The 1,026,799-nt window shown below is 42.5% G+C and overlaps 9 protein-coding genes, 3 long non-coding RNA genes, 2 other non-coding genes and 4 pseudogenes across 31 annotated transcripts; 9 read left to right on the top strand and 9 right to left on the bottom strand.

Annotated features, from left to right (window-relative positions):
• The first annotated feature begins 94,820 nt into the window (after positions 1–94,820).
• Positions 94,821–118,093, top strand: PNOC (prepronociceptin). Its single transcript, XM_028521838.2, has 4 exons — positions 94,821–94,926; positions 105,044–105,193; positions 114,451–114,899; positions 117,669–118,093. Exons 2-3 carry the CDS (start codon positions 105,068–105,070, stop codon positions 114,850–114,852), a joined length of 528 nt encoding a protein of 175 aa, XP_028377639.1. The 5' UTR covers positions 94,821–94,926; positions 105,044–105,067; the 3' UTR covers positions 114,853–114,899; positions 117,669–118,093.
• A 1,779-nt stretch (positions 118,094–119,872) lies between these two features.
• ZNF395 (zinc finger protein 395) lies at positions 119,873–160,755 on the bottom strand. Of its 3 annotated transcripts, XM_028520457.1 has the most exons (11): positions 160,670–160,755; positions 146,518–146,662; positions 134,814–135,060; positions 133,221–133,456; positions 131,135–131,244; positions 127,585–127,820; positions 126,966–127,066; positions 125,932–126,223; positions 124,502–124,594; positions 123,526–123,629; positions 120,075–123,240 (listed from the first exon to the last, which is right to left on the bottom strand). In XM_028520457.1, exons 3-11 carry the CDS (start codon positions 135,045–135,047, stop codon positions 123,129–123,131), a joined length of 1,518 nt encoding a protein of 505 aa, XP_028376258.1. In that variant the 5' UTR covers positions 135,048–135,060; positions 146,518–146,662; positions 160,670–160,755; the 3' UTR covers positions 120,075–123,128. The 3 variants fall into 3 exon arrangements, with proteins under 3 accessions (XP_035887932.1, XP_028376258.1, XP_028376260.1); XM_036032039.1 differs by lacking the exons at positions 146,518–146,662; positions 160,670–160,755 and adding an exon at positions 160,507–160,656 and having other exon boundaries at positions 119,873–123,240; XM_028520459.2 differs by lacking the exon at positions 146,518–146,662 and having other exon boundaries at positions 160,670–160,737.
• A 31,594-nt stretch (positions 160,756–192,349) lies between these two features.
• Positions 192,350–239,075, bottom strand: FBXO16 (F-box protein 16). Of its 5 annotated transcripts, XM_036032036.1 has the most exons (9): positions 238,902–239,065; positions 234,760–234,894; positions 226,719–226,754; positions 216,795–217,001; positions 212,354–212,518; positions 206,927–207,159; positions 202,300–202,402; positions 193,026–193,051; positions 192,399–192,530 (listed from the first exon to the last, which is right to left on the bottom strand). In XM_036032036.1, the coding sequence occupies exons 2-9, from the start codon at positions 234,856–234,858 to the stop codon at positions 192,521–192,523; spliced, it is 879 nt and encodes a 292-aa protein (XP_035887929.1). In that variant the 5' UTR covers positions 234,859–234,894; positions 238,902–239,065; the 3' UTR covers positions 192,399–192,520. The 5 variants fall into 5 exon arrangements, with proteins under 5 accessions (XP_035887927.1, XP_035887928.1, XP_035887929.1 ...); XM_036032034.1 differs by lacking the exon at positions 193,026–193,051 and having other exon boundaries at positions 192,350–192,530; positions 238,902–239,067; XM_036032038.1 differs by lacking the exon at positions 226,719–226,754 and having other exon boundaries at positions 238,902–239,071.
• LOC114504362 lies at positions 209,093–209,199 on the bottom strand. The gene has a single exon (XR_003685142.1). It is a non-coding gene; the product is annotated as a U6 spliceosomal RNA (small nuclear RNA).
• A 3,234-nt stretch (positions 239,076–242,309) lies between the features above and the next one.
• On the top strand, positions 242,310–309,028 carry FZD3 (frizzled class receptor 3). 4 transcript variants are annotated; one of them, XM_036032032.1, is made up of 8 exons: positions 242,315–242,453; positions 246,015–246,075; positions 249,558–250,092; positions 269,432–269,628; positions 275,789–276,806; positions 296,769–296,917; positions 299,273–299,506; positions 305,498–309,028. In XM_036032032.1, the coding sequence occupies exons 3-8, from the start codon at positions 249,904–249,906 to the stop codon at positions 305,709–305,711; spliced, it is 2,001 nt and encodes a 666-aa protein (XP_035887925.1). In that variant the 5' UTR covers positions 242,315–242,453; positions 246,015–246,075; positions 249,558–249,903; the 3' UTR covers positions 305,712–309,028. The 4 variants fall into 4 exon arrangements, with proteins under 4 accessions (XP_035887924.1, XP_035887926.1, XP_035887925.1 ...); XM_028520450.2 differs by having other exon boundaries at positions 245,939–246,075; XM_036032031.1 differs by lacking the exon at positions 246,015–246,075 and having other exon boundaries at positions 242,310–242,453.
• A 13,523-nt stretch (positions 309,029–322,551) lies between these two features.
• On the top strand, positions 322,552–326,396 carry LOC118502327. Its single transcript, XM_036034463.1, has 3 exons — positions 322,552–322,698; positions 322,953–323,088; positions 325,779–326,396. Exons 1-3 carry the CDS (start codon positions 322,552–322,554, stop codon positions 326,354–326,356), a joined length of 861 nt encoding a protein of 286 aa, XP_035890356.1. The 3' UTR covers positions 326,357–326,396.
• Positions 326,397–346,619: 20,223 nt separating this feature from the next.
• EXTL3 (exostosin like glycosyltransferase 3) lies at positions 346,620–453,581 on the top strand. 6 transcript variants are annotated; one of them, XM_028519123.2, is made up of 7 exons: positions 346,620–346,747; positions 413,487–413,579; positions 415,412–418,040; positions 431,117–431,244; positions 437,877–438,021; positions 443,442–443,570; positions 450,512–453,581. In XM_028519123.2, the coding sequence occupies exons 3-7, from the start codon at positions 415,893–415,895 to the stop codon at positions 450,719–450,721; spliced, it is 2,760 nt and encodes a 919-aa protein (XP_028374924.1). In that variant the 5' UTR covers positions 346,620–346,747; positions 413,487–413,579; positions 415,412–415,892; the 3' UTR covers positions 450,722–453,581. The 6 variants fall into 6 exon arrangements, with proteins under 6 accessions (XP_028374924.1, XP_028374921.1, XP_028374922.1 ...); XM_028519120.2 differs by lacking the exon at positions 346,620–346,747 and adding an exon at positions 391,300–391,648 and having other exon boundaries at positions 450,512–453,570; XM_028519121.2 differs by lacking the exon at positions 346,620–346,747 and adding an exon at positions 391,430–391,574 and having other exon boundaries at positions 450,512–453,570.
• A 7,570-nt stretch (positions 453,582–461,151) lies between these two features.
• INTS9 (integrator complex subunit 9) lies at positions 461,152–546,010 on the bottom strand. The gene is made up of 17 exons (XM_028520878.2): positions 545,631–546,010; positions 519,470–519,597; positions 511,714–511,774; positions 508,490–508,552; positions 504,208–504,347; positions 502,261–502,347; positions 488,107–488,227; positions 487,190–487,324; positions 480,003–480,114; positions 477,227–477,407; positions 475,213–475,273; positions 472,363–472,534; positions 469,619–469,743; positions 467,563–467,730; positions 463,318–463,416; positions 462,859–462,996; positions 461,152–461,805 (listed from the first exon to the last, which is right to left on the bottom strand). The coding sequence occupies exons 1-17, from the start codon at positions 545,637–545,639 to the stop codon at positions 461,629–461,631; spliced, it is 1,977 nt and encodes a 658-aa protein (XP_028376679.1). The 5' UTR covers positions 545,640–546,010; the 3' UTR covers positions 461,152–461,628.
• A 128-nt stretch (positions 546,011–546,138) lies between these two features.
• Positions 546,139–713,058, top strand: HMBOX1 (homeobox containing 1). The gene is given in 13 exon segments (XM_028519845.2): positions 546,139–546,439; positions 595,593–595,652; positions 609,028–609,107; positions 617,914–618,390; positions 627,133–627,218; positions 653,192–653,265; positions 653,267–653,301; positions 664,952–665,107; positions 706,858–706,940; positions 708,468–708,563; positions 709,462–709,556; positions 709,799–709,870; positions 711,594–713,058. Coding segments are annotated over 11 exon segments (1,335 nt in total). The 5' UTR covers positions 546,139–546,439; positions 595,593–595,652; positions 609,028–609,084; the 3' UTR covers positions 711,732–713,058.
• LOC118501974 lies at positions 568,214–571,107 on the bottom strand. Its single transcript, XR_004904636.1, has 2 exons — positions 569,832–571,107; positions 568,214–569,680 (listed from the first exon to the last, which is right to left on the bottom strand). It is a non-coding gene; the product is annotated as an uncharacterized LOC118501974 (long non-coding RNA).
• On the bottom strand, positions 665,353–667,791 carry LOC114502493 (annotated as a pseudogene).
• On the top strand, positions 689,110–690,874 carry LOC118501973 (annotated as a pseudogene).
• A 7,286-nt stretch (positions 713,059–720,344) lies between the features above and the next one.
• Positions 720,345–724,808, top strand: LOC118501972. The gene is made up of 2 exons (XR_004904635.1): positions 720,345–720,985; positions 721,064–724,808. It is a non-coding gene; the product is annotated as an uncharacterized LOC118501972 (long non-coding RNA).
• Positions 724,809–727,130: 2,322 nt separating this feature from the next.
• KIF13B (kinesin family member 13B) lies at positions 727,131–900,672 on the bottom strand. Of its 3 annotated transcripts, none has more exons than XM_036032025.1 (40): positions 900,514–900,672; positions 883,440–883,533; positions 846,634–846,646; positions 842,349–842,409; positions 839,697–839,789; positions 838,436–838,616; positions 835,553–835,640; positions 832,594–832,728; positions 830,263–830,375; positions 828,997–829,108; positions 822,138–822,350; positions 820,714–820,824; positions 818,977–819,111; positions 811,632–811,762; positions 808,130–808,216; positions 806,479–806,669; positions 805,500–805,710; positions 804,454–804,616; positions 801,699–801,845; positions 800,421–800,570; positions 800,000–800,128; positions 792,126–792,296; positions 790,410–790,567; positions 789,259–789,391; positions 784,779–784,925; positions 784,154–784,183; positions 782,586–782,685; positions 781,922–782,048; positions 781,119–781,174; positions 779,226–779,350; positions 777,737–777,913; positions 774,979–775,071; positions 771,218–771,370; positions 770,377–770,454; positions 769,063–769,116; positions 760,940–761,051; positions 757,880–758,013; positions 740,785–740,847; positions 736,091–737,105; positions 727,131–732,833 (listed from the first exon to the last, which is right to left on the bottom strand). In XM_036032025.1, the coding sequence occupies exons 1-40, from the start codon at positions 900,566–900,568 to the stop codon at positions 732,544–732,546; spliced, it is 5,829 nt and encodes a 1,942-aa protein (XP_035887918.1). In that variant the 5' UTR covers positions 900,569–900,672; the 3' UTR covers positions 727,131–732,543. The 3 variants fall into 3 exon arrangements, with proteins under 3 accessions (XP_035887918.1, XP_035887919.1, XP_035887920.1); XM_036032026.1 differs by having other exon boundaries at positions 846,634–846,643; XM_036032027.1 differs by lacking the exon at positions 740,785–740,847.
• Positions 789,592–789,676, top strand: LOC114504479 (annotated as a pseudogene).
• On the bottom strand, positions 873,792–873,919 carry LOC114504416. Its single transcript, XR_003685188.1, has one exon.
• Positions 900,673–957,670: 56,998 nt separating the features above from the next.
• LOC118501971 lies at positions 957,671–963,201 on the bottom strand. 2 transcript variants are annotated; one of them, XR_004904634.1, is made up of 3 exons: positions 962,037–963,201; positions 961,555–961,671; positions 957,671–961,247 (listed from the first exon to the last, which is right to left on the bottom strand). It is a non-coding gene; the product is annotated as an uncharacterized LOC118501971 (long non-coding RNA). The 2 variants fall into 2 exon arrangements; XR_004904633.1 differs by having other exon boundaries at positions 961,555–963,201.
• A 24,481-nt stretch (positions 963,202–987,682) lies between these two features.
• On the top strand, positions 987,683–988,251 carry LOC114504112 (annotated as a pseudogene).
• Positions 988,252–1,026,799: the final 38,548 nt, after the last annotated feature.

Below are 1,026,799 nucleotides of genomic sequence, written 5' to 3'. Positions count from 1 at the left end.
TCTGTGGAGCCACAGAGACTTTCCACGCGTGTCATTTAGGGGATTGAGCTATTTCTCACGTGTGTGTGTTTTCTGTTTAAAAATGAAACCATTACACTAAAAGCATGCACTGTGATGGCCGGGACCATGTGTGACTAGAGCTGGCGTGGGGAGCAGGCTGGCCCAGGCCGGCCCCTCAAGTGACGTGACTGGGACGCCCTGCACGGGTCTCTGGGCCCCAGTCCCTTGTCTGTCCTGTTCACCCAAATGCGTCCAAATGTGTGCGGTGCCGGCGAGTCCTTGGGAAAACTAAAGACTCATGTGTAAGGCTTATTTTAAGATAACAATTTAAAGCAAGATTTTAAGTTGTCTAGGAACATGCCCATTGCTCATGGCTACTACTGTCACTGTTTCATCTGGATTTTCATCTCAGGGCCCAGGAGAGCACCTACCTCTTTCCAGTCTTCCTGAGAGTGAGTCTCTGGGCCTTGTTCAAAGACTCAGCATCTCACAGCCTCACGGGAGGTGGAGCTCCCACAGCCTTTGTCACTAGAAGCTCCAGCTTCTGTCCTGACTGCCGAGGACTTTCCCTGGCATTCCAGGGACGTGGCACTTCATGACCTGGCCGGCCTGGCCTCCCAGGGGCGTGTGCTCCTGGTACAATAGGCCACCTCCTAAGAAAGGCCAGTTAGCTGCGACCCTGCCGGCCTCTGCATGGAGCCTTTGAGGCTGCAGCTGTGGTTCTGAGTCATGTTGGACGAAGTGTTAGCAACCACCTCAAATCCAAATAGCTCTGCTTAGTTCAAGTTCTTGGAAGTCACCTGAAGAGTATTAAAAAAAAAAATCAAGCTATATCAAAAGCAGATGGACACCTATTTGAATAAAAAAAGGAGATTTTAAAATACATTATCACCCAGTGAAAGGATAAAGCTGTTTCTCAAGTGGAATGAACGAACCCCTTTTATTAAAGGGAAAAATTTTCACGGACTCAGTACTGAAATGTACTATTTTTCCAACCAAAGCCTGTTCTCTGAAAACATCTTTCAAATCATAAATTTTCATTCCCAAAGTTTTTACAGATTATCATTTAACTGAAAACAAACAGCTGTCCGTAAAGAACTCACAGAGACCTGAGCTGATGAAACACCTCACGATCCAGGCTCCGCACACCCGGGCCCTCTATTAGCTCCGAGGACAGGTCCCCCGCCTTGCGCTACAGCTCCCCCGAGCCGTAGCTGCACGTGCTGCACTGTCTCTCAGGGTAGAGTGCAAGGCTCGGACGGGTCACATTTCAGAGACACCACATCATCAACCACGACGCTTTCTATACACACGGTTGTTACTCTGCTGAAGTGGCTTCCGAGAGGTGTGCGCCCTCAGACAAGCGAATTCCCTGCCTCTGGGTCTCGGCAGGTTCGCTGTCTGTAGGCCGGAAACCTCCCTCCTGCCACTGTTGTGAGGACTGAATGAGCACCCGTGCGCAATGTTCTGAGAACAGGACCCGTGGCACGGAAAATGCACTAGAAGTACTAGCTGTTACTGATATCTGACGAGGGCAGTAGTTGGTAACCAAGTTTCTTATCAATTGGCAATGGAATCTTGACTTTCTTTTGCTGGGATCCAAATTTTGCTGGAAGCCAATGTCAGAAGAATGGTATCTGGTGCTCTGAGCCCTTTTCTTCCATCCTACTCTAGCTGGTCCTTCTATTTCACTCATATAAGTCTAGGCTTCCAAATGGTCAAACTTATGCTTTGAAGGGCAAGAGACTCGCTGAGAATGTGCAGCAGCAAAAAGCATCTTTAAATACCCCCTGTGATTCTGGGGGCTTCCCAGAAAGCTGTCCGGTGTAGGTGTGGGCTGCAGCTGTCTAGGGGGCCCCGGGGGCCGGGGTGGAGCGGGCAGCGCCACATTTCTGTACGTTAGAGCTATGGATGCCAGCAATACCCTTGTGAAGGAGGCCCGAAAACCTAAGTTTACGGGCTTTTTAAAGACACTGATTTTAATGGACAAGTAATCAAGTACATGCCTGTGAAAAGTAGCTGCTTTTCCACATCCAAACGTGCAGTGTCGACTCCTACCTTTGTGTCGTCACCTGCCTGGAAGGGCCGCCTCGTCCACCCGGGAAACCCCTCCTCCTCCAGGGAAGAAGCTACCGTCCATCGTCCGCTGTACTAAGTCCCACTGCGTGCTGCCCTCAGCGTCGGAGCCCTCCCCTTCTTGACCTATGTCATCCTCACTGCAGTTCTAAAGCTAGGTGCTGGTCTCCCAATAAGCAAGGACCCAGCCTGAAGTCACACAAGGCCACCACGCTGGCCAGCTCAAAGATGTCTGTGTGTCGCACACACTGGGACAGGAACAGTGACCCTGGAGCGGCCCAGCCCGGCAGCGCTGCTCTCAGCCACTGAACGGACTGCGGAGTCACGCCTGACGCGGGGGCACGGGCTTTCTCACCCCACACACTGGCCTCACAGTGCCTTCTTTTAAGGAGGGAAATGGTTCCAGTCAGCGTGTGTTTAAAGAGGGCCCTAACAGGTATTGAGTGACAAGTCTGTGCTTTCGTATTGTTTCTTCCTCACAGCAGCCAACCTGTGGGGAAAGTCCTATTATCTCGGTTTTCACAACTGCAGGTGGTGGACATGAATGGGTTCGTCAAGAGAGGATGCAAAGCAAAGAGTCTGCTCTTTCTGTGTAAATGAAAATAGCTTTTCTGAAAACTTGCTGTGCTCACTATTGAAATAAAACAGAAAAGCACAATGTAACCTGAAATCCCACCCTCAGAGACAACTGTGTGACAAACGCCCCTCCATCCGCCTCTCCCCAAAAGCTCACACGTGCGCAAGCGAGCACACACACACACACACACACACACACGGTCGGTTTTATTAGATCGGTTACACTGTGTGTTGCTTTGTCACCTTGACAAAATGTAATGAGAACACCTCATGTCAATGCATGTGGCTCTACTTCCTCCTTTTTAACGACTAACATTCCATTGTCTGCAGATACCACAGTTCATTTCAGGTCTTCCATATCTTATGTTCCTTTATAGTCTTATTGTCACGATAGCGAGAATCACGTGCTAAGCATCAGGGCTGCACACACTATTGACTCAATACTCAGATTTGCTCTAAATTTGTGTCTGCACAGGCCTTCATTCATCCGCAGCAGGCTTCCTGGCGTCCCTCCCTTTAGTTCTTCTGCCCCCACATCTTTCAGTCTTTCATTCACAACCCACCTTGCAGGAGGCAGGGGAGGGTGGACCTGTCTGGTGGCTCGGCCTTTCTCTGGAAGAACGCAGCAGCAAACTTGATGGTAAACAAGTCCCAACAAACACAGTGTCAAGCTGCTGGTTCACTGAAAGGCACTGGAGCGTGAACATGCTTTTATTGAGGTTAGAGGTGGCTGTGTCTTATGTTTTCTCCCCTGATAGAAGTTACCACTTCGAGGCAGAGTCCCCTGCCAGCAAAAGCTTGTGGAGGAGGTTACAGCCGCAGGGCTGAGCTAGTCTGGCAGGTTAGTGAACGTGAGCGCCAGAAAGGTGACGTGTCGCCTGTCTCCACCAGTGCCCTGGGGAAGGGCTCAGCACATGCACCCCTCCGGCCAGAGCAGGCCTGGTGGTCCGCTGCCTGGGTCTGAGGCTTGCTTCTGCCCCTGCCTCGCTTTGCAGGAGCTTGGGTCCTGGACCCCTGTGTGACGGGGGTTTGGGGCAGCAGGCACAGGATCGTTTACACCTTCCTGAAGAAAGGGAAAGGAAGGAAACACTGGGGAAAGCCAGAAAGGAAGGGAAACTGTAACTGTTGAGCAGATGGGCCCAGTACTGCCCTCACAACCGTCTTTGGAGGCAGGGATTACATACAATCTCCACTTCACAAACAAGAAACCAGGGCTCCAAGCAGGTAAGTAAATTAAGTCCACAGCTAGGGAGTGAAGGACTGAGCATAAAGGCAACAAGCTGACATTCACAAACTCACAAAGCTGCAAGGCTGTGGGCAACGGTGGCTCTAGAATTTCTAAAACAAAGGGTCTTGGGCTAGTAATGGAATTGGAAAAGGTTTTTTCCTGAGGCTACATCTGCCTGCCTAACAGGTGCTGTTCGCACTCCACCCGACCGTCCTTAAGCCACCTCCTGGCACAACCGCCAATGAGCTCTTCCTTGAAAAACGACCTAATGAAAACATACAGCCAGAAGATACATCCGACTAAAGGACTCGAGAATAAGGACAACAAGGAAAGAAAGAGCCAGCAGCAAGTAGTCCATCTCTTCAGCGAACTACAACGACTGCATTTTGCCGTGTACAGTGTGCACCTGTGTTTTGTGCTCATTATACACGGGATGATTATGTCCATGGAATGTAATCATTATACTCATGTATAATGTGCGTCCTCATTTCCCTCAAAAATATGGGGGGGAAAAGTGTACATTACACATGGCAAAATCCAGTGAGTTGCTGCTATGGAAAAGAATGAGAGAGGGTTCAAATAACAGGATTGAATACTCACCCAGTTTTGCCCCCCACCCGAAGTTCTCACAAGACAAACAGGGATTTAAAAAAACCATAAACCTACAAGAACAAAAGAAGAGACCAAAAGACAAAGGCGGTAATATTTCAGAAGCTACACAGCGGATGGCCAGTGGCAGCTGGGCGCTGACTGGGCGGGGGGACAGGCGCACCCGACACCACTCACCGCACAGAAACTTCAAAGCCCCTGCAACCGACACTGTTGCACACGGGAGGGCCAGGGACGCCGCCCGAGCGAGGGGACTGGTGGGAGTTGTGTGGTGGCAGCTGGGCCCCCACACCCCTCCCTCCACAAAGCAGATGGACGCTCCCTTCCCACCCGAGCTGTGGTCCAGAGGTCTGTCCTCTGAAGACAGTCACACAGGACCTCTGTCTGAGAGAACGCTAGACGAAGTTGACGGTCAGGCAACACCACTAGGACGGGACGATGAAGTGAGTGCTGACACATAATCATCCCCCCCACCCCCGAATCCGTTCTCAGGATGCTGGCAGCTAGCTAGACCCCTCCCTGCAGGCCTGCAGGCAGAATCTAACTGGCGCTGGAGAAGGGACCCCAGGATACTGTCATATACGAGATTCTGAAGAAACAACCCCGACAGCCACCACACAACAAAAATCAGTAAGCTCCCTTGCTAGGGGCTGAACATGTCCCCCCGCCTCCCAGTTCAAATACTGAAGCCCCCACACACCAGCGTGACTGTATGTGGCTCAGCACTCAGTCCACTGAGCTCCACCGGCCAGGGCCCAACGTGACTGCATTTGGAGACAGGGCCTTCTTGAAGGCAGTTAAGTGAGGTCACAGGGTGCAGCCTCCATCCAATAATATTAGCGTCCTTACAGGAAGAGACGACAGAGGGGAGTGGGGTCACCAAGACGGTGACATAAGTCTCTCCTGGCTTTGCTCCCCCTGAGAAGAACGAACAGCTCTTCTTGTCAAACGTGGACAAGGCGCCTCTGAGAGAATTCCAGGGCACAGGGGTGAGGCTGAGGCACCCCCTGCACCGCAGAGACCAGAACGTCACACGCACAGGACCAGAGGAGCGGCATCGCACTGGCCACGCTGCCCCGCCCCCGGGCGGTGCGGTGCCACGCTGGGAGGTCCCCCCCCCCCCCCCCCCGAACCTGCGGCTCTTCCAGTGAGGAAAGAGAGTCTGGGCAGATATCTTGGTCTCCCAGCATTGTGGGTCACTTCATGGGATCCCCACCCCGGTCTTGTCCCACAGGGACTGCAGGGGAACCGTGGGGCTTGAGCACTGGAAATCTGATTGTGACAGAAAGGGGGCGGGGCTCGCAACAACCCCGCTGGGATCTTGGCAGACCAGGTTCCTACCTGCAGCGCCCAAGTAGTAGTCCCAGCCATTGCAGCGGCTTTGCTCATCGGGGGAGCCAAGGCAGTGACACAGTGACCAAGGAACACAGTGGGGTGCATGTCTGCCTGATCCGGGTCTTCAAACAAAGAGCTGTGCCAGCTGTAGGCGCTGGTCTGCCCTGACCCAGGTCGGGGAGCTGAGTCACAGCCTTGCTCACTGCTGGATGGAGCTGCCGGCCCCTCTCAACCAGAAAGCCTGACTGGGAACCCCTGGAAGCTGCATGGCCCAGCAAGGCCTGAGCAGAGAGCAGAGCCAGCAGAGCAGACCATCCGCAGCACGAAGCCAGGGGCACCGTTCAGCCCTTGGGGAATGGGTCAGCTTTTGGACTGTACCCTCTTTATAACCCGAGGTCAGAATGCCTGCGTGAGCCTGTCCCATATTCTCATCTGTACCCAGCCTGTCTTTGCCACATGCAGATGAAGTTTGTGCTCCTCCTCCTCACCCCGCTGCCCAAATCCTCTGAGGTCAGTCATGACGAGACTAGAAGCAGAAAGCACAAAGCAGCCTCCTGCTCCCAGCCGTGATCCTGCCAATCATCCAGTACCTGTCCCAGATTAGTCTTGCAAGACGCCTCGCTGTGGGAGTCCTGTGTTTCCAAAGACCTGGTCGGAAGCCTACCCAGTGGCTTCTCGAGAAGAGGCGGTTGTGAAGTCTCAGGGTAGCTGAAGCCAGACTATGGCCAGTCTCTGTGCAGCGCATCTTCTCCTGGGAGCCTTCCTCTCATAGTAGCAAATCGCCCCGTGCTTACACAGCTGGATAAAGCTACCAAAACTCATACACACAGATGGACGGAGACATGAGATGTGATCAGCCCACAGCCAGGCAGGTGGGGAGGCAGGAAGCTGTGAGCAGGGAGGCACGCACAGGACTCCTCTACAGTTGTGATGAGAACCTGAGTTTCTTTTCCTTCTCACTGTACTTCATATTTATTTCAGACACTCAAAGTTCTAGCATGCCTTTGTTATTTAAAGAGTTAAAAAACAATACAAGAGGATTATCATATAACATAATGGACTGGGACAGAAAGTCAACTATAAATAAAGATTAGGAAGTAGAAGAAACACAGGGAAGACGTAAGTATGAGTACACTCATTCCCTCATACTTCATAGCAAGAATCAATAGATTCAACTTCATTTTGAACTTGATAAATAAAAAAACAGAAGTTAAAGTTCTAGTTGACTATTAACAGAAGAACTAAAAACAGTCTATATACATCTAATTTGCAAGAAGACCAGAAGGGGAGATGGTACAGAACAGACCACAGAGTCTGAAGAATGAGGACAGGAGGCTTGTGAAGCATATAAACTTTTCTGCACTATGTTATTTTACTTTGGAAAACAGACTTATTTTTAAAAAGAAAGTAATAAAGGAAATAAAAAATTACAAGGAAATATTAAAGATAAAACAAAAAACAGCATTAAGACCAAATATATACTTGTAATTTTAACGAATATAAGTGGAGCAAACCCATATTAGATCAAATGATAACACTGAACAGATATTGAATATGAGATATTTAAGATCATTTTAAATGAAAGTGAACAGGTATCTAACCCATAATTTATTAAATATCAACCAAAAGCAAAAGCTGGAATTATTATGCTACTTACAGACAAAGCTGAATTTGAGGTATTAATACTGTAAATAAAACCTTGAAAACATTTTACAAATACTAAAGCCGTAAAAGAAAACTTGATCGTGAGAGAGCTGCTGGTCTACAAGGAGGTCATAACTTCATCAACCATTATGTGCCAAGTAACAGTATCAAAATTTATAAATGGTTAAAGTGTAATTTTCAAAAAGGCAAAAAATCTGACCTTCAGGCAAATATAAAAAGAACACCTGGCAAAGATTTCATTTAACAAGGAGGGAACCAGAAAGATGTTAAAACCGGTCAAAAAACCACTCGAGCAGCTAGACAGGCACAGGTAGTGAACAGATTGTGGGTTAGAGACAAAGCTAGTTAATGTCCAGCAGGGCCATAAACCATAACCTTTGGGGTTATCTGTTCCTCTGGACACAGATGGTTTCCATCTCTTTCCGGCAAACATCTACAAATTAACCTCTGCCCCTACAGCCTTGCGAAACACCTAATACATGGGGGCAGGCCAGCGTTACACTGAGAGAACACCTAGCCATCTCTCCTGCCTCTTTCCAAGGTCCAGATAACTTCTCTTGCAGGTGTGTAGTACACACACACACACACACACACACACACATAAAATGCCTAGACATGCAGCAAAATTAACAAAACACAATAGCAATGGGAGACTAATTCACCTCTGTCAGAGTCAAATAAACAACTTTTTTCAAATAAGTAAAAATATAGAACAGGAGTTATCATCTCAAATGCCCACAGGGGCCAAGAGGTTAACAAAAATGAGTGAAGGATCTTTAAGAAGAAGATCAGCAACAGCCAAAAGTACAATAAACTGCAGTGTAACTGCATGCTTCAAGCACAATGTATTGATACTCTGCCTGTTGCCTCAGAATTTTGGCTGAAGTCCCCAAGCCGAGGGTGGTGGTGACCATGACCTCCACTTCTACAGAGAGCTGAAATGTAATCAACCAAAGCAAAACCAATAACCCAGTGAACTAGAGCAGAACCAGTCTAGCTGGACACCGCCAGCCTAAAAAAAGAAGGCTGAAACAAGAAAGAAGGCTTCTCTGAAGGAAATTTGTGGGAGGAGGGAAAGGAGGGAGGAGCCTCTTCCAAGACAACTGAGGGGTCTCCAAGAGGACCACTAAGCAAGATGGGGCGTGCCTGGGGAAGGGGAGCCAGGTGGCTCCCCCAGTTGTAGAAACTCAGGGGCAGATCTCAGTGGGACCACCAGGGTTCACATGGTGAGAGAGGGTTTGCGGAGAAACTGAGTCACAGGACACGTGCAAACATGGAGCCTGGCACCTGTCCCTTAAGGAGCACCCTCAAGTGGGAGGCCAACCGAAACAGCCGGGACAGCCGGGAGAGCAGAGGAGATGGCAATGCACACCAGTGCAAGGATGGATGTGTCCCCGTGAAGCCAGTGGGCCCAGGGAACACAGCCTGCTTGAGACGTCTTGAAGCTGCTCCTCCCAGGAGGCGGGTGTCTGCAGCATTGAAGGGGCTCAGCAGAACAAGACCGTCTCGGTCCATGCCACTACCACCACAGACGGGGGGCTTCTCAACCACAGAAATTTGTATCCCACTGTTTCGGAGACTGGAAGTCCAAGATCACGATAGTGACAGATTCAGTGTCTGGTGAGAGCCACTTCCCTGTGTAGAGAAAGTCATCTTCTTGCTGTGTCCTCACAGGGCAGAAGGGCCGAGGAGTCCCTCTGGGCCTCTTTTAGAAGGACACCAATCCTATTCATGATCTAATTACCTCCCAAAGGCCCCATCTCCTGACACCATCACTTTGGGGGATAGGATTTCAACACATGAATTTCTGGGATACAAACACTCAGACCACAGCAGACACTATGCAGAAGGGGGTGGGGCCAGGGTAGGGAGAGCATCCACAGGACAGCAAGAAGCAGTGCGGCACAGAAACCCTCGCAAAGGCCTTTCTGGAACCCAGAAACGCACCTCCCACATTTAAAGAGGCCCCACAGCAGCACCGCCTGTTGCATGAGGCTTTCCCCCTTCTCCCCTTTGCCCCTCCCCCACACACACCTGAGGAGCCTGCAGCACGGGGAGGAACGAGCGAAGCCCAACATGAGCAGAAGGGAGGAAATAGTAAAGATCCAAGTGGAAATAAATGAGACAAGTCTTTAAAAAAAAGTGAAAAGATCAATGAAACCAAGAGCTGATTCTTTGAAAAGATAAATTTGATAAACCTTTAGCCAGACTCATCAAAGAGAGAGACAGACAGAGCTCAAACAAAGGAAATCAGAAACGGAGGAGAAGTGACAGCCAACAGCACAGAAACACAGAAGATCATCGGGAAACACTACGGACAACTGTATGCCAACGAACTGAAAACCCGAAAGACATGGATAAATTCCTAGAAACACACTCTTCCAAGGCTGAGTCAGTAAGAAATAGACAATCTGAACCGACTGGTAAGTACCAACCAAGCTGAATCAGTCATCAAAACACTCAGAACCAAAGCCCCAGGCCAGATGGCTTCACAGGTGAATTTTACCGAACAATCAAAGAAGAATTCGGACCTATCCTCCTCAAACTATTCCAAAAATATCAAAGAGAAAGGAAGGTTTCCAATCTCATTTTACGAGGCCAGCATTACCCTGACACCAAAACCAGATAACAACACTACAAAAAAATTAATAGTAGGTCACTATCAATATCTCTGATGAACATAGATGAAAAAACCTTCAATGAAATATTAACTGAATTTGGCAATACCTTAAAAAGATCACACACCGTGATCAAGTAGGATTTATACCCAGCTTGCAAGATTGGGTCAATATGTGCAAATTAATTACGACGACTCATCATGTAAATAAAATGAAGGATAAAAATCATAATACCCTCTTATGGATGTCAAATGCAGAAAAAGCATTTGACAAAAGCCAATGTCTAATTTATGATAAAATTTCTCAACCAAGTGGAGATAGAGGGCACATACCTCAACAAAATAAAGGCCACATATGGAAACACACAGTCAACATCATACTCAATGGTGAAGAGCTAAAAGCTTTTTATTTAAGATCGGGGAAAAGACATGTACATCTGCTTCACCATTGTAATCAACATAGTATTGGAAGCTTTTGCCACAGCAAGCAGACAAGAAATAAAGCATCCAAATTGGAAAGGAGGAAATAAAACTGTCATTATTTGCAGCTGACATGAAACTGTATACAGAGAACCCTAAAGAGTACACCATAAAACTATTAGAACTAATAAAGAAATTCTGTAAAGTAGCAGGATACAAATTAACATTCAGAAACTGGTTGCATGTATACACCAATAACAAACTATCAGAAGGAAATTAAGAAAATAATCTTTTTACAACTACATCAAAAGGAACAAAATACTCAGAAATAAATTTAACAAAGGAGGTAATAAACCTGTACTTGGAAAACTACCAGACATTAAAGAAAGAAATTGAAGACACAAATAAATGGCAGGACATACTGTGCTCATGGATGGGAATAATTAATATCATTAAAATGTCCATACTACTCCAAACAATCTACAGATTTAGTGCAATCCTATCAAAATACCAAAGGCATTTTTCATAGAACTAGAGAAAAGAATCCCAAAATTTATATGGAACTATAGAAGACCCCAAATAGCCATAGCAATCTTGAGAAAGAAGAACCAAGTTGGACGGAACCCACTACTTGGTATCAAACTACACTTACGAGTCGAGAGCAATCAGAACAAGCCTGGTGCTGGCACAACAACTCAGAGATCAGTGGAACGGAACCCCAAAATAAACCCATACAGATGTGGTCAGTTAAATGGGATGGCAAGACTGTACAATGGGGTAAAGACAGTCTCTTCAATAAATGCTGTTGGGAAAACTAGACAGATACATGCACAAGAATGAAACTGGATCCCTTTCTTATACCACATACAAGAATAAACTCAAAAGGAATTAAAGGCAAATGTTAAGACCTGAAAACTCCTAGAAGAAAACTTGCAGTAATAATTTTCTGGATATGTCTCCTCTGGCAAGGGAAACAAAAGAAAAAATAAACAGATGGGACGACGTCAAATTAAAAAGGTTTTGCAAAGTGAAGGAAACTAATGAAATGAGAAGACAGCCTACTGAATGGAAGAACATATCTGCCAATGATGCACGTGATAAGGGCTTAATATCCAAAATACATAAGGAATACATGCAAATAACATCCCCCTCCCAAAATCAAATAATCTAACTAAAAAATGGTCAGAGGACCTGAATAGACATTTCTCCCAAGATGACATACAGGTGGCCAATAGACATATGAAAAGATGTTTGACATCACTAATCATCATGGAAATGCAAATTAAAACCACAATGAGACACCCCCTCACACCTGCCAGAATGGCCACCGTCAGTAAATCAACAAGCAACGAGTGCTGGGTGCACAGAAAAGGGAGCCCTCATGCACTGCTGGTGGGACGGTGAACTGGAGCATCTGCTGTGGAAAACAGTATGAAGGTTCCCCCCAAAATTAAAAATAGAACTACCATATGGCTCGGCAATTGCACTTATGGGCGTTTATCCAAAGAAATCCAAAGCACTAATTCAAAAAGATATGTTACCCAGTGTCACCCCAATAAATTCAATAAAAAGGAAAAAGATAAAAGAAATGTGTTTATTGCAGCAGCATTTACAGTAACCAAGACATGGAAGCAACCCAAGTGTCCAACGACAGACAACTGGGTACAGGAGAGGTGGTACACATATGCAATGGAATCTCACTCAGCAATGAAAAGAATAAAGCCTTGCCATTTGTGACAACATGGATGGACCTAGAGGGTATTGTGCTAAGTAAAATAAGTCGGATGGAGAAAGAAAAACTCACAGATACAGAGAACTAATGGATGGCTGTCTGATTCAGAGGGGCGGGTCAGTGAAATGAGGAAAGGAATTAAGAGGTACAACATCCATTAAACATTTACTTTGTATCAGGTTCTGTTCTAGGTCTTTACATACATCTACTCATTCAATACTCACAGCAACCCCACTTTGTTAGTCTGAATTTACAGATGAGAAAATTTGAGGCACAGAGAGGGTAAGTAGCTGCCCCAAGAACACACAGCTAGGAGCACCTAGCAGCAGGATGGCACACAGACTGCCCACTGTCTGTACAATGTTTGCTGAACTACATCTCTCCAAAGGGGTCTCCACCCCCTTCTCTCAGCTGTAGTCATGGCAGTGAGACTCCTGCCTTCCCCTTGTCTGACTACCCGGGGGTTTCCCCTCACTTGTCTTCCCAGACTCTCCCCACCCCCTCTGCCCCCCTGTCCTGTCCCATCCTCCCAGGCACAACGCCACCAGCCCTCCTTCCACACCCTGTTGGGCCGTCTTAGACCGCCGTGGTCTCTGCTGCCTCTGCACACTGCCGCTGCTGTCAGTGTGTGTCCCTCCTTAGCTTGGCAGCGCCACAAACGGTGTCTTATCTTTGGGGGCCTGGTGCCCAAGGAGGACCTTCTGGCATGGCCAATTTGGACGGGGGTGCATTTTTGGCATGGAAGAGATTTTGAGGACTCAGGATCCAAATACTCCTATCTAAATATAAAGGCACTATTGTTTTTGCTTTTTGTTTTGTATTTTATTATATTTCCTTTTTAATTGCCAAGTAATACTCACAGTAGACATCCTGAACCCTCACCCTTTCCCTGTCCCTCAGCTTCTCCCTGAGCCTGGCTGGTGCTCAGGGGTGGGGTGTGTGTGTGTCCGAAGGGAGGGTGGGCGTGTCTGTGACACACACGACTTGATCTTTTTTTCCTCTTAGACACTTTAATACTTTTAAGTTAGGATGCTCGAGCACACGTGACAAAGTTGCAAAGTTGTACAAGGATATGTCATGAAGACTAACTCTCCTTTGCTGCCCTGTCCCCAGAGCCCCCGCCAACCTCTCGGAAGATCGATCACCCGTCTTGATAGAGATTCTCTGAGCATGCACAAGCACATCGCTACAGGGCGAGCCCAAGGTAAGTTCGTGGTTGTTCGCGTGGAAAATAATGCCATAATTAATAAATAATAATGCGAGAACAAGCTGTGTTTCACGTACTCACAAGTGTAACCTATTTTTGCCCCACCCAGCATATGTGCTCGAGATTTTTTAAAGATGAAAGTGCAATCATTTGTTTTCTGATGTTGTGACGATCAAGACATAAAACTTGGTTGCGTGTTTAATGGGCATACAGGGTTTCAGCGTAGCCAGAAGAAAATGTCCTAGAGATGCATCGCACAATATTGTGAATGTACTTACCACCCAGCTGTACACACCTAAAAAACGGTTGAAGGTAGATTTAATGCTATGTACTTTTGCCACGACTTTAAAAAGTGACCCTGATGTCAAAATGGTGATACTGATAGATAGGACAATGGTCTCAAGGTCTAGGCCATTCTTACTAAATGCTATTCTTGCTAATGTTAAACTCGAACACAGTATTTTGCACACCCGCTATAAACAGAATAAGCTTGATGGGAACTCAACCTGATAAGTGTAGCCAAATGCAAGGAAGGAATCAACATGTAATTGGCCAAATAGCAATATGGCTAAGCCTCCCTTAGGGGAGACAGAGCTTTGGATATGAATCCCCTGTCTCCTCTACCTGCTGCAAGTAAATAAAACCACCTACCAACACGCTTGTCTCATTTTTTAATAGAGCACCCCAAGTGGTGAACCCCTGGAGCTCGGGAGCAATATGTCAGACATCTCCCCTCCCAGCTCTCTGTTAGAGCAACTGTGTTTCACACGTCTCTGTGCCTCTGCTCCCCGGTTCCCCATGGCCAGGGCTGGCCCGGTGTCTGGGCTCAGAGCAGACACTCAATAATCTGGTTTAAGGAGGTAGGGGCACTCCTGAAAACCCGTTTACAGCAAATGAGGGAGCTGAGTGAGGAGGGGAGTGGGTGGAGAGGAGGGTGAGGGGGAGATAAAGGAACACACCCAGGAGAGAAACTGAGGCATGGAGGTGTTCACCACTGGACCCTCCACTGCACTGACGGGCCTGGCAGCTCACCGTTGGAGAGGCCCCAGCGTTACCTTCTGCGCATAGACCCTCACTCATCCGAGCCTGCTCAGCCCGGGAAGTGGACCCCAGCTTGGCCCACCTTCACCGTGGTTTGTTCACTTTGCAAAACTGGGCTCTGCTTGGCCTCCCAGGCGACATTCCCCCACACAGCCCTCAGCCTCCCTGGGAGAAAATTGCTGCTGTGCTGACTCACAGAGAAGGGGTCATAAAGCGCTGAGTCACCAGTGCCCCCTCCCGCCCTGCTGCGCAGCTTCTGCCTCGTGTTTTCCCTTTCAGAAACGATTGGATCTGTCTCTCTGCCTCTGGCCCCGCAGGACGACTGCGGAGGGCCTCTGCCAGCTACACGGAAATCAGCAGTAACCTTTTCTCCAACTCATTGTGTGCCTGAAAATGGCTGTCACTGATAAATGCCCTGCCCTGCCCTGCCTGGCGGAGAACCCGGCTGAAAAAGGAAAGAAAATCGGATCAATGAGAGAAAAGATCTGTGTGGGCTGAGGCCCACGCTGCTTCGAATGATAAGCAAGGAGTTCACGCCCCTGACTGAGACTCGGAAAAAACCTTTCTCTAATTGTGTTTGAAAACTGTCTAAGAATTATTTTGCATCATGTAACTTTGAAAAGGCTCCCACAGGAAATAAAAGTCCTTTGAAACATATAAATTTTTCTTCTAAAAACTGCCCAGCAATTCACATCTTTAAAAAGAGAAATCTAGACACAGAAATTACACACTTCCCACAAATTGACTTAAAAGGGTCAAAGACCTAAATGTAAAATGCAAAACTACAAAACTCCCAGAAGACCTAAATGATCTCGGGTCTCTGCTGACTTTTTAGATAGGACACCAAAGGCACAATCCGTGAAAGAAGGAATTGGTGAGCTGGACTTGATTAAAGTTAAACTTCTGCTCTGGGAAAGACACTGAGAAGAGAATAAGAAGACAAACCACAGACCGGGAGAAAATAGTTGCAAAATACACGTCTGATAAAAGACTTTTTAAAGAATTTTTACAAAGAATTTTTAAAACTCAACAATAAGGGGAAAAAAGCAATTAGGCAAAAGATCTGGACAAACATGTCGCCAAAGATATGCAGATGGCAAATAAGCATATAAAGAGATACTCAATATCATATGTCATTTGGGAGTTGCACATTCAAACAACGGGCCACCACCACACACCGTGTACAAGGGCCAGATCCAGAGCTCTGACGACACCGAAAGCTGCTGAGGACGTGGAGCAGCAGGAATGCTCAGCCACTGATGGGATGGGGCGGAGTGCAAAACGGTGCAGCCACTTCGGAAAACAGCTTGGTATCTTCCTACAAAACTAAACACGCTCTCACCATATGACCCAGCAACCATGCTCCTTGGTACTTACCCAAAGGAGCTGAAAACTTATATCCACACAAAACCTTCACACAAACGTTTATAGCAGTTTTATTGCCAAAACATGGAAGCAAACGACATGTCCCTCGAGTAGGTGAATGGGTAAACAAACCGTGGTTCATCCGGACAGGGGAATATTACTCAGGACCACAAAGAAATGAAAAGACGTGGAGGAACCTTAACTGCATATGACTAAGTGAAAGAAGGCAATTGGAAGGCAACACCCTGTATGATTCCAGCCCCATGACGTCTGGAAAGGGCACGTCGTCGCCAGGGTTTGGGAGGGGGCAGGATGAATGGGCATTGCGCAGAGGACTGGGCACTGAAACTGCTCTGTACGACCCCGTGATGGTGGACACACGTCCTTGCATAGCCCTGTCTCCAAACCCAGGGACTAGGCAATGTCAAGAGTAACACCTAATACAAACTACCAGCTCTCGAGGATCGTGGTGTGTCCGTCTGGGCTCACCAGCTGTAACAAACACACCACTCTGGTGGGGGGTTGGCCGTGGGGGGAGCTGAGTCGGGGAGGGGCTGTGTGGGGACTTTGCACTTTCTGCTCAACTTCTTTGTGAACCGAAGACACCCCTAAAAAATAAAGTCTGTTTTTTTAAATCATAAGGGGGAAGATTTTTAAGAATAAATTAATACCCAGGTCAGGTGGGAAAATGCACAGTCCCACGATAAAGGGCTACAGGAAATGCCACAGGCCAGGGGCCACAGCGTGCCCTGCACGGATCGGGCCCTTCCTGGGACCTGTTGGCATGTGTGTGGTCCAGCCCCGGCCTTTTAAACAAAATCGTCACTTAGTGTGGCACATTAATTTCTTTTTAAAAAATTATTTTCTCCTTACATTTTTCCCTTGCTCTTTTCCCACTCTAACAGGCTCCATTCTAAGTCTCAGGATGTACATGTTTATCACCAGGGCCTTGGTCGAGCGAACAAGTGGATGGGCCACACTGTGAAAGACGCCAAGAACCAGAACCCAGAAGAAATCAGGTAACTGTGCATACGAAGTCTCCCTGCAAGGCCACTGGTTGCTCGTGTCTCCACTGACACCCCAGGTCCAGTGGTCAGAGCGCTCGACAGGGTCAGAGGAGGATTATTCACGTGGTCACGGGCATCATTCGTTCAGGGCAAGTGAAGTGAACAAGCACAAGTCACACTTGTTTGCCTGTGTTTGTACGCATCTGGGTCACACTAAGTTGTGCACGAAATGCATGTAGATGTGCACTCCTGGGCACAGACATACACTGGGAAGATCAGAAACAGTTCTCCTGACTATAAACCTTCACAAAAATGCAAAAGAAAGTATCTCCAGTTTTCATCATCGTTATCATCACGTTAATATTGACGAGCAAACGTATTACAATGTAATGCCAGTCGGTATGTTTCTCCGATAACAAGCTGCGCACTAACACACCGCTTTCTGTTGTTTTGTTTTCCTAAGTGTTCTCTTGTTACTTCTTTGACAGTGATAAGCAGAGTTCCATATTAATTATTACCCCGCGTTTTAAAAAATCCCTGTGAATGTGGAATGCAAGCTACAAATGTATTTATACTAACTTTTTACTTCCTTTCATAAAACAGCTTTATTGAAACAATTTACAGACCATACAATTCACCCAATTAGAGCACACAATTCAATGGTTTTCAGTATAATTCACAAAGTCATGCAACCCTCATCACCACAACCAATTTCAGAACGTTCTCATCTCCACAAACAGGAACCCCACAGGCTTCAGCTACCGCCCCCCTTCCGTTCCACCCCCACCGGCCCTCAGCAAACGCCGCGCCTATTAACTGTCCCCATGGGTCTGCCTCTTCTGGACATTCCCGTGAGCAGACTTGTAGTACGTGTGGCCTTTCGTCACTGGCTTCTCTCAGTGAGCTCGATATCTCTGACGATCATCTACATTGTAGCACGGACCTCACTCCTTTTTACGGCTGAATGACATTCAGTTGGAGGCAGGCGCCCTGTGCTGTTTGACTGTTGTCTCGTTGATGGACACCTGCTTGTTTCTATCTTTCTGCCATTGTAAATTACCCTGCCAGGGACACTGATGAACAAGAGTCTGTTTGAGTCTGTTTTCCGTCCTTGTGGGTACTTATTTAGGAGTGGAATTGCTGGCTTATAGGGTAACCCCAAGCTGAGCTTGCTGAGGAACTGCCAGGCCACCTTCTGCAGTGCCTGTACCATGTCACATTCCCACCAGCAATCAGTTCCAGTGTGTCCACATTGGCGCCAATACTTTTAATTTTCTTGATGATGATGATGATGATGATGATGATAATGATGATGACTACAGCCATTTCTCTAATGAGTGATGATGCTAAGCATCTTTTCATGGGTTTCATTTTTTCCACTTGTATATGTTCTTTGGGAAAATGTCTAAGTCCATTGCCCATTAGGGTATCTTTTTGTTATTTACTCCATTTTAAAAATAGTCATTGTTTTGCCCTGGCTGGTGTGGCTCAGTGGATTGAGTGCTGGCCTGTGAGCCAAAAGGTCACCGGTTCAGATTCCCAGTCAGGACACATGCCTGGCTTGCAGGCCAGGTCCCCAGTAGGGAGCATGCAAGAGGCAACCACACACCGATGTTTCTTTCCCTTTCTCCCTCCTTTCCCCTCTGTCTATAAAAATAAATGAAATTCTAAAAAACAGTCATTGTTTCTGGCCCAGTTGGCCACATCTGCTAGTAAGGGCCAGATGCACCGGTCACATTTCATGTCCCCAGTGCTGTGACGTCAGCAGGATGGACAAGTCTATTTTGGACGATGCTGCTGCTGTGTTGTGTTGCTCTGTTGTCTTTAACTACGAGTTCTGCTGTTCCCATGTCATTTGGGCACTCAGCGTGAAGACCGATATTCATCTGTGTGCACCACGCACTATAAGACAGATCTAGTCAAAGCATAATTGTTGCTTGAAGAGAGTTCGAGCTTAGGAAAATTATAGCTGATTTTATGAAATAAAGGGTCTAATACTTCCCTTTCAATAAACTAAAATGTAGAGGAAAACACTTTAGAAATGTATGCCTACTGCACAGAAGGTCATCAGTAATCTTTGGTAGCATTTGCAGCTTGTTCTTGATATAAAATGTGAGCTGTTCCAAAGGATTAGTATATTTATATAGGGGAAAAAACCCTCATTGATTCATTATGAACCAGTGAGACGTCAGAGAAATGTTCCACAATGAATGGAATTGAACTGCAGCGCCCACACCCACCCACCCGGCGGAAGTTACTCCTTTGACAAACATCCCCGTGGTCCTTGCAGGGGGTTAAGGTGTGACCTGCATCAGAAGCACCTGGGTGCTGGTTAAGAATGCATATTCACAGGTACCGCCCCCGCCCCTGCCCTGAATGGGACTTTCTGCAGGTGGGCCCAGGAATTCCTATGCAGAGGACAGTTGACCAAACAAGGCTGTAAGATTTTACCAGGTTGAGAAAGAACACTTAATGTACAGAAAGAGTGATTGTTTTTAAAACCATCAAATTAAATAGGCACATTAAGAGCCCCTCCTGCAGACAGGTGCTGGAGACTTTTAAAAGAGTGTTATTAGGTTTCAATTATTTCTAGTTATTATCTGTCTATTAAGCTGAAGTGCAGCCTAAGGCTACCAATACACATTAACCTTGAAATACGACTTCCAGTATTTCCAACACATACATCCCTTAGGGGACCATTTTTGTGTTCCTGTCTGTACCTCAATTAGTGAAAGCGTAGAAACAACCACCTGTTCAGTGATGGAGAGACTCTAAACTGGCACATCCACGTGACAGGATATAATGCAGTCATTAAGATCATGTTTATGGAGGTTACACAGTAGCACAATGTTTCTAATATGGTGCCGAGGAAAGCAGTCTGCACCAACCGCAGTTACTGCCGCTTTGTATTACAGAAGATACAAACACAGACACGCCGGACGTAGGTTCCTGCCCCGCCCCTCGCCCACCCCCAGACTCAAACGGAGGCCGTCTATAGACCACATGGCTACAGATGGCTTATTTTTTCCTCCTACTGTTCAAAATTCCCAGCCTTAAAGACCACAGGTTATTTTTATAATGTAAAATCCTTAGTAAAAGGTACATTTTATTGCCATGAATAATTATTACTACTCAGTTCAATTTCTCTAAACGTTGATTTAGCAGCAACCATCTCTCTTGCCTGCAGGATAGTTTACCTAATCCAAAAGCAAATAAATTGAGGGCTCAAGCCTTTCCCTTTGATCCTTCACGGGGCTGGCTTCCCGGGGGCGAATGCGGAGGGCATTTTCTCTGCATGCTGACTTTCGCGGAGGTGAAGGCTATCACCTCGGCGAGGTGTGCCTTCCTGAGATAAACCCAGCATTGGACAGGGTGGGCTTACGAAACAGCTCCAGGGCCCCGAGCTGCTCTCAGCTGCCTGTATAATGTGGGAATGTCACTTCCCCTCTCTCAGCCTCCACGGACACGAAAACAATGAGGTCTGACCACACCTGTGACATCTTTCCAGCGCTGACCATCAGGCACCCCACCGAAGGGGTCAGCAGCCCAAGGAGATCACGGTTTCGTAGGAAACACCCTCTCGTGTGCATGGATGTGGGGGAGCCTGAGGGGGGGGCCAGGAGAATTTATTCTGTGGTAAGAAACCACAGACGAGGGGCCCAAGGATCTGGGAGCTGCACGCTCGGGTCTGCAGGAAGAAAACAAGCTCTCCACCGTCGCTGCCTGCAGAAGGCCGTCGTTAATACTTGTGGGGACGTGGCGTCCAGCGGTTTCATATTTTCCACGACACAAAGCTACGATGGCTAGGGTCTACATGCAGGGGCTGGCACGAATAATGGCCCTTTTTCATTACAACATGTTTTACTGCAAAATCATACACGTGTAATTCTGTAACGTGACAGTACCACACTCAAGCACACCATATGACATTTTAGGTGAGATGGTCACATTGCCGTCCATCTCGTGCGAGGCATTCACGTGCCCCGACAACTGCACTGGAACAGGCGTCCCTCCCTCCGGACCCTCAGATTGTTTCCTCAATGCCCCATTATGAGCACTGTCTCTGCTGTTGTGTGGTCTTCATAAACATAGTTTTAATCACCATACAGCATCCCGTCATGCTAACGTGCCACTTCAGCATCTCTCTTTGCGGTGCTGTTTGGAACAGTGAGAATACAGAGAAAGCAATTTTCCCGCAGTGGGGGAAGGATCGGATCAATGATGGTATAGCCCAAAATACAATGTTTGGCAGTCATTTAAAATTATGTGGCTCTCCACTGATGGAGAAAGTGATCTGCAACATGTTAAATTAAAAAGAAACTTATAAAAATAAATAATACATACCTGTTTGAAACCTGTATACCTACATAGATTTTAAAAGGTTAGCAGTGATGACAGTATTTTGCCATGGCAGTGAAACTGCTGGTAACATTTTTCTTTTGATTTAGTTCTAATTTCTAATTTTCTATACTAAACATGCCCGATTTGTATAATGAAAATAAAACACACAGGGTATATCAGTCAGCGTCCTCCTGAGAAGCAGAACCTCAGAAACAAAGGCAGGTAAATTAGGTAGGTAGGTAGGTAGACAGTACATGTGTGTGCGTTGTAGGCCTGAAGCAGAGTTTTTCTGAAAAGCCTCAGCGTTTGCTCTCAAGGCCTCCAGCTGACTAGCTGAGGTGCACGCACATGGACAGCCGTCTTTTTTACTTGAAGTCAGCTGACTATAGGCGTTAACCGCATCTCCACATTACCGTCACAGCAACACCTAGATTAGTGTTTGATGCCATAACCGGGTGCTACAGCCCAGCCAAGCAGGCATACAAGGCTAACCATCATATAGGAGAATGCTTTTCTAGTAACATGGTAAAGCAAAAGATGGCAACATTTTAACTCACTGGGATCTCGGTGGGCTTGGGACAGAGAGCCTGGGGGGGATGACAGGCTGTTCCTCACAAGAGAGCCTGAGGAGCCTGGGGGGCCCGCCTTTCCAAGGCCCCAGTATGGGTGGTCTGTAGGTACCCACTAGGGAGGCATGGGGGAGGGGGTGGGGTGGAGACAAGAGACCTGGCCAAGGGCAGTGGAAGTGATCCCTCCCTGTGAGCCTCCAGTTACCAAACTGTGAGATGCCTGTGAATGAGGGGTGCAGACGTGGAAGCCGGAACACAGAAGAAAGCTATGAGACAAGCAAGGACATGTGGGTGCACGTCGCTTGTGGGGTCCATCTCGCCATAGCAGAACCATGTGGCGGCACTAAAATTGCATTGTGGTAGCATTTGTCACATATCTAGGAATTAAAGCACATTTATTACATATTCACTTGCATATAATGAATGTATTTGCTACAAAAAGAAGAGAAAACAGAAGCAAGGACAGAAAGGGTAAGGAAGCTTAATATCCCTGGCTGTGGGAATGAATTGGGGTCAGGTTAGTTCCACAAACTTTCAAGGGGTGCAAAGACCCCTCCCCCCTCCCCCAACACCTGGTTTTATTACAAATGAAGCCCGGATCTGAATGGCTTTGCTGGTGGCCGTCAGGAGGCACAGCCTGATGCAACACACGTTCCAATAGACTCATCGTCATTGGCAGTTCTGAACTCACCAGCTGAATGATCTCACTGCTTGAAGGACTGGGCACAGTCAGTGGCGGGGAGTGGGGGGGAGGTTCCAGGGTATTGACTGACTACTCAGCAGTACAAGAAAGGCCAGAGAAAGATATTAGAGAAAGTGAAATTCTACAAGCACCCATGACAATACCAAAAAATACCAAAATGAAACATTGCCCCTTTCATTTGGGAAAATTACAAGGCAAAATGAGTGATTTTTGTCTCCATGTATTTGTGAGCGAGAGGGAGAAAGAGGTGGTTTCTTTTCCATTCCCAGTCCCGGCAGATTAAACTCCAAACAGCCCCTGCCTCCTCCTCCTCCTCCCCAGCACCTGCTCCGGCCACTGTGCTCATCTCTCCAAGCCTTTCCAGCTCAGAACCACTGACTGGGTGTTTTCTCTTTGCCTCATACTGTTCCTTCAATGAGCATCATTACTTTTATCATCAGGATGAAAAAAATCTCCAATTTAAATATCTGACAGGGGACACTTGCTTTCAAGATGGTAATTGTCCTTGACCAGTGTGGCTTAGTTGGTTGGACATTGTCCCTGGTGAGTGAAATGTCACTGGTTTGATTCCTGGTCAGGGCATGCGCCTGGGTCGTGGGTTCAGTTCCCAGTTGGGGTGCCTATGGGAGGCAATTGATCGATGTTTTTCTCCCTCTCTTTCCCCCCTCTTTCTAAAAATAAGTAAACTGTTTTTAAAAAGGACAATAATTTTAGGACATACACTCTACCTCCGCTCTAATGCAAAAAAATCCTTTGAAGTGATCCAATAAATAATCACATAGGAGGACCTATCCACAGCAGGGCTGGAAAAGAGGGGAGGATACCATCAATGGCCCAAGCACTCTGAGGATTTCCTAGTAGAACTGAAGCAGATGGGAACAGGGAGAGATGCTGGGAGACATGGTGCTGGTGCACTTTTCTGGAGGGTGATCTAGTGGCATGGGAGTGGCAGATGTACACGCCCGTATATGCACATGTGGCCACCCAGACCCTGGGACTTTATGCCAAAGGCACCAGGGGACATACCCACAAAGGTGTATGCTGTGATGATGGCTGTCGTTTCACTTCCTCATACCTTCGGGGTTTTCTAAACGTCACTTCTTTCGCTAAGTGCTCCTCATCCATGTGCACACTCAGAAGGTTGAAACCAATAAAAGGAAGCATTTCATCACTGTGGCTATGCAAATACTGTCCTGTGCCCGGCTGCACAGTGTGTGAGAATCACACTGACTTCCCTGTGGATTCCGCCTACAACACCAGGGCACTTAGGAAACACTGAGACCCCGTTTTTCTACCAAATTCATTCCTCACAATCATGTCACGTTTGATGTTGGCTTATACGCTTCTGGTGTAGTTTTATCCCTTTTAATCTCTCATTTCCTTTCTCGCATTATTTGCCTTTATATCCCCAATTTTTCCCAACTTTTGTCATGCTCTCCATTCTGTGGGTCCCCCTCTCTTTCTTCCTGAAGTGGACCCCTGGTCCTCGTCACTCCTGTGGGCTGGGGCTTTCAAAATCCCCTTTCCACAGAGAAGCATAGAGAGCTCTAATGGAAAAGCCTACCAATCACTATTTAAAAGGACAAAGTTCAGTCTTACCCAAATGCTTACCCAAAAGAAAGAGAGTAAGAAATACTTCCCGGTGTATATCCTTTTATAATTAGTATAACTTAGTCTATCTGACATCACGTATCAAACACCAGACAAGGAAAGGATGGAAAAGGAAAGTTAAAAGCCAGCCTCACTCACATAAACACAGTATAGGAGGAGGGCCATTCAGCAAAGTCCACGGTCTCCTTTTCTTCTGGGCACCAAGACCGCTTTCTCCAGCCTCCCTGCAGTCGGTGTGGCTGGGGCACTGCTTGCACACCAATGGCTCGTGAGCAGAGTGAAGTGTGGAAGCTTAGGCCACGGCCTTCGAGAGCACTCACACTCCCCTGCACTCTCTTTCCCTGCCTGCTGGCCAAGCACGGAGGACCAGGAGGCCCTAGAGAATTGTGGCTCCTTCCACGAGACAGAACACCCTGATTCCCGCCAGCTGAATTATCACATGCACAAGAAATAAACTTCGGTTGGGTAAAACCATGAAAAACCTGGGGGGATTATCTGTTACAGCAGCTGGCATTTTCTTGAATCAGAGATTGATCATCTGAAGTGGGGTGCTACCATCACAAAACCGAAAATACGTCACCATAGCTTGGCAGTAGAGGGGCAAGTTGTGAGAACACAGATTTCTTAGGCCAAACCAACGTCCGGTAAAACTGCCACCTGCGACAACTGGAAGGTAGACCATGTGCCCACTCAACCTGTAGCAGCCGTAAGGAAAACGGCTGGACAAGCCTGTGCTCGGGCGTCAGTTTGCATTTGCTGCGTTCAGCAGATCTCACAAGAAAGAGCGGAGCCCAGACAGCAATGCCTGGTTTGAGAACAGAGACCAGAAAATAGCACAGAAGCTTGGGTTAAAAAAAGCTGAACCAGGAATCTAACCCTAGGAGCTTCACTAATTCATCCGGGTTTCCTAATCGCTCAGAGGGACTCAGCACCGCAGCAAAGGCCAGGCTAGGAAGGTCGCCATCCACTCAGCACAGTTGCTGCCACAGCCTCTAGGCAGCTCCCATTATGTCGAAAAAGGGAGAGGCTTGAGGGCAGAGAAACAAACAGATAAAGGGAGCCCCAGAATGATGTTGACAACAAGCTGCCTAACGCACATGGTGTGCACCTGAAATACAGCTGGTTGGAATTTAGGTGTGCAGAAAGGGCAGAACACACACCCGATTCCAGACACAGCAAGAGAGAAAGGTAAAACATCTCATTAACAACTTTTATGTCGGTTATACATTGAAATGATCTTAGAGTTGCACTGCCACCAGGGAAAAACAATCATGCCTGAACTCAGGATGCTGTGACTGTGAAACAAACTTCGGACCTCCAAACCTCCATCAGCAAGAAGCTCCCACACACGTGGTTTCGTTTCTGGGCTCTCACACAATTCTTAAGAAGGTAAAACTCCCAGATTGCGCACTACAACATCTATGATTAATCACCTCTGATTCCAACGGAAAGCAGCTAAAACATATGAAGAAGTTAAGAACATGATTTTAAAAATGGGGTACGCAAAACACAATTTATTCTTACTAATCAGATCCAAAATGACAGACTTAATAAGAATACTTCAAGAAGACAATTCCTTATAGTTTGGGATCTAGAGAAGCTCAAGTCTTTAAATAAAAGGTAAATAGGCTTCCAGGAGAATTTTACCAGCAGGCGAGGATAAAGGGCTTTTCTAGTGGCCCAAGTCATAACCCTTTGGTACCCAGTTACTTCTGAAAAACACGTCAGTTAAAATACTAGACTATATTCTGTGGCACACCAGCATCTGGGCTGGTGGTACAGCCACCTGTGAGAACTGAGAACCTGTTTTCTTTCAGCAGTACCTTCAGTCTGGAGCGGGGCTCCCTGAGAGCCGTCCTCGCGGAGTTCCGGTGACCAGGGCTGGAGGGAGCGGCATCCCAGCAGGCGCACAAGCAGCACGTGGTGCTGTGCAGGGCGGGGCCTGTCAGAGACCATGGCAGGGTGCTCTCGAGCGCGCTCCTGCTGCCACCGCACCCTGAGCCCCGCAGGAACCACACGCTCTCTAGTGGGGGGCGCCCAGTGGTCAGCCAGGGTATGTCCTGTATGAGCTGAAATCCTCCGTGGCCTCATGAGGAAAGCCTGTGAGCTGCTGTTTTTAAAGAGCCCCAGTTCCTTTTTCCAGCCACGTGGAGTTGTTGTATCAAAGCATGCTGCATGGAAATGGCTTTCATGTATTTTGGAATTTTCCATGAAATAATTTGCTTTTTTTTCCAGAAAAAAATGGTATGACGGTGCTCTTCTCAGTGATCGGCTGCTGTTTTCCCAGCTCCTGGGGCCTGGCCCTCCACGTGGCCAGCACCCATATTCTGGCTCTGTCCTCTGGCACAGGTGTGGGCCCTTTGGAGCGCCCTGCAGGCCTGATAGGCGGGTGGAAGCCCAGGTGTCTCCCAGAATACCTTGCTTTCTCTAAGTTCCTGGTGCTTGTTGCTGGGGTGCATCTTGCAATCATAGGCAGAACCACAAGAGCCCATCTGGCCGCAATATTGGTCCCAAAGGGAAAATACCTGTTGGGGCTCCCTGTGAAAGGATTAATTATGTTTTTTTAGCGTGACTTCAAAAGCAAGCACCTATTTGGTGTTGCAAATGTCCAGCATGGTAAACACAGAAAGAACCTAGTTGCTGAGTGGCGGCAGTATTATGACTTCTGCCCTGGAGTGTCGTACTGTTGGAACTTGAGTTCTAACCTTACAGCAGTAAAGATGTAACAGTATTCCTTTGTAGGCTCGGTCTCGGGGCTGCGGGGACCAGTGTGGACATTTAACCCTAAAGTCCTGGCACGCCCTCCTCCTGGAACACAGCCCGGTGACCGTGTCTGTGTTCCGGGGCCCTGGCTCTGGCGACGTCAGTGCTGCTTCGTGGTCAACGTTCAGATGTTGACCGCGTTACCCTAAAAATAAAAATGAAGGTGGGAGGCAACAAGCTTTTATGTGAGATACAAAAAGAATTGTAATTCAGAAACCTAAACAGCATTCCGATTAGGGGGTGCAGGCAAGAGGTGTTTGTAAGCAAGGAAGGGGCACAAGTGACCTGAATAGAAGGAAGGAATTTCGGCTGGTGTTAATAAGTCAAGGAAGGACTTTTTACAGGTGCAAATAAGCTGAGTTATTCTTCAGCTATGCTAATGTTAAAGAACGTCTTTAGCCCAGTCCAAAGGTCACCTTGCTCAGTGTGAACATTCCGAAGGTTTGAGGATGAAGACCTGCACATCTTAAACCATCAGCTCAGCTGTGTACAGGCGACTTGTACATCTGAAACACTATATTTGAAAACCAGGACTTCCGGCCAAGATGGAGGCATAGGTAGACACACTGTGCCTCCTCGCACAACCAAAATAAGGTCAGCAACAGTTTAGAGACAAGGTAACAACCAGATCTGACAGAAAATTGAACTGTATGGAAGTTGGACAAGCAAAGAGTTCAAATATACACATTCATCCAGACTGGTAGGAGGGACGGAGTCAGGCAGCCGGGCAGAGAGGGGTTGTGGCACAAAAGGCGGTGGCACCGGACACGTAAGGCATCCCAGGCACATAAGGCATCCTGCGTGCAAGACAGCAGTGAGCGGACCCTGGGTGCACAGGCAGCTGGCAGACGCAGAGAGGCGGTGACTGTGAAATGAGGCACTGCGGCGCAAGGCAGCTGGCTGTCCGGGCAGCCCCACATTAGCACGCAGAGAAACCAGGTGAAACTGGGGAGCAAGATAGACTGCACAACCCTGGGTCCCAGCACTGGGAAATAGAACCTCAGGACACTGACTGAAAACACCTGTGGGGGTTGAGGCACAGGAAGAGACTCCCAGCCTCACAGGAGAGCTCCTTGGAGAGACCCTCAGGGTCCTAGAATATACACAAGCCCACCCACACGGGAATCAGCACCAGAAAGGCCCCGTTAGCTCAGGGGAAGCAGAGGAAGGGACTAAAATCCAAGGGAGAGAGGAGCAAGTACCATTGTTCTCTCTCGGACCCCGCCCGCACATACTGTGTCATAACCCAGCGACTGGGTTGCCCCGCCCCTGGCAAACACCTAAGGCTCTGCCCCTCTATGTAACAGGCACAACAGGAAATGGCCTGAACAGAAGAACAGATCAAAGCTCCACAGCAAATACAACTAAGCGACGGAGAGATAGCCAACCTATCAGATGCACAATTCAAAACACTGATGATCAGGATGCTCACATAACTGGTTGAATTTGGTTGCAAATTAGATGAAAAAATGGAGGCTACAACAAGTGAAATGAAGGAAAACGTACAGGGCACCAATTGTGATGAGAAGGAAACTGGGACTCAAATCAATGGAGTGGACCAGAAGGAAGAAAGAAACAACCAAACAGAAAAGAATGGAGAAATAAGAATTCAGAACATGAGGAGAGGCTTAGGAACCTCCAGGACATCTTTAAACATTCCAACATCCGAATTATAGGGGTGCCAGAAGGGGAAGAGGAAGAGCAACATGTGGAAAAGTTATTTGAACAAATAATAAAGGAGAACTTCCCCAATCTGGCAAAGGAAATAGACTTCCAGGAAGTCCAGGAAGCTCAGAGAGTCCTAAAGAAGTTGGACCCAAGGAGGAACACACCAAAGCACATCATAATTACATTAGCCAAGGTAAAAACGAAGGAGAGAATCCTAGAAGCAACAAGAGATAAGGAAACAGCAACCTACAAAGGAGTTCCCATCCGACTGTCAGCTGATTTCTCAAAAGAGACCTTGCAGGCAAGAAGGGGCTGGAAAGAAGTATTCCAGGTCATGAAAGGCAAGGACCTATATCCAAGATTGCTCTATCCAGCAAAGCTTTCATTTAGAATGGAAGGACAGATAAAGTGCTTCTCAGATAAGGTCAAGTTAAAGGAGTTCATCATCACCAAGCCCTTATTTTATGAAATGTCAAAGGGACTTACCTAAGAAAAAGAAGATAAAAAACATGCATAGTAAAATGACAGTAAACTCACAATTAACAACCATACCTAAAACAAAAAAAACAAACTAAGCAATCAACTAGAACAGGAACAGAACCACAGAAATATAGATCACATGGAGGGTTAGCAACAGGGGAGTGGGAGGAAGAGAGAGGGGGAAGATGTACGGAAAATAAGTAGCATAGATGGTAGGTAGAAAATAGACAGGGGGAGGGTAAGAATAGTATGGGAAATGTAGAAGCTAAAGAACTTATGACACATGGACATGAACTAAAAGGGGGCAACGTGGCTGGGAGAGGGTGTGCAGGCTGGAAGGGAGTGAAGGGGAGGAAATGGGACAACTGTAATAGCATAATCAATAAAATATATTTTAAAATGTTTTTGAAAACCAGTGCTTGTGTTTAGCAGAACTCATAATGTATCTCACCAATGGATTATCAAAAAGCTAAATTGTGTTATGAATAATTTGAACGATGCAGGAAATAAAGACATGCTTAACCAAAATGCCAAAAATTGTTATATGGCTGCGTATGAAGCCATATATAACAAGTGTATGTTTTCCACTTTAAGCAACCGCAAAAAATTGAATTTTTAATAAAACATCAAATTCATTCTCATACCCTGCAAGTTCTTTCTATGAGAGTGATCATTGGCTCCAGCCTCAGTTTCAATTGAATGTTGCAATTTTGCCCCTGGCCCTTTGGAGAGCAACCATAATGAATATTCGGCTCACCTCAATGGAGTTCACTTAATCACAGCACCCATTCTGCTGGGGTTTTGATTTCTAGGTTAGTTCAACACAACAGAGCGGGTTATAAACAGCCAGAGGCTCTGAAAGGGGCCCAGATGCCCGGAGTTCCAGCCTGCGCTTTCTTTCCCTGTGGTGCCTGCTGGAGAGGGAGGCTCTCAGGGCCCCAGGAGCATCCAGGCTGGTTCCTCTCTCTCCCCTGCACCAGTGAGGCCCTTTGGCAAAGCAGCTGTGATGCTGCAGAGACTGACACTCAGCTTTCGAGACCCAGACACACAAACAAAACTCCGGCTCTCTCCGCCATGAAGCCGGCAGGAATGGATCCGCCACGCTGGGGCAAGCGAAGGCTGCTGGGCGCACTGGGTTCTCCGTGGGCTGCCTTTGAATTTCCTGAAACTGGGAGATTTTTTCCTTGGAGGAACTGTGCGTGTGGTTGGACAGTTTCTCCCACAAAAATAAAACCAAGGATAAATAGGGTTTAGATATCAACAGAATCTTCTGAGTCTCTTCCTCAGCTAAGACAATAAAACTTGATTAAGTGAAAGAAATTGCATGAGTCACCATTTGGGCGGAACGAGAGGCGATGTTGTTCAGCGGCATTGGTTTGTATTTGTTTTTTATTTCCCTGGTTACTGTAACCTATGACCCTTCACTTTGCAGGCCAGGGCGCTCCAGACTCCACCACCCCAAAGGGAACGGGGTCGTGGAGAAACCTGAGGAAGAATAAAATGTCTTGCCTTTAGGTTTAGAAAACCCCAGCTGAATTCTGCTTCCACTGAGAACCACCCTCCCTGCTGAAACCACCTCCGCGTGGGCAAAACACATAAAAAATGGTTTTCAAGACAGTGGACATCGGGCAGGGAAGGACTGTGATTGCCGAGACAGGAAATAAACAAGGCCAGCCCTTTGGCCGCCCCGGGTGGCAAGGCCTCTCGAGAGTGTCCAAGGCTCGGTGCAGAGAAGGCAGCCAGGCGGAACCCCGAAGACTTCCGAGACTGGGAAGACACATCTGGGAACCCGGAGGGACGAGGAGGCCGGAGTGGGCAGGACAGAGGGCTGCACAGGGAGAGGGAGCTCTGGGGGTCTACAGAGGGTCACCCCCAGGGAGTCCACAGAGCGCCAGTGGCGCACGAGAGAAAACTCCTCAGGACAGGAACAGCCCACCCGACCACCCTGGAGGGAACAGTGCCAGTAACCACCCCGGGTCGGGGACCGCTGGGAAGTCGGCCGCTGAAACGCAACAGCCAGCCTGTCAGGTGATGGGGCATCCCCGATCCAGTCCCCATTTCTAATCATGACTTTTAAAGCAGGCTGTGCCCCGGAAAGAAGAATTCGTAGCCTGGGCACGAAGGGGTGGTGTCACCTGATAGCACACTCAGTGACCTGCAGGGGGAACCTGGGCTCCCTGCCCTGACCACTCTGGGCTCTGCAAGCCATGGGTCCCGGAGGGAGAACACCTCTTCTAGTGGACATGGCGAGATTCTCGTTGAAGTTTAGGCTGTGGTTGCCACCCGTGCACTTCAGCTCCTTGAGCCCAGGGGCCCCGGCGGCACTGTCCTAGCAGGGCTAATTGACAGTGACTGTCAAAAGGGGGTGGGGCTGCTGTGACAAATCGGGGTTAAAAAGTGTCCACTCGAGTGACTATCGACACTTCATTGTCTAATCTGGACAGAAAATGGACACTGCAGGGAACCCCGCTGAGAAGGGCTTGGTGACAGGGCTCATCTGCCCTCCGCAGTAAGAGTCTGAGTTACGGCCACCAGATTAGGCAGCGGGACCAGCAAAGGTGCTAACAGGTTGGGGGGATCAGAGTACAGAGCAGAGGAGGGAGACATGGCTGAGCGTCAGTGTGGCCCAGAGGTGGGTATTGTAGTGCATCCCTCAGACCTTCCTCTTGCAAACGGCTCCCTGGAGGAAACATGCCCACACGTCCCGGAGTAGCTGCTGCCCAAAAACCGATGGGGAAGCAGATCCAGGCTGCATAATGGACCTCAGGGGACACTGTAGTGTGCCCAGATCTGCAGCTACGTAGGGGGCTGGCTACAGGCAGATGGCCTTCAGATGTGAGCCCCTTACGGGGTTGCCTCGGCTGCTGTGAGCTGCCTGGCCCGAGATCACGTCACTTTCCGGGGCAGCCAGCATCCACTGACTGGTCCCAACGAGGGAACATGCCCTACTTCGTTCCCAACTTCAGACAAGTCTGAACACGTGTCCTACTAGCTCCAGGGCTTTCTGTGAGGTTGGCCAAAGCGGTCATTGGGCCTGCATCATGACAGTTGGACATCTTCCTCTGTCCACTCCTGCTTCTATCCCCTCCCTTCGAGGGTATTGATCCCGAGGGCCCTCCTTAGCAAGCACCCTGCATCTCACAGTCTGCTCCCCAGGCACCAAGGCTGCGCGACTAAGAGCAGAGGTCCGGGTTTTCAGTGCAGACCCCGTGGGTTCAGAGGCTGGCCTGTGGCCACTGTCTCTGTGCCCCACCTACACTGGGAACAGAGAAGCGGCTCTCGGAGAAGGCAGTGGGGGAGGCCAGTAAATCTAAAAGGACTGAGAAATCATTGAAGGGGCTGAGGTTTTCAGAAGTGGCTTGACTAAATTTTGATGAGGTAAATGAAGCTTGAGATAGAAATTATGGAGAAACAATTAAGGGTTTCCTTTTGCATATCTGAGTCTTAGAAATCATACTTAACACCAGTGAGATTTCACTATCGGAATTAAAGAAATAATCAGAATGATAGTGCTTATACAGTAACATAATCATTCCTGTATTGTCCCAGGAGCTATCTAGCATGTCAGTCTGAAAAAACCTTCTATGTCCCGAAGAGCCAGGCATGGAGCCAGAGAGATAGTATCTACAGGTCATCCAGTTCGGGGTCATTCTTGGTCCTCTGCATTAGGGGGACTAAAACAGAGACCCCAGAAAGATATTCACATGGAGCCTGTGAGTGTCAACTTATTTGCAAAAAGGGTTTTTTACAGGTAATTAAGGTAAGGATCTTGGGAAGATCCTAAGAGGAGGAGGTAAGAGGGGGAGCCCTGCCCTGGCTGGTGTGGCTCAGTGGATTGAGCGCGTCCTGACAAACGAAAGATCGCCGGTTTGATTCCCAGTCAGGGCATGTGCCTGGGTTGCCAGCCAGGTCCCCAGTAGGGGGTGTGTGAGAGGTAACCAATTGATGTCTCTCTCACACATCAGTGTTTCTCTCCCTCTCTTTCTCGCTCCCTTGCCCTCTCTCAGAAATAAATAAATAAAATCTTTAGAGAGAGAGAGTGTGTGAGCAAGTACCCTGCCACATGGCTCAGTTGGCTGGAGCATCATTCCGTGAACTGACAAGGTTGGGCTGCCTGTTTGACATCCAGTCAGGTGCATGGGGGTGCATGGGGGTGGGAGGACAAATCCATGTCTCTCTCTCTCTCACCATCCCCCATTTCCTCTCTCTCTAAAAATTAATGGAAACATGTCCTCGGGTGAGGATTAAAGAAAAAAAAAGAGAGAGGGACAGGGAGATTTGAGAGAGACAGGAGAGGGAGAGAGAAGACACAGACACTCCTGTGGGGAGGCAGGCAGGTGAAGGCAGAGGCAGAGGCTGGGGACTCGGCCCCTGGGGTGTAGGAGGAGGTGGGGGGGGTGCAGGAGGAGGTGGGGGTGTGCTCTCCGCCAGGCCCAGGGAGCACTGCCCTGGCTGACTTCAGACTGCTGGCCCCCAGAGCTGTGGGAGGATAAATTTCAATTGTTTTAAGCCACCATGCTTTCAGTAGTTTGTTACAGCAGCTACGAGACAGCAGCACATCCTCCCTCCTGCATCAGAATACGCCCTCGGCTACTGGTGAAGCATACAGCTTTAAATTCCTCAACTGGCCAAAGACACCGCGGGAACAGCAGGATGTCCTTCGGGTACAAGCACCATGGATACAATCACTGTGCAAAAACTGCACACAGCTGAAGACACCGCGGTATTGATCTGCCTGTGGGTATGAATTACAACTCCTTTCCTGAGAGGGGACACAGGGGCCTGTGATGCATAGATTTTTGCATCCTGGGCCTGTTTCCGCCAGATCTATGCTCAAGGTCAAACAACCTAAAACCCACAGACACTGTCTGAGATCCAGAGAATTGATCTTTCTGGTGTTCTAATCATTCAATCAAAAGTACATCATTTATTATTCCATGTATGCAACCCATTAATGCCAAGCCGGGAATCGGACCTTCACTTTGATCCTCTTCTTAGTGCAGAAAGAATGCTGACGCGCTGGTAAGGGTGTCTGGAAACGGAAGAGGACACCCAGAAAGAAAGCCAAGGAAAGAGATTGTTCTCTGACTTAGAGCAACAAGGAGACTCATTTCACAATACGCTCACTTTGACAGCAACATTGTGCAGAAAGCCTATTGTTGTCTGTCCCTCCAGGAGCAGACAGGAAGACTCGGCCTTATCTGTCAGGGCCCAGGAACCTCTTGGGGGTTGCTTGCGCCCCAAAGTTCTGCATCTTTTCTCTGGTGAGTATGGGGGCAGGTGGAGGTAGGAGTGAAGTAATGAATAAGGAATGAGTTTTAAAAGGCCTTGGAGAAAACTCCCAAGTGATGGCAAATTATTTAGTCCGAAGGCTCGAAAGTGAGCAGGCAGGAGTAAGTAGGGGTGGCCGTCCCCCAAGTGGGAGGAATCCGGTCACGTGCGGAGGGGAGTTTCACTCTAGAGAAAGTGTACACAAAGCTAAGGACTCAAGGTGGGGTAGGAGGATGCTTTGAAAATGTGCAAAATGTAAAGACCTCTTTGGAGAGAGGCAATCATGGAAATAAATATTCTGCTTTTCTAATATCTGAGGACTGCCCCATATGTCCCGGATGTGCCTCAGCCCATCAGGCCAGTATGGGTCTGAAGCTGAAAAGGATTCTTTAGAGCCCCCAGCGATACTGTGACTAAGTTTCCATTCATAGTTTATGTAATGCATCATTAGTCGGGTGCATCGAAACCACTGCAGTGAAATAAGCAGAATGGTGGGCTACAAAATCCGAGTGCAGAAAATTCAGGCTATGAAGAAAGACTATGTCGAAACCTAATCGCCTGGGTGATATAATATGCTCTGGAGACTTCGGCTTCCAGGAGGATGGAGTAAACATTCTTTTCCCTGCCCCTCCGGCTAAGGACAAGAACACTCGGGACGTTTCAGCATGAAACCAGCAGAGGAAGACTGGAAGGTGGAGAAAACACGGCTGGCCGTAGGGCCTTTGGCTCCGGAGGCACCTGGTAGTGAGCACCCTGGGTTTTCTCTGGCCACACAGGTCACAGACCTGGGCTAAGAAGCTGCCAACTCAGAAACACAAATGAGTGCAGACAAAAAAAAAAAAGCACAACAAAAACAAAAGCTTGCTCTCTCTAGCAAAAAAGGGGAGAAAGCAGAAAAGGGTCAGCTTAGCCAAGTGGAAGGCATTTAGACACCACCAGCTCTACTCCAGACAAACGTGATGAGAAGAAATCGTGGCCCCAACCTGCCCGTGCCAGCAAAGGCCCTGAGGGGAGCCCGATCCCCACCTTTCCAGGCTGTAACCAGGCACTGCAGCATGCCCCCTCCAATCACGTCAAAGAGTACGGACCTGGGTGTTCACCCCCCTGCGGGGGTCAGTGGGGACCACCCTGGGGGTCTAGGCTTCCACGCCTCCCTGGCAGCGAGGAGGCGCCAGAGGTGGCCTGCTGGAGGGTGGGGACGTTCACCACCACAACCACACAGCAGAAACCAGAGCAGTCCCCGCCCCCCACCCGACGTGCCAGGGGAGACCACCTGGGAGCAGGCACTCGCACCCCTCCCAGACAAGCTGGCCCCAGGGGAAGCCTAGCGGGAGCGAGCAACTCTTCCCCCTCCCCAGCAGTCAGGAGGGAGCCGCCCCTGCGGTGTCAGCAGAGGCTGAGGGGGGATCCCCACCTCACCTCCCGGGGGCAACGCTGAGGCAGCCTGTCCCCTTCTCCCGGAGCCGGAGCTGTGGCGTCCGAGGAAGCCAGCACAGGCACGTTTAAAAAGACCCGGAGTTTTATAATGTAATACACAAAATGTCCAGGTTTCAGTCAAAATCATACATTGTACCAGATCCAAAGATCTCAAACGGAATAAAAACCGAAAATCAATAGACAACCACACTGCGACCACGGAGATTTGAGAATTACCCGACCAAGATTTGGGGGAAATCAGCATAAAAGTGTTTCAATAAGCATTAAAAAGATATTTTAACCACCAAAAACTTTGGAAGTCTCGGCAAAGAAATAGAAGAGATCGAGAAGAATCTAATGGAAATTTTAGACCGAAAAAATGAAGTAACTAAATAAATAAGAAATTGAGTTTAGGGGGAAGACACTACTACAGACAGAGCACCTGCGCCCTGGACCCCTGGACCCGGCAGCTGTCGGCACTCCACGTGCGCCCGCCCTCTAGGCCAACCCCCCCCATCCCCATGCACACCTGCCCTCCACACTCCACACCTGGCGCCACGGCCCCACCACGTGCCTCTTCCCCTAGCAATCCCACTTTGGAGAAGAGCCTCCAAGAACACCAAAGAGGAAAAAAGATAACTTTTACGAAGAGGTTCACAAAGGTTTCATGTAAAAATTAAAAGTTTGGAAAGAACTTACACCCCTATAGTGGGTACCACCACTTCCCCCCAAGTTAAGGAAATGGTAAAGGAAATGACAGTAAATCAACATTCTAGGTTATTCTGAAGCTACAACTAATGGCAACTAGATAAGTGATTTCAACTCACGGAAGTGTGTTTGAAAAAAAAAGCGATAAAAGCAAGACATACAATTGTACCTGCAGACACGGCATCCGTGCAGACACGAATCCGCCCGCCCTGGTGGACCCACAGGGAGACTGGGCCAACAGTGAGAAAACGCTTCTTTTGTCATCGCTTTACCCTGTAGAGTTGCTTAATTTCTTTTTTTTTTTTGGAAAGGCGAAGAAGTTGTCCCAACACATGCAGGGGGGCAGCCACTTTTTTGACTATTTCTTTGCCATAGCTGTAAGTGTCGAGTCCCTCACCACCTTGCAAATAGTAAATTTACCAGTTTTCACACAGGCAGAACACAGACAAGGTGCAGGGGTGTACCTCCTGTTCGTACGCCTTGGTGTTTTTCCTCTTGATGGTCTGGAATCCTGCCCCCCCTTTCTCTGTCTGTCTTCTAGGGGCAAGCTCCAGTGGGCACGGTCCCAAGAGCCCTGAGCAAACCCCAAATCCGCAAATGTTGGACTGAGACTCTTTCTTGCTATTTTCTGTAAAACCCTCTCCTCTCCCCCAAAAATATCCAAGAGAAAGAAATGAAATGAGATACCTTAATATAAGAGTAAGAGTTTTCCCAGATATTTTTTCCCTTGTGCAGAGATAAGGGGACCTTCGAGAATCTGAATTCCAAGTCTGAATTTTGACTTGGTTTGACCCAGGGTCCAGATTTCTGAATTGGCTCTGGACCAAGTTATTTAAGCCCTCGTTTCTTTGCAAAATGAGGGTACCACTCTCAACCTGATGGGGTAGGGTGGGCATAAACGTCTAAAAGACTTGGCACCAGGAAGAAGAACAGCCAATAAGTCCCGCCCCCACCCCAGCCCTTCCCCTCTGCTCCTCTCTGCAGTCCCTGGTCCCGTGTTCAGAACTTAGCTCCTCCACTGTGTTTCATTGGGTAGATATTTTTGATTTGTGTCGGGGACAAAGAACCTGGAGATGGTCTGCTTTCCAGAAACATCTCTATTTCTTTAAAAGCTCCATATGAAGGAAATCATACCCTAAAACAATGGCAATAATAGTAATAACAAGTCTTCTGCAGAATAAGGCAGGAAATAAATGAGCACACTTTCCACCTGTCATACACTTTGCCCAGAGGGGGCGCCTGCCAAGTACCGGTGGCTGGTCTCTACCAACCTTCTCACCCAGAAGAACCTGGACCAGGAATCCAGGGCGCTGAGTTTGAGTCCTGGACCTAGTGTGGGCAGATGGCCAGTGAGGCTCAACCTTCATCATCCCAATTGCTGGACTCTGGCGTCTCTCTGCTCCCCCAATTCACCTGGACTCATTCTCCCCAAACACACTCTTCATCCTCTCTCTCCTAAGAACCTTCTCTGATTCCTCTCCCCTGATTTCTGAAGAAATTCTACCATATGTCCTTCACACAGTTCCATGGCCAGCCTCATCCTCCTTGCCCCACCCTCTCCACGAGCCCCTCCAGTGTGTGGGGCCCATTCCTGGCCCTCCCTCTCCAGCCATACTCACTCCTACCCCAGCCTCGGCTCTTGCCTCTCTCTCCCTCTTTTCCAGGCAAACCAAGTGTGCCTTCAAAGCCTTCTCTGAAGGTTTTCCAAACTACTGCGACTCCCCTCTTTCCCAGCTCTGTGTACCTACCCGAAACCCCCTGGACCCCTGTTTCACTGAATGGTTATAGGTTTTGCTCAGGCGTCACCACTGACTGCCCCACCACCCCCAGGACCCAGAGTGCTCATGAACACAGGGTCCTCGGGGTGGAAAGCTCCCCCACAGAATAAACCAGAAAACGAGGCCTGGGGGCTTTTCCTGGAAGGAGAATTAGAGGATTTGTTCGAAGGTTTCTTTCATTTAAAAACATACAGAGATGTCAGTTTGAGGCTCCTTTCTGAAACCAAGAAATGTACAAATGTCTTTTTAGAAGGCAAACATTTCATCTTTATGGATTATGTCTGATCATCTAGAACAGATAGAAACTTAGTGTAGGATATTTGGACTAGTCTCTCTTGTATTAACCATCGGCAATGGTCTCCACCGACACTGGGGCACTGCCGAGCCTCAGGGAGGGTGAGGAAGGCAAGTCAGAGGTCAGAGACGAAAGGTCACTGAACACCCACCCACTGGTTAAAATAAATTCTGGGAATCTACTTCATAATGTCATCATAAAGCAGGTTATATTTTCCTTGTGGAAACCATATTATAATTGGATATTGATTGAGCACCATTGACATACCACAAAAGCAAAGATGTGGCATCTATAAAATAGTTCTCTGATTATTTACAGGAAAAATTTATGTAAGAATTGGCAAAAATATATCATAAATATACTATATCTGCTGATGAAAGAAGGGTTCCATTATACGCTCATAAACACATGAATGTACAATTCTACCGTGTCATAAATTTTTATCTACAACTAACACACTAGTCATAATACTTGCAAACATTGAATGAATACTATTTTCCCTTGCTTCTTGGTATTTGGACAAGTTCTGAGAGGATGCTTCGGCTATTCCAGGATTCCCAAAGAGTTCATTGGAAAAGTTTGAACAGAGGCAGCAAACAGAAGTATTTGAAATGATCCACAGAGCTTTGCAGGGGCGGAGCTGAGCAGTCAGGGTGGCAAACGAGGGGTGAAAGCCAGAGAGATTGCTCCAGGATTATTTTGGAAGGAGGAAAGAAAGTCAGGAGTCGTCCAAACTTCAGTGCAATTTTTGGTGGTAGGTGAGAATGAGGAGGGTCATACGGGTGGTAGCAACAGATGTTGAGATGACAGCGCTCCACCGACTCTTCACGGTGGTGAATTTTACTCACCTCCCGTTCGGCTCAGCTCTGGCACCCAGCTGTTTGGACAAACACAAGCCTGGATGTTTCTGTGAAGTTATTTCTTAGATGTGATTATGTTGAAGACAGTGGACTTTGAGGAAAGCAGATTGCCTGCGATAATATGAGTGGACCTCGTACAATCAGGTGAAGGCCCTAAGAGTAAAGTGTGAAGTTTTCTAAAGAAAAAGGACTTCTGTCCAAGACTGCAGCATAGCAACCCTGCCTGAGTTTCCAGCATGCTGCTGGGTAGATAGAATTTGGATTCAAGGCTGCAACACCAGCTCTTACCTGAATCTTCAGCATGCCGGCCTGCACTGCATATTTGAGACTTGTCAGCTCCCACAATATCACACAAGCCACTTCCTTAAAATAAATGTAGATACACAGATGGATGGATGGGAGGATGGATGGATGGATGGGTGGATATAGTATTCTGTTTGTTCTCTTTCTCTGAAGAACTTGGACTAATACCTTCTTCTAGCACTAGTGGTCCAAGATGGAAAGAAGTTATGCAAAAAAGGGCCTGGACAGCAGAGAAGCTGCCACAAATGAAAAAATGCATGGCCAAAACTCCAGTTCACTCCATCCATCGGTCACTTTTCCAAATGCAGAAAGAGACTTCTAAGGTTACTGGACAGCCCTGGAGAGTGAAGTTTTTAGAAATAAGACCCATCAGTTCAGAATCACGGCCCCATGAGACAATCAGCAAAATCACACGGGGCTTGCAAAATCCAGAATGAAACCACAGACGTTTTCTGTGAATCGATCAGATGAACTGAAAAATGAGGCCAACACACCTGGATATTGTCACTAGAAGACCCTCTCAGAGAGCTTTCCAAGGTCCTCCCTAGGGCTGTGCACCAGGGACCATCAGATAAATGCTACACTATCCACCATCTGGTTAAGGGTGGGAGCGAGGGCTCCAGAGCCAGAGAACCTGGTCCCACCCCTTCCTGGCCTTGGAAAGGGATGAGAAAAGCCCTGAGCTCTCATTTGTACAATGAAGGTAATTACCAGGCTTCCAGGGTGACAGAGACACTATATGAGTAGAATCTGAATCCAGGCACTCACATAATTCACCGCTATTAGCGAGACAACTCCTAGGAACCCTCGCACAGAAAGAACAATCCCCTTGGTCACACCTGCATGAGGCCCAGTGGAGAGATCACCAGAATAGTGAGGGGGTCCCCAGAATTGTGAGGAGGAGCCCATTTTCATATCCCCAAGAGCAGACACCTGAGGGGAAAAATTTGGCCAAGAGACAGTGATGGACAGTGAAGTTTTGAGGAAGAAATTGGGTTCTGGCAGGTGAAGCATCTCAGCAGGGCGTGTTGCCATGGTACCCCCCAAACTAGGGACCCTACATCCTTAAAAAGGAGGAGAGCAGGACTCAGCAGGCTCCATGATAATAAGTAGGCACTTTACAATTATTACCTCATTTGATTCTCACCATGATCCTCTGAAGTGTGATTGTGTGATTAGACTATCTTTCCTTTTTTTTCTCGATAAAGAAGTTAAGGCTTCAAGAGTCGAGACTTGGCCAAGAGGAGACAGGAAGACGGGCCCTGGGAGGCACACACCGGCACATGTGACTCCACACTGGCCCCCTGTCCACAACACCCACATCTCCTCATCCCCAACACCACGATGCCCTGTGCCGTGCTGGCAGTGTGGTGGGTGTTGAGATACAATGACAAAGGGGATGGACAAGGCTCTACAACAACACACAGACAACAGTGACCTGATGAGCAATTTTTTCATTAAAGGGTACTTTGGGAGAATGACAGAGAGTGAACAAAACATCCCACGCTCTCAGACCTCTTGCCTAACAAGAAAGACAGGCATTAAACAAGCACCACTGCGAGAAGTCTCACAAAGGAGAAGGGCACAATGTGACAGGAACACATAAAAGGCAGGAGTGGGATGGGGGAAGCGAAGGCTTCTGGGAGGGCGTGAGAGTAAGCTGAGAACTGAAGGATGAGCAGAGGTTATGTAGGCAGGTTATTCAGGGTGGGGGAGGGGTGGGTTTCTATTCCAGGCTAATGAAAGACGCAGAGGACAGCTCTTAGGTAAGAAAAGGCGTGGGACCTCCAAAGGGCAGGAAGAAGTGCACAAGCAGGCATGGGCACCTCACAGTATCCACGCGGCTGGCCAGGTCCACAAAGCCAAAGGCTAACAAGGCCCGTCTTACTCTAGAGACCCAGGTTAGATCACATTTACATGAAAAGAAAACAAGGATATGCTTTGACACAAAGTATGAAAATTGGACCACATTCTGAATTCCGTGTGAGCCCTCAGAGAAATCCCCCACCTGGAACTGGGCACTGCAGCGGCCTGTTCACCTCAGCTACACCACTGGGGTCACAAACCCTACAGACTTAATCCAAACCAAGCCCTCAAAGCAAATGTGTAGAATTCAAGCATACTGACTTCAACATACTTTATTTCAGAGAACTAAATCATTGGCCATTTCCCCCAAGATTTGCTTGACACAGCTCTCAAGTCGAATGGCATCTAGCATTCCTTGGGGTTAAAGGCCTGCATGCAGTTCAGCTCATCTGGCCTTCCCCTTTTTTCCTACCTAAAGGAACTGCTGCCCCACACTGGGATTCTTGAGCCTTGCTGGACCAACACGAAGACCCAGAATGAGCACATGCAGGTGCCCGAGCAGAGAGTAGGAGAGAGATGAGTACCATGATATGCTTGTGTTAGAAGCAGCAGGAAGTGTCCATGGTTAAGTTTAAGAGTCAGTTTTCATTCTGAGAATATGGATGTCAAAACCCATTCAATGTCAGAGTGAGCTAAGAGATTGAAAATTCAGTCAGAAACAGTAAGGACTGTCAATGATGGAAGACAGCTTTCTAACCTGTTCTGTGACAGCCGCCAAGTGAGCCTAGTAAACATGCAAATCAGATCTGCTCTCTCCTCTGTTTGAAACCCTCCCACGTGCACTTACAATAAAGTCCAAACTCCCACCATGGCTTCAGCCTCAGGCCTCTTTTTCCCCAGCGCACTGTCCTCTGGGTACCCGTTGGCACACTCTTACAGCCCATCAAACTCCTTCTTGCCTCTGAGCCCCCATGCAGACTGTTCCATCTGCCTGTGATGTGCTTCCCCCAGCTGGAATCCTTTACCACTCAGCCTAGATGTAACCTCCTGAGAGAGGCCTTACCTGACCATCCCATCTAAGTAGCCTCTCCCTGTGCGGGCCCCTACCTCCCAACACTGTTTACTGCCTCTAGAGCAATAATGAGAATCTGTGTAGTTTGTTTGCTTGTGTCCTGTCTCCCCCACTAAAATGCCAGCTCACTGAGCACAGAGGTCTTGCCTGTCTCGTTTGCTGGTAAATTCCTGCAGGGAGACATGTGTCCATGGGAGTCTCATGTGTCAGTATGTCTCAGGAGGGAGGCACTGCCAGTTCTTTGCTCCAGACTACCCTTGCAAGGATGTCTGCTGGGTGAACAGCGTCGGGAGGTGTCAGGGTGCCTCCCTCCAGAGCACAGCCAGGTTTGCTTCCTGTCCAGTGGAACCCAGCTGTGTGCTTCGGAGCCTGGAGCCGTCTGCAGGAGGGCAGGGCTGGGGCAGCACCGAGGCCCCTGAGAATGCCACCGGGAGGTTTGATAGGTTAGAAATCATGGCCGCAGCACTTTCAGCACCTTCCACCAGGAGCTGGGGTCTGGCTCCCTGAGCCTTGAATCTGGGGTGGCTCCTTTGGTCAAGGGAACGTGGTAAAAGTGAATTCCAGAACTTAAGAGGCCTTTGGCTTCTACTTTCTCTTTCTCTTTACCTAACCACCGTGTACCAAAGTCCAGAGAGGCCGCATGAAGTGAGAGACCGGGAGATGAAAGCCCATGGGGAGAGACAAAAACCCACAGGAAGACCTGAAAACCCATGGGAAAACCCCAGACGCCCCCGCATGGCCACCGCACAGCGGCTCCATGCGTGTGGGGTCCCCAGCTAACGCCACATGGAGCTGAGACAAGCTGAACCCACTAATTCCTCAGCCCCAAATTCGTAAGCAACAGAATAGTTGTTTGTACCCAGAGTTCTGGGGTGCGTTGCCACCTAATAATAAACTGCTGACCCAAGCTGACAAAACAGGAAAATGAAAATACACCTCAATTAATTGAAAGTTTTCAAGGCCAGTCTTAGAAAGTGCACAGGAAGTCAGGCTAGAACTGGGCCACCTGACTCCGCCAGCCAACTCACCTGGAAAAGCAAACTGACACCAAATGCTTAGAAGGATAATCTTAGAGGTGAGAAAAGGGGCTCCTGGATATTATCACACAGGAAGCTTCCTAGAATCCTCTACAGAGCATCTATCTCCTTATCAAATGTTTCTCACTAAGTGCTGTGTCTCACTAACCTGGGCACCCACCACAGGGCCCGACGCGGCCCCCTGTGCACGGCAGGCATTCAACAGATATTAGTGACGTTGCCTGTAATTTCAACAAGGGCCTCAATTCAGGTCCATTCAAAAGGAAAAAAACAGAGAGAGAGAGAGTCACATTTGCTAAGGCGCCCTGGGGAGTCTCACAGCGGGAAATAAGCGTGATGAGTCAGTCCAGCTGGAAGCAGCCTCAAATAAATATTTAGAATATGTTTAAAATATTTAAAATTATTTAAAATATAAAATGTATTTTAAGTGTGCTGAATCAGTCCAGCTGGAAGCAGCAGCAAATAAATATTTCAAATATGTTTAAAATATTTAAAATTATTTAAAATATAAAATGTATATTTTATATTTTCAAACCAGAAAGGTCATGGGTTTTGGCTAGGAAGTAAGAATAGGAGTAATTTTTATTCTAGTATTCAGTATTTTTTGTTCATTTTCTTAAATGTGTGCTTACTTACAATGAAAATGTTTAAATGAGACAGTCAGAAAACACAAATCACATAATTTATGTGTAGTCCACTGGACGCTATTTTTTAAAAAGATATTAAGGCATATATACTCGTTTCTTTGACCTAGAAGAATCATCTACCAATTTTCCGATTCTATCAGCTGAGCATTGCACCAAAGACAGAAAAATGATGTTTCGCCCTGCGCCCTGACAGACGGAAGCCACGCACCCAAATGCCCAGCTGCTCAGAATCATTGTCTCCATCTGACCCTGGGGATTTAATCTCAGCCCCAGACGTATGGGTGACATTCTCCCATCACATCCCATCCAGATGGATTATCAAATGCCTCTCATTTCACTCTTTCTAATCTTCTAAAGGTTAAACTTCGAGAAACACCTCAGTTCTCATTTTGGGAGGCTTGTCTTGATCTCTTCCTCTAAGAGACTCTAAAGTTGTCTTTCAATTAAAATAAGATCTTAACTGCACAATCTAGGAACTCTACCTTGCCAGACTCTTGAATGTAAACTTCCTGGTCTCCAGAACTGAGAGAAAACAAATTTCTGTTCTTTAAGCCAATCAGCAGTATTTCAAAAGGCAGAATGAATTATTTCCTTGACTGGTCCCCTGCACTTACCACTCCGTACTAGGATTAGCAGACCCCGACTAGTCTCTGCAGGACGAGAGATTCTTGAGGACAGGGCTGCCCCTGCACCCAGCACAGGGTCCGTTGGAGCTGAGGGCAGTGGAGAGGAGACAAGTTAGGGCCAGGCCAGGAGGGTGGCCAGGGGCAGTCTGAAGAGGGTGGCATGAACAAACACAATGTGCTGGCAAGTCCGAGAGCTTTCAAATTCGAAAGACTGCCGTTTAAATCCCCGCTCTAGCCTCTATTGGCTACATGACCCCAAGGAAGTCACTCGGGCCTCCCGGGGTCTCCATTTCCTCACCAGAGCAACAAGAACGGCGCGAGGTAGCATGGCCAGATAAAATGCAGGAATCTCCGCTAAACTGGAATTTCAGATAAACAACAATTTTTTCAGTGTATGTTTTATGTAATATTTTGTAGTAATATCATGTTGATTTAATGATTGGCATTTAGTATAAGTATTACTAAATATTATTATTAAATGTATTTAGTATTTAGTAGAAGTATGTTCTATGCAATACTTTCTAGTAAAAGAACATACTCGGATGAAAAAAAGTTATTACTTATCTAAACTTCAAAGGTAACTGGGCATCCTGTGTTCTATTTGCCTTGTCTGGGAACCTATCCAGAGGCACCGTGAGGATTAAACAGCATGGTCACAAGGGCCTGCCAGGGGCATGAGTACAGCAGGCACTCAGTGGTAGCTTATTACCACTTATTGTTTAACTTATTAAACAACAGGAAACCGTTAATACTACTTGAGCAACAGCATGACGGAACCATCCATCTTAGGGGTTCTAAATTTAGCTCAAGCAAAAAATAATTATTTGAGATTTCTCAAAATGCCTCGAAGTAGAAAGTTAAACTCATTTAAAACATATCAAAGAAGTAGCTTTCAATTATAACTTTATCTTTTGCAGGTTCTGCCCGAGCAACTTTGTAATCTAGCAGTTTCAGAGTGTCTAAACTCTCTGTGCATAATGAATGGGGATAATCATTCTCTCCCAGAATGCCTTGGCTTTGACGATATAGTGTATCAGACATATGGTCTAACTTGAATGACAATTGACTAAATCATTGTTTTCACTCAATTAACTTTCAGCCCCGGTAGCTGAGCCGGAGTTCTGAGCTCCGGTTTCTTGACAAGACCCCTCCCCATCAACAGCCCTGGGCCTCCACCCAAGGCTGCACTCCCAGAATGGAACACATCGTGCCTTCACAGATAATGCCCGCAGCAAACAAAGAATTTAATATAGATTAACAAAGCAATCATGTACAGTTTCACAGAGGTGCACTTTTCTGTAGCATCACTAAAGAAAGGATGTGGCACACTCCACCAGGTCAGCTGTCCCCTAGGCTTTTTCTTCCTTCCTTCCTGCACATCTTGTAGAAAAACTAGAGACAGGATCAACTTCCCTTACAGCCGCGTGTGCACACGGGGCTTGTTCTAGCCCAGGGGTTTTGGCTGAAAGTGATGTGTTCAACTTTCACGTCACTTGTTTTGAGAGTGGCACCTGCTAGTCTGGGCTCCTGGGTGAGGTCAGAGTGCAAGAGGCCACCTACCATCCCCAGACCAAAATGTGGGAGAGGAAGAACAGACTTCTGTATTCTTGAAGGCACTGAAAGTTCTTTGGCAACTTTGTTACGCTAGCTTAGCCTTTACTCTAACTAGGACACAATTAATTCCTGGAACTCCTCTTCCTCAGCTCATTCACTGGAATGAAATCCAAACACCTTGACCAAGACGTACGGGGCTTTGCAAGACCCAGCTGCTCCTCTCCTCTGCAAAAACAGTGCCCCTGCTTTTTATGTGAACACCTTTCTGACCCCACCTTCAGGAGGGTCTCACCTGCTGCCATGGACTAAATGTTTGTGTCCTCCCAAGATTCCTACATGGAGGCCTGACTCCCCAGTGGGGTGGTGTTTGGAAGTGGGACCTTTGGGAAGTCACTGAATTTGGATGAGGTCATGGGGAACACACACCCTGGGGAGCCATGGGGCACCCCAGGGAGAGTGAGAAAGGGCAATATACAGGATTTGGGTCTGTGCTAGGTGCTGTGGGGAAGATTTAGGTAAGGAGGGCTCTGCTCTGGACTGAATGCTGTCAGGAAGCAGGAGCAATTCTTTAACGGGCTGCGGAAGCAGCGGGCACTCACAGCAGCTGGAGAATGAGGGCACTGCTCTTCTACTGCTTCGTAACAAATGACCACAGGCTCAGTGGTGTGGCACAGCACACCTTAGTGACCTCGCAGTCTCTGCAGGTCTAAACCAGGGTGCGACACAGCTCAGGACCTCCCCGGATGGGGGCTGTGGCTCTCTCCTAGGGCTCAGCCTCCTCCTCTGAGCACCCTGGATGTCGGCAGAATTCGATCCTTGCAGCTGTAGGACCAAGGTCCCCATTTTCCTTCCAGCGGTTTCCCTGAAGTTCTCAGAGGCAGTTCCCGACACGATGTTTGCTCTCTTCCCAGCCAGCCAGAGCATCCCCCTGGCTTCCGCTTCTCCAACTGGCCAAAGAAATTCTCCACATTTACAAGTCTCACATGATGAGGTCCGGACTGCCAGATAATCGCCCTGTCTTAGGTCCAACTGACTTGGGGCTTCAGGCATACCTGTAAAACCTCTTCACAGCAGCACCTAGATTCTTGTTGTTGAATAACAGCAGGGGGAGGAGGCAGGTGTGTGTCACCAGGGGCCGGGAACTTTGCTGGGGCGGGGGGCTACAGCTTAGAGTTCCGCCCATCTCAGGGCCATGTTTGGTGTTTTGTGGTTTGGACAATGTCCATGTTTTGTCTGTGTTCAGGCATGATGACGGGGTGTCTTGTTTTTATCTTGATCCATCATGGTCCCAGCGTGGTCTCGCCTGAAGTTCACATTGTAGGAAGTGCGTATGTTCCACACCCAGACCAGCTCCAGATGTCAGGGACTGCCACTCTCTTTCTCAAGGGAAAGATACTGTCTTCTAACAGGAAACATGGGCGGAGGGATGACGGGCAGATCCCAGGGGACAAAACCCAACAACAGATACATGAAAAGATACACGATGTCTCTAGCAATGAGGAAAATGCAAATGTAAATTTCTATTGATCTAAATATGAACAACAATGAGATGCACTCATACCCATCAGAGCAGCCCAATACATGAAACCTGAACACAGAAATGTTGGTGAGATGAAGAGAGACAGGAACCCCACACACCGCACGGAGGGGTATGAATAGTTACAACTTTGCAGAGCTGTTGGGCCACATCCAGCACAGCTGAAAATGTGCACACCCTTTGATCTGCAAGTTTAAAAGCTATAAATGCCCTAAAGAAACTCTTATACATGTGCATGAAAGGACATGTGTAAGAATGTTGATTGTATGTGACAGACACAAAACAAGTCCAAAAAATGGAAATACCCATGCTTATTTGGAGGAGAATGGATAAGTGAATGGTTTGTATTCAGACATTGCAGCACCATATGGCATTTAAAAACAAAAGCCCTGGAGCTACCTATCAACTTTGAGTAAATCTCTGGAACAATTTTGAGCAAAAGAACCAAGATGCAGTAAGATATTTACAATGAGATATTATTTATATAAACTTTCAAGACAGGCAAAACAATGCTTTATAATTTTTATGGATGCATAGCATGTGTGGTAAAAACATAAAAATGTGATGGAAATTATAAAAGCTGAATTCCTGAGTGGGATTCCTCAGTGGAGAGACAGCGGGAGGGGGAGGGAAAGATCTGAGAAGAGTACACGGGAGACCGGAGGCCTCCATTGTAGCTGAAATGTGGATTTTCTGTTAAAGAATTCTCTAGCAAGTATGGGTTAATATTAAGATTTGGTGAAGCTGGATAATACATACGTGGCATTTCATCATATTATTCTTTATTTACACATCTATGTTTGAAAGAATAAACGGTGCCGTTTCATCATATTATTCTTTATTTACACATCTATGTTTGAAAGAATAAACGGTGCCCTCTGACTTGAGTGGGAGGAGACAAACTCATTTTTCTAAGAGGGGACAATAGGAAATAGCCTTGGGGGGACCAGGTTTAGGTCAGAAGCTGTAGAACAGGGGCTGCAGGGAAGAGGGGCAGCAACCGGGCCGGGCACGTTTCCAGGACCTCCTCTAAGGAAGTCTCTCTGGATCCCACTCTCGGTTCAATTCTAGACTCCTGTAATAGCCTGCATATGCATCTGTCATCACACTTACCACAGTCAGTAGCAACTTTCTGTGTTCAGTGTTCAGAAAGTCATCTCATTGTTTTTCATTTGTAATAAATATTTTGTATTTATTTGGGTCCTCTCTTTTTTTCTTGATGAGTCTGGTTAAAGGCTTATCAATTTTGTTTATCTTTTCAAAGGACCAACTCCTGCATTTATTGATCCTTTGAATTGTTCTTTTAGTCTCTTTTATGTCATTTAATGGCTCTGATCTTGACTATTTCCTACCTTCTACTTGCTCTGGGCTTTGTTTCCTGTTGTTCCTCTACTTCTTGTAGGTGTGGTGTTAGGTTGTTTATTTGAAATGTTTCTATCCTCTTTGGTAGGCCTGTATTGCTATGAACTTCCCTCTCAGGATGGCCTTCGCTGTGTCCCATAAGTTTTGGACTATTGTGAATTCATTTTCTTTTGTTTCTAGAAACTTTTTGATTTCTTCCTTTATCTCATTATTAACCCATTATTGTTTAATAGCATGCTATTCAGTCTCCATGAATTTGAATGTTTCTGAGTTTTTTCCTTGAGGTTGGTTTCTAGTTTCAAGCCCTTGTGGTCTGAGAAAATACTTCATATGATTTCACTTTTCTTGAATTTATGGAGGCTTGATTTGTATCCTATTGCATGGTCTATCTTTGAAAATGTTCCATGTGCATTTGAAAAGAATGTGTATTTTTGTTCTTTGGGATGAAAGGTTCTGTATATATCAGTTAAGTCCATCTGATCTAGGGCACCATTCAATGCCACAATATCTTTGTTGATATTTTGTTTGGAAGACCTGTCCAATGTGGGAAGTGGGATATTTAAATCCCCCACTGTAATTGTGTTGCTGTCAATACCTTGAAGTCCTCTAAGATTTTCCTTGTATATTTGGGTGCTCCTATGTTGGGTATATATATGTTTACAATGCTTATGTCTTCTTGATGGATTCTTCCCTTATTTGTAATAAATATTTTTATATGTATAAAAAACTGATGCACAAAGGTTGTTATCTCAGAGTGAATGTTTAAGGTGACTTCTACTATTACGCACTTTTCACAACACATATATGTCTGCCTGCCTATCCCAGAGCGAAACTTGCTTAAAAACAGCAATCCCACCTCATCCAGATTGTTTCTTTCTCCGAGCCCAGCCCTGCTCTGACTTACTGAGGACAATTAGGATTTGCAGAATGAATGATGGGCCGTTCAGAAGAAAAGCTGTGGCAGTAAAGAAGGAGGTGATGACCAGATAGGAGGGAGGGACCAAGAACCAGTATCCTCAGTAGCCCTTGCTGCCATGATGTTCAAAGGCGCCCTAAGATGGGTAAAGAGAACTGCAGTGTATTTAAAGCATAAAACAAACCAACCAATGATGGCCCAGTGGGCCACGTGACATTGCACAGAATTACAGAGCCTTAGAATAGGATGTAGTCTTAAAGACACCTTGTTCTATTGTTTACCTCATGCCAGAGTCCTTCCAACAGCATCCTCAGTAAACCCCCAGCCATTGAGAACCTCAGCCTCTCTCAGGTGGAGCCGTCCTGTCTTTGGATGGCTGTGATGAAAAAATTTCCTTTTACTATGGTAAAATCTGAAGCCCTATCTCCACACTCTACTTCCTGGGGCCATTACATGAAAGATGAATTTCTGGGGAGGTTTCATTCGGATCTAAGATGGAACTTAACAGTCAATGTAAATCCCTGTGCTGGCACGTAGAGGGCGCTCCAGGACCAAGGGGCTCAGAGTGAGACAAGCAGGATCTGGAATGCGCGCAGACATGCAGAGCCTTCCACCAAGAGAGAGTGGAGGGACTCCACAGACCTCGACCCCCACTGAATCTGGCTCCGCCAGATTCCTGGGGCCAATGGAGAGAAGGTGAATAAAGGAGGAACAAAACAGAGTTGAGCTAACCTAGTTCTCTGACAATTCTAATTCTTTGAGTGCCCAGGCCTTGTTTTAAGTGCTTATATTTAATCCCCACTACAAGGTAGGTCCAATGACCCCTTTCAAAGAAATGAGGAGACAGAGAGGTTGTAGCACTTGCCCAAGGCCATGCAGCCCCGAAGTGCAGGCCGGGATTGGATGCCTGTGGTCTGGCCTCACAGGTGGTACACTCACCCACACCACGTGGCCTCTGTTTGCACACTGATGGACAGACGAGTCTTGCACAGCCCACACATCAGCCCAGCGCTAGAGCGGGGACAACCAAGACTCTGACAGACCTCTGCGGAATGGTAAGACGAGGAGTTCCAAAACAGGTGTGAACTGGATGTCTGGCAGCACTGGGCTTGTTGGCGAGAAGCAGCAAGTGCCAAATCACAGCCCACAGGGTGCGGCATGAGGGCGAGGTCACTTCAAAGGGAGGGGAAATCCGTCTGCACTCTGGATAGTGTATGTGTGTAAGGCTGCATCTAGGCTCACATCTACATGACACACACATAGCACGCGCGCACGTGTGTGTGTGTGTGTGTGAGAGAGAGAGAGAGAGATCGATCTTACACGATCTGATCAGAGTAAAGGTTAGAGCTGCCTTAGGCAGCACTCTAATGCTAAAACCTAACTAGAGAAACATCCCGTTGTGATTGGCAGCTGAAGCTTCTGCATCTTGAGCTGACAGTGTTTGACATCACTGACAAAAAGAATTTGAAACCCCAATGAATGGAAGTTCTTCCCCGCTCCCTTGAATTCTACACTCTGCACACTGAAGCTGCCTTAAGACACCTCCGTCTCATTCCTCAATGCCTTGGCCCATGCCTTTGTCAGTTTGGGAGGTTGACTGGTTCCATCAGCCCAAGTAAATGTAATCCTCATGTCACAATCCCAATGTGCTGAGCATGAGCTAGAGAAGTGACCGCATAGAAAATATTAAACCATGGGGAGGCCTGGGGGGTTGGGGGGGGGGGGCTGGGATGGGAGTAAAAGACAGAAAACTGTACTTGAACAACAATTAAAATTTTAAAAAAGAGTTCATTCCAAAAAAAAGAAAAGAAAAATAAAATATTAAACCATTGCTTCCTGTTGCTGTTTCTTTTTCTTCCTGATACCATCTACAGGGATGTGCTACAGTAGAAAGTTACGACTGCCTGAAATGAGGTTTCTGCTCTCTACTGGCCTGCTCTCTGAATCACATCACATATACACAGCAAGATCCTATTGCTTCCCCTGCAACTCCTTCTTGGGATCTACTTCCCTGAAAGTAACCTTCAACCATGGCCCAGCACCATCTCAAGGGCAGAAAGATTCAGCAAAGCAACAGCCTTCTTTCCCTCTGGGTGGCTCAGAGAAGCTAGAAGAGTCGTGCTGCCTACAGAAGAAAGTGACTCACGTTTGCTTTCTCCTGGCACACTCTCCTCGAAACAACATCCATGCCTGCAGAACAATAGGGAGAGGAAGTGTTCATCTGTCTGAGTGTGAGTAACCATTTTAACAGAGAGAGATTCCTAAGCTATTGACTCTGCAGAGTTGACTGGGATCCCCAACCAATGGGCAGCAGGTAGCATGCAGAGAGACACACAATAAGGAGAGACAGGGAGAGTCACAAATGAAGGAAAAAGAGACAAAGAAGTGAGAGCAGATGTCCAAGAAAGTGAGAGACAGCGTGGGCAGCAGCAGCACAGGGCATGCAGGATGAATAAGGGGAGAATAAACGATAAGTCTGGGAGATGAATAAATGGCCCAGGGAGGGAGAGCAAAAGACGGCGAGTAGAGGCCGATGTGCAGGAACCAGTAGACAAAGCGTCCGCTGGCAGAGGTCCTTTGTCTTTGCCTTAAAACAACCCCAAACTATTAGTCAAAACCCTTGGTAACAAGTATGTCATTGAAGGGACCACCCTTAAGGAAAGATTGCGGGTGAAAGTCCCCATCCTATGTCCCCAGTAAACGATCCCCAGTGGCTCAAGTATCCAAGTGAATCTGGCACAAATATTCGTGTCCTAGAGAAAGAGTGGGCATCTTGCTACAGGTAACATCACACTGGTTCACTTGAAGGTGATATCAGTCTTTCCCCACCCACCCTCTTCCTTATGCCCCAGTGAGCCTGCACACCACACCCTCCGGAAGGTTCCAATGAGCACAATCAGGGGCAGAGACGTGACCACCATGGGGGTGGGGGTGCAGAACATGGGCAAAGCTTTCGGGATATTTTTTCTCAATATTTGTCACATATTTCCCCATATTTTTTGAAATGTTTTATTTTTTACACCTAAGCTTTGAATTGCAGATAAATACAGAGGTTCCTTGCTGTAAGCTGGTTGCTAACCTCAACCTTTTTCTGCCTTAACCATCCATAGAGTAGCCCCCTTTATCCACAGTTTGCTTTCTATGGTTTCAGTTAGCCACAGTCAATCATGGCCCGAGAATATTAAGTGGAAAATTCCAGAAATAAACAATACACAATTTTTAAAGCACACACCTTTCTGAGGAGCATCCTGAAGTCTCGTCCTGCCTGAGACTCGAACCATCACTGTGTCCAGCGTCCCTGTGCTGTGCGTACTCCCTGCCCATCGGCCACTTAAGAGCCATCATGGCTGTCGGATTGGTTGTCAAGGACAGAGACCACATTCACACCCCTTTTACCACAGTAGTTTGTTATAAGGTCTCATCCTCTTAGTAGGCATTGTTGTTGATCTCGTCCTGCACCTAATTTATAAATTAAACTTTATCATATGTGTATCTACCTATAGGAAAAAATATTATATATAAGTAAGGTTTGGTACTCTACATTTTCAGGCATCTACTGGGAGTCCTACAATGTATCCCACATGGATGAGCGGGGACAGCTTTTTATCTAAACCTCTTACTGATTGCTAACAATCCCTCATTTGGAAAATAGTCAATAGTCTTCAGGTATTCTATATTGAGTAAAGAATTTGCATAGAAAGCCCTGGCTGGCGTAGCTCAGTGGATTGAGTGTGGGCTGCAAACCAAAGTGTCGCAGGTTCGATTCCCAGTCAGGGTACATGCCTGGGTTGCAGGCCATGACCCCAACAACTGCACATTGATGTTTCTCTCTCTCTCTTTCTCCCTCCCTTCCATCTCTAAAAAATAAATAAATAAAATCTTTAAAAAATTTTTTAAAAAGAATTTGCATAGAAATATTTAAGGACAGTAGAGTCGAATATGATTTTTTTCTCCATTCTACAAAGGCAGCTGAGGAGAAACTCATGGGAGAAACTTCCCCAGGCCTCCCAACCCAGCCACAGCAGAGACAAGACTTGGGTTTGGGGCCCTTTGTCCAGTTCCATCACGTCCCCGTGTGACCGGGCTGTGTCCATAGGACACAGAGCTTCTGTGCTCACATATTTTCCCCTCCTTTTGCTTCAGATCTCTGTTGTTTTTCATTAGAGCTTTACAACTCTTGAGTCCCCACTTCGGTCCTATCATCCTTGCTCCCTCCCCAGAGATAACCACTCTCTTGTGCTCAGAATTTGTCATTGCCATATATATCTGGTAGTTTTATTAGTTGAGTATATCATACACCTATCATAAGGCATTGTTTTGTAGATTTTAAAATCTCATAGTATTCCATGACTTGCTTTTTTCTTTCCATAATGGTTTTGAGCTTTGTTCATACATTAGCTTTAATTCATTCATTTACAATTATTAGTATTCCATGGCCTCGCCTCCTTTCAACAGCTGAAAGACTCACTGAGAGCCCCATGTTTTTCCTTTTCCTGCCCCTCCTCCTCAGGACCCAGTGTCAGAACTGGGAGCCAGATGGGCTCCGAGATCCCTCCTGCGCCTCCGGTGGGCCGGTCTCCCGCTACGTTACAGCCTTTACTAATTTCCACTGGGGTTTATCCTGAGTGATTGGATTAATGAGACTGTTGATACAGTAATTTCACTGCCATCTTTGTAATTAGTTCTCAGTGGAAATTGTTATAATTGTAATTCTTCTCAGTAGGAAGAAGTCGAGATAAAATTCTGGGAACAGAGCTTTCAAAACTACATGAAGTAGGAAAGTCAAAATGGCATCTGACTGTTTCCTACTCAAGAAGGCCACTGAGACTGGTAAATTAAAGTAAAGTAAAAGCTGCGGTTTGGGCATGTGGGGGAAGCACATGTAGGAATGTCATTTTCTAAAAACATTCTCATAAAATAATTAAACTAAACAATCATTATCTGAACACTCATCTTCTGGAAAAACCCCAGGCATGATGTGGCGTTACAGTGGAATAACGCGGCATATATTGAACTCCTGGGATAGACGGCGGTGAGAGCTGCCCATTGTCTGCGCCACCTCCCGCGGTGCCCACCCTCACAGGGTAATTCCTTACAAGCCCATCTCTTCTCTTGCAGCTGAGGCCCCATGATGGTGAGATGAGTGTCCTCGGAGCCTGGCACACATACCTGGTGTTCTCTCAAGTGAGCTGTTGCGTGAATGAAGACAAGCAGCACCAGTGTAGTCCTCCTGGCATGTAAAGATCTCCTAGAGGCTGTCCACAAAAAGAAGGATTCCATCAAGCTACCAAGATTGCTACAAATAGTTCAAATATGGCACTACAAGCAGGAAGGGGTGGAGGCACGTGCAGAGGCGTGACAAAGCCAAGCTCCTTCGTTCAGCAAACACTGGCCAATGCTTTCGAAGCCTGGTATGGGACTCGAGGGGGAACAGAAAGAGCCTAATCACAAAGGAAGGAAGGAAATACCGAATGTCTACCCTCTAGTCTTATTTATGTTAGATTTAATATTTACCACACTAAAAAGTTGGTATAGTTTCCACGTTATTCAAAAAGATACCATGTCTCAGAGAAGCTGCCTTATATAACCACTATCAGTAAGCTTAGTGGTAGTAGACCCAGGAGTCAAGTTCAGTTCTATTTGTCCTGAATGTCCATGGACATTCCACAGCAGATACGGCATGTCTCCAAGGTGAGAAATGGTCCTTAACTTTGGGGAGCTTATGGTCTAATAGGGAGGATCATTTTGGTTTATAAGAATATATATTGACTAATTAGAAAATAAATACAGACAGAGGAATTGAGATTTCAGTATGCCTTATAAACAGGTAAGGTTTAGCCTATTAAATTTAGCCTCCTACTTTTTTTTCCCTACATTCTAAAAAAAATCACTTCAGTGTTTGCATTTCTTCTATTTTCTCTACCTAGGACACTAAGTCAACCTGATCACATGTATTAAAGGCCTGTCAAGGACATTCTCACTTTTGGGTCACCAGAATCTAAACCTCCGTCTAACATCTGGGACATTCTCACCCTCATGAGTTCTAATGGGTGCTGCCCACTAGAATCATTTCCATGATTTAGAAGGCCGCAGCTATGGGCAACTGGTGGTTGGCCACTTCATCATGACAACATGCCTGCCACACATCACATCTCATGCAGAGATTTTTGTGAAACATCAAATCACTTGGTGCCCTGCGACTTCCGGCTTTTCCCAAAACTCAAATCACCTTTGAAAGGGAAGAGATTTCAGACTGTCGATGAGAAACAGGAAAATACAATAGGGCAGCTGATGGCAATTGGGAAACCTATGTGAGGTCCCCAGGTGCCTACTTTGAAGAAAACTGAGGCATCAATGTCCTATGTACAGTGCTTCTTGTATCTTCTTCAATAAATGTCTCTATTTTCATATTACATGGCACATACCTTCTGGACAGACCTTGTATACAATGCGGAAGGACAATCTCTTCAATAAATAGTGTTGGGGAAACTAGAGAACCACATGCAAAGGAATGAAACTGGGCCACCAACTTACACCACACACAAAATTAACTTGGGGCTGATTAAAGACTTAAATACAAAACCTGCAACCATAAAACTCCTACAAGAAAATGTGAGTGCTAATCTCCTTGATATAGGTCTTGGCAATGATTTTTTTAATCTGATACCAACACCAAAAGCAACAAGAGCAGAAAGAAACAAGTAGAACTACATCAAATTGAAGTTTCTACATAGCACAGGAAACCATAAACAAAATGAAAAGGCAACCTACTAGAGAAAATATTTGTAAGTCGAAAATCCAATAAGGGGCTAGTGTTCAAAACATAGAAGGAACTCATACAATTCAGTAGTTAAAAAAGGAAAACAAACAATCCAATTTAAAAATGGACATTTTCCCAAAGAAGCCCTAAAGATGACCAACAGATACATGAAGAGATGCTTATATCACTAATGATCAGGGAAACACAAATAAAAGCCATGATGACAGATCACGTCATGCCCAACAGAACAGCTATTATCAAAAAGACTAAAAATAACAAGCGCTGCTGAGGAGATACAAAAAAGGGGACCCATGTGCACTATTGGTGGGAATGCAAATTGGGGCAACCACTATGAAAAACAGTGTGGAGGTTCCTCAAACAATTAAAAACAGAACTCCCATATGATCTAGCAATTTCAGTTCTGGGTATTTGAAGAAATCAAAAACGCTAATTCGAAAAGATGTGTCTACCCCATACTTTTTGTGGCATTATTTACAATAGCCAAGATGCGGAAACAACCCCAGTGTCCACTGATGGGTAATGGCTAAAGAAGATGTGCTGTATAGATACACTGGGGTGCTACTCGGTCATAGGCAAGAACGAAATCTTGCCATTTGCTGCAACGTGGATGAACTACAAGGGCATTATACTAAATAAAATAAGCCACACAGAGAAAGCAAATACATTATGATCTCTCTTATATGTGGAATGAAAAAATATATATATAAAACTAAGGTCACAGATACAGAGAACTTATTAGTGATTACCAGAGGTGGTGGTAGGAGAAATAGGTGAAGTGTTCTTGGCTTTTTAGATTAAGTAAATAAAACAAATAAGTAATAAAATTTTTTAAAAGACAAGTGGGTAATACTTTATCAAGGATCCGACAATATCTGCCACAGTACACCCATGAGACCAGCCATCAGTTCAAGTTTGGCATCTTAGACCCAACTGTGTCTTCACTAGTTCTAGTGACATAAACTAGAACACACATTACTTAGTTCACCCAGCTAAACTCACTCAATAAATGGCCATAAGGACAGAGGACGATCCGTGGGTCAGCACCTCTCAGCAAAGAGGAGACTGGAAACACAGAGCCGAGGCCAGCCCACCACACGTGACGAACCCCACTGAAGACGGACGGAGCACACACTCTACCTCCCAGAGGAGTGCGTTCCTTGGTTGGCTGACCCAGTAATCCCTGCTTCTGCTCTTACAATGGTCCTCTAGGTTTGCTGGTCTCTCTGACCACTTCCCCTGGCCGCTAGGAGAGACTTTCTTGTCCATAGTTCTTCCCAGCACCCCCTGATGGGGGCACTGAGGAAGATGGCCTTCCTGAAGGTGCATGGCTTTCACGACCTTTTTTAGTGATGGGAGTGTTTTTACCAGTATAAGTAATACTGCCATATACCTTCTTGTACAAGTTTTTCTGTGGATATCAGAAAACACTTTCCACCCAGCAGGTTGGAAAAGATTAAAGAAAACTTTGATGACATCCTGCGTCGGCAAAGCTGTGCAGGCAGACACTCTCATATACATGCTGATAGGGGCATAAATCGGACTGCTTCCACGGAGGGTGACTTGACTAAATACGTTACTCACGTGCACTTATGAGTAATTTGGAGATAGATATAGATGCCTATCTATATATATCTGGCTATTCACATAGACATTACTCATGTAATATCTTTTGACTGGCTCCACTTCCAGGAATTTGTCATACAAATGCATTCACAAACACAGAATGACATTTCTACAAGATTATTCATTGCAGCTGTGTTTCTGAAGCACAAAATTGGAAGCTACCTAAATGACAATAAAGGATGGTTAAATAAAGTATGGCACACCCATACAATGACATTCTATACAGCTATAAAAAAAGAATGAGAAAAGTCTAATTTTAGGTATGCAAAAGACATAGTTACATTTTCAAAACAGGTGCAGTGAATGGAAGATAATGTCACTGGTGTCAGAAAGAAAGGAAAGTCACATCTCCAGAAGGACACACAAGACACGGATAACGAGGGCTGCCAGTGGGGAGGGGACTGGGTGGCTGTGAGCATGGGTGGGAGTAAGACTCTTCACTGTGTATCCATTCTCTTGTACTTGATCATACGACCTATTTAAAAGTTGTAATTAGAGGCTTGGTAGAACACTGTTTATATAGCATAATTCACAATTAACAAAAGATGGAAATTACCCAAATGTCCAAATAAATGAATAAACAAAATGTGGTATACACATACAATAGAATATTACTCAGCCTTAAAAAGGGAAGGAAATTTTGACACAGGCCAACATGGATGAACCTCAAAGACACTGTATTAAGTGAAATAAGTAGCCATAAAAGGCCAAATGCAGGAGGATTCCACTTATGGAGGTACCCAGAGAAGTCAAATTCACAGAGACAGCAAATAGAATAGGGTTACCAGGGGCGGGGACGGGGAGGGATGGGGAATTGTTATTTACTGAGTAAGGAGTTTCAGCCCGGGAAGATGAAAAAGTTCTAAAAAACAATTGGTGGTAATGGTTACAAAACAGTGTGAGTGTCCCTGATACAATGGAACTACACACTTAAAAATGGCTAAAACTACCAATTTTATGCATACTTTACCACATTAAAATTTTTTAACCTGGTAGGTCATACTAACAGCCATTGAATCTTTACAATCCAATGAGTGAATTGTATGGTCTGTGAATTGTATCTCAATAAAATCATTTTTTAAACCCGGAGACTTCCCATGTATTTGCTTCTGAGAGACGCCCCAGGCTCCCCAGCTCTGTCTGCAGAGAGCCCTGCAGCTGTGCCTCCCCAGGGGCAGCGAGAACCCCCAGCGCCCGGACCTTGTGTCCTGGGTGTCACTCTCCAATAACGGGGACCAGGGCTCCTCAGAGAAATGGATCACTCCAGGACTGAGGCAAGGGAACCACAAAATGAGCCTAATATGTCTTGTAGTGCCAGAAAGTAAAAAAGGATTCAAACATTAAGAGAAAAAGGGCCTGTCAAAGGGACACAAGAGACAAGCAGAAAGAATTCCCAATGGCCAAAGCTGGAACAGTTTGAGCAATGAAGTAAACAACACACTTTTGGATTACAATCCAAATTAAATCATTTCATAAGTAAATAAATGGGAGAAAGGCAAATCTTCCTTATAGAAGAATTCCAAATAATTTATGTAGATGATCCCGTCTAGAAGGTGAAGTTTAATCACCTGGACTGGACTGGATTTATGACAGGGTTCCAAAGGTCAGAGTGAGGAAAGGGGGAGAGGAAATTAACGTGAGACCAGAGAAACGTGGCAAATGCTGCCTTGATCAGGGTTAACACCACCTGTGAGAGGTCACACTGATGTCGTGTGCCCTCTGATATGATGCTATGAGAAGAATGCTTCGTCTCTTTGGTATTCTCCCCCAAACCCTACAACCCAGCCTGGTCCTAGGGAAAGCATCAGACGAATCGAACTGAGAGGCATTTAATTCTGCAAAGTCCCTAGCCAGTACCCCTCAAAACCATCATGGTGATGAAAAACGAAGAGAGACTTTACAGACCTGCTATAGGCTGAATGTTTACATGGCCCCAAATTCATACGTTGAAATCTGAACCCCCAAGGTGATGGCATTAGAAAGTAGGACCTTTGGGGAGGGGGGTGATTAGGTCATAAGACTGGAACCATTAAGATTTGTGCCCCTTATGAAAGAGGTCTCCCAGAGGTCACCCTGATCCCTTCCATCATGTGGGAGCACAGCCAGAAGACAGCTATCTGTGAATCAGGAAGCAGGCTCTTAACCAGACACAGAATCTGCTGGCACCTTGATCTTGGACTTCCAGCCTCCAGAACTGTGAGAAACAAATGCCTGTTGTTTATAAGCACCCCACCCCGGTCTATGATATTCTGTTGTAGCAACGCAAACAGACTAAGACAAGATCAGAGGAAACTAAGGAGACATAACAACTAAAAGCAATGTGATATTAGTTGCATTTTATCTTGGAACTGAAAAGGGATATTAATCTTAAAACTAATGAGATCTGGATAATGTCTTGAGTTTATTTAGTAATAACGAGCCAACGCCAGCTTCCTGGTTTTGGCAAACGAACCGCTGTTCTGGAAGGTGTTAACAATGAGGGGACTGGGTGAAGGCTAAGCGGAGACTCTGTACCAGCTTGGCAATTTTTCTGTGAGCCTAAAAGGGCTCCAAAATAAAAAGATTATTTAAAACAACTATTCCACCCTTTTTAGTTATTTTCAGAAACAAAGCGTGTCAGAATAACCTATTTTGAAAATGGAAGTCCCCAGATACCCACACGACTCCTTCCTTCATCTCCTTCAGGTCTCCGCTCAAACGTCACCCGATCAAGCAGCCTTTCCTTGACTGCCCTATTCAAAATAGCAAGCCCCACCTCACATGGTTACCCCGACCTGCTTCGGTTTTCTCCCTGACACTTATTCTCACCTAATACCCTGTATACACTTATTGGTTTATTATCTTCCTTTCCCCATCCTCCAGCCAGGTGTTTTCATGAGGGCAGGAAATTTTGTTCACTGCTGAGTCCTCAGCACCTAGATGGGTACCTAGGTGGGTACCTTGATGTGCATTTAGCACTCAATAAACATTTTTCAAATGAGTGAATGAATGAACATCATCTTCTTTAAAGTCATTTCATTGGGTTTTCTATTACTTGCAGCCCCTAATGTACACGTGCAGTGTGGTTCAAGCTAACGGAGAAGCTGAGCCACCCCACGCAGCCAGGGCCAGCAAACCTGCTCAAGAACAAAGCACCTGCTGAGGTGCTGGCTGATGACAACGAGAACAAGGAACGGGTGGTGCCACAGAAGAAAAGTCCTAGTTATCAACCACACCTTTGTGAGAAGTTGAGAAACAAGAATTATAACATCTCATCATATCTTCTTTCCTGATGTGTCAAATAACCATTTATGTATTTTAACTACCTTTACCCCTTTTATCAGTATGTGGTCAAAGAATGGCTCTTACCCCAAGATCCTATAATGGAACTAGATGTGGTGATTGATGAGACTTTGGGTCATCACTGTCTTTCAGGGAAGGATGGGTGCATTTCTAGTGTGCTTGTCCTGTGTGAGCCTGGACCACTTACACTGACATTTGGAAATGTAGATTTAGGAAGAAGGGTGTATGTGTGTGACATTAGACAATCAAATGGTGGATTTTCATGGACATTTTTCTATCTCATTAGTCACACAGTATTTGAACTCCCTACCTTTACAGCTAACATATATTGTATGCTTACTATGTGTCAGGCACTATTTCAAATGCTTCCCCTATATTGACTGATAGACTTCTCACAGAATCTGATGGCATAGGTATTATTACTCTCCTCCTTTTACATATGAGGAAACAGAGCCTAGGGATGTTGCATAATTTAACCAAAGTCATACAGTTAGTAAGTGACAGACCTTGAATTTGTACCCTAAGAGTTTGGCTCCGGAGTCTACACTCTTAACTACTCCTCTCTATTGTCTTCACTGTGTTGACTACATTTAGGAAATTCCCCATCTATGGTTTCTGGTGGGAGGTAAAACCCAACCACCATTTTAGAAGCATTTAGAAATTCCAACAACTCACTTTCCCAAGCGCCCCTGCATGTCACTCACAGGCACAAAATCCAGACTCCAAACAATGTGAAGCACACGGCCCAGGTTAGTAAGCATTTATGCAAAGAAGACAAAACCAAGGAGAATTCTGCCCAGAGTCAGTGATGTGGCACCAAGATTGGGCTCCTGAATCACACGTCTGCAAGGCTACTGCTCTGTTCAAAGCCAAAAGTGTCAGCAGTGTTCCCTAGGTATGCAGTGTTTGATGGTGGCGTCAGCAGCAGTAGTCACCAATGGCCAGAACCAGGTCTGCAGTAGGAATTTTGATCATCACTCCTGGTTATGTAACTCCCAAACCTACTTTTCCAAGGCCCCACCCCAGCAGTATCCCATCTCCTCTTTTTATAAATTTTAGAATGATCATGATCTTATTATTGAGTGTACATTTCCTTTCCTTTTCATTCAGCTACAATTGTATATAGCATTGTATTAGTTTTAGGTATACCACATAACAATTTAATATATATACTGCAAAATGATCAACACAATAAATTTAGTTAATATTTATCACCTCACATAGTTCCTTTTTTTCTGTAATGGGAACTTTTAATACCTACTTCCTTAGAAACTTTCAAATACACAATAGTTTTGTTAACTCTAGTCACCATTCAGTGCATTACATCCCCATGACTTATTTATCTTATTACTAGGAGTTTGTACCTTTTAACCATCTTTACCCACCCAGACCCCTGCCTCTGGAAACCATCAATCCATTCTCTATAAGTTGGGCTTTTTTTTTCCAGAATCCACATACAAGTGAAATCATACAATATTTGTCTTGCTCTTTCTGACCTACTTCACTTAGCATAATGCCCTCAAGGTATAGTCACACTGTTGCAAATGGCAGGACTTTCTTATTTTCTTATGACTGAATAATATTACATTTTATATATATGAGGTCTGTCCGGAAAAAGCCCAGCCATTGTTAATATAACTAGAATGGTTCGCATGGCATCGATGTAACCTGGCAGCCAAGGTGAGTGGACTGGAATGTGTGTGTGTGAACAATGCCAACTTCACTGTACCAGTCAATGGGGGCAGTAGATGCCATTGAGTGAGCATGTGTATGGTGTGGCCATTGCATTCAAAATGACTGAGCGGATGGACCAACAAATTTTGTGTTAAGCTTGAACGTTCCTTTGTGAAAACTATTTTGATGACTCAGAAGGCCACAGCTTTGGGCAACTGGTGATTGGCAGCTTCATCATGACAATGCACCCACTCATGCATCATGTCTTGTGCACAGCTTTTTTGGTGAAACATCAAACCACCCGGGTGACTCAGCCTCCATACTGCCCAGATTTGGCAACCTGCAACTTCTGGCTTTTTCCAAAACTCAAATCACCTTTGAAAGGGAAGAGGTTTCAGACTGTTGATGAGATTGAGGAAAATACAACAGGGCAGCTGATAGTGACTCAGAAAACTGTGTTTGGTCCCAAGGTGCCTACTCTGAAAGGGATTGAAGTGTCATTGTCCTATGTACAATGTTTCCTGTATCTTGTATCTTGTCCAATAAATACCTCCATTATTCTTACTACATGGCTGGATACCTTCTGGACAGACCATGTGTGTGTGGTATGTGTATGTATACATGTATATATTTGCATGTGAACAATGCCAACTTCACTGTCTATATATACATATATATAGACACACACACAAACTACATCTTTATTAATTCATCTGTCGATAGACACTTAGGCTGTTTCCATGCCTTGGCTATCGTAAACAATGCTGCAATGAACATGGGAGTGCAGGTATGTTTTCCAGACAGGTCTTTGTTTTCTTAGGATAAACAAGAACTGGGATTACTGGATCATAGTAGACCTAGTTTTAAGTTTTTGACGAACACCACACTGTTTTTGGCATAATGGTTGTGCCAATTTACATTTCTACCAACAGGGCACAGGGCTCTCTTCCCAAAATCCTTTTAATAAATGACTTTGCTTCTAATCAATCAACCAGAATCAATTTCTATTGCTTGCAATTATCCTTAATCCTTGAGACATGAGTCCTTTCCTGAGGATGAGAGATCTAGAAATGTCCAGGCTCTAGGCACACCTAGGAATTCGGTGGCACAGTCATGCCAGAAGCCTGTCAGTGCAGAAACCAGTGTGCTGTGGTACCTCTGGGAGGGAACTTGAGCTTGTTTCCTACTGGACTTCATCCATGTCTCGTATGGCATACTGACAGAATGGTCACACCTGATCCTATGTTCAGTAGGGCTGCGGACCCTGTGATGGATGGGTCATGGGGTGCCCAGGCACTTGATGTTAAACATTATTCTGAGTGTATCTGAGGGTGCTTCTGGACGAAGTCGGCATCCGAAGCAGTAGACTGAGGAAAGAAGATGGCCCTCCCCAATGGGGGTGGCCCCTCCAATCCATTGACAGTCTGAAGAGAACAAAAGGCTGAGCAAGACAGACTGCTCTCTTTCTACCTGATGGTCTTCAAGCTAGGACATGGTCTTCTTCTTACTTTGAACTTGGACTGGAACTTATGCCATCGACTCTCCTGGTTTTCAGGCCTTCAGACGAGATGTCTTGAAACTTCTCAGTCTCCATAATCATGTAAGCCAATATATATTAGATATAATAAATATATATGTATGTGTGTGCATGTATATATGTATATACATGTATATACACATGCACACATATATCATGACATATATATGAAATATGGGGGGGGGCCAAAAATGGAATTTATTTTTTTTTGTAAAGATTTTATTTATTTTTAGAGAGGGAAGGGAAAGAGAGAGAGAGAGAGAGAGAGACACACACACACACACATCAATGTGCGTTTGCTGGGGGTTATGGCCTGCAACCCAGGAATGTACCCTGGCTGGGAATCGAACCTAGGACACTTTGGTTCCCAGCCCGCGCTCAATCCACTGAGCTACACCAGCCAGGCAAAAATGGAATTTATTTATTAAAAAATCATGTATTTATCCTTACATGTTTAAACTTCATTCATCTTCAAAGTGCTCACCATTTGATATAATATACCTAAAGGGACTTTTTTCCCACTGCTCAAAACAGTTTTTAAACTTGTCACTTTTGACGCCTTTTAGTGCTTCTGCCATTTTTTTTACCTCTTAGACATCGGCAAAACATTTTCCTTTGAGGACTTTTTTCATCAGGGGAAACAAAAATGGCCACTCAGGGAGAGATCAGGGTAAATAGAGAAGATGGGGCATGGGGGTCAGGCCATTTTTAGTCAAAAACTGCTGAACACTCAGCATGGTGTGGGCAGGTACACTCGTAAATCGCCCATCATGAAATGGGCAAACATTGACTTTTAAAAAAAATTCACTGAAGCTGAACGCAGCCTCTCACAACAACGCCAGCTGGTACACTGATACAGATGGGTTCCTAGAACACTCACCTAGTGGGGGAGGCCTGTACTATAAGGGGCCCGCCCTCCAGAAGATAATTCTGGTTTTGGGGGATCCCCCGTATATATCCCCTATTTGTTCTGTTTCTTTGGAGAACCCTAACTAATACAGACCCTGTTGAGAGAGAAATGATCCTAGAGGAATAAGGAAATGTACTTGATCCAATAACGAAATTAAAGGCAATTCTTTAAGAACTGCCTTTCTTATTACATTAAACCAGGGTTTCTCTGACTCTAGGCACCTACCAACCACATAATGGGCCAAATTTTAGGACATTTCTAGAGAGAGTCATCATAATTTTAATATTTTAAAAACAGTCAAAATCAACACTGTTTATTTCAGATCAATTGAAATCTTTGAATCTTTGGTTTAAAATCTTTCACTCTTTGGCTTGATGTCACAGTTCATGTCACCAGATCCCACATCTAATTGGTTTCTTCTCATTCCGCCTCATTATGAAAAGCTCAGTCTCAATGGTAAGTTAATGGAGTGTGACAGCAAGGCTTTGGCTCTGCCAGACAGTGCTGGACGCCTGGGTTGTACAGGGACATGGAAATCACGACAAGATGACTCACTAAAGACTTCTTCCAGTGCCCCATCAGATGCTAAGTCAATAAGCGAATCACACTCCGAAGCTGGCGGGATGACTCTGAGGCAGGCACTGGTGCTGAATGGACTTCTAATCTGCTCTTTGGAAAGTAGCTTTTCATGCTCCACTGCAGCCCTTGGAGGTAATCTTAAAACATGCCCAATAATACATCACTGATGTCTTTCTCCCTGAGAAGAAAATCAACGAGTGCTAGAGGAAAGACAAAGTTTCTGCAACTGAGCTATCTGCAACCTCGGAGAAATCCTGGTATCTTATCCTCCGTGTATTAAAATTCATGATCACTCAGCTCCAAGGCAACAGGCCCAGGCTCTGAGGACAATGAGCACACCGCTGAGGTGCACTCTAGGACAGAGCGCTGGCAGTCTTGGGCACGGAGTTTATGACATTCTCCGTGTCGTGAAGAAATGTTTTTCTTTGATTCCTCATTTGAAAAGCTCTTGAGAGCTGCTTTGTCTCTGACAGCAAGGGCCCTGCAGGGTGGAAAATGTCTTGTACTAGGTGCCTGTTTCCTGACAGAACGCATTAGAAACATAAACCGCCGGTGGGCATAATTTGGATGAAGTCACAATTTTCACAATTTCTATTAACCTTGAATCGGGATCGGGATGTGTTTGAAAATGTTGACTTTATTATTATTCAGGTACAGTCAGGCAATCACACCAGATGGTAGGGCCAGGGCTGGTCGCAAAGCCAGCGTTGGGGGAGGGGGCAGAGAAACATGGACAAGAGCCTTTATTGTAGTTTCCTTTGAAGGGAACAGGTGAGGCAGGGTAAACAGTTTGTGTCGGCAAATTTGAATAACTGCAGCAGGCTCTGGGGCATAGGAGTGCCCCTGGTTGTCTGCTGTCTGGTTCTGGGGTGACTGGGACACCCAGGTAGTCCCTGAAGTGTGAGAGCCTGACAAAGGATGGGGTTGGGGTAAGGGCTCCAGCTGGGTCCGTTTACATTGAAAAGGCAATTCAAGTGATTTGAGACTAATGTCCCTAGAAATTAGCCAACCCTGGCAGGGGCAGTCCCTCCAGTGTCAGCCAGGCCCAGACACCAAAGCCCCAGCACACGGAAAATAAAAGACTCGGCTAGTACAGGGTGCCTACCGTTGGCCACCAGCCGTGCTCGGTGAGTAGAGCAGCATGTGGGTCTGCATTATGGAGCAACCTCTTTTCTCTGCGGAGTGATAAACAACCCTCCTTGCTTTACACACAGCTAGATATGTTCAGAGAAGAGCCCAGCATTAATCTCCAGCCTGTATTTTCACTCATGAACAAGTTAGCAACTAAATCAAAAAATACCTTCTGCAGCATGTGCTTTTTTTTTAGGGACAAACAAGATGAAGTCTCTAATCCATTCTCTCATGTGTGTACCCCATGTGTACTAAGAGCTATCTCATGCTGTATACATCAGTCATTCTGGCCAACTACGTGATGGTGATTGCTTTTTCATATTGTCTGTGAGGTCCAACAGCATAATTTTTAAAAGATTTTATTTATTCGCCCTGGCTGGCATAGCTCAGTGGATTGAGTGCAAGATGTGAACCAAAGCATCATAGGTTCGATTCCCAGTTAGGGCACATGCCTGGGTTGCTAGGCCAGGTCCCCAGTGGGGGCCACGTGAGAGGCAACCACACACTGATGTTCCTCTCTCTCTTTTTCTCCCTCCTTTCCCCTCTCTAACAATAAATAAATAAAATCTTAAAAATTTTTTTATTTATTCATTGTTAGAGAGAGAGAAGGGAGGGAGAGAATCATCACTGTGAGAGAGAAACAGCGATCCATTGCCTTTCGCCCCCACCCTGACAAGGGACTGAAACACACCCCAGGCATGTGCCCTGACTGGAAATCAGACCGGCGACCTTTTGCTTTGCAGGACGAAGCCCAACCAATGGAGCCACGTCGGTCAGGGCCCAACAGCATTATTTTTTAACAGCATCATTTTTACATGAACTTTTCAATAATTAATTATGCTTCTACCCCAAGCAGATATATAATCAGCCTTTGGCTGGTTTTACAAGCTTTGCATTGGTAATATAACTAATACCTCGTATTTCTTTGCTATGTAGATTGCAATGCTGAATGATGCCTACGGTTTTAGTCTCTCTTCTACCTTCAGCAACAAAAGTAATCAGTCAGAGTTTTATTTTTACTAAAGAGGTTTGTGTACTTCATTTGCAACCATTTTAATGGCTTTGTGTCACTACTTGACAAAGTTTCATACCAGACAACATATTAGGGACTAGAGGGAAAATGAATTACTTGTCCAACAAAATCCAATATCTAATTATGCTCATACTTCTTATTTGCACTCCTCTTTTGACAAATTGCACTATTTTACTTGTTCCAGCCCATAGAGTTACATCTACATTTTTGTACATTCTACATTTGAGTTGTAGGGTTTTCATTATTGTTTTCACCTCTCATTTTATGCTTCATGGAACCACTTCCAAGCCACATTCCTTCTTTATAAACTAAGGAAACACAAGAAGTCCTCACTTAACAGTGCCCATAGTTCTTGGAAACTGCAACTATAACAGAACGCCTAACAAAATGAATTTTACCATAGCCAAATGATATAAAACAAGACTCCTGGTTGCAAAAACATCACCCAACTTTTAAATAAAAACCCCAAGCTTCCAATATTAAACATGGAAATAAATGTCAGCTATACACGTATTTCAGAAAAGTGACTCAAAACAAGTGAAATCATTATTTTACAACCCGTTTTTTCAGCTCAGGGTTGCAGGGTGGCTGGATCCCCCACCCCCGGAAGCTCAGGGTGCAAGGTGGGACCCACCTTGGACAGGATGCCCTTCCGTCCCATGGCCACACACACACACACACACACACACACACATACACACACACACACACACTCAAACTGGGACAGCACAGACACACCAATCACGTAACTGCACCTCTTTGGGATGTGGGAGGAAACCAGAGTCCTCAGAGAAAAACCATGCAGACATGGGGTAATGTCCAAACTTCATAACAGTGTTGAACAAAATGAAGTTATTAAGAGCCTGCTATATTGCAAGAGATTTTAAACTATAATAAGTATTCCCTTAAATGTTGCTTTCACTGTTTCCAATAGGTTTTGATATAAAATGTTCTCCTGCTCTCCATTTCACTGGTTTTCTAGATATTACAATACAAAAGTAACTACAATGAAAGCAAAATTGAGCAAATGTAAACAATAACATGCAAATGGCATGTAAATACATCAACCTAGAAGAGCTGAATTCTATTCATTGAAATGTTCCAGGAGATGTTATTGCCAAAATGTAATACATAAACAACCTTCGTGAAGAAAAACAATAATGTAGCAAGATTTAGTTAAAATCACAATTGCACTTACATATTTGTAAAATGCATATGAATAATATGGCCTCTTTGTATTTTTTAATCCCCGTGAATCACTGAACAGGGACCATAAAATCTATACAGCTGGTCCCCTTTTTGATATTCTAGATTACTAAAGTAATCATATTTGTTCCATTTTTTTTCAGCTATTCTGTTCACTTGTTTAAATTTAGAGATAACTTTATATTTCCATAAACACGTTTTTCCTCTTTGACCATTTCTTTGCACTAGAGTCTAATATCTCTACAGGGTTTGTATAATTTTTTTTTAATTTCTTCCTTCTTCCTAAGTTTGAATCAGAATTCCCTTGTCTGGTTTTCGGTAAGTTTGCCTTCAAACTACTGAGCCCCTTCAGCACCTATTCGCATCACTCAGAGCGGGTCAGGATGCTGGGCTTTTGCAAGCAGCAGGAAGCTCTCTGCCCAGGAAGGAGCTGCTTCTTTTCTAGGTCAGAGCTAAATGGCCTGGCAAGCTGATGCCTCTCACCTGAAGCACCTGAGGAGGCACTCATTCTCAGAAACTACGGGAGAAACAGACCTCTCCCAGCCACATGGAAAGAGAGCGGTCCTGCCCAGCAAGGAAGTTCCCCGTGACTGAGACCAAGATCGCTGGAGCCAGCAGCCCATGCACGCTGGATCAGTGGGCTGTGGCCTAGGCTTTGCCAGAAACTCTGGCCTCGTCCCTGGTTCTCGGGCTTTCCCTCAGCATCACCAGTAATGGTGCACAAATCCAAACCTCTACTGGCCCGTAACCACATTTGCCTCACACTCAAAGCCCCAGCTGTGTTTGGGATCTCCCTCCAGGCTCCAGCAGTGAACCATGCCTTTCTTACCAGTTGATGAGCCCAGCAGAGAGAAGGAGACAGGGGTTCATAAAGGTGTGCTCCAGCCAACATCTTTCCAGGAACCCCGGCAGCTGCTCTGTCTTCCATGGATTCATCATTCAGATGGGCTCTAGAGATTTATCTAAAACACAAACACGTCGTACCCTGATGAGAACCCTTCCTGAGTTTCCATTAGCTGAAGACAAAGTGCAGGCTGCAAAGCACGGTTTACTGGCTTTATTCTAACACTCAGGGATCCACGTGTCACACCTGGGTAGGACAGAACGGTGTGTAGTCCCAACACTGCTGTTGCAAACCCGTGTCCTCTCAGCAATGCTGCTACACCTCACTTCCCAGCTTGCTTTTATCTCAGCATCAGCTCAGGTACCGCCTCCTGTGAGGAGCTGTCCCTAAACCCCCAGGTGGGGTTGAATAGCCCCTTGTAGGTACTCCCGTGGCACTTTGTGAATGCCTCTCTCTGCCTAAGCTATTAGCTCCTCAAGGTGATAATAAATGTTTCATTCGTGCATGTATATCCCTGGAGTCTAGTAGGGTGCCAGCCACATGGCACATCTATAAAATATTATTTGTTCAGTTACATCAAATATATGTCACAGTTTCCAACCTGACTGAAATTTATACACTTTTTTTTTTAAAGATTTTATTTTTAGGGAGGGAAGGGAGGGGGAGAGGGAAGGAAGGGGGAGAGAGAGAGAGAGAGAGAGAAATATCAATGTGCGGTTGCTGGGGGTTATGGCCTGCAACCCAGGAATGTACCCTGGCTGGGAATCAAACCTGAGACACTTTGGTTCCCAGCCCATGCTCAATCCACTGAGCTATGCCAGCCAGGGCCGAAATTTATACACTTTTTACATCCACAATTATTCCATGACTACTGCTGTAGATTGAACCTTTGTGTCCCAGCCCAAATTCATACGTTTGAAATCTGATCCCCACTGTGCTGGCATCAGGTGGTAGGACATTTGGGAGGGGATTAGGTCATGAGGGTGGAGTCCTTGTGAGTAGGACTGGCACCCTTATGAAAGAGACCCCAGAGAGCTCCCTCTCCACTGCCACCAGCAGAGACACAGGGAGAAGGTAGTTGTCTGTGAACCAGGAAACTGGCTCTCACCAGATGCTGAGTCTGCTGGAGCCTTGATCTTGGACTTCCAGCCTCCAGAACTGTGAGAAATAAATGTTTAGTGTTTATAGCCCACTCAGGCTATGGTAATCTGTCATAACAGTCCCCAAGGACTAAAAAAATTAATGAATTATGTCAGAGTACTTAATGAGCAATTTACATGATAATATAGAATTTTTCATTATTTTACATGTGATACTTGATTTCAAGGGCCATTTAAGATTAGAATATTACTCAGGTTTCTGTATGTGGGAGACCTTTGCCAAAATGAAGCCACACCGCTGACCTGATACTTGAAACTCTTGTCACAGACCAGAAGAACACATTCCCATTGCCAAAGTCACGAAATTCTACGACACACCGTGTGAAGTAGGCCAGCATTTGCTCCGCAGTGAACGATCCTCACGCCAGCGGGAGACTTGGCTGCTTTGCCGGAAGGATTCCTTCCACCAGACCAGTGCTGGTTTCTCCCTGAGTGTCCCACATTTTCCAGTCCATCACAATGCATTCTTTTTGCCACCCCTTTCTACTCGGCCTGATTAACAACGGTCACATCACCACCATGGAATTTCTGTGATCCATTCCTTGTAGGGCGTTAGGCTTGGCAGCCATCCTCATGGTGCGCTCCTGCTCAGGTGAAAACAGTTTGAAAAATGTACTTTTGAAGAGAATACCCATCTCCTAAGTTTGACGGAGAGAAAGAGAGGGAAGGCAGGCGGGTAAGAGAGTGAGTGGGTAATGGAGGGGGAGAGAGAGAGAGAAGGAGGAGGAGAAGGAGGAGGAGAAGGAGGAGGAGAAGGAAAGGGAAGGAAAAATAGAAAAAAAGAGAGGGAAGGAAGGAAAAAGCTAGATAAATTTTAAAACTTAACCAAGAGGATACATTTTATGTCAGCATGACAAAAGTCTAGATTATTCATCTAGTTTCCCAAAAGATAAGGGTTTGTCCTTAATCAGGAAAAAAAAAAAAAAAAAAAAAAAAAACACCACAGCAGGCCATTATCAGAGCATATAACCTTGAAGCCCTTACTCCGGCCCTTTTGGAAAGCCTTGCTGAGAGGTGCCATGTTTCAGGGGGGCCTAGAGTCACCCACTTGTAACTGCAGTCCGGCCTGTTACTCAGGTGAAACCACCCAAAGTCGTCCTACGTGGCTGCCGTCAGCCTGAGCTGCAGGACCATCTCCACTCAAGTGCTCCCGCATGCTTTACCATCAACTGTTCCTGAGCGTCACGACGAGAGATGGTGTATGAGACGTGGTTCCACTCTTGTCAAAAATCTTTTCAGTAGGACACTACTCAGCATTACTGATGACAAAGACAACAGCCGCAGCAACCCTGTGTGGAAGGAAGCCCGGGAACCTCACCAAGCAGAGGAGGCTGAGGATCCGAGACAACCAAATTCAATGCTGTGTCCGGGTTTGAATCCTGGAGCAGCAAAAAAGGATATTAGTGGGAAAATTGATGAAATCCAAATAAAGTCTGTACTTTACTGAGTAGTTCTACCCCAACATTACTTCCTTAGTTTTTGCAAATGTTCCAGGGTTATGCAAGATACTAACACTGGGGTAAACTGAGTGAGGAGTCCACAGGAACATTGTATTATCATTGAAATTTTTCTGTAAATTGAAACTATTCCAAAATAAAAAGTTTATCTAAGAAATAAAAAAGGCTTTCATGAGAAGCTTAGAGTTAAGACAGAAACACATCTCCCAAGTCTTTATTCATTCCCCCCTTTCAACAGTAAGAACCCATAACTTACTGCCCATTTTTTTTTTTACTGCTACTGTTCAGATGCTCAAAGCCAAGCCCTTGGAACTCTCACATTTGTTTCCTCATCTTTCCTGATCCTAATTTCCCTTTCCTATTAGGAATAGAGTCCAACCTTGCTGCGCTCTGCTGTTGTCGTCAGAAACCACTCTAATCCTTTTCGGATGGAGGTTCTACGTAATTATAAACCTAAAAATTGTCCAAAGGCAGAGAGGCGAGACTGCGGAGGCTCTCGAAGTCATGGGTCAAAGTGAATGGCAGGAGCAATCAGACTCCTTTACGCAGAAGGATGACTCAGGGGAGAGATGCCTTCCAGCAGCTGAAAGGCTGCCCTTGAGAAAGCAAGAACGACTTTCTCAGCGTTACACCGAAAGCCCAGCCCCAGCTGAGGGATGCACACCACTAGAGGAGGACTAGGACTTGGCACAAGGAAGAGCTGACAAAGCCACCCCCTCCCCCTGGGAGGAGTCAGTGCCCCTGCCTGAGAGATACTTATGGGGGATCTCGATTATTTTAACAATGTGTCTCATGGGGAAGCCAGGAAAAGCCCCAATAAACAAGGCAAAGTGGGTTACGTGCAGTAATAGTGCTATAGCATCAGAGAAAAGGCAAAGATGGATTCTGCTCAGGAAGTCTTGGTAAGCTTTTTGAACAACGTGGCATCAGAGCAAGCCCTCAGGGACGGTAACGGTTCTATAGACGAGTTGAGTGGATGTGGAAGAAAAAGGAGGAGGTTCTAACCAGGAGGATAAGTTATAAAGACACAGAAGCCTCAAAGTTTAAATTGTGACTTTCAGTAAGATCAGGGGAGAGGGGGTTTAAGACACAGAATAAGAAAGCAAGCTGGAGGGCTCAGCGCTTGCTAAGGAGATCAGCACCCTGGGGAGGGCTCAGGGGGGTTGCAGAGTTTTTCAGCCAGAGGAGAAGATCGTAGCTGTTTTAGTGAGACTGCTCCAGAGGCAGTGTAGAAGTTGGAATCAGAAGGAGAGACTGAGGCAGGAACCCAGATAGGAAACTTAAAACTGTCCAAGTTCACATTAGTAAGGGGCTCGGTGAGGGGCAGGGCAGGGAAACTGGAAATAGTGCACTGTGGGTGCACCGGGGTCAGAGTCTGGGTTTCTGGCAGGTGCTGATGACATTCAGCAAGAGGGAACACAGTTAGACAGCACTTGAGAGCCTCCCCACCATCTCCCTCCCCGCCTCTCAGACCTGGGCTACACGGGACTCCCATTCCCACATGGAGATCCATTTCAAGAGGCTACTAGAACCCCGTTCCCAATGCATGCTCCCACTGGCTCAAGAACTGACGTGGTGCCCAGTGCAACCCCACAGATGCCTGGCAGAGAATGAGAGGAAGGAGGACTTCTGATTACTAACAGTTGTCCTAGTTTGTCCACATTTTTTCCCCACGCAGGGCCCGGTGCCAGAGTCTGGTTTCCGGCACACAGGAGAGGCTGAGTCCTGCGCTGGAGTTTTCTTATGTCACTTGCCCTAATCCCTCCATCTGCCTCTATCCCTCACCTTCTTCCAACTCCAGCCTGCAAGGCACCTTAAGGAAACTTGGGGTTAGCACACAGATGACCATTATCATCTGGACATGCCCCCCAGTTTTGGTGCCCTCTTCCCCTCACACTACTGGCAGCATTAGAGGTGGCCCATCTTTCGCCCAAAGGGGCCCCGCCTACCCTCCCTCACCTGGCAAAAATCACAGCTCCCAGAACCTCTCCCCGACATAACTCTCTGCTGCAGAGACTTGCACCTCCCGAACTCCCTGGTTTCCTTTCTATCTTCCACCTGTTCTCAGAGGGGTCCTGGATGGAATGTTCTAAGAGGCTTCATAGGGCTCCCATCTCAGCCTCACTTTAACCTACTGCCTGGAGGACTCACACGTCCCAGGATGGCCTGCCATCCTTCCTACGAGCAATCTGCCCGAAACAGTGAGGTGACAAGATTTCTTTAGCTAAAGTAAAAAGATAAATGCTGCAGATAACTACACGAAATCACAGCCATCTTTAATTACCTTCGGAACAGGAGATAAGGATGATGGAAAGCTACAGATAATCCATTGGCTTCAGACAACCTTCCACGTCAAGTGTACAATGTTAAGTTGATGCTCACAAAACACTAAGGAGGCCAGTGAAGGGTTTTTGGGCAGGAAGTAAAATCCAAAGAACAGGAAAGACCCAAAAACATTCTCCACGAAGGCTATGCACGGCACGCTGCAGTCACTAACCACTACGCTCCTCGCTCCTTCCCATTAATGGAAAAGCTAAACCTTTTCCAAGCATGTGATCACTCCCTAGGGATTCTCTGTCCTTTAGCCACTTAATAGTCACAATAAATTCTTCTGTCGTTGCATTTAAAGCATTACCCTCCAGGGGGTATTCTAGTTTACTTTGAACAGCCTGTGACAAATATCCCCAACTAAGAGCAAAAAAAATAAATAAATAAACGCTTACTTCAATCCACTCTGCGAGACAGAAAAGCCTGCCTGGCCAGGTAGTTTTGTGAGCCAGAAAGTGCATTGGAGGCTGGCTCCAACTCTTCAGTTCCGCTCTCTTACTTTTACAGGGGAGCATGGTAGGTCCCAGGCCGGGGGAAAGGCATGCCAGGGATCACACAACCAATGAGTAGCAGAATCTGCACCAGGTGTGGGCCCCTTAAATCTAGACACCACCTAATTTAAAACAGAAATATCATAGCCTGGGGTGGATGTGGGGATGTCCCACCCAGATCCCCTTTCCGGAAGGACTGGGATCCAGCTCTGGAAAGCGTGGTCAGCAAGAGCCACCCGCTCTCCGCTCCCTCAGGATCTGCCTCAGCTGTAGACCTCTGTGCCACCAACTTCACATCTTTTCCAGGGCAGCCTGCGCCCACTAAGTGAAGCGGGGTGTGAAGACGTAGCCATTTCTGCCCCAGAGGGGCGATGCTAACGGGTTGTGTCCACTCCGGAGCTCCCCCCTGGCTAGCCAGAGTTTCATCAGGCCCGCGCCACACTGCCACTTCTTCCTCTGCTCAAGTCTGTGTCCTGTGCCTTCCTTCCACCGACACTAACCCGTAACAAGTACCTCACACCCCAGACTCCTCTTTAGCATCTGCTTCTAGAAAACCCAACCTGCTACACAGCCGCACACCCAGCTATGCCACACTTACACTCAACTGGCAAACACCTTGAACTGCCCAACACCCTGATTCTAGGTTTGGCAAAGGGCGCCAGTGAAGGGCAGCTTTTCTTTCCTCGCCCTGGGCCCCAAGCCTCCCCCTTTCACCCTCAACTGCAGCTCTCTAGAGTGCGGCCTTCCTGCCTCCCCAACCAACGGTGAAGCACAGCAAAGGAGAAGCCTAGGATGGCTGAACCGTCTCCACAGGTCCTCTGCCCATCAACCCAAACCCATACTGGGGCCTTGGCTCACGTGAGATGAGCCAAGTTGCAGCAGCTGGTCCAACAGTTGCATGTAAGCATATAGACGCCTCTGTGACTTATCCTGGGAAGTGGTGGATTATTCACATACTAATGGCTCCCTTAGTGCTTGCTGGTGTTCCTTTCAGAGATAGGAAGTTTAAACATTAAAAGAGTACTCTGATGGAAAAACACAGGACACTGGGGTTCCAGTGAAGTTTGACTCCATGGGTAAGGGGACCTGAGATGGTTGTGGCTTATGCCTATCGCTACTGTATAATTATTAGTAGTAGAGCCTTTTATTTTCACATGTCCTGGTTTAGTGATAACGTGGCCATCTGGTATACAGACCACGTGACTTCAGAGACAGTCTGGTGGGCTGTCTACCCCTTCCCAGCCTTGGTTGTGCTGAGAGAGAGGGTGGGGCGCTGGGCAGGGAGTGGAAAGAACACGGTCGCAGGACGGACTGGGGTTTGACCACCTGTGGACCTGGCCCCACCTCTAGGACTTTGGGTGAGCCCCTTAGGCTCTGTTGCTTTATCTGAAAAAAAAAAGTAAGTAAATTAAATATACTCAGCCTTTTACACATGATTGTTGAGAATATCAAGTAAAATGATAGCTATGAAGGTGCTTTGGAACTATAAGCCCTATTCAGATGTCAAGTATGAAACAATTGTAAACAATTGCTGTTTGACTGATTGGTTGAGTGACAAGGGAATGTTAGGTGTAATTCGTATCAATATGTGGTGACGATAATCATCATTTTTTTAAAGTTAGTGTACCACCATGAGGAGGTGGAGTCTAGCTCCCCGACCCTTGAATTGGGCTGGACTGAGGTGCCCAGCTCTAATGAAAAGAATGCAGCCAAAGTGAAAGCGTGGGACCTCCAAGGCTGGGTGCTCCATCCTGGCTCTCCCCTTCTCGGGCGGCTTGCTCTTCAGTCCCAGCCGTCATGAGGTGAGGCAGCCAGGAAACAACCGAGAGGCCAAGTGGAGGGTCCCCAGTTCTCAGCCCCAATCAGGGCCCTAATGAGCAGAGACGGCATCAACAAACAGCCCTTGAGACGCTCCAGCTCCGGCCCCTACCTGATGGCGACCTCATGGAAGGCCCCATGCGAGGCCCACCTCCTATGTCCAGTCAACAATAAATGACGGCCTCAAATCAAAATATCAACATTGTGGTCATTTCACAGCAGTGCATACAAATATCAAATCCTTACCTTGTACACCTGAAACTAATATGCTATTATATATCAATATACCTCCATTTTTTAGAAAAAGTCAGTGGGCATGTGTTCTGAAAACAAGATGCTCTTCTTGGTGCAGACGGCCCCCTGAGGGCGTGTGCAGGGCCACGACAGGTGCACGGCCCTCACAGTGGCCCCTGGGGGAGGCCCCTGCAGCACGGCTTTCTCTAACAGACAATTATGACTGTCGTCTCCACATCCCTCTTAATCTTGGAAATTACTTTTTCAGGCACTACCACCTCTTGGGATAATAGCTCCGTAAGCTCCTTCCCTGTGAAAGTCTTCCAGAATTTGATAAACAAACGTATGTTCAATTTATCTGCAGCACTTCCCATTTGAGGACTTACACTCGCATTCACTTCCAAACGTCACCTTTCCAGGCTGAGAAGCCCAGCATTTTCCATCGTGTTCCCCGGCCAGCGAACCACCGTGGCGCCTGAAGCGTTCCAGGCCCGTGGATTCGGTGCAAACTCCCAGTGAAATGGGGTTTGACTAAGTAGTTTTCTTGTTAATACGTACACGGTTTTAATTGACTTTGAAGACAGCATGTGGGTTTTTAATTTGTGTAAGAGAATGTAATACATATTGAAGTACTTAAAAATAAATGCATAATGTTCTGAACTGAATGTGAAGATTCTTATGCAGGATTTTTATGACATGTTAAAAGCTGAATTTTTTTCCCCTTGGAAATAAAGTTTCGCAATCACAGCAGAACATGGCCAAACAATGTTGGCACGCACCCTACTCCTGACCTTTCAGAGTGGCTGTGCCTGGCCTTGCAGAACACCGTGTACCTCAGTCACACGAGTGTGGCCATGACCAGCGTCCCCACCTGATGGCCCCGCTTCCCGACACACGTCAGCAGTGACCGGCCTGACCGGCTCCTGACGTCCACACACAGCGCTGTGCCGCCTCTCGGTGCCGAGCGTTCGCCATCCTGCTCCACACAACTGGAGCTCCTGTCCAGCGTGCCCACTCCCCAAGCCCCTTCTGCGTTTCCTCTTTGACCTCTAACTATTCTTAAGGACGGCTATTTTATGGCTCTCTTCTTTCTTAGAGGTCCACAAAGAACAAGAAGAGAATGTGCATAATTTTAGTTACATAAAACATGTTTTACCCTGCAGTTACCCTGTGGACCCTTTTATCCTGTGTCTAAGATACCGGGTGGGATCTTGATGATTCTTATTTTTCCTGTATCTTAAAACATGTTACCATTCCATTATCTGGAGATTAGTGTTAATCATCACACCTTATCATTACTCATCAATTGTTCCCAATGATGCTAAGAAAGACAAAAAAAATAGTGGGAAAAGGATGGAGTTGTCTAGAGAGAGGATGCAACAGTGAAGAAATCATTGTCCTTTAGTGTTTTTATTACCAAAGAAATGTATCATCTTTCAAGGAAGTAGACAAAGAGGCAGTAAACACAAATCTTTCTAGGCTGCTTTTAGCATTCATTAGTATAAACGACAATTCATATTTTTTTCATGTTCTGCCCTTAAAGGCAAAGAAAAGAAAATGGGCCAAGGAAGATCTTTCAAATTATTAAACACACCAGCAGATGAAATGAAACGAGACAAGACAGCAGCACTCTGGATGCTCATGATGATGGTGAAATGCACCCCACAAGTGACACCCCAGACCGCACGTCCTCAGGTGGTTCCACCCTAACAATTGTTCTCAAATCTAAGAATCATTTTGTGAACAGTGCACGTTTAAAGTCAAAAAGGGAATACAGTATTTTCACTCAGTTGTTCAGGCAAAGGAAATACTTCCTTACACAATATTTTGTGACAAGAACGTGAACCATCCCATTTTTCTAAGAGGATGTGTGATAGCATTGTTCATTTTTTATGGAGTTTGTGCCTCAAAATTTATTTGCTAAAAAGAGATTTGCTATGTTTGGATTCTTATTAAAATTTCTAACAAAGCCATTTTCCACTATCCCTCTCTTCACACGTCTGTATTCCCAGAATGCCTTCAAATATAAAAAGACAAGTAGATAAGCCATTCAGCACTAATGCTGACTATTCTTCCTGGTGCCAGACAGTTCAGGTCCAGCTGGAGTGCTGTCTACCTTCTGGAACCTTCCCTCCTGTTCCAGCCCACCCTGAACTTTCCCTTCCAAGAATCGCTGTTCCAGAAACCTCTACCCTAACAATCATTTAATGTGGTTTATATACTTGCTTAATTTCATATATAAACCAAATTACAAAGCTCCTTGGAACAATGAAATATTTAGTCAACAAACATTTGCGTGCTCTGACAGGTACAGTAGCAGGCCAGACAGCCACAACAGGGGGCAATTGGACTCGTCCTCACCTTTGTGCCACTGTCTCAACTGCGGCAGTGCCGGAACTCAGTCCAAGGGGAGGGCAGAGAAAAAAGCCACAGCCTCCTGTGAGACCGACTTGTCTTGAACTCTGGTATCCCCACTTCTATCTGCAGGAACTTGGGAAGGCTCTCTGCATCTCTCGGAACCTGCTCTCTTGATCTGAGAAGCAGAGGTCTTAGTTCCTTCTGGAACAGCTGTGTAGTAGTGTGCTAGAGCTGCCATAACAAAATCCCGCAGACTGGGTGGCTTAAACCGCTGACATTCATCTTCTCACAGCTCTGGAGGCTGGGAGTCCAAGATCAAGGTGGGGGCGGGGTGGTTTTCCCTGAGGCCTCTCGCTTTGCCTGCAGGTGACCACCTGTGCCCTCACGCAGCCTTCCCTCCACAGGCACGCGCCCCTGGTGGCTCTTCCTCTTCTCTTAAGGACACCAGCCATTTTGGATTAGGACCCCACCCTTCTGGCTTCATTTGATCTCAGTTGTCTCTTTAAAGGCCCCTTCTCCAAACACAGTCACATTGGAGGTTAAGGCTTCAACACACGGATGTTGGGAGGATACCACCCAGTCTCTCACAGGGTGCTGTGAGGTCAGACCATTTATACCACATATAATACACCTGGTATATGGTAGGTGCTTAATCTAAAAGTATCTAATTATTGGGAATGGCTTTTCCCTCCTGGGTCAATACTTTTTTCAAAAAGTTCTTCAGCCAAGTTGAAATATGGTTGTTACAGGATCTATTTATTAGACATTTTTAAAATAGTTTTAAGGATTTTATTTATTTTTAGAGAGGGAAGGGAGGGAGAAAGAGAGAGAGAGAAACATCAATGTGCAGTTGCTGGGGGCCGTGGCCTGCAACCCAGGCATGTGCCCTGACTGGGAATCGAACCTGCAACACTTTGGTTTGCAGCCTGCACGCAATCCACTGAGCTACGCCAGCCAGGGCGTATTAGACATTTTTGTAACACTTTTTTTTTCACGTTCTTCAAGCTAGCCTGCACCTATTTCTTTGCATGTGTGAGTTTGTGTGTGTGTGTGTGTATGTTTGTGTATGTGTTTTCCTCACTCCCATGTGAGTCCTGAACAAGGGGGGTCATGTCTTCCACTCATTTGTTACCGTAATGCATTTAATCCTCTGCACGCAGTCAGAAAGTTAATAAATGATATCTCCCTGAGGGTGCCTGCTGTGACGGTGGTCACACCGTCGGAACTCAGGACGTACTTGGTTGACTGTATCAGGGTGCCAGGTGGTTTTCACATCAAGGGTTAGAAGGAACAGAAGAGAAAGTGCCACATTTGGGGTCTGAAGAGCTGGCTCAAGTCTGGACTCTGCCACTTACTAGCTTGTGACCTTGGGCTTGTTACTGAACCTGACACTCCTGTCCCCATTTGTAAAATGAGAATAACAGTACCTACTAGGCACGGTTGTTTTTGAAGTCTAAATGAGATACCATCTATAAAATCAACTATCCTGGCACACCATAGGAAATCAGAAAATATTAGCCAAATTTATGAGGGTGTGTCTGAATATTGAATCTCTAGGGAGGTGAGGGGCCCAAATAAAAAACTGTTGGGTGCCCCCCAGAACTTTCATGCAGGTAAAACTCGGCTCAAATGCACATCAGAGCAGGTCTGGAGTGGAAAGATGGGATGGAGGCATCCCAGAAAGGCATCGTGGGGAAAGCTTGGACGGGGCACTGGGTCCCAGACCCGGTGTCCTAGAGCACCAAACCTTTCCCTCGTGAAACCCTCCCCTGGCTACAAACACTCGCACACGTGTGCACATGCACACACACACACACACACACACAAGCAGGAAGGTTTGTTCTGTAGGACCCTCATCCTATATCCCACCCCCTGCATAGCCACTGGGGTTGTGGGGGAGGGGTAAGAGATTCATGTTAAGCCATTCAGATTCCATCTTTTGATTGATTCCAACGTCTCCCTTTCTGGGGCAAGGAAGTGCAAAAATATTCTAGAACGTGTCGTCCAGCAAACACAAAGTATTCAAAGACTAATGGGGTCAGCTCGGGGTACGGGAACCAACTTGAAGCCTTCCCACAGACAAAATGTGGGGCACTTTGAGCATCAAAAGAGAATAATGACAGTGTTTATGGTGCATTAAGGTTTCTTTTAAAGATACACATTCACTGGCGCTCCTGAAGAGAGAGGGGAGAAAAGAGAAGGAAAATGGGGGAACACTCTTCTCTATAAGAATGTCATTTAAAAATAAGGAAAGAATGATAGAAAATGATCACTTTGCAACCTCCAACAGAATTGATTCAGGCAAAGATCCTCAAAAATATTGGATAATTTGAGACAACACGGATGAACTTAAAGGCATTATGCTATAATAAAGTAAGTCAGATAGAGAAAGAAAAATAGTGTATCGTCTCACCTATACATGGAATGAATATTGTTTTTTAAAACCCAAATTCATAGAAAAAGGGAGAAGACTTGTGGTTACTGGAGATGGAGGGTTGGGAGAGGAGAGGTGGGGAGAAGACGGTAAACCCGTATGAACTTGCAGTTTTACGATAAATAAGTTCTAGGATGTGATGTACAACTCGGGGACGGCAGCGTTATGAGGGAAAGTTGCTAAGAGAGGACATCCTAGACTTCTTATCACAAGGAAAATATTTTTTCTTTTCTTTATTTTCTTTTTATTGTATCTGTATGAGAAGACAGATGAGAGTTGAACTTCATGCACTTACCATTTTGTGATGTATGTAGATCAAACCGTCACGCTGTCCACCTTAAACTTAGGCAGGGATGCAGATCAGCTCTTTCCCAATAAAACTGGAAAAATGTTGAATAAAAGGTGTAGGGAAACGGAGTATTCACAGTCTCAAAGTTGTCACCCCACAGATTTCTTATTGATTACAAAGGCAAAATGTATTATTGCATGGAAAGATCTTGTGGTTACCACGTTAATAAGTAATCAGACTTAGGATCAGCAGAAGTTGCTTCCTGATGTGATGAAATGAGAAATACCTGACATCACGAAAGTCATTGTTTTACCAAAAAATACGTTGAACCTGAATCTAACCATGAAGCAACACCAGACAAACCCAGAAGGAAGGAAATTCTATAAGCAACTGGCCAGGATGCTTCGAAACAGTCAATGTCAAGAAACAGGGAAGAAGGCAGGTGACTGGTGTAGATGTTAAAATGACCAAAACTATGCAGTATAAAAACCTGGACTGAATCCTTGATCATTAAAAAAATTATGTAGGAAAATTTGGGACATGCGAACTTTTGAATGTATACTGGAAATTAGACAATGTTGTTGAATTGCTATTAATTTTCTCAAGTGTGATAAGGGTGTAATGATTCAGAAGAAGAACATTGTTATGTTAGGAGATCAGGCTGAAGAATTTACGGGAAAAGCATCATGATATTTACAACCTGTATTAAAATAGTTCAGCCAGAAACCAGTGTGTATGCCGCTGGGAGAGAAGGAAAAACTCATAAATGTATCTATCAAAGGGCTGACAATCCATGAATCTGATGTAAGGATTATTGTTCTATTCGTTTAACCTTTCTGTAGACTTGAAATTCTTTGAGATAAACTTTGGAGGAAATCATCTCTTTCCTGGGCATTTAAAGTTGGGATTTAGAAGTGTTAAACCATTCTAGGTTGGACACTTAAACCTAAACATTAAGTGTTTGCTTTGTTTTTGTTTTTTAAGAAAAACAAAACTATAAAAAGGACATGTAGACCTAGAAGCTGAGGGAAGCCACCTTCGACCACATTCTTGGAAAAGCAGAGAAAACCAGCAGGATGGAGAGATGGACAGAACAGATACGCAAAAGGATGGAGAGAGGAGAGATCATGTGACCCCATGGACAGGACGGAGACTGGGAGGCTCCTTGGTTCTCCAGCTTTGATTCTTGGTCCCGGTCCCCTAAAAAGCTAGCGGCTCCCCTGCGATTGGTTTCCAGGAGGTGTTTCTGTATCTAACATCCTCCTTTTTGCTGAAACAAATGAGTTTTTCTCATACTTTTAACCAAGGGTGTGTGTGTGTGGTGTGTGCGTGCACACATGTGTGCGTGTTTCTATGGTGGCAATACACGTAACATACATTTGACCATTTTAACTAGTTTTAAGTGTACGGTCCAGTGGCGTTAAGACATTCACCTTGCTGTACAACCACCCCCACCATCCGTCTCTAGAACTTTCTCATCTTTCCCAACTGAAACTCTGTCCCCATTAAACAACTCCACAGCCCGCCTCCCCCAGCCCCTGGCCACCCCCATCTACTTTTTGTCTCTACGAATGTCATCCTCTAGGCACCCCACATAAATGGAATCCTACCCTACTTGTCCTTCTGTGACTGACTTATTCTGCATAGTATAAGCAAAATAAGTTCAAGCATAGTTCAAGCCTCGTCCATGTTGTTACATGTCTCAGAATTTCCTATCTATTCATTGTTGATGGATGCCTGCCTTTTGGCTGTTGTGAATCATGCTGCTATGAACGAGGTGGTAGAGGATGAAAGATATATGCATGAAGAAATGTTTGGTGGCTTATACAACCAAATACGAATAGGATTTATCTCTGAGATACAATTAGAAATAACTTTTTGTAAGGATTTTATTTTCTAGAGCAGTTTTTGGTCCACAGCAAAATTGAGAGGAAGGCACAGAGCTTTCCTGTACGTCCCCACCCCCACCCCCATTCATAGCCTCCATCCTCACCAGCATCCCCCACCAGAGTGGGACAGTTACTACACCTGATGAACCCGCATTCGCACATCGTAATCATCCAGAGTCCACAGCTTACATGAAGGTTCACTCTTGGTGTTGCACACCCTGGGGGTTTGGACACAGGTATAATGAAGTGTATCCATCATCCCAGTATCATACAGAGCACTTTCACTGTCCTAATGTCTCTGTGCTCTGCCTTTTCATCCCTCCTCCTCTCCAACCCCTGACAACCACTGATCTTTCTCCTGTTTCCATAGTTTTGCCTTTTCCAGAATGTCATATAGTTGGATTCATACAGTAAATAGCCTTTATAGATTGGCTTCTCTCACTTAGTAATGGGCATTTAAGCTTTCTGCATGTGTTTTCATGGCTTGGAGAGCTCATTTCTTTTTAGTGCTGCGTACTATCCCATTGTCTGGATGTACCCCCTGCTCGTTTTTCCTTCATCTGCTGAAGGACATCCTGATTGCTTCACATTTGGGCACGTGTGACGGAAAGCTGCTATAAATGTCTATGTGCAGATTTTTGTGTAGACATAAGTTTGCAGTTTCTTGGGATAAATACTAAGAAGACTAATTGCTGAATCATATGGTAAGAGTATGTTTAGTTTTGTAAGAAACCAACAAACTGTCTTGCAAAGGAGCTGCATTGCTTTGCATTCACAACAGCGATGAATGGGAGTTCCTAACACCTCACATTCTTGTCGGCGTTTGCTCTCCTTGGGGTTCCAGAATTTGGACATTCTAATAAGAGTGTCGTCATATCTCTGCTGTTTTAATTTGCATTTCCTTGATGACATATGAAGTAAAAAATCTTTTAACATACTTCTTTGCTATCTGTATATCTTCTTTGGTGAGGCGTCTGTTAAAGTCTTTGGCCCATTGTTCTGTCATGTTGGTTTTCTTATTGTTGAGTTTGAAGAGTTCTTTGTATGTTACAGATAATAGTCTTTTATCCAGTGTGTCTTTTGCACATATTTTCTTCCAGTCTGTGTCTTGTCTTCTCATTCTCTTTACACTGTCTTTTGCAGAAAAGATGTTTCTAATTTTAATGAAACCCAGCTTGTCGATTCTTTCCTTCATGACTCATTTCTTCAGTGTCATGTCTAAAACATCATCTCCATATTCGAGGACATCTAAGTTTTTCTTCCTGTGTTATCTTCTTGAGTTTTATAGTCTTGTGTTTTACATCTGGCTCTGTGATGGATTCTGAGTTAATTTTTGTGAAGGGCATAAGGTCTGTGTCTAGATTCTTTTTTTTTTTTTTTGCACATAGGTGTTCAGTTGTTCCAGCTCCATTGGTTGAAAAGACTATCTTTGCTCCATTGTGTTGCCTTTGCTCCTTTGTCAAAGGTCAGTGGCTGGCTCTGTTTCTATGTGAGTCTCCAAATGAATTTTTACTTTCTTTTCTATACTTTTTGGTATAGTCTCAATAATTTTTAGTTACAATGAGCATTGACTCTTTGGATAATCAAAAGAAACCTATTTCATTTTGGGGGGAAGTACTATTTTCTGTTCCGTAAGTGGTCTTTCCATCCCTGGAAATTATTGGGATGATTGCTTGCATAATGAAACATTTATTCATTTAGCAAATGTTTCCATATGAGAGAATGTTATATTACTTGCAAAGACTCTAGATCTATCTTGAAGACCCTCTTATTTAAACCTTAATATTTTCCTCCCTATTTTACTATATAAATATTATTATAACAACAAAAATAAACTTTTGGAAAGAAAGAAAAATCACCATGTCCATGATTTCTTTTCTTCCTGTCTCCCACCAGTCGGTGCCCATATCATTTCACCCAGTTGTGATCATCTGGCCCTTTACTTCTCTCCTCTGAACCTCCTGTGTATCCATTGTAAACCCTCTGGAATCCATTCATATTTGGAGCATGTACTGCTTTGTGTTCATTTTAAATGCATTGGCAAGCTTCGAGGATCACGGTGTGCCGCAGACAGGATCCTTCTCGACTCTCATTGGCGCGCACAGCCCCCAGCACTATACTCAGGTTGCCTTCGGTCCCCGTTTGTTGAGTGAATGAACAAGAATACCTACAGTTATGTTGGCAGGGAGGGGATGGTCCCTGTGTGTTCGGACCTCATGCATGCAAGAAGCTATGAAATGCAATAAAGAATGTTTCTGCCCCAACCCTGAGCCCTGACTCAGAGCCCTCTGGTGCCTTTTGTCTCCAAGCAGCAGGCAACCCAAGCAGAAAATTCACTATTAATGGTTCAATAAAACATTCGGGTCCTAGATGTAGCCCCACGGAGGCTGTGTGGCAGCCCAGAATACAGATGTGCTGCCTCAGGAGGGAGTCCCAATTCCCATTTAGTCTTATCAGTCATTAGGGTCGGAGCCGGAACTCCTGCGGCCAGGCCTGGGGAACTCTTCCCCCCTGATGGGCAAAGCGACAGAAAAAGGCGAAGCCAGGTTTTGGCAAGTACCAGTTGTCTCAGGAAAGGTTCCTCTCTCGGAGGCCTGCTCTCAGTTTTGTTATACATGACCCAAGAGGGTCATCGCCTGCCTTTCCCTCAAAGAAACAATTCCATTATCTAAACCAACCATGTGGCCTGGGATTTTTTAGGCACTGTGCTCCTGTAATTCAACGGGACATATTTTGCAAGTAATTCCAATGGCGGCGCCAGCTTGCGCGGGTGCTTGGTAAAGGCATGTTGATTGTAATGATGGCAGACGGGGCTGGAAGCACCAGCTGCGTATGTGTGCGGCCAGCAGAGGCCCAGGGTGAAGTGGGGTGGGCAGAGCCATGAAACAGCCTTGGGGAGGTAGCCATGTTGCATGAAGAGCACCACAATCACACGAAACGGCATTCTGTGAGCTTTAAGCCAGCAACTGTTTGGGGAGAGGGAGGAGAAAGACTCCCTCCTCCACTGGGCAGGCTCAGCCTATGTCAGGCTCTCTGGCCACTGATGGTGGTGGTGAAGGAGAGCTGTGAGTTGACGTAGAAACAAGGAATGTCAAGAGATTAGGAGACTTTCATGTGACACTATTTGCTAAAACAGAAAGCTTTCAGTGTGGTTGCTTGACTGTTTATGTGTCTATTTCTGGCAGGATTTTGAAGCTGCAGTCATCCATACAGAGCCAGCCATGCAGAGACCGATGCACACCTACACTCTCCTGCTTTCTCTAATCAATAAGTGTTTAGTGTCAATTCTAGTTGAACACTCCCTAAAGACTGCCTTGAGCATATTGCCCCCTCTGCAAAAACTTGCAGTGTCTTCCAATTGCCAAGGCACAGTACAAATTATTAAGGCCACCATTCGAGGCTTTCTCCAGTCTCACCCAGCTTGCATATCCAGCCCCTCCTCCTACTGCTCACTCCCTTCTGTGAAGCCTCCTCTGGGCCAGCTCACCCCGTCTGTTCAGGGTCCCTCCCCTTCCCGGTCTCCACCTACTCACCTCTCACCCATTTTTCATGACCGGGCTCAAGTCTTCCCTGTCCGCCAATCCTTCCCCACGGTCCCATCCTGGAGGGGACCCATCATCACCTTCAAATGCCCATGTATCTTTTGCTAACACAGGAACTGCCTCATACATCTTCATTCTTGCAAGAAAGGAAAAGACCAATTTTAAATGTTGTAAGAGGTAGTTGTATTTGAAATGATCTAGAGAGATAATCATTATATTTTGTATCTGTGTGTACCTTCGAGTTTTCAAAGTGCCTTCATTGACATTAACTAAATAAATTTCATACCACCATGGTTCAGTATTGCTATGCCCATCTAAAAGAAAAAGGGTACAGCTTTGGAAGCAGGAGTGATTTGGCCAAAGTCATATGGCAGGGCAGGGACTCAAACCCAGGCCTTTAGAGCTCAAGTTCAATGGACTATTCAGTGTGCCCCTGGTACCTTCCAACCCTATCATTCTTTGCCTTTAAATTAGAATTTTGGAGTGATACACTGAAGCACAATGGAAAGGCCATCAAAAGACACCAGGCAAGTTGCTGTACACAGGATAGACTGAAGCAAAAGAGAGGGGAGATCTGGAAATGGCAAATGGCATATAGGATGAAATGATTAACCTTGATAGCATCCCGAATACAAAGCACAGGGAAGGGAGTGAAGGAAGATGGCTCAGTTATAAAACCTAGTGGCTGTGAGCATGCTATTGCTGAGCCTGGGCATTTGGACAGAGGTTAGTTAAAGGGATAGGACAACATCCCTGTGGGCATCAAGGTGACTCCAGCATGAGAACTTCCTGAAGGCACGGGGACTGTGGCTCCAGAAGTCCAAGGGTAGACTGGGGCTAGAGAAAGACCTAGAAACATCCCCTCACCGAGTGTGGGGTTGTGAAAGGCAATGAGCGTGTGCGTAATCTATCAGAGGGACAAGCTACATCGGACTGGCACCTGCAGGTGGAACACTCATCGATCTGTGATCGGCTGTGGGACATGAGGATATCAGCGCCAACCCCGGGCATCCAGACACTGGCCCCACAGAGAAAGTCGGCGCCACCCTGCACACCGTCTCACAGCACCAGCCTCTGAAGTGTCTGCGGTGGCTGGATGCCCTCTCACTCTGAGCAAGGCATTTCTTAAGTGTCTGAGGGCCTCACACTCCAAGTTCCAGGATGTACCTCCCAGGGATGATGGGACTCTACGCCACAGGTGTGAGAACTGCATGGGTGTCACTAGGATACTGCGATGTGGCCACACAGGACATCCATGGTCAGCTGGGTGTCTGCAGAAACGGATGCCTGGGTCTGCAGCCAGAGGGCGAAGGGACCCACCGTGCACATTGATAGCCCAGTGTCCCATAGTTACCTTTAGTTCCCTCCCTGGGAACTAGTTTTATCTGCATTATCTGAAGGGCACAGTGTCATATGTTTAAATTTTAAAGTCCTGAACCCAGGACCTCAGAATGTGACTGCATTTGGAGACAGGGTCTTTACAGAGGTGGCTTAGGTTAGATAAGGTCACTGGGGTGGGCCTTAACCCAGTATAACTGGTGCCCTCATATGCAGAGAAGATTGGGACGCAGACGCTGGCAAGGGGAAGACCACGTGAGGACACGGGGAGAAGAAGACGGCCGTCTGCAAGCCAAGGAGAGAGGCCTCAGGAGTCCCCAGTCCTGCCGACACCTTGCTCTCGGACATCCCGACTCCGGACTGGTGAGACGATCAACGTCCACTGTGGACACCCGCAGTCTGCGGCTCTCTGCTCGGCCGTCCCCAGCCCAGCAGTGCACCCCCAATCCTCCCACCTGCCCCTTTGGGACTGTCCCATCTCTGCCCACCCAAAACCTGCAACTGACCCTCAGCACCTTGATGTTTTGTTCCAAACGTAAGGTAAACATCATCTCTTCCTCTGATTCAAACTCCTCTTTCACTGCCAGCCCGATCTTCAATTAGCACCTTATTGTGCGTTTTCTACTTCCCCGTCTGGGCCGCTGGAGCCCGTGCTGTCTTCCCCCGCATTCCTTAGCGTGTGTCTTCTCCCCGGGCTCCTTCTTGAGGGCAAGGGCACTTGAATCTACCTCCCTTTTTTTTTCTCCCCCTTCAAGATTTTATTTATTTATTTTTTAGAGAGGGGAGAAACAGTAATCAGTTACCTCTTACATGCCCTGGGGACCTGGCCCACAACCCAGGCATGTGCCCTGACTGGGAATTGAACCTACGACCTTTCACTTTGCAGGCCAGCACTCGATCCACTGAGCCACACCAGGCCCAGCTCCCTCACATCACCTAGCACAACACTCGGCTGGAAACTCCAGGTGGTAACACCTATACCCACAAGGCTCTTTGCCTTGAAATTGGATTTGCCCAAATTTTCATTGAAAACCTAGCTCTTACTGATTAATAAATTCAACTTTTCCTCAGTAGCCCAAAAGCCCATTCAGATTTTAGAAGCAAAGTCATGGAGAACCTTGGGTGTCTCTCTGCTTGAAAAATCCATCTGTGTTATAATTTAAGGTGGTTTAAAATGTGAAGAGGGTTTGACCTCTTTGAAAATAAGAAGCAGCTTTTCCAGCTGGGACCCTGCTAGTGTGGTTACTAAGGAGACCAACCGGCTGTAGGTGCTGCAATTAATCAGTGAATTCCAAACAGCCAAACACCTGGTGGTGAGAGGCTCTCTCCTTTGAGAGGGGGAGGTTGTGAGGTGGATGGAGGCTCCAGGAGCCCTGCGTGGGAGCCCAGCTATGGCTGCCTTCTTCCTGCTGCGCTCTCGCTGCTGACGTGTTCCGGTGGTCCTTTAAAGAGCTCCTGAAATGCACCTGTCAGAACTGAACGGAATCTAATTCTTGCAGCCACTCTGGCTTGGGCCTCTCTGTGCTAGAGGGTGGCAAGCTGGCATGGACAGAAGTGAATGTCCACTCCTTGTACTCCCCAGAAATGAGGCTGTGTGACTTTTTCTCTGCAACAACTTTAACAACTGCACACTGTCAGTCAGAACGGGGGGTGGCTTGCTGCTTGGTGACCAGTTCCCACACCCGAGGGAGGGCCGTGGGCCTCAAGATCCATGAGTGAGCCCAAAGCGCCCAGGGAAAAGCCTTTACGTGGCTCTGAGCACCACACATTTGGTACCTTTCCTGGCCCTCCCTTGTTTTTCCAAGAGGCGAGGTTCTCATGCCCTCACACGACAGGGTTGCGCGCTCCCTTTCTCGGTTCCCTCCCCCCTCCCATTCGGCATGATAGGAGACAGCCTACCACAGTACAGTACACAGCCTATCCCACCCAAAGGGAACGTCCAGGTCATTGGGGTCAACTCTTTGATTCGCTAAGTGAGGAAGAAAAGTTCAGAGAAGGTATGCGGTATTCATTCTTGCTTTTTCTGTCCCTCAGCTGCAAGGAAAGAAAAGCGCTTGGGTACCTGGAAATGAATGACACGGGTCTCAATGGAAGGCGTGTCATGTCAAATGATTTTGTACCACATGTAAGAGAGCACAGTAGATGGAAGTCATCACTCCACGGCTCCAGTGAGCAGCCTCTGTCTAGCCACCACCTCTGTCCTGTGACTTTGTAGTGTCCACCCAACCTGGCTCTAGGCTGGCCTTAGGTTGCCTTTAGCTAATAAATGCAGAAAAAGCAATGGAGCCCCAACTCTAAGCTTAAGTCCAAAGGATTCTACACGCTTCTGCTTGTTTCTTTGCTGGACAGTACTTGCTTGTGCTTACGCCTCAGCCTTCCTATGATATCAAGACAGGCAGCCTGCAGAAAGGGTATGAGAGAAACTTGGAGGATAAGACACACTAAGGTGCCTCTAACAGCCCATCATCCTCTTGAAGCCAACCTGAAGCTGGCTGCCGAAGCACCACCTGGCAGACCCCAGCCTAAACTGCCAATTTGCAGTCTCACCAACCAAAAAAAAATGGTTTGTTGTTTAAACCTCACTTTGGTGTGGCTTGTTATGCAGCAACAGCTAACTAAACCCTGACTTATGTTTGAAATAAATATTTGTGTTTTCTCTTTTTAAAAAAGTTGGAGGTTGGAAATCCATGACTGATACAGCAGCTTCATAGTCATTGAGACCCAGAATCCTATCTTTATGCTCCATCATCTCCATGGCTTTCACCCTCAAAGTTGTCTCATAATCCAAGATAGCTGCTACAGCTCCAGCCATCACCTCTATGTTCCAGGAAGGAAGGAAAGAGGACAAGAAGAGGTCCCTTCTAGCTGAATTGTTCCCCTTTAACCAACATTCCTGGAAGCTCCACCCAATGATTAGCAGCTTGATTTTCATTGGCTATACTTAGCTGCAAGGAAGTCTAGAAAATGTAGCCTTTTAGCAGAACAGATTGCCACCTAGCATAAAATCAAGGGTACTATTTAGTAAGGAAGAACAGGGGTATGGGTATTGAGTAGGCAACCAGCGATATCTGCCATGGCATGTGTTCAGTCAAGCTCCAGGAGTGGACCCCCAATATAAATATATCAAGATGCAAAACCGACCACATGTCATGCTGATTTCCCAGTGGTGACTTTGACCTGTAGTAACGAAGTGTAAGAATCTTGGCAATAGAGTTCTAAGTGGAAAATCGTGAGTATGCCGGTCTCCCAGGCCCTTTTGCTATGAATATTAATGAAAGGGAAGTTTGATTGTTAGAGTTTGCTGCTCTTTACCTAGGGCAGGCAGGTACTTGCTTGCTTCCTCCCTTCTCTTCTACTTTTCAGTGAGACACAACTCACATAACATGAAACTCACCACTTTTAAGCAGACAACTCAGTGGCTTTCAGTACATTCACTATGTTGTGCAACAATCAGCCCTATCTAATTCCAGAGCATTTCCGCCATGCCCCCAAAGAAACCCCATGCCCGTCAGCAGTCAGAACACATGCTTCCTTCCACCCCTCTCCACCCAGGCTCCAGGTGATGGGAGAGCCTGGCTCGCCCCAGGAGACTGTGCCTGAGCTCCTCGGACAACACAGGCTCAAACACTGGGATTCTGGAATATTTGGGGATCTTCCTGGGAAAACTAAGGAGGATGTCAGGATGCGATTCGCCTATGGCAAGAAAAGGTGGGCTCCATAAGGACGCTGAAGGATCTAAACACCCCCTGCCTGGGCTGCCTGGGAGCTACCTTCCTGCAGGGGAGGGACGCAGGCACGGCGCTGAGTGATGGCGGTGTCCTCAGCATCTTGCGAGACCCTAAGGCACCTGGGGGGGACACCCCAAAGCACAGCCACAGCTTTAAAAGTGCAACTACATGCTGAGAGGGGCTTTTTAGACCCAGCTGGCACTATTCGATGTGAAGAGGATGGAGGGGATGCAGAACTCATATTTATCAAAGGTCCCATGTGTTCCAAATCCAAACAGAATCTCATTTTTCTACTCACAAGCATCCCAGAAGGCATCACGCCCATTTTACAGGAAGAGGGCCTGAAGTTCACAGAGAGAAGTAACTTGCCAGAATTTCAGACACTTTGGTCTAAGTCTAAAAGTCCCAGCGTTCACACTGCGCCGTGCTGTGGGCACCTGTGAAGCGCCTCCCGCCCTGGCCCACGGCAGGTAGAGCCACTCCCTGTCGGGGCATTGCTGCTGGTGCCTGCAGGGCGCTGACAGGAGGAGGGGGCTCGGCTCTGGGCTTCTCCCAGCTGGTGGGAGCTTTCAGCATGAGCTTCTCCTCCTTCTGCCCGATCCCTCGTCTTCACTCCTCAGGCAGAAAGGCTGCTCAAGGAGACCCGAGGACTGGGGTCTGACTCGTCACTGTCACCGGGAGCCTTTTTTTTTTTTTTTTCTGACTGACTTACCAGAAAAGGCTGTCAGTCCTCGCAGTGCCTCTGGAAGCAAGGGGAAGGCAGCTGTGGGATCCTGGCTGAGCCAAGTCCAGGTACAGCAGGCTCGAGAATGCACAAACCGATGGGGAGGTTGGGGTGTCACAGGTCTGAGCACAGAGCCAGGGGGGCGGGGAACAGCCGGGAAGGATTGTAGGTCCTGCTGTTCACTTGCTCAAGGGGGTCAGCGTGTGTATGTGTCATCGAGGTGGGCAGGGAAGGGGAGGGCTGTGCGTGCGGGGGGAGGATATATATGCTGGTGCGGTTGAGACGGCGGAACCCAGCCTCACATCCGAGGGAGCCGGGCTGCTGACAGCTCTCAGGTAGGCGATGCCTGCGAACCCCAGCCCGAGACAAAGTGACGGGAGCCCGAGGGGGAGCAGGGCAGCAGGGGCTCCCTCCTCAGCCTCTCTCCTTTGTCCGGTGCGGATGCTGCTGCCCGGAGAGATAATTTCTTCGATTGTTTTATTTTCAATGCTCGGACGGAGGGTGGAGGGGAGCTTGAGGCATTTGTCCTGAAGACAGATACAGGAGAAAGAGCGAGCCCAACTTGGAGACGAGGAAAAGTTTTGATTTCCCAGAGGTGGCCCCTACTTGTCTGTCATTCCTGTCTGATGAGAAGAGGTGGCTGTGGGCGCCAGGCTGCAGGAGGGCAGGCTTGAGACACGCCGTGGCCCTGCAGGGCGGCCCCAGGAAGCCCCCCCGGGCACCCTTGTGAGTGATTTCTCTGTGCAGCTGACTGGCTCTCTTTCTTTCCTTCCCTCCCGGTGTATTCAGGCTGGTTGATTTGGATTTGGGTTTTCGGTCCTAAAGGAACCCTTCTCCCACATGCTCTGAATAGCAATTGTCAGTGATGAGGTGGGGAAAGTCGGACCTGGGGCGTTGCGCTGGGCCAGTCATACTTGGCTGATTGCGGTTGCGGTGTGTGAATTCCACATGGATTTCTGCAGGGACGACCTTGGTCCCCCAGACCCTGAGTCATTTTGCGTGCCTCGTCATTCTCCTCCCGCCCAGCTCTCCCACCCAGAGGTCTCCGCCGGGGTCCTGTGGGACACAGCGTGCAGAAGTCACCCAAACTCTCTCGCTCTCTCTCTGCCTCCTTTTCTTTCTCCTCTCTTTGTGTGTCTCTCTGCCTGCGCATCTGGCTTCCCCTCCCTCCATTACCCACCCTCTCCTCCTCCACCTCACTCCAAACGTAGACAAGTTCTGGGGGAATTTCAAGTAAGGCAGGACGATTCGGGAAATGGACTATTTAAAGCAAGCTGCTTTGGACTTGAATACCCTGATCCTGGGCTTAAACATCTGTGTTTCGCTTCCTCAAGCAGTCCATAATTGCCCCAATTATAACCAGGAACATTGTTCATGAGACTAACAAAAGATGAGCGTTGCGTGGCATTCGCCAGCAAGCCTAAGCCAGAGTTTGCAACATAGAGGGGAAAAGTAACCGCCTGGCTTCTTATCAACCACCCCCCCCCCCCCAAGAAATCGCTGCTGTTTCTCACTGCCTGTGGGCGGCTGCCACACGCACACTCCTTTCACATTTACAAAGTGTGGCAGGGAGATATTCTATGTGCTTCCACGGATGCTGTGGTACCTTTAACAGAAAGGGATTAGTGATCCGGTTTGCTCTGTTCGCGGAGTCTTCTGCAGGGTAGGGTCCCTGGAATACCTGTCCCCAGCCGCCTCCGTAGTAAAAGCAGCTTCCACCGTCCCACGTGCTGCCCGTTGAGGGCACTATGTGTAGCCTGGGGTCATTTGGGGGATGCGGTTCTGTTCTCCCCAAGGCAGCCGCCCCAGCATATCAGCCCAGGCGGAGGGCACTCCAGTCTCTGGGGAACGCAGGGGATTTTGCATCGGCAATGAAGGGAGTAATTGCAAGATTAGGCTCAAACCCGTGCTCTCTGGAGCCTGTAACAGGAGCTGTCACAAAGCCATTCTGTAGTCAATCAATCAGGCATTTATCTTCTCCCCTCCAGCAGGCAGGGGAGGTGCGCCCGGCACGGCTGGATTCAGCAGAGGTGATAATAACAGCCCTTTACGTTTGTACAGTAATTTACATCTTAGACAATGCTTCCACACCCATTATCCCTGGCAACAGCCCTGTGAGGTGGTGTCATTATCTCCGTGTTGCAGTTGAAAACTGAAGCTGAGAGGTTAAATAATTTGTTCGGGATGTGGCAGACAGAAGACTGAGTCCAGCCTCCCTGAGTTCAGCACACTGCCTGCTTTGGGCCAGAGGTGCTTGCAAACTCACGGGGTGAGGGGTGGGCAACACCAGCTCAGTGAGACAATCAGAGGACAATGCCAGGCTGTCTGTAATGAAGTCCTAAATTGTATGGTCCAGCCAGCAAGTGCTGGAGGCATTCCAAGGGGAGAGCGTTTGCCCCGGCGACTGCAGGGATTCAAGCGAGGCAAGCAAGGATGTGAACAGGTCAAGGGATGCGGAGAGAAAGGCGGCAGCCGGGACAAAGGCACGAAATAAGGGCAAAGGAACTACATCTATGGAAACTGTTATGTGCCAGGCAGGGATTTAAACTTGTCTACATGTTTATTTCATGCTAAGACACACACGGACACAAACACACAGCAGGGATGTGAGATTTAGGGGGAGTGCTTTGCACTTCCATCAACGTGGCTCAGTGGACATCAGCCCCAGCCGGCCCCACAGCCACCAAAGCCAGAGACACGAGCTTTGGAATCCAGCAGTTCTGAGTCGGGGTGGAGCCACTCACTCATCAGTTGTCCCAGGGAGGGGATGGGCCCCTCTCCCAAACCAGAATCGTCATGACAGATGTCGCAGTGGCTTGAATTGCTGGGCAAGCTGGATTTTCTAAACACTTCCATCTAAATGCCTAGAGGTGCTCCATGATTTAACATGAAGGTTTCCTTCTAAACAAAAACTAACTGTGAGATTTGGGGTGTACCAGTTTCGAGGCCAAGCCAGTTTTCCGGGCATCTCCCTAGACAGGCTATGATCACAACATACATCTCGACTCTCGGTGAGCCTGTGGTGTCTCAGATATGGGCAGCTGCCTCGGCATTGCAGCAGCACAGTGAGCCCAGCTCCGGAGGGCTGGCTGAGCCACTCCCCCGTCCCGGGAGGAGTCCTGGGTCTCAGGGAGCCACTGCCCGGCCGGCCGGGTCGTCGCTGCCTCTCCACCATGGCTCAGCGCCAGCCTGCCCTCTTCTCACATGGTCCGGTGCCCTCCCCTCCCCCCACCATCCCCCTCCATCCGGCCAGGAAACGTGTGCAGCGTTCCTGCGGGCAGCCTCCGGGTGCCCGGTGCCCGGAAAAGAGACCTGTGTCACACTGTCCTCGGCTTTCTCAGAACTCACGGCCAGTGTCTGCAGTCCACTGGGCTTCCAGACGTGGAGACTGTGTCTTTTACGTTACCTTTTTTCAATTTGCACCTGAGTGGGTTTTATAATGTACGCAAATAAGTAAATTGGGAATGCGTGTTCAAAAACAGATTGCTAGTGGGATGAATTTAAAGAAGTTTAAAGATTATTGGTCTAGATCCATTGCTCTTTTGCTTATGTGCATTTTCTAATCTATTGGAAAAGAACATTGAATGATTTCAGTATAAAAGTAAATAAAGGCTTTTAAATTTTTACCTTCGTTATTTAGACAGTACGTTGTGGAGCTGTGGGCCAGAGTCAGGAAAATTAAAGAGTGATACCTTTCCTTCATTTTGTTTGTAATACTTCCCCTGTCATTAAGTTCTAAAAGTCTTTTTTTAAATCTTCACCTGGGGATATGTTTATTGAATTTTAGAGAGAGAGAAAGAGAAACACTGATCTGTTGCTTCCTGTAGGCGCCCCGACCGACTGGGGTATCAAACTTGCAACCTAGGAATGTGCCCGGACCGGGGATCAAACCCACATCCTCTGGTGTGCGGGATGCTGCTCCAGCCAACTGAGCCACCCAGCCAGGACAAGAGTGACACCTTGTCAATGCAGAAAACGTGTCTGTGGGCCCCTGCAGACCCTCTGCTGAGCCCCAGGTGGGGCCGTCACCACGGCCTCAGCTCTGTGCTGCCCAGCAGCTGCTGGTTCTCCAGGCCCTTCGCTTCTCTCCCTCGCCCCTCCTTCCTGCCTGCTTCCCTTACAGGGAGAGCACCAATATCTGGCCACTTAGAAAATAAAACATATTAACTATCTAATCCAACTGCCTCTTTTTGGAGAAGGGGAAACTGAGGCCCAGAAAGAGGGCCTTGCTCAGGACCCCACGGATATCCACAGAGCCGGAGCTCGAACCCAGGACTCTGGTTTCCACACACAGGGCTCCTGCTCACTCACTGCTCGCCAGCCCCAGCCCACTTGGTCCGCACAGGGCATGGGACTTGCTTTGCCTTCCACCTCCTCTCGGCTCACCCCCTCTTCCCAAGTGGGATTTTAGAGCGGAAAGGGGACCTTTGAGTGTGTGCGTATTAGAGGAGGGAAGAAACTAAAGGGGCCTCCCTTGGCTAGAGCTGGTGCACAAGCAAAGTGCAGGCATCTGTCTGCAATGGGTCGAGGAAGTGGGGCATGCAGGAGACAAACCCCTGTGCAGGGCGGCAATGAAAAATTCCGCTGTGACCCGGGCAGAGCCCACAGTAAAGGGGGGAACCCTGAGTTTGGGACAGAAGGAGGTTCTCAGAATGAATTCAGCTACTCGAAGCAGACAGACAGCTACGGAGGTCACTGGGAGGTCTGGGGACAGCACAAGCTCGGAAACCAGGCGGTCTGAGCCTCAGCTCCGCCCACCACTCCATGTCCAGCCCCTCATCACATCTTCTCACGTGCACAGTGGGGACAATCGCCCTCACCCCGAAGGAGGGATGCTTCTAAAGCGATTGGCAGAGTGTCTGGCACATAGCATTCTGAATATAGTAGTAATGTGATTACTATTAAGCACAAACAGAGACCATCCCAACAAGATTCCGCCAGAATCTGCCAACCCTCCAAAGCAGAACCAGTGTGTGGAGCCTGTGGTTTCCCGGAACACACCATTTGGTGTCAGCACACCTGAGTTCAAGTCCTGGCTCTGCTATTGGTGAGCTGGATGCTCTTGGGCAAGTCGCTTGACCTCTGTGAACTCATGCTCACCTCAGAAAGGGGGCTAATGTTCACCCTAGAACATTATAGGGTTGTGTATGAATGTAAAAATCTTCTGTAACCTGTAAAAAACAGTATCTACACATTGGGTGGGGAGGAGCATGGGTGCATACGTGCCTCCAGCAGGAGACGGCCCTCCTTCCCTCTTCCTCTAAAAGCACCAAAGTTACAGCATTTCTCATGGGTTGTAAGACAAAACATAATTAACTTTTATCTTTGGCTAAAGCTTCGCACGTAATTTTCCAAACAGATATGCAACTGATTATATTGTTCTTGGAAGCAAGATTACATGTGAATAGATTAAATCTAAAACAGTGGTGTTTTATCTTTGCAAACAGTGAAGCACAATTAAATTGTGAGATGTCATTACCGAACTAGAAGGTAATTAGACATCTCTTTATTCAATATGAGACGTCCAGATCTCTAAATGTAATAGCATCACCACGCAGAGCTGGTGGCTGAGCTTTGTTCACCAAGTGAAATACGAGCCATGTAAATTCAAGCGCACTTGGGTAAATTTTCCTACTGGCTACGACTGCACGATTAAAAACAACACAAATAAGACCTGTGTCACCCCCCACTTTGTCGCTGAGCAGACGGAAGCTCTCGGTGGGGAAATAACTCACCCAAAGTCACAGCTACCAATGTAAAGATTAACCATAAATATAACTCATGAATTAACTAATTACTTCCCTTCATTTAATTGGCATTAACTGATAGAGCCACAAAAGAGCACATACCTACTGTCCAGCCTTCCGAAGGATCAAACACGTCTACTGAACTTTTAATAAAGTTCGAAATCTAACTTAACCTAGAACACCTCATGCTAGGTGTTGAGAAGTACCAGAAACACAAAACATGCCCCTTTTCTTAGGAGAGTTGCCTATATTTTGAGCTTTCACTTATATCAGTCACGAAAGTCACAAATGACCCGTGAAATAGGACTGGTCATTCCCATTGTAAGGATTCTTTGGATTTCAGAAGAGAATGAATAGCACTGCAAAGGGATGATTTTTTAGTAATAGGTGGAGCCACTTGTTAAAAGTGAGGGGTGGGACACAGAGGGGGGGCAGGGAGGTCAGAGACCGGGAGAGAGGTAGGCCTGCAGGGAGGGCCAGGCTGATGCTGAGCAGATTTAATAAAGTCACCCAAGCGCCCAGCCACAGAGAGCCCGCCTTTCACGTGCAGGCAGGCTCCCAGATGGAACACACGCTTCACGTCCCAGGAGCTCATCTTCTTTCTGCACCTCACCCTAAAAACCCATTTACCCAGAATTTGAGATAACAGGTATCAGCCAGTCCATCACACATTTCCTGGATGTGCGAGTTGCTGCAGTTAATGCAGTTCATGAAATAACTCAGCTGGAGAGCATTTCATTAGCATTTGTCCCAACCTGTCAGCTCAGCCTATGCAGACATCACGTCTTGCAATTTTGTATTAAGGAAGGAAGCAGTCTCTTTTCCCCTGCCTCCCTTTCTTCTGGGACATACAGGTGCTGCCATCTCGTGGCCACAGCAAGCACAGCAATGACATTCTGGACAAATTCCACAAAAATATCTCCCGACTAAAATTATTGAAATTTAGTAGAATAAGAAATGTAAAGGCAATTCTCGAATTAAACAAAGATATATTCAAGCAGTCCTCAGTTTAATACATTTGCTTACATAGTGGCTGCTTAGAACTCAAAAACATTTTCTCTTCCAAAGAACCTGTAAGTGGTGATGGGCTCCCACAGCTTGCCCACCTACGCCTATATACTCTGTACAAACTCAGCACATGACATTGTCCCAGCCACGCCTGGCTGCCATTTGTAACCAGTCTTCTACCAAACCGTGCATGGGCTTCCCCCTCAGGGTGGCATGTGGCCTTGCTCTGGAGCAAAACTAGTTGCCACCCCTCAAACTGAACAATTAGCTAATAAGACATTGTCCATGACACAGGTGCTGAAGTGGCCCCTGGGTGCTGAGCACCCTGGCCCCCAATGAGGCAGATTCCCAGACACCCCTCAACTCTGCCTTTGTGAAGAGGGACCCTGAGATACTGCCATTTATCAGTTTTTTTTGAGCACCTCCTAAGCCCCTGGCCGTATCTGAGATCTGGAAATGGAAAACTACAGAACACAATCCTTGCCCATCGGGAAGTCCCAGGACAGTGGGGGAAAAGCACCCGTGTCCGGCCGTCCAGTGCAGTGTGGGAAGTGCCCCTCGAGAGACAGTGAGAGCGTTTCCGGGGAAGGCTGTGTGCGGGGCTCTCTGTGTCTGAGTTTCTATGCAGCCCTTGTTCCACGCCAGGTGCCGTTTCAACTGCCTACAAACATTAACCTGGTAGTTGTTGTGTGAGGCAGATCTTGCTGTTGTCCCGTTTCTACAGACAACAGGCTGAACCGCAGACCTGGGATCTGAACCCAGCAGTCTGGAGGGATGAGCTGACCGGGAAACTCCACTCACAGCCCTGCCACCCAGGTCAGAGGTGCTTGTATGACAGGCCCCCAAGGCTCATGTCCCTCCCGCTCTGATGCCCCTGCTCCACAATGCCACAGCAGCAGGGGAGGTGCACGGAACTCCGACAGGGGGAGGGAGATGGCTTCCCTGAGAGGGTGGTTCTCGAGGTGTGTGTGAAGTATGAGTTGGAGACATGTGCTCTGGGTAGAAGGAAGAGAAAGCACCAAGACACAAAGCCGTTAGGTGCCTCACAGAGCCGGGAACTCTGCGTGACCCACGAGAACTGTAGAGGACGTGCGAGGGTGAGCAACCAGAGATGAAGCTCAAGAAGCGGCAGGAGTGGGGCCAAGTCCCAACAGGAGTAGGAGAGCCACCTTCACCATTCAGTAACACCGTGGGATCTGAAGATGGTTTGGTAGGAGGGCAGATCATTAGGCAAATTAGGAGGCTGTCACAATAACCCAGGCGATAAATCTCAAGTTGCGCATTCGCCCTCAGGCTAGAAAAGAAAACTGCATTTGAGATGTATTCATTTGTGTAGATGTTCGTGCTCGTTAATCATGGACCCGGGACGTCCCACCATCTACGGGAAAGCGAAAACCCTTCGGGATGACAAACACGCCCCTGCTCCACAGGACAGAGCTTCTCTCCCAGCAGGTGTTCCCCAGGAAGCGTGAGCAGGTGGCCCCGCACACCAGCCTTCCCCGGGGGCCCCTCGCAGGCTGTGTCCCTGACCCCTGCGCATCTGTGGAAGGAGGGTTTCTGTGTCTCTCAAAGGCCCTCTTCTTTGTCCTCTTGGCCAACTTACTCATCATTAAAAACCCATCTTGCATGTCACCTCTTTTGACTTAAACAGTGACTGAGCATCTTTGAATCCGCATCCTCTTGGGATGAACTGCATGGATGATGCACAGGACGACCTGGGGGGTCCCCCAGCATGGCCATTGGGTGACTTCAACTGCGGGGTCCCTCCCATTGACTTGCTCCACTTCACATCCAGATTCTACCAGTGCTTCCTGAACTTCAGTGTGCGGGTGAATCACCTAGGAACCCCACTAAAACTGCAGGTCCACACTCAGTGGTTCTGGGGAGGGGCCTGAGATCCTGCATGTCCAACAAGCTCCCCTGTGATGCTAAAGTTGCCAGCGTGCAGACTCATTTGAGCTCATTTGAGCAGCAAGTCTAATAGGTTTTCCCAGTATAGTCTGACGGAAGGACCAAAGGTTATTATTTTTGCTTTTCTACATTGAACCCTTTATTAAGGTAAAATTTCTGTACAGTGAAATGCACAGAATTAAATTTATATTCAGTGAGTATTGGCAAACATATACACCCTTGTGACCTACACCTCCATCTAGAACATTTGCAACAGTTCCAGTTCCAACAAGTCCCCTTGTTCCCCTTCCCATTTCATCCTCCGAGCAGAGGTGGTTCTGTAGGGCAGATGTGATTCAGTCCAAGGAAACAGCTGATTGACTCGGAAGGACTCATCACGGGATAAATTCAATGAGGAAAAGAGAACATCTTGCGGGCAGTCCCACATGAAGAATGCCGGCTTCCGATCTAACTAACAATCATTGGGGCTGTTACCTTAGAAAAGTTTCTTTGTTCATTTTTTAACTCCACTTGTCTGGCCCTGTGCTCCGCATGGAATGGCAAAGTGAACAGAAGGGTCGGCCCTGTGGTCAGAGGGTCAGCTCGAGTCCAACAGGAGAGACAGACAAGGCACCTGCCGGAAGCCCCCTGCAGCAGCAGATTCTGGGATCTGGGGCATTCCTGGCCGAGGCAGAGAAGGCAGGGAAGGCTGGGAGGATGAGCAAGGCTGAGATGAAGCACGTGGGTCCCTCAGAAATCTCCTATTTCACACGCCTTACTCTCGCACAGCACTTCACAAACCCCCCCTTACGGATCTGAATCTTTGCAACGGCCCTGTGACGAGGCAGGTGCCACCAGTCACGCACCACTTCATGGCAGACGCGCCGTGGGAAATGCGTCGCTTAGTGATTTCACGGTTGTGTGAACACCCTGGAGCACACTCACATGAACCTAGATGGGGTGGGTGGCCTACTTCACACCTAGGCCGTGTGGGACAGCTGGGTGCCCCTCAACCACAAGCCCGCACAGCACATTACCATGCAAAACGGCATGAGATTAAATAAAGCACAAGAGGAAATGATGCCGTTGAGAGACGTGGTAAACGCCAGGTGTATGAGGCTGCTGCAGGGTTTTACAGCAAACTCTGTTCATAAGTAGGAAGAGTACACGCTGCAATAATAATAAAAAGCATAATATAGTAAATACATAAACCAGGAACATAGTCATTTATTATCAAGTATTATATGCTTCACGTTACTGTATGTGCTACACTTTTATACGACTGGCAGTGCAATAGGTTTGCTTGCACCAGCATTGCCACAAACAGGACGTGTTGACCTGTGACGCCACCACATCACTAGGCAGCAGGAATTTTTCAGCTCCACCATAATCATATAGGGCTACCGTCATATATGCAGCCCATTGTTGATCGAAACGCCATTGTGTGGCACGTGACTATATTCCCCGGTCTGTAGCCATGAAAACTGAGGCTTGGAGAGGTCGTCCTAAGGTCGTGCACAGCTAAGCTGCAAAGGGAAGCTGTTGGCTCCCTGAAAGTTCAGGTGCAGGTCGGGCTACCTGGGCGGCAGGAACCCCAGGGGTGCTCAAACCCCAGGGGTGCCCCGCCACACCAGCCCTGGCACCAGCCCTGGTGTGAACCTAAGGCCTGGTGGCAAGAGAGGACCACCGGTGCCCTTGACGACCCACTTCCTGCGGGAGGTGACTCTCAGGCCCTGGCACTGTCCCCTCTGAAGAGTGTTTTTCCCGCTTCCATTCTAGTCGCCTCCCGCCCTCCTCTGTGTTCCAGTATCTGGCCTGCGGCTCCTGCACCATGAAAATCCTGCTGTGTGACCTCCTGCTGCTCAGCCTCTTCTCCAGCGTGTCCGGCAGCTGTCAGAAGGACTGTCTGACCTGCAGAGAGAAGCTCCGCCCCGCTCTGGACAGCTTCAACCTGGAGGTAGGTCCGGGAGTGCCACTGCCTCCCCCTGTCCCTGCTTTCCCCTACCTGCCTCCTCCAGGGCAGACCCAAGAGGAGCACCAAGGCCTGGCCCAAGGCAAAACCTGTGGTCTCTCCACTGTGCCCCGCTCAGAAAGAGGCCTGCCCATGCTGCCATCTTGTTCGATTATTAAAACAGCGCATTCGCAGTTTTAGAGAATTTGGTAAATTAGAGGAGTTTAAAAAAAGAAAACTAAAATCACGCTGAATCCCACCACCAGAGGAAGAGTCCTAGTGTTGGCACTCGCTGTATTCCACCAGGATGATTTTCCGTGTTGCTGGACATGAAGTTAATTCCCTGTGAACACAGCGTGATTTGTAACCACCCCCTCCAGCTGAACGTGCGTGCTGCGCTTCATTTTTAACGTCTCAGATAATTCCACAGCAAACACCTCAAATGCTCCCTTATATTTTAAATTCTAAATTTGAAATGCAAATCCAACATTAAATTTCTTTATATTAAATAAGCTGCTTTCTCCATGGCTTCTATTTCAATTTAAATAGTTATTCCTCTCCTATTAAACCCAAAGTAACTCAACTACTTTTTTTCTTTTGTAACATAAACTCCATTGAAAAGACGCCTTGTTTCAAACTCCTCCACCTTTAAAATCAACCGAAAGCAACCACTGTCCTTAAGGCGAGGGTCCGAACATAGAAATCAAGTGCCCCAGGCAGGCAAAGGCACGAGTACCCAGCAGACACAGCCCCAGCGGCCCAGGAACCAGGCTCTCCCCGCGCCCCCACCGCCCCCCGGCTCAGTGGTGTTTGGCCTGTTTTCTGAGCTGTCATAGCTACTGCGTCACGAAAGCATTCCCAATAGCCCTTTCAAAGCTCCTCCTGCCCTTCACTCACCCTCTATCACTTTACTGACTAAGACAAGGGACCACGCGGTGGGCAGATGGGTAGAGTTTGCATCCACTGGGAGAGAAGAGGCCACAATTCCTCGATGAGAGAGTAATTCCTGGGTGCTGGGGACACACAGAGCAGTGGGCCCCAACCTAGTGTGGAGGGGCAGAGGGGGCTTAGGAGGAACTGAAGTCTCTAAGGCAGGGGTGTCCAAACTTCTGGCGTCTCTGGGCCACACTGGAAGAAGAAGAGTTGTCTTGTGCCACACATTAAGCACGTTGAGACACATAATCACAAAAATATCTTATAATGTTTTAAGTAAATTTACACTTTTGTGTTGGGCTGCATTCATAGCCATCCTGGGCCACATGCAGCCCGTGGGCCATGGGTGGACACGCTACTAAGGAGACCTAAGGATGAGTGGGAGTGAAGAGTCACAAAAGGCAAGGACCTGAATCCAAGGTCACTCCCCAGCAAAGCGTTCATTTAGAATGGAAGGGCAGATAAAGTGCTTCCCAGACAGGGTCAAGTTAAAGGAGTTCATCATCACCAAGCCCTTATTATATGAAATGTTAAAGGGACTTATCTAAGAAAAAGAATATGATCAAAACTATGAACAGTAAAATGGCAACAAACTCACAACTGTCAGCAACTGAACCTAAAAAAAAAAAAACAACTAAGTAAATAACTAGAACAGGAACAGAATCACAGAAATGGAGATCACATGGAGGGTTAGCAATGGGGAAGGGGAGCGGGGAATGGAGAAAAAGGTATGGAGAATAAGTAGCATAGATGGTAGGTACAAAATAGACAGGGGGAGGTTAAGAACAGTGTAGGAATGTAGAAGCCAAAGAACTTGTATGTACGACCCATGGACATGAACTAAGGTGGGGTAGTGTGGGTGGGAGGGGGCGTGCAGGGTGGAGGGGAATAAAGGGGGGGAAATGAGACAACTGTAATAGCATAACCAATAAAATAATTTTTTAAAAAGAAAAAAGCCCACTTTCCTTGGTCTTAGTAAACAGAGTAGACAACTAGTTTGTGTGTAAACCAGTGAAGGAGCTGATGAAACAATCATCTCCTAATCGCCACACCGGAGGTTCTCAGGGTGCAGCATAGGCCAGCCTGAAGGTTACACACAGTTCCTGAAGCACCAGCTTTAACTAGAGCCCTTCATCTTCCACTCAGAAGAGCACTAGAACTCAGAAGATGTGTGTACACACCCATGTCCACACCCATGGCCATGGTAGCACTATTCACGACCTCCGCCAAGTGTCCATGAATAATGAGTGGGTAAACAAATGCGCATGTACGGACAGCGGACTATCACTCAGCCTTACAAAGGACACAGCAATGACAAGAATGAATGTTGAAGACATTGTGCTAAGTGAAGAGTCAGACACAAAAGGACACATACTGACAGTTCTACGTAGAGTGGTCAAGTTCATAGACGAAAAGTAGAGAGGTGGTTGCCGGGCCTGGAGGGAATGCGGAGCAGGGCTTTGATGGGTGGGGACGTTCAGGCTGGGAAGAGAGAAAAGTGCTGGGATGGAGGGAGGTGACGACGGCACAACGTTGTGAGTGCACTTAAGGTCACTGAGCCGACACCGAAAATGGGTAAGATGGTGCATTAGTGTTACGTGTATTTCACAGTGGAAGAAAGCATCAGGAACATGACTATAAGGATACCCCTGACTCTCTCTAGTGTATTTTTTACAAGATGAATTATTCATAGAGGATGTGATCTCCTTCTAACAAACATCACACCTGATTGTGAAACACTAGTGTGACTTCCCCCCCCCCTTAGACACCATGACCTTGGATTGCCCGGTAGCAGAAGACGGCGGCCAGCAAGTACAGATTCTCTCTGGTCTCCTTACTGCCACCCAGGACCTGCTTCACTCCTCACACCTGCCTAGAGTCTGCACTCCTGCCCCTGCCCTTCCTCCTTCCGCACCACTGAGGTTCCTCGCAGGCGTTCTCCTTTTTCCCCTCTCCTGCCTGCTCTTGCCCTCCCTTCGTTGTCATTTTTCTGAAAGTTGACCACTTTGACCCCCTTGCCACTGCATCACTCTCAGCTGCCCTCTCAGGGCCAGCAGCAGCTCCTAAGCACCGAACCCACAGGCCGATTGGCGGGCTCCCCATGCCTTGTCCTCTTTGGTGAACTTGCCTGGCACTCTCCCCTGCTCCTACTCTTGGTTTTCTGCCCCCTCTGGGGTACCTGCTCCTCTCCCCACCGCAAACCCCTGGCTGCCTAGATTCCCTGCTTCTGACCTCCACGTGCTCTCTCCCTCTGAGAGGCCATCCCTGTATCCAGGCCTGCAGCTCTTCCCAGGCCACAGTAACTGCCAAAGGTACACCCCACACTTGGTCTCCGCTGGGCTCCAATCACTTTCCACACTTCCCGGGAACCCCGCCTTCCTTTCCCAGCCTTCCCAGGGCTCCAGGAAATTGCCCTCCTGTCTTAAATGTGCCTCTCCCTCCTCTTGTACTTCAAAACTGATTCAGCCCTGGCCAGGTGGGTCAGTTGGTTGGAGCATCGACCCATGACCAGGGTTTGCAGGTTCAATTCCAGGTCAGGACACGCACCTAAGTTGTGGGCTCAATCCCCGACTGGCACTCGTGAAGGAGGCAACTGATAGATATTTCTATATATATATATATATATATATATATATATATATATATATATTATTTTAATCATTGTTCAAGTACAGTTTTCTTCTTTTACTCCCAAACCAGCCCACCCAACCACCCTTCCCCACTTCCCTCCCATTACCCCCCCCACCCCTTAATTTTTGTCCCTGTGTCCTTTAAATTTGTTCCTGTAAACCCTTCCCATTCTCCCCTGAAATTCCCTCTTCTCTCCCCTCTGGTCACTGTCAGCCTGTCCTCTATTTAAGTGTCTTTGGTTATATTTTGCTTGTTTCTTTGTTTTGTTGTTTAGGTTCCTGTTAAAGGTGAGATCATATGGTATTTGTCTTTCACTGCCTGGCTTGTTTCGCTTAGCATAATGCTTTCCAGCTCCATCCAAGCTGTTGCAAAGGATAGGAGCTCCTTCTTTCTTTCTGCTGCATAGAATTCCATTGTGTAAATGTACCATGGTTTTTTGATCCATTCATTTACTGATGGGCATCTAGGTTGCTTCCAGCACCTAGCTACTGTAAATTGTGCTGCTATGAACATCGGGGTGCAAAGGTTCTTTTGTATTGGTGTTTTAGTGTTCTTAGGATAGAGTCCCAGCAGTGGGATTGCTGGGTCGAAAGGCAGATGCATTTTTAGTTTTCTGAGGAAGTTCCATACTGCTTTCCATAGTGGTTGTACCAATCTGCAGTCCAACAGTGCACTAGGGTCCCCTTTTCTCCACCACCTCTCCAACACTTGTTGTTTGTTGCTTTGTTTATGATGGCCATTCTGACTGGTGTGAAGTGGTATCTCATTGTGGTTTTAATTTGCATCTCTCTGATAGCTAGTGATATTGAACATCATTTCATGTGTCTTTGGATCTTCTGTATGTCCTCCTTGGAGAAGTGTCTGTTCAAGTCCTTTGCCCATTTTTTAATTGGGTTGTTTGTCTTCTTAGAGTGTAGTCGTGTAAATTCTTTATATATTTTGGAGATTAAACCCTTGTCTGAGGTATCATTGGCAAATATGTTTTCCCATACAGTTGGTTCTCTTTTAATTTTGATACTGTTTTCTTTAGCTGTGCAGAAGCTTTTTATTTTGATGAGGTCCCATTTGTTTATTCTTTCCTTTATGTCCCTTGCTCTAGGGGACATGTCAGTAAAAAAGTTTCTGCGTGAAATATCTGAGATATTCCTACCTACGTTCTCTTCTAGGACTTTAATGGTGTCACGGTTTATATTTAAGTTTTTTATCCACCTTGAATTTATTTTTGTATAGGTGTAAGTTGGTGCTTGAGTTTCATTTTTTTGCACGTAGCTGTCTAGTTCTCCCAACACCATTTGTTGAAGAAGCTATTTTTACTCCATTTTATGTTGCTGCCTCCTTTGTCAAATATTAATTGACCGTAGAGACTTGAGTTTATTTCTGGGCTCTCTGTTCTGTTCCATTGGTCCACGTGCCTGTTTTTATGCCAGTACCAGGCTGTTTTGATTATCAATAGATATTTCTTACATCCATGTTTCTCTCTCTCACTCTCCCTTCCTCTCTGTCTAAAGTCAATGGACATATCCTCTGGTGAGGATTTAAAAAAAAACTTTAAGTTTCACCTCTTATGAGAACACTTTGCTGATTCTCCACCGGCCCCAGTAGAGCCAGCCCTTCCCTCCTTTGTGCTGACGTTTGTTTGTCTGTCTGTCACCGTGAGGCTGAGCTTTCTTTACTGATGGTTCTGGGGACCCCACCCGCAGCCCAGTGTTTGGCACAGCGCGTGGGGAATCATAAAACTGTAAGACCTTCGGTCTCCTCACAGGTGCATCCCGTGCGGATGCTGCGGAGTTTTTACGCTGGTGCGTTTCGACACCAGTGGAGAATTTGGAGCATGTTTCCGTGTATCCACAGCATCTTAAATCTCTGGGGTCCAGACAATACTGTTAGTTTATGTCTTTGAAACGAATTGGGAAGTGGCAAGTCATGGCCTTCCAGTGGGGGACAAACCCTTTGCAGCGCCCACTGACCCCCGGAGGAACTGGCTGCCTGGCTGTCGGGTTTCTAGTTTGTATTTACTTTTAACCTGCTTGTTTTTTTAAGTTTCATGAAATGTCTAGAATGTAGGCAACCTCTCATTTCCAAGTCTGGCAACTCTTGAGTATGCCCGCTGTATGACAACAGAGGGGAGCAGCACTCAGACACCTCAGCCAGGGCCAACCCCCAACCCCTCCACCAAACCACGTGATCCCGAGCTACTCCCAGGACCTTTGGCACCTTTGGCTTCATCAAGAATTTCTTTACTTTTCACTCGAGGTCCATGGTCCAAGGACGGCTGGCTTTGTCTTAGGCTATAATTTTGGTCAGTAAATGACTCTCATGCAAAACCATCAAATATCCTCAGTGTTCATCTAACAGCGAATGGTGCTTCACCACACCAGCCCAAGTGGGGAAAACTGCATGTTTTAAAGACAAGGGAGAAGGAAACTCTCAAGAGAAGCCTGGGGAAATTCAGCGAAAACTTCCTAAAACTCTGGCTGCAAAAAGAAACCACCTTCTGTTAGTTGAGTTGTAGTGGGAGCCTCTTCTATGTTTTCCTTTCGCACAGTTCGTCTGCTGACCTGCTAGAGTCAGCCCTCGGGTGTTTTTGCAGAACCTCCTGAAGCGAGTAGCCCCCCAAATGCCTCTCAGCCAGAAGTGGTTTGATCCTTTACTGACAGACACCTGACAACTTAAATGAGCCTCTTCTCCTTCCCATGGGCCCGTGTGCCTGCTCCCTCGTCTGCCATCCCAGGCTTCCCTCTGGCCCTTTGCTCAGTTCCCCACAAGCCCAGCTTTATAGATCAATTTGGCATCAGCCTGAGACTTTCCAGATGCTCACCCACACGCTGGCTTAATGTAGCAATGTCATCAGTGAGGGCTGTGAAAACGTGTCCAGCTCACTTAATAGGCTATTAACCCACCCCTGGAAAGAGGCCGGTAGGCACCTCAGGCCAGACAGTTCAGCATTAAGCTCCCCGATGCCCATCTGGTGCTGCAAATACTGTTGTGAATTTGGGTTCCTCACATTTGCCGAAAACCTTCTCCTAAATCACGAGTCGAGAGGACTTTGTTAGTGCCCAGTGCATCTAGCAGTACGACGCATCTTGGTGAGGGCTATGCATCCACTTTGATCATAGAATTTCATTTTCTCTGATTGACACACAATCTAATTACCATCTGGGCTTAGAAACCTCAGGGGCTTGCAGAAGATCTAATAGCCCTTAGGTTTAACAACCTCTACCTGTGCCTGTAAACAGAAGTTATAAGAACAATTCCACAAGCATTTGGGGGCTACTGTTCTGTGAGGGTTGGACCAGGTTGCCCAAGGATCCGCTTCAATGCGGAAGTTCTGTACTCCTACTGGCTTTCCCAGTGCTGCCCACGCTTCCCTGCTTTCCCCTTGACTCTGCGGAGTATGGTTTCTCAGACTCACCACTGAGGACAGTTTAGGCTGGATGATTATTTGTTGGGTGCCAAGGGGACTGTCCTGTACATGACAGGATGTTTAGCTGAATCACTGGGCTGTACCCACGTGTGACAGCATCCCTCCTACCCATCCACCGTGTGGCGACTAAAGTATCTCCAGACATTTCCAAGTGTTCTTGGGGTGGGCAGGAGGCAAAACCTCTCCTAGCTGAGACCCACACTGGAAAGTAATAACCCAAGGGTACTGTGATCTGAAAGAACGTGTCACGAATTGGTTCCATTTGCTTTTCTTCAAAGTGCTTCAGGAGCAGGCTAAGGACAGATCCACATGAGCCTATCTCTGGTGGAATCTCTCCCCAACCCCCAGCCCCGTTCCCTGAGGGCTTCTACCCCCTCAGGTCCAGCCTCAGGATCACCAGGAGCACTTGCAAAAAAGGGATGTCCCTGAGCCCCACCCTTGGGCAATGAGCAGAAGCCTCCAGGGGGACGGGCGAGGCATTGCACCCTAATGACCCCCGGCAGCCACTCTTACACAACGCTCAAGTGTGCAGCCACCATTGTTCTCAAGCCCCCTCCCCGTCCACGGAAGCTGCCTATCCTTCTCGCACACGCAGTGACGTGGTGGGGTGAGAAGGAGGTCCCTTAGATCTCTCAGCTGGGTTGGCACTGACCACGCATTACTTCTGCCAGCTTCTCTGGAGAAAAGCTAATGGAAAAGACATGCTCAAAAACCACGGCTTGAGGATCAGTAGGTGCCAACATCACCACCTCTTGCTGGTGTGTGGGCGTGGCGAGGGTGCTCCCTGGATGCCGTACCAGTGAGGGAGAGCGATTCCCCCCGGATTCTGTCTCTTTCTCCTCACTCTCCCTTTCGTTTCCATCGGCTGGCAGTATCGCCAGCACATGTGGATTGTTGAGCAGGAGATGTCCTGGGATGGGACTCAAGACATGTGTCCTTGTTCAGTTAGACCAGCACCTAACAGTGTAGGTTTGGACACGTTACTGAATCTTATCGTAATGTGTGAACTTGGACCACATCTGTGGTTTCCAAAGCTTGGCAAACTTCAGAATTACCTGAGCTTAGTAAAAACAAATTCAAGCCCTGGTTCTATGCTTCAGGGATTTAACTGGGTTTTGAAATCAGCAGTTTTTAAAGTTCTGTAGATGGTTTGGATTCGCACCCTGGTGTGGGACCCACTGGACTTTGCCCACAGAGGCCTCTGTGCCACTGTGAGCCCCTGGGTGAGTATTTTTGCTCCCCAGATAGGGACTACAGGGTACAGCCAGCAGCATCCTGACATCCCACACCTGCCTGGACAGGTGCTCTGTAAGCCTGGCAAGAGATCAAGTTTGATGAGAGACTCTGCAGCTTCCTGCTGACCATGAGGGCAAGGTCACGAGGAAGTGGGATTTTCATCTGGCTAACCAGAAACAGAGGAGGACTTGGGCTGAAGCTGAAACGAAATAGGAAGCAAAGTTGGAGACACAGGCTTCCCAGAGACCCAAAGAGATAGGAACGTGGAAGAGTGCAAGCTAGGCCAGAACCAATCAGGAGTCAGAGCAACGTCATGATTAGGCTGCTGATCGAGGTGAGAAGTGGAGACACTAGGAGAGGCAGAGTAGCAATAGAAGATTCCAGGAACCTGGTGGGTCTACTGGATTATAGCGGATGGTCCCTCTTCCCCCTGAAACCCCAACACACCTACATCCCAAAGTGCTTTGACCTTCATTTTTATAAATAATGCACAGATGGTGAGGACGAGTGGGGGGGTGAATAATTAGTACCAGGATCGATCTTTCCCTGGTGATCTTAAAATAACCATGCAGATTGAACTACATCCTTTGGCAATCTCACTTTCTTAAGCCCAAGGTCTTCTGACCTCCCCTGAGCCTGATAAAAGAACAGAATTAAATTCTTCTTTATGGGTGACCCTTTATGGGGAGCTGTGTTGGGCTCCAAAAAGCTGAGTAAGTCTGTAACGGGGTGCAGTTTTAGTGCGTACATTCTGCATTAACTTGCTGCATCACTGGGATAAGGTAAACTCACATCTCTGAGCCCCCAGTTTCTTCACCTGTGTGAAATGATGGAGCTGGGCCAGAGAGTTCTCTCTTTCTTTCCAACTTTACAATTCCATGAACCTAAAGAACCACAGGTCAAACTGCTGCACAGTGCTCAGTAAGGAGATGCTTCTGAAGTACTTGCACTGGTACAGAGGGACTTTCTGTCCTCATTGCCTTGGATGAATACATGTCCACCTGGTCTTTCTCCCTTCCTCCCACCTCTGTCTTTGCAGGTGTGTATCCTCGAATGTGAAGGAAAGGTCTTGTCCAGCCCTCTCTGGACCCCGTGCAGCAAGGTCATGGCCAGGGGCTCCTGGCAGCTCAGCCCTGTGGACCCAGAACACTTGGCAGCTGCTCTTTACCAGCCAAGAGCCTCCGAGATGCATCTGAAGCGCATGCCCCGTGTCAGGAGCCTATTCCAAGAGCAGAAAGAGACTGAGCTAGGCATGGATGAGGCTGGAAAGAAGGAGCAGAAACAGCTGCAGAAGAGGTTTGGGGGCTTCACAGGGGCCCGGAAGTCAGCCCGGAAGTTGGCCAACCAGAAGCGGTTCAGTGAGTTTATGAGGCAGTACCTGGTCCTGAGCATGCAGTCCAGCCAGCGCCGGCGCACCCTGCACCAGAATGGTAATGTGTAGCCGGAAGGGGAGCCCCTCCCAGCTGCACCGTCCACTTCAACCCATGAGTGAGTTGGGCAGGAATGAGCTGGGGGCAAGAAGAAACCTCATGTATCTGTCTTAGCACATTAGCCCACAGACACACACCCCCCACACCCCAAGGTATTCAGCTTCTGGGAGGCCTAGGAGGGAGGTAAATTCATTCCCCTGCCTCCTGCCCATCCTTTTTCTAGGGAGCAAAGGATTTTTTAGGATTGCTCCTTAAGGCTTACTACTGCCATTTAGAGACTGGTTACCATGGGGATAACAGTAGTAGGTTAAGATAACTAATTCCTCTATAGCTCTCCTGGAGCTTAGTTACTATGGGGACAGTTAAGTGGACCAATCCTCCGTTCAGTTGTCATGGCAACTATTCAGCTCACCTTCCCTCTGAGACTTTATCTCTAAGACCCCATAGCTGGACCTACCCTTAGCCATTAGCAAACAGTCTGATTTCTGTGGCTGTGATATTGCTGTTTCACCTGCAAAAACAGCTTCGCTATCCCCCATGTCTCCCCCACTATATCTCAAGGTGACTGGATTCCATAGAAACCATGAAACTTCCCCACTCTCCCCCAGTCAAGGAGCTCTTGTTAGGGCTGGAGCTATGCTTCCTGTTCTTCCTTCTTCCACTTGTCATGTGCCCATCCCACCACCGGGCTCCATGGCCTGAGTCCTTGTGGTTGACGGCCCCACCACTGAGCTTTGAGAATTTGGCCCAACTGGCCCAGCAGCTCTCAGAATAGGGACGAAGGGATCATCATCTTTCTTCACTTTTTGCTTCTTTCCTGGGCCATTTCTGGTTTGTTTCTGTGTGTCTGTGTGATTGCCCTTATTCCTTTCTCCCTTCTGGTCCTCTTACCCCCACAGCCATGCTTATACATGTTCTTATAATATTTGTGTACCGGGTAAAAACATCAAAGACCCTAAGTATTGCCCAGTCATTACAAACTCAACTTTCCCCAGCCCGTACACAATGCTGAGCGGCACAGAAACTGGCACAGGGGAATTTTACAAAAACCTATGAAAATCCATCAAGCCTATGTGCCTTAATTCATACATGGGTGTAAGACTACCTGTATAGAGCCTCACACCTCTTCTTAAACCATCTGGACACTTTCCCTACCAGAAAGAACCAATCGGTTGGTAAAAACCATTTCCAAAACATCACCCAGTGGGGCTGTTCCCTGGCTCAGGGGCAGAAAAGAGGAGGCTGTGTGTGCTGCTTTATTCCGCACGAACATGTTAGAGGCAGCCAGATCGTTACTAATCTTTCTTCAAAGCATATTAGTGCTTGTGTTCAGCGCCGGCACTCGCACTTCTGCAGGGAGGCAGCCCACGCAGGCTTGTTTGCCAGAGGCCCACCGCCATATACGGACATGTGTCTCAGGCTGCGAGCAGGCTGCTGTGTTTATTTTAGCAGAATAGCTAATCTCCGAAGGCCCTGAATTAACCTGCACTGTTTCTGAAGTCATACTCTTGGGTCCTTAACAAGCATTCTATTTCTTCCCAAGCCGTATCTGCACAGTATGTAATGGTAAATCTTTCAGAAGTAGCATGGATTGAATTCTTTCAAATCTTAAAGACATTCTTCTGTAAAGTGGCTCTTAAGGGACACTAAAGCTTGTGTCTAATTCTGAAGTACAACCGTTTCTTTACCTACAGATAGTTTAAAATCAGTCACATTAGCAGAAATCATTTTTTTTTAAGAAAAACTATTTAAGCCCCTATTCGGGCGATTAGTTTTCTCATTTTCTATGAACCCTCCCAGGGAGAGGCGCTGAGACAGAACTGGTAACTAGCTTCTGTCCAGCGCTCAGCTCAGGAGGTAACTTGTTGATGACACACTGGAAACCTTAACCAGCTCATCTGGGTTTACCGATTGCTCTCCCCCCTTCTGCAACCACCTCTCTGTTCCTCTTCCCACGCGCTCATGGCTGCAGAGTTCCAAGATGGATGTGTATTTATGGCTGCCATAACAGGCACCTGAAACTTGTCTTTATTCACTTACACCCCAACCAGACCTACACACACTTGGGATTCTCCATCATGGGGACTCCAGTGGCCAGTGTCAATCTGTGCTGATGAGGCTGGAGCAAACTGGGCAGTCTACCTCTGGAACAGGCTCCAGGCCCCATGAGAGAGTGTGATGATGTGTGAGGAAGGAGGGAGGCTGCGGTGCAGGACCCGCCCCAGACAGAAGGGGGCGGAAGCACAACCGGTTTGGGTGTCAGCACTCTATCCCTGGCCCTACACTGTCTCCGCTCTGCTGCCCCAGGCCCTGACCCTCTCAGTCAGTGGGAAATGAGCATATTCATCATGGTGAGCAATTAGTGAAATCAGGCTTAAAGAGCACCACCCATGAGGATGTAGTTAAGAGAACCATAAACAACAATATAATTTAGCCTCAAGAAATAAATTACTACACATGGGTTCCAAATAGTCCCACAATAAGGCCTGCTTCTGGGCGGGGCGTCTACCCTGTGCCTTCTGAGCCCCCACCCACAGACCTCCCCTGTGGTCTGTTAGTCATGCCAGTGGGCTGTACCAGGGTATAACAGTCTGCTGCCTAATAGGTCTACATCTATGACACAGGTGTTTTACACACACACACACACACACACACACACGGTGTGTAGAGGGAGTTAGGGAACCCTGCTTGCTGCTCTAGGGCTTGGCTATTCCTGATAGGTAGCTGTTCTTTGCCTCCTTTCCATCGCCCAGTCATGAGGGCAAACAGGATTGAAGGGTCAGTGACACTATCTGGTTTGCCATTGTAATCATTTCTGTCTCCCCAGGTGTCCGGGTGATCCCCAAAACAGCATGTCTCCAGCCCCAGACCTGCCGGCTGGGCATCCGGATCCCTTCCTTCCCCCGGCACTGAGCCGGGCTTGGTCCCGGGTCTCCGCTCCCAGGCGCAGACCTCCCTGTCTGGTGGTCTTCCCTCCCCCCTCCGCCCCGCCCCCTCCCATGGCATGTTTCATGACAACCCAGTTGCTACATCAGAGTGTATTTTTGTAATTCCTCCAGTGAACATTGGCATGGCCCCATCTTTCCTTCTCACCCACCCCTTCCCCCTTCCGGGGGTGGGTCGAGGGAACAGGACGTCGAGCCTGGGGTTTTGACTTGTCACTGCCATAACTTGTTTGTAAAAGAGCTGTTCTTTTTGACTGATTGTTTTAAACAGATATTTCTCCATTAAACTTCTACTGAGCAAATGATTCATAACATTGTTTGGCTGTTTTTTAAGTGAAGTCACGGAGAAGCTCAGACTCCAAACACCCCATCAGAGCTGCCTCTCTCGGGAGGCAGAGGCAAAAAGCACACGGCTCTGCTTTATGTAAAGGATGACAGGCAAGATATGTGAGCATAAACACCCAGCCGGGCCGTGTCCCCAGATGCCAGTGGATGGATGGCCGGGCAGGACGAAGGGGCCACGGTTCTCAGAAACCCCCTGTGCACCTCACCACCAGCAGCAGGCGAGTTGTTGGGTCCCACACCCTGATTCTGACTCGGTAAATATGTGCATTTTTAACAAGTTCGGAGAGATGCAGATCCTGCTGCTCTGGGACCACTGGGCTGGATGCAAGGCCAGGGGCAGAGCCTTGACAAACCTGCTGGTGTCATTTTCTCCTCCGGTTCAACATGAAACATGTGAAGGTGTGTGACTGTCAGAGCCTGGACATCAGACACGCCCAGACGAGGAACGAAGACAAACGTCCACAGCCCGAGGGTGGGGGAGGTGCTCTGCTGAGCAGGCGCAGAGCCTGGAAGGGAGTTACTGGTGCCCACTGAGCTGGAGCTCTCAGCAGGGAAGCACAGCCATTCACACTGTGCGGGAGGGGCCAGGAGAGGCAACACCCCAACCCCTCTCTCCTTTGCCCCTCAGACTGCAGCTGGTGTCTCCTGTTGGTCAACCAACCAGAAGCAAGAAAGTTAGGGGGGTCCACAGATGCAGCCATCGAGGTGAGCTGAGGGGGGCCCAGGGCTGCAAACAGGAGTGTCCAGCTCCAAGGCAATGAACCAATTGCGGGGGCTTGGATAGACCATTAAAGCAGCAGATTCTATTTGGGGCTTTCTTCGAGAGCTGGGGCGGGCAGGGACAAAGGGAAGGTGGAGAAAGAAGCCTCTGTTCCAACCAAAGGTAAGGAAAAAGGTCAAAGGGCAACCTCCCACACCAGCATCACGGGTTTCTGGGCTTGACCAACCAGACTCAAGTTCCTGGGTCTTCTGGGAGCAGGATCCCCTTCGCCATCAGGCCCTGTTCAGGGTCCCTAGAGCCCGCTCCTCACGGTCCCAGTGCTGCAAGGGTGGGATGCTGCTCTCTGCTCCCAGCACCCTTCCCACCAAGGCCAGCTTTCACTGGCCATGGGGGTCGTCACTGCATAAGAATCGATGAATTCAGGGTGAGGCCCACATCATTCCCTGGGGTCAGACTTGTTCCAAAAGTAATCTGCCGGTGAGTAGTAAGTGACTTAGGAGAAAGAAGCCCACGCTACTTGTGGAACAAGTTCTTGACCCCGGGAATGAATTCAGGGTGAGGCCCACATCATTCCCTGGGGTCAGAACTTGTTCCACAAGTAGAGTGTGGCTTCTTTTCTCCTAAGTCACTTACTAACTCACCGGCAGACTCAGGAACATGGCCGAGAGCATGCTCCCCCTGGTCAACAGAAGCAGTAGAGGGAACAATTACCATCGCCTGGATCACAATCCTGGTGCCACTCCTTCCCAGTGAACAACCTTGGGAGTATTACTGAACCCCCGTGCCTCACTCTCTTCATCTGTAAAGTGGGGACAATAACAGCAACTCCTTCGTGGGGCTACCGAGGTCATCCACGCAACCACTTGGCCGGGTCCCCGATCGTGTTACCTACTGTTGTGATTAACAAACGAATGCGTGCACTGAACCTGCGGGATGACACGCCGTCCCGGGTGACACCAACAGTGATGACTATCTTAGCCTTCACAGGGGGAGGGCGCAGAGGGACAGGCACACGTCCAATCAGACAAGGTACCATTTTATTCCTTATAAAATATATTTCATATTGTTGTTGTAAAAACATTACATTTCACATTAAAAAAAAACTTTTAACAGTAAAAATAATACTTGGAAGACAGCTGGGGGAAAAGGCGCCAGTAAGACAAATTCACAGATGGGATTTGGGATTTATCTCCCTCCCTCCCTCTCTCTCCCTCTCTTTTCCCCCCTGGTAAAGTCAGAACCTGAGAGGACCAGAAAGTAACAGGACAGATTCTTCAAACAATGAGGGCTTCCACATCTAAATTAATCATGCCCTTCAAGGAGTCGAGCTACAGAGGCTTAGTATCACAACATGGACATCGCCCAGAGCGCTCTCTGAAACTGCGGCATTGCCTGTACGGCCGAGCCCTTTCACCCACTGATCAGTCCGGTGCTTTGCACCTGGGACCTCGCCGGACCACCGACACGCGGGGTCTCGCTCTGGGCTGACGGAGCCTGGTGCAGAGGCAGCATCAATGGGGCTGGACCCAGCAGGCACCACAGGCTCCCAAAATCACTCCAAGAAATGTGTTGACTAACGGCAACGCCACTGGCCTAAAGTTACCCAAGATAACTGCTTCTGACAATCGGCCCTGTTAGTTTCAAATGGGCATCTTACCTTCCATCAGGTTCTGCTGCCCAGATGGGCTGGGAAGTAGGGAGAGAGAAACAGATGAAAACAACAGGCGTGATCGCTGGATCAGTCCACAAACCACCCCCACCCTCCGAGAGGAAACGAATGGGGTGACCCCAAGGACAGACCACACGTCAAGAACCAACACAACAGCCACGAGACGGAGGGGAGGGACGAGGGGAGCCAGGGAAGCCACCGCCACCAAAAAGAAGAGCGGAACAGATGCACAAAGGGAAGCCGCACCAAAACAAAACATTAAAAAAAAAAAATCCATCTCAGTTTTTCCACTCTTTTGTCAATTTCTTCTTTCCCCCTTCCCTTTTCTGCCTTGTGTGCCAAGGACATGAACAGCCTACCTCCCTTAGAGAAATCTGTATATCCAGTTGTATCTACACAATCCAAACCGAGAGGGAAAATAAAAACAGCTTTTCTAAAGACGAGACTCAGCAAGAGCTCTGCTCCCGGGGAAGGGAAGGGACCGCCGGGCGGAGCCCCTGTGTCTCAAACGCCTCCTCCCCTCCTCCAGACCTGAAAATGGACAGCGTGGGAAGTGAGCAGGGTGGGGACAAGCAACGGACTGCTATCGGCTTTTAATTCTCAGGGAGGCTGAAGGGACAGGAGGAAGAACCCTGGGCGCCTTTTGCTGGCCTGGATTTGAGCTTTCCTGAGGGACAGCTTCCACATGTGTTTTTTCACTAAGTTGTAAAAATATAGCCCATCACCACCAAAGACACCTGTGCAGAACTGTCTTTCCCTTCCGTCGCCAAACCCGGGTCCCCATCACCCTTCACGAACCACACCCCTCTTCATCAGTGGGCAGGTTTTCTACACTCCACCTGTCTCAGACTGAAAGGCATAGGCTTCCAATCGCCAGGTATGTCCACCTGGACCTCAGTGAAAGCCAAAGGGTGGATGCTGCTGTTCAGTCCCCAGAGAGGTGGCATGGCGGGGCTCCCTGGGCCCCTGAGACCGAGCACATAGATTCAAGGCAGCTGGGCACCAGTGGTCCCAGTCACACAGGCCCCAAGGGGTCCCCGCAGTTACTGTGATGCTCCAAAACACACACGTGCCCTCAGGACCCGGCTCACCCCTCTCAATCCACCACTGGCCAGCACGGCACTACGCCCCACGCATCTCTCTCTTTCCCCACAAGACCAGCTGCGCTCCCGAGCAATGCTGTCCGGGCTCCCATCCACTCCCGAGGCCTCCAGAAACACCCGGGGCTGGAGCGCCAGGAGCTGTGAATCCAACCCCAGGCCCCTCACTCTATTTCCTCAGCACTCTCTTTAACCTTCTTCATCCTGCCTTCCGGCAACAGGGCGCTCAGCGGGTCCGGGAACATTCCACCACATCGCAGTGACCCTCCTCGTCACCCAGACTGGACTGACACTGGCCAAAGTCCAGAAGGCTCTTGCCTTGACTGAAGAGCCCTGTCCTACCTATCACCTAAGGGAGATCTTCTTGCTCCCAAAGGAGAAGGTGAGCCCGTCAAACAATGAGAGACTGTCAACTCCTTCCATCTCGGTGGGGGCAAGCTGCCACTTACCTACCTATCCGAGTTCTTCTCACTCCTTCCCCGCCAGCCCCACCTGCAGCCTTGGGAGGGAAATGGAGAAATCCCGGTGAAACCAGAGACAAAGCAGAACCTACCACCCAAATAAAAGGGAACTTTAATCAGCTAAAGGCTTCCAAATACACCATCCAAAAGAAAACAAAGTGTTGCAGAGGTGCTGTATTTCCATGCCACGGATAACAGGAGAGAGCTCCCACAGCCGCCAAAACCCTCTTGCTTTTTTTCCCTCGAGAAAAGAGGAAAGAAGATCAAGGTAGTGTTTTACTGCCACGTTTCAAAAAGTGAATTCATATTAGCCTTTTGGCTCAGTTATTGGGGCCAGTCTTTAAAACCCTGCTAGTCTGGGCTTTCAGAAGCCACACAATGTGTGTTGGGACACCACTCAGCGTCAGAGGGGAGCCAGATTCAAATGGTTGTCCCCAGGGCTTTTCCTTTCACTTCCACGGAGGCTGCCAGCTGAGAACACGCTTTCCATTCTCCAGAGTCAGGGGGAGAAGGGCCAACTGCACCTTCAAAAGTGCCCAGATACCCCGACTCTTCCCACCCCATCCAGGCAGGCCCTGCTCTGAGTCATTAGCCAGAAATGTTTTTTTGAAAGAAAAGTAAATTCATCTTGCTCACAGTCCCTTCTGGACCAGTTGAGAAAGCAAAGAATTCACCAGCTCAGCAGGAAACAGAATGAGCTGTTCCTTCTTCTGAGGCTTACAAACTAAATCCCATGGAGAGAGGGGATATGGGAAAGAGAGGCTAATTAATTCTTTGGTCTCCGTTCACTGAAGAATACCCTTGGTCAGTTTTGGCTCTCTCCTATTTGAGGGGAAAAAAAATATGTTCATTTCTTTTTTAAAAAAATAAAATGTTCCCACGAGGGAGGGAAAAAGGTTTGAAGTATTAAACCTTAACCAACTGAGCCCAAACTCCTAGGGTCCATTCGTTCTCTGCAGGTGTCTGCTGAGGGCTCACAGGTCTGCCTTTTGTCACCTGGCGGCCATAAGGGCCAGGAGCAAAGGGGAGGAGCCGGTGGGAGGGGCTCAGTCCAGGAAGCGCTGGCAGGCCTTCTTCCAGCGGCAGGCGGTGCACCACTGGTCCCGGTGCTCGATGCCGTACACTTTGCGGCACTTCTTAGCTTCCCCACGGGCCTTCCTGCCAAAAGAGAGTAAGGCAGGTAGTCACGCTCTGGCGGTCAGACCTGGAGAGTGGCCAGGTGTGAGGCTGGGCAAACAGGCAGTGGTGGGAAGGGGTGGGAGCCAACGGGGCCACAGGACGGAGAGTCTCCCCAGCATCCAGTGTGTCCTCCAGCGGGGCTCACCCCCGCCCGGTTCGCAGGACTAACCCCGGACCAGGGTCAGGTGGACGTGGAGTCCACACTCGCAGTGAAGACAATGGGGACAGAAGCCAGAGGGAAGCCATGGGAACAGCCCGTCTCACCTGCTGCTGCTCTGGGCCCGGGGTGGAGAAGTGACAATCAGGTGAGATTTCACGGCAGGTGCTGGCTGCTGGGGCTCGCTGAAGCTTAGTGACCGGCTCCGGACCTGGGTACGGGAGAGGGGCCAAAAGCACAGGTGAGAGAACCACCCTACAGGGCAGGCAGCCACACCTGCGCAGCCCCTCCTTGTGCCGAGAGGCCAGGGTGCCTTTTCCGGAAGGATACCCCAGGCAGGGGTGAACAGGGCCCAGGCAGAGAGGGGAGGCTGAAGGGTGAGGAGCAAGACTTCAAGTCACGCTCATCATCGAGCAGAGCCCACAGGCCGGCAGCAGTCGCTTCACCTGCCATGGCAGGGACCGCTCCCTGCAGACTCAGATGCAGGCACCACATGTGACACGAACCAGGGGACCGCACTGCCTCAGGGGCACCCTCGGGCACTTAGGCTCCACAATGCATGACCCCCTCCTACAGGAGACACTTAAGACCGGAATCCACTGTGTGGTTCAAATGACTTCCCATTTATTTCACAGTTTCGAGGCAATAACCTAAGCAGTGGCCGGCAGTGGCCTCAAGATTTCTGACTCACCCTGCACTCCCCCCACAAGCTCCTACCTGCTTTCTGGCCCACCCTCTTCCTCTCTAGGTTTCCAACATCTTGTCCCTCTTAACGAGCATCCGCAGATACTCAGCGCTAAAGAGGGCACGGACCCCGGCCCCGCCCCGTGATTTTCTTGGCAATAAGCATGATCTGGTCACTCCTCCACAAGCACCCTCCTTCCACCTTCTCTGACTGCGACCGGCCAGCATGGGAGGGTGCTGGGGCTGGGCGAGGGGGCGAGTACATGGAGATCTTCAAGAAGTCTGGGTGCTGGAGATGAGCATGGGGAGAAGGCCTCCAGCACTGGGCATGTGTGGAAGGACCTTTGGCATGTTCCAGGGCCCCGAAGTGCTGCCGGGGTCAGACGCGGGCACACTCACCGGAGAGAGGGAAGAGGTGGTGGAGGGGGCGGCAGCCCAGCTAATACTGGTGTAGATGTGTGGCGAGACGGGGATCTGAAAGGACGGCAGGGCCTGCCAAAGATGAGACAGCGTCAGCCTAGGTCCCGGCTTTCCGGGCCCACCCTCCCTCCCTGTAACTTCACAATGACAGCAGGTCTCTGGCTGGAAAACGCTGGGATACACCAGAATGCTCTTCCCAAGAGAAACATCGGAGGACCCAACTCTTTGAAGTTGTCTCCTTAGTCCCAGGCGCCCTCCTTCTCAGAAGCCCCTCTCAGGGCTGGTGTGCATGCCAGCCTCACGACAGAACCGTCACAGCACCGAGGATTAACTCCATGGCTGGATCACCTGCCGAGAACACGCCACAGGTGTCCCCAGACATCCAAACGCCTTCTGAGCACGGGTGGGGCCGCTGCACAAAGGATGCGGCAGGAGGCCAGCAACCCCTTGGAATTAGCAATGCTCTCCTGGACACCCGGGGTTAGGTTTGTTTATAAAAACACCAGCCACACCCTCCAGGGGGGCCGTCAGCTGCCCGAAGGGCCACCTGAAGTTGGCCAAACATGAAAAAGCTAAGTGACCACTCATTCTCACGAGGAGTTGGCCCATTTTGTGAAGGTTTTCTGATTGTGAAACACTGCTTTTTTTTTTTCATTATTAACTTGCAAGTCAGCCTAGAGTCTGATCAAACCAAGCTGTGGGCAAAGAAGCACTCTAAGAAAAACTGGCACATAGTAAGCTGTGCATTCACTGAATACCTACTATGTGCAGTGAAAAACCATCCTAAATGTCACCCCCTCCAGGACAACTTTCCCAACCCCACGGGCATAACAGCTTCGTCCCTCCTGTATCCACAACCACGTTTTGTGCCTCTAGTAAGGTACATCCACCAGAATTAATCATAGTTACATGTTCATTTCTCTCTCCAGCTAAACCGTGAATTTCACAAGGTCAGGGACAATATCTTAGTCTACCGGAAAAGTTTAGCCCACTGCTAACACATAGTAGGATTTCAAAAAATGGGTGCAAGATTGCTTTTTGATGTAACACACTTCTGGGAACTAGGAGCATGTTCTGGGGAAGCCCAGCTGCACGACTCCACCCCCTTTTACAGCCAGAGATGTAACAATTCCCTGGTCCGAACCCGTCCTCCTGGCTACGGGAGGGATTCAACCAGATTTCTAGTTATCAGGCATGACAGCCACTGAGGAAGAGATCGGTAATGTCCACATTTACTGAGTATGCCTTATTTTCCTTTCCTTCTTTGCAGAAGTTAAGAGATGAGCCATTTAGCCACGGGGCTCAGCCTTCGATCAGGGTGGTCAGTGGCCTGTGATCAGGCGACGGGTCAGATGCTGAATGTCCTCAGAGCCACAAGGCCAAGCTCCCAGCATGCCCCAGCCCCGTACCTGGTATGCATGGTCGGCCTGAATGTGCCAGAAGGAGCCGGGAGCTGACTTGCTGAGAGCACCAGAGGGCAGGTAAGATTCCAGGCCCGGGTGTTCTGGGCCCGAGGTCTGGGGTTTGGGAGGAGGCGGCGGAAGGATGGCGAGGGGTGGGCTGGTCACACTGGAGGTGGGGGCTGAGTCAGCGGTGGGGGTGCCAGCAGCAGCAGCGGCGGCGGCGGCTTCCTCCTTCATCTGCACTTCTGTGTAGTAGAAATCCTCCTCCCGCTTGAACTGGTCAGAGTCCACGGAGTCTCTGTGTGGGAGGGAGAGGCAGTGGTGATCAGGGGCCAGGGGCAAGTCGCCTCCGTCAGACACGTGGGAGACAGAGGTGCAAGAGGGAGTGTTTGCTCAGGGCCACCCAGCGAGTCAGGGAAGGAGCCCAAGGGAACGCCGGGAGTCTGAGGTGCTTGCACACCAATGGGCCTGTCCCTCCTGGCACGGGGGGCTTCTCCTGCGCCGAGTGTGTCCGAACCTCCCCTCCCGGGGAGTCGTCCGATCGGAGCTCTGCCACGGGTCCTATCTGGGCCCCACTCCTCGTGGTCAAATTTTCTCCCCCAGGGAAAGGGCTGTGAGCCAGGTCCTCTGCCAAGAGCAGCCCTGGCTCCCGGGCGGCTGTGTTCACAGTGTCCCAGGTCCCCGAAGGAAGCAGGTATGGGCCTCACTATGGGGTCGCACCAGATCACCCTACTCCCACCCAGAACTAAAACATCTCACGTCTTGCAGTGAGGCAGGACGGTGCATCTACAAGGCAGATGGAGCCCCCTTCCCATGAGGAGCAGCCACATTCCCCACGATAGGAGGGTCCTTCCATCTCAGCAAAGATATCCCCAACATGGCTATTTTGCTGGGGGCAAGGGCCAGGGACAAGGAGCAGGGGGCACCCTCAGCAAGTCATTTTCTTGGAAGCGTTCTGGGCTGTGGGTCACAGGGAACCAGCAGAGTAGAAGAGGCCTGAATGGTAACCCAGGCCGAGAGGCCCCAGGCTCCACACCTACCCCAGGTGGAGGGCTTTCACGTGCCGCTTGATGCCCACAATCGAGCGCAGAACTTTGCCACAGTTTGGCCACAGGCACTTGTACATCACCTTCACGGAGTTCTACGCAGAAGGAAGGCAGGGTCATTGGGGTATGTTTCTCTCCCTCGTCCCCCCTCATCCTCACCTCGTGCAGATTTCAGCCACCTTCAAACAAAACCCGACAGAGGGCTTTCTGGGGCCCAAAACCTGGCAAGCAGGGGCAGAGAGCCTGGCCCCAGGAGCGGGGCCCGGTGGCTGGCAGCAGCGCTCCATGCTGTGGGTCAGACCCCACCAAAGGTCCCCCACACACAAGCCTCAGGAGTGCCGTGCAGAAGGCAGGGATTGAGGCCGAGGTGAGAGGAAACTGGCACTAAAGAGATCTCCTGGGAATACCGTGAGGGACCAGAAGCAGCAAAGGAATGCTGAAATGGGAAGGAGCCCGAGCACTGCTGGGACCTGTGAGGCCCCGCACGGCCAGAGCCCCAGCTGGGGGTGTGCGAGAGGAAACCAATCAGTGTATTTCTCATGCATTGACGTTTCTCTCCCTCCCCTTCTCTCAGCACCAGCAGCCCGAGCTCACACTCACATCACCAACGCACCTTTCTTTTACGTGGAGCTGGTTCATCCAAAAGGAAAGCATCCGGGTCAGTTTCAAATCCATTATCAGTCTGGGGAGAACCAAAGGCGTCCCCCAGGTACTTGGGGCTGGCCTGGGGGTGGGGGGGCGAGGGGGTGGAAACGCCGCTGCTCGCGCTCCAGTGTCCACTGGTGGTGCTGCTGCCGCTGTCCGACACGTCGCCGCTCTCCTTCCACAGGTCACAGGCTGCGCGGGAAGCTGGCCGGAGAGAAGGCAGAGGACGCTCACGGGGCTGTCCCCAGACGGAGCTTCTGGCACGACCCTGCCTACGCCAGGTTCCTCACGGACAGCCCAGCTCCGAGGGTTCTCATTTGGAGTGTGAGTCCCTACATCCAATTCCTGGCTCTGGCTCTGCCTGGCTGTGCCACTTGAGGGGCACAAAACCCAAACCTGCCCTTCCTGAGCTTTGGTAGAAACTAGGAGTGGGAGGCTCATCACAGCGCTTTCTCTGCGTGGCCCTGGGTGGCCCTGCTCTGCCCCGGCGGGCATTTCCTGCCACAACTACTCCAATAATCTCTGACCACCGCTGAAACTTCAGTTTGCGTATCATCAACAGAAAGAGAGGCTAATTAAACCATGTTTCTCACTTTAAATGTTAAAAACAAAAAACAGGGAGCGTGGAGAGGGAGAAAGACTCTGGACCTAACAGGAGGGGTGGAAGGGTGGTTGCAGTGCCAGCACCTCGTGGGCGGTCTCCCCTGCGGCCAAGCAGGGTGCAAAAGCCACGTTAGGAGCTTGTTGACCTGGCTGTCTTGAAAAATGCCTTTTAATCATTTAAACCCGGGCAAGTCCACCAAAACCTGCGTGTGAGGAGAAACCATTCCGTCAGCTCTCACAGCTATTGGGATGGGTAACACTGACCAGAGGTAGCTTCAGCCCAGATGGCTCCTGCTTTTGCTCACAAGCAGCACACTTAGAGAAGAAACGGCGAGCCCTGGGAGCGATTCAGACCAATGACAGATGCCCGGAGCACTTACGCCCGGCATGCCCTGAACCTGCTGCCTGTTCCTGGCATGGGACTGAACAGGAAGAAGATCGAGGTGGTACGTGAAATGTTCGGTTTTTAAACTGGCCAGGCCAGGTAGGTCAGTTGGTTTGAGCATCGTCCCCATACACCAATGTTGTGGGTTTGGTCCCCGGTCAGACAATACACAAGAATCGACCAATGAATGCATGGATAAGTGGAACCGCAAGTCCATGTTCCTCTCTCTCTCAAATCAATCAAAATCAATCAATCAATCAATCAATAATCATCTATCTTCAGGCTGCTTTATGCTTGACCCAGACACTTCCATGCCTAGGCCATATATCCCAATTCATTTACTGTACAGAGAATCTGAAATTCTTGTTTACGAAAACAGCAAGAAAAGGGGGAAACAGTGTGCCATGTGCAGGTATGGTGGCCATGTGCCCAGCTCCCAGCACGGGTGGCCATCTGTGCAGCCTCCTTAGTAACCTGGATTCTGAGGTTGGCTAACACCTCCTTTGTGGCCAGGACACAAATCATACTGATTTTCTCTCAGCCTGCTCTGCATCCCAACTGCTTCTCGATTGAGCTAGACACCTAGGATGGACTCCCAGCATTCCATGTTGTATGTTGCCAATGCAGGTGCTCTTTGATTAGATTGCATGTGCCAGGAGAAGCCCACCCAAATAGAATGGGATAGAGGAAGTCTCCACTCCCTAAGAATCACTGTCAAGTCTCAAAGCTATGACTTCCTGGCAACCCAGAGTTCAGGGCTCTGGAGAAATGGGGCAGGTCGCACACAGGGCAACCTTACCCCTGGCACCCCCCCACAGGGAAGCAACCATTCAAATGGCTCAGCCACTGGCCCTGGCCGACTGGCACAGAAAGAAAAGTATTTTAAGAAGCAAAAAGTTAATATCATAAATTAATCTGTAAGTTATAAGATGAACACAAATTACTGTACCTTAGATCATACAATTTTCTAGGGCAGTAGACATTCTGTACCATGAAGACACAGTGTTCCTCTGCAAATGCACAGCCGCGACAGCTCCCAGCGAACCTCCAAGGAACGTTCTATCCCCTCTGCCCTCCACACACACGCACGTGCAGAGCCACCCTAGCACTGCAGACACCAAGGGGAATCGGGGCCTCTGTGCGAACAGTATCCACGAATGGAGCGCGGTTCTGGTTATTGTAGAGACCTCACATGGCAGAATGCTTCAACATCATTACCTGCCAGGAAGCCTTATTTTTCCCACCGATTTCAACCACAGAGATCAGAAATTACTGGAAAAACACCTTTAATAAACTACCAAAAAAAATTTGTCTGTGAGGATCACGGCATATCATGCCGTGCATATGTGTATGTGTGGGGGTGAACATGTACATGTGCATTCTACACACACACGCACACACACACACACCTGATGGGAACTGGAGTTAATGGTTTTCTTTCCCTTCCTGACACTTTTCTGGATATTCCCTGTTGACCAACCTCCCGGATCTCCTAAACATGGAGGATTTCCTGAGAACGTAAAATCACCTCCTTACCTGCCACTTGGCTTGTGTAGCTCCCAAGTGCTAACAGACAGGTGCGCGACCCACGCTTCCCCTCGAGGTGTGATCAGACACAATGACTAACTCTAGCAGACTTGTCACTGTGGACGGGCTTTGGGCAAGTAAATCTGCCTCATCACTCCTCTAAATTTACTTTCTAGCTAGAAAGATTACTTAGGAAGGATACTTGTAAAGGCCACTTTCCTTCTGACTCCGTTTTCTCCTGCAAGCCTGCAAGTCAGTTAGAGCTCACCAATGAAAAAGTTATTCCCTGGGAGTAAGTTAGGCCAGCCCTGTAATGAATTTCCATAATAAGCCCTTCAGGTGCACGGCCGGTCTTGTCAAGCTACTAACATCCAGCAACCCGTCTTCCTCCCATATTACTGGCAATGTATTTTGGAGGTCGCACTAGAAGATTTTTCCTTTAATTTGTAAATTTGCTGTGAAATCATACTATCAGCTTGTATTCGGCAATTAGACTTATTTTATTTTTTGTTATTTTGCAATAAGATTCATTTTAGATTTCAGCTTGCTTATCCCAGGTTCTTGACCTGGAGGCCCACGCTCATTTACGAGGCAGAATTAGGCACCTGGAACAGGCACACGAATCTTCTGAGGTCACTAGGGGACCATTTGGTAAGTTTCTACCTTTGTGAACTAAATATTCCTCTATTGGCCGTGTTCAGGCTCCCACCGCAGTGCCTGACTCACTTACTCCCACAGAAGAACTTACTCCAGTGGCCAGTGTGGCTCAGCCCGTGCTCAATCATCTTCACAACGCACCCGGAGACTTCTCCCCAGAGGAGGAAACTGAGGAGACAGAAGGGAAGCATCTACCTCAATGTCACTCAGCCAGGCTGGGATCAAGTGGGAAGGGACTCCGAAGTCCCACTGCCAGGCCCGTCCGTGGGCAATTTGCTGCTCCCAGCAGAGAAGTCCGTTGCAAGCCTCCGCCACACCCAGAACCCATGTGGAGCCCCTGGCTCACCAGAGAAGTTGGCCTCGGCCCCAGGAGGACTCTGCACGACTGGGCTGCAGGACAGGGACGTCAGCACCATGGCCGCCATCATTTCGTCCATCTCCACCGCATCGGACTTCCTGGATTCAAGCAGATGGATGCCAAGGTTATTTCCTGAGACCGCAGGTCATGTGATCGTGTCATACACTCTGGACTGTCCTTTCCACGTCCGCATTCCAATCAGCCAGTGTGTGTGTTAAATAAAGCATGAAGGTCTCTCTTCATTCTTCATGAAATACACTCACTCTGAATTATAAATATCGGCCAACCCCGGCACAAACAGGGTGGTCCCCATCCCACTGCTGACACCAGAGGCAACACCATTCTCTCCCCTGAGTCCAGTTCCTAACTAACTCTGCAGCTAAGACAGAGAGTTGTATTTGGAGGGAAAGAAAGAAGCGTCAAAGCAATGAGAAAATTGCATGGACAAAAGAGACGCCCACTGGAATTCAAAAGCCCTAAAATCACCTTCCTCTCCCTGTCTTACACTTAAATCTAAGAGGGAACGATGAACCCTGGCCACTAACTCAGCTGGCTAGAGCGCCGTCCCAATACTCCAAGCTTGCAGGACTGATCCCTCATCGGGACACACGCAAGAGGCGTGTGTACTTACACGCACAGTGAACCAGAAACACTGAAATAGCTCTCAGTGCTTTACAGAGCAGAGATCTGTAAAGGTAATTTACAGAGACTTTACAGGTAGTTTTTTTAAATCCATATAAAGTTACATTATGTGGAAGTAAACTTAGAGCTGTCTATAAGTTAATACTGAAGTATGAAAAGTTTGTCTGAAATAAATTTTTAGGTAGCTCATCTATTTCAAAGGACTGTATTAATCTATTCTCTACACTTCAGATCCACCAAAACACGTGACTGGGTTTGAAGTAGCTAAACTAAGACGAGTAATCTATGAAACATGTTAGCATCCCTCTTTTTCTACGATCTTTGTATTTTCATTTCCGTGAAACAGGAAAACAAGTTCTTTGCCAACATCCCACTGAGATCACAACCATGAATACCGTTGCTCTGGTCTGGTCTCAGCACACCGAGCGCCCCGTCGAGGACAGCGGCCCCACAGACAAACACAGAGCCGGGGTGCAACATGGAATGTGGCTTGACTGCTTGCTCATCCTGGATGTGAGATGCTCTCCATTGACAGATTTTTTAGTCTTGAAAGGTCAATGAACATAAAAAATACACAGTATGTAACATAGAAAATAGAAGATAAATGTGTGTGTGTGTGTGTGTGTGTATTTCCCCTCAAGGGAAAATTGTATCATAAAATTCTAAAACCATATATATTCTTCATTCAGCATTAATGGTTTTGAACTATGTGGTACACCTGAAACTAATACAAAATAATATTGCATGTAAACTAACTGAAAAATAAAATTTAAAAAAAACATGGTTTTGACCATCAAAGCCGGGGGCCAGCAACCCAGGGGCTGTGAAGCGAACATGGCCTGTCACCTGCTTTACTACAGCTCCCCAGCTGAGAATGCTTTCATAAGCTTTACGTGGCTTTAAAAGTCAAAAGAATATTATTTCTTGGCATGTGGCACATGCTAATTATGTCCGTAAATAGAGTTTTCCTGGAGTGCAACCATTCCCATTCGCTTCCTCCCTGCCCGCGGCTGCTCCCCGGCCCACCGCAGCGGAGCTGAGTTCCCGTGACGGAGACTGCTCGGCCCCAGAGCCTGCACTACCTATGTCCTGGGCCGTTCAGAACAAGCTTGCTCATTCCCTATCTAAGCCACTTTCTTTCTGACTCTCATCGTGAAAAACTAGGAACTAATTTTAATTCAAGTATGAGGAGAGGAGAAACAGCCCTTAGCCAAACTGAAAATGCAGCACCCATCACAGAGAGTTACGAGGAAAAGACGGCACTCCGGGCTGTGCGGAAGGGTGCCCTCCCCTCTCTGTGTCCCATCTGACCAGCACCTTGACAACCAGACCCCTCGGACCCCCGCACTCCTCCCTCATCACCAGACATGCCCACCAAGCCCAGACCTCACCACCCGAGTGATTTCCAGAGCCTGGGTTCCCCCACACAAACCTTTTTGGGACGTCAATGTTCCTGGAGACAGGCCTGTAGGCTTGCACCTGTTGGGCTCCCTGCTCCGGAAGGGGCACCTGGGGAAGGGTGCCCTGCAGCTCAGCCAGCCACACCTCCTCCGCTTTGCAGCAGATTTGTAACTTCTGGTCCAGCAGCCAGACAGTCACCTTATCCTCTGCCCAGCTATGCTGCTCCACCAGTCCTGTGCACTCCTGACCCCCGTACCACACATACACCTGGGTGGGGGAGGAAAACGAACCAGAGGTCAACGCTTCGCAGTTCTTGCCCCCTATACCCCAAGTCCCGGGAGCCAGGATCCACCTGACACAAACCGAGTTCTCTGACTCATATCTAATTCGAGCACATGCTCACAGACACCTGAGCACCCAGTGGATGGGCTCTTCCCAAAACAGAGCCTTAGAAACTCTCCAGATGGAGAAAGCAAACATGTCAGTTTCTGAGATTTTTTTTTCTGAACTTGGAATCTGTATGCAATTAAAGCTAAGTTGTTACCATCTTAAAATAGACTGTTACAACTATAAGATGTTTTCTGTAAGCCTCATAGTAACCACAAAGAAAAAACCTCAAGTTGATACACAAAAGAGAAAGAGAAAGAGAAAGGAATCAAAGCATATGACTACAAAAAAATCAACAAATCACAAAGGAAGAGAGCAAGAGAGGAACAAAGGACCTACAAAACAGTCAGCAAATAATCAACAAAATCTTGACAGTAAGTCCTTATCTATCAACAATTACTCTAAATGTAAAGGGATTAAATTCCCCAATAAAATAAATTTGGGATCTGTCCACCCTCCTGATTTCTTGCCCTGCCTCGCCTCTGAAGTCCCATGTATCCGCCGGTTCCACCTGCTGCCATGAATTTCTCACCCTGCACTTTGCCCTTCAGAGACTCCTGAGTCTGCCTAGGGACGGACATGTGGACAGGTAGGCTGCCCTCTCTCAAGGGCTGCTTAGCAGATGGGGATCAAGGTGTGGAAAACAGAAGCCTCAGCAGGGAGACAGAAGGTAGAATCTATTTGTGGAGAAGGCAATGGAAGAGAAGCCCATGCGCCTGGATCCAGCGATGACACCAGGTACAGGTCATAACTGGGCCCTGCCACAAGGGGAGAGAACAGCAGAAAAGAAAGTCCAAATGGTATTCTGTCTACACACACACCTTCCTCTCTTGAAAACTCCTAAAGGTAACTCAAAGACACAACCTTATGTGACTCACCACCCCGAGAGTCATCCCTTTGTTTTGTAAAGTTACACACAGGAGACGGATCAGGAGAAACTGAGCTCTGGCCACACCTGAAATTCAGGTTTTGCGTAGGTCTGCACTCAGAGGGTGGGGTGTCAGGTCTTGGGGCTCTTCCCCGAGACGGCACTGACACGGAGAAGCCCTGCGTCTGCTGCTGCCAGTGCACTCTCTCAGGAGGCCTGCCGCCCAAGGGCCCCCAGCACTGAAGTTGAAGTCTGTACACATCCAGGCTGACGCCCAGGGGGTTTCCAGCCCCTCACTGGGGGCACCACTCGTCAGCTGGCTCCAAGCCTGGGGAGATCGGGCACCTGCCCATTCAGGGATCAGCCTACCTTTTGCCCGGGCTGAAAGGCCACCTGCTGGAGGCCTGAGGCGGCGGGAGCCTTGAGGACCTCCTTGGGCTGCTCCTGACAGGAAGTGTCCTTGGAGGCGTAGAAGGGCTGGGGAGCCACAGCCTCCAGCAGCTCTGCCTGAGGCTCCGATGGCGGGGCAGCCCCCGGTGGTCCCAACACGCGGGCTCCCAGGAGGGACCGTTTGCCGAGGCGCCGGGACAGCACACTGGCCATGCTGCTAATGTTCCTGGGGAGGCAAGGGGACACGGAATCCTTTAGCCACTATCCGGAGGAATCAGGAAGCTTCTAGCCCAGTGGCCGACACGCAGCAGCGGCAGCTGTGAGTATCCATCAAAGTGGATGAAGCTGTTTACAGTGACTTTTACAATTTTTTTCTCTTTACAAAAGTACCACCCATTCCTTGTAGGACATTCAGAAAATACTGATTAGCACAAAGAAAAACAAGTCATTCAAGAAGCTGCCTCCTATAGATGCCCACTTTCTTATCTATCATCCCATGCTTTCCTCTATACATGTATTTACATACTTTTATTTCTACGAAAATGGGATCGTGGTTTGATAAACTGAATTTTCACTTTGTGTAAGTTTTACTAGATCATTAAATGTTATTCTGTAAAAACCCTTTAGAAGCCACTCAGTATTTTCTTAGGCAGATGCATCATCGCTGATTTAACAAATCCTTTATTATTGTATAATACCTACAAGCTGTACCCAGCATCATGCTGTTTGAACTGCTCTGCCTACGGGTAGCATTCTCTGAGCTAAACCTCCGCACACACACACACCAGTCAGGTTCTGATACTCGATACAGTCATGCACCACTTAACAACGAGGATGCGTTCTGAGAACTGTGTTGCTAGGTGGTTCTGTCGCTATGCGAGCATCAGAGTGCACTTGCACAAACCCGGACGGCACGGCTACTGCACACCTGGGCCCCGAGGTGCAGCTGATGCTCCTCCGCAACAAGCCTGCACAGCACGTCACTGGACACAGAACACATTAAGCCAAGCGGAAGAGAGAAAATAATGCAGTCAAGAGACGTGGTATTGTTGGCTGGTATGGCTCACTGGATTGAGTGCCAGCCTGCAAACCAGAAGGTCACTGGTTCAATCCTGGTCAGGGCACATGCCTGGCTGGGATGCAGACGAGGTCCCCAGGTGGGGGCATGTGAGAGGCAACTGATTATTGTTTCTTTCACACATCGATGTTTCTCTCCCTTGCTTCCTCCCTCCCTTCCCCTTTCTCTAGAAATAAATAAAATCCTAAAAGGAAAAAAGAGACGTGGTAAGCACAACATGTATGAGGCTGCTGCCAGCGTAACACAGCAGTGTTTTACAGCAAACAGGGCATAACTGCGCTGCTATCTACGCTTTTATGCAACTGACAGAGCGGGAGGCCTGTTCAAACCAGTGTCACAAGCACGCAAGTAGTGCACTGCACTGAGACGTGGTGACGGCGATGTCGCTAGGTGACAGGAGCGTTTCAGGTCCACCCAAGTCTTACCGGTGTGACTGTGGCGACTGTCGTACTTGCAGACTACCGCTGACCTAACCGCGGGATGAGCACATGGGTCCTGCCCAGTCAGAGGGGGAGGGCACCTGTCAGGCACTCACAGACTCTCACGCTGAGGTGGCTTTGAAGCTCCAGAGAGCCAGGGAACGAGCCATGCTAACTCTCCCCTCCTCGCTAACTCTCCCCTCCTCGTCGCACACTTTCTCGAGTTATCACAGCGAGTTTAGGTGACTCATTCACTGCAATCGAGTTGGCGCCAGAGCCTGAACAGGACCCAGTCTCCTGACTCTAGACCCAGGAACCTCACTGCCTTGGCTTTGCCCACTCTGCATGCTCTGAGGCGACCGTCCCATCCTCCCTACACCAGAAAGCAGGGAACTGGGTAAACACCCTCCTCATTGCACAGAGGGGAAGGGCTAGGGAGGGGATCAAACTAGAAACCCAGGTTTGAGGCCTCATGAGTCAAAGTCCTCCTGCCTAAGAGAAGGGGTTGCAGTAACACTCAATGAGCCCCAGGGCCGGGTGGGGCCCGCAGGGGCCCTCCAGGCTGCTCCTTGACCTTCAGGCTGCTGTGCCATTCCAGAAACAAAAACTTATCTTCCAGGTAGCCGGGTGATCTGAATCAGTCAACAAGCTTCTGCTTGAGAAATCCCTCCCCTGGCCACAGCCTCCCCACCCCCTTCCCCCCCCCCCCCACCCCCTTGCTAAGTGAGATTCAGGGAAAACACAGTTTGACCCTCAGGCCACTCTTTCGTGGGTCCCAACTCCAAGCCTCTGTCCTCACCTAGAAATCCCACAGCCAGGGACACTTTAGATTTTGCTCCCCAACAACTGTGGTCAGTTTGGCCCAATAAACTTTATAAATTCTTATAAAATTTTTACAAACTAAATAAAGCATAACCCTGATGCTCCCCTTCGCCAATATCCTGGGAGGGCACATGAGAATATTTCTTAAAAGCTCTTCACAACCTGTGAAGTGAGACAGAAAAAAGGGTTTTTACAAGTCTTTTACTCAGACCTTCAAGGCTGGCAGCGGAGAGCGTGGTGGCTCCACCGGGAATCCCCTAGAAAGCCAAAAAAAGGCAAGAGAAAGGTCGGAGTTGCAGCGCCCTACGGAGCTCCTGTTCAGGAGTCTGGTGACCTCATATCTATTTTGAAAAGCTTTATTATAACCAAAAAAAGGTAAGAAAAATGTAAAAAGTAAATTCTTAACAACTATTAAAAAATGTACATCCAAGCTAACTCTGTTTTTAAAACCCACTCACCTACCTTCATCCTTGAAGCCTCAAGCCAGAAACAAAAATCCCTGGCTCTCAATTTAATCCCACGGAGCAACCAAGAGCTAGAGGAGAAGACGCAGTGCCACTTGGAGGCGTCAGGGGGCAGCATCCATCCAGAGAAAGAAACAACCCTTTTCTCGACCAAAAAACAAAAACCAAAAAAATGGTGGCCACCCCCACTTTCCACAAGCAGGAAGTTTGAGGTTTCTACCTCTGAAAATGAAGAAAAAACAGTATTTCCAAGATTCCTGGGCTTCCCGTCTCCAGACAGGGCCTGAAATATTCGGCTAACAGACTCTGACGATGTTTTTATAAGCCTTTTTTTCCCTTTAATTTAAAAAAATACTCTTCATTTGGTCTGTGAACCTGCACCCTCCAAAGCCTGCTAGATTTGCAGAGTTGGTGAACCTGCCCACTTCCGGTTTGTTCCCACGTATGTTTGCTCTCTTCTCTGGCCTTTCTCCAAATTCCACCCTGAAACATGCTTTATTCGATCCATGTAGAGTACACCCAAAGCTTAATTTTTAAAAGCAGAAGAGAAAGGAGGAAGGGAAACTGTCTTTGTTAAATGCCTACTAGGCACTAGCTTTCACAAATTGTACCTAATTTAATCCTCGGAACAATCTGAGAAAACATATGGTCTCATTTCTGATGAGGAAACCGAGCCAGAGAGCTGAGGTTGCCGTGGCTACACCACAAGGACAGGCATCCCTGCAGGTTGACCTCCTGTCTACCTGGAGTCAGAGGTGGTAATCTTGCCATTAGCCAGGAGGTATGGGAGCTCTCAAAATAAAACACTCCATTAAGTTGCTTTTTATTTACAGGGCATTTTTTTTTCCTTTGTCAGTAAACCTTGATAGAAAAAAAAAAAAAAACCCAGCTCTGATCCTGCAAGTCTCTTACTTCTGTGTCCTTGTATAATTTTCCTTCCTTGAAGGTCTCTTCTCCACTAGCATCTTAGACTCTTACCTACAAATAGAGGTCAATGCTTTAGTCTGACCTTGCTCAACAGTTCAAATCACTGTTAATCATTCAGTGGTTTGGGAAGACTTTTATGCACACCTTGCCCTCTGGGAGGGACCAGAGAGATAATGCAATCAGTCTCAAAAGTTAAAAGATTTTAGCCAAGCTTATACTAGCGACTGAGAGAATGGAAGTGGAAAATACAAATCTAGACTAAATGTAGGCTGGGCAGCATCACCAGGTGGGTCCAGTGCCTCGCCCACACTTATCAGCACACTCATTACGATATCCTGGACAGGCTCTACAGATAACAGTGTCCTTCAGGGACTCAGAAGTGGATTAGAGCACCTACCGAGGTCAGCCCTGCAGTGGGGTGGAAGAGCCAGGTTAACTCTGGACTTTAGAGTGACTTTTCAGGCTCGCCTGTTGCTTTACACCTGGGAGTAAGGGTCCCACCCTCCCTCCTAGCGCGCTTCTATCAATCTAACTGGAGCCTCCTTCAAACCTCTCTTCCCTGATCTCTAACTTCTATTCACTCCCCTCTTGGTTTCTTTCTTGGGAGTGATCAAAGGTCCATATAAACCAGCAACCCCCGAATTTGCCATATGGTTCTGATACAGCAAAGAGAAAGCAAGAAACATCCATTTCAGGGTAACAAAAACAATGTTTCCACATGCAGCCAAATCGTGCTTTATGATGTTACATTTTTGACTTACGGAATTCCTTAATTGAAACAAACTCTTGCTACAAAGGACTTCCCCCTGATACATAGTTTTAAAGGTATCCTGAGCCCTCCTATGGCTCGCACCTTTTCCACTGTCACCAATAGAAGAGGTGGCTATCCCAGAATATGTATTTTGGTCAATGTCCAAAAGGGGTTAGCCCCTTTCCAGGCTCAGCAAACATATTCTGATGTGCTAATAGCCCTTAATGAGGACATCTGCCATCAGTTAAATAATTGGAACAGACAGAGGAGGAAAACAAACCCTCTCTGTGGTTCTGAGCTACAAATTGCTACTTGACATGTGACTGTTGCCGGACAACCGCATGTCCCGGCACACGTACGTGTGTGCACACGCACTCACGCACAATGGTTGTTTTCTCCTATCACCCAGGAACACTGCCACGAGCCATGACATCACCTAGTGGCACTTCTAGAACACAGGTCCTAAGTCAGAATGATTCATTACACAGCTAATAGCTTGGGTGGGTTTTGTTTGTTTTGTTTTTGTTTTTGTTAAGGAGAGTTAAGTTTGGACTAATTGACTACCATTTGCTTAATCTTGAGTGCCCGCTACAAACTCTCTGATGAACCATTTATGGATCAAGACGAGGGACAGCAATCCTCCGCTGACAGTTTCAGGTTTTCTACTCAGCCTCAGCTTTATGCTGCCTGATCTCCACCAGGAAACCACTGCACAGACTTCAGTTCTTGCTAATATTTTGCACATCATCCTTAATCTTTTATCAGAAAGTTGTTCATTATTATTTTTTTAATCTATGAAGTTTTAACTTAAAAATTTTTGGCGTGATCTTCTATGCTCACGCAAAGGTTAAAATGTAGCAAACCACGACTCTCCCTTACAACACAACTCAGCAGAGAATGGGATTCCCAATTACTTCCAGCAACACCTCAGCCAAGGACTGTCTCCGTGAGAGATGCCAAGTGCAGCATGCTTACAGTTATGTGCAGATACGCCGATGGTCCTCTCCCAGTGCAGGTCAGCAGCTGAACTTGGCAGAAGCAAGGTGTCATACCCTGACCTCACCACCCTAATGCTGCCTGCCTGGTGGCTCTCAAGTCTTCCCATCCCCACCCCCAACCCACCCCCTCACTCCCTGGGCTGCCTTATTTAGAAAATGTAGAAAAAAGAAAAAAAACTCACTTCACTGAGCATACACTGACCTTTTCTTCCAGAGGAGTCTCTGCCCAGCCTGGCTTTGGATAGAAATCCCTCCAAGAGTAGCTAAGGGCCTGAGCTAAAACTTTTATCTCTCTCAAGTTCTTTAACAGGCTCTATCATACCATTTTAAAAATGTGTGGTGTGCATTTTAGAGTTTCACAATGCAATCTGAAGCTACACAGGACTGAATGCATTAGTCATTCATTCAATACTAACATTTCTAAATCAGTTTCTCAGAGAATGACCATTTGGACTTTCAAAACATGTAAATCATTGTCTTTTTCTGAATGTTTGGAAAAACTGGATCATACCGCATCCATGTATAAGAGTATAACTGCTCATAAAATTAAAATTATAGACTCAGGATTGACAGGAGCCTGAAAGGTTGCCCATCCCCCACTCGGGGGCTGGCACCTTGGTCACAGCATCCCCTATAAGCCAGCATCCAGCCTTCCCATTACTGTAATCGCTGTAACAGAATAATGGAAGGAAAAAATACGGGCCCGAGATAGCAGTGCTATTTTCATACTCCAGCAGATGGGCCATAGAAATAGGTCATCTGATTTGGTTACACTGAATTTTCTCCGGCAGATAATAAATGACCTGATCAACACAGACTTCTGTTGGTCCAAGTGCACAACAGTCATTCAGTCAAGGGAGAGAGACCACCACTCTGTGTGCCCTGCGGGCAGGGGAGGAAAGCATTTTTTTTTTTTACCGTCCTACCCAGGAATAAGCACACTTCCCCTTCCTTCACACCTAGCTCCCCATCTGCTTCAGAACCACCACTTGCCACTGCCCTTTGCTCCTCGCTCCGTCATGCATGCATGCACCGCTCTGTATTACAGAAGGCAGCTCTGAGCACAGTGCCTGGTGCGTGGTTAGGGCTTGGTAAACTGCAACTATTTCTACGAGACCCAATGGGAGCACAGCTTCCTTAGACTGCAAGCCTTTTCAGGGTCCAGGCCATATCTTGCTAATCTCATCAGATTTATGATTTTAAGGAGACAATATTCCCATGAATGGGGTGAGCCCCAGATTAAAAAAAAAATAATGTGTTCTAAGAAATAGTACCTGCTGCTTGCCCTGAAATGAAGACAGGTGTCAAAAGAAAAGGTAGAGTTTTAGTGTTCAAACTCAGTTCTAAGATAGTAAGTATTGTCTTGAAAACGGGTTGAGAATACTACATAAGGAAGCAGGCGTAAGCAAACCCTGATTAGAAATGTGTGGTAGGAGGCAGAGGGGCTGCCCGGCACCGCTCGGCACATGCACGGGGGGAGGGAGGAGCACGCATGCACAGTGTGTACGTGTGGGTACGTGCATGCACTGCAGTTAAACCTCATTTGCACTGTGTTAAAACTATGTGAGAGTTCCAGAAGGAGGCGGGGAGATGTGTGACTGCTGACTCGGCATTTTACCCAGAGCCTGCGGGAAGGAGAGAACCAAGAGCTGAGTATCTCCGGGAGAACAAGCCTCAAAGAGTGAACAGTTTTCTCAAGCAGTTTTCAGAGTGAGCATTCAGGAGACCTGCGCATTAACTCAAACCACCCATGAATAAAGCCTGAGTGGCACTGGGGCTCACACCCACTTTAATACACACATTCGGGAGCTTCCTTTTTTTCTCCCCCAACCTCCCAGCAACTTAAGAAAATGTGGAGAGACAATATAATCTCAATTTTACAGCTCATAGAACTGATGTTCCTCAAGAAGGTCACTTATTTGCCAAAGCTAGCCAGCAGCGGTGACTGCTGCTTTCCTGGCTACTCGCTGGTCCAGTTCTCTCCTCCCCACAAGGGGAGGCCCAGCAGCAGGATGGGGGCGCAGGGCGGGGGTACAGGAGGGCTGGGCTCTGAGGTTCACAGCCCTGGCGCATTTACGCCACCTCACCTGACCTTCACAACGTGTGAGCTTCATTGGGAAGAAGAGATCTGGATGTAGTTACAGGAGAGAAAAGCAAAAGCCAGCAACAAAAGAAGTACCCCCAAAATATAAAGCATGAAGAGGAGACTTTTAAAAGCCTAACAATCCAGGACCCATTGGCATAAGGGAAGACTTTGTGGCAGAGGTGCCCAAGGTGCCTGCCAGGCCTGAGACACAAGGAAAAGGCTTCCTTATGTTCTCACTCCTTTAAGAAGGCAGAGAAATGTAGACTTGACTTTCTATACTTTTTTCATTTAAGTGGTTAAAATAGAACAACTATTTGGCACTCAGCAGTCATTCGAATGAATAATGGCATTCCCCCACGGCACTGAGTAAACAGGCAGCAGGGCTTGTGGGGGGTGAGAACCACCTGGGAACCTGCCTGGCTGCAATCCACAGGTAGTAAAAAGACAGGGACCCTTTCCTGTGGTGGGGAATCAGGGTGCATGGAGCTGCAGGCACTTGAGAAACAAGTCACCTGGCCTGAGAGGCAGGCCAGGAGGGTGAGATCCAAAATGAAACATGAGAGACCAAGCTCACGCACGCAAGATCAGTCACCTAGAGACAGCCAGCCAGGAAACATCAACAGGTGAGGGAAGGGACTGAGGTGCCCAGGTACCCCTCAGCAATCCAAGCCTCACCCGGGAGCCATCGTCCAAAACGTAAGCTGATCGTAAGGGAGCTGTAATCTTGGGAATTATGAGGCCCAAGATAAGAAACCTGTGCTGTTGGGATGACCGGGCACCCTAGTGGCTGATAACACTTAAAACCCTGACACGAGAGCTGGACACCAGTTTGTTCCAAGACCAGGATGGTGGACAAGCCAATGGGAATAGATCTGTCTGGCCAGAAGGGAGGTAACCAGGCTTCTACAGATCTACTTTTAAACCAACTTTCTCCTTTATTCTCACTCCCCAATTAACTGTACACGTCTTCTGTTTCAGGAGGGGCAGGGCCGGCTCCTCACTCTGTCACTCCATCACCTTCTCCCGGGAAACTCGGCTCTGCTCTCCTAGAATTGGAGTGAGAATTCTCCCACCACCAAAGGGAATGCTTCCCGGGCAGGCCTCCAGCCCTGTGGCTGACAGGAAAGACAGGTTCGATGCCACTGCAGTGCCGAAACCAGCCCCTCACAATGGGCACCCAGCCTGTGCAGGAGAAGCCAGGCCAAGGCCCCCTGACCGCAGAGGGCCCTTCTCCCGGAGAGAGAGGGCGGAGCCAGTTGCCTCAACCTGTGTCACTTGAGACAGTCTGCCACAATCTGGGAGCCTCAACTTCCCGCCCCACCTGTGAAAAACGAGAACAGTGCCTCCAGCATCTGGGAGGAAATCAAGTGTCCCCTTCCCCTGCCCCCCTGTTCTGCTTTATCTTTAAATCCTCACCCGAGGATGTGTTTATTGATTTTAGAGAGAGAGGAAAGGAGAGATGGAAAGAGAAACATCAATGGGAGAAACACCCACTGGTTGCCTCCTGTGCGTGCCCTGACTGGGGATTGAACACATAACCTGCCGAGTACAGGACGACATTCCAACCAATGGAGCAACCCAGCCAGGGCCCTGTCCCCCTATGTTAGATGGGGGCTGGAGAGCTAAGTAACACAACAGGCCGCTCTGGCTGCTCAGCAGCCACCATTGAGCAAGCATCTGGGAATTGAGGTTGTAAGAGAACCTTCGACCAGATCTAGTACTACAACTACTGCCTCTAGAGGAAATCAAGATGTTGACCATGGGTGAGCCACTAAATAACTGAAATCACAACAAAACCAACTGCAACAATACAGGGGAACTGAGAAACCAACGCATTCCACCTAGAGGCCTGCTTGGTTGGCCACAGCGAACCCACGCCTGGGTTCAGGGCTGAGCCTGCCCCACACCACGCCCCAGAGCCAGGACCCGCCACAGCCCGCCTCCCACACGACCCGGCCCCTCATCACACTCCCAGTGGACACACCGCCGCGATCCTGCTCTCTGCTGAGCCCAAATCTCAGTCTTGGAGCCCTGCCCGGGGTGGGCAAGGACGAGTGTTGCGAAAGCTCCCTGAGGTGGATGGACCCTGGCCAGCCTCTGTGCCCAACCTCCGGGGCTGCTACAGGTCCTTCAGGCCTGGTTCCAGGTGTCCCGGATCTGGCCCCGAGCCACGACAGTGCAGACCCACATGGGAAACAATTTTGTACCAACGCAGCAGACAGAAGGGAAGGGGCACCACAGAACACAGACACCAGTGTTCCTAAAAACCTGACGTTCCACACACGCCAGGCTCTTGCCAACGAACTGAACAGAATAAGCTTCACGCGCTGCCTGTAGAGAACCTCGGGCCTAACTGAGCTCCCGCCTGGATCCTACATCCGGCACTTGTTTATGAAAAAAGCACGTAATGTGCTCCAGAGCCACACTCAGGTTTCTGTGCTTTACGATTAAATGAATGAATCAGAATTTGCTTCTTTCAGGACAATGCGAAGAAACATCCAGCCGTCTGACACCGAAGCCTGATGGAGAGATGGTGCTCAGGACTAAGCCCATGAAGTTAGATCAGTTCGCCGTGTTAAAATTTTAAGTGTTTGACATACGTTAAATAAGTCAAAATAAAACGTGTTATGGGTTTTTTAAAAACCTGCTGAGTGACTGGAGTGTGAGGGAGATAGACAAGTTTCCCCCAGAAAACACAAACTCAGCCAAAGTAAAGAGACTACAGACTCATAAAGGAAGATCTTTTAAGCACACAGTGAAACCTGAGCCCGGCGGGGGAGGGGCCCTTGCCTGAGGCTCAACCCACTACCGGGAAGTACCTCTCCGTGCAGGAGGCCACTTAAGGAATGTCCTGCCTGATAACAGCGGGGCTGGGGATGAGCTCGGAGATGGGAGAGGGGTGGTGAAAATGAGCGGTCACCCCAGGCTGAGTACAGGATATTGGGGTGTCCACTCTTGGATGTCACTCCTCACATGGACAGTGTGGCTGTTGTAAGCCAAAGTGACAAAACAGGTGTGGCTCAGACACAGGCCAGATGTCCCACGCACCTGAGTTTTAAGAGAAGCGAAGGATGAGGAGGGTGCTCGGTAGGCCAGGACACACGGGCCGCGGCTGCACAGCTCTGGTGAGCCCCTGCCTGCCTCGAGGCCGGCGGGCACCACCGCGTGGAATCTCTCCCACCAGGCTGACAGGCAGACTGCACTTGCTTCGGGGCCAGCAGGAAACTAGAATCTTCCCGGGGGGAAAAGGCAGTGGGATGCTCACAAGCAACAAAATCACATCTAACTACCTCACTAGAACCGTTCTAGAGCAAATGGACAAGAGAAAAACAAGGCCCTGACCAGGTAGCTGAGTTGGTTAGAGTGTCAACCCAACACACCAAGTTTGTGGGTTCAATCCCTGGTCAGGGCACGTACAAGAATCAACCAGTAAATGCATATAATAAGTGGAAAAGCACAATCAATGTTTCCCTCTCTCTCAAATCAATAAGTAAAAATTTTTAAAAAGAGAAAAACAGAAAGCCAATGCAATCGGCAGCCTCCCGAAGACTAATGTTCCTTCAGGAAAGTTCTAACACCTACCATTTATCGAAGACTCACGTGCCAGGCACTGGCAAAGCACCTCACAGACATTTATCTCATTTCACCCTCACAATAATGTCATCAGCACCATCTCCTCCCTTTCACAGGGGAGGACACCGAGACCCTGAGAAACGTCCCCAAGGCCACAGAGCTCAAAAGGGACAGAACTAAGAGGTGAGCTCCAGTGGGTCTGGTTCCAACAGCTATGCTCTCTCCTCCGTCTTCTACAGGAAAAGCGTGCATCACTCAGGGGGAGGGGGAGAGGCTCGACCGGTGACCTCCTCACTGCTCCTTGCTAGTGAAAGCTGGAGTCACGAGAGGTGAGTGTGGTGGTGGTGGTTTGGGCACGGAAGGGAAATGAAACGGGCATTCCAACAGCAAAGCATCAAGTGAGGGGCTCCCCCAGGATCGGGGCTACAATTATTCTCATTAAACACTTTTACAAATGTCCCAAAGACTGCACGGCAAAACCCTCAGGGCTGCAAATGAACTCCAGCTTCCCAAGTATGTGACCTTGGGCAAATGACGTCACCTCTCTGTGCCTTAGCGTCTTTACCTCTGAAGTGAAGAAGACAACGGCTCCTACTCCACGGGATGACCTGAGGCTTTGACGAGGCAATGCAGTTCTTTCTAACAGCGCCTTGGTGTTTCAGAGTCACGGAGCTCCTCTTCCTAGAGATTGATTCCTCTGAGAAATGGCCCTAGGAAAGAATTTTAAAAATGCACCTCGAATACTGAGCACTGTGCCTGGCACAAAGCACTCAGTAAATATTAGCCTTAAAAAAAAAAAAAAAAGGAGCCAAACTCCAGGTAGTGACAAGCCAAACCTATGGAATGATTACAAGGGAGACTTCCTGTAAGTAGAGGGGAAAGAAGCCAGTCAATTTTAACACAGGCAAGGGCAGTGCGATACATTTAAGGATTCAAGACTGTGCAAGAGCTCTGTGGTAACAGCCAGAATCCAGGAAAGGGGCCTCGACGTCACTGCAGATCAGACTGTTATCCAACCATGCTCACCAAGGCCAAAGCAAACAAACAGAAGATCATTTTGTCCAGCACCACTGCAGAAGTGCTAAAAACAAAAAGAAACACACTGCTACCTACCCCCTAAAAACCTAGAGACCTGTCCACACTGGGAACACTGGTCACTGCCCAACGAGAATGATTACTTGTAAACATGGGAGACAGTCACCTAAATGGGCTGGGGGCGGGGGCAGGGCGGGGGTGGGGCAGGCAGCCTGCCAAAGCGGCCAGGGCAAGCAAGCCCAGGGGGCCCTGTGAGAATCTAGCACATGGGAGCGATAAGGTGGGACGCTAACTTCATCACCAACTCTTGAAAGGACAGCAAAGGGAGCACCTGCTAACACTCACGTGAGACCAGAAGAAGAGGTGCCTCTGTACCCCAAAAAGAACGCAACATAAATGCATGACTAGGTTTGGGCAATTGCTTGAATGCAGCAGTGGGGTCCCCCGGTTCAGATCCAGAACTATTTTCATCAACCCCTGTGTGAGGGGTCTGAAGGCGAATGCACGTGCAACAACTGAGGCTGCAGAAGTTGGCCACTCCTCCCCAGAGAGGTGACCAGTGGCAGTAGCATGTGCCCTTCAAGAGGGACGCAGCCAGACCCTCCCTTGCTATGCAGGCTTCTAAAGGCATGAGTTTGGCCTGATACGACAAATTTTCATGTTTTCCAGGAGTTCTCTGAGCTCTAGAGATGACATCAAGAAGTATAAATCCAGAGACACACAACATGAAACTATTAATAGAAGTATATGACAGGGTTCTAGGTTTCTTTCTAAGAACACGCAAATGCTTCCAAACGCCTCACCCTGGGCTTGAGTGTTTACAGGCATGGCACGCTGTATTCTAGAGATGGCTCGGAGAAGAATCAGATATGTTGGTCCCCAATTAGGGAATGAACTGGGTTTAGCATTTACCATCCAGTCCACAATGTGCTGCTCGTCTGTCCTGTAATTCTTCTGCACACAACCACAACCAGCACGCAGGCCAAAGTCCCTCAGTGGGGGGAGGGGGGGACCAGACAGATTTGAGTATGCAGCCCAACCCTTCTAGCCAACCCATGCTAACTCGTGGGGCACACACCTAGCACACCCTAAACCCTGCCCTGGCCTTAGAAAACAATTGCTTTGTGTCTGAGCACGCTTCAGGTATGCCATGGCCTGGCTTAATGCCATGGCATTAAGTATAAGCTAGGAACTGACCTGGTCACGTGTCTTCGTTAGGATTTAAAATTAAAAGTACCCTATGACTCAGCAACTGCCCTTTCTTTGGTATCTACCCTACAGCAGGGGTCCCCAACCCCTGGGCCACTGCCCAGTACCTGTCAGTGGCCTGTTAGGCACAGGGCTGCACAGCAGGAGGTGAGCAAAGCTTCATCCAGCTCCCTATTGCTTGCATTACCACCTGAGCTCCATCCCCCCCACCCTGCCCTCCGTGAAAAACCTGTCTTCCACGAAACCTGTCCCTGGTGCCAAGAAGGTTGAGGACCGCTGCCCTAGAGAGAAGCACTCGCCTGCATTACAAAGAGGCAAGTGTAGCCAAGTTTATTTTTAACAACATTTGTAACTGTAGAGGATTTAGAAATAACTTCAAATGTCCACCAGCTAGGGGAAGGCTAAACCATTGTTTAGCCTTCTGATTCTAAGAAAGGCCTTTCAGGAATTAAACAAAATCAAGAAGACCTCCATAAGGATAGGAAGCAATGACCAAGACATGCCCTTGTGGGGCAGGGCGGCGGGGGGACCACTCTTGCAGGGCAACGCGCTGCACTGCTTTCAAGTCCTACAGGTGGACGTGAGCACATGTAAGCACAACTGAAAAATACCAACAACCTTGTGACCGCAGTTGAGCTCTGGGGAAGGGCTGGATTAGGAGTGGTTGTCAAGGAAGATGTGGTTGCTCTGGACGGTTTGCATTTTTTCTCCTGGGTACGTGTTCATGTACTACCTGTGTGATAAAATTTCACTTAACCATTTACTGGAAGGAACTTGGAAGGAAGGAAGGAAGGAAGGAAGGAAAGAAGGGAGGAAGGGAGGGAGGGAGGGAGGGAGGGAGGAAGGAAGGAAGGAAGGAAGGAAGGAAGGAAGGAAGGAAGGAAGGAAGGAAGGAAGGGGGGAGGGAGAGGGAGGGAGTGAGGTAGAAAGAAAGAGAAAGAAACTGACCCTGTTCCTCTCAGTAATATGTCTGGGGGCACATGCTTCCCAGGAGGCAGAGAGCTCAGCAGTGCAAAGCACTGGGTTTTGCAACACGGATCTTGTTTCAATAATACAAGCCCAACTCTGCAACTCTGTGGATTGTTAAATTTATATGCTAGTTCAAGGAAGAGGCAGGAAAAAAAGAGAAAGTGTGTTGGGGGCTTCTGGGTAATCCAAAGGGATGTCCTAGGAATCATTCCAGTTCTTCCAGCTGAGGATTCCAGCTCTCCGACACAACGAGTATGCATGCACACACACACACACACACACACCCCCCAATAATGGCAGCCCTCGCCCAATCACACTTATTCCTAACATTAATCTGGATCCTGTGGACACTGAGAAAACCCTGAACACTCCATTAGACAGACTCCAAAACATGACTGACTCACCAGGACTACCTAAACCATTAGGGTACTGGTTTTTAAACACATACCCCCTCCCCCCTTCAAAGCACTATGTACAAAGTCCTCAGGAACACAAAATTCTAACATTCAGAACCTAGTTGGCAAAACCAACCTAGCGTGATAGAAATCGGAGCTGTAGGCCTTCTGACTGAGGGGAGGATAATCTGGAAACAGTCACGAGGAACATTTCTGGGGTGATGCAAATGCTCTGTCTTGAAATGCATTTGTCAAAACCAATTAGCCAGCACACTTCAGATCTGAGCATTCCACTGTATGCAAATTATACCTCAAATTAAAAAAAAATGAACTGCTCAAGCACAGTTTCGCTACCAGCTGCAGCAGAACTTTGAGATGTCCTATCAGACATCTGAAATCTCTGTTATGCTATGTAAAGAGCACAGAGCACCATAGCGACAGTCGCCATAAAAATAGATAACAAGATTAAAATGGATAGAGGACACACGAATTTAAGAACAGCACACCAAGAGCAACTCATTTTCGGCAGAGGAAAAATAGAAAGAGGAGAGGGAGTTTCTCATTCCCCCTGCGCACTGAAAAATGCTGAATGTGGTTGTTTTCACTAAAAGTGTTTTATGACTTCCCAATACTCAAAGGACAAAAAAGGCTGAAAACTGTTATTTCTTATTGTATTTTGCTTTAAAAAAAAAAGGAGAAGCAGCATATGGCGGTTTAAGTTTTTCCCACACCATCTCTGTGGCCCAGGGAACCCATTCGTAGCGACTCAGCACGCAAAGCTGAGGTGCCTGACTCTGAGTGGGACCCCAACAGCACTGAGGTCCAGAACCGCTGGGCCCTTCAGCACCAACGCACAAAGATTTCCAACTTTAGTTCTAAAATTACCAAGTTCTGGCCCTGGGCAGCCTGGCTCCATTGGCTGAAGCATCGTCCTGTAGACCAAAAAAAGTTCTGGGTTTGATTCCTGGTGAGGGAACATACAAGAAAGCAACCAATAGATGTTTTTCGTTCACATCTCTCTCTGTCTCTGTCTGTCTCTCTGTCTCTCTGTCTCTCTCTCTCTCTCTCTGTCTCTCTCTCAGAGCAATGGAAACATATGTCCTCAGGGGAGGATAATAATAACAATAATGATAATTTTTAAACAAGTTCTGCCTATATTTTTACATACTTCTAAAACTGTCATTTTCTAGGTCATGCACCCCAAAACTGCTTCACTCCACGTGACAAGAGAGCACTTTCTTGCCAGATACTGATTGCTTGAACGCCAAAGTGGGAGCCCGGACCTCGCAGGGAGGGAAGCCGCCCTGTGCCGTTCCCCGGCAGCGAGGGGGACCTGGCTCTCCTTGCAGAGCACCCTCAGGAACGTTCGCCACGTGATCCAGCCCTGGCAGTGCCCCTGGCCGCAAAAAAAAAAAAAAAAAAAATCCAAAAATATCAGGAAGAAAACCTAAAAATTTTAAATCATCAGGGTAGCTTCTAAATAAACCATAAGTTTAAGTAAGCTTCAGGCAAAATTGAACTAATCACATTTCTACATGTAAGCTATAAATAGTAAAAATGCAAAATGTCTAACTCAAACCACAAACTCATTCTCTGATATAAACTACATACATGCATTTTGAGAAAATCCCACTCAAAAGTTTCTTTAAATTTATCCACCTCTTAAGAGTCCTCTTTGCCGCTAAACCTACGGAGCAATCACAAGGCTCAGTGTCTTCCCAGGCGTCAGGACGGCACACAGGGTGCTATGCATGGGGACGTAAATCCCTAGTGTTGGAAAGAGGAAGGCGACGGTCAAGGGCACTGCCAGGCCCTCCACAGCCAAGCAGAGGGCCCATCATTCCAGTAAAGGGCCCCATCTTGGTTCATTCATTATACTGACTAGAACTGCCAATACACACATTAGTCTTCTCTGTGTCAATCCATTTTATTTACTACCATTTGCCATTTCCACCCAAGCCCCATCATTTTCACTTTCTTAAAGACCAAATTCAGCCCTGGGTGTTGTGGCTCAGTGGGTGAGGAGTCATCCTGCAGACTGAAAGGTCACTGGTTCGATTCCTAGTCAGGGCACATGCCTGGGTAGTGGGCCAGGTCCCCGGTTGGAGGCAACTGATCGATGTTTCTCTTCCTCTCTTTCTCCCTCCCCTCCAAGAATAAATAGATAGATAGATAGATAGATAGATAGATAGATCCTTTAAAAAAAAAGACCAAATTCAATTTTCAGCAGCCCTCTGGCCACAGACTGAATCCTGACCCACCTTGGAACGGTTCTCTTTACCCTTTCTAAAGGGACCCTAGACAGGTCTCTGGAAAATGTTGGAACCCGTCTATAAACATTTCTGAAAGCGCTTACACAATGATGTTGACTCAAAGACTACGCAACTGGAGGTGTAGCCTCTACTCCACATCATCCTTCAGCCGTGACAAGTTACCTAGCAGCCTGACCCTAAGAGCCAGAAAGGACTTCGGAGATCAGCCTAATTCCTGTCCTTCTCTTCTCCAGTGTTCCCACCCAACAGCATTCAACCCAACTTGAATACCTCCCACAACAGGAAGCTCACCCTTTCACGGGCAAACATTTCCACTGTTGGGCAGCTCTGCCAACTGGAAAATCCTTTTTCTTATTGAACTGAAATCTGCTGTTCTAGTCTTTCAGGTTAAAAGCAACCGTAAAGCTCATCAACTTCTGTGCACTCATTCTCCAGATGAGGAATCCGAAGCCGGGGAGGATGAAGCCATGGTTCCATCCATCGGTCACATTCCCACACCCAGGAGCAAAAATGAATAAGTCGACTCTCTCCTACACTTGAGAACCATGAAAACATCTGAAAGCTCTGTTGGGTACCCACCCCATGAGTACATGTAGTCTCTCCTGATTCTACTACACCCTAGTCACCTTTCCATGGATGGTCTTGCTTATTTATGTTTCTTGTAAATCATGCCCTTCCCCAGTGGTCCAAATGTCCATGACCAGCAGGAGTCATTAAAACTAGATCCTATGATTGGATGGATGAATCCCCGAACCAATTGTGAACTGGATTCAATTTCTAAAAGCCTCACCCCACTCAGGGCTCACATTAAACTCACCAACAATAGAACAATCTCAAAACTTTTTCCCCCAGGATCTGCCCCTCCTCAGTGCACCCAAAGTACCACCGGGGTTACACCATGCCTGTCTGTTCACCTGTGGGTCTGCCCCTTTCAAGTGGATCATCAGTTTCAGGTCAGGGACTATGTCATATTTTGTGATTCCAGTGAGTCATCCAGTACGTGACACAAAGCAGGTAGGGACCCAAGATTCACCACTGTACGAGTCATCTAGTTTACCCCATCCTGTCCCTGAACAATAACATGTTTTTTAAAATAGCAGTGTTTAAGGGGAGAAAAAAAGACAAGCCACAGACTGGGAGAAAACATGTGCAAAAGATCCAGCTGATGAAGGACTATCATCCATAATATACAAAGAACACTTAAAACAGTAACAAATCAGACAGACATCTCACTCAAGAAAACCTACAGATGGCAAAAAAAAAAAGAAAAGAGCCCTTGAAAAGATCAAGGTCATCACCTGTCATTAGGGAAATGCGGATGAAATCGAGGTATCACTACACACCTATGAGACTGACCGAGGCCCGGAACACTGCCGAGAGCAAACGCTGACCAGGGTGTGGAGCAACAGTGGCTCTCACTCCTTGCTGGTGGAAACGCAACACGGTGCAGCCACTCTGGAAGACAAAAAATTAAACATGCTCTCACCCTTCGATCCAGCAATAGCACTTCCTGGTATTTACCCAAAGGAGCTGAAAACTTGTGTCCATACAAAAACCTTCACGCAAATATCTACAGCAGCTTTATTCATAACTGCCAACACTTGGAAGTAACCAAGATGTTCTCCGGCAGGTAAATTTAGGATAAACTGTGGTACATCCAGACAAAGGAATACTATTCAGCACTAAAGAGAAATTAGTTATCAAGTCATGAAAAGCGATGATGGAAGCTTAAATGCATATTAGTGAGTGAGAGAAGCCAACTGAAAAGGCCCCACACTGGATGATTCCAACCATGTTAACACTGTGGAAAACTGCCGAGATCGTAAAGAGATCGCTGGCTGCCAGGGGCTGGGGTGAGGCAGGGATGAACAGGCAGAGCACAGAGGTTTGTGGATAGCGAAAGCACTCTGTATGATACCAATGGTCGATACATTTCATTACACATTTGTTCAAACTCAGAATGTACACCAGCAAGAGTGAGCCCTAATGTGAACTGCGGACTTTGAGTGGTGACAATGTGTCGCTGTTGGTTCATCAGTGGTAACAAAGGCACCACCCTGACAGGGATGCTGACAGTGGGGGAGGCTGTGCATGTGTGTGGGGTGGGGTGTTATGGGAAATCTGTACCTTCCTCTCAATTTTGCTATGAACCTAAAACTGCTCCAAAAGTAAAATATATTTAAATATACATATATACCTGTGTTTCCACACTGTGATACACGGACTTATAAAAAAATACAAATGATAAATTTAATGTGGAAAAAAAGAATGTCACTCAACTCGATCTATCTAGAAGCAACCAGTATTAAGTATTTCAGTATTAAAATTAGTAATTTCTTCCAGTCATTTTCTATATACTTTTGTTTCTTTAAGATTTGAAACCATATTATAGATACATGTTAACTTTTTCAAAAAGTGTTCAGTTTATTTGCATTTAGCACAATTATTTTTTTAATCCTCACCTGAGGACATTTTTTCTTCATTGCTTTTAGGCAGAGAGGAAGGGTGAGAGGAAGGGAGGGAAACATCGATGGCAGAAAGAAGAACCAGTTGGCTGCCTCCAGCACATGCCTGGACCCAGGACCAGCACCCGGACTGGGGGTGGCACATGCCTGTACCCAGACTGGGGATCAGATCCACAACCTGGGCATGTGCCCCGACCAGAAATCAAACCCACAAACTTTCAGCCACAGGATGCTGCTCCCACCAACCGAGCCACACCAACCAGGGCTGCACCTTAACCTTTAGCCAGAGACACTTGCCCGTGTTATTTTCAAATTATTCCTGACCACTATTTCTAATGGCCACCACATAATAATTCCATTATAAAGGCACATTCATAGAATTCACTCACAGACTACTGCCAGCCAGCTCATATACCACTGGTCATTTAATTTATTTCCAATTTTTTATATAGTTAAAAAAAACTCTGAATAATCTCTGTGCATAAAACATCATCTACATTTTAGATATGGTCTCAGCTATATCTCTAGAAGTGAAATTATCCGATCAGAATGTAAGAACATTTCAACGCATTATAATTCAAATTTTAAAAACTAAATCAGACTTCATACGTATCTCTTACTGAATTTCTTTTTTCAACTTGGACCCTCATTCTGGGTGATGTTGAACCTTGATTCACCTACCAGATAAGCAATCCCTCCCACCACAACAAGGCTGACAAAACATACCTTCTGGAGCTTCATCTACAACACTGGAAAAAGTGTTGAACAGCTCAAAGCCGAGAATAGAATCCGATGGCAATCACTCTCAGACCCCCTTCCAGGCTGACTCAGTGCCACTAATTAACAGTTTTTGCCTATTAATAACACCATCAAATTAAGTAACACCATCCAGCCCACATTCTACCACTTAGTTAATATGGACCGGCAGAGCCTGAGAAGCTCTTCAAGACCTCCCTACCAAGCCAAAGCGCACCATAGCTGCTACCTCACAGTAACCGAACCGTCATATAAAACAGGAAATAGGTTTCATTTCATCCAGTTCGGCAGACTCCTGGTTATCCTTGCATCCTCGGGCCACACGCTTTTTAGCAAAAAACACAACAGTTTCAAATGTTTTGATGTTATAAAAGCAGTATTTTAAGATTTTATTTAGTTTTAGAGAGAAGGGAGGGAAGGGAGAGAGAGGGAAACATCAATGTGTCAGAGAGACATTGATCGGTTGCCTTACACAACCCCAACTGGGGACCTGGCCCACAACCCATGTGCCCTGACTAGGAATCAAACTGGTGACCCTTTGGTTCAAAGGTCAATGCTCAATCCACTGAGCCACACCAGCCAGGGCACTAAAAGCAATATCTTAAAATAATCAGCCCTGGCTGGTGTGGCCCAGTGGATTGAGTGCCAGCCTGCGAACCGAAAGGCTGCCAGTTAGATTCCAGATCAGGGCACGTGCCTGGCTCACGGGCCAGGTCCCCAGCTGGAGGCAACTGATCAATGTTTGTCTTCCTCTCTCTCTCCCTCCCTTCCACTTCTCCTCTTTCCAAAAATAAATAAATAAATAAAATCTTAAAATAATCCGATAGGCAACCTGTGAAAAACAGGGTGGCTTTTGCTCCACCCTGCTCACCTGTCACTCACCTGGGGAAGCGTAACAGGTGGTTATGGACTCCCAGGGTAAACCAAACTGTCTCAGGACCACGGGGACCTAAACTTACTCACTTCGGCTGGTCCTAAAAGCAGCCGAGTTTTCCAGAAGCTGTCTGCATTAACACCTGCACTTGGACCCGTTCTTCCGTATTGCGATTCTCTGGGTCCTGGAGGCCTACCCTGGGGCCACCCTAGGAGTAAGGACGTAAGAGAAGAAATGGCACCGCGCCTCTCCAAGCTATTCCTTTATCACTGACTCATTGAACCAACGCTCCTGAGAGTCTAATGTCGGACGGCACTCGGCAGTCATGACTCCCACCTCACCAAGTTATGACCTCGACATCGTTCTTATACCTGCCAGGAGCCGAGATTCAACCGGGGCAGCCAGTAGTAGTAGTGGAATGTGGGAAGGCTTGGGAGATCTTGAGATCCCTAGAAATGTGCCTCACTACAGAGAATGTCTCAAAGTCCTCCAATTAGTGCCATTCCAATCGATCCAAAAATATTGTAAAGTCTCAGCCAACAGCAACTCAGAAAGGGCTGTTGACTTGCCTGAAACAAATCATGTGCACACAAGTGTCTGAGGTCCCATAATGCCAGGCCCCTCTTGAAGACTCAGGTCGCAAACCCAAAGATCTGCTGGGCTAAGCAGGGAGCGTAAAGCAATTGGATTGAGGCAACAGAGAGCACGAGGTCAATGAAAACTGACTCCCATGCCTCGGGAGCAGCCACCACTCAGCTCTGGAAGCCTGCCTGACCTGATTCTTTAAGACAACCCAAATCCAGAGGTTCTTCTGGATTGCTCCCAAGTCCAAACTGTAACACGTCTGAAGGCTGAACACATTCGAGCCACCTATTTACAACCTCTACACTACATTTTAACCCTGACCCACCCGGCCAGCCTAATTTTCCCCTGCTCTCCGTTCATCGCTCTAGACACAGCGTGGACATCCCCAACTCCAAGCCTTGCCCATGCTACACTTCCCACCTGGGCAGCACCAGGCACAGGTTCCTCCCAGACCTCCTTCCCTATTCCAAAACGGTGTTTCCAAGCCACTCCAGCAGAGGCTGCTCACCCTTCCTCTGAAGTCTGCGGGTGCTTATTTTCCATTTTGGCATTCGATCAGTTTGCCTTGCTCCATAATCAGCTATATTTTAACTCTCCAATGAGCCTGTCAATTTCCAGTCTCTTCCTCGTGCTTCCTTCCACGTACAGCACCAGTAAGCATAGCTCTGCATGTGAGCAGCTTAATAAATACTTACAAGATGTGAAAATTCTCTATAACGGTGTTTTTCAAACAGTGGGTTAGGATCCATTACAGAGTGGTTAAGCCAATTTATTGGGAGACAGTAGGCATGTTTAAATAAAAAGTAATAGAACAGAAAATAAAAGTATCAGAGGAGATTGCAATGAAGCCAAGGAAAGTACTACTTCATGACCTTAAATTAGATTTTTACATACATGACTGAGTATACTAGGCCGTGATATAAATCTTAGTTCTTAATGTAGGTCATGGTCAAAGCAGGGCAGAAAACACTGCTCTATAAAGAGTAAATTAGCTCAACATCTGCCCCATGGAATTTCTTTTTTGACCATCACATATTCCCTATAAAGAAAAAACATCTGAGGGACACCTCTCCCTGTGCAAGTCAGCTTCCCCTGCTGGTTCGCCCATCCTGCATCTCAGAGTAAGGGGCTGAGGAACTGCAATTACATTCTCCACTCATTCTGCAACTTTCCGTAATCATCCTTCAAACTCACCAGCCCTCAAATGTTGCAAGTGGAGGTTTGGGGAATTTGTTCAGCAAATCACCCTAAGTCTCCCTTGCAACAAGCAGGCAGAATTCAGAGCTCCAGAAAAAGCTCTGAAAAAGCTCTGCCGGCAGGTTGCTGGCTTCCTGGGAACTGGCAATAGTTCGGGCTGGGACTGACCTGGCCCTGGGAAAGGCAGTATCCCTAAGCCCATAATTTCCACCTTGCCCCTTTGGATGATCTTACTCTCCCACCTACCCACCCACCCACCCACCCATGAATGGGACGCCAGCACGAGCCTGAAGCTCTCAGCGGAGAGCAAGTCCAAAGGTTTTTAAATCAGCTCGTTTCAAAACCCAACAATTTATGCTTTTACAGAATTCCATTCTACGCCCCTTCAATCACCCTCATGGTTAGAAAAATAAGTGGCCCATTCTCCTTGGAGCCTCAGTTCCCCAGAGTTGTTGTGCCAGGTGCAGGCTGAGGTCCAGGTGATGTCACCCGAAAGGCAATTCGGACCCTCACTAGCATCCTCTCCTGCCTCCCTACAACCAAGAAGACACCCCATTTCTCTCAGGAGCGCCTTCCTTCTCCCAGCTTTGGCAGCCTTCCCCACACTACACAGCCTGGTTTCCCCTCAGTCTCAGAGTCACAGTTTCTTGCAGGATGGCTCTGTTTGTATTATCTTGGCAAATACAAAACTCTGCAGCCTGAGTGTCAATTACTTCTCTCCAAAACACACATTTCCGATTTCTTGAGTTACCAACTATAGCAGTTCCAAGACCCTGGCGTGTAATCAATTTCCACAAGGAATTAATTTCCATTCATCTCTTTCCTTCACCCTGCCCCTGTCAACAGATTATTGCTACAGTAATGTTTCTAAAAACTCACCCTCTTTTCCATTTCCAGTTATCCCAGTCCAAACCTTGGGCACTCCACAACTGTAACTGGCTGAGTTGTCCCCTAGCATTACGTTTTAAAGCCTTTCCAAATACCCTTTCATTATGTCACTCCCTGCCTCACAAACTTTCATGTCTCCCCAGTACACACAGGGTAAAGTGCAATTCCCCAGTCTGGCTTTCTAGGACCCAGTCTGGCTTTCGCAATCTCCACCATTGTTCCTCTCCATCTTTATCTACCACTGTTCAGGACACGTTCGTTCCCTGGTCTGGCCAAGGCCAGCTCCTTGTCTCGGGAAAGCCACGTTCATTCGCACCTCTCGGCCCAGGTCGAGGGTCTCATCCTCCAGGAATATAGTCCTGGTGACTTCTGCCCATGCTCCCTTCTCTGAACTCCAAGAGCAGCTATTCTGGTTGCTGCGTGTTAAGTTAATTGTGCCCTATCTTGAGTTTTCCTTCACCTGCCTGGGTCTTCCCATCTCCTCCATGAGATTATAAACCCTAGAGGGCATCATCTCATGTATCTTTTATATCCTCCCTCACTGAGATCCCTGTTTGAACTTCTTCTCCTCTGCTAGTCCCCTTGTAACCTCACACCTGTTACTTCTTCCTCTCCTGCCTCTGGGCCTTCGCCAGTGAGTTATTCTCCAGTGCACAACTTATTTCAGAACCTAGTACTGTAAATCCATTCCCCAGCTCTAACCTTTCCTTTGATATTCCCTCTGCCCCCCAGCTTTTACAGTAATTTAGGCAGCCATAACACATTAATTTGAACTTGAGCTCCAAAATCACTTCCACCTGGTCAACAAGCTTTCTAAGGCCTCAGATTCCTGTGCCTCCTATCATCTCCTAGAGAGCCTGGCATGGCGCTGAGAACGCAGCAGCCCCCCAAAAGTACCTGTGCAGTTGACCTGAATTGCTATGTTTCCTTGTGTTTCAAGTTCCCTGAGCCCCAAACCTCTGTTTACAACACACCTTAGGAGAGTGTCAAAAAAAAGACCTTCAATATCCGCTGATCACTCACTTTCAGGCAAACTACCCCAGTACACTTTTCTGGAAACAGGGGTGTAAAGAACATAGTGGTGGCCTATAGGTATCCACTGCCCCTAGCAGCCTGGCACCGCGCCTGCTCGGTGGAAGTGCTCTAAAGCCACCAGGAATTGGCCACAGCTGCCTGAAATCAAGGAGGCAGCGGCACCCCCTCACTACCTGGCAGGTGGGCTTCTTAAGATTTCTCCGTCAATCCTAAAGTGAAGGTGCTGCACCCTAAACTCCAAGGCAGGAGGTGGAAATGCTACCTTTGAAATTGTTTGCACATGACAAACTCCCCATCCAGGCCCCCACGAGGCACCCCGCATGCCCACAGTGCCCGCTCCCAGGAGGGCCAGGGGCCACCAGTGGGGAGAGGCAGGGTTAAGCGGCGCGGAAGTGGGGGTGGACAGAAGAGGACAGAAAGGGTGGGGGCCAGCCCCCGCGGTGGAGGGTGTGTCGCGCCGCGCGTCCCGGAGCCCGGCACTCGCTCACTCGGTAGAGTGGGCAGGAACGCGCGGGGCGCCGAGAGGGCTGGGCTGGCGGCCCAGCCGGAAAGGGTCAGCGAGGGGGCAGGTCAGTCGCCGTCGGAGAGACGACTCTGGACAACCGTTCAAAGTTGGGGAGGGGGTGCCTTGGCCAGCGCCCGCGGCAAGCGAGATAAACAAGGCGTTACATGGGAAAGCGGACGGCCACCCCCACCCAGCCAGCGCGGGCACTGCCGCAGCGTCCCCGCGCCCCGACTCGCCATTGCCCCCGCGCGCCGGCCTCCTGGGCCCTCAGGCCGCCGACCCGGCCCCCGCAGGCGTGCGGAGCGTGGGAAGTTCCGGGCCGCCCCCGGCCCCGGGCTGCAGCGACGCGAGGTCCCCGCGCAGCTCACCTCGCCCCGCCACCAGCAGCAGCGCGGGCCGGACAGCTCCGGCTTGGACAGCTCAGCTCGGGTCTGGGCTGCAGCTGCCGCCGCCCCTGCCCACCCACCCGGCGCGGCCCACCGCCCGGCTCCGCTCCGGCAGCCCGCCCTCCGAGGCTCCGTTCGCGCCCACCTGGCCGGCCTGCCCTCCCTCTCCGGGACACTGCGCTCACGTACGCGGCCGCGGCCACAACCCGGCCCGGATTCCCGCCCAGGAAGGGAGCGGAGGAGCGCGCCAACCAGCGAGTGAAAGAGCTAGGCTCTGGGACACACCCCCCCGCCGCCCTCCCACTGCCCCCCACCCCCTTTCCCCGCCCCCCAGCCCCAGTCTCCGCGCGCACCCGCTGCCTGCGCGCCTCTCGCGGGCCACGCGCGCCAGTGCCTTTCCAGCACACCAACCACACGCCTGCACGCACACCCCCGGGCCGCTTGTAGACAGTGGGCGCTCAATAAGTTACCGAGCGACTCCTCAAGCACATGCGCCCTTGAATCTGACCGCGTTATGACCCACCCCGCAACCCCACCCCAAAATCGGAACCCGTGGCTGCAGCCCCGAATCAAACTTGAGAGTCTTTTTGCACTGAACCGCCAACTGAGCCAAAGTTTCTTGCAGTTGTTTTTCAGGCCTGGCTCTGGGACAGGCTTCTCCGAGAGAGGCCGCGCTGCCACAGGGCGGGAAAGGAAGCCAGAAAACCCCAGGCACCAGCGACACGGCTTGGCGGGGGCGATAGGGACCCAGGCTTCGCAGCCGGGACCCGCCCGGGGCCCCAGTGAAGACTGGAGAAAGAGGGAGCATTAAAACCAAGCTTTCCATTTTTTCTTTTGATTTAATGTGTTCTCCGTTTTATGTCATTTCACTCGATTTTACTCGTTGTAGTTGTAAAGTGAGGCGTTATTTACTTTTTCTGGACTGGGAGAAAGTTAACTATTAGCTTTCAGCCCTGTGTAAACAAGACCAGTTGCTTTTGGCACCGTTAGGCTCTGGCTTTTGTATAATTTGTAACAAGGAGAATTGAAGCTGTTCCATTGTGTTGCTCTGTGTTTTTCAGAGATAAGACCAGAGGCACAACGGTAATGAAGGGCCCCAGTGTCTGTACGTGTGGGCCTGTATATTCATATTTAAATAGCTGTTAATGACTAGGAGAGTAATAATTGCCTCCACCAAAAAGTTTTAAAATGTTTGGGGGCATACTTGTTGAATGCGCAGTTCGCCTTCAGTGTGAGGTATGCTGTTTTTCTTGCAGAGGGGCGGTGGGGAGTGTGCTGGAAAGGCCTAAAGGCTTTGCCCGTCAGACAAGCCTGGCATGCGATCCTGATTAAACTGCTGAACAAGCTTTATGAGCCTCAGCAGGTTCTTTTATCTCCCTGAACCTCAGCTTCTTAATCTGTAGGATGAAGTTTTTAAAAAAGAAGGGAGGCAGAGCTCCTTGCTCAGAACAAAGAAGCAATAAATATCATTTCCCTTCCCCTATTTCCCACCATTTCGTTAAATAAGAAAAATATCCAAACAGAACCAAAATTCCTATAGGACACTGGTTCTCAACTGAGGGCAATTCGTGGAGACATTTTTTTTTAATATTTTTTTATATATTTTTATTTGTATATGTCAAATTTGCCTCTTATATCCATTTTTTCCAATTATGTTTAATATTCAATATTATTTTTAAAAAGTTTCAGGTGTACTGCATAGTGGTTAGAGAATTGTATGATTTATGAAGTGATCCCCTGTAATTGTAGTACTTAGCACCATGCATAGTTATTACATTATTGATTATATTCTTTATGCTGTCCTTTACACCCCTTCCACTATTTTGTAACTACCGATTTGCCCATAATTATCCCTCCACCTTTTTTATCCAGCTCCCCAACACCCCTCCCCTCTGGCAGCCCTCTGTATATCTCTGAGTCTGTTTCTGTTTTGTTTGTTTATTTTGTTCTTTAGATCCCACATGTAAGTAAAATCATATGGTTTTGTCTTCTTCTGACTTATCTCACACAGCATAATACCCTGTAGGTCCATCCATGTTGTCACAAATGGCAAGATTTCATTCTTTTTTATGGCTGAATGACAGAGTAACTTTCCATGGTATATATGTACAACATCTTCTTTATCCACTTGTATATTGATGGGCACTTGAGTTGCTTCCATATCTTGGTTATTGCAAATAATGCTGTTATGAATATAGGGGTGCATATATCTTCTTGAATTTCTTTGGATAAATAACCAGAAGTGGAATTGCTGGGTCATCAGGTAGTTCTATTTTTAATTTTTTGAGGAACCTTTCTCAAAAAAGAAGACAGTTTTGATTGTTACAAAAGTGAGGGTTGGTACTAGCATCAAATAAATATAGGCTCACAATGGTACTTAAGATCCTGCAATGCCCAAGACAGTGTCCCCCCCAACCCCCCCACACACACACACACTACAAAGAATGACCTGGTCTAAAATGTCAATCATGCCACTGTTGAGAAATCCAGCTATAGGAAAATTCTGCCTTTTAACTCTCTTCCTCAAGGAAACATTCTTTTTTGCACTGAAAAGAACATCAAGAATGAAGGCATTCGGAGAATCACAGCAATTATATTAAAACACAAATCCTCCCCTTCATATGAAGACGCAGACTTGAATTTTACATTTTATCATTAAAGGAATATTTTTGTCAACCAACCACACATGCTCCCTTTCTCTTAAGGTATCTTACATATTATGTATCACTAAAGGTCATAAATAGCTTTTTGGTCTTGTTTTCCTTCTTCCTCAGACGGTGGGTGTTTACTCACTCCCCGCTAAGGAAGTAAGTATTCTCATATTCTCTGCTAAGTCCCTCACCTCTCCTGAAGCTTATGATACAGTCTTTGCCCCCAAGGAACACACAACCTAGTTGGAAATGGATTAATGCATGTGCAACAATTAAGGAACAATACAAGATAGTATGTAATTAAGCTTAATTGCAACACCCAGATGCAGGTGGCTCAGAAGAGAGGGCAATGAGTTCCACCAGCAACAGTCCAGTATTGCCTGTGTGGCGGAGGCGTTCAGTAAATGTTTGCCGAATAAAATGAAATAGCAAAAGTTTTTTACACAAGCTAGGACTCAAACTAGCTACACACTTCATGACCAGATTTAAAGGGCTAGATTTGTAAGTGGAGGTTGGTGCCTGTGAGCTTGTTTTCCTTAGAACCTCTAGTTCAAACTTGTAACCAAACCTATACATTTCCAAAAACAATTGAATTTTACATTTCCAAAAACAATTGAATTTCACATTTTAATAAAAGTGAACCAATCATCCATTCGATGAATATGTGAGGGCCTGCTGTGGGCAAAGCGAACCAGAAGAGTCCCTAGATCTGAGCAGAACCCACAGCTTGTTCCGTCTGAGGCTGCGCCTTGTGATGCAGGCCATCAAAAGGCATGTGTTCTCTTACAGCACAAGGTGCACGTCTCTCCCTTTTGGCTGCAGGTATGTACTTGCACGGCATGCATTCCAGAGCTGTGCACATTAACACAGACTCGCGGAGAACTTCCCACCGCAAACATCCATTCCAAAACACACACCCATCACTCAGCACCTTCACACAGAAGCCAGGCTCTGTCCTAAACACACACTGCACAGCATACATATTACAAAAAGCAAGATGTACTTAGAAAGATTGTAACTTGGTTTCCAATCTTGGCTCCTCAACCCCTCATGACTACAGCTTACCCTTCCTGGAAGCTGGCCCATCCTAGAATTGTGATTCACCTTGCTTCCTCCCTATCAAAATGTAGGCATCTTGTGCCTTTCTTCCATCAAAGTAATTCACTTCTTGGAGAGCATCTCCCCTTAGCTTGAGGTTAAGCACAGCAGACCCAGGCCCTGTCTCATAATATATGGGTACACTTGTAGATGCAGTAGGAGTGTGAAATTGCCACTATCCCCAAACCCCTGATGAAACTGCTTCCAGGTTTGCATCCCTCCAACCCACTCTATGCACTAACCCCTTTCCTCCGCTTAGAATGCAAATTCTTCCTGTGGCTTTTGCTATAACGAAGTCCCAGCAGTGCTTGTTAGGATCCTACATGGTGTGGCTCCTAACCACTTCTCCAGCCACTACTTGCCCCTCTCTGTCTCTACCCCATTCACTCACTCTGCACTCCAGACATGCTAACCTGAACTTTTGTCCTCTGCCTGCAGACTTTTCCTTTGCTTGATACATGCAGTTTTCTCTGCCTGGAACACTCTCCACCCCTCTCTCACCTCTTTAGGTGGCTACCTCTACTCATTCTTTTCTTTTTTTAAATCTTCACCCAAGGATATGTTTATTGATTTTAGAGAGGGAGAGGGAGAGAGAACAAACAAACACAAACATCAATGTAAGAAAGAAACATCAGTTGGTTGCCTCCCATGGGTGCCCCAACTGGGGATCGAACCCACAGCCTAGGTGTATGCCCTGACCAGGGATAAAACCTGTGCCCATTTGGTTTATGGGACAACACTCCAAAAAACTGAACCACCTGGCCATGGCCCCACTCATTCTTCAGGAGTCAGCTTAGATTGCACTTTTTCTGTCCTCCAGGATTGGATTAGGTGCCTCTCCTTTATGCCCGACAGAACCCTACACTGACCCCCATTGCATTGTACTGAAATCGCCATTCTCTTGTTCGATCTCCCCACCGCCACCCCCCAAGACTGAACATTCTATGAAGACAAGGAGCATGTCTTGTTCCCATTGGATACCCAACATTTGGCACAGTGCCTGCCATAGAGTTGGCACTTAACAAACATTGGTTAATAATAAATTGTTAGTTGGACCCAGGGAACTGACTAGAGCTATTCTATCCATGGGTCCAGGTCAGCCCATAGCATTCCTCACACACTCAGTGGATTCTAGGGCTGATGCAGACTTTTTAAGCATTTGTTTAGAATAGGGTGAGGCCCATGGAATGAACTGAGCCCTCAGGTTCCACCAGAGTCTCATTGTATAACTAACCTGGCTTCCTGACCTCCAGATTCTTGTCACCAATTACCTACTTAACATCTCCACTTGGAGGTCTACTCAGATCTCAAACGTATCATGTCCAAAACCAGACTTTTGACTTCCTTCCAAACTCTGCTTCTCCCCATCTCTATAAACACCAATTCCATTTTTCTAGTTGCTCAAAAAGCAGGCACACAGACAAACAAAAATTTGGAGTCATCTTAACTCCTTTCTTTTTCCTCTTACTTTACATCCAATGCATCAGAAAACCCTGTTGGCTCTATCTATGAAATATATCCAGAATCCAGTTATGTCCCTCCATCTCCCGCACTACTTCCTTAGCCAGACCACCATCTCTCTGCCCTGGACTTCCACAATAGGCTCCTGACTGGTCTCCCTGCTGGTTTTGTGGCCTCCCTGTACTCTAGTCAACACCATGGCAGCCAGAGTGATCCTTTTACAACCTAAAGTCACATCATACCACTATTCTGCTCAAAACCTTCCATCACTTCCACCTGCCCTCACTATAAGGCCCTGCACAGTCTTGCCACCAGTCAGTTCTCTGGCTCCACTGCCCGACACTCTTCCCTGCCTCACCCAGCATCAGCCACACTGGCCCCTTGCTGGTCCTTGGACAGACTTCCAACTCAGCCTTTCCAAGGCTATTCCTTTGGACTGGAATGATCTTCCTCCGCTATCCACATGATTAGCTCCATCGTTTGATTCAGGTCCCTGTTCAAATGCATCCTTTTTTAGAGAGAGGGAAGGGAGGGAGAAAGAGAGGGATGGAAACATCAACTGGTTGCCTCTTGCAGACCCCCAACAGGGGATCTGGCCCACAACCCAGGCATGTGCCCTGACCAGAAATTGAACTGGTGACCTTTCAGTTTGCAGTCCAACACTCAATCCACTGAGCCACACCAGCCAGGGCTCAAATGGATCCTTTATAAAAAAGAAGTTCCCTTGCTAACCTATCTAAAATAGCATTGCCCTAGGCCCTGCTGTATTTTTCTTCTTAGCACTTACTACCACTGACAGCCTATCTCCATCCACTCAACTGTAAGTTCACAAACAGCAGAGTCTATATTTTTGTTTACTGTTGTGTCCATAGTTGCTAGAACAGTACTGGGCATTCTAGCATAAAGTAGGCATTCAAGAAATAATGAATCAAGGGTCTGCTTAGACTACCAAAAAGTTACCCCTGAACTAGGTATCTATCCACTGCTTTCATCCAACTAATCCCTCCAGAATTTAGCTCTCCTTCAGTGAGATACCATTTGCCTAATTGTTGGCTGCAATGCTCCTCATCCACTTAGACTGGGGATCTATATAACCTGTATGATACACAGTTCTAAACACAGCTTCTATACCACAAAACAGACTATGAGTTTCAAATGAAAAAAAAATACTGATAATTTTGCATTTGTAGCATACTTTTTCTTTTGATGGAGAAAAATCACAATGCATCCTAGTGGACAAAAACAGGCCCAGGACCAATTATAAGCATTTTTATTCTAGAAGGCACAAGATGCAGGAATTTGAAGAGAAAGTAGTTTACAGATATGCCTGGAGCAACTGGTATCTCTCTCTGATCTACTCAATCTGTAAGGCCTTCATGGAGAAGGTGGACCTTGCATTTCACTGAACAGAAAGGATTGATAGGTTGCAAGTAGGTTGTTCCAAGTTTAAGGGAATCCCTGGAGCAGCTTGCTCAGATCTGCACAGCCACGCTTGCAAGCAAACAAGCCCCCACATGTGTGAAGATATCCAGAGATACACCCCAGTGCATAAACACCCAGACCCGTGCCTACTTCCTCCTAGCTCTGAAACTCTGAGTATGAGCAAGCGTACATGTTCAAAAGAGGAAAAAATGAGCTGGTTTTAGGAACATAGACCATCAAGCCCTGTGACTCTGGGTATGAAAGAATGTGGAAGCCCAGGCAGGCTCTCTGCGCACATCTGGTTTTTCCTTTTATGCATCTGTGATTTCTATGACACAGGAAATCCACTCTGGAACAGCCCTGTCTGCTTTCTAGTGAGCACATAAAAAACGGGGATTAAAAGTATGTTTATCTCACTGTTCAAGGCAGGAAGATAAAATCCAGAGCAGTACCATTTTGACAATGGACCAACTCCAGCCTCACCCTACACTGTGCCCCAGGGGAGGTGCTAGTAACTGAGACCAGAGGAGTGGAAGGCCAAGGAAGAAATTCCTGCACAGGCTTAAGACTATCTAGACAGGACTCTCACTCTGAAGCATGCCAGGTACAGAAAATACCACGTGGGGAAAACATCAATTTAGCTCAACTCAACAAATATGGTGGGAGCAGCTCCCAGTGTAGCTGGGAGCCCTTCTCCATTAGGGTTTCCACATTCTAGTCTCCATGAAAAGTCTCCTCATAGAAAGTCCTTAAAATGGACTGAAGCAGCCGCTTTCCTGACCCTTCAAGGAGAGAACACAAAGCTGTTTAAGCGATTAACAGTATCAAATAAGATGGAACAGGACAAGAAAACCTAGACTGTGAACGTAAAAAGAGGACTGAGATATACCCCCAGGGGGTGGGTTGGGGGAGCCTGAAGTTACTTATGTTACTAGAAAACAGATTGGGGGCTAGCAAGAGGGGGAGGGGAGCCATTAAGCAAAGGCAAAACCACCAGTGAGATGCAAAGACTTGACAGAAATGTGTACGTACACTATGAATGCCCATCCATGCCATCCCCTATTTTAATTTCTTGGGTTCCAATCAACACACGATGACTGCTTTTCTGCCCTGTGTTTTCTGTCACTTGACTTTGCTCTTACAGTTTGTATCCTCACGGTCCCTCCCATGAGAGTGAGACCCCCTAGCCCCCCAGAGAAGGGGCTGGTGGCCTTTTCTCTAGTGAACTTACCAGTTTTACTTTTGTCCAGCTGCTCACCTTCATCCCCTACATATTCTGTTTTGTTCACTAGCCTGCATAAGCATTCTGCCATTTTTCTTTACTCTTCTGCAGAACCAACTGCTGCCCAAGACAGGTGTGCCTGCCACAGATCCAGACCACCCATATCACCCAGAACGACCCAGCCCCCATTTATCTCCTACAGGGGCGCTCCCTAGCAGAGGGACTGACTATGGGGAACATGGCAGCACTTGATGCTGCAGCAGAGGGCACAGGTCAACTCGCCCCCACCCCCACCCCAGACAGACTGCGGAGCAGCAGCACCAGGGAGCACTGGGAAATAGACAACTTCCACAGGGCCACGCCCATAACATGCCAGCCAACTACTGCTTAGGGTTGGGGCTGATCAACTCAATGGCTTCTTGACAAAATGAAAAGATTTTTTAAAAGTCCATAAGCCAATCAAGCAAAACTCCAAATATAAAAGCCTGTTTCTAAAAGCATTTTAAAAGCTGCCAATCATTTTATGACAATTTCTGGCTCTTCTGAATTGAATAGCAGGTTCTGTTCCCTACTTGCGTCAGACTTCTTATTGTACTTGTTGTCAGCACAGTTTCCCATATCACAGGCTGGCCCCTCCTCTTCCCAGTGGGGTAATCGACCTCACACCACCAGTTTTTAAGACACCAGACGCAAAAGGGGATTGACAATATACCAGTGACTCCTTCCTTCCTTCCTTCCTTCCTTCCTTCCTTCCGTTTTAATTTCTAAATTCATTTTTTATTTATATATAAAACTGATTATCATATTCCAGGGTATTATTTTGCATACAGATATTGTTATTCCTTTTAAAAAGTTATGCTTTTAATGTATAAACATAAATAAAAGAATTAAAACATTTATATAAATACAGAATCAGTACTACCCATGTATAATGTGCATCCTTATTTTTCCCTCAAAAATTTGGACAACCAAATGCACATCACACACAGCAAAATACGGTCTACCCAGTCACCACACTATTCTTTTAACCCACAGTCCACCCAGCATTAGGCCACATCCTGCCTTGATAATCCATATAATACACTGGAGTAGAAATCATGCAAATTAATCAAATCCCGTTCAATGACCCTTTTGTATTCTCCACCTGGGAGCACTCTGTTTTCCCAATACTCGCATTAGACACAGCCAGTCTCACAATATTCTCACATATAAACTGCTGAATCACCAAAAGCCAAACTTTTCCATCGGACAGTATAATTGATTGCCTATCAGATCACCCCTGTGAAGCTTTAATTAATTCCTGAGGGCACAAGAAATGGCCAGCAACCGAGTTTTCAGTCAATTTAGCACCTACATGTGGGAGTGAGAGAGCTGCCATATACAGGCTCCAGAATTCTACCCACTCCAAGACCATTCTAGGTTGTTATTCCTGATATTTCTCTTCTTTCCTCCTAAGCCAAACTAATCATCCCGAAGAGAATCTTTAAAATTCACTAGCCAATAAGCTGTCAGGCTTCTTTGACAGGAATACTAGGAGCCAAAACGGCTGGAAAGTCATTACCATTGTGAACTTGAGCATCCACTGGCCCCATCGCCAACATGCTCGCCCGCCACTTGATAAGTAAAGTTGTCATTGTCACTATTTCTGTTTCCTATGGAAGAGGTGCAGGAGGTGAGGGGCTACAGCACCTGCAGTGAGGGGGGCGGGGTGCAACTGCTGATGGCAGACCTGTGACATCTGGGTGACACAGCCAGGAGAAAACCAAATTCAGTTCAGAAATGCCTTTAAAATCATGTCAGTTTTTGTCAACATTGTCTTTAGGAAGAAGCCAAGGAGGACTTTCAGCTCACCACACACAATAAAGCTCCCCCAAACCCTCTTTCTATATTTCTGTCTCCAAAATCCTGACCCCCACCAACAGCTATTTCTTTCCCTTTCTCCTCCTTCTCTTTTCCACTGTCCTTTACCTTCTTCTCCTTGCTTACTTACACCTCCTTCCTCTCTCTCTCCTCCTTCCTCAAGTGGAAAAATATGGCCTGCTCCTGACTATGCCTCTTAATTTTACGAAAGACCTAGCAGCTGACTGAGCCAGCCGAGAATTCTCCTCCTGGAAGTCAGGGAGTGGCAAGGGATTGGTATTGTGCACATTTTTAAAAATTTTTTTAATTTCTTTTTTAGAGAGAGGGGAAGGGAAGGAGAAAGAGAGGAAGAGAAACACCACGTGTGGTTGCCTCTCACATGACCCCCACTAGGGACCTGGTCTGCAACCCAGGCATGTGCCCTGACTGGGAATCGAACCAGCAACCTTTTGGTTCATAGCCCGCGCTCAATCTACTGAGCTACACCAGCCAAAGTGGTAACGTGCACATTTAAAATACGTTTTTCTTCTCATGACAACAGTATCAGACCAGTCCCAGTCTCTCTGGTGAGTTCCCGAGGAACACACACAGGGCCTCTATGATTTATCTCCAGATTCTCAGCTGACAAAGGATGTGATGGCTTGTCCCACTCTGCTCTCCTTGGACCACTGACCACCTTTTGTTTGGTGACCTACCTAGCTGTCCATCACCAGAATTGTTCAGGAGGAAGAAGAATGATCTGTCAGAGATTCCACCTGTCTCTAAAATTCTGTGACTCCAAATGTCCCTGCTCCTTAGAGTTCAATGTCCTATCCTTCCAGTTGCTTCTTTAAAAGTGACCACTCACCTCCCATTCTTCAGCTTTAACTAGCTGAGAGAATTGTTATCGGCCCCTCTTTCACTATTTCACTAAAAACTTTCCAATAAGCTCATCTCAAAAACCTCAGTTTTACCCTCTTCAAGATTCAGATGGTCACAGCATCCCAAGGTGAAATGTAATCTATCCAGCTTCCAATATGGGTTTGCTGAATTGTGTCCTGTTTATTACACAATGATATTGAGGAAGAATTATGTTTTCCTCTGTCTACCCATCTATTGGACTCACACACCGTGTGACTCATGGGAACTAGATCACTTAAGGAGTGATAGATGTGGCCGGCACCCAACTTTCATTATTTTCTGAGGGATACATAAATAACACTGTTCCAGACTTATTAGTCAGGCCTCTCTTTTGGAGAGAAGTGACAGGAACTCAATTCATGCTAGCTTAAGCAAAAAATGAATTTGTTGGCTCACTTAACTGGGAAACCCAGGAGTTTGTACTGGCCACAGACGCAGCCAGAACCCAGGTTTAAACAAAGCTGTCAGCATTTGCTCTAAATCTTTCACTTCTGTTGCCTTCTTATTAGTCCCATTCTTTCCTTCTTCAAAGGAGCTCCCCACAATCCCCCCCAAAAAGAGCTTTCTTCATACACTTGGGAAAACTATTGCTGGCAGCTACCAACTCTGACATCCCAATTTAGTAACACCAGCAGAAAACAATTTTTTTCTCTCTTGTATTCATATATTAGTTCCAGGAAGACTCTTGACTCTTTTTAGTTAAAATGCCCACCATTTCAGACCACTGTTGTCAGAGGGATGGCATTCTATGGCTTTGAACCTACATAAAAACCACAGGGACTAGAGGACTGATGTTCCAAAGCAATGAATGGACAGAGAAAATTACAAATGTCCACTACACAGTGGGAGGCAGGGAGAGGAGGACACCTTTTGGGATTCAAAACACTAGTATTCCTGTGCTCTTTGACCGGCTGTGTCACTTATGATAGGCCAGTGTGTCTTTTTGAGCTTTAACCATATAAACTGGTTACATAGAAGTTACTAGTACAATATTAAACTGTATGTTACAGTGTCTTTTTAGATACCAGATGATTTTTCAGATAATGAAAAACTGCCTTAGCTGTGGAAGGCATTGCGACAGTGCCCACGTCCTCTATTTTTATGCCCATACACGCACGAAAGCTCTGCCTCTACCATACAAGTTAGAAAATGAAGCTCAAGAAACCAGAATGCCTTTTCACTAAAATTAACTTATTTGTGTAACTGTGGCCACACGCAGGCACACAAAATACATGACGATACTGCAACTGAATCATTTCCTGGATTAAGAAAAGTGACAGAGCCTCGCTGAGGAACGACACGCACACAACCACCTCATAAAGCAGAGATCCCTGTGAGCACGTATGCACAGCACTGCACTCTCCTATAGGGAAAGCACTCTAGGATTAAGGAATTTCAGGGTCGAAAAGACTGTGTTGAAGCACACCCCTCACCAACTAGTGTGTTTGTGTGTGTGTGTGTGTGTGTGTGTGTGTGCGCGCGCGCGCACGCGCGCTTGCTAGGTGGAGGCAGGAGGAGAAGGGAGCGCCAAACAGGCTGGAAAATTCAAAACACACACACACACCCGCCCCACAAAAACAACTATCCAGGGCGTCTTCATCTGGATCCTTCCAGGAACGTTGCGGCCTTGGCATCTCCGCTTCAGTCCCCTCCTTTACCCCTCCTCCGCTCCACTTCTGTTCCAGCGGCTCGCGGATCCAGTCCGCGTTTTCCCTCTCTGCCTTCCGCCCTCCGGGTTAAAGCTCCCCCGCCAGGAGTAAACAAGCCGTCCAAACAGGCAGCCGGTAGGCTCCACCCCTCCTCCCCGTTTCCTGCGCCAGCCCCAGCAACAGGCCCCGCCCCTCACTACAGGCCCCGCCCCGCTCAGCCCAGGCCGCTGGCTTTAACCCTCGAGGCATGCGCTTGCCCTGGGGGTGCCCCAGTCGGGTGCCCACTCCCCAGTGCGCCCCCGGAGCCTTCTCCCTTGGGACACCACTCCCTCACCGCCTGCGCTCCGCTAGCCCGCGCCGAGGGAGGGTGCGTGGCGCACACGTGACTCGTGTTGTGGGCGGAGCCTGCGCGGACCCAGAGGGCGGTGGCCGCGGGGAGGGCGGGCCGAGGCCTCACCTCCCTCAGTCCCCAGAGCCCGCCTGGGCCGCGGCCTGCCGGGCCCACCTTGCCCCGCCCCCCTCCTCCGGACCAGCTTGGGCCCCGCTCTGGCCCTTTGCCAAGCGAGCGCTACGCCAGCCCCCCCGATGACTTTGTTACTGTTGCTGCGCAGCCTCCGCGCGCAGCGGGCCGCGAGACTCTCCCCTAGCTCCTCCAAGTCCCACTCGGCTGAGCCTCTTAAGTTTCCTGGCTGGCTCCACAGAATCTTTCATAGTCACTAGCCCCCCGCTGCATAAACACACCCCTTCCTGCCTCCGCCCACGGAGACGTCCTCCAGCACACACAGACCGGCATTGTACGGTCTTCCCACACCTCTCCCCTACCGCTCCGTTACCGGAATGTGAGAGGTTCCCAGGGAGCTCACCGAGCCCAACTCCCTTAACCTTTCTCTTACTTTAATGGTGGGGAAACTTGAGGGTCGGAAAGGTGAAACGATTTCCTACATCAGAGCCAAGAGCGGAACTCGGACCTCCTGTTGCCAGGGCCTTTTCTCTGCAGACCCCTTCCTGCAGTTCAGGGCCAGGTGGACTGACTACCCTGAAACCGGTAACTCCGGTCTTAGTCTTGGTTATCCAGTTAACACCTTCCAGAGCTTTCCCCCAGGGAAAATGTATCTGCCCATCACTTTCTGCCTGTCTCGAAGTAGCTCCAGGAAACAGATCATAGCTGGCAGAAACCTTCATAGAATACAGGCAGTTTCATCTGGAGGCTGGGAGGGGACTGTGGAGTCAGACTGTCTGAATTCCAGTCTTCTCTCCACCTACGAGCTATCTTGGGCAAGTCATTTGACTTCTCTCTGCCTCCAGGGCCGCATTTGTAAATAGAAGATAATGATAGTGACTATCTCAGAGATGTGGGGATTAAGTGAGTTAATATAGGTAGTGTTTAGGACAGCACTTGACGCAGAATAAAGCCATCAAAGAAATTGCTCTGGGCTGACCACTGTGCTGGGTTTCTTACTGTTCTACCCCTTTTTCCTCCCATTATATGTTGCAGCCAGATGAATCTACCAGGCCAGGCTCAGCTTGGGAGGACTGACTTCAGGTGCCAGCAGAGAGTAAGCAGAAGGGCAGAGGGCAGGAGAGCCATGACTGGGACATCCCCAAGTCTAGAGCAGTATAGCTGACATTTACGCCAAGGGAAACAGGATGTGTGGCATAGTGAGAACAGAGGCAGGGAGCTTCTGAGTTCTGCCCTTGTAAGCTGTGCAAGGTGGGGTGCTGGGAAAGGGGGAAAGAGTGGATTCAGAGAATGAAGTCAGCCACGGGCCAAACAGTAGTGTGGGGGGACAAAGGTATCCACCAGACACACGGTCAGACAGATACTCCACCACTCCACCAGTTCCTGACCTTTGAGCTCCTTTACCCCATTCAATAAGTCACCCACAAGTGCCCCCTCCTAAGTGTCTTGAGAGTAAGCCCTGTGTTTTTAAACAAAACCAAAAAAAAACAGAGCTTTATTTAAAACCCCCTTTATTCATCCTTGAGCACCTAGCTTAGTGCTTTGGGGATACGTGATTAACAAATGTGTGAATGTTCTTTAAATGAATTATGTATGCATATCACTGAGCTGGGCTTTGTGAAGAGAGTCCTAATTTTAAGAAAAGGAATCTCAGAGTTTCCATATCCAGACCCCTCACTTCTGAGTTAAAGGAAGTTATTTGCTTGGGGTTATATAGCAAGTTAGAAACAGAAGCCAAGTCTCTGCTTTTGGTCTGATATTATTTCCGTGACACCACACTGAACTTACATGCAATTGAAAGGAAAAACAAACTCCCTAAAAGCTATAGAACAAAATAAGGCAGTGTGTGGTTAAACCCGAATGCATAGTATAAACGGGACCGAGTGGTAGGAGTTGAAAGGACAGGAATCCCCAGGGACTGGGGTCACTCGGAAAATGCTTACTGCCAAGGAAGGGCTTGGACTGGTCTTGAAGGATGGGTGGGATTCAGGACTGTGGAAAGGAAAAAGGATTCCTGGCAGGGTATGTGGCTTTCCACTGAGGCCGTGGTGGGTATTAAAGGGTCAGCGAGGAAACCAGTTAGGTTAGAAGAGAGGTTTGGGTTGGATCATAGTGGAGGAAAACATCAGAAGGTTAAATTGAGGTCAGATTTGGGAAAATTTCAAATACCAGGATAAGGAGATTTGAATTCAGTCTCTGGATAATGGGGAACCCCTGAAAATAGACACTGAGCTAAGCACTGAACCAAGACAACACACCAGGCAACTATCTGTCAGCTTGGTCTGATTTGCATCTTTTTTAGACAGTTGCTTGCCATATATGTGCATTTACTTACCCACACACAAAGGAAACCTCTACCAACCAGCTTGTCTATATTTATTTCATCTCCAAATACCCATAATATCTGTGTGGGAGCAGAGGAAGGAGAGAGATCAACAGAGTTTGTGTGCCTGGTGTAGGCCAGGCACTGTCATCTGTGAAATCCCATTTAATCCACACAGTTTCATGGGGTGTGGGTATTGTTGCCGCACTAACACCCAGGGATGGTAAGCAACTTTCCCAGATCACAGAGCTAGGAAGTGGTGGAGCCAGAATTCAAACTCAGCTTTGCCACGGAAGCCTTATCTTCCAGCTGGGCCGCTGTCACAGCGCTCTAATGAGAAGATACAGGTATTTCGTTCCCACTCTGGTTTCCTTCCTAGGGAGGGAGCCATGACCCAGCTAGGCTCACGTTGCCAGGGCTTTCATATCCTGGGTTTTCTATTCTTGTCTTTAGGATAGGAAATTCCCATTTTGTGTCTTTAGAAGCAGACAAAGCTGGGTTTGAATTCCATTTCTACCACTTACGAACTGGTGGCCAGAGGTGGATTTGCTCCCAAGCTAAAGAACCTAAAGCTTCAGAACACTTCTTTTGGATAGGCCCCTGGCAAATCCTCTGTCCAGTTCTGAGTCTCCATTTGTGCATTACTGTTTTTTAGGAGGCTTCCAACAACTGTATACGCTTCAGGCCTCCAAAAAGCCTGGATCTGCCTGGACTGGATAACATCCATTGAGTTACGTTCTAAGACTTAGTTTCCCTATTTAAATAAAATCATTCCAGACTCTGGTCTACCAGCAAACATCCAGTTGACAAACAGTACTACAGCTACTGATTTAACTTGAAGAACTTGATCTCCTTTACACCTAACTTTACGCCTAAGGCAAAAGCTCACAGAGACCCTTGGCAAAACAAAAACAAAAACAAAAACAACTGATGAGTCTATTTATCAAGTAGTTAGATTTAAACAATTTAATTAATATTTATGTCCTAACAATTCAGTGGTTGTTTTCAAAAATAATATACACATACTTTGAAAAATATTGATATTTTTGTTTTATTCTTAAATAACTACAATCACTTCCTAATGAAATGTGTGTACTTGTGGGGCACTCACTATACACCTTCTCAACCCCTGGAATCAGATTGCACAAAACCACCCTCATTTCCTTTTCCCCACCAATTTTCTTTTTAACGTACCATCCACTCAAAACCCCGCTCCATAAAGGAAGGATGTCATCAAAAGGAATGTGACGCAATCTAATGAGGAAACTGGATTTCCTTTAATTAGTAGCTCATGCAGCATGCAACAGATGTCAAGTATCACTGTGTTTCCTTCAAAACTTTAAAATCTCCTGAGATGCCCCTGTGAATTTTCTGCAGCGCCCTGTGGTGCCTCAGCACACAATTTGGGAGCTACGGGTTTAAGACACCTGCCATAGACTATTCAGAAAGCAAAGAGAGGGCAGCAGAATTCTCCCAGGAGAATGGGAAAAAGGGAAATACTTGTACCCTCCTTCCCTGTTTGATTACTTGGCTCTTCTGGCACCTCTCCATTCTCAGCTGTGGCTATTTTCACAATGTGAACAAAGCAAGGAACAATGGTGGGTGATCAGGAGGCCTGGGCTCCAGCTCCAGATCTGCCACTGGAGAGGTACAACACCTCGCCCATAATCTCCTCTTTCCAAAATCTCTTCCAGCTTTAAATATACATCTCCACCCTCAGGCTTTCTCCTAAGAAGTCAAAGTTTTTAATGCACTTGATGTTAAGTTGGCCTCATAAGTGTGAGAAGGAAAGAACTGTTTCTTCTATTACAAGCATTCTGCATGCTAGGAAGCTGGGGAATGTGCCATCTTTAAATCAAATAAAAACCCATTTCACATTAGACAAATTTTTGAAAAGAGGGAAGAAAGAATAACAACAGAGAGCTCTATACAAAGACCCTTCTGGGGTGATGGAAATGTTTCACTATTTGAATGCATGTAAATGGGTATGTTCAGTTTGAGAAAATTCATCAGACTATACACTTTTGATATCTGCATCTCTGTATACATTTAATAATTTCTAAAAGCAAATTGCAGAATCAAAACAGTATATTAATTACATAAAAATAGAACACAAACCATATTATGTAAAAAACCCCTGGCAATGAATTATAAAGGTGTGACTATGGTATATGTGGCTATGTTTTAAAATAAATTTTAAATCATTAAAAAGGAAAGAAAGGTTTTTCCAGCTCTAAGGAAGCTTTAAGACTTAGGCCAGGAGGAACAAAGCTTCTTTCTTCCTCCAGACATAGTAGGAGTTTTGTAAGGTACTCCTTTGCACCTACTCTTCTTCCTGCCATATTACCAACAGTCAGGTGCTAGCCAGAGCAAACTCATCAAAAAAGACATTAGGATATTTTGCAGAATTAATAGAGGCAAAATCTACATTGCCCAAGAATTCGCCAAGCAACCACCTGAGCAGCGAAGAGACAGAGGTCACCACTCAGTCTCAGGCACTGGTGGGTCACCTGCTCCTATTGGGGATGCTAGCTCCAGGGAGCCTGGGGCCCAGGAAACAGCCAGTGACCGGATGCTGCAGGAGAGCACTGGACACCTGCATCCTAGCCTTGGTGCCTCAACTGGAGGAGAGACCAGAGTACCTCCTTTGTAAAATGATGAGTACACAATGGATGTGCTCTTTACAGCTTGAAAGTGCAATCATTCTGTGACTTAGTGATACAAAGAGGGCGGATAATAGTCTTAAGGAGACTGGAAAGAAGAATTAACAGGACAACTCTAAAAAAAACAAAACAGTCTTCAAAAGCATCGAAGGCCAGAGGCCCGAATGGGGGACACGAGGTAAATCAATATACAGTAACCCCCCCTTATCTTCAGCTTTGCTTTCTGTGGTTTCAGTTACCCACAGCTGACCACGCCTGTAAATATTAAATGGAAAATTCCAGAAATAATTCATAAGTTTTAAATTGCGCACTGTCCCGAGGAGCGTGATGAAATCTCGCACCGTCCTCTTCCATCCTGCTCGGGACAGGAACCACCCCTTTGTGTACCTGTGTGCTTTCCGCCCTGTAGACGCTGCCTTCCTGGCAGTAACTCGGTAGCTGTCCTGGCCATCAGCTAGACCACTGAAATATCCCAGAACTTGTGTTTAAGTATCCCTTATTTTACTTAACAATAACCCCAAAGCCGCTCACAATGGTTTTATTTTACTATTAGTTATTGTTGTGAATCTCTTGCTGCACCTAATTTATAAGTACAACTTTAAGGGGGAAAAATAGTCTGTACTGTGTTTGGTGCTTTTGATAGTTGCAGGCCTCCACTCAGGGTCTTGGAACACATGCCCCGCAGGTGAGGGGGACCACTATAACTAACTTCAAAGATAACAGCAGAACAGGAGGCTCCAGGTGCAGCAGCGGAAGGGAGGTGAATTTACTGGGCTAGGGAAGCAGGCCGGCTTAATGGACAGAATGTGGTGAAAAACTACAACATAACAAACTTGCAGCCAAACAGAAGTAAACAAATGAAAAGTGGTTGCTGCTGCTGTATGGTTTGATCCCGTCAGGGCTGTGCTAATGGTTGGGTTGACACAGTGCACCAAGGGTTTAAAATATAAGAACAAGTGCAGATCGGATTCGCTTTCTCTCTGTGTCACAATTGCAAAGGCGGAAAAGAGAAAGTAAGCAACTGGTGCTCCTAGTTACAGAGTATCAAGGAATTAGACCACTTGGAGCTCCGGTTTCCCCATGGGTAAAATGAAGGCCGTCATTGTGACTTCCGCAAAGGGTGGTTATGACCAAACACTCTGAGGATGCAAGCGAGTGCTCAGCAGAGTGCCCATGGTGATAGATTCTTATAGCGCAGTGCCCAAGCTCCCACAGTCACTCAGAGCCCCTCCAGACACTCAGATTTGGGGATTAAATTTTTCCAGGACTGTGCCTTGCCCAAAAGTCCTGAGTGGAGAGACACTTAGTTTTCCAGGGGATGTTTCTCCCCCCCAAAATCCCCTCCCTGCTTGGCATTTAGTATTTACCTTCACTAGAGCACTTGTCCATTTAAAGGTACTTTCTTTTGTGGGGTGAGGCTGAGAGTGAGGTCATTTGTGTGCAGAACATTGCTTCTTTTCTCTCCAATTCATTTCATTCTCTAAGGTCCCAGTTATAAGGGACCTTTGATTTAAATATATTTGACATATAATATTGTGTAAGTTTAAGATGTACATGTTGATTTGACATTTATATATTGCAGTATGATTGCCATTGTAGCATTAGCTAGCACCTCTATCACTACATATAATTATCATTTCTTTCTTTTTAAAAAGATTTTATTTATTTATTTATTTATTTATAGACAGGGGAAGGCAGGGGGAAAGAGAGGGGGAGAAACATCAATGTGTGGTTGCCTCTTGTGCATCCACCACTAGGGACGTGGCCTGCAATACAGGCATGTGAACTGATTGGGAATTGAACCAGTGACTCTTTGGTTCACAGGCCGGCACTCAATCCACTGAGCCACACCAGCCATGGCATAGTTACCATTTCTTTTGTGAAATGGGAATAATTAAGATCTAGACTTGTAACACATTCAATGTCTGTAATGCACTATCATTGTCTATAGTCACTATGCTAAGCATCAGAAGTCCAGGACTTCCTTGTCCACCGGTTGCAGGCCTGCACCCTTACACAGCTTCCCTCCTACTCCCTGCCTCCCCACCAGCCACTGGCAACCACCGTTTTGCTCTCTGCTTTTACGAGTTTGGCTTTTTAAAGATTCCACATATAAGTGACATCATGTAGTATTGTCTTTCTCTGACTTATCTCACGTACCATAATGTTCTCAAGGTCCATTCATGTTGTCACAAACGGCAGGACCTCCTTCCTCCTCCTGGCTGAATGATAATTCCTGTGTGTGTGTGTGTGTGTGTGTGTGTGTGACATCTTCATCCATTCATCTGTCGACATGCACTGACTGTTACTGCAGGGGATTCTTAATAGGAATAATTATTGAACACCTAAGCTTTGAGGTCTTTCCCGCCTGGCCAGCCCCATGGGAGCCACTGCAGCCATTGCAGACAGAGGCTCCTAAGGAAACACGCTGACAGAGGTAACCACACACTGACAGAGGCTCACCTGGTGGCAGGGGACGGCGGAGTTCCAGAAGACAAGCATCTGGCTGAATCCTCTTCCGTTTTTAAGATACTATTGGGTAGTGTTGTTCTGAAGCTTTACAGGAATAGGAAGTGATGGGGGAAACAGAAACAAGAACTGGCCGGTGTCTCCAATAGTCTGAATGCCCAAGGCTAAAAGAGTCGGAAACTTTCTTTGCATTTTTAACGAAAGGAGGACGGCAGAGCAGAGGTTTGGTGCCTAGAGGGAGAGGCGGGGTTACCTGCTCAGGGCCAAGTGTCAGGCCGGGGTCAACACTCACAGGTACAGAGTGACTGGTCATTCATCTGGCGCGACTGACCGTGTAAGGACAGAGTTTCTGAAGAATAATCTAATATAAATAATCAAGAACTTTAAAAATATTTGTATCCTTTGGACCTTTAAAAATGGAGATGGTCACATTTTTGGTCCAGCTCCACGATGTTATCAGAGAACCATTAAACGTATTTATGATGTGTTCAAGGAAATGGGAAATGTAAGACACTAAGCACAAAAAAGCAAGATACTGAATAATGGGCACAGAACGATCACTTATGTAAAGAAACATGTGCACAGCAACATTGCAAAATGCAATACGCGGAGTGTTTGCTTGTGGGTGGTGGAATCTTGGTGCTTTTTTTGTCTAAATGTTTATACGTTTCTGTGTTTGCCACAGTGTAGGCAGTAAGCACCTATTTCTGTGATTACACGGTGGCAGGCAGAGGTTGAAACCGGCCTCCAATGTTCTCCGTTTCTTTCTCGACGCTTTGACTCGGGTTCACTTCCTCCAGGCCACCGCTTAAAAGTTCGGAAGGCTGCACGGGGCCTGCAGGAAGGAAGATCTGAGAGGCCGAGGGGAACAGGGAAGGGGGGTATCTGGCTCGGACTGGTTTCTGCGCCTCCCCTCCCACCCGCTCCACCCCCAGACCGCGGGCGCAGAAGAGGCAGTTCTCTCCGGTCCTGCCGGCAGCTGTGGCCGGGACCGCCCCTCGCAGCGCAGCCGTGCTGGGGCTCGCCGGCCTCCTCGCGCGCCGCCCAGCCCGGCCCTGCCCCGGAGCGGGAGGCCGCGCGCCGCTGCTGCGCTGCGTCTCCAGCTCTGTCCACTCCCCAGGCCTTGCGCCTCGGGCCTGGCCGCGGCCAGAAGAATCGCGGGCGCGGGGGAGGGAAAGCGAGGCCCCTCCCCGCCAGCTCGGCCTCCGGGCGCGCAAGGCCGGGAGGGAGGCGCGGACGTGCTGCGGCCCACGGAGGCCTCCCTGCGCCACCCTCAGTCGGCCTGCGGTCTGGAGTCGCAGAGGGCTCTCTCTCCCCTGGCCGCCTGCCCTGCGGAGGGGACGAAACGGAGGCAGGGGACCTGGATCCAGCCCCGCGGCCGCAGCGCTTGGCCCTCCCGGCTGCTCATTCGGCCCCTTTGTCCCACAGTCGAGCTCGGCCAGAGGCTCAGAATCGCGTTGTCGAGCTGTGCGCGCGCTTTGGCGTCGGTGTGGGCTGTCGTCGGGGAGGCTGCCCGGCCTCTCCCCGCGTGCGCCCTGGAGCCTGATTCCGCGGGCTGTCCAAGAGCGCTTTCGATCGTAAAGGCACGCTCAGTACTAGGCACCAGACCAGATTCGATGTTGGCGCTTGCTCGTGGGCTGGCTTTCTGCCTCTACTTGCCTCCAGTCCAAGGCTAAGTCTGACTCACCAGGGGCCTTGAACTCATCTCCCCCCTCTTCTGTAAATCTCCACCAGTTTCGGTAATCTCCTCCCACCTCTGCCGTCTGCCAACACATATGCCCGATTACTTCTGAACTCTACTTTGCCACTGAGACAAGATACTGGCTTCTGTCACTGTCACCAATAAATATTCCCAAAGGAAAGAACAGTTTACACTTGTTCCATCACCCAGAACCAGCTGCATAATGGGCAGGGTCCAGTGCAAAAGGAAAACGCAGGACCCCTTGCTCAAGTGTTAAGACTGTCAGAGCATGAAACCAAGCCCGGAACTCTTCGGAGCTCAGGACCCCGTGTGCCCGCACAGGCGGTGCGCCCAGGGAGCCCGCCTCGCCAGCACCCTTTCTATCCTCAAGCCTATGGCCTACCCCCCACCCACCAATGTTTGCTGAATGCCTAGAAGAACAGCCTCTTCATTGTGGCTAGTTATTAGAACCAGAGATCTTTTCCTTTTATTTAATTTTTTATTAATTAAATCCTCACCTGAGGATATGTTTACTGATTTTAGAGAGAGAGGAAGGGGAGGAAGAGAGGGAGGAAGGGAGGGAGAGAGGGGGAGAGAGAGAGAGAGAGAGAGAAACATCAATGTGAGAGAGAAACACTGATTGGTTGCCTCCCCTACTGCACCACCAGGGATTGCAGATGATGCTCTGACCAACCTTCTCCTTTAACTTCGCAGCTTTGATGTGGCTGCCTAAGATTTTCCTTATCCAGCCCCCTTTGCTTTGGTTTCTGTAACTTCCCACCGTTGGTTCTCCCTCGCTCTCTAATGAATTTCTTTTCTTTTAAGATTTTATTTACTTTTAGGGGAAGGGAGGGAGAAAGAGAGGGAGAGAAACATCAATGTGTGGTTGCCTTGCATGTGCTCCCTCACTGAGGACCTGGCCCACAACCCAGGCATGTGCCCTGACTGGGAATCGAACTGGTGACCCTTTGGTTCACAGGCCAGCACTCAAACCAGTGAGCCACACCAGCCAGGGCTCTAATGCATTTATGTCCTTTGGCTTCCCTTTCTCTTTCTATTGTGCATCTCGGTGTCTTCCCAAAGGTTAGGTCCTCAGTTTCTTGTTTCCTTCCTAATTTTCCTGGAGAAATTGTCTTCCCCACATCAGTCACCACTTTTGTGCATGTTACACCCCAGCCTTCTTCTCCAGCCTAGATTTTCCTCTCAAGCCTTAGTTTTGTTTTTCTAACTCTTAGGTGTCCTGGCAACGCAAATGTACTGAGTCAAAAACGGAATGTATGTCTGCTTGTCCTTTCTGTCCTTTCTGTCTTTCTCCCTTCCTTCATTGCTGGAACTAAGCAAAAAGTAAACCAAAATCTGGGACCCTTTTAAGGGCAGGACTCAGCACAGCTGCACAGGTGATAATACACCTTCATGAAGCCAGCTTTGCCAGCACCCTTTCAATGCACTCCTCACAAAATATTTTGGTAATCAGGTGAGGGGCAGGGAGTCACTTTACCATGGGAAAGACAAGCAGGTGCCATGTTAATCGAGTCATGAAAGTTAAAACCAAACTAGTGGGACAAATTGACATGTGTGCCATCTGACGGATGCCACCATGGAAACAGCATGTTAGTTAACGATGCAGAACCTGGGTCGAATCCTGAGGAAGCACTGGACAAACCCACAGGGAGGGGCAGCCTGCAAAATAGCCAGTAGCATTAAAACACAAAAAGTCAAGGCCACAAAAGCAAAGGAAAGGAGGATGGAGGAGCTTCTGTGGGTCGAAGAAGGTTTGGAAGACAGGACGGTGGGTGTGATGCATGACCCCCCCTCCCCCCCGCGACCTTTTGCTGTAGAGTTCATTCCTGGATCACAGGTGTAAGCTGAGCGAGTCTCTGGGCCGAGGGACCATGGTCGTTACTTTGTACTATTCTTTCAGTGTCACTTCTCTATAAGTTTGAAATGATTTCAAAATAAAAAAGTTACCATTATCAACCGCCCTTCGAGTCAGCTTTTTGGCTAGGCTTGTGTTAACAGCAACAACATCCTCACAATTATGCAAGTTCAAAAACTTCAGGATCATTTTCAATTCCTCTCTCTTCCCTCCCAGCCCTTTCCCACCACCTTACCATTCACTAAGTCCACTGATTATTTTTTTAAAAGATCTCTCACTTAGCCACCTTTAAAATTAAACTTCCACCTTTTTATTAAATGACACTTCCTGCTTCATGTAATCATCTTAAGGAGTGTCTGTGAAAAGGATTCGTGTAACATAAAGTGCTGTGCAAACAAAGGTCCTGTTACTCCGTCTTCAGTGCGGACCGCTGCTGTTTATTGCTGTCATGCACTAATCGGTCTTCCTGTCCTTCGGCTGCTGCCTTCAACGGCCACCCTATATACAGTTACGGGAGTAATCTGCCTAAAAGCACACATTTGTCCTTTCGGGCCTCGCTTCCCACGCTCCACAGCAGGGCTTAATCATATTCCCTGAGAAGTCTGATGTTCAATGAGCTGGACCAAGGTGGTCTGTCCTCATATCAAATAACCGTGACCTTTTCCTGATTCATAGAGAAAAGAAAAATTAATGGGTAGAATTTCCTCAGCTTGTGAGGTTTTCCCCCCATGCTTGTTTTTCCATTGTAGCAAGGATCCAGACTTTTCTCTGCTAGCATTAGCAGAGGATGAACTGAATGAACAAGCAGCAAATCAATAGTAATGAAGATTTTGCAGTAGCAGAGTCCCATTTCCTCCAACAACTTGGTTTTCTCCCGGGCACACGTGCTGGTGGCTGTGACTTTAGTAATGCATGTCAGCTGTATAGTCGTCATCTTTCTTAAAAATTTTCTCTCGCTCTAGGCCATGGGCCTCAGTTGGTTGAAGTGGTGTCCCATAAGCCAAAGGGTCACAGGTTCAATTCCCAATCAGGGCACATGCCTAGACTGCAGGTCAGTCCCCAGTGGGGTCGCATATAACAGGCAACCGACCAGCGTTTCTCTCTCACATTGGTGTTTTCTCTCTCTCTTCCCCTCCCTTCCTCTCTCTCTCTCTAAAATCAATAAGCATGTCCTCAGAATTTTTAAAAAGATTTATTTATCCATTTTTAGAGAGGGAAGGGAGGGAGAAAGAGAGAGAGAAACATCAATGTACAGTTGCTGGGGGCCGTGGCCTGCAACCCAGGCATGTGCCCTGGCTGGTAATCGAACCTGCGATACTTTGGTTCTCAGCCCGTGCTCAATCCATTGAGCTACGCCAGCCAGGGCTAGAATTTTTTAAAAAAATTATCTCTCTTGTGGTTGATGGAATGAAATATATCAAAATTTTACCATGAACAAGTTAGAGAAAACGCTGCACTCCCTAATAAATACTTTGGCCTCTTACTCAGGGTTCTGTCCACCTTATCACTACTACTCACCTTCAGGAATCCTTGACTTCAAAGTTGTCTAATCTCTGTTCACTTTTGCTGGGTTTTTTTCTGCTTTGCACACACCATTCTATTTCCCCGGAACTTTGTCCTGGCTTATGCCTGCCCATACAAACCCCATCCAGCCTTAAAGGGCCAAAGCTACTCTCTACGTAGCGAGCACCTCTGGAATTGTGATCTCGCCTGTCCCAGTGGAGAGTGCACAGGGAAGGACAGGCTGGTACACTGCAGTATTATTCAGACACCGAGAGGCATAAGGAACACCTGGGCATCTTTAAACATGCAGAGGTGTTCCTTTTTGTTTGTGTGGGGTTTTTTTTCCTTTTTCTATGGGAACATTTAAGAACATTACTCTCTCAGCAAATACCAAGTAAACAATAGAGTGTTATCAGCTGGAGTCACCATCTTACACATTAGATCCTCGGGCCTTTTCATCGTACAGCTGAGAGTTTATACCCTTTTTTGCAACTTCTCCTTTTCCCCTAACCCCAGCCCTTGGCAACTGTTTTTCTATCATCTGTTTCTATGAGTTTTACTTTTTAAAAAAGGTTCTAGCCCTGACTGGGTTGGTCTAGTGGATTGGGCATCATACTGCAAACCAAAGGGTTGCCAGTTTGATTCCCAGTCATGGCACATGCCAGGGTTGTGGGCCGATCAATGTTTTTCTCACACATCATTGTTTCTCTCCCTTTCTTTCACCCCCCTCCCCCTCGCTCTAAAAATAAATAAAATGTTAAAAAATAAAAAAGATTCCACATATAAGTGATACCATAAAGCATCTTTCTTTCTTTGCCTTATTTCACTTAGGATAATGCCTTCAAGGGAAAATCTATGTGGCTGCAAGTGTAAGGATTTCCTTTTTTCTCATGTCTGAATAATACTATGTGTACATAATATCCATTCATCTGTTGACAGACACCTAGTTTGTTTCCAAATCTTGGCTACTGTAAGTTATACTGCAGTGAATATGGGCATGTATATTAGCTCTTCAATATCCTTTTTATTTCCCTTGGATATATACCCAGAAATGGAATTGCTAGATCATATGGTAGCTCTACTTTTAATTTTTTGAGGAACCTCCATACTGTTCTCCTTAGCGGCTGCACCAATTTACATTATTTACATTCCCACCAACAGCGTATATGGGGTCACTTTTCTCCAGATTCTCACCAGCACTTGCTATCGCTTGCCTTTTGTAGCCATTCCAACAGGTGTCAGGTGAAATCTCGTTGTGGTTTGGTTTGCATTTCCACATTCTACCATGTGGCAGAAATCCCTTCCTTTTTTGAGACTGAATAATACTCCGTTGCGTGTGTATACTACCTTTTGTTTATGCATTCATCTGTGGATGGCTGTTTGGGTTGCTGCCACCTTTTGGCTACTGTGACTAATGCTGCACAGATATCTCTGAGTCCTTGCTTTCAATTCTTTCGGGTATATACTCACTAGTGGAATTGCTGAAATATGGTAGTTCTGTGTTTAATTTTTTGAGAAACCACCATAGTTTTCTATAGCAGTGGCTAGTTCACATTCTTACCAGCAATACACCAAGGTTCCAATTCCCCACATCATTACCAACACTTGTTACTTTGTATTTTTGATAAGTCACCCTAATGGAGTAAAGGGGTTGATTATTTTTTAAAAATATATGAGGTGGCACCCCCCCAAACCAGAATTTATTTATAAAAATTGTGTATTAATTCTTACATGTTTAATCTTTGGTCACCTTCAAAGTACTCTCCATTTGATGCAATACGCCTACTGAGACTTTTTTCCCACTGCTCAAAAATGGTTTTTGAACTCTGATTTTAATGTCTTTTGGTGTTTCTGCCATTTTTGTTTCACTTCTTCCACACTGGCAAAACCTTTCCCTTTGAGGACTTTTTTTCATCCAGGGAAACAGAAAAGTCTCTGGGGGAGAGGTTGGATGAATAGGGAGGGTGGGGCACAGGGGTTATGCCATTTTTAGTCAAAAACTGCTGAATACTCAGCATGATGCAGGCAGGTGAGCTCATAAATCACCCATCATGAAATGGGCAGGCGCATTGAAAGAGTCTTAAAAAAAAATTCACAAGCACCAAACTCAGCCTCTCACAATACCACCAGTTGGCACTGACACAGTTGGGTTCTTAGCTCATTCACCAAGCCCTTCAGAAGGTACTGTATTTTGCTGTGTATAGTGAGCACGTTTTTGCCCAGATTTTTTAGGGAAAGGATGTACATCATACATGGGTATAATGATTACATAGCATGGGTATAATAATGGGTATACTAATCCTGTGCATAATGTGCACAAAAGTGTGGGTGCTTACACACAGAAAAACACTGTAATTCCAGTTTTTTTAGGGTCTCCTCTCCTTGTGTTTCTTCCTTAGACTGAGATCTTCAAACATTAACTATATGAATACTTGTTTTATCGATTCAAATGAGCTGAATATTTCCCTAAGCGTGATGCTTTAAATATTCAAAATTTTCCCAAAAATCTCCTCCTACAATGAAAAATGTTTTCACCATCAGTCATGTCTGAGTTTTCAAAAGACCTAAAATGGGCAGAAAAGGTTCAGCTCTCTGGACTCAGATTAGAGGAAAAGGAGCGCCCTCTTGTGTCCTTTCTCTGCCAGTGTCAGTGAATAGAGAAGCCTGTGACGACAAACTCCTGTCAGTGCCTACTGCACAGCAGAAAATGTGCAACTATGGAGAGAGTGACACGGGTATCCTTTGAAGAATTCCAAATTTAGATGGGGTGGGGTAATAAAATACGTGCAGAAATAACAATTGTAAAAGACGATGGGAAAATGGATAGATTACTGTGTGACTATAGAGGATTAAGACTTCACAGGAGGTTAAGGTTCAAATTAAAATGTGAAGCTGGGTGGTTAAAGCTCCAGCTGGCACTGGGCAGCCCCACGTTGGCGCCACACAGGTCTAGCTGTCGGGTGTTCATCACCCCTTCTAAGGTTTAGACACGCTCACCTGTGCACTCCCTTTCTCTCTCTCTTTTTTAAGATTTTATTTATTTCTTAGAGAGAGAGAGAGAGGAATGAACGAAGAGAGGGGGAGGAGTATCGATTGGACGCCTCTCGAGCGCCCCCTATTGGAAACCTGGGCTCAACCCAGGCATGTGCCCTGACCAGGAACCCAGTTGGTGACCTTTTGGTTCGCAGAATGGCGTTTCAACCCATTGAGCCACACTGGCCAGGGTTGCCCTCCTTGTCTTTTGGGGGGAGGCCCTGGGAACTCATCCCATGTCCTTTCTTCCCTGCACTGTCCTTCCCACAGCTACCCATGTTTTGAGTTTTCTCTCCCAGCACTCTCTCCTGTCCCTAAACTGGCTGTTGACTGGGACACTATCTCCGGAGCTTCCCCTGGCCTTGATGCTCACAAAGATAATTACATAGGTGCTCTGGCTTTAGGGTTTCTGCAAGTATAATCAGTGTACAGACCAGTTACAAGGGGTCGAGAAGCTCTCTTGCAGTCCTTGCTCCTGGAAGCAGCCTTCAGCGGTCCACTTGGAGCCCTGTGGGGGTGCCTCTTCGAAGGGTCTGCATCCTTCTCCAATACTGAATAAAGATGAAATCAAGGCAGGGCAATGAATGTGGCAATATAGCCCATCAGGCAGAAACCAGTGCTCCTTAGGGAAGCACCATGGCGGAAAGAGCAGTTCTCCAGGGTCAAATGCACTAGGGTCCTGACTCTCAGAGTGGCTGTATGTGGAGACAGAGCCTCTAAGCAAATAATTAAGGTTCAATGAGGTTGTAAAGGTGGAACCCTGAAATGATAGGGTTAGTGTCCTCATGAGAGACACACCAAAGAGAGATTCTTCTCCATCTCTGCACCAGGACCAAGGGAAGACCACGTGAGCACACAGTGAAAAGGCCACCCAGGGAGAGAGCTCTCACCAGACACCAACCAGCGTTCCCCCCGCTGGCCTGCTGCCCCCCTGGCCCCCCGCCATCTGCAGTATTTCGTTAAGGCAGCCTGAGCAGGCTAATACAGGGTGTGCACCCAGTTTGTGTAACTGTGGTGTGACCAATGATGGGTGAGTAAAGGTCACACAGGAGCCATCCTGAGTCTATTCTGCAGTGGTCACAATTCTATTTCCCACCTCACATCTTCCTCCAGAACCTCGTAACGCCCCCTGTGTGTGACAGTGGACAAGCCTCTGGGAGCACTGGGGGATGGAGTGACCCCAGGAGACTTCCAAGGCAAGGACAAGACAGGTGATTCAGATCCCTGATGGTTCTCCCTTGGGGTCCTTGTCCTTAGAAGCCGGCCTGTGCTGTGAGAATTCTGGCCCTCAGGGAGAGAAGCAAAGGCCCCCGCCCTCAGCCCTGGCTGAGCCCCCAGTGGACGGCCAGCACCAACGTTCCAGCCCTGTCCCTACACCATCTTGGAAGTGGATCTTCCAGCTCTCCATCAGGAGGATCCAGAGGACACTGTGTGGATTGGAGACAGGTTGTCCCCTGAGTCCCTCAAATTGCAGAGTCATGAGCAGAACAACAGGCTGCTGTTAAAAGCAACAAAGTTTGGGAGTAACTCCATAAAAATAGAGAACCCGAATGCAGCTTCAGACAAGAGGTAGCCACTCATAAAGGATGGGACTGTCTTTCTCTTGGTATGTCCTTGCTCCAGAAGATCCTGGTCTGTTCCAGAACAAGCAGGGGTCATTCTCGACTGGCCTATTCAAACATTCGCTCGCAATGTGATGAGCTCCTGCAGCAATCACAGGGATTTACTGGGCCAGACTGTGCAGAATCCTGGAGCTGCAGGCCACCCCAGCTTACACAGCTTCCCCTGGTTCCTGGGAGGAACCATGAGGGCTTACACAGAGGAAACCCTAAGTGATAGCACCTGCTTTGCCCATGGGACGATCAGAAGGTCTCACCTAGGTGTGTTGTCTTCTCTGCCTCCAAGGCACGTGTGAGCTTCACCCTGAGTGGTGCCAACAAATCAGCTGTAAGTTGGTCATGTTTTGTCCTCCACCGATGGCCTGGGCATCCAAACCACTGTCCTCTACTATCATGCCAGGCCACCACTTTAAACCATTCAATATATATATATATCAGTATGAAGTATATGAACATAAGTGTGCTCAACACCACATGATACATCTTTGTTTTTCTATCATTCTGCTTCATTTAGGTGAGTCAGTATCCTAGATTGGTAGCTTCTGGGAGCTTGAAATGGTTACATGACCTTAAATAGTTTATTTTAGGATGCATGACTAAGATTTTTGCAGCTAAATAACATTTTCTGTTTTCCAATAACTCTTTAAAGCCCACCCCTGGCTTGACTATCAATCACAATTCTGCCTTCGAAAACATGCACAGTAGCCCCGTCGTGCTGGGTATTTGCTGGGTATTCGCTGGGTATCTGCTGAGTATTCACTGTCACACATGTGTCCTTCTCCTCCCCAAAGACTCCTGGCCACACCCCTGAGCTCCACTCCCTGGCTGGAGGCTGACAGGTAATAGCTGCAGCTCGGGAGTCTCTGTTGCCGACTTTCACAGGAATTTGACCAAAGGGAAGTGCTGTTGGAGTGTTAAAGGTTAAAGGGAGAGAGAGGTTGAGTGCGCCCCCCTCCCCTCCCCCTGAGCTGGGCTCCCCCCAGAGGGACATACATCCTGCTGGTCGGCCTCTCTCCCTGACCACAGCTCTCACTGGGTTCCAGGAACCACAGGTCCTTTCCCTTCTGCCCCTTCAGACCAAAGGATGACAAAGGATGCTGCAGTTGCTACTTCCTGGGTGCTTTGCCACCTCACCTTGGTTCTCTCGGTCCTGACCTGTATGTGTTTTGGGCTGAACTGTGCCCCTCCCTCCCCGCCCCCACGCAGTTTCTATGCTGAAGCCCTAACCCTAGGATTTCAGCGTGTGACTGTCCTTGGAGACAGGGTCCTCAGAGAGCTGAGGAAGGCTGACTGAGGCCATAGGGGTGGGCCCTCCCCCAGTCTGACTTGTGTCCCTGTGGTAAGGGGGGGGTTGGGACGCAGAGAGGACAAACGTGAGGACACAGCAAGAAGACAGCCATCTGCAAGCCAAGGAGAGAGGCCTTGCAAGAGGTCAGCCCTGATGACACACTGCTGTCCGACTTCCAGACGGCGAGAGCGAGAACAAGAACCTGTGTTGTTTATAAGCTCCCGCACCCCACCCATGGTGTTTTGTTACAGCAGCTGGAATGGACGAAGGCAGCGGTGCTTTGTTTTGGAAGGCCTAGCAAGTTGAGACACCATGGCAACAGCCCCATCAGTAAACTGCTCAAGCAGCCTCGGAAGTGTGCTGAGTGTATCGTTGGGGGACCCTGCCTCACACGCCCAATGCCGCCAATGGGGCTATCGCACGGCCCTGTATCAACCCCGTGGGAGCCACCACCACCTTTCCATCGAAGTCTGTAAATACATCAACATTTATTTATGCCGTGAATACCTTTTGCTAAACACTGTAGAACTCACTTTCATAATAAGGTACCTAAACCGACAGTTTCTGACAGAGGAGCCACATAACATCTGACGCTCCAAGGTGTGGAGCCTCTTGTCATTCTTATACAGATCTTTTCACATCTTTAAATCAGCTTCAGTTCTGGAGCCTGGATGGGTAACGACCGAAGGCCAGAGTGTCTCTGAAGAGCTGCTCGAGAGCTGGCACTGCCGCAGCCTCTTTGGCGGGGAGCCCCACCCCCTGGTGGGGAGGCCAGGCAGGACGGGCTCGAACTTGCAGAGGGGAGCGGGGTTCTGCACTTAGGGATAGCTAGGGAGGAAGAAGAGATCAGCAGAGTGAGAGTCGTTAACACTTCAAGAGGAAGCTATATAATTAAACATATTTTAATGAGGTAAAACAATTGTATAAAAGCACAGGCCTGGGTGGGATTTACTAAGACTTGCCAGTTGCACCGCCCCTTATCCCATGCAGTCTTCACCTTGAGCTACTAATAATAATTCCTTTCATCTCCAGAGTGCCTTCACAGCCATAATTTCACTGGAAACCCCGGGAAATTCTGTGAGGCAGGGAGGGAGGTATTAACATCTCCATCTTACAGGCCAACCAGACGGAAGAGCAGGCAGGTTAAGTGGCAGCCCAAGTTCGCAGAAGGGAAAGGTGTTAGGACTGGGTCTGGAGACTTGTGATTCCTGGACCAGGTGAGGAGCCATACAGGGTCCGTATTTATGCCCCACTAATCTGTGCATGCACACATTCTCTCCAAAAAGGCAAATCTCACAGGGTGACCTTCCAACCAAAACTCACAGTGAGAAAGGGTTTCTCCTCGACATCTGGCCGTGAGCAGGAAAGGGAAGAGGAAAGAATGGAGAGAAATAATACGAGCTGAGCTTGCATAGAACTTGTAAATTCACCCTTATTTTCGCTGTGTGCAGAGACGTAAGGAGCCAGAGCACACACACACTATGGCCTGCCCCGAACACGATCTCCCTCCTATCGCCCCAAGTTCCGCTGGCAAATCCGGGAAATCAGATTATTCGTTACATCCCTCTAACGCTCTGATAGATGTGTCTGCAACACACGGGGGTTTCTACGAATCTGGGAAGAATCAGAAATTGCATCAGCCAGTGACTGCTGTCTCCTGTCCTCTTCCCCAGGGGACTGGGTCCCTCTAATTCCACAAAGATGCACCCCGCCGGCTGGTCTTACGTCCCGTGCTCTCTTTACTCCTCCTCTAAATACAAACACAACCTGCCCTTCGAGCCCCACCTTCTCCAAGAAACTTGAGTGTCTCGACCCTCAGGGCTTTCTGCCTCGGCTGGATTCCTATCAAGGCCTCTCACTTAGCACTGAATGTATTTTTACTCTTGGCATTTAGTATTTGTTTCCGAATGTAGTTATTTGTCTTCTGATGAAAACGCGACATATTTGCTCCCTAGGAGCAAAGCTCCAACCTTCGACCTCGACCTCGTTGAAACTATGACTGTCTGCCTCTAGCAGGGGGATCCATGCATGTTTACTGGTTTTTCTGGGAAAGAGTAGGTCAAACTGGCTTAAACACACACAGCAAGGTGTTAGACTCAAAGAGGAAGGAAGGAAGAAACGGGAGAAATACGCCATATCTTCCCTGGTTTTCAGCTCTGTCCTAAGATCAGCATAAGGTAAGACAATAAATGGAAGTGCTCCTCCGTGCTATTTTAGTAGTAATGAAAATAAGAGAATACCTGTTGAGTGAAGGAAAAAACCTAGGTCTCTGATTCAAGAATGGGCTTGTCACACCTTCTCTGTAACAATTTCAAATTTAATCCTATCATGGTGCAAAACTGATGTATCACTGCATTTCAGGACCTCTTTCTCCCGAGTCCCCCGGGGAGGTTCACAGGCCCAGGCAGGCTCCTCTCATGCCGGCCCTTCCTCGGCTGCAGGCCCCTGGGGCCTCCCCAGCCTGCCCTCTTCTCACGCACGGTCTCGTCTTATCCGGGTTGCGCCGTTTCTCTTCCCTTCAAGACCGGCTCTGAAAGCCAATCTCCTTGCTTCCACACGGCCTTGCTGCCCCTGCGGGCAAGTTCACGGATCCTCTTCATTGCAAGACTTTAATGATCACCATTACAAGAGAAAAGACAAGATTTAAGGGGAAACTATGAGGAAGTTATATAAAAGCATACAAATCTGACAGTCCTGGATCTTGGTCTAGATGCATCTGACCAAGTTATAGAAATAACTTATTCCTGAAATAAGGAAATAACAGGAAATATAGAAATAACAGGAAACTTCTTTTTCCGAGGCTGGGTAGGAGCCCCTGGTGCCTGGCCCAGAGCCTCTAAATCCACATAAATTCCGAGGTGATACAAGTCAGTGCTTAAAGATCTTCCTCAGTCTTCCAAAGGTGTGCTCTAGTTCATTTACGGATGAACCATATAAGTATTTGAGGCGTTCCCACTCTTTCGCTCACAACGCTGATACGAATAATCTTCACATAGGTGCAGGCCTATCTGCTCTCGCCTGTTTTCTGATGGGCTAACGGCAGCCACAGCCGCACTGTCTACCCAGGCACTGGAGCATCCCTGCAGAGTGTTCCTTTCTTCAGCATGTCCCCATGAAGACGGATGGAATCAGGTGACTTCTCTCATCTGTTGAACTTGCTGTTATTCTTCTAGAAACAGTTACCCAATGCTATCTCTACATGTTGTTATCACGTCTTTAAATGAAAGGACGCAGGAGAAAAGAAATGTAAGGCCATGCTTTATCCATCAAGAATTCTCCAGGTTCGTTTCCTGGCCAACCAGGGCCGGAATCTGCAATTGCTGGATAGACATCTCTCGCCCGCTCTCCCTCCTGAGGTCTTGGCCAATATGTTCAACTCTCCTTTGACTGCGTAAGTGCCATATAGCAGGTACCTCATGCCTAGCATGTCCTGTTGCGTTTGTAGTCTCGGGAGTGGTGGCAGGAACATTAATACAATTGCTTAACCCTAATACCTAGGAGTTACCCCTTGCTTGACTAGAACTTCTCTCCCACCCCTCACTGAGAAGTATTTGAGGGGCAGAGAATGTATCTTGTTATGGGTGTACCCCTAGCTGCTAGTTCAGTGCCTGTAAACTATTTGTTGGGTAAATGAACAAACATACAAAGTAATGTATTTCACCATTTCAGAGGAATGGCTGAAACCACCGTGCAGGTAGACTTTGAAACAAGACAGAAAACCCCTGTCTTCAGGCTGGATGCCATTTGACTGGGCAGAAGGAAGTGAGTGAGGCTGGCGAGAGGCAACGGAGGCTGGCCGGCCCAGGAAAGAGGAGGCTAAGGCCCGAGATGGGCTGTCAACAGGGCACAACTCGTATGTGCCAGCTTCTATAGTCACCCGTGTCTTGTCTCTCCCCGGCTGGATTTTCTGTTGTTTTCCATTCGTGTTATTTGTAGAAATCTGCAAATGATCACTGACACAAACAGATGCTGTAAAGGAGTACGTGGGTAGGAAAAGACAGATGAAAGCAGCATTGACAGCGAGAGCCCTGCAATGTGCCCATCGCACTTCTGGAAACACCACCCCGCCCCAATCAGCACCAACAGTAACTGCACATATCTGACCGCTGCGCGTGTGGCTGAGAGTCAGCATGCATTGCGTCACTCAATCTTCCCAAGCCTGTGACATGGTAAAGAAAGGTACGGAGGGGGACAATCTTCACTTTGTCGGAGACCCCACCCACGTCCCCCTTTAAAATAAACCTACCTGCAACACTTTGTTATGACTCCCAGCTCAGGAGTAATGTGGTAAAACTACATATAAATATGGGTTACTGTGTTTGTAAATCGTAACATCAGAAGGTTTGTTTGTTTGTTTGTTTGTTTTACTCCTAGGCACACAGCTCCAACTCACTGCCATAACTTGCGTAAGCATAGGCGGGGGGCTGAGTAATACATAAGGACCACTGGTGGGGGTACAGGCTCCCCAAGGACAGGGAAGATGGGTGGGGAGGGTCCACCGCGAGGGCTTTCCTTCTGAGAGGAGAGTCTAAGAGGGCTGGCTATGCATCCTGGCTTCAGCTGAGTGGAGGCGTCACCCCCAGGGTAGAGCTGCTTCCAGGACTTTCCCACCAGGAAATTCTGGGAGGAGGACCCCCACCATCCTGCCGTCTGCCTGGGAGCCCCGAAGGCTGCACAGACCTGCCTGGTCACCCTTCTAGGGGGCCCCTGCTTAGGTCAACACTACAGAGGGGGTGCTCCCTTTTCTTCCTAGTCCTGTCTGCTTCTGTGAGAAGCAGGGGAAAGGTGTTAGGGAGAAATAATCAACAGTTTTAAAGAAGCCACAGGCCCCTGTTCTTGGTTTCTGTTTTAAGGGGCCTTGGGTAAAACTGTCTGCTGCGGCTGCAGAGGAAGGCTAAGCAACTCTAGGCAGAGTTTTGAAATTTAAATCCAAGACTATGTGAGGGTGGCCTTTAGTTTCCCAAGTAGGTGAAAGAAGGAAGGGGTGTGTTGCAAAGTATTCGTAGGCCATAATGTTCAATGGTTGTTTGTCAGTAATGGTTGTAAGCTCATAGTTCAAAACATCCATGTCTCAGAAAATTGGTTTCTACTATAGTTTGTGCTGAAATATTATATTACGATACTAAATGTTATACACACTAATACATATCCTACATACATATATTGATATATTTGGAGCTGTAGTAGTAACAGCAACTACAATGTCATAAATAATATATATATAACTAATACTATTATATAACTCATAAACACGGTTCTTCTCTTCTAATAGAACCTGAAGAAAAGGCAATTTTGGTCAAACAGTCACTGTTTAACTCTTAAATAAAAACAAGTAGCCATTTGGCCCCAGTCTCACTCTTCAGTGAGAGAGAAGCAGGCACGATCACTCCTGTTGGAAACACCAGGGTGATTTATTGTCATAACTTGATAAAAGAAGAGGCAACAAGACAGGACAAGTGAGCTATGCTTTTACGGACAAAGGAGAAATGCAGAGGCTCTAAGTGGGGTCCCCCCTGAGTGCTTACTTTGCCCCCAGGATTCTTGCAATGAGGCCTTTTCTTCTCTGAGGTCTCAGACATTAAGAAGCAACAAGTAAGCAGTGGAAAACACAAGACCCGGAATTCACGGCACCGAGTCCTGCACACACCCACCCTGTGCACTCCAGGTGAGGGGCAAATGCACAAGCGTGTACACAGACAGGCACGAGATGGAGCAGACGCCAGGTGGGGGGAGAAAAGAACCTGACTTCCATTTCGCACAGCTCTAGATGCAACCATCTTTTACATAGTGGGAAGTACCAGAGAGGGCAAAGACAAAGGGAAAAGATAAAGAAAACTGGGGAGAAGTGAAGGCAAAAAGGAGAAAGAGAAGCTTATTCCGCAGGTTGGAGCATCCTTCTGGCCCCTGGCTGGCCCCTCCCAGCCCCTGCTCACCATCAGCTGGCTCTTGTCTTTCCTTGCCTTCTCGGCCCCGGCCCCGTTGATTTGGTGTCATCCCGACGGTTGCTGCCAGCACCATCGCCGCTGCTAGCTACTATTTGCTGACCGCTTACTTTGAGCTAGGCGCTGAGCCAAATGTTTTACCTCCACCTCCCAACGCTGTGAGGTTGGTGTTGTTACTAATTCCATTTCACAGGCCAGAAACAGAGTCTCTGCAAGGTTAGTAACTCGGTGGCCAAACTCACTGAGCTACCAAAATTGTGGTTTCAGGCAATGAACCTAGTGGACTGTTTAATCCCCAGACCTGTTGCTTTTGGTCAGCAAAGTGAAAAGTAAGATGGGATCGAATGCAGGAGAACACAAACATAAATTGCACTTAATATATCTGGCAGTTAGTTCTGACAACAATCATTAATTATTTCCATTTAACAGATGAAGAAACAGAGGCTCAGAGAGGTTAAGTAACTTATCCAGAGCAGCACAGTTTAGTACAAGAACTCAGGTTCCCTCTGACCGCAAAGCCCATATTCTTTCTTATTCTTCCTTCCCAAAGGAACTCTCAAGAATGCCACTGATGGAACTGAATAATTAAAGATCTCTCCTATGGATAGTTTTACTTCTGCACATCCAAACCACATGAACATGATAAAACAAACTCCGGGGAGGTCACGGGAACTGAAAGTCTATCAAAGACTGCCCACAAGGAAACTGCTACACAGCTTCATTTCATCAATTCTTCTGTTTCAATTCATTGTATTTTCTAACGTTCAAAGAAAGAGATGGGAGACAGAAACCTGTTTTTATGCTTCGTAAGTAGGATTCACAAAATGATGGGTCCTTCTGGTTACTCTGTTGTCAAGTCACCTTAATAAGAGGTTGTCCCTCCCGTGGCAGGAGAGAGGTGAGTGACCGTGGGAGGAAGCTGCAGGGGCCGCAGACCAGGCGCTAGTCTGAAAGAGGCTGGAATCCAAACTCTAATTTTATTTATGGAAAGATGAAAACTCCAAGAGGCTGTGTGAGCACGAAGCTAATGGTAGAGCTGAGGCTAGAAACCTGAGTTTTCTGATTCTTAAAGCAGCATTCTTTCCATGACAAGAACCAGGAATCCCTTTTGGGTGTGTTCGTGTTCCCTCCCCCTTTGACCCAGAAAGGGGTTAAAAATGAGGAAGCTTAAAGAAGCATTTTAACTCATCACAATCAAGTGATTCTGGAAAGAGGTGAAGAAGGTAACTGCAGAGGCTGGAATTAGCAGAGCACAGGAAAAGATAAGGTCTTATCTAGAGCAATTAGAGTAAGCAGTCAATTAAAGGTTTTTGTTACCTGTAGGACAATGAATGCCCTGAAACAGCAAGCTTTTTGAAATCCATGGCCAAATCAGAACCTAGAAGTGAGGTCAGCTAACCTCCAAGCAAAAGTTCAGTGAGAGACAAAAGGTATTTGTTTTTATACTTAACTTGGTAGGAAAAAGCAAAAAAAGAACGTGAAACAAGATGTCAGCTGGGGTCCTCTGAGTCCAATTCCAGGGCCGGGGAGTCCAAGCCCACCCCCTGGGTTTTTGTGAAGTGTCTCAAGGGGCTTTTGTCTTCCTGGCCTATTAGACTTCAGAGATCTTGCGTCCGTGTGTAAATTGAATAGAATTTACTGTAGGAACGGAAGGCAGGGTTTACTTCCCAGCAATAGTAAATGCATTTGATCGGAATGGGAGGTATTACTATCTAACACCGTTCCCGTCTCTCCCTACCTCATCTCAGCTTCTTGCCCTCAGATCTGCTTCTCTCTCCTCTTTCCTCCCCTGGTCCCCCACTCCCCTCCTCTTCCCGTGCTGGAGCAGAAACAACACGTTCCTAAGCTCCAGCAGAGCAGGTTTCCCCTCTGCTGGTGGAGGTGCCCCATAGCATCCAAGCCCGCAAGGTGTCATCTTTCTCTACCAGCTCATAAACGGCTTTCCCCCAAGGAGACGGCTCCCTCCTCACCCTTCCTGAAGAGGAATTGTGGGGCCAGCTATTATGATTAAAAAATGTTTTATGTTTCACACCTTTACATGAGATGGGAAAATCTCTGGAGTTTAATTAAAATGGTATCTAGTTCTACTGTGATGTTTATATTTTTAAATCGCTTTGTTCTGTGTGGAATTTTATAATAACTAATAGTTGGGCATTTCTTGATATTTACAGAATTTCCATAAACAATGCTCAAAATTGTAAGGCATTAGTGAGAAGAGCGAGGCTCTTTTCCCACCTTCCATCAGTGACGGAGACATCAATGGTGGTTCAATGGAGCAGCTGTAACCGGATAGCACAAGAATTGAAAACCTACAAGGAAATCAAGTACCCTTTTCAGGGGCGGGCTCTGCAAACTCAAACCTATTAGATAATAGGCAACATCATGTAAGCTTGCAACAATACACGTAGATTTGAAACCGTTTCCCTAAGAAGGTTTCTCCCTTTAGAGAGAACGCTCATAGTGGAAGGCTCTAAGTCATGATCCACGAAAAGTGAAGATGGTCCCAGTGGCCTAAAAGCCCTGAAGACACGGCCTAAGGAATCTTCTTGGTGCTTTTACACACTTGTGTTTTTTTTCCCCTCTTCCAGTCCTTCCATTCACAAATCTCCACCTTCTCCAAGTATCACATGCTCCATTTCCTGTTTTCAAGGAGCAAGGAACACTCACGGGCTCAGATCTCAGGACTCTCTTGGACAGGCTTTGGAGGTTTGTCCCTCTCGCCCTTGCCTGCTTCCTTTTTTCCAGACCCCCCTGAAATCTTCCTAGATAAACCTGTCTGAATGATAAGAGAACTTTCTAACAGATGAACATGTGATTTTTTCCACTGCAACTGCACCTCAGCTACATCTACCAAACTCTACAGCTGCAGCTGTCAGAGTTTTATTTTCTCCCGACTCTCCTTAGGTCTCCTTACTGCATTTCCTCCACACCCACTTCCTCTTCTCTCAGGCCCCACATCCAGCGTTTTTTCATTTTCTCAATCATTTTGCATCACCTAGGTGGTTGCGTACTTCCTAGGAGGTAGTGGCCTAGAGTGAGGGCAAACTGCCACCCCCTGGAGAGCGGGCCTTAGCCACACTCAGCCTGTGGCCCTCATCCAGTCAGAGATCCTTGCTCACTTTTGGAAGGTTTAATTATGCCTTATGCTTCTTAGCAAAACTACTAAGCATAAACAGTGATCGTAATTAGTATATTTATCTAACAATACGAGTAGATCAATATAGTCACGCACTTCACTTATTAATAGCTTCATTGTTCTTTATCATTGTTTAATTTGCCCTGGTTTCCCTTTCAGCTTTAATTAGCAGCAACTTTAAAAAATTTTAATTTATAACAAATATTTTAGCTTAAACAAGCCCTGCTAGTATGTGACAGATGGTTAATGCCAGGAGCCCAGGGGGAGGCTTCTGTTGAGCCTTTGATTTTCATTGTTGTGATTGTTTTGTTTTTTAAGCTAGAGAAATGTTTGTCTGTGCTGCTCATTTGTAAGCATGCAACACCATCAACTTTTATCGCCCTTCAATTCCCTGATCTCCCTGGATTTCTCTTCCACTGCTGGCTGAGGAGGAGCGGGGAGACCAGACAGAAGCATGCCTGAATGGCCTGTGTGGTAAGCCTCATAAAGTTATTTTTCTCAATTAATGGTTTTCACTGACAATTTTACTGCTCTGCTTTAAGCTTCCCCATTCCCTTGGGCATTGGTGCATCTGCCTGTGATAAGCCTCATCCAGTCCCACAGAATTGGTCCCTCAGAATACAAACTGCCCTATTTGAAAAGCTCATTTCTCTCTCTCTCCTTTTTTTTTAACATGATAACACTTGAAAATAAATTTAAACAGAAAGTAATAGGGCTTTAAAGCAGAGCTATCAAAGTGATTTGTTCATCAGTACATACTTTTTCTTCTCCCAATGGATATCTATTTTATATTAATTTTTCTTGAGTGTATATCCTCAGTTTTTTTCTAAATCTTTAATAATAATATGAATTTTTTATTCCACCTTTATTCCCTCCTACTTTGCACCAAAGACTCATATATGCTAAGAGCGATCCATGGGGGTACAGAACCACAGTTTGGAAAAACACTATGAGATGATAATGCTTCCTAGACACAATTACTGACTTTATTAGGGAGTCAATTAGCTGTTTTTTTCGTTAGGGAAAGAAAAGTTCTGAATTCACTTTTTCTGAAGTTACTTGAAATGCATTTTTATAATCGTACTCCAGTGGTAGCTGGAAAGCTATGGAAAGTATCCCTTTTTCTTAGGTCAGTGGAACCTTCACTCTATAGGTAAGGAATTTTCTGTAGAGAAATTTCTAGAACTCTCCCCACCGAACCTCACAAAGGACTCATAGCAGAAGAAAGAACCAAATGATAATAATGCTCCCTTTATACTGTACAGCTCTCAAAGCGGATTCATACACATCAGCTCATCTAGTCATTTTTTTAAAAAACAGACCAGGGAACAGGGGCTCAGAGAGATTAAATAAAGGCTGCCTTCAAGGTTACACAGCTTGTCAGTTTCTGAGGCCTGGATTTAAATCACCACTTAATGATTCTGATTTAAAACAACAAATTCAGTTTCACGAACAGGATTAGACACCCAGCGGTTTTCATTAACATTATCGTGGGGAATCTTTCGAAAGCAATACTCACCAGCGACTGTGCTTTTCTCAGCTTAGATCTGTCCTGCAATTTATTCTTCTTATCATGTGTCTGCCGGCTGGAATCTGGGGTCCTCTCATGTCTTTTCTTCCTTCTGTAAGTTGGAAGGCATTGGAAAAATTACAAATACTCATTTTAAAACTTTGTCCATGCAGTTTTGTTGCTCCTATGATTTAAAAGATTTTCTTTACTCAACTGGAAACAAGCTAAATGTTTATCAATAGCGAACTGGTTGAATAAACTCTGGCACATCCACACAGTGGAGCGTTATAAGATGTAAAAAGAGGCAGAATGTTTCTATACACAATTGTGGAATAATTTCCAGGATGTATTGTTACATGAAGAAAAGAAACGTGGATAGAGTAGTACATATTATATGTACTATTTATTTTAAAAAGGATGCGTATGTGTGTATTTGTTTGTTTTTTCAAATGGAAGGATCACACCATAACATTCTGAAAAACAGGATTCCCGTGTGACCCAACAAGGCACAGGCCACGGTATGGAAGCACAGAAACAGAACCTAGACTTCTCCACATGTGTTTTGTTTTATTTACTTGACTATGGAACTGTCTCACTTTTTCCCAAAATTATAAAGTCAAATGAAGGCTGAGAATTCTTGAAACCTAAAACCAAAATGAAACAAATGACCTTGTCTATTGAGTTGGTGGCATTAGCACACACGGAAAAATTACTTCATGGGACTTTAACACAGTAATTTGTCTGAATATTCTTAGTAGAATATATCCTAAGGAAAAAACAGAGGCAAAAGAATCTTAAATTGTTTTCATGAATCCTACTCTTTGTATTAATATTGGTATTTGCTTTCTAAAATTATCATATACATTAGGATAAAGTAGGGATGAACAAACCATAGCCTAGAGGTCAACTGCAGCCTGATGCTTATTTTTGTAAATAAAGTTTTATTGGAACATAGTCATGCTTATTTTTTGCATATTGTCTATGGCTATTTTCAGGCTTCAGTGGGAGAGTCGAGCAGTTGTGACATATGTCCTATAAAGCCTAACACATTTGCTGTCTGGCCCTTTCCAGAAAAAATTCACTTAAAGTAATGGATCTAGGCAATGATCATCAATGGCCACTAATATCACAAAAAAAGAGAGACGAGACATTGTGTGTCTCGTGATGGGAACACATGACCATTATGCATGTACTCAAGCCTCTAGGTCTTACCACCAGCGCGGCCAAACACGGGAGATAGAGGAACATGTGACATTGGGAGCACAGTCAGCAAAGTTCAGACAGTGAAAAGCTTTACAGGATAAATGATCTGACTTCTATCACGAACAAGTTACAAGAGAACGAATGGAAGGAAGGAAGGGAGGGAGGGAGGGAAAGAGGAAGGGAGGGAGGGAGGGAGGGAAAGAGGGATGGAAATCTATGGATTAAAAAAAAAGATTTAAATGGCACATGGACCACATGCAATATGTAGACCTTATTTTGAACCTGACTAAACAAACCAACTGTTTGAAAATATCAAAAACTTATAAGGTTTCAAGGAAACCAGATAACTGACTTGGTAATTGATTGATTCTATTAAGAAATCACTCACTGATTTAGATGTGATATGGTATCAAGCTATGATTTTTAGACAGTCTGTTTTTAAGGATATGCACTGAAATATATATAAATGAAAAAATATGACACTTGGATTTGCCTCAGAAATAAGCTGGGAGAAGAGCAGAGTGGGCGAGGAGTAAGCGGAACCAGACTGGTCTCGGGCTGAAACCTGTTCATGCTGGTGATGGTGACAAGGTCTTCTATTCTCTCTGCTTTTGTACGTACTTGGAACTTCCAGTATAAAGCTTTATTTTAAAAGATCAGCTTTGCTGGATATTTATTGTTGCTTAATTTTAAAAAATTTCCCCAGAAGGTAAGAAGCTCTACAGGGTAAATGTAGAGCTCCAAACGCACAGAATAGTTGAAAGAACAGTGCAGTGACTAATCCATAGATTCTCCAACTACATTCATTCAATATTATCAAGTATTGATAATATTTTGCTACTTTTGCTTTAACTCTCTATATGCATAGATACATATATGTACACACATACATACAATACTATATATGTGCGTGTCACACCTTAAGAAAGTAAATTGCGGACGCTTCACCCCTAAATACTTCAACATTCATCTCCTAAGACACCTGCACACTAGTAGCATCATACCTTAGAAAATGAACAATAATTATTTAAAATCATTTACTACCCAGTCCATATTAAATTGTCCTAAGAATAGGTATTAAAGTCTTCCTTTTTTTGAACCAGAATCCTGTCTAGATTCAAACTGAATTTGGTTGTGTCTCTTATGTTCTAGAATACTTTTCCTACCTTTTTTTCCCCCATGACACCGAGAGCATCAAGAATCTGGCCTATTTTGGTGAATGAAACCTATGACCTAGGTATTATTATTATTGCCACTTTACAGATGTGGAAACTGAGGCACATAGAGGTTAAGGGAGTCCCTGGGGTCACAAGCGAGAAGTGTGGGAGCCTGGATTTGAACCCAATCAGTCGAGCTCCAGAGCCAGTACACTGTCCCCTTATGCTGCTTTGATGTTAATCTATTGGAATATAATCTAAAAATGTGGCAGATGTATTAAAACATTTTCAAGAATTTCAGAATTTGTTTCCTTCATTTCTTGTTTATCTGTTGTATGTTCATGCTTGTTTTAACAAATGAACAGGTCCATATTTATACATAGATACAGATCTCTACTTTCTTACTTTCTTTTCTTTCTATACCATGGGTGGCATTATTATAGATATTCCCCAAATTTGCTTTTCTCATTTAACAAGGTACCCTGAAAATCACTCCTTATCTGTTCATGGAGATCTTCCTCATTCACTTTTACAGTTGCCTAGTGCTCCACTGTGTGAACGGACCATACATAATTTATCCAGCAAACACTCTCCTACCTATGTATGAGCACTTACATTATTTCCAACACGTTAGAATCATAAACAATGCTGCAATAAATATTCTCCTGCAAATGTCCTTTTGGTATTCCCAACACTGATTTCTAGATGTAGGGTTGCTGAGTAAAAATGTAAACGCATATGTATCTGTACTGGAGATTGTCAAATTTCCCTTCATAAGCTCTGTGCCAATTTATATTCTCACCAGCAATGAGTAACTTCTCTCAGCGTTTGCTCACAGCCTCCCTAACAAAACATATCGTCAAGCTTTCAAGTTTTGCCCATCAGAGAGTTGAGAGTGAGATATCTTGTAACTATGTAAAAAGCAACCCTGGAAGGAGAAACCAGAAACTAGTGAGATGTGTTCGTGGGAATGGGGTGGAAAAATAGCAGGGCGGGAATAGCGTGGAAGAGCTGCTGTTCCCGGGGGTGGTATTTCTCTGAGTATACCTTTCAAACACTTTTTGTACCCTTCCATAGGGTTTTAACTTTAGAACCACATAACCTACCCACAGTGAAGGAGGTGTTAACCTACCCACGTAACTTCTGAATGCGGCATTCTGAGTACATAGGCTCAGACTGAAGGCAGAGAGAACCATGAGCAAATATGGAATTCTAGTTGGTAAATTTGTTTTAATATATTAAATATATATTACTTTCAGAATTTGGAAGTAAATATATACTCTGTATATCAATATATTATGTGATTTATAATAGAATTTTTATATAAAATTTTATGCATACATATAACACATATCAAAATTATATGTGCATATACAGTTGACTCTTGAACAACATGGGTTTGAATTGCACTGGTCCAGTTGTGCATGGATTTGTTTTCAGTAAATACAGTCAGCCCTTCGTATCCACAGGTTTCCCACTCATGGATTCAGCCACCCCCACACCGAGAACAGTATTTTCGCATTCCCAACCACAGGTGGAAAACACTGTTTTCGATCCATAGTTGGTTGAATCCATGGATATGAAGGGCCAGTTAATTTTTTGAGGAGTCAAAACTTATACAGTATATGGATTTGAACTGCATGGGGGTTGGTGCACCTATAGCTGGAGTTGTTCAAGGGTGAACTGTATAATGTATAATATATATGATATATAATTTATACATAGTAAACAATAAATTAATGAGAGCTGGGTTTCTCAATCAGAGCAGGGAGGCACAAATGTGGAAAAAGGAAAAGACTAGAATAAACCCTATGGTGCTGGATTAAAATCTGAAGTGTTAAAATACTTTTAAAAGCTCTGGCCAGGTAGCTCAGTTAGAGTGTCGTCCCCAGTACACCAAGGTTGCAGGTTCGATCCCTGGTCAGGGCATATACAGCAGTCAACCAATGAATGCAAAAATAAGTGGAACAACAAATTGATGTCTTTCTCTGTCTCTTCCCCCCTTCCTCTTTCTCTAATCAATAAAACATTTTTTCATATTAAAAGAAGCTGTAATGTTAAATCATTACAGCTATAAAATACAAACAAATCCTAATGAGCAAGGCTAATTTACCAATAACAAACAGTTCCTTTACTTTTCAATTACTTTTTAATTCTCTGTGTGGAAAAGCACTTGCATTTTCACAGTAAGTTCTACTTTCATTGCTTCATATGTTGAAGTGCCAGCAAATTTTTTCTAAAAGCAAACAAATGAAGAAAGGCACAGAGCTTCTCACCCTCGCCAAATCTGCTCGATAGGGTCACAATTGTCCAGGTAATTGAAGCGAATGATATCAGTAGGATGCTTGTCAGAGGATCGCCAGGGTGGGAGTTCTTTCTCCCCTGGGTGAGTCTTCTTTCTTAAAGAGGAAGAAGGTCGGAAGGTTGATGAAGGAGACGGCTTTCCCTCTGGAGAACTGCCTGTAACTGGTTGAACATCAGCAATCACAAACCCATCTTTTGGAGGTGTCTAGAGGAAGAAAATGAATTATTTCTGTTCTTAACACACTGTAATAGCAACAACAACAAAACAAAGACTACCATCATCATCATCACTGCTATGGCACTGGTAATGGTGACCATGCTTAGAGCAGCTATCAACCCGGGACAACTTGCTATGTATGTGCCAGTCACTGTCTCAGGAAGCTTTCATGCATTATTGTATTTAACCGTCACAGTAACTTGAGAGGTAATTACTACTACTCCCATTTTAAAGAAGAGGAAACTGACCCTTGCTGGGTTGCTGGGTTGGTTGGATCATCATTCCATATAGCAAAAGGTTGTGAGTTCAATCCCCAGTCAGGGTGCTTGCAGGAGGCAACTGATTGATGTTTCTTTCACTCTCTCCCTACCCCCTCCTTTCTCTCCAAAATCAATAAATATATCCTCAGATGAGGATTAAAAAATAATAAAAATAAAGAAGAGGAAACTGAACATAGGATAAACCAATTAATTGGCTCAATACTACATAACTACGAGACACAGAGTCAAAATTTGAACCCAGGATTGCCTTACTTCAAATCCACGCACCGAACCTCTTTATCCTCTGCTGCTACCTCCTCTACTGCATCATTTACAGTTTTTCCACAATTGCAAATAATTTATCCATACAAATGTATACATTCAAAAAAAGCACTCCAGTCCTAATTACCTATAACTCATATAGACAATTTCAAGTTATATAGGGGTAGTCTATAGATTGTATCAATTATCAAAACCTCATCCACTCACCCCAAATACTTTTGCTTTAATTTCCCAAATTGAAAGTCTATTTTTGTGTGTGTGAAATTCATAAGGTTTTTATGTGGTTGTAGCCTAAGGGAAATGGTATTGGTATGTTGAGAAGTCATTAAAAGCTTACTTTCTGTTCTTTAAGAGATTAGGGAAGCTTTGCTTGGTGAATTGGTTTGCTTGAATTGCTTGTGAAAATTAAGAAATTCCCCAGGCCCTCCAAGCAGAATCGGTTAGTTTCTTATCCTTGTTTCAACGGTGCTTTGTGTATATTTCTATTACAGCAGAGCACTTAGTACTTAGTCACTTGTCTGTGTCCTAGGCCGCTACACTCGAAAGCATGGTTAGGATCATTGCACTCACAGCATGCAGCACATAACAGTTTTTAAAAATATTGATTCATTTAGTGGATGATTGTAATCTGGCAGATGAGGAAGACAGTTAATATTTATATAAGTGATAGCTCATTATTGGTTTACTATTCGATAGTTTGTGCCAGTCTCATTTAGAATAGATATTCATTTCATTCCTCTGAGCTTACACAGCATGAAATCTGTCTGCTTTTGCTGGTGGAAGTCTAGTTTAATGCGACTGGGGTCTTGGCTGGGTGGTTTGGCCAGGTGGTTCAGTCGGTTGGAATGTTGTCCCGAGCACCAAAAGGTTGTGGGCATAATCCCCAGTTGAGGCAGACACCTCAATTGCTGGTTTCATCTCCAGTCAGGGCGCATATGGGAGGCAACCAACTGATGTTTCTCTCTCACATCCATGTCTTTCTCTCTCTCTCTCTGCCTTCCTCTCTCTCTAAAATCAATACATATATCCTCACATGAGGATTTTAAAAAAGTATTAAAAAACTACCAGGAACAAATAATACATAATAATAAAAATCAATTTCAGGGGGAAAACTTCAGGGGTAAATGATAGTAATTACATATACATAAACATCATTAATTCTGAAAAATACAAAATGCTTGATGCTTTAACATTAATAGGTAATAATGAAAACTGTGATGTCTCTTCTGTGTTAAGTAAACAAAATTTTTGTTCACTTAAGTCTTTTTGAGAATTTTTAAAATCATGAATACATGCTGATTTTTTTATTAGGTACTTTTGTTTGCCTATATTGAAATTTTCACAAATCTTATCTTTTTTATTCTGTGATTTACACTGATTGATTTTTTTAACACTTCACAAGTTTGCATGTCATCCTTGCACACAGGCTGTGCTAATCTTCTTGGTATTATTCCAAGTTTAGTCCATGTGCTGCCAAAATGAGCACAGTTGATTTTTTAACATCATGCCAACCTTACTCTCCTTGGATAAATCCTATTTGATCATCATGTTATCATATGTTTCTGGATTTAACTGGCAAATATTTTAAAGAATTTTTATGTCTGTGTTCATAAGGGATATTGATCTGTGATCTTGGTTTGTTTTCTTATAAAATCTTTATCTTCCTTTATTTTCTGAAAGAGTTTATATAAAATAAAATTGGTATCTCTTCCTTAAATGTGGGATAAAATTCACCAATGAAGCTATCAGGGTCTGAAGTTTTGTGAAAAGTTTTAAAATTAGAAATTCAAAAATTTTTAAAGATTTTAATTATTTATTTTTAGAGACAGGAAAGGGAAGGATAAAGAGAGGGAGAGAAACATCAATGTGTTGTTGCCTCTTGAGCTCCCCCCACTGGGGACCTGGCCCGCAACCCAGGCATGTGCCCTGACTGGGAGTTGAACCAGCGACCCTTTGGTTCACAGGCCGCACTCAATCCACTGAGCTACACCAGCTAGGGCAGAAATTCAGTTTTTAATTGATAAAGATTTGTGCATGTTTTCTATTTCTTTTTTTAAAGATTTTATTTATTTATTTTTAGAGAGGGAAGAGAGGGAGGTAGAGAGAGAGAGAGAAACATCAATGTGGGGTTGCTGGGGGTCATGGCCTGCAACCCAGGCATGTACCCTGATTAGGAATCGAACCTGCGATAATTTGGTTCGCAGCCCGCACGCAATCCACTGAGCTACGCCAGCCAGGGCATGCTTTCTATTTCTTATTGAGACTTTCAGTCATTTGCAGTTTCCAAGGACTGTCCATTTCATCTAAGTTGTTGAATGCAGAGACATGGAATTGTTCATAATACTCTCTCATTATCCTTTTAATATCTGCAGGATCTGTAGTGATGCCTCCCTCTTTCACCCCTGTTACTAGTAATTTATGTGTTATCTCTTTTTTCCTTGATTAGTCTAGCTAGAAATTTATCAATTTTACTTATGTTTTCAAACATACTGCTCTGGTTTCAGTGACTTTTCTGTGTGGTTTTTCTGTCTTCAATTTCATTGATCTCAGCTCTTTATTATTTCTTCCTTTTATCTACTTTGGGTTTAACTTCCTCTTCTTTTTCTAGATGAAGTCTTTTTGAAATTATGTTTCTTGGAGCAGACAGGGTGGCCTTACAGACCATTATAAAGATCATTCCAGACCAGTCCTCTCACTTTAAGGTTGGGGTAACTAGTATTAACCACTACCATCTGCTTTAAAAATGTTTTCATGCCAGTACAAAGTATTGGAGGGAAGGAGATGTGATGGTGCCTGAGGGAAGGTAAATTATGCTCCACTCTAGTGTTTGCCTGGGTGCAGCATCACTGAACACTCTCCCAGGGCATTACTGATACACAGTCGTTCAAGTGCATCCAGACAGCTGACTTTAAAACCATAGTCAGACAACTTTATTAACGCTAGTCAGGTGGCTTTGTAACTTGGGTCTCTCTGACTAAGAAATAGAATTATTAGTTGATTTTATTAACCTTTGTCTTTCTAATTTAGGTTTATTTCTTTAACAGAAAAACTCAAGTTTAATACAACAAAGAAGTCCCTACAGAAATATAATATTAAGCAAAGAGGTGAACATTTTCTTGCCTTAGAACTAGTTGTTATTTTAAATATAGCTATGCAGAAATGTTTTTTGGAAAATAGTTATTGCTAAAGACAAAGCACTGAAATCAATTTTATATACCATACTCAGAACCTCTTTTCATTCTGCAGGTGGGCTAATCAACCACCTTTCTCTCCTCTGCCCCAGAATAGCTCAAGCTTCAGGTACTGAATGCCATTCCCTGCCTACAACTGAGAATGAAATTCAAGAAAAGTCTTATGAGAAATGATGTCATAGTTATGGTAATTTTGAGACTCACTTTTCCATCACTGCAGTTTAAAATGTTTTTAAAGAAATCCTCATGGAGCACACCAATTGCTGAAATCAGAGAGACTAGTTTTATTATTGCAATTGTGACAATATTAATTATGCATAGTTTATTACTATATTAAATGTAGATGGATTCTACTTTCAGAAAACACAATAAAACTAACCTAACTGAGCAGTTGAGAAAATGACTATTCATATTTCAAGAGGATTCTTCAATTTTAAAAGGATTCACTGCAGCTTTTTCATAGAATATGATACCCCTGTGGTTTTAAAAATCATTTAAAAATTTAATTTACACATAATTTTTCAGGAACTCATTTATTGTACAAAATGATGCACAACTCTGCATGTGTACAGACCATGACATAAATAAAAGGCTCGTAACAATTTCCCATAAGCTACCTAATTAACTATAAGAATAAGTATAAACATTGGTTATAATGTATAGAAAGCCACTAGAAAAAATATTCTTGTATTATTTACTTTTTATGATTATATGTAACTGCCATTAGTAGTTTCTAGCTTTTTTAAAAGAAGATTTTATTTATTTATTTTTAGAGAGGGGAAGGGAGGGAGAAAAAGAGGGAAAGAAACATCAATGTGTGGTTGCCTCTTACACGCCCCCAACTGGGGACCTGGCCTGGGACCCAGGCATATGCTCCAGACTGGGAATTGAACCAGTGACCCTTTGGTTTGCAGGCTGGAACTCAATGCACTGAGCCACATCAGCCAGGGTCTATAGCTTAAAAAGAACTTTAATATGCCCCTCATGCCCTTCCCTAATTATGAATGTGTTGGAAAACTTTTCTGTATAAATGATACAAAAATAAACTTCAGCTAACCTAGAAGAATCACAGAAAATTTGAATTAGTAAAGTAGAACCTGATGACCCATACCTAACAAACACCTTGCATTCCCCACAGAGTCTCAGTGTCAGAACTGTTGGGGGTGTGAGTCAGGGGTACGGAAATCCAGGAGCTGGGCAGAGTGAGGAGCTCCACAGTCCTGACCTGGGCGGAACAGGGGTGTGGGAGTGTCAGATGATGGCTCTCAACAGACATGGATATCTTGAAAAGGGCTGTTAAGTTCTCCGAAAAGGAGACTTTGGAAGTCATGGTATACTTGTTTTGAACCAATTCCCTTCTCCAAGTTCAAGTGTGTTCACTTAGCCTTAGTTCTAGAATCCCTAAAGAGCAGATGTTTGTAAATTTGTTGTTCTTTTCTCCAAATTTACCTTAGGCTTGGTAATGTGAAGTTCTTGCACCATTTGAATATAGTGCTTCTTCCATATTCCCTGCTCAAAGGGAGTTGGAGAGAAATTGATGTACCAGTTAAACCGTAAACATTTGAGCATCCAGAGCTGATCCAGTTCTGCTAAGGTCTTCCAGTGCCAGCTCACCTGGGAAAACAACACAATTTGGGGGGGAGGGAAAAGCTGCTCAGTTTACATGTCCACTTTCGCTAGGTTTTAAGCTGTCACCCTGGACCCTAAGTAACTTTTTTGACCTTTTCCTCCAATTCACAGTTTAAAGTTACCTTCTACCTCAAGTACTTCTTACTCATGCAGAATGATTTTCTTTAAATTCTAACTCAGTATCAGAATCCGAGGCAACATATATTTATTGAACACCTATTCACCATCCTCATAGCAACCTAAAGAAGTGAATATAATTATTACTCATATTGCAAACGAGGAAACTGAGGCTCTGATAGACTATGGAATTTCCTAAGGGTTCCTGAATTTCACATGAAAGTTATATGAGAGTTATAGAAACTCAGGTCTACACAGTGTTCACTCTTTTCATGGTCTGCGTCTATTTTCCCTCCACCCTTACGATTAAACTAAATATAAATTTTATAAACAGAACACAAATACTGATACTATATGGTGTGTCCTACATAGCCTTTAAGATTCCGTAGAGCACAAAGTAGTTGTCCTTTACATTCCGTTTCCATAGCATCGTGGTCACTCTCACACATCCAGCTTATGATGGAAGTGACTCTATTGTGTGTGGCAGTATTTACAATAATTTATTCCAGATTTTGAGTATGTCTTGCTGAAAACTAAAGTCAAGTTCATATATAGAGTTGAAACCGGGGGTCTGTGTCTTAGCTGTAAGAATTGCAAAGATGACGACTAACCTTCAAACCCAAATTTCATCCTTGGAAATCTAGCCTCTTTTTCAAGATTAACTAATTAATACTTTTGAACACTGAAAAATATATATAAACAGAACACTCTGTAACAGGTCTTCCCATCCATGCATGCATTTATCTATTACTGCCCTTCCTCCCTCATTCCATCCACCGTACATTGAGTCCCTACTAGGTCTAGTACTGTTTTATGTGCCGAACATGATACATGCAGGAGGGAGGAGGCACAATGAGAAGAAATAAGAGGTTCAGGGCTGAAAGGAGAAAGAAGGTTAGAGAATTTGATAGAGCCCCAGGCAGGAACAAACATCACCCTTGCTCTGTCCAACCCAGAATGAGCACCCGCCTTAATCCCCATGTGTCACTAACTCAGAATTCAATGGCCAGCTGAGGTTCTAGAGGGAGGGGATGGAGAGAAAAATTTCTGAATTTTCATTCATTTCCTTTTTTTCTTCCAATCTTATTTAGACCTGGGTGTTTAAACTGGGCTTCCCCCATCCCCCACAGGGTAAATAAAGTTTTTGTTTGTTTTGGTTTTGCTTTTTGGTGTTTTTGTTTGCTTGTTTGTCTAAGGTAGAGGAATGAGGAGAATTGAAGGGTAGATAGAAACTTTCATATCTATAAATGCCTCCCGCCCCATATCTTTTGAAACAGCTCTAAGCTGTTTTTCTAAGCTCCTTTTAGTGCAATGAATTTATTGTTTACTTTAAATCTAGATGAAGAATAACCATCTGTGTCTTTCTCACAGTCAGTACTGGGAATAAATATGATGCCAACATTTTGCAAGATTGACATATGGTGCCCATAAATGATAGTAACAGCTATTTTAATGTTTCCCCTGAATGATGCCATTCTCATGTGGGGAACTTGGAAACTTCTGAGAAGTTTAAAGAAAAAAATACACATAACCCCATCAATCAAAGATGACCATTACTAACAATCTGGTAGAGCTCTTTTCTTTGTCTTTTTCTTTCCTTTCCTTTTCTTTCTTTCTTTCTGGCATGTATGAAACAAAATTCTAACAAAGGTCTGTACACAATTTAAAATCATGCTTTCTTCATTTCACATACCATAAGTATATTTTTCTTTCAAATCATGTTTTCTTTTTTAAATTTTTTAAAGATTTATTTATTTATTTATTTTTAGAGAGGGAAGGGAGGGAGAGAGAGAGAGCGAGAAACATCAATGTGCGGTTGCTGGGGGTCATGGCCTGCAACCCAGTCATGTGCCCCGACTGGAAATCGAACCTGCGATGCTTGGTTCGCAGTCTGAGCTCAATCCACTGAGCTACGCCAGCCAGGGCCAAATCATGTTTTCTAATAGCTGCATTGGTATTTACCATATGGTTATGTATTACTGGACATTTAGAACGCTATGCTGTTTTTATTTTTAATTTTAAAGAGAAAGAAAATGAGAAAGAGAGACAGTGCAACAGCAATTTGTTGTTCCATTTATTTATGTATTCATTGGTTGCTTCTTTTATGTGCCCAAACTGGGGATTGAACCTACAACCTTGGTGTATGGGGAGGGTGCTCTAACCAACTGAGCTACCCGAACAGGGCCTGGTATGCTCTTTTTAAAAATGGTTGCATTTCTAGAATAAGTGATAAATGTACATTAATACCAAATTCAAAGCCACAAAGGGCCACACAGTAAAAAAGAAGTCTCTCTGTCATCACTGTCCTCTACTCACTCATTTTCCTCCCTGGTTATGACCAGTGCTACCAGTTTCTGTGTGGCATTCCAGAAACATGCCAGGCCTAGATTAACAAGTATGTACGTATTCTTTTATCTTTCCAAAGTGGTAGGATGATCCTGCACCTTTGCCTTTGTCAGTGATGATATTTTTTGGAGATTGTTGCAATTTACTTAACCAGTCTCTTAATGGTGGACATTTCCACTGTTTCCAAACTTCTGCAATTACAAAAATGCTGCAATATTCTTACACAGATGTAATTTTGCTTTGCTTGAAGTATACCTATCAGACAAATTCCAAGATGTGGAATTGATAGGTCAAAAGGAATATTTATTTAAAAATGTAACACTCCCAAATTATTTTCCATGGTGGTTGTACCAATATATCTATCAACAATAAGTGCTTGTTTCTTTACACCCTCACCAATATAGACTATTATTTAAAAATGTATCAATCTGAATCATGAAAGATGGCAGGACATAGTGAGACTAAGCATCTTATTTTGTAAACTACTTGTTCATTTCCTGTGTTCATTTTTCTGCTGTTTTTTGGTCTTTTTTTCTTAATATAGATTTATAAGAGATATCTTTTTTAAAGATTTTATTTATTTATTTTTAGACAGAGGGGGAGGGAGGAAGAGAGGCAAAGAAACATCAATGTGTGGTTGCCTCTCATGCACCCCCTGGTGGGGACCTGATTCGCAACCCAGGCATGTGTCCCAACTGGGAATTGAACCAGCAACCCCTTGGTTCACAGGCCAGTACTCAATCCACTGAGCCACACCAGCCAGGGAAATAAAGCAAGAATTTACATTGCATATTTTCTTTTACAGTTTCTGGGTATTAGGAAATACTCACCAAGCCCTCCCTTCCTATGTTTTCTTTGAGTATTTTAATGGTGTTCTTTGATTTCATATAATCTTTTATTCTACTAGAGATTTTTTTCAGAGAGCTACCCAATTTCCCCAGCGCCATTTATTAAGTAATTCATCTTTTTTACTGAGTTCATTTTCTTCATTTAAAAAGTGAAAGTTAACATTTTGCACATGTATGAATGCATGCTAATAGGTAAATTCTGGTGTTATGAGACTCTATGAAAAGACTCAACAAAATGACTACCAGTTTTATACCTTAGGTAATTTAACTACACTTAAGACACCATGGAATTACCCGTAAGAAAATAATGGTCAGATCCTTTTCCAAATCTGCAAGCACATTTGCACACTCTGAACTCTTTTGGCCTCATATTCTTTTGTACATCTCATTAACACCTTATTTTGAGCTTTTCTATATAGGAATGGCCTGCACTATACCGTTTAGGGTTTTATTGTAGTTCCATGCCGTGCAATATAGGACTATTCTGCTGATGAACCATTTCTTCTATGGTATCTGTCTCACCAACTAGCTAATTTTTTTTCTGTGGACATTAGTGATGCTTTATACTTTTCCCCCCTTTTTTTTTCACTTTTTTCCCCTTTTGAACACTAAATACAAAGTCAGACACAAAGGAGACAGTGGTGAATCAAAACTCTACAGACTAAACCTGCTGACCATCTCATCTATTTCTTGGTTTTGTGCACAGTTAAGTCCTCACCCAATGTTGTCGATGAGGCCTGCAACTTTAAATGAAATAACAAATAATGAAAACAGTTTTACCGTAGGCTAATGGACAGAGTTAAGTTCCTATGGCATCTCATCAACATTATATTGAAACGAAGTTAAACAAAGCAATGTTATTTGAGGACCTGCTATGTGTACTTTTTTCTAAGTCCCAGAGTTTCTAGGCTGTCCTTACAAAATGCCCTACACTGCTTCTTTGCCTTTACCTGTGCACAACGACAAAGGCTTCGGGGGTCCAGGAAAGAAAAGATGTATAAGGATAACACCCTTGGAAGCTTGGTAGTAAAATCCAGCGCTTCTGCTGGAATTTTTTCCTGAAGCTTTCGACAGCAGAACTTTTGCTGTGACAGGGAGCAGCGTTCGAACAGGCCCGTCAGGATTCTTCTCCTTTGAGAGTCTGTCCATTTGTCAAACTGGAAAAAAAAAAAGGCAAAAGAAAAAGCTCCAGATTTAATCTGATACCAGAGATTCGTTACCAAGAAGAGATAAAAGTGGTACAGAAAGTGAGTTGTGTAATTTATTCCTAATGAATGGCATGTATTTCTTTCCCTAATTAGTGAATTCCACGTTTTGCCACCTACATGCCCTTTCTCACACTTATCTGCGTGAATCTGAGCAAGATCTGAGTATGTGCAGCATGCACTTGCAGTTAATTAGAACAGCAAGTTGGGAGCAGGCCATATCATAAACTGAGAGAACACAGATTTGTAAAATACATCAAAAGAAGGTGCCGGGGCAGCTTCTCTCCTCCCGAAGCGTCGTGTACCAACCAGCTCAAAGACCAGAAGCAAACCTTTGTGTTCACAGTTGGAAATGCAGTATTACCTACAAATATCCCTGAGAAGGAGCATCTATTGGGTCAAAATCCCACTAATTTGTAAGTGATTGATGTGACTGGAGACAAAATATCAACAGGAAGACCTGGATAAAAAGACTTGCAGAAACAAGAAATAGATGCCAAAGTAATCAGGGGCCCACCAAGCTTTGGTTACTTCCCAGTTTCCCCCAGAGATAACCTCAGTCAGTCCAAACATCAGTGGCTGATCAAAGGTAAGAACTTGAGGGTTGGCCAAAACCCAAAGAAAGGCTCTATGGGGACACCTCCCAGCTGAATAAGCCACTTGACTGAAATCTAAATCTCTCTTACATTCTTTTGCCCATTAGAGAAAATAGGGAAGTTTGGGGCTACTTGTATTTTGTATATTATTGCATTTCACATGTAGATATTTATTACAGTTATTATAAAGTAATCAGAATTTTACAATGGACTTTAGTTACACACTGACTCCCTAAAAAGGCATATAAAATGAAAATGTATTTTGTATAAGCCTGAAAGTCAACTTCATTATAGTCATACAATGTATTTCTTTTAATTAGTAGGAATACTTCTTAATTAAAACTGATCACTATTATAAATCTATTTGATGACCCACAAATCTCACTTGGGAGAGTATAATTTAAAAGGGAAAAAACTCTAAAATGATAAAAATACCAAAAAAAATTAACTTACAAATAAGTGAATAAAATGTATTCATGTTTCATGTATTCACTCGTGTAAATGTTTCCTGGTTTGTGCTATCCCTGTTTCTGCATAATTCTTATCTCCAACTTCTTTCCTTTCAGGATGGATTATTAGAATGAACAGAGAGAAGCCAGAATAGAATGTCTAAGATCAGGGAAGGAACAGGCCCCAGAGGATGCAGTGATCTGTGAAAGAAACAGCCAAGGGTAGGAGACAGAAGAGCTTCAGGGTTTTGGCTTATGGGGTGTTTGGGGGTTCAGGCCGTCATTGCCTAGATAGCACTTACAGTGTGTGAGAGAACTGGGAATAAAGGGAGGCGCTCTGAGAAGCATTAAAAGTTTTGAACTGGATCCTCTGTAATATTTTCCTTTGAGAAACAAAATGAAAATGGAAATTTATTTTTTAAATCATTTTTAGGCCATGCCATGTGGCTCCGTAGACACTGAGCTTCATAGGGACACAGGATAATTATGGTTAGTTACAAAACAATTTTCCTGAGATGTTATTATGACTGCGAGAAATCAGAAATAACTGAGAATGCCTAACATCAGGGGATCAGCTAAGCAAACTGTAACATACCAACAGGAGAAAAGAAAGTGCGGTGTTAGGCTGATGGTGGATTTGGGAATGAGACCGTTATTTCTAATACTCATTAGAAATAAATGACTAAATCCCAATTCACCCACTAACAACCTCTCTCAGTCTCAATTTCCTCATTTATACATTAAGAATAATTATATTGCCCTGGCTGGTATAGCTCAGTGGATTGAGCGCGGACTGGGAACCAAAGTGTCCCAGGTTCGATTCCCAGCCAGGGTACATGCCTGGGTTGCAGGCCATAACCCCCAGCAACCGCACATTGATGTTTCTCTCTCTCTCTGTCTATCTCCCTCCCTTCCCCTCTAAAAATAAACAAATAAAAAAAAGAAAATGTATAGCTTCTAAAATATCCTAACCAATTTCTTTAAAAAAAAAAAAGAATAACTATGTCTACATTGCAGGGTTGTTGTGAAGAGTAAATAAATAATATACGTGTAAAATTCCTGCTAGAGTGCCTGACTCATTGTAGACATGGCAGCCATTAAAATAAACTATCATAGTGAATTTAAAAATAGTAAGTATGTAGGTCAAATCAATATAAAATGGAAATAAATGTAAACAATTAAATTAAAAAGCATGAAATTACCAAGTTTGTACACTGACAAGAACGGGCACTACATCGAGAAAGGCTGCGGTTTTCTCAGCTACTTTCACTGATGTCCACCAGAAGAGCACGGGCTCAAGCTGAAGGAGTGATTTTAGGTGAATATAAAAGAACAGTGTTTTATGGGGTTATAAAATACTGAAGAAATCTATAAGAGAAAACAAACGTTTTTCTTTAGAAGCTAAAGGAAAATTACGTGGGTTTCTCCTTTCCCTGATTACAAAGGTCCAAGGTAATTGAAATTTGGCTTTCGTAGGTGTTCTTTGCCTCAAGGAATTTTCCTTTCTAACTGTGTTTGTTTAGAAAGAAAATGAATTTGCATTCCTTGAACTCCTACCAATTGAAAGTGATGACTCAGAGTAATGCTTAACAGTTGGGGGAAATCCCCTTTTGGTACTAGGAATAATCCAAAAAGCAAATAATCCGTGGAAGGTTTAACTGTCCAGGAATTCGATAATCTCTCATATCTTTGCATCACCTCTCAAGTAGAAATACCTGTAACAATAGTCGTCATCGATCCAATGTGTGAGACTGGGGAGCAATGAGGGCCATTTTCCTACCCTGGTATCATTTACGGTACCTCGCTTCACAGTTCATTTCTTACGTTATCTTATGTTATGTCACATTAAATCATATTTATAATTATATTTTATCATTATTTTAATGCCTGCTTAAAGGGCTTTCTCGACTCAACAGAATTGTGAAAATCCTACTTTCAGAGGAGTGGGAACAGTAGCACGAGGTTCTTGTTGCAGTTTCAGTAAGTGAGGGAAGGTGCTGGGACGATGGTCCGTTTGTCTCACACTGGGTGGCAAGGCAAAGTTCACGGGGAGGGTGGGACAAGGCAAAGAGGGAGCCTTGTTATTTTTTGCTTATTTTTTATCTTACTCTGATTGAATTTGAGTCCTATTGTCAAAAACTTAGTATCACAATTAGAGTATGAATACACTCTTGTTTTAAAAGTTTCAAAAATGTAGGAATATAATCAAACATGAACATCCTCTCTAACTACTCCTCCCCATCAGATATCACTCCATTCCCTGAAAATAAGCACAGTTCACAATTTGATGTTTGCGAATTTCTATGCATTGACATACACGCATACCCAGCAATGGGGAAGTGGTTAGATAAATTAGCATATGCCTATTCTGTAGAATACTACACAGTTTTAAAGGCAAAATACAGCCATAAATATCCCGATATCTAATGAACTCCAGATCATATTGTCTTCTCATTCATTCTTGGTAAGATGGGTATGTGATGATCTATTTACTTATTTTACTGCCAATACCATTTAGGTTATTTCCGATAACAAGAACAGAACAAAACAAAACCCTGCAATGTCCTGGAACGTGCCTTCTCCTGTCCCATATGAACATTCCTCTAGACAGAAAAATGGAAGTGGAACTGCAGGTTCAAAGGATAATTTCATTTAAAAATTTGACAGAGCCTGTCAAACTGTTTTTTAAATGTCTTTACCATTTTTATTCCCTCCAGTTGTGTATGCCCAGTTGTATTTGCAGACCCTCCTATTCACCACTGAACTTCACTTTGGGTATTATCTGTCTCTTTAATTTCTGCCACACAGACAAAGGAAGGAATTGGGAATCTCATGGTTTAATTTGTATTTCTCTAATTTTAGTGAACTAGAGCATCACTTGTATGTTTATTGGCCATATGTGTATTTTTGTATATTTCTCATTCTTCTATTGGCCCACTATTCTGCATGGGTATTTGCATTTTTCTTATTGATTTTTTAGGAACTCTGTATCTCCTAGATATTACAATTCACAAAATATTTTCCCATTTCTCTCTTTTTTAAATCCAAAAAGGCAAAAGAAATAAAAGGGAAGTCCAAGCTATGGGGTGGAGGTCTAGGGGTGGGTTATTTCATCTCTGTCATCTCCACTCAGGACCAAATTCTTCTCTCCTCCAGCCCTGTGACGGCCTCAGCTGTGTCAGATGGCTTCCTCCTGGTGAGATAACAGCTGCAGAACCATGGGTCTCCAATTGGCATGGAGCAAATGTCACACTTTCCCAGCTCCTTCCTTTTAGAACAGAGGGAACTTCGCTCAGCACTCACTGAGACAGGTGCTGAGGGCTCTGAATGGAAGGTCCTGGAACAGAATTCCATTTTCCAGCTTCCTCTGCATCTAGGGGCAGGCCTGCACAGGTTTCTTTCAGGGCAGTGATCTCCCAATTGGGAGGGACAGGTGAGTGCCATAGGCTGGGGGTGCTTGGAAGGATGCCACAGCCTCCAGTGTTCCTTGGGCAGGTGATGCCACCTCTGAGGTTCGGTCTGGACAACTCTAAAATGGGGTCAATAAAATACCTCCCAGGGTCCCTGAGATGTACCAGGTGCTCTGCTCCTGGGTCCTCCCCATTTAAATCTTCATTTCCTCTCACAAGGGCAATCCTAGGAAGTAGCACTGCTGGTATTCTTGTTAAAAGGTAAATGGAGGCACGTTTAAATTTTTTTCAAGAGTTTATTTGATCATACGGCAATTCGAACTGGGCAGCAGCCTCTCTTTTGACTTTTAATTATTATTATGTTTGTTTCCAGCAAGTTAAAAGTAACGCCATCTACTTTTTTAAAATTCTTTTTTTTTTAAGATTTTATTTATTTTTAGGGAGGGAAGGAAGGGGGGAGAGAGAGAGAGAGAGAGAGAGAGAGAGAGAGAGAGAGAAACATCAATGTGCTGTTGCTGGGGGTTATGGCCTGCAACCCAGGAATGTACCCTGGCTGGGAATCGAACCTGGGACACTTTGGTTCCCAGCCCGCGCTCAATCCACTGAGCTACGCCAGCCAGGTAAAATTCTTTATAATATTACTGTTATTTCTGTTAACAACATAGAAGCTGGGGAAAATGTGAGATGCTTTCTTTTCAACTAAAATACTACAGTAGGCCATCCTTTCTAACAGACTGAATGGCAGAAGTTTGAGATAAGGGAGCAAGTAGTAGCACAGGACCGAAAAAGTAGAAGAGCTTTTCAGTTTCTCTCAGTTGTTCTGTTTGTTACTGTTCAGAACATCAGACAGGATCACGTGCAAATGTACAAACAAAAATGACTTTCTACGGTCAAATAGAAAATACTTTTGGATTGTCTATCTTAAATAGGTTTCATATTACATCTTACCTTACAATGTCCAAATTGCTTTTTAAAATGACTTTACTCCTAATACTAGATCGAGCTTTAAAACCAATACTTGATCCTTACAATGAAAATCCCAAGTAATGCTAAGTAAAACAGAAAAATTGGTATCCTTATTTTTCCTTTCTTTTTTAGAAAATGTATTTTTTATGGGGTGCTTTGGGCACTGAGGTTTGAATGGACAGGCAAGGGTTTTTGGTGAGGAGACGGGGGGTGGGATCGTACAGGGTGTGACTGGCTCCAGAGATTTTGTGTTAGGGAAAAGAAACACAGGGCAGATTATGAGTGGGGAATGAAAGCTCATTTCTGCTTCTTTTTTCTCCTTTGTCTTTTTTTTTTAATTTTCACTTTTCTTTTTTTTTAAGATTTTATTTATTTATTTTTAGAGAGGGAAGGGAGGGAGAAAGAGAGAGAGAGAAACATCAATGTGTGGTTGCTGGGGGTCATGGCCTGCAATCCAGGCATGTACCCTGGCTGGGAATCGAACCTGCGACACTTTGGTTCGCAGCCTGCACTCAATCCACTGAGCCATGCCAGCCAGGCTGTCCTTTTTTTAAAAAAAAACATGGGAGAGGGTTAGGTTAGGGAACGTGTTGGTGCCAATGGGAGGGATTCAGTAGAGAAGGAAATGTTGAAAATTAGGGAGATGGAAAATATATTTTTTTTTGAAAATGTATTTCTTATGTTAATCTCTTAGGTGTTCACAAAACACACAAACAAAAAAGTCTACATGATCTAGGGAATTTAAAGAGTAGGTTTGTTCTTGGGCAAAAGAGAAAAAGCAGTGAGTATCATTTACTAATTTACATAATATGTATTAAGTGCCTGGTGGTATCAAGAATGGACAACAAAGAGCATGAAAGGACCATGTCTGCCCATGGCAGATGACTCTATTGAAGAAGAAAGATAATTAGTGATCTTTTAAAATGTATATTTCTACTAGTTATGGTAAAAAGAAAAGAAGAAATAAGATCTTTTAAAATGTTTGAAGACTTTATCCAGGGTAATATTTAAAATGTGTAATAATTGGCAATGCTATTAATCAATCACACAGACATAGCCTACAGTCCTCCGCTCTACCAGCTGAGCTACTGAAGGGCATGCTAGTGAGCTAGCTACTGACAGCTACTGAGCATGCTAGCTACTGAGCTAATGAAGTGCCATTAATCAATCAAAACAGAAGCTGATCAGCCACACCAAATACTGGCTGAACATCAGCCCTGGTTATATTAATTTAGAGATTTCCACTGATAGTAAGTGGAATGATAGCTGGTGCATACATAGTCATTCTACATAGTCTCTTTTTAAGTTGCTGGTAACAGATGCAAATCTACTTTAAAAACATATATAGGCCTGGCTACACAGCTTAGTTGGTTAGAGCACTGTTCTGATACACCAAGGTTGTGGGTTCAATCCCCTGTCAAGACACATACAAGAATCAACCAATGAATGCATAAATAATTGGAAAAACAAATTTCTCTCTTCCTTCCTGTCTCTAAAAATCAATAAATAAAAATATTTTTAAAACATATCTAGAATATGAGAAAAACTCAGCTAGATTTGAAATTTTTTGTATTTTTACTAAATTTATTTTGTAAAGTTCATTATTATTTTGAATAGGTAATACTTTCACATGCATAAAAATATCAAAAGATATGAAAAGCTATTCAGAAAAGAATCTCTTCCACCCTGTGAGAGATTACAGTTCTCTACCCCGAAGGAAACCAATGTTGCCCCTTTTCTTGTGAATCCTTCCGGAGACATCATTTATTTTTCTGAGGTTAATAAATATCTTTAGACTGAAGCTTGTAGACCACCACAGAAAAGAACTGGTGACCAACTAAGATAAACAGAAATAGTAAGAAATAGTGTTTTATGTTAGTCTTAGTGCAACGGACTGAATGTTTATGTCCTCCCCCCAAAATTCATATGTTGAAACCTAACCAAGGCAGTGGTATTGGGAGGTGGGGACGTTAGGAGGTGATGAGGTCATGAGGGTGGAGGCCTCATGAATGGGGTTAGTGCCCTTGTAAGACCCCCCTGCCCCCTTCAGCCACATAAGGCTACTGTGAAAAGACAGTCATCTACGAACCAGGAATGGGATCTCACAAGACACCAAATCTGCCAGTGCCCTGATCTTTGACTTCCTAAGTTTTAGAACGATGAGAAATTCACTTCTGTTGTTCATAAGCCTATGTCTTTTGTTCTAGCAGCCTGAACGCATTAAGACACTTAGGAAAATGAGTCAGTAACTCATAGGAAAGGAGTTATATCCTGAGTCAAAGATGGTCCCATAGGGAAGAAGGCGCTGTATGCCTTAAAGATGGACTATTTCAAATTTATTACATACATCAGGAGTTAAAGAAATCCAAGTATAGTTTTTTAAAGGAATCCTCATTTATTTTTAAAATTAAGATATAATTCACATGCCATAACATTCAGCATGTTGAGTGTACAATTCAGTAGTTTTCAGTATATTCACAAGCTTGTGTAGCCATTATTTTTTAATTCTAGAACACATTCATTGCCTGGAAAAAGAAACTGTGTACCAATCACAGTCAACCCCTCTTCCTCTTTTCCTCCAGCCCCTGGAAACCACTCATCTGTTTCCTGTCAATATTGATTTGCCTACTCCGGTCACTTCCAATAAGTGGAATCATATACTGTGGGGCCTCTGTATCTGGTTTCTCTCACTTGGCATACTGTTTTCAAGGTTCGTCCACGTTGTGCCATGTATCGGTGCTTCACTGTTATTTCTTACCCTTGCTTTTTAAAATTTTGGTAAAATACATATAACATAAAATTTACCGTTTTAGCCATTCTTAAGTGTAAAGTTTAGGAGCATTAAGTACATTCACATTGTTGTGCAACCATCACCACTATCCATCTCCAGAGCTTTTTCATCTCAAAGTGAAACTCTGTAAACATTAAACAATGACACCCCACCCTTTGGTAACCTCTATTATATGTTCTGTCTCTATGAATCTGACCACTCTAGGTACTCAAATAAGTGGAATCGTACAACCAGATTTGTCCTTTTGTGTCTGGCTTATTTCATTTAGCGCAACACCTTCAAGTTTCATATTGTAGCTTGTATCAGAATTTCCTTCTTTTTAAAGGCTGAATGATATTCCACTATATGGATATACCACTTTTTGCTTATTCATTCATAAGTTGATGGATATTTGGGTGTTTATACTTTTTGACTATTATGAATAATGCTGCTATGCACATCTGTGTAAAAGTTTTTGCATGACCACATGTTTTCAACTCTCCTGGGTGATAGAGACTATTAGACAGGACTGTAGAGTGATTTGACAAGTAATGAACATCGGCCAGAGGTGGATACTTTAATCCTCACACAAGGGTGGGTAATGACCATGGGTACTCTGTGTCTCCTTTAAGGAAAGAGTAAGAAAGTCCTCATTTGTATAAAGGGTAGTTGTACCTTCTTAAATACAATGTACAGTTGTTGCTGTAACAATCTGAAGCATATGTCTAACGGTGTACATGGATGCTAAGTAGCCAATGGATGAACTGTGCTGGTTAGTAAGCTCTTGCATCTCACATCCAAACTCACCTTCCTGTCTTCTACTTTGTGAGCTTAGAAGGCTGAGTCTTTATAAACCATATTTCCCCTTTGACAGCTGACTCCCTATTAAATGTTGCCAATGGAGAGGGTGGTATTAGAGGGAAACTGAGGTAGAAGAGCCTCACTCCTCTGTTTCCTTGCTGACCCTGGCAGCATCACCCTAACTCTTCTCCTGGGCGGTAACGATTGATTCCGGTGTCTAATCTTTTCCTCACTCCCTCAGATATGTAGGAATCAGCTGGCTGCTGTCTACTTTATCCCTCAGAAATCTGCCCCCAACCCTTGCCCAGGGCTGGTCCCAACTCCACGAGGTCCTTTCTCTGAGCTCCTGAGGTGTCAACAAAGCTGGAAGCAGCTACTTCCTGCAGTGCCATCTCCACGGCACCTCGGTGCTCTCTTTTCCATTTTCCAGTATGTGTCCAACCAGTGCTATTTATTAAGTTTAATTGTGTCTGTTAAAATAACTGGTATATTTTCCGTTTTCCTCATAACTGTAACTGATACAGAAAGTACCAAACTTCTCAGGCTATGAGCAATCATCATGGATTGCCTTATATCCAAGCTGAATTCTTTGGGCTCTATGGTAACACAACATAATACAGGAGCAAGAATATTCTGTCTGCTTCAAATATAGAAGTAAGTATATTTTAAATGGTTACCCATTTTCCAAGCAGAGCTCTTCTTTCTTCAAATACCTACAATAAAAAAAACAGAATAATTTCATAATTCATGGTCTAAAATACCCATTACAAGAAAGACATCATTAAAGTACTATCAATAAATAAGTAGTCTTTTCATTATGTCCACTGAGTATAAAGGGATTTATTTAATTCCTGAGGAGGTATTTATTTTTAATTTGGGCAAGGTATCTTTTCTCTCAGTTCCTACATGTGGAATAATTCATCTTAAAGAAGTAATCATTTTTTAATCCTCACCCTAGGATATGTTTATTGATTTTAGAGAGAGAGAGAGAAAGGCAGAGAGAGAGAAACGTTGATGTGAGAGAGCAACATTGATTGGTTGCCTCCCCTATGAGCCCCGACCGGGGGCTGAACCTGCAACCCAATGGTGCAGAGGACAAGGCTCCAACCAACTGAGCCACCCTGCCAGGGCAGAAGTAATAATGTTTTCAAGGCAAGAAATAAGAAAAGAATGAAATTCTAAAGTGAAATCAATTTTAGAATTTGAAAGGAGGTGGAAAAACTGACAAAGAAAAAACAGGAAATGGAGATCCTCCCTCCAAATATTTCAGTATTAATAGTTTTAGAACTTGTGAATTTATGAATGAGCAGCTCTTTCTTTTTAATGGATATGTTTTTTTAAAGGTTTTATTTATTTACTCTTAGAGAGAGGGGGAGACAGGGAGAAAGATAGGGAGAGAAACATCGATGTGTGGTTGCTCCTCATGTGGCCCCCACTGAGGGACCTGGCCCGCAACCCAGGCAGGTGCCCTGACTGGGAATTGAACCAGCAACCCTTTGGTTCACAGCCTGTGCTCAGTCCACTGAGCTACACCAGCCAGGGCTGAGCAGCTGTTTTTATATTTCAGTACATACACATATCAGTGGCTATACATATACTTACATGTTTGTAGGATCAGAAATGTTTGTATGTGTACCTTTGGACTTACAACTCAGCCTTTATCTGTATAGGTTTGTTATTTACTATTTAGAACAGAATGTCTTATTCATCTTTCCATCTCCAGTGTAGAGTGTTGTACACAGTATGTCACAGGTATTCGTGTTTGCTGGATTAAATGAATGTGGCACTGAATGTGACAATGATAATCTTTATGGATATACTGGTACACATGAGTTATTGACCCATTGGTCCTGAGGTGTTTTTCTGAGCATGAGTCATAGGTGTATTTGAATGAGTGAGGAAGGGAAAACTAATGTGAGAATGTTTGGCAGGGGAGGGAACTATGGAGAGAGGAAGCAAGAGAAAGTAATGAGCAGATGTAAATGTCTCTCACTCCCACACATGCAACCTGTCAGCTTTCACAATTGGAATCATGTTGATGGTTGCCAGATGGGAGGGGGGTTGGGGGGACGGGTAAAAAAGATGAAAGGATTGTTGCAGAATAGTTATAGGAATGTAAAGCACAGCAGAGGGAACATAGTCAACAGTGTTCTAATAACTATGTGTGGGGTCAGATGGGTACAAGATTTATCAGGACGATCACTTAGTAATGTCTAATCACTGGGGTGTACATCTAAAACTAATATAACATCACATGTCAACTGTAAATAAAAATAAAAAATGATTGAAATTTTTTAAAAAATTGGAACCCCTTCCTCCTAGCACTCCCTAAATTCTCTAGCACTGAAAAATGTTCCTACTTGAAGAGAAACTCAGGCCTATTTTTTCCCTTTTTGTGGAGAAGGATGAGGAGCTGGCTTTGTGCTTGTAACAGATCGTGCTTTCCTTCCGTTTTTAGACTCTCAAACCCTAGTTTCAAAGGGCATACAAAACGGGGATTGAGATAATTGGTTCAACGCCAAACTTAAAACGAGCGAAATGTCAGTTTTGCTTTTGGCCAGGAATCTCATCCATCACAGGTAGACACTCTTTGTACACTGAAGAAGAAAAAGAACGCCCTTCTCTCCTCCCCACTAATTAGCTGCCACCTGAGCTACCAGGACCCTAAATAACAGCAACAGATAAATTCAGAATTTTTAGATAAAAATAGAAGAGAACCTAAAGAACAGAAGATTCAAAAATTTGGATTCGAGTATTTTCTGAATTCTTCTCCTTTACCTAACCGAAGCCAATCAGTCACCTGCCACCCAAACCGAGTTGTCCGCACCACCACTTTCCCGATGCCCAGTCACCTAGCTCCTCCCAACTCGTACTCCACTTAGAGTGCGTGTTGCATTTGGCCTCCGGAGGGTTCGCTGTGGCTCTCTAGTTGTTCCCATTCATTTTATCTTCCCATGCAGATTACAACCACTTCCTCTACTTCCTCCACCGGTTCTGTGACAGGAGCCCCCAAAATACCTGCTGATTCAATAACAACAACAACAAAGCTTCAAAGGTCATAGAATCTTAGCACTCAGAGAAATCCTAAAGATCTTTTTGCTCAATTTCCTTGTTTTAGAGAGGTTAACCAGAGGCCCAAAGGGGTTACATTTATAGCTTTTAAGAAAGCACTGGTTCCAGACTGTTCAGTTCAACTCACTTGGTTCCTCACTAGAAACAGGGCCTTCCCCATCCTGACCTCCAGCCCAGCGGGCTTTGGCTTTACAGTGGGAGAAGAAAAGGGTAGACCCCAAGAGCACAATCTCCTTTCAAAAGGAGGATGGGACAACCATGATGGTGGCCAAGGACAACACGGAGCATTGGAAACAAAGGGGCACTGACTTGAAGGGGCGAGGAGAATCAGCAAGAAGTAGCAGGAGAGGAGTAGGGTGGGAGGTGGGGAGTGTTAGTCAAGCTAAAACAACCGTTTTTAGAGGGCCAACCACCAAGTCTAAGCAGAGTCCGAATAATAATGGAATAAATATTGCTACAAGAGTCACTTAAAATAGAGTCAGAAGATTATTAAGGAAGTGGGGCCTATGAACATGTGGGGCCTATGAACATCTTGCGCCTCAAGTCTCAGAGGTGCATTAAGTTGCAAGCCTGTTGCTAAATTTAGCTCAAGGCTGAGCCACAAACACCTAGAGTAACTGCTACATGGACACATATGGACTTTACTTACTTCCTAGTAGTTCCTGTCTTCCTCATTTGTATACTGGCACTAATCAGTCCTTGTTAACCTAGCTAGCACTCCTTCATTTGCATGAAAGAATTACATTTTGTGGGTTTTGTCTTCATAAATCCTGCCTTTCCTTGCTCTCTCCAGAGTGCAGTTTGGGCTGCTACCTGAATCTGTCTCTGTCGGATTGCAATCCCTTTGCTCAAATGAATGCTTTTTGTTCAGGAATGTTATTCAGGCTAAAACAATAGTCTTTAAAGGACCAGTGATCAAGTCTAAGCAGGGTCCAAGCACATCTGGTTCTTTATCACAAGGCATCTAGACCCAAGTAGAAGCTGACAGGAGTGAAGGGGGAGGGGAAACACCAAATGAGCTCAGATCTGGTTCTGATTCTATCTTTGATGAGAAATACAATTTGGGACAAATTATTTAATTGTCAGGTCCTCAGTTAGAGTCTTCTATGGTTTGGAGCAAGTCTTCATTTCAAAGATTTGCAATCATGTTCTTCGCCATAAAGAGTTGGAAAACAAAATATCGATTCAAAATGGAAATATAAAAATGGATCTTCTTTCCTTGCAGAATGTTTATAACACTGTTTATTCAGGGTGTGCTGTTAAATCAAAATCCTACGTTGTCATTTCAGTCTATCGACACTGCAGTTACATATTTCACTAAGCCACATTATTACAATTTAGGAGTAAGACAGAGGCTCCTAAATGATGATTGATTGATGGTAACAAAATGCTCCTTCTCAGTACACCCTTTTAACATGTACTGTACTACATCTGTGAACCATACTTGAAAAAAAATGTTGGTTACTTTCAATTCAGACACTAGATGGTCAAAACATTCCTCCTCTCAAAATTCACAATACTTGAATTATTTTGAAATTCATGATATTTACCTAATGCTAATGATGCTGGGTTTTTTTTTAGGCATCTGAATTTCAATTCAATCTTTCTGCTTAAAGCCTGCAATGATGTTAAAAATCCTGTGACTCTTATTTTAGTCTGGAATAGTTAAATATTTCACGTTTTACTACAAAATAGAAGAAAATTAAAACAAAAACAAAAAAAGCAGGACATCAAAATTACACTGATCGGTGGTGACAAAGCCCTGTTTTAGAAGTGTGGAAAACCCCTTGAAATTATTGTCTGGACACATTCAGACCAGCTGTATCCTCGGCACCTGTTGTTAGTCCCTTTCACTCAGCCAGAATGTTAGATGTGAAAGGGGCCTTCAGAGTCATATGATCCAACCTACTCACTTCATGAAGGAATGTAGTAAAAGACTAGAGAAGGTAGGTGACCTCCTCCAGTCACTTAGGAAATTACTGTAACAGCTGATTTAGAAACAGAATGTTCAATTCCCAAAGTTATTCTTTGTTTACTTGTATTTATATTTATTTTTTAAATTGTTTTAAAATTTGAAATCTTAATGCCCTGTGAAAAGTAAAAAGAATGAAAGCTCTCTTCTAACAGGCCCACTTCTCCCAGTGCCGCTCAACTCTGAGTGAAACCACCATTGGGAGTTTGGTATTTGCATACACGAACTCTATATGCATGTCTATTTACATTTATATACAAGTGAAGATTTTTAAAAATAATGCTACTCCAAACTAGAACCTAACTAAACCAAAAAAAATTTTTTTTGGAATAAAATGGGAGGTCTGAACAACAAAATAAATATTATCTCAGAAATTATTCAATTTGACAAAAGCTAATCAAGAACCAAGATTAAGACAATGCAACACTTGCTGTAACACACTGCTCAGAACCCCTGGTGGGACTAAAGGACTTATTTATTCCCCCACCTGCTGTGAGACCTGGCCGGCAGCCATGAGCTTGGGAGATCTGCCTTGTCCAGGACTTTCAGGGTGGCTACCCGGCCAGTGGAGGCCTTATTGAGAGTGCATCACAGCCCAGCTTCTTCCTCTGCCCCAAACCTCCGCCCCTCCCCTCCGCTTCCTTCCCTGCCCCCTCCTCTGCTCCCTGCCCCTCCCAGTGCTGGTCCCCAGCGCCTCCCCAGTGAACACCCTACATGCCTATCTCAGGGGCTGCTTCTCTAGCGACCCAATCTACAACAAACAGGCCATCAGGCAATTAAGACCTTTTTTCCTCCACAGTTCCTGAATTACTTAAGACTTCTAATTTTCTAAAGAAAACTTCTGAAAAGCAAGGCATCCAATGAATATGTATTTCAATTTGAGTCACTTTTGCACTCGTATGTAAAATCTTCACCATTCATTCCATAGGAAAACAGATTTCAAAACTAAACACTAAAGTTCTGGGTGTGTGGGAGGCGAGCAGAGAAGTCGTTATATAAACTGTTGGAGAGCTAAGAACACTGCAAACAGGTGATGAACAAATAATTGTCGAGATGAATAAAAAAGACTTTCAATAGACCCATGTTGTTCAGGGCTAGATGAACGCTGGGCGCACTCGCTCTCTCTTTCTTTCTCTCTCTCTCTTCCCCCCTTTCCTTTTTTTCTCCTGGTCCTTCCTTTTCTATTTCTTATTTTTCTTTTCCTTCCTTTATCATTTCCCTTTTCAGTCTCCCCCTCCCTTTTATTTCTCATTATTCTGGTCACTATCCTGGCTCCTCTGTCTCACTCCCCAAACTGCTCATGTTACCCATCAGAGGAATAGAAATAGGAAAGTACTAAGTAGGAGGGGTCAGGATTGGTGCTCCAGCTTTGCCAGATTGATGAACGTATCTGTTAGGTTCAGAGAGCAAAGGGCCAAATCCAGGCCAAGGAAGGAGGGCTGTAGGGACAAGAAGCTGAGAGTCAGTGGAGGGAGGTCCCAGGATGACTCCATGTCTCGTGTTTCAGCACTGGAGGCAGAGAAAAAAAGACAATCTCAACTCAACACATTAGAGTTGAGTAGGAAGGCCAGCCAAAAGTGATGAGAACAAGGAAAAGCAAGCAGGAGGAGGTTTCCCAGAAAATATGATATTTGAATTGACTCTTCTAGGAGGTGATGAGAAGAGCACGTGCAAAGGTGTGGAGGTGTGAGGGAGATGGTTCATCTGCAGTCCACTTAGTTGTCCTGGATATAGGATGACAGGCAGCAGTGTTGGAAGCAGGGGTTGGAACTGGGAGGTTCCTCAATGCTGTGCACAGGAGTCTGGAATTTACTCTTCGGAGTAGGGCCTACTATTGGTTTTACATAATAGAATTAGATTAGTATTTTAGAAATATCATTATGAACCAAAACAGGGGATAGATTAGTAGAGATAAAGGCAGCAAAACCTGTTGGGGGTTACTGAAATGCACCAGGCAAAGGGTGATGAGGGTGTGAACTGAGAATGTGGAGCTGGAGAAATGGAGAAAAGGAGCCCAGAGGAAGGCTCCTAGAACTTGAAAATGAATTGGATATGGAGGTGAGGGGGTGCTGGCTGACACTGCTCCCTGGGCCTCTCACACTCTGAAAGCTCTTGGAATACCAAGAATGCAAGGCCCTGACCACCATTTCTCCAAGTTTTGTTTGCAGTAAGGCAACCTTGAGCAACGAGGTACTATTTCCCCTTGGGATGAAGAGCAGGCTTGTTTATTATTCACTATGGAAGCAGTGGATTCTCTGGGCTCATGTTCCTCCACTGTGGCACAAACCCATGGTTTGCACAGTATTTATCTGGGCCCCCTGCATCACTCCTGGTGGACAGGCAGGCAAGGAGAACCAACACAAACATGATGCTCGTACGGTTTGCTGCACTGTGAACAATGAAGTTCTTTGTCTCTGATCCAAGAATCTCGTGTCTTTTACTGTGAGACTATAGTATCTTTTGTGCCATAAGTAACAGGCTAAGTTATTAACTTGTAATTTGGGGGAAACCAAATTCCAGACCCAACAGAGAGAAGGAAGTCATCTGGTTTAAGTGACTTAGTGGGAAGTGGAACTTGGTGCTTCACCAGAGGAAGGAACTAGTGTGTAGGAGCAAGATAATGAGGTCGTTTTTTTTTTTGGTTTTTTTTTTTTCCAAATCCTCACCTGAGGATATGTTTACTGATTTTAGAGAGAGAGAGAGAGGAAGGCAGGAAATACTGATGTGAGAGACAAACACCAATTGGTTGCCCCCTGTGTGCTCCCCAACCAGGAAATCAAATCCCCAACCAAGGTACTCGTTTGTGCCCGGACTGCGAATCGAACCCTCAACCTTTTGGTGTACAGGGCAGTGCTCTGGCCAGGGCAGAGATTGGTTTTATTGATGTTGATTTTACTGCCAAGTAGATGTGGTCCTTTTATAGGCACAGTTGACCCTTGAACAACGTGAGGTTTAGGGATGCTGACCCCCACATAGTCGAAATTCCATGTATTAGTGGACCCCCACAGTTCAGACGCCTGTGGGTCAGGAGTCAACCGGACTGATAACAGGAGCACACAGACCAGTTAGTAAATTCTGATCCTACCTGCAAAAGGAACAGAAATCTCCAGAGGCTGGCCAGTCTCATGCCCCAGCATGGTATTCAGCTCCCCACCCTTGCAATCCTTTGTTGGTGAATTTGACTAGTGCCTCCCCAGAATGCAGGTTGGAAATAAATTCTTAGGAGTACCTGAGTCACGTGAATAATGGGATGTGGTTTATTTATTTTATTGAGTTGGTTAAATGTGCAGCATTATCTAGTAACTGCAAAAGTAGCAAGAAAACCTGTTTTGGGGGGAACTTCTTGTAAACCACCTGCTCCTCTCTCATTCCTGGCGGTTCCAGCAGAGACCCAGTGACAGAAGAAAAAAAAATATTTAGAGCGAGAGAGAGGAGCCGTGAGTGGAGGAAAGAACAAATCTAAGACATTTTCATCGCAGGTAGGGACTCGGCTTACTGCCAACCTTGCCCACATAGCAAGGACTCAAAAATGTTTGAAAAAAAAAATCCTTCATTTTTTCTTCCATTACACAATCCTAAACAACTGCTGTTCATGTTTTGATCACCAAACTTTTAATACCTTTTCTTCCCTTTAAGGCATGGATGCAACTGATAAAATAGCTCTGGTCACTCACCTGGTCATTCAAAAGCTGGTGGTTTAAGGGTGTCCAGGTACTCATCTTTGTCTGCATTTTGGGACCATCCATGCTTTTTGGAGGTGCAAATGCCATCATGAGTAACTGGGTATTCTTCTGTGAGAAGAATTATACCTAGCAGAAGAAATGAATCATATAATCTTCAGAATACTGAATACATTAATACCACACAATCTTTTAGTATGTTGAGAGAAGGGATTGAGGGGAAGAACGTTTACTGGAAGCACTTTATTTGTATGCTCAATTAAAGTTCCTAACAATCTGGTGAGATGGTGGATTTTAGGTCATTATATAGATACAGAAGATGAAGCTCAGTTAAGCTACACACTCTGCCCCAAATTATACAGCCAGTAAGTGGTGGCACTGGAAATTAGACCCAGGTTTGTTTAACACTATTTTTGTTAGACCATGGAGGGAAATCCAGAATCACTTCTAGTTAATAACATACCATATTGGCTAGAAATAAGAGGTAATTCAATTTATAAAGTCATAGTGCAATATAAAACACTCCACCCTTGTCCCTCGTGACTTTCTTTCCCCTCTCTTAACTTTCTGACATCTAACTAACAAAGGTTCTACCTTGGTACCATATTTAAAAAGTAGAATGACATAATATAAAATACCACACCTTAGGAGACGGACAGATTTGGGTTTACTGAGGGAAATATGCTGTTTTTAAATGGTCAGTATACGTCTGCCTTCATTTTATTAAAGCACTATAATTTCCATGAGGAGTTACTTTTCTCTCATTGTCTAGATTTGCTGGGTTGGTTAATCAAGATGGCCTTCCCTTTCCTGGCCAAGAGGTGGTCACGAAACGGAGGTAGGTCAGCCGGACGGATGCTGGCTTATCCTTACTTTACAGCTGGGGTGGTCCTTCAAAGTAGCATTGCTGCTCTGTTAAGTTGTTCCTGCGGCCTCATCCCTCAGAAATTTCTTGTCTTTTCTTGTCCATTTTGTGAGCCCCCTGATATCCTTGCAATAAATTTCCTCTTTTGGTTACATTATCAAGACTCCAGTGTTTACAACCAAAATTTTTTTTTACCTCATGTAGGTTTGAGCTTATCATTCACAGGTGCCTCAATATCTGTCCTTGAGGCCATGACAAATATTTTAAGGTGGAAAACACTTAAAGCAGGTTGATGGTGGTTTCAATGCACATCCTCGGTGTTTCTGCCGTCCTTCCTCTCTAAAGCTGGGTTCATACTGAAAGGCAGTGGTGATGACTGAGGGGACCAGGCCTTGCCTGCCTGATCTATGGGCTCCAAAAATTACTCTTCAGCAACAAATATTGGACAGTTAAAAATAAAAAAAAAATCATTCGTTTATGATTGACATGGGATTCCCCCAAACACTAGATCTGAAATCTTCTAGGCTCTCACTTGACATATAATAGTATGTCTCAGGTTTCAATTACAGCTGAAGATAAAGCCAATATTTGAAAACCTCAGTGGCATCATTAGACAATGCCTTCTTGCATCAGACAATACCTGCTGCCATCAGACCACTGGAATAAAGGGACTCAGATCAGCCGTCACATTCTTCTCAGCCCCCTAACAGCTAATTATCTAAGTCACACTTATTTAGCTAAGTTGCAAAAGGCATAAGAAATAATTTCATTGCAGTATTATTAATTGGCAGCCATGAAAGTACATGTGGGCAAGCAAATTATAAATACAAAGCATGGTCACTGAGTCTAGATCTGCCCAGTTAAAAACTTCTTATTTCTCTTTTTGTTATTTATTTATGTCTGACCTTTTTTCTTATTAAACTCATTGTTTTAATTTTTTCCAAGGGCCAAATAACTCTTTGAGAATGTGATGAAAGCTATGAATCTTCTCACTAGAAAAATGCACATGAACATAAAATTTTGCTTACCACAGGTTAAAAACTCCTGCTATAAGCGGAGAAACTCTTTCTCTTCCCACTTTGTGCAGGAAACAAGCCAAGCGAAATTTTTGAATTAGGACAAAGGAATTTTCCTAGGGCCTCCCCAAGGCCCTGCACTGGTTGCTTTATCATTTTTTCCCTGGGTCCTCAGAGCTAGAAATTATTTGAACTAGGCTTTCTTTAAATCAACTTGAGGAAAATTGGTATTCAGGAGATGGGTCAGGCTAGGAGAAACAGCCCTCTTGGTAGAATAGTCCTGCTGAAGCATGAAGGTGGGGGTGCCCTACCTCGTCTTTTGTCATTATCCTCTTACAGTTTTCCCCTCCTCCCTTCACACCAGAAGACAGGCAGTGTGCGTGTCGGCATGCACACACATGTTCACAGCACGGGCCACTCAGGGCTACTGCACAGACAGGCACTTTCATGTAACATACACAGAAATAACTGCCCCCATTCCATCAACAAGACGATGCAAGCTGTCTTCCCTTCCTTTCACATATAAAACTTGGTGCTGCTTTTTCTGTGACCTCTTTCCTCCTAATGGCCGTTCCTGAATGTTTATCTTTTATTTTAATGTTTCTTTGGACAAAAAGGAAGAAAGAGGGCCTATGGCCTTAGCCCAAAATGTGTGTTTCTAGTTCCATGTTCCATTTCCATGCTGACAGCAAGGATGGGTTTTCTGGAGAAGTTCCAGTGGCCACACATCTCTAATTCCATGTCCAAGCCATTCTTCACACTGTCACCATTATCCAGCTTTGCTTAGGACCTGTTAGGCCTGTGTTGGGGATATAAAGGTAAGAGTTTCTGCTTTACAGAAATGGTAGGCACAAAACAAACAGGGGGAGAGATTAAGAATAGTACAGGAAATGGAGACACCAAAGAACTTATATGGACAACACATGGACATGAACTAAAGGGGGAATGCTAGTGGGAGTGGGCTGTAGGGTGGAGGGGAATAAAGGGGAGAAAAAAAATGGGACAACTGTAATAGCATAATCAATAAACTATACTTTTTAAAAAAGGGTTTCTGCTTTAATGGAGCTTATAGTTTACTGCTAGAGAGTTTTCTTTGTTGACAAATAAAAGTTATACATGTTTAAAGTATACAGGTGGTGTTTTGATATGTGTATACATCGTGAAATGAACAAACTATTCAATATCCATCATCTCCTATAGTTACTATTTGTGTGTGGGTGAACACTTGAGATCTACTCCCTTAGCAAATGTCAGTATGTGTTATATTATTATTATTAATATAGTCACCATGCTGTAGTGCATTAAGTCCCCAGAACTTATTCATCTTATAACTGAAAGTTTGTACCCTTTTATTAATGTATTCTCTCCCCACTCCTCATCTCTGGTAACCACCATTCTACCTACGAGGTTTTTGTCTTGTTTTGTTTTAAGACCAGTTGGTTGATCATGTCCCTGTGAAATTCAAAACCCCTTAGAGAGGCTCTCTAATGGCTACAGAATATCCACACTCTTTAGCATGCAGGTCTAGGTCCATTATGAATTTATCTCCATCCACCTTCTGAGCCTCATCTGTCTCTCTCTCTCTTCATGTACTATCTACCCAGACACACTGAACTGAAGATCCCTCAGAGAAATCAATACAAAACACTGATGCTTCTTTGCTTACGTAATTTTCTGAGACTGCTCACCTGACTCTTAATCTCATACCACATAATAGATGCTTGATAAATATTTGTTAAATCAATGGAACAAATGAATGAAACAGTGGAGAGGACAGTTTAAGGATTAAAACCAGTGGAAATGTAGGATGAAACTCAGAACATCAGGAATTGCGCACTGAGAATATACTTAAGATTATTAGATTTTTATTTGGAGTTTACAGAGCAGAATAGTATTGAGTTTCTCTGCTGACACACAACTCACTCATTGTACACTGCAGCATCATTAGAGAAGGGAACCTCAGATAATTATCAGGAAAGTATCAGGCATTAGGGTATGGTTAGATTTAAATACTGGTCCATCTTATAGTAAACTAGTTAGAAAGCAAAAACTGCAATACAATAAGAAGACCTAGTGTTTGATAGGCATATAAATATTCGTTGGTTGTTAATGTTGTATGAAGCATCTGCAGTTGAAACGGAGCAAAATGTAATTCCCCTGCAGCACTGACAAGGCTTGCGAGTGGCCCAGGAGGATGACAGTGGAGCTCTCAAAAGAGAGTCTCCATCTTTTTCATGCACTACCCACTGCCTCACCTCTTTCAGCTCGACTCCCTCTTCAAGCCTCAAACGCTGGTGTTGCCATAGCTGCTTTTTCTTTGATTTTGCCCAGCCCCCACCCTCTAGCTTCCTGTAGTCCAATCACCACCTATAAATCCTTTTGCTGGCATCCGGGGTCTCTCAGGCAACAGTGTGTGGTCTCTTGATTGGCCAGGAGATCCAGGAGGGCTGGCTCCAAAATTGGGCACACGGATATAATGAAAGATTGCCAAGAGGGTGGGAGGAACTGTGGTCTCCCAATATAATGCAAAGACGAAGATGCCTCCAATCCTGAAACAAGCAGCATTGAAAACCCCCATTCAAGACATATTTATTTTCCAAATCAGGCCAACCTCCTGAGCATGCCCAAAATTATGTTGCTCTGGTCACTCCGAGCTTCTGAAATATAAATTCCATTTATCCAGGTTTTAAGAATGACCAACAGGTAAAAGAGGGTTGGAGGAAAAGGAATTCAGGACTGGTTCAGTGAAAGAATGGCACCTGCAACAGGAAGTGGAAGGACGTGGGAAAATTGCCTAATACACAAACTCACAAATGCTTCAACATTAATTTTGATCGATCGGAATATTAAGGAATTCAGGCTGACTGACAGATACATCGGGGAACCAGCAGATGGCATGCCTTAATAATAATAACTCCAAATGTGGGAAATTTTATAATCCAGTCTAATTTAATTAAATGCATTGAGCACCCATCATGTAATAAGGGGCAGTGTAACAATACAAGGATAAAAAATAATCTATGACGAAGGCTAGGAAATACAAAGGGTATATAATATAAGGCCACAGTGATAACTGCTGGTGATAGAACTCTAAAGTGCTGGAGAATAACCCAAAATTCAAAATTTCAGACAGACCTTCTTTAATAAATCTAATACGGTTCTTATGGGCAGCAGCTCACAAAAACAAAACAAAGCACCCTGCCACCCTGCAAAAAGACTTCCCTTAGTAAAACAGATAAGAATATACTCTCTTCCAACTTAAACAAATGTAAACCCTACATTTGTATTGTGTTTCATAGTTTTAAAATAGGTAGGATTTGTATATCTCCAACTTAAAAAGAAAAAGAAATGTGAAGCTCATAGAGATTTCGATTTCCTTGAGTTAACTAAGGATCTGTAAGTGGCCAAACAGAAATTAGAACCTAGGTTGTCTGAATGCCAGAGTAGTGGTTTTTTCACATGACCAGGTTGTATGCAAATGAATAAACAAAGCCTTTGGTGGTGGAGGGTGGCCTTGGGGAGGTACGTAGATGCAATATTAAATTACCATGTATCACCAGTTAACATTTATGGTTTCAAAACGGGTTCATCCAGAAAGAGAGCAGTTTTAACAACGTGCTTTAAGAGTGCTGTCTTGCTGTGAAGTTCCCCCTCGTTAAAGCCTTTCTATTGGTGCTTACAACACGGAATGAGAGATGGGATCAAAGAGAACATCACTTTACCCCTGTTGGATTTTAATAGTTTTATCTCTGAAAATAAGATGACTTTTGCCTATCTTCTCAACCAGCACCCTCTGGGCCTCTTCTCGTCCCACACCTCATCAGTCTGGGTGCTGATCCCCACCCCCACTCCCCTCCAGTTTGAATGACACCATTCACCTTATGCTCACAGTGAGCATACAGCTCCATGTCTGTGACACTGCAACATTATTTTTAAATGAAACATTTTAAACATAAAAGTTTAGAGACTTGCATAAGAAAAACCCTTGTATTCCCACCCAGATTGTTTAAAATATTAACATTTTTGTTTCCTGTGTGATTAATAGTTGAAACCCTTTCTGTTTGGCTTTCCAGATCCCATGCCCCTCCTCACCCGCCTGAGGCAACCACTGTCATGAAATTGGTGTCTAACCTACTTGTATATTTCTTATTATATATATGTAAACATACATACCTACGTTTGCCCTCATAAACACTATGGCTGGGTGTTCTTAAACAGGCATAGTAATTGACATATCTTGTAATTTGCTTTTTTCACTCAGTGTTATATTTCTCAGATTTAATCATGTTGATGCATTCAGTGATAATTGCTTTGTCTTTTCAACCTCCCCATGTGAGTTATCATGTCCTATGCTTGACATTTTCAAAGGACACTGTGTAAATTGCATAAAAATGCAGATAGCCGCACATCTCCACAGGCTCTGCAGCTACAAGGAGTCTGGAAATACATAAAGCAGGAACACATGGTTTTTCACACATCTGCCTCCCCACTCACCCTCAGCAAAGGCAGTGTTGGCTTGACAACACACGTTGGCTTGCTTAGCATCAGCCTAAGGATCAACACTACTTTATTAAGAAAATTGATACTGAACAAGTATACATTTATTAGTAAAATTGAATGTGTCACTTTAGATCTCATTTATTATGCTTTTTCCCATAGCTCACTTTTTGATGTTAAACTATACTTATGGCTGTCTAAGCTTAATACTCAATATTTAACTTTCATTGAACAACTTTTAAAAATTGTGGTAAAATATTCATAACATACAATTTACCATTTTAACCATCTTTCAGTGTACAGTTGAGTAGTGTTAACTATATTCACATACCAATAGAACAAAATTAGGCCTCTGAAGTCTAGGTTGAAAAAGGATGAAAAGGAAGAGCAAGACGGGTAGGTAGAATAGTGTGAAAGAGTAACTTTGGCTTTGAATTAATCTAGACTGTCACGAAAACGCCACGTGGCTTTGGGTAAGTCATTTCTTTCTTGGCATTCTTTCCCTCTGAAAAATGAGAGAGGTTGCATTTAGATGATCTCTAAGAACGTTTTCAGCTCTACAATTGTTTATATAGAAAAAGAGAGAGAAAACATTTTCTAAGGAGCAAAATAGTGGGGAATGCCATCAATAACCACAATCTCCACCTGTTCATTAAGGCCTTGGCAAAGAGGGTTAAGTACTGTTCCAGGGCAAGTACCCCCTGCCTGCTCTGTTGTCTTGGCGTGGAGGTCTGCAACATGCTGGTTGCCTGTCTCTAACCTGCACTGAGAGACACCCTCTGGACTCGGTGGCACCTGCCTCTCGACCATTTCAATGCCCGGGTCCCCCGGTCGGCACTCTTATTCTCAGAACAGGTTTTGCGGTGTTGCAATCGTGCCATCATAAGGGGCGAAGAGAGTCCCCGGGTAGTCTCAGCAGAGGAGGGACGGTTTTGCAAAGAGCGCTGGGCACATTTACTAACAACGCTTGCAGAGCTGAAAACGACTCCGCGGGGTTACCGCAGCGCAAGGCTTCACTCAGGGTTTAAGGCAAAAAACAGCGAAGCGCGAAGACTGGGCCTCACGCTGCTGGGCTCAAAATGGGAGCGCTCGGCCGAGCGTGCAAAGCGCGCCTGCGCCGTGCGTGTGCGCGCGCGCGCGCGCGCGCTCCCCGGCCGCGCGCCCAGACGCTCGTGAAAACTCCCGGTCCCTGCGAGGCGCGCGCCGGCGGTCCTCCCTCGCTCGCTCCGTGTACCTGAGGGACCGGTGGCCGTCCGCGGCCAGCGCTGCAGCCTCCCGCGCCCTTTGGAGCCCAGGCCTCGCAGTGTGAGGTGAGCACCAAGGCGTGCGGTCTCCCGGCCGGGTTAGCGGGCAGAGGGCGCGGGGAGCGTGGGGAACGACGAGGTGCCGCCGCGGCTGCCCGCTCCTCTCTAACCCTTTGCTGAAGAGCCACCAGCAGCCCCGGCACCTCCTCCTCTGGGATCGTTATTTTCGTCGCGGCCAAAACAAAAGCTGTTGACGCCGGGCTGTGGTGGGGGTCAAAGGGGCTTTTCGGGATCCACGGCGGACCTAGGGGATACGGAGGAGCCGAGTGGGGGGCTGAGGTGGACAGATGCCCGGGGAGATCATTAACCCTCTCTGTCCTCAGCTCGCGCTGGACAACCTGTGCGAGTGTGCAGCGAGGCTCCCTCGCCGCCTCCCCTGGCCCAGACCCTTGCACCGGAACGGTGCCCGGAGCCCCCAGCCGGAGCCCGCTGCCCGGGTCGGCGCCGCGGAGGCGTGCGGCGCTCCCCGCCCGCCAGGAGCGTGGGTGGAGGACGCGGCCGCCAGCCCGGGGAGGACAATACGCTGAGGGCTTCGGCGCCCCGGGCCCTTGGGGCGACCCGGAGACCCACACTAGAATTCCCCCCTGCCGGGGCTCCGTTTCAGCATTTGCCTGACCTCTCGTTTCCACACCCTAAAAGTTGTCCCCTCCATCCCATCAGTTTGCAAAGTCGCTCTCCCTTCCCAAATGCCTCCCCCAGCTGCACCCTTTTATACTGTGTGTTTCCCACGGCATGGGTGCTGCTGGGTAATTAGTAGATGGCCTCTGGAATAAAGGTGCTGTTACAGTGGTTCAAGACATTTTAACACCTTCCTAGAGACTGTAAATCTCAGCTGTCTTGGAGTTAGGTGCCTCCTCTAAGAGAAAGAGCCCCCCCCCCCCCCCCCCCCCCCCGCAAAACCACATGCCATTAATTTATGAAAAGGAGTAAACTTGAAGTCGAAAAATACCTACCCTATACAAGAGGTGCGGTTTCTTGCCCAGTCTAAATGAAAACCTGAATTTCGGTTCCCTGCTGAATTTAGGGAGAGGCAGCAGCGGAACAGACTGGAGCTCTACAAATGACTGCTACATAAAAGTATCCAAACAAAACCTTGTTTTGTAAAAGTAGTTTAGATAGACCTGTAATGTTCATTTCTGGGGACTGGGTCACTTTGCAAAGCCAGTGGCATGAGAGCAAGGAAACAAAGACCTGACATTGAGGATGTTACCTCCCTCTTTTGCCTTCTTGTAGCTTTTAGTGGCGTGCTGACAATCTAAGGAATAAATTCTTACTTCTGTTATTAAGGCTCAATTACTCCTCAAGATAATGCTTCCTATCCTTACTTTTCAGCAAATCAATACTATCTTTCTCCCCCAGGGGGAAAAAAAAAGCATTTACTTCAACTACCAAACCACAACATAAAGATGGAAAGATTGACAGGAAAGTAGGAAAGAGGTGTAAAAGCTTAACTGGGCTGATAGAGCTGAAGATAAAATATAAGTAAGATGCAGCCTTTCTCTTACCATGTTGCCTTTTATTTAGTGAAAGAACATGTGCCTCCTCCACCCACCAAATGCCTTAAACTATCAGGAAAACAAGTAATTCATTAAGCCTATCATCCTACCTTCTCTTTGCTCCTTTTTTTTTGTCCTCCACCGCCAGCATTCTCTGCCTCCACGCCTCCTCAAAATTTGTAACACTCTCCCATTAATAGAAAGAGGAGAATGGACTGTAGACTCCTCATCTTAGCTGCTATATTCTCTGGAGCTCTATTTTGTGCTTTGAACATTTAGGAGGATTTTTGAGGGGGGTCTTGATTGAGATATTTGAAGTAGGGAGGGGGTGAGGGAAGTTGAATAGTAAAGTTCACTTTCTTTGTATACTACAATGTGAAAGCTTTCTCACTGGGGAAGGAGACAGATTTTTAACTCACAATATGTTCCCTGTTTCCCTCTTGACAGGAAAAAATTTCTCTACCCAACATAAATGTACTCTAACAAACCATAACATTATGGTTTGTTAGTAAAACCATAAGGTTTTATCCTCAAAACTTACTTCAAGCATATTAGTTTATTGATGTTAGATTGCTATCCACTTTATTTTCTTTAGGAGTCGGGAAACAGCTCCTGCCACATCTCTACCACCTTTTATCAGGGAGAGTGGTGTTGGCCTCAAAACTCGCTTATCCCTAAAACTCGAGAACTATAGGTGCTTAAAGCTGAAGCTGCCCACTAAGAGCAATAACAAAAAGAATGGTTTGGAAAATATGTATTGGAGAAATTATTTAGTGTAGATTTTTGAAAAGATGTGTGGCAGGGTTTGAGGAAAGGAAGACTTTTAATAGTGACATTTCCATACACCTAGGAATAAATGTTTGAAGAGTGAGAACTCTTTACTGGCTAGGAAGGGGTTTTAACTAATTGTGTGTCAAAAAGAACTTCTCTCTTTGTTTTCCAATTCATTATGCTGACAAGTATTGACAGTTTGGGTGGATCCAAGGAGTACATTGCAAATGAAGTTTGAGATGAATATAACTTGGCTAGTGGCCTTGAAAAAAGAACAACAAATACTAGTGTCTAAATTTTACTGAAATAATTTTATAGTCAAAGTATATAAACCATACAAACTTGCTAAGGGAAAAAAATCAGGGACTTGATATTAGAGAATTTTCTGATGAATAGATATTAATTGGACAGGGAAGCTGGGACAGAATTTTAGCCTTTTGTTGTTGTTGTTAAAGAATCTGGCCATGTTTTAACTTTGTGCTTTTGTTTTCAGGTTAGTATTAAAAGAGCTGCTTTTTTCAGTCTTAAAGGTAATTTATAATTTGTAAAATGGACTGGATTTTGATGCCTACCATTCATTTTAATTTTGAACTTGGGTGACTTATTTTTCATGTTTTTTTAATCCCCATTACTCAACGCATTGAAAGATTAGTCTATTCTAATCAGCAGATGACAAGATGGACTTTAAAAATTAGATGAAGTAAGAAAGATCAGAAAATAGATACTCTGAGATTAGTAGGAATCTAGGCCCTATGAATTAAATAGGAAGCTGTATGAACTTTTAGCCACAGGAGTCAAATTTTGAGAATGAATTTATTTTTTAAAGAATAAGACGTGGAAAACAAAAGGTCAAAGACCACATGGGTTTTGGAAAAGGAATGTAACACTTAGAGCAGTACGTATGGTCTAAGAATATATTTTGTGTCTCTAACAAGGTGAATGTCCTTGAGAGAAGAAATTGTTAGAGGTTTTCATTGCAAATTCTTGCAATGCATTCTTAGAAAACTCTGAAAAAAGATGAGGAATATTCCTCCTGTTTTCATTGTAGAGCTGCTGTGTGTGAGGCATCCTTTAGGTGGTATGTCTGTATTGGAAATGCAAAATGTTGTCTTCATTTATAGGGTGTCAAGAAAATTAAATCTAAACTGAGAATGATGAAAGGGATCACTTTCTGTACAGAGTGTAAATTGGAATAGAATTGCTGAACATAATCTTTTGTTTCAGGACCCTCCTGACAAGCCCTCAGGGCCCACTTTTGTCATTGTTTCTACTGGGATTCAGCCTGCTTTTCTCTTCACAGTTGCCACCTCCTGTTCATTGGGTCTGGCTTTGCAACCAGCCTGGGAAGACAGCTTTCCAAGGTTGTATCCCTTTATTGCTGTCCTTCAGAACAAATACTAAACTTATTTTAAGGGCTTTTACTTTTTATCATCAAAAGAAAACTGCTAATTGGGGAATATCAGATTCTTGATGTTACACATTCATAAAAATTAAAATGTAGGGTAGAATGTATCTCGTCCTTTCTGGTTTCTGATGGAACTATAATCAAATAACTTAATCTGAAATTAGTTTTCCAAGTATCTTATATTGCACTGTGGAGAAGTGAATGGGCCTGGTTCCCCACAGGTTTGGCATGAATAGGTTGTTGCCATGTCACTCACTTTTTGCTGGCCCCTGGCTCTTAAAGCTGTTCACTCCAGTTGCGTTAACCTGGCAGGTCCCTTTACTCAGTTGAAATTCTGAAGATTTTTTTTTTTTAGTAAAAAATACAGTATCAATAAGACTGTCAAAACCACTGTTAACCTTTATTTAATGAGTTGCTGTATTTTGGTGGGATCTCTTTGGGTCCAGAATCTTCTCTATGGCCTGTATGTCTGCCTCAACTTACAGCTTTTCTACTGATGACCCTTCCTTTTGAAAAATGACTTTTGCTACCCACATGATCCTGATTAGAAGGAGATATTTCATTATGTTATTGAAGAGTAATTTGAAATACACAGCCAAAGTTTTTTTAAAGATGTGTATACCATTTGATTCAGCTAATGGTGATATGATTTTTTTCAGTATTGAAAAGTCGCGTATTTGTGCTTTTTGTTATTAGTTGAGTTGAATATATTTTTATGTGTTGGTCATTTATATTTCTTCTGTAAATTCATGTCTTTTTCCCATCTTTCTATTAAAGTATTCTTCTTTAGCTGCTTTTATTTTTTAAATTCATTTTATGTATTATTTTTGCTAAGCATATAATTGTATTCATATATACTTACATTTTCTTAAATTATTCTGTTTCAGGATAGCATATCTTAAAACATGACTTATGGAGCACTTGTAACAGTACCTGAGATAATCATTAGAATGCATGCCACTGTATAGAGATTCAGGTTTCTTAGAGCTATGGGGAGAATCCATGAATCTTCTACACATTAAAATTAGAGATCCTCTGATTTGGGGACATATAAATTCTTTGATATTTTTATACTTCTTATTTTTTGTCTCACTGCATTTGACTTTTTTCTTATTTCAGTAATCATAAACTATAACCTTGATATATTAAGATTATTGTCCTGACCCACCCTAATATAATAGAGTTTACAAAAGTTTTGATATATGGTAATATGGATTTCTTAGGACATAAAGGAAGCTTCTAATATGGTGGGAAGTTTTACTTCCAAATTAGACAAATGGAATAATTGAAAATAAACCAAGTAAAATAGATGGAGTAGGAAAAAGTGTTAAAGGGATGTCTCATCTAGTTTTAAAGACCCAACAAGGTATTGTGTCTTCCTCAAGTTTTATATGGTAGTCTTCTTTGAACCATAAATTTGAAACCCATCACTTCTTGAAAAAATAGATTTGTCCAGTGAAATATTTGAAATTCTTATTATTATATACATATTTAATAGGGAGCAATGTTCCCTTTTTTTCTTTAGTTGCAAGCAGTTGAACATGATACATAAGCAACAAACTACAAAGACTGAACTTATATGGGTGTTTGTAACCAAATAAAGCTTTCAGCAGTTACTTGACACATGTTTAATGATATGCATAATTGTTACTGTGCAGCATAGTCATTAAGCTTAAATATAAATGACTGTTTAATATCATTTTTCTATAGCCAGACATCATATTTCTGGGGCCAGCTTGAAGGAGGAAAGAAAATATGGCAGGCCAAGTGGCTCTTACAAAGATTTCTGATTCAGAGATTTTGGTATAGAGAGATTAGGCCTTTGGGGCAGGGAATGGTCAAAACTTTAGTGTCACTAATTCTAGAGGTCACAGACTTGCCTTTTTTCTTGCACTACTCAAGACCATGTTCTAGAGGAAGAAATTGGGAAGATTCAGTCATTCCTTTACTTTCTCCAAATAGTTTTTTCTGCCAAGTAACTCAAGATTGAGATGCAGAGGTCCCAATCATTGATAGTGCACACAGGACAGTTTCTTGCCCTGCTTAAGGCAAACCAGTTCCAGGCCTCAAGGTGTAAGCTGTTATGAGCCCTAATATTTAAGTTGTCTTGGTCTCTGAGAATTTGTCAACCTGAATTTCTCATGTTTTCCCAAACTAGGCTCTCTACAACAAACACAGAAATATTCAGTGCACATGAAACAAAAATAAAATGAAACACAAGCAAATTTAACCTCACTAAGCCAAATGAAAGTATTATAACTTAGAATATACTTTTCCTACCAGACCTGCCTTCCAGCCTACCCATAATCCCCCACCCCCAAGTGATTTAAATGTTTTTGCCCCTAGAAAAGTAGGGACAAGTCAAAGGTTCTGAAGTTTAGTAGAAACTAACTGGGAACCACTCTCATTCCTGCTTTGACTTTCTAGGGATGATTTCTATTCTTTGCTGCCTGGCTGTGTGTAATGAAATATTTGTTGATCAAATATTTCTGCATCTGTGTGTGGTACTAAATTTTTGTGCTATCTAAAAAGATGATGCAATGTTGCGAAAATTTCCTGATATTACTTTTAGAGCTTTCTATTTGCCAGACCAATATTGCTTGGTAAAGGTAGTCTTTGTATAAAATGTAATTCAGTTAAAAAAATACCTAATGTTTGGTGCTGCTTTATCATTTATACTTTTATATACATTCCCTCATAATTCACTTCTATATCATTATTGTTAGAGAGGTGGTATTTTCAGAAAGAAAATTCTGAGTTCAGAGGAGTTAAATGATATGTTTTCATTCACACAGCTACTAAGGGGCTCGAATCCATATTTTTTTGTTTTGTTTATATTTTCTCTTTTAGATACTTTTTGCCAAATCAATTAATGTAAAAATGCACTATTAATGATTAAAACACATAAAATAAATTTTAAATTCAATAGCTTAGATTATAAGTATGGCAGCTATTTATATAAAATTTAGGATAACAGCATGAAAATTTTCCAAACTGGATCAGTTACAGCTTGTGGTAAATGAAAATTGCTATCAATATAGACAAATTAAACCATATGTTATATAAACAACTAAAGGGAGAAAATTTGCCTTTAAATGTTGGTTTTTAAAAACATTTGTCAGTTACAGTTGCCATTTAATATTATTTTATATTCTAAATATTGTTATAACATATCTATACCATAAATGATAAGGTAGAAAAACTATATTATATCTTTATGAAATACCATGTATCTTATCTATTAGGTCAGTGCTATCTTTCATAAAAGGTTGTTTATTTCTCTTTTTGATAGTTGTTGGTATATAAAAAAGCAACTATTTTTGTATATTGATTTTGTATCCTGCAACATTATTGAGCTCATCAAAAATTTTATATCGTATACAATATTTTGAGAGAAAATAACTAATTTCTCCCATTTTAAAAAAAAATACTTTTCAGATATTTCAATCAAAGGAAGAAATAGCTCTTCTCCTAAGATGGAATCTATTGTTTGGGAATGTGGCTGATCAACTTGATATATTGGCCAAATGTGCCCTATGTAATAAAATGAAAAGAAGAGACAAGATGATGTCATTTTCCTGTATTGTGAAACCAAAAACAAATGCCTTTTGTGAGACCAAACTAACAAACCTCTGACAGTGCAAAGAGTACTTAACTGTTTGAAGAACTTAATAGTAAGAGATAGAAGAAGTACTTCTTCAAGCTGAGACCTGCAGGTGTACAGAGACCTAAAATACACATTGAGTAGGCCTGATCATCCAAATCTCATTCAGATCCAAGAAGGATGGCTATGAGTTGGATCGTCTCCTGTCTTTGGCCCTTGACTATGTTTGTGGGGCATATAAGTGGGCACAGTTTGTTTTCTTGTGAACCTATTACTTTGAGGATGTGCCAAGATTTGCCTTATAATACTACCTTCATGCCTAATCTTCTGAATCATTATGACCAACAGACAGCAGCTCTAGCAATGGAGGTAAGATAATCTATTCTTTGACATACCTTAGAAAATGATTCTTATATTGTCCTGATATCTAATAAATGTGTCTGATAAATAACAGGGAAAGAATATGTTATTTTAAATTATATCTTGTACATTAAAAAGTTCTGTATTTAGGTTCAGACTTTTAACAGTTTGAAGAATTGATGTTTGGGGAATGTTACCTGACTTATTTTTTAGACATACTTTTATAAAGAAGTTTGAAACACAACATGGTAGAGAATAGCCATCTAGATGTTTAAAATTGCCGAAGTTTTGATCATACCTTTTTTGTAATTTGGCTGATAATAAAACTTTAAATATAATAATATTCATAATTTAATCATTAAGTATTGATGGTAACATGATTTTGAAAAATGAGTTCTTTTGTTCAGCCTTAAGGCTAGTGGTTTATAATATTTGAATTTTCTTAAATGCTTAAAATGATTTCCTGGCCTTATCATGTTTACATCAGTGTTTTTTTTTTTTAAGAACAATAACTGAAGCGACAAAAATTTTTTTGATGTGTGAATTATCTGTTCTTAGTTCTCAGGATTTTATGAAAAATTACTTCAAGTTTTTTAATAGTAATTTCTGACACTTTTAATAATTTTACTTTAGAAACTATGGCAAATTAATGGATATAGTTAATAATAGGTTTAATACGTATGTATGTGTTTCTGTACTGGTTTTAGAATTGTGGACAAGGATATGTTCACCAGATAAGAACAAGGAGGCAGTAGATTGTGGCAGTAAGGAGCATAGGTTTTGTATTTGGACAGACCTGGCTTTGAATTCTAGCTCTATCACTTTCTAGCCGGCAGGTTATGTGAATTTGTCTTACCATAGTTTCTTTGCTTGTAAAATGGAATTAATACTCATAAGCTTTTGTAAGGTACAAAATGAAAACGTGTGTAAAGTACTTGGCACATAGTAAATACTCTAAAAGCGATAGCCTTTACCATTTACCCATATTCTCATATTAATGTGGCTATATAATACATATAATTTACAGAGAATGTTTTGTACTTTAGTTTTTAATCCATTGTTACAGTGCTTTCAGCAAAATTCTTCATTTTATAATATAACTCAAAGGTTCATTTCTTCCAAGTAGGCTAACATAAAATCTGCCTGGGGAAATTTGTAGAAAGATTATTATTTATAGATTTAGAAATGTGAAGGGTATCTTACATACTCCAAATATTTGAAGATGTTACAGAGGTTGAACAAAACATTTTCTGCTCTTCCTCTGAGCACACAAGGCCTAACTGGTAAAGGGAGACTTGATACAGATTGTCAGATTAGGATGTATGAGTGTGGGTATTAGTTTAATACAGTAATTTGGTTCCAGGCATGGTAGTCCTGTTGTGTGTTAAAGCCATCAGTTTTCTCACACAAAAAATTGAAGTTGAGTACCCTTGTTTCTAGTATCATTACAAGTTAGTTCAACTCCTTTGGAAAACAAAGTGGTAAGAAGTGAGTCATAAAGATATTTGTACTGGTTTGGGTTCACCTTTTGGCTGTGTCATGTAGTAAATATAAGACTTTGGACTTAAGTCACTTAATATCCCTGAGTCTTCATTTCTTCACTTGTAAAAAGACATTAATGACAAAAAATATCACAAAGAGTTGTTAGGATTTAATGAGAGATTTATAAAGTAGCTACCACAATTCATGGCACACAATAGGGGATCCACAAATGTCAATTCTATTCCAACTTCCATTTCTAAATGATCCTACAGAGAAAGTACTAGAAAGATGATACATATGTTAAGCTATCTCTTCTCAAATAAGCTCATGTTGTCTAGATATTTTATTGGCAGTGAGGTTACTTCAGTTTGGATTTCACACATCTTAGGGAGAACACCTAAGTGGGTGATACTTTCTAAGAGAAGGCTGTAGTGATTTGAAATAATTAATATTGGGGATAGTTACTTGTAGCATGGTTGTCATATCAGGACATTGATACTACCCTGACAGAGTCATCTGACAGTTTGAGAGTGTGAAGTTTCTGTAATAGTAAAAGACAGATCCTCAGCAGTCAGTACAACATACTTTCAGATGGAAGTGAGAATACTTGGGTCTTTAGAAGGGCTTAAATCTACTGATGACACCCTTCATCTAGGAACTTTGGATACATGTCTGCCAGCTTTTATCAGGAGCAAGTACAGTAATTGCTGCAGGTAATCCCAAAACACTTGAGCATTCACTGTTGGACTTGAAAGATGATTTCCTAGGTGTAGCATCTTTTAGCAGGCCCAGGCTTCAAGACTGCCTTGTTGTTTGGTGAGTCAGAATAAGTGCATGCAACATGATAGTAAATGGGAGTGAGCGAGGATGCATAGATGAGAGTAAGTGCAGGATCTGGTTATCTCAAATTTGATTATTTGTGATCAACAAGTTAGATGTTCTTTTATTGTATATAGAGATTCTGAGTCTACACTTCTATTGAAATTGGGACATGTGTAAATAATAGGATAAGTGTCAATTTATTAAGTTGGAAAAGAGGATCCTTGCTAGTATGTTTATTTCTCTACCCTACCTTCCAGAACATGCACATCTATACACAAACACACATACGCTAAATTTTTATAACTTCTTAACTTGATGACTTTCTTTTCTCTTTAAGTATTAGTGGCTTTTGATAGGAAAAGAATTTCTCACTCTTGGGTGTCTCAAGCCATTTTGAGCTGTCCAAATTACTAAGTAAATTTTGGGGAGCTATAGCATGGACAACAAATTGTCAGTAACTATCTTTACCAACCCACACGTTATCAGATGTTTGTGACTTCAGTGGTAATACAAGAGATCTGAGCAGCCTTTATTCCCATTTTGAATAACTAAATTGAATAGGAAGGGGACAGTTAGTGAAAAAAACAACAACTCTAGAATGGGGTGAGAAGACTTGTTTTCTGCTACTAACTAGTTTTGTGACTTCTTTGTGTTGGTTTCCTCTGGGAAGTGAAGTTTCCCCTGTCCATTTTACAAGGTTATTGTTAAGATCAAATGATATAGTCGTGTGTATATTAAAGAGCTTTAAAAAGTTAAAAGCGTTCTCTGAATGCAGAGCATTCTTTTTTGCCTGTCACCCTAATCTTCAGGAGGTTGATTGCTTGTCTACTCGTTTGTTTTTTTTTTTAAGACACGGAACCTCTGTGGGAAAATTAGAGGAAAAACTCCTAGGATAATTTGTGTTTGCTTCCATTTTTTGTTTTCTTTTGTCATTCTCATTAAAGATTTTCTGTAACATGGGAAATTAGCTGTAACGGGGTAGACCACTGGGAACACAGAACTAAAAGCCTGCCTGAACATCCTTGGTGTCTTTTATGGTTCATTAAAAATAAAGTATGTTTGAACCAGTCTCCCAGTTATCCAAACCCAAATTTTAGGTTTTTTCCTCTAATTTTTTATTATGGGAAATTTCAGTTATATAAAGATATATAGAATAGTATAATAAATGCCATGTACTCATCATCTTGCTATAAAAATTATCAAATTATAACTAATCTTGTTTCATTTATGACCTCATACCCAACTAGGTTACTTTGAAGCAAATCACAGTCACCATAGTTTCATCCATAAATGTTTCCATATACACATTGGGTTGGCCAAAAAGTTGGGGTTTTTCCCCCCATAAGATGGCTCTAGTAGCGCTTAGTTGTCTTTAACTTCATTAGAAACTATTTTGTTAGATTGTATTGTGACAGCTGTCATATCAGCATGCATTTAAAAAAACTTATCAAAACTGGCGAATTTTTGTGCACCCATTTTAATATTGAAGATGGAAGGAAATACCCAACATTTTCAGCATATTACGCTTTATTATTTGAAGAAAGGTAAAAAATGCAATTGAAATGGAAGAAAAGATTTGTGCAGTGTTTGGAGAAGGTGCTGTGACTGATGGAACATGTCAGAAGTGGTTTCAAAGTTTTGTGCTGGAGATTTCTCGCGGGACAATGGTCCATGGTCGGGTAGACCAGTTGAAGTTGATAGTGATAAAATTAAGACATTAATTGAGAACAATCAATGTTATACCACGTGGGAGATTTTGACATACTCAAAATATCTAAATCAATAAAGTTATTGGTGAAAATGAAAAAAATGTGTTATTTTATGGAAAAAAACTAAGTGAACTTTTTGGCCAACCCAATATCTCTACAAAGTAAGGACTCTTTTAAAATACATAAACACCATACCTTTATCACTTCCTTGATATCAAATACCAAATTATGTAGAAATTACTCAGTGCTTCACATTTTTGTTGTAGTTGACTTCAAATCAATTGAAAAGTCTCTTATTTTTTAAATTTTTTTTTAAGATTCTACTTATTTATTTTTAGACAGAGGGGAAGAGAAGGAGAAAGAGAGGAGAGAAACCTGAATGTGTGGTTGCCTCTTGTGCACCCCTCACTGGGGAACCTGGCCTGCAACTCAGGCATGTGCCCTGACTGGGAATTGAACCAGCAACCCTTTGGTTCGCAGGCTGGCACTCAATCCACTGAACCACACCAACCAGGGCTGAAAAGTCTCTTTTTAATTTATAGTTTCTCGTTCCCTTTCCCCGGTCCCTTTTTCTTTGGAATAAATGTTTGCCCTATAGAGTTTCTCACAGTCTTCAGTTTGCTGATTGCATCCCTGTGGTGTTACTCTTGTCTCCTTTGATTGTTTTTGGGGGGGGCAGGGGTTGGGGAGAACACTTGATAGGTACATAATAATGAATTGTCACTCTATAATTTTAGTATTCATTGATGATTTCCTAGTTCAATTATCTTATTATGGGTTTGCAAAATGGTGATATTCTAATTTATCATCTTCATTTCTCAGCTGGAATACTTTATAAACAGGAACTGCCCTGGCTGGTGTGGCTCAGTGGATTGAACAACAGCCTGCAAACCAAAAGGTTGCTGGTTTGATTCCCAGTCAGGGCACATGCCTGAGTTTCAAGCCAGGTTCCCAGGTTGGGGGCATGAGAGAGGTAACCAGTCAGTTTATCTCTTGCACATTGATGTTTCTCTCCCTCTCTTTCTCCTTCCTCTCCCCTCTCTCTAAAAGTAAATAAATAAAATCTCTAAAAAAATAAACAGGCACTTTTTCTCTTTGACTACTAGACTACTGAGTTACTTTTATGTATAGTTTATATGAGAAAAACAGGATAGTCAATACTTGATTGCACTCCTTTATTAGTTTTTAGGATAAGTCGATCTTCAAAGGGGACCAGTGAAATCTTTCTTTTTTTTTAAATATTAATGAATACATGGATTTTTAACATATTTGATGTGTTTCAATTCATTGCAGTTATTATTTTTTAAAAAAAAAGATTTTATTTTTATAGAGACGGGAAGGGGAGGAGAGAGAGGGAGAGAACCATCAATGTGTGGTCGCCTATTGTGCTCCCCCTGCTAGGGACCTGGCCTGCAACCCAGGCATGTGTCCTGACTGGGAATCAAACTGGCAACCCTTTGGTTCTCAGGTTGACACTCCATCCACTAAGCCACACCAGCCAGGGCTCATTGCAGTTAATTCTTACTGGGGTTCAATCTGTTCCATCTTTGGTGGTGGGAGCCTCCTCAAGGTAGCTCCTGAGTGTTTTTTACAGTACTCTAGTGGTTTCTAATAGCTTCTTTGCTTTCTTGTATGATCCAAGTCTATTTCATAAAATTCTGCCTCAAATATTTATTAATAAACAAACTTTAGGTAAGTTTAATAACTTAGTTGGCTTTATTAAACAGTTCTTGAATAGGACAACATCTTATTTAGCAAGCAGAGAGATACTCTCAGGGCTTATACAAGATGGAAGGAGTGCATGGCAAGGAAGTCATCAGCAAGGAACAATGTTAAGAGTTTACAGGTGATTATAGCTTCTCATTGGTTGAGCTGCAGTGTTTCCATTGGCTGGTGCAATTGCTGAGTAAGAAGAAAACCTTCCTTCTGCTGAAGTAGTAAAGTAGATGTACTTACTCTGCAGGTACCCTTTTTCTAATTGGTTGGGGTCTGTAACTGAATTAATTGATGCTGTAATTGATGTCTCCCTGTTTGGCATAATTGGCTATGACTGATAATACTGGAGAGCTCCTTCTAATAGGCCTTCCCAGCTCCAGTTTTAATTGAGGTTTCCTTTATTAATTTTCACACCTTGAGCCATTAGTTTAGCTAGGAAGCACTGGTTCTTTTTAATTGGAAAGGATATTTAGAGACCAATATCTGGGTGCTAAGCCTATTGATACTAGGTTAATCATTTTTAGGCCTTTTCATGGACAGAGCTAGAAGTACTTTTCTTTTAAAGAACTACATCGTAAGTTTATACTGATACTTTCAATTCAAATAATATCACAGTTTTAAATTTTTATTTTTGTTTCTTTTTTAAAATGAAGCCTTATTATACATATACAGTGTATATTTGTGATTTCAGAAATATTTTTAATAATTGCAATATTATTTTAATAATTTATTAATTTAATAATTTATAATAATATTTTTAATAATATATTTTTAATAATTGCAATATTATTACTAACAATATGATTACTGATAGCAGTTTAAGATTTTTTTGGTACGTCTGTTTGTGCTTACGGACGCCTTTCACCAAAGATGTACAGTCAAATATATTGTGTTTTAAAATGCTTATCTGTGTGGTTAAACTCATTACACATTTAGGTTTATGTTTCATTTTGATTTTGAGGATTGAGTTTGTTTTATTATATAATTATGTTTTAAAACTTTGTATATAGAACAAGGTACATTTAGAAAAGTCCATACCCTGGCTGGTGTGGCTCACTGGATTGAGTTCCGGCCTGTGGACCAAAGAGCCTCCGGTTTCATTCCCAGTCAGGGCACATGCCAGGGTTTTGGTCCAGGTCCCCAGTAGGGGGCATGTGAGAGGCAACCACACATTGATGTATCTCTCCCTATCTCCCTCCCTTCCCCTCTCTCTAAAAATAAATAAATAAAATCTTAAAAAAAAAAGAAAAAGTCAAGTCCAGTTTCTGGCTTTTCTAATGGTGTTCTTCTTTCATCTTAAAGGTAGTCATTTAAAAAAATTTTGTATACTTCCATTAAAAATTATAAACATAATATGTAAATGTTTTAATAACATTTGTCTATATATTCTTTCACCTTTCTTTGATACAGTGTTATACTGTTTGTTTTTACTACCTTATTTTTTTCACTTAACAATATAACCTGATTATTCCATAGTACTACTAAGAGATATTACTCACAAAATTATTTTACAACTGTGGCAAAATATACATGACTAAATGATACTACAAAATGTATTATTTCAACCATTTTTAAGTGTATAGTTCAGTGTCATTAAGTACATCCACTTGTTACGAAATCATCATCACTATCCTTCTCCAGTACTTTTTCATCTTCCAGAACTGAAACTCTTCACCTGTTAAACAATAACTCTTCATTCTCCCGTCCCCAGAGTTCCTGGAAACCACCATTCTACTTCCTTTCTGAATTTGACTACTCTAGGTGTACCACATATAAGTGGAATCATACAGTAGTTGTCTTTTCTGTGACTGGCTTATTTCATTTAGCATAATCTGTTCAAGGTTCATCTCTGTAACATGTCAGAATTTTCTCTTTTTTTAAGATTTATTTATTTATTTTTAGAGAGGGAAGGGAGAGAGAAAGAGAAACATCAATGTATGGTTGTTGGGGGCCATGGCCTGCAATCCAGGCATGTGCCCTGGCTGGGAATCGAACCTGCGATGTTTTGGTTTGCAGCCTGTGCTCAATCCACTGAGCTATGCCAGCAGGGGGCTAAAATTTTGTTTCTTTTTAAGGCTGAATAATACTCCACTGTATGTGTATATCACATATTTAGCTTATCCATTCATCTATCAGACATTTGGGTTGCTTGTACCTTTTGGCTATTGTAAATAATGCCACTGTGAACAAATATCTGTTCTAGTCTCTGCTGTCAATTTTGGAGGGTATATATCCAGAAGTGATATTCCTGGATCATACGATAATTCTTAAATTTTTTGAGGAACTACCATACCATTTTTCATAGCAGCTGCTCCATTTTACATATCTACCAGCAGTGCACAAGGGTTTTAGTTTCTCTACATCCTCATCAACACTTTGTTTGTTTGTTTATTTTTCCTGGATAGTAGTTATCATAATAATGGATGTGAGGTTGTCCTTTCATGTTTTTAGAATTCAGTTCCTACTGAGGGGTTGTTTGATTTTTTTTTTTTTTTTGCTATTGAAAGCAGAGCCTGTCCTTATCTACCTTTGTATGCCCTGCACCTAATAGTACCTCACACACAGTAACTGCTAAATATATATGTGAATGAATTAATGAATTTTGTAAACTGTGAATTCCATAAAGGGTGGTAGTCTTCATGGTTATGGTTATTGTTAGGGTTATGATGCTGTACCTAACCACTTAATCTCCTTGGGTAGTAAATAGTAGTGTGCTTGGTGTGGATGGTGACAATAGTAATGCCAACACCAAGGACACCACTTACCACTTATTGTGAACTTGGTGTTTTACTTTGCCCCCCCACCCCTTTTTGGTCTTTACTTCAAGCTTTCAACATAGTGTTTGCACTTACAAGTAGTGTAATTAAGCTAAAGAATAAAGCAACCCAATTTTCACATCTCTAGACCTTTCATGTTCCTTTTGCCTTAATACTCTCTTCTACATCTTTGCCTGTCAAAATTCTTTTTTTTTTTTTTAAGATTTTATTTATTTATTTTTAGAGAGGGAAGGGAGAGAGAAAGAGAGAGAGAAAGAAACATCAATGTGCGGTTGCTGAGGGTCATGGCCTGAAACCCAGGCATGTACCCTGACTGGGAATCGAACCTGCGACACTTGGGTTTGCAGCCCGCGCTCAATACACTGAGCTACGCCAGCCAGGGCTGCCTGTCAAAATTCTAACAGTTGTATTTAATACATTAATAAGTAGGGAAAAAAGTAGGGATAGATAACAAAACATTATCTATGGTATAACCCTGCTTCGGTCAAAGAAAAAAATATGTGTATTTATGTAAATCTGGTGATCTGAAAGGCTTTTCCCAAGGCTAGGGTGGTTCCTCCTGACTTAGTACAATTTATTCGTGTTTTCTGTGTTCTTCATTTAACTTTTTTTCTGATTTTCTGTAAGAAATACACTGTGCTTCTAAAAGAATAAAATTAGTACAGAAACTATTTTTAAAAACCCAATGGTCCTTTTTGGAATAGCTCCCAGTTGCAGTGCCTAAGACTTAGTATTTATTGCATGTATTTTGACTGAATGACTGAAACTTAAGGAAGAACCTAGTAAATGCCATAAAGTCATAAAGTGCTCAGGAGATTCAAAAGAGAAGGCTCATATATGGAAGGCATACATTGCAGATGATATTTGAATGGGCTGTGAAAGTTTTTTTAAGGGAGCGGCATAATACACACCTATGTAACAGTAATTATTAACATTTTTTGATAGTCTTTTTAGGAAATGAAGTATCTTTGATTATATTCTCAAAACACATGATTATATCTTAAGAATACATGCATTATTGAGCAGATTTACTTATAATCTTTTGCTTAGGTTGTTAGTAATAAGGTATTTTTTCCCTAAACAAACGATTTATTGAGTTGGCTTAAGAAGCCAACTCTGTTGTGTGACAGGGAAACCAGCTAGAAATTAAGAAGCTTCTAAATTGAAAATGTACACGCAAGTAATGGAGAATTAATTGCATTTAGTTTTTCTGACTTTTAGTGGGAAATAGCAGCTTTTAAAATTTTTAATTGATTCTCTTGTGTTGCAAATCACTTTAAAGGAATACTTTTAAAAACTTTTCAATGAACTTACTAGGTGTGGTGGAATTTAGTTTGTAAAATTTTATCTTTTGAGACAGACCACAATTAACAATTGTTTATACTTGAAATGTTAAAGTTTACTTCCTAAAGTAAAGTCAAATTTTATGAACTGTTTTTGGGGACTTGCCTTTGACTTAATGTAAATATGCTCCTGTGATAATGGCATATTTCTGCAAACCAACTGACTAAAAGACTATTGGAAAACATTTAATATGGTGGTATGAGACACTTAAAATACTAAGATTTATAAAAGAAATCTATTGGGAGTAAAGGTATTTTGCAAACCTAGATTTTTTTGTAAGACAAAATAATTACTATACTTTTGGACCTTTTCTCATTAGAAATTCTATTGTTACAAAACAAGGAGTTTTAAAGGGTATACTTAATCACTTAAGATGATTCTGAACAGTTCTTTTTGCATTTTTCTAATTTGGTTCTGGAGTGTAGAGTAAAGACCACTTTTTAATTTTCAAGGCCATTCCACATTTGGCTTCACATTTAGTGAATTTAGTCATAATATTCCCAGACCCATTAGGGTACTATTTCTATGGTTACCAGACCCTTTGTAGAGTAACTAAGATTGGAATTCTGATTCTCATGAGTCAAATTTTGGCCTTTGACTCTCTCCCCTTTTCACACCCCTTGCTAAGCTTCTGCTGTTGCTATGCTTGAAGGCTTGTCAGCTAGCAGGTTCCTATGGAAACAGGAATGGAAATTTGAAGGAAGAAAGAGATTGGGAGCACAAAGGCTTGGTTGATTTGAATTTGAACAAAGAATGGAAGGTTCCATGTTGTGTACCTTTGTTGTAGGAACCAGAATTTAATTTCAGAAAGTTACTTTACAGTTTGTAAACTTGCTATACCTGGTCTTAATTTAGTTAACAGAAGTATTACTATTTAAGGAAGTACTTAATAAGAATATTAAAATTTAATCAGGTAAAGATCCTTTTTCTACTTCATAGTGCTTTGAAAATATTGCTTATTTTATATATTCTCAACTTTACAGTATTTAGGCTAGCTCATTTAATTTTTATTTTGTTGAGGTTAAAAATTGGTAGGGTTAAAGTAAAGGCAACTTGCTTTTTTGAAAAATACTAAGATTTTTATTTGTTTTTATATAACGGCCTTATTGAGGTATAATTTGTATACAGTAAACTGAACTCATTTAAAGTGTTCAATTAGATGAGTTTTAGAGATGTGTGTACCTGTGAAACCATCACCACAATCAAAAGATAGAGCATTTCCATCACCTCAAAAGCCTCACCCTGTTGACTCTGTTGACTCCCTGCTCCAAGAACCAACAACTGATCTGCTTTCTGTTGCTATGGATTAGTTTCGTTTTCTGGAGTTTTATATAAATGTAGTCATACAGTATTCACTTTTTTTATGTCTGGTTTCTCTTACCCCGGCAATGCTGATTTTGAGATTCACCTGTGTTTTGTTTTGCTTTTTAAAACATCATTTCCATTGACTTCCTCACTTGGCATTTGAAAACAGGGAATTTAGCAGGTTTCCTCATGCCCATCAAATAGGCCTTCTACAGCTCTATTAATTTGCAGCTCTTCCCTAATGCCCTTTTAAAACTGTCATTTACTGGGTTCTGTATGCTAACTATTTTGTATATTATTATTATTATTATTATTTATATACTATTAAGGCCATTTTACAAAGGAGAAAACTAAAGTTTAGAGAGAGGTTATGTAGAACAAATTGGTTAAATTCAAGGGCTTTGGATAAGAATGCCAAGGTATGAATGACTCTTGACTCTGTGTAGCTGTGTGATCTTGGGCAAATTACTGAACTTTCTATGCCTTATTTCCTTCACGTGTATTATAAAATGGGGTTAGTAATAATAGTGCCTACTTTATGGTACTGTTGAGATGACTAATGGAATAATGTGTATAAGGCACTTAGAACACTGCCCGGCTTATAGTAACTGTCAGTAAATGCTTGCTGAGATACAGCACAAGGTACTTAGAGCTAATAAGTGACAGAAACATAAACTTGTAGCTTTAGGCTCAGTGCAAGCAGTGCAGAATGTCACTCACATCAATTTTGTAATTCATGATAGGGCTCACAGATGGAGGTTTTACTAGCATAGTAACATAATATTGGATTAGTTGGTATCTTATGTATTGCTTAACACCAAGCAAGTTTGAGACTTGCTTAAGATGTACATATGCTCATATATGATGTATGTGCATCCATTAGCATGTGACTCACATACATTTTTAACTTCTAATTTTAAAATAACTATAGATTCACGGGACATTGCTGAAATAGTACAGGAGATTCAGTGTATTCTACCTGGTTCCTCCCATCTTACTATCTTGTCTAACTATTTCACAGTATCAAACCTGGAAATTAACATTGGTACAATCTACAGACCATATCATAGTTGACCAGTTTTTATATATACTCAGTTTGTGTGTGTGTGTGTGTGTGTGTGTGTGTATGTGTGTGTATAAATATGCATATATGTGTCTTTTTGCAATTTTATCACATGCAGAAGTTGATAAAGCCACTGTTACAGTTAAGACAGAACTGTTGTATCACCACCAGGGAACTCCTTTTCTAATTATAAGCAACCACTAATTTGTTCTCCATCTCTATAATTTTGTCATTTCAAAAATGTTACATAAATAGAGTCATATAGTATGTAATCTTTTGAGATTAGCTTTTTTTTTTCATTTAGCATAATGCCCTTGAGATCCATCCAAGTTGTTACAGGTGTGAATAATCATTGTTTTTAATAGCTGAGTAGTATTCCATTATAGAGATGAGCTATAATTTGCTTAACCAATCACCCATTGAAGGACATTGGGTTGTTTCCAGCTCTTTGCAATTACAAATAAAGCTGCTATGAAAATTCATGTACTGCTTTTTGTGCAGCTGTAACTTTTTTGCCAACACCTTGATCTTGGACTTCTAGCTTCCAGAAATGTGAGACAATGAATTTCTGTTGTTTAAACCACTCAGTTTTTGTGATACTTTGTATACGTGCCTTAGCAAACTAATAAAATGTATACCTGTTCATTTATTTGTTTTCCTTGATTTAGTTCATCACTGTTTTATGTAAGTTCTATGCATGTTTTGTTGGATTTATACCATGTTTGGGATTTTTAGTGATTATAAATGTTTTAGTTTAGTTTCCACATGCTCATTATATAGAAAAATACAACTTTTTAAAATGTTTTTATTGTATCCTGCAACCCTGCTGAACTCACTTGTTAGTTTTAGAGGTGTGTGTGTGTTTTAGGTTTCTTGAGATGTTTTATGTAGGCAGTAATACCATCTTCAGGTAGAGATAGTTTTCTTTTTCCATTCTCTACACCTGTTACATCCTTTTCTTGCTTTATTATGCTGGTAGAACTTCCAGTACTATGTTGAATAAGATTGGTGAGACCAGGCATCTGTCCCTTGTTTCCAATCTTAGAGGTAAGAATCAAGTGTTTCAGTATTAAGTATGGTGTTAACTATAGGGTTTTAGCAGATGCACTTCATCAAGTTGAGGAAGTTGCCCTGTAATTCTAGTTTGCTAAAAACTTTTAATACCATGAATGCTGTTTGTGCATCATTTGGTATGATCATGTTAATTCGGTGGATTACATTGATTGATTTTTGAATATTGAGTCAGCTTTGACTTTGTGGAACAAATCATACTAGGTTATGGTATATAATGCTTTTAATATATTTTTGGATTTGATTTACTACTGTTTTGTTGAGGATTTTTTCATTCATGCTCATGTGGGATACTGGTTTATAGTTTCCGTTTATACTGTCGTTGTTTGCCTTCCATAGTAATCCTTGCTTCATGGAATTAATTGAGATTGATTCTCTGCTGTTTTCTGGAAGAGATTGTGTAGAGTTGGTATTAATTCTTTGAATGTTGGTTAGATTTTACTAGTGAAATCATCTGACCTGTGCATTTCTTTTTTAGGATGTTTTAAACTACAAATTAAATTTCTTTAATAGTTACAGGATTATTCAGATTATCAGTTTCATCTTGGGTGACTTTTGGTAGTTTGTAGCTTTGGAGGAATTGGTTCACTTCATCTAAATTGTCTAGTTTAGGTGTGTAGAGTTGTTTGTAATATTCTCTTTTTTAAAAAAATGTATTGTTTATGCTGTTATGGTTGTCCCAATTTTTCCCTCTCTGCATCCCTCCCCCCAGTACCCCCTTTCCACAGTCAGTCCCCATACTGTTGTTCATGTTCATGAGTGATGCATATATGTTCTTTCTCTAATTCTTTCAACTTCTTTCAACCTGTCTCCCCCTTCCCCTCCCCTCTTATAGCTATTAGTCTGTTCCTTGTTTCTGTGCCTCTGATTGTATTTTGCTTGATAGTTTATTTTGTTCCTTAGATTCCAGTTATAAGTGATATCATATGGTATTTGTCTTTCATGGCCTGGCTTATTTCACTTAGCGTAACAGTCTCTAGTTCCATCCATCCTGTTGCAAAAGGTAAGAATTCCTTCTTTTTTACTGCTGCATTGTTTTCCATTGTATAAATGCACCACAGCTTTTTTATCAGCTCATCTACTGAGGGGCTCTTAGACTATTTCCAAATCTTGGCTATTGTAAATAATGCTGCTATGAACTCGGGGGTACATGTATTCTTTTGAATTGGTGTTTCAGGATTCTTTGGATGTATTCCCAGCAGTGGAATTGCTGGGTCAAAAGGCAGTTCTGTTTTTAATTTCATGAGAAAACTCCATACTGTTTTCCAGAATGGTTGCACCAGTCAGCATTCCCACCAGTAGTGCACTAGGGTTCCCTTTTCTCCACATTCTTGCCGGCACTTGTTGTTTGTTGATATATTGATGGTGGCCATTCTAACAGGTGTGAGGTGGTGTCTCACTGTGGTTTTAATTCGTATCTCTCTGATTGCTAGTGATGTTGAGCATTTTTTCATATGTCCATAGGCCATCTGTATGTCCTTGGAGAAGTGTCTATTCAGGTCCTTTGCCCATTTTTTAATTGGATTGTTTGTCTTCCTGGTGTTGAGTCATGAGTTCTTTATATATTTTGGGGATTAAACCCTTGTCTGATGTATAATTGGCAAATATGTTCTCCTTTACAGTGGGTTCCATTTTCATTTTGCTGATGGTTTCTTTAACTGTGCTGAAGCTTTTAAATTTGATGCAGTCTCATTTATTTTTTCCTTTGTTTCCCTTGCCCTAGGAGATATGTTGGCAAAAACATTGCTACACAAGATATCTGAAATTTACTGCCTCTGTTTTCCTAGAATTGTTATGGTATCATGACTTATATTTAAGTCTTTTATGCATTTTTAGTTTATTCTTGTGTATGCTGTAAGTTGGTGGTCTAGTTTCATTTTTTTTGCAAGTACTAGTCTAGTTCTCCCAACATTTATTGAAGATACTGTCTTTACTTCATTGTATACTCTTGCCTCCTTTGTCAAATATTAATGGACCATAAAGGCATGGGTTTATTTCCAGGCTCTCTATTCTGTTCCACTGGTCTATGTTCCTATTCTTATACCATTACCAAACTGTTTTGATCACGATGGCCTTATAGTATAGTTTGGTATCAGATACTGTGATCCCTCCAACTTTGTTCTTCTTTCTCAAAATTGCTGAGGCTATTCGGGGTCATTTTTGGTTCCATATAAATTTTTGGAATAGTTGTTCTAGATCTGTGAAATATTCCATTGGTATTTTAATAGGAATTATATTGAATCTGTAGATTGCTTTGGGTAGTATAGACATTTTAATGATGTTAATTCGTCCAGTCCACGAGCACGGCGTATTCTTACACTTACTTGTATCTTCCTCAGGTTCTTTCTTCAGTGTCCTATAGTTTTCCAAATACAGGTCTTTCATCTCCTTGGTTAAATTCATTCCTAGGTATCTCACTTTTTTTTGTTGCAACAGTAATGGGATTGTTTTCTTAGTTTCTCTTTCTGATAGTTCATTATTGGTATATAGAAATGCCATGGATTTCTGAGTATTGATTTTGTATCCTACTTGGCCAAATTAATTTATGAGGTCTAGTAGTAGTATTTTTTTTGTGGAGTCGGTAGCATTTTTTATGTACAATATCATGTCATCAATGAATAATGACAGTTTTACTTCCTCCTTTCCAATTTGGATGCTTTTATTTCTTCTTGTCTGATTGCTGTGGCTAGGACTTCCCAGTACTATGTCGAATAAGAGTGGTGAAAGTGGACATCCCTGTCTTGTTCCTGATACTAGAGGAAACGCTTTAGTTTTTGCCCATCGAGTATGATGTTGTATGTAAGTTTTCCGTATATGGCCTTTATTATGTTGAAGTATGAAAGTTTTGATCATAAATGGGTGCTGGATTTTATCAAATGCTTTTTCTGCATCTATTGATATGTATTCCCTTTTTAATGTCTGCAGAGACTCTAATAACATCCTTTCTTTCATTCTTGATATTAGTAATTTGTTTCTCATTTTTATCAGTCTTGCTAAAAGCTTATCAATTAAAATTTTTTTAAAAAAATTATAGGTTTTAGAGAAAGGAAGAGGTGAGAAAGAGAGAAACATCCATCTGTTGCTCCAGCCACCCTGCACCCACTGGTTGCTTCTCGTATGCCCTGACTGAAGGTTGAACCTGCAACCTTAGCGGATTGGGATGATGCTCTAACCAACCAAGCTACCCTACCTAGGCTTAAAGCTTATCTAAATTTTTGATATTTTCAAAGAACCAGCTCTTGGTTTGAGTGATTTTTTTCTCTGTTGTTTGTCCGTTTTCAGTTTCATTGATTTCTCCTCTTTATTTTTTTCCCATTTGCTTGCTTTTTGTTTATTTTTCTCCTTTTGGCTATTATGAATAATGGTGCTCTGCTATGAACATTCATATATAGATCTTTGCTTGAACACCATTTTTAATCCTTTTAGGTATGTATGTACTGGACTTTAGGTAGACTTGCTGGATCATATGTTAAGTCTGTATTTAACTTCTTGAGGAATCACCAAACTTTTCCATATTAGTTGCCTCATTTTACATTCCCATAAACAGTGTATAAGGTTTCAATTTCTCCACAGTTTTATCAACACTTCTTTTTATTTGTTTGTTTGTTTAGATTATAACTATCCTAGTGGGTATGATATAGTATCTCATTGTGGTTTTGATTTACATTTCCCTAATGACTATGACATTGAGCATCTTTTTATGTGCTTATTGGTCATTGCATAACTTCTTTGGAGAAATGTCTGTTCAAGTTCTGGGCCCATTTAAAAAAATTGGGTCGTTTGTGTTTTTGATGAGTTGTAGGAGTTCTTTATGTATTCTGGATACTAGACCCTTATCAGATATCAGATTTACAAATATTTTCTTTCATTCAGAGGTTTGTCTGTTTATTCTCTTGATAGTGTCCTTTAATATAGAAAAACTTTTAATTTTGAATTTGATTTTTGATGAAGTCCAGTTTATCTATTTTTTCTTTTGTGTTTTTGGTGTCATAATGAAGAAACCATTGCCAAATCTGAGGTCATGAAGGTTTACTCATGTGTTTTTTTTCTGTAAGTTTCATAGATCTTGTTCTTATGAAACTTATTTGGGGCTCTGATGCATTTTGAGTTATTTTTTGTATGTGATGTAAGCAAGAGTCCAACCTTATTTTTTTTGCATGTGAGTTTTGTCTGTAGCCTCACAAGACCATCAAAGCTCTGATAGTTTCTCGGTGTTTTAGCATCAACTTAGGCAAAACTTGATTCTTAGCCTCTTGCCTTATGCCCAGAATCAACAAACGCCTCCTTGGAAATGTGGCTACACTAACCAGGGCACTTCACCATGCTTTCCTGTTCTCTGGATTCTTGGTCTGTGTAGTTCTTTTCTTTTAGTAGTTCTCCAAAGCCTTCAATTTTAAAACTTTTTTTTCTATATTTCAATGTTTTTCTTGATGGAATCATTGATTTAATACAAACTCCTTAATACCTGGAGATGATAGTAACATATAGTTTATCACTACAGATAGTGTATTGATATATAATATATTGCATGTCACATCCATTATACAGTTAATAACTTTGACATAAGTTTCTTTAAGTAACTCTTGCTTTTCTGACTGCATTGTGTGTGGAAGATCTCTGGAAAATATACGAGAAAGGACCCAAAAAACTTGGAATTTATTTCTAAAAAATTGAATATTCTTACATGTTTAAATTTTGGTCACCTTTAGAGAACTCTCCACTTGATAAAGTGGGTCTTTTTTCAAGACTTTTTTTCCACTGCTCAAAACAGTTTTTGAACTCATCGATTTTGATGCCTTTTAATGCTTCTGCCATATTTTTGTTTCACCACTTTCACACCTGTAAAAAGTTACCCTTTGAAGACTTTTTTCATCTGGGGAAACAAAGTCCCTTGGGGGCAGGGCAAGACTGATAAATAGGGAGGGTGGGACACGGGAGTCATGCCGGTTTTGGTCAAAAACTGCTGAACACTCAGTGTGGTGCGGGCAGGTGCATTTGTAAATCACTCATCATGAAATGGGCAAATGTTGAAAGACTCTTCAGAAAAAATTTAATGAAGCTGAATGTAGCCTCTCACAACTACACCAGCTGGTACACTGATACAGATGGGTTCCTAGAACACTCACCTAGCTAGGGAAGCCTGTACTATAGGGGCCCACCCTCCAGAAGATAATATCAGGTTTTTTTTTTTTTGGGGGGGGGGTCCTGCTTCGTATATTAGTGTAGAAATAAATTGATTCTTTACTCATTAGACCTAGTGGTGAGAATATTTGTTATCAATTCAAAATCAACAGTGACATTGAAACTGTTAATATAAACCAGTGAAAAAAATACTTAACAGTCAAAAGCCCAGATGTATACTTCTTGGGATATTTGATCTAGTCCTGTGATTATGATGATGACTGTAAGTATTGTGGAGCCACCAGTATTTTTCTTTCTGTTTTCTTAACATCAGCTTTGTTAGCTCTATTTATATCATGTGATTTCAGAGTTTAAGAACTCTTCTTTTTTTAAAAAAAAGTTTTAACACAAAAAGAACAATAAAATACGAGAAAAGGGGAGCGATCTCTTCCCTACTTCTCATCCTCAAAATAACTACTAGTATACCTACTTCTCTCCCTCCCCCTCCTTCCCTTTTATTGCTTGTCCTCTCTCTCCTGCTGATACATGTTAATTGAAGAAAATGTAGAAGTTGAAATACATGAAAGGAAGAATATTAAAATCTCTTACAAGTAGTAATCACTCTTTTGAGCATTTGGCATAGATCTTTTGTATTTTTTCTTTATAAAAGGGATCATATTGTTAGTGGTTCTCAGCCATATCTCTTCATTAATATCACCTGTAAAAATTAAAATATACATATAGATTCTGGGATACACCTCAGACTTAACCAAATCAGAATTTCCAGGGCTAAGAGGATTTGTTTAAAAAAAAAAAGCTCTCCTTCACAATTTTTAATAACCTTCAGAAATTTTTTAAAGCAAAAAATGAATATTGTAATATTGTATATAGAAAACTTTATATACTATTTCTCTAATTCAATTTTAACTTTTTCCTAGCCATTCCACCCTATGGTGAATCTGGATTGTTCTCGGGATTTCCGGCCATTTCTTTGTGCGCTCTATGCTCCTATTTGTATGGAATATGGACGGGTCACACTCCCCTGTCGTAGGCTGTGTCAGCGGGCTTACAGCGAGTGTTCAAAGCTTATGGAGATGTTTGGTGTCCCTTGGCCTGAAGATATGGAATGCAGTAGGTGCGGAAATCATGTTTTTCATCGATCATTACTTATGTTGCAGCATATTTAAAAGTTACTTGTCTTCTAATTCATCAATTTTTTAAAACTTTTTAAAAGTGTATATATTAGTCTTAATTTCAAACAGCTGTTTATGGCTTCAGAATTATTAATTTCCTTAGAAATTTGGAAGCACTATATAAAAAAGGTAAAAAAAGACAAACATTACTATGAAGAAGTTTTTAAAAGGAGTAAGGAGAATGTAAGACTGAATACTGAATCAACAAAATAGTTTATTTTTTTGTCCCTTAAAATTTTTTTCTGGTTATAAAAGTAATGCCATTTATGAAAATTAGAAAATACAAGGCCCTGGCTGGCGTAGCTCAGTGGATTGAGCACGGGCTGGGAACCAAAGTGTCCCAGGTTCGATTCCCAGCCAGGGTACATTCCTGGGTTGCAGGCCATGACCCCCAGCAACCGCACATTGATGTTTCTCTCTCTCTCCCTCCCTCCCTTCCCTCTCTAAAAAAAATAAATAAATAAAATCTTTTAAAAAATTATAAAAAAAAGAAAATACAGAGAATAATCATTTGTTGCCTCATCATTAAATACCTCTAACAGTGATTTAATAGGACTTAAATATCTTTATTATTTAAATGTATTAATGATTAAAGTAGTTCTGTCAGTTCTGTTTTTCTGTCATGCCTTAACAGATCAGACCCAGGAAATGTCTGATACTTTTCTAATTATTTACATACAATATATAGATTGTAAGCATTTCCTAAAGGTTAGAAGATGTTTACTAGACAGTCTTACAGATTTGTATCAGAGAACATTATTATTAGCAGTATTTTTTAATTGACCTTGGAGAGAGAGAAACATAAATTGTTCCACTTATTTACCCACTCATTGTTTCTTGTATGTGCCCTGACTGGGGATCAAACCCGCAATCTTGGTGGATCAGGGTGAGGCTCTAACCAACTGAGCTACTCCAGCAGGACAATGCTGTATATTTCTTATATAACATTGTATCTTTTTGTATTCTGAAACATTTCAGAATACAAAATAAGGGGAATTTGTATGTACCTATTCCTGTTTGGCTTTGTCCAGTCTTAACATTTTGCAATATCTTTTTCTGAGTTTTTCTTTTAAAAAATTTATTTATTTTTAGAGAAAGGAAGGGAGAAAGAGAGGGTGACAAACATCAGTGTGTGATTGCTTCTCATGTGTCCCCTGCTGGGGACCTGGACTGCAACCCAGGCATGTGCCCTGACTGGGAATGGCAACCCTTTGGTTTGCAGGCCAGTGTAACTCACTGAGTTACACCAGCCAGGGCATCATTTTAAGAAATAAAACAATACAGATGGAGTTGAAAAGTCCTTCCTTGGTACCTGTCTTGATTTCATTCCCTTCTTTCCTCCTCAGAGGTGAGGTGATCATTATGTTAAATTTGTTGTTAATCCTTCCTGTTTGTTTTTATACTCTTAGTACTTACATACATATTCATAAATAACATTAAAATTATTTTACATGTATCTATATTTATATCTTTAGGTCTGGTTGATTCCCTTTAATTGCTACATAATGTCCAGTTTTAATATCCTATAGTTATTTAGCCATCTCCTAGTGACGGCCATTTGGGCTATCTTCACGTTTTTGCTGTTACAAGTAATGCTGCAGTGAACATTCTTTTCTTTTTTGTGTTTAAAATTAATTTTGTTTATCATTGGACAATAGCCCTCAGAGGTAGGTAAAAAGCAGGTGTTACATTTGAGAGATGGAAAAAATTTAAGAAATAAAACATTAATTTCTTATAGTCAACTTACTAACATTTTGCTCTTATCTACTCCCTCCTCAAACACCTGATTAGCATTTATAGTTCCGCTTTAGAAGTCTGTAAATTTCTTGGTGTTAATAACAACACTTATGAATTGAATGGTCCAGAATTGTATTTTGTTTCTTGTATCTAACTTTCATTGTTTAGTGGTCTTTTTATGTTAATAGCCTAGAGACAAGATAGAAATCTCATTATGATCCTTATTTCTTTATCTGTTTTGATAGGATTAAATGTTCTTTATGTCCTCACTATTGCCTGGGATTGCCTAACTCTGAAATCTTAAATTCTGGAAAGCTGGTCTTTTATAACAACTTTTCATTCTTTCACATCTCTCATATTTTTGTTCTACTGTATCTTGTCTTCACTTCATGGACACCCACAGACTTTTGGGGCTTTCCCCCCTTCCAATAGAACCGCTTCCTGATCTAACTAAGCTTTGTGATCCATCACTTGAAATAACACTTTTGCTAGCAATTTCAGTTTATTCCTTCCACTGTACTTGTTCAAATCTCCAACTAGATTGATTCAACCAATTTCTTATTAAATTACCTGTGCTTTTATTTAAAGATTCAAGCCAAAGCAGTTCTGTTTGCTGTTTGTCTTGGTCAATTTTGAGTTTGGTCATCAGGGAAATTTATTTTCATTCCCCTTAGCACCTCTGCCAAAGCTACATAACCCACTTCAAACCCATATTTTACTTTTAGTCTATATTTGACCCTTATTCCCCTCAACCTTAGCCTTTCTTCCTTTCCTGAAAATCAGCTAGGCCATCATATGTGAACTGTTGTGGTCTGCTATATCTCAGACCAACTCTTCTCAGTTTTCTTTCTTGGATCCTCTTCTTTCTGACACTTAAATACTGGTGCTTCTCAGAGTTCTGTTCCTGTTCTCTTTGATTTCTACATGCTTTCCCCAGATAATAACATTGTACTGATTTTAACCTCTTTTTCATATACTGATGACTGACTCCTAGGTCTATATCTATAGCCTTGACATCTTCTTACCAAGTTCTGAATCTCCATATCCAGAAGCCATTGGAAAATCTTAGCCTGAATTTGTCTCAGATACCTAAAGTTCAACATGTCTAAAATTTAATTTATTCCTAGAACATTTTTTTTTATTCTCTGGAGGTCATCTTCCTCCTTCACTGACCTTAGCTTCCATATTCAATCAGTTATAAATCCCATTGCTTTAATCTAATTTCATAGCTATTGCATTCTTTTCTTTTTAAAATTCTTATATATTGATTTGAGAGAGAAAGGGAGAGAGAAACATTGATTTGTTGTTCCATTTATTTATGTGTTCATTGGTTGATTCTTGTATGTGCCCTGACTGGGATTGAACCCACAACCCTAAGAGTATCAGGATGACACTCTAACCAACCAAGCTACCCGGCAAGGGCCATAGCTGTCACATTCTCACTGCCTTATATGGTTTTAGTTCTGGCTCAACTGGTATCTTTTTCCCCATTTTCGCCTAGCTCAAATCTGTCTTCCAGACTGCTCCTAGTCATCTTCTAATTCACAGGTGGCAAGCACAAGGCCCATGGGCCAAATATGGCCGTCCACCTTGTTTTATCTGGCCCGGCACCTTGTTTTTACCCAGCGGCAGTGCTGAGCTTTCTTTTAACTGTTAAGTAGTTACATTTATACAATCCTAAGATTACATTCAGCCCTTTGAAGACAACCAGAGGCTGATGTGGCCCCCAGTGAAAATGAGTTTGACACCCCGGTCTTGGGTAGGGCTACATGAAAATATTTATTCAACAATCATTAATTCAACAAATACTGGATGTGTTCTCTGTGCTGGGCACTATTCTATGTTGAAGACAAGTGGTGAACAAAATGTCTCTGTTCTTACGGAGCTGAAGTGCTAGTGGCGGGAGATATCACATAGATAATGTCAGATGGTAAGGAATGGCTACTAAGAAAGAGTAGAGTTAGGTGATAGTGATACAATATAGGGAAGCAGAAGGACTCTTTTTTTGTAGAGACATAAGGGAAGCCTTTTTGATAAGGAGGCATTGAACAGGGACCTAAGTATAAGTGAAAGAACAAAATAATACAGATAGTTAGAGAAAAACAGTCCAGGTGAGGAAACAGCAGCCAGTTTAAAGGTTCTGAGTGGAAGCATGCTTGGTATATATAGTCAGAGAACAACAAGGAGACCAAAGGGGCTAGAGCCCAGTGAGTAAGGGAAAATGGAAAGATAAACTAATATCAGAAAAGTACTGGGGGGTGGGGGGCGTTTTGTAGCTCTGGCATAGAATTTGGATTTGACTCCGAGTGAGAAGGGAAGCAAGCCATTGGAGGATTTTGAGCAGAAGAAACATGATCTGAGCACAGGTGTGGCTGCTGTGTGGAAGTGGAGATCAGCAATTGGAAGCCACTCCCGGAAGTCCAGGAAAGAGGTGCAGGTGTCTCAAATTGGGGGGCAGCCATGGAGAAAAAGAGAAGTTGTCAGATTCTGGATATATCACAGAGTAGAATGGCAGGATTTGCTGGTAGATTGTGAGGTGTTAATGAGAGAGAACGGACTTCAAAGATTATGACCCCAAGGTTTTGGCCCAAGCAAACCAGAAGAATGGAATTATCACTTGAGATGGAGAAATCTAAGAAGTAGACTTTAAGAGTTTGGTTTTGGAAAGCTTAAAGAGTGAAGGGCATATATGTGTTGAATTGGCATTTGGGTATACAAATACATCTGTAAAAATATATAGTATTACTTTGCATAGTTTTAAATTTTATGTCATTGTTTATGTATATATGCATGTGCATACACACAGACACACACACACATATATTTCTGCAACATGCTTACCTCTCCAACCTCATCTCTTGTTACAAGTCATGCACACCTCAAGTTCTAGCAATACTAAACACATCCTGTTCAGACCTTGATGCTTTTGCTTGCCTTTCTTGCAGAAGTACTGTTTGGCATACTTCAATACTGGCAAATACTGATTCAAAATTGAAGTCTTTTATAACCTCTTCCCCTGAAATAATTAATCCTTCACTATATCAGTTTATACTTTATATAGATTTGATTGGTTCGTTATCACACTGCGGTATTTTATGTTGTTTTTACAAGTGTCTATCTCCTTTTAGACTCAAGGATAGAGATCCTGTTTTGTATTTTTTGTTCTTTTGTCTGTATGTTAACCCCCTGGCATATACTGCAGGATTCCAATAAATGCCTGAATGCAGTAAGTTTCTGTTTTTAGGTTTTATAATTCCAAGCCCTGTGAAGAAAATGGTTTATATTGGAAAATAAAAGTTTAATCTGCTACAGCACAAGGTTATGCATGCATTTGGCAAACAATATCAATGATAGTTTCTTGGAAACTATTTGATGCATATAAACTAGTCAACATTTAGTTAGTGGGCATCTGAAAGGTGTAGAAACTGTTACTGGAAAGAAATTTGAAGATGCAAGAAGTTTGTGAGAATGGTACCCTTAGCCATGTAAGTGTGTCTGCACTACAACTGTGTTTTCTTTGTCCTGAGGCTGTGATACTTTCTCAAGTCTTTGGATCTGAAAAATTGTTAAGATGCACATTTCTTGGGCTCTAGCACAGGTATACTGGAATTATACTGATTTGTGGTGGTGGGGACCAAGAATTTACACTTTAGAAAAAGGACCTTAAGTTTTTTCATTCACTTTAAAGCTTGAGAATAACTGAATTAGAGAATGCAATGGGTTGCAAAGAAATTCGGGGTGGTAGAAAAGAACTAGTTGACATTGGAGACCTTGGAAGGCCTTTAATTAACTAATATGATAAGCAGAGAGTGACTATAAAATGAAAAGAAAAAAACCCTAAAAACTAAGCCACTTGTAATGATTTTAAAATGCTAATCTAACTCGAAATACCTTGGGCCATGCATTTAGGGAATATTTTTAACTCATGTTTAAGTTCTATTTGGATCTAGAGGATATTGAGGACTATACTGCAGTTAGACAAAATTAACTTCCAGCTTCTATTCTCTTGTAGCTATACATTTACATTTACTTATTTTATATATGTTTATATTGTGTGTCCTAAATAAACAGTTTATATATATATATATATACTTTTTTGATGGCTATGCTTGACTGTTTTAAGAAAAACTACTGTTTTAAAAACAAACAAGTATAAAACCTTATCATTTTTGGTCAACTATGAAAATCTAGTTGTATTATCCACACAGAAGGTATCACTATTTACTTTATTTCTACTTATTGTAATGTGCTCCCAGGACATAATAATAAATATTAAGGTCACAGGTGCTAAATTTGGAAATCCAAATTGTTAGGTCTCAATAGATTTCCCAATAAGTAAAATGGTTCTCATTTTGTATTTTTTAGGTTCCCAGATTGTGATGAGCCATACCCTCGACTTGTGGATCTGAATTTAGCTGGAGATCCTACTGAAGGAGCCCCAGTGGCAGTACAGAGGGACTATGGTTTTTGGTGTCCCCGAGAGTTGAAAATTGATCCTGACCTTGGTTATTCTTTTCTGCGTGTGCGTGATTGTTCACCTCCTTGTCCAAATATGTACTTTAGGAGAGAAGAACTTTCATTTGCTCGATATTTCATAGGATTGATTTCAATCATTTGCCTCTCTGCCACGTTGTTTACTTTTTTAACTTTTTTGATTGATGTCACAAGATTCCGTTATCCTGAAAGACCTATTATATTTTATGCAGTCTGCTACATGATGGTATCCTTAATTTTCTTCATCGGGTTTTTGCTTGAGGACCGAGTAGCCTGCAACGCATCTAGCCCTGCACAGTATAAGGCCTCCACAGTAACACAAGGATCTCATAATAAAGCCTGTACCATGCTTTTTATGGTACTTTATTTTTTTACTATGGCTGGCAGTGTTTGGTGGGTAATTCTTACCATCACATGGTTCTTGGCAGCTGTGCCAAAGTGGGGCAGTGAAGCTATTGAGAAGAAAGCATTGCTGTTTCACGCCAGTGCATGGGGCATCCCTGGAACTCTAACTATCATCCTTTTAGCGATGAATAAAATTGAAGGTGACAATATCAGTGGCGTGTGTTTTGTTGGCCTCTACGATGTTGATGCATTGAGATATTTTGTTCTTGCACCCCTCTGCCTATACGTGGTGGTTGGAATTTCACTCCTCTTAGCTGGCATTATATCACTAAACAGAGTCCGAATTGAGATTCCATTAGAAAAGGAGAACCAAGATAAATTGGTGAAGTTTATGATCCGGATTGGTGTTTTCAGCATTCTTTATCTCGTACCACTCTTGGTTGTAATTGGATGCTACTTTTACGAGCAAGCTTACCGTGGCATCTGGGAAACAACATGGATACAAGAACGCTGCAGAGAATATCACATTCCATGCCCATATCAGGTAAGGGATACCTTGTTCTAAATTTCAGAATATGTAATAGTGAAAAGAGGATATATTGCTATAAAGAGCTAATCTTAGCTGGGTTTTTTAAAAACTCTTCATGAACCTTCAACTTGTACATGAAAAGTTTAAAGTGAAGATAATGAACAAAATATATTGTAGTAATAATGTCATGCACATGTCTCTATAAACATCTTTCTTTTAAAATTCAGCTTTTACAAGTCTAAGCTATGGGCTTTTAAGCAATTTACTTCTGTTACCTCAAAACAGTTGCTTCTGGATTCTTCAGAAGTCTGCAGCTTTGAGGGCAAGAAGCACTTTACCAACTCTAACAAAAAAGGCACTATCTTTTTGTGGAAATCTTACTGATATTCAAAATAGGAATTAATTGTTTAACAGTTTTGCAAAAGTAATAGAATGCAGTTATACAAGCCAGCTCATCTCTTAATTGGTCTTGGTTTTTCTCTTTTGCATACTGAGTATTTTGTAACTTCCCTTTTAGTTTAAAGAGATTAGATAATCATAATCATAGAATTTTAGATGTAGAAAGAACTTTGGAGATCATTTATTTAGGTTCCTTCTGTAGAGTTCTTAAACATCTGTCTCATTTGAGGCTTAGAAATGTGTAGTAACTTGCTCACATTCATCTGGGATTTAGTCCTAGGAAAGGGGTGGAACAAGGCAAGTAATTCAGAGGAGTTGATGCTAAGTATTTATCTCTCTCGTCTTAAAACCTTCTCTGGAACTGTGCTACTGGTAGCTATCACCCTCTCTTCTTCCTTTTAAGACAAGTTTTCTTTAATCATAATTGTTTTATTCAGGTCTTTTATTTCTTCTTGAGGCATTTTTGGGGTTTAATATTTTTCTAAAAACATTTCATCTTTTCAAATAAATTGGTATAAAGCTATTCACATTTTTTTATTTTGAAAATTGTTACTATTTACTTTTTTGGTTCTAAAGTATGATCTTTTTTTTTCTTCCCTTGATCAATCTTACTAGAGGATTATCTTTTTAGTTCAGTTATTTCTGTCATTACCTTACTTTGTTTCTTCTGCTTTTCTTTAGAATTACAGTTGACCCTTGAATAATGTGGAGATTAGGGGTGCCAACCCCCATGCAATAGAAAATCTGTGTATAACTTTTGACTTCCCCAAAACGTAACTATAGTTATCCTTTGATATCTACAGGGAATTGTTCCCAGGAACCCCATGGATACCAAAATCCATGATACTCAAGCCCCTTTTATAAAATGGCATAGAATAGTGCATACATACAGTCAGCAGTTGGTTGAACCCACAGTTGCAAAACTTGGGGATACGGAGGACTGACTGTGTATTTATTGTAAAAAATCTGCATATAAGTGGCCCACGTAGTTCAAATCTGTGTTGTTCAGTGGTCAACTATACTTTGTTTTTCTGAATTCTTGAAAATTCAACTCATGCATGGTGAATATCTCTTGATTTTTGAAGTGCATTAATTAGTTATTTAAAGTTTAACCAAAAAAACATTATTAACCACTTTGGTCACTCATTCATTTTTCCATACTGGCCCCAAACAACTTTATGTATTCATATATGTATGTATGTATGTATATGTATATGCCTTTTATTACTTCAAGTTGGGAATTTCTGGCCTTTCTTCATAGAAAAGTTTTCCCAATTCTGATGGAAGGGGATGTTTTTCTCACTAACACCTCATAGATTAATACTCACATACATGCATTTTTAAATTCCCTGCCGTATTTTTCTTTTCCAGTATGTTAACTTTTTTTTTTCAGCATAGTAGCTGAGAGGCTGTTCTGGAAGATTAGTGGAAGTATGATTGAAGTTTTATTCCTTGTATGAATCCCAGGAACTCCCTTGTGACTCTTGCTTTTCAATCTTAAGTAATAGGTGTTGAGTTAAATTTGGCTTGTTCAAAAAACATAAAGTGTTATAAATATGAACTCTTACCTGTATAAACTTCATTGTGGGTAAAACCTGTGATCTTATTTGATACCCACAACCACCTTATGATATAGATAGTATGGCTTCATTCCTGCCACTCTAAAGGGAAGAAGTTAAAGCAAAAAGAAAGAATATGGCTTACACACATTAACAGTAGATCAGTAGTCAGCAAAGTATAGCCCACCCAAACTAGAGCTATTATCAATAGCTTTCAAATATTGTCTTTTTACTAAATTTGTTGGAGTGATACTGGTTAACAAGATCATATAGGTCATTTTCAGTCACCATATATTTGGTCCCCCTCAGATATTTGAAAAATCAGTTTGTGCAGCAGTTGTCAAATTGTTTTAAAATACCAGTTGTAGTTAATGCAAATGGCTTGTATTTAAATCCATAGTTTGAAGAAAAATGGGCTTGTATAAAGGGTTTAAAAACATTTAAAATGGTATCCTTGCTGTAAACAGAAATTTACTGCTTAGATTTTAAAATATGTTGTACTAACTGATTTTAGCAAGAATATTTTTCTCAAAATGCGTATTAAATAATACTTGAGAAAGTAGTATTTTTTGCCTGAATCCAGAATTAATTATGAAATATACATAGCCTGAGTTGTCAGAATAATGTCTATTTTACAATTTCATATTAGTAAAGTTTATTCTTAAAGTGCATTTCCATCTGATATATTATTTAACATATTAGTAATTTTCCAAATATTTGGTTTTTTTTTTAAGTAATTTCCTCTATTTAGTGCCTTCTAAGAGGCTCAAAGCATTTTGTGAAATAGTTACAAGTCCCAAAGGTTGTTGATATTTCTAAAAAAGTATTGCAATGTAACATATTGGTTAAAAACATGGGCTTTTTTTTTTAATTTTTTAAGATTTTATTTATTTATTTTTTAGAGAGGGAAGGGAGGGAGAAAGAGAGAGAGAGAGAAACATCAATGTGCGGTTGCTGGGGGTCATGGCCTGCAACCCAGGCATGTGCCCTGACTGGGAATCGAACCTGCAACGCTTTGGTTCACAGCCCGCGCTCAATCCACTGAGCTACGCCAGCCAGGGCAAAAAACATGGGCTTTAAAGGCAGACAGGCTGGGTTTATGTCTTATCTCTAACATTTTGGTCCTCACCTTCCTCATGTAAAATGTAGGAAATAATGTTACATATAGTAATACCTGTCTTATGGGTGGCTATGAAGATTAAAGGAGAAAGTAAATTTAAACTTCTTGCTAGAGTGCCTTGCATAAAGGAAAATTTCAATATTCTACAGCTACAGGTGCATACTTCTTAAAGCTTGAAAAAGTGTTATTTCCGATATTCTGTACTATAATCATGGTTTTTTCTATTAAACATTTCTTTTCAATTTTCAAAAGAACACATTTTCTTTCCTAAAATGCCTGTTCATTTTTTAAATCTCTTTTATCCATCTAATGCAGTGCTATGTATCCCAAGGAATTTTGATACCTAGAACCTGTGTTTCAATGATAGAAATGTCTTATCATAATACAAGCAGCTTAGCTAAGTATCAAATTTACATGGGAGCCATTTATAGAATTCTAAAAATAAAATTTTTTATACAAAACAAACAGAAAACATTATTAGTATTCTTTTAGCCACACAAGGCACCCCATCTGCTGTTTATCTAGTCTTGATTCAAAAAAATACAGAAATACAATATGTCACATCCAACTTACGATTTTAGCTTCATTTTCTGATAAGAGTGCTTCTTTACCAGGCAATTCCAAAAGGAATCATCGTTTATGAAAGGACCATGAGATATTAGGGACAGTGAATATTTTTGTTCAATATATAGTGCTACTAATCTTTTTTCCTGTTATTAATATTTAAAGTGGTAAATATCTTACCTGTGACTTCCTAGTATCAAACTAATTTTTCCTCAGAATTGTTTAGTGTCCATAATAGAGGGAAAAAGTAAGAATTCCCTGAAAAAATATTCTAAGTTTCTTATTTAATAGGAAAATATTATATTATAGAAATATAGAATATTAAAAGAAATTTGTAGAAAACTATTAATACTATTATAATGTGCAGGTTGTAAAATGCTGTCAAATGGCACTTTTGGATAAGTATATTAAAGCATACAAGTTATTAATATTCGGGGCTCTGATAAACAGATTAAGCTGTAAATTCAGTTTAAGTCTTTAACTGCAGATATATCTGGTAAAATCTTTTAAAAAAGTGATCTTTGGATGAAAGGAGATGCAAGAAGAAATGAGGAAATAAAATTCTAAGCATGTATATAAAGCTAAACATTATGTCTATAAAGTACTAATAACTAATTTGTAGGTTTAAAAACTACACTGAAGATCCAGTAGAAAAAAATAGGGCAAAATGTATACATAGACCATAATTGGATCAATGCTAAAACAAATGAGTTGTTTCAGAAATCAGTCAATGATGATCTAGAAATCCTGACAAAATGCCCTTTCCCACTCTCCTTTTTTTTTTTCTCTCTGCCCCTCATAGGGCTCTTCTTCAGGAAAATGTCTATTTATCTCTTCTGCCCGTTTTTTTCTTTTTAAAAATTTTTATTGAATTTATTGGGGTGAAGTTGATTAATAAAATTATAAAGGTTTCAGGTGTACAGTTCTATAATACTTCATCTGTGTATTGTATTATGTGTTCACCATCCCAAGTCAGTTCTCCTTCATCTTCTGTCAGATTAATTTTTTGCTGTTGAGCTATACAAGTTTGTAATTTATTTTGGGTATTAACCCCTTTGAAATATATGATTTGAAAATATTTTCCTCCATTCAGTGGGCTATCTCTTTATGTTGTTGATGGTTCCCTGTGCTTTGCAGAAGCTTTTTAGTTCAGTATAGTCCCACTTGTTTATTATTGCTTTTGTTTTATTTGCTTTTGGTATTAGATCCAAAAAATTTTCTCCAAGACCAATGTCAAGAAGCTTACCGCCTATGTTTCCTTCTAGGAGTTTTGTGGATTCAGGTCTTATGTTCAAATCTTTAATCCATTTTGAGTTAATTTTTGTTTATGGTGTGAGAAAGTGGTCTGGGATCTTTTATTTTTTATTTTTTGTATGTTGCCGCCCAGTTATCCCAGTACCACTTATTGATGAAACTGTCCTTTCCTATTGTATATTCTTGGCTCCTTTGTTTTAAATTAATTGATCATATATGCATAGGTTTATTTCTGTGTTTTCTCTTGTGTTCTATTGATCTATATGTCTGTTTCACACCGTAACATTGTTTTGATTACTATAGACTTGTAATATAGTTTGAAATCAGGGAATGTGATACCTCTAGCTTTGTTCTTCTTTCTCAAGATTACTTTGGCTTTATGGAGTCTTTTGTGGTTCCATACGAATTTTAGGATTGTTCTACTTCTGTGAAAAATGCCACTGGGATTTTGATAAACATTGTATTGAATCTGTAAGATTGCTTTGAGTAGTTTGGACATTTTAACACTATTAAATCCTTGAACATGGAATATCTTTCTATTTATTTGTTCCTTTAGTTTCCTTATTAAATTCTTATTTTCTTGTTATAAATCATGAACTTGCAAAACGATTTTGAGGCGTTTCAAAGAATTTCCTTCTGAACATGGTCTATGCCCTAAACAGTTTTTACAGGGCTGAGGAAGTTGATCTGTTGGAGTAATGCTTGGCAAAGTCTACGCCATGTTTTCTTTTTCATTATTCTACACTTAATAACAAACTAATTAGAAATTGTTTTCTGATTATTCTGCAGTTTGTATTTGGAAGAGAGAATGGGACTTTTCAAAATGATCTACCTTTCATTTGATTTGTTTTTTTGGGAAAACCAATAGTTTATTTTTTCAATCCAAAAAAGAGGGATTATGATTTTTACATGAAGAATGGGTATCATATACTGGGAATGAAGATTAGAGTTCTTCATGTGAATAAGATTAAGCAAAAATTCTACTTTTTAAAGTGTTTGTTTCCCAGTTTTTTAAATATTTATTTCCCAGTTTTGTTGCATCCATTATTAAGTATATGTATTCAGTATCCTGTTCCATTTCCGGAGTATTTATAGTTTATAAGACTAAAATAACATCAGAGTGATGATAATTTTTTTTCCTTGGGTATAATTGGGGTGAAAGTTCTAGGTGTGCTTTGTTTCATCAAATGTAACTTCTGAAGGAGTGAAATTTTCTATTTCATAATTCCGTCAAAGCAAAGGAATATTAAAATAGAATTGAGATAATTGTGTTGTTTTCACTCAGTTCTTGAGTGACTTTTGACTTTAAGCCTTTTTTACCTCATTTGTGAATTTTCTATGAGATTAATTAAATAATAGGTGCACTAAATATATCCAGGTGCCCTAATAAATCTTCATAATAATAGTCTGTGGTTACTTTGAACAAGCGTTATACTCCGTATCAATCAACTGCTTCTCAACCAGGCAAACTCTACTTTATTTCCTGTCAGTGTACTCATCAGGTCATTTTCTCATCTCTTTGCCTATCTCTAGTCTCTCACTTGACAAGTTACGTGTTCCTTAAGTAATGGGATAAATTTTTTTAAATGTTTTTTTTTTAACCCGAAAGTTAACATCATCCAGAGTTTTACAGCAGTCATTGGTAAAGTTAATTAGGACCTAAATTTTGCATTTGTCATTCTTGAATTTAGAAGAGAGAATTATTTTAAGAAGGTAATCTCTATGTTTTGAAAAGGAAATGAGATTATTTGCAAAGTATTTGAAATGTGGAGTTTGTACTTTATGATTTCCTCTAATGATAAAAGGAAAGCTTGGAAATTGAAATCCCAACTTACTATACTTGTTTTTTGTAGGGTTGCACATAAATTGATGGACCAACAATGGGAGAACATAAATGTAGAGAGTAAAAGGAAGATACACGGATATAGAACTGGGAATGAGTTATACCTAGTTAAAGAGGTGAATTACTTGCTGGCTCATTACTTTAGTTACCTTACCTAGTTTTGCTTTAATTTCAAAACTATTAATTACCTCCCTGAGAGGAACAAACTATATTATAATTGTAGGAGCTTTCACGTTCTTTTGTCTTTTCTTTTTGAAAGGTATTATAAATGTTTCTGACGTAAAGATGTGAATAAAGAATAATACTGCACATTGAATGCCAATAGATCTACCAGTCATTTAATAGAGAAAACACTAACAAAATGCTAGTTTCTGTTTTCGTGATCTAATCTCCCTTCTAAACTATCACCCAGGATTTGTTGTTTTTGTATATTTATTTGTTGATACATATTTTTCCTAAATAAGATGTAGTGTTAGGTTAAGTATTTTAAAACTTTATAGTGTCAAAGCTGTATGTACTTCTTGCAGCTTGTTTTTGTCATTCATTATGGCTGTGAGATTTGCCTATGGTAATATGTGTGTGTTTGTTTGCTTCCCCTGCTGTTCCACACTATGTTGTGTATATCACATTTGTTTATCTGTTTTACACAGGGGCGTGCAACCCGCAGCCCACTATGGCTATGAATGTAGCCCAACACAAAATTTTAAATTTACTTAAAACTTTTTTTTGCTCATCAGTCAGTCTCATCAGTTTTTGTTAGTGTTTATGTGTTTAATGTGTGGCCCAAGACAACTAACTCTTAAGTGTAGAGCAGAGACGCCAAAAGGTTGGACACCCCTGTCAGATTTAAAGGATATTTAGGTTGTATCCTGTTTTTCCTCTATTACAAATAATGCTGCTATGAATATTTTTGTGTGTCCACCTGGGTTCCCTATAATATATACCTCAAAATGGAAATGTTGGGTCATAATATGTGTGAATCTTCAACTTTACCAGGTGTTGCCAAATTGCAAGTTACTGAACCAATTAGAATCCCATATGAAAGTACAGCAATGAGGATTGCCAGTAAGGATATAGAACAATCTTCATCATTACTTGGTGTCATCAGACTTTTTAATTTTTGTCTTATTGGCCATCCTCATTGCTAGTTAGATTTGTATTTTCTTGATTACTAGTGAGATTGAACTTATGTTTATTAGCTGTTTAGAGTTCTGTAAATTGCTTGTTTATACACTCATATTTTTGAATTACAATTCTTTGTTTTATACATTACAGATATCTAGCTTGGCTTTTCACTTTTTAAATCATGTCTTTTGATGAGCAGAAATTTAAAAATTTAATGTATATTATTTATCCATCTTTTTCTTGTGTTTTTAAAAAATTGTATCTTGTTTCTGAAATCTCTACCCCAAGATCATAAACAATAATTCTTTTCTTCTACAATTCTAAAGTTTTTTGCTTTTCAGGTGTGGATTTTTTTAAAGATTTTATTTATTTATTTTTAGAGAGGGAATGGAAGAAGAAAGTGAGGGAGAAACATCAATGTGAGGTTGCTGGGGGTCATGGCCTGCAACCCAGGCATGTACCCTGACTGGGAATTGAACCTGCAACACTTTGGTTCGTAGCTCGTGCTCAATCCACTGAGCTACGCCAGCCAGGGCTTCAGGTGTGGATTTAAAAAATGTTTTTAAGAAAAAAAAGGATATTGTTTATTGATGTTACAGAGAGAGGGAGTGAGAGAGAGCAAGAGAGGATTGGTTGCCTCCAGTATGCGTCGTCGTTGTCCTGTCCCCCCTGCACCCCTGACCTGGGATGAAACCTGCCATTTAGGAATGTCCCTGATGGGGAAGCAAATCACAACCTTTTGGTTTATGGGACAGTGCTTCAACCAGCTGAGCCACCTGGTCAGGGCCAGGTGTGAATTTTTAATCTATAGAATTTAGTATTGTATTGGGTCTGAGGAGGAGATCCCACTTTTTAAATATGTAGATATCTAGGTAGCACCATTTAATAACTAGTCCATCCTTTCTCCAGTGAACTGTAACACTGCCTTATATATAAAGTTTCCATATGTGAAACTTATTTCGCCATTCTTTTCCATAGTCTGTTTTCTTTGTTTAATCTCCTATCATTGTCTTAATCACTATAGTATTATAGTCTTTATATCTGATAGAGCAAGTAGGATCTTTCAAAACAAGTACAAGTAAAGGCAGATAGAGCAGTGCAGTGTAAAACCTGCACAAGAGATAGAAGACCTCCATTCTAGAACTACTTTCACTTACCAACATGATAGACTCTGCATGAGCCTGATCAATAATTTATTGTTATGTGGGCTTTGATGACGACAGGTGCGGTATAAGCCAACATTTTGTAATGAATCTTTTTTTTTTTATGAAAGTAATCCTACTGCAGTATGTGTCTCCATTGAGTAAAGTATAGATTCTACTTGATAGGGAAAGAAGCCAAGAACTCTGCCAACCTGATTCAAAGCCAAGGTTTCAGAAACAATAATTAACTGTAGGCCACCACAGAATCCATTGATATACCCTTGGTGGGTTTCTTTTTTTGCAATATTTTTCCCCCTTTGGCATGAATAATTTTTTTCAATTTAATTAAAAAGAGTTTAAGCCCCAGCATCTTTGGTGTATTATGGATCTAAATTGGGAGAACAAAAAAAATGGAAAAATATTTTCTGTATTGTGGTTGAATAAAGTCATATTGCAAAATTCTGTTGATTAAAATTAGAGTGATGTTAGTGGAGATGAGTTGTTCAGAAGATAGTTTATAGCTCCCTTCTCTGCCGGGGTTCCCCACAGTTTTCAGGAAATAGATCAAAGAAATACATCAGGTGGATTTTTTGTTAATTTGATATATTTTAACATTGAAAGGAATACAGTGTTTTTAATGGACAGCTATAATAGAGAATACTTTGAAGTTTCTTATTTGTCCATTTTAATTATACAAGGAATTGAAATATTTAGTGGATTTTAAAAAAAATTAGAGGCATTTAGTTCATTATAAGATTATTTTAAAATAAAAACTGAACATTGTATTCCTTTGTTTAAATATTTGTTTTAGTGGGCCTTGTCTTTCTAGCTGGTACATATTTTGTTTTACATACTCACTGCCTGAATTTTTGAGGGGTTTCTTAAGTGTTTTACAACTGGATAATAATGCATTTCCCATTTTCTTTTTCCTTATTTATAAGGGAAACCTCCTTTCTTTATAGCAATAGCTTGACCATTCTTCCCCAGTTCCTCTGGCTCCAGTGCTCTTTGCCTAATGGCATGTTCACACAACAGGTGTTGCTGGAGTTGCTTTCTCACTGTATCTCTGTCATGGGCAGGTGCTGACCTGTTTTCCCTGGAATTTTGGCTTTAGCCAGAACTTTATCATATAAAATGCTCCATGTTCCATCCCTTTCTCCTCTAATTCTCTGTACTTCCTGGCCTAATTGAAGGTTTTGGTTGTTGGCATTATTGCTGATCTTGTTTTGAGCATTCTTCTTTAATTCAAGCATTTCTGTTACATAGGCAGTATTTCTAGTTTATGAAAGACAGTGCAATGCAGTTTAAAATTCTATAGAAGTAACAAGATATGGTTTCTCACCTAAGCTCTTTTTTATTTCCCTTTTCCAGATAATCTTATATATTTTCATAGCCCAATTTTGTTTCAGTTCCAGATGTATATCTGTTTACATAATACTTCAATTTAGAAGTCTACAGGGCATGTCCAACTTAACATATCTAAATAGAACTCTTCATTTTTCTCGCTAAACCTTTTTCCTACGTCCTGTTCCCAGTTCTTCCCCATTCAGTAAATGGTATCCTCATTCACAAATTGCCCAGACCCAAATTTGGAACCATCTTTGTGTGCTCTTTCTCACATAGCTCATCACACACAGTCCATCAACACCATTTCTACCATAGTCCAAGCTCGTACTTCCACTGTGTCCTTCCAGTTCATCTGTTTGCTTCTACTTGTGTTCCTTTACAATTTATTAACACAGTAGCCAGGGTGATCTTTTGACAAAATGAGATTATGCTGCTCCTTCAAACAAAACCCTGTAATGGCTCCCTATTACCCTTAGAATATAAACCATAATTTCTACCATTACCTGTGAGGCCATACATAATTTCGCCCCTGTCTAATTCTTTGACTTATTTCCCACAATTCTCCTTTTGTGCTCAGCTGTAGCCCTGCTGGGCTGTTGTTCTTCAGAGATAACAGTGATTGTTCCTGCTCCTTCTTCTTGACATACTCTTGCTGCAGAATATACTCCAGATTCCTGCTTAAATGTTCTGTTACTTTTCTGACCACTTTGATCTCAAATACATGCCCCACACACCACACCACATCCCAAACGCTATTCCCTAACCTGCTTTAGTTCTGAGTTTATTACCATGTGAAATTACTAGACTTCTTTATTTCCTTGTTTATTGTAGCACTCTACACACACCCTTTCTTTACCCCTCCCTAGAATGTAAGCTCAAAAGGGCAGGGAGTTTTTAGACTCATTCACAGATGTAGTAGCTCTTAAACCAGGACTTAGTAGCCACTAAGTATTTAAGTGACTGAATTAATTAACTACATGACCTTGCGCAGATTGTTTCATCTTCCCAGAGTTTGATTTGACACATGTAAATAAAGAGATTGGACTGTATGATACCTCTGAAGAGGAGTGCTTTAGACCGCAGGAGGTCAATTGAAGGCAACCCCAAAGTCATTAAGTTCAAGCCCCCTGCTTTACACGTGATTTGACGGAGGTCACATTGTGTAGGCCAGTGCTCTTTTCACATCACACAATGCCTCTAATTCTTTGCTCAATTCTGATGAAATCTCCCACTATACTTCTTTGATTACAATTCTACTAGTTTCAATTTTTACATCTTGGCCTCTTCATCTTCATTAAGCCTCATTATATAAATTTATGTAAGCCATGTCTTTACAAGTAATTTTCTTTAATCAGTCATTGTTTTCTCACTATTCATTGAATATAAACATGTATTTGAAGTATGTTTTTCTTTTTCTTTTTTTTTAAGATTTTATTTATTTATTTATTTATTTTAGAGAGGGAAGGGAGGGAGAAAGAGAGAGAGAGAAACATCAATGTGTGGTTGCTGGGTGCCATGGCCTGCAACCCAGGCATGTGCCCTGACTGGGAATCAAACCTGTGACACTTTGGTTCACAGCCCACTGAAGCATATTTTTCAGTGGTCACAGTCTTCCCCTTATCCCCCACTACTTTGATAGGAACTTGCTGTTTTCTTTGTGAGTTGAAAAATGTGTGTAATCATGGTTAACATGTACACTTTAATTGGTATGACAGATTTTTAAATCATGTGAAAGGAAAATAACTTTTGGAGCAAAATTTGATAGACGTAATGAAAGCTTGTCTCTAATTCCCCTAGAAAAATTTTCAAGATTATTAGGGTCATAGGTTATTAGAATAAACCTTAGAATTCACATATTCCAACCCCTTAATTTTCACAGGGGGAAATTTAAGTGTATAGCAGCACAAGAAACACAGGGATAAACAAAGATAAACAGTTTCTTATTTCAGGACTTCTGGGGCCTTTCCTGTGCATGTGAATCTCCAAGGAGGGATTATAATGTCCAAATTTTATTCACCACAGGATAGCTTACTACCTTTTAGTAACTTTTGGGACAACAGGCCCTTGTACCACACGTTTGAGCATTTACTAGGTGTCAAGCACAGTTCTAAGTACTTTATGTTTCAATTCATTTGATACGCTACATGTATTTGTTCTTTCTTAATATTATGTGAAAATCTGCCTTCAAGAAGTAATGTGCCATAACAGAATGTAAAGAAGTCACAAGACAATGTGTGTGTGTAAATGCAGAACGCAAGTCGTGGGCATTGATTTAGTTATAATTCATCATGTTTTCTATCTAGTTGATCATTTATTTATATAACTTGCTTTAGATACTTATGATATTCACTATATACTATATGTTAAATATCAATATAATTTTTGATAATTTCCTAGAGCAGTTCACTTGTAGAACATATACTAATACATATCATACATAATCTATTTACATTGTATCATGTGAGCTTTTGGCATTCCATTAATATGGTAAAAGTTTTCCTGGTTAAGTTTTTTTGAAATTTTTAAGATGATTTATTAATTTATTTTTTAGAGCGAGGAGAAGGGAGGGAGAAATAGAGGGAAAATCATCAGTATGTGGTTGCCTTTCACATGCCCCCAGCTGGGGTCCTGGCCTACAACCCAGGCATGTGCCCTAACTGGGAATCAAACTGGTGACCCTTTGGTTCACAGGCTGGCACTCAATCCACTGAGCCACACAAGCCAGGGCTAAATATGTTTTCTAAATGTTACACACATAATGGTTTCCTCCATTTTAAAATATTCCTAAATATCAGGAAAAAATATGATAAAACATACTTAGAGGGCCCTGACTGGTATGGTTTAGTGGATTGAGTGCAGGCCTGCAAACCAAAGGGTCACTGGTTCAATTCCCGGTCAAGGCACCTACCTGGGTTGCAGACCAGGTTCCACCACCCCTGGTAAGGGGTGCACAAGAGGCAACTACACATTGTCTTTCCCTCTCTCTAAAAATAAATAAATTTTAAAAAACACGCTTGGAGGGAAAACATGCCTCCCCATCAATATAACCACTATTTATATATTTCTATATTTTTTATAACATTTTGGTAGCTACTCTTTGGAAATATGCTCCCCACCTCTGCCTCTAGCCAATGAACCATACTTCTCACTCTTCTGTACTCCCTTTATTTGAATTGGGCTGGCTCTGTGACTTCTTTTGATTGGTACAGTGAACAGAAGTGATTCTGCGTGACTCCAAGGCTAAATCTTAAGAAGTCTTGCGGCTCTTGCCAAGTTTTCTTAAAATGCTTGCTCTGGGAGAAGCCAGCCTCTAGTAAGAAGTCAGACTGCTCTGAAACCACAAGCTGTGTGGAATCCCAAGCTAGTGATAAGCTATATGGACAGCTGCATGAGAGGGAGGGAGCGAGAGAAGGGGAGGGAGAAGAACCTCAGCCAGCTCCCACCTTTTCCAGCAGTCCTCGATGAGATGTCAGACATTTGAGTGAAGAAGCCATCTTATATGTCTCTGCAGGTCCGTTTTACTTTCAGATGATTCTAGCCGCAGCTGTCATCTGACTGCAGCTACATTGAGAACCCGAGTCAGAGTCATGCAACTGAGCCCAGTCGACTCACAGAACTGTCAGAGATAATAATAAATTCTTATTTTAAGTCATTAAGTTTTGGTGTGGTTTCTTACACAGCAATAGGTAACCAGAACAGTGTTTATGTATATATAAGCAAGTGTAGTCCTTTTCCCTTTTTTATTCAAATGGTAGTTACTATGCACACTTCACCTTTTTTATTTTTTTTTAACATTTTATTTGAGAGGGGAAGGGAGGGAGAAAGAGAGAAGGAGAGAAACATCAATGTGTGTTTGCCTCTTGAGTGCCCCCACTGGGCATCTGGCGTGCAACCCAGGCATGTGCCCTGACTGGGAATCGAATTGGTGACCCTTTGGTTCTCAGGCCAGCACTCAATCCACTGAGCCACACCAGCCAGAGCTGCACACTTCACCTTTTTGTCATTTAACAATATATCTTGGTGATCAATATCCAAATAGAAAAGGCTTCCTCAGTTTTTTTATGACATAGTATGTCACTGACTGGATAAACCACGTTGTTTATAATGTTTTACTATTGTAAACAATCTTTGCACGTACATCACTTCACATTTATTTGAATATATATCCAGCATACATTTTAAAATAATTGCTTGATAAAATGGTATTACTTTATTGAGATATAATTGACATATAGCTTTAATTTTGCAAAGGGGAAACTTATGATAAATATTGCCAAATTGTCTTATAGAGGTTGTGTGGATTTTTCACTTGTAATATACAAGTGTATTTCTCCACATATTTGATAATACAGTGTGCTATCAGCTTTTTGGATCTAGGCTAAAAAATAAACATAATTTTATAATTTTTAAAAAATATTGAGGTTTTGTTCATATTTGTATTTTCTGTAAACTGTCCGTATATTTTACCTATTTTTCTTCAGGTTGTGGATTTTTTTCTTATTTGTAGTTCTTTATTAACAAAACTACCCCTTTCTCTGCTATAATTGCAACAATTTTATGTCTTTTTTTTTTATTGTCTTTTGGATGTTATAGTAGTTATAGCCATGTAAAATGTTGGAGTTTTATTTATGTATTTTCACTTTTATGATGGATTTATTTATCCTTACTTTCATGGCTTTTAGATTTCGTGTAATAGATAAATACTTACTCTCTACCCTGAAAGTAAAGCTTTCATCTTGAAATTTATGGCTTCTTTCTGGCTGTTTCTGGCTTCTTTATGGCTTCTTTCTGGCTTCTTTATGGCTGTTTTTTCATTTTTTAAAAAATATTTTATTTATTTATTTTTGGAGAGGGAAGGGAGGGAGAAAGAGAGAGAAACATCAATGTGCGGTTGCTGGGGGTCATGGCCTACAACCCAGGCAGGCAGGTACCCTGACTGGGAATCGAGATTGCGACACTTTGGTTTGCAGCCCACGCTCAATCCACTGAGCTACGCCAAGCAGGGTGTTTTTCATTTTTTTATATTTGAATTTTTTATCTAGTAGGATTTCGTCTTGGTATGAGATGCGGTATTCAGTCACTAGGTTTATATTTTTTCCAGGTTTTTACTGTTTTGGTAATATGAATTGAAATAAGAAATATTAATGCCACCTGGGGATAAACCTGACCAAAGAAATCTGAAATACATATTAAATGCCTTTCCCCCATTTTTTGTTCATTTTCTATGCTAAACTTCTCAGTGTCGTGATTGAAAAACAAATTTTATGCTATTATTTCTAGGATGAGAGGAGGATAACACTTTTGCTTTCTTATGTAACTTTGAAAATGTACAGTATGAAATTCCTCAAAAATAAAATTGTTACCTTGGAAGGGAAAATTTTTTTTAAGATTTTATTTACTTATTTTTAGACAGAGGGGAGGGGAAGGAGAAAGAGAGGAAGAGAAACATCAATGTGTGGTTGCCTCGCATACCCCCTACTGGGGACCTGGCTTGAATCCCAGGCATGTGACCTGGCTGGGAATCAAACCAGCAAACCTTTGGTTCGCAGGCCTGTGCTCAATACACTGGGCCACGCCAGCTAGGGCAAATATTTTTTTCTAGATGTCTAGAATCCATTTATTGAATAATTCATCTTTTTTTGAATGGTTTAAAATATCACATATATTAAATACTAAAACTGTGTATGTCCCAGTACTACAGTTTTATTATAGCTTAATGATACATTTCTATTCTGTTTTTAGCATTTTACTCTTTGGTTTTGCATGTTTTTTATTTTTCTGTATGAACTTTTGAATTATCTTACTTAATTCCTAAATAACTTTGTTGGTATTTTTATTGGAACTGTGCTAAATTTAATGACTAAATCAAGGAGAATTTGCATTTTTATGATAGTGATATTTCTAGCCAAGAACATGTTTTATAAGCATTTTAAAGCTGTTTCTAATACATTGCTTATTTTTCTTATAAAATTTATTCCTAGGTGTTTTATCCTTTTTATTACTATGAAGTATTAGTTTACTAGTGCTGCCAAAACACAATACCGTAGACTGGGTGGCTTAAACAACAGTTATGGAGGTTGGAAGTCCAAGATCGAGGTGCCAACATGGTTGATTTCTTCTGAGGCCTCTCTCCTTGGCTGGTGGGTGGCCACCCACCCTCTTTTTTCCTCACATGGTTTTTACTGTGCATCCATCCTTGCTGTCTGTGTGTCCATATTTCCCCTTCTTATAAGGACATCAGTCAGATTGGTTTGAGGCCCACCTATATGATTTCATTTAATCCTGAAATTACCTCTCAAAAAGGCTCCATCTCCAAATAAATCACATTCTGTGGTACTGAGAGTTAGGACTTCAACATAAGAATTTCAGTCAGGGCACAGTTTAGCCCCTAACAATGGCAAATGAAGAATTTTCTTTTACCTAGTAACTGTTATTTGTATATCTGAAGGTGTTTTCAGTATTTTGCACCTTGCTTTTGATTTGTAATAGTTTTTACTTTATTTTCTTAAAATTATATTATTTATTAATACACATTTTCTCTCCTTTATAGTTTTCATACTTTTTTGTCTAATTGCAGTCAGAACTGTTGATATAAAGTTAATTAATAGTAGTAGATCTTCTTGTATTCCCGATTTTAATGAGAATAATAGCTTCTGGTGTTCCCGTTAAACATGGTATGGCTTTTTGAATGACATAAATTTATTTTCTCACTTAAAGGGCCTTTTATCATCTATTTTAATTTTATTACAATTTTTAATAAATGGGTACTTATTATAATTTTTAAAAAGCAAGGATGGATAATTTTATTCAGTACCCTTTTTTGGCATACATGGAAATGATTACCATATTTTGCTGTGTATAATGTGCATTTTTTTGCCCAAGTTTTTGAAGGAAAAATAAGCATGTACATTATACATGGGTAGTACCTGAAATACCTTGTATCTTTTCTTGTATTTTAAATTATTTGTTACATAAAATTTCTTGTACCATAATATGTTCAAAAATAAATGCTAAAATTCTATTATAATACAAAAAAAGCATCTAAAATATAAATAAATAAATGAATTAATTAAAAAATTTAAATGATAGATTTTTTTTCTGAAAGTTTGGGCCAAAAAACATGGGTGCACATTATACATGGCAAAATATGGTGCGTATATACATGTATTGAATTTATAAATCAGTTTCCTAATATTGAACCATCCTTGCTTTTCTATATTTGGTTAAGACATATTTTTTTGAATTTGCTGTTGGATTCTGTTTACATAACAATTAAAAAATGAGACATCTACAGATTTTATTGTTTTATTGAGTCTGTTGAGTTAGGTATAGTTTTGTTTTGTTTTTTTTTAATATTTTATTTATTTATCTTTAGAGAGGGAAGGGAGGGAGAAAGAGATAGAGAGAGAAGCATCAATGTGTGGTTGCTGGGGGCCGTGGCCTGCAACCCAGGCATGTGCCCTGACTGGGAATCGAACCTGCGATGCTTTGGTTCTCAGCCCGTGCCCAATCCACTGAGCTACACCAGCCAGGGCGAGTTAGGTATAGTTTTATGCTTGTTTCTGGGGTCTTTGTAGCTGTTTGCTTACCATTTCTGCATGTGTGTGTGTATACACACGTGCACATGGGCTCTTTTCTTCCCTTTGCTGTTTTGATCAGACTAGAGAATGGTTACTTATTACTTTTTCAAAGGACCAACTTTTTGATTTATTAATTAGTTATTTTTGTCTTCTAATTAATTTATTTTATCTTTATTAATTTCTTAAAATTCTTTTCCTTAGGTTTGCTTTATTGATAGATAATACAATTAGCAGTAATATTCCTGGTTAGTCATTAACCTATTAATTTGATTTATGGTTTCTTGTTCTGCAGAAGTTTTAAGTTTTTTCTTTTTATAGCTTCTTTGTTTCATACTATTCTTTTAAAAAAGGCCTTTTATACCCCCCAGTATAAAATACATTCTTTATGGTTATCATAATTTTATGATATATCCTTCATTTCTAGAATTTCTTTTTCCTTATTATGTGAGGTAATGTATAAATTGTTTTATTTCCTGGTGGATTGCCTACCATCCCAACATTTATTAAACAATCTATATTTTCTTCATTTATTTCAAATATTTATATACTTTTCACATTTTGTGAAAAATCCTATTTTTCTTTGCAGATTATATCAAGTTTATAAGATTATTTTGGGGTATAGTTTAATTGACATCTTTAAAACATTAAATCTTTACATGTAGAAATATGGAATATTTCTTCATTTACTTCAGTTTTTCCATGTTCTTCATAGGCTTTTATCGTCTTTTTTATTTCTTACTAGGTTTATTCCTAGGTGTCTTATAGTTTTTGTTGAGATTATAAATTAAATTGTTTTCATTATTTTTCTTATCTGGTCATTGATAATATATAAGAAAATTTTGATTTTTTTAATATTAATCTTGTCCACCTTAGTTACTGAGTCCTTTGATTACTTCTGGCCTTGTTTTGTTTTTTATTCTCTTGGATTTTTCTGGATAGTCTTATCATCTCTTTGTTCCCAGTACTCACACTGTGTTTCTAAGTTTTCCTTCTGGCAGGGTGTCTTACTGACTTAATTAGGACTTCCAGAAAGGTAGCTATATTCTTTATGGCTCCAGAGGACAGAACTGGGACAGATGCACAAGACAGTTAGAGCTGTTTGAACATGGAAGAAAAGTTGATGTGACAATATTAATGTCAGCTAAAATACAGTTTAAGTATTAATAAAGTAAAACAAGCAGCTAGAGTATTATTGAAATTATATAACACCTCACATAGGCTTGAAAATAAAAACTGATAGGATTAGAAAGAAAATGGATGAGTTCACAGTTATGTGAGAGATTTTAGCATACCTCTTAAAAAGTGCATAGATAAACAGACAATTAGTTAAGAATATAGGAAAGATATGAACAACACAACTAATGAAGTTGATGTAATACATATAGAAAATTTTGTACCCAACAAATAGAGAATGTGTTAATTTTGAGCACACAAGAAATACTTAGAAACATTGTCTCCTAAATCACAAAGGAAATCTCCAAAATTTAAGGTAACCAGAATCTGTAGACCAGATTCTCTGACCACAATTAAATTTGAAACCAGCAATTAAAAGAAATTTTTGAAAACTCATCTGACTAGAAACTAGATAATGCACTTAGAAATAACTCACAGGTGAAACAGGAAGCTTGACAAGAACCAGCAGAGTAAAGATGACGTGGGTAGATTGCAGAGCATATTAAAGGGTAACAATTTTTTTATATTGTGATGACCAATGATAGGACCAGCAAAATTGGCCAATATAGATATTACTTGCGCCTCTGTTTCTTTTCATGGTTTATTTAGACATTAATAATGTTTTTCTTTAGAAGATTGCCAATGTGAGCTAATAAGAAAAATATAGGACTCAGAATATAGATTATAACTTTATGGTCAAATTTTCAGGAGTTTATCTTTTCATATAACCAGAAAATTAGCTATAGAACTATATAATGAAAACAAAATTTGTAGAGTTATTTTACTCTTTTTTATTTAAAAGATTTCATAATGGCCTTTAATAAATAGTTCTTTGTATATGTTTAAGATATTTTTCTTTCTCTTTTTGTAGGTCACTCAGATGAGCCGTCCAGACCTGATTCTCTTTCTGATGAAATACCTAATGGCTCTCATTGTTGGTATTCCCTCCATTTTTTGGGTTGGAAGCAAAAAGACATGCTTTGAGTGGGCCAGTTTTTTTCATGGTCGTAGGAAAAAAGAGTAAGTTGAAGTAAATTATCACAATGTTCACAGACTTCACATTCACATAAATATTTTGTTGCTTATATTAAAATAATTTGGATTTGGAAGTATTTCAAGATTGAACTGCTGCTGCCATCAGTTAAGATTGACACAGTAGCATGTCTTAATTAAAAGCTAAAAACATGGGCACTGACTGGTGTGGCTCAATTGGCTGGGCGTCATCCTGTAAAGTGAAAGTTCTCTCGTAAGATACCCAGTCAGGGCACGTGCCTGGGTTGCGGGTTCAGTCCCCAGGACTGGTGTGCATATGAGAAGCAACTGAATTATGTTTCTCTCTCACCTCAGTGTTTCCCTCTCTTTCACCCTCCCTTCCCCTCTCTCTAAAAATAAATAAACTTTTTAAAAATTAAATTAAAAGCTAAAAACTTGGACCTGATGGTTAGCTCAGTTGGTTAGAGCATCATCCTGATACACTATGGTTGTAGGTTCGATCTCTGGTCAGGGCACATAAAAGAAGCAACCAATGAATGCATTAAAGAATGGAACAACAACCTGATGTTTTTCTCTTCCTTTCTCTCTCTCTTTCAAATCAATTTTTTTTTAAAAAGCTGAAAACTTATTCTGAGAAGATAGCCAAATAGAATTGGGCTTATGATCTCTTACTAATTCAGCTTATTTGAGGAAAGACCAATCTTTAATTTTAAAAATTCAAATTATAATTTTTCTCAATATTAAAAACAAATTAAAGGTTTTATATATTCTTATTTTATCCTCTTAATTTTTCTGTGAGGACTGGTATGCATTATCACCTCTGTTACAGATAAGAAAACAGACACAGAGAGGTTAAGGGCCTTGGCTACTCATACAGGTATCACATTAGGCTACCATTTCCAGTTATTTGTTGTTCTTCCTAGTATACCATAAGTGATTTAAAGAAATAGCATGTTATTACATTCTGAGATAGTACCCATTAAAGCCAAAATAGAAAAAGTGATATCTTTAGATAACATGAAATATGTTTAAGAATATACTTCAATTCATAGTTGTCTGTACTACCTACTAGATAGAGTATTAAGGTAAATATAAGACCAAAGCAGTCTTTTGAGGGCATATTTAAGGAATATTTAACTTTTTGAACCCTTAGTTCATAAAATAAACAAGAGTCTTCAGTATTTACAAAGTAACAATTATTTCAAACTTTTTACTCAGTATAAATCTTATATGAATACTATATCTGAATTTTAAGTTAGTGGAATCCATATGGGGTCCATGGAAAATGGAATTTGGGGGATAACCTGTAAAAATCTTTAATATTGTGTTTAAAATGTGCCTTGTATGGGTTAATGTACCTATATTATACAACCTACAGTGCTTCGATAACAAAAATCTATATTTTCTCAAATATTGGTAATTAGCAGTTTCTATTAAACAGTTTAGATTGAAATAAAATTCACATTTTAAAAATATATATTTCTTATATCTAAGACTACTAGTGATATCAGAAAATGTATATATCCTTTAAATATAGTTTCAAAGGGAAGAGAGGGAAAGATTCATTCAGCAACTGCAAATATATATTTTTAGGCATTCATTCATCCTTTAAGAAGTCTTTATTGAATGCTTACTATGTGCCATGAACTATTTTGGGATGCCAGGGATTCAATAATAGACAAAACAGGCCAAGTCCCTGCTTCCATGGCATTTTCCTCCCTGCAGGATTTACTGTGATTTATCTGTGTATTTGTTGGAGTTTTTAAATATTTGTTTGTTTGTTCATTTGTTTTAATACTTACCTGAGGACATGCTGATTATTTTAGAGAGAGGGGAAGGGTGGGAGAAGGGGGAGAGAAACATCAATGTGAGAGAACTATCAGTTGGTTGCCTCTTGTACACACCCTGACCAGGGTATGAACCCACAACCTAGACATGTGCCCTGACCAGGAATCAAACCTATGACCTTTCAGTTTATGGGACCATGCTCCAACCAACTGATCCACACTGGCCAGGACAACAGTGTTATCTTATACCTGTCCTAACTACGTTATGTGAAGAGCAATTAACTTCAAGAATGCACTAGCTGTCGTGGCTAAGTGGGTTGAGAATCATTCCACAAAGCCCAAGGTCTCTGGTTTGATTCCTGGTCTGGGCACATGCCCAGGCTGCGGGCCTCTTTCTTGCTTGGGGCATGTGCGGGAAGCAACCAATGGATGTTTCTCTCTCTTTTCCCCTACCTATCTCCCTCTCTCTAAAATAAATAAATTAATTGAATTTAAAAATATACAAATTTCAAGAATAATGTGTGTCACAAAAGTATTATTTGTTAGTCTATAGGAATGTTAATGTGTATCTTAAACTTGGTATTTTCTTGTCTAGGATAGTGAATGAGAGCCGACAGGTACTCCAAGAACCTGATTTTGCTCAGTCCCTCCTGAGGGATCCAAATACTCCTATTATAAGAAAATCCAGGGGAACTTCCACTCAAGGAACATCCACACATGCTTCTTCAACTCAGCTGGCTATGGTGGATGATCAGAGAAGCAAAGCAGGGAGTGTCCACAGCAAAGTGAGCAGCTACCACGGCAGCCTCCACAGATCCCGTGATGGCAGGTGAGTTTTATTGGTAGCTTAGTTTATTTTATATGCTGAATAGAGTTACACAGCTTAAGGAAGAGTAGCCAGTTCTGAAATAGAAGTTGAACATTATTAATTTGTTTGAACTTTGCCAGGAACAGTTGTTCTAGATTATGGTCCAATTTAAAACCAGTCAAAGGAATTTAGAGTTTAGACTGATGCAGTAAACAATATGGAGACTTTGAAGGGTATTGAGCAGGGAGGAGGAGAAAGGAAGTGGTTATTTTAGAAGATTAAGCAAACAATTATGGAATACTTACTATATTGGTCAGTGTTCTTAGAACTACAAAGATGATTTAGGCATAATCTTTGTTTTCAGTAAGTTCACAGTCTATTAAGAAAGATAATGTAGTCACTAATAGTGTTGTGGTTAAAAACATGGAATCTGAAATAATAAGCTTCAGTTTCCTCATCTGTAAAATGGAATAGTAATAATATCTGCCCCTTTGGGTATGTCGTAAAAAATAAATGAGATAATTGCTTAGAACAGTGCCTGTCTCAGTAATTTCCTGATATTAACTTCTTGTTATTATTGTAAGTGAATAATTGCAGTAAAATATAAGTACAGTGGTACAGTTGGCCCTTCGTATCTGTGGGGTTTGCACATCCAGATTCAACCAAATGAGGATCAGGAATATTTGGAACAGGAAAATGTTACTTTGTTGCTCATGTGTATTGGCCTACTGTGGTTGTGTCTGTCCTGAAGATAGAAGTACAGACTTTTTTCCTTTTGTCATCATTCCCTAAACAGTACAGTATACCCACTATCTACATTGTATTTACATTTCATCAGGTATTATAAGTAGTCTAGAGATGATATAAAGTATATAGGAAAGTAGGCTGGGTGGTGGTGATTGAGGGGGCCTTCAGTGGCAGACTCCCTCCCACCCTAGTCTTGACCCGTGAGGTCTGTAGGAGGTATAAAGTGAATAGGTTATATGCAAATATACCCTTTTATATAAAGGACTTGAGCATCCATTGATTTTTAGTGTCTGCGGGGGTCCTAAAACTAATCCCAGGTGCAGAGGTTGGCAAATCTTTTCTATAAAGAGCCACATAGTAAACATTTTCGGCTTCATGGGTCAGATGGTCTCTGTTGCAACTATTCATTTATGCTGTTGTAGTGTGAAAGTAACCATAGACAGTATGTAGTCAAAATGGAAATGGCTATCTTCCAATAAAACTTTACTACAGAAATAGAAAGGGCATGAGGTGAGAGAAAACTTCACAGAGAGAATGAGAAGATGGGTTTCCTTGTAAATTTGACAATGGGGACACTGGATTAGAACTTCTTAGGAGCTTTCCAATAACTCAGTTGACAGATGATGGAGGTTAGTGGGAAGTACTGGCAGCGAGATGAGAGAAAGAACTGATCTGAAAAATATTCAGAAAGAAGAAATGAAAAGATAGGAATTGGTGATGTATTAGTAGCAACTAGAAAGAAGGATTGTGTCAAAGATTCTTTTTTAATACTTTCTAGTTTGGGAAACTGAAAGAATGAAAATTCTTATTCCTAAAATGGGAGGCATTCTATGTTAGCTTTAAACCATCTGTTTTTACAACTGTCTGGTATTTTTTCAGTCTCATCCCAGCCTTTCTGTCAGTCTTCTCTGTCCTAGTGTAGGATATAATTCCTTCACTTGCTTTCTTTTTAGAGCATGTCAGAAGATCTTTTGCCGTCTAACTGGGTCAGCTACTCTGGGTTTTAAAAAGCAGCAGTCTTCCTTTGACTATGATATATTTTCCATCTTTTATCCATTCTTTTTCCTTTCCTTGACAGATTTTGAAATGAAATTTTAACTATTTCCTTTCTACCTGTTCCGTTCTTCATTTCCTACATATCTATTTATTAATGTCCTTACCCACTTAAACAGTATCATATTGTTTAACCACATTCAAAGATCTTTTCTTTCTTGCCTTTTTTCTCCATTCAGCACTCCTATATAAGAAGCATTCTTCTAAGGGCCAGGGACCGAAATGGGAGACAGAAGAGTAAACAATAGTTATAAAACACCCTAATGTGTACACTAAAGTTATATACAAGGTGCTTTAGGATCCCAGAGTAGAAAACCATCTAACTCATCATGGAAGGTCAGAGGAAACTTCACAAACAACATTGCACATCTACTTGGAATAGGATTCAGATGAGGCGGTTAGAAATTAAGGAGTAAGGAAATAGTACATGCAAAGGCAAGGAGGACGGGAGGCATTAGGTACTGGAGTATGGCTACTTCATAGTATGTACATTTGGGCAGTCGTGGTGATAGAGTCAGGTTTGTACTTGAGAACGATCACTTTGGCAACAGCATAGAAGAGAGAGAGATTTTAAATAAGCCCAGTTGGGAAGTTCCTGCAGTGATTTAGGGATCCTATCTTAAGACACTTATAGGGAAGGAGGGAATCAGAGGGTCTTTTAGAATATGTTTTGTCAACACCACCCTCCATGAAATAACTATCAGCATTATTTGACATTTGATATTATTAACTTCGTCCTTTTCTATAAGGGCTGAACAATTTTTTCTAGTACAATGCCTATGCGTATGTATGTGGCATTCTGCATGTAAAGAGATATATAGAAGGAAGGGTAAAATGTAATTTCTGAGTTCTAGGAGCATATAAACTCATAGAGAAGATAAGACATATACCTAAGAACCAATTAAATAATAGTGGAAGCCAGCATGTAATGAAAACAGTGAGTGCTAGAGATGATTGATGTTTTAGAACTTCAGAAAAGGGAAAGATCAGGTCAGCCTATGAAAATATCTTAGAGAAAATAAATAGGGTGAATGAATGGTAACAAAATATAAGTTCATATTGAGTAGAGGATTTCTGATGATAATTAATGTAGGGAATTTCAGCCTCTAATCTGAGTGGAACTGGAGCTTAGGTAAGAAAGTTTAGTTAGTATCGTTAGTATAGTATAAGGACCTGAAAATTAAAATTGAGAGGTGGAATCCCTTAAGTTATTATAAAAGAAGAACAAGCCAAGAATAAGACCTTGGGAAATACAGAAATAATAATACAGGAAGAAGAGCCAGCATGTGATTCAGAGAAAGTGCCTATAGACATATAAGGGGATCAGTAAAAATATACTGTCATGGAATCCAGAGAATAGATTTTAATTTCCTGTAATGGCCTTTCCTACCTCTCTGTTTAATCAAAATCATACTCATCCTTTAAGCCCTACTTAATTCCTATATCCATGGCTGTTAATTATCTGCTTTTTAATTATTCTTTTGGTGTGCCCTATTTTCAGTACAGTTGTCTTTCCTCAGCTGAGTTTGCAGCTTCTGGAGAATGAGAACTAAATGGCAGCCATCTCTGAGTTTCTCCCACAGTGTTTCGCACAGTACTAGGTGTGTGTGCACGTGTATGTGTGGGTATATATGCAAATATATTGACTAGCTAATGATTTTAGGAATACTGTGAGCATTTCCCAGAAATTCGGGGCCCAGCGCCGTGATGGCAGCCCACTAAGAGTGTTCCATGAGGTGGCACGTGGACACTCACACTGCAAGACTCCCTGCCATACCCAGAACCTCAGAGCAAATTGAAGAATTCGAAGACCACTTTGAACCTAAAACTCTAAATGAGGATTTTCATAATTCCAAAAGCCATCTCATGGAGATTTCTTTTTTTATCAGTCAGTTTTTAAGTTTACTTGTTAATGCTGTCTTTCAGCCATCTTTTTCTCATCATCTCATGGTTTCTTGGTTATGAGATGCCACACACACACCCCTCCTTCTCACTCTAGACCAGACTCCTTGGATAATTATTGATCTCAGTGCTACATAAAATAAAATACACTTAGGTAAAAACTCTTACACATGTATGTCAACTTCAAAGAAGAAGTAATTGGTAGTTAGAGGAGAAGCGTGGAAAAGCAAGTGGGTGAGTGAGTAGTAGGCAGAGGTTTGGGAATGAGTGATTCACTCATTAGGATGGTAAATGTAGGTGACAACAAGGGAAAGCTAGGGAATGCATAATGAGATAATAGTGAAATTACAATGACTTGAATTGTAATTCAATTCTTTCTTCAAAGTATATATATACTTTGAATTCAAAGAATTCAAAGTATATATATATGGTTATATACTTTATTGGTACCAAATAGTGTAAAGAATCAAAAACAGGAAGTCGTCAAATTTCTTTCATTTTAACTTTGGAATAGACCATATTATCTTTTCAGCAAATTAACCATCCTAATTGCTTTGCCTAAGCTTATGTTAAGATTAATGTACATATCCATATTGTATATTAGATGATCACAGTGGTTTAAATGATTGTCAAAAGGTAAATAAACTTGATAATTCCCACATATACAATTGAGATTAAACACTATAATTAAATTTATTTTTCTATGTAGTTGATTCCTAATTACCCATGGGCATGTTGTTTATATTCTAGAATTTTGTGGATAGTCCTATACTTCACTTAGATAATTAGACTCAATATAGTAATTTTTTCTATGAAAAATATATTCTTTAGTCATAATTGTAACTCAAAGACTTAGGTTCCCCTTTAGAAAATATCCAGTTTACATTTTTAAATAGCAATTTGTTTATTTTTTTATTACTTTCATATCATTTCTAGAGTTGCATCACATTTTTTCATTCACCTTATTTATTTGAAAATGACATTTTCATTTAACATTGTAATTATTTTACCAAACATGCAAATCAGATTTAAAACCGAAACAAAGGACATGCTTTCTTTTATAATTTTAAAAGGACTTCTCAGTTTTTCTCAGTCTGTCAGTTTTTAACATCTGTGATCCAATGAGAACATTTAACAAGCACTGCTGTAAAGCTAGTTCTCCTCAGTAGTGTATGAGTCTTTAAAATCTTTAAATTTTATAAATGATTCATATTGAGTCATGAAATTTCTTATAATTATGAAGGAATGATAAATGAATACTTTGACAGCCCATAGGTCTTCAGCTGCTTATGAGCAGTTCTTTTGATGATTATTTAAAAAAGAAATGGCCTGCTACATTCTTTTTATTTTTAGAAATGTTACTTAAAATTTAGTATATTGTTTAATGTTATAAATTTTATTGTTTTCTTTGAGGATTGTTATCCTAAATTAAATACTTTTTACAAAAAGGTGTATGTGCGAGTGTCCTATCTCTGGTGGGGCTCAGTGAGTCAGGATTGCAACAAAAGAAAATTTACCGTCTCCCACTGCTGCCTTTCAAAATAAGTTCAGTGATGGGGAAGAAGACTGCCAGCAATGAGCAGTGCAGCCCCTGTGGCATGCGCCAAAGCTACCCTTCAGTTAAGGGTATTGAGAATTTGTTTTAGCAGGAGTGGAGGTTATAGTGTGTTAGGGTGTTGTTACGTATGTTTAAGTAGATGTACCTTTTGTGAAATAGCATAGCATCCTCAGAGCCCTGAGGAAAAGTAATTAAGACCATTTACAGTAATTAACCCAACTGTTAACTGAGCTTTCCGAAAAGAAGCTGTTGGCACGTACTGTCATATGTTGCTTGCCAATTCATTCATCTTTTGAGGGAAGGTTACATTAATTTATCCTCTTATTTCATATGCTCTCTATTCCCAGTCTTTTTGTAAACTCTGAGTTGCTGTACTTCTGATTATAACCAATTTTCTAGATTCCCTAGGTCAGTACCATACTTCCTCTGTCGTTGTTCCTTCTCTTCCTGAACCCATTCCAGAACCCAAAACTTATTTGAATGAGGGAAGTTAATGTTAACGTCTGTCCTTTTGCAAAGAATAGGACCTTAATTCTGAGTCTAATGAGTAGGTTTTCTTCTTTTTTTTAGTTAGACATGTAAATAAATTCTACAGTATTAATGAAATTACTGTAAATCATCAAAGGTTGTTACTTTTTCATTTGTTGGTTTCCTAGTTATTTTGCTTAATGCAGCATTTTCATGAAAAAAATTTAGTGTTATTTTTCTAGTGTGTTCTGTTACCTGCTTCAAAATAAACTCTCCTATGTTAGGTACACTCCCTGCAGTTACAGAGGGATGGAGGAGAGACTACCTCACGGCAGCATGTCACGACTAACGGATCACTCCAGGCACAGTAGTTCTCATCGGCTCAATGAACAGTCACGACACAGCAGCATCCGGGATCTCAGTAACAACCCTATGACTCACATCACACATGGCACCAGCATGAACCGAGTTATTGAAGAAGATGGAACCAGTGCTTAAATCGTCCTAAGGTGGAAAATGTGTGCCGTTTAAAAAGCAGATTTTATTCTTTGCCTTTGCATGACTGATTGCTGTAACTTGCTGTTATCATGCGTTCAGTCAGGTGCAGATTGTGTCCATTGGAAAAGTAAACTCTTGCTTTTTATATTGCATCAAACTTGGAACGTCAAGGTGTCCAAAATGCTAAGAATTATATCGTGGCATAAATAATTCTTATTTCTAGGTTATGAAGAGATAATTATTTGTCTTGTAAGCATTTTTATAAACCCACTATTTTATATTTAGAAAAATCCTAAATGTGTGGTGACTGCTTTGTAGTGAACTTTCATATAATATCAGCTAGTTGTGAGAAAACATTCTGGTCATTCTACTAATAAAACAAAATGTCAGAATTAAAGAATTTACTATGCAAAGTTTATTTCTCAGATGAATGGTGGGACTTGTGTGGTTTTATTTCCACTAAGTGAAAAAGAACTGTGCTTTTAAGCTGTAAGAGAATTTGATAGATCAGCAAGGGTATTTTAGCTAATAGCATATAAGATCAACAGAAGAATCGGATTAGTTTCTTGAAGGCTCTTTCAAAATTCTATCAAAATAAATTTCATCCAGAAAGATACAGGACTAGGAGTAGCAATGGGCATTTTCCCTATAATTGAGCTGTTTTTATTAATTTTGTAAATATTACTTTTACTGGCCATGTTTGTATAACTTATCCATGGGCATGATGGAAAAGTAATTTGCAGTCATCTTTTCCCATGTAATAGTGTTGATTCATAGAGAACTTTGTGTTCATTCAGATCCGTTCCGTGCAGGCATGTAATAAGCATCACACGTTATAAGGTTTTTTTGTCGTAACCACAATTACAAAATGGCAAAATGTTTTCTCTGTGTTTATTGTTGTATTTTTTCTACAGTGAGATGTGATCTTGCCAAAGCCACCAAGTCTTGGCATCCAGGCCCCTCCTATCAGTGAGCTAATTGTCTGTCCTTGCATTGCTCAGTAGCAAATAGGCTACAGCTTTTGCCCCCTATCCTTATTTTCAGATTCTGGATCATTCTTGTTCACAGCTGACATATGGATAACCTGAATTCAAAGTGGTGATTTATTTGGGGTATCTGAAAATCGTTGTAGCAAAATGAAGCATGATTAGTCTTGCTGTGAAGTATCTTTAATCTTAAAAATATCAACGCGAAAGTGTTTGACATTTTATCTTGTAATGTTTAAGTAATTTACAGTAAAAACTGTGAACTTTATTAGGCATGAAAATGATCAGAAGGGAGAGAATTCTGGAAAATGCTTGGTGTGTTATGTAGAAAAACATTTTCCACAGGCATGTCTTCACCCCTGACTGCAGACAAGAACCACTTGGGGAACCTCTGATGCCCAGCACCTCCCTCTCATTCAGGTGCGAATTGACAGTTTTTTAAAAAGCTTTCAAAGTGATTCTAATCTGTGGCCAGGCTGCAGGCCATTGTAAACTAACTTGCCCCTGCTGACCTGATGGCATCATATTTACATGTGAAAATCTAGCTAGACTCAGTATTATGCTTTTACATCATTACCTGATAGACAGTTGTTCATTTTATTTGTCCATTATAAAATGTAGAATGCCAACCCCACTTCTAAAGATTCTTATTTACTACCACTCAAAGGTGGTAAAATTTTAAAATCTAGTTATAAAAATACCACAGGTGATTCATGGTGCAGGTAATCTAAGAATGACACCTTAACAAACATTCTAGACTCCAGAGAGGCCTGGCTTTTTATCATATGCTGGCTTTTGACCTTTGAAAAGTCAGCTTCTCGGAGCTCCAGTTCCCTTATTTGTAAATGGAGACAGAAGATAAATACCTACCTCAAAAGTTGTCGCATAGGTATCAAATGAAAAAAAACATGAAAGCTCTTTGAAAACTGTAAATTGTAAAATATAAGGGATAAGATTATTCAGGATTTAAGAGATTTATGTGAGGGCCACATTCCTTGATGTGTGCTTAATTCGTGTGTACTTTCTTTCACTCTTTTTCTTTTTAAACAAAAAGTACCAAAAAATTAGATGTTGAAAAAGAAGTTTCTTATCAGGCATAAAAATCCATTTTCTGATAATAATTTGTCTATCATGTTGTTTCTTTCAAAGTAAATATATATTAATAGTTTTATTATTAATTCTTTGTAAGATATATTTAAACATTTGGCCCAAAATGTTTTTCTTTTTCCTCTCTCTGCATTATCTTTCTCCTTAGAACTGGAGTTAGTGCTTAAGATGGGGTGTGAATTCCCTCAGAACTGACATTTAATAAAGCTTTTCTCTGAAGGCCAAATTTATAATAACTCATTTAAAAGTAAATTAATAATTCATGAGGTTTTTGTCTGTGAATCTTTCTTGAGAACAGCATGAGAGGACCAACACAAACATTCAGAAACAAAAATAAGAAGTTAAAATAGAAGGTACCAGTTTGAGCTCAAAGATGCTGTCAGGCATCACCATCTGCATTGTATTATCAATTGCCAAAATGTTAATTGGTTTTCGAGTACAAGTGGCCAAGTATAGACAGTTAAGTGAACATTGCTATGAAAATCTGAACTTTGTGCTTCCTGATTTTATGTATTCTTTTGCATCTTCTCTCTTAAATTAACTTATATAAATGCAAATACTATATTGAGATTTCAGTTACTTTCAGTATCTTAATTTTGCTCCACAAAATTTACTTAATATTGTCAATTCAGTGTTTAGAATAGTAGTATTTTGTTTGGGTCATGCTATTCATCAAACTAGTGCTCCAGATTACAGTTTTTTAAGAGACAGTTGAAGAACTCCATGTATCAAAATAGCATTTTCAAGTTTCAGCTAGCATAAACCAATTTGAGCAAGTCTGGACAGCTTTCTTACCATATGTTTAACTTTAATTTGTGTTATGATTGGCATATGATAATGTTTAGTGTTTTATTCGTTCAGCTGACACTGAGAGGACAATAGAGCTCTCTAAAATGTTAATATATAGTCAAAAGGTTTTCAGAAAGTACTTTGAGTTCACCAGTATTGTAGTTATTATTTAATCATTAAAAGATTCAAGACAATATTAAACTCAAAATAGCAATTAGTTTCAAAGAAAAATTGATTAATAACAATAATTAGCATGGGGCTTAGTACATCATAAATTTTTCAATAAATAAACGAATGAAGAACTCATGTCATGCAGCTCACTTTTATTCTAGCAGTGAGAGTCTCACTTCAATGAAATTTGAAGGATCTGAATTTAAACTAAGTGAAGTCTGCTTTACAAAAATAACATGCAGCAAGTAACACAAAATAAGCAAATTGTACCAAATGAAGCTTATTTCTTCTATAGCAACAGTCCATATTACTGTTTAAATTAAAGAAATATATATATACACACACACACACAAACTTGTACGAATACTTTATATTAATTTTTAAAGGTGAAAGCTATTCTTAGAATTATTTATGCTCTTTTTGGATTATGTGAAGTTAGTTCTTTGTATATTAGTTGGGTGAATAAATATTCAAGCAAACTTTAGTAGTGATTTTCTTTTCCTGATACTTCTTAGAGCAGATTTATAAAAATTCAAAGAATCTCTTCAAATTAGAAAATGTTTTCAACATTATAACTTGTCTCATTATTTTCTTTATGATAATAGCTGGAAATAACTGAAATTGTAACTATCTTGGTTTAAGCTGTGGCCCCATGAAATAAAATGAACTACTTAAATTTTTTTATTAAGATAGAGGATGATTGGCTGAAGCTTAGAAAACATTAACATATCAAAATTTCACTCTGGTGATATTTATACTGGTTTTGACATACCAAAGGTACATTTCTATATTATTATTCTTGGATAATATGTAGTAATGAAAATTCCAGTGGGCTTGGAAATCAAAGACCCGTAATTATGATGTGAACTGGACAGGTCATTTAACTTCTCTTAGTCTCAATTTCTTCAGTGTAAAACGAGGATTAGACCATTTTTGGTCCCAGGTCACCTCATAGGATGTTGTGAGGAGCAAATGAGATGACGTGTATTTTAGTGCTGTGTAATCTGTAAATTTCTCTACTTATGTTTCTATTAGAACTTTAGGGGTTGTAGAGCACAAGGCTGTGGATACAGGATGGGCAGTAAAGACCAGCATTCATTTGTTACCATCTTTAAATCAGCAACCCAGTTATGCTTTTAAAAATGAGGGGTTTGTTGTTTTTTTTTTTTTTTTGAAGAGTAGCAGTTCCCTTAGATTGTGTTGGCTGTTTAATAAATGTCACACCACAGTATGCTCTCAAATTTTATATGATGAATTTGTAGGTCACTTTCAACAGAAATTGGGGATCTTCGTTATATGTTATTTTTGATACGGAAGTGTATAAAATAGCTTGACTTCACTGAAATTTGTAAGAAAAATATAAAAAGGAGTGTAGGCCTTACAACTTTCTTTTCTTTAAGGACTTTCATGTACCTAATTCTTTCTGATTAATAACAAGTTTTTAAAAGGTGGTTATTGTAACTTAATTGTTTTTCATCACTGCAAAAGTTTAAATTTTAAGTTATAACATTATCTTGTTTGTGTATTTGTGTATATAATTTTTTAAATCTGCATAAAATGTAAGGATTTCTCCATTTTTCCCACATATAAACACACAAAAAATAACATCTCAATAGAACCAAGATTGACAAAGGAACTCATGATTCTTTTAAGCTTCTTTTATCCCTTTTTACAACTGATTAAAATAAGAAAATATGTTTACATTTAATCCAGCTGTGATTCTTAGTAGCTGTGTAATTTCATACATTATTCTTGTATCATTCCTATTTTATACAAAAAATTATTTTGACATCTCCCCACAGTTCTCTTCCCTTCTTTTACCTTCTATCTGACTGTAATCAGTCTCCTGGGCTGTTTTTCTGCTTTAATTTTAAGCCTAGATTTCTTTAATAGCCAAATTGATATAAGATTATAATTTTCTCTCAGGATCCAAAATCGAGGACAAAATGTTAAGGTCTGCCCAGCCTCTTTGTAGGCTGGGCATTACTATTTTGGTTGATCTATAAAGATGTAATATACTTAGTTAATGAGCATATTTCTTACTCTATGATCTTAGTAAAATTAGTAAAAATTTGTTGCTGTAAAGGTAAAAGAAAGTTTCACATATATCTTGGTCAGATACCATACCAGTTGAGAGTAGTTCAGTCTATTTAAATGCATTAAAGGATAGCTTTCTTCATATTTTTTTAAGAATTACCTATTCTCGGGATATCTATTATACCCTTTTTTAGACATTTTCATTGGTGTGATAACATTGCTCATAATTTATTCCCATTTTATTGGTCATGTCACCAGTTTAACCCAATAGTTTTTTTACCTTGTAATTCGGATATCGAAGATTGTGTTTCATTATTTTGGTAATTACCATTCACTAGTAACATTAGTATTTATAAGACTGATACTTTTCAAGGCTGTTATTTTATCATGTTTCCTGAAGTAGGTGAACTACATCATCAGCATCATCATCATTATTATTATTACTACTACTACTACTATTACTCTGGGGGTTTTGTTATGTAAGTTAGCTTGTTTATATTGCTAATTTGCAAACATTTTCTTGTGCTGTACTTATTGGCTTAAAAAAAAACCTTAGAGCTATTTTCTAAATTGGCAGATTTTTTATTTTAATGCTTAGTAAAAATGCATTATGTTATTTTTAAATACCACAGGATTTTGAGCCAGTAGATCTGATTTCTATTTTTGCCTCTCTTTTCAAAGAATTATTTAACTTTGGAGTTTTACCTCTTGGAACCTTGGTTTTCTCTTCTGTAAATGAAAGAAACAAGGGCATTCGATTAGGTAGTCTCAAATCCCACCTGTCTCTAATACAATTATACCTTGACCATTTTATAATCATCATTCTGGGCTTTTATTCTTGTTATTCTTTTTAAGACTATATTTACTAGATAAAACTGTACTGTTAATATAATTTACCCTTAAATTGGTGGGATTCAGATATGTTATTAACTTTGTTTTCCATTCATGATTTTAAGTAATTTTAAGGGAAGAAAATTATATTACAGGTAATAAAAGTGGAAGATTGGTTGCGTGACTTTTTTTATGTAAAAGTCTCCTAAAGCACCAATATAAGCATCTTAAAATTTATATACAAAAAAAGTGACATAATGGTCTTTGTTCTCTTAAATATGAATATAGTTAGTCAGCCTAAACTTTAAATAAACTGCATTCAAGATAAAATTAGTGAACAAAGCAGTGATACCACTGGCCCACACAGCCAATTAAAAAGCTATCACGTTTTCCAACAGTAAGATAGTTATAAAATATAAAAGAAATTTCAGGGGAGTAGGTTGAAGCTTTCTCGTTCAATAATTATTCTTAAGCTGTATTAGATTCACTGAATAAATACAGTTGCCACATTGCCATACAGGTATATACCTTGCTTTAAAATATTATGAGAGATTGGTTTGTTATTTTTTAAATTTTTTCTGGCTATGCAGAGATGTTTCCATAAAGCCTCATTTTCTATCTGACAAAAATGTAGCAATAGCAATTCCATTAGTTCGTCTCAGCAGAATTCTCTTTTAGATTTGTGTTTTCTGAGAACCAGGCCAAGGAGGTTTTTGTTACTTTTTAATTTGTTTGTTTGTTTGTTTGTTGAAGATTTTATTTATTTTTTTAGAAAGAGAGGAAGGGAGGGAGAAAGAGAGGGAGAGAAACATTAGTGTATGGTTGCCTTTCACGTGGCCCCCACTGGGAACCTGGCCCACATCCTAGGTATGTGCCCTACACTGGGAATCCAACTGGCAACGCTTTGGTTTGCAGCCCACGCTCAATCCACTGAGCTACACCAGCCAGGGTGATTTCTATTACTTTTAAAGATCATTGTCTTTGCTCTAATTGTCTGCATTGGCTCATCAATCTGTTGGACACTTCGGTCTATAGAGTTGCAGTCTGGTTATTGGGTCTGTGGTCTGATGGGTAGAGAAGAAGGATGGAAAGTTGGTGTAGGAAGGTGACCTGGTTTCTGGTGTGGTGGATTCTGGGGCTACATGTGATTCCTTGTCTTTGGTTAGTTCACGGAATCAGGGAGCTTTCCTGGCTTCCGGAAGTTAAATTACATGCCCACTCCTCTCCTTCAGACATACCTGTATTACAGTCTTACTTTGATTGCCTGTTAAAAAAATAATCTTTATTTTCAGTATTCTGGCTCTGCGTGTATTACTCATTTGTTAAACTTGAACCTGATGTCCAAGCATTTCTTTGAATATTTTCTGGGGTTTGATAATGGGATATTCTGTAAGATAAAGCAGATAATCCTAGAGTGATTTAATTTATATTAACCATCTAGTTTTTCTATTTCTCTACTTCTCCCTCCCCCGGTTTTGAAAAGGAAATTTATAAATGTCTTCCTTCACTCCTTTATTCCTGCCTCAGATAATTTGCCCCCAAACTACTCTTGTCAGCAGAAACATTTAATATGAAATAATTCTATATTTCTGAGACAAGAACAACATAGTAGTTCTTTACATTATGTTGAGGTGAATATGTACTTGAAAATAATATATTTTCTTTATATGTGAACTTAAAATTATTTTTTAAAATTATAAAAATAACTCTGTGAAATTGTTAGTCTGGAAGTTCTCTTGTTATTGGTGCTATTTCTACCTTAGCTGTGAGTTATCGGAGTAACCCTGAATCCTTGTCTTTTTTTCTAACTTCAACTCTAAATTATCCCATTTCACATACGTTTAACACTACAAACAACTGTTCTGCTTTTATTTTCAAATGCTAAATTGTATTTTTGAGAGTTTTATTCATTGACGTTTACTTGGGCATGATAAAGGGTATCACCATCCCTCTCCCCCAGCCATAAAAAAAATAATAATTTGACACTGAAAAGCTATTAAATTGTCTTATTTCTTGTTAATTGAAAGAGCTATGGAAGCTGTTTATTCTAATTTAAAATTTTTAATTAAAGAAAATACTAACTTTGCTATGTTTTAATCTGATAGTGAAATTGGGGGATTATTTATAGCAGTTTATATATCTACAGTTAATAGTAATCAGTGATTCCACTTTTTGTAATATGCAGTACCCACAGCTCACACATATTTAATGGGAGCTTTATTTAAAGATATAAACATGGATATTTACTTAGAGAATATAACAATTTTAAAGGCTGATAATCACAAAATCCCAAAAATATTATATGTGTATTAATTAAATGCCTGCCATATTTCTCTCTCTCTCTTTTTATTTCAGCCTTTTTTGTTTTGTCTTTGTTCTTAATGCTGCACAGCGTTGCACATGTTAGCTTATCATCATCATCTCAGCAGAAAGCTCTGGTACATGAACTGTTTTTTTCTGAGAATTAGGCCAAGGAAATTCTTACCCCATGGTCATAGTTGGATAATATCATTCTGAATTATGTGAAATCGATGGTTTTGTTGGTTAAAAGTAATCAAATGATAGTGATTTTGTAATATACACTTAAGAAACAACCAAACAAAAGGTCTTTCAGAACAGATGTGTTGACCTCCCATCCCAGCTCTTCTTACCAGCCTCTCAGAGGCTTTGTGAGGGAGACTCAGACGACAGACAACCACAGGTCTACAAGAAAAGCTTCGTTTCGTTGTTAGCTTGTCCAGTTTTCAAATTTATTTTATCAAAAAGACTTCAGTAATTGAAGCAAATGCCTTTTGGGCACACACACGTTACATAAGCTTCCATTGAGTCTGCGTGTAGTTTTTAAGTTTCATAACCTGAGGTATTGTTATACATCAATGAATTAATCTGTAAATATCATTTAAAGGCAAAAAACCCTCCCCCACCTTGTATCTAATATGGACTCAAATTTTCCTAATTATAGATTTTCGTCTTGGTAGGCATTCTAAAATAAAACTACCATGTTATGTAGTCAGTGTTTCCCTTAAAATGCCATTTAAAGATTTTTCTGTACCTGTATTTGTATTTCAGCTTACAAGCATAAAAGCATGTAAGTGTTATAAATGTATAGAAATATGAAGCTTCTACACTGGGAATCCCCAATTTTAGGTACAGCTATGATCTGAAAGGTTGTAAATTAGGTTGTTTCAACTCAAATGTTGTTACATTTACTCATATAAACGATAATATGAATAGTAAGGGTAACAGGTTAGCTAACAAGAGCTGATCTAGTGCACTCCTGTGTGAGTCTAGGTGCCTTGGTTTTGGATAAACTTTTAAAGTGCAGAAAGCTTACTTTGATCCCTCAGTACCTGCTTGGTACACTTCTTCCTGTGTGACACCGTGAGCCCTGACCAGGTACACACGCTCTTCTTTGCATTCCCCTGATCTTCCGGTTGGCCTTCTCTATCCAGTCTTCCTTATCAATGCTTATCTCAAGTGTTAGGAAGAAGGAAATTTGCTTTAACTAATTCATATTAAAGTGTTAGTGACCATAGCCCTTTTACCTGTCTTAAAGAGAAATCTGCATTTAAGAACAAACATAATACTGTTAGCCCAAATTACTATCAATTGAGAGACTATTAAGCTTTAAAACAAAGTGAAAATAAGTTAATTAGTGTTGGTGGGACTTGTGAGGCAAGAGAGATCATTAAATGACCTGACTTGGGAATGCACCCCTTTCACCAAACCCATGTGACGTCTGAGAGTGCTGTGTGTGTTTTAGTGACCTTGAAGGAGGGAGCTAGTCCTTTGTATTTATGGGTTATATAAAGTCAAGGCCTTGCTGATCCTGTGTTTTTCAGTTTAAGGGCTGTGTCTGGAGCATCCTAGATACCCATCACCCACACTGTTCTTCCGAGATGGTCTGTGTTTCCATCCCGGTCAACCCTGTCTTCCAGCTCTGCTCATTGATATCACGGGTGAATACTGTCCATTCTTGTGAAAAATAATAATAAAGTCTTCATTTTACAGTTATTGACAACTACCACCTCTTTTTTTCAAGAGCTATAGAGGTAGAAAAGATATGCCTTCTTCGTTATTTAAAAAAAAATCGATCATTTTTAAATAGCTGGCACTTAGCAACTTAGTTTTCAAACCTATTTTGAATGAAATTGATGAGGTGATTCTCAAATTGATTCTCAAACTGGAATCTGGCTTTATCATATGAACCTCTAGTTAGAAAGTGTTTATGCTAAAGACTTGTGTTCTGTGGCATTCGTCCTTCATGTCTCTCTACCTTGTGTCCAAGATCGCTCATTCGTTCCCCGTGAGTGGGAGTTGCCGTTGTGGAGCCGTGTGCGGGCCCGCGCCCTTGACTAGAGCATGAACTGTATTTTCACATTAGCCGATGTGCTGTGCACTCTGCGCTCGTAGATTTATTTTGTTTACAGTAGACGACTGTCGGTTTTTGTAAATGTTTTTACTTAGCACTTTAACTGTGAGTGTACAAACTGATTTTCAATGTAGTGGTTGTATATTTTGGTTATAAATTGGAAATTTTTAATAAAAAGTAATTTGTTCTCCGTCTTGTCATTAGTACCTGATTGAATATAACGTTTAAAGCACCTTCTGGACTCTTTAAGGTATTACATGGCTACTTTTACATTAGGATATTCTTGTGATATTACTTTTTATTCAGAATAACATAGACTTCACGTTAACCTAAAATGCAGAAATACATAAACGCACGCCACCCTGGAGCACGTCTCTCTGTCTCACAGCTGTTGTCAGTGTGGGCGGGACCCACCTCTGTTCGTCGTCACGCCCTTGGGACCAACACTGCGGGGCACACAGCAGGGGCCCAGTAAATATCTGCTGCAAGAAAACGAGTGCATTCAAGTATCTCTGTAAACTTCCCAATAGCAGATCCTACCCACATAAGCAAATCAGTTTTGGGGTTTTTTTTTGGGGGGGGTGAGGTGGGAATTTCTTGTTTTGTCTTGTTTGTAAGTTTGTCTTGTTTTATAAGTTTTTATTGACTGATTTTAGAGAAAAAAAGAAACATCCATTTGTTGTCTCAGTTATTCATGCATTCATGGGTTGATTCTTCTATGTGCCCTGGCCAGAAATCGAACTCACAACCTTGGCGTGTCGGGATGAAGCTCTGACCAACCAAGCTACCCAGCCAGGGCCCTTGTTTTGTTTGTGCACAGAAGGCAGACCAGGATTTAAACTACTATTAGAGTTTCTTGCCTGGATCATACAGATTTTAGTTAGAAGACACCTTAGAAATCATATGGTCCAGTGCAAAAAATTCTGCAAAAGCCACAGGTTTCATAAACCTGTGCTTGAATGGCTTCAGTAACAGGAAGCTCACTACTCTAAGGCCTTCTGTTCCATTTTGGGGCAGCTTAATTGTTATAAAAGGCTTTCCATATATTGAGTGGAAAATGTGTTCCTTTGCTGTCTTCACACGCTGGTACTGCTCTACAGGTACACAATAATGCCTTCACAGTACTATGTTCTAGGCATTTAAAAAAAATTGCTATTTCCTCCATTTTTATCTTTGGGCAAAATATGTCCCATTCTCCATTTCATGTCTTATTTTCCAATTCTCTCATGACTTTCTGTTAGCTCCTAACTGTTCCCTTCCAAAAGAATCCAGTTGTGAATAGTGTCTTAAAATTTCTTCCACAGAACCGAGTGTGTATCTCCAGATCCTATAAAACCAGTGAAGAATTCAGTGCACAGTATATTCTGCACCTCACACTTCTGCTGTTAAGTTCTATCACAGAACAGAGCTGGGTTTTTTCAACCGTCTTCTTCAGTCATTGAAAGGAGATGAAGATATGTATATATACATTGTCATTGATTGTTCAAACTCGAATGTTTACCAGTGAAAGTCAAACATTTCCTGGAGGCACCGACTGATCACTGTGCCAGGCAATCAACTGCATAACGTCCTTCCTCTCCTGACAGTTCAGTTTAGGTGGGAAAATACCCTAACGTACTGTTACATGGTTGCTAAATTTAAGGAGTTCACATTCGAAGGGAAGGGAGGAATTTTTGCATGGTGTATTTTACGTTTATTATTAGCTAGCTTTGTAGATACACGGTCCTTAGCTGACTGCGTACTGAGCACAGTGTATGTGCTGGAGCTCGTAGACACACATGCACACAGTTTGTCCGCCAGTGGTTTTTAGCTATGGGATCCGTCATTGGAATAATACATTGAGTCTTAGTCTATAAACAAGCAACGACAGGCTGTGTAAAGAGAAAGTGCCTAAACTCCCACTGACTTGGCCTCGCCCGTCTCCCTCTTCACTACAGCATCCCTGGAAGGACCTGGGTGGAACTTTCCTTCTAGAAATTACAGGATTGCTCTGTGGTGGTCACACACATCTACAAGTGATCAAGTGCATGGAACCGCACACCCAGAGGAGTGAGTGTAAAACCGGTGAAACCTGAATCAAATAAATGGCTTACATCCATGCCAGAGTCTTGGTTTTGATACAGTACTGGGTGAGGGTAGTATTTCTTTAAACTGCATGTAAATCTGTGATTATCTCAAAGTATTTTGTTGACTCCTGATCCAACCCAAGACATGATGAAACCGAGGCCCAGGTAGCTTGGAGGAAAGCTGGGACTAGGAAGCCACTTCCCCTGAGTTTCAGAGGGGAGTTTGTTCTGCTAGAACAGGGACCCTCATATTTTCTTCTGCATAAAAGCCACCTGGGTGCGGGAGGGGGGAAATTATGAGAAAACAGATCCACAGGCACACTCATCAGAGACTCAGATTCATTCAGTAGGTCTGAGGTGGAACAGGAACTGATTTAAAAGCACATGGGACTGACTCTCATGCCCCAGTGTGGCCGAAGGATGACATTTGGAAAAACAGTAAATCCTCTGCATCACAGACGGACAAATAAGCAGGAGATGATGAGTTGTTTTGAATACTTCATTAGATTCTTTCCCCTTTCCCATTGTCACAGAGTCCCTTGCTCAGCCGCAACTCCCCTGTGCCACCGGGTGGGCGCATGGGAAGTGTGGAGGCACCGGCTGCTAGCCTAGTGTGCGAGGTGCTCCCCGAGGGAGGTGACGGGCGTTCTGAGTCAGCTCTACTAATGAGCATCACCTGTTGACTGGCTCCAGGGGAGGAACCCATTATTCATTCCTGGCCCAGAGCCTTCTCTGGTAGGATTGCAAATGAATAGAGATGCTGTGCGGCTCCCATGTTCACCTCAGTGGGGGAAAGTGGAAAGATCATCAAAGCAACAATTTAGTTCATGCTTCTCATTGGAAGGGTCAGCTTAGCTGGAAGGAAGCTCGTAAAGGCTGTTGGGGATCGCATTTTCACACTTGATCTGTTCCTTTCTTCCTCAGTGCATTACCCCCGCCTGTCCGTCCCACCTTGATCCTTTGAATGGGGACATTGTTTGCTCCAAGCCATCCGAAAGAAAGCCTCTGTTCTTTGGAGCAATTCCTGCCCCCCAGCCCCCAGATGCTTAGGAAATACAACCCCTGAAAAAACAACAGGAGGTTGACAACATGATGTCAGGAGCCCCTATTCCTGTAAAGGGGCGGGCCTCTTCCGGAAACTTCGCTTCTTTTGTTATCCCTGCTTCAGACTCCCTACAGTACCTTTCTCTGGTTGCTCTTCATCTCCCGGTAAGAACTCTGGAATGAAAACCCTACAGCCAAGTGTGTGTATTTGGAGTTAAACATTAAGTTGGAAAAATAGGCTGGAATTTATGGAGCCCAAGTCCACAAGGCTTTCCTGGGCCATCCCCGCTGACTCTCCAAGGAAAGGGAAGCATCTCGGGCAGAGATCAGATTCAGACTCTTTACGTTGATGGTTGCAATAGGGATAGCCACCTTCTTTAATCCTCAGACCACACGGTGCAGCTGCACAGACAGGGAGACCCCTCCCTCCCTCAGGAAAGGGAGGTTCCTGCCATCCCTTCCCCGTTCCCACAGCCCCCAGGTACCGGAAGGGAGAGAAGCCTCAGCTTGCCCTTCTGGCAGCCTTTGCTGCTCCTGCTTTCTGTGTCCTTGACACCTGAGGCTTCCCCTGACCCCTGGACAGCTCTGCGCTGCCATCATAGGGATCGAAAATGTTTCCATCTGTGTGAGTCCCTTCTTTGTAGGGGTTCACACAAAGGTAAAGGACCTGCTAAGGTGACACTGCCCAGGAGCATGGGCGCCCTTGTGCTGCTGCTCTAGGGTGGGCTGTGTCAGTACGTGTCAAGAGCACCATGCTCCCTTTCAACAAGGGGAGCGCATCTGGATGAGAGAAAAGACGGGCTGGGGAGATGAGACGGCACGGAGGAATGCTCATCTCCGAAGGTTAGCCCAGGGTCAGCCGAGGTACGAGGTACGTGGGCGGGGCGGGGGTGGAAACATCCAGCCCCTCACTCTGCTCTCACTTCCTTTCCTTGTGGTGCTTTCTGTCCATCCCTCCATCTCTCCACCTCTCTGCACCCTTCTCCTTGCCCCACTCTTCTGTGTAGACCAGGGGTTCTCAACCTGGAGTTCGTGGGTCCCTGGAATATGATGCAAACACCCATTTTATGGGGGAGAGGGCCTACAGTTTCTCACATTCTCAGAGTGGGCTGTGGAGAAAAACGTGAAGAACCGTTATTTTTGGCTTCCCCTGCGTCATCCCCCGTAGGACTCTGGCTGTAGTGTGGTATCACCTCTGTCCCCCTGCCGGTATCTTTCCTGTCTCCTTTCTCTTGCCTTCTCTCTTTCCCCTTCCCTTTGGTTTCTAGACCCATGCTATCTTTCTGGAGTTTTTTTTTCTTTCTGAAAACTGGCCATAATATCAAACTGAATACTAATAGCTGGCATGTACTGAACCATGTTCAGTAAATAAAAGGTTCTCTAGTTTAAGTTCCTAATTTTAAAAATCCCGAAGTTGGATATTTTATGTTTTCCTCTCAAAAAATTTCATGAGGAGTAGTTGTTGGCAACTTTTTAATTTATCTGTGGTAACTGATTTACCCCTCTATGAAGCCACCACTGGGAGTGAAGCCACAACAGAGCTTACCGACCAGGGTCTAGACATCTGGAGCATCATTGCTCCCCCTAGTGTTGTATTTTGAGATTGCACACTGCGTGGATGAGGAAGATTAAGCGGATGGGCAGGAGGCCTAATGGAGTTTGAGTCCACGGACAGGAACGATTTTCAGCGGCTTGCTGGGCCGTCAGAACGGGTGGCTGCAGAGAGACAGTAAAAACCAGGAAGGCCTGACACTGTCATCTGAGCCATGTGAGGCTCTCCTTGACTGACCTCAACAATTACAGCAGATCTTTGACCATCAAGGGTATAGATTGCAACTCCACTTTTTGGTGTTTTGATGTTGTGATATATTAACATTCCAGCATTTTGTTGGCAGAATGCTGCCATCATTTTTTTTTTTTTTAATCTGAAACCTTCACATCGTGAGAAGTGTTTAGAAAGTTAGACACTACATTAATTCTCAAATGGAGTAAATGTTCTTTTATGCCTTCTTTGGTGTGATCTATAATGTTCAAGAAGAGAAGAAAATAATTGATCAAGACTTGCTTGTAAGAATGAGTCTTAGTTTTCAAGACTTTTGAACAAGCAGAATGTGAGCACTATACTGTTGAAATCGATACAGATAATTTTGTGTTAAGATCGCCAGCTGTCCTTGACAAAAGCGATGAAGATAAAGTAATTCAGACCAAAGCTGTGACTCACAGTCAGTAAAATGATTAAGTGATTGCAGTCACTGAACAAGTACACAAGGAATTTTTCCTGAAGAGATTTTTAAAAAGATATAAAACAACCAAAAATTATGTAATTTGAAGATGGAGTGAGAGAAAAGTATGTGGAAACAGCTTGTAACTATTATTTTCTCTTCCCCCAAGAAGTGTCGAGTTAGAAGACGCTTTTTCAGCATCTGGGAAAATTTGTACAAAATATACGTGTAAGTGAATAATGATACTAGTGGAGCATTTTGTTTTTTTAATGTTTCATGTTTTAAAGCTGAAATGATATTATTTCATATTCAGGTTCTCATGATTATTTTCATTTTTATTATATTAGAATAGTAAAATGCCACTTATAAGTATACATCCTCTAGTTGATAGTTATATGTTTAGAATTTTTTAAACTTGAAATGTGGGAAAGTTTTGTTCTACTGATATTTCATTTCATAAATGCTGGACTCTGAGAAAGCACTGTGCTAAATACTTGGACTGTACTGACTCGTGTCATCCTCACAATTCTATTGTCATCTCCATCCCACAGACGGGGGACACAGAGGACGATTCAGTAAGATTCCTAAGGTTACAGCCTTGGTATTATAGAGCTAGGGTTTGAACTCTGCAGGCTGGCTCCAAAGTCTGTGCTCTTAAACACTACATCATACTGTTTCTTCAAAAACCGGAACATTCGAAGCCCTGGCTGGCGTAGCTCAGTGGATTGAGCACAGGCTATGAACCAAAGTGTCACAGGTTCAATTCCCAATCAAGGTACATGCTTGGATTGCAGGCCATGACCCCCAGCAACCACACATTGATGTTTCTCTCTCTCCCTTCCCTCTCTAAAAATAAATAAATAAAATCTAAAAAAAAACCCACAAAAACCGGAACATTCATATTTCAGTGTTACGTGAAAGAAATATCCATATTTTGCTTTGCACCAGAACTGTAATCAGCAGTTCAAGAGAAATATATTCCAAAAGTTTTACAAATTCTCAATTCACAACTTCATTTGAAATATAGTTTATAGATCATCAGTTCAATACTTAAGAGATTCGCTTCCAGCATTTATAGGCCAGTAAATAAGGGCAGACAGAGTCATTGCAATCTTATCTATTTATTCTTCACAACCGCCTGCTGATGAAGGAGTGATCGTCCCGTCAGAAACAGTCCGCCAGGCAGCTCTCGGAGTCCAGAGGGTAAGTCTGAGGATGGCGCTTGCGTGGTGTGTGCCCGCCCTGTGTTCACTGGCGGGCATCTGCGTTCTCGCTGTGTTCAGTGAATGTGGGAAGAAGAAAGGGGGGCTGTGCCCAAGGGGCACGGTCTCCAGAGAAGCCTCTTCCCCATTCTGCCTGCAGGTACCGGCCAGATGTTACCCTGGCATTCAGAGGTGGGGTGACGACCCAAGGCGGGGGTGCCTCTTGTCTGTTTGCCATGACAGTTTCCATGCCAGAGATAAAAATGTCCGCTTCACTTCACATTTCACATGTTTTCTCCTTCATTTCTCTGCCCCTGAACACTGTCCCCTTTCCTCCACCCTAGTCACCTCCATCCCTCTTTCCCAGGTAAGAGCCCGAGTCTGCTGACCCCTGGACCTTCCTTCTCTCCACAGGCTCTCCTCCTGCACACAGTTCCCTTTGCCTTTCTCATCGTCTCTCTTCAGTGTCAGAGGTTCTGTCTGAGATACAAACTGCTCCTGAGGACTTGGGATTTGGGAGCCCTGGCACTCCCCGGGCCTGAAGTTCCAAGTGAGACTGGTGCGAATGCCGGGGGAGGGGGAGGCCCAGAGGTTTGCTCCTGGTCCTCGGACCCCTGACTCTGACCTCTGCCCCCCACCCAGGAGTAGTTTAGCTCACTCCGAAGTGCTGTCTGTACTCCACCCTATATCCTGCACTCAGAAACGAGGTTCGGCTTTTCCCTCTGTGGACACCTAAAACCTACTTACAGGGGGCATTTGTGTGAGGAGCAGACTTGACTGAATGGTCAAGGGCAGGGGGTGGTCAGAACGCTCCAAGGCAAACAGCTTCAGATGCACATCAGAAATGTCTGGGTTTGAGAGCAGATGGATGGTTGCCGGGGGTGTGGAGGGTTGATGGGTGAAGGTGGTCAAAAGGGTACGAGCTTCCGGTTATCAGATAAATGACATAGAGCAGGGCGACCACGGTTAATAATAGTGTATCATGTATGTGAAAGCTGCTGAGGGAGTAGATCTTAAAAGTTCTCACCACACACACACACACACACACACACACACGGTAACTGGGAGGCGAAGTCCGTGTTCACCTTATTGTGTACCCTTTCCACAGTGCACGCACGTATCGAGCTGTCGCACTGTGCACCTCACACTGGCACAGTGTTGTATGTCAGTCATATACCGACAAAGCCTGAGAGAGAAAAACTCTGTTTTTAGAAGTCTCTCGGCCAGGCTGTCTGCCGATGACTCTTGGCTGTTTCACCTCCTCTCCCCCTTTTTCTCTGGCCTCAGGACAGCTTCCCTGCTCTTCTCTCGTCCGGTCTCATTCCTGCGACGCTTCTTCACATGCTTGCCCCGGGGCTCCTAATTTCTTTTCCCCGTTTCAGCCAGTGCTCCAGCATTCCAGCCCGCTGGTTTTCAGACCCTCATCACCCATTCATGGGCCATAGAATCACTCCAGAGGGTCACAACCAGATCTCGTGTTAAATGAAATAGAATAGCAAATATGAGTATATGCACGGCAAGAATAAATATTACTTTGTGAATGTGTTTTGGTCATACTATTATATAAATAATAAGGGTTGTAGGGTGGTTCTTTTCTTTTTTTTTTTTAAGATTTTATTTATTTATTTTTAGAGAGGGAAGGGAAGGAGATAGAGAGAGAAAGAGAGAGAGAAACATCAATGTGCGGTTGCTAGAGGTTATGGCCTGCAACCCAGGAATGTACCCTGGCTGGGAATCGAACCTGGGACACTAGCGTGGTTGTTTTCAAAGAAGCAAATACAGCACAAACAAAAACATTAGTCTGTAAACACTCGCTGGCTCTAATGGGTACACTTAGCTCTAGAGGCCACCTTTGCTTGGCCATCACCACCAAGTAGCTCAGCCAGTTAAAAGGACCTGCCTTTGAACATGACCCATTCTTCCTGAAGGCTGTTGGAAGACAATTTAAAAATACACCCTACACAGGGCCCCCGTGCTCTGAAGCAGTGACGACTCTGCCAGCCTCTCAATGTGACTGTGATAAAGCAGCAGAAACTGTGGTCGCACCTATTTTGCAGCTGATTGGATGTTGCTGTTTGCCCGAGGGACTTTGTAACATAATTCAGCAGTGTCCAAACGTAAAGTTGTTGGCTTGTCTGCTGTCTTGTTACTGAGGACCCTGCAGAACGGACACCCGTCCGGGGATGGGAGGTGAGACCCACCCACGGGAGTCTCAGGGCAGTAGGGAGACTGTCTGTTCCTCACAGTATTTCATGATGTTTCTTGAGGCATTAAAAAAAAAACCCTGGCTGGCGTAGCTCAGTGGATTGAGCACGGGCTGGGAACCAAAGTGTCCCAGGTTCGATTCCCAGCCAGGGTATATGCCTGGGTTGCAGGTTATAACCCCCAGCAACTGCACATTGATCTCTCTCTCTCTCTCTCTCTCTCTCCCCCCCTCCCCTCCCTTCCCACTCTAAAAAATAAATAAATAAAATCTTTTAAAAAAAAGAAGAAACCAATAAAATATTATTTAAAAAAAGATGCTCCTACATCAAAATGCTCCTCCATCAAAGCAGCTGTGCCAAATTGTCAAAAAACTAATAGAATATGGAGTCACAGACGGGCCACCAGGCCTCAGCCAAGGTGGCCCTGCCCACGAGGGGGCAGCGTGTCCTGATTGCTGGCCAGGTGGTCTGGGGGAAATACACTGACCAGTGCATGGTGTTTAAGGGCTGTGGGCTGGGGTGGGGTGGAGTGGGTGTGGGAAGAAACCAGTATTCACTGAGCACTTGTGTCTGGCACTGTGTCTCACTGAGCCCTCCGGACAGCCCTGCTGGTAGGTACTACCACACCTAATTTTGAAGATCTGGTAACTGAGAATCAGGTTAAATGGCATGATTTGTTCTGTGTTCCTATCATGGATTTTCTGAGTGGCCCAACACTAACTCCCTGCAGAGCAGAATCAGAGGCGGGGCCGTTGCAGTTGTGTAGACACCAGCTGTGAAGAGTGCCCATACCTTGCTGGCAAGGTGTGAGATGGAGGGTGTTGGATTCCCAGCACTTCTCATGGGGGAAAAATAAATAACTGGAAGAGATATTAGTTGATGGGCTGCTGGGCATGGGGTAGAGTTATGAACCCCCACCCCCAGCCCTCCCTTCTAGATGGCCTTCTGGAGTGTGGGGCAGGGTCTGGTTGACACGGGCTTCTGGTTGGGCGAGTTGGTGTGCAAAGTTAAAGCTCGAGCTGAATCTTCACGACAGCAGAGGAAAGGCTGAGCAGCTGCCACCAGAGGGCGCCCTTCCCTTCCTCCCTGCGGCCGGACCGCTCCGCCGCCTGCCTCACTTCCCAGGATTGGACAGGTAGTTCACGACTGACTGTTCCAGCTCTTCCTGTTTCGGGACCTGCCGGCTCGAGTGCAAACATAGCCAAGTTCAAGAGCCACACCACGTGCAACCAGTTCCGAAAATGGCACAGAAATGGCATCAAGAAACCCCAATCACAAAGATACAAAACTGTTAGGGATGGGCCCCAGGTTCCTGAAGATGAACACACACTTGCCGAGAAGCGCAACAAGAAGGGCCTGAAGAAGGCGCAGGCCAACGACGCCAAGGCCATGAACGCAAGTGCAAGTGCCGGGGCCATCAAGTCCCTTGTAAAGCCCAAGGAAGTCAAGTCCCAAAATCCCAAAGGGCAACAGCCGCAAGCTCAATCAGCTTGCCTACATCACTCCCTGGGAGTTTGCGAAACGCGCCTGTGTCGCATCGCCAGGGGTCTCAGGCTCTATACCCAAAGTCCAAGGCCAAGGCTCCAGCTGCAGCTCTGGCTCAGGCTCCCATAGGTGCCCAGGGCCCCACGAAGACTCCAAAGTAGAGGCCTCTGCCTGCTGGTGTGACCCCTGGGCTGCAGTCTGCGTGGGGCTGGTGTCCTCTTGTGCTGTTTGTACAAATAAACCCGAGGCAGGATCTGTTAAACACACACACACACACACACACACACACACCAGGGGCTTGAAGGCGAGGCAATGACTAGCCCCCTGCCATCCTGCAGCCCAGTCTCCACACGCATCCTTTCCTTTTGTACCGTCCAGGCCTCCCCCAGGGAAGTTCACCCTCCCTCCGCCCGCACCCTCCCACGACTCTCTCTGTGGGTCATACACAGAGTGTAAGGGAAACAAATCTCCCGTGACGCGTTCCTACTACTGTGTACAGAAACTACTGGGTATGTAAATTGAGGTCACTTAGAAACTTTACGTGACTTTCACTCTGAGTAAATCTTTTCAGAACTCGGTAACAGTGTTGCTGGAAGTGGTTTTCCCGAGGAGAAATCAGCAGAAATCAGCAAGCCCACCTTACAGTTCCCACGGGCTTTGTTTTCATAACTTTTAGAGCGAGAGCCCTGCAGTTTTAAAAATCAAATTTCTATGTAATAATGTGCATGTGAGTTTATCTTAATGGGAAAGCTGTTTTCTAAAAGAAAATCCAGTTTTTCTCCAAATTTCTTTTAAAAATTAATCCAAAATGCTGTAGACAATTCTTAGATCATTCTTGACTATTCTAGGTGAAGGAAATGAGCGAGAAGAGTGGGGAGAGAGAGGGGATCACAGAGAGGCGTGGGGCCAGGGAGAGAAGTGGAAAGCGCACCAGGAGGACGTGGAGAAGGATGTGAGAAGAGGGTCGCCCCGGTGAGGAAGAGGCCGGGGCGGGTGCAGAGGCGTGATGGGAGCTGCACCCCAGGCCCTTAGCGAGCTGCACGGGGAGAAGTCAGAGCGTCGCGTGTTGGAGCTTTGAGGGGGCGTTTTCCTGGACTCTGAGATCGAATGTGGGGGTGAAATCAGGGAGAAACTCTTTATTCCACCGTCTTCCACAGGCGCATCTTCCACGTCCGCAAACGGAAGGTCCAGACCGACTGCTCTCAGGAGGCGAGGACGCTTCCATCTGCCGAGCTGTCTGCGCGCTCCGCACGTTTCCTCCCGTCCTGGGCTGACGGCAGCCTGAACGCTGCGCGGGCGCAGGGCCAAGGGAGGCAGATGAATCAGACGGGGCGGGGGAGAAGAGCACAGCTTGCTTGCTGTTTTGCACTTTGTGGTAACACGTGGGCTGCTTTATTTCTTACATTTTAATCTATTTTCTTACATTTGAATTGAGGTATAACTTACATAAAGTGCATTAACTCGACAACTCTTTACATTGCGTCTGGACCGTGTAACCACAAACCCTGTTCAGGAAGCATCCCTCATGCTGTCTCCCAGTTAGTGCCCCCCAAAAGTAACCACCTTTCCAGCCTCTAGCACCATACAGTAGCTTGGCCTGTTTGATTTGCACACATGGAGAAATAAATGGATAGGTATTTGTTTGCTTGGCTTCTTTGTCTCATCATTGGCTTTGAGATTCAGCCAGGTATCCTGTTCAATAGGATGATAATTCATTCTTTTCCTTTGCTGTGTACCATTCCATTATGTGATATATCACAATTTATCCGTTTTGTTGTTAACGGGCGTTTGGTTGTTTCCAGCTTTTGCTTATTATGAACAAAGCTGCTGTGAACATTCTTAGACATGTCTTGTCTTGGCTAGACACTCGTTCCTCTGCTGTCCGTACCCAGGAGCGGAATGGCTGAGTCAGAGGGTATGTGTGTGTTCAGCGTTCATAGGACCAAACCTACCGACCCCTGGCCACTTGAATCCAAAGTGCCTTGGAGGGAGAAGAACCCTCTGCGGAGGTTCTGGCCTGTGGTTTGTGGAAGGCCCAGGAAGTTGCCGGAGGGTGGGAAGCAGTGGGGGACAAGAAACTGCAAAGGAAAGGAAACGAAGAAGGGAAGACGGAAGGGTCCCGCAGTGGGAGGGAAGACTCGGCCGTGGGAGGGTGAGGTCTAGGAAACGCGGGTGCTGGAGAGGAGGCTGGCTGTTGGAGGGTGGCTCTTCAGATCTGAATATTCTCTAACTGATCGCAAGAGAGAGAAAATGGAGAAGACGGCACTCTTACAGGAGGTTAACATCTTTTATTTTTTCCCTTTGTGTTGAATTTGTTGGGGTGACGCTGGTTAGCAAGACTGTGCAGGTCTGGGGCGCACCACTCCACAACGCACCATCTGTGCCCCGCACTGTGTGTTCCCCACCCCGATGAAACCTTCCAGAGCAACGCCATGTGCCTGTAGGAATGAGTAAATCCGTTCTCCCGAAGACAAGGCCCTTCTGTCTCCGCATACCTCCCCGACTCCTTTTCTCTCGTATCTTTTTTAATCCTCACCTGAGGATCTGTAGGAGGGTGCAGCCAAAGGGTCCCCAAATAGAGATTTGGAATGGGGTTCAGAACTCAAGGTGTCCAGGAAATATTAGAAAAATATATAGAATGTCCTCACCCTCCACCCCAGGGGAAGGGACAAATGGAGCAGGGCCATTGAGAGCTGTTTCCCATAGCAACAGCCTTGCAGCTACCCTCTGGCGTGGTCTTTTAACATATCTATGGCCTTTGGCTGGTTGCATGGATATGTTAAATAGCTCTGGCCAAGCTCTAAGCCAGGGAAATGGAAGTAACTTTCCCTAGTTACGGAGCCTGGGAGGCAACTCCCCCTGGTTACTGCGCCTGTACCTGTGTGAGAACTTGGAAATGATTGGTTCCATGACATGGGGCCACACCTGCCCAGACCCACAATGGCGGTCCAGTAAAGCTGGAAGGCTTTGAGAGTTCTGGCATGTGAGGCCGAGTGTGGGAGGAGTCAGAAATGGGGCTGCAGAAGAAGATTGGCGCGGGATTTAAAAACCCAGACTTGGCGGCCATTGAAGAGAGTACCATGCGGCTTCAGCAGAGCGGGGACTCCCGCAGCCGTGCAGACACCGTCCGGGATGCAGCCGCCTGCAGCTCCTCTACCACCCGGCTCCGAGCCCCAGCCAGCTCTGCAGCCGAGGCCGAGAGAAGGGGCCACCAGTAAGTGACTCAGGAGCACCGGATCACTGCCCGGCCGCCGCAGCCACCGCCAGGCCTCCGCAAGCTGCGCCCGCGCTCTCACCTCTCTCGGGCTCAGCTAACCTTGCAGCCACCTGCTCTGGCCAGGACACAATGAGCTCCACGGTAGCCCTCTCGGTGCTGCTGCTGCCGCCGCTGCCGCCGTCGCTCTCCCAGAAAGAGGGATTCCCCCCCCCCCCCCCCACAGCCATGGAAAGAATCACCACGCGGCTTTAGCTGGCGATCCTGGCAACACAACCAGTGGTACTGGGAACTAAGGAAAGACTGCCAGCTGAGCACAAATTACTAGGAAAAACCAGGAGCTGCCTAAGCCACGGACTTCTATTTCTTCTCCTGAGATACGGTACCCCAGACTGGGCAAAGGGGGGAAGGAAGGACTGTGTGTTTGTGGGTGTTTCAAGGGACTTTGGGATTTTAACAAAGACATTAAGTCATTACTTTTAGTTTGTATAACTTGAATAAATAACTCTTTTCTTTTTCACCAATCTCTAGCATGGAGAGCTATAATTCTCTGGCTTAGAGAAAAGTGAACCTAGTACAGGGGGACCCCAGGAGAAATGGGAATTAATTCCCTAGCATTTTGGGACTCTCTTCCCTGGTGGCCAGTCGGGGAGGATCATGGGAAACCACATGCGCAGTAGCTTTAATGCAACTACTTGTATATACTCAGTAAAAGCCCACCACAACTAGCCAGGAAGGATCCGCTCTATAAGCATAAAGTCCCTCCAGCCCATGAGGTCAATCTCTGCTTGGAGTTGGCCTGCTCCCATGTTCTCTTCTATGAACTCTGGGTGTTCGGTTCAATTCTTTGTCCCGATCACTAAGAACCTGGTTACCTGTGCCCACCTGTGACAGTTTTTGGCGAGCCAGCCAGGAGAAGACACCAGAGTGGTAAGCCCCCTTTGCTGCTCTGACACCCAGGATGCCCTTTTCTGTTACCACCTATTCTATTTCGGTGAGTCTGATGTTCCCTGTTGGAAGGTCAGCCACTCCTTCAAGAGGCATAGTTGGACCTTCCATACGGGATATCAGTCACCACCTCGCCTGCGCTATGACTTCCTTTTGCAGTCTCCTCATCAGGCCCACAGATAGTCTTTTATGCTTTTCCTCCCCAACTGACTTCTGTTCTTTATACCTTCACTCATACCCCACTTGCCTTTTATGTATGAAGGGCTCCTGCTGTCTTTGTACTAGGATATCTACCTTGGGGTCATTGACAGGCTAGCGCTAAGTACAGTTGCAAGAATGAGCCACTCCCATCTTTGCCACGTGTATACTATCATTGTAAGCAGCAACATCACTCAGAACTGCACAACAGGTGCCTGCTGGTCGCTGGTTACTAAATGGCTGCGTAGAGCCACTCTTACCTAATTGAATTTGGAATTCTAAAGTGGTTTACTTGTTCCTATAAGGATATTTTAATTTCCCCTCTCAGTTCATTGTCCCTCTATGAGATCCGCCTCCAGTATGAAGGGTGGTGTTTTGGACATCTCTTGAGGTCCCTTCTGCGAGACTCCAGACGCAGGTACAATTTCTTAAAGCTCTGGAAAATTACATAGAATATTTAAGGGTCTTCTTTGTGATCTAGAAAAGAGTCATTTTATAATAAGATCATCTTGGTGCTCCTCTAAATGGTTTACAGGGCCAGAAATTATTTTTCCTAGTAAGACACTTCCTTTGCCCCAGATCTAAAAGTTTACAGGCTGGGATTGTCAGGATTATAGGCAAAGGCAATTGCTCAAGAATGCAGGACTGGTTCCTTCCCAATAGTTAGAAACAAAAGTAGACTGTGGCAATTCTCTCAAGTCTTTTAGATTTCTGTCGGCCGACACTCACTAGGATTTCTTTCGCCAGAGACGTCTGGTAGTTCGGTGGGATCCCAGGGGACGCCCTGTGGCCCACTAGGAAGCTCCTGAGGCAAGAAAAGGGGGACGCCTCTTAATTGCAAGGGAGTATCTCTCTCACTAGAATCTCTTTCGCCAGAGACGTCTGGTAGTTCGGTGGGATCCCAGGGGACGCCCATGGCCCACTAGGAATCTCCTAAGGGCAGCAAAGAGAGGGACGCCTCTAGTCTGCAAAGGAGTATCTTTGTGTTTCTTCTCTCTTAGGATCACTACAGTCGAAATGGGAACCACACCTTCCATCCTTTCTAAATCACCATTGAGTTGCATTCTTAGCAATTGGGATAAATTTAACCCAGAAATTTTTTTTTAAAAAAGAAAGAGATTAGTTTTCTTTTGTAACACTGTTTGGCCCCAGTATAAATTAAGGGATAGAGAAATATGGCCTGAGAATGGGAGCAGGAATACTATCCTACAGCTAGATCTATTCTGCCGGAGGGAAGGCAAATGGTCTGAAGTTCCTTACGTACAGGCATTTATGGCTCTGTACCGAGATCCCTCATTTTGCTCCAGCCCCACCCTGGCAAAACCTACAGGTCCAAGTGTTGATCAATTAGAAGATACCCTCCTTAGTTCCCCACCTGTCTCTCAAGGGAGATTAAGGGAACCCCAGAGTTCTGGAGTCTCTGCCCCTACCTTAGAGGGAGCAACCTCTCCACCATCTTATGCTATGGGCAACCTAAAGCTGCCAGCTGAGGAAAAACTCAGCCCCATGGGACATACTTAAATGAAAATGTGAAAGTTTTAGAAAGAAGTTATATGGTGTTAGTAATAGAAGGTATAAAGCATGGAGATGCAATCTTGGTAGATATCAGAAAGTATAGAAAAAAGAATAGAAGGTTTGTGAATGTTGCAGAAAGTCTGTACAAGTAAACGTGTTAAGAAAAAATTATGTAGTGTGTGTTAGTAATAGAAGGTATAAGGCATGGAGATGCAATCTTGGTAAATATCAGAAAGTATATGAAAAAGAATAAAGAGTTTTTGAATGTTTCAGAAGGTCTGTGGAAGTGAAAGTTTTAAGAAGCCTGGTGGATATCAGAAGGGAAAGGATTTTCCTTCACACTCTATATTTTTCTCCCTACCTGATCCCTCCAGAATTTGGCATTCTGAAGGAGTGAATGATGACATAAGGTTTCTTTGCATAAATCCAATAAGATCAGTCATTATAGTGGTTTTGTTAACCAAGACTTTGGCTGGAATGTCACGCCTGAAGAAGGCATGTGTGGGTTCTGGTCATTACCGGAAAGCCCTGAGGAACTAGGATTGACTTATAAAGCTAGTGTAAGCCCACAAGAAAAGCCTGGTACTTTGGTTGGTTGTGTGGTTCGTGGTAGTCTTTCCAGGGAAGGAACAAAGGTTGCTTTCCTAAAAGATGGCCAAAAAAGAACCTACAAGCACAATGGAAGCCTCAAGGATCTGAGTGAGACAACTGGTACAGGCAATGCCAGATGGCAGATGTGTGGCTCTGCTTCTGTGCCCCAAGGGGCGGACTAAGAAGTCAATCTAAAGGTTCCCTGTGTAAGTTCCAGCAAAGCAGACTTAAAGATCATAAGTGATCCAGGCTGCTCTCGGTGTGTTTATGCAAACAAACAGTCAAAATTAAAATCGGGACTCAAAGTAGTCCCTTTAGTAACAGTGAGGGTGATCTTAAGGAAAAAAATTGTAGTTCAAGGAAGATCACAATGCTCAGTATTATATATCATAATGGTGCGACTAACTGACTTAAAAGTTTATTTTCATTTCAAAGTTAAAACTGGGTTTGTAATATCACCAAAGATGTTCAATTTACAGGCATAAGGGACCTGTCAAATTGCCACTATTAGATGTTCATTGTAGCAAAGGCCTTGCAACTGGATGTCTTCCCAAAAGACAGTCTCACAGGCACAGAGACTGGTTTGGGGATTGTTGTGTGAATTAACATGTGTGTTCTTCTGTTTTCATAGGGCATATGCCTATGACCTCATTACCTAAGTGATTGCTTGCAATATAAACCTCATTTAAAGAGCCCATCTTCATCATCGCCCCCTGAGACTCAACGGTTTGGCTGAACTAAGTGGTTGGGTTGGTAAACGGTTTGGGCAGTCTATAGACTTCACCTAGAACTGATTTTCCCTTTTCTGTCTTGATGGCTTGGATAGAAAAGGCTCAAAAATCTGAAAGGAGGGAAATCCTAACATATTCCCCTCAGCCCAAGTGAAGTATAGTAGGCCACAAGAGTTTTGGATAGGTGTAACATGCCTTGTACACTTTCCTCCTGATAAGCCATTCTTTACTTAAGTCCTTGCCTTTGTCATTTAGTAGTTATGATTTAATTGTTTCTTCCAACTCTTTCCAAATCTGTCACCTCCAGAATATAACCAAGATGCCAATGGTCCAGTAATGCCAGCCTTTGGACACCAAGCCTGCAACATCATGGTGACAACCAACTAACCAAGATTCTGTAAGGTCCTTCCCCTTACAAGAAGAACTCCCTCTGTGCTGCACCCCCGCCCCCTTTCAGGGCACCCCTGACCCACGGGTAGGTAGGACAACATCCATGTCCAGCTAGAAGCAGTTACAAGAAGATGAGACCTTCGTCCATTGTCCTTTAAAAGAATTTAAAGTGGGTATATCTGAAAGGAGGGATTTGTAGGAGGGTGCAGCCAAAGGGTCCCCAAATAGAGATTTGGAATGGGGTTCAGAACTCAAGGTGTCCAGGAAATATTAGAAAAATATATAGAATGTCCTCACCCTCCACCCCAGGGGAAGGGACAAATGGAGCAGGGCCATTGAGAGCTGTTTCCCATAGCAACAGCCTTGCAGCTACCCTCTGGCGTGGTCTTTTAACATATCTATGGCCTTTGGCTGGTTGCATGGATATGTTAAATAGCTCTGGCCAAGCTCTAAGCCAGGGAAATGGAAGTAACTTTCCCTAGTTACGGAGCCTGGGAGGCAACTCCCCCTGGTTACTGCGCCTGTACCTGTGTGAGAACTTGGAAATGATTGGTTCCATGACATGGGGCCACACCTGCCCAGACCCACAATGGCGGTCCAGTAAAGCTGGAAGGCTTTGAGAGTTCTGGCATGTGAGGCCGAGTGTGGGAGGAGTCAGAAATGGGGCTGCAGAAGAAGATTGGCGCGGGATTTAAAAACCCAGACTTGGCGGCCATTGAAGAGAGTACCATGCGGCTTCAGCAGAGCGGGGACTCCCGCAGCCGTGCAGACACCGTCCGGGATGCAGCCGCCTGCAGCTCCTCTACCACCCGGCTCCGAGCCCCAGCCAGCTCTGCAGCCGAGGCCGAGAGAAGGGGCCACCAGTAAGTGACTCAGGAGCACCGGATCACTGCCCGGCCGCCGCAGCCACCGCCAGGCCTCCGCAAGCTGCGCCCGCGCTCTCACCTCTCTCGGGCTCAGCTAACCTTGCAGCCACCTGCTCTGGCCAGGACACAATGAGCTCCACGGTAGCCCTCTCGGTGCTGCTGCTGCCGCCGCTGCCGCCGTCGCTCTCCCAGAAAGAGGGATTCCCCCCCCCCCCCCCACAGCCATGGAAAGAATCACCACGCGGCTTTAGCTGGCGATCCTGGCAACACAACCAGTGGTACTGGGAACTAAGGAAAGACTGCCAGCTGAGCACAAATTACTAGGAAAAACCAGGAGCTGCCTAAGCCACGGACTTCTATTTCTTCTCCTGAGATACGGTACCCCAGACTGGGCAAAGGGGGGAAGGAAGGACTGTGTGTTTGTGGGTGTTTCAAGGGACTTTGGGATTTTAACAAAGACATTAAGTCATTACTTTTAGTTTGTATAACTTGAATAAATAACTCTTTTCTTTTTCACCAATCTCTAGCATGGAGAGCTATAATTCTCTGGCTTAGAGAAAAGTGAACCTAGTACAGGGGGACCCCAGGAGAAACGGGAATTAATTCCCTAGCATTTTGGGACTCTCTTCCCTGGTGGCCAGTCGGGGAGGATCATGGGAAACCACATGCGCAGTAGCTTTAATGCAACTACTTGTATATACTCAGTAAAAGCCCACCACAACTAGCCAGGAAGGATCCGCTCTATAAGCATAAAGTCCCTCCAGCCCATGAGGTCAATCTCTGCTTGGAGTTGGCCTGCTCCCATGTTCTCTTCTATGAACTCTGGGTGTTCGGTTCAATTCTTTGTCCCGATCACTAAGAACCTGGTTACCTGTGCCCACCTGTGACAGATCTGCGCATTGATTTGAGAGAGAAAGCCGGGGTGGTGGGGGGAGAGAGAGAGAGAAACATCAGTCGGTTGCCTCTCATGCCTGCTTTGGCCGGGGTGAAGCTGTGGCCTTTGGTGAGCGGGGTGACGCTCCATCCAGCGGTGAGCCACCTGGCCAGCACTGCAATTATTGATATTTTTCTCTTCTGTATTTTATTTTATTTTCTAAATTGTTGTTCTATTACAGTTGTCCCAATCTTCCCCTGTTGCTCTCCCCTGTCCCGCCTCTCCCCCCGCCCCACCCCGCCCCTCCACAGTCAATCCGCGCCCTGTCGCCCTGTCTACAGGTCATTCATACCAGTTTCTTGATCAGCCCTTTCCCCTTCCTTCTCCCTTCATGCCCCTCCCCCCGCCCCTCTGGTCCCTGTCAATCTGCTCCTTGTCTCCATGCCTCTGGTTCTATTTGCTCATTTGTTTTGTCCATTAGGTTCCTCTTATAGGCGTACATTCATTGATTTTTGATTTGTTACCCTGACCCCAGCCTATGTAGACATAAACACAGATTAAGCAAATTTCACTGAATTTACCAGCTGGGAAGGATTCCAAAATACCAGATAATACCGGTGCATAATGCCCTATTTCTTGGATGGAAAAGTCGACTGTAGGTGGATCTAGGCTTTTATGCTTCTCGGTGACAGAGGCAGACAGTCCACCTCAGGCTCTCCTGTGTGGGGCGGCCGACCCTCGAGGCACCAAAGCACACCCAGTGGCTCTCCCATCGCCAAGGTGACCGGATGCCTGCAGATACCGTTGGGACCAGAGCGAAGAGTGAGAGCAGGGGTTTCTGAGCCCAGGCACTGAGGGCTGCTCCAACACTGGAAACCAGAGAAAAAGAAAATAATTATTGAGCAGTTTTGTGTGGTAAGAACACGCTTTGCAGGTTATTGATCTTAATTCCCACACCGTGCAATGGTTTTTACCACCCCCACTGCCTGGATGCAGAAGGAGGGGCTCAGACTGGTGACGTGTCCTCTTCACCTCTGGCACCAAGCCCAGGCCCTGCATTGCCTCTTCTGTGACCTTTTGGGCCCCGGGGTTCCACTGGTTAAGTGGGATGTGGAAAAAGTCATTTTATGACCTCATATAGCTCTCATATTCTGGATTCTAAGTGCATTTAATTGGGTTTAATTTTTCAGTTTTCTAAGCGAGAGTTTTGAATCATACTGTACTGAAATGCCAGAGTGTGATGCTCACCCCTTCATGGTGAGAGGCGATAATGACCTTGTATTTAGAGTGTCTGGCACAAAGGGATTTGTGACACTGACCCCACAAGTGAAAGACCACTTAGAAACAGAAAGGATACTGTCATAGCTTCTTTATTCCCTTGTTTCCAGCTCTTGATTTCTTCCTTTCTTTCTTTACCTCTGGAAAAGGCTTCTCATTTTCTAAATCTGTATGCTTTGAAGACTTATCTGCCAAAAAAAAAAAAAAAAAGTCAAAGGAGCCACAGGGTTAAATACAGAAGTGATTCTGTTCCCTTCTAGCTGCACAAGTCTGCCACTGTCACCCCAGACTTCATTGTCCTGCCTCCATGGTGAGGGCACCGTCTTGGCATCCCAGGGTCATCGCGCCCTTGGACTTGGCCTGCAGCGGAGGGCAAAGGGCTCTTTCTGAATTGCTGTTTGCCTGCCTGGGCCCAAAAGAGCATTCTGATGGGAAAAAGAAAAAGCTGCACCAGTCTAGCGGCATGTTTTGGTCAAAACCTATCTTCAGTGCAAAAGTTATTGGGTGTTTTAATCTTATATTATACCCTTTTGATAGTTGTCCATTTATAACATGTTTTTAAAACTCTAGTAAGGAGAGTCTTCACTCAGTATTCTTGACCAACTATTTACCCGGGTGAAATTTATTATCTGATTGATATTTTTTAATCATTTACTTTTTTTTTAAGAGAGAGACTGGGGAAGGGAGGGTGAGGACCATCTTAATGTGTGTGAGATACATGGTTGCCTCCCTCATGTGCCCAACTGGGGGCCTGGACTGAAACCCAGGCATGCACCTTGACTGGGAATCGAACCAGTAACCTTTGGGTTTGCAGGCCTGGTGCTCAATCCACTGAGCCACAACAGCCAGCACCTGATTGACTTTTTATAACAGATTCTACATGAATTTTAAAAATCATGAATGGGTGTTGGATGTTGTCAAATACTTTTTCTGCATTTATTGATATGATCATATGATTTTTCATCTTTAGCCTGTTACTACACTGGATTACATTGACTTTTGAATGTTGAAGTAGCCTTGGCCCTGGAGTATAATTCTTTTTATACATTGTTAGATTCAATTTGTTAATAATTAGTTAAGGATTAATGATATTTTATTCTATGTTTATGAAAGATAATTGGTTTGTAGTTTTCTTGTAATGTCTTTGCTGATTTGGGTAGTAGGAAAATGCTGTGCTCACAGAGTGAGTTAACAAGTGTTACCTTAGCCTCTACTTTCTGGAAGGGATGGTAGAGAATCAGTATAATTTCTTCCTTAAATATGTGTTAGGAGTCACCAGTAAAACCAATCTGAGCCTGGCGCTGTCAGTTATAGAAGGCTATTAATTACTGATTCAATTTTTTAATAGAAAAAGGCCAACTCAGATTATATGTTTCTCCTTGTGTGAGTTTTTATAGAAATGAATTTGGCAGAAAGACTTGTGTCTTTCAAGAATTTGATCCATTTCGTCTGAGTTGTCAAATTTGTGGGCATAGAATTATCCATAATATTCCATCATTATCTTTTTAATGTCCCTAGGATCAGTGTTTGTGTTTTTTAGTATATTTATGTATATAAATATACATATTTAAATATATAATATTAATATATAATATATACTTAAATAATATATTTATGTATTTTTAATGTACATCAAATCTTTCATTTCTGATGTTAGCAACTCATATCTTTTCTCTCTTTCTTCTTGGTTATCCTGACCAGAGGTTTATCTATTTTATTGATTTTTTAAATCAGCTTTTGGTTTTGTTGATTTTCTCTCTTGATTTGCTATTTTCAATTTTATTGATTCTGCTCCAATTTTTGTCATTTCTTGTCTTCTGCTTACTTGGGATTTAACTTGCTCCTCTTTTGGGGTTTCCTAAGGTACAAGCTTATATTATTAGTTTTAGATCTTTTTTCTTTCCTAAAGTATGCATTTCAATATTATAAGTTCCCTCTAGCACTGCTTTCACTGCATTCTACAAATTCTAAGTTGTATTTTCCTTTTCATTTAGTTCAAAATATCTTTAAATCCCCCCTGAGACTTCTCTGATCCACGTGTCATTTAGAAGTATGTTGTGTAACTTCCAAATATTTCAGAATTTCCCAGCTCTCTTTTTTGTTACTGATTTCTAGTTTAACTTCATTGTGCTTGGAGAGCATACTGCATGTGGTTTCAATTTTTTAAAATTGTTGAGGAGTGTTTGTGGCCCAGAATGTGGTCTACGTTGGTGAATGTTTCATGTGGGAGCTTGAGAAGAATGTGTATTCTGTTGTTGAGTGAAATAGCCAATAGCTGTAGGTTATGTCCAGTTGGTTGATGGTAGTGTTGAGTTCGACTGCGGTGTGTCCTGCTGATGTTTTGCCCGCTGTGTCTGTCCATTTCTGATAGATGGCCGTTGAAGTATTTGACCAAAATAGTGGATTCGTCTGTTTCTCTTCGAAGTTCTATCAATTTTGCCTCATATTTTGACATTCTCTTGTGAAGTGTACAAACATTAAGGATTATTAAGTCTTCTCGAAGAATTGGCCACTTGCCCTGGCTGGCATAGCTCAGTGGATTGAATGCGGGCTACAAACCAAAGCATCACAGGTTCGATTCCCAGTCATGGCACATGCCTGGGTTGCAGGCCATGGCCCTCAGCAACCGCACATTGATGTTTCTCTCTCTCTCTTTCTCCCTCCCTTCCCTCTCTAAAAATAAATAAATAAAATCTTTTTAAAAATTAAAAAAAAAGAATTGACCACTTTATCGATGTGTTTATCATCATGCAAAGTCCATTTTGCATGAACTGCAAAAGTCCATTTTGTCTGAAAGTCATGTAGCTATACCTCTTGATTAGTTTTAACATGGTATATCTTTCTCAATGTCCCAGAGTTAAAAAATATTACATTGGATTATTGGTGAAATTTTTACTGCTAAATAATTACTGATGAAATTATTACTTTGGAAAATGTAACTACTCTTGCAAAAGTCAGTATAATGAGCTATTTTCAATCATTCATACCTTTGTATGAATTAGTATATAAGATCCTTTTTAAAAATTGGTTTGAGAGAGAGAGAGAAAGGGAAAGAAAGAGAGAGAAAGAAGTACTGATTTGTTGTTCCATTTTTTTCATGCATTCATTAGTTGGTCCTTTATGCCCTGACCTGGGATAGAACCTGCAACCTTGGTGTATTGGGATGACACTCTAACCAGCTGAGCTATTCAGCCAGGGCTAAGATCCTTTCAGTGAACAGGTAAAGATAATTTTATATGGAAGCAACTGGGGAAGTTGAAAGAGATTAAGAGTCAGTAACTGAGGCAGGAGATGGAATCCCCACTGAGAGGAAGGAGAGGCACTCAGATGTAAAAGGCAGATCCTATGCTCTCCGAGACTTGTGCACAAGGCTAACAGTGTCTGAATGCTTTGGTGCTTTCCTTTCTAAGTGAATTCGTTAGCAGCCGTGCACTGTGTGTGGACCTGGACGTGCAGAGGGAATCAGGAATACACAAGGGCTCCCAGGAACGACCCAGGGACCACAGCACGTAGTGGCTCCTCATAGTCTATCTTAGAACGTGCTATGGTTTCTCTCGCTAGGCAGAGGAGATTGAGGGGAAGACAAAATTGATTTCCAGGCGTATTCTCCAGGGCTCCTCTTTGCTTCCTTCTTTTAGCTACTTCCACTTTTATCATCTCCAACCCTTTTTACTCAGGCTGCATCAAGATAGCACCACATGCCTGGCTGGCACAACCCCAGGAAGCGGAACATTCTTTCAAAGCCCACGTCCCATCAGAGTGTGCCAGTCTTGAGAGAATCTGTCCAGGCAGGACTGGCCTGTCAGCCAAGCTGAGTATGTGGTGTGCCCTGATGGCGTGATTTGAGGAGTGGCAAGGCTGCCACATCCAAAAATGTGCTTTTCCACGCATGCCTAAAATTCTACCCTTAATGATTCATATCTGCTGTTAACACTTGGTGCCTGGAGGAGAAGACACAGAAAGAAGGTGCTGGCTCTTTACTTTCTAATTTTGTTTGGGGACAGCCCACGACTAGAGTCGTACAGGGACTTCAGTGTGCAAATTGGAATGTCTGACAGCTTCTGAGTAAATGCTGACAGAATTCAATACGAGGCCTCACAGCTTCGGGGCGGGGAGAGGAGACCACAGAGGCCTTCGGCGACTGCTCCTTAGGAGGCAGTCTGGCAGCAATGAGCTGTGTTTGGCCAAGTCAGGCCAGACCGTGGTGTTTCACATATGCTCAACTGCTCACCCTGTTCAGTTCGTGTTCAGGATGCTATATCACTTGTGCTCACTTAAAAGCAAATGAAAGAAAATTTCACTCTGGCATCCCCACCTCTCTGCTTTGTCTTTGCTTGACCAAATGTATTGTTGTTGTAGTGATTTGCTAGCTTGTCTAAAGTTCTGCTGTGTGTTCACGTGACCTCTTACTAACATCTCTCTTCTTCCCATCTACCTCCCATTCTTTTCTACTCTCCTCCCATCCACCAGTCCACAGCAACACAGCGACCCGCGCTCACCGTTTCTTCCTGAGAATGGCTGCGTGTGGACATTTGTGAGTATCAAATGTGGGTCCGTTTGTACCCCGCCTGCCCAGCCCTGCCTCTAACTGGCTTCTTCAGGCTCCGCCACCCTCAACACTCTCACTTGCTCACACAGCCCATGCGAAAAAGCCTGTAATTCAGATACATTCCTGGACACAGATTTGAGTTTGGGCTCCTGTCCCGCTATTTCCTACTTACAAAGGGTTCTCTAAGGTAAATAGAAGGTAGCCAAGCTACAATAGAAATAAGCTCTTACCATGTGGAGGGGAAACACTTGTGATGTGTATAACGTTTGGGGTGGAATTATTCACGGTAGCCCAAAAGTGGATACAACCTAAGTGTCCATCAATAGATGAATGGATACACAAAATAATGGTATAGCCATGCAATGGAATATTATTTGGCCATGAAAAGGAGGGAAATTCTCACGTGTGCTAAGTAGAAAAAGTCAGATGTGAAAGGGCAAATATTGCATGATTTCATTTATATAAAATATCTAGAATAGGCAAACTCACAGGGACACAAAGTAGATTAGATATCACCAGGGTCTGGGTGAAGTGGAAAATAGGGAGTTATTTCTCAACAGGTACAGAGTTTCTGTTTAAGGTGATAAAAAATATGGAAGAGTAGTGAGGGTTACACAGCATGGCAAATGCGATTAATGCCACTAAATTCTATACTTAGAATAGTTAAAATAGCAAGTTTTATGTGGTATGTATTTTGCCACAATAAAAATATAGTAAAAAAAAAGTAACCTAGGTGTTTAATAATAAAACTATGCATGTGGCTGAAGATGCCAGACCTGGGAATAGCCCCACAGAGCCTGGAAAAGAGTACAAATTCGGAGGAAAACCAAATAAGAAGGCACAGAGTCGAGCAAACACGGCTTGTTTGGGAAGGGCAACCTCGACAAAGTGAAGTGACCAGCAGCAGAGTAGCAAATGAAGATGGAGAGATGAGGAGAGGTCAGATCAGGAAAATAACTGTCTCCTGTGCGAAAGAGGGAACTCTACCCAGGGAGGGGCTTTAAGCAAGAAGGAACACATGTATGACTAGGTTTGCCTGTGAGGAAAATCACTCTGGCAAGTGTGGTGCACATACTGTCCAAGACCCATACGGAAAGCAGAGCTCGGGTGCGGCAGGCTGTGCAAGAAGTGCGGCAGCGCCCTCCCCTTGCCCGCAGTTTCGCCTCCTCTGGTTGCAGTTACCTGAGGTCAACACAGCGTCACAAAAAGTGTGAGTAAGTGCAGTAAGATATTTTGAGAGAGAGACCACATTCACATAAGTTTATATATATATATTTTTTTTTATTGATTATGCTATTACAGTTGTCCCATTTTTTTCTCCCCTTTATTCCCCTCTGCCCTGCACCCCACCTCCCACCAGCATTCCCCCCATCTTAGTTCATGTCCGTGGGTTGTACATGTAAGTTTTTTGGCTTCTCCATCTCCCATACTATTATGGTTATAATTGTTCTACTTTATTATTAGTTCCTGTTGTTAACCTCTTTATTGTGCCTAATTTATTAATTAAACACTATCTTAGGTATGTGTGTGTAGGGGAAAAACATCTTATATAATAGGGTTCAGTACTATCTGTAGTCTCAGGCATCCACTGGGGGTCTTGAAATGCGTCCTGCCCATTGAGGGAGACAAGACACCACCAAGTTGCCTTGGCTTTGTCACCTGCCTTCACACAAGCTGGACCTGTTCCAATGGGAGCCCACCTTGTCCTCCAGTGTGCTCAGCCTGCCACTGTGTCCCTAGCCTGGGAGCGAGTCCAGGCGGGATTTAGCTCAATGACAAGAATCGTCTGTGTGAAACCTGGGAGCGCTGATCTAAATGTCCCTCCTCCTGGCAAGGTCCTCTCAGGAGAATTTCTGTTCTCAGGAGAATGCCCTAATAAGGGAAATGAGAACAGGATGCTGCCATCCAGTCTGAGAACATCCTGATTGCCTCACCTGTTCTCGTCCCCAGGCTGCCTGAGCTTCTCTGAGCTCTGGAAGAATCCACTTCCTTCTGCCCGGTCCCCACCCCCACTGCCCTGGAGGCTGCATGTGGGCCCTGCTTCTGCCAGGGCCACCCCACGGCCATGCTCCCCACTAACACTGCCGCTAACCCACCACATGCCCCTTCTGTCTGCTACTCCTGGTGCTCCCAGCTGTGGCTCCCTGCCCGCAGCCCACTGAGCCGAGGCTGTGAAGTCATTTGCCTAGGGTTGGTGGCATCCTGGAGTTCTGACTCAGACTCCAGTGACCTCTTGTCTGTAGAGTGAGGTCAGCCACGAGGGGAATGTTGATACCACAGAAATCTGCAAACATCACCGATCAGAGCTCTTCTTTCTGGAGAGCCAGTGGTGGTTTTGTCGGTACATTGCCATCTGCACTCCTTGCTCCTCCAGAAGAAAAACAAAACTGATCTGAAGTATTAGGCAGGACTTAGTTCATTTCTCTCAGAGATCCTCTGGGTCCCCGTCACCTCAGAAGGCAGGAGGCAAGGCTCGGTAAAGATCTAAAGCTTCTCATCCCACCCATGTGGCATGGCTAACTAGCAGAGGCTGGCTCAGATCCAGAAGACTGGATTTCGCCTTGGTAGGGCAGCCCCCCCAACCCCCCCCACCCCCAGCTGGGAGGGCTCTTATCAGCCTCTTGAACTAGAGCTGAGCTCTTCAGCCAGAGGGTATTTGTGTGTGCCCCCTAGTGATGGGGGTCCTGCTTCTTATAATTGTCAGCCCACGTCCCTTATCCATCTATCTGAAAGATTTTATTTATTTATTTTTAAAGAGAGGGAAAGGGAAGGAGAAAGAGAGGGAGAGAAACATCAGTCAGTTGCCTCTTGCACGCCCCCCACTGGGATCCTGGCTTGCAACCCAGGCATGTGCCCTGACCCGGAATGGAGCTGGCAGCTTGTCAGTTTATGGGACAATGTCCAGCTGACTGAGCCACACCAGTTAGAGCCCATGTCCCATATTTAAATGCAGGAGATGCTACCCTGTTCCCAAGCATTTGGGCATGTCTTTTCAGCACCTCCTGCAGGAAGCCAGACGCAGCCGATGTAGACTGGTAAGTATGTGACTCATATGAAGCCTCTGGGCTACCTTATCTCATCCCTGATTTCAACTGGAAAGGCCTGGAAGGTGTTAAAGGACAGAAAAAAGAAAACTGTAATCAATTTGGTTTTACTGTGTTTAAGTTGTTAGTATTTTGATATATTTGAGATTGTATAATGTACATGATTATTATCTTTGTCACCCAGCGGGTGCAATTTTCGTAAGAGTACACTTCGACTCCCAAGCTCCTGTTCCCTGTTATGGGCTGAACTGTTATTCCCCTCTTCCCCTTCCAAATTCATAGGTTGAAGTCCCAACCCCCAGTACCTCAGAATGTGACTTTATTTGGAAATAGGGTTGTTGCAGGTGTGATTAGGTAAGATGAGGCTGTACCGGAGTAGAGTGGGCCCCTGATCCAATATGACTGATGCCCTTATAAAAGAGGCACTAACCCAGGGCGAACACCCTGTGAACGTGAAGGTGGCCATCGGCCAGCCAAGAGAGCAGCAGCCTGGAACACTTCTTTCTTCACAGGCTTAGGAAGGAGCCAGTTTTATCAACCTGTCGATCTCAGACGTCCAGCCTCCAGAACTGCGGGACAATAAATTTCTGTTGCTAGACCGCACCGACTCTGCAGTACTTTGTTGCATTAGCGCCAGCAAACGAATACACTGACCCGTATACTTTTTTCTTGCGCCCCGCACTAGCATTTGCAGACAAGCAAAACTGTCATGGTTCCCTAAATCCCCAGAACTTTTTTAAGGTAAAACTTTTAATTGCTTGTTTCTTATTATTTATTTTTTGAAGTTTTTAATTTTATTTATTTGTTTTCTTTTAAAAATATTTATTTATTTATTTGCAAGATGGGAAGGGAGGAAGAAAGGGAGAGTAACATGGATGTGAGAGAGAAACATCACTTGGTAGGTGCCCTCACCCGGGTCCAAACTGGAAATGCAGGACTGTGTCCTGACCTGAAATCGAACCGGCAACCTTGCGCTTTGTGGAACGCGCCCAGCCAACTGAGCCACACCAGTCACAGCATAACTTTTTTTAGTACTTGGACTGAGGGGTAGCTGAAATATTGCAATGCCACCCAAAATTACAAATGGTCCCAATGACTTTAAAATGTTAGAAAAGTTATTTAATAAAAATAAAAGAATCTTAAGACTCATTAAACTCTAAACTGTTTCCATTGCTCCGGTTTCATTTTACATTTGCCAGCACACATACTTTCACACAGTTGGTGTCATCGGCCATGTGCAGTCTGGTGTCCTGTGTCTTTCATGTAACGTAATTGAATAGAAATATTTCTGCATGGTGGTAGTGTTCATAGTGTTAGTTAAATAGCTACAATACATATTTCTGTGTCTTTCACATATTATTCATCGTTTGTTATTTTCCAATTTTCACTATGAATATTTTTGCATAACGTACTTTTTAAAACTCCTTTTGAACTATTTCCTTGAGGTATGTATCCAGAAGAGAAAGCTCTGGATTACACAGTTTTGTAGTTCCTGTTAGATATTAGCCATTATTCTTAAGACAAATTGAACCCACCTGTGGTTTCTCTAGAACTAAAACTATGCAGATTTGTCCATAACCTTGACATTATTCAGTCTTACAGTTTTCCCTGGTCTTAAAGTTGCTTTAATATTTTACTTATGTGGGAGGTGGTCCCAGACACTTTTAAAAGCATATGGTTTATTTTTTATTTAAATATTATTTATTTATTTATTTTTAGAGAGAGGTGAAGGAAAGAAGAGAAATATCATTTTGTGGTTGCCTCTCAAGAGCCTCCTACCGGGGACCTGACTTGCAAACCACACTGACTGGGAATTGAATCAATAACCCTTTGCTTTGGAAGTCAGCACTCAGTCCATTGAGCCATATCAGCCAGAGCAGCATATGGTTTATTTTTATATCTTACTAAGATATGGGCGTTTTGCAACAAATGCTATAGATTTCTGGAGTAGCCCTAAGTGGTCAACCCTTCTTTGTTGCAACTTTTCGCAGTTCCCCGGCGCGACGCCCGCGTTCCCTTTGGAACTGCGCCCACTAGGGGTCAGCGCAGGCTCAGTTTTGGGCTTGGCTTCCCACAATGCACCGGGCTCTGTAGTCCCGGCTCCGGGTGTTGACGGAGCTGAGGCAGGGACAGCGAGCCCTGAAGGTGCACGAGGCGGGGACTGGGCGGGCGAGGGGCGGGGCGTCGTGGGGGCGGGGCGTCGTGGGGGCGTGGCCAGAGTCTGCCGCCGCCGCCGTGCTTGTCCTCGTTGCGGGCTGCCGCAGGGGCTTAGGTCGCGCCCTCCCCAGCACTGGAGACCTCTCCACCTGGCGCAGTGACAAGGTAGGGAAGTGGGGGCGGGGCCAGTGTATGAAGTCTTTTTTAGTTGTGCAAACAGGAAAAGTCTTAAGTTGCTAACATTCAGAGCTGGAGCAACCAGGTTGGTTCCGAGGGAATCTTATTTTAAAACTCTTTTGTCTGCGTCCCTTTGTCCCTGTTCCTCCAGTCTCTGCTGGGCTCAGGGGAGCCTGATTTTGGGAGTTAGTGCCAGGGTAATTTCAAGCTCTTGGTTCATCCCTTCTAATGTACGGATGCAAGCTCCGGGGTGGGGTTAGAATGTGTGAGAACTTGTGTAGGTGTGGGCTGATTTCTTCAGGCGTGTATGTATATGTGAGGATTCATGAAAAATTAGAGGTAGGTCTGGATCTAGTTCACCGTCTGGGTGAGGGTCCTGAGTCCAGCTGTTTCAGGTACTTAAGTGAGTGGCGTCTGTCTGTCCCGCCTGCGCCAGCATATCAGGTGTTGGCTATCCTGTGATTTAAGCTAGTGGGTGCCCTCAAGTTCTAGTAGACCCAAACACACTGCACCCAGGACTGCTCTCCAGGACACTGCTTACCAAAAATCCCTGCTGCCACCCTCCAGAGCGCCTCACAGCACAGCTGACCCTAGTTTGGGGATCCCACACCTAGCGTTTTTCAAAAAGTAAAGTTTGACAGGTAGAGGCACTGGAATACGGGGCCTCTGGGATAGCCTAAGGTTATTGATGCCTGTGCTCCTCAGCCTGTTTCTGGGTCACAGTGCATGGCTCCTTCTATTCAGTCTGCTTTCTGTTACCCTAGCACCCCTTGGCAATAATGCCCATCTGTAGTAATCCCAACCTGAAAGCTCCAGGCTGCAGTTCTAAGGTAACTCCACCTTTGCCCACTTCTAAAGGCTCAGGAAAGCACTTTAGTCCTCTGATCCCTATCCCAAGTGTAGAATACATTATATTTTTTAAAGATATATTTTTCTTTAAAATCCTCATCCTGTCAATACCCATTCCAATAAAATTGGTAGATTTTACTTGTGAAATCCAAGTAGTTTCTTTTATTGTTAAGTACTAAAGGTTATAATTAGGAAAACTACCTAAACAGTATATTCTTCAGGTGAACATGATCCTGATGATCACATTAGCTGATAGTAAAAGGCAGCAGATGGGACATCAGGCAAGCTTGTTCCAAAACATTTCTGCTGTTAAGAAGAGGTTGGACAATTAATTTAGCTTTATTGTTCCTTTCAAATGTAAAATGTTATGAATGAACACAGAATCCTTTTGTTTGCTGGTCACACCTCTTGAATTTCAGATAACAATAAAATATAAGGACATTCTTTCAAATTATTTCAAAATAGGCATTACCACCTCACCTATGCCCAAGGAAAGAATCTAGGAGTTATTAGGATTCTAAATCTTGGTTAAACAGAATTTCTTAATGATCCTGAACTCTATCTCTGGGCACTTTCCTTCAGAAGTGTCAGTTCTCTATCAAAGTACGAAATTATAAATTGCTCTTTATGTATAATCTCTATTTGGAAAGTTTCTACATCTGACATTAATATTCATTTAAAAGCATTGTGTATTTGTGAGTAAAAAGGTACAGGCCTTTAAAAGATTAAAAGCAAGAAAAAAATTGTCTTAGCTACTAGATAGACATCCTCAGTTAGTGGCAATAAACACAAAAGATAAAACCAAAATCTAGTAAGTCATTAAAAGTCAACAACACCCATGGGAGCTAGAGGGCACTGTCTGAAGCTTAAAAGAAGCAGTGCAAAGACATGTCCGCGATAACTTTGCAGAGTAGCTAGAAAACATCAGTAAGTTTGCAGCCTCAAGACAGTCACGTGGAAACAGACTGACACCCATATAAAGAAATTTATAAACAAGTTCTTGAACTCCCCCAAAATAAGCAGATCAGGTGTTTCCCACATTAACTGTAAATACTACGCACATTAGGTTAATTTAAACAGTTGACCCATTGCTTTTCTAACCTTCCATTGCCTTTATTATTTCAAAGAAGGCACAGCTGACATAGTTCTTGCTTCCAAAAGAAGTAAAAAACAAAAAAGAAGCTGACCTCTAGCCACAGACTGGGGTTTGCAGGAGTTAGCACAAACAAGCAACTCATAATTTACTCAATTCTTGAGCAGATATTTGTCAAGTACCTAGTTAAGTACGAGACCCATTTCTTCAGCCCATTACTAATGAAAAAGAGCCACGGGTATGATTTCTTATTGGGGGCTGTGTCACCAGGGCCATACGAGTAGGGTCCTTGGAGATTTCTCAGACGCCGAGGAACAAAAGCATCTCTTGGAAGAACCATGGAGACATGAGGAGCTGAGTTGAAAAACACACAACTTATTTTGGAGGGAAAAGGGAATAAAGTACCTCAAAATAATTCCCTTTGGCCTTCATCTTTGTGGTACCAATTTTTAAAGAGCTGTTTGTTATATTATGATACTAATTGTAACATTAGCTAATGATAGCATTAACAAAATCGTGGAGGTAAAGTGGCAAGATGTGAGGCCTGGGAAGATAAGAAATAAGAGTGAGGAGAAAGGTAGGGGTCAGGTCGCAGAAGGTTGTGCACGGGTGAGGGGAGTGACTGAAAACGAGCAGGAGAGTGACAGGGTCATGGCTGTTGTGGATAGTTCACTCTGAAGCCTGAGTGGAGGACAGAGATCAGAGGCCAGGATGCTGTAGCAGTGACTAGGAAAGAAATGATGATGAGGGCCTATTTATAGAATGTACTACCAGTTGCAGCTTTCTCATACGTTATTTCATTTGGGTTTCACAACAGTCCTTTGCAGTCAGTAAGATTCACATCATCATTTTGTAGGTGCTTACCTCAGTGCTTTGTGTACATCATCCCTAACCTTTACAAAAACCCTATAAATTAGGTGTGATCAGCCCACTTTACAGAAGTTGATACTGAGGCAGGGTAAGGAGCAGCCCCAGGTCCAGTGTCTCTAGTGCAAAGTTCATTTTAAATAGCAGGTGAGTCCTGCTTCTCTAGAGAATAAAGCACGACAACCCTTCCAGGCAAACCTATACCCTGGAAACACCTCTCAGGACTCAGAATGGCAATAAGACTGCAGTGCCCAGCTTCTTAAGCATTTCTGTCTCTGCAAGAGTCCCATTGAACAGAACAGTGTGGCAGCTCCTCAAAATGGTAAACACAGAGTTACCATGTGATCCAACAATCCTGCTTCTAGGTGTGTACCCAGAAAAAGTAAAAACAGGATCTCAAACATATAGCACCCCTATGTTCACGGCAGCATTACTCTAACACCCAAAAGGTGGACACAACTGAAGTGTCCATTGATGGAGGAGTGAATAAACAGAATGTGGTTTGTGAATGCAATGAAACAGTATCCAGCTCACAAAGGAAGGAAATTCTGATCCAGGCTACAGCACAGATGAACTTGGAGGACATCTAAGTAAAATCAGCCTGTCATAAAGGACAAACTGTAATTACACTTGCAATAGTCAAATTCATAGAAATGAACAGGAGAGTGGGGGTTGCCGGGGGCCAGGAGGGGAAAGGATGGGAGGTTGCTGTTTCATGGGTAGAGAGGTTCAGTCTGGAAAGATAAAAAAAGTTGTGGAGGTGGATGGTGGTGATTTTTGCATAACAATGTTTATGTGCTTGATGCCTCTGAACGGTATATTTTAAAATGGTTAAAAAGGTAAACTGTATGTTATGTGTATTTCACCATCAAAGACAAAAATCATGTTGAGTGTCATGTTATGAACAGATGACCAAAGTACAGGTACACGTGATAGATTAGTGATAAGGAAGACTAGGAAATGCACTTCCAAAAGTAAAACAGACATCTCGTAAAGCCCGGCCCAAGGAAAGAATGCTAGCTAGATTTCTAGAGACAGGTCACAGAAGTGTAAGGCTGGAAAGTACCCAAGACACCATTGAGTGCAATCTTCATGCTTCACAGATGCAAACTGCAAGGCCCAGAGCTATCAGGTGATTTCCCCAGAGTCACTGAGCAAGTTCAGGCAAGGGGAGAATGCAGAGCGAAAACCTGGCCTCTGCCAGATACTCATACCTGAGAGGGACAAGGACCCACTTGCAGCTGACAGACAGAGGTGTGCTCTGGATTTCTCACGTAAGCAGAAAGAGAAACCAAGTTTTCCATCTTTATCAGCCTTGCTGTAGCAAATTCAGAGGATTACAGTTACTGAAGAAATTTAGGTGCTTAGCTTTTGGTGTCATTCATTTGTTCTCAAATATTTGAGGGACTGTTGTGCCAAATATCCTCTCCAGTTTCCAATTTTTCTATCCAGTAACAACTATCTGCCCGCTTTATTCTAGCTGCTCTGCCAGTCACCCTTGGACATAAACTCCTAAGTTATATAAACCTGCATTGGCTCCTGGAAAAGTGTTGGGGGAACAGGTAGAGTTGAAGGGGAGGTGATAGGAGATGAAGTGGCATGGTGTCAGATGCCCAAGAGAGCTGTGATTCCAGTGAGGAAGCCACCCAGAGCTAAAGGGTTCTCAGTAGGACAGGTGCCCAGGGCTACAGGTGCAGAAAGATTGGGGTCCTGCTCATGGAGCTCACCCTGAGCACAGTCCCAGCATGGGGACTGCCTGGAGTTGTTGACGCCTGCATGAAGGGTCAGAGTGATACACGGAGACAAGCAGAGGTGCAAAGGAAGGGGAAGGGATGTACAAGATAGTGCAATCTGGAAAAACTCTGATTTTCATGGAATAACATCCCCATCTTGTAGGCTCTAAGGATATGTACAACTATATGCATAAGTGCAAATAGAACTCCTTTTAGCTATGGCTGGTGTGTCTCAGTAGATTGAGTGCCAACCTGCAAACCAAAGGGTCGCTGGTTCAATTCCCAGTTGGGGCACATGCCTGGGTTGTGGACAAGGTCCCCCAAAAGGGGGCATGTGAGAGGCAACCACACATTGATGTTTCTCTCTCTCTCTTTCTCCCTCCTTTCCCTTCTCTCTAAAAATAAATAAAATCTTTTTTTAAAAGAACCCCTTTAAAAAAATTAAATATAGGGACCTGCCTACTTCCAGGAGACCTGAGGTATAGGATATAAGTAAAACAACTTACAAAATAAGGCATTAGGGTAATTTAGTAAAACAAGCACCATATTTGAAACCACTTAAGAAGGAAGGGCACAGCAGGACAGGCACAGAGCCTGGTATATAGGAGGCACACACTACTGGCTATTTTTAAAATTGTTCAACAGAAAATGGTCATAGCAGTGAAGCAGAAATAGATCCTACCAGGTACCTGAGATGAGACATTTTGGCGTGGAACTTGGCTTTACATTTCTTTCGAAGCCATGATATAAAAAGGAAACAGGTTGGGTTACATCATTTTCTTATTCTGGCAAGATAAAATACACAGATTCAATTATAGAGACTTTTTTTTCCCCTGGAGCTAAATTCAAAGAAGGATTTATCACACGGGCTCCTTTGAATATAATTTTGAAGCTGTGTACAATGTCTTCAATAACATTTTATGGACAACTCTGAAAATGTCATGTAGATGAATGGCTTTTATGCAGCGACACTCTTCTTACCTTTCGTGGCAGCTATCTGGAGTTACCATGAATGTGTGAAATGTTTTTCTGCCAGAATACTGCAGCGACAGGATTCCGGGAGGGTCGCCTTCAGAAAGCTACCTAAGGCTGAGTCATCAGGAGAACCTGGAGATTGGGCAGAAGTGGACATCTGAGTGGGGAAAGGTCCAGTTGTCTGTGGAGCTCTGCCATTGTTACTGTTCTCTCGGGTGGAGGGTCCCTTGGCTGGAAACAAGAGCGAAGTGGTCCCACAGACTTTTAAGCTTTGGAGCAAGAGTAGATTAAGCCCTATGCTGCTCTTGACACAGATGGCAGGCCCTAGGGACATAAACAACTGCGGCTGGTGGGTAGACCAGCGGTCAGCCACCAGCCGGTGAACGTACTTAGGGTAGAAGGGAGGTTGCACGGGAGTGGGGAGGCCGTGGGCTTTGAAGTCAGCTACGTCTGGTTCAGCTCCCAGCTCTGAGACATATTAGGTATGTGATTTCACAGATGACTTAATTTTCCTGGTCCTCAATGGGATATTTACATCTACCTGGTATGAGTCATTTTACTGATCAGAGATAAGATATATAAACAGTAATAAAAAGTAGTAGCCAACAATTATTGATGCTTAACTCGGTTGAAGTAGTCTGTTAAGTGCTTTACATGCATTATTTCATTTAATCTTCAAAGCAGCTCTCTCTGGTACCTACCACCTGGTACTTGGTAGGTGTTCAACACATGGTATTTATTAGTATTAGTAGTATCAGCTATAATAATAAATCGATCAGGTAAAAAAGGCCATCTTTGCCCTGGAAATTAGTGACTAGAACAGGAGTCAGCAAACTCCTGGTCAGAGGCCACATCTGGCCATTGTCTGTTTTTGTACAGTTGGTGAGCTAAGCATGGTTTTTCCATATTGAAACATTTGAAAAAAATTGAGCCCTGCCTGGTGTGACTCAGTGGATTGAGTGCTGACTTGTGAATCAAAGCGTTGCCGGTTCGATTCCCGGGCAGGGCACAGGGCTGGGTTGCGGGCCAGGTCCCTGGTTGGGGGGGTGGGAGAGACAACCAGTGGATATATCTCTTACACATTGATGTTTCTCTCCCTGTCTTTCCTCCTACCTTCCCATCTGTCTCAAAATTAAATAAATAAATAAATAAAAGATTTTTTAAAGAAAAGGATTGAAAGAAGAATAACATTTCATGACATGTGAAAATGATACAAAATTCAAATTTTAGTGTCCATAAAAATTTTTTTACTGGAACACAGCCATATCCTTCTGTTCACATACTGTCTGTGGCTGCTTTCATGATACAGTAGCTGGGTTGAGTAGTTGTGACAGAACTGTAAGTGGCCCACATTGCCCAAGACACTGACTGTGTGGCCCTTTATAGAACGCACTTGCTGACCCCTGATCTGGAACAGACCTCCCAGGGTCAGGACGGCTGCAGAGCAGAGGAACTAAGCCAGCCTCAGGATAAGCAGGACTGCCCCGGGGTGAGTGGTAAGCGATGGGATCCAGAAGGAGCAAAACTCCCGTTGGCCTCAGTTTTGGGCCCGTGGACAAAGGATGTGGTCGCTGCTGTAGGGCCAACGTGGGCAAGCTGAAGAGCGAAAGGGGGCTTGGGCCGGCCGTCTCTCTGCAGGTTCTCCAAGCTCAGCCAGTCTGGGACTAGAACCAAGTAAGAAGAAGACAAAGAAACCTGGGATCTGTGAGCTGCTCTTTTTTTTTTTTTAATGTTATGGGTCACCATCACAATAAAATCACGTGATGAAAGCATAACCTGGGTCTCTGTGTAGCCACATTAGCAGTTTCCAGACACCACGAACAATACCGTCCATTTTCATCTAGGCTGAGGCTTGTGAGTCGTTCATTTTTATGCTTTGGTATGTTCGCTTTTCCTGTTGTGTTTTAGCAAAAATTCTCTTTCACATATTCTTATCTCACTTAAGCTGGCTAGGGGAAAAACGATTGATTCACACCTGGGCCAGGATAAAGTCCAAACTTCTTAGCTGTTCTTAGTCGTATGGTGTCTGGTCTGGCCCCTCCTCACTTGTCTAGACTCATCCTCCGACCACTCCTGACACACCCTGTGCCCCTGGAAGTAAGCCTGTTCCACAGCTCATGTTGTCATTTTTTTATGCTCGGCTGCTCCCTCTGCTTTCCAGCTTTGTACGTCTTCCCTGCCCGCAGAAGTGTCCTCCTCCTCCGGGACTGCTGCAGTGTCCCTGCCTGTCCTGGAAGGGAGGGTCGCGTCCGCCTCTCTGCCTTCCGCCTGCTGTCACAGCACCTGTCCCTCCCTTGGCATCTGTTGCCGAATCCTTCCGGATTAGGAATGATGAAATCTTAGTACATCCCCTTGCTTCCGGGACGTGGTACCCTAAGTGTATGAAGGAGAATCAGTGTACCCTGAAGGGCCAGGAGCAACGGACTCTTCTGGCCAAGTTCCTGCCTGGGTTTTTTTTTGTTTGTTTGTTTGCTTTTCTCTTAAGAATATTGAATAACTCAAGAGGAGACACCCTCTACTTTAAAAGACAACACTATTCAGAGTGTTTGTGTCGTACCTCTCTGAAGATAGGTTTCACATGACTGCATTGCAGTTCAGAGAAGACACCTCGGGAAGGGCTGAGACGATATGGTCCCAAATCCTTGTTGCTGATGAAAGTAAATGTAAGGACGGAACTTGAAAATACAGGGTTGGGCAACAGTAAGGTTGCAGACGAGCACATGAAACATAGTTTGTCCTCGTATTATTATTTAGTAACTATTACATTCTTCATATGGACCACTGTAAACCTACCTTTGCCCCACGCTGCATAGGCGGCTGACGTGGCCAGCAGATGGGATCTTTGAGGGCACACGTCTCATAGGGACTCTTATCGCCCTCAACTGACAGTTGAGAGTCTTGGCACTGTGAAGGGCCTTGTGGAGTGGCCTCTTGGCGTTTGGTGTTTGCTCAACCCAAGGGTTGTATCTGCACTTGAGGGTTTGTTGCTGGTGACTTTGATCTCTTAACTGAGTGACCATTGCAATATCAAAACTTGATTTCCCAGGCACAGTTTGAGTCTTGTCTTGTGTTTGTTCTTTTTTAAAACCCAGATTCATTATCACCTTCCGGCCTGCTGAATCTTATCGGCCAGTTCGGGCTGTCACACCGTTTGTGCGATCTTCTCCGTGCGGCCCATCTGCATCAGGCCGGCAGTTTGCCGTGCGGAAAGGCCGAGAGTCCTATCAGCAAACCAGCAAAGAGTTCCCCTTTGAGAGCAGTAATGAAAACCACCCCAGCACTAACAGTTTTCATTCACAAAAGAGACCTTTTAGAGACCAATGGTCTCACTCTAATCAAGCATTTACTCTCTGATTCTGTCCTTCCTTCAACTCACCAAATTTTGCTAAGGTGGTGGAATGGTTTCTGCCGTCAGGTGTGCCCTCGTGGCCTCCAGCCAGTTCTTCTGTTTTTTTCCTACTCTCTCTCCTATCCTGCACAGCAGTTTTTCAAACGGCCTCCATTCTCTCTAAAACTCCCACCCTCGGGTTCTTCTCAGTTTGAGCAAATGACCCTGCCTGCAAGTTTATGGAAAAGATGGAGGCTGTGAGGCAGTGACACCTTCAAGGTCCTGCCTCTGTGCTAAGAAATCCCGCGTTCATCTGCGTGCATTCCTTCTGCAGGCATTCCTCTCTGTCCTGTTCCCACCGAAGAGGTAGCCTTCCCTCGCGTTAGGACCGGCCTTTAAATCCGTGCCTGGACCTCCTCCACCTCTTCCTCCCGTCTCAGGGACTTCTCTCAATTAACTATTCCATCTCCTGCATCCTCATTAGCTTTACAAATTCTCTTCTCATCTACCCGAAAACATCTCCCTGTGGCAGCCTCCCCCTCCACAACACAGCTCCTCGACTTAGAATTGTTTCTACTCCCTGACTGTGCTTCCTCACCTCCTCAACCTTCTTCAGTCGGTCTCCACGCCCATCCCTCCACTGAAACCTTCCTCGCAAAGGCTACCAGCCACCGCCTTGTTGCTAAAGCCAGTGCCTGAGTCTCAGTGACTGTCCCACTGATCTGGCAGTGGCATCTGACTTCGCCGACCATGTGCTTCTCTTTGAAAATCCTCCTCTGTCGGCGCTGCTCTTTCCCAGGTTCCTCCTCTTGCTTTCTCCTGGGGCTCACCTTCCTCAGCGTCACCTTGTCAGTGCTGGTTGTACCCTGGGCTCCGCTCTCACTGTCCCCGCTCTTCCCACAACTTGGTTCCCGGTGACAGAACCCAAACTCTTATTGAACTAAGTGACCAACCCGCCAAACCACCACCAGCAAAAGCCACAGCGAAGGAAATGCAGGATTCTGGTGCCTGAGAAGTGCAGGGGTGGGTCTGGGAGAGCGGGTCCCAAGACGTGACCCAGGGCTGTCACAAACAGCCTCACTCTGTCTCTTAGCTTTGCTTTCCTCTGTGTTGGCTCCATTCTCAGGCAGTCTCTTTCTAAATGATGGCAAAATGCCTCCTGGCGACTGCAGACATGTAGCCGATCCTCTCAGCAAACAGAGTGGAAAATTTTCTACTCAATTTCTTAATCTGGGGGTTGGGGAATCATTTTTTACTCCTCTCTCCCAACATCTGCTCAATCACCAAGTCCTATACAAACTTCTAAATAACTCTCCACCACGGCTGTACATGTTCAAGTTCAGGTCCCCCCGCCCCCTTCCATCCAGATTCCTGCAATAGCCTCCCAGTGATGTCCTGTCTTGGGTCTTGCTTTCCTACAATCTATTCTTCATACCACTTCCCGTGTAATCTTTTGGAAATGTTTGTCTGATCCCATTACTTGCTTACACAAAGCTTTGCTGGAAAGCTAAAGGCGAAACTCCTTGTTCTTATGTAAGGTATTGCGAGATATAGCTGCTGTTTTCTTCTCTTTTCTCTCTCTCTCTCTTCATCTTCACCCAAGGTCATGCCTTTTGACTTCGGAAAGAAGGGAAGGGAGGGAGAAAGAGGGAGAGAAATGTCAGTGTGGAAAACTTTGGTCAGCTGCCTCTCCTATGTACCCCGACTGGAGACTGAACCTGCAACCTGCCGGGGGCCAAACCTACAACCTAGGCATGTGCCCTGACCAGGAATTGAACCTGCTACCTTTTGGTGCACAGGACCATACCCAACCAGCAGAGCCACGTCAGCCAGGGCCTCTCTGCTCTTTTCACTTCTCCTCCCATCCCTGGTTCTGGACAGTTCAGGCACACGTGCCGGGTTAGCCGGCTCTGCCCCTTTTCACATAGTGCTCCCCTTCCCGGACCCTGTCCCCCTTGACCCCCTTCCCAAGGAGCTGCTCCGTGTCCTTTCAGGTCTCACGTTGGACAGAGCCGCACTGAGGAAAGCCTCCCATACTGCAGTGTGCACACACTCTTCCTGTTGGACGTTCTCCTTTTTCCACGTTAGCACTCAACACACAATGCATTGTGATTGCTAATTAAACGTAGCAAGGTCTGCGAAGGCAGGCATTTCCTTTGTTTTGTGAAATGTCCCCAGCATCACAGAGTAGACACTCAATGGATATGTGTTGAATTGTAAAATAAAGTGAGATGTGGCTGTATTAGGTAATTTTCCCGTTCTCTTCCAGACGGATTCGGTCAGCTACTGGAACATCTAAAAATATAGTGCCTCTTACTCTTCTTTTTTTTACATGCTTGTGGGTCCTCCTTAGAGAATAGTCCAGTTTTAGAATCGAAGAAGATCTTAGTAATCATCTAGCACTCACTCACTTCATTCATTCCACAGGCTAGGCAGAGGGAGCTCAGAGGAGCTCAGTAACTTGCACAGCCCACGCAGCCATGTCCAGCTGCGTCATTGGACCAGAACTCAGAGCTCGTGACTTCCAGTCCAGAGTGGCTTATGATATCAGCACTTTCACCAGACTCATGCTATATGATTTTGATATTAATTCAAAGGGGTCTTACTGCCTGTAGCCTCACATGTTTTACTCTTTAAAATGTGCTTCCAGATCCTGTACAGGACAATTGGTTCCATCCGTTTTTTAGGGTGAAAAGTACTCACTGGTCCAGAGATGCCTCGAGCATCCCCCAGAGCCTGTCCTGGCAGGCAGGGTCGGTGCTGAGTGCCGTGGGCTCTCGGACACCGCCGCGGAAACTGGGAGTTGCACCTCTGATTTATTTGTTCCACCCTTCACCTCAGGAGGGTCGTTACTAGGGAGATGCCATCTGGATTCGATCTGAGGGACACTCGTGTTGTGTAAGAGAAGTAACAGACTTCCCTGTTTAGCTCTTTGTGTGAACTGGCCTCCGGGCCTTCTGGGAGGCTGGCTGACGGATGTGCTCCACGAGCTAGGGTGTCCTTCACTCTCCTTTACAGAAGAGAATCACTTCTGTAACAACCTTGTTGATGTTTGGGAAAGACTGGGGAGAGGTGATTGTCTAACACTAATTATAATAGAACTGGGTATGGGGGAGAAAACAAATGCTGGGAATATTTATTTATTTATTTTTAGAGATGGAGGGAGGGAGATAGAGAAACATCAATGTGTGGTTGCTGGGGGTCGTGGCCTGCAACCCAGGCATGTGCCCTGACTGGGAATTGAACCTGCGACACTGGTTCACAGCCCGTGCTCAATCCACTGAGCTATGCCAGCCAGGGCCATTTTTTGATTTTTAAAGAAATTTTATTTTTAAATTTAACTTGTTGAAAATTAAAAAATACATTTTAGGAAAATCCAAAATGGAACCTCTTGACCAAAGCGTTCAATTAATGGACCTATTCTAAAGAACATTCCTTGAAAATTCAGAGGTTATACATAAATGTTCTTCAAGCATTCGTTTACAATAAAATGTTCAGTGTATCTTTTCATTATGACTCCTTGCTCGAACTGATTATTTCAGTTAACTGAGTTCCCTACCGTTTTACCTGCTGCATGTGGACTTGTTATGTGCTTCTGAGTCTTCTTGCGTAGTTATGATTTTGCTTTTGAACGAAAATGTAAGCTTCCGTAGGGCTAGGACAAGACCTACGTACTTCATTTCCTCCAGATCTTACCATGGCGCCTCGTCAGTGTTCTGTTCATGCCTCCGATGATGGAATTTTACTTCCCTAGATGTCGGTGGGGACAGCCAGTCTTTCCCACTCAGGGTCAACATTATTGTTTTGTTTTCATCTTTTCTTCTTCCTTCTTAACTCGGGGACATATTTTTTCTTCCCTGAAAGGAGAGAGAAAGGGGTCCCTTTCTCATATAAAGAGATACTCAATCACCAGTGTCTCTTGGGGGCTTGCGTGCATTTGGCATTGTTCTTGTTACTTAAAAAGAAACTAAAAATGAAGTGAAGCACAAGTTAAAAATACATTCAAAACAGATGTTTGTGCTTAAATTAAAAAATTCCACATACAGCCCTTTGACCCAGCAAGTCTACTTCTGGAAATCTGTCCCGTGGCAGTAATTAAACACAGGCGAAAAGGTTTAGCTCTAACGTACTCCTCTCAGCCTTGTTTATAATGGGGAAGAGTTAGAAACGGCTCGAATTTTCATCCGTGGGGACCTCACATAGGAATACAATGGAATTCCTCAGTTAAAAACAATGTGTTTGCTGATATGAAGACAGTTACAATTTATTAATTGGAAAGCTTAAGCTATAGAATGTGTACAGTTTTTTTTTAAGATTTTTCAAAAGATTTTATTTATTTATTTCTAGAGAGGGAAGGGAGGGAGATAGAGAGAGAGAAACATCAATGTGCGGTTGCTGGGGGTTATGGCCTGCAACCCAGGAATGTACCCTGGCTGGGAATCGAACCTGGGACACCTTGGTTCCCAGCCCGCGCTCAATCCACTCAGCTACGCCAGCCAGGGCTAGAATGTGTACAGTTTTATCCCACTTTTGTAAAAGAAAAATACACAAAAATGACTAGGAGGATACACAAGTAGATTATGTGGTGATAATAAAATTAATGTTTTTCTCACCAGTGTTTAAAATTTTTCTACAGTAAACTTTTATGAAGTTATTTTTAAGGTTATAAACTACTCCAACCAAAATGGTTTCTATTAGTGTCATTATTTTGTATGGCTTTTTCTCCAGAGGTATTGGATTATAAACAAATATGCTAATAGTTGAGGGCGGTCTTAGGGAAAGGGGGACATTGCCTTCACTCCCTCGTCTCGGTGCCACGTTTTCCTCTGTGCCGTGGGCCATGCCAGTCGGGGCGTCCACGCAGCGCTCTCAGCTGCTGCAAGCATGCACTAAACCGTCAAGTTCATGCCCAGTGATGGCTTATTAATTGATTCAACAAATATCTGAAAACTGACAAACTGGATTTAAATTCTGGCTCTCCCATTTAACTCAGTGAGCTTGGGGTAGTCAGTTAATTTCTCTGGGCCTCGGTTTTCTCATTTTTAAAATGAGTACTATCATACATTGTTGTTATAAGGATTAAATGAGATACAAAATGTGTAATTCCCAGAAATGAATAGTGTAATAAATACATTGTTATTACAAGGATTAAATGAAGTACAAAATACATACACGCCCAGCACAGAGTATGCTCCCCATAAAAGTAACTTTTAGATGCCCAATGTGTACCAAATACTGAGATTCATGTTCACTCCATTCACAAACATTTATTGAGTGCTTAGCATGGGCCAGACACGTACACAGACCAGTGTGGTGATAGCCAGAGGGAAAGCAGGTGTGAGGTAGTTGGAGGTGGGCAAAGGGGGGGAGAGTGGGGATGGAGAGAGACTTCTCTTGGGTGCACAATGCAGTGTGCAGATGATGTTTTATTGAGTTGTGCATTTGAAACCTGTCTGGTTTTGTGAACCAATGTCACTCCAATAAATTCAATAAAAAATACGTCCCTCCCAGAAAGAAACAAGTGGAGAAGCTGGATGTGCATATCCAGGTGTCTGAGTCCGAAGCTCACTGCACCATCAAACCTCCCTGCCTTCATTTGCTGAGTCATTGATGGTTTTAATTTTTTATTATTCACTAATTTTTCTACTTCTGCTTATGCTTTTTGTTGACAGTCTTGCCCACACTTTTTGCTCTGCAGCAGGAGCAGCAAGGAAAATAAAATTTGAGTCTCCTCTTTTTGTGTGAAAATACTTAATTATCTCTGCAGGAGGTGACCCGAGAAGGAACACAGGACAGCTCTGCTTGGAGTGTGTCTTTGACTCGGTGAGGAGTCACAGCTGACTCTCCTCCCTGTGCAGGAAAGAGGTTGCAGTTGGGGGCGGGGCAGATGCAGCCTTCAAGGAGGCACATGCAGAGGGCAGGGAGAGGCTCCCAGGGGAAGTCCTTGTGCTGGCCATCCTCTGGCTCAGGTGAAGGAAACAGTTGATGCCTCCTGTATACATCTCGTGGTGCTGTATCTTTGTTTCCTGGCTCAGAGTCTTTGGGAAAGAAACGGTTGCCTCAGCCCAACACATCCCTCTCCCTCTGCTGGCCCACAGTTGCCCAACCGCCTGGGATGTTCATGTCTTCAAAGTAATGCTGGATAAGTACTGCTGGAATTTGAAAAATTATCATGAAATTTTTCAAGTATTCAAAAAAGTACAAAGAATATCATGACTTATAACTTAGTTTTGTCAAATCTTAATGTCTCGTCTTTGTGCTCCTGTTCCTTTTTTACAATAAAAAAATACAGATGTAAGTCACACAGAGAAAAAACAAATACCATGTGATTTCACTTATATGTGGAATCTGAAAAACAAAACAAGCAAAACCAAAATGAAACAAACTCCTAGATACAGAAAACAAACTGACAGTTGCCAGAGCGTCGGGGTGGGGGATGGGCCGGAAAAGGGAGAGGGGTTAAGAAGGGCAAACTTTCAGTTACAAAGTAAGTAAGGTAGCGATGCACCACGGGGAGAATATAGTCAACAATAATACAAAAACTGCAATGTGACAAATGGTTAGTAGACTTGTAATAGTTGTGGCGATCATTTCACAGGGTGTTAGACTTTGAATCACTGTGTCGTACAGGTGAAACTAATAAACTATTATATGTCAACTATGTTTTTAAAAAATTGGAAGTGTAGCAGAAACTATCTGTGAACCTCTCCCCAGTTTCACTGCTCTCCCTCCCTCCTTCCCAGAGCTGCCACACCCTGAATTTCCATCTCTGTGCGTGCTTTCCTCCTGTCACTTGCTACAGAGACATGCATGGACCAATACCCTCACACAGGATGCCCTAAGGCACACCCTTGCACCTGCGTCCTTGTACACAGGTGCAGGAGTTTCTCTGGGATGCTGACCTAGAGCTACAATTGCTGGGTCATAGTGAACACACATTGATGTGGCCACACTTCTGTCCACAGTGGTGGTACCAGTTGGTGTGTATGACAGCTTCAGCTTCTCCCTGCCTCAGTCCTGCTTGCTGTCGTCTGACTTAAGTTTTTTTGCCAGTCTGATCCATGTGAAATGGTGTCTCAGAGATGTTTGTAGTTTCCTCATTACTGATGAGGTTGAGCGTCTCTTCATGTGTTTGTTGGCCATTCGCACCCCCTCTTTATTATCTGTTCATAGACTTTGCTTTTCCTGATTATTGTGTTGTCCTTTTTTTCTTAATGGTTGAAGCAGTTCATTGTTTTATCAGGTTGCTACTCTCTTACCAGTCATATACCGTGCCAAGTTCTTAATGCCTCGTGTCTTTGACTTCGTTTGTGGTGTATTTTGAGTATAGACAAGTTTGATTTTGATGTAGTCAACTATTTCACAATCTTTTCTTTACTATTTGTGCTTTCAAGTCTTAGTTTTAAAAATTCTCCAGTTTCACAATCATATGTATGTTTTCCTATATTCTCTCCCTAAAAGCTTTTAAAATTTTGCTTTTCACATTAAGCATGCAATCCATCTAGAATTTATTTTGCAATTGGTGGAATGTGGGGGTTCATTTTTTCTTCCATACAGGCAATCAGTCGGTCCAGGACGTTTATTGGATAGTCTGTTCTTTCTGCACTGACTTCATGTCTGTTTGCTGCCCAGTTTCCATACAGTCAGGCCTTGACTGACCTGGGTCTCTGTTCCTGGGCTAACATCGCACTGCCTAAATACCGCAACTTTTTTTTTTAAATATGTCTTGACATCTCATAGGGAGTGGCGGCCGACCTCGTTTTTCTTTTTTCAGATTATGTTTTGTTATTCTTAGTTCTTTGTTCTTCTATGCGTATTTTAGAATCTACTTATTTGTGCTTTAAAAAACTAAGAGGTACTGGATCTCGACTTCTTGGAGACCACCATGCTTCTGTTGGCACCGACATTATAACGTTATCTGTACTAATAAACTTGCGTAACTGTTTCTAATTGCTGTGTTCATAGGTCCGTTAGCACAGGTTACTTTTTTCTTTTTAAAAATAGTTGTGATAAAGTTATGTAACGCAAACTTTGCCATTTTAACTATTTTTATGTGTTTATCTGAGCAGCACGGGACACGTTTATAATGTGCAAGCGTCACTGCCGTGGCGGAACTCCGCAGTCACGGAGCAGCAGCTCCCCATCCCCCTCTCTCCAGCCCCGGCAACCACCGTTCTGCTTTCTGTTATGGATCCGCCTCTTTCGATAGTTCGTATCGTGGAATCATGCCATTTGTGTGATCATACACTTGGTGTCTGGCTTCTTTCACTTAGTATGATGTCTTCAGGGTTTATCCGGGTCATATCGCGTGTGAGAATGTCACTCCTTTTTAAGGACGAGTGACACTCCATTGTGTGTGTTCACCTCATTCTGCTTCTCCCTTCGCCCCACGTCGGACACTCGCGCTGCGTCCCCTTTGCTGCGAGTAGCGCTACCGTGAACATGGTGCACGAGTGTCTGTCTGGTCCCTGTTCTCAGTCGTGGTGTGTGTGTGTTCCTAGAAGAGGAATCGGTGGGTCATGTGACAACTCGATGTTTAACTTCTGTAGGGATGGCCAAACTGCTTTCCACAGCTGCTGCACCACTTGACATCCCACCAGCAACGCCTGAGGGGCCCAGTTTCTCTGCACCCTTCCCAATGTGCTATTTTCCATAGTTTTAAAATAGCCACCTTAGGTGTGAAGTGGTACCTCACTGTGGTTTTGATTTGCATTTCCCTGATGACTAACGATGCTAACCATCGTTTCCTGTGCTTATTGGCCGTTTATTTTTCTTCTTTAGAAAAATATCTGTTCAAGTTCTTTGCCCTCCCGACTGCCCCCCCTTCAACTTTATTATTTTTGAGAGCGGTTTTAAGTTCACAGCAACTTGAGTAGAAAGTGCAGAGAATTCCCTTATACCCCCAACACGTGCAGACTCCCTCACAATCAACAACCCGCAGGACCTGCACCAACACACCGTTGTCACCTAAAGTCCAGCTCATGTTAGGGCTTATCCTTGGTGTCCACACTGTGGATTTTGAGAAATGTACAATGGCACGTGTCCACCATTATAGGGGCTTGATCGTATAACTTTACTGTCCTAAAAATCCTCTGTGCCTGGGCTCTTTATCCCTCCCTCCCCTCCGACTCCTCCTCACGCCTGTTTTTAAACTGGGCTGCTTGTTTTCCTGCTGCTGAGATTCAGTTCTTTACGTACTCTGGGTGTCAACCCTTTATTGTGTGTATGGTGTGCGGGCATGTCTTCCATTCTCTGTGTTGTCTTTTCACTCTTTTTATGGTGTCCTTCGATGCACAGGAGGCTCTAATTCTTTAGGAAGTCCAGTTTAACTGTTTTTTTTCCCCTTATGTTGCCTGTGCTTTTGGTGTCACATCTAAGAAACCATCGCCAAATCCAAGGTCATGCAGATTTGCCCCTATATTTCCTTATAAGAGATTTGCAGTATTAGCTCCAAAATTTAGTTCTTTGATTCATTTTCAGTTAATTTCTATTTATGGTGTAAGGTTAAGAGTCAACATTTTTTTTTCCGTGTAAATATCCGGATTTCCCAGGGCCATTTTTTTTAAGAGACTGTTTTTCCCCTATTGAGTGGTTCTGGCACCCTTGTCGAAGTCAGTTGGCTATAGATGTGCAGGTGTATTTCTGGGCTCCAAATTCTATTCTGTTGGTCTGTATGTGTATTCTTATCCCAGTACCACAACTTTGATTACTGTAGCTTTGTCGTAAGTTTTAAAATCACGTGTGAGTCCTCCAACTTTGTTCCTCTTTTTCATGATTATTTTCAGTATTCCAGGTTCCTCGAAATTTCATATGAGTTTTAGGATGGATTTATCATTTCTACAAAAAACACCCCTGAGATTATGATAGAGATTGCATTGCTTTGGGCACTATTACTTAACAACATCTAATCTTCCAATCCATGAACACAGGCTGTGTCATTAATTTAGACCTTTTAGAATTTATTTCAGCCATGTTTTATATTTTTTCAATGACTACATTTTGTGTTGGTTGTTTGCTGATCCTCTAGGAAGACAGAAGCATGTCTCCAGAATACAATATAAGAGGGTTTTTTCCTCAGATGTAGAGTCTTATAAATTTCACCCATAAAGGAAGAAAGCGACGTAGTATTTTTAGTACTAGAATCGATTTCCATAGTCATGATCTTCTAGCCATGATCATTTCCTTGAACAAGGAGAAAGATAAACGCTCCTCGGGTTGACGTCCTCATGCTCAGTAGGTCACAATGAGGTTCGTTTAACTTGTGCTGAAGTTGACTCAAAAAATTGTTTTAGGAAGATTGCGTTGTGGAACCCGTGTTCAGTATTGTACTGTCTTCTCTAGTTCAATCTCCTATCATCATGTTTCTATTACAGTCTGCACCCCATAATAGCAGTGGACAAAATGCATCAGGTTTTGGCCTCCTGGAGCCCTCCCTTCTCTGTCATACCCCAGTTCAATCACCGTTTTCCAGACAGTCAGCTCTGCCAGCGTTCACAACACACCTTTGCCCTCCTCGTTAAGTTTAATGATATGTTGTGAGGATGGCTTACGTTACTGACATTTTCCTAAGTGTTAAGGGAATTAGCATTCCCAAAGTTTTCTTTCTTCTTAAATACAGAGCCTGGCTATACCCAGTCCCAAGAAAGAATGACTCCAAAACTTCTCTCAGATAATGTTCCGCATAGAAACAGTGCTTAACAAGGAAAATGAGAACTGTTCCTTAGTCAGCACTTTTGGGCTTATTGGGAAAAAATGCCCCATCTTTGTTTGAGTGTCTAAGCAAGACGGCAGGAGGGGGCAGAGTTAGTCTTCTGGTTCTCTGCACTCCACTTGCGCTTGTCAGCTGGCCTTTGTGAGGTTAGCACAAGCCCTCTAATAATAGTAGCATATGTGGAATATTTTCTTAATATTCTGGGCACTTTAAAATCTCACCTGCTGGTATGCCAAGTGTGTGGGTTCCATCCCCTGTAAAAATCCATGTAAGAATCAACCAGGGAGGCAGCCATGAGTAGAACAGATCAATGTTTCTCTCTCTGTCTCTCAAATCAATAAAGATATTTTTTAATCTGTCACCTGATTTAATCTCCATAGTAAGTCTGCAAGACAAATGTTATGCATATTATATAAGAAAATCAGCTTCACAAAGGACCTGAATAGAGACTTCTCCTAAGAGGGCATACAGATGGCCCATAGATGTATGAAAAGATGCCCAATGTCCCTAATCATCAGAGAGATGCAGATGAAAACCACAATGAGACATCACCTCACTGGTCAGAATGGCCATCATCAATAAATCCACAAACAACAAGTGCTGGTGAGGATGTGGAGAAGAGGGAATGCAGACTGGTGACTCCACTGTGAAAAACAGTGTGGAGTTTCCTCAAAAAAATAAAAAATGGAACTGCCGTTTGACCCAGTGATCCCAATTTGGGAATATATCCTAAGAATCCTGAAACACTAATCAGAAAGAATATAAGCACCCCTGTTTTCATAGCAGCAGCATTTACAAATGCCAAGGCCTGGAAAGAGCCCAAGTGCCCACCAGCATATGAGTGGTTAAAAAAGCTGTGGTACACTTTCACATTAGAATTATACACAGCTGTAAAAGAGAAGGAACTGTTACCCTTTGCAGAACATGGACCTGGAGAATATTATACAAAGCAAAATAAGCCAGTCAGAGAAAAACAAATACCATATGATCTCACTCATATGGGGACTCTAATAACAAAATAAACTGAGCAACAAAATAAAACCTGAGGCATGGATACTTGGATCAGACTGATAGATCTCAGAGGGGTTTGGGGGGGCTGGAGAGGTTAGCCAAAGAACATACATGCCTAGCCCAGGGGTACAGGCAGTGTGTGGTGGCGGGGGTGGGGTAAGGAAAAGGGGGAAACGGGGGACATCTGTAATAGTGTCAAAAGTAAATAAATGCATGAATAAATAAATAAATTTTTTAAAAGGAAAAAAGTCCTTAATTGTTTTTTTTCTGAAAGAAGAAGAAAGTTCAGGTTGTAAATTACAAGTCATGCATGCTCTTTTTCATCTTTCCTAAAACACTCTAATTTTCAGAGCATAAAGACAATATGTGGTGTTTCAGATAACCATCTTGATTCATAATGGACAACTTTCCCATTTTGCATTACATGAGTCCTACTGGAAAAAGAAAATGAAATCCGCCTCAGAGAGACTGAGCAACTCACTGTGGCCATGTGGCGAGAGAGTGCCAAGGCTGGTGTCTACCCAGAACGTCCTGGTTCCTAAACCCACACTCTGTGCTGGTCACTTTCTTAGCCTGGGCTTCGTTAGTCTTGTGCTTTGGGACTAAAGTAAGATCATTCACTCCTCAACAAGGATTTGGCAAACAAGGACCAAGGACATTTCCCTTTCTACCATTATGTACAGAATAAGTCAACCTGGTCATAATGGAGGCCCTTGTGTCCTGAAGGGGGACAGAGATAGGCAGAGGGTGGGGACTAAATGGCGAGTTGCTGTTGATGCAGGGACAAGAGGAGTTCGTGGGTGACTGAGGGGATGGGAAGGAGCAGATGGCCAAGATGAGTCGGGATGCAGGCTTACCAAGACCCATTCTCCTTTTTATATATAAACCTATTCATTTTTAGAGAAGCACCTGCCATTAAAAATGCTTTTCTCTGAGGCATTCTAGACCCTGGTTATTTATAATTTACCAGCTGTGAGCAATCAGAAGGCCATGGCACAACAGTCTGGACTCTGCTAAGGTGGAATGACCTTGAACTGCGTGTGCTGTGAGGTATGTGTATAGGAAGGAAGCACCAGCCTGTTCATCTCACTGCATAAAAAATTAAAAAATCACTCCCATAAAGGTCTAAAATGTCCTTTACATTCTTCACTTTTACTTACTCCCTCCTTCTATAGTGTAGTAGCTCTTTGTCTCTTTTTTTTTTTTTTTTTTGGTCCCTCCAGCACCTGCCTTGTTCTGAGAACTGCTACTGGTTCACTTGAACCATGTGGTTCCAACAGGAACTGTCCTGACAGCTGATTGGTCCTGGGTGGACGCTTGATCTTCATGGGCCAATCAAAGACTCTTCTCAGGACTTTTGTGTTTACAAGCAGAAAAAGCTTGAGGAAATCCTTGCCAGTGGTGATTCTTGACCTCCCCATGGCCGCATTTCCTGCCTATGGAGAAGACAATGAAAAGGCTGGCAGTGAGATCCGTAAGGGAGAGATGGACAGGGCCCTGGTGCTGCATGTGTCCCTGGGTCCCATTTCCAAGGAAGCCACTGCACCTGTCTTTTCCTAAGTTTGGCTGTCCACCCAGTCCGTGAATTCTGTTCTCTAATACACCCCCCTTTCTGCCATGTAAGTTTCTGTCATTTCTATCAAGAGTCCAACTCAGCCCTGGACAGTGTGGCTCGGTGGGTTGGATTGTCATCCCACTCTGTAACCCGAAAGGTGGCAGGTTTGATTCCCGGTCAGGGCACATGCCTCGGTTGTGGGTTCAGTCCCCAGTTGGAGCTTGTGGGAAAGACAACTGATGATGCTTTTCTCCCTCCCTTCCTGTCTCTCTAAAATCAGTAAGCATGTCCTCTGGTGAGGATTTGAAAAAAAAAAAATTCCTGACTAATAAAGGAGGAAGTTTTGTGCAGTAGTATTGTTGCCACCTTTGGGATTCAGGAAGGTTTTAGGGTCGGTCCCATGCAAGGATTGGGGTCCACTGTATGTTTTTCAAGCATCGGGGGGCTGGATTTTGCTTCTAACTTTACTGACTTTCCTTTAAATAAAACATTTGTTAAGTGGTGAGAAACTGTTAGCCTGAGCTATGCCCAACCCTACTCCAGTAATTGGGATGCTAGCTCAGTTCTCCCATGATTGCTAAAGAGCTGAGGAAAAGACTGGCCAAGTTTCAAAATGTGCTTGTTAAGTTTCTGAGACGAATAGGACCATCATCATCATTTGGGTTTAGAGTGAGTGGAGGGAGCAAAGTGGTTTGAAGTGGTGGATATCAAGTTTCAAACCCAGTGGGAGGAAGGCAGTGGGGAGGCCTGGCTCCTGGCCTGTGCAGGCATCCCTTTCATGACTGCCCTTTCCTGCCCTCGAACCGGGGACACTTCCACTCTGCCTGGCCTGCCTAGGCAGGTCGCCCTGACCTACAGTCAGGCCATATTGTCAGCATTAAAGAAACTTTTTGAAAGTATAGTGTTTTGCCCTGGCTGGTGTAGCTGAGTGGATTGAGCGCAGGCCTACAGACTAAAAAGGGTTGTTGGCTCAATTCCCGCTCAGAACACAGGCCTGGGTTGCAGGCCAGGTCCCCAGTAGGGGGCGCTCGAGAGGCAGCCACACATTGATATTTCTCTCCCTCTCTTTCTCCTTCCCACCCCATGTCTCTAAAAATAAGTAAATAAAACTTTTTAAAAAATAGTATTCTGATTTTTATTGTTTACAATGTAAAAGTTTTATGCTACCTGTCTGAGCTTCCTCTTTCAGTTTCTGTACTATGTAAAAATAGTGGTTTGATTTTATAACTTTCACATTGTATGCAATATGTTTTGGTTTTGAAGAGTAACCTATAGTCATTAACATTTTTTATTGGAAAGCACATCAAAGCACAAACACCAGGGGAAAAAAATCACCCATGATTGTACAACTTGAAACCAGAAGCATTCACATTTGGGCAGATTTTGCTGTGCTATCTTTGGGGAGTGTTTTCCAAGCTTGACTTGGCCACTGGCCAGACATCTGTCCCAGGCTCTTTGACCTCCTGTTCTCCACCACTCCTTTCATAGAAGTTACTTAATCGGCCCTGCCCTCCCACAGAAAAAATTAAAGCCAGCTGCTTGTGGATTTCGGTAACTGGTACGCATGGCTGGTCATGAGCATCCTGGCGACAGGGGAGGAATGGTCTGGTGAAGGAGAGGCACCTGGCGGGGAGGCGTTTCAGCTGGGCAGTGGCTCAGAAACCCTGGAACGTGTCGCCCCGTAGAAACAGCCCAGGGCGGCCAGTGCAGAAACCGTGCTCTCCTCGCTCCTTTCCCACTGTTCACGGAGCCCACCAGAGCTGCGGGCCTGCCCCACGCCGTGGCAGCCAGACGGAGTCCCACAGGAACCAGCTTCCTCCTCGTTACGCTAGGCCTCCTGGGGTCATGCCTTAAAAAAAAAAAATCATTCTCCTCCTAATTGTTTTGAATAGGAAGACATTCATGTGACTCACAATATATCCATGTATCTTAGAGAGCTAAAGTCCCCCTCCCTGCCCCTTCCTCTCCTACCCTGTTTTCACCCACCCACAGGCACTTCAGGTAACCAGCGTTTAGTAGTTGTGTGTATTCCTCTGCGGTTTACTTATGAATATTCGAGCAAATACAAGTATGTTCTGTAGTTCTGTTTTTCCCTCCTTGTAAACAAAAGGATGCCTCGTATACACAGTTTCTACATCTTGTCGAATTGTTTCTTTCCCACTTAATATATTTTGGAAACTTTGTTGTTGTTTTTTAGTCAATATCTGTGTACATGTCTGTGTTCATTTTAAAAAAGAAACAAACCACCTTTCTCTTTTCTCTCTTCTTTAAACCCTTACCTGAGGGTGTGTTCATTGATTTTAGAGAGAGAGGAAGGGCGAGAGACATCAATGCATGAAAAAAACATCAGTCGGTTGTTCTCTGTTCATGCTCACGCTGTGCCTGCCCCGATGGAACCGGCAACCTTTCCGTGTCTGGGGGCGGTGCTCCAGCCAGCTGAGCCACCCAGCCAGGGCCATCTTGGAGACTTTTAAACATATCTTTGCATTGAAAGCTTCCTCGTGCACTTTTAAACTTTTCAAAATACTCCATTATATATATAATGATTTCTTTAACTAGTCCCCTATTCAAGGGTATTTGAGTTCTTTCCAATGTTTTGTTATTTTGAATAATGCTGCAATGAGTAACTTTGTATACATGTTGTTTCTTAAGTATCACAGAAGGATAAATTCCGGAAGTTAAATTTCTGGGTCAGAGGAGATTTTTAGTTCTAATTTTGATCTCTGTGCCTGAATTCTTTCCACAGGGGGTTGTGTTAATTTATACTTCCACCCAGAAGGAATGAGAACACTTGTTTCTCTTGGGAATTAGAACATACATCTTACATGTTGCTTTGAATTGTTCTAAAGTTGTTTTAATTTAGAAGTTGTCCTTGCATTTAGAAGGCAAATTTATGGAGAGCAAGGGCCAAGCACTTTACTGCTTTTGAATTATCTGCATTTATGAATAATATAACATGGCACCCTAGGAGCACAGTCGATTTATTTCCGATGCAATTTGGGAGAATAGGCCAATTAAACCTTAATGATAAGAAGTCCTTATACTTGGTTCGAGTTCTGCTGAGCTGATTTCTCCCCTGGAGGAGGTATGAGGGGCCTTGTGTCAAGCAGCTGCTGGTGAGTGCTGAGAGGAGGCGCTGCGACTCGGGTCTGCAGGGACTGTCTCGCCCACGTGCGGCTTCTCTCCCCTTCAGTGCAGCGGCTCTGCGTCAGCAGGTCTCATCGCCTGCCTGTCCCATCACTTCTTTTCCACAGCACGTGCCAGCACCTGCCCGGTGCTGAGCGGGGGAACAAAGAGCTGCTTTGAAACCTTTTCTCTCTGCCACATATGCAAACATTCCGCCACTGTGATTTAGTTTGCCTATATCCTCGTAGCAAAAAAAGGGACTAATTGCGGCTTTATTCTCTCAGTTTCTACTGAAATGTCAAGTTCCAAATGTCCTTTAAAGGCACCTCGGTAGAGGTTGCTGGAAATAATGGATTTAATGAAATATAAACAAAAGCAGGAAACAGGTGACTTAGAAAGACATTTTTGTCCAGGGCTGTATTAGCGAGGATTCTCATGCGAAGCAGCACCAGCAGATATGTACATAGACATATACGTATGTGTGTGTATGTTCTATAAATACATACATGCAGTCCCCAACTAATGATGGTTTGTTTGACTTAGGATTTTTCGACTTTACAATTTTGACCTTTCCCTGGCCAGCCATATGCAGTACCATATTCTCTCATGATGCTGGGCAAGTGACTGTGAGATGCTTTTGCCCAACAGGAGGCCAATGTCAGTGTTCTGAGTGTATTTAAGGTAGAATAGGCTCAGCTGTGGTGTTTGGCAGGTTGGGGGCATTAAATGCATTTTTGACTTGCGATATTTTCAAGTTACAATGGGTTTATTGGGATGTCACCCCGTCATAAGTTGGAGAGCATCTGTACATACATGTATGTAAAGAGATTTATTATAAGGCTTGACTCGTGCAGTTATGGAGGTTGAGAAGTCCTAAGATCTGCAGCCAGAGACAGAGGAGAGCTGATGATCCCAAATCCTATAGGCTTGAGATCAAAAGAGAGTCATTGTTTCCGTTTGAGTCTGCAGGCAGGGGAAAGGCCAGTGTGCCAGCTCAAGGCAGGCAGAAAGACTTCTCTGTAACTGAGCCGTTTTGTTACATTCAGGCCTTCGACTGATGGATGAGGCCCACCCACGTAGGGGAAGGCAGTCTGCTTTACTTAACCTACAGATTCAACTGTGATCCAAAAAGACCCTCACAGACACACCTGGAATCATGTTTGACCAAATATCTGGGCCCTATGTCCCCTTGACCCAGTCAAATTGACACATAAAATTAACCATCACAAGTGCCTCCTCCTCTGTATTATTTTGGTATTTAATGGTATTTAATTCCATTCACCTTTCAGAAATGTACACCTGGAGGGGACAGTGTGAGAGCAAATCCTTAATTATTTTCCTGACAGCACCACAGCTCCTGCCTCAGATGTCGGTTGGGTTCTTTTCTCAGACTCACCTGATGTTAACGCAGCAGTCACTGAGGTGGGGTAGGAGTCGCGGTCACTCAGATCTTCTTCCCACTGGAACCCCAGGGCAGTGGGGGCTGCGGGAGGGGTTTGTATGTGATGTGTGGTCCTCCTGCGCTGCAGTTACTTTTCAGAGAACAGAATCCAGAGTGTTAGAACCTGGGTTCCTCCTGTTTTTCCAACACACAGTTTTTACATAGTGTTAGGGGAAAGCCCCAAAAGTCTAAAATCAGGAGCTATTCTGAAGCACTGACATGTAGCCTTATTAAATTCATAAGAGCTTTAGTAGGAGAAACTTACACACACGGGCAAAGCAGCAACTTGGTCCCAGTGGCGGCCTCTGGGAGTAAATCCACACCCTTCCAGGACAGGGTTTCTTTTTTATTGGGGGGGGGGGGTAAAAGTAAAACCATGTACTGGGGAGTCACGTACACCACCAGAAAGAAAACAATGCCTTTCTAAGTTAACAGATAACATCAGGCAGTTATCCACGCTCTATACTTTCATTAACCTCCTTCCTGAGGGCATGACGTTTATCTTTAGACGCCATTCGGCTCTCTGGGTCGTCAGCCAAGCCTGGGGCCACAGAGAGTCACACAGTCACAGAAGGTTAAGCAGAGTCCAGGGTTTCCCAGATGAGTTTGCTGCTGGAGCCATATCGCTCACTTTCCCTACATGCACCTGGCTGACATTTTCCTCCCTTTCGGTGGGGGTGGAGGCCGTCGAAGTGGCTTTCCTTACAATCTGGTTTTCTTCAGGCACATCAGATTAGTCCCTCTCGGTGGCAAAGATTGTCTGGTTCTCAAAATGTAGTGCCTGGTCCAGCAGCCTCAGCATCACCTGGGGAATGGTCAGAACTAGAGAAATCTCAGCACCACCCCGCAAACCTACTGAATCAGAGCCTCCAGCGGTGGGACCCAGAAATCTGCATTATTACAAGCATCCTGGGTGATTCTGATACCTTCTCAAAACTTGAGAACTGTGGGGTCTGGTCCCTTTGCAGTTAAGATGTTTGGTGGTGGTGCATTATCTTGAAATTCAGCAAAAAGCAAAAAAGGCAGCAAACCGTAATCCCAGAGAACGTCGATGTCCTTTAGTGGTGTATTGAAGAAGATCAGAACCAGACTGCCGAATAATTGAAACACAGCTTGTACTGAGGTTCAACTGCTGTGACGTGGAGGAGGGAGGAGAGCCGGGTGCAAGTCAACTGGCTATTGCGGCTGTGCCGTTCAGCATTTAGCATCGGCTGACAGAGCTTCTCAAGGTTAGGCTACAGAAGCTCATGAAGTGTGACAGTGTCTGAACCCACTCATTGCCAGTGTCAGCAGCCAAAGGACTTACTGCTTCCTTGGCTCTGTTTTTAGAAAAACTTCGAGGGGCTTCTGCTCACCTGCATAGTGGAGGAAATCATGTGGAGAAAGTTATTTTCATGTTTTTCCTTCTCAGAATTAAGTAGAGGGAGGCAGATTTACTCAAGAAGGACAGATATGATATGCCTGTTACTGGCAATAACAATGTGATATTGTGATATTCTTTAAAAATACGGGTGACAGTGTTTCCTTGCAGATCCAAAGACTCTGCCTGTGTTAACAAAGTCACAATACGATTGCTCAAAACTGGATTAAGTGTCCCTCCTTGTAATTCCCTACGCTTATCCTTGTCACACAGGCAGGCACGCTGTAAAAATCATCTGTCTACTTGTTAGTTTTCTGCTTAGATGATAAGCTCTTGGAGGGCAGAGATTTTTTTTTTTGTCTTGCTCATTATATCCATAATGCTTCTCACACAATACATGTTCAGTAAATGGTGGTTGAGTGAATGAATTTTGTGAGCCCTTCAAGGTGTCAGGGCCTATTCCTGGTGCTGGCTGTACAAAAGCAAATGAGGCAGGCCCCGGCCAGCAAGAGATTACAGTCTTACAGAAGAGAGAGATGCAATACGTACTCTATAGTGTAAGGACAGCTTCGTGGAGGAACTGATGTCAGCGAGATTGTGAAGGACGATTCAAAGTTTGCCAGGAAGACCAGCCCAAGTGGGAAGGAGTGTGGAAGGAAGGGCATGTTGGAATCAGGCACCGGCGTGTGCCAAGATGCGAAGTTGTGAAACAGCACGCACCGTTCCAAGAACTGGAGGAAGCCGACATGACTGAAAGACTGTCAGCTGTGTGCTCATGGAGGAGGGGAAGGGAGGGGGTACATTTGGAGTTGAGTCCAGGTTCAGGGGCTCAGGAATTATCACATAAACAGTGGGGATTTGCGAAAGTGACTTAACCAGGGAGTGACGAGGTGGCAGCAGGAAGGATGAAGTGGTCAGGGAAGGTGAGAGTTGACAGGGGCCACCCCGGGGCAGTGGTGGCCGCAGGACTGTTGGTACTTGGAGTCCCGGCCTAGTGGGCGTGGAAAAGAAGGACGCTAGGGGTTGAAGGTGGCTGCATGGGTGGCACTGCTGCCCTGCAGCCCAGATCGTTCAAACAGATGCAGGGCAGGGGTGGGAAGAGACAGTGGGTTGATTTTAGACATACTGAGTTAATAAAACTGCAGTATTTTAGCAGAAAGGTCCAGAAAGCAAATGGACATTCTGGGGGCTCAGAGAAGAGGCCAGGGAAGGAGCGATTCTCGACTTCAACATATCCATGTTTAAACAAACAAACTACCAAACCACCAAACCCACCTTCGGGTGGCTGAGATTGCTGAGAGAGGCCCTGGCTCCAGAAAAGAGGAGGCCCTGCCGAGGGAAGCTGGCACCGAAGGGACGGAGGACACAATCCGGAGCAGGAGGTCGCAGAGGCCTGCGTCCCGGTGGCTCTTCCCAAGTCTGCATGCCTTGGAATCACTGGAGAGCAGCTGGAGACAGAGATCAGACCCCCACCCACAGAGATTCTGATTCAGTGGGTCTGGGGTGGGCTGAGAATTGCCTTTCAGATGCACCACCACGCAACGCTGATGCTGCTGGCCTGTGGCCGCACTCTGGGGGACACTGGCATAGGCCAGAGAGTGGTCACTGGAGGGTAGTTTGCAGCTTCTGCAGGTGTAAAGCCCTTGGGCACGTGTGCAGGTTGAGGTGAAGGGGGAAGCAGCCACACGCAGAACCTGGACATCATGGGGAGAAAAGGGATGATTAGCGAGGGCAGTGCACAGGCAAGGTGAGAGGAACAGTGCAAAGGGAGAGGGAGCACCGGGGTGGCCACAGTGGAAATATTAAAGGGCTGTAGAGTCCACTTTAAAAGCCCACACCCTGACCGGTGTGGCTTAGTGGGTTGGGCATCTTCCCATGAACTGAAAGGTCAAAAGGTCAAAAGATCATCAGTTCCATTCCTGGCCAGGGCCCATATCTGGGTTGCTAGGCGGTGGGCCAGGTGCCCAGTCGGGGGCCTACAGGAAGCAACAGAACAACTGGTCCATGCTTCTCTCACACATGGAGATGTTTCTCTCCCTCCCTTTCCCTCTCCCTAAAATAAATAAATAAAATCTTAAAAAATAAAAGCCAACAAATATCCAAAGCCCCTTGGAGTAAGATGATTTTCTTGTAGCTTCTCCTTCTGCGTTTTTATCTCCTGCCTCCTCCAGCTGCCGTTTACTTCACCTTTGCACTCCCCCACAGGGCCCAGCAGCCTTTGTCCCCGCCAGGATGCTCCAGAGCTGTCACCTCCATGTTCAGGCACATAAAGAGATGACTTGCCACAGATGAATGATCGGTAATGAATAGGCTTTCAGCAACACAAGGCATTTCAAGGATAAAGAAAAATTTCAAAAAAGATGTTTGATCATTATTGCTAAAATTGTGTTTCTGCCTCCTTCCTGCTAGAATTGCTGTCAAGCTGTTTGACAGCTCCCCTGGGACATCACTCCCTGGCATTGCAGTCACGGAAGGAACAAAGACACAGCTCTCTCTCCTCTGCTCACCAAAGCCTGCCTCCTTGTAGCCTCAGAGCCCTCAGACAAAGTGGAGGAGCTTCAAAAATCACTTTGTATGATTAAAAAAAACCCACCACAAAGATGATGGCCGTGAGCAGCTCTTTGTCTGTGTGTGAGACACTGAGTGAGCTCGACACAGCAGAACTTTATGGAGGGCTGTTGTAGAGCAAGCACCCAGGAGGCACCGAGACCCAGAGCTTAGTAAAATACTGTTGGGATTCTGAGGCATCCTTCATGTCCCTGTCTTTTCTGAGTCCTGCACCAGATGATAGAGTTAGAGGAAATGGACCAGGATTAATATGTCATCTTTCTTGCTGCTTAAAGCTGGGCTGGAGAATGTAGCTTGGACCTGAGGCCAAAATAGGCTTCCCATTTCTTTCTCCATGAATTAAACTTTCTCCCCCTGGACACAGACGCAGTCACTGGAAACTGTCTTATCCATTATTGCACGAAGGAGAGAAGAAAACACGTGGCCAGTTGTGCAGACATCTCCGAAAGAGAAATTCACAAGCAGCCGGGGCACTGAGTGTGTAATGACCGTGTACATCCTCTCATCAATTCTATAAGTAATTTTTTTCTTCCTTGAGGAGGAGAGAGGAAGGGAAGTGGCAGAGAGAAGGATGGAAGCTATTTCAAAGCCATGGAGCAAGAACGCTTTCTATATTTTTGATCAGAGCAAGAAGAGCATCGTTTCTTCTATGTTATCCAACTGTTTGATCTCTTAACCCGTGGGTTTTTATAATCAGACCTCTGGCCAATGGAGGATGGCACCACCCTCCTGTGATACGTGTGTTGGAAGTGATGAGATGGATGTCAGGGGGTTGAATTCCGGACGTTAAGAGCTATTTGGTTCCAACTTGCATGACAGCTCACTCTCTTCAACGTAACACCTTCCTGTATCTGCCTGAGGCCAGCGGTGGGTTTTCAGCTTTGCCCAAAGAAGGTTCCATACAGGGGCAGGATGGTATGTGGCTTAAATAAACTCCAGCACTACACCATGTTCCAAATCACAGGTTCATTTCTGTTCTGGTTCTCATTTCAAGATGTCCAGCCCTGTTTGGCTGTGAGCTTGGACTGTAGCAGCAAAGTGTTCCAGTCGTATTGAGCCACGCCAGCAACATTAAGTTGCCCTGAATTAGAATACCCCTCCCATTCTTAAATCACAAAAGTCAATTCAGGTTCCTGCCTGAAGAAGCTCTCAACCTGATAGAATAAGACAAACACTTAAACGAATAATTACAACCCGATCTGAGCATTTGAGGGTAAAATTTAAAACAGCAGCTTAGAGAAGGCAACATTAATTCTATTTGGGAGAGTGAGAAAGGTTTCACATAAGTAAAAGATATTCTTTTTATTTATTTTTAGAGAGGAGAAGGGAGGGAGAAATAGAGAGAAGTATCAGTGTGTGGTTGCCTCTCACGTGGCCCCCAGTGGGGACCTGGTCTGCAGCCCAGGCATGTGCCCTGACTGGGAATTGAACTGGCAACACTTTGCTTCACAGCCTGCACTCAATCCACTGAGCTATGCCAGCCAGGGCGTAAGTAAAAGATTTTTAAGAAACATTTTATTTTGAAAAATTTCAAACTTACAGAAAAATTGCAAGAATGGTAAACTAACTCAGATTGTTAATATTTTGCTATATTCTTTATCTCTCTAGATACACATTATTATTGTTAATTTTGCTGAAACATTTTTAAGTTGCATGCATCATAACTCTTTGCCCTTAAATACCTCAGGATGTATTTCTTAATAGTGAGGACATTCTCTTACATATAACCTAGTGCAGTTTTTAAATTCAGAACATTTAATATTGCTATAATGCTCTTCAGTAATAAAGAGTCCATTTCCGAATGTCACCACTTGTTTCAGTGATGTATTTTAGAACAGTCCCCCGCCCCTGCTGAAATCTAACATCCAACCCAGGGCCACACACTGCATTTAGTTGTCATGTTCCTTTTCTTTTTCTCCTTCCCTTCCTCCCCCCTCCTTCCTTCTCTCCCTCTCTTCCTTCTTTCCTTCCTGCCTTTCTGTTATTTGAGCCAAAAGTGACAATTGCCAGGAAGCAAGATCTCAAATTCTCCCAGTTGTCATGTTTCTTCAGTCTCCTTTGACCTTGGACATTCCCTCAGCCTGTCCCTCCCATCCCCTTTCCCTCCCTTCTAATTTTTTTTTTTTCATGACTTTGACATTTTTAGAGTATAGGCCAGTTTGGTAAAATTCCTCAACTTGGGTTTGTTTGTTACCTCGTGGTTACATTGCCTCATACATTCTTTTCCTTTTGAAATAATTTTAAACTTACATAAAGCCAGAATTCTATAGTTTTGCAACTTATTTTGTGATTTTCAAATGATTCTTCCCTATATTCACCAATTTTTAACATCTTGCCACATCCACATTAATTACATTGTTCTCTTCCTCTCTCCCTTTTTGTGTGTGTATAGAATAGCTTTTAAAAAAATCCAAACCAGTTAAGTATCACCCTTTAAGTAATAGCATAAAATTAAATAAATTTTTGAAAAACGAAAACTGTATCTATACCTGAGGTGTACATGGTTTAATATGCATATACATGCCAGAACGATTGCTGCAATCAGGCTAATTAACATATCCATTTCCTCAACCCAAAATAGTTACCCTTTTTTCTTTTTTTATTTTCCTACGGTGAGAGCACCTAAAATCTAGCCTCTTAGCAAATTTCCAGTATTAAATCCAGTATTATTACCTGTCCTCACCATGTTGCCAGAGCTCTCGACTACTCACCCCACACAGCTGCACCTGTGTCCCCTTTGGCCAGTGTCTCCCCACCCCCTCCTCCACGCCCCTGGCAACCGCTGTTCCATGCTCTGCTCCTGTGTATTTGACTTTTCTAGATTTCACATATTTTTTAAAAGATTTTATTTATTTACTTTTAGAGAGGGAAGGGAGGGAGAAAGAGAGAGAGAGAGAGAGAAACATCAATGTGCAGTTGCTGGGGGTCATGGCCTGCAACCCTGACTGGGAATCGAACCTGCGACACTTTGGTTCGTAGTCCAGTGCTCAATCCACTGAGCTATGACAGCCAGGGCTAGATTTCACATATTAGTGACATCATACATTTACAAAATTTTTTTCATCTGGCTTAATTCACTTAGTATAATGTCCTTCAGTTTCATCACTGTTGTCACAAATGGCAGAGTATTCTTTTTTAAGACTGAATAATAAATGTTCTATTGTCTATATTTACATATATATAATACTACCATTTCTTTACCTATTTCTCCATCGACAGATGATTAGTTTATGGTAATTCTGTTTTTATTTTTCTGAGGCACCGAACCTCCAGACTGTTTTGCACAGAGGTCGCACCAGTTTGCAGTCCCGCCGACAGCCTCCAGGGGCTCCCTTTTCTCCACGTCCTCAGTGTTCTAGTCATCTCGTGCCTTTTTGATAACAGCTCCCCTAACAGTGTGAGCTGGCATGTCGCAGGTGGTTTTGGGTGCATTTCCCTGATGGTTAGTAATGTCTATGTAGGTGTTTCCCTATTTTTTAGATTGGATTGTTTAACACTGAGTTTTTGACACTGAGTTTTTTGACACTGAGTTGTAGTTCTTTATATACTTTGGATATTAATCCCTATCAGATATATATGGTTTGTAAATAATTTTTCCTAATCTGTAGGAAAAAATCCTTTTCACTTTATCAACTGTTTTCTCTGCCACACAGAGGTTTTTTAGCTTGTCTTTGCTTTTGCTGCCTGAGCTTTTGTTGCCATATAAGTGACAGCTTTTGAATTGGGGCTTTAGGGGGATGGAAAAGCTTGCCAGTTGGACAAAAGAACTTGGGTGTGGGGAGGGAATTACAACCAGAGGAATCGGCATGTGTGAGATGCAAGCCAGTAAGTTCATGAAGGGGCTGGTGAATGGCCACTTTTTTTTGGAGTAACTGGGCTGGGGCAGATGGGACTAGAAAGGCTGTCAGAACTTACCATGTTAAGGAATTCAAACTTTGTTCCATAGATAAAAAGAAAATGTTAAAGATTTTACAGCAAAGAGATGATAGAACCACATTTTGTTTTCCTAGAAAAATTAAGTCTAAGGCAACTTGGAGGTGAAAGGGCCGGAGAGCCCTGCTCGGCGACCATCGCGTCACCTGGCCGGGCCGGGACGATGCAGACCTGAAGGGCGGGGCACGGGGCAGTGTGTGCCGAATTCCTGCTGTGTGCCCACCATTTTGCACGTGATCTCTCATTTAATGATCCCCAAAACCCGAGGTCAGAGAGGTTAAGGAATTTGGCCAAGAACAGTCACAGTAAGCGTGTTGCACAGTTACTGTTCGAATCCAGACCCACGTGACTCTAAAGCCTGCTGTGAGTCCCAGTGGAGTCATGGGGGCCAGAGCAGGACTGGGAGGGAGCCGGAGGGTCCCAGAGGCAGCATCGTCTGATAGCCACTTGGACACGGCGAGGAAGGGCGACAGGAAGGATAGCAGCTGACGTTAATGATGCAAATGATTTCTAGCGGGAGGAAGGAATTGGGGAAGGTAGAGAAAATAATGATTTTGTTAACAGGCTCTGTGAATTTGGTTTGGTTGGCTGGGTGTGTGAAACACCCAGGACAAGAGATCCAGTGGGCAGTGTGGCTCCAGAGTTCAGAGGAAACGTCTGAGTTCAAGTTCGAGACTGGGCTGCTGAAGGCGTGCATATGTTTACCCAGCGAGTGCCTAATGAGAACAGAAGTGGTTAGGGCAGAATCCCGGACACACTGTAACACCAAAAGGACGATGGAGAAAGGAGAGTTTGTGAAAAAAGGAGAAAGAGTGGTGAGAGAGCAGTGTCATGAGAAGCCAAGGTTGGACCATTTCAAGGCGAGCGACTAGAACTACCAAGCACTGCATCACAGTTCCGGAAGGAGGCCTGCAAAGATTCCCTGGGAATAATGAATGAGGTTACCTTAATGACAGCAACTTCCGTGGATTGGCAAGAGCCAACCTTCTGGGGATTAACGAGTGAATGGTGGGAGAGGAAGTAGACATAGAATAGAGATTATTCTCTCATGAATTTTAACCCTGGCTGGGTAGCTCAGTTGGTTAGAGCATAGTCCCGATACACCAAGGTTGCATATCTCTGGTCAGGACACATACAAGAATCAACCAATGAATGCATAAATAAGCAGAACAACAAATTGATGTTTCTCCCCCTCCCTCTCTCTAAAATCAATACAAATAATTATGAAAAAAAGAATTTTAGTGAATGAAGATGGTAGCAGTTAACATTAACAAGGGCTTACTATTTGCCAGGCACTGGGCTAACAGTTTACACTCACTATCTAGGATGATCCTTGCAATGCTCCTGTGATGTTGGTACTGTTATTATCCCCATTTTCTGATGAGGAAATTACAGCCAACAGAGTATAGAATAGTTAAGTAATGTGTCCAAGGTTACACCACGAATAAATAATAGAACCAGGACTCTTGAGTCTTCCTGAGCTCAAAGCTGGAATTGTTAGAGGGCTGTGGTTTGGTCTGAGCCTGTGGATAAGCAGTGGGGAGGGGGGACCCTTGCAGTGAGGAGGGTATGACTCACACTGCCTCTCCATATCAAAGAGAATAATTGATGGAGCGAGATCTAAAGGATGGGTATTAGATCACATTAAAAAAAAAAAAGAGTGACTTGTTTAGAACATTTCTTTGTCAAAGGCCAGAACTCGGGAGAGAAGGATCCATGAATCTGGACCCAGGTGTCAGCTAATGTAGTGTCTTTTGAGCTGTAAGTGAAATGGGCTTAAGTCTCCCTTTCACATCAGTTTGGGAATTTCAATGCCAAGATTTTTGTTAATTCCTGGAAACTCATCTTATGGTGTGTTTGGTTTTTGAGTATCTGCTTCCCCTAAATTCTTCCTCTCCGTTGTAACTCAATTCTTATTCCTTGGTTCCATGCTGACCCAGCTGTAAAATTCAGACCTGCCTCCTCCCCCTTGATTTTACCCCAAACCACTCACGTTAGGCATTCATGCATGTGTCAGATATCACTGAAGGCTTAGGGGATTTCTGATCCTTAGCAACACAAACAACGTTAAGTCCAGTAACAGATATTTCTGTTTCAAACATGCTTGCAGCTCCCCCATTGCTGGGACTCGCTCCTCAAGCTCTAACCTCCCACGCTGTTATTTGAGCCGCATCTCTCTTGACCACCCCCTCCCATTTCCTTTCCTCTCTGCTGTCTTTCAGTGCTCATATTCTTGGTCTTTTTTTTTTTTTTTAATGTGAAGTGTTTAGCTATTTCTTTGTTTCACAGTTTTATTGTAAGTAAACTTTCTTCTATACTTCAACTGTCATATCAAGGTAGTTTCCTCAATAAGACATTTTCTATCCCTAAGGGGAGCTCTGGCATCTGCCACTAAAATAATAATTATTCGCCCCAGTACTTATAAATAGGTGTAAAGGTAGGCAGAGGGAATTGAAGAGATCGTGTCTGTGGCTTCTGTTTTCTCAATGTACATGAGATGTGCTCCTCTACTGAGGTAGGGGTGGTTCTGGTGAAGATGTGGCAGCTAAGGGGAGGGATTCTGTCAACGGAAATTTACCAGATTTCTAAAATATCATAAAATACTATATTTACATAGAATGATTCCTTTAAGTTAACTACTGTGTAGAATGGACTCCTTTGCTAGAGATGGATTATTCAGTTTTCTGAGTATTCTAGCCAACATGAAGAAAGAAGAAAAAGCAAGGAGGAGGACAAAATCAGTGCCCATAAAGCCAGGGAAATGGAGGTCACGGCTCTTGCTAATCCCCCTTCCCAACCTAAGCAGGGATACAGGCACTGGGGTTAGAGAGCTGTGCGTCTGCAACTGAAAAAGGATAGAGACTTGCGTTAGTTATTTCTTGTTCCATAACAAATACCTTACACTTAGGTCATTCAAACACAACCCTTGGTCATCTCCCGATGCCTATAGGTCAGGCATTCAGGGGTGGCCTAGCTGGGTGTCTTCGGCTCAGGGTCTTTGTGAGGCTGCGGGCCTCTGTGGGCTGCGCTAGGGCTTGAGGATCTGTCTCCACTCTCACCCCTGTGGCCGTTGGCAAGAAGACCCAGTTCCCCACCACATGGGCCTCTGGAGTGTGGCTCGTGGCATGGCAGCTGGCTCCTTCCAGTGCGAGTGATCGAAGGGAGATATTTATACAGAGAGAGAAATTTTAGCATGATTACTTTTGGGATTATGATTACTTTCAGTTTTGATTTTACAGCCCAATTGTCTAAGAAGTTAATTGACGTTCTTTAAGCAGTGCTACAACATCTAGCCAGTTCTCAGTTGCATGCCTTCTTTACATGGGACATTTTGATTTCTGGTGCAGGGGCCGTCCTGGAGTCGGGGAGCTGCCTATAACCACAGCCTCAGAACTCAGCCATCAACATTCTGCATACATTTTCTTCTTTTCTCTAGCTACAGCTCTCGTCAGCTACACTGAGTTCTTCAAACAGACCGACAGCCCACGTTGTACCATCTTGTGTCGAATCGAGCACATTTTCGCTCCTCACCGGCATAATGTAGGTGAATGTTAGGTGCCTCTATGTTTGTCTCTGGGGACCTTTGTGCCTTTATTTGGTACTTCCAGGAGCAAGTTTAGGAAATTCTGGTGACATTTTAATAACTACCGATCATCAAACGTGACTGCCTCTGCAAAGCTGTGCTGACGTGGTGGGTGGAGAATAGAAACTCACGGGGGAGACGGCTCTAGGAGGAAGAAGGGGCCTTAGAGACAGACTCATTATATTTTAGGGACAACAGCTGATTTTTAGAATCTTAATTGGTCATTACCAATTAGGTGTCTTATGTAGATAACAGGTTTGAGTCAGGCTAAGCTTCCAATGTGGAAACTAGTACAAAAATTTTTTCCACAGCCACATGCAAGGTAGTTAGTACTATGACATGAAGTGATGAGTTAACAAATCTGTTTTTGATAATAATATATGCTTTGGAGCTGATGTTAACTCAGTGTTTTTTTTTTTTTAAATCTTCACCCAAGGACATGCTTATTGATTTGAGAGAGAGGGGTAGGGAGGGACAGAGAGAAGGAGAGAACATGGATGTGAGAGAGAAACATCGATTGGTTGCCTCTTATATGCACCTTGATCAGGAATTGAACCCACAGCCTAGATATGAGCCCTGATTGGGAATCAAACCCATGACCTTTCAGTTTACAGGACGGCATTCCAACCAGCTGAGCCATACCAGCCAGGGCTCACTCAGTCTTCTTACTACAAATTATTTGCAGACCACCCAAACTGTATATTCTTTTGCCAGCTAAAACACAGCCTCTTTTCTTTTCTTTTATTTTTTATTGTATTTTTTCCCATTACTATATATATCCACCCCTTAGAAGCCCCAGCCTCTTTCCTTTAGAGGGTAACGTGAAAGCCAGGACTTTCAGGATGAGCCTCTTGGCAGGCTAGGAAGTGCTATCTGTGGGGCCTTGGAAGATGACCTTCTGTCTTTTTGGTATTGATGGACCAAAGAGAAGAGTAACCTTGGAACTCTAATCTACAAATTGTCATGCGTTGTTCTAATTATAAACCACAAAATTGCTCAGTCATTTATATATAGAAAAAATTTAGCTGAGTGGCTGTCAGCACTTTTGTTTTAACATCAAAACATTGCAGATAGACAAGTTCTCATCTGACTTGAACTCGCTGGTAATTCCTGAATCATACTTTCTGAAGGTTGCTGGGGGTCACCAATGGCTTGGTTGTAATTGATCTAGAAAGACAGGCTGAGTGGACTGTGGGTCTGGTAGCTGTCACCATGGAAAGTGACCACTGGCCCCTCCTTTCTTAGGACTCGAAGTCACTTTTGTCATCAGTTCCTGCTTCCAAAGGACTGAAATCCCTTCTCCTGGATAGTCCCACTTCAGGAAGAAATGACAATCAGTGGGGACCCCCTAAGAGAGGGTTTTGCTTAAATCTGTAAAGTGAACAATTTCCTGGTATGAGAACAGTCTTCTTTAATATAGTTTGTCACACTACATGCATTTTATGTTTCTTTAACATCTCTAACTCAAACTTATGAAAGAAAGAAATGCTTACCAACTTATTGAGGCAATCTTTTAACCTTTTCTATATTTGATCTCATTTCAAACAAAATCAGGTGCCAAATCCATGCATCCATGCGTCCATGGATGCCACATATAATTCACATGGCCACTCTCAGCATTTCTCTTGCTTTGCAGTGTAGTATAGTTGTTGAAATTTCAGGCTGTGCAGTCAGACTGCTTGTGCCCAAATCCTGGCACCATCACTTCTTAGGTCTGTGATTTTGGCAAGTTACTTGTTACTGCTCTGGGCCTTGGTTCAGTGAAACCTGGAACCAAGGTGAAATGGGAGTCTGTGAAATGGGAGTCATTGCTGTGTAGGGTGATTAGAAGGACTAAATGAAATAATGCATGCCACAAACAGAAACCTATTCATACTAGCGTAAATATGTAAGGTTTTAAAAACAATTATTTATGTACTTGTTTGTTCATAATTGTAAGGCTGCATGAGCAATCTTGTGCCCGCCCCCGCCCCCCCGCCCCGTGGCAGCTGGAACACACTTACAGGAACTGGAAGGGCAGCGGCCTTCTAGGCCTCTCCTCTATCTCCCACAGCTTCGTTTGCTTCCTTCTGTGTGTTGGCTCTGCTTCCTGAAGACCGGTTTTCTGGGCTTATTATCATTGTGTGTATGTCTAGAAATTCTCTGCAACTTAGATGAACCCCTCTCTGTCACCTGACTCAGCTGCACAGTGTCCTGCTCCCAAGGGTCCCGGTGAGAGGAAGTCCCGTCAGCTGGGGCTGGAGGGGGTGAGGCCATGTGGTAAGAATGGAGGCTCTTTCCAAAGACCCCCGGTGGCTTAGGGTCTTTAAGTAGGAGGTGTAATGGTGGGGGTGGGCATGGCAATAATTGGCAACTCTAGGTTAATCATGGGACAGTGATTAAGGACAATGTTTAAGGGTGATTAAAAGCTCTTTGCTTTGGTCATTCATTACTTATTTTTAAAAATCTTTTTATGGAAGGATCATATACCTATAGGAAAGGACATATATGGTAAGTGTATAGCTTGGCGAATTCTGACAAACTGACCACACCTGTGTAACCAGCACCCAGCTCAAGATACAGAACCACTGGCCTCCACAGGGCTCCTTTTGCTCCCCTCAAGTTACCACTCTTAAGGGTCAATTAGTTTTGCCTGTTTTTATGTTTTATATTAATGGAATCATAACCTATATACTTTTTTGGGCCTGGCTTCTTTTGCTTCACATTGTTTGTAAGATTCATCAGTATTGTATGTATTTGTGGAGCATTCACTTTCATTGCTGTATCCCGCTGTGTGAATACACTCTTCTTGATCCTGTCTACTGCTGATGGACATGGGGCAGTTTCTGTGTTTGTCTGTTCCCGGTGGTGCTGCTGTGAACTTGCTGTTGAACATGTATGCATTCCTACTAATTACTTTTACCAGCTGAGGCTCGTGTAGGATGTGGTGAATTACCTTTCATCACATGTAACTAAATTGATGGTCTTTTATGGATGAGTTTTGATTGTTATGCTTTTTATCTGGTGATTTTTTATCATTTTATGTTGTGACTTTCATGATATGAGGGCAGGGTATTATTTTGGACATTTTGCATACCTGAAAGAACCCTGATATATTTTGATAGGTGCTCAACTGTTTGTTGATGGAACAAATGAACAAACGGATGCATGGCATATGCCACCGCCTTCTTCTGGGAACAAGCCCTGAATGCAGGAGAGGTTCCAACTGCCCTGTTCAGAAAAGGTCAACCTGCTGTTTAGCCAAAACTCATTGTACAAGGGATGGACAAGGGACCCAAGCCAGGACAACCATGTCTCTTTTTTTTGGAATTTAAAAGCTGTAACTAAAAGAAAGAGACTGCGTACTGCTGAGTTCCTTTGACTGTTAATGGAGAGGAGCCCCCATAGGCTCCAGCTGTTTGGTGCCAAAGGTATGCCAGTATCTACTCTATTCTGCTTCCTTGAAGCAGATACGTATCTACATATATGACTGTTCAAAAACAGTGCAAGACTATTCTGATGAAGTTGCAAAATGTAAAGTAGAGACAGTAAGTGTTGTAACAGGTCAGTATGGAGAGACCGGTGAAGACTAGCTTCATCGTGTATTTGCCTTGGCTTGCTTTCCTGAGAAGAGCTATTGTAAATGTGATTGTAGTTTTCGAGCCAGAAATTGCAATATTAAGGCAACAGTTCAGGAGAGGAGTAATGAGGACTAGAGCTAGGGAAGCAGTTTGGAACTGCGGAGGAGGGGCGGTAGAAGCCTTCCAGGTAAAGGCTTTCTAAGTCTTAAAAATGGATTTAATGTGGGGATAAAGAGAGAAGCAGGAGATGATGCTAGGTTGTGAGTTTCTGTGTGAGGAAGGACAATGGCAACACTACTGGAAATCAGGGTACTTGAGGGAACAGACGGAGAAGGGATAAAGATGAGTTCAGTGTGGGGGATACAGTGAGGTCCTGGTGAGACAACCAGATTTTTCTGGTCAAGACTATTGCCCTTGGAGTTAGGAAGGCTTGGAGTTCCATCTGTACTTTACACCTTGCTCTGTGATCTTGGGCACCTTATTTATTTAGCTTCGTTAGGTCTCAGTTCCCCATCTATAAGCTGTTACCTTGCTGAAAGGATTAAAGTGGGGCAATGCCTATAAAGGGTTTTGCTTATTGTCTGGCAACTAAGTATTCATAAAATATGTATTAATAGGATGATGATGGAATGATGTCTGGAGTGCAGTTGAAGAACAGGGACTGAAGTACGGCAGTGAGGGATCTGCTTAGAGGTGATGATGATGGTACAAGAAAGCTGATTGAAATTGGCAAGGAAGAGAGTGTGGAGAGGAAAAAGAAGGTAGACCAAGTCACGTCTGGTTAGAGATATGAACTGTTTGAGCTAGAAATGTTTGAGAGGAAGGAGAATCAGGAGAGGACAGTAGCAGAGGAGGAGGTCAACAGCAACCAGGGCTCCTGTGAAGTTAAGGATACATCCAGTTTTGGTTGGGTGTCCTTTTTCTTCCTAAAGTTTGACTACCATTAGAATCAAATAAGTTGCCCTGGCTGGAGGGGCTCAGTGGATTGAGTGCCGACCTGAGAACCAAAGGGTTGCCAGTTCGAGTCCCAGTTTAGAGCACATGCCTGGGTTGCAGGCAGGTCCCCAGTGCGGGTGCAGGAGAGGCAACCACACATTGATGTTTCTCTTCCTTGCTTTCTCTCTCCCTTCCCCTCTCTAAAAACAAACAAAATCTTAAAAAAAAAAATCAGATAAATTGACATAAGGGGCAGCACTGTGTTAAGTCACTCAGAGGTACAAGAAGACTTTTAGGCTGGGCGCTCTAGGGAGCAGCTGCTGTCTGCAGGCCCTCTCTTGCACAGGGTGGAGATGAACCAACACCTGGTCATTCTCACTGTGGCTTCTGGGCTTCTGTTGCATCTCCTCCCACACTGTTAAATTTCTGCCTGCTGAACAGACCTCTGGAGGAGAGCCAAGAAGATGAACTGTAGAGAGAGACAGACATTCAGACAAAAGGACAACTTAGGCCATTCATGATACTGGCAACAGTTTTCCCCATTTTCATTTCTCGGAATGCTTTTGATTTTTAAAATGTGCTTCCCTCTCTCTAATGTTCCTTAACAAAAGTTGTAAAGGTTAGACAGGGGTTGTTTTGTATATATGTGGTGATGGTAGGACTTGTTTAAGTTACGTCATAGAAATAAAGGGGAAAGGAGAGAAGAGAATGAGGAGGAGGGGAAAGAAATTAGGAGAGAGGAGAGTAGGGGCATGTCAGGAAAGAAGCAGAAGGAGGATCAGAAAGAGGAGGGGCTGATGGGGGGTGGAGAGGTGGAGAGGGTGCTCTGGAAAACAGGGTAGTAGGTTTTCTAAAGTTTTGTTTTGCAAACGGAATCCATTGTCCAAACTGTCCCCTGTGGGAAACTAAGCAATTTTCACTATCTCGCCGGCCTTTTAGCTAGAGCATGGGCCTGGGATCCACTAAGAACAGCAGGTAGATGGAAACTGGCAGCTGTGGAGCCAGGCTCATGGGTGCATTGTGTCTGAAGCACCAGACCACCCATGCATAGGGATAGGAGCCAGCTGGTGGCCTGGGCCCTCCCCAGTTTCTCCAGGTCCTGGTGTGGTTTGAGTTCCCTGGTTACAAAACCCTCCAGCAGAAGCCCTGCCTTTTGGGGATTAAAAACATGTAAAAAACAACACATTGAAGCAAAGTTGATCTTAGATTATATTGCAGTTATAGATTTTAAATAATGGTTTTGACTCATTCCCGAGTTAACAATAGTGACCAGGTGTGTCTTTAGGGTAGGTCGTGTTCCTTCACCCATCCCCATTTGTTCAGTTACCCAAAAAGTCTTCTCCTGGCTTTACAAGTGTGGAAGTAGACAGCCACATGTCTCTGAGAACTGTAGAATATGTGCATTTTTTGGTTCACAGGGTTTGGCTCTAAGAATTTCAAATAGTATTCTTTTTTCCTCCCAGTTTTGGTTGATTATTGCCACGCGTCTGGATTAAACTCTTGTTTTTGCAAAGCCCTGGGATATTTCCCTAAGCATTCACACGGAGCATTTTTTTCCCCTTTTTTTTTGTTAAGTATTCAAAGTGTTGCAAAACTCCAGACCATTGCTGGAGACCAGTCAGCTCATTTAGGAAGCCCTTTTCCATGGGAATGGGTTTATTTTTAGACTTGATTTTCACAGGCCGGCTCCCAGCCCCGGAGGCTCTGGAGTGGGAACTAGTTCCAGAATAGCCGGGGGCATTCTCTCTGTATTCCCTGGAGAGGGTTTTCTGAAAGGGCGAGGTGCATTGGGAGGACTCTGCGGGCCCTGCCCCGCGCTGCCTTTCCCAGGCTCACCCCCTAGTGCCCCCGCTTTCCGCCGTGTTTCCCACAATCCCTGGCGCTGCCGCCTCTCCCGGGCCGGGCTAGACCCGCGTCGGAGCAGAGGCCTCGGCCGTCCTTCGGGCGCCATCCGGAAAGTCTCGAATGCGCGCCCGCTCCGCGGCTCCCGAGCCCGGGTTCGGCCATTTCCGGCCCGCGCGCTTCGGCAAGTTCCGCAGTCACTTGTCGGAAATGGCTGGCCGCCGGCAGGGGGAGCGGGGGATCCGGCGCGGCCTGGAAGGCGGGCAGCGGGCGATCGGAGCGGCTTTTGGGAGCCCGAGTTTCGCACAGCCGGCGGCTGCGGCTCGTTCCTGAACTGAAAGCCGGTAGGACAACTGGCGGCCGCGGCGGAAGCTGGAGCCCAGAGAAGCCGGGGGCGGATGCTCTGAAGGGGCTCGCGGTAGGGATCTCATGGCTCGCCCCCAGCTCAGGGCACCGGTCGGGCAGGCGGACCGGGTCTGGCAGTACTGGGGCCGCTGGAGCCCGCGGGAGGCTCCTGCCCGCCGCGGCGGAGGCATGCAGCCTTGAAGTAGGCCTTCCTAGACGTCCTGGGCACCGGGGAGGGGACCCCTAGGGCCTTAGCCACAGACGAGAAGGGTTATCGGGTGTCCGTGGGGCTTTAAATACGAACTCCCCACCCCCACACGCCCCCTACAGCCCCGGTTCTGTTGCGTCGCACCCACTTCCACTCCTTTTTCTGAAAGCTCGGCTTCTGCTGTGCTGCCTCTTCTGCGCCTTAAAGCCCTACATCCTTCCTTTACCCTCTCACCCCCGCTCTGTATTTGTCCATCGGCTTGTGTAAAGCATCTGCTGTCGATGAAGCGGCTTCCCCCACAGCCCCCCTCCTACTTTCCCTGTGCACACACTCCCACATCTGCTTTGCACTGCTTTCAGACACAGTCGCCTGCAGCTGCTCTTCCTTTGGCTCGTTTCGCCGGGCTCACCTCCTTTCATGATGAACCCACAGTCAGAATAGCCACTTCCTGTCCAAGGGTCCAGGTGCCGCTGTTTTGTGCATCTGGGGATCTGGTGCCCAGGCCCAGGCTCTGTGGCGATCGGCTTCGCGCTGCTAGGGCAGGAGAGGGGCTTCCGAGGGTACGTCTATAGTACCGAAATCCTAGGCGAGACCGGACCTGCACCGTGGGAGATAGTACAAATCCGGAGCCCTTTGGAGATAGGCAGGGCTGCCAGACTGCAGCTAGGGTGTTAATCTCTTCACCACATTCAGTGGTTCAGTTCCTTTTTAGATATCTGTGGCGATCCCAGGACTTGAATTGGGTAGATTTCTTACCCTAACATGGACTTTATCTTCTTTCCTTTCCAAAAATTCTAAGGGCTTCAACAGGTCCTCTTCTTTGGACTCCGGAGGGGGAGGAAACACAGAACAGCACATGTCCATTTCTTCCCCCATATATGATTTGAGGCGTTTTTAGCATTTCTTCTGACTTTGTCTTATTCTTCCAATTTAGTAGCTTCATTTTTGAAGGCTGGGCTCTTCAAAATGCGTTATTTTTTGTTTGTTTGTTTTTTTAAAGCCTTTGTGTGTTTACAGTCATGCAGACTGCACTTTCCTATGTTTTGCTCAACAATTAGTTTTTTAGTTAGTCAATTAGTCTCAACAGTCAGAGTGCCTGGGATAGTAACCTGTGGGGCCTTGATAGTCTTGAGTGAAGCTAAGCATTCTCAACAACTTACATAGCAGGGGAACTTTTAAATATTTTATAATGAAGGAAGAGCCATCTTCTTAAACTGTTATTTGCTGTGTTAAAAATATCTTATCCTGTGGGGAGCATGAGGAATCCTCAAAGTACTCATAAGTTTGTGGGGAAACTAGCTTAAATGCTTTCCGGAAGAGAATTGGAATCGTGGAGATATGGTTGATGCTTTCCATTTTGCTGAAGTCTCTGCAGGCTTTACTCATTTACTTCACTTGTAGGGCCTTTGTAGTCATTGAGCTAACCCTCCTTTTCCTAGGCCTTCTGTTCCTTAGGCTAAATATTCCCGTCTCCTGCAGATGTTTCTTACTTGACAGTTTCAGATCCTCTTCATCAACTTGTTAGTCCTCTGCCCTCCATTCACTTTATTATGCCCCTGAGCACAGCATACAGTATTCAGTATGTGCAGTGCCACTAAGAGTACAGAGGAGACAGTAACCTTAACTCTTTCATTTTTGAAACTATGTTAAAAAAATAAGGTCATAGTTTCTTTACTATTCAGTCATTAATTCTTCCCTCACTGAAACTCTAGTCCACTAAAAGCACAACTCTGTGTGTGTGCATGCTGCTGTTAAACTCAATCATTTCCACGTAAGCAGTGTGGGGATCTAAGTGCCGAACTTTGCCTCTCTCGGTGACTTTTATCTATTCAGATATTTCAGATTCCAAAAATGTTTTGTACCCTGGGTTTTCCCAGCCTTGACTTATCCTTCCTAGCATTACTTCTTTTGTCTATTTCTGAAGTAGAGCTGTAAAATACAATATAAAAAACACTGAGAAGGGAAAAAAATGGAAAGCTAAGGGGTACTTTCGAGGAAGGCACTATGCTTGGAATCTCAGAGGTGGAACAACAGGTCTTAGGAATGACCTTGCTGCCCTGAGTTGATATGTTGGCAGTATTTCCCCCCGGAAAGCAAATCCGCGTGTGCTTTCTGTGTGCAAGGCAGTTGTAAGTCGGTGGGGTCCTAGAATCTAAAAGGATTTGGGGGCCATCTAATCCAACCCTTTAATTTATGAGTTCAAAAAGGGTAAGGAGCATTTGAGTCAAGAAGGAGGAGGAATTGTGAAGTTACAGGATCTGATGAATCAGAGGTAATGATAAAGGATGGCAAAACTGAAGCCTCAAGATGAATTCACCCATGAAGGTTGAAGCAGTGTGCCTGAGTCATGATGCTGATTTATGTATGCCTTAGCAAACTTTTACTTCATTTTTTTTTGTCTCATATAGGGGGAGTGGCCTCGGGCACCAGTGCCTCTGTGGCATAAAATAAAAATCATATCTTCTTGAGAAACAGGAACCTTAGAGAAATTAGTTCACTCTCTAAGCACTTGCACATCAAATTGACTATTTCCAATATGGTAGCACAATCCATCTGAAGACATTTAAAAGTGTTTATCATTCGGGCCTCTGCTTTTTAATCTCCTGTTTATTTCCTTTGACCACTGTTGTATTGCCTTTACTTTTATTAAAGCAAGGTCATGTTGCAAATGCTTCCCCTACTTTTTGTATTGCTTCTAAACTTTTTAAAATTTTATTAATTAAAAAAATTATATTTTATTGATTATGTTATTAAAGGTGTCCTGATTTTCCCTCTTTGCCCTCCTCCACCCAGCACGCCCCACTCCCTCATGCTATCCCCCCACCATTGTTCATGTCCATGGGTCATGAGTTTAATAAGTTTTTTGGCTACTCAATTTCCTATACTGTACTTTACATCCCTGTGGCTGTTCTGTAACTACCTATTTGTACTTAATTCCTTTGCCTCTTCACCCACTCTCCCCCACATGCCCCTCCTATCTGGCAACCATCAGAATGCTCTCTGTATCCATGATTCTGTCTCTGTTCTTCCTGTTTGCTTAGTTTGTTTTTTAGATTCAATTGTTGATAGATTTCTTTTGCCATTTTATTCATAGTTTTGATCTTATTTTTCTTAAATAAGCCCCATTAATATTTCATATAATGATAGTTTGGTGATGATGAAGTTCTTTAGTTTTTTCTTGTCTGGGAAGCTCTTTATCTGCCTTTCTGTTCTAAATGATAGCTTAACTGAGTTTAACAATCTTGTCCATAGGTCCCTGTTTTTATGACTTTGACTATTTCTTGCCAATCCCTTCTTGTCTGCAAAGCTTCTTTTGAGAAATCAGCTGACAGTCTTATGGGAACTCCCCTAGTAGGTAACTAACTGCTTTTCTCTTGCTGCTTTCAAGATTCTCTCTTTATTTTTAACCTTTGGCATTTTAATTATGATGTGTCTTGGAGTGGGCCTCTTTGCCTCCATCTTGTTTGGGACTCTGTGTGCTTCCCAAACTTGTATGTCTGTTTCTTTCCCCAGACTAGGGAAGGATTTTTTACTATTTTTTTCAAATAGATTTCCAATTCCTTCCTCTTTCTCTTTTTCTGGACCCTTATGAAGTGAATGTTGTACCTCTTGATGTTGCCCCAGAGGCTGCTTATGCTTTCCCCATACTTTACCTTTTTTAGATTTCTTTTCTTATTCTGATTGGTTGTTTTTTTGCTTCTTTATGTTCCACATCATTGATTTGATTCTTGACTTCATCCACTCTACTGTTATTTCCCTGTAAATTGTTCTTTATTTCAATTAGTGTACCCTTTGTTTCTGACTGGGTCTTTTTAATGCTGCTGAGGTCCTCACTGACTTCCTTGAGCATCCTTATGACCAGTGTTTTGAACTTTGCATCTGATAGACTGCTTATCTCCATTTCATTTAGCTCTTTTTCTGGAGTTTTGATCTATTCTTTCATTTGGGCCATGTTTCTTTGTCTCCTCATTTTGGCAGCCTCCCTGTGTTTGTTTCTATATACACTAGAGCTGCTTTCATTTTGTGTCTTGGTAGTGTGGCCTAATGTAGTGGGTGTCTTGTTGGGTCCAGTGGCACAACCTCCCCTATCAAGGTACACCCTTATTGTGGGCTGAGTACACCCTCCTCTTGTAGTTGAGCCTTGGTTGCTATTGGCAGATCAGTGGGAGGGATTTACCCAGGCCAATTAGCTGCAAGCATTGGCTGTGATCACTGACCACTAACCTCTGCCCTCTGTGGAGAATCAGCTGTGCAGGGGCAGAGTGGTGGTGCTCTGAAGTGGTCTGTAGCTGGGTATGCTGGCCCTGGGGTTTCCCAGGTAATACAGGCCAAAGTCAGCCCCCACCTGTGTTTTGCCTGGGTCACCTGCCTGAGCTGTAAAGTAATCTGAGATGACTGCTACTTGTGTTGGACTTGGAGATTCCCAGGTGAAGCCAAGCTGTGAATTTAGGCTGGCTGCTGCTAGTGCTGGGCTTGGGGCTCACTGAGGCTAGCTATGGCTTGTTTGATAAGATTTAGGAAGTTGTGCAGCATGAGCCAAGACCAGGCATTCATATGGAAAAGCACTTGGGTGGGCTTCTAAGTAGGGTGGGGCGGAGTCTCTGGGGATGTCTAGGGTGGGTCAAACAGGGTTACCCAGGTTGATGGAGTCTCTGATATGGCACCAGCTTGCCAGCTCTGTGGGGGGAATGTTTAGAAAAGGGGCAATGGCCTCTAGTGACCTTGATGCCAGACACTTCAGTTCCTCCCTGTATGAACTGGTGCCTTTCTAGCTGTTATGCTGGTGCTGAAGCTTGGAGGGAATGAGTCTGAGTAGGTGAGTCCCTGTGTGGGTTCTTGAAGAGGAACTGCTTGGAGTTCCAGGAGTTTCTTCCAGCAACTCAATCCCTGCTGGTTTTTGCAGCCAGCAGTTGTGAGGACTTAACCTTCTTGACACTGGAACCCTGGGCTGGCTGTTTGGTGTAGGGCTAGGATTCCTCTCTCCCAAGATATCCTTCCTGAATTTTTATCCACCACACGTGGGTGAGAGACCAGCCTGTCCTGTGTCTGTGCTCCTCCTACCAGTCTGGATGGATGTGGTTTCTTTAATTCTGTAGTTGTCAGACTTCCATTCAACATGACTTCCGATGGTTCTGAGTGGTGGTAGTTCTATATTTTAGTTGTAATTTTGATGTGGTTGTGCAAAGAGGTGAGCCATGTCTGCCTACGCCCCCATCTTGACCGGAAGTCCTAAACTTTTTTCTTTTATATAGAAGCCTTTGATATTTATGTAGTCAATCTGTTTTTCCCCCACTGGGGTTCTGCTTCTGCTTGGATTGCTATAAAAGCAGCTGTACTTTTCTTGAGATCAAATTACTTGTATGTTTTCCTTTTGTTCTTTTTATGGTTTAATTTATTATAGTTACCGCTTGAATCCATCTGGGATTTAGTTTTGGATTTGGTTTTTCCTGTAGGAGTCTGACTTTATTTTTTTCTCCAGGAGCTAATTGTCACCTTATTTATCGAAAAATCCAGTGTGCTGTACTTAATTATTTTTCCCATTTTTGTAACTTTTTATTTTCACATAATTTAACACTTGTTAAATTGTAAATTGTAAGAGTATTCAATGCCAACAGGAATCCCCATTCTGGGGTGTGGTGATGAGGGAAACTTTATTCAGTGCAAACAGCTCAGTTGTGAGACAGCACAGCTGTGAGAACAGCACAGCTGTGGAACAGCTCAGTAGTCTTACAGCTCAATTACGGAGCCACACAGCTGCCATGCAGCACTGCAGCCCAGCCCCTCTCTGGCTAGACCGCTCTGCTCTGCCCTGCTTGCCCCACTCCGCCTGCTCTTCTTTGCTCCGGTTCAGCAGGATATCTTTCGTGTTGCATCTCCAGTGCTTCAGTTCAGCCAGGTAAAGGCAGTCTTCTGTGGAAAGGGAAAATGTGGTCTCTGAGCCAGAGAGGAGCTGGCTTATATACAGGGTCTGGCACAAATAATGCCCCGAATAAATGTGTGTAATATTTAATAATTATTTAATTAATAGAGGAAAACAAATGTGTATACTATTACAAATGTGTATATTTATTTATGACATGTTAGGTGAAATGTTCAAATTGTTGTCCATTTTGTGCGAGACAGTCACGTGCCCTACCAACCACACTCAGTGATGTTACTTCTGCCAGGCCCTGTAGATAAAAGGCCCTGTCCGTGGCCCCTGATTGGTTTGTTCTCATGCAGATGGGGACTTAAAATCCTCAGTTTGGTCCATAAGGCAGTGTCCTAATTGGTCAGAATGGAGCCACTCTGCTTGGTTGGTGAAGATGCCCATAGGGTATATAGCTGTGCAGCTCCAATTGGACAGTGAAAGTCTCAGTCCTGCAGGTTGAAATATAATTCCAGGAGCTCCTGTATAAAGGCTGTTGCAGTTATGGGGCACACAGTGCAGGCAGGCAGTCCAGTGCCGGTTTCTCTCGGAAGTGCGCTCGATGTGAGAGGCCCTTGTTCAGGATCAGCAGCTGGGCTCTGGTTTTAACTTGGAGACTAGTGAGCCACCAGGAGCCTTTCTCAGTAGGTGTCTTCTTTCTTGGGGTTCACAATGGATAAGCTTTATACCCTTTTTCTCATCAGCGTTGTACCAATGAATCTTAGCGTTCATTGCTGAATGTTTCCTGAAACAGTTATTAATTTGATTGTCACTAAATGGCAGTTTTAAAAAATCTCCATCATTCTGTCATTCCAGTATATTTATTCGAGAAAATTGTACTCCAAATGAATAATTTTTCCTTCTGCCTCATTACATAGTTAATCATTTATTTAAATATGAATACATGGTTTTAACATGTATTGGGTGAAAATTTTTTGGTATTGGTATTTGTTGGGAGATAATTTTTTGGTATTATTTATTTATTTAGATAGCCATAGTGTCCCAGATTTATCCAGTGGGAGCTGGAGCCCTTCAGACTGGATTCTCTGTATTTTTTTTTTTAAACATACCCTACTTTTCTTTGAGTACATCTTCTTTCCGCAAAAGAAGATTTTCCACCCTGGCTGGCATAGCTCAGTGGATTGAACACGGGATGTGAGCCAAAGCGTCGCAGGTTCAATTCCCAGTCAGGGCACATGCCTGGGTTGCAGGCCACGGCCCCCAGCAACCGCACATTAATGTTTCTCTCTCTCTCTTTCTCCCTCCCTTCCCTCTCTAAAAATAAATAATAAATTTTAAAAAGAAGATTTTCCAGGCTCATTTTTACTTTACTTGTCCAGTCCTGAAATCAGCTGATAATTAAATTATTCAAGGAGCCACCTTAGGTCATGAGTCCAGACTGATACCTCCCGTTCCAGTGGAACATCCTGGGTGTTATTCTAGTCTTTCCTCGTTTCTGTATCTATAAGACATTATTTTAGTGGTGTGAAAGCCAGTTAGATCTTCTCTCCGTATCACTAAAACTCGGAATCAGCAGTGAGGCTGTTTTACTTTCTTATCGTTCATGTGTTTGCTGGAGCACAGTGTGCTGCACTTTAAAAGTGACTGCAGCGAGATAATATTTTTCTTAACTACAAAAATAATACATGCTTATTGTAAATTGAAGACAAAGTTAGTCTTTTAAGTAAATAAGTAGTAAATATATGTGAGTAGCAGAGTACAGGTCAGACAGACTTGGATTCGTATCTGGCCACCTCAGTTTAGCTTGCTGTGTGTATGGCCTTGAACAAGCTTTACCTGCCTCAGTGACTCACACTTCTTTATCCGTCGGTGAAATAACAATACCTACCCCCCCATGGTTGATGGAGGATTAAATGAGATAACATATGTACAGTGTGTTGTCTCGAGTACAATATAAATATAAACATAGCTATAACAAGTGGAAGGTTCCTCTTACCCTCCACATTTTCCAAAGGTGTATGGTATAGTCTGTAGACCTCCTGTATGAAATAGATATATTGTTGTTTGTCTTATTTAGTTGTAATTACATTGATTCAGATGTTATCAATTAGGGGGTTGTCATTCGTTCTTTGTTAGACCAATGCTTTTATGTTAGAGTTGTGTGCTCTGCTTAAAATCACCTGAGAGCTTTGTCAAAATACAGGCACCTGGGTCCCACACTTAGGAATTCTGAATCGGTTAATGTTGGGTGGGTCTGCCTGGGTTTACCATTTGAAAAATTTTAGTCGAGTTGTGCATCTGAATTGTAACCCTAGTTGAAAACTGACTGATGAGAAGGTATGATTTGAATTTGTGGGATGTTATCAAACTGATGGAAAGGGAAAACAGAAGATGAGTCCTCATAGGATCTATCCTGGGAGGTGAGACGTCCAGGTTCAGGTTTATTGCTGAAGAAACATGACCTAGGTTAATCAGTAGTCTTGGTTTACTTGTTACTACCTGTACACAGCTGAGCAGTAGAAAGAATGCTTAAAACTTACTGATGAGTTCCTTTTGTGTATTTTACAGTGATTTGCTTGCCAGTGACATTTGGGGAACGTCTTTGTACTTATAAATGTGCTCTTGAGCCCAAAGAATACTGGTTTTTCCCTTTCTAAACGCCTTGTAATAATTAGGGTGGCTCAACTCTGTGGTTCTGTGATTGTATCGCAGCCTTCACTCTCAGCTCAGTATGTCAGTGTGCAGTCCGCTTTCTCCCTGGTTCCTGGGTTTAATTGCTGAAGGTTTTGTACAGACATACCTTGTTTTATTGAGCTTTGATTTATTGTATTTCACAGATGTTGTGGGATTTTTTGTTATTTATTATTCATTCATTCATTCATTCATTTATTACAAATTAAAGCAGGACCCTCCACCAGCAAAAAAGATTACAACTTGCTTTATTCTGGAGGTCTGGAATCAAACCGGCAGTATCTCTGAAGTATGGCTGTATTTCCCTTATTTTAAAACTAGGTTAAATTTATTCAGTGAAGAGTGGTTATTGTATTTTGAAAAACACATGGCTTTGGTCTCTTATAATTGTGAATTGCCTAAATGCAGTTCTTACAAGTTATTCTTTATCTGCCGTTTTAGCTTCCTTTGAAAGTATAGTCTGTTATTTTGAATAGAAGAGAGAAATCGGAGTCTTAAGGATAGTATAGTATTGGGAATTTTGTTTTAGTGCTTCCAGGTTTTTGAACTAGGTACTACGTTGCCAAAACAGGCTGTTTGTCATGCTTATGCTTAGTAAGGAATCAGGAAATGATGTTCTTTTGGGATGTCTGCATTTAAAAACAAAACCAAACGTCTGAAATACTGCTTTCAGCAACCTTGCTGAAATGATTTTCTGTACAGAACTGTCTTTACCCAACTTGAAGGGCTTGTGGGCAGTGGAGTAACAGTTACAGTGCACATACAGTTCTGTAGAACCTGCACCTGGGTTGTAATGGAATTGTGCCTGTTTGATGGGCCAATTTTGGCTTCAATGAAAAAGAGAAGATAGTATCACACATGCACAGATGCACAGGTAGGTCCTAGGGACACAGGCAGAGATACGTACCTCTGAGTATTTTGTTGTTTAGCAGATGTCAACGTAAGAAACATTCAAAACTGTAGGGAATTTTTATGAGTTCATTTGGGCCAAACTGATGACAATTGCTGGGAAGCAAAATCTTAACTGATTGAGAAAATGCCGTTAAGGAGGGTTGTATGAAATCCACTGGCAGTAGATTTAAGGAGGCGGGAGAAAGCAAAGCAGAGAAATTTCTGGGATTGGATGACAGCAAAATGGAGAAACATGTACTTCTTTCACACTGATGGGTACAGGATAGTTAATAAACATTGACAGCACTTAGAGATGGTCTCTGGGGAACAAGATAATGATGACGGTTCTGTGGTCTTGTGCTCTGGCGCAGCGGTTGTGCCCTGAGGGGTCTGGGAAAGAAGATTACTCTTATATTTCAAAAGCATGTTCCTACTACATTTCAGAGGTATGTTATCTTAGATGCAACAGGACAATAGACGGGCTCACTTACAGTGAAGACTGACCTCTGTCAAGGAAGCTACGGTCCTGGGACATGACTGCTTTTAGTTAGGAGCTTTCGTGTTCAGACCATCCCATGTGGGTACTTCCGGTCTCTGAGTTTGTAAGGCCGCCATGCAGGCCTCCCCTGAGCTCGTCAGGTTTAGTATAGAGCCCTTTTTTTTGTCCACATAGATAAATATTTTAATTATGATTATAGTGGCAGCTTTAGGTTTTAGAGTAGTATTACCATGTGCTTTAATTTTAACTAATCGTTGTCCGTGGCTGCAGTGGGGCAGCAGTAACATGGATAATCTGAAGTAATCTTGGTGTGATGTGCGTGTGTGCTGTGTTCCTGGAGTTAGTATCACAGGCTACCACAATGATTAAGACACTGGAAGTGTGGGCCTCAGAGATAGAGGGGCTTTGATTTGAATCTAACTTTTACCCAATGTGGATGACTTTGGGCACATCACCTAAGCTCTGTGTTTTGGTTTCTTCATGTACAAAATGGGAATAGTAGCAGTGCCTACTTCACAGGATTGTTGTGAAGATTTAACCAGCGATGTTAAGGTGTATGATAGGTTTAACCTGACACACAGTAAAAATTCAATAACTTTAGTTATTATAATTGTTTAAAATATTAAAGTCAGCCCTGGCTGGTGTAGCTCAGTGGATTGAGCACCAGACTGCAAAGCAAAGCGTTGCTGGTTCGATTCCCAGTCAGGGCACATGCCTGGGTTGTGGACCAGGTCCCCAGTAGGGGGTGCACAAGAGGCAACTACACACTGATGTTTCTCTCCCTCTTTTTCTCCTTCCCTTCTTCTCTCTCTAAAAATAAATAAGATCTTAAAACATAAAATAAAATAAAATATTAAAGTCAGTCAGTTTCATTTTGGAACATCTGGAAAGTGTCTAGCTTCTCTCTTTTTCTCCCCATTTTCCCTTCTAGTCTTTCAGATGTAATGTGTAACAGCAACTCCCTTATTTCTTCCCTCTGCTCTTTTTCTCTTCCATAGAATGCTTTACTTCAGGTCAGTTTAGTTTTGCTTTTGTGTAAAGAAAATTATACAACTTTTTGGAAAGGCATTAACCCCTAAGTTAACAGAAAACTATCTCAAGTCCATGAGAGGAAGTTTCAGTATCAGAGTGAAAAGTCAGTAGAATGGCTGTTATGTCAAAAAACTCTTGAAAGCAAGGCCCTGACCACAGGTAATGCTCCCATGATACAGAGTTTGCCTTTGTGATAAGGAATATGAGAAGATTCTGCAGAGTAGAGGAGATGATAGAGGACCTTGGTGCATTGAGAAGATGAAGGGGGAATGTGGTATACGCAGAATTCTGAACTGCAGCTCTTCTCCAGCTGACTTCTCAGCATACTGCGTGGACTTTTGAGTTATTTACCATTTTAGCTTTCCAGGAACACAGTGTGTTTTCAGCCTTTAAGTGAGTGGGTAGCAGATCAAGAATTCTGCTTTCCATTTATGAGGAAACATTACTTTTGACTAGGAAAAGAGTAAAGAGTAGTGCATCAGCCATGATCTGAATGATGAATCTCTAACTGTGGATAAACATTTTGAAAATGTTTTTCCTCTCTGCTGGGAGAAGACACTACTGTAAGTGAAATGGGGAGAGTTGGCATTTGTGCTGCCTGTCACTACCGGAACCGATAAACAGAGACCAGGGTTCTAGCTCTACGGGCACTTCATTCACATGGCCAGCGATCTGAGAGGACAGTGGATTATATATCATCTATATCTAAAAGACCATCTTTTCATTTCAAGCTGACCTTTTTTATAAGGAGAAAAAGAGTGTAAGTAAGGGGTCTGGAATCCAGGAAAAGGGTAGGTAAGGAGTTTGGAATTCAGAGAAAAGGTTAATCAGATAAAAAGCAGCAGTTCGGTTTCCCTAGCATTCTTTTGTTGGCTGACCACAGATTCTTTTTTTTTTTTTTTTTTTTAAGACTTTAGTTATTTATTTTTAGAGAGGGAAGGGAGGGAGAAAGTGAGTGAGAGAGAGAGAGAGAGAGAGAGAGAGAAACATCAATGTGCGGTTGCTGGGGGCCGTGGCCTGCAACCCAGGAATGTGCCCTGACTGGGAATCGAACCTGTGATGCTTTGGTTCACAGCCTGCGCTCAATCCACTGAGCTACGCCAGCCAGGGCTTGACTACAGATTTCTTTATCTGTGTCCTGGGCAGCTGCCACCTTGATTGCTTGCAGGCCTCCTGGGGCACAACAGTTGGATTGCTTGTGGTCTACAGGGTAGGTCATTCCTTCAGGTCCTGAAACAGTAGCTTTTTACTATTGCTACTTTACCTTTGTTGCCATTGGAGCACTAAGGTGTGGATGTTTGTATTGCTCATCATTGGAAGAGATAGCTCAGGAGGGAGGTCCAGGTTAGAGAGGTAAATTTGAGTTTCCATTTAGGGCAGCTAATTGGAGCTGATTGGCAAGCTCTAGTAGTGAAGACAGAGAAAGAGAGGAAGGCGAAGGACAAGCCCATGAGAAACAACTGTATTTAAGGAGTGGTGAAAGGAACCGGAGACAGAGCTGTTGGGATGGACAACCAAGAGAATGGGTGAGAAAAAAAATATAAGATACAAATTAACTTAATATGGGGTGTGGGGGTGGAGTGAATGACAAAACACTGGTAGGAGAAATGAAGGAAGGTATGCATGAATGGGGAGAACTTTCATGCTTCTGGATAAGATTAACTACATTAAAAAAGCATTTTCCTATTTAGCACTCCTCTCTTAGAGGCAGTGTAATTTAATTCTCTTTATATGTTATTGAATTTTGTTCATTAATTTGTTAGGTATTTTTATGCCTATATTTATGAGAGATAGTTGCATATAGTTGGGTGTTTTGTTTTTATCTGGTACTGCCTTAGTATGGTTTTTGTATCACAGTAATGCTAGGTTTATAAAGTGAACTTGGAAGTGTTCCTTCTCTGGAAGAGATTGTGTAGGACAGGTGTTTATTCTTGAAACGTTTAGTAGAGTTCTCCATTGAAAACATCTGGGACTGGAGATTTCTGGGAATTTTAAAATTATGAGATCAATTCATTGAATAGTTACAGGCCAAATTATATAATTTATATTGTGGGAATTATGATAGTTTACATTTTTTAAGGAATTGGTCCATTTCATTTAAGCTGTTAAATTTGGGTGAGGTTATTCATAGTGTTCCCATATTATCTTTTTAATGCCTGTATTGGGGAAGAACAAACTTTCCTCTACCCTCAAGTTTCCTTTGGCTGGTCTAATAATCAAATAGACTTGAAGGAGATTAACAAGAGAAAATAATCAAATTTAATACATACATTTGTATGGCAAACCTGCATGCACCAGAGAGCCAGAGGCCCTACGTGCAGGAGAGGTTCAAAGATAGAAAGGGAAAGTAGTTACAGAAGACATCCTGAGCTGGGGATGAGGTAATGCGCCTTGGGGGCTTCAAAGGATAATCTCGGGGTGGTGAGAAGAGCGTGTTTAGTAAATAGAAGTTCCGGGCCCTGCCCTATAGGTAGATCAAAAGAGGTCATCTCTGATAATCTCTATTATGGGCAAGGCTCTTAATTAAAATTCTTATAGGTGGTTAAGGGAGGGGCAGAAGTTACTCTTGAGCCTGAAGCTAAAATTGCCCTTAGCTCAGAACAACCAGCATGCCACAGAGGCATATCTTGGGGTGACTGGTTCTGAGCCCGCGCATCTGCAGGGGCTGTAGCAATAGTCCTTGTTTCATTCCTGGTGTTGGTAATTTGTGTCTTTTCCCTTTTCTTTTTCTGTGTCAGTCTTGCAGGTTTGTCAGAACTCTTTCTCTCTTTCTTTATTTTGTATTGTATTTTTTTTCCATTACCATTTATCCTCTTCCACCTCCACCCACCTCCTCTCCCCGGCAATCATCACACTGCTGTCCACGTCCATGAGTCCTTTTTCTTTTGTGCTGGACCCCTGCATCCCCTGCGCCCAGAGCTGTCAGCCTGTTCTCTGTCTCTGAGTCTGTCTCTATTTTGCATATTAATTGAGCTTGTTCATCAGATTCTACGTATGAGACCATACGGTATTTGTCTTTCTCTGACTGGCTTATTTCACTTAGCATAATGTTCCCCAGGTCCATCCATGCTGTTGCAAAGGGTAAAATTATCTTTGTTACAGATGAGTAGAATTCCATTGTGTAAACATACCATAGTTGTTTTACCCACTTATCTACTGATGGACACTTGGGGTGCTTCTAAGTCTTGGCTATTGTGAATAACATTGCAGTGAATTTAGGGGTGCTTATATTCTTTTGAGTTAGTGGTTCAGGTTCCATCAGATAAATTCCCAAAAGGAGAATCTCTGGGTCATAAGGCAGTTTCGTTTTTAATTTTTTGGGTAACTCCATACTGCTTTCCACAATTTCTTTAACTGAATTTTCTCGTTTTTTTTTTTTTTAATTTCATTGTTTTCTGCTCTTTATTGTTTCTTTGCTTCTGCTTTATTCTTTTTTACATTCTTAAATAGGAGCTAGCCTATAACTCAGTAATCCTATAGCAGGGTTATTGTAGTAGAACTAAGGTAGAATTTCTACTACGATAACCCTAGAGTAGCAGGGTTGTTGATTTGAGACTTTGTTTTTATTTTTTATTGTAAGTGTTTCATATGTTGATTTTCCTGTCAGCACTGCTTAGCTGTGGCCCACACATTTTTGTACTATGTCCTATTCAGTCCCCAAATAACCCTGGATGTAGGTAGGGGTTTTCTTTCTTTTCTTTTCTTTTCTTTCTTTCTTTCTTTCTTTCTTTCTTTCTTTCTTTCTTTCTTTCTTTCTTTCTTTCTTTTTATTTTATTTTTAGAGAGGGAAGGGAGAGAGAAAGAGAGAGAGAAACATCAATGTGCGGTTGCTGGGGGTCATGGCCTGCAACCCAGGCATGTGCCCTGACTGGGAATCGAACCTGCGATGCTTTGGTTCGTAGCCCGTGCCCAATCCACTGAGCTATACCAGCCAGGGCAGGGATTTTCAATATCATTAATAGGAAGAAATGATGCAACATTCTTAAATTCTCAAGGTTGTGTCCTGAGCCAGAAAGTCTAGCTGTATGTCCAGTGGCCTTCAAACCTCTTCTTAGATGTGGAATTCTTTTTATTTTACAATGTTTACTTTTTTTTTTTTTTAAAGATTTTATTTATTTATTTTTAGAGAGGGAAGGGAGGGAGATAGAGAGAGACAGAGAGAAACATCAATGTGCGGTTGCTGGGGGTTATGGCCTGCAACCCAGGCATGTACCCTGGCTGGGAATCGAACCTGGGACACTTTGGTTCCCAGCCCGCGCTCAATCCACTAAGCTATGCCAGCCAGGGCAACAATGTTTACTTTTCTTGAACCAAGACTATATAGACTCCAAGTCTCAAACTTGATTGAGAACGCAAATGCAAACGGAGACTTTCAACAATCGTTATGTGTTGGGCAGTTACCTGGGACCCAGAACTCTGTGGTATTCTGTAGAGGGCTTTCAAAAGTGGTGATGAAAATAGTATTTTCCTGTAAGGAGTTTTTAATCTAACTGGAGAGAAATAAATTCTTTAAATGAAACTAATGAACAACGAAGTTCTGCATTCCCTGATACTGGGAGTTTAGAGAGTTGAAAAATCCAGTGTAGCTGGAGCAGGCTTTATGAAAGAGGTGGGGCTTTAAATGGCCTCTTAGAGTAAGTGGGTGAGTGGAAAGGAGGAGGAACGTCATTCCACGTGTCGGTCAGTGAGGCTGCTGTGGAGCGCGATGGGGAAGACTGGAGGAGGCCCCGCTTGAGCTAGCTCCTTTCATGCATGGGGTAGTGCTTGAAAAGTGTCACGATTTCAATGTGCACGGCCCAGTTCACACGGAGCGGACGGGTGGAGCAAACCTGGAGGATCTTGAAAGTAAGGCAGAAGACTGATGTAATCAGGGGACTAATGCAGTAAAGAGCAGTTTTAAAAATAGAAAAATTGGCAGAATGTGTGAACTGGTAGTACATAAAAAAGGGAAATACAGATGATCAATGAACAAAAATTGTTTGACCTCCAGTAATAAAGAAGGTAAATGAAAACGTAGAATGACATTTTATCAATAAACTGTCAAGTTAAAAAATGGCATCCAGCCCTTGCTGTTGGCTCAGTTGGTTCAGCACTGTCCAGTGCACCAAAAGGCTGCAGTTTGTTCCCTGGTCAGGCACATGCCTAGGTTGTGGGTTCGGGCCCGATCTGGGCACTTGCAGGAGGCAACTGATTGATGTCTCTCTCTCACATTGGTGTTCCCTCCCCCCCCCCCCCCACATCCCCCTCCGTCTCTGTGTAAAAATCAGTGAACATATATATCCTCGGGTGAGGATTTTTAAAATATGACATTCAGTTGGATTAAGTTAATTAATGCTTAACCTTAGCAGTAGACTGAGAAATCTTGGTGACTTAACATAAAAGTTTATTTCTCTCTCACTTCACAATTTGATGTGGGGTGGTGGCTGTCCTCTCCCGGTGACTCAGGGGTATGAGTGGTTTCTCTCTTGCCACTTCAAGTTTTAGAATTTTTTGCTTTTAGTCTCTCCAGTGGTGGGAAGAAGAGTCCATACTTGTTTTTAGCTGCCTTGTACTAGAAGTGACACGTGACTTGTGCTCACATTTCTTTTGGTGAGAACTAGTCTTATGACTCCAACCAAACTACACGGCGGAGTGAATGAGAAATACAGGGGAGCAAATGGATTCGTGGGGAGTAAGAACCGTTTCTGTCACGCCGTGACTGGCGCACTGTTGGGCAATGGACGCTCTCTGGATTGTTGGTGGGAGGATGAATGGTCATCTTTCTAGTAGACAGTAATTTTAAAGATGGTAAGATATTCTTGCTCTGACCCAGCATTTCACGTTAAAAAATTCTAAGGAAATAAGCAGGGGTATCTGCAAAGATCGCTGCAAGAATAGTTGTCACAGCATTGACTACAATGAAAAATTGGAAAAAACTTAAATGTCTAACAAAAGGGGATTGGTTAGGTAAATTATGGTCTTTTGTGGGATGATGCACAACTATTAGTGATCATGTAGTAGACTGTCTAATGATGTGGGATGTTAGACTGTTCTTAATGCAAGTGAAAAAATCAGATTACAAAAAAGGACAGCAGATACATAGTCACGCATAGACAAAAGACTGGAGGAGATCTCTGGTTTTGGCAAAACAGCAGACTAGATAAATACATATAAAAATCCCCTGCTACAACATGCACATTGTGCTCTCAAGGAGCTCATTAAAATAAAAAAAAGTAAGGTGGGGTCAGGGGAGCCTGGGGGTTGCAACGCTGAAGAGCAGTCTGATGAAGAGCATTCTGATGCTACAGCTTCAGAGGGTGTTTGCCAGTCTCAAGTGACTTGCGATTTAGTTTTCCCGGAGGCAAGAACAAAAAAGCCTTGGGCCTGTGAGTGTTAGCGCTGAGACGCCAGAGAAGAGGGTGGCCTTTCAAAGGGCTAAACCTTCACTGAAGGAGTAGTCGGGCTAGAAAAACATTTGGCCGTGAGCATGCACAGATGGTTTTCTTCTCGTGGATTCGGGACTGGTTGTTGAAAGGAATAACCATTGAGAACTCATCACTGTGAGTTTCCCTTCATAGGGGTTTTGTTCAAATTTACAAATTATACAGTACCGGTAGGGCTGGGACATACAAAGTGGTCTAAGGTGGGTGACGGCGCAGAAGTGACCGGAAAACACAAACTGTTCCAGAGGGACAGCTCCCCAACCCAGACCACATAGGTTTCTCAGAAATAGAAGCGCTGCCCAAAGTGAACTTAATGCAGAATTAGCAACCATGCGAGGAAACACTCTACCATTCCTTCTAAGTAAGAATCAGCTGGTTAAACAACCTAAACATGTGAAGAGAAGGGATAAAAAACATGAGAATAGGTGCCATCATAAAAATAGGGCAGTTAAAAAAAAGAGCTAGTAGAGCCTCTGCAAATACAAAACAGTCACTGACATTAAAACTCAGTGGGCAGGGTAAACAGCAGCTTAGACACAGAAGAAGAATTAATGAAGTAGATCAGGTGTTTCAAACTGTGGCTTGTGGGGTGAATTTGGATTGTGGCTTGTTTTTTATAGCCTGCATGGTAAGAATGGTTTTTACATTTTTAAAGGGTTGTTAAGAAAAAACAGACAAAAGAAAATATTCTACATGTACTATATGTAATCCCTAAAACCTGAAATATTTATTTTCTGTTTACTGAAAAATCTCCTGACCTCTAAACTGGATAGATCTGAGGGAGTTTCCAGAAGATAGCACAAAAGACAAAGAGAAAATGTAAAACACAGGTTTAAAGGCATGGAGAACGGAAAGGGGAGATGGGACTGATATCTGGTCGTCTCCTAGGAGTTCAAGAAGAAGAGAATGAGGGACGTAGATATTTGAAGAGACAGTGGCTGAGAATTTTCTAGATTAGTAGAAAACATGAATCAGAAAGCACTCAAGAATCAAAGTACAATGAGAGCTGAGTGTCTCTGCTTCTCCCCCAAATTCCACATGTAGACACGTGCAGAACTCCGAAGATGAGAAGATCTTAATGAAGAGCAAGAATGAAAGTTAGGTTATCGACAAGGCACAATACTTAGACTGACATCTCATTTCTCAGCAGCAGTGATGGAATCCAGAGGATTCTGCAGTGTCGGTCTAAGAAAAGAATTGTTAACTTAGAATTGTATATTCTGGTAGATCATTATTGAAGATTTACTGATAAAATAGAGAGGATAGCACCAACAGACTCTCACTGAAGGAACTAGGTCAGGGAAAATGCAACAACCAGAGGGAAGGAATGAAATACAAAAGAAGTGGAATTCTGAGCAAGGAAATTGGTAAATATATGGGTGAATCTAAACAAGCATGAATTCTGTTAATAATGGCTAATATTCAGCATAAAAGCAAGGTGGAGTTAAAATATCAGTCCACAATGACATAAAAGCCAGGAGATAGGTCATATTACTATTATATATAAATATATATTTATATAATTACACATATGTATTAACCTGCACTGTATTAGATGCTGTGTAGAGTATGTTTTATTTACTGTTTCTAATTTTTATAGCAATCCTGAACACGAGTGTTATCTTTTTACTGATGAAAACATGGCATCTCAGAATGGTTAATCGACTATCTAATAGCTTACAGATCTGGGATTTGGTCCAGGTCTGGTTAGTTCTGGGGTCTGTACTCTTTCCCATGTATCATATTGTTTCTAGTTTATGAGACTGCAAGAGTGTAGTAGTAGCTAAGGTAGCTGAAGCCATTTATGTGATTGGGTTCATTACTGGATGATGCTGAAAGCCTCAGGAGCACTTTCTATATGAGGTAGGAGGAAGACTGGGTACCAGCAAAGCACAACAGGAGAGTAAGTCAAGGAAATAGGTTAAACACCAGGAAGTAGAGTTTCGTGGGAAATCAAGGGAAAAGCAGAGAGCTTGTAGAACGAAGATGTGACCCGCGATATAACTCATTCATGTACCAGATGTTTACGGAGCACTCACAGTGTGGCAGGCCCTGCAGCGGTGATCCACCCAGACAGTTTCTTGCCCTCAAGGATTAGGTTTTGGTGGGGAAGGTAGGTAATAAATAAATAAATGAAAAGATACTACTCTAAAGAAAATCAATAGATTGATGCTAGAAAGTGTCTTTTAGTGCACGCAGACCCAGGGAAAAGCCATGAGAGCGAAAGTCTACCTCTGTAAATGGAGGGCAGCGAGGGAGTGAAAGAGGCTGGCTACTCCAGTCTGGTAATTCATTGAGGTCATTGAGAGAAAGTTACAGACCAGGCGTGTCTTGGGCAGCTGCAAGATGCAATGGATCCCTGTGCTGCTTGGCAGGTGCCAAAGAATTATATAGGTGAAGGGGGGAAGTGTCACAGGTACTAGTACATGATGCTGCAGGGTACAGAAATTACTTCACTTGCTTGACCAGGTCAGGACAACAACCTATTCCAGGAAGCAGCAAGGGAAGCAAGGAGGCAAGGGAAGCAAGGAGGCAAGGGAAGGGTGCTGATTTGTGTCAGAGTGAACATCAGTTACCATCAGACAGCCTCTCAGGGGGTTTGTGGAAACCGGCCTCTGTGCTGGACCAGGTCCAGCTTGCGAGACAGACGGTGAACCCGCCATGCAGCAGTATCCCTCCGTAGCGTCGGCGAGGAAGAAAGGCTACTTTAAATGGGAATATCAAGAAAGCTAAGGTCAGAAGGATGAGAGTAACCAGAGAAAAGTCTAGGGAAGAGCATCTGAGACTGGAAGAACGGTAAGTATAAAGGTTCTGAGGCAGTTAAGAGCTGGTATTGTTGAGAAATTGAAAGGAGGCCCATGTAGCTAGAGTTGAGGGAGCAAGTGGAACAGTGATCGCAAATGAGATTAGCGGGGTGGGCGGCGAGGGGCTGGTTATGAAGAGCCCGGGAGTACAATGGGTGCCTTTGAAAGAATTAAGGAGGGGAGAGTTGTGGTCTAATTCATGTTTTGAGAGGATGATTCTGGTTTCTGTGTGTGGAATGCAATGCAGGGGCAGGCTGACAAGTTAGGCATTCAGTGCTGCGGCAGATGACTGAGAGTAAGGTGTTACGTTGCTTTTGAAGTAAAAATCTAGCCATCGCTCCTTATCAGTGTTCCAGTGACATTTATTCCTACATCCTGTTACCTTCACCTGTCATTTTCTGGAGAATGACAGAAGAGATACTGAGGGTTTTCTTTTTCTTTCTTTTTTTCTTAAAAATTTATTTATTTATTTATTTATTTTTAATAAGCATTCCATTTTATTTTTTAAAACTCTTTTTTTTAAGGTTTTATTTATTTATTTAGAGAGGGGAAGGGAGGGAGAAACAGAAACACCAGTGTGTGGTTGCCTCTCGTGTGGCCCCCACTGGGGACCTGGCCTGCAACCCAGGCATGTGCCCTGACTGGGAATCGAACCTGCCACCCTTTGGTTCACAGCCCAAGCTCAATCTACTGAGCTACGCCAGCCAGGGCTCTTCTTTTTCTTTTGTGCTCGAACTAATTTAATTAGCTGTTTAGAAAAGAGAGTTCATACTATTGGATGTTAATGACACTTTCATCTTGTTTTGGTAAAATCTTGTTTGGGAATCTGGTGGGGATAAATTCTTTCAATCACTATTGAAATACTGGTTTCCATTAGAATATTTGTTTCTACTTCTAGCTGTTTATATATAAGTTGGTGGCACTAGCAGTATGAGATTAAGTATAGCCTGTTTCCAAATGACTTTTTAAAAACATTTTGTTTAGACCCTGTGTAATATACCTTTGAGCCGTCAACAGGAGAAACTCAGACATCTCCACAGCAGAGAGCGCAGTATGGAGTGCACCCTCACGGACCCCCACCGGCCAGTGCCCCAGCAGGCCCCAGCTGGCTGGCTTCCTCTGCACCTCCAGCACTTCCCACCCCTGCCCTGTGGATTTCAAAGCCCATTCCCGCTAAATCATTTCCTCTGTAAATGTCTCGGTGTATACTTCTCTATTTTAGTGTTTTGACTTACTCCCTCTTAGAGCACATAAATAGATAACCACATATGTGGATGGTTTGCCTTTGAGAGTGCCAGTTTATGCCCGTTGTCCCAGTGTGTTTATTAATCATGCGCCTTCTCACTTAAGTGTCTGTCTGTCTTTGGACATTAATATTGTCACCTTAGATACATAAGGGAAGCCTTTTCATAGTGGACACAAAATAAATTCTTTAATAGAACCTTGGTTATTAAGTATTTTTCTAATAGCATGCCACTTTTTTATTTTCTGTCAGGACAGCAAGACCTGGAGTTTACTATGTCAAGAAATTACATGCTAAAATGTAACGCAACATGAGCCAGAGAAAGGAAGGATCCTGAAACTTGTGGTAAGGAGGGGGTGACTCGGTTGAACTGCTTGATTATACCTTTCCTGTTTTCTTCCAGTCCACTCTGTCTTTGTTATGATTTGATCATAAATGCAGAGAATATTCTTTTAGAGAAAGAGAGATTTTAACACCTGCATTAAAAGGACAGTGCTTTTTGGTTAATATTTCCACATTATTAACCAATTTGGTTAATACTAAACCAATATTAAACGTGGAACCAATGTGGAAATATTAACCTACAGTCTTTGGGATATTTGGTCAGCTATTAGTTATCCAAGTTTAGATCACCCAAATTTAGCTTTTTCCATGACTTATATTGTTTGCTGTCTTTATCTCTTGCTCAACTTACTCAAGCCTTCTAGTAATATTGTCATCAACTTCTAATTTTTATTTGAAGGGAGAGAAAACTATCAAACCTTTCATAGCTGTACATCCTCAACACAGGTAGAAGCCGGAGCCAGTGAGTGCCGGTGAAGTACCACTTACTTTATGCTGCCGTCTGGTGGTGCCCTGCTCTTGCCTGTGTCTCATCTCTCAGGCTAAAGGAAGTGCGTGAGATCAAGGAGGACATTATATTTTAGAATGTCCCACGGTTATATGTGTTTTATACATGTTAAGGGTATGAAATTGGAAGTATTCTTTGGCACAGAATATGGTGAATTCAGTTCTAGATATGTTGAGTTGGAGGTGAAAGTACATGCAAAAGCTTCTGTAGCCTGTGATAGTGAAGTTCGGTAAGAGAACAGGCCTGGGAACGTTGTTCCCATGTTTATTACCCAGAAGTACCCTCACATCCTCTGTCCTTTATTTTCATAGCAACACAATGTATTGTTGTTATCTCCATTTTGGGAGTTCAGGAAACTGAGGCCTAAGGTCTGATAGCAAATCTGCCCCTGAAGGATAAGAAATAGTGCCCTTCATTTCTAAGTATAATGTTCTTTCTAAAAGACAAAGTTACTATTTATATTCTAAGAAGGAGCACATGATGTCTACTAACAGATGATACATGAGAAGCAAACTGGGAAATACATTTTGTCTCTGGATTACTGCATCTACTACTGGGTAAAGCTCTAAGGAGTTCTCAACTCTTTTCATCTCTGAATATAACAAATGGAGCTTCATGAAGAGGGTTTTTTTTTTTTTTTTTTAAGTAGTTCAGTAGGAGACTTTCATGTTAAGAATGAATGTAGCTACCAAGGCTGGATAAGAAGGTGTTTCTTTTCAACTAAAGATGCTGCCGCCCTGGCTGGCGTAGCTCAGTGGATTGAGCATGGGCTGGGAACCAAAGTGTCCCACGTTCGATTCCCAGCCAGGGTACATTCCTGGGTTGCAGGCCATAACCCCCAGCAACTGCACATTGATGTTTCTCTCTCTCTCTCTCTCTCTCCCCCCCCCCCCCCCTCCCCCTCTAAAAATAAATACATAAATAAATAAATCTTAAAAAAAAAAGATGCTGCCTGAGTCTAGAATAATGCACTGTTGCGGGCATCTCGGCCCACTGTTGAATGTGGTTGACCGTGATTTTATCGGGTTCTAATACTGGTGTACGTCCAGTTAAACAGGAAGAAGGGTGTGTGAGAGTGTGTGTATGTGTGAGTGTGTGTATGTGTGTGTAAAAACTGAAGCTGGTTTTGGACTTATCCATTTCTTATTAACCACATGTAAAAATATCCATATTAAGCAAAACCTACAGTGGACTTAAAATGTTCTGTGAGACACATGCTAATATTCCATCTTACGAGATTTAAGCATTTTCTAGAAATGCACTGGGGGAGGGCAGAGTTGTTGAACATAATCTCTTCAAGACTGACATGCTTCTCTCTCTTTTGCAGGCCTGATTGTGGGCGATGACATCGACAACAGGCTGGTGTTTATTTCCGTCCTAACTAGCTACTTTATAACTGTGAATAGTGACTATGCATAGTTGTTGGTCAGCAAAACCAAGGAACAAGAGCTATGGCCGTTGAAAAAGTCTGTCCGATTCCAGGATGTGTTTCCTGGGGTTCTGCATCAGGGACTTCCTCCTTTTCATCTCATCAGCTATGTGGTACCTTTTACCATTTGACAAAGATTAAGGACATGTTCTTTGATCAACAACCAGAACTTAACATCTGCTGGAATAGGGTCAGAGACCATTTCAATTACAGCTGAGAAAAATGAAATTTCCATTTTATTTGGTGCCTTGTACAGGGAGCACACTCACTCTTATGGAAATGTGTGAGTAAAAAGAGATTGAGTTTTGTCTAATACAAACTCACGGTTATGGCGAGTGACCCAACGTGATCAGAGGGGGCAGGAGCCACAGAGGAACTCATGACAGGTTATACCATGTTGCGGAATGGGGGAGTGGGGAATGGAGGTCAAACCTGGATGTTACGGTGGTCCAATCGTATCCGACTCACGTGGCTCAGTTTTACACTCTTCATCATTCTGGTTTTCTTCCCTCTCATTGCTCACTATTATCTCACCACTCTGGATGAGGCTGATGAGGCCGGCAAACGGATTTTTGGCCCACGGGCTGGTAACGAGCTATGCGAGGTAAAGCACGTGCTGGATCTCTGCCGAATTCGTGAGTCTGTAAGTGAAGAGCTCTTGCAGCTGGAAGCCAAGAGGCAAGAGCTGAACAGTGAAATTGCCAAGCTGAACTTGAAGATCGAAGCCTGTAAGAAGAGTATTGAGAATGCCAAACAGGACCTCCTTCAGCTTAAGAATGTCATTAGCCAGACTGAGCATTCTTACAAGGAGCTAATGGCCCAAAATCAGCCCAAACTTTCTCTGCCCATCCGATTGCTCCCAGAGAAGGATGACGCTGGCCTTCCTCCCCCAAAGGTCTTACGAGGTTGCCGGCTGCACAATTGTTTTGATTATTCTCGCTGCCCTCTCACCTCTGGATTTCCAGTCTATGTTTATGACAGTGACCAGTTTGCCTTTGGCAGCTACCTGGATCCCTTGGTCAAGCAGGCTTTTCAGGCCACAGTACGGGCCAACGTCTATGTTACGGAAAATGCGGACATTGCCTGCCTCTACGTGGTGTTGGTGGGAGAGATGCAGGAGCCAGTAGTTCTGCGGCCTGCTGAACTGGAGAAGCAGCTTTATTCTCTACCACACTGGCGGACAGATGGACACAACCATGTCGTCATCAGCCTGTCGCGGAAGTCAGACACACAGAACTTACTGTATAATGTCAGTACAGGCCGTGCCATGGTGGCCCAGTCCACGTTCTACGCTGCCCAGTACAGACCTGGCTTTGACTTGGTAGTATCGCCACTAGTCCATGCCATGTCGGAGCCCAACTTCATGGAAATCCCACCACAGGTGCCAGTTAAGCGCAAATATCTCTTCACCTTCCAGGGTGAGAAGATTGAATCACTGAGATCCAGCCTTCAGGAGGCCCGCTCCTTTGAAGAAGAAATGGAGGGTGACCCCCCGGCTGACTATGATGATCGTATCATTGCCACCCTAAAGGCTGTGCAGGACAGCAAGCTGGATCAGGTCCTGGTAGAATTTACCTGCAAAAACCAGCCTAAACCCAGTCTGCCTACTGAGTGGGCACTGTGTGGGGAGCGGGAAGACCGCTTGGAGTTACTGAAGCTTTCCACCTTTGCCCTCATTATCACTCCCGGGGATCCTCACTTGGTGATATCATCCGGGTGTGCAACACGGCTCTTCGAAGCCCTGGAGGTCGGTGCTGTCCCAGTTGTGCTGGGGGAGCAAGTACAGCTTCCTTACCAGGACATGCTGCAGTGGAATGAGGCAGCCCTGGTGGTGCCCAAGCCACGTGTTACCGAGGTCCACTTCCTGTTACGAAGTCTCTCGGACAGTGACCTGCTGGCTATGAGGCGGCAAGGCCGCTTTCTCTGGGAGACTTACTTCTCGACTGCTGACAGTATTTTCAGTACCGTGCTGGCTATGATTAGGACTCGCATACAGATCCCAGCCGCTCCCATCCGGGAAGAGGCGGCAGCTGAGATCCCCCACCGGTCAGGCAAGGCGGCTGGGACTGACCCCAACATGGCTGACAATGGGGACCTGGACCTGGGGCCGGTGGAGACTGAGCCTCCGTACGCCTCACCCAAATACCTCCGCAACTTTACTTTGACTGTCACTGACTTTTACCGCAGCTGGAACTCTGCCCCAGGGCCTTTCCATCTTTTCCCCCACACACCCTTTGACCCGGTGTTACCCTCTGAGGCCAAATTCTTGGGCTCAGGGACTGGCTTTCGGCCGATTGGTGGCGGAGCTGGGGGTTCCGGCAAGGAGTTTCAGGCGGCACTTGGAGGCAACGTTCCACGGGAGCAGTTCACAGTGGTGATGTTGACTTACGAGCGGGAGGAAGTGCTGATGAACTCTTTAGAGAGATTGAATGGCCTCCCTTACCTGAACAAGGTAGTGGTGGTGTGGAATTCTCCCAAGCTACCGTCAGAAGACCTTCTGTGGCCTGACATTGGCGTCCCCATCATGGTAACAAAAATGAGCAGCTTGTTTTATTGCATGAGATGGTGTTTCACTCTTACTCCCTTGTCTATATGTATATAGGTATATATACACTTTTTTAACCTATCCAGTTTCTTTCCCAGTGAAATTTGTTTGCTTCCTTTTCAGTCCTTTCAGGCCTTGCCCATTCCATCTCTGCTACTCCCTAAATCTTCTAAGACTCTCCAGAACGGAAATTGATACTGGCTTCTTCTGTGTGATAACAAAGGTGATGATGAGATTGATGACGAAAGGCCAGCATTTAAGAAGCACTTGTGATCTGGGCACTGTAATTTAGCATTTCTAGAACTTATATCATTACTTGTGATTTCTTTATATGTATTCAAACCGAGGGATAGCGAGGTTAATTATTTTGCTCAAAGTCATGATCAGTAGCTGGGGGATGGAGGTAACTGATGGAGGAGCTGAGCTTTAGCATGTCTGATTCCAGAAGCTGCAGTTTTAATCACATACCAGAGGAGTTAGGAAGAGAACCTGTGTCATTCACCAGGATATTATGGGAGTCTTTTGGAAGACCAGAGGTGGGGTTTTTATGTTGCGGGGTTGGAGATCCTGAACCTTTACTGTAGTTTCTTTTAGGTTCTTTCTCAGCCTTTATTTGTCATGATGAGGATGCTGTGTTTTATAGGAAAAATAGAGCTGAATATGCAGGATAGGGCTTCAGTTCTGAGTACTTTGTTTATACACCTTCCGATGTAAATTCGACAGTCTACAAGTTTGCCCATTTCTGTTAAATGTGAGGTCTTAGAGCAAGTCTTAAGAAAACTGCTAATTATTTACCCTACAATACAGGTACTTTCCAGAAGAAGATAGCAAGGAAGGGCAGGAATTCTGGTGGGTCATATGTTGCTAGAAGCTTGCTTAAGAAAATTAGTGTAGTTTTTAGGAAGAATTTGTCTGGAAGGGAAACATTTGGGCTTGATCAGTTTTTTTAAAATTTATTTCATTGAGGAATTTATTCATGTGAAATATTAGGTTGGCCAAAAAGGTTCCCCTGCTCCCCCCGCCCACCCCCGCTAAGATGGCTCTAGTAGCGCTTAATTGTCTTTAACTTCATTCGAAATAGGTTTGTTAGATTGTATTCTGACAGCTGTCCTCAGTGTGCATTTAAAAAAACTTACCAAAATTGGCGAATTTTTGTGTAGCCATTTTAATATTGAAGATGGAAGAAAATATGCAACATTTTTGGCATATTATGCTTTATTCTTTCAAGAAAGGTGAAAACACAACTGAAACACACAAAAAAATTTGTGCGGTTTGTGGAGAAGGTGCTGTGAGTGATGGAGTGTGTCAAACATGGTTTGCGAAGTGTCTTGCTGAGAGTTCTTGCTGGATGATATTCCACGGTCAGGTAGACCAGTTAGAGTTGATAGCAATCAAATCAAGACATTAATTGAGAACAATCAACATTATACCATGTGAGAAATAGCTGACATACTTAAAATATCCAAATTAACAAAGTTATTGATGAAAAATATGTCTTTTATTTTATGGAAAAAACAAAATGGACTTTTTGTCCAACCCAGTATTTTCTAAGCAGCAGCATATTATAATAGAAAAATATGGGTTTCCACCTGGGATTAAGTAATCATTTTGTGACCTCAGTAAAGTAATGAACTTTGATGTCAGGATTAAAAAGGAATCTAAAATAATACAACTATGGGATCTAGAAAGACGCCCAATTATTGGTTCCTACTTACTCCTTTATGTTGAAGGAGTATGTGTATGTTGCCTGTATTGCAGACAGCTTTAACTCACTTCACCGATCAAGGCTTCTGGTATCCTTTTCTCTTGGTGTCATAGCTGTGGCTGCCTACTTTTTCCCATGCAAATCTTTGTTTTAAGTTTTCTTTCGTACTACTGCTGCTATTTGCTTAATACTGCTGCTAGTCTTTTCTTGTATTTTATTTAATTGAATTTAAAATCCAGGTCTATTCAAGACTATGTAGGTTTCTAAAAATATTTGATCCCAGAACTCATCTTGTATATCAAGAGAAGTATTATGAAATTTCTTTATAGACTTCTTCCTGATTTCACTTTTTTAACTTTCTCAGTTACAACTTTTTGAACGTCATTGCAATTAAAAAAAATTGTCCTGTGAAAGGTAGATGCTGCTCAAGTAGAATGATAAAGCAGCCTTTGTTTTCCATTTTTCCTGAGTTTTCTTTGAATTTGATAGGGATGCAGAGGAGCTGATGCCACCCCCGTTAACAATGACTGAAATTCGTCAGGGAACTTACCAGAACTAATCCTTTCTTTTAACTCTGGCGGGAAATAAGTAGACCTCTCTGATTACTGGCCAGCTCATTGCAATAATACAATACAATACAATACCTAGTGGGAAATGCCAGACACTTTCCAAACCGACACCATTCTGAATAGCTTGCTCATATTAGAGGTACATGTTTTTTCTAGTTCCTTGAAAAACAGGAAACAGTTTCAAACTAGAGAATTTTAGTTCATTCTCTAAATATTTTGACTATGTTTTCTATTAAAGAGAGGCAGGTGTTTGGTGCAGCGGTTGAATTGCTGACGTCTTGGGCATAGAGCCAGCACTACCCAGGTATCAGGGCTTAGAGGGAATGGCAACTCTCTCCCCTGTGGAAAAGTGGTGTTATTATGAGACTTCTCAGACTGATTTTCCTACCTAGGATGCAGACGTACCCTATCCATTACATTGTAGTTAACAGGTCATTACAAAATTTGCAGCAGGGTGGTTCCCAGGCAATCTCTCAGATTTCAGTCCTTCAGGAAAAATAATTTGAAATGAGCATATTGGCTGAATGAATCAACTCAGGAACCCACATGTCATTTCAGAAAATGCTGGGCCATTTGTGCTTCTCTTATGCTCAGATTCCCATGGAAGCAATGGGAATAAATGCTATTATTTGTTGGGTAGAAATCTATTGAGTCTTAGGTGTTTGAGTAGAGGGAGATTGTCTTAGGGTTACCTACTGAGATTTATATATTAAAATTCCCCGTTCTTTACCATAATTTGCATAACAAAGGGGAAACTTAATCAGATCTGGCTTGGAGTAAATGTGATATTCACTGATACCATTCTTGGACACTCTTGCTCTAAATGTTTTATGTAAAGACAGTTTCAGTTCAAATGGGATGGGGCCTGGGCAAGGTGACAGGATTCCACCCAGAGAGATGGGGGTAGTGTCACCAGTTGAAGTGAATCTCTCTGAATGGTGTGGGGCTTCTGAGCAGAGGTGGCATTGGTGGGTGACTGCTCTTTCTCTATCCCATGCCTGTTTTGTAAACAGTCGAGTCAGGTTCCTTAACTCCTGGAGTGTAACAACAAAGACTATCTAACAGAAGTCAAATGGAGAGTAGTATTGTGTCAAGGGATTTGAAGGCTAGCCTCGAAAAAACCCCTTAATTGCCTGGGGACCAGCACTCTCATACATCTTGAAGTTCCACTGTTTCCAGGCCACCATTGTTTCTGATTATATGTCAGTGGGTTTCAAATCTTTGTTTCCCTGTGTTTCTCTGGTTGTTTTCAAGAATTCTTTTCCTTACGTTTGGTTTTTAGCAGTGTGAGTATGATGTGCCCTGGTATGGTTCTCTTTGATTTTTATTCTGATTGGGGTGCACTAAGCTTCTTGAATCTGTCAATTTATGTTTTTCATCATATTTTGGGAAAATTGTATGTATTATTTATTTAGATTTTTTTCTACCCCATTCTTTTCCTCCTCTCCTTTGGGGACTCCATTGTATACATGTGAATGACATTTTGATGTTGTCCCCCAGTTCTCAATGTCTCTGTTCATTTCTTTAAAATATTTTTTCTCTTTTTTAGTTTTGATAATTTCTGCTAACCCATCGTCAAGGGCACTGACTTTTGTGTCCACTGTTAATCTAGTCAATTAAAATAGTCCAGTAAAGTATAAATGTCAGATACTTATTTTCCAGTTCCCAAACTTCAGAGCTTTTAAAATAATAGTTTCTTTTTTCTGCTGAGATTTCCTGTCATTTTTTTCCATTCTGAGTATGCTTTTTACTTCATCGAGCATAGTTAGAGATAGCTACTTTAACATTTTTGTCTACTTTAACAACTAATTTTAATGTATGGGTTACTTGGGTATTTGTTTCAATTGATTTTCTTTTTTCTTTAGGTCTGTGTCATATTTTTCTGGTTCTTTGTGCATCAAACAACTTTATGTTAAACCTTACATGTTATGAATATTATGTTGTGAAGACTTTGGATTTTGTTTTATTTCTCTGAAAAGTGTTGATATTTTAATTTAGTAGGCAATTAATTTAGACTTCAGCTGCTCCGCTTACAAACAGCACCAAGCATGCCTGGTCTAGGTGGGCCAAAGACTGGGCAGTTTGTACACAGTTGGAGCTCCTTCTGTCTGGCTCTCTCCTTTCTGGAACCTTCTTTCTTCCAGGGCCTGTGGTTGCCCCAAACTCTTCCCTCTTATATCCTTTAGACTAGAAAGACTTGTCCTGCATGGTGACAATTCTGGCCTACTCTCAGGGTAAAAGCAATAGTGATTCCCCCCAGGGTTGGTAATTTCTTCTGAAATTTCAGCTCTCCTTTATATAATTTGCCACCTCTGTTCACTATTTAGTACCTTCAGGTAATTGTTTTTTTGGTATTTTTTCCCAGAGTTTGTGGTTAGCATCTGTAGGAGGATTGGGTCTGGTAGGAGCTTATCTCTTGTTGAGTCTTGGTCCCATCCAAAATTCTGCTTCGAGTTAGTATTTTATTCTGATCAGCTAACACGTCTTCCAGACTCTGCTTGGTATTCTGGAAAATAGTCACAAATAGAGTGGCCTTGTGGAAACGAGAACATCAGAATCTGTCCTCTTAGAGTTTTAAAACTTGCACTGTATGAAGCAGACATCTTTCACTTCCTAACAGTGTAGCCCTGCTCACTGAAAACATTGCTCATCTTCACACTGTGTACTCGTTTCTCAGTTTTGTGACAGCCAGTCCCTTGATTCTTAATTTTTATTTCTTTTCTGCATAGAGGTAACAGCTGATTTACACAGGGTGCTTGGGAAGGCCTCTTTGAGGAGGTGACATTTGAGTGAAGCTTGAATGAAGTGAGAGAGTGGGCCATGTAAATTCTGGAGGAGCACACAGAGAATGGCAGGCTCAAGAAGCTTGTGATGTGCAAGAAGCTTGTGATGTGCGAGACATGGCAAGAACACCTGGTGTGCCCAGGGTAGAGTGATTGAGGGGAAAGTTTGGGAGAAGGGTGGAGAAAGCAGAGGCTGGCACATGTAGGACCACGCAGGCCACGGTAAGGGGTCTAGATTTTATTTCACGTGTGTTAGGGTGCCACTGGAGGTTTTTGCGCAGGGAGTAACAAGATGTGTGTGGGGCTCTGGGGAAAAGAGCAGGAACAGTTCAAAGGCTATTGCATTGGCCTAGGTGAGGGGTGCTGGTGGCTCGGATCAGGGTAGTGTTGGTAGAGATGGTGAGTTCAGAGACGAGCAGATCACACCTCCTAGCAGACTCCAAGGCCTCTGTGGATGTGTTAAGGCCACAGTGCACCATTGTTTTCCAAATGAAAACATTAGGTCCAAGATTATTTTTCACTGCCCTTTTCCCTCCCTTTTGGCCCTTAATGTTAGAATTTAAAAAGGAAAGTTTATTTGGGGAGCTTAATGTCAAGCCAGGGTAGTGATTTTTGTACTATTTCCCTCATAGTCTACTAAGGGAGAAAGCAGGAAGACTGAAGAGAAATGTAGTAAACTTTGTGTTGTTCATATTCAGGCTTGGCCCTCTGCCAGCTGGGCTGTGAAAGGCTTTACCTCTGGCTAGGCCTCAGGCAAGAGGGAAGACATCTAAAGGCTTATTCCTTAGGTGATACACTTTTTTTTTACATGTGTCCACTCTACTTTATTTATTTATTTATTTTTAAAAGATTTTATTTATTTTTAGAGAGAGAGAGAGAGAGGGAGAGAAACATCAATGTGCGGTTGCTGGGGGTCATGGCTTGCAACCCAGGCATGTACCCTGACTGGGAATCGAACCTGCAACACTTTGGTTCGCAGCCTGTGCTCAATCCACTGAGCTACGCCAGCCAGGGCTTTCCACTCTACTTTTTAAAATATTATTTGAATATATCAGATGGTAATTTGCTAAAATTGTGATTTTTAAGTAAATCTAAGAGGAAAAGCCTTGACCAGTTTCTTGGGTCCAAGATTGTGCAAAGTTCAGCAGACCTCACTAAATATTGGTGTATTGGGTGGGGTGGGGGTTTGTGACAATATTTTACTTAATAGCTTGGTGACCAGTGCTATGTTTGTTTTTCTGTTGGAGAATGGGCTGCGTATAAAGTAAAGCTACGCTGAATTCTAAATTGATAGCAAAAACTCTAGATGTATAAAGGAATCACCAAAGTCATGTTACATCAATGATTTACTGATTGCAGCAAATCAGTTCTTTAGAGAATGTCTGCCTCTCTTAGTTTATGGTACTCTTTTCACTAGTCCAGAGTTAGGATTCTGGGCCGGAGGATTTTATTGCTTTAGATCACTCAACTAGTTAATACCTGAATTAGAACTTAGGTGTTAGGACTTCTGACCATACTTCAGTGGATGCTTTTCTTTTTTAACCAAATCTAAGTTTCTTGGAAGGCACTGTGTGTGTGAGAGAGTATATATATATATATATATATATATATGGATAGATTGATGTACACATGTACATAAATACATACACACATATACAGACATAAATAAACTGATCACAAGTTAGGAGGAGGTAGCACTAATCTCACGTCACAGGAGCCCCCGTTTATGAGCATTTCCTGTGTGCCGGGCGGGCACCGTGTCTCGGGCTCTCCCCCGTGACGGTGGGCCTGGAATGTGGGCTGTTTTACCTACAGCGTCACAGGGCTCTTTGGCACCTTTTTCTTTTGTAGGTTAAGCAGACATAACTTACAATGCGCTTTTTTTTTTTTTTTTTTTTGCATTAGACCCAAATCTAAACTAAGTTATAAATGAAAAGCCATTTCACTGTGTTCCCTTATCCCTTTCCCTTCTGTCTTTGCATTTCCTAACGTTTGCCTCCACTGCTTGATTGAATGAATGGGTCCCTTGAAAAGTTAAGAGGTTTTATGCTCCTTTTTCAGTTGTCTTTTCTCTGTGGGTCACCTTTCCAGCCAGTCACCTCAAGCTCTGTTTCTTTCTTTTTTTTTTTTAAACATTTAGATGACTGATATGGCGTTGTGGAACTTAGAATTTTTTTTTATAAGATTTTATTTATTTGCCCTGGCTGGCGTAGCTCAGTGGATTGAGTGCGGACTGGGAACCAAAGTGTCCCAGGTTCGATTCCCAGCCTGGGTTGCAGGCCATAACCCCCCGCAACCGCACATTGATGTTTCTCTCTCTCTCTCTGTCTATCTCCCTCCCTTCCCCTCTAAAAATAAACAAATAAAATCTTTAAAAAATAAGTACATAAAATCTTTTTTTTAAGATTTTATGTATTTATTTTTAGAGAGGGTGAGGGAGAAAGAGAGAAACATCAGTGTGAGGTTGCTGGGGGCCCTGGCCTGCAACCCAGGCATGTGCCCTGACTGGGAATCGAACCTGCGATGCTTTGGTTCGCAGCCCGTGCTCAATCCACTGAGCTATGCCAGCCAGGGCTCAAGCTCTGTTTCACACACCTTACAAGTAGGTACATGGGATGGTGTGCTTTTACCTGGAGCTCATTTCTTGATTCCTAAGCTCTATGATGGGTTACTAATTTCGAAAGGGTAGGATGGAAGACAAAAGTTAGTGTCTGTCTCTCTGCATTCCTGTGTGATGCTTGATATGAGGTGGATTCATTACCGTTATGCACGTGCATGCATTGCTGGAGACTGAGACTGTTGAGTCTGGTTGGGCAAAATCTGACCACAGAAAGAAAAAGGACTATTAAGTGTATTTAAATTGCTGAACTTAGTAGGTGGCATTTGTGTTTGTATGGCTTTATATTGTCCACATATATTTCCTAATCTTGTTACCTTTCAGGTATGTTCCACATTTTTGTGTTTTCTGTGTTTGGTCTACTTTTTGACTAGGGATAATTCACTTAATTGCTTCATGTCCTATTTTTCTAGCCTACCTAGACCTGCTTATGACTAATCATGAGCTGCGTTCATAAAAGATTTCTTTTTTAAAGTATAAATGTTTATTTTATTTTTATATGTTTCCAAATTATATAAAAGATTTCTTATTTAGGTGGTTCCTCCATTTGAATCCAGATTCATTATTCTGCTTCACTTGAGCAACTACCACTTACTGAATTGTTGAAATGTTCCTTTAGAGCAATAACTACTTACATTTCCAATCCCTTAGATATTAAGAGACATTTGTTAACTAATTGGGAATCAGATTTTTCATGGTAGTTAGTTTATGATGTGAATTGATACTTGGCTAGTTAATGTGAATTTGCTGATTCTGCTTGGGTTTAGAAGCCAAATACCATGTTAACATACTAGGAGAAGGGACCCGATAACAGTAGTTCTTTTTTTTTTTAACAGATAATTTTTTTAAAAAGATTTTATTCATTTATTTTTTTTTAGAGAGGGAAGGGAGGGAGAAAGAGAGAAACATCAATGTGCGGTTGCTGGGGGTTATGGCCTGCAACCCAGGAATGTACCCTGGTTGGGAATCGAACCTGGGACACTTTGGTTCCTAGCCCGTGCTCAATCCACTGAGCTACGCCAGCCAGGGCCTAGTAGTTCTTTTATTATTCATCAACTCCAGAATCCCTCAAGAACCAAAATGAATGTTAACCGAAGTTGCTAATTCTGTTTGGATCCTGGATACACTTGAATTCATTTGCATACGGTAGGGTGCTTGGCTGTGATTGGTGTACCGGTCCATGGTGATGAGAAGAGGGGTACAGTGAGAAAGTCAAGGCTTTCATGAATGATGGTTTAACAGAACTAACGAAGCAGGATCGGGGAGCATTGTATGTGGACAAGAAAAATGAATTGCTCCTGATTGTTGTAGGTTGATGGAATTTTTTTTTTTTTTGCTATAGAAAACTAGATTTAATTCTAAGACGTGTTAGTATATTGCATACTTACAGTTTTTATATATAAACTTTTCAAGTCTTTAGTCCATATTTGAAAATGGAATGAGCAGGGCCGAATCAGATACTGCTTCCTACTCATTTACTCATTGACTTATGACACATTTGTTGGACAGCTGTATGCTGGGCATTGTGCTCTCTACGTTCTCGTCAATGTTATACCAGTAGTTAGGTCAGTACATTGAAGATAAGTCTTCATGTTCACAAGTTACTAAAGTGTCATCAAAAGGCATGAAAAAATAGCCATCATTAAGGAAGGAGGACCATTGTTTTAATCAGAAACAAAATGTCATCATCAAACAATGAGAATATTCCTAAACATGAAATACTACTCTGGCTGACTCATTTCTTTAACTTTCAGATCTGCCAATTCTCAAACACTTAGCCACCAATGCTGATTGGCATGTCTGCATTACAAATATTTGCGTCTTTTGTCCTTTTAATTTTGGTGCCAGAATGGGTAATGGGTGGCTTGCTGGTCTTTTTCTAGCCTTTAAGCAGTACAGCATTGAAGTAAAACTGCTTGCAGAAAGCTTCCCCCTCACCTTCATCCTGGTGTGTGTTTGCAGAGTTGGTGAGGCTGGAAGTCTCCCTGGTTGTGGGGAAGAGGTGGTTTTCCTTAACTAATGAACTGTGTTTACTCCGGGAAGTTCGCTTTACTGTCTCCTGGTGGTTGACTGTAAACCATGGTCTCAGCAGTGGTACCTGTGACATTTTGGGCTGGATCCTTCTTTGCTGTGAGGGGCTGTCCTGTGCTTTGTAGGATTTAGCAGCCTCTCTGGCCTCTGCCTACTAAATGTAAGTAGTTCACTTCCCATCCCCCAACCCCTGACACCAAAAATGTTCGAAGATATTATCACATGTCTCCTGGGGGGCGAAAACCACTTCTGGCCGAGAACCACTGCTCTAAATTTTTAAAACAGACTCACTGACCACAGTTATTTGTGAGCAGACCACATGTAAGCCGCTGCGTGCTGGGCGCTGTGTTTCTGTGAATCCAGAAAGCTTTTTTTTTTGTTGTTCTGATGGTTGTTGCTTCACTTCCCTCATCCTGAAAATCTTGCTGTCATCCAGCCCAGATGGGCTGTTCCAGGGCAAGCAGAGGCAGTGCGCACACTCTGCTTATTCCTGGAACCCGGAGTAGTTGCTGTTCTTAATGGACTTTAATAAGCTTGCTCAATGAACTGGATATGAAATCTAGGCCAGAACACATTTGGTATTCGACCTTTTGGTCTGTCTAAGTCTTCAAAGGACAAGCAGGCCCTCTTGATTTGATTTTCATTGTAAACTGGACACAAATTTTTGGATACATTCTAGGCACCACATGATCATTTTAGGTTTTTGTTGCTGTTTCTTGTTTTTAGCTTAGAGTTAGGTTGTTTATAGGATTGTCAGGTTTGGTTGATAAGCAGCTTCAGCTTTTGCATAGGACATGGTGCTGTGTTGATTTAGCAAGACCTTGCTACTCAGACGTTCACACCTCTAGTGAGCGGTGGACTTGGGGTGTGAACTCAAGCTTTTCTCATTGACTTCAAAGCCAGGCTTTTAAAATCCTCCCTACCAGCGCCTCTCAGAATTTTGTGTGCATAGGAATCACCTGGGGATCTTGTTAAACTGGCTTCTGACTTGGTAGTTTTGGAGATAGGCCTGCAGGTATGCATTTTAAGAGCCCCCCTGGGGATGCCTGCATTGCTCCTCTTTGAGTCACTGGGAGTCCTGAAGCTCTGTGCTCTGTTGTTCCTGGGTTACTAATTTTGCTGTAGCCAATCCTCCTGGAAATTGACCCACGGCATTGGTAACTCACAGTGGAATACTCAAGAATTGAAGTTTTTAGTTATTTTTTTCTTCATTTTAAGCTGTGTGTATTCACTACTAGATTTTAAGTGTGTGCCTTCACAGCTGGAGTTGAGGGGCAGCTTTGCTCACCCGACCCCGCAGAATGGCAGTTCTGTATGAAATGCATGCTAGGCATTGCTGGTGAAGCAAAATGGATGCTCCAGGGCTCGACTGTTGGGGGCGTTTGAGTGAACAGCTGACGCTAAGGTGGACATTGTTTTACATTTTAACCTCCTGAAGTCGGTATGTCTTACGATACATGGCCTTTTACCATTGCTGCGGTCGGCTTTTGGCTTCTACCACGTCTGGCCACCCTCCCACTCCCTGGGGAAGGGAGCCTGGTAGCTGCTGCAGTGTGTGCTTGGCTGCCTGCCCCTGCTCTCTCCCCTGGCCCAGGCTCAGCGCCTTCATTCTGTGACTGCTGCACCTGAGCCTGGGAGACCTGGGCCACCTGCTCAGGGGCTCTTAAATGGGGCAGACAGGCTGAGGGCAAGATGGATTTCTGTGTCTGTTGCGTGGCTCTGACGTGTGTTCTGTGTGTTAGCAAATCTATTACAGATCCTCCTGGTCTTGGTTTTGGAGGAACTCCTCGGGGCTGAGGCAAAGTCTTTAAAAGCTCTTTAACAAAGTAAACATTGTAAGTGATAAACTATTTCATGAGTTTTCTTATTTAACAGTATTTTTCTTCCTTGATGCTACACAAATTAATCATGCATTTGCCATGGGGCTTTGGTTTAATGAGATTTATAAATATAAGATTAGCAGAAAAAAAAGAGTGATTTGGAGTTAGAAGACAGGAATTAAGCCTAGCTTTGCCGCTTGCTAGTTGTCGGTGTATAAAGCATAAAGTGAGAGGTGGACCAGAAGATCCCTGAGGCCCTTCTCCCTTTCGACTCACTGGATTCAGAGTGTGCTAGAATGATTTAATTGAATTAATTCAAGTAGGACCCTGTTTTAAGAACATAGAAGTGATTAACTTTGACAAGGGGCAAGTAGTGGCAGGGAGCCTCCGAGCTGGGTCTCCAGGGAGAGGATAATTTTGGTAGAAAAACAGGAGAAAGAGTATTTTAAGTTGCAGAAACAGTCCTCATGGAAGTACCTTTGAAATCACTCATAAACTTCTGACCCCAAATATAATTACATTCATAATGCTAGGTAGAGGTTATCCTCAGCACAAGTAAAACATTCTGTTGAAAGTAAGGTGACCCATCCTGGCTTTCCAAAAGACCGCTCCGCTCTTTGTTTCTGGTTTTTGAGAACACTGTGACAGTTCCTCATTAGCTGGATTCGTTAGCTGTGGAGACCGCGCGAGTGAGAGGAGCCGTCAGAGTCCCGAGGGTGGTCGCCCTCGCTGACCTGAGAGCCGGGGAGCAGGGTGGGTGACGAAGCTGCTACCTACCCTGTAGGAAACCATGCTTATTTGAGATGTGGCTTCAATACAGTTTTAAAGAATTATAATCTAGTTCTATTTGGGCAGTAATCTTTGTTTTATGAAGAAAATACTGCATATTTTTTGCATATACTGGTTAATTTGGGTAGAGATTCTTTGAGTTGGGATATGCTGTGGACGCAGAAACTGTCAGTTTTATTGAATTTGGGTGCACCCTGAAAGAAAAAGCTTTTTATGTGTAGTCAGTACAGTAGGGCGAAATTGCAAATGTGAAGTAATTAACCTCAATAGAATAGGCAACCTTTTAAAAAACACACACACACAAAATAAGAGCTTTAAAATTGGTCAGAAATGACACAGACTCCAGAGATCTCTGAGTTTGGTTTTAAACTGCATGAGCACACGGGGACCCCAGAGCAGGGGCCACCGTTTCAGCGCGTCTCCACCACCCTGTGTTCCCCTGGGGACCGCGGTTTGTAACCTCCCCAGGCTGTGTTTATCGCACGTGTAATGTGATCTGCAGCTTTAGCTTGTCTCACAAGAAAATCAGTCAGCAACTGAATAAGGCTTAAAATGGGAATCCTCATTCATGCTGAATTCTATGGCAGTGTTTATCCCAGAAAGTCACGGGCTAGATTTTACAAGTGGTGGGTGACGGGGCACAATTACTCCGTGAAGTTAGCTGCAGTCTCTTCTGCCCTGAAGGTGGTTTCGGTTTGCGTTTTACAACGTAGCACTGATCTTGAGTGTTTTTCCTTCTCCCAGGTGGTGCGCACTGAGAAGAACAGCTTGAATAATCGATTCTTGCCCTGGAATGAGATCGAGACAGAGGCCATCCTGTCTATTGATGACGATGCCCACCTCCGCCATGACGAGATCATGTTTGGGTTTCGGTGAGGAGCTGGTTTTGAACTGAGAAACACTTTCATTCGCAAGTGACAGAAAACCAAGTCAAACCTGAATCAGGCAGCCAAATGAACTTCTTGGCTGATAGTAACTGGCTGGGGAATCCTTACAGGCAGGGAGGGCTGACTTCAGACAGGCTGGATCCAGGGTCTCAGGTGATGTCGGAGAACTCCACTCCTCTTCATCTCGAGGTTCTGTGTCCTCTGCGTTGCCTTTGCTTTCTTTCAGACCGGCTCTCCCTCTGAGGCCAGGGAGCTGGAATCTGTGATGGGGGTTAGCTGCCTGCCCCTGGTGCGGATCCTCCTCTAAGTGAAAACCACACGGGCTGAGAGTGGAGGCAGAGGGTAGTTTCCTAAAGGAGGCACTGCAAAGGGTTTTGTGTTTATAGGAACGGGGATTCAGTCCCCGGCAGGCAGAAGCAGCATGTTGCTGCGTACCGGGCAGTGGGGCTGTGCCAGATGCCTGGGGCCTGAGGGGTTTGAGGAATGGTGGGGTTGGATGCAAAGATCCAGGAGGCAAAGGAAGGGGAGGGGGAGGTGGCTGGGATGACTGACATTTGTTGACCCGGTACTTTGTGCCAGAGACTGGCTAGCATTTCGGTATATCTCACTCATCCCCCAAAACTTGGTGATGTAAGTTGTTGTCGTCTCCACTTTACTCAGGAGTAAAGTGAGAGCTGAGAGACTAAAACCATGAAACTAGAAAGTAAGTGACAGAGCTGGGATTCTAACACAGGCTTGTCTACTCCAAAACTTCTACTCAACCACTAACCTGTACCCTTTACTAAAAGTGGTAAAGGGTACAGTTTACCATTGGTTTGTTCTTGGGCTTAACTATCCCCCCTGAGGGAACGTTACAGGGAGGAGAGTGGACTGGTGCGCCAGCCCCTGGGCAGCGTATTACCTGTCCTCTGTGAGGTGACTCCAAAACTGCGGGTCAGGATTTAAAAACTTTTGAAACAGTTTGACAGTTATTGTGACATCCAGGTGATCATTTATGTTGCAGTTCACTGTTGGGTAACATTTACTGCATTCATACATCCTATAATTCACTCATTTAAATATACCATTCAGTGGTTTTCAGTACATTTACAAAGTTGTGCAACCAGCTCCCCAATCTATTTTGGAAATCTTCATTATCACCAAGGGAAACCCTGCACCCGTTGGCATTTCCCTGCAAGCCCTCTGTTGTGGACATTTCATGTAGATGGCACCACAAAATACGAGCCCTCTCATTAGTGGTTTCACTTAACACAGTGTTGTCGGGGTTCATTCATCTTACGGCGTGTGCCAGTCCTTTGCTCACTGTGCGTGGATAGACACAGTGTGACCGCTGGTCCATCGATGCACACCGGGTCGTTTCTGCTGCTTGGCCGTTGTGAATAACGCTGCTTGGATGTGCACGTACAGGTTTTTGTGTGAGCGTTTTCTTTCCCTCGGGCATACTTAGGAGCAGATTCCCTGGGTCTCACGGCCACTCCTTGTTTACCACGTTGAGGAACTGCTGGGCTGTTTTCAGAGTGGCCGCACCGTTTTATGTTGCCATCAGCAGTGCACAACGGCTCCGTTTGTTCACATTGCAGTCCACACTTATTTTGTGTGTTTTATTCATAGCCATCCTACGAGGTGCGAAGGGGCATTTCAGTGCAGTTTTGATTTGCATTTCCCTGGTGTAAACGATGTGGAGCCTTTCTTCGTGTGCTCAGTGACCATTTGTGTGTCTTTGGAGCAATGTCTCTGCAGATCCTTGGCCCACCGTTACTTGTCTTTTATTCCTGAGCTGTAGGAGTTCTTTACATATTCGAGACACATGTCCCTTATCCTCGGTGAGATTTGCAGATATTTTCTCCCATTCTTTGGGTTGTCTTTTCACCTTGATGGCACAGAAGTGTTTGTTTTTGTTTTTGTTTTTTTTTAATGGAAGTTTATCTGTTTTCTTTGGTTGTACTTTTGGTGTCATCTTTGAGAAACCATGCAACTCATTTTTTACTGTATCTTACAAAAGTGTTAATCCAGAATAAAAGGGAGAAAATCGCTTCTGCACCGCAGCGAGTTTGAGAAGCACCGGAGTAGCTTTCCTTGGGCGGCTTGTTCAGATTCAGAATGGGCCTGGGATGGGGAGCCCTTCTCGGTGCATGTTCCCCGAACTACAAACCCGGCCTCCCAGCTTGCAGGCTTCCTTCGGTTCATGTTGGTAAGTGCAGATGCTCAGGTGGAAGGAGCAGCAGCTCCAGGTGTTTGCCTCAGTGCACCTGTAGACACTGATTTGACGCATTGCTGAAAAATTAGAACATCTGTTCTTTCTCTCCCTACCCAACTCTCACAGCACCTTTGACCTTATCTTCCTATATTATCGAGGCAAGAGTCTGTTGTTAGCTCTGATAAAAACCCCGCTGAACTGGAGTGTGTTCCTTCGTTACCTCCATGATATATAGCCAGCTCTCCTTCTGTTGTTGTGAAAGGAGGAATGCCGTGTGATGATCGTAGACATAGTCTTTGTCGCTGTTGCTCGTGGTTTGGGTGGGGAGGCGGTGTATTTGTGATCGAGTGTGTGCAGTTTAGATAGCACTGAAGGACTGGGAGCAGTGAACAGCGTTGTTGGAGGTTAGCAGGAGACCTGCCATTCACCCCTAGATCCCAAGAATGGTTAAGATAAGGGTCTTGCTTTCATGAGTTTGCAGCTTATTAAGATAGCTGGCACCATCAACTGTGTTCTTTGCCTCTTGATTTAGGAAGACCTTTGACCTTTTCTGTTTGTTAGCATTTCCAAGTGGTGAGAGAATAAGAGGAATCCTTTCAATGGCTCTCTTAATGAGCATTGGAAATTTGAGGTTTAGCCTCCAGTGATGGAATTGGCAAGATTATCTCTGGCTGTACATTCAAGCCTTTTGTCACCCTGACTTTTCTCACTTTTCTGGGCATCTTTTGATCTAAAAGCTCTCTCTTATTAATCTCCCCATTTCACCTGAATGGGATGAAACCTCTCCTAGGTTCAAAAGGAAAGGGGAGGTATAGCAAGAATTCCTCCCTCTGGCAAAAGGTCTTATGGATGTTGACTGACTTCAGCTCACGTAGCAAAGAAAGAGGTGAACGTGTTCTCAGGGGACATGAAACAAAGGGGCCCAAGAGAACTGAAGACACACGTCCCTACAAAAAGCAGGGCATGAACGTCCATTATTCATAATAACCAACATGTGTAAACAATGCAAGAGGAGCACTGATTTTACTTCCACAGGGCATCCAGCGCCGTCAGGTTCAGAGACAGAAACTGGAGTGGTGGGTGCCAGGGGCGGGGGGACGACAGGAGTGGGGACTCAGTGTGTAATGGGACGGAGTGTCAGTTTGGGGAGATGGGAAGTTCTAGCGATGGGTGGTGGTGATGGCCATGCACCAGTGTGAGTGCGCTTAATGACACTGAGCTATGCGCTTAATGTGGTTAAAATGGTAAGTTTTATGTTACATACATTTTGCCACACAAGAAAAGTCAGTTGTCAACGAAACAAAAACAAAGTGTAAACAACCCAAATATTCATCAGCTGATGAATGGATGACCAGCATATGATAATATATCCATGCAATAGAATGCTATTTAGCAAGAAAAAGGAGTGAGTGCTGAACCATGCTATGACATGGGTGAGCCTTGAAAATGGGCTGCGTGAAGAAGTCAGGCACGAAAGGCCCCCTGTTGTATGATTCCATTTAGGTGAAGTGCTCATAATAGGCAAATCCATGGAGACAAAGCACATTAGTGCTTGCCGTGAACTGGGGAGATGGGGGGTGACTGCTAGCGGTTACGGAGTTTCTTTGTGGAGTGGTAAAAACGTTCTAAAGTCAGATAGCGGTACCCATGAGGTGAACGTTTTTAAACGAGTGAATGTTATGGTATGCGACTTATGGCTTAACGAATTTTATTTTAAAAAAAAGACATTGTGAGCTTAAGAGATGGGGTGGGGTTGTGGACTAGAAGGTGGGTTCCCTTTTTGGATCCAAGTATCTGTTATCTTGAACCTAGAATTTTTGCGTTTCACAACTGGATCCGACACTGATCTCTTTCTTTCCACTTCATGGCTCTGTTTTATGAGTTTCATTTTCCAAAAAGAGTTAACAAAAACATTTTTCTATAACATGGTTTGGTGTAGGTTTTTAAAATATTTTGGGTAGGAGAAAAGGGCTTATATGTTATCATAATGTAAGAGACATGGGATTTGGAAAAGAGACTCTTATTTTAGATAGTCAGGAAACAAAACAATCTCACTTTACATTTTTAAATACATTCTTTGATTATTAGTTGAATGTACACTTTATTTTCTTGCATTTCAAATTATTTGGTTCTTAATGGACCAAAGGGAGGAACATGGAAGTATAATGAACAAGGATAATGAACAAAGAATGTCTCTTTGTATGGTAAAGTCCACATTACTTTAATGTCCTGTAATATCTTAAGTAGTTAGTGATCTTAGTCCCATTTTGCCTGTTTGATGATCAGAAAATTAGTTTTAAATTAAACATTAATAGTAACGTGACCTTTTGCTTCACTTAGGTAACTCATTAAAAAATTGTTTTGAATCACACAGACTTGCACAAAAATATGTAGTACTTAGGCTGTCAATATACATATATACATTAACCATATTACTTTTATAGATATGGTAAATAATGTTCCAGAGTTCATACCATGAAAAGGCTGAATTGATGCACTTATTTTGAAGGTGGTAGTATTTAAATTTGAAATGTCAACAGAAGGTTATTTGTCAGGATTCAGATTCTTCAGTGAAATCTTAATTTCATTCATTTAAAAATTTTTCTTTACTAGTTTGGTGAAGTTATGTAAATCCAGTGAATTTTCTTGGGTTTTAAGTTTGAACTATGGAATTACCTTGAAACTTTCCCCCTCACACAGTGTATAGGTAGTTGTTCTTTTAACACACTGAAAGAATAATTCATTAAAGGGAAGGTTTGCCAAAGCATGATCTATGCTATAGCATATCGATTAAAAATATTTAGTGCAGCATAAGTTTGAATATCACGTTAGGGAACTCATTGTGTACAACACTCTCACGTGTAAATTGGGAGCATTACATATGATCACCGTTCTTAAATGCTGGGCTTCCGCATGCCCACTGAGAGCAGACTGCCTAACACTCTCGATGCGCTCTCCCAGGAATTTACTTAAGCCTTTGAATTGAGTTTGTTTCGTGTCAGTGTTTCAAGTCAATTTTTTGTTTATTATTTAATAGAAAATTAACACCTGATCAGTCATGGTTGATAGCCTTTAACAAATGAGGTATGTTACCTTTTGATATCGTGTAGCAAATGAGGTTGTGCTTTATTAAGAGCTGTCTACATTATTGACTGAAATCAGCCAAATCAGATGACTGAAATATTCGGTTTCTCACTCTTCCTTCTGATGATATTTCAGGACTGGTAGGAGCAATAGGCATTGGAAGAGATCAGAATTTTTAGGAGTATGGATCTAACGTTTGGTTATGCTAGTGGTTCTTAATAGCAGTCCTTAAATCCTGGATATGTCAAATTATATCACAAAAATGTAGCTTTCAGGTGAGTAACTTGGAGTCCATTTTAGGAGATGAATTAGGATAGAGGTAGGGACTTTGGTAGGAGGTGGCCGAAAGCCCACCTAAAATACCTTTACATTGTGATAGAAGTGTGGTTTCTCATCTATTGGACTAGATTAGTTGCTTTTGAACTTAATGGGAGAGAAATTCTTTTGAGATGAAATCTGTGTTTTAGGAATTGAAGTTCCGTGTAAGTGATGAGGGAGTTTCTCAGGCAGTTTAAGCCCCCGTCTGGGGCGAGGTGCAGTAGGACACCTGAAGCACTCTGAAGGGCCACCAGGTCCCGTGGAGCAGAAGTGCTTTCAGCTCTACGATCTCACCCTGGGAGACTGGGGAGCTGGTTTTGTTCTTTTTCACCTATAAATTTGTGGGTGATGTAAAGTTTTTCCTGGAAACACTGAATTTTCAGTTTATTTCTTGCATGTATGAAATTAGTCACTTACCTGGCCCTGCAGACCACTTCTTGTTATGGGGCAGGTCTCTCCCTCAGTTCTGCCCAGATCAGGAATTGGGGCCGGCAAACCTCACTCCGGGCGGCAGCCTCCTGTGCTCACGCCAGCGGCCCCTAGGCTTCTACCCTGTGCCCTCTCAGTAAAGGAGAGTGTGCGGTGTGCCTCAGTTCTGTGCAAGTTGTAGTGTGCTAATGCAGCGTGCTCACTAACAACGAAACTTCCTTTTAGAAACTAAAGATGAAAATAAATAGAAGTAGAAATTGATATTGTCTTCCTGCTTTTTAGCAAATTGCTGTGCACAACCCACTCTGGAGCCCCCTGCCGTAGTTCCCATGTTATTCCAGGCTGGAGGGACACTGGCCTCCAGGAACTAGAGGAGCAATAATGATACACAGGTGCTTGATCAGGAGGTTACATGTGACGCTCTATTTGTTTTTATACTGCTTGGCTTGTGACTGATGTTATTTAAAAAGGAAAAAAAAGCAACAACCTAAGAACCAGAGCCTGCAAGGTAGAGGTAGTCATTTTAAGTGTCTAGGATAATCTTGGAGCTTTGTACTTAAGTGTGTGCATATCCTTGTGGTTTTTCCAGGGTGTGGAGGGAAGCACGGGACCGCATCGTGGGTTTTCCTGGCCGGTACCATGCGTGGGACATCCCTCACCAGTCCTGGCTCTACAACTCCAACTACTCCTGTGAGCTGTCCATGGTGCTGACAGGCGCTGCCTTCTTTCACAAGGTGAGAAACGGTTTGGAAATGGCGTGCGCTTGGTAAGACTTGAGCGTCTGTGTGGTAGTGAACTGCTGCCCTCAAGACAGCTTTCCTAGTGCTTCTTATATGTCTCTCCTCTTCTAGAATTCAGTTATTTCTGTTTTTAAAGACTGATCAAGATGCTTAGAGCAACTCTGGAATAAGAAGTCAGGACGAGAAAGCTGTCTGCACAATGGCATGTAGGCCGCTAGGAAAGTACGTCCGTCTTTCCGGGCCTCGCCCCTCCCTCTGTAGAAATTGGGGGCACAGTGCTAAACTGCCATCAGTGTCGACATTGCCGTTCCAGATGGGGCCTGGCCCACAGAGGGCCGAGCCTGTCAGCCCTCTGACGCAGGCTGGCCACTGGCATGCCAAGCCTGCTAGCAGCTTCTGTGTACTGTGGGTTGTGTGCTGCTTCACTCCTCAGCAGTTAAAGCTTTCTCGGTGCCTCACACCCGGTTTTCACTGCATGTCTAAAATGCAAAGCCTCCAGTTGTTGCTCCTCTCCTGCACTGTTACCACTAACCTGTTCTTTTTTTTTTTTTTTTTTTTGCTCCTGACTCTCTTCTTTCCACTTCTTGTCTATTCTGTAAAGTAGCCCCTGGCCACATGTGGCTGTTGAGCACTTGGAATGTGGCTGGTCAGCACTGAGATGTGCTGTGAACGTAAAGCGCACACGGATTTTGGAAACTCAGAGTGAGAGAAGGCAAACCATCTCAGTAACTTTTTGTATCAATTGTATGCTAAAATGTAGTTATTTATTTTACTGTTTCTTTTTGCTTTTAAAAATGTGGCTACTGGAAAATTTGAAACGACAAATGTGACTCGCATTATATTTCTACTGGACAGTGCTGCTCTTACCTTCCCTCCCAGACCCTTCCTCCGGGCCCTGAAGAAGCCTGTTCTGAGATAAGAAAACCGCCGACACCCCCACGGAGCACCTGCTCTGTCTCCCTGACCTGACTGAACCTGGCTTTTCTGAGGACAGAGCTGCCCCTTTAGTCAGTTCCTGTGTTTCTTCCATGAACGGGGATGGAGGCTACACGTGTCCCCAGATTTGTGCTTGGAGCAGGGGAAGTGTAGAGAACTATTGTCACTGCTTACCAACGACACTTCCAGACAATTCTCAGCTGTCACATAATGCCTCATTTGAGGCTCACGGCATCTGTCTTGTTGCTGCCACCCTCCAACCTCGTAATCCTTCCCTCACGGTCATCAAGGATGTTGGCACCTGGCTTGTCATCTAACCTCCACTCCATGCTGTCTGTCATTCTGGGTGACTTCATTGCCTGTATGGGAGACACACCCTCTACCTAGCCCTCCCCATAAATGTCGAAGTAGCTCCGGGTTCTAGCTTCACCTAGTGCCCTCCTTACTGTGTGTTTTCCTGCGACGTTCTCTCATCCTCTCAAAGTCTTGTGGCTTTTCTTAGCACCTCTAAGCAGATGATTTCTGTATCTGTGTTCCAGCCTTGGCCCTTCCTTGAGGTCTGTATTCATGTATCTGTTTTCAGGACATTCCCTGTGTGTCCCTCTGGTACTTCAAACTGACACTTTTCCCAAACAACCCCTCATCCTCTCTCCCCCTCCCTTCCTGTCCTTCAGATCTCGTGTCCCTCATGGATTGCATATCTCAGATGAGGGTATCTTGCAAGTCATCTTAAATAGAACCTTGAAAGTCACCTTACTAGGGACATTGTGAACCAGCCAAAGAAGTCACTAAACTTTAGCTCTTTTTTTTCCTTTTTAAAATGTAATGTGAAGCCGATGTGCTCATCCGATTTTTGAACCTTGCCCTTGTTCTTATTTTCCAAATGTGGTGGGCCTTGGTTGGGTTGGGGATGGCAAGTATAGTTAGAGAACCTCTGGCTAGAAGACCATACCTACTTGGGGGTCACTTATTTTCACGCTGGTCATCTGAGAAACCCAGTCATTTTAGCAGGGTCTGCTCCTGCCTTGAGAATTGATCTGCCTCTCAAATTCTCTGATCACTCTTTAAAAGTTACAGTAGTCAGCCCTGACTGGTGTGGCTCAGTGGGCTGGGTGTTGTCTCATGGACGAAAGTCCACTGGTTCAATTCCTGCTTAGGGCACAGGCCTGGTTTGCAGGCCAGGTCCCTGGTTGGGAGTGTTCTAGAAGGAACCAATTGATGTTTCTCTCCCTCTCTTTCTCATTCCCTTTCCCTCTGTTTAAAAATAAAGAAATACAGTCTTTAAGAAAAGTTATAGTACTCAGATCCTTTTACATTTAAGTAATAAATGAACAATGAAACTTGAGGGTTTTTTTGTTCGAAAACCTCAAGTACAGAGGTTACAAACTAGCATCTTTGGTGGCTGACAGAAGTATTTATGTAGCCCCCCACCCCCATGCTGTCTCACACTCTTCAGGGGTTTAAGAATGGGAGGAGCTGACACAAGGACCTGGATCTTAACGGAAGTGAAGGTGGGGCCGCGCACTGGCCGAGTGCCTGCCCGGCACCGTCTGGCTGGAGCTGCGCGGCCGCAGCTCCGCCGTTCCCCGTGCGTGGGCGTGCGTGTGCTGATTGGCCCCGTGGCTCTGTCTGTCTTACACCCGTTTTGTCACTCCTTTATTTGCCCTACTTGTTTGATCCTTGAGAGCAATTAAGTTGTTCATTCCCTAATCTGGAACAACTTATTTTTCAACTACAGTCAACAGTCAATATAATAGTAGTTTCAAGTGTACAACATAGTGGTTAGAAATTTATGTGCCCCCCCACCCATAAGTCTAGTACCCAGCTGGCACCATCCATAGATATTACAGTATTATTGACTGTCTTCCCTGTACTGTTCTTTGCATCCCCATGACTGTTTTGTAACTGCCAATTAGTATTTCTTAATCCCTTCCCTTTGTTCACCCAGCCCCCAACACCCCACCCATTTGGCAACTGTCCACTTGTTCTCTGTGTATATGAGTCTGTTTCTGTTTTGTTTAGTTTGTTTTTCTAGATTCCACATATTAGTGAAATCATATGGTGTTTGTCTTTCTCTGTCTACTTATTTCACTCAGCATAATACCCTCTAGTGGACAATCGTTTTTTGATTATAAGTGCTGATCGATAAAAGTTTTGAACCTGTACCTCACAAATAGGTATATTTATTTATGAAGTATATCAATATTTATATGTGTGTACTATCATACAGGAATTTTGTAAGGTTGAGATAAGAATGAAATAAAGTTTCAACGTATTGTCACTAAATTCTCACATTTTAGTGAAGGCAGTGTGATTGAATATGCCTTATTGCTTCTGGAAACCTTGATGTGACCCTGCGTCACGGTGAGTGAGAGGTCCGTTTCCAAGCTGAGCATATTTCTGATGCTTGGTTTGAATCACTGTCCTTGGGAGAAGCACCCATTGCTGGGCTCGCTGAGTCACGACCTTCGTCTGCCGGTTTGGGAGCGTTTTGCTGGAATTGACTAGGCTTTCCATCTTCTATGATGCCATTCAGCTTTTTAGCAAAATAATGAGAAGGTGTTACGCTTTTTATATTTTAGAGTAGGCTCTAACTTTATTGCAGCTTTTCATTTAGGAGATTTTTAAACAGGTTACAGACGTTTCTTCTATTTTTTAAAATATGAACGTTTTTTAATAGACTTTCATAAATTATTTTTGGCATCAAAATTACATCATAGTGAAAAATACTTCTAAACATTTGTTTTCTTTTGAGTTCACTATTTCTTAAGTACTGTAGTTTGCCACCAAACTAGCAAACTCCTGTGTGCTACAAAAATTTTATGGTCAGTTTTTTCACTATGAAGATTCTACATTTATGGTAATAAAATACACAAGTCTGTTTTCTTGGGCACCTCACCTGTTCATTCCTCATCACCATATTGCAGCGCATCACAGTTAACACGTGCCCTGCTCCACAGCACTTGCCCATTGCCGTGGTGTAAACATTCCTACTGTGGCTGGTTTCAGGTTACTCCGTGAGTCACTGAACATGGATTTGGGAAGGGATGGGCATTTGCATATCTTGTATAGTGGTTTCACCATATAGCTGTGATAGACATAAATAACATCAAGCTAACAGTAAAGTTTAATGAGTAATAGTAAAATAGAACAAATTAATTAAGAAGTGATGAACTTTAGGTTTTTATCGTTTTTAAGTATAACTTATTTAACTTTGTGCAATTATATTTTTAATAATGGCTATTTTTCATAATGAGCTCACAAAAATTCCTGAGTAGTCTCCCATATTTCTGAAAACCCAGCAGTCCACATTCGTGAGCAGGTGTGGTCACGAGTGCAGGTCCTGAACGCAGGGCATTCAGAACTTAGGCTCTTGGTCTGAAGGCGACGGGAAGCCGCGGAGGGTTCAGCAGTCATGCTCACTTGCCCACCTCACGGCACACATAGACTGATGACTAAAATTCGGCGGTGCACCAAAAATATGTTTTTTGCCGATCTGACAGAAAAATAGGTATAATTTTGATTGATCCACACTGGATGGCTGTTGTAGTATTGTCTGTTGTCATTTCTTTTTTAAATTTGACAATCTAAGGAAAACGAGGTCAGCACCCCTGACTAAATGTTCAGCTATTGTATGTTTAAAAAAATTTTTTTCAAGTGATATTCTTATATTTTTAAAAGATTTTATTTATTTTGAGAGAGAGGGGAAAGGAGGGAGAAAAACATCAATGTGTGGTTGCCTCTCGCCGTGCCCCCCACTGGGGACCTGGCCTGCAACCCCAGCATGTGCCCTGGCTGGGCATCGAACCAGCCACCCTTGGGTTCGCAGGCTGGCACACCAGCCAGGGCTGTTTTAAAAATTCTTGCGGCACATGGTTGGAAATCTCTGGTGTAGCACAGAGGAGTGACGGGACTCGTGTTTTAACATGATCAGAGTGCTGTGCTGAGAACGGACCGCAGGGAGGAAAACAGGGCAGCGGGGAGACTGCTTAGACAGCAGGAGTGCTCCAGGGAAGGATGGCGGCCCGGAGCAGGGAAGCCACGGCACTTGGAGAGAAGTGAGCAGGTTCTAGAATCTGTGAGTGAGGCATGGGGAGATGGGCGGTTCATGGCTCAGCGACTTACCGAGCACCCTGAGGGGTAACCAGGCTCTCGCCCTCACGTATCCCCCATTGCCATGGTCAGAGGGAGAATGCTGTCCGATGGAACCAGTGTCTGACCTAAGTACCAAGGAGATAAAACTGAAATTGTGACTCTCAGAGGGGGTTATAATGGCAATTTGGAAGGGGTAATTAATTATTCATAGTAAAAGATCTGCCTTGCAGGATGTTAAGCATCCCTGGCCCCGACTCCCTAAATGCCAGTGATTGCTCCCTCCCTCCCCCCACTTCCTACCAGCCTGCCTGCACATTTTTGATGAAAACCAAGAGAAGTGTGGCCTCTAACAGAGCGTGTGATTGTTTTTCCATCCCCAACAGTATTATGCCTACCTGTATTCTTACGTGATGCCCCAGGCCATCCGAGATATGGTGGATGAGTACATCAACTGTGAGGACATCGCCATGAACTTCCTTGTCTCCCACATCACTCGGAAACCCCCCATCAAGGTGAGGGTCCCGCTGCAGAGGGGGCTGGGGTGCATGCGGATGTAAGTGACTCAGTTTGCAGCAGCACAGTGTGTGGCCCCATCTGGGAGTCCTCCCCTGTAAGTGGGGCGACGGTGCTGCCCCCTTGAGAGTAAGGGAGCGGTGAACAGCAGCTCCTCACCCCTAGGACACGAAATGGACAGAACTTGGAGAGTTGGAAACTTGGGGAAAATGTTACACCTTCAGTTTTTACTAATCTCTAACTGGAATTTAGCATTTTCATCAGTCAGGAAATGGGCTACAATTCATGAGAGCATTTGCAGTAACTGATTTGTCACCGGTAGAACTCACATTTTCATACCACGTTTGCTGCCATATCTCAAAGTATCACCTGTGTTCCTCACTGCTTTGGAATTTTGGTAGTTATTAATTGTTAAATCTCCTTACTTAATTTATTACTAAATTATCTCCTTACTAAAGGCATTTATTAAAAAGCCTTTACATTGCTGTATCTTAGTATAGCTTGTTTCCTTTGTAACCTCATGTGGTCATTTTATGCATTTAAAGGCATTCGGGGGTGGAGCCTACAGGCTTTGACAGATTGCCAAACCAGCGTGGAGGGGAGTCCATGGCACAAACATTTAAGAATTTCTGAGTTAGTTTATGTAAAGCTCCTAGAATAGTGGCTGGCATGTAAAAAGTACTGTATATAAGGTGTTTACTTAAAAACCAAAAGAAAAGTGCCCTCAGAATTCTCTAAATTTGAGTTTTGTTTCTGAGTTCTGAATAGATTTGACCAGAATACCAGTTTCATGCTCAACGCACAGAAAGACCAGTTCCGTCACCCGTTCTCGGCCATCGTTGCAGGGGAGGGTTCTGTGGGCCAGGTGGGGTGGGCCGTGCAACGATGAGCACCAGAGAGCCTCTGTGTCCATTCAGATCAGTGGTACTTACGACTGTGCTCGTCGGGGTTTCTGCTGTAGGATCAATCACAGCTGGTGTCCTCAGGAACAAACTAATCAGGTCTTTTTTTTTAATCCTTAACCAAGGACATTGTTTCATTGCTTTTTAGAGAAAGAAAGAGAGATTAAGGTCTTATTTTTATTATTGTTTAAAAGGCAGATTATTTAATATTATGAAATGATGAATTGCCTTTATGGATATCATTAGCACCCTGAGCAGGTAGTAATTGGGTGTATATATATATATTTTTTTACATCGTGAAGGTAAGTTCTAGACTAAGCAGCCAGCATCCTAACAGCGGTGATCACACCCTGTCTCTGGCGGGAAGCATGTGGTCACCAAAGGCAGCGGGTGCACGCAGCAGAGGGGAGCGGAGGGGCCGACAGCACTGGGGCCCTGCACCCAGCGCCCGTCTGCACCCTGGAGGCCTTCTCTAAGCCAGGCTCAGGGACTTAAGGGCGCTCCTGACTACCCCATAGTTTTCTGTATCCCCAGCTTTCTGCCAAAGTCTCACAAAAGGATAATTAGCAAAATAATGCATTCAATTGTATGGGTTTAAAAAAAAAACAGTTGAGAATGATAATAGCCACAATTATGTCAGTAAAAGTAGTATGATTGCCAAGTACAGTGGTAGATCTGCTATAAAACAATGAAAAACATGCTTCTTTGTAAACTTTAAGGTTAGGGAGGCAAAAGTCTTATAAAGAAATGATTGGTGAAATTTTTATTCTTTGTTTCCTTTCTTATGTAGCCAGGGACTGGACTTCAGCCAATACACATGCTTCTATTAATACCTCCCGAGTAGCTCAGAGACATCTATGAAAACTTAAAGTCTCCAAGTGATGAAGTGATGAGGCACCTGGTGCTGTCATGAGTCACCTGGAGCTCTGACAGACATGATGAATTTTTCACCTTCATTAAAGTGTGTTTCTCTTACTATGTCATCAGGCCCATGTTTCATTAGCTGAACCATTTCTTCAGTGTAGAGACAGAAGTAACTTGCACTTGCGATACATGCTTCTCACCAAGTGGAAAGTTAAAAATGAAGTATTCTGTGAATTTTCTCTGTCTTACGGGAATATAAGAGGAGTTCAATTCAAGGTTAGGATACCTTTTTAAATCAAAGGCTTAGTAAGTTAAGGATGTCTTCAAATTCTGAGTTAATTTCTTCAAATTCCAAGTCCAGTTATGTAGTTCATAGTATAAAACCAGTTTGTATTACATTTTTATGAACTTACCTAATTTTTTAAAAAGATTTCATTATTATTTTTGGAGAGATGGGAAAGGAGGGAGAAAGAGAGGGAAAGCAACACTGATGTGAGAGCGAAACACTTATCAGTTGCCTCTGGTATGCCCCCATCTGGGGACTGAACCCACAACCCAGGCATGTGCCCTGACCGGGAATTGAACCTGCAAACTTTTGTTTTGCAGAGTGATGCTGAGCCAACTGAGCCACAGCAGTCAGGGCAACTTACCTAATTTTTAATTTAATTTTTTATTTTTTAAAAAAGATTTTGTTTATCTTTAGAGAGAGGGGAAGGGAGAGAAAGAGTGGCAGAGAAACATCAGTGTGTGGCTGCCTCTCGCCGTGCCCCATACTGGGGACCTGGCCTGCAACCCAGGCATGTGCCCTGACTGGGAATCGAACCAGCGACCCTTTGGTTCACAGGCCAGCACTAAGTCCACTGAACTATACCAGCCAGGCCTGTATTAACATTTTATATCAAAAGGGCACATTGATCCCCGTTAATGAGCCAATATTGATATACTGTATTACTGAAGTCCATTCTTTGTTTGGATTTCCTTAGTTTTTTCTCAGGTTTTTTAAAAATCTAGAACGATCATGTAGCAGAATAGTATAAAGCACAGTAAAGAGCCCTATGTGAGCAAACTGTGTGCCCTAAAGTCTGAGTTGCCACATTCTTGGAGCACATTCCATGATCCCCTGGGCAGAAAGGCTGGCTGGAGCACAAAGAGCCGACTCCACATCACCAGTCTGCACCCAGGGCACATGGAATGAGGCCAAACAGGTGACACCTGCTCCCCCAGTGGACTCCAGAGGAGCGGCTCTGGGCCTGGCAGGGACCGCCAGACCCCAGAGAGTCCGCAGCAGACGCATGAGCCCCCAGGGATCTATTCCCTACAGTTCCCTTGTCCACGTTGCCACTAGCCCGGGAGGTTAGAGGAGTGACACATGAGCTGCTGTCAAGCCAACGCTCGGTCCTCTCGGTCAGCAGGGATAAACACCAAATGAGGCCGCAGGTGAGCTTGGACAGTAGCGAGCATAGCAGGTGAAGGGTCCTGGAGGCCCCTAGCACCCAGCACAGTAGGAGGGAGTGGGAGATGTGTGGGTTCCCCCGTGTCACTGTGTCCAAGTGACCATGTCCAAGTGTCAGATCCTCTTTTGCTGTCCTGGCCCAACTGCTACAGTTGCCGCCACCTCCAAACCTCAGATTCCCAGACACCTCAGATTCCCCCCCCAGCCCCTGGACGCCAGGGTCAGGGTCGGGGTCCAGAGCCAGCTGGGCCCGGGAGGCAGAAGGCGTGGCTCTGAGAGGAGGAAGGAGATGGCCAGGAAGTCAGTGTCTTTATTTTTTTTATTTTTTTAAATATATTTTATTGATTATGCTATTACAGTTGTCCCATTTCCCCCTTCTCTCCCCTCCACCCTGTACCCCCTCCCACCCACATTTCCCCCTTTAGTTCATGTCCATGTGTCATACTTATGAGTTCTTTAGTTTCTACATTTCCCGTACTATTCTTGCCCTCCCCCTATCTATTTTCAACCTACATTCTATGCTACTTATTCTCTGTACCTTTTCCCCCTCTCTCCTCCTCCCACCCCCCTGCTGCTAACCCTCCATGTGCCCTCCATTTCTGTGGTTCTGTTCCTGTTCTAATTGTTTACTTAGTTTCTTTTGGTTTTGCTTTAGGTGTGGTTGTTAATATTTGTGAGTTTGCTGTCCTTTTACTATACATGTCTTTTCTTTATCTTCTTTTCTTAGATAAGTCCCTTTAGCATTTCATAAAATAAGGGCTTGGTGATGATGAACTCCTTTAGCTTGACCTTATCTGAGAAGCACTTTATCTGCCCTTCCATTCTAAATGAGAGCTTTGCTGGATAGAGCAATCTGGGATGTAGGTCCTTGTCTTTCATGACTTGGAATATTTCTTTCCAGCCCCTTCTTGCCTGTGAGATCTCTTTTGAGAAATCAGCTGACAGTCTGATGGGAACTCCTTTGTAGGTGACTGTCCCCTTACCTCTTGCTGCTTCTAGGATCCTCTCCTTCGTTTTTACCTTGGCTAATGTAATTATGATGTGCCTTGGTGTGTTTCTTCTTGGGTCCAACTTCTTTGGGGCTCTCTGAGCTTCTTGGATTTCTTGGAAGACTGTTCCCTTTGTCAGATTGGGGAAGTTCTCCTTTATTATTTGTTCAAATACGTGCTCAATCTGTTGCTTTTCCCCTTCCGATTCTGGTACCCCTATAATTCGGATATTGGAACGTTTAAAGGTGTCTTGGATGCTCTTAATCTTTTCCTCAATTTTTTGAATTCTTATTTCATCGTGCTTTCCTGCTTGGTTGATTGTATCTTCCTTCTGGTCCACTGTATTGTTTTGAGACTCATATTCCTTCCTTTCACTATTGGCTCTCCTCCGCGTGTCTTCCTGCATCTGTTTTATGGTACTCTGCATTCTTTCATCTAAATTTCGTCCAAAATCAATCAGTTCCGTGAGCTTTCTGATCACCAGTGTTTTGAACTGTGCATCTGATAGACTGGCTAATTCTTGGTCGCTCAAAAGGATGAGTCCTGGGGGACTGATCTGCTCTGTTGAAAACATATTTTTTTTTCCCCTGTCTCTCCTTTTATTTTCCGGTCTGGTTGCTCTTGTTACGGTGGGGGGCGGAGCCTTAGGTGCTCACCGGGGCTGAGCACCCCGGTCGCTAGATTGTGACATTATATGTGGCGGGGGGGGGGGGGGGGGGGCGGGAGCGGGGCGGGAGAGGGGCGGGAGAAAACAATGGCAGTAGTTCCGTTCCCCTGGACTCAGACCCTTTTCTGGGCTTCTGGGCCGCGAGTTCTGCCCTGGTCCACAATCGCTGCCCCTCTGGGTCTGCCAGCCGCAGCTTTCGTACTCAGGGATCACCGCTGCCTTCTTGAGCCCCCGGATGACTTTTGCGCCGATTTCGCGCCAAACCTTCCCCCGACCTCCGCGCGCCGCCAGCCCCGCGCCCGACCAGCTTGTCTTCTCCTACCAGTCCGGATGAACGCGTCTACTTCAACTTCTTGGCTGCCCGACTTCCATTCAGATAAATCCTCTGCCGGATCTGGGTGTTATTCTGATAGTAAATTATTGTTGTAAATTATTGGTTTTCTAATCTTGGTTGTACGAGGAGATACGGTGCGTCCACCTATTCCTCCATCTTGCCGGAAGTCTGTCGGAAGTCAGTGTCTTTATCTGCTCCAGGATCACTTTTGCCTGTTTTGGATTTTACACAAATGGAATCATACAGTATCACTTCTCCGTGTTTCTTAATCTTGCTTTCATGTTTTTTAAAGCTTTTCATCAGTATTTTCCATTTTGGATAATTCTAGTATACTTTTTCATCACTAACATTTTCTTTGTACCTGTCAGTTGAGTGTCTAATTTAATTCAATATACTTTTCATTTCTGTTGTTCTGTTTGGTTCCTTTTCATATCTGTTGGGACTTTTTGATAGTCCCTTGTTTCTTAAACTTTGAGAAAGCTTTCAAAATTTCATCGTAGTATTACACACATTTATTGTTACGGCCACTGTCTGATCATCCCGCTAGTTTGCAGTGTTCTGGGGTCTGATTCTATTGTTTCTGCAGATTTCTCCCACATGTAGCTCATTCCCTTCTTGGGACTTTTGACTGTGATATCATATTCTGTGGGATTTTATTTATGGTGTTTCTTTGAGATCTAAATTGCACCCGAGAGGATTTGCACTCACTCTTTCTGTGTGCCCGGGCCGCTGTCTGCCTGGGGCTTGTGAGAGGGATCAGCATCTGGGGCTCTGCGGGGCTCTGCGGGGCACACCGCAGCCCAGCTGCAGCCTCAGGTGTGCTCGGCCGCTTGTGCCGTGCATTCTCCGAGGTGCAGTTTCCTTCTCCACTCAGAGCTGAGACCGAGAAGGAAGCATTTCCTACTGCTGCTCTTTGTGGGGCTGCCTCCCTCCCATGCGTGTCACGCGTGTTTAGGGCCCAGTGGTTCAGAAAGTCTCTGGTCTGATCTCACGGCTCTTGCCTCCCAAGCCTGATAAAGACCCGCACTCCTGGCCATTTCACTGGACTCAGGCCTTTTCATTACTTTGGCCTCTAAGTGTTTCATTTTTCATTACAAGCTCAGACATATATTTAAAGAAGTGGTTTATATATGTTATTCTGCTTTTTCAGGTGTCCTGTGCTGAGGGGGTTCATGTTATCCTGGCTGCCACATGGTTGACAGTGAAACTGTTACCTTAATTCTTCACACTTTTCTAATTGCTTGAAATTTCATGATAATAACTACTAACCTGTAATATGCCCACTTTCCTGTGTCTTTAGATGCAACTTTCTTAAACATTTTAAAAAATAGATATGTAGTATTTTATAATTATCTAGTCCTCTTTTGGTGGGTAGTTTTCCAGTGTTTTGCTATTGAAAACATTGGTGAAACAAACAACTTTATTTCTACCTTTTGCTGTGCCGCCATGATGAATACTGAAGTCAAGTTACGGACACAGGTAACACAAAACATTTTCAGGCTTCTGGTGCCTACTAAGTACAGGCATTTGAGAAGAGCACCTTCACTACTGACGTAGGTATGTCCGTATCAGGCAGACGGCCCCCGGCACTGGCCCGGCTCCCTCTGTGCGTGAACGTGGCCGTCGTGGCTTCCCTGTGGGAACAGAGGCGGCGCATCGGTGACGCTGCAGGGTTTCTGCCGGGTTCAGCTCCTTGAATCTCACTCTGTGCTCCTCCCTCCTCGTTCCCAGGTGACCTCACGGTGGACTTTCCGATGCCCAGGATGCCCTCAAGCCCTGTCCCACGACGATTCCCACTTTCACGAGCGGCACAAATGTATCAACTTCTTTGTCAAGGTGTACGGCTACATGCCCCTGCTGTACACTCAGTTCAGGGTGGACTCTGTGCTCTTCAAGACCCGCCTGCCCCACGACAAGACCAAGTGCTTCAAGTTCATCTAGGGGCACGGCCGGTTCTGGGGAGAGGAGGAGCAGAGTGGGGGGCGGGTGCTCCTAAGGTTCCTGATCACTGAAGGACCTCAGGGACGCCCACCGCGTGGGTGGCCCAGACCCTCCGCTAGGAGAGGCGGCAGGAAGAGCGGAAAGGAAGTGGCTGCCTTTCCCTACAAGCTGGCCACACTGGGCCTGGAACCCTGGCCAGAGGGTGCTGGGGTCCCCACACAGGGCACTGGCTGATAGCTGACACTGAGGGTTGGGGGCTCCGGACAGTCACTCACACGGCTCATGAGCCCAGGACCGCTGGCTTGTGGTTTTTAAATTCAGTAACAACTATTATTATTTAAAAAGAAAAAGTTTCAGATTTGCCATTCAAGGTTTATTTATATATGTGTGCATATATATGTGTGTATATATATGCACACACACTCACATATACATATATATATATATATTTGGGGGAATTTGAAATTTCTGCCTATCATGGAATGAGGGGCCACCGAAGCCCCTGATGCTCTCTCTGTCTTTGGTGGAGCTGGATCCTGGCCCTGTGGTATTCAGCTCGTCCTTCCCTGTCACCTCCACCCTCCCCAGGGCGTCTCTGTGCAGAAAGCAGGAAGGACCGGGCTGGACCTCTCATGGGGGCCTGGGCGGGATAAAGCCTGTGGGTTTGTTCCTTCCTCTGATCCGCCGCCAGCCGGCGATCTGTACCTCACGTGTCCTCTCCGGGGTCCCCGGGGGACCTGCGTCTTTGGGACGGTTTAGCTTCCTTGGGCGGGGTCAGTGGTGTCTGAGGAGTCGTCGTCAGGTCCTGCGTCCAGGACTTGTCCCTGCTGTCCAGCCCTCCCCGCTGGAGCCAGAGGGAGGGAGGAAGGAGGCCCACAGGCAGCACTCCCACAGGCTCTTTCTGCTCAGCCCTCCCAAACGGGCTTCGTCCCTCGTAGACGAGAATGGACACCTGGCAGGCTGCCCTCCCAGGGGTGGTCTTAAGTGGTTTGCAGGTCGGCTTTCTCTCCGGGATGGGGAACAGGCGAGCATCCTCTGCGCCTCCTGACCCGGCTGGCCGGCGGGTCTTACACAAGGCACCTGCCTTGGCCTGAATACCTTGGTGAAATTCACCTTCCCTTCCACCTTTGTCTGGACCTGCACCGTGTGTTACCTGTCGTTCTTGGGTCCCTAATGCCTGGTTGGTGCCAGGACCCCCTGAGGTTGGGTGTGTGCCAGAAGAGTGGGAGGGCGGGACCTGCTGTGTGCAGCTCAGATGCAGCCCGACCGTTTCACAGGCATTTTCACCCCATGTTACCTCTCGGGCTTCAGCTTCTATTTCCTGGGCTGAAATGGAATTAGGCTCGTTTTTCTTTTGGTGGTGGTGGCAGTAGGAGAACCGAAGAGGGTGTCAGTGGCGTGTGGCAGGGATGTAGCCCATGACCTCCACCATTTTTCTGGACCCCACTTCCTTCCAGCGAAGCTGAGTGTGGCTGGTTTTCTGCAGCTGGACAGAAGCTCAGGTCTGCCCCGGTCATGCACTTGCCTTAAGCCAGTTCCGTCTTCCCCAGACCCGGCACCCTGTGCTTCTGTTTCTCGGGGGCACGTTCTCCTGCGACCTGCCCGTTCCAGTGGCTCTCTTCCAGTGTCATTTTGAAGCCAGGCTCTGTCCTGCAGATCCTGCCCAGCTGCAGGGCTCACCTGGCTGCAGGGCCGCGCCCAGGACCTGTGGGCCTCCTGTGGTGCACACTGGCATCTCCGGTAGCCCTCCTGCCGAGGCAGCCGCCTGGGAAATGGAGTTGTGCTTCCCGGCAACGGGGCCCAGACTCCCTGCATCTCAACTTTCTAACACCCTGTCCTTGACTTCTGATTTCCTTCTTTTTAGCAGTAGCCTTCTTCCCTCCGGGAAGCCAAAGAGTGTGGTGTTTTGAGCTATGTATGTGGCTGCTATTTTTATCTTATTTTCATGTGAGGAACTCATGAACTGCCCTTCAGAGGGACCTGGTGAGGAAGGAGTGGTCTTTGTCCAGACCCCTGTAGTGGAGCCAGATCATCGCGTCCCGAATGCTGCTGGCAGACCGAGGAGTAGCAGCATGGTCTGAGGTTACGGAGGGCGTCAGCGTGTGCTGTGGGGAAGGTTGGGCTGCAGACAAGGACAGCACTACGTGGGCCTGAATGGACACGGACACAAAGGACCCCAAACAGCAGGCTGTGGTGGACACTTCACGGAAACAGCCGTGTTCTTAAAGGACACTCCTGGAAGCAGGAATCAGGGCAGTCAGATCTTTGAGGTTGGGGTTAGGAGCTCTTGGAGCATGGCCCCTGGGTTTTGCAAGATGGCTTGGGGCCAGGCCCAGCTCTGTGCTAAGAATGCCTTTGATGCTGATCACTCACCTTGGGATCCCAGATGCCACCTACGTAGTGGAACACGAAAACAGCTCTGATGATTCACCAGGGTTTCGTTGGCCGTCCGAAGGTAGCACCTGGTTACCTGGTCTCTGCTCCCAGGGCCGATGTCTTTGCTTTCCAGCTGGTTGGTCAGCTCTTCCCCGTGAGAGGCATCCCTCTAAGTGAGCGCCTCTCAAGGTGCTTGGCAGGCCATTCTGAGCTCCTGTACCTCGGGCAGTGTCCTGTGTGCAGCCGAGTCTCCAGCAGGGCCTGCACCCCAAGCCAGTGGGGCCCTGCCTGCAGGGATAGGGCGGCCGAGTCTCCCGGAGCTGCCTGCTATGTGCTCAGGGAGCTTGGGGTTGAAATGATGGGGTCACCAAGGGGGAAGCCCTCCGACATCCCCACCATGTCCACCTCCCCACCCCTTGCCAGTCCTGAGCACAATGGTCTGACATTGGACTTTTGTAAAAAAGAAAAAAAAATAGTAAATAAATAAATGGAGACTAACTCAAGCGGCATGGAGGTCTTTTGTGATTTTCCTTTGTGAGGAAGAGCGACCTGAGAGGAGGTGCCTGCCTGAAACCAGGGAGCCGCCAGCGCTCGGCTGGGCGGGGCCCTGCCCAGGCGATGCCGTGGGTGCACGTGGGCGTGGCAGCTTGCCTGCATCAGTTTCTGGGGTTAGCTGTTTGGTTACCAGGAGAGGAATTTAGGTGTCATTTAACTGGTGTGAGTGGGATGGGGGACGGCATGTGGCACGTATGCCGCCTTTATTTCTCATGGCAGTTGTGGGAAGCGTGGGTGCGGCGCAGCGCTGTGGGCTCCTGTGTGCGTGTTCCCGGCGCAGGGGAGCGGGCTTGCTGAGAACCGCCTGGGTCGGTCTCGTCTAGCGGCTGCTCTGTTGACATACAAGGAGTCACACAAGGGCCTGCCTCTCGGGGGTGTTTCCGAACTGTCGGAGCCCACTCCTTCTGGTGCCTGTGGCCCTGGGCTGCTGCTTGGCTGTGCGACCAGAGCCGTCCTCAGGGAGAAGATGCCCAGTCACAGCGAGGGAGAGGGACGGAGACAGGGAAGAGGACGGGAAGCCAGAGACAGGCTGAGTTGGCTTCCGACAGGCTTCTCCCCTGGGCTCTGCAGCTGGGAGTCTGGCTCACACCGACAATCCAAAGCATGCGTGGGACCTGAAAGCGTCACCCACAAGTAGTGGTGACAGTTATCGGCAGGTGAGGCAGGGTGATGATGCCTCATAGGGTGGGAATGCCTGCTTGGGTCTGGAGTTTGACTGCCAAGTTCCTCTTCTTCCAACTGTCCATCCTGTTACACTTTGTCCTGGGACCAGAGACCTGAGACCTTGCATGAGGCTGTAGAAACAGGTGTTTCAGCTTTACACGAGACGGCATGTCTACGTAGGTTCCTGTCAGTTCCTGCTTGGACTTAACAAGGCAAGCAAGGTGGCCAGCGTCAGCGGTTGATATTTATTATCAGTGAAATCGAGGGCTCCGAAACATTTACAAAAATGTGGTTGGAAAGGACAGTGTTGCCATGAAGGCTATGGGCTCTGGACTAGAGGATGTGGGTTCAAATCCTAGGTCACCCGCTAAACTGGTGGGGAGCAAGTTATCCCAAACTGGAATCTCACCTGTAAAATGGCAAAAACTGTGCCACGTCTTAAAGACACGTTGCAAGTTCACACAGGTGCGAAGACTCCGCTGTGTGGCACACAGCAGAGAGGAACTGTTTCTGGGTAACGTATTATAAACCTGTTGGTGCCTGTTTTCCTGTATGCCCTTTGTGTAACGCCAGTTCGCTGTTCGAGACTGAGAAGCACGGCCTTCAGGGAAGCTTCCCTTCTCAGTCGCTGCTCCGCGCCCCCAGCCCTCCCTGCACCCCCCCCTCCCACCCGCCTCTATGGGGTGGCCTGACCTGGCTTTTCCCTCACTGTGCCCTGTGGCGAACGCAGCTCTGCTTCCCACACCAAACTGTAAGCCCCTTAAGACTTGAGCACATACTAAGTGCCGAATAGTTTTTCTGATGAGTGAATGATTTGGCGCACTAAAGAGGGTCATGTAGAAATCACGGTTGGCAACAAGCTCAACAGTAACCAGCACTGCAGTGTTTCTGGAATACTGATAGCTGGGGGGTGTTACCCAGAGTGTTCAAGGAGGCCTGGCACAGGGTGGCGGAGAAGTCGCACAGTCACGACTTCCACTGTTTAAATCACTGACGAAGGGGATAAGAGAGCGTGCCGAGAAACACAGACACAGGATTGATTCCAGAAGAGATCACTAAGGTAGGAAGCCTCACCCTAGGGCCAGGTTTGGTTTGCTATTTTAATTTCACCTGCTTTTTGGCCTGTTTTACTTAAAAAAAATTTAAAAATGTATTTTTAGAGAGATGGGAAGGGAGGGAGAGAAAGAGGGAGAGAAATATCAGTGTGTGGTTGCCTCTCACACACTCCCCAATGGAGACCTGGCCTGCAACCCAGACATGTGCCCTGACTGGGAATCGAACCAGTGACCCTTTGGTTCACAAGCCAGTGCTCAATCCACTGAGCCACACCAGCCAGGGCTGGCCTTTTTTATTAGACAAACTGTTTTACCTTTCTGTCTTTCTTACAAACCCTGGTCATATTGTATGGTTGTTCATGTTAGAACTTAAATTTAGATTCTATTTACTTAAACTGTTGGTTCCAATATTTCATTATGGAACATTTCAAATGCACAGGAAAGTTTAAATAGTTTCTCTAGTATGAACCTGTATACCTAGCCACCATCTCACTGCACTTGCTTCATAGCTCTCTCTACATCTGTCCCTCTATTCATCCTTCCATCCTGCCTTTCTTGGTGTATTTCTGAGTAAACCACATCAGTGCATTTGCTTCTGAATACAAGCACACACATCTTTAACTAGAGTTCAGTATTTCTGTGTGTTTAATGTAAAATTTACATGTTAAATTTACACCCTGAAATGCACAGATCTCAGGTACATTGAGTTCTGACAAACGTCGACACCTGTGTCACTCAACCCCCTATCAAGGAGAACATCACGGTCAACGCCAGAACGTTCCCTTAGTTGCCTCCTAGTGAATCTCTACCTCCACCCTCCTAGCACCAACATTCTGATCTTTTAAAATCCTGGATTCATTTTCCCTATTCCAGGGTTTCCTATACATGGTGTCACACAGTTTTTACTCTTTAGAGCGAGGCGTGCAGGAGCTCACAGTACTGTTTTGGAGAGTCAGCCCACAGGGCACTAGTGATGTGCCCCCTGCACTGCTGACCGGTACCCCCAACGCAGCCTGACAGCTCTGGCCCGCTCTGGCGAGAGGCACTCAGTTTCCAGTTTTTGGCTACTACGGATAGAGCTGTGCTGAAGAGTTTGTTTTTCTCTCTTCTAAGTAAGTACCTCGGAGTGGAACTGTTGTGTGATAAGGTAGGTATTTTCATGTTCTTTTAAAAAATTTTATCTTTCAATCACAGTTTGCATGCAACACTATTTTGTATTAGTTTCGAGTGTACAGCATATTAGCTGGACAATCATATCCTTTATAAAGTGTTCCCCCAGTGATTTCAAGCACCCCTCATACGTGGTTATTACAGTATTATTGATCTGGGGGTGGGCGAGGCAGGGGGAAGTGGTCGCGGGAAAATGGAGACAACTGTACTTGAACAACAATAAAATGAAACAGTGTTATTGACTATATTCCCTATGCTGTACTTTATATCTCTGTTTCGTTACTGCCGATTTGTAGTTCTCAATCCCTTCACCTCACTCACCCCACGTCCCCCTCCCCTTCGGCAACCTCCAGTCTGTTCTCTGTAGGTCGCACACGTGTTTGTAGGAGTCTGCCAGGCCTTTCCCAGAGTGTTCGTGCCTGTTCTGCGCTCCCACAGACAGCTCCGAGTTCCAGTTCCACAGCCTCCCCCCGTGGTGTGGTCGGTCCCCACTCTGTGCCATTCCGGTGGGTGAGCAACGCATTTCCCTGATGACTAATGACGCGCTTAAGTCCTTAATATATACTTCCTTTATGAAGTGTCTGCACAAATCTTTTTCCCATTAAAAAAATTTGGTTTGTCTTTCTAAAAAATACATTGTTGACAGACATTACAGAACAGTTTTAGGTTTACAAAAAGTTGAGCAGAAAGTAGAGTTCCTCCTCCCCCATTTCCCCTGTGGTTACTGTCTTGCATCAGTGTGGCACGTTTGTCACAGTTGAGAAGCCCATACTGACCTATTGACTGAAATCGTAGCTCCTACTACATATACAGTTCACTCTTTGTGAAGCATATTCTTTGTGTAGCATATTCTGTGGGTTTTGACAGAAGTGTAAGGACACGTATCCACTGTTGTATTCCACGGGTCAGTTTCCCTTTCCTGAAACTCCGTTATGCCCCGCCTGTCCATCCTGCCTGCTCCCCACCCAACCCTGGCCTTTTCACTGTCCCCAGTGTTGCCTTTTCCGGAACATCGTATAGTTGGAATCACATGGAATGTAGCCTTTCAGATTGGCTTTTCACTTAGCAACGTGCATTTAAAGTTCCTCCATCTTTTTTGTAATTTGATGGCTCCTTCCTTTTTATTGCTGAGTAATATGCCAGCATATGGATGTGCTGTTGGCATTTTTATTGTTGAGTCACAGAAATTCTCTGTCCTGGATACTAGTCCATTGCCAGAGAAGGGCTTTTGCAAGTATCTCCTGAGTTGTAGCTTGCTTACCCATTTTTTTTATGGTATCATCTGATAAGCAGATATTTTTAATTTTGATGAAGTCTAATTTGTAACCTTTTTGTTGTTTTCTGTGATTCAAGAAACCTGTGCCTTACCCCAGTCATGAAGATATTCTCTCAATGCTTTCCGCTGAACGGATTATGGTGTCACCTTTCACCCTTAGGTCTAGGATCCACCTCCAGTTAATACTTGTGGATGGTATGTGATAGTGGTCAAGCTTCTAATTCTTTTTTCTAAATGACTATCCAGTCATTCAGCACCATTTGTTAAAAAAAGACTTTGTGTTCTCCACGGAATTGTGGTGGGTGGGGCCTTCGTTGAAAGGCAAGGACTGAGTGAGTGGTGGTTTCTGGGCTCCCATTTTGTTAGGCTGGCTCGTTGCTGGTGCCCTGCTGTGAGATCAGTGTCACTGTCTAGCTGGTCTTTAAACATGTACTATAAATCTTCCAACTTGTTCATTTTTCTCAAGAATGCTTTGCTATTATAGTTACTTTGTAGTTCTATACATAAATTTCAGGATTAGTTTTTCAATTTCTTTTTAAAAATGTGTTGGAATTAAAATTTGTTCATTCTCATAAAATATACCTAACTAAAAATGGTTATTGAACTACAAAGGACTTGAGCCATTTTTAGGCATGCAGTTAGTTCAATGGCATTCACCATTAGTAACTGCCAGAACTTTCTCATCTTCCCAGATGGAAACTCTGTGCCCATTAAACACTAACTCCCATTGCCCCCTCCCTTCACCCTGAGAACCTTTATTCTTCTCTGATTTGTCTGTTCTGGACATTCATGTAAATTGGATTTACACAATAGTGAATCTTTTGTGTTCAGCTAATTTTACTCAGCACGTTTTTAAGACTCATCTGTGTTGTAGCAGGTATCGGAACTCCATTCCTTCTTGTGGCTGGATGCCTCCTCACTTTGCTGATGGTTTCCTGTGCTGTGCAGGAGCCTTCTGGTCTGCTGCAGTCCCGCGTTTTGATTTCTGCTTTTGTTGCCTGCACTTTCGGTGGCATTAAAAAATTGTTGTCAAGGCCAACGTCAAGGAACGTTCCCCTTGTTTTCTTCCAGTAGTTTCGGGTGTTATGTTTAAGTACTTAATCCTTTTTAATTTTTGTGAGTGGTGTAAGATAGCGGTCCAGCTTCATTCTTTTGCATGTGTTTCCCACCACCATTTGCAGCAAAGTCTTCGTTGGTTCTCACTGGCTCCCTTGTCAAATGTTACCTGACTGTATCCAAGTGGGTTTATTTCTAGCCCCTCAATTCGACTCCATTGTTCTGTGTGCATTTTTGTGACAGTACCACACTGTTTTGACTACTATAGCTTTGTAATATAGCTTGAAATCAGGGAGCATGATGCCTCCAGCTTTGTTCTCCAGAGTGCTATGGCTGTTCAGGGTCTTTTGTGGTTCCATACAAATTTTAGGGTTTCTATTACTGTGAAAAGTGTCATTGGAACTTTGATAAGGATTGCATTGAATCTGTGGATGGTAAAATAATGTTTTTATGACTAAAACCTACAATGGATTACCAAGAAGCAGTGGAGGCTGTGACACTTAATCTTTAGAGAATAAACTCATGACTAGTGTTGGCTCCGAGCTCCACCAAGATTAGACATTTTTGGCTCAGCTCTGTACTGCTTATTCTGCAGGATTCAGTTGTGATTTCCTTCAGAATTATAGTTGGTTATTATTCCCATCTCATTCTAGGTTCAAATAAGCGTCTCGTTATTTGCACACAGTTCCACTGCAGCGAATCAGACCACCTGCTCTCCTCTGCCTCCCCACCGTGTGGCATGAAGCGGTGAGACAAGAGTCAGCCGTCCTGTAGGACTGGAGGGAAACGACTCAGGGCCAAAGGAGCGTCTGCGCTGCCTTTCCTACCCACCACTGTCCTGGGCTCACGTGGATATGTGGTCACAGAACTTTGCAGGCTTCTTCACTCTTACTTCTGTTGACACTTCGTTATAGTTTGGGAAAGCCAACTCCTGCCGTGACGGGACACTGAGGGGGCCAAAAGTTCCCCTGCCCCGCTCCGCAGGGACTGTGGAGAGGCAGCTTGTGGCCTCACTGGACACGAAATGGCCTGGCAGGCAGGTCTCCCCCCGGCAGCTCCGGCCCCTGACACACACAAACAGGACGTTATGTAAGGCAGAAGCCACTTACTGGCTCTGTGCTTTGGGAAACTTACTAACCTCAGTTTCCCCATCCAGCACCGTGACTGCAGCCCAGTGGAGAGCCCTGAGCCAGCCGCACTTGGCTGAACCACACCAGACTCCCGGCACACAGGGATGGTGAGGTCCTGTTTGCTGTTTCAAGGCACTATGTTTTGGGGTAATTTGTTACATAATAGATACATCACTACTTAGAAAGATTAAAAGAAATAGAAAAATCAAGTTCCTCCTCACTGTTTGTAGCTTTAATCAAGGTTTTGTTGGGTTGAACCGAAATTTTCCTAGGTGTCCGACTCTTTGCCAGGTCAGCAGCGGCGGTCAGCGGGCTGCATCTGCATCGCGGCAGTGGCAGCCCATGGAGGCGGGCCTGCCGTTTCTCCTGCGTCTCCCACTAGCCCCCGGTGTGCACCCGAGCCCTGGGCGGGTCGCAGCTGCCCCTGCAAAGGCCGGCCCCAGCCTTTCTCTCCGCCCCAGTCTCTCTCCTCTAGTGCATGTTCCTTGTCCTTCCTCCCGCTGGCTTCTACCACTAAGTAGGAGGGGAGAGCTTGATTAAAACCTTCATAATTTCTAGGCTATTCCCTGTCAGTTTATCGACTAATTTACAAATAAATGCTGTTTTTCTTCAGTCATCACCTCTCAAGGGGTCAGCACCTTGTGCTCTCTGATCACGCAGTTGAACAGAAGTCAGACTCAGATGTATCCAAGTCATTCCAGAGTGTATCGTCATGAGGATATTTAAGTAAAATAACCATTTGGATTTATTTTGAGCTCTGTTTTGTATTTTCATGATTTAAAAAAACCTAACTTGATTCTCTCAAAAGTTGTATTAGGAAGTGTACCTTCATCTGATGCTGTTTAAAATCTTCCCCACTCGGGACCCTCCCAGAAGGGTAAGGCTGGTGTTTTCACCATACATGTGGTTCAGGTAAAGTTACGTACCTTTTCACACAATTTTAAGAAAAATATGAGTTTTATATTAAAAAACAGAAGCCAGGTTATATGATTGAACAGATCAAACTAAAATTTGCTGTAGTATTTCCTAAATTTATGCTCTTCTATATATTTTCGTATTTTTTTTCAGATACTCTATAAGTATAAATTGTAGGTTCAACAATTGAGCCTGCAATTTGCATAGGCTGAATTTGCAGCAAAGCATAGATACTTCTATAAAAAAATAAGTTTTATTAACAAAATGGGCCCACAATATAAAATACAGGTAAGTAGGTTCATTTTACTAATTTTGGAGATCGTCTGTCTTACTAGGTGCAGCACTGTAGACAGGCAGGTAGAACAGTCGCTAGGTCCCCGCCCGAGGCCTCTGAGGACTGGAAACACACACCCTCTGGCCACGAGGACAAGAGGTCAGTGGCCTGCTCACCGCTCCGCCCACCTGGCCTCCTGGAAAGCTGCTCCTGTCACTGGTGCTGCTTGCTCACCTTCTGGGCTGCCCGAGCGCGGGGCCTGGGAAGGAAGAGTCTAAAGCTTAAAGCAGGAGTTCTTGCCTGAAACAGTGCTGGCGTCCCCATCTGGGAGGTTCCGGCCATCACTCCTGACAATGTCCCTCCATGGCCTCTCCCCCTTCGCCGGAGGACGGGCTGCCCGAGCGAGGGTGAAGGACGGTGGCTCCCAGGGGCTCCCTCTAGAACTTCTGCAGGAATTTGAGGACGAGGTCCCGCAGCCGCACCCTGAGTGTCTCGTCATTGTCACAGATGATATGGGTGGAATCTTCCTCAATCTGGATGAGTGTCTCGGCTTCTTGGAGCAGGACGATGTGGCCCTTGGCTGTGTCTTCCACTTTAATGTCACTGAAACCATGCTGCTCCCGAAGGAAAGAGAAGGCGGTTGGTGGGGGCCCTCCTGCACACGCACACTGACTCGGCCTGCCAGGGCGGCACTGCCGACCCTGCTCAGCGCGGCCCTTCAGGGCAGGCCTCCCACGGCAGCAGAACTCAACCGCAGCCCCGCAGACAGCCCTCCCTTCGGGGAAAGTTAAATGCCTGATGGAGAAAAGCCCCAATAGAAAGCCACTGAGATCCTTGGTGTGGACAGAAGGCAGTAACTAAGTTTAAAAGAAGAATATCTCTTTCCCTGGAACTTTTTACTAGAGTTAGTTGCTGTTCTTGTAAGCAGCAGCATGAATAATACTTTTAACTAATTCCTTCTTTCTAGCAAGGTTCTGTAATTCTAATGCTAAAACAGTGATCTCCAAAGTTCTGTGATAAGCCAAAATTCTAAAAACCTTTAAAAATTTTTTTCCTCACAATTATAGTCAAGAACTCTATTCCATGGGAGGAGCGGCCACTGGGGTGAGGGTGCAGGACAGCTGCTGCTATGGAGAAGGACCGTTTCTCCAAGATGAATGCCTTTCCTAGCCTCCCCCCCCCCCCCCCCCCCCGCCAGCCAGGGAGCAGCTGGGCCTGGCTTCCTGGACCAGGGACCCAGCAACGCTGCTGTCCTCTGTCCCCGCTGCCTCCTACCCCTGACACTCATCCCCTGTGGTGTGGCCACGCCAGCTCTCCCAACAGCGAGGGGCTGCATAGGAAAGTGAGGCTCTCGAGGGCACAGACCCCTCTTTACCCGGGCCTCCCCCACCCTGCCCAACGGTGTCCCAGCTGCCTGTACTTGATGGGGAGGAAGGGGACGGCCGAGAAGCAACTGGGAGAACGTGGGGAAGGGGGGCAAACTCTTCTCTCACCGCTCTGTAACTGTCCCTTGCTTCTGTCCCCCGGCGTGACCTCGGGCCAAGCAGATGCTACAGGGACAGTAGCTCAGACCTCGGAGACTACGTGGAAAGCAGTGCGCTCCCCGAAGCAAGAGGCCACCCTGAGCCGGAAGGACGGCCCAGGCGGGTTGGGTCAGGCAGGCTCACCTTCTCCAGGGTCTGCACGAACTGCTCCACCGGGATGCAGCCGCTCAGCAGGGGCTTCGGGCCCTTGCAGTCCGGGACGTCGTCACTCACCCGCTTCCTCTTCTTACCGCCTGTGGGCTGGGCGGGCCTGGGCAGGGGCTGGGCGGGAGGGGACACGGTGGCATCAGGAACCTCCCGGGGTGGGGGGGGGGGGCAGAGGAGGACCTGTGGCCCCCTGTCTGTGTGTAGTCGTTTCTCTTCCCTTTCCTCATATGTGGCCAGAGAAACAGTGGAGAGATTACGCGAGGTGCCCTCTTTGTCTCACACTGAGTCCATGGGGAAGTCTGGCCTCTTGCGTTTGCTGGTTTGGGAGGTAGTGTCCCCAGAGCAGGCTGGCACGCTAGGACCTTCTTGGGGGGAGGGTTCTGATCATCACTGGGCCGGGGTTCCCACAGGTTTGTGCCCCGCCCCCCATGGTACCTGGAGGACGTGCTTGTTATCCTTAGTGTGCAGCACGGCCGAGACAGTCGCCAAGGAAATGCCGGGCTTCATCTCCACGGGCACCAGTGAGTCGGCCAGCTGGAAGCAAACGGGGTTTTGGTCAGGTGCACCCCAGTCTGGAGGGTTTGGGGGGGACGTGCAGCCTGTGGGGAAAGGTGCCAGTCTCCCAGTGTCACACAGCTGGGCCTGTAGAGATCACCAGTGTTTCTCTTCTTCTTTTGAATTTTATTTACCTTATTGCAATCTAAAATGACCAGCTAACTTTAAGAAAGAAGGTAAAACAATTAAAAATTTAGTGAGAAATACATCACACAAATTATGCATCATCTACCTAGCACCTCCTGCGATAAAGGAGGAGAGAGAAGACAGAGGAGAAGGGCTGGTGGTGCGTGACCTGGGCTGAGGAGGGAGAGCCACCCGGTGGCCCCAAGGCCTCCCGAGACCCTCCTGCACGAGCACACGCCATCGTGCGTGGGGCCAAGGGCTCAGCCCCGACCGCTGCCACCTCATCTCCATCCTTCAGGGCTTCTCGGTGGCGCCTCTCTCTTCTGGCTGCTCTCAAAACCCGTGGGGCTCCCAGGGGCACGCAGCACGGGGCTCTGCGAATGCGCAGTGGCCCCCCTCTTCTCATTACCTTTGTTCTAACATGTTTTTCATAAAAGATACTTTAAACATCTAATGGGTTTATGTTATTTTAAAATACCTTAACACGTATTTTTAAATGTCTCAGTTTTAGCTTGTAGTACAACAAACAATCAATACTACCCATATAAACAAAAGCTTTTCAGGGTTATAATCTCTAACAAGTCTGGACACCAGAAGGTTGGAGGACTGCCGGCTCGATGTGTTGAAGTGCAAGCCTGACCCTTCAGCCCCACTGCCCGACACTAAGTGAGAAAGTACATACCAGACGGTGACAGGCCGAGGGCACTGGGTGTCTCTCACTTTGAGACGAACAAAATGCAGAGGAAACGAAAAGCAAAATCTTACACATTAGACTTCCAGCAAGATGGAGGCACAGGTGGATGCACCGTACCTCCACGCACAACCAAGATTAGAACAACAATTTACAACCAGCATAACATCCAGAACTGACAGAGAATTTATCTGAATGGAAGTCGGACAGCCAAGAAGTTGAAGTAGACCCATACACCCAGACCCATAGGAGGGACGGAGAGGAGCAGCCGGGCGCGGGTCATGGTGCGCAGAGAACAGGGAGAACTGGGTGCAAAGGCATCTGGGGTGCGCAAGGTTGAAGCGGGTGGACCCTGAGTACGCAAGCGGCAGCTGGCGGACCCAGTGAGGCAGAGATTGTGGACTAGAGCAGAGCGCGCAACCCAGGATCCCAGGGAAGGGACTGAGGTCCCAGGAGAACGGAGCTACCGCCATTGTTCCCTCTGCCCCCACCCCCACATACGTCACAATCTTGCGACTGGGGTGCCCAGCCCCAGTGAACACCTAAGCCTCCACCCCTCACGCTAACAGGAGCGACCAGACCAAAAAAAAAAAAAAGAGAGAGAGACTTGTCTCAAACAGAAAAACAGATCAATGCCCCAGGGCTCATCCCTTTGAGCGACCAAGAGATAGCCAATCTATCAGATGCACAGTTCAAAACACTGGTGATCAGGAAGCTCGCAGAATTGGTTGATTTTGGGCACAAATTACATGAAAAAAATGCAGGTTACCATAAAAGAGATGAAGGAAGATGCATGGAGAACCAATAGTGATGGAAAGGAAACTGGGACTCAAAATAATAGAGTGGACCAGAAGGAGAAAAAAACAACCAAACAGGAAAGAATGGAGAAATAAGAATTCAAAAAAACGAGCAGAAGCTTAGGAACCTCCAGGACATCTTTAAAAGTTCCAACATCCGAGTTATAGGGGTACCAGAAGGGGAAGAGGAAAAGCAACAGATTGAACACGTATTTGAACAAGTAATAAAGGAGAACTTCCCCATTCTGGCAAAGAAAATAGACTTCCAGGAAGCTCAGAGAGCCCCAAAGAAGTTGGATCCAAGAAGAAACACACCGAGGCACATCATAATTACATTAGCCAAGGTAAAAATGAAGGAGAGAATCCTAGAAGAAGCAAGAGAGAAGGGGACAGTAACCTACAAAGGAGTTCCCATCAGACTGTCAGCTGATTTCTCAAAAGAGATCTTACAGGCAAGAAGGGGCTGGAAAGAAGTATTCCAAGTCATAAAAGACAAGGACCTATATCCCAGATTACTCTATCCAGCAAAGCTCTCATTTAGAATGTAAGGGCAGATAAAGTGCTTCTCAGATAAGGTCAAGTTAGAGGAGTTCATCATCACCAAGCCCTTATTTTATGAAATGTTAAAGGAACTTATCTAAGAAAAGATAAAAAAAACATGTATAGTAAAAGGACAGCAAACTCACAATTATTAACTGCCACACCTAAAGCAAAACCAAAAGAAACTAAGCAAACAACTAGAACAGGAACAGAACCACAGAAATGGAGATCACATGGAGGGTTAGCAACAGGAAAGGGGGAAGAGGTACAGAGAATAAATAGCATACAATGTAGGTAGAAAATAGACAGGGGGAGGGTAAGAATAGTATGGGAAATGTAGAAGCTAAAGAACATATAAGTATGACACATGGACATGACTAAAGGGGGGGATATGGGTGGGAGAGGGTGTACAGGATAGAGGGGAGTGAAGGGGGGAAAATGGGACAACTGTAATAGCATAATCAATAAAATATATTTTTTAAAAAATCTCACACATTAAACAACCTTAATGTCTAGACACACAGATGATTAGCTCCACCTTGTTACAAACGATGACACAAAAACTAGGCCCCTTTCTGGAGGGGGAACTTGCTTTCATCTCTCCCCATCAAAAAGAAAATCACCATCAATGCCAAATTACGGAAACAAAACAAGCCCAACACCAGCAATATTAACCTAATGCATCAGGCAGCTGGAAGTCTGAGAGCAGTTTTTTCCAAGCTCTGGCCGAAGGTGAACTCAGCCCACCTGCGGGAGGTGCCGCTAGTTACCCAGGACCTGCAGCAGCCCAGGGTGGATGGGGGGGTTTCAGGGTCAAAGCTGCTAGTCTGCGCCTGTTGGGTTTGAGGGAGGGGCTTTGTGAAGGACAGAAAGGGGTGCTGTGTCCCCCACCTGTCTCCAAAGCCAATCCCTTCTCCAGCTCAATGTCAGAAGGTGTAACAGGCAGATTTATTCTTTTCTTTTGGTGAGTTAAAATGGAGACAGACAAGCTGACATGATTACTTAACCATGGATAAACTCTGGAGTGGGAAACGCCAGAAATTAACCAGGAGGATGGTTTCTCTGTAGATGTCTTAATGTTTTCATTTTTGTCCTGAAAACAATGTTCTGGCTTCCCTTTGCCTCTAGTACTGAAAACTGGGACAGGTCTCTGACACCGGAGCTCGACCCTGCAGTTCCGACAGGTCCCGAGAGCAGGCTGCCACTGCTGCAGGTGCAGGGGGCACTCTGAGCATTCAACAAAGATCTGGGGACTCTGCTTGTAACAAGTTTTTCTGCCTCTTTTTACTGTCCGTTGAACACATGTTCAAGCTATCTGAAAAGGCAAGAGGAACCCAGAAGCGCTTCCTGCAGGCTTTCCACGCCGCCCGGCATTATGGGAGCTGCATTTCACTCCCGCTGCCTGCCTGCCTTCTCCTCAGACCAGCCACTCTGGCAGCCCACGTGACTTCTTCCCTATTAAAACAGGCCCAGAGTCCATGTCACTGTAATATTTAGGCTTCGATAGAGCCCATCAATGGATCAAAATCCTTATGTTATGCTCGAATACATAATAATAATAATGTCTTATATTCCTTATTTTTGGTCATACTTATCTCCTCCATTTATCCCTGAACTTGGTGAAACTTGGCTCTTACTCATAAATGAGGTCCAGGAAGCAGGGAAAACCCCCACAACCCTAAGAGGGTTGAGACACCAGCATTTCTGGTCTCAGAGGCCCTGGCCTGGTCCCTGGCCTCCTGGGTTGCAAACACGTTCATCAGAGCAGTAGGCCAGCGGGGCCGATGTTGACAGCTGTTGTTTCATTACTTGAAAAATCAGAATGAAACAGTGAAAAGCCCCCCTCTCTTGGGTCTAAGGGATTCTTTGGTTCATCCACATCTGACCCAGACCCAAAAGCAAGCTACCGTCTTCTTCCAGAGACTCAGGCGACAGAACCTGAGTGCAACCTTGAGAAAGAGAGCAGCTCACCTCCGGCATGATTTCGATCTTCTCGTACCGCCGCTTGAAGGGCAGGGTGAGGACCTCGGCCCGCCGGTAGGACATGGGTGGTGGCTGGCAGTCGATCATCAGGTCCATCCTGTGGGGTTGCGCGGGGGGCGGCTGCGTGTACTGCTCAGGACAGACCACGTGCAGGGGCTGAGGGACGGATGGGCGGGGAGGGAACAGGCTGTGAGGCGGAGCCCCATGCCTTACCTAATCCTACCGTCCTGGATGCCCAGGCTCAGCATGTCCAGGCCGTTTTGAACTTTCTTCCCAAACCCAAGTAATCAGGGGAGAGGTGGGCACAGTGGGGGAAGTACGAATCTACGACGAGGCCCTGAACCACCGGCCATGCTGACAAGCGAGGGATTCAGGCCTCCATTTGTATTTGTTTTTGCTATTTCTACTCCCAGGTGGTCCCTGAGCCCCTTGTCCTGCCACCACGGCCCGGGCTCGCTCTTGGCTGACGGGCCAGACTGTGACTTTTTGTGCCGGTCTGGTGTCTCCGGTGTCTGCAGGGCCACGGGTGGTGGGCTGCGGGCAACGGTCAGGTCACACACTTAACTGCAGGACAGACTGAATCAGGTAGAACTCTTTCCTACAAACTCTTTTCTGCAAAGCCATGTTCACTTGGGACAAACATCACCCAACTGAAAACTGATCCTGGCAGCCGACGGAGTCATTGCATTGTCACCGCTTTTACTTAATTTGGACTGAGCCTCAAGTTCCTGGAAGAATAAGGCTTCCCAATAGGCTGCACTGGTTGCATTTAAAACAGAGCTAATTCCTCAGGGCTCCTGCTCCTTTTGTTTTTCTTCCTACCCTGGCGGGTATCTTGTAACTGTCTGACAGCCACCCGACTCCAGTGTCGGCCCGAGGACCTTCCCCGCGTTTCGCTCTCACACAGGACACCAGGGGGCCTCCCGTTTCCTGTATCAGCACACCACCAGGGGGCCGGCTGAGCACACGGCTGGCTTGAGGAACGCGGTGTGAAGTTACCCAGTACTGAAAACAACAGGCTTTTAACCGTCTCTTCCAGCACGCAGAGTAGACAGTGGGCTATCAAATCACTCCACACAGGCCAAAGCTGGCTGCCTGCTCTCATCACATCTAGAGAAAGTCTGCACTCTTTCCGTGCAAGGCAGGGCTGCAGGCTGGTGTTCACCACCCCCCCCCCCCCCCCCCCTTAGGTCCTGCAGCTTTCCCTGCCTTTGAGTTCTGTGCTGGTGCCGCTCACCCCGAGGTCAAAGACTCTGTGAAGAGGAGGAAAGTGAACTTCTGACCTCGGCCAAGACATGAGGGCTAGTGGCACCTTGCCAAACCGCAGCTGAAGCCAAGAGAAGAGCTGGGGCACCCGGTCCTGGCTGAAGGTCCTGAGCACACCGAGGCGACGGGGAATCAGAAATGTCCCCCTGGCTCGTGCTGTGGAGATGCTGCCTTTCTCGACAAGTCTGACCAGCCTCCGTGGCCTCTACAATCAGACATGTGCCCCCGAGCGGTAGCTGGCCCAGGGCGGTGGGTTGTCTCCCCCTGCTCTCCCTCTGTATTCTCCTTCTGTCCAGATTTCTTCCTCTTACCCTCCATGTTTCCCCAACTACTTCCCCTCCTCTGTGGCAGAAAATGCAAAATGAAAAAAACCCAAAAAACAAAAGCAGGAAGAAACCAACTTCTCACAAAAAGCAAACACCACCTTGGTGACTACCCAAATGTGCAACGAGGGCCCAGGAGGTGTTTCAGCTGTCGGTCAGCTGCACGGGGAGGGCTTTCTGTGGGGAAGGGGGCAAGCGGCTTGCCACTGGGCATAGGGGCCCTCATTGAGCACAGTAGTGTTGATGCCTCCTTGTCCTTCCAATTCTGATTCCTTTAGAATGGAAACTTCTTTCAGGAGGTAAAGCTCCGCACTTGGAGGCTGAACGAGTAACCAGCACAAGTCCCGGCGCTCTGCAGTCGTGGAGCAGTGAGGAAGGCAGGAAAGGCAGCCAGACACCCCGCCCCTTGGCACAGCTCCACCCCAGGGAGTCACTAGCCCCGTTTCCATGGTTACCTGCACTTCTTTGAGCAGCTTTGACACCTGGATGAAGTTCAGTCGTGTGTCGATGGGGCAGTAAATGCATTTCATGGCCAAGGGCTGGTAGGGAGCCAGTGCCTCGAGGTACGAGAAGTCCGGCTCTGAGGGAGCACAGATGAGACAGTGTAAGACGCAGGCGACAAAGGGGCCGCTGGCGTGGGGAGCCACTCAGAAGCCGGGACAGGAGAGCTGAGCAGACAGCTGCAGGACGGAGGTGGCATGCAGGGGGAGGTGGGCGTGAGGGTCCGACAGAAAGGGAAGGAGGCGAGATCCATGAGGGATGAGTAAGAGGGGAGAGCTCTTCTGTGCAACAAAACGGCGATGGCTGACTAAAAGAAATGACGCAATTAAAAAAAAATCACCATTTGGCAACCATCATAGCAAGAACTTATTCAGCCCAGAAGCATCAACAGATGCTAAAAAAAAATTAGGTAAAAACCCAGGAAAGACCAGGGGCATGGACTCAGTGCTCCCACAACAGACAAAATTCAAGACTGTGATTTCAGAGGGAAGGCCCTGCCACGGACCACTCCGGTGAAGTGCTCCCAGCTAGCGCCTGGGTTTGAGACACGCTGCACACCATCTGCTTGTCTGCACGGCCCTGGAAGACACTGGAAAAGACCTTGACCCACATCAGCAAAGTGTTTCTGCTGAGACTGCTGTACTCCTGTCAGCAGAGCCAGTGCATCAGGATGGAACCCGTCCTTGTCCTCAGGCCAACCTGCTCTCTCCAGCCTGCTCTCTCTCTCGCCACCTGCTGGGCAGGGACTGTTCTCGCCACTCGAGGACGCTGCCCACCCTGGGCCAAAGCACTGGCTGCTTCCCAGGACGAAGGAGGACTCCCCCACTCCAACACAGCCTGCAGGCGGCTCTCACCTGCCGAGTTGGTGTGGTCAGGGCAGCAGCCAGACTAGATTAACACCCTCCTGTGGACCCTGTTCCCTCAAGAAGAGCACCCAGGAGCCCACTCGAGCCCAGCACACAGGCTGCGAGGGAAGGACAGGTGACCCCCTTTCCACGTGCAGTGCGAGCTGCAGTCCCACTGCCGTCGTGCACCTTTGGAGGAAACGGCCGAGACGTCTGACACTAGCAGACATCACGGATGACGCAACATCCACTCTGGACGCCCCACAGACCAGCTTGAATTTAAGTTCATTGCCCAAAGCTGTTACGGACAATGGCGGAGTCCTTGATTTCATGGAGCTGGCTGCAGAAAAGTCCCTACTACGGTGGCGGCCTTTGTGCCTATGTGAGTACTGCACCCACTGTCGTGGCCGAGTCCGCGCTGCCTCAGGAAGGACAAGCGAGACCGCGGCAGTCCTACTACAGCTACGTTCCCCTGACCACCTCCTGCTTGGCCATGCTAGACAGCGGTGAGGCTCTGGGCGTCATGAGTCAGTGTTTCTGGCTGACTTCCTCAGCCTCTGGCTGAAAGGGGACCCGGGAAAGAAGGAAAGCAGCCCGAGAGCTGCTTTCCTGAGCTCTGGCACTCGCGGCCGGCCAGAGTGTGGGACATAAACGGTTTCACAAACAACCAGAAAAGGCCACTCGGTGACCACGCTGGGCCCAAACAAAAACAAGACCTCTCCATAATCATGCCTGAACTCAAACCCACAGCACTGTCCAAACCACGAGATGTGCCTCCATCGCCCTGTCCTGGCTCCGGTCCACCTGCCTGCCAGCGACAGATCTTTCAGAGACCCACTCACAGAGCTGCTCCTGCCTCCTGACAGCACCCAGCCCAGGGCGGTGAACCCACCTCAAAGTCACCAACACAGCCCACAGCCACGTGAATTCGTTTTTGAAATGCTCCGAGATGCCTCTTGCTTCCCTGTGGCCTGCGTGCTCCCTCACTGTGATGAGTCCATGAACCCAGCTAGTACTGCGGTGCCCCAGCGGTCTCTGGCTGGGGGCACTGTTACTCCTCCTCAGCAGGCTGAGCACAGGGAGGACCCAAGTGTCCCTGACCCTGAAGCTGGGGCACACCTAGACTCTGCTCCATTGCTTAAGTCTCAACAGTAGTTAGAAAACTCTGAGACAGCAACTGACGCACAGCTTCACGTGCAGGCACGGTATGAAGTGCTTCCTCTCAGCGACCGCCAATGCACAGGGCTGCCCAAGGAGGAAAGGGAGGCTCAGAGAGCTGAGGTCACTCGGCTGAGTTACAGGAAGCCGGGCCAGACTTCGGAACAGGGGTTTTCCTGCATAGCTTGTAAGATATTCAAATCCCAAGGCTATCTGAAGATGTTAAATTGATCAAATATGTAGTGATTAAATAAAACCCTTACTTGATCTCATAAAAGGATTTATTTTACTCTGAGGGGTTCATTCTCCAGAAAAACCCCGCAAGCCGGAGTGAATGTTAACCAGAGGAGAAAGACCCAGTGCAGGAGGTGACTCCTAAAGCGTCCAACAAACAAGGCCAGTGAGCTGTCAGCGGGCAGGTCTGGAAGAGCTCACGGAGCCCCGCCCAAGGCAGCGTGGAGAGCTCCGCTCGCTCTGGGAAGACTCTGCAAAACCAGACGCGCAAGTTTTGGCTGGTACGGCCAGTTAACAAGACAGTTTGCTTTATCTGAGTCTTTCCATGTGGCTTCTTTATCCTTTGGTGTTTACGGCCAAAGAGTGTTCACACTTATGCCTTATTTTAGAACTGTCCCTAGGTCTCCCCTGGTAGGCGCATCAGCGACGGTCCCAGTGGGAAGGGCAGGGGCTGGAATTACCTGTGAATATGACAGTGTTGAGACTGGACTTTCCCCAGAGCTCCATGAAGTGGACCACGTCCCCGAACCGGAGGGAAGGGTGCCCCGTGAAGACCACGCACGGCTGCCTGAAGTCGTTGCTGAAGTCGCCGTGGATGCTGGGGTAGTGCTTCAGCTTGTTGGTCTGAATGAGCTATGCCAGACACAGAAGGAAGCACACGAGGACATGTTAGCCTCGTGTCTCGGCGGAAGGAAGACCCACACCATCAGGGGGAGCCAGAAGTAAATTAAAAATACAAGCATATCTTATTATAATTGGCCAAAGATCGAAATGTCTTATCTACAATGTAACTTTTTCACAGATGGGACCTTTTGATACCGTTAATGTGCTCAGTGGGAACTTTCCAGGTGGCTACGGCCTGATGCCGTCCGAGCCTCCCTTTACGGCTTCCCGACACTCCACGCCCGGACCGGAGTCCACCACACCCGTTACTGTCTGAAGTACGAGTAACCTTCCCAAAACTCGGGAGCCTGCACGTTCTGGCACCGACACACACCCGCCCCAGAGCAATTCTGTACTGACGCAGGGCCTCCTCGAGGAGTTACAGCTGGAAGTCACTGTGGTGACTTAACAAAGACAGAGGCCAAACTGGCCTCCCGAGACCTGGGCCGTGTGACGTCCTCGTGGCACAGACAGCCACCGTAAGAAGCACCCTGTGCACAGGCTCAAACCTGTCTCAAGATGGGTTTATGTTTCAGCGCTGGCCGGTGGCTTGGTTGGCTGGAGCATTGTCCTGTACACCAAAAAGACTGTGGGTTCGATCCTTGGTCGGGCCACATGTGAGAGGCGACTGATAGATGTCCCCCCTGCAATCCCCCAACTTCCTGTATCAATAAACGCATCCCCGGGTGATGATTAAAAAGGTTTCTTTCGAACCAAAAATGGTCCCCCTCCCAGCCCAACACTTACAACACCCTCCCACTGTCAGGCCCAACCCAGCATTGCCAAGGACAGCCACAGCCACAGCCGGCGGCTCAGGACCCGGCTCGGACCCTCTGCCTGCTTCCTCTACCTGGCCCCACCTCCCCACTCCAGTATCGGACGGCCAGACGGCAAAACCCAGACATCAGAGACCCTAAACACCAACTAAGCCATGGGGACTGTCATCCAGAGAAGCTGTTTAATGGACAATGACATGACCTGCGACCCAGCTTCATCCTGCAGCAGCCCTAACGCAGAAGAGGGGAGCCCCGCCAACACCTCCGGACCAACTAAAGACACCTCCGGACCAACTAAAGACACCTCCGGTAGTGAGAATGTGGCCAGAACGGGACAGTCTCCAAATTTAGAGATAAGTCTTTAATGCAGAGAGAGCTGCTTTTCTGTGTGAGATAGCACACCTAGCCCGGGGAACTCTGTCAGGTGTCACTGTCAGGTGCTTGTGGTCGAGGGGCTGGGGGTGTGCACAGCAGGTGGCGAGCACTAAACCCCACTTTCCTTCTGAGTTCCATGCAAACAAAACCAGCTGGCCGAAATCTTGCCTGGCCCCAGGTAAATGGGTGAGCGGTTGTCTAAAAGACTAGGAAGTCCACCGTACCTGGAGCCACTGAGGGGCCGAATGAGCTTCTAGGAGCAGCAGGAGGTCAGCGCAAGTGACTTAAGTTACTTTTCAGGTGTCACCTACAGTTGCTGCATTTCTCCTGGTCAACGCATGGAAACTAAGATACAGTCACCTCTCTCTTCGTCGACCAGACCGAGCTGTCCAGCTGACTCACTACATTCGCCCAGCAGAACTACCTCCTGCTTTGGCAGAGACTGTCGGTTTTCTGAAGCAGTTACACACCACTTTAAACATCTTTAAAATGCACACGTGTATAGATTCCATAATACATGCGGACATAAAACATGTAAAACAACCCGGGGAGCAGCCCCACTGGCTGACGGCAGGAAATGGCCAGGTGCATGGCAGTTGTTCCCGCAGGTGCTGTGGGCTGCCAGGCGGCGGCAGCCGTGCCGTGAGGCACACGGCTGCACACAAACGCCCCAGGCCTGCGAGGGAGGGCGTTTCCCGTGCCACACCGAGGCACAGCCGGCGCGTGACACTGGTGTCACTGCAGTTAAGTCTGGCTGACATCTGTCCCCGTGCGGTCACAGCCGTTTCCTTCCTTGTGACGGGAACGTCGTGATCTGCGCTGTTAGCGACGCTCAGATACGCAGGGCAGCACATCTCCCTGACTCCCTGTTTTATAGCTGGGGGTTCGTGCCTTTTGACCCCCTATTGTTAAACTGAAAGGTGGTTATTTCCACCATTAAAACCTGCCTCTATGATTAACAGAATTAACTGGAAAGAAGACTTCACAATAAAAACCTGTTATGCAAAGCAGTCAGTAGTAGGTGTGAGACCAGGACCCCTCAGCCGGCCGGCAGGACAGAGGTCAGCCGTGAGGCATGAGGCGTGAGCGCGCACTGGGGACATGCTGCCCTAGCACGAGGGGGAGGCAGGGAGTCCCATCTCTCGTCTCATATGGGAAACAAAGGGCTGAGTGAGGTTGTGCAAGGGTTTTTAAAAAATACAACCAGAGACACTGAAATGAAGAACAATCTGACAGTAAACAGAGAGGAGGGGGGAGAGGATAATGGGGGGGAGGGGGAAGGGTTTTCAGGAACAACTATAGAGGACACATGGACAAAACCAAGGGCAGGGTGGAAGCAGGGGAGGGAGGTGGGAATGGCTGGGGTGGGGTAAATGAAGACAACTGTACTTGAACAACAATAAGATAATTTTAAAAAATCGAATGGCCTGCTCTCTCCACCACATCTATTAATCTACACTTCTCTCTTGCTCTGATCCCAGCAGACCATTTTCTTACCTCTGCGTGAGGAAAAGGTGGTTCTGGGAGGTACACCTTAGTCTGTTTGTTGTGACAAAGCCTTGAGGAGGAGAAACACAGAAGCAAGTCAGGTAGGGCACACGGGGTCATTTGCTGCCACCTAGTGGTAACAGCGCAAATAACAAGTACTGAAGTTAAAATTTTCCTGCCACTCATCTCACTGTTAATGAAACCCAGCGATTACAGAGCACTCAGGACAGAAATCTCTTGTGAACATTTTTTTAACCTTTAAAACTCCCACCACATTTTTCTTAAGAGGTAACCATGTTATTTTGGAATAATTTTGGAGGTACAGGGAAGGTGCAGAAACAGTACTGAGTGCTGAGTGCCCCTCCCCCAGGGCCCGCCCCGATGTCAGATGTCGGTGCCATACAACCACAACAAGCCTGTTACACTGAAAGAGTGACCTCAGCGCGTCACAACTAACTAAATTCCAGACTGTACCGCTGTTCCGCCAGTTTTCCACTCATGTCCTTTTTTGCTCCAGGATCTAACTAATCCAAGATATACTGCTGCATTAGTAGGGTTCAACACTGAGGCGAGAGTGCCATGCCTTTTTCAGAGACTCAGCTTTCTGTTTCTCTCCCCACCAAGCACCAGCGGTAACTCAAACTGGAGAGTGACTGAGAGACACCTCCACCTGGAGACGCTGCGGACGTCTCAGGCGGTGCATGCGTACAGTCCTCCTGACAACCACGGACAGTGCGCACGTGGGGCGGGTGTGGAAGTCCAGAGACAAGATCTCGGCCACGACTAAAAGTGGGGGGAGCCTTGAGAGAGTGATGAAGGACAGACAGAACGGTGTTCACACCCCCTTTCGATGAGAAACTCAGGAGAACACTGTGTCCGTCAGGCCACCACACCACTAAAGGGATCAAACACACCAAGTGTGTGTGTTTTCACACCCGAGTGTTTGGAAACACATCTGAGGCACGGCTGGGTCCAGTGTAAAAGTCAGCCCATTGCCTCTAGCCCTCCCCTCTGGCTGGGCGAGTCAGATTCAAACAGGCATCTACATGATCCCGACAGGCTCACTGCCTTCCTGTGCTCGCTTCGGCAGCACACGCACTGAATCAGAATGACAGAGATTAGCACGGCCCCTGCGTAGGGGTGACAGGAAGTTCGAGAAGCGTTCCCTATTTCTATGACCAGAGACACTGAAATACAGAACAAACTGACAGTGACCGGAGGAGTGAGGGGTGGGAGATAAGGTGGGGGGGGGGGGGGGGAAGAAGGGCAAGGGTCGTCAAGGAACATGGACAAAGGACTCCTGGACTGAGGGTGGGCGTGGGTGGGGCTGGGGAAAGTGGTGGTGGGAAAATGGAGACAACTGTACTTGAACAAGAACAAAAAGAAAATTAAAAAAAGGTTCACTGACTTCAGACTGTTCAGTAATTCACACACTCTAGATTTCATCAAGCAATTTCCTGCTGTAATAAAACTTAATTTTGTCAAATAGTGTGCTACTAAATGAAAAATATATAGTTTTTCTTTCAGGTTTGGTATTATAAATTTAGACCGCATGGGCTTGGGCTTTAAAATCTGTTTCCCTTTTTGACGCAATTTCACTTTTAAGAGGCAGAAGATACAGCATGTGAGAAGATAAAAATACAACATTTTCGTTACTAATTTGGAAAGTGCTGGCTATGCTAAGTCTTTATCTTCCAGCCTTCCTCCTCTGGTAACTATTCCGAACCTCAGCAACGTGGCACATGTGCCTTTCATCACCACCGCCTTGCGGAGAAGCCGCAGCACGGAAGTTTCACGGTGGACCCGGGGTGGCGAACACACAATACAGTATACAAATGAGGTATTACAGAATCGTACGCCTGAAGCCTATAGAATTTCATCAACCAAGATCACTCCAATAAACTCAATAAAAAGAAAGAGGGAGTTCCACAGCAACGTGAGGACGAAACAGGATCTACTTCTGTTCTTACTGCCTGAATGCAGTGCCTCCAAAGGGAACTCCTTGCGGAGAACACGGACATACCACTCGGCGAAGATCTGGGAGAACTCCAGGGAGCTGTTGGCCACGGGCGAGATGAAGTAGAAGGGCAGGCTGGAGAGGCCGGCCGAGTCGATGTACTGGTACAGGCACTCCAGGAGGTCGTAGATCACCCCTGAGGGGTAGCAGGGCACCAGCACGTTGCCTCCGTTCCGCACGGTCAGCGCTGCAAGGGGGGCAGCCGGGAGGGGACAACGGCATCAGAAGAGCAGTTTCATAGAAGTAGGATGAAACTTATTTTTTTCAAGTTTATTTTTTTGCCCCCCCCCCCCCCGCCCCCAGAATGGAACTTTTTAAAAATAATGCTTGGGTTCCTTTCACTTCCCCACTTCTGTCGGCACAACCCACTTCACAGCTGCAATGACCTGCTGGCTCTGAGGGGCAGCCCGGCTCTGTCCCCGTCTCAGGCTCCAGGAGCGGGGCGGGCAATGCAGGGTTTGGGCTGTGAAGGCCACCAACAGCAGCTGAGCTGCAGGACAGAAGATCCTCCGAGGTCTTCTCTTTAGTGCCTGCTCGGAACCTCGCTGGGTCTGTCTCTGCTCGGCCTCTGACTGCTGCTGAATGGCCGATGACAAAATAGGCCAGTTTCCCTGCCCCCGGACTCATTCTAGTGGCATGCTCTTTCAGGAACGTTTGTAAGATAATGCTCCCTACTTTAGATACCCTCATCACACAAGGCATTGCAGCTTAGGGATATACTCATATTAGAAGTTACAAGCAGCTTTAAAAAGTCTAAGTGCCCACTCAGGCTTGTTTTTTGCTGGCTTTTCTCGCGAAACTGAAACAGGCAGCAGTACCCTGAGTGCTGGCAGACTTGCTCTCACTGGAGTGCGGTGCCCTGGAGAAACCGCCATCAGGGGTCAGGACCCCAAGGGCCAACTCCAGTCCTGCCTTTGCCACAAGCCACAGGACTCAGGGAGGCCCCGGCAGCCAAGCAAGGCCTCGGTTTCCTCATCGGTTATATGAGGGAGTGAGCTGGGTCAGTGGTTTTCAAGCTTTAGTTTGCATGACAATATCCAGGGAACGTGCTGAAAATTCAACTTTTCTTCTGGGTCTCTCCCTTCCCTAGGTCAGTGGCTGGGCCCCCATAGTTGCATTTTTGACGAGGAGTCCCCTTGAAGCAAGTGGTTACTGGACCTGGCTCTGAGAGCCAGTGAATTAGAAAGTGCTGTGTAGACCTAAAGTTCTTTGTGTTTATGATTCTAGACCATAAGCAAACACACAAAGATTCTGTTTGAGACCAGTCCAATGAATTTTCCACGTAAGAATAAATTCCTTTGGCTTAGTATCAGTGAAGAACAAAAAAGATGATACTTGCTGGCACGGCCAAGGGAGACTCGGAAGGACAACCCTTCCCTATGAGAAGACCCTTTCTCTCCCCCGGAGCAGCAGCAGGACCACTTACGGTGCTGCAGGGGGAGGGCTGAGCACACCAGCTCCCCTTGGCTAACTGTTACGGACTGAACGGTGTGCCCCCAAGTCACACAGCGAAGTGTGAAGGGTGGGGGCTTTGGGACGTCCAGAGATTTCGATGGCGGTGGAGCCTCCATGATGGGATTAGTGCCCCTACAAGTGGATGAAGAGACACCAGAGTGGCTCCTCTCTGTGACAGGAGGACACGGGGGGAAGGTGGCTGTCTGCCAGGGAGGAGGAGGGGGACCGATCACACTGGCTCCCTACTCCCAGCCTCCCGACTGTGAGAAATAAACGTCTGTTGTGTGTGAGTCCACGATATTCTGTTACAGTAGGCTGAGCTAAGACATCAATCAACCTGCACTTTTCTAGAAGAAAGGCAGGATTTCTAGATTTTATTCTTGACAATTAAGTTCAAAGAAAAATAAATTTCTTCCAGGTAGCAAATGCCCCACGTCTCTCAATTTAGTTTTCTCCCAGAAGAAGGAAAAAAATAACACCAACCAAACATGAGGGAAAAGATACTCCTGTTCAGTGGTACCGCTGCTGTGAAGTCACAGTACGTACACAGGGAGTCGTCAGTGAAGGTTGTTGCATGGGTTCTGCCACTTTAAGCAAAACAATGTATAATGAAGCCAATTTTACCACAGGCTAATCAACAGAAACAAGAGTTACCATACTGCCCCGGCTATAATGGGCACCCACATTTTTTGTGTGCATGATACACAGGATTTTTATACCCGTGGTATGTAATCATTATACCCATGTGTATACAATGTGCACCCTTATTTTTCCCTCAAAAATTTGGGCTAAAAAGTGCGCACTATACACAGCAAAATGCGTAAGTTCCTACAGTAGGCATCTCAGCGACCTATACTGAAAACAACATTGAATGAAGACATTATTTGAAGACTTCTGCACTGTCTTTTTGTGCTATTATTTGCACTGGTGTGGTTCTTCCCTGGTCTGACTGCTGTCACCTGTGAGCACCTCTGCTCCGTCCGTCACCAAATCCCACCCCACAGCAAGAAGATTAAATAAGAGTTTTCTACATAAATAAGCGAGAGAATGTTGAGTGTTTGTTGTGTGACACGCTAAAAATTCGAATTTACCGTTATAATAACTGTTATTACGGCACCTTCAGACTTCGGTTGCTTACGAATTGCTGTGTTCGACTTCAGGTTTTGAAGGATGAGCAAAAGCGGGTTGGGAGTCAATGGGGACGAGGCCGTGAAAGGGGCATCGGAGGGCGTGACTATGACGGGAAGGGGCACAGATACTGCAGAAGCAGAGTGTAGAAAAACACACGAAAAATCTGCCCAAGCCAAGACTGGCGTGGCCCACGTACCCAGGTTGCTGAAGAACTCGCCCACCATGCCGTCCGGGTTCGCGGTGGGGATCTGGGTGAGGCCTGTCAGAACGAGAACGTCGCTGTTTTTGAGAGCTGCTTGGTCCATGGGCTGAAAAACCAGGGAACTATGGTTAGTAATTTAAAAAGAGATGTTATGCACAACATCTAGTAGTAAAGGAAAAAAAGAATACTGATGCTGCTCTTTCTATGTGCAGCTCATCACCAGTCCTCAGGGGTGATAGAAAGTATGTCTGGACTGGGGTGGTGAGCACATGGTATCAGAATTCACGGACTTGTACATTTAAGATCTTAGGGTTTCACTATATACCAACTCTACTTCAATGAAAAAAGCAGAGTTCTATAATGCTTTTGTTCTTTTCAAAAATATCTCACATTATCACAGGCAGTTCTCAAACTCGAGGGTGCATGGGAATCGCCTGGAGAGCTTGCTGAACTCAGGTCTGCAGTGGGCCCGAGAATACTCATTTCTAACAAGCTCCCAGGAGCTGTCCCTGGTGCCCGTGTGGGGGTCATGCCTCGGGAACGACGGTGCAGTATAATATGATTCTCAGATCGGCTCTGCAAAGTATGAAATCAGTGTTTGTTCCAAAAAGACAGAAGCTGGGGCTCAAGGCGCTGAGGTGACTTTCTGTGAGTCTCGGTGGCAGAGGAAGCGGGCAGAGCACCAGGTCGGGAATCAGAAACATAGAGCTCCCTTCCAAGTCCGTCAGTAGCCATGTGACCTCAGCCAAGGCTCTGAGCTGGGTTTCTTGTAAAATGGGCATATTTCTGGACTCATCTCCCTCGAATGACCTCTGAGAGTCTCACGAGCTAATATTAATGACATCCTTGTGAACTGGGAAATCCTGTGGCACAGTGTGATGGGATCCTCAGGAGGCGGGGTTTTTATTTTTACCTGCACAATCTGAATTTTTGATTTGTTTCTAAATAAATCAAGATTCAGACTGGAAACAAAGCTGAAGGCCCACGATCGAGATGCTAGAGAGCCGACTCATATTTTCATTTGGTAACACACACACCTTTTCCTCAGGGTCATTCAACATCTCATTGGAATGTTAGAAGGAAAAAGCCAGAAACACAGTTCACTAGGAGGCCTCACCCCTCCTTTCCCTGTTCCACCCAGATTAAAAAAAAAATAATAAAAAAATAAAAAATAAAAAAATAAAAATCCAAACTGTAGCCCAGCAAAAACCCACCATCTGCACTGTTATCTCTGAGTATACGTGCCTTTCGATGTATTTTCTTTTAGCATTTTATACAGCCTGGATATAAAGGCTTCATTATTTTTTAAATAACACGACTGTTGTTATATAAGCTGCATTATAACCTGAAAAACATTTTTTTAATAAGAATACAGAAAAAGTATGGCTATAATTAGACTGAATAGCTTCTAATTCCTATTTGCAGATGTATGCCGATGCGTATAAAAGCTTCTCTGGTGCGTGGGAGAATTGATCGATCCGTTTGTGCTTCTCCAACACACACAGACCTGTTCATGGTGTCCACAAAAGGAAGGGAGGGGCAGTGAGTGCAGTGGTTTACAGCAGCACATGTGTAACGAGACTGGTAATGTTGACTGTGTGTGTCATGTGGCAAACACAAGAAAACTGGAATGGTGACAAAAGGGACTAAGCTTCGTTGGGTACCATTTTCAGCTTAAAATGGTAATAATTTTATATGCATCTTATTAGAACAAGCCACTAATGATCCCCAGAGGGCAGATGGGAGGTGGGGGAATTCAGACGGCGCAGAAAGGCCCTGAAATGGTACACAAATTCTGTGTGTGCCTGCATACATTTTTCTACAGATTTCATTGGATTGTCTCATGGGCCATGGGTCCAAAAAGTTAAGAACTACTGATCTAAACGAAAACATATACTGGAGAACAAATTCTGGCCCTTAAAACATTACCTCGGAACCTCAGCCATCACCACTGCCTTCCTTTGAAAATTAAACGCCCCCATTAACAAACAAACAACAACAACAACAAAAGCAGTCCTATAATATGGTTCCCATGTACCTAATACACAGAATAAACACAGGGAGGCTGCCAAAATGAGGAGACAAAGAAATATGCCCCAAATCAAAGAACAGAACAAAACCCCAGAAAAAGAACTAAATGAAATGGAGATAAGCAAGCTACCAGATATGGAGCTCAAAACATTGCTCAGGATGCTCAAAGAACTCACTGGGTACTGCAATAGCATAAAAAAGACCCAGGCAGAAATAAAAGTTGCATTAAATGAAATAAAGAAAAATCTACAGGGAACCAACAGTGTAGGGGATGAAGCCGAGAATCAAATCAACAGTGTGGAACACAGGGAGAAAAAAGCATTCCATCAGAACAGCAAGAAGAAAAAAGAATTGAAAAATATGAGGACAGGCTTAGGAACCTCTGAGACATCTTTAAATGTACCAACATCCAAATCACAGGGGTGCCTGAAGGAGAAGAGTAAGAGTAAGAAACTGAAAACTCATTTGAAAGACTAATGAAAGAAAACTTCCCTAATTTGGTGAAGGAAATAGACATGCAAGTCCAGGAAGCACAGAGAGTCCCAAACAGGTTGGACCGAAAGAGGGCCACACCAAGACACATCGTAATTAAAATGCCAAAGTTAAAGATAAAGAGAAAATCTTAAAAGCAGCAAAAGCAGACGGTTACCTACACAGGAGTTCCCATAAGACTGTCAGCTGATTTCTCAAAAGAAACTTCGCAGGCAGAAGGGACTGTCAAGAAGCATTCAAAGTGATGAAAAGCAAGGCCCTAAAACCTAGGGCCTCTATCCAGCAAAACTATCATTTAGAATGGAAGGGCAGATAAAGCGCTTCCCAGACAAGGTAAAGCTAAAGGAGTCATCAACACCAAGCCATTATTATATGAAATGTTAAAGGGGATTATATAAGAAAAAGAAAATCAAAACAGTGAACATTAAGATGGCAATAAATTCAAAACTATCAATAACTGAATTCAAATAACTAGGCAAACAAGCAGAACAGGAACAGAATCATAGATATGGAGATCATTTGGAGGGTTATCAGTGGGGAGGGGGAAGGGGAAAAAGGTGCAGGGAATAAGAGGCACAAATTGGTAGGTACAAAATAGACAGGGGGTTGTTAAGAACAGCATAGGAAACGGAGAAGCCAAAGAACTTATATGCATGACCCATGGACATGAACTAAGGAGGAGGGGCATGGCTGGAGGGAATGGGGGTGCTGGGTGGAGGAGGACATGGGGGAAAAAATTGGGACAACTGTAATAGCACAAGCAATAAAACATATTTACAAAAGAAAAATTTAAGAGAAAAATATAATTATACACAGAAAATTTAACAAAATAAAAGGGTAAAGTATGCAATTCCATGTGTTGCGGCAATTTTATGTTTTGAAAACCTTGGCAAAACGAATAAATCTGACAAACTTGGCAAATTTTTGACTCACAAAATATAGCTCAACAACCATGCAAAAAATTGAAATGGTTATTCCTGGCCTAGACAGTTTGATGGGGAATTTGACTTTTAAGAAAAGATAACCTTTACTTTATATATTTATGGCATTAGAAAAAGGCTGAAGAGGAGCCCAAATTACTTAATGAGACTAATTAATATAACTTGCTTCCAAACAGAGATAGCAGAAGAAAATAATACATGGGTTCATTTTTCACTTATGAATATGATAACTTCAATAAAATACTGACCAACTGATTCCAGGTGGGCATTTTATAAAGAACAAATTGTGCCTTGATTTGTGTGGCTCAGTAGGTTGAAAGGTCACCGGTTCGATTCCCGATCAGGGCACATGCCTGGGTTGTGGGTCAGGTCTGTGGCCAGGGGCATGCAAGGGGCAACCAACTGATATTTCTCTTCCTCTCTTTCTCCCTCCCTTCCCCTCTTTCTAAAAATAAGTAAATTCTTTAAAAAAAAAACAACAATAAATTGTGATCATGTAACATTTATCCAAGGGATGCAAGGATGGTTAAATGTGAGAAAAGATAACATTATAATTCACTAATACTAATGTTCTAATGGAAAGAAATCACATGATTGTCTCACAGACTCAGAAAAAAAATTTGTTAAGGTACAACATCTATATTTGATTTTTAAAAATCAGAAAATTAAGATTAGAGGAGAAGCTCCTTTAACTGATAAATACAAACGTATAGTAAGCATGTAGTTAGAAGAAACTACAAAAGCATTTCCTTTACAATCTGGTACAAGACAAGGATGCCACTCTCATCACTTTTGCTGACATGGGACTTCTCTTTCCCCTCTTGCAAGAGCCTACTTGCAAGAGGGGAAAAAGAAGTAAAAGATCTAAGGACTGGAAGGGAGGAGACAAAACTGGTACTTCTTTGCAGATATGGTCATCAGTAATAAATACTAGAATTAATGTGAGAATTTGGCATGGGAGCGGAATATCAGATAATTAAGAAACTAATGCCGAGGCCCTGTGCTCAGTCAAGGCTGGTTCTCCTCCTCATCCACCTGGGGTGCTGCACTTTCTTTGGCCTCATCTCCTCCAACTCTCCTAACATTTTTATTCAGGACTATTCTTCTACCTTGCACTATCTACTGGCAAGTGTTCCCTGCAGCCTAGCCTTTCTCCCCAGCCCTTTATGCTTTCAAAACCTGAAGACTCTCCAATCTGTCTCCGGGCTTGCCTGCACATCCATGCTCCAGCTCGGTGTTTCTCCCAAACTCCTCATCACACCAGGACCCTTTCCAAAACTAGCACCCCCCGCCCACTCCTCCTTGTCAACTGGATTAGTGCCACCGTAACCATTCTCAATGTCACCTAGGTGTGAAATCTTTGACTTGCATTCTTCTTTCCCTGGAGACAGTGAGCATTCACTATATATACTTGTTGAATGGCAGAACTGCCAGCGTTTCTTTAACTATCTCTCCATTCCTGCCACTTCAGGTTCAGTTGCAGCCTCACCCCCCGGGCTGATCAGATCACCAGAGCAGCCTGCCCTACTCTCCCCCTGGCTGGTGGGGGCTCCGCTCACGTCGACCAGTGCTGGCCTTTTCCCGTCACACCTGAGGCACCACTGCTCAGTGGTGTGTACCAGCTGCTCACAATCCATAAACACATGTGTGTAGCTGTATTCCGGCAAAACATGGTTTACAAAAACAGGTGTGGGGGTCAAATTTGGTCCATGGGCCAGAGTTTGCTGACCCCTGAAGTAGACTATATTTCTTGAACCCAAACTTTTCTTATCCCTGCTAATTCAATATAGAATCCAATTATCTGGGTAAAAGAAAATCTAATTTATTTTCTTTTTTTTTTACATACAATACCGATTGCCAGGTAAGAATTAAAATTAATTACTTAAGTATGTTGCTCATTACTTTCAAAACCTTATTTTCTCTTTAAATTTATGAACCTTGTAAGAATAATTTACTGGAAATTACATCAGTGGTACTGTAAAGGCTTTGATGTAAGCAGGACAAATAGGAAGACTTGGCAGTCAAGTAATCTTTCTGTCTTTTGTGGAGGAATAGATCAGGAATGATAGAAGCTGCCAATAAAAAATTTGATTCAATGAAGCTGATTACGATGACATTGATGGGTTTTTGATTTCAATAAGCGGGAAAGGCCCAGAATTCCGCTAGCTATAGGAAAAAATTACAACTTGTCCCCTCTAGACCTTGAGATGAAACTTAATTATAAAAGAAGGAATAAAAAGCCAGCGCAGAGTGGCAGCTCAGGAGCACCCCACTGTTCCACACTTCCAGCAGCCACTCTCCTCCCCACAGCAAAACGGGGCCTGGACTTCCCCAAGTCACCGCCGTGCAGCCATCCATCCACCCACTTTCTAAAACTATACCCTGCCCTCCTTCACAAACATGGAAAGGACCAAGATTTTTAAAATGAACAGTAAACTCTACAAATACCTAGGATGGAATAAATAATACATTTATAACAATGTTTATGTACTTAGCTTCTTGCCAAAATGACTATTTTTTTAAAAAGTTGAGTCTTTTTTTTTAAGATTTATTTTTAGAGAGAGGAGAAGGGAAGGAGAAAGAGAGGGACAGAAGCATCAATGTGTGGTTGCTTCTCAAGTGCCCCCCACTGGGGACCTAGCCTGCAACCTAGGCATGTGCCCTAGACTGGGAATCCCACACTCAATCCACCGAGCTACGCCAGCCAGGGCCAAAATGACTGTTAATGAATGACGGATTTAAAATCTTCCAATAGCTTCTCTCTACGCATTAAAATAGAACCCAAACTTCTCATCGTGGCAAGTGCTACATGACCTGGCCTCTCTGCTAAGCTCTCGGACATCTCTGCTGACGAAGCCATTCGAGTACTGAGGGTGCTGCAGTCACAGCGGTCTTCCCTGCTCTGCAAACACACCCATGTCCCTGCGCTGGGGGCCCTTCCCCGGCCGGGTCTCTGTGAGGGGGTGCCTTCACAGCCTTGCATGGCTCACTGCCTCAGGCCTCAGTTCCAGTGAGAGCTCCCCCGAAGCTTTCCCTGACCAGCCGATCTAAACTAGTCTCTAACCCTCTACACATAACCCCGCTTGGCTGGTTTCAGTAACTATAACACAGTCTGAAATTACCTCGCTCATTTATTTTCTGCATACCATCCTCTCTCCACACAGCAACTGAGCCTAGAGCCCTGGGCGAGGACTTTGCCTGTGGGTCATCCCTGACTCTCTAACAGCTAGAGGGGCTCCTGGCACAGGGTAGGCCGTTTGCAAATAGTAAGTAACGTCTGCTGAGTAAACAAGTATCCGTCTCTCTCCTACGTCAGGCTGTGATTATTAGAAGTGTTGGAAATCTCAAAACCTTAGAGGTGCCCCTAGAGTCAGCAGGATCTTACCAAGGAACCTGAGATTCTAAAGGTTGGGACACAAGTAATCTAACGTTGCTGAAGAGTATCTGTAGGATATCAGGTTTCCGCTCAGCAAGCTGAGCACGCTCTGGAGACCTGCTGTACGACACTACACCTGTAGTCCATGATAATGTATGAGACAGTTACAAATTTATTAAGAGGATAGGTCTCATGTTAAATGCTCTTACTACAATTTTTTAAAAAGTGTCTACAGAAATAAAAATTAGGAAGATTAAAAAACTGCTGATGGCACTTTGGATAAATTCTGAATTTGGGCTAAATAACCAAAAAGCTGAGCTGTTGAGCGAGGGTTTAGTTACCTGGGGATGTGTGGTAAGCAAGGAGGACCCCGAGACGTACGACACTTTCTCGTAATGGGACTGAATGATCCAGTTGGAGCTCCCGAGGGCGTAGCCAGAGCTCAGAGGGGTCACCTGGACCGCACCGAAAAGCTCCTGGAAAGGAACCACAGTGAAAGGGAGGGTGAGCTTCCAGCAGTGCCGTCTGTCGTGCAGACACGTTTGCAGGAGAAAACAACAGAAATATCCTTCTCCACTCAGAAATGGTTTCAAAGGAAACCAGAGAGTCTGCAGTAAAACAGCAGAGACCATGTGGCAGACACTGAAAGCAATGCCAAGTTGTTAGCTGTCACCTGTCTGAGAGTTCCAGCTCATCCACATGTCACCAGGCACCCAGGCCTCACTCACCAAAAGGCAGAGGTGGTATGTTAGCAAATAAACCAAAGAGACAATACTTCAGTTTTCTTTTTTCTTTTCAGGTTAGGTGTTACTCTCATGGTTCTTGTGTACTGAATGGGTCTGGGCACAAGTTGACAGAAATGGGAACCTTGTCACTGCCAGGTCAGAGCTCAAGTTATACTTTCCAAACTGCTTCTTGATCTCTTTTATGCTCTCCGTTTTCTATTTCACTTGTCCGAAGTGTGTAAAACAGCACCCACTATTCTAAAGTGAACAGAAGGAGATGGTTTTGACTTGACTTACTGCACACTGGCCAATCAAATGCTAGCTAGTGACGGGAATGTAACAGTGAGGAACGGGCACCAAAAAGAATCTGGGAGGGATGGAGGAAAGAAACAGACACTGTTCTTCTTTTCAACGTGTACTGGTACAAGATCTTAGTGATCAAATGTCTCGTAAAAGGGAACTATGGAACCCTACCAAAAAACAATATGAATCGAAAGCATTCATTAATCACTTAAAATCACATCAACACTCACAATTTTCTGAGAATATCCCACCAGCTGGATTTTACTGAGGGCAGAGTTCACCTCCTGCATGGTATAGCATCTTCTCCAGGTCGACACTTCCACAGCGTCCTTGAGAGGCGACGGCAGCAGCCTGTGAATGCGCCACAATGTCGATTCTTTATGTTACAGAGATTCTTGCAATTTGTCCTTTTCATCTAAGTTGTCTAACTTATTGGCACGTAACTGCTCACAGTATTCGTCTGTGGTTGTTTTTGATTCTGGGGTCATTCTGTCCCCACAGTCATTTCTGGCTCTAGTAATGAGTGTTCTCCTTCTCTTTGTTTTCTGCTGGTCCGTCTCACTAAAGGTTCGTTAGTCTTGTTGGTCTTTCCAAAGAACCAACTTTTGGTTCATTAATTTTCTCTACCTTTTTCTTATTCCTTGTTTATCCAGCATATAACTGGATCTTTTTATTTGTTATCCAGTGTGATAATCTGTTATTTGATTCAATTGTTTAAGCCATTTACATTTAATATTATTATTGACATAGATGCTTTACGTCTGCTAATTTTTGTTTCCTATATGCCATGTCTTTTTCTCCTCTATTCTCCCTTTGCCATTTTTTAAAATAGTAACTGCATATTTTCTGAGGTAGCTTTTTAACTTCCTTCGTGATTTTTCACTTTTTTAAAGTTATTTATTTCCTTAAAAATGGTTAAAAAGGCCTGGTTGTTCTAGGCTTGACCATATTTACATCTTAATATAGAGCATTTCTGTATGACATCTCACATTCTCTTCCCTGTTCACAAAAGGATAAGTGAAATAAACTTTACCAGGGGCCTGCAAAGCTATAGCAATGGACTGGGTTAAAAACAAATGAGGCTTGGCAGGAAAGAGGAAAGTAAAACATGATCTGTGATCTTTCAGACCGGCATCAGGAGCACCCATTCAAACAAGCAAACAAACAACAATGTGTCATTAGAACACACTTCAGCCCTGGCTGGTGTAGCTGAGTGGATTGAGCGCGGGCTGTGAACCAAAGTGTCGTAGGTTCAATTCCCAGCCAGGGTACCTGCCTGGGTTGCAGGCTATAACCCTCAGCAACCGCACATTGATGTTTCTATCTCCCTCCCTTCCCTTTCTAAAAATAAATAAATAAAATCTTAAAAAAGAAAAAAAAAGAACACATTTCATCATTCACTCTAACATCACCAAGAACAGAGCTGAACAGTGACTTCTCTGAGACACGTAGTGCGGTACAGGGGAAGGGACGCCCAGCGGACTGAACGTGCACGGCAGCTCTGCTCTCTCCTGAGCACTCCCTGAACACGAACAGTGAAGGGCTGCACACCCCCCTTCAAGACAAAGACAAGGAGAGAAGAGACGACAGCAACAGCATTTTGGGAAGTAGAAAGTAGGACAAATGATAACTGACTTAGACCCAGGAAAATTCAATTCAAGTAACTTAATTTACACTGCAGAACCCACAGAAAGCTCAGCAACTGGAAACAACGGGTACCTATGGAAATGAAGTTGAAGGTGGACCTAAAAACAAGAGGATTTGTTGAAAAAAACTGATTAATAGAACCTTCCAGTTCTCCTCACCTATTCCATACAGCTCAGCAATTGTCCCCTCTGCCCCCCGCCTTTCAGGCATGTCCCAGAGGTTATGCTCCAGAGAGAGTGAAATTGAGAGTCTGGACAGGGGAAACCATCAACAACTGAAGGAAGCTTTTTAAAGCAAAAGTTTACATACTGCCAGTAAAAATGTTCTCATCATACAGCTCCCAAAATGCTCAGTTAGGCTTACACCCTCCAGGGTAGGAGACTGGACAACTTTCTCTGAAAAATTTGATCAGCACCAAGGAAAATTCAACCCAAATACACTGACACTGAGGGTTTCACAACACAGTTGCCCCACCAGACTCTGTTCTGACAAAGCCTGGAATTCAACCAGATCTACTCACAGCACATGGACATGCTAACCAGTTTTTATTGTTTAACTTGTAAACATGTGCCCCAAACCAAGGATCTCCATGCATTTGAGGAAAGTGTCTAAAGTGATAAGGCCAAAACAAATGCAGGAAGGAGGAGGAAAGGAAAAGAGAGAACATAAATTAGGCAGCTAGAATATTACTATCCTTAGAGAGATAAGTAATATAGGGCGCCTGGGAAATGAGGAGATAATTCTACTAAAAAGAGGTGAGGCCTTAAGAAAATAAAAAGAGCTCTCGGAAATAATAATGTGACAGCATACAGACGATGAAAGCATGCCAACAGAGCATGTCAAGATTTTAAAATAAGTTAAAAACATTAAAAATTCTACAAGATGTGAAAGACCCACATAAATGAAAAATCAGAAGAGCTTAAAAATAAAGTGAAAAACTCACTAAAACATTAGAAATCTTAAAAATCAGAAATGAAGATTAAACTGATACACAAAAGTGAAGGCACACAACAGATAATGCTGTTAAGTAAAATATAGGAAAGAAAAAAGTACTAAAAAGAAATGAAGAGATAAAAAGACTTTGAATGAGTGGAAATGTGGCCTGAAGACAGGTGAGAAGTTGTAACAGAGACGACTGGAGTCTCTGATAGAAAGCCAAGCAAGGCACCAGAACACATACTGCAAACCATCGCTGCTAAACTGAAAAGAGGCCTGAACCTCCATTCTAAAGAAACACGCTGCACACCTGGCAATACCAACCCCGAAGAACTAACACCAGCTATATTCTGGGAAAATATTTAGACTGTACAAAAAAACAAATAAAACTTTGGGTGTATAGGCAAAAAGAGAAAGTGACTTATGAAAAAATATTAGATGCTATAAGAATTTCAACAGTAATGTTTTTATTAGGAGAAAACACAGTGACATATTTAAGACACTCAAGGAAAGAAAATACAAGCCAAGAATTGCATATCTAGGAAAACTGACCTCAAGGTCACACAGCACAGATTAAACAAACAAACAAACAAACAAACAAACAAACAAACAAAACTTGTAAGAACTTGGGGTATATTGCTCTTGCAACCCCATCCTGAGATCTTTTGAAGAATGAGTTTCAGACAGCCAAATTAATGATAGATATATCAATATGTGTGTTGGTAGTGAGCATTAAATTTGTAGGTACTTGTAGAAGACCAAATGAAGGTTGGAAGGAAGAGAGGGCAATATGTAATGCTGTATGTTCTGACAATATACAAGGTCTGTCCGGAAAAAGTCCAACTATTGTTAATATAAGGAGAAGAGTTTGCACGGCATTGATGTAACCCGACAACCAAGAAGAGTGGACTGGAATGTGCATGCATGAACAATGACAACTTCCTGTACTAGTCAGTGTGGGTGGTAGATGCTGCTGAGGGAGCATGTGTACTGTGTGGCCATCACATTCAAAATGACTGAGCAGGCAGACCAATGAATCTGTGTCAAATTTTGTGTTAAGTTTGAACATTCCTCCATGGAAACTAGATGGGTGATTCAGAAGGCTGAAGCTATGGGCCACTGGTGATTGGCAGCTTTATCAGGACAATGCGCCTGCTCATGCAACATGTCTCACATAGAGCTTTTTGGTGAAACATCAATCACCCAGGTGACTTAGTCCACCTACAGCCCAGATTTGGTGTCCTGCAACTTCTGTTTTGTTCCAAAACTAAAATCACCTTTGACACGGATGAGATTTCAGACCATCAGTGAGATTCAGGTAAATGCGACAGGGCAGTTGATGGCGACTAAGAGAATGTGTGAGGTCCCGAGGTGCCTAGGTTTCTTGTATCTTCTTCAATAAAGGCTTCAATTTTTCATAGTACCTGGCTGGATACTTTCTGAACAGACCTCGCATAGTAAAAGTATATTTAAAAAAAAGGAAAAAAAATATATGATCTGTCTCCCAAAAAGGCCTATTAGCGATGACCAATTCAAAAACAAAGAACATTGTTAGCAACCAGAATGGGAGCTAAAAATTTCATTTCCCACTAAAAGAATCCAGAGTTTCTTGGAGAAATGGGTGATTCCAGACTTAGGGCAGGGAATGTACAAGAGGACTTTTAAACATTCTACTACACCAGGCAGCAGAAAACCCCCAAGACTACAAAGGTCATACTAAAAGGACAGAAGACTTGAGGATGCACTGCACTGCTCGAAGCTTGAGAGAGAACAATCCTGCCATGGCTTGAAGTCCATGACATGTGTCTGAAGAGTGGGCTGTAATTAGCCTGGGTCACGTGGAGGGCTTCTGAGTTACTGGAAATCTTCTGCTCCTTGACCTGGGTAGTATTTGTAAGGGTGGTAGCTGTATAATAATTTATTTTATATATATATAAAATGTGTTTTTTGGTTATCTGCATTTTATAACAGAAAAGTTAATATAAAAATAGAGAAACTTATGCCCAAATAAAAAATGATAGCAAAAATAAAAAACTCAGTAAAGTTTGGAGATAAAGTTAAAAGAATATCCCAGACAAGACAATGAACAAAAGGAGAGACGAGAGAAAAATGTGAGTGCCAGTCTAGGGGGCTCACCTTCTAAACAACAAGAGTTGCAGAGAAAAACACACAAAAAAGAAGAATACTTAAACGATAACAGGAAAAAACATTTTAAAACCAGAACTGAAGTTCTTGATTTTCTAGATTGGGGGTCAGCAAACACTTCCTCTGAAAAGCCACGGATGTGTTAAGCTCTGCAGACCACATACAGTCTCTGTCAGGTCACGCAGCCACTGGATGCCACGGGCCATGGAAATGAGTGACTGTGCCAACAAAACCCCACAGAAACAGGGGCAGGTCGGGTCTGGCCACAAAACAGGGGCTTGGTCATGGCTGCCGCCCCTGTTCTGAATAGAAAGGGCCCTCTCAGTACTCAGCACATGAATAAAGACTGTCCTTTAGGAAGACATCGCCAACCTAAAGAACAAAGAGAAGAATATAAGCTTCCACAGCGGAATCAAAAGGATACATATAAAAAATGTAAACTCAATAGCACTGGACTTCTCAACAGCATTTCTAGGAGCTAGAAGAAAGTACAGCAATGGTTTCAAAATTCTAAAAAAAAAAAAAAAAAAAAATCACATCTTATCTGCATTTATACCAGTGTGTGAGGGTAGAACAAAGGCATTTTAGACGTGCAGGGTCTCAAATAATTTACCTCCCAAGTGTGCTTTCTCAGGAAGTTATTGGAGGATGTGCCCTGCAAAATGAAGGTGTAAGCAAGAAGAATAAAAAAGGAAAAGAGAAAGGGCCCAGAAAACAGAGCTGCTAGCAGCAGAAAGAGGAGCAGAAATCTTCAGGATCACGGCAAAGGTAATCCTAAACTGAAGACGGTGCAGCAGGCTCGGGAGCAGCTAAAATCAGACTTGGGGATCAGAGAGAAAGCTCTGCAAGAGGGTTTCTAAGGAGATAAAACAGAATCCCGAGTCTGAACATACTGAGGACAGACTTCTATAAGTGTGGGAAAGGTCAGAAGTAAATTAGTAATAAGTACTTAGAAATCTATGCAAATAAGCAAACAAGATAATTACTAACTCAAGGGGAAACAAAAAGTTCTACAGAAAGAAAAATCATCCTAATAAATGTTATATGGCCTGTGAATTGCATTTATGCACTCATTATAATGTAAACACTGGAGATGTAGACAAAATAGCTATAAATTATGTTGTTCCAATTCCCTTTACCTCTGTTTCTCCAGCAACAAAAGATCAAGGAGCCTTCTCTTCACTTTCTATATAAACACAGGAAGGTTTTCTTTTCACTTATCTGGCCTATGTAAATGGACTGCTTTAGGCTTACTTAGCCCTGACAGTGGCCACAGCATTTAAGCCCTGTAAGGGATATCAGCATAAAGGCCTCTCTGCCCATAAGGAGCTTAGGTCTAAGGAAAATTTTGTAACAATACAAGGCAATAAATGAGATGTCAAAAGGTATGAGCCATTCTTGACTGTATACTTGCCTTCCCTCACAGAAGGGCCTAAAGAATATATTAAAAATGCAAATCTTTATCACACACTTGCCCTCCCCCACTTTAATGGCTTGCCATTACATTCAGGATAAAATCCAAGGCTCTTAGCATAACTTCTCTAAGTTCCTTTTTTCTCTAGGTCCTGCCTCAGCTGCATTCTATATACAGTTAGTCTTTCTGCAACAGGGTAGTTAGTTAGATGCTAGAAAAAGTCCTGGGCAAGTGGAAGAGGGAAACTGACAAGAAAATTAAACAGGGTCAAACAATTTGAAAAACTTACAGCCAGCTAATGAATGACAAGACCTTATCTTGCCCAACCAAGGCCACCTGAGAGCAAAGGGTCACTCCCTCTCCTCCCTGACCAGAGAATGCACAGCTCACATCTCCCTGGTCGGGAGAGAGAGGACAGACACCCAGGGAATGCCACTTGTGCAGCCAAACCCAAGGACGGTGAAGTCCGGGGAACAAAGAGCAAAGACCGGATTAGAGCCAGAGGACCCAAGACAAAAGGAAAACAGAAAAGCAGACCAAGAACAACCCCCATCTCCCCTACACGCTCACTCTGATGCACCTGGGAAGCTAAGGAACATTCTGCCCAAACCCTCCCCCGAGACTCTCACCTGCAGGGGAGAGAGAAAGGCCCTCAAGACACAGGCCCTGGGTGGCTGGCTGTGGGGCAGCCCCATGCCCCTCGCTGGGCCTGGGCTTTTAATTTCTTCCCAACCTCTAAGGGTCCCCCGGAGACCTGTAACCAGGGGAGCGGCGGGCTGTGGCAGCTTGTCCCGGGATGAGCCTACTGGCAGGGGACAAGGCTACTGCTTTCTTTTTTCCTTCCGTGTCCCTGTACCCCTCTGCCAACCTCGTTGAGGAAGGAAAAGCTGCTCTCAGAGGCACTGTGCCACAACAGAAAAAACAGGCCTCTTCCTCTCGGTTACCTTGTGGCCTCTGGGCCCCAGTTTCTTCATTGGTAAGACAGAGAGTATTGCCTTCCTTTCCAAGTTGTTCTGTGATGGGTAAACGACACAACACCCATGTCTGGCACAGAACAGGTGCTGAATGAGGGTGACCTCCAAGCCCCTCCAACACACAAGCCTTCACAGCCCCAGGAGCACATGCATCATCCACCAACACTGTAGGGGACTCCTCTCCAGGGTGATTTACTTAGATGAGAAGCAATGACTATGAACTTGACTGGCCCAGGCACTTCTTTAGAGGGTCTCAGGGGAGAATCCGAGTTACTCCCCTGCTTTAGCCCCTACTTTAAATTCCTCAGGATTAGAGAATCCCATGGTTGGGGCCTCCTAGGGCTGCCCTTCATAAAAAATAAAGGCTTTTCGCATTGGGCTGAGGAGGAGCAGAAGGGATCCTTAACTTTACACCAGAGCTGAGAGGCTATTGTGGGAGTAGCTAGAGAGTGGGAAGCATGATAAATAACACTTGTAATCGAACCACATCTCTCAACCCAAGTGAATTTGTTTTATGTTGCCCTCAGCTCTGCCACGGCCTTGCCACCGAGACGCCTGAGAGGCTGAGCTGGAAAAGCCACGTGCGAGGCTGGCGAGACCTGCTTTCTGCACGCTGCGCTGCCTGTCCCATCTGACAGCTGTTGCTGTCATTGCCCAGAACACCACCTGGGCTTTGCCTTCAGTGGCCTTTATAGCACCCTCTCCCCTTCCTATCTCGGACAAGTTCTTCGAAAATGAAGCAGATTAAGATCTGGAACAGTCTCTCTCAAGAGGAGGAATTTGGTTACTTGAATGTTTCCACTCTCTGCTGGAGATTAAACAATCATCTATTTAGCCTCCAGAGTAAGCTTGCAAATGATCTAAGCCCTTGGTAAAAGAAAGAGGGAAGACAGAAAATTCAGGCATATTTCAGCGTGGGTCTTTTCCCATTTTCTTCTTTCAGGATAAATGATATAGAACCATAAACTTATATTTTACAGAAACTGAAGAAAGCATTTGTTTATACACAAACAGCCATCATGATTTTTGGTAACTAGTTTAGTAGAGCATTGTTGGAAGAAGAGTCTCATTAAACGCAGTAACAAAAATAATATAACATCTTTTTACTCCATTATATTATTCACATAGTAGGATCTTTCAAATGTTTGTGTCCTCGGCACTGACTACAGTGCCCCACATAAAAGCACTCAAAAGACAAAATGTCCTTTACCTTGTTACAGCTCAGGAAAGGTAAGAAGCAGTGAGTCAATTATTAATGAGTCCTATCGAAAGTACACCAGTAAGTTTGGGCAGAAGTGCACCCTATGACAGTGTGCAAGGTGCTGACAACAGCAGGGAGCCGCCGACCGGTGAGCCGGAAGAGGGAGGCTAAGCAGGTCCCAACGACTGTGGTCTTGTCCGACTATGGTCTTGTCCGAACGGCTCAATTTAGGGCTTTGGGGCAGGTGGCTCCTGACACAGCTCCCCGTGATCCCACTTCTGTTTTCATCCTGTGTCAATCACCTGAGTATGGCCTGCACACTACTGTCTAACTTCAGGATGTCACCCCCAAGATTAGGTGACAAAAGACTCACTTCCACCTTGCCCATACTCTCGGCTGGGCCCTCTTGTCAGCTTTGGTTTAATCAGCTGTCGTGTTGTGAGATGCTCTGCAGCGAGGCCCACGTTAGCAAGGGCCTGAGGGAGGCTCCATTCCAGTGGCCTTGAGGAACTGAGTCCTGCCCACACCCACAGGAGTGAGCCAAGAAGGGGTCCTCCCCAGGGGAGCTTGCGGTCCCTGTGGCCTGTGAGAGACCCGGCGTCACTTACATGGCTTTCTGGGGCCTGTTCCAGTGCAGGGGCAGTGTCTCATCCCCGAAGTCCGAGCGTCTCTCAGGTCTCCTCAGAGACATTCTTACTGACTCTGTACGGAACTTCTGTAGAAGGCTGATGTCCCTATCCAATCTAACGCTGAGTTTTGCGTCTTTTTCTGTGTGTTGCAATATCGAGCAATTTACTTTTCTCTCCTCCATGTTTCCAAAACGAGGGTAAAATACTTCCCTCACAAACTGTTCTGAGCACTACAGCAAATAAGTAATAAAATACATACATCAATAAGTAAACAAATATATATGATATCTAGTAATAGTAATTCTTCAGTTCTTTGGGTAAAACTTACATAGACTACACCTTTCAGACCTAAAACTACTTACTTGCCACCTCTCTATTTAGAAATGTCTAGGTTTCCTTTTTCATACACATTTGGTGACAGTATTTTCAAAAATAAACAATTTGGATAAATTTTCTCTCAGCTACATGAAAGACTTAAACTAAGAATTAGTCAAATGTATTGTTGGTGTTTTCAAAAGTACAAAGTTTCATTCTGGTTTTGTATAATGCGGTATTTCAGTTTCCCTCCTTCCTGGCGTGCAGTGGCTGTTTTTAACCACGCCAGTCACCTTTCAGTCAAGCCTTTCTACCACGTTTCTCCCCACTCTGCTCCTTTTTCTGAGACTAATCCCTGTCCTCATTCAAACCCTACTCCACCTGCCAAGCCTAGCCTAAGTCTTGCCACTTGGACCCTAGTCTTTGCTTGATAAACCCCTTGAGTACAGGGACTGTCTTACACTTTTTTGGGCATCTTTCTACAAAATTACTATAATGCCAGGCACTTGGTAGTTAATCAACACATAAGTGTGAAGTTCTCTGAATTCCATAATAATACTGACAAACTCCTTTTGCTGATACCTTTTTACTCTTTTGAAATATTTAGTCACTTGGTCATTCCTTCCCTCCGTCCCCGAACATGCTGTAACTCAGCGTGCCCTACACTCTCCTGGCACTCGCTGCGGCAGGACTGCAGAGGCTTTTAGAGAGCAGCTCAAAGCCATCAGGGTGATTGGCTGATAAGCTGGATAAGGAAATACAGAGGGAACAAGTTCTGTTTTTTTCTGGCTTTCTAATTTATCAAAGTCAAGTTCTCAGAGTCTAAATGTTTCATAAGTACTTTCCGAAAGATTTCATTGTTTTGTTCTTATCACACTTGAGTTCTTAATAAACATTTTTTCCCTGCGCCCTGACATCAGGCCAGAGCTTCGCTGCCTCTGCTTCCACCCCACCAGCACAAGCAGCACCAGATCATGTTTTTGTGAAGAAGGAAGACTTCAAAGTCCACTGGGACCACTTAGAAGCTTATAAATAAAACACTGGTTGGGCTTTTTCTAAGTATTTGATGAATGAATGAACAAAACACAAAGCAAATATCAGAGCAACATACAAAGAACACAAGGAGCAGAAAAGTTGTTTTCCTGTTTACGTAACACAGACGCTGCTGTGATGGAGTGATGCTGTGTTAGCAGAGGACAATCTAGATAGTTTACTAGATTACTGTGGAGCTTTAAAATCGTGCACTTACTATTAACCCGAAACTAGATTATAATCCAGGAGTTTTGTTTAAGATCAATTTATCTCTGAAAAGGATAAAGGCAATTGTTTAGGCCACCACAGAGTAATAGAAACAATTCCTGAGAGTACCTAAATTATCTCTGCTTGAATTCTCATCGATGCTCATGAAAAAAAAACCTCTTTATCTATAATTTGATCTTGTAAGTGGACTTGCTGACCAAAACAGACCATCCTAGAGAGACGAACCATTCTAAATTCTGAAGCCAGGCAGCTGTCTCAGGATAATGTGATTAAACGGAATTTCTGTTTGTTAGTCAATATCCTGGGAGTTCGGTTAGCCTCAGGCCATCCCTCGGAGGCGAACCCACTCCGAGGGAAGCGGAGGGGTTCTGTTCCGGTGGCGATGCTGAATAATAGGCTGTGAGGGCTCCATCAGGGCACTGCCACCCCGAGGGTCTGCTTCTGGGGCCTCTACCTTGGACGTCTTTAGAAAAACTGTAAGGTAAGTGACCCTAGGGACCACTTAAACTCAGTTCTTCTATTTTACAGAACAGGAGAATTAGTCCTGGAATCTGCATGACAGTACTGAATAACTAGAAGCAACAGAGGGATTAGAAAACAGTTTCAGAGACTTGACTTTGGATGGTGAACACAGAATAGAATATACAGATGATGTACTGTAGAACTGTACACTTGAAACCTATTTAATTTTATTAAGAAATGGACCCCAATGAATATAATAAAAATTTAAAAAAAAGAAATGTATAGAAAAATAAAGAGAGAAATAAAAGTTTCTCTTCTACTATGCTACTTGCTTCCTCAGGAAAGGCGGAGTCTAAGGATGAGTTAGGCTGTGGGGAGGCAGGTGTGTTCTGGTAACTGAGAGGGAGCCACGTGAGCTGAGTGTGGTACCAAAGGGGACTAGCACACGAGCATTTACTGAGCACCTTCTATGTGCCAGGCACCGTAAAAAGACTTCACTCATATGAACTCATTCACAGGGTCCCTTCACAGGGTCCTCCCAAGAACCCTGTGAAGTTGCTAACAATTTGTAAATGAGGAAACAGCCTAGAAATTAAATTGCTGCAGCTACTAAGAAGCAGATCTGAAGTTCAAACCCCAGTCTACTTAACCTCTAAGCCCTTTAGCTTTCTTCCCACTAGATAGTTAGATCCAGTAAATTCCTCTCTCAACACCCAACTACAAGCATATTGTTGTTGAAGAGGAACCACAAGGATGTGTTTGCTTCCTCTTTCTAGCTCCTATGAGGCATGAACCCATGTTTTAGGCTGAGTAGTGGAACTGCCATAACATTTCGGCTAGGAATACATCAATGCATAATTCCTTAATGCCTGTGAGGACTGTAACAGTATTATTATTATTTTTTTTATTTTACTTTGTTGTTCAAGTAGTTTTCTGCCTTTTACTCCCACCCCAGTCCACCGCTCCCAGCCCTCCCCACCTCCCTCCCATTTCCACCCCCCTTATTTTTGTCCAAGTGTCCTTTATACTTGTAACAATATTCTTAATTAGAATTGCAGATTTCTAGTCTTATACAAAAAAAAAAAAAGCCAGCCTTAAACAAAAAAAAATACTGGAGGCAGGGTTAGTTTCTTAAGTGAAATATTTTGCTTTGAATTTTCCCATTAAAAATGCTCAACTTTGAAGTGGGTATGGGAAAGTCAGAAATTCAAAAATTACAATGCAAGGAAGTCTCCTTTTCCTACCCTTCAAAATCTTTTTTTTCAAGAAGAGTAAACTGCAATGTCAAAACGAGAAAGAAGGATGGTTAACTTCTAAATAAATCTCAGGAGAAGTGTCAACTGAGGCAGGGAGTCAGACAGCTGCCAAAAAAGCAAGAGTAATAGCTTTTTTGGGTATACATACTAATACTAAATCAAATGCTAATTCAAACTATGATTTAAGGGAAATGACTTAAGGAAATTTGTCAAACTCTTTTGACCAATGAGTTGGTAAGATTTTAATTTATTGTCTTCTTTAGTGATGGTATATTGTTAGTAACTTACGCTACTAAGATGCATTAATTCTAGGCACTTAATCAAGAGATCACCTGCACATGGTGCAGAAGTAAAAAACTGGGGGCTCAAACCTCAAAGTCCACTCATAGAGGTGTTTTCACCTGGACCATACAGGATTTTATTTTCATGTGTGAGCCAACATTTTAAAAAGATTTTTAAAAATGACACTTAAAACATCCGAATTTTGAGCTTCTCTTAAAAAAATAAAAAGGAAGACTCGGAGGTGAGACAGACTCCCACTCCCACAGGGCCACAACCGGCTGAGGCTGCACGCCAGCCGCTCCCGGAGAGAGGCGAGGTCGCGGGCCCACACTCCCTGGATCCCCGCCTCACTCCTCCACTTACCCTCCCCATTGCTGGAGGCATCTGAGTTTATGATGCCCACCACCTACCCTACAGTAGAGAAACCGGATAAGGAGAGTGCAGGAATTAAAGAAAAAAAAAAAAGATAAAGAGAAGACACAGCCCATATCATTTGGGAAAAATGTCAATGTACATTGAGTAGAGAGCAAAAAGCAGTGTTTCTCAATATCGTCTGCCATAGTACTCTGGGGCACTACAGATCAACTGGCTGGTGACAGAGAAATTTTAAAGTGACAAATATTTTAGCACATATGTTGCCCACACGAAGCACTTTTAGTATTCTGGCTCAAGGTTAAATTCTAGGTCCATATTTCAAAAGAACTCTTTTGCCTGATGTCAAGTATGAAACCGCTCTTTAAACTCTTCCACCACTTCCAATACATATGCTGAGTTTATCCAGAAAAAAAAAGACAGCTTTTTCGGTTTGTCTAACACCTCAGCATACTCTTTCTAATAACTAGACTCTTTCTCTGTCAATAAGTATTGCTCATCTCATGCTCAAAAGCCAAAACAAATTATGTGACCAGGATCAGAAGTACAGTCATGATATATAAGACAGTGACATTCAGTCTTCTCTAGTAGTACAAGCTATTCTTGCTCCTTTACCAAGTTAGTTTTCGAGTCTCTAAGTTTTGCCCACCAGGTGGCGACATAGCAAAAATCAAGATTTTATTTCAGCTAGCACCTTTTTAAAAAAGGAGATTTCCAAAGATTCTTAGGATATAGCTTTCAGGCCCCCTCCCTAGCCTTTTGCTCTTGCAAGTCCAGTTCACCCCTCGCCCCCATACACAATGGCACTTCTTTTGTGAGCCAGTTATCTTGCATTTTATAAAGAATGGGAGGCAAAGGAAAACTGCCAAGGACTCTGTCCAAGGTCACAGAAGAAAAGGCAAAATAAGGACTTGGAACTTCCTAAGATTTGGCCCAGGGTTTGGGAGTCAGGAAACAGTGACCTTTGAACGTCATTTCTGGTGTGCCAAAATTATTTGTGGCAGAATATTATACCGGGTATAAATTTAAAAGGAGGAAGTAAGGGAAGCCAAGGCATACATGTTCCATGGGGAAAGAAAACAAGGTCCTAAGGTTTCTAAGCGGGGGGATGTAGAGAAGTGGGTCCTGATGCGGCCCAGGAAGCACGTGGGAAAGAGAAGGAAAAGGGGAAGAAGGCAGAGCAACGGCCGGGGGAAAAGGAGCTGAGAACAGGGCAAAATGAGGAGGGGAGCAGGTCCCTGTACTGAGCAGGTTGGGGGGCAGATCAAGGAAACCATTTAAAGATTCAGACGTGTGAGTCCAGACAATGTTTCCTAACGTGAAGCCAGACAGACACCAACTGGGGACAGAGTCAAACATAACCCTTTCATGAAGTGGGGAAAAGAGCCTCTGTAGCTCTAACAGTGTACGTGCACATTAAGTAGAAAACAAAGGGGGCTGTTTGGTAAAGCCTAAGGCTCTACTGTGAAGGACAGACAGGCCTTCGCTCACCGCTGAATATCCTTGTTCTTCCACAGGGAGGCCGACTGCGCTTTGGGCACCCTTTCAATGAAATTCACCAGCTCTTCCATGAGAAGCCTGAGTTTAAAGAAACGAAAAATACTGATGAGCACTCATACCGCATTCTAACACTGTAGCCGAGAGCAATGGGCTTGTCTGCTTCCCCTCCCCAGTCATCCTTGTCTTCGCTGCACACGTACCTGTGGGCACTACTTTACACGAAGGTGAGCACAAACCTCCTGCTGAATTTCCATGTTAAAAATTTAGGACACAAAACAGGCTGCTATGTTCCTGTCTCTAAACACTAAAACACATAGGCCTATGGTTTACTTCTCCCTCTAAGATTTCTGCTTTTACCTAACTAAAAACACAAAAGGAGAAAAAGTTAACTGACCGAAGTACCTGATGTTGGCGGCAGTAGAAGGTGGGCGTAGGCTATTTAAAAATGATATTAAATGAACCATTTAAACTGGTAGAGCAGATTTTTCTTGAAGTGTATTTTAGGGATTAACGAAATTCCACATGAAAGAGCATTCTAAAGACTAACCCTAAAAACCTAACTCCAGGACCTGTGAAAGGGCAGGCTACGCAGATCGCAAGGAGGATCACCACAGAATCACACTGAGGCAGTACAAGAAAGGCCTTACCCCATGGAGCAGTGATCTGCATGCTGAGGGACCCACGATCCAGAGAACTCTCAGAACCCTGGATAACTACAGGATGACCAAAAAGCTAGAAGCAGATTTTCAGCACCCGGAAACCCCGTTCATAATCCAGTAGAGACAATCAATATTGACTTCAGTCCTCTCCCAATCAACGTATAGCTGTGACAGGCCATCAATTTATTGGCATTTGAATGCTGAACAACTTCATTTCCATTTATCCATTTATTCCTAATACCACCCCCTGCTTTCATCTCGAAGGAGCAGCTGGAATTCCTGCACTCTGAGGTCTGGGATTCAGGCTCATTACCATTACGGCTACAGCTCTCAGGAGAACAGTGGCTGTGTCCATCCTCACGCTTTCACTGTCAGACCAGAGTCCAACGTTGTCAGCGTATCCCTCCCCGAAACCGATTCATCACCTTTAATGCCTGTAACGCTTCTTCCTCAGATACCTCACGCTTTTCTGTACATGCTGCAGGTAATGTGATTTGACACAAAAACAAGGACATGCTGTTTTATTCGTGGCAATTCCATCTCGTTGGACTTTGGTAAGACCCTAGAACCCGTATTTTTGGTCTTGATAGTTGCACCTTATACCACACTTGTTAGTTTGCTTCAACGCAATTCTTCTCCTGGGGTGAGTGCCTTCACATGACTCCCTTCTGGCTAAGTGATGCTACCATTGCTTGCAGCCACCATGAAGGCTTGGGAGGGGCAGAGAAAGAGACAGCAGAGCGTTCTGAGTCAAAGGCAGGTCTGAGGTTTTTGTCTTACTCCTTAGAGTTCTGAGTTTCACTCTAATATTAGAACAGGTAACTTACCAATCTAATTATTTATCCTGCTGTCTACAAGCTGTCTCCACTTATAGCCAGCACTAATCCATAAAAGGGGGGCATTTTGAATGCAGAGTAATAAAATTTCCTTTTCTTTAAAATGCTATGTTCCTTTCTCCTGAAGCTCTTTGCAGTCCATGTTCATGGCATCTTATTAAACGTTACCTCCCCTAATTAGTATCATCTGCACAGAGGAGCTGTCTCTGGGAACTCCTTCCAGTTTCGGTACAAAGAAGACAATGAAGATTAGACCACTGGCGGCACCAGTCTCTAGGAGATTCCAGGGCACATCTGTTTTATCTAAAGAGCCGTCTATTCATGCCAGTTCTCTGGGGCAGCTGCTCAGAAGGAAGTAACAATCACTGCCGGCACAACGCTCTGTTAGCTAGTCACCGGAGAAGGTCTCCGGCCCCGTGCCAGTGGGAGAAGAATCGTCTCACCTGCCGATCTGAACGGTGGGCTCTGTGGCATACACCGTGCCTGTGAAGCCAGTGTGCTCGGTGATGTAGGGCAGTGCCATCATGCAGTGATAGTTAGAGATGAGGATCACATCTACCGTAGACAGATCTATTAGCTCGGTCTGGAAAGAAAGGAGAGGGGATGATATATATCTCTCTTCAGAGCACATAGATCAACATGATGGGACTAAATGATGATGCTGTCAGAATGCAGAGTAGTTTTTGTACCACGGAGTAATGATGGCTTTCCTGCAACACTTCTATTCTCATTTTAGGATGCTTCCTAGTATTAACATTAAGTAATAGGACAAGATGGCTAACAACGAGAATGCAACCAGCCCACCAGCAGCGGACTGATTTTGCTAAACCTGAGTTCTGGGTTAGACATGTAAGGATAAGGGACAGCACTTCAGCCACTGCTGCCTGGCAAGTGAAACCAGGTGACACGAAGCAGACAGAGCCCAGTAGAAGCTGTGGGGGAGCTAGACCGTAGCACTGCTGCCACGGACGATAGGAGCAGAGGGAGTGCACACAGGAACTGCTCTTCCAAAGTCAACTGTGGGAACCAGCTTCTATTTTAGTTTTTTTTTAATATTTTATTTATTTATTTTTTAGATAGGGAAGGGAGGGAGATAGAGAGAGAGAGAAACATCAATGTGCGGTTGCTGGGGGTTATGGCCTGCAATCCAGGAACGTACCCCGGCTGGGAATCGAACCTGGGACACTTTGGTTCCCAGCCCGCGCTTAATTCACTGAGCTACGCCAGCCAGGGCTATTTTAGTTTTTTTTAGAGGTAACATTTAATCACTAGTGCTAGATATAGAGACCTCCCCACCCCCACAAAATAAAAAGTAGTGACAGAGTCACAAAAGGAAATGACATTCCTTATTCCACCTGAGTCTTAACCCCAAATCTACCTTTTCTCCTAGTAAGGTCATCAGGTTGAAAATCTACCTTTTCTTCCTAGTAAGGAAGACAGGTTGGCAGGTGAGGGGACAATGCTACTGTGTTTAGTACGTATGAGGAAAATGCTCTCACGAGGGAAAGATCTTCCTGTAAATTTAAGTCTCCTACCTCTTCTAAAGCCCGGTTCTCTCCTTGCACTAAGCTTTCCTGATTTGCCCAGGTGGAAAAAACCACTTCGTTCTCAGGACACTAAGGCACTTTATGACATCCCTCTGATGGCAGTCACCACTCTGTGGGATGGCAACTCAAAGTGTCACTTTGTCCCTCAATATTAAATGTCTCTGAGGTCAAGACCCCTGCTAACTTATTTCTGTGTCGCCCCCCCCCCCACCCCCCGCTGTGGGAGCCAGCAGACAGCAGGCCTCTGGCACTGCTGTTGGAGAAGTGTGCTTATCAGCAGCACCTGCTGTGGGGGAAGGGAGATGCTGTGCTTCAGAGACCTCATCTCAGCCACTGAGTGCTGCGCCGCATGGAAGGTACCCCTGGGAAACTGCACGGCGCACCCAGGGCAGCACACGGTAGTCAAGGAGGTCTTCCAGAGTGGGTCGTTGAGCTAGTATGTCCCCCACAGGGAAGTGGCAAGGTGGCTGTGCCATCTTTGCAAATGATAGAGGCAATGTACCATTTTGCTGTGGGTATTTTCTGGTTGAATGACTTTACATAGGAAATAAGTTAATTTAATAAAGTTGCCAAGGCATAATCAGCTCCTGAGAACGGCGTGTATTAATACATTCGAGGTCAAAAGCTACTCACTGCCTAGAGCAATGGCAATCTGTGTGACTACAATGCTTAATGAGAACAATATTCAATTGACATCGCCCTGAACCCCACGTTATACCCTACGTTTCCGAGACAAGATCCTCATCATGAAAGGCCACAGAGCATTCTGCCGGTCCCACCCCCACCACCTCTCCAGGAGCCTTTTAAACGGACAAGGAAGCGAAGGCAGAGTAGCAGAGCGACCGATCCAGAAGAAGACAGGGAAGGGCAGTTGCAGAAACAGCAAAACTCAAAAGCTTCCCTACTTTCCCTCTCATGTATAGAAACTGGGTAAAAATACTTGAATTTCTCTTTAATATATAAGAACCCACAAAGTCTAGAATGATGAGAAATTTGGTGAGGGTAGCTGGAAGGAAAAAAATACATACACACATACATACATATATATGGTGTCTGTATATATATCAACAGTGTCTACATAAACGTTTTTTCCTGAGAAATAAATTTAATATACACTCACATTTATGTATTTACTTATAGACTTTCTACTCAGTGAAATCCAATAAAGACTATTTTCATTTCAAACTTCTAGTATATGGACACTTGGGTTCTACAGACCAGGAGTTGGGTCAAACTACCCTCACTTACTGGCTGCTTACTATGCTGTCCTGAACCCTACATGCAGTCCGAGGTGTAGACATTAGGGGACATGAAGATGTTCAAGGGGTTGCACGAGAGTGGAAATGATAAATTCCCTGAGGTCCGGGATCAGGTCCGCCTGACTCACCCGCCTGTCAGTGGGGACGGGACAGCAGTAAGCACCTCTCTCCTGATTCTCTGACTCTCCTCTTTTCTCCTAATCATATAAGGCCTTGGTTCCACCTTAAAACAGTAACGACTGCTGACTTGTTATAAACCTCAAGTTATGACAAAAGTTGAAAAAATTTATATAGTTGTAGAACAGCAATTTTCAAACTTTTCATCTCATGGCACACATAAACTAATAAAATTCTGAGGCACACCAAAAAATATACTTTTTGCCGATCTGACTAGACGGCTATTGTTGGATGGCTGTTGTCAGTTTTACAGTTGACACCCTGGGGAAGAGAGGTCGGTGCCCCCAACTAGTCAGGGACCGCATGTTCTAAAAATTCTTGTGGTGCACCTGTGTGCCTGCAGCCACACACCGGTTGGAAACCGCTGCTCTAGAACCCTAAATATATCAATATTCCTTTAGCACACCCAAAGCTGAACTGTGAAATGGCAAGTGCCCAATTTCAAAGTTTAGTACTCTGTGGAACAAGTCACAAAGTCATCGAACACCAATTCACACATTCGGCACTGTGGCCCATAAATTGAAGGTTGCAGCAGTCAGCGCCATATGTAGAAAACTGAAAATGAATGGAGCCTCTGGGATTAGGAGTCTTCGAACAGATGGGCAACTGCCCCACTGATTCCTAAGTGACGAATGAAAATGACAAAAAGAGTAATTGCAGGTAGGGAGAGCTCAGGATTCTTGGTAACTGTCTACCTTTACCCTTCCTTATTCTTAGTGCTTTACCTCCAAACTTCTCCCTTTTCTGCCACCTTCAATTCCATAACTTTCTTTGTTTTCCTTCCTTCCTTTCACTCTATGACCCCAAAGGGCACACACACACATACTTTAAGGGGAGAAAAATGTTCATCTGTAGGCAAAAAAGAAAGTGTAGAAATGAAAAGACAGGGAGGAAGAGAACAAAGAGGAGGAAAAGACACTGTAAATTTCTCCTCGGCACTGATCTGTGAAATACCTCCTACAGGCACCGTAATCCATTGGGTGCAGGGGAAAAACAGGACCGCAGCTTCTCATTGATTTCCTCAGGAACCCTGGACTAGCTACTGGCTTCCCTACCCTTCATCTGTCACTGAGAGCGCCACCTTGGGCACTCTGGGGATTAGGCCTGTCAGCTGAGATTAGTTTCCTTTAAAACTGATGGAAACTGAACTGTGTTTTCTGCAAAGGGTAAGACTGGCCCTGGACTCTTACAGCAAGTCACACTATGGTAATAGTATGTACATGACAGATATCCATAACTCAGTTCAGAACCTGTGAATGTCAAGCTATATTCAGTATGATCTTTCAAGTCAATAGGAATTTTTAGTTTATTGCATTGGCTGAATAACAGCAATTCCCAATTACCTACTCTATGAAAAGTATGGCTAATCTAAGTCACAGGTATTATAATTACAAAAGTGAAAGGCCTGAGTTATTTCTTTACCTTGCTTAAAACTATGCCCCAGTACAAGTGTCAGTGAGGATTATGGAAAGATGCAGAAACAGAAAGAAGAGAGTGACAAATGATTATCAGACAACACAAGAACTCCTAAATGATATCTTAGCTGTATAACAAACTGACTGGATTGTGGACCAATGTCACCCCAATAAATTCAATTTAAGAAAAGAGCTAAGTGACTGGAATAACGGATTCATTTCAACTTGAAAACAGGCAGCTAAGCCCCTTAAAATTATTTCTTGACTTCATTTTGAGAGATGACAAGATATGCTTTGTTTCAACAGTAAGATTCACTTTAATCTTACCTCTGGTAAGCAAAATTCAGGCACAGAATCCACAAATACATGACCTGAGCACTCCTTGAGCTCCTAAAAGAAGTGAAAAGAAGAAAGTCTAGGAAGAAATATCCAATAAATACAAAAAAGAAATTTCACCCCCAAACCAAACTTTCTGTGAAGAATCACAGGCTGCTAGAGTTGGAGGGAAGCTAGAAGGTTATCAAGGCCGACTGTTTCTGGGTTAGGGTCAGGGAGGTTAGGTATCTTACTTGGGATAAAAAATGCTGGTAGGTGGCTGACTCAGGACCCAAATGCATATTTCTTGATGTCTCTTCGAGAAAGCCATGTGTGGACACATGCTGCTTCCATAACTCATGATCCAATGCTTCCTGAATCATAGTTACGCAGACCATACCAGCACCATCAGAATATGACGGGAAGGCCAATGGAAGTCAGGATTCTTGGGCCCTAAGACGTAAGGGGTCAGAAAGTTGGGGGACGAGGTCACGGAACCTGTACGTGTAACAGGCACTCCCAGTGATCTGTTACACAATCCGGTTGGGGTCCTGGCCCTAGAGCTTCTTCCTCCTTCTGGCGAGGGGCAAGTAAAGAAGGAGATGAAGAGTAGAGAACAGGGATTAAACCACTCCCGCTCCCCATCATTTTCATGAATATATCTTGTCCTTGCAGAGCATACAATTTATTTGGGACTATAAACCAAATGTAATCATTCAAAAGAAAAAAGTATATAGTATAGCTCCCCACTCTGCCATCACCTACCGCATTTGATAGGCCTGTCTTGGTTTGCATTCGCTCACAAACAGACCCTGAGAAATGGGCGAATGCAAAGTTATACGGAAGGTGCTGAAAAAGAGGAGGTTGGGCAAGTGACAAAGGGAAAGGAAGATGGCTGATAAGAGATGAGCCATACACCACTGTGGGCAAGTGGGATTTTAACCTTGGGGAAACTCTGGTGTATGAAACATACACCTTGGAGTATCCTCCCGAGGCACAAAATCTGAGATATTTCTATAGCAACCCCCGTGTTTTACAGCTGCGGCAAAGCTCTCCCGCAAACCACACAGGTGTTGGCAGCTGGAACCACGGAAGAGCACACTGAGACATGAGTGGTCCACCATGGGGCTGCTGCACTGCCTCCAGAAGGCCACTAGAGGTGCTGTCTTCCCTCCCTGACCCTTGAAACTGAAATCTATGGAGAATTTTTTTTTTGTTCTATCAAGGTGAAAGCTATCTACGACTTTATAAAAAATATATTGTTTGGTTGACAGTTTGTTCTTCCCAGAAAGAGAACACTACTGTTAGAATTTTGTTTTATTATATCATTAGTCACTGAATATATATTTCTATATATTTATATATATGTAACTATACTTACATTTGCATCTGAGTGATTTTACTCCCAATCTTTGTCTAAATTTGCCTTTTGAATTTTACAAGTCTCATATCAGAACTTTGATAGAATATTTCTTCCCCTTGCCTTTTGCTGTAAACTCTGACTCCTCTCCTTACAGGAATACCATTTAACCAGTGCAAAGCTGAGCCAAAAGGAGACTACTAGCAGTTCTTAATTACAAGATATCTGCCAGCTAAAAACAAATAAGCAATTATGTTTAATGGGAGAAGACTCCCAACTCCCTTAGGATGAGGTTAAAAATGATTGCAGACAAATCATGGGAAATTTCAAAGCTCTGCCTGGTCTTAAATCGGCTGCGTAATCTTCCCCACAAGGCTACGCATTGGGGCATGCCTTCCTCACGTGACAGACTCTCCTCTGAGGCTCTCCTCCTTCCTGGCTGGAGAAGCACATTTGCCATTCTGGGCACTTACTGTGTCACTGTGTTTTATTCACACTCCCGTCTAATGAAATGCGCTCACATACACATGCAAGTCATTTTGCTCACAATGCACTGGTGATGGGATGCTTCTGGACCGTTCCCAGGGAACAATGATTTACAGCCAGCGGAAGAGTACGGCTGAAATCAGGTGCATACGTTCCTGAATGTCAGAATTTTACAGATTAACTATAAGAGAAATCTCATTTCAAATTATGCACTTGGCTTGCATTCGAGGTTGGGGTGCAATTCACAGGAATTAATTCTGTAAAAAACCCCACCTCTTTATTTAACAACATCTATTACAAGAAGGAAATGCCTTATTCAGAGGAACCATTTTAAGGATCTTTAAATTTATTCACCCTTTCAATTGTGAGATGTGGGAAACAAAAATGATTTAGAAGAGTAAGAATGGAATAGATAAGCTTTGAAGTTTTTAACCTTTTACCTTTGATTTTGTTTTTAGTATGAAACTTGACTGGATTATAGTTTTAACATTTTTTGTACCTTTGGTCTCTCATTTATAAGTTAACTGCCTAAATAATGATCTGAGGAAGAAATTACTGTGAAGATAATCTAATGTCAAAAACTTAATAGCCTAGAAAGAAGTAATTTAAGTCACTCACTTTAAGCCTTATTAGTCAGTGATTAAAGTCAACAGGATACCGAATCTTAGATTCCCAGAACTACGTTCTCTTTTCCCCATCACCTGGGAGGCTGTTTATTCCAGGCTGCCAGGGAAGGCTGGAGTAAGGTCACAGGCCATAGTCTGGAAGGGCCTCAGTGCAAGTTTACCTACGAACGTGTTTGCACCCCACACGCTAAGAACGCACTGCCTGGGAAGTTGCACACCCAGCTCCTCAGTCTTGTCCTCACACAGTGGGGCCAGAGTGATGCCATCAGATGGTGATCCCGCTCTCCCGCAACCTTCTGCGGCCTCCTATACCCCCAGGGACCCAAACTTTTACAGTGCCCCACTCACTCTGTCCCCTGACAGAATCAGTTCAAAACTCCCATATTCGAGGATTTCAAAGTTATTTGAAGGAAAAAAAAAGTTTATTCCTTCCAGTCACAGAGTTGGTGGAATTCTCTAGTAAGTATCACCTTTGAAAATCTCATTCCATTATAGAAATGATAGTTTTCTTTTTGTGGTGACAAAATGTGGCTTGTAGCTGCAGCTCTTAGATTTTTTTTTTTCCATGTGAGAAACTGGACCTGATTCCCTAAAAGGCTCTTAAAAACAATAATCACCAAGTACTAAAGACCCTAAATGGATCTCGGGATATTTCAGGGGAGAATACATGGGGGGAAATGAGCCCATCAATCACAATACTGTTGGGTTCCTGGTGTGACAAGAGGGTTTCCACTGGGTGTAGATACACTTCAGTTAATCATTACCTTGTCCAAGAAAACATTTCCATCCTTCAGGGACCAGCCCGGAAGATTAGACAGCCTGGCACTGCAAAAGAAAAGATTAAATTATCCTAAGTAGATTATAATCCTTAGAGATTTCAAGGTGACTGTGCTGTCTCCATAAAGTTAAAAGCAGCTTGAAATCACTGGCAGTAATGTTCACCCAAAATACTAATCAAAAAGATAAAAAAGAACCCTGTTGTATCATGCTTAAGAATTATGTGGCAATGCATCATTAAAGAGCCAAACAGTTTAGCACTAAATTGGAAAAATTAAAAGAACAATGTGCAGAACAATAAAGAAAACAGAAAGATGAATCACTTTCCAGTCACTGCCCTTGACTTCACCTTGCTTGTTCTGAGGACAAGCCTGAGGGGCAGGCCAGATGGGGTCACTGTCTGTGGACAGACCGACTCAGAGAGCTAGTGCTTGGGGCTCTGACAAGCACACTGAGCCGCCCACCAGCCAGGATTCACTGCAAAGGAAAACACCTGAGTTCTACTCAAACTCGCATTCTGGATTCACTGCTTTTAAGTAGATTTGTCACTTGTCCCCCCTGTGGCTTCAGTTTCCAATTCTGGAAAATGAAGCTTGTTTTCCTAGTGTTAAAAAATGATGCCATACCTAACTGAATAATTTCTAGAAGAGGAGGTTAATTTCACACGTATGTATGATATATTAAAATAGTCTGGATTCAGAAATCATTCACTTCTGGTAATCTCAGAATTTATATGTGTGCTATTAGTTGATGAGGGGAATTATGTTGGTAGGCGAAATGCAAATAGTTAAAAAATGCTGTAAAAAGAAAAACTTAATGATCAGGTGATATGTGAAGAAAAACCACCTCAGGAGTATAAGCTGAATGGCAAAAGGAATTTAGCATTTCACCACAAAATTAGTCTGTGAAGTAAAAATTAAGGGCAAAGTAAGGGTGGGGAACTAAAAGACTGTGTAATTAGAAACCAAATGAATGTATAGTCCTTTATTCTCTTGCCAAAATGATTTGATCAGATTCTAATTTTATAAGCAAGTGATACGTGTGAAAGTCAAATAGAAACGTAAATATATGAATATTTGTCAATCTTCTAGGAAAGGTTAAAAAACGAAATATGCATTAATCTCTTCTAAAAAAGTGAAAAATTTGGGGGTAACTTTTGACAGAATTCCAAGCTTACAGAAAAGTTGCAAGGATGTAAGTACTGCACACACTTGAAGTCCCACATACACTTTGCCTAGATTCACAGTTTACATTTTGCTTTTATGAATCAAAAAGTAGGAGTTTTGGATTTTATACTTGAGAATGAAAATCACCACTGAGAGAATCAAATTTGGTTGGTATGAATTATAACCAATACATTTTAAAAAAGAACACAACTCTGGGAGTCTTCTGCTCTAACCTCGCAGAGAAATATTCTATTGTCACTAGCTGTCAATTCCTATCTCATTTCATAGTCATATATGTCATTTACAGACTTCTTACTTCCAGACAAGTGTATTTACCACCATATCAGGTGAAAATACTAAGTATTCTAATGAGAGTGCACTGACAAGACGGCGCGAGTGCTGTTCTCATTTCACGCGCGCTAACGCTCTAAAAGAAGGTTGTGAACATTCGCTCCCCTTTACAAAGAAAACTGGTCCATGGGGTGCCCATTCTCTCTGCTCCCTGTCACACACATGTAAACCAGCCTTCAAATCAGAGGTGACTCAGACAGCTGTCATCGACAAATGATTAGAAGTGGTACTCTGCTTATTAGAGAATAATTATTTTTTTAAAAGTATTGTGGTTTTGTGGTTTTACTTTTGTTAGACATTTTTCACGTCACAGTCTTCTGCGAAGCACCTGTCGTTGTTTCGAATTTGAGGAGCTGTCCGTGGGTGGGACGGAGAGCACGACTGCGTTGCAACAACAACGCCAAAGGTGCAGAGACACAGCAGTGTGTCCCCCGATGGCAAGGGGACGCTGGCTACAAAAATGAAAATATTCGGTTACTGAGCTCCAATGAGCTAGTGACTAAAACATGGAAAAATTAGTAAACTTTAAGCAATGAAAAGGGAAAGAGACTTATTATTCTGCTCTTAATGATTACAAAGTTTGACTGCAAATTTTTTAAACAAGAAAACAAAGAAGTCTCACCACAGAAATCTACTTTAATTTCTTAGGGGAAAAAAAGAATGCCATTAAAAATGTTACAAGTCAAGAAAAATATGTATATAAAATCTACTTTAAAAAATTGGTAAAATATTCCCAAAAGTAATAAATAAATAACCTAAGGCATTTAAAAGCAATCTATCACCTAGAAAATAGTGAAACAGAATAAATATGGTATGCAATTCATTTTTTCTTTATACTTTTCATTTTTTCCAATTTCCCACTTTGAAATGCATTACTTCTATGATCAGAAAGCAAAGAAAGAGACATGACTACATGTATTCATTCAAAAATATTTACAAAACTTACTTTGAGCAAAGTAGGCAAAGCACAGAAATATGACAACAAATAATCCTTGAGTAGTTTACACTCTAGGTATGGGGAGCTAGTAAGTAGCAACTGCAATAGAATAAAATAAAAGCTATGGCAGGGTAAGCAGATGTTATGGGCTCCCTCAGAAGGGCAATTCTGAGAGTGTGTGGTGGTGTGGGAGAGCAGGGAATAGGAGCTACAGGGTAAAGATGGAAGAGGTCTTGCCCTGGCTGGGTGGCTCAGTTGGTTGGAGCATCAGCCACTACACCAAAAGGCCGTGGGTTTGATCCTTGGTCAGGGCACATTGCCTAGGCTGTCGGTTCGATCCCAGTTGGGGTGCACATGGGAGGCAACTGATTAATGTTTCTCTCTCACATCGGTGTTTCTCTTTCTTCTTCTCTCTTTCTCTCTAAGGTCAATAAACATATCCTTGGGTGAGGATTAAACAAAAATTAAAAAAAAAAAAAAAAGAAAAGATGGAGGAGGTCTTTCTAGAAAAAGGAACAGCCTCATTGGTTGTAGTGTTGTAAGGAGAATGAGGAGTTCATCTTCACTTATTCATTAACCAATCTTTATTTACGTGTCAAGAATTCAGGTGATGGTGATGTGACCATGAACAAAGCACTCCTGTCCTCCCGGAGGACAGACATATCAAGTGTCACAACACAAACAGAGAACACACTGTTAAAAATGATGAAGCAGTACAGTACAAATGATGACATTTGCTAATGATGACCTAGGCAACATCAAAGACTCGCCTGGCTCTGTGATGTCTGAGGTGAGGTCAGGACAGCAGTGCAGTCAAGGAGAAGCTGGGGCAAGTGGTAGGGTTTGGACAGAGCAGAGAAAGTGGGTAGCTACAACGTTCAGTGCTTTCCTCCCCTCATTCTCACCGGCCTTTGGCATGGACACCTTATACAAAAGGTTATTCAAGTGAAATTTCAAGGAGAGAAATTCCCTCCCTCCCCGTCATCCATGCCACCTCCATGTCCTTTCAGTATAGAAACTGGAGTCATAAGTAACCTGAGAGAGAAGCTCCTGCTAAGCAGGCTAAAAGAGGGTGGGAGGGATGGAGGAGGGAGAGAAGAGCCTTCCTGGCTGAAGGAACAATTGTGTGACTGTCCCGGGCAGGAGATAAGATTACTCTGAGACTGAAAGGAAACTAGAAGAACAGGCACAAAGCCTAATATACCAAGATCTAAGAGGAATGAAAGACCCTTGTTTTAAACGGGTAAGAGGCAAGATTAGATATGTAATTCTAAAACATAGTTCTGGAGAAAACGGACATCCTGTGCTTTCTGATAACATACATCATCATTTGTTTGGCATTCCTATAAAAAATAATCCCAATCTAATCAGGAAGAAACCTCAGACTTGCTCAAACTGTAAGATGCTATGTAACACAATTGGCCTGCACTCCTAAAATGACAAGGTCGTAATAGACAGACTGTGAAACTCTTTCAGATTAAAGGAGACTAAAGACATGATAACTAAATGCAACATGATCCAGATTAGATCCTTGACCTGTGTCGCTCTTTTTTTCTTTTTTGCTATAAAAGACATTATGGTAAAATATGAATTGGTGTAACTTGGGAAATATGAATAGGGTATAAAGCTTAGATACTTGTACAATATCAATATAAGTTTCCTGTTTTGATTACTGTACTGAGATTAGATAGAGAATGTTCTTCTTAGAAAATAGGTATTCAAGTTTAGCTGGTAAAGGAGTACCATGTCTGTATCCTTCAAATGGGTCAGAAAAAATTACATGCATACACGCAAAGAGAACCTGACAAAGCAAGTGTAATAAAATGTTAACAATGGACAAGGATTCCTGGGAGCTGTCTGTACTATTCTTGCAACTCTTCTGTAATTCTGAAGTGAAAGTCACATAAGAGGATGGCTTTGGATTCAGGCAGGAGCAAGATCAGAACTGAAGTCAGTGGCTAGGAGGCTTTAGCAATGATGCCATAGAACAGGATGATGAGGACAGCAGCACGGAAGAGATCTCCCGGACACTAGAGCTCTTTGGAAGGTAGAATGACAAGGCTTAACAACAGACTCCATATGGGGCGAGGAAGAGGAAGTGAACTCCCAGTGTTTTGGCTTTGATAACAGGATGCCATTCACTAAGATAAGGCACGGTCGGGGAAAACAGGTCTGGGAGTATCTGCTCTCCTCTTCTGGACCAAGTCTAATAATGAACTTGATTTGAGGCACGTTGAGTTTGAAGTGCCTTCAAGAGCACATCCAACAAGAGACACTTCGGATATCTGGAGAGACAAACCTGGAGCTCAGAAGAGAATTATTAACTAAAGATGCACATTTATAAGTTATTGTTTGGATAGTTATGGAAGCCCTTAGCACTTATTAAATTCCTTTGGTGGAGGCTCTGATGGCCAAGCACTGGATATTAAAGAATTCTGGTATGTGATGGCCAGGTAGAGAAAGATGAATTTCCAAAGTAGACAGAAGAGGAAGTGCCAGAGATATAAGAGGAAAACCAGGAATGCACGATCACGGAGGAGAACGTGCACCAGAGCTAATGACGTGAAAGTCATTGGAGACTTCAGGGAGAGGTGCTCTGGGGGGTGGTGTGGGGAAAACACAGATCAGAGAGCGGTAAGGGATGCTGAGGGTAAAGTAGAGTTGAAAGAGGGTGAATTTTTTTTTCTTAAATTTTCAGTTAGAAGTGACCGAGAATAATTAAATGGGGAAAAGTCAATTAAGATGGAAGGGCTCAAAGTAAAGAAAGATTACAATTAATAGTGAAATGACTAACAAGGCAAGAAGGGTTGAAATCCAGGGAAGAAAGAGGACTCATTCATATGACAAATATTTACTGAGAAGCTATGACATGTCAAGAACTGTTTTAGGCACAGAGGATATGGTGCCTAAAGAGAACAGACAAAATCTCTGCCCTTATAAAACTTACCTTCTAGTGAAGGAGGACAATATATAAACCAGTATGTATATATAATGCAATCATAAGCACTCTGACAAAAAACAAAGCAGGATAAGGGAATAGAGGGAAACTAGGGATACTATTTTTAGCCAAGTATATCTTGAAGGTTTCTGAACAAGCAAAGGAAGATACCTTTTGGGGCTGCCAATCATCCCACTAGTATAACCTCCCTCTGAGAGAAAACCAACCACAAGGCGTAGAGAGAATACAAGGGGATTCTAACGCTGAGCCACAGTGGTGAGAATTACAAGAATTAGGTAAAGACAAGAATAAACAAACAGGAAAGGGAAAACATGTAGCTAGGACTGTCTGCCCAGTTTAGGTTTTGAACACCTAAGTAATTCATGGCCCCATAGACAATGTAGGTCTCCTCACAGTACCTTGTCTGGCTGGAAAAAGTCCAGCCATTGCTAATATAATGAGAACAATTTGCACGGCATCAATGTAACTTGGCAGCTAAGGAGAGTGAACAATGACGACTTCACTGTACGAGTCAGTAAGGGTGGTAGGCGAAGTTGAATGAGCATGTGTAATGTGTGGCCACTGCATTCAAGATGACTAAGTAAGTAGAGAAATGACTCTGTATCAAACTTTGCATTAAGCTCCAGGGAAGCTATCTGGATGATTCAGAAGGCTGCAGCTATGGGCATCTGTTGATTGACAGCTTCACCATGACAGCATGCCTGCTCATACATTACATCTTATGCAGAGTTTTTGGAGAAACATCAAATCACCCAGGTAACTTGGCCCCACTATGGCCCAGATTTGGCTCCCTGTGACTTCTGGCTTTTCCCAAAACTAAAATCCCCTTTAAAAGGGAAGAGATTTCAGGTGGGTGATGAGATTCAGGAAAACATGATGGGGCAGCTGATGGCGAATGGGAGAATTATGTGAGGTCCCTAGGTGCCTACTGTGAAGGTGACTGGGGCATCACTGTGCTATGTACAATGTTTCTTGTATCTTTTTAATAAATGCCTCTATTTTTCTTAGTGCATGGCTGGATACTTTCTGGATAGACCTCATATAGATATTTTCTTAACACAAGTATGAAAGCTTCAACTGCGTAATTCTTTTTCTCTGAAAGACTGTAAGCTCCACAAGGAAAGGAAAGTTGTCTTGTTCACATCTATATCCCCTAGTTTGACACAGTGCAGATTCTCAGTAAACGCCAAATGAATGAACATTTTAGTTTTGCGGGGGAGGGGCAGAGACAGTAATTTCAGGCTACTTTAATAATAAATAACCTGTCAGTCATTTTTGTTGAGAAATATGTGATGCAATGCCTAAACCAATCCCCCCCATATATATATATATATATATATATATATATATATATATATATATAATTAGGTATACACATATTATATATGTATTCTTTTGGATATTTGTGTGTGCATGGTAAAAGAATTTCTAAGTGCTGGGTGTGATTATAACTGAATTTTACAAGCTTTGCATAAAATGTGAGCTGCAATTATCTCTGACCTTGTTCCTACCACCTTATTGTATCCCTTAGCTCAGGAAAAAAAAAATCAATGGTTGATTTTTATTTTTACTTTTTCTATATGGTTCATAGGGTTATCATCATGAATAATCATTGCACACAGTGATGTCTTCAGGAGTGAATGAGATGCATTAGATGGTTTACTTAGCTTGCTATATGCCATATGCTTTTGAGCTATTACATTTGCTTTAGATAGCTTTCTGTTTCCCCTTGTAGGTTGTATCACTTTTTGCTACTGGGACTACATTTGCTTCTAAAAGTTACCACTTCTTTTATAAATGCTCCTTCTAAGTAACAGCAAGCTTCCTAGACAAAGTCTTAGAAAAGTAAACAGTGCTGACTATGGGCCTGGGATAATCTACCTGCTTTAAGACATGGACTTTGGCTTCCTACAAGATTCCATGATATTTACAGCTGACGAGCATAAAAATAATGCATAGCTACCTATCAAATGGAACTGTCAGCTTCTATGATGTTAAGTCCCTGCAAAGGCAGTGAAATGATTTTAAAACTCAATTCTTGGGCTCATCAGTTGACCATTTATCAGCTCTTATATGAATTAGCAGGAAAGATGAAATATACATGACCTCACTTGCACTGAGCAATTGCAGGAACATTTTACAGAAGCTCAGAAGTTATAATAAAGAAGTCAATCAATAATTCAATACAACACTTTCCATCAACCTAGCCAAAGGAAATTATTTTGATGATGAACATTTTTTAAGGGAACAAAGTAAACTTAGGACAACACACAAGGTACTGGTAATTTTTCAACTAAAGCTCGTTTGGTCTCATATGCACCAGCACATACCTTTGAACAAGAGGCAAAGGAAGGAAATTGAGGGTGGAAGTCATGTCCAGTCCACAGTCCAACATGATGGTGGTTGACTTGAATTTCAGTACATTGCATGGTAAGGTTGGATGCCCTGACAAGCAATACTGAAGAAAAAAAAAATAACATCACTTTTATCAATAATCAATGACAAAAAAGCCTAAAAAGTACAGTAAATTAAGTACAACTGGTCACCTTCTCTCGAAAGAACAGTGCATAAGTTCATGTAACTTTCTATGTGGCTTCTTCCCTTTCACAGCTCTGACTCCCACCTCCCCGAGCAGTTCAAAATCCTTGAAGTCTCAGATCATACCCTGTTTTCTGTAGGGTACCAAGTTATATCTCAAGCAAGTGCGGTTTTGGAGGGACTGTAATTATCTGAAATAGACAGTTTCCAGGCTACAGTTACCTACTCCATCCTCCCATAACACTTCCAAATTCCCCTATTTCACTGCACCCAAATACTGCCTAAGGCTGCAGAACTCGATTAAATTCTGAACCAGATCCTATAAGTGTGTTATAGGTTTGCTTTTCTCCTCCTTTAAATAAATCATGATTTTCCTCCAAGAGGAAATGACTGGGAAGGGTTAACAAACAAGCTTCAGTCCTGAAGGATAGCTCAGCCTCTTCAGAAAAACGACTTAAAGGACCAGGGACTTCCCTGATGTGCAGGAGAGAGGGACACCTATTCCCAACCAATCAAGAGTCTCTTGTCTGTGGCAGCAGACCTCAGAAGTCAAAGGGGCACGAGCCCCAGTGGAGTGTTCAGGGGAGAGTGATGAGGCAAGACAAACACACTGACCTCAAACATTTCTCATGTCCTCCTCAGTGGTGTGGGGATGACAGATAGGCCACACTGAAAATTATGTATGTGGGATGTACCCTGTGCCACCTTTCATAATTTGATTGCTGCTTGAAGAAAATAAAGAAGAGGGGAAAGACCTTTCCCCTACTTTGAAAGTCATTACATACAGCAAAGCCCGGAAAATGGGGGAACCGCCACTTTCAACCCTGGACAGGCACATTCTTCCTTCCTGGCTGAGGTACAAGCCCCACGCAGGTCAGGGCACTGTAACACCAACGCCTGGCCCTGCACAGCCACAGCAGCTCTGGCTGCGTCTTCCCAGGTATTTGTTGCTCTGCTGGTTCTGTGACAATAAATGCCCCACTTTTCTCCAAAGGACATTATAGGAAGTGATGACTTTTTTAAAACCACGTTTTTTTTAAGATTTTATTTATTTATTTTTAGAGAGGGGAAGGGAGGGAGAAAGAGAGAGAGAAACATCAGTGTGTGGTTGTTTCTCATGTGGCCCCCACTGGGGACCTGGCCCACAACCCAGGAATGTGCCCTCACTGGGAATCGAACCTGAAATGCTTTGGTTCTCAGCCCGTACTCAATCCACTGAGCCATGCCAGCCAGGTAAACCACATGTTCTTAAAAGGATAAGGCCAAGATCTAAAAAATTGTGGGTATTTTGCAAGCTTCTTGATTCTAAGTTTATGTATGATGATTATACTTTCCAAACAAAAACTCACAACTCATGATGTGAAAGAGTACAAAGTTAATAATGAAAACAACACAATTATTTAAGATTGTAATTGTCCTTAAAGAGTCTAGGAAGCATGATTTGGGTAATTGTACTTTGCGTAAGTTCATTCTTTGACAGGTTATCAGAATTACAGAAAAACACTTGCCTACTCATCCCTCCCCATCCTCCCTCTGGTTCCCCATCACTAGCTTGGTCTTATCCCTATCTAAGAATTTTTTGTTAAAGATAAACTGTCTCAAAATGAACATAAAACATGTTAAATTTGTTCAAACTAAACAAATATTCTAATAGGAGCTTTCCTATATTTCTCCTTTAAAAAAATCTGATATTCAGAAAAACCTAAAAAAAAAAAATGAAATGCATATAATGGTTTTATCACTGAGCACAAAGATACGGTGTGATTTTCTTCTTTCCGCTTTCTGTATTTTCCAAATGTTCAACAGGAAGCATTTGCTACATTTGTATAATTAGAAAAATATGATTAAAACAAACCTGGAATTCTATCCAGCCACACTGAATGACCAAATTTTTCTTACCATTTTAACTCTAAACTACGGATAATAAGTTACACCGGAAGACAGAAGATTGACATGTAAAAGCTGCTGCTGAAAAGATTAGAGGCAAAAGACTTTAGGTGAAAGACTGCCTTTGCTCCTGTCACACAAGGATAAAAAAAGATGAGGCACATTTTATAAGGGCCATAACCAAACGGAAGATTTTCAGAGCATTCACTAAAAGAGTGCCAGGCCTCGATCTCGCTAGTTCCATTTTTATGGGTGAGGAAATTGAGATTTACACAGTTGAGTGGTTTGTCCGAAAAGAGCCAAAGACGCACAGCAAGGCCCCCTGACTCTAAAAATCCCACTATGTTTCCCGAATTGCACCGCACACTTTGTGGGTCAAGCAAGTCTCCTGAGACACAGAGAGAGACTTGACTGGTCCAGGTTCCCACCACCAGTAAAGGAGGCACCTCCAAAGTTCCTGGAGTTCGCCTGTCTCCAGTGATGTTCTCTGCATGCTTCCATTGTGCTGCCTGCGACCACCATGAGACTAACACACAAATGCACGAACCAATCATGGGTTTTAATTTTAAAATCAGAAATAAATCTGTATTACAAAAAGTCTTAAAAACAGCAGAAAGAAAAAACAGTACCCACAATCATTTTTCTATCTTTTTTTTTTTTGTATTTGTTAAAGCTGTAATGTCAGTGCACACAGTGCTCTGCATGCGGCTTTTAACACACACACCGACTATGTTCCCTTCGTCCGCGCCGCACCTCATGTCTCCTGGCTGCCGGCGTAAATATGCCCTTGGTTGTTTCATTCCCCTATGTTTGGGGTGCCACTCGCTCTATTACAAACATGGTGTGGTGATCACTTTTGTGCTTAAGGTTTTTTCCATATTGAACTATTTATTTAGAGGATTCCCAGAAGTGGCATTAACTAGGTCAAAAAATATGAGCATTTTATGGCTCCTGAAATATGTGCCAAAATGCTTCCCAAAAAGGGCTCTGCCTATTTACAATGTCATCAGTAATATATCAGATGATCTGTTTCACTGCTTATTCCCATCAGCATTATGGTCAAAGCCATCTAGAATCTATACCAGACTGTAGCTGTAATGTTAGTAGTAGCTGTCTAGAAGCAATTAAAAGCCCTAAACAGGAAAGTCACCTACTTGATAAATGGCTCTAATTGTGAGAGGCAGTCTGGAGAAACGACTGAAAGCAGGAGTCTGAAGTAAGACTGCCTGTGCTCAAATCCTGGTTGCGCTCATTGTCAACATGTGATTTTGGGAAAGTTACTTCACTTCGCAAATACACAGTTTTCCCATATGCAAGATGTAGTAATAGAAGCTACCCTCCTGAAAGTGTCAGGACTACATGAATGGATATAGCACCTGAAACAGAGTATGAGCTCACTATTAGTTTCCATAGTTATAGAATTATTAAGGTGTTGAAGAGGCCACCTAAATTTGGGGGAAATAATGTACAGCATTTTAGAGAAGCAATTCTATTCTAGAGTAGCATTCACTAATGTCTTAGATCAGGGGTGTCAAACTCATTTTCACCAGGGGCCACATCAGCCTTGTGGTTGCCTTCAAAGTGCTGAATGTAATTTTAGGACTATATAAATGTAACTACTCCTTAACTAGGGGTAAGGAGGTCAGTGCTGCCGCCAGGCTGGATAAAACAAGGTGGAGGGTGAGATTCGGCCCACGGGCCTTGTGTTTGCCACCTCTGTCTTAGATAGTTGTCTATCCCACAAGACTATGTGAAGCAAACGCACAATTTTACAAACACTCTGTTATTAGTTTGCCCTCCAGGGCGATCTAGTCATTACTGGGTACAGAGGGAATATTCTAGGCAACATAAGGTTTAGCAATTTTAATTTTTTCTAGCTTAGCAAGCACATAGCAATGCTTTCACGTTAATTTTATTTCTACTTAATAACAGAGAGTTAAAATGAATCAAAGAGTTTTTACAAGAGAATAAATCTCACAGCCCCAGTATGAGGCAACTACTTTTTTAAATATTATTTTTACAACCCTAGTCTAATCACAAGAAAAACTTGAGGACCACTCTACAAAACACCTGACTAGTCCTCCTTGAAATGTGGAGGTCATCAAGCCAAGGAAAACTTGAGCAACTGTCACAATCAGGAGGAACCTACAAAGATATGACAAGTACATGTAAAGTGATAACCTAGATGGATTTTGGAACAAAAAATGGAGAGAGAGGCGAGGAAGAGCAGGGGGGAGCAAAACATCAATGCACAATAGAGGCATCCATCGGTCACCTCCTGCACTCCCCCAACCAGGCACCTGGCCCACAACCCAAACATGTGACCCGAGTGGGAACTGAGCTGGTGACCCTCTAGTTTGCAGGATGGTGCCTGGCCCCTGAGCCACACCAGTCAGGGGAAACTATATAACAATTTAAGACATTAATCAATTATCATTATCTTGAACTTTCTAAGGGAAGAATAAGTTAAACAGCAAAGAAAAAAATATTTTTATTGAATTTTGGGGGTTATATGGATTAATACAATTACATGAGGTGTCAAATGTGCAATTCTATAACACATCATCTGTATATTGTGTGTTCACCACCCCAAGTGAAGTCTCCTTCCATCACCATTTATCCTCTTTACTTTCTCCTACCACCCACACCTCCTCTTCCTTTGGTAATCACCATACTGTTGTCTGTGTCCATGAGGAATTTTTTTTCTTAAGAAGGCAACTACTTTGAACTCTTCTAGTTTTCCTTCTAGTTACCTCTGTATCTCTCAATAATATGGTTTACTGTTATTTCTTGATTTCTTGGGTTTTAACTATTATGTATTTATTTTTTTTTCCTACTATGGAAGCTGTACAAAAGTTGATGACACTTTTGCTGTGTTTTGTAATCAAGATACGTACAAAAGGTTCCCTATCCCATTCAGATAAATGCACATGAAGGCGACTGCCAGATCGCCTGGATTAAACGAAAGAAACCTCAAAGTTAAGAGAAGTCAGTGTAACTAACTCCATAATGTCCTGATTATTACCACCATTACAGCACTGTGTCATGGTTTAATTCTCAGTGTTGGTTTTACTCAGTGCTTTGTAAATGAAAGAAACATGTATCTTAAGAGTATTGTATAGCCAATGAATCATTGTACTCTATGTTTTATAGTTAATGATTATTTATCAACATTTAAAACATTTTGCTTGCTCACCAAACCTTTAATCTCGTATCTTCTTCCTTTAGTAACCACCTGTTCGAAAGGTAGCCTCTTAGACATTGCTCCGGGAATTCTTAATTTTCACTTTACTCCTCAACAGTGATGGTGGTAGAATTACAAGGTAGCAAATTACTGCAGAACACTAAATATATTAATCCAACTGTCTTCTGGCATTTATTATTGCTTATGAGAAGCCTGCTGCCAGTCTAACTGATGTTCCAGGATGTGGTGAAAACCTTCTCTTTGTCATTGATGTTCTGATCTTAAAGATGTACAAAGACATGACTGGCTTCCTCTCTTTTCTTTTGGTTAATGCTTCTCACACATGAGGACTCATCTTTCACAATGTGAGGGAAAAAGCTGTCAGCCCTTGTCTTTTTGAATACTGTCTCCCATTCTTTCTAGTTTCTATTAGTAGAATGCCTATGTTATACATGTTGTAATGTCTATTTTACACTGTCTCCATGACTAAATTAGCCATTCATATTTTGCTTTTTAGCTCTGTGAAATGCATTCTGGATACCTTCTTCAGCTTTATCTTCCAGTTTGCTAATTCCTTCTTTAGTGATGTCAAGTCTGCTGTTTAACTCATCTATTGAAAATTTCTTTTCAATGACTGCATTTCTAGAAGTTCTCTTTTTAAAAAATGCAGCACCTATTCCTTTCATTGGCTTATTAACTTTTGACTCTCTAGCAGATTGTACAACTATCTCAAGTTCTTAGAGGAGCCTTGCAATGTCTGCTAATACTGACTCAATGTGAATTTTCATTACTGTTCTTTTAAAATTTTGAATGGTAAGCTCAGCTTTGGTGGGGTTATATCTGTAGGAGTTCTATGAAGAATGGATTGGGGCAGGTCCCTAAGAATTAACACCATCTTGAAATCAAGTTTTATGTTGATTTCTCAGTTTGAATGTCCATGCTATCTATCTATCTATCTATCTATCTATCTATCCCCACAAATCACTTTCAACATCCTCAAAGCACAGGCCCAAGCTCCTTGCAGAAACAATCTATTTCCGTAACTGACCTGATGAGCAAGTGAATGGCATTTTTCTAGTACTCCTTTCACTGAGGTACAGAGCCCTTGGGGGTTTCTGGTTACTGATTTTGAAATACGTTTTTATAAATATTACATCTATTACTAAGAAGACAACATTATGACCTCTAATACTTTTAAATGCTGCTATGAAGACAAAATGACAACCAGCCAATTTAACCTCACAGAAATCTTCAAAAGCAATACTAATTACTATAAACTTCATTAAAAAATACAGAAGAATTTGGCAAACTAGTACATTTGGTAAACCTGGCAAACTGAATTTTAGTAAATTAGCTCTGGGGAAGAAGTCTGTCTTTTCCAAAAAGAACTACGAACTAAAACATTGTATGTTCTCTATTTCCTAAGTCTTGCTTAAAATAATTTAATATACATAGTTATTATAATATAGTGTTTATTAAATGGTCAATAAATGAAGACATGAAAGATGGCTGATATCACTAGAATTAGGGAAATGCAAAATGGGACAATAATGAGAAAACCTTAGATTGGCTAAAAAGAAACAGACTGTAATACTAAGTATTAGAAAGAATGCAATAAAAATAGAGTATAAACTGGTAGAACCACTTTGGAGAACAATTTGGCAATACCTAATAATGCTGAAAATATACATTCTTCCTGACCAGCATAGCTCAGTAGATTGAACGCGGGCTGCGAACAAAAGTGCCGCAGGTTCGATTCCCAGTCAGGGCACATTCCAGGGTTGCAGGCCACAGCCCCCAGCAACCGCACATTGATGTTTCTCTCTCTTTCTCCTTCCCTTCCCTCTCTAAAAATAAATAAAATCTTAAAAAAAAAAAATACATTCTTTAACATACACTAAACTAATACAACCATACATGGGTGTGATACATAGCAATTTGAAGAAAGTAGGGAGGAAAAAACAAAGGTTGTTTTGTTTTTAGGTTTAGATACAACTCTGTCTTCAAAGGGTGGAGAAGGGAGGAAGGAGATCTGATTCTGCTCCACACTCTCCAAAAAGGGCAAACTATTACCACCTAATGTTAGCAGTGAGTAGAAGGGTGTCTTTTCTGTATTGTCGTTAGATACTTCCGCAGACAACAGAATTATATAACTATACCTTTCCTACTATTGTGAAAATCTGTAGTGCTATTTTCCTTATTACGAAAGTCTCGTGGTACAAAAATAAATCTAGGAGATCATAATAGACACATATTTTGGTATTGGGTATACTTGTTAATTTTCAAGGAACTGTGCTCAGGAGTGATAATGGTCCACAACTTTCATTTTGGCATCACACTTACCCTGACTCAAAGTGAACAAGACTTAAAACTACTGACGTGGCAAATGGAAGAAAGTGCGAATGATACCCTATGAGAAGGATGATTCAACAAAATATGGTCTTGGGGGGAAGAAAGAAACAAAGGTAATTCCCAGATTTTTAAATTATTGAGATTACGTTGGTACTTTTAACGAACTCCTTGATGCTTCCTAGTCTTATGAAGTTTGGCAAAAACACTTCTCTAGTGAGACCCAGCAAGGCTTTATAATTTTATGATAAATTTTTCAGATGGTATATAGATAATTATCTAATTACCAGAAATGTCATATTAATATGATAGCTATATTTATAAAATATACATATTCATAAAAATACACATCAATGCTGACACTTGAAAAGGAATTCTAAAAATAAAAGTGGACCTTAGGTTAGAGAGGAATAGGAAATGGAAATTTCATTGTATGAATTACCTTCACTAACAATAAAAACTCTTGACAAATATTTTCTATCCAATATTTAATTGGCTCTTTCCCAACAACTGAAGTATGTATTATGAATACCAACCTGATCTTGTCAAGGCCCAAGATCACATCAGACTGAGTTCACACCCAAATCCACACAAGCTCTAAATGCTTTCTCATAATCGTTCCACTAATAGGAATAAAAAAATCTGTGATGGTACATTATGCTGCTAAGAGTGTACAGATTTAATATGGATGGGAGAGTTGGATGGAAAAAAATGAAAGAATCTTAGAAATAAAAGTGACTAGTTTTTTTCAGCCATCTTTTCTAACTGCTCCCTCAACACTGTTTCCCGATTGTACTGCTCTCAAATACCTGCTACATTACTTCCAAGGCAGACAGCGTGGGACAGACTGATAAGGCAGAGCATTTACTCACATAGTCATTTCCACGCCTTTGAGAAGCTGACACTAGCGTATCTTAACATTTTTAAAATGTGGTGGTTCCTAATGATAAAATCCACACGTTTTTTTAATTTAGTTTTTTCCCTCCATAGTCTGGCTTATGCTCATCAGACTCTTAGCTGTCATAAAGATCACAGACTATTAGGGTTAAAGGGGCTTTGAATTAAAAATGGGCTGTATAACTAAAAGTAAGAGCTAAAACAATAAGACTTCTGGAAAAGCACTGTTCAATAGAAATACATGCATGCCACACACAATTCTAAACCTTTTAGCAGCTAAACTAAAAAAGTGTTAACAATACATTTATATTACTTGTTTGTACTAAATCTTCAAAGTCTGGTGTGAACCTTATAGCGTATTTCAATTTGGATGCTAAATTTTCATCTGAAATACCTGATACACATTTAGGTTTCGTAAAATTTACAGCTGTAAAAAGCAGACCCACATACCCAAGTTCTTATGAACATACTTAATTTTTTTTCAATAACTAAATTGAATATCAACTTTCAATTTAAAAATATATTAATTAAAATGGAATACAATATAAACTGAATTCCTTTGTCATGCTAGTAACATTGTGAATATTTAACAGCCACATGCAGTGAGTGGATACTGCACTGGAAAGGGTAACTTTAGAAAAAAAGGAGAATCTCTGTGCCTTGGGTTAGGCAAAAATTTCTAAGATTAGACACAAAAAAACAAGAACCATAAAACAAAATCTATACATTTGACTTAATAAAAATTTAAAACTTTTGTTCTTCTAAAGATAGTCTTAAGAAAATGAAAGATAACTCACATACTAGGAGAAAATATTTACAAAACACCTATCTGATAAAGAACTCGAATACAGAAAATAAAAAGAATTCTTACAACCCAAGAGCACAAATAATGCAATAAAAATAGGGAAAATATTTGAAGAGGCACTCACTGAAGAAAACATAGATGGCAAATGTAGAGATGTTAAACATTAGTCCTTAGAGAAATATAAATTAAAACCACAATAAGACACCACTACACTCTTCCTAGAAGGGTCAGAATAAGATTGACAAATTGGAAATCTCATGTACCACTAACACAATACTTTTGAGAATCGTCCTTGTTTCTGTACATATCATTCCTTTTTATTACTAAGGGTTATTCCATTGTACAGATACACCACAATATGCTTATCCACTCACAAGCTGATGGACATTGGACTGTTATCTTTAGTTTTTGATTATTATGAATAAAGCTGGTATAAAAATTCACATACGGGTCTTCGTAGGGACATATGATTTCATTTCCCTTGGGTAAATACTTAAAAAGTGGGATTGCAGCCCTGGATGGGTGGCTCAGTTGGTTGGAGCAACACCCCCTACACCAAGAGGTTGTGGGTTCGATTTCCAGTTAGGGTGCATATGCGTAGCACCTGATCAATGCTTCTTGCTCACATTGATGCTGTCCCCTCTCCCTCCCTCTTTTCCTCTCTCTAAAAATCAGTAAAAACACATTCTCAGGTGAGGATGTTTTTTTTTAAAGAAGGAATAACAAAGAGTGGGATTGCTGAATTATAAAAGTTTAACTCTGTAAGAAACTCTCAAACTATTTCCCCAAGTGGACAATTATTTTTAGCTTAAATAAACCAGGCAGATTTTGTTGCTGGACTGTGCACTACATCATCCACCATCTCTTTTAACCTAGGCATAACGTTTTAGTTCTAACTTTGTCTCTAAGATGGTACTGGTCCAAATGAATCCCTCAATTCTTTGGACCTCAAATTTCTTCATGTGACAAAAGAGAAGACTACATTATTTTAAGTTCTCCTTTAACACAAAAAGGTTGCTTCCCATTATTCCATCATTCATTGGATCATCCAAAGCTACCTGGTCTTTTACACAACCTATGGACAAAACATGCCTGTGCCACTGTATTCTGTTATAGTCGACTTCCTGAAGGAAAAGTATCAGAAATCACACAGTTCATAAGCTGGAAGGATTTCTAGTATCATCTACTCCAAATACCTCTTTTAAAAATGAGGAACCTAGCTTTCCTAGGGCTTGTAAAGTCTCTGCTATATTAGCGATGTTCACAGTGGTGTGCTGCATGATGTTTTAAAACACTCAATACGTGACTGTTTAGTCAGGGCACTTACCTCTTTTCCCTTAGACTGCCAAATAAAAAATGTCCATAGCCAAACGTAATGGCTGTCCTATGTGAATGAATCAAAATAATACCTATTTTTTTTGTCAGATCAGCAAGAAATATATTTTTTGGCGTGCTGTAGAATTTTTGTAATTAGTTTATGTGTGCCATGAGATGAAAAGGTTGAAAATTGCTGCTGTATACCAACACACCTGAGTATTCACATTTTCACTGCCATCCATACATGTAGCTCACTAGGGGACACTCCATGCCCTAACAGGGTGTGTAAGATTCTTAGTGTGTTGGGTAGAGGGGGGAGCACACGCTACTGAGACTCCCTGCCTGCTACCGCACCATCCTGAGTTAAACTGCTTCCACTGAGCTAAATTTGCCCACTTTGAAACTATTTTCCCTGCTAAGAGATTTGGGCCAGGACCTGAAACACTCAGAGACTTCTATAAATACATTTCAATTTTATTTGGTAATCTTTCACTTTCTTCCACTTTATATCTTGATTCTATCTTGCAGGAGAGCTGTTAACTGTGCCAATCATACTCACTGTCAAACTGACTACACAGCTGGATAAAATAGAGGGATAATTTTCCACTTGAGCAGAAAATCCGTAGCATGCATGGTGAACACAGAGAAGTGACTTTCTGGTTGGAGAGTGGCAAAATATCACGCACAGCTGGGTAACTGACACTCACGGCTGCTCCCTCCTGCGCATCCATCCTGCCCTCTGACTTTGCTTCTCATAAAGATGAGAAAAGCAGCAGAAAGTGGTCATAAAAAGCACCCTCCCCGCCACCCTCCACCCCCAACGCAGAGAAGCTCAGAAAGGCTGGAAATGTTGGCAGCAAACATCAAGGGTGAGTGAGAGAAAACAGGCAGGGGCTGACTTGGGAATAAACATTGCTGGCTGTCTGGCACCAGAACTTTAAAAATGTTAAAAAGTAATTATAGTTGATTTTAAAAAGTTCACAGAGCTATGTAAATGACATAAAAATATTTTTTACAATTGACTAGAAGCACATATACACCAAACTGGTAAAAGTGTTCACTGCTGGGGAGAGGGTGCTTATCATATTGAGAACTTCACTTTCTACATTTAATACCCTGTAGTCTTATTTTTAAAAACACTAACCAGATTTTTTTAAAGAGGATTTTTTTTTTCATTTCTTTGAATAAACAGTAATTACCACAGAAGTTTCTACTGGCAACAAAGTTTTAAAAGAGGCTGAGAGGAAGGAGGTAACTATTTGCAGGGAAGGAAATAAAGATATGGAAGATACAGGGTAAAGGGTAGAAATTGCTAACAATAATAAATTAGTAAGTGCTACTCTAACCTAACCTTTCACAGAAACTATGAATGCATTCACGATCCAGGGCAAAAGCTGGACCCTGCCCATCACTGAAAAGAAAGTATATTAAAGGTCAATTATGATTGACCTACACACTGTTTTCTGCTTTTGTTCCGTAGCCTTTGTTTTACTTGTGATTGGTTTTCAGGCGTTTAATGACCCACTAGGTCCTACAAGAACAAATACATACACTGAGGCTGATAAAAGTGCTTGTAAAAACAATGTATGATTATGATGAATGAAGGTAAAGATCATTTTAAAAGAGGTATGGAAAAGAGAAAGAGGTATGGAAAAAGGTATAATATCGGGATGAATTATTTAACAGTAAAGGCAATTTAAAACATTGGTATTGAAAATCTGCAGCAATGACAATTAGCAAGAAAGTAGAAGAAAGAATAACAAAATGCTATAAAACTGGTAAGTGGTCACGGGATCAGGCTAAGAGTACACCGAGTTAAAGAAGCCAGACACAACAATGTATGTGAATTCATAAATAGATAAAAATTCACCCAACTGTATGCGCACTTGAAATTTATGCTAGTTTTACTGTATGGAACACCCCGCCCCCCGGATGGCACCACACGTTCTAGTGATTGGTCTATATTCAACCCGTTCATGGGACTGAGAATATCCTATGTATTTATCAGTTCTATAGAAATGGGACCCTCCCCAACTCTTTCAATAAAGATGAAAGTCAAGGGATTCACTGAGTGTCTGTGTTCTCTTTTCTTACCTGGGCTCTCTTCTTACATGGTGCCCATCAACTGCTCCCACTGATTCTCTCACTTTCTGACGCATTTATAAATTCTGTTACTACCTTGCCCTAAGTAGGTAATTCTGACTTTGCATTTGCTTTGATGCATCTGCTAAGCTCACTGATTCTTCTTGTTTTGATTACATTTGTTTTAGAACGTATTTTCTGTAACCACAATAAATTATACTTTCTGATTTCACATAAATGTGTAAAATATAGTTCTCCTAACTCCTATGTTCAGTTTCCAAAGGGATGAATTTAAAGGTCCCATGTGTTTTGAAATTCTCACTTTAAAGTCCTAAGCTTTCTGCTACTGTCCAAATTGCTAAGTTTCCTATTTAAAGCCACCACTGTGGCCTTCAGTCTACCCTTCGAACTTCCACTTCTGATGCATTCAGGACGTCTGCCCCTGGTGCCAACTTCTAGTGCTTCAGGATCTAGTGCTCCAATCACATGTACAAATCTTTTGTATGTTAATAACACATATTAAATGAAAATATTGATATTCTGAAATAATGAATTATAAGGATGTGAGAGGACAGAAAAATTCCTGTTTTTGTACACACTACTACAGAGCCCAATGAAGCAAAAAAACATAAAGTGTATGTGCCTATTATTGGGGGAATGGAACATCTCATACCAAATCTTGTTTAAAACCACTTTACTAAAGTATGACCGACACGTAAAAATGTACTGAAATGTACTTAGTGCACATAACTTGATGAGTTTGGGAATAAGTACACAGCCATGAAACCATCACCACCATCAAGGCCATCCATCAACATACCCACCACCTCTCCAAGTTTCCTTGAACTTTCTGTGTGTGTGTGTGTGTGTGTGTGTGTGTGTGTAAGAACACAAGACATAACCTAAAAGCTTTTTAATTTAACTGTTTCTTCTACCTGCAGTAAGATACTGAATTGGCCAAAAAATCCACTTAGTTTTTTCTGTAAAATAAAAGACACATTTCATTTTTACCAATAACTTTACTGATTTGGATATCTTGAGTATGTTGGTTGTCTCCTGCTATTGGCTTCTAGTGGGCAGAGGCCAGGGTGCTGCTAAACATCTTCCAATGCATAAGACAGCCCACAGCAAAGAATTATTTGGCCAAAATATCAATAGTACCAAGAAACCACAAACCACTTTTGACACATTCGATCTGTGACAACACCTTCTCCAAATACTGCACAAATCATTTTTGCATTTGTTGTGTTTTCGCCTTTCTTGAAATAATAAAGTATAATGCACTGAAAGTGTTTTCTTTCATCTGCAATACTAAAATGGCAACACAAAAATTCACCAACTTTGATAAGTTTTTTTAAAATGCACACCTATATGACAGTTGTCACAATACAATCTAACAAAATTGTTTTGAATGAAGTTAAAGACAGCTAAGCACTACTAGAGCCATTGTACAAAAAAATGGACTTTTAGGCCAATCCCATACAATGCTCTCTTCTTCCAATGTATTTGTCAGCCAAGGTACTTTTTTTTAAATCCTCACCTAAGCATATGCTTACAGATTTTAGAGAGAGGGGAAGGGAGGGGGGAAGGGGAAGAGAGAGGAAATGTCAGTGCAAGAGAAACATGAACCAAGAGAAAAATGGTTTCATTGTCTTTCCTACACCATTTGGGTATGGAACCTGCAACCTAGGCATGTGCCCTGACTGGGAATCAAATCCGTGACCTTTTGGTTTACAGAAGGACATTCCAGTGAACTGAGCCACTTTGGCCTGGGCAGTCAAGGTAGTTTTCAAGGCCACCAAAACTTCAGTTCCTGAGGAAGCCTTGATTCTCTGGTTGAAATTCATCTTTCATAATTATAATCTTATATACTTCAATAATTTGCCTTTACTATGGTCTATTACTAAGTCACATACACTCAGCCACATACATAAATAATATGCACAGTACATGGTATCTATGGTTTGTTAAATAGTTACTCATAGGCAGGATCTATGTGTTATTTATCTTTTATATGTCCCATAGCATTGAGGAGGTTTTGTACAAGGTAGGCATTTAATAACAATTGTTGAAGTTTTGTTATTCTTTCTCTTATCTTTTAACTATCACATAGTCATTCATAGATACATTCTTTCTATTGGCTCTACACAGCTTGAATCAAATATAGCTTAAAATAAACAAGCTACTGTCTAGGGTTCTGAAACCCTTTTTGTTTCTATGGAGTTTTTTTTTATGGTGTGGTAATTATGTTTATTTTAACAGACTTATTTGTTTACATTTCTTGCCTTTATCAGTCCTGTCTCTTAAGTACAGAGAGGGAAACTATTTCTGGCTGTTCTGTTTTCCAAGGAAACCTTGTAATTTTCTTTTAAGGTCACAGAAGTCTTTTACTTCGATGAGTCTGCAATGCACCACCTAAGACTTTAAGTTATAAAAACCATTGTTTTCTCAAAAGTCTGGAAAGAGCTTACAAGATATAATTAACTGCCTAGAATACACAATACAACATAAATAGATCTTCCCCTTAAAAAACACCTTACTGCTGGGCCATGGAAAAGAATCTCACTTTATTAGTGACTAGAAAATTCGGCAGTAAGAAAGCAGCTACAGTAGGTAAACTAAAATATACAAAAATTTCAAGCCAAAAGTCAACATAACAGTGACATGGCGAGTTCCAGCAGCATGTCCACTCACGTCAGAAACCGAACAGAGAGGCCTGTCAGCGCCACGACCCCCAAGCTCTCCTGGTGGGGCGAGCCAGTGTAACCAACTCAGGGAAGAGGAGGGTTAGGAAAATTATCTGCAAAGTTAAACATCTGGAGATCCCAAAAGAATTAGCTGGAAAATTACTAAAAATTAAAATAAGAAAATTTAGCAAGATACTGTATAGAGCATTTAAAAAAGCAATACCCTACCTATTTGTGAACTAAGATTTCAATTTCAATTCCAATGATCAAAAAGATAAAGATGCTTTTTAAAAAGTTTAAATAAAGGAAAATTCATTTCCTGTTCTTAGACTCAATGATTAGTTGAAAAAAATTAGCCAATTCTCTCCTTTTGTAAATTTAACACGATTACAATAAAAATATGAAAAGGATTTTACCAAGAACTAATAATTCTAAATTCTATATAATACTCAAATGTTTTAGAACAGTCTGGAAAATTCTGAAATAAAGAGTGATTTAATGGGAACAAACAGTACAAGATATTAAAATAAAATCTAAAGCTACCTAAGATAAAATAGTTTAGTGCTATAATATTAATAGAGTAAGTGGTACAGATGAAAGTTGGGAAGGAAAAAAAGTACAGATTTTTATAAACACAAAAACATGTCCCACATCTTACACATGATAGAAAAATAAAGTACAATGACACCATTTTTTCACTTTTCAGTGAAAAGCAGCTATAGATATTGACTTGAAATAATCTGTGAGATGCATTTCTAACTTCCAAAAGAAAAAGGAATATGCAAAACCAGTTTGAGTAGTATCTCACCATTTATATAAAACCAGAAGGGATGGAAATTCACAATTGTGTAAAAGTCCCCAGAATGTCTCTGAAGGATACACAAGAAAATGATAAGACTGTTTTGGAAGGAAGATAAAGGTAGAAAGGATTTTCTCATTTTTTGGTAAACCTGTTGTACAGTTTTTTTCCCCCAAAAGTTAAGCAAAACATGTGTACTATCTAGCTAAGAAGTACAAAAAGATGTTCAACATCACTAATCATTAGAGAAACGTATAAGTCAAAACCACTGGGAGATACTGCTTCACACCCATAAGGATAGCTGTTATTAAAACAAACAAACAGAAAATGACAAGCTGGGCCAGTGGTGGAGATGTGGAGAAATGAGAAGCCCTGTGTGCTGCTGGTGGGAACGTGAAATGGTGCAGGTCCAGATGCTGTGGAAAACAGCATATTCGTTCCTCAGTTAAACCAAGAATTGCTATGTGGTCTAGCAATTCTATTTCTTGGTATACAATTAGTCCCTCCTTACCTGTACAGGATACGTTCCAAGACCCCCAGTGGATGCTTGAAACAGTGGAAAGTAATGAAACCTAAAGATACTATGTTTTTTCCTATACAAATATACCTATGATAATGTTTACCTTATAAATTAAGCACAGTAAGAGATTAATGACAATAACTAATGAAAAAGTAGAAGTTACAACAATGCACTGTAATGAAAGGTATGTGAATGTGGCATTATTAAGTAAAATGAGGGTTACTGGAATGCAAGCATTGCAATACCTGGTAGTCGCTCTGATAACCGAGACGGCCACTAAGTGACAGGCAGGGAGAGTGCAGACAGTGTAGAGACATGGGACAAAGGGATGAGTCATGTTCTGGGTGTGACAGAGCGCGGCGGCATAAGGTTTCATCACTCTACTTGGAATGGCACACAATTTAAAACTCAGGAATTGCTTATTTCTGGAATTTTCTATTTAATATACTTGGACCATGGTTGACCGTGGATAACTGAAACCACAGAAAGCACAACCATGTACACGGGGAAGGGGGACTACTGTACATCCAAAAGAACTGAAGCAGAGCCCGGAACAGATGCTTGTGCACCCGTGTTCATAGCAGCTTCACTCACAACAGCCAAAAGGTGGACACAGCCCAGGTAGGTGTCTGTGGACAGATGGATGGGTAAGTACTGTATTCACGTACAATGGAGTATAATTCAGCCTTAAAAAGGAAATTCTGACACATGCTGCAACATGGATGAATCTTGAAGATGTCATGCTAAGTGACATCTAGAGATGGATGGTGGTGATGGCTGCACAACAATGTGGAAGTACCTAATGTCACTGACTATACACTTAAAGATGGTTAAAATATAATAAATATTATGTTGTACGCATTTTACTGCAAAATTAAAAAGTGGAATGCACTAACAGGGAATCTGTAGAGACCCACTGCAAGTAAAGAAGTTGAATTAGTCAATTAAAAATCTCTCCACAAAGAAAAGCCCAGGACCACATAGCTTCACCGATGCATTCTATCACACATTTAAAGAAGAAATAATATCAACTCTCATGCACCTTCCAGAATATATGGGAGGAGGAACATTTCCCCTCATTTTATGAGAACAGTATTTATCTGACACCAAAGCCAAAGACACCGTGAGAAAACTACAAACCAATCTCTCTCATGAATGTACCTGCAAAAATCCTCAACCAAATATTAGCAAACCAAATCCAGCAACATATATAAAGGATTATACATCATGAGCAAGTGGAAATTATCCCTAGCATGCAAGACTGATTTAGCATTCCAAATTCAATTAATGCAATAAAGGACAAAAACCATATGATCACCTTGATATCCAAAGGAAAAACACTTGATAAAAATCCAAGCCTATTCATGATAAAAATGCTGAACAAGCTAGGGATGGAAGGGAACATCCTCTACTTGATAAGAAACTGACAGCTCACATCATATTCAGTAGTGAAAAGTTAAATGCTTCCCGCTAAGACTGGGAAAGGGAAAAGATTTGAAAAGGACATCTGCTTGCACCACCTCTACTCAGTATCACACTGGAGGGCCCAGCCAGTACAATTATGCAAGAAGAAGAAATGAAAACATGAACATATTAGAATAAAAACTTATGTCTACACAATAAGAGAAGCCACAAAGTATAACAATCCAAACGTCTATCAACTGGTACATTGGATACACAACACATGGTATGTTCATATAATAGAATACTATTGAGCAATACATGCTACAACATGGGTAAACCTCAAAAATGTTATACTAAGTGAAAGAAGTCAGACACAAAAGACCACATGTTGCATGAGCCAATTTATATGAAATGACCAGAAAGGTCAAACCTATAGACAGAAAATAGATTAGTGACTGCCTAAGCCTGGAGGTAGTAATGAGGATCAACTTCCAATGAACACAAAGGCTCTTCATGGAGTCGAGGAAGAATTCTACGAGCTGTGGACTGTAGCTCATTCTATGAGCTGTGGTGATTGTTGCACAACTCTGTAAATTTTCTAGAAACCACTGCATTGTACCCACCAAATGCATGAATTTTGTGGTATACAAATTATACTTCAATAAGCTGCTTAAAAATGTAAAAAAGATAACAATTATAATAATAATACCCTTTATATTAATATTACTCCTTATTTACCCATATTTCCACACACTGAAAAACACTAAGGGAAGGAAGAGTTAATTTAGAACATCCGATTATGTCTCCCTCTATTAGAACAGAAAAATGCAGAAATACTGTATTTAGGAAGAGACCTTTTGCATAGGCCATAAATCTTGAGAAATGGATTACTTATTAATGAAGACATTTTATTATTTACCTCCCTTCATCCCTTCATAAACTAAGTGATAGAAAGTAAACTGTACCTTAAAGGAAGAAAGGGTGCTTAGTTTTACATGTCCTAAAAAGAATCACTTTCTTGAACATCATCTATCTGGTTATCTATGCTTGAGAAAGTTAAAGTTCACTCACTTATGCTTTTAATACATTTAAATGTTTTAGACCTTTAATGAGTCTCCTTAGATATACAGTCTATCAGGGACAATTTAAACGTCCTGTTTTTCTCACAGTAAAGTTCTCACCACAAGGCTCTTCGTCTTGATCACTGGGCACCTTGGGGCTGTCAAGCTGACTCCTTTCTCCTACAGGTTTTCCTATCTCCCACTCAGCCATTGTGTTTGCACTCTTCCTTTTCTCGTGATTTCTGCAAATTCTAGCATCTACCTCTTTCCTAGCCTTCTTGATATGTCAACTCCTAGCTTCATATCATTAGCCATCCCTTTTCTAGGGACTATTGAGAGATCGCCTCTGCCATTTACACGCATTTGGAGCCGTTTCTCCAATTTGCTTGATAACATAATAGTGTTATCTTAATTACTATACCCATGCAGCAGGATTTTCAAAGCAACACCACAGATTCTTTTTTTTTAAAAGCTTTTTTTTTAATCTGAAGAAATTTGGTCCCCTTCCGGCACATTCAATTTTACTAAATAAGGCTGAAGTCAGATAAAAGGGTGCGAGGAGTAATGAAAGAAAAAAGTTACATTAGTAAGACAATAGGCAGAGTAAAGAAACAAAGAGCATTGTTGGCAAGGATGGAGAAATGGAGCCTCATACATTACCGATATAATGTAAACTAGTGCACACATTGGCCGTGACTGTTAACATTTTAAGAAGGCATAGTCTTAGATACAGCTAAATACACTTTTTGGTCACTGCATTAAAAAAGACTGAGTCAGTGCTCAACATTATCTCTACATTAGAAAGTTCAATGTAACACTATTTGAACTGCACAGTAAGCTCCCTAGACTTTAGTTTCATAGAGGTGGGGAGTAAATCTGTTTGTCCTACTGCAATATATCCAGTGCCTTGAGCAATGCCTAGCACAGAGGAAAACGATGTTCAGGAAGATTTGCTGAATGAATAAATGGATGATGGAGATCTGAGGGGCAGCTTAAGCCTGGGCCTCTGTTGTTATTTAGCAAGCCAAGAGTGAATTTTCCACTCGGAATGCCAGGCTTTACCGAGTTCCATGGCTATGCTGCACTCTTGGGCCTTGTCTGCCAAGTACACTTTGTTGATCATCAGAGCAAATGGCAGAGGGATTTGAGTACTCAGAGCAAACCAGTCACAAAACAAATGTGCTCCTACAGTTATAAGCAACAGTAATACTGTCATGTTTATTTGGTTTTATATATATGTATATAAAATTTTCTTTAGTTCAACTATTATTATCCAAAAATGTATCATCAGTATATATTTTTACCTTAATAAATATAAAAGATTTAATCTCCAGGGCTTTGAAATGCCCAGGACTACATTATCCATTGTTATCTCAGAACACTACTGAACAAGGTGTGTGACTTGGCTTCATGTCACACATAGCTTTTTAGAGTTTGAGGAAATCATTTGAAAGGAGAAAAAATTTATCATACTGAGGTCATGGTAAAACATGACCATTGTAAAGCTTGAAATGATATTACACCATAAAGACACACGAGGGCACTCTAATCAACCAACACACAGAAACATAGAAAAGAATGAAATCAGGTTGACATTTTAACAATTGTACTGCAATAGGTGAATTAAGCACTGGCATAATTGTGAATGTTTTTAATTCACAGCAAGAGGTTTTCTGTCCTTACTCTAAATTTTAAGAAGCCAAAAAGATTCTGCAACTCTGTAAATTGGAGAAAGAACCCATCACTTTCAGATCCAAGGTAAGGATTCACTCCACCCCTTTCTAATGACTTGTTACATTGACCTTGGGACAGGACTTGGCCCTTTCAAGCAAAGATCTTCTACATACTACAATTCCACTTGGTGTTTTCCTCCACTAGCAGCAGTCTGTGAATCTACTTCTTTACTCTGTCTCCCTCCCTCGGAGAAATGGCGAGTTAAAAGTTTGAGCCTTCTCCAAAGCTAGTAGTAAGGAGGTGACATTTTGTACAAAGGAGCATAGACCACTAAAGAATATATCTCATGGCTTGAGCTTTTATTTAAATTTTTAGAAGATTTTATTTATTTATTTTTTTTAGAGAGAGGGGAAGGGGAAGAGGGAGAGAAACATCAATGTTGGTTGCCTCTTGAGCGCCCCCTATTGGGGACCTTGCCCACAACCCAGGCATGTGCTCTCACTGGGAACCGAACCGGTGACCCTTTGGTTCACAGGCCTGTGCTCAATACACTCAACTACTCCAGCCAGGGCTTATCTTGAGTTTTTAAATGTGTAAATACAACTACAGCATATCACTTCCTCCATCAAATTCAAAGTAGAGCATACCAAGCATTTCAATGACCTTTCTTTCAGACCTTTAACAAGAGAGCAAGAATAACTGCAGAGAGCCGTGAATCCTGAGGCAATTGGGCCCATCCACTAAGGATTATCATTAATGGTAAAGTCACATTCAAATTTTTGCTTCAGCAAAATTACAAATAACTCTTTGTCATCAATCTTTGGGGCCAAATTGAATAGTTAAGATGGAAAATATTAAATGTCAAGGATACACTGCAGTTGCATCTTTGTTGACTGAATAAACTAGAAGGTTCTCTCCATCTCTGGAACTATCTACAGGAAGCATGACACATGCTGCATTCTCGAACTTCTTATTATTTTATTCACTTTAATCTTCATCTATTTGAATGACTAAATTCCTGGTCATGATGTCTCAAAGTCAATTTCTGCTGATGCACTCAGTATTTTTTTTTTCTGTTAAGTTCCCTGGTGAATTCTAGTTCCTATGCTTAGCTGAATTGGCCATCAGGGTGTACCCAATTAGGCTCAATCTATACTAAAACTGAACATGCTCTAAAATGTGCTAATTTAGAGGATACATTTCTAATTTTCCTGTTCTGTTTAAAACAACTCTGGTTCATTGGAGGTACCACTGAATTTCTTCAGTTAAATAAAGTTGCCTGAATACTGCATAATATTATAGACAGTCATTAAAATCCTTTCAGTCGGTATCTCTACAAGGAGATATCCAAGGATTACATTATAATGACACCCATTGTCTTCCTTTGGGTGAGTAAAAAGCCACTAAGTGTAAATCAGACAACTAAAATTGGTATCAGAGGCTAACTTGGGTAGTATAAAAACTAACGTGGGCATCCAATTGATATGGTCTGATATGGAGCTCTTTATATTATCAAGAAAGTTTCCAAGCTTTAATTTTTTACCACTATTTTTTTAAGATCTTAATTTAACTAAACTCTCATTTAAAGCTAATTTAAACAATAGCCCAGAATAGCAGGTGAGAGGGAAGAGGGGAGGTGGGGGTGGGATGGGGGCGGGGGAGGGAGTGGGGGAAGTTTCCCACTGCCTCCGCTCCAGAGGGCTCCCAGTTGCCAGACCTAAAAGGTTTTTTCCTACATGGATCCTCTGGTTATTTTTACTTTCCCTTGATCCACATGTTTTAACAGGATTTTTAACAAACTATACTTATTAAGAAAAATAAAAGCCCCAAATAAACGGTCTCTGAGTATGCACTCTGGCTTCCTTTCTTTAAGAGAGAACCTAGCACATGCCAGGCACTGTGCAAGGCAAGGTGATGGAGCCCTTGCCCTTATTAAGCAACAGACTCTTGATGAAGGAATCTTGGGTTCAGATTTTGGCTCTAGCACTTTTCTCCTCTGTGTAACTTTGAGCCACTTCACCTCCCTGAGGCTCAGATGTTTTTTATCTGTAAATTGGGAATACTATCACTTAGATCAGGGGTGTCAAACTCATTTCCACTGGGAGCCACATCAGCTTCGTGGTTGCCTTCAAAGGGCCAAAATTCTTTTTAGGACTGTATAAATGTAACCACTCCCTAACTGTTAAGGAGTTGAAATTACCTTTGGCCCTTTGAAGGCAACTGCAAGGCTGATGTGACCCCTGGTGAAAATGAGTTTGATACCCTGACTTAGATCAAAGTGTTCAATGGGACACTAAAGAGCAAGTACCTTGCACAGTGTCTGGCACACAGTAATTGATACACAAAGGGTAGCACTTAGTTTTTTTACTACAATGTTATAGCTTATCGTAATGTTTTAACTTTACCCCTTAATCTCTTCTCAGTAATATGCCTTCAGAGATTATTTATTTAACTATTATTTAGTGGTGTCACATGCTGTCACCACTTTGTGGGAAGACACAAAGTGTAGGAGAGGGAAGGCAGAGATGATCACACCAATGATCACAGATGCTACAAAAGGACGTGTGCCACGGAAGCACATGAGAGGGGCACCTAATACGAGGAAACCTTGAAGAAGTGCTATTTACCCAAGACCTGAAATGTATAAAGCAATTGGGCAGGCAGAAGAGTGTTGTAGGCAATGGAACACGTGTAACATCCCAGAGGCAAAAGAGAGCAGGAAAGACCAAGGAACAATATTAAGATGTGCAATATAACTGGGATAAGGAGAGCAAGGTTGACGAGGGCTAGACATGAGCCTACAGAGGTAGGCAGGACCAAGTAAGTCAAGTGAAAAATTGCAAAACTTTATCCTAAGGGCAAAAGGGTTTTATGTTACTCTTAAACTTAAAACAATTTCTGGGATGCAAAGTAGAAAATGGATTGGAGAAGGATAAGGCTGAATGTAGGGAGACCAGGTAGAAGGTGTTTTGAATTCCAAATGGCAAGTGCAAAGAGCCCCTGCAAAGCCGGTACTGGCAGCACTGGAGAGACACAGACCTGCTCACGAACAGAAGTAGACTGAAAAAGGTGTGGTCGCAGACTGCACGTGGGAAAGGTATTGTGGCAAGTAATAATCTCAAAAACAGGAATGTGCTCAATAAAATGTATTTCTGTGTTTCGTGATATAAATATAAAACATGACTTACTACATATTCCATACTACAAATCCCATAATTTTGTATGAAGAAGCACATAAAGTTAAACATTTTAGGCCATGGAAGGATTTATTCCAACTCAATGGGAGGCATGTCACACAAAAGAAGTCTAAGTTACTGAGTGTCAATGTTTCTGAAACCACTTTGCTATGTTGATAGAAATTCTGCATTACAGATCATTAACTACCAAATGAGTTATAACTCTTCCTCCGAGGCATATTTTGGTTCTTAAAAGAAAAAAAAATAAGTTTCTACTTTTTTCCCATGTTTTCACATCTCTGAATAAACAGGATATTATGAGCAAACCAAAGTACAGGGGTGGGCAAAAGTAGTTTACAGTTGTTCATAGGGGAAAGAATGCAGGTTATGATTATTAAAAAATAAATAATACAAGAATAAACTCACAACTGTAAACCTACATTTGCCCACTCTTGTATATGTAATGTAAGCCATGGCTCTCTGATAACCTTGGCAAATGAGTTTTTACAGAAAAACTGTTTCACACTTGCATGCCTTCTCACCAAGCACATCAAATGTAATTTATTCTGTATTGAAGACATGGTCTGGCTCCAATCATTTAGGCACAATGTCTTTTGCTCCTAAGCTGAACTCTCTTCTTGGGAGGCGTAGCCTACCCATCCTTCTTATCAGTTCTGGAATTACCTTTCCAGGAAGCTGTCTCTCAATCACCTCAATTCTCCAAGCCCTAAATGTGCTCCAGTGTTATCAGGAATGCAGTGAGTTATAATTTTGGCTTACTTTTCTACCTTTATTACATTGCACGCTCCTCTAGGGCTAGGGCAGTGACTTTCAATTCTGCACTCTTCAGTGTCTGGCACACTGACCCAGAACCAAATTGATATTCTCAAGGTTTACTGAATTGCGCCCTATCACTTACATAAACAGCTTTAAATGGAGGCAGTTTTGGAATTGAGTCTACTTTTAGTACTTTTTCTGACTTCTCAGAAAACAGCTGATGCTTTGCTGAGTAAAGTATACCTGTGCAATGATAATCACCAAGTGGGGGGATGAGGGGTAGGCGGGTGCTTTGGAAAAGCATGGTTCAAACAATTATATAAATGGAAAAGGAAAATAAACCTTTGGTTTTTATATAAAATTCACAGAAAGTAAAGCTTGACAATATTTGGCTACAGGAACACGATTTTAAAAGGTACAGCATCCCACACAAGCTTTTCTACTCTCTTAATTATGCTATTATTCTAATTCCACACAGTTGGAATAAACTAGCTAGGTCTGTGTGCACACTGGTAGTAAAGTAGCTCAAAATAAAGGTGAGAAGTGTTCCTGTAAGCCAGGTGTTCTGAGTTTTGTGATGCAAAGTCTCAAGGTATACTGGCATGTTCCACCTAACCTTGGTTCATGAAATCCCTACAGTCCTAGACTGTAATGTCTTCTTTTTTTTAATTTGAAGATCTAATTGGCTTTATGAAGGGATTCACGAATCAGGCAGCATTCATTCCATCTAGCAACTAGAAGGGCGCTGCCACCTGTAATGTTTTAACAATTCCTCTCAACCACCCATATCCTATATATGGTTCAAGCCTCAAATCCTCCAAGAACACATCCTGACCTCGTCCTTCTTTGAATTCCAAGTGCAATTAGGAGTCTGTAACAGAAAATTAGTATGTCCAATATCTTCTAACCTCTGCTTATAAGTAACTAAAGTCTTCTCCACAAGGGTAGGAAGAGGCGCTAATGAACTGCCAATTGCGTGGAAAGAAGTTAACAACCTATTATAAACACTCACGTGGCAGCTGAGAAACAAGCCAAACCTAGTTCATAAAGTCCAACTTTAGTGCGCCGACGAAAAAATGTTACAGTCAACCTCTCATCTAACCAAAGAGACCCAAGGGCATGTACGCTCTCCTGGCAGTTGTGTGTAGGGTGGGGTAGGGAGGTGTGATTCCAGCCCCCTTAACAACAAACAGAAGCTTCCCCTTTAGTCCATCCCAATTTCTAGTTTCCTAATTGCCACCCCTTTAGAGACGATTCCTTCGCAAGATGGAAATGACTAAGTTCAAAAGGATATGGCATAACCATTGCCTTCTAACTTAGGAGCGGAGACTCACCAGTTTCATACTGGACTTTTGATTCACAGCAGTCACCGGAATCCTCAAACCCGGAAAGCGTCTTCCGGTTCAAGCTCCGCCGCTCGCGGGAGGAGAGCATCGCGGGACATGCAGTCTTTCTTCCCAGCGCCCCCTTTCCAGGACGTCATGGGAAATGTAGTCGTCTCTCCATACAGCATGGGAACTGTAGTTATCCTACCTTTTCCTCCCTTTTCTCTCTAAACACCTCCTTCCGTTAGCTCCAAATTCCTCCCCGCCGCCAATTCATCCACCCTCTCCACCCCAACAAGATATCACGTCCCCAGCCTGGGCCTGGTACCCACGGTATTCTGGGATGTGTAGTCCCCATAGCGGTGGCGCTCCTTTACCCTCCTCCCTGTGGGAAGGCGGTTGAGGCGCGAGACCTGCCGGGAGTTGTAGTTCCCTGCGGTCTCTGGCCGCTGAGCTCCGTGCTTTTACTCAAGGGAGTAGGAACTACAACTCCCAGGGCCGCTCGGCGGCAGCAGGTGGGAGTGGGGCTGTTGATATCAATATGGCGGTTGTCAGCCAGACAAAGACAGTCAGTCTGATGTGATTGAGACAAGGGAGGTTTTCAGGGGGAGACTGGGAGATAGGGGCCTCCCCTCCCCCTTCTCCTCTTCCTGCGCGGACCTCAACCCCTCCCCAGGCCCCTCCCGCCTGGCGCCCCACGCGGAAAGACACCCCTCCCCCTCCCGATTTCCCCTCTTCCCTCCCTATCTCAGCCCTTCGTACTGGGACGTTGGGGAGGGGGCTGTGCCGCGCGGAGAGAACTCAGCTACGATTCCGAGGTGAGTCTAGTGGTTTTTCAAAGCCGCGCCACCTCAAGTCTCTTTTCCCACTTCTTTCTCCTCACTTTCTTTCTTTTTCCTTTTTTGCGGGGTTTTGGGGAGAAACTGAGTGGTCCGGGGATGGGTCTCTTAAACGGCCCGATTGAGAGGAGAGAGGAAGTAGGGGGCTTCCGAGTGGGTGACCGGGACGCAGGGTACGGGGTGGGGCAGTTTGTGGGGGGCGGTAATTGAAAGGCGTCGCCTGCTGCCCAACTCTTGTGGTCTCCTGCACTAAGGGCGGAAGGTTTGAATCCTGGAGGTGGGGTCTCCTGTCTGGAGTTTGGGAAACTGTAAGGTGAATTGGAGGTGTGTGGGTTTCCTGGTGCGTAACTGTGTTTTAAACTGTGTGACGTGTACTCTGTAACACGTTAGTCTTGAATACACGTCTAGCGATAGGAAGTTAGATAGCTGGAGTCATAGCTTTGAACTGGGCCTGGGCAGGGGAGCGTGCGTGAGGTCCGGGACGTGGACCTCTGGGCTGGCGCCGTGCTGCGTGCGGGGTAGCTGGCGTTAACAACTCGTCTGTGTCCCATTGCCCGATCACACTCGTCCTCCCCGCCTCCTCCCCCTCCCGCGACACATCTCCACCCCGAAACTCCAGGCAGGAGAACTGTAGGGATGGAGAGGAATTTTTTGCATCCTTAAGTCGGTAGATAGGTGGGAAAGGAACAGTGTTCTTAATATTTTATTCCGGAACCGTGTTTTTGTTACACTATTGGGGCTACTTGGAAAGGAGTCCTCCACCCACCCTCACCCCGAAACAGCAGGTAGGGGTGTCTCATCGTCTTCTGTGTGAATACATTAAACATTACTTAAGATTAGGTGACGTGGGTCGGGGTTGGGACTGCTGACATGCATACACATGTCAGCATTCTCTGTCTACTAAAGACACAGAATGACTGTTGTGTATCTTGAGACAGGGCGACTTATTTTCCGTGATAGGAAAAACTGTTGGAAATTATTTGGAGGCAGGGGGAGTAGCTGAAAGGCGCCGTTTGTGTTTTTCTTCTACCCCACCCTTGTTCTAATCGCATTTGTCTGAAGGCTGGTACGGAAGAGTGAGGACGCATTGGGTGAGTGAAGGGGAGAATGCAGTTGGCCTTAAAGATACTATGTAAAGTTGAATGGTATAAAATGATTGCTTTATAAATTTATCCTGAAGCTTTAAAATCCTCATGTTTCATATGGAGTGGAGTGATGTGACTAGTTCATTTCTCTGGGATCCTGCAGGTATACAGACCTCTGCTTTCCCTTCCTCCCTCCCTCCGTCCTTCCTTCCTTCCTTTCATTCTTTCCTTCCTCTCTTTCTTGGTATGGTACATTTCTCTCCCCGGATGGACATAATGCTTCCTGTGCCCCTGGTGTTTTTTGGGGTGGGTTGTTTTTTTTTGGTGCAAATACAGTTGTGCTTTTTGTAGTTCTGTGTAAAATACATTTTTAGATGAAAAAAACCCCACATTTGTTTTTGTTTTATTTTGGCATTTAGTCACAGGTAATCGTCACATCAAGTTTGCAGTGCCTTGCATTAACTTATTTAAAACTGTATAACTAAGTTGTTAGATTTAGTTGAATTATGTGTATAAGTTTGGAAAAATTGAATTCTGATTTTTTTTCAAGTTTCAATTAGAGTTATAAAAGGAGGGGATTGCAACATCTTGATTCTCACAGTCTTTAATATTTAATAACATCACACCAGGAGAATTTAAGATCCATATATTTTGTACTTCCTTCAGTCTGAAATATAAGTTTATCAGTAACCCTTCCCATGTGACAGATTTTTAGTGTAATAGACTTTCAATAACTAAGGAATTGAACATGTCTCTTTCAACTATGAGAATTTAATGTATTTACATATCTGGCTCCAAACTTATCAATTCTTGAACCTATCGGTAAAAGACCTTAGATTTCATAAACCGAAGTCATGTAGCTACAGTTTGTAATTTTATGGTATGTTTTATAATCTTCTATTTGACATTCTGCAGTTGGTCATCCACACAGATAGCTGACTATACACATGAGTTAGCATATATATTTAGATTGACCTGAATAGAAACAAACTTGATGTTTTCTAAATTTTGAATTAGAATATAGAATGTGTTGATACAAAGCCGAGCCTTTAGTTTGTATAGACTAGTAGTTTCCAGAATATTTTGGTTTTAACCTTCTATCTAATCTGAATACTACTTGTAAAAACTGGAGGAAAATCCTAAATTATTGGAGGAAATTATATGGAGGAAACTACATAATAGGATTTGTTTTTGGCTAAAAGATACTCTCTTAGACTTAGAGTATTAAAATGTTCAATAATTATTTAGAAATAAACCTAAAATGTTTGTTAAGAGTTGGAACAATATAAGTATTTGCTCTTCACCCACCCTTACCTCAGATTTTCATTTTCTTTTCTTTTATGGAATGCAAAGTTATTGGGAAAAGCTCTCATTGAACTTTCTCTAACTAGTAGTCTGGTTAAAATCATTGCAGAGTAAACCAGATATATTCCTTGCATTCATTGGGGTGATTCTGTTGCATTTTAAGCACTGAACATTAAAATGATGTAAAGCCTTTACTGCAGGTTAAAGCATAAAACATTCTCAGCATGTGGAAGTCATATGGTTTACGAAAAAAGTAGAAAATCAGGGCATTGGTGCCTGTCCAGTTTAAGATTTCATCCTGTAACTGTGAAAGACACATTTATTGTAATATGATTGCTTCTGAAAATGTTGCCTATATTATGGAAATTGGAAAGCTAAACTCTTTTAAACTAATCTGTTGGTGGTTTAGTGTACTGTTACCGTGAATGCTGTGGTAGCAAACTATGTATCAAGGAGGCCTTTAGGGCTCAGCTTTATGTCGAATGTCTAGTGAGGCTTCATTTCACTCTTGTGCTAACAGATTTCAGTCTTAGCACAGCACACGTCTTCGGGTGGAGCATATAAATTTAATAGCTCAATAATTGGTAAGTTACAAAATGTATTGCAACATCTCTCCTTGGTTCCTTATTTAAAAAATAGAAGTAGCTAATTTATGGCAAGTTTTGTGGCAGGTATTAATTGGAATGGCATTGCTTCTTTCAGTAGATATTGAACACATTGGGAATATTTATGCCTAATTCCTTCATTTTAGGTCTTTTATTACATTAGTCCATCCCAATTTTAATGTTTCCTGTAAAACCATGTTTGCTTTTCTGTTCATTTCATTGCAGCTCTTGCTTCTATTGTTTTTATATGCAGACCTTTAAACTTTAATTATTTCTTTTGTGAATTAGAAATTTATCCTGTGATGTCATTTTTCATAAATGTAAGTGTACCACTCAACTTTTAAAAAGCAAGAACATTTACAGATAAACTTAAAGATGCTCAGTAAAATATGTTGGCTTTGTTTGTTTTGTGAACCTGCTAGTTAATTTTATAGCTCCCTTGGCTATTTAGCTAGATTTTCTTACAACCACGGCCTTTACTTCTCAATTTAGCTGAACTTTAATTCTAAATCAGTTGTTAGGAGCAGAAATCCTAGCTCATCTAGAGTGCTATGTATGTGCATTCACATGTGCACTCACACATATAAAACACCTTTAAGTTTGTTTATATGTGAAATCGGTATATACCTACCAGACATGCAAACCATAAAGAAGGAATTTGAACCACAAATAACAGGAGACTAAAGAGTGGCTCAAGCTAGAAACCAAAATGTAACCACCCCCCCACGTGCTGTCCACACTGTAGAAGCTATGGAGATTTTCAGTATCATTGTAAACTATTACTTTAACAGATTCTTCCAAAATCTAGTTCTCCAAAATGGAAGCTACTGGTATTGAAATTTTTCTCAAAATAATATTAAGTAATGTGACTTAGATTCCTGGTGCAGCTATCCCCACAATTGACCCTTAACGGACTTAGGGCTCATCATAGGTATAGTGAAAAGATTTTTCTGAGTGATTATTTGACATAAAACTTTTAGTTAGAGTCTATTTAAACATAATCCAGTGCTTTAGATAACTTGTTTTCTTGATCTTAGATGAAACAAGTTGGAAATTTACTATAACATTGTCTTGGATACCTTCCAAGAGCATTTAGTTACTGGAAGTTCCTGGCATTCACATAGTTTCCCCCACCCCCCCCCCCCCCCCCCACTGGTAATAAGGTGAAGTTACAGTAAGTTTTTCCAATGGTTATTATAATGTTAGTGCAGTATTTTACAGGTCTTTGATTTAACTATAAGGGCAGGGTTTTTTTTTTTTTTAACATTTACAAACAGAAGGAGAAAAAAGAACAATAGTTGGTTTAGCTTTGAAGTTACATTATTTTACATTTTTTGAATCCTAAAAATAGGTGGTCACAGACCTCTCCTTATAAGTGATCAAATTAGAATAAAATCAATTCAAAGAGCATTTAGATTTTTTCTTACAGTTAAAAGTGCTGATAATGATCAGAATGTTACTCAGTTCCACATACTGAATATATTCTCTGTAGATTCTCCTGTCCATTTTGTTTTTTAATCCTCACCCGAAGACATATTTACTGGTTTTAGAGAGAGGGAGAGAAACATTGATGTGAGAGAGAGAGAGAGCTATCATTCAGTCGCCTCTTCTTTGTGCCTGACCAAGGACCCAACGGACAACCTGGGCATATGCCCTGGTCAGGAATTGAACCTTTGATCTTCCAGTTTATGGGACAATGCTCCAACTACATGAGCCACACTGCCCAGGGTACTGCTCTGTCCATCTTTTTGTTCAGTTCTTTCTCAGTGGTCTGCATGTGGTTTATTGAAAATGTATAATAGCTCTCTTTTACTGTATGCGCATTAAACAATTTGTATGGGAATTGCCAGGCAGCAGTAGATTTAATATATATATATATATATATATATATATAAAATCACTTTTTTCAAAGAGGAGATATCAAGTGCTGAGGCTGTAGCTGAAATGAGGATGACTTAAGACTGAACCTATCTGCTTAAAGATTGTCATAAAGTAATCATATGATTAAAATATGAAGCTATTGGGTTGGGCCTAGTCAGTCAAGCTATGGAATCATTTTTACTCTCTCCATCCAGTCATGAAGTCAAGTTGATTTTGCATCCTTTGTACTTATCTATTATTCTCTTATTTTCATTCTGGTTGCTATTCCCTTGATTCAGGCCTTCATCATCTGGCTTGCCAGAAATATCCCATCAGTCTCTTAACTAATCTCCCTGCTTTTTAGTGTTTTCCCTGAGTCATTCTCCAACCCTACTGTGGGATATTGCTAAAATAAAACACAAGTTTAATTTTCAGCTGTACTTTGCCTATAATCCATAGTGGCTCACTAGTGTTTGAATAAATCCAAACTATCATTCCACCGTGTGTCCAGATCCTGGCTCTGCCACTTACTGTGTGACCTTGGGCAAGCCATTTAATTTGTCTCTGCCTCAATTACCTCATCTACGGAATGGGAATAAATACTCCCTTCATAGGATTATTGTGAACCCTTAGAATGCTTCTGGCATATCTTAGTGAGATTAGTTAACTAGTGAAATTATTGTTTCTACCAGCTAATGTTATGTTCTGGTACCTGCCTTACATTTTATCATTACGTATCCAGACCCTTAGCCAAACTACTGGTGGGCTGAACAAATACCCTGTAGCATGGATATAGATAGAGGGTTGGGTGTTAGTCTGTGAGGGTTGCATTGTTAGTAGTGTCTTCAAAAGTCAATAATTAATTGTGAACTTTAAAGCATATTGCTGTGTAAAGAATGATGATATATTTTTTTGTTCTGGCCTTTTTTTTTCTTTCCTTCCCCAAATAAAGAGTAATACTAGTTAACTTGTTGACTTACTTCAGGCTACAATTTGAAAAAATCACTTCCCTAGCCCTGTTAATACATTTTTTTTCTGGGTTTCTAATTTAGATTTTCCCTTGATACTAAAACTTTCATATCTTCTCACCTAATTCCAACAAAAGATCTAACTGTGTAGTTGCTTCCACCCCACCCCCACTCTCCTGCCCAACAGATCTGACTTCTCACTCCAGATCAAGTAATGTGTTTTCTCTAAGTTGCTCTTGGGACAATTGGATAGTTGTATTATATGTGATCTGAAAGCCACTTTAGATAGGCATCTGTTTTATTTACTTACCAATGTTTATATTTGATGCTTATATATACTGATTCAGTTGGTTTTCCAAAAGTGGTAGTTGATTCACGTATGGTGATTTATATCTGTGTCTCATTCCTTTGAAGGAGGATAAAGTCCTGTTTTTACCACACTGAACATCACAAGGATACATGTTACCCAAACTATTATATAGGGGTGGCAGGATGATAGCTAAGGCACAAGTTTAGACTTTAGAATGTAATTTTTATAGGATGCTGTATTATGACTGTGGTTTGCAGCCACGGATTTAGCCAGCATTTGCCTATCCTGGAACATAATTGTTTATTGTGGAGAACTTGAAAGTAGCTATTCTGAATATTATCTTTATTGGTTGAAAATGCATTTTTGGAGTCAAAGACAGCCTGTATGTAGTTTTACATAGTAGCAGTTTAGAACCACTCAGGACAAGAATGGTTGCTTGCACACTCTTATCCAAGGAAGACCTCTCAGAGAAGATGGCACGGTCTTCCTTATTCACTGTAGAATACTGTCATCATGCTTTCAATAAGATGTCACTCTCCCCCCAAAGGGTGATAGGTCTATGATTAAATATAATTTCTTCAAGGGTTTTTTTCCTCAAAAGAAGTTTCTTCTTTTAAATAAATACAATAATTTAAAAAACTATAGGTATTGCTTGCTTTACTGTATATTACAGGCATCAAATGACCTGGTCTTCTTTCCTAAAACAAGGAGTTGTTTAATCTGCACAAGTTCCTGGTTACTTCCAATTTTAAGTTCCATTTTCTGAAACAGAATGTTTTGTTGACAGCGTGTCAATTAGGTGTCTTTACTTTGTTATTGACCACATAAGTTTATGTGTATTACCTGGTTAGGTTTCAGTTCTAGTTTGAACTGAACAGGGGAGGGGTATTTAGATTTCAGTTCTAGTTAAACAGGGAGGGTATTTAGGTTAATTTGTTTTTTATATGTACTATTTTTGTTATTAAGTGAATTCACCAGTTGTTTGCTTATTTTTACTTGTAATTTTGAAATAGCTACACATTCATAAGAAGTTGCAAAAATAGTAGAGAGGGCCCTGTACTTTTCACCTAGTTTCCCCTCATGGTTCTATCTTATATAACTTTAGTACAATATTAAATCCAGGAAATGGGCATTGGTACAGCGCTTGCCATTTTATCATGTGTGGATTCTGTAACCCCCACCACAGTCAAGATACAGAACTGTTCTGTCACCACAGAGATTGACTAATCCTCCTCTTAGTCATAATTCTGTTTTATCAGTATTAAGAGAAAAAATCGCAATTATTGGGTCAATAATTCTACTCTTTTGCTTTTTGTAGTAGTTTAGAAATTCCTTTGACACATTATGCAAGTTTTTATGGAAAAATTCCAATTAAACTTCCTTGTTTTGGGAATTTAAAAATTGGCAAGCTTTACTTGAGGACTTTTAGTACCCGTTAAGCTTTTTTAATATGTTAACAGTAATTTAAAAAGTTCCTGTAAGTAAAATGTGAAAGATTCAAATAAATTCAAGGTTTAAATGATATATTTCTTGCCAGAGAGGAAGTGTGCTAGCATCTGTATTAGATAACCAGAATTACAGTTATTATGACATTAGTTTGTCTTTTGACAGTGTTGAAGCAAACTTGTCAGATTAATTAATTGTGCGCTTATGTTAAGTTCTATTTTGAATTGTTGTAAGGGAACTCACTTCAAAGTCAGTTCAAAGATCATTTTCAGAGAAAAAGGCTCTTTAGAGGAAAAAAGGGGTAACTTGAGACTTTTCTTCATCTAAGTACAAGAAAGGACCATCAAGTTAAAGGCTGGTTACAGGGCTGATGATACTCTGTCTTTCCTTATTATCTGTATGAGTTATAAAGCCTGTCAAAGATGAGGCTGTTAATGCAACATACTGCTTATTACAAACATCAAACAACAAAGGTAGCAGCTAACAAAATATTTTCAAGTATATTAACAGGAAAGGTATATTGTGGTTTGTCTCCACCAGGTTTGAGACAATTCTTTATTTGTCAACCCCGATAATTTACTTTGAAAAGATCAATTACATTTGTTTTTTTAAAAGATTTTATTTATTTATTTTAGAGAGGGAAGGGAGGGAGAAAAAGAGAGAGAGAGAAACATCAATGTGCGGTTGCTTGGGGGCCGTGGCCTGCAACCAGGCATGTGCCCTGACTGGGAATCGAACCTGCAACACTTTGGTGGTCGCAGCCCTTGCTCAATCACTGAGCGACGCCAGCCAGGGCTTTGATTTGTTTATTGACCAGAATATGATAAACATTGGTGGTGCTTCTGGATAAGTCAGATTCATATATAGAGAGCTCTTACAGCTACCTGAGATTTTACTTCTAGTGGTACAATTCTTTTTTCTGCTTTGGGCTTTTCTGTTGTTGGGTTTTTTTTATATATTGGTGTACATTCCTTTTTTTTTTTTTTTTTTTTAAAGAGGGCTTCAACTAGGAATTGCTTGGCTTTGAGGAATGGTGGTTGTAGGGACTCCGCTCTTTTGGGCTGATACAGAAGAACTAGAGCTCGTGCGAATGGAGGACTGTCGAATTTGGAGAAACTGGTCTCTGTCTCTCATTTTAGGGACGTATGGTTTCTGGTCTTGCCTTGTTTTTCTGTGTCTGCTTTATTGACCTTTCTTGCTTCTCCCTTCCGTTTTTATTTGCTTTGCTATAGTTTTTTATAGTTTCTGTTTCTCCATAACTTTGACTAGCAGGTGGATTTGGAAACTGCTCTTTAAACTAAATCTTATCTCTCAGTGGCAAGTGTGCTTTCATTAGTTCAGTTAGCCAGAGAGAAATCCGAATACATGGCATGAGCATGTGTTAGATGTCTGTTCCTCTTCCATGACGTGAGCGGTAAGGCACAGGGGCAAGTCATCTTTTATGTAAAGCCATTGCTCTGGGGTGCTCTACCTGAGGAGGTTCTCTTGTCAGGGATAAAGGGGGCACACTCAGTTAAAACATGTCAGGTCTAGCAGTGCATGTTTAGGGACTTGGTATACAAAAGTGGTTGGATTTCACCCTTTTCTTCAAGGATCAGATAATTTGTAGGAACTGGCAAAAGTCTCCTGGTATAATTTAGCATTAGTGGTTATGTTAGTCATCTCGGCAAACCAGAAAGATGACAGACTGGGAGTGTAGTGCTAGCCAGGATTAAGAAAGAGAACCACAGATAGCACTAGAGACAGGGATATTCTGTCTCTACAAGTGGCTTACAGACTGCTAAAGCATGAAAGAACGTAGAAGCCATTCTTGTAGGTTACTAGATGCTATCAAGGAGATTCCTGGTTGAGCGAAAAAGCTTTTTTGTTGTTGTTCTGCCTCATATCAAGTAGACAACCTTTTGGCCACCATTTTTCTCATTTTGGGAATCAAGAGACATCTTAGTTCCCTAGCTGGATAGCTCTCAGTTGGTTAGAACATCGTCATGATACGCCAGAGTTGCAGGTTTGATTCCTGGTCAGGGCACATAAAAGAATCAGCCAATGAGTGTATAATAAGTGGGACAACAAATTGATGTTTCTCTCTCTCTCTTATCAATAAATTTAAGGAGTTTTTTATAAAGAGATATCTTAGAAAACTCACTCCTTCACTAGTCCAGATCTGTAATATTTTCATAGATGCGTTTCTGATGCCAACTATTGTGATAGAAAATGTCTTTCATCTTGGGACAAGTTCTCCATAACCTGGCAATGTAAGAATTGACATACTGAGTCGGTTGAGTGTCAGGCAACACCATATGTTATGCTTAACAGAAGCTCTGTGATGGCAGGAAAGGAACTGGAACTTTTCCCCCACGTCAATATTAGAGTTGGTGAGCCATTTTGGAGCTAAAGCCTCCAAAGCCAAGTCTTGATTATGTTACCAAACCAGGACTGAGATTTTAGAAATAAGCGCAAGTGAAGAATAGGCAACTAAAGAACCCAGAAGATCAGAGTCAGATTACAAAGCCACAGGAGATGAGATAAACAGTTGGGGAGCCACAGAATTCTCACACTTAGGCTGCAACAGAGGAAGGGAGTGCATCTCAACTTTTGTGCAAAAGAATTGCCTGGAAAAAAAAATATTAAAGTTTGAGTTTTTTGAGCTCCACTCTCAGATTCTTAAAATCTTAGATGGGTTGAGGAATATGCATCTTTCATAAACATATTAGGTAATTGATGTTGGCCCTCAGAATATTTGGAAAATGCCAGATGTGGCATAATACCTACTGAGATACTGTGTGCTTGGTTGTATGGTGGAGGGCTTGGTAATCTTAAAATACCTATTTGTAACATGGGATATATCTTTCTTGACACAGCCTGGCTTATTATGTTAAACATCCTCTGTAATTGCTTATGCCACTAAATTGTGCAGTGGCTGTGTTTGGTTAGGTGTGGCTCTTTTCTAGATGTTATACTTATGGTTAGTATTATACCCCAAACATCTAGTCTGTAATGGTGTGTCATCAGTTCATTTTTTTAAGCTTTAATATTTTTACATATCAACTCTTAGGGAGTCCTTTCCACCCCTGTGTTAGTAGTTCTCCATCACTCTAGTTTTCTGGGATCTGTTGCACAAAGATTTTTTTCACTGTATGCATTTCTGGTATTCAACCATCTCTTGAATCTTTGCCCTCACAAATGAATTCCCTACTTTTTTTGTTTTGTAGGTCTGTCATCCTTTCAGAGTCATCACTAATCCTAGAATATTGAGCTGGTTGGAACATGGAATTTGGAGTCAGACTGTTTGGGTGCAAATCTGACCTCCACAACTTACTCTGTAACTTTGGGCAAACTATGCGTGCCTCAGTTTCTCCATCTATGAATTGGAATAAATAATAGTATCCGTATCATAGGGTTGTTGTGAGAATAGAAGCAGTAGTAGTAAAGTGCTTAAAACAGCAGTTGGCACCGATCGGGGCACACCTTCCTTTTAATCTTATTATTAGTTGGCCTGTCCTTCTGTTTCTAAGGTATATTTACTCCCCTGCTGAGTCATTAGAATTTTTATACATTGCATGCAGTCCTTTCCTAGGTACTTATTTTTTTGTTGTTGTTTGCCGATTTTTTCCCCTCAGTTTTGTTCTTGTCAGCCCTACTTGCCTTTGATGCAAATGTGTATTTCCTCAGTTAAAATTCTTTTCTATCAAGGTCTTCCTTCCATTATTATCCTTTTCCTTTCTTACTAAGAATTACCTCTAGTCTTGAAGTTCCTAGATTTAAAAGCTTTAAATTACCCTTTTAGTAATTTCCTTTTGTACTTCTCTCCCTCCTTTCCCATCTAACTCATCAGTGTTCTGCTGATTCCTTCTCCATCACATCTCTTGGATGCTGCTCTTCCTTTTTACATCTGTAGTTGTCATCCTCATCACTTCTTGCTGAGATGATTGCAGCAGTGAAACCAGCCTTGCTGCCTCTTTCCTAGTCTATTCCACAGGGTGCAGCACTGCTAGAATCATTTTCATGAACACTCTTCATCCAGTCAGTTCGAATTGTGTTAGATTCCAGTTTTTAATTCCTGTGCACTTTAAAGTTTCTCTAACATTTTCTCCTGTACCTAGCATCCTACTTTCTTATTCCTAAAGATGTTTTTTCTGTTATATTCAAGTGAATTAAGTTCTTCCCATTATATATTTTTAGCGTTTATTCTTGATGTTTGCTATTTTCCCCACTTAATATGCTTGTATATCCTTATCATGCCTGTTAAAAATCTTCTTAATAAAACCTATTTAAAGTCTTCCCTCTCTGAGGAGACATTTTCCAGTGAACCCTGTCACATTTGGGCCATTTACTCCATATAGGCTGCATTTATGTACTCAGATACAAGTATACATGATTTTTTTGGTATTTACTTGCAAGGTGTATCACATTTGAAATATTTTAGTTTTCATTTCATGTGTATGAATTGGAGTCTTAGTTGAAATGTAAGGTCCTTGAGTCTCCTTTTGGCTTATTCCCCCCTCTGTTCTTTGCCCTTCCCCTGAAATTTTAAGTTCGTTATTAATTCTTATTGTGTAACCGATATTGATACCTATTATATGAGTAAGACATAGGCCTAGACTTTAAGAAGCTCACAGTTTGAGTTTTATAGGATCAGAAAGAAGACTCAACCCTGAGGTACAACATCTCAATACTGTATCTGAGTTACTCTTGGTTCAGTAATTCGTCTGATCCACCATCAAAAAGTAGTACTTAGCACTAGGTAGATTTAGAGGTCTAAGTTCCTGACTAATATGTTTTGCTGTAAAGTGCTGGTACCAATGGCAGTGGTAAAGAATGGTCAGTGTAGAGAATAGGTAGAAATTTTAGGTTCATTGTCTCCTGAGGATAAGCTCAGTTTTTGCCTGATTACCAAGACAGCAGGAGATCTAGAGACTTAAAAAATTGCAATTATAAAGTTATTGTAGAGAAAAGAATCCAAGCAGTAAAGAAATATATATAAAATAAATATAGCTACCCCCTCCTCTCCTGACATGTTCTACTTGTGTTGTTGTCTGTTGTTCATAAAAACTACCCGCAAAGCTAGTAGACTAAAACTACAATCATTTCATTCTTTCTCAGGGTTCTGGGGGTTGACTTTGTTAAGAGGTTCTCCCTTGGGATCGCTCAGCTGGAGTTATCTGAAGCCTAGCTTACTCATGTGTCTGATGCCCAGGTTGGGAGAATGCAAACAACTGCAGGCTGGGTCAGCTGCGGCTTCATGGTTACCTCTCTCTGTCTCTGTGTGGTCACTAGTATGGTGGCTTAAGGATACCTGGACTTCTTACATGGCACCTCAGGGCTCCAAAGGAAGGTGTCCCAAAAGAGAAAGAAGGCTAGACATACCACTTTTTATGACCTAGCCTTGGAAATCAGAGCGTTACTTTTGCTGCATTCTGTTTGCTGAGACGGTCCTGCTGGACTGCCCATGTTCAAGAGCAGAGAACGCAGGCTCTGTTTACCTTTTGATAGAGGAAGTGGCAAGGTTCTAGAAGAGCATGTATGAAGGAAATATTGTGGCAATTATGGAAAATACTTTCTCAAAAAGAAAGAAGAAGCTCCTGCCTTTTGTCACAGCATGGATGGAACTGGAAGATGCTATACTAAGTGAAATAAGCCAGTCTGTGAAAGACAAATACCATATGATCTCATTTATAAGAGGAATCTAATGAACAAAATGCACTAACAAGCAAAATAGAACCAGAGGCATGGAAACATGGAACAGATTGATCGCAGCCAGAAGGGAGGAGGGAGATAATGATGAAAAGAAGGGGAAGGAACTAGTCAAAGAACATGTATGAATGACCCATGGACATGGACGACAGTGTGGGGACTGACTGTGGGAGTAAGGGGGTGGGTTGGGTGGAGGAGTGCAAAGGGGGGAAAATTGGTACAACTGTAATAGAAAATAAAAATTAAAAAAAAAATACATTCTGCCCTGGCTGGTGTAGCTCAGTGGATTGAGCGCGGGCTGTGAACCAAAGTGTCGCAGGTTCGATTCCCAGTCAGGGCACATGCCTTGGTTGCAGGCCATGACCCCTAGCAACCGCACATTGATGTTTCTCTCTCTCTTTTTCCCTCCCTTCCCTCTCTAAAAATAAATAAATGCAATCTTTTAAAAAATTAAAAAATACATTCTGAAACCTGAGGGATAAATGCTATTAATAATTTGGTTTACTATCTAATATTTTCCTTTGCATGTATAAATCATATTTCCAATGCCTCCTTATATAATTATATCACACTCCAACTTTTATTTAACAATATATAATGGTATCAGTACATAAAGACTTGCCTAATTTTTTTGAGCATCTTAAATGAGTGAATCATAATTTTGTTATTAAATATTCATCCATTATTAGACAGTTAAGCTTTCTGGAGTGTATGTGTAGGACCGTCTCTTACTCATGTTGAATGGGCCTGCAGTGAATGTTGCAGTGATTAGCACTATGTAGGCAAAAGATTGTGTTTCCTTCCTATGTTGCTCCTCCAACTACCTGGAAATTTTTTCTTTCTTCTTTAAATATATTTTATTGATTATGCTATTACAGTTGTCCCAGTTTTTCACTCTTTGCACCCCTCCACCAAGTACTACCATTTCCTCCAGCAGTGCCCTCCCTCCTTAGTTCATGTCCGTGGATAATGCATACAAGTTCTTTGGCTATGTTCTTAACATGCCCGTTTATTTTGTACCTACCAATTTGTGCTTCTTAATCCCTGCACCTTTTCCCCCTTTCTCCCTCCTCCCCCTCCTTGCTGATAACCCTCCAAATGATCTCCGTATCTGTGACTCTTTTCCTGTTCTGCTTGTTTGGTTAGTTTGTTTTTTAGATTAGTTGTTGATAGTTGTGAATTTATTGCCATTTTAATGTTCATAGTTTTGATCTTTTTTTGATACAATTTCCTTTAACATTCCATGTAATAATGGCTTAGTGATGATGAACTTTAGTTTTACCTTGTCTGGGAAACACTTTATCTGCCCTTCCATTCTAAATGATAGTTTTGCTGAATAGGGGAATCTAGGTCGTAAGTCCTTGCTTTTCATCATTTTGAACACTTGCCATTCCCTTATAGCCACAAAGTTTCTTTTGAGAAATCAGCTGACAGTATTATGGGAACTCCTTTGTAGGTAACTCTCTGTTTTTCTTTTGATGCTTTTAAGATTTTCTCTTTAACTTTGGCATTTTAATTATGATGTGTCTTGGTGTGGCCCTCTTTGGGTCCAACCTGTTTGGGACTCTCTGTGCTTCCTGGACTTGCATGTCTATTTTCTTCACCAAATTAGGGAAGTTTTCTTTCATTATTTTTTTAAAAGATTTTATTTATTTATTTTTAGGGAGGAAAGTGGGGGGAGAGAGAGAGAGAGAGAAAGAGAGAGAGAGACAGACATCAATGTGCGGTTGCTGGGGGTTATGGCCTGCAACCCAGGAATGTACTCTGGCTGGAAATCGAACCTGGGACACTTTGGTTCCCAGCCCGCGCTCAATCCACTGAGCTATGCCAGCCAGGTCTTTCATTATTTTTTAAAAAATATTTTATTTATTTATTTTTAGAGATGGGAAGGGAGGGAGAAAGAGAGAGAGAGAAACATCAATGTGTGGTTGCCTCTCATGTGTCCCCCACTGGGGACCTGGCCCACAACCCAGCCTTACTGGGAATCGAACCTGCAATGCTTTGGTTCACAGCCCATGCTCAATCCACTGAGCTGCACCAGCCAGGCCTCATTATTTTTCTCAAACAAGTTTTCAGTTTCTTGCTCTTTCTCTTCTCCGTCTGGTATCCCTATGATTTGGATGTTGCTACATTTGGAGATGTCTCAGAGGGTCCTTAGTCTGCCCTCGTTTTTTTGAATTATTATTTCTTGAATGCTTTTTTTCTTCCTTGTGTTCCAAATTGTTGATTTGGTTCTCGGCTTCATCCCCTCCACCGTTGGTTCCTTATAGATTTTACTTTAGTTCACTTAATGTAACCTTCATTTCTGCCTGGGTCTTTTTTATGCTGTTGCAATACCCAGTAGGTTCTGTGAGCATCACAATAACAAGTGTTTTGAACTCCACATTTGATAGGTTGCTTATCTCCATTTTACTTAGTTCTTTTTGTGGAGTTTTGTTCTGTTCTTTGCCTTGGGGCATATTTCTTTGTCTCCTCATTTTGGCAGCCTCCCTGTGTTTGTTTGTATGTATTAGGTAGAGCTGCTTTGACTCCCTGTTTTAATAGTGTGCCTTATTGTAGAAGAGTGCACCTGTAAGTTGTATGGGATGAGTTGTAAGCTTTAGGTAACTGCCAGGGTGGAGCAACCTAAGTCACTGCTGTGGCTCTGTGGGGAAGGGCTCATAGAGGGGACAGTGCTGCTGCTGGCCACTGGAGTTTTGCCTGGGAGGACTCTGTCTCTCAGCACTCGCCCTGTGACTGGCAAGTCACTTCACTTTCTCCCCATGTGCCACTAGTGCCCTTCCAGCTGTTGACCTGGTGCTGTATCCCAGAGGGAGTGAAAGTCCTAAGTCTGTTGGGGGTGATACGAGGGCTGGCCTTAGAAAGAGAATAATAATAATCACTCTTGATTTACAGGATTTGGTGATAGGATTTTAGTAACCTTTGATTATTTGGGATAATCAGGATGCCCTTTCTATCTATAAATTATTAAATTATTTTGCTGGGTTCCAGTTTCTCTCATGAATATATTTAATCAATTTTAGTTTTTCAAAGACTGCTACCAGCTGGCCTTATCCTATTTAACAAGTCTCTATTTTAAACAGGCTAACTTTTCTGTATGTTTGCTGTAATTCTGGATTACCTTCATCTGGACCTTTGCATATTAAACCTCATCACCAGCCTCTCACCTCTTATATTTCTTTAAAATACTTATACTCAGCTCCTTAGTTTTCACTAGTTAAATGAAGACTTGACTCTAACACATTTGCAATCTTTGTATGACTAGCACATTTTTTGCTTTGATTATATGAATTTTCAGAATATATGCATAATTTTGGCCACAGGAATTTGTGCAAGCTAACTCACCGCCTAATAGAAATGGTATTATTTATAACTTAATCAGAGAATAATCAGAGATATCCAGAAACTGGCAATTTAGATATTTTATTGAATTATCTAGTAACCATCACCCAATGGGAAATGTAATCTGAATAGACAGTTAATATTTTCAGAGTTAGAGGATTAAGCTGAGTTAATACAGGGTTGTTAAAGTTGTTAATTTCTGCTTCTGTAGTTGGGGGAAAATGTTAGTTCTCCCCTGCACTTTCTGTTAATGATGTTTCTTCCTCCCTCCCTCCCTCCCTTCTTTCCTTCCTGTTTCTTTTCCTTTTTTAATTAAAAACTTATTTATTGCTTCATAAAATTATATAGATTTCAAGTGTACAGTTCTGTATCATCCGTGCATTGCATTGTGTATTTACCACCCAGAGTCAAATCTTCTGTCACTGTGATTGACTCCCGTTGCACCTTACTATGCCCCCGGCCTTCCCCCTCCGGTAACCACCACACTGCTGTCTGTGTCTGAGTGTTTGTTTGTTTGTCTTGTTTGTTCATTTGTTCTCAGTTTTATATCCCACATATGAGTGAAATCATATGGTTCTTGAAAGATTTTTTATTTAGTTTTAGAGGGGGGAAGGGTGGAAGATAGAGAGGGAGAGAAACATCAATGTGTGGTTGCTTCCTGTGTGCCCCCTACTGGGGACCTGGTCTGTAACCCAGGCATGTGCCCCAGGCATGGGAATGAACCAGCGACCCTTTGGTTCACAGGCAGGTGCTCATTCCATTGAGCCACACCAGCCAGGCCTGGTTCTTCCCTTTTTCTGAACTTACTTCACTTAGGATGACAGTCTCAATATCCATCCATGTTGTCATAAATTGCAATATTTCATCTTTTCTTATGGCTGGGTTGTATTCCATTGTATGTATGTAGCTATATATACACACAAACATATATGTGGTCATCTTTAACCAGTCATTTACAAAAGGACATTTTAGTTTCCATGTCTTGGCCATCGTGAATAATGCTGCAGTGAACATAGGAGTACATGTATTGAGGGACCTAAAAAACCCTGGAGTTTATTTATTAAAAATTTTTGTATTTATTCTTACATGTTTAAATTTCAGTCACCTTCAAAGTACTCTCCATTTGATGGAATACACCTATCAAGACTTTTTTTCACTGCTCAAAACAGTTTTTGAAATTGTCGATTTTAATGCCTTTTAGTGCTTTTGTGAGTTTTTGTTTCACCTCTTCCACATTAGCAGAACATTTCCCTTTGAGTACTTTTTTCATCTGGGGAAACACAAAAAAATCTCTGGGAGAGAGATCGGGTGAATAGGGAGGGTGGGGCACAGGGGTCATGCCATTTATGGTCAAAAACTGCTGAATGTTCAGTGAGGTGTGGGCAGGTGTGCTTGTAAATCCCCCTTCGTGAAATGGGCGAACATGTTGAGAGAGTCTTCAAAAAAATCCACTGAAGCTGAATGCAGTCTCTCACAACAACTGATGCAGATGGGTTCCTAGAACACTCATGTAGTGGGGGAGGCCTGTGCTACAAGAGCCCCACCATCCAGAAGATAACTGTGGTTTTTTGGAGGGTCTCCCTTCTTACCTTTATAAATTAATGTTTTCAAATTTGGGGGGTAGATAACCTAAAAGAAGGGTTGTTGGCGATTTCTTTATCTAGAGGAACTGTGAGAAAAGGATAAGAGTTTACTTAGAGCAGCATGACAGCATTAACTTTTAGCTGGTGAGATTTTTAAAAGTAACCATTCCTTCCATTTAAGCTTACATGAAGACAAAATTCACTGTCTAAAAAGTTATTTTGTATTTACATAGTTGTCTTAGATGACAGTTATAAAATACATTATATTTATAAAATACACAGTATCTGAACATTTTAACTTGGCATGTCCATTTTCTCTCCATTTTCAAACATATTGACATAAGTACAGATTTGTAGAAAAAACTTTTTGAAAATGATGTTTTTGAATGGGCTATTAAATTAATAATTCTGAACTGACCGAGATAGTAAATTTGAAGTGATATGTATTGGAAATGTTATGAGAATTATTTGCAAAAAAATGGTTTTTGGGGAGAAACATTTAATTTCTTTTAAATGAAAGATTACATTCCAAATGAACCATATGTATGTAGGGTTCTATTTAGAAGTGGCAAAGTGCATTTTAAAGCAGTTTATTGAATGTATGTGGTGATGTTTTGCATTGGTAGTACTTGTATCAGCAAGCTGTAATGGAGAATCCTTGACAGAAAGAGACCAGAAATAATCTGGTTTATCACTTGTGTCCAATAAGGAAACGAAGAGAGAAAGACAGCCCTGTCCAAAGTCTTATTGCTGAGTCAGAACTCAAATCTCTTACCTCCTTCACCATCACTGTTATATTATAGTCACCAAAGGCAATTGAACTCTAATTCAGTGTCTCAAGTTCTGCAAATTTGTGATGGACTCTTAAGGGATTTAAATAACTTGCTTTTTATTAATATTTCTATATTTTTAACAGTGATTCAGTTTCTCTTGTTTTCCTTATCACCTTACTGTATATTATACATTATCTAAACGGTCTAATCCAGGTGGTGTAAAAATGATTTGTACAGTCATTAATTGTTAATATGCCTCTGCACCATGTATTTTTGGAGGCCTCCTAGCTGCTTAACGTCTTTTTGGGATCTTAGGCAGCTTCTCTTACACTTTTGTCCTGAGTCTTGCAGGCTTTTGCTGGCCCTCAGGTTATGAAGCCCCTCCGCTGGAGGACTCTTAGGTAACATAGGTATGCTTGGTCATTGTATTGCCTGATTTTATTCATTGACACACATTTGGGACATCATGTTGTGCTATGGGTAGGTAATGGTTTATGATTTAAATATAATTTTTTGCAAACAAACATAGGAACATGTTGTATGTTTTGGTTTGTACTTTTAAAGTAAAATGTAATCAGCTTGTCTTGTTTTGATTTAAAGGATTTTTCCTAGGACTGTAATTTATCTGAGTTCAAAGACTAGATTTCTTTTTATTCAAATTCAAACCTTATGTAATTTGAATTTTTATCTTGAAGTTATAAACTTGAAAATCTAGAAAAACAGAAAAATAGATGAGTGTTATTAAAATCTGGGTTATGCATAAGGCCTTAAATTTTGGCATTAATAAATACAACACCAGAGTAATGGATCATTTGAAAGCATTTCAAACAATTTTTTTTTTAGTTTCACCTACCTTGGTAAGTATGATAGCCAATTGTAGGAGAGTGGAAAAGCCATGTAAATAGTTTCCTCAAACCATCTGTGGCAACACATTGATGTTTGAGTTTCCAATTACTAGCTGAATGATGCTTTTGCTAAATACAGTAAAAATAAATGAGTAAGAAAAATTTAATGTTATCAGAATTATTTGCGAAACAATTATACGGGACTTTTTAACTTTGCATCTCCTTATTTTACATATATACCTTTTTATCAGATGTATGATTATCAGGTATATGGTTTTCTCCTAATCTTTGGCTTACATTTTCCTTCCGTTACTGTTATGTTTTGAAGTAGGAGTCTTTCAATTCTTGGTAAAAGTGTTGCTTATCTTAACCACAAGGCCTAATGAAATAGGAGACCAGTGCTGGGTACCTTATTCTTGTCTTCAGCCCTACTTCATAAGGTGCTTTTATAATCCTAGACTTTGCTTGCTGAGTGCTAAATAATTGAGTCACTATTTAAAACCAGATATCTTAGTATGTGTGTTGGGGGACATGTTTTGTCACCATATCATTAGCACTTGAGATAGGTGAGTTTAATGTCCTAGACCTAGATTAATCTATTTAAAAATACCCAGAATTTTATAAACCTAAATTGTCAAAGTGGATATTAGAAAGTTACTGGAGTTTATATGGTAAAATTTATGTTTAGAAACTTAATTCATAACTGTAGGCTCAATATATAACCTATTAAATAAAGAATGGTTAACAGGAATTTCATCTTACTAAAGGTTAAAAAAATTAACCCCCATCAGAATCATTTTTCCCACTTTTAACTATGCAGAGGCATTGTTTGGCGGGAGAGGCACATATCTGAACACATGCCTTCACTCTTTTTATCTCAACAAACATCTTTATCAAGTTCAGCCAGCATCCTTTGAACCATAGCACCATGACAGATGATGTCGCAGTGAAACCTGTTTAACATCTGTAGCCTAAGTAGGGGCTCAGTAGTGTTTGAATTAATAAATGAATATGTGGTTTTCATTTCAGTAAGAATTCCTTTATTCTCTATTATTATTTCTGTGATTGCCTGCTTATTTGCCTAGAATTTATTCCCTTTTATTTGAAAACAGTGTTACGCTTTTAATATCTATAATGGAAATGAAGTGTTTTATAAAAGCCAGTAGGTGCATTATAAACGTATACAAATAGAGTAAGAGAACTACAAAGAAAATTGCTACAGGAACATATTTGTATTTCTTCAAAAGTGGCAAAAGAAAAATACTACAAGATTAGAGTATGAGTTAGGATACTTTCTTTGCAAAATTACAAAATCTACCGAAGCTAACTTAAACTATAAAGGGAATTTATTCATGAATGTTTCTGAAAAATCCCAAGTCAAAGCAAAAAGTTGATCCAGAGATTCCAAGATGTCATCAGTAATCTTGTTGGTGTTGTGCTGTTTGACTTTGCATTCTCAATTTCCTAGAGCAGCTCTGTCCAATAGAAATAAAATGCAAGTCACTTGTGTAAATTTAAATATTCTAGTAACTATGTCTCAAAAGGTAAAAAGATGACAATTTTAATGTCTTTCATTTAACTCAGCACATACAAAATGTTGCCATTTCAACATATATTTAGTATAGAAATTATTTAATAAGATATTTTAGATTCTTTTTCATGCTAAGCCTTCAAAATTATTATGCCATATTTTGCCGTGTATACTACGCAGCCATGTTTTTGGCCCAGACTTTTAGGAAAAAACCTTCCATTTAAATTTTTTAATTCAGTTGTTTATTTGTGTTTAGAACAAAACCAATTATCGTATTCCAGGGTATTATTTTGGATATGGATATCGTTATTGCTTTCTAGAGTTACACTTTTAATACGTAAGCATCAATAAAAGAAGTAAAAACATTTATGTAGATATAGAATTAGTACTACTTATATCCAATGTGCATCCTTAAAAATTTGGGCAAAAAAGTGCGCATTATACACAGCAAAAGTACAACATAACACATCTCTGTTGGGATTAATGACATTTCAAGGGCTCAGGAACTATATATGGCTGGTGGCTGCTACAGTAAACAGTGCCGTTCCTGCTTTGCCTTAATGCTGTCTCTCTGTTATCTCAGGTTGGCTTGCTGCAGTCAGTGAAACCATCCAGGCCTGGAGTTTTCTTTGCTAGAATATTTTAAAACTATGAACCCAATTTCTTTAATAGCTGTTAGACTATTCAGGTTATTTTCTTTTGATAGTTTATGTATTTCAAGGAGTTGGCCTGTTTCATCTGAATTCCTGAACTTTTTAACATAGAGTTGTTTTTACTTTATTCTTTTACTCTCTGTAGAGTCTTTAATGATGTCCTCTCTCTCATTATCAAAACTCATGTCTGCTTAAATGTGCTTTAGATGAGTGTTATAAACAAACATCATTTTAATACCAGCACATCAAATTTAAATACTTCCAGGCTTTTATTCAGCGTAAGTGTGCAAAAGTAGTAGAATCCAGATCATTCAAAAACATAGTCATTTTCTGGGACATGAGTGAACAAATAACTAAAAAATAGTCTGCTGGTAGTGGTTCTGATGTTTATTGAAGTCATTTACATACCTGAATTCAGTGAAGACTGCTAAAGTCATAATCCAGTTTTGTAATTAGACAGCAAGAACTTCTTCTGAAGACATTACCCAAACATTGTAGCAACTTTTAAAGCATTTCTTATAGTACTAATTCTCAACTGAAAAATTAGGAAATTAAAAAACAAAGTTATTTATTCAAAATACCAACAAAGAGGTAAGTGACAGATGGACTATTGGTTGCTAAATGTTCCTGTCACAGCTAACTTTACTTTTACAGTGAAGGACTAACCCTGATAGAAGATATATGCAGAAGGAATATTACAGTGCTGCAAGTAATTTAATATTTTTATATGTATATTTACCATACACCATGTTTATGTGCCCTCAAAATGACATAGTGATATTATAAACAAAGAGGGAGGATGGTTTAAGTATACCCTGTTCTTCGTACTTGAAAAATGTGTTAGGGATTAAGTTATTTTGGCACTTCTTGAAATTTATCCTATCACTATTTTGTGCTGACATAATGGAAGACAAGATATTTGTTAAGATATTGTATGGTTGGATTGTTCTGAGCTTTACCTTATGTAATGGTTCTGTGTAAGCATGTATTCATGCCCTCACACCTGAATATTTCCTCAAAGGAAACATAGTGAGCACACAGTATGTTATAGACTGCTGAGATTTCGGGGGGTGGGGGTGGGGAATGAACAAAACACAGTCCCCTAACCTTATAAAGTTTACTGCTGATGAATAGGAATAAATGAAGCAAGTGTGATTTCTGCCATGATAGAAATAGTACCAAGGTGGTATTAGAAGCAAAAAGAAGGAAGGCTTTTATTTTGGCTTTGATTTTTTTTTTAAAGATTTTATTTATTTTTAGAGAGGGAAGGGAGGGAGGGAGAGAGAGAGAGAGAGAAACATCAATGTGTGGTTGCTGGGGGTTATGGCCTGCAACCCAGGAATGTACCCTGGCTGGGAATCGAACCTGGGACACTTGGCTTTGATTTTTGAGAGGAGTCTCAGAAAAGGGTTTATCTGTCTATTTTTAAAAAGACTAGCAAGTTGTATAAAATAATGTGTAGATGAAGTAGTAATATGGATAACCTAGGGTGAATCAGTTGCTGACCTAACTGGAGATTTATTATTTCAATTCCTATATTGAGCTAAGAATAACTTATTCTTAAAGAAACTAGACTAAACATAGAAGAAAATTCTTTATGGATTCTAGTGTAATTTATCACAATTGAGTAGCTCTGAATTCCTTATATTATTGTGATGGCAGAAAAAAACCTTTAAAATGATCATTTCATAAACATTTAAATCAAATATATTTTCATAGTTCCTTTGTCATTTGATATCAAAATGATGGATTATGACCTTTCATTCTTTGTCACATGGTGAATTGTGTTGTGTAAAGGAAAACTAAGATTTTGGAAAGATTAAAACTAGTTTTTTTCAAAAAATTTTTTAAATTTATTTTTAGAGAGAGGAAGGAAGGGAGAAGGAGAGGGAGAGAACAGCAGTTGGTTGCCTCTCAAGTGCGCCCTGACCAGGACCTAACCTGCAACCCAGGCATGTGCCCAGATTAGAATAGAATCTGCGACTCTTCGCAGGACAGGGCCCAACCTACTGAGCCACACTGGCCAGGGCTGGAAAGATTTTAACGCGTTTCTCTACCTGTAGTAAAATAGGCATTCATGCATAATACTAACAGTGTGATGAAACATTTGTGTGTATGGTTGACCAAATGAAACAACATGGCAGGAGTTACTTTAATGACGACTTTGATAACTGGATGTTTCATTCATTATTCAGTATTAGTACTGCAGAATTACTTCATTTAAAATATAGAAGATGTCACATAATAAAACATGCTTATAGTTAATTTTAATGGGTGCATATGTGGAACTTATAAAATAAAATGACTATATGTTACTCTTCATATTCTAGGTGACTAAATAAGTAAAAACAAACCTCTGTGTTTGGTTGCACAACAATAAGTTGTAAAGCTTGAGCCAAGACCAGCCATTCATATGAAAAAAGCCACTGGTAACAGCTGTAGCCTAGGTGGGACAGAACCTCCAGGGTGGGGCATACAGTGTTAGCCAGGTTGATGGAGTCTCAGACATGGCACCTGCTGCTGGCTCTGTGGCTCTGGGGGCGGGGGCATGCTTCAGAAAAGGGACAGTGGTGTCTGCCCAGCTCTCTGTGACAGGTAACTGTCCCCAAGCTCTTGCCTTAAGCCATATACCTTTTTTGTTCCCTGTATGTCTCTGGTGCCTTTCTCAAACTAATACCTTGGTCCTGGAGCTCAGAAGGAGTGAGTCTGAGTAAGTCTGTGTGTGGATTCTTTAAGGGGAACTGCTGGGGGCTCCAGAGGCTTTTTCCACCAACTCAATCCCCACTGGCTTCTGCAGCCAGAAGTTGTGGGGACATACCCTCCCAACATTGAAACCCTGGGCTGGGGGGACCTGTTGTGGGGCTGGGACTTCTTGCTCCCAAGATATGCCTCCCAAATTTTTAATTTTTATTTCTTTATTTTTAGAGAGAAGGAAAGGAGAGTGAAAGAAAGGGAGAGAAACATTGATGTGTGCACACCCCCAACTGTCAATCCAGTCTGCAACCCAGGCATGTGTCCTGACTGGGAATTGAATGGCGACCCTTTTGTTCACAGGCCGGCACTCAATCCGTTGAGCCACACCAGCTAGGGCTCCCTCCTGAATTTTTATCCACCACACATGAATGTAGGACCAGCCTATTCTGTGTCTCTGCCCTCCTACCAGTCTGGGTGGGTATAGTTTCTTTAATTCTGTAGTAGTTAGACTTCCATTCATTTCAATTTTTGATGGTTCTGAGTGGCGGTGGTTCTATATTTTAGTTGTAATTTTGGTGTGGTTGGACAAGGAGGCAAGCTGTGTTTACTTATGCAGTCATCTTGACTGGGAGTCTCAAGAAGATGTTCTTAATCCTTATTTTATTCTTTTTAAACCGGAGCCATACAGTTACTATTAACTCTTTCTTTTGTTTCTTTATTGGCCACCACTATATGTATTGTTGCCTGCTTTCAGCTATGTGGTAGTGATAGGAAAAAGGCTTTGAAAGTGTGTGGGGTTCTGTAGGTGAAAATTAATGTGCTTCTTAGTAATGTTTTGCATGTCAAGCAACTGGATCCTGACTCAGGAATACTGACTCAGCCTTGAAGGTTTGACTCAAGTACCTATTACTATAGCAATCATATGTGAAAATCCCTCTCATTATTTATTTTACAGGCATTCACGTATGCTGTTTCTTTCTCATTATGTTGCTTCTTTTTTTTGCCTTTTTAATGAGACACATTTCTATTTTAAAAACCTCTTCAATCCTTTTAAAGTCAATTTTTCTATATTTTTAAAATAAGTATAATTTAAAAAATAAATTTAAAATAATTATAATTTTAAAAATAAGGTACATGTAACTAAAGGCTTTTCTCTGTACTGTTATTTTTGGTGACCTTGAATGCTACTTTTAGACACTTATGATAAATGAAAGGTTGGAAGGAGTTAAAGCCTAGTGCGAATATGGTAAAAATGATGTGTACTCATTCAAATAAAGCATAAGCATTTCATCAGTGTTAGTCTTTTGATGTTGATCTTTCTGGTTATAATAAAGTGAATCTCAGTTTGTTACTTGCCTTCTAAAATATTTGGTAACATATTTAAAGAATTTATATGTAAATATGAAAGAATTTTGTCAGTTTATTAGTGATTATACACACATACACCCCCCCATACATACTAGTCATTTAAAAGGCTGATGGATTAAATATGTTAAATTTCTAGTGTTTGAATTTTACCTTTGAGAGGATATCTCTGCCATAAAATTATAATGCCTCTAACAACCTCATGACTTATTCCAGATCTAGTTTAAGAGGTTAACTCTTAATTTACCAGAGTAGATATTGTAAGATAAGGCTTTATTACGATGAATCCAAATATCTATTTTAAGGTTTTCAATAGCAATCTTTACAAGGCAGAGACAGTCTTTAATAAGGTAACTCTTACAAAAGACCTACAATTGCCACTGGTACCGCTGTAAAGAACTACTACTATTGCTATAAAGGAGAGTTGTGTGGTGCTCTAAATGCCCGTGTGACCTAGTCTGGGAAGCCAACCAAGACATCCGTGGAAGTGAGATCTGAAGGATAAGTAGAAGTTAATCAGTCTGTGAGCGGAGAGAACATCCTTCAAAGCAGAAACCGTGTGGTGACTTGGCGTTTGACAAGACTAAGTAAGGATCAGCCAGTATGGTTAGAAGCAAAATATCCCATGTGTGTGATGCCAAATGAAGCTGGGAGGGTAGGATGGGGCCAGATTAACCGAGGCTTTTTGTTGCATGTCTGAGGGAAATTAGTCTTTATCCTAAGAGTAAATGTTTTAAGCAAGCCCAACGGTATGTTTTGAAAAATCTCACTCTGGTTGTTCTGTAAATGATTGTGGAAAAGGGGGGGAGGGTTTTTAGGAACATCTATAAAGGACACACGGACAAAACCAAGGGCGGGGTGGGATCTGGGTGGAAGTGGGGATGGCTGAGGTTGGGGGAGTGTTGGAGGGAAAATGGAGACAACTGTACTTGAACAACAATAAAAAAGAAAGAATGATTGTGGGAAGAAAAGTGAGGAGGCAGGCTTGAATACAGACTAATTAAATAGAGGTGATGATAGTGGGCACCTGGATGGAATGATGGCGATGGCAATTGATGGAGATTAGTGACATATTCTAGAAATATGTAGATTAAACTGACAGGACTTTGAATAGGGAAATAAAAGACTGTTGGGTAACTTCAAGGTCTGGATTTACAGTCTTCAAGGAGGGCATTGTCATTTACTGAACTAGGACAGTTGTTTTTATTTGGCTTGTTTAGGATCAGGAGATTGGGGAGGGGGGAACATTCATTCCCTTTGGACCTGTTTGAGTTTCATGAGCTGTTGAATATTTATGTCTGGAGCTCAGAAGAAGGATCTGAGATGAAGAAATAAGTTTGTGAGGTCTCACTACCATTTTATAGTGAACCACTGCTATCCCTACCCCACACAGAGCTGCTTTTCCTTCATGGCAACTTATTTTCTAACATACTATATCATATGATATATACATGTATCAGGTATTGCCCATGTTTATTGTATGTTATTTATAACCTCCCCCAAGCCCCGAAAGGGAAGCTACAGGAGGGTGAGACTTTTTTCTTTTCACTGTGCTTTCCATATGGAGATCAGTGCCTGGCACCTAGTAGGCCTTCAGTAAATATTGTTGAATGTGGAAGGAAGGGAGGGAGAAGGGGAGGGAAGGGGGAGGGATAACTTGAGATAGGAAGAGGGATAGTTCATTGATTAAGAGATAGGAAGAAAGAATAGGAAGGGCACAGTTCCAGGTATATTTTGCATTTAATGGAAAGATGTTGGAGTTCTTGCCTGGTTCCGTTGCTTATTTTCTTTAAAGCTGGAGAAAAGGCCGTTATCCCACAGCAAGGGAGAGGGATGTTGTTCAGAGGACCAAGGAAACTTGGAACACCAAGGTGAAGTGTGGAAGAATGCACTAAGCAGAGAAATGTAGGGTTATTATTCCCTTGTGTGAAGGGCTCCTTTGAGATCTGTAAAGATGAGTTAATAATGGAACCAGTTTGCCCTTTCGGAGAACTTTCTCTCGTAGTTGCGTGTCTGCTCAGGTGCAGTCATGAATGGTGAAGGTGGGTAATAATAGGGAATATGAGTTATTAATTTCAGTGGAAAAGCATTTTAAGTATATTTTATTGATTGTACTATTACAGTTGTCCCATTTTTTTCTTCCCTTAATTCCCTTTCTGTTCTGTACCTCCCCTCCCACCAGCATCCCCCACTCTTAGTTCATGTCCATAGGTCCTACATATAAATTCTTTGGCTTCTCCATTTCCTTTTGAATGAGTATCAGGGTCCAAGATTTTGCCTTGGCAGTGGATGGCTAAAGTGGTGTGAAGAATTTCACTGGAGATGACCCGAGGACACGCTGTTGGGAAAGTAGTTCTCTTGGATTTGAAATTTATTATGATGACAGGGCTTAGTGGAAGGAGGCTGTAAGCTGGGTGCCGAAGTCTTAGGCAAATGAGGAGAGAACAAGCAGGAGTTTAGGAAAAGGACAGCAGTGAGGAGAGTGCCTGACGTCAAAGAAGTGGGTTTTGCTTGTGTTTTAATGTTGTGGTAGAAGAGTAGTTTCTGGAGGTTACCCTGAGACCAGGGAAACCCATTTTCCCCTCCTAGCCCTGAGGTGACTAGCACGCGAGGAAAAAACCCAACAAAAATAAAACACATAAAAGCAGTCACCATGGGAGTAGGTTACAAGGAAGTATTGTACTCTAGGGAGAGCTGACTCTGTGTTAAAGTAAAGAGATAGAATTAGAAAAGTGGGAAGGTAAAATTGCCTTATTATTGCTGAGGACAATGTCAGAGGCACATGGAATGGTTTAGGAGGTGGGGAGACTGAATTGGCAGGAAAGTACAGGGCGTTCTGGGCACGATAGATCTTTAACAACACAAGGAAAGGTACTGTGGTCTTAGTTTCAGCTGCCTTTTACAAAAAAATTAAAATGGAATTCACATAACAAAAATTGACCATTTTAAAATGTACAATTCAATGGCATTTAGTGTGTTCACAGTGTTGCACAGTCATCACCTCCGTCTAGTTCCAAGGCATTTCCTTTATCCCCAGAGGACCCCCCCTACCCATTAAGCAGTCACTCTTCGCTCCTCCATCCCGTATCAGCAACCTGTTTGAGGGTGATGGGCACTGGGCCGAATGGCAGAGAAACATGTCTCTCTTTGCTAGGTGATGGTGGACTTAAAATACACTTGTTGGAGTGTGTGATAAAGACTGTAGAAACTGGATGTGCTGCTGTTGCATCAAACTCACATATTTCTGAAGCCAGGCTCTTGATTACTAAAACCAGCTCCTCTCCACCTGAACTTATATAATTTCTCTCAATTATGCCATCAATCTAGTAACTGAAGTATAAGCCCTGGCAGCCTTTTTACTTTCTTCCACAGTTACCACCATAGTCTTACAAATTTCTTCTGTCCTTTCTGTTCCCACTGCATTTTAGCCTGGGTCATTTTGGCCTGGGTCCTTATTAACTTACACCTGAACTTCCATTACAATTCTCTGTGCCTCCGGTTTCTTTATCCTCTAAATGACAGAGTACTCCATCCTGGACACTGCTGCCAGATATTCATAACCCGACACTCAGGGCCTTCTGTAATCCACCCTTTCTTAGACAGTCGTTGTGGGGATCAAATGAGGTAAGTGACATATTGTACAAATATCAAGTATTGCTATAGTTATTAGACTTCATCCTTTTTCCTCACTTTTCCTTGAGCACACCTTGTATTTTTTCCTTCCATTATTGTCTTTTTTACAGAAGCCCATTTCCCTCTTTCCACTTACATAATTCATGCCTTCTTTATGAAGTCTTTATTTATTTGAGTCTTAGTGATCATTCACTTTTTGAATCAGTTGTAACATATATTATTTGTACCAATCATTTGGCATTAGGCTGTTTTGCCTTAAGTTATTGTTTGCTTTTAACTGTATTTTAATTATCTTGACAATTAGGTTGTAAATTTTGAGGGTAAGGAACATGTATTTATATTCACTACCTATGTGGGTATTCTGAATATAAATTATTGACAAATGATTTATGATTATGATATAATACAGTATTGAGAGAGTCACCAGAAATCCTTTCAGGAAATATTTAGCTACCCTTTTTCCTGAGCCCCTTTTTTTGTTTGTTTGGTTTTTAGTAGTACATTGATTTTCAGCATGCATGGTAATTTTAACTAAAAGGAATTTTTTCCATTGAACTTAGTATTAATTTATACGTCTCATTTTAGGTGAGGAGATTTAAAGCTAGTTAGATTAGTTTTCAATATCAAATGTGTTCCATATGATTAAAAATGAAAATGCAGGAAGTTATACAGTGACAGAAGGTCTCTAAATTTGTCCCTCACCTACCAAGCTCCTTCCTATACCCTTTGTGTCTAACACTAATTTTAGATTGTTGCATCTCCTGACCGAATTTCTCTACATAAATGCATACTCTTACTTTCACTTCGTTTTTTGACAAAGGTAGCACATTATATATGCTTTCTTCATCTTATTTGACAATTATGTAGTGGAAAAATTTCCATACCTGTACATAGAAAATTTCCTCGTTCTTATTTACATTTGCAGAGCACTGCATTGTATGGACTCATTACACGTTGTTTTAAGTAGCCCTGTTTTGCTCATTCCATTCAAATTTGACTAGGATGACAATAACATCACTTTCTCTTATAATTGTGCTTTTAATTACCTAAAAGAGCCATCATCAAGGTGATACCAATAGAGGAAATAACAATGACCATCAATGTTGTGTTTTTATGCAGTTGGCATAGCAGATTTAAATGAAATTTCAAGAAAAATCGTGTGTTGAATGCCTGCCAAGTACTGTAGAAGTGTTTATTCTCAGAAGTTACAACTTTTTAAAAAATTTTTATTGACTTTAGAGAGAGGAAGGAAGGGAGGAAAAGAGAGAGAGAGATTGATTTGTTGCTCTACTTATTTACATATTCATTGGTTGATTCTCATATGTGCCCTGTCTGGGGATCAAACCCACAACCTTGGTGTATTGGGACAGTGCTCTCACCAACTGAGCTACCTGGCCAAAACAAAAGTTAGGACAACTTCTGAGAAATGGAAATCTTTGAATCTGAAAAAAAAAGAAAAAAATCTTTGAATCTGTCATATGTGTCTAAAATATTAATTTCTCTTTTCTCTAGTGAAAAATAACAAGTTTTGTTGAGCATATTAAGTGGAGACTGTTTCATGATTGCGTCAGGAAATTGGTGTGAATTTAGTCATGAGAAACTCTAAAACAAGAAGGGTAGTGAATCCCCAACTGGGTCCAAGTAATTAAAAGCTCCTAATAACCAGTATTGTTTTGAATGGCAAGGGCATGGTGTGCAAGATGTGGAGAAAAGCAGTTTTTAGTTGTGTCTCAGGCATTCCAACTGAGAAGATCTCGAATTTGAAGTAGCTCTGTGTTGTTGGTGTATAAACCAAGTTTAAACAAACTGCAGAGAGAGGGAAACCAGAAGTAGAAAAAGAAGGAAGGATGAAAGAGAACTAAGATGGACACAGAGGTGACCCCCCAAAATATTGAGGGTGGGCTAAAGCAGCAAACTGAGAGGAAAATTCAGATAAACTAGGAATCATTGGGAAAGGGGAAGCAAACTGAAAAAGAATTTTCAAAGGGGTATCCAGGAATTAATATAGATTTTGCCTATTTCTGAAAATATGCACAGTAGCAAGTACCTAAATATTTAAATGGTCTAGTTTACAACATTCTTACTAAATGAAAGTATATTGACATAGTGTAGAAGGATAGCCAGTGATCAGTATTGCTACCATGGAATATTGTTTTCAAGTTAACTTTTAAGTAACCAAGTAAATTGTCAATTTACTGTAAATAATTGTTAATGAGATCACATGAAAAACTTGAAATGATAACTAAATTTTTTTACTGAGCATTGAACCCTGGGTAATTGTATTTGGCTTAGCTACTTATAGTCTCCCTTCACTTTTTACTTGAGTAATTTCATATATTTGCATGTAATGATGATTACATTTTTGTGTTCAAAGTAGTAAGTTTCGTTTACTGAGTGAATACCTATGTACCTAGATTCCATTCTTCATCCAGCTGCTAATTTGCCTGCCAAAAGCTATGTAATTATGTGAAATTTTATGCATGCACTTATTTGGCCATTAAGTAATACTGAGTTCCACTTTGTGATAAGTACTGTAGTAAGATACAGAAAGTAAATACAGCTCTTGTGCTGCCCTGTGAACTTAACACAGAGCTTAGAAGTCCAGGATGTTACATTCCAGACAACCCTTGAGATTATCAAAAATTACTTCAGGTTGCAGCATGAAATTTCTTCCCACCTGGAAGTGTTGTATATAGCACATAGTGTTATAAAAATTACACAGTGCAACTTCAGATGTGCCAATGCCATCTTTATAGCAGAGTTGTTCATTGTTTTCTACCTCTAATTGTTGTCACATTTAGTATATCCCCATGAGAATGGAACATCTCTCATTACAGAACCCATCTGCCTCTCCTTTCATGATACAATAATGATATACCTGGTGTTTCCTGTGGGCATAGTAGAAATCCTTCCTAAGGGACCAAAGTCGCCTAGGCTCCCTGACCTAGGAAATGGAGTGGGTCTTCTTTCCCAGTGGTATAGGAGAGCCCCCACAGATTTAATCTTAATTCCTGACACTGGCTTTCTTTGGAGAAAGTGCCCTTTGATTATGCCACCCACCTCTTAATAAATAAACAAAAATGTGTTTTCACGTGGATTTCCTAGAGATCCTTTGACTTTGTTATTCCTGGGAGCCTTCTTCTAAAATGACCCTAAGAAGTTGAAACAGTTGCTTTGCTTTTGAGACCCAATGACTGGCAATTCAGACTCTAGTTTCAAGTAAGGCATGTACCAGGAAATTTGTTTGTTTTTTAATGTAAGTATAGTTGGTATACAATATAGTGATTTGACATTTATATAACTTACAGTGTGATCAGCACACTAACTCTAGTAACTATCTGTCACTGTGCAAAGTTAACCCAGTATTACTGACTATATTCTGCTTCACATTTTCCAGCTGTGCTCCAACCCCCTTCTCTCTGGCTTCCATTAGCTTGATCTCTGTTTTTCTGATTCCGGTTCATTTTGTTTTGTTTGTTTGTTTGTTTGTTTGTTTTTAGATTCCACATATAAGTGAGATCATACAGTATTTGTCTTCCTCTGCCTGGCTTATTTCACTTAGCATAACCCCCTCTAGGTCTATTCATGCTGTTACAAATGGCAAGCCTTCATTCTTTTTTATTGCTGAGTGATATTCCATCATGCACCCCCCCTCCCCCAGTCTCTTTACTATTCATGTATGGATGGAATCAGTGGATACCTAGGTTGCTTCCATGTCTTAGCTGTTATGGACATTTTTTGCTTTTTTTTTTTAATGGCTAATCTAGTTGTCATTACCTAATGAAGGCACATCCTTCTTATTAAAAAAAAAGTAATGTTGGCATATAATTGTGATCTCTCTAATTATTGGGATCTGTATGCACTATTTTTTGATTGAAAGATTGGATATTATTGAGACATTTGGATTTAATGACTTTTTAAAATGAGCTTATTGTCAGCAATGTCATTTTCATGTGAAACGAGTTTACACATCATTAGAGACACCATTCAGAATTACAAAATATATGTATGTGCAAAAATCAGTTTAAGAGTAATGTATAGATTAGTTTCCTAACAGTCACAGATCTAACATTAAAACAGCAGTGTATAAATACAAAAAAATTAATGCTTTTACTCTTTAAGATTAGCACCTGACCTATAACTAACCTGGTTTTTGTTGTTTGTTACTCATTTGCACTTGTTCAGTAATCCTAAAGCATTTGGGACTCATGGTAACAATCAGAGTTGAAGGGGAGCACTGAAACGTGGTGACAGTCAGTCAAGCACCAAACCAGAAAGCCACAGTAGCCCTGTGACTCTTGCACATCCTGGTATTTATTAATCAGCTAGTAGTGAGGGTGCGCTCCTTTGATCTGACCTTGATTTGTAGGTTCCGCCTTTGTGTCAAGACCTGTCAGTATACTTTAAATTACTGAAATGTTCAAGTGACTGTTTTACCTAATGGGGTATCAGTATTCTGTTGCTTTCTTCAAAATTTTTACAAAAAAACAGTGTCTATATACAGTTTTGTAGTCTCCTTATCATGAAATTTTCCATGTCATTAGGTATTAATTTCCAAAATTTTTTCTTAAGAGTGTATACTAATGAATTCTCTGTGTCATAGTGTATTTATCTATTGTAGGACATGTGAGTTTCCAGTATTTCATTATTCTAAGTATTATCGTAGCTGAGTATTTGCACATACCTATATGTATAGAGATATTCCAAATTTGAAAGTCTTATATAAATATATAATCTTTTAAAATATTTGCTCCCAAATTTGAAAGTCTTACATAAATATATAACCTTTTGAAATATTTGCTCTACTGCTACCTTTACATATATATTTATATGTATATATGTAAACTGCTTTGGTATGTCATCCAGTATAGATTTCAGTAAAAGTAATTGATTATCTTATGTCAGAGGGATAATTTAAAATGCCCCAAAATTTAAAAATAAAAATGAGAAGAAAAAAACCAAAATAATAAAACAAACAAAAAAGAATAAAATGCCACAAAATTATATGAGCCATACATGTAATGTCACTGAGGACTAGAGTATTCAGGAAAGGAAATATCAGTATTTGTGATTGGGCCTTTGTATAATCACTTACTGTTTTTTTGGCTAGTCAGTTGGTCTCTCTTTTTTCCTACTTTCAGAGCTCTGATTTTTTTTTTTTGTATTGTGTAGGTTGGTGTATCTGCATATCACCCATTCTATAGCTTTAAACAAAATAAGCCATTATTTCTTATTGAGGATGGAAAATTTTGGGGGGGCTTCAGGTTCTTTGATAAAGATCATTGTTCTTCTCAATTATCTTATTCTAAAGCTACCTTTTCTTCCCACTTATATGAAATAGTAAATATCCTTGTAGTTTAAGCCATTTTGAATGGTACTGCCTATTACTGGCTCCTGAAAGCATATTGGTACAGTTTTAAGAGGTGGAATTGGTTTTGAAAAGGTGAAAAATTCTGCTTGCAACATTTCTAGTGGGAGAAATCGCATAAGCAAAAGTGAGGTGATGTTCAAGGATTTATTAGACTGATGGACATGCATAAGTTTCTCATGCCTTCCTCCAAAAAAGGGAGAGTTACCATGTCAGACTCTGTTTGCAACAAAAGTGAAATCTAATTTCTAAAGAACCCTTTAGGACTCTAGGGGTATCTTACTTTCATTTTCTGCAGAAAGCTTGAAACTTGGCTTTTAAATTTAAGTTGTGTTCCCAGTTCTCCTAGGAAGAAAATTGCAGTCTCCACTCTGTCATAGGAGCTAATTAGGAAACACCAGTTTGGTGTCAGGTGCTCACACGTAGCCCTGGCCTGTAGCATAGTGTGGGGGCTGTGCTGGCACATACTCTATATAGTTAAGGGTGACAACTTATTAATATCTAATACTTTTTGTCTTGTGACTTTCAAAATTCTCAGTTTTCCATTAATAGGGAGCTTGACCTTTTTCATCCTTTCACCAGTGAGAATGGGTTGAGAGTCCCAAACTAATACCTTTTCTTTATGTAATTCATTCATTAAGAAAACAAGCATTTAAGCACCTGCTATGTGCCAGACACTTTTTAAGGTCTGGGTATACAACTGTGAAATAGTCCTTACTTTGAGAAATGTGGGAGGACAGCTATATAAATACACAGGTAAATAATTTTAGATGACAAATTCTAGAAGAATGTAAGTCAAGGTTATGATAATGAATAGTATTTTAAATTGGTTGGCCAAGAAAGGTCTCTGAGGTGACATTTGAATTAGCACCTGAATACGAAATCACCTGTGAAAAGAACATGTTAGGCTGAGTGCAGTCAAAGACTAAACAGTAATAAGCAGAGGGCATTACAGGATCAAAAAGAAGGAACTGCCCTGTGTTTAGGACATGGGGAGTGAAGGGCAGAGGCCAGCTCTTGTAAGGCAGTGTAGGTCATGATAAGGAATTTAAATTTTATTCTATGTACACTGGGAAGCCTCTTCAGGATTTTAAGTAGGGGATGTGACATGGTTTGAATTAGAATTTTAAAAGATCACTCTATCATTGAGAATAGATTGTAAGCTCTGTTTTCTAAAGGGAACAGAGATTAGCAGACACTGAGACAATGTAAAGCTAATGTATAAATTATGGAAGCTCTTATTTAGGTTTTTCTACCTCATACTCCTTTTTATTTTTATTCTTTTTACTGTGGTTTTTAAAGAGTATGTTTAGCAGTATTTCAATTGACTTTAATTCTCTTATGTTTTCCCCTTATTCTCAGGTCCTTAAATGGGAAAATCTTTTCATCGGTTTTTCTATCAGTACTCAGCAGTTTAAGTTAATTACAGACTAACTAGCCACTTCAAAACTTAGTAACTAAAAACAATCAGGATTTGTTATTTCTCATGATTTTAAGGTTTGGTCGGGTTGCTCCTCTGTTGGTTTTGCCTGGGCTTATTCATGTGGCTCTGTTAGGTGGAGCTAGGCTGAAAGTCCAAGATGGCCTTACCTGCATATCTGACTTGGCGTGGCTTGGTTCTCCTCTGTATGGCTTCTCAACTTCGGTACTCTAGATCATCTTCTTCACAGGGTAATCTCAGGGCAGCTCTCCAGGAAAATGACAAGCAGAAGTTACCAGAGACTCAGGGTTCAGTTTTGGAAGCTGTATAACCTCACTTTCATCACAGTCTTCTGGCAAAAAAAATTCCTAGTCCAGTCAGATTCCAGTCCTCTCTCTTGCTAGGAATCAGGGCAAAGTCACCTTACAGAGAAGCAATTATTATGACCATCCATGAAAGTAATCTACCACAGTCTGCTCTCTAGCTGCTATAATTTATGTTTCTGTAACATGCAAGATATATTCATTCTCCAAATTTCTAAAAGTCTTACCTGATTGCAGCCTTACTCTCCAACTCCAGGATCTCTTGATCTGCTTCAGGTCCAGATGTGAATAAGCTCCTCAAGCTCAGTTTCTCCGGTGCAGGAACTCGTGATTCAGAGAGCTATGAACTAAAAAGGGTATCAAACCAAATTTTTTTTAAGGTAAGTTTCTAGCTTAAAAAACTAGGTAAGGATGAGCAAATTAAGCCCAAAAGAAGCAGAAGGAAAGAAATAATCAAGAATGATAATCAATGAAATAGGAAAGAAACAAGAAAATTAATGAAGCTAGTAACCGGTTCTTTGAAAGGATCCATAAAATTGATAGACCTCTAGACAGATTAAACAAGACAGAAAGAAAAGACAAAACTAGCAGTTATCTGAAATATAAAATATCACTGCAGACCTTAGAAACATTAAAATAGAAATAGACTATTAACTTGTGACAACTTAATGAACAACTTTGTGCCAGGACATTTGAAACTTAGATAATCAGATTCTTTGTTGGACACAAACTGTTAAAGCTCACACAGGTAAAAATAGATAACCAGAAAACACCCATGTCTATTAAAGAAATTAGATTTGTAGTTAAAAACCTCCCCACAAAGGAAACTCCAAGTCCAGTAGCACCACAGTGAATTCTCCCTAACATTTAAGGAAGAAATAGTGCCAATTCCACATAAGCTCTTTCAGAAAATAGAAGAGGAACACTTTTCAATTCATTTTATGCCAGTATTACTCTGATACCAACTTAAATAAGACAAAACATTACAGGAAAAGAAATCTATAAACCAGTATCTCTCAGGAATATATACAGAGTTTCTTATTAAAATATTAGGAAATGATAAAGTAACAAATTGGATCTAGCAATATGATAAAATGTTTACATCATGACTAATGTAATGTCAAAAAATGTAAAATGTTGGTTTAACATTCTAAAATCAATGTGATTCACTATCACATTGAAAGAAACAATAATCATTTACTGAAAAATGGAAAGAAAAACTACAGTCAATTCAATAGATGCTGAAAAAACACCATGATTTAACACTTCTGTTAAATGATGTACTGGTGCTGCTAGCCCATGTAGTGTGGTAGGAAAATAAGTAAAAGGGATGTAGACTGAAAAAAAAAAAAGCAAAACTGTCATTATTCACAGAATGCCTGATTGTGTTTGTAGAAAATCCCAAAGAGTCTTTTTTTTAAATCCCCTGGAACTTACTAAGTCAGCTTATTTAGCAAAATCACAGGATATATGGTTAATATACCAAAATCATTTTTAGTTCTGTATACTCTTATGTATGTTGTACTAGTCGTGAACAACTGGAAAGTGGAAGTGTAATAACAGTGGAAAAGTGGAAGTGTAGTACAATAACATCACAAACTGAAATACTTAAGAATAATAAATGTCTACAAGACCTGATGCTGAAAACCACAAAACACTGCTGATGTAAATTATAGAAGACCTAACTAAATGGACATGTTACTATGTTCATGAATCAGAAGACTCATTAATTTAAAATTTTCAGCTCTCCCCAAATTGATCCATAGAGTCAATACAATCTCAGTCAAAACCTTTGGAGGTTTTTTTGTGGAACTTGATAAGTGTAGTCTATAATTTATATGGAAATTAAGAAGACCTAAAACAACCCATTAAAAAAAAACTGGAGGAATTGCACTACTTGATTTTAAGATTTATCATAAAATTGTAGTAATCAGGACTGTGTGGTATTAGCATAAGGATATATCACTTTGTGGAACAGAACATAGTCTAGAAGGACCTACACATTTATGGTCATTGATTTTTGACTAAGGTTCCAAGGCAACTCACTGAGCAAAAGGTGCTGAAGGAATTGTATATTCATATGTGGCAGGGTAGGGGAAGGATGGGAACTTGCCCCTTATCATATCCAGAAGTTAATGTGAATGGATTATAGCCCTAAACCTAAGCACTAAAACATATTATAAAACTTACAGAAGAAAATGTGACTTTACTAAGGCAAAGTTTCTTGGAGAAAACCCATGAAAAAGCATGAATGATCAATTTTAATATTGATAAATTTCACCTCATCAAAATTAAAAACTTTATTTCTTTGAAAGACATGGTTAAAAAGCAGTAAGTTCATTACACACAGACATGCATCCTGAGATGGGTGTAATTTGTAGCTTTATTTTGTGGTCCATCATTCCAGCATAGTGTAGAAGAAGGGAGACTGAGTTTAGAGTCAGGACCTTCTATGTAATGCTAACTCTGGCAGTTGTCAAATGTACTGTTTACTGAATTACTTAGTGTTTTGTTACATCTTCTGAGCCATGGTTTTCTCTTTTTTTATGAAATAACAATATTTATACCTCCCATATAGGATTGCAATGATGGTCAAATAAAAAATAGATATGAAAAATTATAGAGTATAATTGCTCTTCTAACTTAATGTCTCATCATTATCATCATCAGTTTTTTTTATTATAAGTCCTTAATACTTAATTTCTCTGCTTGAAGAAAGGACCTCTTTTTCACATAACCAACTATAATTTTCTTTGAGACACTAAAATTTTTTAAAATTATACTTTATTGATTATGCTATTATAGTTGTCTCAACTTTTCCTCCTTTGTCCCCCGTCCACCCAGTATCCCCCACTGTGTCAGGCAATCCCCACATCCTTGTTCATGTCCGTGGGTCATGCATGTAAGTTCTTTGGCTACTCCATTTCCTATACTGTACTTTATATCCCCATGGCTATTCTGTGACTACCAATTTGTACTTCTTAATCCCTCACCTCTTCGTCCATTTTCCCACACCCTCCTTGCATCTGGTAACCATCAAAATGCTCTCCATATCCATGATTCTGTCTCTCTCCTTGTTTGCATACTTTGTTTTTTAGATTCAATTGTTGATCATGTATTTTTTGCCATTTTATTGTTCATAATTTTAATCTTTTTCTTAAATAGGTTCCTTACACATTTCATATAATGATGATGATGAACTCCTTTAGTTTTTTTTTTTTTTTTTTTTTTGTCTGGGACGCTCTTTATCTGCCCTTTGATTCTCAACGATATCTTTGCTGAGGAGAGCAGTCTTGGCTGTAGGTCCCTGCTTTTCACGACTTTGAATATTTCTTGACGATCTCTTCTAGCCTGCAAAGTTTCTTTTGAGAAATCAGCTGATAGTGTTATGGGAACTCCCCTATAGGTAACTAACTTCTTTTCTCTTGCTGTGTTTAAGATTCTCTCTTTATTTTTAACCTTTGGCATTTTAATTATGATGTGTCTTGGAGTGGGCCTCTTTGCCTCCATCTTGTTTGGAACTCTCTGTGCTTTCCAAACTTGCATGTCTATTCCCTTCACCAAATTAGGGAAGTTTTCTTTCATTACTTTTATCAAATAGATTTCCAATTCCTTGCTCTTTCTCTTCTCCTTCTGGCACCCCTACGATGTGAATGTTGGACCTCTTGAAGTTGTCCCAGAAGCTGCTTATTCTTTCCCCACTTTTTGGATTCCTTTTTCTTCTTGTTGTTCTGATTGGTTGTTTTTTTTTCCTTATGTTCCAAATTATTGATTTGATTCTCAGCTTCATCTGCTGTACTATTGTTTCCCTGTAAATTGTTCTTCATTTCAATTAGTGTATCCTTCGTTTCTGATTGGATCTTTTTTATGCTGTTGAGGTCCTCACTAAGTTCCTTGAACGTTCTTATAACCAGTGTTTTGAATTCTGCATCTGATAGGTTGCTTATCTCCATTTGTTTAGCTCTTTTTCTGGAGTTTTGATCTACTCTTTCATTTGGGCCTTGTTTCTTTGCCTCCTCATTTTGGCAGCCTCCCTGCATTTGTTTCTATGTATTAGGTAGAGCTGCTTTGACTACGTGTCTTGGTAGTGTGGCCTAATGTAGTAGGTGTCCTGTAGGGTCCAGTGTCAGCCTCCCCTATCATCCAAGCTGGCTACTTGAGGTGCGCCATTCTTGTGGGCTGAGCACACCATCCTCTTTAAATTGAGCTGTGGTTGCTGTTGGCAAATCATTGGAGGTATTTATTTACCCAGGCCAGCCAGCTGCAAGGACTGGCTGTGACCACAGACCACCGATCTTCACCCTCTGTGGAGGATAAGCTGTGCAGAGGCAGGGTGGTGGTCTGTAGCTGTCCACTGGGTGTGATGGCCCTGGGGGTTCCCAGGTAGTGTAGGCCAAGGTCAGCCCCCACCTGTGTTTTGCCCAGGGCCACCCTGCCTGAGCTGTAAAGCAGTCTGAGAGGGCTGCTACTTGTGCTGGGCTTGGAGATTCCCAGCCAAAGCCAGGCTGTGAACAAGGCTGGGTGCTGCTGCTAGTGCTGGGCCTGGGGCCACTTAACAATGAGTATGGGGGCTGAGGCCTCACCAAGGATTTTTGAGAAGTTGTGAAACATAAGCCAAGACCTGCCATTCATATAGAAAAGTCAGTTTGGGTGGGCCTGTGAGTTGGATGGGACAGAGTCTCAGGGCATCTCCAGGGAGGGGCCAACAGTGTTAGGCAGGTTGGTAGAGTCTCAGATATGGCACCCTCCTGCTGGCTCTATGGCTGTGTGGTAGGATGGCTCTGCTTGCCTTTCTGTCTAGGAGAAAGCTGTCTCCCAGCTCTGCCTTGATGCCAGACACTTCAGTTTCTCCCTGAATGCCTTTGCTTCCTTTCAAGCTGCTACCTTGGTCCTGGAGCTCAGAAGGAGTGAGTCTGAGTAAGTCCGTGTGTGGATTCTTTAAGGGGAACTGCTTGGGACTCCAGAGGTTTCTTCCACCAACTCAATCCCCACTGGTTTTTGCAGCCAGAAGTTACAGGGATTTATCTTTCTGGTACTGGAACCCTGGGCTGGAGCCTGTTGTGGGGCTGGGACTCCTTGCTCCTGAGATATCCCTTCTGAATTTGTATCCACTACACATGGATGTGGGACCAGCCTGTTCCATGTCTCTGCCCCTCCTGCCAGTCTGGGTGCATGTGGTTTCTTTAATTCTGTAGTTGTCAAGACCTCTATTTGTCTCAATTTCTGATGGTTTTGAGTGATGGTGGTTCTAAATTTTAGTTGTAATTTTTCTGTGGTTGTGTGAGGAGGTGAGCTGTGTTTATGCCGCCATCTTGACTGGAAGTTTCTAAAAAAATCTTATTGTTTCAATAGATACGTGAACAGATCTATAGACTCCAGTTTATCCTTCTGATCCTTGTTGACTATAGAAATAAGTTAGTATAGTCACTTTTTTTTTTCATTTTTTCTTAAGGCAATAACTGCTCATGTTACTTTTGTTATATTGTCTATAATTTTATGCCAAGCCAATTTTTTAAATCAGCATTACTCTGAGAAGCAATTAAAAAAAATTCTCAAGAGGTATAGAGATCATAAGTAATAATAATGTATTATTATATGAATAGATACCATAACACTCTAAAGATATACTGTGTGTTATATATTGGAAATATGATAGTAATAGAACTCATTGGTTATCAGTGTACTTTTACCTGGAAACTTCCTCCATGTATTCTTTTTAGTGTAGCAAGATTCAGCTGTACACTAAAACATATAATCCACTGTGAGAAAGGAAAGATAGTTAAGTGGTTCCCAAGAACATATTAGGCACTTTGAGCTAAAAAGAATGACTTCATAGCAAATGAGAAAAACTCTATTGCTTTATAAAAGCACTTGTCTTTGGCACAGAGAAAATTAGTTTTGGTGTTTTTTTTTTTTAACATCTGAAAGTTAGATTGTACAGACTTATCTATGACTCATCCTTTATGAATGTAAGCTGTATTACAGAGGTTAAGAACCTTTTTTCTATTAAAGACCACTCAGTCAGAGGGTTAAAAAGTAACAGCAACCAAAGCTACTTTAAAGAAAAACCCCAAATTAAAGGATTTGTGGGCAAGAAAAATAGAAAACATTATCATTATGTTTTCGGTCATCCTGACTCTCTCACTGAGGCCAGGTGAGAGAGAGACAAGAGGAAGGATATAAAATTGGTAGTGAGGGTGGTATAGCTGAGATGGTAAAGCAGATTTACAAATGGTTCTGAGAGCTTTGGAAGTGGGTATCGGTATTTCTCTATAGATATCTTAAGTCCTCTGAATTGTCGTAATAAGTTATTACTGTTTGTTATCCATACTCTTTGAAATTCTTTTTATTTTTCTTATTGGCACTTAATTATTCTAAACCTTGGTTCTTTCTAAAGGGAAAACTATTACTTACATCATGTAGGGTCCTCCATGTGTTAGAATAGCATGGATTTCCAGAGTGATCAAGAATTTTATTGAAGACAATCTGGGAGAAAACTGAAAAATTACTTAAAAATCAGAAAGTGCTGTTTGAAGGTGAAGCATGACACTTGTATTTGTTGCTGCTTATTAGTTTTATCTTGTCTCCTCCTCACCCCCTTTCCCTGCTTTGGGCCCCTTATCCACATTTTTTTTTATACCTCAGTTACTAGGTCTCATCAGGGGTGATTCATTTTAGTCTCTCTCTTTTCTCTGTCATTTTCTCCTTTCAGTATCTGAGAAAACCACCTGCCTATTATATTACCCTCATTCAAATAAAGCCAGGATAATTGACTTTTGCCTGAAATTATCATAGTAGAGTCCTTACGTATCTGGCATCCTACGCTTAGTCATTTCCCTATGTTTCAGATAAACTTGGGTATGTGTTCCACATCCCAATAATCATGAATCTATAATGTTAAAAAGGAAAGAGCAGTGTTGAAATGTGACCTCGCCCAAATCAACGTTATTCAGCTGGCTTTCCTTATCTGCAAAATTAAGACAATTAATGTGTACTCTTGAACCTAGTAGAATTTGTTGGGAGTATAAAATTAAACAAAGCTTTGTCAGTTGTAAGACCTCTGCAACTTCAAGATATTATGGGGATAATATTTCTGAAGTACCACTTAGGAAAGGCTACATTAAAATAAAATAGGTTCCTGTGAAAGCAGCAAGGGGTATCTTTTCAGTCTGTTTTCTTTATCTGTCATAGCCTCTTGATCCTCTCTGTAGAAATTCCATCCACCTCTAAAAGCCCAGAGCAGATGTCACCACCTTCATAAATTCTTTTGTTATGCCCTAAATTGAAAAGTGATATAATTCCCTAGAATTTAGATAATTTAGCAACTTTTTAATAGACATAGCAGTTTCCTTATTTTTGCATTCCTTTTAATCTGCCCCCTGTTCCTGAGTAAAACATCTGGATATTATAAAACGATCATTAGTCTAGGGCGTTAGTCACTCATGCCTTAATGTTGTCTAAGGTCAAGGTCGCACGGGGAATATGATGTCACCTTGGAAATTGGGGTCAGGCTTTCTTCAACCACACTGCCCTTCCTTCAAATACACTCGTGTTTTACACGGCCCCTGCCACAGTAGGCCTTTCGTACATGATGTTGCCCTCACTTAGAATTAGCAATTTCTTTCTTTCTTTGTATGATGCTGTCATCAGATCTGAGCTTTATCATGAACTCCTAAGAGTATCCTTTCCTGGCCTGTCACTAATTCCTAGTGACTCCTGTCCTAGCTCAACTTCTCCCACATATGTTCTCACAGTGCTGGGTACCCCATCATAGCACTTAACACAAGTGAAGCTTTGCCATGTATTTGTATAATTATTTAAATAATGACTCCCATTAAATGACACTCAGTGAGGGTAGAAATTGTGTATGTTCTTGGTCTCTTATTATACTCCTATTGCCTATAGTGTATATGCCTATTGCTTATAGTACTTGGACACGGTTGTCACTTAATAAGGATTGAGTCCACAAATATCACTTTGACAAATATAAGACCAGAAGTTCTGGACCATTACATGGAATCCTTTGCTTAAAACTGACTTGTATGTTTTCTCTTAACCTTTCTGTGTATTTTTTGTTACCTAAAACTGAATGAAACTTGTCCTACTGCCTTACCGGGTGTTGTGAACATCAAATGAGAAATGTGAAGGTACTTTGAAAAGTATGAAGTTGTATTCAAATATAAAACTACATTAAAAAGCTAGTCATATAAGAGGAAAAGACTGCCATATATATAAAGTTCAGTTGATCCTTGAACCACACAAGGATTGGGGCGCTGACCCACGCACAGCTGAAAATCTGTGTATAATTTTTTATTCCCCCAAAACTTAACTACTAATAGTCTAATGTTGACCAGAATCCTTACCAGTAACATAAACAGTTGACTACCACATATTTTGTACATTACATGTATAATATACTGTATTCTTAAAGTAAGTTTAGGAAAGGAAAATGTTAAAATCATATGGAAGAGAAAATATATAGTATTTATTGAAAAATTGCATATTAGTGGACCTGCAGAGTTCAAACTCTTGTTTTTCAAGGGTGAACTGTAGCCCTGACTGATGTGACTCAGTGGATCGGGCATCATCCCATAATCTGAAAGGTTGCCAGTTTGATTCCCGGTCAGGGCACATGCGTGGACTGTGAACCAGGTCCCCAGTTTGGGGCGTGTGACAGGCAACCAATCAGTGTTTCTCTCCCTCTCTTTCTCCCTCCCTTCCCCTCTCTCTAAAAATAAATAAGTAAAATCTATTTTTTAATTAACTGTGTAATACATGGATCATTTTATTGTTATTCTATAAACAATAGGAGTTGCATTTTGAGAAGGATTTGACTTCTTATATGAGAAATTATCTCTCACTCTCCATAGTTTAAGGTAGTATGAATATAATTTATTCCACTTGTGAAAAACATGAACCAAAATTGCCGAAGACTACACTTCTAATTCATTTTATGATTCAGCAAGCCCTGTGGTTAGTACAAGCCCATTTTTCACAAATATTGTATCTATGTATTTTTATTACCCTATTTTGCTGTGTATAATGTGCTCCCATGTATAATACGCACCCATGTTCTTGGCCTAAAATTTCAGGAAAAGTCTTTTGTTTTAATTTTTTAATTCAAATTTTTATTTACATGTATTTAGATACTTTTTTTTTATATATTATAAAGGAATTTTAATATTTATTTTTGAACATATTATGGTACAAGAAATTTTATGTAACATAATTACAAAACACAAGGACATATACAAGGTGTTTCAGGTACTTTCCATGTATAACATGCATCCATATATTTCCCCTCAAAAATTTGGGCAAAAAGTATGCATCATACATGGCAAAATACAGTACTTAACACTATGTGACTGGGAGGCATAAAGGATTTAATTGTATATGTTACTGTAACTCTGGATAAAATGGGATAGGAAAACATCAGTTAAATAAGTGAATTAATATTTTTTTGTATTTTTGGAGCAGAGCAAGGTATTCTCAACTTTTAAACCTCTATATTTTGCCATTCCATAATTTTCTCCCTAGCTTATTACAGTATACTTATGTTTTCCCTTCCCTGTTTTTTGTTCCCAATTCTGCCTACCTTCACCCCTTTCATTCCTCTAATTTTTCTTCTTTTGAACTTCAGCAGTTTGAGTTGCAGGGGGAAAACCTGGCACTTAATCAAGAACATGATCTCATTGCTTTCAATGGCTTAGAAAAGAAACATTTTAAAGCAGTTGAAAGATTTTGCTTTGGAAAGTAGGTACTGCATAACTAAGTGTGTTGGTTCCCAGCAGAGCCTTGAGTAACCTCTTTCCAGCCATCCTCATGCTTTTTTCTCTTTTACATCCTGTTCAGTGAGCAATAGCCTAACTTTAAAAAAAAAAAAAAAAAAAAAGTCCAGTGAGACTTTCCTTTTGGACATTTTGGCAGAGTGTTGTTTTTCTTCTTTTACTCTCCTGCACAGTACTTTCATGTTTTTGTAGCATACTTGTTTCTACGCTTCAGCACCTATATAGAAATAGAGTAGAATGTTTAGTTCCCTCCTACTCACACAAACCCCAGCACTCTTCAGAGTTCCCTTAAGAATTTTTGGGAGTCCTCCAGTTGGATGTAACGTGTATTCAGGAACAGAAGTGAATATGCTGTCCTGGCTGGTGTGGCTCAGTGGATTGAGGGCCGGCCTGCAAACCAAAGGGTCGCCGGCTTGATTCCCAGTCTAAGGCACATGCCTGGGTTGCAGTCCAGGTCCCCAGATGGGGGTGTGTGACAGGCAGCCACACATTGATGTTTCTCTCCCTCTCTCCCTCCCATTTCCTCTCTCCAAAAATAAGTAAAATCTTTTTTTTTAAAGAAGTGAATAATCTTTTCCTACATCCTCCTTTGAAAGTCCATCCCCTTCAAGCCACTCCAGTATGGTGCGTTATCACTGCCACCGTTGCTGGGTCCAGCGCAAGGGATAGAAGTCGTGCCAGGGATGCTGTCTTTAGTGCTTTCAAAGCTGCCAGTCTTCAGGATACCCAGGAGGTGCAGGGCTGAGAATCCTGTTTCCCCTTCGCTCCCCCCATCCCTGTGTCTGCACCACACTTTGTCTCCAAGTCCCAAAGCAGCAGAGTTTGTGCTTACAGTTTCACAGTCTCTTGAAAAGGTTTCTTATCTTTTAGATCTACCCTTTTACTCCTTTTGGGCTCAAAACCAGTTCAGAGAGCTAGATGGAAAAAGACACCATATCATTTCTTCCATTGTTCTTATATCATCTCACTCTCCTGCTCACCCCCTTAATTTCCCTAGGTTCCTGCTGAAATTTCCATCATCTGTGAACTAAAAGGTAGAATATTTTCTCCTTGGAGAGGGGTCACTGGCTCACTAGTTTTGATAGTTGAAGAATTTTTAATCATAATTGGAATCAGCTCAGCCAACTTGTTATATTTTTAAAAATTATTTTAAATATGTATTTACCTGGTACAAAATTTAAAAGATACAAAAATACATCCAGCACCTCCATCCCTCAATTATCAAGTTCCCCTCCTTGAGGGAATCATTATTACCAGTTTCTTCTGTATCCATCCAGAAATACTTTATGCATGTATAAACAAATCTATATATAGTTACTATGTATTCTTCCCCACTGGCCTCCTCCTCCCCTTTCACAACTGATATAGATACTCTGCTCTCCCTTGTTCTTTTCACTTGGAGTCTTTTTCATGTTAGCACATAAGGGATTTCTCAGTTTTTATGGCTGCATTGTATAGTTAGGTTATACCATAACTTATTTGTCTAGTCCCCTTAATGGTGGACATTCAGGTTGTTTCTTATCTCTTCCTATTACAAATGCTACTGCAGAGAATAACACTGGACATATTATTTTGCTTGTGTATGGATATATATCTATGGAGTAGATTCCCAGAACTAAAATTGTTAGGTTAAAGGTTATATAATTTAGAACCTGCTACATTTTCAGCTACTAAATGATGAGGAAGTTTTGTTTTGTTTTCAATGTCTAGCTTATATTCCAAACTTCTTTTCAGTAAAGAAGCTAGCTTTATCACTGCCTCATTTTACTTGTTGATTGCTCGCATAGTGCACAGAAGACATGAAATAAGTAAGGAAAAAATGGATTTAGTTTTTGTTTTTCATGAAGACCTAAGTATAAAGAATTACTTCTCTGTCATGGAGCAAACCACAGTATATGCTGGGTGTTAAATGGTGGTTGCTACTTAGTGCCTAGAGGTAGGAGGGCCAGATGAACTGGAGGGTGCATTCCTCACACGAAAGGGGAAGTACAGGTCACCTCTCTCCAGTTGCTGGCACATGAGAGATTACAAACTCGGGTGACTCAGTGACAGATGAAATTTTCAAAATAAAAACAAAAGCCTCCATATCTATGTTTAGTCTCTTGACTTTTAAATACCTTATAGACCAAGCAAAATACATCCACAGGATTGATCCAACTCTCTAAATTTTCATTTTATGCTCTCTGCCAATTGCACATACAAAGGCATCTCCTTGGTCTGCTACTTTAACTCCGACTCCCACATGTTTTAGTTCCTCATCATCTGCTCAGCTTGATGTTGACTCCAGATGTTCCACTGATTTCTGATACTCAGTTCTGTATATCATTATCCATTTTCCTAGATCTTTGTTTGAAATTTCCTTCACCTTGATGTTTTCCAGAAAAATGAGATATAGAAAAATGAGATTCTAGTACTACATTTCTATTCATTTAGTCTTCATATCCTATGCTTTCAGCAAGGATTTTTGTGTTTTAGACTGTTAGAATTTTAACAGTCAGATACTAAAAATGTGGATGTTCATTATGTTCTCTCTATCTCTACCAGGATTCTTTCTAGATTTTGGTCATTGTTTGAAGAGGAAAGGGGAACATGATCATAGATATTGTAAGTATTAATGTAAAGCTTAGCAAGAAAGGTTTTTTCTGTCTGAATTCATTCATAGCATTCTTTGATTGTGCTTTGTTCTATGCGGTATTGGAAAATGAATTAATGGCTTGCGCCAAAGCCTACACACATTTGATTACTATTCCCATTGGATCAAAAACTCTTACCTGGTAGATCTCCACTACTCCATTTTTTTTATTCCACTTTCCCCCAGAATTTCTCAGTGGTGAGGAGTATAGAGTTGTCAGCATCACCTCGTTCCTCTCTCGTCAGAGACTTGTATTGCCCCCACCACAATCCACACAGCTTCTGGGAGATGAATATAATTCCTTCAAATGGTTAGAAACTACTGCCTGAGATGCTTTTCCTCAAATAGTCACAGTCATTTATTCGTAATTAGAGTAATTAAAAGGTTAGTTATAGACACTATAAAAAACTGAATTTTGGAAAAGAAACTTGGGACAGTGTGTCCTTGCAGTTACTGGGGGTGGGGTGGGGTGGGGAGCAAGCGTTGTCCAAGAAGTTCTTGGCTGAGAGCTCTCTGCCTAACTCTGGATTTCTGCATACTCATGAAAATACTTTCGCATCATAGTTTAGTTTTTCAGATAAACTTCCCTCCTAGAAAGCAATATTCTCAGTTCCAGCCATTACATTGTTTTCCGATACTCTCCTTAAATGAGTTTTCCCTTAGGATGTGTTTTTGAAAAATTGTTGGTTCAAACTTGCAAAAGGGCAAGGGAGCTAAACATTTCTTGGTGCCTTTTTTAAGGAGGCTTTTTTACTTTATCTTATTTAGTCCTCTTATTAACACCTTGAGGTAGATATTGTCTACAGTTCTCAGAGGAGGAAACCAGGCCTTAGCAAAATGAAGACATTCATTTAAGGTAAAACTGCTAACAAGTGGAGGAACCTGATTTTTCAAACACAAAATAGTCTTGCTTCAGATCTTTTATTCTTTGTATTATTCATTCCTACTCCCAGTTTGCATTTTAGAAAGATTATTTGGTTAACTATATGTAACATAAAGAAGAATGGAGGTAGGTGAGGCAGCTGGAAACCATAGCTTAATAAAGCAGCAGAAAGAGAAGGTCTTCAGTAAAATAGAGAAGGTCACACTGGAAACAACCTGCCAAGGAGTGTGATTGGTGCCATTTGGTTTAGTATGTACTTGTGTTTTGTTTTGGTTCACCATGAGAGTGCATTTTTCCAGCTGTAAATTTTAGTTTAAAATGACACCCTATTAGTTATATGTTGAAGTTATCTAACATTTAGTATTTGGGGATACGGCATAGAATATAAACTCAGAATTTTAAGACTAAATCATTCTCTGCCTTTTATAGGGATTATCTTTAACCCAAATGAACTTGGTAGATATTTAAATCTTTATTTTTACTCATATATTAACTCATACAAAAGAAGTAATAAAGAGCCTAATGTACAGATTTAGCATATTTTTCATGCTGGTTAGATATAATATAAAAAAATTGAAACTGATTTGGGTCTGAAAATTATTCCAAAGATTAAAGAATTCTTGTTACCTATAATTAGATATCAATCTGTAGTACAGAGGATGCTTTTGATAGCTAGTTGTATTTGGTAACATACAATAAATAATTTAAAATATTAATACTATGTGTATGGTACATTATACTTCATAATTGTCACTGTAGTTTGAGAACTCATGAGCTCGTTAGGAGATATCTGACAATAGTAATTTAGAGTAAGGGACCTTAAATATATGGAGACTTTAGCAGGTAAAATTGAGGTAAGCCATTGTGATTTTGGAGTACAATATATGACCTTGCTTGGAATGGGAAGGTCATAGGATATATAGAGGAACAAGAGAAATAGAGAAAAATGTGGTGGCTGTCTGTAGTCCCAGATTTTAAAGACAGGGGTGTGAGAAATCTGTGTGTTCCCAGCTCTGGTTGAGAGAGCTTGGGAGAGCCTTTTCTCATGACTGTAGATACTTTTTGTCTGTTCATTCAGGCAGTACAAAATGTGAGGTCCTAAAATAACTGTAAGAGACTGTGGGGAATGTGGGAAATAAAAGAAACTATTGTTGTCCTTGGGATGCTTGTAGTATTACAAGTATTGGGGTAAAGCATGAGTTCGCTCCCTGGAATTTGACTTCAACTTTTGTTGTAGAACATGGCCTGATTGGCTACCTCCTTATTTTGAATTATGTATTAGCATATCCTCCTGAGATATGGGAGATAAAACACTTCTCCTTTTCTCTTTCAATGGAGAGCATATGAATTCCCTCATCCTCTGCCATCTTATCCTTGTTTCAGCACTTACTCCTAGTAAATTGATAAGATGGTACTTCAAAGCTAGTCTTAAGAGTAGTTGATAATGTTTTCTAAAGTACAATTTAATGGATGCTGGGAATGTCCAAAAATAACATCTCTACTAACCTGTTGATGTCATAAATTCTACCATTAGCAGTTCAAGCTAAATTTCCTATTAAATTGGGACATTGCTAGTAAGACTCTTGATTTAATTCCTATAGCTAAGATAGTGTTTAGTATTTTCAGTAGAAATTTTCAACTAGAGGTTTCTCTCTGATGTGATCCTCCCAGTAGCCCTCACTGCTCTGATTTCATGTTCTAATACTATGTTATCCTTTGTTCATGCAACTCTAGCCATGTTGTTCTAGGTGCTATTCCTTCAACATGATAGATGATTTCTGCTTCAAGATCCTGATCTTGAATGTTCCATTCCCTATGTATGTGGCTTCCTTCCTAACTTCATTCAGGTCTTAGTCTAATTTAACTCCCTCACCGAGGCTTTCTCTGAACAGTGTTGTTTTTTTTTTTTAATTGTAACCCCATGACCCACAATCCCTAAACTCTTTCTCAGCTTTATTTTTTTCTGTTGTACCTATTATGATCTGAATACTGTATGTTTTTTTTTTTAAAGCCTGACTTTTATCACAAGAATGTAAGCTTTATGTGATCAGGGATTTTGTTTTGTTCATTGTGTATTTGCTGGTGCCTAGCATGTAACAGGTGCCAGTGAATATTTATTGAAAGCATAAATGAATAAATATAAGATCATGCAGGATTGAGTCATAAAAAGATGTGCCTATAGAGAAAGTGGATACCAAACAATGATTTCATTGTATAGTTTTCCTTAATATGGTATTTCTCAACTTCTGACCAAGATGGAGGCATAGGTAGATGTGCTTTGCTTTTTCACACAACCAAAGGAAGGACAACAACAAACATAAAAACAAAAAACAACCAGAACTGCCAGGAAATTGAACTGTATGGAAGTCCTACAACCAAGGAGTTAAAGAGGAAATATATAGACTGATAGGAGGGGTGGAGACAGGCAGCTGGGGTGAGAGGACACATGGTAAGGCAGCAGCTGGCAGACTGGATGGTCCCATGTTTGCATGTGGGTAAACCAGGAGCAACAACTGGGGAGTGCAATAGACCACATAACCTGGAGTTTCATTGTGGGGAAATAAAGCCTCAAAACCTCTGGCTGTAAAATCCTGTGTGTGTGTTTTGGGGGGGCGGGGTGGTCAGTAGCAGGAGAAACTCCCAGCCTCACAGGAGAGTCTGTTAGAGGGACCCATGGGTTCGTAGAACGTACACAAACCCACCCACCCAGGAATCAACACCAGAAGGACGTAGTTCACTTGTGGATAATGGGGGAAGTGACTGATGTGGATAATGGCGGAAGTACTGATAATGATGTGAGAGCCGAACAAGCAACATTGTCCCATCTGACCCCTCCCCTACCTACAGTGCAAGTGGGTTGCCCCACCTTGGCCAATACCTAAGTCTTTGCCCCTTACAATGTAACAAGGGTGCCAAAACCAAGAAATATTGCTCAAATGAAAGAACAGATCAAAACTCCAGAAAAAGAACTAAGCTGCAAGGAGATAGCCAGCCTATCACATGCAGAGTTCAAAACACTGGTAATCAGGATGCTCACAGAAATGATTGAGTATGGCTGCAAAATAAAGGAAGAATTAAAGCTATACAAATTGAAATAACATAAAATATACAGGGAACCAATGGTGAAGGGAAGGAAACCAGGACTCAAATCAACGATTTGGAACAGAAGGAAGAAATAAACATTCAACTGGAACAGAATTTAGAAACAAGAGTTCAAAAAAATGAGGAGAGGCTTAGGATCCTTTCAGGACAACTTAAATGTTCCAACGTCTGAATCATAGGGGTGCCAGAAGGAGAAGAGGAAGAGCAAGAAATTGAAAAATTATTTGAAAAAATAATGAAGGAAAACTTCCCTATTCTGGTGAAGGACATAGACGTGCAAGGTCAGAAAGCTCAGAGAGTCCCAAAGTTGGACACCCAAGGAGAAACATACCAAGACACATCATAATTAAATCACCCAAAATTAAAGATAAGGAGAGAATCTTAAAAGCAAAAAGAGAAAAGGACACAGTTACCTACAAAGGAGTTCCCATAAAACTATCAGCTGATTCTCAAAAGAAACATTACAGGCAAGAAGGGGCTGGAAAGAAGTATTCGAAGTCATGAAAGGCAAGAACCTACATCCAAGATTACTCTATTCAACAAAACTTTCATTTAGAATGGAAGGACAGATAAAGCACTTCCCAGGTAAGATCAAGTTAAAGGAGTTCATCATCACCTATCCCTTATTATATGAAATGTTAAAGGACTTATGTAAGAAAAGAAGAAGATCAAAACTATGAACAGTAAACTGACAACAAACTCACAACTACCAAGAACTGAACCTAAAAACCAAAAACAATCTAAGCAAACAACTAGAACAGGAACAGAATCAGAGAAATGGAGATCACATGGAGGCTTATCAGTGGGGAGGGGGAGGGGGAAGAAAGGGGAAGAAGGTACAGGGAATAAGAAGCATAAATGGTAGGTACAAAATAGACGGGGGGGGAGGGTAAGAATAGTATCAAAAATGGAGAAGCCAAAGAACTTACATGTACGACGCATGGACTTGAACTAAGTAGGGGAATGCTGGAGGAAGGGGCTGTGGGGCAGAGGGTGATAAAGGAGAGGAAAAAAAGGAACAACTGTAATAGCATAATTAATAAAATATACTTTAAAAAATATGGCATTTCTCACAATATATTAAATTCTCCCTCTACAGGAAATACTTGCTAGATTCAACTATGGATAGCTTCTGTTTGCTATTTATAACTTTTCTGAACTTTTAATAAAACCTTTAAGTGACATGCATTTAATTGACCCCAAGTTTCTGAATGATTGACTGGATGATTCACCTTTATTCATAGGTGAATTAGTGTAAGCACTAACCTAGGAGTCAGAGTTTCTGGCTATTACCAGATTTTTTTTTTTTTCATCTGTAAGCTGAGGTGATTGGAAAACATTGTTAACATCAATTCAAGCTTAATATAAGATTTTATGATTCACCTTAATCTAGCTTAATGAAATCTCTTACTCTAATTCTATAATTATTTCATTTATTATACATTGGGAAACTGCTGCATTAGGGGAAATGCAAAATGAGGAGGGAGATAGTGGATCTTCCAGAAACGTAAAAGCACAAGTTTTGCTCTGGTAATTGTTTATCAATGTATTATATATTCTACCTGCAAAAGAGAGTGGAGGCTTCAAAAGCCACATGAATGAGCAGTAGATCAGGGCATCTGAACTGGTTCTGTGAATAAATTGTTAAAGTTTTACATCAAAACATTCTAGATATATGCCAATAGGAATATTTGTGTGTGTGTGTGTTTTAGTCCAAGGGATACTCCCTTGTTTTCAATGATAGTCACATAGACTTACAGAATTATTTATAAAGATGGTAGGAGATTGCCATTCAAATTTTAAGTTTTCCTGTTGTAGTGAACTCTGGAAAACTGTCATAGGTTAAGCAACGTGGAGTTGCTGAACTTGTGAATGCTCAGTTTAGTCATTTTACCTACCTGAGAGGCATCAAAGGTTCTAATAGAGTTTGGCTCCAGGAGCTTTGTGATGTAGACTGTAAACCAACAACAGGATATCTCCTTAGTCCTGGGAACACTCACTCATGTACCTACCCAACTATCAAGAGCAAAGTCCTTTTTTTCCCCTTAGCATTTGCATAGCATTTAGCTTATAGCAGATACTTAATAAATGCTTATGCAAAATGTTTTAATTGCATTATTTTAAAATTTACTAACATAGAATCTTTTGGTATTAATATTTTGGTTTTTAGGATCAGAACCTTAGAGATTATCGTAGTTGATTGAGACTTGAAAATAGGCATTTTCTTTTATTTCTTCACTAAGCAAAAAATTATCTACTGCTTACAGTGTTGCTAGCACATTGGTAGGAGCTAGAACTACAATTGATAAGAAACAAACCTTCCTCTTAAAAAGCTCACATTCTAGGAGAGAAAGATTTGTATATGAATTGTCATAATATAGTATAGCAAATATATTTATGATACTCTACTAGCACAGAGTTTGTAGAGGGGGGGTTACTGTCTTATTAATAGGAGTCACAGAGACTGGTAGAAAGAAAGGGGGAAAGAAGGCATTCCATTTCTAAAGGGCTGAGAGAACTCCTTGGCTAGGGGTAAGTACGTACTATTTAGGATGAGGAGTAGAGGTTAGAGAAACTAGTTTGGGAATACTTATGAGTGGCTTTCCTATCAAATTTGCCTTCAGTTATGAATAATCAAGTTTATTTAGGTTGGAATGTTAGTATGGGAAAAAATATGGGTTATTTTGGGTGATGGTATGCTCAAAATTGTCTTTATGCCTAGACATTGTATTTACACAAGAGATGTGGCATTGCATTACTAGGGTTCTTTCTTGTCCTCTAAACCAGTGATTTCCAAGTAGAATTACCTCAGGAGCTGTTTAAAAATATTTTTGGACTTCCACCTCCAGTTATTTGGATTCAGTAGGTCCAGAATTGGCTAGGGATTCTGTGCTTTCAAAAGACACCCATGTGATTCTGATGCACAGCACAGTTTGGTAACAACTGACTTACACTGACATGGAGAGAACATACTCTTTGCTGTAATATATTTGCACTGTAATTCCTTAAAAATGAAGTAGGATCATGTGTAATTTAACAGTAGCTACCCCATGGGAATAGAACACCCTGAGACTTTAATAGTAGGGGATGATAATTAAATACTGTAGTATAAACAGCAGCTGATCCATAGATGTGTTTTTAACTTAAGTGAATCAGAAAATCTGAAATCAAGCCACAGAGTATACAAGAACAACTCCAGAAGTAAGGAAGCTACAAGGGAAGCGGCCTCTAAGATGACTGAGGGATACAAGTGCTAATGATTGGTGTTAAGTACATATGAGGCCACCTACAGAGGGAGGGAGAGATGGTGGCTCAGCCTCTGACATAAGGGTGAGTCTTGTCTAACATTTCACAAAATAGTCAATAAAGTTTACCAGTGACATGTTATTAACAGAGAAATGTGTATTTTCATTTTCAGGTTATATAACTATGTTAGAATGCAAAAAAAAGTAGGGAACACATTTAAGGTGATATCAAAAACCACCACATCTCTTAATCAAAACCTAGAATTCCTATATTAGACTACCATAGTAAATTCTAGAGAACATGTGGCAGTCAGTCATGTGGCTCTTCTGATTGATTGTGTCCATTAATAAAGCTTCAAGATCGTCTAGCAGTGAAGTATAGTAGTCTAGAGCCTCCTTTCCAAAAGCCATAAAGAATACTACTAATATTCCACCTTTTTCTATTTATTCCTGAGTTAATTCAACTAATAACAAAAATAGTGTCTTTTATGTTCCAGATACTACTTTAGGAGCTGGTACAGATAACAGACAAGAATGGCACAGATTATAGACACATAAACACATAACATAAACATGTCAACTAGTAATATTTGCTTAGAATAAAAATAAAAAATGAAGCTATTTTGCTGTTTTTCTTTTCTTTTTTAAAGCTAGATTTAGGGAAGGGGACCCTGGGAAAGGAAAGCCTGGTTAAACATAGATGTTTAATTACTGCTTCTTGAATTAATGTGCAAGACTTTTTGTCTGCAGATTTAACACACACAAAATAAATTTGGTGGTGGGAGAAAGTAATATGTAATTTTAGGTCCAGGACTGGAGAACTAATAGTTCCCTGTGTCTTGCTGTGGTTAGGCGCTCTGTAGGAGTCTTGTGTTGAATTTGGGGAGCCACTTTTTAGGAGAAGAAAGGATGATGACAAACCATGTCCAACTAGAAGAAGGACTGGTAATATTTATCATGGAGACTCTTTGCCAAGATTATGCAGATATTTAAAAGGCTGCTTTATGAAAAAGAAAAGAATTTTAAGTTTAGTCTTTATTGATTCAGCCAGATGAGTGGGTTGAAATTACAAAAAAGAGATTGAGAATCATAAAAGGCAGATCTTTATCACTAATACTCTCCATTAAACTTTCCTGTCACTGGAAATGTAGGGGGAAGCTATATAAGTATCAATAGGTCTTTAGAAATTTGACAAGTAGTATATGTAATAAGGCATTTGCAATAGAAATCTCCATGGAATGTGACATACTTAACCTTTAATCATGAATCATAATGAGTAAAACTTAATGTAAACATCCTTAGATATTTTTCTAAAAAAGCATCAGATAGAAGTACCATATTTTGCCATGTATAATGCATACTTTTTTGCCCAAATTTTTTAGGGAAAAAATAAGGATGTGTATTATACATGGCTAGTACTAAATCTGTGTCCATATAAATGTTTTTAGTTCTTTTATGTTTGTGTGTCAAAAGTACAACTCTAGAAAGCAATAATGATATCTGTATGCAAAATAATACCCTGGGATATGATAATTGGTTTTGTTTCTAAATATAAATACATAAATAATTGAATTTAAAAATTAAAACCTAAGATTTTTTTGCCTGAGAGTTTGGGCCAAAAACATGGGTGCAGTTATAGATGGGAATGCACACACGGTGAAACGCAATGTGTCTGTTGCTCAGTTTGCTGCACAGTATCCGTCATCATTAAACATTCGCTCCAGAGAATGAAAATAAATAGTGTACCTAATCTTGTATTTTGAAGAAAGATGAAACCTAACATAAGTACTTAAGCTACAGTTTTAGTAAGGAAGTTCATTAGCTGATTGACCTTGGGCAAGTAGTGTCTTGTCTTAATTACCCACCTCAGGGGATTGAGAAATTAAATGAGTTTGTGCACCTAAAGCACTTGCCCAGTGAGTGTCTGGCCCAGGGAAGTATTCTTTAATAGTGTTAGTGGTTGTTACTTACAGTTTTAAGCTATCTAGAGGCATTATTTGAGAGATTAGTATTTTAATCTGAGTTTTTAATTCCTAATATCTGTGGGGGGGGGTTTTCCCCACAATTGTCCGTGTGCTTCCCAGGTCATAGCTAACTGTGGTGAGGCCTCATTTATCTGGCATTGTTCAAGGGAAACTATGTTTGACATTAAGTGAAACAACTTCTGATTAACTTCCTAAAATGTGAACTTTCAACCATTTCAAGTGTTAAAAACAAGTATATCACTCACATAATTTTCTGCCCTTTTGAAACAAAGACCCTAAGCATCCCTCTTTGTGACGTGTCAGTGTTGTTGTGGGCAGGCACAGGGTGGGGCCAAGGTACAGTTCACTCCTGTCTGTAGGGAAAACAACACAGCGATCAGTGAAGAGCTAACGCAAGAGTGAACTCTGTTTCTTGTGAACCTGCTTTTGCCCCACTCTGCATTTATAATTAAATAGATGTTTTCATTTATATTTTCCTTTTTAAGTAGCTATCACTTTTTTCCTGTAATAAATCCTTTTTATGCATTTCCCAACCACTTTCTAAATTTTTATGTCTAATCTACCCTGGATTTGGAAACCAGCTATTAAAGCTTTCTAATAATTATATGTTTAGAATGATAAGATGTCTTGAATTTGCTTGAAAATATCCAGGGGAGCAGGGAAGGGAGTTGTTAATTATTCAGCCTGGATGATGGATACAGTTTTTACTGTTCTTTCTGCCCTTGTATATGTTTGCAAATTTTCATAAAAAGTTTCTAAAAGCCCCAGGCCTATGTATATTTACTTCTTATCCTTGTAAGGATTCACAAGAAGCCTTGTAGTATTATCTTTGGACAGAAGGACTCAGAGGTAAGGGTGGAGATGTTCACTTTTTATTTGTTATGGTGGAGTTTTTTTTAACTGCCATGTATTAGGTTTATTTATATATTCGTATGTATGTTTCTTTTTTTAAATGATTGTTGTTGTTTTTTAAAGATTTTATTTATTTATTTTTAAAGAGGGAAGGGAGGGAGATAGAGAGAGAGAGAAACATCAATGTGCGGTTGCTGGGGGTTATGGCCTGCAACCCAGACATGTACCCTGGCTGGGAATCGAACCTAGGACACTTTGGTTCCCAGCCCGCACTCAATCCACTGAGCTACGCCAGCCAGGGCTCATATGTATGTTTCTGATATATATCTAATCTGGAAGAAGGTTCACCTTCTTACCTGTAAATTGAAAGTACTAACAACATCAAACTTACGGGATCGTGAGGCTTATGTACCTCTGTATTTTAATGCATTTTTTTGCTTTTGTTTTTAGATAGATATTTTAAATGGATAACACTGGGTTCTGTGGGAGGTGCTGAAAGAACAGCAAAAGGGGCTCTGTAATGGTTGTTTGAAACATCTGAGAATTCTTTTTTGTACCAAAATCTGAGTTTAAGGGTCATGGTAATCAGTATTTGCAGTGACGGCTTGCTTGTCTTTTATGTCTTTATTTCTGGATTTAAATATTCTGCCCTTTCTGTGTTTACCATTATTGAGTGAAACAGATACATGTCCAACTGCACAATGTAAATTCAATTGTCAATCACCACTGACATACTGGATTCACAATTAAGCATTTCCCAAAGGTGGGAGTATAATTTGGTGCCTCTTTGGGAGGCAGTTTGATAAAATCTGTCTGTCATAGTTTACTGTGTATACTCTTTGCCATAACAATTCCTTTGCTGGAAATTTATCCTAAAGTTAACACTCATATGTACAAAGATGTGTGAAGAAATTGTGTCTGCTGTCTGGGTAGAAGAGAAAAAAGGAGTGTGTGGAGTGGGAGGCAGACACCTTTATTGTATGCCTTTTGAAGTTCACCTTTTCTTTTACCTTACACAGTCACACTTTTTATATTAAAGAGAAAAGCCAGGGTAAAAAGAGCCTTCTTACCACCTGTGGGTAACACAGCATCTACAGGTCCTTGTTTCCAGGGAATTTTCTGGGTTATATTTTTCTTCAAGGGTCAGCAATGCTGATAGTAGGCTTTTCTTCATTGCTCAACCTGACTTTGTGTAGGATTTTGACAACTCTCAATTAATCATTTGATAATTGAGTCCAGTTCTGATAGTAGGAACTTTTATAATTTTATTGCAGAACTGTATGGATTTATCCTTCTGTACCTGTAATCCTTACACATACCCATCCTTCAACCCAACTTTATTACCTTTTGACTACCTGTTTTCTCTCCATGCTCATATACTTAGATATATGTGTGTGGTTCTACTCTATTTTGTAAACATACCTCCTAATCTCTCTGTTCCTTCTCTCTGGAGTTTTTCTTCCAATGATTGTTACCTTCCTTCACACCTTGGTTTGGTGAAAGTCTTATTCTAATCTTCAGATAAAAGCTGAGATTTCACTTTAAGTTTTCCCAGTTCTTTGTATCCTAAATTCTTCTAAATTGTTACTCTCAGAAACTATGTATTTTTAGTATATTCACATTATGCCTTTTAGTAGAGATGTGTGTGTCCACTTGTTATTTGACCCTCTCCCACAGTTTAATAAGCTCCTACACTGCTGGTATCATATCTTACTCATGACCTTGTGCCAGTGCCAGGGTATGTAGCTACTTAGTATATTTTAACTGGATTTGAGCAAGAGTGAAAAATGTGTATTGACCAGTAATCAGCTTTGTGGCTTGGTGTTGCTATTTTGTCTTGGAAATGCAATCAGCAACATTTTCAGTAGATTTCTTTGTACTTTATATCTACTTTTTTCAATCCTCACCCGAGCACATTTATTTTTATTGCTTTTAGCAAGAGAGGAAAGGGAGTGGTGAGAGAGAGAGAAAGAGAGAACCATCGATTGGCCACCCGTTCCTACATGCCCCTGCTGGGGATCAAACCCTTGACCTTTCAGTCCATGGGACAATGTTCCAACCAAGTGAGCCAAACTGGCCAAAACAAGAAACTGTATCTACTTTTTTAGGATAGATATTTCTCAAGTCAGCAAGAAAATTAAGTACAATAGGAAGTTCACTAAAGCTACAATTTAAGATATGCAAATGTGAAAGGTTTCTAACTGTACTCTGTATATTTTGCATATATCATTAGCCACTGTTAGACATTTTGATCTTGCTTAGTATAATCCAGTGCTGAATGTGTACTTTAATGGGAGGGTTTTTGACATCAACATTTTAAACTTTCATCTAATTTATAATCTTAACTTTAAGTTAATGGAAATGTTTGCCTGTGTAGATTGTGGTTTGAAACTGCTAATAAGTTCAGTTGATGATACATGATCTTTAGCTCCTAAACCATGAATAGTAGATTTTATTTTTTGTTAACCTCTATTTCTAAATTGAAAGGGGTCAGAGTGAGTGGCAAATAAAGCAGGAGAATACAATCAGAAAGTAAAAGTATTAACCTCAGTTCTTCCATTATTAACTTACACTTATTCAGTAACCTAAATACAATACTGATATTCTTCGTCTTTAAAATGGGTGGTAACAGCCTCTGATACTTGATAGTTTGTGAAGTGCTTTATCATTACCATTTTAAAAAATGATTTAACTTCTTGTAGTTTGTTGTAGTAGTTATCTACTATTCCTGTTTTGATTGATGAGGAAATTAAGACTTAGAGAAAGTAAGTTACTCAAGATTTGGCTAGAGAAATTAAGTCACTCAGGATTTGGCTAGCAGTGAAATAAGAAACATACTTGGAATGAGACCCTAAAATTTACCACACAGTTAAGGCTTTTAGCTACAATCATACTGGGGTGTATTTTTTGTTTGTAGAATTCTACATAAATGCACTGATGTTATTATCAAAGAGTTATCTTGAATGTCATATATGCACATATATTCCATTGCATGTTTAAATCTTTTTCTCTGGGTGGTGTCTGATAACAGATTAACATTCAGGGGGTTGGTTTTCATTACTTTTTCCAAGTGAATAATTTCTAAAACTATCACTAGTATTTTTCTGATTTTAAAATTTTGCTTCAAACCGATATTTCATTTTAAAATTACAGCATAATTTTAAAGATATAATTAGCTGATGCTAAAATGTCAATATCCTTGAGTTGTATAATTAAATTTTTTATCCAATACTTGATTAACAAATACAAAATTTCTGAATTTTCTGTCTTTATTCCACAGAATGGTAAATAACACCGGTCATCTCTAGAAAGGATATTGATTCACCTTATGTAAAGTATGCTCAGTTCCTTCCCAGTGGTGTAAGTATCCAGTCCTTCTCTTAGTTTTTATCTTCTTAATTGTTTTAGATACAGTGAAGAAGTCATGATGATGATGATTCAAAAATGAAAGCAGGCGTCTGTAGAGTTGGAAGAATTTTTTCATAATTGTGTGGTAATTTCTTTGATAAATTTTCAAATCTATCAACTTTCTCTTTTACCATTTCTGTTTTCAACTTTTAAGTCAGACATTAATTTTTAATTCAACATAAAATTACTCTACTTGTTATTTTAAATTGCTTCGTAGCCTAGAAACATGTGAAATAGATGTTAGCCATTTGAGAGAGCTGGTGCTAGATCCCTTGTGACAAGCACACTTGTTGGAAGCATGTAACCTTAATACTGTCTTTTGTGTGCAAACTCCTAGCACCTTAGCCGTTTTCCTTTAACCTACCGGGGATGATAATGTAGTTAAGTCTATTAGCTAATGTAGTTGTGAGCCTTCCTTTGGAGTCAGGCAAAAAATACAAATTGAGATGATGGTATTATGTTGAGAATTTGTGTGTGTGCTAGGATATGAACTGTAACCACTAGTTCATATTAAATAGGCCTCTGAGTAAAAGTATTCCCGTAATTTTAGATATTAGAGAAGATAGAGTATCTATTAGCTCATTAAGTGCATCTTTAGAGTCTAATGCAGAATGCCTTTAGCATAAGTATTTTCTAAAATTTGGTGCAGTCTCTGTTTCAATTAAATTCCTTCCGTTTTGGTTGACAGTTCTATAATCCAGTAAGTAGACACTAAGATAGGTTTTCCTTATTATCTAGGTTTTTCATTAAAGGTTTTCCCCCCTCTCACTGATGCAGCCATTTATCGCAAACACTCTGGAATAGGCCCAGAAGATGTGAGGCACAGCCTGTGCTGCTGCTGAGTAGCTGTGTCCCTGAGAAGTGGAAGGCACTGCATGGCTTTGGGCTGTAGTCCCCCACCCCTCCTTTTTTTTTTAAAGGATTTATTTAAGATGGCTATTCTTAATGGCCATTAGAATATAAACATCATTTGCCCTGGCTGGTGTGGCTCAGTGGATTGAGTACTGGCCTGCGAACCAAAGGGTTGCCTGTTCCATTCCCAGTCAGGGCACATGCCTGGGTTGCGGGCCAGGTCCTCAGTGAGGGGTACACAGGAGGCAACCACACATTGATGTTTCTCTCCCTCTTTCTCCCTCCCTCCCTCTCCCTCCCCCTTTAATAAATTTATTTATTAAAATAAATAAATAAATAAATGAAATCTTTTTTAAAAAAGAATGTAAGCATCACGAGGTTAGGAGGTTAGGAATATTTGCCTGATTTGTTCCTTGTTGCATCCTCTGTGGTCTGACATGTAGGAAGCACTCAGTCTTAGTTGAATTAATGGTTTTTGTCTAAATGGTCTCCAGTTCTCTGATTCCACACTTAATTTGTATCTCCCCTTCTATAAACTTGATTTTACTTGGATTTTTTTTCTCAAACATGCATGAAGTAGCTACAGAGAAATTTCAATCTTAATCACTGGTGATTTAGAAATAACTATTAAAGAGTGATTGACACATTAGAATATAATGCTCTTTTTCTCCAAGTCTTTTTATTATGAAAAGAATATTTTTATATTGCTATCTACCATCATAGCCTCTATTATGCTCTTATCAGTTTTCCTATTGGTTTGAATTATGGAATTATTTTATCATACTGTCATGCTCCATCCCTAGTAAATCTTCATTTCTTACTTATTCTTACTTCTTGTAATTTTCTTACTTTAAGACTGCCACTTCTTTGATGGTAACATTAATTGTGAAAGAGGGTGACGTGCCATAAATAGTAAGAAGGGCCTGTGTACATCTTCCGATGATGAATGTTATGATTGACTGTAGAATGTGTTAAATCATCATGCAGTACATACTGTGTAATCCAAACAAAACTAACGTATGACCAGGCCACCTTTTGCTTAGTCATTCCAGATAAAAAAATAGAGACAGCAGAATCAAGCTGAAGAAATGCCATATTATCCAATAAAATTTCATTAAGCATTGATGCTTCACAAGTAAGGAAGTAGTCTTTTTTTTTTTTTTTGCATATGATTTCAAGATTAATCATTTGTAAGTATTCTAACCTTTTTTGCTCTACATGTGTGTAGAATTTAGTTTAAGAAAGTGTGTTCTGGACCTCATGCCATATCCAAGAAGAATTTACATACATATCCAACTAAGGGTAAATTTTCTTATAAAATAGGCTTACTATTATGGTCTTTTATAACATCAGTTTTTGAACTGAACCATATTCCTGAATTTGATTGTTCTTTTATCTTTTAAATATTGTCCGTGTTATTGCAGTGTCAGAATTCTTTTCACACATTTTCAATTACTGTTGGCCTGAGTCTGCGTTCAGATTAGTGATTTAGAGTGGGAGATGCTCCTAATCCTGTGAGCAGTCTTCGTGCCATGCAAGAAAATTAATTCCATTCTTACATGTTATCTTTCTGCTATAAAAGAACTGCTGGTATCATAGACTTAGATGACTTTTGTAGGTCATTTATTGCCATAATTGCATGATTATGTGCCAAAATTAGGTAAATTATGAGAAATAAAATTTGGAAGTTACAGAATGTGTACCTTTGTTTATAGTATGCACATTGGGATATTATTCTCAGTATTCAAGAAAGCTGCCAATCTTGGCATTTTCTCAGTAAAATATTGTTTCTCCAGTGTTATATGCATGATTGATCCTTCTCATTATGACATTATCATTCTACTAGATAGGGATCTTCGAGGTCTGTCCAGAAAGTATCCAGCCATATACTATGAAAAATAGAGGCATTTATTGAAGAAGATACAAGATACATTGTACATAGGACAATGACCCTTCAGTCCCCTTCAAGGTAGGCACCTTGGGACCTCACGCAGTCCTCCCAGTCACCATCAGCTGCCCCGTTGTATTTTCTTGAATCTCATTGACGGTTGGAAATGTCTTCCCTTTCAAAGGAGATTTTAGTTTTAGGAAAAGCCAGAAGTCACAGGGGACCAAATCTAGGTGATAGAGGGGCTGAGTCACTTGGGTGATTTGATGTTATGCCAGAAATTTTTGCAAAAGATGATGGATGCATGAGCAGGCGTGTTGTTGTGATGAAGCTGTTAATTACCAGTTGCCCATAGCTCTGGACTTCTGAATCATTCGAATAGTTTCTGCAGAGGACTGTTCAAGTTTAATACAAAATTTCATGCAGGTTAATTGTTCTACTTGCTCAGTTATATTGAATGTGACGCCATATAGTACACATGCTCACTCAGAAGGGTCTACCACAACGCCCCCCACCCCTACTAGTAAAGCGAAGTCATTGTTCACACATGCTCATCCCAGTCCGCTCTCCTTGGCTGCCAGGTTACATCAGTGTTATGCAAACCAATGTTATGCAAATGGTTGGACTTTTTCTGAACATAACTTGTATATTCCATTCTAGTGGTTGTTGATGTTTTTACTTTAGATGTATCTTTTAGTATCAGGGACTTCTCTGTGCAAGGCACAAACATCTGATTTAAGCAAGGTGAAACAAAAAAGGGAAATTTATTCTCTTACATAATAATATAGCAAGAAGAGCAGGAATGTTGCAGGGATTTAGGAAATATTGGAACAAGGATTATGAGCACTGCAAGGCTTTCTCCTTTGCCCTGCATTTCTTGGTTGCATGCTTTAAGTCTCCTATAAACTAGCTTCTTCCACATGGTGAGGAATGTACCAGAGTAACATCTTCCTGCAGCTGAACACAGTTATAGTGACTGTCCGTTAGTCTATCCTGAGTATTTTGAAGAAGGCAAGGCATGGCTTCCTGTGTGCCCATCCCATTGGTCAGGGGGTAGAGTATTATCAGTAGCAGTCCCAAGAACATGTGGTTGGAAACAATGAGGCATTCTGGGCAAACAAAATTAATTGGTCCTTTGTGTTATCTCCTTTTATGAGTTTTCAGATAAAAAGTGTGTTCCATCATCAGTGAATCTGAAATGATGTAAAGGAGTTCATTGTTTCAGATACTGTGGAATCTTTAGTTCTATTACCAGCTTTAGGATGGATACTTTTTAATTATATGTTCATATAATATAATTCGTATAATATACTTTAGTTTCATGCTAATATAAAGTACTGCTCTATACTGAGAGAGATTTGAAGTTATACAGATTACTCTCTGTTCTGACATAAATAAAACAGGAAAATATTGTGGGGCTATCAAAAAATTTTTTCTCATACCTTCTAAATTCTTCTAGTTGGGCTAATCAAATCAACAGATTAACAGGACAAAATGTTCCAAGTTTATTATACAAATGTACATTTGGGAGTGTCATAGTGAGACCCAAAGAGGCATTCTGCAGTTGAGGTTTTATATGCCATTTTAGACAAAGGAGAAGGGGTGGGGGCCCAGGTTTGGGATTTCAAGGGGAAATAGGCAATTCGTAGGAAGCCAAAAAGAGTGGAACACGTGAACAACAAACTCACGCCAGGCAATGCAAAACCAGTGGAACTGAGGGGAGAATTGAGCAGAACAGGTTTTTGCATGGATCTTTCCTGTCTATCTTATTTAGCTGTTACTAGGCTAAGGCGAGAGTTCTAAAGGGAATATGTTAGGGCTCCCTTCCTGAAGCAGGACTTGCCATCTGACTTCCCGTAGACAGGAAAGGGGGAGGGTCAAAGGTTTTTCTGAGCCTTTGTTTCTTAATAACCAGCTTCAAATCAGTGTCCCAAAAGATACATTTTGGGGTGGCAGAACTTTGGTCCCTGCAGTATTATGATTGGTGTTTTGTTTTGTTTTATCTTCCATATTAAAAAAACAGTTCTTGAAGTCTCCTATTTAAAGTAAGGGCATGTCAGCTTATGAAGTAGTTTGAAAATGTGAAGACTAAAGTTAGCAATGGACAGGCATTCATTTTAAAGGTAAAAGAATGATGTATAGAAACCTCAATTTACCAAAGTAATAAATTCAAAGGTAAATTATTTGGATTACTAAAGGGATTTGTCAACTACTTCAAAAAATAACTTCCTAGGATAAGGATTAATAAGCAGTATTCCCCCTTATCCACAGTGGGTATGTTCTAAGACTCCCAGTGGGTGACTGAAACCACAGATACTGAATACTGTATATACTATATTTTTCCTGTATGTACATACTGGTGAAATACTTTATAAGTTAGGTAAGAGATTAACAATAACAACAATAATAAAATAGAACAATTGTAACTATTATAATAACAGTTACGTGAATGTAGCCTCTCTTAGCAAACTAGCACAAATTTCTTTTACCTTCTTAATTTCACAGATAGAAAATTCATTGTTGTCCTGGATCTTAGCAACCTCAGCATACAATCTTTTTTCTTATTAAGTTGAGAACTTTCCCCTTTTCATTTTAAGGAAGCACTTTACAGCTTCTCTTTGGTATCTCCCAGTTGTCAGCATTACTATTGTGCTTTGGGGCCATTAGTAAGTAAAATAAGTGTTTCTTAAACACAAGCACTGCAGTATCACAGCAGTCCATCTGCTAATTAAGATGGATACTAAGTGACTAATGAGTGGGTAGCCTGTAAGTCTGGAGATGCTGGACAGAAAGATGATTCACATCCCAGGCAGAGTGGAGCAGGACGGTGTGAGATTTCATCATGCTACTCAGAACAACGCATAGGTTAAAACTTACGAATGATTTATTTCTGGTATTTTTCATTTAATATTTTGGAGCCTTGGTTGACAGCAAAACTGTGGTTGAGGGAGGATTGCTGTACTATTCAGCACTTGGTAGAGCATGCGAAGGGCTGAGGATTAAAACAGAAACTAAAGTGTTGTTTCTTATAAGTCATTAGGAAAATATTCGTGTAGTTTTTTTTCAACAAACTTTTTAAGTGCAACATATCTACTGAAAAATGTGCAAATCAGTAGTGTACAACTTGGTGAATGTTCACAGCGAATGCACCTGTATAATATAACTAGCATAGATCATAGAACATTTGAATAGCAGATCATTTGTGTTAAGTAATGGGTACTGTTCTTCTGAAACTGGTCAGGAGAAAAAGTAAATGAGTTACTCTGGTTGAAAGTTTTCTCACCCAACCAGGTAGGTGATGATATATTACAGGGGGATATATTAAGTTAACAAGAAAATTAGTAGAGTACAATTATAATAGTGAAAGCATTTAGAATAGCTAAGAATTGGAAATAGTCTCAATGTCCAAAGTAGAATGGATAAACCTGTGGTATATTCCTACAATGAAGTACTACTCAGCAATAGAAGGGAACAAACCGTCGATAGACACAACATTATAGATGAATCTCAAAACCTTTATGCTCAGTGTAAGAAGCCTTACACAAGAGCACATAAAAATTCCATTTATATGATTTTTTAGAACAGGCAAAACTAATTTGTAGTGGGGAAAAATCTGAGCAGTGGTTGCCTCTGAGGGAAAGGGACATGGAAGGGACATGAAGGGACTGCCTAGGGTGATGGTAACATGCTGTATCTCCATAGGCATTTGAATTTCACATATGTACCTACTTCTCAAAACTCACAGAAAGGTAAACATATGTGTCTTTTCTTTTGTGTAAAGTTGACCCCAAAAGAAAGAAAACCTGAACAAATACTGAGCTCTAGTCAGTGATACGCATGTGGAAGTGTTTAGGTGGAAGTGTACAGATGTCTGTAACTGATTTTGAAATGCATTGAAAAATTAGATGAGTAGAGGGATGGACACATATGGACTGAGTATATGTGTGATAAAGCAAGTAAGATGGTAATGGCAAAATCTGAGTGCTTAGTATATAGGTTCACTGTATATTTCCAGGTAATGTATTTCACTATATTTTACTGTATATTTCACTATATATTACCTGGCCATTTCCAGGTAAATATATTTCAGTTTTTTCTGTATGAAATTTTTTATTGCAAAGTAGCTGGAGGAGAAAGCCTAGGCCATCCAGAAAGAATGTAATGATCATGAAAGGACGGACTGCTGTGGTGGCTGGTCACGCGCATCGGAAGGAAGCAGAAGATACTGGAGACTTAAAAGAGCACAGTAGCCTGCACCCCAAATCGTGCGTGTCCAGCAAGTCTTGCCTTTATTGGAAAGCAGAACAATGTATGATTTTGGAGTTAGTAAGATCTAGGTTTAAATCTTTTCTGCCTCTTAATCAGACTTTTTACAAGGTACAAAATCACTCTGGGCCTTAGTTTCCTCAATAATCAATCAATTAATACAAATTTTTTAAAAAAAGAAACTCTACCACAGAAGGTCGCTGTGAGGATTAGGTGACATTTATATTATATGAAACTCTTGCCCAGTGCCTTCTTAAATGTGAGTATTTAATAAATTTTTAATGTAGAGGGTTGAAGAAACTTCTGGTGCTGACATTTATTTCCATAAGCAAATACTTAATTAAGAACCTACTACATGCAATGCATACTATTTGGCATAGACCTATAAAAATAAAAATAGAAGAAATTGCAGTTCAAAATATGTTAAATAGGAAATTTGGGTTTTATAAAAATAGGAATTAAAGTAGTAAGAATTTTTACGTTTGACAACTCCCTTAAATTTAATACAGCCAAGCACCACTTAACGTGGGGATACATTCTGAGAAATGCATTGTTAGGTGATTTCGTTGTTGGTGAATATTGTGGAGTGCGTTTACATAAACCTAGATGGTACAGCTACTACACACCTAGGCTCTATGGTACAGCCTATTACTCCTGGGTTACAAGTCTGTACAGCATGTTACTGTACAAAACAGCATAAGAGCAAGTGATGCAATCAAGAGATAGATAAACACCACAACAACACAGGCAGCTACTGTGGTGACACTGCATGCTCTTTTACAGCATGTTTTTTTTATAAGTAGAAAGAGTACATTCTACAGTAACAGTAATAGCATAGTATAGTAAATGGATGAATCAGTAACATGGTTGTTTATTATCATTATCAAGCATTATGTACTATACATTATTGTATGTGCTATACTTTTAAATGACTGTCGGTGCAGTACGTTCATTTGGCCCATCATCACAAACACAGGAGTAATGCATTGTGTCATGAGATTACAAAGGCTGTTAGGATGGCTAGGTGACGATCTTTTGGGACCACCTAGATCTGTTGTGTATGTGGTCTCTTGTTGACCAATGTTGTATTGTCATTGACTCTGGAACCTTTTCTGATGTGCTGCAGTCTCTTGTGTTAGTTAAAGTAAACATAATGTAGAAGCAATTTTCTAAGACAAATAAATAGTTCACTTTGGCTGCAACCTGAAAGATCCATTTCTCAGGATATCATTTAACAGAGAATACATTACAGAAATGAAATATAAAATTGCTAAGTGGTGGACAAAATGGTGCTTAATAAGTTTTTTATGTACCTCTCTCTTCTCTTTAAATAATTTTGCTAGTTACTAGTATTTGCTTTGGTTTAGCTTATTGAATCATTTGTTTACAATAAATGAAGTTATAGAGTTCCTAGGTCAGTTTTGCTGTTGTTATTTAGTAAAATAAGAAAATATGAAGTATTTTTTCAGCAACTGTTTATTGATACTCTAATGCAGAATAATAAATTTGAGATTAAAAAACACCTGTGAATAATCATGTAGCCTGGACTTCATAGTGTATTTACTTAATCTGTTGTTTTGGTATTGCTGCCATAACTGAAATCTTGGATCATTATAATAGTAATGCCTCAGTCATTTTCACTGAAGAAGCTCAGCATCTTCTGCTGAGCATTCTGTATAATGATATGTTCTTTGGTAGATATTGTAAATAATGGGACATTTTTTAATTTTAACTTTTAATTTTTTTTTTTAGTTTGTTGGAAACCATGTCTCACTATACAGATGAACCCAGATTTACCATAGAACAGATAGATCTGCTTCAGCGCCTTCGGCGTACTGGAATGACTAAACATGAAATTCTCCATGCCTTGGAAACTTTGGACCGACTTGATCAAGAGCATAGTGACAAGTTTGGAAGAAGGTCCAGCTATGGGGGAAGTTCATATGGAAATAGTACCAACAATGTTGCAGCATCTTCCTCTACAGCTACAGCTTCCACACAGACCCAGCATTCGGGAATGTCCCCATCGCCTAGCAACAGTTATGATACCTCCCCACAGCCTTGCACTACCAATCAAAATGGGAGGGAGAATAACGAGCGATTGTCCACGTCCAATGGAAAGATGTCACCAACTCGCTACCACGCAAACAGCATGGGTCAGAGGTCATACAGTTTTGAAGCCTCAGAAGAAGACCTTGATGTAGATGATAAAGTGGAGGAGTTAATGAGGTTGGTTCCTTTGCTTATTCAGAGTCCCCAGAATGTCTTTGTTCTTAGATTAGTTTTGAGTAATAAACTGTATTTCCGCTGTTTACCTATAAGAACTGTGATTTCCCCCTGCCCACTTTGGAGATGAAAGAAAATTTTAAACTTTATGTTTTTAATTCTGATTTTCTCTTTTTAACTTCAGCTCTTTCACTTTGCTGTTTGATAAGCCTTTTCCATCCTCTGTTTATCGAAGCAAAGGTTAGCCTTCTCTTTACGGCTCTAATTGCCCACATCTGAATGGTCAGCTCTGCTAATACACTCTATCCCTTAAATTATTGTAAGTAGTTTTCCTGAGGGTTAAGGTGATTTTATCATGATACAGAATATGTACAGGCTTACTTTTTTCCTCCAACATACCAACTAAAAAATAATTTTAAGCCCTTACACTATAAAAAGTAGTGTTCTTAGGGAGAAAAATACATGGTTTCTGTTCTTAAGCAAAAGTTCTACTTTTAGCAGTAGATGCCACATATATATGTGTGATGTTACCCATTCCAAGCTTGAGCACTTGGAGTTTTAAACCCTGAGAAAATGAGGAGACGTTCAATTGCAGCAGAGGCAATTAGGAATGGCTTCACATGGGACCGGGACACTTGGAGGGCAACAACCATGTGTTTCCGATTGTTGTGTCTCTAGGATGTGCCGAGCCTTGGTACATGGTAAGGGCAACATGTTAAGTGAATGGGTGAATTTGAGCTAAACCTTAAAAGATAGCCTCTCCTTTGAAATATAAGAACTTTATTTAAAGGTAAGGGAATGGTAAAAGGTAGAAAAGACTAGACATGTTTCATCTTCAAAGGATTGCAGATGGGCTAGACTATGGTAATAAGAATAGTATATTTAGAGGCAGTACAGGTTTTGGGAGATTTGAGTTCCATACAGATAGTTTATCATTCATTTGGTTGGAGATAAGGCATTTTCACAGATCTTTAGGAATATAGATGATAAAAGTATTGTTTTCAGTACGTCATCACTACAGGCATACCTCGTTTTGTTGCACTTTGTGGATACTGGGTTTTCATCAACATCAAGGCTGGACCGTCCACCAGCAAAAAGATTATGAATCACTCAAGGCTCAGATGATGGTTAGCATTTTTTAACAGTAAAGCATTTTTTAATTAAGGTATGTATACTTAATAGACTATAGTATAGTGTAAATGTAACTTTTGTATGTACTGGGAAACCAAAACATTTGTGTGACTTGCTATAGTTTCTTCACTGTGCATTGCTATATTTGCTTCATTGTCGTGGTCTGGAACCGAGCCTGCAATATCTCTGAGGTACACCTGTACTGTAGTAGGGAGGAGAGGATGCAGATAGATTAGTTACTGTGCATAATGAAAGAAGCTGTGCAGGAACTTGTCAGAGATAAAATTAAACTCTGTAATTATGAGTTAAAATCCCTAAAGATTTTAAGACTTGAAGATAGTATAACTTGAAGATAGTATAATGGGGGCTTGATATTGCCATATGGAAGATCTATCCTGTAGTACCACAATGGTGTAATATCTTTTAAACAAACTGTCCTGAATTTATTTTCAGGATGGAACTACCACTATGGAATTCTGGGCTACAGAGACTATTGTATCTAGATTCCAATGTAATTCTTGTAATGAACAGTTTCCTAGAACAACCACAGGACCCTATTATTTAGGCTTTTAAAACTTAAAAATATACAAGTTCAATTTCTTATTAAAGATTTCATTTATTTTAGAGAGGGGAGGGAGCGAGAAAGAGACAGAGAGAAACATCAATGTGCAGTTGCCTGTCATGTGCCCCTTGTTGGGGACCTGGCCCACAACCCAGGCATGTGCCCTGACTGGGAATCAACCCAGTGACCCTTTGGTTCGCAGGCTAGTGCTCAGTCCACTGAGCCACACCAGCCAGGGCTCGAGATCAGTTTGACTTTGAATTCATTGTCATTTGTTAAAGCAGCAATCCAAAGTTCATGTGTTCTTTTTGAACTTAACATATATGTCATCATCAAGATTAAGAGAACAATTTGGGCAAATAAAAGTTACTTTAGTCATTGAAATATAAGAATGTTAGCTTTTAATTATCCTGAGAGTAAGGATATTAACAATAAAATTTATTTGTTAGGATGCTAGCCTGTTTTTTGTTATTGCTGCTACTGTTAATCAGTTTTAATAAACTTTTAACAAGTTAATTTCCAAATGTATATTAAACTAACAAGAAGTTTGAGAAAATTTTCTTTTTAACAGAAGGCTCTAAAAGATTGGCCAGGGTCTAAAACTTCAGTTAGCTCTTAGGTTGGCATAATACTGTAATTCAACTATGTCCTCAGAAAAACAAACAAAAAAACCCCAGAATACCTACTTAGCGGTAACTGGGATTAGTACTTAAATTCTGCAGTTACGCACATTCAAGTTTTGTCATTAACTACATACCTGTTTATGTATTGTTATTAGTATTTAATTTACATACTTTGTAGTGAAGTTAGGATGCTTTATCATCTTCCTTTTCTCTGCATCAGTTTCTTAGAACTGCTACTTCAGTGTCCTCTAATCATCTCAGGATTTCACTGGACGTTCTGGCTCTCTGGTGCTCTACCATTGTGCCCTTACCCACACCTACATTCTTCTTTTGTGCCCACCTCCCATTTTCCTTAAGCCTGCAGATAATAACAATCCTGAGATTGGAGGGAGAAGTTTATTGCATGACTGTCCTCACTTTAATCATTACAACCATATTGTAAGTTGGAGCAGAGAAGTTGAAATTCACAAAACTTAAATAATTGGCTCAAGAAACTATAAATTTTAAGTGGCAGATCCTGAATTTTAACTTCATGTCTTTATTGCCAATGTGCCACTGTTACCTGTTGCCTTTGTAAATAAATTTTTGATGTCTGCAGATTTCAGTAAGATTTTAGGAACAGAGGTTAATGTAACTCAAGACAAAGTATGAGTGCCTCAATGGGCTAAGTGCCTCCTCCCAACTCCCATGATATTTGCCACTTCAAGTCAGTCACTTAACTGACCAAATAACTTTATTTGGTAGAATGTTAGAGAAATTTTTGAGCAGTGGATCTTTCTGAATGCCCTGTGCCCATGCAGAGCTATACTGTCCTTGATGATTGCTCAACACTGTGATGATACTGTAGTGGACTGGATTTGGCGGTTCCTAGGTGGGGAGAATGGGTTCTTGGTACCTGAATGCCTTCCTGCCTCTGTTTCTGCATGTATCATATACAGGCTGGGGGGAAAAAGGGGATTTACAGTTGTGAGTAAGCAAAGCACAGAGTTTATTCTTGCATTATTATTTATTATTGTATTATTTTTTATACAAACAACTCTAAACCTACTTTTGCCCCACCCTATATAATTTACCTTTTGCATGCTTACATTGCCCAACTTCCCTAGCACTCAATCATGAAATATATTTTTCAAATTTTATAACCCATTGCATCCATATACTTAACTTTTTTTTAAAGAAGATCTTATTTAGTTTTAGAGAGAGGAAAGGAGAAAGAGGGGGAGAGAAACATCAATGTGCAAGACAAACGTTGATCGGTTGCCTCTCATACATGCCCTGACCAGGGACCAAACCCACAACCCAGGCATGTGCCCTGACTGGAAATCGACCTAGTGGCCTTTAGCTTTGTGGGATAACACCCAACCAGCTGAGCCACACCGGTAAGGGCTTTACACTTAACTTTTGGTAATTTCAAGTTACATAAAGGATTTTTTAATATAAGTTGATTGTTATAATTACGTCTGATCAATCTATTAAAAAAGAATGAAAAAGAAAGTAACTTACTTTTTCCATTTTTTGATTGATCAGGGTAAAAAACATAAAAAGGAAACCAGAATATAATACTCAACAAATTGTTGAATACAACATTCTAGGAAGGACTTGAAAACTCTTAGCTTTAGAATGACGCCCATTCACGTGTTAATATTTTCTAAATGCGTCTATTAATATATATGTATATCTAGGTATATATATATCTGCTGACATCATAGTATACATTTATTAAAGTATCTGTTTTGTTCTGTATATATTATAAAATAACAATTGAAATGAGGTAAGTGTTACAATATATATAATGTTAATATACAGGGTCCGGCAGAAGTAAGGCCTGCTTGAGTGTGATTGGTAGGGTAATAATATAGGTGTAATAATTTATAGTGTTAATTTGAACATTTCATCTAAAATGTCATATGGCGTGCTTGAGTGTGATATTGTTATGTGCAGAATTATACATGCTTATGATTTTGTAATTAAAAAGGGGTGTTATTTGTGCCGGACTCAGTAATTAGCATTTTATATAAGATTCCAAGACTTTCTTTTGAGTTGGTTATCTGTAGCTTTAACAATAGGGTATTATTTACTTGTGTAGGTAGGGTACTTATGGTTCCATACATCATAATATTCAGTTACCATGTTGTTTATACATATAGAGTAGCTTTTCTTTTTAAAATTATCTTTTAAAAAATTTAAATTATGCTGTGTTTATCTCCATGTATGGAAATTAAAGGGATCAGATTTTTATTCAAATATGAAAGAATTTGTATGCAATTGTATTTTTCCACCTGTGAAAGGTGGAAAGTCTTTGAGATAAAAGACTGCCTTTAATATCAACCAATGTCACCCAATAAATTTAATAAAAAAGAAAAAATAAGACTACCTTTTGGGGGGTCCTAAAGAATGTGTAGTGTATATCAACCAAAACGTTATGGAAGATCTGAAAGCATGCTACTTTTAAGTATGCATTCTTTAGTATTCTTTGTTCCAGAAAAGAAAGTATTGCCATTTTGAGCTAGCATAAATAATTCTTTTTTCATTCTGGCGTGTAAGTTGAAACATATATAAGAATAAGAATTTAGAGTTGTTTTATAAATTATCTAGATCAGGTTTTCTATTTTACCACCTTTTATCTCCAAACACCGATTTGTTCATTCATTGAACAAATTAAGCTCTATTTTATGCAAACCCCATGATGAATAAGATAGTGTTTATGTTAAAGGACTTTATAGACCAGCAAGAAAGATAACAAACAACTGTTACATAGAATAGCATGTAACATATTAGTGTGTAGGTAGTGTAATTGAAATGTTCAAGTGCTGTTGGAAGAAAAGGTCTTTGTTAGCTTCCAGGATCAGGGAGAACTTCTCTGAATAGATGACAATTAGATTCTGTCTTAAAACAGAATCATTTCACAAAGAGGCATTGCTCAGATACTAAGAAAGGTCTATTGATAACAATGGAAAGTTTAGCAAGTTATAAAAGTAATGGCAGTGTAGTGTGGAAAGGAAGAATTCCATCCACATGTGGAAATCACCAGATAGAGAATCCAACGTGGCTGGTTTGGAAAAGGCAGCAGGAAGGGATGATGACATGGACTCCAAGTGGTTAGCTGCAAACAGAGTGGTAGCTTCTCTGGGGAAGTAAGTTATGGGTCCAAGAAAGGTCAGCCTACATTTGACTTTAATTCCTAAGACTTGAGGAGAAGAAATCCTGATGAGCGTGAGACTTTATAAGACATGGGAGGAAAAAGGGATTCCTTCTCTTTAAAGAGGATGTCAAATTTCAGAAGAGAAGAAATAAGGAGTGGGAGAAAATTATGTTTGGAGTAAATTAAAGAGTTTCTACACCAAGAAAGTGGTAATTTCACAGGGTACAATGTGTACAGTAGGAGAGGCAGGTTAAGAAGGCTGAATAAGGGGAGAATGAGGGGGATATGTGAAAGTTTAAGGAACAAAGGCAATGCAGTAGAATGGAAGTTTTTTAAATTCCTTAAGAGAATTGGACATGAAGAAAGTTGAATGGTGTTGCTGTTTTGAAGGTACCTATTAAGCCAACTGAATGCCACATCACTGTTTGTGTCTAAAGTGACTTTCTAGAAATATTTTCATGGTGCCTTCAAGTACCCAATGCAGATGTTTAATTCAGTCTTATGTAGTTACAGCAGGTCATTTGTTTCTATTTTTCTTGGGATTCTTTCTGGTATTTTATAAAATAACATCCATTGTTTATGTAGTGCTTTTACAGTTTCAAAAATGTTTATATTGAAAAACATTCTATTTATGTTATATACACATTTAGTATTAAATTTCATTTAAGTTTAATTTCAGTGCTTGGAAAAACATTTCAAAAGCTGTGTGATGGTGGTATTAATGTTCTCATTTTACCAGATGATGAAACCAAAGCCCAGGCTTATTAAATGACTTGCTCGAGCACAGCCTTTTCTTTCAAGTCTTAAATTTTTCTTCAATTCAAAAAAGATTGTCTCTGGTAAAGAAAGCAGTTGAGTAAAGAGGTTTTTTTGAGACTCACTGTGGGTACTTAGAAACTTGTTGAGTCTCCACAAGTGCAGCCCACGGGAGTGCAAGTGAACTGCTGTCTTGCTGCCGTCCTCGACTGTATCCCACTGTGAGACTGTGAATAATTCACAAATGGGGTGTTCCATGTTGGAATAATTGAGGATTGCCTCCTCTGTCTGATTTAGTGTCTACTTCAGGTTAATTTGATTTAAAGTAAATTGATTTAAATTCCAGTTTATATCAGTGGTCAAGAAAATACTACCTAATCATTTTCTCCATATAAGGACATTTAAAAAAAATTTACCTTAATATTCAGGTTTTATTTTCTGAGGACACTCTATACATTGAAATGCAGTGCTTTCTTTAAGTTTTTTTCATTTTAATTTTGCAGAAATCAAATGATTTGGTTGTTTATGTATATCAGCCAGTTGAAATAGATACTGCTTAAGTTATCTCTTGCTCAGCTGATTATTGATGGACATTTGTGAGCTGTTTAGTCTATATTGCCTGTATTTTACTCAGCAGTTTGTGGTTTTGTTTGACTTTAAAATGTACTTATTTGTGTCTTTTCTGTCAAAGACACAATTTTAAAAATAAAATGAGTGCATATTTTTAAGGAAATATTTTAAACATGAACAAGCATTTTGGAAGGAGTTTATCTATTATCTAGATCAGAATCTAGACCAGTGTGAGAAATTTTAGATGTTGGATTAGGCAGCTATTTTCTTCCTTTGGGAATCTTTTTTAATTAGGATTTCCAACCAGTAGATCGGGAATATGCTGTAGAGCTCCGACTGGAAGTTCTCCCTACTGTCACCTCTCTGTTCTCTTCCAGAATGACTGAAAGGGAACGTGAAGTCAACTAACAGAATATGTAGCCCCTCCTCCCTAGAGTGTGAAATCCACTAACAGAATGTGTAGCCCCTGCTGCTCAAGGGGCTAAAATATCTGCTCTAAATTAAGTTACAACTGATTCATTTTGGAAAGGGTACTTTTCTTTGTTTCTCCAAACAATCTGTAGAGAGACTTGAGCTCCTATAAAGAGTTCCTGGTTCATTCACAAAATGATTGATTGTAAGGATTTCATGATCCCTTTGTCGCAGATCAAGAATCAGCAAACTTTTTACGTAAAGGGCTAGATGGTAAATTTTTTGGACAAGAGACAAAATTGAGTATATAATATAGACAACTTGCAAGAGAGAAAACAAATGGACACAAATTTTTATTACCAAAATTCAATGTAGAATAATAATTAAATACAGGTTTAAAAATGCAAGCCTACTAGTGAGAAAAATAGAATTTGGGAGGGGATAATATTTTGCTTTAATTCACATTTAAAGATAGTGTTTCCTGCCACTAAGTTGATTGCAAATGTTCATCTGTGGAAACCATTCTTAGCTCATAGGGTGTATAAAAAAAAAAGGTGGGAGTTTGCTGACCTCTGTAGTAGATCATGTAACCACTGTTCTGTTACTTTTGGGCTTCAACAAACATTAGTGCTCTATTTGTGTAATCTTTTCGTACATAAAACATTCAAAGAGAAATCACTCAGTTTAAAGTATAATTTTTCTTTACGTATTCTTTTTGTTCTAGTGGAGAAACAGAAGTCTCACTGCTCATATTCGTTCTAGTGAATGTCTAGTCTTTTGAGAATTTGTTGAATTTTTCAGTAAGTAAAAATTGTTAAGGCATCTTAGTGGAGGAAAAATTAGGTCTATAATATGTAATTCAAGGATTCAGAAAATAGTGTAGGTTTAAGTATTAAGTATTGTGTATAACACATGCAATAAATTAATAAGTGCCTTTTTATACTAAAATTTTATATTCAACTCATCCCACTTAATTTTTTTTGTTTATACAGGAAAATCAGGCAAATTAAAAGGCAAAGACCTTTTGAAATGACTAATATTTTAGCAGTTGTGAGAATGATGATGATTTCTGTTCTTCAATAAAGGTTTTAAAAGGAACTGCACCTTATTTATGCAGTGCATAGTGAACATGCAAACCCACGATCTACTCACAACTGATTTTTTGTTGTTGTCGCTTCTATTCTCTAGGATTTCTGTCTGTGTAAGATACATTCATCCCACAGTAATGACACTTTGTGCATACCATATGGCAGCTTGTTCCTAATGTGAATTATTCACAGCATGCAGTTAGCCACCTCCTGGTATGAAACTTAAACTACCGTGGCATTCACTACAGCGTCCGTCTGATGGTGTGGTGTTTTAGGACTTGAATATTTGGTGTTTCTTGGTTTCTTTTAATTTCATGTTTCACACAAGCTTGGTGTGTTTGCCTTTATTTTTGTGTCCTTCCTTTCTGTGTTCTCCCCACCTCTCTGCTTCACCTTTCTTAGCAAAGATGAGGATTTCTACCTTCAACATACATTGTTGGTCTTGTCTTCTGTTTTTGTTAGGAGGGACAGCAGTGTGATAAAAGAGGAAATCAAAGCCTTTCTTGCCAATCGGAGGATTTCCCAAGCAGTTGTTGCACAGGTAACAGGTAAGAGCTGAAGAGCCCTTTATTCTGGAATCATGTCTGATCTCTGCCTTGTGGTGCAGATGTTGGATTGTTGCTTGCATTTCTGCATTGCAGTGCAGATCTGTCAACTTGGGCATAATAATGTATGCCAGTGATTTAAAACCCATTGTCTCTGATATCATGGAACTTCCCCAGTGATTTTTCAAAACTTGTGCTAGAAAATTTTAATAGCATTTGTGAAAAAGCACAAAATTCCCTATTTTATGTCTAAAAAAGGGTTCTCTGGTTTTCTTATAATTGTGACAGAGCTCATGACATGTGAATTATCCACCTGCTACCTACATGTCATATACGTGCAGTCCTCCAAATCTGATTCTCGCTTTTACCAATTAAAGAATGATTCATGAGAATGAAGGAAGTTGTGTTTTTTAAACTGCTTTTCTGTATGTGAAAGCTTTTCTCAAACCATTGCTGAGAAGATAAGAGTTACCATTGTCTTCTCTCTGTTTTTTATATCCCATCCCATTACCACCCCACCAAATCCCTATCCCAAGTATGTGGTGTAAATGTGTCATTCTCTATTCAGACTGCATTTTTATGAAGTTAAGTTGGGTAGCATGTCTTTTCTTTGTTGTTCTGTAGTGTTCCTTTTTTTGATATCAGTGATTTATAAAACCAGCTATGCCTTAGTCTTTAGAGGAACCAGAAACCCTCTCAACGACATTTTGTAGTTGATATGTCGTCGTGTGTTGTCCCCGATAGATGTGAAAGTTAACTTGCTCCTCTCCCTTCTTTTTCTTTAATGTGTCAGTGGCAGCTGTATGACTTTGGCCCTTTTAGCCTCTGCGCCTCAGTTCCTTACCTCTCCAATGAAATAGTTGGATCTGATCTTCAATAGTACCTTCCAATTTTAAAATATTGTGTATGTTCACTAGACATTGATACGTATTGAAGACAGTTTACCTAAAAAATTGTTATTGACCATTAATTTGATTAAAAATGAAATGAGATTTCAGAAGCCTTAACTTTTGTTTGAAGAATTCAGACCAGCCAATCTTAATGTGTGTGTGTGTGATATTTTTGTAAATGACACTATTCATGGTAAAAGATTTTAAGTAAAGGCATGTCCTTTTGTATGGAGATCTTAAACAGAAGGGTGGTGTGTGAATTTAATTTTTGTAATCTTCAGGTGCTTTCCAGTAGTATATTTCAAATAAACTATTACCTTTATTTTCAAGGGTTAAGATACAATGCTAAGGGCAAGTTAAGTGGGTTTTACCAAAACCCACTGATGCGCACTGCGAACAGATGGAGGGTTGTCTTTCAGGGCTTTTACTTCAGCCCCAGGATTAGGAGCAATAGCACCTTTTAGTTTGCCAGCCTGAAAAGAATGACAAAATTACAGTGTTGTAAAGCAGCATTCTAAAGTTGATTTTGTTCGGCCGGAAATAATTTGAGTATCTTGAATACCCTGAATGTTGAATCATCTTAGAATTTTAAAATAGTAGCTTTTGAAACTGATCCTGCATTGATGCAAATTATAATAAAATACGTTTAAAAGGAATTTCTTAGGCATATGTAAAAGCATTAGACAAACCATAATGGATTAAATGTAGTATATTGAATACTACCTTTTTGGAAAGGGAAACTGAGAGATATTTTAGCATCTTGCTACTCAAAATCTACTCCATGGACAAGCAGTATTGGGAGCTTGTTGGAAATGTAAAAATAGAGAGCAATACCCTAAACCTGAATCAGAATTTACATTTTAGCCAGATCTCCAGGTGATTTGGGTCTGAGAAGTACTGTTCTAGGGTACTCTTAAGCTTTCCTGACTTGAACTTCAGTGGCCTGGCCTTGTTTAACTTTGAGCACTCAGTGGCAGTCATCATGGTGCAATCTCCTGTTTTTGAAAGCAAGAGTTGAAACACATTTATCATCTGTTATGTCACTTGGACCTTTCTTTTTCTACTGTTTTGGTACTGTTAAAACTTTTCCCCCCTTTTCAGCCTCACTCCAACTTTTCTTCCTTCTGTTCATTCCTAGTTTGAAAGCTTGGGTTCATTTTCCCTTGATCAGTTTATCTTTCATGGTTCTTTGTTGACCCAAAAATGAGACTGCTCATAATTTGACTCCAGCCTTCTTTGTTTTTGTTTTAGGTGTGGTTGTTATAACTGTGAGTTCGTTATCATTTTACTGTTCATATTTTTTACCTTCTTTTTCTTAAATAAGTCCCTTTAACATTTCATATAATAAGGGCTTGGTGAACTCCTTTAACTTGACCTTATTTTGAAAGCACTTTATCTGTCCTTCCATCCTAAATGAAAGCTTTGCTGGATAAAGTAACCTTGGATGTAGGTCCTTGCCTTTCATGGCTTGGAATACTTCTTTCCAGCCCCTTCTTGCCTGCAAGGTTTCTTTTGAGAAGTTAGCTGAGAGTCTAATGGGAACTCCTTTGTAGGTAACTCTCTCCTTTTCTCTTGCTGCTTCTAGGATTCTCTTCTTATCTTTAATCTTGGCTAATGTGATTATGATGTGCCTTGGTGTGTTCCTCCTTGGGTCCAACTTCTTTGGGACTCTCTGAACTTCCTGGACTTCCTGGAAGTCTATTTCCTTTGCCAGATTGAGGAAATTCTCCTTCATTATCTGTTCAAATAAGTTTTCAATTTCTTGCTTTTCCTCTTCTTCTTCTGGCACCCCTACGATTCGGATGTTGGAATGTTTAAAGATGTCCTGGAGGTTCCTAAGCCTCTCCTCATTTTTTTAAATTCTTGTTTCTTCATTCTGTTCTGTTTGAATGTTTCTTTCTTCTTCTGCTGCAAATCGTTGATTTGAGTCCTGGTTTCCTTCCTGTCACTTTTAACTCCCTGTACATTTTCCTTTATTTCACTTAGCATAGCCTTCATTTCTTCATCTAATTTGCCACCAAATTCAACCAATTCTGTGAGCATCCTGATTACTAGTGTTTTGAACTGTGTATCTGATGGGTTGGCTATCTCTTCATCGCGTAGTTGTATTTTTTCTGGAGCTTTGGTCTGTTCTTCCATTTGGGTGCCTGTCACGTAGTAAGGGGCCTCTGACCTTCTTTTTATTGTCATCTTCTATTCAGTATAGTCCCTAGCTGAATTCAGCTACTCACCATTTCCAGAATTCTGTCTACCTAGATGTGCACAAATAGGTTGATCCTAGAATGCCTTTCACTTTGTCATCTCTGCCTTATCAATTCCTGTTTATTGAGGTTACCTAAGTTACTATCCTCATTCTGTCTTCTTTGATCACTTTAGCTCATATGGACATCTCTTTTTTCTGAAATTAATTAGTCTTAGTGCACCACCCTGAGGTACTAAACCTCATTTCAGTTAAACATTTTAAGGTTTTTTTTGGGGGGGCGGGGGAGGGAGAGGGAGGGAGAAAGAGAGGGAGAGAAACATCAACTGGTTGCCTCTTGCACACCCGGAGCTGGGGACCTGGCCCACAACCCAGGCATGTGCTTGTCCCCTGACCAGAAATCAAACAGTGACCTTTCAGTTCATAGGCCGACACTCAATTCACTGAGCCATGCCAGCCAGCCAGGGCAGTTACACATTTTAGAGTAACAATCTAAACGATTTCGTGCACATCCCCAAAGAGTCTAGCACTGTATTCTCTTTGAAGATTCATGCTCACCTAGCTGCCTTGTAGGGTAAAGTGAGTATTGCTGAAGCTAACACGGAAATTCATGTGAAAATTTATCCAGTATGACTTTGTCCAATGATGTTTCCTCTCCAGAAATAATTATTTATTTGCTCAATAAATGCTGTATGAATTTCTGCCCTTAGGAACTCATAATTTTCTTTTAATCTACTTTAATTGAATTATTTACATAAGGCTAGGGAATGAGAATGCTTTATAACCAGTTTGGTTAATTGCCCCATTGGTCAGCTTACTGAATTAATGTATTTCCCATGCATTGTTGTGTTACATTTTCATCCGGCACATTCAGTCATCAAGCTAAACTCAGGGGCAGGGCTTTTCATTCCAGAAAAGAGATTGTGTTCATAAGAACTAATATAAAGCTGGGCCCTTGCAGTTGGCCCGCCTGGGACAGAGTGGCCTTCTGGGCACCCAGGGCTTACTCACTCCTGTGTGACCAGTACGTAGGCACATTTTTCTCTCTTGAAACAAATTAGTTCAGTGTGTCTTGGAAGACTATCCATATCAATACCCTAAAATAAAGTTGGGGTTTGTGGTTGTCCAGAATATCTGTCCTGTAATGAGTCTCTCGAAGTCAGTAAAGTTCAACTCTAATGTGTGAGATAATGAAAAAATCAACCCTGAGATAAAAAGGAGAAAAAGTAGTGCATAACAAAAGAAAATGCTAAATAAAAAAGTGTAGTGAGGTGCAAAATTACAACACATGGCTTCTTCCAGAAACAAATGCAGAGTCTTCTTTTTATAGATTCAGAGGATATCTATAATAAGATAAACAAGAAGTTCATGGGTGGGGTCTGTATAAATAATATCCTACTGATAGGAAAAATGACAGTATAAACAGGATATAATAGCAGTGCCTGCTGAATTTCCCAGCATGTTATTTGTAGCTGCTTTCACAGAGTCATAGCTGCTCTCACCAAGGGTGGGTGTTTTACCTCCGTGAGAGGTGGAACGAGAGTCTAAATTCTTACCAGCAGTGGTCGGGTGGGGAGCATAGCTGTTGCTTTGGTAATAAACACATGTGTTTTATATTTACTTTCAGGGTAAAACATTTTCTTTGCTGTTAGAATTCTTAAAACATGATTTTCTTTTTAAACAACCTCTGGGAAAAACCAAGTGGGCAGAGTAAATGGGCACAGCTTGAGTGAGTGAGTGTTCATCAGTCAAAGAAATCTGCTAATTGGATTCATGTCCTTTTCAAGAATAAGTAAATGGAAGAAGAAAAAGATAGCATCTCTGAATTTTAAGAACTTTATCACAATGTTGTTCTCTTGAATGGTAGTTGTATAATGGAAAAGCAGCCGTTGAACTTTAGAATAGTCGAGCTCTGGTCCTGTTACTGAATGGCCTTGTGACCAGAGGCAGACTTGTGGCTTCTCTGTGTGTCAGTTTCCTTATTTATAAGATGAGGGGCTTTGACCAGATATTTTCTAAGCATGTTTTCTGTCAAATTCTACTCTGTTTTTAAAGTGTTGAGTACATGTAAGAAGTGTGAAATACCTGTATATAGTGACTTGTTCCTAAAAGTAAGAATTTGTATAGACTGAAGTTCTGAGCCAGTTTTTAGAAATGTTCCAACTGTATGTACTCAGACCACTTCTCTTCATTTCTCTTTAAAACAATGGGTAAAAACACACACAGTCAGTGTAATTATAATAATTTCTTTACAAAGGTGGGCATTCATTGATCCTTTCCCTAAGCAGACAACTTCAGACTGGATACTAAAAACCAACTAAAGTGTCGCTGTACCTTTTTTGAAAACACAGTTTATTTTTAGAGCAGTTTGAGGTTCCCTGTGAAAGCACAGAGAGCTCCCCTGTACCTCCTGTCCCCCACATGTGCACAGCCGCCCTGCCGTCAGCACACGGCACCGGAATGGTGCGTTTGCTGTAATCTGTGATCCCCATGGGTCCATCGTCATCACCTGACATCATATCTTATATTAGGTATGCTCGGTTTCATGCATTCCGGGGGTGGGGGGGTTGAAAAGTGTAAAATAACAGCTATCCATAAGTCACAGTATCGCAAGATGGTACTATAGGTTCATTACCTAAAAAACCCTTTGTGTTCCTCTTCATCCGTCCTTTCCCCTACCCCTGGCAACCACTCATCTTTCTACTGTCCTCATAGTTTTGCCTTTCCCAGAATGTTGTTATACAGTATGCAGTCTTTTCAGGTTGGCTTCTTTTTATAGATTCAGAGGATCTCTGTAAGAGGATAAACAAGTTAATCCACTTAGTAATATGCATTTATTACTAGGTTTCTAATGTCTTTTCATAGCTCAGTGGTTCATTTTGTTTTAGGGCTAAGTAATATTTCATTGTCTGGATGTACCACAGTGTATTTGTCCATTGACCTACTGAAGGTCATCTTGGTTTCTTCTAAGTTTTGGCAAGTATGAATAAAGTTACTATGCACAAGTAGAATTTATATCTATATTAGAAAAGCGATGTTGGTAGGGCATAAATCACAAACTGTGGAATTGTCCTTTCATGATACAACCAAATATAATTATGCTCATTTAACAAGATTTTATCAGTTCCTACCTAATGAATTTTACTAGATTTATGTAGATCTCCAATTTGAAGGCTATTATCTGTTCAAAAAATGGGCAGATTATTATTACATGTGAGTTACAACTTTTGTCTCCAAATTGGAAAGGTTTAGAGTTTTTGTTTCTGTTAGATGACTTCTTTTCAAGTCTTTGAATGGACTTCAGTCACCAACAGTATCAGTGTTTTTGCAGAGTACATTTTAGGGTTTTCTCTTGTTTTGCAGCCTCTGGAAAATAAGAACAGATGGTGTCCCATGGTTCAAAAATTTCTTACTTTTTATTTCATTTTTTTTCTGCCTTGTGCAGTTTGTTGGCAAACTACTTTCTTGTAAACACAACACACAAGTTTATTTCTTTTCCCCTGAGGAAAACATCCAGCCTATAAATCTGAATGCCCATATTTTCTCACTTTGGTTATGGCTCAGTGAAAAATTAAAGTGAAAATAATTTCAGAGTACACTTTTTGTCATTAGAATCTTTCTACAATTCTTGAAATTCATTGTTTTCCCAGGGCTTTCATCATCTTGAATGCCATGTAAAGGATTGTACATTTTTTTTTAAAGATTTTGTTTATTTATTTTTAGAGAGGGAAGGGAGGGAGAGAGAGAGAGAGAGAGAGAGAGAGAGAGAGAGAGAGAGAGAGAGAGATCAATGTGTGGTTGCTGGGGGCCGTGGCCTGCAACCCAGGCATGTGCCCTGACTGGGAATCGAACCTGTGACACTTTGGTTCGCAGCCCGCGCTCAATCCACTGAGCTACGCCAGCCAGGGCGGATTGTACATTTTTAATGTAAAAGTTATGAAGGTTGGTTTTCAAGTATAAACCAAGGTTTCTCTTTCGCCTGTATTTAAAGTATGCACTATATTTAAAAGTTTTTTATTCTACCATAAGTTTTGACAAAAGTGACTTTAAAAGGTTAGGCACAGATGTGCTTTCCCCCCTCTTCAGTAATTTTTATTTTTGTTTCCCCAGTTACTGTTTCCTAAGATTGTGGAAAAGTCTTTACTGAAGGTTTTATGTTCCCTTCTCAGCTTTATGAAATATTCCCTTATATTTAAAAAATAATGGGATAGGGATAAATGATAGAAAGAAATAATACCCTAGTAAGAAGGCAGAAGGTGTCTGTGTCTGATGAAATAGCAAAACCTATAGTTTAGCTGTAGTCCATGTGAGTTATTAGGCAATGTTATAAATAATTCCCTGCAGAAGAAGGCTTTGAAGGGAATAAATACCATTTTTTATAAACTATAGATATGGTCTCTTATGCATTAATGAATTAATCCTGTTAATTCTTGAAATTTACTGAGATCTTTAAATCAAAGGATTTGACATCAGTTGCTACAAATAATTTGTTCTGTCAGGAAGATGTACGAGATTTAGTAATGTGTAATTACTAACTTTAGTTAGGTAAGGGGCTGAAGCTTGAATTCACCAAACCAAGCTTGAGGGCCTTGACATCTGAGCAGTCTATAAAATTTTTTAAAATTGTTCAAATTTGTCGTCCTTTAAGAAATCTTTTAATATCAGCATGTGTCAGCTTCATGTAAATTTGACTATATCTTTTGATCTTTACAGAATTAATTTGAGATATGCAGGGGAAATGTGTCTTTTTCTTTGTTTTTAATCACCTTTATTGAAATAAATTTGCATAAGAATAGAATTATCTGAGTTTTACCAGATTTATTCAGAGGTATAACCATTACCAAAATCAAGATTTAGAATATTTTCAGTATTTCAACAAGTCCTCTCATGCCTCCTTGCAGTCAGATATCTTTCTCCACTGGAAGTCCCTGGCACCCACTGATACGCATTCCCTCAGTATAGTTTTGCATTTTCTAGAATGTCATGTGACTGGAATGGTACATGTATACCTTTTGTATCTGACCTTTTCCACTTAGCATGATACTTTTGATATTCATTGGTGTTGTTACATGTATCAGTAGTTTGTAACTTTTAAATGTTGAGTGGATGTAACAGAATTTGTTCATTAATGAGTTGAGGGATATTTGAGTTATTTCCAGATATTAGCTATTATGAATGAAGCTGCTATGAACATTTGTCTGAACCTTTTGGTGTAGACATATATTTTCATTTCTTATACCTAGTAGTGGGATTGTAAGGTTATTGGTAAGTACATGCTTAACATTGTAAGATGCTACCAAACTGTTTTCCAAAGTGGCTACACAATTTTGCATTCCCACCAGCAATATATGAGATTTCCAGTTGCTTTGCATTCTCTTCAGCACTTGGTATTTGTACTTTTCTTTAAGTTTATCTATTTTAGTGCATATATAATGGCATCTCACTCTAGTTTTATTTGCAATTTTCTAATGACTAATTATGTTGAGCAGCTTGCAGATGCTCATTTGCTATTCTTGTATCTTCTTAGGTGAAATGCCTGTCAAATCTTTTGCCCATTGTTTTTTAATCAGGTTGTTTGCATTATTATTGATTACAAGAGTTGTATGTATATTCTGGGTACAAGTCCTTAAATATGTGAATATACAGATATCCTAGTCTGAGGCTTGCATTTTTATTTTTTTAATATTGTCCTTGAAAGAACAAATGTTTTTAATTTTGATGAAGTTATATTTATCATTTTTCCTTTATGGTTCATGCTTTATGTGTCCTAAGAAAAATTGCCTAAGTGAAGTCTCAAAGATTTTTTTGTTTTCTTATAAAAGTTTTCTAGTTTCAGCTCATACATTTTAGGCTTATGAATTATTTCAAGCTAGTTTTTGTATATGTGTGAGGTAAAGGTTAGGATTTTTTTTTTCCCATATGGATGTCCAGTTGGTGGAGCACCATTTGTTGAAGTGGTCAGCAATGATCAACAGACTAGTCTTTTCCCATTCAATTACATTGGCACCTTTATCAAAAATCAATCCAATATATAGGGTCCAGCAGAAGTAATGCCTGCTTGAGTGTGGCTGGTAGGATTCATGAATGTTTTGCATGAGATGGACAGCACTTTGAACATCTCACCTAAAATGTAATATGGTGTGCATGACTGTGATATTGTTGTTACAGATTTACATGCTTATGACTTTGTAGAAAAAGATTTTGTAATAAAAAAGGGGGCATTATTTGTGCTGGACCCTGTGTATGTATGAGTATATTCTGAGCTCTCTATTGAGTTCCATTAGTTTTTATGTCTGTCCTTATACCAGATACAAACTGTAAATTACTGTAGACTTTTAGTAAGTCTCGAAATCAGAGAGTATAATTTCTCCCAACTTTGTTTCTCTTTTTCAAGATCACTGTTGAGCCCTGGCTGGCGTAGCTCAGTGGATTGAGCGCGGGCTGTGAACCAAAGTGTCACAGGTTCGATTCCCAGTCAGGGCACATGCCTGGGTTGTAGGCCAGGGCCCCCAGCAACCGCACATTGATGTTTCTCTCTCTCTCTCTTTCTCCTTCCCTTCCCTCTCTAAAAATAAGTAAATAAAATGTTTTTTTAAAAAAAAGATCACTGTTGAAAAGATCTAGGTCTTTTGCATGAAGATATAACTTTTAAAATCAGCTTCTCAATTTCAACAAACCAATCATATTTGTAGTGAGATTGTGACTGAGATTATATTGAATATATAGCTCAATCCAGCATTAAGAATTCATCTTAATCATAGTGAGTGTTCCCACTTAGAGAGAGGTCATCTCTCTCTGTTTGTTTCAGTCTTTCTTATTTTCTCTCAGCCATGTTAGTAGTTTTCAGCATATAGGTCTTCTACATATTTTCTTAAAGTTATCTCTAAATATTTTATATTTTTTGGTACTGTTATATTGGTGCTATCTTTGACTTCAGTTTCCAGTTTGTTTTTTGTCATAGAATAATTGATTTTGGTATATGCAACCTCCATTCTATAACCTTGGCTAAATTCTTTTTTTTGTTCTAGCAGCTTTTTTTGATAAATTCTTAGGATTTCCTACATGCACAATCATCTTCCTTTTATCTTCCCTTTCTGTATGTATGTCTTTTATTTCTTTTTTTTTCTTGCCCTATTACACTGACTAGCACTGTGAATATGATGAGAACTGATATCCTTGTCTTTTTCCCAGTCCTAGGGAGCAAACATTTAATCTTTTGCCATTAAATATTATCTTAGCTGTAGGTTTTTCATAGATTCCCTTTATCAAGATGCCCTTAAAGGGACGTTTCCCTCTATCTCTAGTTTCTGACAATTTTTTATCATGAATGGATGATATACTTGGTCAAATGCTTTTTCTTTATCTATTGCAATGACACAGGGTTTTTCTTTTTAGTCTTATTAATGTTGTGACTTACACCTCTTATTAATGTTGTGACTTACACGGATTGATTTTACATGTTAAATAAGCCCTGCATTCTTGGAAATACTCCACTAAATCATGACGTATTATCACTTATTATATGATTTATACAGTTTACTGATATTAAGAATCGTTGTACCTGTATCCATTAGGGATGTTATTCTGGGTTTATTGTGTTTGTTTTTTCTGGTCTTACATTGTTTTGTCTAGTTTAGTTACCATGATGATGTAGCCTCATAAAACAGGTTGGAAAGTGTTCCCTTCTCTTGTATTTCTAGAAGAATTGGTGTAGAATTGGTATTATTTCGTCCTTAAATATCTTTCGTTTGAGACTGCTTCTTTTATTATAGTGAATTCCTTACACTTAGTCATAACTTACTGCCTTGATCTAATCCTATAGGGGCTTGTACCTTGTACTGAGATCAACAGGACAAAATACAGAAGAGTAGACATTATTGGGTCTTTAATACCTCAAAAGTTGCCAGCACTTTTCTGCATGATTTTACCCTTGGTAGAAATGTTCTTCTTCTACCAATTGCCTACAATAGTAGGATTACAAACCACAAACCAAATTGAATTTGCTTTACACACAGCAATAGCCTTTCCCTGGTGCCCTGGTATGCCAGAGTAAAGAACATAGTTTTCATTTACTTAATCTGAGATTTTGCTTCCTGTGGTGGTTTTAAAAATATTGAATGACCTATCTGTAAATCTGTTGCCAGACAGATCCATGGATGACATCGTGGTTTTGAACATACTGGTTTTTATGTGCATGTCTGTTAACACTGTTCCTGATGAGAAACGTAGGAAAAGGATTTTAGAAACCTTCTTAATATGATCTTTATTTAATATTTTGAGACATTTTAAGACCTACAATATGTTATTTGAATAAATAGGTTTTTTCTGCTTTCACTGTTTTAAACCTAAGTTTTGTTGGTTGTGCCCCAAAATTACAAAATATTTTTGAAGAACATTTATTACTAGTTTGTCTTCATTTTTTAGGGCATAATGAGTTTGAAATGTGTTAAAATATCAATAATAATAATAATAATAATAATATTTAGTACTTTATTTATTTTATAATAAATATTATTAATAAGATTTAGTAAGAACAGTATCTCTTTAACCATTTTTGCCCATGCTTTTGCTTAGTCTTTAGCTCAGCTTCATCATCGCACTAAGTACCTGCCAGCACAGTGTTGCCGTCTGAGTGAGCTGTGGAGAACCAGTGGCTCTGCTCTCCACTCCTGTGCACCTTGCCGGCTAAACCTCTCTTTCTGGAGGGTTTTTATTTTTAGCTTTAATTTATTTTAACACTTACCAAGTGCTAGATGCTGTGCTAACTGTTTTATATATTTGAGAGTAAGGTGTTAACTTCTTCAGTTATAGACGAGAAAACTGAGGCTAAATGAGATTCAGTCATTTGCCCTTAGTCATGGAGCAAATTGCTATTTGTTTTGCTGCAAAGCCTTTGTTCTCAACATAGCAGTTCAGAACATGGAGATGGTGCAGTGCAGTGGTCAAGAGCATAACTTGGAGCATTCAAAATGTGGTTTCTGTCACTAGTTACATAACTTTGGACAAGTTACTCGGCATCTTAAGCCTCAGTTTCCTGTTTTGGAAAATGAGAATAACAACAACAACAACAACAACTACTTATCAGGGTTGTTGAGTAGGCTATATGAATTCATTTATATAAAGTTTCTGGAACCCTGTAAATGCTATAGAATTTTTTTAATTATCATTATTAACCATTATACTGCTTAATGTTTGGCCAGCAATCATTTCTCCTTTGTCTCTTAAAAGTTGACTTTTCTGAAGCTAAGCTTCCTGAGACTAAATTTTTTAACTATAATATTTCTAACTTTGGACCACTTAATTTAATAATAGACATTAAAAAATATATAGCACCCCCATGTTCATAGCAGCATTTTACAATAGTCAAAACATGGAAATAACTAAAGTATCTAACAATGTATGAATGGATAAAGAAAATGTGTGTGTGTGTGAGTATATATATATCTTTATCTATCTGTATCTATATATATATAATGGAATATTGTTATTTGACATTAAAAAGAAAGAAATCTTGTCATTTGCAACAACTTGGATGGACCTTGTGGGTATTATGTTAAGTGAAATAAGTCAGAGAGAGAAAGACAAATTTTTAAAAAATTCTCACCCAAGGGTATATTTGCTGATTTTAGAGAGGGGGGCAGAAGGAGAGAGGAAAGGAAAGAGAGAAATAGAGAGAAACACTGATGTGAAAGAGAAACATTGCTTGGTTGCTTCCTGTATGTGCCCTGAGCAGGGATCAAACCTGCAACCTTTTGGTGTGTAGGATGATGCCCTAATCAACTGAGCCACTCGGCCAGGCTACTTTTTATATTAGGAAACATACTCATATGGTTCAAACTTCAGAAGTACATGAGGATATACACTGTGTTAAATCTAAATCTCTCTCCTACTCTTTCTCTTGGTCATAGTCCCTTTGCAGAAGAGACTGTTACCAGTTTCCTACATATTTTATGCATTTATAAGCAAATATATATATCCATCCATAGTTCCTCCATCCTTTTTTTTTGCCAGGTAGGTGGTATGCTATATACACTGTTCTATACCAAGCTTTTCTAACTTGGAAATTATCCCATATTAGTATGTTTGTGTGAGGGGGGGCAGTTTTATTTTTTTATTGTTATATAAAGTAATGAAGCATTTTATAATGTCCTGTAGATTTGTGTTTGTGTTTTCTTCTCTGAGTTTCATAATTTTAGTTCTTATACTTCGGTATCTGATCCACTCTGAATTAATTTTTGTATATGATGAGAACCATGCACAAAAAATGTACCATCATTTTTTGTTTGTGAATATCTAGTTGTTTCAGCACCATTGATTGAGAAGACTGTTCTTTCCTTATTGACTTTTGTCACCCTTGTCAAAAGTCAATTGAGCATAAATGTACAGGCTTTTTAAAATTTTATTTTTCAGTTGCAGTTCAATACTGTTTTGTATTAGTTTCAGGTGTACAGTGTAGTGGTTAGACAATCATGTCCTTTACAAAGTGTTCTTGACTCTCAGTTCTATTCCATTGTTCTGTATGTCTGGCTTTATGCCAGCACCACACAGTCTTGATTACTGTAGTTTGACAGTAAGTTTTGAAATCAGGAAGTGTGAATCCTCCAACTTTGTTCTTTTTCTGATTGTTTTGGTTATTCTGGGTCCCTTATATTTCCACAGGAATTTTGGAACCACTTTGTCAGCTTCTGCAAAAAAGCCAGCTGGAATTTTAATAGGAATTAACACTGAATCTGTAGATGAATTTGGGGAGCATTGTCATTCTAAAAATATTAAATCTTCTAGCCTATGAAGATGTGATGTCTTTCTATTTATTTAGGCGTTCTTCAGTTTCTTTCCACCATGTTTTATAGTTTGTGTTGTACAAGTTTTGCACTACTTTTGTTAGATTTATTCCTAAATATTTCATTCTTTTTGAAACTACTGTAAGTGGAATTGCATTCTGAATTTTAATTTTGGATTGTGCATTGCTCGTGGACAGGGATAAAATTTAATTTTGTGTGTTGATCTTGTATGCTGCATTTTCTATGTGCATGGGCTCTTGTGGATTCCTTCACATTTTGTTCATAGAAGATCGTGCCATCTGCAGACAGGTAGTTTTACTTCTTTCTTTCCGATCTGGATGCCTTTGTTTATTTATCATGCCCTATTGACGTGGCTAGAACCTCCAAAGCTAGTTGAATAGAAGTAGTGAGAGTGATCATCCTTGTGTTGTTTTTGATCTTAGTGGCAAAGCTGTCAGTCTTTAGCCACCAAGAATAATGTCAGCTGTGGGATTTTCAGGGATGTCATCCATCAACATAAGAAGGCTTGCTTCCATTTCTAGTTTGTTGAGTGTTTTATGGCATGAAAGGATGTTGGATTATCAAATGTTTTTTGTCTATTAAAATAATTTCATGAGTTTTGTCATTCATTAACATAGTATATTACATTGATTTTCATACATTGAATGCACCCTGTTTTCCTGAGATAAATCCTACTTGGTCATGGTGTATAATGCTTTTTATATATTGTTAGGTAGAGTTTGCAAGTGTTTGTTGAGGATTTTACATCTATATTCATAAGGGATATTGATTTGTATTTTTCTTCTTATAATATCTTTGTCTGGTTTTGGTATCAGAGTAATATAAGCCTCATAGAATGAGTTGGGAAGTATTTCCTTATTTTCTAGTTTTTGAAAGAGTGTGTAAATGACTGGTGTGTGTGTGTATTTTTTTGGAACATTTGGTAGAATTTACCAGTGAAGCTGTCTGACTTTCCTTTGTGGGAAGATTTTTGACCACTAATTCTGTCCTTAATTGCTATAGATCTATTCAGGTTTTCTGTTTCATCTTGAACCAGATTCATATGTTATTCTGGGAATTGGTCCATTTCTTCTTGGTTATGTAATTATTATGCAGTTGTTTATACAATTCCCTTATAATCTTGTAAGTTCAGTAGTAATGTGTTCTCTGTCATTCCTGAGTTGAGTGATTTGAATCTTCTCACATTTTGCTTGATCAGTCTACCTAAAAATTTCTCAATTTTGTTAACCTTTCCAAAGAACCAATTTATTATTTTATTGATTTTTTTTCTGTATTATGTTTCTATTTTCCATTTATTTCTGCTTTATATTATCTCCTTTCTTCTGCTTACCTTTATTTAGTGTGCTCTTTTTCTAATCTTCTTTTTTAAAGATGGAAATCTAGGTTATTGATTTGAGGTCATTTTGATACAGGCATTTTCAACAATAAGTTTTTCTTTAAGAACTTCCTTAGCTTCATCCCATACATTTTCATATGTTGTATGTGTGTTTCTTAATCATCTCAAAGTATTTTCTAATTTTTCTCATGATTTCTTCTTTCACACATTGGTTAGAGATGTGTTAATTTTCACATATTTGTGAATTTCTCAACTTTTTTCTGTTATTGATTTCTCATTTCATTGAGCTAGTAGAACAAACTTTGTATGATTTAAAAATCATTCAGAATTGTTTTATGGCCTAACATGTGGTCTTCCCTGGAGAGTGTTTCACATAGACTTGAGAAAGTGTTCTGCTATTGAGTGGATTGTTCTTTAGATGTTTGTTGGGTTTAGGTGGTTTATAATGTTCACATTTTCTGTTTCCCTGTTAATTTTCTATCTATTATTGAGAGTGGAGTATGGAAGTCTCCAGCTACTGCTGTTGAATTGTCTGTTTCTCCCTTCAGGTCTGTCAGTTTTCACCTCGTGTTTTGGGGCTCTGTGGTTTGGTGTATAAATGTTTTAAATTATGCCTTCCTCGCCAGTTAATCCTTTTATTGTTATAAAATGTCCTTCTTTTGTCTCTCAAAGTCTATTTTATCTAACATTAGTATAGCCACTCAAATTTTGGTTTAATTACTATTTATATGGTGTATCTTTTTCCATTCTTTTACTTTCCACTTACTCATGTCTTTGAATCTAAACTATATCTCGTGTAAGCATTATATTTGGATTGTGTTTTTTAGAATGGATTTTAAAAATCTGCAGTCTGTCTTGTTGGAGTGTTTAATCCATTTAAATGTAATTACGAGGGAAGATTGACATCTGCCATTTTGTTGTTTGTTTTCAGTCTTGTGTCTGCCTCGCTCTCCTGTTACTTGATTACTTCCTTTTTTGTGTTTCGTGGATATTTTCTGGTGTACCAGTTTAAATCCCTTGTCATTTTCTTGTTATTTTTTTTTTTGTTACTGTCTAAGTGTTTTCCCTGGGAATTACCATTAACATCTTAATTTTAACAGTCTAGTTTGGATTAATGCAAACTTAATTTCAGTAGTATACAAAAAGACTCCTATATAGCTTAATTTCTCTACCCCGTTTGTGCTATTATTGTCATATAAATTATGTACTTATTCTTTGTGTGTATATCAGCTTAGATTTACAAATATAATTATTGCATTATCCAATTTTCTTTTAAATCAAATAGGAATAAAGGGAATTACAAGATGAAATACACTTATACTGTTTTTTTTATATTTACCTATGCAGTTACTTTTACTGGCACTCTTTATTTCTTAATATACATTTGAGTTATTGTTTAGTGTCCTTCTGTTTCAGTTAAAAGAACTCTTTTTCTCAGAGGGCAAGTCTTCTGGTGTCAGAATTTTTCTGGTTTTGTTCATCTGGCAGTGTCTTAACGTCTCCATTTGGGAAAAATAGTTTGCCTGGATTAGAGTTCTTGTTTGATGCTTTTGCCTCCCTGCCCCCCCGCCCCCGCCAGCACTTTGAATATATTATTCTACTGCCTTCTGACTTCTTGGTAATCTTATTGAACACCTTCCTTGTACATAATGAATTATTTCTCTCTTGCTGCTTTCAAATTTTCATTGCCTTTGGTTTTCAACCATTATTGATGTTGGTGTGGCTCTCTCTGAGTTTACTCTACATTAAGATTACTGAGCTCCTTGGATGTGTAGATTAATGTTTTTCATTAAATTAGGAAATTATTTCACCAGTTTTCACCATTAGTTTTCAAATATGCTTTTTTCACTTTTCTCTTTTCTTCCTAGGACTTCCATTGTGTGTATGTGGGTATACATAATGGGGTCCCACAGATTTGTGAGGCTCTGTTTTATTTCTTTTTTTCTTTTCATTTTTTCTTATGTTTTTCATAATCGATCATTTTAACTGACCTGTATTCAAGTTTACTGATTATTTCTTCTGCCAGGTCACATCTGAAGTTGAGCCCCTTTAGTGAATTTTTCACTTCAAATTATTATACTTTTCAACTACAGAATTTCTATGTGTTCTTTCTTAAATTCCTGTCTCCTTACTGATATTCTGCTTGGTGAGGCATTTTTCTCATACTTTCCTTTAGTTTTTTAGACATGTTTTCTTTAGTTCTTCAAATATCTTCAAAATAGCTGATTTAAATCTAGTCCAACATCTGGGTTTCTTTAAAAACACTTCTTTTTGACTGCTCCCTTTGCTATGTATGTGGCATACTTTCTTGTGCGTTTGCATGGTTTTGTTTTCTTTTGTTTTTTAAACTCGACAGTTTGAATAATATAATGGGGAAATTCTGGAAATCAGATTCCTCCTTACCCCTGACTTTGTTATTACTGTTGTTTATTGTTTTCGCTTTTTTTTTAGTGACTTTCTTGAACTAATTCTTTAAATATGTCTTTTCTTTGTTACTTTAGTGGTCAGCTAATTATTAGATAGAGATTTCTTAAATGCCTGGAACCAGTAAGGTTCCCAGTTTTGCAGAAGGACTTTGTGTGTGTATTGGGGTGTGTGTTTAATGCTTAGGAAGGCAGTCCATAATTCTGCCTTAGCCTTCATATTCTCTTTGCACCATTTGTCAAGGTTAACTAGAGGTAAGAGCTTAGGGCCTTCACAGTTTTTCATTGTGCATGCATGTTGCCCTGGTTATGCACGTAGACCTAGGCATGTGCACAGCCCTCCTGTGGGCCTGGCTTTCTAGATTCCCAGAAATATGTCAAAGCTTTTCAAAGACCCTCATAGACTTACCTTATCCCTTGGCTTTTAAAATATTTGGTCAGCTCCAAATTTGCCCCAGTTGTTATTACCTCAAGCACCGGCAGTATTAAATGATTGCCACTGATTGTTTTCAACAGACCACCTTCCTTCCTTCTCCCAGGGAAAACAATGTTTACATTGAATGAGATTAGAATCAGGTCAAATAAGGACAGGCCTTGTAAAATGGGAGTTTTTAGGGAATCCCCAGACAGGCCAGATAATGGAAGTTCTCTAAGAATGGTGTTTTGGGGAACTCCAAACCTGTAATACCCCCCTCTAGTGGCTACGAGGACGCTCCTGGTTTCCACTGTGATTGCAGGAGTGTTGTTTTTCAAGTCTACTGTGAGGCAGGGATGATGGGAATGGGTGCAGGTTAAGTTCAAAATGTCATAAAACTGTTTTTACAAAAATTTGGCTTTTTTTTTAAAGCACTCCTTGGATTGTTACAAGCCTTTGGTTAATTTCTAGAGTTAGGAAAAAATGATTCTCATCATTTTTGCCAGCTCATTACATTAAAGTAGCTTTTGTTGTCATTGCTTTTAGAGAAGACTGGTTTTTCAGAGCTCCTTACTCTCCTATTTTCACTGACATCAGTCCAATTGAATAGATTTTGAAAGAAAATCTAACCCAGAAAAGTTTCCTGTGTAGAGTTGTCTTCAAAGCATAAACATGGAAGACAAACACAAACATACCCGACTAGGGGATATATGCACCAGTAAACCTGGACAGTCATGTAATGCTTAATGACAGTGATATACCTTGAGAAACGCGTCACTAAGTGATTTTGTCATTGTGCAGACATCATGGAATGTACTTACACGAACCTACGTGGTGTAGCATACTACACATTTCCGCTGCATGGTGTGCCATGGTCGTATACAGTCTGCAGTCTCTTGTTGACTGAAACATCAGTATGCGGTGCTTGGCTGTGCTGATTAAAAACTGCTTGATGAAGAGATCTTACCAATCAAAACTTAAATTGAGAAAATAACATTGAGGCATTAACTAAAAAGGGAACAAGAAGAACCTTCTAGGGAGCATGGAAACAATTTATGTCTTTATTTGAGCAACGGCCCTGTGTGTGTATTATGTTAAAACTCATTATACAAGTAAAAAGTAGTGCACTTCACTACATGTGAAATGTGCCTCAATTAAAAACAAAAACATAGCGCTTAGGAATGGGAAACCTGGAAAACTGTATGGTAAATCTTGAGTTCATTTAAATCCAGAACTATGGGTAACAACTGTGGAAATTATGAATCCAGAACAGAGTGTAAGTATTGAGCATGCAAAAATACCTTCGAATGTCAGTAGTTTGGTGTGAAGGCTGGGAAAGGAGATGGGGAGAGTATTATAATAGTCTGTACATGTGTATTAGTTATGTATTGTTATGTAAAAATTTACATCAGACCATAGCCACTTAAACCTGAATCTTTGTTTTCTCACTCAGTTTCTATGGGTCAGGAATCTAGGAGCAGCTGAGACAGGTTGTTGTGATTCAGGGTGTCTCAGGAGGTTACAGTCATCAGCAGGCTTAACTAGGGCTAAAGAACTCACTTCCCAGGTGAGTCGCTTGCACAGCTGTTAGAATGCCTCAGTTCTTTGCCCCATGGACTTTCTCCATAGGTCAGATTGAGTGGTCTCACTGCATGGCAGCTAGCTTCCCTCAGAACCAACTATCTCAGGGACAGAGCAAGGCAGAAGCTGTAATGTTTTTCATGGCCTAGCTTCAGAGGTCAGAGACTGTTATTCCTGACCTATTCCAGTGGTGGTACAGACCAGTCCTGAGCAGTGCTGGAAGGGATTATACAGAGACAGGAAGGCCAGGAGGATTATTAGGGCTCATCCTGGAGGCTGGCTACCATGATCTGCTAATTTTCCATGTTTTTTCAGCCAGGAGTCATTAGATACCGACCACAAATTAGAAAATAATGATTCCAACCTTCTAATGTTTTTGTGTAATTCTTTTTCCTTGCATTAGAGTACTCTTTTAGTAACCTAATTTACTGTAGAGAAGTATTGACTAAACTTGAGATCTTGCATATCACTCTAGTTTAAATTTTTATCTTGAGGTAAAATCAGATCAAACTAAACTTAATATTTTTAATTTTAAAGTTCTTTCTATAGTATGACCTCATTTTAGTAATTATTTCTCCCTCTTCTGTTTACTTTTATGCTTGGAGTGATTTTGTAATGGGTGTAGTTATTTCTAAGTGGTAAGGCTTTAGATAGTTTTTTTTTACTAGCTTTACTCTGAATTTTTCTACTTTGAGTTGCTTAGAATTCCTTTTTATAATGAGCATGTGTTTTTTACAAAGAGAAAGTCAGACTTTCAAAATAAGTTGTATAATATTTAGTTACGGTGAGACTGGATCACAACGTAACTATTGGTTAGAGTATAGAATTGGGTATAACCTTTGGGGAAGTCTGGTAGTACCTGTAACAAACTGTAATGCTGCTCATGTGGTATGGATTAAAAATTCCATTCCTGGGGATTGACCCTAGAGTATTTATTCATATGCACAAAGGTAGGCATAGAGTGTTCGTTGCATCATCATTTACAATAGTAAAACACTAGCAACAACTGAAATGTCTAATAATAGATAAATATTTAAGTGGGTTATTGTATAGAATACCATGTAGCCACTAGAATGGTGAAGATTCATAATGTATTACATGAAAAAAATTCCAAGACATTATGTAAGAAATGCAGGTTATTCATTATGTACAGAATAATTCCAAATGTGTTTTTAAAAAACAACTAGGTGTGTGTGTGCGCGCACATATTTGTGTATTAAAAGGATAGGAAAGATTCTGGAAGGATTCATGTCAAATATACAAGAAATTAAATAATTAAAAATGGAACTGCCTTTTGACCCAGAAATTCCACTTCTGGGAATATATCCTAAGAAACCTGAAACACTAATTCAAAAAAATGTTGTTCATTGAAGCATTATTTACAATAGCCAAAATCTAGAAACAACCCAAGTATCCGTCAGTAGATGAGTGAACAAAAAAGCTGTGGTACATTTACACAATGGAATACTACTCAGTTGGAGAGAGGGAGTGGGAAGGAGAGAGGGGAGAGGAAGAAAATCTTTTGCAATAGCATGGATGGACCTGAAGATCTGAATATTATTATGCCAAGTGACTAAGCCAGTCAGAGAAAGACAAATATTATATGATCTCACTTATATGTGAATCTACTGAACAAAATTAAGTGACATTTTTTTCAAAGAATAACTTTAGGATAGGGAATAAGAGAAGGGTTGGGGATGGAGTGTTTGTGAATTATTTTGGGGGAAGATGTGTGCATGTGCTTTAACTTAAAAACTGTGGAAGGTGAATTGTAGAGATGACTGCAGTTCTCAAGCAGAAAGTTGCTTGAAGAAGCATGTTTCACTTTTTCAACTGTGAAATGATCTTCTAGTTAAAAAGCATCTGATCAGGAGAATTTTGGATCTTAGATGGCTCATTCTTTTAATCAGTTATTTCAATCGTCCAGGAAAAAGAGGCTGAGATTCCAAGCGTCAGGAGTGAGGATTGGAGAGAATTTTAGGAAGGGAAAGTTTGGATTTACTAAGTCTCTGAGAGTTGGGAGAAAAGAGTAGAGTAGAAGGTAAAATTGAGATGAGGGACACAGGAATAAGAGCTGATTAAAAGGAAAAGGTTAATGAATTAAATTTACTGTGTTGAAGACCTGTGGGAAATTCTCATGAAGCTAACTAGCAGATGGTTTGAAAAAAAAAAAAAAACAGTCGGGTGCTCTGACATGTAGGTGATAATTTTAAATTATGATAGTTCAGATGACCAAGGAAGAGTGTATAGATTGAGAGAAGGTGCTTAAAGATGTGACCCTAGGGACACTAACGTGTAAGGAGCTAGCAAAGCAATTCCTGAAGTTGCATTGGAGAGTTGTCTCCAGCATTCATTCCATGGATGAAGATGATATGAGTGGTCAGTAGGGCCATGTTCCACAGGAAGTGGAAAGGAGATGCACTTAAATTTGTATTGAGACTTGAACAAAAATGGGTAGTGGTGGGGAGCCCTCTAGTGGAAAGGAACACAGCATTTGAGAAACTGGAAGAAGCCTGGTGGGGCAGAAGCTCAGGAAAGAATGTGAATGAGGCTGGCAGTGTCCTTTTGAATACAATGTGATCGCTTTCTTGAAGGAAATTAAGCAGGGGTTAGTAATTTCTCAGTGTATGAAGGTTATATGTAAATTTTCTTTTTTTCTGCCTGTGAAAGGTAGAAAAGAGGCTTTGAAGAGCTAACACTTGTGGAGAATAATATTTTTTTCTGCAGTAGGCAGTAAGAAGAGCGTTAGGAAAACTTTTCCCCAAGGAGATACACAAAAACTGGTAGTGTAGGGAAGCTGCATGGCCCTTTGACACCAAGCTCACCCAAAGGTCCAAAAGCATGGAGCAGCCCCTGAAGGATGAGTTAAAAGAACTTTACCTGTCACTAAGCTGGTAACTGAGAAAAATCATTGGAAAAAATGTGTATTTTACATATTTAATTTTTATTGTGCTTCTTGTAGAAAAACTACTTGCAGAATTACTTCATTTTCCATATTTATTATATAAAAATGGGTTAAGTTTACAGGAAAGTTCTTTTTTTATTTCCTTTCTTACAAAAGACTAGACAGAAGGATATTCTTTCTTTACTACCTTCTGTCCCATTGCTTTCTTAAATTAATAATTATGCACAGAGAAAATTATGGAGTAACATATATTAACAGTTAACATTGTTTACTGTTAACTCTTGTTTACTGTTTACTGAGGGAAGGCCGAAATTAACTTCTTTTTTGTACTTTTTTTTAAACTTAATTGCTGTGTTTATAAAACAACCAGTGAAATATGTAGTGTTTATAAGGGAAGGCTAAATATAAAATAAATTAATACCTATTTGTAGAATGATTAAGAAAACAGTAGAGGTATACTGTGTAGGGAGTCTGCCACTCTACTGTCTTTGGCTATATGTTTTTTTTTTTTAAAGATTTTATTTTTATTATTTATTTTTAGAGAGGGAAGGGAGGGAGAAAGAAAGAGAGAGAGAAACATGAATGTGCGGTTGCTGGGGGTCATGGCCTGCAACCCAGGCATGTGCCCTGACTGGGAATCGAACCTGCAACACTTTGGTTCACAGCCTGCGCTCAATCCACTGAGCTACGCCAGCCAGGGGCGCTATATGTAAGTTTTTGTTACCATATAAAACAGAATATAGGTTATGTAAATATATATTTATAAAATTGTATACTTTGTCAGTTATATCGTGGGCAACATTTCATATTGATACATATCCATTTACTTTTTTAATATACTACATAGAATTTTTAAAACTTCTTGGGGAAACTTCTGTAAATTGAAATATAAACAGAGAAAGTGTTTAGCTTAATGATGTTTACCAAGTGAAGCCATGCGTATCCCCACCATCCAGATGAACATCAAGAGTAGTGCCGCTCACTCCGTAAGCCTTCTTCATACTGCCGCCCAGTGCCTAACCTGCTCCGCCCAAGCCACAGGTAGCCCGACACTGTTCTGGTGGCCATTCACATAGGTAATTGTGTCTGTTTTTCAGTCTTATGTAACTGAATCATACAGCTGTGTGTGGCTTTTATACGTGTCTTATTTTGGGCAGGGCGGAGGGGGGAGCAACATTGTTTTTGTGAGATGTATCCATGGGGTGTATGTAGCAGTAGTTCATCCTTTTTCAATTTGGCATAGTAGTCTGTGGATAAATTCATAAGTATCCCAGTTTATGCATTCTGTTGGTGGGTGTTTGAGTTGTTTCAAATCAGGGACTGTTATGGGCAATACTCATACAAGCCTTCTTGTGTATGTCTTTAGAACACCTTGCTGTTGAGCACGTATTTGTGCTATACACTGAGGAAAGAAAACTGCTAGGTCCCATGCTGTGCTTATGTTTAGCTTTAGTAGGTATGGCCCACCCATTTCCCACAGTGGTCCTGACATTTTACCCTTGCATCAGCAGTATGAGGGTTCCATATATTCCATGTCCTTGCCAGAACTTGGTATTGATGGACTTTTGTTTGGTTGGTTTTGTTGTTGTGTTGTTGTTTGGCTTGGGTGGCTGATTTAGAACATTACTTTTAAAGTCTTCCTGGTTTTCTGTTATGTGAGTATGTCATCATTTAACTGACTTTCTTTTGATGGGCTTTTGCCCTCTTCCCCCCGAAGCACGGCCAGAACCTGGACAGCATAATGTCAAGTGGGCTCTGAGTTTGTTCTGCGTGATCTGACTGTGTAGGGGAGAGTTAACACTGAAAGTAACAGGAGTGATATAGTCCATTTTTTCTTAAAAGATTTTTCTCAAAATTTCTTTGTTTTTAGTAGTATGCTACCAACATGAAGAATCCATATAAAATGTTTTATTTTTTTTGACATGAAGATCAATTTTGATTTCATGATAGTAAATGGTGGTTTTCTTCACTCTTGTTTAAAAGTAGTGTAATGTCTGAACCTAGACTTGTGGTGAAGGCATTGCTAGACACAGACAGTTTTCAGTAATGAGCGTTCACTTAGAACAAGCCTGCAGTGCTAGCTGCAGCACCCGCATCACATGGATCTTCAGTCTATTGGAAAACCACTGTGCGGATTATTTGAGAATGCAGCTACTTAGGTTTTGGAAAACTAAATTTCACTCTTTGAACGTGAACTTTGTTTCCAGTCAGAGAACCTTACCTCACAGCTCAATTTGTCTTTTAACAAAACTCCTCTCCAAATTCTCCTCTAACATAGATTTTTTAAAGTATGAAACTTTAGGGACTTGCTTAATGAGTTAAATATGATTACCGAGCCTCTTGCTTCTCATGTGAAGGGGTGTGATCACTTCACGGTAACCACTCCTCCTGTTGCACATTATTGCTTTAAACAGGTGTTGGCACAAGTGGTATTCAGTACTATCCAGTTACCAGCAGAAATTCCTGGGGAGAGTTCAGATACTGTTAACCCTCTCTGATAGCTGGCTGGTCCTTTAGAAGTGCCCTTTGGACATATGTTTCATCTTTCCTATTTTTCTTTGCTTTTGCAAGTTGTGTGTTAAATTATTCATTTTTCGAATGGCTGTAATGACCAGAAGGAGTATGTGATTTTCATACTAGTGAGTTTTAGACATCCTCTTTTACTTTCACGTGTAGAGGTTTTTCACATTTTTAATTAATTGCTGTCAAGAACTTCTTAGTGATAGCTGACAACTGCTTTATATTCTACTCAGTTTTTTGAAAAAACGTCTGTTAAAAGACTGTCTTTACCTCTTGAAAATTCTTAAGAGGTCATATTGCAGCAGAACTCTAAAGTCTTCCAGTCCTTAGTTATCTCTGCTAATTGTGATGAATCTGAAATGCCTGAATGAATTAACAAATGAGCCAAGAACCTTATTGAAGAGAGTATTTTCAGTGACCTCCCCTTTCCCAGCCCCTAACTTTTTTTATCAGTATCAGTAATGAGTAGCAAAACTTGCCGTCTTGATTTTTTTTTCTTCTTCTCGATATCTAGTGAAAGTTCTAATATTCTAAACCCAGGTTGGAGTAGAGGTGGTGGTGGTTAAAGGAACACAAATCTAAACAACTTCTGAGAAATAGATATGACTTAGAAATCTCCTCATGTATCTCTCATGTATTTGTGGAACAGGGTTGGAGGTTGATTTTAGAGACCACTTTCACATCTCGGCTGATACAATGCTATGAGCTCTAGTAAGGTAATTCTGAATATATCCTAGCCCATGCAGTCATCCTTTACAGAAACACCCAGTATGAAAGAGTGTTGAGGTTGCAGCTTCCTTATAGAGAAGAGTTTTAAAGAACTCAGTAACCTAGAACCAACAGAACCCTCTCTAACTTCCCCATGATTTCGGTACTTGCAACAGCTGTTTCTCTTCCTACATAGGTATCAGTCAGAGCCGGATCTCTCACTGGCTGTTGCAGCAGGGATCAGACCTGAGTGAACAGAAGAAAAGGGCATTTTAACCGATGGTATCAACTTGAGAAGACAAAACCCTGGTAAATACAATTTTCACTTTTCATTGCATGTGAAACGAGACATATGTAATTAATTACTTTATTGAATGCATGTGCTGCCTTGTCTTCACCAAGGTACAATAGTTTCAAATTTTACTGTCGTTCCTTTAAGCCAAAGAACACTCTTCATTGTAAAACACTCTTAACTGTAAAACCTAATCCCCAATTGTACAAATACTTAGTTTGGTGTCTAATATTATCTAGTCTTTTTCACTCCTTCCTCCAAGGTGCCTCTGTATGTCCAGGTAATACGATATTTCCAACTGAAGTCTGAACGAAAGGTACTGGTTGTCAGTGGGTGATATGCTTTTCCTCAACTAGAGGTACACACATAAGAGTCCGTGTCTAGATTTCTTGTTTGTTTGGTAAATCTTGTTTAGTTAGTGGTATATAAAATTCACACTTTTATTTGTTTGTGCTGCATCATAGTCAGTGAGCTCAGCTAATGATTTTCTGTTTACAGTTCTAATTACTTGAGTGATGAGTGTGTCTTTGGACTTAAGGGTGAAGCTGTCCGGATGACTTAGGGAACAGCCGTAGGTTGGAAAAGCAGAATAAATCTTAGGAAAAAGATCACAGAAACTTTGTCTCTGTGGTTGCCAGGAATCAGCAAATTCTATTGCAGGATATTTTAACAAGTGGTGTATAAAAAAATCTGAAGTTGTGCAACAGACTGTCCTCAGTCTACACGTAACACCAGACTGGTGGGGTGGGCCTGATCTCAGGCTCATCTGGCAATTGAAACTGTCTTCTGTAATGCTACAGCATTGCAGGCCTCTGCTTGCAGACTGAATTACCAGTTGTAATATTGCATATTGAAGAATCTTAGCTAATAATAGCATTGGCTCTGAGGTTAGAAATAAAGAATGTTATAGAAACATATTTTTGTGTGTGCCTATAGTAAGATATTTTTTAAAGATCACATTCTTGACCTGAAAAGCCCAGGCAGGCCAAAGCAGAAGAGACCATATGCCCTCTCTGCAGTGAAGTTTTATCTGTCCCCCACCCCCAATTTCTGTTTGAAATGTTTCAATGCACTTTCTGAGAAAAGTTGAAAGATCAACACAAGTAAACACCTGTTACCCTCTTCTTAGAATCATAATTATTAACATTTTGCTGTATTTGCTTTATTTCTATAAATAAAATAAAGGAATAAATGAAAAATATATATGTGTGCATGTATATACACACACTCTCTTCAGCATTCGTCTCCAAAAACGACAGTCACCCCCAGTTTCTGTTACCACATCTAAGAAAATCAATAATAATCCCTTAATATCAGCAAATACCCAATGCATATTCACATTTCTCTTTGTTGTAAGAATGTCTTTTGTAGCTTTTTAAAAATTGAATAGCCTCTGATTTAGGTTGACAAGTTGTAATTTGTTGTTGTCTTTTAGACTCTTAGAATCACATATTACAGAATGTCCCATATTCTGGATTTTTAATTTCTCTCTCAGTGTCAGTTAACTGATTCCTATATAGCCTGTATTTCCTGTAAACTGGAAGTTAGGATTAGAGGCTTGATTAGGTTCAGGTTAAACATTTTTGGCAAGACATAGTCATAGATTATTTAGGGAGGGTGTGTACTATTGGCTGCAATTTACTTTGAAATGCATCAAAGTAAAATGGATAGGGAAATGGAAGGCTATGTGTATAATGTTAGTACTGTGTAGTAAAACTATTACATAGCATGAGTACAGATTTTTGCCATAAATTCTTTCATTGTGTTCTGTTGTTTGAAAATTCTCAAAGTAAACATTGGTTCAAAATTCCTTGTAGGTAATGTTTACCTTAATTTACTGCACATCAAGAGCATGTAATAGCAAGTTGTAGCATTATTCATATGCTCAGTTTGAACCATTTGTTAAATAGTTAAAGACCACCAGGTCCTGTGTTTGTAGTTTATAAATAATCTGCAGGGTGTAATTTTGCCACCAGTGGTTTTAGCATCCATTGATGTTGCTCATTCCAGTGGAGATTGCAGAATGGTAATAATCTAACCTAACATTTCTTCAGCATTTGTTAGCTGGCAGTTTTTCTGCAAAGGAATTCACTTTTAAATATTTTCTAATGATAATCTAGATATACCTTCTCTTAAATAATGACTCTCTGTTACTTACCATTAGATAAATGTTCTAAAGTAGTACAGTTCAGTAGCAATATAATGTAAATGACATGTGCAAATTTTAAATAATCTAGTAACCACATTTGAAAAGGTGAGAAGAAATAGCTGAACTTAACAGTATACTTTATTTAACAAATATGTATTATTATTCAGCATTTAATCGTTCCTTCTCCTTGTACTGATTCTTTCAAATACAATATGTATTTTACATGTAAGCACCTGTTTCCAATCAGCCACATTTCAAGTATTGATACACATGTGGCTGGTGGTTACCATATAGGAAGGATAACACAGTCCTAAGACATGTCACAGTTGAAGCAACACTTCAAACCTCAGCTCAGTGCAGTCTTCCCAAAGACATCACTTCTCCCATGATTCACAGCAGAGCAAAATCACATGAAGAGGGACAAAACCTTGGCATTTGTCTAATAGAGCAGCTTAGGCTGGCTATAGCAAGGGCTCTACTAGTAAATAAGGAACTTTGCTTAGGGGTTTCATGAGCCTGGTCACATTCCAGAAATTGGTTACCAGGAGAGCACTAAGAGGATTGTCAGGATGTTTCAAAATGAAGAATTTGGAGGGTAAACACTACTCATCTGTGTCAGGCAAGTTACTTGTGTGTTTGGCACTGAGAACAGTGCCTAACATATAATCTCATCAGTTGATGGGGGCCAAATTCCCACAACTGGGATTTCAGAGCTGGGCTCCATTCCCAGAGCAGGCACTCAGATCACCAGGAAAGTGCATTCACTAGGAACGGGAAGGGGGGCCAAGCTACAGCTTCTTTGCAGCCGATTCGATGGCGCTGCCCACCGCAGAATACTACTGTTGAATTCAGTTTTTAGCACTGCAGATAGTGTTCTTCTTAAGCTGTTTTTTTAAAGAAAAAATAGTTTTATTTTTGCTTTTTATCTTATCTCCTAACTGTCAGTTTGTCTTGGAACCAGAGCTAGGTTCACCCATCATCAGGAACCTGGAGGGAGGTGGAACTAAGGCATTGAAACAGCAGAATGGGAAAGGACTGGCATCATTCATTCAGCTGCTGATTAGGAGCTGTTTTCTTGTAGAGATTCTCCCTCCTTTTAAGAGTAAATTGCTTGAATCATATGCATTACTGTTCATAAAGGTGCATCACCAACTATCTCCATTTTTTCTATTTCTTTTCAACTTGAAAATCAAATCCAGTACTGGTTCTGAGTTCTCTCTAGTCAAGTTTTCTGTAGGACATAATTTAAATAGAGGATAATTTCATAATTCAGTTGGTAGTTTTCCTTGCATCAACAGTAATTGGATGTTAACAATTAAAGCTTAATTTTTTAAAGTTTTTATTTGGCCATTTCAACCTTTATTATAAGAACTAATGTGGAATTCTTTCTAGATAAGTGCATTTTTATTTTGTGTACTTTGACTTATAAAAATTTTTTATTTTTAAATTACAGTTGACAGAGAATATTAGTTTCAGATGTGTACACCCCCATGATTAGATATTATATAACTAGCTGATCATCCCGGTAAAATCTTGCACCCTTCTGACACCATACATAGTTATCAGGATAGTATTGACTATATTTCCTATGCTGTACTTTACATCACCATGACTGTTCTGTTAGTACCTATTTGTAGTTCTTAACCCCTTCATCATTTCACCCAACCGTCCCAGCCCCCATCCCAGCTGGCAGCCACCAAAATGTTCTCTGTATCTATCAGTCTGTTTCTGTTCTGCTTGTTCATTTATTCTTTTAGATTCAGTTGTTGATAGATATGTGTTTTATTGCCATTTTATCATTTATATTTTTATTCTTCCCTCTCTTCTTTCTCCTCCCCCCACTTCTCCTGATTTTTCCTCCATCCTCTTCCTTTCTCCCTCCCTCCCCTTTTGTACCTCCTCCTTCTTTCTTCTTCCCTTTAAATATTTTATGTAATATTGGTTTGGTGATGATGAACTCCCTGTAGCTTTTTCTTGTCTGGGAAGCTCTTATATATCCTTCCATTCTAAATGGTAGCTTGCTGAGTAATCTTGCTTTCATTACTTGAATATTCCTTTGCCAACCCCTCGACCTGCAGAGTTTCTGTTGAGAAATCAGCTGCCAATCTTACAGAAGCTCCCTTGTAAGTAACTAACTGCTTTTCTCTTGCAGCTTTTAAGATTATCTCTTGGCCCCTGCTGGTGTGGCTCAGTGGATTGAGTACCATCCTACAAATCAAAAGGTTACTGGTTTGATTTCCAGTCAGGGCATATGTTTGGGTTATGGGGTAGGTCCCCCAGTAGGGGGTAAGCAAGAGGCAGCCATGCATCGATGTTTCTCTCCCATTCCTTCTCCTCCATTCCCCCTCTCTAAAAATAAATAGTAAATAAAAGATTATCTCTTGGTTTTTAACCTTTTACATTTTACTTATCATGTGTCTTGGTGTGGGCCTCTTTCAGTTTAATCTTGTTGGGACTTTCTGTGCTTCCTGGACTTGTATGTCCATTTTCTTTTTGTTTTGGTATTTATAACATTTATTCTTTTTAAAATTATTTTAATGATTATGCTATTACAGTTGTCCCATTTTCTCCCTATTATTCTCCCTCTGCCTGCACACCCCTCCCACCCACATTCCCTCACTTTAATTCATGTCCAGGGTCATACATATAAGTTCTTTGGCTTCTACATTTCCTATAGTATTCTTAATCTCCCCCTGTCTATTTTCTACCTACCATTTGTGCTACTTATTCCCTGTACCTTTTCCTCCTCTCTCTCCCTCCACTGATAACCCTCCAAGTAATCTCCATGTCTGTGATTCTGTTCCTGTTCTAGTTGTTGCTTAGTTTGTTTTTGTTATTTTAGTTTGGTTGTTAATACTTGTGAGCTTGTTGTCATTTTTACTGTTAATATTTTTATTTCTTTTCCTTAGATAAGTCCCTTCAACATTTCATATAATAAGGGGCTTGGTGATGATGAACTCCTTTAACTTGACCTTATCTGGGAATCACTTTATCTGTCCTTCCATTCTAAATGAGAGATTTGCTGGATAGACTAATCTTGGATGTAGGTCCCTTGCCTTTCATGGCTTGGAATACTTCTTTCCAGCTTCTTCTTGTCTGTAAGGTTTCTTTTGAGAAATCAGCTGATAGTCTAATGGGAACTCCTTTGTAGGTAACTCTCCTCTTTTTTCTCTTACTGGTTTTAAGATTCTCTTCCTTATCTGTAATCTTGGGTAATGTAATGATGATGTGCCTTGGTATGTGCTTCCTTGAGTCCAGCTTCTTTAGGACCTGCTGAGCTTCCTGGACTTCTGGGACGTCTATTTTCTTTGCTAGATAGGTTTTGAGGCTTTATTTCCCTGCACTGGAACTCTGGGTAGCACGGTCTGTCTTGTTCCCCAGTTGTTCCTCCTAATTTATCTGCATGCAAATATGGGACCACCCTGTCTGCCAGCCTCAGGCCCTTGCTCACCCTGGTCCTCTAGCCACCCTACCTTGCTGAGAGTCCTCTCCACCCAGCTGCCCATCTCCACCCTTCTACCAGTCTGGATGAATGTTTCTTCTTCTTTAACTCCTTTGTTTGTCAGACATCCATACAGTTTGATTTTCTGTCAATTCTGATTGTTTTTGTTTTTAAATTTGTTGTTGTCCTTCTTTTGGTTGTTTGAGGAGGCACAGTGTGCCTGTCTATGCCTCCATCTTGGCTGGAAGTCTGTATGTCCATTTTCTTGACCAGGTTAGGGAAATTTCCTGTCATTTTTTTATAGATTTTTTTATTTCTTTCTCTCTTCTTTCTGGCACCCCCACTCCCATGATGCAAATGTTGGTATACTTGAAGTTGTCCCAAAAATCTTCATGTTTTTGGATCTTTTTCTTTTGGGTGTTTTTTGCTTCCTTATATTCCAATTGCTGATTTAATTCTTGCTTTTTCTCCTCTTCTGTGGATTCCCTGTAAGTTATTTTTCATTTCAGTTTAGTGTATCCTTCCTTTCTTACTGGTTCTTTTTTTTTTTGTTTCAAGTCCTTTTTCATGCTGTTGAAGTTCTCTCTGGTTCATCTACTCTTCCCCTAAGTTCATTGAGCATCCTTATAACCAGTGTTTTGAAACTCTGTATCTAGTATATTGCTTGTCTCTGTTGTGATTTATTTTTTTCTGGAGTTTGGTTCTGTTCTCTCATTTGAGACATGTTTCTTGTCTCCTTATTTTTGGCAGCCTCTCTGTGTTTGTTTCTATGTATTATGTAGAGCTGCTACATCACTTGGGATTGGTAGAGTGCCTAATATAGTAGGTGTTCCTATTGGGGTCTAATGGCACAGCTTCCTGTTCACCTGAGCTAGGACTTGGTATGTCCCCTCCCTGCGTCCCGTGTGGGCCGTGTATACCCTTGTGTTGTAGTTGAGCCTTGATTGCTGTTGGTATATTAATGGGAGGATTTATCCCAAAGCCCATCAGCTGCAAGTACTGGCTCTGTCCACTGTGGAGGATCAGCTGTGCAGGTACTCATTTGCACAGAGTGGGACTTTAGCGGGGCTGTGGTGCCTGCTGAGTCTGCCCATTGAGTGTGTCACTTGGGAAGATGGTTGGGTGATGCTTTCATATGGCCTGAAAGTTGTCCACTGAATATGCTGGCTGTGGGGCCTCCCAGGAGGTATAGGTCAAGTTGAGCCACTGCCTGTGTTCTACCCAGAGCTGCCTGCGTGAGTGATCTGTAGATGGCTGCTACTAGTACTACGTTTGAAGGTGCCTGGTAGAAGCCAAACTGTGAGCCAAGGCTGGCTGCTGCTAGTGTCAGGCCTGAGTAAGAGGTATAGGGCACACTGAGGCCAGATACTGCTTGTTTAAGAGATTTTAAGAAAGTCAAAGCATGAGTCAAAACAGGCCATACATATGGAAAAGCCACTGGAAACAGCTTGGGAGGCCCCTGTGAGCTGGTAGGGTGGAGTGTCCAGGAAATTTCCAGGGTAGGTGAATGGTATGATTCAGGTTAATGGAGTCTCAGATATGGCACCTACCTGCTGGTTTGGTGAGGGTAGGAGGGTCTCAGAAAAGGAACAGTGGTCTCTGCCAGCACTTCTCTCTGGGAGGAGGCTATTCATCCAACTCTTGCCTCTATGACCAACATTTCAGGTCCTCCTGGTATGTCCCTGGTGGCTTTTGAGCTGCTGCCCACTGGAGCTCAGCAGAAGTGAGTCTTGAGTAAGTTCATGCATAAGGCCCTTTAAGAGGAATGCCTGGGACTCTGAAGCCTTCCATCTCCTCTCTGCCATAATCCCTGCTGGTTTTTACAGCCAGAAGCCATGGGGACATGCTCTCCCCTGCACCAGAACTTGGGCTGGGGTGCCTGGTGTGGGCCCTGGGACCCTCGCTCCTCAGGAGGGGACTTCTGCAGTCAAGATAGACCTCCCTATTTTCATCTGGTACATGGAATTACCCATTCCAGGATCGCCACCCCACCTACCAGTCTCAATGTGGCTTATACATTATATTCTTTAGTTGTAGGACCTACTGTTGAACTAGATTTCAGGCAGTTCTGACTGGTGGTTGTTCTGTAGTTTAGTTGTATTTTTGTGTGTATTGTGGAGGATGTAGTACCGCATTTACCTATGCTGCCATGTTGACCAAAAAGCCTTGGATTTTAACTTTTGATTTTAGCTGAGAATTCTATTATGTCTTGTTACTCCATGGACCACTTTGAAACTACTATTTTTTGGATAAGATGAACTAAAATTATGTTAGCATCTAATAGCTAATCATCTACTGTATAGTTAGTAGTTGCTTATAATACATCAGACGCTGCATGTCATTGCAGAGATGATTGGAATCCACCTAAATGTCCCTCGTTAAAAACTGGTTACCTAAATTACTGTGGAGGCTAATAGCTATTTTTTTCCAAAGAGTTGGCTTATATAAAGGTGTTATGGGTTTATATGTGGTAATACTCAATTCATAAATTAATAAAGACACAAAACAGTGATATCTAGCATATTGCCATTTATATAGGGACACACACAAACCCAGACACACACACACACACACACACACACACACTGAGGTAAACAGAGAAACATCTCTGGAAGGCCATATAGGAACTGATGAGTGGCTTTGTGGAGTGGACCTGAGAGTTGTTAACAAATAAACCTTTTGTGTCTTTCTAAATTTTGCACCATGTATTTGTACTATATATTCAAAAAAGTAAATATGCAGTATAATGAAAATGGAAGGAGAGAGGTGAAAAAATTAGTCTGGCTTGTTAATAGCTTTCAAGATATAAAAACTGAGATCCTAGGTTCATATAGTACAGACCTGCTTTTGAGAGGCTGTTAGGTAAAAAATATCACTAATTTTTACTGGTAGGTAGTTCTTTTATTTCATAAATTTTTCTTTGTCCAGAATAGAGAGCTCGTCAAAAGAAATATAAATGGTACTATCCCTTTGCATATATTCTGAGAAAGAAAATCAAATTTAAGGAAAAATCACAAAACAAAAAAGTACTTTGTTTACGTAAATTTAAGCATTTTGAAAACAAAAAAATGTTTGAACATTCTCTATTCCTGGGCTTAGAATATTTCTCTCTGTGTACCATGATTAAAGTTCTTCTCTTTTCAACCCTTTCGCTCTGGATCCATTTGGAAAAGGATTTTTGGTGTGGTGGGGTTTTTTGTTGTTGTGTGTTGTCGTTTTCTCTCTTTAAGTGGACTCAGGAAGAAAAATAATAGAATGGATATTTAGGTTATTTTTACTGATAATCCAATACATATAGATGTAGTATAATTCTCTGATAAGCAGTACCATCATCAGAATTTCCCAGCATAACCCAGAGCTTGCCAAGGCATATGAATAAAATAGTATGATGGAAAGTGATCACAAACATTTTATCTTGTTTCTTACGAAACATTTACAAGAAAATGCCTATTTTTAAAAAAGGAGTGAGTACTAAATTCAGCATGGTTGACATCAGAAGCTCCTTTATTTAATCAAATTAAGCCCCACAGTCTCTTCCCTTGTCTAATTTAAACATTACTATAGCAGACAGGATTTGCTGAGTTCTTCTTCTTGGCTCATGGCACAGATTCTGCATATTTTAAACTAAACAATTAAATAAAGTTTGCCAAAGAGGCTTATTCAGCAAGCACATGAAGTAAATTTGGAGAAAAGAAGTATTACTCTCCTCCCCTCACTGCTGCAGAGTGTCAGAGCCGCAAGGAGATCACGTGTGTGACATGGGGCAAGTTAAAGAATTACTTTTGGAGAAGCTGGTTTCTGTGAACGGAGTCGTAATGACATGCCTTGTAGTCATACTTTAACAGCTGATTGGTGAAGGCTCACCCAGAAGTTACCTTCATAAGGCCCACCTAGAAACAGCCCTGATAAGAAATTACATATACAAAGAATACATTTATCAAAATTTAAAAACCTATCAGCAAATTAGGAAGAGGAGTTTTTTTTCCTCTTAGTTTGGTAGATAAATGTGCGATATTTTGTTTTTAATGGGAGCCCAATATAATATGGGGGAAAAATGTTTCTGTGTAGAAAATAGGTAACACACTTCCTCTAAGGTAAAAACAAAAAAGTTGATTGTTTAAAAAACACAGAACTCCTATATTTATTTCAGAGGAGTTTTAAAGTCTTATATACATTGTTCCTGCATTCTAGTATCTTTGTGCTTTTCTGTCAAAGTCAATAATTTTGAATAGCTTCTGGGGTTGTTCATTGCTCTCTACCCATTTTGACCAAAGCAAGATGAACTGAGTTTTCTAGAACAAATCTCTGTTTATTAGAGTGTTTCCAAAGTACTTCTTATGCTATTTTTAAATATTGCTACATTGAACAAAGAAAAAGAAGGGAAAACCCTCAAAAGTACAGGGGTAGCACTATGTTTCAAATGAAGTGTGTTTACAGGTTTGAAATTATCCAGAATTCCACTTTTTGTGCATAAATTACCTTTGATTTCTTTTAAAGTAACCAGCCACTACTCACTTCTCTCTCTCCTCTTTTCCTCCTTCCTCTTCCCCCTTTCTTTTCTTTCCTGACAAATTTTATTTCATTCAATTTCTTTATAAAACATCTGAACAACACAGAATATTATAAAAAAGCATAATTATATTACCAATTAACCCCAATACGAAGAAAGAACCATTATTATCAGTTGGCTTATTTCCTTCAACCTCACAATTGAGCCAAGCTTTTTGTATTCTTGGTTTTATTTGTACCCATTTATCACTCTACTTAGCTAAGAAGCATGCTATATGTATATGTGGCCTACTGTAATTCTTGGAATTCACTGGCCTATTCCCTGTCCTCCACCCACTGAAGCCCCAGAGTTCTCCATCCTCTCCTCTTTATCAGTGCCAGGACTTGGATGAGAGGACCTCCTGCCTTACCCAGCCCGTTTCTACCGCTGTCTCATAAACCATGATATTAGCTTGGCTCTGTTTTGGACCTTTTATCATGGCTGTACAACAAAATGTATGTAGTCTGCTTAGATAGATTCCAGTGCCCTTGTCAGGCTGTCATTCCTGTTCGTGTTCAGAAAGGTACCAAAACAAAGATTTTTAAACTTTCCAGCTCCCTAGTTCCTCTCATGAGTAAACTTTGTTAACTTTGAATTAGGCCCAGACTGAATTGCCAAGTTATCTTGGCAGAATGGAACCCTCTTTCTTGAACTGTCTAAAAAAAAGGTTTCAGCTTAGAGTTTCATAGTATGTGGGCCAGAAATTTTTTAAACCAGGGATCAGCAGCAAACTTTCTGTAAAAGGCCAGATAGTAAATATTTTAAGTTTTGTGGGCTATGTGGTCTCTGTCACAGCTACTCAACTTTGCCATTGTAATGCAAAAAAAACAAGGAAAAGAGAAGGAAGAAAGAAATACATACATTAATGAGTATGGCTACATTCAAACAAAACTTTATTTTTATTGTTTTTTAGAGAGAGGAAGGGGAAGACAGAGAGAGAGAGAAACAAACATGGGTTTTTTATTGTTCCATTTATCCATGCATTCAGACAGGGCTCAAGTAAAACTGTATTTAAACTATGGCAACATACCATAGTTTGCCCTATGTTTTAAGTCATAAATTTTTCTTTATTGATTTTTTTTTAGAGAGAGAGAAACATTGATTTGTTGTTCCACTTATTATGCATCTATTGGTTGATTCTTCTGTGGGTTGATTTTTGTATATGCCCTGAACCCACATCTTGGCTTAGTGGGACAACACTCTTAACCAGAACTGAGCTACCTGGCCAGGGCTGGAAAAGAGATAAATTTTAAGCTTTGTTTCAGAAAATGACACAGATAAAAGACAACCTGAAAAAAAAAAAAGACATTTAAAAATAATTAATGATTTTTTTAAGGAAGAATTTTTGTTTCTTTGGATTTTTATTTTGGTCAATATTTTTTAATTTTTTTAAATATATAAATATCAAATGTATTAGGCCTGCAAGTTTCAGTGGAGGGGCAAAAGTTTATTGTTGTTGATTCATGATATATTTATCATTGGTTTTAATTAATAAGTATTTGCTAAAAATACCTTGTTTATTTTAGGGGCTACGCTAAGTATGAGACCAGCCCCTATTCCAATAGAAGACCCCGAATGGAGACAAACGCCTCCCCCAGTCTCTGCTACGTCGGGCACCTTCCGACTGCGACGAGGGAGTCGATTCACCTGGAGAAAGGAGTGCCTGGCTGTCATGGAAAGGTACGTGTCTCCTTTTACTGTGAGCAGTCTTCTGAGGAGAGACACTTACAATAGATTTGGACAGTTTTCATGTCAAACAAGTAATTTGGGATCTAGGTTCTATCTCTAAAAGTATTTGTGAGTTTTATAAGTGCTGCATTATTGAAATAACATGTCCTTACCATTGAGAATTCATATTACTAGAGTTAACATCTCTCAATATACTTAATAGTATCTTCAGTAATTTAAGAAACTTTAAAAGAAACTTTTTAACAACTAATAGTCAATTTATTAAAAAGGTTGATTTAAGTATCTGCCATGGTGATTCAGCCTTGACTCCTACCTAGCTCAATAATGATGGAAGGAGTCTGCTTAACAGTCTCAGAAGGGCTGTGCAAGTCAAAGAGTTATCCATGGATCCTCATCTGAAACCAATCCCAAGTCTTAGAACTGTCCCCCCAGGGAGTTTTTCTTGCACCGATGATTCTCAGAGTCTTGGTAGGCATCGGAACTGGTCCTTTCACTCTGAGATTCTTTTCCTTTGAGCCTCTGATCAGGTCAGCTCACACCTTCCCCAAAGACTTTACATTGCAGCTGGTTAGAGTAACTGCAGTTTGGTGAACTGCCGCCTCTGGTTCCCCCAGTGTCTCCCTGGTATCTTTAAGCCATGCCTGTGGCACGGCATCCTAAGGACTTGCTGCTGCTCAGCGAGAGTAGACAGCAGTGAGTCAGGAATAGGAGCCAGCCGACAGAGCTCAGTTGTAGCTGTGACTGTGTCTTTCTCAAAGAGCTAGAAGAATTTGTTTAAATTTAGATCTTCATATAATATTTTAAGAAAACTCTTTGGTATCTTAAATTCAACAAAATAATTGAATGATTAGGAAGCCACTGAGAAATTTTTTTAATGTAAAAAATGTTTCAGTTATATACAATATAGTATTGTATATAGTATATACAATACTATATTAGTTTCAGGTGTACGGCATAGTGGTTAGAGTTTTGTATAACTTAAAAAGCAATCCCCCAAAAGTCTGGTACCCACCTGTCACCATATATAGTTATGACAAGTTATTGACTGTATTTCCTGTGCTGTACTTTACATCCCTGTGCCTGCTTGTATAGCAGCAATTTGTACTTTTTAATCCCTTCACCGTTGTTGCCACTTATCTCCACACCCCCCCCTCTCATTGGCAACCATCAGTTTGTTTACTGAATCAATGGGTTGTTTCTGTTTTGTTTGCTTATTTTGGTTTTTAGATTTCACATGTAAGTGAAATCATATGGTATTTGTCTTTCTCTGCCTACTTACTGCATTTAGTGTAATACCTTCTTGGTCCATCCAAGTTGTTGCAAATTGCCAGATTTTGTTCTTTTCATGGCTGGGTAGTATTCCATTGCATATGTTCCGCTTTTACTTTACCCATTCAAATGTCGATGGACACTTAGGTTGCTTCTGTCTTGCCTATTGTAAATAACGCTGCAGTGAACATGGGGTGCACATATTTTTTTAAATTAGTGTTTTGGTTTTCTTAAGATAAATACTCAAAAGTTGAATTGCTGGGTCATATGATAGTTTTATTAAGTTTTTGAGGACCATACTGTTTTTGATAGTGTCTGCACCAATTTACAATCCCACCAACAGTGCACGAGGGTTCCCTTTTCTCCACACTTCTTGACAACACTTGTTTGTTGATTTATTGATGATAACCATTCTGACAGGTGTCAGGTGATATTTTATATTGGTTTTAATTTACATTTCTTTAATGATTAGTGATGTTGAGCGTCTTTTGATATGTTTGTTGACCATCTGTATGTCCTGTTGGGAGAAGACAGGTCTCTTCAGGTCTTCTGCCAACTTTTTAATTGGATTGTTTGTTTTTTGGTGTTGTATGAGTTTCTTACCAATTTTGGATATTAACCCCTTATTGGAGGTCTCATTGGCAAGTATCTTCTTCTAGTCAGTAAGTTTTTTTGTTTTGCTGATGGTTTCCTTCGCTGTACAAAAACTCTTTAGTTTAAGGTAGTCCCATTTGTTCATTTTTTTGGTTTCTCTTGCTCAAGGAAACATATCCAAAAAGAAATTTACTAAGAACAATGGCAGAGGGTTTACTGCCTATGTTTTCCTCTAGAGTTTTTATGGTTTCAAATGTTACAGTTAAGTCTTTAATCCATTTTGAGTTTAAGATAATGGCCAGTTTCATTCTTTTACATGTATTTGTCCAGTTTTCCCAACATCATTTGTTGAAGAGACTGTCTTTACCCCCTTGTATTCAATATTTTGTTGCCTCCCGTGTCATAGATATAGGCATGGGTTTATTTTGGGCTCTCTGTTCTCTTCCATTGATTTTTGTGTCTGTTTTAAGTGTCAGTGCCATGCTGTTTTTATTATTATAACCTTGTAGTATAGTTTGATAATAGGTAGTGTGATGCCTCCAATTTTGTCCCTACTTTCTCAAGATTGCTTTGGCTTTTGGAGTCTTTGTGGTTTTATATAAATTTTTGTATTGTTTTAGTTCTGTGAAAAATGCCATGGTATTCTGATAGGGATTGCATGGAATCTGTAGATTGGTTTGTGTAATATGGAAATTTTAACAGTAGTAATTCTTTCACTTCATAAGCACAGTATGTGCTTTCACTTATTTGTATCTTTTAATTTCTTCCTTTAGTGTCTCACGCACTTTCACATATAGGTCTTTCACCTCCATGGTTTATTCCTAGGAATTTTATTCTTTTTGATGCAACTGTAAATGGGATTGTTTTCTTAAATTCTCTTTCTGATAGTTTGTTTTTGATAAAAAATGCCATCAGATTTCTGAATATTAATGTGTCCTACTTTACTGAATTCATTTTATAAGTTCGAATAGTTTTTTTGTAAAATCTTTAGGGTTCTCTATAAATAGTGCCATGTAATCTACAAATGATGACAGTTTGCCTTCTTCCTTTCCAATTTGCATGTCTTTTATGTCTTTTTTTTCCTTTTTGTTTGAGTACTGTGGCTAAGCCTTTCAACACTATATTGAATAAAAGTGTTGAAAGTGGACAGTGCTGTCTTGTTCCTGAACAAAAAGCTTTCAAATCTCCATTCTAGAGTATAATGTTAGCTGTGGGTTTGTGATATGTCCCTTTATTATGTCGAGGTATGCTGTCCTCAGTTTGCTGAGAGTTTTTAATCATAAATGCATGTTGGGTTTTGTCAGATGCTTTCTTTTCTGCGTCTATTGATATGATCGTATTATTTTATCTTTCATTTTGTTCATGTGTTGTGTCAGGTTAATTGATTTGTGGGTATAGAATCAACCTTGCACCTGGGAGTAAATCCCACTTAAGCATGGTGTGTGATCTTTTTAGTGTATTGCTGTATGCAGTTTGCTCATATTTGTTTGAGGTTCTTTGCATCCATGCTCATCAAGGGTATTGGCCAATAATTTACTTTCGTCTGGTTTTAGTGTCAGGGCAACACTGGGAGGCCACTGAGATTGAACTTTCCTTGGTAAGACTAAGTGTGCTTAGTCTCAAAGGTCAGCAATACTTGTGTTTTTACTTTGATTTGGTAGTTAATCGTCTAACTGTAGCATCAGGACCTGATCCATAGTAGATACTCAATGCTTTTAAAGTTGAATTGACTTGGATTCAGTTTTCCCATATGAAATGGTATAAATTAATTACATATGATTACAAAGTGTTGAGTATATTTAGGGTGGATCTAAAGTAGAATTATCCTTTTAGTCTCAAGTAATGTTTATAGGATTTTGTTTTGATGGAGACTTTTATGTGGAATAATAATTTTCTGTTACAAAAATACTTACTTCCTAAGATTAAATGAGGAGGAAAAGAATATATTAAGCAGAGGTAAAAACAAATGGGTTTTCATGTTGATATTTCTCAATAATTTCAATAATAAATTAAATTGAATGTATAAAACTAGTTTTAACTTCTCAGCTGATATAGAATAGATATTTACATTGAGAAAGCTTCAGGTTTTGGGGATTTTTTTTTCCAATTATCTAATCTGACCAGTCTAATGACATACTGGAAAAAGCATTTGACTCAGTCAGAAGACCTAAAATTTGGTTTTGGCTTTGCTATTAACCCAGCTGTGTAACTTTGTGCAGGTTATAAACTCTGAGCTGTAGCTTCTTCATCTTGTAAAATGAAGTTTTTCAATAGCCAGTAGCAAATTATATGTCATCTAGTACTTTGGCATCTCTTTTCCTGCCTATTTCCTGATTATTTCCCAGCTTATTAACTTTGCTACCTGAAAGAGAAAGAGATTTAAAATGCTGGCGTTCAGGCCATGTGTCTGTTCTTGTGATAATGGTGAAATGAAAAGGTTGCTTCAGGAAGAAGTTGGAATCCAGTAGCCCAGAATGAGACTATAGGTTATCATTGATGTCATCATCTGTTCCTTTCCTCACTCTCTTTATATAGATAAGAGTAGAAGCCATTTATTGAATAAAATGAATCCTTATATGCTTGATTAAAGTGGAAAGAATGAGATATATTGTCGCAGAGAACTGACATTTACAATCTGATTTTTCTCAAGAAATCTTGATTCCTTTAAAAATGTCTTCAGAATTTACCAGGTAACAGACATGAAGTTAAATAATAATAATGTTGAACTGATTTGGAATGTTACACATTTTTCTGTGTGTAACAAAATAAGTTCTGGTATTAGTTTCTAGTTGGTATAAGTTCTAATCATGCTACTGCCCTCATTTAATTTAATTTTTTTGTGAAGATACCCATATACATTAATCACATAATGTCAGTGTGAGGAAGGATTAATTTAAAATTTGATAACATTAATAATGGTAGGTAATATTCCTAGTACGTTTTAAGACTTGAATGTCGAAGGCTTTGCAGTTCCTTTTATTTTTTTACAAGGGAACAAGAACTAGCCACAGTATCACAGTGATTCAGTTGCAGTTAAAAGATACTGAGCACTTACCTGTATAAGGCTCCCATTTAATATTAATTTTCACTTTTTAACCCTAATTTTAATTCATAAGTGTCTTTAATCTATGCAACTGAAAAAAGGAATGAATTTTTCCTTTCTCTAAATAAAAACAATACTGTGACCTTCTGTACCATTGTGGTAGTTAATGTTTTGAAAGGCTTTTTTATTACAGTTTTGCAACTTTGAGAATGAATAATTTTCTGTATACATTGATCTCCAGGATGTAATGTTATTTTCAAAAGGCAGCGTCAGTTGTATAAAGGAGGCTGTTGTTAATCTATTTGTGTATTTACTTATAATTTGTTTTTAAATGAAAGGAAAAAACTGTTGAAAAATGTGGTTACCAATAGAAGAGAAAAAACAGGGACAAGGATAGAAGCTAGACTTCTGAATATACCTTGTTTTGATATTGTAATATAAATACTTTATGTAATTATAAAACAATTAAATTGAATGGAAGGTGATACCTAAAAAATAACTAAAATGAAAAAAAACAAACCTATGTATAAATTGGTGACTTAAACTCTCAGAAACTATATCAAATAGCTTTATAATACAGTATTTTGACTATGCTTCCCAGTTTAGAAATAAGAGCTACAACAAAAGTTTATACTGTTTTTAGTAATTTTTGTTAATATTTTTATTCAAGTACTATTATTATTTTTAGTTATATATAGACGTAAATATAGATAAAATAGTAATGTTATTATAAACCAAGATTTCCTTGTAAGACAGATACAAAAAAATTAAAGAGAATTAAATTAAAAACTGTAATCTTGTATATGTGTATGTATAAAGGCAGAAATTTATTCGAAGTTTATTATTTTAATAACAGCCTTATTGAAGTACAGTTCACTTACCTAAAGTATGCAGTACATGCTTGTTAGAATATTTACAGTTACACAAATGTTCTTCACAATGTTACCATTGGGAACTGCCTAGTTGTAGTCACTCTTTTCCCCCCACCCTTCTCCAGCCTGCGGAACTCTCTCTGTACTCAGATGTGCCTATTCTGGACTTCCCGTGTGAATGGAAACATGCAGTATATGGCCTTTTGTGACTCACTTTCATTAGCATAATGTTTCAAGTTCCATCCATGTTGTAACATATATTGGTATTCCATTCCTTTTTCCTGTCAACTAATATTCCATTACATGGATGTGTCATATTTTTATTTATTAATCAGTTGATGGAATTTGGGGTTGTTTCCAATTTTTAGCTATTATGAATAATACTGCCATGAACAAAATTTGTGTTCTAGTGGAACTGCTGTGTCATATGGTAACTGTGTTCAACCTTTTAAGGGACTGCCAGATGTTTTCCTAAGCCAATGCACCATTTTATATTTCATCCAGCATGATGGTTCTAGTTTCTCTCCAGCACTTGTTATTGTCTGTCTTACTGGTTGTAGCTCTTCGCAGGTGTGTGAAGTAGAATCTTGTTGTTCTTGTGTAGTCTCATTTGACTTGCATTTCCTTCCCTAATTATGTTAAGCATCTTTTCATATGCTTATTGGCTATTTGTATCTTTTCCTTGAAGAAATATCTGTTCAGATCCTTTGACCATTTTTTAAATTATTTGTCTTTTATATTGAACTGCAAGACTTTTTTATGTATTCTAGGTTCAAGTCCCTTTTCAGATATATGGTTTGCAAATATTTTCTCCCATTCTGTGGGTGGTCTTTTCACGTTCTTGCTGGTGACCTTCGGAACATGCACATTTTTAATTTTGATGAAGTCCAATTTATTTTTTTGTCTGTTGTTTATCTAAGAAGGCTTTGCCTAAATCAAAGTCACAAAGATTTATTCTTATTTTTTTTCTAAGAGTTTTATACTTACAACTCGTACACCTGGATCTTTGATGCATTTTTTAGTTAATTTTTCAATGTGATGGGAGGAGCTCAATATTATTTTGCATGTGAATATCCAGTTGTCCTAGCACTGTTGAAAAAACAATTCTTTTCCCATCGATTAGCCTTGCATTCTTGTCAGAAGTCAATTGACTGTGAATGTGACGGTGCATTTCTGAACCCTCAAGTCTGTTCCGTTGATGTACATACATGTCTGTCCCTATGGCCCAGTGTACTGACATGATCACTGTCATGTTGTAGTGAGTTTTGAAATCTGGAAGTATGAATTCTTTGCTTCCTTCTTTTTTAAAGATTGTTTCACCTATTCTCGGTCCCTTGGAATTTCCATATGAACTTTAGGACCAGCTTATTAATTTCTGCTACAAAGCCAGATATAACTTTGATGGGAAAATTCTGTGATACAGAATTTAAATTATAAACAGTGATATAATTGATTAGATTTTCTTTTGAAAATGCATGGGGGAACTTTTTAGCTCCACCTACTCAAAAGGCCTATAAACAGTGATCCACTTAGTGGAAATTAGCATGCCTATAGCCCAGGTTGTGATTATAAGTTCCATTACCATTTTTTAAAAAGATTTTACTTATTTATTTTCAGAGAGAGGGGGGAAAGGGAGCGAGACATTGATGTGAGAGATAAACATCCAATGGATGCCTCTCAAACGCCCCTAATCAGGGTCCTGGCCCACAACCCAGGCATGCTCCCTGAATGGGAATCGAACTGGTGACCCTTCAGTTCACAGGCCAGCGCTCACTCCACTGAGCTGCACCAGCCAGAGCCCATCACCACTTCTTGAAGAAATGTCTCATTCCAAGCCTGAGGCAGGAAATGTACATGATGAGACTAGACATCTTGTTAAAGGAAGGCCATTCCAGATAAGTGATATCAAAAGGACTCAGGAGCCACCTTGAAGAGTCTCCCACTCTCTAAAGAAAGGGACAATTTGAATATTAGTAAAGATACCAATTGTAGTAGATTGAAGCACATCAAACTTATTAGAAATCCATGTATAATAATGATACTAAAAATTATTAGTCACACTTGGAGAGTATTAGAGAACCAACTGAATATTTAAAAGTGGTAAAAGGGATGGATTGGAAGAATTAATATCATCAAAATGTCCATACTACCCAAAGCAATTTACACATTCAATGTAATTTCTATTAAAGTACCAATGGCATATTTCACAGACATAGAACAACACTTCAAAAATTTATATGGAATCATAAACGACCCCGAATAGCTGCTACAATTTTGAGAAAGAAGAGTAAAGTAGGAGGGATCACAATACCTAACACTAAACTATACTACAAGGCCACTGTAATCAAAACAGCCTGGTACTGGCATAAAAACAGGCACATAAACCAATGGAACAGAACAGAGAGCCCAGAAATAAACCCAAGTCTCTATGGTCAATTAATATTTGACAAAGGAGGCAGCAGCATGAAATGGAGTAAAAATAGCTTCATCAACAAATGGTGTTGGGAGAACTGGACAGCCATGTGCAAAAAAATGAAACTCGAGCACCAACTTATACCATTTCAAAAATAAATTCAAGGTGGATAAAAGACTTAAATATAAAACGTGACACCATTAAAGTCCTAGAGGAGAACGTAGGTAGGGAAATCTCAGATATTTCACGCAGAAACTTTTTTACTGACTTGTCCCCTAGAGCAAGGGACATAAAGGAAAGAATAAACAAATGGGACCTCATCAAAATTAAAAGCTTATGCACAGCTAAAGAAAACAGTATCAAAATTAAAAGATAACCAACTGTATGGGAAAACATATTTGCCAATGATACCTCAGACAAGAGTTTAATCTCCAAAATATATAAAGAACTTACACGACTACACTCTAAGAAGACAAGGAATCCAATTAAAAAATGGGCAAAAGACTTGAACAGACACTTCTCCAAGGAGGACATACAGAAGATCCAAAGACACATGAAACGATGTTCAATATCGCTAGCTATCAGAGAGATGCAAATAAACCACAGTGAGATACCACTTCACACCAGTCAGAAGGGCCATCATAAACAAAGCAACAAACAACAAATGTTGGAGAGGTTGTGGAGAAAAGGGGACCCTAGTGCACTGTTGGTGGGACTGCAGACTGGTACAACCACTATGGAAAGCAGTATGGAACTTCCTCAGAAAACTAAAAATGTATCTACCTTTTGACCCAGCAATTCCACTGCTGGGACTCTATCCTAAGAATACTAAAACACCAGTCCAAAAGAACCTATGCATCCCAATGTTCATAGCAGCACAATTTACAGTAGCTAGATGCTGGAAGCAACCTAGATGCCCATCAGTAAATGAATGGATCAAAAAACTATGGTACATTTACACAATGGAATTCTATGCAGCAGAAAGAAAGAAGGAGCTCCTAGCCTTTGCAACAGCTTGGATGGAGCTGGAAAGCATTATGCTAAGCAAAACAAGCCAGGCAGTGAAAGACAAATACCATATGATCTCACCTTTAACAGGAACCTAAACAACAAAACAAAGAAACAAGCAAAATATAACCAAAGACACTGAAATAGAGGACAGGCTGACAGTGACCACAGGGGAGAGAAGAGGGAATTTCATGGGACAGTGGGAAGGGTTCACGGGAACAAATTTAAAGGACACATGGACAAGAACTAGGGGGAGGGTGGTAATGGGAAGGAAGTGGGGAGGGTTGGGAGGGTGGGCTGGATTGGGAGTAAAAGGGAGAAAACTGTACTTGAACAATGATTAAAATAAAATTAAAAAAAAAGTGGTCAAAGGAAAGAACTGAACATTTTACGGACCTTTCACATATGAACTTTATCTTCAATTAACCAGAGTTTTTCTCTGGTGGATTCCAGCTGATAAATGGAAAAGGGGTAATATAATTAGAACATTATCATTTTGTAAACACCTAAATAATAGATCTGACAATGATCATTAATAGCTGCTAACATCCCCAAAAGTCAGAAAACTAGGCATTGTGTACCTCTTGGGGGATGTACACAGCACCCCAGTAGAGTATTCTTTCCAACAAAATTGAATTGAATCAAGCCTTTAGACCCAGCTATAAGTTTATAGAAATATGAAAACAAAGTTCTGTTAAATGATACTGTGGGGATTCAAGCCAACAAAATCAATGATGTGAGAGATCCTAAGAATAACAACTCTGTTTCTTCAAGTGTTAAAAAAAAAAATCCTTTGAACATTGGCTGGATAAATGATGATTCTTGTTTGAGTTATGATAATGGTTTCTTATGTATGAATGGTGCCACATTTTAAAAATAAGAGCTCTTAGTTTTAGAAATGTGTACTGAAATCTGTAATAAAATGATATGATATCTGGGATTTACTTAAAATTTACACAGGGTGGAAAGACGGGGCAAGGGTGTAGATAAACCAAGAATAGTATCAGTTAGTTGATGATTTCTCTAGCTTGGTGATGTTTACCTAGGGTTTTATGGTACAGTTCTCTTTATTTTTGTATATATATTATATGTGTGTTCAAGGAGGATCTAAATTTTAGATCAAATCACATGGAACTATGAGAAATGAAAAGTCTTCATATACCACAAAACCTCAGTTACACAATGTTATCTGATAATAACATTTACTTTAAATATTTGAGTGTCATTGTAGTAGGCCCAGTAACACACTGGTGACCGCAAGTAGTTCCTGCCCTCTTGGAGTTCACAGTCGGGTTGGAGACAATCAGATGATCACACAGATGAAGGTAACATTGCAACTGTAACACAGGTGTGAAAAGAAAGGTACTTGGTGCTGGGAGATCTTATAACAAGGAATATGGTGAGAGTTAATCAGGTAAAAAGAAAGGAGAAAATGTTGCAGGTCGAAAGGAGAGGTGTAATCGTGTGCTCTACTTAAATTTATTTAAAATTAAATAAAATTCATAACATTTCAAGTGCCTAGAAGTGGTGCATGGCTACTGACAGCACAGTTATGGAACTACAGAAAATTTTACTGGACAGCTCTGATACAGAACAACTGTGTCTCATCCCCAATAAGAAGATACAGTTATATTCACCTTCGATAATTTGTTTTGTTTTCCTCTTCATTCAAAATCTTAAGGTAAATACAAATATAAATTAAAAACCAAACATTAAGTCCACTGAAATATTCTGAAAAATTTTCTGTGACCGTGACAGACACAGGTATTTCACTAATTCACATACCAAAATTAGTAGGCTTCTGCATCCTTTTCCTCATCTAGCCCTGCTTTTCAAAGTACAAGATTTAATACTCCATCATTTATCATGATTTGTCTTTTTTCTCTAATGAGCATTCATTCACTTACCAAGCATTTATTTTTACACACTGCATTTGGTGGATATGTCTCTTGAGTGTCTTAATTTGTGACAGTTCCTTATACACACAACTTTTTTCATGCTGTTTATTTGTTGAAGAGTCCAAAGATTTGTCCTGATGAATTTCCCACACTTTGGATTTGGCCAATGACATCTGCATAGTGTCTCTTAACGTGACTACATATTTTCTGCACACAGGTAATCAGATCTAGGGTCTTGATTAGATTCTGGTTCAGTCCTTTTGGCACATAACTGGTGCATTGTTCTTTCTGTTACATCATATAAGGGAGGCACATAATGTCTGGGTGTCCTATTTTTAGTAACTCTTAAGATTAATCAGTAGATTCAGTGCTATCATCCCAATCTACTTCTTATAAAGTTCCCCCTCTACCAAATAGTTTTTAGAGCAGTGAGTCTTACTCCTGGCTGCATATTAGGGTTACCTGGGAGCTTCTAACATTACCATTGCGTACTTACCCCTGACCAACTGAATCATAGTTTCTAGATGTGGGACCGAGGCAGAGGTGTATCTGCAAAGTCCCCTAGTGACTCTGAAGTACAGCCAGGATTGGAAATCACTGTGTCGTCATCTTCTGATGCTTTTTTTTTTCTACCCAGTTGTTTCATACAGGGTTGCAAAATGGGTGTGTTGCAATTTTTTCATTTATTTTGCAGTAATCAGCTAGAATTCTCCTATTAAGAACTTCTTCTCAACTCTTTAGTTACCTTGAAGTATATTACCTTTCACACTTGGAGGTGGGGGAGCCCCAGCATACAAGCAATTATGGCATTGAGGAATAAACACCATTATGAAAATAGGTAATAAGTTTGTGGGATCATGAGATGTGCACAAGCAGAAGAAAGTCAGGAAGACTTTACCAGAGTGGTGAGAGTTTGGCTGCACTCGAATGGATGATGGATAGTTCACCAGTGAGAGAATCAGAGAAACCATACTGTAATGTTAGGAGATTATCAGGTCTTTGTGGCGAACATAGGGATTTTCATTAGCAGCATCTCTACTTTGAATCTTTAGGACTTTATTATGCCATGCGTGCTATAATTAAATAAGTGCCATGTTTAGTTACACTATAGCTTTGGTTTTCTGGATTCATCATTAAGGAGATTAAACCTGATCAGATTGGTCTATTGGATAATATAAGTGGGACTATGGAAGATGGGCAAAAAGCCAACCGATCAGTGTATGTCTGAGCACGTATCAGACACCTAGAATCAAGAGAAGGTAAAATATAAAATAAATGTGAGTTGTACTGTATCTGTCCTGTGTTACTTGAATAAGATTTTACAGTTTATGTATAATTATCGACCTTATTTATCATTATTCCATGAGACAATTGATCTTATTGAATCTTCACAATTCTATACTATAGATATTTATTATTTACAGTTTATTTTTAAGAACTGCAGCATCCTGGTTAGTGTGGCTCAGCTGGATGGAGCGTTGGCCCATAACTGAAAGGTTGTGGGTTCTTTTCCATGCCACACACCATTGCAGGTTCAATCCCGATCCCAGTGCATATGGGAGACAACTGATAGATGTTTCTCCCTCACACTGATGTTTCTCTCTCCCTTCCTTTCTCTCTAAAAGCAGTGAAAGAAAGTGACTAGCCTATACACGTATGTAAATAGATTGGAGGAGGGATAGACTGAGGCCACCTAGGAGGCTGTCGTTAGAGTAATGAACACATGAGTGGTGAGGACTCAGACTGTATTATCAAAAAGCAAAGGGAAAGAAAACTAATAGAAGGTCATAGATGCCAGAAAAAGAAATGAAGGTACAAACCAGCCTAGCCAGTTGCAGATTGAACACAGAGATGACAGCAAGAGTCTAAAGGAGAGTTCAGCCATGGAGATGCTCTCGGAGCGTTCATCTAGGAGGCAGTCTCAGAACTGTTAACAGTTCCACTTTGGGCAGGTATTATGGTATAGTGGAGAGTGGGTGGGCTGTAGAGTCATACAGACTTACCATTCAATTTCAGCTTTGCCTTACGTTAATCTTCAGGAATTTTCGATTTTCTGTAAAATGGGGATGGTTATTATGAGAAGTTAGGAGATTTGTGTGAAATAATAATATATATAAAGCACATATTAGAATGCCTTCCTCACAACGTTAAACAATTTTCTTTAAATCTAAGTTCCCTTTACCTAAGAGCTTTCACTGTGAAGATATCTCAGAATTTCTGTTTTAGGAGATTTCAGTGGCATTAGAAATGAAGATTTAGGAACCATCAATATAGTAGATGGAAAGTCACTAGTGTAAATGAACCCTAGTTAAACCCTGCTCTTCTCTTTCTGCCTTATATTCTTATACTGTTTCTGCATTTTTGCAGCTAAATGTGGCTGGAGGAAAACTTAAAACCCTGCTGACTGATCTCATTTTAAATTCATGACTGTGAACCTCAAGTGGGTCTTTAATTCTGCCAGACAATCATACTCTATCTTCCTGGTTCATTCTTTCTCACTCTCCTAAACAATTATTCCATACTTTGTTCTCTGCATACTCGCCGTCTTTGTTCTCATGATGACCTTGCTTCCCGTTTGAACGAGGAGAGTGAAGCACTTGGAGAGGAGCTCTGGCTAGCATACAGCACACACAGATTCTGTGTTCCTGCCTCTTACCGTCCCCAAAGCACTCCAGTGACATTCCCTACCATGAAGAAAAATTTTTTTCCTACCGCATATTTTAGTACCTAGCTAACAGTAGATACTCATTTTATAAGTATATATATTCTCGCACTTTTTGTTTGCCGTTTTCACTTCTCTGACCTCATTGCATTATGTATACCACATATTTGACTTTTAAAATACCTAGTTCCAGAAACATTTATTGTCACAAAGGACACTATTATGATTCTGTCTATATGAAATGTCCAGAATAGGCAAACCTATAGGGACAGAAAGTAAATATGTGGTTGCCCAGGGCTGGAGGATGGAGGTATTTCGTGTGTGGGTCGGGGGAGGCTGAGGAGTATTGGGTTTCTGTTTGTGGTGATGAAATTTCCAAAATTGATTATGGTGATGCTCACACAACTCTGAATATACTATGAGGTATTGAATTGCATGCCTTAATGGGTCAATTTTGGGTATGTGAATTATATCTCAATAAAGCTGTTTTCAAAAAGAAACCTTTAGTGCACTATTAGCGTCACATGGTACGGGCTGGGGAAGAGGTTGGGTTCACAGTTGTTTGTATGGAAAATAATAAGTAATGACACAACTTTGTTTCATATACTTACAACTGAAAAGCTGCTTTTGCTCCACCCTGTATTTATCATTCTCATTTAATCCTCACAGTGTCCCGGTTTCTTCTTTTTCTGATGAGGCAATCAAGGCTTTATGAGGTTGAATAAATTCTCAGGGCCACAAACCAAACAAGGGGCCCAGCCACATGTAGACCTTTAGACAGTGCTGATGATGGATTGGAGTTGCTCTCACTAACCAAGAGGAGTTTTCTTTTTATTGGGGTGTACACTGATTGTTTTTAATATATGGATTTGGCCTTTGTTAACTCTGAAGTCTGATGCCACTAGATAAACATGTGTTGCAACCTTCCCTCTGCTTCAAGAGCATATGGAGATTGTAATGAGGGAAACATGAAAGACGAATGACAAAACGATTCCTAATTGTTGAAGCTGGGTAATAGGACATGGGGGCTCGTGGGTTATTTTACTTTGAAGTTTTGAAATTTTCCATAATTAAAAAGATTTTTGTTGTCATTGTTCAACAGGACCTGACCCGATTTAATGAATAAAATAGATTTAAATAATTGACTAATATTTATTTTTTCAGTTATTATCAAGCATCTGCTGTGTGTTAGCACTGAGCTAACCTTCCCTTGAGTAGTTTACATGTCCACAAGTGGGAAGCAGCACCTGTATCATATGTCTGAGATATCTGTGTACAAATGATGTAAGGCTCAAGTGTGATTTTTATTCTGCAAATCCAGCTGCCCCTTTGTTCATTCATACAACAGTGTACTTACTAGGTATGAAGAAAAGTGCTAGGTAAGGGGAGAGTACATTTCAGAGGGAAAGGAATGAAGAGACAATGAGCCCAGTAGGCCTGAAAAGTCTTTAGAGTGTGGTGTTCAGAAGTTTGGAGGCTGTGTGGCCTAGGAGCGAAGCTTCTGATGTGCTCTTTCCTTTTTAGCCTTTCAGCGTTTGGGGCTGGGTATTCTTTTAGCTTTGGAGACCAGTGTGTCTCTGGAGTGTTGGCTGTGTGGCTGGGACACAGAAGAGTGAGATCTGGCTGTTGTACCTGTTTCTGGTCTCAAGACAGAAAGAGAAAAGAAACCTTCAAATCCCCTTATACAGGTTTCCAGTTCTAATTCAGCAAGATAGAAAGAGAAGCAACAACTTGGAAAGGGCTTTAAGTAGACACAGGAGTGAATGTAAGAGTATCTAGCTGTGACAGGCAGAAGCAATAGAACATAATGGTTAAGAATACCAGCTCTGGAGCCAGATTTGTGTGTATAGGTTATTTACTGCTCTTATTTTTCATCCAACTAGCTGAATGGTGAGCCTGTATCTGGGTGTGTTCAGGAAAAGGAAGGCAAAATGAATACCTCTGTGTGTGGTTTGTAATTAAAATTATTGCATGTTTTATTTTTTTATGGACTATCATACCTGTAATATATTGTGTTCCTCTCAGATTCTTTTCATGTTCATCTTCAGTGAACAATATAAAACCAAATCACTAGTAAAACCCAGAATCCCATGAAATTATAAGTAAAACAGTTTTTGTTATTGTTTTTAACCTTTGTCAATCTTCAAAACACAACTTTAAAAATTAACCCAAAATATTCTCCTTTTATGTCCTCCAACAGACAAAGAATTAGTATCAAAAACTTCAGCTAAGAGTGTCTCTTCCCTCCAAAATTTAAGCATCTAAAAATAGTTTCTTAGGATAAAAGTACCTCTTCGTGAAGAAAAACAGCATCACCACCACAATATTATATATAACAAACCTAAATTAAAATTTGGTATCACTGCTGCTAGCCTGACATGTTATCGAGGCTGAGTGTACCATCTGACTAGAGATGCAGGTCCAGTGTAAAGGCATTTTACTATGTCAGTGTGCTATGCATCCTGGGAGAACCACGTAGGAGAGACAAATTGTATAGTGTGTTTCTAGAGTGTTTGCTTGAGGTTTCTGTAATTAATTCTCTTGGTATTTTCTGCCTTTTGGAATTTTTCCCAGGACAGGTTATTAGTACTTGGATTTTGGTTTCAGTCTCTTTCCTTTCTTCCTTTTACTTTTAATTTTTTCAGTGATACTTGGACTGTTGAAGGTAAGACGACCATTAGTTCCAGGAAGAACTAAATTCTATATTTACTGCAGACTGGGTGTGGTTCAGACAAATGCAGTGCAAGCTTGCTAGGGTTTGCCAGTCATCAAAACCCTACCTACAGGGAACCTTTTCTTTTCCTGTCTTCTGACTCTGAAATCTGCTGAATTATGATGATGTGATAATATATGTATGGTCGCTATAGGTCAAACTTGAAGAGGCTCTGGAAGATCTGTTTCTTTGTCTCTTTCTTTATAGGTAATCCTCCAAATAATTATTAACCTGCCCTATTTTTCATGGTGCTGCTTCCCATAATTCTTTTTACTTGTAATTACCACCATGCAGTTTTTAAAATTTTAGCACAAGAAGTCTTCTCCACTTCAGGTCTCATTTCACAAGGCCACATTCTTTTAATGTTTTCTCTTGTTTTTGCTTTATTAGTTTGATAAAATAATATTTACTTTCTTTATTACCATAAAAATGGAGAAATACGTGCTTGTTCCTCCCCTTTTAAAAAAAGTCTCTTGAAGAAAATCCTGGTACTTTGTAAAATGGAAAAATAATCACCCTTTTCTTCCTTAGCAGTACATTTGTGTATTGTTTTGTGTCGTGTCCCAATATTATTTGGATAAACAGAGCTCCATGAGGTAAGAAATCCTGCTCATTTCAGTAAGATTCCACCTAGCCAGAAAAAAAATGAGAGGTGCTTTCCTGACATTATTCTTCTGGGAGATTGAGACCTACCCAGATGTTTCTTTGAATGACAGCTCATGTCATGTGAGCCATAAAAGGATTGATTTGCCTTCCTTGTACAAAAGTATGTAAATTGCAATCTGCTGACAACTGATTCAAGTTTAAGCAGCATTTAAGCTAAGAATCTCCCTTTGATTTCCATTTACCTATATTTGGTCACCATTTCTGCAGGAGAATGAGAGGGACCTTAAAGATCACATAGTTCTAACAGTTTGTTTTTTAGAACAAGAACCTATACCCAGGAGGTTAATTAACTTGGCTAAACTCACAGAAAAAAGTAAGATTAAGTTGCCCATTTTGAATCCATAGCCATGTGACCCACAGAATATGATTTTTTAAAAAGTGTATTCACTGACTTTCTCAGCCCATTCTCTTTATCATCTTTAATTTTTATTGGTAAACATTTATTGACTGTTGGCTATGTGCTAAGCTATATGCTGAGAATTGGGATTCAAAGATGATAAGAAAGACGACTTTATTATAGTTAATTGATTTGTTCTTGCTTGTGTTTCTGTATTCCTCTTGTACTCCTTCCAAATCCTCTTAATCTTTTTCCTTCCTGGATATTTTTGTCTGTTCTCTCTCTTCCTCACTTTCTGTTCTTTTATTTGCCAGAAAAACTAATAATTCATTTCTTTCTTCTTCACTCTCACACTTTTCTTTTAAGCACAGCTCCTCTTCTACCAACCCTGTTCTTAGTTGATTGAAATGTAAAGTGAAGCATATTTTTTAGCATCTTATATACTTATGAATAAAGTATTATGCTCCCATTTTATTTAAAAAGCAAATTGGATAATCTAAATGTAAGATTTAGAAAATGTTACACAATTTACAAAGGTCCTTCAAGTTCTCAAAATCGTGTTGTGTTCTGATTCTAAAGAATCATAGTTCTTTTGTGGAGCCTTCGTTCCCTCTTAGACTTTTGATAGGAAAATACTTCCCACCCTAGAATTAAATCTTTAGAAAATAATTGGTGCTTAGCATAACAACATGAAAAGACTAAGTTCAAAGAGCAAAATCAGCTCCATGATAACTGAGTTCTACCAGAAGACCAGTCCTCTAGAGCTGTATGTATATCCACATAACCTCAGTCCCTTGTTTGACGATCAGCTCATATTCTGATCCCTCGATTTCTCCATTGGTATACGTGTTATAGTAATGACATACCTTGAGGTATTGAAATTCCCCAAAATGCAAAGAAATCATTGTTCACCTACTTTTTAACAGTCTAGATAGTAAGAAGTACTTCCTTCTTCCTTATAAAATGAAAAAACTAAAAACATTCTCACTGCTTAGAAGAAATTTACTTATTTTTCATTTTATTTCTAAGAGTAAAATTTTCTTCAGTACTTTACAATTGCAAAGAAACTTATATCTCATTTTCTACTTTGTTACATTGCTGCTGAATTGAGTAGACTTTCTGGGGGGAAAAATGTCTTTTTCACAACTAGGATCGAAGAAACTATATGTCTGACAAGGGTAGTGATTTTGTTTGGATAGGAAATTCAGCAAATTTTTTTCCAGTTTCTTTACATTTGACCATGATAGCATTTTAGCAAGAGGCTAAGTCAATGATGATGAGTCTATTAAGTGGAATGTCATGGTAAAATGACAGACGTGGCCTATGTAGATTTGAGGAAAAATGTAAATGAAATAGTATTAAGCAATATAAGAAAAACTACATTGTTACAGGAATAAAAAAGTCATAGACATACAAAGATAAAGATTGGAAGAGATAATAAACATTTTAAATAAGTGATTTGCCCTAAATGTTGAATAGTTGTACATTTTTATGTTACTTTTTGTCTTTTTTGTTTCTTTCTGATAATATAGTTGTAAAGAACATAGATTGTTGACTTACAAAGTGTGGGGTTTCAATCTCAACTATTTTACAAGGTATATATCTTTAGGCAAATTGCTTGCTGTAAGAGGAGTGCCGTGATTTAATACTGAACGACAGTGCACGCAGAGTACTAAGCATGGTACATGATACCATAGGGGTGTTTAGTAAAATATTCCCCCTCCTACTATATAGTCAGTACAAAACTGTTAAATAAGAACTTTCAAAAAGATGCTGGATTTCTTCAGATGGAATTTTCTGATGAGTTATTTTCTGTATTCCTAAGCCTCAGCCAATAAAAGTCTCCTTAGCACTTTTTTTTCTCAGAAGAGAGTCTCTCATCCCCAGTGCTAAAGCATATAAGATCAGGTTTTACCCCGGTAGGTCTCAGTCTGCTGGGAGTCAGGTTAAAACTCCTCCTCCGTGCCCGTTGCAGCAGGACACAGGGAGAGGGGTGGGGACAGGCAGCACTGTGAGGGGACGTTCGAGCTGGGTGCTGTAGAGTAGGGATGGTTTCGATGAGCTGGGAAGAGAAAGAAAAGCATTCTTAGCAGCAGAAGCAGGTACATGCAGAGACACCAGAGGCATGAAAAATTAGGTGACTGGAGTGTGTGGTCAGTCAGGCAGGAAATGAGACTGGGGAAGTAGGTTACATCCAGACTAAGGAAAACCTTTGTGTTGCCACCGGCGCAACCTGTGTCTTCCTCAAAGCATTTGTAGTTACATCCATGCTGAAGTATGGTTGTCTGATAATTGGGCAAAAAATTCTTAGTCCATTTTCTACGTTGTCTGTGCCACTTTTCTCCTATTCTCTTATGCAAGGGACTCAGATTATTTTGGAAATCGATTTGGTGAAATCCTGGGAATTAAAAAATTGGAACTATTTTGAAAAAGCTTCTCAGCCTTTATTTTTGAAGATAACAGCCTAAATAATATTCCCTTTTCTATGTGTTCAGGGAAATATGTTGAAATTTCAACTGTTTTCAGTTTTAAAAAATCTTTTGACATATTTTCCCCTTTCTGTCTTGTATTGTAAAGGTGAGTTGTTATAAAATCCAGTTTTCCTACTGACTTCTGGTATAGCAGTGCATTGTTGGAAAGAGAAATTGAGTCATACATCTTTACTAGAATGGGATATTTCACTGTCTGTTAAGTAAATTTACCTGGCACTCTAAGTGGCACAGTTTACGTGCCCTGCAGGGTGAGGTTGGGTTCACACTCGGGCGGCCCGGCGGCCCGCACGGTGCTGGACCAGAAGTCTGACGTCAGGGAGCGTTGCTTACACTTAAGTTGTTTAAGAAGGCGCTGCAACTTGACCAAAATTAGAAAATGCTGTACCCCATATTCCCTACCAGACATACTAGACTTGGGGTGGGGGTAAAGTAATGCAGTATTTTCTTATTTTGTTGAAGTTGTAAGGCCTTTAATTCAATGATAAATAATTTGATGATTTAAAGTGATCCAGTAAAAATGATTCAAAAACAGCAGACATTACTTTCAAATGCCTCAGTGTTGTTTTCCCTCTGCCTGATCACCGTGTACCTGCCCCCTACTGAAGACCACTTTATGGGAGTAAAACTGAACCCTGTAAACTCGAATGTCTGTCCTGGTCTGTGACAGGTGATGTCCCAGAATAGATGCACCCTGCCCTCCCTTAGGTTGTCTGGCTGTCACTGCAACCCTGGCAGGCTGGTCTTCCTTTCCCCTCTCTTCTGATGTCATCACTGCTGTAGGATAGAAAATGCTGCATAGTAATACATTCTCTAACCTTTGGAATTAAAGGATGCTGGAAGTTGAATTTTAAAAAGAGTTTATCCTCTTCATACTCCTTATGGAATGACTCTGGTAGAACATAATTCTACCCGAGGAACTCCTCCTCCTGTATCTCTGCAAATAGGAGGAAAGTTCTTAACATTTATATAAGACAGCAGGAGCCTGGATCTGACTCATTTCAATCCATAGACTATTTGAGGAAAAAAAACAACAAACTTTCCACTTATTGACAGGTAAAGTTATCCCAATCCATTTCTCATAGCCAGTTAAGAAGATGAACTGTCCTTAAATGCATTTTTTTTTAATTAAATTGGCAAATTATACTTCCTGGTTCCTTTTTGGTCAAACAGAAATAGCCAAAAGAGAAATTATCACAGTGTTTTTGATGCAGATTAAAAATTCTCCCCATTTACTCCTTAGAGAGGATCTGCCAGCAAGTTTCATTGGTCCCAAACAAAAGGAGTCTCATTTCTGTAGTTCTTGAGCCAATTAAGCAGAACTAAAGACTCCATGTTCCTCCTGCTGTTCCAGAGTTTACAAAGAGATGAAGTATATTTTGGTAAATATTGGTGCTTGCGTGTAATGAGTCACCAATGAAGATATGATTTACCCCAGAAACAGAATGATTATTTTTATTCCTCATCTGAGGATTTTTCATTTTTTTTAGAGAGAAAGGAAGGGAAAGAGAGAAGCATCTATCAGTGCCCTCCCATACGTGCATGGATCAGGGACCATACATACCAGGACCCCTGGTGCTCACACCTGGGTTAGGGATTTGAACCCGCAGACCTAGGTGTTGTGGCCCTGACCGGGAACCGAACCCTGCAATCTCCAGTTACCAGATAACACTTTGACCAGCTGAGTCACACTGGCCAGGGCACAGAAGAAGAATTATAAGTACCACATTATATAACATTAATACTAATGGAGACCAACTTAAAGACTTAACTAGAGACCCCTTCACAGAAAACTAGTGAGCTTTTCTTTTGTAAACTCAACAAGTGCTTCCTGAGCTTCTGCTCAGTACCACTCATTGTGGTAGACTCTGAGGGATTCAGTAATTAACAAGACAGAGCTGTTCCTGGCCCTTGTATTAGGAGACCACTATCAACAGACTAAACACTCACAGCATGTGTCAAGGTTTGGATATGTGTTTGATGGTTGGAGACTCTTGAGTTAGTAGAATATGAACTTGTTGGTAAATATCCTATTTCTGATACAGTTGCCTTTTGGTTGAGGAAGCCTGAATGGACTATGCAATTTCAGTGACAGAAAGCATCTAAAAATGGTCTTTGTTGTTTCAAAACCTGTGTGCCATAGAAATCCCAATCATAATAGTGCTTCATCCCAATATCCTATTTTATTGGTTTCAACTTTGACATGTCATCTGCTAAAAGAGCCAGACTAACCTGAGTTCTGTTTTAAGACAATCCTGTGCTTATCACCTTTGAAGAAATAGAAACCATAGTTTATAATCAAAATCTGTCCTTGGCCCTCCGCTGGTGTGTCTCAGTGGACTGAGTGGGACTGAGAAACCAAAGGGTTGCTGGTTCAATTCCAGTCAGGGCACATGCCTGGGTTGAGGTCAGGTCCCCAGTGGGGCCACATGAGAGGCAATCACCCACTGAAGTTTCCCTCCCTTTCTCCCTCCCTTCCTCCCCTCTCTCTAAAAATAAATCAATAAAATCTTAAAAAAAATAATGTCCTGGATCATGACTGTACCCCAGATTTGCTCTGTAGTATCACTGTGAAGAAACTCACATACTTTTTATTAACTATTAGTAAGAATAACCTTTCAGCTTTGACAGTATTATGTTAGGATCATGTTTTGTTTGTGGACTGTTAAATCAGAATTTGCCTTTTAAAAAAGCAATTAAGAGTCATTTATCCATATCCTGGGTAGTGTGATTGACTCCCACTAAAAACACCATCAAACCCAAGAGCCATGAAGTAAAGACGAGGTTTAAGAGAAAGTAGTAAGTACGCCTCTAAGCGCAGGGTGCTGTGTTTTCCCTTTTCGGGGAGCTGTTCAGGATACTCCCCAGCCAGTGCACCTCTGGTTTTCCAAGGACCTGTGCCTTTGTCAGTTGTTGGTTTGCTGTTTATTGAGACATTCCCCTGGGAGGGCAATGGTTCTCATTTTAGGATACAGACTATGTATCCTTTCAGCAAGAGGTAGTCACTTTTCAGAAATACAGTATTGATCATAAGAAAAACCATATGGGAGACAATGGATTGATTTTATCAAGCCTGTTCTGTTGGTCTTCAAGCATTATAGTAAATTTTTGGTCAGTGGTGTCAGATTGGTAAGTGGCCAGTTTATAATTCAGCACTTTATGTTTAAAAATAGGCTCCCTGCCTCAGGACAACTTGAACACCAACTATAAGAAACTTAGCAAATCCAGATCACCTTATAAATCTCTTGCAAACCTACTTTCTACCAGCAAAGGCTGACAAACCAGAGACAGGAAGATACAGCTGTCGCCCCCCCACCGCACCCCGACCCACTCCAGGTGAAGAGAGGCAGCAAGGGGAGCACCACTAGCTTCAGAGCCTCAGTAGTGTGCTCCTTCCCCTGGCACCGACATCGTGTACTTGTCACTCACCTTTGGTGGTTTCAGTAGGAAACAGCAAGTCCCTGGACCAGCAGAACCGAACACTGCCCTCTTGTGCATGTTGTTCTTCCTCCCGATTAAAATGAAGTGGAGATTTGAACATTTAAAGAATTCAGTAGTATGCAATCAAGAGACATGTTTCAAAGGAAATGCTTTTCTCAGTTGTTCTTCTTTAAGGTGCTTAGAATTTGTTAATTTTATTTATTTATTTATTTCTTATTTATTTTTGCCTGACAACTCCAGAAAATTGTCTGTGTTCTTCTTTTCATGGTTTTCATAGAAGACTAATGACTGAATGCAATACATGTTTTCAGAGGACACTTGCTCTACAATTGTCATGTAGTAATAAAAAACTCACACCACACCTCTGCTGTGGTCGCGCTTCATTTAGGCTATATGTTACTGGACAGGTGATAATAAGCCTGTGCTGTGTAATGGAGTGTGATTAAAAACTTAGCTCCTGAGTTCACTGTTGCCCTTGTAACCTGTTGGCCAAGCAGGGTCGAGTGGCAGCATGCTACAAGTAAGTAAAATATTTAAAAACTTGCAATGAACATTTTATGTTAGGGCACATTTCAGACAACTATAGTATCTACAGTTTTCTCATGTTTGGATTTTTCTTTTTTAAACATGTGAGGAAAGGCATCTTACCAACCTGATAAGAATTTGGAAGGCTTTTTGTGTGTGTGTGCAAGTGTCTGAGGAGTACTACTGACTTTTCTACAGTAGACTAACTGTACTATATACATAGACTTCAACCATATTGAGGGGTTTTGAGGGAGAAGCCCCAGGTTTTATTTAGTTCTCCTTTGCCCAGGGAGAAGGTTGGTCGATGTATGGCTATCTCCAGAGCAGTTCTTCCCCCAGGAAGATAAACCCCTGGGTGAGATGTAGCTGTGGTTCTGGGGCTGTCATGGGTTTCTTACTGATGCTGCCACGTCTTTGCTTCCAGAAGCTCTTGTGAAGTCTGCGGGAGTTTGGTTAAAATGATTCATTGCTACAGAGATGTGCGTGTTACAGGAAGTCTGAAACAGTGTCGTCTTAGCTGAGTAACAGCTGCTCCCGTGAGGCCTGTGAGCCAGTGAACTGAGTCAGGAAACCTGAGTTCCAGGAAGTATGACCTCAAGCAAATCAAGTGTCCTCTCTGGCTCTTCTTCATCTGTGAAGTTCATGTCCTCATCTGCAAAATAAAGAGGCTGATTTAGTAATGTTTCCTTCCAGTTTAAAGGTTTTAAACATTTCCCTAGATCATCTCTACTTGAATTTTTATGGAGGAGAAAGATGGACAATGCAAAACATTTTTATATTAAAACAATGCATATAATATTGAATAGAATAGAAACATACATTATTTTTTGAGACAAAGTAAGAGACACCAGAGACATTTCAAGATAAGCTACTAATGAGCTTCAGGCTGTATTCCTAAACCCTGGGGGAGGAAGGAGACTCCTTCCTATATGTTCACACTGATGTTATGGAGGATGCTGCTTTGACAGCGAAGTCTGAGAAGAGCCAACTTAGTGCTCACTCATCTGGCAACATCCTTGCTCAGTCCCTTGGTGGCTCCATCTGTCTCTCTGTCTGGGGGTGCCATCATGGCATACACTGCCACTCAGGTGCTCCTGGGCTCCAGTCTCACCTTCTTGTCCCAGCCACGTGTGTATGGGAAGGTGCTCATCTAGGCGGGGTATGAACCTCTTCCTCCAACATTATTAGGATGAAGTATTTTTGGGGCAGCAAGTATGTCGGCTTCCTGGTCTTTTTTGTTAGGCTCAGCACATTGCCAGCATCAGTGGGAAGCATGGGCTGTTCACAGGCCCAACTCCCAGATGGTGTTCAGGAGTTCTTGGCACTGTGATCCATGGTGAAGTTTTATAGCACTACCAGGAATGTGAAAAGGTCGAGGAATTAGGCCCTAAATATACAGAAGGAAGTCTCACCTTTCTTCAAAATAGTTACCAAGGAGACAGCACAAGAGATGATGCCTCTTTCTGCTGCTGCCCTCATTGTACATCCGTCACATGATCACTCTGAGATGCACGGTACATTCACGGCAGAGAGCCCAAGTGCTGTGGACTTTGTGACTCCATAGTAAACATCTATGGGAATAGGGCATAAAGGACTTTTTGTGGGTCTTATTCCTTGCCTCCAGGTGACATCATTTCTTTGTCTGGCTACTACTCATTGGCCCCCTCATAATATCTGTGTACTGGATACAGGGTTTCTGCGGTGAATGGAGAGTTGTTCCCAGGCTGTCACAGGAGATTTTTTGCCGGTATATTGACCTTTGTGCTTGTCTCTTAAGTTTCAAGTTCTCTGATTCTGTCAGTATCTGCTCTGGTCTATCGAAATCTGTTGCATTTATGAATTCGGTTCCAAATTCAGCTTTTCATATCTGAATCCTTTCATTTGTCATAGGCCAGCACTAATTTTTTCCACTTAAAAGTTGTCTCTTTTCTATTCTAAAACACTTAAGAAGCTGCAAAGCCGTGACAACTTAGAGCTTCACTTGAACCTTCCAAAAAGCTGATTTGGAGAGAGCCATCATTTCAGTCTGTAGAGTTAAAAATAAATGCTTATTTATTAAAAAACAAAACATTAGTGTAGAACATCTTTTCCCATTTTACTATTGTGTGTTTGCAAACAAGCTTTTAAAATGTAAGTTTGTTGCCAAAAGGCATTAAGATAAAAAGAAAAATTTTTTAAAAATAAACTTATGCAATTCCATTTTGCTCATGGTTTGAGACAGCAGACATCATTTTCAAATAATGCCTTTTTAATTACAAAATTAGCAGATACTAATATAATAATGGCAAAGTGCAAAAAAAAACATAAAGGAGAAAATTCAAATACTACTTTATACCACCCTTTAGAGATAATCATTAATATTTTGGTATATTTGTTTTCAGTTATTTTTCTGCTATGTATATATCTATATATCTTTTTAAACTAAAGATTATACCAGCTATGTGGCTTTATATTTAATATTATTTATACACTCTTTGAAAACATGACTTTAGTGATTAAACCCACTTTAAGAATACCTGTAACTCACTACCCAGTGCCCGGCAGTCGGACATGGAGGTTGACAACTGTGTTTTACTTCAGACCCGAACTCCGTCTAACCTGCTTCTAGTTTGTAGACGGACACAGGAATGGTGAAAGAGAGAGACATGTTTTGAAAAGCACTTGTAAAATTAATCAGAGGTAGGTTTTTGTAATCTCACATAACCCAATGTAGTTTTATTTGGGTAATAAATAACATATATGGTTTTCTGACCTGCATTTTTCACTGACGTTGTCTCACGTCTTTTGGTGCTCTTTGAAAATATGATTTTTTATTGGTTCCCTCTTTCTTCAAATGACTGTACCATAATTTATTTAACCATTATTTATTAGACATTTAAATTTGTCCCAGTTTTGCCTTATTAAATAGTACTGACATAAATGCCCTGGTACTTAACCTTTGTTCTTAAGAATAATGACACGTTTGGTCACATTACTACCCCCTCCCTCCGGAAAGCTGGCTTCACCCGCATCACTGACAGTGGCCTTGAGCACACACAGCGGCTTCCCCCAGAGCCCTCCTGCCTTGCCTACTGTAGTCATCTTTTTGGTGAGGGAAAGTCAGCTTTGTAGGTGAAAAGCAGTGTTTTATTTTTGTCCACATACGATTCTAGTGAGGCTGAACATTTGTACACATTTATTAACCATTCATACTTTACTTTCTGGTATTCTTTTCCCTCACCCATTTTTCCCTTGTATATTTATGTGTTCTTACCAATGCGTATGCGTATATTAACTCCTTGTAAAATGAGATCATTAACTATTTCTGCTATACATTTGCATTTATTTGCAATTTATTTCATTTTCATTTAAATGTAGATAAATCCAGCGCTATATTTTTGTGACTGCCTCCATCATTTATGCTTCCTCATTCAGGTATTTTCTTCTAGTTTGTTTGTTTTTTTCGGTGATTTCACTTTTACCTTTAACTCTCATATATTGGGTTTATGGGTTAGAATCTAATTGATCTTATTTTCCAGATAGCCAATTTTCCCTTCCTCCTTAGATTTAAGATTCTTCCTTGCATGTAAAGTTGGTTCTGTTGATCTTCATTAATTCTTAAACCGCAGTTCTGATTATTACAACTTTATGACTTTGTAATATTTGACAAGCTGGGGCCAATTTATTACCATTTATTCTCAAAATGTTTTATCTATTTTTATCTGGTTTTCCAGTTGACCTTGAAAATTATATTGTTGACTCATACCACTCCCACTAGAAAAAAAATGAAAAAAAATGTGTTTCGATTTTGTTGAAGTACATTAACCCTAACAATTTATCCAGGAAGAATGACATTGTCATATTATTCATTCTTATCTCAGAATGTGTTAGATGCCTCTTCATGTCTTATTTTTATACATGTCATCAAAATGAGTAAAAATTTGTTTAGTTTTTTTATGCGGTTTATATTTATTTATTAGGTATTTTTAGTTCTCATTTTTCTTGCTATCATAACTATGTACCTTTTTTCTGTTGTTGATTATTACTTATATGTGGGAAAGTTTTGATATTTTTGTTTGTGTATATAGTACCCAGTCACTGATTATTTCTGAGTTATTTCAGTTTACCCCTTGACCTTCTTAATATAGTATAATATGCAAATGATAGTTTTGTGGCCCTCCTTCTTAATTGTTTCTTAGTTCTGTTTCATGTCTTATTGTACTGACCAGGACTTTCTGAAAAAGTTAATGTAGCAAGAGAAAAAGTTGCGTTGGGGATAGTGGGACTTGTTTCTTTGTTTCTGATTCAGTAGGGATGCTGTTAGAATTCCATCATTTTATGATTAATATTACCAGTTACTGTTTTCCCAATATTTTACTGTGAAATTTTCAAACATACAATCTGAATTTTATACTTACCACTTAGATTCTATCATTAATGTTTTACTAGTTTTTTTTTTTTTTGCAGTTTTTTTTTTATTTCAATCATTGTTCAAGTACAGTTTTCTGCCCCCTACTCCCGTTTCAGCCCCTCCACCCAACCCTCCCCCCTTCCCCCCATTACCCCCCACCCTTAGTTTTTGTCCATGTGTCCTCCAAATTTGTTCCTGTAATCCCTACCCATTCCCCCCTGAAATTCCCTCTTCTCTCCCCTCTGGCCACTGTCAGACTATACCCTATTTCAGTGTCTTTGGTTATATTTTGCTAGTTTTTTGTTTTTTGTTTTGTTTTGTTGTTTAGATTCCTGTTAAAGGTGATATCATGTGGTATTTGTCTTTCACTGCCTGGCTTGTTTCACTTAGCATAATGCTTTCCAGCTCCATCCATGCTGTTGCAAAGGGTATGAGCTCCTTCTTTCTTTCTACTGTATAGAATTCCATTGTGTAAATGTACCATAGTTTTTTGATCCATTCATTTACTGATGGGCATCTAGGTTGCTTCCAGCACCTAGCTATTGTAAATTGTGCTGCTATGAACATCGGGGTGCAAAGGTTCTTTTGTATTGGTGTTTTAGTGTTCTTAGGATAGAGTCCCAGCAATGGAATTGCTGGGTCAAAAGGCAGATCCATTTTTAGTTTTCTGAGGAAGTTCCAAACTGCTTTCCATAGTGGTTGTACCAGTCTGCAGTCCCACCAACAGTGCACTAGGGACCCCCTTTCTCCACATCCTCTCCAACACTTGTTGTTTGTTGCTTTGTTTATGATGGCCATTCTGACTGGTGTGAAGTGGTATCTCATTGTGGTTTTAATCTGCATCTCTCTGATGGCTAGCGATATTGAGCATCGCTTCATGTGTCTTTGGATTTTCTGTATGTCCTCCTTGGAGAAGTGTCTGTTCAAGTCCTTTGCCCATTTTTTAATTGGGTTACTTGTCTTCTTAGAGTGGAGTCGCGTAAGTTCTTTATATATTTTGGAGATTAAACCCTTGTCTGAGGTATCATTAGCAAATATGTTTTCCCATACAGTTGGTTCTCTTTTTATTTTGATACTGTTTTCCTTAGCTGTGCAAAAGCTTTTAATTTTGATGAGGTCCCATTTGTTTATTCTTTCCTTTATGTCCCTTGCTCTAGGAGACAAGTCAGTAAAAAAGTTTCTGCGTGAAATATCTGAGATTTTCCTACCTACGTTCTCTTCTAGGACTTTAATGGTGTCACGCTTTATATTTAAGTCTTTTATCCACCTTGAATCTATTTTTGTATAAGGTGTAAGTTGGTGCTCGAGTTTCATTTTTTTGCACGTAGCTGTCCAGTTCTCCCAACACCATTTGTTGAAGAGGCTATTTTTATTCCATTTTATGTTGCTGCTTCCTTTGTCAAATATTAATTGACCGTAGAGGCTTGGGTTTATTTCTGGGCTCTCTGTTCTGTTCCATTGGTCCATGTGCCTGTTTTTATGCCAGTACCAGGCTGTTTTGATTACAGTGGCCTTGTAGTATAGTTTAATGTCAGGTATTGTGATTCCTCCTACTTTACTCTTCTTTCTCAAAATTGCAGCAGCTATTCGGGGTCGTTTATGGTTCCATATAAATTGTTGAAGTGTTTGTTCTATGTCTGTGAAATATGCCATTGGTACTTTAATCGGTATTGCATTGAATGTATAAATTGCTTTTGGTAGTATGGACATTTTAATGATATTAATTCTTCCAATCCATGAACACGGTATATGTTTCCATTTGTTTTCTCTTCCTTGATTTCTCTCCTCAGTGTTATGTAGTTTTCTGAATACAGGTCTTTTACCTCTTTGGTTAGGTTTATTCCTAGGTATTTTATTTTCCTTTTTGCTATTTCAAATGGGATTTTTTCTTGATTTCTGCTTCTGCTGTTTCATTGTTGGTGTACAGAAATGCCTTTGATTTCTGGATAATGTTTTACTAGTTTTTTTAAATAATTTTTAATTTTAAATTACAGTTGACATATATGACATGGTGAGGAGACATTTATGTAACTTTTGAAGTGGTCTTCCCAATAAATCTAATACCCATCTGACCCCGCACATAGTTACTACAATATTATTGATATATTCCCTATGCTGTCCTTCACATCCCTGTGACTTTTTAATAATTTTTCTAACTTTTCAAGTAGTTGACATAAAATATTAGTTTCATGTGTGCGACACAATGATTCGACGTTGATACATCTCATGAAGTGGCCACTCCGAGAAGTCCGGTACCCGCCTGACGCCATGCACAGTTACAGCGTGACAGTGTTCCTTGGGATGTACTTTACATCCCTGTGACTATTTTTATTGCTGGCAGTTTGTTAAAAACCAGTGTTTTGAACTCTATACCTAATAGATTACTTGCCTCCCATTCTGTTTAGTTCCTTTTTTAGAATTTTGTCATGTTTTCCATTTGTGACATGTTTGTCTCCTCATTTGGCAGCCTCCCTGTGTTTGTTTCTGCATATTACATAGACCTGCTCTCCTGTTCTTGAAAGGACGGCCTTTTGTGGTAGGTGTCCTGTGGGCCCAGTGGCACAGTCTCTCTAGTCACCTGAGCAAGTGTCCAAGGGGAACGCCTTGCGTGGGTTGTGTGTGCTTTTCTATGGTGGTTGAGCTTTGAGTGCTGCGGGCACATTGTTTGGAGGGATTGACCCGCAGGCCGACTGACTTTGAGGGCTGACTGTGACTGCAGTGCACAACCTGTTGTGTGGGAGTGGCTTTAGTAGGGCTGGCTCTAAGGCCAGTGGAGCCTGCCCTCCTGGGAGGGGGCTCCAGTGAAGGTCAAGGTCAGCTACTGCTTGGGCCTGGCTTGGGCCTGTCTGGTAGGAGGTACACAGTTAACTGCTATTTTTGCTGGGCTTGGAGGCACTTGGGAGAGGCTATTCTGCAAAGCAAGCCCAGCTGCCACTAGAGTCAGGTCCTTTGATGGAGGCCAGCCGCCATTTGTGTTGAGTTTATGGCCACTTAATTGAGGCTACTTTCCAAGCCAAGACTAGTCACTTCTTGTGCCAGGCTTGGGGCTAATTGTTGGGAGTTACAGTGCAAGTTGAGACTGGTTGCTGGTTTTGCTGAGCCTAGGGTAGCTTAGCGAGAGGTACCTGGCACATCAAGTCCAGCTACTGCTTGTTTGGGGTTTGTGGACCTTTGGGAGATTTTAGGAAAGTCCAAGGCAGGCTCCTTGTGTGGAGGAACTGCTGGAAGATGTTCTGCTTGTGACAGTTGGTGGGGTCTCGAGGAATCACCAGGGCAGGGTGCACAGTGTTAGCCAAGTGAAAGGAGAGCTCAGATGTGGGCCCACCCATGTCAGGACGACTGAGTTGCAGTTGCGTGAGGGTTCAGCAAAGGAACCAAAGCTAGCCAGCACTTTGTCCCCAGAGTGAACTGACTCAACCCCTTCTTCTCCACCCTTTTCCAGCAGCTAGTCATGTTACTTCTTTCCCATGTGTCCCTGTGCTGGAGCTTAGGGTGAGTGTTTGTCAGGCCCTTTAAGAGGATGCTTAGGGTTACAGCAGCCCGTCCTCTCACCCAGCCTGAGTCCCTGTTCATCTTCACAGCCAGCTGTTGAGAGGACCCCTTTCTCCGGGCGCTGGTGCTCCGGGCTGGGACCCGTTGCTGCTCAAGGGGAACCTCTGCAGCTGAGATATAGTTTCCAACAGTGTATAGTTTCCTAGGGCTGACGTAACAAATTTCCTCCTTATTCTTAACTGCCACCTGTGGGATGGGCCCTGCCCATTCTGAGTCATCACCCCTCCCACCAGTCGAGGCTTCTCCCTGGTATCCCTAGTTACAGGGCTTCTGTCCAGCAAGTCTTCTGGTGCTGCTCAGTGATGGTGGTTTTAAATTTAATTGTAACTTCGATGTGGTTGTGGGAGGAGGCAAGCACAACATTTACCCACTCTGTATTCTTGACTAGAATGCCTTGCTATACTTGCTTTATTACATATCTTTTAGTGGAATTGTTGACTCATGCCACTCTCAATGATCTTTGTGTTGTATTACAGAAATATTTAACTGGACATAGTGTTAACAATCTTTTTAAAAAATCAGCATTGCACTAATGCTGAAGATGAAGATGAGTACAGCAATCTCTTAGCATATTTGTTATCAAAAGTTGCCAATCTAAAAAATTTCAAGAAAGCTTTGAAATGGGAGGTTATTATGAAAACTGTTCATCATCCAAAAAAAAAAAAGCAAAACCACACACACACACAAAAGAAAACAGCTAGCAATCCAACTAGGATTACAGAAGGGAAAAGAATAAAGTTAGAATTTTTCAGTGTTTGACCAGACTTTCTAGAGAAGTTGCCTCACTCATCAGACAGGCTACCTACTTTCAGAAATAACTGCTTAGTCCAGGCTACTTGCCATGGAGCCACTGCAGTGACATAAAGTCCATCAAGGCATGGCAGTTGGGTCACAGTATCTCTTAAGACCATTCCACTCTTTGGACTCACACTGTTCACCCAGCATATAGTTTCCTGGGGCTGACATAACAAATTTCCTTAAACTGGATGGGCTGGAACAACTGGAGTATATTTTCTGTCAGTTCCAGGGGCTGGAATCTGAAATCAGGGTGTCAGCAGAGTTGGTTCCATCCAGCAGCTCTGAGGGAGGGACCTCCCTGCCTCTCCTGGCTGCCGGCAGGGGCCATCCCTCCTTGGCCTTCCCTGACCTCCAGTGCCTGCTTTCATTTCCACACTGCCTTCTCTGTGTCCGTTCTTTTCTTTTTCTTATAAGGACACTTTCTTACAAGGATTTAGGGCCCAGTGCGGTAACTGCATCTACAAAGACCCTTTTTCTAAATAAGATCACATTATGAAGTTCCAGGGGAACGTGAGTGCTCAGATAACAGCTCACTGCGCCCAGCAGCTTCCTTAGCAAGCAGCGGGAAAGCCCGTGAACACAGAACCCAAGAGGCATGGCTCTGAGCCTAGCCAGCTCTGTAACTTGGGGGAAGTTGGTCATCTGTAAGCTCGTCACTGACCCATTTCTCAAATGGGGAGGTTGATCAGTGAAGAATGTTTCACGGTAAGTGATGAAGAGTCATCTGCAGAGTGGATTTCTAGTCTGCCCCTCTTACTTCTCTCTGGCCCCCAATTGTTTCTGTGGGGCATTTTCAGGTATGGTTAGTATCAGCGGGGCTTTGACATTGTTGGATGAAATACAGAGTAGCACTGTCCTGTTCTGTAAATGAGCTGAAGGTACTCATTAGACCTTTGTGGACTAACAAAAGATAGTTGCTGCACTTAGAGAAGGCTCTCCCATCCCTTTTATCTCTACCTTCACTCTGTTACTCAAAAACAAATACAAAAAAGGTGTGGGGGGGGACATTTTAAATTATTCTGTGTGTTGCTGAAGATCATTTAACACATACGCACTCTAAATAGGAAATGGGACAATTAGGTTCCAAAGTGTTTTCATGGTATTCTCTTCCTACCCACTGCCCAGTAATTTTACTAAGTGATGAAGAAAGGCACACTGATTGTAGATAGTGGGCAGTGTCTGACAATCCTGAAATCTTTGCATTACTGGAATGGTGAGGTTAAAATATCTCTTCAAGAGAGCTCACTCAACATAAAGGCACAGAAAAAAATGTCCGTTTACACGGTGTCATTCCTCGCTTAGAGAGTCAGTCCCCATCTTTCCTATATGCTCACTAATCATAAAAGGAGGAGTTTTCTGGCTGCAATTTTTATAGACTTCAGTGTTACTGAAATGAAAGTGCCTCAAGGACATTTCCATTTGTTACAAGCTTATGGTTTCTCATCTCATGTAAATTATTTTGCCACTTTTTTTTAATTCTTTGCTGTCATTGTCTGGCAAAACGATCATTGGGTTTCTCTTAGTGAAGATATTGCGATTCCTCGACTGACAGTATTCTTTGTCTAAAAAAAGTGTAGCAGCCTGTGGGTTTATTTTATCACCTTTCTATTGTCACCTGTAGGTTTCTGTTTATATTCCCTACCCACCCTCCCTTTTTTTGTCTTAGAAAACATCTAGGGATCTAAATATTCTGCTACGGAACAGAAGTTTTGAATTCCAGTTCCGAAACAGGTCCCGTTAAGTCTTAGAGGCAAATCTACTACAATCTATCCACCTGGTAATGGTAGAACTATCTCTTTCTTCACCATAAAGGTTAAAATGCTCTAAGGTGAATAATAAATAGTGTGGACTATTTCTCAGGCTGTCTTGGAGTGGGGGAGGAGAGGCAGGTGCCTAAACCCAGGTATTGAGGCCATCTTGAATGAGTTTTACTACCATTCTTAATATCTCGTGCATCTCACCTTTCTTCTCCTTCCATGCCTCAGCCTACTTCAGACCCTCTTCCCAGCTCTTGCCAGAGCTGCCTAACTGGCTTCTCTCTCTAGTATCACCAGCGATATTGCCCTAGAAAATCAGTTTGATCATATAATACCCCTGCTTGAAAGCCTTTGCTCCCAGTTGCTAAAAGAGTTCATTGTAAACTGTATTGTACCCTTTAAAATGTGGACCAATGTTTTTCTTCATCTTGATCTCATGTACAATATATTCCAGGCACACCACACTCCTTCCCATCGCAGAACATTTTAAACTATTTCCTGACATCCCCCTTTCATTATTCGTGTTGCTTTCTCTGTCTCTTATTATTTCCCTGTGCCCAACCTCCCTGCTGTTTCTTTATGACTCTGCACTTAATGCTGATTCCTCCCTGCTCTCATAAACTTATACCACTAATACAGGCTACTTTACAATACTTTATAATTTGTTCGTTACACATATCCCCTGGTGACTACACTGGGAGGCTTTGTCTGGTTCATCTTTGCGACCATTTAGCCAATTACCAGGTATAAACTAGGACTCAGTCCACATTTGGGAGTGACTAAGGGATTAATTAATTATGTCCAAACTCAAAATCATTACACCTATTTCCCAACTTTGTTGATAGTCCATTGGTTATGACCTGTTCAGAAGTAAACCCTATGCTAATGTAATTATGTTCATTTATACCTTAGTGTAAAACTGTTAAATGTACCTGGCGAGGATAGTGTACAGTACACTATGATGAAATCCATAATGGCTTTTTCCTAAAAGAGATACTGTTGGTTTCCCTAAGAGCCTTAACTGAAACCACTGTTTTCACCTTTGTGTTCTTTCATTCACTTCATTCCTTCATGTGTTCATTTATTCAAGCATCTATTGATGAAAGTTACTTATTGACTATTAACAGGCCAAGCAGATTCCTTTGACTTAGGGAGCTCCTTTTGTGAGCAACTAGATAGAAACTGTAGTCATTGTTGTCTTTAATGCGTCGTATTTTCTGAGCAGTTAACATGTTTTCCTTCACAGAGTATATGTGAAAAAGATATAGGGGATTTTTGTTGACATTCAGTTCAGATAAGTTGATGTGACATGGTCCTAGGGTGACCATATCATTTATTGCTTTAAATGGGATACTTCGGGAAAGTGGAAGGGAATTTGTTAATTATCCAACACAACAAATTTCAGGCAAACCAAGATGTATGATAACCCTATAGATAACCCCAGTAGTCAAATGAGATTGCATTACTAGTTGCATTCTGTTTTCCAAACACATCTTAGGTTTTTATGCCTTTGTATCTTTGTCTTTGTTGTTAATTTTGCCCTTGCCTCTCCAGTGCCTGGCGTCTGTGAATCCCTCAGAAGTTTCCCTGATCGCCTACTTTATACAGATCTCTCTCTGTCCTGAATTTATTCAATACTTAGCATATTATTTATATACTTAATTAGCAACTAGATGTATTCTGGTTTGTCATAATTATGTTACTGTCTTGACTCTGTTTAACTTTTTCATATTTTCCTCCACTGAACTGTATGTTCTTAAAATCAAAGTTTATATTTTGAACTCAGATCTACTCCTCAAGTACAGTGTGTTATTCTTATCCAGGTAATACTTACTTGTTGAATATTTTATTCTCTGGCCTGTCTTTGTCTTTCCTAAAAACCCTTCCATCAATACTATGTGTCTGCCCACCCCTGCCCCCCTAAAAAGAGCTTTAAGAGCTTTCCAATGAAAATTTTTTATTATTACATTTTAAATAAATATTTACTGAGCTATATTAAAATATTTGATTTTGTCAGTTTAGATTATACTGTCCATCTTGAGTTAATATTTTAAACAAAAACATCACTGAACAAGAAAAACATGAAAGTGATACAGCCCAGTGTAAATACCTACTGTGTAGTAACACATTTTGATGAAAATTAATGTTTTCATTTCATAACAAATTAACGTTTGTTAGTTTAAAAAAAAGTCCTTAACAGAGAAAAAAGGGTTAATTGTTAGGCTTAAAGATGTAATACTATAGTGCTGTGATTTTTAACCAGTGTGCTACAGCATACCAAGAATTTTTAAAACATGTCTGGGTTACAGGTTTAGTCCCCAGTTGGCAGCATGCAGGAGGCAACCAATCAGTGTTTCTCTCCATTTCTTTCTCCCTTCCCCTCCCTCTAAAAATAAACAAAATCTTTTTGAAAAAATGTTGGAAGCAAGACAGGGATATCCATTGTCAACATTTTAATTCAACATGATATTGGAAGTTCTAGCCACAACAATTGAACAAGAAAAAAAAGGCATCTGAGTTGGAGAGAAAGAAATAAAATTATCATTATTTGTGGATGATGTGACACTATGCAGAGAGAACCTTGAAGATTCCACCAAAAAACAATTAGAATAATAAATGAATTCAGTCGAGTAGCAGGATATAAAATATTCAGAAACTGTTCACTAATAATGAACTATCAAAAGGAGAAACTAATAATCCCATTTACAATCACATCAAAAAGAATACCTAGGAAAAAATTTAACCAAGGAGGTAAAAAACCTGTGCTCTGAAACTGTAAGAAGAAAGAAATGGAAGAAGATACAAATAAATGAAAGGATATACCATGCTCAAGGATTGGAAGAATTAACATTGTTAACAATATCTATATGAACCAAAGCAATCTACAGATTTAATGTGATAGCTATCAAAATGCCAATGGCATTTTTCACAAAATTAAACAAATAATCTAAAAATGTATATGGAACCAGCCAAAGCAATCTTGGAAAATAGGACAAAGTTAGAGGTATCATGCTAGTTGATACCAAACTACACTACACAGCCATAGTAGTCAAAACAATAATACTGACATAAAAACAGACATACATCGGCGGAACTGAGTAGAGAACCCAGAAACAGATCTGTGCCCATATGGTCAATTAGTCTACGACAGAGGAGGCAAGAATATACAATGGGGTAAAGACAGTCTCTTCAATAAATGGTGGTGGGGAAACTGTAGGGCATATGCAAAAAAAAAAAAGAGAGAGAGGGAAGGAAAGAAAGGAAGGAAGGAACTATACCACTTTCTTAATACCACATACAAGAATAAGTTCAAAATGCATTAAAGACTTAAATGACCTGAAACCATAAAACTCCTAGGAGAAAACATAAGTATTAAACACTTTGAATTGCTCCAGGCAATTTTTTTCTTTTGTATATGTCTCCTTGCTCGAGGGAACCAAAAAAAAGGCAAATGGGACTACATCAGACTAAAGAGATTTTGCACAGTGAAGGAAACCATCAATGAAATGAAAAGATAAGCCACTGAATGGGAGAAAGATTTTTGCCAAGAATACATCCTATAGGTTTAATATCTAAAATTTATAAGGAACTCATACAACTTAACACTATAAAAAACAAACAATCCAATTTAAAAAATGGGCAGAGGACCTGAGCAGACATTTCTCCCAAGAGGACATACATATGGCCAGCAGACATGAAAAGAGGCTCAACATCACTAATCATCAGGGAAATAAAAATTAAAACCACAATGAGATACCATCTCACACCTGTCAGAACGGCTACCGTCAATAAATCAACAAACATTAAGTGTTGGCGAGGATTTGGAGAAAAGGGAACCCTCATGCACTGTTGGTAGGATTGTAAATTGGGACAGCCACTATGGAAAACAGTATGGAGGTGCCTCAAAAAATTAAAACTAGAACTACTATATGACCCAGAAATTCCACTTCTGGGTATTTATGCAAAGAAACGCAAAACACTAACTCAAAAAGAAATGTATACCTCCATGCTTACTGAGACAATATTTATAATAACCAAGGTATGGTAGCAACTTAAGTGCCCTTCGAAGGACGAATCGAGAAAAATGTGATAGATACATATATACAATGGAATATTAACTCAGCTATTAACAATAATGAAATCTTGCCATTTGTGACAACATAAATGGACTTAATAGGGTATTGTGCTAAGTGAATAAGTCAGACAAAGACAAATATCACAAGATTTCACTTCTATGTGGAATTTCAAAAACAAAATAAACAAAACAGAAACACACACAGAGAACAAAGTCATGGTTACCAAATAGGAGAGGGGTTGGGAGAACGGGTGAAATGGTGAAGGGGTTAAAGTGTACAAATTTCCAGCTATAAAAACAGACAGCATAGGGAATATAGTCAGTCATACTGTAACAATCATGTATAGTTTCAGCTGAGTACTAGACTTACCAGGGTGATCACTCCATAAGTTATACAGACATCTAATCACTATGTTGTACTCCTGAAACTAATATAATATTGTAAGCCAACTGTAATTGAAAAATAAAAACAAATTTAAAAAGACTAATTCAGAATCAAATAAGGTGATGTTACTGAGACTCAGAGAATTTATGATGCACGAAGTTCTGAAGTTATGAAGACCATAAAAAAAAAGAAAGGACTAAAAGTCTCCTCGGCAGAAATGAGGAATTCCATTAAGGTTGAAAAGCATGGATTTTTAAAGAAACCAATTAGTTCTGTTTAATGACTTTGTCTAGGAACACTGGGTGCCCCGAGAGAAGGATGGAGGAGACCAAGTGGAAGGTGCTCTCTGCAGGGTAGGAGGTTGGCTGGCTAGGTGTGCTGGGGGACAGACAAGCTAATTAAGCTACGAAAGTTTCTCCTTAAAGGAATCGTTGGTTTGGCTCACCCTGGAGTGTAGGCTAAAAGTGGGCGTTGAGGCTAGGAGAAAAGTAATGAACAGATCTCTTTAAGTTTTGGGGCAGGGGGTTGAATGGGCATTAAGGGACTAAAGATTATAAAGAACATGAATTATTTTGAAAAGGAGGAGCAGATAAGTAGAAAGTTGATTGGAGAATTTCAGAATTTAAGATTATGGAGGTAGAATTCTGAGGGTTGTGTCTGGAAAACACATTTATCTTTCAAAACACAGATGGAAACATACTTCTTGTGGCTTGAAACCTCTGTTTCAGGGTGTAAGTCTTTACCCTTAAGGAACAAACAAGGCTTGTCACAAACTGGCCCCATCCTACTTCTCCAGGCTTCTTGTGAACCCCATATGCTAACCACGCTCTATGTAAGAATCCTGGAAACTTCACCTACTCTGCCTTGCACATGCTGTTCCCTTTGTATGAAATACTCTTCCTCCTTTTCTCTGCCTTGCAAATTCCTGCCCATCTTCAAGACCTAAGTCAGGCAGCTCTTTCCCTGCCAAGCTTTCCAGGCTCTGCAAAAAACACTGAGCACATTTTCCTCTTTGTTCCCACAGCACTCTCTTTGGACATCCCGTGGAATTTTACCACAAGTATATTGATTTATATGTCTCTGTATTCAATAAATTGTGGAACTCCTTGAAGTCAGACATACCCGACTCTCTTCTTTACCTATAGGGCAAGCACCGTAATATAGGTGCTTAATACTTGCTTTTGTTGTCTTTGCTGTTGAATTTTAAACCAGTGGGTTAATCTGGTGCTTCTCAACATGAATGTGTGTTCAAATCACCTGTAGATCTTGTTAAAATTTAGATTCTTACTTAATCTGAGATTCTGCCTTTCTAATAAGCTCCTTGGGGATGCCAGTGCTGCTGTTATGGAAACTCATCCAGTGTGACTTTGCCAGGTGAATAGAAGTATAGTAAAGGATTAAGTCCAGTAGAAATGTGGAGGTGGAGCAGTCGTGGGGAAAGAGGCTTGACACATTCTCAATATGAACACTGGGGTCCTAAAAACAATAGTAGAAAGTCATGTGGGGAGAGAGGCTTAAATCATGGAATACGGCAGGTGGGCCGCGTGGAGGACTGTAGTTGGAAAGTCTGGGGTGGTACAGCTGTGTGCCTTACATTTTAGGAAAGGAGAGGCTTCATGTCGGGACAGCAGCGAAGGATGCTCCCCATGGAGGGGCTGGGGCAGGGGTGGCTGTGTCAGAGGTTGGGTTAGGGGCTTCCAGCGTTTGTTCCCAGGAGAACAGCGTTTCCACCTGTGCAGACAGGAGAATGAGGAAAGGGGGAAGCTGCATTCAAGGGAGAGGAAGGAAGCCCCTGAAGAAATGGAAGGTACTAGAATTTGACAAAGGATCATTTCCTGATTGAAGTTTCCAGGTTCAAAATATGAAAATTCTTTTTTTTTTAACTCAAATGACAGAAAAAGTAGCACTAGTAAGCATTCTGTTCTCACGTGCAGCCTCACAGGTCTGATAATGCTAAGGACAGGTTCAGTCAGCCTAATTTCTTTCAAGTACTAACTGCACAGAAGGTGCAGTAAGTACCAGTGTACTGTTTAGCATAGGGGAAAAGGCAAAAATAATGTTTACATGTACTCCCACTAACCCCTCCCCCCACGGCGAATGAATATTTACAGCCTGATGTGTGCTCTTGCAGCTTTTATCCATGTAAATTCATGTGCACAGAGACAGGCATTTGTCAAATTTCATAATGATATTTTTGCATCACATTATTCTGCAGATTGTTTTTCTCTCTTAGGAATGTCAGAAACATCCCTCCAGGTCAGTGGATAGAGCTCTAACTTCCTTTTTTCCCTAGTCATTGTTAAATAGCTGTGTATATATAGATGTCCCATAATTTGTCCTGCCATTCTCCCCATTGATGGAAAATTGGGTAATTTCCAGTTTTTGCTACTACAAACAATGTGACACACAAAGAAAGTCCTATTGTCACCAGTGCCTCGATAACAGAACTCTGTGATTTCAGCCAGCCATGCATATCACAAGTAACTTTTATATCAAGGATATTTTTAAATGAAGCACAGCAGTGGCTAGGCCTATGCTGTGCTGTCCAGTAGAGTAGCCACTGGTCACATGTAGCTATTTAACTTTAAATTTGCTAAAATTAAATCAAATTACAAATTCACTTCCTTAGTCACAACAGCTTCATTTCAAGTGTTCAGCAGCCACATGTCGGTAGTGGCTGCCATATGAGACACGGCAGAACAGGCCATTCCAGCCCCTCCCAACTGCCCCTGGACAGCTTGGGCCAGACGATGGGACAGCCTAAAGAAGGAGATCTGCTCCAGTGGGCTAGCGTTGTAACGAGAGCACGTTCTAAAACGTACAAACTCTGTGTTTCAATTGGTTGCCTCTGCAGTTACTTCAATGAGAATCAATACCCAGATGAAGCAAAGAGAGAAGAAATTGCGAATGCTTGCAATGCAGTTATACAGAAGCCAGGTAAGGCGGCAGGCACCACTGCACTCTGTGGGCAGCTCTGGGCTTCAGGCATCACGCAGGAACCATCTCTTACCCCCAGGTGCTCTCGGGTTTATCTGTGCCGGGTTTATCTGTGCCAGCCTCCGGGGAGAGTCACTGCCCTGTCCTGTTCCAGCCTCACCTCCCAGGCACGTGACAATGGTCACCAAACCAAATGTTCATGTGGTGAAGTTTCCAGGGAATGTCCCTGATTAATGTTATGAGACTTTGACATTTTTTTAAAGACTGGATTTTCCCCCCAAAATAAAGCATCAGTATCTCAATTCCAAAATAATTTTAAATACTTAAGCAGGGTTTGTTAATGAAAAGATTGAGGTAGACTTTTTAAAACAATTGTAAATTGTATACTTCTGTCATCTTGTTTGAAGAAAGAATTCTTTCCAGAGCTGGCATCTGTCTCCCTCCCACACTGGGACAGGTCCTGTTAGGGGAGGAAGAACCCAGGGTGATGCCAGTCCGGAGTCCTGCCGTTCCCACACACGTCAGCAGAGCCACTTAAACACGCGTGTCTCTTCTTCCGTGTGCCTGGATAGTCCACATTTTACACATTTTGTTACCAGAAGCCATTTTCAGTTAAAGTGACCGAGTTGATCTTTATTTGGCTGGTTAATTTGACTGGCTTAAAGGCTATCAATGAAAGTATAAATGCTTTATAATAATTAAATAGTAATCTACTTTCCCTTAGTCAGAAGCCAGACTGCTACCAATCCAGAGCCTGCACACTCAGCTCCCATAGACGGAAACCCTCATCTCACATGAGCCGAAGCCCCGCACTAAAGCTGTAGGAACTCTGACTCCTCCTAGAAAACACATGGCCCCTGGTTTTGGTCTCCCCACCCGCTGGGGAGAAAAAGCTGAAACGGAAGAGGACAGGGAGGAGGGAAAGGTGCAGGCAGGTCCTTGTTGGCAAGCATGGTGCCATCCATAAGAAGTCGCACCTGACAGCGAAGAAGGTAATCTAAAATGCCTGCGTGTGCTGCGTTTTAGCACAGTTACAGTAATGGATGGTTAGAGTAGCTGTTAGCCTCCAAGAAAACTTGAGGGATATCCTCCATCTTAGGACAGGAAACTAGTTAATACAAGGTCTTAAAGGTGTAAGTAAACTTCAGCTATCTGGAAACTTGCTAAAGAATAGCATATTCACCTAGAATGATGCTCATTAAACAAAGCCTCTGTGCGGTCATGAGAACTTCAAACCCAGCAAATTGACTTTGTGGAATCCTTTAAGATTGTATTTAATATTAAAATTATTTAAATTGTGTAGCTTTCTGAATTCAAGGATTTTATGCTACTAGTCATTATTTGTGTATTTATTCAGTAATAACTTCAGTGTAAACATTGTACTAGGTAATGCAAAAACAAACAAAAAAAAACCCTGTATCTGTCATTCCAGCAATAAATGCAATCAAAAGAACTTTTTAAAAAGTATTATTCCTTAAAACTAGTCGCAGATATAGATGATCTGAATTTTATTGTATGCATTTACAGGCAAAAAACTGTCAGATCTGGAACGCGTTACCTCCCTGAAAGTATATAATTGGTTTGCTAACAGGCGGAAGGAGATCAAGAGAAGAGCCAACATCGGTAATGTATCAGAGAGGCTGCTGTCTCTGCTCACGCAGCTGCCAACGTGGTGTTTATTGTTAAGAGTGACTTCAGTTTACAACCACGGGTCTCAGTTATCCTAAATTCTAGGCCTAGTCAGAATTGCCCTTATGTTTTTCTTCATTGTATTTTTAACAGCCCACAGATAGTCTTATTTAAACTATTTGTGTTATAAAAATAATGGCATTTTTATTTCTGAAACTCAGTGTTCTTAGTGTTCTAGAATCTAGAGTTAGGCATGGTCTGAGCAGAGACCCTGTGGTGCGTATTAAAGACACTTGCAAGAGAGGTTATGTGATACCCTAAGCTTCTTTGTTATTGCTGGGCTATGACTCAATATTTAGAAACATCTTAATATTGTTAGGATTAGAATGATGGTTAGAATTCGAATGAAAGAATTGTAATAGAGAGGGAGCATAGCAAAAGGCAGAGATTTGTTTTAAAAAGAGTGAAAGCATTTAAGAAATGTGAATGGATGAGGCTGGAGTGGGGGATTGGTTTTGAGCTTCTAAATCTGTGTTTCATGCATAAACATACTTCCGCCTTCATCATCACAAATCTCGAACGCTTTTAGAACCCCAGGACAGGAGGTCTGTGTCACTGGTTGGTAAGTATTTACAGAGCACCTAACAGTCGACCACTCGGACTGCTGCACACATGCAGCAGCAGTGGCTCTGGACTGAATGGCAGGCGTGTTCCTCCCTGACCCATGTGCAGCTGGTTTCCTTCCCTCTGCAGTGTGAAGGAAACAAAACATGGGGAGATCTAGGTTCTTGTTGAGGGGCGTCCTGATACCTCAACACAGAAATTAATTCGGCACTTAGGCCATTGTGATGAAATAATAGATAATTTAGGGATCCATTTGCTTTTTTCGAAGAAGCAGCAATCCTGGAGAGTCATGGGATAGATGTGCAGAGTCCAGGAGGCCACTCGAACAGCGACGACGTCGACGGGAATGACTACTCAGAGCAGGTGAGCAGCCGGGCAGAGTTCTCGGCTACAGCTACAAGTGGGTGGGACCGTGTGACAGCTCAGTTCCGCGGGTGCACTTGGTGTGGGGTGGGGGAGAGGAGACGATTTGACGTCCCTCCACTGTTCTCGTGTGTCTGCTTAGATTTTCATGTAATCAGGAAGGGGTGTGGTAAGACTCGGTTGTCCTGTTGAATTTGTGAGAAGTCGTTATTCACCCACACGGATTTATTGTCATACAACAGGATACTTGGCAAGTACGCAATGGGGAGGAGGAGGAGGGAAGAAGTTCAGAGGGAGGCAGAGAAGCAGAGAAGGTAGAAGAAGAGAGGAGGATCTGATCCAAACAAGCAAGTTACACCATTCACCACACACACACTCAATGTTTGAGAAATACTAGGGGCGCTGGGTAGCTGTACCCCACGCCTCAATGTGCACCAGCGCAACACACGGTGGGAGGCCCACCCACTGCGGCCCCTGCCGTGGGACCCTGGTGCTGACATGAGCGGTTCTTCCAGAGTCTCTGGCACATGACACACACGTCCTCTCATACGTGCATGTCTTCTCACCTCACCCTGACATAGTCTTCATTGCTCGGGGGTGGGGGGGATGCATTTAATTGTAGCCACTGGATGGAAAAACGCACTAAGAATCTGGGGGAATGCCCCCCCCACACACATATCTAGGCAGATTTCATTAAAATTTTTATAGGGTTTAAAATAAATATCCATTTGGAATATGGTCTCTTCTCCTGGACCCCAGAAAGGAAACTTTCCAATGGCGATACCCCCATTCCTTGCTCCTCAGCCAGCTCTTAAATACAGTCCACTCTGTTTCCCTCCTGCCGTTCACCTCACAGCCCTGCTTCCCAGCGTGAGCACAGACACTGCAGGCCCTCTTGTTCAGTGCCTCCTGCACAGACACTGTTTGGCCAGCAGCTCTAGGGTGACCCTCTGCAGCCCTGCGGCCAGTCCACGCAAACAAGAGTGAGACCACGCGCCCATACTTCCCACAGGTCACCTTTTTCTCTTTGGGGCTCCAGATCGTAGCTCCTCACTTCACTCCAGACTGTTCTGGGCATGTTTCTAATTGGAAACATCCCTGTTACTTTCGATCTACCCACGTAGCCGGGTCATTTCCATTTTTCCCCAGATGCCCCAAAGGCAGCACTTCCCATGTTCTCTCTCTCTCTCTCTCTCACACACTCACACACACACACACACACACACACACACACACGTACTCTTACCCTTTCCAAAGCTTTCTGGTGCAGAGTCCCCTGAGGATGTGACAGGTGAGAAAGTTACCCCTCGTGTGTAACACTGTCTTCAGGGCCCTAGGAACATCCTGCAAGGCCAGCTTCCTTCTCAGCTCTGTTGTTTTGCACCTCAGCTGTGTGTGGAAGGAGAACGTCGCCCTCCCTCCGAAGGAGACAGCTGCCACTCCCCTCACAGGGCCCCTTGCTGCCCAGAGCGCGCCCAGTTTCTCCCACAGCTGTTTCAGCAGTCACACGGTTGCCCTGTTGTAATTGAGAGGTGGTTCTTTTTTGTTGTTTTTTTTTTAAACAAAAGTGCATTTTTATCTGTACAATATTGGTGTCTGTCTAGCATTTTGTCTAGTTTTCTCAGTTCAGTGGAGACACCGTGAAGTGTAATTACCTGTTTGTAAGAGCACCAGTACAGAATTGAATAGCCCACAAGTGTGGCCTTCACTGACTCGTGCTCTATTTTTTGCAAAACTAGAATGAGCTAGGTGGGATTATCGTCACCAGCAATCTTTCTGAAAGAAAGAATAAAATTCTCAGCAAGAAAAAAACATTTTGGTGCTGCTTATTTGTTGAATCATAGGACAGTCAACCAGAAGTATCTGGGCATACATCCATCCAGTGTCTGCTTAAATACATCTCGCCCCCACTCTATCGTGAGCTCCTCCCCCACCGCCCCGCCAGATGTTCTGCCTCCCCTCGCCCCAGCATGCCTTTCTGTGAGCCAGAGAATGGCGCCAGTCACTAACATTTGTTTCTTGTCTCTGCACGTCTAGGACGACAACACTAGCCATAGTGACCACCAGGACCCCATCTCCTTAGCTGTGGAAATGGCAGCAGTCAACCACACTATCTTGGCCTTGGCTCGACAAGGAGCCAACGAAATCAAGACAGAGGCCCTGGATGATGACTGACCAGGGAGGGGTGGACACGAGGCGTTAACTTAGTTTAGACGTAGCACCTTAGCAGACTTTCCTCGGTCCTTAACATGTGTTCTTACAGTATAACTTGCAGTTTCTTGTATGTCAGTTAGCCGTTAGGGTCTTCTTGTTCTGTGAAGATGGCATGGTGCCCTCAGCCTTCGCATATACTCTCTCAGTATTAACTCCCAGTAAGTAATAAGCAACCGACCGACCAGACTTCCTCTCCCGGCCCCTGAGGCTAGAAAATCTTGCTGCTCTGTCTTAGCATTCCAAGAAAGTGCTTCCAGGTATTTAGATAGCCCTCAGTTCTCAAATATTAGGCTGTGTGTGAAACCTTGGGTACCTTCAGATTCCTGTAACACTAGTCTGTACCCCTCTCCTTCCTCGGGACTGACAGGGTGCAAGCTGAAGGGGTGTGGCCCGGGACTGACAGACCCCGTTCGGGCGGTGTCCGCAGAGTAGAAGGAACACTAGCGCCCCCACCTCCGAGTGGGAATATCCGGTTTCCAGCTGCAATAAGCCGTGCCTCGTCATAGTCACGCTGTGGCTAGATCACACTTCTTTGGGTGCTGTGCTAAGAGTGTCCGTGGAAAAACTGGATCTCAGATTTTGGTTGACGTTAACATGCCTGACACAGACATCCATTCCTCTCACAAGCTGTGCAGCTTAGTAGATAAAATACTGCCTTCTGCCTTTGGGACCACAATTAAAACAAACAGCAAAAGACACAAATAGAAGTCACTTAAAAAACACACCCCGGCTTGAGAGGCAGTGGAGGAAAGCCGGGCTGCGTGGGTCAAGGCACCGAGTCCGGCCCGCGGAGTCGCTGCCCGTCGTGGTGAGTGCCGCAGGGCCTCCCGCAAGCTGCTTTGCCTCCTCCTGTCTGTGTCCCCTGTCCCTGCCGCCAGCAGAAGTCTTTCAAGGATGAAGCTAAGGTCAAAAATGAGTGAACGAACTTTCAGTCTTTGTATCCATTAACTGAAACCCCCTCAGTAGCAGAGGTTGTAGAGGATTTCATAGTGGGATTTTGCTGACTGACTATCACAAATGCAAATACTTCCTCAATAGGAGCAGAAAAAACGGGCATTTGCCACTTACGTGGTAGGTCTGCGAGATATGACGGGATGTGACTGCTTTGGTGTTCTTTTTACTCTGTCCTTGTAGAGGTGTGAAAAGCTATATTGCTACAGGCAATTTATTTAATAATTGGAAGCCATATTGATAATGGATGTGGTAATATTTGTAAAGTTTAATCTACTTTAAGCAGCAGTAACTAATGTAATTTTTTTCCTTGATCACATATGTAGCACTTTTGTTACTTTTTTAGAGATATTTATATTTGATAAATCTTTTTTTCATTTTGAGAACTCAAAATACCAAACAGTGAACTTGCGTTATAAAGTCACCCTGTGATCACCTTGTCATCCAGCAGCAAAATGATGAACTGTTCATGCATCAAAGAAAATTACATCTGCCGGCCTTGTATGGAAATGATCTCTCGGCATTGCGATTAAATGACACACTGTCGCCGTGGGTGAGGGAAGCAGCCTGGGGTGTGTCTGAAACAGCAGGACTGCTGTGCGGTGGAGCCTTGTTGAGGGGACCCTGGGGCTGGCTGTGACGCAGCTTCGGTCTTCCCGCCCGTTACCTGAAGGTTTCTTAGAAGGAAGGCACCTTTCCTGGCCGCCTCCCCTGAATTGTGTTCAACTTAAAACCTTTGAGAGAGGGTGAGACTTACTGACCTTCTTCACTTTTCTTTCTTGTTAGTGAGACAAGAAAGTTTTCCGCCAGTTTTCGGCTGGCTGGACTCCACTGCAGGCACAGGCTGACGAGACGGCTCCGGCTCCGTGGCTGCCGGCCCTGCTTCCTCAGCGTCAGCGTGCGGGGCCTTCTGGAAGGCGTGGAGATGCCCCTGTGGGTGTGTCTGTGGCTCAAAAGAGCTGTCTGCAGGGCCTGGCCTGCCCTTGTCCGTGATTTCAGAGGGAAAGTGTATATACTTTTGCAGCTCCCAAGAATTGAAGTAGAATGAAGTAGCCTTTTCTGTTTTACTGAATTACTTGAACCAACAAATTCAAGAGTAGCATTTGTTATTCTCAGGAATGGCCTCCCAGTCATTTTCTTTCCTGGTGTGTCTGACTTATTTCCACTAGGAGATTGTGTTCTCTCTCTTTCCTTTTACACTACTTAGAAGAAATACAACATTGTATCTTTCCATCTTGGTGGAATTTTGTGGGCTCATTCTAGGCTGAATCAGAAAGAAAAGGAGAGAGAAAAATACACTGTCTGACAAGCCACATCCGTGATTTATTATTGTAAGGAGATTATTATAATTGATAGCTTCTTTATGATGGGATTGCTAGTATCATGTGTTCTTGCTGGTCTTTTTAAAGAAACAGACTCAAACTGTTAAGACAGCTGCAGTTTCTAAAGAACTACAATGATTGCTAGAGAAGAGCTAAAAGGTTTCATTGTTTTGAGACCTTTAGAGAAGGGAGAAACCCCCAGAGAACAAAGGGGAGCGAGTGTGCCGCAGCGGGCAGCCCCGACCCTGGCTGTCTGCTGGAGGGAGGGAAAGAGCATGTCCTCCCCGGAGAGCGGAGAGCGTCCTGCGGAGTCTGAGCGTGAGGGAGAGGGAGGGGTCGTTCCCCCGGATTCTGTGATTCAAGCTGCCTCCTCAGACTCACTGCCTTCTGTACAGCTCCTGCATTTCCACCGAGAGTAGACTTTCAGTTCTCTGGGGCCTGTATTTAAAACTACCATTGTTTGTGTGTTCGTTTCCAGGTTCAGTTCCACTATCTTGTCCAGGTTACCTTAGCTGTTATAATGGCATATGGAGTTGCCACTAATTTGAAATATCGTTGGATGGCCATTTTTTTCTTAAGCTTTTTTAGGTTTGAGAGAGATTAAAATAAGAAACCCCAAACTGCTCTCTTACTGAAGGGAAAAGGGCCAGGCTCTAAAAAGCCCCATGCTGTGTTTTTTGGTCGTTCTGTCTCTCTCCTCTCTCTTCACCACGTGCTGTTCCTCCTGGGTGAGGAAGACCACAGGGGCAGGGGGCGGGGCCTTGCCAGCGGTGGTAACTTGTCTGCTGCGTTTTCTAAGACTTCATTAAATTAGTGTGGTCACATGGGTATACTTCCTTCCTGCCCTTCTTAAAGCACAGCCTTACAAAGGGACCTTTTAAAGATGGACCATCCTGATGAAATGTCTGCCTCTCCCTCCGTCTCTCTAGCGCTGAAGGCCAGGGAGAGAGCAGCACCGTGCAGTCCGCCCCGGGGCCTCCCGGTGCCCCAGCACCAGGTAGACACTCCTGCTTGTTTCCGCCAGGTCCGCCGTGCCAGAATACCCCTGGGGGCCGCGTTCTCTAGGACCTCAGTCCCTTAGGTGGTAGTGGAGTGTGGTTACCTTCCATCTGCCTACCAAACCTGTACAGTTCCCACACACTGTCACCTCTGGGGGACAGCCCCTGCCCTCACATTTCCAGATTCCTTCACAGAAACAGGAAGACCCCTTAAGGATACCTTTTACTTTCGCTCAGTAGAGGTGACCGCCCAAAGCGATGTGACTGAGGAAGTCGTAAATGCTGAAGCGTGCAGATGCTGTTCTCCAGCTCCCCGGATGGTGACGGCCGGCAGTCCAGCGAGCAGCAGGAGCTGTACTGGGTCCAGATACCCAAATAATTTTTTACCTCAAAGGGGCTACTTGAGCTCTCAGATACAGCTGTTCTGTTTCTCCCTGTTCGGCCTTTGTTGCTGTGACCTTCCCCTCTTGGAGTTCAGCCGTCAGGCCCAAGTGCAGACTGACTCTCGTCCCCTCCATCGGGGACCTGCAGTCACTCTCTCTCCCTCCGTGACCAGCGCCTCCCACTCCCTTGGGCCCCCCCACCAGGGCCTCCCCTCGAACCGCGTCCTTTGCTGGAGTGTGTTTTGCTTGCTCTCCTCACGCAAACACTCCTTCCTGTCCCACAGCCTGTTTTTTTGACCAGCTACATATTCCACTGACCAGCTACGTTATTTCTGCCCCTAACAGTGGAAATGACCCCTTTTTCATAAATGACCTCCCACCCTTCTCCTAAAAATGTGAACTTCTTCAAGTCCTTACTCTCTCCCTGGTCTTAAGGGTCTCGTCAGAAGCGGTCCCCCATCTCACCCACAGCCCTGCCTTTCCGTTGTCGCCGTCCTGTCGTCCTCGTTGCAGAACCACCAGAGCGTCTCCCCCAGGGATTCTCCGCAGGTCCCTAGGCAATAATCTTTCTTGTTGTTGGTGATCCTGTGCTCAGCAGCACTCTCCGTTGGCTAGTCCTGGCCCTGTACAGCGTGAGTTTTCTGTGTGGATCTCTAAAGGAGTGTGATTGAAACCTTGTCATAGTGGTGGTGTCACTTGGCGGTTGTGAGTGTTGGCAAAGTCTCACTGCTGCGTCCGCTGGGGCTGTGTTGAGACTGGCCAGACCCGTGTGTAGCCGTACTGAGCCGGGTTTGTCGGGATTTCCCAAGGGACGGCTGGGCCCACTGGCCAGCTCCAGCTGGGCGTGTCTGTGTGAGGGGTCGGGTGGGAGTGGGGCGAGGAATTCACCACATAATACATTCCTTCTGTGTGCTCCCTGAATAGCAAGGACGCTTACTCAGGATTCGGGGATCAGTAGTCAGCCATACTGCATTTGGCAAACAGCTGCATGCCCTGAAACCTTTCCGCTGTTTCTTAATTTCCACGTGTCTAGTGCACGTCACCTAGCAGTGCCCACATCAGCCACCTGAAAGATGTCCCACCGCAGTGAGGCTGGAAGTGGTTCTGGGAGGCACCTGTGAATGGCCAGGACATCCTAGAGGGTGTCCTGGGGGGCGTGCTGTCCAAGCGGAGGCCCTTTCCTTTGCACCGAGGTCTTGTTGAACGGTGACCGCCACTCACAAGGAGAGATGTCCTTACCGCTCTCGGGAGAGCTGCCACGCTAAGGTGGTGGGAAAGGCTTGTTAATACACTAGGCCTCAGAGCCTGTTCACCGAGTACGGAAGCCCCTCTCGCGAACAGGTCAGGTCGGGAGGCTGTTTTTAGTTCCCTGCTGGTCAGCTGAAAGGGACAGGCCACTGCTCTTGCCGTCCCCGCGGCTCAGGGCTGCCTCAGGTCTCTGAGGGGCAGCTTTGTTCATGTCTAGGCCCATTCAAAAGCTGGAAGTTTATAAATTGAGAAGGCTCCCTATCAGCATTGCTGTTCTTCCTTGGCAGGAGTGAGGAACAACACCACAAAGAAAGCAAACGACCTGAGAGGTCCAGCTCCCATGACACCGGTTTTCTTTTGGCCATTGAGAGGGGTAGGAACAGAGAGGGGAGAGGGAAAATGTCGCTGCACCCAAAGATCTCTCATCCCCTTCTTGTCGCCACCCAGGAAGCTCGAGGGGCCTCAGACACGTGGGGTTGCAAACACACAGGTTCCCGGGCTCCGTTTTCGTCCTCCTTCCTGCGGCACGGGGCCGGGCAGCGAGCAGACTAACCCAGTGGCTGCCGTTGGAATGAAAGCTGCCCAGCGCCCTCCCACCCCTGAGTGTTTTCCACCGCACCTCACACCCTGGTGGTGCTGGCCAGCTCCCCGGGGACACAGGGAAGGGCTCTGCTGCGGGGCGCTATGCCTGCCCCTCCCGACGTCTGTTTTATCTGGGAAGTTTTCACATCGGTTTGTTCCTCTGTTGTCCCCTCCCGTCCAGTGTGAGACAGCAGCCGAGTGTGCGCTGTCATCAGGCCGCCACTTGCTGACCAGAGCAGGGCGCGTGCACAGCTCGGCTGTCACTCCATACACTGCGTTTTCCTCTTGTCTCGCTAAAAAAGTGGCTCTGTGCAGCCACGGCTAGTGCTCACACTCAAAGATCTGGTGTGCTGTGATCGAGTGCAGGTCTGCCTGAACCCTTTCAAATTGTAACCATGGTGATTGAGGGGGTGGCACGGAGTATATAAAAATACGACGACAATTGTTCTGAATGACTGAGTGTCCTCCTGACATGTAATTAGCTGTTTTAGCGAGATACAGATTGGCATGGCCATAATTAAAGGGGTTTCAGTCCTTTATATGACTGAAAATGGCAGCTCTCCCATCCCCTGTTCCCTTTAGCACGAATGCTCCCCAGAGCGTCTGGAGGAGCAGCTGAACAGACTGCAACAATGACAGGGTGTTTGTGTCCCCTCCCAAGCGGGAGAGACGGGGTCGGAGTGGCCCCAGTCTCAGATCAGGAGCTTCCCATCGTGCACCCCACCTGACTTCTGGAGTGTTGGAACCCCGCCCCACGCCCTTCCCAGCCTGTCCCCCCCTTCCCCGCCCCTGCAGCGGGGGCACCGGTGAGCAGCAGCGAGGCCTCCCGGCCGTGCTGCCCCACCTGCCAGCCCGCTGGGGGGTCATGCTGGCCTGACTTACGGCCATCTACTGCTTCACAAGCGCCTGGAGTTTGACATTTTCCCTTGGTTACATCTCCATTGCCATCGCCACCAGGAAGTGCTTATCAAAGAGGTGTCCGCTCATGGCTCAAATAGGGATTTCCTCATTGGATCGTGTGACACACACACAGACTGACACATGGGCCTTCGACAACTAGGAAGTATGAATGGAACCCTGATGTTTGCAATGTCTGAGAGTCACTGGAGCAAGAGGGCGTGAGTGCGTGCCCCCCAGGTGTCCCCACATCACTTAGCGTTACCAATGTGCCCACGTGAGCAGCCTGCCACCATCCTGAGCTCGTCCCACACTGCGGCCCTGTCCAAGGGATGGCCCACGCAGCCCATCCAGATCCTCATGCCCCCCCCCCCACCGCCTCCCTCCCTCTTCCGTCCACCCGGCCCCCTAAGAGGCCTCACGCTGGGCCGGAGCCGCTGCCTTGCCACCTCGCCCTTCTCCGGGATACGCCGTACTGGCTCTTCGCCGTCACCCGCAGGCGTCTTCGTGCAGGTGTGAGGTCAAGAGTGAGTCTGCGCAGACGCCAGGACACCGCACGGGGCCTGTGGCCCCTGGCCAGCTGCCTCCTTCCCCAGGGAGGTTAGGGACCCTTTCTCCAGGAATGGTTAGGGACAACTGAAGAAAATTTGCCTCTTGCTTTTTGTTCATATTTTGCTGCTCATTCTTCTACAAATCTTTCCCCCTCTGCACACACCAGGAAAAAGCTAACCCAGATGCTAGTAGCTAAGCTTCAGTTTCTTGAAAATGCGGCAGTTGGCTGCCATCCCCCACCCCCAAACACAGAGTTTGGGGGAAAGTTTTGCTTTGGGTTTTGTTTGCTCCCCTTGAAATACCTATAGTTGAGCTGGATCAGGAAAAACAAGGCCATGAAAGGTTTTACTCGTTGCTTCTCTCCCTGTAAGATTTAAAAGCGACTGTCAGCCCCCTCACCCCACACGTGGGAGGTCACAGGAACTTTTCAGGGGGCTCCTGTCTGTTGACCGTGGGAAAGGTGGTGGATTTATGACCCCAAAGAGTATCCCATCCTCGTTTCCCCAGCTGGTAAAAGATAATGTGCTCTTGCAGTTCAGAATCTGTCTTGTGATTGGTGGTCCTGAGAACTGACTAGATGAGGACAACTCTGATTTGAGACATGCATTCAAACAGCCAGCCGAACATTCCAATTATCTGCTCACGTTCAAAGGAAATGGGATGATCACTGCAGCGAAAACCTAACAGTCGACTATTGGAGGGATCGGCGTTTCAGACATGCTGCCCAAGGGACGGTGCTCGGACGGTGCTCCTTAGAAGGGCCTGGCGCTGGCGAGGCGCTTCCCTTCCCAGAGGCCACCGGCGACTCAAGGACCGTGCACTCGTGCTCTTTGACCATCGGCAGCCCCCACTCGAAAGGAAAAACAAAAGGAAGCCAACTCACCAAAATCAGTGAAAATATAGGTGGTGCTTATCTATGAAACACATATTTTTGGGGGATAAAAGACCGTGAGTTGTTCTTAAGAGAAACTAGAGTAGAGGGGCCGTCCTAGACCCCGGCACTACAAGAGGCAGACACCCAGGCCTCCCAGAGCACCGGCGCTCCTGGACCGTGAGCTCTGCGCCTGGCGCTGCACCGGGGTTTGCCTCGCCTCGCTGATGCTGGGAGACTCAGCAGCCCTGCCCTGAGCTGTGCCACTTTCGAGGAGTCAGGTGAAACCTCGAGCTGTTCTCTTCCGTCTTAGCAGTACGTTAACTGAAGAACGGACAGCACAGCCCACCCACCACTGCTCTGAGTAAAACCCCTGCATGTAACCTGTCTCACACTCTGGGGACAGAATGGAAGGTCCCCACCACCGCACTGCTGCCACCTGTCTGCATTAATGCCCTCCAGCAGCAGACCCTGACACCGTGGCGATCTAGGCAATGCAGAGCACCCCACCCCTGACCCCAGCCTCTCAGGGACAGTGACAGGAAAGCAGTGACAGGTTTCAAGTCACAGTCCTCCGTCTCCGGGAGGCAAATCTGAAGGTCTTGCCTTTTCCTGGGAAGGCTGGCCTGTAGTCTGATCTCTGAAGGGGACTGGAATTGACCAGCTCGCTTGGGTATAGCTCCCGTTAGTTGAGGCAGAGAAGATTAAGTTCTTTCTCACTTCCCATTTTCTCTCTTCAGCTCTCCTAGTGGTTTCTTTGTGCCTGTTACTTGTAGGTATCCTGCTTGTCTAAGGTGTTCTGCTCAGCATTCCATCTCCTGCTGCTGTCCCTTCCATCACAGTCCAGAGGGGCAGTGGGCTTGGCCAGAGCTCTGGCGAACTTGGGATCTGATGCTGTGTGGGTCGGTGTTGGCCCTGGGCTCTCGGACCAGCCAGCAGCAGGGCATGCGGACTCATGCAGACTTTGGCTCCGCATAGAAGCTTTCCAATAGCCACCTCCAGCAAAAGGCCAGGCTGCCTCAGGGCTCTTGTGGCTGTTTCCAGGGACACGGGCTCCAAGCTGACCTGAGGACTCACTGACTACAGGTCCGTGTTTCTCCCCACCCCCAACTGCCCAGGTCATTCCCTAAGTGGTTCTCAGGGGCTGGCTCTGTCTCCCTCTTCTGATCTGCTCTGCCCTGGGTGTCCACCAAGTGCAAGAGTGGAAACCACCTCAGGAGCACGCTGGGGTGGCCCTGCAAAGGGCCACCAGGTCAGCTCCCTGGAACTGAAGGGCACCCTGTTTCATTAGCTAAGGAGGTTTTGACTGTCTGCTGCCCCCCCTCCTCCCCGAAAAGGCCACCCTGTTACCGTGAGGGGAGGGAGGTAGCTTGCCACTCGGGTGTTGATCCAGATTTGGCATCTGTCTCTGGTAGCATTTGGGTGCCACTGCAGTTTTGGGATGGAGACAGGAACTCCTCCCTGAGAAGGAGCCCTTGGCTCTCGGCAGGCAGCCAGGACGTCGCAAAACCATCCTTGCCTTAGAGCCCATTTCAACTTCCTGGCACTCCCAGGCCAAGGCTCCTGCTCCGGCTCATTGGAGCTCAGCGACCTCTCCCTCTCTGTCTGCCCTGCTGGCACTGAGAGCCCAGCATGAACTTGTGAGGGTCATCTTTCCACTTCGTCATTCATGGAAGCTATTAAACTGGAAACAAAGTGACATTAGTGCTGTATTAATGCAAGTAGCAGCCACTTGAGTGGACTCACATTGGACTCTGTGCCAAATTCATGGGCGGGGGCGGGGGGCAGTGTACGCGGTGGCAGAGTGGACTGAACAGGGGTGAGAGTGCTGCTGTGGGCGCCTTTCGAGAGCATTGCTGTTGGGTATTTACCTTGAAAACCACATCTCAATCCTGCATACGGGCGCCGCGACTCCGAAACCAAAGTTACAAGGGGTGGGGGCGCCCCCCGTCAGGCCTTCCAGCTCAACAAAGCCTCTCCCCGCTGCTCGCTGGTCCTACCAGACATCCCCGCCTCGGGCCTCTGCCTTTCCCAGGGATCCTTCTCACCCCAGTGAGACAGAGCCAAGTCCGTGCAGCCTGCGCTTCGCCCCCAGCTGCGCATCCGGAGCAGGCCGCCCCGACGTTGGCCTGTGCTGCAGAGCCCCAGGGGAGAGGCCCCACTGGGCCAGCCACTGCTTCAGGTTCACCCAGGCTGCAGGAGGGACTCTGTCCCTCCCTCTGCCCCTCCTGCGACATCGTAGTTGCCTCTCCTGGAAGAGCCCACAGCCTTCTCCGACTCCCCACGGGCTCCCCCTCCTCCCACGGCCGTGGCCACTTGGGGGTACAGTACCTTCTTCTGAGGATAAACTTTCTGTTCATGTTTTTTTTAAGTGCCTAAGCAAGTTGCAGACCTCTGGAGCCCGCCAGAGAGGGGGCCGGTGCCCCTCTGTCCTGGGTCCCCAGCGTTCTGCAGGCAGAACAACTGCCAGGGCGAGCCCGTGGGGCAGACGTCACTACCCCGTCAGGCTGGCTTTGTCACTGTCTCTCGTGCTTTTTAGGGGTGTTTCTGTTGAAAGGGTTCTGGTCTCGGTTCAGAGAGAATGTTCAGGGGCCTGCGTGGCGAAGTCCGTGACTACTGGGTGAGGCGGGCAGGGGCGCCAGCCAGCCTTGGAGCCGCCGCTGTCCGCCTGTGGCAGCAGCGCCCAGCGCATCCCGATCCAAGGGGGCAGAGTCACGTGGGGACGTTAAAGACATGGTGACTCATTTCCCACCATTAGTCACTGGAACCCCGGCTGCCCCCTCGCCCCTCAGTGGAGGTTCGGGACATCTGCGGACCAGGGCTTAGGAGGGCCGTCATCGCTAGGGGTGACGTGGGATCAGGAGTGTCTTTGAAAATGAGTGTGAGAGTATTGGCTTCTTTTTTGAAGTACTTTTCGTCTGACCTAAGTCCAGGCCTTTATCCCGCGGTGGGTGTGGGTGTACAAGGCGCTAGTCGGTGACCGCTTGCTGTCCGGTCCGGCACCGAGCGACCTTGAGAGGATGTGTCGGTGCATTTGAAGGTTTTGCAAAAATGGAACAATCCACAGCCAGGCACTTTATTTTCATTAGTAATCCAGCATTTTCGTTCAGACGATGCCATGACCCCGACGCTGGGCATTCACATTTAACACGCCGGCCACATCTGCCAGCGGCATTCTGAGTTGGGTGGGGAAGGAGGCAGGTTGATGAAGTGGTCAACCGGGGGTCTTGCCGTGGTGGCGATGGCAGGAAGGCTTTTTTGGAGCGGCACCAAGCTGGACTCGGCGGCCACTGTCCCTCAGTTCTCCAGATGCTATTTTTACAGGTTCTACCAAGTGCCTGTCAATTACCCCGGCTGTAATTGAGAGAGAGAGGAGTGTGCGGGGGAGTGCAGCGAGCCGGGCAAGCGGCAGCGCAGTGCAATTAGAGGCAGGGCGAGAGGCCCCGGTTTCTCTCCACTTAACTGGACTTGAACTCCCCAGCGAGCGCAGAGGCTGGGGAGTAATTCCATTGCGGATGATGGGCAGCTCTGTCTTACTGTCGCTGTTGGGTGGGAGCTAGCTGGCACAGCAAGTTAAGAGAACGGAAAGCAAGCTTGGCGGTCGCAGTGTGATCAGATACCACTGACCAGATGCCTTGGGGCTGCCTGAGTGTTTAGCATCCGCCAAATAACTCGGCGTCAGCGCGGGCTGGGGAGAGCCCTCCTGCCTCGGTGGTCATGTGTCTTAGCCTTTGTGTCTCTCTCTGGCGTCTCCGGTCTCTGTCCCCGTCCTGTGCACCATGTGTCCCTGAGGGGAGTCACACCTGTGTCTGAGTCTGCTGTAAGGTGTTCAGTCTACCTCAAGGGGTCCTCATGGTCAGCTCTGTCCCACAGCAGTCCTTCCACTCGCCACACACACTGGAATGTCTACGTGCCCCTGGCCCTGCCTTCCCCGTCGGCAACCTCCCGACCCCCTCTCCCCGCAGTCACCACAGACTCCTAGTGCAAATTGGATGCTGCTTTAAATGTGAAAACAATTGTTCAAAAGCTATAAAACCTGAATGAAAGCTAAAGCTGAATTTATAAGCCTTGTTGCATATGAGCCAAAAGTGCAAAAAGCTCTATATAATGAACTAACCTGCCACTCGTATAAATATAAATATATATAAATATATTAAAATCAGACTGTTCTACAAATTGTGTATTTGTATTTTTGTGTACGTACAATTTTCTGCTAAGCAGAAGGAGGATGTAGTATAGGATGCTGTGAGAAGAGATTTGGTTTAATCCTATTTCTTTGTTACTTATTTTTGTTAACATCAGATGCCTGTCTTCGTCTTACGTGTGGATGACACTGTTGGGACAGCTGCAGTATCTCTCTTCCTTCGGTCCAGAGTCCGTTAACTAATGAAATCTGGGGTTTAGAGAGTTCTTCAGGCCCCCAAACTCGGATAAGTGGGCAGAGAGGGCAGGGCCTCTGGGAAGCAAAATCCCGCTTCTAGAAATCAGCTTCCAAGACAAAAGACTGTCAGATCTGCCCCCACCACAGACTGCCCAGGCTCACTGGGGGGGCGTGGCGGGCTCCCCCTGGCCTCTGTGCCAGTGCTCTGGCCACCCATGGCTCCCTGTCCCTCTGTGTAGCCGCTGCCTTTTTCAGATCAAGTTACCAAAATGCCTCCCCTCTGCCTGGCCGCCGGCCCTTCCCACTGGGACCTCCAGCCCAGTCCCCTGGAGCATCTCAGAACCCACCTTCCCGGTGCTAACACACAGAGGGGGCAGTGGCTGCCGGGGCGGCCAGGCTGGCAGACCGGCTCTGTGTGCGCGTCCGTCCGTCTGGGGTAGGCGGCCCTTCCTCAAGGGCGGTGCCCAGCGGCCAGCCTGGCCCCGCTGCCCACCCACCTCTCAGCCCCACCGTGGTCCCCTGACTCGAACCTTCCCTAGGGAGAGCGATACTGCACCTTCCCCCATGGGACTCATATTTATGACAGTGTGTAATGACTGTAGCAAAAGCCCTTGTTTCTAGATGTAAATGGTCAAAGGAACAAGTGCTCTATCGTATTGATTAAAATAGTTCCAATGAGTCCTGTATCATTGTATCTCCTATTCTGGATTAGTGCCTTTTGGACAGTAGACTGTTCTGTAATTAAAATGTAGTATATACTGCTTTTTTGTACAGTTTTGTTTTAATAAAACTTTTTTTTAATTTGTGTTTATTTTAGTATTGTACCTATTAGAGAATAAAATGTATAACCGAACAAAGCCTGGCTGGGACTTCTTTGGGGAAGAAGGCAGCTTTGGGAGCTGCCCAGCATTAACGAGGGGCGGGGGCCTTCTGTTCTGAACATCAGTTCCGGGCTTCGAAAAAGGCCTGGTGGCTCTGGGGGCCGAGGACAATGGAGGGGTGAAGGCGCCCATCACCACCTGGTTGAGGGACTCCCACCAATGCTGCTTCTGGTCTGCCCTCCCCGCAGGCTCCTCACAGGCCAGCAGGGGCTGGCCTTTCCACAGCTCCCCTGGGCCAGCCCCACCCCCTCCCCAGCCTTTTCAGCTCCCTCCTTCCCTCCCACCCTCTGCCCCGTCTGGAACCCACTAGGGTCCCAGCGGTGTCTCCACTACTGTGCTGGGCACACACCTCTTCGCTCTCCGGCTCCAACCAGACCCTGGGCACCTCATTTTCTTACAGAGCCCTCTTTCCTGGGCTTCCCCTGTCACAGTCCAGAATAAAATGAAAGAAAGCGGAAGCTGTGTCATTTGTGTTTATTTAAAGGTGTCCAATGGTTGGGATCAAATGTTTAAGCAGCACTCAAGGACAAAGCTCCCCGCTTCTCAGAGAAAACGGTCTGCTTCCTCGTTCTACGAGGAGTCGGCCGCCCCCAAAGGGGGCACATCCCCTAGGCAGGAGATGGGGGTGGGGGGCAACACGGAGGACCATCCCCACCCCATACTCCTGTTTGGGCCAGCTTTTTTTTTTGTTTTTTTTTGAAAAGATTTTACTTATTTTTAGAGAGAGGGGAAGGAGGGAGAGAGAGAGAAACATCAGTGTGTGGTTGCCTCTCTGCACGCCCCCTCCTGGGAATCTGGCCCGGAACCCAGGCCTGTGCCCTGATTGGGAATACAACTGCCAACCCTTCGGTTCGCAGGCCGGCACTCAATCCACTGACCCACACTAGCCAGGGCAAGATTGCTCTTGTTCTGCCCTTTATGCCCCCCTGCAAGTCTCCCCCATCCCCCAACACCACCCTCTGAGTCTCCACCCCCCAGCAAAACCCACTTCCCTAGAGGTGACCTCCTCAATCCCCAACACCTCTGCCTCATCCCCTACCCGGCATCATCGTGCATTCTGGATCCCCCCAACCACAGACTCTTCAGGACAGACTGGCCTGCACTCTGCACCCTAAGGCCCGGCACAAGACACATGCAGTTCCCTGAGGGACTCGCTGAGTGAGTGAAATGTGACAAATCCACTGGAGTCCATTCTGGGGTCTGAGCAACCATAGAGCCTCACAGCCCTACGCAGACAAGAGAGATCATACTGAGTTGCAAGAGAGTAAGTAGCAGCCCGGACAATAAGATTTATCCTAGGAGGTAGATCAATTCCACGTTCAGACCCCTGCCTCTGAGCAGCGCGGCGCCTGGCAGCCAAACTCCCCTGGTGGTTGGGCAGTGCTCACCTCTGAGAACAACACTCGGGCACTAGGAACACAAGCCCCGCTGCGATGTGCTCTGACTGAGGGCCACCTCTCCCGGCACGTTTTACATCATCAGACGAGGGCGGGGTGAGTCACACACTCGGAAAGGAACAGCATTACACAGGGCCACCAGCGAGTAGGTGCCCTTGTGGAGCCGGCGCCCAGGGACCGGCCGTGTCCCTCACTGGTGCTGGGCTGTGCTCACGTTGGCCCAGAGGAGGCCAGAGGGGTGGGGCCGCGCTCACAGCTGCTGGGAAGGTGAACTGGGCACCCGGACTTGGGGATGTCGGCACGGAAAGTAGGCCCAACAAGGAACACAGCCTGCAGGGAAGGGCCCCACCGGACGGCCAACCCCTCTGCGCTTCCCCACATGCCTTGTTGCAGAAGCTTGCAGGGTCGGCCCACCCGTGCAGCAGCAGGAGGAAGTCCTCTGTCCCCTGGGCTGGGGGTCTGCCATGGGGCCAGTCCTACGGTCAAGGCAGGCGGTGGGGCCGTGTCCTGAGAGCGGGGACTTCCCTGCTCCTGAGAAATGACCTGTCCCCAGCCCTCCACTCCCAGGCCAGCCGTCTCCCCTTAGCCCCACAGCTCCAACTGCCTTGGGTCTAAGGCCACCAGGAAGATTCTGCTGGCTTTTGGCTCCTGAAAAGTCTCACCGAAGGGGCAGAAGACCGCCCACAGAACCAGCTGGGCCTCCCTGACGCTTTCATCTGAAGGCACAAACGCAGGGGCTGGGGCTGCTGCTTCCCCGGACCGCCACTTCCCGGCTCCATCATGGAGAGCCCCACCTCACTCACGCAGAACCAGGCCCCCCCCGCCCCCGTGCCTGTGGAACAGTCTAGAGGGGCCCAAACACCCCTATGCCAGGCGAGGGGAGGGAAAAGACTGACCTCAGGCAAGAAATCATCTGATTTTATTTAGAAGCGGCGGGTCACGTGGTGGAAAGGCATACAGGGCACAAAATTACAGGGGTTCAGTTCATCATACAAGTCATCGAGTCATTACAAGTCATCACAGTCTTTGGATGTTTTTAAACTCCCATGTCACGTGTAGCAAACCCACATCCTCCCCCAAGCAAAACAGCGTCTTCACACGTGAGCCCCTCACACCCAGAGAACTCCGCACGCAGAGGCGGCGTCCCCAGACCGCCCCACGCACACCGTGTCAGCGGCCGGCCAGGACAATGGGCCTCCTGGAGAGGAACACGCATGCAGGGACGGTCACGTCCGTGTCCTGGGCATGAACCAGGCCGCACTCCCGGCCCCAAAGGGAGGCATGGCAGGCAGGCAGTGGCCACTGTCTCAACACTGCCTACCCGAGGCGGCCCTGGGAGCGGAGGGCACCATGACATGTGGCCCATGGGCGGCCTTGGGCCAGGACGGTAAGTCCCCGTGGACTCTGTCAGCTCCGTAAACAGGGAACGTTATGGCAGGGGCAGAAAATGTAAGCAAGGGGCATCTAAACACCTCCTAAGCCTCTCGGACTCTCTGATGGTTCTGTTTGGAGTGTGTTCCCTCACTAGACGTGCAGTCCTTCACTGGCTCTGTCCTCCTGCTCCCCTGTCCCCTCTGGCCAGGCTGGGCAGCGGGACAGCCGCTCCCCACCACCCTCAGCCCCCTGGGAGGGGGAGGTGGCAGTGCAGAGCGGGAGGCAGAGGCCAGGAGGTTTGCACCCAGTGTCTGCCTGGGGGTGCTCATGTGGCACCCCCAGCCTCAGACACGTCCTCACTTGGCCCCCGACTTCTGAACGGCGTGGCCGTTCCCTCCTGCCATCACACTGCGTCCAGAGCCTGGACCCTGCAAGGCAACGCACGGTGAACCCCAATGCTGACACTGCCTGTAAAGTTAGGTCAGCTGATTAGTAGGCGGAACGAGGGAGGATGAAGCAGAGCCCCCCCCCTCGGGCTCTGGTCCTCACAGGACTCTCAAACCTGCATCTGAGGCGCCTGCTGGGCTGTGGGGCTGTACGGGCTTGTGGCTTTAGTGACATCTGCATGGCACTGCTGTTCCAGCAACAAGTCAGGTCGGTCTGCACCATGACGCAAGGGGAACCAGGAGAGGGGGGCGGGGCAGGCCTCCCTCCAGCACTCACGGCAAACCCCTGGGACCAGGAGGGCTCAGCCCCCAGGAAGAGGGGGGCCGTGATAGGGTGACAAGGGCACCAGTGTCTCGTGTGCACCCTGCGGGAGCCAGCAACACACTGGCTCTGAAGGGATGTCCAGGGAGCAGAGCCAGCAGCAAGCGGGGGCCCAGGACCACAGGTGCTCCCCCTGCAGGGACTCAGGGGGACAGGCCCAGCCGGGTGCTGACGGGGACCAGCGTGGCCACTTCGCAAACGCCCTGCACAGGGGCGCCCACGGGACCCACGCCTGCTCCCTGACACGCTCTCTCTCGGGCAGCCCCACGAGCTGACAGCATTGGCGGCGCTTCCCTCCCTGGAGACAGGGCTGCTTTTGGAAACGGCACGAGCTGCTGAAAGCCATGACCACGCCGCCATCCCGGCCAACCCCGCTTGGCTGCTCAGGGTCTCTGGGAGCCTCACTCCACGTCAGGCTGAGGGGCCCTCCTGGCTCCCAGGGAGGGTTCAGGCTGGAGACAGGATGAGTGGGAGCACCGCAAGCTCAGGAGACCGAGTTGCGGGGAAGAAAAGAAGGGGCCCCGAAGCCTCCAGAGAACAGGACTCCCCGATCACTCAGAGCTCACCCACTGGCTTGCGCTTCAGCTGATAAAAGCCCATCTGAGCCCACAACTCCATCACCGTCTGTCCCATTTTAATCAAACCAAAGGACAGACAGCGTGACACCCCTCACTCCCCACCGACCTTCCCAGGACAGTTCTGGAAAACTGCTGCTGAGGCAGCACAGTAAGAAGCTGGAAAACTTCCTGGGCAAGGAGAATGCGGAACAGACAAGATCATTAGACAAGACCAAACAATTTGAACAACTTGCAGCCAGCTAGTGAATGACAAGACCTTAGCTTCCCCAACCAAGGTCACCTGAGAGCAAAGGGTCACTCCCTCTCCTCCCTGACCAGAGAATGCACAGTTCACATCTCCCTGGTCGGGAGAGACAGGACAGACACCCAGGGAATGCCACTTGTGCAGCCAAACCCAAGGACGGTGAAGTCCGGGGAACAAAGAGCAAAGACCGGATTAGAGCCAGAGGACCCAAGACAAAAGGGAAACAGAAAAGCAGACCAAGAACAAGCCCCATCTCCCCTACACGCTCACTCTGATGCACCTGGGAAGCTAAGGAACATTCTGCCCAAACCCTCCCCCGAGACTCTCACCTGCAGGAGAGAGAGAAAGGCCCTCAAGACACAGGCCCTGGGTGGCTGGCTGTGGGGCAGCCCCATGCCCCTCGCTGGGCCTGGGCTTTTAATTTCTTCCCAACCTCTAAGGGCCCCCCGGAGACCTGCAACCAGGGGAGCAGCGGGCCATGTCAGCTTGTCCCGGGCTCCCCTGCCCCCCACCCTGTCTCCAAGGCCCCTTTTCTCTAATGTCCCAGTGAGTCGACCGCAGCGCTGCCTGGGCTCACTCCTTCCCTGTGACTCTCCAGGGAAGCCAGAGCACAGCGCCGGCCGGGCTCTCTCCTGCTGCTTCTTCTACCCTAAGGCCTTCCTGCGTCTCACTGTGCCCAGCTGTAATCGATGTCCTCTCAGAATCACCTGGACTCTGTTGGGAAACCTGTCCCGCACCAAGAGGGCCTGAGGCAGACCCGCCCTGGGCGGTCCCTGACTGGCCCCACTGCCCCCACGTCACGCGGCAGACAGGCACCATTGAGCACCTGCCAAGTGAGGAAGGGCCACACCCACCCGGCGACCTTCCCTCCCTTTGTGTCTTCCCTACAGCGAGCAGGTCGTCTGCCCTGAGAAAGGGGGATGGGTGCTGGCCCCGCGGCCCACAGACCACGCTGATGGAGGCAGGGAGACACTCCAACTGAAAGGGACTCTGGGGACCTGTGCTGGAGGTTCCGCAGACGCGCAGAGCACAGGACCGAGCACACCTCCCTCAGGGGCCCGGGCCCAGGCGCGGGCAGGAGGGTGCATGCAGCAGGCCCACGGCCCCTGCCAGAGGAGACAGCGGAGCCTCCCGGCCAGCCCTTGTGGAGGGCAAACCTCCACCCATGGGCGCCCTCGTGTCTAGTGGCCGGGACTACAAAACCAGAGACACCTACCTCCCAGGCCAGGGGTGACGGGCAGGAGGACAGGACGCTGCAGGCAGCTGTCTCGGGGGAGCTGACTGCTCCAGCCTCCCAGGAGGCCGAGCTGGGGGCGGGGCCTGCAGATCCTCATGAAGAGGGTGGCGGGTTAAACTACCAAAACCTGGCTGTGGCCCGTGAGCTCCCTACGCTGGGGCGGGGCGGGCTGACACCACGGGGACCTGAGGCGGGACTGGCAGTCTGCTTCGTGGGGACAGGGAGAGAGCCCAGGCTGGGAGTCAGAAGCTGGGGCTTCTGGACACTGGAAACTTCCCTGAACTTTCCCTGGCTTCAGCCTGTTGCCTGTGAGATCCTTCTAGACCCAGAACTGGGAACCTGGGCTGAGATAAGGCTTAATGAGGGGCAGGCTCGTGACCTCCTGGTCTGCCCCCTCTGAGAACGCGAGGAGGAGCAGGGAGCGCCAGCCGCTGCCCTGTGCAGGCGGAACACCGCCACGTCCCGGCGGACCCCAGGGTGGGCAGCGCCCGGCCGGCACTCGCCAGCTCCGAGCGGTTCTACCTTGCAGTCCCACCCACCGAGGGTGCCGGGGAGGGGCAGTCAGCCTGACCTGGCCGCCAGTGGTGGTCGGGAGACACAGGACCCGAGGTCCGGCCGGGCATCACCACAAGTTGCTGCCAGGAGCTACCCAATCCTCGGCCCCTCTCCCGTGGGTCTGAGCATGCGCAGCCGTGTCCCAGGAGTGTCCCCGTGAGCAGCCCACCCAGGGGCAGGAAACCTGGCACCGTTTCTCAAGAGGAGCTTCAAATAACTAGAGAACCAGAGATTTAAAGAAGAAAAAAAGTGTTCTGAGTGTTGTTTTTAGAGTCTACACAGGAAAAGTATAGCCAGGCAGCCAGGATCGCAGTGCACAGACCCAGCCCCGGGCTCGGTTGCCTGCGGAGGCGCTGGTGCCCGAGGGCTCCTGCTGCAGAGGGGCCAGGAGCCCCGGCCTGGCGGAGCCCAACCCCTCCCCGGTCTGCAGCGCACCTGCCCTCTGCCCCCTTCCGCAGATGCCCTCCAGCGGAGCCCGGCGGGGCGCCTGGCCTGGTGTGCGGCTCCACAGGGACGGTGGGGCGGGCTCCCTCCCACGGGGTCCAGGGATAGCACTGCCAAAAAGTTAAACTGCCGAAGGACCTTCCCAGACCCCAGGACTGCACCAAACAAGGTCTTATGCCTCTGCCTGCCTTTGTCACTGACTGAAAACACAACATAACTCTCCAAGTTTTCGAGGTCGTCTCAGGGGAAGGCCACTGGCGTATCTTTATTCAAGGAAAATTGGGGGCGGGCGGTCATCTCTGGCCGTGTGGGGTCCCTTGCCTGAGGCAGGAGGCTGGCCCTGGGCACTTGCACCTGGGCAGGCGATTGTGACTCGCGAATCATTTCAGATTTTGAAAAATAAATATAAATAAATATATTCCAAACACTCTGTTAAGGGACTAAATGGCAAGGAGAAAAACTTTCTGGGTATGAAGATGCCACAGCCACCACAGAGAAAACCCTCAGAAACGCTGGGAGAAGGACGAGGGACCGGCGGGCGGGCAGACCCTGTGGCCCTCTCTGGGTCACACAGGACCTAACCTTGGGCCAGGAGCCCTGAGGGGCCGACCAGAGGCGCTTGCGTGGTACCTGGTGTGGGGATTTGGGGGGAGGAGCCAGCCCACCCTGGGGGCAAGCGGAGGACCCTGCCTCTGGGAGAAGAGAAGGCACTGGTTAGGGCTGTTCTTTAAATTACGAGGTTAATGGGGTTGCCAGAACAGAACAGGGGCCCCAGCAGCCCCAGGTGGGAGGAGCCCCATGACCAGGGGATGAAGGGGGTGGCAGGTGCCCTCAGGGCCTCCTTCCCCACAAGCCAGGACCAGTCTGGGTTCCTAGAACCTTCAACCCACTACCCTGAGGAGAGGCCTCCTCCTTGTTGTCTGGGTGGAGGAAGAATCGAAGTTTCCGGGGTCCTGGGAGAATCGGGGAGGTCACCAGCCCGGCGTCCTGCAGAGAGCCTTCCGTGCCTGCTCCCTCAGGGAAGGGGGTGTGCGGGACAGGGCCGCCCAGCTCCAATCCCAGCCGGGGCTGTCATCGCCCGGCCGTCGGCACGCACCACATGGTGCTGGCTCAGCTGGCCCAGGACTTCCGGTCCTCGGGGTTCTTGGGGCTCCTGTCCACCCGCAGTGCAGAGGTGCCCTCGGCCTTGGCCAGAGCTGCTGTCAGGGAGGCCAGGTTGGTGGCGGAGCCGGAGAGAGTGCTGCTCCTGCGGGGCTCGGGGGCGCCCTGCAGCCGGAGCCCCGCACTGCGCCGCCGGCTGGCACCCGCCGCCCTGCGCACCCGGCCTGGCCTCACCAGCAGCCCGTAGCCCGGGTTGCACTTGAAGTACTGCTTTCCTCCGATGGAGCCATCGTTCTTACCTGAGGGGAGAGGAAAAGAAGACAGAGGTGGCTCCAGGCAGCTCACAACCCCACGGCCCTTCCCTGCAGGACCCCAAGCACCAAGTGGCCTGCACAGGGGCTCACCATCCAGCAAGTGAGACCAGTGCCACCTCCCGGGCAGCACACAGCTGTCACCGGGGACAGACACCCCCGGGGCTGCAGGCGTCAGGCTGACACGCTAATCCTCCTGTTTCCAATGCTGCTGAGGCAGAGCTGGCGCGCCTCCCCTCCCCCACCAGGGCACAGACTGTTCTCAGTCTAGATGGTCAAATGTAAACCTAGGACAAATGTTTTTGGTAGAATAATTTTTGGTACAATAACCTATTAGATGGTAACTAGCAAATTTCCAAATTGTAGCTTGCCAGATGTCATGCTTGATGTGTCAAGATGGAGTGAAGCTTCCTTTGCAAAAGTGAATAAAAAATGCTTTAAGGTGAAGGATGCACCCAGGCGGGGATGGACAGGCTGGAACAAAGGGGCCGCCCTCACCCTAAATGTCTGCACCCATGGTAACGGGAGTGCTGGGGCATGCGGTCTGTGAGCAAAAACGGTCCTGCGTTCTCTCCACGCCCTGTCTGCACACCCTCACCTGCCCTCCTCTCTGCCCCTCCACCCACAGCCCTCAGTGTTCCCAGGGACCACCGCTCCGGGGGGTCAGGAATTGAGCCAGTGTTCTCTCCCACTGTGTGCCCAGTGTTATCACGGGGCTCCTGGGTCCCACTATCTTCGGGCTCACCCACCTTGGCTGCATGACCCTGAGCACTGACCTCTCAGCTGTGTCTCCAGTCCCAGAGCAGCCCCTCTGCCGCCTCCCCTCCCCTGAAGAGAGTCACCCACACCTCCAGCTCCACGGGTCCAGCAGAACTTGGCTTCCTCCTGCCCTGTGCCCTCACCTGCTCTCCCAGGCTCTCCCACAGGGCCCTGACCCTTCCTACCCCTGGGGTCTCAGGCCACCCTCAGGGGCCAGCCTGACTCCCTTCTACCCATCAGGCCACCGCCCCTCAGTCCTGGGCTTCCCCACCACACCTGTCCTGGCTCCACGGTGCAGCCGGCCTGGACACCTGCAGCAGCCTCCTTCGTGGCCCTCCTGGCTCCACCCTCACTGCGAGTCTGTGTTCCTAACAGCAGCTGTCTTCCTGTCATACTTTGTCCATCCTGAACTGGCCGCCTGTCTCTCCAGGATCCCCTCAAATGCAGCTAGGGGGTCCCTGTGCGGAGCCAGTGCCTGCGGTGCCCTCGGCCTGACGCTGCCCCAGCTCCGCTTCCCCCTCACATCACTCCTGCCCCCAGTTTCTCGGTATTCCTTACAGCAGGGGCCCCATCCCTGGGCCGCGCACCCGTAGTGGTCTGTGGCCCACTGGGAGCCGGGGCACACGGCGGTAGAAGAGCCGTCTTCCAGGACACTGGGCCCTGCTGCCCAAACGGCTGGAGACCGCTGGCTTACGGCATTCCCACACCCAACATCCCCCGTCTGCTCGGCCCATTTATTTTCCTCCTAGCGCTTACTACTACCAAAGTTTGTTTGTTTGTTTAGTCTTTGTCTCCCCTCTGAAGTCAACGTCCAGTGAAACCAGGAACTTGGTTCTGCCCAGGAGGTAACCCCAAGTCCCAGGACAACGACTGAAGTGTAGCAGGTGCATCAGTGTTTGTTGGATGAAAGCATCCACTTCCTACTCTCCCTTTAATTCTTAGATTTCATTCCAAATACAAATTGTTTTCCAATTCCCACTTGCATTTCGGTGGAAATGGAGTTTAAAAAATATTCCAGCTTGCGCTACAGTGATCTTTTAGAACCACTTCCAATTTATGATATTCTTTGCCGAAATTATTTTTAAAACCAGTGAGTGACTTCGCAGCTGAGCTGAGGGGCTCAGAGACAGAGTCCCCGTGGGACAGACCTCAGGTGCCACAGAGCAACCCCCCCCCCACTCTCCCTCCTCCCTCCCCACTGTGCTGCTAGCTCCACCCCACCCCCCCACCCCCGGCCACACGGAGCTCTCCTAACAACCCACCTCCACAGCGCCCAACCCTCACCTGGCGGCCTGACCCTCGTGTGCTGCTGGGGCCAGGAGAGTGGACCTCGGTCTGGCAGCCCTCAAGGCATTAGACTCAGAGTTAGCTCCTGGGATCCACTCAAGAAAAATGAAAATGTGTGTCCACACAAAAACGTACACACAAATATTCCCAGCAGCATTCTTCACAAAAGCCAAAAAGTGGGAGCAACCCAAATGTCCATCAACTGACAAATGGATGCACAAAACTCGGGCCTCCGAGACGCGGGATACCATCCGGCCACACAGAGGAGTCACACGCTACAGTAACGGGCTATGACTGGACACACCTGGGAAACACTAGGTTCCGCGGAATAAGCCAGACACAAAACAAGCCCACATTCTGTAGGATTCCACTTACATGGAAGTCCAGACTTGAAACATTTCTTGTAACTTTTGAGACAAGAAGACTAGCAGTAGGTTGACCAGCGTGTGAGGCGGACAACGCGCAGACACTGGGCTGGGGGGGGGGGGGGTGGTGACGAGCCTGCCCGAATCAGGTGATGGTGGAAACGGGTGCACAGCTCTGCAGTGCCCCAGAGCCGCCGGCTGGCACACGCAGAGCGGGTTTTACGGCATGTAAGCTTCTCCCCGCCCCAGTGTCTGCACGTTGAACACCACAGAGGTGTTCTAATGAAACAGCTGAAGAGCAGACTACTTCCTTAAAGGCTGCCCTCAGTTTTTCTGGAAATGATGATCAGTTTGCTTTACGCTGCGCTGTCCTAGAATGAGTCTTGAGAGACTGGCTTGCCCTCTGGTCTCAGAGTGTGGGCGGAGCAGCCTGGGTGTCTTAGGAACAGCTGAGCACCCACGGGGGCTCAGTGTCTGCAGCCTGAGCCAACACAGCAGACAGAGCTACAGTTCTAGTTCAAATGCAAATGTAGCTGTGACTAAAAAAAGAATAATGGCATTAAAATTCATTACCAAATTTATAGCTTTTAATTAATGTCTTAGGTTTCTGAGAAATTTCTGGAGACTAAAAAAAAAAAGAGAGAGAGAACCTGACTCCTATAACATTCTGAAAAACTTTATCTACAAAAAAAATCCCCCAGTTTGGAAAGGAGGCTCACGGGCCGCCCGCCGCCCAAGGGCGCAGGGCAAGGGTCTGGGGTGGTCCTCAGCCTGCTCGGTGCCGCCAGTGCCAGGGCCCACCTGACCAGCGCTCACCTGAAGACCAGCGCTCACCTGAAGGTAGGTCCAGCTCCACGCCGACCCAGGTCCCCTCCTGGAAGTCGGTGGGCCCGATGTACCTGACGATGCCCAGTTTGCTGGTGCCCACGGTAACGTACTCTCCTTCCCTGAGCCACTCCGGGACTTCGCTGGTGTCCTCGGAATCGGAGGAAACGTCCAGCTTCTCCGGGCTCTGCCCTCCAGAGCCGCCGTCGCCAGTCCCTCCCGAGGCCGGCAGGTCCTCCTCGGCACTAGCAGGGCCGCCAGGGTCCCCGCCAAGCATGCGTGAAAATGACTTCAGCTCCGAGGTCCGCACCTTCCGGATCCTGAACGGGGATGCTGGAGCGGGCGACTGGGACCGGAGGTCAGGAGGCAGCTGTGGTTTGGAGACATCCAGCTCTAAGCGGGTGTTCGGCCTGGTCTGGTCCTTGGGTCTTCCCAGCGGCGTGGTGGCAGAGGAGCTGTCATCTCTGCTCGGTGGGCTGGGCGACTCCTGGGGGGTGGAAGCGGGAAGACGTGTAGGTGAAGTTCTTGCCTTTTCATTCTGCTTCTCCGAGGGAACCGCTCCCTTGGCCTGGGCCACACTGGCACTGTCACCATCACTGTCACTCAGTGGAGTCTGCTTTGCTGGGACAGGCAGTGACAGAAGGCTGCTCTGACCCTCCAGCAGGGCAGGGAGAGTGTGGTCTGCACCTGGGGCAGCAGAAGAAAACAGGGTCTCGGAGTCCAGGCAGGGGACAGGAGGGGGCGAGCCAGGCGTCTGCCCACCCGCCTGGGCTGCAGCATCCAGGCCCGGGGCCGCAGCGTCGGACAGCGTGGTGGAGGAGACGCTGTGTGAGAAGTACCCGCTGGAGGCCTCGCTCAGGGGGCTCGGTGGCCCATCCTGCGCTTCGGGGACCTGGGTGTTGGCGGTCGTGTTTGGTGGCGAAGGCATTTGAGTTGGTCTGTCCTTGGTCTTCAGCACTGGAGCAGTCTGCACGGTCATGGTCACGTCGGGGGCCACTCTCACCCCGGTGTTCTCCCGGTGAGCCTGAAGCAGGAGAGAGGAGGTGCGACCGATCAGAGTTCAAGGTTAGAGGTGCATTTCTAGCAGGGGGAGGCAGGGGCTGTGCAGTTGGCAGAAACCCCACAGCTCTGCTGCGGGAAGGACGCTGCTGTGCGGGAGGGCAGCCTGGGTTCAGCTTCTGCTCTGCCACGTCGCCCATGGGACCCACCTCCCCCCATAGATACCAAGGGCCCTGCAGCGCTGGGCACACACCCCGGGGGCTGCCTGTTCCGTCCCCCCCTTCTGTACAGAGATGCTGACGGATGCCCGGGGCCTGCGATTTATGATGAGAAACGTATGTCTTGTCTCCGTCCCCAATTCCGCACAGAGCTCTTTCTAAAACCCTCGGGACTTCCTAAGAGATAACAGCAATAAAGGTGTCTTGATATTCAGAACAAGTCCCTCCTAACAACGCCTGAGATTTTGTTACTAAAGTGACTTTTAGAAATCCCTGAAGGATGGGGGCAGGATTGCCGGGGGGACAACTATGCTTGGAGGGTCGGAACTTTCAGTCCCGCCCCAATTTCTGGGTAGTGAAAGGGGACAGAGGCTGAGTCCATCGCCAATCACCAAATGGCTGATGATTTAATCGGAAGTTCCCAAGTAACGAAACCTCCATAAGAAGGACAGGTTTGGGAGTTTCTGGGGGTAGCGAGCATGTGGAGGTGTGAGGAGAGAATCGTGCTGAGAGAGAGTGAGGAATCTTTGCATCACTTCCCCACACCTTATCCTCCGCCTGTCTTCCATCTGGCCACATCTGAGTCACGTCCTTTTATAATAAACTCATCATCTAGTAAGTAAAACGTTTCTCTGAGTTTTGTGAGCTGCTCAGCAAGTTAATCAATTCCACAGGGCAGGTCATAGGCACGCCCGATTTACAGCTAGACAGTCAGAAGAACAAGTGACAACCTGGACTTGAGGCTGGCGTCCGAAGTGGGGGGCAGCCCGTGAGACTGTGCCCTTAAGCTGTGGGGTCTGATGCTACCTCTGGGTAGACAGCGTCGGACAGAGCTGAATCCTCAGACACCCGGCCGGTGGTGTGGGAAATAACACGTGTTGGGCTGTCTGGGGTCAGGTCGTGCAAGGCAGGCAAGGCCTCACCACAGGGCGTGGCACACAGTAGGTGCACACAACGATCTCCATCCCCGCACCCCCCGGCACCCCCTGCCTCCCTGAGAACTCTGCTCCCTTGGAAACAGATGCCCCACCCACCCCGACTCCCAGGGAGGCCGAGAGAATTGCTAGAATACAGAAGAACCCTCTTCTGCAAAACTGAAGCGATGATCTCATGGGAGGGCCTGAGAGCGCTTCAGCTCAGCCTGCCCAGCTCAGGCCCAGAGAAACGCCCCTCAGGCCTGCTGTGCCTGGCTGCTCCCGGCTGAGGCAGCGGGAGGGGAGGAGACAGGGGCTGCAGGCTGTGCCCTCGCTGAGGGGCCATCTTTCAAGCCGCTGCTGCAGGCTGGTCCCATGTCACAGGTCAGGAGGCCCTCGGATCCCGGGAGACTCAGCCCAGCAGCAGCGCCTCCCCCCCACCCCCCACCCCCCACCCCCAGGAGCAGCTGAGGAGGGAGGCACTGGGGCTGGCCTTCCCTCTAACGCTGCTCTGTCTGAGTCACTCTGGCAGGGACACGCACAAAGCCCCATCTCGTGGGGAATGACGACAGCCACCGCTCATCCACATCCTACTGTTGCTGAGGGGCTTGTGAGTGTTCTTTCGTGCGTAATTTAAGTCATTTGAAGAAGCTGGCAGATTATCTTTCTGTTCCCGATGCACAGTGATGGGGTGAGAGAGACTGGCGGGAGTGGGGACTGGGACGGGGCGGTGGAGAGAATGCCGTTCGGAGAAAGAAATATGTTTTCCAATATTTACGGAAAGATTATTTATATTACAGGAATGGCCATTTTCCATTTGATACACAGGATTTATTTGAACGGGCAAACAGCTGAGATCTATAAGTCTCTTACAGTTACTTGGCTTCACTCAGCAGTCTGATAAATCACGCATTTTCACGTGAATTGTCATTTATATTCCTGTCTCCGGAGGCCCTCCTTTCCCCACAAGGCACACTTTCAGGGTACGGAATTAACGGCACCTCCTGAGATTAACAGCCCATTTTTGTGATGGATCTCTAGGCTGCAAAATTTACTAAATCCAATAGATCAATAACTGTCACCAGCATAAATACTCTAAAAGATTAGGCAATCCTTCAATCATTTTTCTCTTGTAACTTATATATGTTTTATTTATTCTTTTATATTTTATTTTTAATATCACTGACCAGGCAGGGAGGAATACGTGAACAAATCACAAGAGTCCAGAGCCTGAACAACAGCTATGACCCCGAGACAGTATGTGTCCCATGCCCCTCCTGGTGAGACCCCATCACGGCCAGATGACAGCTGTCCGCTAAGGGCCAGCGAGGTCCTGTCCTGAGGGGGTGACGGTCTAGAGACAGTGCCTTAGATTTTCTCGGCATTGTCCTATTTGCTTCCACATAAATCCTTTGGTGTAGGCCAAAGAGTATTATCACATTTACTTCACACCATGGCCCAGGGAGGCTGAAGGTTTAGCCAGAGCCACCAGGAAGGGGAACACCAGGGATCAGAGGTCAGACCCGCAGCCACAGCAAAGAAGAGGCCGCAAGTGGCAGGAGGGAGAGCTGATTGCTGCCTTTCTTCCTGCTGAGCCGAAGCAAGCGGCCCCCAAGTCCTTCCGCCCCCGCGCCCCCCTGCACCACAGGAGCCGCTCCCACTTGACTGGCAGGGGCGTGAGTGGAAACCTGCCCACCCTCTGTGGGGTATGCCCCCCGCTGACACCTCAGAGACAGCCACTGAGGCCTGGACTCAGCAAAGCACCACGATGGGCACAAGGCCACCCCGCGCTGCAGAGGCCGGGGCAGGCCGGCGCCCTCAGCAGCCGGGGCTCGTTCTCACTCGGTCCCACTGGCCTCGGGCCCCGACCCGTCTCAGGAAAGTAATGCACATCACCCATCGGCGAGAGCGGGGGATCCTGGTCACACCTTCAGTTCCGCTCGGGAACACGGAAGGCATACTGGATTGAAAAGGGCCTTTCAGAAAGGAGTGAATTCATCGTGGAGGTCTGAATTTTCTTTCAAATGATTTGGCTTTTTTGGCTGTTGTTTTAATAAATAAAATTCCCCTATGAAGATACAGCATTTCCTAAGAGAATGAGCACACAGTGGGAGAAAATAGATTTGCTATTCATAAGATTAGAAGTGCTGTTCATCTGTGGGAGATCATAAGAGACTATTTTTCTCCTGAGCTTAGCATTAGTCTTTTCACGCTGATATCATGAATCAGAATGAAATGTAAAACTGAGAATTAAGCAAACACTTAGAATAAGGAGATTGTTCTGTTTATAGAAATCGCCTTTGCCTGCTGGTGGGCTATTAAAGCAGCAGACTACATTAGCAGTCAAGCACCTAAAAGTTTAGCAATCATATGATTAACAAGTTGAAAATAGCCAAGTGTAACAAGAAAAATATAGAGGCAGAAGACAGTGGCCTATATTATGGTTAATCATCAAAATGGGAAAGCAAAAATAAAACCACCACGGGTGTGGACTCAACAATTATCGCACCAGCCACCCACTGCATGTGGGGCAGCCTCCAGCACAGGCGCCATCCCCACCCAGCCGGCTCACCTCCGCCGTCCTGGTCGTCCGGGCGTCCGGCGGGGCGGGCTGCACCAGGATCCGGGGCACCGGCTGAGGAAACAGGGAACAGGCGGGTGTGAGGGACCCAGAGGGGCCGAACCGAGACAACCAGAGATTCAGCCCGAACAGACGGGAGTCCCAGTCACTGCCAACCAGGCATGCCCAGAGCGAGGGCATCACACTACGCAAGGGAATGGAAGAGATAAGGAGGCAGCTAGCGGCCCCCCGTCCCCACCCCCACTCAGCAACAGAAGACACAGGTTGGAAAGAGGAATACATATGGTGGACTCACACAACACACCTCAGGCTCTTCCCACGCATGTACGGTGCAACGACCGTGTCTGCGGAGACAAGCATTACAGGACTATCGAGAAACGATCGGGAAAGGTCAGGAAGGCGGAACTCAAACCCAGCCCTGACGGCCAGGGAAGACCCATGTACAAGAGGAGGACTGGCCAACGCAGTCACAGGAAGCCGGCCTGGCTGCAGCACGATTCGGCGCATCAGACAGAGCAGGGCAGACAGAGGGAGAGGCTCTGGTGCCTGAAACTAACCCACGCAGGTAATGTGGCTGGACCGCCACAGAGGCCTGAGAGTGCAGGCAGGAGGCCGAGAGGAACGGCCGGGTGGTGGAGGCACACTGACTGGAGAAACAGTTCAAGGCCAAGTAGGCAGGTCACTAATGAGACTCCGGCAGTAGAGCAGGAGTGAGTGGAAAGAGCCTGGAGAAAAGGTGCAAGCAACATCACAAGTCAAGACTTCAGTACTTGTGGACATGCCATTCAAGTCATACTAAAGAAAAAAATTTAAATAATTAGCATCTGGATAAGAAAAAGGGATGCCAGAGGAAGGAGATGGAATCAGAAATTCACCTAGTAGTGGCTGAGTTTACAGTGGCAGTGGGACACCGAAGCAGACACCATGACCTTGAAGGCACCAGGAGTCCACCACTTCCGCCTCTATCCCCTCAGCAAGCCCCTCCCCGCTTCCCAGGTCTCCCTGCTCCGATGCAAGGGTAGGGACCTCCAGGCGCTCCGCTCTCCGAGGGCCCCGTCCTGGCAGGACCGACACTACTCCTAGTCCTTCCTCACGAGAGAGAGTTGGCTGTTGGAGCTGCTTTCCGTGCAGTATGAGGGTCTTTGCGTTTGTTGGGTCCGTAAGAAAAGCAGGTGGTCACCAGTCTAAATTGCTCAGAGATATGGATTCCAGATCTTTCCACTCCCCTCCTCTGGTCCTGGGCCCTCCAGGTCCTCCCAGTGGTGTCTCTGGGCTTCTGAGGCGCCTATGTTGTTGACGCTTTCTGGGCTGAGCCTACAGACACTAAGACTGGACAGCCAAAGTCTTGCTTACTACAGGGCAGGCCAAACTCTTCCCTGAAGGGAAAAGAGCCCACCTAAAACAATGCCTCGCCCTGACCGGTGTGGCTCAGTGGGTTGGGCATCGCTCCGCAGGGTGATGGGTCACTGGTTTGACCCCCATTCAGGGCACATGCCTGGGCTGCAGGCCAGGTCCCCCGGGGGCGGGGGGTGCGAGAGGCAACCAATCCATGTTTCTCTCTCACATTGATGTTTCTGCCCCTCCCTTCTGCTCTCTCTAAAATTAAATAAATAAAGCCTTTTAAAAACATGGCTCAGCTAGGGTGGTAGTGACCTTAGTTCATCGCACCAGGTCACCGCATTTCTGCAGTGGGAACCATGATAACCAATCAGGCCTTGGGACTGCTTTTGAAAGCAAAGTGTTAGAAGAAATTCATTCTGCTGAAGATAAGCGAACAGTGATGAGATCTGAGAAGAGGCACAGAGGAGAGGCAATTAAGTAGGAAACGCTAAGAGATAAGCTAAACAGATGGAAGAACCTAGGGAAAAACTAAAGGAACATACACTTCACCCTGCAAACCCTGGGAGTTCCTGTGGGGTGGGGTGAAGGCCAGGAAGGGCTGGGATCAGAGTTACGCTTAAGGCAGTGAGAGAGGCCAAGAAGACGGAGGGAAGACACCCTAATGGTGGCAGCAAGTGCACACACAAGGGATTCCACCCCGTCCCTCAGTTCCTTGACCAGGATAGAGCCTCTCCCCTGGACTCTCAGGACACATGGCCCCTTCCCTCGCTCACGACACCTCCCAGTCCGTCCCTCACACGAGCTCTCCGTGTCCCCACTCCCGGTGTGTCCCTCACACGAGCTCTCCGTGTCCCCACTCCCAGTCCATCCCTCACACGAGCTCTCCGTGTCCCCGCTCCACCAACAACTGGACAAGCGAGTTATTTTCAGACAAGCAGCCCCCACCCCACCACGCAGTCCTTGAATACAGGGGCTGCATCTTTATGCTTATTTTCCGCATACTAGTTGAAGTCCCCCACAGTGGGAAGGTACTCAGAGCATATTTTAGTAAAAGTAGAAAAAAAAACTTTCTTAAGTTTGAACTCCAGAGTACTTACATTTTTCAGTTAGGCCCTATTTAAAACAGACAGGATTGGGCCCTGGCTGGCGTAGCTCAGTGGATGGAGCGCGGGCTGGGAACCAAAGTGTCCCAGGTTCGATTCCCAGCCAGGGTACATGCCTGGGTTGCAGGACATAACCCCCAGCAACCGCACATTGATGTTTCTCTCCCTCTCTCTCTCTCTCTTCCTTCCTTCTCTAAAAATAAATAAAATCTTAAAAAAAATAAAAAAATAAAACAGACAGGATTGGGATGAAACATTCCCCCTTCAAGTACAAAACATGAAAATCCTACCAAGGATGGAACTATAGCTAGCCAGGATGAAACCTCTTCTAAAACGATATACTTCGTGCCCTCCTAAATAAAGCAAAGAAACATAATTTATGTTTCTTTATGACTCAGAGTAATTAGAAAATTCCAGTAAATGCTTAAAAAACATTAGCAGAAATGAATTAAGGACCAGACAGCAGCGACACTGCACAGGAACCCAGGGGGCCTCGGGGACTCCTGCTTCTCTGACCTCACGGCTCCAGGCCACTAGTCCGGGAACCTCGAGTCTGCCCCTGCCAGACTTCCTGCCACAGCCACTTCTTACTGAAGCGAAAGGTTCCACACAGGTGCCACCCGACTCCCACCATCCAGATAGGGTGTGAACCAGAAATAAGAGGGTGATCGAGCACATCTGAAAACCACGTCAAAACCAAGACCCCATCAGGTCCCGGTGCAATGGCGGCGCTCCAGCCTCCCGGTCCCACACGAGCAGCGTGTGTGTCTGCCTCCGAGGGCGCTGGGCAGCGATGGCCACCAGCTCTGGACAACAGGGCCGCAGGCGGACACTCCTCCAACAGGGAGTGTTTGACACGTGCATGCTGACGAGACTGAGGGTACAGACACACAAAACTGGCTCCGCGACAAGTGCAGAGAGGTCACCACAGGGTCCTTTCCACTGCGCGCCTTTCGACTGTGTCCGCAGCACTGGTGGCTGCGGCTGTGAGTCAATGGCAAAGTTCAGTTCAACAAAGACGTGTCAGGCCTCACAGTGACAACAGGCACTGGGAAGAACACAGAGACACAGGCTTTGTTCTCAACAGACTGGCGATCTAGTCTGTGGGAAGGACACATATATAAATAACTAAAGTGTCAAGAAATAGGGTAGATGTTAGAATGGACACTTCAAAAGCAGAGACGATTTGGAGGAGGAAGAGACCATGAGTGGCCCAGGCCTAGAACACCTTCACGACAGTGATTTTATTCTGACAAAGGCCCAGGGCTGACCGCATTGGGATGGCCAAGGAGCCCCTTTGTGTCTGCTGTGTCCCCCTACTTACATCCCTGCCCTGGGAAGAGCCACCCAGGCATCCAGAGGTCTTGGGGAGGAGAGAAGGGTCCAGACTGGCAAGCCCTGGGCAGAGGGACAGAAGGTCAGGGCCATGCAGAGGTCTTGGGAGCCTGCGGTTGGTTTTCACAGGCAATGAGGAGCTGCCGAAGGTTCCTGCAGGAAGCGGTAGTAAGAGCTATGTCTATAGAGGGTTAACCCTTAAAGAGGGGAGATATGAAATGGGGAGAAATAAACTAAGAAGTTGCCTTAATGGCTCGATGGAGAGCTAATAAGAGCCTGAATTTGGATAGTAAGAGGAAAAGAAAATAGAAATACAAATGTAGATATCTAAAGGAGACTGTTGAATACTTGAAAACAACTGGTTGTAGGTGGGGAAACAGAGTCAGAGACGATGCACAAGAAGTCAGCAACAGTGGGATCAGCAGGAAGAGCATCGGGGGTGAGTGTATGTGGGGGGTGGGAGTGGGGGTTACTTACTTCTATTTTTGGCAACGGCCTGTAATGAATCCAGCAACCTTATTAAGGGTCCCCAAAATACCTACAAAGTATACTGAAATCTTAAGTGCGCCGTTTGTCCTTCACACATAACAGCTCAAATTTCCAAATGTGTACTGTCTGCAGTTCAGTGCTCTTTTACATATCCCCCGTGCAGGCGGCTGCCTCCTATTTCAGGAGCTCAAAACACTTCAGATCATAAACTCATTAATCCTTATGACACATCTGGTAACTATTAATAAAAATGACTGCAAAGTATTTTGCAGCTATAAATATTAAGAAGTCCCATGAGGCCAGTGAATATAAGTATAATTACCTACATTTCACACCAAGGCTCAGCGATAGTGACCTAGTGGTTAAATGCAGTCGGGTGCCCGGTGCGTCGGTGAGAGAGATGGAGAAGGACTGTGCTCTTCAGCGCCGGCTGGCCCTGCGATCACATTATCCACTGAGCGCTGCTAAAACTGAATGGGTGAGTAGGCTACCGGTGAGAGAGTCGCTTAGAAGTGTTTCAGGGGAAAGATGAAGACCACTTCTCTTATCAGATCTCGTCATTTTTTAACTCTGGCTTTCAGACGCCACATGAGTGAAATAGGACAGATTAGCTCAGGATTTCATGACTAGGCACAAAAGCTATTTTGGAGACCCCTTTGCCTAGAAGAACAAAGTTTGATTGCCTTGGCCCACCATGAAAGCCCCTCGCTTCTCTGGGAGGCTGCAGCCTGCCCTGGCTTGTGCTCACCCACTCAGAACTCCCTAAACACATGGCTTTGCCACAGCCTTCCTCTCACTGCTCCTGCCCCTGGGGAGTCGTGTTCCACCCGGGGCAATACCCACTTGCTTCTAAGTCTCAGCTCAAGCATGACCTACTCTTCCTGAAATTGTAGACAGAAATGCACAGAGCCTTCGGGGTGTCAACCCCAGACATACACATATTCCGGCATCTATAACATCATCCCATGTATGTTTATGCATCTCTAAGGCAACCGAGCTCTCTGAAGGGCAGGATTATGTCTCATTTATCTCTTTCTGCAGATAAAACAGTAACTTATTGAATGAATACTCAGATAAGTGAACAAATCAATTACTTCAGTGACATGAAAAAGGCCGATCTATACAGTTACAAAGAATTTGAAAAAGGATAGACATTCTGAAATTTGGGCACAAAATTCAAATACAAAAAAGGTGTAGATAGGGGGGAGAAGAACTATCAGTTGAAGCCAAAAATAATCACTTTGAACCTTTCTTAATAATCACCCCTTAGCCTGAATTTGATAAATTCTTAAATGTCATTTTCTAATGGTTCCTAAGTTAATATAAGTCCATTAAATCCAAGCATAGGAGTATACAAGAGATGTAAGATTTACTTTTGCTACAAATAATCTGAATTTCATGCTGAGAATAAACTGAGAAAAATATAAAAAACAAAACCAAGCAGGGGCGGTACATAAAAACAAAGTGCTTCCTAATCTTCTAGTATGATAAATACTTCTGATAAAATAATAAATAAAACCAGACAAGTACAGTTACCTCAAAATCAACAATTACAATACCTAATCAATATAAGTGTGTTTTTTACAGGTTGCGTTAACCCGAGGCAGCTCCCCACACCCACGGGGCCAGCTCCCCACGCCCACAGGGCGGCCTTCCAATGTATGAACTGCTTTTCAGGGTGAGCTGGATAAGAATGTGTTTGCCACGTTGACACCAGCACTTTTGTCCATCAGGCAGTTGTTATTTCTCATTTTAAATGAACAACAGTACTTGAACTGATCCATCAGTCTTCGTTTGTGTAGATCTGACCCCCTCTGGGAGGTGGTAATCCAGTCTAGGTCCACAAGAATTCTCTAAGCATGGCTGCCCAGCGAGGGCCCGGGTGGCCACCGGCTGGTCCCCGCCAGACACTGTTACCCTACCTGCCACCTGCCCCTTTCAACTGGTGACATTAAAGTGTCGATGTGGTAAGCATGGAAAGGTGACCTCATTTTTCTGACCAACATTACCATTCCTCATGAGGTTTTTATAACACTTGAATAGAGTCTTCCAGTTTTATCTTTTCACATCCGCCCTTGGAACTGCAGCCAGAGAAACCTTCCCACACACACACCTGAGCACGTCACTTCCCTGCTTTAAAGCTGTTGGTGATGCCCCCCTGCCCCCAGGCAATTTTTTCAGAAAGGAAATGGGCAAGGAAGGGAGTATGGACAGGGGCTACTCAGTTTATTTCCAAGGTTTGCCGGTCCCGCCTTCACATCCTTTACAGATTTGTTCAATAACCACTTGCGATTTTCAATCAAATCCAGGAAAAGTCTCTACAGATCACAACTGTGCATTAATTGTGCTTCCTGAATATAAACCTCAGCTGTGCCACCCCCTGGGCTCTGCGCCCTCAGACCAGAAGCCTGGCCACGCGAGCCTCATTTACCTCCACGCCGGACTCACGACCTGACACCTCCCTCTGACTCGGCCCTCCGCCATGGCGGCCTCCACCCACGTGTAGCTCCTGAGCCCTTGAGATGCAGCCAGTGTGACTGAGGAAGTGAAGTTCTTATTTTACTTAGTTTTAATTGATAATATGTAAATTTTGAAATTAAAGTGCCTTTATGTTGGGAACAGCTTTGGCATGCAGATCTATTTTTTCAGCCTTATGAACTCTAAATGCAGATCAAGTATTTCCGACAAAAATTTAGGATCTGAATTAAGATGTGCTAGAAATGTAAAATACACACCTGATTTTGAGGACTGTACGGAAGAAGAGACGGGAACATCTCATTAAGCGCTTTAATGCTGATTACAGGAAGAAATGGCCATATTATGAATGTACTGGGTTAAGTTATACTATTAAATTTAATATGACCTGTTTCTTTTTACTTTTTTAAATGAAGCTGCTAGGAAATTTAAAATGACACCAATGCTTTCCATTCTGTTCCTGTCGGACACCACGGACCTGCCTCGGCACTGTCCTGGGCCGATGCGTGGGAAGCCCTGGCACCCAGTGAGCAGCCAGCCCTGTGCCAGGCACCGCGGCTCTCCTGCTCACCAGGACACTGCGTGTGGTCTTCCAGGACAGTTCTGGGTGGGCCTACGCTGAACACATCTTTACACAGTCACAATTCTATTTCATATAAAACAATTTAAAATTTCTACTTGTGTTTAGCTGTCCCAAAGCCATTCAGGACACAACATTAATTCCATTTTCTTTCAAACACAGAACCTTAGGTGTTATTAATTCACCCGTTCACAAACGTGTTCCAGGTGCCTACCGCACTCCAAAGACTGTGCTAGGAGCTTGGGATGCAGAGGGAGCAAACCAAGCACAGCCCCTACGCTCTTCAGATATAGGCACTCGGGGTCTAACATCTGACATTCCTATTCAATTTTAATTACACAAAACAACTAAGAGGCCCATTTCTCTTATCAACAAGTAAACTATTTTATCAGTGTGTACAAGTGAATGAGACCATCCAAATTGACTTTTTATTTTACCATATAATATATGTATTCATTCAAATTATTAGAGGTTTCACATATAGAAAAATTTAAGTACTAATATTTCTGGAGTTGTCAGAAAAGATACAGTTTCTTATTTTTAGAATTTAGTTAATTTACTTTTTATTTTTTCCTAAAGACTTATTTATTTTTAGAGAGGGGAAAGGAGGGAGAAGGAGAGGAAAACACCGATGTGTGGTTGCCTTTTGCATACCCCCTACTGGGGACCCGGCCTGCAACTCTGGCACGTGCTCTGACTGGGAGTTGAACTGGCGATCCTTTGGTTTACAGGCTGGCACTCAATCCACTGAGCCACACCAGCCATGGCCTAGTTTACTTTTTAGACTTCTACATGATAATTATTTGAACTTATTTAAATATTTATATATTTTTTAAAAAAGAGAATGTAGTATTTACTTCATCCAAAATAATGGTTATTCATTTTTCAAATGCTCATGAAGAATGAAGGATGTTTACTTAAAACACAGAGTATTTGTTAATCTAAAAACTTAAAAATAGGGTCTAAATCTAGGCTGTCACTAGCTCAGCATGCTGTATCAGCTAAAAATGTTTTTTTGTTTGTGTTTGCAAAGTTTATTTTATTGATTATGGTATTACAGTTTTCCCAATTTTCCCCTCTTCGCCCTGCAACCCCCAACCCTCCTGCATTCCACTCCCCCCAGTTCATGTCCATGGGTTGTACATATAAGTTCTTTAAATTCTCTGTTTCCTATACCATTTTTGACCTCTCCCCGTCCATTTTATGCCTACCAATTATGCTTATTCCCTTTAAGTTTTCCCCCCATTTCTCCCCTCCCCACTGAAAACTCTCCATGTGATGTCCATTTCTCTGATTCTGTTCCTATTCTAGCTGTCTATTTTTTTTCTTTTTTCTTTTAAATTCATTTGTTGATAGTTGTTTGTTGTCCTTTTACTGTTCGTAGTTTTTGATCTTCAATTTCTTAAATAAGTCCCTTTAACATTTCATGTAATAAGGGCTTGGTGATGATGAACTCTTTTAACTTAACCTTATCTGGAAAGCACTTTATCTGCTCTTCCATTCTAAAGGATAGCTTTGCTGGATAGAGGAATCTTGGCTGTAGGTCCTTGCCTTTCATGACTTCAAACACTTCTTTCCAGCTCCTTCTTGCCTGTAAGGTTTCTTTTGAGAAATCAGCTGATAGCCTTATGGACACTTTGTAGGTAACTCTCTCCTTTCCTCTTGCTGCATTTAAGATTCTCTCTTTATCTTTAATCTTGGGTAACTTAATGATGACGTGCCTTGGTGTGTTCCTCTTTGGGTCCACTTCTTTGGGACTCTCTGGGCTTCCTGGACTTCCTGGAAGTCTATTTTCTTTGCCAGATTGGGGAAGTTTTCCTTCATTATTTGTTCAAATAAGTTTTCAATTTCTTGCTGCTGTTATTCTCCTTCTGGTACCCCTATAATTCGAATATTGGAATGTTTCAGGTTGTCTCAGATATTCCTATGCCTCTTCATTTTTTTTGAATTCTTGTTTCTTCATTCTGTTCTAGTTGGATGTTTATTTCTTCCTTTTGTTCCAAATCATTGATTTGAGTCCTGGTTTCCTTCTTGTCACTGTTGGTTTCCTGAATATTTTGCTTTATTTCACTTTGGGTATCCTTCATTTGTTCTTTCATTTGCAACCAAGCTCAATCAGTTCTGTGAGCATTTTGTTTACCAGGGCTTTGGACTCTCCATCAGATAGGCTGGCATTTTCTCCTCATTGCTTAGATCTCTTTCTGGAGTTTTGCTCTGTTCTTTCATTTGGGCCATATTTCTTTGTCTCAGAACACCTGTTAAGTTATAAGGAGGAAGGAGCCTTAGGTATTCACCTGGGCAGGGCAACCCTCCTTGCTGTGCTGTCTGTGGGGGAGGGGTCAGAGAGGGAACAATGCAGCTTGATTGCTGGGCTTTAGCCCCACTTTCCAATGAACCATGTGAGACTGGGAGTTTCTCCCACCACGGCAACCACCATAGTCCACAGTCAACTCTGAGTCTCAGTTTCCGTTCAGCCAGCCCCGGCCAATCGGTCCACTGCCTCGCCACCAGATCTCTCCGTCTGCCTGTCTTAATGGTCTGATTGGTCTGGTTAACTGTTTCTTTAATTCCTTTGTTGCCCGAGTTCCATGAAGTTTGATTATCTAGAACTTCTGGTTGTTTATTGATTTCAGATTGGTTGTAATTCTCCTTTTGGTTGTGCAAGGAAGCAAATGGTTTCTACCTATGCCTCCATCTTGGCCAGGATCTTGGTTATTCAGTTAAAAATAGTTTTTATATTTTTAAATTGTTGAAATAAAAGAGTACTTTGTGACATGTAAAAATTACATGAACTCAAATGTCAGCATTACAAATAAAGTCTTACTGGAACACAACAGGCTGATTTGTTTAGTGCTGTCTATGGCTCGTACTGACAGAGACCGTACGGCCTGCAAAGCCTGAAATACCATCGGCCCTGTACAGAAAAGCTTGTGATCCCTGACCTACAGAATCGTACCAAAGCCATTCGATGCCCATTTCTGAAAAAATGGCTACAACCAGCTTCTCCGCTGCCTCAGAAACTATCTTATTTTCATTATTCTTCAGATCAGCTGCTAACTCTGATTCTGAAAACAACTCGGTCAGCTCAGAGTCTCTAAGTATGTCAATGCAGTCTGGGGCAAAGACAGCAAAATACGATTCTGGAAAACCGAAACAGAGACGAGGGTGTTCTATCGGTAGAACAAGTGCCTAAGAATTCCGCCCTGGAGCAGCTGGATGGAAATCAGTCGCCTCCGATTTTACAGGAAGCCTGCGTCCCCGAAAGCCCTGCCACGCCTCCCCCGTTACCTGGAGCACAGTCGCTCCAGCGTACTGTAACCAAGTATATTTATTACACGTGGTGCTAAAGTATGAAAATGTGCACATACATTATTTGTTCAAGAACCTGAATAATTAAGGAAAACCAAAGGCTAGAAACAAGGCTAGATTCTTTTTCTGGTTTTAGTTCATTAAGATGATGAACCCTTAATCAAGACACAGGGATAGGCATTTATGTGGTTCCTTTCATCCAGGCAGCCCAACATGAGTAGTCTAAAACGGCATTTTCATGCACAAGGGGAGGATCAGTAACTGTTTTGTTTTTTCCCATTTTCTATGTGGACGGACCACTGATGTGAAAGATGGGGTAACCAGACAAGCACCCTTTTAATTAGCACTGCAGATGGGCGGGGTGCTGCTCTCCCTCCTCAAGGCTCGTCCATCTCCCACCCCAGAACCTGTGGGGCTCTGGAGCAAACCCCCTGTGGCTGACAAGGCCGTCGTGGGCGAAGTGCAGGGCACTAGAAAGGGGCAGACAGTGGACCAAAGATAGGCCAGAAATGTGAATGTGCTTTCGATGTGGATGTTGAATCTGAGCATTAACTCTTTAATTCCCCAGATGAACCAAATAGGCCACTTGGAGTCCCTAAGTTTGAGTTACATAAATAGCTTCATCTGAACACAAACTCTTAGATACATGAAGAAAGCTATTACGCCAAATTAATTCAATCTAACTAATTAGAGAGCAGGAAGTTCTTTCAATTATTGTATGTGCTGTCTGAGAAACACACTTGAATATGAGTACAGATTTCATTAATTGCAGTTCATTATTTTCCAGATTAGTTACTAAACTTGCATCAGAAGGTCAAAGACAGCAATTTTGTCAGCTGTCACCTCCTCCAGCGCAGCGTCTTTGTGTTTCTGGGACTCAGACAGGAATTGATTACAAACAAAAACAAATCTCCATAAAAATGAGAAACATAAGTCTTTATGAATATGGTCAAACAAAAAGGTTTTGTGAAATATTAGAATCTTTGTTTCTAAATCTTCTGAATAAACCGTTAACTTCTACCTTACAAGAAAAGATCCACGAGTCTTGTCAAATACTGAAATATATGCTCCCCAACTGTAGCATCTTGATCTGAGAACCTGCTGATTCCAAAGAACAAGTTAATAAACATTAATCTTTTCATTAGAGTTTCACCGTGCTTGTATCTTTGCATGAAGGAGGGAACTGAACATTCTTGTTTGAAAATGTCAAGGACACTCTGATTAAAAGTACATTTTTGATAATAATCATTCCTTCATTATACAACTTCTGCATCTCTTCCACCTAAGCGAACAAGAAAAATACGAGGAATAAGTGAAACAGGACCTATTCCATTCCTTGGTTCTTAACCGGGCTATTTTTACATGCTCAAAATCTAATTTTTTAAAAATAGAAGTGACAGAAATCCCATGCTTTTTTAAAGAGAGTACCCTGCTATCTATAAGTCATTGTGTTTATTCAGAGTTGGGACCATTCCCTTCATTAATTTCACTTCTGTCATTCTATGCCTCTCCTGCCTCTGCCTCAGGAGCCAGCCTTCCAGGTTCTTCCCCGCCTTCGGTGCTGCTCTGCCGTGAGTGCTTACACAGCCAGCTCTCTCAGTCACTGTTTGGTCCAACTATAAATAACTCCTTTAATCTTCCCTCATAAATCATTTCTGACATTACTCTCTGAAATCACTCCACTTGGTCAATGTATTTCTACTAGTGAGATATCCAGAACCAAGTACAGTAATCTAAGCGTGCTCAATTATGCCAGAGAGAACCCACAGGTAGTGGTTATTTAGGTGGGTTGGTGTTTTTCAGTATTGTTACTATTTCAGAGGAGTTTTAAGGGTCCAAACTAAACTTGGACAGAAACAGGAAAAGGAAGAAGTTTTGATGGCTTTCACCATAGTTAGGTGGGAAATGGAGAGAGAAATGGTTTTAAACTGGATGAAAAGAGAAGTGGGGGGTAGGGGAGAAGTAAGAATGTGCTACCAAACACAGCCTGTTTGTCGATCCTCAAACCACTCTGGGACTTTGGGGGGTTTGTGTGCATTGTTTCACATTATAAATCTTAAACAGTGTTATTTATTATCTTATTTATTATCTCATGAAATATTAGTATCAATATTTATCCCTTCCTATACTATAAAATTGATCTAAATTCTAATTTCTATTTTTAGGTATATGCACTGATTTCTATTTTTCTGGGATCTGTCTTGATGTTACTCTAAAACCTACACGTTTTAGCTACTAACTGAACTACCCAGCCAGGCTCAATAATAACGCTTGCCTTTAAAAAAAAGAGAACATGGGTAATCATATGCTGCTTTGGTAGAAGTACATTATTGGGAAGAGGAAGATATCAGTTGCACTATTTTCCAGCATAGTGGCCACCACATCACTTCTGGTCTCCCCGCTTTAAGCGAGGCGCTGGCAAGACTACTGCAGAGTGACAAAGCACCATCACGAGACAGAGCCGATCACCCTAGAACTGCAACGTCGGGAGTGAGCCTAGGAGATCACAGAACCTCCTCCTCCACTCCCTTTGACTCCTGGCAGTAGAGACACTCTGAGGCACAAACTCATTGGAAATAAGCCCAAGTTTCCCCTAGAAGACGTGGTGGCTCCACAAGGAGGGGAGGGCTGGATTATCAAAAAAAGTAAGAACCTCAACTTTTAGGTTTTGAATCCAATTTTCAAGTGAATGGGGTGCCGTTAGAGTAAAAAAAACAGGGAATACTAAAGTAGCCAATACCACACCATTCTTTTCACTGTCATTTTGAATTTCGCTGGCACTAAAGTGTTGCATTTCCAAGGATAAAAAAATACCATTTAGGTGTAAGAACTTAAAGCATATTTAAAGTGACCCAAGTAATGGAACCTCTATCTTCATATTGTCATTTAAAATTATAATTTATTCCTCTTAGAGTTTTAGCAGAGATAGTCATGAACTGAGATGAACACAAGCATCTTTGACCAACTAAACCCAAAATGATAAGCCACAGTGTCCTGTTTTAGGAGTGGTGTTTCAGTGGAACTGCACATCAGACTAGGAAAGTTCATCAGTATGTCTTGTATCTCAAATTCCCACTCAGATGTGACACTCTCACCTCTAACTGTAAACATAGTCCATACCACTGTATGACACCTGGTACAAGCTAACTATCCAATACAATCTATATACAGGTCACAATCAGTCAACCCACATATATTTTGTTGTCGACATGCCCCTGCCCTCAAGGATTACATTCCAGAGGGGAGATACTGAACACAGAGACACAATAGTGACTCTCCAGGAAAATATACAGGAGGGTAACACGGTGCGCTGTGGGCGGTGAAGGCTATTGGTTTAGTCTGGTTTGCCAGGGCCACTCCAACCTCAATGATGCTTCCTCAGAGCAGCCTTTCTTGGCCACTCTAGTAGTGAAACACTCTAAAGAGACCTAGAAGCCATATAAAAACTTGGGAAAACACAGTCCAAGTGGAAGGAAAAAACTCTTAAGACCAAAAGGAGCTTCATGTGTTGCTGAGATTAGAAACAAACAAACAAAATATGGCTTAGTATGGTGAACAAAGAGGCGAGTAAAGGGAGTAAGAGTAAATAAATATCAGGGGATCACATCATATAGGTCGCTGTCAAGCAGAGTAAGGAACTTAGATTTTATTCAGTTTCAGTGAGAAACAGTGGCAGGTTTCAAGCTATGAAATGTAAGGCTTTGGAAGGTCACTCTGGCTAGTTTGTAACTGAGTGGTATGCAGACCAAGTGGTAGCAGCTGCAATAGTCCAGAGAGGGCCGTGGCAGGGTGAGTGACGGGAAACGGACATGGTCAGAAGGAACGACTGGAAGCGTACCTATGCAATGTTTACGGACGCACAGTTTGTAAGCTGTAAACAACTAGGTGGGTATTTACACTACATACTGAGATGGGCGTGTCTTTTAGTAAGTATTCTGTGTGTTGGGAGTTGGCAGACTTGTGAGCTGAAACAAATAGTAATACTTGCACATGTGAAATGTGAATGCCTGATATGTAAGTAAAGAAGCTGACTGGCCAGGGAGATCCACAAAGCCAGAGTGCAGGGGCGAAGTCTGGGCTGGAGGAGGGAATGTGAACACTGTCAGTGTATAAACAGTCAAAGCCATGGAACTGAATGACATTACCCAAGGAAAGAATTAGGTTTAGAAAGAAAAAGAAAAAGAGGGCCCAGGACAGAGCTCCGGGGCACCTATTACGGCCTGCCAGAATACACGGGCCTGGAAAGGCAATCAGGAAGGACCAAGCAGTCAGCAGGAGAGCCGGCACATGCCGTGGCGCTGAATAAAACCTTGAGATGCCAGTGTCTCGAGAATGTTTTTGCTGCGAGGTCACATCAGGTGGGGACAGAGACAGTGCAGAGAAGATGTAGCTCCCTGGGGACCTTAAGAAAAGTTCCTTCAGTGGAGTGGGCGGTTCGCAAACCAGCTGGAATATTTTAGCTCCACTACTGGGCATCTTCATTAAGTCCAGTTTTGTATTTATCTTTTCATTTATTTATACAATATAAAACCCCGAGGACCACTTTCCCAACAGCTTTGCTCATATGCACTCAAACAATAAGCTGAATGAGTAAATGCTGCTCTAACATATTCTAAAATAGTGCAAGATTAACTCTCTTAAATTGGTCATTACAAATTAGTTATCCTCCAATCACTAGATTGTTCTTAATATGTTTCTAACACATTATTGTTCTTTGAAAAGAAACAACCACTTATTGTCAAAAGATAAAAATAATTACTTATTGTAGCAGGTGATCTGACTTGTTACACCAAAAACTCAGAGTGGAAAAAAAACTCAAAATAGTTTAAAAAATAATTATAACTATAGTAGACTAATGCAATGACTTCTAATGCCATTCCAAATTCCTTTAATGTATATAACTCTATCTTCACCAAATAGCAATACAAAAATGGTAGTTATCAAACTTTAAAGTGAATATGAATCACCTTGGCTGCTTGTAAGGGCAGTTATGAGGCACCCCAGGTAAAGTATGGGTTGAGATCAGGCTATCTTTTTAGTTACCTTTTTTAAGAAAGTTACCATGGAGCCCTGGCCGGTGTGGCTCAGTGGATTGAGCACTGGCCGGCGAACCAAAGGATCACTGGTTTGATTCCCAGTCAGAGCACATGACTGGGTTGGGGGGCAGGTCCCCAGCTGGGGGCGTGAGAAATGCATGTTTCTCTCCCTTTCTTTCTCCCTCCCTTCCTCTCTCTCTAAAAGTAAATAAAATCTTTAAAAACAAGTTACTATGGAAATTCTGAAACAGTCCATGAATCATACTTCGCAAAATAATGATGTGGGAGTTTAGAACAGAACAGTGTCTATAATAACAAACATCTGGAAAAACCATCTTTGCCCATCCCAACCCCACTAAGTATCGGACTTGCTATTTCTTTTAGCTCTCTTGGTCACAGATTCATTGTGGCATTTGTCAAGTACCTGTTGTATGCCTAAATGTAAACATTTCCAAAATCTCAATGTTTAATTTGTTCATCCAGTATGTGTGCATGGATACGTATGTGTATGCTCACGTAACACTAGACTGGAAAATTATACATCCACACAGCAGCCGTACAAAACTAACACCATCGCCCCTGCATCTGCATTCATAAACTCAGAAAAGTCTTTTCAATAGTTAAGGTCTCAGACAAGGACTCAGCTGCATTTCTGTAACTTGAATGTTTAAGTGACTGTGGAGGAGCTGATGTCAAAAGACCTATTTCAACAGCTGAACTTGCACTGTATGTGTTTTTGAATGAGTATAAATAAATCCTCATTTATCATTTTCTGCTGAATTCACACCTATATAAGTCTAGAAATTGCATTTCCAACAGGCTTCCCATTCACCATCTCAGAAGAACAGTTTCCTGATTATTTGGAAAGCCCTTTAACATTTTCTCTAAAACTCATCCCAAGGCTGAGTTGGGTTGCACAGAACAGAAAAAGGGGAAATAAGACAAATGATCACTTTTAATATTTTAAGTGAAAGAACAGGTAAACCACAGTAGAGGAAAGAGAGGTTGAGTGGCAAGGACAGTAATGATATGAAATTGCTTGAAATAAGAAATGAAATCAAGAATTAAAAATAGAATTACATTTTCTGTTTGGCAATACACAAGCAACACTAAGTGCACTTCATAAATTTTACTATTGTTGCTCTAAGTGATATTACCATAAATCACATTAGTAGTGCACTTGGCATTTTTTAAAAGCAAAAAGGATTGAGAGTGTCAATAAGTTTTAAACAGCTCTGTTATCTCTGAAGAGAGTGGAAGAGAAATTATCACAAGCTTTTACCAGGTCCAAGAGCCCAGCTCTAATGCCCCTCATTGTTGCCATCACTCTCCCCCCAGCTCCAGGGCAACCAGAGCGTCCCTCTGCCAGCAACCTGTTACGGGAAAGGTTCGCTGCTGCTTCTGGGGAGGAGCTTTACCTGGTGTGCTCGGGGAGGCGGCTGTTTGCCCCTCTTCTCATCGCGAACGGGGAAGAGAGACTTCAGCAGCTTTGGCATCTGCGGCACAAAGGATTTCACTGGATTCAAGTAGGAGGCCGCTAGGCTACTAAGTCCTGTCAAAAATATTGGAAGGAAAAGAGATAAGGCAAAAACAATTACATAGACATTTTCTTTATTGTAAACTTGACAAGTATCATTTGTAAGCAAATCTAACAACATAAATTGAAAAGGTTATCTTCTAAAAATTAATATTAAAAACCCAGTATTATTATAGTTACCCTCAGACATGTTGGGGTCTCCTTTTCCAATTAAGGAGAAGCAACTGGGGTAACTTCTAAAATTTTCTAATCTCCAGTGTCCTTGTTTGTAGGCAGAGGGTAAACCAACCCCGGTCCTTGTCACTAACTAGTTCAAGCACTAACTTCTGCCCTGGAATAAAACGGGGCTTTTCATTTTTAAATCACATAACCGACAACACACACGTGCACCACTCCGCCATCGGGACTTTAAACCCTTCGAAGTCAGGGACTATGTCTTATTCAACTTTAGAGTTTCATGCTATTTCCTGCATGAAAATGATGACACTGACCTCTGAGGAAGAGAGTAGTGTTTAAGTTGTTTTTAGAAGGGAGGAACAGAGGTCCTGAACCAACCGCCTTCTTACCCGCTCTTCACTACTAACGGCTGGGATCAAATGGGCAGATAATTGCTTATGATATAAGATTTCTTTTCCCTTAGTGGATAAAACTAATTTTTAGGAAAATCTAATCCAACTCATAAATGACAAAACACTGTATCCTTATAAGTGAACAAACAAATATAGGAATACCCAAAAGCCAAAAGAGGAAATAAAATCAAACACTACAAAGTATTTTCCTTTTCTTCTCCAAGGAATAACTATTTTATTTATAGCTACAAGGGCCTGTACAAAGCTCCATCTTTCCCCACGCGGTTTCTTTCTTTCTTTTTTATTTTTCAATTACAGTTTACATTCATTATTATTTTGTATTAGTTTCAGATGTACACCTTAGTGGTTAGAGTATATGACTGTCTAAAACATTTTTCAATTAAAAAGGAAGAGAAAAGGAAGTCACAGTGAAAAATAATGGGCCAAACAGAAACCAATAGCAACATGGAAGATGTAACAATAATGTTAGATGTAAAGTAACTAAACATGTAAAATAATTAAAAGGCAGAAATTGTCAGAGCATATTTAAAATAATAGCTAGTCCTCACTATTTACTCTCTACAAATAATCACTTTTAATTTAAAGACAAATACAGGCTAAAATTTTAAAACCTGAGAAAAAGATACACCCATGCAAACAACAAGCAAGGGAAAGTTGATGCGGCTGTATTAATAAGCAAGACATATTTCAAAGTGTCTACTACCAGGGATCTACAGGGACATTTCATAATGAGAGATGTTGCTTCTTCAGGGGAAAAGAACAATCCTCAATGAATATATGCCTAGTAACAGAGTTTCTGAGTGCATGATGCAAAAACTGATATAATAAAAGGGAAAAACAGACAATTTTCTTTTTTTAAGTATATTTTATTACAGTTGTCCCACTTTTTTCTCCTCTGCCCTCTCCACCTGGTACCCCCTTCCCTCCAGCAATCTACCCCCTTAGTTTATGTCCATGGGTCATGCGTATAAGTTCTTTGGCTTCTCCATTTCCTATGCTATTCTTATCCTCTCCCTGCCTGTTTTGTACCTACCAATTATGCTTCTTATTCCCTGTACCTTTACCCCATTCTTCCCTCTCCCCCTTCCCCTCCCCACTGATGACCCTCCATGTGATCTCCATTTCTGTGATTCAAAAATGGACAATTTTCACAATCATATTTGGAGATTCAATGCCTTCTTTTAGTGATTGATAGAACAAATGGAAAAAAATCAATAAGGATGGACATTTAAGATTATCAACCACTTTGACCTAATTGCTATCTAGAACATGATGCCCTGAAACAGAAGAAGACATTCTTTTCAAGTATAAATAGAATGTTCACAAGATAGAACAGTCTAAAAAAATTTCAAATGGCTGAAATATTAGAGAGTTTATTCTCTAATTATGATATTAAATGAGAAACCAATAAGACTCCCCTGATATATGAAAATAAATGAGCATGCTCAATCATCCATGGCTCAGAAAATAAATCAGAGGGAAATCAGAAAATATTTTGAATATGATAATGAAAGCACAGCATGCCAAAATCTGTGAAATGAAGAAATAACAGAAATCAATGAAACAGAAAATAAAACCAAAATTTAGTTCTGTGAGAAGACTATGGAACACTGATAAACCCATCTCAAAGTGTTCAAGAAAAACATAAAGAAAACAAAAATTATCTATAGGAGAATTAAAAAATCATAGATCTTACAAGTATTAAAGGGGCAACAAGGGAACACTGAAACATTTATTAACATAAATTTAATAATTTAGATGAAATAGGAAAATCCTTGAAAAATGCAACTTACGAAAATGGACTCAGAAGGAAACGACAAAAAATTAAGCAACCCTATATTAAAGAAAGCGAAGTTATAATTTCAAATCTTCCCACAGAGAAAATTTCAGGCCCAGAGAATGTCCTTGGTGAATCTTGTCCAACAGTTAGGGAAGGAGTAACACCACACTTACAAAACCTTTCAGAAAAAAAAATGAGAAAATATTTCCCAAGTCGCTTTATGAGGCCAACAGAATCAGGCCACTAAAGCTACCAAGGACACTGTTATTATGAGAGAAGTACCGACAGACATTCACTGCAGTCACATGCACAAAGACCCCTAAAAGGCTAGCAAAAGGAAATGTAGGTGTAAAGGATAACACGTCACACTCAAGGGCATTTGTCACCGGAATGCAAGCCAAGCTCAACTTTCAAAACTCAATGTAATTTAACCTGTAGAGGTAAAGGGGAAATCCCAGATGGGCATGAACTGGTATGACGGTGGTTACCTGATAGGACGTCCTGATTTAAACTATTCCTGAAAGCTGTTCAAATTTCATGACAGTGACTGACAAGTAAAAACGGGACTTACCTGGGTCAGGAGAATGGTTATTTTGGGGACCACCAGGGAGGGCTGGGGCCACTGGAGCTGCTCCCCTGGAAACCACGATCTGCGATACATCCTGTTGACTCTCCCACCGGCCCTATTAAAAGGACAAAATTGGAAATTTCAATTCAAATCAATCATTTAACAACAAAAAAAATCTGAAGATATTTAAGAAAAAAAACCTGTTATACATTACTAAAGCTTTATTCCTTTGAGAGGACATGATCAATTTGATTACATAAGTACTTCTCCTCTTGTACACTACATCTTCTTTAAAGTATTAATTTCCCTAATAATAGTGACACCTCACACCTGGATTCCCCTCCAGTTTACCACATACAGTCTCCTCAGTTCCCTCCTAACATTCCTCCAACTGCACCGCGTTGCTTCCCACAAAACATGCACGTATCAACACACTCCTTCTGAAATCCTCCCTACGTTCTGCCTCCTGCTCTTCTGCCTCAAGGTGCCCTTTTCCATCGCAGGTTCCTCCTGATACCCAGCGACAACTCGAGCGGTGGTGGGTGTCTCTCTTTTCCAGGTGCGTCTCTTTCCACCCATGCACATATCATTCACAGAAGTAAAAAATCTCCAATAGTGCATTACCACGCTTCTCATTTTAAGTAGACATTAAAGATAAGTTCCAGGAAAGCCCAAATCAAGTAATCACAAAATCCGAATAATGGAAGTCTCTGAATTAACAAGTTCTATTGTACTCTCAACTTATTTTATAAATGCTCATTACAGAGATTTTGTTGCATAACACCAGAACAATGCCTGCCAGGCAGTGGATTCATTTACAATTCTGATACTTGTGGTGAGGCATAAAAATGGTGATATCATCAAAGCACTGTTAATATCAGTCTCATCTAGGGAAAGAGGTAAACCCCAACCAAATGTCACAGGAACAAAAACACCCCAGCAATGGAGATGAGATGCAAATCTTTTAAACGTTTTAAGTTCCCTGTGATCCTCTGATAATCACTCTGACTTCTATTCCACTGGAGTTAAATAAAGGTATTTTATATTAATTTAGGCCAGTGTTTCACAGATGAGCAACCCTAACGACCACCCGAGTTTTCATTAGTAATCGCCTGCAAAGCCTGTTCCCCGCTGCTCCTGAAGATGGATGGAGGTGGAAAAGATCTCTTAGGGTTCAGATATGTATTGGAAACCTATCTGCTTTTAGCAGCATCGTAAGTACTGATCATAAAATCAATAATCCCTAAGTGATCTGGATTCTGTTTACCTTGGAGAACACTTTTCCTTAGGAACACTCTCAGCACTTGATATTTTAAAAAATGGTAAGATGCCTAGCATCAGGAAGCAAGGAAACAAAACAGACATGAAGGGACGACTCGGAAAGCCATGACTTCTGAAATACTTCACGGCAGGAGCAACTGCTTTACTATGAATCACACAATGATTTACATACGTTAATGCTTCATTAATGTTTTTTGCATTTACATTTAATTATCCGTCTGGGAAACTACAGCTCTGTGTATTCCGGAATGTTACAGTCAGGTGGCTGAACACTAAGGTCAATCTCTTTGGAGCTTTGCAGAGGAGAAGCCTCATGCCTTACTTACAGTGTTAAGCTCATGCAAGGTTGTTCTGAAGACAACTTAATTTGAGAATAAATTTATTTTCAGATTTTAGATTTTTCTGCCTTCTTTGGCAGCTGACAGAGTGGTATTCTGCCCCTTAGGAAAACTAAGTAGCTGATTTGGAGTCAGCACCTTGGCTGTTTGGTGTATAATAGTCCAATGACAAATAATGTAGGTGTTACCTCGCCCCCAAGTGCTCTTGGGGCGCTGCTAGCTTCCCTAGTAATTTTTCCCAGTTGACATTCCCACACACAATGCTACTCCCAAAGCAGAATGAAAGCAACAGCTCTCACTGTCTCATATATCCAAATATCTCAAGTGAGAACATTTGAAAGGATGCACACAGTACCTTAATTAATACCGCCTTAGCCATATTGCTAGCCCTATCGGATAATGAAAAACAGAGACACATTTCACTTCATCCGTCTACCTTAACTGTCATCTTAACCTTGAGCAATCTCGAATGCTAGCTGTTCCCAGGTCTCGCCAACCAGACACAAGGACACAGATCGTCTCCAATCACTCTGGGATAGATGGAGCTCTGCTTCCGAGGGGACAACAAATTTGGATGAAAAACCAGGTACATGCTCCTCCCTCCTCTCGGACGCGGGCAGACCTCTGGAGAAGCACTCCACTGGCATCATTCGCTCCATTCTGTCTCCCCTGCAGTACACGTCCCACCCGCTCGCCAGAAATGAAACCCGTGGTTCAGGGGCTAGCTATACACACTGCCCCCTGGGGACAAAGCATTTGTGTCTTTCCAATAAATTATACATGCTTGATGTTCTAGAGTAATTCTCCCTTTACTGACACGCTGGGGATGGGGTGGGGATGGAAGCATCTCAGTTAAAGCTGCTTCAGAGGGAGATGAACTCAGGACAACAAGTAAAAAGCACCTGGCCAGACAATGGACCACTGGACTGTTCTGCTCTCTTATGAACTCAGTTCTCAAAGTAAAAGAGTTTGGTGATTTGTTTTTTGTTGTTGTTGTTTTTTATCTTATACCACACTAATCTATACCCCACCACTTTGAATCTAAAAAGATAAATCCGTGATCTGTTTCTAACATTCTGCCTGTCTATCAAACTTCAGAATCAGCCTAGATGAGGGGACAAGAAAGAAAAACTCTGGCCTTGTTTTGAATTCCCACATTAGCGTCACAAGTTTTAGGGATTATTTGTGCTCCCAGGCTGAATCCAGGAAATAAAACCCTCTTCGAGACAGCCGTTATTTGTAACAAGCACAGTGCTGAAAGGCAAAACTGAACAAGGAGAAACCCAGGAGTCTCTCAGCTGGCTTGAGAATGCGGTTTGGCCCCTACATGCCCTCAGCCTATTATGGCTCTTCTGACAGAGATCCTGAGGGTTTTCTGTAAAGACGTCTGTTTTTCATCGGAAAAATAACAAAGATGTAATAAAGAGAAGTGACATTCCAGATCCAAAGGTGGCTTCTAATGTGACTAAATAAATGTTCACATTTGGCATCAGCCTTTACCAATTACCTAACTCACTGAGGCAGTTCTCAGGAAGATAATGTGTGCAAAACACACAGTTCAGTTTTGTTAACCAGACAGATACTCATCCAAGCTTCTGGCTGCTTTTAATTGCATCAAAAACTCCAATCAGAAGATGGCGTCACTATCTTCTGATATACTATCTTACTAATTTATTAAAAAAAACATAATTCCATCTAAACTGGCTTTAGAAATACCAATATTTCAATGTTGTCAGTGTTCCATGAATTGCAAAAGGTTTCAACACACAGCAAAATTTTTAGATGAAAAAACAATCTGCTGAAATCAGCTCTGCACCTAAATATGAGCCCATCCTGGTAGACTGGTCATAAAACGTTTGCTGCTTCTCTGGCTTGTGTAGCTCAGTGGATTGAGTGCCAGCCTGCAGACCAAAAGGCCACTGGTTCAATTCCTGGTCAGGGCACATGCCTGGGTTGCAGGTCAGGTCCCCAGTTGGGGACATGCGAGAGATTACCGATTGATGTTTCTCTTGCACATTAAAGTTCCTCTCCCTCTCTTTCTCCTTTCTTTCCCCTCTCTCTAAAAATAAAAGTAAATAAAACATTTTTTTTAAAGTTTGCAAAATTTTCCTTTGATCTATAAAACAACTGCCTTAACAATCATGATGAAATATCCAGTAACAGTAAACAGCAACATCACTGCAATTATGGGTATTTTATATTTTTAACTGAAAAGCTTATTAAGAATGATTTCTTGTAGGCCCCGAGATGAACTTAAAAGCTGGGAGTAGTTAATAAAATTAAATGTTGATGGCGCTCAATGAAACTACTGGAACTGTAATATGTGTCAAGCATCAGTAAAGAAGAGAACACAAGACCTAACCAGCCAGAACCAAAGTGCTCCAGGTCAGACTGCGGCTGTTCTCAGGACCCCCACGACCTCCTCTCACCTCCCCGGCCCTATCAGCCTCCCTGCTCCCACCCCCAAAGCACCTCCTAGTGTTGCTCTGCTTCCAAATGATTCATCTTTGCCGTTATATTAAAACTGAAAATCAGGAGAGAAAGGGAGACCTGAACTACTCTGTGGCCATTCCTGCTTTGACACATCATTTCAGCGAACCTAAATGGTCCGATCCCACCCGGGGAAGACACCGCACATCAAATTCTTCCTGTGTAGTTCTGATGGCGTCCGACAAGATCGGGGGAAGAACACATAGATTAATGTAAACAAAGAACCCAGAAAAAAGGGTATGCAAGTTTGCAAGGTAGATGTAACTGATGTAATTATAATTTTCAATTACTTCAAAACAAGTTTTCTAGCATTTTAAGCATCATCAAGTCCAGGGTAAAATTATATTTCTGACTCAACTCTCTTTAACATTATGTACTTTTGTACAAAAAACCCCCAGCTGACTAAAGCCTTAGTGTATCCTGGTGATATACTAACTTTATATACTAAATTTCCACATTGGTACCTGGAGGGGTTGCTAATTATTTTTACAGCTGCATGGCATCCCATTTATTTAGTTGTGCATGTGTATGCACACCCAGGCACAGATAACATGTATTTAAGTGGACTAAACCAAGGGACATTTAGCTTGTTTCTAATCGTCTGCAATGAAAAACCATGTTACAGTGGACACCCTTGTATGCAGGCCAGTTCACCTGTATATAAGCACTGCTGCTATGTAAAGGGATTTAATAGTATTTGGATAATGTGTATGTCTATTAGTTCAAACCCTACCCAATCCTGAGGAACTTTATTATGGGTAGCGTTAATAACAAACTTTGAACTCAAGGAAATGCCATATTTGAAGATGTTGTTCATTGTTTCATATAAAGGCCACAGGGAGAACTCTGTTCTTTGCTATGAATGGTGGTGGGGTGGGGAGAGGTTCTTTTCTCACTAGTAAGAAAATAAAATTTTAAGAATATTTATTTCGGCCCTGGCTGGCATAGCTCAGTGGATTGAGTGCGGGCTGTGGACCAAAGCATCGCAGGTTCGATCCCCAGTCAGGGCACATGCCTGGGTTACAGGCCACGGCCCCCAGCAACCACACAGTGATGTTTCTCTCTCTCTCTTTCTCCCTCCCTTCCCTTTCTAAAAATAAATAAATAAAATCTTTAAAAAAAGAATATTTATTTCCATTGGAAATCTTTTAAGATGCTCTGCTTTGGATGGCAGAACTACTGAGGGGCCCCTCACCTGCAAACGAGGGAGCCGCTCTGTACTCCCCACTGACGTGAGCCCAAAACCGAAACTTCATGGCTTTGTATTCCTCTCACTTTGTTCTCTAACATCACAGTCACAACGCTTCATCACATGTATGTCTCCCTACTTATTACGCAGGCCTGCCCATAAAAAGCTGTCTCAGAACAGTTTGCCTCTGCCTTTCCCCTAGCGAAAAGCAAAAGGTCTCTCTAATTTTATGTGAACATTCATTCACCCTGCAGATCTGGAGACAGGCGAGAAGGCAAGCGATGCCCACGGGACGTGACGATGCTGACCGAAGCCCAGCTACAGGAGGAAACCGTTCAGGGCTCGTGGCTGCCAGGAGTTCAAAGGAAGACACAATGAGAGGCCCACGGCTGAGCTGGCCCCTCCGCCCTCCCTGACGACCTCCAGTGTTTGTCAGAGGGTGGGACTGCTGTGCTTGGGGAGAGCCAGGAGAGGCCGAGTTTGAGAAAGACCACAAACTGGGAAGGAAAGGGTATTTAATTCTTCTGAAGTGCATGACAACTTAAACTGCACACTGCAATGGAGTGGGGAAATGATGACACGAGGAAAGTCTGAGAGGAAGGAAGGAAGTCAGACCTCCCTCGTCTTTGCTCAACTCCCCAGGCACGCCAAGAAAGGAGACATCAAGATGGCTCAGACACGTGAAGTCCTGGCAGAGGAACAAAAATGTGTCATGTTGCATTATTTAAATCACATGTCCCGCTAACTTCTCCCCAGTCCTTCACAGAAACTGCCCAGGGAAAGGGCTCCGAAAACTCTTAACTATCACATCAAAATAGTCTTTCCAGTCGTGTTACAGTCTCTAAAGAATCTGGACGGAGTCCTTAAAGCCTTTTTCCCCGTTTCCAAGCCACTCCGCCTCCTGGGTCTTCCTCCCTCTGGGAGGACTCCAGTCAGTCGCTCTGGCCGGCTTCTGCTCCTGCCCTTGCCGTCATAGCTTCTCCCTTGGGACAGAATCCCTCCCACTAGTTCAACTTGCCCTGAGCTCCCAAACCTGTCCTCACTTCAGGCTTCCAGATGCCTGAACCAGAACAGGCACCTTAATGCCAAAAACTGAACTAAATCGTTTTATTCCCCAAGCCTGTCTCTCCCACAGTTCATCTCTGCAGAGTCGCCCAGAAGCCCAGATGTCACCCTCGTCTCCTCCCTTGCTCGACTTCCTTCTTCATGCCCACAGAATTCTGGAGAGTCTATCTCCTTATTTACTGTCAATCTCTCTTTCCCCTCCCCACTGCTGAATCTCCTCCTTTACCTTATCTCGCCACCCTCCAATTAAAATTTTTTGCACACCTTTGCACTGATAACGGCATAAATTTGTACTGCCTACATTATTCTAATGTAATTTTACAGATCATAACCAGGAACACAAGTGGGGTTTAGGTGAACTGGTAAAAGCCGCCTTTCCAATTCCAGCGTGAGCACGTTACTGCCCTGTTCCTGCATCAGTGGCTCCCGACTCCTCCTCTGCACCTTGGCACCTCACGCCAGAACTTACAGTAAGGCCCCTTTTCTCTGCGTCCCACCCCACCGCACGCCCTCTGCTTGACTCACGCTGCATGTACTGTCACCCACATGGCAAGCGTGTTCACCCCTCTGGGCAGCGTTCACGCTGCTGCTCCGAGTCCTGCCCTGCCTGGGGGGTGGGGGGCTTGTCATCTTTTCCACGTGAAACTCACAGGAGTTGTCTCCTCTCTGCCCTCTCTTGACCCCTCACTTCCCCCCCCCTCCCTGGGTCCCTACTCTACCTAGTCGGGTTCCTATCGCAGCATCCATGTTCCTTTATTCTATTTGTCTGGTGTCAGTGAAGCACAGTGATTTTCTTTCAAGTAGATGCTACTATCTTCTTCATTTACACATAAGGAAACGAAAGGAAAATAGAAAAGGTGAAGACATTTTGGCCACAATTTTCAAGAAACTTTAAAAAAATGCCATCTAGTTTATCTCTGAAAGATTTTACACATACATATCATATTTTTATTTTCATTCTATATCCATCCTTTGAATAATTATGTCTGAAAAGTTTGTGATATAGCATAATATAGGAATGCTAAATGTTTCAAAGCAAACATTCAAATGTTAACCACAAAACTGGTAAGAATTTTTCTTTTTTTTAATTATATTTTGAAATCACTGTCTGATATCAGACTATTTTATATAACACCATTCACTTTTAACCTCCTCAAGGATTAAGGTATCAAATACAGAGCATGCTACTGACATTTGAGAGGACCAACATCTGACTAGGGCCTTCAAAAGATATCGGACAAAAAAACCGTAACGTGACATTTAGTTATGACAATTTCAAGATATCCCTTTAAGTAAATGATAATGATTTATCTATGCTTAAAACTCTGTTAAATTGGGGAAAGCTATTTTAACAAGTAAATAAATTCCAGCTAACAGATTTTCTGTTCTCTTAACTTTCTTTCTTCTAACAAAAAAAAATACTAACTTTCAGGTATACTTTTCTTATTTCTCATACATTTTCCATCATTATATCAATATTTTACTATTAAGAACCTGATTTGAAGTTCCTTTTCTGACACAAACAGAAGAGTATTTTAAACAGAAATATGAACTTACTAACCGGTTTAACCCCTATGAATTTAGAGTAACAAGAAGGTCTGTTAACTCATATTCTGACTGTCAGATAAAAAGAAATGACCTGTGAACACACTCTACCAGGCCTCCCGTGCACGGCAGGGTAGGAGAGCCTCTGGACGACAGGGCGAGGGTGTGACCTTGGGAAAGAGGTCTGAGACTGACGGAGGGTGGCTCAGAGCACGTACCTTGTTGCTGCCTAGGCTGCAGGTCGGAACGAGGTCTTGTCGGCTGCCAGACAGCTGAGGAAGAAATAAAGGGCGATTAGTCCTGGCTGTGTGAAGGCACGCAGACCTGTGGTCCTGGAAATCAGGACCTGGAAAACCGCATCAGGAGGATGTTATGGGTGGACGGCAGCATGGAGGCTGTCACGGCCAACGGGGCAAACTCAGACTCGTGGCCTCTGCCACATTGTGAGGCACGTGCTTTTTTAACTGAACTGGTTATCAACAGTTTTATGATGGGGGCTTGTACAAGATCAGATATCCAGTGTCCACTGACCAACTGGGCCTAAGTAACAAATCATTCATTTGCTTACCCTTCCCATTTAGAAGATACCAGGTTACTGGTTATCTCACCCTATCCTGATCTTTGAGTCTGTTTCCTGGGTATTCACAGCAAATGTATACAAACAAACCATTTCTTTTAAACCACAGGAGATTCTAATACCAAATCTCTGCATATATCAGTCCACTTTAATATATCCTTTTCTGACGGAATGAGAAGATATTAATGCTGAATTACAGTGATATTTCTTAATCTCTGAGAACACTCCCAGTCTTTCAGTCAGAGACCATTCAGTCACTCAGGGGCCCCCTGTCACTACCGTCTCTCAAACGCTAAGGCTGAGGGTCAGCTGCCTTTCATCACAATGCTTGCACTGTGGTTTTTCTTGGTGTGAGGTTCAGACAAAGGCAGAATGCTCCTCAGATCCGTATCTTTATCGAAAGTAAGAGAAGGAGAGACAAATCACAGGGTCACCGCATACTTCTTTGTGAAGAATTATTTGTATGCTTAATATGCACATAAATTATACATTTATGTTTTGAAAAACAGCAATAAGCTTAAGACAAACCTAACTTTTTTACCCATTTATACTATCCTGTAAGCAAGTGAGCTTGTAACCTAGCCCAGGCTTCTCCTCAATTTAAATATAATTAAGCCCAGAAAATTCAAATGGCTTGCCCTCGGCTCTTGGCCGGTTTTGCTCTAGTTCAGCAAAGACGGAACTCCTGGTCACCGAGCTACATACTGGGGATATGAGGATACACAAGAAATGCTGGAGAGGCACTCACACGAGTACCCTCCCCCAGACACTAGTGAGGACCATGACAAAGGCACGCCAGGTGCTCCAGGGAGGAGAACAGGGGCACTCCGATCAGCTCAGGAAAGGAAATGATACCCAAGATGGGATTTAAAGGATGGCAAAGAGCTCCTCAAGGAAAGGGGAGAAGAGAAGGGAGATCATAAGCAGGGCGCAGTACGGGCCTCCAGGTACTCACTCTGTTCACGCTGGGGGAGCTGATGCTCCGCCTACTCAGCTTCCCTTTTCCTGTCAGCTGCTCCTTCACCGCAACTTCCTGTCAGTCGGGAAACAGAGGAACACTGCCTGTTAGAGACACACCCCACAGCCACACTGTCCAAGGCAAGCTCTGAGCTACCTTCCACAGATACACTTTCCGAGTTCTGTAGAGGATGGCGCTGCCTGCACCAGAGGATGGCCCACCAGAGCCGCCGTGCACTGCCTGAAGTGCATTATACAGCTGACAGGCGAGCCAGACCACTCTCTCCTTCACCTACTGACACCCCCTCCAGCTGACACAAGTCAGTTCCTGAGAAAGATCATGAAAATTAGACCACTCACTTTTGTTCTTCATCAGCGTGTTTGGTTAAAAAATAAAAGGTCTTAATGTTGCTAGGTAAAATGAGGTTTAGGGTTTCCCTAAAGATTAAGTTTACTGATGGAATTTGTTCTCCCAGAACTTCTAGAAACTTCTCTAATGCTACAGCAGGCGCATCCAGCTAAGCAAAGAAGGGCCCACTGTGCCTCATTACTGCATATTTCTTCAGCAACATTACTTCTCCATATGAAAGAAATTTTAAAATAGTTCTTTAGCCAGCAAGAGTTAAATATTTTCTCCCATTACTTCAAGGTAACTAGGTATCATTTAGTGTCCAGGAAAAAGCAACTTTCCAAATGGAGCTTTTGTATCTTCAGAGACTGCACTGGCAGGGTCAAGCTGAATTGCTATGCCCCACATAAACAGATGTTCCCCGAGTTTACACGAAACAGTGTTGTGAGCTGCAGGAAGCCACACACGGGATCGGGCCCCGCTGGCTGACCTGGCGCAGGCGGTCTAAAGTGAGGAGGTTCTCCACAGCCAGCACGCTTCTGAGGTATTTCTCAATATACGCCTCTGAGTCAGCAGAAGCCGTGTTTTCAACATTAGCTGCCATTCTTGCTAATGTTTCTCGTTCCTCTACTCCCTGGGCATCCTGGAGAATGGATGGTTGTGTATTAAAATTGAGTACATTGCAGAAGAAAACATTATAAAAGCTTCTCGATCTGCGCAAACACACACATAGACACACACCGAGTACTGAACTAATGAATGGGATGTATTCCCAAGTTCTATTTTAAAGTCAGCTTTGGGAGCTCAAAATGTATTTTCCCACAGAAATCCATGTATAAATGGTGGTCAGGTTGCCTTGAAAGGCTAGTTAAACAGCATAGCTGAAATACCACATTCTGGACAAAAACTGTTCTATATTTTATTTCCATCGCAAACAAAGGCATTACAGGTTAGAAAGGATTTGGTGGGCTAGCTGGAAATGTAACCACCACAACACTTCAGGAACATATCTTACAGGGCGCGAGAGAAGAATGGGGAGCTGGGGTGACCACTAAGCAGGAGTGGGACCCAAACGCCAGGCAGAGGCCTATGTGGGTATGGAGGATGAGAGTGGGAAGAGGCTGGGTTCCCACGTGGGCACTCGGAGGCCTGCTACAGACTGCATGTCCAAGACACGGCAGCCCCCACCACGGGTGTCCCTCCTCAGCGCCGGAGTGGCAGAGACGACCAAGAGGAGAAGCATCTAGGCCAGTGCCCGCTGTGCTTTCTGGTAGAGCCCAACCCTCTCCTCTGCCGTGGGTGGGCCGTGTGTACAAACGGGGTATTCACAAGTCAGAGGGAGAGTGTGCTAATGTGTTTAATCAGGCCAAGCAAACTTAGGTCATAACAAATCACTCTGCTCAGGGAAAATCAGATATTTCACTTGTGAATTTGTTATAATAATGTCAAAAACTACACAATATATATCCATATGTCATTGCAACTTAAGATGTCATCAACTTTAAGGGGAAAAAACATCATTTATATACTTCTAAGGAGAAAAAAATTCTGCCAAAAGATTTTAAGATATCATCAATTATAAGACACATTCTAACTTCAAAAATATTTTTAAAAATGTAAATGAACATTAGAACAGAGAAAATGAAAATAAGGAAGAATTTGGAAGATGGCAAAACTTTTGACTCCTATAGTAATGTATCTGAGCCTTTTAATAACCTGAAAAAGAAGAAATCACCTTCCTTTTGTAGATGAGGAAAGAGGAAGGCCAGGTAATTAGCAAAAGAGGCAAGACTAGATAGAGTGCATATTTTTTTAACCACTTAACACAACACTTTTTGGTGTCCGAAGGCAACAGACATTATCCTGATTTCCTAAGAAAGGGGAACCCGAGTTTCAAGAAATGCATCTATCTCCATGCTACCTACACACCTATCGGGATATAAAACATTCCATTTGCCTCAGGAAGTTCATTTATGAGCTTCACTGTCAATCCCTAGCCTTCCTCAAGACACAATAATTTCTTGGACCGCAGACGTTAAGAGTTCCACCTGTTTAAAGTTTCCAATGGAATCATACTGTTTTGTGTCTAGCTTCTCTAACTCAGCGTCGTGACTCTGTGACTCATTCATGCATTTCATTTCTTTGCATAGCTGGGCAAGATTCCACAGTGTGGAGGTACCACAGTTTATTTCCCATTCATCTGTGGATGGGCGCTTGGGTTGTCCCAGTTTCAGGTTATTCTGAATCAGCTGCTACAAATGCTCTTATGCAAGTTTGTACGGACACATGCTTTCCTTCTCTCGGGTAAGTGCGCGGAAGAGGAATTATTGGGCCGTGGGGTATCATTCTATACTCCCACCAGCAATGGAAGCAACCTTGTTGCTAATTAAAAAGAGAGAGGGGAGGGTGTTTCTTGTTGCCCTCTGGCCTACGGCCCCTTCTTGCCACCAAGCTTCTGCAGTATCATAGGATTGGGTAATGTGAAAATAAAGCCTGCCGACTGAGATGCTTAGCTAATTATTAGCAGGCAGCCCAATCACATGAGGTTGTATGTTTTTCTTTCAGCTGATTCCCCCACATTTCTTCCCTTTAAAGCCGGATCACCCGAAGTATAAGAGCACTCTTAAAGAGGGTAAGGAAACCACGAACAGGAGGGGAGAAGTGAGTGGGACAGAGACAAAGAGGAAAAGGTGACGGTGGCCCACTACAGCCGCCGCTGTTTCTCAGCTGCGTTCAGACCATTTGGAGAGTTAAGATGTGAAACAACTGGAAACACACAGAAACATTCAGATGCAGAGAACAAACAGCAAGTCTCCAGTTAAACACATAATATACAAAGAGAAACCTATTACAGACCCAAGATTCTGCAGGTAGTCTAACTCCGAAAACAGACTTAACATTTGTTCAGCAGGCTCCAAATTAAATAGTTTAACGGTTAATATTTACTGTGTAAGTCTAACACTTTGAATATCCAGGAAAAAAAGTTACTATATGGCAGTGTTTCGTAATACAAGAAATCTAAAATAAAGCCCCAAAACTATGGAATCTTTTTGTTCTTCCAAATGCTGCTCTCTGGATTAAAAGATGTATTTCCTGTATTGTTCAACAACTCAACAGAAACCAATGCACAAATACTGAACCCTCAACAAAGGGAAGGGGGCCTGCGGGAATGGTGTGGCCTGGAGGGAGTGTCCCCCTCCCCAGGGTCACACCCCAGGGCCCTCTCCTGAGAAAGGCGTCTGCACCTCCTCACTCCCTCCCCGCTTCAGCCCTGAGCGTGGCAGGGGGACCGCTCTCCCTGCTGCCCACCCCCGCAGGGAAGGCCTCCACTACCACTGGGGCCAGTGCCCGGGGGAATAAGCCTGTCTACATCAGGGGTTACATATTAGGAAGCTGTAAAAACTGTGCCCTCCAATATGCTTCTGTCTGGGATGTTTTAAAGCTCCATTTGTTTAATTCTTGTGAGTATCTCACTTAGTTCATGAGAGAAATAATAATAAAATAATAACTAAGTTATTATAACAGCAATTACAACTTATAGTTTGGCATATACACAACAATTTGCATGCACAGTCTCATTTAATCCTTAATCCTGTTCAGAAGGTATCATTAACCTCAGCTGATAAATAAAAAAAATTAGGCTCAGAATAACCCACACAAGATTTCTGCTTGATTCCAAAATGAAAGCCTCAATCTCTCTGCTATGCGTCATTACCTCCTTTTCAGGGTTACAATATTACTTTATGTCTTTTAAAAAATATATTGCTTATTAAAGAATAGTTGATATACAATATTACATTAGTTTCAGGTGTTAAACATAGCGATCTGACACTTACACACCTTACAATGTCAGCATCACAGTAAGTCTAGTAACAATCTGCTACCATGCAAAGTCATCATGGTATTACTATTTCCTCTAAGCTGTCCATTACGTCCCTGTGGCTTTATTTTATAACTGGAGGTTCGTACCTCTTATTACTCTTTACCTTTTATGTGTAAACAGGTGTTGGTTTGCTTTTCAAAACAATGTTCTTCTTTAACAAAATACTAAAACCAGAACTCTTAACGCCAGTAAAGTACATTTTACTGAGCCAAGTTAAGATTAGGAAATTCCTCTAAAAATCTATAGCATTTCTCTAAACATACAGTTCCATTTAGTACATGTTTCTTGGTTGGGTAGGTGATTTACAGGGTATTAGCTCTTTTTATGTGTTTATTTTTAGTAAATTTAAATTTCATGTGATCTTTCACCTCTGGAATATTGGAGACAATTTCAAAAGTCACTCCACAGCCAGGAATAGAACTTCGATGAGACATCTTTTTTAGGAGACTCTGAGCAAAACCCTGGAAAAACAAAATAGAAGGTATGGTTTCCCACCTTGAAAACTGAGTTCACATTAACAGAGAAACAGCATAAAGGATACTGCATTTACTCCAGCCAAAAAGAAACAGCATATTTCCAATATACGCAAGTTGAAATCCAAATCCCTAAACACAGGTTTCTCAACTTTGTCTCAGCACACAAGACCGAGTTTAGGTACCCGTGCATCTACATGTGCGCAGTGGGTGGCAGGTCCTATTCCCAACATGTGGACAGAACAGACCCCACCCTCTGGAAACTGACACTACACCACCGGTTCAACCCCGCTTAAAGGCTACAGAAATAAGGCTGTTGACTTCGACACAATAAAATGACCTTCTTGCTAAGATGTAAGCAAGGCCTGGTGACTCTTACACCTTTTTTTTTTTTTTTGGCAGCACGATGGACATCTTGTACCATGAATATTGACAAGTTCAGGCATTAAATTCTTGACCAAAGCAGGATCGTTATGAAGAATGATTTAAGAGTGCATGGTCATTGTTTATGCTGACTGCGCTCCTTGCACAGTTCAGAATTGAACTGTTGAATTAATGCATAGATGACTCATTTGAAGATGCTGCTAAGACTGAACATCCTGTAGAGGTTGAAGAGAGCAGGGATGAGGGCAGAATACAATTGGTGAATAAAGATAAGAGAGAATATTAAACTAGCACTGAACCTTTTCCCTCATGCAAAAGGGAAGCAGGAAATATGAGAAAATCTCCAAAGAAAATAGAAAAATCAAACTGCTTCATCTTAGAAACACTATTTTCACAAACCTACTGAATAATTTCAGTCCTATTTAGTAATCTTCAGTTAATTTTTTAAAAAGACTGTAGCTTCTTAGAATGCAGAGACCATTTATTTCATCCCTTCACTCTCTTGTCAGCCTTGCAATGTGGAGCCACTGCCAGTCACACTGCTCAGAGTGCAGCTGTGGGTGTGGGGGAACTGTGGGTGCAGGGGAAGTGTGGGTGCTGCTGTCATCTTCCTTTCTCGTCTTCTACGTCTGTGGAATTACCGAAGCTGACACGCATGTACAAGGGTCCTAAAAGGAGGTCCCTGTTCTTGCTGTAAGAAATTAAATCTCTGAAAGAGGGAGGACACCGCCATGCCCTAAAACACTATTATTTCATTCAGTATCAATTTGATATTATCAAATCATTTCAACCAGGGGGGAAATGTGGCAAGTCCTTGTCCCAACGACAAAAAATTTAAAAAATAAAAACAAGGAAAACTTGGTGACGGCATGAAGTGCCCTTTCTGTTAAAAATTCTATGCAGCTGGTGCCGGCTCTGTCTCAGTGGCTGGCAACCAGAATCTCCAGTTCTGAAGTGGCAAATAACTCTTCAAAACTCTCCCTGGGAACAGCGCGTCTTTTTCAACCCCTGAAAGCCTTCCGAGAAGAGGGAGGCCGAGAGAAGAGTGAGTGGGAGACACACCGTATGCATCTATGGCTAACCCGATGACCTGGGTTATACTGATGTTGGACTGCCCAGCTAAAGAGCGGCAGTTTTAACAGCATTACCACCAGTCTTCATTTCAAGACTAATATCCGTGTGACATTTAGAACTAAAGATTAATTTTTAGGGATGGAGATTACATCTAGGACTCCATCAACCATGACTATGCTCTTTTAAATGAAAAGACTTATGTTCATCTGCTCTGGTTTGAGTCAGTGCATTGAGAAGACCTCAGAAGAGTGAGCACAGGCAGTTAAAAAGGATCCCTAGAAACAACCTCCCAAATCCTATAGTTGCAAAACCAACGACAGAAACACTTCACACCCACCTAGAAATGTTCTACTGAGCCCCTCACACGGCACCAGGCCCTCTGTGACCTGGCTGCAGCTGCAAGGACAGCCACAGCCCTGGCCTCTGCAGCACACCCTGCCGTGCCCTCCCCACCCACACTGCCCTGCACTGCATTTCCCCCTCCCCAAGAACAGCCAGCAGCACCTTCCTGGTCTGTACACAAGCAGTTCCCGCGCCCCTCTTCTCTCTGAAGCCTGCCCTGACTGCCTCTGTCTACCCCGTCCCCTCTGCTCCTGCGACCTCCAGCACACGGTGGGCACCTGCATCAGGGCGCCTTCACAGCAAAGCAGAGGCACCTGTCTGTGCATCTGCATATGCCAAGGGGCACGGGCTCTCTAAGGACAGAGCCTGTTTCTTACTCGCCTTTGACCCCAAAGCCTGACTGGGTACACTTCCTAAATTTATGAATCAGCAGATGAGTGGAGATGACTGAAAGAGAGGAAAGGCATGGAAAGCAAAGGGTGCTTTGCACAAACAAAGGCTAACTGCAGGGAACCTTCTCATCCTGCCGGACCCAGATGCAAAGTCAACACACACACAGCGGACTTCACCTGGACGAGGCCCTGTGACACCCCAGAAAATGGCAGGCAAGTGTGACCAAGCCGTCAGAAAGACTCTGTGTGACAATCTACTGCCGTCTGAGAGGCAGTCAGGGTGATGTGTTCTGGAACTGATGCCAGCACAGTTACAGGACAGGGAGAGCTCCCCTGAAAAGAAGAGCTCGGTGACTCATAGCGCTTGTGGGGACGGGAGGCCAGAGCAGTCACTCCACAGCCCCGCCCTCACGTCGGGCATGTAGTTCAAGTCATTTCTTCAGCTGGGATTAATGCCTCACCTGCCGCCCATGAACACTGACGCAGATCCGTTTGCGTAATACCAGCTGCATGTCAGCTGGATGGCTGAGCTGGACCGTCACCCGCACGATCAGAAACACTCGCTCATCCACAGGGGTGCCTTTACTGAGCTGAGGACAACTATGCACTGCGGAGTCCCAGGAGGCTTCTGCTTTCACCTGCACAGAAGACAGAAAGAACATGCTTCTCCAACTCCTCCTAACAACAAAAAGCCTGACAAAGAAACACCGTGGCTGGGGCTGCACCGCTGCGTGCCCGTCGTGGGGGAGTCTGCTAGGAGACCTGCCCTGCAAAGCCGTGGGACAGGAGGATGCGGCCTCAACCAGCCCAGTCTGGGAAGTATGGAGCAGAATGTTCTTGGCTGGCTGGCTGGCTGGCTTTGAAATTTTTATTTTGAAAAATGTTCAAACATAAAAAAAATTTGCAAATTCAGTACAATGAATTCCTTATATCTTTCATCTAGTTTCGTCAGCTGCTAACACTTGCCACTTTTCCTTTCCTCTTTCTCACAACACATGCACACACAGTACTATTAATATTGTTGTTATTATTTGCTGGATTGCTTTAGACTAAGTTACAGACATATAACTCTATAGCCCTACACACTTCAGCAACTATCATCTAAGAGCAAGGGCATCCCTGACTTAACCATAGGGCAATTATCATATTCAGGAAATTTAACATCAATATAATACTGCTGTATATTGTAACATAGAGTCCAAATTCAAATTTTTCAACTGTTCCAGTCCAGGATCACAAATGACATTTAGTTGTCACTGTCCCTTCAGTCTACTCTCATCTGAAATGGTTCTGCAGCCTTCCCCGATCACTCGTTACACAGACTTACCAAGGAAGGGTGCAGGCCCTCCCTTTCACGGAGCGGGCCGCACCTGGGTTTGTCTGGATGTTTCCGCCCTATGAGGCTCAGGTTTCACAGCTCAGTTGTACCCCTAGGTGATGTGAGCTTTAAAGCATCCTTTCAGCCTTCTTCCTTAGAATAGTTTCTAATTTTTCTAATATACTCCAAATTTTAAAATGAGCCCCCTCAGATTCGTCACTCAGATTCAAACATTATTAGGATTTTGCCACACTGGCTTCACTGATTTTTTCTTTTTCCTTTTTAAAAAGCTTTACTGAAGAATTTCAAAGCAAACCCCAAGCAGGGCGTCATTTCACGACTCCCCTTCAGTGGCATTTCCCTAGGGAGCGGACCGCAGCTGACCCGGCCTGCGCACACTAACCGAGCCTTCGCCAGGAGAGGAAACGCAGCGGCAGTGGACGTGACCTGTCGGGCCACTCCTGCCAGGGGTGGTTCCCTGCTTTCTGGAAGTCATAATGAAAAGTCTTCATTTACGTTTCTTGAGAAACGTAAGCACTGAAATAACGACCTTGCTGATTGTTTCAAAAGGCTCATGGAAAGGTTAAAGAAACTACTCTTCATCCAGTCCTCCCAAGTGAGGTTTTATTTACCTCCCCATCATGCTGTTTCACAATCTGCAATTCAAAGAACTCGTCCTCTTCTTCCCCCGTGAGGGTAGCATCCCATCCACCAGCTTCCGGGTCATCAAGATTATCCTGAGAGCTGAAGTCATCAGCTGAAATCAAAGCAGTTCCATTCAGTACGAAGATCCTTTTAAAGGATAACCCCCTACCAGTTAAATCTCAAAGTGCTTAGTATTAAAATTCTTCTGCCTCAAATTTCATTCTTTTGGCTCTAAGATCTTACATGACACAGGTGATAACCATTAAAACAGCTCACAGATCTTAGAGACGAACAGTGCCTCAAGAAATTATCTTATCCCATCTCCTACCTTTAAGCCTTATTCTCCATGAAAGAGGCAACTGAAGCCAAAATACCCCAAGGGGTTACTCAAAGTCAGTCCATAAATGTTAATGATAAGATTACAACCCAAACTCCCTACACTTTAGTGCACTGAAGAAACGAGAAGTGAAAGTGATTCCAATTATCTGACAGTTAAGTTCAACAAGAGAAGCCACTGGCTACATGAACCAGAAACTGGAGTGTTGCCCTGTGCTCTCCCAACTCTCTCTCCATCATAAGCTTGTGTCTCTTTCAGTATGTGGACTTAGGCTGACCAAGAATGGGCAGAAGGCTGACCAAGGTCCCGACCATGTCTAGGAATATCCATACCAACTGGTCTTCTTTCGAGTTAGTCTTCTCCACTTTCTTACCCTCTCTCCCTCTCTCCACCCCCACTACCCCCTCTCATCTTACCTAGCCAGAAACCCAACGTAAGACTAGGCCAGAGTCACCCTCAGGCTCCAAGACTCAAGAGAACACGGTAGGAGAGGGCACTGCGGCAATACGTGAGAACCGCATCAAGTGGGCGGACGGCAGAAGTGGGTCTTCCATGTGTCTAAATGAGCTAAGAGGGACGCGATGCTGAAAACCTCCGATATCATAACTCACTCCCAGCCAGGGGAGAGAAAAACTTGAGGACATCTAATGTTGTCCATTTAGGGTAGTTCATTTTAATCCATAGTTCTTCCGTACATGTTTTAGGAATTTAACTGCTGGCTTTGAACTTATATTTACCTTTAATCCACCTTTTCATCTTTCCCCTCCTTAGACAGAGTATATGTAAGATGTAGCCATATCCAAAATATTTTACATGACAGGAAAATGTCAGAAAAAATGACGCACTAAAAAACAGGCAGTCCTGACTGGTATGGACCAGTGGGTTGCACATGGTCCCACAAGCTGAAAGGTCACCTGTTTGGTTTCTAGGGGGCACGTGCCTGGGTTGCAGGCCCGGTCCCTGATTGGGGGTGTGCGAGAGGCAGCTGATCAACGTTTCTCTCGCACACTGATGCATCTCTTCCTCTCTTTCTCCCTCCCTTCCCCTCTCTCTAAAAATAAATACATGAAGTGTTTTTAAAATAGACAATATAGGAATGAATGACATAAAAACTCACAGAAAAAGTGAGAAACTTATTAGGTAATGCTAAGGAAGCAGCAGATAAAAGAAAACAGGCTACACAAGCAATCACTAGTTATTAGTCCTTTTCAGAGAGAAGTTTTTCCTAAGAATTAAAGAAGAAAATATTTTAAGTGCACTTAACTTCCCAAACTGATGAAAGAACGAAGCACAGGCAGAGCACTATGGGCTACAGAATGAAATGTGAGCACATATCACGATGAAACATACCTATTACTGTTACAAGATACTGTTCTTACAGAAAAGTCACTCCTGGCCAAGTGTCAGAGTCCTTTGGCACATATAAAATGAACTTTAATCTTAGGCTTAGAGAACCGCCTAAATGCATACTTCATTAGAATCTAAGGGTTGCACGGACACTAATTCACAGAGGTAGGCCTTTAGGAAGCACCTGCTGACTTACCATTTAGGTCAAGGAATATAACAGGAATGTGTGTTTCCATCCCAGGAACCGGGGTCCTAAAACATAATGAACAAGTCACATGCAGACTGTCTCAGCTGCATGTACTTCATGACACAGCCATAATATAAAGCCAGAGCTGGCCCAGTTCAGGCCAATCACAACTCTGCTGTGGGCTTTGCTATAATTTCACATCAGAGATGCCACAGACTTGACTACAAGTGCTGTGTCTCTCCACCAGTGCTCTTGTGCATCATTACCACGCGCTCCGGAACTGGAGCGCAGTCTTCTAAGACACATAGACCTGTTTATAAATGAGGCTCCCCCGTGTGAAGTTACTTTCTTATAAAATTATATCCTTAAGGGCCCCATATGGCTTAATTTACTATTTTTAATTTCTATAAAGTGGCACAGAAATTTGCTGACAGTACAGTTTCAGAGAGCACCCAAACCAAAAACTCCTAGAGATGCAATTTTATAATGACCGAATGGTCTTTTAAGGGAATGACCCAAGTAATTAACATATTAACTATTTTTTTAAATGCTAAGTGCACTTGTACTAAATATTGATTTAGATTCTCAGAAATCTTAATTATTTGAGCCAATAACAATATTATTTAATAAAACAGTTTTAGGCCATCATTATTCCATTTCATGAAAATAATTTAACACTTCCTCTAATTCAAACAACTTTTTTCCCATATGCTATAATGAGTCTCCTATTAATTAAAGCACAGGCAAAAATCATATGGAAAGCAGCTGGCTTATTTAGAACTTCAGTAGGAGACACACGGCGGCATCTGTACCATTCTGCTGGGGCCCCCGGAATCCCACTGCCGGCAGAGGGGACCATGACTGCATTCCTTTCTTCAGTGAGAGTCAGCCTCATCTCCAGCAGTTGAGCTTCGCGGTCAGCATCATCTTCTGTTTTATCTAGAACATCAGGAATGAGGATCCAATAAGGTTATCTCACTTGCTACTTACACTTTTGTCCTGTGTAGCGACAGGCTTTTCCATTTCAGTTACTGGTAGATGAGGGTTCATAGAAACTTGTGACTTCCCTAATTCATGATAAAAGCTGTGCAATAAGAAAACCGTAAGCTAGAGAGGTTGGTGTGCTCTCGCGGAGGCCATCCTCAGTTCATGGAGAAGCACATGAATGACTCCTCCCGAGTCAGAGGGTTCAAGTGCTTTTGGACAATAAATCAAGAAACGTTATTTTTGAGGGACAATATGCACTTTGTGTGCTGTATTTTCTCTTTCTTTGTTGGGGGCTGTGAGAGACCTATGGGAAGACGTCATTACAATTAGATGAATGTTCTTCTGAACGGATATGACACAAATAGCATTCCTACGCTCTAGCCATCCCCGTAATTGGTGTCTTAATCTACTTCTAATTCATGTGGTTGCAAATGGGGATTCATTACGCCCTGATACGGGGAAGGGAAGTATTTAACTTGCTTTTCCTACCATGTTTACTGACAAGCTTTTGCAGTTGTTGATCTAAGTACTCCTGACGTTTTGTTAACGCATTTAGCCATTTTCTACGTAGTCTCTCTAAATCCCGATCCTGGAAGAAAACAAGGAAAATGACAGGATATACAATGCATGGACAATATATCTGAAACTGATGCTCTATCTTACATTACTCTAATGTGCTTTGAAAATGTTAAGTATCATTACTAATGTCTTTATTACCACCAGTAGTTGACTCCAACCATCATGCAGAATAGAAACTTTCAGAAATTAAAGCATTATTGTTCTAGAGTAAGACTTTCTGAGAGACATTCTGACATCAGATGTTCTCTGATGTCCAGAACCAGGTTTTTCCTGTTGGTTCAATGTGTAGAACTCCAGGCACTTGCAACTAAGATCTTCTACGAGGTCTCTTTATGCTGGATAAAACCACCACTACTACTCAATAATCTTCATAGTTACATCCCTGAGAACGATCATAACAATTCTTCAAAGTTCTTCACTTCAGCCTTCAGCATGTTTCATTAGTCTTTACAAACAACCTGTAAACGCTTCTTGCCCTTGTTTTGGTGGGAGGAGGGGAGAGGGACCGGGGGCCATTACCAACAGCCAAACATCTCTACCAGTCAACACCTGACTACATACCGATCTTACCTCATTTCCTTTTGTAACGAAGTTACAAGACTGAGTAGATCAGTGGAATGCTGTGGAACTGGTGTGTATCTGGATTTCACTAAGGCACTTAACCAAATAGCTCAAGACATTCTTGTGGACAAGATGGAGAAATGTATAATGAATCTATTTGAATGAAATCAGAAATGACTGAAATATCACATCCCAAGAACAGTGATTAATGGAATAACGTCAGCTTAAAAGAAGTCTCTGTTATTGTGCCATAGGACTTTGTATTTAACCCCCTCTGACACAACATTTTTATCAGTGACTTATATAGGAAGGCAGACATTTTTATCCAATTAGGATGATGCAAAACCAGGAGAGTGACTACACTGGATGACATAATGGGGATCCGAAGAGCTCTGAGCGTCCTGACGAGACTAACAAGATAAAACTTAGCAGACATAAACCAAATCCTGCAGGAGATTAGGGGAAGGGGAGGGCAGGAGGAGAAACAAAACCCAATCTGTGTGACTCCATGCCGTGGGGAAGAAAGACCCGGCCTACAACAAGGAAAACCTCTGGGCGCGAGGCTTGACTGAAGACCAGTGCAACACAGCTCTCCTAGGAAAAGGGGTAGGTGACTCCGCTCACGGAGAGACAGAGCAAGGGAGAGAATCTGGAGACAGATCTGTAGGAAACCTGGACGGGGAAACTCCAGGTTTGGAAAAGGATAATGGTCACAAATAATTTTCCCACACTAAACTGACTTTCTAGTCTATGGCTTTAGTCTGTCAAACACTCATGGTTCCCCACACTGTTTTAATTTGAGAAAAAGCAATATCTGAATCAAATTTAGTTGTGTCATTATTAAGTAACAGTACAGGAACGAGTGCTTCAGTACTTTAATCAGGCTATTTTGGTGAGGCTAACAGGTGCCTCATTACCTGGTAGCTGTCCATGTCCTCCTCTTCCTCCTAAAAGAGAAAAATACATGATGGAGAACCAAAACAATTGTCCAAGAATCAGTCTACACTAAACAATCTGAATCTTTCCCCATACTTCCTATTTTCTAATTTAATGAATATATTGCTTCATCTTCCACCTGTGCTCACCCTTGCTCTAGGTTTTATAGTGTTCGGGAAGTTGGAGTAAAACCTTGAGCTTCTCCTAGGAAAGTGAAAAACACGTATTTGACCTTTTCTGGAACCAGTACAATACTTCCCCTGCTGCGTCTGTAGTCCCACTCCCCAGGGGAAATCAAACACCTGCTGGCAAATAGTCTTCAGGAGCCAGTAGGGGGTTTCTGCAGAGGGGTGGTGATGGGGGAGGTTAGTTTCTGGAGGCTGAGATGTTTTGTTAACCCTCAGTTTGCCACGTACCAGGGCAAAACCAACAGTGTGGTGCAATGAGGCCATGCAGATACAATACAAATGTTTTTAAAGGCATCAAAGGAAAACAACAGAAATACTGAAAGAATCACTCGCGGAAGGCAGGTTTCTGACAGGTCCCCAGAGGCTCTCTTGTCTGGCTGGGTCTTTCAACAAGAACACCACAGGCACAGACACTTACATGGAAGGTCTCCTGTGTCCTGGGGGATCTGAGTGCTCTAACTTTTACACATCCGATTCCAACAGACAATATGCATTCTTCCATCAGAGGTAACGTCCCGGACTCCTGCACAGTCTTCACTTCCACTTGGACTCGCCGGGACTGCCCCTGCATCACCAACAATTTGAACAGTTTCTTAAAAGCACTTCGATTCCTAAAAGTTTGGTGTAGAGAGACCCCTACCGGCTGATGTTGGGAAAAGCATTTAACTTGGAGCCACTGTCTCATCATACCTTAAATGTTAGATAGTAAACTACAAATTGAAATATTAATCATGAAAAATTATTTATCTTTTAAGTATGTAGAAAGACATACACAAAAATATAGTTTACATATTTTTCAACAAAAAGAAACATTAAAAGAAAACATTCTAGAGAGAAAACAGCTAGTCAATAAAAAATGTTCAGCTTACTAATAAATAAATACAAAATAAAATGAGCAAGATACACACTTATTTCTACTTACTAAGCTTGCAATTATCTTTTAAAAAGGCAACTTCCAATACTGCCCAAAGTAACTGCATACATTATTGGCAGGAATATAAGTTGGTAAAGCTTTCTGCAGAGCAATTTGCCTTAAAAATGTAAGGTTTCCTTGATCTCACAATTCAACTTTTCCAGGAGTCCCTTCTAAGTAAATAATCATACATGTACATTAAGAATTGTAAAGTAAGCCCTGGCTGGCATAGCTCAATGGATTGAGCGCGGGCTGCGAACCAAAGTGTCCCAGGTTCGATTCCCAGCCAGGGTACATGCCTGGGTTGCAGGCCATAACCCCCAGCAACCGCACATTGATGTTTCTCTCTCTCTCTCTCTCTCTCTCTCTCTCTCTCTCTCTCTCTCTCTCTCCCTCCCTTCCCTCTCTAAAAATAAAATAAATAAATAAATCTTTTTAAAAAAAGAATTGTAAAGTAATGTGAATAACAAAAAATTAGTTACAAATTAAATGTATAATATTGATAACTACTTACACTCTACTATAGGTAATAAAATGTTAGTCATTAAAATATGGCTGTAGAAAAACGACAGTTAAAGTTTAAAGAGTATGGTGACAGATGTTAACTAGACTTTTAAAGAAGTGCAGGCTGCCAAACCAGCACATGTAATAGAACCTACTTTAAAAAATAAGCAAAGTAGAAATAAGAATGATTACTACTATCCTGGATCCGCTGCTTTAATCCCAAAATAAAACAATTTTAAAGAGAGCTGCAAAAGGAAGAATGATAAAAGAAAACCTATCTCTTCTTAAGCATATTTTCAGAATACTGTGTGGTTGTATATTTACAACCGATGTGTTTTTTAAATTCCCAGTATTCCCAAATTATTGACTTCAAAGTTGGTTTATAAATCCTAAAATTATAAAATACAATTTAAAAGATGGATTTTGAATATACAATTTCAAGTCAGTTACTCATCCCCTCTTCCATCAGATTTTAATTCCCAAGAGCTTTGCTTACATTATCAGTAAAACCAGCTAAGGCACTGACCGACCTAACAAACTAGATTTGAAAAGACAGGCTACTGCTGTCTTCTGATTAAATCTTTTCCAAGGACTATGCATCAGATCTTTTGTGAAGAGAGTACCTCGGGAAACATTTTAATTGTTTAGAACAGTTCAGTCATTTTAATTACCTACCTTTTGTTTATTTACTTTGCCTAAGAGATAAAGTGGTCTATTTTAATTTTTAAGTTGATTTTAGAGAGAGAAAGGGAGGGAAGGAGGGAGAGAGAGAGGGGTGGTGGGAGAGAGAGAGAATAAGAGAAAGAGAGAAAGAGGGAGAAACATCAGCTTTTGTTGTTCCACTCATGTATTTCACTGGTTGAGTCTTGTATGTGCCCTGACCGTATTCGATCGGGCTGATGCTCTGACCAACTGAGCATCCTGGCCAGGTCAAAAGTGGTCTGCTTTACCTGTGTGCTCAAATGTGGAAGGTGAAATACATACTTGGATACTTTGGGGAGAAATCAAGGTAAGGAAGGGGGAAAAGATCCAGGAATGGCTACACGTCCCATAGAAAAAGTATGTGTACACTATTAGATTGAACTTCTTACAACTGCTGATATTTGACTATTTTTAAATATACAACCAGAAATTTCATATGTTGACCTAATCAGTTTTCTTCGGCCATTTTCCTGTTCAAGAATAATAGTTCCAGCTTTAAAAGATATTAAATTCAATGAGCCCATCACCCACAGCCCTCCATGAACTAACTGCCTGCCACGTGCTTCTATAACCTCTGCTTCCAGCTCCTTCCATGTTATTTTCTACCTAAACTTACCTAATTCCAGCCTCTGCATGTTTATTCTTTATTGTTGCCATTTACATATAAAACACCTTTCCAGCCTTTGCATGATTCTTTCAGCATCCAGGTTAAGATGCACATCCTTCAAAAGAAGTCTTTCCTGATAAACTCAAAATATCTTTGAACATTGATAATAAAGATCGTCAGAACTATGACAAATACTCAAATATTCCCTTTACACTGAACCACAAAAACTTATCTGGTCTGGCCTTCCAGGAGATGAATTTCTAAGGCATCTAAAAAAGATATATATAGCTTCAACACATGTTCAGAAAAAGGTGTTCTTCACACCCTTAAGAATCCTATTTTATATGTATAACTCATGCTATAATTTAAACTAATTTCCTTTTGCTTTTAGTTCCTTGACCATATATGAATGAATTTACTAAAATTCATTTGCTGGGGTCAGAAAATAAGTGCTTATCATCTTCCTTCTATTCAAACATCGAGGAATTTAAATATTTAAGCAAACTGTCTTTGTCCTTTAACCTGTTCTCATATTTTGCTTTGAATGATTTCAACATTCATTTCCTACAGCTATTCTAGTGTTTGACTATTGTTCTAAAGCATGGAAACTACCACAGGATGCAATATTCTACTAAATGTTGAATTAATGTAAAGCATGGCAAAAAAAAAAAAAAAAAAGAGTATTGCCAAATCTCCTGAAGAGAAGATATTTTCTCTTTTCTCGAGTGGCACAGACACTCGAGATCTCAACCTGCCTGGGGGTCAGTGATGATTCCCACCTACCTTCCTGCTATACTGATTTCTGGCAGGTGTGCCCATCTACCTGGTGGCATTTATTTAACACCTCCTGTGCTATCATAAATTGATATTTGGTCTCTGTTCTTAGTTCCTGGCAGACAGCTCCTAAAACTCTCAGAGGTTCCTAAGTGTTAACAGTTATAGGCCCATCTTTTAATGAAGTGACTTTTAATTTGTCAACTCTTGGCAGACTGCCAGATAGCTTCAAGAGGGGGTCGGTCATCAGAAAGACTAAGTGTTGGTTAGAAGTTGGAGCTCTCAGCCGCACCCCTCAGGGAGAGCGGTGAGAGGGGGTGGGGACTGAGTATCGCCAAAGGCCAGTGTTGTCCTCAATCACGCCTACATCACGGAACGGCCATAAAAACTTGCAAAAGGTGGGGTTTGGAGAGCTTCCTGGTTGATGAACAGATCTAAGTGCTGGGAAGCTGTCACACCCACAGAAGGCATGGAAGCTCATCCCATACCTTGCCCACCCATGCATTTTTTTCCATTTGGCTGTTCCTGCACTATGTCCTTTATAATCAACTGGTAACAGTATGTAAGAGGCTTTCCCAAGTTTTTTGAGTCATTCTAGCAAGTTATCAAACCTAAGGAGGAGAGTTGTGGGAACCCTTGACTTTGTAGCCAAATCAAACAGAAGCATGGGTAACCTGGGAACCTGACACTTGCAGCTGGTACCTGAAGCGAGGGTAGTCTTGTGATTAAGTCTGCAACCTTAAACCTGTGGGGTCTGAGCTAACTTCGGCAGTTAAGGTCCAAACTGAATTGAATTGCAGGACACCCACCTGGTGTATGCAGAAAACTAGTTGGCGTCAGGAGGAAAAAACACTTCTCACCTCCCATGTACCAAGCACTGTACTTCATGTACAATATCACTAATCTTCACACCAGTCCTACAAAGTCGGTATTATCACCGCCTCCAGGTTCCACCTGAGAAAAGGTTCTGAGAGGTGACTGGACTTGCTCACAGATGCTCAGCTAAGCCATGGGGGACCCAAGGCTGAACCCTAGCACATTAAGACTCTAGGGGTTTGTTCTTTCTGCCACGTCACATTGTTTCTCCTTGTCTTTGTAAATATTCTAATGCTGCTTAATATGTTTTCCTTATTTTGTACAATTCAATTTTAAGTGGTTCTTTAAAGCTTGTCTCCTTCTTTCTTAAACCTAACAAAAGCTGGTTTTAAAATATTATAAATAGAAATATTTTTTTAATTAAAGAAAATACACATGATGTAGGTGATTTTAACACCAGAAATGGAGTTGGCCATCTAGCTTTAATTACCACTGACATTTCTATAAAAAGAAATCTAATATTCAGCTTTATGGTACCAAGGAATTTAATGTGAACATTCAGAACAACACTCATAATGTTACCTGCCGGAGCTGGAAGATGCCTCCTGTAGGCACGTCCTTTGCAGAAATTACTTCTACAGGGCAGTATTCACCATTCTCATTCTGTTCCAGAATCTGAACCCAGAATTCCATTTTCCTGGTGACTTCACTCCATCTAGGAAATAGTTGAAATTCTTGGAATGTCATACATTTCTAAGTCAATAGCAGGTTAGGCTCTTATACTTGAGAATTAACAACAATAATGATTTCCAAAACAAGTAACTCAATAGAATGATCTGTAGTTCAGTGAGTAATATGCAAATACATATTAACAAATATAATTAAAAGCAAACTTAAACAAACAGTATCAGAACTAAGGCTGCACTTTCAGGGATCGTTTCTATAGTTCATTTCTAGAAAAGTTTCTCTGAACATTCAGAGCACCAGAACTCTAAATGGTTCCTTTATTTTGTTCAAAAATGTGTAATAATTACAAGTCTATTTCAAAGTGATTATTTAAAAATCTAAACACTGTAACCAGTTGGACAGAAGCAAGTGCAGTGATTATCTTTTCATAAATAGATAAAGGTAGTGCTGTATGCTTTACTGACTTGACATGTATCTTTGCTCACATCAAAGAGCATCAGGGAAAAAAAATCTCAGTGCCTAATTTAGTATTTGCTAAAATGTTCTAAATGCCACAAAATGAAAATCTGGTTCTTATTTATAATAGGTGAAAAGTACAAGTATATGCACTTTCGGTCATTTCTTTTAACTCTTCTTTTTAAAATCCTGGTCAACAAATGAGCCTGCCCCCTCCCATCACTGAAGCCAGCTGAAAAGAACTTTGAGCTGAAGAAGAACAAGCAAGCCTGAATTCTAGAGTACACCATGGTCCTTTTTCCCTACAGTTGATTAATTAGAAGTAATTCATAATGATAAACCATTTATCATCCAAAAATTTACTTCACTCTTTATTCTTAACTACCCATATATTTAACTCTCTTCTACCACTCTTCCAAGTTCACTTCTCTGAAGAAGTTTAATTGTGCTATTAATACCCTGGCAACACCACCATCCATTCCTGGAAGAGTGATAATGCTGAGGGAAGGAAACCCTTTATAAGTGGCAGTAGTAATCCCTATCACTTTGTAAAAATTGTAAATGGAATCAGATGGATATCTTAGCTTCACCTGTCCCGAAGACTACGTGTTTTTGCTTGGATAATCCCCAGATCCCACAGGGCTGGGTTTCTCCGAGGATCGGTCACTTTATGGCCATATATTTCAATTGCCAACGCCCCTTCTGAAAGGTGTTCAATAAAGTCTTCAGTGATGTTAACAGAAAACTCCTAAAAGAAAATAATTACAGAAGAGGAAACACTTTCTGGCAACCTTATCACTACTTACACCCACCACCATATATTCACACCCCCACGAAGAAGAGAAAGAGGAAAGAACGTTTCAGTTACAGAACTGCTGTCACAGTACATCCATAACGAATGCTCATGTGGTCTAAGGTTCTAGACTGTAAAAATAATTTAACTCTGATTTTTAGATATTTCACCTTGAAAATCTATTGTAAAAGACCAGCATTATATTCTATTTTGTCAGCAATACTTTGGGAGCCATTTTAAAGAGTATAAACAATTGTATTAAGAATTACAACAATGAGCCCTGGCTGGCATAGCTCAGTGGATTGAGCACGAGCTGCGAACCAAAGCATCGCAGGTTCGATTCCCAGCCAGGGCACATGCCTGGGTTGCAGGCCACGGCCCCCAGCAACCGCACGCTGATGTTTCTTTCTCTCTCTCTTTCTCCCTCTCTCCCTCCCTCCCCTCTCTAAAAATAAATAAAAATAAAATCTTTAAAAAAAGAATTACAATGGTCTATAATGTCTTGATATAAAAGTTATTATATGCAATAAGGTAGCAGTGTGTTGGAAAAACAATTTTTCCCAGTTTTTAGGATGCTATCTTCAATAATAGGGGAAGAAGGAAATAAATAATGATCATCAGTACAAAAAAAATTCACCTAATTTTTAAAAATTCTCCCAACCTGTCCATCTTTACAAGATAGATTTAAGACAGCATTTTGCAATAGTGAAGATTAATCTCTGAAACAGTTTATTTTTAAAAGTGATAGAATCTCCATCTCTTTCTCTGTCTTGATCTTTAACATACTAAAGGTATTTCTAGGTTTTAAGCGGATTAGAAAGAGGCTTCTCTCTTGAAAAAATGAGATAGCTTAACTGTGCCACAGTTAGAAAAAAGCATCTCAAATCCGACAGTCCTGGCTCTGCCAGTTACTAGCACGGGCACACGGACGTCTCTGAAGCCAGCCGCTTCTGCTGAGAAAGAGCACACTCATCAAACACAACTGCGGTGAGGACCCAATGAGAGACATTCGAGGGCCTGGAGGAGCAGTGGGTGCTCAATCAAGTTAGTTCTTGTCCCTCTTCAGTCCTCCCTGTCTCCAAACCACTAGTTTCTTCACCTTTTCAGATGACAATTTCTCCGATAATCTAAATACGACACATGGATTCCTTCTGGGGAAGAGCACACATATGTACACATACATACACATATGTGAGTGTATATACGTATTCACACAAAAGTTAAGTTTTGATCGTGGAGGAGCTAAATGCATCGACACTTTGTTGTTTTTATCCCCCAGCTTTACTGAGACCCCCCCATCCTTTACTGAGACATAACTGACATATAATATTGTGTAAGTTTAAGGTATATTATTGATAGTGAACATTTCAGATTTTTACTACAGTACAATCCCCATAAATGCTGATCCAAAGCACATATCGGAACAAAGCTATTCAACAAAATGGGCTCACTTTATTGTTTTGTTTTTGCCTGAGTGAATTAGACACGGGCCAGGTCTGGAAAACAAACTTACATGGCAATGATCAAAGACAACCATGCACTGAGGTTCCTTGTTAACAGGAGAGGACGAGGTATCCATTTCAGTCTCAACGATGACTGGCTCCTGCTGGTCCCAGAAGCTGTATTTGCAGAATACAGAGTGGGACAGATGCTGTGGCAACCCAGTGGCTTGGAGTATTTTAACCTGAAAGAAAAGGGAGGTTCTATTAGTTTCTAACTCAGAAAGTTCCAAGAAATACTTTTAGTCAGACACATGGACTCCAGTCCTGACTGTGTCGCACTAACTGTGGGTCTATGCTGACCACATCCCATTCACTCTGGGGCTGTATCTCTGCATCTGTGCAATGGTGACAGCAGTCATATTTAGCAAGAGGCTGACAGAGGGTGACATCCTTGACTATAAAGGTGGACATTTTAAAGCATTTTAGGCTAATGAAAAATATAAATTCTAGTTCCTTATAACATCATCATCACCATCATCATCTTATAATAATCAACTCAGAAGACAAAAGTTCTCAAACATCAATACCATTCAATGATGCAAATGTGGCTAATGGATATATCATAAAAACACAAGATTATCAACAAGAATGATGAATGAAGAACAAAATCAGTATGTGCCAATAAACGTTAAATATTCAGAAAGAGGCAAAAAGGTTATTTGATATTTTAAAGTATAAAAAGAAACAAGGTTCTCAAGTCGAATATTACACGCTACTAGAGCATTTTGGGGAAAACAATAAAGGTATTAGAATGTATACTTCAGAGATGTGGAGGGGTGAAGAATGATGGAGATTAAAGATGGTACACGCTGACCATTCTCTCTGCACCAACATCTAATGAATGCTTTTCCCATGCACATTTAGGGAGGAGAGGCAAATTAAAACACACACACACACACACACACACGTGCCCTGGACTGCAGAAGTGTAGGATTTTGTGACAATCACGTGCAATTAGAAATACGTCTAATCAGACCCAAATGTCTCCAAAGAAATACCCATAATAGCTTTTAAAGTAACCAAATATTCTAAATATTTCTTTTGATAAGTAGCATCAAATTGAGTTTTTAAGCTAAAGTTTTTGTGACTTTGAATTTATAATATTTTAAAACTCCTCCAACTATGAAGGAAACTATACCCTAAGATTAATTAAGCTAAACAAAATTCTGATTTTATAACTGACTAGGCCAACTTTCATATGACTGGACACTGACCGTTTGTTTATTCTCCACCTGGTCACATCCTTTCACGTTGTAGAATGCACAACACTAGATCTGAGTGTGTGGCAGAAGTTGACACAGTTCAGCACTACAAATACAAAGGTCTTAACACTCCAGGAAGCCTTAATAATGACACAGAAAATCTCACAAAGCAAATGATTTTATTTTCTTCTACACCAGGTCCACAATGGGGAAGCAATGAATGGGAACTCCTGCTATTATCCAATTTTTCCCGTGATGGCAACAAGAATTTGAAAAATCTAGGCAGCAATTCCCTGAAAGACTATGAAAGATGGATTATCAAACACATTTTATTCATCCAAACCAAATATAGTGATTTGTATTCAGCATTTAATTTTTTGTTAAAAATTTTTTAAACTATCACTTTTTCATTAAGTACTGAAAGTGCTTATTATATTCTTTAAGGTGAGGTAATGTATTTGGGAAGATTACAAGACTTTGGAGTACATAGATCTAAATAAATATCTCTGTCACTTATTAGCGCATGTTTTTGAGCGAATTACTTAACATCTTAGTTTTCATAGGCTTAGTTTTCCTCCTAGGCAAACAGGACAGCTACCTGATGACAATGGTGTGAGGACGACCATTACCAACGAACAAAATGAATGAAACACTACCAGGCCTTGAGCACCTCCTTGTGACTGAATTCCATCTGAAAGTCATTTTGTTCCTTAGACATTAGTCTCAATTCTAAGGTCGAAATAAACAAGAAAACAAGATTTCACATAATGAGCTCTTCCCTACAGGCAACTTCTCGGGAAAGGGACAGCCAGGAATGAAGGGTAACAGGAATGAGGAACACCCTGATGTCTAGAACGTAGGTTTTGTGCTTTTTTGTTTTTGCCTACAGAAACCAAAAATCACCACAAGGTGTCAGAATACCACAGACTTCATTCAGCTTGCCACTGCTCAAGATACCAGAGCCCAGGAATGTCAGAAAACAGTGATGTCTGGAATTTTAAAAACACACTAATTGTATTTAATGTAATTTAAAATATCAATGTTAATATGCACAAGCTTTCTGTCACCCCAGAAAAATAAATCCAAACTCCTTTTATGGGCCAGTGACACTCATCACCCATGCTATCTTAAGCGTCCCCAGACTGGTTTCATTTTTTCTACCAATGTTTTCTTACTGTCATATCGTTTGTTTTCCTCCTTTTATACCAAAGGCTGTATTACATGCTCAGAATATGGTCCCTAAAAACCACGTTCCACTAAAAGGAATCAGGTTCCTTGGAAAATGACTGATTTCAGGTCTAAGACAGGAAATGCCCCGATGAGACCAATTCATCATATCGAAATGCAGGAAAGCTAGCAGAGTCTGAGAGGGTTAGGGTTCTGTCAAAGGACTCCTGAACCAACTGCAGAGGCCCCACTGGCCAAAGATGGGATCATCTGAGCTTCAATACAGGCAATAAATACAATGGATGGAAACCACATCAAATGTGTTTAAATCCAAGAGTTCATAATGATATTAAAAATAAAACAACAACAACAAAAATATCCTTGGCTGCTTTTGGATATTAGGATGAAAACCAATGCATTAGTCTGAAAATTAGTAGATAATGGAAGAGATGAACATTTACCCTGCCTTTCCTATACAAACTGTATCTCTGGTTAGCAATACAGTCGGTAATAGAAAGATTCTTTCTATAGAAGAACTCCAGCTAATAAATGAAAGAAAGACAGCATCGTTTCTAATGCCTAATGAAGTATCTAGGTAATAAACACCAACAATTGCTAACAACCCCACAAGAGAACCAAACATAATGTGCTTTCTAATGGAAGAACACAACACTGCCTATGAAGTATCCTTACTACTCCCCCTCACCCACATATCACCCGTATATCTAAGTAGCAATTTAAGGAAAATACATCTTAACATGTTAAGCAATACCTATCACTAAAATCTAGATTATGAGAGGATATAAGACAATAACCTACTTTCTATAATAAATAAATAATAGGGTAAGGGCGAATAAAAGAGACAGAGCAAGGACACACACAAGGGACAGCCTAAAGATTAACACAGACTTCAGAGACACAACAAGTAAGACAATCAAAGAAAATGACTGGATACTTCATGATATTTAAGAAAGTATAAATTTTTATTATGACATAGTTTTACTGGATTTTTAAAAATACTTTCTTTTGAGATACTAAACTATTTATAGATAAAATATGATTTCTGGGATTCCTTCAAAATAATCCAAGGGAAGGGGTCAGCATGGAAGCAGCTTGGGTGTGTGATGGAACAGGACTGACCATGGCTCACAACTGAATGGGAACGTGCTACTTTTATATATTTGGTATCTTCCATTTTAAAACATCTTAAGATTTTTTAACTTTATATTTTTAAAAAGCTTGTTACCCAGGATATACTACTTTTTTCCAGTGATATAGTATCCCTGTACCTTACTTTACTAACAGTGAACTCACGCAGCTGACCTTTCACACCGTTGCATTTACTGTCCATCACCTTTAAAGTGGGCCACAGGGAGTCATTAACCTATGTCTCTATCTTCGATAACCCCATACCTTGAAGGTCATGTTCTGAAATCAAGTACACTACAATAAAGATTCGCACAAAAGCCCTGGACCAGATGGTTTCACAGGAGAATTCTACAAAGCATTTAAGGAAGAACTAACACCTATCCTTCACAGACTATTTCAAAAAATCCAAAAAGATGGAAGACTACCAAACTCTTTTTATGAGGCCAACATCATCTTAATTCCAAAACCAGATAAAGACACAACAAAGAAAGAAAACTACAGGCCAATATCGCTGATGAACATTGACGCTAAAATCCTCAACAAGATACTGGCAAACCGCATCCAACAGTACATTAAGAAGATCATACACCATGACCAAGTTGGATTCATTCCAGGTATGCAAGGATGGTACAATATATGCAAATCAGTAAATGTAATACATCACATAAACAAAAGCAAAGACAAAAACCACATGATCATATCAATAGATGCAGAAAAAGCATTTGATAAGGTACAGCACCCATTTATGGTAAAAACACTCAGTAAAGTGGGAATAGAGGGAGCAGTCCTCAACATAATAAAGGCCATATATGAGAAACCTACAGCCAACATTATACTCAATGGGCACAAATTAAAATCTTTTCCACTAAGAACAGGAACAAGACAAGGATGTCCACTTTCACCACTTCTATTCAATATAGTACTGGAAGTTCTAGCCACAGCAATCAGACAAGAAAAAGAAATAAAAGGAATCCAAATTGGAAAGGAGGAAACAAAACTGTCACTGTTTGCAGATGACATGATAGTGTACATAGAAAATCCTATAGACTCCACCAAAAAACTGCTTGACCTAATAAATCAATTTGGTAAAACAGCGGGATACAAAGTCAATATCCAGAAATCAAAGGCATTTCTGTACACCAACAATGAAACAGCAGAAGCAGAAATCAAGAAAAAAATCCCATTTGAAATAGCAAAAAGGAAAATAAAATACCTAGGAATAAACCTAACCAAAGAGGTAAAAGACCTGTATTCAGAAAACTACATAACACTGAGGAGAGAAATCAAGGAAGACACAAACAAATGGAAACATATACCGTGTTCATGGATTGGAAGAATTAATATCATTAAAATGTCCATACTACCAAAAGCAATTTACACATTCAATGCAATACCTATTAAAGTACCAATGGCATATTTCACAGACATAGAACAAACACTTCAACAATTTATATGGAACCATAAACGACCCCGAATAGCTGCTGCGATTTTGAGAAAGAAGAGTAAAGTAGAAGGAATCACAATACCTGACACTAAACTATACTACAAGGCCACTGTAATCCAAACAGCCTGGTACTGGCTTAAAAACAGGCACATAGACCAATGGAACAGAACAGAGAGCCCAGAAATAAACCCAAGCCTCTACGGTCAATTAATATTTGACAAAGGAAGCAGCAACATAAAATGGAATAAAAATAGCCTCTTCAACAAATGGTGTTGGGAGAACTGGACAGCTACGTGCAAAAAAATGAAACTCGAGCACCAACTTACACCTTATACAAAAATAGATTCAAGGTGGATAAAAGACTTAAATATAAAGCGTGACACCATTAAAGTCCTAGAAGAGAACGTAGGTAGGAAAATCTCAGATATTTCACGCAGAAACTTTTTTACTGACTTGTCTCCTACAGCAAGGGACATAAAGGAAAGAATAAACAAATGGGACCTCATCAAAATTAAAAGCTTTTGCACAGCTAAGGAAAACAGTATCAAAATAAAAAGAGAACCAACTGTATGGGAAAACATATTTGCTAATGATACCTCAGACAAGGGTTTAATCTCCAAAATATATAAAGAACTTACACAACTCCACTCTAAGAAGACAAGTAACCCAATTAAAAAATGGGCAAAGGACTTGAACAGACACTTCTCCAAGGAGGACATACAGAAAATCCAAAGACACATGAAGCGATGCTCAATATCGCTAGCCATCAGAGAGATGCAGATTAAAACCACAATGAGATACCACTTCACACCAGTCAGAATGGCCATCATAAACAAAGCAACAAACAACAAGTGTTGGAGAGGATGTGGAGAAAGGGGGTCCCTAGTGCACTGTTGGTGGGACTGCAGACTGGTACAACCACTATGGAAAGCAGTTTGGAACTTCCTCAGAAAACTAAAAATGGATCTGCCTTTTGACCCAGCAATTCCATTGCTGGGACTCTATCCTAAGAACACTAAAACACCAATACAAAAGAACCTTTGCACCCCGATGTTCATAGCAGCACAATTTACAATAGCTAGGTGCTGGAAGCAACCTAGATGCCCATCAGTAAATGAATGGATCAAAAAACTATGGTACATATACACAATGGAATTCTGTGCAGCAGAAAGAAAGAAGGAGCTCATACCCTTTGCAACAGCACGGATGGAGCTGGAAAGCATTATGCTAAGTGAAACAAGCCAGGCAGTGAAAGACAAATACCACATGATATCACCTTTAACAGGAATCTAAACAACAAAACAAAACAAAACAAAAAACTAGCAAAATATAACCAAAGACACTGAAATAGGGGATAGTCTGACAGTGGTCAGAGGAGAGAGAAGAGGGAATTTCAGGGGGGAATGGGTAGGGATTACAGGAACAAATTTGGAAGACACATGGACAAAAACTAGGGGTGGGGGGTAATGGGGGGAAGGGGGGAGGGTTGGGTGGAGGGGCCGGAACGGGAGTAGGGGGCAGAAAACTGTACTTGGACAATGATTGAAATTAAAAAAAAAAAAAAGATTCGCCTTTTAGTGAATTAAGGATTTTCCCCCCTCCCACTGAAGTAATTGACTTAAACATCTGAGGCCTCCTTAAATATATGCAAGAACCTGCAGAACATAACCCAACTTTTAACAGCCTCAGCTTCCCCATACCTTGCAGCTAATGCCTACTCAGTTCTTTCATCTTTCAATATCAACTTCCACTCCATAAATCTCTGCTGAGACACAGGACTGGACCTAGGACGGACGATGAAGTGAGAGTTCAGTGTGGGCCTCCTCTACTTCATGTGTGCACGGTCTCCTTCTCACTCACACACGGGAAGTCTCAGGCCGACTTCTTGTCCTCAAAAACCTTTCCAACTGGTTCCTCTGTGATTCTCAACCAATGGCATGCTGGCCCACTGGAGTGTGTTTGAAAACATATGAGGGATTTCTTTTCATTGTCATGAGTGACAGAGGTGGCACCACCTCTGCTGACTGAGCAGGAGTCAGAAATGTGATGACCTACCGAAAATCTGCCTAGCAATTTTCCATGAAAATACCACAGCATCCCTAGGGAGCAAGAGCATTACATAACACACTCTCCTTCAAGTTCACTCTGAATCTCATTTACGCAGAAAATTTCCTCGGACCTTATCATAAGAATTAATTAATTACTCCTCCTTTTGTCCCAGAACATCTCGTCTACTCTCTCAGAGCACCAGCGGTACACAATACTGAAGTCTTCTGTCCACTGTGCGTCCCCCTTACACATACCCACGAACCACACAGGTCGCTCCTGGAGGTAGGAAACCTGTCTTAGTCATTGTGTTACCTGGTCCAGTGTCTGGCAGATGAGACTCAACGCACAGTTCATGGATGGCATGCACAGGAAGAGCAGGAAGAAAGGGGGTTGGAATGAGGGCACAACAATAGCATAAGCAAAGGCACACGGGGGAAAAGGACTAAAAAGCATGTGGAAAAACAGGGTAAAGAGTGACTTACGGCAGGAGCTTAGAAACAGGACTAGGGCTGGGATAAATTTCCAGCGTCAGCAGGAATCAAGAGGCCCAAGAAAAAGAGGAAATTTGTGTGAAAAAACTTGGTTTCTCTATAAAGAAATTCCAATAAACACAAATTCATACAATTTTGGAGTGGAATGGCCCAGAGGAAAGAGGTAACTTATCCAAGGCTTCACAGAGGAAGGTAGTGGAAGTACTTGGCTAACCAGTAAGTACATCATAACATATGATGAAAAACTAAGTACTAAAGATTTATTTAGAGACAGCTTTTTTCAAAATTTGAAAAAGAACACAATATTCATCCTTTAAAAACCCACAATCCTCAAAATCAACCACACTTCTAAGATTTTTAAATGAAATGAAACTGGGACTTACCATGCATGTCAGTTTGTTCTCAGGGGTTTCCTTATCAAAGGAGGCGTCTGCGGCATCATCTCCACCAGCAATCCTATCCTCAATGTCACCACTGGTGCGCATCACCTCTACATGCAACCGCCCTGCCACCTGTAACAGTGAGAAGGAAAACGGATGCTTTTTCCAGAATTTCTTCTTTCTTCTGCTTTAGAGTCAAGTAATTAGGTTAATGATATATGCGAATTTAGAAGCCTAGGTTCTAAGAGTCACTTCCCCCCCCCCGAAGTGCTTGGAATAATCACCATGAAGCAATATGAAAACACAACACAGGTGTTATCACACATACAACTATCGTTTGTTATTACTGATGAAAAACAGTAACAATGATATATTGTCAACACCCTTTTCCTTGCAGGATATGAGGCATGAAGAGAAAACGAACCTCTCCTTTCTGGTTGACAATAGGAACAGCATACTGTAACTTCACACGATAGAAGAGGGACTCCAGGAAGACGTTAGCCACACCAATGAGACTGTGGTTCTCCTGCTCATCATAGAATGGATCAGCACGCTTGAAGTACGACCGTATCACCTTTAAAGAGATTCAGAATGCACAACTTCAGAAAATCGATTAAAATAAATGAACTCAACCACTTTTTGATGCACTCTAACAAAGTCATTAAACATGGCTGAAGTGTCGCACTGTATCTCCCCCCTCTTTCTCCCTCCCTCCCCCAGCTGCTCATTCCTATTTTAGACTATATGGTCAGCATTCTTCAACCATGAGAGAGCAATCCCAATAAGTGTCATTACTTTTCTTTCTTTTAATTTTTTTAAAGATTTTATTTATTTATTTTTAGACAGAGGGGAAGGGAGGCAGAAAGAGAGGGAGAGACATATCAAGGTGTAGTTGCCTCTTGCCCGCTCCAGCTGGGGACCTGGCCACAACCCAGGCATGTGCCTTGACTGGGAATTGAACTGGCGACCCTTTGGTTCATAGGCCAGTGCTCAAGCCACTGAGACACACCAGCCAGGGCTCTTTAATTTTTTTTAAAGATGTTTGTTTATTTTTAGAGAGAGGGGAAGGAAGAGAGAGAGGGAGAGAAACATCAATGTGTGGTTGCCTCTCACGTGCCCCCTACTGGGGACCTGGCCTGCAACCCAAGCATGTGCCCTGCATGAGAATCAAACTGGTGACCCTTTGGTTCACAGGCTGGTACTCAGTCCACTGAGCTACAACAGCCAGGGCTCTTTCTTTTAATTTTTAAAAATTTATTTTTCAATTACGGTTGACACGTGATACTATACTGGTTTTAGGAGTACAACACAGTGATCATATGCCTTACTAAGTGACCACTCCAATTAGTCTGGTACCCATCTGACACCATACATAGTGATTACAGTACAGTATGCTGTACTTTACATCCCCGTGAATACCTCATTACTTTTATCATTTCTTCTCCTTTATATAAAAATCTTGCCATGAAAACATACACAACATACATTGACTAGAAAAGGAAGATGCACAAAAAATGTTATTTTAGGGTTACTAAAACTCTTGATTAGCTAAACAACTTAAAGGATCAAAATAAATATCCTAGAAACATAATTACTATTTCACACAAAAAAAGCAATTTTTCCCTAAAATGGGCAGTGTCACTGCAAAATGTTCAGTCCCTTTGATGAGTACCCATTACATAATTATTCTTAAATAACTTACCGGGCTATCTTCTTCACACTCCTTCCACTCCTGATAAAGGTCTCTCATATCCAACAACCTGTTGTCCAACTTTTCCAAAGACCAAATCTGCTTTCCTTTTCCTTTTCTTCTCACCTGGATCGCAGGTTCACTGAGAAGAGAGCCTCGCTGCAAAGACAGTAAAAGTGACTAAGTGACTAAAACACAGAGACACACACCATGGAAGTCAAACCTGAACGCTCTGTGGACTGGTGTGGCCCACCAGTCCACACCAACCCAAACTGGAACTGCTATCGTTCTTTATTCTGCTAACTGCCAAGCATCCCAGAAATGTCACAAGCTTAACATAATACCTTTATATCCAAGCAACCAAAATTTAAGTTTTCATGGCAGTCGGATATAAGTTTAAATTTAAAACACAAAGGACAAGACCATTGTTTAACAGGAAGTCAAAATTGTTTTCTTCCGGCTGTCATATGACCAGAGATGCTGGTTGTACCAAATGCCACTGGACTGTTCACTTTAAAATGGTTAATTTTATGTTCCTGTATGTGAATTTGTGCCTCAAAAAAATAGCATTTGTTGAAGTTTTCTAGCTTATAAAAGCAATGTGTTTTTCATGTAGAAAAATATTTAAACTTTTTAAAACCACAAAGTAGAAAATAAAAATGCCACTGCATATCTCTTGCAGAGAGATGTATCTATCAGCTTTCTAATCAATTCAGATTTACTGGATAAATTTATCAACTGTTCTGAAATGTCTACTTAGACCTTTAGAGAATTGTGAAATACACCAATGACGCTTAGCATCTTGACTATAAATCATTTCCAAAAAAACAAAATTTACATAATGAAACAGACTTTAGAATTCTGAAGGTAAAAACCCACTACTCTCTCACCTAATGGCCCTTTTACCTTATATTCAGCCAGCCAGAGAACAAATACAAAAGTCTCATTACTGATCTGTGGGTAGCAGCCTTTCAGAGGGACAATACTAGAACTGGAACTAAGTGGCAATGAGCACTATGCTGCAGCACCATGACGTGGTCCTCCTGCAGATAACTACGACAGGTATTAGGGGTGGGGGGAAAGAAGAAGAAATTTCTGCCCCTTATCAAAAATCACCAGACACAGTTGAATACAAAGTCAAGAGTAAGGACCAGAAAAAAAACAGTATGTATACCATGGACAGGACATTACATGAAATAAGAATTTTCAAGTACAAACAAAAAAAGTTTGTTGGATACAAATGTGCAAAACCCAGCCTGAGTTTAGGAGAGTACCTCCTTAAGAAATATTTCCTTGTCCGGCTCCTCTCGCTGGCCGAAATCTGAAACTACTAATCTATTAAATCAATGATAGAGGGGATTAGTAGCCTTCTGTTAATAATGGCTGCTTCAACTCCAGCAACATGGGTCATCTCTATCAGCAAGACAAAACAAACAAACAAACAAACAAGAATGCTCCCATAAACACACTATCCGGTGTCTGGGAAGAGAGAGATGCCCACAGTGGCTTGAGTCACTTCCAGGTGTTGGCCTGGCTTCCCGAAGGCAGGGTTGCTCCTTCCAACACAGCCTAAGCCAGGACACACAGAGAAGGGCTACAGTCATGCCAACGGGGAAAAAATATCCACAGTTGTTTTTTCAACTCAATCGTACAGGATGCAAGAAGACCCTGCTCTACTAGAGCACTAGAGGACTTCTAGAAGTCCTCTAGAAGAAGCTGAGCCCTGTACCTTTGACCATGATTGGCCTTCCTCTAATATTTTTTATACATGAATTCCAGCTGCACCTATGGTTTGTCCTACAATACCAACAAGCAAAATAAAGTTCTAAATGAGTAAAATCTTTCAAACCACACACAGGATAGATGTTAAAAGACAATTCTATACAAAATAATGATTACATCACATTTATAATACCTTTATTACTAAAAACATTAGGCATCATATTTGCCAGATTTATACTGTGCAAAACATTGACCTTGATGCTATGATGCTATAAGAGAAAAAAAGAGGTAGTCCCTATTATCAAATTAGAATAGACCACCCAGGAAGGGTTCATTAAAGCTTTGCTTTGTCGAAGACTGTAAGAGAAACAAACCGCACAGACACTCAAATGTTTATCTGAATACAAAATTCTACCTAATTCATCAGAACTCATGTATGAACCTGATCAAGAGTTAGAAAAGAACCTAAATATGAAAGAAAAGAGTTGTTCCTGAATGGTAGAGAGATAGAAGATTTTGACAGGACTTTCCCCCTACATTTTACGAAGTTTATAACATCATACCAAAAGAGATTTGTAATCTTGAATACACACGAAAAATAACTGATAAACAGTTTTTCAGAGCAATCTATTAGCAAATAGAAAACAACACAGTTTAAGCAAAATAAAAACCTAATGTGGTGGTGGCTGCAGAGTGCTAACAGAATAAAGGAAAAAATCCACTTTGAGAAAACTCATCAGAAAAGACTTCTCAGAAATAATTTAAACAGATTTGAAGAAAAGGAGCTGAGTGACATAAATTGGTAGGTCTGGGTCGGGGAGTGGAGAGGATCTTTCCAGCGGATGATGGACACATGTGCACAAAGGCAGGGAATTAAAAGGAAGTAAATTCTACTCAACAGAGCAGGACAAGTATAAAAGAACTAGATTGTGGAGGGTCTAGATGGGGATGAGGCCAAACCCACTGGTGTTTAAATAAACACTGGTGAAATATAAAGCAGCTTTATCCAGTGACATCTGTTTTTTTCCATCAACGGCAAGCTCACCTTGCTGTTGGCATCAAGGCTGGAGGCTAGAATCTGTAAGGTTACTTTATACTCTGTTCTTTTATCCAGTTCTTCTGCAATGTAATTAGCTTCTCTCACCAACAGATTGGCTTTAACAATTTGTTCCCTCAGCCTCATCAGACTGTTATTCAGTGTTGTTTCTCTTTAAAAAAAAATGGGGGGAGGGAGGAGACAGCCATCAAGCAGCACATCAGGATATTATACAGTACATGACATCTTCATGCTAAGCTGTCACCCAAGCTTTACAACTGTCTTTCACGCACAGGGAATGCATCACCGACACTGACCCGTGCATGCGCTTGTATCTGGGCTAAGTTATATGCACGGGCACATGCTCCTGCAACAAAAGGGCCCTAGATTAGGGAAGTGCTTCAAAACCTTGACTCTGCATACAAATCAACAAAATCTTCAACATTGATAAATTGAAGATTCCAACTCAGTAGGCTGGGGTGGGGCCTGAGATGCAGTATTTCTATTAATCTTTAGGTGACATAGATGCTGCCTGTGGGCAAACCAAACTTTGAAGAGCAAGAGGTTAGTTACGTATAGTGTGTAACCATGGATAAGACATTTTAATGCAGTGCTAATTAGGCAGTATAGAGACCAAATTTGCAATCTGCATCTCATTAGCACTGTGCTTTGCCTACCTGAGTTAATCAGTCTAGATAACCACCTTTCTTCTTTTTTTCCTTTAAAAAAAAAAACGTCTACCCAAGCTTCAGAACCTAAAGTATAATACAATGATAGAGCATAACTTCTAAGTACAGATACCTGTTTATTCAAATCCAAAAGCCATACAAACTGAAGACAGGGCAGCACTGAACATGGGCAGCTTTTAAATAAGTCAACATAAATTGACAATCTCCATTTTTTCCATAAATGGTTCTTAGCTGTCTCACTCTCTTCTAATATAATTTTTTCTAAAGTAAGGTCTAGATTTCTCCACTCAGTATATCTTACCCTTGTGGGGTGAAAGGGATGAGCACACGCTGATGCAATCACTAAAGGCCCCAGGCACCACCTACCTGTCTTCGGCCCACTGTCTCAGGCGCTGCTGAGCGCTGGGGGAGTGGAAAGAAAACCTGTCCACGCTACGGCAGTTCTGCTTCTCGGGAGACAGCCTCCTGCGCAGCTGCTCCAGCTCGTGCTCGTACATGAGCCTCTGGCGCTCCAGCGCCGATCGCTTTTCTTCTTCGTGCTGCTGTTCCAGGCTGTTCAATATTGACTGCATTGGATCTAAGTGAGATTTTCATAAAAGGGTAAATAATGAACAAAAGGTAAACTATACAACACGATATACTTCAAAGGTTCTTCTACAACGTTGTTTGTCATCCTAATAAAAATAAGATCTTTAAAGAGTTTGGGATAAACCTAGCTTTCTTTGCTCCCAATTACTTACCTGTTCTGTCTGATATGTGCCAAACTATCTTTCTTACAGAAACAGCAGGTCTAGTATGTGTTCCACACATAACCCAAGATGTGGTTAATGCTGCTGAAGTCCAGTACAATCATGACCCAATGATGGTCAAGTTTCAAACCTGAGAAATTCTATCAGTGAGAACAGAGTTTGCAGTGACTTGTATATCAAGGTAGAAAGAAGGCAAGTTTTTATAAACATAACAAATTAAAGCCAAAGGCACGAAAGAATAGAGTACAGAGAACAACCTAATTAATTTTTTTTGTTAACATTTAAAGCATGTCAGTCATAGACACTTTTAAACTCTCCATCAACTTTAAAAGAAAGAGACCTAAGGGGTGGTTACCAGAAGGAACGGTGGAGGGGATGGGTGAAAAGGGGAATACAGTTAATAATATTGTGATAAGTTTACAAGGTGACAGATGATTACTGGAATTAGTGGGGTGATCATACTGTGAAGTGTAAACATGTTGAATCATTGTACACCTGAAACTAATATAAGCGATATAAGATAGTATACCAACTATACTTACATAAAAAATAAATTTAATTTTAAAAAAGATTCTGAAACGCGCAACAGGTCTCACCGTTATTAGCCAGAGCCTTCATGGTGACCTCCATCTGCGCGTACTCGTAGTTGAAGTTGACCTCACTGGACACCTCGCTGGAGGAGTCCCCGTCTACATCCAGCTGCTCAGAACTGGTGTCGTTCTTCATGGAGGTGTCTTGCTCCTCATTCTCTCGGTCTGCTTTCTTTTTCTTCTTAGGCAAATTCAATCTTGGGGAAAAAAGATTATTTGTAAAATAAAGATATACACATTCATTTCATTCATTAAATACTGGCACTTTCTAGATGCCAAGGGGATGTCATATAAATATAGGGCAATTACTGGACTCAGTTTACATTCCAGCAGTAGGAATAAAACACATACGCAAGTGCTAATAGTTGCGGCAGAGAGTATGACACAAGGCCCTGTGACTGGTACAAGCCGGGAACAGTCATGAATGAAACAACATGGGACACATATGTGCACAGCAGAAGCCGTGAGGGGTAATGCTGAAAAGATCAACTTAACCCAAACTAGGAAGGCCTTGAATACTAAGCCAAGCAATTTACACTTGATTTAGTTTGAGAAAGAAAAACTACAAATATTCCCCCCACACTTTGCACCCCTCCACCTTCTCCCTTCGGTCATCAAAGCATCAGCTGCCCTGCGAGCAGAGGATCTCCGTGAGTTCTGAGAACGTCAGTGTGATATCTGAAGCACAGTGACAGGAAGAGAAACGGACTAGAATTTTACTCTTATACAATATCCAGCCTGCCTTTCCCTGCCAACACAATGCGCATTTTGTATGAGAAGCAACGTGTGCAGTCCCAGGCTGATTCTTTCTTTCTCAGCCTCCCCCTCAGCCAGGCGGCAAATTCCAGCGAATGAGACCGAAGGGGAAGGCTGCTGGGGACGTGCAGAAGACTTCCGGAGCACTGTGGCCTTCTTCAGGCCATAGGGAAACATCGTGAGCATGACAAGACTTCTGCCATGACAGTTTTGGGCATTGTCAATGCCAATGTCAATTGGGGCTCAGCCAATGCCAACAACCATCTTCCTTTGGATTTCTCATGTTGTCAAAGAAATGAACTATCGACTTAAGTCACTACAGTCAAGTCTGCTGTTACTGGCAGCAAAAAAAAAAAAACAACAAAACAAAACCAACTACAAACCTTTCTTATGAATAAGGAAACTAACACCACTGCTTTTCCTATTTCAAAAAAAAAAAACCCTAACAAATAAAAAGATAAGCATGTCAGAAAAAAAATTAATGAATTTATATACCAGATGGTGTAACAATCATCTTCCACTGAGAAATAAAAAGGAAAAATGTCTCAGTAAACTCGGTATTTTTCCTGAGTGCATTGTTCACATTCCCTCGGGCTCAAACCATAGAGTGAACAAACATATACACAGGGTGGGGCAAAAGTAGGTTTACACTTGTTCTTACAGTTTGTGAGAATAATAATAAATAATAATATAGGAATAAACTCTGTTTTGTGTACTCACAACTATAAACCTACTTTTGCCCCACCCTATATAAGTATATAATTATGGCACATATAGCAAATATATGCATACATTAACATATATAATATTTGTGGAGCTATGTTCATTTTTCAATACATATCCTCTGTCTTAGAGTACAGCCGTCAACCACCTCCTGTGAGAGCCTTGAGTAACGTCATACCTGAAGAAGTGGTTGTTGCCCCACAGTATCCTGTCCCCGTGGTGCAGCTGCACAGGGCTGGACACAGAGGAGCCGTTGACAAATGTCCTGTGGGGAGAAGAGGTCTGACATGTAAACAGTAGTTATCATGCTGTCTCCTTTAATTCTCCACAGAGACCCCGTTACTAGGAAAAACAGAATAATCAACTCCCCAAAATAAAACCTGCCCTTGGTGAATTTTATTATTCATATCTACTTATTTGTTAATTTACCTAAAATGCTTATGGTACTAAGTATAATAATTATCCTGTTTATCAAAGTTCTGAATTTGGTATATAACATAATAAGAAGTATGGAACCATTAGAGCCAATAATAGAAAGATGGTAACAGTATGCGTTACAACTAAAACAAGTACATCCAATCTCATACATAAGAAGGGTCAGTCAACCAACTGGACTCCAGATCTACAGATACCAGTAATAAGAAATGAGACCAATGTCCAAGTCTTCTGCCACTGGCCATAGTAAAATGTCCATATGCTGTCAATACACAGAAGATTTGTCAGGCCAACTTGACTGCTTATCTTGACAATGGAGTTCAACAGAAGAAATGGTGGGTAGAAAAATGTTCAACGAAGAATTGGGAGAGGGCAGGAAGTAAACAGAAAATTATTCTTACCACTACAATACTGATATTCCTGGAATACCAGCGTCATCACGCCTCTCTCCTGCTGAGTAACTCATTTGCTTAGATACAGGATAAAGGTCAAGTTCTTTAACTTGACATTAAAGGTCCAAAAAAGGAAACCCCATACTCTGGTTTCTCTTCCGATCATATAAATCTTTTGCCTTTTACAAAAAAAGGAAGTCCTCTTTATTTCCTCCTTTCCCTCTTCTACTGAACTCTCAACTTCAGCAAAAACAAACTTTATGTTCTGTCCACTAAACATGACTGACTCTTCCTCCAAAGCTAGCTTCATACCAGTCCTACAAACTGAGATAGGGTTCCCATTCCTCTCCAGTCCCCCAAGTCCTGCTCAGCTCTGTACTGACAATGAGCCTGATTTGGTTTCTACTTCCTGTGAGAGGCTGCTCATCACTTCAGCCTATAGTATCTTACTTTCCTTAAGTTCCTAAAGCACTTCCCCTGCATTATACTGTCACTTATTTTTTCATATGTGCATAGACACAAAGTCTTACTCTTTGGCTAGATATCACTTACCTGGTGGTTTTTTAAACCTAAGAGTAATTGGTCTTTATGCTATCATCTGATTATTCAAAGCAGAAGCTCAGAAAACAGTCATGACAAGAAGGGACCAATTAAAATTAGCAGATTTTAGCCTTTATGATCCAGATTCCTTAAATCCAATGAGAAATTTAATTCAAGGCACACACATACATAGCCTTATTTAAAAAAGCTACAGCAGTTAAGCCATGATTAGTAAATAAAAGCATGAATATAATAACAGTTCTCAAAGCACATTTTGTGCAGGTCCCCAGGGAACAAAGCTATTTTTATAAGGCTCACCTACCCTTTTTCACTGCGTTGACATTTGTACTGACAATGAGTAAAACTGCTAGTGTTTCAGCACAAACCAAGGCAGCGGCACCAAAATACACCAGTAGTCACGAGCTCATTCACCGCCACACCCTCACAATCAAAAACGAGTTCTGTCTATGAATGTCCTTGATAGAGCAGTAACAACCGTAATCTGTATCACATCTTCACCCTTGAGTGCACAACCTTTTATACATTTTAGGTGACAAATGAGAAGCACACAAAAAAGCACTGTGTTAATGCATGCCGAAGTATGATGATTGTCTTGAATAAAAGACATACACAAAGTGGTCTTTTGGCAGACATTTTCTTGAAAATAAACAAAGCCAGCCTGTCACTTCGAGGAAAACAACTGATAGTACTTGTTGCCAACTGCAAATTGCAAGCTTTCAAGTGAAAATGAGAGTTTTGGGAAACTTGTGTCAATATCCTCAAACCAAAGACCACAGGATCATTCCTGCAGTTGAAGAAGCTGGGTCAATTACTCACACAGAGGGACAAGGCATGCCAGGGGGAGCCGGGGTGTCAGCTGGGGGGCGCTGAGAAGGGCCTGTGGCAGGATTCGGACTTTAGCTGGAGGATTTGGAGGACAGCCTAAGGAAGTGGGGGCCCTCTCTATACAAAATGCTGTCAGAAAGCAGGAGTTATTCTATGATGGGGTATGTAATAAATAGCGTTGGGTATTTTGTATGTGGCATAGTGACTTTGATTTTTCTCGGTGCTCAAATAAAATGATCATGTGGCTGCTCTGTCTTACTCAGTCACACCCTCAGAGTAACCTTGCCTAAGTTCTGTTCTGTGAGATGACTTAATAGCAAAATAGCATGCCCTAGCTAGGGGTGCCAGGCCAGCTTCTGCTCTTTCTTTTTCTTTCTGACTGGTATCCTTCACCAGGAGCTTGATAGCTTCCCAATATCTGAACTTTAGAGTTGAAATCAGTGATGATATTAATGATTTTTTCATATTAATGATGAAATGGATTAATATTCAGAAGATCAGTATAAGTCAGTTAACCATCATCTGTAAGTTTAGACAGTCATCCAACAGGGCAGTAACAGTTTTATAGCTTAAGAAAACAAATTAACAAATATTTCATTAAATCACATTATGCCTCTTCATTCATTCACTACTTACTGAGCACTTACATCGATACTAGTCTTAGACTAAGTGCTGAGAATAGAGAATGCAAAAATAAAAAAGGTCCTTGTCCTCTCAAGGAGCTCAGAGTCCAAAGGGGTAATAGAGATGAACAGCCCATAAGGATACAATACAGAACATTATCCTAACAGGAAGCATAAGGTGCACTGGGAATATAGTGGGGGCCCTCAATTTAGACCAAACAGGTAATTCCCCAAAATAGATAATGACAGAGGTAACCCTTGAAGGTCAGAGAGGAGTTAGCTGGCTAAAGAAATGGCAGAGGCAGAGATACAGGAGAAAAACAGGAGGGACGTAAGAAATTCTGTATCAGAATAGTAGAAAGCCATGTGGCTGTATGGTGTGTAAAACAAGAAAAAGACGAAGGTGCTGGCAGGGGGTCCAGACCCCCTCATCTGATGAGGATCTGATGAGGGCCTTATTTAAATAAGGCTGTGGCAGTGGGTATAGAAAGGAAGAAATGGGTTTAAGAGATATTAAAAAGTTAGCATGAAACTAACTGGCTATCTTCATCAAGTGAACTTAAAAGCAAACCAAGCCCTGGCCAGGTAGCTCAGTTTAACAACTGAGTGTCATCCCAACATGCCAAAATTGTGGGTTCAATCCCTGGTCAGGGAACATACAAGAATCAACCAACAAATGCCTAAGTAGAACAAATCGATGTTTTTCTCTCTCTCTAAAAAATCAATAAATAAAACATTTTTACAAAGCAAACTAAGGTCAAATGTCCTGTATACCATCTGCAACTAGTATACTTTCTTCCTCTTAAAACTTATTGTGACATTAACACTAATTAAAATACATTACCTGGTGTTCTTTTGAGGAGTCAGTATAACCTGGCCTTCTGGCATGATGTCTATAATACAGTGTTCAGGAAGAATTCCCATTCCACATAGCTGGATATCTTGGGAATTTGCTGAACCTATCAATGTATGCTCCTATAAAGGAATCAAATTCACTGGTTAATACTATATTCTAATATATACACAAAGTGAAATCATTGATTCTGAGCCCTATTATATTGATCAATTACCTTAGCTAAGAGATTTTAAAAGCACACGGAACAGCATGGGGAATTTCTGGCTTTCTCTGAAACTCATTCTACAGATTCTATTTCCTTTAAGGAATAATGCACCGAGTTGAGTTATACCCTTTAAACCGAAAACTAGTTTTACTGTAATGTCTCTACCATCATCATTATTTTCCATTGCAATCTTGATTCCAAGTACTTTATACCACTCTAAGGGCCATGAGCCACATGTCAATGACAGATCAAAGATATCAGTCTGAAAATTGCAGTGGCTAATGCTGCACATCACTTACCTTATCTTGAAGGTCTCAATCAAGGTAAGTGAAATACAAATATAAAACATTGTTCAAACACAAAGAATTTGAAAAGACTGAATTATTTTGTGAATCACATGGTCTCCCTAAACCTCAGAAAAGATACAATAGATGTGTTCTTGTTATTGTAAGCCACCCACCCAATCACTCAATTCTCTGTACCCCCATCACCAGCGTCACTTTTTGGCAGGTTGCTGAGAAAACTGATGTAAAAATCAAGCTCCCTCTTATGAGCTTCAACATTTGATCACCTGTCATGATTAAGTGTTGACATGATCTGGATGTGTCCTAGGGCACCTTCTCTTTCTACACAGCGAGGTCAGGGGTCGCACATGAAATACTTTAGGCTTTGTGAGTCACACGCAATACTCAGCTCTGTTCTTACAGTGTGAAAGCAGCCAGACAATACACAAATGAGTAAGACTGGCTACTTTCCAATAAAACCTGATTTATGAGCTTAAATTTGTACTTCATACCATGTTCATGTGCTAGAGATATTAAGATTCATTTGATTTCTTTCAACCATTTAAACAATGTAAAAACCATTCGTAGCTCCTGGGACATATAAAAACTAGCAGGAAGCCAGATTTGGCCTAGGCTGCTGACTCCTGACCGCAGTGATCTCATCCAGTCCCGTGAGCTTTACATACTGTGTACGTGTAAATTAAATCCCCATCAGGAACTACAGACTTCAGCTGCATTATTTCCCTACCTCTGCTTCCACTACCCTAGTCTCAGTCACCATTATTTCTTGCCTACCAGGAACAACTTGGATGTCTAAAGACATTTCAAAGTGAAAGGGCCAGAGCAGAACTGTTGCTCACCCCCAAAACCCCACCACTGACCCAATGACTCTATTCCTCTCCCCAGCAGTAACGGCGCTGCCACCACCCAGTTAGTCAACTAAGAAGCTTAAGTGCTGTCTTCCAGTCCTCTCTACCCCTTGGGAGTCTCCCCCAGCCCCACATCAATCAGGAAAATCCTTGCAGACTCCCCCTCCAAAACGTGTAAGGGATTGGCTCATTTCCCCCCACTTCTACCATCACACATCCCAGTCTCTCGCCTGGATGAACATGGGAGCTACCCACTATTCTTTCACTTCTTTGAGTACACTGGGTGTTTCTTCTGTCTGAGGAGTTCTTCTCCTGATCTTGACACTGGTGGTATCTTACCAATTCCATCTCAGCTTTTATGGGCACACCGTCAGAGAGGTATATCCTGAACTGACAATCAGAAATAGCTACTCCATCACTCTCCTATTCGAATTCCTAATGTAGCTCTTCCTGTGTCAGAGATGACATAGCTCTGCCATCTCCACAGCTAACATGGAAACTCTAGGAGAAGAGAGAACAGTTGTACCCATCCCCACTGTAATCCAAGCACTTAACACAGGCTCAGCACTAACTTAAAATAAATGAACCATCATTTCCCTTAGCTTTCTTTTCAGGCTCAAAGGAAGATGATTCTCTCTTCTTCTTTACAGGTAATACATCTAATTATATTCTGGGTTCCAATTCTTCCCGTCCCATCTGGATCTCTATCTCATAAAAAGGCCTCTTTCCCGCTAGTATTTCCACGTCCCCCTTTCTCGGGATTTCTTCTCTCAACAACACTGCAGTGGTGTTTCCAAGGAAACAAAGAGGTGGGATCCTGAAGCACCCTGTGGTATCCTGTTCAGTCCTCAGGGTGTGTATATAACACACAAGACATTCCAGGCAAACGTCTACTGCTCACTATTAGCTGAAGCTTCCTGGTCAATCACATACCTCCCTAACCTGGAGAACAGGGCTTGACCAGGTTGAAACTACAAGTAATGCTTTTGTGACATTCAGTAACAGAATCTATTCCACACCTGTCTCCGTTCCCCACTTGGGAGAAGAGAAGAGAAGAGAAGAGAAGAGAAGAGAAGAGAAGAGAAGAGAAGAGAAGAGAAGAGAAGAGAAGAGAAGAGAAGAGAAGAGGAGAAAAAAAGGGCCCAAGATCACCTAAAAACAGAAAAGAACCCACAGCACTTGCCTGAGGCCATTTCTACATATAATCACTTTCCTCCTCCCCTGAGAAATTCTAGCAGAATTTCTAACAATACCATTGGAATCCTTTTTTATTCTGGGGGTACAAGTGGAGAATGGCCTTAAACTATAGCCTAGATTGGAGCTTGAATGTAGAACCAGCTCCTAATATGCCACCCAGATTGCAGACAGGCTCATTCCCAGTCTCTGCCCATATTCCTGTTCTCTTTGCAGGAAACGCTCTCCTCCCTTATCTAAATATGAAATACCTTTCAACAACTACAGGGGCCGGCAGAAGTAAGGGCTGCTTGAGTGTGACTGGTAGGGTAATAACATGGGCATAATAATTTATAGTTTTAATTTGAACATTTCCCTAAAATGTCATATGGTGTGCTTGAGCATGACACTGTTGTTACAGAATTACATGCTTATGATTTTGTAATAAAAGATTTGTAATACAAAAGGGGCATTATTTGTATCGGACCCTGCACTTCTAATTTCATCTTCTACTTGAAGGTTCGCTATTAGCCAACACTGACCTCTCCCTTCTCTGGGCCCTGACAACACTCAGTACCTCAGGTTACTATTGGGGACGAAAATGCGGTTCTGCAATAAACCTGACCAAAAGTAACCTCACAGGCTGGCCTCACCACAGAATTCCTAACTGGGCAGGTCATGGAGGGTAGTCCCACTCCAGGCCTGCAAAAAAGGCTTACTTTTGCCTGAAGCAAGCCCTGGCCATGGTTTTTGTGCATCTACATTAACACACCTTTGAAATGCCAGAGAAATCCTTTTTTCAGATCCCTCAGAGGGGGCAAGTGATCCTAACTATCCTGTACCTTGCCTTCTCCCACCCTCATGTAATCTTCATTCCAAAGTATAAAAGAAATTTCAAAACTGTCATTCTGGGGAGCTCTGGAGATCTTGCCTCCAGGCATGTCATCCGTTTGTCTCAAACAAACTCATAAAAATTCTCCACAGTCTGGAGATGTCTCAGGTCAACACTACCCACTGCAGGCACGTTTTCAGACAGCAGCCTATTCGGACGCTTTCATCTTCTCCGACAATGAGTGCCGTACACAGCACCCGGTGGACGCTAAATATCTGCTGGTAGACTGAATTAAAAATTATCAGAGATAAGATAGTAACTCAAATGTATAACTGTCTAATTCAAATTCTAGAAGAAAAATTCTATTTTTCAACAAATATATTGAGCACCTATTTTGAGCTAAGCACTGAGCCACTACAGACAAAAGACAGACAAGGTCCCAATTACAGAGTTTACACTGTAAGTGACAACTTAAATCTCTCATTTGAGGTTATAATTTATTCTAATCTGGATGATGATTTGCTGGAATTTCAAATATTAGGTTCTAAAAGCTCAACTCTGCCAAAGCCTTACTCCTTGATATTTAAACAAGTTAAACAATAAGCTTTTTGATAGCTCCTATAGTGCTCTAAACACTGCAATAAAAATAACAAAGAGAAAAAAACATCAACTTATCATAGGTTGGTATGGAGGTTTATCAGTAACTAATCAGTAAATAAATTCTGTGAAGGTACAAAGCAATCATAAGTTTAGGAGTAACTAATCAACGAAATACCAAATATTAACTGTGATCATCTCTGTGTGTTTGAATTTGAATGCTAACTTCCCACCCCATTTTTTTTTCTAATATGTTTTTATAGAACTTTTTAGGGAAAAAAGTGTTTCACTACCACAGTGTTTTTAGGGTGAAGGGAGCAGCTCTTCCCTTTGGAAGTTTGGCTCGCACTGGGATAAACCTCCACATTTACCTCACAGCTCCAGGCAGACTTGCTTTGCATGAGAGGGTAGGACCATAAAAATAATTGTACAAGGAGATCTTAATAAGCAATGGGAAAACCTGCAATTATTCTGTGACCTTTAAAAGCGTCTGTGAAAACATTAAGAATTCTTTCTCTTATTGTTATAATGGAGAGGGAGATGAAAAACAGTAAAGCATGTTTATTTAGTATGCTGTAATTTAGAACATTAGAAACACTGACATTTAAAGCATCTCATTTCTTTGTTAAAGTTTGTCCAGAGTTGTCTGAACAGTGCTGGCCATCTTCTGCACACATATCATAACATGGAATGAGATTATTTTCCATGCTCTGGCAAACTGTTGTACTCCTTTCTAAGCTTCTATCATTTTACCCTTTGTGCTTTCAACGTTGTAAAATATCTACAGGAGTTCCTTATATGAGTGTTGTCTTGAGACATCTTTATTCTTATCATCACAACCACTTTCACTGTTTACCTCAGGAAGTTCACCCTCACTGTGCTCCTCTGGCTGCACAGCTAGAATCTCACTACTGGCAGCACTGTCAACATTATTTACTAACTCCTGGGACTAGAATTTGTGTATATTACAACTATGGAAAGCAAGGACTGCCTGTACATGCAAATAAGTTGCAAAATTATCTTGTGGCTTATGTTCTATCTATGGTTTGGCCACCATACCTTACCGCTGACAGTTCTAGACAGAACAAATAAATGGAGGATTCTGTTCTGGATGAATCCAACTTGCATACAACTTGGAACTAGAAAGAACATCAGAGATATTTTAATCTAGTGCCCTCACTTTACAAATGGGGTGCCAAAAATCACCCAGTGACCCAGAAGTGAAGTCATCTGCCCAGCATCTCAACTGACTTAAAAAAAAAAAACACAAAATGCTCAGCCTCCGAATTCCTCATCCCACATTGTGATACAGCTTTACTGAAGCAAAAGCTGTTCTTGCCCTGAGCTCATCCTGTTGAATGTGCTTGGTCATGAATATACTCTTGTCATGGGGTTAGCTGGGACAGCGAAGAAACCAACACTGCCTCAAACTCGGCCAGAACAGGGCTGACCACACAGTCTGAAACAGAATCCTGACACCTCCACACAATATGACCAGAAATATTTTGACTCCCCTCCAAAAGTCTTTAAATAGTTTCTTTGTTTAACTTTTTAGTTAAGGAACAGATATGAATCGGGTTTTCTCTTGTTGGGTGTCTGTGTTTGTGTGTTCCAATTTGAAATTTGCCACATCAGAAAGAGAAAGAATTCATAGTTCTGAGAAACAGAGAGGGCAGGATACTTAAGTCCTATTCTAATATTGCACCTCTCCTAAAGCATGTAAATATCTGCAGCTGAAATTCTAACACAAAATGCTGCCAACATTGTCCAGAAGCACACTGAGTAATGTGATAATACATATTTTTTCAATAGGTAAGAATAATGCACATAAGGTACCACAGAGATTATCAAATGTGAAAGTGGTATGTGGAAAATGGTATGTGGAGTATGACATGTGGAATATTTTACATTTGTACAGTGCTTCGGTTTATACAGTGCTTCTATATGTACAATCTCAGTTAATCCCAACCGGAACTCTGTGAGGTAGCCAGAGAAAACTCCCGTTTATAGAGGAAGCATCTGCAGAGGAGGGCAAAGGACTTGAGACTGGACTTGAGACTGAACACCTGCAACATAGTGATACGGACTAGAAACACAGGGCAACCCCCTCCCACTCTCAGTACCTGAGAATGCACACGACTGTAAGTATCAAAGACAGAATTTAACTCACAGCGTAATAAAACATGCTATTCAAATCTACACCAAGCAATTATGCTGGATACCTTTGACAAAAACTGGGACACTAGCCAATGAGTCATGAATTCTTTAATCTCTTTAGAAATGAAACCACACATTTCTCTAACTTTAAAGCAGTTTCCAACTTTAGCAGTTCATTACCTTTACTTTCCTAGTCACCTCAGTTAAACCCACATGTATTATGAAGGGGGAAAATTTCCTCCTAATATTTATTAACCTCCTGCTAAAATCATATAGTCCATTATATAATTCATTTATACTCTGGGCTTGGTAAAAAGTTTTGGGTAGCACCTCATAATTTAGGTGGTCTCAGGATTTATAAATTTTTCTCGTCTTCCTATATCCTACTATTTATAGCTTTCAGTGTCTATCATTATTCGTTGTTTTCCTTTTCCACACACTGACCCTCCCAGTCTTTTTTAATTTCTTAATTTTTTTAAAAGATCCTCTTTTATTTTTTTTAAGATTTAATTTTTTTATTTTTAGAGGGATGGGTGGAGGGGAGAAAGAGAGGGAAACAATAATGTGTGGTTGCCTCTTGTGCACCCCCTATGGGGACATGGCCTGCAACCCAGGCATGTGCCCTGACTGGGAATTGAACCTGTGACCCTTGGTTCCAAGGCTGGCACTCAATCCATTGTGCCATACCAGCCAGGGCCCATTCTTTTTTTATAATTTGATAATCCAAATTTTTAAATTTTCCTAAAAGTTAGTGGAAATACAAATTTCATATCAAGTGGTCGTACGAACAACTGTCTTTAAACATTTCCTCTTAGGAGCTAACAAACCACACACAAAAAGGCAGGTTTCCTATAAACCATAAAAGCTTTAGTCTACTAATGAGTCAGTTTTAAAAGTCATTCCTTAAGTTTTAAAGTTATCCACTTAAGTCCCTGGTATAAATCACATGAAACAATAGTAGTTAAGCTACTTAATTTGTTAGAAATAGTATCAGAATATCATTTTTTATATTATAAGGTTGAATGACATCACTCAAAAACTAAAAAGAAAAACTATTCCAGAAACCCAAGATTTTTCTATACTTAAGCTTATTCAAAGAAAAACAATTGACTAATTCATTATTTTGAATAAGTGTGGTTCTCCAAGTTATAAAAAAAATGCTGTGAAACACTGTTCTATTTCATGGCAGGAAATACAGCAAAGCCTATTACTTCACCTTTAAATAGTAAACCAGAAGTTCATTCAAAGCAGGATCAGCATTCAGATTAACAAGGAAACACTTATCATCCCCAACTTTAATTCCAGAAGATTGAAGAGATATTCCAAGGCTCTCCAGTTGTTTCTGTCGCTCCTGTAAATACATTAGAGAAGTATTAACTCTACAGCTACCGACACAGGGAGATATGAAAGGTCTTATGATAGAGTAATTATTGAATAACTTTGTAATTCAAATATGTTAGCAAACATGTTATATTACAGTATTATAGATTATTATCTTTTTCTCCTTCCGAACTATATAATGTTATTTTGTTGATTAAAATTTTTCATTTTGAAAAATAAAGCCACTACAAATAACTACCAAGTATACTACTGAGCCCTGAATTTCCATTCTTGAAAATACCTAACATCCTGAATTCATCTTTCTCATTTAATTCTGTACGTGTGAGCAAATGTACATTTGTTTTACTCTACTGAAATGTTTCTGAAGAGCCAGGGTCTCAGTGCGCTCTCCTGTCTGATCCCTCAATGACTCCCCAGCCAGGATGAAAGTTCAACTCCCTCCACAGGGCGCACCTGGCCCCTCACTCTGACCCATGTAAGTTACTCCCATCTGCACATCGTGTCATTCCTGCTTGCAAAGCCTGTGCTACAGTCACACGGGACATCGTCCAGGACCCTGAAAGAGTCGAGAACGTTCTCTTTAGCTTAAGAGGTTGTACACCAGTATTTTCTGGCTGGAGCATACTTGTTCTCACACTTGGTTAACTTGCCCATTTCTCTATGCGGGCACGAATCCTACCTATCCACTGTGGCTTCCTAGCACCATGCATAACACGCGGTGAGCACTCAAAATGTTGGCCTTACAAATTTATCACAACAAAACTTGCATGTTCATTCAAGTACTATTTTCATAAGGAAATGAGCCTTTCTTCCTCTTGAGGCACTTTTTTTACTACACTTAAAAGTGCTCAGCCTAGGCCCCAACTCGTGTGTAGGCAATAAATATTGGCTGTTATTATTTAGAAGAACAAACTAAGGCCAATAAGCAGCAATAAAAGAATAAAAGACTTTTATTAAACAGCTACAGTTAGAGGTGTCCGATCACAGACAGTCAGTCCGAAACAGAATGCCTGAAGGGGCACCGAGCCGCTCGCTGCCACACACAGGTGGAAGGCAGAGGCTGCGTGGAGCATCCAGCGGGAGAGCCACAGTGGAGTCCCTTATGATTGAGCTGGACACTACAGGATGTTCTCCAAACACGAATGTTCCCACCCTGACGTCTCACAACTCTCCCTATATTAAGTATTTAAAAAACGAGAGACAGTTACCTCAGATTTAGGAATTTCATATTACTTTTACTGAGCTGTCATATGGAAACATAGATCTCATAGCCTAATATCTAGTACTAACAATTTTGTGGTTTGGACAAGTTTCCTCAAGAGTACAAAATACTTAATAGAAGTGGATGTTCAGAGCCAGGGACTACAAAGTAGCTATTTCATTAAAAACCTTTTTTATGGCCCTAAAAATTATTATATGAACAATTAATTGTAATTATGTCTTTTTTTATCCTTCACATAAACCTAGTAAAGTATAAACTCTCGGCTCTAGATTCTTATTAACAGTGCTAGATTTGCCACCTTCAAAGCAAATGAACAAGAACCAGAAGCGCCACCTGAACCGCCGCGCACGAAATGCCGTGCGGCTTCTCTCTAGATCAAGAACCACGAACCTGGGCAATCTCCTCGGTAGTCCTTAATTTCTCCTCCCAGGTCACGGTCATTTCCTGGATTAGCTTCTCGGATTCTTCCAGCCGCTCTTTTAGCTCTGGAGATTTCATTGCCTATAAGCAAAATGTTTATTTCATGAACTATCTGTACAATACACTGAAAAAAGGATTAGATAAATCCAGAAAAACAAAAGTAACAACCTTGTCTCCTCTCACTCAGGTCTCTGATCTTCCTAAGACACAAATGACTGTCGCTGACCCACAGCAACCCCACTGTGTGGGTCCCATGAACAAACCCAATCATCCAAGGTGCATCTGAAATGAAGTCAACTTCCTCCTTTTGACAGTTCAAGTTAAGAAGGGCTTATTTTTAAAGTCCCAATAAGTCATGTACCTCAAGTCATACATGATGCACTCCAGTCTTTACTGATGACTTCAGGTATTAATTCAAGTACATACAGAATAAATTTGTAAGAGTTGCAAACTAGCTGGGGTTATTAATATCAGGAACAAAAAAACAAAATGTCAAAGTCTCCTAATGAACTTGAGAATTATCACTATAAAAACAGGAAAATATTCAACAGGCAAAAATATGATCAGGATCTTTGTTTTAACCACGTATTTTACCCATGGACTACCAGAAAACGGGGTTCAACAAAGAAAGGGCTGGGTCCCAGCCCCAGGAGAGGGTCCCGCAGTGCTGGCAAACTGCAGGAACAGAAAGGCTAATGAAAGTAGGAATTGTGCTTCTGATATTTTATTCCTCTTTTGACAAGAGGCTGAGCATCCAGTTGCAGGTGAGAACTGTGTAGGTTTCAAATTCAGTAATGGAACATAAATACCACAATAGAATGTTCAAAGAATACTGGAAAGCGAATACCACTAAATAGACGGGCACTGCTGGTATAAAATATATTTTCTACAAACCAAACTGAGCCCCAACATGGAAAACTAGATTAAGGTATGAAAGTCCTCCTTAAGATTTCCATTCTGACTTCAACCAATGAACAAATTATACCAAAATCTATTTAATTCTTCTTCCAAGTAGCCTGTGACCACTCTCCACCATTTTTTACACTGAAAATAAATTGTATACATTTGTTCAAACATCTCTTTTACTCTCCCTTGTTCTATTATACCTCTTCTCTCTAGTCAGCTAACTATACTGTAGAATGAAACATTCTCTCAATTCTTTTTATTCTTTCCTCCCATTCAACCCTTTAATACCTGTAAAAACTCTCTAAATTCCAATCATGATAACCTGTCTTCCTTTACTTATTACTCATCTCAAATTTCTCTTCCTACAGGAAATTCAAAAATTTTAAGTAAATTACTCATCACTTTCAGCTAAGGGGGAAGAATATTCAAGTTCTAACTTTACTAGATTTTCCTAGACCCATAAAGCATTGCTCAGCTGTGCCTTATACCTCTGCTTTGGTTAGCTGCTCTCGGAGTTTCTCTACTTCTTCCCTCAAATCCCGGATAATGCGTGCATTAGGATCCTCATTCACCACGGCGTGGTTCACGATGTTCTTGGCACGGTCTGCGTACCGCAGAGTGGAAAGGGTCTCGTCATAGTTATCAGCTGCCGGACTCACGGTAGCTACCATTGCCGTCTTACTGTTACCCCCAAGACTGTCCTAGAGAGGGAGAAAGTGAGCAGCATTTTAGAGTTGGAAGAAAACATTCTATGAGAAGGCAGAAGTCAGAAATGGTAAGATAACATCCCATGGTCAGACACACATTTAAGGGCAAGGTCAGGACTAAAACACAGGTACACTGACTCCCTGTCCCATGTTTTTCCTTCTCTGCCAAGCTACTTTTCTGCAGAAGGGAATTCTGGTTTTGAAAAAGGACAGAGAAATACAATAAAGTCTACATTTATTTTAGTTTAAGAAAATTTAATTTTAGACAATTTGTTCTCTTTTAACAGATAGCATGATACTACATAAGTCAGCAGACTACTCAGAATTAAAAAAAAAAAACCCAGTAATTTCTTAAGTGCCTAAAAAATCTTCTGCAGAGGAACTGAACAATCATGATATTATTTATCTGATCAAAGAATGACACCTATAACCCACTCCGTAACACCATATATGTAGAATCTCCGAGAAGCCTAAATAATAGCCCAGAAAGTGTGTTCTTACAAGCTATCAAGCACCTTGCAAATTTTTTAAAAACATAATTGAGGGTGCCCCGCTAGCTCAATCAGTAGAGCATGAGACTCTTAAAAACATAATTGTACCATAAAAAGGTACAATTACAGTCTTATAAAAACAAAAGCTACATTGAGGGTATTTTCATTTTATTCCCTCCGACACCACTTCAAAAGCCACTAAAATAGGCTTCAGGTTCTACATGACCACCCCCACAGTCCAGCCGAGGGTGCTGAACAAAGTTACGCATCTTCGTCACACTAGAACTGGAAAGTAGAGTGCAATGGCTTTAACACAGGCTCCAACCAGTTCAAAATGCTACTGTCACTGGAGGATATTAAAAATAACTAACTACAACTCCAATCACAAAACTAGACTTGGGAAATCAACCCACCCCCACTCCACTTCACCACACAACGGCCGTGGCAGGCCTCCCCCAAGATGGCCCTGACGACTTCCACCTCCTGGTGGTAACACCCCTGGGCCACCCTCTTCCCTTGAGTGCGGGCAGGGCTTGTTTATTTGCATCTAAGAAACAGAACACAGCAGAAGCTATAGTATGTCACTTCTGATTATAAAAAGATTGTGGCTCTGCTATGGGTGTTGTTTCTCATCAGTGCCATGAGGTGAGGTAGTCCTCTGGAGGAATGAGTTTGGAAACAGCTTCTAAAGCCTGCCAAGAGCTACTTAGGTGAGCAGATCCAACCCTAGTCCAGCCTTGTGATAACTGCAGCCCCAGATGACACTTTGATCATAGCCATGTGAGAGACACCAGCCAGAAACCCTTAGTTAGGCCTCACCCAGAATCCTGACCCACAGCGACTGTGAGATGACAAATGACTGTGTTTCCACCTATTAAGGTTTAGGACTACTATGTTGCATAGCAAGAGATAACTATTCATACACTAGTATACCATCCCAGGATGAGAAGAATTACCCGAGAGAAGAGATTCAATACCCTCTTTCAGTAAGAGAATACCACTGAACATAGTCTCAAAATTAGAGAGGATACTCAAATAGGCCAGTAAGCCAACGTCACCTTTGTACAGCATTAACTGATACAAAATTCTTACTTTTGAAGATGCAAAGTTTTTCTAATATCAATGCATCTAAAATTTGTTTGAGCAATCTGTGATTTACACAGATTGTGCATAGACTTTACTCAGTCCTCAGCCTTTGATGAGTTGCATTAATAGTATTCCCATTTACCAATGAAAAAACAGAGGTTTGTTCTGACAAAGAAGGTGAAATACTTTGCCTGAAGATCCAGAATTAGTAAACTGAACAATATTCTAGTCCAACTGTATTCTGCCTTCAAGTCCAATAAGATTCCTGCTCCCCTACAGCTATCCACAGTAACAGAGTAACAAAACATCACTTGGCAACAGATGGAGTTCAGACCTGAGGAATAAGGAAGGTAACCTGACACCTTCCCAAATTATTTTGTCCTACTGCCAGAAACAAAATAATTTCTTAGGTATTCCTAACAGTTCAATATAATCACAGACAAGACGTCCACTTATTCATCCATTACTGAAACTTTGGTTTTCCACAGACAACATAGCTGAGATCATTTTATCTTTGAAGAAAATGCACTTCAACACATGAAAAAGAAGGAAATGTAAGTAATCTGGGCTTTAGGAAGCAAAAGCTATCTCTGTGAAGCCTGTATGGGTGTGTGTTTCACTCCGCTTCTAGACTCCGACCTCACATTGCTGGTGCCCCACTTTGGCAACTTCCAGAAAAATGTCAAGAAGAATCCCATGCACATTAGTGGAATTCCAATGCCATATACAAAGACCACAGGAATTGCATCTCAAATGGCAATCCAGTTCACCAGCAGTGCCGTGGTGGAGTGCTGCCCTCCCAGAACCACGGAGTTCTGTTAGCCCACATGAACAGCAAATGCTACTGGGCACAAGGGAATGTGTAACAATAAGTAGCAAAGGAGAAAAGCATGCACATTGTGCTTCAATTTGTGCTGAGGAAAGGAAACCTGGCAAACAACAAATCCTTGATATTTTAAAAGCCCTTGTGCATGAGCAGTAACAATATGCTTATATTCAAAAACGGCCTCAGGCCTTAGCAAAAAGGAAATGGCAACAAAGGACCTGGCACTTATTCAAGGAGAAAGTATAAAGCTTCTTGTTTACTCTTTAATTGTTTCATTAGGCAAATCAGCTGAGCTTTGTTTCGAATGTAGCAACTGCAAATTAAATGGACCTCCGAAAGAAATTTAATTTTGGAAGTCAGAACTGTTTAAAGCTGAAAACTCTTTGAAGTCATTTAATCAAATGATTCCCTTTTACAGAAGAGAAATTGAGACCCAGGAAGAATGACAGACTTACTAAAGGTCATAACGCTAGTTCAGAGCAGAACTGAAATATCCATTCATTCAGCTTCTCATGGAGTTTACCTTAGAGGGTGATGCTGGTCAGCAAATACTATATGATAAGAACTAAAGTAGGGATAAATACAATATGGTCTGGGAAAACAGAGAAAAAGTAGAATGCCCAATCTTGAAAGTTTAGGGAAGCTTCCCAGAGAAAGTGGCATTTGAGACCTTAAGATGAATAAGCATCACCCAGGTAAAGGGGGCAGGAGAGCAGTGTAGGAGGAAACTGGCTAGAGAGAGGAGGAAGAGTGTCCTAGAGTAAGAGCAAAGTCCTAGAAGTCCCTTAACTGGAACTGATAATGTCAAGAGCAGAGGATGAATAATGAGAAGTAGGGAGTGGTCAGACTATGAAGGGCCCAGTAAATCACAAGTCATTAAAGAATTTGGACTTGATTGTAAGGGCTTCTGGAGAGTTATTAAAGAGATTAAAATTTTAAAAATGTATGAATTTAGAAAGAAATTGCAACCTCACTTTAAAGAACAAAATGGACAAGGAAAGCTTGAGAGACGCCCTGGTTAGTGTGGCTCAGTGGACTGAGTGCCAGCCTAAGAACCAAAAGGTCACCAGTTCAATTCCTAGTCAGGGCACATGGCTGGGTCAGGGTCAGGTCCCCAGTTGGGGGTGTGCGAGAGGCAATCAATTGATGTTTTTCTTGCACATTGATGCTATTCTCTTTCTCCCTTCCTTCCCCTCTCTCTAAAAGTAAATAAATAAAATGCTTTTAAAAAAAGAAAGAGCTTGAGGGAAAGGTTTCAATCATCCAAGCAAAGAGATGCAAGTCACCTTCAGTATGTAGTGGCAATAAGAATGGGAAAAAGTGGATGAATTTGAAAGATAATCATTATTAAAGAAAGAATTATGAGAGAAACTCCCAGAAACTTGGTTCTTCTTGCCGACATGGTACAGAACTACAGATGAGCAAGCCTACTAGCGTGCAAGCAAAGTTTGTTAGTGCTAAGTTCTAACGCAAGAGCAAAAGCAAGGGTGGCAAAAGCAGGGGTGGCAAGAGCAGGGTAGCCAGAGGCCAAGTGGCCAAAAAGGGCCTAGAGAAAGAGTCCTTTATTCTGAAGACTTAATGTAGTTGGCGGGATGGGGAGGAGGGAGTTACATTTTTCCTGACAGGTAAAGGTTGCCAGCTTTCCCGGGAGACATGACTACCCAACCTACCGTGGGGGGAGGGGGTCTGTTAGCTTGAATCCTTATCTTGCTCCAGACTCTATTTGTTCATTTTGCACATGTGACGGGGGCAGGCAATTAACCAAAGTTGTTTTATGGGCTTTTCTTTGGGTACTGTGGGTACCCTTCCCCTTCCCCCATCCAGGCCTTGGCAAGAATACACAGTCTCAAGGTTTTCCTTTTCCCAGCGAGTGCAGACAATACACACAGACTTTCAAGGGCTCCCCCCACCCCACCACCACACTATCATAGTTAACTTGTGTTGTTCGGAATATCTGGCAGTCTTATTGGACCTGGCTCAGGACTACTGGGTCAACAGGTAAGACACGTCTTCCTGTGTTTTCAGCCTCCTGTATTAAGCTCTTTGTTAGACTGCAATGGTGAGGACCCTGCCTTTATTACCCTTCTGGTAGCTCATTCCTAGTTGCCACCGTAACAGGAGCATTTGTTACCAGAAGTTACTTGATATTAAGAGATGCATATTGAGAAAGCTACACAGAGAGGTGAAAATCAGCTTAATACAAAATGGTTCTCCCTGACCACCTGACATATGAGCCAGCACTCTACCATCTCTGAGGGAAGAGCACTCACATCTACGCTGGACTAAGTGTGTCATGAGAGTTTCTCCAACTCTCAGATGTTATAAACATCAAGAGCACTGCATAACTATAATACAAATACAATGCAGAAAAACTTGACAAAAAATCGCAAACCTTGCCCTGGTTGGTGTGGCTCAGTGGACTGAGTGCCAGCCTGTGAACCAAAGGGCCACCGGTTCAATTCCCAGTCAGGGCACATGCCTGGGTTGCAGGCCAAGTCCCCAGTAGGAGGTGCACAAGAGGCAACCACACACTGATGTTTCTTTCTCTCCTCTTTCTCCTTCCATTGCCCTCTCTCCAAAAATAAATAAAGTTAAAAAAATTGCAAATCTTATAAACGATGAGCAAGTTTACAAGTTTAATACAAGTTACATTAGAGAATACCAGGATTATATCAGGTCAAACAAGGATCAGGGAGTGACAGACTACTTAAGATTAAAAGAAGGAAAAAGTAATAGGGATATAAAAGCCACTTTAAAGGAGAATGATTTACGTAACAATGGATTCTGAGAGACCTTCAGGAAAGCTGTTTATACCCCAAAATACATTTTGCAAAAATGCCCCTACTTAAGACCTTGCTGCAAAAGTCAAACAAAATAAAGGTCACCTCGTTTTTCAGAAAAAAAAAAAAAAAAAAAGACAAAAGTCAAGAAAAGTACTGCTTTCTTTAGCCTGAGAATTAACACACAGAAACAACAATTTTAACAAAATTTTACTAAACACAAGATAAAGTGAGCTTTTTAAGAAAGTGTTTTGTTTTATTCAAGTTCAACTATTTCCAACAGTTTCTAGCAATGCTTGGTAACAGTCAAGTGCTTCTCCTTCTAATCAAAAGAAACCTTTGATAACCTTTTTCCCAGGCAGCAAAACCCTGGACTCCACCCTTGTTTCTCTCTCCAGTGCCTCACATGTAACGTAGGAACACCACCCTTTACCTTCCAGGAGTAACCGAGATAATGCACACAAAGCACTTAGCATCGCACCTGTTTCTCCCTGAACAAGCTCTCCTGGCCTTCAGCCTATAAAATGGCCGTGAAAAATTACCTAGGCCATTGTAACTGTGTTAACTAACAAAAGATATTTCTCTTTTAAAAAAATATTTTATTTATTTATTTTTTAGAAAGGGAAGAGAGGGAGAAAGAGAGAGAAACATCAATGTGAGGTTGCAGGGGGCCATGGCCTGCAACCCAGGCATGTTAACTACTTACGTGAGTTAGGAGTGTCACCAGACTTCATACCCCCTAATTCCCAGGCCAATACCCAACTCACCAAGGCTAAGGGAAACCTGGGAATAATCTCTTTTCCCCAAACTCCTATTACACATCATTCCCTTACTCCTACAGAATCACTAACTCACACTATAGTATTTTATGTAAACACTGTTCCCTTACTAGACTCTAAGCAAGTAGAGGGTGAAGAGTGTTTTACACTCCTTTATGTTTTCCTCAGCACTTCATACAGTTTATTTTTCCTTCTCATTTCCACTTCTCTCACTGACATCCAATCAGCCAATGAATGACTATGTGACTACTCTGTATTCCTAAACAATACCTATAAAAAGCTAAAAGCAAATTAAAATGATCATGAGTAGTTTTGAAGTTAAACAGAATTACAAGGTCCAAAACGTCAGTCAGACAAGAGGAGTCTGTAAGACGGTGGGAACTCCTTTTTTATGCCTCGCTTGCCTGTCCAGTGAGCACCAGGTCCTCCTTCTACTCCCCCAAATCTGAGGCGACTGTGCGGGCTGGTGTGCCCAGCACCCCACTGCTTCCAGGTTCTGCTGGCTCAGGAAGAAACCTGCTTCACCAACTAAAATTATAATTACCACCTAAGAGCCTACCGATTATAAATTTGAACACTGAGAGAGGAAAGGATAACCAAAAAGGAGTAATATTCTACTCTTTATTCTTCCTGGTACCAACCACCAAGAGGAGACCAGGAAAGAAAAAAATAACTTACTTTGAGCAGCCACGTGAGAACTGAGTCGCGATATGGAACAAACTTATTCTTGTTTTTGCCAGCACTCTGATCTGCAAGGGCTGAGATAACCAGACCGAGGGTTGTGAGGGACCTGCATGGAGCAACAGATGATAACAACCATAAAGACCAAGTACGTCAAGTGTCACGTTTCAGCACAGACTGAACATCAAGATGCCTTTGAACCCGCATGAAAATGGCACCGCTGTCAGCATTTAGCTGTTCCGTTTAAAACTACATAAATTCTAACAGCTGATACCTCTCTTATGCTATTGTAAGCAATAAAATTGCTTAGCATAGTTTTCCCCCCATTTTTATAAATAAAAGTGTAAATCATAAACCTTTGGATCAAGATAACGACACCAACATCACACATCTTTAAGAAAGAAGGCCACATAGTACAAATAATCACAGGCAAAAATTATGTACATAACTGCACACCCACAGCCATTCGATAATCGCAGGGAGTCTGCATGACGGTGTCCTGTGGCACTGATGATCTCCAGCTGGTCAGCTGGTTACTGGTGACTCATTATCTCACTGTGTGTCCTTCGGGGAGCCACAGAGACAGAAAAGAACCCTGCCCACAGGAGCTAACGATGTAGCCTGGGGTATAAAATTCAACCATATGAGAGAACCAGTGAACAAAACATTGCTTCATAAAGCCCTAACCTCTTGGCATAAATAAGCAGCACAGCAGCCATAACTGGGAAAGCCAGACATGGCCAGAACACATGCTGCTGTTTGTTCAGACAGTGAACGCAGGTCAAGGCGGACAGACTGATTATCTTTGTTCCTTTCCATAGCTCAGACCAGCAGTCCTCAACTGAAGGTGACTGGGCCCCCTCAGGGAGCAGAGCTGGCAATGCCTGGAGGGAATATGGGTGCCACCACTGAGGGTGAGGGGAGAGGGGTGGCAGAGACTACCACCACCTAGTGGCCAGCGGTGCCACTAAACACCCTAGAATACACAGGAACCAGGAAAAAAGAACTGCCAGGCCCCAAATTTCAAGAAGGCTGCTCTTGAGAAACCTCTGGACTGAGACTGTGCTCCTCAGCCTATCAAAGATCTGGCCAAAACATAAAACAGGTCCAGCCTATACAAAAATATACATCTGCAGAAATAGGAAACTATTATTCATTATAGCCTTAATGGGCCCAGAATCTTATTCTTTTAATAACCGCATGCATTCACATATTTGGCTATTAAATCAAAAGCAATAAAAAGTAAGTTCTTGAAAAAATTACTTGTTAATGTTGCTCCCCTCCTTCAGCCTGTCACCGGCAGCTCCAGTTTTTGTTGCTCGCTCACTGCCGGCCAGATCCACCAGGCTCAGCTTGCCCACCTTCTCTCCAGACGTCTAGAAAGTGAGTTGTAAATACGGATACACAGTTAAGGGGTACAAAAAGCGATACCATCTCTACAGAATGAGTTTATTATCAAAATCCTTTACTAAAGAGTTACTGTTATTTCAAAGTTAGTCTGTGCTGCTATAAACCAGTGGGAGAAAATTGTACAATCTAGTAAACACAAAACTATACAAACTCTACTAATCCAGACTAAGTTAAAGTTGTCTCAGAAAAAACAGAGCCTCCCAAAATGAGACATTTTGAAGAGAACTCAATAAAATTTTCATAGGGAAGTATACAAAAATGCTATTATAAGTTACAAATTTTAATATAATTTGAAGCTATGCTTAAAATTTCAGAAATGTTTACCAATAATTCTAAGGAAATATATTTGCAATTCTTAGTGACATAAAAATTAATCTGACTTTTATACAATGGAAGGATCCCTCAAAAACTCAACACTTTCTAAAATGTTTCATATTATTCATATATAATCATTTTCTTATAATTCTAGGTATTAAATTTATATAGTTCTCTAGTTAGATAGTATATAAATGTATACATACATATACTGATATTCTCCTTTATAAAAAATGTTTTCTAACAATGAAAAATAGAAACAGACTCATAGAAAACAGACTAGTAGTTGTCAGAGGGATGGAAAACGTGAAGAAATTGAGAAGTGCAGATGGGCAGTGAAAAACAGTCGGGAGGGGGTCAAGTACAACACGAGGGACACAGTCACTCATATTGTAATAACTACGTATGGTGCCAGGTGGGTACTGGAGATACCTAAGGGAAGGTTTGTAAAGTATGTGATTGTCCAGCCAGTATGCTGTACACCTGAAACTAATACAAAGTAATACTGAATGCAAAATGTAATTAAAATTAAAATTTAAAAAATGTTTTATATTAAGTCACACATGCAACATTTTATATTCAGCAATACAAAAAATATGGGAAACTGATGTCAAATCCTATAGGCTGGATCATTTTTTAAACCTTTCCTTTAAAATATACATTTGTATTTATTTCCATAAATAAACATGTTGCCACAAAAGGATACTCAGCTTCCCAAATCAGAAGTATGTTTGGTTTAAAGAAAAAAGTCTTCAGTGTGTTTTTTGTTTTATGCTGAAAAGGAAATAGGAAACAAAGAACTTTTTGTTGTTTTACTAATATTGCTGTGATGGTAAAAGAAGAAAAATATGCTTTCAGCAAATAAAAATCCTGCCAAAATAAAGCACTTTGCCAGGGTGATAATTTTAGCTTCTGGTATTTGAAACTGATTTGCTGAGGGTTATACACCATAACAAAACATGCAAGAGTTCATATGAAAAGAGGGAAACAAATGTGTAAGGGAACAGAGGAGTTTTCCATGTGTAGAAACCTATACATCACTGGTTCTGTTTATTCTTACAAGTTTGAAGACCAAATACTTCATATTTATTCCATAAATGCAGCAATCTGACAGTACAATTTCCCTAGTGTAATTTATTCCTTCTGATACTTAGCTGCTTAACTGAAGGTAATATTTCAAAAGTACCTCCACTGAATCAGCTAGAGTATTAACATTAGATTACACCATTAGCCATCATAGTTTATGGCTCAAAAAAATGCTGTGGCAAAGACTTTGGACCATTTGCTTGTGTAACTTCTGCTCTGCCTGCCTTCAGCTAGAGAGGGTGGGGAGCTAACACTATATTACTCAGACTTCCGTGCAGGCCAGCGTTCAGGATGTGGCTTGGGTTCTGTCAGTCAGATACGCTTGATTAAGATTTGGAAAAGAGAAGGAAAGCAGAGGCTATCCTCCACCTCTTTTGGGGTTGTTCAGCTGGGACGCAGCACTGGGTGCTCCTTGACCACGAAGTCCCTATGTTGCCCTGGATCACAGCTATGGGGCGTGCCTGGAACTCCCAGCTCGCAGCACAGTGGTGGCCTCAGAGGTAGCAGCCTGGCCTTTGAGTCTGTGTTGTTCTGGGAATTATTCCTAGAGATTCAGTCTAGAACCCCCTCCTCCTCAGGTGTTCCAATAACTTCACAGTCACCCAAATCCCCCCTTTAAAGCTCTTTCTGTTTACCCAACATGGCTTCTGTTTCTTGTCCTGTGTCCTAACTGATATACATGTTTGGTTAGGATTTTAAGTCATCTAACACCTGAAGGGAATAAGATAAACCATGATCTACTTCAAAAACTCTTTTTAATGCATCAGATACCTGACCACCTACCCCAGACTTCACGTCGTACAAAGTGTGCGTGAGGGTGATTTTGAAGACTGCGTGGGATCGGCTGCTCTCCTCGTTCATGTTGGTTGCGGCGACTGTGCGGGATTTGTTACCCTCAGACATCAAAGACTCGATATCCTGAGTGAGAACAAGTCACAGACACATTTCATTTTCTGCCAATATACAGTAAAACTGCTACACTACAAAAATACAAGTTGCACTATTAGGCAGACGTATTGGCATTTACACTTTGTTTCTCAGTGAACATGAAACCCTGTAGAGCACAACAGCCACACTGCCTGTGAAAACAAACGAAACACACTATGTTCTGTGTGTGCGGAGTGGCAGCTTCGACTGAGAGTTAGAAGAGTTTGGACATTAAGTGTTGAGTCTCACAAAATTGACAAATATGCCCTGCCAGTCCTCATCTACCTAATCTAGAAATCTGAAAAAAAAAAATAGTTTTTTTAATTACAGAAGTAATAGAAGTTGACTGTTAAATCAATTTAGACTACATGAATAAGCAACAAGAAAAAGTAATCTGTTACCCCCTCAAGCAGGCAGAGCATTACCTTACCACCTTGCAGTACACCTCACCAAAACTATTTTTAAAAATAAAAACTTCAAGAGATTAATTTTCTGTACTACTCTGTTGCCATTACTACTAAAACAGAAGACAGCATGGTGCAATACAGAAGGATCACATGATCTTCATTTTTTAAAATGTCATATGCTCTAAAAATAGTTACTTAATCAGTCTGAATTTTACTTTTATAAGTAACAATACAGAGCTCTAACACCATCTACCTTCCAAGGACTTAACTGAGCAACAATAAAGATGGTATGTGTGAAAGAGTTCACTAGTTGCCTTCTTTTATATCCAGTCTCCTGCTCTTTCCAGTAAAGGAGCCCAATCTTCAGCTGAGCATATTGCAGCAGAGCTAAGGGACATTTCCCAGACTCCCTTGCAGCTCAGTCTGGCCATATGAGTAAGTTTTAGCGAGTAAGAGGTAAAGTATAATACAGGTCACTGGAAATTCTCCTTCAAGGGAGTATGCATGCCATTGCATCCTGGCTCTCAGAGCCACCTCAAACTACGAGAGTGAGGGCATTACCATACAGCTGGCTGAAATCTAGGTTCCTAATGGCATCTTTGGGATCAATATACCAGCCCTTTCACCATTCATTTGTTCACTCAAATATATATTGAAAGCACCTACTATGTGCTGGGTACATTTTAAGACACTGAGGACACAGAATGATCAAAACATAATAATTCATATTCCAAGGAACTTAAATCCTGTTACATTGTTTTTGCTATATATAGCCAAACTTAATCCTAGCTCACATATACATATAAAAACCTTTGAAAATCTTAAGGTGCTATATAAATTAAGAAGAATAATGTTTAAGGAAAAAATCAGTATTATAAATAAAATACCTCAACTTAAAAACATTAACTGCAAAAAGAGATATAGATAGGTACCAAAATGGAAAAAAATCATAATTTTCTAGATCCATCCTAACTCCATTTTGGAACCATTAAATCTGACAATCCTGAGGCTCAATGTGAAAGCCTTATCCTATGTAGTCTGCATTTATTCACTGGTCTCTAGTCTGTTGTCTCATGCATGAACTCTGTATTTAGCCTTTTAATTTTTTAAACAACAAAAGGTCTTTTCACACTTTTCAATCTCTGAACTTTCAAAACAATCTTGATCTCTCTCCAATGTCACACAAATATGCTCTCAAATGGTCATTATTAATGTACTAACAATACCTAACCTTTATATAAATAATCTGGAGTTTCAAAGACTTTTCACATGCATTAACCCATCTGATCTCCTCCAGGAAGCCTTCCCAGATACCACCTGCCCTGGACACCTACATATCCACTTAAGTTAGGTGCACTCCTTGAAACTACATTGAACCCTGAATATGCATCTGTCACAGCACTATAAACCATGTTGTTTTATAATACCTGTATGGTATCTGGAAGAAGCTTACAGGAACTTACAGAGGTAATGGACCATCTCAGTCATTTTTTTAAAGATTTTATTTATTTATTTTTAGAGAGAAAAGGGAGAGAGAGAGAGAGAAACATCAATGTGTGGTTGTCGGGGGTCATGGCCTGCAACCCAGGCATGTACCCTGACTGGGAATCAAACCTGCAACACTTTGGTTTGTAGCCCATGCTCAATCCACTGAGCTACACCAGCCAGGGCTCATTCATTTTTTATATCCTCAGCACCTAGCACAATAACTGGCACATGACAGGTATTCAATATTTACTAAATGAAATATCAACAATACTTCAAATGATAGAACTGATAAATGAACAAAAAACAAATGAACCTACCTCATTAGGTAGTCAAAACAATTTCTACTTTAAAAACTAGGACAAAGAGGGTGAGTGAAGTTCAGTAAGTGATCCGGAGTCATACAGGAGTTGTACAAAAGGATTAAGTGTCACCAGATCAACATGCACTGACTCTTAAGTCAATGTCCACCACATCACCCCACCCCACCTCCCCCATGCACAAAGCCGGAAAGATTGCCGCAGAGCACAACCCTGAAGTCTGGAAATGAAGAGAACTGACAAAAGGCCAGTGAGTGATTCTCTCAGGTGAGTACATTTGATTTAACTAAATCCGCCAAATCATAAGCAGCTTCATTATTTTATGCACTACTAGGGAAGACAAAAAGCTGACATTTACCACTGTACAGTACATTACAACTTTGGAGTTGGTAAAACACAAAAAAACTGTGTCTCACAATAGATGAATAGGTGTGTCTTGCAAATGAACATGCTCTTTCACAGCTTTTTAAGTAAAAATTGTAAAAAATAATTTATTAAGTGATACTACTGTAATTTTTTAATTTCAAAAATAATAATAATCACAAATTAAACAAAAAAATTGCTACACTGAATTTGGTTAGTTCACATAAAGGATGCTGTTACCTTGTAGCTCGTGACAGCCAGTTTAGAAAGTCCATCAACATAGGGTCCCAGCACACTGTGCTCTCTGACTTTTAACGTTTGACGGCTTCTGTTCGTGCAAAACAAAGGAACAATTTTTAAACAATAACCTGTTTTTTAAAGGACTCAGCTGTACACCATAAAACACATACTGAATTCAACAAGGATCCCATATAAAGAAACCAACTGACTTGATCACAGAAGAATTTAAACCAAAATTTTAAATCTTGACTAGTCACGAAAACTCACAATGTGGTAAAATATCACATCACTCAAAAGGGTACACTGTGGGATGTCTATTTACTCCACAAAGAATGCAGGGGCAAATAAACACAAACAATCTAATTGTCACATCACAGAATGTGGTGCAGAGAGCAGAAATTCAGTAAATGTTAACTGCGCAAAAAAGAAAAATCATAGGCCAACCGCGACCGTGACAAAGACAAGCAAAAGACAACAAACAAGGAGTCTGATGATGACTGAGAACCCTCAAACAGGGCTTATCTCAGGGCTGCCAGGGTTTCTAAGACTGGAAAAAGAGTCACGGCCTTTACCACGTTGATAGACTAATGAGGAAAAAAAACCATGCATGGTCGTTTCAATAAACGTAGGATCAAGTTTTCAATAAAATTAAATACTCATTCATAATTTTTAAAAAATAAGCCTCTTAGCAAACAAATAACTGATAAGCCCAGGAAAGGACATCTGCCAAAAACCTAGAGCATACACCACAGTTAATGGTATCAACCAAAAATATTAGGAATATTTGCTGATGATTTATGACAGGAATTATATCTCAAAAAACTCTTTAAAAAATAAAGCCGTTATACTGTAAAAATATTTGCTGATGGTGGATTACAACTGATTCTTATTTTATGTAACAATATTTTCTAGTGATTTGGACTCTTTTATCACCCTAGGATCAACCACTTAAAACTTTGCTTATTATGATAAAACTGTGCATAAAGCAGACATAGAACAATTATTTAACTTAGCTCTGACTTTGGAATATACTCTAACCCTTTCCTTTCTCTTTTCCCTTTATTTTAAAGACAATGTATACCATATTATCTCTTGAGTAAAACATAATTACATTATTACACATAGTACATGCTGAATCAATAAAATTAGTATTTGAGTAACAAAACAAAGTTGTCTTGTCTTTCACTGAAAAGGTATCACTTTTACAGTTTTTAATCTATTTACTTCAACTGTTCAGAAACACTACAAAAACCTCCCGAACTTCCACGGGGGACAACAACAGCGAACACTTATCAAGCACTTACTATGCGCCATAAAGTTCTAAGACCTCGAGTGTATCATCCTGGCCTACCTTCACACAGCCCTCTGAGGTATTTGTAATATCATTATACCCTCTGTACAAGTGAGGGGTAGAAAGCATAAGACTTTGGTCAACAGGTAACAATTAATAGACCCAGATCCAGAACCAGGTAAATCCAAAGCCCAAGCTGTTAGTTACTAAACTACACACAAGACAAACATGTAAGAAATTATGGAAAGTTATGAAAAAAACTGTAGATAAAGTTTAAGCTATGTCACACAAGTAGTGTGTAATACAAAACACAAGAATGAAGCCAGCTAAGAATTTCTGAGTAGCTGTGGGCTGGATCTCTAAGAAAACTATGGTCTTCATAAAGATGAAGGTGTGAGAAAAAGTATTCAGGATACAGCCAGAAAAAGTACACGGGACAATATTCAGCAAGATGTGGGAGCTTAGACCACGGCCATCCTACCCCTGGTCTCCTTCTGTGCTGTGCTGACTTCCCTGCACACAGCCCTCCAGCCACACCGGACAGCTGGGTCCCTCTGCAAACCAGGGACTTCTCCGAACATACTTTGGCATGGGCTGTCCCCAGTGCTTGATTGGTTCTTAACTAACTTCACTGTGAACAAACTCCTCCTCAGCACAGAATTTATCAAGCATGTTCTAGTGAATCTCCCCTTTCTCTGGGTGAAGACACTCATTTTGATGGAGCAGTGACTCACCACCTCTAACACCATCTTCCCATGATCACCTTCTTCATCCAAACATAAGCACATGTCCCCTCATCATCCTCCGCATGTTCTGTAAGCCCCAGCTCATTTGGCTCTTTGACCTTCCAAACACTGCTTTTACATCAATAAGCCACAAGTTGTGGTTATTATCTGTTTCTTTCTCTCCACTGTTGCACTTCTTTAAAATCTGAACTCAGAAAACACTGTGCAATGAACATATTTCCCCAGATACCTCATCTTCCTCACTAGGTTCAGATATGACTACAGAGTGACAACAGCATTTTTTTAAGGCTTCCTAATACTTCTGAGCCACTTCTATTTCAAAGTCTAGGTCATAAAATAGGACTTTTAAAAACCCAGATCTTTAAAATTAACTGTCCTAAAGTCCAGGTTCCATACTTATATACCTCCCTCTCACTCCACAGTCTGTCACCAAACAGCTGAATTCCCCCTGAAGCTTCTAGGTTAAACAAACACTAATAGCCTACCTGGTTAAGGACACCAGTTACCCGGACACTAAGTAACTTAATTTTCATTGCACATTTGTTGTTTGTGGCTCTGGACACATATAAGAAGACAGTGTGACCCAAATGCATGCCGCTCGCCCACACTTCTCTGTCCCACCCTAGCTCAAACTTCCAAAGCCCAGAACTGGCTGCAGGAAGCCACTCAATGAAACCAACAGCAAATCACAACAACAATAACTAGACAACGAGATAAAATCACAAAGACAATACCTAGATAAATAACTCTTTACCAGAATGCAACATAAAAAAATGTCATTAAGCCAATTTATCAAGTCTCTTTTGGCCCATAATATTACAATATTAAAGCCTCAGAGTTATTTACCCTTTGGGATCAAGAAGGTCTCTGACTTTTTCATTATAAATTTCCATATAGGACACTTCTACTTTAAAACTCTGCTCTTCGTTTTCCTCTTTCTGAGTTCGTTCAAAGAGTCCACTACAAAGTCTTGGGATTAGTCCAGGTTGGTCAGCCGTACCCATCATAGTGTAAGATTTTCCAGATCCTAGAAAAAGAGAATCACAGTTATTACTGTCTCTTTGAGAAGCTGAAATACATAAACCTCTTTCCAGTGTTCATAATAAATTATTAGCACTTAGGAAAATACCCAAAATAAAATAAGAAATATATCCAAATATAATGATGAGACTAAGAACTGAAGCTTTCCTCCTGCACATGTAAAAGTCAAAAGTAAATATCCTTTAAGAAGAAAACAAAAACCTTCTTTAAGCAACTTCAGAGTTTAAAAAGTTACCTAAAACAAATGAAAAATAAAATCAACTGGGAAGATCCACTGATCAGTAATATTACTGTGCCTGCTCTCACCACTAACCCCACTACCAAAAATATATGTTATCCTTACAGGCCCCAGAGCAAGGTAACCTACTTTGGCAATGGTGTAGAAACCAGCATAATTTTTTCTACTATAAAGTTATTTTCTCCGTTGTACCAAGACTACATATTCATTAAAGGCAATTTAGGAAACACCAGAAAATAGAAAGAGAAAAACTCAAGCACTCATAGTCCTTAGTATAATTTTCCCCCCTTTTTATAGAAATGAGTTTGTAAACACATTTTTAAATACAAGTTGCTGCTCTTGTCACCTGTCACTTTATCAGTATCATGATACCTAAAACTAGCAACCCACTGCCTAGGTCTCAGGCCTTCTCTCAAAGTTTTAACGTGTTAACTCATTCTGACAACCCTGTATGGAAGGTTGTCAACATTTCGCAGACAAGGAAACAGAGGTGCAAGTTTCACAGCTAGTCAATGGCAGGAGCAGGGCTGGGGCCGGGATAACCTGGATCAGAGTCGTTGCCCTTGTAACCATCATACACACTGCCTCTTAAAATACAAGCATCTATCCATGGAGAATAGTTTTCGACTGGACAAACCATACAGTATACCCTTAATACAGTGATTCCTTCACTTGGAGTAGATTTCCTTTCCTGTTGACCACAGAGGTACAGAAGCCAAAATGCTCCTTATCAATCATAACTGATAAGATGCTAACAATATGTGTCCTTTTTGGTATATTCTCTGTTATAACCCTTAAGGCTTAAAAAAAACACATATTTAATGTTACCAGTCTGTCCGTAGGCAAAGATACATGCATTATAGCCATCAAAAGCATTTTGAAGAATATTCTCCCCAAGGCACTTAAAAACATCATCTTGACCTAAAAGACAGAGAGAGAGAGAGAGAGAAAGGATGTTTTAAGCCAAAACCACACATGAATAATTAAAGAAAAAAAAATCTCAAAAATGTACATTTTTTCCAGCTTATCTCCAATAAAGATTTTTAAACTTGATGAATGCTTCCAAAGGGTAATGTTCTTCAGGGTATTTCTAGTTAGCATATAAGACAAAATGAGTAAAAAGTTCCTGATAATATGAACTTGAATTAGTAAACACTGACCAAAATCTTCTGCAATGCAAAAAGCTAACGACCTGCTAATTCAGGAAACTGTGATCCTAAGTATACAAAATTTAAACTTGGGACCTAGGTGGACCTGAAATTAACTATATATCACTCAACTAATACTTTATTCAGTACAAAACAGTCACATACATAAATCCCCTCTCCTTTTTCTCAATATTTTTTTTCCATTTGGAAACAATTTCCTTTTTATTTTTTAAACAGGTTTATAAGGCAGAAATGGCCTTACCAGGAAGAAAACACTACTGTGGAAAAAAATTTCAAGTGTCTTTACAAAAACATACAGTTGTGGTTAAATTCACGGGTAGCTTGTTTTACTTCTGTTGCCAAACGCTTGGAACCAGTGGTCTATGGTAGTGAGCAGTGGTTCTCCAGGGACTCTTTGTTTTTTTTCTTTTCTCAGTGGCAAGTTTAGATTACAGAGTCTAGAATATATATCAGCTAGGTGAGGGTGTAAGATATTGAAAATTTCTTCTAGCTTCCTATCATGGACATAAATAATAGGGTCAAACACTCCTCTACAGGCTAAATTAAATATGCCATTCAACCTTGAGTCTTGAATATTGTGGTGATATTATGATTTATAAGAAATATATATTTGCTTATTCATATGCCTTAGGATTTTCTAAGTGTTAAAAGTTATAAATAAGTCTTTTTTTATATTAATGAGGTGACTTTTGGGGCAAACCCATGGATGGGAGCTGGTTGGAGGGAGAACCAATCATGTGATTGGAGGGCTGGAACTTTCAGTCCTCCTCCCCTCTGGGGAGAGGGGAGGGGCTGGAGAGAGAATCAATCATCAATGGCCAATGATTTAATCACTCACATCTCGTATATAATGAAGTCTCCCTAAAAACTGAAAGGGACAGGGTTTAGAAAGCTTCCAGGTTGGTGAACACGTGGAGATTTGGCTAGAGAGGTGCACCTGGGAAGAGCATGGGAGCTACCTGCCCTTTTCCCCATACCTTGCCCTATGCATCTCCTCCACCTGCCTATTCCTGAGTTATACCTTTTTATAATAAACTGGCAACCTAGAAGTGAAATGTTTCTCTGAGTTTTGTGAGACACTCTAGCAAATTAGTTGAACCAAAGGAGGTGGTGGTAGGAACCTCTGATTTATAGCCAATTGGTCTGAAGTACAGGTAACAACCTGAACTTGTGACTGGTGTTTGTAGTCCAAGGAGACAATCACCAGAATCTGCAGTTTAGAGCTGGCTGGTCAGAAGCACAGGTGACAACTTGGACTTGAGACTGGTGTCTGAAGTGGGACATAGAGGTAAGGGGCAGCCTTAACCTGTGGGATCTGATGCTGTCTCCAGGTACATAGTGTCAGAATGGAACTGAATTAATTATAGGACATCCACCTTTTATCTGCAGCACTGCTTGTTGGTGATAAAGGGGAAATATCTCTGGCCCCATGAACCAGAACTGGGATCTAGACACACTCTAAATATGAGAGGCCCAGATGCTGTGATGTTTGTTGTGTTTTAAACGCTATAAATAGTATTCCATTATGCCTCACTTCCTAGTTAATTTACCGGATTAGTACACCATCATCATACTTCCGATACTGAAGCATTCCTTAAAGTCATCATCAGGCCAGCTAGACTGAATTAACCTTAACTTTTGAAACAGCTGTGGTACTACTGTTTCTCATGATAAAAGCCAATACAGTATGACACTCAATATCTAAAAGAGACTGCTTAGAACAGGTGTCGTAAGCAGTTAGGAGTAAAGGAAATAAAAGGCTGTCACTGTAGTCCTATACTTGTAGTGAAAAAGGGCTTGAGACAGTCATCATTGAAGAGAGTAAGAGAATAACAGAATTCTGGAGCAAATTTAGAAAGAACATGCTACGGTCCTCTTCGTTAGAGAAAACAGAACAGGGAAGGCATACATGATTCACTCGGTCACAGCGGGCAGTCAGGAGCACAGCCTGGCTTACACTCGAGATTCCATTTTCTCCATGACTCATCATTCATCACACAAAGCTGCCCCTCTAAGCACATCACAGAGCATCTAAGGGAATCTAAGTGACCGCTGTGCGCCACTGGTGCCACACAAGGTCTGGGGGTGCATGTAAGATACCTCAGCCTATTGATCTGTGTCATCTTCAACCACGAACAGTGCACTGTGAAGCTCCCATTACCCAACCAGTGCAACAACTTTAATGGCAAAGATTAGAGGAAATTCTCTATATAGTTTTTAAAGTTATACAAAATAATACTATGATAAATTATGGAAAAGTATTAAAGCTTTTTCTATATTATCAGTAGTTAAAAGGATGCTGTACTCTTACCTGCATACTTTTCTTTGACAGATTCATCCATAGACCAGAAACAATGGTCATATGCAAACACCTGTTGAAAAATGAAAATAACATAGTGTGTATTAAGAACACAACCTTAACATGCTTATAATAACAATGTCATAACATTGATAACATTGTTCATGACATGTATTGGAAATAATTTTCTGTCCCATAATGAAGACTATTAAATTACTTACAGGATAGTCTTACAATGCACAATAAGCACCCTATAGATGATATAAATCTTTACTTCACGTGGAAAACTTCACAATGTTAAATGAAAAAAGAGAAGGTTACAAAACAATACACACAGTATGTGTGTGCTACGACACACACATACACCCACAGTTACAGACACATAAAGTATATTTCTGCATGATAAGTATTGTTTTCTTCTTTGCACTTTTATGTAGTCTGTATTTTTATTTTTCTCAGAGAAAATAAAAATATTTTTGAAAAACAAAATGTAAAGATGATTACTACAGCAAGTTGGAAATAGCTATGACACAGCAGATTCTTTAAATAAATTATAACACATCCATGTGCAATACTGTACAGCTTCTGGATTGTAAAAGACTGACAAGAATGTTTACATGTTAATGCAAAAGTTACGGGAGTCTGGACCACGATCCCATCTTTGTACAAAAGTCTACACAGATAAAAAGTGGGAAGAACAGACAGTTGGTGGGACATCACAGATGGGTTTGTTTAGATCATTTATGTTTATTACTTTCTAAAATAGGCACTTTTTTTGGAATCTCTGAAAAGTATTTTTCATTTTTTGGATTTCAGGTTTTATAGTTTAGTCTTTTTAAGGATTTGAAGTGTAATTATTTTTAAATTCACTTCAGCTTGCATTCTAACATTCCCACTCCTGGCGTTTGTTGCCTTGCCTCCTGATGACAGGTTTCCCCTTGTATCCTTGAATCCTGGTCTACAAGTGCACTGGCAGTTTGTGTTTTGTGGATTATGGAGTGCTAATTTTTTTCCTCTCCCTTTGGCCACCTTTATATGATGAGCCCTGATGCCAATCCCAGCTACCAAAGCCCAGATTGTGGTCTTCCCAAAGACCAGTGACATCTCTACTCCTTCCTATTTACAGACATTAGCTCAGGACTGGTGGCCAAAACCCACTTTTTAAGCCTTCATTCATGGTGGAGCTGTACCCAAATATTTTTCACATGGCGAGCTTCTCCAGCCCTCAACCATACACCAGCACCCTTTGTAATCTGCAAGAGTCAAACTTCTACCACCTCCGAGAGCCTGTGTCTGATCCTAAGGACCAGCAAAGATGCTGCTTCAGTGTCAGCTTGCTGCTGGTCTCCAAAGATACATATGTTGTTTTTTAGTATGATGTGATTTTAATATTTTAAAATATTTTATCTGTCCTGACTATGAGTTTGGAGTTGGCAGGAGAATGTTTGTGTGTGAACTCACAAGGCTATTTGAACCAGAGGTCTGTCTTAAAGTTAATTTTTTAACAAAGGAAGTTAGGTTAGGATAGTAAATTAAATATACCATATATCCTCCATCCCACCTGAAATTAACTCATAATGACGGAGAGATGGAGGGGAAGGACCCAAAAGAAAAAAGAAGGGGGAAAGAAGCACAAGCTTCTGAAAGCAAAATCGCCCTCTTACACCTGGATCAGAAATTGAGAATCCCTGAAAAACAGCTGCAGTGAGACTGATGGGGAGAGATCCTAAGGAGTGGGAGGCGGAGTGGGAGCCCCAGCGAGACAAGAGACAGACCCTGCAGCAGCAGACGGCTACACAGAGCAGTTCTGGGAGTGGGTGCACCAGGCCAACAGCTGAATGAGCAAGAGGGGACCTTGGGGCCACCAACAGGATGACTGCTTAAAAATATTTTCAAAAAGGATTAAGAAGTACAAAATGACAGTTACAAAATACTCAAGGATGTCAAGTTCAGCACAGAAATGTAGTCAACAATACTGTAATACTATGTTTGGTGTCAGGTGGGTACTAGATTGATGGGGGGGGTCACTTCATCAGTTATAAAAATGTCTAACCACCATGCTGTACACCTGAAATATGGAATATCAACTGTAACTGACGAAAAATTTTAAATGCCTGGTACCCAGAAATAAATAAATTGATTACAAATAAAATAAATAAATAAAAACACCTTCAAAGCAGGGAAGGATCAGACCACCCACACTTCGAGCAACAGAGCAGGCAGCGGAGGCATACGTTCCCTGGGGTGGGGCAGTGATGCAGAGGACAGGCCAGGAAGGCGAGCAAAAGCCCACTGGCCGGCAACACCCAATGGGGCAGCGCCCTGGGGCCCGGAAGCTACCACCCAGCTGCAGTACCACATGGTACACTACTAATTCGCAACAGTTTTCCAAAGCTGAACATACATCGATCAGTAATGGTGGTGGCTCACTGTGCTAGCAATTCTCCAACAGGGAGAGGAGGAAAAGAAGAAGGAAGGTGGAAGGTGGTCCCAAAGGACTGTGTATCAAAATTTTGGGTAGGGACTGCTTTTTAAACTACATTCATCAGCCAGGGCGAGAATCACTTCAGCATGGTAAGATTAACTAAAATGTGAAGCTCAAATTAAGTTTCTTCTGTTCTAGCTTCCAGGTCTCACCTCTGATCACTTTATTTAATCCTGTGGTAAGGTTAAGCAGAAACTCTTCTCCTGGAGCCTGATCCCCTCACTTCCACAGTCCCATCGCCATGCATGTGCACTTGTCAAAGATCGGGCACTGGATGGCACTCCTCTCTCCATTATTATGAGTTGGTTTCGTTTCTTTCTCTTTTTAATTTAGAGATTCCTTAAACAACTATATTTCTTATTCTCAATTCCAGTAGAGAAGCTATCACTAAAGTAACTGTAACAACAGCCAATAACTCCATGCTAGGTCACGGAGGCAAAAGGCCACTGCGGTACAAGGTGGTTAAGAACCTGGTGGCAGGCAGGAAGGGGACCTGGGGGTTGAACCCAGCCTTTGAGCCAGTGCCTGCTCACCACTAGCTTCTCCACTACTGGTCTAAATTAGCTTTATGCTCCCAATTTTTTGAAAGCCCCACAGCCTGGTACAAAGTTGGAAACTAATGAACTGTTAGTTCTTACTAACAACACTGAATGGTCCTCTTTAAGTTTTAGCAACTTTATAAATTATTATAGGGATCTTCCAGCCATGGATTTCGTAAAGCAGACCAGGTCATTTCTTCCTAAATAAACATGTTTGCTTAAAAATTAAAAAAAATTAAACTTTTTTTCAAGTAACAGAGAAAAAACACAAATTCATTATAACAAAGTCAAAAACACAGAAGCATAAAGGAAAAAATAGAGGCCTTCCATTCACCAAGCATACCACTCCCTACAGGTAAACACTTAATAATGTGGTGTTGGTCCTTCCATGGTTTTTACGTTAGCACACTTCCTCTAAACATTAATATGCAGTTGTATTAAATAAAACACGAATAGTTTTAAAATAGTCATATATGTTTCTTCATATCTTTACTGTAATCGCCAGCCCCAACTCCATCAAAAAATAAGAAAATGAAAATAATCCAGCACTTTAACATAAAAGAAAAGATGAGGTAAAACTAATAGAGTTAGTTTTCACAGTCCCAAACAGCCATGTCTATATATATTTTAGCAACAATAATAGAGAATGGAATTACAATTCAACCATACATTCTAAAACAAAAACAAAATTCCAAGAATGCAGATAAAAATCTGAATTTCCTGGAAGGTTCTAAGTAACTTCAGAGAATGGTCAATTCAGAAACACAGCCCTGGTGCCCACTCTGGCACACCTCTAAGTTCCCTGAGCTCAGGGGCTGGCGCGGCCCACTGGAGTTTCTTTAGAATCTGGGCTCAAACCTAAGATGAAAGCATGTCCTCATGAGAAAGCTGCGGGCCAGGGCGGGTTTCCGTTGGCTTGAGAATGTGTCCCCAGCTGTCTTGGGAGGATGAATCTGCCTGGCCCAGCCTGACCACAGTTTGGAACGACGAGTTTTGGGCCAACCCATGGTGAACAGCAAAGCACAAAAGGAATCTGTGTTGTAGCTGCCAGGAGACTGGCCATAATTGGTCAAAGTACAAATACAGTTTTTCCATAAACCTCCAGTCGCTTCTATGTCAATAAATGGCTTCCGATTTCTGAACAGGCTGAGAGCTCGAGTTACTTTTACAAAAGGGACAAAGAAAAAATACTTCTGAGAAGAAAATTATGAATAGTTCAAAAACATGCACCTAAGATGTTTACAAGCATCCCATAATATACCAAATCACTTACCTTTGGCTGGCTTCTGAGTTCCCCAACAAGATGTCATCGTTGACATGAAAGAAACGAGAGAAGGTTCAAAAACATTTTTTTTAGTTCAGAAGACTCTTTTTGAAGGACAAAAATGAAAATAAACATCATGTAAATTTTTCTTAAGAGTACAAAATATTAATTTTGAAACCAAATAGCAATTTAAAATAAAGGATCAATTCATATTTATCTATTAACTGGTATGGTAGAATGCTAACTTGTATCTCTCTGGTATAAGAAAGATTACCCAAGCACTGGACAATTTTTAAAGTACTAATATTTCTGCCTTATACATTCTTTTTATTTTTGTATATTTAAAAACTATTTACTCTTTATCATCTGATTTAACTTCCAATCAGTTTTGCCTGTTTTGATACAGAAGGAGCTTACTCTGTATCTCTACAGAGCCTTTTACACAAAATGAATTCTGTTCTGCTAAGAAAAACAAAAAGGTTACATTAAAGGAACAAGTGATTTTAATTCTTTTGCCAGTGAATTTACTGAATTACTCACTTACTCCTTATTGTCTATGCTTCCCCAGGTGCTTCTAACCTCTCTCCCTGGGAAACTGCCCCTCACATCGCCTCAGGGTACAGCCATGTGTCTCAATCCAATATAATTTTGAGACAGTTTCAGAATTAGAGAAAAAGCTGTATGGAAAGCACAAAGAACTCCCTTCACCCAAACCCAGCAACTGCTAACACTGCCAGAGCTACCATGGCATTCTCCCCTCCCCCCTCCACCCCATGTAAACAGCAACACACACACACACACACACACACACAATGCATTTTTCCTTAACTGTCTGAGAGTAAGCTACAGACATGTCCCTTCAGCTCTAAACACTTCAGTGTATAATTCCTGAAAAGAATGATATTCACTCACAAAACAACAGTACATTAAAATCAGAACATTTAAAAATAAATGAAGTCATTTTGAAACCAGAATGAAACAGGAACAATGACCGAAGCTCTGGGAAGAGGTGGTCTCTCTCAGAGGATCAGAGGGCCAACTCAAACCTAAAACTTGAAAGAAAACCACACGTGGAAATGCGTCCTTGCAACTGTCTGTACATTTTCTTCTCCCTTTGTCTCATAGAAGACTTTCTCCTAAAATAAATTGAATGTTATTTCTATCAAATGACTTCAAGTAAGAGCGCTAAAACATGAAGGAGCATCTCACAAATGAGTGACATCTAACAGATTCTGGAGTAACAGCTAATGAGGGGAACACATAAAATAATTTCTCTGGAATAAGAGATAAGGAAAAACTCCCCTAAGAAAAGATTTGTGAAATACTGGTAGAGTTTACTGACACATGCTATCATCTTTTTATGGGTCTTTATAAGGAAAAGATTCTCGTCAACTGCAGACAGCGTAGTTATAACCTAGCTGGAGGTCAGAACAGAGACAGCATACATGGAATGCCTAATATAGGCCGAGCACATTGCATGCTACTTAATTCTCTCAATAACTCTGCAAGGTGCTTTTTTTTTAGATTTATTTTTAAATTGTATTTTTAGAGAGGAGAAGGGAGGGAGAAAGAGGGGGGAGAATCATCAATGTGTGGTTGCCTCTTGCACACCCCCTGCTGAGGACCTAGCCCGCAAACCAGGCATGTGCCCTGGCTGGGAATTGAACTGGTGACCCTTTGGTTTGCAATCCGGCACTCAATCCCCTGAGCTACACCAGCCAGGGCGCAAAATGCTCTTACTATTCCAATTTTACAGATGAGAAACTTAAGGCTCAGAAAAGTTAAATGACCTGTCCAAGATATAAAAATAAGCAGTGATGAACCTGAGATACAAAACTAGGCCTCCTGACTCCCAAGTCCATGTTATTTTCCTCTTCCACACTGGTCAAAACAGCCTCTAGACTTCAGAATCTATGAGTCATATCTTAACAACTGCTCCTACTAACAAACATTTCCATGTATTACTTTCCTCCATTCTAATGATTACCTAATAAAATGTTACCAATTGGTGCGTATGCCAGTATGAGTTTATTTATTCGTATTATTAACAAAAATTCCAAACTGTCTTTTCTGAGAGAAAAATAAGATATCTGTTATGGTATTTCTATTTTAAATAAAATATTTTTATACAAAAATCAGCTCTTCCTAGGCGACAACCATCAAACATGAAATTAAAAAATACATGACACATAGCAGAAGAATTCATAGGGCCAACCTAAATTCAAACATAATAATAAAAACAGAAACAAACCAGTAAATTAATTACAGAGCTAAGTTTCCAGCTAGGGATTCTGGTGCTACAAGAGTAAAGCTCAAATAACCTACAGAGTCATTGGAAACCCAAAGATGTAATTACAGCTCTGTACAAAAATAAATAAGTAAATTAATTAATTAAACAAAGCCTTTCAAAATGTAGCTGCCATCCAATCCAGCAATGCCTCACTTATCCCAAAATTCCTTAATAAGAAACCTCAGCTACCCAAATCACAGTGGAGATTTAGGAAGCAAAGGAAGACTACACCTAACCAATCAAAAGAGATATCACAAGGTAAAAGCATGAAAGTCTTAGCATCTCAGCTGAGCTGAATTATTTTATATTGTGGCTGTGGCTTAAGCTCATTTTGAAATACCTTCAGCTCTGGCCAGGTAGCTCAGCTGGTTAGAGTGTTAGCACCACCAATACACTGAAGTTGTGGGTTTAATCCCCAGTCAGAGAATATCCAAGAATCAACCAATGAATGCATGAATAAGTGGAACAACAAATCTCTCTCTTTTCCTCTCTCTTCCTTTCTCTCTCTCTAAAATCAATAAATAATTTTTTTCCCAAAAAAAGAGCCCTAGCTGGCATGGCTCAGTTGGTTGGACATTGTCCTGCAAACTGGAGGGTTGCAGGTTCGATTCCCAGTTGGGGCATATGCCTAGGTTATGGGTTCTGTCCCCCATCAGGGAGCATAGGAAAGGCAATAAATTAATGTTTCTCTCTCACACTGATGCTTTTCTCCCTCTATGTCCACCTCCCTTCCCCTCTCTAAAATCAATAAGCATGTCCTTGGGTGAGGATTTAAAAGGAAATACTTCCAGATTTACAAAAATTCCAAAAATAGTACAAAGAATTCCGGTGTACCCTTCATCTAGCTTCCCCAAATGTTGACACGTCATATGGCCACAGTTATAATGATCAAAACCAGGAAATTAAGCATCATAAGATTTATTAAATGATAGAGAGCCAACCTTATAAAATTTTTTTCTTTTTTCTTTTTGCCAATTGCCCCACTGATGTCCTTTTTCTGGTCCAGTATCGCATGCCATTGTCATGTCTCCTTCCATCTGGGATGGTCTGACTCTCACGAACCTGACACTTGAGGAGTACTGGCCAGTTATTTTGTAGCATGTCCCTTCATCTGGGTCTGTCTAATGCTTCCTCATGACTAAATTCAGGTTATGCACTTTAGCAAGCACGACAAGAAGTACTGCTATGCCCTGCTCAGTGCATCACACCGGAAGGCACATGATAATGGCCATGTTTCCCTACTGATGATGGTCAATCTGATTACTTGGTTATAGTTGTATCTACTAGGTTCTCCACTGTAACATTATTAGTTTTCCCTTTGTACACTTTTTTGTGGGGGAGACTTTGAAACTATATAAATACAATTTCTCATCATACTTGAACCCACGAATTTTAGCATCCATTGATGATAAGTCTTGCCTGGAAGCAGTGCTGTCTCCCAAGTGGTGACTGTCTAGTTACTGGAGATGTCAGCAGCCCAGGTGGACAGACACGGATGGAACAGATGGACGTGCTTTTTAGGAAGAGGTCAGCTTGGGAAACAACAAATGATTTGGTTCCATATCTTGGACAGAACTGTTATCTGTGAATAAGTTACTCACTTCCTTCTCTTCACTAACCTGGCTTCTGCTCATTTCTCATTTAAATAATAAATTACAACAGAAATTTATTCCTAACATTTAGAATGCCACCATGTGAAAAAATGTGGTGATGATTTTATATGTTAATGATTTTTGTTAATTTTTATTAATATTCCTGACAATTACAAAAATAACTGATATTGGTTGGGTCCAAAAACAAACCAAGTATAGTGTATGTGTAAAACACAAGGTGATGCCAGTAGAATGGCGAGTTATAAATCAATTCCTGCTGTCAACTACAAAAATCAAACATCATATCCAATATTATCATTTCTTTTATTTTTAAAGATTTAAGTTTCGGAAACCTCCACAATTAGAATATTTGGAATCTCTGTTTTAACAAGATCCCACCCCACTCTGTAACGGATGTATGGACCACAAAGAGCTCATTCTAATAGAGCTAAACTACGTAATGATATTGTTGCCTTTTTGGACTTAGCTGGTAGTACCAGCAACTGAACAACAATCTGTGTGGTGATCATCATTTTCTCTTTGTCACCCCTCCCCCAATGTGTTTTTCACAAAACAAATAAAGCTGATCTGACTGAAAACTTAGACACTGACTAGACTCACAAAGGAAGCCTATCAATCTTTGCTTATCTAGAGAACTTAAGAAGTACAAATATCACTGAGAGCCCCCACTCATTGTTTCCTTGACATGTGGAATACTCCATTCAATTTGAAGAATTTTAAAAATATCATTGATAGAGTGGAGTTCTTTGGAGAATAGCATTCAGGATGTAGAGGGGTTTGAAAATGCTACTACTGAAAGAAGAAATCAAAGAACTAGACCTATTAGCCTGGACCAGAAAAGATCAAAGGAAGACATGATGCCCCTCCGCAGAGGTGAGAAGACTCACCCACCTGGGGTGGCCTGGGGAGAGAGCAGACTTGTTTTAGGTCACTTCAGAGAGTAGACCTTGGTAGGACCTGCTGGACAAAGTTAAAAGAAGAGGGACACTGCTTTAATTTAAAAATGATTAGCACTATGTTAAAAAACAGCTCCCATCAGTGGAATTATCTAAAGAAAGAATAGAAAAACATTTAAAGAGGATGTAGAACAAAGGAGAAATCACCCTGGATTACTTGTATAACTTTTTATTTACAACAAGAAAACAACTAAGCATTTAGCAAGTCACATTTCAACATCTCTATCAGTGACACTTGGGGACCCCACTGGTACATCAGAGGTAACCCAAGGGACAGTTCGAGCATCATACTCCACATCACACCCTCAAGAAGACTCCTCACCAGCAAGCTAGTTAACTTCCTGTCTCCCACAGACCTGCATTCAGAAAATGCCACCCCCACTAACAACTCCATTTATTTAAGCCCTACTCATGTCAGACAAACTCAGATCAAACTCATTCTCCCTCAAGAATCCTTCCACAAGAACCCTAACCAAAAGTAAGTTTTTCTTCCCCAATTCCTCTAAGTCAAAACGATCTCTGCCGCTCAGATATTACCTATCATTTCGTCACACGGTATAAACTTTTTAGTATATGCGTCATCTGCTCACCTAGGCTATAAGCTTCTAAAGGACAGCATGTGTCTTTCTGCATTTACCCATACAAGGCTTTTTGCTTATTCAGCAAATAATTTTTAAGCTCTCTAGGTGACCTGGCCCCTGCTTCTACTCAACCCCATCTTGCAGCATCTTGTACTATCTTCCTTTCTGATCAGCCCAGTGTGCCCAGTTTCCTAGTCTCAGGGCTTAAATACATGACTTTCTTTCTGCCTTGGAATCTTGGGGCTAACTCCCATTTATCTGTCATTTCACAGCTTAATTATTATTTCCCTATCTGTATCTATCTAAACATTTGTTGAGTGAATGAATGGTTAAGCCTGTTAATCCTTTTGTTACACAGGGCCCCAACACAAGGGTGGATTTGACATTTAAGTCCTACCTGTATCTTTCTTAAACATCCCATATAAATTACATCCCTTATGTTATTCTCAGTCACAGTGTTCCTGACAGGATAAAAACATTTCCGCCCTGGCTAGTATGGCTCAGTTAGTTTGACATCATCCACAAACCGAAAGGTCATCGGTTTGATTCCCAGTCAAAGCACACGCAAGAGGCAACCAATTGATGTTTCTCTCTCATGTGAATGTTTCTCTCCCTCTATTTCTCCCTCTCTTCCCTTCCCTCTAGAATCAACATAAAAAATTTTTTTAAGAATAAAAACATTTCCACCACCAGCTCCGCTCTCTAAAACATCCCTAAAACAATAAAGCAAATAATAAACAAAAACAAGTTCCACTTTCAGTGAAACTAGGAGGTAATTATAAATGAAACACATGACATGAAGACAGACAATGCACACACAGAATGCAAGAAAGATCAGAAATGAGTGGTGGTCGGTATGCCAGAAGGTAAGGAAATGGGGGGGTCTTAAAAAAAATGGAAGGACATTCAGGCCACTACCTACCTCTTATGTACAGCCCTTGGAGAAACTTTTTTGAAGCAAGAGAAGGGACAGTTTGACACTTCCCTTCCATCAGAATCTCCCACCCATACAAACAACAACTGGTCGAGAACACAGGGACATCCAAAGAACGTGGCCGTGGACTCACAATGTTACAATCACAGAACTCGGGAAATATGAAACCCTGGTTTACAAATTCCATAATTTCCAATTACCATATATTGGGATAGCATAATTCAAAGAATATACTCATTATTACCTCAATCATTTTCAAATCACCTGTCTTTTCTCATCTGTCAAAACCATGAGTAAGTTTTAATTCACTGTCCACATTCATTTATAAGAAAGTTTAAATCTGGCCAAAGAATCAAATCAATTTGATGCATTTGTGAGGTTTTTTATAAAGCATTTTTCACACCCTATGTTACCAGAGTAATATACATTCATTTCATAATTACATGTTAAACAACTTCGAGGCATATACAAAGAATAGGACAGATTATTGAAACACTCTTAGACTCCAAGTAAAGAAAGCTCTTATAATTTTTATTTCTCTCAGTATCTGTGGTTATCTAAGGTTTCAAATTTTATAAATCTGAATTTCTCCAGTTTCTTTTTATTGTATTAATGCAACTGGATTTATTCTTGATTGAACTGGATTTATCTGGAAAAGGTTTTTACTCAACATGAGTTAACTAACTCTCCCATCCTTCACCCTTTCTAGATCGGGATCCAGACTTCACTGCGCAAACCAGAGTCACACCCTCAGGGTTTATGGGCTCAATAGAGCCCTCGGCTGTATTTTGTTTGTTTGTTTAGTCTTCATAGTATTGACCAAAAACAGAAAATCAGAAGATTCACATTACAATTCTCTTGAAAATTCAGACGATCTGGAAACACTAGGCCTAAATTCCCACACAGCGACACTGCTATCTTCCACATGGCCTGCCAGGCAGGCAGCCGAGTTTTAAATTCCTGCCGTTGAGAAAGCAGAACAGGGTTTTCTTCACACTCAAGAAATTAGAGACTTACAAATTCATACCAATAAAGAGACTGTTTCCAAATCCAACCCCAAGAATCTAACACGGAGTGCCACCACCATCAAACCAGGACTACACTACCAGTCTGCCCACCCAATTAGATAATGCAATCCCCTTTAACACCCCAACACGTAATCCTGGCTATCAAACCCCAAACCAGGAATCCCACACTCAGATGTCATTTGCAGGAGTAATGTCATCAGAGTTAGTAGCTATTAAATAAAATGAAAGCTAACGCCATTGTATTTACAATAAGCTTCCCAACTTAAGTCTGAATTCTAGATGTAGGAATTTCTTTACCATATGCCTGGTGCACATATATTTGTGAATGCTCAGTAAAAGATATCATTATTGTAATTTTGATCCATGATGCAATGTTAAACTTGGGGTTTCAGTCACCTAGCAGGCTGACAAAAACTTGAAATTTCTAGATCATTACTATAATTAGTCTCCAAATCCATTGCCTAGCAAAGATCCCTTAGCTTTCTTATGTGGAAACTCAATTTTCAAACATGCTGCAACTAAGTACTTCATTACTTACAAGGGTATAAACTGCTCAGTTAACTAACTAAAGATTGCTGTCTTTATCCCTTTCCTGGGACGTGGTTTTCATCTTTGAAATGTCTCTCAAACTCATTAACTCTTTCATTCAGCAATAATTACTGAGTATCTACTGTAAGCCAGATGCTACTCACAGAACTGAAGAATTTTAAAGATTTTATAAGATTTTAAATTCTATTATGATAGAATGAATGAATGCATGCATAAATATAATAGTGCTATGGAAAACAATGAAACAGGGAAGGGGATACAGAGGGGAGCTGGGGCTGACATTTTGAACAGCGTGGTCGGGAGAAGCTTCACAGAACGGCGTCTGCACAGAGGCCTATGGGAAGTAACGGAGTGGGCCATACGGTTAGGTAGCAGACATGGCAACGCCCCATTTCATCTCCCTCTAGGTCCGTCCACCACACAGCTTCCTCACGGTGCCCTCCCTGCTCCAGTCTCTTCTCTACAGCTCTTCTCTCACCCAGGATGTATCTGACCCCCACAGCTGATCAGGTCAGAACTCTGCCTAAAATGCGATTTTCAACCTTTTTCATCTCACAGCACACAAAAGCTAATTACTAAAATTCTGCAGCACACCAAAACATATATTTTTTGCCAGTCTGACCAAAAAATAGGTATAATTTTTATTCATTCACACCAGATAGCTATTGTTGTGTGTGCTGTTGTCATTTTTTATCTGGCAATCTAAGGGAAGAGAGGTCAGTGCCCTGACTACACGTTTTAAAGTATTACACGTTTTAAAATTCCTTGTGGCACACTGGTCAAAAATTCTGTCCTACAAGATAGAATTCAAACTCCTTAAGCAAGAAAGGCTCTCTACAGTATCACCTCGTCCCACCTCTCCAGAGACAGAGATGGGAAATCTGAGAGCTGAGGCAGCTGGAATTTGTTGGTATGAGAAAAGGAAGAAATTCAGAAAAAGAACTCAGGAATCTACATGGGGCCCCCTCCTGTCTTCAACTGAACACCCAGTTGCACGTGCAGAAGGTAAGACTCCAGAGGCCATAAATACTATCTGGGAAAGAACTCCTCCTAGACAAGAAGGTATACAATGAACAACTGCCAGAGCTTGCACTGGGTTACAACCAGCCACACTGGGAAGGTCTTCTTGAACACTAGGGAGCATTTGGTATAGAGCCCAGAAAAGCCTCAAGTTAAGAGTAGGGCTAAACTCTCCCCAGTATAGAGGCTGTCCTGGCCCCAATCCAACAAAGCTTAAAAACAAGCCACGATCCAGCAACACACAAGTAAATTCCCCATGAGGAGTTTCCAGTGTCTCACTTCCACCGAAAGTGAGGGTGATAGCTTATTCAATTTGGACAATTCTAACTTAGAATCATGTACATACACACAGAATTATAACAACTGGGCACTAAGCATTATATTAAGTACTTTACATTTATCATATATAACTAGTAACTACCCTGTGACATTGTATCCTCACTTTGGACCTGAGTTAATGATCACTCAAAAATTAACACAGCCCGGACCAGTGTGGCTCAGTCAGTTGGAGCTTTGTCCCATAATCAAAAGACTGTGGGTTTGTCCCTGGTCCAGGTGTGTACGCTTCCCACTCTGGATGTGCACAGGAGGCAACCAATCGATGTTTCTCTAACCACTTTTGAGCTCCTTCACAGTTTTTGTGAAGACATTCATTTTTAATCCCTTGGATACGTGAGAGTAAACCTGCAGGGTCATATGGTCAGCACATATTTACTTTCCCATTTAATATCGTTTTATGTAAAACCGCCTATTTAAAAGTCAGGTCAACCTTTTCTGGATTGAGGTCAATATGCATGCATACATTTATTTTAGTAATTACTAACATCCACACTGGATGGTTTAGCACACATTATGCCAGCACACATTACTGCATTGTCTAACTATTAGAGCATCTATAATCAATTCGTACCATGGATTTGACAGCTGAAGTCCCAAGAAACTTTCAGTGTTGTTGATAAAATAACAAATCATAGGATATTAAATGCTTGCCTTTGTGGCATAATGCTATAGAAAAAAAGTACTCTACACTAGCAGTTAGAAACCTTTCATTGAGTTTCTGTTCTGCTTTGCATTAGTTTTGTCATCCTAGGAGTCATTAACCTCATCAGACCTCTGCTACTTCAGTAACCAGGTGGGGTACCCCCTGCATACTCTATGGCACACTGCTGTGCAATTTTATATGGGAAGGGGGCAGGGGACAGAGCTTGGGAGCTAGGCTTGGGTTCAAACCTGGATTCAGTACATGTTCATCCTCTTACCAGGTCCAAGAACTCTTCTCTTTAATCCTCACAACAACCCTAAAGGATGGATCCTATTATCTCCCTCATTTTATAAGTGAGGAAACTAAGGCTCAAAAAGATTAAGTAACATGTTCAAGGTCAACAATTCAAGACTAGATTGGGGATTCAAACCAAAGTGGAAGTAATACTCTGTTGAAGGGACAAAATCAAAAACATGTAGGTCTGGTGAGATCATCAACACTGCATTTTCTTTCCAGGACCAAGTTGCTAAAGTCAAGTATGTGTAGTGGCTCTTCCTTCCCTGCATTTGTTTTCATGTTTCTGTTTTGGTCTGTCTTCCTTCCTTCACAAAGTCTGATTTCCTGAATAGGCAAACAAACCTCGAGGAAATGCCTTCCAGTCCCCAAGCAGACTAAGTGGTACGTTGGGAAGGAGGTAGGTGAGATACAGGTATCTAGGTTATAAAGACTTGTCAAGCCTACCTAACAAACTAGAAAAATACATCAATTCTTGTGCAACAAAGAGGAGGGAGGGGGGGCAGGGACATGGGTCGGGGACAGTGGAAATATCTTACCAAAGACAACAAAACCACCTACATCCTTTGATTATTTCATGTCCCAAGGCAGAACCAACCAACTCTTAGAGAAAGTGTGCCTTCAGACCTTGTGGTCCTCTTCAGCCAAGCTAAAATGTTCGGAAGAAAGCAGCAATCTTTGAATGCATTAGCTTAAAGACAAAGAAAAAAAAACAATGGAAGCTTCTGAATGCAAATTTAGGCTCTTGGAAATAAAAGTAAATGAGGATATAAATTCTTAAAATTAAAATTCAATTTGCACATAACACATATGTAACCAGGACTGTATATACCAGTACTGCAGATGTGTTTTGCACACACTTTCATACATGGTTTGAAGATAATCAGATAAAATACCTAAATATTAATCAGTATTCCCATTTCCCAGCAGTGTTGAAAGACTTGCCTAAAAAACTTGCTTGTATAACTGCTGAAATTATTTTGTAAGTATTCACCAAGTCTGTAGTTTTCATCTTTATTAATGACAGAAGCTTCCTTTTGTTACTGTGTGTCAAATACCTAGTATAACTGAGTTCTCAACCTCACACCAACCCTATGGGCAGGTCTTACACTCTCTTTTATAGAATAACAAGGAAAGAAGAGCACAGAGAGGTTAAACAATTTGTTCAGTGACAAAGTTGGGATTCAAACATAAGCTCTCATTCTAAAACTATGCTCTTTCTCCCTTAACATTCTGCTTCTCTTACTCTATGGCAAATGATGTGGGAGAACAAGTTAAAGACAACTCGGCTTATTTCAGGAAACCTGAGAAAGGATGCTTGTTTAAAATGACCTGACTTGGGTTTTTCTGTTTGTTGTGTGTTTCTGCAGATTAGAACAGTGCCTGGCACGTAAAAACCTGCACGTGTTAGTGTTTTAATTTTTGATTTGTATTATTTCCTCTCTCTATCTTACTGATCCCGTGACTGCCAGTTCAGAACTGGGGTGGGGAATAAAGGGAGTGTTGTGTATGGGCTCCCTAAAACCCCAACAGAAAGAAGCTCTTTCAAACGTAAGACGAGATGAACGCCTTGACTACGGTGATAAGATGAAGCAAATGTCTTATTTTACTCTGTGGTCAACTAGTGTGGAGAAAATTCCAGAATAAAGGCTGGTCCAGAAGAGACCAGGCACAGGGTGCCTGGTTTAAAATCTCCCAGTCATATCCCACCAACTGGACATTCATTTGCAATAGTATGGCTTTTTCCCAGGGCGGGGGGCTATTAGGAACCCCGGCCCAGTGGTTCATTATGCTTTGCTGTGTTAACTGGATCTGTCACTCACGAATTCTAAATGTTAAAGTCTGGCAGCTTTTCCTTATACCACGTCTGCAATCCCTCTCTTTTCTCCTTCCATCCTTCTTTTATGGGTATCAAATGATTCCCTCTTGAATTTCTTAAACCTATTTCCTATCTGAAACACCCATTTGTCTTGGGACACTATGAGCACAGTTACATTGTGCTTACTGGATGTGATAAGAGAATTCACACCACTTAAGGGTGAAAATATAAGGTTCCCAGAACTCCCTGAACGTTTCCTCATAACATGCATTAACTGTTTGTTAAAATGTTGTACCAACTGCTCCCAGGTGCTCCTTGCAGCCGGCTGCCTCCACACCAGCTCCTTTATCCTGGTATCTCAGCACCTAAATTTAGCCGAGTGCCTGCCAAATTGTAGGCATTCAATGAGTGTTTATTGAAATGAGAGACTAGGAGTTAGGTTAACCATGGCTACATCCTGTCTAAAGTAAAATCTCCCTTATAAGCCTCTCCCCAAATCTCCAGACACCACTCTTTCTATGTATATCTTTGTCAACATCTTGTCCTTCCCATATTGTTACACATTAGACTCTAAACTACCAGTTTCCTTAAGAAACCATGATCTAAAAAATAAAAAGAGCCAGAAAATGTAAATTATTCCCCACTGAATTCCAGATAACAGTTACACAGGAGCAGATCTAGAGAGCAACCACAAGCCAGAAGGCTCTGAGACAGAGATCTCTGGAGGCAATTAATAGAATGGTATAGCTAAGAATTTGAGTTTCATAATATACTAAAGGCAGAATAAAAAATAAACAAAACAGCAGGAAAGATAAAAGCTAACCAAGTGAGTCCAAATACAAAGCAAACAAAAATGTGGTACAGTCTGATGCAACTGATGGAACTTACGAAACTTCATTTCAACTTTATGTTATTACACATGCCACCAAATAGCCTATGGGTTGTGATCATGAACCCAGAGAAGGACAAGCAATTCTAAACACTACGTGGTTTAACACTGAGTTACAGAGATGGATGGACGGACGGACGGACGGACAGACGGATGGATGGATGGATGGGTGGGCAAGCAGGCAGATGGGTGGGTATACCGATGGATACACACATACAGACATCTAATATCAACTTAGGAAAAAAGTAATTGGCTTGTGAAAAGGAAGAGAAACTGGGAGTCTCATCTTGGTAAAAAAAAAAGAGTGAAAGGATAATGTTTAAAATTGATTTAGTAAGAAATACAGGTTTCAGTGTTATATAAAAAATCACAGAAATGACCAACAGAAGAAACAGAAATAACATAAAAAACAGTAGGAAAAGAGGTAAAAAGCTTGTACATATAAGCTAAAATCTTCAGGGAGTCAATGAATATATGTTTAAGAGTAACAAATGAAGGTGTGCACACATTACCTAGAGTTATTGTCACATTTTTTTGCTCATGTGCCCACAAAAAACCTTGTAAGTGCTTGTACATTTTTATTAAGCTGTCATATAAATTTTTCAAAAAATGACTTCAAATAACTGAAAAGATATAATTTCTGAAACAGTGTGTTTTAAAATAAACTTTTTAAAATACATCCATCAGTATCCAAATACCATAAATGTTTGTAAATTTGGGTAAAATATTTTATTACAGATACTATCAACTACTTTTTAAATTAGAAAAACTCTTGTTTTATAGTTAGTAATTTTACATTTTCACTTTGCTCCCATTAACTCATATTTCCATTCTACCTTCCACAAAGTACTTTATCCTAATATAAACAAAGACCTTTGTTAACCACCCCATCATTCTTTTATGCAAAAATATCCATATAAATTAAAAATTTTAGTTTCTCTGGTTACTTTTCTTCTGCATTGAGTTAGCAATACAATTAGTAGTACATGATTAATCAGAACAAAACAAATATATTTCAAATTTTAAAATCTTTTTATTTATTATTTTAGAGAGAGACAGTGAGAGAGAGTGAAACATTAATTTACTGTTCCACATATGGTGTACTCATTGGTTGACGGTTACATGTGCCCTGAGCGGGGATTGAACCTGCAACCCTCGTGTATTGGCACAATGCTCTAACCAACTGAGCCACTCTACCAGGACTATCTGAAATTTTGGTAAACATAAAAAGTAAAATCTGTATTAGAAAAGCATCTTTTAAAGAAATGAATCCATGGAATGACTATGACTTATGACAAAAATGAAAGAGCAATGAGCACAAATTCTAGTCTTTTTTTTTTTCCACATAAGCAAAGCCCTGAATACTTGCTCAAATACAAGGTGTATCATAGCAACAGCACTCAAATCTTTGCATTCCTGTCATGACACCCGTCCCTCCCAAAAACATATACCGATCTAACATCAAATATTATTTTTAATGACCTATAAGCTAATGAATCAAGTCTCCTGAAAGCAAAGAACTGAAAACTGCCTGACTTACAAGAGGAGTTGTTACCCAAGTCACAGTGTACTCATTTGCTCAGTTTCCTGGATAATGCCAAAGACTTTATCATAACTTATCAAGTTCATTAGTGGAACTTTGCCTAACCTCTGAAACTCAGAAAGGGTTGAGAAAAACCAAATGTACATTACACCTTTGACAAAATAATACTATGTGACAAACTGATTTCATCGTATAGTGTGCTTTAAATATATTTTCATCCAAACACTGAAGCTGAGTATTTAGCTGATTCAAGTTATGGAAAAGTCTGCCCTAAAATCTAACTAGAATATAGCTTTATTATCAAATCTTTATCTTACATATCTTATCAAATCTTGATGATCTTATTATCAAAATAACCAGGTAAATTAAACATATTTTTCTGTAAAATAACCTGAACTTATTTTTAAATATAAACAGAAGTTTAACATTCATTTCAAAGAGAACTATTTTATGGAATACATTTTGTAAGCAATTACTAAAAAATAAAGATTTAAATTATATACGCCTAGTAATTTAAAATGGATAAAGAACGAGATAGAATAATCTGCTATTTCTCATTAACTTGTAATAATAAAAGCTACTGTGTAACTAAGCTATTTACTCAACAAGGAGTAATGAGAAACCCATAGTATTCCTTGCATTAATGTATATATGAACTCTGGTACACTGAGTTTTTAAAAATGATTAAGAATGATAAAGAAGTTCACTAACGGTTTTAAACATTAAGATTAGACTTTTCCTACGCATTTAATGAAGGACAAGCATAAACTGAACTATAAACCACTCAGCAATTGGCATAAAATGTTAATTATTTTTAGCTTAAAATAAGATGAGAATTGTCACTGAAATATTTCATGGTATGATTTAATAAAAATAGGTTTTAACTACTTTATTGAATACTTATTGAATAAGGTACATCAAAAACCTGAATGAAATGGTATAAAAATTTATCTGTGTGTTTAGCCAATGCATCCTAAAGAATAATTCCAGTTTTCTAGCTTAAAGATGAGTATTCAGAATAGAAAAAAAATTGTTTCTATTGTCCAGCCTGAAAATCTACAATTTGATAATTGCAATTAACAACAAAACTTAAATAGAATCTACTTACTAAGAAACCACAGTTTAAATCAGACTATTAGTCTGTCAACAAGAAAATGAAACATAAAGTTATGGAAGAGAATGCGGAGAACATATCTAAGTAAATATGGGGGTGAAAATTTTAACATTTAGTCTTAACTGACCTGAAAATCCTCACTGCTTTATGGCCAGGGGTGTCCAACCTGTGACCCGCAAGCCACACACAGCCCAGGATGGCTATGAATGTGGCCCAACACAAAGTCATAAATTTACTTAAAACATTATTAGATTTTTTGGTGATTATGTGTTGCAATGTATTTCATGAGTGATCCAAGACAACTCTTCTTCCAGTGTGGCGCAGAGATGCCACAAGGTTAAATACCCCTGTTAGACTATAAATAAAACAACTTTAAAAAAATATTTTATTTATTTATTTTTAGAGAGAGAGGAAGGGAGGGAGAAAGAGAGGAAGATAAAAACATTGATGTGTCAGAGATACATTATCAGTTGCCTCTTGTATGCCCCCATTGGGAACCTGGCCCACAACCTAGTCATTCACAGACTGGGAATCGATCTTGCTGGCCAGCACTCAATCCGCTGAGCCACACCAGCCAGGGCACATCAATACTTCTGATCAGAAATATCAGGGAGTTTGAGATAAAGAGGTATCTCTCCCAGGCCCATGAAAGTGATGAAAGAACTAGCTAGCATTGTGTGGATGAGCACGCAGGTAAAGGACATCTATGCACCTTCCCTATCATTCACCCATAGGCTCCTAACAACTGTCTGTCAAATCAATGATGCCACAAGCTGAATTGGGACTCAGCCAATAAAAAGCTTTGTGTTCAGAAACCAATTGACTTAGCCCTCTGTAAATGCAGAATGTGGATTAGGTATGTTTTATCAACTCCCAATTAGCTCCAATCAAACATACAGACACTGGTTATTTATCTGCCAGGCAATCAGGTAAATTCACATTTTTGAGCCCTCTTGAATCTGTCTGAGAACTCACTATACCAGCAGAAACCTCTTCTGCACCTCAGAAGTCAGGACCTACTGAGGTGTCTGCTGTACTTCATGTCAAAGATGAATCGATCCTGCTCCAGATCCTGAATGCATTGACCTAAAACTTTCCCTCCCATTTCTCTGAAGTTTTCTCAAACTGGTTGCTAGCAAATGAGCCAGATTTTGAATGTCTGTTTTGCTGTGACAAGCTCTAAACTACCTTCTACAACTGTAAGCTTAGTCACCATACAATGTAAATTTGGAAACCTTTCCACTGGTGTTCCTATCTAGACAAGTGGCCCAGGGGGTGCTTGCTGTAAACACTGACTAGTGATTACAATGAAATCCTGCTCATAAGAACACTCTTCAGTCGGGGAGGGACATTGTATATAACACAGGAATTGATCCAGCCAGGTACATATTTAAAACTGGCTGGTAAAACTGTCTACTCAAAACACTGGACTTTCATAACTTAGTTGTGGCTGTTTGTCTTAACTTGAAAACATAAACGTGTAGATTTCCAAGCTGGAAAATTCTTTTCACTGTTCTTGATGCTCAGTGTTCAGGCCTCTTTTACCACCTCTTGCTGTATCATTTTAACAGTCTCTGACCTGATTTTCCTATCTCCAGTCACGCTCCCGCCTCATCTATCCTCCACATTGTCATCAGTGTAATCTTGTATTGAGTTGTTTTGAGTCCAGTGGAGCCAGACAAGGCCTAGTTTTGACTCTGTGCAAGATACTTAATCTCTCCCTGACTGTTTCTCCATCTGTAAAATGCAAACAATAATAGGACTGTGGTGAGGATTAAATTACTTAACACGTATAAAGTGCTTATAACTGTGACTACATAATTATGTCACTCACGTGAGGAAGAACCTTCTAGGCCCTGCCCTCCTGCATGTGTGGCCCCATCCTGCCTTTTCCCCTTCCACCCCCACCATCATACTATTCTCTATAACTGAAATAGCTTTATTTCTCAACCAGGCAGAACACAGCTCTAATCATATATTTTTCTGTGATCTCTTTTCCAACCTTAAAGAATTACAGTAATTACAACTTTCATACTTTCTCCCCATTTTTTTCTAACAGCCACAGCACATCTCTGCATGTTTGTCTAGATGCTCTTATTATACTGCCCTTATTTTAGAGAAGATGCTTTTGTCTTTATTTTAAAATACTTCAGCACAATCCCATGACACTTCATAGCTTTCTCCTGTGGAATTCTTTGTACACTATATTCTTTACTTATATAATATAATGATCCCTACCAAATTATACAAAAAAAGAAAAAAGATAAATGCAAGCGTTAGTTTTAATCAACGTGTAGGGATAATTAGTTAACACTTGACATCCTAATCACAAATACACACTCCAGGGTTGATTAGGCAGCACGTGTAAGATGTAATGAAGAATGCACACTCTAGCCCTGGCCAGTATGGTTCAGTTGCTTGGAGAATCATCCTGTAGCCTGAAGGGACCCTGGATTTGATTCCCAGTCAGAGTATATACCCAGGCTGCAGTTTGAGCCCTGGTCAGGGCATGTACAAGAAGGCAAATGATTGATGTTTGTCTCTCACATCAATGTTTTCTCTCTCTCCCTTCCTCTCTCTCTAAAAAAGGCAATGAAAAAATGTCCTTGGATGAGGATTTTTTTTTAAAAGAAGGCACACTCTAACCCTGGTCAGTATGACTCAGTTGGTTGGGAATCATTCCACAAACCAAAAGGTCACAGGTTTGATTCCTGGTCAGGGCACATGCCTAGGCTGCAGGTTCAGTCCCCGGTTGGGGTGTCTACAAAAAGCAACACTGATGTTTCAGTGTTGTTTCTCTCTCAACACTGATGTTCCTCTTCCTCTCTTTCTCCGTCTTTCCCCGTCTCTCTTAAAAAAAAAAAATCAATAGACACGTCCTAGGTGAGGTTAAAAAAAAAAAGCACACTCTAATAGAGTAGGGACTCTTAACCTAGATAGAATGAATGGGTATCTATGAAGATGGACAGGGGAAAAGTTACATTCTTATTTTTCACTAACTTCTGATACTTAGTGATTACCCTCAATTACACATGTAGGTAATGTTAATTATGTTAATAATGTTAACAGTATTAGCAGTGACTGTCACCAATAAAAATCCCAGTTACCTTCATATCAGTTGTTGCAAATATCTTGCATTTACATGCATCACAACTTTGAAATTAAAGCAATTATTCCCACAAACAGATCCTGTTAGTTAATGCAGTAATGAAGAACACACTACTGTAACAACATGTATTTTTAAATATCTGATAACTATATTTCACTATATGTGTTTCCTTTGTAACCCTTTGCATTTCATGCTTTTGAAAGATTATTCCGAGAAGGGTCCATAGACTTTATCGAAGTGCCAAAGGGGTTCGGGGCAAAAATACATTAAGAATTCTTTTAAAACAGGTTTTTACATGCCTTCAGCTATCTTTTTTCCTGATCAACACTAGAGGGTCTGTTAACCAGTACAAGGAATGTCAGAAATAGTTTTTCACTAGTAAAATGCACAGTGTTAAAACTACCTACAAACATCACAAACCATATAAAATGAACTAGAAATATAAAACACAGGTACCTCCGTTCTTGGGGGAACGAAGAATAAGACTCTCACAAACCTAGCATCCTGTGCCATTGGTATGAATGTTCTTGGCCTAGGACTCCATCCAGACCTGAAGTCAGATTCTGTCACATAATTCTAACCAGAGGCTATCAAATCCCCCTACACTTGTCTCAAGAGAAACTTCCTCGTGAGGTGATTGTCTAAGAGCTGTGACTTCACTGAGCTTGTAGGAACAGGATGCATGACCAATGTTGTGCCTGCCTGCTAATAAACATGTGACAGAATTCAGTCTGAATTTCAGGTCACAAGGCCCCTGGTAGTGTGGCTATGGAGAGAAGTACTGTAAGCTCTCAGCTAGCTCTAATCATAGGAAGTGTCTACTATCTAATTAGAAAGGGACAAAATGGCTTACATCAGTTTATAATACCCCTGCTAGGCTAGTAAGGTCCATGAAGCCTGGGATCAAATTTCCTTTTGTTCATCGCTGTTTTCTTAGGATCCGCACTGTCCTGACACACAGAAGACAACAGTGTTGAATGAATTCACGAAGGTAATGCGTCCAGCTGTATATGGGTTGTCCTAACTCCAGAATGTAAGTTCCTTAAAAAAAGAGTACGTCATATCTATTTTTCCCTTACCGGGCACCTTGCCTGCACTGCCCATATGACATATCAGTCAATACCTGTGGAATGCTATAGTTTTGCTCTAATCTGAACTAACCAAATATATATTTTCAAATGTTTAAAGATTAAGAAGACACTCCAGTAAAATCTCAGAAGGCAGAAGCAGTGAGCACATCTGGCTTTGGAGAGAGAAGCTTAAGTAGACCTGAATTCAAATCCCAGTTTTGCCACTTACTAATTGTGTGCCTCATTCCCCTTCTGAAAATTTTGAGATAATCATAGTGCCTACATCTTTTCATGTAATTTTGTTATAATTGTAGGTAAAACCCTTGAAAAGGATCCAGCACACTGTAAGCAATAATAATGCCTATAAATATAATGCTTTTTATCTTCAACGGGAAGGTCCAAAAACTGAATTCCCTGTTCACTTATAGTGAACTAATTCCCTGGGGCTATGTGACCAGAGTTATTTCCAAGAACTCTGTACTGTCTCCACATTACTTACACCTTCGAAGCATTCAAAGACCTTGACCACTGAGTTCCTTTTACTACGATAATAATAGCTCTTTGCTCAGAACAAGGAAACCAACTCTGGGCAATATTATGTAAATTGATGCTCTTCAGGGGAAACCCAAGATCCCATAAATAAACACCTTGTAGTTGCCATCTGGAAGGTTAAGAAACTACATTCAGAACTACAGCTTGTCACCTACCATTACTGACAACTCAAAAAAGCCAAAGGACATGATTTGTTATTAGGAACATATTATGATAGTTTCCCACGTCTCACCCAGCCAATACGCATTTACTGAGCACCTATCTAGCATGCACCAGTGCTGTTTGGAAAAAATATTACTTAAAATATGACATATTTCAATGAATAAAATGTTTATAAAGAAAGTTGGCCAGAATAAATAAATCAAGAATAACAGCAGCTACAATCTACCGAGTACCTACCATGTGCCAGGCATTTTACACAAATAACTCATTTATGCTCACAGCAATCTTAATGAGATCCGTATTTTGGTGTTACCACAACAACTGTACAGAAAAGGAAACTGAAGCTCACGGAGGTGATGTAAACTCCCCAAGTCGCACAGCTGGTAAGCAGTAGACTCAGTACTCAAACCCTCATCCAAGTCAGGCTTCTCTGATGCCCTTCAACCCACCTTGCATTTTCCCCTCCTTATCAACAATGACCACGGTTAAACTTCACTAGCAGTACCTCAATCCTAGGTCCTTTCTAATGCTTATGAAGTTACTAAATTTAAAAATTAATCCATTCTATGAAGAACAGACTTACCCTCTTCCTAGTTTGTAAGCTCAGGTCTTTATTAGCAGTACCAGGTCAGGCCAAAATATATCAGATCGACTGACAGTTTAATATATAAGCAGGAGAACCCATTTCTGTACAAACCAAGGGCATACAAAAAGGATATTCTTAGCATGATTCCTCAGAAAGCGAAGCCTAAAGGCTTATCATGTAGCACAGCCTCGGGGAACAGGGGCAAGGGGAGTGAGGCTTGTGGGGTGTGAGATCAAGGCCACATAAAGTTGGTCAGGGTCCAGTCTGCACTGGCAGCGGCCAGGGTTGAAAAGTGATCAAAGGCTCTGGGGAGAGTGAGGCCAAGAGGATCGGCAGCGGCACATGAGAGGTGTCTGATACAGGGACAGAGATGAAATCAGAGTCTGGAGACTTCAGTGAGGCTTATGGAAACGGCAAGGCCCAAAGTCTTAGTTCAGTGCCAAGATATGACTCAATCTTAACCAGTCTGTCCCAGTATCCGACTTGTAAGCACCCTTCCTGATAAACAGAAAAGGGTTACCACTGGTCCAGTCCGAGTAAGTCTAACTTTCAGAGAAAGGAGTTTCACACAACACGATTTTCCTGGATTACTTGTATAACTTAATGACGATGACGAATGTGCAATAGTGCCAGATGTGTATAAAATGCCCGGTCCCTCCCACTACATTGCAGCTTCCAACCCCCAGAGAGTACAGCACACTGCAAGGGCGGTGACGACCGAATGAGTGGCACCCAAAGATTTTGCTCACCACGGGGTTTCTGTTGTGGCAACACTTTATGGGAATAAAGTTGAGTAAGGACGTTTATTTGTTACATATGACCAAAACATCAAGTCATGCAATTTTCTACACAGAAGAATATGTAAATCAAACAAACTAATAACATTCAATAACAAAAACAGTAGCTACTATGCAGAGTCTTATGATGGTTTTCATATTGTAAGGTAAAATTTACTTTTTAAAAACTTGGTAATTTTGGAAATGTTTACACCATCTAAAAAATTAAAAGGAAAAGGTTTACCTTAATAGAGAATTAAATGTACATGTATTATTGCATAAAATTGCTATAAAAATCCCAGTTTGCAAAATAAAGAACTCTAACCAAAACTGCTTATGCATGACAAGTTCAACTTCCAAGAAATCCGTAAGTCCAGCTACATAAAAACTAACAGATGTCTTGAAATCTGAATTACTATAATTCCGAGTAAAAATAAAAATAAAATTAGTCTTTCCATCCTTCTCTCCCTCAAAGTAACTACATTTTGCTGATCTCTGGATATTTGTAAATTTTTATTAAATTGCTGTAAACTTTTGACATACAAATTTATAATCAAATAATCCCATCTTGTTGTCAGTAAACAGAATGTTGAGTTGTCAAAGAGTTTTTCCTTTTTTCAGATCAATTTTACTATGTACTTTCTAGCCTTTGTATACTCTTCAATATACTGGCTGACAAAGGACCTTCCCATAACCCAGTCTAGAAGAACTTCCTGGGAGTCTCCCACCCAGAGAGCTCTTTCTGGAAAAGTACAGCAGAGCCCACGAGAGCCATCAGAACTGGCCCTGCTTAGGCACTGGAAACTGCAGACCAAAGTCCCCCTAATAACCAGTACAATAGTTAAATGACTAACCTTGTGTTCTCCAACTATGCTTCTGCAGGACCTGTAGAGCCTGCCCCAGCCCTACACCCTGAAGGAAATTTTATTAGGGGTACGCTAAGGACTTTCCGCTCTCCTCTTAGGGTAACAGGACAACATACACGATGTTTGTCAATCTAAAAGTACTGCTTGAAACAAATGAACAAATAAGAAAAACAAGTAAACAAAAACTGAGAGATATAAACAACAGTATGGAGCTTACCAGAGGGAAAGGGGGGGGGGCTGGTAAGGGGTAATGGGGGTCATATATATGGTGACAGAATCATATTTACTTTGGGTGGTAGGCACACATATTTAGATGATGTGTCATAGAATTATATACTTGAAATCTATATAATCGTATTACCTGATGCTACCCCAATAAATTTAATAACAAATAAAGTAAAAGTATTACTTGAGCACCTGAGTGCCTAATCCTATGCTAGATACAAACACATATAGATACCCTGTAACTGTAAGTCCTTTGGGATCCTATCTTAACACAGATAATAATTTGAGATGATTCGATTTTCAACCCAAAGGGATCTAAAAACACAGTTGGAGAGGTAAGACAGATATCTGCAACCAGAGAGGAAAAAGACAGGTGTGTCCTGACTATACGAACTGTCCTACTTGGACAGCTGCCCAAGGGAACTGGCCCGGGAATTCCTCTGCCCTGGTTGCTGCTGTGGGCAATTTCTCTCCATCCTGTCTGCCTATCTTCCGATCTCGGCACAGCAAAAGCAAAAGAACTGCTCTTCTCTACTCACATCTTCCTTTAACTGTTCTACTTCTCCAGAGGACAGAGTTAAGTCCAAGTGGAAACAGAAAGGAAAAAAAGATTCCCTCTGTGCTCCTGTGCTGGTTACAAGCGTGGGTGACCGATGGATGGGTGGAAAGAAGGCGAGGAGAAACTTCAGGAATCTGTGGCCTAGGCCTTCTCTTCCAGGTTGTCTGCCTCCCACAGGGAAGGACAGGGTTGTTTCTTCCCCCTCTAGTCTCGAAGAAACCCCAGTTTTCTTCTCCACGACTGCCCCTTCCCTTACCCCTCTAACATTTGAATCTCATTTGAAAGCCCCACCAAACCCAAATCACACCAAAATTCCATTTTAGTTCTTCCAATCCTCTTGCCACTGTTTCCCCAACAAACTGGCTCTGCCAAGATCAAGAGAACAATCAGAAAGGCTTAGAGCCAGGGAATTCCTGATTCCATACCCCAAATGGTACCGAATAGAAGGTCACACATTTCTTAGTATCATTCTAAATTGGAACCCTGAATTCATACAATTTTTGCTTAAAATGTCTTAGTTAAATAGGTCTATCTACTTCGGAGTCCAGGCTAGCGCATTTAGGATCAGAGATTCTCAAACTCTTTTGAGAATACGCACTCATACAGCAACCAGAAGCAATCAAAAGATAGTTACTAAGCACTTTCTATTTGCAAGGCGCTGCAAGAGACGAATAAGAAGTGGTCCAGGTTTTCAGGTAGCTGGTTTAAAAAGTGAGGAAGCTCAAATCATACGGAAAAAGGCTAAACAGTACTGCATTAGAAAACAGGGTGAGACTAACACAAAGATGTCACCCAGGCAGGGACATTCCTTAATTAGTAGAAGTAATACATGCTCTAAATTCAAAAGAGAGATAACAGGAAATAGGAGCAGACTTGAAGGAAGATCTGTCTGGTGTTTTCGGTTCCCAAAACCACTTTGAAGGCTAGATGGTGATCTAAACATATGGCAATTATGGTCCTAAGGTAATGACAGAGAGAATGAAAAGTAATGTCGGGATAAAACCATTCACAAAAAAAATCAGCAAGATTTGGCATCTGACTAAATAAGAATAATATACCCTCTGTAACAAGTTCACTTATTAATCCATCTAACAGAACAAATGACCCAGTTTCTTCAACAACCAAGGAACCAACAAATCAAGACATATAACCCAGTCACAATGTGTGCATCATGTTTGGGTGCTATTCAAAACAAACTCTGGGGGAAAAACTTTATAAGACAACTGGACACATGAACCTTGACTGAAAGTCTGATGCATTTACATAACTACTGTTAATTTTTTTAGGTATAATAATAGCAATTGTGGTTATGTTAAAACTAATAAAATATATATTAACATATTTGTAGGTAAAATGGGATTTACTTCAAAATAATATGGGAAAGAGAGTTGGACACATGGCCAAGGAGAGTATCACCCCGGGTTACTGGATCTGGGGGCTGAGTGACAAGCACATAGGAGTGCATTTTGCTACTCTGTCTATTCAGGCATATATTTTAAGTTCTCCATAACAAAAATTTAAAAAAATTAAATGGCAAATCCAGCTTTTACCTACTAAATGACCCTTATGTAAAATCTGTATCAGTTTTCCTAAATGTAGAACAAAGGGATTATTGAATTATTTCATAATCAAGGCCAAAGCATGAAGATAAACATTTATTATTACTCACTACCCACATAAGAAATTTTCATTTAATTACAATTATATATAAATTTGGTGTGATAAAAGTGGAGCAAATGTGAAATTTATAATCATACAAGATACTTCTTAACAAACTAAACTTTTTTAAAATTTATTTTTAAATTAGAGTCAACATAAATGTTGTCTTAGTTTCAGGTGTATAACACAGTGATTAGACATTTCTGTAACTTATGAAGTGATCACCCCAATAAGTCTAGCACACGTGTGGCACCAGTTATGAAATATCATTGAGTCTATTCCTTGTGATCTACTTTACATCCCCATGACTATATTTATAGTTGGTAATTTATACTTCTTAATTCCTTTCACCTTTTTGCCTGTCTTGCCCATCCCCCTCAACTGGCCATCAGCTGTTCTCTGCATCAATGAATAATAAATTTAACTAGACTCCAGACCCTAACTACTAATTTGTAAAGAAATTTTTCATTTTAGCTAATTATCACTCATAATAACATGGATAATACTCAAAATTAAACAATAGGATCATTTCAAAGCTGAGTCTGGAAAAACCTAATCTTACAAACTCCACAAGAGAATAAATGCACTTTCTAGTTTTCAGTTTTATTTTTTGCTTTATTTTTATTTTACAAATATGTTTATAGACACTGTGTGCTCTAAATAATTTAACCACAACTTAACAGAACTAAGGATTAACAAAGATTATCCTATCTCTTAGCTTGATACTTGGCCAAGAGCAGTTGTTTAACTGCTGGATGGATCGTAAAGGTTCCTAAGGTATTGTGATACAGCAACTTCTGGGGGTTGGATTGGTTTCTCAGATCATATTTCCTCATGGAGTACTGCTACCTTCCTTTTTAAAACAGAAGTCTACGTTCTTACACAATATTTGGTTTTTATTAGCAACAACTCCTACACTAGTGATTGAGACAAAGAGCCCTAAAAAACAAAAAACAAAAAAAAACCTACTGCCAAACAAGGACAAATTTTAAAACCTCAATAGTGGGATTTGGTAGTTTCACCTAAACGTTATTTGTAATTAAACATCTTATCTAGTATATCATATACTACCTGATAATTTTATGATGAATCTAGAATTCTGGGGAAATTCAAAGCATTTCATTCCTATTAGCTATAACTTGCTTAATCTAGTAACTAACCATATACACATAACCCTGATCCTCAATACATCAACTGCTAATATCCACGTCGTATTTCTGGCACAGTGGTAGAGACTCTCTCTTCTTGTATTAAAAAAGTTTATGCCTTCTTATTGCTGTACCAATAATAGAATAAATGAGATACTTATATATTCAAGGACAATGCTAAAATTATCATAGATTCTACTGTAACAGTCTAATTTTCATTCAGACAGGTTTACCAATCAGTTACTAAACATTCATATTAACAACTTATAAGCCTTTGCTGGTAAAACTCCAAAAACTCTGAATTTATTACTACTCAATTCTCTGTCACCATTAACTATGCAGTGATATAAAGCCAACCATATATATTTTATTAGCTTTTGGCTGTTAAGTCTCCCCGGCTCATTTTCACAACTATACTCAGAAATGGTAAGTGATTTGTACACTCAATGGTCATAGTACTTTTTAAGAGGACAATCATCTAAAAGTTCTGAGTGCACAGACCAACGCATTCCCCACTTCACTCTGACATGATCAGGATGACAGGCTTCCCCAGGGAGAGCCTCTTTATGAAATTAAAACACACCACATACCCTTCTCCAGAAGAGTAAATTCTATTTGGGCAGAACTATTAGCCTCACTCAAGTCATTTCACAGCAAAGAGAACAAACAGGTCTATTGTACATACCATAATTACATTTTGCATGACTTCCTTCAATTAAAATTTTTACTTAAATTAGCATCCTATAGCAGTAGAGAAATTTTAAATGTCATTATCTAATATGACCCAATGATGACTTCCACTAACAAGAAATTAGTCTGAAAAAGATTTTTTTCTTTTTCTTTTGCTGTTGGTAGATAAGTAGATCTTGAATTTATTTTGCAAATAAGACCCATTCTATCTACCTTTTCATTTAGAAGGTTAAAAGCAGATTTCACATATTTCAAAGCAATTACTGGCATAAGGCCATCGGTCCCCTCAGTAGCATTACTCAGTAGATTTGCATGAAAAATGTATATGCATGGGTCAACCTCACTTAATTCTGCATATACTTGAAATATATTTATATTAGGAATATAATATATTTGTGTTATTATGTATGTATTAATTATGTATGTATTAATATATATGTACTCTGAACCTCCAAAGAAGAACTAGGTATACTTTGATCATATTAGGCATTCCCTAAATACATAGTAATCTTGACTATACGGATGTCTAGTAAACAATCAGAAGGAATAAAAATGTTTTTAATGGCTTTACTAACTAGTGCTAGCTGAGATCAACATCTCAGACATTCTTCTTACCAGACTGGCAGTTATAGCCTTCACATTATCAATTAATCACTAGGTTAAATGTGACCAAATGGGAAGGATAGGAAAAAAACATATTACTATAAAACCTGAAAATCTCTTGTATAACTATGCCATCTACGGCTTATTCTGTCCATGTTGGAGAATCTCTCTAACCTGTGCTAAAAAACAAACCACTTCACAAAATACTACAGAAATCAGTGTTCAGGTTCATTAAGATCTTGAAGTCTGACTCTCTAGACGTTTCAGAAAATTCTGGTCCTAAAATCTTATATTTGATGGGGTAGGGTAATAAGGAAAGAATTATAAGAGAAACTCTAAATTAATGTATTAATGTTTGTAGTGTTAATACACATACACACACACGATAGAAAAGAGGGCTAAAAAAGAAAATAGATTAACTGACCAATGGACTGAAAAGTGCAATTTATACTGAGGATTTCTTTCCCTTTCAGGTTTCAGTTCTGGTGTTAAAGGGTGGTCACCACTGAACAAGCTCACTGACCCACAGCCTCTTAAAAGAATTGAAAGTACACTAAAACAATTTGTACTGCCACATTCACTTGGGATATATGGCAAGTAATAGATTAGGGTGAAAAGCTTTTATTTTGTTTTGGTTTTTTCAAAGAAAAGTGGGGGAACAGGGTAGCTGATAAACAAAAGGCAAAAACAAAAAACAATTTGTTTTTGCCTTTAAAAACCAGGCATTATATAATACTTTGAGCAGGCAATCATTTGAGTCCCATATCTAATCAGACCTTGTACTAGAAAAAGGCATTCATGTACACTTATTGTGCAATTTACAAATATACATATATTTCACTATATATATATATATATATATATATATATATATATAAATTTTAAAGAAACACAAGGCCAGGATAAAAAACAAATTCAGCTAAGTGGTTACTGTAGTAGAGAGAAAAAGGGTTAAGACTGAGAGGCAGGTCACTGAAGGCTTTAATTGTGTTGGTAATGATCTGTGAAACTGAGTGATAGGTGAGTAAAAGTGTTTTACTCTTTAAACTTCCGTGTACTATATTTTTAAGTTTTTGCTCATTTTTTAAAAGCTTTGTAAGAACTACTGCTCAAAGTAAACTAAAACCTGGGATTCCAAATCAGTAGCCAAGGATTGAACCTGGCCACCTGTTTTGTTTGGACCGCACCTTTTGTTTCACTTTTTACTTGTAGCTTGAATGCCTTCAGGCAGAGGTGTGCACTCTGCAATTAGTCAGAGTCACCTCCATTTTCCTTACAGTAAATGAGTTCTTTAAAAGCAAAAGAAATTGGAATGCTCATACATTAATGGTAGGAATATAAAATGGTACAGCTGCTTTGGAAAACAAGCTGGCAGTTACTCAAAATGTTAAGCACCGAGTTACCGTATAACCCAGCAATTCTACTCCTAGATATGTACCTAAGGGAAAAGGAAACATGTCCACACACAGACTTTTATACAAATGTTCAGAGCAGTGGAAACAACCCAAGTATCCATCAACTGATGAATGAATAAACAAAATAGAATAAAATGCAACATTACTCTTTCATAAAAAAGGAATGTACTGATAAATGCTACAACAAAGGTAAATCTCAGAAACATTATGGTAAGTAAAAGAAGCCAATTACAGCAGACCACACATTGTATAATTGTATTTATATGAAAATGTTCAGAATAGGCAAATCTCAAATCTATAGGGACAGAAAGTAGATTAATAGGGTGCTTAAAACATCATAAAATTAGATAAGGGTTTCCACTGCATGAGTTGGTAAATATATGTCAACCAGTGATTGCTAGTGCCAATTCAAAAGCCAACAGGAACCCCAATTTGGGATGCATGAAAGAGGAGTCTTTATTCAGTGCAAATAGCTCAATGGTGTTACCTTTCAATTAGGAAACAGCACAGATGTGGAAACCACTGCTGAGAGGTGACCCTCAGGATGAGGTGGTCCTTGACCCCCTCTCTGAATAGTCAGTTCTGCTCTGCTCTGGTCAGTCTGGTCTGGGATGCCATGATGGTTCCACTCTACTCTGCTGAGCTGAGGCATCTTGGGTGTTTTAGTTCCAGCCTGGAAAAATGCTGTCTTAGATGGAAAGGGAAAGTGTGCTCCCCTGAACCAGAAGGGAGCTGACAGAGAAAAGTCCCAGGGCCATGTAGCTCAGTTGGTTAGAGTGCCATCCTGACATGCCAAGGTTGCTGGTCCAATCCCTCTTCAGGGCACATACAAGAATCAACCAATGAATGCACCAATAAATGCAAAATGCAAGAATGAATCTCAATCTCTCTCTCCCCCTCTCTCCCCCTCTCTCCCTCCTCTAAAATCAATCAATAAGAATATTTTGGAAAAAAAGTTCCGGGCCCTGGCCCCTGATTGGCTTGTTCTCATGCAAATGAGGACTCCAAATCCTCAGTTTAACTTGTCCAAAAAGCACTGTCCTGATTGGTCAAAATAGAGCTGCTCTCATTGGTCACTGAGGATGCCAATGAGGATATCGCTATGCAGTTCTGATTGGACAGAAAGAGTCTCAGTCCTATTGGCTGAAATACGATCCCAGGAACTCCTATATGTGGGCTGGCTCAAGCGGCAGAGACACAGTGTAGGCAGGTAGGCAGTTCAGTATGGAAGGCAGGTAGTTTAGTGCAGGTTTCTCCTGGAAGCACAGCTTGAGTGAGAAGCCGTATTCAGCAATGGCTGCTAGGCTGTGGTTTAGTTTCTGGTTTTTGTTTTGTTTTGTTTTGTTTTGTTTTTTTAGCCCAATTAGCTACCAGGAGCTCTTCTCAACAGGTATTTTCTTTGTCAGGTTCAACATTAAAAAACCACTGAACTGTTCACTTTAAAGGAATGAATTATGTGGCATGTATATCTTGGTAAAGTGGTTTAAAAATAAACAAAGATACCCACTCATTTCTTAATGTGTGTGAATTAGATTAACCCCTAAATGCGGTTCTCAAATTGTGGTCTAAGAACTCCTGAGGGTCCCCCAGGGCTTTTCAGGAGTCCTGAGGTCAAAACTATTTTCATGATACTAAGATATTTGCCTTTTTCATGTTGATATTTGCATTAATGGTGCAAAACAATGGTAGGTAAAACTGCTGACACCCTCGGCACAGTGACACCGAAATATACCAGTCTCTGGTAGTCATCTCATCCTTTATCACCACACACTGCACTAAAAAAAGTCCTTTGCACTTCAAAATGCCCTGATTAAGGGGTAGAAATTATTACTCTTACTCACTCTCAACATACACATCTTTTTAATATTATGTGTGACGAAACGGGAAGTAGCTATGAAGCACTTCTGCTAAAGGCCAAAATATAAAAAAATGTGATTGAGTTGTGAGCCAAACTAGTTTAATAGAAGTGTTTTTACTAGAAACAACTATTTGTTCCTATGGGAAAAAGCATTCACATTTCCAAGCTCACCTATACATAACTTTTATAACAAAACTTTCATAAAGTGGAGGCTGCCATTCTCCATGGGAAATCACACATTACTCCCTTTTAAAACATTTTGAGTATCTTATTCAACCTTTTAGCCTGAGTTAGCAGGAAAGGCCTGTTTGGCGAGTAGAGGAAGGAATGAGGCAAAAGGCAGGAGATAAAACTTAGCCTAAGGAACTATTTTGAAACCTCTCCCTCTAGGCACTCACAAAGATAGGTCTGGTCATGTGACCTCCTCTAGTCAAGGAATCCAAAGCAGAAAGAAGTGACACACACCACCTTTGCAGGGGGCAGGGCAGGACAGGGTGGGGGGGAGGAGGGAGTTAAATGGTGATGGACAGAGACTTGACCTTGGGTAGTGAACACACAATGCAGTGTACAGATGATGTATTGTAGACTGTGCCCTTGAAACATGGAAATTTTGTTAACCAGTGTTACCCCAACAAATTCAATAAAAAGAAAAATATAAAGTTAAAAAAAAAAGAAACTATTTTATCCTACCATGGCGACAGGCTAACTAGTATTAACATTTTATTATAGAATATTTTATTCTATTATAGAAAATGTTAATATGTTTTAAAATATAACTCAAAATAAGGCTTAAAGATGTATTTTGTTATTTAAAAGGGGACTGTTATACATTATGGAACTATTGTAATTAGTTCAAAAGGGACTGAAAATACTCCTAAATGCTAAGAATCACACACTGAAAATTACCAGAAATCTTGTAGAAATCTACTAAGAATAGTTAACAAATTAGTCATTTAAAAGATGATTGTACATATGTTGCAGATGAAGATTTGGACCAATCTAGAAAATTAATTTGATACAGGACAAAGAGATAATTCCAAAAAGACATTTAATTGTACTAGAGATATAATCAGTGTAGCATGAGGAAATAAATAGAGCAAATCTACCAGTGTGTATCCAGCACTGTATGTATTAAAAAAAGGTATATTTTAGTCACTACAGTTGTTCAAATCACATGCTGTGGCACAGAAAGAGTTCATCTTTAATCTTTCCCATATTTGATAAAATGTCCCTTTGTTCTTACCCATGTTCACTAGCAATGTTTTGACCTGGTTTCCCGTTAGTTGATACTAAGAAGAGAAGCCCAGATTGCAAGTATTAATATTTCATTCACTGTAAACATAAAATAAAGAATCCTATCTCTCTAACAGGTGGCACGTTAGTTCCTAAGAGCCCTGCCCCATCAACACTGAGCAAACTAGAGAAAATAAAATTTCTGACTTTGCAAAGCTGAAATTTTTACAGAGCTAAGTAATTTCTTTTTTTAAAATCAACAACATTTTTAAAAAGATATTTTCATTTATTTTTAGAGAGAAGGGAAGGGAGGGAAAAAGAGAAGGGAAGAAACATCAATATGTGGTTGCCTCTCACATGCCCCCTACAAGGGACCTGGCCTGCAACCCAGGCATGTGCCCTAACTGGGAATTGAACCCATGAACCTCTGGTTCACAGGCTGGCACTCAATTCACCGAGCTATACCAGTCAGGATGAGCTAGGTAATTCCTTAATAGGCATATATTAGTACTGAACTGAATACATTTTGGTTTAAAAAAATTTTTACTGCCTTTATGAAGTTACAGTTTAACTCACTAAACATACCATGGACTGTAACTTAAATACAGGGCGTAATAACAATAATGGTAATGCTCAAATACTAGTGAACATTTAGTTAAGATTCATTATAAATAAATAGGCACTGAAATTTTACATATTTTTTTAAGATTTTATTTATTTACTTTTAGAGAGGGAAGGGAGGGAGGGAGAGAGAGAGAAACATCAATGTGCGGTTGCTGGGGGTTATGGCCTGCAACCCAGGAATGTACCCTGACTGGGAATCGAACGTGGGACACTTTGGTTCCCAGCCTGCGCTCAATCCACTGAGCTACGCCAGCCAGGGCTAAATTTTACATATTTTAACCTGTTTAATCCTTTCGACAACCTATATGCAGATACTATTATAATCTCCACTTTACAGATGGATAAACTGAGGCGAAGGGCTCCATATCACATGTGTCAAGTGGTGTAGCTAGGATTAAATCCAGGATATCTGGCTCCAAAGTCAGCATTTTTAATACCATTTGCCTTTTACTATTCAATTTTCTGAATTTTAAGCATCTCATTTTCCAAAACAGTTTTGAAATTCCATATATATCATAGCAAAAATGTTTCCCAAATCCCCATGATTGAGCTGTTAAACTGGAAACGGTGTACCTATTCATTTAACCATGGTTTCTATCAGTTTTAATGTGCATAAGCATCAAATTATGCAACTTGAAGTTAATGCAAAATTAATCAGAAAAAATATATAAACAATTGTTTCAAAATTTATGTTAATTTTCAGCATATACTAACTTCAGTTGTTAATTTACATATATATATAATTTAACATATATATATATTAGTCATAGTTTTAGCCCTGGCTGATGTGGCTCAGTAGATCGAGTACCAGCCTGTGAACTGAAAGGTGGTAGGTTTGATTGCCCATCAGGGCACGTGCCTGGGCTGCGGGCCAGGTATCTCTCACATACTGCTGTTTGTCTCCCTCCCTTCCCATCTCTCTAAAATAAATAAATAGAATCTTTAAAAATAAATAAAATTAGTCACAGTTTTCAATTAGTAGAATTAGATACTATTCTAAAAGCAAAGACATTGTGGCTTTTGAAGAAAAAATTTAATTTTAGCCTTTCTGACTAGTGACTCAAACTGACTCAAATCACTTACATGCTAATTTCAAATCCCTGGCTCTCTAGCTTATATAAACCCATAATTTATTTTATGGACTAGTCAGTCATTCTATAAGCTAAACTATATTTAATCTCATATCATATAAAATAATATTTAATTTGTGCTTTCCTATTTTTCCTCAAATTTAATGAAGTGAACAACTGAACTGCTATATTTCAAACTTTCCTTTTTTTTTTCTTTTCACCCTGATATTAGATTAAAAGAAAAAGTGCTTCTCATAAGGTAGTCTTTTGTCATACTAGTAATGTTCTTGTTTTTTTTTTTTTTATCTGGGTGCTTGTTATAGGGTATGTTTAACTAACAAAAATTCATCAGGTTGCACATACTTTTCCTACATGTATATTACATACTTCAATAAAAGCTGGCTGGTTTTTTTTACAAAAAGCCACGCTTCTTAACACGACTTCAAAAAAACCCATTACATACCAACCGTACTGGAAGTTGTCACTGTTTTTATCACACGGTTCTCTACAACACCCAATTTGCATGTTTAGCACGTGGGAGAAAAAGAGCCATGCAAGACATTCTACAGAACCAAAAAGTGCTACTTAATTCTTTCAAAAGTCCCCAAGATCTAATGATCTCAAAAGGAAAGAAAACCTTTCTTTTTTAGCTTCTGTGTGCTTATTCTACTGTCACAGCCACCTTACCAGATGCTATGGTGTGTCATAGATGATATGACACACTTGTGGCGGACTGTTTTCCAAAGACAGCACAACAATACATATCCCACCCTACTGTTTTTTTATGAGACAATGAAGCTCCTATTGTACACTGAGAGATGAGTCTGTTTCCTCTTCCTAAAACCATGTAGTTTTATATGAGCCTTGAGCAAGGAAATGTGACAGAAGTGACGCTGCATGACTTTCAAGGTTAGGACGTAGCATCAACTACCAGACCTGGGTAACCCAGCCTTGTCCAGATGATTCCAGCCCCAACCTTCCAGTCTTCCAGTGAGGCCCCAGGCAGCATGGAGCAGAGACAAGTCCCACTGTGCCCTGTCTGAATTCCTGATACACAGTAACCATAAGATAATAAATGATTACGGCTGAAGCCACTAGACTTCTGAGGTAACTGGTTATGCTGCAATAAAAAACTAACACTTTGCCCTGGCTGGTGTAGCTCAGTGGATTGAGCGCGGGCTGGGAACCAAAGTGTCCCAGGTTCGATTCCCAGCCAGGGTACATTCCTGGGTTGCAGGCCATAACCCCCAGCAACCGCACATTGATGTTTCTCTCTCTCTCTCTCTCTCTCTCTCTCTCTCTCTCTCTCTCTCTCTCTCTCTCTCTCTCTCTCTCTCTCCCTCCCTCCCTAAAAATAAATAAAATCTTTAAAAAAAAACACTTTGTAAGTAAGGGACACAGGTAGGTAACCATGCTAGCAACTGGCAAAGCCAGAATTAAAATCTATGTCAGTCTATGTATAAAGCCCAAACTCCTATCATAGGATATTACCAAGTTTGTTCAGCGGTGCCCATATTTCCAAATAAAGCAATAGTCTACAGATTAAAAAGTTGAAGAGCAATAAGCCCCCAAAATTAATGATTTCAATTAATACTCAGGGCAATAGGTCATTCGATTAGCAACCTCAAAATCTCAGGATCATTTTTGACACATCTACACTCTAATAACAGCGTATCTGATAGTACCCATATGCTAGACACGCAGAAGAACTATCTCTCCATCAATAACAATAAAGCTGGCCATTTATAAAACACTTTATAAAGCACTTTAACAATAATCACTAATTTGATCTCCAGAAAACACCTCTATGAGACAGGTAAAGCAGGCATCACACAGGTGAGACTCAGAAAAGTTAAAAACAGCTACAATAACATAGTTAAGTAAGAATTCTATTTCAGATTTTCTGACCCCAAGTCAAGTACCTTTGTCAACTCAGTTCAACTCAACTCCAAAGAACATTTATGGTATATGTGTTTCTATATACAACATCGTTTTCTACAATTATTTATAAAGTCCCTACTTTGTGTAAAGCATCAGGGCAGGCACTGTCTCTCTAATTTGTGCTTTCCACTTCTGGGATCAGTCCAAAAACATCTCTGATGTAGCTAATGTCTATAATGAAGCCAGTCTTTCCCCACTTTGACCCATTCCGTACATTGTCAGCTGACAACTTTTCCTAGCCCACTTCCTTAATCACAATATTCAAAAACGGTCAAAGTTGACATCTTACCCATACAGGCCACATTTCCTGATCTGCTTTCAAGGTCTTCTATAATCTGATCCCAGTTTATTTAATTAAACTCATTTCCCTGTGTTTATTGAGATAAAACTAATTAATCTCTTCCTTCTTCCTTAAATTCACTTTCTTTGCATCTTCTTGCCCTCCCTCTCATTCATTCTATGGTCCAAATCTGAAAGTGATGCTCAAGTATCACCCTTAACCTCTGACAGAGAGTCCCTTCCCTCCAAGGTCTTAACTTCTACTGGAGAGCTACACTGATCAATCCAGAACAATACATAATAATTGAATTGGGTAGTAGAGATCATAGCTTACAGGAATCTAGAAAAGAATCACTAAGGATGGCTGGCAGGAATGCCTTTAGGTAGAAGGCAGCACTTGCAATGGGCTGACTGACACACAGGATTCAAACTGGCAGAAGTAAAAGCAACCCAAACAGGCACAACCTACAAGCCTTCCCTTCCGCCCCACTTCTTCCCATTTACAGCTTACTTAATCCTCCAGCCAGTACTGGCTCTTTCAAAAAGCCTTCCTTAGTTACTTTACCATCTAATCTAAGCTCTCTTCTCTGAGCTTCTAATATAATCTAAAAAAACACATTAGTCATTCCATATTACAAATCTCATCTCTACAACTGGACAGCAGTATGTCTGTACATAGTAAGCATTCAATATTTGCTAAGATAAACTCAATTCAATAGCCACTGTTGCTTTTAGTCACTTAAAAATCCATTGATCATAACACTGTTTCTTAACTTACCGGGCATCTCCTTTGGAAAGATTAGTATTTACAGGATTAAGAATAACCTTGTTTGCATCTACATCCACCACACATTTGGTATGCAAGTCAATTTCTGCAGATAAAAACAAAAAGGAAAAATAGTCATTTTAAAGTAATTTATTTCAGAAAAAGCATTTGACAAAAATCCAACACTCTTTCATGAGAAACACACTCAACAAACTAGGAATAGAAGGAAACTTCCTCAACCTGATAAAGAGCATCTACAAGAAACTGCAGCTAACACTGCACTTAATGGTGAAAGACTGCACAGCTTACCCTCTAACAACAGGAATAAGGCAAGGATGTCTACTACTGCTATTCAATATTACACTGGAAGTTCTGGTCAGGGCAGTTAGGCAAGAAAAACAAATCGAAGGCATCCAGATTGGAATGAAGTAAAAGTATCGCTGTTAGCAGATGATATGATCTTGTGTACAGGAAATCCTAAGGACTCCACTAAAAGACTACTGGAATAAGTAAGTTCTGCAAGGTGGAGGAATACAAGATCAAAATACAAAAATCAGTAGTGTTTCTATACACCAGCAATGAAAAATCCAGAAATAAAGTTAAGAAAACAATTCTATTTATAATAACATCAAAAAGATTTAAATACTAAAGGAAATTTTTAAAAGAAGTGTAAGACATATACACTGAAAATTCTAAAACACTGTTCAGAGACATAAAGACAAAAAACTGGGAAGACAGTTATGTTCATGAATTGACAGACTTAATACCATTAAGATGGTAATAACCCCCAAATTGGTCTAGAAGATTCAAGGAAATCCCTATCAAAATCACAGCTGGCTTTCCCCCACCAAAAAAGTAACAAGCTGATCCTAAAATCTATATGAAAATGCATGAGATCCAGAATAGCCAAAACAATCTTGAAAAAGAAAAGCAAAGTAGAAAGGCTTTATTCACCAATTTCAAACTTACTACAAAACTGTAGTAATCAAGACAATGTGATACTAACATAAGGACAGAAGGACAGACAGACAGATCAATGGAACAGAGACTCCAGAAATATACTGTCACATTTACGGCCAAATGATTTTGACAATGGTGTCGAGACAATCCAGTGGTGAAAGTACAGTCTCTTCAACAAGTGCTGCTGGTATAACTGGATATCCACGTGCAAAAGAATGTAGTCAGACCCCTCCCTAACACCACACACAAAAATTAACTCCAACAGATCACAGACATAAATGTATAAGCACTAAAACTATAAAAGTCTTTGAAGAAAGCATAAAGGTAAAGCCACATAACTTGCAGTTAGGTAATGGTTCTTAGATACCAAAAGCACAAGAAACAAAAGAAAAAACAGATAAATTGGACCACATCAAAATGAAAAATGTCTGTGCTTCCTGATGTGTACCAAGAGAGTAAAAAGATAACCCTCCCACACAACAAAAAAGACAGCCCACACAATCAAGAAACTATCTGTAAATCATATATCTAATAGGGAATTGCATTGGAAAATAGAAAGAACTTGTACAACTCAATAATAAAAAAAATCTAATTTTTAAAGGGGCAAAAGATCTAATAAATGTCTCTTCAGAAAAGATACAAAAATCCCAATAAGCACAAGAAAAGATGCTCAACATCGTTAGACACTGGGGAAATGCAAGTCAAAACCACAATGAGATAGCACTTCACACCACTAACAAAACTATAATAAAAAAAGACAGAAAGTAACAAGTATTGGCAAGAATGTGGAAAAATTGGAACCTTCACATATTACTGGTGGAAATGTAAAACGGTGCAGTCATTTTGGAAAACGGTCTGGCAGTTCCTCAAAAGTTAAACACAGTGTTAGCATAGGACCCAGCAATACCCGCAGGATCTGGCAATGTCTCAAAAGTTAAACATAGAGTTAGCATAAGACCCAGCAATTCCCACTCCTAGATATATATCCAAGGGAAATGATAACCCTTGTCCACACAGAAGTTTGTAAATGAATGTTCACAGCAGTATTATATGTCTATTCATAATAGCCCAAAAGTGGAAAAACCCCACTGTCCATCAACTAATCAATGGATAAAAGTAGGTAGCCATAAAATGGAACATTATGTGGCAATTAAAAGAAATAAGGACTGATACATACTATTACATGGATGAAGCCTGTGCTAAGAAGCCAGTCACAAGAGACCATCTATCATATATGATTCTACTTATTCCAAATGTCCAAAATAGGCAAATAGAGACAGAAAATAGACTCGTTATTGCCAAGGTTTTGGGAGTGACTGCCAGTAGATATGGCTTTCTGTTTGGGGTGATGACTCTGCACTGAAACTGATTATGCTGACATTTGCACACTTGGAATAAGCATAATAAAAACCACTGAATTGGTTGATTGTGTAATATGTAAATTATATTCAACAAAGCTCTTTAAAAAAAACATATAGGCCATGTTTATGTTCTCATATTGTTATAGTCTTACATTCTTCTGACCCGAAGTATGAAATTGTTTCTGTTTGCCTTATCCCCACTACCCAAAGACATTATCTAAGAAAGGAGCTGTACTCCACTGGAGTCATTATGTATTTCCCAAAGAACCTGGGCCACATGTCATACTACCAGTATAACTTGAAAGTACTTCCACTGCTAGGAAATGTCACTTCTTTCTGTTGTTGCAGTTTTAAACTTATGTAACTGAGACAAATACCAAAAAAAAAAAAAATTCCCCTCTTACACCTGCCACAACTCAACTTTTGTTGTATCAGTTATTCTACATTGGTTCTCAAAGATATAACCTAGAAGTACACACACACAAAAAAAATCAGTGGTCTTTTTTTTTTCAGCCAGTACATTTTTCTGGCAAAGAGAACTGAAAGGGAAGCATCACAGCTGTTTTACCTAGGTGTGGAAGACTAACCATCAAAACGACGTATATTCCACTATAGTCAGCTACCATAAAGTCTAACACTTTGTGTCTAAATCCTCTCTAGACTGTACCAGAAATGCAGCAAAAAAGTCCTAGCCACACTGCAAAAACTTTTCAAACACGCAATTTTACTTCCTCCTTTCCCTTAGGCCCAGAGCTCAACAAACGGTATTGGCTGGCCCCTTACAGTCAAATCTGTATTATAACAAATGCATTATCAACTCTCCGGAAACTATACTGTGACTCAATCTATCTCACCATTCACCACAATGTTGGTTATTAGTTTCTTGCAAGAACGTTTGGTCTGAGCAGAGGAGCTGCATGCATAGTTTTGTATACGTAAATACACATCTAGAGTGCATGCCTGAAAAACCACAAATCAAGTACTGCCCCCCAAGTAGTGTTTTGCCTTCATTTCAAATGATCTGGAATTGAGGAGAGATCCAAACATTTTTTTCTTCAATATTTGTATGCTTTTCCCCTGTCCTTTTCACAGATCTTTTCTCCTCCCTTTCATGACTTCATCAGATACAACTAATAATGAGTAAGCATGAAATGACATAAAAAAAAGGGCACCAGTTAGTGTAGCTCAGTGGATTGAGCACCAGCCTGTGAACCAAAGGGTTGCCGGCTCAATTCCCAGTCAGGGCACATACCTGGGTTGCGGGCCTGGTCCCCAGTAGGAGGCACGTGAGAAGCAACCCCACATTCATGTTTCTTCCCCTTTCCTTCTCCCTCCCTCTAAAAATAAATAAACAAAATCTTTAAAAAAAAGAATTTTTTTAAAAAATGACATGAAAAAGGGACCAATCCATGGAAAACCCTATATAATACAAATAATTGCCTAATAAGTAATATATCCAACCTAAAGTCATTTTGCCCTCAAGAATGCAATACTTGCCCTGGCTAGCATGGCTCAGTTGCTTGGAGCCTCATCTCATAAAGCAAAGAGTCACAGGTTCCACTCTTGGTCAGGGCACATGCCTGGGTTGTGGGTTCCGTACCCAACTGAGGCGAGTACTTCAGCAACCAATCAGTTTTTCTCCCCTTTCTTTCCCTCCTCTTTCCCTCTCTCTCCCTCCTCTCCCCCGTCTCTCTCTCTCTAAAACAATAATCATGTCCTCAAGTGAGGATATTTTTGAAAAAGTGCAATACTTGTAAGTATTCCTATATCTAACTTACATCAAAGGTGACCTTTAAAATGTAAACTATCTTCACTGCTTTATTAGCTCAATTTTAATTACCAAACAGAATCCCCACCCCAGCTCTGTTGATTGATACACAGATATTAAGAGAAGGCTTTTCACAAGACTGTTTAGAATATGGGTGGAATGTCCAGGACACACACCCAAGCAAACAAATGAGTTGGATTTGAAGAGAGTTTAAGGCTCAGGTATATGACAAACATTTTAATACAAAATGCTACAGTTAGTGTACCATCAAATGCTACTAGTTGGTTGAATTAAATTATACCACTACAAGATTCTAAATATGACACTCTCTCCATGAAAAACTTCTTGTTCTACATGGCTAATCACAAGCAAAGCAGTGATAAAGCAGCAGTAAAAAATTTAGGTCTTAAATTTAATCTGAATTTTTAAAAAACAATTTTAATAAAACACCAAACTCCAAAAGATAAGCATCTTTCTCTTCATTTGGAACAATACTTAGATTAAAAAGATAAGGATTAGCTGCTATTCACTGCCTTTACAAAAATAGCATGAAGTACACCCACGTTCATATCCTCATTATTCACAACAGTTTCAAAGGTGGAAGCAACCCAACTGAATACTGATGAATAAATGGTAAACAAAATGTGGTATATACATTTAACAGACTATCATTCAACCTTAGAAGAGAACAAAATTCTGCTAAAACACAGATGGACCTTGAAGACATTATGCTAAGAGTAACAAGCAATCACAAAAGGACAAACACTGTGTGAGCCCACTTGTATGGGGTGCCCAGAGCCGTCAGAGTCAGAGGTAGAAAGCTGGATGCCGGGGGCCAGGCTGAAGGGGCAATGGGGAGTTAATGGGTCACTGTACGGAGTTGTCAGTTTTGCCCAATAAAAAAGTTCTAGAGATGAAAAGTGGTGGTGAGTGCCATCACCACTTTTCATCTCTAGAACTTTTCTAGTACACAATAATGTGAGTGTACTTTTCATCTCTAGTACACAATAATGTGAGTGTACTTAATGCCACTGAACTGTACACTTAAAAATGGTTTAAGATGCTTAATTTTATGCCATATGTACTAAACCACAATAAAAAAGTAGCACCAAATACTCATCACTATTGTAATAAGTAACACATGGATAACAGTTCATTCCCAGTGAAGCCTAAAATAATGAGATTGGGATTTAATTAGTACTACGTCCGGAAACTAATAAAAAAACAGAGTGATCTTAAAGTTAAGTAGTACTTTAAGTTTATGTCATGACTAATCAAGTTTTATTTATAGTACTCAGAACCATGAATGTTTTGAGGTATTCATGGGTCCTGAAAACAAGAAAAAGAAACATTTACTTCACTAACATTAAAGATCCTATATTATTTCCCAAACAGGATCCCTTTCTAGGTCAAGATCTTCAAGTTGAATATTAAAATATGTTCAGCTGACAATTCAGCTTATTCAGCCAGCAAATTAGTCACCTTGCCAAACTAGCAATAATTGAAACAAGTCTTTCTTCAGTGCGCAAATCAGCTGCGGCTCGTCCCCAGTGACGTCATAGTAAACGCTGGGCAGGACACGGGAGACGCCCTTCACAGAGCTCATGTTCCGTGTGGAAACAGGCGTCACTCAAAATGTGGACAAAATAGCTGAGCTGCCTATTCAGTAATCTGCTCTTCTAACTCTCCAGAAAACTACTAATTCTTTTCTAAACAAATTTACTGAGAAATATAAATGTTCCTTCCTTTTCCTACCAATCACATTCCTAAAAGGCTAATTATAACTTACTCTTAAGTTTACAACTTTTCAAAGGAAAAGAGTAACTTATTTGTAAGACTCACATTTTAAACTGCAAACTTTGCATGCTATGCTATATGGTTCTATTTTCAACTAATTTATGTCACATGCCTAATACTTTTATATGTCTATGCATGTTCATATAAATAAAAAATTCATCATTAATATTTCATGTATAAAGGACTTGTTTTCCCAAGTGGAATGTAATATTATTGACAGCAGAGGGAATAGGAATTATACTTATTTACTATACTTATAAGTTCCTTAGGATCCCCTTAAGGCCCACTGACCCAGGGAAAAACAAAATTATGTGATGCTACATAGGAAAAAAACCAAACTGGTGGTTTTCTTTCCAGTAAGAGATATATAAAATAGCTTAATAACCTACTTTTATGTTTTTGCCAGTGAACATGAAAATCTATTCAATAAATAACAGATAAAAATAGGAGCTCTAATATGACTAAAGAAAAGACTGAAGAATGAGGGAAGACCCAAGACAGAACAGCTGATAAGGGAAATAGAGTTTATAGTATGAAAATAATTAAAATAATCTATGTGGCCCAAAATATAAAATGTATATATTCAAAAAACTGATCAACTTTATAGGGTTAGGAAATTGGTATTGAAACACTTACATGTAAGACAAAACCAGAATAGCCAAAACTATCTTGAAAAAGAACGGGAAGACTACATTCACCAATTCCAAACATACTACAAAGCGCCAGACAGTGTGGTGTGAGGACAGACATATAAGTCAATTTATAGAACTGAGAGTCCAGAGACATAATGTCACATTTATGGCCAACTGATTTTCAGCAAGGATGCCAAGGTAATCCAATGGGAAAAGTACAGCCTTTTCAACAAACGGTTTTGTGACAAGTGGACATCACATTCAAATGGACCTCCACCTCACACCACATTCACAAATTAACTCCAAATGGACCAAAGACCTAAATGTAAAAACTAAAATTATAAAACCCTTCAAAGTAAACATGTGCATAAATCCACATGACCTTGGGATAGGGAATGGTTTCTTAGACACAACATCAAAAAAGCATAAGCAACAGAAGGAAAAACAGATAAACTGTACTGGACCACATCAAAATGAAAAACTGTGTGCTTCAAAAGACACCGTTAAGAGAAGGAAAAGGCAACCCACAAGGAAACATTTGCAAGCCATATATCTGATAAGAGACTGGTATCTAGATAGTATAAAGAGGCCTTGCAGCTCAAAATAAAAACACAACCCAATTTCAAAAATAGGGTTTGAAGAGAGATCTCTCCAAAGATATACAAATGACTCATAAACACATGATATGGTATTCAATAGCATTAGACATTGGGGAAAATGCAAATCAAAACCACAGGGAGATACCACTTTACGCCCACCGGGAATGCAATAATCAAAAAGAGGGAAAATAGCAAGTGCTGGTATGAACATGGGGAAACTGGAAGCTTCATATGTTACGGTGGGATTGTAGAATGACACAGTCACTTTGGAAAACACTTTAACAGTTCCTTGTAAGTTACAGTTACTGTATGACCCTGCAATTCCACTTCTATGGATATACACACCCAAGAGAAATGGAAATGTACATCTACACAAAGTTACACACAAATGTTCACAGCAGTATTATTCATAATAACCAAAAAGTGGAAACAAGGTAAATGCCCATCAACTGATTAGTGGGCAAACAAAATACAACATGGTCACATCACAGAATATGATTCAGCTTTAAAAAGGAACGAAGGGTTGATTCACACTATAACATGGATAAGCCCTAAAAACAGTATGTCAAGTGAAAGAAATCAGACACAACAGTCCACATATTGTGTGGTTTCATTCATATGAATGCCCAGAATAGGCAAATCCATAGAGACCTGAAGTACATTAGTGGCTGCCAGAGGCTGGGAGGACGCAGAGGGTACTGGAGTGGGGGTGGGTGAAGAGTGACTGCTAATGGAAGAGAGTCTCCCTTTGGGATGATGAAAATGCCCTGGAATTGGGCAGTGTTGATAGTTGCACAACTCTGCAAATATACTAAAAGCCACTGAATTGTACACTTTTGATGTGAATTCAATCTTTTAAAAAACTTAGAAGGAATGACCCCACTGCACTCAACAGATATAAAATATGGTTAGAATCCTTCAACCACATTTCTACAACACTCACTACTCTGAAGATCTCAGCCAACCCAACTCTTTTTACTCTTAATTAATATTCTCACATTGTACCTCATCAAGAAAGTGAAGCACTCCAGGGCTTTCCCATTATAAAATTATTCTCTTTCTCTCATATTGCAAAAATTTCCTCCTGGAAATTTTTGTCTCTGACGGTCTCAAATTCTTGGCTCTTTCTGTCTCTAACAAAACTCAAACGTCTCGCAAAGTTAAAAAAAAAAATGCCCTGCTCCTAAGCACACTGCTGGATAACCACTCTTTACCCCTCCCTTTTACGTGGAGCTTCAGGAAAGAATCTCCATGGAACTCACTGCCTCCATGTCGGCATGCCCACTATTTCTCAGCTCACTACCAACACGCCAGACTCACTCATGCAGTCAGTCAAAATTATTCTCCTGAAAACTACCACTGACCGCCATCAAGCTAAATCCACTGAAGACAGCTCAGTATTATCATACGTGCCACTCCTGTGATTTCTGATTTACTGACCTTTTTTTGGGACACATCTTTTCCCCGTAATAACTTCCACATTACTTTTCACCTGCTTCTCCTTATGTCTTTGTTCTTGGCCTCTGTGTCCTCCATCCAAATAAAAAACATACCTTGCTTTGGTGTTCTGTCTTCTGAACACAGTAATGACTCCCAAATCTACGTGTATATCTAGGCCCTTTGTTTCAGACTCATATGTGCAACAGCCGTCTCGATTCATCCAGACTTGGCTGAACTGCAGACACGTAAAGGTCCACAAGTCTGCTGCGTTTCTTCTGGCATGCACTTACATCTTACTCATAGTTATAGGTGCAGTCCATGCACCACATAAGCACTGACAAAATACTCTTGAATATCCAAAAATAGAACTCATCATTTCCTGTTCCTCCACCATAAAACCTGCTTCTCCCATACCTCTGATATCAGGTAATGACATCAGCATCAGTAGTCATCTTAATCAGAAGCTTTGAAGTATTCCTAAATCTCTTAAATTTCAGCTGCTTTCGTATCACCTTGACACATTCTATCTGGATAAATCTAGAATGCAAGGCCACAGAAGCTCTTTACCCAACCCATCTCAGAAATATGTTTGCAGCCAGTAACTTCGCAGGACTGGTTCTTCCTTCAGGGCAAAGAGCAGGCTTCCTCACCGCCTTAAAGCAATGGATTCCCCAAGCTCGGTATTCCTCAGATGCAACGCAAACCCACTGCTGGCACAGCATCCACCTGGACTCCTCATCAGCCCTGTGGGATCTGCAGGCCCGAGAAACTACTCTCGCTGCTTGCTGGGCCATCAACAAGTCTGGACCCAGAAGTCCCCCGTCTTCTATCAGCACCCGTGAAACAGCAACAAGCTAACCCATAAGTTTGTGGGCACAGTAAAGACACATAGAATAATTTATCTTCCTAAAGGATCACTTTAACAGTGCCACTGCTCTATTGAAAACCTACAGTCACTGTACTCCTCAAACCAGGATACCCTTCTTAACCTCCTATACCTCATTTAAACTTCATATCTCTCTACACACCAAAAACCTCTCTACTCAGTAAAGGCAACTTACATCGCTCTTTTCATCCCTCACTCCCTGTATTCTTCCAACTTTTCCAAGAAAGCATAAAATTCAAGGGCTTGGGCTCTGGAGTTGAACTACCTAGGTTCCAACTGCCAGTTTCTCCACTTAGTAGTTATGTGATTTGGGGCAAGTTGCTAATACTTGCTTAAATTCCCATTTTCTCATCTGTAAAATGGAATTACAGTGTTAATCTTTCCTAGCATTATTGTGAGGATTAACTGAAATGATCTAGTTAAAGTGCTAAAGTTCAGTGCTGGGGATCATATCAGCACACAGTCACCTCTCAATAATGTGAATTATACAGATACTGTCTCCTTCCTGCTGTCTGAACTTTCACATCTAATTTCTTCACTGTTCTTGCAAATATCTTGTTAATACCTATATCCACGTTTCGCTAATTCCTACAATTCCTGTTGTGTGCCCCAAGTGCCATGCCTTCCTCCCTGACCACTGTCTTCAACTCATTCCTCATCACTCTGAAGGCCCACTCCCATTTCTTTAATTCATAATGCGTTGTCATCACGGCGTTGTGTACATTTTTCTTAAAACTGACCTACCTGTGCATCTCTTATTACTAACAAGGCAGAGAGCTCCTCTAGGCAAAGATCACATGCTTCTTGTGTAACCTGCACACCTTTGAAACATATGTAAATTCAGGAATGCAAAATCCTCTTAGAAATCATCTCGTTCTTCCTAGCTGGGTAGCTCAGTTGGTTAAAGCATTGTTCTGATAAGCCAAGGCTGTGGGTTTGATCCCCAGTCAGGGCACATAAAAGAATCAACCAATGAATGCATAAGTAAGTAGAACAACAAAAATTGGTATTTCTCCCTCTCCCTTCCTCTAAATCTATAAATAAAAAAATGTAAATGATCATCATCTCCAATATAATAGTAAAAGTACAGGCTTTAATGGCAAAGTAGGCAAAATTTAAGCTCTACAATACCAGTTTTGTAATTCTGGGTAGTTAGCCTCCCTGAGAATTCGGTTAAATAGAAATTCTATAGCTACCATTTTTAAAGTTTTATTTGAAGAATAAAATAACTAATAAAAGCACCTAACTCTATAGTTCACAAACAGAAAGCTCTCAAAAAGTAATTATTTTTTCTTCAATCAACCTGTGTTAAATTTAATGAACTAATCAATACCAACTTTTAACGATATTTACAGCTTCTGAGAGTTAAAGCCCAGTTCCAGTTAATCCGTGGATTGTGTCAGAGACCAGTTAGCTTCGCACACTTCCCCACAGATTACACGTTATGCCAAGGTTTTTAAAACATGCTCTATATAAGGAGACTTGATCAGCAAGCATAAGGATCAGTAATAAATCCATTTCCCCTCAACAAACATCTCAATTCATCTGCTTAATGAAGTTTTGTCAGTGGTTTCTTCCACCTTCAGAACTTAAGAATTGAAAAAGTTACACATTAGTCATTGTTTTATGGAGGTGAGGTAAAAGTAAATGCCAATCCAAACAAATTTTTATATTATTTTATTTTATAAAATTGTACTTTCTCCTCCAAGAGCCTCTGGCCCTACGTGTATAATTTCCCATTTCACTCACCAAGTTGAGGGTAGAAACAAAAGAATGTTGTAATAGATGTGTGTCTCATTCCATTAGCATATCAAGCAGCTGCTAGTAAAACAAGTATCTTCTGTTTTAGAAAACATGTCAGACATTTCCATCCACAGTCATCTTTAACTCAACATCAGTTCTCTCTGAAAAGGCCAAACAGCCACCACTGACTGGCCTCAGGGTCAAGAACACCTTCCTGTTTCAAGCAGATTCTCCCCTCCTGCCCGGCTCCCTTCATTTCCTAAGGATTACTTGTCTCTTCACGGACTGTGGGCCTTCTCAACTTCCTCCTCTTCCCTCGGTTTCACCTTGTTTTTTAACTTTTAAAATTTTTCAGTTATAGCTGACATTCAATATATTAGTTTCAGGTGTACGGCACAGTGATTAGACATACATATAATTACAGGGTGATCTCTCTGAGAAGTCCAGTACCCACCTATACTATATAATTATTACAATATTATTGACTATATTCCCTATGCTGTGCTTTACGTCCCCAGGACTATTTTTATGAGTGCCAATTTGCACTTCTTGATCCCTTTACCTTTTTCACCCAGTAACTGCCCCCCACCCCCACCCCACAACTCCTCTCCCTCCTGGCAACTGTTTGCTTTCTGTTGTCTTTGTTCGTTTATTTTGTTTTTTAGATTCTACATGTGAGTGAAATCATGTGGTATTTGTCTTTCTTTGACTAATTTGAAAAGGGAATCCTCATGGAAAACAGTATAGAGTTCCTCAAAATGATAAAAGTAGAGCTACCTTATGACCCAGCAATTCCACTTCTGGATATTTATCCCAAGAAATCCAAAACTCAAATGGGAAAAGCTATATGCACCCCTATGTTCACGGCAGCATTGTTTACAATAGCCAAGATATGAAGGCAACTTCAGTTCTGCCTTGTCTTTTGATCCATGACTGCTCACTTGGTTTTGACTGAAGCCATTCACATGCTTCATTTCCATCTGTGCTCTTAAACGCTGCCCAGCACGTCCTGAATCAGTCATCTACCCAGGCTTGCAATCTGCCCTGAGATCTGGCAGTCTTTCCCCTTGGTGTTTGTGTCCGAGACCCACACAGAGCTCTAAAATAAGCTAAATTAGAGCACATGGACCAGCCACACTAAACCCAGACTTCTGGGCCCAGCTAGCATCAGGGCTCCCTGTAATTTTGCCCTGACTTTCTAATCCCACTCATCTTTCTCAGTCAACCTCAGAGAGCCCTCCTCTCTGACAGGCTAAGCTGGTCTCTGCTGCCTAAACTTGCCTCGCTCATTCCTGTTTCAGTGCCTTTGCTCTCAGGCCATATTTCCTCCTCCAAGAACCAATGCCCTTCCCTGCCTCCTCCTCGCACCGATTCCAATCATAAACTCCCTCCTCCAAGTCCAAAGTTCTCCCTCCCCAGGGAAGCCCCATCCAGGGGGCTTTCACTCCTCCAAATTCCTGTATTTCCCTCTCACTCACCTGGCAGCTAAACACCTAGCAATCTGCTAGAGGTGTTTACCTTTAAATCTTATCTTTCCACATGACAGTCATTTCCTCATGAGCAAGAACCATAAAGCACATTTTTAAAAAAACCGAAAACTACAATACTAGACAACACTAAAAGTTTTTAGGAAATAAAATTCTCCCAAAAAGAACAATCAATCTCATTTTTTCATGTTTCTTTCTAGCCCTTGCCCATTCCTGTTTACATTTTTATAAAGTAATAGTCATTATAGTAGATTGAATAGATGATCATAATAGTAAATTTACTACAGTTACACACACCATATTACATTCTGCTTTTACTTCTAACATATAAAACAGTCTTCCCTGGTTTTAATTTTCACCACTTTTATTAATAGCTATGTAATAGTCTTTCCACTGAGATACTAGGCAGTGATTTACTTATACACTGGCTTCTGCTAGATATTACACTCTTCTTTGTGTCCTTCATGGCACTGGGTACTATAAAATGCAAAGTAAGCCCTTGAGAAATGCCTATCGAAATAAACAGATATTATCTGCACTTACTAACATCTGCAATAACCCTTTTCACTGTTTTTCTCTCTAACTAGATTTCTAGTGTAATTTCTGATTTCACCACACCAGATAGACAGCAAAGGTATTTTCCAAATACTTCTTATATAGATTTATTTATTTTGGTAGTTGATCCTATACATATTTAAACACGGGAAGCCCCTTGAGGAAACGTAATAAGATCCCATAATATCTAATACAAGCTAGACACAGGGCAAGCACTCAATAAATATCTAATATTTTTAAACTACCTAAGGCTCCTAAATGGGAACTTTACAAATTCCTAAACAGGAGAGTATCCACTGATCTAAGTAGTACCATCAATTATGCTTGTAAAACTTGCGGTTCATTTAATAATTAGATTGATTAATTATGTATGAATTGGTGTTCTTTACAGTAGATAGAAGAACACAACCAGAGTTACCTGGTGAGTTGTACAACTGTGGAACATAATATAAATGACAAACAGTATTCGTAAATAGAACTCGAGAGCTCATAACAAGTTTACCCCTTTTTCTTTAACCTAAGTTCATATTTCAAACAAACAAAAGCAAAATTAAAACTATGTAAAATTACATGTGCATGTGAACACAAAGCAGAATGGAAATAAGAAAATGAGAGTATGAGCTGTCAAAATGGAAGAATGTCAGAGACTTTTTCCTTTATATTTTTTGTTTTGTTAGTAATGTTAAAATGGGCAACAAGAAAAATATTCCAGACAAAAGCACATGTTAGCCATTGCAACTCTTATTTAGCAAAAATGACTGAAAGAAACACTCTTACTTTCATAAATGAGAAATAATAAACCAACTAGCTACCTTAACACCTAAACATAGTCAGATGCTGAATCACGTGAAGAACTTAAGAGTTCACTAAAAGTTTCTTGCAAATTCCAAACAGTGGCTGATGTAATTCCAAATATCAAAGTCTACACAGCAAAACTGCATCACCCCAGTAATCCATTCTCACCTCATTCTTACTTGTGAAGAGAGATTTCTGAGGTTGATTCCTGCACTAATATATTAAGAAAAAAAAACAATTATGACTAGAAGTTTACTATTTATCATTATTATATGTTATTACTTAATACATTCATTTTCCCAAAAGTAGTAATTGGTCAAAGCAATATGACCCTTTCAAAATTACTGGAAAGGAATATGGTTTTATTTTAGCCTTTTTAAACAAACTCTAGCCCTGACTCCTGTCACTCAGTTGGTTGGGCTTCATCCTGCAAAGCAAAAGGTAGCTGGCTTAATTCCCAGTCACGGCACATACATGACCAGGTTGCGGGTTCAGTCCCCAGATGGGGTGCATACAAGAGGCAGCCCATCGATGTCTCTCTCTCACGTGAATGTTTCTCCCTCTCTCTTAAAAATCACTGGCTTTAGAATTTCACTACACTTCATCCCACAGCAACCTCTAGACTTAAGTAAACAACTACTTCACAACAAACTAGAAATAGGTCCATGTGCTTTCAGGAAATACAAGGCTATGTAAGAGATGGCACTAAATGAATGAGGCAGTTTACCACAAATGCATTTCTATTTGCCAAGTAATGGATCTATATCTAAACCTTAAGTTTAAAATGCGTTCAGCCAAAGGAAAAGCTAACATCCATTCCATAGCTAAAATTATAATTCTATGCATCTCTCCAAACTCTGATATTGATCATTACTGCATCCTAATTAATGACAATTTATAAGTAAAAAGGATAGAACTTCCCCTCAAAAACTGAAACCCATGGTGGGAGGAGAGGAAGGATTCCATCTGAGATAGGTCTTCTGTGGTGGTTGGTTAACTGCCTCTTTTTAGCACTGACATATCCAAGATTTTTTTATGAAAAAGAAATTTTAAGAATATGCTAATATCATCCTTCCAGAATCAAATCCCACATCAGTTATATTTTATGTGGCTTTTTTTTAAGTTGTCCTAATCACTGTAATGGCAAGCAAACTTAAGATGAATTTTCCTGAACACCGAAGAACAGAAGCTTTTCAAAACTTTCAGAGTTCCTCCAAGTTCTTTCATTTTGTCAGAGCATGGAACTAGTGAGGCCAAGGCTAAACTAGTTTAAGTTCTTAGGGAAAAATTCTTCTTGGTCACCTAACATCCTTAGGCTGACCTAGCAAGGATAGAAGGAATCACCAATTCCGATAGAAGACATAACTCCAAGATAAGAGATAAACCTACTCTCAAGAGGACAAACCAACAAAGTATATCTTAACTGGTTGATCTGTATGCCTCACTATATACAAAAGGCAGCAAAGAAAAGGGACACAAGAAAACAACTCAAAATCTGTACATGGACTTAAACAACACTTGACATAATGAACAAAGAAGTGGCAAGAACAACTTAGAACAGAAATTTTCAACCTTTTTAATCTCATGGCATGCATAAACCAATTACTAAAATTCTACAGTACACCAAAAAATATATTTTTTGCCAATCTGACAAAAAATAGGTATAATTTTGATGCATTCACACCTGACAGCTATTGTTGTATTGGCTGTTGTCATATTTTTATTTGACAATCTAAAGGAAAAGGGGTCAGTGCCCTTGACTAAACAGTCAGGTATTGCATGGTTCAAAAATTCTTGAGGCACACGGGTTGAAAATCGCCGACATAGAATGTGACTCTGGCACTTACAAATGATCCCGATTAGTTAAGAATCTTTTGAAAAGTCATCTCCTGGGATTATAATAGTGACCTCCCCAATAATATAACCTTATACCGAAAAGGTTTTCAAATATATTATCTCATTTAAAGTAACTCACCCACACTAGTTAATCACCCTTTCAGAATCAAATCCCAGATCAGCTGTGTTTAACGTGGCTTTGTTTGTTTAAGTTTTCGTAATCACGGTGACAGTAATAAACTTAAGGTGAATATAAATAAAGATGCCAAAACACAGCCCACCTTCTCTTTCGACTGCCATTAGGGGTTCTCTCCAGTCTATCTGACTGTCTGACTGTCTAAAGAGGATTTAAAATGTACTTGGTTTATCTGCTTTCTCTACCCTCCCTGCAGAATGAAGAGAATGTCTGAAAGATACAGTTTCACAAGAATCTTGGCACTTAAAACTATTTATTGTTGAGAGATGACCAATATGACTTGAAGCAAAAACAAAACTTTCTCAACAGTCAAAAAAGTGGGGGTAGGGAGGCATCTCTTCTACCCAACGTCAATCAAAGTTATTTACAACTCTCTATGACCGTCCACATTAAAAGGAAATAAAGTGAAAAAGCAACAGGAGGAATTTTTGCACTTGAGTGCTCTCAGGAGGAGTAAACCAAAATCCCTGCCATTTTTCCTGCTGCGGGCCACCAAAGTGCAGGGTTAGGGCGGCTGGGCCGGTGACGTAGGGCTTCGGGGTCCCTGGCTGTCCCCGCCAGGCCGGACCGGTGAGGACCCAAGGGGCGGGGGCCGCACTGACAGCTGGCGAGGAGACAGCGGGGACTCCTCGAGGCAAGGGCCGAGGGGGAATGGTGGGGGAAGGAGGAAGAGAGCCCGGGCGGGAGAGGGACTAGGGCGCCCTCCTGGAAGGGCAGGGGAGAGCGAAAGGGCTAGAGGGTGAGAGGGCGAAAGGGCTCTGGGGCGGGTCGGGAGTGCCGGCGGAAGGGGCAGCGGACTGGGATGTGGGGCCCGTAGCGCCCCGGGACACGGTGCAGACGAGGGGAGGGGCGTCCCGCACAGGCGGGGCGGGCGTGGAGGGACAAGGTTTCGGGGTACGCGGGCCGCGCTCCAGCCCGGATGCGGACTCCAAGGGCGGCGCGGCTGGACCCCACACGGCGGCCGCCGCGAAGGGGCGCACCAGGCACCTGCCGCCTCCGCTGCGGCGGCCCCGCGCGGGCTCGGTTCTCACCTCTTCGGTTCATGGGCCGGATCCGGACGGCCACTTTCACTTTGGAGTCTCCCATCCTGCCGCCGCCTCTGCCGAGACTCTTGCTGGGCTTCCGTCTGCCGTGGCCACGGGGCAACTCCTCGGGGCTGACCGGGCGATAGGGGGCTGCGGCAGGAGGGGCGGGGCCTGGGGCGGGGCCTGCTGAGGGGCGGGGCGGCCCGCGGGGCTCCCGGCGCGACTCCGCTGCATGACGGGACTTGTAGTCCCTGAAGGTGGTCGTGATCTGGACGGCGGCCGTGGAGGGGGCGTGCAGGGAGAACTCTGGGCGCTTGGATCACAGGAGACCTTGTAAATGTCCCTCTGCTTCGGTACCATGCTTATCCTCCTGAGCTGTCAATGAGCTGGTACCTCACCAAAGAACATACTATTAAATAATTAGAATTGGAGAGCATGCAACCTCTTCAGACTCATTACCTTCCAACTTAGTGTTTGATTTCTGGCTCAAATTATTTCCTCTACTTAAATTGCCCTCCAGACCTTGCTTACCGAAATCATCCTTCAAGACAAGTCAAAAGCTACCTCCTCTGGAAATCTTTATAGTATTCAGCATCATATATACCACTCCACTCTCTAACCCGCTTCCAGTCTAGTCCTTGGTCTCTGCTACCATAGCAAGAAAAGGCAATCTACATAGTAAAAACCCTTCCTCTTCTTTTCCCCGAAAAGAAGTCCCTGCCCCACCCCCCAAAACATTTTCTAATAGTTCCCTTGTCTCACCCTTCTTCCTTTAAAATCTTTCCATTTTGTACAACTGAGAGCTCCCTTCTGGTTGCTAGATGGAATGTGGCCCAATTCACCAGTCACCTAGATGTTCCAATATACTCGGTTGAATTTTGGTTTTTGTTTGTTTTTAAATCAAACATGTCTGTCTATCTTAAGATGGGAAGTATTTAACAGCTCAAAAAAAATTTAAAGCCTCACTTAGGACATGCTTATTGATCCTATAGACAAGGGAAGAGAGGGAGAAACATCAATGTGAGAAACATTGGTCGATTGCCTCTCCTACGCACACATTGAGCAGGGACGAACCACAACCTAGGCATGCGCCCTGACCAGGAATGCAGCCTGCAATTTTCTGGTCTACTGGACTACGCTCCAACCAACTGAGCCACACTGTCCACGGTGCATTTGGCTTTTTTAAAAAACCCTAGCAGAGACTGTTAACTCGTAGTCTGTGGCAAGACCTACGTGGTTCCTGCGAATGAATTCTGGTTGGCACAACAGTATTGACCAATGCATGAAAATCAGTAGATTTTTACATGCAATACTGGGTCTGTATTACATTTTGGAAATATGGGTTGGACTTGATAAGCAGTGGCCACCATTGTAAGAGGCAGGTCTCTACAGTTCACCATAGCCCCCTGCAGTCTGTTTTACCACTCACCTGTCTAGATACCATGAGTTTATGACATCTGCTTGGATATGTTTACATGATAGTGCAGAAGTCAAAACCAGGTGAATAAATACAGAAAGTTGGTTAAGACTTACCCATTTACCAAGCATCCCTCTGTTCAAAGAGCTTCAATAAAAGCTGAGTTGTCAAAAAGGTTAAAAACACCCTTAAAAGGAATGGAATTTTGACACCACAATATGGATAAACCTTGAAGACATTATGCTAAATTAAATAAGCCAGACACATAAAAACAAATCCCATATGATTCCACTTGCATGAGGTACCTAAAGTAGTGAAATGCACAGAGACAGAAAGCAGAATGGTGGTTGCTAAGGTGGGGCAGGGGTGGAGGAATGGAGAATCAGTGTTTAAAGGTTACAGAGTTTTAGTTTGGCAAGATGGAAAAGTTCTGGAGCTGATGGTAGTGATTGCTGCACAGCAATGTCAATGTACTTAATGTCACTGAAATATACATAAAAATGATTAAAATGGTAAATTTATGCCATGTATATTTTACCACAATTTTAAAAGGTTAGTATAGAATCATTATGTTGTATACCTGAAACTACTGTTATGTATCAATTCTACCTCGATTTTTTAGAAAAAGATTAAAAATAGAAAATGTTACCCCTGCTAGCAGGCCCTCTTTAAAAGAAGGGGATTTCTTTCTTAGAGGCACTTCCTCTGAGGTTTTAGGAGGGCCTTCTCAGCTAGAGAAGAAGCAGTGTTAGCACATTAAGTCTTGTGATTTTCCACAGCCCAATAAAGTAAACAAATAAAATAAGGATAACCAACTAAGAACTGCTATTTAATTTTACCAAGTGAAGTCTTTAAAAACGAATGCACACAATAATTGATGCTGTGGGTCCTGGGCATCCATATTCATTCTCTCTCTCTCTCTCTCTCTCTCTCCCTCCCTCCCTGCCTCTGTCTCCATCTTCTGATGACAGCTTGAATCTAGCTTTTAAACAGAAGCAAGGCAGGCAGAAAAAGGGAAGCTACACAGTTTCTATGGGAACACTGTGTTTGAATTTAAGCTCAAATTTCAGAGAGGAGAAAGCCCCTAAGGAGTTGAAGGAGGGGGCATATAATAGGGAAGAGGTGAGGACTTTCTCTAAAGTTCCAAAACCAGTTCAATAGCCCTGGAAACATCTGATTGGAAGAAACTGTTAAGGGACTGTAGAGGAAAAACCCCTGTGGGCTATTCTCCCTTTGGACTTCTAGTCACACTAGTCTCTCTCTTTTGACTTCTGCAATAAAGGTGAGGAGACCAAGATTCTGATGGAATCCTGGGAAAGGACTGAGATGCCAGTGACAACCTGCACCCAGGAGTTTAGGGGCTTTCACAACAGGTGACTGGAAAACTGCCCAGCCCCCAAGTCTGGGGGTGTGATTCAGACTCCATCAGGTGAAAGGGAAAGTTGTGGTTTCTCTCTTTTCAACTGAGAGAAAGAAGAGAAAACTATTAAATAAGTCACTCCCTTAGATCTTAAGTAAAGCAAATACTTAAGATATCAGTGCAATATTTATGGTGTAGAGACTACATTCAAGACTTTCAGGATATTGTAGGTCTGTATAATGTTGAATTTTAGCTGTGTCAACAAGAAGTTTCTTGTTTCTTTTTTGGTCCTGACATTTTGCAAATCTACTTATTCTAAAAATGATTTCTAGTTTACTTTTTGTTGCTTTGATCCACCCTTCACAGTTTCTGATGCTCCCTGCACAGGCTGAGGAAAACACTTGCCCTGTTTTCGTAAGATCATCCTCAACAGAATCGTGATAGCTAATACACATGTATGCTGAGCACTCACTGTGGGCCAGACCCTGTCCTGAGCACTGTACACGAATTGACTCACTCAATCCTCACAGTAACTCTACAAAGTGGGTCCTGTTATTATTCAGAAATTGCAGATGGGGGAACTGAGGACCTGAGCCACCTACTGAAGTGTCACTGCACCACTCCGGTGATCTGACCTCAACTCCACAACCTTTCCCGGTGGGCAGTATCCACACGGAGCCCATACATTCAAAAAGACCTACTTTTCTCCATTCAACTTTCCCAAATAGTTTCTAAACCCCCATTATTTTTAAAAAGTGGGAGCTATGTATTAGGTTTTATGTTTTCCCCTTCTATAAAGGAGGGAATGAGCCAATGACCTCATCAAGGTCATGAACCAGTCATGGTTCATGGTCATGGTCACTTCATCAAGACCAAAGACCTCTCCGGCATGAACCAGTGTTGACCAGCTTCCCTCGGGGTTTGCTTTGGCAGAGCTCTTCGTTTTCCCAAATAGAATGGTCTCCTCTTGCCTCCCAGGTACACTGTGAGCACAAGAAGAGTGTCTTTTTTCAAGTCTCCTTATCTCCAACACCTGCTACAATGCTTGCTACTTAGTAGGCGGGGACTTCATCCATTTGGGGGAATGAAAGTAGTAACAACACAGCATCATGATGAACCTCAGACAGATTAAATGGCCTGTGTCCAGTCGAGTTGCTAGTAAGCCACGGGGTGGATTGCAAACGCAAATGTGTGATTCCAAAAATCTATGCTGTTTCCGCAAAGAAGGCCACACCTACATGTCCTCTTATGCATTTCTATGTTAGCTTTATCTGTCCTACATCAAGAATTCTTAGTGGAAGCCTAGCAGTTTTATTGTAGCTGTTTATTATTATTATTATTATTATTATTATTATTTTGAGGGAAAGAGAGAGAAAAAATATCAACGTGGGAGAGGAGAAACATTGACTGGTTGCCTCCCATTCATGCCCTGATTTGGGATCCAACCCACAATGCAGGTATGTGTCCTGACCAGGAGTCAAACCTGTATGTAACCTTTTGGTATACGGAACAATGCTCCAACAAATTGAGCCACCCAGAAAGGGCTACAGCTGTTATTTATTGATATTTGTTATGGTACTTATTATGTGCCAGGCCTTGTGCTCAGCACCCCATATAGTATATGATCTCATTCAATTTTCACAATAATCCCATGAGGTTGGTGCTCTTGATATGGCCTCTGACAGATCTGAGAATCAGGTGAGGCCAGTTAGCTTGCACATTGGTCTGAGTAGGAGGCTCCTGACTGCAAATCCTGGGGCCCCCTGGGTGTCTTGCCTGGACTGTCAAACCATTACTGCGACCTGAGCCTGCTTTTTCCCAAAGTAGCTGGCGCTCTGTGCTTTACTGATATCCCTCAGCCACCGCCACCTGGCAAGACCTCGCCTGCATCCTGCCATGATCTGAGACTGCTCTCATCCGTAACCTCACCCCCACCCAACCTGACTCGTAGGTACCAACACACTATTCTTAAGCCTCCAGTTCCTTCACTTAGTCCCTTTCCTCACGCTCAAGCTCCTTCGTGGGATTGTTTCCTTACAATTCTACCCAAGCCTCCCTCTTGACAGTGTTGCCAACACCACTCACGCCCTGTGAATCCCTCAGTTTAGGTCACTTCCCTCCTCTCATGCTCCCATATTGGCCAAGAACCCAGCTGTAGGAAGCCGCATGTCTGGGCACTTCAAGGCCCTCACCGATCTGTGGTCTTTGATCTCAGTGTGGTGCTTGAAACCCTTTTCCTTGCTCAACTCCCCCTCCCAGGTCTTTTAACATCTTCACCACTCTCTTCAAGCCCCAGCCCAACATGGTCACTCCCACATCACGCTGCCCCTACCTCACTGCAAAGATCAGGGCTCCCAGATGAAAATTCCCCAAACTCCCTGCGCCCACAGTGTTATCTGTGACTGTATTCAGCACCAACTTCTCAACCTTTCCTTCTCCACCAGCCCCTTCCCCTCAGCTGAGAATCTCCCATGGTAAAACAAGAACAGAAGTAAAACTTAAAGGAAAAAAACAAGCACAACTTTCCCTGAGCTCGTAGTCCACTTCTAATCACCTCCTCCATAGCCACATTCCCCCACATAATAATCTGCACTCACTGTCTTTTTCCTCTCACCTGTCATTACTCAACCAACTATTAATTCAACTGCATATTCACCCGCCCTCACCTCTCCAATAAAACTGTCATGGCCAAGTGTACCATCAACCTTCTAGTTGCAAATCCAGTAGGGTGTCTTTCGCTCCTCATTTTATTTTATTTTGATAGTTGGTGTTATTGACTATCCCCTTCTTGATCTTGTGATTCCCTTGCTTTTTATGACATCTCTCTGGTCTCCTTGTTTTAATTCATTCATTCTCTTTGTCAGCAAACCTCCCTACCATGTGCTCAGCACTACGGGGTTAAGTACATAGGGTACAAAAACAAAAAAGATGTGGAGGTGGTCTTTAAGGACTATGAAGCTGGGTTAGATTTCTGGAAATTTTGCAACTTCTTCAAGCTGTTTTGCTGACTGTTTGTTTGTCAGGGCTTTGTGGGAATCCCCTGAAAAGACAATGACCTGGAGAAAAGGAGGTTTAGTATGCCTGATTTGGGAGATCACACGGCAGGGAACGCTAAGGACACTCCACCCTGTTCCAGAGCATGGAGGGAAAGAGGAGCTGGACAGCTGACAGTCAGAGAAAGTGGAATCCTCGGAGAGCAGATGAAGGAAACACTAGTTCCCACCAAAGAGTCGCTGCAGGAGCATAAGTTGCAAAAAGCTCCTGGAAATCAAAAGCTGCAGCTCTTGTATCTGTTTGTCCCACCATCATTGCCATCATGCTATGCTAAGTCTCCCAAAGTCCTCGCTGTCAATGGCCCTGCCCCAAAAGGTATCTCTGGGCAGGAAGTATCTATCCATCCTGTACATGGGACTCACTCTGGGGCCATAGAATGGAGGTTTCTCCTGAAAGGACAAAGCTGTAACCTTGTGGATTTCAGAGGTTGAACGGAATTGGCCTAGCTTTTTAAAGAAATGTGTATGTTTATGGGGTGGGGGGGATTGAATGTGGGAGGTGGGGGTGGGTAGGGCAGGGGAGAATAATGGGGGGGATGGGGATGACTGTAATTGAACAACAATAAAAAAAGAGAAATTCAGATGTTTAGAAGAGTCTTTTTAGGTGTTGGAGGTTAAATATGTCCCTGAAATATGCTGGGTAGGGGGGACCCAGGCAAGGCCCCCTCTTCCTGGATCTGATTTGGAACGAGGCAGGATTTGTGAGCCCCAGACAGCAAAGGTGCACCTCAAATGCCCGATTGTCCATGTATCGGCCTCCTTCATGTTCTCTTTGTGTCCAGTGAAACTGTGTCGAGTTGATGTTTCTTTGACCTGTGCTAAAGGGAAGCAGAGGAAGGGACTTTTGGACAGAGCTCTAAATGGGAACAAGTCCACCTCTGAGGCCGATGTGGCGAGGGCGGTGTGGACGGGAAAGACCACAGCAAGAGTCAAATCAGAAGTCCCGCTGAGGGAACCCGTGAGGTGCCTGGGGCCTGCTTCAGGGGAGTCCTCGGTTCATTCTGACCTAACAGCCCTGGAGTTTGCTTTATTGTGGGAGGTGCTGTTCCCCACCTGCTCCTCACCCCTTTCCTGCCCGCTCCCCGGTTGCTGCGGTCTCTCATACCCCACACTTCTGCTTTGCTTACTCTCACTGAGGTTGCTACCTTCCTTAGGATGCCCTCACCCTGCCAATTAAAGTCTAACCATTCAAACCCCATTTCTCTCCATAAAGCCGTCCTTCGCTAACCCTAAACATTACGGTTTCCCCTCTGGGAACGCTTCTAGCACTGTACCATATTAGCATCAGGTTACAAGCCAGCTTAAATAATGCATGCAGGTCTTGTCTCTCTAATTAGATTGAGGACTCAGTAGCAGGATGGCGCCTTCTCATCTCTGGTTTTGCTCCTCGATCTGTTCTAGGGGACTGAGTTGTTCCAGTTTAAAGACATGGAGATGGAAGAGCCAGGAGAGGAGAGATGGCTTTAAGTTAATTATTTTGACTGATAACCTAGAGTGACTAGAAATTCCAGGAATAGAATAAGTCTACATCATCGGGTAGAAGATCTTTTGAACATCATTTGCCCTCTGTATTAAGGAAATGTAAATCCTTCCTAATCGCTGAAGATCCAGAACTAAAAGCCCTCCCAAGAGACATAGATTTCACAGTAAACACCCCCAAAGCGTCCGCTGTTTGTAGGAACAAAAATTACTTCCCCTTTTGTTGAAAAGTATTGCTGAAGAACGACATCCATAAAGAATCTCTGAAAGGCCTAGTTCATCTCTGTAAATCTTTTAGGGACAGAGGTCAGGAGAGGGGCCTCTTTTGGTGTTATTTAAGGCAGATTGAACATTCAGGCCCTTTTAGTGAGCACAAAAGAACACCCATAAAATATTCACAGACTGTGGTCCAAACGCATTGCCTGTTTGGGGGACCCACGCCGAAGGGATTCGATTAGTCGGATCTACAGCTGCAGCTGTGGAGGTTCCCACAGCTCCTCAACAAATCTGATTTAGAACTTTAAGGGATTTTCTGAAACCACAAAAGAAAGGGTGGAGTAACCGGGAGGTAAACTATTTTGTCTAAGGCTCCAAGCCTAAGGAGCAGCAACTGATTTTTTTTCACAAACAGGGCTATCTGAGAAATATTCGATGAAATTACAGTTGGGAAAAAAATACCCCAGAAATATACCTAGGGAGGAATCTCAAATTTATTATTGATACTTTTTCAAAATATAATTAAATCTAATATTTGATTGTATATATACTCAATGCAAGGTGCTTTCCCGGTAAGGAATTAAAAAACATGATAAACTACATTTCCAGAAGGTTAGAATTTATTTGAAGATAATTACAGTCATCCCTCAGTATCAAGGGACATTGGTTCCAGGATCTCCCACAGATACCAAACTCTGAGGACATTCAAGTCCCTTAGTTGGCCTTGAGATCCCTAAGTTCCAAAACTGCAGATACAACCAACTTTTGATCCAAGGTTGGTCGAACCCCAGGGATGCAGAAACCACTGATACAGAGGGCTGATTGCTGTTACATTGGAAAAAATGTCCATAGAATTCCTCCTTCGATACTGGGCAGGTAATTAAGATCCTGTTTTCCCAGGATGTGGTCACATATTGCAGCTGCAGGTGGGTGGGGCCGGAGCCTGGCTGGGGGAGAAAGAAGGACCATTCTGAGTCACCCAGATTCAGATCTAGAAGGTGTCACCTAGGCAGGAAGCGTGAGGGTGAGGCACCCAAATCCAGATACTGGAGGGAAGAGAAGGGCAGGGCAAATAACCCAGGCTCCAGAGGATGCCATGCACGGCCCTCATCTTCTAGACACTGGGCATGAAGCAGTTAAAGAGAAACCCAGGACAGCTGCAGGCCAGGGGCTCTGTAATAGGAAGTTAACTTAGAGTTCATTTTTCTGTGCCACTGAGGGAGACTTGTTTTCAGCTGGGACCCAGTCTGGAAGCTGCTCTACCCACTAGAAAGCCAGAAGCTCTAAAAACCTTCCAGGGCCACAGCATGACTCAGAGGCCGCTGAGCAAGACCCGAAACAGAGTGGGGACAGTGGCTCCAGTCCCCCTTCTTTGCGTCGACTATGGGAGGAAAGCAACCCCCCTTAGACACACAGAGCCTTGTAGCCATCTTTTGCCAGTCTAAATTCCAGATAAATTAAAGACTTACAGGTAAAGACTTAAAAAACTAGAGAAAAACAAAAGTGAATATTTAGCTGATCTCAAGCAAACAAAGAACTCATCAGTAATGGTAAACGCGCAGAGAAACATTTTCTAGGTCTACATGGGTGGTGCTAGGACTCAAACTGGGGTCAGAGTTACACCAGCGCCTGACTCCTAACCCTGCCTGGAACCGCTTCCTTAAGGAGAACGTAAGAACAGGTACTCGGAAAATGAAGGTTTCTCAGGCATGCCCAAGAAGCTCACTAAATGTAGAAAGAACAGGCAACAAATTGGGAAGTTTTGGCAATATATGATAGATGTAGAGTTATAGTCCTAAAGACTTACAAACCAAAAAGAAAAAGACAGAAAAAAGCCAATAGATATTTTGACAAACAGGTGGTTTCCGAAGAAAGAAGGGGGAAAATAAACTTGTGAAAAATGGTTAGCGCCCTTAGTATCAAAGAAATGCACACATAACAAAGACATAGCATTTACCATCCAACAGATTGACACGCTTTAAAATTTTTTTTTAATTTTTTATTGATTGATTTGAGAGAGAGAAGCATTGATTTGTTGTTCCAATAGTTATGCACTCACTGGTTGCTTCTGGCACGTGCCCTGACCAGAGACAGAGCCCACAACCTTGACACATCGGGGGGACTGATGCTCACAAACTGAGCTACCCAGCCAGGGCGACGTTGACAAGCTTTCCACAAAAAGTTAATGCCTAGTTTTGGGTTAGGTAAGGTTGTTCAGGTGACCAACTTTTTAGAAAGCCAACCCAGAATACATTCATACTAGAACAAAAAAAAAAGTAATAGTAATATAATGTATAATAAGTAATTACACATGTATATGTTATTCCTTTAACATAAAATATGAAAATCAGTATTAATTTTAAATTATGAGTATGTGTTATTCTGTTATTTATTTTTCTGTTACAGAAATGATATTTAAACAAAACTATGAGAGTGCAGTTTCCATTCAAGACTGCGTTTCCCCAGCCACGAAGGTGTGAGCTGACCAGGCCCTCTCGGAGTGGGCCGTTGGGAGCAGAGCCGAGCTGCTGAGCTGAAGGGGGCCTGGCCCCAGGGGCCGGCCGGTGCCCGGGCACCTCACAGCCCTGCTGTTTCATTGTTTGCCCTGAATCGTTTCCATCTTCACCATAAAAACAAAACAACAGAACAACAACAACAACAAAACATCACAATGAGTCTAGTTCACAAGACTAGATTAGTTGTAATTAATAATTGGACAAATTATTGTCCAACTAATTGGACAACTCAATTAGTTGTAATTAATAATTGGACAAATTGAGAAGTGTGAGAAATATATAAACATAATTTTATATCTTTTGGTTCTCTGATACAGTAATTTACTTAACCCTTTAACTCTTCACTGGACATTTACAAGTTTGTAGTTGGATAATACATTAACAATCTTTTATATTTTCTGTAGTTTCATTAAAATCTTCATAAAAATAAAATCTTCATAGAAATCATGAAGATGATTTGAAATGCCATTTTCCATAGCAAAATATCTACATAATAGAACATAGTTTGGAAGGAGAGAATAAAAACTTTTCCTTTACCCTCTTAGGTTCATTTGCTGGGGCCTGCAAATTAAACTTACACAAGATCAATTAACAGGATAAAAGATACAATTTTTATTTAATATTTATGTGCACAGGAGTTCACAGAAAAGAAGTGAAACTTAAAGAAGTGATTAGAGCCCTGGCTGGTGTAGCTCAGTGGATTGAGCGTGGGCCTGTGAACTAAGTGCTGCTGGTTCAATTCCCAGTCAGGGCACAAGCCTGGGTTGCAGGCCAGATCTCCAGTAGGGGGCGATCAAGGGGCAACCACACATTGATATTTCTCCCCCTCTTTCTCCCTCCCTTCCCCTCTGTCTAAAAATAAATAAAGCCTTTTAACAAAAAGTGGTACAACATCATTTACAAACAAAAGAAGTGATTAGACTTGGGGGGATGGCTATAAACCATTTTCACAACGGAAAGGAGGTTTGGGCTTTGAGGGGTGAGAAACCATAGATATCCTAGGGAAGTGAGTAGGAAATATACGGGGGAAATACAGGAAGACGTTCGTTTTAGTCAGAGCTGTTATGAAAGTTCACCTCAGTGTGGACTCCCTGTCTTGGGGGATACAGTCATCCTTCTCTTTCTGCTATGTGGGGCCGGGTTGCTGGGGATAGAGCATCTGTCTCAAGGGGAAAATTTATGCCCTTTTAGACAGTTGGGAGGGGACAGAGAAGTCTGCCATTTCTCAAGTGCCTTCACTCAAAATAACACACCGAAGCAGCAGATTTGGGGGTGGCCTGTCTGGCCCCTTCTTTATCACTGTCATTGCTGTGACTGCCCCGTCACTTGATACACTGTAGGAAAAGCATAATGGTTCATTAATCTCCACCAGAATCAGCTCTGCATTGTAAGAGGCCAATCCATTTGTTATCAAAATTTCCTCGTTTGTTCTCCCTCAGTGCACTTTAGTTTTAACCTCTGAATCAGGAAACGCAATCAAGAGAACGATAGCAGAATCCGTGTTCCATTGCACAGTACGCTCACAGTAATTCAGTGGCCATTCTTTTCCAGGAAGCATTCACTGGTGGCTTTTGGAGAAACAAAAAATCTTTTGATTGATTTTAGGACTTGCCCTTCTCATCCGGGACTTTCGAGATTCACTCTCCACGTGTGCTTTAACAACCCCTTCCCCACCATGCCTGACCCCACATTACCTTCTGCCCCTGTGTGCTATGCTGTGTTTTGGTTACTTATCTCCCTAATCAGGTACCTATGTCTTTCTGTCTGTCATTAAAATCACAGTCATTTAGCCTTTTTCAGTGACATCTGGGTCATGCTGGTGTTGGTATTGTAATCTGAACTCTTAGAAACATGAACACAGCATTCACGATGTTAAAAATTAAACTGGCACCCAATACAAACAAACTCTCAGTGCAAAAAAAGCGCAGTAGTTAACCCACAGTCACAGTCAAAGACACACTGTTAAGCTCATGAGTTCAAGGCACTGGAGTTGCACAGTTAAGTCATATCACATCTAATGATGTAAAGTGAATGATCTGTTTTTGGGAACCAGAAATCACGGCGGCCAGCATTCAGTGACCACAGAAGGTGGAGAATCTATGCTGTATCCATTTGACACTAAAAGCAGTTGCTGCTCTCAGCCCCTGGGCTTTGGCTGCCATGTGAGTTTTGTACTTTTCCCGAGATCTTTCACATCTCTGCTGAAAAGAAGGACCCACCGTGTCTTGTGACGGGCTTTCCTGGAATGTGAAACTGTGAGTGCTAAAATAACGGGGACAGTCCCTGTGAAAACAGGAATTTAGATACTTCTAGTGGGAAGTGCACACTTAGTTGGTGCGACTTTTCTGGAGAGCAGCTTAGTAGTGAACTTAAAGAGTCTTAATTTAAACACACTCGTGCCTTTGAACCAGCCGCTCCACTTCTAAGGAATTTATTATCGTAAGGAAATGATTAGAGGAGGCCATAAACATTGATGATAATGTAGGGTCACCTGAGTTTTATTTATCATACTCAAAGATTGAAAATAGTTTAAACTTTGCCCTGGCTGGCGTAGCTCAGTGGATTAGCGTACCAAATCCAATGGCGGTACTCAGATGGCGTACCAAAGTGTCGCAGTTTCGATTCCCAGTCAGGGCACATGCCTGGGTTGCAGGCCATGACCCCCAGCAACCGCACATTGATGTTTCTCTCTCTCTCTCTCCCTTCCCTCTCTAAAAATAATAATAATAATAAATAAATAAATCTTATTTTAAAAGTTAAAAAAAAAGAAAATAGTTTAAACTTTCAACACTAGGGAAATAGTTAAATAAACTGATTTTTTTTTTTTACAATGGGATGCAGTCATTAAATGCAATCATTAAAACTCATGGAGGGCCCTGGCTGGTGTAGCTCAGTGGATTGAGTGTGGGCCTGCAAACCAAAATGTTGCTGGTTCGATTCCCAGTCAGGACACATGCCTAGGTTGTGGTCTAGGTCCCCAATTGGGGGCATGTGAGGGGCAACCACACATTGGTGTTTCTCTTCCTCTCTTTCTCCTTCCCTTCTCCTCTCTCTAAAAAAAAAAATATTAAAAAAAAAACCTCATGGAGGAATATTTACTGGCACAGGAATATATATCCTAATAATAACTACAAAAACAGTTGATGGCATAATCCAATTTTAACCTAAAATATACATTTATACACACATATAAATACACAGCGAAAGGAAAACTAGAAATACTCCAAGAATGCTACATTTAAGTGGGGGGATTATGGCTAAATTTAATTAATTATATTTTTCATATTTTCCCAATTTTCTGTAATCAACAAATTTTTTTCTGGTTTGTTTTGTTTTTGTAACATTTAATTACTTTTCTGAATTACATATTCAATGACAAAAATAGCCTTATACAAATTAAAAAAGGAACTTCTCTGTGCTGTGATGAAATAGGAACAGTCTAAGGCATGACTGGATTTCGTGGTCAGCCACTGCTAAGATAAATGGTTACGACAGAATTTTGATAGACATCATCCCATGTAGGAGTGAGTGATGTCGAGACACAACGGATCACTTCACTGAAATACATTTTGCATAAAATTCAAGCTGGTCTTCATTCAGACGCTCTTCTTCTCAGACTTGGAGTCATTATTTCTCTCATGGATGAGGCAGACAATTGCTGTAATGATCCTTCAGACTCTCGCTTGTGGATTTGCCTGATGATTTCTTTAAAATGATCTGGTAAAATGTTACACTACTGCCTGAGGGTTGAGCCATGGCCAACCGTGAATGTGAGCTTTCTGAAATCAGTAAGAACGGCCATGTCAGGAAGTGACTTTTCCACTGCAGACTAGGATGGGACGCTGATGATGAAATAAACCACGACACAGTAGGACACTCTGCAAAGAAATTTATCTAAGCTTTCACCAAGATGTAGAGAAGAAATTCATCTCAAAACACCATTCTGCGTTATTTATAGTTATCTTTTATGCAATTATGTTTATGCTAACTGTAGAGTAAATGGTGCACAGTTCTCCTTCCATAGTATGGATTCTTAAAGTCTTGAGTTAAAGAACTCTTTGGGGTGTCATAGCAGATAGATTTGTGAAGTAGGTTGCCCTCAGTTGACAAGCGCAGAGGGATTAATTGCTCAAAGTCCCTTCTCCTAAACTGGGACTTCCGGTTTAGTCCTGCATGGCCCCAGGGCGAGGAAGGAGAAGATGACTCGTCTGGAGTATATTGCAGGGGCTTTAATTAAAGAGCAAGTTCCTTCCAGATGAGTGATACAAATATCATATGAAAAACCGTGCAAATGTGGAATCCTTGCCCCTTGTAACTTCCTTTCCCACTCCATAGTCCAACACAGGCAGGTTTGATTCTGAAATCTCTTTTTTGCTCTCACTGGACAAGTAATTCTGACTTCCTATTTGGGCCCCATGGGCCAGGGGTGATAAAGGGAGAAAAGCAAAACTAGAGGAGGGAATAAAAAAGGAGTGAAAATCATGACGTTAAGAAGGAAAGGACTGTGGCTTTTGCACAGTCTACCGGAATACTCTATGCATTACCCTCAGGTTCCTAAACCACACAGAAAAGGTCAATAGTGTTGGCACTACCCCCCAAACTGCCCCCTTCTCCTTTCTTTGCATTAACTTATTCCAGACTCTTTTCTTCCTTGTTGTTTAATGTTCAGCTTCTCACCTAGTTCTCTATCAGAAAAGTAAGAGGCCAGGACTGGGCTTGAACTGTGGGAAGGAAGTAAAGGCTGGAAAAGCTCAGAAGGCTAGGACCTATCAGGATGGCTATCAGGAGGCAAAGCCCCAAGAGCAAAGAAGTGATCTATCCCTGCTAGTCTAGGACCAGGGAGGAGTCCAGAGAAGGTGAGATTCCAGCCCCAGCCATGGGGTGAGTAGGTCAAGGCAACTCAGAAACAGGTTCTCCGTCCAGGATGTTATCAGGAAATCATAAACCAGATCAAGAATTCAGGAAGTTATGAGGTTGAGTTAAGATGTGTTTGTGGCCTGATTTGCAGACAAGCCTTCTTTGCATCCAAAGGTACTTCTTTGTAAACCCTTCAGGGCAGGAACTGGCTTGGCTGGGGCCTACACCAGACAAATGGAGAACAGGAAGAGCCAGCCAAGGAGCAAGCACCGGGGAACCGTGTGGTTGCAGGTGAGTCTGCGTGAAAGTTCTACGGGGTGTGACAAGGCAGAGGTGACAAGGGGTGCCACTCAACACTGGCTGCACGTTAGACTCACCTGGAGAACTTTAAAAAAAAATCCTGGAGTCCAGACACACCCAGACCAATTAGATTGGAATTTGTGGAGGCTGGGCCTAGGCGTTGGCATGCTTTGAAAAGCTCCCCAGCTGACTTTAATATGCAGCCGGGACTGGGAACCACTGAGTTACAGGTAGGTTCTCAGAACTGCTCCGGAAAGTTAATTCAGACAGATTCATTTTCTTGTGACCAACTAGTAATTACAAAACAAGCTTTACAAAAACAGCGTTTAAAGAAACATTTAAACAATAATAAACATATTTTTAAAATAGAGATAAACCCATACGTACTGAAGCTAAGGAATGGGAACTTCAACCAAACTGAGCAAGATCCTGGAGGACTTTTGATCAGGGCAGTGGTGCGGTAAAGGCGGCGAGAGTCTGGGAAGCGGAATCGGACACCGACTTGGAGGGAAGCACCAGTTTGGTGCGGCAAACACTGCAAACACGTATGATCAATGGCAGCCAGCGTCTGCTGGGGCCAGCACTGCCGCTGTCTTACTCCGTCCTGCCCGTGGTTACCCTGTTCTGTGTGTGGATGGAGACCCTGGGGTGACGAAGGCTAAGGGACTTGCCCAGAGTCAGGGGCTGGTGAAGAGCAGAGTCAGGATTGGAACCCGGTAGTCGGACTCCAGCGCTCCCTTCACGGTTGCCCTGTGTCGCCTCTCGTTTCATGAGTGACGGTGCCAGTGTAGTCTTTGGGGACACACAGGTGGAAGTCACAGTTTTTGCCTTCAAGAAGAGGGACGCAGGTGTGGAGAAACACCCGCAGTGCTGGGCGATAAGTGCCTTCACGGCGCTGTGAGGGCGCAAAAGGGGCGCAGTTGAGTCTTCCGAGGGGGCTGACGCTGGAAGAAAGCAACTGTAGACTTGCCTTTGGTCTTAAAGGACGAAGAGAGTGGAAATGGGGAGCCTGGTCAGAACGTCATCGCGAGGGTTGGGTTAGGGGCGGGGACTGGGGCTGTGGGAACGGGAAGGAAGGGTCACAGGGCTGGGTCAAGGTGAGTATCTCGGTCTGTTCAGGCTGCTGTAAAAAAATACCACGGGCTGGGGGAAATGACAGAAATTCCTCGCTCACAGTTCTGGAGGCTGGGGAGTCCGAGATCAGTGCAGACTCTGCGACTGGTGAGGCCCTGCTTCCTGGCTGGGAACAGGCCCTGTTCTGCCTGGGTGCTCAGGTGGCAGACGGGTGAGGGAGCTCCCTGGGGTCTCCATTGTAAGGGCACTGATAGCATTCATGAGGGCTCTGCCCCTCATGGCTCCAAGATTCCACCTCCTAATACCACAGTGGGGGTTACTTCAACATGAATGGGGGGTGGGGTGGGGCAGTACATACATTCAGTCTATACAGGAATGAGGCAAGGGAGGTTCCTAGGATGCAAGATTTAAGGAGGCACCCAGTCTCAGGGCAGTCCCCTGTGCTTGTGCTACCCTGAGCATGAGTGTCACCTTAAAGTCTGTGCCTTAGTTTCCCAGTTTGCCTCAGCCAATCTTTTTAATAGTTCCCCCTGGTCAAACCAAGTCCAAGATAAAGAAGTAGCTTAAAGACTTTTGTAAGTCATGGGATTTTCTAAGACACATATGGACTGAGCAGGAGGTGGAGGGCAAAGATGTACTGAGCACCAATTATGAACCAGGCACTATTGTAAGCACTTACATGGGCACCATCTCATTTAGCTAATGACAATCAGCAGTATTTAAACATTAAAAAAACATTTTGGGGTTTGTTAATAAGATACAACTCATTGAGGAGAAACCAGTCCCTGGGAAGGCTGGGGTTACTTTTGAGCCTCCAGGCCCCCAAAAAGAGGAACTGAGCTCTCAGCACGTTGACTGGGCCCTTCAGGGAGTGCAGGAGGTCTGCTCCGTGTTTGAGAAGGTTCATCAGACCACAGTGAGCAAGCGAACGGGACAATCTAGCCCTGGGTGTGTGTCCGGGGAGAAGCAGACTCTTGTAGCCATTCCTGGAACCAGAATTATGTCACTACCACCAGCACCAGCCTGGAGATCCCCCAGCCCCGGGAAGCTCCTCAGGAGGTGAGGTGGTGGACGGACTCCACAAAGGGACTCCAACATGAGAGCAGGCGCATCCAGGAGAACACCCACATTCCTACCTGTCCCCTAAATCGTGGGCAGGTGGATGATCTTGAAGGTCAGCTTCCTGGTGACGGCTGGTGGAGGAAGAGTCAGAAATGTAAGGACAAGTAGGCAGCCCCTTCACATGAGATTTCCCCACCTTCCTCCTGCAAAGGAGGTCTATGTCTGAACTGAAGCCACACTTATTATATCACTTTTCCCAAAGCTAATGCTGCTGTTTGGCTCTGCAGGGCGATTTGCTCAGGTGAAATCCGAGACATTCATCTTGCTTATTCCGGGATGAATAGGCCATGGTATCTGGCTTCACACCCAGCTGGCTGAGTTACGCTGTGGAGCTCTCTTAGGTGATTTTTCCTTAAAAATATTTTTTTCGTGGCAAAATACATATAATACAAATTGATCACTTAAACTTTTTTTTTAAGAATACAGTTCAATGGCATTAAGTAAAAAAAAAATTAAGGGGCTTTAAATCCTGGGATGTAAGAAGATGTAACTGCCTTTGTTCTGTCTATTGCTCTTGAGACTTCAAAGACATTCTAGAATGGAAAAGTCCAGACATGGGGAGGAAATTTTTTTTAAGTTTTTTGACGTCTATGCTGCCCTGAGAGGGAAATTCCACTTTTTTTTTTTTTGGAATTACATAAAGTATTTACATGGGAACCATTGATTCTCTTCATTAAAGCCACATAAAAGCCTAGGCCTGCTGGCTCATAGGACAGAACAGCCTTGATTTGCTAAAAAAGAAAACCAAAACACCCCCCCCCACACACAAAAAAACCCAACTAGAGACCAAATTAAAAAATGACAGAATAACATTTGGTTGATTTAAAGCTTTCTCTGATTTCTTTTTGCTTAGGAATTTGATTACTGTGACCCATCTAGTTATAGTAATAACAAATAATAGAGGGTTTTGTGGGGTATTTTTGAAAACAATAGCAAAAATACAGTTTTCCCAATGTGTAAGTGCAATACAAAGCACTTTACCTGTATTTAATTCACTTCTCACAACAACCCTATCATGAGTATTATTATCCCTAATGTATAGATGGGGAAACCGAGGCACAGAGAAGTTAAGTCACTTGCTCAAGTTTATGTGGCTAGTAAGTGACAGTGGTCTTAAAAAAGTATTTATTTATAGAGAGGGGAAGGGAGGGAGGAAGAGAGGGAGAGAAACATCAATGGCCTCTCGCGCTCGTACCTGGGGGACTGAACTTGCAACCCAGGCATGTGCCCTGGGAATCCAACCAGGGACCTTTCACTTTGCTGCACAGCGCCCAACCAACTGAGCCACACCAGTCAGAGCCACAGTGCTGACTCATAAACCTTGTAGGCAGCTGGGTCCACAGTCAGTGTCCCCTTAACCAATAACTTAGAATAAAAAGTTGTAGCCATGAACATATCACTGTGGAGGCCCCTCAGGGATCCTCACAAAAAACTGCCTTCCAGTGAGCACCCCCTCCCCTTTGCTGATGTTTGTGGGAGAGGCTGCAAAGTAGAAACAGCATTCTCTGAGAGGAAGGTGTGTTCAGACCCCATGAACTATGCTCTCGCAGCCAAGATAGTAGCCTCAGTTTTCCTCATCCATAACAATGGGGCTGAGCACAGTTGCTTCGTGGGCCATCGTGAGGATTAAATAGAGCGTGGTGCAGTGTGGACATAAACCCAACGGGTTCAGAGGATGGTGGGTGGGGATGTTGAGCTGAATTGGTGCTGTTCATTTATTTGCACCCAGATCTGAGACTTTACATTTATTGTAGATTCAACTTGATTGAATTGGATGCTGCTAATTTCATTGAACTGGATGTAGCGAATTGTTACTGCCTATTTCAGTGGTTCTGAATTGTGATAAAAAATATTTTTTCTAATAAACTTATTTATTTTTTTAAATTATTAAGTTTTTTTTAAGAGAAGAAGCGAGCGAGAGAGAAACACTGATATGTTGTTTCATGTATTTATGCATTCATTGGTTGCTTCTTGTATGTGCCCCCACCGCAGATCCAAGCCAGAACCTTGGCATATGGGGATGAGGCCCTAACTGAGCTAGCATAGGAGAGACCTCAAAAGTGTTTGATAACCTTCCCAGCTTTGTGTTATTGAAAACACGGTCAAGGCCTAGTGAAAAACAGACCTTTTAACTCAGCTCTAGAATCCTTCCTTCAACACCTCCCCCCCACCCCACCACACACACACATGCAGCCCTCATTTCTCTCTTTCACAAGGGCTAAGACCTTGGTTAAGTCTTACCGATAACTCCATATAGTTGGGACAGATAGAATGGAGCGCAGGTAGGCTATACTTAACCAGCTAGCTGAGTAATCGTGTCTGAAAAAGGAAATGAGCTATAAAATGTGTTTCACTCTCTTCCTCCCCTGATAAAATCAAATTGAGTCTCAGATGAACCTAAGGTGAAGAGTCTAGCTGTGATTGTATCATTCTTTCCGTCATTCCCCCCCTGCCCCCACTTCCCCGATTTAGTAATTAAAGCGAATCTGGGGCTCGTTTAGCCTCCTCCGTGGAGACAAACACTCAAGGACTAGCTAAAGTGAGGACCGAGGCGGAGGAAAGGTTAACGCTAAGGCAACAGTGCCACCTTGTGACCAAGGCATATTTTTACAGCAGTCAACGTGCCCCCGCAGTGGACCTTCCTCATGTCATAGGCAAACATACGTAATATTGCTTTTCAAATTCTCCGAGTTTTTTCAGCTGTTTGTTAACTTGAGCGTTACACATAAACAACATGTCTAAATCATGGATGTGTAATGCATTGCCCATTTCCACAGGTACCTGGTCAGGGCTGTTTGTGTCTTTTGTAAATAAAAAGTAGAAACCCAAGTTAATTATTTCTTAATGAAGCTACTTTGGCAGACAAAAATATCTCAAGGCGGTTTAGTGTTGAGATGAAAACGGTGGAAATTTTGTTTTGGAAACAAGTTGAAAATCATAGACATACAGTTATGGTGGTTACCAGAGGGAACAGGGTGGGCAGGTAGTAGAGGGTACAGGGGTCAAACAGTGTGACAGAAGATGATTTGACTTTAAGGTGGTGGGCACACGATGCAACATACAGATTGTGTATCATCGAATGTATGCTTGAAACCTATATAATCTTATTAACCAATGTGATCCCAATACATTTAATTAAAAGAAAATAAAACTTAAAAAATAAAACGGGTAAGTGCTGACCTCTAGTGGCCCTATGCGACATTACAGCCTATAAATGAAGCTTACGGAGAAAAGAGAGGTTGCTTAGTAAGTTGCCGTTGAATGCATCCTGCAGACTGCTCTGCTTTCTCCTTTTGCGGATTCCTCAGGGCCCTGAAAAATTCACTTTTCACATCCCAGGAGCCACAAAATATCTGCAATTCTCTGATTGATAAAGTACCTAATCCAGCTCTCCTAACTTGCTCCTTTTCTGTTGCCTACAAGTGGCCTGATTACAGTTTCCTATTCATACAGCAACCAGGCAACCCATTACCCAGGGCTCCTACTAGTCCACTCAATGCCAGTTTCTTGCTGCTGGGGCAGGAGGTGGAGGGGGAAAGGGAACACTGAGCAATTTCCCTTCATCGTGATCATCAAGGGCCGATCGTCATTGGTCTTGTGCCCTCACAGCTAGCATATATTACTTCATAACACATACTGGCCATTTACTCAAAACACATTAGTGAGAAAAACCCAAGAAGGCATCCTCCCCTTCCCCCACGTTGACAGCAAGGGAAGCAAGAATAACACAGCGCAAAGACTTAGATGGGGAAACAGACTCAAGTCTAACCCTGGCCCTGCCCAGATGGCCACGGGCATGGGAAAGTCTCCATTCCTCTGTTTCCTCACCGATAAAAGGAGAGAGTTGGGCTACCTGTGCTTTAAAAACAAGTTTAGTTCTACTTTTGTAAGGCTTATATTGCCTGGACTCTTCCTGACATTTCTATTGCAAGTATCTCCCCCGAGGGTTTGCTTATTTGTTAGTTTATAATCATGCCCAGGAAGACAGTGTGGTCCCAAGCAGACCTGTCCAAGATCAGATTGCCTCATATTTGCAGCTCTCATTAGTCCTCTGTTATATAACACGTTGCCCCAACACTTGGTAGCTCAAAACAATAACAGTTATTATCCCACAGATTCCATGGGTTGAAATCTGGCTCAGGGCCTCGCATGAGGCTGCAATCAAGGTGTCAGCTGGGCCTGCAGTCTCACCTGGCGGCTCTGATGGGGACAGGATCTGTTTGCATGCTCACCTGTGTGTGTGGTTGTTGGTAGGCTTCAGTTCCTCACGGCCTGTCAGACTGCAGGCCTCAGCTTCTTCACTTGGGCCTCTCCACAGGGCATCTTGGTGCATCACGGTGGCTTGGTGCATCAGAACAAGCTAATGAAACAAGCCAGAGGGAACTCGAGAGCGCTAGGTGGAAGTCTTTTTAGCTCGCTTTCATGGGGAGGAGGTGATACAGCAGCATGATGGGGGCACTAGGAGGCAGGGGTCTCCGGGAAGCTGCCCGTTAAACTGTGGCGCTTCGGGAAGGTGAGTATCGTCATAGCTCAGTTTCTTCAGTTGTAAAACAGGGATAATAATGCCGCTCTCCTGGGTGTGAGACAAAAAATGAATGCAGAGTACTGAGCACCTAGTAAATATGAAGTCAGTGGCCACTGGTTCCCATGTATTCCCTGCCCAAGGCCCTCCATGTGAATAACGTAGGACTGAATTGCCCCGGCTATTTCCTGTGTTAGCTCCAAATAGGCTCAGAGTTCTGTGAGGAATAGTAGCAACTGGAAAATGATGGAAGCACAATGATTTATTTTACCCTTAGAGTCATAAATCAAAATAATAAAATAATCTTTACGCCACCGATTATATGCAGGGGAGAAATTAAGTGGTCACGGGAGGGGTGGTTTCTGTATTCCTCCCCACTCTGTTCTTAGCACCGCAGTGTCTGGTTTATGGCAGGCACTTACATTCATTAAGTATCCCTTGAATTATATTCTGTTTTGTTCTACAAACTGCTTCTCAGAAGAACTGACATACCATGTTGCTTTGACTTAAATGGACGACAAGCTTCTTGACATCATAGGACATGCTATTAAAAGGAAAACCTCAGACATCCTTGTCTTACCTTTGGCTAAAGGGAAGGATTTCTCTCCACCTGGAACACTGAGATTTCTGGGACTCTAAGAAGAAAATGTCTCAGGGAAGGAGAGTTTGACTCAGAGGTGTCCAATCTGCAGCCCGCAGGCCATAGGCAGCCCAGGATGGCTATGAATGCAGCCCAACACAAAGTCATAAATTTACTTAAAACACTTTTTTTTGCTCATCAGTTTCATTGGTGTTTGTGCACTTACTGTGTAGCCCAAGACAACTCTTTTTCTTCCAGTGTGACCCAGAGATGCTGAAAGGTTGGACACTGATCACCATACTCTGAAACTCAAAGGGCCTGCCTTTAGGGTAGGGATAAACCAGCCTTCTGTATCATCTGGTGGTTTAGGACACCTCGGGCAAGACTGGGACCGGCATCTGCACACCAGGCAGGAGCGAATGCAAATCCTCTCCAGGGAAAAGCTGTTTCATTTCAGGTCTCCAACACTTCCCATAAGTAGTTCTTTCTAGCACAACAGCAACACACACACACACACACACACACACACTAACTGTAAAAGGAGAACAGAAGTGTGGCTGAAAACCAGAAGAAACAAAAGCACAAGACCCACAAAGGCACAAGTTGTTGAAATTGTCAGGGACAATCAAACCACTGTGCTCACTGTATTTAAGTAGATGAAAAATAAGCTTTAATATCGTTATAAGGAAAAGGAAATAAATAGCAACAACAAAGTTAATTTAGTGTGAAAAAGAACGATGCAGAGGATCTAGAAATAAAACATACAATAACTGAAGTTAAGCTCCATGAGTGGGTTCACCACCAGGTTAGACGCAGCTGAAGAGAGAATTAATCATTTGAAGAGAAGTCTGGGAAAGTTTCCAGAAGGGAGCCCTGAAAAACAAACAGATAAAAAATTTAGAGAAAAGATTGAGACAGAGTGAAAAATGTCTAACATATATTTAATGAAAGGACCATAAGGAGAGGAGAGAGACTGGGGTAAACAACAATATTTGAAGAGAGGAGAGCTCAGAATTTTCTAGAGGTTTCTAGAAACAATTAGAAATAACACCCCTAAAATGTAAAAATTCAAGACAAACAAGGTGGTTCTATTTAGAAAATTCCCCATGGATGACAGTGAGGCTGAGAAGACCAAAAATAAAGAGAATCATCTTAAAAGCTGTCAGAGCAAACAGATCTTCAAAGGATTGGCAACAAAACTAAGTGCAGAAAGGAATAATATTGTCAATGCATTAAAGTGAAAACAACTGCCACCTTATATGTAATGAGGGTATATTTCAAGAATGAGGGTAAAATAGAGATTTTTTATAGACATAACTGGGAGACAGAAGTTTCTACTATCAGGAGATCAATAAGGCAAATTCCAGAGGATATATTTCCAACAGAAATAATGTGACACCAAATTAAGAAATAGAGAAAAAAGTGGTAAATATATAAATAAAATTTAAATGATCATTGGTTAGATAAAATAGTGTCTTAGGATTAAAATACAATTGGAGAGGGGTAAATGGAGTTAAAAGTTTCTAAAGATTTGTAATTTTCCAGAGAAAGGATAAGTACTGACTAACTTTAGAATCTGGTAAATTAATTATGCATGTTTTAATTTCTGGATGTTCACTAAATGAATAGAATCAGAGTATATAACTTATAAATCTGCAGGGAGAAAAACAGAGTGATAAAACATAATAAAGTAAAAAGAGACAAGAAAACAGGAAAGAGAAACCAAGAATACATGCATAAATGCATGTATTATAAACACATAAAATAAGGTAGTAGATTTAAACCCAAATACGTAAGTGATGGCATTAAATATAGTTGAACTACATGCTTCAGTTTAAAAACTTCATTGGCAAGTTCAACCAAACATTCAAGGAACACATAAGTCCAGTCTTATACAAATTTTTTAGAACACGGAAAACGAGGGCTTTTCTAACTCATTGCTGAAGCTGTTATAACTTGAAACAAACCCTGACAAAGACAGTAGTGAAATGAAAATGACAGGCCAATCTTTCCCAAACACAAACATTCTAAGCAAAATATTTGCAAATGGAATCCAGCAACATAGAAAAAGGATAAAATATTATCACCAAGCTGGTTTACTCTGAAAAAGTAGGTTAGTTTAACATTAGAAAAACAATCAGTGTGAATCATCCATTAACAGATTAAAGGAGAAAGGCTTGTGATCAGCATTTCAAAAGAAGGAGAAATAGCGTGTGATTGAATTCAAAGTCCGTGTATGATAAAAACCCATAACGAAACAGGATGAGATTTTTTAACCTTATAAAAGATATCCACAAAATAAAGCACAACCGAACAAAACAAAAGGCAAAGCTTTGACAAGCAGTGCACCTAATGGAGCTTAACTTTGCCTTTGATGTGCTATCGCCACCCTATTCCACATTGTCCTAGAAGTCCCAGTGAGCACAGCAATACAAGGAAAGCAAAATTAAAAAGGAGGGGCAAAATTTTCATCACTTGTAAATGATCTGGTTGTATGTAAAGAAATTCCACAAGAATTTACAGTTCAAAGATTAGTGTTAATGAATATTTAGCCAATTGACTGGATATAATTACAAAATTAGTTATATTTCTATAAATTTTAGTTACAATAAAATGAAAACTATCTGAATACAATTTTCAATAATATCAGGCTTGGCTGGTGTAGTTCAGTGGATTGTGCGTGGACTGCAAACCAAAGGGTCACTGGTTCAATTCCCATTCAGGGCACATGGCTGGGTTTCGGGCCAGGTCCCCAATGGAGGCCACATGAGAGGCAACCACACATTGATGTTTCTCTCCCTCTCTTTCTCTCTCCCTTCCCCTCTCTCTAAAAATAAATAAATGAAATCTTTTAAAAATAATATAAAAATATGAAGTACATTAAAATATCTGTGCAATGGCTTTACCAAAATAAATAAAAGTCATCATGAGACATTAAAACACACCTAAACCATTGTTAGATTGGAAGGCTCAATATGTCATTTCTACTCAATTTTTAAAAGTATTTAAGTTATTTTTATTATTGATTTCTAACATAATTGCAGCAATGTAATCAGAGAACATATTCTCTATTATTTCTTTGTTTAAGTATGTATTTAAATTTATTTATTTATTTTTCCATCACCATGTACCCCTTTGCACCCTGTCCCACCTCCACCCCATCCCTCTCTACTCAATTTTATTAGTAGATTCAAGGCAATCCCTGTCAAAACTCCAGACAAAATTTGTTTGTGGAATTTGATACACTGATTCTAACATACAGGGTCTGGCACAAATACTGCCCCCTTTTATTACAAAATCTTTTATTACAAAGTCATAAGCATGAGATTTTGTAATATAACAACATGACACTCAAGCACACCATATGAAATTTTAGGTGAAATGTTCAAATTAAAACCCATATTATTACCTTGCCAACCACACTTAAGCAGGCTTTACTTCTGTTGGCCCTGTATATATGGAAACACAATTGAACAAAACAAAAAACAAAGCTTTGACAAGTAACACACTTAATGAAACTGAACTTTCCCTTTGATATGAGAAACAAGATAAGGACCAAATATTACCACTCTACTCAACAGTGTACTAGGAGTTCTAATAAGCATAGTAATGTAAAAAAATAATTACAAGGGAGAAACAAAATTGATATCATTTGTAAATGATGAAAATTGTGCAGGTACTCACAAAGAGAATGTGTTTGAAGCAAGTACTTAACAAGTTACCAAGAGTTATTATAAAGCTACAATAATTAAAACAGTGTGGTATTAGAATAAAAATAACCAGATTAGACTTTGGAATTGGAAAGATATCCAGAAACACTTATGAACACTTGAAGTGTGCTAGAGTTGGCACTGCAGAATAGTGGGGAAAGAATGCTCTTTCCAGTAAATAATGTCATAATAAATGCGTCCATTTGGGGAAAAATTAAGTTGGATTTCTATCTAATATCATTTCCTGGCAGGTAATGAGTCTTAAGAATGAAAGGAAAAAACAGGAGATACTATACTAGAGAATATTTTAATGATTTTGGAGTAGGGAAGGATTCTTTTTGCATAGGACACACAAAGTTTCTGACTTTATCGTCAGCAAAAGACTATACATATAAAATTTTTGTTGCAGCATATATAATTTGCAAAGGACCGGTATCTAGAACATTAAAAGAATCTCTGTAAATCAGTAAAACAAGACAATAGGCTTCTCCCAAACAGACAAAACACTTGAATAAAAGGAAATCAAAAAGTCTAATGAATGTGTGAAAAACTGTTCAGCCTTTTAGTAATCAGAGAAATGTAGACACAAACCGCTGTGAGATACCAATCTACATTCAGCTGGGGGAAATAAAAAAAGTCTGAGAAGTACCAAACATTTAAGGAAAAATTAACGCCAATTCTTCACAAACTCTTCTAAAAAAAAAAAAAGAATAAGAAGAAGAGGAGACAACATTTCATTTTATGAGGCTAGTATTGGCTTCATATCAAAACCAGACATAGCTATCACAAAAAAAAGAAAGAAAACTACAGACCAACATTTCTTATAAATGTAGACACAAAAATTTGAACAAATCATTAGAAAACAGAATCCAGCAATATATGAAAAGATTATATATTGTAACCAAGTGGGATTTAATAGTAAAAAAAATCAATTAATGTAATACACTATGGGCAATAACCAATGACCATCTGAATACACAAAAATCCTTCAGAAAAATCTTAGCACCCCACAGTCATGGAAGCACACAGCAAACCAGGAATAGAAGGGGACTCCCACGGTCTGACAAAGGGCCTCCACAAAAGCCCTGATATCGTATGTAATGGGAATGCTTCCTGCCTAATCAAAGGGGTCAGGCAAGGCTCTTACAGTAGCTTTTGCTACTTTCATTCAACATTGTGTAGGGGTTTCTAGACAGGGCAATTCAGCAAGAAAGTGAAATAAAAGGCATACAGCTCAGAAAAGGAGATAAAACCATCTCTATTTGCAGGTGACATGATCTTGTATATGGAAAATTCTAGGTTATCCACTAAAAATCTTTTGGAACTAGTGGGTGATCGCACAAGGTTGCAGGAGATGGGGCTGACACACAACACAAGGGCTGCTCCCACTTGTACACAGCAGCAATGAGCAGGCCTAAGTGAGATGAAGAAAGTAATTCCATTTGCAATAGCATCAAGAAGAATAAATATCTAAGAATAAATGAACAAAGGCAGGACAAGATGTATACACTGAAAGTCACAAAACATCATTCAAAGTGATAAAAGAGAACCTAAATAAATTTAAAAAGCCATCCCATGTTAAAATGGCAATAGTCCCCAAATTGATATGCATATCTAATGTAATCACTAACAAAATCCCAACGGACTTTGCGGAAATCATCAAGTTGATCTTAAAATTCATAAGGAAATGCAAAGGATACACAATAGCCAAAACAGTCTTGAAAAAGGACAGACTTGGAGGCCTCACACTTCCCAACCCTGATTACTGTACTGCAAAGCCGCAGTGACAGAGCCAGGGCGATACTGGTACACGGACAGACATAGAGATCAGTGGAGTAGGATAGGAAGTCCAGAAAAAAGCCTCCACGTTTACAGTTACCTGATTGTTAACAAGAGTTGTCATTTCAGTCAGTGGTGTCGGGACAATTGGACATCTACGTTCAAATAGAAATCTGCACAGAGTGAAATTGGACTCATACTTCATACCATATACACACATGAACTCGAAATAGATACAAACTTAAATGTAAGAGCTGAAACTATAAAACTCATAGAAGAAAACACGGATATAAATCTGTATGGCCTTGGACTAGGCAATAGTTTTTTAAATATCACATCAAAAACAAAAGCAATAAAATGTAGGCAAACTGGACATCAAAAGGTAACACGTTTGTTCATAGGACACCATTAAGAAAGCAAAAAGAGCCCTGGTTGGCATAGCTCAGTGCGCGGGCTGCGAACCAAAGCGTCGCAGGTTTGATTCCCAGCCAGGGTACATGCCTAGGTTGCAGGCCATGACTCCCAGCAACCACACATTGATGTTTCTCTCTCTCTCTTTCTCCCTCCCTTCCCTCTCTAAAAATAAATAAATAAAATCTTTAAAAAAAAGGAAGCAAAAAGAGAATCCACAGAATGGGAGAAAAGTTTTGCAAATCTTACATATATATAAAACAACTCAGTAATAAAAAGATGAATAACCCAATTAACAATGGGCAATGGACCTGAGCAGACATTCCTGCAAAGAAGATATCCAAATGGCCCATAAGCACATGAAAGGATGCTCAACCCTCAGCCACCAGGGAAATGCAAATTAAAACTATAAGGAGATAACACTTCACACCCGCTGAAATGATTATTCTAAAAAAATAATACCAAGAGTTGGAGAGGACATGAAGGAAGTGGAACCATCATGTGCTGCTGGGGAGAATGTGAAGTGGGGCAGCTGTTTGGAAAACAGGCTGTCTCTCTCTCAAGTGATCCAACATAGGGGTGCCGTGTGATCAGGACCTCCACTCCTAGGCACAGACACCAGAGAAATGAGGACATATGTCCATATACGACCGTGAATGTTTGTGCAGCTTGTTCACAGTAGCCCCAGAGAAGAGAACCCTAATGTCCATCAGCTGATGATGGATAAACAACATGTGGTAAATACAATGGGATATTATTTTGAATAAGAGTGAAATATGAATAGATGCCACAACACGGATGAACTCTGGAAAATGTTGCTACCTGAAAGATGTCACACACAAAGACCTCCACATCACATGACTCCATTATATGGAATGTCCAGAGGAGGCAAATCTATACAGTCAGAACGCAGATTAGTGGGTGCCTGGGGCTGGGGCCATGAGCCGTGATGCCTAAAGGGTGTGCAGGTTTGTGTGTGTGTGTGGTAGTTAAAAAATCCTAAGATTTTTTAAAACATTAATTCTTCCTTTTTTCAGGTTTATTGATGTACAGCTGACAAACCTGTAAGACATTCAAAGTGTATGTTGTGATGTTTTGATATATGTATACAAAAATGTTCTGAAATCGATCGTGGAAGTACAACTTTGTGAATATGCTAAACACCATCAAACCAAACACTTGGAAAAGGACAAACTGGGTGGTACATGAATATATCTCAGTAAAGGTGTCAAGAAAAACTCTGACAATACTGAGTGTGAAGGAATGTACAGAGCTCTCCTGTGCTGTTGGTAGGACTGCAAGTTAGAGGAACCACATTGGAAAGATATTTGGTGATATCTAGTAGCTGAAGATATGCATCCCCATAACTCCAAATTTCACTCCTGAGTTACACCTGGGGAAACTTGTATACACATATACCAGAATCCTTAACAAGAATAGCAACACTACTTATAATAACTCCAAACTGGGAAAAAACCCAAATGCTCGCCCTCAGTAGCATGCATAATTAAATTCTGGTATAGTTATATAATGGAAGACCACCATGAAAAAAAATGAATGACCCAGAACTCTTCTCAGCAAACATGATGAATCTTAAAAACTTAATTTTCAGGGAAAGAAACAAGATGCATGAGAAACACACAGTCCATTTACATAAAGTCCAAAACCAGACCAAACAAGAGCTTGGCACTTAGGGGTGTTACCGTACATGATAGAACATACAGGAGTGCAAGACAGTGATGTCCTCAAAAGTCAGGAGACAGCTTACCTCTCCTGTGTGGACAGGGACACAGGAGGTCTGGGGACCCCGGCGATGCTCTGCTCTGGCCTGGCATGAGCACACAGCTATTCCCTCTAATGTGATTAGTTAAAGTGTATATTTATATATTTGTGTCCTTTTCTGTGTGTACTTATATACAATAAAAAAAAAAAGCCAAGGAAAAGTTTGAAGAAAGTTTTAGAACAAATAAAGGGGACATGGTGTTACTATTTCAAACCTATTTTTAATGTACTATTTATAGGTGTTTGGAGTGAAGCAGGAAGAATGATATATGCTTACACAGAATACCGCCCTCCTGACTCAGAAGTTGATATATTGCTTTATAAACAAAAGAACTCATTACCTGTAGTGCCTGGAGTGTGACTATGGGCTGAGGTTCAGGGAGGGTTTAGATGAATCGATGGAGGAGAGATCTCGAATGGCGATACGTAGGATAAATTCCTAACCTTTTGAAGCCGATGTCAAAGAGGGTAATTGGATTCTCTTCAACATGTTTCTTGCTGCTGCTGTCAGATAGAAAGCTAGACTGGATCGATGGAGGGGCTGACCCAGGAAGGCAAATCTCATCCTTTTCTGTAACTACAGAAGACACAATTCTTCCCCAGAGGATCTCAGTCCATGCCAAGTGCCCAGAATGAAGGTCGCAGCTGATCAACCAGAGTTTGCCATGCAATTTAGGATCAGAGTAGGTTCTTGGTCCCTATTTTCAGAGAATTTACAATCTGACTGGGAAGACAGAAGTGATACCCCTAAATAGAAACTTTAAATTTTGAATCGTGTGGTTTTAATTTCAAATGTATTAGGAGGGATGCTAAGCCAGAAAAATTTACAAATCAATAGGAAAGCTATAACAACCCAACAGAGTAAATGGGCAAAGAACCCAGATAGGCAATTTACAGAAAAAGAAATTCAAGCTTCAATAAGCATATGAAAAGCTGCTCACCTCCACTCAAAATTAAAGACTTGTATATCAAAGCAACAAGTTATTCCTTATCACCTATCAGTTTGGCAAATATTTACAGGTTTGAAAGTAGCCAGTGTTGGTAAGGATGTAGGGAAACAAAAATTGTTCGCTGCTGGTAAGAATATAAATTAGAGGGAAAAAAGAATATAAATTAGTATTTACTAAGTTCTACTTAGTATCACAGTTGACCCATGAACAGCATGGGGGCTAGAGATGCCCTTGCACTTGGAAATCCGGGTATAACTTTTGACTCCCCCCAAAGTTAAATTGTCTCTCAGTGTCTACAGAAGATTGGCTCCATATCCCCCAAGAGATACCAAAATCCACAGAAAGTTCAAGTGCTCTGCATAAGATGGTGCAGTCAACGTGCTCAGTAGGCCCTCTGAATCTGGGGACTCCCAACCACAGATCGAAACCGGTACAGGTGTTTATTGAAAACAACAACAACAACAACAACAACAACAACCCATACATAAGTGCACCCATGCAGCTCAAACCTGTGCTGTCCAAGAGTCGACTGTAGTAATTATTGAATTAACATTTACTAATTATTAGTTACACCAGTACAGTCTTTTTGAAGAACAGTAACAACTTAAAAAAAACCACAAAACCACATACTCTGATCCAACAATCTGAGTACTTGGAATTTAGCTCTTGAATATATTCTATTAAAAGTATGGAAAGCTGTAGATACATACAGAGTAATGCCCTGTTTTGTACATGGGAAATAGACATACAGACAATCTTTGGGGGAAAATGGGGCTGGGGAGGAAGATTTATCTTTATTTTGTAATTTGTATATTATCTGAATAATTTACATTTTGCTTTTTTTTTTTTTTTTTGCCTCTGACTTTTATCTTAAACCACTGCAGTCAAGATCTTCGGGAGACCATTAACTCAGCAGATGTTGTACTCCAGAGTCTGTGCTAGGCAGCAGGGATGAAAACGTGGAGAGATATAACACCTTTGCTGGGAGAGCTACATCTAATTGTTTGCCACAGAAACATTTACAGGTAATTATAATACAGTGAACTGAGCCGTACTGGGAGAGGGTGGTTAGTGCCGTCTGGGGAGTGAAGAAGACTCGGATTTTGGAGAATCTGTCAGGGTTCCTGGGCAGAGGAGGGAATGTTGCCCTACGCCAGCCAGAGATGACCAGGATCCAGCCTGAAGCAATGGCAGTGGGGGCAGAGAGGAGGCAAGGGGTTGGAAAACCGTTTCAGTAGTAGAATTGACCCAGGGTAGGTGGTCCATGGCTTGTGGGTGGGTGGGGTTTGGGAGTAAGGGAGGGGTTATTTCCATGTGATTGGGTTAGGGACATCAGCTGAATTTGGTATTACTTTCAGAGCAGCAGAAACTGTTATGCACACAGACTATGCTACGAGTTGGGACACAAGAAATAGATGACAGGGTCCCTATCCCCAGAAATGGTTGCAGTCTCCTTGATAAGGAAAATGATATTGGCTTCCACTGATGGCTACTTTAAGCTGACACTTCAATTCCACTGAAATGCGCCCTTTTCCTGATAACCATGCAACCTCTCCCACGCAACATATGTTAATAAACACCATCCAACACCTTCGTGGGCAGCGTTGGCACTGCGGAGTCACACTCCGGAAACTTAGCTGGAGGGAAGGCCTCGGGGCAAAGCCCCAGAGAGTCCATGCCTGCGTGCGGTAAGGGGCTAAAGCCAAAAGAATGTTAAGTGGGAAATGAAAGGAGAGGCATTTGCGGAAGAGAAAGGAGTTCTGAGGCTTAAAAAAAATCCTAAAGTAGAAATAAGGGGATTGAAAAAGCACCGAGCCAGCTCTGGTGGGGGTGCTGGTAATGGTTGGCTGCGCATGCGTAAGTGCGGGGGGCAGTGGGAACTCTCTGTGCTATCTGTTCAATTTGTGAACCTAAAACCGCTAAAAACAACCAAGTTTATCAAACAAAACAAAACCGTGTGAAGGGGAGGATAGGGGCAGGAGGTGACCTTTTCCTCTTCCTAAAATGTCTCTTCCAAGGAAACAGCATCTATTGATGAACTGTAACTCATTCCTCCACTTGACATTTGAAGAAGGCTTAAGAAGCCCGGCCGCAGTGCGTCTGCGGGCTGCAGGCTCAGCCTGCCTCGTCCCAGATGGCTGGAGGCGGTGGCTTTCTTTCCTCGTGTCTCCTGGGCCGAAGATGTCTTTCCAGTGGAGATCCCTCGGCCTCATAAGAACACCATAAGAACACGAGAGGATAGTGAGCTTTCCTGGGCCCCGAAAGGTGGCACTGGATGGATGAGAGGACCTGCGGCCCAAATGCAGGGTTTCTTGGTGACTTGCACCTCCATTACTGTGTCACAGCTCCAGAGCTCCGTTGACATGTGTCCAGGTAAACACATCAGTATGTCCACCTCAGCAGATGTCCTTTTGGCAAGAGCCAGTCCATGAGCCAAAGCGTGGGCTGACCCATGGGACCTTTCTTCCAAAAAACAGAAGGCTGGCCACTGTGTGAAACCAAGCAGCGTGCCTTTGTCCTGAGGATGACTGTCAACCGACAGGTAGTCACTCTCACCCTCACATGCGGTGTGGCGGGGGGGGGCAGGAGGGGAGGAGGGGTCAGAGAGTCAGTTACAATTTATCAACAGTGATAGCGGCCATACTTTATTTACAAATCTTTCTAGACTATTGACCCCTTGTGGCAATGTTTGCAATGTAACTCTATCAATTAGGATCTCCAGTCACACTGCTTGAGACCTATAAGCTTTAAAGAGCCTATAAAAAATGTTTGAGACCTGGGAAAAAATGTGTATTTCCAATAAAAAAATTAAAAATGAAATGAATAGATCTCAAACTAAACATTCACAAAATATAAATTTATATCAATTTAATATTATTAAGTATATTATTCATAACATTTTATTATAGTCAAAAACTATCTGTAGGTTTGATTTTCTCACTTCATAAGAATTATGGTATATGCTAATGATCACTGAGAAGTCATAGCCAAATTCAATAGGTTTTTCAGAGCTAAATTTCAAAAGCAACTTATAAAAATCCTTTTAGTGTTTTGTGGCAAAACAACGATATTTGACGTGAGCTGGAGGTACGTTTTACTGTTTTTGTGTGACACGGGGCGGGGCTGTGAGAACAGAAGAGACAAGGAATCTCACAGTGGCTGTGCAGGCAAACGTTCACCTGGAAGAGTGCTCACTGCAGTGCGGTTCAGAACAGCAAATCATGTCGAACAACCTGAGTTGCCACCAGCTGGAGCCTAGTTTAACAGATGATGGGACCATACAGTGGATACTAGCTGACCATTGAAAATGATCTAGATAGGTGTTTATAATATACTGAAACGTAAAACCATTTGTGCAATATGACTGCTTTGTTTGTAAAGGAAATGTATTCTTTTTTAAAAAATAATTTATATATGTATTTATTTATTTTTAACATTTTTTATTGTTGTTCCAGTACAGTTTTCTGTCTTTTCCCCCCACCCCTTCCCCACCACCCCAGCCCTCCCCTGTTCCCACTCCCTCTTGTTATTGTCCATGTGTCCTTTATAATTGTTGTGTAAACCCTTCACCCTTTTCCCCCCATTATCCCATCCTTTTTCCCCTCTGGTCACTGTCAGCCTGTTCTCAATTTCAGTGTCTTTGGCTATATTTTGCTTGCTTGTTTGTTTTGTTGATTAAGAAAAAAACATTCTTAAAAAAAAAAGACTGGCAGAATCTATACCAACACAGTAATGATTAGTGGTTATCCCTGGATGTAGAATTACAAATGAGTTAAGTGTCTTCTCTTTTCTTAAATTCTCTGTCTTTTCACCCTGGCTGGAGTGTTGTCCCATAAACCGTAAACCGAAAGGTTGCTGGTTTGATTCCTGGTCAGGGCATATGCCTTGGCTGCGGGTTTGATCCCCAGTTGGGGTGCGTGCGGTCAGCAACCGACTAATGTTTCTCTCTCTCTTGTTCTCCCTTCTCCACTCTCTCGAATGAGAATAAAATAAACCTTTAAAAAGATCAAAGTCTCTAGTTTTGTTTTTGGAAAGAAATAAAAATGATTTTGATTAAAAAAAGAAAAGAAAGAAAGTTCCCTCTATTTTCTCCTGTGAGCATTTCATGTATCCGGAAGGCAGACAGATAAGATGGATAAAGATGGGGAATCGTGTGCAACAATGACTCCTCCTCTGATAATTAATATGTTCTAACTAAAGGAGCCTGTGGATAGGAATGGAATGAGTGGAAACTGCTGATATTTGCCTCTGTCATTTCTGAGGTTGAACACCATGGAAACATCACTTAAATGTAGAGTTTTGACTGAAGAATGGCAATAAATGCTCACGTCACAACCAGCAGTCGGAATAATCCATTTAAAAAATAAATTGAATTTTTCAGTCCTTCAATGTCTTCTCCTTATGCTTGGGATAAGATACCCTTATCTCAGCCAGCTCCTTCTCCCCAGCTCTGTGGGTATCTCCAGGGTCATCTTCAGCTGCTCACACGTGCCCATGTGGAAGGCTGTAGCCATGGAAAGATGTCCCTATCACGCTGGCAGCGGTGGGGGGGGGGGAGGGGACTACAGAACAGCTTGTGTGGCTCATTCCCGCTGATGTAACACCGAATACATGTATTTTAGTCTGTATACATGCACAGAACTTTCTGGAAGGATATACTCAAAACTAACAGTAAGTGACCCCTGAATGATGTTATTCTGAGTATCTTAAAAACTATATAGTTTCAAATTTCTACAGATCTGAAGTATCATTTTTACAAAATTGATCTGAGACTCTTACATTGTGTAATTAATTCATGCTTGTTTATGCTAACAGCTCTGCTAGGAAAGAGCAAATTAACTAAGGATCTGAAAAGGTAATTTTACAGAAGGAAATGGGTGGGGATTGTTCTAGGGTGGTGGGAAGAAGGGGGAGCTGCTGGAACACTCGGTTTCACTCTGTGGCTGTGTGTTCGTTCTCGAGGCTGAGGTGACTGCTGAGACTGTTATACGGGGGACAGAGATATTGATTTGTCTTCAGGCGAAAGGCTCAGGTTGTCAACACTGCTGCGGCCACTGTTCCTCCACAGAAGGGCACAGGCTCCTGCTCCCTTAGGCAAGAATCATAAAAGCACCTAAGGGACCCACCACCTTGGAGGAAGATGCTGATGTGTAGGCAAAGCACATAAAAGAAGAAAACTACATTGTGAGTACTGAACATTCAACATTGAATTTGAAGGGTTGGGGGTGGTGTGGGAGAAAGGTGGTTAACTGGAAGGTTTTAGGGTCAGAGAGGCTTCTGTTCAAAGCCTGCCCTTACCACTCACTGGTTGTGGGGCCATCTTAACATTCTGGACCTGGTGCTACACTGCCCGGTTCCCGTGTCAGTGAAGGACTCAGTGCTCCAGCTGCTGGAGCATGGGTGGCACACTGTCTTCAGCCGTCCACCCCTTTGGGGTCTGCCTCAGCTGCAGAGCCACCTTGCCCAAAGTCCACCCTTCTGAGGGGTCCCATGTCCAATGACTGATGGAGAGGGCATCTAAAGAGCTGCCCATCCTGACCCATTCTTGCTCCAGAACTTTCCATGTCTTGTATTTAAAGACATTTAATTCCATGGTTTGGCTGAGGCTGTCATTGGGTTGCATCACAGCTTAGCTTCTCCTCTGCCCACTGCTGTTCCCATCCCTTTCATTCCACGGGTGTTGATGTCCATAAACATGCTGCACAATAACTCCAACCAGGAACAATCAGGTCACTCAATTATTCTGGGCCTCCATTTCCTTATCCATAAAAGTTAGGATGATAACAATAATGTCTATTGTGGAGAGTTGAGATTATGTGAGATCATGTATGTCAAATACCAAAATACCTGGCATGGGGTAACTACTCAGTAAATGGTAACTATTATTATGGTAATCAGGAAAGAAATAGTCAATCCCTGACCACCCACTATCATTATTACAGTTTATCAGATAAGTTAGTCAAAAAAAAAAGAGAGAGAGAAAGGTCTTGCTCTGGCCAGTGTGGCTCAGTTGGTCCTCCCCTAACTGACCTCCCCATGACCTCCCTCAGTTGAGAGGTCATGAGTTTGATTGCTGGTCACAGCACATGGCTAGGTTGCAGGTTCTGTCTAGCTGGGGCGTGTATGAGAGGCTATTGATGTCTTTCATGTTGATGTTTCTCTCTCTCCCTTTCTCTCTCTCTGAAATTAATAAATATGTCCCCAGCTGAGGATAAAGAGAGAGAGAAAGAGAGAAGGGTCTCGAAGACATGGACATGGGGACACAGAGGGACATATATTGGTAGAATAAATACAAGAAGGTTTGGAGCAAGGGGGTTACCAAATGAGGGCAGCCTAAAGCAGGTCTATCTGCCCAGTAAAAGTCAGTCAATAGACCTCTGGTGTACCAAGAAGTCTCTTACAGGTTTGGTCAGCACAAGGCAGTCCCCTAGGGCAGGCCACTTTTGAGCAAGCTGGCCAAGTTGAGGTCGTGGCCTGCAATGCCGAGAGGCGGGCTGGAGCTGCGGTGTCTTCGGAAAGATTGAAGTGTCCTGGACAGTTCATCCTTGAAGACACTATGGAGCCCTCACACTAACAGGGGAGGAAGACAGAGTGGACTCAGTTGTTAGGGGAGCATAAGCCCCTCCCACCGTCACTGCTGTCTTCTGCTGACCTCCACTCGCCCCTCATGTTTCCTGGACTTTGACGCCTGGTTCGCGGTCCTCCCCCACCGCCTGGCCTGCCGACACACTGCGCATGTGGTGCTCAGCTTTGAGCAGCAGAGTGATCAATGACTTTATAGTGACGGGGACTTTGTGTTCCCTGGGTTGTTTTTGTGTCTGCCTTGGCTGCATTTTCCTTGAGAAATCTGTGTCCTGGGTATAGATTTGGCTTTGGGAGAGCTGTCCATCTGGATTTGTTTGATTGTAACGTGCTGTCTTGTATTTAAAGCTATAGTCGTCCGTGAGGAAGAGCAGACCTGTGGCTGTGGTTTTCGAGTCCAGAGACTGCCCCGAGCCTCTGGGGCTTAGGCGAATACAGGAGGCATGCGGTCTGCACCGTCATCTGGTGTTCCAAGCCCCCGATTTGTCCCCCGGCTCTGGCAAGTGAAGCTGGGAGCTGCCTTGGGCTGCCAATCTCTTTACACAGTGCCTATAAATTTTAAAAATCTTACTTTGAAAATATTATTTAGCTAGCACATAATTGTTCTAATGGTTTATTGACACTTAAAAATAATGTTTGCAATACTTCAAGTCTGGACTAGTGTGCATTGATGGTCTACCATCTGGCATTGTTAGGGAATAAGGTAATTCTCTCTCTCTCTCTAAAAAAAAACCAACCCATAATCCCATAAATAGAAAAATCACATTGAAGGTAAATCTTTCTACCATATAATATACACCTTTTCACTTCCCCCCAATATTTCTATCGTTATTGAATTCTAATGATCTGTCAGCTCTTTACATATATTATTGCATTCAGTCTTTAATGGCCCCACAAAATGCATAGCACCGCCATTTAGCCAGTAAGAAAAATGTAAGCTCAGAGGACTTATGTAACTTGGCTAAAATCACGTGCTGGGTGAGTGCCAGCATGGAAATTTGAATCCAATTTTGTCCAACTCCGCAGCCCGTGCTGCTGCTGCCACACTGCGACAGCGTCCTTACTTTCCACACATTAGAGATGATCAAGCACATTTTAACCCTTTCCTGATGCGTTAGAGACACAGTTATAAGCATCAGCGATAACACAGTGCTGAAGTACTGATCTAGGTGAGGCCCTTGGTGGAAGTAACAGAAATCCAGAGGCACTGGCTTCGGCAAAGGGAGGATTTGTGCGCAGACACAGGGTGCATTGCCAGGTGGGTGGGCAGGGTGCAGCTAGGGCTCAGGAATAAACCGGGACTTGAGACAAACCCATCAGACAGCATTCATGTCTTGTCTCTGCGTTACTCTGTGCATCTATTTGTATTTTCTTGTTTCTCTCTCTGCTGATCAGTCTGAAGGTAGGCAATCCAGGATTGGGGCCATGGTTGTAGGACATCATCAAAGATCAAGATACCTCAAAGCTGCCTGCCCCCCCTGTCTTTTGCTTTTGTTCTCATGATCAGGAGATGGCTGCTGTCTCTCTAGACATCAGGTTCTTATTCCAGGTTCGACTGTAGGAAAGGCGAAGGGCAGTGGGGGGTTGCCTTTCATTCAGGGGGGGCCCCGGTGAGCAGTCACAGACCTTGCCCTACCTGCAGAGAGCTTGTAAACCTTCAGGAAGCATGAACATTGGACAGTTAAACACACAACTGAAGACTGAGTGCCTATGTCTGCCAGAAAGTTGTAAGAACGGTCATATAGCTTTATTTACAACACAAGTTTCCCCTGCTACTGAAAGTAGAGCGCTCCTCTGAAACCTTTCCTAAGCCGAAATGGCATAAAGCAAAGAAGCAATTACCATTAATTTACATGGAAAACATTTTGCGTGTTCCCAGACCCAAAAAATAACCTACCAAATCATACCAAATAATGCATAAAGCCTAAAATGACACTAACATAGAGTACAAGCAGGGATGCATGGAACAAATGGAGACGAAGCACAGATGCTCACAGACACAATTCAAAGCCGTGGGGCTTGATGCGGAGGGAGATGCCACCGACGGGCGGGGTCCCTCTCACTGCTCGTGCTGCCTTTTATAATGGCTGCAGAGCAAGTGCTGAATGCTGTTTTTGCTTGTAGCCTTGTTTCATAAAAGCAAACATCCTTTCTGGGTTTCTTTCTGTAGGCAAAAACAGGCACAAATGGAGGTCTTTCACAAAGGCAAAGTGGCATTTTAGTGCTTTTTAATGCCAACTTGAAAAACGGGGCATACCTGTGGCCCCAAACTGCCAATAACCAAAATGACCCCCCCCCCCCGCCACAGCAGAAGGGAAGTTAGTTAAATTGCCATATATTCATAGATTGGGAGACAACTCAGCAGCGCCCACCCAAAACCAAACCCAAAGCCCCCAAACCGCTGCTACACGTGACAGCATACATTGGCCTCACAGTCGTCAGGCCGGATGGCAACGCCAGGCACAATGGACAGGCTGCTTCCCATGCAGATGAAGTTCAAGGAGCAGCATGGAAGCCTGGGTAGCGGCTGCCCCTGGAGGGGGTGATTGACTGACAGCAGCTGTGCAGAGCCTTCCGGCGTGCTGAAAGCAGCCTGTTCCTTGGCCTGAGTGCCGGCGTACATGCGTGGAAGTTCATCAAGACGGGCACCTACTGCGCGCCGGTCTCAGTTTCTGTCACACCTCAATTTGTAAAAGCTAAGCGGGTGTGGCGCCTCATAGGGCATTTTCAACAATTCCCCCCAAATAAACAATCAGATAAATAGTCCAGGAAGCATGTCATTGAACTTGAGGTTTTCTCTGTCATTTCAGGACTGCGGTGCACAGTGGTTCTCAATCCCGGCTGTGCATCAGCGTCACTTGGCTTTTATTTTAATTTTGTTAATTTTCATTTGACTTTTGGCATAGGCAATCTATTTACCTGGTTTGCTATCCAGCAGATTTTAAAAAGTACACAGTGAAAAGCTGCCCCCTTGGTCCCAGTCTCCCACTCACGCAGAAGCAACTGCTACCTCTAGAGTCTTAAAAGTCCTTCCAGAGATATTTTATGCACATATAAGTACAGATAAATATATACCTTCATCGCCTACACAAATGGCAGCATGCTGATTTAAACCAGCTTCATTCATGTAATGCTCTATCTTGGAGATTTGTTCCTTGTTAGTATGTAAACAACTTTCTCAGTCTATTTTTTAAATTTGTGTGGATTTACTATAGTGAAAACTGAGGACTTTTTAAAAATGCCCATGCTCTGGGTTTTCTCCAGATTGAATGCACTGGAGATGAGACCTGGTTATCGTGCGGGAACCCCAGTATGGCTTATCGGGCCCTTTCTTCTTTAGTCCAGACAGTAATGGTGCTGGCTTCCTAGAACTCAGAAAGCTGGCTCAGGGTTTTGAAAAGTCAAATGAATCCCTTCCTTCTGAGGAACAGAAAGCAGTTACAGATAAGACTTTTATTAGCAAGAAACACAGTGACAGGAAATTGAGAAAAGCTGGCCTGGAGCCCTGGGCCTGTGAACAAGAGTAGGGAGGGGCCCGCAAGGTGCAGCTCCACGTTTGCAGACCACGCAGGACTTATCAGATGGTGAGAACGCGAGCGAAGAGTCAGCTGACGGAAGAAGCTTTTTCCAGACGCTCTGAGCTGTTCGGAAAAGTAACGGAGGAGTTTCAGCATGCGTATGTGAAAGCTGGAGTGCTGAGAAAAACCGTCCAAACAAGACTCAGAGCACTTTGGGCTAAATACCTGTCTATGCACAATATGAGACTCTGCTCTGGGCACATCGCCTTTGAGGAGCTAAAAGAATTGACTAAATGTAGTGTCTAATTAAGAAAGGTATTAGAAACAGAAGAGAAAATGTACTATCATCTAAAAGTATTGCAGTTTTGAGTCTGAATTCTATGTGGAATTTTGGTTGATCAACCTTAGAAAAATATGCTAGGACTCAAAACGCACACTGTAAAAAGTTGAGGGAACAGGCCCTAATGGAGATGAGAAAGGGAACAACGTACACGGGTTTTTGAATATTATAAAACTGATGGCTGATAGGCCACCATTGTTTATTTTGTAAAATCAAATAGATTTCCAAATTGGAAACAACCCAAATGTGCTTCAGTGGAATACTATTCAGCAGAAAAAAAAAAAGAAAAAGAAAAAAAAGAAAAAAGAAAGAAAGGAAGGAAGGAAGGAAGAAAGAGAAGAAAAAAAGAAACAGACTATTGATACATGCAGCCACTTGGATGGATTTCAAATCTCAAAGGTTAATTCTGTGTGGCTCAATTTATATAATATTCTAGAAACAACATCATAGAAATGGAGGGCAGATTAGTGGTTGCCAGGGGCTGGGAGTGGGAGGGAACTGGTTGTGGCTGTAAAAGGGTAGCATGAGGGATATTTATAGCAATGAAACTATTCTGAAGTTTGACTGTGGTGGTGATAAAATTGCATAAACTGAACACACCGCACACACACACACACACATGTATGTAAAGCTGGTATCTGGGTGAGGTCAGTGGTTTGGCTGCATCCACGCCAGTGTCCCAGTTGTGATATGATTCTATAGGGTGCATGGGATCATTTTGTAGTATTTCTCACTGCTGCATGTGATTCTACAATTACCTAAAAATCTAACTTAAAGCATTAAACAAACCTAGAGTGCTAGTGCTAGAAAAAAGTAGAAATGGACAAAGCAACATGGACATTGATTTTTATCCAAGTCCAAGGGGGGGACAATTCTTGACTTTTAATAGAAGTAGATTTAAAACCAATGAAACTATGGTAAGATTTCACACATTCACTAGTGAACTTATGAAATATATTTGCTAAGAGATGTAAGAGGATAAATATATAAGTATACTTTTACCAAGTGATAATGGACATCCAAGACACTAAGATTTTTTGGAAGCTTTCTGAAACTTAGAGCTTGACATCACCAAGAACCACGTGCTTTCACAACGGAGTCTCAGTGTGAGGTGCAGGGATTTTAAAATTAATTCAGCAAACGTTTGCTGAGCCCCTATTAGGCGTCAGGCACTGTCCCAGGTGTTTTGTGTTAGAAAGGCAAAAGACACAACCCTGTCCTCCGGAAGCTCATTACCTAGAGATCTTCTGTAACTTGGTAAATGTTCCACTGTTCAGAAATTCAATGCTGGTGACATTATTTATGGAACAGAAATGAATGTCATCCTGACAGATATTATTTTTAATGATATCCTGATTAATAGTCACACTTGAGGCTATTTTAAAAATGGAAGCCGTCACCATGAAGTGTGATAGGAATTACCCCAAAATAGACCATTTTATCCTCTGTGAATAATTTAGACCCTGGCACTCCAAATGCAGAAAAGAGCGTGAGGGTTGCGAAAGAGCTGATTGGGAGCTTTTAGAAAGTAGGCCCGATTCTTATTATCTCTGTATCTTTGGTTTGAGCAGCGCGGTATGCACCAGGAGCTCAATAAATGCTGAGTTGACGATCTAAAGGCCTTTTTAATTTTTATCAGTTTAGGCTAGAAGGAGCTTTAGGGGCTCTGCCATTGATGACTAGAAATTGGTTTTGACTGGCATCAGGAGGACTTGGGATGGGATAGGAAATAAAAAATAAAAGCGGAAGGATGGTATGAAAAGCGATCGGCACAGAAATGACTTGCGGCTGCACCCGTGGGAGGCCTTTGGCAGCCAGAGGCACCCAGGCCTGTGACAGCTCTTCCTTGCACAGTGGCTGCTCCGCTCCCGTGAACTTGAGTTTCTCCCTTTTGGGTAAAGGAACAGAACCCCACCTACTCACTCCCTTCCTTCCAGAGGTCGCTCGGGGTTACGCCTTGACCGACCTTTTAACTTCTGAGAACATTACAAAAGCAATTCCATGGCAACAACGAATCACTGCGAATACTTCCTGGTGGTGAGCTTTCCAGAAGGCACTTACTGAATAGATGTGGGGCCAGATGTGAACATGGCCTTGAACACCCATGGCCTCATGGGCTGCTCCCAATGGCAGTGTTATCTTTGACCCAAAGGAGAAAATAACAAAACACCTACCAATATGGCACAGACTATGCAGTGATAAGGAAGTTGATCTCTGTGATTGTTTTCAGAAGAGGTAGATATTTAGGCCAACACTCTAGGACAAAAAGTCCTTACGTGCTTATTCTTTTGTTGACTGTAACATTTTTTTTCTTCAGTCCAACTGATGTCGGAAAAGGCCTAGAGCACTGTAGAGTGTTATGACTGTACCTCTCAGACCTGTAACTACAGGGATCAGGACTGACTGAGGGCCCCTTGGCGTCGCTGTCAAATCCACAGCAGTCTTTGTGCTGAGCCCACGCTTCCCACTGGGAGCTCCCAGCCAATGACTACGTGTGAAAGGATACTGGACTTTTCTGATGGTTGACTTTGGCTCAAGCACTCCCAGATGGCTTTGCTGAAACTTCCTTCCTTCCTTCCTTCCTTCCTTCCTTCCTTCCTTCCTTCCTTCCTTCCTTCCTTCCTTCCTTCCTTCTTTCCTGAAGTCTTCCTAGACTTTAGGGCAGTCTAGGATGCTTCTGTCCAACCTCCCTCCCTTCCTTTCTCCTTCACTTGGGAGTCAGGCTTGTTTGATGATCTCCCATAGCTCTTCAGTCTTTTGGGCTCCCTCCCCATTTGCTTTCCTAGGGGCATTTCCCCTAGTAAATTTGTTGCATGCTTAATCTCTTCTTGGTGTTTGCTTCTCAGAGGACCTGGACTAACACACGTGGTATTGAGAGTGGTCTGAGAAAACAGGGTCAAGATGGGAATGTGGGGTTGGATCACCCACCACTCCAAATATGAAGAAGTTGGGATGAGGGACATGGACAGTGTCTGGTACAGTGCAATGGTTCAATTGCTAAAGATTCATGGTGATGACTTGGGAAATGTCATGGTAGATGGGAATGCTATGGCAGGTGTGATGATGTGAGAATTTGGAAAACATGGTGAATCAATGTCCACAAAGACAAGGGAGTTGATTGGTTACTGCACTTTTACTGATGCAGTTGCAAAAGGATAACGAAAGAGGTCTATTAACAAGCAGGTAATGGCTAAGTGCAAGAGCTAGAATGCTTTGGTGGTAGTTCACAAAGAGCCCATTACCATCTGGAGTGGAAAGGCGAAGACACTTGAACAGCAGGCTGAAGACCCCAGTGTGAGCCACAGAGGTGCAGGGATGTTTAAAGGCTCAGCTAAGGCAGATCTGCTACAAAAAAGGCAGCTCCCTGGGAAAATCTGTGCTATGTACTGAACTGTGTTCCCTCAAATTCATATGTTGGAGCTTTAATCCCTAATGTGACTGTATTTGGAGACAGGGCTTTTAGGAGGTGGTCAGGGTTAAATGACATCATAAGGGTAAGGCTCTCATCTGATAATGCTGAGGTATTTTGAGAAGAGGAAGATACCTCTCCATCTGCAATCCACGGAGAGAGCTCTCACCACAAACCAAAGCAACCCAGATCAGCCAGCACCTTGATCTGGGTCTTTCCAGTCTTGACAACTGTAGGAAATGAAAGTCTGTTGTTTAAGCCACACAGTCTGTGGTATTTGGTTATGGCAGCCTGAGCTGACCGAGATGAGCTGGGACCCTGACACATGGGATGGGGTACCTGGCTGGGTGCTGAGGATGTTAACTCTGCAGACATCCCTGGACCTTCTGGGCTTGCAGATGGATCCCACCTCTCCATCCCCAGTGAGAGCTAGCACTTCCACTGTGCTAGGATATGCTGCAGAAACCTCTCCCCTATAAGGCACCAGGTGCTCCGCTAAGGAGGTGACCATACCTCCTCTCCTGGTTGCCAGGCTGATAGCTAGTTAAATCTCAGCATGGATGTAAATCTGACTGGAGGTGTGCACTTAAAGAATTGTTAAAAACTAGACAGCCTGTACTAGCAGGAGCCAGGGGGGCATGTCTGGGATTGGATTTTAGGGGTGTTGGATCAAAGGGGCTGGAGTGTGAGGCTGGATAAGCAAGAATGTATTGACCTGGGGGCACTTTCATAGAACATGAGATTTAACACCTACTGAGCACCCCAGGAGATGGAAAACACTCAGCTGCTTGCTGGGGTGGCTCTCAGAAGCCTGGATAAAAACAGTGGTCATCATCAAGTAAAGTAGAAAATGCTGAGTTACTCTGGAAGATGGTAGGAGGAGGCATGGAGAAGAAGTGGGTGTGTTAGCATGGCAAAAACAGGGCAGAAGAAGGGCCACGGTCACAGTGTCCCACTGTAACTATGAGTGGACACGTGCAACCACTCCATGCTGACAAGGGTATGATTAGGGTTTGTCAGGGGTGTCCAACCTTTTGGCATCTCTGGGCCACACTGGAAGAAGAAGAGTTGTCTTGGGCCACACATTAAATACATGGTGACATGTAATCACAAAAAAAATTTCATAATATTTTAAGTAAACTTACGATTTTGTGTCGGGCCACATTCATAGCCATCCTGGACTTTATGCGGCCCACAGGCTGCAGGTTAGACATCCGTGGTTAGACCCTTCAGGAATGAAGGTTATACCGTGAGGTAGGCCACCCACACCTGCTGAGTTGAGAGCTGAGGGTGAGGGGGGTTTAGAATGAAGAGTGGAGAAGGGATGAGGATGCCCATTTGTAGCCCCAAGTTCATCTGCAGTGATGGGGGGCTCTGGTTCACCCTCAGGAAGAAAGGCTCATGGGAACTTGGAGGAACTGTTTTCTGAACTTCCTTGTGTGGGGCAAGGGACAGACTGTGGCACTAATGAGAATATGCCTCAAGGACCACCAACCACAAGGGCCACGAATGACCTAGCGCCCTGGCTGCTGGGTTCAGAAATCCATTACTGCATTTGCACTGAGGCTGTGCTCCCCACAGGCTACTCCCTGTAAATGACCACGTGCTGCAGGGATGTGAAGACAGGCTGAGTCCTGAGAGACTTCAGCTGATGGCCAACTTTGGCTTGCAGACTCCCCAACATCCCTGCAGAACTTTCCTTCTAAGGCATGTAGAGTTTAGGGTGCTTCCACCAACCTCCCTTCCCTTTCTCCTTCCCTCACTTGGGGGTCAGACTTGCTTTGCTGTCTGACATGGTTCTTGCAGCCTTCCCTTTTGTCTCACACAGGTGATTTCCTGAATAGAATCCTTATATGTTAAATGCTATCTTAGTATCTGCTCAATCATGTGCTGGTAAACTGAATCTCCAAAACCAAAAGCCTGCTTCTGTAGCATTGGCTGACTTCTGTGGTATAAATACTCCCACCACTGTGGACTTTTACCAATGGTTCTTGCAAAATTCCTGAAGAGCTCTCACAAGTTGGTATAAGCCACTTCAACACACCACTTCATCTGCCTCTCGGGGCTGAGGGTTCTGGACCCACACAGGAGGAATGGATCTGGTGGGGGTGGGAAGGTTGTGATGTGCTTCAGGGTGGGATGAGTCAAAATCTGGAGTGAGACAGATCTGCTCATAGTTGCTATTTGACTTCAGTAAGGAAATGTCTTCTCTGTTTGAAAAGTCTCTGGTGTTTCTGACACTTTTTCAAACTGGGATCAACTTATGAACTTATAGAAATCTGATGTGTAGGTTTGGATGAGGTCTTGTGGGTAGAGCCCCTCTAATAGGATGGAGCCTTATAAGGAAGCTAAGAGATGGGAGATGTGAAGACACAGGGAGAAGGCAGCCATCTGCAAACCAGAAGAGGGGGCCTCATCAGGAACCGATCCCAGACTCCAGAACTGTGAGAAATAAATGTCTGTTGCTTAAGCCACCCAGTCTGTGGTATTTGCTAGCACAGCCCAAACTAAGGTAGGATTCAGATCTGCAAGGCCCCCAGGTAGCTTCTGATCTGGCTCCTCCAAGGGCAGGCATGGTAGCTGCTTCCCTGCTTCCATCTCATCCAGAGACACAGCTTCTTATTAAATGATGATGTTGAAAATCTCCATCTGTCTTGCCTGAGAGAGAAACATGGGGCATTGTTCCTCAGCATTCTCAACTCCAACTACTCTGGGGAGAAGACAGCCACGCAGCAGGCTGGTCTTTCTGTTTGCTTCTCCACATTCCTCTCCCATAGCTACTGTCCCTCTTTCCTCAGGTTAACATTTAACTTGGAAAAAAAATCACCTACTTAGATTTTGAGCAAATGTTAATCACCAACAGCAGTTGTAGTAATCTGCTTTTAACATTTCTCCTGAGGTGGGCAAGGCTAATTTAGCTTGTCAGCGGAGGTTCTGTCTGCTATTAACCTCTTCACCTTTTTGTCTTTCCTGAGACTAGCTGCTTTTGCAGGGTTTAATTGGATTAGGGTGAGGGTCTCAGAGACTTCAGATCTGGAACCTTTATTAGATGAGACAATGGAAAACAGGAGGAGTGGGTGGGGGCAGTAATTCAATGCCTGGCTCACAGGAGAGAATTAAACCCAGAATTAGTGAGACTTGGGAGCAGGGCCTCTCCACAGGGATCTCCTTCAGGTTCCAAATTGTTCCCTGACCCAGGAACCCCTGGGAGTGGAGAGTATAGGAATTTCTGGTGCTTTCCCCCCTTTTTACTTTTTTAGGGAGGAGACAAGAAATACTGGTGGCTTGTTATGGAGACAGACTGCACAGTAAGACAGAAGCAGTATGGTGTTATGAAAAGCACCAAATGTTATATAGTTGGTAAAAAAAAAAAGGTAACAATCTGTGGTCTTCACAACCAGCTTCTGGCATAAACTAAACTTGGGTGCTGAAGAATGCTGGGACTTTAGTACTAGGGTTAGAAGAAATGATCAGTGTTTTAAACCATGGGACTCCAGAGGACAGATGGACTCCAGTATTGAGATCTTCTGAAGAGGGAGGTTGTGGGAGGAGGAAGCCAATCTGATTGGTTCGAGTCTAGAAGTAAGGTAGTCTACCAGGACTTTCATCACATAGTGTGTGCACTGCATAACTCCGGGTGCATATTCATAGCACATTGGTGGTCCTAGCAGATACCTGTGGTATTACCTAGCCAGTACCTTTTTCTAGGAGAGTGCCCCTCCTTCCCATCTACAGTTACCATAGGAGCATCATGCGTACACCTAACTCATACTTAACTAATGGGGTTTTCCATCCCTTTGGTCCAGTTGATTGGCTCATGGGTGGACATCTGACCTCAGCTGGGCCATGAAATACAAGCCTGGAGATCCTAATGGCCATGTTCTTGATGTGTGGACCTGGGAAGCAGAGGCCAGTTTGTGGAAAGAGAGAATTAAATATGTGCAGAGAGAGCAGAGATGGGAGACTCAGAGAAAGACACTTGAGTTCCAGCTGTCCTCGAGTTGCAACTAGATTCTTGTACAGGGTTCCACGAGACAATAAATTCCCCTTCATTTTTAAGCCGGTTCACATTGGGTTTCTGTCACTTGACATCATCAGAGTTCAGAATAACATGCTAGAGTCAGGACCAGGGATGTGAAGGTACTGCAGTTCTAACTCCTTCATCAGACCCCCTCCAGAGGTCAAGCTTAACCCTCGAAACTGGGGGCAAATAAGATGCAGGAAGGGGTTTCAGAGACCCAACCAAGGAGAGAAGTGTGAAGAGTTAAGCACAAACAGCCAGGAGACACGTGATAATGAGGGGCACGCAGGTGACCAGACCACCTACCTACCTGATACTAGACTTAGGATCTAAGACGATTCAGTGGATAAGGAGCTGCTGATTCCACTCTGTTCGTCAGAACTGCATCAGACTTGCCAAAGTAATAATTGTCACAACAACAACAACAACAACAACAACAACACCCAAACAACCCAATTAAAAATGGGCAAAGGACTTGAATGGATATTTCTCCAAAGAAGATACACGAATGGCCCATAAGCACATGAAAAGATGATGCTCGACATCATTAGTTATAAAGTAAGTGCAAATCAAAACCACAATGAGATGCCCCCTCACATCCATGAGGATGACTGTTATTTTTAAAAAAGTAATAACAGAAAATAACAAGTGTTGGTGAGGTTATCAAGAAATTGGAGCCCTGTGCACTGTTGGTAGGAATGTAAAATGGTGCCTGGCTATGGAAAAACAGTAGGGTGATTCTCAAAAAATTAAAACAGAGTTACTATGTGCTGTAAACTGAATTGAGTCTCCCCCACTCCTGCTTCGTATGTTGAAGTGCTAACCCCCAACAAGATAGTGTCTAGAGATGGCATATGGTATTTGGCAGGTGGTTAGGGTTAGATGAGGATGGGCCATTGTGATCACCTTTATAAGAAAGACCAGAGCCTTCTCTGCATCTCTCTCTCTGCCATGTGAGGACATAGAAAGAAGGCAGCCATCTGCAGGCCAGAAGGAGGGCTCTCACCAGAACCCGACTCTGCTGCTGCCCTGATATTGACCTTCCAGCCTCCAGAACTGTGAAAAAATGAATTTCAGTTGTTTAAGCCCACCAGCCATTCTGTGGTAGTTTGTTATGGCAGCCCATGCTGGCTAAGACACGATATGATCCAGCAATTCCCACATGCAATCTGCTCCCAAACTTTCTTTCTGATATATTGTCATTATACCTAGGCATAGTCCTGCCAGCCTTGCTCAGCTCTGAAGTTTTCTTAACCCTGTCTTTGGAAAACACCTCTCTTTCATTTGACACCTCCTGACATTTTGACTGTCTCTCTTGTATGGCACCAATCACATTAGGCTTTCTCATACTATTTACGTATTTGTCTTATTTTTTTACTGGACTGTAGCATTATTGAGGGCAGGAAGGGAGTGAATCTTATGTACTCAGACATCCCCGCTAGCTGTCATCAGTGTTTTACATGCAGCAAGATTTCAATAAAAATTGCCAGAAAAACGAATATGAGGAAGCTGAGAAGATTTATAATTCACAGTATGAGAAAGCACAGAACTAAATTTAGGAACGTGCCCCGCACTGATGCCTGCACTTTTCCATCCACAGTTTGGTCTGTGAAGAGGAACAAATGTCAGTCACTAGTGTGACCACGGTAGTCCTGTCATTTCTGCTGCACAGATGTACCACGTTCTGGTTTCTAAGAATAACCCTCCACAAAGCTTTGCTGTCCCCTACTTTGTCACACACATGCATGTAGCAAAACAGTCCTGAGACTCCCAGAGGCTTCCCAGAACCACAGTGGAGAGCATCAGGAAGATGTTCCTGGCAAGTGGCCCCATCAGTCACTGGAAAAATTGTACCCCAAAGAGGCCCTGGAGATGCTGGGCCTGGGCTCATCTCATAGGCCATGTGTGGAGCAAATGACAGGCCTGGCTTCTGATTTGGAGTCTGAGGGAAGAGAAGGCTCTGTTTCTGTGCTCAGAGAAGGACCTCGAGAGTAATGGCTAGTGGGCATTTACTGAGCACTTGCTATACCGTCAGGTATCATACTCACACCTGCATTGTCTGATGCAGTGGCCACAAGCTGAATTTGGCTCCTGAGCACTTGACATGTGGCTACTGCAACCAAAGAACAGAATCTTTAACTTAAGCTTAAAACAGATACTCTATTAGGTTATATTTAGGTTTCTAAATATTAGAAAATATTTAAGACTGGTTTGAACTACCTTGGATATATGAATTTGCTTCTTCAACTATACATTTTTATAAAATCTAAATGCAAAGCGAGTATTTCTGAGGACTATTTAGCATCTGCATTGGGCAAGCTGTGTTATCTATGCTGCCATTTTCACTGAAGTCCCTTCCCCTTTGAATTTTTATTATTAATATTTTTTATATTGATTATATGTTGAAATAATAATATTTTGGGTACTATGTATAAATAAAACATATGATGAAAATTAACATCACATGCTATTTTTACTTTTTAAAATGTAGCTACTAGAGAATTTGCAATTCCATACATGTTTACCTTATATTTTTACAGAACAATGTTTTGCACTCTAGTAAGCTTTTCAACATGCATTATCCAATTTAATTTGAACAACAATTCGCTGAGGTAGGTACAATTATTATTATCACCTTTTTACAAAGGATGCTTAGAGAAGTTTAGTAACTTACCCAGAGTCACAGAGCCGAGTGGTAAAGCCAAAAATCAAACAGAAGCAGTGTCGGGCCGGAGCTCGCAGTCACCCGCACTGTGCTCTGCTCCCTCTGGGGGCGGGGAAATCAGCCTGAGCTTACCGGCCTCTGCCTGCCGCCAGGATCACAAAGGGCGTCATGTGCACTAAAATTGTAATAACTGTGTATGGTGCCAGGTAGGTACTGGAAATATGCAAGGGTAGGGGGGCACTGTAAAGTACACAATTGTCTAACCACTATGCTGTACACTGGAAACTAATATAAAATAATATCAAATGGAAATTGTAATTGAAAATAAAAAGATGTGAAGATGTATATTGGCCTTACCAAGGGAAGAGAAAAACAACAACAAAGGGCCTGATATGTAGACTTTCTGGTAGTATTTGTGGAAGATGCTCTACGTACAGCATAGGTATATGAACAAAATGGAAAGCAGATATTAATCATGTAATTTTAAATTCTTAAAGATATCCATATAGCCTTGCTTTGGCATTTCTTAATTTTTTAATATCCTGGAAGCTTCAGAAACTGGAAGAGACCAAGTCCCTTTAAACTTCTGAGAGGCCCCGGGATCACACTAAATAATTTCTCTAGCTGCTCCAAATGCTGTTGGAATGTTTTTAGCCAATTGTATGATGAGTGAGTCAGGAATCACGTAAGACAGGTTTAACACAATAGGGGTGCAGGATGGGCTGGCAGCGGATCACGCTCCTAACCTCTCACGCAATGCTGTTGCTATTGATTAATCGTCCACATGAAGGCGGCAAGATGTCGAAGAAGAAGGGGAAGAGTGGAGAGGTGGGAGGAACAGCTGACATTTTCCAAGTCCAAGTTTTCTAATGGGCTGGTGGGGAGCCAAAAAGGCGGGTACCGTATATGTTGACCTCATGGTCACTAAAAAGTCGCAACTGCTCTGTCTCTGGCCAAACAAGAACTTGCTCTGGGTCTGGATTTGCCATTGTTCGCAACACAGACGCACTGTGAGAATGTGACACAGCCAGGGTGTCAAGGAGATGAGGGAGCACCATTTGGACAGGGGAAGGGCTGACACGGGGGAGGGGAGTGAGCGAAACCAACCTGGGACATGGCAAAGGCAGGCTCTGCACAATCTGCCTGGAAGTCCTCCAGTTTACCTTGGGTCACTGGACTGAAGTGGGCTCACCAGGTCACATAGTTCATTAGTTAACCCAATAATTAATTGTGATTCATAGAATAGTGACATCAGGATTATTCACAATTATGCAAAGTGACAAGAAAAGGCTGGCTTTAAGTGCAGTGGCCTTTGACCTCAACTGATACACAAAAATCAGAGCAGGTGTTCCTGTTAAAGGCTCAGGGTGCTCCTACCTGCCTTCAAGTGGGACTAGTGGAATGTCAGAGTTTGGGGAGGGAACAACAAGGACTCATTGGGGTCTTTGAAATGTGTTTTCTCATTAACTAAGTCACATCTTCGGGTTTGGAGAATGGGTGTGTCTGGGATGAAGGAGGGATGTCACTATCCTCACGCCAAAACTGGGGAAGCTGATGCTATTCTGCCCTTCCATTTTGGGCTGGCTTTACAAGAAACTGGTACAGTTAGATTTCACTTCTAAAATGTAAATAACCCTGGGAAAGTTAAGAGACTCAGCAATTCACAGATTAGTGTGAAATGGCTTAACCTCACTGCGTTTCTTCCAACACCTCTTGATCATTGAAAATGCAGATGTTTTCTAGGGGCTGGGAGAGGAGGGCAGAAGGAGATAGAAACTGATTATTTACTTACTTAGGCCTACCCCAGGGAGAAGACCCTGGGTGAGATGTGAATTGCAGGTGAAGAAGGAACAGGTTTGAGCGTAAGGGTCATTAGAGAGGAAAAGGAGTGCTCTGCAAGGAAGGTAGAAGGGGCTTAGAACAAGGTGGGTCTTCCATTGTTGTGGTTTTTTTCCTCTTTGAATGTATGTCTGGGTTGGGTGTGTAGGTCAAACTGTTTGAAAACCAATCTCCACACATCTGGATGCGTGAAGCAGGGCTGAAGCTAGGGGATGAACCAGAAACACTTTTGAGCCCCTTCCCTTCCTATCAGGCTACTCTACCCTTTGCCCAAGAGGCCTCAATGCATAATTGTAGCTTTGTTTTTGCAGGAAAAAACAGAAGGACAGCTGCTGTTCATTTCATGACATCCAATTTGGGTGGTATTTATTGAGCTTTATGTGTAAAGCACCTTCCAGACAATGTCCCAGCCCCACACAGCACTTGCCCCTATGAGCCGCCCCACCTTAGAAAAATCTGACCACAGAGCTCCTCCTGGGCTGGGATGGAAGCCTCCTTTGGTTCATGGGTTCACCGGGAGGGGCCAGGCCGAGAGGCCTCAGTCAAAGCCAGCTGCCCTGACATCTCGATTCCTTTCCATGTGACTCTGACGCTGACACTATGCAGGTTGCTATAGAACTGCTAGAGATACATGTACGCGAGTGTTAGAGGATTTAAAGCATTATTTCAGAATGAGGGAAGAAGGGAAAAAAGACAAAGAAAGGCTTTCCTGCTGTCTTTATGATTTTTACTTTTGTTTTCCTGTTTTTCTGAGAGCCAGGAATGGGAAATGCTTGCTTCTGTACATCAAGGAACTCAGGGCATATGAATAAAATGAGGCAAAAGAACACATAAAAAAATAAGGCTATAGCCCGCCCCCCCTCGCCCCCCCACTGCATCAGCTGCACACGGAGAGGAAGCGAAACAGGATGTGTTTCCAGGGCATCTGTGGGAGAAGAGACAAAATCTCCCTCCTCACCTCCAGAAATGCTGCCTTTCCCAAACTGCTTTTCAAGTTTCCCTCCTGGAAATGTGAAACGACGTGATCGGAGCCCTCTGTTGGGATCGATGGCCTTGTGTGTGCGGCAGCTTTCAGCGGGGCTGCGGCCAGGCTCCTGGGAAGGTGAACGGAGAGTGGGGCGGGGAGAACACGCTGAGGCTGAGGCCCTGTCGTTTCTTCTGCTTGAGAAATGCTGCTCCAAATATGGCTCCAGAAAATGAAAGCCCAGAGGGGGTGCAGAGAGAGTGAAAACACTTAAATTTTCTTTTTTAAAAGTGGGAATTATTCACTTCAACTGCAAAGAAGAAATTGCCCTGAAAAGAGGGAAAAGGCCTGAAAGTACCCCCCAACCCCCCCAGCTGGGCTAAGTGCTGGGACAAACAAACAAAATGACTGATGTGATCAGTAAATCATCTTCGGCTGGGGGAAGGGTTTGAATAGAGGCGCAGGAAGAAAGCAGAAGCCAGGCAGTGTTAGCCGATTCCAGCAGAGGCAGTGAGCAGCAAGGGGCCTGGGCTATGGGATCCATAATTGGCTAACGAATAATAAAGCCCAAAATTGGATATTAACAGCAATTAGTTTCTGTAGAGGCACTGGAGAAAAGAGCTGCAGAAAACCCCATTGGGCCTTAAGCTGGAGCAATCTGAAATTAAACCAGTGTCTCAATTAAATGGGAATAAATATTGCTACATCAGTCTGTGTACGTGTGGGAGGTGGCTGAAGTGGACCCCCTGTGAAGTCCAGGTGCACCTTCCTGTGTCAGAAGCTTTCAGTAGTACGACCTTTGTGAGACACGCTCTGGTCCTGACCTCTGGCCTCTAGAGGCCAACTGGCCCCCCTTCCTGGGGTATATGACCTTGAGTTCGGCCTCAGAAGGTTATTTCAGGGCACTGGCCAGCTAAGCCACAGGAGCCTTACATCACTAACTCTGGAACCTGGTGGGTCCCCCGCAGATGAGGAAAAGGATGGAGTTTAATGCTTTTTAAAACCAGAGACCTTGTATAGTCCACCGCACCTCTTTGCCCTGGGGCAGGGCCTGGGGTCTGGAGGTCCACGAACACAGAAAGCGCATGTCTGCTCCTCTTTCAAACCAGCTTTCAAGCGGCTTCATCCCCTCCGGCGTAGGATCCGACTGGCGTTGACTGAAGGAGATGTGTGTCATTTCCTTCTGGGAAGGGGCATTTGTTGTTTCAGCTTCTTTAGAGAGTGTAGTGGGGGTGGGGATGGACGTGGCGTTCGGGGCGGTGGATTGCTGCTGGGTCCTAGGGACAGAGGCCAGGCGCACGGGCCCTGTCGCTGAGGGTCTGGCGGAACAAGGAGGCTGTGTGGCGTAAAGGGGAGTCAGGCAGGATACGCCTAGGCGAAAAGTCCTCCTACCTCCCGACACCACCCCTAAAGTGCTTTCACTCGTGCGCTCCACTGGTGGGGAGCCAGGGAGTGGCTAAGAAGTGACATTTCGGTAGGTCGCAATCCTTTCCCCACCTCCTCCTTCGTGGGCGCGCGCACCCACCCGTTTTCTCGCACATTCTGAGGCTTTCTGGGGGTGCAGAAATCTCATCCTGGAGACCATTTGTGGACTAGAGACAGGCCCGGAGGGGGAAGAGGGCAGAGGGTCAGCCAGTGCCAGGCGCCGAGCCCTCCCTCGCAGAAGCCAGGCAGGCTGCGCGGCGATTAGGCCGAGGCCTGCGGCTGGAAAGCGCTGGGGCCTTGGAGGGAGGACGTTTCATTCTAACCAGGCCTTTGGTTGGGCGTGACCCATTCTTCTAAGCCGAAGATGCACCCCATCCCCAACCCGTCCCCATTCCTACTCCCAATTCCCTAATCGTCTCTAACGTTGCTCGTCGATGTCCACCTGGCGATGGAGTGAAATTGGGGAACCGAGGTGCGAGGAAAAGAAAAAAAAAAAAGGTGGACTGTCCAGGCACTGTCCCTGGCATTGGTGGCTCCGTGCTGAGGGCACCCTGTACCTCGGATCAGTCCGAAGCTTTGGGAAGTGTGGATGACCCAGGTCTTTGGGGCCCCACGTTTCTTGATTCCCGCAAGAGGAAAAAAATCATAGCCCAGAAAACAGGAGCTAAAAGGAAAAAGGAAGCTAGAGCCCGTTCATCTTCACCTCGCTCCATTTAGATGTCTCAGGGCCTTAGGAGTAAAAGGTGGGGTGGGGGGAAGCCCTGGGGGCAGGACCGCGGGCCTGGCAGGGTGGCAAAGCCTAGCCCGCAGGACCCAAACACTCGGATCTGCACCGTGAATGGCTTTAAAAACATTACAAGTAGCAAATTGAACTTCCGGCGAAAATATTGCCTCCTCTGACCCAGGTCTTCATTTTGTTGGGTAACATTTCCATTTTAAGACAAAAGGAGAAGGGTAAGAAAATGAGGTGAACGCATTGAGAACTGCTGACACTTCCTTTCTGACCTGGAACATTCCTTGCTCTCAATAAGGCCTTCTTCTTTTTTTTTTCCAGGCCATCTAAATCTGGTGCAGCTCTCCCCAGGCCTTCCGCAGACCCGCATTCCGTGGCACAGAACAGCACACACCGACTCCCAGAAATCCCACTTGAAGTCCTTTCTCTTGTTCTGTGTCTACACTGGTGATGCAATTCAGTATTAAATCTATATATTTTAAAACAATGTCAAATTGAGTAAGACCTGGCAGAAACACTCAAACGAAAGAATGGTAGAAGGATTTGGAAGAAAAAAAATCTTTATTAGGTACCATAATTCTTATAATTGTTATTGTTGACACACTCATCACCATGAATCAGCCAGCCAAGCCTCAAACACACAGACTGCAGCACAACCTTCAGCTCCCGTTGACTCACGGGGCGAGAGCCACCCACAGAGGAGAGGAGGAAGGGAGGCTCCATCTGTCCTAGGGAGAATGCTTTGCAGCTGCCCCCAGAGAACTCCATTCTCAGGTTAGAACAAGGGGTGGGGGTGTTATGTAAGTTCAGCAGAGGGAAATAGAAAAATTATTTCCCCGTGGAGACAGTATAGATGTATGGATCTGTGCGTGCGTGTGTGTGGGTAAATGCTTTTCTATAAATACTAGCAACGGATATGGTTATGCAAACAGATAGGGTTGTGTGCTATGCATGTGTATATATGAGCTTTTTCCTGCTGAGAAATTACCCCTTCCCCAAATATTTCTCTGGCTAAGCCTCCTCATGCGTCCACAGTCACTGTCCCCCATTTCCACCCCTTTGGTGACAGAAGTGATAGAGGAATTTACCTTTGCTTTTGCTCAATTTCCTTTCTGCTTAAACAGAGACCTGGGCCTGGGCTGTCTCTGGCAGGGGAAAGAAGAATATTACCTTTTTTTTTTTTTTACTTTGATACATCACTAAATCCATCTTAAAGTATCTGGCATATTCACCTCGAGAAACATGAGCTCCCATCCTCATGAGGACCATAATGATGGTAGTGTGGGTGAACCAACAGGGGCTTTCTTAGCGTATTCTCAGCAAACTGCCTCAAACATCATCTACATTTTAAAAAATCATATGTTCCCCCCCCTTCATTGAAATGGTAGGATGTAATTAGAGGGACTCAAATAGATAGGCAGGGAAGAAGATGATGTTGAGAGTTAAAAAAATGCCTTGAAAAAGCAGAAATCTTCAAGTCTCTTACATAAATATTGCTGGGCATCAACAGGCCCCAAGTATAGGGGGAGGGAAGGAGCCAGGACTGACCTTTGCTCCAACACCTCTATTCGGTGAACACAAAGGGGGCCTTGAAATGACACAGTGGGCAGAGTGTACATGCATCTCTGCCATTTTCGGCCATTAAAGCCCCACAGAAAAACACACTGTGTAATGAGACCTGGTGCACACAGGACAATCCCCATACACATGAAAGCTTTCAGAAACTAGAGTTTACATAAGCCATAAAAAAGCACCCCCCTCCCATTGTAGATTATGGGCAGCAGGAACCTGGTAGACCTTGACCATGGTGCCTGCGGTTTAAGCTCTCAGGGAGAAGTGTGTTAGGTTTCCATCTACGAGGGGCATTACGTGGGCAGGCACATCAGCGAAGGGTGTAGCTATATCTGATGGAGTTATGGGGAAGCAATTATGGAGACAAGGCTCACTAATGTGGACAACTGAAGGGCAAGGGGTTGGTCATCAGGGGCTTAACCCATCCCTGGCAGAAACATAAGAGCAGCCTCTCAGGGAGGAGGGAAGGGGAGAGACTAGGGGATTTACACCCCAAAAAGGCACCATTCGAAGGGAGGTCTATTTTAAAGGCGGCGACTGTCAGTGACCCTTAGGACAACCCTGGCTAAGGCTCAAGGAGCCGGGGAAGCTGCTCCCTCTCCTGTCCTCCAGCTAAGCTCACCTTCTGGGGCTGGAGGAAGAGCACCGCCCCTAACAGTTTGCAGGATGTTAACTGCAGCCTATTCTGCAGGGGTGAGCAGTTTGCAGCACATTTCTGCAGACCCAGAGAAGGTTCTGGGAATGTCTAGATGGGGTACAGCACACTTCACCTCACCTGACTCCAGAGGCCCCCTTAGGAGGGCAAAGAAAGAACATAAAACATAATAATTACACAATGATTGACACACAGTAGGCACTCAATAAACATTTGGGAGGAAATGAGACTAGGGTATCTTTGATACTAATTTATCCAGTGGGCTAGACTGAGGCTTTGGAGAGGAGTCTCTCAGTAAGCTACAACTGAGACTCTTTTAGGCCTTGATTACTGTGCAAGGAAACAAACTAAAATCCTAAGCATCCTTATGGTCTCAGCCTTGCAAAAACAGGCCTCTGCTAAGGTTGGGGAAAGGGATGCAGCAGGCTTCCTGGGTAGGAAGATCCAGCAGCTCTCGGCCTCCTTTCTCTGTAGGGACCTGCCCCACCTCCATTTTCTCCACCAGAAAATTAACGAGTTTCAGTTTTGCCACCATCCACTGCAGCTTGGGGGTTAATACTGAGCAGGAGATGGGATCTGTCATTGTGCCCTGTGAAGGGGGTCTTCAGGACCAGCTGCTGCTCTAGGTCTAGTGATGGGAAGGCCCCATTTGGGAAGCAGCTTCTTCAGGATGAGGGAGGGCTGGCCCTCTGCATTCCCTGATGCTTTCTTTCAAAACATTCTTTCCTCAAACCCTCACTTGTACACATTCTGTTTTTCCTTCTGTTAGGATTTTTAAAGGAATGCACCACCCCCCTTGGGAACGTACATATAGGTTACCGAGCCTCTCCCTTCCTCTGCATCTCTTGGATCTCTGCCTAAAACTGCAATTACAGCCACAAGGAGGAAGTGAGATGCTCCCAAGAGCCCTGGCCACGCTTTCAGTCCTGATGGAGCCTGTGACCCCGCCAGGAATTTGTTCCTGCTTCCCCGTACATCCCAATGACTTCTTCAAGCTTGTCAGGTGCCCACAGCTCTACAGCAAAGGATGACAAACATCCTCCTCCTCCCTTCCAACTGGCTACCTCCCTCCCCCCAAACCTCACGCAGAACACAATATACCCGCAGTCCAAGCCCTGGCACAGCCTGCCTGTCTTCTGGATGCCAGGTTATTTTTTTTAAGAGCAAACCAAAAGCTAAGCCCAGAACAAAAACACAGCCAAGGAGAAAGGTGTCCACCCGCGTACAATGCACCCCAAGCCTAGAGAAAAATATGCACAGAGAAGCACTCCGCAATGCGCTCACAGGCATCCCCTCCCCCCGCTTCGGTGCTTGCCGGGATCTGCAGTTCTGTCACAGAATCAGCTTCGGTTTCGCATCTCTAAGCCCCTGTCTGTCACGAACCACACACCTCCCCACGCCAAGGGCTTCTGCCCCCTGGAGCCCGCGACCCCTCCCGTCCCAAGCCGCAGCGCTGAGCTCTGCGGAGGGCGCCTTGGCTCTGTGGCTCCTTCCTTGGCGGGACCTCGCAGACCGACGGTGCTCAGCCAGCCCCATTCTTGGCATTCACCGCGTGCCTTAATTGTATGGACATTTAAATCAAGGTCCGCTGTGAACACGGAGAGAGAGGCCTTTCTCCTGAGGAAGGCAAGGAGGAAGGAAGGAAAGGCGGAAGAAAGAAAGGGGACTGGGGAGAAGATGGAATGAGGAAACAGGGAAAAATAAGTAAAAACGGCGCGAGTGCGTGCGCACTGACAGCGGGGAAAGGGCTGGGGGTGGGGGAGTGCAGGGAGGAAAGGACCACAGCATCCTCCCTACCGCAGCTCCCCAATCACACAGACAATGAGATAACAGCGCCGTCTTCCAAAGGCTCTTTGTTCTCCCCCATCCTTTCGGGTCCAGGCTTTTTCCTGCAAAGCGGAGGGGGTGGAGGGTGTGGGTGGAAGTGGGAGACGAAGGGGTGCCTCCCCCGTGTTAATTACCCGGACTCCCCTCGCCCCTTCCCTGCGCCTCGCCTCCCCTGCAGCTCCAGACAATGAAAAAAACAACATCAACCCCACCTCGCCCCAGCTCTGCAAACCCTACCCACCCTCTTGCCTTCAGCTGTGCCCAGGAAACTGAGGGGGGCTAGGAGGGGCAAGAACAGAGCCGGGGCCCAAGAGGGCAGCAGGGGCTCGACAGCGGCTGCACGGACCGAGCAACCACCGCCGCCTTTACCTAGTCGGCCGAGTCCAGGCACAGCCTGGCCGGGCGTGCCGCAGGGCGAGCTGCCGCGGTCCGCGGCCGGGGTCTGGGGTATCCGCCTTCCGGAACTCGCCGGCCGCAGTCCTCTCTCTCAGGTCCCAAGTGGTGGAGGGAAGAAAGGAAAATAAGAAAAAAGAAAGAAAGAAAGAAAGGAAAAAGAAAAGAAAAGAAAAAAAACCCATAAGAGCGAGGCCCATCTGGCCCCTCATCAGCTTTGTCAAGTCTTGCATACGCTAAAATGCTAATGACCTAGATAGCTCATGCAAAATGCAGCAGGGAGGAGGGAGGGAGGGAGGGAGGTGGGAGGGAGGAAGAGAAAGAGTGGCGGGGGGGGGGGGCAAGGGAGGAGGAGACGGAGTGGGGGGAGAGAGGGAGCGGGGAGAGAATATACGTCTTCGAAACACCCCTACCACTCTCCCTATCCCACCCCACCCCAAACTGTCAACCGGCTTTACCAGGTAAGTGGTGGGCGTAGATTTGAAAGGTCATTCGTGTCTAATGCGGCTGTCTCCCTGGGTCCAAAAAGGGAGAGGGCCGGAGGATGAGAGTCCCCAACGCCAAAGGGATAATAAGACATTATTTGAAGCCCCCTCCCTCTGTGCCTCCTCCACCTCTCCACTCTGTTTACACACAAATCCAAACGCCTCCCGTGTGTGTGCATGGACAGAGCACATTTTTATCAGTTTCTCAGCACTCCTGTGACAGTCTCCCATATTCTCGTCCCCGGCAAAACTCATCCTGTGAACTCGAAGAAGGGTTCAACACCCCGCTTCTTTTCACAGTCCCCTCGAGCTGGCCCGTCCCTTCTCCCCTCTCCCTCACTCAGCCACCCAGACAACATCTCTGGCTTCTACTGTTTTCTAAGCCTTCTGGTCCGCAGTCTGCCCTCCAACACCCGGATCTCCACAAGGTGAGGCAGGGGAGCAGGAAAGCCAAGTTAAGTCTATCTGACCCCCCGCAATTCAGCTCCCTTTCCCAGAAAAACAAACCCAACTCCTCCCCAACAATGACAATGCTCAAGCATACCAAAAAGATACATACAATTCAGTCTGAATACCTCAGAGGTGCGCTGGGCGGGCGCCCTTGGGCGCTGGCGATCACTCGAATTCCGGAGCCAGCGCTCCCGTGCATCCTTCTCGCCGAACCCAAAGTGCTTTGTCCGGGGATCCACTCAAGGTCTTTCCCGTTTTTGTTCTTTTTAACAGACTGGTTGCAGTCCGCAGCGTTTCAGCCAGGGTTACGAAAGGCAGTAGATCTACTGGAATAAAAGGGATCGAGATAATATACATACAGATGAAAGAAGGAGAGACGCAGAGAGGCAGAGGAAGCCGCATCTAGGGAGCGGCCGCAGCGGCCGGGCCCCAACTGCTTCCTCCGCTGGGGAAGGGGCGGGCGGCGAGAAGGCGCTCGTAGTCGCTCCACCTGGCAGGAGGAGATGATAGCCATGGCAAGGAGCCTCGTGACGACGGTTGTGAGCACTGTAAAAAATTCTGAATCCCCCTTTGGTGACCAGAGCTTGCGGGCAGGAGGGACTGTACTGCTAGCGGCGGCGGCCGGGGGGAAGGAGAGGAGCGCCGGAGCAAAGGTTGTGGCGGCTGCACCCTCAGATGAATAATAATAACGCACAGCGCAAGTTGCGGTGCCGCCTGGAAATCCAGCCCTCCGCGTGAACTCGCGTCGAGAGTGGATTGCAGGGGATGGGGAAGAAGGGGGGAGGGGAGGGTGGAGGAGGGAGGGAGAGGAGGAAAGAGGAAGGCAGAGAGGGACAGAGAATTTGGAGCCTTTTAATTTATCCTTACCAAGCCCCAATCTCGTTCGCCGTTCTCTTTGGGTGAGGTCGATCTCCTTTTAAAAAATTATTATTCCTTTAACGGATTATTCAGCTAAAAGAAGCCACATCTGCTGACTGTACCGAAAACAAGAGGATTAGGAGCCGGTCCACAGAGCCCGGCCCGCAACCCCCCCACCCCCTCTCTGCACCAGCACACGTCATTCTCACTGCCCCCGGGTACCTCCCTCTCCTTGCTCGGAGAGAGCTGTGCCAAGGAAAATGCGGATTTGGGGAAAGTGAGAAGTGGGAGCGCTCGGAAGAGCGGGAAAGCCAAAGCTGGAGGTGGTGATTCGCACCCCCACACTCGCACGCGCTTCCGTTTACCTATGTCTATCCTGGGAGAAGGGGCGCTTTCGGCGTGCCTACACGCTCGGCACCTGCAGGGGTCCGTGCCCTTCGCCCCCTTAACGTAACTCCCGTAGCACCAGTTCGGGGCAGACTCCCCTTAGGTACATGAGGCGTCAAACTACACCTGGGCCCACCTCCCTCCCCTGCTTCCGAGCCTGGTCCACTCCATCTCTCCCGCTTTTGCAAATGGAGTGGGGGGCGGGGGTCTCAGGGCACTTGCGTGCCTTCCTCTTCTGGTCCCCAAGCCCGAGGCGCCGGACTACGGTTTCCGCGGACCCCGGCTCGGGCGAGGCCCAGGGGAGGGGTGTTGTTGGGGCGGGGGGGGGGGGGAGCGCTGCGGCGGATGCAGTTGACATCACTGCGGAGAGCTTGCGTGGCTGTCCCGCCGCTGCGGCGACCAGAGTGCCTTTGAACCTCCTCACCCCCCACCCCAGCCCCAAGCTGGCTTCTGGGCAGGACAGTGTCGGGGGTGGGAAGAAGGGTAGGTGGAAGGGGGGTAAAGTAGTCGCGTTCTTCGCCCCCCTGCAGTCAAGGTGACTGTGAAGGAGAGTGGGCGCGCGTGCCCGCGCCTCTGGGTACGTGCGCGCGCCCCTCCCGGCTCCCCTCTTCCCCGCCCTCCGCGCCCCCGCCGCCCGCCGGGGCCAGATGGACGCTAGAGATTAGAGGCACAAAAGTGCGTCTCCACGTCCTGCCGCCACCCGTCCCGCGTACATTTAGACTCACTTCGGTGAGGCGCCTTTTGTTGTGGTGGTTGTGGCGGTGTTGTGTGTTTTTCTAGGAGCACGGGGTTAGTTGAGTCTTAAGGACGCACTCAGAATAAATCTGCCCATGAGAACAAAACCCTGGGTCACCCCCTGGCCCCGACGCCCCAATAAAAACCAGCACCAGCAATGAGAAATCCTCGGTCTTTCGGAAGAGTCTGTTCAGCTGTCGCTGGAGTCAACCCCAACCCTGGCGATTTCCGCACGCGCAGGGCCCATCTCTGCTTTTCCTACTCCAGATTTTCTTCTCTGATGACTGAAAAAAAAAAAAATTAAGTGTTTCTTGGGCAGCGCTGGATTCAGAGCAACGAGAGACGGAGAGGAAGACAAGCCCCTGACAGCTGAAAGCAGCTCCTCAAATCAGACGGCCCGCGCGCGGCGGCTGGAGCGATCCTGCGGGGGTCGCCGCAGCTGCGCGCCCCGCAGCGGGAAGCGTCCGAATGGATGGTGACCCTGGGCTCCTCTCGCTTCAAGGCCGTTTAGGTTCTTGTCACAATTGTTGGGTGTTTGCCCCAATAAAAGAATTAACAGCAATCTCAAAATCTCTTAGCACTAGCTTTTTGCCTCCAACGAAGTACCACGAGAAGCTTAAAAATAAGCGGTTTTTGTAAATTCTAAGAAGTGGAAAGCTTTGGTTTAAAGTAGGAGAGACAGGGAAAAGTAGAGAGAGAGGAAGAAAGAGGAGAAGAAAGGAATATGAAACATACTTGCAATGCATTTTAATTTCTGGAGACTGTAGTTAGTTGGAAAGACCCATCATCTGGGACATCCCCACCCGCCCGCCCGCCCGGCCCCAACCCCCCGGGAAAACAACATGCTGATAACACTCCCTTCAAACTGAAATACTTTTTCTGGTGGAAGAACTATATGGGCGGTCGCTTGGCGGAGACTTCCACCATTTTGACAAGGGTTTTAGATTCAGGACTATCTGTGTTCTAGTCACTAAGAATTCCTTAAGCAGGCAGTTTCTGAACCCTTTGGACATGGAAGGATGGGGCTGCCACCTGAGTCCCAGGTTGTCTTGACTGAAGAGCGGCGGGACATACCGCTGCTGCCCTTTCCCTGGTTTTTCTTCAAGGCCTGGTTTTGTTTAGCTTGAGGACGGTTTCATTGCAGTCCTCCTGGCTGTGGCTGCAATGCAGGCTATTTGCTCTCTCATCTTGCGGCATGGGGGGAGGGGAGCAGAGAGATGGTTTTGTAACAGACTCTGCAGGCCTGAGTGGGAACGCCTTAAATGATGAGCCCCGGGTTAAAAAAGAAAAGGAGAAAAAAAAAAGCAGCTGATGCTGAATTAATAGTTAGAGCAGACCCCTGGGGGCTCTCTCCAACGAGGGGGTCAGGAGTCCTTTCCCTTCCCCCAGTCACAGATTTCATATCTGTTTTTAACCAGTTTGATCAGATGCTGGGACATTTGTGATGGCTTCTTAAAACCTAAACCCTTGGGCTTAAGAGCTGTTTATGCTCCTGATCAAACTCACCCCAAATACTAACACGTTAAGAAATTACATTGTAAAACCTCCCCAAATCCGATTGACTGGGCTGTTTGGGGCCCATATGGCTGGACAGCTGTGCTGCTCCACGTGAAAAGACACCATTGCCCCTCGGATGGTATAAAGCTGGGGTTCCCCAGAGAGCTCAGACATGACCTAAGTATTAGCTTAGCCTGGGGTGAAGACTGAGTTAAATCTCTTCCTTCTTGGAGGTTAAAATAAAGACAACAACAGAAATCAAAAGAAGTGTACTTTTGAATTCATTGTAAATTGCATGCCTCCCAGCTGGTTCGACCAAAGGAAGGAAAGAACATCCAAGAAATAAACTCTCTTCGGCTTACCACAAGCAGGACGCGAGGCAAACTGAAGACACAGGAGATTGGAAAGAAATATATTATTTGCCAAGTGTACCATGTGTCGGTGACATTTGTGGTTCTCTGTTCAGAGAAGCAGGGTTCTGACCTCAGCCGATGCCTCAATGTTAACCATAAAGAACGGCCACCAGAGCACAATTTCCATGGTGAGAAGATGAAGCTGTGCTTTAAAAAGGAAAGCCCATTATGAAATGCAGCCGGATTTAATTTTTAATATGATGGCGGATCCTCTAACTCATTCTTTGCTGGTGTTTGCATTCAGGAGGAGTGATTCATTCGGTGGCAGAAATCAAAATAACATAACACTCTGCAGTACTTTTAAACGTGCTCCTCATTTTTTTAAAGGTGTCCTGAAATAGAATATTCTATCACCTTCAAGTGGTGGTGGCCGGAAAAGCTGAATACAAAACTCTCTTTTTACTGAAGTGTTCAGGCTAGATAAGAACCAGGCTTGATCTGACTGATCTATGTGAGCCTAAGCATACTGCAGGCTCCATAACCCTGGTTCTCACCAGGCCTTAACAAATATTTTAAAACAAGAAAAAAGGGGAAAAGTCCTCACAAATCAATATGGAACATGAAATGGGGGAAAATACTGGTTAGAAAGTCGGATTCATAAGCTCTTAGTCCAAAGTCAATCAACACTGTATTGGAGAATGATCTCAATAATGAAACTACCTCCTTCCAAAGCTTTACATAAAATTAGCAGATACTGAAGTGTTTCTTTAGTGTCATTTCCCATCTTTGGAAATAGCTACAAATAGTTCTGCAGTTACTGTGGCTTTCAAAGAAAAAAAATAGAACAATTTTGGAGATATCATTTGAATGGCATAACCCCAGAGATATTTGGTTTCCTTCTTTCTTGTATAGAAGAGGAAAATGAGGCCTAGAGAGAAGGAAAAATTGCTTCTAGAGACCACGTGGATGGTTGCAGCAAATTCAGTGGGAAAGTTAAGAACAAAAACAGTTCTCTTCATCTGTCTATTTTTTTGCATATCCTATTCAAACTTGGTTTTCTAATGATTTTGATAAGTAAAAGAAATAGCCAAATGACCCTAGAAAGTACAATTAACGTGTACCTTGGATTTAATTTTGAAATTCAAATTTTGCTATTTAAGCTTCTGTAGTTTTAGTGATATTTCAGAACAAGTGTATGAAAACCCACCTTGCCAGACCCTTGTGGCCCTGGAATAATGGGCAAGAGCCATACAAAAGTTTCAGAGCCTTTGGCTAAGTAAATTAAGCAGCACAACGAGCCTAGAAAATAATCCCATTAAAGCCAGAGCCAGAGGTTTTGAAGTAGGACCCTGAGACAGTGGTCTGGCAAACAGCATCCTTTCATGATCATTTTGGGGGAAGGATGAGGCATGTGACAAGAGTCCCTGACACATATCCAGTTTATCAGGTGGCAGTTTGTTTTGTTTCTGCATTATTTAATAAATTATTCATATCGTACAAAAAATGACTCTCTCTCAAAAAAAAGAAAATTAAACTGTGACATAATGAAGGTACTATGTGACCTTGGGCAAATAAGTCACTTTCTTTGTCCTTGTTTCATATCCTCTTCTTCAACATGAGATGCTTGGAATGATGACTCCTAAAGTCCCTTTCAACACAAATAGTGTATGATTCTATTGTTTAAAAAAACCCTGCATGTTCCTGAGTCTGAAAGATAGTGTCTTCTTTTTAAAATCTATCGGCTGACATTGTTTGGGGCCTGAAAAGTTGAACACAGAAAGCTTAGAGAAAAGTAGTGCATGCAAGTGTGTGTATTTAAATGGCATTCTTCTGAAAGTACAGCCCCTCTTGATTCTTGATTTACTCTCTGGGTCAAGAAAAGGTCCCTATATGATGTGAAAGCATTTTTGTTATCCCCCTCCAAAAGCCTTGCCACAATGTAACTGTCTGCTGCTCATACCTTCACATAAGCAGATCCAACCTGAGCCCTGTAGCAGATTTAAAAGCTTTCCTCTTTAGCTCTATCCTGACCTAGATTGCAGGATGAAGACTAATGAATCATTTGCAATGTTTATGATGGGCATCTATGGACAAGGTTCTCCAGAAGGAAACCTGTTCCCCTTCTCATCTCGTAGTATGACAAGTAAATATTTTTGCTCGATTGTTACATAAGGCATGAGGCTGTTTCCTAATGAATTACCTGCCCCAGGAAGAAGATCTGTAACTCGCCAGTGCTTCAGGCAATTTTTAGCATGTGTCAGATTGTGTTTGCATTGGAAAAGTTGGACCTTTTTTTTTCCCCGGTGCAGGCAAACTGTTTTTCTTTCCATCTTTATGCAGAGACATACAGCTCAACATACCTTTACAAAGAGAAAAGCCTCATTTGTGTTTAAGAGTCTGATGGGAGCATGCGAACAGTGTTCATCTGCGTAAAGGACCAGACTGTGGTGAGGATATAGTTTGGATTCATATACCAGATACTGTTTTAATGCAGCCCAGGCAAGGCTTCCTCTGAGTTTCATTTAGAGGCAGCTCCATGTACAATAAATTATGAAACCAGCGCGTTACACTCGGAAAAATGGTCCTGACTAATAATGAGGTGCCGATTGGTGTGTTCATTAAATATACAGATTTGAAGCAGAATTAGTAGAAATTACTAAAATGGAGATCTTGTCAATCATAAATGAGACAGCTGACAAGTCGGAAGGAACAAAAAATCCCAAATGTGATTCATGTCTTGTAGGATTGTGTCTGAGGATGATTTAAATAAATTTGGACATTAGGTGGTGACAAGATGAAAATGAAAAATAGCATCCAATTGGGGAAAAGACTGTAGTAGCCCTGGGGGGAGTGTAAAAAAAAGTAAAGGGGAAAAAGGAAGAATGAAGGGGTCGTTTGGAGGATAGCTTGTTTGTAATGAATGAATGAATAGATGAAATCTAGAATATTTATTTCCCAGCAGCCGACACTCAGGAGACGTTCAACTATTGTTCATAAAAGAGCATCAGTGTCCCCTCAGTGTTGAGCAGCATCAGACAGATTATCTGCATATATGACTCTGCTGGGAGGCCAAGGCGTCGTCAGCTTGAAGGACAGTGCAGGGAATGTCGGCTTATTTCCAATCTTTAATTTCCAAAATGCTGTAACCAGGCTGGCAACAGTGTGGGGACTGACTGTGGGAGCGGAGGCTGAGGTGGGCGGAGGAGGGCATACGGGGAGAAATTGGGAGAAATTGTAAGAATAACAATAAAAAAATCTTAAAAAATAAAAAATAGAAGTAAAAACACTGTATGTGAAACAAAGGGGGCCACTGCATACCAGCCAGCTACATGCCAGACACAGGGCTACTGAGATGTTCTTCACGTATGACCTAAAATCTCACAGCCTTGCTAGGTCCATTTCACAGAAGAGGTGACTGCTGGCCTGAGCAGTTAAGTGACTTTCTCAAGTGCATGAGCTGGAGCTGGAATCCAGTTATGACCAGCCCTGAAGGCTGCGTTTTCCATTACATCTCCATGCTGCAGGCTTCCCAGAAGGAACAAGAATAACATTACGTAATATGAAGCTGATGTAAAAAAAAAATTGTCAGCATTGGTCCTGCCTCGCGTACCAAGTTGAAGCGAGCACTGTGAGACTGACAGAGCAGATGAGAAACACCACTTAAGATAATTTTTCCTGCTAAACTCTGTTGTACGCTATGCAAATATGATTGCAAAAGTGGAACATTATCAACACTTTAATGCTAGTTATCTTTCAAAGATGATACTTAGAGCAATCAACATAAACTTAGTATACTGTATCCCAAATAATAAAAATGTTGGCTTGCATCATTCTGACATCTTAGTACGACCTAGAAAGCCGATCTGGGTGATGTATGGTGATAATAACATTCTGCATTTAAACAGCATCTTAACAGTCACAGTGTTTTGTCACCTGCGGTGGGTTGGGGGAGGGGAGCCAGAAAATAGAGAGGGACTGAGGGGCTCATTTAGGAGAAATTCTTGGGATGGAAGACTGCAATCAAGTGAACATATTTTCATTTTGTTCTGGGTGATCTCCTGCTTTCTGTTCTCCCCCAAGACAGAGTTGATAAGAGGGACCCCTGCGTGTCAGGGATGTTCCTTGTTTTTGGTGCACGATCAGATACCCTGAGCTGATACTAAACAATGCCGAAGAAAACGGAGTACTGAAGCAAAGGCTAGAAGAGGTAGGAGGGAATAAAAAAGAAATGATGGAAATTGAGTTTTTAGGGGGGGTTATTTCTTTAAGATATATTTTGAAATTGTTGAGCTGCTGTGGGACAGGAAAAGATGGCATTTCCTTCCACATTCCTTAGTGGTCACATACCAACAACCACTCTCTTACCAAGACAGTCCCCACTCTAATAAAGGAGACAGCGCGCTGGTGTGGGCTACCAGTCTGGGAGTTAGGAGGCCTGGGTTCTAGTCTTTGGTTTGCTGCAGTGACCTTGGAAAGTGACAGATGGCTTTCCCCACAAAGCCTAATTTTCTTACTTGTAAGTGGAAGGTGTAGGGGTTCTGTCCACTTACCCAGATGCCCACACTTTCTTTGTTCTGCTCCCTGCTCCCCCCTCATGAAGCTCCCTTTTGACACTTAAACGACAACATCTCAGCTCAGTAATTGGTACCTCACTGTGCTGATTCTCTTAAGGCACAGGTGGCAAACACAAGGCCCATGGGCGGAATCTGGCCCTCCACCTCATTTTATCCTGCCTGGTACCTTGTGCTACCCATGGCAGCACTGAGCTCCTTGCCCCTAGTTAAGGAGTAGTTACATTTATACAGTCCTAAGATTACATTAGGCCCTTTGAAGGCAACCTCGCAAGGCCTGGTGAAAATGAGTTTGACACCTCTGTTAAGGGAATTTCAGAAAGGCAGAAACAGCAATTAACATTTTCTGAACCCCTAAGCCAGCAGTGAAGGATGGTTGTTTGCATGAGGCAGAGGATGGTTTCCTGGCACTTCTGAAACTGTGCTGGTTTTGCATAGGTCCTTGTCCTCTGCGACTTTAGAGGGAGGACCCTGTGAGAACAGTCAGGGGTTGTGGAGCCAACACAGATGTAAGCCCACAGACAAGCTCCATCACCTACTTCCTCGGTGAGTTTGGGCTGGTTTTCATGTGCAATACGGGGATGATGGTAAGGCTGACGTCACGGGGCTAGTGTTGACTGAGAGAACAACCAGCAAGTGCAAGTGCTGCACTTCTCTGTCTTTCTGCGCTCTCTCAAGGGTGGGCCCAAGGAAGGCCCCTGCTCCTGTCATCCCCTCTCCTGCCCCAGAAAAAGAGAGGGTAGGGAAGTGGGAAGGTGAACTGCAACACCATGTGCTGTGTGGTTTGTGGCTGGCCCTGAGCTCAGCAGAAGGGAGCCTGGGGAAGCATTACATCATGATGTATCTCAAAGTTGACCTGCGATCAGACTGAACGAGCATTGGAAAAACAATACACTATAAAATAGGGAGACATACAGCTATGAACCCTCCCTGGGGCAAAGTTTGTGAATTCTGAGGGTGCCAGAAGCCCCCAAAGAAATGGAGCTCAAGGAAGTGGGCGATGTTGACTGGCAGTCTTGGCCCTTGGGTGCGGAAGGGCAGAGACAAGAGAGAATCATAGAGTTAGAAGGTGAAATTGAGGCCCGAGGAGTGAAGTGCCTTGCCTACGGCCGCACCGTTCTTAGGTGGCTAGACATCAAAGACGAAAGGCTGCACAGCTGTGTAGGAAACCGGAGGGGGAAACAGATGCAAAGCAGGAGAATTCTCCATGGGGAAACTTGGGGAGTCTGTTGACTTGCTTTCCCGCAGGGCCTGAGCACATCTCTGACAGCCCTCTTTAGAGGGATAATGGTTATAGCTACCTCCGAGAGTCCTTGGCAGAGTAAAAATAACACAGTGCACACACACACACACACACACACACACCACAACACAGTGTCTTGTCATAGTGAATGCTCAGTAAATATCAGCTGAAGACATTATTTACCCCCTACCCAAGTAAGCCATGGGGCTCTTGGCCAAAAAAGGCTGTTGGTAGAGTTGGCTTTGCTCTTGATGAAAGCCAGAGAAGTTCTCCAGCACCTTGTGGAAATGGCATTGCCACTCACTGCAGGAGAGGCCTGATGTAACCACGTCTTCTGGGAGTCTAAGTAACTCTTTTCTTTTGGAGGCTTGGGCCTTAGAGTTAGGGACTGTTTTCAAGGAAGTGACAACCTGCAATGACTACTTCGTCATTGTTTCACTTCTGGCACAATCCATCCACAGGAGCAAGAGGAGACACTGAAGACGTTAGCTGTGGATGTGAAACTCTTTGGGCATGTCTGGGGGAGACGAGATGGTACTTAGGACTCGCTGGATGTGATGGAACAGAACAGACAGAGTGAGGCAAGGGGCCAATTTTTAACTTTCAGAGGCAGACATTGTAAAAAATATCCTCAGAAATCTTAAGTGACAGGGTCTTAGGTCCTTCCTTTCTGTCAATAAGAAACCTGAAATCTTTCTGGAAATAAATAACTACATTTTTTAGGTAATATCTCTGAATATTCTTTTAATTGCCTAGCAGAGTCTGAAGGACATAGAGCGGCACCAGAAATAAATTCCAGCTATACACTGTTTACCAGGGATGCATCAAAAACATGGAACAGAGAAAAGGCTGAAAGGAACAGGATGGGAAAGGAAATAACAGATACGTACTCACCCAAAGATAACTGGTAGAGCTTATTGATGTTAAATAAAATAGACTTGAAGGCAAAATACATGATTGATTATTAAGGTGGTCTCCACACAAGGAACAATGTGAAAAACAAGCAGTTAAGTGGAAGAACACTTCTAAACTTGTATGCCCCCCTTAGAAATATAGCTTCAACATATAAAAAGCAAAAAATGAAGAAATTTTAGGAAAAAAGCAACAAAGTGGAAATGATAGTAACAGATTTTGGTAATTGATAAAATAACAGTGGGAAAGTATATAGATTTGAACAACACTATCAGACTTGCTATAATGGACAAGCTTGGAGACTTTTTGTCAATACTTAGAAAAGTCATTCTTTTGACCATACTTGGGACATTCATAAAACTTGACCGTGTGCTATCCCACAAATGAAGTCTGAATAAATACTATGCTATAATGTCATACAGATTGTGTTATTTAACTGCGGTGTTGTTTAGTAAGAAATCATTAGCAAAAAGAAAAAGAAATTCACCTACTCCCCCCATGCATTTGTGGGGACAGGGAAAGCATTTCTAAATAACTGTCTGGCCCAAGAAGAAATCATATGGTAAGTTACTAATTAAACTAATTAAAATACTACATATCAAAACCGCATCATGCAGTCATAGAAATACCTAAAGGAGACCTTGTAGCCTTAAAAGCATTTATATTAGTAAAGAAGGAAGGCCAACAGTGAATGAGCTAAGCGTCTAATGGAAGAAGTTTAAAAAAGAATAACAGAGCTGTGTGAAATAACCTAAAGAAAGGAGAAGAAAAAAATAATGACAGGAGAAAAAGGAGGCAGGTGGTGGGATGTAGACTCTAAAACACTATCTGTAATAGGTCCTTGGTCGCATTGTGGATGGGAGGAAACATCCCTCCCCTGCAAACACCTGTCCCCTCAGCAGAGTATAGACTCTCCTCTGACGGCCCTTCTCACGGACTCTATTTCCTTCTTCGCAGCGGGCGGATGGAAACAGGGTTTTGTTCATCCCTGTAAACCCGTATCTAGCAAGGGGCTTGGCAGTTCTGTTCAATGACTTTTCTTCTGTAGTTATTTGTGCATATATACCCCTTTTGCTAGACTGTAAGCTCTTTGAGGGAGAAACTGTCTTTCTCATCACTGCTACTTAAAACACGTAAGCTAGGACTTTGTACAAAGGAGATGCTTAAATGTGTTTGAAGTTGAATCAAGTTTATAGACAGTTTACCTTCTAGGCTGAGAAAGAAACAGGAGAAGGAAGGTGGAAATGATCCCTGATTCTTCCAGATTTGGGAATCTGATCATGATTCAGAATAGGCTGACCTTCAACATACAGGGAAAAATTTCCCCATGGGTGGGCATGATTGTTTGGTTTCTTAAGAAAACAACAACAACAACAACAACAACAACCCCTAAGCCCGCCACTGGAGAGGGAACACATTCCTTTCTGAGCCCTGTGGTGGGGTTGCATGGGGATTGCTTAGGGGGAGATGGTTTTGCAGTTGAATGCTACCCAGGCTTAAGTCCCCAGTACTTTTAAAATTATCATGGTAAACTGTATATAACATGAAACCACTTTAAATTATACATTTCAGTGGCATTAAGTACATTCATAATGTTATGCTTCTACCACCACTACCTGTTTCCAGAACTTTCTCATCATCCCAAACAGAAACTGTGTCCTCACTGCTTTTTAGCTGTGCAGTTTTGGTCAGGTTGCCAATTTCTTTATCGGCAAATCATGTTACCTACTGAAGAGGATGATTGTCTGCGTGACATGGCGAAATGCATGAACACTGCCTAGCACCGTGCCTGGCACTGTGTTCTGTGGAGTGAGTACTCCATGCATATTACTACAGAAAAGAACAAGGAGAAAGAAAATTCACATCCTTTAGAGCCTGGAGGGAGATGTGAGGTAAGGTGTACATAATTGATGAAAAGTGTGGTGGACAGACTCTTGGTGGGGCTTGACTAGAACTCTATTGGCAAATAACCTTCTAGGCTTGGGGCTGCGGGTGGTTACCTCTAAAATTCCTTCCAGCACCAGCACAGCATCGGACATGTCGTGGGAACTCAAGAAGCTCCTGAACGTGCGATTGAATGAACAGGTACATAAACACCTCATCGCTCGAAGGGAGGACAGAGACATTTCTTCTTACTTGTCAGTTTATCACTGAGAAGAACGAGACTCAGAGAAGTAAAGTGACCTATTCCGGATCACACAGTTAGGGACAGAGCTGTGTGAGATAGCCAAGGTTCCTAAGCATAGCGTACAACCTTATCTTGAACCAGCACCCAGAAGAGCAGCAGAAAAACCTGAGAAAAGGCCCATGTAATGCCTACTTTAGAGTACAAATCTACAAATGTTCATTGTCATCGTCCCTACGCTGACTACACGTTTGATTCAGAATGCTGCAAATAATTGTTTTTCATTAAGGAGAGAACATTTCCTTCCAATTGAAGGGCCATGGTCATTCTGGTAAGAAGGATCATGGAAAATAACTACTTGAAAAACCACGATTCTTGGAGAACTAGGAATTGTGGAAAGACCCAAAACAGCCCTCACATTTTAAAACCTCACCCAGCTTCAGTCTTCTTTGTCAGGTGTGGATGTTAACCCTCCGCGGAGCTGCGGTGAGAATCAAGTGAGGGAAAGAACGAGATGGCGGCTCGCGCCGTGCATGGCACGGGGATGGTATTCAGCAAATATTTGTTGTGAGCAAAGGGGGATGTTATTGATGAAGCATGCTCTCCAGCCCTATCAACAGCCCACTTGACCCTGCTGGGAAGATTTGCTGGTGCCGTACACACTTCGTCTGCAGTGTGACCCAAAGCATAACCTCGAGGGAGGAGGTGGCCATTAGGACTGGAGCAATTTACAGCCAGCACGTGCTGCTGCTTTGCTGCTTTCCCCCAGGTTGCAGCCAGGCAGAAATGGCTTCCCATGTTTACTGGAAACATTGAGAAGTGTCTCAGCGACAGTGATGCTGTGGCTGCCGGTTTCAGTCTATTTCCAGGCATACAGGTCACTTGGCAGAGAGGCAGTTAGTTATCTCATTCCCAAGTAGAGCAATGGTGGGAGGAATCCTGACTGGGAATCAGGACACTGGGTCCTAGACCCGCCCACTTATTAGCTCATAATCTCAGGCAAAGGGCTTCACTTCTGTGAACCTCAGGATCCTCTTCTGTGAAACAAGGAGATTGGAATCAATGATTTCTGTGACCCCCTCCAGCTTGACAACACTATGTTTTATTTATTTATTCCACTCACAAGCTTTCCAAGTACTGCTGCTCAGTGAAAATATGAGTGCCTATACGTGTGCACGATCACACACACACACAGGCACAAACAGACACACATGCATTCTCTTATACCCAGAATCTTCCCTAGGGGAAAAAAGCACAAAAACCTAATAGCCATTTTACTCACCATCTTTAGAGTGACATAACCCAGACGCTTCTGGACTAGGACCTCATCTTCCTTGTGACTCGGTGTTTCTGCTGCCAAATGAGGTAGAAATGGTGCAATCTGATTTCCACCTCCCTAGAGCAACTGCTGCTGTGGCTGCTGCAGCCGCCCGCCTTGCCTTTGACCATGGATGCTGCATCAGCACAGAAATGCTGAGCACAGCACATTTCTGAGCTTGGGGAGGCAGGCTGGATTGCTGCAGAGGGAACTGGGTTTCCATTCTTCCAAATGCTATTTCCACCCAGAGAGTTTTAGTGGTGGGAGGAAATTTACTTTGAAACACTGCAACCTCCAAAGGGATGCATTTCAGAAAACGGCTTTTTCCAAGATCAAGTCCTCCTTGTGAAGTCAGATTTAATCATTTGGGATTGTGATCTCGCTTCCTGTCAAGGCAACGTCTGTGTTTGTTGGTGGAGACAGTGACAAGGTCTTTACAGCATCCTAGTGCAAATACCTGGCTTTTCCCCTAAAGGGTGATGTTGCTGGCCATGGTTCTGGACGACATCATTCAACCTGATAAAATGAGATAGTCTCTGTGGTCCCAGCTTTCCTGGCATAGTCTGCTGGGAATATATCAGGGCAGAGCCTGGGACTCATTAGCTATGAAGGTGAAGTTCATTTTTTGATTCCCACAAATGCCTCCCTGAATTGCTTGCTCAGCTTTTGGGGTGCCTGTTTCATTGATAGCCAGTCTTCACCCCCACATAAATCTTATAGCTGATGGTCTCTGATTTTAGTTTTCTCATCTGCAAATTAACACCACTCACAGCACGATCCTGAGAATTGTTTAGATGATTTATGAAAACGGTTTCCAAATCTTTTTGAGTATGTTCTCCATCCGTAAAAATGTATTTGCATGTTCACCTTCAATGTATGTATATTTATGTATTTGTAACTTATATAGCACACTAGTATCATTAGCTAATATCTAAAGTCATAATATATACTAAGGATGAGGTTCATTATCAAGGGCAGTGTATGTTAAATGATATTTTGAATAATTATGATAATTTAAAATATTTGTGACTAACTTTTTCTTGGATCTGAAAAAGTCATCATTGTTTCAGTCTTGTAATATGGTTGTGAATAGGGTTGTAATATGTTAGAGCTCTTACTATGAGTAGACGTGTCAGCTTCACCTTTGCTTCTTGCTTGTGTTATTAGGAGTCACTTCCATTTGGGATTTCTTCACAGGAATCTTTCCAAGCCAAGCACCCACTTTGATGGGAGGTTAGCTTAATTAAAACTAGATTGTCTAATCTGCAACTCCACTTAACCCTTCCACAGTGTGGAACCCTCACTCTTCCCCCAGTGTAACATGTTTTCTATAAGTGACACATGGACAAAAAAAATCAATGCCAGCCCATACATTAGATATTAATAAAGATGAATTTTTTTTCCCTCATATTTATCATAAGAGGCTTTGATATTGTCTTTTCTGCACTTTAGTGGATAGTTTTATATATCCCCCTCCACCCTGGGATATACGTGTGCTTGTACCATTTTTAGAAACCCCCGAGTTAAAGGGTGTTAATGTGCTTTGTAAAATACAAAGAACTGCCCTGGCTGGTGTAGCTCAGTGAACAGAATGCCAGCCTGTGAACCAAAGGGTCGCTGGTTTGATTCCTAGATAGGGCACATGCTGGGGCTGTGGGTCAGGTCCCTAGCTGGGGGCATGCATGGGGTAACCAATCTATGTTTCTCTCACACATCAATGTTTCTCTCCCTCTCTTTCCTCCTTCATTCCTCTCTCTCTAAAAATAAATAAATAACATCTTTAAAAAAATAAAATACAAGCAACTGACTAAAGGAATGCAGTGATGAGGATAAATACTCAGAGAACATCTTTATTGGCAGAACTATACTCACCTATAGCTCTAAAGACCTCTGAACACCTTTCCAAGAAGGATCAGTTCCAATGTTACTCACAGGAAGGACAGACCTGGCCACTCCCCCTTTGTGACTGGAGTCCCAGGTTAGTTGGTCACAACTAGACCTTTTTGACTTCGGACCTGCCCCCTGCATGACTATCATAGGCTCCTGGAGCATAGATCCCACCTGCTCATTCTCAGAATTGAGGCCCAAGGGAACATGTTGTCAGAAGAAAGACGCCTGCAGCTGTAGGATTATAAGTGGGAAGAAAGAAAAATGCTTTTGCATTGCATCTTCAGAAGGCTTGGTTGGGTTTCAGAGAACCAGAACTATCAGTACAGGTCTGGAATTTTGGACAAAACACTAAAAAATCCTTCCTTGCATCTTGAAATTTTCAGTTGTTTCTTCAAAAGCAGTTAGGTTACAGGATTCTGATATGAAACAGTTAGGGTCAGGTTATATTAGGTGTTAAGCCAGAATAGATGTTGCCTATGACAAGCCAACTTTGGGAGGGAGAAATGGAATACTAACAAATTATGCCTTAAGCAAAACATTTACCCAGCGAGTCTCTGTAGCTTACCTGTGACTATATACATAGGGAGGGGCAAAGACTTGAAGTCTTTATGCCTTCCAGGTTTTACTCGGTATGCAGAAACTCTGGAAGCTGGGCTTTCTCTAGAACAGAGTAATAGTTCCTGAAAATCCCTTTGATAGTTTTATGGTCACTTTGAAAACAAGTGAGAAGGACCCCTATCTGAGAGCAGTCTAGCATGACTACTTTACTCCAATTCTCTTTAGAATAAATTTGACTTCTGGAAGAATAACAGGGTAGCAGAAGTTCAAGGAACATGTGTGTTCCAGCTCCAAAGAGAAGTATAAAACACCGAGATCATTTTAAACACATATTCAGTGAAAAATAAGTGGCAGTCTAGGGCCTTCTTTCTTAATATGTTCTCTCATAGTAGCAGAATTGTAGCTGGGCACATGCTGCATGGCAAGACTACTGTTCCCAACTTCCCTTGCTGTTAGGCATGGCCATGTGACTGAGTTCTTGTCAATAGGATCTGAGTCACTTCCACTTTTGTTGCTTAAGACAATGGTGTGTTCCTACCATGCTCTGTTTCTATTTCTCATGCCATGAATGCAGGCATTATGGTGACTCAGATTTGGACATGTGGATGATGGTGATTCTTGAAGGGGCAGCCAAGCAGTGACTGGATCCCTGAGTGACCACATGGAGTAGAGCTGCTGCCCTCCTCCTGAAACCTGACCTACTATAGTGAGTACCATGATGGGCTGCCTAGGTCTCTCCCTTCAGGCATGAAGCACTAATTAACCCAGGTTCTGGGAATATGGGCTGCTGATAACTCACATTTGAATTCTTCTTCAGGAACTGTTCTTGGCCAAAGAGAGCTGTCCCGCCTGAAGTCCCATTCCTCTCCTTGGGGGAAACCCACATTCAATGTGGGTTTCACATCCAATGTGATTGGTCAATGCTGGGTTGAAAAGTTTGGCCCCCATGCCCCAATTTTGTACAACTCTCTAAGGTATCCAAGCTACGGAGCTCCCTGTGTTATTGGCTGAAGCCTCTGTTGCAACTGCAACGGCCCCTTTGCCCAGCTGCTGTTCCAGAAAACTCTCGCCAGTGACCCTCTGGCATGCACATTCCCTTGTTAGTCTATTTCATGGGGAATCCAATTCAATCTGTGACTGTTATTACATTAATGGGAAAAAAAAACCCTTCTTTATTCCTTAAATCTCTGAAGTGTTGGGTTTATTTGTTACAGCACCTTGAATTTCTCCTTAATTCAATTAGTAAGTAGTGAAAAACAAAATGACCTGGGAATTAGAAGACCTGAATCTAGTTCTTTTTTTTTAAAGGAACTTGTTTTTTTGACTTGAACTTTACCTCTCTTGGCCCTCATCTTATCTGTAAAATGAAGAGTTTGGATTAGATCACAGTAAAGGTCTCTTCCAACTTTAATAATCTGTGATTATTTTCTTTCTAAAATGTATCTCTTCATGAAATGCTAGCAATATCCAGTGGCAGTTGCATTCATCGAAAATTTCCACCCAAGCAAAGGATTTGGAATATGGCTCTACATCATGACCTCTCTTTTGCTTCTCCTCATCCCATCTCTTCTCCCTTCTGCCCGCACCACCTGTCCTCTATTTCTTTCTGATTCATCTCACCCACCAGCCAGAGAGTAGGTCCAGGAAACCTCAGTCATTTCTTTGAGCTCAGCTGCTGCTGTATGCTTCCAGCTGAAATTCCATCTGGAGCTACTGTTTGAGGCCAACTCCTCCTGTGAGAGCCATCTTTTTTCTGTTGCACCTCGCTGCCCTACACCCCAGGGGTAGCTTGGGCAGAACTGGCCACTGAGGACGGACATTGTCCTTTTTCTTCCTCGAGTCAGAGCTCTTTTGGAATCAGAAAGCTCTTGATAACCCTCTCTGGGAACACGATGCTGTCCTCGGCACGGTAACCAGCCAGAAGGGCCCGTCCCTGCCTTCATGGCACTTACATACGAGCGTGGGTATGGCCATTCACACACAGAAAATGGTTTGCTTTTCATTGAATAGTGGCTTGCAGTTTAGGAAGTATGTTTACACTTTATCTCACCTCATCTCTAAAATAACTCAGCAAGACTTCTAGTACTATTATTCTCATTTTCCAGAGGAAGAGAAGCCAAATGGCTTTCGTAAGATGACACTATAATTGGCAGATTGAGGACGGAGACCCACATTTTCTAACAACAAAACCTGCACTTTTTTTCTTGCCCCTTTTATTAACCTAATAAAGTCCTTTTCTGGATCCATGCCTAGATCCTCCAGGTGGTTCTCCGGGCTCCCATGAAACCTGGGCTGTGTCTTGGTACATAAATGGTCAGTTGGCAATGTCCCTGTCCCTCATCCTCCCCAACTGCACTGGGGATGCCTTGAAAAAAAAAGTGACCTAATATTTTTGGTGTCTGATAGATTAAATGAGTTTTTTTTTGCAATACCCACACCTTTCACTTTGTGTAATGGTGATAGTAGTGAGGACTGCTTATGTGTATAGACAGTAGGAAGCTGCCTATGGGAATTACATTATAAGCCTGGAGAAATCTCCTCTTTCCTTATTGCCCTCCCAAATATCTTTCTTAAGTGTTGGTGCAATCTTTCATTTTATGGCATGCAGGTTTTGAAATGCCATCCTATGCTGACCTAAATTCACTCTGGTTTATAAAAGGTGTCTCCCAAACTCTCTTCCAAGAGTGGGCTCGGGAAGCAGGTTGTGGAAGAGCTGCACTTGAGACAGGGGAAGGAAGAGCCACAGAACAAGGAAATGGGGCATGCGAAGTGGATCCCTGGGACATTAGTGGCGAATCATCTAGCCTGGCAGTTTCGTAGTAACAGGCCTTGAAACGTCAAAAATCCCTTTCCTGGGCCTTCGAGAAGCTGTTGTGAGTGGTGGGAGTAAAGGTAAAGGCGGGATGTAGGGCACTTTGTCCCAATTCTGAAACAAGCTGTTCCAGGGTTGAGGGCCGCGTGACTCGGGAGCTGAATCAGAAGTGGAGCACAGGCGCGGCCTGGAGTCCGAGCCTAGCTGTCTCTGCGCGCTCCGGGCACCAGGCCGTGCTGCTTCAGCACCGAAGACAGCGCCTCGGGGGCTGCTTCGGAAACGGAGCTGGAACTCGGTGGCTGTTTACATTGGGCACTTCTGCGTGTTTGATTCAGTGTCCTTGGCAAACTGTGCTGCAGATTGGAACCTGGGATCTTAAGAAAGGCTCTGCATCCAGGGGTCTAACTTAGCTTCCTTTGGGTTTTACTCCAGGCTAGTAATCATTTCCCTTTTAAGTCCATTCTTTGGGCTTTTAAGGCTCCCTTTTCTTTTTCCAGCTGCTTGAGGCATTTATCTAACCCTGCCTGCCCCACGCTTTTAGAGAGAAGATGGAATTCTGTGGCATGTCTTTCCCACTCCTAATCTCTTTCCTTTTAGTCTAAGTGTGCTCTTTTTTTCCCCCTTGGACCTCTGGCTCTCGGTTTTCCATGCAAGAATGTGTTATACAGCTCTGGACTTCAGGGACATTACGGATGGATACGAAAGTATAATGACAGTGAACTGGATGCTGGTTTCCTTTCCACTTTTCCAGGGAGAACATGGAGCTTTTGCAGACATGGTTCCTTAGCAAAATGGGCATGTTCCTGCTAGTAGGAATTTTAGGCTCATTTCAGGCCAAGGTGGAAGACAGTCTCTAAGCATCTCTAGGGCCTCAGAGATGCCACAAGTTATGCAATAAAAGACACACAGATATTCTACCTCTGTGAAAGGCCACTCTGGGTATATTTTGCATTCTTTACTAACCATGAAGTGTAGCACAGGTTAGTTAACTTCCTTGAGTCTCAGCTTCTTGAACCATAAAGTGGAATAACAACAAATACCTAGCTTAAGTGAAAATTAATGTGATCATTTATGAGAAATTGTTCTGTTAACTGCAGAGTGCTACCCAATAATTAATAATAATAGTCCTCACAAAACCTTTGATGGGAAGATATTGGCATTTCCATTTTTCTAACCATTGTAGGCTATGAAAGTGTCAAACCATGCCCATCAGAGAGGTGCAGATAGTGATTCCAGGACAGTTTAAAGGGAAACTTGTCATCCTGCTTTGAGCTGGCTGTTGCCTGGGCACTTGGCTTTGGTCTCTTCTGTAGCGGAAGAAGAAATTTCTTCCATTAACTTAATAAGCCAGGGACACTTACACTGACATCCTTGATTTATAAGACAGTCACAGTGCTGCTGGAAACAGCTAGTGACACCTCCCTTCCCCCACCCTCAGTTCCCATGGGCAGTTAGACATTTCAGAGCTTTGCAGAAGCCTGTGGGTTCTTATTAGTCATTGCCTGCATGTTCCCATCCAACCCTCAGCTACCTTCATGTCACTTCCGCTCATGGCTGCCAGATCTCTCGAATGATTTGACTTTCCTCTAGGGTTCCTAAGGAAGACTGCTTCGTATTTTCTCTAAGGGAGGGTCAGACCTCTGTTTCTAAGTTTGTGAACAATGTAGTTCCTGCCTAGGTGCTCATGTGGGCATGTAGCCCTTTCCAGTCATCTCATTATGCCCTAAGACGGTTTGTGTAACGACCGTGCTTGGTTGTCTACACAGCCTCCATTCCCCCTTCTTTTTTTAACAAAACTCCAATTGCGTTAACCTTTTCTTCATTCCCCATGTGGCCATGTGCCTGTGGAAGGCTGACTTCACCCTCAGCTCCAGAATAGGCCTGACCGGGGAAGGAGTATCTTTCTCCCCTAGTAGTTACTTCTGTGAGTTCTCTGTAAATGGATTCCTTACCCTGACAAGATGGCGACATGTCTGGATGAGATGCTGAGAGCTGTGGCTGCCACATTATTACCAGCTTAATCTGAAAGCCAGCATTGTGAATGATAGGGCAGAGAGATAACAACAACCTGAGTTCTTGCTGAGTTTGCCAAGCCACGGAATCAATCAGTTCTAAAACCTGCATTTCTTCTGGCCTTCCTGTGATATGACAGAATCAAGTTTTTTTTTTAATTGATTAAGCAGGGGTTTCTCTTACTTGCAGCCGAAAGCATTCTAACATGTGCAGTTGCTGGTTAGGAGATGAGTCTAGGTTACTTGTCAAAGATACAGTGCACACTTGACCTGCTCTTGAGCTCCACAAATAGTACCCCAAATCAATCTCCTGAGCTTCTTAAACCAACAGCCTTCTCACTCCTGCTGTTCTTCATCACTGTGGCAGATGACGTGAGGTGGCAGTAGTTAGGAGAAAGTTTCTGCCAGTTTGTGGATTCTATTTTGTAGATATTGAGATTCATTCTTAATCATAGTTGGTTCTAGTTCCTCTGGATGCCAAGACTCATTTGCTAACTTAATTGCTTGATGTGTGTAGATTTTCTTTATTCTGGTAGGAAATATGTCCTTTAGTTGCATAGAACAAGGAGCCTACAGGGAAGGAGATCTTTACCAAGTAAGAAGACCCTGTTATTCCTTGGAAGTCAGTTTTGGGGCCCAAGATTTTGTATATAAAGGGTTTCTGGGGATTGCATTTACTAATCTTCCTCAAAGGAACGTGCTGAAAGAGTATCATGTCCATCCTTCTATGCAAGACTCTCTGACGATTTGTCCACTGGCACAGTTTCTTCCTCTCAGCTCTGGCATGTTGTCTGCCTCACAGGGGTGGCAAGGAGGTGGAGGAAGTCACCTTTAAAGGCCGATTACTCATACTTGCACACAGGTGAGATTGATAGGCTACCAGATGGAAATTAGGGGAAAAAAGGACAAATGAGGAAATCAAGGGGCAAAAGAAGCTGTAAAGAGATTAATTTCATACAGATCCAATAATAAATTCAGACAAGATATCATTTCAATCTCCCAAGTTCAAGTTTTGTTGGGAGGGACATAGAGATACTTTCTCCATACTTGGGGTTTCATTGTCTAATAGGACTCAGGAGTGCCCAAACTTTTGGTGTCTCTGGGCCACACTAGAAGAAGAGTTGTCTTGGACCACATATTCAATACATTGTGATGTGCAATCCCCCCAAAAATCTTATAATATTTTAAGTAAATTTATGATTTTTTAAAGAGTTTTCAAGTTAGTTACTTGAAAAAATTTTTTTTAAAGATTTATTTATTTATTTCTAGAGAGGGAAGGGAGGGAGAAAGAGAGAGAGAGAGAAACATGAATGTGCGGTTGCTGGGGGCCGTGGTCTGCAACCCTGGCATGTGCCCTGGCTGGGAATCGAACCTGCGATACTTTGGTTCACAGCCCGCGCTCAATCCACTGAGCTATGCCAGCCAGGGCTAAATTTATGATTTTGTGCTCGGCTACCTTCATAGCCATCCTAGGCCTCATGTGGCCTGCGGGGCCATGGGTGGACACCCCTGTAGGATGATGTAAACAAGCAAAAAGTTACTTTTAACTATAAAAGTAGCTGAATGGAAGATATAAATAATTCCTCTAGGCAACAATAGGAGAGCTTTCACAAAAAGAGAGGCCACTACTTTTTAAATTTTTCAAATGAACTGTAAAGCTAATAGTCAGGAGATGAAAGGAGATGGGTGCTACAGCGGACTGAGAGAGGACAGAGGCAGGGGGATGATTTCACCCCCCCTCATCCTCATCACCATCACCTCCGCTGCTCCCACAGCAGCAGCTTCTGCCAGGGGAGCCCCTGCTGCAAACCAGAGCCCGCCACGCGGTTGCAGTCATTCGGTCTCTGTAACAGCATTCGAAGGTGCTGTCCCCACTTTGTGATAATGAAACTGACAGATGCTTAGGGGTTTTTAAAACAACTTTATTGAGATAGAATTCAAATACCATGTAATTCACCCATTTAAAGTGTACAGTTCAATCATTTTTAATTATAGTCACAATTTATGCCACCATCACCACAATTTTTAAATATTTTCATCACCCCCAAAAGAAACCCTGAATACATTAGCTCCTTTTCTCCCCAAATCCCCAAGACCTTTGCTTAAGAATTTTAACTCAGGCCTGCTGGGTACCAAAGGATTTGTGAAAGCTTGCAACTCCTGAATTATTAGAATTTCATAGCACCACCCCTACCCCCCACAAGCTCTACTCACTGTGAGACTGATTTTGATAAGACAGGTAAATAGATGGTTTAGTTGAAATGTGAGGATGAATTCCTTGATGAATTCTTACTAAATAGTGTCTATTGTGCTCAATATTCAAATGTACTGATTGGGATGGAAAGTTCCAGAACTGCACTTTTAGGCCATTTCTCTCTTCTACATTTATGTGTTGCCCAAGACGGAGGCTGTTGAAAATTTCAAATAAGATTTCCTTTGCAGTGTGTGCTGAGAGCTGAGAGTGCGGATTCACAGATGACTAAACAAACAAGGCTTCACATCCTTGGTCTCACCTTCAAGCGGGGAAATTGGTTACTAAATAACATGTTTCACAAAAGCAAGGGCTCTGTCTCCTCTCCTTTCATCACTGAGTGGTTTAGCCAAGTTGGAAATTGGTATGTGTTCCTGTTACAGAACTCCCAGCAGATCCCTTTGTATTGAAAGCTGGTCGACAAGACTATAACCATGCTGTGAATTTGAGAGGCAGAATACAAAACTGAATGTTAAAAACATTCAAAAGGCAAGCTCTAGGATATTAAAGCATAAAGCAAGGAACTGGAGTCTTCTGATACCTTCTGTTAGGTAAACTAGGACAGGATATCAGGGAGTGTTTTATTTTGAAAGGGTCTCTCCAGACTGTTCTCAGCCCTGAGATGGAGAGAATGTTAAATAACTTGTCCAAAATCAAACCGCTATTCAGTGGAGGAAGGGCTGAGCTTTAAACCCAAGTCTGCCTGATTCCAAATGGCATTTTCTTACCAATACATCAACTCACTAAGAACAAGTAGAGTCATGGAGAAAAACCAAAGACCCAAGAGAGTGAGTGATGAACAGAATATATACTCTGGGCATTCTAGAGGGAGAGTGGAAATTGCTTTTCCCTGCAGCAGAAAAGGTGGTCCCAATACCTAGAGGCTATTTTGAAGAGGGGAAGTAGAAGCACCTTCATTTAGTTTAATCTCTCTGGGCTTCTGTTTGCTCCTCTGGAAGATGCCATGTGGGTGTCTGGTGGGAGGAACGGAGCTTGAAACAGTAACATGCCTCTCATCCTTAATAGTCTACGAACCTTACGGCACATTTATTTCTTGATGGTTTAAACTTGTGGAGCAAACCATGGCCCTCATGTAAATTCCCATGTACGTGTAACAGTGACAGTGGTGTGGCTGTTCTTTCATGCCAGGCAGAAGAGACATAAAGAAGAGCAAGTTCAGACACGTGGATGAGGGCCATGGACCTCCTTCCAGTCCCACCCAGCAGGGAATGGTCCTGGTCTCTCCTTTGGGCTCCTGCTAAAAGCCTGTGGAGAAGAATGAGACCACGTTTGAAAAGTCACCTGAACTTCCTGGAGGAAGAAGCTAAATAACTCCAAGGCCTGCAAGTGCCATTATTTGTCTCCCATTTGTAAACCTGATTCAAGAACTGGTCAGGTAAAGTGGGGGGTAAACAGTGATGGAAGGAGACATGACTTAGAATGGTGAACACACAATACAATGCGGAGATGATGGGTTATAGAATTGAACACCTGAAACCTACATAATTTTGTTAACCAGTGTCACCCCAATAAATTCAATAAAAATAAGAGATAGCTAATGTGTAGGCTCCATTAGTAGAAAAAGTTTGCAGTTTTAAATGATGGCAGTTTTATATCCATGTCATCAGATACTTTAAATAAAAAATTATCAGCTTTTTGGCTGGAACCACCATCTTCCAGTAATTCGCCAAAATGACTAACACAAAGGGAAAGAGGAGAAGCACCCATTCTATGTTCTCTAGGCCTTTTAGAAAACATGAAGTTGTTGCTTTGGCTACATACATGCGAATCTACAAGAAAGGTGATATTGTAGATATGAGGGGAATGAGCACTGTTCAGAAAGGAATGCCCCACAGATGTTACCGTGGCAAAAGTGAAGAGTCTACAATGTCACCCAGCATGTGGTGTGCATTGGTGTAAACAAACAAGTTAAGGGCAAGATTCTTGCCAAGAGAATTAATGTACAAATTGAGCATATTAAGCACTCGAAGAGTCAGGATAGCTTCCGGAAACGTGTGAAAGAAAATGCTCAGAAAAAGAAGGAAACCGAAGAGATAGTTACCTGGGTTCAACTGAAGTGTCAGTCTGCTCCCCCCAGAGTAGCGCACTTCGTGAGAACGAAGGGAAAGCAGCCTGAGCTGTTGGAACCCACTCCCTATGAATTCATGGCATGATGAGTGTGAAAAAAATAAAGACTTCTATACTGATAAAAAAAATCACTTAAGTCCAATAATATCGATATTTCAATTATTTCAACCAATTTGTGGAATCAAAAAAAGCTATTTGGGGTCTTTTCTATCAAAAAATGAAACATCTAACGTATTTCTCAATACTCTGAAAAATTCAGTTTAAAAGTTAAGCATTTAAGAAAAGTATCTGTTGTGAGGATGATATACGTAGATCTTTTGGTGAACCATGACGTTGTGATTGAAAGCTATGTTCTTGGAGATCTATGGAAGGGAAATATACTTAGAATTAGTTATACTTAAAAATATAATTCACTTTTGTATTAAGCTGTGATATTTTACCCATTCAAATAAAAGTTGCGATTGCTAAGATTTACAAATTCTAAAACAAACAAACAAACAAACAAACAAACGAAAGAACAGGTCGCCCATCCAATCAAAGGGCTCAAGTCCTCTTATTTTCCTTTGTTGGGTTTTCAAATGATGTTGAGAGCCCCTAATGCCATGGCAACAGAAGCTGTGAAAAAGCTAACCTGGAAACATGGGGTGGAAAGGACTTCATGAAGATGCAGCCTCTGCAGGATGGGAGCCATCCTCCTGAAGGCAGACAGGAGGATGGCCCTCGGTCCACTGTGACGTTGCCCATGATGGCTGGAATCTCAGGGAGGTGGTATGCCAGGGAGCAAGCAAACACACGTGTTCTGAGGTCATGCAGTGCTCAGTCTGAATGCAGCTCTGAAACTTACCAGCTGTGTGATGCTTGGCAGGCTGATCAACGTCTCCGAGCACATGACTCAGGATTGCTGTGTGGATTATGTCAGAGAGTGAATACATGAAGTGCTTGGCACATACTAGGTGCTCAACAAGTAGAAATCACTGTGGCCTATGTTAACCATTGGGTTTCTTATGTCTTGTTCCAGGTTCTTTACTGGTAGCCTCTGATGCTGTGGGTCATTCACTTGGAAGAGTATAAGAGAGAACAAGCCCCTATATCTCAGGCTTACTTAGATTTGGAAGGATCTAAGGAAAAAAACTGCCTCAATTTTCCTTGTGTGGTTATTTTCTGCTAAGATGTGATGAGAAGAGAAAACTTTCAGGAAGAGAGCCAAGAATGGGGATACCTGTATTCCTAAAGCCCCAACTCACAGAGAGACCCTGGGCCCATCATTCCCCCTCACTGGCTTTGGACTTTGACTCTGCATGTGGGTTTCAAAAGGTTGCAAACTCTTCAGAAACAAACACATATTAGAGTTTGGACATGATTACTGCTCTCTACAAAATACCTTTCTACTCAGCTCCCTGGAGACTGAAACCCTACCACCAGAGCCTCTTCCCCTGGAGAAATCCAAACAGGGCTTGGGTCTGCTGGGAGTCACAAATGCACTTACTGAGTGGACCACTGAGTACATCACAGCTTGGGGAAGGTTGGGAAAGGGCAGACCTGGGAGGGGATGCAGGGGGGCAATTGCACAGGAAACCAAAGCTGTAAGGCCCCAGCATGTCCTCTACCTTTGGCATTTTGCCAAGAGTGGGCCATTGGCCACCTGCCAACAAAGCCCTGTGCATCATTAGAGAGGACAGAGGGACTCAGGATCTCACTGTGTACCCTTGAGCAGCTCACTCCACCTCACTGGGTCCAGAGTCTTTATCTGTAAGATGACAGGGTGAGATGCCTTCAACCCTGACCCTCAGCTTGTGTGCTAGCTAGTGTTGGGGGATGCTGCTGGGCTCCGAGGACCCAGGGTAGGAGGCAGGAGCTCTGTGACTGGCTCTCAGTTCCAGCTCCTCTGCTATTAGAAATCTGCTTAGAGGGAAAGTCTGCTTGAGCTCATGGCTGAACTCAAGTTCTCTTCACTTCTCCTGCAAGTCCTCGGCGAGAGAAATGTCTGACTGGAGAGGGGGATTCTCCAGGGAATGCGTGATGGTGCTTTGAAGGAAACCCCTTGGTGTGGTATTATTTTTTAATTTCACTTCATTTTTGTAATTCTCACTTGAGGATATGTTTATTAATTTTAGAGAGAAAGAGAGGAACGGAGAGGGAAAGAAAGGGAGAGAGAGAGAGAGAGAGAGAAAGAGAGAGAGAGGGAGAAAGAGAGATTGGTGGCCTTCTGTATGAGCCTTGACTGGGGATCGAACCAGCAGCTTTTTGGTGTACAGGATGATGCTCCAACCAACTGAACCATCTGGCCAGGGCATAGAGTATTATTTTATTTTATTAATACATGGCATTTATCAAGCCCCTATGGTATATCAGGAACTTGTTCACATCAGTATAGAAAATACACAAAAATCCATTGCTTTGTAAAGTGTATGCTCTAGTGGTGCAGGGAAACAGACAGTAAAAATAAACGTAGGAAATGATTTTTAACAGTGTTTTGCTGGTGATAAAGACTGTGGGAGACACGGCGTAGGAGTTGTGAGGGTTTCAATAGAGGTGGTAGTTAACATAGGTGACTTGAATGAAGAGTGGAAGGACATTGGCTGGCCAGGGGGAGAGCATTATTTGGACTATAACTACACATTAATATTCACAAAATGTCCTCTAATGATGCTATTCATTAGTGCTACTTGTTTGTTAATAATTAATAAATGAGCCGCCATCAGTCCATTCTTTTTTTTCCCCTTTCATAAAGGCTCATGCGTGCTTTGTGTCTCCTTGGCAGTCCAGCTTTGCTCTTTGTCTCCCTCTCTTCATTCGGATGTCCCTGTTCCTTCCCTCATTTCTTCCACGGTCACCTGGGATTTTTCCATCCTGGTTCTTCCTCCTGCCCTGGCCCCTCCCCCACGCCCCCATCCCCGTGAGCTCCCCAGACGGCTCCGCTCCAGCTCCCCCGCTGGCCTGTCAGTTTCAGTCCAGTGCAAGGGGCAAATAGAGTGGAACAGCCAGGCCAGGGAGACCAGGAGGAAGGAAACCCTTGAGCAGTCAGATCGCGTTGCGGGCGCACTCTCCAGCCCCCCACCCCCACTGCACTTCTGCTCAGCTCTCACTTTCACGGTGGCTGGGGCCTTGGGGACAACGCTGGTCTCAGAGGTGGGAGGCTTCATCCCCTTTCTGAAGAAGCAGGCTTCTGCTTCGTTAAAAAATATTTTTATTGAATGTGTTGGGGTGACATTGGTTAATAAAATTATATACGATTCAGATGTACGTTTCTATAAATCATTATCTGTATGTTGTATTGTGTGCTCACCACCCCAAGTCGAGTCTCCTTCCATCACTATTTATCCCCCTTTACCCTCTTCTACCTCCCCCCTCTCCTCTCCCTCTGGTGATCACAGTACTGTGGTCTGTCTCAGAGGTTTTTTTTTTCTTATCAGCCAGCTCCTCAAGCCCCCTCCCTTCGGACAGCTGTCAGTCTGTTCTCTCTATCTATGGGTCTGTCTCAGTTTTGTTTTTTAGATTATTTTGTTCATTAGACTCCACTTATAAGTGAAATCATATGATATTTATCTTTCTCTGACTGGCTTATTTCACTTAATATAATAATCTCCAGATCTACCAGGAAAGGTGTCATGAAAGGTAAGATTTCCTTCTTTTTTTTATGGCCAAGTAGTAGTCCATTGTGGAAATGTGCCACAGTTTTTGAAAAATCATTTTTTGTCGTTGTTCTACCACAGTTGTTCCAATTTTTCCCTTTTACCCTCCTCCCCCCAGCCCACTCCCTTCTCCCATAGTCAATCCCCACACTGCTGTCCATGTCCGCAGGTCATTCATACATGTTCTTTGACTAGTCCCTTCCCCTTCTTTCCACCATTATCTCCCTGCCCACTCCCCTCTGGCCTCTTTCAGTCTGTTCCCTGTTTTTGTGCCTGTGGTTCTATTTTGTTCATTAGTTTATTTTGTTCATTAGATTCCTCTTATAAGTGAGATCATATGGTATTTGTCTTGCATAGACTGGCTTATTTCACTTAGCACTCATGTACTGATGGGCATTTGGGCTGCTTCCAAATCTTGGCTATTGTAAACAATGCTGCAGTGAACATTGGGGTGATATATTTTTTAAATTAGTGTTTTAGTTTTCTTAGGATATATTCTCAGAAGTGGAATCACTGGTTAATAAGGCAGTTCTGTTTTTAATTTTTTGAGATAACTCCATACTGCTTTCCATTCAGCTATCTTATGTCTTTTGATTGGAGCGTTTAAGCCATTTACATTTAAAGTGATTATTGATAGGTGTGTACTTATTGCCATTTTATTTTTTTAAGTATATTCCTCTTTTCTTCTTCTTCTTACAGAAGACCCTTTAAAATTTTTGTAATACTGGTTTGGTGGTAATGAACTCCTTTAACTTTTTGTTGTCTGGGAAGATTTTTATTTCTCCTTCAATTTTAAATGAGAGCCTGGCTGGGTATGAAACCACTGACATGCTATTCCTAGTCTATGATGTTTAAGTACACTGACAGGAGAAACTATAACAACAACTAAACTCTAAAACATGGCCCGGTTTCCCCTATATTGTATTTCCCTGTCGGGGGAGAGATAGGTGGGCCACCCACTGTAACACAATGCAGACTACGATAAAGCAGGCGTCATAGCTCTGTTCTGGCCTGAGGACAGGGGTGGGGAACCACCCCTTCTTTGTATTGGTCTGGAGCAAGCTAAATGTAACTATTATTGGGATATGCTGACATTCCAATAACAATTGCAGTGAAAGGGTATAATGCAAGGGCATATGTACAGGTGAGAGGGGGCTTCAGTTCCACATAAGGAATTTGGTGAACTGATATGCCAGGTAGCGTGAAGGATGCTGAGCCTGGCAAGATGGTGGGGAAAAGGCTGAGGATGTGATAAGGAGGCTTGGGGAGAAGCTGTCTCCCAGCCTGGAGGACTGATCTTCACTGATGGTCATGACAGACCCATTGGTGAATGGGTGTGTTTTTACATGCCTTTGAGGCAAAACAATTTTATGCAGACATGTTTGCTATTTGCATTTACTTCTGAATTACTTGTTGGTGATCTGTACCCATTTTCTATTACTTTATTTGTATTAAAAATTGGTTGGGGCACTTAATTTATTATGAATAATATTCTTTATTGACTTGTTGCCAGTAATTTTTTCAGTTTGTATTTTAAGTTTGTTTATAGCGTTTTTTACAGCTTTTGGGGGTATAGTTGATGCACAATAAATGCACATATTTAAAGTGCTCAATTTTGGCATTTATAAAATAATCACAGGGATGTAAAGTACAACATAGGGAATATAATCAATAATTGCAATAAATGTGTTTGCCTTATCAAGAGGATCACTTTGTAAGTTATATAAATGTATAACCACTATGCTGTGTATCTGAAACTAATATAATATTGAATATCAACTGCACTGAAAAAATAAAAAATAAATAAAAATAAAGTGTTCAATTTTTGTGTTTTGAAATATGTATACATTGGTGAAATCATCATCATGATCAGAATAAAATGCATTTTTAAAAAATATACTTTATTGATTATGCTATTACAGTTGTCCCATTTTCCCCACTTCACTCCCCTCCACCCTGCACACCCCTCCCACCCACATTCCCCCCTTTTAGTTCATGTCCATGTGTCATACTTGTAAGTTCTTTAGCTTTTACATTTCCCATACTACTCCTATCCTCCCCCTGTCTATTTTCTACCTACCATCTATGCGACTTATTCTCTGTACCTTTTCCTCCTCTCTCCTCTTCTCATTCCCCCATTGCTAACCCTCCATGTGATCTCTACTTCTGTGATTCTGTGCCTATTCTGGTTGTTTGCTTAGTTTGTTTTTGTTTTTGTTTTTGTTTTTGTTTTAGGTGTGGTTGTTAATAATTGTGAGTTTACTGTCATTTTACTGTACATGTCTTTTATCTTCTTTTTCTTAGATAAGTCCCTTTAACATTTCATATAATAATGGCTTGGTGATGAAGAACTCCTTTAACTTGACCTTATCTGAGAAACACTTTATCTGCCCTTCCACTCTAAATGAAAGCTTTGCTGGATAGAGCAATCTTAGATGTAGGTCCTTGCCTTTCATGACTTGGAATACTTCTTTCCAGCCCCTTCTTGACTGTAAGGTTTTTTTTTGAGAAATCAGCTAACAGTCTTATAGGCACTTCTTTGTAGGTAACTCTCTCCTTTTATCTTGCTGCTCTTAAGATTCTCTCCTTATCTTTAATTTTGGCTAAGGTAATTATGATGTGCCTTGGTGTGTTCCTTCTTGGGTCCAACCTCTTTGGGACTCTCTGAGCTTCCTGGACTTCCTGGAAGTCTATTTCCTTTGCCAGATCGGGGAAGTTCTCCTTTATTATTTGTTCAAGTAAGTTTTGCACTTGTTAGTCTTCCTCTTCTCCTTCTGGTACCCCTATAATTTGGATGTTGGAACATTTAAAAATGTCCTGGAGGTTCCTAAGCCTCTCCTCCTTTTTTTGAATTCTTGTTTCTTCATTCTTTTCTGATTGGATGTTTCTTTCTTCCTTCCGATCCACTCCATTGATTTGAGTTCCAGTTTCCTTCCCATAACTATTGGTTCCCTGTACATTTTCCTTTATTTCATTTAGCATAGCCTTCATTTTTTCATCTAATTTGCGACCAAATTCAACCAATTCTGTGTGCTTTGAACTGTGTATCTGATTGCTTGGCTATCTCTTCGTCGCTTAGTTGTATTTTTTCTGGAGCTTTGATCTGTTTTTTCATTTGGGCCTTTTTTTTTTTTGTCTTGATGTGCCTGTTATGTAGTGAGGGGCAGAACCTTAGGTGTTCACCAGGGTGGGCCACCCAGTTGCTGGGTTGTGACGCTGTATGTGGGGGCGGGGTCAGAGAGGGAACAATGGCGCTTGCTCTGCTCTCTGCCAGCTTTCTGCTTCCCCAAAGCAAATTGGGCCCTTCTGGTGCTGATTCCCATGTGGGTGGGTTTGTGTACATTCTAGGACCCTGTGAGTCTCTCCAATGAACTCTCCTGTGAGGCTGGAAGTTTCTCCCGGCACCTCAACCCCCACAGGTGTTTTCAGTCAGTGTTTTGAGGCTTTATTTCTCCATGCTGGGCCCCTGGGTTGTGTGGTCTGTCTCACTCTCCAGTTTTACCTGGTTTATCTGTGTGCGAAAGTGGGACCTCCAGGTCTGCCAGCTGCCTTGTGTGCTGCGACCCCTCTCCACCCCTCCTACTGGTCTGGATGAATATGTCTTCTTTAACTCCTTGGTTGTCGGACTTCCATACAGTTCAATTTTCTGTCAGTACTGGTTGTTTTTTTGTTTCTAAATTGTTGTTGTCCTTATTTTGGTTGTGTGAGGAGGCACAGTGTGCCTGCCTACACCTCCATCTTGGCCAGAAGTTCCACCAAAATGCATTTTAATTACGTTCCAAAGAGTCCTCGAGGCCCTTGGTAATCCTTCCTTTCTCTGTCCTTGTCCCCAGGCAACCACATGATCTTCTTTCTGCTGCCACATATCAGTTTATATTTCCTAGAATTTTATATAAATGGAATTATGCAACATATATTTTTATCTGTCTTCATAGTGATTTTAAGATTCATCCATGTTGTTGTACTTGTTAATGGCATGTTCTCTGCTGCTGAGTAGAAGTCAATTGTGTGGGTATATCACAATTTATACATCTATTCACCTGGTAATGGGCATCTACATGATTTCCATTTGCTGGTTATTAACAATTGAGCTGCTGTGAAGATTTGTGTACAAGTCTTTGCATGTCAAGGAGGATTTTGACAGCTAGAGATGAAAACACTTTGGGCAAAGGGAGCACATGCCACAGGGAGGTAAAAACAGGATGAGAACAGGGACCAGTGTGGTACTGGTCTGGGGGAGCTGGAATAAAGGATATTCGCTTGGAGGGCACGGGAAAAAGAGAGAGCAGGTTGCAGCTGGAGTCACCCATTTCCTGCCAGGACTCCAACTGATAAAAAGTAACATTCCACTCAGCCCTCCTGATATACCAAGTGATTCACTGCCCCTGGGTGAACTCACGTGGTGTCAGGAATGGTTGGCCCATTCCACAACCTGTGCTGGCCACTGGAGGCCTCACGTCTCCCTGAAGATCATACTGGAGGCTCAGAGACTGGCTCCCATTTCTGCATCCTGCACTTGATCACTGTCTAGAGCCTCTCACATCAGGCTGGCTTCTCCCACCCCCACCCCGTGTGCTTCCTTGCATAGGAATGGGGAACTTCAGTTCTCCTTTGCCTCATGCTTGTAGATTTCTCCAGTCTATTTCAGCTTATGCTATGCAGAGCCTAGATCTTTTCTTATAAGATAGGGGAAGCCAGGCCACATTTTAAAGTAAGTTTAAAGTGCAGTTTCTCCTATCGGCGTACTAAACATCATAGACTAGGAATAGTGTGCCAGTGATTTCACGCCTGTTCTAATTTATTTTTTGACAGGTAGCTCCATCTCTAATTCCTGGTCCCCTTTTCTTAATTGGGATCCTGAAATGTTTCTTGCTGTAAAATTTTTGCTCTCTTTAGAGTCTATCATCTTGCTCCCCAATTCACCCCTCCTCATAGGTCAGTGTTCTCTTGGCCTAGAGTGAACACCTGTCCTGGGGAAATAACAGAAGGGACACAGATGGCCACACAGAACCTCACATTCTCCACATTGGGAAGATACACCTTCCTTATGTGACTAAAGTGTTTCATTTATTTGGTTACAGGGTGTGTTCAATGCCTGGCCCCTGCATTTGAAGAAGTTGCAACTGACTCTTTGAAGTAGATTTGCTTGTTCTTTTAAAAATAGATTTTATTTATTTATTTTTTAGAGAGAGAAAGGGAGAGAGAAAGAGAAGGAGAGAAATATCAATGGGTGGTTGCTTCTCATATGCCCTCTACCAGGAACCTAGCCCACAACCGTGGCATGTACCCTGACCGGGAATCGAACTGATGACCCTCTGATTCTCAGGCCAGCACTCAACCACTGAGCTGCATCACCCAGCACTGCTTGTTCTTTATCCTCCAGTCATGTAGACCTACCCAGTCTTCCTCATACTTTTGCTAAATTCAGGGCTTAAATTTACTGTGGAACAGAATGAATCAAACTAACTGAATATATGCCATGATCTTCTAAGTTCTTTTTTTAAAAAAAGATTTTATTTATTTTTAGAGAGAAGAGATAGGAGGGAGAGAGGAAGAGAAACATCAATGTATGGTTGACTCTTGCACGTCCCCTACTGGGGACCTGGCCTGCACCCCAGGCATGTGCCCTGACTGGGAATCCAACTGGTGGCCCTTTGGTTTGCAGGCTAGCACTCAATGCAGAACCACACCAGCCAGGGCAATCTTGTAAGTTCTTGTCAACTCCTGCTCCAATCCCAGGAGGCCTGCCAACACCAGAGGCAGTGGTCTAGGACTCTGAGGGAAGGACCCTGACTGGGAGCCCAGATATTTGGCCTGCAGTGTGGCTTTGCTTTTCACTAGCCAACGGTCAGACATGAGAGATTCAATGTCTCTAAACTTCACTATCTACTTGTACAATTGGAAGGCCTTGACATTTCTGATTTCATGGAATTTCTGCTGTACCTGCCTGATAGTATTCCCCAAACATTTATTTGAGGGCTGATTATGAGCTTGGCACAGGTAAGGATGAGTGAGACATGATTTTTGTCCTTAAGAAAGTTCTGGTCTGGTAGACCTGGAGAAATGATATGCTGGGAAGGGGATCATCAGACACCAGAATAAGCTGAGGTGCCAGTTGAGAGTGCAGGTTTCTGGGCCCCCACCTCCAACATGTTGAATTAGATTCTCTGGTTCTTACCCACAATAAGGTGGCAAAGTCCTGCTGTGCTGTGTGAGGATGACGGTGCTGATGCACCACAGATGGAATGCCCAGCAAGGGGTAATTGCCCCACAGAGGATGGCACTCATCCCTGCGCCACCTTCATGCTCTTTGACATAACTTTGTGTGCCTGCTCTATTATTTAACAGCTTTCTTTAAATTTGGCCATTTAAAGATATGAAATACATTTATTTAAGCTGAAAACTGTATGCCATAAATGTAGATGGTAAGCAAATACTGCTTGCCATTATACATGGCAACTATAAAAGGGAACACAATGGAAAAAAAAAAGCTTATGTAATGCCAGCTAGATACTGCTAAGGCTGGAGCCCAGCTTGTTTTTTTTTTTTCCTTTCTTTTTTTCTTTTGTTAAAGTGCAAAATTAGCAAGTGTTAGAGGGGAGTTTGTATTCTGAAAGAGGAACCCTGGTTGCAGAAATGGAGTCAGTTTGATGTCATTGATGCTAAACACTTGAATGTTGAATAAGATGAGAGATTCTAAAATTCATTTTCTTCACTTTCTTCAGAAAGCCTCTTACATAAAGACCAATATGTAAAACACATGAAAACCACCACCACCACCACCCACAATGCAACAAACAAAACAGCTGCTCTGAAAAAACCAGGACAGGGGGCCCATTCCCTTCTGAGTCAGACCCAAAGCACTCAGACTGCACTTTGAGAAGCCCCGGAGCCCTGGGGACCAGGTGGGTAGACAAAGTCTGAGGGCTTGAGCCTGGTGACAGGGTGGATGCTGTGCCAGCAGGGACTGCAGGAGAAGGGTAGAGGCAGGTGAGGGAGAGTGACCTTGACCACATTCGAGGGGGGAGAGTGAAGGAGGGTGGGAGTGGGGGTGGGGTGAGGTGGAGAGGTTGTGAGGTTTTCTGACCCAGAAGTGAGGCTATTTTATTTTAGTTTACTAGTTTCTTTAGATTTAAGGAGGCAACAGGGCAGTGTTCTCTTGGTTTACCTGTTGCTTCAGGAGGGGCAAGGAAATCCAGTTATGGTCATGGTGGTTAAGAAGGCGGACTCTGTATTTCAGTGTATTTGTAAATAAAAGGTTCCTGGCATTTGAAGTTACCTGTGGCCTGTTTCCTGTCGCCGTCATTCTGGTGAATCAGGAAACCATCGGGACCCGGAAAGAAGCATCATGTGATCATTCTAAACCATTCTTGGGAATCTTTCACGACACCTAATTGGAAGGCTTTTGACTCTGGGAAAAAGTCTAGAATGAATCCATGTGCTTAATTTTGGAGGAAAACCAGAGTTAGATTAAGTTGTAATTCTTCACATGAGAAGTTTCGTCCAGATGGTAGCCAACTAGAGTAGATACCTTGGCATTCTACCGAGATCCCTTTCAGACTAATGAGCCCCATCCCCCCGCTACCAGGAAAACTGGCTGCAAAGGCCAAGTTGCATCTCTTTCTGAAATTTGCTCTTGGCAGTAGGGAACTACCTCGTCCAAGGCTACATCCCTCTCAGGGCGTGGCCTGCTGGTGACTGGCTAATACAGGAATACAAAGGCTTGATTGGGGACCACCCTGAAGAGCAGTCCCAGCTTCAGTGCCCTCTGTAGGATTGATTCAGGTCACAGTTGCACTCTCATCTGAGTCAGCTCCCCATCTCCTGTATTTCTGGTGACATCATGATGTGAAACCAGAGAATGGAATTAAATGATATTAAGTTTCCAGGCAAGTGGAATTCTCCTGAGCAATAAGGATGCCCCATGAAACAAAATTGCTCAGAGCTGCAGAACTGAGTAAGTGGCTCATCCCTGCATTCAGGGGCCCAATAAAAAAGTCTGAGTCCATACAGATAACACCTGAATGTGTGTACATTCATATACAATTCAAATATAAAAGTAGCTCCTGATGAGTGGGCGTTCACCTGTGAGAAGGTCTGCTTCAGACCCAGTTTATACTCCTCATGCATTTGCTCAGCCTCACCTACCCTCTAGTTCTTGGCTGCCTGATCAGTAAAGAACCCCAGCTGCTTCCTCTGTCACCTCATCTCCCAGCACTGCCATCTGTCTCAGCCCTCCGAGTGAGCGCCGGACTTTGGCAAGGTCTCTGTAACGTCTGCTGTGGTGGTAGCCACAACAGGTCCAGCGCCCAGGAGTGACCTGACACCCTGCAGAGGCTTTGCCTCCCTCGTGTCCGGTTTCAGAGAAGCAGCAGACCATGGCATAGGACTGGTTTCCCCAGTGGGAACCAACAAGTAAATGACTCTCTCACTCCCCCTAATGGACTGTTCCAGGTGCCATGACTCCATCTGGTTTTTCTGGAGACTTCCGGAATGACTAAGCTGGTGGCTGTGTTCTGTGAAGCTGTAGGCAGCTCAGTAACATACCATCTTGTATTTGTCTCTCCTTCCCAGCCTTACTTCCCTAGTCGTGATAGCCCTCGGATTGTATTGCTAGTGATGTACTGGCACATAAGATTTGCTTTAGACTACTTTCTCCAGCATCTGGGGCAAGGCAGCATCCAAGATCTTTTGTATACACTTAAATTCATATTTTACATTTAAGAACTGTGTTTAGCCTCCAAATGTGAATGAAATACCAACATGGGCATAAATGACTGGACTTGAATGAAGTTGAATGTGTGTGTTAACATCTGAACAAATGTGGGAAATAGTTAAATTGGTATTCAGAGCTTGTGGGGTCAATGCATGAAAAAATTGGTGTATTAGTTATTTATTGCTGCATTATAAATCACCCCAAACTATAGCAGCTGGAAATAGCAAACATTTATTATCTGACAGTTCTTAAGTGGGTCAGGAATCTGGGAACAGCTTAGCCAGCAATTCTGGCTCAAGGTCCCTTATTGCAGTCAAGTTGTCAGCCAGAGCTCACGGCTCAGCTGGGGGAGAATCTGCTTGTACTCTTGTTGGTGTGGCTGTCAGTAAGGCTTCAGGTTCCAGCATGTGGGCCTGTCCACAGGGCAGCCTGGTGATGTGGCCACCGGCTTCTGGAGAGAGCAAGAGAGAGCCTCAGAAGGAAGCCTCAGCCCTTTTATAACTGAATCTTTGCAGTGACATACCAGTATTTCTGCCATATTCTAGTCCTTAGAAATGAGTCAACATTCCAGTCCACACTCAAGGGGAAGGGATCACACAAACGTGTGGAACCTGGAGTGGGAAATGATTGGAGGTTATTTTACAGGCTACAAGAGGCAACTGCGCCAGTTGTGACTTGTACGAACTGTCTCTGCTGAATCTTGGAGACATTCCCTCGGGTCTCGTCCCAGAACCCCCTTGTATTTATTCTAGAAATTATTCTGATTGAGCTGAATAATATCTGCTGTTTTTGATTCCAGTTGTGTGAGGTCTGAAAATCCCAATTCTCCTATCTGTGCTGGTGATGTGGGTTTTTTTTCTTGTTGTTGTTGTTGTTTTGTTTTGTTTTGTTTTTTTGTCAAGGTTGGGAGAAACATGGCATTCATGTGGGAGCAAAGGTGGATGGAATCTCTTGGAATGCCATGAGGACGCGTCACCCTAGGGCATTGTGAGGGTAAGACTAGGGGCCTGAGAAAGAGCCCTGAACTTCCTAGACTGCATGACCAATCTCCAGCCTTGCCTTTGGGGGTAGGAGGCAGAGAATTTAATGCAGTACCCCTCACTCAGACATGCCATCTCAGTCTTGCTGTAGGTAACACCAGGGATGCACAGATGAGTTAAGACAAAATCTCCACCCTCATGGAATTTATTTACATGAGTCTAGAGTTCAGAGGGAGAGATCAAGGCTACTACAGGTATAAATTTGGGAAATCTCACATTATAAGAATGTTATAAGGGTGAGTGTAGATGGAGTCCAATGGTGCTGAAGACACAGCCCTGGGCACTTCAATACATGGTGATTGGGGAGAGGTGGAGTAGCCAGCCAAGAAGACGGGGAACTCTTATCTTATTTGTCTCTAAGCAACATTTGACCCAGCCAGGTCAGTGGTTGGTTTGATTAGTTCTTGGTTTTGAGAGATTGCTTCTGGGTCTTTCTGCAGCCAACTTGAAGCCCCCAGAACTTCCTTCAAAATAAGCATAGCCCCAGGGAGCTCTCAGCAGCAATTTAAAAACAGACTATTTTTTTTAGATCAGTTTTAGGGCCACAGCAAAATTGAATGGAAGATGCAGAGATTTCCTGTAGGCCCTCTGTCCCCACATATGCACAGCTGCCTCCATTATCAACATCCCCCATCAGAGTGGTGCATTTGTTGCAAATGAGTAAACCCACATTGACATAGCATCATCACCCAGAGTCCAGTGTGTCACATTAGGGTTAATTAGGCTTCCCTTTTGGTATTGCGTATTCTATGGGTTTGGAAAATGTATCATGAAATATGTGCATCATCTCAGTACTTTCACTGCTCCAAAATCATCTATTCAGTTGCAGTTTTAAACTCTTTAAGAACAAAGTGGAAGGATTTGGGGAAGTAAAGGTGGACCACTCTGCTTGTAACTACAAGGATAAACCCAGATGTGGTCCTCAGTCTCACAAAGAACACTTTGAGTGCCCACTGTCTTCAGGAGTGGAGTTCCCAGCTGCCACTTTCTGTCCCTAGACCCTGGGCCTGGCAGCCATGTCTTCAATCCTGTTCAGTCACCCTTTGTTCTTCTCTTCTTCTTATAGCACGTGGGAACATTTACTTGGTTTCCAAGTCAAGTTATCTGTGTTGAAATGTTTTCTAAAATATGTGTTATCTATCAGTGTTAGGGAAGAGAAGTCCATCAAAATTTGAACTTACTATATCATCTTGACTGCAAGTTTTTGTAAAGTCTTTTTTGGAGATTTGCTTTGTTTTGTGTATGAATAATCCCAAAATCTCAGATCCCAAGAGTTGAGCCTGATGACAAACAGGCACAAGAAGACTAAACTTTATGTAGGTTATACCAGAGGGAAGTGGTTCTTATGGTGAGAAAATATTGATTTTTTGATTGTGAAATAAGAAAAACAACATCTTGTTTTGCATCAAGTTTCAATGAAATAATATACGTGGAAGAGTCTTAAACTGTCAAGTGCCCTGTGAATTATAGTTTTTACCAAAGAAGGGTCATCAACCAAGGAGGAGGCTCTTTCTATAGATTTGGTCTGCAGAAACCTAGTGTACACACTTTAATTTATTCAGGCCAAGTACGGTAAGCAGAACTCTGGGTTTTAAAAAATGCACATTTGCTCCTCATTCACCCTTCCCTCAGGCTCTACTGCTGTAACCAGATACGTACCCAAGGCTATGCCAAAATGAAGGGAAAACATCTGGCCAATTTAATCAATCCAATAAAAGCATCCTTTCAAATCCGTCCAAAAGATTTGGAGCACAGATCTCTAGGTAAATGACTGGCTGAATTTTCTGTTTCCACTGATAAGATGTTTTGAGGTTGTGTAGACACTACTTAAGAGATCAAGGGTCAAGCAGCAAATGGAGAGTCTAATTGGGCTTAAAACTTGGAGTCCCTGCATTGAGCCAGGCTGAGCTCACCGCCCCGTTCTCGAGGCTGCAGGGCAGGAGCCAGGGAGTCAGAGAGACAAGCACTGGAAGGAATTCATCCAGTTTCATTTTTGTGGTCATTAGCCAGGGAGCTCCTTTCTGTCGGTCCCTGTCCTCTGACTCTTCCCAGCTCCATTTACGATGTCACGAGTGACAGATCACTTCCTAAGGGATGCCCCTTCCTTAATGTACCCGTTCTCTGAGGAACTGTTATTTCCTGCTCTTCTCCCTGGAAGCTTCCATTTGGGTCAAGGCCACCCTGGGGGCTCTCAGCTTATTGAGACCAGCCTCTTCTCTTTCCCAGAATCACTTTATGGACTGAGAGCAAAGACAGGCTCAGAGGTCCCACACGGCACAGGAAGGAAACTCAGGAAATAGAAGCCACAATGATTAGGGATCCTAAGAAAGGGAGGGGGGAAACCCTCCCATAAGAGACCCTGCCATAGCACATTATCTCAATAAGCCAAAACATGCAAAATGCTTCTAACAGTAGCTGGCACATAGTAAACACTTAATATATATTAGGCATTATGATTACTGTTATCATCATCTGAATTTCATGTGGCAGTTCATTTCTTTTCACTTTGTAATAGTGACTTCTAAAATCTAATGAGATAATGAGTGCAAAGCTCCTAGCATTGGGCTTGACACAAAGTTGGTGCTCAACAAAAGTTTCCTTGTGTATACATCCCTTCTTCTAGGATTCTCTGTATCTCCCACAGTGCCTGGCATAGAGCTGATGCTGATTCAATCCTGGGACTGAATAAAGAAGCTCCATTCCATTGGACATACCAGCAAACAGGCTGTTCAGAGATGTTTTTCAGTGAAGAACACTTTTTCCCCAGGAACATGAAGCACAGCCACTCGTATCACTGCATGGAACAGTAGTATGGGGCTGGATGTCTGCAAAAACAAGACTTTCATTTTCTCCTCACTGGGAAATCCAAGGTGGATGCAGTCTTCTTGGATTTCTCAGTGCATGTTGATAACTCCTCCTTGCATTGTATCTCCAGCCACCTACCTCCATCCCTCATGGGCTGCCCCCAAGATATTGGCCTTGAATTTCACCCAGAGATCTCAAAATACCTAGTGGCTCAGGAGGATTCCAACACCTTTTTCACAAAGCTGTCTTTTCAGACCTGCTTCCTGCCTTTTCAGGGCCAGAGTTGTAAGAGAGCCTGAATTTATGCTGAAAAGACTTATCCAGTCAACCAATGAATGGAGAGGCAGAGCTGCAATCAGAACCCAGGGCTCCAGACTCTCAATCCAGTCCTCTTTTCATTCTTACTTAATCTAGCTCTTCACTTCCTTTCAAAATGTGAAACCCATGTGAGGCTCCACTTTCTTCTGTTCTTAGTTGACTGTCTGTTGCAAAGAGAATGAACTAAATGCATTTCTAATAAACTGTGAGCATGAATAACATCTCCAAAGATATGTCCACTTTTCAAGGCCACCACAATGTAGCATCAGGTGCTGCAACAGGGTGGATGGGGAGTGTCTTTGGAAGAGAAGGGATCTGCCTGAGGGAGTGAGAAGGACCTGTGGGACAGGTAGGAAGTTGGACAGGAACTTGTGGCGGGTGGATGCACTCCAGAATTGAAAGCTCAGATCATTTGTCTGAAGGTTTGAGGGCAGGGTGCGTCAAAGTTTTTGCCCCTTCATAATTTATGTTGAATAACCCTCTTCCTTCTGATGATCTGCAGTAGTTTGATTTTTTTTTTAATTGAAAGAACAGTTCCCACCAGAACTGATCTGTTTGAACATTTTTTTTTAATCATCCCTGAAGTGCCTTCTCTGGCTGGTAGACAGTACTAGTACGTACCACATTGAGGTAGAGCAGGAAGAGATGTGGAATCAGACATCCCTGGGTTCCCATTCTGGCTCTCCTGGCCCACTGGCTAGATTTTATTAGTAGGAATAATGCTACCTATCTGCAGGGCTGCTGTGGGCTTCAATGTAATGAACACTAGATATTCCATAAATGGTAGTTATTGTCATGAATATTATTAACTAAGTGATCTTGAGCAAGTTAGCTAACTTCTCTGATTGCCAACATCTCCTCCATAAATTAGGGATAATTTTAACTTTAATGTAGTTAAATTTGTCAGCCCTTTAAAAAAATTGTTTTGTCCTCTGAGGTCACGTAGATTGAAGGTTCTTACTGCTTTTATATTGACGTGCACTTTTGTTGCCTCAAAAGTTCTTCATAGACATTAGCATCACATCGTATCCCAGAGCTCTCTTTGAATGACTATGGAATATTCAGTGCTTGTTCTGGGACATGCATGATGTGCCTTGTGTCCTATGTCCTATGGGAACCATGCCATGGAACTTTATATTATGTCTACAAAATAGGTGTGAGAATCATATAATTTTATAGATGAGAAAGTAGCTTCACAGAGTTATTTATTTTTTTGTTTATGGCAGACATGTTAGCTGGTCATGTTACTGCCCCTCTGCCTTTCCCTGCTTAGCTACCGAATAAAAAGTGTGGAAAAGCGAAATACTTATTTTCCCCAGCCTCCTTTGCAGCTAGAAGTAGTTATCTGACAGTAGTGGTCAATGAGGCCTAAATGGAAATCTTGGAATGCTTTAGGGAAAATCTGTGCTTTCTTAATAAAGTGGACAGATGTTACTGGAGGGACATCCTTCTCCCTTTTATGTTTCTTAGATGTGGATGTGATATCTGGAGCAGGGGCAGCTATCCTGAGACCATTAGATGACAAGCTAAGAATGGCATAATTGGATGCTAAAAAGGCCTCGAATTCCTGGTGGCATCACTGAGGTCTGAACCAGTACAAATAACCACCTGCATACCTCCAGTTACCTAACTCTCTAAAGTTAAAAGTGATATGGGTATCCTGGTAGGCAGTGCTACGGGGGGAGGTGGCAAGTGTGAGAGGCCTCCTTAAGCCAAGAAAGCGTCATAGAACTTTTTGGCTCTGTTGCAGGGCAGAGTAAAAGGGGGACTGAGAGCACAGCTAGGAAGTTTGCTTTCTTTGTGGTTTGTTTGTTTGTTTGCTTACTTTCAATATTATTTTGTATTGGTTTCAGCTGTACCACATAGTGGTTAGACAATCAAACTTTACAAAGTGTTCCCCCCAATATTTCCAGTACCCACCTGGCACCACACATAGTTATTGCAGTATTATTAACTATATTCCTTATGGACATTTGCTTTCTTTCCATTACTGAGATTTTTTAAAACACGTTTCTAGGCCAAGTTCCATACAGTTGTGCTATGAGCTGTCCGCCAGGGTGGTGCTGATATTTCCTGTGCCACTGTGGGAGGAAACTGGGAGCTGTCCCTGCAACTGCCACAGCATGGCAGCAGCAAGGAGGAGGACAAAGCGCGTGTGCTGTGTGTGTGTGTGTGTGTGTGTGTGTGTGTGTGTGTGTGTGTGAGAGAGAGAGAGAGGGAGAGAGAGAGAGAACATTCCAGTACAGTAGTCGTTCCTGACAACTGGGAGAGTTCACTGGTCATGGCATTTCCAAATATTCTTCACTAAGAAGAGGGAACAAGAATCTGGTTGAGATGGAGAGCTAGGGTTCTCGTGAGGACCCCGAGTCAACTATTTATTTTCCAGCCCTTTTGGTTCAATTGGGATACAATAATGGGTCTATGAAGACTAATCTCCTGTTTTGATTTTGATTTTCACCTAGATGAAAAATAAAATCTTAAAGCATCTCAACAAAAGTCTCACGAGGGGCCTTCTTCAGAGCATGTCTGAATCCCAGGGACAGCCTCAAAGCTTTGATTTTTCTTTTGAGGTTCCCAAGGATTGAACCATTTGCTCCTCTTTTTTGCTATTCTCTCTTGTCAAAACCTTGTCAAAAAGGAGGTAGTACATACTTTTGATTACTTGCCTCCCATCCCTCAGTAAATGCAGTCTTAAATATTCTTTGCTGATAGTAACTACAAAGGAACTGACATGGATAAAAACAAAACAAAACCCCAAACAGGTCAGTCGCTAAGTTACATAAAGTCTTAAAAGCCTTTATGAAATAGCTGGTACTAATCTTGGTTGAACTCTAAATGGAGCTTTTTTCTTTGTTGACCCTACTTAACCCTTTTTGACCCATTTGCCAGCCCATGTCTTGGATTTTTTTCATACTTTGAATTCTCTGTTGATTCACTGAACTGATGCTTCTGTATCTTCCAACCACCCTCTCATTCAGCTGTGGGCTATGGGAAGGGGGCATTCTACTTTATGGAAAGTGGGAGGTGCTGAGGGGGATGTAATGATCCCAGATAACTATCAGGAAGTAAAACATACTTGGGCCTTATCTCCTCATCCTTAGATCTTTCTTGGAGTCCCAAACCATGCTTACAGCTCAACATATCTTTTTATTTGACAGTTTTTTAATATGACTTGCACTCGGTAATTTAAAGAGATAGCCTTAAATAGCATACCTGGATTTAACTCTGATTACCTTTTCCTAGATCCCTTTCCAAATTACCAAACTTTCCCCATCTTTTAATTTACCATTCTTTCTGTGTCTAGCACAGAAAGATATCTCCTTTTAGCATTTAGAGTCAAGCCATGTAAGACCACTCAAATAACACTAAATTCCTGTATATTACATTGCTCCCCACCAAAATGTCTCTATGACTCTTTAACTAGTTAAGTACTCACAGATTTCTCTCAGGTACCTGAGCAGTATTTGGAAATATTCTGGATACTAGTGCTAGAAATTATGAGATGAGTAAAGAAGGATTTAATCATAATTTAAGTACAATCTCAAGATTTTTTTTTGGTGTGGTCACTCACCTCTTCTCCTGTCTATCTCTGATATACTGGCTTCTAATCCATCTGTTCTCTCCTCATCAGTCCTCCACCTGTTTATTTTGACCTCTGGGTCTTAAATTCTTTTTCTGTCAGCAAGTTATGTGTTCTTTTATCTAACTGCATACTCACTTTCCCTGAAGGTAGGGATCTATTTCTTTTTGAGGGTGGGTTTCCTAACCACAGGACTCTCTTACAGAGCTCAGTTCTCTGTCACACAAATTGTGTCCTAGCAGATATCTGTGGGGTGATCTTCCAGTCACAGATATGGGAACTTCAGTTTGTAGAACTCCAAATTGAACAAAAACTTCATTAGTGAGTGATTATCTACTCTACGAGGATTCCTTTAGATAGTACATTCCCAGTATGGATTTAAAATAGGTTTAATTTAACCCCAGTTCAATTTGTATGCCCAGTTCAATTCTGCTCTTATTGGTAAAGATGAGGTACACCTGTGCTTATTTATGGACAAATTGCTTGTTGTCCTTTTATCCCCCCTACTTTGTACCTAGTAGATCACACTCCTTTCAAATTTTTCAAGATTCACTTTTTATGGGAAGACCATTTTCTTATGAAAAGGAGTACCTCAGGGTAACCCCATCATCTCTATTACCATGATCAAAAAGAGTATATTATCTCCACCAAAGACCACACCAAGGTAAACAGCCTCTTTCATCTGTCTTTTCATCTCTCTCTCTCTCTCTCTCTCTCTATCTATCTCTCTATCTCTATCTCTATCTCTCCTTCAGAACACCAAATCAGTAATCATAAAATTCACGGTTGATTTTAGTCTGTGTCTCTGGGTCTACTCCCAAGGTGATGTTCACCCCACACATGGTCTTTGAGATGCTCATCAATACTAGACAAAGGGATTTCTCCTCCTTTCTGCTGAAACTGTCCCTCAGACTCCACGATAGACGCCACTGCATATTCTGACACCACTGCAGACAAGCTGTGGTTCTTGTGTTATGGTTATGTCTGCAGGGCTCTGGCAAATCTGGAAAGTGAAGCAACTTGAGGATAAAACTCTACGTGAGCTTGTCTACACAAGCATTGCTTGAATGTTTTACTTATCAGCTGGATGTTTGGGAGGACAGCCTATACATGCACCTATCCATAGGTGGTTGTTAAAGAGCTGTTTAAAGGGGTAATTTAACAAATTGCTGCCATAGCCTCCTCACTTCTCTTTCATAAAAATTCCTCTGCTTTGGCTGTGTGTCTCAAACTTTAATGTGCATGTGAACATCATTTTGGAAGCTTGTTATTTAATAAAAAGCAGATTCTGATTTAGTATGTTTGAGATGGGGTCTGATATTTTTAAATTTCTAACAAGCTCCCATGCGATGCTGGTTTGTGGATTGCACGTTCAAGTAGCAGGGCCGGATAAACTGTGAGGGTGATAATTTAAAATATAAATCCCATCATGTCACTTTCCTAGTTAGAATCCATCAGTAACTCTCATCACTTCCAGGGTTAAATCCAAAATCTTTAGATAGCACACACAGGTCTTAGAAGCAGCTTCCTGACTACCTTACCAGCTTCATCTGTCACTTGTGCTGTTTCTAGAACTGGTCATGCTTTCCTTACCTTGGCACAGGTTATATAGACCCCACTGACATAGCTGACTTCCACCCACCATTCTAGATTCAGAGCACACTTACCTTCTCCATCACCTGCCATCTCGAGGTTGCTGTGCTTCTTCCTTGTGCTTCCCAAGTACCTGTGATGTACCTTGATTACATAGTGCATAGCTGGAAAGTTTTGTCTACATTTATTTCTCTCCACTACACTGTCAGTTTCTCTGGGGGCATTGGCCATATTCTCTTAATTTTACACACTCTAGCTGCTAGCATAGTGTCCAGTACACTTAATAAATGCTTGAGTAAAGGTAGAAATGACTTAACAGTTTTGTCTTTTTCCTCCCTACATGGCACTTCCTCAGCCAAGGTCAACTTTCCTCTGATTATGGTTGGCCAAGCCCTCATTCTCAGAAATCCATGTTCAACCTTCTATCAGGGGAGATGAATCTGATGCTTAGGAGTCATGCTTAATTCCATGACCTGAACATTTGCAACAGTTAATTCATTGCTGTTGTTTGGAAAATGTTAATTAATCAACACAATTTGTTTGGTGTTCAAGGGAAAAAGTCAAACTGTTTTAAAAGCAGCATTTTCTTCATCAGGTAATTAAGTCCTGTTAACTAAGGCAGTGAGTCTCAACCCAAGCTGCCCATTAGAATGGCTTGGGGAATCTTTTAAAAATGCCTGGGTCCAACCCACAGGAGTTCTGATTAATTGGTCTGGAGCTAGGGTCTGGCATTAATATAAAAAAAAAAACTACCACCGAAAATCACTGTACTAAGATACATTATAACCAACAATCACAACTCTTTCCTAATAAAGAGTTGCCACCTATCTGATGATGGATTATGCAACTACTGTTCCTCCTTGAAAACTCTTGCTTTAAATTTCTTCTTGACATAATTAGCAAAGGTGATAAAGTTCTTATTTCAACTCATTTACTAGCTCTTAAATATAGTTATTCTTCTATGTAGTCTGCAATTTTACTAAGAGGCCTGTGGAATTAAAACCCTTGCTTATCAGGCTTCTGGTCAAGATGGTGGCATAGACAGATGCAGTCCTCACATCCTCCCACAACCACGTCAAAAATACAACAAAACTACAGAACGGCCATCTTTAGAACTGCCTGAAATCTAGCTGAATGGAAGTCCTCCAAGTAAGGATATAAAGAAGAAGCCACATCGAGACTGGTAGAAATGGGCTGGTTCCATGTGATAGATAAAAATCGGGAGGGATATCTCAGCTGTGGAGGTCCCCCCTAAGGAGCAAGGGGTCCCAGCCTCACACCAGACCCTTCCCCCCAGATCAAGGTTCTGGTGCAGGGAAGAGAAGTCCCCATAACTTCTGGCTATAAAACCCAGCAGGGATTATGGCAGAGGGAGACGGAGGGCTTCTGGAGTCTCAGGCAGTTCCTCTTAAAGGCCCTATGCATGGACTTACTTGGACTCACTCCCTCTGAGCTCCAATGCTGGGACAGCAGCTTGAAAGGCACCAGGGACATATGGGGAGGAACTGAAGTGTGTGGCATCAGAGAGAACTGGAGGGAAGCTTTCTCCTAGGCAGAAGTGCTGGCAGAGGCCATTGTTTCTTTGATGAACGCTCCCCACCCCCCAGAGAGCTGGTAGGCAAGCATCATATCTTGTTTCCTCCTCCTCCACCCTTCCTCCCTGCCCTGGTGATTCCCTGATGCCCTGCCTCACCCATCTCTCCAGCCCACCCAAGCTGTTTCCAGTGGCTTTTCCACAGGAATGGCTTGACTTGGCTCATGCTTGAGATTTTTCCTAAAATCTCTCAAACAAGCAGCATCTGGCCTCAGTGTGCCACGTACCTCTTGCTAAGTGGCCCCAGGCCTGGCACTGGCAGCAGTCAGTCTTGGTTCTCAGCTTGGCTTCTCCTGGTTACCTCCAAGCCTGGCATAAGTAGCAGCCATCTGCAGATTGCTCTGTAGCTTATGCTGAGTGGTCCCTGGCAGAACAAAAGCGGTAGCTGACATTGGCCTGTACCTTCTGGGAGGCCTTAAAGCCAGCACACCTGGTTGGTGACTTCAGACCACATTGAAGCACCAAACAACCACCTCCACAAGTGACACACTCAGGGAGGAGACTCCGTGGGCACCAGAGCCCTGTTGATGTAAGTGCTGCTCTGTGGGGTGGGCCCCTGGCAGCTCACCCTCCACGGTGGTCATAGTTGGTTCTTGAAGTTGATGGGCCTTGGGGTAAATCCCTGCCATTGATATGCCAACAGCAATAAGGTTCATCTGTGACTCAAAGGTGTACACAGCCCACAGGGAAGGACACACCTGGAGCTCCCAGCTCAGGTGAACTGGGAGGCTGCGCCACTAGACCCTACTTGACACCTACTACATTAGGCCACTCTACCAAGCCTGGGAGACATAGCAGCTCTACCTAACACACAGAAACAAACACAGTGGTGAAAAACAAGGACCTACAATCAAGATTACTCTACCCAGCAAAGCTAACATTTAGAATCAAAGGACAGATAAAGAGTTTACCAGACAAGAACAAGCTAAAGGAGTTTATCACCACAAAACCAGTATTACATGAGATTTTAAAGGGTCTTCTTTAAGAAGAAGAAAAGGAAAAAAAGATAACAATAAAATGGCAATAAATACATATCTATCAACACTTTGATCTAAAAAACCAACAAACAAGAGCAGGAACAGTCTCATAGATACAGAAAACATTTGATGGTTGCCAGATGAAAAGAGAGTGGGGGGTTTGAGTGGCAAAGGTGAAGAGGTCAAGGAGTATAGACTGGTACTAATGGAACAGTCCAGGGAAGGTGGAGGACAGCACAGGGAACATAGTCAATAACACTGTAATAACTGTGCATGGTGTCAGATGGGCACTAGATTTATCAGGATGATCACTTAGTAAGTTATTGTAATGTCTCATCACTGAGGTGTACACCTGAAACTCATGTCATATTTTATCTCAAATTTTAATTGAAAGATTAAAAAAGGATTGTAGAAAAAAAGAAAGAAATACCTTGTACTTAAAAGATAAAAACAACATGGTGGTTGCATGCAGTCGAAAAACAAAAAAGAAAGAAAGAAATGCGTCTTTTTTTCAGAACGGAGAATTTATCCTAAAATAAGCTACACATTTTGTCTATTACACAAGAATATGTTTTTGGCTATAGTCATCAAATAACCATTTGACTTAAAGAGATACGAATTGGTACCTTTAATAAGTCTGCTGTGAAGGTATAATCCTTGTTCAGCAATTGTAAGAAAATCATCAGGCCTGGAATTCTATTCTGATGGTAGAGGGGATGTGATATTTCAATGTCAACCTTGGTTTTCAAGTGAGTCTGTGGGTTAAAAGATACTATATTTAAAGTATACATTTTTCTCCTTTTCATTAAAATCTATGAATTAAGAAATGAGAAGTATGGATATCATTGTGCTGGACAGACCAGTAAATCATTTAGACAAAAGTCTTAGTCACATTAGGATGACTTTTGACTTAATGTTTAGTTGTCTTTGCCTTATTGATCAGAAATCCTGGCATTTCTGGGCACGTCTCCCCCGCCCGAAAGCAGGGTTTCTATGTACAGTCATCAGATTCCTCTCTGCAGGTGAGGGGCTCGTCAGTGATGAATGAAGTGATCTGTAACAGAGACGCAGAAGATGTGAAGAAAGAAAATTCATCTACTTGAATGGGTGAGCAGCCGCAGCTTATCCTGGTCTGGCTGGCTGAGCACGTGCAGGCCGTGGACACTGGAGGAGATGTAGAAAGTGTCACTTCAGGGGCTTTTAAGAAGCCAGTCAGTTGCTTATGCTGAATTCCCAGAAGTGCTCATTTTCTACTTAAATTAGGAACATATGTTCACTGAGAAAAGAAACTCCTAGGTGACCTGAGTCTATCTAGAAACAAAATAGTTACGAATTTTTGACGAGGGTGTTATTTTGTACAACTTGTGTTAAAAGAGTGGAGATAAATATAATATAAAGCTTGTTTTGTGTTCCTTCATTATAAAACAAACAACAACAAAAACCCAAAAATGAAACAATAAAAACCCTTGCTTATCAACTCCAGCTGGGTTTCAATCAGAGAGAAAGAGAATCAACTTCAGCTTGCTTTACATAAACCCCAGAGGTGGCCGCTGCTTAGTCTAGAATGGACACAGGCATGGGGGAAGGGCTCAGGGGAGGGCAGGGGTACAACTTTTTAGCTTTCCTGGGGCCATTTGGGATGAAGTGATTTTTTGAAGCATTGTGCCGTCTCAGAGCCCCTAGATAGGATTTCTGAATTAGCCATAATTTTGAAATCAAGCTGCTAATGATATTCCTCCCTTGGTGTAGAGAACTGACAATAGCGCTTATGGAACGTTACCATGGAGCCTGGAAGAATCAGTGGTGCTTTCACAGAGGGCCCGTTTGCCCTTCAGAAGGGATGGGTTCTGAAAGGGTCTGGTCTGGGAAGGGCTCCCTTTTGTCGGTTCTCTGCTCAGTTGGCAGATACAAGCCAAGAGGGTCCAGGGAACCACAATTCTATTTCGTGGGACTTCAAGGAGACCCGTAAGCAGTGAGCAAGAGCACAGTCGCACATTTCCTAAGGCTGTAATGCTTCCCGGCATTGAACCCATTGGTACAAGGACTCAGCGTGAGGGACAGGGCGTAGGCTGGTAAATGTTTTGTCAACAACTGGTAGTTTAAAGTTATTCACGGTGCCTTCAAAGGAAGGTGAACTTTTGGGTTCATACTTGTTCCCAGCAGTTTTCCCATCTTCAGCTTATAAAAGTATCTCCTGAACAATTTCAAGGGGTTTAAAGTGGTTTTGATCCAGGACGGTAACGTCTTGAAAATCCTAGAAAAAAAGCTGAGATTTTTTTTCCTGCTAAGTTTATAGGAAAGCTTCAAACGCCACCGTACTTGATATAATTTCCTGGAAAGCAGAGGGCTTCCATTTTGTTCATTTTTGTATTCTTGTCTCTCCTCCTCCCCCACATTTTCTTGCATATGATGGGTGCTCATAAATGATAGTAAATAAATAGAGCTAAGTTTTTGAGTGCTTACTTTCTGCCAGGTACTTCATATACAACCTCTAATTAAATCTTCCCAGTAATGCTGAGAGAGGTAAATAATATTATCATCTAGCATTACAGAAGGGGGTTGAAACTCAGTGAAGTTAAATAACTTCCTCAAGGCCAAGCAATTAATGAGTGGCAGAAAGAAGAGTCAGTCTCTGTTTGTGTGATTATAAAACATTTGCTATTAATTCACCTGGTGTGTCTTAAATGGCCCCAGGAATAGCTCCATTAGAGTCATGAGGTGGGGGAGGCAATTCATAGAAACGCAGGTTTCTGGCTCGACTCTCACGAGACTCTGGTTCTATTGGTGCGCTTTGACACCCAGGGGTTCGAAGCCTCCCGGTCACATGCTGTGTTGCTGAATTACCTGACACATTGACCCAGCTTTCTTGGAGAGCAGACGTCTTGGTGAGTCTTTATCTTAAGTGGCTGTTGTCGGGACACCTCAAAATGGTCCAAACCTTCCAAGCCCAGCCTTTCCTTAGCAACAACAGCCCTCTACACATCAGGAAGAATTGTTACGTAGCACGAACATCCATTTCACTTCAGTCTCTCATGAGGCAAGTACCCGTTTGCGGAAGTGGGCCCCATATTACCCAGTATTAATGTGTAAGTCACAAACAGTGAAAACTCTGAGGACATAACAAGAAATTCCTCGATACCCTCTATCACTGTAAATTGTGCTTTTATATGTTTTCTCAAATGTGGCACTTCTGTCAGCCTTAAATGTTAATTCTGCACCAGTTTATAAAGGTGTTGGTTCATATTCTCAGGTAATGTGGGTTTCTTCCTTCCACTGAGTTCTAGAGCATAACTTAAGGAAGAATCTTAGACTCTGGCCAAGGAAAGAAACCTTGAGGTCCTTTTCTCATCTCCCACCTGCCCTGCGCCTGGTGGAGGAGAATGGCTGTGCTTGTCTGCTCTGGTAGGGGGTGCTCACTGTTTTCAGGGACTGTGGGTGCCATTGGCTGACAGCTCCTTAAAATTTTCTTAAAGCCACTGTGGAAAACAGTGTGGAATTTCCTCAAAAAATTAAAAATGGAACTACCTGTTGACCCAGTGATCCCGCTTCTGGGAATATGTCCTAAGAATCCTGAGAGACCAATTCAAAAGAACTATGCACGCTTATGTTCACAGCGGCATTATTTACAACAGTCAAGATTTGGAAATAGCCTAAGGGCCCATCAGTAAATGAGTGGATTAAAAAACTGTTATAGTTACACAATGGAATACTATGCAGCAGAAAAAAGAAGGAATCTTACCTTTTGCAACTGCATGGAAGAAACTGGAGACTATTATGTTAAATGAAATAAGTCAGTCAGTGAAAGACAAATACCATATGATCTCAACTTATAAGAGGAATCTAATGAACAAAGTAAACAAATGAGTAAAACAGAACCAGAGGCATGGAAACATGGAACAGACTGACAGCTGTAAGGGAAGGAGCGAGGAGGGAGGAGGGAGGAGAGGACAATTTGAAAGAAGGTGAAGGATTAGTCAAGAAACATATATAAAGGACCCATGGACATGGACATCAGTGTGGAAATTGACTAGGGAACTGGGGGGTGGGCTGGGTGGAGGGGGGCGGAGAGGGTGGAGGGGGAAAAATTGGGGCAACTGTAATAGCATAAACAATAAAACATTAAATTTAAAAAACCAGTGAAATGTACCAGGCACGTACAAGAATAAATGTGTTGTGCACAGTTGAAGAACAATAGAGTGAACACCCATGTCTGTCTCTCCCCAGGTTAAGTCATAAAACATGACCAGACCTTTGAGCCTTAGTACGTGTACCTCTCGGGCTGCATTCCCAGCATTCCTTCCTCCCAGGGGTGTCCTCCTCTGGTAATTTTTGTGTTAATCGTTCCTTGATTTTCCTTGTATGTTACTACTTCGATACGAGTCAAGCTGTTTTGTATTTTATTGTAGAGTTTCATGACAGAGGTTACCAGCATGAACTCTAGGGCCGAACTCCCTGGATTCTCAACTCACTTGTCACCCACCAACTAAGCAGTATGGGGAAACCGATAAATAGTCTCTCCCTCCTGCTCTCCTCACCCGTGAAATGGGAGGAAGGGTAGTTGCTGCCTTACAAAGTTGCTGTGACAAGTGAAATGAGTTTACTTTATAACAGGACCTTGCACATAATAAATATTATGACAATGCTATTGTTTACATCAAGCTTATGTCTATCTTTCTGTGTGTCAGTTCTTCTCAGATATCTGTGGAGAAGGAGCTTTTCAAAAGTTTTCAATCCTGAAAATTCCCAATCCTGAAAATGATTGGAAACAGTAGCTCAGAGTTGCTTCTGAGCTAGAAAATCTATTTATTTTTAAACCATTAGTGTTCAAACGAGACTATGGGTCCAAGGCTCTGCCCATCTGATGTGAAAAGAAGCGTTTTTAATTGTAACAACTGACTAGTTCTGTGGGGAAAAGAATCACAAAGGGCTGTTCGAATTTCAGTCAAAAATAGTCAATCCATTGACTGTGGATTAACATGTGTGTTTTCCGGAAAGCCTCAAGAGATGGATTTTTATTGTCATCCTCTCTGAAAGAAAGAACATGGCAGTTTTTGCCTGCTGAAATCTGCCTTAGAAAAATGCATGCTGCCCCTGGCTCTCAAGCTGAGGGACCAGCTGCCAGAGGCTGGCACAGGTGATGGATCTCGTGTTCAGAGATGTGGGCTTGAGCGAGCAGGAGCATGGCCATTCTGTGGTCACTGCAGCCTCGTTCCTTCATGTGTCTTCCAGACACACACTCCCCCCCGCTTAGGCTCGTACACAGCCATGTTCATAGAGACACACACATGTAGACACACACACAGAGACCACTCACAAACTGCACAGACCCCCATTTGCAGCATATGTCCCACCACACAGCCCACTGCTTGTAGAAGGGGAGTATGAACAGAAGGACGGTGAACTCAATCTCAGCTTCATTAGCTGACAGTGTCTCAGATGGGATAGGATCAGGAAAACCAATACACAGAACAGTGCAACTTGGCAAAGTGGCCAGAGGGATGCATTAGGAGGCAGAGCAAGAAGCAGGCTGAAGCCTGGGAAGAGGAAATTTCTTAGGTGGGTGTTCATGGGAATAATTTAGTGATGTTTTGGTCTGGGGACTAGAAGGTTGGGTTGAAAGTAGGTGGGTGACTTTGGGGCAGTCTCTTTACCTCTCTGAGTGTTGGTTTTTCTATCGGTAAAAGGTGAGCATTGGAATAATATGGTAGTTCTGAAATTTAGGCTCAGTCTGCATCATCTAGAAGGCTTATTAGAGCAGATGGCTGGGCAGCAGCCCCAGAGTTCCTGATTCAGCCTGTGTGGGGTGAGGCTCCATAATTGTATTTCTAACAAGGTTCTAGGTGGTGCTATTGCTGTGGGCCTGGGGGGCATGGGAAGTGCAGGGTAGAGGGACTCTCTGGTCCTTATAAGTCAGAAGTTCTGTAACCAAGGACTCACTCAACTTGAAGTTCTTGCCATTCTCACCTGATGGTGATTTTGCTCTGCAGGGACCATTTGGCAATGTCTGCAGGCATTTCTTATTGTCTCCATTCTGGGTGTGTTTTACTGGCATCCTCTAAGTAGAGGCCAGAGATGCTGTTAAATATCCTGCAATGCACAGGACAGCCCCCGCAACAAAGAATTATTGGGTTTAAAACATTGCTATAGCTTGAAAAACCTTACTCCAAGGGATCCAGGTCAGCCAGATTTGAATTTGCATACGAATGGTAGGACGTTGACTTTTTCACTTCCCCTGAGGAAAAGGTCTACCTGACCCTCTGTGAGCTAGAGTTTGCTCCTTGCTCCAGGATTTCAGTCAAAGCTGAGCAGGACAACTGTGGCTCTTGGGAAGCTTCAGGATCTCAGATTCCAGGAAAGCTACCCAACAAAGCACAGGGGCTGGCTCCCAGCAGGGCGTTTTCCCAAAGTAGCATCAATCCAGGACCCAGCAGGCCCTGACCTGGGTGAGGGCCGCACTAGGTGTTGATTGCATTGGGTTTCCTTCCTCTGCTTCCAATCCATGGGCTAGCAAATGAGGGTGGCCCTTGAGGGTCCTGATTAGGAGCTTCATATATCATGCCCTAAATTTGCAAAGTGTTGTAAGCCAGACAGGGTTGGTGTGGGCATGTGTGTGTGCGTGTGCCTGTGTGATGAGAACCACATATTCAAACCATTCCCTATTTCTGCACCTCATCCTGCCAATTACAATCTGCTTGGTGGTGTGAAACTGACAGCCGGCAGCAGTGATGGAGACAGGAGAACGATGAACAAGGGCTTTGTGCTTTCTCAGCTTCAGAGAGAATGTTCAGTGGGGCGGACAAGCATGTAACTGGCAGGTTTAGGAATCAGTAAAAACCAAGAACTGGAAGTCCTAATTTATTGTCTGTTTCAATACAAGGCTAGACACAGGCTATTTAATATAATGCATTGTTTACAAGTGGAGGAGAGTGGAAGTTATTGATGCATTACAAATGCAGGCAAATGCATCTCATAAGCCAAGGGGTAGGTAATAACAATTGCAGAAGACTAAATTTGACTTTAATCCCCTGAAGAATGGCATGCACAGAGCTTAAAATGATAAAAGCTGGAGGGGGTGGGGGGGAGGGAAAGAGGGAGGGAGAGAAGGAGACTAGGGGAGACTGAGGGAGACAGTGGGGGTGGGGTTGTGGGGGCGGAAAGAGAGAGAGAATAAAGAGAAAAGATGATTTCCTCCTGGGAGTATGTATTTCTTGATTAGAAAATAGAGCAGAAATGGAAAGATAAAAGTATTTTTTAAACCTTGTTTTGATAAACAGCACCACGCTTGGCAGAGTGTTTTCTGGAGCAGGTCTGGTGTCATGGTCAAGCAGCTTGGAGCAATTTAGAGACCTGCCAATCCCTTCGCTAATCCCAAAGGCAGAAATAGAAAACAGGTCCTGGCTTGATTAGTGCACGTAGGCTATCTGTGTCCTCCTCCCGGGTCGTTACAGCCATGGCCACAGTGGCTGGTATAAACAAGCTTGCTTTGTCTCTGTGGCTAACATTCCCCATGGCCCCTGCAATGCTTTAGTAGGTTCCGTGAGGACTGGCTAAGTGAACATGGGGTGGTGCAGACACCCATGAAGCAATGATGGACTGGACTCCATATTTCAGAGTCTTGGCAGCAAATATTGCTTTAGAGTAAGAAAATTGGGTCTACTCCCCACCCACATTGAAATCTCCTCTGCAATACTATTGACAACAGAGTCTAAATTTTGAGTAAAAAGATCATGTGATAGGGCATCTCTGACCCTGGAGGTAGCCCACTCCTTTATGGACTGGGATTTAACAGCGGTCAACATTTCGTGGGTGCTTACTATGTGGCAGTCACTGTGCTGAAATCTCCATGTGATGCATCTCTCTTTGTGCTTGTGTCCAACCAGGGAGGTATCAAGCATCATTTCCTTTTAAAGATATGGAAACTAAGGCACAGTTTTCACAGATGGTAACTGAAGGAGGCTTACTCCGTAGAGTATATTTGTCTCTGTTGAGGATGTTCTTCCTGTGTTGACATTAATTTTGCTTTCATTCCCACCCAGTGGCCTCCCCACTGTCATTGGGCCTGTGGGCTACCGTGCCCAGTGCTGGATTTCTACTATCAACATGGTTCACATTTGCCTGGTTTATGAATGTGTTTGCTGCGCACCATCTGCCTTCTCTGGTGATCCAGTGGCAAACAGAGGGAGAAACGGGGTTGGCACTGGAAGGTCTTTCCATGACAGCTTTCCGACAGTGACAGCCAAGTGTCTCCAGCCTGGGTCATGGAGCACAGGGAGTCCCTGGTCATTGCTGCAGGAAGCAGTTATGTGTGGATAACTCTGAGATAAACAACTGAACTTACTTTGGAAAACAGCGGTCCCGGTGACCCCATCTGTGTGCTTAAGCTGGCTGAATCCTGAGGGGAGCCAGTAATTTCACCTCTCCAGGCTAACCCCAGCAGGACAGGCCCTCAGTAAACATTTGCCGACTATCTGATCTGACAGCATTGCAGCTGATGGTAATGCTGCCGGCCCTCGTCCTCAGAAGGGCTGAGCCTGGGGAGAAAAAAATATTTTTATGTGGAAGAATGATCTTGACCACTGGCCTGTGATTTTGGGGCAAGTAGAGCTCACAGCCTGGGGTCCTGTTCCCTTGCGACTGGCTTACATTTTTGTGCTTCATGTTTTATGGGTGTTAGCCCTGGAGTCACAGTGGGGTCTTTGCTTGGTTTCCAGTGGGAACCAGTGGACAGGTCACTTCCTTTCTCTGGGACAGATAAGTCTTTCTAGATGCCTCGAAGAGAGAAACTAGAGTATTCCAAACAAATTATATGGCATGGCTTCCCACCATTTTGATTATTTCCTTTTCTTTATGACAGCTAATGGCACCTTAATTTTTGTAAATAAGCTTAAAAGAACAGAGGCATGTTTGTCCTCTCTCCTGAGTCTCACGTCCAATCAATTGCCCATTCTAGTGACTGTATCTGGGAGATGTCCCCTAGGCTGGCTCAGGACTGCACAGCCTCTCGTTTGAACAACTACAGGAACCTCCTAACTGGTTCTCCTGACCTCAGTTCTCAATCCACTGGGCTCCTGCCCACAGGCAGGGAGAGCTTCCTTGTGCAGCTTCTTTCCCTGCAGGTTTTCAGACTGTGCCCTGAGGAGCCCCAGGGTTTCCCAGAGATGCCGTAAGCCCTTTCAAACAGGTCCGGAGGCGTCTCTGAGCACCCTCATTGCAATCCAACAAGTTCTGATTTCAAATGTTTTTGAGATCTGAAAACTGAAAAGACTTTAAAAGCCATAGAGGGTCACCTCTACTTTTTATCTACTGTAGGACTTTTGTGTGAGATTTTGCTTAGAGAAATCTGTCGATCTTTTTGAAAACCTTAGTCCAAATCGCAGACCTCGTTGAAGAAACTGTAAAATGGGGTCTGAGTCTAGATTAAAAGTTCTTCAGGGAGGGTTTGAGAACCCTTTTATTCAAGTCACTTTTTGCTTCCCAAAGGCTAGAAGAACCTGGAGATGGGAGGAGGGTGGGGGGTGGGTAGTGAAGAAAATGGAAGGACACAGTTGAGTGGACTGAAATCACTGGAGAGGCAACAGGGAAAACTGTTTGGGCTGAAGCTGAACTCTAACACAGGAGTCCCTTAGAACCCTGCCACAAACCACTGAAAGGCGATGCTTTATTCCCTCTCAGTAGGGTGATGTGCTTTGGAAGTCTAGAGAAGGAAAGGATGTCTGGTGAGTTCTTGTTTCATTTGCGTTTTACAAGTAAAACCGAAGATGGCAGCAGCTCAGTTCAAAGTAGAACACAAGAAATGAGGCATCTGTTCCCCAAATCTCCTTCTGGTCTCTGGTACAATGCACTTGAGGTTTCCCAAAGCTGGGATTGGGCATGTGCTGCCCTGGGGAAGTTAAGGCCTTTATTCAAGGGTCTTTACTGATTCTGGTTGTCAAGCACATGACCACCACCTGTCCAGCATGGATACTTGGAATAAATGAGTCAGTGACTGTAGAAGGAAATCTAACATTTACCAAAATGCATCCTTTTATACAGGGATTCAAAACAGGCCAGTCTGATGGCAACACCTGAGTTCTCGCTGTCATAGCATGTCACTGAGGTCCTTTAGGAAATGTAATTACTGTACAATATCAGGTGTTATTATTATTATTCTCTTAGTGTTTGAGAGAGCATGAAACTACAGATCTCAGAGAGGAAGGACATTGAATTTTGATTTTTTATTAATTTTTTTGTATTTTTGAAATGATTTTACTATGCCCTTGCCAAAAAAAAATTAAACTTGGTCAGACTAGAGGACCTGGAGCTGGTAAAACAAAAGTAAGATGACAAGAACCAAGTAAGAAAAGGGAGCCAGGAAGTATAAATGGTCTCCAACTTATGATGGTTCAACTTGAGATTTTTTAACATTATGATGGTACAGAAGTGATACACATCCAATCGAAATTGTACTTTGAAATTTGAATTTTGATCTTTTTCAGGGCTCCTGATACCCATTACCATTGTTACTCTCTTGTGATGCTGGGCAGCAAGAGTGAGCCGCAGCTCCCAGTCAGGCGTGTGGCCACGAGGGTGCACAGCTGGTCCTCTACACCGTGGAGACTACAGTGTTACTGTGTTGCTGGTGTTTTTGTGGATATGATGTTCCGAGCATCTTTAAGGTAGGCTAGGCTAAGCTGTGATGTTCAGCAGGTGTATTAAATGCATTTTCTGCTTATGATCTTTTCAACATATGATGGGTTTATCAGGACATAACCCCGTTTTAAGTCAAGGAGCATTTACACTTATAAATTGGAAAATGTAGGCTAGATAGCTGTTTGTCCTGACTCCTAAGAGCCAATTGTGAACATCTCTTTCAAACTCCGTGTTCAGTGATATCATGTTGGAAATAACAATGGTGGGAGTATTTACACCACAGAAATTGGCAAACACTTCAGACCAGGGCTTTTTTTTTCTCCAGGAGAGCTGGTTATTAGATATTTATCAGCAGCACCCCTGAGCTATGGACTGTGCTACCGCTAACAGGGTGTGCTTCTGGCATTTGGATCTGCTGTCCATGGAGGACTGCCTCTCAGCAACCCATGTTCAGGGACGTGGTTTCTGTTGTGGCTGCTAGTGGCTGTGGTGATGCCATCACCCTGGGTGGGTGAGTGGTTGAGATGTGAGTTTTCAGGGAGCAAAACTCTGTGCAGCTGGCTTAAGCAAAAAGAAAAAGTCAACAGGAGGATACATGTGTCTCTCAAAGAACCCAAGGACGCTTGGGTCTCACAAAGGACTGGGACTAGCAATCAGAAGGTTCTTTATCTTCTTCCTCACCTCTTCTTCTCTCCTGTTCTCATTCTGCTTCTCTCTGAGTGTCTGCTTCATTTTTTTCCCTTGGCTGACCACATTTCTCTGGTCTACTTCCATATGGACCTAATATTGTTTACTTAGTCTTGACCATGTCCCAGTTTAAGTACTCAAAAGAAGCTAGCTAGAATTTCTGGAACAATGACTGTTTCTTGGAAGAGGGAGCCTGATGGGCAGTTTGGATCAGGTGCTCATCCGTGGGCCAGCTGGCAGTGGTTCAGAGCATGCGGTCACTCGGTGTTGCTTACTCAACAGAAAGAGGATTGGGAGAAGATTCTCTGACAAAGGGACAAGGCAAGGCAGGAAGGCAAATTGGCTACAGTGTCTGTGATAAGTATGCATTAGTGTTTCTTGGTGTTTGTACCAATACTGAGGGGTGAGGATGCCAAATCTGGACAAGACACACTGCGTTTGTTAGATTTCCCTTTGAGTGTGCATAGTCATCCTCTCTGACAATAATGAATTGTATTAAAGAAAAAATTAACCCTGTTCTTAATCTGTAATGTTCGTATTTCAGATAAGTCATTCAAAATAAAAGAAAATAGAACGGCAAGGGATGGGTTGGACAAAAAGGACCCATAGAGTGAGGAAAAATATTAAGCAATCCTCTGACCTGGGCCCAGTCTTATGAAAGTGGGCATGCCATTTTTCTAGGACAGCTAACTCTACATCATATTTAAATCTTGAATGTTAAAGTTGGGTGCAGCATTTTTTTTGATGAAGGAATTTTTAGTGTATTTGTATTATTCCCCACTTATCCACACAGGTAAAATGGGAAATAGTGCGTGGAGAAAGTATTGGGATAAGCTTCTGTGTGCTGTTTACCTGTGACTAGGAGCAGGACATCTTATACTGAGGAATGGTGAAGTGAGGAAGGTGTGAAGGAGCTGTGTGATGATACTGGTGCGTGATATATGCTAGTGTGTTTGGGATGCAGACAGCACGGTCACTGCTGTGATTTATTGAGCACCTACTGCATACCAGGCACTGCTTCAAATGCTAACCATACATAATTTCTCATCCTTGCTACAACCTTGCAGTACAGCTGCCTGTATTATCATTTTTATTTTGCAGATTGATGGCCGGGGCTCTGGAGAGAGCCAGAGCTACGTAGCTGGTGCGTGACTGGGCCATCTCTCTGGCTTCAAAGCCCAACCCCCTCCTGTTGTCACATTATCCTTGTTCCAGGAATAGAGTCAGAGGTGGAAAAAGGAACCAAATGCAGACCCATCTGCAAAGTCACTGAAAAAATTAAAAAGTAAGGGTTTATTTTAAGGACTTCTTTTCATTAGGGTTTTACTTAGGATTTATTTTCATTCCAGCTTCTACATGGTAATGAACACACACCTTATTTGAAGTGGATATTGTCAACAGTTATGAAACAGGTAGTCCCAAGCGTTTAGAAATCTCTCTAAACATGAACAAAAAAACCATATATATGCAAATACATTTTATTCCTTTGGGTAATTGGCCACTGATATAAAACATTTTCTCATTCTCATTCAGTTAGGTCAGCAGACTATATACAGTCTCGGAGTGGACAGCAGTGGGCAGGGTGAGGGGACCCTGCGTGGACTGAGGCTGAGAGGCAGGAACCCTCAGAGCCACATATTTTGGGGAATATTAAAAATTCCCACTTGAAAATAAATTTTTATATCATATTTTAAAAAAATGGTAGTGACCTATACATAACATAAAACCCACCATTTTAACAATTTTAAGGGTACGGTTCAGAGTTATTAAGCAAATTCACATTATTGTGCAACCATCACCATCATCCATCTCCAGAACTTTATCTTCTCAAACTAAAACCCTGTCCCCATTTAAACACGAACTCTCCCTTCCTCCCAAGCCCCTGACAACCATTATTTTACATTAGGTCTCTATAGATTTGATTCTAGGTACCTCATACAAGTGGGATCATACAGTAGTTGTCCTTTTGTGCCTGGCTTCTTTCACTTAGCACAGTGTCCTCAAGATTTACCTATGTTGTAGCACATGTCAGGATTTCTTACCTTCTTAAGTCCAAATAATATTCTATTGAATGGATATACCACAAGTTGTTTATCTATCCCTCCACTGGTGGGCACTGGGTTGCTTCCACCCGAAAATGGCCTTTAAAACAATGTTTCTAGCTAAGAACCAATGTTGACTGATGACTCATAGAGATAAGCAGTTTTCAGTTTGCTTTATGGAATCATCAGATATACTTTGATGAAAATGCCCTTTTATAGACACAGGGTCCATTCATTTCATATGGCATCATGGTCAGGCTGCTCAGATTGAGATCTAAACCAAGGCAGGGACAAAATATTCTGGCAGCAAAGCTTCTGTCATTAAAATACATTTGATTGCCAAGTATAGATTCTACCTATGGTAACTTACCCTCAACCAGTCCTTAGAAAGTAAAAAGTATATTAAGACAAAAAATATGATTAATTTTCTAGGATCATCCATTTTTGACACTTTTATGATCTTAATTTAGGTTTTGATACAATTACAGTGTTTTGCCAGGATCAGAAGGCAAGGAGAACCCACTTTGCTCTGGGGCAGATTTGGCAAGTCCGTACTAATACACAGAGGATGTGAAATGGTTAAAAATCCAATGCAGGTCCCTGTGCACAGCGAGGGATAGTGTGTCAGGAGAAGCAAGCCAGAAACGCTTTTGCAGAGGTAGGGGAGGGAACCAATTTCTATTTGGATTCACGAGTTACTGTCCCTGTTCAAAGGAGCGTGGTTGTAAATTCCCTATCTTCCTCTAGGATTTGGGGGGAACACAGAGGTATTCAGGGAGAGACAGAAAGCCACAGTCACACAGGAGAAAAAGCCCGTCCTGAGGTGATAAATAACCGGCAAATAGGCATTCAACAGAGAGCACCAAAAGAAAGGCAAGCAGTGTTCTGTAACCACAATAGAGGAAGACTCGTTTTTAAAATCTGAGGCCAAGAGACAGCTATTTTCTGAAATTAGTAATAATGACACTGATATCAGGAAGTAACCATTCCAGCACAGAATGGTATGGAACAAGAACAGCCTGGGCCGCAGAGCATCGGCGGGGCCTGGATTATGTGAGAAGAA

The sequence above is a fragment of the Phyllostomus discolor genome, chromosome 8 (genome assembly GCF_004126475.2).
Source record: "Phyllostomus discolor isolate MPI-MPIP mPhyDis1 chromosome 8, mPhyDis1.pri.v3, whole genome shotgun sequence".
Lineage (NCBI taxonomy): Eukaryota > Metazoa > Chordata > Mammalia > Chiroptera > Phyllostomidae > Phyllostomus > Phyllostomus discolor.
Note: the sequence above shows the minus strand (reverse complement) of the source record. Positions and strands in the feature narration are given on the sequence as shown.

Coding starts and splice junctions, on each gene's coding strand:
- KIF13B (XM_036032025.1), bottom strand. CDS start 900,568: ATGGGAGACTCCAAAGTGAAAGTGGCCGTCCGGATCCGGCCCATGAAC. Junction 820,825..822,137: donor AGCAGCTAACCAAAGCAGAG/GTATAAGGCACA, acceptor TTTTGCTTATAG/GCAATGAAATCTCCAGAGCT. Junction 808,217..811,631: donor ACTCCTCAAAAGAACACCAG/GTAATGTATTTT, acceptor TTCTCCCCACAG/GACATTTGTCAACGGCTCCT.
- PNOC (XM_028521838.2), top strand. CDS start 105,068: ATGAAAATCCTGCTGTGTGACCTCCTGCTGCTCAGCCTCTTCTCCAGC. Junction 105,194..114,450: donor TGGACAGCTTCAACCTGGAG/GTAGGTCCGGGA, acceptor CTGTCTTTGCAG/GTGTGTATCCTCGAATGTGA.
- INTS9 (XM_028520878.2), bottom strand. Junction 488,228..502,260: donor AAGAACAAGGATATTCAGCG/GTGAGCGAAGGC, acceptor GCGCATTCACAG/GCTGCTGCCGTCGCCTCTCA. Junction 461,806..462,858: donor TCGTGCAGACCCTGGAGAAG/GTGAGCCTGCCT, acceptor CTTCGGGAGCAG/CATGGTTTCAGTGACATTAA.
- EXTL3 (XM_028519123.2), top strand. CDS start 415,893: ATGACAGGTTATACCATGTTGCGGAATGGGGGAGTGGGGAATGGAGGT. Junction 418,041..431,116: donor ACATTGGCGTCCCCATCATG/GTAACAAAAATG, acceptor TCCTTCTCCCAG/GTGGTGCGCACTGAGAAGAA. Junction 431,245..437,876: donor GAGATCATGTTTGGGTTTCG/GTGAGGAGCTGG, acceptor TGGTTTTTCCAG/GGTGTGGAGGGAAGCACGGG.
- FZD3 (XM_036032031.1), top strand. CDS start 249,904: ATGGCTATGAGTTGGATCGTCTCCTGTCTTTGGCCCTTGACTATGTTT. Junction 269,629..275,788: donor GAAGATATGGAATGCAGTAG/GTGCGGAAATCA, acceptor TGTATTTTTTAG/GTTCCCAGATTGTGATGAGC. Junction 299,507..305,497: donor CACAGATCCCGTGATGGCAG/GTGAGTTTTATT, acceptor CTCCTATGTTAG/GTACACTCCCTGCAGTTACA.
- ZNF395 (XM_028520457.1), bottom strand. CDS start 135,047: ATGGCCAGTGTGCTGTCCCGGCGCCTCGGCAAACGGTCCCTCCTGGGA. Junction 127,821..131,134: donor GGCCGAGGCCAACTTCTCTG/GTGAGCCAGGGG, acceptor CTCTCCGGCCAG/CTTCCCGCGCAGCCTGTGAC. Junction 123,241..123,525: donor CGGGCCCAGAGCAGCAGCAG/GTGAGACGGGCT, acceptor CTCTTTTGGCAG/GAAGGCCCGTGGGGAAGCTA.
- FBXO16 (XM_036032034.1), bottom strand. CDS start 234,858: ATGATGGCATTTGCACCTCCAAAAAGCATGGATGGTCCCAAAATGCAG. Junction 217,002..226,718: donor GAGCTCTGCTTGGAAAATGG/GTAACCATTTAA, acceptor TTTTTTTTCCAG/TTTGACAAATGGACAGACTC. Junction 207,160..212,353: donor TTCACATTACCAAGCCTAAG/GTAAATTTGGAG, acceptor TTCTTCCTCTAG/ACACCTCCAAAAGATGGGTT.
- LOC118502327 (XM_036034463.1), top strand. CDS start 322,552: ATGGCGCTTGCGTGGTGTGTGCCCGCCCTGTGTTCACTGGCGGGCATC. Junction 322,699..322,952: donor CTTCCCCATTCTGCCTGCAG/GTACCGGCCAGA, acceptor TTCTCTCCACAG/GCTCTCCTCCTGCACACAGT. Junction 323,089..325,778: donor CCCCGGGCCTGAAGTTCCAA/GTGAGACTGGTG, acceptor TCTTCACGACAG/CAGAGGAAAGGCTGAGCAGC.